The 1,153,433-nt window shown below is 45.9% G+C and overlaps 17 protein-coding genes, 2 long non-coding RNA genes, 1 pseudogene and 1 gene segment (V, D, J or C); 9 read left to right on the top strand and 12 right to left on the bottom strand.

The window, feature by feature from the left end:
• tcf19l (transcription factor 19 (SC1), like) overlaps positions 1–46,509 on the bottom strand; it is a 106,152-nt gene extending 59,643 nt beyond the window's left edge. The window contains exons 1-4 of one of the 3 annotated variants that reach the window (XR_007250677.2): positions 45,527–46,509; positions 42,294–43,074; positions 35,169–35,677; positions 29,434–29,709 (exon numbers count right to left, since the gene is read on the bottom strand). Coding sequence is in view for 1 of the 3 variants with exons in the window: in XM_048563816.2 (XP_048419773.1) it covers positions 35,422–35,677; positions 42,294–43,074; positions 45,527–45,821 (1,332 nt within the window). In the remaining 2 variants the exon portion in view is untranslated. Of the gene's footprint in view, positions 1–29,433; positions 35,678–42,293; positions 43,075–45,526 lie in introns of those variants that run through there. The other 2 variants (XR_007250678.1, XM_048563816.2) reach the window with 2 other exon arrangements.
• A 142-nt stretch (positions 46,510–46,651) lies between these two features.
• On the top strand, positions 46,652–79,890 carry cchcr1 (coiled-coil alpha-helical rod protein 1). Of its 4 annotated transcripts, none has more exons than XM_059639720.1 (20): positions 46,652–46,757; positions 46,863–47,024; positions 48,209–48,346; positions 50,208–50,459; positions 52,110–52,329; positions 56,322–56,832; positions 60,918–61,096; positions 61,550–61,685; positions 62,190–62,300; positions 64,168–64,311; positions 66,438–66,548; positions 67,491–67,597; positions 68,692–68,804; positions 69,238–69,316; positions 70,658–70,782; positions 71,802–71,990; positions 73,987–74,088; positions 75,301–75,452; positions 78,370–78,523; positions 79,198–79,890. In XM_059639720.1, exons 4-20 carry the CDS (start codon positions 50,387–50,389, stop codon positions 79,296–79,298), a joined length of 2,607 nt encoding a protein of 868 aa, XP_059495703.1. In that variant the 5' UTR covers positions 46,652–46,757; positions 46,863–47,024; positions 48,209–48,346; positions 50,208–50,386; the 3' UTR covers positions 79,299–79,890. The 4 variants fall into 4 exon arrangements, with proteins under 4 accessions (XP_059495703.1, XP_059495707.1, XP_059495705.1 ...); XM_059639722.1 differs by having other exon boundaries at positions 46,653–46,757; positions 60,921–61,096; XM_059639724.1 differs by lacking the exon at positions 71,802–71,990.
• Positions 79,891–82,297: 2,407 nt separating this feature from the next.
• Positions 82,298–132,483, bottom strand: mdc1 (mediator of DNA damage checkpoint 1). 7 transcript variants are annotated; one of them, XM_048563803.1, is made up of 15 exons: positions 132,237–132,483; positions 125,020–125,520; positions 122,586–122,664; positions 118,463–119,070; positions 117,429–117,527; positions 113,593–113,682; positions 110,563–110,652; positions 108,907–108,996; positions 106,941–107,030; positions 92,711–94,707; positions 87,321–87,500; positions 86,137–86,319; positions 84,912–85,037; positions 84,408–84,518; positions 82,298–83,027 (listed from the first exon to the last, which is right to left on the bottom strand). In XM_048563803.1, exons 1-15 carry the CDS (start codon positions 132,352–132,354, stop codon positions 82,794–82,796), a joined length of 4,596 nt encoding a protein of 1,531 aa, XP_048419760.1. In that variant the 5' UTR covers positions 132,355–132,483; the 3' UTR covers positions 82,298–82,793. The 7 variants fall into 7 exon arrangements, with proteins under 7 accessions (XP_048419760.1, XP_048419765.1, XP_048419764.1 ...); XM_048563808.1 differs by having other exon boundaries at positions 125,020–125,542; positions 132,237–132,348; XM_048563807.2 differs by having other exon boundaries at positions 125,020–126,402; positions 132,237–132,329.
• Positions 132,484–135,575: 3,092 nt separating this feature from the next.
• LOC125467665 (serine protease FAM111A-like) lies at positions 135,576–157,129 on the bottom strand. Of its 3 annotated transcripts, XM_048563811.2 has the most exons (6): positions 157,019–157,129; positions 156,346–156,410; positions 150,233–150,293; positions 147,104–147,165; positions 142,325–144,192; positions 135,576–135,956 (listed from the first exon to the last, which is right to left on the bottom strand). In XM_048563811.2, the coding sequence occupies exons 2-5, from the start codon at positions 156,382–156,384 to the stop codon at positions 142,345–142,347; spliced, it is 2,010 nt and encodes a 669-aa protein (XP_048419768.2). In that variant the 5' UTR covers positions 156,385–156,410; positions 157,019–157,129; the 3' UTR covers positions 135,576–135,956; positions 142,325–142,344. The 3 variants fall into 3 exon arrangements, with proteins under 3 accessions (XP_048419768.2, XP_059495708.1, XP_048419769.2); XM_059639725.1 differs by having other exon boundaries at positions 135,576–144,192; XM_048563812.2 differs by lacking the exon at positions 150,233–150,293 and having other exon boundaries at positions 135,576–144,192; positions 157,019–157,123.
• Positions 157,130–163,587: 6,458 nt separating this feature from the next.
• Positions 163,588–176,612, bottom strand: LOC125467668 (tubulin beta-4B chain). The gene is made up of 4 exons (XM_048563815.2): positions 176,458–176,612; positions 167,971–168,079; positions 167,304–167,414; positions 163,588–166,774 (listed from the first exon to the last, which is right to left on the bottom strand). The coding sequence occupies exons 1-4, from the start codon at positions 176,512–176,514 to the stop codon at positions 165,714–165,716; spliced, it is 1,338 nt and encodes a 445-aa protein (XP_048419772.1). The 5' UTR covers positions 176,515–176,612; the 3' UTR covers positions 163,588–165,713.
• Positions 176,613–180,745: 4,133 nt separating this feature from the next.
• On the top strand, positions 180,746–240,868 carry LOC125467672 (claudin-4-like). Of its 5 annotated transcripts, XM_048563822.2 has the most exons (5): positions 180,746–181,460; positions 197,987–198,081; positions 201,489–201,750; positions 218,172–218,587; positions 238,967–240,868. In XM_048563822.2, the coding sequence occupies exon 5, from the start codon at positions 240,018–240,020 to the stop codon at positions 240,651–240,653; it is 636 nt and encodes a 211-aa protein (XP_048419779.1). In that variant the 5' UTR covers positions 180,746–181,460; positions 197,987–198,081; positions 201,489–201,750; positions 218,172–218,587; positions 238,967–240,017; the 3' UTR covers positions 240,654–240,868. The 5 variants fall into 5 exon arrangements, with proteins under 5 accessions (XP_048419779.1, XP_059495719.1, XP_059495718.1 ...); XM_059639736.1 differs by lacking the exon at positions 201,489–201,750; XM_059639735.1 differs by lacking the exons at positions 197,987–198,081; positions 201,489–201,750.
• On the bottom strand, positions 226,117–254,541 carry LOC125467677 (uncharacterized). Its single transcript, XR_007250682.2, has 2 exons — positions 253,630–254,541; positions 226,117–226,584 (listed from the first exon to the last, which is right to left on the bottom strand). It is a non-coding gene; the product is annotated as an uncharacterized LOC125467677 (long non-coding RNA).
• Positions 254,542–270,128: 15,587 nt separating this feature from the next.
• Positions 270,129–294,279, top strand: LOC125467667 (guanylate-binding protein 1-like). Its single transcript, XM_059639731.1, has 10 exons — positions 270,129–270,576; positions 272,608–272,810; positions 276,092–276,219; positions 278,287–278,396; positions 282,130–282,326; positions 284,105–284,347; positions 284,785–285,062; positions 289,820–290,032; positions 290,351–290,453; positions 293,727–294,279. Exons 2-10 carry the CDS (start codon positions 272,618–272,620, stop codon positions 294,122–294,124), a joined length of 1,863 nt encoding a protein of 620 aa, XP_059495714.1. The 5' UTR covers positions 270,129–270,576; positions 272,608–272,617; the 3' UTR covers positions 294,125–294,279.
• An 8,242-nt stretch (positions 294,280–302,521) lies between these two features.
• On the top strand, positions 302,522–319,315 carry LOC125467673 (zinc-binding protein A33-like). The gene is made up of 8 exons (XM_059639733.1): positions 302,522–303,129; positions 306,992–307,073; positions 307,932–308,152; positions 308,669–308,767; positions 312,445–312,678; positions 314,756–314,784; positions 314,888–315,003; positions 316,899–319,315. Exons 3-8 carry the CDS (start codon positions 308,081–308,083, stop codon positions 317,453–317,455), a joined length of 1,107 nt encoding a protein of 368 aa, XP_059495716.1. The 5' UTR covers positions 302,522–303,129; positions 306,992–307,073; positions 307,932–308,080; the 3' UTR covers positions 317,456–319,315.
• Positions 319,316–333,820: 14,505 nt separating this feature from the next.
• Positions 333,821–840,210, top strand: LOC125450601 (uncharacterized). Its single transcript, XM_059639630.1, has 12 exons — positions 333,821–334,195; positions 334,439–334,534; positions 336,132–336,365; positions 340,074–340,096; positions 340,190–340,305; positions 341,787–342,319; positions 345,047–345,391; positions 820,994–821,089; positions 821,947–822,180; positions 831,968–831,990; positions 832,086–832,201; positions 838,017–840,210. Exons 1-12 carry the CDS (start codon positions 333,821–333,823, stop codon positions 838,634–838,636), a joined length of 2,811 nt encoding a protein of 936 aa, XP_059495613.1. The 3' UTR covers positions 838,637–840,210.
• LOC125446342 (butyrophilin subfamily 1 member A1-like) lies at positions 359,765–439,358 on the bottom strand. The gene is made up of 8 exons (XM_059639395.1): positions 439,167–439,358; positions 436,626–436,711; positions 420,508–420,855; positions 411,219–411,500; positions 398,532–398,651; positions 390,264–390,296; positions 381,058–381,078; positions 359,765–360,456 (listed from the first exon to the last, which is right to left on the bottom strand). The coding sequence occupies exons 2-8, from the start codon at positions 436,681–436,683 to the stop codon at positions 359,921–359,923; spliced, it is 1,398 nt and encodes a 465-aa protein (XP_059495378.1). The 5' UTR covers positions 436,684–436,711; positions 439,167–439,358; the 3' UTR covers positions 359,765–359,920.
• Positions 507,388–518,528, bottom strand: LOC125446344 (zinc-binding protein A33-like; annotated as a pseudogene).
• Positions 556,895–580,988, bottom strand: LOC125446345 (zinc-binding protein A33-like). Of its 5 annotated transcripts, none has more exons than XM_059639763.1 (6): positions 580,228–580,988; positions 570,567–570,662; positions 569,734–569,967; positions 564,864–564,886; positions 564,655–564,770; positions 556,895–559,591 (listed from the first exon to the last, which is right to left on the bottom strand). In XM_059639763.1, exons 1-6 carry the CDS (start codon positions 580,600–580,602, stop codon positions 559,014–559,016), a joined length of 1,422 nt encoding a protein of 473 aa, XP_059495746.1. In that variant the 5' UTR covers positions 580,603–580,988; the 3' UTR covers positions 556,895–559,013. The 5 variants fall into 5 exon arrangements, with proteins under 5 accessions (XP_059495746.1, XP_059495749.1, XP_059495747.1 ...); XM_059639766.1 differs by lacking the exon at positions 580,228–580,988 and adding an exon at positions 579,855–580,210; XM_059639764.1 differs by lacking the exon at positions 580,228–580,988 and adding an exon at positions 579,575–579,830.
• On the bottom strand, positions 596,213–598,977 carry LOC132206274 (uncharacterized). The gene is made up of 2 exons (XR_009442951.1): positions 597,803–598,977; positions 596,213–596,456 (listed from the first exon to the last, which is right to left on the bottom strand). It is a non-coding gene; the product is annotated as an uncharacterized LOC132206274 (long non-coding RNA).
• LOC125446346 (butyrophilin subfamily 1 member A1-like) lies at positions 655,080–734,558 on the bottom strand. 3 transcript variants are annotated; one of them, XM_059639768.1, is made up of 8 exons: positions 734,425–734,558; positions 731,873–731,958; positions 715,921–716,268; positions 706,634–706,915; positions 693,801–693,920; positions 685,560–685,592; positions 676,354–676,374; positions 655,080–655,750 (listed from the first exon to the last, which is right to left on the bottom strand). In XM_059639768.1, the coding sequence occupies exons 2-8, from the start codon at positions 731,928–731,930 to the stop codon at positions 655,221–655,223; spliced, it is 1,392 nt and encodes a 463-aa protein (XP_059495751.1). In that variant the 5' UTR covers positions 731,931–731,958; positions 734,425–734,558; the 3' UTR covers positions 655,080–655,220. The 3 variants fall into 3 exon arrangements, with proteins under 3 accessions (XP_059495751.1, XP_059495752.1, XP_059495754.1); XM_059639769.1 differs by having other exon boundaries at positions 715,957–716,268; XM_059639771.1 differs by lacking the exon at positions 734,425–734,558 and having other exon boundaries at positions 715,957–716,268; positions 731,878–731,964.
• On the top strand, positions 837,937–859,803 carry LOC125446519 (zinc-binding protein A33-like). The gene is made up of 7 exons (XM_048520154.2): positions 837,937–837,974; positions 848,242–848,875; positions 850,125–850,214; positions 850,333–850,566; positions 852,880–852,902; positions 852,989–853,098; positions 855,689–859,803. Exons 2-7 carry the CDS (start codon positions 848,342–848,344, stop codon positions 856,234–856,236), a joined length of 1,539 nt encoding a protein of 512 aa, XP_048376111.1. The 5' UTR covers positions 837,937–837,974; positions 848,242–848,341; the 3' UTR covers positions 856,237–859,803.
• Positions 859,804–866,160: 6,357 nt separating this feature from the next.
• LOC125446520 (nuclear factor 7, ovary-like) lies at positions 866,161–879,279 on the bottom strand. The gene is made up of 7 exons (XM_048520155.2): positions 878,760–879,279; positions 877,437–877,529; positions 877,100–877,333; positions 874,671–874,693; positions 874,462–874,568; positions 870,219–870,755; positions 866,161–870,123 (listed from the first exon to the last, which is right to left on the bottom strand). Exons 1-7 carry the CDS (start codon positions 879,210–879,212, stop codon positions 870,110–870,112), a joined length of 1,461 nt encoding a protein of 486 aa, XP_048376112.1. The 5' UTR covers positions 879,213–879,279; the 3' UTR covers positions 866,161–870,109.
• A 12,185-nt stretch (positions 879,280–891,464) lies between these two features.
• LOC125446522 (Ig gamma-1 chain C region-like) lies at positions 891,465–908,018 on the top strand. The segment is given in 6 exon segments: positions 891,465–891,700; positions 893,579–893,956; positions 896,575–896,892; positions 899,147–899,467; positions 900,877–901,195; positions 907,765–908,018. Coding segments are annotated over 6 exon segments (1,377 nt in total).
• A 24,437-nt stretch (positions 908,019–932,455) lies between these two features.
• On the top strand, positions 932,456–935,595 carry LOC125446525 (prostaglandin E synthase-like). Its single transcript, XM_048520160.1, has 3 exons — positions 932,456–932,663; positions 934,014–934,096; positions 934,912–935,595. The coding sequence occupies exons 1-3, from the start codon at positions 932,547–932,549 to the stop codon at positions 935,159–935,161; spliced, it is 450 nt and encodes a 149-aa protein (XP_048376117.1). The 5' UTR covers positions 932,456–932,546; the 3' UTR covers positions 935,162–935,595.
• Positions 935,596–947,482: 11,887 nt separating this feature from the next.
• LOC125446524 (regulator of G-protein signaling 3-like) lies at positions 947,483–1,033,255 on the bottom strand. 2 transcript variants are annotated; one of them, XM_048520159.2, is made up of 8 exons: positions 1,033,180–1,033,255; positions 1,027,310–1,027,475; positions 984,905–985,477; positions 965,299–965,378; positions 960,596–960,664; positions 960,090–960,151; positions 954,867–955,033; positions 947,483–953,733 (listed from the first exon to the last, which is right to left on the bottom strand). In XM_048520159.2, the coding sequence occupies exons 3-8, from the start codon at positions 985,475–985,477 to the stop codon at positions 953,548–953,550; spliced, it is 1,137 nt and encodes a 378-aa protein (XP_048376116.1). In that variant the 5' UTR covers positions 1,027,310–1,027,475; positions 1,033,180–1,033,255; the 3' UTR covers positions 947,483–953,547. The 2 variants fall into 2 exon arrangements, with proteins under 2 accessions (XP_048376116.1, XP_048376115.1); XM_048520158.2 differs by lacking the exon at positions 1,033,180–1,033,255 and having other exon boundaries at positions 1,027,310–1,027,823.
• An 80,621-nt stretch (positions 1,033,256–1,113,876) lies between these two features.
• LOC125446521 (zinc-binding protein A33-like) lies at positions 1,113,877–1,117,834 on the top strand. The gene is made up of 2 exons (XM_059639629.1): positions 1,113,877–1,113,886; positions 1,115,684–1,117,834. The coding sequence occupies exons 1-2, from the start codon at positions 1,113,877–1,113,879 to the stop codon at positions 1,116,259–1,116,261; spliced, it is 588 nt and encodes a 195-aa protein (XP_059495612.1). The 3' UTR covers positions 1,116,262–1,117,834.
• The last annotated feature ends 35,599 nt before the right edge of the window (positions 1,117,835–1,153,433 follow it).

Raw genomic sequence — 1,153,433 nt, 5'->3', positions numbered from 1 at the left:
CAACCAGCTTAAAACTATGACCCCTCGTGTTAGCCATTTCTGCCCTGGGAAATAGTCTCTGGCTATCAACTCTATCTATGCCTCTCATTATCTTGTATACCTCAATTAGGTCCCCTCTCCTCCTCCTTTTTTCCAATGAAAAAAGTCTGAGCTCAGTCAGCCTCTCTTCATAAGATAAGCCCTCCAGTCCAGGCAGCATCCTGGTAAACCTCCTCTGAACCCTCTCTAAAGCATCTACATCTTTCCTATAATAGGGTGACCAGAACTGGACGCAGTATTCCAAGTGCGGTCTAACCAAAGTTTTATAGAGCTGCAACAAGATCTCACGACTCTTAAACTCAACCCCCCTGCTAATGAAAGCCAAAACACCATATGCTTTCTTAACAACCCTGTCCACTTGGGTGGCCATTTTAAGGGATCTATGTATCTGCACACCAAGATCCCTCTGTTCCTCCACACTGCCAAGAATCCTAACCTTGATCCTGTACTCAGCTTTCAATTTCGACCTTCCAAAATGCATCACCTCGCATTTATCCAGGTTGAACTCCATCTGCCACCTCTCAGCCCATCTCTGCATCCTGTCAATGTCCCGCTGCAGCCTACAACAGCCCTCTATACCGTCAACGACACCTCCAACCTTTGTGTCGTCTGTAAACTTGCTGACCCATCCTTCAATCCCCTCATCCAAGTCATTAATAAAAATTACAAACAGAATAAAAATTAGAAACTGGCCGAGGGATAAATGTTAGCCAGTACACTATGAGAATCTCAGCACTGAAATGGTGATGTAAGATGGGCCATTGCTACCTGCGACAGGGCTTCAGTTTAGCATCTCAACTGATAGATAGCATCTCCAACAATATAGCATTCCCTCTGTGCAGCATGGCCAGCGTCAGGCTAAGTTTTTGCCCTCAGGCCCCTGGGTAAGTAGTTGACTGCACAAGCTTCCATGTTGAAAGAGGCTGGAGTGAACACTGAGCAAGAGGTCTGAAATAAGGCAATAATTCAGAGATGCTTGGAACTGAGTAATTTAGCAGAGAAGAGTGAATCACTGCAAAGTCTCAAGGAAAATCAGTGAAGTTTAGACAACAATTAAAACTGCTGTGAGATTATTATTCTATTTTTGTTTCCTTACGTATGAACGGAAGTGGTTAGCACTGCTGATTCACAGCACCAGGGGCCCAGGTTCGATTCCACCCTCGGACGACTGTCTGTGCGGAGCTTGCACATTCTCCCTGTGTCTGCATGGATTTCCTCTGGGTGCTCCGGTTTCTTCCTGCAGCCCAAAGATGTGCAAGTCAGAGTGGATTGGCCATGCACAGTGTTCAGGGGTGGCCGTGCGAAATTGTCCCGTAGTGCCCAGGGATGTGCAGGGTGGATTGGCCGTGCTAAATTGTCCCATAGTGCCCAGGGATGTGCGGGTTGGGGTGGGATTGGCCGTGCTAAATTGTCCCATAGTGCCCAGGGATGTGCAGGTAAGGGTGGATTGGCCGTGCTAAATTGTCCCATAGTGCCCAGGGATGTGTAGGTTAGGGTGGATTGGCCGTGCTAAATTGTCCCATAGTGCCCAGGGATGTGTAGGTTAGGGTGGGATTGGCCGTGCTCAATTGTCCCATAGTGCCCAGGGATGTGCAGGTAAGGGTGGATTGGCCGTGCTAAATTGTCCCATAGTGCCCAGGGATGTGTAGGTTAGGGTGGATTGGCCGTGCTAAATTGTCCCATAGTGCCCAGGGATGTGCGGGTTAGGGTGGATTGGCCGTGCTAAATTGTCCCATAGTGCCCAGGGATGTGCAGGTAAGGGTGGATTGGCCGTGCTAAATTGTCCCATAGTGCCCAGGGATGTGTAGGTTAGGGTGGATTGGCCGTGCTAAATTGTCCCATAGTGCCCAGGGATGTGTAGGTTAGGGTGGGATTGGCCGTGCTCAATTGTCCCATAGTGCCCAGGGATGTGCAGGTTAGGGTGGATTGGCCATGCTAAATTGTCCCATAGTGGCCAGGGATGTGTGGGTTAGGGTGGATTGGCCGTGCTAAATTGTCCCATAGTGCCCAGGGATGTGCAGGTTAGGGTGGATTGGCCATGCTAAATTGTCCCATAGTGCCCAGGGATGTGCAGGTTAGGGTGGATTGGCCATGCTAAATTGTCCCATAGTGGCCAGGGATGTGTGGGTTAGGGTGGATTGGCCGTGCTAAATTGTCCCATAGTGCCCAGGGATGTGCGGGTTAGGGTGGATTGGCCGTGCTAAATTGTCCCGTAGTGCCCAGGGATGTGCAGGTTAGGGTGGATTGGCCGTGCTAAATTGTCCCATAGTGCCCAGGGATGTGCGGGTTAGGGTGGATTGGCCGTGCTAAATTGTCCCGTAGTGCCCAGGGATGTGCGGGTTAGGGTGGATTGGCCGTGCTAAATTGTCCCATAGTGCCCAGGGATGTGCGGGTTAGGGTGGATTGGCCGTGCTAAATTGTCCCATAGTGCCCAGGGATGTGCGGGTTAGGGTGGATTGGCCGTGCTAAATTGTCCCATAGTGCCCAGGGATGTGCGGGTTAGGGTGGATTGGCCGTGCTAAATTGTCCCATAGTGCCCAGGGATGTGCGGGTTAGGGTGGATTGGCCGTGCTAAATTGTCCCATAGTGCCCAGGGATGTGCAGGTTAGGGTGGATTGGCCGTGCTAAATTGTCCCATAGTGGCCAGGGATGTGTAGGCTAGGTGGATTAGCCGTGAGGGATAGAGGGATAGAGTAGGGGGATAGGTCTGGCTGGGATGCTCCACAGAGGGTTGGCATGGGGTCGATGGGCTGAATGGCCTGCTTCTGAGCTGTGGTGACTCTTGAGCCAAAAATTTGATGAGAAAAAACTACCTTTAAGAGGACTTGAACAGATAATACAAGGGCATCAAATGAACATCACTGTATTCTCAACCTTGCTGTTGGTCGTGCCTGTCACCTAAATGCCTAAAAGTATTTTCTGGGTTGGGGCAATCTTGTTGTAATGTGTAAACAGGTGAAAGATTACAGCTGGATGAAACTACTCTGTTCAATTACACAAGCCCTGGCTTAATATAAAACATGGTATAAATCAATCACCCACTTCACACTGACAGATATTTTACTTACACCAGAAGGTTTCAAAACCAAACATAAATAAAATAACTGGGCCTTTGTTTTAATAAAACCTTGCCACTTCATTGTTTCGTGATACAGCTGGGCACAGCAAAGAAGCTAAACCTCGAGGACTTATCGGAGTTATTTGTCCTCATGGGTAGTTATGACTCTATGGGTAACACTTTCGCATCGTTGTAGGCTCAGTGCACTCCAATGTTTGGAAGAGCTTCGTTTTAGTTTGTAAGGTAGCCTGTCGTATTGGTTTAACGCTGCACCCTTTCTGATGCTATTTCCTCGGGCCATCCACACTAAGAGATATTTTAATCAAGAAGGGGATCGAGGGTTATGAGGAAAAAGCATAGATTTCCCTGCAGTGTGGAAGCAGGCCATTCAGCCCACTGCAGCCTGCAAAAGCTGGCCCACCCTGAATGACCCCATTTCCTACATTACCCACGGCTAGCCCACTGAGCTTGCACATCCCTGGGCACCACAGGGCAATTTGGCACGGCCAGTCCACCCTAAACCGCACATCCCCGAACACTACAGGCAATTTGGCACGGCCAGTCCACCCTAAACCGTGCACCCCCAGAAACCAGAGCACCCAGACAAATGTGCAAACTCCACACAGACATTTGCTGTGGGATCGAACCCAGGTCCCTGATGCTGTGAGGCAGCAGAGCTAACCATTGAGCCACTGTGCCACCTAGAACAGCCCAGATCACGTTGATTTCCAAGCAGACCCGATGGGCTGAATAGTCTGCTTATGGTCTCATGAAGAACCTTATTTTGAGGATAGATTGAAGAAGTTGAGGCTGTTCTCTTTGGAGGGAAGAAGGTTAAGGAGGGGCTTGACAGAGGCATCAAAAGGGCCCAGGATAACTGTTTGGATAAAACGAATGTTTAGGGTTGGGGGCGAAAGCTGAAAATAAATAATGGGTAATGATTTGGAAACAGACAAGAAGAGTAGAGTGGCTTCGTTCTCTGCTGTAAGACTCCTGTGATTTTGTGATCACTGGTGCTCTAAGTTTGTGATGGCCGCACTCCAAACATACCATGACAGCCCAATTTCCTCTTTCTTGAACCGAGTGGAAGACTCTGCCCAAAAATTCAACCGTGTGATGCTGGTGAATGCAGAGCTGAGGGAGATCTAAACCCCACATTCATGTCTGTCATTACCCCAGTTCCCCAGGCTAATCTATTCATTCATAAAGAGCATAGTGTAACAGGATAAGCTCATTCGGCCCGACAAATCTGTACCAGCCCTTTGTAAAGCAAACCAGTCAGTCCCATCCAGCTCCAAACACACCCCCCACCTCAAATCTACTCATTGTCTGAGAGGGTCAATTAGCACTGCTGTCCCACAGCACCAGGGACCCAGGTTTGATTCCACCCTTGTGCGTCTGTGTGGAGTTTACACATTTTTCCCTGTTCCTGTGTGGGTTTCCTCCCAGAGCACAAAGATGTACACAAACAAAAAGAAAATTGCTGGAAAAGCTCAGCACATCTGGCAGCATTTGTGAAGGAAAAAGAGTTAACATTTCGAGTCTGGTGACCCTTCCTCAGAACCAAAGATGTACATGCTAAATTGTCCCAAAGTGTCCAGGGGTGTGTAGGGCTAGGTGGGTTAGCCATGCAAAATGCAGGATTACAGGGATAGGGTAGTGGGGGCTAGGTCTGCTGGGATGCTTTTCAGAGGGTCAGTATGGACTCGATGGGCGGAATGGCCAGGCTTCCACACTGTAGGATATCTGTTTGCTGTCACGTTGCTGTTACCGGGCTCCAAAGGTATCTCTTACCTACCTTTCAAAAACTGGCTCCCTTACAATTGTAGCTGGAAGGCACTAGTCAAATGCAAGTTCATTGTCCTCCCCATCCCTCACTAATACACAGGGAGGCTGCTCCAGAAACCCAGGCCCTCTGGTGTGGCCTTACACATCAGGGCAGGATTCAGTGATCAAGCTGTGCTGGGGATGTGGGGGTTAGGGGTGGGTGGGCTGGGAGCCTGGCTAGTTGATGGGAACAGCAGGAGGTCAGCACTGTGTGACTCCAGGCACAGCTTCCTCTGTTCAAGCCCAGTGTGAAGGGGTCCTCGGAAATGGACCTGCAGGCAGCCAGAGAAGAGAGACTCTGGGTGGGGGGGGGTGGGGGGGGGGGTGGGGGGGGTTGTTGATCACAAACACAGGCTGGCTGGGACAGTAACCAGATACTGAGAGGTGGAGCAGGGGATGAAGGGGGGTGGGGGTGGGGTCTTCAGACTCAGTCACTGCCAAAGGGCTCCCTGGGACTCTGGCCCTTTGGTGGGGGAGAGTGGGTGCTTCCGGTCTTCCAGCTGCAGATCAGGGAGGGGGCTGTGGAGATCAGGGTGTGGTGCTGAGAGTTTCAGGGTGGGGGTCACTGTTGGGGAGTGACTGCGGGGGTGTGCATGAGGGGGCTGTGGAAATTCAGGGATGGGTCTGTGCAGGAGTACAGGGTGTGTAGGGGAGTGACGGTGAGGGCTGTAGGGGGGTGTGAGAGTGGGAGCTACGCGAGTGAGGTGGGGGCATCAGGCGGGGGGGGGCATGGGTGACAGCTCCCCAGTGTTTTCCACATCTCGACTTTGAACTTTGCAGCAAAGACAAAACACCCAAGTTTGGCTCAAATTCAGCCCTTGGGCACATTGAGATATTATCATCCACCAGCCAGAGGGACTGGGGAGGTGGAGGGTTGCGGAGATTAGGGGGCTGAGGGGAAAAGTTGGTGGGGGATAGGAGGAAGAGGAGGGGAGAAAACGGGGAGGGAGGGAGGGTAGGAAGGCACAGAGATATAGGGTTTGGGTTAGGCATAGGCACTGGGGTTAGGGGATAGGAAGAAGGAGTTCAGGGACAGGGCCTGGGGGCAGGGGTGGTGGACAGGAACAGGGGCTAGGCTGGGAAGGGGTGGGTGAGGGTGGAACGGGAGTGCGCTGGGGGGAGGAGGTGGGATGGGGTGGAACAAGGGATAGGCTGGGTGGTGGAGCGGGGGTGTTTGGAGAGGGAGAGGGGATGATAGAATGTGGGGCGTGGGCTAGGGGATGGGGTTCGGGGTGGTGATGGAGTGGAGCATGGGGCGGGTATGGGGGTTGGGTGGGGATGGAGTGGAGGGTGGGAAGTTAATGGGGGTGGGGGAGGATGGAACTGGGAGTGGGCTAGGGGATGGGGTTGGGGGAGGATGGATTGGAGGGTGGGGAGGGTATGGGGGTGGGGGAGGATGGAAGAGAGGGGTGGGCTGGGTGAGCAGGGTTAGGGAAGGGGTCAGATAGAAGGGAATCCTTGGGTCACTGGCTGTCTCTCTCACACACCGCCCCCAACCCCCGGATGGTGGGAAATGGTGCAGGATCTTGGAGAACAGGGGGAGACAGAGAGAGAGAGAGATGAGAGTGAAGCAGCCACTAATACAGTGACCTCAGGATTTACATAAGAAACACCCTCCAGTCAGAGGCTATGACCAAACCAGATTGGGGACAGGCTTTGCCAATAGGAGAGGGGCTGCCTGCAGTGAGGGAGGGTGTATATACCAACCCCCAACCTTCCCATGCCCTGCCCCTGGGGGAGGGGGAGCCTTTGGGACATTGAGTGGCCCTTGCACAGTGAGGATGAACACAGCTGTTTGTGCTGAGCCTCTAGGACACAGGGCAGTGCCTGAGCCCAGCTCCCAGGCCACTCTGCCGGCTCCCCCTGCTTTCCCCCTGCCAGGGGATTACAGCCTGAGGCAGTTCCGGGAGTCCAGCAGCAGGATGGCTACCCCCTGGTACTCTGAGAGCTGGGCACCCGGGCCAACCTCCGGCAGCAGCAGCGAGGAGGACCCCAGGAGGAGGGCACAGCGGCAGGGTCCTGAGGTCAAGCCCCCCTCCCCGGCGCTGCAGGCTGGCTGGAGGAACCCCCTTCCTGCTCCTTCCTGCTGCTTCCTGCCCCCGGCCAGCTACCCTCTGACTGGGCAGCCTGCCCTGTGCCCACAACAGGAGCACCAAGCCCGGGACCTCCCGGGAGAGCAGTCCCGGAGCCGGAGCCCGGGGCGGCCGCAGGAGGAGGAGCGGGGGGAGGCGGCGGCGGGAGCGGAGACCCCCCCGGACACTGAGGGCGAGGTGAGTGAGCATCGGCCCGGAGCAGCTTCAGGACCCACTGCCCCCCTGAAACCCCCGGCCCTTCACCTCCCACCCCCTCTTCACTCCTTAACCCCTGTCCCACCCCCTACTCTCACCATCCCGCCCTACTACCCCCACTATCTCTTCACCCCCCATCTCTTCAACTCCATCCCCTACACCCTACCATCTCCCATCCTCACCTCCTCCCACCCCATTCCCCGTCACCTCTCTCGCCCTCCTCAGCCCCTCAATTTCCCCAGCCGTCTCTCTTTGACCGCACCCCACCAGCCTTCTCCTTCACCCTGGCTACCCCGTGCCCTCTCTCCCTCTCTTCTCTCTGCCTGCTCTCTCTCTTCTCTTTTTCTCTCTCTCTCTCTCTCTTCGTGTGTCCTTCGCCCCTTCTCTCTTTGCCCCCGCCCTCTCTCTCTCTCTGTCTCTCCCTGCCCCAACATCTCACCCCCACCCAAGCCACTCTCTCTCTCTGCTCCACCCTGCCTGGCCTTTCTGTCTCACTCTCTCTGACCTCAGCCCTGTCTCTGTCCCAACACCCTCCATCCCTCTCTCTCTCTCTCTCTAACTTTCATCCCCACCACCCCCACACATCCCAGTCCCCCCCTTTCTCTTTTCCTCCCTCCCCAGCACACCCCTCTCTTTATAACTTCCACCCCCACTACTCACCCTCTCTCTCTCTCTTTCTCTCTCTCTGTCCCCTCTGCCCCGGTCAATTTAAGCTTTGAAATACTATTGGAAAAAGCTAACATTCCCAACTCTCCCCAAACCCTCCCTGTGGACCCCAGTACCATTAACCCCCACCAACACCATTTTTACTTGATGACCCTTGGATCCCATCCCATCCCCTCTCTCCCGGAATGTCGCTTCCTCCTGGCCAATGGTGCCCATTTGATCGACTGCCTTTGTGCCAGCTCTCACCATGGACACGTTCCTGGGCCCTTCTTAAACCCCAGCAGATAACCCATAACCCTCCCCCCGCCCCCCAACTTCATGTTACCTCCTAGCCACCCTCACTTGTCCAGGGCTTTTCCTTGGGGACTGTTTCAATGTACAGACTCTTCCACCAACTTCATTTCCTGGAAATAATTAGTCCGCCAGGAATTTTCTCCAGAAATAGGTGGTCAGGGATGAGCCTGGGACTGCCCCGTTTGGTAATCGCAGTTTTGGGAATTGTTAGCTGAGCCACACGGTTAGGAAGATATCGGTTTTTCTATTTACTCAGAATTGGTGCTCCCATGGAGACTGGGGATTTTGGAATTTTCCCTGGCTTAGAGCAGAGTTTGTGGGGAAAATTCCCCAAAGGATTCCTGTTTTGCAGATCGACATCTTCAGCCTTTGTGAAATGAAAATTCAAAAGTCAGGTCCCACTTACAGAGGAGAAGCCAGGGAGGGGAAAACTGGCTTTCCAATTATTTATTTCGTTTGCCCTGGTTTACTGTAAACAAAAAGAAAAACGGTTTTGTTTCAAACCAGCTGCCCCTTTGCATTGGATTTTTGTTTTGATGTTACATTTTCGGGAGAGGGTCTTTGAAATTGGGTGTGGGGTCATGCCTCAGGAAGTCTCAGGTTCCACATTATCTTGAGGCAAATCGCTGGGATTTTCAAGGAATGTCTCTTGTTTTTGCAAAAAAAAACTCATGCCTGTTTTCAAATGCCTACACCGCCTCCCTCATCGAGTCCCCACAACACTTCAAATCCACAAGCCTCTGCAATAGCCCTATCTGTAATTGATCCACCTCTAATCCATTCCCTCTCTCTCTTTCCTCCTCTACTCAATTCCTTAAAATCTCCCTCTTTGACCAATTCCTCTGATTGACTGTCTCTGTGTTGTTGGAATTTTATCTCCTGATGCTCCTATGAAGGATACTTCATGTTGTTGGAAGGTGCTATATAAATATAAGTTGTTGTTGATACTGTTGGGGGTGGAGAGGTGCTACATTTAGACTTCTGGTCTTCGGGCTCAGAGGGGGAGAAAGAGAAATAATGGAGAATCCTCCTCTAGGTTCACGCAGTCAGAGTCACACAACACCAGGTTTATTGATATCACAAGCTTTCGGGGTGTAGCCCCTTCATCAGGTGAAGTCTGACGAAGGAGCAGCGCTCCGAAAACTTGGGTTTCCAAATAACTCTGTTTGACTATAACCTGGTGTTGTGTGATTCCTGACCTCGCCCACCCCAGTCCGACACCAGCACGTTCACACAGAGTGACTCTCCTCCTGCCAGGGTGATGGTGGCTTTTTGTTTTCCTTCTCCATTCATTCATGGGATGAGGGCGTCGCTGGCCAGGCAGCATTTATTGCCCGTCTGTAATCGCCCAGAGGGCCGTTAAGAGTCAATCACATTTGGAGTCACATGTAGGCCATTAGTGAACTAGATGGGCTTTTCCAATAATTGACAGTGGATTCATGGACATTGTTAGACCCTTAATTCCAGATATTTATTGAATTCAAATGCCACCGTCTGCCAAGGCAGGATTCGAACCCTGGTCTCTAGAACGTTATCTGGGTCTCTTGATTAACGGTCCAGCGATAACACCACTAGGCCATCCCTCCCCCTTGGGTTTGAGCCGCATTGTCAGTGGACAATTTGGCCTCGCATACGGTCAATGAGGATGCACTCTGACCAAGTCTAAGAGAGTGGATTGCTGTCCCAGATGGTGTGGAGGGGAAGCCATTGGGTGGGTGACTGGGACAGAAAAGCAGTGATCACCGAAGCCAAAACTCCTTAGACAGCACCTTTCAAACCAACAACTGCTGGAAGGACACGGGGCAGCAGAAACATTGGAACACATCCCCCTGCAAGCTCCCCTCCGAGACACTCACCATCCTGAAATAGATCGCCATTCCTTTAAAGTGGCTGAGTTAAAATCCTGGAATTTCATCCCTAAGGGGGGAATTGTGGGGGCGTGTCTACATGGACTGTAGCGGTTTGATAAGGCAGCTCACCACCACCCCTCAAGGGGGCAACTAGGGATGGGGAAATAAATGCTGGGCCCATGTGTGAATAAAAGCATATACGTATGTAAGATCCAACATTAAGAAAGAAGCAGGGTTTACATTGTGAGAACTGAATTAAATGATCACCGTGGAGAGAGAGAGAGAGAGAGACAGTGTTGAAGAGTCTTAATGGAAAATTTCTGAAGAAGGATCTAGGCCCAAAACATCAGCTTTCCTGCTCCTCTGGTGCTGCTCGGCCTGCTGTGTTCATCCAGCTCTACACTTTGTTATCTCAATGGAAAAGAAATGCTTTTTGAGTTTTTTTTCCCTTAGGGAATAGATGGTGTCATGCCTGGAATGCAATCTTGCAGAGGCTGAACAATGTGATTGTAATGTTGAGCTCAACATATCAGTTGCCATTGAGAAACAAGGTGAATTTCAAACAGCTTTTATCTTTTCTGGAATTTTACCTGTGACTTAGCTGCTTGTCTTGAGAATTTGACTGAGTCAGGAATGGGGGAGGGGTGGGAGAGGGAGGAGAGGAATGCCAGCTTTATTGGTGGGGGGAGGGTTTGGTGCTAGTGAGAACAGAATTTATCCAAATTTCCTTTTCTGTCAACTTGGCTCCTGCCTCGCACTCGGATGCTCACGTGTTTGGTCTTTCTCTGGAGTTAGGAAGATGTACCCAAGCCTGACCCTCCAAGTGCAGGGCAGAGGGAGTGCTACACTGTCAGAGGTGCTACACTTTCAGATCCAAAGCTCAATGAAAGCCTTGGAGTCTGCATCTGGAAAACTGTGAGTTGTTTTGGTCTCTTTTTCTCCAGAAGGATGTTACTGTCATCGGGGGAGTGCAAAAAGGCTTCGCCAGGATTGTTCCCAGGATGGCAGGACTGTACTGTGAAGAGAGATTGAACGAGCTGGGTCTGGGTTCCCTTCGATTTCCAAAGAATGAGGGGTGACCTCATTGAAACTGACAAAATACACTCCAGGGAATGACAGGGGAGATGTTTCTTCTGATTGAGCATTAAACTAATGGGCTACATTAGCTGTTAATTTCTTAATCAATCTTTTGTTAATTTGTTCACGGTTTGCTGATTCCCAAATTGCTTTTGGGAAGTTGGTGCGATGCCTTCTTGACCCACTGTAGTCCCTTGGGTGTGGGGTCACCCAAAATTAGGGAGGGAATTCCAAGATTTTGACCCAGTGACACCGAAAGAATGGCGATATATTTCCAAGTGAGTGGCTCGGGGGGGAATTTGCAGGGGGTGGTGTTCCATGTATCGCTGCTCCTGGTCCTTCCAGATAATAGGGGGTTGTGGGTTTCGAAGGTGCTGTTCAAGGAGCCTTTAGTGATTTGCTGCAGTGCATCTTGTGGACTGTCGCAGGTTTGGAAGGTGTCGCAGAAACCCGGCTGGGCACCCTGGTACAAAGCCACCAGCAATTGGTTGTGGTTCTAGCTGCAATTTCCTTGGTGTGGCAGTGGCTCAGAATAAAGCTGGAGCTGCTTCGTCGGCAACATTGCCCGGCTCAGAGTACAGGGACGGTCTGTGTTTGGTGAGCTGACGTAATGATCTGCTTTCAGCACCTTCTGGCAGTGCTGCCGCCCACTATGGGACCTGCGCTGCGACTGTTAGCCTGGGACCCATGCTCAGCTCCAAGCTCCTGACTTGGGAGGTAAGACTGAACCCTCGTGAGGTGGTTCCATGGTGAACTTTAGTCCCTATCTCTGTTCCTTGTTGTCCTGGTTCAATGTAGTTACAATGGGAAGCTTCCTTGTGCAGACAGACAGAGGCAGGCATACGGTCACATGTGCCATTTGGATGAGTACCTCCAACTGTTGCTGCGCTCAGTCCAGGTGAAACTTTCCGTCGCACATCAATGGTTTGAATTTTAAAGGTGGCATTAATTTAGCTGAAGCTTTCTAAAGTGAGGCCTGTATTAATTACTAAAGGAAGCTACAGTAAACCAAACTTCAAGAACACTGGACAAACTCAGCAGGCCTGTGACAGGGCTAACATTTCAAGTCTGCTATGATTTCTTCAGAACTGAAGACGAGTCACACCGGACTGGAAACGTTAACACTACTTCACTCTCCACACATGCTGCTAGACCCACTGAGTTTCTCTTGCATTCTTGCAGTTTGTTTCAGATTTCCAGCATCTGCAGTATTTTGTTTTTATGTCAGTTATGGTGAGCCTATATTAAAAGCCCAGGTTTGGCTTCAGCTGGAGTATTGTGACCACGTTATGGAAGAAAGCATTGGAAAAGGGTCTAGAAAGGATTTACAGCGGTAGTTAGCTTTGTGGATCTTTTAGAAGAGCTGAACTTCTCTGTAAAGAAGAGCAGCCTTGGGGATATTTGATACTCAGAGTCAGGAAGGCTCTGGAGAGAGTGTATAGCAAGAACATTCGCCATCATTGGTGTGGTGGAGAAGCTGAGGAGACAGAATTAAGATGAAAGAAAACTAAAGTTACCACAGAGGACAATGATTTTTCAGAGTGGCTAGGTTCTGTTCCAAGAGAGAAGTCTTCCAGAAAAGAATTGGATTTAATTGGAGGAGATATTCGCAGGGCGATGGGAGAAGGCAGTCATGTTGTTTTGGCTGGAGTTGCTCATTCAGAGCCCAGCATGTACATAGTGGGCTGAATGGCCTTTTTTTGCGTTGTAACCATTCTTCAATTCCAAACCTTTTCATTTTTATAGTTATCTCCTTACCTGAGGAAGGGCACACTGAGAGTGTGCAAGAAAGTTTGGCCAGCTTGGGTGAGAGCCTGGGAGGAGGGTTGTGTTGGAGTGGCAGGTTGGTGGATGCGGGATGGGGGTCATGTGTGTGTGTGTGTGCGCGCGTGTGTGTGTGCGCGCGCACGTGTGTGGACAGAGCACCTCGTGTCTAGAGCTCAAGAGAATGATAGTTGGATGAACACAGCAGGCCAAGCAGCATGAGAGGAGCAGGAAAGCCGATGTTTCGGGCCTAGACCCTTCTTCAGGATCCATTGGACGCAGTGCCCAGGGAGTTCAGGAATTAAAACAAGACTCTGTCAACTCTCTTGTAATTGCTTCAGCCTTGAAACTGCTCGCTATCCATCTTCGATCCGCTTCCCCCTCCCTCCCTTTATATTTCAGAACCCTCTCCCCTTTCCCCATTTCTGATGAAGGGTACAGGCCCAAAATGTCAGCTTTTGTGCTCCTAAGATGCTGCTTGGCCTGCTGTGATCATCCAGCTCCACACTTTGTTATCTTGGATTCTCCAGCATCTGCAGTTCCTGTTATCTCTGATCACAATTTTAACCTCACTGCGAAGCCTCTTCCAGGGATGCCTAACCTGAAGAAGTTACTCTCCTCCCAGCGGTGAAATATATTTGTGGGTTTCGAACTATGGAGCAATTACAGAGCCAGAGGGCAGGGGTTGAGTGGGAATGAGGCAACAGTGGATGGATACATTTTGAACATTTTGGGAGTGAATCTTTCTGCGTTACCAATGTCGGAATTTGTCAGATTTGCCTGCAGCCTTGATTACTCTGAAATTAACTGTGGCTCTGTCTCTTTTTATATAAAACCTAACCAATATCAGGCAACTGATGACCTGGTGATCATCTCATTGATGTTTTGTGAAGCCTTTCTGCGCAGAATCAAGTTGCTGAGTTTTCCGACAGTTATAATATTTGTTGTATCCAGGCGTGATGTAGTGCTTTAGCAGCTAGGAAATATTCTGGGACATTATAAGGTCGTGAAAAGTGTGATTTTAAAAATTTCTGCTTTTGAATCATTACAACTTACTGTATGAAGGCTCATTGAGTGCCCAAAGGCCTTCCCTGACCCTATGAGCTTGCTTAGGAAGGATTGACGTTAGCTGATGGGGGGTGTGGGGAGGCGGGGGTGGTACCTATAGAGATTGTTACTCAGTCTGTACTGTTGGCCGTAGCCCACTCCTTTGGGAAAGGTGAGCTGACGTTAGATGAGAGAGTGATTTAACAGCAGAGCAATAACCACTAGGCAATGTTTCTTTTTATTTCACTGTAGGAGACCCCTACTTCAGAGGATTTGAAGCACTTCGCGAAAAAACTGAAGAAGAAACGCATTATTATGGGGTTCACACAGGCTGAGGTGGGCCTGGCTCTCGGCGCTCTGTATGGTGCGTCTGATGCAAGCTCAGTGTGTCGAGATTTAAAAGAGAAAGGATTTTGTTGAGCAATATTTAAATAGAAAGCAGTTGGGGTGACTGTTAAATTGGCTTCTTTTTGGTAAGAGCTGTCTACTTTGGTGTTCCTTGTGGGCTGATAATGCCTCTCGACAGAATCTAATTCCATTTTGGAGAATAAGGGAAGTGAGCTAAAGACTAATCTTGATATGGACTTCTGAATGAAGTGAATCCTGGGCAAAGTGATTAGATCACAGCCTGCTTTCTTTTGGTGCAATTTTCTTTTTATAAAAAGCCCTGCATGTTGCCCCCTTCTGGTCCTTTCTAGACTAGAAGAACACAAAAAGGCCCAGCCAGTCCATCGTTTCAGAGATAGTAGGAACTGCAGAAGCTGGAGAATCTGAACTAACAGGCTGTAGAGCTGATGAACACAGCAGGCCAAGCAGCATCAGAGGAGCAGGCCCGAAACATCAGCCTTCCTTCTCCTCTGATGCTGTTTGGCCTGCTGTGTTAATCTGCTGGACACCTTGTTATCTCAGCCAGTCCATTGGTAGTGTTTCTTCTTCCCTCAAGCCTCCTTCCATCTGTTCTCATCGAAATCTTTCATTGAGAACCGATAAAAGGTCCTGGGCATGGTGGCTCAGTGATTAGCTCTGCTGCCTCACAGTGCCAGTGACCTGGGTTTAATCCCACCCTCGGGCATGTTCTCTCCCCCGTGTCTGCGTGGGTTTCCTCCGGATGCTCCGGTTTCCTCCCGCAGTCCAAAGATCTGCAGGTTAGGGTTGATTGGCCATGGTACAGTGTCCAGGGATGCGGAGGCTGAGTGGATTAGCCACGGGAAATGAGAGGTTAAGGGGATGGGGTGGGATGCTCTTCGGAGGTTGGCCTGGATTCGATGGGCTGAATGGCCTGCTCCCACACTGTAGGGATTCTATGATTTAAGGAAAACAAAGAATATGGTTATGCTCCTGCGTATTGCAACTTTAAGCGTATCATGGGAATTGAGGTTAAACGAGAGTTGGGTCCCTTTGGAAGAACTCCGGATCAGAATTGATGATCTGGAATCTGAGCTTCAAACTCTGCAGCACATCCGGGAGGGGGAGAGTTACCCGGACACTTTGTCTACCAGGTGTGACTGCCTCCTGAAACAAAGTAATTCAAATTCAAAAAGTGTTCAGGGACAACAGGGTGTGACTGTAAGTGAGACAGGTAGGGGGATTCTGAGTTCAGGAGTGCAGGAGCCTCAGCCCTTGACCTTGACCAACAGGTGTGAGATTCTTGCTCCCTGTAGGGATGAGGGAAAGGACCGTGGACAGGATGAGCCAGCTGACCACGGCATCATGGTGCAGAAGGCCATTCAAGAGGGGGGAGCAAAAAGACAGGTAGTTGTTATAGGGGATTCTATAATTAGAGAGACAGATAGTATCCCATGCAAGCCGGTTCGGGAGTCCCACATGGTGTGTTGCCTGCCCGGTACTAGGGTGCGGGACATCTCCGAGGGGGTTGAAAGGATATTGGAGTGGGAGGGGGAGGATCCAGTTGTTGTGTTCCACGTTGGGACTAACAACATCGGCAAGGCTAGGGGAGAGGACCTGTTCAGGGATTATCAAGCACTGGGAAAGAAATTGAAGTGCAGGTCCTCAAGGGTCATAATCTCCGGATTACTGCCCAAGCCACGTGCCAATTGGCATAGGGAAAAGAAAGTTAAGGAAGTAAACACGTGGCTAAGGGATTGGTGTGGGAAAGAGGGATTCCATTTCATGGGGCATTGGCATCAGTTTTGGAACCGGGGGGATCTGTACCACTGGGACAGTCTCCACCTGAACTGATCTGGAACCAATGTTCCAGCGAAAAGGATAAATAGGGTGGTCAGTAGGACTTTAAACTTCTGAGTCGGGGGGAAGGGAAAGTGAAAGTGACAGGGAGTATGGAGTTAAATAGAAAGCATTTGTGCAGGTGGGTTTAAGCTCGAGCCAGACGAGGAATACAGCAAAAAGGAAGGATAACTTAGGACATATTATGATTTCCAATATCTCTAATAATGATAAGAAGGTTAGCATTAAGGCACTTTACCTAAATGCTCGTAGTATTCACAACAAAGTAAATTAATTGACAGCACAAATCATCTTCAATGATTATAATGTGGTAGGTATCGCAGAGACATGGTTGCAGGGCGTTCAGGACTGGCAGTTAAACATCCAAGGATTCACAACTTATCGAAAAGACAGGGAGATGGGCAGAGGGGGGTGGGGTTGCCATGTTAGTTAAGAATGAAATTAAATCTATGGCACTGAATGACATAGGGACAGACGATGTGGAGTCTGTGCGGGTGGAGTTGAGGAACACAAAGGCTGAAAAACCATAATGGGAATTATGTACAGACCTCCTAACAGTGATCAGGACCAGGGGCGCAAGATGCATCGAGAAATAGATAGGGCATGTCAAAAAGGCAAGGTCACGGTGATCATGGGGGACTTCAATATGCAGGTGGATTGGGTGAATAATGTTGCCGGTGGATCCAAAGAAAAGGAATTCATGGAATGTTTGCAGGATGGCTTTTTGGAACAGCTTGTGATGGAGCCCACAAGGGAGCAGGCTATTCTGGACTTAGTGCTATGTAATGAGCCAGAGTTTATAAAAGACCTTAAAGTAAGGGAACACTTAGGAGGCAGCGATCATAATATGGGAGAGTTCAGTCTGCAGTTTGAAAGAGAGAATGCAAAATCAGATGTAATGGTGTTACAGTTAAACAAAGGTAATTACACGGGCATGAGAGAGGAATTGACGAAAATCGACTGGAAGCAGAGCCTAGTGGAGAAGACAGTGGACCAACAATGGCAGGAGTTTCTGGGTGTAATTGAGGACACAGTACAGAGGTTCATCCCAAAGAAAAGAAAGATTATCCGGGGAGGGGGGGTAGTATTAGACAGCCATGGCTGACAACAGAAGTCAGAAAATGTATCAAAGAAAAAGAGACAGCCTATAAAGTGGCCAAGAGCACTGTGAAATCAGAAGATTGGGAAGGCTACAAAAACAAACAGAGGATAACAAAGAGAGCAATTAGGAAGGAGAGGATCATATATGAAGGTAGGCTAACTAGTAATATTAGAAATGATAGTAAAAGCTTCTTTCAATACAAAAGAAACAAACGAGAGGCAAAAGTAGATATTGGGCCGCTCCAAATTGATCCTGAAAGGCTAGTGATGGGAGATAAGGAAATAGCTGAAGAACTTAATAAGTACTTTGCGTCAGTCTTCACAGTGGAAGACATGAGTAGTTTGCCAACAATTAGGGAGAGCCAGGGGGCCGAGTTGAGTACGGTAGGCATTACAAAAGAGAAAGTGCTAGAAAAGCTAAAGGGTCTAAAAATTGAGAAATCTCCTGGCCCCGATGGGCTACATCCTAGAGTTCTGAGGGAGGTGGCTGAGGAAATAGCGGAGGCGTTGGTTGTGATCTTTCAAAAGTCACTGGAGTCTGCGACAGTCCCAGATGATTGGAAAATTGCTGTTGTAACTCCCTTGTTTTAGAAAGGATCAAGGCAAAAGATGGAAAATTATAAGCCAATTAGTCTAACCTTGGTTGTTGGTAAAATTCTGGAATCCATTGTCAAGGATGAGATTTCTAAATTCCTGGAAGTGCAGGGTCGGATTAGAACAAGTCAGCATGGATTTAGTAAGGGGAGGTCGTGCCTGACAAACCTGTTACAATTCTTTGAAGAGGTAACAAGTAGGTTAGACCAGGGAAACCCAGTGGATGTTATCTATCTAGACTTCCAAAAGGCCTTTGATAAGGTGACTCATGGGCAGCTGCTAAGTAAGGTGAGGGCCCATGGTGTTCGAAGTGAGCTACTGGCATGGATTGTGGATTTGCTGTCTGACAGAAGGCAGAGAGTTGGGATAAAAGGCTCTTTTTTGGAATGGCAACCGGTGACAAGTGGTGTCCCGCAGGGTTCAGTGTTGGGGCTGCCGCTGTTCACTTTATATATTAATGATCAGGATGAAGGGACTAGGGGCATTCTGGCGAAGTTTGCCGATGATGCGAAGTTAGGTGGACAGGCACAGTAGTACTGAGGAGGTGGGGAGGCTGCATAAAGATTTAGACAGTTTAGGAGAGTGGGCCAGGAAATGGCTGATTACATTCAATGTGAGCAAATGCGAGGTCTTTTACTTGAGAAAAAAGAATACAGGCATGGACTATTTTCTAAACGGTAAGAAAATTCATAAAGCCGAAGTACAAAGGGATCTGGGAGTGTTGGTCCAGGATTCTCTAAAGGTTAACCTGTAGGTAGAGTCTGTGATTAAGAAAGCAAATGTAATGTTGTCATTTATCTCAAGAGGGTTGGAATATAAAAGCAGCGATGTGCTTCTGAGGCTTTATAAGGCTCTAGTTAGTCCCCATTTAGAATACTGTGTCCAATTTTGGGCCCCACACTTCAGGAAGGACCTACTAGCCCTGGAGCGTGTCCAGCGGTGATTCACACGGATGATCCCTGGAATGGTAGGTTTAGCGTATGATGAACGGCTAAGGATCCTGGGATTGTATTCATTAGAGTTTAGAAGGTTGAGGGGAGATCTAATAGAAACTTACAAGATAATGCATGGCTTAGAAGGGGTGGACGCTGGGAGGTTGTTTCCGTTAGACGGGGAGACTAGGACCCATGGGCACAGCCTTAGAATTAGAGGGAGTCAATTTAGAACAGAAATGTGGAGACATTTCTTCAGCCAGGGATTGGTGGGCCTGTGGAATTCATTGCCACGGAGTGCAGTGGAGGCCGGGACATTAAATGCCTTCAAGGCAGAAATTGATAAATTCTTGATCTCACAAGGAATTAAGGGCTACGGGGAGAGTGCAGGGAAGTGGAGGTGAAATGCCCATCAGCCAAGATTTAAATGGTGGAGTGGACTCAATGGGCCGAATGGCCTTACTTCCACTGCTATGTCTTATGGTCTGATGGTTTGCATAGGCAGAAGCTGGAATTCCGTCTGGTTATATTTGCAGCATTGTGTGACCTGAGCTGAAATCACTTGTGAAATAAACCACTGAATGTAGTAGAAATGCGGCAGAAATTAGATATCATCAACAGACTTAAGCACAGGCCTCGGTGGTTTCTGTCCAGCTTGTCATAAGCCTGAAACGCTGCCCTGCCTGTCACTTTGTGTGCCAAGCTCCTGTTTCAGCCCTGAGCGGTCCAGACGCTCCCCCCCACCCCAGCCCCACCTCTCTCCCTGGCCCTGGTGATGCTGAGAGCGGAGCACCCTCCTGCCCCGGACCAGTGCTAAAATCCAGCTTCTGCGCTCCGTGTCGTTCTAAATAAAAACCGAAAGAACTGCGGATGCTGTAAATCAGAAACAAAAGCAGAAATTGCTGGAAAAGCCCAGCAGGTCCGGCAGCATCTGTGAAGGAGAAGAAACAGATTCAACGTTTCGCGGTCCACTGTCCCTTCATCAGAACGCCCTTCTGAGGACCAGAAACGTTAACTCTGCTGTTTCTCCTTCACAGATACTGCCAGACCTGCTGAGTTTTTCCAGCAACTTGGTCTCTATGGCGTTCTGTTTAGTTCAGGGGGTGCTCAGCGATGGCCATCGGTGGGTTTATTGAGGACTGTCAGGTCTCGGGAGTCCGCAATCCGTGTTCCATGCTCCTGATTGAAGGAAACAGGGCAGCGGGTCTGCATAGCAAGATCCCATAGAAAGTGTCACAGTGGCCCGGGTCTTATTAATGATCTCGTTTGTTGGTGAGGGGGGAGGGGTGTCAGCTTAAAGGACCCTCCCGAATCTGTCAGCGGAGGCTAGAACCTCAGGGCTCTGAGGAGAGCTGGAGACAAGCCTGAGGATAGGCCACTGGTCTCTCCTGGTTCTCAAGCCTGTTCTCCCTGCTTTTTCCTCCAGGCAAGATGTTCAGCCAGACCACCATCTGCAGATTCGAAGCACTGCAGCTGAGTTATAAGAACATGTGTAAGCTGAGGCCCCTGCTCCAGAGGTGGCTGGACGAGGCTAAAGACAATGAGAACTTACAGGAGGTGAGTGGGAAGGGAGTGGACCTGCAGCTTTCCTGATGCTTTTGTGACGCACCTCCCAGTCAAATAGCCGGTCAATGTACTTCCTTTTTCCGAAGGACCAGGAGAGCAGGAGAATTAGAACAGCACTATCTGTACTTGACCCTCCAGCTCTCTCTCACCGTCCTGACTTGGAACTCGTATCCTTGACGCCCCTCCAGGGACGGAAATCTGCCGTCTCTAGCTGACCTGGCCTGTGTGGGATTTCAGACCCCACAGTAAATGTAATTGCCTACTGAAATGGTAAGGGCAGTTTGGGCTGGGGCTATTTCCCTGGAGCGTCAGAGGCTGAGGGGTGACCTTATAGAGGTTTATAACATCATGAGGGGCATGGATAGGGTGAATAGTCAAGGTCTTTTCCCCAGGGTGGGGGAGTCCATACCCAGAGGGGCATAGGTTTAAGGTGGGAGGGGAAATATTTAAAAGGGACCTGAGGGGCAATTATTTCCACACAGAGGGTGGTGCGTGTATGGAATGAGCTGCCAGAGGAAGTGGTGGAGGCTGGTACAGTTACAGCATTTAAAAGGAACCTGGATGGGGACATGGATAGGAAGGGTTTAGGGGGATAGGGGCCGAATGCTGGGAAATGGGACCAGTTTTATTTTGGATATCTGGGTCAGCATGGACAGTTTGGCCGGAAGGCTCTGTTTCCGTGCTGTACGACTCTATAACTGTATAAGACCCATGGTGCGTGGAGCAAATAAAGAAAACATTTCACTGGGTCAGAATCCCTGGAATTCCCTCCCTGAAGGACATTGTGGGTCACCCCACAGCACATGGGCTGCAGGGGGTTCAAAGGGGCAGCTCACCCCCACCTTCTCAAGGGGGGGGGGGGTGTGGTAACTAGGGACGGGGCAATAAATGCTGACCTTTCCAGGAAAGGCAGCTCTCAGGACATTCCCCCTTGTGTTTCAGGCATTGTCCCGTTGCCAGTTCTGTTCTGTCCGGGTGACGGGCCTGATCACTTCCCGATGCCGGCCCCAGTCGGTGGGACTGGTGCAGGTGTCGAATTTCTTTGGTGATCGCGTTGTTGCTAGTAAGAACGTTAGAGAATGGTCGAACACTGTTCCATTCGGCCCCTCATTCCTGCTCTGCCTTTCCATATGTGGCTCATCATTGACCCCCCCGCCCAGAGCCCAGGCTGCCAATACTGGAGGGGCATTTATCGGATTGAGTGAGCTCCTGAAGCGGGTTCACTTCACCACGGGAACTTCACCCAGGACTGTCTACATATCCCATCCTCTTCCTGACCCTAGGCCTGATTGTTTCTGTTTTGAAAAGAACATTCGGTGTCTGTCCTCTCTGCCCCCCCCCCCCCGAGGACTGGGCAGTGCTGGCACACAGTCGCCTAGAACTGGAGGCTTGAACCAAAAAGTCGTTCCCATCCACTGTGTACGTCCTCCTGCAACTTAGGGGTTGTCGCTTGAGGGTGCGAGAAACTCTGTCCCCTCACCACCCCACGCGGCTTGCGCGTGTGCTGCATGTGAAGGTGGTATTGCCCGATTTGCGATGCCCACTGCAGTCGATCAGCTGACCAGCCCGTTTCTCCTCGGGTTCAGCTGTGAACCATGAAACCAGGCAAGGCAGCTTGTCTTTGGCTCTTCAGGGTGAACATTGCGACTAAATCTCTCCTTTTTTTAATTTAAAAGAAAAGATTATCTCCATTTGATATATATCTGCTCCTTTTGTTGAGCAGCTGTGCAGCATGGAACAAACGCTGGCGACAGCTCGGAAGAGGAAACGGCGTACAAGCATTGACAGTAATGTGAAGGGGCTGCTGGAGGCTGCCTTCCTAAAGTGTCCAAAACCATCTACTCAGGAGATTATCCAGATCGCCGACGACCTCAATCTGGAGAAAGATGTAAGGAGGGCCATGTGTTGGCGGGGGGAGAGAGTGGGGAGATGCACGGAGAGAGAGAGAGAAAAGGTACACTCAGAGAATCATGAGCAAAAAAAAGTGAATTCTGGCTTTGCAGCAACAAAGTGCATTTGTATAGCATCCTTTTTTTTAAATGCAATACCACATCCCAAGGCACTTCACAGGATGGTTCAGCAATTTATCTGACAGCAAACCCCAGAGGATAGTACCACACCAGAACAGGCCATTTGTAGTCTCAGACCTGTGGCACCAGGCGAATCTTTTACTGCTTTTTTTTCCCTATTCATCTGTGGGATGTGGGTATCACTGCCTGGGTTCTAATTGCCCTTGAGATGGTGGTGGTGATCTGCCTTCATGAACCGCTGCAGTCCACCCATAAGCTGGTCATTATTTTGCCGTAAGCTGGTCATTGTTTTAATTCTGCCCCTTCAAAAGATTTTCCAAATCTCTTTTCTTTCAACTTGCGAGTGAATCTGTTGCCCCATTTCCTCCGTCCCCATGATCCAGGTTGCAGATCAGCGGTTGATTAATTTACAAATTCTTTTTGCCAGTTACCTTTAAGATGGGTGCTTTCTGATCACCAGCCTTACTGCCCCTGAAGCCAGAGCTGGTCGGAGGGAACACTGGAGCCCCTTCATGATTTCTGAACCCTTCTAACTAACCTCTTAAACATAGCTGCCTTTTTGCAGCCTCTCCATATCATTCAAGATCCCTATCGCTGGTCAATTGCCTCTGTGGCCTCTCTGACACCCTGGCTATGTTTGAGGATTATCCAGCAAAGGGAGGAGAGGGGCTCAAGGAGGGGAATGGCAGAGTTCAGGGCACAGATACATCAGCTTCTGGTGATACAGTGAACCAGATGTGTGCTTTTTATAAAATGTTTTATTCTCTCCTGCCTCGAAAGGTATTTTCATCCATCCCAGAGTAGCTGCACATCCCCATGTCCCTTCCAGCAATTACTCCTCCCTCTGTCTACACCCGACCACCCTTTACAGTGCTCAGGCCATCAACCATCTGCAACCGAGTTTCAGAGACCGCTCCCTGAGCTCTCAGGTACACTTCTTATTCCATAGTCACTTGGGAAGTTTGGAGCCGGTGGAAATTTGACTTGGCAGGTAGTTATGACAGAAGGTCAAAATAAATCATGGGAGGGAAGTGTCTGTTCATTTCCTTGACGATGGAGCCAGGAATGATTTGTTTTTGTTTTGTAGGGATGGTTAGTCTTGGTGGCAGTGCCCTTGAGGTGCAGCGGGCAGTGTCCTTCCCTCTGATCTGGAAGGTTCAAGTCCCTCCCCAGGACTCGAATGATATGGTTTGTGGCATCGGCAAAAAAACTGTCAAAATCCTTCTGACAGCAGGTGGGTTGTGGGGGAGAGCAGTGACACTCCACAGCCCTTGACCCATAACCACATGCCAATCCATTGGCAATTTGTGACCACTGGCGCCCCCTGATGGCAACAGCCATTCGCTCTCCTGCACCTGCTATATCCCCTAGGACCCACACCTGAGCCTCAAGCTGGTGAATTCCAGCAAATTCAGGAGGAACCCACATGGGAATTCTCTTGTTCCCTTTACCTCATTGCTTGCTTTGTGCTAAAGCTCCTTCCACCCCCTCCTCCACCTCAGTGCCTCCTCTCCCTGCCAAAGACAGGGCTCCTGTCTCTCTGTGGACAGGGCTGTGTGCAGGTAACTGTACAGTCAGTTAAAGCCCATGTGTGTGTCTCTCTCCACAGGTCATCCGAGTCTGGTTCTGCAATCGGCGTCAGAAAGGAAAGCGGGCGCTGTTCCACGGAGGAGAGGATTCTGAGGGAGTGCCCAGCTATGGACTGCTACCCATGCAGCATGCCCCGCCGGGGCTGCCCAGTCTGTTCGTCCCACCCCAGGGGTACATTGGGGAAGCCATTGGCACTGTGTACACTCCTCACTTCCACAAGGAGAGCTTGTACCGACAACAGCCTGCACCAGTGCCTGGGACAATGCACTCAAGCTAGGAAGCGACAAGCCATTAGCGAGCACAGAGGGGGGGAGCCTTGGTGAGGCAGCTTTGGGTGTTAGCAGATGGTGCAGTGGTCGCTGTAGGCAGCTTCTTGTGTTTGACAAGGAAACACTGCTCTCCCAGCTGGAAAGAGAACATTCACTCGAGGGAACGGAGACCCAGCCTTGCTCTGCAGTGATGACCCACCTGTCCAGGACTCCCTTTGCATTTCCATCACATTGTCTGTGCACCGAGGTGTTGGCTGCTTGTGGCAGGGATATTCAGGCCTCTGGTGCTGGCATTCCCCGGTCACCCCACCCTGCACTCAATCCCTTAGCAACGTCATGACATTTCACTCTCACCAAATGGGCATGAGCTACTGTTTGGACCCACAAGATGCATCTTTTTGTTTCAAAACCGCGGCCTGTTACAGTCAGATGCACCCACTCCTGTTTGGTGGCACTGCCCCTAACCAACCCAGTTCTCTCTTTTCCCCACTGGCACAGCCCCTCCAAAACTCGGTTCCTGCTCTGAATCAGGGTGCCAAGACTGAATGGGTTTTCCTCCCCTTCATCCACGTCCTTGCAGAAACCCACTGCCTCCGACCAAATCGAGTGGCCTCATTCGTTCCTCATTGCGGATCGCCCCTGACTCTCTGTCAGTTCAGAGATGTTGCAATTAGGCTGCAGTGCCCTTACAGGATGGAGAGAGGAGAGGGGAGAGGCACTGGGGCTTGGGGGGGTGAAAATCGAGTTAGTATTTTCCACAGTCATACAACACAGAAACAGAACCTTCAGTCTGACTCATGCACCCTGACCAGACATCCCAATCTGACCTAGTCACGTGCCCAGCCAGATTCCGCTTAAATGTTGCCCTCTGGCAGCTCAGTCTATACACACATGACCCTCTGTGTGAAAAAGTTGCCCCTCAGGTCCTTTTAAAATCTATCCCTTCTCACCTTAAACCCATGCCTTTTAGTTCTGGACTCCCCTCCACTGGGGAAAAGACCTTATCCATGCCCCTCAGAGCCAGAGAGCACAGGAACAGACTTTGGTCCGAATGGTACATGCTGAACATAACCCCAATCTAAACTAGTCCCACCTGCCTGCTCCTGGCCCATATGCCTCCAAACCCTTCCTACTCGCGTATTTATCTAACTGTCTTTGAAATATTGTAACTGTAGCTGCATCTACCGCTTCCTCTGGAAGTTCATTCCACACACAAACCACTCTGTAAAAAGAAAGCCTCATTTTTTAAAAAAAAACTTTCCTCTTCAAAAATATGGCCCCTCGTTTTGAAGTCCCCCATCATAGGTGGAAAAAAAAACATCTACCATTCTCCCTATTCACACCCCTCATGCTTATATAAACCTCTATAAGGTTACCCCTCAGCCTCCGATGCTCCAGGAAGACATACCTGCTTGCTACCAACATCACTAAACTTACCGTTATCTGTCTCATTGCTGCGTGCAAGTTGCCTTCTGTATTTCCTACAGTGTTACACAGCACGGTTAGGACGTGGTAGGTGGAGAGGTTAGCTAGCTGTTAGCACTTGCAGGAAAAGATTAGTACAAAACTACACTTTGAAAACCGGAGCAAGGAACGTTTGGATGCTGGAGGGAAGGGCGTGCTGTTTGTATCATGGACAGGAGATGACCATGAGAAGCCATTGGAGAATGCAGATGGGAAAGATCACCTTGTGTTTGTGTAGAAATGCAATGTTCACCCGGGTTTGAATTACGTTGGAAGGATTTTGCTACCTGCCTATCTGATGTTATGAATGAAGGTAAACACAGCAGCAGAGCCTGCCCAATCATGAATTCCCAAAGTAATATATGGGTCACAGTGACCAGCACTGCGCGCATTCCCCAGCACTGCGTGCATTCCCCAGCACAGCGCGCATTCCCCAGCACAGCGCGCATTGCCCAGCACAGCGCGCATTCCCCAGCACTGCGTGCATTCCCCAGCACTGCGTGCATTCCCCAGCACAGCGCGCATTGCCCAGCACAGCGCGCATTGCCCAGCACAGCGCGCATTCCCCAGCACTGCGTGCATTCCCCAGCACAGCGCGCATTGCCCAGCACAGCGCGCATTCCCCAGCACAGCGCGCATTGCCCAGCACAGCGCGCATTCCCCAGCACAGCGCGCATTCCCCAGCACAGCGCGCATTCCCCAGCACTGCGTGCATTCCCCAGCACAGCGCGCATTCCCCAGCACAGCGCGCATTGCCCAGCACAGCGCGCATTCCCCAGCACAGCGCGCATTGCCCAGCACAGCGCGCATTGCCCAGCACAGCGCGCATTCCCCAGCACTGCGTGCATTCCCCAGCACAGCGCGCATTCCCCAGCACAGCGCGCATTCCCCAGCACAGCGCGCATTGCCCAGCACAGCGCGCATTGCCCAGCACAGCGCGCATTGCCCAGCACAGCGCGCATTCCCCAGCACAGCGCGCATTGCCCAGCACAGCGTGCATTGACCAGCACTGCGTGCATTGACCAGCACTGCGTGCATTCCCCAGCACAGCGTGCATTGCCCAGCACAGCGTGCATTGACCAGCACTGTGCATTCCCCAGCACTGCGCGCATTCCCCAGCACAGCGTGCATTGCCCAGCACAGCGCGCATTCCCCAGCACAGCGCGCATTCCCCAGCACAGCGCGCATTCCCCAGCACAGCGCGCATTCCCCAGCACTGCGTGCATTCCCCAGCACAGCGCGCATTCCCCAGCACAGCGCGCATTGCCCAGCACAGCGCGCATTCCCCAGCACAGCGCGCATTGCCCAGCACAGCGCGCATTGCCCAGCACAGCGCGCATTCCCCAGCACTGCGTGCATTCCCCAGCACAGCGCGCATTCCCCAGCACAGCGCGCATTCCCCAGCACAGCGCGCATTCCCCAGCACAGCGCGCATTCCCCAGCACTGCGTGCATTCCCCAGCACAGCGCGCATTCCCCAGCACAGCGCGCATTCCCCAGCACAGCGCGCATTGCCCAGCACAGCGCGCATTCCCCAGCACTGCGTGCATTCCCCAGCACAGCGCGCATTCCCCAGCACTGCGTGCATTCCCCAGCACAGCGCGCATTCCCCAGCACAGCGCGCATTGCCCAGCACAGCGCGCATTGCCCAGCACAGCGCGCATTCCCCAGCACTGCGTGCATTCCCCAGCACAGCGCGCATTGCCCAGAACAGCGCGCATTCCCCAGCACAGCGCGCATTCCCCAGCACTGCGTGCATTCCCCAGCACAGCGCGCATTCCCCAGCACAGCGCGCATTCCCCAGCACTGCGTGCATTCCCCAGCACTGCGCGCATTCCCCAGCACAGCGCGCATTCCCCAGCACTGCGTGCATTCCCCAGCACAGCGCGCATTCCCCAGCACTGCGTGCATTGCCCAGCACTGCGTGCATTCCCCAGCACAGCGTGGAACCTACAGTAGAAACTCGAGACAGGATCCCTTCGTCGTGCCCTTATGACAGAAGTGAGCCATTCAGCCCCTTCAAACACCTTCCATACATCCAGTCTGATCTGTATCCTTAAATCCTGTAATCCTAGAGGTAGTCCAAGATGAAGCTTTCGAGTAAAGGCGTGCTTAAAGTGCCCTGGATAATTCTATGGATGAAATAAAAGAAACTAGCCTACTTTCGCTTTAAGGGCACTTTGTTGCTGAAGGGCTGACCTCGCCACCTGGTGGTAAGGAGGAGTAGTGCTCGGGAAAAGAACTACCCCAAGTTTTTCCATGGTTTTCTTTCAGGAGTATTCCCTTCCGTTTCTCCAAGCTTTCTGTACTTCTTTCTAGAGAGAAGAAAAAACAGCTGCCTTACAGCCTGCTGGGTATTTTAAGTTGTTACTGCAAGATACGTGGGTTCCTCTGTTCAACGTGCATCTCTGCGAGCTGAGAAATCTTCAGGGAGCTGACATCAATGTGCAGTTCGGCACAAAATCTGAAGTCTTTCATTTTCAGAGTTTTGATAGTTTTGCTTTCCGGTACAGAAATAACATTACGGCTTTTTTTTGAGAAAATGTGATTTTAAATAAAATTTGACTATTTGTTACCCATACACACCCTACAACCTATTCTCATTAAGAGGTCAAAGTTCAATTCCTTCGGCCCTGGTTATTTCCTGAGAGGTGAGACGGGGCTCTCTAAATCCTGCTCCACCACAAACACCTCACTCTCACGCTGGAGAGATTAGCGTAGGATGGGCCTTTGAGTGCAGGTGTCAGAAATGTAGTCTTTTTAGATGAGAATTTAAAATCTGAGACTGATCAGAGGGTGGGCGCCTCTCTTAGTCCCATGGACTGGACGTAATAATGAGCAGGAGGAGACCCTGTGGAACTGCTGGAGTATGCAGAACCAGTTCACTTTTGGATTGGAAATATAACCTTGTGTTTGCAGAGAGATGCAACATTTACCAGGGCTTGGATTGCATTGGAGGAATTCTCTGCGACCTGCTTCTTCGTGGTGACAATTTAAGGTTAAGGAAGTACAGGAATGCAGCGGTACCTGTTGGGATTGGGAATTCCCTAGGGAATGTGTGGGGGTATTCATGCATGGGCAAGTACTGTGTAGCACCTACATTTGTGACATAGACATAGCTGTTTTAACCAGTCCTGTTGCAATTCGGATTTCTGGAGATAGATAGCCTGTGACTTCCGCCATTCTGCTCGCTCTCTTTTCTGGTAATAGTGGCAGTGGAATTATTCCCTTGGGATGGAAAGAGACCATTCAGCCCCTCAAAACTCCTTGTCATTCAATTTGATCCAATCCGATGTTTCCTTTCAATTCCTGTACCCCGGCAACAGTGCCAAACAAAGCTCAGGTGAGTCTTCCCTGAGAGTGGCTGAGAGCCAAGGTGGACATCAAAAAGCTTGATGGTGGTCAGAGGTCCATAGCACAGGGAGAAAAAGTTCTTCGAGCTGTACAGCACAGAAACAGCCCCTTTGGTCCAACTCGTCCAGCCCAACCAGATATCCTAAATTAATCTTGTACCACCCGCCAGCATTTCACCCCTACCCCTATTAACCATTCATATACCCATCAAAATGCCTTTTAAATGTTGTAACTGTACCAGCCTCCATTAAACGTTTCCCTCTTCCCCTTAAACCTATGCCCACTAGGTCTGAACTACCCCAACCCAGGAAAAAAAAACTTTGGCTGTTTATCCATCCACACTCTTCGTGGTTTTATAAACCTCTATGAAAGGTCCACTTTGGGATATGGACGCAATGTAAGAGAAGAGCTCTGTGGGCAGTATAATTTATTGAATAGTGGCAGTGATACAGCAAGAATCTCACCATGTTTCTGAGAACCAAGCAGTTACCGTGCTGACAGCGAATTTCGTTAACAGTCGAGTCCACATCCAGATCGTAGTTTGTAAATGGCACTGGACTTTACTTGAACAATCACACCATCAGGTAAATAGCACACGCTGTCCACAAACTGACGAATATACGCAGTTGTGTTTATTTGGTTACAGCCTCGTAACCATGTGCATTTCTGTCCATGCACAACGAGAAACATGGGCCCTTTTGAAAATCGGATAAAATAAATGATCAGAAGCCAGGCACCCGCACTCTAAATATTTTTCATTTCGCCTTTAATTGCTCGCAAATGATTGGATTTGAAGAAAAAGCAGGAGAAACGTTATTTGCGAAAAGCACAGGTCAGACTCATACCTGACACTTTAAATTTGAGCATTACTGAAAACAAAATGTCTGGCTGTTAACTGTCAATCAAGATTAACTGTTGTATTCTCCATGGTACCACGATCCACTTGGTGACCAATCAGCATGCTCATCCAGTAGAAATGCTGCTGAAATGAATTGCTGTTCCTACAAATTGTCCTGATCAGTACAAGACTAAAAGCTTCCAGAAAATGTTTTTCTTTTCTCCACCCCCCCCACACAAAACAAAAATCAATACTCGATTCTGTGCCAAAAAAACTACCCACTCAATGATCCATTCACCAAGTCTAGATTCAAACTTTTAATCCTCAAATATAGTCTCCAATCCCAGGCTGGTTCCTGTTGCTCCATTCTGTAGTGATCTAACCATCACCCCTCCCTCACTCAAAAACACTTTGCTGTGCAGTTACGGGGTGGGGTGGGCGGGGGGTATTTTAGTGCCTTTCAGGACACGCCTGTACTGTGTTGTGAAACATCATTTATCTCGATTCACAGCCACTTGGCACTGCTGACAGAGAGGCGGCTCTGCTTGGGATCACACATCACCCCTTTAAGGGAAGTCAATGGCCATTTGGTGGTATCGCTGGTCTTTTAATCCAGTGACCCCGGTAGTAACGTTCTGGGGACGTGGATTTGAACCCTGACTCTTTAGATGGTGGAATGTGAATTCAATGCAAATGTGGAATTCAGAGTTTCGAAGAGATGACCAGTTGTGAGAAAAACCCTTCTGGTTCATTGGCACTCTTTAGGGAAGGGCATCTGCCATTATTTAACTGCCCTGAATTAGAAAAAGCACCCAGGGAGAGATGCAGAGGGAGTGTTCAAGCTGAGCGTTTCGCTGGTCAGTAAAACTCCACAAGTCATGCAGCAGAAGCAGAGAGGAAACAGATGTTAACTAGCACCCGATTAAACACTGCGATGCTAACTGCTCCTCTCTACAGGTGCTGACAGGCCAGCTGAGCTTCTCCAGCCCTTTATAAATTTCACATTTTTTATTTTATTTCACAGCTCGGTGCGGCCGTTTTCACCTGCAAATGAACTTCACTCAATTAAACAGCTCACATTACCGTTCAGATGTGAACCAGTAGGCCACATTTCACTACAGTCATTTCCCACTCTCATTGCAACTTTTAAAAAAACATTTTTAAAAAACATTTGCATCGCCTCCATTAAGCGATATTATAATCTGCAACCTGTCAGTCAGTTCAATGCTTGGCAGGTCACTGTGCAAATCACACAATAAGCTTTACTAGCCAGTTTAAAATCGGCAAGAACTTTGTTACAAAGATCAAACACTTATTCGACTCCGTCCTGATTCTGGAAATGCCAACTTTTGAAAATAAATTGCTTATCCAATTCCAAAATCAACTCGCTGCACTCCAGCAGTGAGACACCGTGGACACGGGCACCACCTGGCGGCTGAGAGCGGTGAGACACAGACATTGCAACACGGCAGCCCTCCCCCCACAGACACTGCTACCTGAATTGTCCTTAAAATTGATCAACGTACAAAAGGACCAAACAAAACGGGGGGACAACAAAACATTGTTTTTTAAAGTAAATAATTCAGCAAGATCCACAAATAAGTGCTTGACATGTACAAAAATGAATACACAAATTATAAGGAAATATACCCAAATTTAACTAATTTAAGGAAAATAAATCTTAGGAAAGAGCTAAGTAAGCATGGCAGGAAACTATTTGGTCCCATGGTGCCTGTGCTAGCCCTTTGAAAGAGCAATTCAATTAGCCCTTCCACCCCCATTACCCTGTAATTGCCCACCACCCCCACTATACCCTGTAATTGCCCACTCTCCATTATACCCTGTAATTTCTCCCCTCCTTAAAAATCAAGTATTTAACCAACACCCTTCCTGAAAGCTGACCCACCCCTGTCAGCAATCACTTTAAATCTGTCTCCTCTGTTGGCCTGCCTTACAATGTCTCTGATAGCTCTAAAACACCACCCCACCCACCCCACCACCACCACGCGGGATGATCAGTGGCCTTGAACGCATTGAATAAATTTGAAGTTCTTTCCAACAATCTGAAGAAATTTTCAAAACCTTCTGTGGAGAAAACCTGGCACAATCTCTCTCTCACTTTTTTCACACAGCCCTGACTGGGTTCCGCAGGAAGCATCCTCTTTTCGGGAAGCTTATGGAACTCCCTCCTCGCAGCACCGAAAGCAACTGCAGTTCATTTCCCTCCCTCACCCCAGATAAAGTAACTCAGCACAGAGTGGGGATTGACTGCTGGGCAATAAACCACTTTGATTAGTGAGAAACAGGCAAGCGATGCGATCAAAAGCTTCCAAGTACAGAGTCTCTACTCCATCCACTGAGAACAAAATTCCAGCTGCTCTCCCCCCCACCCCCACCTGCTGAATTGCTGCAGCCCTTCAAGACTGCAGCAGCTCACACCAATCCCCCTCTTACTGAGAGAAAGGTGACAGCCAACAATGGTCATGTCACAATATAACCAGCGGTTTCGAAAAGTTTAGCACAACTCTACCTCTACATGTCCGTTTATAAAGCCAGGGACCCTCAAAGTCTTTTAAAAGTTTCCCATCCTGCGTGAAGTGATAATTTAATGTTCTCCATTTGAAAACGACTCATGTCACCAGGTGACTTCAGTTCAGGCATGTTCTTTGAACAAACATCTGGCTTTGTGAGGCTCATTGTTAACCATAATTATTCTCCACCATCACTTCAGCTTCCCTGAACTTAAAACAAAAACGTGCCAGCCTCCTCCCACCCACATTAAACCTTCAAACACAAGGAGTTTGAACAGTAAGTGGATTCTTGAAGCCAGATTCTCATGGGAGGGTGCAAGGGTCAGCTGGTTGGGCAGGATTTGTTGACAAAGAAGCCAGCTTTGGTGTTTTAGGTCTGCGACCCTTCATCAAGACTCCACACAAGGCCTGGCTTGCGGGGGTATTCTGGAAAAATTGTTCTTTTGTTTCAGATTTGCGGCCTCTGCGGTGTTTTGCTGCTCAAGCTGCTGGGAGGGAACACAGTTCAATTGAAACAAAGTCGGCTGAACTCAATTCAATTTCAGATCCATCAGGTGGTCAGTCTCATTTGCCCAAAGCCACATGTTATTTTAACATCTACAAGAAAACATTCATGGCCATGGTAGGGGAAGGATGCATCTTGTAAGATGACATTATTGGTGTTTGGGGCTCTGGTCAGCACAATTCTGTTAGAAGGCAAACAGAAACGTGATCAAATATGATTGGAATGATTGTACTGGGGTCCTGTCAAAGTCCTGGACAACACAACAGGGACTGAAGAACTATATACCACTGGAAACCATGTGTGCAAGGCAGCAAATACCACCAAGAAGGTTTAAAAAAAACCCCCACTTAATTGTGGCCTGGCACAGAAAAGCCCCAAAGCAGCTAATGCACCATCATTTATTGCTGAATGAGCATTTGTTTACTGTCTATATAATTGCTGTTTCCATTATTCTCCCCCGTATGAAATACGGATTCCCAGTGAACTGGAAGAGAAGAATCTGATGCACCACCTGCAGATCAAAGGGGCTGTTCCACAGTAGGAGTAGGGGCAGTTGGCCATTCGGCCCTCCAAGCCTGCTCCACCATTCACTATGATCATGGCTGATGATCCAACTCAGTTCCTTGTCCCCATTTTCTCCTAATGGTCTTTGACGCCCTTAGTCCTGGTCTAACTTCTTCTTGAAAAGGTTTGTTGTTTTGGCTGCAATGACTTTCTTTGGCTGGGAATTTCAGAGGCTCCCTGTTCCATGGTTGAAGAGTTTCTCCTCATCTCTGTCCTAAACGGCCTACTCCACATCCTAAGACTGTGACCCCTGGTTGTAGGCTCCCCAGCCAATGGGAAAATCCCTCCTGTCCAGCCCTGTTAGAAATTTACAGGCTTTTATGAGATTGCCCTGATGCCAAACCCCACCAATCTTCAAAATCCCAGTAAATACAAGCCTAACTCCTGCTCCAGGCACTCTCTACACATCAGCCCTGCCATCCCAGGAATCAGTCTGGAATGCAGCCAAAATCTCCTGTAAACAAAACCGTATTGGCTTACAAAAAATAAACAAAAAAAATTACTTTTTGAAAGTAATTCATTGGCAATGGAGCAAAAAAACAAAATTCTGAGAAGGATTAAAATGAAACACTGTGCAAGCACAACATATCTTCCTGATTTGAGAGCCAAGTCCGCGCTCACAGTCATTCACTGGACTGCGCTGAACTGACACTAAGCTCTGGACGCTGACCAACCAATCACACTGAATGGGAAACATCTCCGGCTCCCTGACATCCTTGACCCAGCCTCCCAGAAGCTCGCAGTCAAGGATCACATTCACAGCTGGTAGGGGAAATCATTCCAGAGCATTCCTGAAAGACTCTCCATGATATCATCTGCCAGGCCAGGGACTCAAGAACAATATACCACTGGAAACCATCTGTGCAAGGCAGCAAATATCACCAGGAATGCCAGAGAAACATCCTCCATTTCATGTGGCCTGGCACAAAGGAGCTAATGCACCATCATTTATTGTTGAATGAGCATTTGTTGGCTATGTGGGCTCATGCAAATGCCAGGCTCAGAGGTTGGGAATGTTAGCCGCAGATGTTGCACCAGGTGATAGAAGGGCTCAATGGGCCGATTAGCCTTCTTCTACACTGCAATAATTCTACGATTCCACTGAAACCCAGAGAATAAACCCAGGAGCCCTCAACGACACACAGAGCACAGTCCAACGCAAGACGGCTGGACAATGAGCAAGAACAGGATTCTTGTTGGATTTTCTCCCCTTGCTGGTAAATTACGCTGGATCAAATTTACTGAGTCGTTATTGTTACAGGTCAGGAAAATAGCTCAGTTGTCAGATTGTATGCATGGTATTTGAAATCTGAATCATTCAGTTCTCTGTGATGTGTTTACTGATGAAGACCATCAAGAACTGGCCCTTCTGCACTTGGGACCCTGATCACAACGATGGCAGTAAGATTTCCTTCAAAGCACATCGGCTAAATATTCAAATTGCTCGCGACAATCTTGCGAGTTTTGATACTGAAATAGCTTATTATCGCAAGGAGGCTTTGGAGGGCACACAGGTCCAGCACTCCTTGCCTCCCCCAACCCTGCCAAGGATGTGGAAAGGAGTCAGACTTTCAGACACTTTGCAAAGTCTGACCACCCACGCCACTGTCTACAGCTATTGATATGGGATTTGCACCATGGCCCGTTGCTGAGCTTCAGAATTAAATGCACCATCTCGAGCGAAAGTAAAAATAATATATGCAATACGTGAACTACCTTGTCGGCTGCCAATAAGACTCCTCAGGAGCGGAAGCCACTGAAAACCCTGGAACATGCGGCCCGCAACAGCGTCAAAAATTCAAGGAGGCTCCCAGATACTGAATGGCTAAGAACGAGAAAGGCCAGCGGGTACAGCAGACTGTCGACGTTTTCACTCACGGTCACAGAGCCTTGAAAGAAAAAGGAGAACCCTAACTGGAGAGACAGAGAGAGTCACCGAAGCGTTCTTTGACTCTGCCCACAGTGACTGTTATGTGCAGCCACAGTGGAACTCAGCCGAAGCCTCTTTCATGGCAGTGTAATTACAGCCAACACAGGCCACATGGTACCAGGCATCACAGTCATCACACTGCACCCACTGCACGGTGTCCTCCTGCGGTAAGTGGCACCGCTCAGCGGCACACTGCTCCGCTGTGTACAGCGTGTGCGTGAAAACCTTGCACATGACCTTCGAACCCAGCGGGATGCTGCCCAGGGGATGTTTCCGAGGCCGCCCTCTCTTCTTTCTGGAGGTTTGAAAAGAAACACATGTGACAGTTAGTCGCCGAGTCCCAATACGGAAGGAGCACATCTTTGTCAGGGCATGCTGCACATTCAGCCAATCTTTCACATGTGCTGAGGTGGTGTGGTCAGGGGAGGTGATAGCCTAGTGCTTCATTGCTGAACTGTTAATCCAGAGACACCACATAATGTTCTGGGAACCTGGGTTCAAATCCTGCCATGGCAGATGGTGGAATTCGAATTCAATAAAATATGTGGAATTAAGAATCTAATGGTGACCATAAATTTGTTGTCAATTGTTGGAAAAACTCATTGGATTTACTAATATCCTTGAGGGAAGGAAACTGCCATCCTTACCTGGTCTGCTCTAGATGTGACTCCAGCTACACAGCAATGTGGCTAACTCTTAACTGTCCTCTGGGCACTTGGGGATGGGCAATAAATGCTGCCTGGCCAGCCTCATGCTGTGAGTGAATAAAGAACTTCCGATCTGCTGCTAACCGGGCACGGTGACGTGTCCAACAGCCTGTGTGTACAGGCGAGGGGGAAAGGATTAGGGCTACTAGTGATCCCAGGGAGTGCTCGAAGGGCAGCGGTGTTAAACCAAACAAGTGCAAAACAGATACTGCGAGGACAGAACTATAGAAAATGGCACAATTGAAAACGTAGCGATTGTGTAAGGAATGCACACCATGTGTGCTCGATATGTTTATCCCTAGCAGGCAGGGAAGATGCGGTCACGTGAGGGAGCCTTGGTTCTTGAGAGAAGTCGAGTGACTGGTTAAGAGGAAGAAGGCCGCTTACGTAAGGTTTAGGAATCAAGGAATGGAAAATGCTCTAGAGGGATAGAAGTTAGCCAGGAAGGTGCTGAAGAAAGCGCTTAGGAGAGCTATAAGTGGGTATGAGAAAACCTTGGCAGATAGGATCAAGGAAAACTCCAAGGCTTTTTACACGTACATGAGGAATAAGAGAATCACCAAAGAAAGGGTAGGGCCAATCAAGGATTGTAAAGGGAACTGGTGCACAAAGCCTAAAGAGATAGGAGAGATCCTTAATGAATACTTTTCTTCCTATTCACAACAGAGAGGGACCGAGTTGTAGAGGAGGACAGTGTAAAACAGGCTGGTAGGCTAGAGGAGGTGGATTTAATAAGGAAGATGTACTAGGTATTTTGACAATCTGAAGACAGATACGTCCACCGGGCCTGATGGGATTTATCCAAGGATTCTATGGGAAGTGAGAGAAGAGATTGCAGGGCCTTTGGCAATGATCTTTTCGTCCTCACTGTCCAAGGGTATAGTGCCGGAAAATTGGACAGTGGCAATCATCATTACCTCGTTCAAAAAAAGGGAATAGGGATAATCCCAGAAATTATAGGCTAGTTAATCTTACTTCAATGGTGGGCAAATTATTGGAAAGGGCTCTGAGATAGGATTTATGATCACTTGGAAAGGCACAGTTTGATTCATGATAGTCAGCATGGATTTGTGAGGGGTAGATTATGCCTCACAAACCTTATTAAATTATTTGAAGAGGTGTCCAAACACATGGATGAAGGTAGAGCAGTGGATGTGGTATACATGGATTTAAGTAAGACATTTGATAAGGTTCCCCATTGTAGGCTCATGCAGGAGGTAAGGAGGCATGGGATAAGGGGAAATGTGACAGACTGGATTCAGAACTGGCTGACCTTTAGAAGACAAAGGGTGGTAGTGAACAGAAAATATTCACCATGGTGCTCAGTTACGAGTGCTGTACCACAAAGATCTGTTCTGGGTCCTCTTCTATTTGTGATTTTTGGACATGATTTGGATGAAGGAGTGGAAGGGTGAATTAATAAATTCGTGGATGATACGAAGGTGGGTCATGTTGTGGACAGTGCGGAGGGTTGTTCTAGGTTACAAGGGGACATTGATACGATGCAGAGCTGGGCTGAGAAGTGGCAGATGGAGTTTAACCCTGAAAAGTGTGAAGTGATTCATTTTGGAAGGACAAACTTGAAAGCAGAATACAGGGTTAACAGAAAGATTCTTGGCAGTGTGGAGGAGCAGACGGATCTTGGGGTTCATGGCCACAGTTCCCTGAAAGCTGCCACCCAGGTGGATAGAATTGTTAAGAAGGCGAATGACGTGTAAGCTTTCATTAATAGAGAAATCGAGTTCAAGAGCCGTGAAGTTGTGCTCCAGCTAAACAAAACCCTGGTTCGGCCACATCTGGAGTATTGTGTCCATTTCCGGTTGCCTCTTATAAGAAAGATGTGGAAGCGTTGGAAAAGGTGCAGAGGAGATTTACCAGGATGTTGCCTGGAATGGAGGGAAGGTCTTATGAGGAAAGGTTGAGAGAGCTAGTGCTTTTCTCTTCAGAATGACGAAGGATGAGAGGTGACTTGATAGAGGTGTACAAAATGATCAGAGGTACAGATAGGGTAGACAGCCAGAGACTTTTTCCTTGGGTGGAGGTAGCTATTATGAGGGGCATAGTTTTAAAAAGTGAAAGGAGGTTGATATAGGGGAGACGTCAGAGGTAGGTTCTTTACTCAGAGACTGGTCAGGGCGAGGAATGCATTGCTGGAGAGGGGAGTGGAGTCAGCCTCATTAGGGGCTTTTAAGCGGCTATTAGATAGGCATATGGATGCTAGTGTAAGGTAGGGGTGGAGGTTAGATAGACCTTAGGTTTAGGGTAAAAGTTCGGCACAACATTGTGGGCTGAAGGGTCTGTACTGTGCTGTGCTGTACTGTTCTGTGTTCTATGCAGTTAATTGAAACCAAACCCAGGCTCAAAGGGCTAAGCTACAGGAGGACAAGCCCACAAATCAACCTTACACTCCCTGGAGTTCAGAAGGTGAAGGGCAGGATTGAATCAAAGTTTTCCAGATAATGTGGAAGAGACAAACTATCAACGCAACTATTTTCACCAAAGTCTTGGTCAAAAGAATTTGAGCTGCAGCACTGCAGTGAGATAAGGAAACAATTAGACGTAGGAAGGGTGGTAGAAATTTCGAACTCTCTCACAAACAGCAACTGGTACGAGATCATTTTAAGTGAGGTGGTGACAGAGATTTTTTTCTTTGCAGCGTCAGACATGGTTGCACCCTCCCACCTGGCTCACGAGATTCCAGGTTCAAGTCCAACACCAGATGATAAGGTGCAAAACAATCAGGACTGGCACCTCAGTGCGGCGCTGGGGAAATCACATTAACGCTCCACCTGCCCTCTCAGGCGGAAGCAAAGATCCCCGCACTGTTTCGAAGATAAGTACAGAAGATAATCTTGGCATACGGCCAGTCATTATCTCTCAATTGGTAATTAAAAATCAGTCCACAGGTCACAATTACAATGCTCGCCTGGAAGCTTGCAGCGTAGAATTAGTTGCTGAGTTTTCACTGAGAAAGTCGCTCCATTTCAAAAGTACATCATTGGCCCTGAGACATTCTGCCGTGACAGAGGCACTGGAGAGAGGGAAGACAGCATTTACAGAGATGATTTTGTTTCTTCTATTCATTCAGGGATGCGCGCTCTGCAATTCTCCCCCCCTCCCCGACAATTTATTTCCCCATCCCTAACTGCCCCTGAGAACATGCTGGTGAACAATGTTTTTGAGCAGCTGTGGTCCGTTTAGTGTGGATGCGGTGCCCAATGTCTTTTGTTTTTTTGGAGGGGGGGTGGGGGCAGTGTCCAGGATGTTGACTGAATGGCACTGAAGGAGCAATGGTAAATTTTGCAAACAGGGCGGTGCGGGGCTCAGGCAGGAATTAGCAGGTTAGAGCTTTCGCGGACGTGACACGGTAAATGGACACTGAGATGTCACAATTGCCACAGTCTGCTTTCCCCGCAAACAAGTGATTAGGATCTGGCACACGGTGACTGAAAGATGTGGGAAAGGAAGCCTCAAGCTGGAATACTGGGTCCAGTTCTGGTCACCCAGTTATCGGAAGGATATTATTAAGCCGGAGAGGGCTCAGAAGAGATTCACTAGAATGTTGCCGAGTATGGAAGGTTTGAATTATAAAGAAAGGCTGAAGAGACTGGGACTTTCCTTTACTTGAGCTTAGGAGGTTGAGAGCAGACTTTAAAGAAGTTTATAAAATAATGAGGGGTACTGATAGAGTTAATAGCAGGTGTCTTTTCCCTAGGATGGGGCATTTCAAGACTAGGGAGCACATTTTTAAAGGTGCCAGGAGAGAGATTTATAAAGACACGAGGGACAGACTTTTCACACAGAGGGCTGTTTGCGCATGGAATTAGCTTCCCGAGGAAGAGGTGGATGTGGGTACAGTTACAAAGTTTAAAAGACATTTGGACAAGTACATGAATAGGAAAGGCTTGGAGGGATATGGGCCAGGAGCAGGCAGGTGGCACTAGTTTAGTTAGGGATTATATAAGTGTGGATTTCAGACATGTAAAAGGATAAGCACCGCAGGGGTGGGGGAGAATATTCCAGCAGAACAGGATCAGGGCAGTGAGCCGAATGAGCTGCATTTCTTTTGCAGAGAGCTGGCAAATGCTCTACGGGCCCAATGGCCGCCTTTAGTGTTGTGACCATTCAACAGTCCTGAGTCCATTTAAAACTCGGTTTTAATTTGACCCCAGTCATGCAGCACAGAAGGAAGCCCCTCGCAGGTCACAGATGGCTGTGGGTGACTCTTTGTTCAAGTAATTCAAAACTAAAAATCACACTTCCTTACTCTTTCCCCAGGGAACAGCTTCAGCTGCTTGTTGGCTGCTGCTTTAATAGCAGCAATGCTCTCTTACTACAGCTGTTGTTCCCTGTGGCAACACTCTCAGTAACAGCAAATCTCCGTTCTTTTGTTGGCTATGTTAAAGTACCTTCTCAGTAATTTTTTTCAAAGAGCTCTTTTGCTAAAGTCATTGCTCCAATATTCCAGCAACTGATTCGGACAAGGTACATAAATAGGAAAGATTGAGGGATATGGGCCAGACGTAGGCAAACGGGACGAATTTAATTTGGGAAATCCAGTCAGCATGGACGGGTTGGACCGAAGGGTCTGTTTCCGTGCTGTACAGCTCTGCGACTCTATCTTGACTACGGTGTCTCATCTCTGGTTTCTGTCGAAAGTTTTCAGGCTTTCCACAACAAAGTGGGCCAACCCACACAAACTCTAACCACAGCCAAATCAGTTTGCAGTGCAAACCCTTAACTGGTGCATTCTGTGTCCCTGTTTACAAAATCTAAACAACCGGTCACAGTAGTCTGAAACTGAGGTACCTGGACATTCCTGTACACGATTAATAAATTATTTATCTTGACCCACAAAAGCATACCTCAGCCCAATACAAGATATGGCGCTGATAAAGGACTTCCAATTTGTTTATAATTTTTCCATATTAGAACATAGAACAATACAGGTCCTTTGGCCCACGATGTTGTGCCGACCTATTATCCTACTAAGATCAATCTACCCTGCATACCCTACATTTTACTGTCCTCCATGTGCCTATCCAATAGTAGTTTAAAAGTCTCAAAAGTACCTGACTCCACAACCACTGCCGGCAGCGCATTCCACACACCCACCACTCTCTGTGTGAAGAACCAAACTCTGGCATCTCCCCTAAACCTTCCTCCAATCACCTTAAGATTATGCCTCTTCTACCAGCTATTTCCACCCCGGGAAAAAAGTCTCTGACTATCCAACCTCTCTGTGCCTCTCATCATCTTGTAAACCTCTATCAAGTCACCTCTCATCTTTCTTCGCTCCAATGACAAAAGCTCTGGATCCCTCTACCTTTCCTCATAAGACCTGCCCTCTAGTCCAAACAGCATCTGGTAAATCTCCTCTGCACCCTGTCTAAACCTTCCACATCCTTCCCATGAGGTGACAAGAACTCAACACAATATTTCAAGTGTGGTCTAACCAGTGTTTGAATGCCCCATCCGCACCTCCATCATCATCCGCCTGAAGGTCTTGCAAATGATCAGGAATAAGCCACTCAGCTTCCCCAACTCAACTCCCTTGGCAACCAAAAAAAATCACCTCTCAAACCAAAGGGACTGCAGATGCTGGACATCAAAAACAAAACCAGAAGTTGCTGGAAAAGCTCAGCAGGCCTGGCAGCCTGTGGGGAGGAATAAGAGTTAACATTTCGGGTCTAGTGGCTCTCCCTCAGAACTGTTCTGAAACGTTAACTCTCTCCATAGATACTGCCACAGCTGCTGAGCTTTTTCAAACAATACACCCACATCTCAAATACGTTACACAAACCAGGCTCAACTCCCCTCTGTGGAAGCGAAGCCAGGAGGCGAACCAGCTGATGAGAGGAAGTTTACGTCATCTTCATTTTAAAGGGCAAGATGTTGTACAGAGACAGTAGGAACTGCAGACGCTGGAGAAGCTGAGATAACGAGCTGTGGAGCTGGATGAACACAGCAGGACAAGCAGCATCAGAGGAGCAGGAAAGCTGACGTTTCGGGCCTGGACCCTTCATCAGAAAATCCTCCTCCGGCTCCTATGATGCTGCCTGGCCTGCTGTGTGCATACACCCTGTTATCTCAGATGCTGTACATGAAGGCTGAGAGGTCGAAAGGCCAGTAAAGGTCTAAGAGACCGTCCAGAACCTGGGTCCTCGCACCCTTGGTAACAAGTGACGGTGCCCAGGGACTTACCCAGTGGGGGTGATGTTCTCTATTGCATTTCGAGGGAGGTGGGCACCGGGCTCCAGTTTGTGCTTCTTGAGGGTGGGCTGTTGTTGGGGGGACAGCGCCCGGACGCCCAGGGTCAGCTGCCGGTACAGGTCTGGGTCCACATCCGACTCGGACTTGCAGTGCCGGCGGCTCGGGGCACTCTGCTGCACCTCGACAGTAAACCGCTGGATCTCCTCCTCCAGGTCCGGCAGGACGGTGTGGACGGTCTTCCGCCGGTGCTTGGTCGCCGGCCGCTCGCACGTCCCCTTCAGGGGCGGAGCGGTGCCGCCCTGGGGGCCGGGGCCGGGGGCGGTGGGGTGGCGCCGCGTCCCCGGCGACAGCAGGAGGCGGCGGAACCTGCCCAGGGCCCCCTTGGGCTCGCTGGCGGCGGCCTCCGAGTGCAGCACCACCAGCTGCGACCTCAGTTTGCTGATGCTGCCGATGGAGTTCAGGATCAGGGTGGCCCGGGAGGCGGGGGGCGCCCGGGTGAAGCTCCGGATCCGGGCCCGCTGCGGGGACAGGCAGACCGGCCGGAACCCGCCGGCTCGCTGCGCCCTGGGGGGGGAGGCGGCGGTGATGGCATCGAAGTCGGCCGGGCGCACACGGACCTTCTGGAAGAGGAAGTAAAACTCCGAGTCCTGCTGAGCGACCAGGGAGCCTTCCGGGATGTTCACCGCGTCCGGGTGGCCAAACGTGACAGTGTCTCCGTCGGAGAGCTCCGTCCTCTCGCCTTTGGCGATCCGAATGTCATTCACAAATGTGCCTGCAATAACACAGCCGTCAGCCTGAATCCTGCTTCCCTTCTGGTTCTCTTTTATTTTAAAACAAACCCCCTCCTTTTTAACAGCCATGCACGCACTGAAACACGGCCACCCAAGTCCCCGGGATTAGACTGGCCCCACACATGTCTCCCAAAAACCTTTCCAAGTATCAGAGATAATGGGAACTGCAGATGCTGGAGAATCCAAGATAATAAAATGTGAGGCTGGATGAACACAGCAGGACAAGCAGCATCTCAGGAGCACAAAAGCTGACGTTTCGGGCCTAGACCCTTCATCAGAGCCGAAACGTCAGCTTTTGTGCTCCTGAGATGCTGCTTGGCCTGCTGTGTTCATCCAGCCTCACATTTTATAACCTTTCCAAGTACCCCTGCATACCCGCACCTTCCTCTGGCACTTCCTTCCACCCCGCCAGCTGCTCGGGGTCTCTGTCGTGGGTGAACAGCTGTGTCTACTCGCTCCGCGTTAAAACAGAAAGTTGCCCCTCAGTGTCCTTTTGATTTGTTTATCAGACATAACATCCGGGAGTAAAAAGTTTTGTCTCTGTCTTTGCCCACCCTCCTTCGTATGAATAAAAACGAAAGGCAGGCCCGTCAGCTTGCGAGCATTCGACCAGGAAAAGGGGAGAACAGACAGGTCACAGTTGTATCAGAGATAGTAGGAACTGCAGACGCTGGAGAATCTGAGATAACAAGCTGTAGAGCTGGATGAACACAGCAGACCAAGCAGCATCAGAGGAGCAGGAAAGCTGACGTTTCAGGCCTGGACCCTTTATCACAGGTGAAGTAGCCTCCCTCAGGAGCCTCTCGCCTTCTGGGATTATTTTCTTGCCCGTCCTGCTTGGCCAGGACGCATCTGCCTTTCGATCAGAACTGCAGCGAGGTCACCCACAGCACCGTTTCTAGGGAAAACTGCAGGTCTGATCCCACATTCAAACAGCATCATGTCTCCTTCCGATGAGCCATCTGTCACAGGTAGGAGGGCACCAGGACAATTCGCTTCGTTTCCCATTTTCAAACCGACAACATCCAAAGTAGACGTCAGCCAGAACCCAGTGATCCCTTTGGCTGGGGAGCGATCTGCCAACTTCAGCCCCTCCACCGCGGACCCACAGCAACAGCAATGTGCACCGTCTACACGATGCACTGCAGTAACCCATCACGTTCAAACCCTACCACTGTAAAGGAGAAGGTCGCGGGATGTATTGGGACTGCAAACTCCCCTCCAAGCCAGACCCAGTCCAAATCTGTCACTATTAACTGCTACTGGCTGCAGTTTCTCCCCTGGCAGCTCTCCAAGATTGCTGCGGTTCAGGGCAGTAGCTAAACCACCACCTCCAGGGGTCCAAACCTAGCCAACCACACCATAACCTCTGAATAATTAAAGAAAAAAAAGGGAGCTACTTATATTCCACTCCCGCCAACAGAAACATGGCTACAGCTGTTCATCAATGACAGAGACCCTGAGCAGTTGGCAACCAAACGCACAACAGTATTTTACATTAAAACGGCTTCAGATTTCTGATGTTGCACACTAATTCCTCCTGCCACCCTCTAAACCACCCTTTGACCTCATACTGCCCCACAGCTCCAAGATAACAGCAAAATGTTACAGGTGCTGAAAAATTCAAACAAAAAACAGCGGAAGGAAACAGATAACAAGGTGTGGAGCTGGATGAACACAGCAGGCCAGGCAGCAGAGGAGCAGGAAAGCTGACATTTCGGGCCTAGATCCTTCTTCAGAAATGGGGTAGGGGAAGGGGTTCTGAAATAAATAGGGAGAGAGGGGGAGGCGGATAGAAGATGGATGGAGGAGAAGATAGGGGGAGAGCAGACAGACAAGTTAAAGGGGCGGAGATGGAGCCATTAAAGGTGAGTGTAGGTGGGGAGGTAGGGAGGGGATAGGTCAGTCCGGAGAGGACGGACAGGTCAAGGGGGCGGGATGAGGTTAGTAGGCAGGGGATGGGAAGGTGGGGCTTGAGGTGAGAGGAAGAACAGATTAGGGACGCAGGGATGAGCTGGGGGAAGGGGAGATTTTGAAGCTGGTGAAGTCCACATTGATACCATTGGGCTGCAGGGTTCCCAAGCGGAATATGAGTTGCTGTTCCTGCAACCTTCGGGTGGCATCAATGTTACACTGCAGGAGGACCACCATCAGAACTCAGCTAAGGCTATCCCACACCCCCACCTCTCCCATCCCCTATATCTCCATTGCCCTGTATCCCAACCCCTTAGCCCCCATTCCCCTGTATCCCACCCACTAAAACACCCATCCCACTGTATCCTACCCCCCTCACGCCATTTTCCCGTATCACCATTCCCCTTTATCCTCCCCAATCACCCTTATCCACATTCCCCATAACCTCCCCATTGTCCTCTAGTTCCATCGCCCCCCCCCCCCCCACCACCCACCACCACCCACCACCCAGGCCCTTACCATTGGTGCTCCTGTCGACGATGTGCACCCTCCAGTCGCCCCCGGCCGCCCCCCTCTCGGCCTGCAGCTCGGCGTGCACCCGGGAGATGAGATCCTCGGCCCGCCCCGAGCTCAGGCACAGGTCGGTGAGGTCGGCCCGGCGGCCGAGGCGGAAGGTGCAGCGCTGGCCGGCCGGCAGGAAAGTGTAGAGGTCGCGGGCGGGTGTCGGCGCCGTGGCCTGGCCGGGCCTCGGGCTGGGCTGCGGGGCGGTGCCGATGCGGAGCAGCTGCAGGCAGGGCTGCACCTCCGACAGCATCCTCGCTGGGTCGGTGTCGGGGGTATGCTAGGTCATCAAAACCTGCACTCCTGGGGGCTCGGCTCCGATTGTTAGGTCATCAAAACCTGCACTCCTGGGGGCTCGGCTCCGATTGTTAGGTCATCAAAACCTGCACTTCTGGGGGCTCGGCTCCGATTGTTAGGTCATCAAAACCTGCACTCCTGGGGGCTCGGATCCGATTGTTAGGTCATCAAAACCTGCACTCCTGGGGGCTCGGCTCCGATTGTTAGGTCATCAAAACCCGCACTCCTGGGGGCTCGGCTCCGATTGTTAGGTCATCAAAACCCGCACTCCTGGGGGCTCGGCTCCGATTGTTAGGTCATCAAAACCCGCACTCCTGGGGGCTAGGCTCCGATTGTTAGGTCACCAAATCCTGGAATCATGGCGGTTCGGCTCCGAATGTTTGGTCGCCAAGCTCCCGGGGGGTAGGATCCAGTTGCTAACTCATCAAATCCTGGGCTCTCGGGGGTAGGATCCAGTTGTTAGGTCATCGGAACTGAGGCCTGGCTTTCCACCTCGGACCGTTGCGGTGGACAGTTGGCGCCACTGTAGTTGTTGTTGTTGTCTCTCCGGTGTTCCTCAGTGCCACCGACCGGTTCGACGGCAGACCAGCTGTCTGTTGTCTATCCTCCCCGCCTCTCTCTCTCTTTCTAGGTCTATCCTTCTGTTTACAGGAAGCGCCTTTGAAAATTGGCGCGCTGGAACGGCGGCCCCAAGTATCGCGAGATGATCCCTGTCCTCCGCGGGGGTACCAGTTACTGTGCCTGCGTACTAGGAGGTGATGCCAATTGGCTGGCCGAGCTGCCATCTTTGATGCTGGCGCTCCGCCCTCCCTCCCTCCAGGGTGCCAGGCAGAGTTGTCAGATTGTGGTCTACGAGGAATAAAGGGCCGGTCAGGAAGATAATTACTGTCATGTATGTCATTGTGAGGGATATTCCCGTGATTTTACTGTTGGTAATCTTACTGTGGGTGATGTTCTAACTCGAAATGTAAACTGCTTTCTCTATCTTTTTGAACAGGCGCCACTTGAACTGCTCCCCTTTTTTTGAGGGTTTGCAGAAATTTGCTTTAGGAATCTCTTTTGTGACGTTGGGTTGAAGAGATGACCCAGAAGTTGCAGAAGGACACAAACTTGGGACAGCAGTCACTCTGGGTCTGCAAGAATATAAGTAGGGACAGACGTAAGCATTTCGGTCAACTCTGCCATTCAATGAGATCATTGCTGATCTAATAATCGCCATCCATTCCCTGTCTTGTTCCTATAACCCTTAATTCCTTCAATGTTTATCAATCTATCTCAGCCTGAAATGTAATTAGTAAGGCTTCCAGACCTCTGCGGTAAAAAATTCCACAGACTTACTCCCCTTGGAGAGAAGAAATTTCCACCTTATCGCTCTCCTGAGGGGTGACCCCTTACTCTGCATGTATGCCCTCTAACCCTGGACTCTAACAAGGGGAAACAATCTTTCCAAATCAAGCCCCCGAAGAATCTTATCTGTTTCAATAAGATCCCCTCTTATTCTTCTATGATCCAATGAATACAGACCCTAGCAAGTTTTGAGAAGATTTGTAGCTCAGGTTGAGGTTCTAGATGTGAGTTTGCTCGCTGAGCTGGAAGGTTCGTTTTCAGACGTTTCGTCACCATTCTAGGTAACATCATCAGTGAGCCTTAGGAAACAGATAAATAGAAAGCGGGACATAACACCAGCGCTTCACCGGACGCTCACTGATGATGTTACCTAGAATGGTGACGAAACGTCTGAAAACTAACCTTCCAGCTCAGTGAGCAAACTCACATCCAGAATACAGACCCTACCTACTCAACCTCTCCTCAAAGGACAGTTCCTCCATACCTGGGATCAGCCGAGTAAAACTTCATAGGGCTGACTCCAATATATTTTTCCTTAGGTAAGGGATAAGTGAACTGGTTTCAGTTAAGGAGGAAATGTGCTAATTGGAAAAGTTCAAACCAGTGCTCGTATCTAGATGCAACCCAAAACATTTACCGAACACAAATTTGATGGAAACATTCATTCAGGCACCTATGAAGTCAACATGCTCGAGGCATCCGCACTGTTTGGTGTCTGTTTGTGTGTGTGTGTGTGTGTGTGTGTGTGTGTGTGTCTGTGTATGTGTCTGAATCCAAAGACTGAGCAAACAAAGGATCAGACACTGAACTCTGCTGCTTACCAACCAATGTGCCCCAAACCCCCACCAGTCCTCCAGCCTATTCCAACAACCATTTTGAAACAGAGACAAATCCTCCCCCTCTCTGCTGAGTATCTTTGTAATATGAACTGTATTCCTGTATGACTCGGTTAATTCCCGTTGCTACTTGTTAACAGTGTTTTCGTCATCCATACAGTGTGGAGCTGGAGGAACACAGGAGGAGAGTCGGCACCAGAGAAGCAGGAAAGTCGACATTTCAGATCTGGACCCTTCATCAGGACTGGAGAGGGGGAAGGGAGCTCAGAAATAAATAGGAGGGGTGGGGCTTCTGAAGGTAGGTGGGACAATGTTTGGTGGGTGCAGGTTTGGGATGGTGGGGATTGGGCAGTTGGACAGGTGGGGCGGATAGATGGGAAAGAAGATGGACAGGTGGTGCCAGGTCAAGAAAGTGGGGATGAGTGGGAGGGTTAGACATGTGATGAGGCTGTGGGTGGAAGGCTGGATGTTTAGGCCATCAGGCTGTTGGCTCCCAAGGCGGAATATGAGGTGTTGCTCTTCCAGTTTGCGTGTGGCGTCATTGTGGCACTAGAGGAGGCCCAGGATGGACATGTCACCCAAGGGCGGGGGGGGGGGGGGTGGTTAAAGTGGTTCGACTGGAAGGTGCTGTTGATATTAGCGTGCAGAGTGCAGATGCTCCTCGAATCAGTCTCCAAGTGTACATTTGGTTTAATCTATGTGGAAGAGACCACATCAAGAACAATGGATACAGTAGACCAGGTGGAATGATATGCAGGTGAATCCCTGTCATACATGGAAAGTTTGTCTTGGGCCTTGGATGGAGGTGAAGGGTAGGTGCTGTGGCAGCACCGAGGTACAAAATTTCAGTTTGAATTCTGATGGAAGGTGATTAATCTGAACTGTGTTTCTTCACAGAAGCAAAGATAATAAAATGTGAGGCTGGATGAACACAGCAGGCCAAGCAGCATCTCAGGAGCACAAAAGCTGACGTTTCGGGCCTAGACCCTTCATCGGAGAGGGAACTGGAATAAATAGGGAGAGAGGGAGAGGCGGACCGAAGATGGAGAGTAAAGAAGATAGGTGGAGAGAGTGTAGGTGGGGAGGTAGGGAGGGGATAGGTCAGTCAGGGAAGATGGACAGGTCAAGGAGGTGGGATGAGGTTAGTAGGTAGATGGGGGTGCGGCTTGGGGTGGGAGGAAGGGATGGGTGAGAGGAAGAACCGGTTAGGGAGGCAGAGACAGGTTGGACTGGTTTTGGGATGCAGTGGGTGGAGGGGAAGAGCTGGGCTGGTTGTGTGGTGCAGTGGGGGGAGGGGACGAACTGGGCTGGATTAGGGATGCAGTAGGGGAAGGGGAGATTTTGAAACTGGTGAAGTCCACATTGATACCATTGGGCTGCAGGGTTCCCAGGCGGAATATGAGTTGCTGTTCCTGCAACCTTCGGGTGGCATCATTGTGGCACTGCAGGAGGCCCATGATGGACATGTCATCTAGAGAATGGGAGGGGGAGTGGAAATGGTTTGCGACTGGGAGGTGCAGTTGTTTGTTGCGAACTGAGCGGAGGTGTTCTGCAAAGCGGTCCCCAAGCCTCCGCTTGGTTTCCCCAATGTAGAGGAAGCCGCACCGGGTACAGTGGATGCAGTATACCACATTGGCAGATGTGCAGGTGAACCTCTGCTTAATGTGGAATGCTTCTTCACAGAAGCAACCTGATGCTGACTATATCCAGCTTGGTCCTTCCACTGCCCCAGAGATATGTTCATTACCATATTGTAACTGGTGGGAGAGTGCAAAAATATGCTGTTTGGGGATCCTACCAATTCTCTACTCCCTACTGCACAACGGAGAGTGTGTCTGAACAACAAACACAATGCATGTCATTGACTGTGAAAGAACTGTACAGAGGCCAGTATCCCGTCACCAAGTCGCCCTTTATTTACATGTGCACGGTTTACAGATTGTGATCAGCTAGTTTGGAGTCAGTCCATTACGTGAGGAGACTCTGTGTCTCCTGTTTATATCTGTCAGCCAGGGCTCCTTGAGTGGCCCTGCTTCACAGCCCCTATCAGGGATCTCATAGTCATTAGGATCCAACTAGTTCCAGTCACTACACTAGGAAAACCATACAGGGAACGCTTTTGATTTTGTTGTTGGCTGACTTTTTTTTTGTTCCCCGAGGCCGACGGCTGTGCCCTGGGGCACTTGGATGGGTGGAACGGATTTGTGGAGGTGGAGGGTAATCGGTTTCCGGCGGACGGGTGTTTCCGGGACACCACTGGGTGGCTGGAGGTGGCAGCAACCTGTTTCCGGCGGACGTGTGTTCCTGGGACACCGCGGTATTAACGGTCGGCCGCGCCATGTCTGAGAGGAGCCGGCGGCAGCTCGAGCAGGGAGCGGAGCCACCGATAACTTTCAGCGGCAGGCATCACGGTAAAAGGAAGCAAATATATATGCAAATTTTAAAAAAAGACACTGTTGAAAGATGCAAATGGGAACCCTAATCTCCGCATGGCACAGGAGTAAATCCCTGGGGGAGAGATCTATAGATCCCTGAGACCTGGGATAGTAGATCCATGAAATGTAGACATTGCTGCATATTCCAGGAATATTGAGGTGTCTGTGGATCCTAGGAAATGGGAAATTTCTATTGGCCCCTGAGATATAGAGAAAAACCTACAGATTACCAGGATGCAAGAACGATCTTTAGATCCCCGGGAAATGGGGATAAACCTGCAGATCTCTTGGAATTGGGGATAAACCTGCAGATCTTCGGGACGTTGGGATAAACCTATAGATTCCTGGGAAGTGCGGATAAATCTGTAGTTCTCTGGGTATGGGAACAACTGTACAGATCTTGGGGGAGTGGAGTTATCCATAACCCCAATATGTGAGAGACATCTCTGGATGCCTGGTGTATGGGAATAAATCTATAGATGCCTGGCAAATGGGGATACATTTATAGATCCCTGGGATATGGGATAAATCCATAGATTCCTAGATAAGAGTATAGTTCCCTGGAATACGGAGATGAATTAATAGGTCTGTTGATATTGGAGTGATCTGTAGACCCCCAAGAGTGAGGAGCAGCTATAGATTCTGGAGATTTGCAGATAAAATGTATCGTTCCCTGGGACACAAGTGGGTGAAAATCAGCTTCAGTATGATGCCTGGCTAAGAGGAAAACTTAGAGGGTTTAAATATAAACATTCAGAGTAGACATTTAGATATCTACAGTATTGACATGTTGGTAGATGTATAGATACCTGGGGTTACGAATGTATGGGACAACCCAGTTGATATCTGAGGTATAAGTATGTCGAACAGATATATAGATCTTTAGACACAGACTCGTGAGTTACTTTTGTTGATATACAAACAAGGGCCAAGAGTAGGCCAATCAGTCCTTCATACCTGCTCTGCTATTCAATAAGATTATGGCTGATTTAATTTTAATCTCAACTCAATATATCTGAGGTCTAAGTATGTTGAGTGGTCCTATAGATCTTTGAAATATGTGTATGATAGATATGTGTACACAGTTGAGAAATTCATGTATTGTACATACACATTTCTGGATGTGATGTACAAACACCCTGAACTCATACACAACAAAACATACCGTTGGAAATCAGACATGAATAATGCACTCTATTGCTTATAGATAACTAGATAAAAGAAAATTGGCAACTGAAAGTTCTTATGAATGTGTGGTTTGTAAGAACAAAGTTGTAGCACTGTCAGTTAGTAGGTTTTGAACCTTTCAATAGAAATTGTGGCAATAGTGATATTGGATTCCTAGGTTGACCATGATGTGCCAGATAGGACTGTGTGGACAAGTATGAAGAGAGGCTTGAAACATTAGGTCTGTCATTTTCATCTCTGAGATTTAGGTACCTTTCAAACAACAGGCCTCCAAACCTGAAAGAAGAAATATTAATATGTAGTTATTTGCATGTTCCAGCCAATAACTTCCTTTCCAGGAGGTTAATTAAGTCAGAACTGAGTGCAGGATTTAGAAATGTCAGCACTCCCACCTGTCTGTTGCTGGAACTATAAATGGAGCTTCTTCTTTATCTGCAGAAGCGGCAGACTTGATCCCTCCATCACACTTTGAGGCTCGGCGCCCTGGCTCACCAGCAGTGGACACAGACCCCTGGGCTGCTCTGTCAAAGGCTACCAAAGATATCTTGGAACTACGGCAAGAAAATGAACGCCTGCGGGAGCTTCAGAGGGCTTCAAACAGAGTCATGTTCAGAGGGCATGCAGGGGTTGAATCAGAAGAAGTCTGCGGCAGAGCTAGGTACTGTACATGCCTTTCTGAACAGGCTGATGGTTCTTTCCCATATAGCCAGATCTCTCAACATTTGTAAGAATGTCCTCTGTATATCTATCTGAGAGATCTTGTCCACATATCTGTATGAGCTCTACAGGATTCCCCTTTCTGTCTGTATCTCAAACATCTACAGGTCTGCCCCAAGTTTCTGTGCCTCGAGATCTGTACGTTTGCTTCGTATATCCATGCTTTAGAAATTTGTAGACATTTCCTATAAGACAGACAGTGCCCTTTCCCAGATATCTGTCACGTGTGTTCGGCCTTTTAGAGCAAGTGGACTGGGTAGATGGAAAGCAGCCTAAGAACATGTAAGAAGAATCCTTCCCCCAAGCACATGAGGCAAGATTGCCTGCTTCCTCCACTCCCCACATTTGTGTATATGAAAAAGAAAATCAAATCAAAATCTCCCTTGTCTGTGTGCTGCTTCTTTGTTGATCCTTGCTGTCCTTTTTCACAGCTCTCCTCTTCTTTTCGACACATTCTGCCCTGGCTCTCAAACTGAGAGTATGCCTCAACAGCATTCTACGTTGCCAATGAGAGCATGACATGTTTACTGTGCTTACATTGTAGCTGTATCAGCCAGCTATTTACTTTGACTATGATAATAAAATGTGAGGCTAGATGAACACAGCAGGCCAAGCAGCATCTCAGGAGCACAAAAGCTGACGTTTCGGGCCTAGACCCTTCATCAGAGAGGGGGATGGGGGGGAGGGAACTGGAATAAATAGGGAGAGAGGGGGAGGCGGACCGAAGATGGAGAGTAAAGAAGATAGGTGGAGAGGGTGTAGGTGGGGAGGTAGGGAGGGGATAGGTCAGTCCAGGGAAGACGGACAGGTCAAGGAGGTGGGATGAGGTTAGTAGGTAGCTGGGGGTGCGGCTTGGGGTGGGAGGAAGGGATGGGTGAGAGGAAGAACCGGTTAGGGAGGCAGAGACAGGTTGGACTGGTTTTGGGATGCAGTGGGTGGGGGGGAAGAGCTGGGCTGGTTGTGTGGTGCAGTGGGGGGAGGGGATGAACTGGGCTGGTTGAGGGATGCAGTGGGGGAAGGGGAGATTTTGAAACTGGTGAAGTCCACATTGATACCATATGGCTGCAGGGTTCCCAGGCGGAATATGAGTTGCTGTTCCTGCAACCTTCGGGTGGCATCATTGTGGCAGTGCAGGAGGCCCATGATGGACATGTCATCAAGAGAATGGGAGGGGGAGTGGAAATGGTTTGCGACTGGGAGGTGCAGTTGTTTGTTGCGAACTGAGCGGAGGTGTTCTGCAAAGCGGTCCCCAAGCCTCCGCTTGGTTTCCCCAATGTAGAGAAAGCCGCACCGGGTACAGTGGATGCAGTATACCACATTGGCAGATGTGCAGGTGAACCTCTGCTTAATGTGGAATGTCATCTTGGGGCCTGGGATGGGGGTGAGGGAGGAGGTGTGGGGACAAGTGTAGCATTTCCTGCGGTTGCAGGGGAAGGTGCCGGGTGTGGTGGGGTTGGAGGGCAGTGTGGAGCGAACAAGGGAGTCACGGAGAGAGTGGTCTCTCCGGAAAGCAGACAGGGGTGGGGATGGAAAAATGTCTTGGGTGGTGGGGTCGGATTGTAAATGGCGGAAGTGTCGGAGGATATCCCTCAACCAGCCCAGTTCATCCCCTCCCCCCACTGCACCACACAACCAGCCCAGCTCTTCCCCCCCACCCACTGCATCCCAAAACCAGTCCAACCTGTCTCTGCCTCCCTAACCGGTTCTTCCTCTCACCCATCCCTTCCTCCCACCCCAAGCCGCACCCCCAGCTACCTACTAACTCATCCCACCTCCTTGACCTGTCCGTCTTCCCTGGACTGACCTATCCCCTCCCTACCTCCCCACCTACACCCTCTCCACCTATCTTCTTTACTCTCCATCTTCGGTCCGCCTCCCCCTCTCTCCCTATTTATTCCAGTTCCCTCCCCCCATCCCCCTCTCTGATGAAGGGTCTAGGCCCGAAACGTCAGCTTTTGTGCTCCTGAGATGCTGCTTGGCCTGCTGTGTTCATCCAGCCTCACATTTTATTATCTTGGAATCTCCAGCATCTGCAGTTCCCATTATCTCATCTCTATTTACTTTGACTATCTACTCTCTCTGAGCTACAAATCACAATGATGTCCAAACTGCAATTAAAACTGTCTCAAAAGTCCAAGACAAATTGAAACCATAGGTCCTTTTTAAGCTCTATCCATCTCTATGATGATGTTGCCTTCTGTAGGCTGTCCTTAACCAATTAATTATCTGCTTTTACAGAATTAATTTTGGGTTTTATAACCTTTTAGGGTTTGCTGAATGCATTAAACTTATTTAACTCAATTTTCAAAGCAAAAACATCTCTCTGTTCTGACAGACTTTGAAACATCGCATCTCTGACTCTAGCTAAGTAAGCCCATCTCCTGTTTAATAGCTCTGTGTCTGCTATTCTGACTATATTAACTTGGGTCACCTTTTGAACTGCCTTTTCCTGAGGTTTTCTAGCAGTCTCTGAAGCCTGCATTTTATCTTTGACTGCCTTTACTTGATCAAATTACACTGACAAAAGAGATTCATTGCATAATGCACACAGAAGTAGGGGGCTGTTTGGCACTTGGTGGCTCTGCTAGTTTGAAAGAGCTATCAATTAGTTCCATTTTTAGACTAGACATTTCGAGGTGGTGCTGGCAAACTGCTTGTCTCATATTCTGGAGCTGGCCCACCATTACAAATGGATTCTGGCTTGGTAAGAATCAGAAAGCTCAAAGTTTTCAGTCTGTAAACACAAACTGAGTTGTGAAGGAATGAAGTTCTAACTGCCAGAAAAAAGATGAACGGTTCAGGGGTCTAGGCGGGAGTTGAATTGATTGAAGTCCTTAAAATTGTGAGGGGGTTCATTAAGGGAGACATTGGGAACATTCCTCCACTTTTGAGGAAATCACAACTAGGGCTCACTACAGTATAAGCTAATAAATTCAGTAAGGACTGCAGGAGAAACCTCTTGATTCAGAAAATGTTGAGAGTCATTGGGAGTCAGTTGCGGATATCCATGACCCCTGGAGGCTGACCATTTGGAAGCGCTTTAGTGGAAATGAGAAGCTCAGCTGGCTGAGAAGAGAGTATTCAGAGAAAAGAGAGGCCAGTGAACGTTGTGCCTTCTGAAGACCCTGACCTTCCATCAGCAGGTCAGAGAGTGTTGATCGAGGGCCACAACAGGTTATGCTTAACACACAATGGAGTTCCACAGCATATGTTCTTCTCTGATGAGACAGAACAGTGCTACTGAGGGGGCACACGCTGCCACAGGGAATGGTTGGAACCTCCAGCAGTGATGCACTTAAAGGAACACTAGCTGAGTACTTGGGGGAATGGAGCGATTTGATAACAGGTGTGAGTTGAATGAAGTGGGAGAATGCTCATGTGAAGTATAATTACTAGCATAGACCAGTTGGGCTGAACGGCCTGTTTCTGTGCTGTATGGACTGCAGCGCAATGTGTCCTTTAATTTCTTTTTGCTGTGCGCAGCCTGTTTGTGGATTTGTGCAATCACTTTAAAATTACAATGCAGAGGCGCATGGCCACATCTGAACGGGACCACTTACTGTGCACAGCCTCTCAGTCACAGGTGCAGCTTTGAGGGATTGTTGCTGCTGGGTGCTGTTCACGTTTGCGAATTGGCAGGAGTGCAAAATGTCAAAGCTACCTTTACTGACATTGTGGTGATAGCACCACTGAGCAGTTTCAATCCACAATATGTATCTTGTCCAAAAACAAAACAAAACAGGAAATTAATAGCAGGGCATGGGACATCAGTGAAGAGTTAGTTGCAACCTGAAATGTCTCTTTCTTCCCTCTACAGACACTGCCTGACCTGTTGAGCATACCCAGCCCTTTTCACCTTTAGTTCAAATTCTTAGTGTGTGCAGCCTGTTGACTTTGAGTTAGTGCGAGTTTTCTTGTTCCAAATCTGTGCAGGTCCTTGGATCAGGAGAGGACCTGCAAATGGCCGAGAGAAGCTGGTGAGCAGGCAGAGATAATTTCTGATCAGATCCGGGAAATTCACCGCTTGACCGGGGAGGCACGGCTGCTGAGGAACACGCTGGAGCAGCAGGCTACAGTGATCAGAGAGAAGGAGGGCTTGGTGGCACAGCTAACCGAGCAGGTTGGGGAGCTGCGGGCAGAGCTGCGGGAACAGAGGCGGGAGGCTGGTCAATTCCAACTGCAGTGCCAGGCTGAGGCGGACAGGGTACGGAGCCAGCACCAGCTGGAAATCCAGCGCCTGGAAACCCAGCTGGCGCTGGGACAGGCTGCTTCAAGTGAGGAGGCAGAGCAGCTGAGGAGCGAGCTGAAAGAACTGAGGGAGCGCTATCGCCACGAAGTGTCTGCTCTGCAAGAGGAGCTAGCCAAGCAAGCTGCAGCAAAGAGTGAGGACAACCAGCTACAGATGGCCAGGCTGCAGGACGCTCAGTATCAACGTGTGGCAGAGGTATTGTCCGGGTGGGTGGAATTCTGTGGTTTAATTCCCTGCAGAGTAGTGGGTGATTTCAAGGTGCCACTCTGTCACATTTTTTTCTCTCTGTATTGAAGTTGTTTGTTAATGAGAAAGGCTGAGGGTTTGCAGAATGGCAGTAACATGTTAGTCCTGATTCAGTGGCGAATGCCCTTAGTTCTCAAGTCAAGAGGTGTGTGTTTCAAGGCCCACTGTAGAGTCTTGAGCATGTAATCCAGGCTGACTTTGTCAATGTAATACTGAAGGAGTCCTTGGCACTTTTGGGTGATTAGCTGAAGCACCCGTTGCCGCCAAAAATGCTTTCCATTCCACATTGCTGAATTGACGAAGCTGCAGTTTATAATGTGTCAAGCACATCACTTATTTCAATTAATTCTCCTTAGTTTTAAAAGACTCTGCTGCTTTCACTCAAGTACAGGCATTCAAACTTCTTGGAGTGATGGAATCTAGATTAAGAGAGGCAGTTCCTAAGTAAATGAGGCTTCCTGTTTTTAACATTATGAAATTGGTGGCCACTTGGCTTTTACAGTTCCAACCCTTAAATTGGGAGAGATCACATTTACACCAACAGTCTCACATAAACGTTGGTGACTGTATCGAAGATGATGAGGAAGAGAGAGATAATAAAACTGCTATGGTAGTCTGAAGTTAATTAGATAGCAAGGTCAAGGGCATTCAGGCTCAAACCAGTCAAAGATGCGCTAGGGCTGATGCCTGGGAGATCTTTGATTACAAAGATCGATCCCTAGTTAGAGCACTCACTGCTGGTTTCCACCGCTTAGGGACTCTGAAACAAGGAAGGCATATTGTGAGGATTAGGTGCCAATTGTTTAGGACTCGGATGAGGAAAAATGACTTCACTCAAGGATGTAAACAAATTGGAGGTGGTTCAGAGGAGGTTTACTAGGTTGATGCCTAGAATGAGTATGTTGCCTTTTGAGGAAAGGCTGACCAGGATAGATTTGTTTTGACTCAAGCTTGTAAGAGTGAGAGGGTGCCATCATGGAAGTTTATAATATTCTGAATGATCTTGACAAGGTAGACGTGGAAAGGATGTTTCTCCTTTTACGGGCGATTCCAGAACCAAGAAATACCGTTTTTAAAATTCTGGGGCACCCTTTTACGGACAGGTGTTTTTGGAACATTCAGCCCAACCTGCCCATGCCGTCAAGAAGATCTGACTAAACAAATCCTGTTTTCCGGCTTTTAGCTCATATTCCTGGAGATTATTGCAATGGAAGTGAAAGTTCAAGTACAACTGAAGTGTTAGAAGATTTTCACCCTTTTTAAGCAATGGGTTTCAGGCTCCCGCTACCCTCTGAGTGAAAACATTCTCCTCAACTCCCTCTTGGTCTTCTACCACTTCTCTCTAATCTGTGGTCCCAGTACTAATGAGCAAGTGCCTTCTTTCCCACCCTATCTGTGCCCCACTTAATCTTATGCACCTCTATCAGGTCTTCTCTCATCTGAGTAACCCCAGCCTATCCAAGCTTTCCAAATATTTCAGACCCCTCCAGCCCAGGTTGCTTTGCATCACAGTGAATCTCCCGCCTTTCCTATAACCGTAGTCCAGGTGTTGCTGTGTTTCATACAGCTCTATCATAACCATTTGGCTCTTGTATTCTATGTCTCAGCTAATAATGCCAGCATTCTCCTTAATTAATTTTTCCTACTGTCCTAACTTCAGGGATCTGTGGAAGTGTACACCAAGGTCCTTTTGATCTTCATTACTTCCAGGGGGTTACCGTTTAGAATGCACTGTCATCTCGTTCACCCTCCCAGGGAGCAGTACTTAACACTTTTTCAGATTGAATTCAATTTGTCACTGCTCGGCACAGCTGACCAGTCCTTTGACATCCTTCGGTTGGTGTATGGCTGTCGTCCTCAGTATTTACCATCCTAACAATATTCGTATCATCCACGAATTTCTTGAAGATACCCTTGTACACAAGTCCAAGTCATTAACATAGAAAACAAACAGCAAGGGCCCCAGGACTGAGCCATGCTGAACCCTACTGGAAACAGACTTCTGGTCTTAGAACATGCCTTTACCTTCGCCCTCTGCTTTCTTCCTCTCAACCAATTTTGGATCCAAAATAGCACCTTTTCTTTGATCCCACTTACTTGACCAGTCTGCCAAGAGAGATATTACCACAGCCTTGCTTAGATATGTGTAAATCCTATCAAATGCATCACTCTCATTAATGCTCCTGGTCACTTCCTCAAAAAAATTGATAAATTTGTCAAACAAGGCCTTTCAGTAACAAATCCCTGATAAAACTATGCCTCCCCAAGTGCAGATATATATTGTCCCTCAGATTTTTTTCAAATAACAGCACAGGTATAGAGTGTGGAGCACTGTGAAATACGAGAAGAAATTAACAGAGAGACCTGCATTCCCGAGGGTTTAGCAGCCTTAAACATGGATAAGCTTGCAAACCCAGATGAAATGTATCCCAGGCTGTTGAGGAAGGTAAGGGAGGAGATATCAGGGCCTTGGCAGTAAAATCCTGTCTGGCTACAGGTGAGATACGAGCGGACTGATGGACTGCTAATGTCCTCGAACATAGAACATAGAACATTACAGCACAGTACAGGCCCTTCGGCTCTTGATGTTGTGCCGACCTGTCATACCGATCTCAAGCCCATCTAACCTACACTATTCCATGTACGACGATATGCTTATCCAGTGACGACTTAAATGTACCTAAAGTTGGCGAATCTACTACCGTTGCAGGCAAAGCGTTCCATTCCCTTACTACTCTCTGAGTCAAGAAACTACTTCCGACATCTGTCCTATATTTTTCACCCCTCAATTTAAAGCTTTGCCTCCTCGTGCTCGCTGTCACCATCCTAGGAAAAAGGCTCTCCCTATCCACCCTATCTAACCCTCTGATTATTTTATATGTTTCAATTAAGTCACCTCTCAACCTTCTTCTCTCTAATGAAAACAGCCTCAAGTCCCTCAGCCTTTCCTCGTAAGACATTCCCTCCATACCAGGCCACATCCTAGTAAATCTCCTCTGCACCCTTTCCAAAGCTTCCACATCCTTCTTATAATGCGGTGACCAGAACTGTACACGATACTCCAAGTGCGGCCGCACCAGAGTTTTGTACAGCTTCACCATAGCCTCTTGGTTCCGGAACTCGATCCCTCTATTAATAAAAGCTAAAACACTGTATGCCTTCTTAACAGCCCTGTCAACCTGGGTGGCAACTTTCAATGATCTGTGTACATGGACACCGAGATCTCTCTGCTCATCTACACTACTAAGAATCTTACCATTAGCCCTGTACTTTGCCTTCTGGTTACTCCTACCAAAGAGCATCACCTCACACTTGTCTGCATTAAACTCCATTTGCCACCTCTCAGCCCAGCTCTGCAGCTTATCTATGTCCTGTTATTAAACAAAGGAGAAAAGGATTAAACGGAAATTACAGATCAATCAGTCTAACCTCAGTAGATAGAATGTATCTGCACTTGGAGAGACACAGATTAATCAGGAATAGTGCAGGTAGATAGATTTTTGTTTTGCAGCAGAATAAGAGGTTATCAGAGATGGATGGAATGTGGAACTTAAAACACAAACAAGTCAACCGTAGACTTGTCAAATGGCACAGCAGACTTTAGGGGCTGAATAGTCTACTTTTGGTCCTATTTTGTACATTTGTTTTTATGCACTCGACAGGTTGAGAGTCTTTGTAATTCTCTTTCACAGAGGGTTGTAGATGTTCCACCATTGAATATGTGTAAAGCTGGAATGAACTAATTTTATGGTGTCTGAATGTGTCAAGGGATATGGGGAACATTCAGGAAAGTGACGTTGAAGCCCAGACTCAGCTATGATCACACTGAATGGTGGAGCAGGCTGACCTGCTCCTGTTCTTATTTCTTGCGTTGATGTGAAATGGATTCCTAGATCGAGTGGATCACTTGAAAACCAGGAATTGTTTAAGAAAACTTCAGAAGCTGCAGGGAGGAAGCCTTAGGGTATTTCTGATGGACAGGTTGATACAGGCCTTTCTCAACTGTAAATAAAACTGTTTGCATCTTGTCCCAGCAGATCTTGCAGTCGGCAGAATCCCGTGACAAGAATTACACTGCTCTGAAGGATAAGGTGTCAGATTTGGAGGAGAAGTTGAGGCAGAACCGAGAGAAGGGACAGAGCGAGGCGGTACACTTCAGACAGAGGCTTGAGGCAGTCACTCAGGAGCGGGACACCTTGCAGGACGATTTACGGTAAGCTGTGTGTCCGTGTAGCTGAGCTCTCTCTCTGAACCCTCTCAGTTCCGCACCAGACGTTCGGCAACCCAAGACTTGAGCAGGTAACCTAGGCTGGCAACATTAGATTATTCCTGAGGGTGCGCTGTGCTGTTGATGATGTCACTTTTCTGATCAGACCTGAGCCTGCTGCACTTGCTTTGGTGGATGTAAAGGATCCTAAGGCAGTATTTGAAGAAGGTCTGGGTACTTCTCGGTGTCCCAACCAACATCCCTCCCATGGCCAGCGCCAAGAAAACAAATTCACTGGTCGTTTGCCTCATTACCTAGAGGCCTTGCTGCACTGGCTTCGCCTTTGTAACAGCAATGTTCATCATTATAACTATGAATGATGTGTTACTGATGAGGCAATCAGGAGTTTGTTAAAGCCGTGAAAGGTGCCATTAAATAACAGTCCCTTTTTTCTGGAAGGAAAACAAAACATGAATTGGAATCCCAAAACTCGGTGATCAGTCAGCTTCGCACCTACATTGGACAGCTGGTGCCAGACGAGAAGCAGCTGGAGGAGTCCCGGCAGGAGAAGGAGCAGCTAAATAACAGGGTCCAGGTTAGTGAGACTGTTGCTGTGTTAGAAATTGGGCAAGGCTTCAGTCGCCTAAAACAAGCAGAGATATTTTTTGGTCAGAAATAAGCCTTCGGAGGTCGTGCAGAATTGGCCACTGGTAGTACAGACGCTATACAGACGGTATGTCAAATCCATCGGAACAGAATCATGAGCAGGTGGTTCAAAGCTGCCAATTTTCCATTCTTTTGGGAATGTGTGCATTATTGGCAAGGCTGGTGTTCATGGGCACCTCTAATGCCCCTTGATAGGCTGGTGGAGAGCAGCCTTGTTGAACTTATCATTGACTCTGTCACAGGATGTGGGTATCACTGGAAAGGTCAGTATGTGTTGCCATCCCTGATAGCCGTCAAGGGGGTGGTGCTGTGCTGCCACTTTGAACTGCTATACTCCCTGTGGAGTAGGGACACCCACAGTCCTGTTAGGGAGGGAATCCTCGAGTTTGCATGGTACAGGATTTTAACAACTTGTACCCCTTTGGTTTGACAGCATCTGGAGAAGGAGCGAGAGACACTGAAAGCCACAGCAGAACTCCTGAATATACGGCTGAGATCCCTGAATGACATTCTCACCATTCATGAGAGTGAACGCAGCAGAAAGGTACCAGGAAAGTACAGTTTGTTGACAGGAGGCTGGGGCTACAAACTCTACTGAGGTCTAATATGCAATCAGTTTCCTAACCGTGGGGATCAGAGGTCCAATTGGACAGTGATTTTAAAAATATATTTATCGGCAGCACTTAGCTGAGTTACAGAGACCACGCAAGTTCAGTCTTTGGTTTGTGTACGGTTACCCTTTCCTGTGCAATGTTGGAGTTATACAACTGGTCTCGGAGCTTGTGATGCAAAAAGCAGCTAATAGACATAGAAACTAGGTGCCAGTGTAGGCTGTTCAGCCCTTCAAACCTGAACCACTTTTCAATATGATCACGGTTGATCATGTAATCTCAGTATCCCACTTCTGCCCTCTCCCCATACACGTTGATCCCTTTAGCTGCATGGGCCACAACCAGCTCCCTATTGACTATATCTAATAAACTTGCCCCAATAACTTGCTGTGGGAGAAAATTCCACAGGTTTGCAACTCTGAGTGAAGAAATTCTTCCTCATCTCAGTCCTGAATGAATTACCCCTAACTCTTAGACTGCGATCCCTAGTACTGGACTTTCCCAACTTCAGGAACATTTTTCCCGCATCTAACCTATCTAGTGCTGTTAGAATTTTATATGTTTCTATGAGGTGCCCCCTCATTCTTCTAAATTCCAGTGATATAAGCTCAATAGATCCAGTCCTGCCATCCTGGCAATCAGTCTGGTGAACCTTTGCTGGACTCCTTCAACAGCAAGAATGTCCTTCCTCAGGCTAGGAGACCAAAACTACACATAATACTCAAGGTGTGGCCACACCAAGGCCCTACATAACTGATACGCAAATCCTATTGCTTTGAAAGCCAGCATGCCTTTAGCTTTCCTCACTGCCTGCTGCACCTGCACACCGGCCTTCAGCGACTGTTCCATCAAGACACCCAGGTCTCATCGCACCTCCCCTTTTCCTAAACTGCCACTTTTCAGGTAATAATCTGCCTTCCTAATATTCCCACTGCTGATTACCAGTGCACATGATGAGGGTAGGTAGTTGTCACATGAGGACAGTAGAGAGAGCACATTTCATCAGTCACTGCCCAGGTTTGCCTGTCACTGTTTATCGTTTGCTTGTATCACCCATCCCTGTTTGCCATAATAACGCTGAGGCTCAAAGGGTTACATTTTGAGGGTATGCTACATTGACCAGACTTGAATACAGAAGTCCGAGGGTTCATCTATTTTTTTTTTCTTCTTCTATATCAAAGGATGCAGTCATCACTGGCAAGACTGCCATGTGTTGCCCATCCCACATTAAGCTGAATGGCTTTCTCAGACATTTCAGAGAGCAGTTACATTGCTGTAGGTCTGGAGGCAAAACCAGGTGAGATCCGGTTCAATTCTACCCTTGGGCAACTGCGCAAACTCTACAAAGACATTCTCTCCATGTCAGTGTAGGTTTCCTCCAGATGCTCCGGTTTCCTCCCACAGTCCAAAGGTGTGCAGGCTAGGTGGATTGGCCGTGCTAAATTACCCGCTGTGTCCAGGAATGTGCAGGCTAAGTGGGTTAGCCGTGAGAAGTGCAGGGATACAGGGAAGGGACATGCTTTTTGGAGGGTCACTGTGGACTCGATGGGCCAAATGGCCTGCTTCCACGCTGTAGGGATTCTATGGTTAAAGGAGAAATGAATCCTTCTGAAACATTGTTGAATGGGGTTTAAGGAGGAGGTGAGAGTGTGTATGAATTCAGTCTGGGAACTCAGGCCCACAGCAATGTGCTACCGCTGACCTGCAGCTAGATACTGGGGTGAGGGAGTTCAGGAACTTTACCGCTTTGGGAAGAGCTTTTGGAAGACAGGGCAAACTTCTTCCGTTTTGTGTTGCCAGCCTAAGCAGGATGTCCCGGAAAGGGAGAGTGTGAAGAGGTCGCCGCTGGTCACTCGGTGGAGAGAGAAGGTGTTTGCTCTCATGGTGCAGCTGAAATCACAGGAAATCAGTCACGCCAACGATATCAACCAGCTCCACGTCAAGGTATGCACTGGATTAGGTGAACTCCCTACTATCCCAGACCTCCTGCTGCCTTCTGTATTTAAAACAAAAAGTTCTGGAGTCACACTTTGTGTTCGGATGTGCTAGGAACTTTGCAGTGGCTATGCTGCAGCCTGTATCCAGGCATGTGCTCACAAGGTGCACTCACATCTCTGAACTGAAGGTTCGACAGAGCTGAACGTGCATGTTGCATTGCCAGCAGTGGCTGCTTTCAGATGAGACATTAAAAATTGCCCTCCTAAGTGAATGTTTTTTAAGAAGATCAGGGGATCTCTCAGCGATGTCCTGACTAATGATAACAAAGTGTGGAGCTGGATGAACATGGGACGCCAAGCAGCGTCTTAGGAGCACAAAAGCTGATGTTTCGGGCCTAGACCCTTCACTAATGTTTATCCCGCAGCCAACAACATAGGAATAAATATTAAACTAACTAGCTATTCACTGATTTGTTGTCTTGGGAGCTTTTGGCAGTAGCTGATCTCGGGTAAAAGCAGAAATACAGTTAATGTTAGAGGTCTGAACTAAAAACGGAAAGCACTGGAGAAACCCAGCAGGTCTGACAACATCTGTGGAGAGAGAAACACAAGAGTTCACGCTTTAAATCTAACTGTCTCTGCCCAGATGCTGCCAGACCTGCCGGGCTTCTTCAGCACTTTCTGCTTCCAATACCAATCTTCACTCTGTGTGAAAAGAAGGCCATTGAAGTGTGCTTCAGTGAGCCTGTATTTAGAACTTCATACCTCTCCTGTTCATTAAAGCACAGACGTTGACTGGAGCAGGGCCAGAATCTGCTGTAATAGTCCTCTGCATGTTCTCCCTGAGATGAATTCCCTGAGCGCAACTGTACCATTGGGACTAGAGTATGACTCCAGGAGGCAGTTTGTCATTCAGGAGGATGTAGAAATCAGGAACTCTCTGTCAAGAAGCTGTTGAAGCTCAGGATCAGTTGTTTTTTTCTTTGTTATTCTTTCGTGGGATGTGGGCATGATGGCCAAGACTGGCATTTGTTGCCCATCCCCAGTTTCTCTTGAATGAATGAATTGCCTGGCCACCTCCGAGGTTAGCTAAGAGTTAACCACATTGTTGTGGACCTGCAGTCACATGTGGGCAAGACCACATTGGGATGGCAGAGTTCTCATCCCAGTGGATGTTGTTGACCCAAATGGTTTTTCATGGCGATTATTAATAAGTTGTCACAGTCCTTATTACTGAGACTAGCTTAATATTTCAGATTTTATTAATTGAGTTTAAATTGCACAGACTGCTGGTGTGGGATTTAACCACATGTCCCACTTCCCCAGAGCATTAATCTAGGCCTCTGGGTTATTAATCCAGTGACATTATCGGTACACCACTACGAGTGGAGAATTTCCAGACTTGAATGAATAAACTTTTTATTACTTCATTGTTTTTGGGATATCATGGGGAGATGGACCTGAGATACAGCTAAGACCAATTTAGTTGAATGATGGAATGCATTTGAATGGCCTCCTACTCTACCTAGACTCTCAAAATGTCTCAGTACTGCCCACAAAAGCTTATGAAATAAGAAAGATCGTTATTTGGGGTGGTTGGTTTTACGAATTGAGCTTGGAGGAATTTGTTTCAGCCATTGCTATCGCAATTTCTGAAAAATCAAAAACCTACATCAGGGTTAGTTCCAAACCACACTCTCGTCACCCACCCACCCACCATCATCCCCAAATCTGCTCCCCCACCCCCCCAAAGAATTCCATCTCATTGGTTCCCGAACTGTATGATTCAACCTGTTTCCCTGGTGGCTGCATGGGGCAAAATATTCCACCCAACTTCTTCCCTCTTCATTCCAAATTACTAAATTTAACATCTCATTTGCCAGCTTTTTCCACTGTGAACAGATTTCCGTAGCTATTGCCAATTATCCATAAACTCTCTGCTAATCTTGGAAATGCCAAGTAAGTCACCACAAAGCCACGTTTTTTTTTCCAGATATTCAGCGATTCATATCGAGTCAGAAAGGATTTGTAACGTGGCTGGGTTTCTGCTCTGTCATCCTTTTGTTGTTAATTAGGCAGGAGATGTCTTTTGTTAAGTAAATCTGCACAGCTCAAACTTATCTACCAATACAGATCGCAAACCTTGAAGAAGAGCTGGGGGTGAAGGAGCAGGAACAAGCGTTGCTGTTGCACAGCTTCGAAGACAGAACAGCAGAGATGAATATGCAGCGAGTACAAAACCAGGTGAGGAAACATCTGAGACTCTGTTTTGATGGGCATTGGGAGAGGAGTGCAGTATGCAAAGATCACCCGAGACTGAGATGTGTAAAAGGTTTGTTCAAAGGTTTCTTTCATCTGTGAAACTCTGCTTTGAAACTATCCCTTACAGTGACCTCAGGGAAAGACAGTATCAGTTCAAAGCTACAGAGATGTGCAGTGTAAAATCTAGGCTGGCATCATGTGGAAATGCCACCTTTTAGACAACAAATCAATGCTTGGTCTGCCCCTTCAGATGGACATTCAAGGCCTGATGTTGATGTTTTAAAGGACAGAGGGGTGCTCAGGTCTGTCCTCCAACATTTATCCTTCAGCTGAGACTATTTGAAGATGGATTATCTGATTGTTATCACATTCCTGTTGCTGAAAATTGACTATTGTGATTTATGCTCTAAAAATGGCACCATCTTAGCTGGTACTTATCTGATTGTAAAACATTGCCAGATGCCCTGAAGATGTGAACATCACTAAAAACGTACAGTTTGTCTTCTCCATTACAAAAATACATTGTTTGTGAGTAAAAACCAGAAGAACTCCAGATGATGTAAATCAAGAACAAAAACAAAGTTGCTGGAAAAGCTCAGCAGGTCTGGCAGCATCTGTGAAGGAGAAGACAGAGTTCACGTTCCGGTTCCAAATAGTTTTGCGGAGGGTCACCAGACCCAAAACGTTAACTCTGTTTTCTCTTTCACAGATGCTGCCAGACCAGCTGAGCTTTTCCAGCAATTTTGTTTTTGTCCTTGTCTCTCAGGATGGGCCAACTTTGTTTAGTTTCCAGTGTCTGTCGAAATACAGCGTGAACTAGCAACACAATTACTGCTTTCTTTCTCTGGCCTGCTCCCTCTTTTTTCATTCTCACTCTCTCTCCCGCCTTCTCTTTCACACTTATAATCTTATTTTGTTTTACAGGCTCTCCGAGAGGAATTAGCCAGCGCTCAGAGCGACGCAGTGCGGTTTCAGGGGAACGCAGAGCAAGCTGAGAATACCCTGTGTCACCTCAAAGAGGTTGTCAGCAGGTAGAAAGAGGAGGGCCCATTGGGGTTGAAATACCTCCTCAAAAATGGGTTGGCTGGATTACGTGTTACTGCTTGGATGCAGGATGCTCTATCTTGCTCACTGTATCTGTGGCTGACACTGTGCCTCAGTGGAACATTGGCACGATAAACATTTCAGCACGTACCTGTGCTATCGCAAAGATTACCTGTTTCCAATTCTGTAACATCACCTGGCTTCAAGTCTGTCTCAGCTCATCCGTGGCTGAATCCCTCTGCCAGTCCTTTCCTTCCCCTAGACCTGATGATTCCAATACAGTTAAGGCTGGCCACCTACAAATCTGCCCTCTGGAAACAAGAAGCCATCCAAACCTCTGCCGGTCGTGTCATTACTCATGCCAAGCCCTGATTCCTCTCATGCCTGTGCTCGCTGACCTACACTGACTCCTGGTTAAGCAACACAATTTTAAAATTCTCTTGGTCGTAGAAAGGGTCACCGAGCTCTCTTTTCTCTCCGTAGCTGCTGTGCTTCTCCAGCAATTACCATTCTTGTTTAAAATTCTCTTCCTTGTTTTCACCTTCCGATGGCTTCCCCCTCCTTAGCGCTCGTTCACTGCCGCTCCACAGCCCTCCACGACATTATCTAATCCTCACCCCTTGTGCTTCTCTGGTTTTAAACATTCTGCTATTTGTGGTTGTGGTTTTAGCTGCCTAGTTCGAGATCTCTGCTGTTCTCTCCTTAAACCTCTCAGCCTCTCTACTTTGTCTGTTTCAAGATGCTTATTACAACTGACTTACAATTATGTTCAGCACCTAATCTTGACTTTCGACCACCCCTGTGAAGATGCACTTTGCGATGTTTTATTATGTTAGCGGTGAGACATAACGAGAAGTTGTTGTTGGATTACTGAGCTGATTGATACTAATTCCCTGTGGTGTCTGCCCCTATCGAGGATGGCCATCAAAGTGCTTCTTACCCAGTGCACTCCCTGAGTTTAGGATTTATCATTGTCCCGATCGAGACCGATTAACTAGAGATGGAAATGGAATCGGGGATCTACAGGAACTATTGCATTGTCAGTCAATTTAAAACACACTTCCTTCTTATTACTCCTCAGTTTTTACCAGAGATTCTTGGAGCAGGAGACGGAACAAAGGAAGGCCTTGTGCCGTTTAGTGAGCCTTGGTCAGAGGGTCACCTTTGCTAACAAGCGGATCGATACCATCCACGGTAAGCGATTTTTATCAATTAGATATGAGATCCAGGTCAAAGTTTCTGCCTTTCAGCAAATAGTTGGGCCCCTTCTCAAACGGAGTGCAACTTTATCAGCGACCATACTGAGGAACATTCTAATTGAGATCACTGGATGGGAAAGAGGAGCAGAGCTAAAGGACTGCTGTTCCCCTTTCTACCCAATGAGGACTTCTGCTGCCCACGCTTCCTGCAAAAATTGACCCAGGACTTTCTGCTCAGAGTTACTGAACAAGCTCATGCTGAAAAGTACAGTCTCCTCTGTCAGACACCTAGATTTGTTAGGGTGGATACATCAGTCCGAAACAGAACAAATGGTAAAGTAAGATGAGCTGGGAGTACACCTCTTGATGGTGGGGAGCTGGCATTGCATGTGAGTGCAGGCTGATGGTTTGTGTCTCACGTTGCCCAGGGTTACTCGCTCGGAAGGACGCACTCTTCCGGCTGCAGCTGCAGGAGAAGAGCGGAGATGGAGGATCAGACACTGGCAGGTCAGTGTTTATGACAAAAGTGCACACTCTTCAGGCGAGCACTACTTTGTTTTATAGACAATAGACAATAGGTGCTGGAGTAGGCCATTCAGCCCTTCAAGCCAGCACCACCATTCATTATGATCATGGCTGATCATCCACAATCAGCATCCTGTTCCTGCCTTATCCCATAACCCTTGATTCCACTATCTTTAAGAGCTCTATCTATCTCTTTCTTGAAAGTATCCAGAGAATTGGCCTCCACTGCCTTCTGGGGCAGAGCATTCCATATATCCACCACTCTCTGGGTGAAGAAGTTTTTCCTCAACTCTGTTCTAAATGGCCTACCCCTTATTTTTAAACTGTGTCCTCTGGTTCTGGATTCACCCATCAGTGGAAACATGCTTCCTGCCTCCAGAGTGCCCAATCCCTTAATCTTACACGCCTCAATCAGATCCCCTCTCATCCTTCTAAACTCAAGTGTATACAAGCCCAGTTGCTCCAATCTTTCAACGTATGATAGTCCTGCCATTCTGGGAATTGACCTCGTGAACCTACGCTGCACTCCCTCAATAGAATGTCCTTCCTCAAATTGGGAGACCAAAACTGCACACAATACTCCAGGTGCGGTCTCACCAGGGTCCTGTACAGCTGCAGAGGGACCTCTTTGCTCCTATACTCAATTCCTCTTGTTATGAAGGCCAGCATGCCATTAGCTTTCTTCACTGCCTGCTGTACCTGCATGCTTGCTTTCATTGACTGACGTACAAGAACACCCAGATCTCGTTGTGCTTCCCCTTTACCTAACTTGACTCCATTTAGATAGTAATCTGCCTTCTTGTTCTTACCACCAAAGTGGATAACCTCACATTTATCCACATTAAACTGCATCTGCCATGCATCCGTCCACTCACCTAGCCTGTCCAAGTCACTCTGTATTTTCATAACATCCTCCTCACATATCACGCTGCCACCCAGCTTTGTGTCATCAGCAAATTTGCTAATATTACTTTTAATGCCTTCGACCATATCATTTAATATATATCGTAAACAGCTGCAGTCCCAGCACCGAACCTTGTGGTACCCCACTGCCATTCTGAAAGGGACCCGTTTATCACTACTCTTTTGCTTCCTGTCAGCCAGCCAATTTTCAATCCAACTCAGTATTTTGCCCCCAGTACCATGTGCCCTAATTTTGTTCACCAATCTCCTATGCGGGACTTTATCAAAGGCTTTCTGAAAGTCCCTTCTTTCCCCAAGCCATGATTCTTGTCCATCTGTTCCCTTTCACTGCCTGTGCGGGATGTGCTGCTGATGTTGTGAACCTTCTAGCCCCAAAGCCTGTGGTGTCTGTTCCCACAGGTGCTCCCATGGGGATCTGGAGAAGGAACTGGAGCTGCTGAACAGGGAACGGGACCAGTTAGCAGCTGAGCTGAAGAAGAACTCCCAGCTGATCGAGAAGAAGGTTACTGAGGCCAGGCTAAAATGTGGGTACATCTTGAAGGAGATGAACATTATGTCCCTAAAATTGCTGGAGATCTGAAACAAAAATCGAGCTAATGTTTCAGGTATAGAACGGTTCTGAAGAAGGGTCACTGGACTCGAAATATTAACTGTGCTTCCTGTCTGTAGATGTGGCCAGACCTGCTGAGTTTCTCCAGCAAGTTCAGTTTTTGTACGTAATGCCCCTGTCACTTTACAGCCACTGACTTTGAATCAATGGTGCCAATGTTTGCTATTGCTGCATGTGCCAATATAAATAAGGATACACTTGCATCCGACATGTGAGGAAGATTGGGGGGTGTGATACGATAACAAATTAAAGTGTTTGAGATAATTAACCGAGTCCAGAAGGTTGGTAAATTAAGCTACGTCCTCTGATCAGAGATCAGAACAACAAGGGATCATTAAAATCTGGGCCTTGACCTTCAGCGGTGATACCAGGAAGCGCTTGCTCACATGAAGAAGAGCAAAAATCTGAAACAAACACACGCACATACGCACACGCGCACACACACACAATCGATGGTGGTTGAAAGGAGATAAAGTAGAGATCCAGAATGATCTGAAACCACCCACAGGGACAATACCTCACAGGGGCAAAGTCCAGGGGGAATGACACTCGCCAGCAATTTCAGGTGAGATGAGAAAACAGCTGTTTCTTGAGGAAAAGCAATCTTGTCCATGCCATGCCAGGTATCTGCTCTCCGTCAGTTCTGTCATCCTCAATTTCAATAGTTCCGCCTTCAGCAATTCAAATAAACTCTCCACTTCTGTCCATAACTCCTTAAAGACACTTCTTAAAATCTACCTCTTTGACCAAGTTGGTCATTGCCTGCTCTTGTATATTCCTGGGGAATGCTCACTGTCAGATGTGCTCTGATAGCAGGCCCATGAAGGGCTTTGCAATGTTTCACTATGATACGAATACTAGTTTGTTCGTTGTTGAGAATCTGACTGTTCTCTGGGGCAGTTTACTGATATTGACATTTCCCATTTGCTGTAGTTGACACTGATTTAAAGGATCGCCTGGTAGTGATGGGCCAGTTGGAGGAATCTTTGACAGAGAAGACTCAGTGCCAGCAGAGACTGACCGAGACACTGAGTGAGAGTCAGAAGCAGCTTGCGGACAGTCAAGAAGCCGCAGAGAGCCTGCGGATTGAACTGGGCCGGCAGCAGCAGAAATATGAACAAGGCAAGTTTCTCCTGAATGACCAATCACCCTGCCCAATGCTGATATTCCCAATTGGGTTAAGAGCCACAGCTTCTGGAACTCCCATCCCCCACACTCTGTATAAGCAAAAGATCAAAGGGTCATAGCACTGATGCAGTGTTGAATGAACCTAGGATGGCTATTAAATCACTATACTGTTAGAAAGGATCAATATGCAAATTCCTGAATTTCTTTCAAGTCACTGACCTGAGATAACTAAAGGTTTTATGAGTTCCCTCAGTATACCAGAGGTTCATCTCAGTTCAGACGATGCATTGTAGGTGTGAGACCTTGTTTTGAATCTGACTGTTTATCAACTTGCAGTCAGACTGGTTTTATTTCCCTCATGATTTTATAAACTTCTGTAAGGTCACCGTTCAGCCTCCACGCTCCAGAGAAAGTAACCCCAGCCTATTCACCTTCTCAAACCCTCCCATCTCGGCAACATCATAGTAAATCTTTTCTCAAGTTTAACAACTTCTTTCCCATGAAAGGATGACCAGAATTGTAGAGTGATCCAAAAGTTGCCTCACCAATGTCTTGTACAGCCACAACATGATGTCCCAACTCAGTACACTGACCAGTGAGGGCAAGTGTACCAAATGTCTTCTTCACAGTCCTGTCTACCCTGAGACTCTATTTTCAAGGAACAATTAATCTGCACTCCAAGGTCTCTTTGTTCAGCAGTACCCCCCAAGACCTTACCGTTATGTGTCTAAATCCTGCCCTGGCTTGCCTTACCGAAATCCAACACCTCATATTTATCTAAATTAAACTCCATCTGCCAATCGTGAGTCTATCTGATCAAGGTCCTATTGTACCCCGAGGTAACCTTCTTCACTGTCTATTACACTTCCAGTTTTGGTGTCATTTGCAAATTTACGAATCGTACAGGTAATCCTATAATGTGATAGTTGTGTTCTCGTGCTACAGGAAATTGTGTTATAGGGAGATTACTATAGAAAATCCTTATGCCTGTACAGGTCACTCTGCTATAATGCGTGTTTCGTTAACTTGAATTGTCTGTAATGTGATTGTTGAATAGTGGATGCTGTTGTATAAAACAAACTTCCTGCTCTACAGGTAGTTCTCCTCTAACACAATAGTTGCGTTCTTGTGTGACCTTGTGTTATAGAAAATCACCACAGAAAATCACCTTACAGGGAAAGCGCTATAGAAAATTGCCATACCTGTACAGCAGAAAGTTTGCATTATCCAAACAGCATCCATTATTCCTCAGTTGTGTTACAGCCAATTCTCATTAACGCTGTATAACGGAACTACCTATCCCTCCTTTATCCACATCCAAATCACTTACATAAATAACAAAAAGCAGTGGACCCAGCACTGATCCTTGTGGCACATCGCTGATCACAGGCTTTCAGTCTGAAAAGCAAACCTCTATCACCACCCTCTGAGTCCTACCTTCAAGCCAATTTTAGATCCAATTGGCTAGTTCCCCCAGATCCCATGTGATCTAACCTTGGTATCCAGCCTACGATGCAGAACCTTGTTAAACACCTTGCTGAAGTCCTTGTAGACAATGTGTATTGCTCTGCTCACAATGATGTTGGTTGAGGGATAAGAGCATTGCGGAGAACTCCTGTGCTGTTCTCTGAACTGTGATACAGGCTGTGTTACCATCAGCCAAGCAGCTGGGTGGGAGCTCAGTTTAATACCCCATCCATAAGGCACTGTAAGTAAACCTACAGCTGGTGTAGTGGCTAGGTGATTTTGTTAGTGCTCTGAAACTCAACTGTCCAATCGTGCTACTTTCTGAACTCTTAGAGTGAAGAACATGCACTGACCTCCCCGTACCCCCAACCCCTACCCAGTAAGGATCTCTTCTCTGCCACCAGCCTGCCCCTTCACCCACTGAACTCCCCAGGGGTTTTTCTGTCTGAGGTGTCATTGATACTTGTTGCTTGTATGTTCAGAACTTTAATTCTGTCATCACGTGCTCGTGCTGGTTTTGCAGCTCTCGCAGAGAAAGTGGCGGAAGCAGAGCAGCGGCTGGCCGAGCAACTGTCTGAGATGGAGAAACGTCTCAATGAAGCCCGGAGGGAGCACACCAAGGCTGGTAGGTGGGGGCAGGAGGGAAAGCCCCGAGGGGCAAGTGTGTAGGGTAGGAGCGAGTGTTCCAGTGGTCAGTGAATGGGGTAGGAGCAAGTCCACCGAGGGGCCAGTGAATGGGGTAAGCGTATGTGAACCAAATGATCGGTGAATGGGGTAGGCATGAGCGCGCCAAGATGCAGGAGAGAGCACGTCGAGGAATCGGTGAGTGGGGTGGGAGTGAGCACATCAAGGGCCTGGTGAGTGGGAAATAAAACAGGATATTCTGTCGTGACTTAATGGCAATTTGCATCTGTTAAGTCTTTGTGGAATATTTACATGAAAATCACTAAAACTGCAAGTCTGTCATGTTGATAGTCACAGGCAGATATAAATATTCAATATATAATCAGCCTTGCAGTTACAGAATGTCTGAAACAAAAACAAAGTTGCTGGAAAAGCTCAGCAGGCCTGGCAGGACCTGTGAAGGGAAAAAACAGAATTAGTGTTTCGGATCCGGTGACCCTTCAAGGGTCCCTTTGTTTTTGTTCCTGATTTACAGCATCCACAGTTCTTTTGGCTGTTACAGAATGTCACTCTGAGCTCATTTTAAACTCGCTGTAGTAAAATTCTGGGGTAATCAGTGACAATCACAAAATCAACTTATCAGATTTAGCCTTTTTATTTTTAATGATGACATCTTCCTAATAACTAGCCTGTCTAAAACTGGGAAACTTCAGTGGTGGTCAGTACAAACAGTGAGAGTCCAATTATAGAGCTCACTGTCTGAACTCAACCTGGCATCAAAAGAACCTTTACTCCCTGGGCCGCCTTTGCTGTTAAGAGAAGGTACACTAGGATGATATGGACAAAGGCTAAACAGGTTGGGACACTCCTCATTGGAATTTAGAAAAGTGAGAGGTGATCTCATTTGCTGCCCTCTGTTCTCCTGTCTGTTGCACACTGATTCCTGTCTGCCCTCTTCCCTGTTCTTTCCTACTGCACCTACGTACAAACAGACATCAGCAATCCCATGCCTCCTATAGACTACGCATCAGCTTAGAGGCGGTAGCAGATGAACTGACCAAAGGGGTTCTTGCAGTGTACCACATTTGGGTAAAAAAGGGGTGATGCTGTGTGCTAATGGTTTAAAAACTGTGAAATTGTGCCACTGAAGCATTTTGTTCAGGCCCTTGCTGAGCGTGACACTTGCTTTGTCTGTTGTCCTGGTTTTATATAGTCGTCGCCCTCCGTCAAACTGACAGGCAGGCAGCCCGGGACAAAGAGCGAATGCAGGCTTGTGAAAAGTTACATGAGGGGCAGCATCAGAGGGAAATCCAGCAACTCAATACCAAGTTGCGTGAACTGGAGAGGGACAGGAACCTTCTGGTGGTGAGTGGTGCCCTACATTTGCAGTGTTGACTTTGTGGGTCTCAAGAAGGCCAGTGGGTCCTGAGACCACATGATCAAACAAATCAAGAGAAATGGCTTTCCGAGATAATGGGAACTGCAGATGCTGGAGAATCCAAGATAACAAAGTGTGAAGCTGGATGAACACAGCAGGCCAAGCAGCATCTCAGGAGCACAAAAAGCTGACATTTCGGGCCTAGACCCTTCATCAGAAAAGGGGGATGGGGAGAGGGTTCTGAAATAAATAGGGAGAGAGGGGGAGGCAGACCAAAGATGGATAGAGGAGAAGATAGATGGGGAGCTGGGGAGGGGATAGTTCAGTCCGCGGAGGACGGACAGGTCAAGGAGGCGGGATGAGGTGAGTAGATGGGAAATGGAGGTGCGGCTTGAGGTGGGAGGAGGGGAAAGGTGAGAGGAAGAACAGGTTAGGGAGGCGGGGACAGGCTGGGCTGGTTTTGGGATGCAGTGGGGGGAGGGGACGAGCTGGGCTGGTTTTGGGATGCAGTGGGGGGGAGGGGACAAACTGGGCTGGTATTGGGATGCGGTGGTGGAAGGGGAGATTTGAAGCTTGTGAAGTCCACATTGATATCATTGGGCTGCAGGGTTCCCAAGCAGAATATGAGTTGCTGTTCCTGCAACCTTCGGGTGGCATCATTGTGGCACTGCAGGAGGCCCAGGATGGACATGTCGTCTAAGGAATGGGAGGGGGGAGTTAAAATGGTTCGTGACTGGGAGGTGCAGTTGTTTATTGCAAACCGAGCGGAGGTGTTCTGCAAAGCAGTCCCCAAGCCTCCGCTTGGTTTCCCCAATGTAGTGGAAGCCACACCGTGTACAGTGGATACAGTATACCACATTGGCAGATGTGCAGGTGAATATCTGCTTGATATGGAAAGTCATCTTGAGGCCTGGGATGGGGGTGAGGGGGCAAGTGTAGCACTTTCTGCGGTTGCAGGGGAAGGTGCCGGGTGTGGTGGGGTTGGAGGGGCGTGAGGAGCGGACAAGGGAGTCACGGAGAGAGTGGTCTCTCTGGAAGGCAGACAAGGGTAGGGATGGAAAAATGTCTTGGGTGGTGGGGTCAGATTGTAGATGGTGGAAGTGTCGGACGATGATGCTTTGTATCCGGAGGTTGGTGGGGTGGTATGTGAGGATGGGGGGATTCTCTTAGGGCGGTTATTGCGGGGCGAGGTGTGAGGGATGTGTTGTGGAAAATGTGGGAGACACGGTCAAGAGCGTTCTCAACCACTGTAGGGGGGATGTTGCGGTCCTTGAAGAACAGGGACATCTGGGATGTGTGAGAGTGGAATGCCTCATCCTGGGAGCAGATGCGATGGAGGCAAAGGAAGTGGGAATAGGGGATGGAATTTTTGCAGGAGGGTGGGTGCGAGGAGGTGTATTCTAGGTCAGAGGATTGTGGAACTCACTATCAGACATAATATTAATGGGTTAGTGTGAAGAAGAAACTTGATGGTCTATGTGAAGAGGATGGGGATTGAGGGATGTGGTGATCGGTGAGATGATGTAGGGTCAGAGGAAGCTCATGGAGCACAAACATTGCTGTGGATCAAATGGCCTGTTTCTGAGAAATGGAAGATCTGGAAGTGGACAGCAATAGGGAGAGACTCATTATGGATGTGAGTTTGCTCACTGAGCTGGAAGGTTAGTTTTCAGACGTTTTGTCACCATTCTAGGTAACATCATCAGTGAGCCTCCGACGAAGCGTCTTCATCGGATGCTCACTGATGATGTTACCTAGAATGGTGACGAAACGTCTGAAAACTAACTTTCCAGCTCAGCAAGCAAACTCACATCCAGAACCACAACCTGAGCTACAAATCTTCTCAAAACTCGCTAGAGACTCATTACATTTTCAAGATTTATGTCAATTCCCCATGCATAGATGGCGCTGCAGGGAGCTATCGGCCTGGGCCACATTGTTGATCCTGGGAAATCAAGCTCAGTCCCCAAAACACCGTAAAAACACCTCTAGACAGAACCATTTCCTACCACTATCTGCAAGAGGAAAGACAGGTGGAGATCCTTGGCAAGATCACAGGCCCTAGTCCTGATGTTTATGTAATTACTGTCTCAATCACTGTTTCTTATCCCAGACCAGCAGTGAGAACCTTCTAAGTGGTGCTGAGCACTGTGTGTTGCAAAATAGCTCGGCCTTTGTTATTTAATCAATAGGATTATTATGATTAATGCTGAAAAAACACATCATCTTACACTCCTCAGGACGGAGTCACAAGAATGCCAGACCTTAATGAGAACAACCAGGTGTTGTGCCAGAGAAAACGATGCTGACTGGTTGGCAGGTCACCTCAGGCTGGTCAAGGCATTGCCATGAAGAGGTATTGCTCCCCACCCCGTGCTTTCATTTCAATGAAAAAAGCCACACTGCCTGGACATCTTTGTTTTACCTGTTAGAGGTAACATGAGCCGCAAACTTCAGGTTATCGGCCAGGTTCACAATGTGCCTCAAAGCTGCATGTACTCACTTACAGGGACCGGTCCTCTGCAGGCAACAGAGACATAGCCAGGTGTTGCACCTTTTTCGAATTGAACAGAATCACGGGGCACAACAGCGCTCCGGTGCATTTTTAGTTAGTTACCGAAAGCAGGTGAACAGTCAGGGAATTGGATGTGATCTAGTTTAACTCTGTCAGATTTCACACTGTGCAGTCAGTTGGGAGTAGCAATCAAATCCCACATCCCACCAATCCTGCAGGGTTGCTGCCTGACCGACTGAGGTTATTGTTACACTCCACTGACTGCTAGTCCAGACAGCAGTGAGGCACAGGAAATAAACTCAGCCTTCCTCACTTCTCTGCTCCAGAGGAAAGAGATTTACTTCTGGGGAAGGTGAACAGTGAGGTTATCTTTTGCTTTTGTTTGACAGGCCACACTCAGGCAGGAAGGGTTACTCAGCCAGCTCAGGAAAAGCCGAACCGTGGCTCTCCAGTCCATAGCCGCCCTGTCTGATGAAGAGGAGCGAGTCAGGCCCTTACCAGACTCACAGACCTCACAAACCAGCAGCCAGGCCCAGAAGAAAGGTAAGGTGCTTCTTAAATCTTTTATTGGGTGTGGGCATCATTGGCAAGGCCTCCATTTGTTGTCCTTGAAAGGAATGATTTTACTGGAATGCCAACTAAAATGGGGAAGAATTAAATCACTGTAAGCACTTTAAGTCTCTGATCCCTCAGCCAATATCACTAAAGCAGATTTACTGGTCTCTTTGCTGTGTGTACATCAGCTGCCCCACTTTGCAGAGTAGATGAGGGAGAACTGTTCCCAATTATGATAGGATTATGAGAATGAGAGGCACAGATTTAAAACAGCCTGCAAGAACTATTTGAGGATGACATTTTTTTTTCAATGCAGTGAGTGGTTAGCGTCTGGAATGTACTGTCAGAGCATGGGAAGGTAGGGTTAGTTGTGGCATTTGAAATGGAATTACTGTTACTTGAAAAGGAAGAAAGTGTAGGGTTGTGGGGAGCAGGCAGGATAATGACTGTAGGCAAAATGCCCTTTCAGAGAGCCAGTACAGGTACAGTGGGCCAAATGGCCTCCTCCAGAAACTTTCCATTCTGTTTTGGAACTTGCATACAGTTGCATTGCTGCCTTTTCTACTTTGTAACACTGACCATATTTTGAATAGCATGGCAGTGGTTATGCTGAGCACTTGGTGTGAGAAGGGCTATGTAAATGGAAGTTCTTTCTTATCCAGCTTCCCTTGCTGAGGTTCTCAACGAACTGGAGGTCTTGAGTGCTGCTGTGATTGGGGATCAAGAGGATGGAGACACAAACGAAGAAGAGGAGATTGAGTAAGAAAAGGAATGTGCAGTGTACTAGTCAGCCTTGTGGAAGGAACAACAATATCCAGTTCATCTCCGATAATTCAGTTTAATTACAAGAATGCATGAAAAACAGGAATCAGCAGTGCTCATCCCTCTTAGTATAGTCCAGATTAAGGCAAAATATTGTGTTTGATGGAAATCTGAAATAAAAACAAAAAAGAAAATACTGGGTCATCAGCCATAGGTCTGGCAGCATTTTGTGCAGAGAAAGAGGAGTTAACATTTTCAGGTCAAGTCAGAACCGCTCTGAAGAAAGATCAATGACATCAGCTTACTCCTCAGGTGTCTACCCACAGTCTCTGGATCATAACCAACTGAACTTTCAGCAAACTGGTCAAAGTGTAATTGGGAAGGTGTGTATTTGATGTTCGCCTGTTTAAGGAAGTGAAAATGAATACCCAACATTCAATACCAAAGAGCACTGTGAATTTTAAATGGTTTGACTGAATTTCATTTTCAGTGTTTCTTTGCAGACGAGTTCTCAAATTCTTCAGTTGTATCCTTGTAAAGTGTACATGGTTTATATTTTTTTACTGGAAAAATGTCTTCTATTAAGAAATAAAAATGACTAAAATCAGTTTGCTGTTTCACATCTCAGTTAAGGTGCAGAATTAGAAACAGTTTATCTCTGCACTGAGAAACTCCAGTGCGGGGTGCAATTTTTAAAAAAAAGTTTTTTTTCTTAGTGTTGCAAGTCTATGGATCGAATATTTTTAAAGGTAAGACTTGATAACCATTGAGGGGTAGCAATGGCAAGGTGGAATGGCCACTAAATTAGTAGTCTGGAACCCCAGAGAATGTTCTGGTAACCTGTGTTCGAATCCCAGCACAGCAGGTAATCTGGTATTAGACAGTCTAACGCTGACCACGTAAATACTGTCAGTTGTGGTAGAAATCCACCTGGTTCACTCACTGTCCTTTCCTGGCATGGCCGAGCTATTAGAAAGGAAAAGGTTAGTGACATTGCACAGACCACCAAGTATCAGCTAAAACACCATAAAGTTACTTTGGCAATTACAATCCTGTCAATCCTGATACTAATATCTGGGAGGAGAGCTGTCTCTCAGACTAGTCTGATTTAGTCATACTCTCAGAATTATACAAGTAGCATCATCACAGTCCTTGGATATGGCCTGTCCCTTTGGCCAGGGGAGTCATCCTGGGAATTCTCAACATTGACTCTAGACCCCATGAAGTTTTGTGACATTAAGTCAAGCATGAAGAAGGAAACCTCTTGCTTAAGTATTTTTGATCAACCTGTTCAGTGTGTTATTTACACACCTGAGGCAGGTGGGACTTGAACCCAGTCCTCCTGGCTCAGAGGTAAGGACACTAATACTGCACATCAAGAGATCATCCTGCCAGTTGAAATCAAATCAAAGATGGTAGAGTGGTCCTGGCACTGAAGCTAGAAACCCATTTAACCGTACACTTTGAATCTACCTGTTACTGCAGGAGGCTGGAGAACTGCTTGTCCCAATGGAGTGGATTATGACACTGGCCTCTGGCCAGGCCACTCCTCAATCCCTTGGGAATCCAATGTCATCTGTTTCTGTTTTTGGTGAAGATTTGTTGCTCAGGAAGACAACAGCACTTCACAGGAGATTCCATAGCACTGAGGATGTCAACTAGTAAGGAGATGAACATCTGCTATCAAACCTCCCAGCTCAGCAAACAAACCAACATCTACAACCCGTATGTGACCAGCCAAACCAGCACAGGTAGCATTCTCCATTGGATACCAAACAGCCGCTGACACTACAGGAAAGAGCAGAGAGCATCCATTCAGACGCTACATCCTTAAATCACTGCTGCACAGAATCTAGGAAAATTCAACACAGAACTATGCAGGACAGGAACAGGCCCTTCAAATCATGAAGTCATGTTGAATATGGCCCCAAATGAAACTAATCCCTTCTGCTAACCCTTGGTCCATATCCCTCCACTCCTTGCATACTGAACAAAGCATTACCATACAACCATCAGGATCATGTATGATTGTCATTTTGGGGGATATTTGTAATAATTTAAGCTCTGTGTAACCTATCTCTGTATCACCCACCCTGTGTGTGCATGTGCATGGTTAAGAAAGAGGGAGATTGCAGAGGGAGCACATACGAGAGAGAGAGAGACACAGCTCGAATGCATGCCAGTTAGAGTCACTGCATTTTGTAGCTCTGATCAGACGTGAGCAGCAAACCATATTTTTAAACCTCAAGAAAACCTGCATTTGTTATTTTTTACAGTCACAGCAGTTAGACAATTAAGCAGCTACTAAATTGACAAGGAAGTTCTTTTCAAAACACTGACTATGCAGAACCGAGATCTGGAAGGAGAGTGGAAGGTGTTCTATCACCTGTCACCTGGCCATAAGCGTCAAAAGTCAAGATTTATTTCCCCACAGTAACAGCACATACATAACCAGAAACTCCACCCAGTTAACCAGGCTACAACTGATTCTCTGTTCCATAGGGTGCTCACAGTTTCAAATAGAGAAGCCTGCTGCGGGAGCACCCTTGGCAAAAGTGGGGAAAGAAAAATTGAACCTATGCTACACCACAGAGACGGCACCATCAAAACTAATTCAATGGCTACAAACTGTTATAAAACATCCCATGCCAGGAAAATCCAGTCGTTCAAGTCTTCCTTTATGTATTGATAAAACCTGGGTGCACAGAGGCTCCCAAAACAAATGGGCTCTCCCTCAGAATTGTGTACACAGGAAGAGACACAAGAGGCAATTCATTGTCCTGGATGTTGTGGTTATTTTCATTCCCAGGTGTTTATTTTTAAAGGAGGTGGCTACACCGTGGTGTCCGTCAGTCAGTGAGCGGCTGGGCCAGGGGGAGCAATGGAGGACAGGCCCGAGGTGACCATTATTGATGGAGGTTTGAACCTGCAGTATGATCCATTGTGGAGTGCCAGAATATTGACTGCCTGTGGATTAGTTTGCAAAGATGACACTCACAATTACAAAATACACAAAGCCTTTAATGTATCAAGCTTTCGCTACACTTAAATACAGGACACACACAGACCAGCAAGCCAGCAGCAGCAGGTTTTGTTTAAAGAAATAATTTTGTGGCACGGTGAGATCTGTACGCAATCTCCACAGTGGCAGAGTGACAGCTCCCTCTTTCTCTCTCTGGGACTAAACATTTACAGGCTGTAAGCTTTTGGTGAATAGCAATGTCTGTCACTGTGGGTACTAGTAAATACCTTACCAGTCAACTGAAATTCATTTCTCACAAAACACTCAAAAGACTTCTGCAAAAGTAGGGACAGCTACAAAAATTCCTGAGGTGTTTATCATTTGCAATTCCAGTCAGTGGTTAAAAACAATTCACCGAACGACTACTGGGAATGAAATCATTACATTAGGTTTCTTCATTTTTTTTAATATATATAAAATTACATTATGGATTTACAACTGCAATAAAATTTCTACATCTGGTTTTAAAACAAGTCAACGCTTTTTTTTCCTGCTATCAGTGGACTGTGCTGCTGCCAAACTCCTCTTTTCGGCGTTCCCCTCTAACTGATCAGTGACATCCAGGTCCAGCCGGTAACTCACCAAGTCCACCACCTGCTGCAGAATCCCAGTCAGGATGAATTCGGCATTGACAATAGGGACCTTGGCGTTCCGAGCAGGTTTGCACTTAGGCAGGTCGTCTGGGCATGAAATCACCAGGGTTTTCGCCTTTGGCATTTATGGAAAAAAAACCCACACAAAGTTTCAAATCACAATCACCACAGTCGATAAGTAATGCCATCCGACAACTGCTCGCGCTGCAGGATGCCCACCAAATTGATAAAAAGGACCTGCATTTATATAGTGCCTCAGGATGTTTTACAGCCAACTGGTTAGGGACAGCTAAGCTGACCACAAACACCTGACAGCAGACCAATTAAATCTCTCAAGGTGGTGACGAATGAAAAAGATAGATTTTGACTGGGATTCAGGGAAAATGTTTCCTGTGTTTGTGCGAATGATTTCCACACAAAAGTTTGTGCCTTTTGTTAAATTTGTTCATGGCATGAGAGGGTATCGTTAGCTTACCCAGCATTTGTTGCCTGTCGCCAACTGCCCCTTGAGGGGTGGGGGTGGTTTGTCTTCTTGAACCACTGCAGTCCATGTGCTGTGGGTTGACCCACAATGTCCCTCAGGGAGGGAATTCTCAGATTTTGACCCAGCAACACTAAAGGAACGACGATATATTTCCAAGTCAGGATGGTGAGTGACTTGGAAGGGAACTTGCAGGGGGTGATACTGACACACATCAGACTGAATGGCAGGACATCAGACAGCTCGATTGTCCTGTCATGTTGATATTTTATTTAACATGTTAAGAGCCGCTATGATGCATAACTGGGCCTTAAAACTGCACTTCCGGCCTAGAAATTCAAGATACCAAATGGCCTATTTTCTAATCTGTGTGTTTGAATGCACTAATCATAGGGAGGGTCCCATTTCACACAGGAGCAGGGCAGCTCAGCTCAGTGACCAACATCACAGGGACAGCTCGCTTTGTGCAAACTGGCCGCTGTATTTCCGACATCGCAACAGTGAAGGCACTTTAAGGGAATGGCTTTGTTAGTTGGAAAGCACTTTGAGAACTGCTGTCGTGTAACACAGGCTACCCGGCCTTCTGTATCTGTGCCAGAACAATTTCAACTCAAATTCCAACACAGGATCGGGCACAGCTCGCGTCACCCATCCTTAACTGCCCTTGCACTAAGTGACCTGCTCAGCCAGTTCAGTTGCCGTGGGTGTGGAGTCACACATAAGCCAGACCTGGAAAGGGCAGCAGATTTTTTTTTCCCTAAAGGGCGACTGATGATTGTTATTATGGATTTATCCCAGAGTGGATTCGATCCCATGCCCTCAGAGTCTCTCTGAACTATTACATGCCCTTCACTCAGGTCTGACAGCCCTGAAAATTACTACAGGCTGAAAACTATTTGGATTCGTGCACACACACACACAACACTCCTGTCAGCACAGGTCCTTCCTTGCCCTGCAGAGTTCTGGCAGCCACGCAGACAATAAGCAGTTAGTGGGCAGCAGGGCAAGTCTTACCTTGTAGACGCGCGGCATCTTGGGCAGCACGGTCGCTCCGCTGCACTGCACAATGCTCTCCATCTGGCTTGGCTCAGGGAGGACACCCGATGTCACGTGGACCCGGTAATCCTGTCAGGATTCGGATAAATACAAACAGACCCATCATCCCTTGGTCCCGCAAGGGAGGTGAACTCTTGTCACACAACATTACATTATCTGGATATTTATACCTTAAACCGCACCATTCCCCACACCTCATCGTGAGAAACCGGTATCAGCTTGGGTCCAGTGATCAGTCCAACCCTCACTTTAATAAATGGGCATGGATCACCGTTGGAACACTTACTAAAATAGAGTGAAACAAGACAGCAGCAAGGGTCGATTCAACAGGTCACCCACTGTCCAGGTCTGGAGTGCCTGGTCACCCTGTGGGCCTGTCCTTTCTGTTCCTTCCCCCCCCTCGCTTGCTCCCCTGCCCCGACACATGTTATCCTGCAGTGGAGAGAGAGAGATGTCACTAACCTGGAGAAGTGGCTGCTCCTTCGCTTTCTGCAGGGACTCAGCTAGCTTGAAGTTAAATTTCTTCTCCTGGTCACTGTCATCAACCAAGAATCCACTGGTGGACAGAAAGCAGCTGCTTTTGCCAGACTTTTTCCGGATTTGGTGAAGCAGGTGGTGGCGAGGGAGGCGTTTTAGGGGAGGGGAGAAGACCAAACAGTCCAAGAAATAAGAAAAACGAGTGAGATGAAACAAAACATAAGGAGCTATGCATAAAGAGGGACAACACAGGAACAAAAACGAGGAAGTGTCACCAAGACCATCTGGGGGTTTGGGAGCGCCATGCCCCCAGGGGGATGGGAACGAGGGAGCACCATGCCGCAGCTGGTGAATTTTACTGATGCTGTTGTTGGTTTTGATGTTTCAGGGAGAACTTCTTCTCCGAAACAATTATGAAATCTTTGACACCCATCTGAACAACAGCACGTTTAACATTACAGTCCCACTACTTAGCAGCATCTGCTTAGTTTTTTTTCTGTCGACTCTGGAGTGAGTTTAAGTCATGAGATTCAGACTCTGAGGTGACAGTGCCGCTTACTGAACCACTGCACCATTAGCAGAGGGCCTGAGGAGAAACGAGCTCAAGTTGGAGACTGAGCCAGGGTGGTGGCAGGAGGAAGATCTATTTTCCAATCTGTGCCGATCCAGTGCGGACGTGGCAGCAGATTTAACAGGATCGAACTCTGTTTCTAAATAGTTAGAAAGCTGAGCACAAGATGGATCAGCGATTTCATCACTGGTTGGGTCCAGCAATGGCGCTGGCAAAGTAGGGATGGAAGGGCATCACAGCCAGATCGAAGAGGTGGGCCCAGCAGTGAGAGTGTGACTCTGACGTTGGTGGGCCTGACATAGGCAGCAGCAAGGTGGTGGCTGAGGAGAATTAGCCCCATGGTGAAAGATGGCACCCGAGGAGTGGCGACTCCATTGTTGGTTGGGTTTGGTGTAGAAGGCAGCGAGGCGGGGGGTATATGCGTGTGTGCACACATCTGTGCCTAAGTGCGTGCGTGTTTACAGTGAATGACAGCACAGGCGTTATTGTTGAACCTAATCAGGACTGACAAACTCTTTATGCAATATCTTTTCCTTTTCTTATTCTTAAAACTAGCAGAGTGTAAAAGCTTTTCACTGCATTTTACTGCTTTTTACACTGCCTAATAGACGCAACAATAAAACCATTTATTCTGCTCACCTTTACCAGCCAGTCCGGGGTCACCACAGGGATCCCTCTGGCAACAGCACACAGGAACTTGACAGTACGCCGAATCCGGTCTGTGACCAAGTGTGTGCTGTCGTGCACCGACTCCACGACCTCACCCCCGAGCTGTTTAATCACCTTCACCCCGTTCTCATCGACCAGCCCTGTGAACATGACCTGACAAAGGGAGAGATACTGTCAGCAGGAGGTGCTGAGAATCCCTTTTAAAATAGAAGTTACCAATGAATGTGGGAAGGCTGCTTCTGGATATAAGCAGCTGCTGTGAAACAAAGGTGGGGGAAGGAAGGGAGATTGGCTCTGACCGACACTATCTTGTGTTCAAAGCTACAGTATCATCATTGTTGTGGAATGCAGCAAAGGTTGCTGTGGGAAACTAATTTAAGAAACTGATACATTTGTGGCTAATGAAAGCAAGAAAACGTCAGCATGGCACAGGGCATCCTAACAGGATCCAATGGAGCCTCACACTGTACTCTAACATTTACACATTAAAGGATGTTAGTGTATCAAATACATCTAGGGATACAGGAACGAGATGAGGAGAAATGTCTTCAACCAGAAAGTAGCGAGCCTGTGGAATTTTCTGCCACAGAAAACGGTCAGAGCCAAAACATTGAATGCTTTCAAAGAGCTACGTTTAAAGGGATCAAAGAACATGGGGAGAAAACAGAAACAGGGAACTGGGTTGGATGCTCAGCCATGATCACATTGAACGATGAGCCTCCTCGTGTTCCTACTTGTCTATGTTTGATGTTGCTAAAGTGCCTCAACAGTAACCTAACATGAGGCCCTGCAGTGTCATGTTATATCTAATAGTAACGCGTGAAAATACACTGGACTAGACCCCTGCAGTCCGCCCTAAAAACCCTGCATGTAATGTTAACTCGCAACATCCTGCACACTGTACCTCATTATTGTACACTGGCTCCTTCAGTATCCATGCTAGTTAATAGCGATGTGGCCCTACAGTCCCTCCCCACAGGCAGGCCAGGCAGCATTAGCCTCCCACACCTCCTTGGCCAAACAGCTTGTGGGAGCCCTCAACATGATCTGATGTGAAGAGGTAGGTGGTGGTTTGCTTTGACAGCAGGTCAAACTGACCTCCACACACACCAACAGAAATAGCCCCATGGATGCACCACCATGCTGCAACTCACCTTAGGAGGAGTGGCAGTTTCGAGGAGAGAGCCCGAGGACAGGCGGCCTGCTGTACGACGGGTTTTAACCTGTGGGGGGGAGCTGCTTTCCTTCTCACTCTCTGACGGACTAGCCCCCTGTGCATGTCGCTTACGCCCAGATGACAATGCTGTCTCCTGCGAAGAAGGCTGTGCACGTTCCTACAGAGAGAGGGAGCAGAGCAAGTGCTTTAGTGAGTTCCTGGGAGACAGGACCTAATTTTGAAAGGGAAGAGTAATGATTCTAATGATGATCTCTTCCTCCACCATCACCACCCTCCCACCCTCACCCACACCCCCGCCCACCTCTCGTGCTTAGTTTACACTCTCTGCTTTCCATAGCAAGAAAGTGCCTTTAAAAGACAATTCACTACTTTCCTTTTCAACCTTTAGCGTTATTTTTCACAATGGTTCTGTGAAGGCATTACCGTAATGGAGCTGGAAGATGAGAATGGCGACAAACATAGCCCAACTGAGAAGGAGGGACTTGCAAGGTAATGGGAAGAATCCTGAGAATGGCATGGGGGGGCGGGTAAGAGGGGTGGGCACAGACAATGGGCCAAATGGCCTCCTGATGTGATGCAATCAGAGGATGGGCACCAGCCAGGGCTCAAATTGGTTCCACTGTCACCTCTGAATCTCAGAGTTGAAACACTCCAGGTTTTGTGGCCGACTTTTTGGGACGGTACGGAGGAAGTGTTGCACGGTCAGAGTTCAGGTCTTTCACACGGGATACTTGGAGCAAGGGTTTTTCACTGACAGCTCGGAGACCCCACTGAGCAACAGCCAACATAGTAAAACATCTCCAGGCTTTCCATAGGACTGGCTATTAAACAATGACATCGAACCACATAAGGAAATGAGGAGAGATAACCATGGTCAAGGAGGTAGATTTTCAGGAGTGTCTCCACGGAAAAACGCAAAGCAGAAAGGTGAAGGTGATACAGCAGAGATCAACTGACTGAAGGTACAGCCACCGATGACTGAGCGTTTAAAATTGGGGCTGCTATAGGTGGTCAGAATTAGAGGGCACAGGTAACAGGGTGGGCAGTGGGACTGCAGGAGGTTACAGACAGAGGGACAGGTAAAGGGTCTGGATAAACATGGATAAAATTTTTATTTTAAAACACAAGGTATGGTTGACCTGAAGCTAATGTAGGCTAGTGAGCACAAATATGTATACGCTGGCTCCCACATTCACCTCGTTGCAGTCACTATATGTAGAACACAGAACAGTACAGTATACACCCTGTTGTGCTGAACTTTTAGCCTAATCCTACTGTCTATCTAAACTCCACCCCTACCTTATACTATCATCCATATGCCTATCTAAAAGCTGCTTAAATGTCCCTAACGAGGCCGACTCCACTACCCTCTCCGGCAATGCATTCCACGCTCCGACCAGTCTCTGAGTAAAGAACCTACCTCTGACGTCTCCCCTATATCTACCTCCACTCACTTTAAAACTATGCCTCAGAGAATAGTAAGGGAATGGAACGCTTTGCCTGCAACGGTAGTAGATTCGCCAACTTTAGGTACATTTAAGTCGTCATTGGATAAGCATATGGACGTACATGGAATAGTGTAGGTTAGATGGGCTCGAGATCGGTATGACAGGTCGGCACAACATCGAGGGCCGAAGGGCCTGTACTGTGCTGTAATGTTCTATGTTCTATGCCCCCTCGTAACAGTTACTTCCACCCGAGGAAAATGTCTCTGGCTGTCCACTATCTCTACCTCTGATCTTTTGGTACACCTCTATCAAGTCACTCCTCATCCTTCATCGTTCTAAACAGAAAAGCCCTAGCTCTCAACCTTTCCTCAGAAGACCTTCCCTCCAATCCAGGCAACATCCTGGTAAATCTCCTCTGCACATTTTCCAATGTTACCACATCTTTCCTGTAATGAGGCGACCAGAACTGGACATAATACTCCAGATGTGGCCAAACCAGCAATATATAGTAAGATTTACAAGCGACCTAAGGGACACCTTTTTCATGCAGAAGGTGGTGCATGTATGGAACGAACTGCCAGAGGAAATGGTAGAGACTGGTACAGTTGCAACATTTAAAAGACATTTGGATGGGCACATGAATAGGAAGGGTTGAGAGGGGTATGGGTCAAATGCTGGCAAGTGGGACTAGATTAAGTGAGGATATCTGGTCAGCATGAATGAGTTAGAGAAAGGGGTCTGTTTCCATTTCCTGAATTGCAGTCTCTATGCACCCCTGGACACTGTGGGCAATTTAGCATAGTCAAGCCACCGAACCTGTGCATCTTTGGACTGTGGGAGGAGAGTGGCATACCCAGAGGAAACCCAGGCAGACATAGAGAAAGTGTACAAACTCCACACAGACACAGTTACCCAAAGGTGGAATTGAAACAGTGTCCCTGACCCTCAACATTGAGCTACCATGCCACCTATGGCTGGATCACGGCCAATCTGATTACTCCACATTCTTATCTACCCCAGAAAACCTGTTAGCTTCGCTGCTTATGAAGAATCTAACCACATACAACTTACAAAGAGGTTTCTGCTCCCAATGGCTTTTCAGTAAGAGACTCAGAACCCTCAGTGAGAAAAAAGTGTTTCTTCTCATCTCTGTGGTACACAGAGTAACTGATGTTTAAACAGTGACCCCTACTTCCAGAGATAATGGAAACTGCAGATGCTGGAGAATCCAAGATAACAAAGTGTGGAGCTGGATGAACACAGCAGGCTAAGCAGCAGCTCTGGAGCACCTAAGATGCTGCTTGGCTTGCTGTGTTGATCCAGCTCCGCACTGTCACCCCTACTTTCAGGTTCGCCACAAGAAGAAACATCTTTGCACCCATCCAGTCAGGGCTCTAAAAAAAATTAAGTGCTATTGGCACGTACTCAAATACTGAAGTAGCAGGGGTACAGTGAAAAGTTTACTAAGTTGCCATTCTCCAGCGCATTTTTGGTGCAAAAACCCCAACTTAAAAAAAACAACCAAGGTACAAAACCAGAATTTAAAAAATAAACGATAGCTAAAATAAAAAAAAACAGCCAAGCAGAAGGGGGGGGGGGGGGGGGGGGGTGGGGGGAAATGCCCAGATCTGCAGATCTTATCTCCATATGGTGGTCTTAGGGTTCAATCAAGTCCCTTCTTACTCCTCTAAACCTATCAGGCAATTCCAGGTATTAGCCTAGTATACCTTTTTTGTAACTGTTGCCAATACCTTTACATCCTTTCTGAATTAAGGAGCCCAGTAATATACAAAATACTCCAGATGTGGCCTCAGCAATGCTCTCTGTCGAGTCACAGAGTCACGAGGTCTTATAACACAGGAAAAGACCCTTTGGTCTACTGAGTTTATGCCAGCTGAAAAACAATCACCTAACTATTCTAATCCTACCTTCCAGCACTTGGTCCTCAGCCTTGTATACCTTAGCATCACAAGCGTACATCTAAATACTACTGAAAATGATCACAGGAGCTTCTGCCTCTACCACCCTGATAGACAGTGAGCTCCAAATTCCCACCACCCTCTGGGTGAAAGACATTTTCCTCACATCTTATTGAAACCTCTTCCCCTTATCGTAAAACTGATGCCCCCTCAATGATTCCCCCCAGTGGAAAAGATTTCTTCCTGTCTACTCCATCTATAATTGAAACAAATCTCCCTGCTGTTGCATTCAATTCCTCTCAGGATAGACATCGACATTTATGAGCCCTCTAGATCACTTGCTGTATTCACCGAGCTGTCTTTTGTGATTTATGAACTAGAAGACCCAGATGGCTCTGTATCTCAGTTCTGCAGGCTGCGACCTGCTCCGTTTTACCACTAGTTACCAAAATGTATCATCAACCTGCTTCACTGGTTGGCATGAGCTACCAGGCCAAAGGTTAAACCAATAACCCAGTCCTGGCAATGTCTCTCCATCCACTCAGCCAAAATGAGGAGCTTTTTTTTAAAACAAGTTAGACTAAACTTAAACAGAAATGTGGGGAGACCACACAGAAATGACTGTACACAGTTCCAGAGTTTGTATGAAAGTGGAAAACCTCATAAGACAATTTACAATGATGATGGCAGATTGAAACAATCTCTCTGGAAAAAGAGAAGGCTGAGCAATAACCACATTCAAATGTTTTCAACATTATGAAAAGATTCAACAGGGTAGATGAAAAGAAGAACTGTTCATTCCCAGCAAATGTCAAGATTCGGAGCCACCGGTAAAAGATGTTCAATGATAAATTCAAGAGAAATATTTTCACGCACAAACAGTGATGGGACTGTAAAACTAAAACAGGAGATGTAGTGGACGGTACAGAGGTTATCTCAGAGCACAACAGAACCTTGATCAGATGGGGCAATGAGCTGAGGAGTGGTAGATGGAGTTTAATTTAGGTCAATGTGAGACGCTACATTTTGGAAAAGCAAACCAGGGCAGGTCTTATACACTTAATGGTAGGGTCCTAAGAGTGTTGCCAAATAAAGAGACCTTGGGGTGCACATTCGTTTCTTGAAAATGGAACCACAGATAGACAGGGAGGTGAAGGTGGCATTTGGCATCCATGCCTTCATTGATTATGAGAGCTGGAGTGTCATGTTGCAGCAGTACAGGATATTAGTTAGGCCACTTTTGGAATACTGTGTTCAATTCTGGTATCCCTGCTACAGAAAGACGTTGTCAGACGTGAAAGGGTACAAACAGATTTACAAGGATGTTGCCAGGGTTTGAGCTACAGGGAGAGGCTGAATAGCTGGGACTTTTCCTGCTGAGCGTTGGAGGGTGAGGGGTGACCTTACAGAGGTTTATAAAATCATGAGGGCCGTGGACAGGATAAATAGCCAAGGTCTTTACCCCAGTGTAAAGGGAGTCCAAAATTAGAGGGCATAAGTTGAATGTGAGAGGGGAAAGATTTAAAAAAGGGACCTGAGGGGTAACATTTTCACACAGAGGATGGTGCATCTATGGAATGAGCTGTTGGAGGAAGTGGTAGAGGCCGGTTCAATTACAACATTTAAAGGGCATCTGGATGGGTACACGAATATGATGCGTTGAGAGGAATATAGGAAAATGCTGGAAAATGGAACATAATCACATTGGGATGTCTGGTTGGCACGGATGAGTTGGACCAAAGGGCCTGTTTCCTTGCTGCATGACTTTATAGCTCACTACCACAAGAAATGGTCGAAATAAACTGTACAAACATATTTAAGGAGAAACTTTAAGATGAAGTATTTGAAGAAGAAAGGATTAGAAGGGTAAGTTGGTGAAGTTAGATGATGAATAGTCAGGGGGCAGCAGGGGCAGGCAGACGAGCTTCACTTTGAGCACATACACCATTGAACCAAGCAGCCTGCCTGTACGCTGCATATACAACATTGGAATTACTGACCTGCTTCCTCCTGCCTCTCCCCTTCAGTCCCTTTTGTGATGACTGATTGGTTTCGGGAGTGTTCCCCACACTGTCATCCTGAATTGTCACCTCTCCCCCAGCTCTCCTCCTGCCTCTGCCCGCTGGCCGCTCCTGTGACGAACCATCAGTTTGGGAAGTATCCAACACACTCTCACTCTGAATCGGTGCTGCCACAGATCGTCTCCTGCCTCTGCCCCCTGGGTGCTGCTGTGATGCCCCATGGGTTTGGGAAGCCTCCTCCACACTCTCAGCCTGCTTTGATGGGGAGGTGCCAGCTTTCCTCCTGCCTCTGCTTGCAAGCTGTTGCTGTGACGTACCATCAGTCTGGGACATCTCCTCCACACTCTCAGCCTGCTTTGAAGATGAGGTGCGAGCTCTCCTCCTGCTTCTGCCTGCAGGCTGTAGCTGTTGCTGTGATGTACCATCAGTCTGGGGCATCTCCACATTGTCAGCCTGCTTTGTGGGTGAGGTGCCAGCTCTCCTCCTGCCTCTTCCTGTAGGCTGTTGCTGTGATGTACCATCAGTCTGGGATGTCTCCTCCACACTCCCAGCCTGTCCCAGTGCAGACCCAGCTCTCCTTCTGCCTCTGCCCGCTGGCCGCTCCTGTGATGAACCATCAGTTTGGGAAGCGTCCAACACACACTCACCCTGAATTGGTGCTGCCACAGTTCGCCTCCTGCATCTGCCCGCTGGGTGCTGCTGTGATGTACCATCGGTTTGAAGAAGCCCCTCTACACTCTCACTGCGTCCCAGCGTAGACCCCGATCTCTTCCGGCCTCTGCCTCCTGGGTGCTGCTGTGATGCACCACTGGTTTGGGCAGCCTCCTCCACACTCCCAGCCTGCTTTGCAGGGGAGGTGCCAGCTCGCCTCCTGCATCTTCCTGATGCCTGCTGCTGTGGTGAACCATCGGTCTTGCCAGACTCCTCCACACTCCTGGTCTGACCCAGTGCAGACCCAGTTCTCCTTCTGGGTCTCCCTGATGCCTGCTGCTGTGATGCCCCATCAGTTCGGGGAGTTTCTTCCGTGCTTCCAGCCTGTTGATCGATTGCTGCCAGAGACTTCTGCTTAGTTCTGCAGCCTCTAACAGGGGCCTGACAACTTGCCCCCTCTCCCTCCCCCTCCTCTGGATGGCCTCGATTGTCATCCGTGATGGATGCAGAGGTGGACTTGAGCCTGCCCCTACCTCTTCTTGGCCCTGCCTGTACCCTATCCACTGGCAAGGCAGCTTCCTCAGAGCCTGGCTCTGGGTCTTCCCTGTGCTGACATTGCTGGGAGTCCCCGGTCTTTGCAGATCGATGTTTCCGCTGTCTGTCCCTGGGAATGGTTGAGTCCTCTGCTTCCGCCTCAGTCTCTCTCTGGCTGCTCAGCAGAATTGGAGCTGGACTGGGGTTTGGGTTTAAGCTGCTTTTGCTGCACTCCCCAGTGTCTGGACTTGCTGTCTGCCCCCTGATCATTAACAGCGAATGTTCACTCTCTTGCATCAGTGCTGTGTCGCCCAAGACCTCTCGCTTCCCCATGTCCTCACTGGCTGCACTGCACTGCTGCTCTACCAAAGCCGCGGAGCTCCTCTCCTCATTCATTTGCTGCTTGTGACCTCCCTTTCCACCTTCAGGGCTCTGTGGCTGCTCTGGTACTGCCTGAGGGCCCAGGCCGCTCCCCTCTTCCAACAGGCTCTGTCTTTTTATCCCTGGAGGATTGTCAGGCAGGTCTCGCACAGTCGAAGCTGGACAATCCACAGTGGGTACAATAGGCACAGTGTCTTCTGTTTCTTCAGGTTCTCCGCCGTGGTCCACCTCTGCGGGCTGGTTCTGAAAGAAGAAGGGCTGGGTTTCCTCCTCAGCCCACTGATTATTCTCAGGTATTCCCTCACTGGGCTCTGAGCAAGGCGAAACTGTAACAGGACGTTCAATAGCAGCATCTGCCACAAGTGGCTGCGTAGTCTCTTCCTCTGTATCACTCACTGTCACAGCACCCCCTATGGAGGAACAAAGGAGGTATGAGAGTTTCGCTCTAAAACACATGTTAAAGCCAAGGACATCCTCACTTGCTTCCAGAGTCCTGCCCACTCTAAGGTCCTTACAGCAGTCAGCCAGGATCACTGAGTGACATTCTCTCCGCAGGATCGGAAGGTCAGGGGTGCAAATGCTGTGCTAGCATTTCCAAATGGTTTGCTCAACCATTTAAGATTCAACCATATTGCTGTGCGTCTGGAGTCACATAAAGGCCAGACCAGGTAAGGATGGCAGATTTCTCTCCCTAAAGAAAATTAATCAACCCCTGACCGATTTTTAAGACAAAGATAATTTCACACAGTCACCAATGCTCAGAATAGATTTTTATTCCAATGTATTTAATTGACTTAATCTAAATTCCTCAGCTGTCAGCATTGGATTTGAACTTACATCAGCCGATTCCCTCTGACAAGAAAAAACACTACCCCAACCAGGAGAAAGCAGCTCGCTCTACTGGAACTCCATCCACCACTGTTATAGAGTGGCAGCAGTGTGTACTATCCACAACAGGCGCTTCTGAAATTCAAGATAAAGTGTGGGGCTGAATGAACACAGCAGGCCAAGCAGCATCTTAGAGGAGCACAAAAGCTGATGTTTCGGACCTAGACCAAGCAAATACACAGGAAACCACTGTCTGCCAGTTACCCTCCAAGCCACTCACCTTCTTAACTTGAAAACATATTGCAGTTTCTTCATTGCCACAGGTTCAAAAACCTGGAATTCCCTCCCTAACAGACTGTGGATGGCCCCACACCTCAGGGACTGCAGTGGTTCCAGAAGGCAGCTACAGAATCACAATTGTTACAACACATTCACCCCGTTGTGCCCTGAGCAATTAACCTTAATGTCAATCTCCTGCTTTTACTCTGGAACTTTGCACATTTGTCCTATTTACATAACCGGCAAGGCTGGTGTGAACAACCAAAACAGAAAATCCTTCGCCCTCACGTACCATCGCGCCAACCTCCGGATCCAACGCATCATTCTCCGACACTTCTGCCATCTGCAATCCGACCCCACCACCAAAGACATTTTTCCCTCCCTGCTCGTTTGCTCTGCAGAGGGTCCGCTCTCTCCGTGACTCCCTTGTCTGCTCCACACTCCCACCAGCCCCATCACTTTTCCCTGCAACCGCAGGAAGAGCTACACCTTGAGGAGATTGCAGAGCTTTTGGCTTTGATCTTTATGTCGTCATTGTCTACAGGAATAGTGCCAGAAGACTGGAGGATAGCAAATGTTGTCCCCTGTTCAAGAAGAGGAGGAGAGACAACCCTGGAATTATAGACCAGTGAGCCTTACTTCAGTTGTGGGTAAAGTGTTTTAAAGGATTAAGAGATAGGATTTATAATCATCTAGAAAGGAATAGTTTGATTAGGGATAGTCAACACGGTTTTGTGAAGGGTAGGTCGTGCCTCACAAACCTTACTGAGTTCTTTGAGAAGGTGACAGAGGGACATAGACAAGCTGCAGAGCTGGGCTGAGAGGTGGCAAATGGAGTTTAATGCAGAAAAGTGTCAGGTGATTCACTTTGGAAGGAGTGACTGGAATCCAGAGTACTGGGCTAATGGTATGATTCTTGGTAGTGTGGATGAGCAGAGAGATCTCGGTATCCATGTGCGTAGATCCCGGAAAGTTGCCACCCGGGTTGATAGGGTTGTTAAGGCGGCCTACGGCATGTTAGGTTTTATTGGTAGAGGGATTGAGTTTCTGAGCCATTAGGCCATGTTGCAGCTGTACAAAACTGTGGTGCGGCCACACTTGGAGTACTGCATACAGTTCTGGTCGCTGCATTGTAGGAAGGATGTGGAAGCATCGGAAAGGGTGAAGATGAGATTTATCAGGATGTTGCCTGGTATGGAGGGAAGGTCTTATGAGGAAAGGCTGAGGGACTTGAGGCTGTTTTTGTTAGAGAGAAGGTGGTTGAGAGGTGACCTAATAGAGACATACAAGATGGTCAGAGAGTGGACAGTGAGAGCCTTTTTCCTCGAATGGTGATGGCTAGCACGAGGGGACATAGCTTTAAATTGAGGGGTGATAGATACAGGACAGATGTCAGAGGTAGGTTCTTTACTCAGAGTTGTAAGGGCGTGGCATGCCCTGCCTGCGACAGTAGTAGACTCGCCAAATTTAACGGCATTTAAATGGTCATTGGATAAACATATGGATGACAATGGAATAGTGTAGGTTAGATGGGCTTCAGATTGGTTTCACAGGTCAGTGCAACATTGAGGGCCGAAGGGCCTGTATTGCGCTGTAATGTTTTATGTTCCCACACCTCCACCCACCCCCGCCACCTCACCCAGGCCCCAAGAAATCCTTCCACATCAGACAGATGCTCATCTGCACATCAGCAAATGTGGTATATTGTATCCACTGTTCCCGTTGTGGCCTCCTCTACATCAGGGCAACCAAGCAGAGGCTTGGGGGCCACTTGGTGGAACACCTACGCTCAGTTTACAACAAACAACTGCACCTCCCAATCGCGAACCATTTCAACTCCCCCTCCCACTCCTTGGACAACATGTCCATCCTGGGCCTCCTGGAGTGCCACGATGATGCCACCCGAAGGTTGCAGGAACAGCATCTCATATTTCGCTTGGGGAAACCTGCAGCCCAATGGTATCAATGTGGACTTCACAAGCTTCAAAATCTCCCCTCCCCCAACCACATCCCTAAACCAACCCAGCTCGTCCCTGCCTCCCTAACCTTCCTCCCACCTATGCACTCCTCTCACAAGCCCCACCCCTATCTCCTACCTGCTAGCCTCATTCTGCCTCCTTGACCTGTCCGTCCTTCCTGGACCAACACATCTCCTCCCTAACTCCCCATCTATACTCACCTTTAATGGCTCCATTACCCCCTCTTTGGCTTGTCTGTCTCCTCTCCACCTATCTTCTCCTTTATCCATTTTCTAACCACCTCCCCCTCTCTAACTATTTATTTCAGAATCCCCTTTCTCCCCCCAGCCCCATTTCTGAAGAAGGGTCTAGACCTGAAATGTCAGCTTTTCTGCTCTTCTGATGCTGTGTTCATCCAGCTCAACACCTTGTTATCTCAGATTTTCCAGCATTGGCAGCTCCTATCTCTGTATGAATGCCTCGATTAAACTGGTTCCACCACATCTCCATGCAGCACATTCCAGTCTGACCTGCAGTGTCAAGAATTTTTTTTTTCTTCACCTCACACTTCTTTTGCAAACTACTTTAGAATTGTGCCCTCTGATTCTCACCTTTTCTTCCCAGTGCCTTCTTGAGGGAAATTAAGGAGGACAACGAATGCTTTCCAGTCAATGATACCAACATCCAGTAAACAGATGAAAAATGAATTACCACATTACGTCTGTGGATCCAGTTTGAACAATCCATAGGGAGGTGATGGCCTAGGGGTAGTATTGGTGGACTGTTAATCCAGAGACCCAGATAATGTTCTGGAGACTTGGGTTCAAATCCTGCCACGGCAGATGGTGGAATTTGAATTCAATAAATATCGGGAAACAAGAATCTAATGATGACAATGAATCCATTGTTGATTGCCAGGAAAAACCCATCTGGTTCACTCATGTCCCTTAGGGAAGGAAACTGCCATCCTTACGGACCAAATACTGAACTACAGGAGCAACCATCTCAATACCCACAAATGAAGCTGCATTAGAACATTATTCCAACGAGCCACCCCACACTGCAGCACAGAGGAACTACGCAGAGCAGAGGAAAATCACCTGTACAGCGTATTCAAAAAGAATGGGTACCCTATGAACACAGTCCGCCGACTCCTCCTCAGCAATAAACCCAAACAAACAGACAAAACGGGCTCAGAAACCAGAACCACTCTCCCCTACATCAAAGACATTTCCGAAATGACTGCCAGACTGCTCGGACCTCTTGGCATCAGGGTAGCCCACAAACTCACCAACACACTAAAACAGCAGCTAAATGAACTTAAAAGACCCTATACAGACAACAAGCAAAACGAACGTCATCTACAAAATACCTTACAAGAACTGTGACAAACACTACATTGGACAAACTGGCAGAAAGCTAGCCACCAGGATACACGAACATCAACTAGCCACAAAACGACATGACCCACTATCACTAGTATCCTTACATACAGATGAGGAAGGACACCACTTTGATTGGGACAACACATCCATCCTAGGACAAGCCAAACAGAGACACGCACGAGAATTCCTAGAAGCATGGCATTCCAACCGGAACTCCATCAACAAACACATTGGCTCCAAATCAATCTACCATCCCCTGAGAAAAAGAACAGGAAATGACATCACCAACGCAGGAAATGACATCACCAACCCAAGGAAACCTAAACAGATAAATAGAAAGCGGGACATAACACCAGGGCTTCGTCAGAGGCTCACTGATGATGTTACCTAGAATGGTGATGAAACGTCTGAAAACTAACCTTCCAGCTCAGCGAGCAAACTCACATCCAGATCCTTACCTGGTCTGGCCTACATGTGACTCCACAGCTATGTGGCTAACTTTTATCTGCCCTCTGGGCAATTAGGGATGGGCAATAAATGATACCAGGCCAGTGATGCCCTCATCCCGTGAATGCAATAAAAAAGTTTATGATCTTATCCATTTCCAACACATTCCCTGAGCACATATCCAGACTGGCATTCCCACTGCAGTACTGACAAGAGTGCTGCTATATCCGAAGCACTGTTTTTCAGAAGAGTTACTAAACCAAGACCCTCTCAGATGGACATAAAAAAATCCATGGCACAATTTCGAAGATTATCACTTAAAAACCAGATGATTTCATTGCTGTTTGTGGGAGCTTTCTGTGTATAAATTAGCTGCTGCATTTTCCTGCTATGGAGAAACAGGGCTGCACTTCAAAGGGATTTCAATGACTGTGAAGCACTTTGTGACACTCCATAAGGAAAATACTACACAGTCATCTAGGAAAGCATTAAGCAATAACTGGCAGAGAGAAACTGCACCAAACTTCCTCAGAAGATCCCCTAACCTCTATTTAACATTGGGATATGGAAATATCAAATTTCCTAAAAATCCCTGCGCAGAAATTGCAATGCAATCATTTATACCCTACATGATCAGGAACTGATGCTCACTACTACATGCTACAGATTTGATCACACTCAGTGATAGAAAACCATAGCGTGCTCTGTCACAAGAACATAACCGTTCCATTTAGGGTGGAAGATGGATCTAATTCTCTCGCTTACTCTCGGCATTTCCAGGCTGACTCCCATGATTAAAACCAGTGGTAAAATGGCTCTGGAAAATTAATATACAAGTCTTTGAAAACAATGCAGAACTGCATTGAACTTTATCACTATTGCCCAACCACGGAATCTCTCTTAGTGAAGATATTTCTCCTCACCTCAGTCTTAAAGGCTGGGATTATTTGGGACTCAGAATGAGAAACATGTAAAATTACAAAGGGCATTGATAAGATAGAACCAGGGAGGTTGTTTCTCCTAGAACTAGGGGACATAGCCTCAAAATAAGGGGAAGAGCAGATTTAGGACTGAGTTGAGGAGGACTTCTTCACCCAAAGGGGTGTGAATTAGTGGAGTTCCCTGCCCAGTGAAGCAGTTGAGGACACCTTGTTGAATGTTTTTAAGGCAAAGATGGATAGATTTTTTTTAAACAGTAAAGGAATTAAGGGTTATGGTGAGTGGACAGGTAAGTGGGGCTGAGTCCACCAGAAAATCAGCCATATCCTTATTGAATGGCACAGCAAGCTCAACGGGAGAGATGGTCTGCACCTGCTCCTATTTAGAGTCATAGAGGTATACAGCATGGAAACAGTTCAACTCGTCCGTGCCGACCAGATATCCTAAATGAATCTCGTCCCATTTGCCAGCATTTGGCCTATATCCATCTAAACACTTCCAATTCATATCCCCATCCAGATGCCTTTTAAAGGTTGTAATTGTACCAGCCTCCACCACTTGCTCTGGCAGCTTGTTTCAGACACATTCCACCCTCTGCATGAAAAAGGTTGCTCCTTAGGCTCCTTTTAAATATTTCCTCTCTCACATTAAACCTATGCTGTCTAATTTCAGACTCCCACCTTCACCCCCCCTCAGTTTACCCTGACTTTATAAACCTCAACAGATTTGCACCTCAGCCTCCAACGCTCCAGGGAAAATAGTCCCAGTTTATTCAGCCCCTCCCTATCACTCAAACCGTCTAACCCTGGCAACACCATGTAATTTTTTTCTGAACTGTTTGAAGTTTCACAACATCCTTTCTATGGCTGGGAGAGCAGAATTGCTCGTAATATTCCAATAGTCGCAACATGACATCCCTACTACTAAACTCAATGCACTAACCAAAAAAAAAAAAGGGAAGCATTAATGCACTCTTCACTATCCTATCACCTGTGACTCCACTTTCAAGGAACTACGAACCTGTATTCCAAGATCTCTCTGTTCAGGAGCTCACCCCAGGATCTTACCATTAAGTGTAAAAGTCCTGCCCTTTCCAAAATGCTGCACCTCACATTTGTCTAACTAAACTCTATCTGCCACTCTGCAATTGCTAAAGTATTAATCCAGAAATGCAGCTAATGTTATGGGGTATCTCGTTTGAATCCCATCATGGCAGATGGTGGAATCTGAATTCAATCAATTAAGAATCTTGAATTAAAAATCTACTGATCACCATGAAATCACTGTCGATTGTTGGAAAAACCCATCTGGTACACTGATGTCCTTCAGGGAGGGAAGTCTCACCTGGTCTGGGCTACATGTGATTCCAGACCCACAGCAATGTGGCTAACACTAAACTGTCAGCTGATTTGGCCTAGCAGGCCGTTCAGTTATACCAATTGCTACGAAGTTTCGAAGAAATGAAGCTGGAGTGATCACCTGGCATTGATCTAGGCACAGGAAAGGACAACAGCGGAACAACACTGTTGACCCTGCAAAGTCCTTCTCACTAACATCTGGGGGCCAGTGCCAAAACTGGGAGAGCTGTCTCAGAGACCAGTCAAATAACAGCCTGACACTGTCTGTAAGTAATGATTCTGTGAGTATGACTATGTCCCAGACACCCCACGATCACCATTCTTGGATATGTCCTGCCCCACTGGCAGGGTAGAGCCAGCAGAGATGGTGGCACAGCGAGATACAATCAGGATGGAGTTGTTCTGGGAGTCCTTAAATTGACTCCAGACTCCATGGAGTCTCATGGATTCAGGTTAAACATGAGCAAGGAAACCTCCTGCTGACTGCCACATACTCCCCTCCCTCAGCTTATGAATTGGTACTCCGCCATGTTAAACAACACTTGGAGGAAGCACCGAGGATGGCAAGGGCACAAAACATACTCTGGGTGGGGGATTTCAATGTCCACCACCAAGAGTGGTTCAGCAGCAGTACTACAGATCGAACTGGTCGCGTCCCAAAGTACAAGTCTGCTAGACTGTGTCTGCAACAGGTGGTGAGGCAGCCGCCAAGAAGGAAGAACATACTTGACCTCATCTTTACCAATCCTCCAGCTGCAGCTGCACCTGTCCAGGACAGTATTGATAAGACTGATCATCATACAGTCCTTGTGGAGACGCAGTCTCGCCTTCGTGTTGTGTGGCACTATCACCACACTAAATAGGACAGACTTCACACTGATCTAGCAAATCAAGACTTGCTAACCAGTCTACCATGAGAAACCTTGTTGAACACCTTACTGAAGTCTATATAGATCACGTCCACTGCTCTACCCTCATCGATCCTGAGATTTTTTGAAGAAGTACCAATCAAGTTAGTGAGACATGATTTCCCATGCACAAGGCCATGTTGACTATCCCTAATCAGTTTCTGCCTTTCCAAATACATGTAAATCCTGTCCCTCAGGATTTCCTCCAACAATATGCCCACCACCATTAGGCTCACTGGTCCAATAGCTCCCTGGTTTTTCCCTACCAATTTTCTTAAAAGGTGGCACAACATTAGCTGACCTCCAGTCTTCCAGCACCTCACCTGTGGCCATCAATGATACAAATATCTCAGCAAGGGGCCGAGCTATCTCTTCCTCAGCTTCTCACACAGTTCTAGGCTACAGCTTATCAGGTCCCAGGAATTTATCCACCTTTATGCATTTTAAGATGTCCAGCATCACCTCCTCTGCAATATGGGCATTTTTCAAGATGTCACTATTTATTGCCCCATGTTCTCTATCTTCCATATCTTTCTCCACAGCAAACACTGATGCAAAATACTCATTTAGTATCTTTCCCCATTCTCCTGCAGTTCCACACATAGGGTGGCCTTGCTAATCTTTAAGAGGCCCTATTCTCTCCCAAGTTACCCTTTTGTCTTTTATGTATTTGTAGAATCCCTATATTCTCTTTACCCTATTAGGCAAAGCTATCACGTCTCCTTTTTATTCTCTTGATTTCCCTCTTAAGTACACTCCTACTGCCTTTATACTCTTCTAGGGATTCACTGCCGTCTATACCCGACACATGCTTCCTGCTTATTAACCAAAACCCTCAATTTCTCCAAGTCATCCAGCATTCCCTACACCTTCCAGCCTTGCTCTTCACCCTGACAAGAACATACTGTCACTGGACTCTGCTTATTTCATTTTTGAAGGCTTCCCATTTTCCAGCCATCTCTTTACCTGCAAATATCTGTGCCCCCTCCAACCCCTGACCCCACGAAATCAACTTCTGAAAGTTCTTGCCTAATACCGTCAAAACTGGCTTTCCTCCAATTTAGAACTAATTTTTGGATCTGGTCTATCTTTTTCCATCAATATTTTAAAACTAGTAGAATTATGGTCACTGGCCCCAAAGTGCTGCCCCACTGACACCTCAGTCACCTGCCCTGTCTCATTTCCTACTTATATTTCCCCTGGTTCTACAGTCACCAGTCAAGGGAAATATTCTATTGACATCAACACAAAGAATTTTGTTCAGTTTCCTAAATTGCAAGAGACTAGAGTGCTAAAAAGAAAACCTCATTGCTGCCAAACACTTTGAGATGTTTCACGGCCCCTGCTTTTCTTAAATGCAAGTCTTGCTTTTTTTAAAAAAAATTTCCGGTGTGTATTTTGCCTTAATGGTCAACGTAGATATGGCAAGCTTAAGGGGCTGTTCTTGCGCTGTATTGTTCAGTGTTCTACATCATTTGTTTTTCACTGCTAATACTAATTAAACCAGAAAAAAGAGCAGTTCCCTTCCTTCCTGCCTCCAGGTGGTGCTGTTGAGTACAACGTCTCATCAAGCTTCACAACAGAAATGCATACAGTAACAAGACAAAAGAAGTGACCGGCCATATTGAGTCAAACAAATTTGAGATCAAACACAAGCAAATGTGCAAGATTCGCTAAAATTATTTAATCTTTGAATAAGACCACTTCAATGCAATAATAAAAAGGGATTGTAGATGACTAAAGGCAGGCCACAAAAGATGATATAATTTGAAGGTACATATTATTCAAACTCAGTCTTGCACTGCCGCCCAGGAATTTTCTGCCAAAAATTAGTCATCATTGATGTTGAGAACTTGGCCTTGGACAAGGAGGGGAGGAACTTCGGGGCTATGCTCCACAGCATAGGTCAATAGGAAACCAGGCAACACTCAAACTCATGAGAAGTCTCAATAAGACTCAACGGGAGGAAACATTTCCTCTGGTATAGGCTGTTCTGTCACAGGAGATCAATTCAAAGAGCTCAGCGAAAAGACCATGGCTGGAAGGTGATGAGTTAGTTCACGACCACTTTCTCAACAGAGGATCAATAAATGCTGGCCTAGCCAGACAAGTGTAGATCCCTCTGTAACCTATGAGGAGACATATTTTAAATAAAAACATGGACAGTTGCAATAATCTGGAATGCAACACCTGATAAAACAGACAAAGCTAATCTGGGAGATAACTGAATAGCTATTCAAAAAGGATAAATTTGTCAGGAAACTGGGGTAGGCAGTCAAGGGAACTAAAGTGGAACTAACTGGACCAGTACTTTTTGAGAAAGTAGCATTGGAAACAAAGGGCCAAATAGCCTCCTTATACACTATCATTTTACAATTGCTCCTTCCAAAAAACGTTTTCTTTTCAGCACTGATAGGTGGTGAGCTGGATTTAAAAAAGATGCTACCCTTTTTTTTATAAGTTGGAGATTTCTGAATAATTCAGCTTGCATAAATAGATTGTGACAGAAATTAACCAGGGTAGCAGTCATTGGGACAGGGTGGGCTTCAGCCTGGCAGCTTTGGAGGGATGCATGAGGAAAATTAAAGTTAGCAAGGGGCTCCTGTTCTCCATTTGCTAGCAGCAAGTGATGCTGAAAATATGGAAACAGGGAGAATAGGAACAGGGGTTGGGCATCAATATGATCATAGCTGATTACCCAATTGAGTAATAAAAACAGAAATTGCTGGAGAAACTCAGCAAGTCTGTCAACATCAGTGAGAAAGCAGAACCAAAGTTTCAGGTCCAGTGATTTTGCTCCTCTACGCAAATCTTCTCACTACAAATGGCAGCATACAATTTGCCTTGTTCACTCCCTGCTGCACCTGCAGTGTTGACTTTCAAAGACTGGCTACAAGGACACGCAGGTCTCATTGCACCACCCCCTTCCCAATCTATTACCTCCCAATTTTTGCTACCAAAGTGAATAATTTCACATTTATCCACATCATTACATTTAATTCCCTCAGTTAAGTCATTAATATATTATGAATAGCAGGGATCGAAACACTGATTCCTGAAGTATCCAATGGTCACTGGTTACACTTAGAAAGTGACCTGTTAATTTTGACCATTTCCTGTCTGCCAGCCAGTTTCATTGCTGCACAGACTGTCTATTATATTTGCCTGCTGGACAAATAGCTACGAGTGAAAACTAATTCACAAACTGAAAGGTGTCATGAACGAAGAACACAAGTTATTTTCTTTGCTCTGAAATGGAAGTTGATAGAATAGCATTATAAAATGGTTACAACTCAGGAAGTGACCATTCAGTCCTTTTGTCAGTGCTGGTGCTGTGCAAAAGCTATTCAACCAGTCCCACTTGCCCATCTTTCTCTTCAAATAATTATCCAGTTCCCTTTTACTTGGAAATGAATGCAAAGCACTGCAGATGCTGGAAATCTGAAATAAAATCCAAAAGCACTGGAGAAACTCAGCAGGTCTGGAAACATCTGTAGGAAGAGAAACAAAGTTAACTTTGAGTCCTGTATGACTTTTCTTCGGGATTGTGGTGATGGTTTGGGGGTTGGGTTTGAACAGGTAAATGGTATGTGGGCCATTATTGCAAGATATTTAACTAAAGGAGTACCAAAGTCTGGCTGAAATTGTAGAGAGCCTTGGTGAGACTGCAGCTAAAGGATGGGGTATGATTTTGGTCTCCTTACCCAAGGATGTCATGGAAATTGTGCAACAAATCCTTATCAGACAGATCCCTGCTCTAGTAGGATGGCTGACTGAGGACAGATTGAAGAGACGAGACCTGTATTCTCTGGAGATTAGAAGACAGAGGTGATCTTGAAGGATTCAAATTTTTTTTTACAGACTTCAATGGTACAGACCCAGGGTGTTTGCCTGACTGTAGTTCAGGTGGTGGGTGGGGGAGAATCTAGAAGAAGGATCACAGTCCCTGAATAAGGGGCAGGCCATTCAGGATGAGATATGGAGGACTGTGTTTACTCAGGCACTTGTGGCTCAAGGCTAAAGGCAAGACATCCTATTGTGTGAACAGAGTCAGGTAACAAGTCCATAGATTTAGGGACCTAAACTGACTGACTTCATTCCTTTAAGATTCCCTACCTCAGTGGGCTGTGGAAGTTCAGTCATTGAAGATGTTCTTGACATGCTGAGATATTAAGGGCATCAAGGAGTTCAGGGATAGTGCATGAAAATGACATTGAGGCACAGCTCATCTATGATCATACTGAAAGGCCGCACAGACTTGAGGGGCTGAATGACCTACTAGAAAGCTTCATCCATTAACACTGCCCTTGTCAGTAACACTGTCTCTGCTTAGCTTTGAATTACAGAATCTACACTCTAAAGGTTGTACCCACTGGGAACTAGATCTCCGCCCAGTCATTTCATCTCATCCCTGCACACATCAGAGCCCAGGGTAAAACCCAACAGCATCTCTGAACACTGTGCAGGATTTCAAGGTTGACACAAACAGTTTGAGCCAAAAGTAACATGCTTCATCCTGACTACATGCTTTGGGATCTCACCTTTCAAAATGTCTTTACTGAATGTCGGAGACTGAAAGGTGAATGGCTGTGTAGCCTCTTCCTCTGTATTGCCCACTGACATGCTGCTATCTGTGGAAGAACAGGGAGGGTGCATGATCAGATATGGTGCACGTAACAAAGTCGTTTTCAGAACTAATTTTCAAGTTTCTCCAAAGATCCCAGGGTAAAGGCAGGAGTTCAACTTTTCGATCAGTGTGAGATTACCAGTTCCATGTCCAACCCCGAATGAAGCTGACTGATTCAATCCACACAAAATAGACAGGGGAGTCATGCTGGAGTCAGACAGTTCCGAGTCCTAATTCCACCCATCACTCAAGAAATGCATCTAGGCCAACACTGTAGTGATGCCCTGCCAGAACTGCTATTTTCTGATGAAATGTTCACCCTTTCGGGGGAACAGAAAGATCCCATCACGGTATATCAAAGAACAACAGCAGTTCTGCCCTAATCTCCCCCGAGGCAATATTTAGCCCGCATGAGCGCCACAATAAACAGATCTGGTCATTACTTCATGGCTGAAATGTAACTCAAAAGCACTTCTTTGATTATTAGTGCATTTTGGGATGTTACACGAGATTCTGCAGCAATAAAAATCTCTTGTTTTCTTCTGCAATGGGAGTGCAGTTACAGCAGAGGAAGAAACCACTGTGAAAGGTAAAGATAGCAGTGAGCGGAGATGAATAAGATGTTGGGTTTGAGCAAGACACAAACTTGAGAGGCAATGAAAACATTTGCGTACACAATTGGGTTAGATGACGAATAAAGCTCCCCCGACAGATACCCAACAGCACCTTATAACTTGCAGTAGCACCCAGAAAGGCAGCACCACTGCGTACAGTCACTGGGTTAGTAACCAAGAAGCCAGTTAAAACACTGGGGTCAAAGATTGAAATCCCACCATGGTAGCTGGTGGAACTTCAATTCCAACTGAATCTAGTCTCAATGATAATGACCTTGGCAACTATCATTGATTGCAGTAAATGAGTTTGGATTCACTAGTGGCCTTTAGGATAGGAAATCTGCCACCCTTACCCGGTCTGGCCTAATGTGACTTCAGACAGCAAACATGGCTGACTCTTAACTGCTCTCAGCTCAAGGGCAATTAGGGATGAGCAACAAATATGGGCCACGTCAGCGACACCCAAACAAAGGAGCTTTATAACAAACCTTGATTAAATCATGTTGGAATACTGTGAACAGTTTATATCATTAAAAACTGAAGAGAATGCAAAAAATCTTTACTAGAACATCACGAATAATGAGTGATTAAAACTATCAGGAAAGACTGGATATGATCAAGTTCTTTTCTCCTAAAAAGAAAACAGGGATGGAGGGTGTAACCTGCCCGAAGGTTGTCAAGAGTTAGAACAGGTCTGGTTGGGCAGATAGAAAGATGACGCTTCCACTTAGGAGTCAGAACTCATTAGACTGGTAGTCATAAATATGATTCAACAGGAAATTAAAAAAAAAAGGCAGTGGGAAACTGGAACTTGTACTGCAGGAGGTCAGACAAATAGATGATTAAAGCCGAAGCAATTGTGTACATAAGGCAGAAAGAATGGAAGAATAGGAGAACATAACATGAAGAGGAGTGGGAGGCTCAAGAGCATAGGTATCTGCTTAGATCCTTCAAACTGAACGACCAGTTTCTGATCCAATATAGGGATATTTCCAATTATACTGCACTCAACCATTTCTAGAGGACCTACAGCCCTGAAGGTCACAATCAGAGGAAAACTAGATTTGCACCAAATTCATTTCATCACATTCCTGCAGGCACAGGATTCCACAGGAACATGGTACAGACTCTCCACGAGCAGTTCAATAGGCCCGTGGCTGATTGGGGTGAATCTCCCTATTGAAGGACACAGTGGTTTTAAATATGTTCTTCCACGAGATGTAGCCAGCATTGACAGCCAACCTCTGAACTCTGTTTGACTCTTACGTTTGAAAGCATCCTCACTGGGTGCTGGAGACAGAAAGGTAAAAAGCTGCGTGGCTTCTTCCTCAGCTTTGCTCACTGTTGCTGTGTTACCTGTGGAGGAACAGGACAGGTTTGTGATTCTTCTCTGAAATATACACTGTCTTCAGCCTTCACTTACTGCTCGACTGCTAAAAGCAAGAATGCCGAGCCACTTCCAGCCCCCTGCCCAATCGAAGGGAGTGGTTTATCTTTCTGTACAGGATACAGAATCAGCTGTGGATCAGTCAGACAACACTCTGATCTCCCAATCAGTCGGCCATGGGATCAGGTCCTACTCGTTAGTCTCGACTATGTGATGCTGGTTGACACTGGAGTGCAGCACAGTCAGACATGCTGTCTCTTTGAAAGTGACCCCAATCACGGAAGATCACATCACACTATTTCAAAGTGTTAGAGGAGAATCCTCCTCAGTATCGTGGTCAAATTTTATCCCCTTAACAACATCACTAAATGCAGATATCTGGTCATTAGCTCACGTGGGACCTTGTTGAGGCTAAACTATCTGCGAAATTTCCCACATTGCAACTGCTTACATTTCAAAAGTACTTTATTGAGAACCAAAGCATTTTCAAATGCTCTGAAAGATAATATCTAAACATAAAGTTCATTTTCCCTTCTGCAAAGGAAATCTGCTGACAGCAGACACGGAAAGCACCACAGAGAGAATCGGGGTGACAGATCGGATGTCAGGACAGAAACGATTCACACAGTTGATGAAATCTGTGTACGTTGTAGGTTAAGTAAAATGTGCTCAGTAAAACCAGTTGCTATCGAGTTTTGAGAAGATTTGTAGCTCAGGTTGAGGTTCTGGATGTGAGTTTGTTCGCTGAGCTGGAAGATTAGTTTTCAGACGTTTCGTCACCATTCTAGGTAACATCATCAGTGAGCCTCCGACGAAGCGCTGGTGTTATGTCCCAAACACTACATTGGACAAACTGGCAGAAAGCGAGCCACCAGGATACATGAACATCAACTAGCCACAAAATGACATGACCCACTATCACTCGTATCCTTACATACAGATAAGGAAGGACACCACTTTGATTGGGACAACACATCCATCCTAGGACAAGCCAAACAGAGACATGCACGAGAATTCCTAGAAGCATGGCATTCCAACCGGAACTCCATCAACAAACACATTGATTTGGAGCCAATCTACCATCCCCTGAGAAAAAGAACAGGAAATGACATCACCATCCCAAGGAAACTTAACCAGATAAATAGAAAGTGGGACATAACACCAGCGCTCCGGAGGCTCACTGATGATGTTACCTAGAATGGTGACGAAACGTCTGAAAACTAACCTTCCAGCTCAGCGAGCAAACTCACATCCAGAACCAGTTGCTATGCTGTAAATCTACTTTCATTCACACCACACTGGTCCCATCATTTGCTGAAGACTGCCAATCTGGTGTTAAATGGAAAAATTCACATTCTGTAAGCTCAGTGGGACACTACATTTTGCACCATTTTATTGCATCACTGCAATCTTCGGACCCCACGGAAACAGCCAATGGTCTCTCCAGGAGAACCAACAGACACTTCTATTAATTTTAGGTCTGACACTTGGAGCATCTTACAAACTCGAAGAGGGAGCCTTGGATCAAACCTTACTTTTGCATAGGTCTTTGCCAAATGTTGGAGATCGAAAGATGAATGGCTGTGTCACATCTTCCTCTGTGTTGCTTGCTGCTGTATTGCCAGCTGTGGAAAAAAATAGAACCGGTGTAAGATCGGTCTTTGTCTACTTAGCTGTGAAAGGTGTAGGTCTCACATTCAGTCAATACTGAACTGATTGAACATCCCAGTGGCTACCTAGAAAAGATGGCACACAGTGGTTCTGTCCTTGCTTTGGAACCAGAGAGCTGTAGGTTTGGGTCCCACCCGGGGAGCTTTGAGAGCACCACCTGGGCTGACACTCTAGTGCAGTACTGAGGGAATACCTCACTATTACAGGTACTGCTTTAAGATGAGATGTTGAACTGAAGGCATGTTTGTCTTTATAGGCAAATCAAATTCTCTGCTGTGACACAAATGCAGTTCTCCTAGGTGTCCTCCTTCATATTTAGCCCTCACCTAGCCTTTTAAATCAGAATGAACATCACTACCACTAAATGCTGCAAGTGGCAGAGAACAGATTGATGGTCTAATTCTTTACATTTCAACTTCAGAAGTTGGTAATGGGCTGTAAAGGATTTTGAGATGTTCAGAGATCACGAGGTAGCTGTGTAAATGCAAATTCATTCTCCCTTCTGCACAGGGGGCAAGGTAACAGCAAAAATTACGCCCACTGGGGATAGAAGGAAGGATCGGTGCCAACATATAGGGTCGTGAGTTTGAACAGGGCAAAGGACGCTGACACAGTTGATGAAAGCTGTGCACTGTCTGGATTAGACACCAAACTAAACACACTGCAGACAGCTCAAAAGAGGTTTACTCTCTCTCTCTGTGGTATTGCAAGGTTCTCTCTGTTTACACTGCACTCAGCTGTCTAAGACTGAGGGATGTCCATCTGGTGTGGAAATTCAGAGTCTACAGAGTAAACTTGGCGCCCAGTAGGAAACTAGATTTTGCCCCATTTCATTCCATCACTGCCAACTGGAAGGTCAGGGTCATTCCTTTGGACAAAGCAGAGGTGTTACACAAAGCAAAGCAGTCAGTCGGTCTTTTGATCTCGCCAATGTAAAGATGACAAAACTGTGAGCCTCGAATAGTTTATAACAAGGTGTAGAGCTGGATGAACACAGCAAGTCAAGCAGCATCAAAGGAGCAGAAAAGCTGACATTTCAGGTCGAGGCCCTTCTTCAGAAACAGGGGAGGGGGAAGGGAATTCTGAATTAAATAGGAAGAGAGTGGGAGGCGGATAGAAGATGGATAAAGGAGAAGATAGTTGGAGGGAAGACAGACAGGTCAAAGAGGTGGGGTTGGAGCCAGTAAAAGGTGAATGTAGGTGGGGAGTTAGGGAGGGGATACGTCGCTCCAGCTCAAGGGAGCAGGATGAGGTAGGAGATGGGGATACGGCTTGAGATGGGAGGAGTGGATAGTTGGGAGGACAGGTTAGGGAGGTGGGGACGAGCTCAGCTGATTTTGGGGTGTGCTCGGGGGAGGGGAGATTTTGAAGCTTGCGAAGTCCACATTGGGAACCCTGCAGCCCAAGGGTATCAAATGAAATATGAGATGCTGTTCCTGCAGCTTTCATGTGGCATCATTGTGGCAATGCAGGAGGTCGGGGGGGGGGGGGGGGGGGGGAGGGGTGGTGTGCACGTGCGGGGGATGGGTGTGCGCGCAGGGCGGTTGGGGGCGGTGGGAGGAAAAAGAATTGAAATGGTTCACGACTGGGAGGTGCAGCTGTCTGTTGCGAACCGAGCGCAGATGTTCCGCAAAGCAGTCCCCTACTATCTCTGTACCCTGTTATCTCAGATTCTCCAACATTGGCAGTTCCTATTTGCCTCAAATAGTTGACTAGATTGAAAGTAGTACAAATGAAATGTCATTTCACCTGGAAGGTGCGTCTAGTGAAAGAGGAGGTGAAAGAGCAAATGCCACATTTTCTGAGATTGCACAGGAAAGTGACATTTGGGGGTGAAAAAGTGTTGAGAGTGATGTAGGAGTGGACCAGTGTGTAATGGAGGAAACAGTGCCTGCAGAATACTTGCATGGAGTGGAACGGTGTGTTTGGTGGTATCCTGCTGCAGACAACTCCATATTAAGTGCCATAGCTTCAGAGCATGATTTCTGTCCTCCACTTACTTACAGCAACATCCCCTAAGCCTTCTTCAAGTCCAAGATGGCATTAGAGGGAGGCTCCTGAGCTGGAGCTCATCCCCTCTCTTTCTCACCATTTTTCCTTTTAGATTTTAGGGTTTCTTTTCTCTACTTACTTCTGGGAGAGAGCTCAGTCGTGGAGGTAGCAGTGGCAACAGCAGCAGCTGGGGGCTATAGCAGTTGGCCACGAGATGGCTGGTGTGCCTGGGCAGAACTCTAACAGTCAGCTTCTTTGAGACACGGAGTGTGGCAACAGCCAGGGGCCTGGAGTGGACTCGAGCTGGGGGGTGCAGTCGTCAGCCAGAATTGAGCCCGAAGTGGGAGAGTTAGAGTTCTTGTGAGGAGTGCGAGCCCAGCCTAGTCAGGCACTTATGGACTGTGGCGTTGAACTGTTAACTGTGTTTCTTTGTTCTTCTGCTTTTTAGGAAGAAGGACTGTAATATTTGGCTTTTTAAACTTTGTTTTTTCTCTTTTTTGGCTTTGTTCCGTACCTTTGTCCTTACAATAGAGCCATAAGTGTTGACTTGCAATCTTTTCACTATCTCCCTGTGAGTATGTGACAATAAACCTAATTAAAGAACACCATTTTCCAGTTCCTATCTGTTCTCGGAAACAGGTAAGTCAGCATTGAAACATTAACTATGTTTGTCTCTTCACATACGTTACCAAACTTCTTGTTATTAATGATACAGATCTTTTCTTAACCTAAGAAAGGCCTCCCACTGTCCTTCAGACTCCTGCACTCAGAAATCGGTGATATTTCTTCTGAAACTATTACCTGAAGTGATAAAATGGACAAAATGCAGCAAAGACTAATTTTCTCTGACGAAAGCCATCGAGAGCTTGTGAATAGAGTAAATGCTATTAAACCTTGCCTACCCTTGATAGGGTCCTTGTTGAAGGTGGGCGATTGACAGGCCAGCAACTGCGTGGGTTTCTCCTCAGTGTTAGCACCTACTGTAATGCCAGCTGTGGTGGAAAGGAGAGAGAATGAAAGTGAGCATTATCCAGCTAGAGAGTCTTCCCACATCTGCCCGACAGGAAATGGTGGCTCCTCAGAGAAGGTATAACGGCCAAACTCATCCAACATCAATCTACCCTTACAGTGGAGTGTCACAGTCAGGATCAGAAAAGAATTCAGATTGAGCTCGTAGGAGCTAGCTTAGATTCTAATTAGGACGTCTCATTGATATTGTGATTTAAATCTGTCTTCCTTCCCAGTGGGAAATATGAACAGGATATTAGATTATAGGAAACAGGCTGACAATCTCTACAACCACCCAATTGAAAACAGTTCATTTGTCACAGTTGAGGGATTGCAACCAAAGCTCTCTTGGTTTCAAAGGCTATTTATGCACTGGGTCTGTCAACTGAACCTTGGAAGGAGTGGAAATAAGAACAAAGATCCCTTGATGGCGTGCATTGACATTCAATGGTATTATCAGAGTAAATATCCCACTATCAATAGCCTGGGAGCTACCATTGACCAGAAACAAACATGCAGCATCCACAGGGACAGATTTGAGGTTGGAAGCTCTGTGGCATGTAATTCATCTACCATCTCCCCAAAGCCTGTCCACCATCTACAAGGCAAGTGAAGAGACTCCTGACTTGTGCCTGGATGAGTGCAGCTCCAACAACACTCAAGAAGTTTGATATCATGCAATACCACTTGACTGGTATCTGATTCACCACCTTAAACATCCACTCCCTCCACCAGTAATAGTTACAGTGCACACTGCTGCCACTATCTACAAATTGCACCACAACAAGCCACCAATGCTCTTTCAGCAGTACCTTCCAAACATGTGACTTCTATCACCTAGTCAAACGCATGCAACAGACATATGGGAATACCAACCCCCGCAATTCCCCTCCAAGCTACAAACTGACATGACTTTGAAAAAAAACCCATAGACAGTACGTGGCAATCACTGGCTATTGCCAAACACCAAACGCCCAGAGGGCAGTTAAGAGACAATCGCATCGCTAAGGGTTTGGAGTCACGTGTAAACTTGACCAGGTAAGGATGGCAGATTTCTTCCCCTAAGGTGTGATGTGGTGGATTTTTACCACAGTTGACTGTGGTTACAGGGCCACCAATAGGACAGCATTTAATTTCAGACCTTTTTTTAAAACATCGAATTCATACTTAGTCACAGTGGGATTCAAGCCCATGTCCCAGAACATTAGTATAGGCTTCTAGGTTACTCGTCCAGTGACACTGTCATCTCCCCACTTTGAAATTACTTGGAAATGTATCACTGGATTAAACTCCTGAAACTCTCTCCCTAATAGTTTTGTGGATGTTCCTATACCAAGGGACTGCAGCGGAACAAGGAGGCCACCTACTCCAGGACAACCAGGAATGAGCAATCAATGTTGGCTTTGCTAGCAACATCCAAGACCCATTAAGAATAAAAGAAGAGAATATCTAATGCAGTCAGTAAGTGGAATTAAAGGATAGAACACTGGGACGCAGAGAGAAATCACAAGGTTGACAGCACACTCAACTGCCAGAGCAGCAGTGCTCAGTTAAAAACTGGCCACATAATAACTTATTTACATTGCCACTATATGATCTATATCACTATACGCTATATGAAGTATCTGAAGAGGAGCAGGAAACTCTGTTTCTGTCCAATTTACAACTCTCAGATCACAACAACCGAAAGGAAAACAGAAGAATTGTTGGGTCTCTGTGATACCTAAATTCAATGCAAATTTCAGTTTGTCTGCCTACAAAACAAGAAGTTATTAGACAGCAAAAATACCTTATTGGCTGTGAAATGCTTAGGAGAATCCAGCAGTTGTGATGAGACGCTCTATAAACACATGACGGTCAGCATGGATTTATGAAGGAGAAATCATGCTTGACAAAGAGTTGACAAGGGGGAAGCCAGTCAATGTAGTATATGTGGGCTTGCACGTAAGTCCCACATAAGCTATTAATATGCAAGATTAAAGCCCATGGGATTGGGAAAGTGTATTCAGATGGATTGGCTGGTTGGGGCAGAGGATACAAAGAGTAAGAATTAATGGGTCCTTTTCAAACTGGCAGGCAATAACTAGTGGGGTGCCACAGGGATTGGTGCTAGGACCCTGGCTATTCACAATATACATTTATGATTTGGATGAAGAAATAAAACGTAACATGTCCAAGTTTGCAGACAATACCAAGTTGCGTGGATGGGTGAACTATGATGAGGATGATTTTCTGCATGATCTCGACAGATTGGATGAGTGGGCAAAGCAATGGCAGATGCAGTATAAATTGATAAATGAGAGGTTATCCACTTTGGAAGCAAAAACAATGTGGCAGATTACTACCTAAACAGCTGCAAATTAGGAGAGGGGAGTGTGCAGTGGGACCTGGGTGTCCTTGTGCACCAGTCACTGAAGGGAAGCATGCAGGTACAGCAGGTGGTAACAAAGCAAATAGTATGTTGACCTTCATTATGAGAGGTTTTGAGTACAGGAGCAGGGATGTATTGTTGCAGTTGTACAGGGCCTTGGTGAGACTACACCTACAATATTGTGCGTAATTTTGGTATCCTTTTCTGAGGAAGGACGCTCTTATTCTCAAGGAACTGCAGCAAAGGTTTACCAGGCTGATTCTGGGAATGGTAGGTCTGATGTATTGACTGGAGAGATTGACTAGATTGGGATTGTTTTCGCTAAAGTTCAGACAGATGGGGGTGGGATCTCATGGAGACTTATAAAATTCTAACAGGACTAGACAGGGTAGATGCAGGGAGGATGTTTCCAGGATGTTTCTGGCCACGTCCAGAACCAGGGGTCACAGTACGAGGATTTGGGGTGGACCATTTAGGACCAAGATGAGGAGACTTTTCTTTACCCAAAGAGTGGCGAGGCCGTGGAATTCATTACCGGAAGTAGTTGATGCCAAAACACTGAATGTATTCAAGAGGCAAGTAGATATAACACTTGGGGCGATCGGAATCAAAGGTAATGGGGAGAAAGCAGGATTAGGCTATTGAGTTGGACAATTAGCCATGATTGTAAAGAATGGTGCAGCAGACTCGAAGTGCTGAATGGCCGCCTCCTGCTCCTATCTTCTATGTTTCTTTCCATCTTTTCATTTTCCTCAATACCCTTCATTCCACAGCACACTTTAATTCTGCCAATTCTTGAAAAGGTCACAATCTCTTTTGCCACAGGCTGCTTGACCTGCTGAATGTTTTCAGTGACTTCAACTTCACTTCTTTCCAAGAATTCGGCCAGAATTAACTTGCCAACCAATCTCCAGCCTTTACTCTTGTAGCAAATAGTGATCACTTGAAATTTAGCATTCTCCCTTTAGTCCACAAGATTCAGCACTGTCTCTCTGTTCTCAGCAACATTTTCTACATGCCCAATTACTAGCATCTGCAGTATATTGAGGTACTTCTCAAGTTTAGTCACTATTGCTGACTTTAAAAATGTCACTGCTCATTAAAATGATATTGTTTGAGGGATAAATATTGGCCAGGGCACCAGTGAGAACGGCCCTCATCATCTTCAGGGAATCGTTTATCTCCATGTGAGAAAGCAAAGGTTGAACAACTCAGTCAAAAGGTGGCACTTCCAAAGATGTAGCATTCTGAGTACTGTCCCTCCATACAGTGGTATTTCATCTGTACAGTCCAAAATTCTCAGCTCAAGGGATCAGGAATATACAACGGAAACGTGAAAAAACTCAGGAAAGCACTCACAGTCTGGCACATGATTGTTTCCTCCTGTTGCTTCATCTTGGGTGTCCGAAACATTTAGTGTGAAGCACTGCGTTGGCTCCAGAGCGTATGACTCAGTATCTGTGTTCAGATAATAAGCATCTCTCTCAGTAAGTCAACCACAAAGATCTATTGGCAGACGAATGACTCAAAGAATTTACAAATGTAATCAGATCATTTGGCTTACTGACTCGGGCCAATCAAGACCCATCCAAGTCTCCTCCATCTCACCCCATCGGCATAAACTCAATACCTTCCTCCCTTGTGTGTTTAATTGGCTTTCCCTTAGTTACATCAATGTGATTTGCTTCAAGGATTTGAAATGGCATCAATTTCCACATTCTCATCACTCTCTTTGCTAAAGAGGTTTCTCCTGAATTCCTTATTGAATTTATTCACAAAACAGTTCACAACACACAGCAGATTAAAATGGCTTCAAACTGACTTATTAATGCTAAAGCTTGGAGGAACAAGATACTTAGTTAGGAGGGCCTGGCACATTTGAGAAAGGAAGTGGAACTTGAGTTTCCAATGATCATGTCTCTACAGTCGGTTACAGGAGGTTTGCAAGCAGTTACTCATAACAAGGCATGAACTATGACTCAGGTTAGCCAACAAATCCCTCCTCCCCTTGTGTGGACATGACAGCCCATAAGATTATTTTTGCCTTCCTTCCATCCTCGACATTTCTGCCCTGCACATACCACAGGCAGTTATTAACAAAAGGCTGGTGCCAGGTTGGTTTGTACTGCCAGTAGTCAGTCTCAAATTACATTTCCTGCTTTTCACTTCGACCATCAGCTGATGTTCCAACTTGCTGGATTGACTGGACAGTAATTTGGGCCTAAAATAGTGGCCAACTTTGAAAAAGAAGTGGTGTCAATCCAAACTGGACCGAAAACCTAAACAATTCGAACCCAAGGTTTTTCCAACACACCAGCTAAAGACTTGATTAGAAAAAGTTTTGTTTAAAAAGTAAAACCCACAGCAGTAATTAGAACCCTTAATAAACTCACCATCGTCGACATCGGTGTCACTGTTCTCCTCCAGTGGCTCCCTCTTGTTAACGCCGCCTGCTGCTTCTTTGGCTTCTGCTGTTGAGTCTGTGGAGATGTCTGCCTTCCTGCTTTCTTTCCTGGTGCCTGGATAGATCAAGTCCCAGTTACAGATGGCAGCCTTTGCCTCCTGGAGCCCAGTGAGATTGGAATCTGTTTTGGCACCCAACGGCAAGGCATCACTGTTTAACTGTGAGTCCTCCTTCTCCTCCTCGCTGCTGTCCCGGCTGAAATGGGGCAGGAGATCAGCAACTGGTGGGGCACCAGACTCCCAGGAAGATGTCCTTCCTGTGTCACCATCTAATGTTCCCCGGGGAACATCAGTTGCTTGGACAGTCTTGAAACTGTCAGAGGCTACAACACCAATCAGTGGTGGCTTATTGTCAGCTTGCTGCTCTTCTCTGCCCGTCATTTCAGAATTCACACGATTGCTGTCATCTGGGCGCATGGCACAGCCTTCTGTCCATTGTTTACCAGCTTCCGGATCTTCCTCCAGATCAGTCTCGCTGTCGTAATGCAGCTGCTTCGACTGAAGGTTGGAATGAGACGACTCATCCTCTTCATGGTCACTGGAAAAAGGCAGGGATTAGAAAATTTTGTCAACCTCCCCAGGACACAACCGAGCCCTAACAACTTGTGCTGGCTGTTTAAACAAACCGCCACCTGACTGCACCACTCCACTGATGAATCTTCTTCCTTGACCCTTTCGGGCAGTAAATTTGAAGAAAGACATTGTGCCATGCAAAAAACAAAATTCATCTCACCCCTCCCCCCGACCCCGTTACTCATCAGACCTATGTTCTCTGGCTATTGACTCTCTTGCCATTGGAAAGTGGTCCATCAAATTTAATCTGCTACAGTTCTCATCAATTTGAATACTGTTACTAATGCAATGAGAAAGAATGTCTCCTCTCTCCACATCTCTAGAAGCCTTCATTGCTAGTAAATCTCCCGAGCAACCTCTCCAAGGCCTTGGCATCCTCCTTAGAAGGGTGCTACACAATTTTCACACAGCGGAACTTAGTCTTTCCAGAACACAATCCCAACCAACAGAAGCACTGCAGCTGAAGGAAACGTCCCGGATTGTTGCATACTCTGGGTGGAATTACTGGCACAGTGTGCATTTCAGTCCCATTCTAGTGGCTGCAATAGCCTTCCAGATGCAGCATGAGTGGTTTTGAGCAGGGTGACAGGGAGGAAGCAGTAAGGCGCAGCATTTTTTTGGACAGAGCATGAGAGAAACTGGAAGCTTTGATTTTGGGGATGAGGCGGAGGAACGTATGTGATGATGGGCGTTCAAATCAGTCTGGATAAGGAGGAATGCCTTCAGCCAGTGGATAGTGAATCAATGGCATTGCTGCAGAAGGCTGCAGAGGCCAAGTCATTGAGTGTGCTTAAGACGGAGATTAATAGGTTCTTTATTAGTAAGGTGAACAAGGGTTATGGCAGAAGGCAGGAGAATGCTGTTGAGAAACATATCAGCCATGATCAAATGGCAGAGTGAGCCTGATGGGTCAACTGGCCTAATTCTGCTCCTATATTTTATGGTCTTAGTCTGTCAAAAGGGATCAGTTCTGGGTCTCCTCGTGTGTGTCATTTATATAAATGGTTTGGATGAGAATACAGAAGGCATGGTACGTAAGTTTACAGATGACACCAAAATTGGTGGCATAGTAGTGAAGAAAGTTTTCTAAGATTACAAAGGGATCTTGATCAAATGGGTCAATGGGCTGAAAAATGGCAGATGGCGTTCAATCTGTACAAATGCAAGGTATTGCATTTTGGTACAACAAACAAGGGGTAGGACTTGTACAACTCATGGTAGAGCCTTGGGTAGTGTTGTAGAACAGAGGGAATTAGGGGTGCAGGTATATAATTCTTTAAAGTTTGTGTCACATATAAGCAGGGTGGTTAAAAAGGCATTTGGCGTGCTTACCTTCATTGCTCAGTTCTTTGAGAAAGAGAAAGTTAGGAAATCATGTTGAGATTGTACAGGACATTGATGAGGCCTCTTCTGGAGTAGTGTGTCCAGTTCTGGTCATCCAGTTATAGGAAGGATATTATAAAGCTGGAGAGGATTCAGAAGAGATTTACTAGGATGTTGCCAGGAATGAAAGGTTTGAGTTATAAATAAAGGCTACGGCTTTCTTCTCTGGAGTGTAAGAGGTTGAGAGGTGACCTGATAGAAGTTTATAAAATAATAAGAGGTACAGAGTTGAGAGTAGTTGTCTTCTCCCTAAAATGGGGAATTTCAAGACTAGGGATACATTTTTAAGGCAAGAGGAGCAAGATTAAAAAAAAAGACAGGAGGCAATTTTTTTTTTTACACAAAGGATGATTCGAATGTGGGATGAACTTCCCGAGGAAGTGGTGGATATGGGTACAATTACCATGGTTAAAAGACATTTGAGTGGATTATGAATAGGAAAGGTTTGGAGGGATATGAGCCAGGAGCAGGCAGATGGGAGTAGTTTAGTTTGGGATTTCGTTCAGCATTGACCAGTCGGACTGAAGTGTATCTGTGGTGTATGACTCTAACATTTCTTCAGTACTTGGAGGTTAAAAATCCACCAATTTCAATATCTAAACCATTCGATCAGCATTTGCCAATTGATTCTTTAGAACTGTCTCAACATTTGAATTACCCCTTTCAGAGTTTACATTTTTTTCCTACTCCATTATCCATTTCTCACGGTCCCATAATATTTCATTTCAAATATTGGAATCCCTCCAGTACCGCAGTCGGGAACATCAGGGGAATCATTTCCATCAGTATATCGCTGATCTGTTGTATCATATCATTGCCACTACACTAACAACATAATGATTATTTAAAGGTGCAAGAGTAACAAATTATTTAGTGATAACAAGGTGTAGAGCTGGATGAACACAGCAGGCCAAACAGCATCATAGGATCAGGAAGGCTGACATTTTGGGCCTAGACCCATCATCAGATTCATCTGATGAAGGGTCTAGGCCCCGAAACATCAGCCTTCCTGCTTCAATGATGCCGCTTGGCCTGCTGTGTTCATCCAGCTCTACACCTTGTTATTTTGTATTCTCCAGCATCAGCAGTTCCTACTGTTTCTAACAAATCATTCACTTTTTTTTTTAAGAATCACACTTAACCCAAACATTATTAACAAAAACTACAGTTAAGATCAAATTCACGAAACATCTAATGCATAACTTCCTGGTTAAGTGCCTTGGAGTACACTTCCACTCAAGGCTATCCTGTTTGCACCAAGTTGCAGAAATAATTTCAGAGATAATGGGAACTGCAGATGCTGGAGATTCCAAGATAATAAAATGTGAGGCTGGATGAACACAGCAGGCCAAGCAGCATCTCAGGAGCACAAAAGCTGACGTTTCGGGCCTAGACCCTTCTCTGATGAAGGGTCTAGGCCCGAAACGTCAGCTTTTGTGCTCCTGAGATGCTGCTTGGCCTGCTGTGTTCATCCAGCCTCACATTTTATTATCTATGCAGAAATAATTACATAGAATTGTAGAAAATTTACAACAAAAAAGAGGGGCCTTCAGGTGTTTATGCTTGGCACTAGTTGAGTCGCACTCCTGCCATAACAACACATTCTTCTCTACCTTTCTTTTGTCTGGCTTTCAGCGAGTTGATCTCCCCCAGCAAGTCATCCCATTCTGAGGAAGGGTCTCTTGACCCAAAACGTTACCGTTGACTTCGCTCCACAGATGCTGCCCGATCGGCTGAGCTTTTCCAGCAATCTCTATTTTTGTTCTGGAAGTGATCCCATTGTTCTATTCAAAGGACATGGGGAACTCTCCCACTGCCCTGGTCAAATATTCCCTCCTAATCAACACAATAAAGTTCCCTGGTCATTTTGCCCATTGCAATGCGTGGAAGCTCACTGGTTACTTTAATCACAGCAGCGAGACTGTAAAGCAGTTTGGGATGGCCTGGGTCATGAAGGCAATATACAAACACAGGTCCCTCCTCTCTTGACTTATTCACTTTACTGCTGAATGCACAACCCCACTCGCGCCCCAACTCATGCAGCCCGCCAAGGCTCCTCGTTCCACACGGAACAACATGGTGATTTAGGAACCATACCTCTCGGGAACAACATGCGCTGATGGAGTTTGATATGCTGTGGTGTTCAGACGCTGACCACCCTGGGCAGTGAACGGTACTGAAAATACAAAACGCAAGAGATTCTCTCATTATCATGTCTCATCATAAATATCAAAGGGAGCAAAGATTTACGCTGTTTGGGATGTCACTAGGTTTTTCTCTTAGTTACTTCACATGATGTGGTGTGGCTAGCAAGACCTGCATTTGTTGCCCATCCATATTTGCTCTTTAAGTGGCTTGCTGGGCTTCTTCAGAGGGTAACAATGAGTCAATTGTTTTATTATGGGCTCAGTCACATGTAAGCCAAAAGTGGAATGGATGACAGACTTCCTTCCCTAAAAGTAGATTATCAGATGTGTTTTCATGGTCATTAAACTAGATTTAATTCCAGATTTTACTAAATGAATGCAGGGTTCACCATTGGCTGCGATGGAACTCATATCCATAGTGCCCGAACACCAGCCTGCACTCTGGTTATTAGTCCAGTCATGTCATCACCTCTAACATCTACATTTGCTTTCCTGGTTGCATTCAAGAAATAGCAAACAATGAAAAAGCAAACGTCCAGCATCTTTGTTTGACAACATCTGTGGGGAGAATTCAGAATTAATGATTCAGGTTCAGTGACTTTCCCTCAGAAGCTCTCTTCGAAAGTGGAGTTAACTATTTTTAAAAATTAAATAGCGGCAGAGGAATCTCTGAAATCTACCTACGTGGACAGATGCCACCTCAGTTTGTGACAATGATGGGGCTTTAAGAAGTGTGTTGTGTCCTGGTGTCTTTCAAAAAAATGAGATTGGGGAAAGGAGACAAAGTGGCCTATGACAAGATAAACAACTTTTAGGGCCTTGGGATTTTTTTTTAAAAAGAAGTTGGAAAATGGAAACAGCTCGAATGGATGTAGTCAAGCTCTCATAGATCCAGGATTTTTAGTTAGCTTTCAGCAGTTGTTGCTGCAGATTCAGCAGTGTTGGAAGGCAGTGAATCTCTTCTGGCTGGCGCACACACTGTCTCGCTCTCTGTCTCTCCCTCTGAATTGTCTTTTGATGTTCTTTCCACCTGCATTGGTGAACTGCATGTAAGGCAATCTGTTTTCCAAATTTGCTTTTTGCCAACAGGTGTGTTTATTGGAACAGTTAACTAAGTATAGTTACTGAATCTGTTATTCTGTTTAGTTTTCCCAATAGAGTTTTATTCCAATTTCTTCTTTTTTTGCATTTTAAGTAAAATGTTTGAATAAATTGTGTTTTGCACACCATCAAATTGCATCTGGAACACAGCACCTGGCATTTACCTTTAAATTAAATTAAACTTCAGTATCTAGGCTACCTTCTTAAAATATTTTGAGAGGAATGGATCTGGTTCATAACAAGTTGTAGATATGAAGGGCGGCATTTTTAACGTGTGCATTAGAAGCAGCAGCCTGGAGTGTACACAAGTCGCAGGAGTGGGAATTTGCTGCACCATCTTGTAGTTCAGAGGAAAGAGATAGAGTGCACTCACTGAGCCTCTCCTGATGTGATGTTATGGCCCTGTGACATTCAGGTATAGATCATATCAAAACCCAGCACAGTGAGCATGGGGAGGCAGTGGGTTGGGTAAGTCAGTCCTATACTCTCTGGAATCTAGAGAAATAAAGAGTTGGGGTTTGGAGAGGCCAGTTAAATTAAAGAAATCAAGAGAAGGGGGTTTGGAGAGGCCATTTCTCTTGGCTGGACAGTTTAGATTTAGAGGTCAGTGGCTCAGGATAAGGGTCAAACATTGCGGACTAAAATGCGGGGATATGAATCTTTGGAATTCTCTACACAGAAGGTTCATAAGATAATACAAGGGGTAGGCCATTCAGCCAAACAAACCTGGTATCACGACTGAGATAACTGTGGCACCAAATCCTCTTTCCTGGCAGTTCCCCTGTAATGTTTTCAACTCCACTGCCAATCAAAGCTCTTTCCATATAGCCTCAAGTTGTGAATGCTGCATCACGGAGTAGATTCAAGGCCAGTGCAGATGGATGTTTGGTCTCTCACAGAATTGAGAGATGTTGGAATAGGGCGAGAAAGCGTAGTTCAGCCAGAAGATCAGCCATGGGCACACTGAACAGACTGTATTTGGTCAGTTACCTCATGCATCAAATTATCTGTCATGTTTCCTACACTTTAGCAGCGATACTTTTCTGTTTGAGGAAAACTCCTTTCCCGATAGTCTCTAGGTAGTGAAAGGCACTACGTAAATGCAATCTACCTTTCTTTACTGTGAGAAAAGCAAACAAAAAAGTAGTCTTCGAAAAGCTTTAAGAAATTAAGTAAAAAGAGGTGCTGTCAAATGAGGAAAAAGTGCGAAAGTAAATAATAAGTCATATACACGTCACAAAAGCGATGCAGTAAACAAGGAGTTGAATGTCAAGTTCGCTTACCACTGCATTTCCATGGCGTGTCGTCATCCTCAGACTCCTTCACATAGGTGTCAGACTGAAGGGGAATCACTGATTTGGCGTGGTAGGGTTGGGTAGGCGACAGCACGAGCGAATCCTCCGCTGATTCCAAATTGCCACCAGCTGCCTCACTGCCAGCCGGTTGCCGGATCTCCAAGCCCGGCTTCGCGTGGGGAAACAGTGACTCCGAGTCAGTTTCGGAACCAGAGTCTCCGATTTGTGCTGCTGGTGGTAGCATCACGTACTGGCAGGCGACGTCGGCAAAAAGGAAGAGGTCGCCGTCATTGATGGCATAGCGGACATTGGGCTTGAGAACAGCATTCCTGCGCCGGGTCTTGTTCAAGCTGTTGCAGTCATAGATCAGGTGGGAGTTGCCATCAATCTCAATCACAGCATGCCTCTTGGACACAGAGGAGACAGGGATGTGGACGTGACAGCTCTCGTGTCTACCGATAACGTTTTCGCCTTGATACAACAGAAAACCTGCAATGGCCATGGAAACAAACTGAAACGTGATTGTTTAACATTAAGAGTCTGCAAAAATGAGCCAACATCCTTCCCTACCCACTTTCATTTCACCACCCTGGACATGCCATAAATAACAAAGCTCTCCAGTTAATCTCTCATACTGCAAATGTTATGGCTCAATGGGTAGCACTAATCAGCACCATAAGATCAGACCAGAAACTTTAGCACAAAATACAGCCCAATACTCTCCGTACAGAGGCAGTGCAGTGCCATCCTTAGGATGAGATGTTAAGCCTAGTCAGTTTCCTCAGGTAGGTACAAAAATAAATCACTTGACACGGCGCTTTAAGCAGGATCGTGTTGCCTGGAATTTGCAAATTATACAAGTTACAGTGCTTCAAAGTATTTGCCTAGTTATAAAATGCTTTGTAACATTCTGAGGTTGCAAAAGATGCTGAAAACCCAAACTACCCAGTGCCAGCGTAAGCAAATGTCACACTGAAGGAGAAGCTGTTTCTCATTAAAGTTGTCAACTCAAATTCTATCTGCATAGACGCTGTCAAACTAGCTGAGTATTTCCAGTACTTTCTTAAGAAGTTTAGAACATAGAACAATACACCACAGGGACAGGCCATTTGGCTCACAATGCTGTGCCAAACATAATACAACATTAAACTAATCTTTTCTGCCTGCCCTTGGTCCATAGACCTCCATTTCTTGCATATTCATGGGCTTATCTAAAAATCCATTAAACATCCCTTTGATATCTCCCTCCACCACAACCCCTAGTGGCGTACTGTAGACTCCAACCATTCTAAAAAACTTGCCCCAAAGCCTCCTTTGAACTTTCTTCCTCTCACCTTAAATGCACGCGCCCTAGTATTCGACATATCAGTTCTGGAAAAAAGATCTGGACGTGAGTTTGCTCGCTGAGCTGGAAGGTTAGTTTTCAGACGTTTCGTCACCATTCTAGGTAACATCATCAGTGAGCCTCCAACGAAGCGCTGGTGTTATGTCCCGCTTTCTATTTATCTGGTTAGGTTTCCTTGGGTTGGTGATGTCATTTCCTGTTCTTTTTCTCAGGGGATGGTAGATTGGCTCCAAATCAATGTGTTTGTTGATGGAGTTCCGGTTCCATCACCAACCCTAGGAAACCTAACCAGATAAACAGCTCCCCCGTACCCCCACCAGCCCAACCCCCCGCTCCCCTGTACCCCCCAGCTCCCCCGCCAGCCCACCGCTCCCCGCCAGCCCACCCCCCCCGCTTCCCCGTACCCCCCAGGTCCCCCGCCAGCCCACCCCCCCCCCCCGCTTCTCCGTACCCCCCAGGTCCCCCGCCAGCCCACCCCCCCCCCGGTTCCCCCACCGCCCCCGCCAGCCCACCCCCCCGCTTCCCCGCCAGCCCACCCCCCCAGCGCCCCCGTACACCCGCCAGCCCACCCCCATCCCCTGTACCCCCCAGCTGCCCCGCCAGCCAACCGCCCCCTCCCCCGTACCCCCACGCTCCCCCGCCAGCCCAACCCCCAGCACCCCCATACCCCCGCCAGCCCACCCCCCCAGCTCCCCCGTACACCCGCCAGCCCACCCACCCTCCCCTGTACCCGCCAGCTACCCCGCCAGCCCACCCCCCGCTCCCCCGTACCCCCGCCAGCCCAACCCCCAGCACCCCCCAACACCCCCGTACACCCGCCACCCCACCCCCCCCTCCCCCGTACCACCCCACCCCCCCGCTTGCCCGTACCCCCGCCAGCCCACCCCCCCAGCTCCCCCGTACACCCGCCAGCCCACACCCCCAGCTCCCCCGTACACCCGCCAGCCCACACCCCCAGCTCCCCCGTACACCCGCCAGCCCACACCCCCAGCTCCCCCGTACACCCGCCAGCCCACACCCCCTCCCCTGTACCCCCCAGCCCACACACCCCCCCCCCGCTCCCCCGCCAGCCCACACACCCCCCCCGCTCCCCCGCCAGCCCACACACCCCCCCGCTCCCCCGCCAGCCCGCACCCCCCCCCGCCAGCCCCCCCCTGCCAGCCCGCACCCCCCCCCGCCCGCACCCCCCCCGCCAGCCCCCCCCCTGCCAGCCCGCACCCCCCCCCGCTCCCCCGCCAGCCCGCACCCCCCCCGCTCCTCCCCCCGCCAGCGCGCACCCCCCCCGCTCCTCCCCCCGCCAGCCCGCACCCCCCCCGCTCCTCCCCCCGCCAGCCCGCACCCCCCCCGCTCCTCCCCCCGCCAGCCCGCACCCCCCCCGCTCCTCCCCCCGCCAGCCCGCAACCCCCCGCTCCTCCCCCCGCTCCTCCCCCCGCCAGCCCGCACCCCCCCCGCTCCTCCCCCCGCCAGCCCGCACCCCCCCCGCCAGCCCGCACCCCCCCCGCTCCCCCGCCAGCCCCCCCGCTCCCCCGCCAGCCCGCACCCCCCCCTGCTCCCCCGCCAGCCCCCCCCGCTCCCCCGCCAGCCCGCACCCCCCCCTGCTCCCCCGCCAGCCCGCACCCCCCCGCTCCTCCCCCCGCTAGCCCGCACCCCCCCCCGCTCCTCCCCCCGCCATCCCGCTCCTCCCCCCGCCATCCCGCACCCCCCCCCGCTCCTCCCCCCGCCATCCCGCACCCCCCCCGCGCTCCTCCCCCCGCCATCCCGCACCCCCCCCGCGCTCCTCCCCCCGCCATCCCGCACCCCCCCCGCGCTCCTCCCCCCGCCATCCCGCACCCCCCCCGCTCCTCCCCCCGCCATCCCGCACCCCCCCCGCTCCTCCCCCCGCCATCCCGCACCCCCCCCCGCCATCCCGCACCCCCCCCCCGCCATCCCGCACCCCCCCCCCGCCATCCCGCACCCCCCCCCCGCTCCTCCCCCCGCCATCCCGCACCCCCCCCCGCTCCTCCCCCCGCCATCCCGCACCCCCCCCCCCGCTCCTCCCCCCGCCATCCCGCACCCCCCCCCCGCTCCTCCCCCCGCCATCCCGCACCCCCCCCCCGCTCCTCCCCCCGCCATCCCGCACCCCCCCCCGCTCCTCCCCCCGCCATCCCGCACCCCCCCCCCCGCTCCTCCCCCCGCCATCCCGCACCCCCCCCGCTCCTCCCCCCGCCATCCCGCACCCCCCCCCGCTCCTCCCCCCGCCATCCCGCACCCCGCTCCTCCCCCCGCCATCCCGCACCCCCCCCCCGCCATCCCGCACCCCCCCCCGCCATCCCGCACCCCCCCCCGCTCCTCCCCCCGCCATCCCGCACCCCCCCCCGCCATCCCGCACCCCCCCCCCGCTCCTCCCCCCGCCATCCCGCACCCCCCCCCGCTCCTCCCCCCGCCATCCCGCACCCCCCCCCGCTCCTCCCCCCGCCATCCCGCACCCCCCCCGCCATCCCGCACCCCCCCCGCCATCCCGCACCCCCCCCCCCGCCATCCCGCACCCCCCCCCGCTCCTCCCCCCGCCATCCCGCACCCCCCCCCCCGCTCCTCCCCCCGCCATCCCGCACCCCCCCCCGCTCCTCCCCCCGCCATCCCGCACCCCCCCCCCGCTCCTCCCCCCGCCATCCCGCACCCCGCTCCTCCCCCCGCCATCCCGCACCCCCCCCCGCCATCCCGCACCCCCCCCCCCATCCCGCACCCCCCCCCCCGCCATCCCGCACCCCCCCCCCGCTCCTCCCCCCGCCATCCCGCACCCCCCGCCATCCCGCTCCTCCCCCCGCCATCCCGCACCCCCCCCCGCTCCTCCCCCCGCCATCCCGCACCTCCCCCCGCCATCCCGCACCCCCCCCGCCATCCCGCACCCCCCCCCGCTCCTCCCCCCGCCATCCCGCGCTCCTCCCCCCGCCATCCCGCACCCCCCCCCCGCTCCTCCCCCCGCCATCCCGCACCCCCCCCCCGCTCCTCCCCCCGCCATCCCGCACCCCCCCCCCGCTCCTCCCCCCCGCCATCCCGCACCCCCCCCCCGCTCCTCCCCCCGCCATCCCGCACCCCCCCCGCTCCTCCCCCCGCCCCCCCCCGCTCCTCCCCCCGCCCCCCCCTGCTCCTCCCCCCGCCATCCCGCACCCCCCCCGCCCCCCCGCTCCCCCGCTCCTCCCCCCGCCGCCCCCCGCTCCTCCCCCCGCCCCCCCCGCTCCTCCCCCCGCCATCCCGCACCCCCCCCCGCTCCTCCCCCCGCCATCCCGCACCCCCCCCCCGCTCCTCCCCCCGCCATCCCGCACCCCCCCCCCCGCTCCTCCCCCCGCCATCCCGCACCCCCCCCCGCCATCCCGCACCCCCCCCCCCGCCATCCCGCACCCCCCCCCCCGCCATCCCGCACCCCCCCCCCGCTCCTCCCCCCGCTCCTCCCCCCGCCATCCCGCACCCCCCCCCGCTCCTCCCCCGCCATCCCGCTCCTCCCCCCGCTCCTCCCCCCGCCATCCCGCACCCCCCCCCGCTCCTCCCCCCGCCATCCCGCACCCCCCCCCGCTCCTCCCCCCGCCATCCCGCACCCCCCCCCGCTCCTCCCCCCGCCATCCCGCACCCCCCCCCGCCATCCCGCACCCCCCCGCCATCCCGCACCCCCCCCCGCTCCTCCCCCCGCCATCCCGCACCCCCCCCCGCTCCTCCCCCCGCTCCTCCCCCCGCCATCCCGCACCCCCCCCCGCCATCCCGCACCCCCCCCGCCATCCCGCACCCCCCCCCGCTCCTCCCCCCGCCATCCCGCACCCCCCCCCGCTCCTCCCCCCGCCATCCCGCACCCCCCCCGCTCCTCCCCCCGCCATCCCGCACCCCCCCCGCCATCCCGCACCCCCCCCGCTCCTCCCCCCGCCATCCCGCACCCCCCCCCGCCATCCCGCACCCCCCCCCCTCCTCCCCCCGCCGCCCCCCCGCTCCTCCCCCCGCCCCTCCCCCCGCCCCCCCCCGCTCCTCCCCCCGCCATCCCGCACCCCCCCCCGCCATCCCGCACCCCCCCCGCCATCCCGCACCCCCCCCCGCTCCTCCCCCCGCCATCCCGCACCCCCCCCCGCTCCTCCCCCCGCCATCCCGCACCCCCCCCGCCATCCCGCACCCCCCCCCGCCATCCCGCACCCCCCCCGCCATCCCGCACCCCCCCCCGCTCCTCCCCCCGCCATCCCGCACCCCCCCCCGCCATCCCGCACCCCCCCCGCCATCCCGCACCCCCCCCCGCTCCTCCCCCCGCCATCCCGCACCCCCCCCCGCTCCTCCCCCCGCCATCCCGCACCCCCCCCCCGCTCCTCCCCCCGCCATCCCGCACCCCCCCCCGCCATCCCGCACCCCCCCCGCCATCCCGCACCCCCCCCCGCTCCTCCCCCCGCCATCCCGCACCCCCCCCCGCTCCTCCCCCCGCCATCCCGCACCCCCCCCCGCTCCTCCCCCCGCCATCCCGCACCCCCCCGCTCCTCCCCCCGCCATCCCGCACCCCCCCCCGCCATCCCGCACCCCCCCGCTCCTCCCCCCGCCATCCCGCACCCCCCCCCGCCATCCCGCACCCCCCCCCCTCCTCCCCCCGCCGCCCCCCCGCCCCTCCCCCCGCCCCCCCCCGCTCCTCCCCCCGCCATCCCGCACCCCCCCCGCCATCCCGCACCCCCCCCGCCATCCCGCACCCCCCCCCGCTCCTCCCCCCGCCATCCCGCACCCCCCCCCGCTCCTCCCCCCGCCATCCCGCACCCCCCCCGCTCCTCCCCCCGCCATCCCGCACCCCCCCCGCCATCCCGCACCCCCCCCCCGCTCCTCCCCCCGCCATCCCGCACCCCCCCCCGCCATCCCGCACCCCCCCCCGCCATCCCGCACCCCCCCCCCCTCCTCCCCCCGCCGCCCCCCCGCTCCTCCCCCCGCCGCCCCCCCGCTCCTCCCCCCGCCGCCCCCCCGCTCCTCCCCCCGCCGCCCCCCCGCCCCTCCCCCCGCCCTCCCCCCGCCGCCCCCCCGCCCCTCCCCCCGCCGCCCCCCCGCCCCTCCCCCCGCCCCCCCCCCGCCCCCCCCCCCGCCCCTCCCCCCGCCCCTCCCCCCGCCCCCCCCCCCCGCTCCCCCCCCCGCTCCTCCCCCCGCTCCCCCCCCGCTCCTCCCCCCGCCCCCCCCCCGCTCCTCCCCCCGCCCCCCCCTCCTCCCCCCGCCATCCCGCACCCCCCCCGCTCCTCCCCCCGCCATCCCGCACCCCCCCCCCGCTCCTCCCCCCGCCATCCCGCACCCCCCCCCCGCCATCCCGCACCCCCCCCCCGCCATCCCGCACCCCCCCCCGCTCCTCCCCCCGCCATCCCGCACCCCCCCCGCTCCTCCCCCGCTCCTCCCCCCGCCATCCCGCACCCCCCCCCGCCAGCCCGCACCCCCCCCCCGCTCCTCCCCCCGCCAGCCCGCACCCCCCCCCCCGCTCCTCCCCCCGCCAGCCCGCACCCCCCCCCCCGCTCCTCCCCCCGCCAGCCCGCACCCCCCCCCCCGCTCCTCCCCCCGCCAGCCCGCACCCCCCCCCCGCTCCTCCCCCCGCCAGCCCGCACCCCCCCCCCCGCTCCTCCCCCCGCCAGCCCGCACCCCCCCCCCCGCTCCTCCCCCCGCCAGCCCGCACCCCCCCCCCCGCTCCTCCCCCCGCCAGCCCGCAACCCCCCCCCCCGCTCCTCCCCCCGCCATCCCGCACCCCGCTCCTCCCCCCGCCATCCCGCACCCCCCCCGCTCCTCCCCCCGCCAGCCCGCAACCCCCCCGCTCCTCCCCCCGCCAGCCCGCACCCCCGCCTGCCAGCCCGCCCCCCCGTACCCCCGTACCCCCGCCTGCCCCCCTGCCCCTCACCAGCCTCCGCTCTCAAGATCCCTGCGAACATCATGAGGCGGCCCTTGGGCTCGCGATCACAGTCTCTCGGCTCCTCCTGCTCCTCCGCCTCCCAAACCAGCGGCTGTGTCTGGTCCATCGCGATGGTCCCTTTCCCGATCAGGACATTTAATTATAAACTGTCTGTTCACTCCGAGACCAGAGAGAGATGGGAAACACAGACACTTCTTCAAAACTTCTTCATCGCCTTCGCCCCTCCTCCATCACAACTCCCTCCGCGCATGAGCCAACTGCCGCAGCCAGCCCGCTTCCCTCATGACTACGCGTGCGTCAACTGCTCCGGCCGGCCCATTTCACCATCGCTGCGCATGTGCTAACTGCCCCGGCCGGCCCATCACCACGCATGGGCCAAATGCTCCTGCCGGCTCGTTTCACTATCTCTGCACACCGGCGCACGTGCCAACTTCCCAAACGTCCGATTGGTCAAGAGAACGGTCATTCACCACCGCACCTTCCCACCGATTGGTTTCTCTGTGAATCCCGCCCTATTTCCCTGCGCAATCTCACCAACCGCAATCTCGTAAAGAAAGACCCAGGGACAGTGACGAGCATTGATTGGCGAATTCCACCGTCAATCAAAAGCGGCCACTAATCGTAGTGTGTGCTCGCTCTTACATCACTGGAGGTCCGTCGAGGTCTGTCGTTTCATTGGCCCATTCAAACGGAGAAAACCCCGCCCCTTCCCCAAATTTCTACTCATCTCCTTAGACAGCCGAGATCGAGCTGCACTTTTTGACGTTTGTTTGTGTGTGCTTTTAAATCATCGCCACAGCAGTCGCTGCCCTTAATCTTTGCTCCGACCTCTTCGGGGGTTTTCCGTCCCTAGACAGCCGGCACATGCGCAGAGCCGTCGCCAGCAGGCAGTTCCACGACATAGCGCCCAGGACCGCGAAAGGAAGGTCCTGGGCAGCAATTTGACAGAGACTCCAAACGAGAGGGAGGGCTGTCACCTGCTAGTGCTGGAGATAATCCTGACGTGTTAACCCTTAAAAGATTGAGTGCGCCCTTTGTCGTGACTCCTGCATTTACCCTCTAAAATTGGTGCCAATGCACAACTGCACATAGACCATGAGCTACCTCCTCGGTAAGTTTATTTTTCCATTCCTGAGATCCCTGTATGGCAGTGGCTTCAGCACACCACCTCCAGGAAGGTCAACCGTGAGACGTAGGAACAGAAGTAGACCATTCATCTCGAGCAGTCCGCTCTGCCATTCAATCATTCTCAACTCCCTTTATTTCCTTCTAACCCTCTACTTCCTTATGTGTCAATCTCAGCCTTGAATAACGCTAATGATTCAACCTCCGTCGTAAAGAATTCAGGTGAAGTTCCTCCTGACCTCTCATGTAGGTGATGCCTTACTGAGATTATGTCCTCTGGTCTTAGGATCTCCCACAAGGAGAAACAACCACTCCACATCTACCCTGTCCAAGGATGTCCACCTTGAAATTGTATCACCCCACCCCACCATCCTCTGCATCCAACACATCATCCTCTGCCACCTGCAATCCGAGCCCACCACCAAAGTGATATTTCCCACCCCACCCCTATCTACCTTCCTTAGGGACTACTCACGCCTTGACTCCCTCATCCGATCCATACTCCTCACCAACCCCACCACACGCAGCACCTTTCCCTGCAAACACAAGAGGTGCTACATCTCCCCTTACACCTCCCCTCTCACCTCCATCCAAGGACCCATAAAATCTTTCCAAATTTGACAGGGATTCACCTGTACATCCCCTAACCTGGTCTACTGTTTCTGTTGCCCCCTGATGTGCTCTCCTCTACATTGGTGAGGCCAAGCACAGACTCAGTGCTCGATTTGTGGAGTACCTGCATTCTGTACGCCATAATCAACAGCACCTTCCGCCCGCCAACCATTTTAACTCCCCCTCCGGCTCCCTTGGTGACGTTCATTCTGGGCCTCCTCCAGTGTGACAATAATGCCACATGTATACAGGAAGAACAACTCATATTCCGCCTCAGGATCTTACATAGAACTCAGCAGTTTCAAAATCTCCCCACCCCTGGTCTCTTCCCTTGTCCAACCCTCCCTCTCATCCCCATCTCCTTGACCTGACACAACCTGTCCATCATCTTTCTCACCTATCCACCCCACCCTTCCCATGACCTATCTCCACAACTTCCCTACCTGCATCCACCTATGACCATCTTCTATCTTCTCCCAGCCTCACCACCCCATCCCTCCATTTATTTCAGAGTTCCCTTCCTCCACCCCAGTCCCAATGAACCTGAAACATCTTCGCTCCTGCTCTGATGGTGCCTGACCTGCTGTGTTCTGCCAGTTCTACACTGTATTGACTCCAAGTCCTCTAGCATTGGCAGTTCCTACTATCTCTACAGGATTGTTGACTTGCTTCAGGAAATGCATGTTTGTAATGCACTTATGCCTACAGGCTGACATTTTTAAACAAACCAGGCCAGCAATTCAAGTTTGTTCTAAGTAACCATTGAAAAACATGGTGATGCACTGCATTTGTTTTACAATACTGTTGGGATGATTTCTGGGTTTGATTTTGACCCAGAAATTTTTCACTATACCACCACATGCAGAATATAATTACATTGCATTGATTCCTTAAAAAGAAATCTGACTTGGCCATCTGCCAGTGCTGATTTTCAATCTGCCCTTAACTCACCCCCTGATTGTCTCAATTTGAAAAATCTGAGAGCAAATAACTTCCTCCAATCAGAGCTTCAAAAGTAATTAGTCACATGTATATGTCTTGCAGTGGTTTGTGGAAATCGAGGTACTGATGTGCTCTTGTAAAAAAGAACTTATTGAAACTTTAACATATTTGTCACAAAAGTACAAGAAAAATATTGTATGCTCTTACATGCTGCTGTATCTAGAATTAAATGCTGTGAACATTTATTGTTCAAACTCCCTCAAAAACAAAAAGGAAACACCGAAGAACCACGTGCATCCTCTTCCCGAGCTTCAGTACATCTTGATATCCTGGTGCAGTGCTGAAGGAATGCTGTTTGGTCTTTCAATGAAGATGCTCAACCAAGACCCCACCTAGTGTTTCAGGTGGATACAAGAGATCCCAGGACATTATGTGAAAAGTAGCTGAGTATTCCCAGTCAAGATTTACCCTTTAACAGTCATTTATGAAATTGCTGTTTGTGGGACCTCACTGAATGTGTAAATTTGCCACTGCGTCTCCTTATACCACAGCACTGGCTGGCTCCAAAGCCACAAGACAAGATGCAAGTTCTTTAACATTAAATGTACCACAGACTAATGTTTGCTTCTAAAATAAAGACAAGAATAATTTTAATCAGGATTTTTTTTATTGCGACTACATGACCCAATTATGAGAGTTACAGAATAGCCAGGAATCCTTGTATCAAATTCTAGCAATTAAAAAAATCCCAGTTTGACAAAAATATTGCAGCGCCATTCAAGCTACGAATGAGGGCTTTATGAAGGGTTCAGGTCCTTTCTTTTGTGTTACAGAAAATAAAATGGAAATCTTTCCATTTTATGCGTGTGATGTTCCAATATTTATGTGACTTTATTCTCCCCAAGAAGACATTTACCAACCATCTGGCCCAGAAATAAAGACTTTATTCTCCGAAGCCGAGGCTTGGTCCCAGCCACCTGTGAGGAGTTACCACAGCAGTGATGGGAGTGCTACAATTGGTCAATGCCCCTACGATAGGGAAGAAAACAAGTTTAAACCATCTCGATTTCATGCACTTGGACAACACACAGCTGCCCATCCTACCCCTCCCCAATGAATATCTACTTGAGCAGAAGCCAGGCGAGGGCAGGACAGAACTCTCTGTGACGCCCACAGCCAGAAAGCTTCTCTGCGATCGTAAAAGCATGCACCAAAACAAACACTTGGCAAAGTTACCCAACTGCTGTAGTTAATGCTCCAAAACCCAGTTACTTAGCATTTCACCAGCGGGTGCTCATTCGATATATTTTGGCATGTGAAAGCAAGCATTTGGCAATCGTGCTTGATACATACAGGAACAGTCAGAGGGAGAATAAAAACGAAACAGGTCAGTGGTAAAATACATTCATTAATGTGGTACAGAGCCACACAGGTTTCAGAGATTGATTGCTTTAATTGAGACTGGCAAGGGGGAGTAGGGGGTGGCACATGACCGGTGGTTCTTTCTGTGATTTTGCCATAATTATTTCCATCAATTGTTCTTAGCACACAAGTGTTGGAGGACACAACCATCAGGCCTGTGATGCCTCCCATGGTTGTATTGCTCACAGATGTTCCAATCCTGGCCATCGCACCAGTGGGAGCGAAAAGCATTTCATTTAAACTGAAACGGTCTCTTTGGCATCAATACATAAATGAGGTGGGATGAAACTGTGGAGAACATACAGACCACAAATATAACAGAATTCAAATTAGTACTAAAATGGCACAAGCTGTTTTTTTTCTACAGCCATTTAATAAATCAGGCAGTAATGTTTCCCCTGGTCTGCATAAATGGAAAGGTTACGTTGCACATCCGAGATGAAGATTACAGTGAAGCAGGACTGCAGCCTCATTGAAGAGTTTTGCAGGTCCTAATGAGTGTGCGTGAGAGGAAATCAAAATACTGTGGGCTGCTGAAGATAGTACTTGGCACTTTTCTGTAATTAAACTTTACTGTACAAACCTACTGGAAAACATTTTGTTGCATCAGACACTGTGCAAACCAGCTGTAGCAACCTAGTGCAAGAAGGAATGGGTGTACAAAAGGGGACATTAACAAGTCCCACAGCTATCTCCCGAGCTACATGATTTGCAACCAGGGAGCAAATTCAGACAAATTTGTCTGTTCATTGTGTGTAGTTGCTTCTACAGGGTAGGATGAGGTGGTGAATCCCAAGATTTCAAAACTATATTTCCAATATATCACTGGGACAGGACATCATGTTCGAGTTGTCTGCTGAGCTGTGCCAATAAAATGTACAAAAAGGCATTGCTGTCTGTCGGAGGTAATACAAAAATCTCATTGCAATTTGACAATCAATGGGACAAAAACATTCAAAATTACACACTGATGCTCAGCTTTGTCAGTTCAAGCCAGACAAATGCCACATGCTAAACAAAGTCTGGCTAAAAAAAAAATCTGCAAATGCAGCAAAACAAAATCGAAATTGCTCCAGGATTGGGCAATGTCTTCTTTTTGTGGGGTGGGGGTGCACGCAGGTTTGAGGATTAAAAAAGTGTCTCAGAATTGACAGTTCAACACCGACCAAAAATTGTCGCTTGAACCCACTCAATCTTTGACCCATGTTCAAAGCATCAGGCGAAAATCAGCTTAAGAACCTGAGCGAGGTCGGCACTCCCAATTTCTAGTGTCGGAAAATTTCTAAAGAACAAGATAGGGGCTTAGCTGTGATCCAGGGTGCCCTCAAATATAGTCACCATCTCGGTTCACACAGATGGCCACTTTGAGTTTGCAAACTGTAATGTCTCCCACCCACCCTCCTCCTCTAACCTAGTTAATAAGGTAAGGTTCATTCTAAACTTTCTCCATTGAAAATAAGTTTGTTATTAATTTTATAGCAACTCGAACTAAGCTTTCTACTTTAGTACTGAGTGGATGTTCAGATAAGTGGGGCATGGATGCTAGGGCAGTTGCTTGCTCCTCCTGCAGAATGTGGCAGGTGGGAGACATGGCACACGTCTCCGCTGGCTACATCTGCGGGAAGTGCACCCAACTCCAGCTCCTTGAAAACCGTGTTAGGGAAATGGAGCTGGAGCTGGATGAACTACGGATCATTCGGGAGGCAGAGGGGGTAATTGAGAGGAGTTACCGGGAGTTGGTCACTCCTAAGACTCAGGACCAGGATAGATGGGTTACAGTTAGGGGGAAGAAAGGGGACAGACAGACAGTGCAGAGATCCCCTGTGTGCATTCCCCTCAGCAATAAGTATACCGTTTTGGATACTGCTGGGGGGGGGGGGGATGACCTACCAGAGGAAAGCCATAGTAGTCAGTTCTCTGGCAAAGAAGGGAAGGGGGCAGAATAGAAAAGTACTCATGGTAGGGGACTCGATAGTTAGGGGAATTGACAGGAGATTTTGTGGTCAGGATCGGGATTCCCGGAAGGTATGTTGCCTCCCCGGTGCCAGGGTCCGGGACGTCTCCGATCGGGTGCATAAGGTTCTAAAAGGGGAGGGCGAACAGCCAGAAATCGTGTTACATATTGGCACTAATGATATAGCCAGAAATAGGTTTGAGGATATAAAAAGTGATTTCAGGGAGTTAGGATGGAAGCTGCAAAGCAAGACAAACAGAGTAGTGTTCTCTAGTTTACTACCGGTGCCACGAGATAGCGAGGCGAGGAACAGGGAGCGGGCGCAGCTTAACACGTGGCTGAGCAGCTGGTGTAGGAGGGAGGGCTTCAGATATGTAGACAATTGGGATGCCTTCTGGGGAAGGTGGGACCTGTACAAGAAGGACGGGTTCCATCTGAACTGGAAGGGGACCAATGTCCTGGGTGGAACGTTTGCTCGAGTAGTTCGAGAGGGTTTAAACTAGTACGGCAGGGGGGTGGGAACCTGAGCTGTATACCGGAGGTGAGAGTTGATGCAGGTGAGGCAGTAGCAAGAGGTAGACCAGCTAGTGGGAAGGATTTTCCTGGGAAGGAACCAAGGGATCAGTTAAAGTGTGTTTGCTTTAACGCAAGGAGTATCAGGAATAAAAGTGATTAACTTAGAGCATGGATCAGTACCTGGTGCTATGATGTTGTGGCCATAACAGAGACATGGGTTTCTCAGGGGCAGGAATGGTTGCTGGATGTTCCAGGGTTTACAGCATTTAAAAAAAAATAGGGAGGGGGGAGAAAGAGGAGGGGGTGTAGCACTATTAATCAGAGATAGTATCACAGCTACAGAAGCTTCCACTGTCGAGGAAGATCTGCCTACCGAGTCAGTATGGGTGGAAATTAGGAACAGCAAGGGAGTAGTCACCTCGTTAGGGGTTTACTACAGGCCCCCCAATAGCAGCAGGGAGATTGAAGAAAGCATAGGTCGGCAGATTTTGGAAAAGTGTGGACGTAGTAGGGTTGTTGGAATGAGTGACTAACTTTCCCAATATTGATTGGAACCTCCTTCGAGCAGAAGATTTGAATGGAGCTGTTTTTGTAAGGTGTGTTCAGGAGGGTTTCCTAACTCAGTACGTTGACAGGCCGATGAGGGGAGAGGTCATTCTAGACTTGGTGCTCGGAAACGAGCCAGGGCAGGTATCAGATCTTGTGGTGGGACAGCATTTTGGTGATAGTGACCATAACTGCCTCACATTCTACATAGCTATGGAGAAGGAGAGGATTAGGCAAAATGGGAGGATATTTAATTGGGGAAGAGGAAACTATGATGCGATTAGACATGAGTTAGGAAGCATGGACTGAGAGCAATCGTTCCATGGTAAAGGCACTATAGACATGTGGAGACTGTTTGAGGAACAGTTGTTGCAAGTGATAAATAAATATGTCCCTCTGTATCTATGTTCTATAGGGTGCATACATGAGGATCAATGGTCGGCACAACATTGTGGGCTGAAGGGCCTGTTCTGTGCTGTACTGTTCTATGTTCTATGAGACAGGCAAGAAGGGGTAAGATAAAGGTACCTTGGATGACGAGAGCGGAGGAGCTTCTCGTCAAAAGGAAGAAGGTAGCTTACATTAGGTGGAGGAAGCTAGGGTCAAGCTCAGCTCTAGAGGATTACAGGCAGGTGAGGAAGGAGCTCAAAAATGGTCTGAGGAGAGCCAGGAGGGGGCACGAGAAAGGCTTGGCAGAACGGATTAGGGAGAACACAAAGGCATTTTACACTTGTGAGGAATAAGAGAATGGTCAAAGAAAGAGTAGGGCCGATCAGGGATAGCATAGGGAACTTGTGTGTGGAGTCTGAGGTGGTAGGGGAAGCCCTAAATGAGTTTTTTGCTTCTGTCTTTACAAAAGAAACGAACTTTGTAGTGAATGAAACCTTTGAAGAACAGGTGTGCATACTGGAATGGATAGAGATAAAGGAAGCTGATGTGCTGAAAATTTTGTCAAATATTAAGATTGACAAGTCGCCAGGCCCGGACCAGATTTGTCCTCGGCTGCTTTGGGAAGCGAGAAATGCAAATGCTTCACCACTTGTGAAGATCTTTGCATCCTCACTCTCCGCTGGAGTCGTACCTGAGGACTGGAGAGAGGCAAATGTAACTCCTCTCTTCAAGAAAGGAAATAGGGAAATCCCCGGCAATTACAGACCAGTAAGTCTCACGTCTGTTGTCTGCAAGGCGTTAGAAAGGATTCCGAGGGATAGGATTTATGACCAACTGGAAGAGCATGGCTTGATTAAATGCAGTCGACACGGCTTTGTGAGGGGCAGGTCATGCCTCACAAACCTTGAGAGTTCTTTGAGGATGTGACTAGAAAAGTTGATGAGGGTCGAGCTGTGGATGTGGTGTATATGGACTTCAGTAAGTCATTTGATAAGGTTCCCCATGGTAGGCTCACTCAGGAGGTCAGGAGGAATGGGATACAGGGGAACTTAGCTGTCTGGATACAGAATTGGCTGGCCAAGAGAAGACAGCGAGTGGTAGTAGAAGGAAAATATTCTGCCTGGAAGTCAGTGGTGACTGGTGTTCCACAGGGCTGTGTCCTTGGGCCTCTACTGTTTGTAATTTTTATTAATGACTTGGATGAGGGGATCGAAGGATAGGTCAGCAAGTTTGCAGACGACATGAAGGTTGGAGGTGTCGTTGACAGTATAGAGGGCTGTTGTAGGCTGCAGCGGGACACTGACAGGATGCAGAGATGGGCTGAGAGGTGGCAGATGGAGTTCAACCTGGATAAATGCGAGGTGATGCATTTTGGAAGGTCGAATTTGAAAGCTGAGTACAGGATTAAGGATAGGATTCTTGGCAGTGTGGAGGAACAGAGGGATCTTGGTGTGCAGATACACAGATCCCTTAAAATGGCCACCCAAGTGGACAGGGTTGTTAAGAAAGCATATGGTGTTTTGGCTTTCATTAGCAGGGGGATTGAGTTTAAGAGTCGTGAGATCTTGTTGCAGCTCTATAAAACTTTGGTTAGACCGCACTTGGAATACTGCGTCCAGTTCTGGTCGCCCTATTATAGGAAAGATGTGGATGCTTTGGAGAGGGTTCAGAGGAGGTTTACCAGGATGCTGCCTGAACTGGAGGGCTTATCTTAAGAAGAGAGGTTGACTGAGCTCGGACTTTTTTCATTGGAGAAAAGGAGAAGGAGAGGGGACCTAATTGAGGTATACAAGATAATGAGAGGCATAGATAGAGTTGATAGCCAGAGACTATTTCCCAGGGCAGAAACAGCTAACACGAGGGGTCATAGTTTTAAGCTGGTTGGAGGAAAGTATAGAGGGGATGTCAGAGGCGGGTTCTTTACACAGAGTTGTGACAGCATGGAATGTGTTGCCAGCAGCAGTTGTGGAAGCAAGGTCATTGGGGACATTTAAGAGACTGCTGGACATGCATATGGTCACAGAAATTTGAGGGTGCATACATGAGGATCAATGGTCGGCACAACATCGTGGGCTGAAGGGCCTGTTCTGTGCTGTACTGTTCTATGTTCTACAATGTTGTTGGGAAACAAGGATACAGATTTGTAGACACTAACCAAAGAAAGCCTCGATTATTTCCCACTGAGCATTTCTCTAAATCCACTCTCACTGTCTGGGATGGCAAGTTTCCACATTTGAGGAGCAAAACCTTATTAAAAAGCAAAGCAAAAGTCGCCCCTCATACATTTGCTTTAACATGGAGCTCTGTAGTGTTTCCCTCCTTTAAACTTGGTTGATGCACATTGTCATGTCACCAAACAAAGTTACCCGTATTGTTCTCCACTGCTAGACAACAAACCCCTTTAAAAATCCAAGCCAGATAGTGGCTGCTGGACAAATTGCTAAATTCAAGCAAACTACATGGTCACTGGGTTGATTCTTCAGGTAATACCCACCAGAGAGAAAAAAAAGAAAATTCATTTGTACCTTTCCCATCCATTTGATGTAACTTTCTTAACCAGTACACCCACCTTGCTCCATAACCTGTTCCCTAGCCGTCTACATCTCGCATTAAAAAGTGCTGTAGTGTGGCGATTAGCTGCTCTGACTTTTCTGTGGCGGCAGTCTGGCTCTTGCTAATTATATCATGGAGAATAAGCGGGATGGGCCTTCCAAGTTCAATGTAGAATTTTTCTGGGTCTTTATTTTTTCTATAAATCTCCCCACCGCAGTGCAATGCAACCAGGGAGCCCTCAGAGTTAAATATCGGGGAGCCTGCAGCACCGTAGTGAAACTCTGTTTTGTAAGTGATTACATTCGAGTATTTCAGTCTATTGAAAGCTTGACTTGCAATCAAGACCAGCTCGTGCGTGTAATCCTCAGCTTCTTCTCTGGCAACCCCAGGTCTCAAGCTTTCCAGATCTGGCGTTGTGTAACCAGTTGCCTTTGGGTACCCAGTCACAACCACACAAGGGCAGATTTTCTTTTTGTCTCCTTCAGGGTGCCCAGTAATATACAGGGTGCCAGTCTGAGGTGGGCTGGCCCAGAGCTGTAGCAGGCCTGGGGTCCCGGGGCTGGTCTCGAGCTCCAGGACGGCGTAGTCAAGCGCCTGGTCGTAAATCTCCAGCCAGGCTGCCAGTTTCAGCGGCTGACCCTTCCTACCATCCTCCTCATAGCCAAAGAAGACCTCAGAGCAGTCGCGGACCAGAGTGGGCCAGGTGCCCGGTGCAGCGCCCTCTGTCATCATTTCCACCACATGGTAGCAGGTGAGGAGGTACCGCTCACCCAGGATGAAGCAGGTGCCACTGCCCAGAGCGGCCGAGCTCTTCCAGGTGACACAGCCCACGCTGGAGAGGCGGCCCGAGATGCAGCGGAAAGCCCTGGCAGGCACCGGCGCCAGGGCCTCCTGGTGGTGGCGGTTCAGGTACTGCCGCTCCGAGATGTTGTCCAGCTCAGCATTCCTGGACACCAACTGCTTGAACCTGGAGAGGGAGGCTCGGCGGGCTTCCAGGTGCCACCTCGGCAGCAGGCAGCGAGCCCCCTCATGCCCCCGGTTGTCCGGCTCCTTCCTGGCCAGCCGCACAGCCGATTCACCAGCTCTGGGCTTCGGGCTTCTGCCGCCGTCGTCAGGAGCAGCCTTCCTCCTGGGGCCGCTCAGCTCGACCTGGAAGCTGCGGCCGTGTAGCCCATCCACTGTGTTGTTGAACTGGATCTTCCTTGGTGGGTCCACCTTCTCCAGCAGCTTGTGGCTGTCGTCCTCTACCTTGGCGTCGAAGCGGCCATCACTGGCCAGCGCTTCCCGGATGGTCTCCCCCTGGAAGCCCAGGACGCAGAGCTTGGTCTGCCCGTGGGCAATCCGGTCAGACAGGACAATCCTCTGGGCACTGTTGCCCGCGCTCCTGCCACTCGGCTCCACGTAGAAGAGGACGTGCCTCTCGCCACGCGGGCACTCAGGGGGCATAGGGTGCTCAGACCCGCTGCCACTGCCCTCCCGGATCTGGGTCCGCAGGAAGAGCAGCCGGAAGTGGGAATGCTGTGGCAGGTAATGGCACCGGATGTCCAGGTGCACCAACCCTCTCAGTGGGCCCTCCCCGTAGGCCAGGATCGTGTTGTCACTTTTCACCTTCTCTTCAAAGTCACAGGACGTGTTCAGCGCAGAGAGTAACGTGTAGCTAGGATCCGCGGTAAATGCATACTGGATATTATCTGGGTCTCCGCACACGCTAAAAGTGAACTCTTTCTTCTGAAGGCTTTGAACCGCACACTTCCTGTTTCTATACTTGTTCTTTGGACCTCTCCCATTCTTTGGGCTAAACTCCTCAGCATAACTGCCTGCTTGCAGTTTGCTTTCGTCCCATGAGTTATAGTCATCCAACCTTTTGCTTCGGGCATCTTTCATCTGTAGAGACAGCAATTTTTTTTTAATCATATTGGATGTGTTTACGCTATTTTTCCTCTCTTCAACTCACCCAAGTTATGGTTCACCTGGCATTTTCCAATTTACTATTTCCCAAGTGACTGTTCTTAACCTACAAGCCTCAACCCTAGCACGTCACAAAACATCAAAAACCAATACCATTCTCTTCAACCAAGGTGCATATACTGTCCATTCAATAGTAACGTACATCAAATTTGTAGAGAGACCTCAGATATATTTGAGAAAAATAGGGTTGCAAAAGTAGGGGATTTAAATTTTCCAAACATTGACTGGGTCTGCCACAGTGTTGAAGGTTTGGATGGTGAGGAACATGTTAAATGCGTTCAAGAAAATTTTCTTTATCGGTATGTAAATGCTCCTGGAAGAGGAGTAAAGCTTGACCTTCTTTTGAAGTATGGCAGGGAAAATGATTGAAATGTTAAGAGGGGAGCACTTTGGGACCAGTGATCATAATTCTATTAATTTTAAAATAGTTATGGGAAATAAGCCTTCCATAAAAATTGAAGTTCTTAATTGGAGGAAGGCGAATTTTATTGGTATGGGACAAGAACTTTCAGAAGTTGATTGGAGTACACTTTTCTCAGGTAAAGGCATGACTGACAAGCCCTCAAAATTATGATAACAAGGGTTCAGAGGCATTATGTTCCTGTTAGAAGGGCAAGGCTGGTAAAGATTAGGGAACAACAGATGAATAAAGATATTGAGGTTCTAGTCAAAAATAAAAAAGAATCATATATTACATATATGACAATGGAATCAACTGAATCTCTTGTAGAGTATAAAAGCGTAAGGGCATTCTTAAGAGGGAAATCAGGATGGCGAAGAGAGGATATAAGATAGCCTTGGCAGATAAGGTAAAGGATAATCCAAAGAAATTCTACAATTACATTAAGAGCAAAAGAACAACTAGAGAGACAGTAGGTGATAGCAAGAACTGCCAATGCTGGAGTCTGAGATAACACAGTGTGGAGCTGGAGGAACACAGCTGAAGAAGGGTCCCAAACTGAAACATCAGCTTTCCTGCTCCTCTGATGCTGCCTGGCCTGCTGTCTTCCTCCAGCTTCACACTGTGTTACCAGAGAGAGAGTAGGGCCCTTAAAAATCAACAAGGTTATCTATGTGTTGAACCTCTGGAGATGGGAGAGATATTAAGTGAATTTCACATCAGTTCTTACAGTGGAGAAAAAACAAGGAAGGCTAGCAAACTCAGGGAAATTAACATTAATGTTTTGAAAATAGTTCACATTATTGGAGGTGAGGTGCTGGAGGTCTTAGAAAACAAAGGTAGTTAAACCTCTGGGACCTGATCTGGTGTATCCCAAGGTGTGGTGGGAAATTACGGAGGAAATGGCAGGGCCCCTAGCATAAACGTTTATATCATATATAACCACAGGTGAATTACTGAATGACTGGAAAGTGGTTAATGTTGTACCTTTATTTAAGAAAGGCTGTAAGGAGAAGCCTGGCAACTATAGATTTGTCAATCTGACATCAATGATGAGTAAGTTATTGCAGGAGATTCTGAAAGATAGGATTTATACACGTTTGGAGAGGCAAGGATCAATTAGGAATCGTCAGCATGGTTCTTTGAGAGGGAAACTGTCTCACAAACTCGATTGAGTTTTTAGAGGAAGTAGCTAAAACATCGATGAGGACAGAGCAGCAGATGTTGTTAATTTGTACTTTAGTAAAGCCTTTGGTAAGGTTCCGTATGGTGGACTAATTAGTAAAGGTAGATCACAGGGGATTCAGGGTGAGCTTGCCAATTGGATACAAAATTAGCTTAATGGTAGGAGACAGAGGTGGTAGGGGTTGTTTTTTGGACTGGAGGCCTGTCACCAGCAGTATTCCACAGGGATTGGTGCTGGGTCCTCTTATGTTCATCATTTATTATAAACGATTTGAGAATATAGGTGGCACAGTTAGTAAGTTTGCAGATGACACCAAGATTGGTGGTACAGTGGGCAGTAAAGGTTATCTAAGATTACAGAGAGATCTTGGTCAATTGGGTCAAGGGGCTGAGGAGTGGCAAATATCAAGGTGGTGCCTTTTGGTAAAACAAATAAAGGCAGGGCTTATACAATTAATTGCATGACTCTGGGTTATACAGCAGAAAGCTAGGTGTGTTCGGGCACATAATTCTTGGTCCACATGTGATGCAAATTTCAATGTGGTTAAGAAAGCATTTAGCATGCCTGCCTTAATTGTTGAGAATTTTGAGCATAGGAGCTGGGGACAAGATGTTGATGTCGTACATGTGTGTAGTTCTGATCGACCTGTTGTAAGAAGGATATTATTAAACTGGTAAGGCTTCAGAAAAGGTTTATCAGGGTATTGTCAGGATTGGAGGATTTGAGTTATAACGAGAGGCTGGAGAGGCTGGACAGGCTGGGACATTATTTCCACTGGAGCGTAGGAGGTTCAGGAGTGACCCTGTAGAGGTTTATAAAATCATGACAGGCACAGATAAAGTGAATTGCACAGACTGTTTCCCTACGATGGGGGAAAAGCCTGCAGCAACAGGCAGGTGTTTGTGAGCACCATACGGGGCAGCTGCTCGAAAGACTAGTGAGGCGTTGTGCCGTGACTTTCGTTCCCAAATCTCCCCCGAAACTCTACCTGCTGTGTTTCTGTTCTAGTCCAAATAGACACATCCCTTAAATTTCTACCCCCACAGTATCTCCACCCGCTACCTCCATCACAATTAGAGATCACCGGAGCATCAACGATAAGAACCTGCACCAATCCCCAAGTTTACACAATGCAGAGGGCCTCCAGTTTGGGCCCCCAGGGCCAATTTGGAACCAAAACAAAGCCACAGCCATAAACTGGGATTTATAATATTCCACACTCATTCTTTCTGGAGTTGTACCTGATATTCCTGGTCGTTGTTTTCAGCACCAAACAAAGCAATCCGAACCAGACAATCGGTCTCTGGAAGAAATGAGAATGTAATGTATTTGGAACAGTGAGGAAAAGCTGCACGCACTCGACACAGAATAGAAAAGACTGGACATGGACAGTTGGTCAAGAAATAACTGACTTCAGCATCATCCTACTCCAGAAGGCACTAACCCAGTAATTAGCATTCAACTGTCAAAAAGTACAGTCTGTACCCCCTCTGAAAACACCCGAGAGGACATCAGATCCAAGAGTCTTAAAGTGGGTATTGATGGAAGAGTCAGCAGTCCAATCTACTCTTGTTCCTGTTCTAGGTCACTGGTTATGGCTTAAGGCTGCAAACCCTGAACAGTTGCTCCCTCTCTAGTCTTGAAGCAATGAAGTCTGAAATCCTGACCACAAGTTCCAACAGGGAATGAAAGGGAGAGAAAAGTGTCACTGGCATTTCACTGCTGAAACAAAAATGTTACTAATGCTTAGAATGGTGACACCAGTCAGGTCAGGCACCCATTCAGCCAAGCTTGGCCACAGTTACCCTGCCAACCAAGCCTCACTCTTTTCTCATGCAGTGTAAACTGCTGCTCCCTTTTCCAATTTCTGCTCCTGTCTCTGTCCTGGTGAGTGCGAGCCAAAAGTCTTTTCTCTAAGCATCTCTCTTATGCAATCTGGAGATATGGTCTGTAATGCACATCACCAGCTGTTTTGCAGGTGGTAACAAGCTCATGGGTCAGAAGTTATGGGTTTCATTTCCACTTCACTTCATTAGCCCTCAATCTAGTTAACTTAACAGGTACTACCTTCTCATTGATACTAATTTCTTCCAGTTCCTCATTTTCACAAGTTCATCAGTCGCCCAGTATTTCAGATTTTCTGTACCTTCTTCTGACAAGACAGATATGAAACTGTTTCATTTCTCCATTTCCCTGTTGCCCACTCTAACTGTCCCATATTTGTATGTGCTGATCTTTTACTCGATCAATACTGTAAGAACTTTTATACCACACTTTTATGGAATCCTAGAACCCCTACAGTATGGAAACAGACCGTTCAGTCCAACAAGTCCACACCGACGCTCAGAGCACCCACCCAGACCTACCTACTAATCTACGCATCCCTCAACACAACGGGCAATTTAGCACGGCCAATCCACTTAGCCTGCACATCTTTGGACAGTGGGAGGAAACCAGAGCACTGACAGGAAACCCACACAGACACAGGGAGAATCCACACAGACAGTTGCTCGAGGGTGGAACTGAACCCGGGTCCCTAGCGCTGTGAGGCAGCAGAGCTAACCACTGTGCCGCCGTGCCACACCTCATGTTCCTCACTAGTTTACATTGAGAGTTATACAGTACGAAAACAGACCCTTCAGTCCAACTAGTCGATGCTGAACATAATCCCAAACTAAACTAGTCCCACCTGCCTGATCCCAGCCCAAATCACTCCAAACCTTTCCTATTCATGCACTTTTCTAGATGTCCTTTAAATTAACTGTACCTGCATCCACCTTCCTCTGGTAGTCCGTTCTGCACTTGAACCATCCTGTGTAAAAAAATTTACTAATGTCTTTTAAAAATCTCTCTTCTCTCACCCTAAAAATGTGCGCCCTTGTCTTGAAAACCCCCATCCTAGGGGAAAAGACAACGACCATTAACTCTATCTATAGCCTTCATTATATTATTGTAATATAATTGTAAACTTCTATAAGGTCGCCTCTCAACATCCTATGCTTCAATGAAAAAAGTCTCAAGCCACCCCGCCTTTGTTGAGAACTCAAACCTTTAATAACTCACAAACATCCTGGTAAATCTCTTCTGAACCCTCTCCAGTTTAATAATATCCTTGCTATATAACCTGGCAACTAGAACTCTCATTCTCTTATCTCCGTCCTATTCAGTTTCTTGGCTCTCCATTGTCGGGTTCTAAATTTCCCTCAGTCCTCCTCCTCACCACTTTTTCTTGCATCCTGAAAAGCCACTTTCTTTGACAAAATCTAATCTTTAATTTCTTTTGATAACTATAATTGACTGAGCTTTCCCTTGGGTGTCAGCCTTACCGGAATCAATATTGGTTGTAGACCATGTAATATAGTCTTCTTTAAAGAGTAGTCAATGCCTGTCTAATATCAAAGCTTTGTGCACTTTCCCAATCCACTTTGTGCTTCCAGTACCTCTAATTTCCTTCCTTCAGATTGAAGGCCTTAGTTTCACAATGAACTATGCTGCATTCAAACCTAATAAGAAATTCTATTTGTGGTCACTAAAGATTCTTTTACAGCAACTTATTAATTATCCTTCTCTCATCACACAACAAAACAGACTGATCCATAGCTCAATCTTCAATGTACTACACAAGAACCATATCTTATACTCACTCCCTTCTTTGCTACCACATCTTGTTTTCCTTTTTGCCAATCCCTCCCACATAGTGACCATTCTTCCTCCTGTAAAGCAGAGCCACTGGTAGGCTCTGACTGAGGGATTAATGCCATCACCAAATCGATTAGGGTGCAGGACTTACTGGCATTCTTGCACTAGCAGCTTGGTTCTCTCAGGTTGCCTAGCAGTCACCCATTTCCCTTTCTGCCTCCATGCTCCTAGCCTGCCACGTGACCACCTCTCTGAACCTGCGGCCCACACAGCTCTCGGCCACGCAAACAGTGATTCCAGTCACTGCTGGAACTCAAGTTTCCTTGGTCGGGGACACTCTTCCCACCTACTATAGCACACTCTTTCCACCAAGTGATCAAACTGCCCTGCCACCTCTTCAAGTTACTTTAAGCAAAGTCAAGATATCTTAGCCATTAATAAACCTTTCCATTAATAATAAATTCAATTAATTAGATGCAAGAAAACTGAAAGTACCTCTGCCACCTGTGCACCAAATTCACACACGGCTCTAATTCTGTACTCACTTGATCTATGTCTCCCACCAGTTTCTAAACCTCCCTCGAAACAAGACCAGCTGTCTGGAAATGCTGAGCTCACTCCTGTACCTCAGTTCTGATCCAGGACCCCATTCCTTTTCCTCCACCCTACCCCTCCCCACCTCATCACTCCCATTCCACTCTAACAGGCTTTTGTCTCTGTTCATCTCCTACCTTGCTTTATGCTCCTGTTGAGAGAATGTCCATCCTTCCTGGGGCCGGCTGCGTCCTGAGGCTGCGTAAAACAAGGATTCACTGTGTGTTACTCAAGCAGGGAATCACTCCGACCCAAAATCAAAATCCACTGCAAAACCTTGTCCAAAGCTGTGAGCGCCGAGATTAGAAATTTTGCCAAAACATTCCAGGCCTTGGGCTTTCAGTCATCAACCTTTGTCAGTCCAAGCCCCTTCTGTCATTGGCAGTCACTAGTGAGTATGAATGTTCACCTACCCATTGGTCATGGGTTCTGTGAGTCCTTCCGCAGCTGATCAGCCCAATCCTGCAGCAATTGGTCTTCTGTCTCGAGATCATCGGCGTTCCTTTCTCTGGCTGTTGTTCCGTATTTCCTCTTTTCCACTGGCTGTTCTCAAAGAATTGTGGCCCGTCATAAAGGGGCTTCTTCCAAGTCAGTTTCTCCGGATCAACGGTCTCCCACGCGTTGACATCTACATTGCATTTCTTCAGCAAAACCTTTAAGGCAGGTATGAAACACTTCCTTCAACCTCCTCTCGTTCGAATACCTTCCTCAGGGTGCACAAGGATGGTACGCTTTGATAGTCATAACTCAGACACCCTAAATTACATGGCTGGTCCAGCAGAGTCGGTTTGAGATGATCATGCCTTTGATGATGATCAGCTGCTTCAAGCACTCTGATACAGAGGATCCAGATCAAACATCTAGTACCTTATGATGGCATGTATATGTAGTCCAGGTTTCAGAGCCACACAAAAGAATCAGAAGGATGACTGTGTTACAACATGGATCTTGGTATCAGTACGGCTTCCATGGTCAAAAGCTCTCATATTTGGGCAGTGGTGCTCACAGATTAGATGCGGTATTGGATTGCCATATCGCTGTTGGTGCTAGCTGAGTGCAAGTTTCTCAGGTACAGGAGGATTTCAAAGGACCTACCCATTGATCTTAATGGAGGGATGGACCGGAATTTGACCTGCGACGGGATGAAGGCTTTGAGTCTGAGGCTAATTCTTTACTTTGCTGGCATGGCAATGACCGAGGCTTTAAGATTCCCTTAAGACAGCAGCAGAGATGACATCCACATACTCAAGTCCCACAGCGAGGTCAGTGTCAGTTTCTTCTTGGATTTCACCCGGTTGAGGTTGAAAGGTTTTTGGTCCATCCCGAAGATAATGTGCACACTGCCAGGAAGCTTGTTCTTGGCAAGAAGAAGAATACTAACGAAGAAGATGGAGAAAAGGATGGGGCCTTTTATTCATTGACCTACGTCAGTCTGTGAGCCCCTTCCAAGCAAATGTATTCAAACATCTGTAACTTGTTAAACAAGAAATTGAAAAAATGAACCAAGTTTTAGGAAGCGTATTTAAAAGGTGATGTTGATAGTCAAAAAGTAAGATTTGAGCCAAGATTTCTGTCCTTGCTATTCCCACTCCCTACAATACATGAGCCTTCTTATGGGGCACCATGGAGCTGCACGGTAGCTCAGTGATTAGCACTGATGCCTCAGCTCCAGGGTCCCGGGTTCAATTCCAGCCTCAGGTGACTGTCTGTATGGAGTTTGCACATTCTTCCTGAGTCTGCGTGGGTTTCCTCCCACTGGCCAAAGAGGTGCAGGTTATGTGGATTAGCCAAGGGAAATGCAGGTTATAGGGACTGGCTGGTGGGGCAAGTCTGGGTGTGATGCTCTTCAGAGAGTCAGTAGGAACTTGTTGTGCTGAATGGCCTGTTGCCACACTGGAGGGATTCTCCTACAAGTACTTATTCTTGGTAAACTATGGGATCTATGAGGCGTAGCCCTTCAGTGACTCAAAGGAGAAGCAACATCTGGCCCGAAAGAAGTGGCAGCCCATTTTACACAAAGCAACGTCCAGGGCACTGCATTCAAAAACAAACTGAAATGTTTGCTTAAATTATACACTGCAAATGTTATGCCCGAGTACAGCGATTAAACTCAGCAAATTGTCAACTGCAACAAAAAAAAATTTTAAAAAACAACCCCAGTTGTGAGAAATGCCCACAAGATCAGGCGTGAACCTTTGGCTGAAAGTTACTCTCGTTTCCAGGTTGGTTTGCACACAAGACCATTTTCAATTCTAAACACACGCACATGCTCCTACAAGCCCCAGACTGAGTTAGCGAAAGGCAGGCTTCAGGTTGTCAGTATCCACAGAGCACAGTTCACAGCCTCATTACACAATGCCAGCAGAAGGAAAGGGCTTCAGTAGCACATTACTACGCAGGTGTTCAACAGCTAGTCCTGTGGACAAGTCGGAGTTCAGCAAGAGAAGATGGGACCGTAGGAACATCGCGATACCCTCCTCAGACGAGTTAAATCAGCTGGGAAGAGAAATTGGAGAGTCGGTGCTAAGTTTCTTCAGACATTGCCACTGGCCAGCACATTGATTTGTTTTGGTTTACTCAGGGAACATGGACTGTAACTGGCTGATTAACATTTTCTGCCATCCACGTGAGGATGGTGAGCTGCTGTAGTCCGCTTGATGCAGGTAAGCCCACATCGCTATTAGTAAGTGAGTTCCTTCACCCTGAAAACGGCCATATCGTTTCCAACTAAGATGGTGAGTGGCTTAGAGGGGGACCTGAATGCGGTGGTGTTACGTATCTCCTGCTCTTAACCTTTTAATGTCAAGGTACTCGTGGAAGGAGCTGTTCAATTTCTGCAGTGCATTTTTTTTTTTAAATGATATACGTTGCTGATACTGAGCATTGGCAAACAGAGTGGATGCTTGTGGAGGCAGTGTGCCAATCAAGTAGGCTCCTGGATGTTGTCAGGCTTCCCAAGTATTGTTAGAGCTGTACCTATCCAGGCAAGTGGGGAATATTCTATCACACTCCTGTGCCTTGTAGATGCTGGACAGGCTTCTGGAAGTCAGGAGGTGATTTAGTCATGGCAGAATTCCTAGCCTCTGACCTGCCAGAGTATTTTTAACACTAGTCCAGTTCAAGGGAATAATCCGTATGTTAATGGTGAGGGATTCAGTGATGATAATGTCATTGAAATGTCAAAGGGTGATGGTTAGACTCTATCTTACTGTAGATTGGCATTGCCTGGCATTTGCACGACACTAATGTTTCTTGCCACCACTTTACCAATGACCAAGAGTAGGCTGACATGGTGGTAAATTGACTGGGTAGGATTTGTCCTGCTGTGTGCATGCAGGACATACCTCTGCAATGCCCGGTGGCAATTCAGAACTTTCCCACTTCAAAAAATGTTCACAAAGACAAATTCACCAAAGAAAAGCCAACTTGGTGGAAAATCTAACGCAGCAGCAGTGATACCAAGGAAGGTCCTACTCACCCAGAAGTTAACGTGTTTCGCTCAGAACATGGCAGCATGGTTACATTAAACCACTACCTTGAACTGCTCTGTAGGGAGCTGGTATCATTGAGGTTTACTGGCCTCCTTCTGCGCCATAAATGACCCAACAACGTGCTCTGCTCACATTGCTAGGTGTCCTTTTTTAACTGAGTGTTATGTTGTTACTCTTGTGAGAGTGCCAGAAAGGGTTTTGCTTCTCCAATAATAAAATGAGCCATAGTTTGATGTGAGCCAATCAAAATCCTATGCCGTGACAAATCAGCATAGTATCATGAGTGAACAACAATGTAAAGCTCAAAACATCAAGAACTGCCTCGTGAGATCATTCCTTCCTTAATGAGCACTCGGGCTGTGATTAAACTGGAGAATATCTGAAAGATGATGTTTTGGACAGGAAGGAGGCAGTGGTTAACATCACTGGGCTAGTAATGCAGAGGGCCCTGGGCACTTGGCTCCGATCCTACCACAGAACCACTGGCCTCTGAAATGACATTGGAAGTCACTCAGTTCAAGGGCAATCAGGATTCCACAGAAGACATTGACCTTGCTTGTGATGCCTACATCCAGTGAAAGAGTAAAGCTCAAGATGCAAACACTAAAAATTAAATGGTTTACCACTGCACAAAGGGGGCCCATTCAACCCAACATATCTACCAGTACCACTCTAGAAGAATCCAATACTTGGCCCATCAATCCCAATTACCTTCATTGCCCTTTTTTCCGAAGGCTTGGCTCCCCTGCTTGCAGGGAAGGTGCAGTGATCCGCTTTCGCTGTCCCAGGTTCACAAGAACAAGAGACCACTTTTGGCATTCAACTTAATTTGTGGATTATCTGCACTCTTAACACATTCTAACTTTCTTGAGATAACACAGTATGGAGCTGGAGGAGCACAGCAGCCAGGCAGCATCAGAGCAGTAGGAATGTTAACATTTCGGAGTGGGATCCTTCTTCAGAAACGTCAACTTTCCTGCTGCTTTGATGCTGCCTGTCCTGCTGTGTTCCTCCAGCTCCACACTGTTATCTCTGAATCCAGCATCAGAAGTTCTTACTATCTGAGTGAGTTATAACCTAACTTTCTTGCGTCTGGATTCCTTAATAATGTTGCCTCACAAAAATAATCCATTGTTTCCATTGACTTGCCAGCCTCAACAGCTTGCTTCTTGACCTCCACTACCCTCTGCACAGGTTTCACCCACTTCCACTGTCCCCGTCAAACAACCCAACCAAAACTTTATGCCCAGCCACCAAAATTCATGCAGAGAGAGAGATAGAGAGAGGAAGGTATTAAGACAATTAAGACTAAGGAGAATGTGGAATATTACTTCAACACCAATTGAGATAGAAATGCCAGGACAGAAATGAAAATTTGTGGGACCAAAGTACAAATGGAAAAAGCTGTCAAATCAACAACAAAAACAGGTGTGGGGACACCGTAGCTTTCAGGGTTAATTCCAATGGGCTCCTCCCCTGTGCATCCTTCCCAATCTTCATGGTTTTACCATAATTCCACTGTGTTCACTGATCAAGGTTGACAATTTTACAGCAGACTGCCAGCAGCACTTGATTCAAGGGTTGGAAGGTTTTCAGGGGATTGAGGGAAAGAATCCCCAGACAACTAACCCACATTTTATCTCACTTTTTCCAACAATTGGAAAATAGATTTTAGAAATAACGTCGAGCTGATGAAGTGTGAAAAGAATAATAATTTCAAGCAGTGGTGGGAGTTGGTCAGTGAGGTGGGAGGAGCGGATTGGTGGGAGAGAAGGCGGACAGGTCATGGAGGCGGGGATGAGGGGAGGAAATAGTCTTTGGATGAGGCTGGCGGGTGGGGAGATTTCGAGGGTGGCAAAGTCCACATTGAGGCTATTGAGTTGGAAGCTCCCGAGGTGGAATATGAGGTGTAGCTCCTCCAGTTTCTGGGTGGTGTGGTTGTGACACTGGAAGAGGCCCAGGATGGACATGTCGTTCAGGGAGTGGGAGGGGGAGTTGAAGTGATGCAATGAATTGGATATGAAAATAGAAGGTGAGGTTAGTAAGTTTCCCAATGATTGAAGGTGTAGTAGCCAGCCAAGAAGGTCACCTCAGAATGCAATGGGACATTGACAAGGGCCAATAAACTGAGGAGTGGCAGATGGAGTTGAGATTAGATAAATGTGAGGTGCTACATTTTGGAAAGGCAAATCAGGGCAGCACGTATACACTGAAGGTTGTGGGGAGTGTTGCTTAATAAAGAGACGCTGGAGTGCAGTTTCGTAGTTCCATCAAAGTACAGCCACCGGTAGAAAGGATATGAAGGAGACATTTGGTGCGCTCGCCTTTATCGGTCAGTGCAGTGAGGATAGGAGTTGGGAGATCACTTAGCAGCCATATAGGTAATTGCTTCGGCCGCTTTTGGAATACTGCAATCGGTTGTGGTCTCCCTGTGGGAGGACGGATGCCGGCGCAACATCGACGGCCGACGGGCCTGTTCTGTGATGGATGTATGTATGTATGTATGGATGGAGGTATGTATGTATGTATGGATGGAGGTATGTATGTATGTATGGATGGAGGTATGTATGTATGTATGGATGGAGGTATGTATGTATGTATGTATGTATGTAGCACAGAAGATCCACGAACGACAAACAGCAGTGGCATGGGACCCAGTGGGCAGCCATCTGAAGCTAGGAGCCACCACCAGGATGAGTTCCTAGCCTGGCAGGGGGAGGGTCAACAAACCAATTGAGAGAAGAGAATGAGAGAAGTACCGTAGGGGTCCTGCTGCCTTCATCGCTGGAGGAACTCATCCTACGATCCTGGCTGAATCACGGTACTGAAAGGCAAACGTGAGAGAGTGTCTTCTTATTAAACCACCAGGAACCCTCGCACAAAGACAGAATCAACACCTCACACAAGACACTACACAAAAATTGCAATTCTGCTTCAGAAAATATTATTGAAGCAAGGGATTGGAGGTGTTGGGTAGGGGAGGGGGAAGAGATGGAGACAGAAGGGGGCCACAAGGAGTAATGCGGGTGGAGGAGGAATAAGGCGGTTGGAATGGGGAGGTGCGGTGAAGGGGGCAGCAAAGGGGTGGGATATAGGGCAGGAATGGTGTGGGGGGTGAGGTGGGGTATGGCACAGGAACGGTGTGGGGGGGAGCAGGATATAGGGCAGGAACGGTGTGGGGGTTGGGATGTGGGGCGTGGGGCAGGAACAGTGGGGGGGCGTGGGATATAGGGCAGGAATGGTGTGGGGGGTGAGGTGGGGTATGGCACAGGAATGGTGTGGGGGGAGCAGGATATAGGGCAGGAACGGTGTGGGGGGTGGGATGTGGGATGTGGGGCGTGGGGCGTGGGGCAGGAACAGTGGGGGGGGCGTGGGATATGGGGCAGGAATGGTGGCGGCGGGTGGGGAGGACCTGCCCGAAGCACACTCTACCTTTCCCAGGTGTGTGGTCCCCAACCCAGACTCACTGCTTCTACCCTCGGTCACAGGGAGAAGCCTGAAGCCGCAGGCCCAGACAGGTGACGTCAGCCCCGACGGACCCCGCCGCCGATTGGTCGCTGTTGTCATGTGACCGATGGAATAGGCAGGGTCTGATATCTACACCACGTCACTCAACAGGCAGGTGAAAGATCAGCGCGACCTCATCCATAAAGAGACTCAATCCCAGCGGCGCCCGCTTCACCAAAGGCAGTGGCGTAGCGGTTAACGTCAGTGTGCTGGGAATCAGCGCTCAAGTAATGGTATATGGTTCAGATCCCACCGTCTCCCTCTCTGATGCAGGGTCTAGGCCCGAAACGTCAGCTTTTGTGCTCCTGAGATGCTGCTTGGCCTGCTGTGTTCATCCAGCCTCACATTTTATTATCTTAGCATTTAAGATGGTCTTGGATTCTCCAGCATCTGCAGTTCCCATTATCTCTGAGTCACTTCCAGTCTGCCCGTCGAGCAACGCTGCTCTAAAACGAGCACAGACCCCAAACATCAGCTTTCCTGCTCCTCTGATGCTGCTTGGCCTGCTGTGTTTATCCAGCTCTTCATTTTGTTGTCACAGAAGTATTCTCGTCCCCTTTCCAGTACCTGGCCCCTTGTACCTTTAGGTAGCACAAGCTCACATCTCCATAGTTTTTAAAAGAAGTACATACGGGAAGAGATAGTGGGAACTGCTGATGCTGGAGACTCTAAGATAACAAGGTGTAGAGCTGGATGAACACACCAGGCCAAGCAGCATCAGAGGAGCAGGAAGGCCATGTCTCTGAGGCTGCGGTCCAACTGTTGCAGATGGAGCTGGGTGATGGATGTTTAAGACTGGAATGGACACAGTGAGCAGAAAGCTTAATAACTAGAGGACACTAATTTTTGAAACACATCAAAGCAGCAGAGGTGACAAGGGGATAAAAAGAAAACGAAGTTGTTGTCATCAGAAATGTACTGTCTGATTTGATAACAACCTGTAAGGGGAGATGAGATAACAGATCGTACTGGACTAGTGACCTACAGGTGCAGTCTAATGTTCTGGCAATACTGGTTCAAAACCCACCACAACAGCTGGTAGAATTTAAATTCAATTCATAAATAACTCTGGTAGCCATGATAATTACATATAAAAATGTGGGCATTGGAAGTTATGGCAATGGTAGCTCACACAATAATTAGAGTTCAAAGAATCCCTAAACTGTAAACAGGCCACTTGAGTTCCCACAGAAGGACATCCCACCCAGACCCATCCCTGTATTTCCCCTGGCCAATTCACCTAGCCTGTATTGTCCTATTCTATGTTTCTGTTTTAACTATTGATTATCATTATCAATTACTTCATACACGAGGGGAGTGTTAAAAGAACCACACACCAACACTTCCAATGTTCAGATAAGCCAACATAAAGAAAACTTCCCAAAGCAATTGTTTCTGGTATCATCTGCACATTCCAGTCATTAAAATTCCCACCCATCCCTAATTGCCTGGAGAGGGTGTTGGTTGAGCCGCCACAATCCTTGAAGTGTAGGGAGATGCCATGCTGCTAGGGTGGGAGTTCCAAGAGTTTAACCGATTAAGACCCAATACAACCTCCCAGCCAAGAAATACCACCAATCTATGTAGCATGGTTATAAGGCAGGAGGAGCAGGAGCTAAACCATGATCAGCTAGCCCCTGCTAACAACAATGGGATAACGGCCAGATAATCTGCCTTTGTAATGTTGATAAAGGAATAAATATCGGACCAAAACCTGAAGAAATCCACTATATTTCTTTGAAATCATACCTTGGCAATAGGAGCCAGACAGTACATACTACAAGATGCATCGAATGGGAATGAAACCATTGTCATCACTACAGTTACATTTCACTTCCTCATATGGTTTCTATTAGTTGTACACTGAGTTTTAAAAGGGTCCTTTTGTCAAGTCTTGTAACACTACTCACAGGAGTTTCAAAGAATGAGAGGTGGTCTCATTGAAACGGGATACTTGAGGGGCTTGACAAGATAAATACTGACAGAATGATTCCTCTCATAGTAGAGTCAAGGAGCAGAGGGCAGAGCCACAGAATAAAAGAGCACCAATTCAAGACTGAGGTGAGGAGGAATTTCTTCTCTCAGGCTTGTGAAGTTCTATCGTGTTAATGTCCTTAAGAATCTTATATGCTTTACTAAACTCACCTCTCATTCTATACATCAGTGAGTACAGGCCCGACCAAGTTAACCTCTCTTCACAAGGTCCCTCCATACACAGGATCAACCTCCTCGGCACTGCTTCTAATGCCAGTAAGTTTTTTTCCTAGATAAAGGGCCTGAAACTGTTTATGGTATTCCAGCTGCAGTTTAACTCGTGATTTGTATAGCTTTGGCAAACTTCTCTATTGTTACACTCCATGCTCTTAAGATAAAGGTCAGCATTTCGTTTGCCCTCCCTATTACGTGCACAACTTGGATGCTAGCTTCTTTACTATTTATGCACAAGAACTCCCAAATGCCACAGTGCTGCAGCTTTCTGCAGTCTTTTTATTTATAGGGGAGATGTCTGATGTAAGCTCTTTACTCAGATTGGTCGGGGAGTGGAATGCATTGCCGGAGAGGGTAGTGGAGTTGGCCTCATTAGGGGCATTTAAGCGGCTATTAGATAGGCATCTGGATATAAGGTATGGATGTAGGTATAAGGTAGGGGTGGAGGTTAGATAGCACTTAGGTTTAGGGGTAATACTTAGGCACATTTTGGGCCAAAGGGCCTGAACTGTGCTGTACAGTTCTATGTTCTCCTTCTAAACACTATTCAGCTCCTCTGTTCTTCCCATCAAGTTGCAAAACCTCAGACTTTTGTATATTATTGTCCATCTGCCAAACTTTTGTCCTCACATCCAACCTGCCGACATCCCTGTTCAAGCTCCTTGTGTCATCCTACCTGCTTGCCTTCTAACCAATCATTACCAAGCTTGGCAATAGGACATTCACTACCCTCATCCAAATCGTTGTGAATAATTGTGGCCCCAACTCCAATTTGAAGATGTGCAATAATGTCAGAAAGGACCGGAGAAACTCAGCAGAGCTGGCAGTGTCATAGTCACACAGCACAAAAACAGACCCTTTGGTCCAACCTGTCCGTGCCGAACATATTTCCAAACTAACCTATTCCTACCTGCCTGCATCCCTCCAAACCTTTCCTATCCCTGTACCTACCCAAACCTATTTGAAAAGTTGTAACTGTACCTGTACCCACCACTTCCTCTGGAAGATCATTCCACACACTTAATCACCTCTGCGTAAAGATGCATTTGCCTCTTCAGTCTTTTTAAAATCTCTCTCCTCTCACCATAAAAATGTGCCCTCTAGTCTTGAAATGCCCCCTCCCAGAGAAAAGACACCTACCATTAACCCTATCTATACCCATGATTTTATAAACTGCTGTAAGATTGCCTCTCAGCCTCCCACATTCCAGTAAAAGAAGTCCCAGACTTTGTTTATAATTCAAACCTTCCATATCCAGCAACATCCTGGTAAATCTCTTCTGAACAATCTCCCCTTTAATAACATGTTCCTAAAACTGGGCAACCAGAACTGAATACAGTACTCCAATGTTTTGAGCTCAATATGACTCTTCTTTGGAACAGTCACAGTGTATCACCTTTTAAATAATATTCTGTAATTGTTTTTTCAGCATATTTATTTGCATGTGCCCTTATATCTTATCTTGTGACTGTCTGCTCTGAGTCTGGGGGCAACAGTGACAGGAGTGTACCATTGTACTGTGGCATGTTTATAAAGGCCAGTCCTCATTGGCAACATTAAATGAGGCAGAATGTGCAAGTTTGAAGGGGACAATAATTCAATCAGCAAACTCAGGAGCAATGCCTAACACATCGTGCATTAACTGAAAGCAGGAGTGCAAACAAAACATTTCAATGCCGAGAGGTTGCTAAGGCAACGCTGCAGAGACATTCCTTCCAGCCAGCTGGATGGAACAGATTGAAATGAAGAGGGAATGCTAAACAACAGTTTGTCCATCCTCCACCATAAAGTTAGCTCCACATAGAGGACCAGGATCAATGGTGTCTTCATGTGGAAGTGCAGCAGGAAGTAATAGCTGGCATGTTAGCCTGGGAGTAATGAGAAAAACCATCCGGGGAAAGGCAAGTGAATACTAAAAGGCCACGAAGGAACGTGGCACAGATTGGAAAGGTTTCAGTAACTTCCTTCAGAAGACCCAGCCAAGGCAGAGTCAGGTCAGGCAACATGGAGCTAGGGCAGCCTGGACGTTGTACATGAGATCAGTCTGAGGCACCCAGACCACGGACTGACCAGTTTAACTAAGCTGCATGCACTTTTCCTCTAGCTTCTGAAGATAGATAGGTTGTACCAGTATTTAAGCAGGCCATTCAGCCCCACTGGCCCTTACACTCCACACAAACACCCTCCCAATTCTCTGCATCTCCTTCAATCAACATACCTTTACCCGTTTCTTTCTCATTCATGTCTTTAACATTTCCTGAAACAAAACACAGAAAGAGACAAAGTGTGGAGCTGGATGAACACAGCAGGCCAAGCAGCATCTCAGGAGCGCAAAAGCTGACGTTTCCGGCCTAGACCCTTCATCAGAGAGGGGGATGGGGAGAGGGAAATGGAATAAATAGGGAGAGAGGGAGGTGGCCCACCTCAAGCCGCACCTCCATTTCCTACCTACCACCTCATCCCGCCTCGACCTGTCTGTCTTCCCTAGACTGACCTATCCCCTCCCACCCTCCTCACCTATACTCTCCTCTCCACCTATCTTGTTTTCTGTCCATCTTCGGTCCGCCTCCCCCTCTCTCCCTATTTATTCCAGTTCCCTCTCCCCTATCACAGAAAGAGACAATATGGCCTAATGACCCCACGCTAGCTCACTTCAAACCAATCCCATTAGTCCCATCTTTATCTTAGTGGCTCCTTGTGGCACAGAGTTCAGGGTCCAGTGGACATCTGTCATGCAAATGATCCTTGCCGCAGACCACCATGTTATAGAGCACTGTCTACTTAGTTGATCACCCTGTGGTAGGATTGAAGAGTGGCCTGTATTCAATGGAATGTAGAAGGATGAGGGGGGAATCTGCCTGAAACTTACAGAATACTGGGAAGCTTGGATAAAGTGGACATGGAGATGTTTCCATCAATAAGAGACAAGGACTTAAGGGCATGGCCTCAGAGTGAAGGGACAACCCTTTAGAACTGCGATGAGGAGTGATTTCTTCAGCCAGAGGGTGGTGAATCTGTAGGGCTCATTGCTGCAGAGGCCAAGACACTGAGCATGTTTCTGACAGAGATCAGAAGTTCTTGATCAGGAAGGCAATCGAGTGCTACAGGGCAAAGGCAGGGAAATGAGGCTGCGAAACATTGAGCCACAATTGAATGGTGGAGCAGACTGATGGGCCAAATTTTGCTCCAATATCTTGTAGACTGCAGCCATGATCCTCCTTTAGGGCAGGATCTGTGGGGCCTGTTGACCTGGATTGCTTGAGGAATATCATTTGCTGGTCCAATGGGAAAAGACTGTTGTCCTTAAGGAGGTATGGTTTAGTGTGTGTGTCAGCAAGGCTCCCTGTGCTATGCAATATTGGGTCAGAGCCTGTGAAAATATCAGGGGCCACTCGTTCCCAGATCCCAAACTGCTCTCCCACCAGGTCCACCTGACAAAACTTACTTTAAAACACTGCATTGAGATTTGTCATTTCTGTTTAAAATAAATTTGTGTGATAATTGTTTTGAACTCAAAAGGTCACAGACATCACCTATTTTGGCCATAATCTTTAAAGGTAGAAGTCTCATATGAGAATTGTTGCATAATAATAGTGATTACTGTGAGATATTAAAAAAGACAGGATACACAAATGTTGTTGATTAAACGATCAGTATATCAGGCATAGTAGGAACTGCAGATGCTGGAGAATCTGAGATAACAAGATGTAGAACTGGATAAACACAGCAGGCCAAGCAGCAGAGGAGCAGGAAGGCTGATGTTTTGGGCCTGGACCCTTCATCAGACCTGTACTCACCCTTCTTATCAGCCTGAACAGTGGTAAGGAGATTGAAAGTGTATAAAAATCCTGAATAGGGCTGGACAAACTAGACAGGGGCATGTTTCCCCATGAACCAGCAGGCAGGGACAGCACTGAGATGGGGGAAGACCACATATGTAACAATGCTGTGGTTTTAAGGCATTTTGTCCTGGGTTTATTTTAAGAGGTTTTAAGGCAGACATTGAGCAGTTTCAGAGCCATTCAAGTAAATACCTCTTGAGGCCTTTTTTTGTTAAAGAATTGGAACACTAGAAGCAGCTTGAACAGGTGAGGTCAAGCTCCCACAGAACTAGGGGGTTTAGTTTCACTTTCTGCAGTTTATAACTGGGGTCTCAGCAGGGTTGAAAGCTGCAGTAAAGTTCTCCCATCTGCTACACAGTTACAGGCTAGTTTCGCGGCATCTGGATTTGTGCATTAGGCTTCACCCTGCAGAAATGGAGGCAACCAAAAAAACAGACAGCAATATATCGCAAAGAAAACTGGTTTTATTTGTCAGTTAAGAAACAGGCCGGCTTTATACTTTTCAATATGAAAAAAACAAAAAAAAAAAGGAAGAGAAGGGTGCGATTTATAAAAACAGTAACAGGACATTGACAGCAGCAAAATGCAAACAAAAGGAAAAATTGAAAGACCAGGTGAGAACTCAGTAAGCAGCAACATGGAAAACAAAGAACATCTAGGTCACAATCCTTCAAAAAGGTTCATTAAAGGCTCAACAGGTAAAAGAACACTGTCTCACACCACCCCCTTGGCCATCAGGAACACCCTTCCTGTTAGCAACTAGTGACAAGTTGAGCACAGTGTAACTTTACAGCAAATTCTGCTTCCCCTCAAAAAAAAATTCCACAGCTGGCAGTGTGGAATTAACTCATCCTCCAGCCACACTGCTGGCTCAGCTATTCTGACAATTAGAGACCAAAACAAAAGGGTTTATTTGTGGGAAAAATCCCCAAACAGGGCACATAGACAGGTAGAGAAGGAAGATTGTATTCAGACAATACAAACTCAACCAGACAGTTTGAACAAGCAGTTGAAAAGTAGGACACATCTAAAAACAGACAAAGTTTACAGCATCACAGGTTCAACAATCTCACAGGAAAGTTGGTAAGAGAGAAATGTAGTTTTTACTTCCTGTACAGCTCAGACAATTCCTTCATGTGTAATGAACAAAGATGCAGGATTTTGAAGTGGTTTTTGAGACTCTTGTGCCAAATTATTGTGCATTCTTGTTTTGCAGTTCAGCATCACTGGGCATCAGTTGACACCAGCCATTGCCTGGCTGGCTGATAGATCTAGGGCCAACCACAGCATAGCCCAAACCCAGGCAACAAGCTCACTCTTGGAGCCCTGGCCCCACTAGATAAGCCCAAAGTGAGTGAAAGGCATGCAGTGAACATTGAAACCGGACCAACAGTACACACAAGGCAGATCCTCTGCCTTCTGCGCACTGGACAGCGAGGTGCGAGAGAGCAGGCCAGCGAACTTCAAACCCAACTGAAACAGAAGCCACCAGCGTCCTGTCAGAACAATTTGACCAATCAAGAAGTGGGGTGGCGGATCTCCAAACCTGGTTTTGGACTATGACGCTACACCTACAAATAAAGCATGTATTTGGGAAGCTTTCTCTCCTGATATTTAAAAGGGAGATCCCTATCAATGTTTCTCCACTAGCACAGATCCATTTCCAAGCAACCCCCATGTTTTCAAAAGGAAGAAAGTGTGTTGTGAAGGCCCTCTCTTTTGGGGGTCAAACAGGATCTTTGGGCCAACTGAACAAAAGGCATGGAATTGGATTCCATTAAAATAGTGGAATGTCAGTGACTGCTGGTGCACAGCACTACCAAAAGTCAGGAGCAACGTTTCAAATACACAAATTCTCTAATCCACCAGTTCAGGGGATGTTATTACACACCTACGGAGCAGGTAGGATTTGAATCCAGGCCTCCTGGCTCAGAGGTAGAGGCGCAACCGCCGTAGCACAAAAGCACCTGAACCAGATTTCAACCCAGCCACTGCTAATTCCCATCATCTGACCCTCTTCAAATCTTCACAACTCAGCTCCACCCACTCACCCAGACTGGTAGGCCCAACACTGAGACAATCGCCATGAAATTTCACATCTCAGCCTTTCAATTTCCCTCTATCCCAACATTCCTCAGGTCCTTCCTGTTTCAACCTCCCTCATCCTCACCCTCCCCTCCTTCAGTCAAGTGTGCCTACTAACTGCTCCCAACACAAAAAGTGAAATTAAAAGAAAACCACAAAAGTATCACTACCACACTCTCATGACGACCATGGCCCGTTTCGATTTAAAGCATGCAAAATAGGACTGGGGTGCAGGGCGTGTTTCACATCTGGGGCCATGGTGCTTTAGCTGGGGAACTGAGACAATACATCTGGTGCTGGAATTACAATGGAGGGGGAAATGGGGATGAAGGGGTTAAAAAATTTCCTTTGAACTCAAGTCCTGTGGAACCCGAGGGCCCACGGACCCCGCCTGTTTTAAACAATTATTTTTTCTCCTGCTGTTTTGTTGTTAAAAAGGATGTTTTATGTACACAGCAAAAAAGGCGGGAGCAACCGACTGGCCCTCAGGCCTCATCTTGCTCAATCTCCTCTTCAAACTCTCCCTCCTCCTCTGCGGTGGCATCCTGGTACTGCTGGTACTCAGAGACCAGGTCGTTCATGTTGCTCTCGGCCTCGGTGAACTCCATCTCGTCCATGCCCTCGCCCGTGTACCAGTGCAGGAAGGCTTTGCGCCGGAACATGGCGGTGAACTGCTCCGAGATGCGCTTGAAGAGCTCCTGGATGGCAGTGCTGTTGCCGATGAAGGTGACGGCCATCTTGAGGCCACGCGGCGGGATGTCACACACTGCCGTCTTGACATTGTTGGGGATCCATTCCACGAAGTAGCTGCTGTTCTTGTTCTGCACATTCAGCATCTGCTCATCCACCTCCTTCATGGACATGCGTCCTCTGAAGACCGCCGCCACCGTCAGGTAGCGGCCGTGGCGTGGGTCACAGGCTGCCATCATGTTCTTGGCATCGAAAACCTGCTGGGTCAGCTCGGGAACGGTCAGGGCCCGGTACTGCTGGCTCCCACGGCTGGTGAGGGGGGCGAAGCCGGGCATGAAGAAGTGGAGGCGCGGGAAGGGGACCATGTTGACGGCCAGCTTGCGCAAGTCGGCGTTGAGCTGGCCAGGGAAGCGCAGGCAGGTGGTCACCCCGCTCATGGTGGCCGAGACCAGATGGTTGAGGTCCCCATAGGTTGGGGTGGTCAGCTTGAGGGTGCGGAAGCAGATGTCGTACAGGGCCTCGTTGTCAATGCAGTAGGTCTCATCGGTGTTCTCCACCAGCTGATGCACCGAAAGCGTGGCGTTGTACGGCTCGACCACCGTGTCTGACACCTTCGGGGAGGGCACCACGCTGAAGGTGTTCATGATGCGGTCCGGGTACTCCTCGCGGATCTTGCTGATCAGCAGCGTGCCCATGCCTGAACCAGTGCCACCGCCAAGCGAGTGGGTCAGCTGGAATCCCTGCAGGCAGTCACAGCTCTCTGCCTCCTTCCTCACCACGTCCAGCACTGAGTCCACCAGCTCTGCCCCCTCTGTGTAGTGTCCCTTCGCCCAGTTGTTGCCTGCACCACTCTGGCCTGGAAAACACAAATGGCAAGCGTTGGAGAGGATGGGAGAGGAGGTGAACAAAGACCAGAACATACACGTGCCCTGCTAGTCTACAGATACTCTATTACTTTGATCAAAACTACAGTTTCAGGATAAATGCTGGTATCACATTGATGCTCCATTTACCAAAAATCCAGAAAACACTGCCCCAAACCTTCAATTAGCCCCCTAGTTGTTTTCAACATGAGGATTACCCAATGACCTACTCAAGTTGGCAAAGGAATAGATTTTTCCCAGGGCTAGACTGCTCCTCACTGGATGCCCAGCTCCCTCATTTTGACAGACACCCCATTTCTGCCACGCTCGGTTGGGGAATTGGAGTCTTGCTGTGCAGGTTCTGGAGTGGATCACAGAGGGTGATCCAGCCTCAGCAAGATGGAGGGTACAGGATCTCAGTTGTGGAGATTCCCAGAATAGAAAGATGAGGGAATTTCAACCCTCCTCCACTCCAAAATGCACAACTCAATCAGGTAGACCTCAAAAGCAGCCTGCACTTACCGAACACAAAGTTATCCGGTCGGAAGATCTGCCCAAATGGTCCAGAGCGAACAGAGTCCATGGTGCCAGGCTCTAGGTCCACCAGGATGGCACGGGGAACATATTTACCTCCTGGGAAGAGAGAGAGAGAGAGAAAAACAAGCTTGCTTGGAAAGATCCTTCAACTGCAACATGTCCCCTTCCCACTTGGTGGATGAACAGAGGGAATAACGGAGATGGATGCAGCACACCTTCCCATTACAATAACAGCAGAAAGACAGGCCACTGATCTCAGTTTAGCGATGGACATGTTAAACAGCTAATAGCTGAGCTGGGCCACCTCCACACCAACATCCAATTTCACACAGGGCATGACGAGAGAGTGAATCTATTCCCCAGTGTAGAGACACTCTGTTCCACCCTCCCATTTACAATCACACACCAACAGGGATGCCTCACTGCCAGACAGGGCAACAGCTTCTGGCTGATTGGGAGCATGCTCCCAGTTTCCTCCTCTGCCCACTGCATACAAAACATGCCACTAGCCACCCAAATCTGCCCCACATGGTTCCAACAAGCAACCTCCAGAGAGAGGAGGAGATCTGGAGGGTAGGGGGAGAATGGAAGGAGGTAGTACCAGTTCCCACACCTGCTTCTTTCCACCCTACACCAGACTACAGGGCAGTACCTGATGCCTCATTGTAGTAGACGTTAATGCGATCCAGCTGAAGGTCACTGTCTCCATGGTAGGTACCAGTCGGGTCGATGCCATGTTCATCACTGATGACTTCCCAGAACTGTGGAGGAGAGCAGAAACTGGAATTAGAGCAGTTTGGGGCAGGACACTGAGCACAGTCTACATACATCATTCTTTTCTATGCACAAAGATAGATGAGTGTATATTTATTCATTGAGGCTATGCCAGTCAACCTGCCCAGTTTCTACTTAAATAAAGCCTGGGTGTTAGCCGTCAATCAGTTAACAGGTGCATTCTCAACTGCAACATCTCTAGTAACTGGACTCCAACTGCCAATCAATCATGCTCTCAAGGTAGACTCTGCTGTTACACTGGGCTTCTCATACGTTCCAGCAATTACAAAATGAAAGGGCACTTTGTCAAGGCTTTTCTCCTCCCATCTACTGCCACTGCAGCAAAACAGCCAACAGTGCCCACTTGCAAAAGGTCTAACACAAAAGCACGCCACTTGGCCTGAATAATCTGTGCCTGTGTTTATAACATTCCTTGTGGTTGAATCTCTGGTAGAGTTTGTAGCTGGAAACCTGACATTCTCACCTACTCATTTCACCAGCCCCTTTGAAAGATCCAAGCTACTCAACGCAAACACTCTTATAGTGAGCACCACATTCTGCCCCTCTCTGGGTAATCCCATGTCAATTTCACATTAGATTCATTAGGGTGGACCCTAGTTTTTGACAGCCCCTCAAGTTTAGCTATTCTGATTGTCAAAATAAGAAATTCCACAGCACAAACTCAAAGTAATGCCACAGACAAGTTTTGGGATAAAACACTCCAGGACATGTGGGGGGGAAACTGCAGTTATTTCATACAGCATGACAGATTAAGATCAATAATATACACTTTCCTTGGCAGCTTTAAAATAAATTAAAAGATGTTCAACTGTAGCAGCAGGAAAAGTCCCTGAATTTGATAGAGAGCCTAGATTCTGAGCTCAGTAACAACCGAGACATTTTTTAAAATTCTCATAACATTCATGAGATGTGCCAGTTTCTAATTAAAAACACCAAGACTCCCCTCCAAACTGGAGCTTTTTAGCCCCAGAAAGCTAGATTTAAGGTAAGGATTCACAAATCTATTCCACATGGAATGTGTGAGGAACATGTGTCTGTGAGGTCAGGTTTAGAGTCGCTTCAAGACAGAGACTGCTGCTTATGAGCCTTGCCAAGAATTTTGCAACAAAAGCCAAAAAAACCAAGAGCCAAAAACACTCAAGCAGCTGTGGCAGGGCGAGTGGAAAGAGAAATTGGGAACATTTCAGATCCATGACCTAATGGGATACATTTCTGCAGTTTGTGTTTCAGGGCAGGGACTGTGGGCTCTGCACAGCAAAGTTGCTCAGAGATCTGAAAAATGCTAGCCAAGTGGGCGCAAGCTTCAATCAGAGTACCAGAATGAGAATCAGGAGCAGGAGAATGTAGAGATACTGGGAGAATAGGGAGATATGAGGAATTCTTTCACAAATGCCAGAGTGGACCCCTCATCTGTACTGCAGCACAGAATGAGTTTGCTCATGAACTGGATGAGCTTCTGTGCAGAGCCTTTCTTCCAACTCTCTCCCCTCCACCCCCCACCCCCCCAATCCCGTCCTTTCTGTCACACCCTCTGATCCTCCAGCTCCCCATACACCCTCAAATGTAGGTATCCCTGTCATTTCTGGGTTTAGCAGCTTCTCCTGAACTGATTAAAACAAAAAACCAAACTTACTGATGACAAATTCATGAACACATTGTCCCTTTTCTCCAACCCAAAAACTTTTAAAGACAGAAACCGTGGGCAGATTTCCCATTAAGTGAATGGCCTTATTTAGTGAATAACAGATCACCACAGGCCCCAGCAATAGACTATGAACAGGGTTAAAAATTGGCACCAATTCTCACAGGCTTGCCACATCACACAAATCTCAGAAACAAAGGGGGCAGCACAATGGACTAGGAGAAGGAGCACACACACTTATTGCCATATCCTGGGGTTTTTTTTCCTAAAAACAGGATTTTTGCAGTCAGTGAGGGAGCAGATAATTCCCTAGTCACAGCAGAGTAACGGGCATCATTCCAAACAAGCACCAGCTAGACCGTGCACTATGCCAGGTCTGAACACTGGCATTCAGTGGACCAGAAAGAGATTGAGCCTGGGAAATAGACAAAGAAATTGCACTGCATTGAAATAACCAGTCAGTGCCATACTGATACACAGAGTCCGATGCAGATTTATTAATAGACCATTACATTATTTGCGAACACCACAAAACAATGGCTGTACGGATCTGCAGTGTCAGGCACACAAAGCAACACCTTTCTCTTTACCCGCATTCAGCCAGTCTCAGTAATTTGTACAATCGCTCTGTGTCTCAGCCAACCAGAATTCCAATAACATTCCTTTCAAAATCAGGGCCCACCACCTCCCACAAACCAACCCCATTTAAAATAACTGGGTGGGGGAAGCATTAACTGGTAATGGAGCATTAACAGAGCACATTTTCCAACACGGGCGAAAAGGAAAGTGTGAACACAGTCCTTGGAAAGGAGAATCTGGGAGCAGATAGAAGATTCCAGATGTACAGCTTAGAAAGCCAGACAGATGTTAAAGATTGCACGGCCAAGGTGGGGGAAATCACAGTGAACGTGCAGATTTGAGGGGGGCTAAATTGGACTTATTTTGTGGGGAAACACAAGCAGCAATGTGAAGAATGAGGGGAAACTAAATCTGGAAGATAGAGCAAGAGCCAAAAGAAATATTATATATAAAGTTTATTTCCTTCCCTTGTTTGAAAACACATTGCTCCCAGAATCAGGGATTAGCTCATTTGCCACCACCCCCCTCCAAAGCAATCCTACTGTCTAGACAGACAGCCTTACGCAGTGTGTGAGCAGTGACCCTTGTGGCCTGCTGCAGCCATTCAACTAAAATAGCCACATTGGCAGCAGATCAAGGAAAACGGCTTGAAAATTCAGCAGCACATTGAGGCAGCATTAGCACTTGCAGTGGATTCAGGGGAAGACAGGAGGATGCATTTGCAGCAAGCTCCAGACAAGATGCCCCACCCTAGCCAGCCACTCACTCACTCCCCCATCAGACAGGAGGCTGAAGGACAAAAGAACAGAGACAAAAGAGGGAAAAATCCTCATCCATTCAGCTGGGTACTGCATTCCTGCACAAGGAAACAGCAGGGCGAAATCCTGATCAAAAATCATAGATGTATCACATTCTAAAGGAAAAAGGTTTTTTTTAAAATGGCTGTCTCTTATCCTCAGAGGGGACATATAATCTCAATTAAACTGCACAAGGTGAGGATTTCAAAGCTATGACATCAGCTCGGAAAACAGACAGACAACGTTACTGGTTGCCATTCTTTTTTGCCAATTGCAACATTGCTGAATTTGTAAAATCCGATTTTGTTCTTGTTTGCTTCCTTGTGCAGAATCCCTCAAGCAAGGCACCTCCTGACCTTGCAGCTGAACTTTAGCACAGGAGCCTTGCAGGCAGTGGGATGGGCACAGGCAGGACACTACAGAAATTTGGCAGGGGTCTGGAGATGGACACTGCCACAAGCCTGCTGCCAAGCCCCAGTCCTCCCATCGCACATTATTTTGCTATTTAGTTATTTAAGGGGTTTAACAAATAAATGTTAACTCCCAGTCTCAAACACCATGTCCAAATTGTAGAGTTTACCAAAGAACATCCATGTGCAATATCTCAGGACACGGCAGACCATATTTTATCTTCTACACAAGGCTTATGAGCCCAAGATCTCACTTGACCCCTCACTCCCTAAAGCTTGGCCCTCATTCACCCTGAAGGTGGATATTTCCCTCATTTCTCACATCCCTTTCCAGCTAAAGTTCTGGACTGGGGTATGAATAGATTGTGATATGACTAGCATAGACATGGGCCAAAGGGCCTCTGGCCATACTGCTGAAACAAAAACTGACTGGATAGCAATCAGCTACATGAACCACAGATGGCTTGCCACCCATGTCAGCTCATGTGCATTGTATCCTGCCATCCCAGGATTGAGATGTGCCAACTTGGCAGATAACAGGCACAAGGCAGAGGCCTGTCCCACTCTTAAAGCCAAGTCCTGTGTTGGGTGGGATTATCTATTCAATACTAGAAAACGTGATGACTGAGCAAAAAGCTCTCTGCTTCACTGAACAAAGATACAGTCAGGATAGTGGAGGAAGTGGCAGGCGGAAGTGCTCAGATCAGGGAGAGATCCTCTAAATCAATGCTCTGTTCTTTAAAAAGGATTGAAAGTGGTCCAAACATCACAATACAGCAATCTGGTAGCCCTACTGAAAAGCCACAAGAATGATCCCTTAAACATTTTTAATTAATACTGCAAAGATTTATCTTTAATTACAGCAAGATCATTTCTGCATCAGTAGGAATTCAGGATGGAGGAGTGTAAGGGTATGAGAGACATGCTGATCTCAATTTTCTCAAATTAGAGGGCAGCCTTTCAATGAGCAAACCAGCTACTGATCCTGTTTCCAGGCTTACCACCACCTCCGATTGGAAAGACATTTCTTAGAGGGAGGGATGGCACACTCCCAACCACCATCTGCTTGAACCACAGGGGTCACAACCAGTCCAAGACAATGAAAGGACAGCACTGAGGGGTTACAAGTGACTACTGGCCAACTCAACCATCACCATTCCCATATATCCCAAACCCAAGTAGCCAGCCTCACCGTGGCCCTGTTGCAATGGCTGTTTCAGATGTTTTACCCAAAGCTTGCCACTCTATTCTGGAAAACTGACTCAAGAAGCAACAATTTATGGTTCAGTACTCCCTCCGCACACAATGTCCCAAATAGTCAACATCCAAAGGACAGCCATACGGCCTTGCAGCCCATAGAATCTCAAATTTACAGCACAGAGGGCGCTGTTTGGCCCATCATGTCAGTGCTGGCTGTACAAGAACTCAGTGTTCTTGTTGCATTATACACAAGTTTAGCACTAAATTACAGATGCGAGACCAAACAACAACTAGAGTAACTTGTCAGGCTTCATTATTTCTAATATATACATTCCTGAAAAAAGATTGTAGTAGAGATTCCTCTTTCACCCATCAGGACCCAATCACAAGAATATCAAAATCTCAGGAAAAAATACAGTCAAAAGTAAAAACAAAACAAAGTGCAATTGAAAGAATTAATATAAATGCAAAGCTTTCACTCAACTTCATTAAATTGATGAACATGACAACTTGGAAAATTTGGTTTAATTTTCAAATGCCCTGAATGGTTTAGGGATGAGTTCAGGACTCTTAGGCTTCAGGGAATCCTGGTCGGAAAACCATTTCACTAGTTTTAAAATTGTTAAATTACTCGACGGTGAAAGGGACCAGTCACAGCAGAACCCTCAAACGAACCCACAACGGCTGGGATGGAATCAAAACCAAGAGAGAAACATGTGGGGAATTTTAATTTTTTTTGTACAAATTGAGCGAAGAGCTGGGGCTGGGGCGGGAAGTGCAATGATTATATTAGACAAATGAAAGATGCCACACATGAAACCAGACAACGAGCGAACCTGTTGGAACAATTCAGAAAAAAGGTTAAATGGGAATTAGAACAGTTCAGGGCAATGGGATACATGTTTAATGCAGAGAGTGTAACAGGCAGGAAACGTTTATTCCAAATGGAAATTTGTACATTTTAATTTGCTAACCTCTTCACAAAAGGTGCGACTACGGAAGTTATTTGCATGTGTTACTCCAGGATGTAGCCACCGATCTCGCCTATTGATGAACCCCGTGAATAGTGGTTAATCACCTGAATTGTGTGTGTGACTCAAACCGTTTTGTCCTATTGTTACATACTGTATCGCTTCAGTATGTAATTCTCACTTTTGTCGTTGATTTATAGGAAGCAACAAGGTGTTTTACGTGACCCATTATTTTCTGGCGACGCACAAGTCCCTTGCCTGCGGGGGGCACATCCTTTAACAATACTAGCACAAGTGGACTTCTCCGAGCCCTGTAACATTGGCATGTGCTCACAAGCCCGCAAGACACAGATGAGCTATATTTGAACAGTGCTCTCAGAAGAGGTCACAGGATTACAAGTGAGGCCGTAGCCTCAAACATCTTTTTTAATAAAAATTACTTCTGTTCAGTACTGAAACGGTGCTGGGGACGGGGGGTGGGGCCTGTGGGAGAGATGTTGCAGCTCACGATGGACAATAAGATCATTACAGCCAACGGATTCTGAAGGGGGGAGGGGGGGTCTGCCCACTCTGCCCTGCAAGTGCCAACTCCCTGCAGCGTCCTGGCTGCCCCAGCAGTCTGTTAAAAAGAGAAGAAATAGATGGCCAGATCAATCCAGAGAAAGGTGAAGACCGCGAGGTCCTCCACGTCTGTTTACTACAATAGAACAGATAGCACCATAATCCTTTCCCCAGCCACTATCACAACCCGAGTTTCCCCTCGCGGGAACAGATGGGAAAAAGAATCGAATGTGGACTTTTAAAAATAAGTGTCACTTGGAAAGGTTTGCCTGGACTGCCGTCGTTCATTACTCAACACGAAAATGGATTAGATACTCGACAAAAAAAATGAGGTTAAGGGGACTAAACGGATCTTCGTGTCAAAGAGGTAGTATTGAGGCGACGGGCCGAACAGTCTCCGAGGACCTAAAAGCACGTCCCTCCGGTGAAGCGGGGCGGAAAGATTTGAGATTGAAGGCAACAGTAACTTGCAGGGACGGTCAGGACGACCCAGAGCTGGCGACAAAATGAGGCCAGTGTTACAGCGTAGCAGGAGATGGAAATCCGGAGCTGAGTTTGTCCCAGAACAGAACAGGAACTCCGCTGCCTTCAAAATTAGCTGAAGAAAGGCAAGGAAGAAAAATACCGAAGCTGCTGGAACCTCAGCAGGTCTCCTTCAGAAAAGGGTCACCAGACCCGAAACATTAACTGATTCTGCTTTACAGATGCTTCCAGACCGTGCTTATTCCCGATTTACAGCATCTGCAGTTCTTTATGAAGGCAAAGTTTTGATTCATAATTATAGTTATTTTCCGTGGAGTGTAAATAAACGCAGAATCCCAGCCAACTGTATTAGCTGGGACAGGTCCCAGATTTGCAACTGGCCTGGAGAAATCCTGTGGTTCATTTTAACCTAGTTGGTTGCACGTTAACTTTCGGAATGCAGCATTGTATCTCCCTGATTCCCACAGTAATTGCTCACAATGTTCAGAGACACTATCCGCTTCAGGCTGGAAAGGGGCTGGGTGGGCGGGGAAATGAACTTCTCAAAAAAATTTGAATTCAAAAAAGAGAGGAGAGAGAGAGAGAGAGAGAGCCGTTTGGCGCCTCACCTCCCTCAGCCCATTGGCTAGCTCGGTTTTTGGCGCCTCTACAATTTCCCTCCAAGACACTCTGCCCAGTAGGAGCTCGGTTCACGGCAGTTAGACTAACATACTCAGATTTCCCCCCCCCCCCAAACAAACCAGGAATCCAGTCTACAGAGACCAACACTGTTGGATCCCAACAAGTGACCTCAGTTCCCCTCCCCCACGAGACCTTACTTATTCCCCCAAGTCTCTAGATCCCCTGAAAAAGACCAATTTCTCTCCACATCCCTGTCTCGCTGGTTAATTTCTCTCCGCCACCACACCCGCCCCCCCTCCAGTCTCTGAATTCCAGTGCCAGTGAAACATTGCACTTTTTTGGGGAAAAAAAAAGTAGAAACGAGCATTAGCCCCTTGTAACATTGAGATCTCTTTGTAACACAATCCCACAGATAGCAACCTGTTCAATCCGTTACTTGTGGTAAACGGCGTGTAACATTGTATAATCACATTACAGAGCCTTACCCACTCAGCAGGTTCAATGCAGCATTATGAGAAGGTCACGGACTAACCAGAACGTAATCTTAAAGGAAGCGTTTTTCCCTTGCAGCTCCCTCAATCTCAAACATCCTTTACGCAGTCCCCCCCTCCTTCTATTGGATTTATGCGCTAATTAAAACCTACGCTATATTAAAAAAACACGAGCAAAATCAGCCGTGTGGACCAAGAAGTGGAAATCGCGCTTAAATTCGCGTGTCAAGAGGACAAGACGGGCTAATTTCATTATCAAAAGATTCCCTACCTAATCCCTCTTTAAGGACATGTGGACACGTCAGTGAGAGCATTGACCAGAACTGACTTTCATCAAATTCCCGCAGCATTTACATCTCACCAACCCACATGGAGTTCAATCGAAAATGCATACATTTGCTCAAACGAAAGATAGTTATCGATCGCTGTGTATTCGCTGCTAAAATGGTCGAGATTACACTCTCTCTTCCCCCCGCCCCCCACATCCTAGACCAGAGCACGAGTCCGTTCATCGTAACGCTACTTCGGTTGGAAATTAACCATAAATTGCAAAAAAAAACTCTAGGTTTTCTTGGGCGTCTTTTTTTACCTTGGCACCGATCTGATTGCCGCACTGCCCGGCTTGTACATGCACGATCTCCCTCATTGTCAGGACTTTTTAAAGAATTTTTAAAAATCACACAAGAGTAAAGCACAGCAGACACTGCTCTACAGCGTAACCGCACTGTCAGTGTAACTACAGGCACCCCGCAACAAAGCTTATAAATGGGGTGGTGCCGCCTCTGCCAGCTCCCCCTTCCTATTGGACTGTGGGCACACGTGGCCCTGGAACCAGCCTGCCATTGGACGCGAAATGTTGCAGTAATTAACCAGGGGCGGCACGCAGGCCCACATGGAAAGACTCTGGGAGTTTGAGTCCCATTGCCATGCGAGACCCGAAACAGAAGGCCATGTCTTTGCAAATAGAGGTCTCCTGTTCATGAGGGCGTGGGGATTATCTCAGAGAACAATGGAGGCAGAGTTACTGAATGTGGCTGAGGCCCATTCCAGTAGATTCTTTTAATTTTTCTCTCTGTTGTTTTGTGCTGGGGGTCTCTCATCACTGGAAAGACATCACGTACATTGACTCAGCCAAATTGACCAGCAGTATCATTGAAATAGCTAAGAGTTGACCACATTGCTGTGGGTCTGGAGGCCAGACCAGGTAAAGACTTTGGATTTCCTTCCCTAAACCAGATTACGAAACCATATGGGATAATGGGAACTGCAGATGCTGGAGAATCGGCTATAACAAAGTGTAGAGCTGGATGAACACAGCAGGCCAAGCAGCATCTGCTCCTAAGTTACCGCTTGGCCTGCTGTGCTCATCCAGCTCTACACTTTGTTATCTGGGGTTTTACAGTTTCTGTTTGCTCAGATTCTGCTTCACCTTGGCGATACGCTCCCCCCAAGATTATGCACATGCCCTGAGCCCCTCCTGAATCATATTCCAAGCACCTTTAGGTTATCTATCCTGATGGTAAAGGGGATTAAGAATTACTCGGCCCAGTTCCCAAGGAACATGGCCTCGCTGTTGCGTCGATTTACCTTGGCTCCTGAGGCCAGGTTGAACTGGTCACAGATGCTCATGAGTCTGCGCACTGACAGAGGACCCGACATCATCCATTTGACCTACAGGCCTTCACTACCCAGAATAGTCACCCTTCTGAGGCTCACATCTTGGTGATGGTCTCAACAAAGTGCCCCATAAAACACAGAAACAAGGCAGGAGAGAGTGGTAATCCTGCCTGACTCCAGATCTGTTTGGGAATCTTTCTGATTCCCATCCATTGATTGAGAGGGCACCAACGATGTTGGTATAGAGCAGTTGGATTGAATTGCAGATTCCTTCCAGAAAGCTGATTGTGGAGACCATGTCCCAGATGTAGGTGTATGATATCCTGACAATGGCCTTCTCCTGATCCAGTCTAATGTGGCAGGAGTCCACATTCCGGTCCTGCAAGTAGGGAAGTGTATCCCTGAGGAGCACAAGGCTGTTAGAGATTAGGACGAGCCCAGGTTCGGTGAATCACTGATCTCAGAGCTGACCTTAGAGAGGATTTTGGAATCTACATTCAGCAGTGAGATTGGTCGCCAATTTCTAACTTCCTCCTCTCACCTTCCGCTTGTATGTGAGGGTGATGAAACCTTTCTTCATGGATTCGCACATGGGGTACCTGCCAGAAGATCCTGTCGTATACCTCCAGCAGGCCCTGGCCAATCAACTCCTACAGGGGACTTTGTTGCTTCTGGGAGTTTTATTCTTTTCTAAAGATCTGAGGGCCTTGGCCAGCTCATCCAGCCTCTCATGCAGCTGTTGTCGAAGACCTTCATGATAGCGGACAGGAATGACAGGGATGTCAGACTGAGGTGACGTTACTGAGCATGGAGCTGTCCCTGTGCGCCTTCTGGGAGAAGAAGCATGAGCACATCACATCCTGCTCCACAGTGCAGACCGCGGACCGGAAGATTATCTTGGAGGCCTCTGCAGCAAAGAGTGAGACTTTCTGGCTCTTCACCTCCTGGAGATGCTCCATGACATCACCTGCAGCAGGAGTAGGTTCGGCATGCTCTTCTGGAGTTTGGACAGTTTTTCCCAGCTCTCTCTCACACCTTCTGATCACCTTCAAGGATAGACAACTGCTTAACATTCCCCTTGACTGATTCCCACCAGTCTGCTGAAGACTCAATGAGGGCTTTCATGGTTCTCCAACCTGTGTATCCCTTCTGAGCTCCTCTATGTTTCCTGGGATCAACAGCTTCATGTTTAGCTTGCACGTCCCCTTGCCAGCCCACTGGTTGTCCTGTAAGTGAATGTTGGCCAATGGGAGGCAGTGGTCGGTAGATCTGACCAAGAATGTTTGGGACACAAACAGGAAATTTATCCCTGAGTGCATAGACCTGTATGGCTGCAACTGGTGCTGAACACATCGTACAGCTTGGTATCTTTAACCGTTCCCATCAGGAATCCAGACGTTGTGTGCAGTTTGCTGTCAGCCCCTTCAGATTGTCCATCTGCATCAATGATGCAGTTGACGTCTTTGGCCAGAATGGCCAGCCTGGACATCACCAGCAATAGGGGGAAGCTGCTGCAGGATGGCCAGCTGCTCACTCGTTACCGCTGGGGATGTACACATGAATTAGCCTCAGGGGAGCGTTTCTGTATGTAACATCTGCTACAAACTTTAACCCAAAGCCAAGGCCCCTTCTTCCTGTTCAGGTGAACGATCCCAAGACCCAATTTCAAAGAGAAAAGACGTTTCTCCCGGTGTCCAACACAATATTTTTCCCTTAAGTAACATCACACACACACAAAAATACAGAATAAGTGGTCTGAGTTCCCCACATTATTACTTTCGCTGCTGTTTATTGATTTCTGAAACACCTGATGTTACACTGATTGTGAAATGCACTGTATAAATGTCAGTATTTTTCTCAACTTGCCTGAAACTTTGACAGGAGTGACCACATCGTTATCCTCTAACACCTCCCTCCCTCGTCATCATGATCCAACTGCCCAGTACTGTATTGGCTGCGTTCAGTTCTCGTCTGTCGAATTGTAAATGAAGGAGCCTTCCCTGTTGGCTCCTGCAGTGATATCTATGGGGTCTTGCTTGAGGCCAATGTTCACAAACCCAAAATCCATCCCCACCCCTCCCCCAACCCTTCCTAATTCCTGAGTGAGAACACCTAACCTAAAGTCACTGCGTCTGCTTTCACAGCCAAGCCCCAGCTCTGCCCCGACTCCTCCCCTCTCAAAATCGTCAGACATCCAGTCATAGAGTCATACAGCATGCAAACAGACCCTTCGGTCCAACCAGTCCATGCTGATCATAATCCCGATGTAAACTAGTCCCACGTGCCTGCACTTGGCCCATGTCCCTCCAAATGGTTCCTATGTACTTATCTAAATTTCTTTTAAATGTTGGAGTTGGACCCATGTATACCATTTCTTCTGGCAGTTCAATCCATGCAGGTACCACTCCGTATGTAAAAGGATTGCCCCTCCTGTACAAATCTATGGCTCTAAGTGCCGTAGCATTAATCATTTAAATTTATCTTGACAATGCCAGGCAGCATTTAAGTGTCAGCCACACTGCAGTGGGGTTTGGAGTCACCTGTAGGCCAGGCTGGGTAAGGACAGCCTATTTCCCAGTGAAGTTATTAGAAAGCAGATGGGGTTTTATGACCGTGGTTAACAGTGGGCTAGGTTCTGATTACAGATTTTTAATCAAGTACAGACTGCCATCAGCTGCTGTGGTGACCCCAGAGCGTTTGTGTGGGATTCTGGATCAACACTTTAGCGACATTGCCCCTACAACACTATCCCCACCCCCAGTATCCTTTTCACTCAAAAGGGAAGGGAAATTCTGGAACTTGTTCTCCGCAACAATACAGACGGTGAGTCACTTGAGGTTTTCGGGCCTGGGTTTGTCAGGTTTTGGCTTGGGTAGGATTGTGGATGTAAGTGTAGGTCAGCCAGGATTGGTTTGAATGTGAGAACGGACTTCAGAGGCTGAATGTGAATCAATACAGGAGGCCAAACCCAATTGGTCATAAACATAGAACATGTTGGAATCCAAGCAACTGTAGATAGATTAAACTAAAGTTTATTCTTGAATATTTTGGAATGTCTTGTAAATGAAATAGGCACATCACATCCCAGCATGCTGCTTGGACTAGGAAGTAAGGTTTCAAAAAAAGCAGCTATTTAAAAATAAATGACCTACATTTTTATTCCTTTGGGGGAACTGAGAATCACCTCGAATTCTGCAGATTGAGCGGGCAGCGTGAACTGATTCTGCTGTTAAATTATTAATTCCCTTGTCTCACTCTGCAAGGCTGAAACTGCAGAGCATTTCACCATCAGAACTGGGCATCAGGGCTTGGCGCTGTGCTCTCAGCGTCGAAGCAAGAGGGACACCACACAGGCCGAGTGAGGGTGCAGAGAGGTCAGGCAAAGGTTAGGCAAAATGCAGGACGAATCAGAGCTGGAATTGCTGAAGGGATCCACCCACCTAAGCTAAAACTGCAGATATAAATGCACGGAGTCATAGCATGGTTGTAACACCAAAGGAGGCCATATTTGACCTCACGACAATTCTGGCCCTCGACAATAGCAACTAAGTTTCACTCCCTCGTCTTTTCCCCGTGGCCCCGCAATCTTTGTCTCAGATAATGATCCACTTCCTTTTGAGTGCTGCGATCTAATGTCCACTTCATACAACCGAAACAAGTCCAGGAGATTGCGTGGATCCTGTGAACATTTACAGTTCAGCCTCGTACAGTCTCTGCCCTGGCCTGGAGTCGGCCGAGCTCCTTCTTACAGGCAGTCAGCAGGTGCCACATCAATGCGTTTCAGGAACAAAAGAGTCTATCGCTCAACGTCTAAATGATTCTCACGAGAGACGTGGCTCCAGTCTGCTGCAATTACAAAGGCTGGAGTAATCCGGTTCCCTGATGGTCCTGTTGTGGTGCAATGGTAATGTCCCCACCTCCGAACCAGGAGGTCCAGACTGAAGTCCCATCTGTTCTGAAAGTGCGCAACAACAGGTTGGTTAAAAATATCCAATCAAAATATCCATACAAGTACCCAGTGCTGTCCTGGTTTGCAGTGTTTACCTATAATTACAGTGTGTAAGCCCTGGCACATGGAACTGGTGCAGGCAGCTTTAGTGGTGGAGGGTCATGGGTTCATACCCACTGTTAGGGACTTGAGTTTTGTAGTCTAGACTGATGCAGTCCTGATGTACTGTCAGAGATCTCAGATAAGATACTCAGGTGAATCAAAAGATTGCCGGCTATTCTGAAGAAGAGAGATGGTGTAGTTGATAAAACAAAGTGGCGCTGGAGGAACACAGCAGGCCCAGCAGCATCAGAGGAGCAGGAAAGCTGATGTTTCAGGTCAGCATCCTTCTTCAAAAATCCATAAATTCTGAAGAGGAATCCCAACCCGAAACGTCAGCTTTTCTGCTCCTCTGATGCTGCCTGGCCTGCTGTGTTCCTCCAGCGCCACACTGTGTTATCTCCGACTCCAGCATCGGCATGATTGTTATTCGATTCACATCACTAGTTTAAATGAGATTACCCATCATTGTGCTGATGGTGGGGCTTTGCTGAGAATGAGCTGACTACTGTATTTTTACCTTACAACAGTAACTATAAGTCTGTGCGATGTAAGGGGTCCATTTCCAGAGCTACTGTTTCCCCGAACTGATCGGCCAAATCCATCAGTTTAACGGTTGGTGTGGTAAAACAGTCAGCAATATTAATGTCTTAATAACATGATAGAGAAAAGCATTTTGTTTTAGAAAAATATATTTATTAGCAGCTATAGAAATATCTGTGCACAGTGAGACTGAACGAACTGTTGGAAGACTGTCAATAATTTCAATCACTTCAGACAAGAAAACCCGTTGAACGTTTTTCCATTTTTACGAAGTATCACTGGCATGTTCTGACACATTATTACAAGAACTCAGAATTATCTTCTGATTTGCCATCACATTAAAACAGAAACGGCAACAAATCAGAGACTTCTTACGCGTTCAGGACTTATATGAGTATTTATACAAAACTGCGAACACAGAACATGCGGGAGAAACTCAGCAGGTCTGGCAGTGTCTATGCAGAGAGAAACTGAGTGTGCCTTTCAAGTGCAGTGTGACTCTTCAGAAGATGACGAGTTCTGAAGAAGAGGCAGGATGGGAATCGAAGTCTCAACCATTTCTCTCTCTCTCTCCCTGTGTGGTGCAGTTGCTACTCATCACTTATGAGCCCAAACTTGGATATTGTATGGGTCCTGCTGCATTTGGACAAGGACTGCTACCAGAGATACAGAAGTAGAAGTAGACCACTCAGCCCATCATTGTCTGCTCTGCCATTCATTGAGATGGTGGCTGATCTGACAATTCCATTTACCTGCCCTTCCAATAATCATCTTACCCTGACTGATTCATACAATAGTAGAATTCCTGCAGCATGAAAACGAGCCATTCAGCTCATCAAGTCAACACTGACCCTCTGGAGAACATCCCCCCTATCTACACAATCCCAGTAACCCGGTATTCCCAATATCTAATCGGCTTAGCCTGCACATCCCTGGACAGTATGGCAAATTTAGCACGGCCAACCCACCCTAATCTGCACATCCCTGGGCACTATGGGACAATTTAGCATAGCCAATCCCACCCTAACCTGCACATCCCTGGGCACCATGGGACAATTTAGCACGGCCAACCCACCCTAATCTGCACATCCCTGGGCACTATGGGACAATTTAGCATGGCCAATCCCACCCTAACCTGCACATCCCTGGGCACCATGGGACAATTTAGCACGGCCAACCCACCCTAACCTGCACACCCCTGGGCACTATGGGACAATTTGACACGGCCAATCCACCCTAACCTGCACATCCCTGGGCACTATGGGACGATTTAGCACGGCCAATCCACCCTAACCTGCACATCCCTGGGCACTATGGGACAATTTAGCACGGCCAATCCACCCTAACGTGCACATCCCTGGGCACTACGGGACGATTTAGCACGGCCAATCCACCCTAACCTGCACATCCCTGGGCACTATGGGACGATTTAGCACGGCCAATCCACCCTAACCTGCACATCCCTGGGCACTATGGGACAATTTAGCACGGCCAATCCACCCTAACCTGCACATCCCTGGGCACTACGGGACAATTTAGCACGGCAAATCCCACCCTAACCTGCACATCCCTGGGCACTACGGGACAATTTAGCACGGCCAATCCCACCCTAACCTGCACATCCCTGGGCACTATGGGACAATTTAGCACGGCCAATCCACCCTAACCTGCACATCCCTGGGCACTACGGGACAATTTAGCACGGCCAATCCCACCCTAACCTGCACATCCCTGGGCACTACGGGACAATTTAGCACGGCCAATCCCACCCTAACCTGCACATCCCTGGGCACTATGGGAAAATTTAGCACGGCCAATCCACCCTAACCTGCACATCCCTGGGCACTATGGGACAATTTAGCACGGCCAATCCACCCTAACCTGCACATCCCTGGGCACTATGGGACAATTTAGCATGGCCAACCCACCCTAACCCACACACCCCTGGGCACTATGGGACAATTTAGCACGGCAAATCCACCCTAATCTGCACATCCCTGGGCACTATGGGACAATTTAGCACGGCAAATCCACCCTAATCTGCACATCCCTGGGCACTATGGGACAATTTAGCACGGCAAATCCACCCTAATCTGCACATCCCTGGGCACTATTGGGCAATTTAGTACGGCAAATCCACCCTAATCTGCACATCCCTGGGCACTACGGGACAATTTAGCACGGCCAATCCACCCTAACCCGCACATCCCTGGACAGTATGGCAAATTTAGCACGGCAAATCCACCCTAATCTGCACATCCCTGGGCACTATGGGACAATTTAGCACGGCCAATCCCACCCTAACCCGCACATCACTGGGCACTACGGGACAATTTAGCACGGCCAATCCCACCCTAACCCGCACATCACTGGGCACTATGGGACAATTTAGCACGGCCAATCCCACCCTAACCCGCACATCACTGGGCACTACGGGACAATTTAGCACGGCCAATCCCACCCTAACCCACACATCCCTGGGCACTACGGGACAATTTAGCACGGCCAACCCACCCTAACCTACACATCCCTGGGCACTATGGGTCAATTTAGCACGGCCAATCCACCCTAACCTGCACATCCCTGGGCACTATGGGACAATTTAGCACGGCCAATCCACCCTAATCTGCACATCCCTGGGCACTATGGGACAATTTAGCACGGCAAATCCACCCTAATCTGCACATCCCTGGGCACTATTGGGCAATTTAGCACGGCAAATCCACCCTAATCTGCACATCCCTGGGCACTACGGGACAATTTAGCACGGCCAATCCACCGTAACCCGCACATCACTGGGCACTACGGGACAATTTAGCACGGCGAATCCCACCCTAACCCGCACATCACTGGGCACTATGGGACAATTTAGCACGGCCAATCCCACCCTAACCCGCACATCACTGGGCACTACGGGACAATTTAGCACGGCCAATCCCACCCTAACCCGCACATCACTGGGCACTATGGGACAATTTAGCACGGCCAATCCCACCCTAACCCGCACATCACTGGGCACTACGGGACAATTTAGCACGGCCAATCCCACCCTAACCCACACATCCCTGGGCACTACGGGACAATTTAGCACGGCCAATCCACCCTAACCCGCACATCCCTGGACAGTATGGCAAATTTAGCACGGCAAATCTACCCTAATCTGCACATCCCTGGGCACTATGGGACAATTTAGCACGGCCAATCCACCCTAACCCGCACATCCCTGGGCACTATGGGACAATTTAGCACGGCCAACCCACCCTAACCTGCACATCCCTGGACACTATGGGACAATTTAGCATGGCCAATCCCACCCTAACCTGCACATCCCTGGGCACTATGGGACAATTTAGCATGGCCAATCCCACCCTAACCTGCACATCCCTGGACACTACGGGGCAATTTAGCACGGCCAATCCACCCTAACCCGCACACCCCTGGGCACTATCGGACAATTTAGCACGGCCAATCCCACCCTAACCCATACATCCCTGGGCACTATAGGGCAATTTAGCATGGCCAATCCACCCTAACCCGCACATCCCTGGGCACTATGGGACAATTTAGCACGGCCAATCCCACCCTAACCTACACATCCCTGGGCACTATGGGACAATTTAGCATGGCCAATCCACCCTAACCTGCACATCTCTGGTCACTATTGGGCAATTTAGCACGGCCAATCCACCCTAACCCGCACATCCCTGGGCACTATGGGACAATTTAGCACGGCCAATCCCACCCTAACTTGCACATCCCTGGGCACTACGGGACAATTTAGCACGGCCAATCCACCCAAACCTGCACATCTCTGGGCACTATGGGACAATTTAGCACGGCCAATCCACCCAAACCTGCACATCCCTGGGCACTATGGGACAATTTAGCACGGCCAATCCACCCTAACCTGCACATCCCTGGGCACTATGGGGCAATTTAGCACGGCCAATCCACCCTAACCTGCACACCCCTGGTCACTATGGGACAATTTAGCACGGCCAATCCACCCTAACCTGCATATCCCTGGGCACTATGGGGCAATTTAGCACGGCCAATCCACCCTAACCTGCACATCTCTGGTCACTATGGGGCAATTTAGCACGGCCAATCCACCCTAACCCGCACATCCCTGGGCACTATGGGACAATTTAGCATGGCCATTCCCACCCTAACCTGCACATCCCTGGCCACTATGGGACAATTTAGCACGGCCAATCCACCCTAACCCGCGCATCCCTGGGCACCATGGGACAATTTAGCATGGCCAATCCACCCTAACCTGCACATCCCTGGGCACTATTGGACAATTTAGCATGGCCAATCCCACCCTCACCTGCACATCCCTGGGCACCATGGGACAATTTAGCACAGCCAATCCACCTTAACCCGCACATCCCTGGGCACCATGGGACAATTTAGCACAGCCAATCCACCTTAACCTGCACATCCCTGGGCACCATGGGACAATTTAGCACGGCCAGTCCACCCTAACCTGCACATCCCTGGGTACCATGGGACAACTTAGCACAGCCAATCCCACTCTAACCTGCACATCCCTGGGCACTACGGGACAATTTAGCACGGCCAGTCCACCCTAACCCGCACATCCCTGGGCACTATGGGACAATTCAGTACAGCCAATCCACCTTAACCCGCACATCTCTGGGCACTATGGGACAATTTAGCACGGCCAGTCCACCCTAACCTGCACATCCCTGGGTACCATGGGACAATTTAGCACAGCCAATCTCACCCTAACCTGCACATCCCTGGGCACTATGGGACAACTTAGCTCGGCCAGTCCACCCTAACCTGCACATCTTTGGACTGTGGAGGAAACCTGCGCAGACGCAGGAAGAATGTGCAAACTCCACACAGACAGTCACCCGAGGCTTGAATCGAAGCTACGGTATCCAAGCGAGTGGACTCTGGGATGTATCAGGCTGCTGTAGTTCAGGGATTCTTTCTGAATTGAAACAGCTCATTGTCTGGTGAAATGTTCCCATTGACTGCATTCCAGTCGTTCTTTTGCCTGGATCTTAATCCTGAATGTGTCTCCAGGCTCTGGATCCTGTAGTTCTGCCAGTGGGAGCGAATTCTCCATATTCAAACCCTTTTGTCATTTTGAGCACCTCAAACTGAAGAAAAGGAGGACAGCACTAGCAGAAATAAAGGAGACAATGAAGCTCCCCTCCCCTCTTCGGTCTAACCCTTTCCCCTCGACACTGAGTGATTCTGGTGCAGGATTGAGGAGTGAGTGTTGGAGGTGGGTGCAGGCTGACGAGGAGAGCACATGGGGTTTGGGATTATTTTGAGGAATTTGCCGGGAAGGAAAACAGATGGATGAGGACCGAGGCAGAGCTGCAACCCACTGTGAATGCTTCACTTTTTATTGAGTGATCTCTCTGGTGTCTTGGACGCTGTACAGAAACTGTGTGTGTTTGACTGTGGGTGGCACAGTCTCTTAAAAGGGCAAGGTCTTCCTAAAATAAAACTCTTCAGCACATCTCAGGCCTCTCCACGGGGACGGAGGGCAGTGTGAGGGTCAGTTCAGTTAACGCTGATGTCGCTCCCACCTCGGGTCTGCGTTTCTACCCAGATATCTACGTTGGAGCTCCAGCCTCCTGAACGTTGCTGACTGCAATCCCACTGCACAGCTGCCTAGCTCAGGGAGACATAGCAGCAGAAGTAGGCCATTCGGCCCATTCACCCCACTACTCAGACATCTCAGCTGAATTGATTACCCTCAATTTCACTTACCTGCCCTTTCCCTGTAACCCTTGACCAGACCCCTGCAGTAAAGAATTTCACAATCTCATGTCTGATATATATGGAATAGCACAGTGCAGGAACAGGCCCTACGGCCCAACATGTCTGTGCCGACCATGATGCCGTTCTAAACTCAGATGGTTCGAACTCCCGGCCTCAGTGCGGGCTCGAAATCCCGGCCTCGGCGCGGGCTCAAAATCCCGGCCTCAGCGCGGGATCGAACTCCCGGCCTCAGCGCGGGATCGAATCCCCGGCCTCAGCGCGGGATCGAATCCCCGGCCTCAGCGCGGGATCGAACCCCCGGCCTCAGCGTGGGCTCGAACTCCCGGCCTCAGCGCGGGCTCGAACCCCCAGCCTCAGCGCAGGATCAAACTCCAGGCTTCAGCACGGGCTTGAATTCCAGGCCTCTGCACGGACTCGACCTCCTGCCTCAGCGTGGACTCGAACACCCGGCCTCAGAGCGGGCCCGAAATCCCGGCCCTCAGCGCAGGATCAAACTCCAGGCCTCAGTGCAGACTTGAACTCCCGGCCTCAGCGCGGGGTTGAACCCCCGGCCTCAGTGCAGGATCAAACTCCAGGCTTCAGCACGGGCTGAATTCCAGGCCTCAGCACAGACTTGAACTCCCGGCCTCAGCGAGGGCTCGAACTCCCGGCCTCAGCACGGGATCGAACACCCGGCCTCAGCGCGGGATCGAACCCCCAGCCACAGTGCGTGCTCGAACTCCCGGCCTCAGCGCGGGCTCGAACTCCCGGCCTCAGCGCAGGATCAAACTCCAGGCTTCAGCACGGGCTCCAATTCCAGGCCTCAGCGCGGGATCGAACCCCCAGCCACAGTGCGTGCTCGAACTCCCGGCCTCAGCGCAGGCTCGAACTCCCGGCCTCAGCGCAGGATCAAACTCCAGGCTTCAGCACGGGCTTGAATTCCAGGACTCAGCGCAGACTTGAACTCCCGGCCTCAGCGAGGGCTCGAACTCCCGGCCTCAGCGCGGGCTCGAACCCCCGGCCTCAGCGCGGGATCAAACTCCAGGCTTCAGCACGGGCTTGAATTCCAGGACTCAGCGCAGACTTGAACTCCCGGCCTCAGCGAGGGCTCGAACTCCCGGCCTCAGCGCGGGCTCGAACCCCCGGCCTCAGCGCAGGATCAAACTCCAGGCTTCAGCACGGGCTCGAATTCCAGGCCTCTGCACGGATCCGACCTCCTGCCTCAGCGTGGACTCGAACACCCGTCTTCAGAGCGGGCCCGAAATCCCAGCCCTCAGCGCAGGATCAAACTCCAGGCCTCAGCGCAGACTTGAACTCCCGGCCTCAGCGAGGGCTCGAACTCCCGGCCTCAGCGCGGGCTCGAACCCCCGGCCTCAGCGCAGGATCAAACTCCAGGCTTCAGCACGGGCTCGAATTCCAGGCCTCTGCACGGACCCGACCTCCTGCCTCAGCGTGGACTCGAACACCCGGCCTCAGAGCGGGCCCGAAATCCCAGCCCTCAGCGCAGGATCAAACTCCAGGCCTCAGCGCAGACTTGAACTCCCGGCCTCAGCGAGGGCTCGAACTCCCGGCCTCAGCGCGGGCTCAAACTCCCCGCCTCAGCGCGGGCTCGAACTCCCCGCCTCAGCGAGGGCTCGAACTCCCTGCCTCAGCGAGGGCTCGAACTCCTGGCCTCAGCGCGGGCCCGAACTCCCGGCCTCAGCGCGGGCCCGAACTCCCGGCCTCAGCGCGGGCTCGAACCCCCGGCCTCAGCGCGGGCTCGAACTTCCGGCCTCAGCGCGGGGTCGAACCCCCAGCCTCAGCATGGGCTCGAACTTCCGGCCTCAGCGCGGGGTTGAACCCCCGGCCTCAGTGCAGGATCAAACTCCAGGCTTCAGCACGGGCATGAATTCCAGGACTCAGCGCAGACTTGAACTCCCGGCCTCAGCGAGGGCTCGAACTCCCGGCCTCAGCGCGGGATCGAACTCCCGGCCTCAGCAAGGGCCCGAACCCCTGGCCACAGCGCGGGCTCGAACTCCCGGCCTCAGCACGGGGTCGAACCCCCGGCCTCAGCGCAGGATCAAACTCCAGGCTTCAGCACGGGCTCCTATTCCAGGCCTCTGCACGGGCTCGACCTCCTGGCCTCAGTGTGGACTCGAACACCAGGCCTTAGAGCGGGCCCGAAATCCCGGCCCTCAGGGCAGGATCAAACTCCAGGCCTCAGCGCAGACTTGAACTCCCGGCCTCAGCGAGGGCTCGAACTCCCGGCCTCAGCACGGGGTCGAACACCTGGCCTCAGCGCGGGCTCGAGCCCCCGGCCTCAGCGCGGGCTCAAACCTCTGGCCTCAGCATGGGCTCGAAATCCCGGCCTCAGCGCGGGATCGAACTCCTGGAACTCCTGGCCTTGAGGTGAATCCTGTTGTGGTCTGGGTTGAAAGGACTGCATATTTCTCTATTTTTCTAATTGTTGCTGAACTTTTTATTTCTTTACTTTTCTGGTTTTCTTTTCCTACGAATTTGTACTTAATAATCTGTATCTTTGTAGCTAAGCTGGTGCCATAGGTGTTAACTTGTACACTTTTCACTGTATTCATGTGAAAATAAAGTTAATTATAATTCTAATCCCCACTGTCGGCCCACACTTGGTCCAAACCCCTCTACTCCCGGCCTGTCTGTGTGTCCATCTGAATACCTCTTAAATATTGCTATTTTATCTGCTTCTACCACTTCCCCTGGCAGTGGGTTCCTACAGCCCTCGGTGTCAGAAAACACACCTCGCACATCTCGGTTAAACTGTCCACCTTAAACCTATATTGCACATTCTCCCCGTGTCTGCATGGGTTTCCTCCGGGTGCTCCGGTTTCCTCCCACAGTCCAAAGATGTGCAGGCTAGGTGGATTGGCCATGCTAAATTGACCGTAGTGTTCAGGGGTGTGTCGGTTATAGGGGAATGGGTCTGGGTGGGATGCTTCAAGGGGCGGTGTGGACTTGTTGGGCCGAAGGGCCTGTTTCCACACTGTAGGGAATCTAATCTAATCTAATTTAATCTCCTCATATTTGAGATAACAAGGTGTAGAGCTGGATGAACACAGCAGGCCAAGCAGCATCAGAGGAACAGGAAGGCTGATGTTTTGGGCCTAGACCCTTCTTCAGAAATAGTATTAGTAGTATTTGTGCAGTTCTGGTCACCACACTACAGGAGGACATAGAGGCCGAGGAGAGGGTGCAAAAGCGATTTACTAGGATGTGGCATGGATTGGGAGTGTATCCACTATAAGGAAAGGTTGGACAAACTTGGATTGTTTTTGGTGCAGCATGGGAGGCTGGGGAGCAACCTGAGAGAAGTAAGTGAGTCTATGAGGGGCACGGATTGGGTGGAGTTTTCTGTCCCAGGCCGAAATGTCAAATACCCGGGGAGGCATGGGTTAGAGGGGAAAGGTTTAGAGGAGATGTGCAAAGCAAACTTTTACACAAGGGAAAGTGGGAGGGGCCTGGAAGGTGACAGGAACAGATATAATAGCAACATCACGCTGGGTTTAATGGTTGTATTTCAAGAGGAAAAACATTGACGGGAACAGCGAACTGAATTGTTGTGTATTTGGGGCCAGTTTGTAGATTTACTTTTGGTCTTTGAAGTGGCTCCTGAGATCGCTGAGCCTGTCACAAGGTGTTCCTGGCAGTGGCCATCTCTCTGTGTGTGTTTTTGCCGCTTATTGAGTGTTTGATGCTGATGTTTTGGTGTGTGGGTTCACAAAAGGCCACAGTCCACTCGAATCCTTTAAAACCTCCCTCCCGTTCCTGATCTGATTTGCTGCCTGATCAAATTAGCCTGCCTGACTATACCCCAGCATGCTCGCTTCTTGTCCAAATGCTGATGTCATCGCTGGCTGCTTCCTGGATGAAACATGAGAGCAGTGCAGTTTTTAACACTCTTCGTTTGCAGTGGCTTCCACTTAAAAATATGTACAACTGCGGCCGCCATTCCTGAGCTAATAGTTAACGCTGCACCCCGTTCAACAACAACCTGTACTTATGTAGCACCTTTAATGTACAGTGCCAACACACACAGAGAGATCATAGAATCCCCACAGTGTAGGGACAGGCCATTCAGCCCACAAGTCCACACTGCCCCCTCTGAAGAGCACCCCACCCTTTCCCTGGACATTATGCACGATTTAGCATGGCCAACCTTTGGACTGTCGGAGGAAACCATGCAGATACCAGAATGTGCAAACTCTACACAGACAGTCACCCGAGGGTGGAATTGAACCTGGGACCCTGGCACTGTGAGGCAGCAGTGCTAACCACTGAGCTACCGTGCCGCCTCTGTAGTTGAGAGCATTTGACTTGCGCAACTGTTGAGAGAGGTCACCAAAACACCAGTCAGAACCGTGTCTCAAGGAAGGACAATACCGTAAGATATAGATGAGAGGGGATGAGGGTATCACTGGCCAGGCGGCATTTATTGCCCATCCCTAATTGCCCAGAGGGCAGTTAAGTGTCAACCACATAATTAGGCCTTTCAGCCCATGGAATCTGCTCCACCATTCAATCAAGTTTGACCTGCTTCTCAACCCCCACTCTCCCACTTTCTCCCTGTAACTTTTGATTCCCTTCCCAGTAAAGAAGCGATCTATCTCCATCTTAAATACAGCCTTCAGTGGCAAGGGGTTGCACAAGGTCACCATCCTCTGGTTGAAGAAATTCCTCCACGTCTCAGTTCAAAAGGGTCGTCCCTTCATTTGGAGGTTGAGCCCTCAGGTCCTGGTCTCTCTTTCTAGTGAAAACATCTTCTCCATGCCCACTCTATCCAGGCCTCTCAACATGCTGCAAGTCTCAGGCACTGGATACAGCAGAGGCTACTGGCCCTGACAATATACTGAAGACCTGTGCTCCCGAACTTGCTGCTCCCCTAACCAAGCTGTTGCAGTGCGGTTACAGTGTGGAAAATTACCCAAGTATGTCTGGACATGAAAAACGGGACAGATCCAACCCGGCCAGTTCCTGCCCCAACAGTCTCCTCGCAATCATCAGGAAAGCGATGGGAGATATCACTGTCGAGCAGCACCTGCTCAGCAATAACCTGCTCAGTGACGCCCAGTTTGGGCTCCGCCAGGGCCACCCAGCTCCTGACCTCATTACAGCCTTGGTTCACACATGGACAAAAGAGCTGAATTCCAGCGGTGAGGAGAGAGTGACAGCCCTCAACATCCAGGCTGCATTCAACAGAGTGTGGCATCACGGAGCCCGAGCAAAACTAGAATCAATGGGTATTGGGAGCAAACTCTCCGGTGGCTGGAGTCGTACCTGACACAGAGGAAGGTGGTCGTGGGAGGTCAGTCAACTCAGCTCCAGGACAGAGATAGTAGGAACTGCAGACACTGCAGAATCTGAGATAACAAGGTGTAGAGCTGGATGAACACAGCAGGCCAAGCAGCATCACAGGAGCAGGAAAGCTGATGTTTCAGGCCTAGACTCTTCATCAGAAATGGGGAGGGGTAGGGGTTTCTGAAATAAATAGGCAGATAGAAGATGGAAAGAGGAGAAGACAGTGAAGAGGAAACAGACAGGTCAAAGAGGTGGGGATGGAGCCAGTAAAGGTGAGCGTAGGTGGGGAGGTAGGTAGGATTTCACAAGCTTCAAAATCTCCCCTCCCCCTACTGCACCCCTAAACCAGCACAGCTCGTCCCCAACTCCCTAAACCGTTCTTCCTCTCATGTACCCCGCCCTCCTACCTCAAGCTACACCCTCATTTCCTACCGACTAACCTCATCCTGTCCCCTTGACCTGTCCGTCCTCCCTGGACTGACCTATCTCCTCCCTACCTTCCCATAGCCCAGCTGATAGCCCAGCTCAGTACCCATGAACCTCAAACAGGATCTTGGACTCATGTGCACTACAGGTGACTCCGTCACCCTGTACATTCTCTCGCACGCACACACACACACTTACACACACACACACTCTGACCCTCACGCCCAAACACACACACATTCTCTCCCCCCGCCAACACACACACACACACACACACACACACACACACACAGTCTGTCCCTCCCCCACACCCTCCAAAATACACACAATCTCTCTCCCACACATATACACACACACTCACGCACACACACACTCTGTCCCTCACTCCCAAACACACACACACACACGCACGCACACACACACTCTGTCCCTCACTCCCAAACACACACACACACACACACACACACACACACAGACACACTCCGTCCCTCCCCGGCACTCCCCAAAATACACACAATCTCTCTCTCACACACACAGTCTCTCTCTCCTGCTCCCCTGACACACACACAGTTTCTCACTCTCCCCTCCCCCAACAAAAGCTCGCCCCCCCCCCCCCCCCCCCCCCCCACAGACACACACACACACTTTTTCTGTCTCTGAAGGTGGGGGAGAGAGTGAGTGTTGAGAGGTTGTGAGTGAGGAATGGAAAATTTTTTGAGGGTGGGGCAGAGCGTGAGTGTTAACGGTGGGGGATGGAGAGAATGTTGTGGGTGAGGGAGTGAGTGTTGAGGGTGAGGGAGTGAGTGTTGAGGGTGAGGGAGGGGTTGTGGGTGAGGGAATGAGTTTTATGGGTGAGGGAGTGAGTGTTGAGGGTGAGGGAGGGGTTGTGGGTGAGGGAGCGAATGTTGAGAGTGAGGGAGTGAGTGTTGTGGGTGAGGGAGTGAGTGTTGAGGGTGAGGGAGTGAGTGTTGTGGGTGAGGGAGGGAGTGTTGTGGGTGAGGGAGTGAGTGTTGAGGGTGAGGGAGTGAGTGTTGACGGTGAGGGAGGGTTGTAGGTGAGGGATTGAGTGTTGAGGGTGAGGGAGTGAGTGTTGTGGGTGAGGGAGGGAGTGTTGTGGGTGAGGGAGGGAGTGTTGAGGGTGAGGGAGTGAGTATTGAGGGTGAGGGAGGGTTGTGGGTGAGGGATTGAGTGTTGTGGGTGAGGGAGTGAGTGTTGAGGGTGAGGGAGGGTTGTGGGTGAGGGAGTGAGTGTTGGTGAGGGAGGGAGTGTTGAGGGTGAGGGAGGGAGTGTTGAGGATGAGTGAGGGTGTGTTGCGGGTGAGGGAGGGTTGTGGGTGAGGGAGGGTTGAGGGTGAGGGAGTGTTGTGGGTGAGGGAGTGAGTGTGTGTAGAGGGCGGAGGGAGTGAGTGTTGAGGGCGGAGGAAGTGAGTGTTGAGGGCGGAGGGAGTGTGTGTAGAGGGCGGAGGGAGTGAGTGTTGAGGGCGGAGGGAGTGTGTGTAGAGGGCGGGGGGAGTGAGTGTTGAGGGCGGAGGGAGTGTGTGTAGAGAGCGGAGGGAGTGTGTGTAGAGGGCGGAGGGAGTGTGTGTAGAGGGCGGAGGGAGTGAGTGTTGAGGGCGGAGGGATTGTGTGTAGAGGGCGGAGGGAGTGTGTGTAGAGGGCGGAGGGAGTGAGTGTTGAGGGCGGAGGGAGTGTGTGTAGAGGGCGGAGGGAGTGTTGATGGCAGAGGGAGTGAGTGTTGAGGGCGGAGGGAGTGAGTGTAGAGGGCGGAGGGAGTGAGTGTTGATGGCAGAGGGAATGAGTGTTGAGGGCGGAGGGATTGTGTGTAGAGGGCGGAGGGAGTGAGTGTTGAGAGCGGAGTGAGTGTTGAGGGCGGAGGGAGTGAGTGTTGAGGGCGGAGTGAGTGTTGAGGGCGGAGGGAGTGAGTGTTGAGGGCGGAGTGAGTGAGTGTAGAGGGCGGAGGGAGTGTGTTGTGACTCCCTGAACATCCCTATCTCCCTCCCACACTGACAAGTTGAAGTGTATCTGTCGGGTCGATCCCACCCAACCAGTTCCTCCGCTGCTGATGCTCGGATTTCACAGCGTCACCCCTGTGGATGGTTTTCTTGATAACAGGCGCTAGGTGAATGTAAGTGTGTATTGTGATACAAAGGAAACTGTGTGAGGGAGGCTCCTTCAGACCTCCCTTTGGAAGGTCACTGTGTTGTGGTAATCGCTTTCTGCTGCAGATTCCCTTTCCTGGCATCAATCCCAGGATTGGGAGTGAGCCCTTTCACCTACTTCTGCCATCTTCCCCTGTTCCCACCCGGTGATGTTACCGCTGCCAGTCTCTCCGTACCATTGGTCCCCGAAGGATACCGGCTTCAGGGGCTGAAACAAAACTGCAGGTTCTCAGCAGCCGTCCTTCCTGAGAGAGACCTACGAGAGAAAAGGGGCAGCCAGGACCTCACGATACCTATTCGGCCAAATCATAAACCACAGTGAGTCCGGGAAGGAGACGGAGCTCTCGGCGACATAGTGTGAAGACTGCAGTCCCTCCCTCAATGTCATCAACACGATTCCCGCTGACTTCAGGAAGCAGAGCAGCGGACGTGCCCCCTGTCTGTGTCACTGATGCTGGAGGTGGTCGAGAGTAAATTATCACCGACAAAATTCCGTCTTGGCCGACCGCAGCAACGCTACAGCTGAGAAACACAACAACGCCTGCACTTCCTCGGGGCTCGAAGGGAATTCAGCAGATCCACAAGGACTCCTCCCCATTTCGTGGAATCACTAACAGGCAATTCGGCCCAACAGGTCCACACTGCCCCTCCGAAGATTATCCCAGCCTGTCTCATTCTCCTGCCCCTGCATTTCCCCATGTTTATCCCTGAACACTGCAAACAATTCAGTACAGCCTATCCACCCTCACCTGCACATCTTTGGACTGTGGGAGGAAACAGGAGCACCCGGAGGAAACCCAGGGAGAATGTGCAAACTCCACACAGACAGTTGCCTGAGGCTGGGATCAAACCCGGGTCCCTGGTGCTATGAAGCAGCAGTGAGCCGCCAGCCTGCTCATTTGTACAGATGCACCGTAGAAACCATTCTAACTGGATGCCTGACGGGCTTGGTATGGCAACTGCTCTTCCCAGGACCGAAACAAAGTACAGAGAGTCGAGATAACAAAGTGTGAAGCTGGATGAACACAGCAGGCCAAGCAGCAGCTCCTGAGATGCTGCTTGGCCTGCTGTGTTCATCCAGCTCCACACTTTGTTATCCTGGATTCTCCAGCATCTGCAGTTCCCATTATCACAGAGAGTCGAGAACGCAGCCCAGTCTATCACGCCAGCCAGTCTCCCATTCATTGACTCCATCTATACTTCCCACTAGCTCATGAAAGTAACCAACATAAACAAAAATCTCTCTCACCCTGGTTATACTCTCTCCCACCCACTTCCATCAGGCAGAAGATACAAAAGTTTGAAAATATGTACCAACTGATTCAAGAACAGCTTCTTCCCCACTGTTATTAGATTTAGGTACGGACCTCTCCCATATTAGAGTACTCTGCCCCCTTCTCTGTAGCTGTAACACTATATCCTGTGTTCTGTTCTATTACCCTAATATACTTAGATAAGGTATGATCTGTCTGTACGACATGCAAAACAATACTTTTCACTGTTTTACGGTACATGCAACAATCAAATCATTTCAGTTCGAGTGGCTGCAAAGAGAAGTTGTGGATTGAATGAGGGATGTTTAAAATTGGCAAGAGGCTGGCTTCACTGAACTGAGATGTGCTTTTGACAAAAGTCAAACAGCCACTGGAAGGTCATTCAGCAAGAGGACAGTGGCAAGCCTGCATAGACAAGCTATGCAAGGTTGTGCAAGGTTGTTTCAGCCGGTGTGCAGTCTGCTCAGTCGTGGCAGGCAAATGCAGAATGCATGCAGTTCTTGTCGCCGCATTATATGTGGAAGCATTGGAAAGGGTGCAGAGGAGATTTACCAGGATGTTGCCTGGTATGGAGAGAAGATCTTACAAGGAAATGCTGAGGGACTTGAGGCTGTTTTCGTTAGAGAGAAGGTGGTTGAAAGGTGACCTAATAGAGACATACAAGATGGTCAGAGGATTAGATAGGGTGGACAGTGAGAGCCTTTTTCCTCGAATGGTGATGGCTAGTATGAGGGGACATAGCTTTAAATTGAGGGGTGATAGATATAGGACAGATGTCAGAGGTAGGTTCTTTACTCAGAGTTTTAGGGGCATGGAATGCCCTGCCTGCAACAGTAGTAGACTCGCCAACTTTAAGGGCATTTAAATAGTCATTGGATAAACATATGGATGATAATGAAATAATGTAGGTTAGATGGGCTTCAGTTTGGTTTCACAACATCGAGGGCCGAAAGGCCTGTGCTGTGCTGTAATGTTCTACGTTCTCTATTCTAAGAAGGTTCCTGTCAGAAGTTTCGGAGAGTAGAGAAAGTGCAGGGATGCAATAAATACAGGATCGAGAAAACAAAGAGATGGCGTGCCAACAAATTGGTGAGTAATGTCAAATACAGCCTAATGGTAAAAACGGAAAGAACTGCGGATGCTGTAAATCAGGAACAAAAACAGAAGTTGCTGGAAAAGCTCAGCTTTTCCTGGTCAGGCAGCATCTGTGAAGGGAAAAAAAAAGTTTTTTCCCTTCACAGATGTTGCCAGACCTGCTGAGCTTTTGCAGCAATACTGTTTTTGTCCCTAAAACCTAATGATGTTCTCTCACTAAAAAGTAAGGAAATGGCTGGGGGAACAGAGCACAGTTTATTTACAGAGAATAAAGTGTACGCAGTGTAAGGTGGTGGAACTTGTCGAGCAATGTGGGGGCTGGGGGAAGGCTGGGTGATGGGAATTTCAATAGATTAGTAATCCTGAGGCCTAGGCTACAAATCCAAACCTCATCACAGCATTCATGTCCTAACACATCCGTAATGTAAAGCTAGTCTCAATAGTGACATGAAACCATCATTGATTGTTGTAAAAACAGAAGGAAATCTGCTGTCCTTACCTGGTCTGGGCCTACATGTGACTCCAGAGCCACTGTCACATGGTTAACTCTTCACTTTTCCTCTGAAATGGCAGAGCAAGCTTTTCAGTTCAAAGACCTTTAAGGATGGTGGGTGGATACTAGCCTGGGCCACTGATAGCCACACCCTGTGAGAAAGCTCTCTCAGAGGCACAGGGGAATGCAATTGGATTTTTTTTAAACATACAGTCTCTGCCTGAGAGGCCTCATACTTATGAGTGTTTGTCGGTGAATGATGTGTGTGTGTATGCCTGTGCCTTTGTGCCTGTATGTGTGTATACCCCTGTGTGTGTGTTTGAGTGAGTCTGTATTTTTGTATGTTTGTGCCTGTATTTGATGTGTGTGTGTGGGTGTACATCTGTGTGTTTGTGTCTGTGTTTGTTTGTATGTGTATGTGATGTGTGTGTGTCTGTGTGTGTGTGTGTCAGTCTGTCTGTTTGTATTTCGCCATGTTTGTGCCTGTATGTGATATGTGTCTGCGTGTTTGTGTTGTGAGGTGCTGTGCGCATGAATGTATGTTTGTAGTTGTTTAGAGCAGCAAACACTTACATTTACAACTTGCAAGCTGGGCTCTTTGCACCTTAGTGGACTAAATCTTGTTTGACGATAAATCCATAATTTTGTGTTTGCTGAAGAATTTGTTTGACTTATATTGTTAGAAAAACCATACAACAGGCCATATTGGGACTTGAGGTCAAACAATTAAACTGATGTTGTGGGCGGGGCCGGAGGGGATGTTCCTGTCAATGTTCCTGAGCCTGTCAAACAGTCTGAATTTGGCAGTCAGGATCTGGCAGAAATGTTCAGTCAGGTTTCCCTGTCACCTGCTCGATTCATTGAGCGAAGCTCCCGTTTGTCCAACATTTCTTTGCAGCTTCTTGTTGATTTAGGAACAGGCCTACACTTCCATTTGATCTGCCCCCAGCCCCTGGTCTGAACACCGAGACTGACAAGAGTTTGGGACTGTGATACCCAGTGACTCTGTAAGTTAGATTTCACCCTCCCTGTGACAATGCCGCCATCTACTGACGGTGAGCAGTATCACATGGGACTGGGACAGGGACAGGGACAGGGACAGGGCTAGTTCTGGTAATAACCCTGGGTTGGGAATTCCAGCTAAAACCCTGTGACAGGGGTCTAAACCCCACCATGGTATCTCCTCAGAGTTTGGATTCAATCCATCTTGAGTTAAAAACTAATTGTCAGTGATGTTGGCCACAAAACAATCACTGTAAGCACTCTTGTTGTTTATCAATGCCCTTCGGGGAAGGACATTTGCTGGCCTTGTGTGGAACTTCGAGATAGTTAAACAAGTCACTCTGTTTATCCAAGTATCAGGCAATGACCATCTCCAAATAGACAGGATCTAACCATCACTGAATCCCCCACGATCAACACTGACCAGAAACTCAACTGGACCCCCCCCCCCCCCCACACAAACAGAGCGGGTCAGAGGCTGGGAATCCTGCGGTGAGCAACTCACGCCCTGGCTCCCCAAACCCTGTCCCGCCATCTACAAGGCACAAGTCAGGAGTGTGAGGGAATACCCCCCACATGCCCCTGGATGGGGTACAGCTCCAACAACACTCAAGAAGCTCGACACCATCCAAGACAAAGCAGCCCCCGCTCGATTGGCACCACATCCACAAACATCCCACTCCCTCCCCCCACTGACGCTCAGTTGCAGCAGTGTGTACCATCTACAAGATGCTCTGCAGGGATTCACCAAAGACCCTCAGGCAGCACCTTCCAAACCCACGACCCACTTCCATCCAGAAGGACAAGGGGCAGCAGGTACATGGGAACACCAGCCCCCTGCAAGTTCCCCTCCGAGCCCCTCCCCATCCTGACTTGGAAATATATCCCCGTTCCTTCAGTGTTGCTGGGTCAGAATCCTGGAATTCCCTCCCTGAGGGACATTGTGGGTCACCCCACAGCACATGGACTGCAGCGGTTCAAGGAGGCAGCTCACCCCCACCTTCTTCTGCAGTCAGGTAGCAGTGTGTTTTCACAGACCTGAGATCAGACATGTAGACAGACTGTCAGATATAAACACTGACACAGACGGACACACATACAGTCACACACACAGACAGATATACACACTCACACAGACTAATACACAGTTAGACAGTCATAAATACACACTCATACAGACACACATGCAGACGGTCAGATATACACAGTCTCACAGAAAGAAACTCTTGGATTCTCACAGACATAGTCAGACTGACAAATATCAATACACTCACAGAAAGACACACAGACTGGTACATGCACAGCCAACACACAGTCACACACACACACAGATGGGCACACAGTCTCACAAACAGACGGCCACACAAACAGAGAGAATCACACACACACATACGGACACACAGACAGACACATACCCAGACAGACAGACACAGACATACTTAAACACACAGAGACCGACACCAGCCCCGCACATAAACCCACACACACAGACATACACACAGTCAGCACGCATACACAGATGCACACACACACACACACACACACACACACACACACACACACACACACACACACACACACACACACACACAGACACACACACACACACACACACACAGGTGCACAGACACATGGAGAGATACGTACACAGACACACACACACTGGCACACACTATCACAGAGACACACACTGACAAACAAACCCACTCACACAGACCAACTCCAAAACCTAACAACTCCTTCTACCAACAGAAACACCACAAGGTGGCAAGGAAGAGAAAGTACAAGGTGCAATTCCAGATTGATATCTACGTTCTCACTCCAGTCATATTGCTCTGTACCTGGCAGGTTCGGTTGATGGGGGTTATTTGTGGTCAGGATTTTCATCTCATTGTCTCTGCTCCAGATGAGATGTCACGGAGATTGGCCAGTATTCCAGGAGGATAGTACTCCAGCATCCGATTGCTCCCTCATGGTTCCCCTGAGGAAAAGAATTCTTTGGCAAATGCAACAGGACGAGATCATGGAGTGACGCCTCCCCTGGACGAGTATCACTGACACTGAAAGGAAGGACCGGAGGGGCAGCTGAGTGTGGAAGAAGAGGCGTTAGATTCAGTTTGAGGGAAATGAGTTGGAAAATCATGGACCCAGAACTGTACTCATTGCAGGTTTGAGTCCCAGAGAAGTAAAATTTGGAAAGCTGTGATACTAACAGGAAATCTCCTAGCTGCCTGTAGTTACAACAAGGACCTACATTGCAATATCTCCTTCAAAACCATAAGGTATAGGTGCAAGAGTAGGCCATTCAGCTCATTCAAGTCTGTTCCACCAAACAGTGAGATCATGGCTGATCTGACCATCCTCAACTCCACTTCCTGCCTTTTCCCCAAAACCTGTGAATTCCTTCCTCATTAAAAATCTCTCCATTGCATCCTTGAGTAGACGAATGGTCCAGTCCTGACAGCCCTCTGCGGTAAAGAATTCCACAGATTCACTCCCCTCGGGGGGAAGAAATTCCTCCTCACTAATCTCTGATGATGCCCCTCTGGTTCCGGACTCTCCCACAAGGGGAAACTACCTCTTCAATCCTCCCCTATCAAATCCTCTAAGAATCTTACACATTTCAATAAGGTCATCTCTTATTCTTCAAAAGTCTAACAAACACGAGTTCAATCAACTCAAACTCTCCTCGTAAGACATTCTGTTGACAAGATGCGCTACAGAAATTCACCAAACATCCATAGACAGCGCCTACCCAAGCTACAACCACTTTCAGCTGGAAGGGTTGTATATAAATGTAGGAGGTATAGTTAGTAAGTTTGCAGATGACACCAAGATAGGTGGGGGTAGGGCAGCAGAGAAGGTTACCTCAGAGTGTAACGGGACCGTGATCAGATGGGCCGATGGGCCAAGAAGTGGCAGATGGAGTTTAATTCAGATAAATGTGAGGTGCTGCAGTTTGCCGGGGGAGGACTTATGCAATTAAGGTAAGGGCCCTAGGGAGCATTGCTGCATGAAGAGACCTTGGGGGGCAGGTACATAGCACCGTGAAATTGGAGTTGTAGGTAGACAGGGCGGTGAAGCAGGTGTTTGGTATTTAGATTAGATTAGATTCCCTACAGTGTGGAAACAGGTCCTTTGGCCCATCAAGTCCACACTGACCCTTGCAGCATCCCACCCAGGCCCATTCCCCTATAACTCACACACCCCTGAACACTTATGGGCAACTTAGCATGGCCAATCCACCTAACCTGCATATCTTTGGACTGTGGGAGGAAAGCGGAGCACCCGGAGGAAACCCACACAGACACAGGGAGAATGTGCAAACTCCACACAGACAGTCACCCGAGGCTGGAATTGAACCCAGGTCCCTGGTGCTGTGAGGCTGCAGTGCTAACCAGTGAGCCACCGTGCCACCCCAATGTATGTTTACCTTTATTGGTCAGTGTATTGAGTGAAGGAGCTGGGAGGGTTATATCCTGGACAGAGAGGAATTGGTTAGACCACTTCTGGAATACTGTGTTCAGTTCCGGTCTCCCTGCAAGAAGACAGATGCTGTTAACGTCAAGCGGTGCAGGAAAGATTTACAAGGATGTTGCCAGGGTTGGAGGGTTTGAGCTACAGGGGAAAGGTTGAATAGGCTGGGGCTATTTTCCCTGGAGCGTCGGAGCCTGAGGGGGTGACCTTATAGAGGTTTATAAAATCATGAGGGGCATGGATAAGGTGAACAGCCAATGAATAGCCAAGGTTGTTTTTCCAAGGATTACAACATCTAAAACTAGAGTGCGAGGTTTAAGGTGGGAGGGGAAAGATTTAAAAGGGACCTGAGGGGTAACATTTTCACATAGAGGGTGGTGAGTGTATGGAATGAGTTGCCAGAGGAAGTGGTGGAGGCTGGTACAGTTACAGCATTTAAAAGGCATCTAGATAGGGACATGGATAGGAAGGGTTTGGAGGGATAGGGGCCAAATGCTGGCAAATGGGACGTGGTCAGAGTGGGACGTTAGCTTGGTGCAGACCATTGGACTGAAGGCTGTGTTTGTGTGCTGGATGACAAGGACAGCAGGTACGTGGGAACATCAGCCCCCTGCAAGCTCCCCTCCGAGCCCCTCACCATCCCGACTTGGAAATATATCCCCCTTCCTTCAGTGTCGCTGGGTCACAATCCTGGAATTCCCTCCCTAAGGGACATTGTGGGTCAACCCACAGCACATGGCCTGCAGCAGTTCAAGGAGGCAGCTCTCCCCCACCTTCTCAATGGGGGGCAACAAGGGATGGGGCAATAAATGCTGGGCCCAGGCAGCAATGCCAGGTCCCATGAGTGAATAAAAAAAATTCCCTCCAACCTAGTATCAGCTGAGTGAACCTGCCGTGGGCTGCCTCCAATGCCAGTCTGTCTCTCCTTAGACAAGTGTGCCGTAACTGGTCCCAGTATGCCAGCCTTGGTCTGAACAATGTCTTGTATAGCTTTTGTGAAACCTTCCTGTTTTTATACTCCATTTCCTGTCGAAATAAAGGCCAGCATTCCACTTGCCTTGCCCATTATCTGAGCTGAGCTCGATTGCCAGTATTTTGAGATTTAAGGATGATGACACCCAGGTCCCTCTGCCCTGTAGCTTTCTGCAGTCTCTCTCCATTTAAATCATATTCAGCTCCTTGGGTCTTCCTGCCAAATTGTAACCACGTGTTTCCCCACATTGCCAAACTTTTGTCCACTTATTTAACCCATCTATATCCCTCCACAGACCCTTTATGTCTCCCTCGCCAGTTGCCTTCCCAGCTCATTTTGTGTCATTCATAAACTGGGCTGTAGTAGATCCACTTTCTTCCTCCAAGTCATTGTTAGACATTGTAAATAATAATAGCCCGAGCACTGATCCCTGTGGCACTCTGTTCGTTATGGGCAGCCATCCTGAAAATGCAACTTTCAACACAATTTTGTATCTTTTATTAGTTAGCGTGTCTGCTCTAATACATGACCTTCAACAGTATGGGCCCTTTCCTTGTCAAGGCACCTCATGTGAGGTCATTATAAGAAGTCTTCTGAAAATCCAAGTATACTATCTTCATTGCTCTCCTTTATTTATCCAGCTTGTTCTCTCCAAAAAGAATTTTAGTAAATTTCTCAGAGATGAAGCCCCCTCATGCAGCCATGCTGACTCTCTTTGATCATATGATTTGTTATTTGATCTGATTGGTTATTGTCCCATGTTCCGGGGTACAGTGAAAAGTTTTGTTTTGCGTGCAGTACAGGCAGGCCAGACGGTACACGGTGCATTAGGGTAACACTACAGAGCGAGGAACACAATGTTACAGGGAAGGTGCACAGAGTGAGAACAACATTAATCAGAGAGGCCCATTCAGAATGTAATAACATCGGGGAAGGAGCTGTCCTTGAACCTGCTGGTACGTGGGTTTAAGCTTCTGTATCTACTGCCTGATGGAAGGGGTTGGAAGGGATTGTTACCTGGGGTGGGATGCTGGCTGCCTTCCTGATGCAGTGGGAAGTGTAGATGTAGTCAGAGGGTGGGAGGCTGGTTTGTGTGACAGACTGTGCTGTGCTCAAAATTCCCTGTAGTTTCTTACAGCCCTGGGCAGAGCAGTGCTGTACCAGGCTGTGATGCATCCAGATAGAATGCTTTCTGTAGTGCATCTGTTAAAATTAATAAGATGTATTTCTAAATACTCTGCTGTTGCATCCTTTATAATAGACTCAAATATAAACACAACAAAATCTCTGAAGGCACCTCACAGGAAGGGTTTTGAGCCACGTTAGGAGATGCCCAGTAACCCAGTGACGGAAAAACCAAAAGAACTGCGGAGGCTGTAAATCAGCATCAAAAACAAAGTTGCTGGAAAAGCTCAGTGGGTCTGGCAGCATCTGTGAAGGAGTAAACAGAGTTAACACTTCAGGTCTGGTGACCCTTCCTCAGAACCAGTGAAGGTGGTAGATTGTCAGGAGCGTCCTGAAAGAGGGGAGAGACAAAGAGAAAAAGACAGAACGTGAACGGGATGGGGAAAGAGGGGAGAGAGAATTCCTCAGCTTAACGGCTTAGGCTGCTGAAGGCACCCGCTCCAACGTTGAGGGGAATAAAATCAGGGTGCATGCGAAAAGCTGGAATTCGAGGAGGCCAGGGATCTTAGGGAGAGGAGAGAGTGAGACGGGAGGTTTATGGACACAAGAATTCCGAACTGGGATCACTGCCAGATTGCGAGGCAGTCTGGGTATTGGCAATCTAACGTAATTCATGCTGCCATATGGGCAGTGTTGCCTGGCGTGCCCTGGGCATGGGGTGAAACAGGGCTTGGCGACGCAAGGCTTACTGTCAGGGTTTCTTGCTGGCAGAGAGAGCACTAGCTGCTAAAGCGTTAACCAGAGAGATACCTACCACCAGTTCCCTGCTGGCTGCCAGGGAGTCAGAACATCCATCAAAACGGTCTCCGTGGAAACGGGCGGCACCAGCCCTCCATGGTCACAGGACTGTGACCTCATCTCTGGAAACATTCGCTCATCCGTCTCAGCTTATCTGCGGAAAGCTGAGGAGTGGCTCTCAGCATTGACCTGTGACCCAGCGTTGCCTTGGAATCGCGAAGGAGCTGCTGGTTTCAATCAACACTGGCGTAGCCATACCCGACCCGAAGCAAACACTTGGCCTAGGGGTGAGTGCGTTGCTCACGGGAGGTCCAAAGAGACGCTGCTGGAGGAACTCAGCCTAGACCACAGGGTTGGGACACAGGGAGCTATTTTAACCTTTTGAGTTTCCTCTGATATGAATTTATTCCATGGATACAATTGAAAAGGGGGTTGATGGGCCAAATGGCCTTTCTTCTGTGCTGATTTTTCTCCTGGGACACCCCGGCATCTCCATCTGTCCCTCTGCTAGCCCCTCACAAAACAGGGAAGGGCTGTTGCTGAACGCAGGGACTCTGCATGGAGACTTTCACAGAGGAGGGAGGCAGTGACAGAGGGGTTGATGTACCTGGTTGGGCTGGTCAGGCCACAAACATCCCCAACCCTAGAAGGACAAAACAAGCTGCAGGCCTGCTTTTCTAAAGGGGCTTTGCTTTGGACAGAGTTGTGAAGAGGACATTAAGAGTCTGCAAAAGGGATATTGATTGTCACATCTTGCTATTGCCCTCTAGGAGGGCATTTGGCCCATCGTTCCTGAACTGGTTCTACCACCTAGCGCCAATCTCCTGCCTTTTCCCTAATCCCTGCATACTGTGCCCATCCCATGCCCTTCTTGAATGCCTCAATTGAACCAGCCGTGACCGCATTTCCAGGCAGTGCATGCCACACCCTAATTACGAAAAAATGTTTTCTCATACCTCCCTTGCTTTGTTCACGTCACTTTAAATCTTCTTGTTTTTTTTTCACAAGGCAAACAGGAACAGCTTCTCACTCTCTATTCTGTGCAGCCCCGCTCGTAGTTTTGAGAAGCTCTGTCAGGTCGCTCTCCCAGCAGAGCTGCCCCAGATTCTTCAATGGGAATGAATAAGGTGCAGAATTGGCGTGTAATGTACAAAGGGGTGAAGTTGAAGAATAGAAAGCCTAGTCTACTCTTCAAATGGAGAGAAATGGCAGCATCTTGTGGTTCAGAAGTATCTGGGTGCACTAGTACAGAGAGCCATAGAGTCATACCGCATGGAAACAGACCCTTCGGCCCAACCAGTCTGTGCTGAACATAATCCCAAACTAAACTAATCCCACCTGCCCACTCCTGGCCCATATCCCTGCCAAACGTATCTAAATGCCTTTGAAATGTCACATCCTCAGGAGGTTCATTCCACACATGAGCCACTCTCTGTGTGAAAACAAAATTGCCCCTCGTGTCATTTTTAATGAACCTTACATCAATGTCCTGTTATTACCAACTGTCCACCTCCCCACTGGCCATTACTCACACAATCCATCTGGATGCTGAATTATTGAACTTGACCTCGGGTTAGTACACTGGGGCTGAAACCTTCTCTTTCTACTTTGGTTCCCAATCGGATTAAGATTGTAGGGAAAGTGTGGTTTGGGATTGGCGTGACGGTCTGCTGTCACACCTTGGATCCCATCTCGTTGGAATGAGAACTTGCTTCTCTCACCTTAAAAAATGCCCCCTTGCCTTGAAGTGTTCCACCCTAGGGAAAAGACACCTGTCACTCACCTTATCCACACCTCTCATGGTTTTATAAAAACCTCTCTAAGGTCACCCCTCAACCTCGTGCATGAATAGCAAAAAGGTTAGTGCCTAGGACAGATTGGGAATCCCAATGCGATGTTACTGTTTATGTAGGATTTTCCATTTCAGACGAGACGAGGAGAATGAGGGACTGTGATCAGACTGGAGCTCAGGGGCCTAACTCCTGCTCTTAACCCGTCTGTAAAAGCAAAATAAAAGTGTAGGCAGCCCAGGTAAGGATGGCAGTTTCCTTCCTTAAAGGACATTAGTGAACCAGATGGGTTTTTCCTGACAATCAGCAATGGATTCATGGTCATCATTTCATTATTCATTCCAGATATTTTTTATTGAATTCAAATTTCACTAACTGCCACGGCAGGATTCAAACCCAGGTCTGCAGAATGTTATCTGGGTCACTGGATTAACAGTCCAGTGAAAATACCACTAGGCCATCACATCCCCCTTGGAGGCATTGGCCATCTGTTGCAAATGCATGAAGGTTGAGTGGTCCCTTTCTGTTCTGTAAAACCATCCAAATCTCTGAGGCTTGTGTCCTTACTCTGACCCAGTGCTGCTTCTTCATCACCACCCTGTGCCCCCACTCCCCGAGTTACTCTTTCATGGGATCACCAGAAAGACCAGCATTTGAAGCTCATCCCTAACTGCCCTTTGACTTGTTCGGCCATTTCAGAGGGCAGGGAGGAGCCACCGTCGTTACCGTGGGCCTGCCCTCATGTAGAAGCCAGACGGGATATGGATGGCAGATTTTCTTCCCTGAAGCCCATTTGTACAGCAGATAGGTTCACTGCGAAGTCATGGTCAGTGAGATTAGCTTTCAGTTCCAGCTCTATAAATACAAGCGAATTGAAGCCGTTCTGAGATTCGAACCCACACGCCTAACCCAGTCGCATTATCTCCACACCGTCCCTTAAAAATGAACCCTTTTGAGCAGGATTTAGTTATCTGTCCTAACATCACCTGATGTTGCAGCCTGATATCAAACTCTGCTTTACAACAGCCCTGTGAAGTAGCTTGGGATGGTTTATTCCATTAGAAGGTGGCTATATAGACACAGGCTGTTGTTATTGTGGCTGTAAAACGCTTGAGTGAAGCTGAGGAGAAAAAACAGACTCGATAGTGACCAGGCCGAGTATTCAGTGGTAACCCTGCAGATAGTGGGAGCTGCTGAGACCAGCCTGGATAGAAGTGAAAGTTCCTAACACTTTGATGTTCCTCCAAAGTGACTTATCAGTCCGTACCAGGCCCAGTGGGAGATAAGGTGGAAGCATGTAAAATAAAAGCCCACGTGTTGCTACATCTCAAAGCCCCACAGCCTACGATTGACCCAACAGCTTGTGCTAGTTGGCAACAGAGTCTAATTCCTTGCATGGTTTTGCCTGAAGGTGCTGACTGTTTCCCGCTAGTTCGCTCCTGCGGGCACTCTCGCCACTCCTCAGGCTCTCTAAAGTTCATGCGGAGGGTGGGAACGTACCTGCCAAGGTCACTCCCTGCCCTGGTTCCCCTCAGCAGGTGGCAGCATCGATCAATATGTCAGAGTGCCAGCCACGTAGGACCGAGACCCGACTGGAAACACGTACCATTCAATCACAGTGCAAACGGAGGCCATTCAGCCTGCTATTCCCTTGCTGGCTTCCTGAAATGTTTAAGAGCGATTCAGCTAGCTCCACTGCCCTCCCCCCACCCCAATCCCCAAGTCCTGCGTATCCTTCCTGTTCACACCTGACTCCAACAGCCTCCACCACACTCTCAGGCAGTGTGTTCCCCTCCTCAACCACTCACTGCAGAACCAGCTTTTCTTGCTATCCTAAGATGGAACAGAAATGTGGAGGTTGTTTAGGGAGTACTAGCTATGAGTATTGGGTAGGTTTGTCCCACTGAGGCAAGGAAAGGATGGTCAGGTGGGGAAACCTTGGATGACAAGACATGTAGAGTACCTAGTCAACAGGAAGAGGGAAGCTTAAGGCTGAGGAAGCAAGGATGGGACAGAGCTCTACAAGCTGGCCAGGAAGGAACTGAAGAATAGACTTAGGAGAGTTAGAAGGGGTATGAGAAAACCTCGGTGGGTAGGATCATGGAAAACCCCAAGGCTTTCTTTACTTATGCGAGGAACAAGAGGATGGCCAGACTGAGGGTAAGGCCAATCAGGGATAGTGGAGGGAACTTGTGTGGAGAGTCAGAGCAGTTAGGGGAAGGCTTTAATCAATACTTTGCTTCAGTATTCACCAGTGAGAGGGACCTTGACGTTTGTGAAGGCAGCATGAAACAGGCAGATATGCTCAAACAGGTTGATGTTAGGAAGGAGGATGTGCTAGAAGTATTGAAAAACATGAGGATAGATAAATCCCCCGGGCCTAATGTTACTATGGGAAGTGAGGGAAGAGATTGCTGTCCCTTTTGGCGACAATCTTTGCGTCCTCACTGCCCATTGCAGTAGTACCAGAAGATTGGAGGGTGGCAAATGTTATTGCATGGTTCAAGAAAGGGAATAGGGATAATTCTGGGAATTACAGACCAGTCAGTCTTACTTCCTCCGCCTCCGCCGCATCTGCTCCCACGATGAGGCATTCCACTCCCACACATCCCAGATGTCCAAGTTCTTCAAGGACCGCAACATCACCCCCCACAGTGGTCGAGAACGCCCTTGACCGCGTCTCCCGCATTTCCCGCAACACATCCCTCACACCCCGCCCCTGCCACAACCGCCCCCAGAGGATCCCCCTCATTCTCACACACCACCCCACCAACCTCCGGATACAAAGCATCATCCTCCGACACTTCCGCCATCTACAATCCGAACCGACCGTCGAAGACATTTTTCCATCCCCACCCTAGTCTGCTTTCCAGAGAGACCATTCTGTCCGTGGTTCCCTTGTTCGCTCCACACTTCCCTCCAACCCCACCACACCCGGCACCTTCCCCTGCAACCGCAGGAAATGCTACACTTGCACCCACACCTCCTCCCTCACCCCCATCCCAGGCCCCAAGATGACTTTCCATGTTAAGCAGACGTTCACCTGCACATTTGCCAATGTGGTGTACTGTATCCATTGTACCCGGTATGGCTTCCTCTACATTGGGGAAACCAAGCAGAGGCTTGGGGACCGCTTTGCAGAACACCTCTGCTCGGTTCGCAATAAACAACTGCACCTCCCAGTCGCGAACTATTTCAACTCCCCCTCCCATTCTTTAGACGACATGTCCATCATGGGCCTCCTGCAGTGCCACAATGATGCCACCCGAAGTTTGCAGGAACAGCAACTCATATTCCGCTTGGGAACCCTGCAGCCCAATGGTATCAATGTGGACTACACCAGCTTCAAAATCTCCCCTTCCCCCACTGCATCCCAAAACCAGCCCAGTTCGTCCCCTCGCCCCACTGCACCACACAACCAGCCCAGCTCTTCCCCTCCCCCCACTGCATCCTAAAACCAGCCCAGCCTGTCTCTGCCTCCCTAACCTGTTCTTCCTCTCACCCATCCCTTCCTCCCACCCTAAGCCGCACCTCCATCTCCTACCTGCTAACCTCATCCCACCTCCTTGACCTGTCAGTCTTCCCTGGACTGACCTATCCCCTCCCTAACTCCCCACCTATACTCTCCTCTCCACCTATCTTGTTTACTCTCCATCTTCGGTCCACCTCCCCCTCTCTCCCTATTTATTTCAGAACCCTCTCCCCATCCCCCTCTCTGATGAAGGGTCTCAGCCCGAAACGTCAGCTTTTGTGCTCCTGAGATGCTGCTTGGCCTGCTGTGTTCATCCAGATTCACACTTTATAGTCTTTATTCTGTGGTGGGCAAATTACTGGAGAGGATTCTGAGACACAGTATTGATGATTATTTGGAAAAGCACTGTTTGATTAGAAATAGTCAGCATGGCTTTGTGAGGGGCAGGTCATACCCGACATTACCCTCCTCCCTCCGGACCAACCTCAGGGAATCTCTACTCTCCATCTTCGGTCTGCCTCCCCCTCTCTCCCTATTTATTCCAGTTCCCTCCCCCCATCCCCCTCTCTGATGAAGGGTCTAGGCCCGAAACGTCAGCTTTTGTGCTCCTGAGATGCTGCTTGGCCTGCTGTGTTCATCCAGCCTCACATTTTATTATCTTAAGCCTTATTGAAATCTTTGAGGATGTGACAAAACACATTGATGAAGGTCGAGCAGTGGATATGGTGTATATGGATTTTAGCAAGGCATTTGTAAGGTTCCCCTGGTAGGCTCATTCAGAAAGTAAGGAGGCATGGGATTCAGGGAAATGTGGCTGCCTGGATACAGAATTGGCTGTCCAATAGGAGTCAGAGGGTGGTAGTAGACAGAAAGTATTCAGCCTGGAGCTCGGTGACCAGTGGTGTTTCACAGGGATCTGTCCTGGAACCTCTGCTCTTTGTGATCTTTATAAATGACTTGGATGAAGATTTGGAAGGGTGGGTTAGTAAATTTGCTGAGGATATGAAGTTTGGTCGAGTTGTGGACAGTGTGGAGGACTGTTGTATGTTGCAACTGGATATTGACAGGATGCAGAGCTGGACAAAGAAGTGGCAGATGGAATTCAATCAGGAAAAGTGCGAAGTGATTGATTTTGGAAGGTCAAATTTACATGTAGATTGCAGGGTTAATGGCAGTGTGGAGGTACAGAGATCTTGGGGTCCACACCCGTAGATCCCTCAAAGTTGCGACCCAAGTTGATCGGGTTGTAAAGAGCATGGGGGCAGAGAAGTGACCTTATGGAGGGTTATAAACTTAAGAGGAGCACAGAAAGGGTGAATAGCCAAGTCTTTATCCCAGGGTAGGAGAGTCGAAAACTAGAGGGTATAGGTTTAAGATGAGAGGGGCAAAGATTTACAAGGGACCTAAGGAGTAATGTTTTCAAACAGAGGGTGGTGCGTATATGGAATGAGCTGCCGGAGGAGGTGTGTGGGGGCTGGTACAGTTACAGCATTTAAAAGGCATCTGGATGGGGACATGAATAGGAAGGGTTTCGAGGGATCGGGGCCAATGCAGGCAAATGGGGCTGGATTTATTTAGGATATCTGATCGGAATGGAAGGGTTGGACTGAAGTTTGTCTCTATGGCTGTATCAGTGACAATAAGATTGGAAGGAATTCAAGCTATCAAAAGGAGAGAGAGAATCTGGAAAGGGACTTGGAGGCATTCAGTCTGCAAGCTGCATTAATGTGAACTTGTCCACTTTGGTGGGAAGAATAGAATGTTTTATGGGGAGAAATTGGAAGGATGTATGTGTCAGAGGGATCTGGGTATCCTGGTTATGGAGTTAGTTTGCAGGTACAGCCAGTGAATGGAGCGTTATCACTTATTGTAAGGGGAATGGAATATAAAAGGAAGGCTGTTTGCCGTCGGCTGGACAAGGGGAGACCAGATGGGTGTGTACATGTCACTTTAAAAGAAACATAACTACTATCGAATCAGCTCAGGAAACGTTTACTTGACTTGTCGCTGGGATGAAGGGACTTACCTTTTGAAGGAAGGGTAAGAGGTTGAGTCTGTGCCAGGTGGAGTTAGGATGAAGGTTTGGTGATATTTAGTGAAACAAATCCAATGCTGAAGGGGCTGGAGAGAGTGGGTTCTGTCCCCTTGTGGTCAGACTGGAGCCTGCAGGCTCAGGTATGATAATATGGGGGCTCCATTTTAAAATGGATGCGAGGAGACCTTCTCCCTGTTGGAATTCCATTAGTTTGTGGAATTCTCTTCTCCAGAGAGCAGTGGAGGCCGGTGAAGATGAGGTTAGGTAGATTTTGAATAGACAAGTGATTTAATGGTAGTGACGGGATGAGGCCACAACTAGATCCGTCATGATCTTATTGAATGACAGAGTAAGCTTGAAGGGCTGAATGGCCTAATTCTGCTCTTTAGCCCTGTTTTATTATAATGTTCTGCCTTCCTCACAGATGGAAACGGTTCCCTGGTTGACTAATGAACCTTCCAAGGAAATGCTGGTTCCGAGCTGCAGTGGGAAACCACTTCCTCAAAGGGGAAACACCAAAGGCAGCTGCAAAGTACCCAGTGCCAGCCTGGCTCAGGCCTCTACCTGGCAACGGGGCAGCACCAGGCCTCTTTCAATCTCCAGCTTTTCAAAGAAAAGAAACATTAATCGAAGGGCTGGACAGAATGTTAGTCTGTCGAGCAGGAGAAACAATGGATGTGAATAGGAACTGGGCAACCGGCAAGCTTTGACCGCATCGACTTTGGCAAAATCCTGCCATCTAGTGGGTGGCGCAGTGGCACAGTGGATAGCACTGCAGCCTCATATCACCAGGGACCCAGGTTCGATACTACCCTCGGGCAACTGTCTGTGTGCAGTTTGCTCATTCTCACCGTGTCTGCGTGGGTTTCCTCCAGGTGCTCCAGTTTCCTCCCACAGTCCAAAGGTTAGGGTGGATTGGCCATGCTAAATTGTCCCATAGTGCCCAGGGATGTGCAGGTTAGGGTTGATTGGCCGTGCTAAATTGTCCCATAGTGCCCAGGGATGTGCAGGTTAGGGTTGATTGGCCGTGCTAAATTGTCCCATAGTGCCCAGGGATGTGCAGGTTAGGGTGGGATTGGCCGTGCTAAATTGTCCCATAGTGCCCAGGGATGTGCAGGTTAGGGTGGATTGGCCGTGCTAAATTGTCCCATAGTGCCCAGGGATGTGCGGGTTAGGGTGGATTGGCCGTGGGAAATGCGGGGTTACGGGAATAGGGGAGAGGGTGGCTCTGCGTTAGGCTGCCCTCCAGATGGGTGGTGTGAATTGATGAGCTGAATGGCCTGCTTCCACACAATTGTGCCATGCAGTTAGAGTTTGGGCTCTGAGGTCTGGAAACTGGGCTGGCTCATGACCTCTCAGAGATAACCCCAACTGTATCTGCTGAGGACATGGGACTAAAATGTATTGAATTTAAAACTATATTTTACCCCTCCTGTTGGATTTGAGAAATGTAATCCACAGAAGCAGGAGGCAGCCTGCAGCCTGCTCGTTCATTTGACACCATTGCGGCTGATCATCGGCTCAACTGCAGTTTTCTGTTCTCTCCCTGTGGTCTCACTCCTTGACCTATCCCTAGCCTTACCAAGACTCACGAACAGGTTTGTGGATGTGACCAGCAGCCTTTGCAGAACAGAACTCCTTACACCTCATACACTAAATGCCAAGTGGCCTGTGACCTGTTAATAAGTCTCCCTATAAATTCAAGTCTTACTTTATTCTGATGTTCCATTATTTTAATGTCAGGGAACAGCAGCTTTCATTTATATCTCTGGTGATATATCTGCCTATCCATCATGAACTTTATTTCTTCAATGGTCTGACCCAGAGCTTGGAGTTGTTTGTGTGAGGGAAACAAGGCGAACATTAAAACATGACCCTTGTTTCCAAGGCGACAAAGCCAAACCGAGAACGTGAGCCATTCATCTCTCCTTTCCAACTTGTGCTTAGGCATTGCCAGCCTGTTCCCAGCTGACAATCAATCGTTCACCCATATCTCCCACTTGATGGCTGGACACACTGTTCCCACACAAGCAAATTACTTTCAGTCAGCCATGAACACTGAAGACAGCTTGAACAATCAGCGGCATTTACACTGACAGATGAGGGATCGCCCTGGTGATGCGCCATTTGGAACAAGGATGGGCAGTGTCCCCATCCCCAGGGAAAAATATCTCCATACATTCCCATTCTGCTCGGATCTTCATGGACGCTGTTTTTTTAGAACATAGAACATTACAGCACAGTACAGGCCCTTTGGCCCTCAATGTTGCGCCGACCTGTCATACCAATCTCAAGCCCATCTAACCTACACTATTCCATGTACGTCCATATGCTTGTCCAATGACGACTTAAATGTACCTAAAGTTGGCGGATCTACTACCGTTGCAGGCAAAGCGTTCCATTCCCTTACTACGCTCTGAGTAAAGAAACTACCTCTGACATCTGTCCTATATCTTTCACCCCTCAATTTAAAGCTATGCCCCCTCATGCTCGCCGTCACCATCCTAGGAAAAAGGCTCTCCCTATCCACCCTATCTAACCCTCTGATTATTTTATATGTTTCAATTAAGTCACCTCTCCACCTTCTTCTCTCTAACGAAAACAGCCTCAAGTCCCTCAGCCTTTCCTCGTAAGACCTTCTCTCCATACTAGGCAACATCCTAGTAAATCTCCTCTGGACCCTTTCCAAAGCTTCCACATCCTTCTTATAATGCGGTGACCAGAACTGTACACAATACTCCAAGTGCGGCCGCACCAGAGTTTTGTACAGCTTCACCATAACCTCTTGGTTACGGAAAATTTGGGCAAATATTCCTCATCAATCAGAGTATGCTGAGGTTGGAAGTCTCTTCCTGAAATGTGCTACCGACTGCGAATGACCAGGCTTTATTGGGGTCCATTAGCAGAAATGGTGGAAAAGGGAGGAAAGTGGAGTTGATGGAGCAGATCAGCCATGGCGAAGCGGGGCTGATGGGCTGAATGGCCTACTCTAGCGCCTATTCCTTATGTTGACGCCATGATTCCCCTACAGTCAGCCTCAGGGAAAATTATCACCCTCTCCAGAGCGGTCAGAAGCTGATTGGAAAGTGTTCTGGCCGGAGATGATCACAATGTAGATAATGGTGAACGAGGTTATGTTGCCTTCAGAAAGTGCCCACAGTCCAACAAACACAATGTCATCACATGATTCAGAAGATCTTGTCTCCATTTATCGGGTCTCAACGCCTCACACTGATCAACTGTTGGGAAAATTTCCCAAAACGAGTCCAGAACTGGACTTTTGTTACCGTACCCAGAATTCCTTGCCCAGAGTGACAGTTTAACATTAGATTTCCATTGATGGCCAACACCAGAACATGACTGCAAGCTGTAGTCTTAGCGGCCTCTCTCTCTGCGGAGTCAAACAGAGGAGCACTTTAAAAAAAGAGCAGGAGTAGGCCACTCCCTGCTTTGAAACTGCTCTTATTTACTATGACCACGGCTGATCATCCAATTCAATACAAACTTCCTGTTTGTCCCCATGTCCATTGGTCCGTTTAACGCCAAGTGCTCTCACCAACTCGTTCTTGAAATCATACAATGTTTCGGTCTTGCCTGCTTTTTTGGGGAACTCCATGTGTTCCCCACACTCTGAGTGAAGAAATTGTTCCTCATCTTAGCCCGAAATGGTTTATCATTTATCCTTAGACTGTGACCACCTGGTTCGGGAACATCCTTCCTGTATCCATCTTGTTAGAATTATAGATCATACAGCACAGAAACTGATCCTTTGGTCCAACTCATCGGCACGCTGACCTAGTCCCATTTTACAGCATTCTGCCCATATCCCTCTAAACCCTTCCTATTCATGTACCCATCCTGATGCCTTTTTAAATGCTGTAATTGTACCAGCCTCCACCACTTCCTCTGGCAGCTCATTCCATTACACGCACAACCATGTGTAAATCTTTTCCCTCCTACTTTAAACCTATGCCCCTCTAGCTTTGGATTCCCCTACCCTAGGACTATCCATGCCTCTCATGATTGTATAAACCTCGATAAGGTCACCCCTCAGCCTCAGCTCCAGGGAAAATAGCCCCAGTCTATTCAGTCTCTCCCCACAGCTGAAACCCTCCAGCCCTGGCAACATCCTTCTGCACCCTCTCAAGTTAATATCATCCTTCCTGTAGCAGGGAGACTAGAATCGAATGCAGTATTCCAATAGTGGCCTCACCAATGTCCTGTACAGCGGTAACATGACTTCCAAGCTTTCTCCAGTATTTCTTAAATGAAGTGGGGTGTGGGATTGATTTGATTTATTGTCATGTGTCCCTAAGTACCGTGAAAAGATTCGTTTTGTGAGCAATGCAGGCAGATTATTGGCAAGCAAGGACATACAGATCATCAGGTGCTCAGACAGAGTGATAATGTTCCCTCTATCCTGTATGGGAGACCGATGTACTCTGATATTTGAAGTGCTTGTGATGTACCTGACATACACATTAACAGCCAATGTTGAAGCAGAGAGTTGGCATTAGTGAAGGACTGACATTAACATTTCCCCAGCACTCACAGACAAGCAGCAAAAGCTGCAATGGAGCTACAATGAGGCTAATGCTCTCCCTTTTTGTTTAGCTTTTTACTTTCAACAACAACACAGCTAGGAAATATTAAACTGAAATGAATTGAAACCTGGATAACAAAGAGTGAAGCTGGATGAACACAGCAGGCCAAGCAGCATCTCAGGAGCACAAAAGCTGACGTTTCCGGCCTAGACCCTTAATCAGAGAGGGTCTAGGCCCGAAACGTCAGCTTTTGTGCTCCTGAGATGCTGCTTGGCCTGCTGTGTTCATCCAGCTTCACACTTTGTTATCCTGGATTCTCCAGCATCTGCAGTCCCCATTATCTATGAATTGAAACCTGATTGTGTTTGTTTGCAGTGACCTTGCAGGGGATTGCTCACTGTCTGTGCAGTCACGGTGCTCATACCAACCATTCAGAAGACCAATCAGCCCATTGGAGCCTGCTTTGTCATTCAAGAGGATCATGGGTTGTGTCCTGGACATCCCACGTAGATGCGACATACTAGAATGCACAACAATGCTTCTTCTTCCTCAGGCGGTAAGGACCCTTACCACCATATAAAGCATACTGTACCTGGTACGGGAACTGCTCTGCCCAGGACCGTAAGAAACTACAGAAGGTGGTGTGCACAGCCCAGAGCATCACAGAAGTCAACCTTCTATCCGTGGACTCCATTTTACACAGCTCACTGCTGGGGAAGGGCAGCCAACATCATCAAAGAGCCATCACACCGTCGGAATGATCTCCTCCAGCCTTCTCTGTCAGGCAGAAGGTACAGAAGTTCAGGAACAGCTTCTTCCCTGCTGTTATTGGACTGCTGAATGGGCCTCTCTAACTTACATAACCTGTATGGCTCACTATGTCTAAGCACCTTATGATCTGCATGTCCTTGCTTGCTAATGATCTGCCTGCATTGCTCATAGAACGAACCATTTTACTGTGCTGAGGTACACATGAAACTAAATCAAATCAAACACATTTTCCTCAACCCACTGTTAACTCCTGATTTCCATGTCTAATAAAGCTCGCTCCTACCAATATGAAATGATCCTTTCTCCATCACCTTCTGAAGCACAAAGGTAGAAACTCACACAACCATTGGACAGGAAACAATTCTCCTCGTCCCTGGACCGAAAGGGTGAGCCTTCAGTTTAGAACACTGCACCCTGGCTCAAGGCTGACCCAAACAGGGGTGGCACGGTGGCACAGTGGTTAGCACTGCTACCTCACAGCGCCAGGGGCCTAGGTTCGATTCCACCTGTGAGCAACTGTGTGGAGTATGCACATTCCTCTGTGTCTGCGTGGGTATCCATCGGGTGATCCAGTTTCCTCCCACAGTCCAAACATGTACTGGCTAGGTGGGTTAGCTGTGGGGCATTGCCCCGTAGTGTCCAGTGCTGTGGAGGCTAGATGGGAAATGCAGAGTTATGGGGACGTGGTGGGATGCTATTTGGGATGTTGTTGCTGACCCAAGGGGCTAAATGACCTCTTTCTGCACTGTAGCTGTTCTATGATCTCCTCCATGTATACCTTGATAAAATAATCGGGATCCTGTACACTTCAACTAATTTGCCCTTCACTCTAAACCCCTGGGAGAACAGGCCCAGTTTGTCCAACCTTTTCTCCTAAAACAAGCCACCACCCCACCCAGTTTACCGACACAAAACAAAAAGAACAATTTATTTCTCTCCGGCCTTCATACTTTCGACTCACAATCCTGGCTTCTTTCTCTTTCAGCCCTTTCCCTTGTTCATATCTGTGAGCCTGGTTCTACTCTCAGCGTCACTGACTATTGAAACTCTGAGGTTTGACCCTATTACTAGGAAATGTTGCATTAATTGCTTAATCTTCATTAAAGATGCTGACTCACTTTGCTTTATGGGTGGATTCTCTGATAAGCAGCGAACGTTCAGTGATAATAGGAACTGCAGATGCTGGAGAATCTGAGATAACAAGGTGTGGAGCTTGATGAACACAGGAGGCCAAGCAGCATCTTAGGAGCACAAAAGCTGACATTTTGAGTCGAGACCCTTCATCAGAAAAGGGGGAGGGGGAGAGCGTTCTGAAATAAATAGGGAGAGAAGGGGAGGCGGACCGAAAATGGATGGAGGAGAAGATAGGTGGAGAGGAGACAGACAAGTTAAAGGTGGGGGGATGGAGCCAGTAAAGGAGAGTGTAAGTGGGGAGCGTGGAGGGGATAGGTCAGTCCGGGGAGGACAGACAGGTCAAGGGGATGGTATGAGGTTAGTAGGTGGGAAATAGGCGTGTGGCTTGAGGTGGGAGAAGGGGACAGGTGAGAGGAAGAGTAGGCTATGGAGGTGGGGATGAGCTGGGCTGGTTTTGGGGGTAGGGGACATTTTGAAGCTTGTGAAGTCCACATTGATACCATTGGGCTGCAGGGTTCCCAAGCGGAATATAAGTTGCTGTTCCTGCAACCTCTGGGTGGCATCGTTGTGGCACTACAGGAGGCCCAGGATGGACATGTCATTTAAGGAATGGGAGGGGGAGTTGAAATAGTTCGCCACTGGGAGGTGCCGTTTTTTTTATTGCAAACCGAGCATAGGTGTCCTGCAAAGCGGTCCCCAAGCATCCGCTTGGTTTCCTTCCTGCAAAAATTCCATCCCCTATTCCTAATTCCTTCGCCTCTGCCGCATCTTCTCCCAGGATGAGGCATTCGACTCTCATACATCCCAGAAGTCCACATTTTTCAAGGACCACAACAACCCCCCGCAGTGGTCGAGAACACCCTCAACTGTGTCTCCCGCATTTTCCGCAACTTATCCCTCACACCCCGTCCCCACAATAACCACCAAAAGAGAATCCCCCTCATCCTCATGTACCACCCCACCAGTTCCAACACATCATCCTCCAACACTTCCACCATCTACAATCCGACCCCACCACCCAAGACATTTTTCCATCCCCACCCTTGTCTGCTTTCCGGAGGGACCACTCTCTCCGGGACTCCCTTGTCGGCTCCACACTCCCCTCCAACCCCACCACACACGGCACCTTCCCCTGAAACCGCAGGAAATGCTACACTTGCCCCCACACCTCCTCCCTCACCCCTGTCCCAGGCCCCAAGATGACTTTCCATATCAAGCAGATGTTCACCTGCACATCTGCCAATGTGGTATACTGCATCCACTGTACCCGGTGTGGCTACCTCTACATTGGGGAAACCAAGCGGAGGCTTGGGGACCGCTTTGCAGAACACCTCCGCTCGGTTCGCAATAAACAACTGCACCTCCCAGTCGTGAACAATTTTAAGCCCCCCTCCCATTCCTTAGATGACATGTCCATCCTGGGCCTCCTCCAGTGCCACAACGATGCCATCCGAAGTTTGCAGGAACAGCAACTCATATTCCGCTTGGGAATCCTGCAGCCCAATGGTAATAATGTGGACTTCACCAGCTTCAAAATCTACCCTTCCCCCACTGCATCCCAAAACCAGCCCAGCTCATCCCCGCCTGCCTAACCTGTTCTTCCTCTCACCTATCCCCTCTCTCACCTCAGCCGCTCCTCCATTTCCCACCTACTAACCTCATCCCGCCTCCTTGACCTGTCCATCCTCCCCGGACTGACCTATCCCCTCCCTACCTCCCCACCTATACTCACCTCTACAGGCTCCATCCCTGCCTCTTTAACTTGTCTGTCTCCTCTCCACCTATGTTCTCCTCTATCCATATTCAATGTGCCTCCCCCTCTCTCCCTATTTATTTCAGAACCCTCCCCCCTCCCCCTTTTCTGATGAAGGGTCTAGGCGCGAAACATCAGCTTTTGCGCTCCTAAGATGCTGCTTGGCCTGCTGAGTCCATCCAGCTCCACACTTTGTTATCAACATTCAGTGACTTTCACTTTCCACCTGACTGTAGGAGGAATGTGGACTATAGGGGTTCTCTCATTGACAGATTTATCAACCAAGTGATCCACCTAACAATGTCCTCCACTCAGGTTCACCTCAGCGCATCGTGGAAGTGGTTTTCAGTAGTTGAGAGGGACTGTTGAATTAACTGAGAGAGGGCACTGGGTGGAAAGCGGTGGGAGGTGTCCTTGCCCGAGTTTGACCAATTGTCAAAAGGCTTCATAAGGTTAATGCTGATGACTCACTCTCCTCTGTACCATCACCCCAACTGGGTCTGTCCTGCCCATTTTATTCCTTAACTAGCAGTTTGGTACTACTTAAAATATTTTTTTAAGGCAAAGGAGGATAGATTGTTGATGACTGAGGGGATGCAAGACTATTGGTTAAGTATGCAGAATCAGAATTAGATTTCATTGTTGCACACCCTTGAGTACTTAATCTCATGCTCCCCAAAACCCTTAATTCCTTTACTGTTCAAAAATCTATCTTTGCCTTAAAGACATTCAATGAGGCACCCTCCACTGTTTCACTGGGCACTGAGTGACTTGCTCTTTCTCATATATGTGTAACCGAGGGGGCATGCTGGGCCATTTCAGAGGGCAGGTTAAAAAGTGACCACAAAGCTATGATCCTGGAGTCACATGTAGACCCCACATGTAGGTAAGGATGGCAGATTTCCTTCCCTACAGGACATGAGGGAGACCCACAGCTAAGAAATCCTAGGAGCTGTTGTTAAAACATTATAATCAACACAAAACTGAACTTCTTCTGAGGAAAAGCCATATTGGATCGAAAAATTAACTCTTGTTCCTCCCTGCACAGGTGCTGCCAGACCTGTTGAGCTTCTCCAGCTGGTTTGTGGGTTAGTAGGAACTGCAGATACTGGAGAATCTGAGATAACAAGGTGTAGAGCTGGATGAACACAGCAGGCCAAGCAGCATCAGAGCAGCAGGAAAGCTGATGTTTCGGGTCTGGACCCTTCTTCTGAAGGTCTGAAGAACCCTTTTTCTGAAGAAGAAGGGTCCAGACCCGAAATGTCAGCTTTCCTGCTGCTCTGATGCTGCTTGGCCTGCTGCGTTCATCCAGTTCTACGCCTTGTTATCTCCAGTTGGTTTGTGTTTGTTTCAGATTTCCAGTATTCTGCTTTAGTTTCTGCCTTGGAGCATTTCAGATCCACTTTTCCATGATGACCAGAAATGATTGGGCAATTGATGTCGGGGATGGTCAAGACGTGAGTGGGAATAGGGGAATGGAGTTACCTTGAGGATTGCTAGGCTGGAAGAGGAGATAGATATGGGGAGGGGAGGGGGATAGAAATGGGGCGATTTTTGGGACCATACAGTTTGCGACAGTATAGGTGTTGTGCTATGTAAAATTCCGAACATAAACTATTCCTAGAAGCAACAACAATGAGGGGCTTATCTTGCCTACTTGGCAAGTTTCTATGTATTTTCATGAACGGTTTAAAAATATACTTAATTGGACGCATGAAAGACATTTACTAATTGGTGTTTTTATCTTTGCTCCCTCTCTCTGGGTGGTTTGCGGCTTTTGTTTATCTCTGCTGGTGCCAGCCACTGATGTAACTGTCCAAAAACCAGGAGGAAATACCAATTCCCATTAATCTCCCTGGAGTAGATCATTGCAAACGTCAAAGGCTGACGTCTGGAATCTAATCACCTTTCCTTATTTCCAAAACCTGTCGACCTTGTGCAATAGCTCTGTTGCCTGGGTTTGTGAGTCAGAGGGACACTGACAGCACAGATTCAATTCCTGATCTGAGTGGGGGCATCTATTAATGATCCTGTCAGCTCAACCTGGCCTGAGGTGTGGTGACCTCCTGTTAAACCATCTAGGCCCAAAACGTCAGCTTTTGTGCCCCTGAGATGCTGCTTGGCCTGCTGTGTTCATCCAGCTCCACACGTTATTATCAGTTATGTATTCTGCTCTCCCATGAAGCCGCAGCACTATGGGTCAGTGTTTGGGAGGAGTGGTCTGGTGGGGCTCATGGTGTGGGAGGAGTTGGCTGTAGTGATTTTAAGGGAAACTCCCCAGTTACTCAGGAATTCAAGTTGAGGTCTTCTGTCAGACAGTTAGCCAGATGAGTCCTATGGAACAGTTTGACTTCAACTCAGAGTTGGACACCTCGGCAGAGTGGACATCCAAAAATCAACTTCCCGCCATTCCCATGAAATTCACCGTGTCCGGGCTGCAATGGGGTCCTGAAACATGCCCTGGGTCCACAGACCCTGAGGCTTAGAGTTCTGGCTTGTCATCTGAGCTGAGAATTCAGTGCAACACTGACAGAATGCTGCATGGACGAGGGAGCTGTCATCTCAAGAGGGGACAATATTAGATCACGTGGGTAGACATTAAGGATCCCACAGAAGAAGAGAATTGCTTTTGCCATTGACCTGAGCATGTTCTTCTGTCAGTCGACAACTGACGAACGAAACACACACTTCATCTCTGCTCAACTGCACATTTTGCCCTTAGATCAGTTATTGTTCTACAGATAGAATGGGACCACTTTCAAAATCTTGACTCCCATAATGTTGCAACCAATATGTGATTATTTTTTGACCAAATATGCTAAACCTGTTTGCTATTTAACTGTAAGCACTAGGCTGGAGCGTAAGTATATAAAATTAATCAGTTACTAATTATATTCTACAAAGTGATGATTACGTGAATGAAACATTCAGCTCAAAGCAGCAATTGTCTTCTCAAAGCCAAAAGCTAGACTGAAAACAGTTCCTCTTCCGCACCTACACAGGCCCCAAACCCCACCTCTTCCTCCGTTACATTGATGACTGTATCGGCGCCGCCTCTTGCTCCCTAGAGGAGCTCGAACAGTTCATCCACTTCACCAACACCTCCCACCCCAACCTCAAGTTCACCTGGGCCATCTCCAACACATCCCCCACCTTCCTGGACCTCTCAGTCTGCATCTCAGGTAACCAGCTAGTAACTGATGTCCATTTCAAGCCCACCGACTCCCACAGCTACCGAGAATACACTTCCTCCCACCCACCCTCCTGCAAAAATTCCATCCCCTATTCCCAATTCCTCCACCTCCGCTGCATCTGCTCCCAGGATGAGGCATTCCACTCCCGCACATCCCAGATATCCACGTGCTTCAAGGACCGCAACTTTCCCCCCACAGTGGTCGAGAATGCCCTTGACCGCGTCTCCTGCATTTCCCGCAACACATCCCTCACACCCCGCCCCTGCCACAACCGCCCCCAGAGGATCCCCCTCATTCTCACATACCACCCCACCAACCTCCGGATACAACGCATCATCCTCCGACACTTTCGCCATCTACAATCCGACCCCACCACCAAGCCATTTTTCCATCCCCACCCTTGTCTGCCTTCCAGAGAGACCACTCTCTCCGTGACTCTCCAGTCCGCTCCACACTCCCCTCCAACCCCACCACACCTGGCACCTTCCCCTGCAACTGCAGGAAGAGCTACACTTGCCCCCGCACCTCCTCCCTCACCCCCATCCCAGGCCCCAAGATGACTTTCCATATTAAGCAGATATTCTCCTGCACATCTGCCAATGTGGTATATTGTATCCATTGCACCCGGTGTGGCTTCCTCTACACTGGGGAAACCAAGCGGAGGCTTGGGGACTGCTTTGCAGAACACCTCCACTCGGTTCGTAACAAACAACTGCACCTCCCAGTCGCAACCCATTTTAACTCCCCCTCCCATTCCTCAGACGACATGTCCATCATGGGCCTCCTGCAGTGCCACAATGATGCCACCCGAAGGTTGCAGGAACAGCACCTCATATTCCGCTTGGGAACCCTGCAGCCCAATGGTATCAATGTGGACTTCACAAGCTTCAAAATCTCCCCTCTCCCCACTGCATCCCAAAATCAGCCCAGCTCATCCCCTCTCCCCACTGCATCCCAAAACCAGCCCAGCTCAACCCCTGCCCCCACTGCATCCCAAAACCAGCCCAGCTCACCCCGCCTCCCTAACCTGTTCTTCCTCTCACCCATCCCTTCCTCCCACAACAAGCCACACCTCCATTTCCTACCTACTAACCTCATCCCACCTCCTTGACCTGCCCGTCTTCCCTGGACTGACCTATCCCCTCCCAACCTCCCCACCTATACTCTCCTCTCTACCTATCTTCTTTTCTCTCCATCTTCGGTCTGCCTCCCCCTCTCTCCCTATTTATTCCGGAACCCTCACCTCATCCCCCTCTCTGATGAAGGGTCTAGGCCCGAAATGTCAGCTTTTGTGCTTGAGATGCTGCTGGGCCTGCTGTGTTCATCCAGCCTCACATTTCATTATCTTGAAAACAGAGTTTGGTTGTTTTGCCATGGGTTCCCGAAATGGAGAGGGTCTTAAAGTTTTCCTTTTTAGTCAAAGGATTCCAGAAAGAAAAGGTAGCAAAGGATCAAACCAGATCCAATCTTCACATACCCCTGCATTTACTTACAGATTTATGCATTACAAATGTAGATCTCTAAACTCCAATCATCACATTTTCAGGCTGGTCTATTGGTAGGGACTCAACGAAATCCCTGCTTAATGTACTCCACCTGAATACAGAGAATGTACAACTGGTGAAAGCTAAAGATCTAATATAGGTGGTCTTCTCTTACCATTTACAGATGGTAATAAAAAGGTCAGCTTTATTAACCATGCTTTGTTTTATGTTGAGATGGTAGCCGGGCTCTAATTGAATCAACACCATCCTTGTCATACGGGAGTCTGGTATTCTCACGCTTCGTGGCAGCTTCTGAAGCGACTTGTCCTTACCCTGCCAGGCCAGCGCTGCGCCACACCATACCTCCTTCAGAAAAACCAAAATGACTGTCGACGTGGAAATCAGGAACAAAAATGGAACTCAGTGGGAAAGCTCGGCAGGTCTGGCAGCATCTGTGAAGGAGAAAACAGAGTTAACGTTTTGGGTCCAGTGACCCTTCCTCAGAACTGATGGCGGGGAAAGCATCAGTTTAAGTGCAGAAATTAGGGAGTTGGGTGGGGTAGAGAGTAAACGACAGGATAGGGCCCAAAGAGGGGGAAAGACAGTTGGACAGACAAAGGAGCTGCTAACGATCAGGCTGGGAGGGTGAATAGCTGTTATTGGGGACTGTTAGTGACTAACAACAGAGGGTGTGTGGTGACAGGCTGTGGTAACAAGGCCTGGTGTGTGGGGTGGGGGCTGGGACATGGGAGAGTTTAGGCCCTAAAGTTATTGAACTCAATATTGAGTCCGGAGGGCTGTAGGGTCCCCAAGCGGAAAATGAGATGTTGTTCCTCCAGCTTGTGCTGGGCTTCACCGAAACACTGTAGCAAACCAGAGACAGAGATGTTGGCCAGGGAGCAGAATGGTGCATTGAAGTGGCAGGCAACAGGTAGTTCAGGGTCTTTTTTGCAAATAGAATGTAGATGCTCTGCAAAGCGGTCACCAAGTCTACGCTTCGTTTCCCCAATGTAAAGGAGACCACATTGTGAGCAGCGAATGCAGGAGACTAGATTCTGGGAAGTGCTGCTTCACATGGAAGGTATGTTTGGGCCCTTGGATGCTGGGGAGGGGCGAGGTAAATGGGCAGGTGTTGCCAGTTACAGGGGAAGGTGCTGTAGGGCTGTAGGGAGGTGTTGGGGGTGAAGGGAGTGTGGACCAAGGTGTCCCGGAGGGAATGGTCCCTGCGGAAGGCGGACAAGGGAGGGGAGGGGAATATGTGTCCATTGGTGGCATCTTGCTGGAGGTGGCGGAAATGGTGTCTGATGATCATCGGTGAGGCAGTGACGGAGAGAGGCGGGATGGTGAGGCAGCGATGGTGAGAGTGTGAATGGTGACAGTGAGGCAGTGACAGTGAGAGTGGGCACGGTGATGGTGAGGCAGTGACTGTGAGAGTGGGGCCGGTGAGAGTGGGGACGGTGAGGCAGTGACGGTGAGAGTGGGGCTGGTGAGGTGGTGACGGAGGTGAGAGCGGGTGGCATTGCCTACCTATGGTGATGGCTGTGGAGTTTCCCCCTTGGCAATCAGAGATGGCAGCAGTGGTGGGACACACAGGCTGGGCCCAGGTACCTGCATCATTGCGGATTTGGGCTTAGGGACTCTGAAATCTCAGCTTTTCTTTCATTCTTACTTTTTAGTTTTGTTAAATCTTTTAGTTCTGGCATGTGTAACAGTGAATGACAACTTTGTGCACTATTCACTGTGCTTATGTATTCCTGTAAATAAATCAATGCTATTTGGGTACTTGGTGTTTCCTGATTGGTCACAGATAATGGCCGTGGTTGGGTGTTACTGAGGGCACCATGCCCTGGGGAAGCTGGTGCTGAGATGTCAGGGAACAGTCGATGGCAGTATTGAGATAATTATCAGGTTCCCAGCAGATCGCTGCCCTTTGCCTGGGTCAGGAGCCATTCTAGATTGAGATTGTGGAAACGAGAATATAATCACCACTGACATGGAGCTTCTGAAGTTCTGGGATAAATCCTAGACAAGAGGGAGATTTTTAAAAAAAGTAATTTGTGGGGCGTGAGTGTCATTGGTTGGGCCCAGCATTTATTGCCCCGTCCCTAATTGCCCCCCTTGAGAAGGTGGTGGTGAGCTGCCTCCTTGAGACGCTGCAGTCCATGTGCTTTGGGGTGACTCACAATGTCCCTTAGGGAGGAAATTCCAGGATTCTGACCCAGCGACACTGAAGGAACGGGGATATATTTCCAAGTCAGGATGGGGAGGGGCTCAGAGGGGATCTTGCAGGGGGCTGGTATTCCCTTGTACCTGCTGTCCCTTGTCCTTCTGGATGGAAGTGGGTCGTGGGTTTGGAAGGTGCTGCCTGAGGGTCTTTGGTGAATCCCTGCAGAGCATCTTGTAGATAGTACACACTGCTGCGACTGAGCGTCGGTGGGGGGGAGGGAGTGGGATGTTTGTGGATGTGGTGCCAATTGAGCGGGGGCTGCTTTGTCCTGGATGGTGTCGAGCTTCTTGAGTGTTGTTGGGGCTACCCCCATCCAGGGGCAAGTCGGGGGAGGGGTATTCCCTCACACTCCTGCCTTGTTCCTTGTAGACGGTGGAACAGGGTTTGGGGAGCCAGGAGGCGAGTTACTCACCGCAGGATTCCCAGCCTCTGAACTTTAGCCACAATACTTGTACGTCTAGTCCAGTTGAGTTTCTGGTCAAAGGAAACCTTCAGGGGGCTGATAGCGGTGGTGGGGGCCGTGGTGTGATTGGTGTGAGGGGTTACTCGTCGATGGTAATGCCATTGAAGGGGCAGTGGTTAAGTTGCCTCTAATTGGAGATGGACATTGCCTGGCATTTGTGTGGCACGAATGTTACTTGCCAGTTGTTGGCACAAGCCTGGATAGTCCAATATGTTGTGACACCGTGCCAACAACAGCTGGCATGGAAATAGAGAAAATAAAGCATCAGATGGCAACAGGAGCCTGTACAAATCCAGATAAAAGAGGTACAGGAAGGAATTGAAGGCAGGGACAGCAAAACTGGGAGTTGAGAAACAGTAAAAACTTGGAAGCAAACCAAGGAAACATGACTATTTGATCAGGGAGAACAGTAGCTTTTCCCTGTTGCCCACCCAGCAATATTGCACCATCAAATGGTGGGGGGCAGAAATTCAAGCTGGGAGAGCACACTGGGCACCGTCATTAATCCCATCTGTTCCCCAACAATCATCTTACATCAAAATTGCACCCAAACACTCATCTCCATGATCCGCAGGGAGAGAGAGGGAATTGGTGCTGAGTTTAATTTCAGAGTCACTGAGGGGGAGAGCTTGAGGCGACAGCGAGTCTGGGAATCGAAGCCGAACCGTTGAGGTCTCTCTCTGCACGTGAACCATACGCCCGTAAGACAGCTGGGTGATGGCAAGAAGATAGACAGCAAGATCAGCAGCGCAGGAGGTCAGGCGTCATAGAATCGTGTAATGTTACAGTGCAGAGGAAGGCCATTCTGCCCAGTGTTCCTGGACCAGCTCTTTGTCCAATCAGTCTCCCATTCCCAATCTTTCTCCAAAGCCTGCCTGCAGATCTCTCTTGCAGTAGATCTGTTGTGAGCCTGTCCATTTCAGCAATCCTCCCTTGTAGCTGGTGTGACCCTCCACATTTTGAAAGATTAGGAAAGGGCAGAGATCCCAAGAGGAAACCTCTGAGAAATGCCACTCGTGTACGTCACTCTTTGCCTTCTCTCCTCTCTGCGAATCTCACTCCCTTTAATCCCAGCAGGATTTAGATTCATTAACAAGTTGGAAGAGAGGGCAGTAAAAAGGGATCTCACCGACTGGAGCAGAAAATCTAACTGTGCGAAACGGGCAGCTAGCTTCCCCAGGGGAGGGCAAAGTGAGAGAAAGCAAGGGAGAAAGCAACAAGTGGACATGGCAATGCAGGTCCTGTGGCCATGTAAACATTGACAGGCCATGGCAGTTCAGTCTCATATTTTCCACACAGTTAAGCTCAGCTAAGCCCTGGCTTCCTCTCTGAAAGGAGCGCTGAAGATAATAAATGACTCCTCTGCTGATTAAAACCTAGGTGATTGCATTAAACAAGGAGTATATTTAATACCGAAGGTGTGCCAGAGGAACACAAGTCTGGCAAAAGGTAATTCCTCCTTTGTTTCACAGAGTTTGAGGAGAATAGAGGAGCCTCTGTTGTTCAGTACTGGAAATATGTCACCGAATGTTTAACACTGGCAACAAAATGACCAAAAAGAGACCACAGAAAGGGCATCTAGCTGTACCCCCATGCTAGAGACTTTACAGCATGGAAAGAGGTTCTTCGGCCCATAGTTTCTATACTGGTTACCAAATATCCATCCATCCTAATCCCATTTTTAGCACTCAATGACTAACTGATTTTTTTTAGCATTTCAAATGCTCATCTAAATTGTTTTTGAGGTTTTCTGCCTCTTCCACCCTTTTAGGAAGTGAGTTCCAGATACTAGCCCTCACCACCCCCACCCTGGGTGTGAAGTCCTTTTTTCCTTAAATCCCTCCAAATCTCCTCCTTCTTCTCTTCCCTCAGTGGAGCAGAGTCAGTGAGCCGTCTCTGCTCCTGCATCTTCTGCTGCTAAAACAGTGCCTTCGCTTATTTAGGGTCCAGACCCGAAACGTCAGCCTTCCTGCTCCTCTGATGCTGCTTGGCCTGCCGTGTTCATTCAGCTCTACACCTGGTTGCTCTGGTTCTTGACCATTCTGTTCAGGGCTAGGGTAGTCTCTGTGCCCCTCAGAACATTGTATGCCTCACTCAGATTCCCCCACCCCTTCAGCCTTCTCTGCTCCGGGGAAAAGAACTCCAGTCTATCTCTATAGCTTAATCATTGTGTCCCAGGTAACATCCTGGTGAATCTCCTCTACACCCTGTCCTGTGCAATCACATCCCTCCCATAGAGGGATGACCAGAACTGCACACAGTACTCCAGCTGTGACCACACTAATGTTGTATACAGCTCCATCGGGCTCTTGTATTTGATGCATTGACCAATAAAGGTCTGTGTCCTGACTATCTCATCCTGCAGACTAAGGCTTTCCTCCTTGCTATTTCACACTCTGCCTATTAATCAAAGCTCCCACGTTCGAGTCTGCCCAGAGGCTCCCTGATCCCTCTTGGGCAATAATCCCGGACTTTCTTGAGTTATGGAATTCTTGCTGCTCTTGACAGGAGTCCCTTCTCTTTTGCCTCAGGAGTTTTTTTTAAAAATTCATTTATGGGATAAGGGCGAGACCAGCATTTATGGCCCAGAGGGAGTTAAGAGTCAACCACGTTGCTCTGGGTCTGGAGTCACATATAGGCCAGACCAGGTAAGGATGGCAGCTTCCTTCCCTAAAAGACTTTAATGAACCGGATGGGTTTTTCCTGACAATCAGCAATAGATACACGGTCATCATTAGATTATTCATTCCAGGTTTTAACTGCATTCAAATTCCTTCATCTGCTGTGCAGGATTCCAACCTGGGTCCTGAGAACATTACCTGGGTCCAGCGATAATGCCATGAGGCCATGGCCTCTCCCCAGTGAGGTCGACCGATTAATCCAACAAGAATCTGGAATGTGATGGAATACCCCCCACTTGCCCTGAATGGGGGCAGCCCCAACAACACTCATGAACTTCAACACCATCCAGGACTGAGCAGCCCTCACTTGACGAACACTCCATCCACAAACACCCGACTCCCTCGCCCCACTGACGCTCATTCACAGCAGTGTGTACCATCTACAAGATGCTCTGCAGGGATTCACCAAAGACCCTCAGGCAGCACCTTCCAAACCCACGACCCACTTCCATCCAGAAGGACAAGGGGCAGCAGATACATGGGAATACCAGCCCCCTGCAAGTTCCCCTCTGAGCCTCTCACCATCCTCATTCAAAAATATATTGCCGTTCCTTCAGTGTTGCTGGGTCACAGTCCTGGAATTCCATCCCTAAGGGACATTGTGGGTCAACCTACAGCACATGGATTGCAGCGGTTCAAGGAGGCAGCTCACTCCCACCTTCTCAAGGGGGGCAACTAGGGATGGGCAATATTGCTAGTCCAGGCAGTGATGCCCTCATCATATTACTGACTTTAAAAAAAAATCTGTCCTCCAGCCCTTCAGCAATGAGGTTGATTCTTCACTGACTGTGGAATAGCCTGACAGGTACTTAGCTCCGGGGCAGTTAGGGATGAGCAACACATGTTGTCCTTTCCACAACTTGCAAAGATCAAGTGCAGCAAGTGGTTAGGAAAGGAAATGGGAACGTTGGCGTTTATTGCAAAGGACTAGTCTTACTCCAGCTGTGTCAGGCCTTGGTGAGACCAGAACTGAAATTCACAGGAAGATGGGTGGTCAAGAAAGATTTTAGAACTCTTCCCTTCATTGCTTGGACCTTTGCATATAGGAGTTGGGCATCTCTTTGAGTTTGTATAGGATATTGATGAGGCCTCTTAGGCAGTATTTTGTTCAGTTCTGTTCTGTAATGGGAAGAATGTTATTAAACTGAAGAGGGTTCGGAAAAGATTTATCGGGTTGTTACTGGGAATAGAAGGTTTGAGTTAAAAGGAGAGGCTGGATAGGCTGGGACTTTATTTCCCTGGAGTGTCGAAGGTTGAGGGGTGACTTTATGGAGGTTTATAAAATCATGAGGGGCATGGACAGGGTGAATGACAGGGGTCTTTTCACCTGGGTGGGGGAGTCCAAAACAAGGGAACACATTTTTGAGGTGAGAGGAGAAAGATTTAAAAGGACAACAAGGGGCAACATTTTTACACACAGAATGGATTGTGTGGAATGAACTGGCAGAGAAAATGATGGATGCAGGGACAGTTACAATGTTTGGAAGATGTCTGGATAAATTCATGAATAAGAAAGGTTTGGAGGGATATGGGCCAAGCGAGCGCAGGCAGGGGGGACTAGTTTAGTTTGGGAATACGATCAGTATGAGCTAGTTGGACCAAAGGGTCTGTTTCCATGCTGTGTATCTTCGAGAAAGACCGTAATTGCATTGGAAGTAGTTCAGAGATAATGCACTCATTGGATACCGTGGATTTATCTTGTAAAGAAAGGTGCAAAGGGTGGGTCTGTATCTACAGGAGTTCTGAAGAAGGTGAAGTGTGCCATTGAGGAATATGTTCCTGTGGGGCCATGTTATACTGGAAAGATACTTAACCCCAGTGCAGATACTAGAAATGGGGGACACCATTTAAAACACAAGGGATCTCCCAATTAAGGCAGAGATGGAAAGATCTTTTCCTTTCAGAGAGTTATGAGCCTGTGGAATTATCTCATGTAGAAAGCAGTGGAGGCAGGGTCATCGAATATTTCTAAGGCTGAGGTCGAGTAGCTAAGAATGTGGAATACAGCAGCCATGTAGTTATTCAAGTGTCATTTAAACATTGTAACTGTAGCTATATCTAACACTTCCTCAGGAAGTTTATCCCACACGCAACCCACTCTCTGTGTAAAAGAATTGCTCCTCGTGGTTTTTTTTAAAATCTCTCAGCCAGCAGTCATACAATCATTGAGTCATACAGCATGAAACAGACCCTTCAGTCCGACCGGCCCATAATCCCAAACTAAACTAGCCCCACCTACCTGCTCCTGGCCCATATCCCTCCAAACCTTTCCCATTCATGTACTTATCCAGATGTCTTTTAAATGCTGCAATAGTATACACATCCACCACTTCATCATAGAATCCCTACAGTGTGGAAACACGCCATTCGGCCCAGCAAGTCCACACTGCCTCTCTGAAGAGCATCCCAAACACATCCATTCCCCTACGCCTGCATTTCCCCAAGTATAACCCAAATATCTCTGGACATGGCAGGCAATTTTCCACGGCCAATCCACCCAGCCTGCACACCTTTGGACTGTGGGAGGAAACCCACGCAGACACGGAGAGGATGTGCAAACTCCACACAGACAGTCACCTGAGAGTGGAATTGAACCCAGGTCCTGGCACTGTGAGGCAGCAGTGCTAACTGCTGAGCCACCGTGCCTCCCCTATTCGTGTACTTATCCAAATGTCTTTTAAATGTTGCAATTGTACACAAGTCCATCACTTCCTCTGGAAGTTCATTCCAAACATGAACCACCCTCTGTGTAAAACCTTTGCCCCTCATGTCATTCTTAAAATCTCTCTTCCCACTTTGAAAACCTTGAAATCTTAAAAGTCTTGAAATCCTACATTTTAGGGAGAAGACAGCTTCCATTAACCCTATCTGTACCCCTTATGATTTTATAAACGTCCATAAGGTCACCTTTCAACCTCCTACACTTCAGTGAAAAATGCCCCAGCCTCCACCTCAAACCTTCTATAGTCTTCGGACCCCTCTCCAGCTTAATAATACTCTTTGTATAACTGGGCGACCGGGAATGGTCAGAGCAGCCTCCAAACGGCCGAGTGGCATACATCTGCCTGAATTGGTGCGTTTCGATGCCCCAGCATCAGTCATGCACCAATAGGGAGAAAAACAGTGAGCAGTTGGGATCTGGAAGGGTGGCAGAAGCAGGTTGAAGGATAATTTTCAAATATTTTAATTGGAAATGGTTGGGTGGCTAAGGGGAAAGTTTATGGGAGGGTACTAACTGATATGTCTTTGGAAGGTGCAAATGGCCTCTCGCTGTGGCGTAAAACTGACTAATCGCTTTGAGGAGTGAAACCTTACAGTTATCTTTGTTTCAAAGGGTGGTAGACATCTGGAACACTTTGAGCCAACTACCTGTCATACTAGCAGCAATTAAGTTTTCCAGGCGAGATATTTAGTAGTTACATGCATCGAACGATAAGGATCAAAGGCAGGGAAATGGAATTGTGGTACATAGCAGCCTTGATTTCTCTGAATGGGCTACCTTTGGTCCATACACCCCCAAACTCTACTGGCAGAGAACACATTAACATTTAAAATTAGTCCTGGACCTGACACCAAGCATTGCCAGAAAAATACTGCAAGAGAGGTTGTTGCCAACTGCAAATGGTTACTGCAGCTATCACTTTGAGATAAGCAGCTACAGAATAAGTGCCTCCTCACACTTTAACGAGGAACTGTCAGCATTATTGGCAGTTGGGAGGTGGGAGAAGACTTGCTTAACCACTCATCAATCACTCCTGCTGTCTCAGAGTTAATTCCCTCCATTTCCTCCTTTCCAGCCCAACCAAGCTGTCAAGGCCAAGGACATGGCAGATAAGGGAAAATCTGTGCTTATAACGATTTAATGTATGTGAGTGAAGTATTGGAAATGCGCTGTCCCTTTGTAACATCACAATAACGAGCAATGTGGCCACTCTCGTTTAATCTTCAGAGAACCTAAAATCTATAGAACTTAAATCTAAATTGGACAGACCCTTAGACTTCCCAATGTTTCTTTTTCGCTTGTCCCCAAGGAATGGCCTCCAATTACTTCTCCCCTTCAAATCAGTGACCTGCTGGGCTATCTCAAAACGCAGCTAGGCTTTGAGGGGGATGGAGGGTTGCTTCAGTACAATTTGGGCAAGTTAAGCGAGTGAGTAGACGTGTGGTAGATTTTTTTTACTCCTTTATTCATTAACGGGATGAGGGCATCGCTGGCTGGGCAGCATTTATTGCCCATCCCTAATTGCCCATAGGGCAGCTGAGAGTCAACCACATTGCTGTGGGTCTGGATTCATATGTAGGCCAGACCAGATAAGGATGACAGCTTGCTTCCCTAAAGGGCGTTAATGAACCAGATGGGTTTCCCCTGACAATAGATTCACAGTCATCAGTATATCCTTAATTCCAGACATTTTTATTGATTCATGTTGCGCCATCTGCCATGGTGGGATTCGAAGCCCAGATCGTTATCAGGGTCTGTGGATTGACAGTCTAGCGACAATACCACTAGGCCGTTGCCTCCTCGATGAACTATGATGTGGATGAATATGAGTTTAGTAGCAAAAACTAGGCATTTTATTTGAATGTGATGGATTGGGAAGGGAGAAGGTGGGTACAAAGAGTTCTGGTTAAGCAGAAATTACTGGAAAAGTTCAGCAAGCCTGGCAGCATCTTTGGAGAGAAATCAGAGTTAACGTTTCGGGTCCAGTGATCCTTCCTCAGAACAGGGTTGGAGCGTTTGGGCGCTGGGACAGGTTGAATAGTCTGGGGCTATTTTCCTAGGAGCGTTGGAAGTTGGTGGGTTTATAAAATCATGTGGGGTGTGGATAGGGCAAATAAACAAGGTCTTTTCCTCAGGGTAGGGGAGTCCAAAAGGCGAGAGGGGGAATGATTTAAAAGGGACCTAAGGGCCAACTTTTTCACGCAAAGGGTGGCGCGTGTATGGAACAAGCTGCCAGAGGAAGTGGGTGGAGGCTGGTACAGTTACAGCATTTAAAAGGCATCTGGATGGGTACATGAATAGGAAGATTTATTTAGGATGTCTGATTGGCATGGACAGGTTGGACCAATGGGCCTGTTTCCATGCTGTACAGTTCTATGACTCTATCTCCTTGAGGATGTTCTGGCTATGGAAGGGATGCCATTTAGATTTCTCTGAGATGGCAGGACTGAAATATGTAGAGAGACAGGTCTGGGCAGAACAAGATTCAAATGAGTTTTGAAGAGTCTTGGTCATGGGATCATACAGCACAGAAGCAGATCCTGAGGCCCAACTCATCCATCCCGGCCAAATTAAACTAGTTCCATTTGCCTGATTTGGCTTATATCCCTATAAACCTTTTATATTCAATGAGGGGAAACTCTTGTCAAATTCTAACAGGATTAGGCATGTTATTTTTGAATCCCTGTTGTATAGAAGCAAGCCATTCGGCCCATTGTGTGTACACCCATCCTCCAAAGAGCAAGCCATCCAGACTCGCCAACACCACCCCCCCCCCCACCCATAGCTCTACATTTCCCATGTCTAATCCACCCAGCCTGTACATTCCTGGATGCTACGGCCAATTTAGCATGGCCAATCCATCCAATCTATACATCTTCGAACGTGGGAGGAAACCAGAGAACCTAGAGGAACCCCACACAGACACAGGGAGAACATGCAAATTTTGCACAGTCACCCGAGGCTGAAATGGAATGTGGCTCCCTGGTGCTGTGAGGCAGCTGTGCTAACCACTGAGACACCATGTTAAATAGGGGAGTTGAGAACTGGGGCTCACAATCTAAGGATGCAGGGTAGGCCATTGACGACTGAGATGAGGAGAAATTTCTTCACCAAGAGAGTTGGGAGCCTGTGTAATTCTCTGCTATAGAACATGGCCAAGGTCAAAGCACCTAGTGTTTTCAAGGAGGAGTTAGATGTAATTCCTAGGGCTAAAGGCATGCAGGGAAGACAGGGGGCTGAGTTGGATGATCAGCCGTGATCAGATTGAATGGTAGAGCAGGCTCAAAGGGGAGAATAGCCCAAAAACAAAAATTAACCTTCTCAGTCTTTCTCCATGACATAATTTTTTGATAGAATGATGATGTGATTATGAATGTCTGGTTTGTATCAACTACAATTCAATTGATTTCCTCAGCCTGCTGACTGTACATGGAAATAAGGCTTTGTCTATGGCACTGTTATTAATGGTAGCATAGCAGCCATACTCCATGGTGTATGTGACAGGGGCATTCCAGCTTAATGCCCATGGCAGTACTCACATCATGCTCTCACGCATTGTCTCTCATTCTCGAGAGATGCTCGTTTGTCATTGGTTGCTGATTAACCTTTGTAGAACAAAGCTTTTCATCTCTTCACACTCTTTTGGCTTTGGATCATGTGGCATGGCGCTCTGTGGTAGATTTCCACCTTGGCAATGATTTCCAGCAGCCCACTGAATAAGCAAAGACCTGCGATTCAAAGCTGGACTCAGGAATGTTGACCATGCGACGGCCATTGCCCCATTTCCTCAGAAATTGTGGTCAAAGCCCAGCAGGTTCACAAATTCCCTTCAGGGAAAGAAATCTGCTGTCCTCGCATGGTCCAGCCTACACATGACTCCAGACCCACAGCCATGGGGTTGAACCCCAACTTGCTTCTGAAATAAAGGAGCAAGAAAGTCAGTTCAGGAGCAACTTAAGGGGTGGACAATATGCTGGCCGTGCCAGCGACACCCACATTCTATAAAGGAATGGTTTAAAAATAGCAATCTGGGCATTGGAGATTCCGTCAGCAATGTAACCTTACAGATAAAATCATGAGGGGCATGGATAGGGTGAATAGACAAGGTCTTTTCCCTGAGGTGGGCGAGTCCAAAACTGGAGGGGCAGAGGTTTAAAGGCAAGAGGGGGAAAGATTTAAAAGGGGCCTAAGGGGTAACTTTTTCACACAGAGGGCGGTGTGTGTATGGAATGAGCTGCCGGAGGAAGTGGTGGGGGCTGGTACAGTTACAGCATTTAAAAGGCATCAGGATGGGGACATGGATAGGAAGGGTTTAGAGGGACATGGGCCAGATGCTGGCAAATGGGACTGGATTAATTTAGGAATCTGGGTCAGCAGGGAGGTGTTGGAGGGTCTGTTTCCACACTATACAGCTCAATGAACAGGGGCTGCAAGTCATGAGTCCCTTATTTTGACAGCCATTTGAGAAGCTCCAGCTGGTGAAGATGACAAGTTCTGGTCTTTAATTAAAAAAAAACAAAACAAGGTTATTCATTCCGTAAGGGGGTGGAATTTGTGATTTACTAATATGTCAACTGGGCCTGTTAAACAAAGGGCTGATGTAAAGCTATGAGGGAGAGTTTGATGTGGGTCACTGGTGTTTGCCGCTTTCATAAAGAGCAGAGAAGAGAGGGCTGGGGGAGGCTGGAAGAACCAGGGCTGCGAGCATACATTTCACAACCTCCTCCTTATCTCCCAACAGAGAAAAAAAAGAAAGGCAAGAAGTTATTCGGAAATGTCGAGTCACCTCCCTGTGCCCCCTACGCCTACAATGAGTGATTTGAAGCTTTGAAAAGGGGGCGTGAGGGAGGTGAAGAGGAGGGAAAAACTGAGATGTGCTGGGCACCAGAAAGGACTTTGGAGAAAAGAGGAAACACAAACCAAACTCTCCAGAAACCTCTCAACTGTCCACCACCAGCGGTCGGGTGCGGGATTCAGAGGGCGCTATTGAACGCACTGAATCGGGAGATAAAGTGAGAACCACATGCCCCAGAGGGACTCCCTGGTAGAAGAGCGAGAGATTCAAGGACAGACTGAAGATGGAATAAAGACCAAATGTCAGGGGCAGAAGAGGACTGAGCATTCTCACAGACCAGCCTCCCCAAACTGGTACTGCTCAGCCCCTCTCTGGCACTGGCGGATTCACATCGGGAGGGAAGCCTAACTTCACAGGGTGACCAGGAGGAGGTGCTCTGTGAAGGGACAAGTGAGTGTGAATGCCGTGCAAAAGGGTGAGGGAACCCTGACAGAGTCGGTCACCAGCGTGAACTCTGGCTGAGCAAAACAAAGACCGGCTCAAATCACTGAAACATTCCGGCTTTGTTTTGTTTATTAGAAGACACAAAGGCTGGGTAACTGCGAGGGGGGAGAAAGACTTTGAGCGGAGTGAATACACGCCCCAGCCTCACAGACTTCACTTTGTGGGAAAGAAATATTCAAGATTCTGAGGAAGGGCCACGGGAGATGAAGCGTTAACCTCTCTCCACGGATGCTGCTGAGCTTTTCCAGCAATTTCTGTTCGTTTTGTTTCTGATTTCCAGCGGTTCTTTCGAACATTGAAGATTTGTCCATCTGTGTGTGTGTGTGTGTGTGTGTATGTGTTTTATTCTAAAGCAAGGGATTGTGTTGTTGATAAGTGAAGCATTTAATTTGTTTTTTTTTGTTTCTCTCTCTTGAGGGGCTGTTGGTTTCTTTTGCAAACCACGGAGTGACCGACAGCTGGGGGAAAGGGTGGGTGGTGAGCGGAGTATAAGATGGGGCCCGTCACCCTAGAGATTGTGGCGCTGTTTCTCTCCGTAAACGGCTTGCTGTGTGTCATCCTGACCAGCTCGCTGCCCCTTTGGAAGGTGCCCGCTTTCCAAGGTGCAAACCTGGTGACAGCCCAGCAGACCTGGGAAGGGCTATGGATGGATTGTGTCTGGCAGGATACCGGGGAGATGGTCTGCAACACCTTCGATTCCATGCTAATCCTGGGTCAGGAGTTACAGGTAGCCAGGGCTCTGAGCACCACAGCCGGCGTGCTGGGGGCACTGGGCATCCTGACTAGCATTGCGGGCGCCAGCTGGACCCGCTTGGTCCAGGGAGAGCCCTGCAAAGCCCGGCTCCTGTGTGCCGCCGCCTGCTCGCTCCTGCTCACCGGCATCTTGCAGCTGATCCCGGTGGCTTGGACGGCCAATGGGATCGTCAGAGACTTCCACAGCCAGTCCGTCCCGGAGGGGGTCAAGAGGGAGCTGGGGCCGTCTCTGTACATTGGCATGGGAGCTACCGCCCTGTTCACTGCTGCCAGTGGGCTGCTCTGGTTCTCCTGTTACAGATTCAGGGCCCGGGCAGGCCCTCGGACAGACTACAGTCCCGGCCAGACAAGCTACAGCGAGAGCCACCACGTGTAAGGGGGCGGAGGGACCCTCTCTCCCCAGCGGGAGGGACCAAAAACACGAAGGGGCCTTCTTTGTAACACAGTCCTGTGGCTCACCTCTCAGTCACATATACCTGAGTTTTAAAGCCTTGGAAACTGGTATGGCTTTCCGAATATCCAACTCATGCAGCTTGGAGACTACAGACAGCTGAAATAACTTGTATAAAAATAAATGACACTTTATTTTAAGTGCAATGACTCTGACTGTGAATGTCCAGGTCCTGGTTGTGACTGTGATGATTCTGACTGAATGTACTGAGTGATAATGGGAACTGCAGATGCTGGAGAATCCGAGATAATAAAATAGATAATAAAATAGTATCAGAGATAATGGGAACTGCAGATGCTGGAGAATCCGAGATAATAAAATGTGAGGCTGGATGGACACAGCAGGCCAAGCAGCATCTCAGGAGCACAAAAGCTGACGTTTCGGGCCTAGACCCTTCATCAGAGAGGGGGATGGGGAGAGGGAACTGGAATAAATAGGGAGAGACGGGGAGGCGGACCGAAGATGGAGAGTAAAGAAGATAGGTGGAGAGAGTATTGGTGGGGAGGTAGGGAGGGGATAGGTCAGTCCAGGGAAGACGGACAGGTCAAGGAGGTGGGATGAGGTTAGTAGGTAGCTGGGGGTGCGGCTTGGGGTGGGAGGAGGGGATGGGTGAGAGGAAGAACCGGTTAGGGAGGCAGAGACAGGTTGGACTGGTTTTGGGATGCAGTGGGTGGGGGGGAAGAGCTGGGCTGTTTGTGTGGTGCAGTGGGGGGAGGGGACGAACTGGGCTGGTTTTGGGATGCGGTAGGGGAAGGGGAGCAAGTGTAGCACTTCCTGCGGTTGCAGGGGAAGGTGCCGGGTGTGGTGGGGTTGGAGGGCAGTGTGGAGCGAACAAGGGAGTCACGGAGAGAGTGGTCTCTCCGGAAAGCAGACAGGGGTGGGGATGGAAATGTACTGATTCTGGCTGTGACTGTGATGATTGTGACTGTGACTGTACTGTTCCTGGTTGTGACTGTGATGATTCTGACTGTGACTGTGCAGTTCCTGGTTGTGACTGTGATGATTCTGACTGTGACTGTACAGATCCTGGTTGTGACTGTGATTATTCTGACTGTGACTGTACAGATCCTGGTTGTGACTGTGATGATTCTGACTGTGACTGTACAGATCCTGTTTGTGACTGTGATTATTCTGACTGTGACTGTACAGATCCTGGTTGTGACTGTGATGATTCTGACTGTGACTGTACTGTTCCTGGTTGTGACTGTGATGATTCTGACTGTGGCTGTACAGATCCTGGTTGTGACTGTGATGATTGTGACTGTGACTGTACTGTTCCTGGTTGTGACTGTGATGATTCTGACTGTGACTGTGCAGTTCCTGGTTGTGACTGTGATGATTCTGACTGTGACTGTACAGATCCTGGTTGTGACTGTGATTATTCTGACTGTGACTGTACAGATCCTGTTTGTGACTGTGATGATTCTGACTGTGGCTGTACAGATCCTGGTTGTGACTGTGATGATTGTGACTGTGACTGTACAGATCCTGGTTGTGACTGTGATGATTGTGACTGTGACTGTACAGATCCTGGTTGTGACTGTGATGATTGAGACTCTGACTGTACTGATACTGGTTGTGACTGTGATTATTCTGACTGTGACTGTACAGATCCTGGTTGTGACTGTGATGATAGTGACTGTGACTGTACAGATCCTGGTTGTGACTGTGATGATTCTGACTGTGACTGTACTGTTCCTGGTTGTGACTGTGATGATTCTGACTGTGGCTGTACAGATCCTGGTTGTGACTGTGATGATTCTGACTGTGACTGTACAGATCCTGGTTGTGACTGTGATTATTCTGACTGTGACTGTGCAGTTCCTGGTTGTGACTGTGATGATTCTGACTGTGACTGTACAGATCCTGTTTGTGACTGTGATGATTCTGACTGTGGCTGTACAGATCCTGTTTGTGACTGTGATGATTCTGACTGTGACTGTACAGATCCTGTTTGTGACTGTGATGATTCTGACTGTGACTGTACAGATCCTGTTTGTGACTGTGATGATTCTGACTGTGGCTGTACAGATCCTGGTTGTGGCTGTGATGATTGTGATTGTGACTGTACTGATACTGGTTGTGACTGTGATGATTCTGACTGTGATTGAGGGAGGGGGTGGTTTCTGCCCTTACTCTTGGAGAAGAACAAAACAGCTCAGGGAGAAATGGGACCCTGACTGGGAGGAAAACAAACCAGGGAAACACAGATTCTCCAGCCATTCATTCTGTGGGTGCTGGGAGTGGTGGAGTTGGTGTCTCTCCATCTCGCGATCCAATCTGACTGTCAGATTTTCCTTCATGCACTGTGCCCAAACCAGATGATACTCAAAATTAAAGTGTGGACAGAAAGTTCTGGCATTTCAATCTTGCCACTGCCTAGGAAGCTGAACTGGTCTGTCTGTGTGAACGCATGGGTGTATATGTCTGTGTGTATGCATATGTGAATATCTATATTTGTGTGCATATGTGTGTCTCTGTGAGTATTTATGTGAATAAGTACATGCATAATTAATAAATCAGTACAGTATCAGACTCTGTGCATGCATCTGTGTGTGTGTATGTGTGCGTCTGTGTATGCCTATGTCTGACTGTTTGTGTATCTGTCTATGGGTATACCTGTTGTGTGTATGTGCCTATATTTGTAGGGAGTGGGTGTCACTGGTTGGCCAGCATTTATTGCCTGTGCCTAGCTGCCCTTGAGAAGCTGACAGTGAGCTGCCTTCTTGAACTGCTGCAGTCCAACTGTGTGTGTGTGCGTGTGTGCGCATGTGTATGTAGCCAGAGTGCTCTCTGCTGGAAGAACATGGGAGTAAGCTACAGGCAAACACAGTGAAGCTGAAGTTAGTGGGAGATGGTGGGTTTGTGGTATATACTTAGGCTGTTATCCCCAAAGGTACCAGGCTTTGTTCCTTGGGTTCATGAGTTCCAATCCTACACCATCCAGTAGAATTTAAATATAGTTGAGACATTTGCCAGGTAAGGTTAATCTCTATAACAGTAAAATCAGTCTGGTTTACTGATGCCATTTAGGGAAGGAAGGCCCATTCCTTTCAAAGTCTGGGCCGTATTCCCTGTGTCCCATAAAAAGTACACATGAAACAAATTTTTCCATGCAAGCGAATAGTTCTTACATTTGCCTGTTCTTTTCATCAGCCTCCCAATGCGTTGTTGAAAGTTGATTTAGTTAGAGGAAAAAAAATCTTTTCCTGCGCTTTGCCAATTCGCTTTCCATTTCATCCTGCTCTCACCATTGCTGTTGTCTGGAATCTTCCTCTGCCTACTCTGTTTTATCATGTAATTCAGGGTACTGACACAGCACTTGTGTGACTTGGAGATGTACTTGTGATGTTTGACCTTTTCCTCCTGGATGGTGGTCATTGTGGGTTTGGAAGGTGCTGTTGATGAGTTTCTGCAGTGCATCTTGTCGATGGTACACACTGCTATGATGGACCGTTGGTGGGGGGAGGGAGTGGGATGTTTATGAATGTGATGCCAATCAAGCAGGGGCTGCTCTGTCCTGGATGTATTTGAGTTTCTGTAGCGTTGTTGGGGCTGTATCCCATCCAGGGGCAAGTGGGGGGTATTCCCTCACACTCCTGCCTTGTGCCTTGTAGATGGTGGGACAGGTTTTGGGGAGTCAGGGGGTGAGTTACTCCCCTCAGGATTCCCAGTGTCTGCTCTTGTAGCCACTGTGCTTAATTAATGAGTTCAATTCAGTTTCTGGTCAACAAAAATGATGTTTCATGCTTTGTGTTCTGAAGCCCGGTGGGCACAGACTCAGTGAAAAGGACTACAGCTTGAGTACTTCAAAGACATTTTTTATTCTCATTCTAGGCTATTTAAACTCTGTATTCCCATGCCAGTGGGGTTTTTTCTTCACTATTTCAATCCTGTAACAAGCTTAAAGTGTCCGTACCCAGGTACCTTGTACCGAAGATAACACTGAGAGGCAACATTACAAACATTTCACTGCTCTCAAGTGCACGTGACAATAAAGGATATTCTATTCAACATAATGTCTGTAAGGACTCCTCTTCTAATCTCCGAACCATTTAAATTACTAAACTGGAGTGGTCATCCATTAATTATCCCCAGTAACCCATACTGCATTAATTCCAGTAGTAGTTTATTCCTAAAATCTCCAGGATACATTAAAAGCAGGAATAATCTGAGAGGATTATTCTCGATAACACTGAGATACACTAATGTCAGGAGTAATGCCTGAGTGAATTACTCTCAATTACATTAAGACACATTAATATCAGGAATAATTCCTGAATCATGTGTCCACTCAGTAATCTCATTCAAATTGAGTCACATTGCCACATAGAACGTCATCACTCTGTAAAGTTACTCTCTTAGATTGTTGGCAGTAACAGCAGAAGAAGAGTAATAGCTTTTTGGACTCAGTTTACCTGCAATATGGTAACCCGCACGAGGAGTAATAACAGTTTACCCTGCAATATGGTAACCCGCACGAGGAGTAATAACAGTTTACCCTGCAATATGGTAACCCGCACGAGGAGTAATAACAGTTTACCCTGCAATATGGTAACCCGCACGAGGAGTAATGACAGTTTACCCTGCAATATGATAACCCGCACGGGGAGTAATAACAGTTTACCCTGCAATATGGTAACCCGCATGAGGAGTAATAACAGTTTACCCTGCAATATGATAACCCGCATGGGGAGTAATAACAGTTTATCCTGCAATATGGTAACCCACACGAGGAGTAATAACAGTTTACCCTGCAATATGGTAACCCGCACGAGGAGTAATAACAGTTTACCCTGCAATATGGTAACCCGCACGAGGAGTAATAACAGTTTACCCTGCAATATGGTAACCCGCACGAGGAGTAATAACAGTTTACCCTGCAATATGGTAACCCGCATGAGGAGTAATGACAGTTTACCCTGCAATATGATAACCCGCATGGGGAGTAATAACAGTTTATCCTGCAATATGGTAACCCGCATGAGGAGTAATAACAGTTTACCCTGCAATATGATAACCCACATGGGGAGTAATAACAGTTTATCCTGCAATATGATAACCCGCATGAGGAGTAATAACAGTTTACCCTGCAATATGATAACCCACATGGGGAGTAATAACAGTTTACCTGCAATATGGTAACCCACATGGGGAGTAATAACAGTTTACCTGCAATATGGTAACCCACATGGGGAGTAATAACAGTTTACCTGCAATATGGTAACCCACATGGGGAGTAATAACAGTTTACCTGCAATATGATAACCCACATGGGGAGTAATAACAGTTTACCTGCAATATGGTAACCCACATGGGGAGTAATAACAGTTTACCTGCAATATGATAACCCGCATGAGGAGTAATAACAGTTTACCTGCAATATGGTAACCCACATGGGGAGTAATAACAGTTTATCCTGCAATATGGTAACCCGCACGAGGAGTAATAACAGTTTACCCTGCAATATGGTAACCCACATGGGGAGTAATAACAGTTTATCCTGCAATGTGATAACCCGCACGAGGAGTAATAACAGTTTACCCTGCAATATGGTAACCCACATGAGGAGTAATAACAGTTTACCTGCAATGTGATAACCCACATGAGGATTAGTAACCAGAGGAATTTTATATAATTTCATTCTCCAACATCAGCAGCAACCATTCCCAGAATTTCACTGGTTCCTTCTTCTTTCATTTCCCATCAATCATTCCAGTTTATTCAGTACCTAAAGACGTGGAAAATCATTCCCTACCTACACCCCCGCCTTGAGTCCCTTGCAGTCCAGTACCATTGACTTTGTCAGTTTTATGTTGTAATATTGCCTATTTGTAATACAATTATTCCTCTGGAAGGTAAAACACACATTGATAGAGACATTTGATTGAAATAATCCCCTTAACAGTGTTGGTGAGACAGTAACATTTTCAAAACTGTGCAGGTGCATGTTGCCTCTGTTCCAGAAGGAATTGACTTGAGCGCTGAAAGGACACATGTCTTAGCAATAGGGGTCAGAGCAGATTAGGTTAACATCTGTGACACTCCCTTTGACCCGTGTTATTTTTGTATTCAATAAACCATCCCAAACTTCTTCAAACCTTGCCACTCTGCTTCAAATGCCTTTTGTCCATTATTTTTATTTCAGTTATTTCCTTCCCTTTTTTTTCAAAAGCCTTGCTCTGCCGCATCCTGTATGTTTCTCGGACCCAATCCAACCCGGGATCTTTCTCCGCCCACCTTGCTTTACCCAGCCCCTCTGACAACACGCAGGACTTTGAATAGGAGCAGAGAGATTTAAAAAAGACAAGCAGCACAATTTGTTTCCACACAGAGAGACATTCGAATGTGGAATAAACTTCCTGAGGAAGTGTTGGGTGTGGCAACAGCGACAATGTTTAAATGATAAGTACATAAATAGGAAAAGTTTGGAGGGATATGGGCCAGAATTAGGCAGGTGGGACTGGTTTAGTTTGGGACCATGTTTGGCATGGACTGAAGGGTCTGTTTTCGTGACATATTCACAATAAGCAGGGCGAATCTGCATTCAGCGAAATCTCCAGGGAAACGCAGTGATGGAGTTTAAGGATGGAATTCCATTCAGAGATGATGGCTAAGGGCATGGACAACAAACCTGAGGCAGTGTGGACCACAGAATAATTGAGTTCAAACAGCTTGTACTGTCTGATTGACAGCGGGCTAATCTGCTATGTCCAATTTGCCAAAGCAATGTCTAAGGGAATTTGCAGAATCTCTGGGTTAATTAAGCAGAGGCTGGTCGCACTAAAAGGAAACAGTGAGGGCTGGATCTGTCCCTAGGATATGGATTCTTCAGACCCCCTCAGCTCTAGGCAAAGTTACGAAACCTGAGGTTATCCCACTCTGTAGTCGATGTCTGTGCTGTCTAGTACATTGCCAAGCTCAGGACAGCTTCAGGTCTAATCGCCATGGGCATTCGCTCAACCTATCAGCAAGTGCCTGGTGAGGGTCCAAGTCTGTGTATAAAACGGAAAGTGATGGTGAGAGCTCCTGTAATTTAAAACAACGATTCCTGACCCAATCTCATTGGCCCACTGATGAAAATGGCACGAGCAGTTCGAAATGGGCCTTCTGATTTTGCAGCTGGTCCACCATTTCCACCAGGCCTGAGGTAACATAGATCCAGGCTTTAGAAAGTTGCTTGGATACAGCTTCACTTTATCACATCTCTGCCTGGGTGCTGAGGCCCACCTACGGACCTCAGTGGTACAGCACTGGCATGAATTGGCATGGTGGGTATAAGGGTAAATTATGCTTACTGGGAGTGATGGGAGTCATGTGTTGGCATGAGTTGGTATGAAGGGCATAGGATGCCAATGGAGGCTAAGAGGGTCCATTGGGTAGGTCCAATACAGTCATAGAGTCATATAGCATGATAACAAGCCCTTCAGCCCAACCTGTCCATGCTGCCCGGGTTTTCCAAACTGAACCGGTCCCATTAGCCTGCATTTGGACCATATTTCTCTAAGCCTTTCCAATCCACCTACCTGTACTAATGTCTTTTACATTTTGTGATTGTACTCCCCTCTACCACTTCCTCTGGCAGCACGTCCCACACGTGCACCACACTCTGTGTGAAAGTTGCCCCTCAGGTACCTTTTAAATCATTCCCTTCTCACGTTAAGTCTCGTCAGCTCTCACCTTAAGCCTCTAGATTTCAACACACTTTCCTTGGGGTAAAGGCGTTGGTCATTCCCCTTATCTATGCCCCTCATGATTTTATAAACCTCTATTAGGTCACCCCGCAGCCTCCTACACCCCAGGGAAAAGTGTCTCAGCCTGTTCAGACTCTCTTTTAACTCAAACCATCCAGTCTCGGTAACATCCTAGTAAATCATTTTTGCACCCTTTCTGGTTTAATAGCATCCTTCCTTTTGCATGGCAATCAGAATTGCATGCTGTCCTCTACATGCGGCCTTATCAATGTCTTGTACAGCCATAACATGATGTCCCACTGCTGTCGTCAATATTCTGACCAATGAAGACATAAATGCCAAATGTCTTCTTCACCACCCTGTCTACCTGTGAGGCCACTCTGAAGGAACGGGCGGCATGTATAGAAAATAAAATGAAACATAAAAAGCTATAAGATAATTGATTAGGGCTACGTAGAACAAATTAAGTATATATGAATGGAAAACAGTATGAGTAGGTTAGTCAAATCAAGTAACATAAAGGTAAATAGGCTGAAGGCCATGATGACATAATGTAATAGATTAGGTACGAAGTAGAAGACCATTGTGGCAGAAAATAATCATAATGTAACAGGTTAAGTTTAAATTAAAAGACCCTTGTGGCAGGAGATAATCAGGACGGAATAGGTTAAGTCTAAAGTAGAAAAGCACTGTGACAGAAAGTAGAGAACCGCTGTAGCAGAAAGTGATTCGGAAGACGAACAGCTTAGAGAGATAACACGAGCTAACATAATTGGTCATGCTGATAGCCTCAGAAAAGCACGACAACTAAAAAGGTACAAAAAATAACAAGCCCCAAAGGTCGAGGATGATCGGGAAGCCATTTTCTGATTGTCACAGCGTTTGTTTGCAAAAAGTAGTTTAACTTCTTGAAGAATTTTTTACGTCTCCTGGTGATTCTCCGCGACAAATGAGGCACTGCGAGCAGGGTCGCGAAGAGACCTACCTGAAGAGGGGCGGCAGCGACAGGGCGCTTCCCGGTCCGCTGGGGACACTCCCGAGGCTGGCAGAATAACGGCGCCCCCAACTAACAGGTAAGCGTTTTGCTGCTAATTCGGACTGTATTCTCTTGGCTTGGGGGGTGTCCTCGGGGACGCGGAAGTGCGGGGAAACTGCCGAAGTGTCTCTCCAATCCAAAGAAGCAAAAGGAGTGAGGTGAACTGAAGCTCGAGGAGACACAGAGGATTTTCGGGAAAAACGGCGCAGTGGGGTGAGTGAGTGTAGGACATAGAGATTAGCTGAGATAAAATTCCACGCAGTGTAAGTAAGTCCCTGTGGATACTGCCTTGCAGGTAACGAGGGTCTGAACAGACAGGGCAGAAAGTTCTGTGGATAATTCCCTGGAGAAAGCAGGGGTCAGTACAGGCAGAACTGGTAAAGATTGTTTTACTAATAACACTATTGAACCAGCTTAGAATTAAAAGCAGGCAGATTGGTAACAGTTGACTAGAGTAAAGTAATAAGGAACAGCACAAGGACCGTTTGACAGTTAGGCTGACGTGAATCTAACCATGAACAAAGGGGCTGCAGTTGAAATACTGAGTAGAAAGTTCCCAGTAATGAGGAATGATGTTGTAAAAAATTCTGAGAAATGGGCAGAAAGAACAGAGAAATTATTGACTAAATGGCCAGCAGAAGGTACTTTTGATATAAGTATGTGCGATGAAATGGAAGGGTTAGTTAAAAACTGCAAACCAAGAGATAACTCTTAAAAAAAAGGAACCACAAGAGGGAGCAGGAGACAGAGATACTGAAACTTTTTAGGAAGGAGGGGGAAGAGTTGAGAAAAGCTTATTAGGCGCCAATTGTGATCCAGAGGGGTGGTAAAGAACAGATTAACCAGCCTTTGGAAACAAAGGGTCAGGAGGAGAAATCCTCCATATATCCGGACTTAAGGGAACTGGATAGATTCCCCCCTCCCTGCTCAGGCGATGGGAATATGAGACAATGTCCTGTAATGAGGGGAACGGTAGGGATAGAGGGAGAATTGGAATGGGGAAGAGGTGAAACAGAGAAGCATGCTTTAAAAGAAAAAAAAAGAGGCAGAGAAAAAGATGAGGCAAAAAGAAATGGAAGCTATGCGATGTGAACAACAGGAACTAAGGCATGAGATGAACGCGTTGCAAGAATTAAGAGAACGAAAAGAGTATGGGGAGCATCTGACTTGTAAAAGGAATGTGCAGCGCGGACAGAGTGGAAGCGACTTAACGAAGGGAGAGGAGGCGGCAGAGAAACAGGTGAGTGGAGGGATCTGAGCAGGAAAAGTGAGCAAAGGATTGGAGGAATTGGAGACAGAGTTAGAATCCGATGAGGAATCACAATGTAGCAGTGCCAGTAAGGGAAAGAAGCCCCCACAAGGGAAGATGCTGCCATTGCCTATAAAAGGGGGCAGACCGCCCACAATATATTCCTTGGCGGACCCAGAATCTGGAAGGGCTGAGGAATACATTACCTAGTCTACATGGGGGCGGGGGGGCGGGGGCGGAAATGGATTAGAGCCTTTGAAGATGAAACCACAGGACGATGTTGGCTGCGGGGGTGATTTGAAGGCATTGCTGGTAAAGGTGGTGGGGCTCTTGAAATTGAAAGAGATAATGGACCGAGCTGATCTGAAGAATGTGGCAGGCAATCCAATGATTGACGGGGCCGGGTTTGATCAAGTAAGGCAAAGGCCCTTAGAGACTGTCACCCACCTAAGATTGATCCCAAGGCTCTGAGAGGGGATCCATTGGGAGACACCAAAAACCCAGCAGCCTAGTTGGAAAGCCAGCTGCGAAAGTGGAGACTTGAAACGGAACAAGACATGGAGGGTAGCCAATTGCTGACCACAATGTTCCCGACTGCAATTATTGATGCAATGCCCACTCAAGCCAGAACGAGGCTGGAGGAGGTGGTGGGTCTGACGCCAATGACCCACCAGGAATTTAGAGACCATGTAGCTCATACAGTCGAGAAGTTCCGAAAGGACAAAAAGAAACTGCCTGAACAACAGGATTCTGTGCGGAGAAGGCTGGTGCAACTGCAGCTTGCGGAGCTCAAAAAGAAAGAAAAAGGGAAGGATGGCCAACACTGACATAAACAGAATGCCATCTCAAGGGGACCCACTCACACTGCCAGGCAAGGGCTGGAAAACCCCATGCCAATAGTGAACGTCTTTGGGGGAACTCTTCCACAGATGCCGTACCCAGGGAAAAATAAAATTAAGCAACAGCCCAAACAGAACTGGGGTTCAAGGACAAGGACAGAGAGGTAGGGGTTTAAAGAACAAGCCAGGCTCAGAGAGGGCCAGAAATCGTGTTGGGGGTGCTATCAACAGGCCACTTCAGGAGGAACCGCCCATATTGGGTTTGGCCCTCCCCGTTCCATAATGGACCTATGCGCAGAGAATACCTGACTGCCCTACCACAAGCATCTGCAGGCCCACTGGGATCTGTCAACCCATATGGGATGTGCTAGGGTTGCCCAGGAAACCGGGGTGGGAAGGGACAATATCCTATGATAACACGGGAGGCTGAACAGGAATCTATCATACAGGTTAGTTTAGAAGGACAGTTGATGCCAATAATGATAGACACTGGAACCACATATACCTGAGTCCAACCGCAATATGCCTCCCACATTCCCATGTCAGGAAAATTTGTTCAAACTATAGGGTTCACGGGAAAATCACAGTTAACACGATTTACAGCTCCGGTGAGTTTCAAAATGGAAGACAGAGAAATAGCTTTGCCAACACTCGTGTCCCAAGGAACGCCAGTTAATTTGCTAAATTAACCAACACGCCCCATTAGCAGATACCTGGTGGCTGTGTGGTTGGAAGGGGGGGGGGGGTGGCGATTGCGTCCGACACTTCCCGGTGACTGGAATGGTATCTGTGCTCGGGTAATGCTCCTTCATGAAATTGTTGTGTCACCATGAGCTCAGCTTGACGCTCTATCGCAACCGACTTTGCACCGTCCTAAACGACAGTATGTCCCTAATCCAGCGGTACGACATGATAGCATAGGTCAGCCGAGGGGCATCCCCAACGAGTTTAAAGCCCGAAACGAGATTGCCGCAGGGTGGGAAGCTCTTCTCTTGGTTATAGGGGTTAGCAAGAATACTGAATGAACTAATTTCATCTATTGCAATCAACAAAGATTTATTAACTACACTAATGATGTCCTCTCAGTCTTGGGAGAGCAGTTGGATGTAACTGCCACAATGACATGGCAAAACAGACAGGGTCTGGACTGGATGCTAGCTGAGAAAGGGGCACTATGTGTAATGTTTGGGGAACACTGTTGCACCTTTATACCTAACAATACCGGTCCAGAGGGGTCATTTACTAAGGTGATGGAGAAGCTGAAGAGACTAAGGCAGGAGCTTAAGGACAATGAAGGCTTTGGCCATCGGGTTTTTGATTGGTTGGATAGCGTTTTCGGGGGATGGGGACTTGGTTTGCCAGGGTTGGAATTATTATAGGTGTCGTGCTGCTTGTCATCACGCTTGTGTTTTGCTGTGCTCTAACTCTTATTAAGCCTCTTCTAGTGCGTTTCACTGCGCGGCAGCTCCTGGTTGTTTCGGCAACCTCCGAACAGTTCTCCTCTTCCGGTGGAGTTTCGCCGCTTTATTACTATGACCTGATGTCCGCGGGGGTGCAGACGGCCTGTCGGGACGAAGGCCCCTGAGCTGTTTTTATGAAGTGCGCGGGTTTAGATTGTGAGGGTCTTGGGTCTTTTTTCCCGCCCTGGCTATTAATGGGCAGGTTTTTGGCCCAGTGACTCCAGGGACAAGAGGAAGAAGCCTTTAAGAATTAGGCCCCAAGATTATTTCTGCCCACTTTCGGGCCTGCAACTCCCCAATGGCTAATATAGGTCTGGTCTTATTGTCTTCTTTCTCTAAGTGAGACCAGTAGGTCTCAAAGAGGGAAATATATGGAAAATAAAATGGAACATAAAAACGTACAAGATAATTTATTAGGGCTATGTACAACAAATTAAGTACATGTATAAAGTAGTTCAGAAGCTTTAGAGACATAACACAAGCTAACATAATTGGTCATGCTGATAACCTCAGAAAATCATGACAACTAAAAAGGTACAAAAAATAACAAGCCCCGAAGGTCGGGGGCGATCGGGAAGCCATTTTCTGATTGTCACAGCTTTTGTTTGCAAATAAAAGCTTACCTTCTTGAAGAATTCTCTACGTCTCCTGGTGATTCTCCACAACACGTAGTGGCTCAGTGGTTAGCACTGCAGCCTCACAGCGCCAGGGACCCGGGTTCGATTCCCAGCCTCGGGCAACTGTCTGTGTGGAGTTTGCACATTCTCCCCGTGTCTGCGTGGGTTTCCTCCGGTTTCCTCCCGCAGTCCAAAGGTGTGCAGGTTAGTTGGATCGGCCATGCTAAATTGCCCATAGGTTGGGTGGGTTATAAGGGGATGAGTCTGGGTGGGATGCTCTGCGGTTCAGCGTGGGCTTGTTGGGCAGAAGGGCCTGTTTCTACGCTGTAGGGATTCTATGAACTATGAACCTGCACTCCCAAATCTTTCAACTTGACAACACTCCTTAGGGCCCCACCTTTAACTGGGCAAGAAATAGGGTGGCGTGGAGTATGGCTCGTGAGTGAGGCTGTTGACTTGCTCGCCGAGCTAGCTGGTTATCGTACAGATGTTTCATCGCTCTGCGAGTAATGTCACCAGATATGTTACCCAGCGCGGAGACGACGTAAATCTCGACCCCCGGTGGGGTCTCTCGATTCCGTGCTCAGTCGATGAACACTCGCAGTCGGTCTGGCTGTTTAAGACTTTACTCTTTATTTCTTCAATCGGCCGGGTACAGATCATCCGGAAACACAGAAGTTGAGCACTTTCGTATTCCTCGGACGAGCTGCACACACAACTTAATACAAAGGCATTTTTATGCTTTTCTTAAAGCAGCGTACATGGTGTGATCGCATGGTGTATTCAAACAATTACCAGTCAATACATGATATTGCTTCATTGTCAGTTACATAATCCAATAATATTAACTGGTAAACAACTTAGGCGCAATGCTTAGGGGACTTTTTGTCTCCTCATACAGCGCCATAACATTGGCTCCTGAATGTCAGCTAGAAATGGTTAGTACCGCATTATCTTATCATTACTGCGTTATTTATGCAGCTCTAGCAAAACTCAGAGTTCCCAGGCTAAAAGAGCAGCTCTAGCAGAATTTACAGTTCCCAGGCTGGAAGCCATTTCGTTGCTAACTTGCACCAGCAGCCAGCTTGTGCCTGTTTCCAAGTTTCAGATTCTCAACTAAACATCTGTACGATAGTCAGCTAGCTGGGTGAGCAATTCAACAACCTCATCCACGGACCGAGCTACAAATCTTTGCAAGCCAGGGCCATGGGATTGGCGTAGGGTTAGATGACATGGGGTAGCGTGAGTGGAGAATGCTGAGGAGTGAGGGCTGGAGGGAAGCGATATGTTTTGATTGTGCTACATAATGAAAACAGTGACCAGTTACATACCACAGTTACCTGACGCTCACCGCTGTACACACACTGGCAGCAGCCTGAAGGATAGAAAAATGGCAGGAATTTGGGAAAGAGCAGTTCTTCCTTCACAAGGCAGAGTGTGTGCTATATCCTATCACCATTCCCAATCACAGACTGACTCTTGGCATAGTTTAGAAATGGCTAGCTCCTGATTTCTCACTGGCTTTTTACCAATTTGCGATGTTTCCCATGAAATGAAACATGGTGGCTAATGATGGTCAGGACTTGCAGTGACACAGAAGCTGCGAGGCTTACATTCAGTCACTGAGATCCTAGCAAGATGCTAGGATCTCAGTGACTGAGCGAGAAACTGTTGTCTCATCCAGGTCAGCCCCTGAACCCAGTGTCCAGTTTCCACTCCTTTCACCAGAATCTCCCTTTCACACTGTATCCACTCCGTATCCCTTCATAGAGCCTGGAATCATGGATCCCTGGATTTTATAATCCACTATAATGGATCCCTGGATCTGGTGTCTGGGAGCCAGTGATCCCTGGATTGGGTTTCAGGGTGTCAGTGATCCCTGGAGTCAGTTTCTGGGTCTAGGTGATCCATGGATCTGGTCTCTGGGTGCCAGTGATCCCTGGATTGGGTTTCAGGGTGTCAGTGATCCCTGGAGTCAGTTTCTGGGTCTAGGTGATCCATGGATCTGGTCTCTGGGTGCCAGTGATCCCTGGATTGGGTTTCAGGGTGTCAGTGATCCCTGGAGTCAGTTTCTGGGTCTAGGTGATCCATGGATCTGGTCTCTGGGTGCCAGTGATTCCTGGATTTGATCTTGAGTTGTCTATGATCTGGTCTCAAGTTATCATTGATCCCTGGGTCCGGCCTCAGGCTGTCAGTGACCTCTGGATCTGGTTTCTGGGTGTCAGCGATCCCTGGAGTTGGTCTCTGCCAAACCTTGAGCTGATGGGAATGGGAGAAACTTTCTCTGCTGGTCAGAGCCATACCCTAGCACAAAGCTTGCGGTTGGTGGATGTCAAATCTCCTCAGCTCCAGGAGGTCTCTGGAGGAACTCAGGCTGATGTAGAGTCACAGAGACCCTCAGCATGGAAACAGACCCTTTAGCCTGATGCATCCATGCCGACCAGCTATCCTTAATAAATCCAATCCCTATGCCAGCTTTTGCCCCATTCCCCTCTAAAAGGGGCAACTTTTTCACACAGGGAGTGGTGCGCGCATGGAACAAGCTGCCAGAGGAAGTGGTGGAGGCTGGTACAATTACAACATTGAAAAGGATGGGTACATGAAAAGGACGGGTTTAGAGGGAAATGAGCCAAATGTTGGCAAATGGGACCAGATTAGTTTGGAATAACTGGTCGGCAGGTTGGGCTGAAGGGTCTGTTTCCATGCGGTACAGCTTTTTGTCTCTGCGCTGGCTCTGGTGGTGAAATGTGGAAAACCTCTCACTGTTTTGGATTTGGAGCTTTGTTTCCCAGGTTCTGACTCTGAGTTGTTTATGTTTTGGGCAGAGTTTAATCTCCACGCTGTACGGGGTACAGGAAGCTATGTTTACACCACAGTGAAACCAAACTGTCGAAGCAATTGAGGCATATGAAACTATGAAATCCTCCACAAAGCCCGGAAAGTTCAGTCAAGTTCACACCTACACTACTTCCTGCTGCTAACTGCTTTAGTTTTGAGTGTACTGCCAAAGAAATGTCTAGCAGTTTCCTGACGAGATTTGCTGCTTTGCTGGCAGAATTATCTCGGGAGGAAAAACAGAAGTTGCTGGAAAGGCTCAGCAGGTCTGAAGAAAACAAAATCAGAGCTAACATTTCGAATTTGGCGAGCCCTCTGCTGACCGGATCCGAAACTTTAACTCCAATCTTTTCTTCATAGATGCTGCCAGACCTGCTCTGCTTTCCCAGCAACTTCCGTTTTTGTTCCTGATTTACTGCAGCTGAAGTTCTTTCGGATTTTATCTGCGGAAGAACTTGTTTCTTTAGGATTCTACACAAACGGCAAAGCCTCGAGCAGATGAGAAAAGGTGTCATGGGGGGAGGTGATGGCACAGTGGTATTTTTGCTGGACTGTTAACCCAGAGACCCAGATAATGTTCTGGTCGCATGAGTGCAAATCCTGCCACAGCAGATAGTGGAATTTGAATTCAATAAAATAACTGGAATAAAGAATCTAATGATGACCATGAATCCATTGTTGATTGTCAGAAAAACCCATCTGGTTCACTAATGTCCTACAGGGAAGGGAACTGCTGGTCTACATGTGACTCCAGACCCACAGCAATGTGGTTGACTCTTAACTACCCTCTGGGTAGTAAATGATGCCTCGCCAGTGAAGCCCTCATCCTGTGAATGTATAAAGAAAAATAATTGTGTAAGAGGGAGGTACATCACGTGCCCATTTTACAAAATTAAAACATCATTCCAGTTTTAGATTAATCTGGCACAATGTAAATGAGGGGCTAATGCCTGATTGTTTAGAATTTAGTTGCCATCAAATGGCAACATTGGAGAATAGGAATTCTGCAGCAAAATTTGAATTTCATAAAATCTGGAATACGATCCAGCTTAATGTGCTCTGACATTTAGACTCAAAATGTTTGCTTGCTCTGTCTCTATGATGCTGCCTGACCTTCAGTGATTTCTAGTGCTTTTTGTTTCCAGCACAGATTCCAATATCATCAGTAATTTGCTCTTCCAGCTAAATGGTGATATGAAGCCACTGTTGACTATTGTAAAGTCCCATCTGGTTCACTAATGCCTTTTAGACCTGGAAATCTGCTGTCCTCACCTGGTCTGCAACTCTTAACTGGGGATTAATGAGGAATGGTGATAAATGGTGCCCAGATCCTCTGCAGGAATTTTAAAAATAGATGTTGAAATGTGGGAGGATTTCACTCACAGAGTCAGTGGCTGTTGAACCCTTGACAATAAAATGTGAGGCTGGATGAACACAGCAGGCCAAGCAGCATCTCAGGAGCACAAAAGCTGATGTTTCAGGCCTAGACCCTTCATCAGAGAGGGGGATGGGGTGAGGGTTCTGGAATAAGTAGGGAGAGAGGGGGAGGCGGACCGATGATGGAGTGAAAAGAAGACAGGTGTAGAGAGTATAGGTGGGGAGGTAGGGAGGGGATAGGTCAGTCCAGAGAAGACGGACAGGTCAAGGAGGTGGGATGAGGTTAGTAGGTAGATGGGGATGTGGCTTGGGGTGGGAGGAAGGGATGGGTGAGAGGAAGAACAGGTTAGGGAGGCAGAGACAGGCTGGGCTGGTTTTAGGATGCAGTGGGTGGAGGGGAAGACCTGGGCTGGTTGTGTGGTGCAGTGGGGGGAGGGGACGAACTGGGCTGGTTTAGGGATGCGGTGGGGGAAGGGGAGATTTTGAAGCTTGTGAAGTCCACATTGATACCATTGGGCTGCAGGGTTCCCAGGCGGAATATGAGCTGCTGTTCCTGCAACCTTCGGGTGGCATCATTGTGGCACTGCAGGAGGCCCATGATGGACATGTCATCTAAAGAATGGGAGGGGGAGTGGAAATGGTTTGCGACTGGGAGGTGCAGTTGTTTATTGCGAACTGAGCGGAGGTGTTCTGCAAAGCGGTCCCCAAGCTCCGCTTGGTTTGCTGTCGAACCCTTTCCTGGTCACTCATTGGCTGTTGGGGAGGCTGTTGCATCTGCTAACATTGCAGTCACAAGCACAGTAAGGAACTGGTGTTGGTAATCCAGAGCTATATCAAATTAATAATGGGAGAGAGAGGGAGGGAAAGTTATGCTATTCAGCTTGCTATCCCGTAAAATTAACCTAATCATCGATATAGAAGGAGAAGGCTCTGAAGCATAGACTGTGTGCAGCTATACCGTTGTGTCTCATAGGACAATCTACAAGTTTGTAATCATAGAGTTGTACAGCATGGAAACAGATCAACCTGTCCCTGCCAATTAGATATCCTAAATTAATCTAGTCCCATTTGCCAGCATTTGTCCCATATCCCTCTAAACGCTTCCTATCCAGATGCCTTTTAAATGTTGTAACTGTACCACTTCATCTGGCAGCTCAATCCATACATTCATCACCCTCTGTTTGAAAAAACAGGCCCTTAAGTCCCTTTTAAATCTTTCTCCCTGCTCACCTTAAACGTGTACTCTTCTAGTTTTGGACTCCCCTTACCCTGGGGAAAAGATCTTGGCTATCCATGCCCTTCATGATGCTATAAACCTCTATAAGGTCACCCCTCAGCCTCTGACGCTCCAGGGAAAATAGCCCCAGCCTCTCCAGCCTCTCCCTGTAGCTCAAACCTTCCCTTCCTGGCAACATTCTTGATGTAATGGGGTAATTTCTAAACCACACATTTAATCCTGCAAGAAGGGTTATTTATGGACAATAACACTCAGAATGTGATCTTTCTTTGGGAAATGGACATAAAGCTCCTATTTCCATTGGCCCAAAATAGATGTATTCACAGCTTCAGTTTGGTACAATTGGAAGAATATCTGACAAGATTTTTTTCAGGCTTTTTTTAAACACTGTGAAGTGAAAGCTGGATGGAAGATGGAAATCCATCAGAACTGGATCCTGCTCGGAATTCTCACCTCTTCTCCAATTGACACTCCATTATCACTTACCCAGACACAAGGATTTTCAGAATAAAACAAAGAACTGTAAATGCTGAATATCTGAAACAAAAACAGAAATAGTTGGAGAAACTTATGGGCTGCATCTGTGGAGACAAAACAGAGTGTTGGGTCCATTGACCCTTCCTCAGAACTGGCCCGGTGACGGTACTCCAGCTATTAACTGTGTTTTCTCTCCATAGATGACACCAGGCCTCCTGAGTTTCTCCAGCAATTTTGGTTTTTGGTTCAGGCATGTCAAAGTCCCAAGTTGATTGGAAACAGGATCTGAGAAGGATGCAAAATCCATTTCCTATTATCATACTCTCAATCACACTGACCTACTGTTTCATTTCCCAACAGACTCAGCTGCTTGTGTCTTGGATCTCTGTGTGGTGGCTATCATGCGATTCTATTTCTGCTTTAAATTCAATCTTTTCTTTTAACAATGTTAACCTCCACATTTGAACCTCAGTGTTTAATCTGGAGATATTGAACCTAATGACTTTGAGAAGCCTTGTCTTCTTATTCCCCATAAAATGAGCTCTGATTTCCCAAACCTTGCTAAACAACCTTCCTTGCTGCCCATCCACAGGGATCAGAGAAAAGTTACAGCACACAAAGAGGGCATTCTGCTCACTAGGTCTGTGCTAACAGGAAAGGTAAAATTACATCCTTCATATTGAGCTGGGTGTGATGGCTTTAGCAACAGATGACTCATTTGTAGAGCCTAATTGCAGGTGAGCCAGTTTGGAGAACTGTTGTCATGCCCTACCTAGTTACTAAAGTTTTAATATGTGCCCTGGAATCAGGGGTAATTGTATGCGCTTGCAATGATGAATATCTTTTGTGTCCATGCCTGCATTCTGCACAGACTGCTCTCCTGTAGCTGCTGACCTTGGATCAGAGTGTTGTGATCCATTTCCCTTGGAAAATATCAGTGGGTAGTTGGAGCTTGCAATGGCCCCTTTCAGGCAGCTCAGTGGACAGGGCCGTGGTGGCTCAGTGGTTCGCATGGCTGCCTCATCGCACCAGGAAACTGGGTTTGATTCCACCCCGTGTGCAATGTATCTGACCGTCTGTGTGGAATTTGCATGTTGTCCCTGTGTCTGTGTGGGTTTTCTCCGGTTCCCTCCCACAAGCCCAAAGATGTGCAGGTTAGGTGGACTGGCCATGCTAAATTGCCGTGTGGTGTCCAGGCACATGTGGGTTAGGTGGATTAGCAATGCAGTGTGATACGTTAGTGGGGATGGGTTTGATTGGAATGCTGTTCGGAGAACCAGTGTGGACTCAGTGGGCTGTTGGCCTGCTTCCACACTGTGTAGTTTCTATGATATACAATCTGTGCCTGATAAAGGTAAACCTGAATGACTCATCATTGTGTATTACGGTGGAAACTTGTTTTGCTTTGTGTAAGTTCAATAGCCTGTAAGTCACGCCATACAGTAGTGACAGAGACAGCTAGTCTGCCTCCATACTGAATGGCCATGCCATTTGTATGAGTGCAGTGAGCATTAGACACTCAGTTGAATCTCTCCCCTTCTCCTGAGTCTCCTGCATTCCCCCAAATGACTGGAGGGAGGACCTGACTCAGCTGCACATCCTTTCATATTTTCACTTCACAACAACCGATTCCAAATTAGAAGCTTATCTTGCATGATGATCATTTGCAAGAAAAGGGAGTTCAAAATGCCTCAACCACCACTTGAGTGAAGATTTCCTAATTTTATGTCTTAAAGACGAGCTTCTAAAGATCAGCTTGCATCCTGCAGTCTCCCCAAATAGTGCAATACTTACTCCCTTTGCAGTCTCTCCATTCCCCTTAATATTGGGGGGACTTCAAATAAGAGCCTACAAACTAGGAGCAGGAATTGGCTATTTGGCCCCTTAAGCCTGCTCCACCCTTCAGTAAGATCATGATTGATCTTTTCGTGGACTCAGCTCCACTTACTGTCTTGCTCTCCATAACCCTTTATTCCTTTGTTCTTCAAAAATCTATCTATTTTTGCCTTAAAAACATTCAGTGATGAAGACTCAACCACTTCACTGGGCAGGGAATTCAGCAGATTCACAGCCCTTCGGGTGAAGAAGTTCATCATCAACACAGTCTGAAATCTGTTTCCTCAGGCAATGACCATCTCCAACTAGAAAGAACCTAAATATTGTCTCTTTGTTTTCAATGACATTACCATCACTGAACTCCCCTACTATTCACAGCTTGGGGGTTACCATTGACTGGATCAACCATTACAGTGACTGTCACTACAAGAGGAAGTCAGAGGCTGGGAATACTGTGGTGAGTAGCTCATCTCCTGACTCCCCAAAGCCTGTCCCACCATCTACAAGGCAAAAGTCAGGAGTGTAATTGAATATTTCCCACTTGCCTGGATGGGTGCAGCTCCAACAACACTCAAGAAGGGCAGAGCAGGCTTGAGGGGCCAGATGGCCTCTTCCTGCTCCTGGTTCTTAGGTTCTTATGTTGTAGCCAAGTCATGGATACTGCAAATGCGCCACATCAGACTAAAATGCACATTAAATCTGGCCAAAGTCTAAATTTACGAAATGATCCTGAATCAGGTTACAAAGGATAGAAGCCAAGAGACAAAATTCAGAGGCTGAAATGATCTTTATGACAAATAAATACAACCAAAGGAAATGTGAAAGGAAAACTGAAATTTCTAATGAAACTCAGCAGGTCTGGCAGCTTTAGGGTGGCTCAATGGTTAGGGCTGTTGTCTCACACCACCAGGAACCCGGGGTTTGATTCCACCCTGTGGCATCTCTCTGTGTGAAGGTTGCACATTCTCCCCGTGTCTACGTGGGTTCCCTCTGGGTGCTCCAGTTTCCTCCCACAGTCCAAAGATGTGCAGACGAGGTGGATTGGCCATGCTAAATTACCCTGGAGTGTCTAGAGAAGAGGAGGTTGGGTGGATTAGCTATGGGAAATACAGGGTTACAGGGATAGGGTAGGGGGATGGATCTGGTTGGGATGCTCTTCAGAGGGTGGACTCAATGGGCTGAATGGACTGCTTCCACACTGTAAGGATTCTATGATCTATGAGAAGAAAGCACAAGTAACATTTCAAGTCTGGTGACCCTTCATGAGAACTGTTTGCAGGAATTTTTTTTTCTATTCATTTTTGTGGGATGTAGGCTGTGCTGGCTGGGCCCAGCATTTCTTGCCCATCCCTAGTTGCCCTTGAGAAGGTGGGGGTGAGCTGCCTTCTTGAACCGCTGCTGTCCTCCTGCTGTGGGCTGACCCTCAATGTCCCTTTAGGGAGGGAATTCCAGGGTTTTGACCCAGTGACAGTGAAGGATGTGTGTAACCTGAACATCAGAGCGGTTACAAAGTGCGCTACTGCAACAAGACTGGCCTAGAACTGGATAATTTAGTCTCTCTGGCACAGGCGAGCTGGTTTTTTTGTAGCTGCCAGAATATTGATCTAAAAGACTCCAAGTTACTCCAGATGGGTCTCCAGACTTTGAACCTCAACCTATATCCGGAATGGTAAATCAAACTTTGTTTGGGCATTCCACCCAGGATAATTATCCTAGCCAGGAAATGACTGAACGAGGAGAATTGGGAAAGAGTTTCAGTAGCGAGACAGAGATTGAGGGAGGGAGGGAAAATTGGAAGATGATGCTGGAGGTGAAATCAAAAGCTAATGAATAAGGGAATGACACTGGCAAATCAATATAACTGACTCAGTACAATAATATTAATACAACTCTACACTGGGGAATAGTTTGGTGATGTCCCAGGCACTGTGCCCAAGATTCCAGTACAGTCCAAGAATTTGGAATGGACAGAAGATTGTAAAGACATGTTAGTTTGTGATCCAGAAGGGAAAATGCTGCTTCAGACCTAGGAAATAATGTAAGGACATAGAGTCATAGTGTCATATCACATGGAAACAGACCCTTCCATCCAACCAGTCCATGACTACTATAAACCCAAACTAAACTAGTCCCACCTGCCTGTTCCTGGCCCATATTCCTCCAAACCTTTCCTATTCATGCACTTATTCGAATGTCTTTTAAATGTTGTAGCTGTACCCACATCCAACACTTCCTCAGAGAGCTCATTCCATCCATGAACCACCCTCTGTGGAATTCTTAATTCCAGATATTTATTAAATTCAGATTCCACCATTTGTTGTGACAGGGTTTGAGCCCAGGACATCAGCTGAGCTTCTTGATTATCAGCCCAATAATAATACTACTGGGCCATTGCCGCCCCCCCCACCCCCGTGATTTACATATGCGATGTTGCCTTATTGACTCGAGGGGAAAATGAAAACAAAACCACACCAGTCCATGAGGGTTCAGGAGAGCACAACACAGGACTCCAGATTGGTTCCTGTGCCCACAATTACAATACTGTGTGTGAGAAAGCAGCTGAATCTCTCATTCTCCTTTGTGTGTGTGGAGACACTCTCCTTGGAACTGCTCTTGTTCAACATTTCCCCCGCCCCTTCTCGGTAAACTGCACCCTCTGTGAGTCACCAGTGGAAAGAAAAAGGGGACGGAAAAAATACCATGTACACAACTTAGGTAATACTTCTTAAATAATGTTGACATGTTGCTGATAGCTGTAAAAGTCGAGTCAAAAGTACACATGAATATGTAGCCTCCTCCGAGTTCCTGTTGTGGTGAAATGTGCAATGTGCAGAAACTGACAGAGTACGTGAGACAATGCTGTCTGTCATTTCAGAGGCGGTTGATGAACGTGGGGAGAGAAGCACCTCACATCCCCCACCTTCAGGCGAGCCGGCAGGGGTGGGGGATGGAAACAGGATGTGATTCCGACCGTGTACACCAGAACACAGCTCGGTTCCCACAAAGGCAGGGGAGTCGAGGAAGGAGTGAGCGTGAATTTCGTTCTGGGAGGTTCATTGAGGCCGGAGGTGGGGAACAGGGACTGACCAATCGCAGACTGTCGCTATCGCAGAAGCAGGCCAACCAGACTATGTGTATGGGGCAGGATGGAAAGTGGAGGCCTATAGCCACATGGAGCTGTTCGAGCTCAGGACCCTCGCTGTGGCCAGGCACCTTGACTGGAAGGAATGGAGCAGGAAGGCTGACGTTTCGGGTCTGAACCCTTTTTTTTTCTGAAGAAGGGGCCAGAGCAGAACGGTCAGCTTTCCTGCTCCTCTGATGCTGCCTGACCTGCTGTGTTCATCTAGTTCCACACCTTGTTATCTCAGATTCTCCAGCGTCGGCAGTTCTTAGTATTTCTCATGACTGAAAGGAAGGTGCACAGGGAGAGATTGACACTGCTCCTGTCTGTTTCTGAGGGAGCAATGAAGCAATAACAGTGGATATTGACTGGAGAAAGCATTTCAAATTGTAATAATTATACTGACAGAAATTAAGTAATAGAACTGAAAAATGGAGGAGCAGATATAGACCATTCAGCCCATCGAGTCCACTCTGCTATTCAATATGAACATGGCTGATCTGGTTATCCTCAACTCCACTTTCCGCTGCTTCTCCCATAATCCCTTGGTTCCCTTCCTGTTTGAAAATCTCTCTTGGCCTTGAGTCTGCTTAATGACTCAAGCTTGACAGCCCTCTGTGGTAAAGAATTCCACAGATTCACTCGCTATGGAGGGAAAATAAAATTCAACTTCATCTCTGTGCAACCCTTTATTCTGAGATGATGCTGTTCTGATCCGAGACTCTCCCACAGGAGAAACCTCTCCACATCACCTCTCTGAAATCCCCTAGGAATCTTGTATGTTCCTGTCAGTTGGCCCCTCATTCTTCTACATCCCAACGAGTACAGGCCCAATCTACTCAGCCGCTCTGCATAAAACCGTTCCCTCAGACCAGGGATCAGCCCGAGCGATTCTTCTCTGGTCTGTGTCCAATGTTGGTACACTTTTCCTGAGAAAAAGGGACCCTAAAGTGTTGGTCCACTCTCTCCGTGATTCCCTTGTCCGCTCCACACTCCCCTCCAACCCCACCACACCCGGCACCTTCCCCTGCAACCGCAGGAAGTGCTACACGCCCCCACACCTCCTCCCTCACCCCTATCCCAGGCCCCAAGATGAGTTTCCACATTAAGCAGAGGTTCACCTGCACATCTGCCAATGTGGTATACTGTATCTATTGTACCCGGTGTGGCTTCCTCTACATTGGGGAAACCAAGTGGAGGCTTGGGGGCTGCTTTGCAGAACACCTCCGCTCGGTTCGCAATAAACAACTGCACCTCCCAGTCGCGAACCATTTCAACACCCCCTCCCATTCCTCAGATGACATGTCCATCCTGGGCCTCCTGCAGTGCCACAATGATGCCACCCGAAGTTTGCAGGAACAGCAGCTCATATTCCGCTTGGGAACCCTGCAGCCCAATGGTATCAACGTGGACTTCACAAGCTTCAAAATCTCCCCCTCCCCCACTGCATCCCAAAACCAGCCCAGCTCATCCCCGCCCGCCTAACCTGTTCTTCCTCTCACCTATCCCCTCCTCCCACCTCAGCCGCTCCTCCATTTCCCACCTACTAACCTCATCCCGCCTCCTTGACCTGCCCATCCTCCCTGGACTGACCTATCCCCTCCCTACCTCCCCACCTATCCTCTCCTCTCCACCTATCTTCTCCTCTACCCATCTTCGGTCCGCCTCCCCCTCTCTCCCTATTTATTTCAGAACCGTCTCCCCATCCCCCTCTCTGATGAAGGGTCTCGGCCTGAAACGTCAGCTTTTGCGCTCCTGAGATGTTATTTGGCCTGCTGTGTTCATCCAGCTTCACACTTTGTTACCCTAAAGTGTTCGCAGCATTCCAGCTGCTATCTGAATAGTGCCTTATACAGATTTAGCAAAAGCCCCGATTTTTACTTTCAGTTCTCTTCGAAAGAAAGGCCAGTATTTCATTTGTTTTCCTAATGGATTCTGTGTAATCCAAGGTGGAGGTTTGGAGAAAATTGTGGCTGTTGGATCTGCTCCTGTTTTTGCGGATGTTTTTCTCAGTAGCTTTGGACCTGATTTCCTCAAATTAGTGTTTTGGAGCAGTAATTGCTGTTTTAGAAGCAGTTGCATTCTTATGGAATGTTGGAAAAAGATCTAAACAAGCTGCTCTAAAACAATGAGGAGAGCAGGGATTGTGAGGGCAGTGAAACTAAAAGGGAGCAGTGAACTTGCACATCTGACTGTCCAGGCAGTGAACTGTCACAGCTGGTGACCTGTCCTATTAGTTTCAAGTATCCCTGGACATTGGAGTTAGACCTAAGAAAAATAAACAAACAGCGAAAATTCACAACTGGCTTTGGAGAAACTCAGTGCAGGGAGCTCCTCAAGACAGGAGAACATTGGTTTATACAGTCTAATCGTACTCTGTTAATAATAGTGAGGAGGGTTTTTTTGTTTTATTGAGATTTGTCTCTAGATTAAGCTTCTCTTTAAAACATAAAACATATGTACCAACTTATCCAAGAGCAATGGTTTTTGAGTATAGTAAGACTGTGCTATTTTCTGGGTCTGTAGATTGTCGAAGATGGCCTTTAGGAGAGTGATGTGCTCTCCCTGCAGGATGTGGGAGATAAGGGAGAGTTTCCACAGTACCGATGCTTGTGTCTGCAGGAAGGGCGTTTGATGCAAATCCTATCAGATCGCATGGATTGGTTGGGGCTGCAGTTAGATGCAGTGAGGAATTTGCAGGGATCATGATGGATAGTAGTTTCAGGAAGATGGTAAAACCGTAGATAGAGTTGGGGAGATGGCTTGCCTCCAGGGAAGGTAGGAAAGAGAGGCACGTGACGCAGGATTCTCCTGTGGTTATCCCCATCTGAAACAAGTGTGGTGTTTGGGAAATGTAGAGGGTGATTGACTCTCTGGGAAATGTAGCACTGGCAGTCAGGTTTCTGAGACTGGCTTCAAGGGGTATGCAAGGTTTCAAGCAATTGATTGTGATCGGGGACTCTCTAGTCCGAGGCACAGACAGATGTTGCTGTGACTAACAGCGAGATATCAGAATGGTATGTTGGCTCCCTGGAGCAGCAATCAAGGATATCTCGGAGACAGTGCAGAATATTCTCAAAGGGGCGAGGGACAGGCAGGAGGTTATTGTACACATCGGAACTAACAACACAGGAAGAGAAAAGGACGAGATTATCAGGAAAGAATATAGGAAGTTAGGCAGGAATTTAAAAGTAGTCCATCGATTACTCCCATTGCCACAGGTTAGAGTAGGAATAGAGGGATAGAGTAGATGCATGAATGGCTGAGGGGCTGGTGTAATGGAGATGGGATGGAGTCTCTTCTAGAATAGAAATGAAGGCAGAATGAACCTGAATTGAAAGGGGACTAATTTGCTGGTGGGTAGATTTGCTAGAGGTGCTCAGGAGGATCTAGCGGGTGGGAACCAGGAAGGTAGTGAGAACAGGGATCAGTCTGAGACGCTGGTGTAGTTAGGAAAAGGAGCAAGTCAAACAGTCAGGGCATGAGGTAACAGGTTGTAGAACTGGATGAATACAGCAGGCCAAGAAGCATCAGAGGAGCAGGAATGCAGACGTTTTGGGCCTAGACCCTTCTTCAGAAATTCTGAACTCACTCACCACCACTCCTCCATCCCCACTCACTCAATTTCCCCCAATCCACTCATAGCCCCCAAAACTCTCTCCAACCCCCTCACTGCCCTCACACAGACCCCCTCACTCACTCACTCCAGCCCGCCTCCAGTCATATTTTCTGAATTTCTGAAGAAGAGTCTAGGCCTGAAATGTCAGCATTCCTGCTCTTCTGATGCTGCTGTGTTCATCCAACTCTACACCTTGTTATCCCAGATTCTCCAGCATCAGCAGTTCCTATTATTTCTGAAACAGTCAAAGTAGGCAGGAACAAAGCAGAGAACAAGGTACAACAAATGAATTGATTTGCATTTATTTCAATGCAACAGGTAAGGCAGATGAACTGAGGGCATAGTTGGGAACATGGGGCTGGGATATCACACCAATTACAGAGGCATGGCTCAGGGATGGAAAGGGCTGGTGGCTTAATGTTCCATGGCATCGATCTGGGAAGGATACAAAAGGGGGGCAAGACAGGAAGGGGAGTGGCATTATTGATTAGGGATAACATTACAGCTGTACTCAGGGAGGATCTTCTAGGGAGTGTAGCCAGTGAAATGATTTGGGAAGAAATGAGAAATAAGAAAGGGATGGTCACCTTATTGGTATTGTACAATCGACCCCCACAATAGTCAGTGGGAAATTGAGAAGCAAATTTGCAAGGAGTTAGGGGGTCTAGGCGTGGAGGGGGGCTGTGTGAGGGAAGTGAGGGGGGTGGAGAGAGTTATGGGGACAGTGAGGGGATTGGGGGTGGAGTGAGTAACAGGGGGCTGCATGAGATGGGGTGGAGTGAGTGAGGGGGGTTGCATGAGGGTAGTGTGGGGTGGTGGAGTGAGTGAGGGGGCTGGTGGAGTGAGTGAGGGGATGGCGGAGTGAGTGAGTGAGGGTGGTTGGTCGAGTGAGTGAGTGAGGGTGGTTGGTGGACTGAGTGAGTGAGGGGGTTGGGAGAGTGAGTGAGGGGATGGCGGAGTGAGTGAGTGAGGGTGGTTGGTCGAGTGAGTGAGTGAGGGGGTTGGTGGAGTGAGTGAGTGAGGGGGACAGTGGAGTGAGTGAGTGAGGGGGTCAGTGGAGTGAGTAAGTGAGGGAGTCGCGAGAGTGAGTGAGTGAGGGTGGTCGGTGGAGTGAGTGAGTGAGGGAGTTGGAGGAGTGAGTGAGTGAGTGAGGGGGTTGGTGGAGTGAGTGAGTCGGTGAGTGAGTGAGTGAGGGGGTCGGTGGAGTGCGTGAGTGAGGGGGTCAGTGGAGTGCGTGAGTGAGGGGACGGTAGAGTGTGTGAGTGACGGGGATGGTGGAGTGATTGAGTGAGGGGGTTGGTGGAGTGAGTGAGTGAGGGGGACAGTGGAGTGAGTGAGTGAGGGGGTCAGTGGAGTGAGTAAGTGAGGGAATCGCGAGAGTGTGAGTGAGGGTGGTCGGTGGAGTGAGTGAGTGAGGGAGTTGGAGGAGTGAGTGAGTGAGTGAGGGGGTTGGAGGAGTGAGTGAGTGAGTGAGGGTGTTGGTGGAGTGAGTGAGTGAGGGGGACGGTGGAGTGAGAGTGAGGGGGACGGTGGAGTGAGAGTGAGGGGGACGGTGGAGTGAGAGTGAGGGGGTTGGTGGAGTGAGTGAGTGAGGGAGTTGGAGGAGTGAGTGAGTGAGGGGGTCAGTGGAGTGAGTGAGTGAGGGGGTTGGTGGAGTGAGTGAGTGGGTTGGTGGAGTGAGTGAGTGAGTGAGGGGGACGGTGGAGTGAGTGAGTGAGGGGGTCGGTGGTGTGAGTGAGTGATTGAGGGGGTTGGTGGAGTGAGTGAGTGTGTGAGGGGGTTGGTGGAGTGAGTGAGTGATTGAGGGGGTCGGTGGAGTGAGTGAGTGAGTGAGGGGGATGGTGGAGTGAGTGAGGGGGTTGGTGGAGTGAGTGTGTGAGGGGGTTGGTGGAGTGAGTGAGTGAGTGAGAGGGTTGGTGGAGTGAGTGAGTGAGGGGGTCGGTGGAGTGAGTGTGTGAGGGGGTTGGTGGAGTGAGTGAGTGATTGAGGGGGTCGGTGGAGTGAGTGAGTGATTGAGGGGGACGTGGAGAGCTGTGAAGGATTCCACCCCCCCTGCCAACCAGCCCCTGGTGTAAAGCTGAGCCTGGGGCCGGTGTGAGAGAGCAGCCAGAACCGGACCATCCCGGGCAGGGGAGAGGATCCTGCTGGGAATTTCTCCGCCATTTCCGTCCTCTCCATCCCCCAAAGTGTCTAAAATAGCCGTCTCGGACAGGAATGTGATCCCTTCTCCCCCTGTCGGCGTCCACTGGGCGCCTCTCGCCATTTCAGTTTGACATAAAGCGAAGCGGCCGCTGTGTTACGGTTTCCTAGAAAGTATCAGCAGTTTCCCGTCACTGAAATCATCTTTCACTTTCATTCTCACTCTTTCTTTCCTCGGACGGTTGCAAACAGCAGGCAGTCCCTCGCTGGCCACCAGATTATAACCTCTTCATCACTGACTGTATTACGAAGGTATGTGTATGGGTTCACGAATAGGAGAATTTTTTTTCCTGTTTATTCGCGCGGCTCAGGGCTTGGGACAGGCTGGGACACGTTAAAAAAAGAACTAGTTTCAGTCACTGGGAAAGGTTCCGTCTCTGTAAATTGTTGCCACTTTGCAGAAAGGAGCGAATGGAGGAAAGGGGAATAGAGAAGGGGAGAGAGAGAGCTCTCTAGGGAGAGCGAACCGATTGGATACAAAATTGGGTCGAGGGTGAACGACAGAGGGTTCTTTTTTCCAGAACAGCAGCATGTCTCAGAATCAGTTCTGGGTCCACTGTTTTTTCGTCATTTATATAAATGATTTGGTTCTGAATCCAGGAGGCATAGTTAGTAAGTTTGCAGATGACACCAAGATTGATGGTATGGTGGACAGTGAAGAAGATTATCTGGGAATGCAGCGAGATCTTCAGTTGGGTCAGTGGGCTGTGCAAATACAGGTGGAGTTTAATTTTGGTAAATGCAAGGCGTTGCATTTTGGCGAGGCAAAACAGGATAGAACTTACACAGTCAGTGGTAGGGCCCCAGGGAGTCTTATCGAACAAGAGATCTAGGGCTACAGGTTCATAGTTCCTTGGAAGTGGAGTCACAGGTGGAGAAGGTGGTGATGTAGGCTTTCAGCTTGCTCGCTTTCATCAGTCAAAGCATTGAGAATAGGGGATGGGACGCCTTGTTGCAGCTGCACAAGACAACGGTGAAGCCGTATTTGGAGTACTGTGTGCAGTTCTGGTCTCCTTCCTGTAGGAAGGATATTATGGAAGAGTGTAGAAAAGATTTACTAGAATGCTCGCTGCCTGGAAGGTTTGAGTTATAAGAGAAGTTAGATAAGCTGGGACTGTTCCTCCCCGGGGCATAGGAGACGGGGAAGTGACCTTATAGATGTCTATAAAATCATGCAATGTATAGATAAGGTAGATAGCTAGTTGCTTTTCCACATGGTAGGGGAGTCTAAAATTCGAGCACACAGGTTTAAGGTGAGAGGGGAGAGATACAAAAGGGTCCAGAGGGGAACCTTTTTCATACTGGGGTGGTGAGCGTTTGGAACAGGCTGCCCGAGGTAGTAGTGGAAGAGAGTACAATTTCATCATGTAAGAATCATTTAGACAGGTAGGTGGATGGGATAGGTATGGAGGGAAATGGACCAAATGCAGGAAAATGGCTCTAGTTAAAATGTGAAGACCGGGCAAGTTGTGCTGAAGGACATGTTTCCGAGCACTAAACCTCTATGACAGAGTTGTGGGGGAAGAGGAGGGAGAAAGGAACAGAATGATGGGAACAGAAAGAGGGAGAAGGGATAGAGGGAAGAAAGACAGAAAGGGGGGGAGAAAAATAGGGAGGAGGAAGAAATGGAAAGCGAAAGTGAGGGTGAGATAGAAAGAGAAACGGAGGCAGAACAAAAAAACACTTTAGCCTGTACCCGCCTCCCATGTCAGCCTGTGCCCATCCCCTCCCCATGTCAGTCTGTGCCCAACCCCCACTGTGTCAGTCTGTGCCCAACCCCCACTGTGTCAGTCTGTGCCCACCCCCCACCGTGTCAGTCTGTTCACCCCTCCCCATGTCAGTCTGTGCCCAACCCCCACTATGTCAGTCTGTGCCCAACCCCCACTGTGTCAGTCTGTGCCCACCCCCCACCGTGTCAGTCTGTGCCCCCCTCCCCGGGTCAGCCTGTGTGTGTCCCCCACCCACCGGGTCAGTCTATGCTCTGGGTGTCAGTCTGTGCTCCCCTCCCCCCTGTCGGCCTGTGTGTCGCCCCACACCCACCAGGTCAGTCTATGCTCTGGGTGTCAGTCTGTGCCCCTGACTGACATTACCAGCTGTCATTGCCTGAATGTGTGACATTTCAAAACAGGGAGATAACCGTTTAGTGAGAGCAGAGCCCCTGTCCCGCTCCTGGTCCTCACTATCATACTGTCTTGGCTACGTGAACTGCATTTTAGAAATATTTTCACGGGTCTATATGTTCATGAAGAGCGGGAAATAAGTGCTGCATTTTTCTGCCTGCAGGTTGATCAAGATGACGTCTGGCAGCTATATGCAGAAACCCATGTGTCTGGTTGAAAATAACCAGCATGGGAAGCTGGTGCTCAATGAGGAAGCTTTCCAGCTGCTCTACGACATTGACGAGACAGTGGTCATCGTGTCTATCGTGGGATTCTATAGGACTGGCAAGTCCTACCTCATGAACCGACTCGCAGGAAAGAATCATGGTCAGCTTCATGATTTGTCATTTGATGAAAAATTGTTTGTCAGCCAAATAAACCACAATCTGAGCAAGATAATAAAATGTGAGGCTGGATGAACACAGCAGGCCCAGCAGCATCTCAGGAGCACAAAAGCTGACGTTTCGGGCCTAGACCCTTCATCAGAGAGGGGGATGGGGGGAGGGAACTGGAATAAATAGGGAGAGAGGGGGAGGCAGACCGAAGATGAAGAGTAAAGAAGATAGGTGGAGAGGGTGTAGGTGGGGAGGTAGGGAGGGGATAGGTCAGTCCAGGGAAGACGGACAGGTCAAGGAGGATCCCCCTCGTTCTCACACACCACCCTACCATCCCCCTCGTTCTCACACACCACCCTACCAACCTCCGGAAACAACGCATTATCCTCCGACACTTCCGCCATTTACAATCCGACCCCACCACCCAAGACATTTTTCCATCCCCTCCCCTGTCTGCTTTGCGGAGAGACCACTCTCTCCGTGACTCCCTTGTTCGCTCCACACTGCCCTCCAACCCCACCACACCCGGCACCTTCCCCTGCAACCGCAGGAAATGCTACACTTGTCCCCACACCTCCTCCCTCACCCCCATCCCAGGCCCCAAGATGACATTCCACATTAAGCAGAGGTTCACCTGCACATCTGCCAATGTGGTATACTGCATCCACTGTACCCGGTGCGGCTTTCTCTACATTGGGGAAACCAAGCGGAGGCTTGGGGACCGCTTTGCAGAACACCTCCGCTCAGTTCGCAACAAACAACTGCACCTCCCAGTCGCAAACCATTTCCACTCCCCCTCCCATTCTCTTGATGACATGTCCATCATGGGCCTCCTGCACTGCCACAATGATGCCACCCGAAGGTTGCAGGAACAGCAACTCATATTCCGCCTGGGAACCCTGCAGCCATATGGTATCAATGTGGACTTCACCAGTTTCAAAATCTCCCCTTCCCCTACTGCATCCCTAAACCAGCCCAGTTCATCCCCTCCCCCCACTGCACCACACAAACAGCCCAGCTCTTCCCCCCCACCCACTGCATCCCAAAACCAGTCCAACCTGTCTCTGCCTCCCTAACCGGTTCTTCCTCTCACCCATCCCTTCCTCCCACCCCAAGCCGCACCCCCCGCTACCTACTAACCTCATCCCACCTCCTTGACCTGTCCGTCTTCCCTGGACTGACCTATCCCCTCCCTACCTCCGCACCTACACCCTCTCCACCTATCTTCTTTACTCTCCATCTTCGGTCCGCCTCCCCGTCTCTCCCTATTTATTCCAGTTCCCTCTCCCCATCCCCCTCTCTGATGAAGGGTCTAGGCCCGAAACGTCAGCTTTTGTGCTCCTGAGATGCTGCTTGGCCTGCTGTGTTCATCCCGCCTCACATTTTATTATCTTGGAATCTCCAGCATCTGCAGTTCCCATTATCTCTGATACAATCTGAGCAATCAGTTTTGAGAGAGACAGAGATAGGCTGTATAATAATGTAAAGGAGTATCCAATGGCTGATGGTTGCTGGGTTACTGTGGGGTGTGCACTGTGACAGTGAGGGTGGGGAGTGGTTGCTGTGGGGTGTGCACTGTGACAGTGGGGGTGGGGAGTGGTTACTGTGGGGTGTGCACTGTGACAGTGGGGGTGGGGAGTGGTTACTGTGGGGTGTGCACTGTGACAGTGAGGGTGGGGAGTGGTTACTGTGGGGTGTGCACTGTGACAGTGAGGGTGGGGAGTAGTTACTGTGGGGTGTGCACTGTGACAGTGAGGGTGGGGAGTGGTTACTGTGGGGTGTGCACTGTGACAGTGAGGGTGGGGAGTGGTTACTGTGGGGTGTGCACTGTGACAGTGGGGGTGGGGAGTGGTTACTGTGGGGTGTGCACTGTGACAGTGAGGGTGGGGAGTGGTTACTGTGGGGTGTGCACTGTGACAGTGAGGGTGGGGAGTGGTTACTGTGGGGTGTGCACTGTGACAGTGAGGGTGGGGAGTAGTCATTGATTACTGGGTTACTGGACAGCCTGGACTGTGACACTGAGAACGAGGAGAGCTGTACATTTTAAAATTGTGCCTTCACTGTGTTCTTGTCAATAATGACCAAAGACCAGAAAGAAAACTTTTGATCCAATGATGAATACTGTCCAAATGTATTTGACTCCCCTCGGGAAGGTACACTTTAGGTGGATCCATACCTGGGGGATTTTGTATTCAGTATAATAATTCAAGGTGAACATGTTGGACCAAGTGTGATTGCAATGCAGGAATGACCTGTGTGTTCAAATGATCGGCTGAAGGGTCTTTTATCTGTGCTGCCAGATGACTCTCTCTGTTGCATTATGTAAGAAAGCCCACATAGATCAGAGGAGTCAGCATTTTCTCTCGGGGGGGAAAATCTCGAACGAAGGTATTTCAAAGTCAGAGGTTACCATTTAAAGTAGAAATTAGGCAAAATGTCCCTCATGAGGGCCACACATATGTTTCAACCTCTTCCTCAAAATGTGATGGAGGCAGAAGTAGATAGATTCTCATGAGCTAAAGAGGTGGGGGGAGGTGAAAGGGGATTGGGATTTTGTTCTTATTCATTCACAAGACAAGGGCAGCATTTATTACTGATCCCTAATTGCCCAGAGGGCAAATAAAAGTCAACCACATTGCTGGGTGGCCTGGAGTCACATTAAGGCCTGACTGGGTAAGGATGGCAGTGTCCTTTCCTGAAGACATTAGTGAATCAGGTGCGTTTTTCCTCATCAATGGTTTCATGGTCATCAGTAGATTCTGAATTTGAGATTTTCTTTTTTGCCCATTGACTTCAAATTCTAGCCCCTGCCATGGTGGGATTCAAACCTAAGCCCTCAGAGCATTTGCTGAGTTTCTGGATTAATAGTCTCGGGATAATGTCACAAAGCGATCACCTCCCTCCAAAGGCAAAGTTGGGTGGGAATATAGAGCAATGAGATCGAGCATGATCTTATTGAATAGTAGGGGGAGCTTGGTGGGCTGAGTGGCCTATGCCAGGTCCTCATTTATCAATTTATATGTTCAAATGTGCTGTGTTTTTAAGTATGCACTGCACAGACCTCTCTGTAGAAATGCAGGGTGAGTAGGAGGATGGAATGTGGTGTGAGATCGCATTCATTTTTAGGCGGAGATGAACAGTTATTGCCGATGGAAGGTTTCTCTTTGCAGGCCGTGGTACAGCCTCCAGTTAATGATGCTTCCAGGTCTCCACATTCATAACAGTTGAGAATCTCGCAATGAATCCTTGTGATTGTAATTGCGTTACTTCCAGGTTTCTCTCTCGGATCGACTGTCCAATCTCACACCAAGGGCATTTGGATGTGGTGCTTGCCTCACCCTGAGAAACGGAACCACTGCTTGGTGCTGCTGGATACAGAAGGCCTGGGAGATGTGGAGAAGGTAAGGAGGCTTCTTGTTTCCATTTATGAACCTGGAACGGCGAACAAGGTGATGTGATCAGATCCCCGTGTTTATAGCCGCGGTGATGTGGATGTACCGTGGGTTGATCTGGGGTGGACAATGTTTGAAGTCACACAATGTCACATTGTAACCACTCCCCACCCTCACTGTCACAGTGCACACCCCACAGTAACCACTCCCCACCCTCACTGTCACAGTGCACACCCCACAGTAACCACTCCCCACCCTCACTGTCACAGTGCACACCCCACAGTAACCACTCCCCACCCTCACTGTCACAGTGCACACCCCACAGTAACCACTCCCCACCCTCACTGTCACAGTGCACACTCCACACAAACCACATTGTGGTCCAGCAGGTTTATTTGAAATCACAGGCTTTTGAAGTGCGGCTCCTACATCAGGTACCTGCACTTGGAAGGGTCAGTGCTGAGGGAGTGGGCACTGTCAGAGGGTCAGTGCTGAGGGAGAGGCGGCACTGTCAGAGGGTCAGTGCTGAGGGAGAGGCCGCGCTGTCGGAGAGTCAGTTCTGAGGGAGGGGCGGCACTGTCAGAGGGTCAGTGCTGAGGGTATGGGCACTGTTGGAGGGTCAGTGCTGAGGGTGTGGGCACTGTTGGAGGGTCAGTGCTGAGGGTGTGGGCACTGTTGTAGGGTCAGCGCTGAGGGAGTGGGCACTGTCGGCGGGTCAAAACTGAGGGAGCACAGCACTGTCAGAGGATCATGCTGAGGGAGTGCCGCACTGTCAGAGGGTCAGTGCTGAGGGAGAGGCGGCACTGTCAGAGGGTCAGTGCTGAGGGAGAGGCCGCGCTGTCGGAGAGTCAGTTCTGAGGGAGGGGCGGCACTGTCAGAGGGTCAGTGCTGAGGGTATGGGCACTGTTGGAGGGTCAGTGCTGAGGGTGTGGGCACTGTTGGAGGGTCAGTGCTGAGGGTGTGGGCACTGTTGTAGGGTCAGCGCTGAGGGAGTGGGCACTGTCGGCGGGTCAAAACTGAGGGAGCACAGCACTGTCAGAGGATCATGCTGAGGGAGTGCCGCACTGTCAGAGGGTCAGTGCTGAGGGTATGGGCACTGTTGGAGGGTCAGTGCTGAGGGTGTGGGCACTGTTGGAGGGTCAGTGCTGAGGGAGTGGTCACTGTCGGTGGGTCAAAGCTGAGGGAGCACAGCACTGTCAGAGGATCATGCTGAGGGAGTGCCGCACTGTCAGAGGGTCAGTGCTGAGGGAGTGCCGCACTGTCGGAGTGTCAGTGCTGAGGGAGGGGCGGCACTGTCAGACGGTCAGTGCTGAGGGAGTGGACACTGTCGGACGGTCAGTGCTGAGGGAGTGGACACTGTCGGATGGTCAGTGCTGAGGGAGGGGCGGCACTGTCGGAGGGTCAGTGCTGAGGGAGTGGGCACTGTCGGACGGTCAGTGCTGAGGGAGTGGACACTGTCGGAGGGTCAGTGCTGAGGGAGGGGCGGCACTGTCGCAGGGTCAGTGCTGAGGGAGTGGACACTGTCGGAGGATCAGTGCTGAGGGAGTGGGCACTGTCGGAGGATCAGAGCTGAGGGAGTGGGCACTGTTGGACGGTCAGTGCTGAGGGAGGGGCGGCACTGTCAGAGGGTCAGTGCTGAGGGAGTGGGCACTGTCAGAGGGTCAGTGCTGAGGGAGTGGGCACTGTCAGAGGGTCAGTGCTGAGGGAGGGGTGGCACTGTCAGAGGGTCAGTGCTGAGGGAGTGGGCACTGTCAGAGGGTCATTGCTGAGGGAGGGTTTTGGACGGTCCGTTTGGATAAACGTTACACATAAGTAAGCATCAATAAAACCGATTGGCTGGTCATTTCTCACGTTGCGGTTTCTGGGATTTTGCTGTGTGCAAGTGGCCTGCCATTTTCCTTCGTTGCAATGGTAATGACATTTTCGGAATTGGCTGCAAACTGCTCGGGGTGCGGTGATGAAACTGAGGATGTGAAAGATGCTACAGTAACGTCGGTCTTTCCCTCCTGTTTTTGTTCATGGTGTTGACAGTGAGCGGGGTGGTGTGTGTTTCTCACTGTGTTTGTATTCTCACAGGGTGATCACGCTAACGACTGCTGGATCTTCTCTCTGGCTGTGCTCCTGAGCAGCACGTTTGTGTACAACAGCGTGGGGACCATTGACCAGTACGCGCTGGAAAAACTCAAGTATCTTTTTCCCCTGTTCTCACCTCTTCACTCAAAGAGTGGCAGGAACGAGGAGCTCCCTTACAAACCTGGAGCAGCGAAGGTGAAAAGTGCAGCTGCATTTTGAAGGAGAAACGAGATAAATATCCGAGGGAGAAAGGAAGAGTTTGAGGCTCCACAGTGTGTGAGCAAATCCCGAACTGTGGACTTTTCCTGGCCAAATCCCTGTGGATCAGTGGTTCAGAGACAGTCGAAATTGCAGACGCTGGAGAATCTGAGATAACAAGCTGTGGAGCTGGATGAACACAGCAGGCCAAGCAGCATCAGAGGAGCAGGAAAGCTGACGTCTCGGGTCTGGACCCTTCTGCAGACCCTTGTATTCACCCAGCTCCACACGTTGTTATCTCTGTGGATCAATGATGGGGATGGAGAGATCTGATAAACATGCCCCACCTTGTGGCTGCTGCTAGAATTGCAGCATTGGTAAAAGTTAATGGGGAATTCCTGGTCAGCATCTTCCCCTGGAAAAGAAATCTTGTTCATCCAATTATAGTGGTGTCTTTTGAGGAAGTAACATGTGTTGTCGACGCAGAGGAATTGCAAAAGGTTAATAAGCAGGTACAGCAAATAATTACCATCCTGTATAGAATGTGGTCATTTGTTGTGAGGAGGCTGGAACACCAAAGGAGGGAGGCCTGAGAGTATCTGTGGATGTTTCAAATCTGATATGACTCTAGAGCACTGTCTTGGCCACCTTTTTTTAAGGCAGGATCCAAATATATTGGAAGCAGTTCTAGAGCAGACTATTACCAGGAATGGTGGGTTGTACTGCGAGGAAAGGTTGGACAAGCTGAGCATGTATTGCCTGGAGTTTTGAACAGTAAAAGGCAGCTTGGTTGTAACATGTAAGATCCTGAGGGGTATGGGCAGGGTGAATGTGAACAGGATGTTGAAGAATCCAGAATGAAGGGTCACTGATTTAAAAAAGAAGGGGTCGCTCATTTAAGACAGAGATGAGGAGAAGCGCTTTCCTCTTGGAATATCATCAGTTTTTGGAACTCGCTTCCACAAAGGGAGGTGGAAGCAGGGTCTGCGAATGTTTTTTAATGCTGAGGTCAATGGATTCTTGCTAAGGGATTGGGGAGAAAGGTTAGTGGGTGAAGGCGGGAATCTAATCAGCCACAATCTTATTTAAATGGCAGAGCAGGCTCCAGGAGCCCCTTTACTCTTCAATTATATGTTTGCACAAAATGCCAACTGTGCAATTGACAAGAACAGCAAAGGTGTGGCCTGAGCCCGTGACCCCCTGAAGTCAGGTTTGTGGATGAGAATCACTCTTCTTTACGGAACGGCTACTGTACTAAAGAAGGCCATTCAGCCCATTGTGTAGTGACCGACCCTCAGAATGATCTCACCTTCTCCCTGTCATCCTGCACCTGCTTCCATTGCAAGTAACAGACCAATTCCTTACGAAAGCCTCATTTGAAGCTACACCTACCACACTCTCGGGGAGTGGCCTCTCGTTGTGTGAAAAACAGATGCTCTCTGTGTCACCTTCATTCTTCCTTTCTTTTATACAATTATTACTTGAAGAATACAATTTGTGGTTACCATCTTCTCACTCCTTTGAGCATCCAGAACCTATTCAGGTTTCTTTCCTCTGCTTAATGTTTGGTCTTTATTTACGCTCTTGTTGTAAACCGCTTTTTATTTTCCATTTGCTTGTATGTTTCAGATTGTTTTGAGTGAATCGTCTTCCTATTAACTCCACCCTTGTCTCTGGTCAGTTTTTCCTTCTACCTGAGTGAACTGTTTTGTCTGTATCTCTCAGTGGCTCTACTGGATTCACCTCCCCCTTCAGAAAGATCACCGGGATATTTCCATTCCATTCCCTGAAACTTCACCAAGTCCCTCCAGACTGGGTCCAAGCCACCTTCTGGAACTTACTCACCTCAGTTACCAGTTGTCTGATCATTGAGCTGGTTTTATCAATTAAATAGCAACTATTTGTAAAAGACCACTTCCAAAGATGTTTTCATGTAATCGCAGTGGACAGTGTCCCAGAATCTTATTCTTTCCCCATTGTTCATTCACGGCATTTATTACCTATCACCTCATGTTAGGGGCCAGCCACGTTGCTGTGGGTCTGGGGTCATGTCTAAGCCAGATTAGGTAAGGATGGCAGTTCCCTTCCCTAAAGTTCATCACTGAACCAAGATGGGTTTTTCCTGACAATCGACACACAGCCATCATTAGATTCTTTACTCCAGATTTTTATTGAAATCAAATTCCACCAGCTGCTGTGGCAGGATTTGAGCCCGAGTCCCCAGAATGTTACCTGGGTCTCTGGATTAACAGTCCAGTGATAACACCACCAGGCCATTGTCTTCCCTGGTTTCAAGTTCCACTTAACAAGAACGAAAGAAATAGGAACAGGACTGGGCCATTCGGCCCCTCGAGCCAGCTCTGCCATTTAATAAGATCATGCTTGATATTTTTGTGGACTCAGCTCCATTTACCCGCCCTCTCACCATAACCCTTAATTCCTTTACTGTTCAAAATCTATCTATCTTTGCCTTAAAAACACTCAATGAGGAAGCCTCACCTACTTCCCTGGGCAGGGAATTCCATAGATTTGCAACCCTTTTGGTGAAAAAGTTCCTCCTCAACTCAGTCCTAAATCTGCTCCTGCTTATTTTGAGGCAATGCTATTTTGAGGAAACAACCTCCCTGCTTCTATCTTGTCTATTCTCTTCATAGCTTTACATGTTTCCATTAGATCCCCAGTACGGTCCCAGCCTAATCAGTCTCTCCTCATAAGCGAACCCTCTCTCAAGTCTAGAATCAACCCACTGAATCTCCATTGCACCCCCTCCAGTGCCAGTGCATCCTTTCTCAAGTAAGGAGAGCAGAACTGTAGGCAGTACTCCAGGTGTGGCCTCACCAACGCCCTGTACAGCTGTAACATAACCTCCCTGCTTTTAAACTCCACCCTTCTAACAATGAAGGACAATATTCCATTTGCCTTCTTGTTTACCTGCTGCAAAGTTGGGTGTGTTCAGAAGGCAGTCAAATAGGCAAACCTGCCAATCCTCTCATCATGTATTCCAGTCAGCAGCAGACTATTAAATAGACAATAGGAGTAAGACTGGACCATCCCACCTTCCAGCCTGCTCCACCATTCAGTACGCGCGTGGCTGATCATCCACCTCGGTCCCTGTTCCTGCTTTCTCCCCGTACCCTTTGATCCCCTTTAGTCTAGAAACTATATCTAACTCCTTTTTGAAAATATTCATGGAGTTAGCCTCAGCTGCTTTCTGTGGCAGTGAATTCTGAGGAAAGGCATTTCTCCTCAGAGTCATCGAACCCCTACAGTGTGGAAGCAATGGTGAGTCCACACCACCCCTGCAAAGAGCATCTCATCCAGACCCATTCCCCCCCACCCTACTCTATCCCTATAACCCTGCATTTCCCACGGCCAATCCACCCTAACCCGCACATCCCTGGGCACTATGGGACAATTTAGCACGGCCAATCCACCCTAACTCGCACATCTTTGGACTGTGGGAAGAAATCTAAATCCCAGATATCCAACCCTGTATCCTCAGACTGTGGCTCCTGGTTCTGGACTTCCTGGTCAATGGGAACATCCTTCCTGTGTTTACCCCCATCCAGTGCTCCTTTGACAGTGTGCAGCACTGTCCGAGGTGCTGCCTTTAAAGCAGTAGATCTCCAGTTCCTTAACTGGATCCAGTTTTGTTTCCACCCTGACGGAGCTGATCAAGGTGAAGGCGAATGAAGAAGATGACGATGAAGATAAAGAGTTGGATTTACTGAAGGTCTCACCTGCCTTTGTGTGGGTAGTGCGGGATTTCACCCTGGAACTGAAGATCGATGGCCAGAGTATCACAGCCGATGAATATTTAAACCACGGCCTACAGCTCAAAAAAGGTGAGAGCCCAATGTATCCAATGTGTGTCACCCGAGTGAGATTGTGTTACACCTTCCAACAGATTGTTACCTCCACAGCTTTCTATCCTGGGCTGGTGCACTACTGGGATGATACAGCCCAGCCGGAAACTATTCGTCCCATCCTGGCAATTAAAGCACACCCCTTTCTCCTCAAACCTGAAATTATTCCACTTCCAATGATAATCCAGTTGCCTTTAGCAAGTTATTTTTGATCACCCTTTTTGCCACTATGTTTCTGATCATAAAAACTTGCTGTGTACAAAATAGTCTCCTCCGCTCCCCTCTAATTCCATTCCCAAATTACCATTATTCTTGGATCCCTGGTCCCTTCTGACAGTAGATACAGATTTTATGTGTATGCGCTCCATCAAAGCCCCATCATCATTTTGTAAAATCTCCCCCTGTCTTTCTCTGCCTAATCTCGGCTTCTCCAGTTTTTCCAGTATTCAAATGTTGAATGAGACGGCAAGTCTCAAAGTTTTACAAAGGTTTTATTGTAAATCTGTAGTGTAGAACTAACATCAGTTTCCTCCTTTCCCTTTCACACCCTCCCCCTGTCGAGAAGCCGGCACCCACTCTAGAACTCAGCTCTGACATTCAAAGTCCAATGAACTCAATCAAATCTGAGCTGATTCCTCCGAGCCTTAAACATGCTGAGGTCCCATATCTCACGTGCCATCCTAGTCAATCTCCTCCGCATCCCCTCAAACTACAGCTTAACAGGGATAACTGACCTTGGAGAGGAAGAGTGGTACCAGGGCTAAAATGGCAAAATGATACTGGCTGGTTGTATAAACTTTGTCTTGTATTCAACAGAGTGTCGAAAGTTCAGGGGTCTGGATAATCGAATTAAAATGAAGGCGGGCTTCAATTGTGTATGGGCAGGGAAATGATTTTCTCTGCTTCGGGAATCCACAGCAAGCTTTCGTAGCAAACTGAAATGGAGGAACACAGCAGGTCAGGCAGCATCATCAGACCAGGAAATTTGATGTTTTGGCTTGGGACCCCTCATCAGTAAACCTGAAACCTCGACTTTCCTGCTCCTCTGATGCTGCCTGACATGCTGTGTTCCTCCAGCTCCACACTGTATCGACTCTGATTCCAACATCTGCAGTTCTTGCTATCTCCTTGTCATTCTTAAAATTAGGGAGCTCATCAGGACTGAGCACTGAATGCACTTACACTGTCTTTCACACACACTCTCTCTCTCTCTCACACACACACGCACATGCACACGCACACTCTCTCACATACAAACAGACACAAACACAGGGGTGAAAATCTCAAACCCTCCTCCAAAAGGTGCTGATACTGCATGAATGAAAATTTTCTACTGTTGAGATTACTGGGTAAGGAGTGAAATAACTCCACAGAGGCTGGTATCCTAGAACATAGAACATTATAGTACAGTACAGTCCTGTCACCAAGTCACCCTTTATTTACACATGGAGAGTCCTTGACACTGATCCATCTCCCTCAGAGCCAGCTCTCAGAGTGAACAGATCTCTGACACGCCTGTTTATATTTGTCAGCCAGGGCTCCCTGATTGGACCAGATTAACCACCCCAATCAGGGAACTCATATTCTATGAAGTCCAGCTGTCTGACCTTATTACAATCACTTCAAGGTGTATCAGCAATACAGAAAAAAATGTGGGATGTGGGGAAGGGATTTCAGGTACTTTGTTTCATGCAATTCTGTATGGTCATACTGAAACCCAAAGTGGATGTGGCTTTGTTTCTTTTTACTGAATGCAGGAGTTTCAAAGAAAGTGATGAAATACAACCAGCCCCGGGAGTGTATCAGGAACTACTTCAGGTCCCGCAAATGTTTTGTTTTTGTTCAGCCGACTGCCAGCACCAATCTAAACCAGGTGGAGACTCTCCCGGAAAGTCAGCTGGACCCAAAGTTCCTTGAGGTTTGCCATGAGTTCTGCAAGTACATCCACCATGAATCTCAGCCGAAAACGATCAGAGGTGGCCATAAAATCAATGGTCGAAGTAAGTGCAGCACAGTAGAACGAGTGTGCCTGTCAGCTCAGTGAGGAATTGATGTTACATCCATCAGGTTGTTTCATCAATTCGACAAGAAAGTGCCGAGTCTACTGAGGTCCCACTCTGTTTTCACTTCTCTCTATATTTGCCACTCATCAGGGTGAGGGGACCCAATGGGGAGCAAAGGAGCACTTTCCAATTCAGTTGTCCATCTGAATCTTCCCATCAAACACTTCCGGATTAAGGATGGATGGCACTGGTCTCCCTCATTGATATGATACAGTCTAAATGCTAATCCCAGCGTGGCCTTCTGAGCCCAGCTTTAGCATCTGAATGGCACAACCAATTTCACATTCGTCAGTGTTCAGTGAGGGGCAGCCCCCTTCATCCTTCATAATTACAAACGCTAAGTAGTGAACTCTTTGTTCTCTCTTCTATTGCAGTGTTGGCCAGCTTAACCAAATCCTATGTGGAAACTATTGCCGGTGGGATGGTACCTTGCATTGAGGATGCTGTAACCAGTATGGCTAAGATTGAAAACACAGCCGCCCTCCAGAATGGCCTTGCTCACTACCAGCAGCAGGTGGATCTGATGGTGAAGATGCCAACAGAAACTGAGGTGTTGGCGGGTATACACTCTCGGTGTCGGGAAGAGGCCATCCAGCTGTTCTTGAAAAACTCCTTCAATGACCATGATCAGGAATATTACAAGCAGCTGCTGGTGAGGCTCAAACTGTGTTTTACAAAATACAATGAGGACATTAGGTGGGGGTTTGGATTTGGAATGGCTATTGTACAGAACTGCCGCAGATCCTAGGCAAATGACTTTGGCAGGGACACCGATGTTGTCCTTTCCATCTCTTGAGGAGTCATCCTGTCCAAACCATTTCCCAAACACAGTCAAGTCTTCATCCATCCTTGCACTTTACACTGTTCAGGCCAGAACTGTTGCCTTTCTGGACAATTCCTGCCTCCAGTTGATGAGACCCTCTTCACCATCCCCCACAAACATGCAGAACAGGATAGTCAACCCTCTCAGTTAGGGTACTAGTTAACTTACTGATAATCCAGAGAGCTGATTGAATAACTTTCAAACATACGTTCAAAACCCACGGCTGCAGTTGGAAAATTGAATTCAGGAAATAAATTAAGGTCTGGGAGCAGAATTAGGCCATTCAGCCCGTTGAGTCTGGTCTGCCATTCAATGAGATGATGTCTCATCTGATCATCACCAGCTTCTTGCCTTTTGCCCAAAATTCTGATTCCTTTCCTGATTTTAAAAACCTCTCCACCTCAGCCTTGAAAACATTGTTCGACCCAGCCTCGACAGCCCTCTGTGGTAAAGGGTTCCTCACATTCACTCCCCTCCGAGAGAAGAAATTCCTCCTCGTTGCTGTCTTTAAATGTACAATCCTTATTCTAAAATGTTGCCATCTGGTCCTAGACTCCCTCACAAAAGGGGAGACAACCCCTCCACATCTACCCTGTCAGGACCCTACTATGTTTCACCAAGGTCATTGCTCATTCTCTGAATTCCAATAAACCCTCCCTACTTAACTGTTCCTTATAAAACAGTTTATCCACATCAGGAATCAGCCTGACATATCCGAGATCATGCCCACATATTTGAGATAGTCGTTCCACACCAGGTTAGCCCCTCCAGTCCTGGCATTGTCCTTTCATACCAGGGAATTGCACCACTGTACTAAGAATAGGCACCCCGCCCAGCCCTGGGATGGGTATCTAGTGTCAGTGAAGGTGTCCATGAGATGGATTGTTGGAAAGGGATGATGGTGGGACAAGTAAAGAAATTAAGGATTGCTCTCAGACATTGACCAATCCCTCCTCACTGCTATTTCACCCTTGCCTCTGTATTTGCTTATGAAACTGAGAAATTTCTTTCAATGGTCTGACTATCTCCTGCCTTCCTTTCAGGCATCTTTGACCATTGTAATCGGGCTATTGATTGTTTGTATTTGATAGTCTACCGCACTGCTCCCTCACCAATCACTAATGTTCCCTTATTGTTCAGCTTAAATATTCATGATCGTAGCCTGTGCGAAAGATTAAACTCTAGTTAGAAGCAATGCAGTTAGCACAGATTGTGCCACAGTAATGTGATCTCTCTCTCTCTTTTGGTAAGTCTGTTTGTGTGCAGACTGGGTTAGCCATCAAATGCCATTGCTTGAAAATACAGTCTCCAGGAGTGTATAGCTGAGCTTGAATGGGTTTTCAGATCTGTGAGACAGGAAGTAACAGCAAGGGAGAGGGAACAAAAACAGCAGCTTACAACCTTGAATTACTGCATGAGTCAAAGCTGTCTCTGCATTTTCCACTCACTGCTGCTGTAGGGCGATATGAGGTAGAATTGGAACTTCTTCCCACTCTGTGGTAAAACTATGAAATTACAACAGACTTAGTTAATAAACCAGAGCAAATAAGCATTGACACCCTGCTATCAGTGCAGCAGGAAGAGTGTCACAAGATGTATTGCTTTGTAGGTCTCACCGAACAGCAGGAGAGTCATTCTGTAGATGACACATTTTTGATTCCCATGTTAATGTTAGTTATGAACAGTATATGTTCAATATTGGAACTGAAGGGGAGAAAGGATGCTACTGATCAGCATGTGAACACAGTAATGTGTTTAGCTGAATCCTATGAATTTGGACAGATGAAAAATTATTTTTGTTAGATTGGGCATAACAGATCCTGCCATGAGAGCACATCTGCTGAGAGAGGAGAAACCTACTCTCAAGAAAGCTATTGACATGTACAGAAGTTCCGAAATTGTCAGTCATCAACTCAAGTGCATTAATGAGAGAACTGATGAGGCTCTGCAATATTCTGACGGACAATCCAGGCCAAATGAGCAGAAGAGTCATCAGAAAGATCAAAGTCAGAAGGCAGGCTGTAAATATTGTGGATGACAGCACAGAAAAGAAGAGGTGTGTCCAGTGCAGGGGAAGCAGTGCTCTTTTTAGAAGAAGCTGAATCACAAGACAGGCAAGTGTTTAGCTGGAAGGAAGCAAAGCGAATCTCTAAGGATGGTTGCTGGGATCCCAGATTCCTTCTACACCATGGAACAGGTTCACACAATGAGGTCTCAAGGTAATGAGATATTTGTGGCTGTTAAACTAATGATGGCAGAAGGAGAGCATCAATTGAATGCGAAATCTCAAATAGAAAGCAGTGCTCTGTGCAACATCCTGAGCCCTACACACGATGTGAAGTGGTTTAATCATCTCAAGAAGACAAATTAAGCTCAATGCAATGGTCAGAATGAAGATCTGCCTCCAGGCATTAAATGAAATTCACCCATTTCAGTTGGACCAAGTCAAAAGTTTTGGCTGAACCCCAGACATGCCAGAAGGAATTTGCAGTCTTCACAGGCCAATAACCCACTGCTGGCTGAACAGATCCCAGAGGAACACGGCAACATTGTTACAATGCCTGAGATAACAAGGTGTAGAGCTGGATGAACGCAGCAGGCCAAGCAGCATCATAGGAACAGGAGGCTGATGTTTCGGGCCTAGGCCCTTCAGATTCAGCTGATGAAGTGCCTAGGCCCGAAACGTCACCTTTCCTGCTACTCTGATGCTGCTTGGCCTGGTGTGTTCATCCAGCTCTACACCTTGTTATCTCAGATTCTCCAGCATCTGCAGTTCCTACTATCTCTGTTACAATGTCTTCCTGGTGAATACTATCTCGGATTAGGTGAAAGAATGAAGCCAAGTCAGGATCAGCTGAGGAGAATTGCTGCTGCCCTGATAAAGAAGCCAGAGAAATCAGAGACCCCACTGACCCTGGGGATTCTGGGGGTAGAAAAGTAGAGCAGAAAGACAAGGCCGAGAAATAATATTTTGAGGATCTGACAGTAGATGATGAGCAAGTGAAAAGGCAGGCATCGGAGAACAGCAGAACGAAAAGCATGATCAGGAGAAAAGATGGAAAAAGATGTAATTGAAGATGCCTGAAGTCAAGTACAGACCATGTACAGACATTTCATCCAGACCCTGGCAAGGCCAGAGCTGTAGCAGCAATACAGCAGAGATCCAGCATCCAATGGATGTAATGCAATGTAGCAATTTGATGCATTTGTGTAACATTTAGCAAAGCTCCTGCCCAACCAGTACAACATGGAAACCAACCCTTCAGTCCAATTACCCATGCCGATCAGGTATGTTAAATTCATCTAGTCCCGTTTTCCAGCATTTGGCCCATATCCCTTTAAATCTTCCTATTCATTTACCCATCAAGATGCCTTTTACATATTGTAATTGTTCCAGACTCCCCCACTTCCTCTAGTAGCTCATTCCATACACGCACCACCATTTGCGTGGAAAAAGTTGCCCCTTATGTCCCTTTAACTCTTTCTCCTCTCATCCCATGCCCCTCTAGCTTTGGACTCCCCCACCCTGGGGAAAAAGCCTTGACTATTCACACTATCCATGCCCCTCATGATTTTTGAAACCTTTATAAGGTCACCCCTCTGCCTCTGATGTTCCAGGGAAAATAGCCCCAGCCTATTCAGTCTCTCCCTGTAGCTCCAATACTCCAAATCCGCCAACATCATTGTAAATCTTTTCTGCACCCTTTCAAGTTTCACAACATTATTCCAATAGCAAGGAGACCAGAATTGGACTCAGTATTCCAAAAGTAGCCTAATCAATGTCCTGTATAGCCACAGCATGACCCTCCCAACTCCCATACTCTATGCACTGAACAATAAAGGCACACTGAAGCTCAACTGCTAAGGATGTGCAGTGGTATTGTCGTACAGATCAGCAGCAACTTGCACTCGAATAAAAAAACAGGCAGCAACAACTCAATTTGCACGAAACTAATCAACCCAAAAAACCTAACTGTGAATCAAAGTGGCAGGCACCTCGCTCCAAACTAGCACCTAGTGCAGGAATGAAATTCCCCACGAAGGGAACATCACTGCAGGAATGAACAGATACCAGACAAACAGCAGCAACTCAAAAACATCTTTGAAAGACTTGAACATTTTAGAGGTCTTGGATAACATGCATTTGCAGAGACTGATGAAAGTGGGACTGACGAGATTATTGGATTTCTCAATGAATGATCATATCTTTTGCACTACATACATTGGGTAAGGACTTGTAAGCACATGAATAAATTGTTTGTTTTTGTTGTGGGAAAGGGGATGTTGGAAGCAAAGCAATTTGTGCATGGTGTCTGAGTTGGCTTGCCATAGTCATGTGACCTCTTTCTAGTCAGTGAGCCTTTGTGGGCAATGGCAGACTTTAAGACACACATAAAATACCTTGTTTGAAACAGCTATGTTGTTACCTCTTCACATGTGTGTAATTCTGCAATGAATCTCTCGGGTTTTAACTATCACACCAGTGGTTCAGGCTAACATCTATCGGATATCCAACACTATCAGCTACCTACTCCAATGTAGACCTTTAATCTGCTTACAATGTCTGGATTTTCTATGTTTGCCAGGCTAAAGTGGAGCAGCATTATTTTGAGGTTTGTGACACGAATGAAGCTGTTTCCAGGGAGGTGTGCACAAACCTGCTGAAGAGCCTGTCCTCTGAGATCGAACAGAAAATACGAGAGGGAGTTTACGCTTGTCCTGGAGGATACCAACAATACCAAGAAGATTGTGAGAAGTTAATTCAGAAATTCCATGCCACTCCTGGAAAGGGGAATAAGGTAAATAATCATTACTCATTTGGCCCTGTTTTCTGATCAGGGGAATCTATTACAATTTTAGACGAGCTGAACCCCTCCCATTACCGACAACACTGCATACAATAACTAGAAAAACAGAGTGCCTTTCTCAGCATTAAAACAATGTTAACATTAACATTAAATCCCCAACTCAGTGGAAAAACAGGTCAACATCTCAATGGTCAGTCAGTCACCTTCCCTTCTCCAACGGCTCGACTTCTCACTGATAAGTTATTGTGAAATTCTACCCTTATTAATCTTGCATCCTCCCAGAATTTAATTGTATTTTAAATCCCACAGGCTGAAGATGCCTTGAGCTTATTCATGAAAAACAAAACTTCAGAAGCTGATTCTGTACTACAGGCCGACAAGATTCTCACAGACCAGGCAAGAGAGTTGGCAGGTAAATAAGTTATAGTAACTTTCTTTTGGAAGGAATCAGAGGTGTATACAAAGCAATTTACTGTGACAAAAATGGAAATTGCTGGAAAAGCTCAGCAGGTCCGGCAGCATGTGTAGAAAGGATCAGATTAACGTTTTGGAACTGAAAACTAAAGAAGGGCCACTCAACCCTGAAATGTTAACTGATTCCCTCCACAGATGCTGCCAGACTTGCTGAGCTCTTCCAGCAATTTCCATTTTTGTGTCTGATTTACACCATCTGCCATTCATTCGGTTTTTATTTTGTAGTTTATTGTGTGTTTTGTTTAGTAAAGTTAACCTATTTATCATTAACAACCTGTTCAGCAATGTTGTGACATACCTCGGGTGGGAATTTGAACCTGGGCCTCCTGGTCCAGGAGTAGGGACACTAGCAATGTGCTACAGAAGAGAGAAATGGCAAGGCAAGGCAAGGGGTAGAGAAATATGTAGTCCCATGAATCAGAGATGATCAATCATTGAAGAGCACAACAGGGCCGTCACAGTCTGAGAAGGTACATAAGATAAGTCTAATAAGTAAGAGGAGAATTTATACCTGGGGATCACTGTTTGAATAGTAGGTATTGCCTACAAAAGACTGAGTTAAGGAGGAGCTTTTACAATCAGAGACCCAAAAGTCTTTTCTCAAAAGGCTTTGGAAACAGAGTCTTTGAATACTTTTTCGACAGCAATAGATAGGATCTTGATAACTATTGAGGGTTCACAGAATGGGGAGTAATCTGGTCAGCTATGATCTAACCGAGTGGGGAAGCAGGCTCGAGGAGCTGAAAGGCCTCTCCTGCACCTGTTTTTGTCTATGGATGCTCAGAAAAGAAGATCATTTGACATATTGCAGCCCAGGTTGGCTCTTTGAAGTATCTTGCTAATTTCATCAAATCCCCAATCACTCACCCACCTTTTCCCTCTCTTTCCCCTCCCACCCTGAGAACGAGCACCTGCCCTATGGAATTGGACTCCACCATCCTTTCAGCTAGTTTTTATACAAAATCTCTGACCTCTAGTTACTGATATACTTGCTGGAAGGAACAGCTTATTCCTAATATTCTATCAAAACCCCTCAGAATTATCAATACAGGACCAGATGGGATTATCTTGGTATCCTTACAGCTTGCTGCAGCACATAAACATGTTGGAACATGATACACACTCAATTGCTCCATGTCACCATGCCTTTTCAAATAAAGCACTGTGGCTTGCTGGTTAGCTCTGCTGCCTTGCAGCGTCAGGGACCTGGGTTCGATTCCAGCATTGGCCACTGTCTGTGTGGATTTCCTCCGGATGCTCTGTTTCCTTCTGCAGTCCAAAGATGTGCAAGTTAGGTAGATTGTTGAAATACCCATAGTGTTGTGATGTGTAGGTTGGCTGAATTAGCTCTGGGAAATGCAGGTTTAGAGGGATGTGCCTGGGTGGGATGCTCTTCAAAGGGTTGGTGTGGACTTGTTAGCCTGAATGGCCTGTTTCCACACTGTGGGATTCTGTGGACACCTCCCATTATTCCCTTAGGAGGAAGACACCACATTTTTACTTTATTTGGGATATCAAATTAAATATGGCAGTCAATTCTGACAATCTAGTATTTATTTATGAATGAGTGTGTGTGCCAATGATCATGTCTGCCTATGTGTGATGTGTATGTGGAAATATATGCTTCTACCTGTGTGTGTGCGCGTGTGTATTCGCACGCACACACGTACATATGTCTTTACACAGATGTGTGAGCTGCTGCACTTTGTGAGATTAAATATTACGGAAAGTATATAGTTAATGCAGCGATGTACAGCGGGATCTTGCAGTTCAAGTCCAAAGCTCCCTGAAAAGGGCCACACAAGTAGATAGGGTGATAAAGAAGGCATATGGCATGCTTGCCTTTATTGATCGGGGAATTGAGTACAAGAGTCAGGAAGTCATGTTTCAGCTTAATAAAACTTTGATTAGGCCGCACTTAAGAGTATTGCATTCAGTTTTGGCTGCTACATTACAGGAAGGATGTAGAGGCTTTGCAGAGGGTGCAGAAGGGGTTTACCAGGATGCTGCCTGGATTAGAGGGTATGAGCTATAAGGAGAGGCTAGGAAAACTCGGGTTATTTTCTCTGGAGCAGTGGAGGCTGGTGGGAGATTTGATCGAAGTCTATAAAATTACAAGATACATGGTTGATGGTCAGAATCTTTTTCCCAGAGTTGTAATGTCTAAAACTAGGGGGCATGCATTTAAGATTAAAGGGGGAAGTTCAAAGGAGATGTGAAGGTCAGGTTTTTTATACGGAGTGGTATGAGTGAGGAACCTGCTACCAGGGGTGGTGGTGGAGGCAGATATGATAGGGGCACTTAAGAGATTTTTAGATAGGCACATGAATATGCAAGGAATGGAGGGGCCTGGGCCCAGTGCGGGCAGAAGGGATTAGTTTCATTTGGCATCATGTTTGGTACAACATCGCTTGTTCCTGCTTTTTTCCCCCCTTTATTCTTTAATGGGATGAGGGCATTGCTAGCTAGACAGCATTCATTACCCATCCCTAATTGCCCAGAGGGCAGTTCATAATCAGCCACATTGCTGTGGGTCTGGAGTCACATGTAGACCAGACCAGGTAAGGATGGCAGTTTCCTTCCCTAAAGGGCATTAGTGACCCAGATGGGTTTTACCCAACAATCTTGGCTCTAGCACTGGATTCATGATCATTAGATTCTTAATTCCAGATTTTTTTTTATTGAATTCAAATTCTACCATCTTCTGTGGCGGGATTCGAATCCCAGTCCCCAGAACATTATCTGGGTCTCTGGATTAACAGTCCAGAAATAATACCACTGGCTGTTACCTCCCCCTTGTGCTGTACTGTGTTCTGTATGCATGTGTATAACGTATGTCTATCTGTATGCATGAATGTATGTATGTCTGTGTGTGTGTTAACGTGTTGTGTTTATATATCTGTGCATATGAATGTCTGTTTGTTTTCAGGGTATGCTTGTATGTCGGGAAGAGTGCATCTATGCCTGCATCTGCATGTCCGTATGTGTGTGTATGTCAGTATGTGTATGTTTATATATATCTATGTATATCTGAATGTGTGGGCATGTCTAAGCATCTTTGGGTCTACCTATGTGTTTGTGAGCATGTCGGGGTGTGTGTGTGTGTGTGTGTGTGTGTGTGTGCGCGCGCGCGCGCGCGCCAATGAGAGCACATGCTTGCAAAATCATTGTAAAAATCACCGCTGACAATTTCCTGTTCTACTTTTTGAAGCTGAGCAGCAGAGAGCAGCTGCAGTGGCACAGGAGGCTAAGGCTCTTGAAGAAACCATCAAGAACCTCGAGAAAATCAGGAATGACGAGAAGGCGTTTTATGATGAAAGTACCAAATGCCTGAAACAGAAGATGGAGGAAGAGAAAGAGAACTTGCAGAGAGAGCAGCAGGCAGCACTGGAAAGCAAAGTGAAAGAGAAAACGGAATTAATGAAGAAACAGTTTGAGGAAAAAGCTGTGATGTTAGAGGGGCAGATTGAGACCCTGAAGAAGCAACAAGAATCCACTCAATCCTACGTTAATTGGGAAAACATTGCTTCAGTAGCTAAAAGCATATTAGAAACTGCACTTAATGCTTATACATCACATAAAACCATGAAGTTGTTGACCAAGAAATAATCCTCCAATACATTACCCCACAGTGTTAGAACAGGTGCTGTTTGTCCACATGACTTATTAGGATGTTTTAGCTTTCATTGCATAACTGATTGCATGCCCTTTAATATAACCTGCACGATCTTAATTCTGCTGCCATAATAAAGAAGCAAATTGAACATGAGTTGTTATTTCTTGAGGGACAGAATTGAAAGGGAGGGATATTTTGCTAAAACCTAACATTGGTTAGAGGCACAGCAGAGGATGCAACTTAGTTTAACAAGGAGGATGATAGAAACGGGTAAATTCAGAGATTTGGAAGGAATTGAAAGGACAGCTCTTCTTCTTCAATGGAAGATGATGGCTGAGGAGGGGACTTAAGTTTGGTGTGCAGTTATACCTCATGGAAGCACCTTATGCTGATATCTATGCTCCTCCCATCATCATCTCTCATCTAAAGCTATCGTGGGAACTGTTGTGCTCCTGAGATGCTGCTTGGCCTGCTGTGTTCATCCAGCCTCACATTTTATTATCGTGGGAACTGTGTATTTGTTTTTGCCTGTATCACTGTCTTGCTTCTCCTTAAATGCATCTACATGATTTAAGGTCCATGTTCTTCCCACTCTCAGGATAAAGAGATTTCCCTATTCGTAACTATCGTTATATTGGAGGCCTTTAGCTCTGCTCTTCCCCACAGAAGGAAACATTCTCCATCCAAACCTCTCGTCGTTTTAAAGGTCTCTGTTAGGTCAGCCCAGTCTTCTTTTGTCAAGAGATAAGAGGCCCAGCTTGTTGTTCCCACCCTGATCATGTTAGTCAGAAATTCCTAGTATCCTCCTTGTAGATCTTCTCTGTAACCTCTGCAGTGCCATTACATCTTTTTTATAATATGCAGACTCCAGAACTGCACTCTGGACTATAAGTTTCAGCAACATTTTGCAGCTTGTCAATGCTAACCATCAAGAAATAAAAACCTAGTTTTTAGCCAGCCTTACTTTCTAGCTTTGCTGACCTGGGTAAGAATTATTACACTCCTAGATTCCTTTGTTCCTGAAATCCAGCAAGACTCCATGAAATATGTGCGCTCCCTATTATTCCAACCAAAATGCATTTATCTTGATTGAACACAATTTGCTAATTATTTGCACGTCTGCCAGTTTATTAATGTTTTCCTGTAAATTGTCACAGTTGTTCTCAGGATGGGCTATTCTACAAGCTGTGAATTTGTGTTTGTGATATGCTAAAGTCTGTATCCCGAAAGTGATTTGAAAACAACATGATGCATCCCAGCACTAGTCTTTGTGGAAATATGACATCCCAGCTCCTGTCACTCCACTCTTTGCTTTCTGCAGTGAAACCAGGAAGGAATCCATTCTGCCCCTTGTCCCGATCCATTCACTCCCACCTTATTCTAGAATGGATGAACCTTTGAGGACCTTTTGAAAATCTAGATAACTCACATCCAATGTTTGTCCACTCTCTGTTGCTTCAAGTTTGATCATGCTTGAATTTTCCTTTCAAAATCTACGCTGGCCATTCATAAATAATCAAACCAAATTGAATGGTCATTCTGTTCTTCACTTCGAGTTGTTTTCTCTCATTTTCTGAGGATTATATTATTCTTCCAAATGTTGAACTAACTGATCTGTGTCAGTTATGTCCCCTTCTTAAACAGAAGAATTTTATGAGTTGACTACAAGCTGTCTGGCTTTACACCATTTTCTAATGAGTTATTAAAATAGGATGCCTTTACCAACTCCTTCCTAGATTCTTTAAAATACATGGGTGCTATTCAGATGGATGATTATTGTCATTCGGGGCGTGAAGGCCAAAATCTAGGCCAGTACCATGCTCTGTCGATTACTTGAAGAGTGCATTTGAGTATTCATTTCAAAGTAGTTTTGCTGTGGGAATGGGGGAGCGGGAAACATCATGTCAACATGTCAGCCTTAATCCAATAACATCGCCAGGGCCTTAATCTCCAGTTTACTTATTAATGGCAGCCTTAACCCTGGTATCCCCCAAACATCTAGAATGAGCCTCAATGGAAGAAGTACAGTGAGTTGTCCGGCCTCAAAAATGGGGGATCCTTCCTGATGACTGAGGTTTCTCAGGGCAACCCTGGTGCTTCTGCTTTGCAATGTTTTGTGCAGAGAATACCTAGTGGAGCAAGTGCAGCAGGTATATGGTATGTAAGAGTCACCACAGACTAGTTTCAGGTGTGCTTGTCATATATTTTTGGTTTGATTATCATCTGAGTGAATAAATCTTTGCAAACAGTGAAAGTGAGACACTGCTATATACACTCATCATTTCAAAACTAGTTTTGGAGATAATTGTTGTTGGTGATTTTGCTTGTGTTTTCTTTCGTTAGAGTAAGAAACCCAAAGTTAAATTGATGAGGTGGTAATGATGGTGGAAGATAGCCTTAGATGATAGGAGGATTTAGCGGGCTGGTCACATGGGCTGATCAGTGGGACAGGGATATGTGTGACGTAATGCACTTGGGCAGGACAAACAAGGCAAGGGAGGACATAATGAATAGTAAGACCCTGGGAGGCACGAACGATCGCAGTGACCTGGGTGTGTATGTACATTGGTACTTTAAGGTATCAGAGCCTTTCAGAGCGCAGGGGTGAAGCTGGAATTTCTAAGACATTGCTTAGGTCACAACTGGATTGACAAGGACGTGCATGAGCTGGAGAGCTTCAGTATGGAGAGAGATTGGACAGACCGGGGTCTGTTTTTCTTGGAGCAGAGGAGACGAGGGAAGTTGGGGGCAATGATTGACTTGCATAAAATTATGAGGGGCACAGAGGGCATCGATAATGAGGTGGGAGTGTGTGCATAGACTTCAGGTAAGGGGCAGGAAATTTAAAGGGGATGTGAGGAAAAGGACTAGTTCAGTTTAGGATATGCTGGTTGGCATGGACATGTTGAACCGAAAGGTCTGTTTCTGTGCCATATTACTTGACAAAAGCTTTGTCACCCAGAGGGTGGTGGGCATCTGGAACTGCCAGCCTGTTAAAAAAGTGCTAGAGGCAGAAACCCACATAACATTTAAGAAGTATTTCGATGTGCATTTGTCATGCCAAGGATATTAGTGAAGTCCTGGAACATGAGATTAGAATAGTTAGGTTATTTTTGACTGGCACAAATTGATGGGCCGAATGGCCTCTCTCTCTCTGTGCTGTAGACCTGTATGACTTGAACAGTTGGATAGGAGATCCCTGCATTTTATTGACACGTTGTTTTTTGGATATTATCAAGTTCTGCTGTAATTGCTGTGTAAATATGTTCAGTGAGTTGGAGGAGTGGGGCTCAAAGCTCCGTTCAACTCCAATTGACCCAGCAGCCAGGAATATTTTTATAGGAGGGTCGACAATGTCACTGGATGAGTAATGCAGAGGCCCAGGTGAATGCTTCAGAGATGCTGGTTCAAATCTCGTTACTCCAGTAGCTGTTGGAATGAGAAGCAAGGCCGACTGATGGTAACCATAGACCACTATGAATGATTGTAAAAAGCCACCTGGTTAGGGAGGGAAACTTGCCACATTTACCCAGCCTGGGCATACACACGACTCCAGACCCACAGCCATCGGGTTGACTCTGAACTGCCCCCTGAAATGTTTCTCCCATGCTATTCAGTTCAAGGGCAATTAGGGATGGGCAGCAAACGTTGATCTTGCCAGTCACACACACAACCCATGAAGGAACACAGAAGAAAGGGGTCCCAATGGAAAAGTAACGAGTATCGCTCCCTCCCACTCTGCCCTGTGTTCCTGCAGCCTATCTATTCCACAAGGAAACTGGGGAAGTCCAGGTCAGCCACGGACATGATGTATTTGATGCTACTGACACAGTTCAAGAAACCAAGGTTTGATGCAGAACTCTGCCCTCAGCAACGACCTCTCGTCATTGTTAGCTCCTGATTCAAATCAGTGCAGATGTGTGACAAATCTCACAGTGAAAGCAGTCGCACTAGGGCTGATAAAAGTCACCGACACTCTTACCATCCCATCGGGCTGCTCTGCCATTAGACAGAGAGAGAGGAGGGAGGGGCTTACCCGAAGGGGCTCCATGTCTCCGGTGAGGGGAAAAGGTTGAGAAGAGTTCTCCATGGTAACCACAGCCAGTGCAGGAACTGACCCCACGCTGTTGGCATCACAAAACCAGCCATTCAGCTAACTGAGCTAACCAATCTCCGCAGGACTGAATATAATGTTGTTATAGAAATAGGTAAAAAAAAGTGTATTTAATGAGGCACAATGTATTTATGATCCCTCCAAACAGTGTTTGTTCTTTAAATTTCACAATAAGTTCAGACTATTTACGTGATTTGTCAGGAGCTTGCAAAGCTACAGTTGTATTTCTTCTTCCAAGTGACTCTGCTTGGCTGCTGCCTGCGGTGAGATGTGTACAGCTCTCCCAAATGCTGAAAAACTCCTCCTGCAGAGTTTCAATGGATCTAACTTTATTATCATGCAAAACTTCTCTTTTAGTTAGTTCTGGTTTTGTTGCATTTACTCTTTGAATCCAAGGTTGAGAGTTTCTGTCAAGATCACAAAATAACACACTGAAAATGATGAGTCTCAATCCCATTATCTCTTGAGTCTCGATTGTTTGCTTGTTTTATTTCTCGCAGGTTAATATTAATCTTCGTATTGCACCTTCCCCTTTCTGTTCATCTGTGCCACTTAGCCGATGCTGGAGCAATTTGAACCAAAACTGCGATCAGGTGCAGAATTCCACAGACTGGTGAAAAGTTGATTTTACACTCAGTCCAAGAGAGAGAAATGGCTCAGATGCATAAAATTCTGAGGGGCATAGGCTAGAGGTAACATTTCCCCCTGGTCAATGGATCAATGGCCTTGGGAGGGTTGGGTGGGAGGCATAGACTGAAAATAAAGGGCAGAGGGTTTAGAGGAGTTGTGAGGAAAAGCTGTTTCACCCAGAGGGTGGTGAGAATCTGCCAGTTCCTTGGCATCTGGGACACTTGCCTTTACCAATACAAGCACAGATGCTAAGAGCAGAGAGGCTGTGTTGGAGCTGCGCAGGGCTGCGATTAGGCCATACCTGGAGTGCTTGGTGTAGTTCTGGTGTTTTCACTGAATTCACCAGGATGTTGCCTGGGTTGGAGGCTGAGGGGTGACCTTATTGAGGCTAATAAAATAAAGAGGGGCATAGATAGGGGAATAGCCAAGGTCTTTTCCCCAGGGTCAGGGAGTGCAAAACTGGAGGGCATAGGTTTACAGTGAGAGAGGAAAAATTTAGAAGGGACCCGGGGGGGCAACTTTTTTCACGCAGAGGGTGGTGTGTTTATGGAATGAGCTGCCAGAGGAAGTGGTGGAGGCTGTTACAATTACAACATTTAAAAGGCATTTGGATGGGGACATGAATAGGAAGGGTTTAGAGGGATACGGGCCAAATTCTGGCAAATGGGACTAGATTAATTTAGAACATCAGGTCAGCATGAATGAGTTGGACTGAAGGGTCTGTTTCTGCATTGTACAACTGTGTTGACTTCAGGAGTAGGTTGAATTGCAAGGACATACACACAGAATTGTGTCCACTCCCACTCCTGTTAGTTACTGACTGCATTATTCAAGTTAAAATGATTCCAGTGCTCATTGAGAGTGAGGAGACACTGACAAGTAGGTAACAGACTGAGTCCTTTCTGCTTTACTTCCAGCTGCTTTGTGCTAGGTTGGTGTGCTGGGCACTCAGAGTATTGAGGCTGTATAGTCCAACTGCAGGCCTCTCCAATGCATGGGTAATACTTGCCATAAGTACACTCGGTCTCTGACAGCAGCTAAGTAGAGGTTTGATGAATGCCAACCTTGCCTTGCAGGCAGATCTTCTGTGGGCAAGATCTGTTTCTCCAGTAGGTTCTTTGAAGCTGGCCTTTGGATCAAATTGTGAACGGGACTCTCTGTCAGATTGCCTTTACAATCATTTCTTTTGTAAAAACAAATGCAACTTTCAAATCGCAAAACAGAAGAAAGTCAAAACTGCAAATTGGAAACAAAAAGAGGACTCACCAGAAATACGTGACAAGTCACTCACAATCTCTCTAGAATGTCGGAGGCTGAGGGGTGACTTTATAGAAAATCATGAGGGCCATGGATAGAGTGAATATTTAAAGTACTTTTCCCCAGGGTCAGGGAGTCCAAACATAGAGGGCAGAGGTTTAAGGTGAGAGGGGAAAGATTCAAAAAGGACCTAAGTTGATGACTTCTACATGCACAGAGGATGGTGTGTGTTTGGAATGAGCTGCCAGAGAAAGTGGTGGAGGCTGATACAATTACAACATTTAAAAAGGCTTCTGGATGACTACCTGAGTAGGAAGAATTTAGAGGAATATGGGCCAAATGCTGGCAAATGGGATCAAATTAATGTAGAATATCTGGTCAGCTTGGGCGAGTTGGACCGTAGCATCTGTTTGTGTTCTGTACATCTCTCTGACTCTGTGGCAGTTTTGCTGGTCTCATTAACAAATTCGTGGAAGTTTGGCCCAATATCAAACAATCCTCCCCATCTTCCCCATAATCCATGATCAATTTACTGAGTAAAATTCGGTCAAACATGTAAGGCAGAACTACCATATGATCTACTGAATTCTTCCTCAAGATCTTACATCTAAACTCTTGTATCATGTGCCATTTCTGAAGATTAATTGAATTATATATTGTGGAGAGGTAATGATGTGATACTAATTGCACTGGATTAATAATCCAAAGGCTGATACTAAAGTGGTGAAGGGGAGCACAGATTCATAACCCACTATGGCAGCTAGTGAAATATATATTCAATTAACAAAATGTGGAATGGACAGTCAGGAGTGAGCACACCAACTATTACTGATTGTTGTTAAAACCTCACCAATGTCTGTTATGGAAGGAAGTCTGCCTTCCCTATCAGGTCTGGGCTACATGTGACTCCAGACTCACCACAATGCAGGATGAAATTATCAACCATTCAGTTTGAGGGGAACTGGGGAATGGGGAATAAAAATGCTGACCCTGAAAGAATAAAGGGAATGACATGAGCTTGGGTGATATTATATAGAATGAGTTTCCTGCTGGCTGGAGGTCTGATTCAGTCATACAGTTACACAGCATGGATACAGACCCTTTGTTTCAAACAGTCCATACCGACCACAATCCCAAACTAAACTAAAAACTGAAAAAAAAACTGCAGATGCTGGAAATCAGAAACAAAAACAGAAATTCTTGGGGGGTAGGGGTTGACACGATGGCTCAGTGATCAGTACTGCTACCTCACAGCACCAGGGACCTAGGCTCAATTCCATCCTTAGATAACTGTCTGTGTGGAGTTTGCACTTTCTCTCCATGTCTGCATGGGTTTTCTCTAGATACTGCAGTTTCCTCCCACAGCCCAAAGATGTGGCAACTGGGTGGATTGGCCATGTTAAATTGCCCCGAAATGTTCAGGAATGTGTAGATTAGGTTGGTTTGCAGGGAGATGGGTCTGGGTGGGATGCTCTGAGGGTCAGTGTGGACTTGTTGGGCCAAAGAGCCTATTGCCACACCATACGGATTTTGTGGAATATCTGCCTGGCAGCATCTGTGAACAGAGTTGACATTTCTCTGGTCCCACCTGCCTGCACTTGGCCCATATTCCTCCAAACATTTCCTATTCACGTACATATCCAAATGACTATTAAACATAGTAACTGTATCCACATCCACCACTTCGTCTGGAAGTTTATTCCACAAACAAACCACTCTCTGTGTAAGAAAAAAGCTGCCCCTTATGTCTATTTAAAATATTTCTCTTCTCACCATAAAAATGTTCCCTCTAGTCTTGAAATCCACTGCCTTAGATAAAAGTACCTGCCATTCATAGAATCCCTACAGTGTGGAAACAGGCCCTTTGGCCCAACAAGTCCACAGCAAACCTCAGAGCATGCCAGCCCCACCCCACCACCCCCCCACCCCCCCGCCCCCGTAATCTACACATCCCTGAACACTGTGGGCAATTCAGCATGGCCAACCCACCTAACCTGCACATCTTTGGAACATGGGAGGAAAACCCAAGCAGACATGGGGAGAACGTGCAAACTCCACACAGACAGTCACCTGAGGGTGGGATCGAACCCAGGTCCCCGGCGCTGTGAGGCTGCAGTGCCGCCCCATCTTATCTATATCTCTGATAACAAATTGTGAAGCTGGATGAACACAGCTGGCCAAGCAGCATCTCAGGAGCACAAAAGCTGACGTTTTGGGCCTGGACCCTTCATCAGAGGAGCTCCAGAGATGCTGCTTGGCCTGCTGTGTTCATCCAGCTTCACACTTCCCGGATTCTCCAGCATCTGCAGTTCCCATTATCACTTATCTATACCTCTGTACGGCCACCCCCGCCCAGTGAACAAAGTCCCAGCCGATCCACATAATTCAAATAGCTTCCAGTCCTGGCAACACCCCGTCGCAGCCAGTTTCTGGGAGTGACAGCTCTCCGCCCATGTCCAGGGGCGGGTCTAACACGGATTTTGTGACGGCAAACCGGGAAATGAAACTGAAAGATCGGTCTGCAAGGTCCGTGAGTGGGAGACAGCGAGGACTGTAGATGCTGGGAGCCCGGAACGTGGACTTTCCTGCTCCTGGAGTCCTGTGTGTGCGTGTTTTTCCAGACTCGTGTCTATTGACTCCTGGCACCGTCAGTTTCGGTTTAGCCCGGCTTTAATTCTGCCGGAGGCTTTGTGTGAGAGATTGCACACAACGTGTAAAGCTCTCCCTCCCTGTTGCTGAGGGAAATAGGCAAGGAGCTGCGTTCGGAGGAGGGGGATGCCGAGAGACTGCGGCCTGGGCTGAGGGGAATGAAGCCTTTCACGGGGACCGAGCACCCGACCCGCTGACATGTGTAGAGGGAACGGGCAGCTCTCTCCAGGAACATCCGAGACACCAGCAGGAGCTGAAAATTTCCTGTAAAACCCAGCAGCAGCTGCTCTCCGAGGATTGCAAGACCCACAGGATCGTCCTGTGCAAGAGGCAGCCGAGAAGCTGAAGGTGAGGGGTGGCCCGGGTGGAGCTGATCTATCCGGTAAAGTTTCAGAAATTCCTCTCCACTGGAATTTCACCTCATCCGGTCAACAGGAAGCACTCGTCATTGCCCAGAGATCCAGACTTCAGAGGGAGGGAGGTCGCTTTCTTCTCTAACCGTGAGCCTAACCCTCCCTCTACTGACCCCTTCTCCCGCCTCCAACACACCCCCTCCTTCTGGACATCACACCCAGGCCTCCCATCTTCCTTCGACCTCTTCATCTCCAACTGCTGTCGTGACATTGATTGCCTCAACCTCTCCACCCCTCTCAGCCACTCCAGCCTCTCCCCCGCAGAACGAGCAGCCCTCCGCTCCAACCCCAAACTCACCATCAAACCCGCGGACAAGGGAGGTACAGCTGGAGTGTGGCTCATTGACCTCTACATCACAGAGGCCAGGCACCTCCTCCTACCGTCCCCTTGATCAGGACCCCAGCCCCGAGCACCAAACCATCATCTCCAACACCATCCACAACCTCATCACCTCAGGTGACCTCCCACCCACAGCCTCCAACCTCATTGTTCCTCAACCCCGCACGGCCCATTTCTATCTCCTTCCAAAAGTCCACAAACCCGTCTGCCCTGGTCGACCCATTGACTCCACCTGCTCCTGCCCCACCAAACTCATCTCCACCTATCTGGACTCCATTTTCTCCCCCTTAGTCCAGGAACTCCCTACCTACGTCCGTGACACCACCCACGCCCTCCGCCTCCTCCAGAACTTCCAATTCCCTGGTTCCCAACAACTCATCTTTACTATAGACATCCAGTCCCTATACACCTGCATTCCCCATACAGATGGCCTAAAGGCTCTCCGCTTCTTCCTGTCCCGCAGGCCCAACCAGTCCCCCTCAACTGACACCCTTACCTGCTTCGCTGAACTCATCCTCACCCTCAACAACTTCTCTTTCAATTCCTCCCACTTGCTACAGACAAAGAGGGTGGCCATGGGTACCCGCATGGGCCCAAGCTATGCCTGTCTCTTTGCAGGGTACATGGAACAGTCCCTCTTCCGCACCTACACTGGCCCTAAACCCCACCTCTTCCTCCGGTACATTGATGACTGTATCAGCGCCGCCTTGTGCTCCCACAAGGAGCTCGAACAGTTCATCCACTTCACCTAACCTTCAGTTCACCTGGGCCAACTCTGATACTCCTCTCTCCATGCTGGGCCTCTCTGTCTCCATCTCCGGGAACCGCCTAGAAACAAATATCCATTTCCGGACTTCCACAGCTACCTAGAATATCCCTCCTTCCACCCACCTTCCTGCAAAAATTCCATCTCCTATTCCCAATTCCTTTACCTCTGCTGCATCTGCTCCCAGTATGAGGCATTCCATTCCCAGTCATCTCAGATGCCCTCGTTTTGCAAGGACTGTAACTCCCTGCCCCCCTCAGTATTCGAGAACGCCCTCAGTCAGGTCTCCCGCATTTCCCGTGACTCATCTCTCACACCCTCTCCCCACAATAAAAACCAAAAGAGAATCCCTCTCATCGTCACGTACCACCCCACCAACCTTCAAATACAACGCATCATCCTCCGACACTTGGTCATCTGCAATCTGACCCCACCACCAAAGACATTTTTCCATCCCCACCCTTGTCTGCTTTCCGGAGAGACTACTCTCTCTGTGACTTCCTTGTCTGCTCCACACTCCCCTCCAACCCCACCACACCCGGCACTTACCCCTGCAACTGCAGGAAGTGCTACGCCTCCCCCTATACCTCCCCCCTCACCCCCATCCCTGTCCCCAAGAAGACTTTGCACATCAAACAGATGTTCATCTGCACATCTGCTAATGTGAGATACTGCATCTGCTGTTCCCATTGTGGCTCCCTCTACATCACGGGAACCAAGCAGAGGCTTGGGGACTGCTTTGCAGAACACCAACGCTCAGTTCACACTAAACAACTGCACCTCCCAGTCGTGAACAATTTTAACTCCCCCTCCCATTCCTTAGATGACATGTCCATCCTGGGCCTCCTGCCGTGCCACAATGATGCCACCTGAAGGTTGCAGGAACAGCACCTCATATTCCGCTTGGGAACCCTGCAGCCCAATGGTATCAATGTGGACTTCACAAGCTTCAAAATCTCCCCTTCCCCCACTGCATCCCAAAACCAACCCAGCCCGCCCCCCTCCCCCCACTGTGTCCCAAAACCAATCCAGCTTGTCCTGCCTACCTAAACTGTTCTTCCTCTCACCTATCCCCTCCTCCCACCTCAAGCCGCACCTCCATTTCCTACCTACTACCTCATCCCGCCTCCTTGACCTGTCCGTCCTCCCTGGACTGACCTATCCCCTCCCTACTCCTCCACCTATACTCTCCTCTCCACATACCTCCTCCTCTATCCATCTTCGGTCCGCCTCCCCCTCTCTCCCTATTTATTTCAGAACCCTCTCCCCATCCCCCTCTGTGATGAAGGGTCCAGACCCGAAATGTCAGCTTTCCTGCTCCTCTGATGCTGCTTGCCCTGCTGTGTTCATCCAGCTCTATACCTTGTTAACTCAGAGAGAGATGTTTACCGTTTTGTTACTGAGAAGTGGCAGCATTACCATTTTTACAGGGTTATTTGTTTCTGCTGTGTTAATTCCCCATCACTAATTGCCCGGGGTTGGTTGGGGGGTGCTGGGGGTTGGTGCAGAGAGAAGGCTGGATTGATTTGAGTTCTTGTATCTGCTAAACTGGGCAAATTCACATTCTCCTCACATCTGCCATTGAACTGAACCCAACAATCTTCCTGCATGGTCCAGCTCTCAATCCCAGATTTGCTGCTTGCATTTAAATCCTCCCAGCTCTCTGGATTCCTGGGGCATCGGGGGCATTTTCCAGTCTCCTGGGGATTCTGATTGACTCCAATGATTCCTGAAAGATCACCACCAATGTCTCTACAATTTCTCAGCTGTCTCCTTCAGAACCTGAGGGTATGGCCCATCTGCTCCAGGTGGTTTATCCACCTTCAGATCTTTTAGCTCCCCCAGCACCTTCCTTCGTGATGGCCGCTGCACTCACCTCTGCCCCCTGACTTTCTGAAAGTTCTGGTCTGCTGCTGGTGTCTTCCACCATGAAGACTGATGCAAAGTACCTATTCAGTTCCTCTGTCACTTCTTTATCCCTATTCCTACTTCTCCTCAGTTCCTCAAAGAGGAACTGTTAACAGTCCCATTTTTAACCTGGGAGCTGGGACTGTGGGGAATCAGCATAGTCTGAGAATAAAGGCCAGACCATTTAGGAGAGATGTTAGGAAGTACTTCTGCACACAAAAGGTGCTAGATGTTTAGAACTCTCTTCCACAACAGCAGAGGATGCTGGGTCAGTTGTTCATTTTAAGTCTGAGAGATTGCTAAATGAAGATATTAACAAATATAGACCAATGGTAGGAGTATGGAGTTCGGTCACAGATCAGCCTTGATTTCATTGAGAGCTGGAAAGGGTTTGAGGGACTGAATGACCTACTCCTGATACTCGAGAGGAGGTGGTGACATAGTGGTATTATCACTGGACTCTTAATCCAGAGACCCATGTAATGTTTTTGGGGTCTGGGTTCAAATCCCACCATAGAAGATGGCAGAATTTAATTCAGCTTAAAGAAAAGCCTAATGATGGCCATCAGTCTACTACTGGTTGTTGGAAAAACCTATCCTGTGCCCTAATGTCCTTTAGGGAAGGAAAATGCCATCCTTACCTTGTCTGGCCTTCATGTGACTCCAGACACATATTCTCTTAACTGCCCCCTGGGGAATTAGGGATGGGCAATAAATGTTGGCCTCGCCATTGACACCCTCATTCCGTGAATAAATAAATTTTTAAAAATGTTCCTTCGTCAGTTGAACAGGAGCAAGAGATCAGGATGGAAAAGATGACCCCAGAGGGAGCGTAAGGGTGGAGAAAATCGACAACCAGAGGAAGGTACAAAAAAAAACAGCAAAATTCTTGAATAAAAACAAAGTTGCTGGAAAAGCTCAGCAGGTCTGGCAGCATCTGTGGAGTAGAAAAAAGAGTTAAAGTTTCAGGTCTGTTGACCCTTCCTCAGAACTCAGGCTCAAAATTCTTGCTGGGATCATTGTGAACCCACGCCATCTTCAACACCATTGGGCTACTTCAATAGGCTTTGGTGGGATTGGCCGGGGCGGGGGAGGGGGTCTCCAGTGTTACTGGAGCTACACGTCTCCCACTTTAGGAGATGGCCACAATTCAACAAATCAACCTGGCTGAGGGCCAATCAAACAGAGAAAGAAACTTGCACTTGTTAAATCAGTAATTAAAATGAAAGGCGATCACCATAATCCTGTTTTCTCCCTGGAGAAAGAGATGAAAGGCTGTGAGTTTATCCTGTGGGTGACCACACATCAGGCATGGGTTAAGGTTGAGAAAACAGGATAGCTCAGCTGTTTGTGGCACTCTGCAGCAACCAATCCAATGAAGAACAGTCGAGATAACCAAGTGTGAAGCTGGATGAACACAGCAGGCCAAGCAGCATCTCAGGAGCACAACAGCCGACATTTCAGGCCTAGACCCTTCATCAGACTGTTGAAGACATTGTCTGATGAAGGGTCTAGGCCCAAAACATCAGCTTTTGTGCTCCTGAGATGCTGCTTGGCCTGCTGTGTTCATCCAGCTCCACACTTTGTTATCTTGGATTCTCCAGCATCTGCAGTTCCCATTATCTCTGATCACAAAGCAGAGCAGCAGCTGTCTTTCTCAAAAGCACGTTACAATGAGATTTTATGACAACTTACAGTGATAACATTAGATGTTTAATTCCAGATTTCCATTTAGTTCCAACTCCATCATCTGGTCTCGTGGGCTTTGTAACTGGGTCTGCAGAATATTAGCTGGCTCCCTGGATGGCCAATAGCACTGTGCCATCACCTCCCCAGATGAGCTGTTAAAACATTCCATGATATAACATTTGGATGGCACGGTGGCTCAGTGGTTCGCACTGCAGCCTCACAGCACCAGGGATCCGGGTTCGATTCCAGCCTCAGGTAACTGTCTGTGTGGAGTTTGCACATTCTCCCTGTGTCTGTGTGGGTTTCCTCCGGGTACTCCGGTTTCCTCCCACAGTCCAAAGATGTGTAGGCTGGGTGGTAGTGTTCAGGGGTGTGTGTGGGTTATAGGGGGATGGGTCTGGATGGGATGCTCCAAGGGGCAGTGTGGACTTGTTGGGCCAAAGGGCCTGCTTCCACACTGCAGGAAATCTAATCCTCTGTGCTCATGTGACAGAAACTCCAACAGTGCTACAGATAATGACCACAAACATTGCTTAAAGAAACACTTTGAGGTCTGGCTTAAACTTATGTGAACCAATGAACCCATGTAGAATGAGTTTTATCAGTTGTGTTACTGTGTTTAAAATAAGTACAGTAATATCCTCTGTTTAAAAACAGCAAAGTTTTGAACAGTAGCTGCATGTATTTAACTCAATGTTCACATTGCTAATAATTATTTGCAGGCTTACAGACTCGAAGTTGGCACAATTAATGGATATGCCCTATTCTCAGCAGGAACTGCTGCAAACGTTATTAAATCCACTCCAGAACAAGAAGACAGAATATAGTACCTCAAAGAGCACCTATGAGAAAAGGTTAGCTTGCATTAAGGTACGTTTAATATATTGTAAATACAAGACTTTTAACTTTTGTTGAAATAGCCAAACCTCCTTTTACAAAAGGTAAACTTGAGCATAACAACTTTACTCTAAGGTGTTTATGTAAAAGGGTTATAAACATAAACTGATCACCAAGAAATCCTGTTGGAAATCAAGAGCAACCTCTTTACTCAGAGGAAACTCACTATCGCAGGGAGTGTTTGAGACAAGTCGAATCGATGTATTCAAGAGGAAGCCGATCTGATCTGATTAGATTTGTTTTGATTTGATTGAATCCGTCAAGCGTAGCAAGGTACAGTGAACACTTGTTTTGCAAGCAGATCGTACTATACAAGTGCATCAGGGTCACAAAATAGAACGCAGGATACAATGTTACAGCTATTGGGCAAGTGCAGAGAAAGCGATACAATGTTACAGCCAGTGAGAAGGTGCGGAGAAAGTGATACAATGTTACAGCCGGTGAGAAGGTGCGGAGAAAGCGATACAATGTTACAGCCGGTGAGAAGGTGCGGAGAAAGCGATACAATGTTACAGCCAGTGAGAAGGTGCGGAGAAAGCGATACAATGTTACAGCCGGTGAGAAGGTGCGGAGAAAGCGATACAATGTTACAGCCAGTGAGAAGGTGCGGAGAAAGCGATACAATGTTACAGCCAGTGAGAAGGTGCGGAGAAAGCGATACAATGTTACAGCCGGTGAGAAGGTGCGGAGAAAGCGATACAATGTCACAGCCGGTGAGAAGGTGCGGAGAAAGCGATACAATGTCACAGCCGGTGAGAAGGTGTGGAGAAAGCGATACAATGTTACAGCCAGTGAGAAGGTGCGGAGAAAGCGATACAATGTCACAGCCAGTGAGAAGGTGCGGAGAAAGCGATACAATGTTACAGCCAGTGAGAAGGTGCGGAGAAAGCGATACAATGTCACAGCCAGTGAGAAGGTGCGGAGAAAGCAATACAATGTCACAGCCAGTGAGAAGGTGCTGAGAAAGCGATACAATGTTACAGCCGGTGAGAAGGTGCGGAGAAAGCGATACAATGTCACAGCCGGTGAGAAGGTGCGGAGAAAGCGATACAATGTCACAGCCAGTGAGAAGGTGCGGAGAAAGCGATACAATGTTACAGCCAGTGAGAAGGTGCGGAGAAAGCGATACAATGTCACAGCCAGTGAGAAGGTGCTGAGAAAGCGATACAATGTCATAGCCAGTGAGAAGGTGCGGAGAAAGTGATAAACATTAGCATTGGAATAGTAGACAAGGGAGAAAAGAATAAAAAATTATGTTGACAAACTGAGACAGAGTAGAGTGAGAACAGGGTCAGCTGAATTATAAAGCTGTGCTGCACATACGGTTTTTGTAAGAACATTTTTCTCTTCGGAGTGCAAAAGCAGTTGAGCTATGGTTCAATTTCACTTCCTCACTGGGGAAACTGATTCTTCATCCACGCTGGAGAAGATTCACAATAAACCCCAGAGGAAGCAGCTGCCTGCGACTGCTCACAACAACCAGCTTGGCGTACATGTGGTCCAAGTATAAGCCAGCTTCCCTTTTCACATCTTTTACAAGGTGGCATTTTTTGAGAGTACAGGGCAGAATCTGTGCACAGTATCACTCTCACCTCAGCATGGCACTGTTTTGGAAGAAAATTCTCTGCTGCGTTTACAAGTGCTTATGCCTCAGTTGATCCCAAGTACTCATTATCTGGTCATTGTCACATTGCTATGTCTTGGAGCTTGTTCTGCACAAATTATCTGCTAATTTTCCTACATTATAGTCATTTATCTCCACCACAAAATTACATTACTGGCATAAAAATGCTTTGTAATTTCCAGTAGTTGTAAAAATCAGAAAGGCACTGGTTAAATTACATCAACAACATTGTGAACAACGTTGGGCCTCTTTTCTGAGCAAAGACATACTGGAGCAAGTTCACTTGGCTGATTTCCAGGTATGGAGGAACCACCTTCTGAGGAGAGGTTGAACAGGTTTAGCCTGCACTTATTGGCGTTTACAAGGCTGTGAAAAACGAGGAAGGAAAGATCACCTTTTTTCTCGTAAGGATGTCATTCATGATTTTGATAAGGTCCAGGATGGAGATGTAACAGGAGAGACTCATAATGGTGCTGGGAGTTGACATATGAGGTGACAGCACAATCTAGGACTCTGCAGAGGGGTTGAGTTATTGGGTTACAAGGATAGTGGGATCAAAAGTGTGTTCAAGGAGCTGAGGTGGAGAAGGTAAGAGGATCAGCTTCTGAGGGGTGCTGATAACCAACAACCTGTTGTGTACTTCCCACGTAAATACAACAGCTAAGAAGGCCCAACGATGCCTCTTCTTCCTTAAGAAGCTTCGGAAATTTGGCCATAAGGACTCTCTCCAATTTCTACAGATGCATGATAGGAAGCATTCCATCCAAGTGAATAATGGCCTGGTACAGCAGGTACTCTGCCCACGGCTGTTAGAAACTACAGAACATTGTGTGCACAGCCCAGACCATCGCGGAAGCCAACTTCCCATTCATGGGTTTCATTTGCACACGTCATTGCCACGGAGAACCTGCCATCATCAGCAAAGACCCATCCTGCCCTGGCAATGCTCTCTTCCAACCTCTTCCATCAGGCAGAAGACACATTCACGAGCAGGTTAAAGAACAGCATCTTCTCTGCCATTATTAGACTGATGAATGGACTTCCCAATTTCAAATAATGGTGATCCTGCTAATGTCGATGCTGCTGGGTGCACCTCCTGTGCAGTGTAACCTGTATGCCTCACTCTGTCGAAGCACACCCTATGATCTGTATGTCCTTGTTTGTTATGAATGCCTGTACCACTCACAAACAAAGCTTTTCTCTGTACTACAATAAATCAAATCAAATCATATCAAATATTGAGGCAAGTGGTGAGGAAATTGGATTTTAAAGAGAAATAATGCACACCATTAACAAAACCAGCTAGCCGGGGAACAGAGGGATTTGCGGGCAGTCAGTGGGAGTATGAGTGAGGAAGTGGGAGGTGAGTCCTATAGAATAGTTATCAACCCCAAGTGGCTGGAGACTATTGGAGTCACACTGTACATTCCTCTGTAAGCCCCACAGTGGCCAGGCCAGAATTTATTGCCATCTTGGACTGTCAAGGGCAGTTGAGAGTCAACCACATAGCTGTGGGTCTAGAGTTACATGTAGGACAGACTAGGTAAGATTGACCAATTTCTTCCTCTTGAAAGGACATTAGTCAAGCAGGTGACGATCAGCAACAGTTTCATGGCCATCCTTAGACACGCAATTCCAAATTTTCATTGAAGTGAAATATCCAGGATTCAAATACAGTTACCAGAACATTACCTGGGTCATTGGACAATTAGTCCAGTGACAATACCTCCAGGACACCAACTCCCAACCACTCAAAGCCTCGACTCTGTTTCTCTCTCCACAGACAGAGTGAGGTTTCTCCAGCTTTCTCTGGGTTTGCTTCTGGTTTATTCTGTAGTTTTGCGTTTGGATCTGTTTGTTTGCTGGTGGTGTTGATATTAGTGGGTTCTTCTGTGCATTAAAATGTAAACCTTATTCTCAAATGTATGCATGTCAGGAATCGAGAATGGCTTGAAACATGTATCACTTCTGTCGCTGAACTTTAACTATTATTAATCTGGTTGTTTGAACTTTTCTCTTCCCACAGCAGCAAACAAACGAGGCAGAGCAGCATGTGAAGAAAGAGTTTGACAAACTGCACCAGTTTCTCTACAGGGAGGAAAAGATTGCCTTGCAGAAACTGAGGCAGGAAAGGAAGAGAAAGAGCCAGTTGGTGAAGAGAAAGATTGATAAGATAACTGAAGAAATAGCAGCGCTGTCCTTCACCATTCAGGAGATACAGCAATTGCTGGGGGAAGAGGACCATATCCAGATTCTCAGAGTCAGTGCCTCCTCGGACAATGGCTTTCTCTTTTCCTGCCTTTTCCCGACAGAACCTGACGTTGTCGTTTAAGGCTCTGTCAACGGCATTCCCGATCCTGATGCACACGGTCATGGATTCTGGTCCCAATCCAGGGTCCCAAGCAGCTCACCCAGGCTGACCCTGCAGGGCAGTGCAGAGGGAGCACTGCAGTGGCCTTTGGATCTGACAGAGCACCAAGTCACAGTTGGGTGCATGTAGAAAGACCCCGTTTGAGAAATTTACAGCAGAGGGAAAACTGGCCTTGTGGGACTGAGTAACCAGCAATGGTTACTCCATTCTTGTGCCATCCACATGTTTGAATAGGGTGGTCAAGAAGGCATATGGCATACTTTCCTTCATTGGGCGGGGTATAGAGTACAAGAGTTGGCAGGTCATGTTGCAGTTGTATAGGACTTTGGTTCGGCCACATTTGGAGTACTGTGTACAGTTCTGGTTGCCACATTACCAAAAGGATGTGGATGCTTTGGAGAGGGTGCAGAGGAGATTCACCAGGATGTTGCCTGGTATGGAGGGTGCTAGCTAGGAAGAGAGGTTGAATAGATTAGGATTATTTTCATTAGAAAGTCGGAGATTGAGTGGGGATCTGATTGAGGTCTACAAAATCATGAGGGGTATAGACAGGGTGGATAGCAAGAAGCTTTTTCCCAGAGTGGGGGACTCAATTACTAGAGGTCATGAGTTCAAAGTGAGAGGAGGAAAGTTTAAGGGAGATATGCGTGGAAAGTTCTTTACACAGAGGGTGGTGGGCACCTGGAACGCGTTGCCAGCGGAGGTGGTAGACGCAGACACGTTAGCATCTTTTAAGATATATTTGGACAGGTACTTGGATGGGCAGGGAGCAAATGGACTCAGACCGTTAGAAAATAGATGACAGATTAGACAGAGGACCTTGATCGGCGCAGGCTTGGAGGGCCGTAGGGCCTGTTCCTGTGCTGTAGGTTTCTTTGTTTCTTTGTTTCTTGTTTCTTTGAATAGCCAGTGGACTTTAGGCTCGGGCTTGACAAATGACCGTGAATCCTAAGTGCCAGTGAGGGATCAATGTCTTCGGAAGAAGGGGGCAGGGGGAAGAGAGAGACAAGACAGAAAATGAGAAAGCTTATATCTGCTGGAGTTTTGAAGCGATGACTTGATTGAAATGTTTACAATCCTCAGGGGTCTTGACAAGGTGGATGTGGAGAGGAAGTTTCCTCTTTTTGGAGGAAATCTAGAACTAAGGGTCATAGTTTGAAAATAAGGGGAGGCCTGTTCAAAGTAGGGAGGATCAAAAGCTTCTTCTCTCAGAGGCCTGTGAGTGTTTTGAACACTCTCCTTGAAAAAGGGGTGGGAGCAGAGTCCTTAAATATTTTTAAGGTAGAGACAGATAGAGTCATGATAAACAAGACAATGTTATCAGGATGAGGTGGAAATGTAAAGTAATCACGTCAACCATGATCTCGTTGAATGGAGCAGCAGACTTGATGGGCTGAGTGGCTTATACCTAATTCATATCAAGAATCCATTCTGTTCTTGTGAAAGTGTGATACACACTGGCCTTTGAAACAGATTATTTTACACAAGGGGTATCTGAATGTATAAAGGAATTACACTTGACTACATTGTGAACTGCACAGTAAGATACCATCATTATTCAGTCATATCAAATCATTAAATTCACACTGTCAGACTAAAGGGCTAGTTTTGCTGTTTAAAGTCTGAAAACCTGCTATTGGCCTGAATCACAGAATCCCTATACTGTGAAAGCAGGACATTCTGTCCACACCAACCTTTTGAAGAGCATCCCATCCAGACCCACCTCATTACTCCACATTCCCAATGGCTAACCCACTTAAACTGTACATCTTTGGATTGTGAGAGAGGACCAGAGAAAACCCAGTCAGGGGGAGAATGTGCAAACTCCAGTTGCCAGAGGGTGGAATCAAACCCTGATTCCTGGCGCTGTGAGGCAGCAGTTCTCACCACTGTGCCACCCTTAAATCGACACTATGTTTGCAACAGAAAGTTCTAAAGATTAATTACTATCTTTTGCTTCATTTAGAGATATCCAGAAGTGGAGAAAATCTACAGGTAAGTACACTTAAAGAGACCGTATTTTTATTCACTTATTTTAATTTGCGCATAATTTGCAACAAAAACACTGCTGTTATCTTGCACTGCTCTCTTTGTGTAGAATAAAGAGATCTACCCCTGTTCCTGTGAAGGCTGGTCCTATTGTCAATGTAGGGAAGGCCATTGGATCTCTGCAATACAGAATCTGGAAGAAGATGTTGACAGTGATTACCACAGGTTAGTGCTATCCAGGACAGACAGAGAAAGCTCCAATTGATCAGCTCGCCGACTCTCTTCTGGAAGTGGTAGAAGCTGTCGTGAGGTGAGACTGACTGCCCTTGACATAAAAGTGACAATTAGCCAAGTGTCGCATCAACAGACTGGAGTCAATGGGAATGAGGGGAAAACTCTCCTTGAGTTGGAGTAATATCTGTCACCAAGGAAGATGGGTTATGGTTGTTGAAGGTCAGTCATCTCAGCTCCAACACATCTCTGCATTAGTTCCTACAGAGAGTGCCCTAGGCTCAGCTGCTCCACCTGTACAAGGTGCTGGTGAGACCACATCTGGAATACTTTAAGCAGTTTTCTTCAAGCAATCCTTGTTTACGGAAAAATATCATTTCATTGGAGGTACATTCGGAGAAGGTTCATGAGGATGATCCCTGGTATGGAGGGATTGTCTTAACAACAAAGGCTAAACAGTTTTGGACTCTACTCCCTGGAGTTTAGAAGAATGAGAGGTGATCTCATTAAAACATCAGATTCTTGAGGGGCTCAATAGGTAGGGGTTAAGTGGATGTTTTCCCTCGTGGGAGAGCCTAGGGCAGAGGGCATAGGCTCAGAGTAAAGGGGCTCCAACTGAAGACTGAGATGGGGAAGAATTTCTTCTTGTAGAGGGTCGAGTGTCTTTGGAACTCCTTGCCACAGAGAGCTGTCGGGGGACAGAGACCTTGGGTATTTTTGAGGCTGAGATGAATAGATTCTTATCGGAAAATTGAGAGCCATGGGGAAAGGACAGGCAAATGGACGTGAGGAGTGTCAGATCAGCTGTGAACCTACTGAATAGCAGAGCTGGCTCGAGGGGCCGAATGGTCCACTCCTGTCCTGATTTCCTACAGTCTGACAGACCTCCCCTTCATCATAAGGTCAGAAGCGGGATGGTCAGGCCTGACTGTACAGCGGTTCAGCACCATTCATGACTCCTCAGATTCTGAAGAAGACCATAATCAGGCACACTGCGGTCAATACCCAGGCTTGCTTTAATAAGTAGCAATTAACTTTTGAACCACACAAGTACCAGGAAATGACCATTCCCAACAAGAGAAGATCCAACCCATCCCCCCTCCAGGACATTTAGTGGCATTACCACTGCTGAAGCTACAGCATTACCACCAAGGAAGTCACCATTGACCAGCTTGGGCAGGCCTCCACAAATACTGTGCTCACAAGAGCAAGTCAGGAGTTAAGGATTACATGCTGAGAAACTCACTGCCTGAGTCCCCCAAACCCTACGAGGTGATGGAATACTCCCCACTCGCTCCTGGATGGATGCAGCTCCAACACCACTCAAGGTGCTTGACACCATCCAGGACGAAGGAGCCCCTGCTTGGTTGATGCCCCATCACTACCGTAACCATTCATTCCACTGATACTCTGGAGCAGTGGAATGAACTGCCTCCGAGACACGCTGCAGCAACTCACCCAAACATCATCTATGGACTTCTACCAACCAGAAGGACAAGGACAGCACCACTGCCTGCAAGCTCCCCTCCAAGCCTCTCACTGTGGAAATATATCACTATTCCTTCAGTGTCGCTAGCTCTAAATCCAGGAACTCCCTTTCTGTTAGCACTGTGGCGTCCTTATCTCCCATGGGCTGGAGTGGTTCAAGAAGGCCGTTCACCACCATCGTCTCTGGGGCAACCCTGAGTTGGCAATAAATGCTGACTTGGCCTGTGACAGAAGCGAATAGATTATTGGGGAACCAGAAGCTATTTACTGAAGACCAATGAGCCCCAGTGTAACTGAGGGTAGAAGTAATATTACCTTGTGTCTGTCTATCATCTCATTGTCAATCTTACTCATCAGCCTCTCAGAGAGTTAACCGTTTTTGTTTAATTCTATTCCCTCAGCTCCAGTGACCTTGGACCCTTGTACAGCTCATCCTTACCTCCTCCTGTCTGAGGAGTTCACAAGTGTGAGGCACACCATGAAAAGACAGCAGCCACTCTCGGACGCCCCGGAGAGATTTGATCCTTGCCTGTGCGTCCTGGGACGTGAGGGATTCACATCTGGGAAACACCACTGGGAGGTGATGGTGGGACAAAAGACTGAATGGGATTTGGGTGTGGTCAGAGAGTCTATCAACAGGAAGGAAGCCATTGATCTGAATCCAGACACAGGAGGCTGGGTAATCGCGTTGAGAAATGGATCCCAGTACAGAGCTGCTACCAAGACATGGAAGCATTTAGATCTGAGGGAGAAGCCGAGGAAGATCCGAGTCTCTCTGGATTATGAGGGAGGGAAGGTGTCCTTTTATGACTCGGAGAGCAAGACCCATATCTACACTTTCACTGCGACTTTCACTGAGAAACTCTATCCCTTCTTCAGTCCTGGTTACAACGACAGGGGTAAAAATGCCGAACCACTAAAAATCTGTCCTCGGACAATAATAATCCAGGAGGAATAGAATTTTTGTTTGAATCAAAGGGAAATTCTGCAGATTGTGGAAATCAGGAATAAAAGCAGAAATGGCAGTGGACCAGGCAGCATCTGTGGAGAGAGGGGTGACATTAATCTTTCAGAAACTACAGTCATTTGACAACTTTACTCTTAAATGACAGTTTCCTTTTTCTCTTGCTGTGTACACTTCCTGCACTTCTATCTTTTGTTTCTGTGCCTGTCCTGTTTCTATCCCACAGGGACTGGGCTCATCATTGTTTCCACCATCTCCTGTCTCCCACGCTATCGCAGTGCCTGAAATAACTCCAGAGACGCCTGTATCCTGTTACCAAATCACCCTGTATTTACTGTGGAGAGTCTGTGACACTGATCCAGCTCCCAGAGTGTACAAAATCTGTGACATTCCTATTTACTGTCTGTCAGCCAGGGCTCCCTGATTGTACCAGATTAACAACCCCAGACAGGGATCTCATACTCTTTGAGGTCCACCTGGCTGACCTTGTTACAATCACTACATCATCCCCTTCTATGTGTCCCTCCCTTTGTACCTATCTAAAGCATGTTACCCTCTAACATCTTCTACCATTGATGAAGGGCTAAGCCTGTTTCTGTCTCTCTGCAGATGCTGAGTATTTCTGGCATTTGATGTTTTTATTTTACAATCATTTATTTTTAATGTCAATTAAGGCTGATGAAGGGATAGCTGTATGCACTTTTTCAGGATCTTTCTATCAGTATCTGAGTGATCCTTCTTATCTCCTGCAAATTCCAGAGTTTGGGAAACTAATGTATAAGCAATCATTTGTTTTTAATATTGTGATAAAGGAATATAAGGTAGAGAACATTGTGTAAAATAATTCTAATGGGTTTATATTAATATCTGGGCATCTATTAGTTTTCAAAGAATGACTCAGCACAGAAGAATCTCCCACACTTATTGCCTTTTCTGGTTCTTTAGCGGACCATCCTATTAGTTGACTCTCCTGGCCTTTTCCCTTTATAGTCCTGAAAATGTTTTCCCTTCAAATAATAACCCAGTTTTTATTTCAAAGTTCGGCTTATTGTTTTTAACCTTGACTGTGGCTGTGTGCCCCCAGCCAATGTCATCTTGCTGAATAGTTTTACCGATGAGAGGCTCCAAGACATTTTCAGAGTTTCTTCCTTATTTGTCTATGCAATATTGGACATGGAGAATTTGCAGCGTCTCTGAATGGGCTTGAAATTGATTTTCAGAAACCTGGCATTCGCCTGCTTTTTTTTTGGGGTGTGGTGGTGGGTTGGAGGTGGCTAAAAGAGGGAACAGCTACTCTGTACAACAGAAGCTGTTCAAAACCTGTGTCCTTGTTTGAATTTATGTCAGGGCAGAAACACAACTGGTACTGAATATCCCAACCTCAGTAATAATACAGAAATTGTAACAAGCAAAAGCCACAAAGAGTTGAGTGATGGGAGAAATTTTAAGCAAGCTCTCGAGGCAGGAACTTTACAGTTTTGGATAGAATTCTGGTTGAGTTCAATTTGGAAGGAGTATTTGATTTGGACTGTTTTACCCAATTTTTTATGATTCTTGACTGGCAATTGAGATCAAAGTTAATTCCTCACGGAATTTACACACTGAATAAGTGTACATTGAAAGAAAGATATCTTTACTCAATGTTTGTGAAGAAAAACATCTCCCAGCTCTATTGTGTGTTTAATGTACAGGAGTGGGCTTGCTCATTTCTCCAGAAAGATTGGACCATCCTTCAGTCAGTTCAGGAGGATGAAGTGAATGGGTTTGCAAGCAATGAAAGTAACTGTACTCCTGTCACCAGGAAGAGGTGCGTTACTGTGCCTTTTACTGTTCTTAAAACAAAATAAAGGAAAATGCAAGGAAGAAAATCCTTTAATCAGCTCTCAATGTCATAGTTCAGTCTAAGGATTTACTAAGATGTTTATATCTCCTGATTATTAAGCTTTTTTCTCCTCTAGTTCTTTCATGGGATGAGGGTGTCATTGAGAAGGACAGTATTTGTTGCTTGTCCCTGATTGACCTGGACTATCTCAGAGGCTGGATCAGGGTCGCTCATGTCACTATGAGCCTGGAGTGATGTGCAGACCATCCCAGGGAAGGGCTGCAGATTTCCTTCCCGAAATGGGCCATTAGTGAACCAGATGGGTTTTTACAGCAATCATTCCATGGCCAATATTGCTGAAGGCTATCATGATATCTCAGATGTATTCATTGTATTTAACTTCTAGTTGCCCAGATGGAATTTCGACCTGTGTCCCCACAGCACAGCTTTATCTGCATAATGCCTAACATTTTGTATAAGCGTCACACCCTCATACCCCTTATTTACATTGTGAAACTCTCCAGTACATTATCTCTGAATGATACTGACTGAAGTGATGTGACTCTCCCAAGTTTACTTGGCTCAGCTAGAAGTTTATCAGTTTACAATCTCAGAATGACATTGGATTTAGGTTAATCTCTTTTTTTAACATTTTGAAGATTGCCTGTCATTTGGAAAGTGCAGTACATTCCGTGGGATTCTGGTGCTTCCTCCAGCACTCTCTCCCTGTTGCTGATATACAGAACAGATCTTCCCAGTAGCTCTCCACTCCAGAAGCTGGGAGTTGGTTTGATAGAACGGGATAAAGCCACGAGAATGGCAATGCCGGTAGGTGGATTGAAGAATATCTTTGTCAATTGTCACATGGGTCCAACTTCACGGGGCCCAAAAGAAACAGGGGCCTGCAACTGAACTCTGGAAAATGAGAAAAGCAAGATCCATTTCTTGTTTAAAAGAGGACAGGGGCATTTGTGAAAACTACAGACCAGCTAATTCAGCATTGAAACCTTTGAAATTATTTTGAGATATTTGATGAACTTAGGCCTGGAAAAACTATAACTGGTGGATCGTCTGATTGGATGGACAAATAGAAGATCAGACTTATTAAACCATGTTAGAGTTAATGTTCACTGGCGTGGCTGGGAATGTGTTCAATGTCTTTTAGACATTGTTCTTGGGTATAGAAATAGGTTGAACAGTTGGCTTTCCAGCCCATGAGTTTGCAAATACTATTCAGTAAAATCACAGCTGATCTTCTACGTCAGCTTCATTTCCCCACATCCTCATATCTCTTTGAAAATAAAAGCAAAACTCTGACAATGCTGGAGATTTGAAAGAAAAACTAAGTGCTGGAGAAACTCAGCAGGTCTGGCACCATCTGTGAATAGAAAGAATATTTAACGTGATATGACTCTTCTAGAAACTGTGATGACAATAGGAAATCGGTCAAATTTGATCTGCTTTTTGTATACATGACATATCTAGGTGTGTTGGGTAGATGCTAGTCCATTGTAGCTGTTGGCATAACTTGGCTAGGAGTGCAGCAGTCCTGGAGCACAATTCTTCAGTCCTGTTTTCTGAATGTTGTCAGGACCCTTGGCATTTGTAGTATCCAGTGCCTTCAACTGTTTCTTGCTATCACGTGGACTGAATCAAATTGATTAGAGACCGGAATCTGTGATACTGGGAACCACTGGAGGAGGCTGAGATGGAGTATCTGCTTGGCACATCTGACTGAAGATGGATTCAAATGCTTCAGCCTTATCTTTTGCACTAAATAAAAACAAAAAACAAAAGAACTGCAGACTCTGGAAAAAAAGGAACTAAAGCAGAAGTTGCTGGAAAAGCTCAGCCGGTCTGGCAGCATCTTGTAGAGAAGAAAAAAAAATCAGAGTTAACGTTTCGGGTTGGATGACCCTTCCTCAGAACTGAAGGGTCATCGGACCCAATCCATTAACTCTGACTCTTTTTTTACTTCACAGATGCTACCAGACCCACTGAGCTTTTCCAGCAACTTCTGCTTTTGTTATCTTTTGTACCAATGTGCTGGGATTTCCCCATCATTGAGGATGGAGATACATTCGGAGTCTCCTCCTCTTGGCGGTTGTTTAATTGTCCACTGCAATCCTTACCTGCTCGAGCCAATGTGACTCCAGACCCACAGCAATGTGGTTGATTCTGATTTCTGAAATGGCCAAGCGGTCCATTCAATTGTACCAACCACTCTGCAGCGGTTCAAGAAGGCAGCTCAGCACCGCCTTTTCCAGGCCAGTTAGGGATAGGCAATACATGCTGTGACTGCCACATCATATGAATGGATACCAGTCATGAGGTAGTAGGAACTGCAGATGTTGGAGAATCTGCGATAACAAGGTGTAGAGCTGGATGAACACAGCAGGCCGAGCAGCACCAGAGGACGAGATAACAAGGTGTAGAACTGGATGAACACTTTCTGAAGAAGGATCTAGGCCTGAAACATCAGCCTTCCTGCTCCTCTGATGCTGCTTGGCCTGCTATGTTCATCCAGCTCTGCATTTTGTTATCTCTACATACCAGTCATACTTGCTTGTTTCATTGACACAGAGGAACTAACTCACAGTAACTGTTCTGGAGACTCCTGTAAAATTAAATATCAAACTCAGTGATGTGGGGAAGTCTGGGAGCGGAAATCGAGAGGAATTGAAACCGAATACCGTTCCCTCAGCACTGCACTGAGGTATCAGTCTCTGTGATTGAGCCAGTGAAGTGCAAGAGAAAATGCAGAGGTCCCACTGATCAGCGAATTCAGGCACACTCCAGGGGCATGGTGCTGAAATTAACTACATAAAGTAAGCACAATGCTAATTGTGGGCTAACAACAATTAGCTCTCTGTCAGGATATTGAATTGGGCAATGCATAAACAGGGATAATTACAGAAACTTTTATTCAGAAACGAGTCAGTTTGACAAACTGAGCAGGACGGAAGCTGCCAGCAGATGGCGGAAGCGCTCCTCATTTGCTTTGGGCTCAGGAGCAGTGGAAGCGCAGGAAAGAGGCGCCCTGCAAATGCTGAGCTCGAGAATTCCCTCGTGTCGAGTGAGAACACTGCATGAACATTTCAGTCACCAATCTCTGGAGATATTTCTCTCTCTTCTTATTAGGCAGGAGACGAAACAGCAAGAAAGTGAAAGACTGGGGAATCCACACAACAGCAACTGCAGAGAGGGCAGATAACAACTTGGATTTGCTGGGCACATTTTAACGCAGAGAAACAAACTGGGGCTGTTTTGCTCAAGTGTTTCTCACTTTATGAACCACAAAAAAGAATGCTGGGGTGGGGCAGGTGACAGTGTGCCTGATTGAAGAACATATTCCCAAGTTCTGAGATACTCAAGAGGCCAGAATGGGAGGGGTGCGGTGATTTCAGTGAGTTGTAAAGTTGGAGGGAGTTACTGAAATCAGGAGGTCATGGGGGAGGATTTAACAATGTAAATGAGAGATGCAAGACTGAGGTAATGCCAGATTGGGAGCTAATGCAGATCAGTGGCTAACCGGGGAAGTTGAAGAGGATTAAACAGCCAAAAGGAAAAGAGAAGAATAGCATAGGAACAGGCCCTTTGGCCCTCCAAGCCTGTGCTGATCATCATGCCCTGATGAAACTAAAAAATAAACCTTCTGCCCTTATTTGCTCTACATCCATCCATTCGCTCCCTATTAACGTAACTATCCTGATGCCTCTTAAATGTTGCCAATGTGCCCATTCCATCACCTCCTCCGGCAGTGTGTTCCATGCTCCTGCAATTCTCTGCATGAAAAACTTCTCTCGCACGTCTCCCTTTAACTTTGCCCTTTCACCTTGAACCTGTGGCCCCCTGTGCTTGAGACTTCAATCCTGGGAAAAGTCTCTGACTATCCACTCTATCTACCCCTCATAATCGTGTGACCTCTATCAGGTCTCCTCTCAGCCACTGTCTCTCCAGTGAAAACAATCTGAGTCTTTTTAATCTTTCCTCAAAACTGGGCAACATCCTGGTGAACCTTCTCTGCGCTCTCTCCAAAGCTTCCACATCCTTCTGGTAATGTGGCAACCAAAACTGCACACAATACTCCAAAAGTGGCCTAACAAGGGTTTTATATAGCTGCAACATGTTTTGCTAACTTTTGTACTCCATGCTCTGCCCATTGAGCACAAATGTGCCATGTGCCTTCTAATCAGCTTGGCTCCCTGCAATGCCACTTTTAGGGAGCTGTGGACCTGCACTCTGAGACCTGCCTGTTCCTAAGGGTTCTGCCTTTTACAGTATAATTCACACCTAAAGTTTATCCTTATAAATGCATCACCTCACATTTGTCTGGATTAAACTCCATCTGTCATTTTAGAGCCCAAGTGGCCAATCTATCTGTCTATATCCTGTTGTATCCTTTCATAATCATTGGTGCTATCAGCAACTCCACCAATCTTCATGTCATCTGCAAACATACTAATCAGATTACCCACATTTTCCTCCAGATCATTCATATATGCTGGAAACAATACAGGACCCTGTTACTGGTCTCCATTCTGAAAACACCCATCCATTGTTACTCCCTGTCTTCTATGACTGAACCAGTTTTGTATCCATTGAGCTAGCCCACCCTGAATCCCATGTGATTTTAATTTTTGTACCAATCTGTCACATGGTACTTTCTCAAATGCCTTGCTTCAGTCCATAGAAACTGCATCCACAGAACTTCCTTCATCAATTATCTCTGTCACTGCTTCAAAAAATTCAATCAAAGATGACCTTCCCCATACAACACCATGCTGCCTGTCACTAACTAGTCCATTTTTTTCAAAATCTTGTACCTCAGTATCTTCTCCAAAACCTTCCCACCACTGACATCAGGCTCACTAGCCTATAATTTCCTGCATTATCCCTGCTTCCTTTCTTAAACAAGGGACCATCACTGGCTATTTTTCAGTCCTCTGGAACCTCGCCTGTGGTCAACAGGATGTGAAGGCACCGAATGCCCCATCTATTTGTTCCCTTGCCTCTCGCATTAACCTGAGAAGTTGAAATAATGGTTAAGTTGAAATAAAAGGCGTTTAAGAAGGCTAAAGTCAGCCATAGCCCTGAAGAGTAGCTGAAAATTCAGAATCAAGCAAAGGAGGACGAATAAGATAATGATGACAGGGAAAATAAACTATGAGGATAAACTAGTGAGGAACATAATAACTTACAATACTCGGGAGCGTGGTTGAACAGAGAGATATAGGGGTTCAGATACACAGTTCCTCCAAAGTGGTGCCATAGTTGGACAGGGCGATGGAGAAGGCATTCGGTAGTCTTGCCTTTAATGATAAGAGCATTGAGTACAGGGGTTTTTGGGGTGTCATGTTGAGGCTATGAATTGAAAATGTTACAGAAAGGGTTTACAAGGATGTTACTGGGACTGGAGGATTTGAGTTATAAAGATAGGAAGATTAAACAGAGACTTTTTCCCCTTGATCATATAAGTTTGGTGGAGTTACAAAATCATGAGAAGCTTAGATAAGAATAGCAAAGATCTTTTACCTCGTATAGGGGAGTTCAAAACTAGAGGGCATAGGCTTAAGGTGATAGGGGAAAGATTTAAAAGAGACCTGCTGGACAACTTTCTCACACAGAGGGTGGTGCATGTATGGGTTGAGTTGCCAGAGGAAGTGGTAGATGCAGGTATAGTTACAGCATTGAAAAGACATTTGGACAGGTAGGTGAGTAGGAAGGGGTTAAAGGAATATAGGCTAAATGCAGATCAGATAGTTTAGTTCGGGTCGGCATGGACGAGTCAGGCTGAAGGGTCTGTTTCCATGCTGTGTGACTCTGTGACTCCATAAGAGTTTCTTTAAATATATAAAAGGAAGAGGGAGGTCAGCGTAAACATAGGCCCCTTGGGAAATGAATCTGGGAAGAGGGTTATGGGGCAAGGAAATTGCAGAGGAGTTAAACAGATAGGTGGTCTCAGATTTTACAGTGGAAAATACTTCCAACATTCTGCCAACCCTGAAGAATATTGGGGTGGAATTAGATACCATCACCATCATTAAAGAAGTCATATTAGACAAACTAATGGGGCTCTTGCCCTGGTGGCTTGCATCCTAGGATCCTAAAAGAGATAGCTACGGAGATTGATTATAATTTACCAAACATCATTGGATTCTGGAGAAGTACTAGAGGACTGGAAATCTGCTAATGTGACACCCCTGCTCAAAAAGGGAGGGAGGCAGAAAGCGGGTAACTGTGGGCCAATTAGCTTAATGTCTATTGTTGGAAATTTATTGGAATCAATTATTAGGGAAAAGAATAGCAGAGTATTTAGAAAATCATAATCTAACCAAGCAGCGTCAGCATGGTTTCATGAAAAGAGCATTGTTTGACTAATTTATGAGCATGTTTAGAGGAAGTCTCAACCAGAGTGCTTAGAGGGGAACCAGTAGATAGTTGTATTTGGATCTCTAGAAGGCTTTCAACAAGGCACCTCACAAAGGTTAAGTCATATGATAAGAACCCTTGCTGTTGGAGATAGTATATTGGAATGGATAGAGAATTAGCTGATGGGCAGGAAACAGCAAATGGGGTTAAGGGATTTTTTTTTCTGGCTGGTGGCCTGTGACCAATGGGATTCCGTAGGGATCAGTGCTGGGACTGCAACTGTGTACAATGTGTATCGATGACTCGGAGGGAAGCAATGAATGTACTGCAGCCAGATTTGCAGATGGCGCTAAAATAGGTCGAAAGTCAGGATGCAATGGGGAAAGAAGCAGTTTTCCAAGAGATAACAATAGGCTAAGTGGGCAAAAAAGTTGGAAAATGGAGTGTAAAATGTGAAGTTGTTCATTTTGGAAGGGAGAACGAAAGGACAGAATACGACTGAAATGGTGAAAAACTACAGAAAGCTGCAACACAACGGGACGTTAGTGCAAGAAACACAGAAGGCTAACACACAAGTATGGCAGGTAACCAGGAATTGGAATGTTGGCCCTTATTTCAAGGGGGCATAGCTCCAGAATAAACAAGAAAAGACTGAGATGGGGAGGAATTTCATCTGTGTAACTCTTTGGAACTCCTGCCACAGAGAACTGTGGGGATTGAGGCTTTGTCCATTTTTAAGGCTGAGACAGATTCTTGACCAGTAAAAGTTTTCAAGGATTAGGGAGAAAACTGAGGAAAGTGGATGAGGAATTTCAGATCAGCCATGATCCTATTGAATGGCAGATTAGGCTTGAGGAACTGAATGGCCTACTCCTGATCTTATGGTCCAGTGGTCTTATTGAATCAATGCAGGGGCCAGGTGTGAGCAGGACTTGGTGCCAGATCACACCCAGGAGTTGTTGGGGGTGACTCTAGATTGGAGAGTTGTAGACCAGCCATCACTGATGGTTTGAAAGAGTGCAGATTTGTGTTGGGCCCATGGCCGGGCACTGTCAGCAACGGCTCTGGGTCCAATGGTGGCTACCCATCCTCCCAGCTCATTGCTCACCTGCATCAGCTGGTGCTGGGAGACCACAGATAATACTTCGTTCCCACAAGTCTACTCAAACATCTTCTGAGACATTTTCAGCAACGAGTTCCATACAAGAGAAGTTGCAGGTACTTTTTAAATGCAGTTCGGGTGTAATTTTAAGATCCTTGACTCATCAAATCTCTCCAGCGTAGTTGGAAATAATTTAATTGCTCCTGTCATCTGCTTGACTGGTGGGTGGGATGGGCTGTGGACTTTCAGCTGTCTCCCTCAAGAGAACTCACTTCAATCAGACCCTGGGGCAGTGTTTACTTAGACCTCATGTGGGTTGGCCTGGATTGCTGATGTGTCAGTCTGAAGTGCAGGATACACTCAGTGTTGTGTCTGGAATGGAGAATTTGATCCTGCACTCAGAGGAGTTAATCGAGGTTTCTGAATCGCATAATTGGATTCAACAAACAGTTTTCAAGCTCACAAGACATAACACTCAAAAAAGATAGCACACAGTGAACAGACAGACTTTATCCTCTTGTGTTAGAAACACTCACAGCATTAATATGACGATATTTGAGGTGAATAGGCCTTCTTGGGTAGATTGTCAGTAATACAGGGACTGTCCACTTCAACTTTTGTGGTACTTGTGCAATCTCTGAGTTGTCTGAGGTATATTTAACCCACAGCATCCGTTTACTGGTGGTTACTTTTTCACAGTGTGTTTATTAATTATTATTTAGATTTATGCATCTCCATTTATATTATTTTACAGTTACTGGTATTCATCCTTAGAGTATTTGCTGCTTGTTTAAATGCAAGTCGTATAATGAAAGCTATTTCTATTGATTTAGTTCAAGAGAAAATTGAGTAAGGTTAGGAATTTCACTGTGAGCACTCATTGCTTAAAGCAGCAGTAACATTTTGAAATCAAAGTGGAATACTGCGGATGCTGGAAACCAGAAATACTAGTAACCGAGAAAGCTGGAAACACTCAGAAGGATCTGTGGACCCAGAAGCAGAATTCTTCCAATTTGGTCTGGAAATTATCAGGATTAGAAGAACATAGTGATAATAATCAGCATGAAACATAGATTTAGGCTTTTGTCTCCACAGATGCTACCAGAGATGCTGACAATTTCAAACAGCAACATTTACCCTGTCACAGAGGAAGTGGTGGAGGCTGGTACAATTACAACATTTAAAAGGCAACTGGACAGGTGTATTAATAGGAAGAGTTTAGAGGGATAAGGGTCAAATGGGATAAGATTAATTTCAGATAACTGGTCAGCATGGACAAGTTGGACCGAATTATGTGCTTTTCAGCAAACTGCACAGATGTGCCATTGCCACGTCCCCTGAGCAGGTGGGACTTGAACCCAGGTTTCCTGCCTCAGAGGTAGTGACACTACCGCTGTACTGCAAGAACTCTATGAAACGCTGCAGCGGTACGGAGCAAATGGACACTGGTTTCAGGTGTGTGTTAACATGGCAGTGTCATTGTCAATTTCCCAAATTCCCTCCCCTTCATTCACTCAGACAGGTTACCTATATAGAGCTCTAGAGAATTATAAAGCTTTATAAAATGTTGTACTGTATTCAAGTATTAGCATGAACTCCAGCCTTACAGCACATCCTTATCTCAGGCATTCTAGATTCCTGAATCTCCGACTGCCTGATCTTTCTCCTCATTGTTGATTTTTCTCAGCTCCTATGCTCGTCCAAGTTGTGACCTCTTTCTCCCCCAAATCCTTGAAGTGCACACAACTCGCCATGGCTTTTATCTTAATTCATTCATGGGATTTGGCTAGAACTGCATTTATTGCCCATTTCTAATTGCCCAGGGTTAAGAGTTGACCACTTTGCTGTGGGACTGGAATCGTGCCTGGTAAGGATGGCAGATTTCATTTCCTGAAGGGCATTAGTGAGCCAGATGGGTTTTTCCTGACAATTGACAATGGTTTAATGTTCATCGTTAGACTCTTGTTTCCACGGTGGCTCAGTGGTTAGCACTGCTGCCTCACGACGCCAGGGACCCAGGTTCGATTCCACCCTCAGGCGACTATCTGTGTGGAGGTTGCACATTCTCCCTGTGTCTGTGTGGGATTCCTCCGGGTGCTCCAGTTTCCTCCCACAGTCTAAAGATGTGTAGGCTAGGTGGATTGGCCATGCTAAATTGCTTGTAGTGTTCAGGGATGTGTAGATTCAGTGGGTTATTGGGGGTGGGGGTTGGGTTGCTCTAAAGGTCAGTGTGGACTTGTTAGGCTGAAAGGCCTGTTTCCAGGCAGTATTCTATGGTCTTCATTTTTATTCAATTCAAATGCCACTATCTGCCATGGAGAGATTTGAACCCAGGTCACCAGAACATTAGCTGGGCCTTTGAATTAATAGCCTTGTGATAATCCCACTAGGCCCGTGTAGGATTAGTCCAGAAAGATTTCTAATGCTCTGGTGGCCGGATTTTGAATCCTGCCACAGCAGATGACCTGGTCACAGAGCCTAACCCTCGTTGCTTTCAGCGTACAGACCTGACTCACACAAGCGTCGGTTAAGGAACAGTCACAGTAGTACATTCAGAGAGCAAACAGTGCTGACTTCAGAAAGTACTCTGGGTTTCAGTGAATGGGTGCTGTTGCTGGCAGAGTGGGTCGAAGGGGGATCTGGAAGTGTTCCTTCATTCTATTGAACCCCAGGTTCAGCTGTGAGATAATCAGACAGTCCGGAGATTGAACGTGGCAGCAATGGCTTCAGATCAGTTTCACTCGCTGATCTGTGTGAGGCTGGTGATCATAAGACACGGTGGTTTGTGTGTAGAATCAACTTCCAGAGGAAGTGGTAGATGTGGGTACAATTACAACGTTTAAAAGATATTCGGATAAGTATGTGAATAGGAAAGGTTTGGAGGGATATGGGCCAGGAGCAGGCAGGCGGGACTAGATTAGTTTGGGATTATATTTGGCATGGGCTGGTTGGACTGAAGGGTCTGTTTCTGTGCTGTATGACACTATGATTATGACTCGGTGTATGAGTTACCCACAGGAACTGGGCAAGCACATTTTGCATCCCATTTCGGAGTTTTATGTGGCCATATCGCATCTAAAAGTTGACCACTACACAACGCAATTTAGCACCCATAGCCTTTGTTACACAACCCTTTGATGTTTTGCGATACACTAAAAGTATTTTATTGTTTTAAATAAACTGTAATAGCTTTCTTCAATTACACTCCTGCTGTAATTAGAATCCGAACAGAACAAAAGTTAAATTAATTTTGTCCAGATTAGCTGCCCTGTTTTTGTCCTTTATTAGCATAACAGACAAAAATGTTTCTATTTATGGGGCCAGTATTAAAGCCAGACCAGACTGGGTGATGGTGTCACATTCAATAATATAATGCCCTTATTCAAAAAGAGAGGAGTCAGAAAAGAGGACACTATAGACCAGTTAGTTTAATGCCTGCCATTGTCAAAACATAATTCATCAGAGTCAGCATGGTTTTATGAAGGATAAATAATTGTTAACTAATTTGCTAGGGTTCTTCAAAGGTGTAAGCAGCAGGATGGATCATACAGAAGTAGTACATCTGGACTTCCAGGAGGTTTTTCAAAAGGTGCTGCATGAAATGGTTAATGTACAAAATAACAGATCTTCTCTGCTCCCTCTGTTATTTCTCATTTCCTTCTCTTTATTCCCCCTCTTTTCTCATTCCTCCCCACTTTTTTTGGTGTTGTCTCAGCCTGGTGTCTCAATGACTCGTCGTGAGTCCCAATCTGGTCTCTCAGTGCCTTGTGGCAGCTTACAGCCTGGTCTCTCAGCGCCTTGCAGTGGCTCTCAGCCTGGTCTCTCAGTGCCCTGCGGTGGCTCTCAGCCTGGTCTCTCAGCGCCCTGCGGCGGCTCTCAGCCTGGTCTCTCGGTGCCCTGCGGTGGCTCTCAGCCTGGTCTCTCGGCGCCTTGCGGCGGCTCTCAGCCTGGTCTCTCAGCGCCCTGCGGTGGCTCTCAGCCTGGTCTCTCGGTGCCCTGCGGCGGCTCTCAGCCTGGTCTCTCGGCACCTTGCAGCGGCTCTCAGCCTGGTCTCTCGGTGTCCTGCGGTGGCTCTCAGCCTGGTCTCTCGGTGCCCTGTGGCGGCTCTCAGCCTGGTCTCTCGGTGCCCTGCGGTGGCTCTCAGCCTGGTCTCTCGGCACCTTGCAGCGGCTCTCAGCCTGGTCTCTTGGTGCCCTGTGGCGGCTCTCAGCCTGGTCTCTTGGCGCCTTGCGGCGGCTCTCAGCCTGGTCTCTCGGCGCCTTGCAGTGGCTCTCAGCCTGGTCTCTCGGTGCCCTGCGGTGGCTCTCAGCCTGGTCTCTCGGCGCCTTGCGGCGGCTCTCAGCCTGGTCTCTCAGCGCCCTGCGGTGGCTCTCAGCCTGGTCTCTCGGTGCCCTGCGGTGGCTCTCAGCCTGGTCTCTCGGCGCCTTGCAGTGGCTCTCAGCCTGGTCTCTCGGTGCCCTGTGGCGGCTCTCAGCCTGGTCTCTCAGTGCCCTGCGGCGGCTCTCAGCCTGGTCTCTCGGCACCTTGCAGCGGCTCTCAGCCTGGTCTCTTGGCACCTTGCGGTGGCTCTCAGCCTGGTCTCTCGGTGCCCTGTGGCGGCTCTCAGCCTGGTCTCTTGGCGCCTTGTGGCGGCTCTCAGCCTGGTCTCTCGGTGCCTTGCAGTGGCTCTCAGCCTGGTCTCTCGGTGCCCTGCGGTGGCTCTCAGCCTGGTCTCTCGGCGCCTTGCGGCGGCTCTCAGCCTGGTCTCTCAGCGCCCTGCGGTGGCTCTCAGCCTGGTCTCTCGGTGCCCTGCGGTGGCTCTCAGCCTGGTCTCTCGGCGCCTTGCAGTGGCTCTCAGCCTGGTCTCTCGGTGCCCTGTGGCGGCTCTCAGCCTGGTCTCTCGGTGCCCTGTGGCGGCTCTCAGCCTGGTCTCTCAGCGCTCTGCGGCGGCTCTCAGCCTGGTCTCTTGGTGCCTTGCGGCGGCTCTCAGCCTGGTCTCTCTGTGGTGTGTCAGCTGGTCTCTTGGTGGCTTTTGGTGCTGCCTTGGCTCAGTGTGTGAGCGGGTCCTGCCCGAGCATGTTCCTGAGGGGAGATTGGAGAGGTGGCAGTTTCAACAGCAGACACAGTATCTGCACTGGCAGCATCAAGAACTAACAGCTAAGGTTTATTTTCCTTTATTCATCCATTCACAGGATGAGGGCAGTGCAGCGTTTATTGCCCTTCCCTAATTGCTCAGAGGGCAGTTGAGAAACAACCCCATTGCTAGGGTCTGGAATCACATGTAGGCCAGACAAGGTAAGGATGGCAGTTTCCTTCCCAAAAGGGCATTAGTGAACCTGATGGGTTTTTCTGACAATCGATAATGGATTATGGTCATCATTAGATTCTTAATTCCAGATATTTAATTGAATTCCAACTCCATGATCTGCCATGGCAGGATTCAATCCCGGGTCTCCAGAAAATTATCTGGGTCTCTGGATTAACAGCCCAGTGATAATACCACTAGGCCATCATCTCCCATCTCCTGGAGAGCGAGATAAGGGGAGGACTCATTAAAGACTGTTGAATTTTTAACTTATTCCTTTAGTTTCTTAGTTTAAACGACCAGAAGACTTTAATGCAAACTATTTACTTATTTATTCATTCTTCTACTGTTCTGTGAAGTAATGCTTATCTTTCTAACTCTAGTTTCTCTTCCTACTTTGTACCTAACTTGTTTTTGTAACTACATTGTGGCGACATTATACACCTTTCAGCGGACTCCCACACTTCTGCACCTGAATACACGCGGCAATAAAATCTAAAATTACAGAGGGTTGAAGTAATTTATTATCTTGGAAAGAAGATAACCAGTAGGAAGTAGAAAGTCAGTATAAATGAGCCATCTTCTGGTTGCCAACATGTAACTAGTGATATGTCACAGAGTTCAGAAATTAGGTCCCAACTATTTACAATCTATGTTGGTAACTTGGGTAGAATGGACAATAGCCAGGTTTGCAGATGGCACTAAAGTGGTTGGGTGTAGAAGTAAGGTGCAATGAAGAATTAAGCAATTTTCAAATGGAAATGGATCAATTAGCGGACCAGGCCAAAATTTGACAGATGGAGTTTAACATGGATAAGCGTGAGGTTATCCATTTTGGCCAGAGGAGTGGAAAGGCATTCTGTTTTCTAAATCTGGAGAAATTTCAGAGCGCTCTGGTACAGAGGGATCTGGGTGTCCTGGTGCATGAATCGCAGAAAACTGGGGTACAGGTACGGCAGGTTACAGAAAAGCAAATGTAATTTTGGCATTTCATGCTAAAGAAATGTAGTACGAAGGTAGGGAAATGTTGTTGCAACCACATAAGGCATTAGTGAGACCTCACCTGAAATACGTGCGCAGTTTTGATCCTATGACTTGAGGAGGAATGCGGTGTAGGCAGTTTAGTGAAGGTCCACGGGATTGATTCCAGAAATGAAGGGTTAGCCTCATGAAGAAAGGTTGAGCAGTTTCGGCTGATACTCTGTGGAGTTTAGGAGAATGGGAGGAGATCTGATTGAGCTGTATAAAATGCTAAAGGGGATTGACAAAGTTGTCGAGAGGATGTTTCCTCTTGTGGGTTAATCCGGAGTGACAGGCCATAGTTTTAGCATAAGGAGTAACAGATTTGAATCAGAGGTAACGAGGCATTGCGTCTTTCGGGGCGGTGCAACTGTCAAATTCACTGCCCCCAGAGTGTGGCGGATGTCGGGACATTGAGTAAGTTTAAGGAGAAGATACGATGGTTCTTAATCCGTAAAAGGTTGAAGGGTTATGCGGAGCAGGCAGGAGAGTGCAGGACAGTGGCTGAGGTGAAATTGTATTAAATGGCAGAGCAGACTTTAGGGGCTCAACTGTTTCCCCCTGGCTCCTGTGTTCTTATTCCGTGGGTAATACGACGGAACCAAACTTGTTCATCAGCAACCCACTGATATTACTCACTTTTCCCTGCCCCTTTCTGGCCTGTGGTTTATACTGCAGTTACTGGAATCAGGAAATACACTGGGTAAATATTTCGCTTAACGCTGAGTACAGCCACTGCAGAGTGATCAATCTTTCGAGATGGAAGCTGACCTTTCCTGTGCTGTTTGCCATGATCTGTATAAGGATCCTGTCTTACTCGACTGTGATCACAGCTTCTGCCGATCCTGTATAACCCAATGCTGGGAGAAAGCTGACACTGCCTGCTGTCCTGTCTGTAGAACGGAGACTTCCTCCAGGACCCTGAGACCGCACCGCACTCTCTCCAACATCGTGGAGACATTTGTGAAAAGCGGCGGAGGCGGTGAAATTCAGCAGGAATGCAGCCGACACAAGGAGAAGCTTAAATTATTTTGCAAATCTGACAATCGCCTGATCTGCCTCGTTTGTCAGACATCAAAAAGTCATCAGAACCACGAGGTGCTGCCTATGGAAGAAGCTGCCGAAGAGTCGAAGGTGAGCAGACACCGAGAAAAAAAACAGAAACAGATGCTGGAATCCTGAACATGGAAAATTCAGGAAATTGGGTTTGAGAGCTTCCCTGTACTTAAGCCATCTTTATATAAATACTCAGTCTTTGAGTGAAATACCATTTGTCTTGCTGCCCGACAGCTGTCCGAATCTGAATGTTATCGGCACAGTAACTTTGGGATACGTGTTTTTGAAACCAATGACAAATTAATTGGTGTTTTTGTTCAGGAGGAACTGCGAACCTTCCTGAAGCCAGTCCAGGACAAGAAGAATGAATGTGAAGCTGTAAAAAGTGATTACGAGCAAACACTTTCTCACATTCAGGTACATTCCGATGTTGCATTGTTCTATAACCTGTCCAGAATGACATATTACGCAGCACTCTGGCCTTGTGGCAGCCCTACAGAAATTATAGAGGCAGAGGGAACGAGGATTGTGCCCGAACTGAGAGCTTACACCTCTCAGGAAAGATGCCATATACCACAGATAAATGTAAGGCTACCCAGTTTGGTGGCAAAAACAGGAAGGCACATTATTATTTGAATGGCCATAGACTAGGAAAGGGGGGAGGGGTGCATTGAGACCCGGGTGTCCTTGTACAGCAGTCACTGAAAGTAAGCATGTCAGCAGTGAACAAGGCAAATAGTTGCTGGTCCTCATAGCAAGAGAATTTGGTTAGAGGATCAGGGATGTCTTGATGTATTTATACAGGGCCTTGGTAATTCCATCCCTGGAGTATTGTGTGCGGTGTTGGTCCCCCTATCTGAGGAAGGATGTTCTGGCTATGGAGGGAGTGCAACAACCTGGATTCCTCCATGGCTGGATTGACATATGAAGAGAGACTGGATCAGTTAGGATGATATTCACCAGAGTTTAGAAGAATGAGAGACAACTTCACAGAAACCTATAAAAACCTAAAAGGGTGAGACAGGCTAAACACAGGAAGGATGTTCCTGATGATGAGGGTACCCTTACAGTTGCAGTTTAAGGTTAGAGCTTCAGAATACAGGCCATTTAAGACTGAGGTGAGCGAGTTGCGAACGAGCCTGTGGAATTCCCTGCCTCAGGAAGGTAAGGAGGCCAAAACATTGAATGCTTTCAGTAAGGAGTTAGGTATAGCTCTTAGGGCTAATGGGATCAAAGGGTGTGGTGAGAAAGTGGGAATGGGTATTGAGTTGGATAATCAGCCAAGATCACATTGAATGGCAGAGTAGGCTCAATGCACTGAACGACCTACTCCTGCTCCTAATTTTACATGTTTCTATTCAATAGGCTTTTCTCTAGGAAAGCAAAGGCTGACGGGTGACTTGGTGAAGTGGTCTTACAAATGACAAAAGGGTATGATTGGGCAATCAAGGAGAAGATGTTTCCACTGAATCTATAAGTCGAGACCCTCAGTTTGCTTTACTCTTCAGTGAGTTTAATTGGCAATTTTCTCACTAATTAGCGCCCCGTCAGCTGGGTGAATCGTTGTCTGGTAATCTGTTACCAGTTCTGTAGAAGGATAAATTAATGTAATTTCACTGCATTAGAGAATAATCTGCATTGTATTTAAAACAAAACAGTAAATTATTTGTTTTTGGAATTAAATTGGAAATGTTTTCCTCTTCTATATTCACAAATGAAAAAAATCTGCATGAGCTGTACGAGCTTTCAGAAATCTTAATCAATTACTAGCTATTCTGTAAAACCATGTTAGTCTTCACTCCATTAGAGAATGATTATCCATGTATCTGAATAAATCTCAAATTTTCTGATTGAGAATGAACCAGATTGGAAATGCTATTCTGAATAACTCTGAATAATTCTGAAATGGGCTGCAGTTTGATTTGATTTCAAGAAATTCCCAGTTTGTTCAAAGTTTCTCAGATAGAACAACATTTTAATTTGTTTTGTTCAATCTGATAATTATGCCCCAAAGGACCAAGGTGTAAAGACAGAGAAACAGATTAAGGCTGAAATTGAAAAACTTTACCAGTTTCTCCGTGAGGAAGAGAGGATTGTGTTGAAAGATCTGAAACTGGAGAAAGAGAAAAAGAGTCAAGAGATGAAGGAGAGGATTGAGAAGATAACGAAAGAAATCTCGTCACTTTCAGCCACTGTTCAAGATATTGAACAACAACTAAGGGAACAGGACAGCATCACATTTTTAACAGTAACTATTTATTTTTCTTTACTTTGCCTCTTTTATTTGAGATTGTCTTTATGAATTGCAGATTCTGTCATCGAAACGTAGATTATAAACCCGACTGAGTAACAGCACACCGATGACCAATGACATTTGGTTTTCTCTGTCTCACACCCAAAAACACCATCAGAGATAGTGGGAACTGCAGATGCTGGAGAATCTGAGATAACAAGGTGTGGAGCTGGATGAACACAGCAGGCCAAGCAGCATCTTAGGAGCACAAAAGCTGACGTTTTGGGCCTAGACCCTTCATCAGAAAAAAGGGGATGGGGAGAGTGTTCTGAAATAAGTAGGGGGAGAGGGGGAGGGCGATCAATGATGAATAGAGGAGAAGTTAGGTGGAGAGGAGACAGACATATCAAAGAGGCGGGGATGTAGCCAGTGAAGGTGAGTGTAGGTGGAGAGGTAGGTAGGGGTTAGGTCAGTCCGGGGAGGATGGACTGGTCAAGGGGGTGGGATGAGGTTAGAAGGTAGGAAATGGAGGTGCAGCTTGAGGTTGGAGGAAGGTATAGGTGAGAGGACGAACAGGTTAGGGAAGCGGGGAGGAGCTGGGTTGGTTTTGGAATGCAGTGGGGGGAGGGGAGATTTTGAAGCTGGTGAAATCCACATTGATACCATTGGGCTGCAGGGTTCCCAAGCGGAATATGAGTTGCTGTTCCTGCAACCTTCAGGAGGGAAACACCATCAGCTGTCTTGAACATGGAAATGACACAATCTGTAGCATGTTTACTACAGGAAAACATTTCAATGAGCTGAAACAATGAGGAAAATTGGCTTCATAAAGAATGAGAAACACTCAGGATAGTCAGACCATTCTCCCCGAGTGTACGTTTCTTGCCCTGCTGCTGGTCAGACATTGGGAGCTGCAGTGCAGTGCCTAGCCAGGCTGTACCATGTTTAATATATCCCTGGCTGGCACTGTAATGATTCTGCCCAGGAGAGAGAACTCTCTACAGGGTCAGATACACAGACAGATAGAGCTTTCTTCCACCGGTTAATTCATTAAATGTTCAGGCAATGGGAGGCGTGTGACCCCTTATGACAAACATTTATATCAGAGTCAATTTGATTTTATGACATACCTGCTAAGTTCAGTAAATCTCTGAGAACTTATTTTAGCTTTTGCATTTCTGAACAAGGGTCCTGATCCAAAATGTAAACTTTTCTGTTCCTTTGTGGCCGCCTGAGCCGCTGTGTTCATCCAGTTCCACGCTGTGTTATCTCTGACTCCAGCATCTGCAGTTCTTGCTATCTCTGTAGCTAATTCTCTGCTGTGTATTGAAATGCTAATTAGTCGGTGGTGATAGTGTTGGCTGAGGGATAAATGTTGACCAGGGCACTGGGAGAACTCCAGTCCTCCTCTTGGATTAGTATCTTGTGATCTTTTCCCTTCACTCATACAAACAGAGAAACCTCAGTTTAACATCTCAGCTGAAACCCAGTCTCTCTGGCAATGGAGTTGCCACTCAACTGGTTGGTCACTGAGCTCAGAAGATTCACAATGAGTATCCTTGACATTATAATCCATTCTGTGTGGTTCAGGATTTCAGGTTACGTATTAATGAACCAAAATACAGCCACAATAATGAGACACCAAACCACAGCACTTGTTTTATCTCCATGTTCACCTTTGAATAGCTACCAGAGTGATACAATAAGTGAGAAATACTGTGATGAATTGCCTTTGAGATTATTGTGCAAGATTAAAGTGCATGGGTTTGGGGGATGTGTTTTGAGATGGATCGGAAATTGGTTGGCAGAGAGGAAACAATGAGCAGGAATTAATAAGTCATTTTCAAATTGGCAGGCAGTAACTAGTGGGTTGCCACAGGGATTGGTGCTGCAACCCTAGCTATTCACAATATATATTAATGATTTGGATGAGGGAACAAAATGTAACATCTCCAAGTTTGCAGATGATACCAGGTTGGGTGGGAGGGTGAACTGTGACGAGGATGCAGAGATACTTCAGCATGATCTCGACAGGTTGGGTGAGTGGGCAAATCAATGGCAGATGCAGTATAAATGGATAAATGAGAGGTTTTTGACTTTGGAAGTAAAAATGAGACGGCAGATTACTACCTGAGCAGCTATAAATTGGGAGAGGGGAGTGTGCAGTGGGACCTGGGTGTCCTTGTGCACCAGTCGTTGAAGGGAAGCATGCAGGTGCAGCAGGTGTTAAAGAAGTAAATGGTATGTTGGCCTTCATTGTGAGAGGCTTTCGTGTACAGGAGCAGGGATGTGTTGTTGCAGTTGTACAGGGCCTTGGTGAGGTCACACCTGGAATATTGTGTGCAGTCTTGGTCTCCTTTTCTGAGGAAGGATGTTCTTGCTCTCAATGGAGTGCAGCAGAGGTTTACAGGCTGATTCCAGGGATGGCGTGTCTGATGGATGCTGAGAGATTGACGAGGTTCGGATTCTTTTCTCTGGAGTTGAGTTGAATGAGTGGTGGTGGTGGTGTTGGGGGGCTGGTGGGGGTGCGGAGGTGCAGAATCTCACAGAGAGTTATAAAATTGTAACAGAGCTAGATAGGGTAGATGCAGGGAGGATGTTCTCGATGGTGGGTGTATTCAGGACCAGGGGTCAGAGTCTGAGGATTCGAATAGACCATTTAGGATGGAGATGAAGTGACATTTCTTCACCCAGAGACGGGTGAGCCTGTGGAATTCATTACAACAGGAAGTAGTTGATAACAAAACATTTAATTTATTCAAGATGTAGCTAGATATAGCACATGAGGTGATGGGGTCGAAGGTTATGGGGAGAAAGCAGGCTTAGGCTATTGAGTTAGATAATCAGTCATGATTGTGATAAATGGTGGAGCAGGCTCAAAGGGCCGAATGGCCTCCTCATGTTCCTATCTTCCATATTTCTATTGGTCATTCTGATTCACTGTTGAGTTTGGTCTTCAGGTTTGTGTGATGAACTGTCTTGTTTCTCCTAAATGATTTTGCAGGAGTCCAGCTGCATTTGAACACAACCTTTACACATTAACACTGCACAAAGACATTAGTCTATCCCAATTCAGAGTCTCTTCCATAGTGTTCCAATGGAGCCCTTCAGAAGCTTAAGGACAAATAATTCCATTTGTTGCTCAGGTGCTTTATAGCCTTCAGCAACTTCAGACCATGAGCTCTGTCCCTCAAGCAAGCAATTCCCTGAATGGCACTCTCCTGTCTTCGCCCCACAACCCTGCACATTTTTTTTTGTGAGATAATACTCCAACTCCTTTTTGAATGCATTGATTGGACCTGCACCCCAGACCACCCCACACTCTCAGACAGTACGTCCCAGACCCTAACCACTCGTGTGAACCTCCTCCACCCCCAACACTCTCACACAGTATGTTCCAGACCATTGCTGCATGTGAAAACCTTTCCACATGTCTCCACTGGTGTGTTTTACCAGCTGCCGTGTGGGAATCTTCATCCCTGAAACCCATTCTCATAAACCTTCTCGCATTTTCTGTTAATACCTTCATATCTTCCCTCATGTTTAGTGCTCTGAACTGGAGCCAGTAATGTGGAGTAAGTGACATTGAATTGAGGACAGGTTGATGCTGTTCAATCACTTCCCTTATTTAAAATGTACTTTTCTACTGACTCCAGTTTGCCCGTTGCCTTTGGTGTTAAAATGTTCTCTAGAGTAACTGTGAAAATTGTTCTTGGTCCACAGAAATTCACCGATACACAGGAAAGGTAAAGCTTACATTTCTGATTTGATTTTTATTCCTAAAATAGTCCTCCCCCACTGTGGAATGATCCAACACTAACCTTTATCTCCTTTTTCAGAGTGAAGGAAACTCTCCCAGAGCCACAGAAGGTTTACCCTTTAATAAACGTGGGCAGGTACATTGGTTCCCTGCAGTACAGAGTGTGGAAAAAGATGCTGACAGTGATTAATACAGGTGGGTGTGAGCTTCCTGACACCAGCTATTTAATCGCTCTCATGATTATGAGTAGAAGCTATGATCTGAATACTGGCCTCTGCTTTAACTTGTATCATGTGTACCACAAAGCATAGGTTCTTGAAGTTTATTAACAACAGTGTTTACAGTGCTGTAATTTCACAGATTTACATATAATCTGGCTTCAGTGGTTATTAGTGTTTGCATTTGGTGGTTACTCATGTTACTGCCCACTTCATAAACATAACGAACTGAACACACAATACCTATTTCTTCTCACTGTAAGACTGACCGAAGGTGAAGTGGACACCTTTAACAAAATCAGAAATTGCTGGAAATGTCAGCATGTCCAGCAGCATCTGTGAGAAAAATCAAAGTTAATGTTTTGGTTCGAGTTAATTGGAACACCTTTATACCAGAATGTCACTTGTTCTGATGCATTGTAACTATCCCAAAGGTACTTTGCCTGTGGGACCTGGAATCTACACAATCATTTAACAATGGCCACGTGGCTTTCTGATTCCCCATCCATTACTTAAAGTTTTCCCTGGGGAATGAATTTTTGATTTGGGCTCATTTCTGATATTCCCAGTCATTAAGCAGCTGCAAAAGTTACAATGTCTTATGGTCGTGACAGTAGGAATGCGCTGTTCGTCAAACCCAACTGCTCCACAAATTGTACCATTGGTGTAAATGATCAAATTACATCACCAACTTAGTCTCTTCTTTCTCTTTGGTACTGCTATCAAGAATAAGAGACTTTCACAAGGATTTTTCATGACATTCAAATTAATCTGATTATTATAACAAAAATTTTTCTTAAAACATATCACAAAGCCTGTTAATATCTAAATTATGAACCAGAATTAGAACTATATTCCCATCTGATCCCAAACAACCACACTCGCACATGCACAGGAGATGAATGGTTCTGTAAGGGAGACATTTTATACTTAATGAATAACACCTTTATTGACCAAGGGTCGGTAACACAAAGGGTAGAGATTGATGACTCCTCATAACCCACCGAGCTTCACGTTGACAAAATCGAAATGTCAACCTCTCTATACAGATGCTAGACCTTTCAAACAGCGCTTTGGTTTGAAGGGAAATCCAATTGGTTCCAAAGCCTTGGGCAAGTGATCCTTGTTCAGTTTCTCACAGTTTGCTGGGTATTTAAAAAAATCTGAATTATTAACTTTTTAAAGTTGGAAAACAGGAGAAGCAGAGGAGAAAGAGAAGAGGGGAGAGAGAGAAAGAGCAGCTAAGACAGATTCTTACTACTGCTTCTCCTCTGACTCTCTAGGTATTGGAAGTAAAAGTAAAAATCCCAGCCAGGGTTACGAAACAACCACCAATATAGAGGTGTATGTTGAAGTAATTAAGGGCAATTAGTGTGTGTGTGTGTGTGTGTGTGTGTGTGTGTTTTCATTCCCAACAAATGAATGACTAACAGTCTGTTTGTGACCATCTGTCCCCAGCTTCAGTGACCTTGGACCCGAATACTGCCAATCTTTACCTTCTCCTGTCTGGGGACCTGAGCACCGTGAAAAACACTGGGAAGTGGGAGCAGCTTCCGAACAATCCAGAGAGATTTGATCGCTGTCCCTATGTCCTGGGATTGGAGGGATTCACATCAGGGAGACATTCCTGGGAGGTGGAGGTTGGGAGCAAGCCTCAGTGGAATGTTGGTGTGGCCAAAGAATCCATCAACAGGAAAGGGCAGATCTACCTTAGTCCAAGTAAAGGATACTGGGCAGTGGTACTAAGAGATGGGAATGAATACTTGGCTTGTGATGAGCCATGGAAGCATCTAAAGCTGAGTGTAAATCCGAGGAAGATCCGAGTCTGTCTGGACTATGAGGGAGGGAAGGTGTCCTTTTATAACTCAGAGAACAATTCCCATATCTACACTTTCACTGGAACATTCACTGAGAAACTCTATCCCTTCTTCAGTCCAGGTTTTAATATCGAGTCTAAAAATCCAGAACCACTCAAAACCTGTTCCCAGTCAGTAACCATCCAGGAGGATGACGGATCAATCCATTTCTCCAACTCAAAATAGATTCTTTCACTTGGTACCACACTCTCAGAGTCAGCACCAACAGCTTCTCATGGGCACTGGGAGATTCACTGGGACACCAGCTAGCCAATAGGCTCATTTTCTATCCAGGTCTTCCCTCCATACTTTGACTTACAGGTAGTTCTGTGATTCTGACAATAGTGCCAGAGCTGGAAAAATCCCACACCCACAACACCAATTATCCCAGATAAGAACATAGAACAGTACACGCCCTTCAGGCCACGATTTTCTGCTGATCTATTATCCTATTAAGATCAAACTACCCTGCATACCTTACATTTTACTGTCCTGCATGTGCCTATCCAAAAGTCGCTTAAAAGCCTCTAAAGTATCTGACCCCACTCCCACTGCCGGCAGCACATTCCACATGCCCACTACTCTCTGTGTGAAGAACCTGCCTCTGGTATCCCCCTTATACCTTCCTCCAATCACCTTAAAGTTATGACCTCGCATAATGGCCATTTCCACCCCGGGAACAGTCTCTGGCTGTCCATTCTATCTGTGCCTCTCATCATCTTGTACACCTCTATCAAGTCACCTCTCATCCTTCTTTGTTCCAATGAAAAAGCCCTAGCTCCCTCAACCTTTCCTCATAAGACTTGTCGTCCAGTCCAGGCAGCATCCTGGTAAATCTCCTCTGCACCCTCTCGAAAGCTTACACATCTTTCCTACAATGAAATGACGAGAATGCCTGCAGGGTCTGGGACATACATAAGAAATAGGATCAGGAGTGGGCATTCTGGCTCCACCCCACCCCCCCACCCCCCCCCCCCCCCACACACACACACACACACACACACACACACACACACACACACACAGCCCCCACTCCCCGAGCCTGCTCTGCTATTCAATAAGGTCATGGCTGGACTTTTCATGGATTCAGCTCCCCTTACCCATCCCCACACCATAATCTTTAGTTCCTTTACTGTTCAAAATCTATCCATCTTTTCCTGGATAAACAGTAAATGAGGCAGCCCCAACTGCTTCACTGGGCAGGGAATTCCACAGATTCACAACCCTTTGGGTGACAAAGTTCCTCCTCAATTCAGTCCTAAATCTCCTCCCCTCATTTTGATGGTATGCCCCCAGTTCTAGTTACACCCGCCAGTGGAAACAACCTCCCTGCTTCTATTCTTTCCATTCCCTTCATAACATTATATGTTTCTGTTAGACCCCCCCCCCCCATTCTTCTAAATTCCAATGAGTATAATCCCTGTCTACTCAGTCTCTCCTCAACAACCCTCTCAATTCCAGAATCAAACAAGTGAACCTCTTCTTCACCCCCTTCAGTGCCAGTCCATCTATCTAGTTCTCTAAGTGTCTGATCTTCGATGCCACTGTCAGGGATTCAGTGAATATAGTTGGATTTCTGTATTGTAGTTTCTGTTTCTAACAGTAAGCTGTATAAATATCAATAAACAAGGCCCGAGCCATAGGGATGGCATGTATAATATTAGAGACTGCTGAGTTGATATTGTCATCAGGACTGTGTAAATATTTCATTTGTTTCAGATCCTGAATGTTTTTGACACATTTTTCTGCTCCCCATCTCTGGAAGTGTGTGTGAGGAGGTTTCCTTGAGCTTCAGTTATGTGTTTTTCATGGATTGATTCATTAATCTATTGTCATGTGTACTCGTGCATATATTTGTTACAAATACAGTGAACAATGTTGTATAATGTTGCAATTCTCCAGTATCATCTCAAAACTCAGAAACTAAACCAAGACATAGAATGTAGCAGCGTGCAGCAATAGCTTGTTGAGATACTTGTAACTTGCACATGTCTCTGTTTACGCCATGTTTCATGTGGTGAGCTTGGAGTTAAGAGATTGGGATTTATCATAAAGTTCTTCACAATTATTCCTGTCTGACAGCAGTGCTGAGTGACTGCACCAGTTTAATAGGTGACCAGTCCCTGGTTAACAGTAATGGGCAAGGTGGCTCAGTGGTTAGCACTGCTGCCTCACAGCACCAGGGGCCCAGGTTCGATTCCACCCTCGGGAGGACTGTCTGTGTGGAGTTTGCACATTCTCCCTGTGTCTGAGTGGTGTTCCGCCAGGTGCTCTGGTTTCCTCCGATCGTCTAAAGATGTGCAGGCTGGGTGGATTGGCCAGGTTAAATTCCCTGTAGTGTACAGGGAAGTGTAGATTAGGTGGGTTAGACATGGGGAAATTAGGGGAATGGGTCTGGGTGGGATGCTCCCTGGAGGGGCAGTTTGGACTTGTTGGGCCGAATAGCCTGTTTCCACACTGTAGGGATTCTATGAGTTGATGATGTTTGCTGGGCCATTGGAGAAACAGACAGGACATGCCCAGATATTCAGATGGAGCAGATTGTTGGGATCTGAAAACTGAAGATATCTCTCTGGCATTATTTTGTCCCATAGCCATAAGACTTCGTTGGTCTGGAGTCAGTTTTGAGGAGTCCAAGGGACTTAGCCAGCTGATGATACAGCATTCTCCTACATCTGTAATTTGTTTATGCTGATCAACTTTCTCTCCCCTTTTGTAACATGGACTGTGATATAAGTCGAACTTTGATCTCAAATCAGGAACAGAAACTGCAAGAATTTCACTTTATACCAGTAAATATTTTATTTAGAGCACAGATGATCAATCCCTCAGGATGGAAGATGATCTTTCTGTCCTGTTTGCTATAATCTGTATAAAGATACTGTCCTAATCGATCGTGATCATAGCTTCTGCCGATCCTGTATAATTCAGTACTGGGAGAAAGTGTTCACTGTCCCCTACCCTGTCTGCAGAAAGGAGACTTCCTTCAGGATCCTGAGACCATTCTGTATCCTGGCCGACATCATGGAGACATTTGTAAAAGGTGAGAAAGATGGAGCAATTCAGCAAGAATGCAGCCAACACAAGAAGCAGCTAAAATTATTTTGTCAAACTGACAATCAGTTCATCTGCGTTAGTTGTCTGATTTCAAAAGATCATCAAAACCACGAACTGCTGCCAGTGGAAGAAGCTGCTGAAGAGTTTAAGGTAAGATACCAGGAAAAATAAAATACAGAAACAGAGAACAGAATCCTGAACACAGGCAACATTCAGAGAGTCGGGTTTGAGTGCTTCCCAATATGTAAGGCATGTTTAATAATGTGTTTGTATTTAAAACTCAGTTATTGAATGACCTGCCTTGTGTATCACTGCTTCTTGAACCAGGGATGAAAAGGAAGAGATTGAAAACAAAACAGAAAATGATGTAAATATCCAGCAGGTCTGGCATTATCTGCAGAAAGAGAAACTGAGTGGATTGGCCCACATCAGATCAATGACCATGAGACATTGATTTAAGATATGGGACAGGAGATTGAGAGTATTTGTGAGGAAAACATTCTTCGCCCAGATGGTGGTGGGAATCTGAAACTCCCTCGCTATAAGGGTAGCAGATGCAGAAACCTACATTTCATTGAAAAAAAAATGTAAGGTTTGGATACAAGGGTATTCATTATCAAGTGCTGGAAAATAGCAGTAGAATATTTAGTACCAACTGAGAAAGGGTCACTGAACCCAAAATGTTAACTCTGATTTTTCTTCACGGATGCCACTAGATCTGCTGAACTTTTCCAGCAACTTCTATTTTTGTTTCGGATTTACAGCATCCACAGTTATTTCAGTTTTTATTTAGAATAGCTAGTGTTTTTTTGTACCTGCAGACTTGATGGGCTGAAGGGCCTTTTCCTATGTAGACCTTTATGATTCTACGACTGAATGACTGATCTGTGGTGCAAAGTCTCGCGACTAGCTAAAATAACAGGTACAAGGAAACAGAAGCAAATTAATTCCTCTGGGTATTTCCTGAAAGAACAGATGTATATTTACCAGGAATTTATTGGTTACGGGGGAATTACAGAGGAAGGGAAACCCGCTGTGAATCAGAGAACACTCACAGGAAAGGTCATCCAGAGAAGGAAGTTCAAGAGAAGCAAAAAGTGATTTTTCTTTTCAAAGAGGAATTTGCAGACAGAAAATAAACTAAAAGGGAATGCTTGGCCTTAAGCTTTAATCAAAAGGGATAGTAGAAATAGAATTTAAAAATAACAATTAAGAATATTGAGTTGGAGCCCTTGCAGCATGTTCTTTGTTTTATTTCTTTAGTTTTGTTATTTTTGGTTTGAAACTATGGGCTGTAAGATGAAGATGACCTTCAGATTGTGGGCAGCAGAGTGTGTGAAACACAAAGGAACAAAGGAAAAACAAAGGTTTCTGAAGAAGGGTCCTAACCCAAGTGTCAGCTTTCCTGCTCCTCTGATGCTGCCTGGCCTGCTGCGTTCCTCCATCTCCACACTGTCATAAAAGAACAAACATTTTTGTTTGTGAGTCTTGGCCTAAAAATTAATAGGACAATGATTCTTATTAAGAAGAGTTCCAACTCCAGGGTGGCAGGTATTCTTAACCAAGATGCTTGGCCATTAGCGAGGTCAGTACCTGGGGATAGGTTCCAGCAAGTCTTACCAGAGAACTTATGCTCAAGCAGATAGTAGATATTGGATGGTAACTGGGACCTTGTGGGGAGACAGTTGGTATTGACAAGGATAGACCAGAGTTTGAGCTGGTTTTTGAACTGTGCTTGCGTTCGGAGGAGTTTAGCTGTTAATGCTACAGCATGAAGATTTGAACGTTCTCTGCTTAACCTTCCATTATCAGTTATTGGGAGTTCAGAGAATAGAATCACAGCTATAAATATTACTGAATCTTCGTCCAAGTGAACTGGAAAAGATAGCAATGATCGATATCTTCAAAAAATCAACAATGAAACAATCATTTACGCCTGTGGAACAATGCATTATTAAGTAATCTGGCCAGATATGTTATTTTTAATTCATTCATCCCTTAAAAATGTTTATTTGTCTGACTGCCTTTTGCGCGAATAGAGCCGAAAACAAAACTTACAAGGTTTAAATTATAGATATCAATTAGATTACTTTGTTGTTTAGTTTCGCTCAGCTGCAGATACTGCCTTGTTAATAAATTGTTAAATATTTTGTCCAACCCGGTGTCTGCTATCAATTATTCCCAAAGGCTGGATTTGGTCATTCCCCACATCTTGTTTGGAACCAATGGGGTCAAGTTTGAAGGTCTTTGAAGTTTTTATTTTTCCTGAGTTGCCAACAGAGAGGTAAGAGGGCTGGTTTGATGCTTCTGCCTGTCTCTGTGTTGGAACAACTGGGTCAAATTTTCTGTTGCCTCCAGTGGGGCAGGCAATAGCAAGAAAGTTGGAATGGCAGAGTGACTGGAAAAATCAAATTCTTGACATCAAGAAAACAAATTTCTGATTTTATGGTTAGAATTTAAACTTTTGAGTTATGAATCTTTCTAATGAGTCGCAACTACTTTATTGTAGGAGCAGCAGGTGGTGAAGAATATAAATGGGGTGTTGGCTTTCACAGCGAGAGGTTTTGAGTACCGGAACAAAGATGCCTTGCTGCAATTCTACAGGGGCCTTAGTGAGACTACACTGGAGTGTTGTGTGCAGTTTTGGTCTGAGGAATGATGCTCTGGCTGTAGAGGGAGTGCAGCAAAAGTTTACTAGGCTGATTCCTGGGCTTGGCAAGACTAGCATATGGGGAGAGACTGGATCAGTTAGGACGGTATTCACTGAGGTTTCGAAGAATGAAGGGGAATCCCAGAGAAACCTGTAAAATTCTAACAGGGCTAGACAGGGCAAAAAGGATGCTTCTGGTGATCGATGAATCCAGTCAATCAGTCTCAGGATATTGGGTTGGGCTGAGATGAGGAGAAGTTTCTTCACCCAGAGAGTGGGAAGCCTGCAGAATTCTCTGCCATGGAAATCGGTTGAGTCTATTTTCAGGAAGGAGATGGATATATTTCTTGGCGTAAAGAGGATCGAGAGTATGGGGAGTAAGAGATGGGCGTTCACCCATGATCATATTGAATGAAGACCAAGCTCGAAGGACTGAATGCCCTGTCCCCGCTCCCAATTTCTATGTTTTGATACGTTTGCCTGTCAGTATTAGCTAGCTTGCTTCATTTCGAGATCATAAAATGTGAGGCTGGATGAACACAGCAGGCCAAGCAGCATCTCAGGAGCACAAAAGCTGATGTTTCGGGCCTCGACCCTTCATCAGAGAGGCCCGAAACGTCAGCTTTTGTGCTCCTGAGATGCTGCTTGGCCTGCTGTGTTCATCCAGCCTCACATTTTATTATCTTGGAATTCTCCAGCATCTGCAGTTCCCATTATCTCTGATACCCCTTTTGCTTCATTTCGATGCAGCTTGTCATTTGCCTCTCTCTCCGAGACCGCAGCAATTCCTGACACGAAAGTCACCACAGTTACTTTTTGGCAGCAGCTCACCTCCTCGGGTCTTCGGGCGCCGCTGACATTTCGCAGCATGCTTCGTGGACACTGTACTCTTTCACCATCGGTCCTTATCCATGAGGCATCACCAAGCCACCAGCCTCAGATAACCGTGCTGCTTTTGGAACACAGAACATTGAACTGTACAGCACAGTACTGACGTTCAGCCCACGATGTTGTGCCAAACTTTTACCCTAAACCTAAGGTCTATCTAACCTCCACCCCAACATTATACTGTCATCCATATGTCTATCTAATAGCCGCTTAAATGCCCCTAATGAGGCCAACTCCACTACCCTCTCCAGCAATGCATTCCATGCCCCGACCACTCTCTGAGTAACGAACCTACCTCTGACATCTCCCCTATATCTACCTCCACTCACTATAAAACTATGCCCCTCATAATAGCTACCTCCACCCTAGGAAAAAGTCTCTGGCTGTCCCCTCTATCTATACCTCTGATCATTTTGTACATCTCTCATCCTTCATCGTTCTAAAGAGAAAAGCCCTAGTTCTCTCAACCTTTCCTCAGAAGACCTTCCCTCCATTCCAGGCAACATCCTGGTAAATCTCCTCTGTACCTTCTCCAATGCTTCCATGTCTTTCCTGTAATGTGGCAACTAGAACTGGACACAATACTCCAGATGTGGCCATTTTGTATAGCTGGAGGATAACTTCACGGCTCTTGAACGCAATCTCTCTTTTAGTGAAAGCTAATACACCATATGCCTTCTTAACAACTCCATCCACCTGGGTGGTAGCTTTCATGGAATTGCAGACATGAACCCCAAGACTCCTCTGCTCCTCCACACTGCCAAGATTCTTTCTGTTAACCCTGTATTCTGCTTTCAAGTTAGTTCTTCCAAAATTAATCACCTCACACTCTTCAGGGTTAAACTCCATCTGCCACTTCTCAGACCAGCTCTGCACCCTATCAATGTCCCTTTGTAACCCAGAACAGCACTCCACACTGTCCACAACGCGACCCACCTTTGTATCATCTGCAAACGTATTAATGCACCCTTCCACTCCGACTTTTGGAGCAATCCCATCACCGCTCTCACCTTCCCTTTGGAGGTCAGGTTCAGTTTCGCCTTGCATGCTTGTGCCAAGTCGCTTTGCAGACAGTGACACACAAACCTCACACATCTACACAAGCTGCATTGTATCCGAGCACTCCCTCGTTTCGCATTTACTTGGAGGGTGCCAGCTTCTTTGAGTTGCTTTGCTTTTGAGTGTAGACAGAGAGGCAGGTGGTTTATTGCATTAGGAGCAAGGTGAAACACACTTTGTAAAGACACAGTATTGTTACAATGTGAATAAATGGGCCACTGTCTTTGACCAATAGGGAATTGTTCCATGTCCATTTGACCAAGAGGATTGGTGTGTAAAATGACATTGATGGCCAGCCCTCGAAAGAAGTTATTTTAAAAGGGACAGAGGAGAGGAAGGGGAAGACAGAGCTGGGAAATGAGGGAAATCTGTTCTTTGGGGGAAGACTAAGTATAGTGCTCCATCAGCCTGAGAGAGGAGCAAAGATGGCCAGCACTGAGGCCACTGAAGACTACCACAGGTCAGAACAAAAGGACATAGAACCACAGGAACGTGGAAATGCACTGTCTCAACTCCTGCCTCTCCCGATTACTCCAGGATCGCTAACAATTTGCCATCTGTCACCGACTGTCTGTTTCCATTCTTTGCGTTATTCGCTAATGTGCCTGATATAAATAAAACAATACATCGATGAAAAATATCAACTGGTAGCTTGGGAATATTCTTGCTCTTGGGGGAAGGGACTGAAGAGATTTTCTGAGGCGAGCCGGTCACTGATGAAGTTGGATTGGCGTCGACCAGTGAAATTATTAAGTTCAGCATCAAAAACAGAAAGTGCTGGAGGAACTCAGCAGGTTTGGCACTTCCTCGGAGAGAGAAAAACAGAGTTAGCTTTTTGAATCCAGTACAACTCTTCACCGGGCCATCTTCAGAGTTCTGAAAAAGACTCAAATCAGACTCCAAGCATTAACTCTGTTTCTCTCTGCCCAGATGCTGAGCAACCTGTTGAACTTCTCAAGCACTTTCTGTTTTTATTTCAGATTTCTAGCATCTGTGATACTTTGCTTTTAGCTAGCTTAGAGCAGTTGTTTAAACTCAGAACTAGGGAAACATGTCTAATACATTACAAAATTAATATCAACCAAATAAAATAACCAGAAGTGCATCTATATGTACACACTTGAAAAACATTCATTCAGACTTTCATTACACAACTAAATAAAATGTTTAACGATAAAGGACTAGGTTATTTGACAGGTCTGTGTCACATTGAGGTCCTTGGATAATGTGAAACTCTGCCTTATTTCAAAAGGAGTTTTGAATTTACTGACTAGAAGCCAGGAATTAAATTTCAATGAAAACTGAGACCACATTCACTTGAAATCACAGCCCGTAAGGTAGCTGAATGTATGCATCACTCTGCAAAGCTTCAACAGGAACAATGACCTTAAAGGAGTATGAATGGGAAATATCTCCTCTCCCATTAGCAAAGCATCCTGACAAACTGTTATAACAAAGTGTGAAGCTGGATGAACACAGCAGGCCAAGCAGCATCTCAGGAGGTGATGAGGGGTCTAGGCCGGAAACGTCAGCTTTTGTGCTCCTAAGATGCTGCTTGGCCTGCTGTGTTCATCCAGCTCCACACTTTGTTATCTCGGATTCTCCAGCATCTTCAGTTCCCATTATCTCTGACAAACTGTCAGATGTATCATGTGAACAATGGTGCTCTGGCTGTGAAAGGAATGTACCCAGACAAAACATTATCATCAAAGCTAAACAACGGGACTTCGCTGCCCATGACCACATTTGGGTCACTGGATAATAGGAGAGATACATGGGACAGGTTTTTATTCAGCTTTAACAGCTTTTTGCTCCTGCAGACCACGTTGTCTTCTATTCTCATACAATGCAAACGGCGCAGTGACGCAAATTTGCAGCCATCTTTGAGGATGAGAGACCAAATAATGGAAGTACGCACTCAGTTTGCATTAAACATGCAATACGAGGTTTCCATCTGTAAAAGCACAATTAAGTTTTGACGTAGAACTCCTTTCACAACAACAGTGATGTTAATCTGGATTTGCACATCTCTAACTTAATGTGAGTCAGGGAGACTCAGAAACATAACTGAGGGGAAGCAACTTCTGGGCACTTTCATCCAAAATGTTCTCACTCCTCAGAGGGAAGTGCAGTTTCAGGAAGGGGGGCTGTGATTATCTCAGATGAGTGTGAGAGGGACCTACAATAGGGCTGCAAAGAATGCTTTTTCAGACACAGATCCTGTCCAGCAGGACAGCCAAACCCTGATGAAGGGTGTGAACCCAAAACTTTCCTGCCGCTCTGATGCTGCCTGGTCTGTTGCGTTTCTCCAGCTCTACACTGTGTTATCTCTGACTCCAGCATCTGCAGTTCTTACTACCTCCAGATTTCCACACTTCCCTGGGTTATTTTCCAAGGTTCTATAGATTCAGGATCAGCTCCTGTGGATTGGAGGGCGGCAAATGTTGTCCCACCTTTCAAGAAAGGAGGAAGAGAGAAAACAGGGAATTATAGACCGGTTAGCCTTACGTCAGTGGTGGGAAAGATGCTGGAGTCAATTATAAAAGATGAAATTATGACTCATTTGGATAGCAGGAACAGAATCGGTCAGAGTCAGCATGGATTTACGAAGAGGAAATCATGTTTGACTAATCTTCTGGAATTTTTTGAGGATGTATCTATGAAGATGGATAAGGGAGAACCAGTGGATGTAGTGTACCTGGACTTTCAGAAAGCCTTTGATAAAGTCCCACATAGGAGATTGGTGAACAAAATTAGGGCACATGGTATTGGGGCCAAAATACTGAGTTGGATTGAAAATTGGCTGACTGAAAGGAAGCAAAGAGTAGTGATAAACGGGTCCCTTTCAGAATGGCAGGCAGTGACCAGTGGGGTACCACAAGGTTCGGTGCTGGGACTGCAGCTGTTTACGATATATATTAATGATATAGACGAAGGCATTAGAAGTAATATTAGCAAATTTGCTGATGACACAAAGCTGGGTGGCAGTCTGATATAAGAGGAGGATGTTATGAGAATACAGGGTGACTTGTGCAGGCTAGGTGAGTGGACAGATGCATGGCAGGTGCAGTTTAATGTGGATAAATGTGTGGTTATACACTTTGGTGGCAAGAACAGGAAGGCAGATTACTATCTCAATGGAGTCAAGTTAGGTAAAGGGGAAGCACAACGAGATCTGGGTGTTCTGGTACATCAGTCAATGAAAGCAAGCATGCAGGTACAGCAGGCAGTGAAGAAAGCTAATAGCATGCTGGCCTTCATAACAAGAGGAATTGAGTATAGGAGCAAAGAGGTCCTTCTGCAGCTGTACAGGGCCCTGGTGAGACCGCACCTGGAGTATTGTGTGCAGTTTTGGTCTCCAGATTTGAGGAAGGACATTCTTGCTATTGAGGGAGTGCAGCGTCGGTTCACGAGGTCAATTCCCGGAATGGCAGGACTATCATATGTTGAAAAATTGGAGGACTGGGCTTGTATGCGCTTGGGTTTAGAAGGATGAGAGGGGATCTGATTGAGGCGTGTAAGATTATTAAGGGATTGGACATTCTGGAGGCAGGAAGCATGTTTCTGTTGATGGGTGAGTCCAGAACCGGAGGACACAGTTTAAAAATAAGGGGTAGGCCATTTAGAACAGAGTTGAGGAAAAACTTCTTCACCCAGAAAGTGGTGGATATATGGAATGCTCTGCCCCAGAAGGCAGTGGAGGCCAACTCTCTGGATAGTTTCATGAAAGAGATAGACAGAGCTCTTAAAGGTAGTGGAATCAAGGGTTATGGGGATAAGGCAGGAACAGGATGCTGATTGCGGATGATCAGCCATGATCATAATGAATGGTGGTGCTGGCTCGAAGGGCCGAATGGCCTACTCCAGCACCTATTGTCTATTGTGTATTGTCACCCCGGTGTCCCATTGGGAATACTCATGGCTACCTTACATGAAATGAACCCACACTGAGGATTGTCACGGGAGCACCCGTGATAGAATTGTAAGGTAAAATCAGTTGAAAGAATTCTATAATTAGCTGAGATGAGTCATCCTAAAACTCAGACTCAGGGCACATTCAGAGCCCACTCCAACCCCGCCCACTGCCCAGGCTCCTATGTAAAAGAAGCCCAGCCTATTTCACAGTAAGTTTAACTAATGCTTGTTAATTGTAGATATCTGTGAACTTCATGTCTGTCACAATTATAAAGTCATTACAGTCCTACAGGAACTTAGGTCTGCTCTCTCATTAGAGAGAGACCACTGACAGTGTTTAACCCAGGAATTCCCACATCTCTGGCAACGGGAAGAGGCTGAGAAAGAGAATCTTTCATGTCACCCCCAGTCTGTGCAGGGATTGAACTCACACTGTTCCTCTGCATTAGCCATCCACGCTAACCGAGCCCCGCATCACAATCATACGCCGATAAGGTCAACACCATTTCCTGCAATGGCGGGGATTTGCGCATTTTTATTTTGAAAAGCCGTTTTCAGAGGAAAAAACATAGATCCTATTTGGTTAACAAGGTGCAGAGCTGGGTGAATGCAGCAGGCCAGGCAGCATCAGAGGAGCAGGAAAGCTGTCCTTTTGGGTCTAGATCCTTCTTCAGAAATGAGGCTTTCTGAAGAAGGGTCCAGACCTGAAACGTCAGCCTTCCTGCTCCTCTGATGCTGCTTGGCCTGCTGTGTTCATCCAGCTCTGCACCTTGTTATTTCAGATTCTCCAGCATCTGCAGTTCCTACTATCTCTGAACCTGTTTGGCTGTCATAAATGGCACTTATAAGCCAATATAGAGAAACTGTAGGCTGGCTTCATATTGTAAGGATAAAGGGCATACCATTTAGGACTGAGAGCTGAAGAAATGTCTTCACTCAGAGAGTGATGAGTCTGTGGAATTTGCTATCACGGGAGAATACTTTCATTCTGGCAGAAATACGGTTCATTTGTGGCAGTCCAGGGTTTCTGAGCTGGAAAAAAGTCTTAAAACTGTTTTATCATCTTAACGAGTCATGGTGTATATTAAAGGGTATCAGTTTGCAGGAGGGTGGGTGGGAGGAGGTGTATTCTAAGTAGCTGTGGGAGTCGGTGGGCTTGAAACGGACATCAGTTACAAGCTGGTTGTCTGAGATGGAGACTGAGAGGTCCAGGAAGGTGAGGGATGTGCTGGACATGGCCCAGGTGAACTGAAGGTTGGGGTGGAAGGTGTTGGTGAAGTGGATGAACTGTTCGAGCTCCTCTGGGGAGCAAGAGGCGGCGCCGATACAGTCATCAATGTAACGGAGGAAGAGGTGGGGTTTGGGGCCAGTGTAGGTGCGGAAGAGGGACTGTTCCAGCCCCTATTCCCAATTCCTCTGCCAAAATTCCATCCCCTATTCCCAATTCCTCCGCCGCATCTGCTCCCACGATGAGGCATTCCACTCCCGCACATCCCAGATGTCCAAGTTCTTCAGGGACCGCAACTTTCCCCCCACAGTGGTCGAGAATGCCCTTGACCGCGTCTCCCCCATCTCCCGCAACGCATCCCTCACAGCCCGCCCCCACCACAACCGCCCAAACAGGATCCCCCTCGTTCTCACACACCACCCCACCAACCTCCGGATACAACGCATCATCCTCCGACACTTCCGCCATCTACAATCCAACCCCACCACCCAAGATATTTTTCCATCCCCACCCCTGTCTGCTTTCCGGAGAGACCACTCTCTCCGTGACTCCCTTGTTCACTCCACACTGCCCTCCAACCCCACCACACCCGGCACCTTCCCCTGCAACCGCAGGAAATGCTACACTTGCCACCACACCTCCTCCCTCACCCCTATCCCAGGCCCCAAGATGACTTGCCATATTAAGCAGAGGTTCACCTGCACATCTGCCAATGTGGTATACTGCATCCACTGTACCCGCTGTGGCTTCCTCTACATTGGGGAAACCAAGCGGAGGCTTGGGGACTGCTTTGCAGAACACCTCCGCTCGGTTCGCAATAAACAACTGCACCTCCCAGTCGCAAACCATTTCCACTCTCCCTCCCGTTCTTTAGATGATATGTCCATCATGGGCCTCCTGCAGTGCCACAATGATGCCACCCGAAGGTTGCAGGAACAGCAACTCATATTCTGCTGGGGAACCCTGCAGCCCAACGGTATCAATGTGGACTTCACCAGCTTCAAAATCTCCCTTTCCCCCACCGCATCCTAAAACCAGCCCAGTTCGTCCCCTCCCCCCACTGCACCACACAACCAGCCCAGCTCTTCCCCTCCACCCACTGCATCCCAAAACCAGTCCAACCTGTCTCTGCCTCCCTAACGTGTTCTTCCTCTTGCCAATCCCTTCCTCCCACCCCAAGATGCACCTCCATCTTCTACGTACTAACCTCATCCCACCTCCTTGACCTGTCCGTCTTCCCTGGACTGACCTATCCCCTCCCTACCTCCCCACCTCCACTCTCCTCTCCACCTATCTTCTTTTCTCTCCATCTTTGGTCTGCCTCCTCCTCTCCCTACTTATTCCAGAACCCTCACCCCATCCCCCTCTCTGATGAAGGGTCTAGGCCTGAAACATCAGCTTTTGTGCTCCTGAGATGCTGCCTGGCCTGCTGTGTTCATCCAGCTCCACACCTTGTTACCTTGGATTCTCCAGCATCTGCAGTTCCCATTATCTCTGTTCACAGCTCCCGAGCTGCAGCCATGGCTGCAGGCGATGCATGTGCTCTGGGCCTCCTGTTCCCCATCCAACTCTCCTCCAGACGCTGCTGCCGGTCATCGGTTTTTAAGCATCCTCTGCTTTCCGTTCCATCCCCACAAGACGCCTCGGGCCCAGCTCCGCGCCCGGCGCCTCAGCTGAGCCTGCAAATCTGGGCCAGGGGAGTAACGAGGTTAGGTGGACTGAACCAAGCTAAATGGTCCCATAGTGTCCAGGGCCATTTGAGCCGGTTGGATTAGCTCTGGGAAATATAGGGGGAAGGTAGGGTGATCTTCAAATTCACATGGCAATTTCTGCAATGTAGGGATTCCATAAATGGTTAAGATGGGAGTGATAGTTCACTGGGATTGATTGTAATGGATATTGTTGAGAAAAGGGTGGATTTTTCTCTCTTTACTGTTATGTAAAGATCATTCAGAATTGCCAGATTACCTGTGAGTGCATGTGTGCATACACACAAGTAACACATATTTATATACATACTATATATATGTGTATATCTCTGAAAATTGCCTTGTTATTCTTTTTCCTTTTGTGTGATGAACTTGTGTCCTTTTGTTGAAAGAATATTAACCCGCCGATGTGAATATATTCAGTGACTGAACACAATGGTAACCAAATTGCAAAAAATCAGACTTATCGACTATCGAGGTAGTTTCCACCCCAACATCTAACTTGTCCGGTATGCCCATCAGCTGGGATTGTAACCGTCTATACCTGCCTGATTCTCACTTTACAAAAATCTATTCCCCTCAGGCCTGAACTTTCTGAAAGATCCCAGTTCTCCAGCTTTGGGGTGGGGCAAAGAGCCTTCAAAATAGTTCCCTTTGTGTGAAGAAGTGTTTCTTGCAGGCACCCTGGGGTGGCCCAGCTCTAACTTCCTTGGGCCAGACTCTCAGCCGGCAAAGATGGACCACCGGATTGGAAAGAGTGAGAGGTGATCTTATTGAAATATAAAATCGCCAACGAGGACTTGACAGGGCAAATATTGAAAGGATACTTCGCCACCCCCTGCAGGAGAGTTTAGTACAAGGGGGCACAGTTTAAACTCAACCCCTTTTAAGGCAAAGTTGAGATCTTTTTCTCTCACATGGTTATTAATCTGTGGGCTCTGGATGACTGAATTTATTTCGGGCTGCGTTAGTTAGATATGTGTTAGACAGGGGCAAAGGGTTATGGACGACGTTGGGGAGGGAAGGTGTCAGCAGGAAAGTGTAATCAAGATTATGACTTGTTCAGCCATCAACGTATCAAACAGCCAAATATCTCAAAGGGTTGAATGGCCTACTGCTGCTCCTGAATCCTGTGCTCCTACGTAAAGTCTATCGATGCCTTCATCAGCTTACGCACCTTAACTGGGTCGCTCTTCACTCCTAATCAAGCAAATGAGAGCTGAAAGAATGTTCTGCAGATAAACTACATGTCACCTAATTTTCTCGTTGTTTTATACTCAGGCATGTACAAATTAATGAGCTTTCTTTGTTCAGAAGAAATTGAGAACCTTGTTGAAGCCCATCCAGGACAAGAAACAGGAATGTAACTTTGTGCAGAGTGATTATGAGAAAGCATTTACTCACTTTCAAGTAGATTTGACATTGTCTTGCTTTTTTTAAAAAGAATAAACAACTAATGTCCTTTACCAAAATTATATCTCACTTCTGCAAATCGTGGTTATTGCTGAAACTTCCCTGTTTTCAGGGGAAAGGAGCAGTGGGAAAGACCACTGTCTGAGGCCTTTCACCTTAATGTAAATGAGGGTCCATTCAGTTGTCAGACCTTCCTGGTTCCTCAAATATTGTGGAGATGTAATCGTGTCCAAGTGAGAGATGACTTTGGATTGTTCGTTCGATAGAGTCAAACCCCAATGTCTGTCTGTTTCCACATATGCTTCTGTACAAAACCAAACTACTTTGGTTACTATGTATCCATAAAAAGCTATTTTACAAATAAAGTATATTGTGAAATTTAGAAAACGATTCACCAAATTCAGCTCAGCTCAACTGACCATATTACAAGGTCTGATCACGGCCACAATCCGGTGATGGCCTCGAGATCTCCCGATGATGAAGGCTCGCAGCACAGACTTTGTCCTGGGAGAACCTCCTTCTACATCATGGAATCACCCTGTGCCAGGCAATTTCCTTTCCCCACTGCCCCTTTGCAGCAGCTGCCCCCAGCTTCAGTGTGTCCCTCAGCACTTAGTCCTGGGACCTTGGAATGTGTCAGTCTGCAGTATTCAGGGTCAACTCCTTGTTCTGGAAGATCAACAAGTCTCAGACGGACCAATCGGCGTCTTTCACCGAGCAATTCTCCTGTGTTTAAATGGAAACCCCAGGGGATCATGCTGCATCTCATGGCCCTCACTCTGTTCCTCCTTTTTACTTCCGTCTCCCTTTCCAGTCGCTGTGTCTGACCCTGAGAGGTGAATGTAACACATTGCCTCTCGCTCCTGTTCCGTTATACTGACAGGAACCAGCTCCAGGCTCTGTGCAGCTGATCAGAGACACTGGAGAAAGGTTTCACCTTTTCACTGCACAATCCCCAGTCGCTCCCCGTCCAACTCCTTGGATTTGATTGGGATCTTTCAGCGGGAATAAAATCCACCACATCCCCTTCCTGAAATTAAAGAGGATTTCGGACTCATCTGTAACTTTCCGATATTTTCTTGGAGGTTTTCCACGTTTTCCAAGAAATGTGTTAGGAATAAATATCGACCCAGGAAACTTCTACCTTTCAGACAATTTACAAATTGATCGATGACCCTCGGAGCCTTTTCAGAACCTCGGTACAGGACCGCCAACGCCTGGCGGGAGATGGTACTGCGGCCCAATGTCATTCAGTAACAATTACATCCAGCAGATGGCGCGGACACATAATCAAATCCTGGTGTCGTTGGAAATGAGAAATAAAATCAGAAAATGCTGGAAATCCTGAGCAGGTCAGGCAGCTTGTGTGCACACAGAACCGGATTTAACGGGCAGTTAAACACTGGGGATGGTGGAAATCCTGGGAGAGAGTGGATTTTGTGTAATTCCCTTCCCAATGATACAGGGAGCTTAATAGACCATGCTGTGTAAATGCAGCTTTGCCTCCCCTCAGTGTTTGGATTTCTCCCTCGGGATTTCATGTTCTGGGCGCAGAGTGAGAAATGGAAACACAGAGAAATCCCAGCTCCAGACTGGGGAGCAGGTGAAGGGAGGGACGGTGGGACTGAAGCAGCGAGTAAATGAAGGAGAGACACAAGATATTTAATTTACTGTTTATTTTAACTCTCCAACATTTATCCTTGTATTAGTTTTATTTACAGACTGGCTGTGATTGTACAAAGTAAAAGCTGGAACCTCAATGACACGTTTCCGACCCCGACCTCTGACCCTAACCCCGGGGTCAGGTCACAGTGACGTCAGGGAGGCCCCGCCCCTTCGGTGCAGATTCTCAGAAACTGGTTTAAATGCCGATTCCTGAAGAAAGGATAAAGTTTCCCAGTGAATTTATTCCCAGTGAAGGTGTGGAGATGGGACTTGGTGTCCGCGTTGTAAAATGAAACTGTCCCAGACTCATAACTGAGATAAATTCCCACTTTCCCGGGGACCTGACCGACACGGAGAGGGGATTGAGTGTTGTTTATATAAAGCTGATCCCCAAACCGCTCAATGATCCAGAATCCATTCTCAGGGATCAGACTGACCCCTCTCTTCCTCTCCACAGACTCTGAGGCCACTCCCAGTCTCCAGCGCCGATTCCCCAGCACCTCCACCTCCCAGTAATGTCTCCCCGATGTGAATCCCTCTGATCCCAGGGCACAGGGACAGGCCCAGTGTGTAAACCTCTTCCCAGTGTCAGGGAGATCCCTCCGGGTCCCGGTCCATCTCAAACTCTTCAGATCCTCAGACACCTCGAGCTCGGGATTTGCTGTTTCCACATCCAGGGTCAGTGAGACTGGGAGAGAAAATACAGAGAATTAGGGACACTCCGTGTGTGTGTGGGTGGGTGAGGGTGTGTGTCTGTGTGGGTGTCAGTGTGTGTGAGGAATGTGTTTGGGGGGAGGGGGTGTGTGACGGTGGGGGGAATGTGTGTATGAGGAGGGGGAATATTTGTGTGGGGAGAGAGGGTGGGGCATTTGTGAGTGTGGGGATCATATCGGGTGGAGCAGTGGCTCAGTGTTTAGCACTGCAGCCTCACAGCACCAGGGACCTGGGTTCAATTCCAGCCTCAGGTAACTGTCTGTGCGCAGTTTGCACATTCTCCCCGTGTCTGGTCCGGTTTCCTCCCACAGTCCAAAGATGTGCAGGTTAGGCGGATTGGCCATGCTAAATTGCCCGTAGTGTTCGGGGTGTGTGGGTTATAAGGGGATGGGGATGGGTCTGGGTGGGATGCTCCACGGGGCGGTGTGGACTTGGTGGGCTTAAGGGCCTGTTTCCACACTGTAGGGGAATCAAATTGAATCTAATCATATCTTTACGGCAGTGTGTGCAGGTGGGGAAATGTGAGTGGATGCAGGTGTTGGTTGGGGGTGGGTGGCATTTCTGTGTGAATGGGATTTGAGTGTGTGGGGGTTTGGTTGGTTGGATATAGGGGGAGTAATGTGGATTAAGGTTGCGTCTGGGATGGGTATGGATGTGTGGGAAGGTGTGTGTCGGTGGGGAACGTGTGTGTGCTGGGGGGTGTTTGTGGAGGAGCAAGTATGTGGTGGAGATGGATGTCTTTGTGGGCTGTAAATGGGGGAATGAGTGTGTGGGGGGTGGGTAGGGTTTCTAGCTGGGATGGCATGTGTGTGCTGTGAGCTTGCACATGGGGGGGGCGAAGTATGAGGGGCGTGTGTGAGTGGGTGTGTTTTGGGGGAAATGTGTGTGTGGGAAGATAAGGGTGTAGTGAAAGGTCATGTGTGCTGAGGGTACAAGGGTGGATCTAATTGTGGGAATTGGAAGGAGGTGTGGGGTCGGGATGGAATTGTGTGTGCGTGTGTGTGTTTGTGAATGTCGAAGGTGTGTGGTGGGGGAATAGGGAGAAGGCGTGTGCTGGGGGGAAGGGATGTCCGTCGGAGGGACTGTTTGTGCAATGCGGGGGAATGTGGGTGAGTTGGATGAGTTTCTGTGTGGCACGTGTGTGAGGGGTGCTGTGTTTGCAGGAACGTGTGTGTCAGCGGGAGGAGGATGGGTGTCTGAGGTGATGGGTGTCTGGGAGGAATGTGTGTGGGGATGGAGGAGGTGTCAGCTGGTGTGTGTGGAATAGTTGTATGTTCAGACTGTTTAATTTAGGTTGAGTAGTATTGAGTTAAAATAACACATGACCAGGAGCACGACAGAGGAAAACTTTTCCTGTATGAAACAGCGCACATTGCTGTAACTGCAACCTGCCTTTCCCTTGTCTGAGAAGTCACGTAGGACAGACAGCAAAAAGCTGGAGCTGACAGCATCTGTACCCCCTTATCTTCACCGCGTTCCGCTTTAACTGATGAGGCAGAGATTTATAAATTCCTGATCTCACAAGGAACTAAGGGCTACGGGGAGAGTGCAGGGAAGTGGAGTTGAAATGCCCATCAGCCATGATTAAATAGCGGAGTGGACGCGATGGGCCGAATGCCCTTACTTCCACTCCTGTGTCTTATGGTCTTAATTAATGTGTATCATTTGCCGAAGTAATGACCGTGACTTGCGAAAACACAGTACAACTGCAGTTTGTTTGAACTTGTTTGTACAAATTCTGCTTTTTTTGTGCTTGTCAGAGTCTTCGGAGCTGACCGTTTGTCAGCATTGACTCCCCGTGATATCATGAATAAAATCCATCCTATCTCGTAGTCTGGGCCTTTGGTGTGTGACCTGATTGAGTGACTTTGACATTCTGGCGTAGCCGGCAGGATTCCTGTCTCCATATACGATGCTTATATGGGATCCGAACAAATCGATGAAAAGGAAGTGAGAGAGGGATTCAAGTTTCCCCAGCAGTGACCCACAATGTGCCGCCCTGATCCGATCTCGGGGTGACTGGAGAGACGGGACGGGCAATGCCACATGTGGAAACAGAAACTCGTGACGAAATCCTCAAGTTATAACACATGAACTGTTGAGACAAAAGAAAGAGTCAAGGAGACTTCGAGGACTGAGATAGAAAGAGATCTCAGGGTTGGGAAGGGCAAATCAGAACATAGAAACACAGAGAGTTAAGGTGTATAACTATAAAGTATTAACATGCATTTGAATCCAGAGTTTGATTCCTTCAGAAGTGGGATTGTTAAAGGCGATGGGCACCAGAATGGGAAAAGAAGCCAAGAATCCCGAGGAGGAAGAGATCCCCGTGAGGATGAAGAAGGAAGCCATGAAGAAGATCAAGGAAACCATGAAACAAAGAAAGATGCTCGGGGACGTGCTGGTCCCTCCAGGATCACCCGCCGATAAGGTTTGGCCAGAAACTGGAGACAGCAGGGACTCGGTTATGTTTTCCAGTAATGTGTATGAGTGCTCACAGACTTCATTGCTATATTTACGGATACTTGGGAATCCTCAGCAGTTGTGGCACTTGAGCAGCACGGACCCCGAGCCATCCAAACCCTTTTAAATTGCCTTGATCCTCACTGCGCCTAAACTGGCGAACCTGACCTGGCAGCAGCAGGGATGGGACAAGATTCTTACGTCTCTGACCAACATGGATCAGCAAGGCTTGTTTACAAAAAGATCAAGGGAACTGAAAGGCCAGTTTGTCCAGAGGCTCAGATCTGGAGCTGACAGAGGGAACCAATGAAAGCCCCATGATGGTGACTGTGGTCGGAGATGGCAGGGAAGAGACAGAGAGCAGGATGTCTGCTGGCGATGCGGGCAGAAAGGCCACTGGGTCAGGGACTGCTGCAGCGGGGCAGAAGGGACCCGCAGAATAGACCAGAAACAGAGTGTCCCTTTTACACTGAACAGCCCTTTCCCTCGGGGCAATTGGAGGGCCACAGAGGGGCAGAAATACAGGCTGCAGTGATCAGATTATCCTCTTCTCCCCAGGAGGACCCAATGGCAGAACCAGAAACTAAAGGGAGATGAGGAAACTTTCTCATTGATTCTGGCGCGACAATTCATATGTGCCCCCTCTCTGCAAATACCTTGTATTCCTAAAAAGATTTCTACTGTAGGAGTAGCTGGAATTCCTGTGGTTGAGGCCCTGTCCCATCCCGTGCCGATACAAATTGGAGATCACAGTGTGCGTGAGACTTTTGTTTGCGAAACATTCCCCAGTGAGTTTATTCGCGACGCCAAGCGCTTTGCCAGTTAGGGGCCACGATTCACTGCACTCAGCAGGAACTATTTCTCAAATTGCTCGAACTTTCAATTCCACAAGCCTACAGCAAGCTGCTCAAAGAAACGGAAGCTGTAAAATCTGAAACGGCCGTTTTGTACTGTTAGCAACTACGGAACAATCCCTTTGAGAAAATGCTGAGCTGCAGCTCTTGCAGACAGGAGTGATGAGTGTTGCATCTGTTCCCTCCCAATAGATTGCTCGCTAAGACCCATTAATTTCTGACTCCGAGGATTGCGCGAGAAAAGCTATACCCTTCTTATACATGTCTGATACCCTCTACTTTGGGGGAAAGATTTGTTTCAGCTCCTTGGGACTGGGAGCGGTGATTGATTTGACTCACACACAGGGCTCCTTGTTTGCAATGGGTCCCGAGACATTCTCTCATGTCACTTTGGCCGTAACGGGCCCTGCGACCCCTAAACTGATTGGGCCCATGTTAAAGGGTTTAGGTGGGGAAAATCCTCTGCGCATCGAAAAGGCACCTCTTGACGCTTTTGGGATTGGACTCAGTAACATCCTTTCGGCTCACTCGGGCTGTATCAGGATCCTGCCTGGGAAATGGGGAGTGACATTCTGTCCATTGGTAGACTTGTATTTTCCTCTCCTCCTGCAGACTGTCCCTTTCTCCCTGTGGGCACTGCACAAAAACCACGTTGGGCCCGGTCTCCTCAGCCCTGCCACTTCGAGTGGATGTTCGGGCCGGGGTTGTCCTGCCCTCTATTAAACAGCACCGTTTGTCAAAGGGAGGCAGAGGAGGGGGTTAGGCCGGTCATCGAGGGGTTACTCACTCAAGGCGTTTTGTGCCTGCCCATAGCCCCTACAACACTCCGTCTTGCCTATCCCAAAGCCTGACCAGGAGGGCGAGTGGCGCTTTGACCAGGACGTACGCACCATCAGCCAGATTGTAGAACCCCTCACCCCTGTAGTCCCTGACACCAATGTGGGTCTGTCCTCCCTACCCCCAGGCCTCCTGTTACACAGTCATTGAGCTCTGCTCAGCTTTCTGTTCTGTTTCTCTCCATGAGGACAGCCAAGATCACTTTACATTTTCCGACAGCTGCAGACAGTGTACATGGGCCCGGCTTCCCCAAGGATACACTGACAGCCCGATCGTATATGCCTCCGCGGTCCAAACGGACCTGCCTGGGCTATCATTGCTCGGCGACAGGGCGGTACTGCAATATTACCGATGATTTGGTGGTTGCCTCCCACGATTGCGATGCCTGTCAATGAGACACCGTGGCGATGCTGTGTTATCCGGCCGACAGAGGACACTGGGTCTCCGCTCCAAAACTACAATTGTGCCAGCCCTCGGTGCAATGCCTGGGCTTTGTTCTCGAGAATGGTACCCGCCGACTGGGACCAGAGAGGGTCGAGGTGGGACTGAAGGCACCCAGAGCCGTGACACAAAAAGAAACGCTGTCCTTTCTCAGTCCGGTGAACTATCGCAGACAACGGGTACCTGAATATCAGCGAATGGATACTGGGCTGCAGCAGACTACATTGCAGAGGCATCTGACAGAAATAGACTGGGCTGAAGAGCGGCAACAAGCCTAAAGAGAGCTCAAAATGGCACTGACTCAAGTTCCTGCCCTGGGGATTTCCAATTACAACAAGCCCTTTGCCCTCTATGTTGGTGAAAAGGAGTGTTTGGAGAGTGGCACTCTGGCCCAGGAGCACGGCAGACTCAAAGCGACCGGTAGCATCGTCCTCAGCTCAGCTGCCTCCCGCGGTTAGGGGAATGTCGGGTTGTCAACGAGCTGTTGCCGCCGCTGCTGTAATTTTGGAAAAAATCAAACCCTACTGTTCTGGGCCATAAGTGTGTGACTTTAGCCCCTCATGCAGTCCTACTGCTTCTGAATTCAGCAGCGACACAGTCTTTCACCGCTGCCCGCTGCACTGGGTACGGGGTCATGCTCTTGACCAAACCAAACATTTCCTTTCGGCCAGCACCCACCCCCCTTTCTCCCTGAGAATGGGGAGACAGATGAAAGTGAACACGACTGCCTGCAGGTCGTTGATTCTGTCACATCTCCCCGCCCTGACTTACACTCCACTCCCTGGACATTCCCGATTTGGTGCTTTTCGTCGATTGTTCCTCTTACCGGCCCGATGACACCGCCACACTCGGGATGCAGCCATCACCCCTTTTAAATTACTGGAAGCCTTTGCTCTGCCCCTGGCACCTCCGCACAAGCAGCCGAGCTGTTCGCGCTCACCAGCGCTTGTATTCTCGCTGAGGTTCGGACTGCTCATACCTACACTGATTCACGGTGTGCATTCGGAGTTTTGGGACCATGTGTCAGCACTGTGGATTTATCATCTCCTCTGGTAAGCCCATCCAGCATGCCCCCCTGACAGGTAACGTGCTCCGAGCCATCCTTCTCCCCAGGAGGCTAGTCATTATCAAGTGCGAGGCGCTCACACAAGCGCAAGACGCAGTCTCGCTCGGCGATGCTGCCGCAGGCGAAGCGGCTCAGACAGCTGCTCTATTCCGAGCAACGGTTTTTTCCTCTTTCCTCGTCAAAAATTGCCTCAGGCCATTGATTTGTTGGTTGCAATACAGGCCCAGGGAGGGCCCAGTGAGTTCGGAAAAGTAAACTGGGTTCAGCATGGTTTTGTACAGGATTCAGGTAATCTGCTGGACACCCCGATGGCAGGGCGGTCTGCCCAAAAGGGCTCCTCCATGCACTTGCCCTCCTGGCTCATGGCCAAGGGCATGTAGGAAAAGCAGGGGATGCTCCAACAAGTTACCTAGCAGGGGTTTCCGCTGGGAATGACGACAGCTATTCAGCAGGTAACTGAAATTTGTAGTATTTGCCAACAGTATAACAGAGGAACGACCCCCGCCCGCAAGCCTGAATTGACCACTTGCCAGTCCCGGCAGGACCCTTTGGAAATCTGCAGATAGATTTTGTGCACATGCTGGCCTCTGGAGGGTTTAAATACATATTGGTGACAGTGGGTATGTTTCAGAATGTTTCAGAGGCTTTCGCAACGAGAAAAGATGATGCCAGGTCAGCGGTGAAATATCTAATGAAAGACATCATCCCATGGCTCGGAATACCCGTGAGAATAAATAGCGTTAAGTGGGATGCACTTTACAGGAAAGGTGGTAGTGGCTCTGACTCAGGGAATGGGGTACAAATGGAAAGTGCACATACCCTATCAGCCCCAGTCCTAGGGAGTGGGAGAAAGGATCATGGGGCTTTTAAGAATAATCTGGCTAAATTGTGCCAGGAGGCTGGGGTAAAGGGGCATGAAGCTTTACCCATGACCCTACACACCCTAATTTAATGGAACGACAGGCCTGATCCCATGGGAAGTTTTAACGGAAAACCCATGATCAGCGGCACCAGGCCCCCCATTATCGGGGCGGATGTTGCACTAACAGGGCTCGATGAGAAGACCCTGCAGTATGCACAGGCCCTGAATGAGGCAGCTCCGCCCAGTCACGCAAAGGGAGGAAACGCACTGCCAAAGCCCAAACAAGGGAATCCTCATCCATTCAAACCCGGTGATTTTGTGCATATCCAATCACTCGAAAAAGGCTCTTTCTCTCCGAGGTGGGAAGGACCCGATCATGTATTACTGATAACCAGCACAGCTGTCAAAGTGAAGGCAAACCAGACTGGATTCACGGGATCCATTATAAACCAGGGTCCGGAACACGGTGACAGGACTGCCCGGGGGGAACGGACAGTGAGGTTCCTGGTGTTTGTAATACATGGACTATTTGTGTGGGGTGTTGTGTCGGATCACATGGAACAAACCCCTGCCCACAACTCATTTCTGTCTTTAGGCTATGAATATGCAATGCATTTAAATGTCTCCCCTTGCTGGGTGTGCAGCCACGTTCCGATTCACTCAAAAGGGGGCATCCCATTACGGCCAACCCCCTTCAATGCCTCCGAAGTGGTGGAGTGGGTATTAAAACAGAATAGCATACCAGCCGGGAATCGGGACGGTTTGCAGCCTGAAGCTGGGCACTATCCCGTTATCACCGACACAGACAGGCAGCAGTGGAAGTCTATGGGGTACCCCCTCACCACTTCCATGGGATGGTACCAGCCCGATTATCGCAACATCTTCTCCTTGTCACCGGTTTTTGTGCTAACTGCTGAAAACAACCACACGGCCCCATTTGTCTCACTGAAACAACAATATGAGGAAAGGGTATCCCCAGGGATAACAGCCATTGCTCCCAATATTATAATGTCTCTATTTTCCCCTCACTCTTTCTGATCTGAGGGGCTCGTAACTGCTCTCTCCTTGCACAGGGCTCCAACAGTGTTCTTACTACTCCCAAAGCCAACCATTTGGGCAATTTTCAACAAAACCGGTGCCCAAAATTTATCACCCATCACAATCCCTTTCATGGCACATATTCTGTCTGTGGCTCAAAAGCCTGCGCCTGGCTTCAGCACCACCACACCACCCCACCCTCCCCCACCTCGGGTTCCTGTGATCTTGCGTTTATGGTCCACCTTACGCGCCACCACCCGCCTTTACACCAGAACCCCCGGATGAAACGACGCAAAACGGCTGTAACCAAGACCGAGCATTTCTTCATTTACAGTACGGGGAAAGCAGCCCAGGAAATGATTAACGGCCTCAGCCCTCAAGAAATTGGCCAATGAAACTGCCTCTGCTCCGGAGAAAACATACCGGGCCATTTCCCTGCCATCTGCTGAACTTGTGGTGGTGCTAACAGTGGCCCCACAGAATAGGCTGGTTGGAGATCTTGTGCTGGCTGAAAAAGAGGGTATTTGCCCAGTTATCGGACTGGATTGCTGCACCTACATCCCAGATGAGCCTGAAAACATCACGTGCCTATCAGGTCATGTTCAGTGAGCTGTCAGAAAAATAAAAGTGACAGGGAATCAATTCCACAGCGACAACCTCCCGGGGTCTGAATGGTGTCCCTTTGGGACTTGGTGGAGCACCCTGGCCCACTGTGGGATCATACGCATCCTAGCGACCAGCCTAATATGCACCATCCTCCCCCAGGGGCGACAAAGCCCTGTTCCCATGTTTCCCCGTTACATATCCAACAGTCCTGACGGTGATGAGAAGGAATGTTTGGGCGTGAGACCTTTTTCCCTGGGGTACGACCCTCCGTTCACAGAGGAAGACTGATGAAGTTGACCTGGGTATCAAAATGGAGGGGAATTGTAATTGTATGTTGACACTGTTTAATTTAGTCTGAGTAGTAATGAGTTAAAATAACACAGGAGTAGGAGCCCAAAGTCAAGAAACTTTAGCATTATGAAACAGTGCATATTGCTGTAACTGCAACCTGCCCTTCCTCAGTCTGAGAAGTCATGTAGGATAGATAGCAAAAAGCTGGGGCCCACAGCATCTCTACACTCTTATCTTCACCGCATTCTGCTTTAATTAACGTATGCCTGGTTGCCTAAGTAATGACCATACCTTGCTAAAACACAGTACCATTGTAAGAGGTAACACAGTGTGGAGCTGGAGGAACACAGCAAGCCAGGCAGCATCAGAGGAGCAGGAAAGCTGATGTTTTGGGTCAGGACCCTATTTCTGAAGAAGGTCCCAACCTCAAACGTCTGCTTTCCTGCTCCTCTGAAGCTGCCTGGCCTGCTGTGTTCCTCCAGCTCCAAACCGTGTGATCTCTGACTCCAGCATCAGCAATTCTTACTATCTCACAGTAAAACTGCAGTTTGTTTCACTTGTTCGTACCACTGTATAAATTCTGCTTCATTTTTGTGTTGATCGGAGTCTTTGAACCTGACATTTTGTCAGCGTTGACTCCATGATATCATGAATAAACCCTCCTTGGCTCGAAATCTGGGCCTTTGGTATGTAATTTACTTCAGTTTCTTCAACAGTGTGTGTCAGGGTGATGTTTGTGTGGGGGCGACAGTGACGCGTGTGTGTGTGTGTGTGTGTGTGTGTGAGAGAGAGAGGGTGATGGGGACGTGCATGGGTGTGGGCGACACTGACGTCCATGAGTGTGTGTGAGGGTGACAGTGACATGTGTGTGAGGGCGATGGTGATGTGATGTGAGAGAGTGACGGTGGCATGTGTTCAAAGATGATGGGTGTGAGTTGATGGTGTTTGTGTGTGTGAGGGCGATGGTGGAGTGTTTGAGGCTGATGTGTGTGTGAGAGTCACAATGATGTGTGTGTGAATATAGGTGAGTGTGACAGTTTTGAGAGTGTGAGGGTGATGTGTGTGTGAGGGTGTGAAGATGCGTGCGTCTGGTGATGCATCAGTGACAGTGTCACCCTCACACACATCACAGTCACTCTCACACATGCATCACCCTCACGCACGCTTCACCCTCACACGCGTCACCATTACCCTCGCACACACATCCCCCTCACACACACATCCCCGTCATTCTCATCAACACGCCACTGTCTCTGTCACTCACGCAACTCTGTTACTCTCCACACACGCTTCACCATCACTCCTCACACACGTCACTCCTCACACAGGCGACACTCCTCACACACATAAACATCGCATACACATCACCCTCTCATGTTCGTCACCTTCTCACGCCTGGATAACCATCACACTCTCACACACACAAGTGACATATGTGTGTGCGAGTGACAGCAGCGTGAGAGAGTGACGGTGCTGTGTGACTCTGTGAGTGCAAGGGTTCTGTGTATGTGAAAGATGGTGACGTGTCTTTGAGAGAGAGTGACAGCGATGTGTATGAGGGTGACAGTGATGTGTGTGAGGGTGATGGTGGTCTGTATGTACATGTGTCAGAGTGTGACGGTGGTGTGAGAGAGTGCAGGTCATATGTGTGTGTGTGTGTGTGTGAGAACGCGATGGTCACGTGTGTGGTGCGAGAGACTGAGAACGACGGTGGTGTGTGTTTGTGTGAGACGGCCTTCCGAGTAATTACAGATGGATAATCAATAAGGGTAGTAAATGCTGGCCTGGCCACTGATACCCACATCCCATGAATACATTTTAAAACCCCACTATATATATTTAAAAAGCTCTTGCTGTAAGGTTTTATATTGTTCGCTCGTTTGCCCTCATAGTTTATTTACTCCATATTTATTATCTTTCTAGTCCTCCTTTTCTGGATTCTGAATTTATCACTGACTTCGGGGCTATCACTGACTTTTGCCTCCTTGCTTTCTCTTTCAAACTTAAACCTCTCCTTCACTTCCTTGGTTAGCCATGATTGATTTATCCCTTTGTTGAGAATCTTTACTCCTTCCTTATGGCATGGCTCCTGATAGGGGTCTGCACATAACTCCTACAAGTGTCTTCTTTCTCTGGCTGTTTTTTACCTCCACCTCAATGGACTCCACATCACCGGAGCCTGAATCAGCTCTCCAATATGTCCTGAGATAACAAGGTGTAGAGCTGAATGAACACAGCGGGCCAAGCAGCATCAGAGGAGCAGGAAAGCTGACATTGTGGGTCCAGACCCTACTTCAGAAATCCACTATGTCCTTCTCCTTTATGAATACTTTGCATCAGTGTTCATTCAGGACCTCAGCCATTTCCTCTGGCTCCACACAAATTCCTTCCTTTGCCCTTGAATGGAATTGCCCTTTCCCGAGTTACACTCTTGCTCGTTATGTATGTTCAAAATACATTTGGGTTTTCCTTAATCCTGTTTGCCAAGCACATTTCTTGGCCCCTTTAGCCCTCCGAATTCCTTGTTTGAGTTCTTTCCTGCTATTTTGGATTGTTTGCAGCTTCTTTCAAGTTTTCTTATTTATGCTCCCTATTTGTTTTCATCTAAGTTCTCAATTCCTCTTGACATCCAAGGTTTCTGAACCTTGCTATCCTTATGCTCTTTTTTTCAGGAAGATGTTGGGATGTCATGTTGTGGTTGAACAAAACACTGGCGAGGCCACTTTTGGAATACTGCCTACTCTTCAGGTCACCCTTCAATAGGAAGGATGTTTTTAAACTTGAGAGGGTGCAGAAAAGCTTTACAAAGATCTTGTCAGGATTGGAAGGTTTGAGTTACAGGGAAAGGCTGAAGAGGCTTGGGCTTTACTCCCTTGCGAGTCGGAGACTGAGGGGCGACATTATAGCAGTTTATAAATTCATCAGGGACATGGATAGGGAGAATACATAAGGTCTTTTCCTTCGGGTGGAGTAGTCCAAAAGTAGAAGGCACAGGTTTAAGATGACAGGCATAGGTGAAAAGGACCTGAGGGGTAACCATTTCATGCAGAGGATGGTGTGTGAGGGAACGAGTTGTCAGACGAAGTGGTGGAGGTGGCTACATTTAAAAGGCATCTGGACAGTTATACAAAAAGAAGAAGTTAAGAGAGATATGGACCAAATGCAGGCAAAAGGGACGAGATTAGATTAAGATGAGAGAATGGGAACTGCAGATTCTGGAGAATCCGAGATAACAAAGTGTGGGGCTAGGTGAACACAGCAGGTCAAGCTGCATCTTAGGAGCACAAAAGCTGCGTTTCAGGCCCAGACCCTTCATCAGAAAAGGGCGATGGGGAGAGGGTTCTGAACTAAATAGAGAGAGAAGGGGTGGCGGACTGAAGGTGGATAGAGAAGATAGGAGGAGAGGAGACAAACAAGTTAAAGGGGCAGGGATGGAGCTTGGAGAGGTCAGTATAGGCCGGGAGTTAGGGAGGGGACAGGTCAGTCTGGGGAGTACGGACAGGTCAAGAGGGCGGGATGAGGTTAGTAGGTACGAAATTGAGGCGCAGCTTGAGAGGGGAGGAGGAGAGTGGTGAGAGGAAGAACAGGTTAGGGAGGTGGGGATGAGCTGGGCTGGTTTTGGGATGCAGTGGGGGAATGGGAGATTTTGAAGCTTGTGAAATCCTCATTGCAGCCCAATGGGCTGCAGAGTTCCCAAGTGGAATATGAGTTGCTGTTCCTGAAACCTCCCCACCTACACACACCTCTCCAGGCTCCATCCCCATCCCTTTAACTTGCCTGTCTCCTCTCCACCTATCTGCTCTATCCACCTTCGATCCGCCTCCCCCTCTCTCCCGACTTATTTCAGAACCCTCTCCTCATCTCCCTTTTCTGATGAAGGGTCTAGGTCGGAAACGTCAGCTTTTGTGCTCCTAAGATGCTGCTTGACCTGCTGTTTTCATCCAGCCCCACACTTTGTTTTATTGGCTAGATTGAGATGCCTGGTTGGTGCAGATGAGGTGGACTGATGGCTCTGTTTCGATGTTGTATCGCTTTTCATGAAAAATGTGAATGAAATGTGGATGAAATTAATAATTAACATCTTTCTCACAGAAATTATGTGTCCTTGCCTATGAGTATTGTTTTCAAGAGAACTGAACCAAATGACTTGGCTACCACCTGGAATATTGGGACCAGGTAGGGGGAGATATGCAATCCAATCCCCAACATCTGGTCTTTCTGAAAGATCACCTGAGAGTCAAGAATGCATGGCATGGTTTTGGGATCCCAGTGTGATGATGCAGAGTGATTGTTCCATCTGAAATAACGAACATCAGAAATGTATGATGTGTCTATGTGGGTTTCCTCTGGGTGCTCCAGTTTCCTCCCACTCTCCAAACATTTGCAAGTTAGGTAGATTGGCTATGCTAAATTGTTCGTAGCATTATCCAGGGATGTGCACGTGAGGTGGGTTTGCCATGGGAAATACAGGGTTTCAGGGATAGGGTGGGTCTTCTAGGGAATCTCTTTGGAGGGGTGGTGTGGGCCCAATGGGCCAAATGGCCTGCTCTCACACCAGACAGATTCTTTTGATTTGGAGGGAATCCCACAAGATGGGTGTGTGGCAATGCAGTCACTTTGAAAAAGTTATTTTCACCTGGGTTCTTTTGAAGATAGGCGTGTAAAAGCAGAAGTACCAAACTGGCTCGGGGACCAGCCTAAAGCAATAGTGAAAGTGCCTTCAGGTTTTATTTGAAAACAGTTTAAGAATGGAAAGGGAGTGGCCAGTTCAAGTTTTCCAGTTTTTAAGCTGTGGCAGTCGCAAAACGTTTTTGAGTTCAGAACGGTTACAAGCTGCAGTGAATGATTCTGAACTGACTTTCCCTGAATCTCTCTGGATGTGGTTCCCTTCTGCTGTTAAGAATCTGTGTTTCAAAATGCCTTTTTGCCAAGGAATGTGTTTCTGGGACGTTACGATATTGGAACAGTTAGTTAGTATTCAGTATTCGGTTAAGTTTACCAATAGTCAACTTATTCTAAATTCTGCTTCCTTTTATACATTTTTCTAACAATAATGTTCAAGTAAATTGTGTTTTGCTTAAAGTTCGAGTGGTTTGACCCATTACATCGCATCTGGAACACCCACTTCACATCGACCTTGAAAATACAAAAAAGTGAGGGTCGAGGCTACCTTAAAATATTTTGAGGGTGTCGGGCCTGGTCCATAACAGGTGCAGGTGAAGACAGAGCTGGAGAATCTTCATCTAAAAACAATCTTTTACAATAATTAAAATGCCTGCAATCAGCTAATAATAAGCCAACAGGGTGGTAGTAGAGTTCAATGCAGAGTGAGAGGGAAGAGAGAGAATTCTGATAATTTAATGCCTGAGAAAAGGAAAGCAAAAAACAGACAGACCAAGGAGGGGAGACATTTGCTCCATTTGGAAGCGGACCTTCTGCTCCAGCCCCCTGAAACATTTATGATCGGAAGTTTAATACAGAGCATCACAGCACTGAGTGTAAATAGCTCTATACAGAAATGAGGCATAGTTCCCTTTTCTCTCTGAACTTCAGTTGGGGCCAGTACCTTGGAAAATCATCTGGTTTAAAGGCTCCAACTGAACAAAGAAACAGAAGAAAAAGTGAAAACTCTATGACAGTCTGCCTGGTATAACCTGGTGTCTAATGACTGTCTGACCACATGGTCGAGAATGTTGACCTGACGTTCAGTAGTCGCTCAAGGTTTGCTGTGAACAGTTCTAATAGCTTTATGGCGTTATCTCCAATAGAGTATCAAGAAATTTGGGATTCAATCTTGGACTTTACAAATCAGAACATCAGTTGAAAATTTGTTGTGACATGTCAATGACGACATGTCCTCCCCAAAAGTAGGGGAGGGGTCTTTTGAGAAGTGGAGCCCCTTTAAGCACAGCAATCAATGTTTGTTACATCCTGCGGAGTGTCAGACCTTTTCCAACTGTGTCACACTGGGAACTAGCCTACCACAAAAGGAAACAAATCTCTTTATGAAAACAAAGATCACAAGAATCATCAGGTTCTTGACTCATGCACCACCGGAGTCCATTATCAATGTAGCACAGTGAAAAGAAGAAGATGTTAGTCTGAGAAGCGATAAAAACTAACCTTCAAATGGAGGTGGGCAAGGAAACAATGGCCACCTGACCACAGGCTAGGAGGAGCTGGCCTGGCACTTGACATAGCATTGATGTCCAGCCCCCAAAACAAGTTACATTAACTGGGACAGAAGGGGAGGTGGGGGGAGGAAGATCCAGGCAGACATGCCACACTATCTCCCTGGGCAAGACCAGGTACTCTCCAACAGCAGCCCATGGAGGATCAAAGACTGTTGGTACTGAGGCCACCACAGAAGTGTGTAGACCCACTGGGACATGGCTGTGGATGGCCTTAACTCTTCAATTCTACAGAATAGCTTCGGGATCAGTGAAGTGTTCTCAACTGTCACAGGGCATAAATTTCCTTTCTTTGCCGAATTAACTGATGTACCACATGCAAACGTTACTTCTCAGAAAACCATCAGAACAGTGTTCATGATAAATCACTGACTGCCGACATTGGGTAACTGGTCACTGAGCACAAACTCCAAAAACCAACACTGAGCAGCGACCACCTGCACTCCCCTGTCGATGGAGGTTCACATTGGACACATACCAACTTCACTGCACCCTCATAGCAATCTCTCGCGTCCAGTTCACCTTTGCACTTTAATGCCGCACTTCGGAGCACTCCAGCATCGTTCATTATAATGTCATCCATCATTGTACCCATAGGTACCCATAAAAGGTAGCCATTTCTTGGACTGGACCATGCTGCGTCTCAGGACTCCTCACTTACTCTCTTGGTGTCACTCACTTTGAGCCTACTTTGATGGTCACAGCATCTCTGCCTTGCCTTTATGGGTTTGCATCCTCAGCCAGGGCTTAAAGGTTCACAGTGCTTCTGTATTGCCTTTCAGGGCAGCTTCTCATGTTTGTCAGCAGTAGTCAGTCTCGAGAGTGTACGTCCTGTTGTATGATATTGTGTTTTGAGAGTCTTACAGCTGCACCATGCAACACACACACACTGCATGTGCTTCAACCAAATGGCCATGTCTCAAAGTCTCAGGGGAGTACTTCTCAGTCAAGTCAATGTTCCTGCCACAGTGAGTCAAGGGCATCATCCAATATCAGTCCAGGAGCTTGGATACAGTCAGCTGCTTGGGTTGGTCAGTGCCAGGGGGTCTGTATCACCATATCTGGGGGAGTGAACTGCAGTTAGTCCTGCAGATACAGAATAACCAGTTTGGGCAGTCGCAGGAAATCGGTCAGGGGTTTACTCACACATCAGCCAGGCCTGTACATGAATGTTGATCAGGTGGGTCGCAGTCAGTTCTGGGCACCAGATCAAGAATGTAAAGGTCGGGGTGGGGGACTGATCAGGGGCCACTGCTGTGGTCGGGGAATTAGGAAATCAATTATGGGGATTCGAGGCAGTGTGCTGGGATACAGTGGGACAGAAATTGGAGGGAGTGAAGATTCAAGATACAAGTGGGGCTTGGGATAATAGTGCACTGGAGGCCATGCAGTGTCCAACTGTGTGAGACACAAATCCTGTTCAGAAGGAATCCCCACCATGACTGTGCAGATTGCAGATCATCATCTCTGTGAAGCACAAAGTAATCTACTGGCCACAATTCACAAAGATCTGCCAAGATTTTGTAGGCCACCCAGCGGAATTGATTTCCTCTCACCTTGAACTGTTCATATTCATCAACATGCACCTACCTGCAAAGTTGCCTTTCATGTTTATATACGGATGACGTTGGAGGGAAAGGGTAGGTATCAGTGTCACACAGCACTTACAATCTCCTACTCTCTTCGTGTGTCACAGCTCACGCTGAAATCCCCAGACTTTGTATGTCACAGGACCTGACATAACGTCAACTTCACTTCGTATTCACACAGGGCCATTCCCATGGTTCCAGCACCAGACTTCATCCCCTGAATTAAACTGTCTCTCTTGAGGACAGGGGGAATTTTGCCGGCATTGGCAATTCTGCTGCTGTTTCACAGTCCCACCCCAGGTCTCGAAATATTAGCATCTTTTCCCCATTGGGAATTCTGCCGGAGGTATCCCTGTTGTTGCATGTAGGGTGATCCTACAACTGAACAGGAACAGGGACAGTTTGGTTTCTGGATGTGAGTTTGCTCGCTGAGCTGGAAGGTTAGTTTTCAGATGTTTCATCACCATTCCAGGTAACATCAGTTAGCCTCCGACGAAGCGCTGGTGTTATGTCCCGCTTTCTGTTCATCTGGTTAGGCTTTCTTGGGTTGGTGATGTCATTTCCTGTTCTTTTTCTCAGGGGATGGGAGATTGGCTCCAAATCAATCTACCATCCCCTGAGAAAATGAACAGGAAATGACATCACCAACCCAAGGAAACCTAACCAGATAAATAGAAAGCCGGACATAACACCAGCGCTTCGTCGGAGGCTCACTGATGATGTTACCTAGAATGGTGATGAAACATCTGAAAACTAACCTTCCAGCTCAGCGAGCAAACTCACATCCAGAACCTCAACCTGAGCTACAAATCTTCTCAAAGCTCGCTAGTTTGGTTTCAATTGATGCTGGAGGCTGCTTTTTAAAAATCTACCTTCAATGTTCGGACTGCTATTTCCACACGACCATTGGACAAGGGATGGTATGGAGCTGTCCTTATGTACTGAATGCGAATGGGCTTCAGGAAATATCTGAATTCCCTGCTGGTAAATGGCGTCCTGTTGTCTGTGACCAATACTTTTGGGAGTCTGTGTATCGTGAACAATACTTGTAGCTTCTCAATCTTCAGCCCTGAGATTGCTGAATGAATTTTATGCATGTCCAACCACTCTGAATGGGTGTCAGCAATGACCAGAACACCGAACACGTCAAGGATTGGCATAGTCAACAGACAACTGAGTATAGGGTTTACCTGGGCATTCCCATGAATGTGGAGGTGCTGCTGGTGGGAATTTTCCTCCTTGTTGGCACTCTGGCTCCTGCCCCACCAACACAGCTATGTCAACATCGATCCTGGCCACCAAGTAAAGCTTCTTGCCAGTATCTTCATCTTGGAAACCCCTGGATGACGTGGTTGAGTTTGGCCAGTCCCTGGCAGTGACCTTTACCGGGAGAATCACCTTGCTCCCCCCAGTAAAATGCTGTCCTCTACGGTGATCCTGACGGCTCCAAAAATGTTTCAATCCAAGTTGTGTTGGCACTTCTGTTTCCTCTCTTACCACTAGCTTTCTTCGGATCTTCTTGAGTCCACAGTTGGATATTGTCCGCAGTGACTAGAAGGGTGTTGAGAAAGTTTAATAGCTCCCCTTCTCTGGGAGGGACCAGGGTGGAGTATCTGCCCGTGGGAGGCAGCTCAATGTGTCTGTATTAGCCACACAGCTTCCTGGGCAGTATTCTGACTTGTACAGGCTGAGAATAATGGCCCAACACTGTATTGGACTGGAAGCTATGGGCAGCACGGCTTTCTCTTCCTTCAGTACCCCAAGCAGGGATTCACGATCTGTTACAATAATCAATTCTCGTCTGTAAAAGTACTGGTGGAAATTCCTCACACCAAAGATAAGCGTCAGACTTTCCTTCTCTGTCTGGGCATACTTGTGTTCAGCATCAGCCAAAGTTGTAGGAAGCATACGCTGTTGGGCGTTCCTCTTCCTTAGGCCACCGGTGAGCCAACACCACCCCGATATCATACAGGGAGGCATCACATGTCAGCACTACTTCTCGCTTCGGATCGTAGTGGGCCAACAGCTTAGGCAATGATAGCTGCTCTTTCACTTCCCTACAGGGTGCTTCTTGGCTACGTGACCATTGACAAGGCTTACCCTTTTTCAACAACAGGTTGCCAAGATGGAGGCTGGGTTAAGAATGAATTTTCTGTAATAATTCATGAACCCAAGGAAAGACACATGTTCCGGCACAGAAATGGGAGTGGGGGCTCCTTTGAACACCGTCACTTTCTTTTCCAACGGGTGTAAACCAGCTTTACCGAATCTGTCACCCAGGTAGGTGATAGTCCCAAGCCCTTGCTGAAATACACCTGGGTATTTCACTCGGACGTCACTCAGGCAGCCATTTTCCAATTCAAAATATTTAGCCAGTCTAGACGAATTTTTCTCAACCAATTTCACCCCAACTGGCTTGGGCCTGAGTTTCTTACCACCATTGGTGGTAACTGCACTAACTGCTTGTCACAGGGGACTGGAAGTGAAGTCCGACCCTTAATCTGCAACAGTTCCCCAGTGTACGCTCTCAATCTGGCTGCGGTCTCGCGCAAGACTTGTCTCAGACACATTCTGCAACGACAGATACAGCTACGCAGGTATCGACTTCCGTGGGAACTGGGTGACTATTTAGCCAAACATTACTCTTAATCTATTTTGATTTCAGTGTAACAAAGCAATTTAACTTTTCCGACCCACAAATTGGGTGACTTTCCAGGGTGTGCACTCTCCTGGGGACTGGTCTATGGGTTCTCTTCCTGAACTCAGGCCTTGCAGGATCCCTTTGATGTCTTGGGTCCACATAGCAACAGCAATGACAATGGTTCGCTGCTCCAGATCCTGAAGAACTGTTTAGTCACTTGGCCAAGCCTTGGCTTTGTTGTGGGGTGCTGCTGTCAGCTGGACCTGGGTCCCTCAACTCAGGATATGCCCTGCCTAAGGCTTTGTGACTGCCTACTCTCAAGTGGTGTTCCCCAAGCCCAGTTGGACAGGTGATATTGTCCACATCCATCAGGATGCCCTGTAGATCCCATGATCCACTTGCAGCATTTTTTAATGACAAGGCCAGCTGTGGTGTCTATTTGAAGTCCAGTTTGGCTTCAGCTGGCAGGCGCTTCTGCATAGTTACCTCATTAATCCCACATACCATAGAGTCTCTTGACATCTCATTCAGGGTTAACCCAAAATCACATGCCTCTGCCAGTCATTGTGAGCTCCTCAAAAATCCCAAGATGTAATCCCCCTGTTCTCTTACAGAAGAGGAAAACCAATAGCATTTCAAGATTAGAGAAGGTTTGGGTTGTAATAATGCTAAACCAGCTCTGTCAACTTTTGGAAGGTTTAAGTGTCTGGTGCCTCTGGTAAAGTTAAACCCCTTAAAACTGAAAATGTCCGGGGCCACATGCAGTCAGAAGGATTATTTGTTGCCTTTCATTTGCTCCAATGTCATTCGCCTGGGAAAAAAAAATCACATTCTTTCCACACACTGGGCCCAGTCTTCGACAACAGGGTTAAACAACTCAGGCTTCCCAAACAGTGGCATGATGCCAGAATTGCTTACCCCAGCTCCAAGATGACGGTTGGAAGTGAATGTTCTTCAGCCATATCCTGTTTTCTCCCATTGCCACTGAAATAACTGCAGAGTCCAGTGTCCCCTCACCAAATCACCCTTTATTTACTCATGCATGGTACACGGGCTGTGGCCAGTCAGCTTGGAGTCCACCCTCAAAGGAAAAGGTGCTAATCTCCTTGTTATATTGGTCAGCCAAGGCTTTCCTGATTGGCCCAGGTTAACCATGCCAATCAAGGACCTCATAGTTAATGAGGTCGACCAGGTTTCAATCACGACACACAACATCCTTCAAAATATTGGGAAAGTCAGCAGATTGTGTTCAAGAAACACATTCCCCAAGGTAAGGCTCATGGACTCCATCAGAAAATAAATTTTACACCAACATGCCATTTCTCCCATTCAAAGTTTTTAAATCAAGCTCAGGAATAAACAATACTTTCATCCATTTGAGTGCTTTCCTGAAATTATAACACTGAGAAACTGCATCAGTCACAACAAGTTCATGTCCTTGTGCTCTCCTATTGGCACTAATTGTTTTCAGAAAAGACTTCAAACAAACTAACATGTGGAACCAGATCTTAAGACAGCAATTCAAAAACTTGAAATTCAATGTAATGAAAAGAATTTAAGTTGTTTCAATACACTGAAGCAACAGCCTCTGGATGGGTTTTTATTAGAGATTATTCTTCAACATTTTTTGAAGCTGTTTGCAAATTTTAGTTTGGATTAATTCTTTTTCATTTCTGTTATCAAAATAAAATCTTACCTTCAAAAATTTTCTTCCACTCTGAAAATAGAAAGAACAGATTAGACTGAAATGAATTTCTTCTGTGCCATAAAGTTCCATTTTTCTCTAAATCTTTCTCTATGATTTAATGTATAAATAACTTCATAGGATCATGGAATCATACAGTACAGCAGAGGACCTCTGGCCCATCCACAGTCGAATCTGTGATATATGTAACCTGAGAATGTTTCAGATAAACCCAAGACTTTTTACTTCCAGCCTGAAACAATGATGTAGAATTTCAATATATTATTATTGTTTGGAAATTTAGATTCTGAAGTAAGGAAAATTGGTTTTTGATTTGTGAGGGTGACTACTTTGAAAAAAAATTTTGAAAGGTGAGTTCAAAACATCATTTCCAAGACAGTATGTGACTTAAGCTAAATGATAACAAAAATTACCTGGGGAGAAAATTGCTCACTAACTGTGAGACAATGATTGAATCAGCCATGAATGAATGGCAGATCAGTAACGATGGGCCAAATGGCCTAATTAATGATCCTATGTCTTGTGGTCTTATGGTCTCATAAAACCCTAGGATAGTTAAGGTATTCATAAAGCTGAGTTTCTATATTAATAGAATGAGACGACAGGGGCCAAAGACCAGAAGCAAGTTGAATTCAATGAAAAGCAGCAGGACAGTTTAGTTTTGGGAAGACCTCAGGCCATCACAGTTGTTTCAGCAGTTCACGAAGACAGGAGCTGAAAGAAACACTGAGCTTTTCTTTGAAAAATGAGGAAAGGTCAGTGAGTTGACCTGTCTGTTGTATGTTTTGAAAGAGAACTAGAGAATCACATCGGCTCAATATGCACAAAGTCACTTCAAGAAAACACTTGCCTTCATATCAGTTGAGTAAGAAATTACAGAGTGAAGATGGCTCTGATGCTTGACTGGGATTGAGTATCTATAAATATGATTGCTGAGAAAAAGGTTGTTTTTTGTGTTTTGGTTGACTTCAACAAGATCTTTCCATTTTTCTTCTTTTGTGTAATGAACTTGTGTTCTAGCGAGTTTTGACTTGTGTTCTATTTTTAAAAGGGCACCAGTAGTCTCATGTGAATTTGTTCAGTGACTGCCCACCGCACTAACCAGACTACAAAAGTAAAATACATTATTCTCAACTTTCACTCTCAGATCTGTTTGATTACCTTCAGCTGCAAGCATAACAAATCATTCTTCCAAACTATTTATGAGACATGCAAAAAAGTCATTTTTATCAATGTTTGTTATTTCAGCATTTTGAATGTTTGCTAAAATGTGAACAGTCAATAGTGCATGGCAATCGCACTAATCTATGTATCATTTCTGAATATGAAGCTCAGGGAAAGTTTTGAATTGAAATTAAGATGCAAATAGTACGTTAATGTTCATATTGCTACAGAAATTGTTTTAATAATTCTCATATAATAGAAACTGCAATGATAACTCTGGAAAAATCACTGTTTATCTTTTAATTCTGATAATATTCATGGATTAACTCGCCATATTTTGACATCACGTTCCTTAACTATGGACTTCAGTGAGGCGTTAAACAAAATTCCGTGTGGTTGACTGGTTAACATGGTTAGAACACATGGAATACAGGCAGAACTAGTCATGTGAATATAAAATTAGTTCAAAGGTAGGAGACAGAGGGTGGTGGATGGTTGCCTTTAAAGGGCATGAGTGCTCATCATAAACCAGCTGTTGGCCGCCACGTTGTGGTACCCGCTGGTCACTTTGCTCCCTCTTCCTGGTGGCTTTGTCAGCGCCATCCAGAAAAGGTTTTCTCTGGAACAAGAGAAAACACTGGGTCGCTGCTGCAGTTCAGAGTCTCCTGCTTGAGGATGGGAGTCAGGTGCTGATGTACCTTTGCACCCACCTTCAGCTCTGCAGTGGTCCCAGCCTCAGTTCTGCTTCCACAAATCACCTGTCGTCGATCTGGACCTGATCACGGTCTGGGAGACAGTCAGATTGTGCTGGAGCTCTCCCCCTACAGGAATGGTGGTTCTTATCATGGAGCTGCTGCCCAGGAACAGGTTCTTGCTTGAGTGTGGTTTGTGCCAGCCAAGGGCAGATCTTGGGATGCAGGGCTGACCAGAGTCAGGGACAGACTAGATGGCAGAGGAGTGGGCTGGGCACAGTTGACTGTGAGGACATTGGTCAACCTCCGGTTTCCCACCCGAGCCATCCAGAACCTGATGGACAAGACAGTCGGACATGACACTCCAAGGTGGCTCAGGTGTGCGATGGGCCTCTGGACAAACTGACACCTGTCCGTCTGGAACTTGTTGTTTGCCCAACGTAGACGCTCCCCTGTGATGTGGTGCCCCACAATCTGAGCCGTCTCAGGATATCCTCCTGGGGCCTTTCGAACAGCACAGAGGCATTTTTTGTACAGGTTGATGCTGCACACATTCCACTGCCAAGCCTCTGGTGATGGAGGTCCCCAGTGGAAGGCCGTGTATGCAGCGCTCCCTCCTCTCTTACATCGGGGAGCTGGGGTCGAGATTGCCGTATGCAGTGATTCTGCCCACCCAGCAACTGAGAACATTTACTGGTTGCCAGACCATGTACACTTTTTGTGGCCTACAGGAGATGGTGCTTCACATTTATGGCGAGCGCATTCGTCTGCAGCCCCTTTTCACTTTTTAGAAAGGGCTGCTGTTCAAATTGTGGTTGCACTTCAGTCCCACACTCCTGATCAACAGGCACTCGGTGCAGGGAGGGGTGGGTAAGTTTTTGATCCTTCTTGTGGCTTTTCTCCTGGGCCTGGCCAAGATGGCCATTAACAGGTCCAAGCAATGGGCTGAAGAGGGCCTTGGGGTTTCTGACTGTCTGCATCTCTTTCAAGGTTATGTCAACACTCAGTTGTCCCTGGTGAGGGACCACACAGGGCTCACTGGCATGGACAGGGCCTTTTGAGACTACTGAGTGCCATGGGGACTGGAGTGCATTAACAGCCTGGATAATGATATTCTCATTGAGTTACTGTCATTTTGAGTTTGCAATTGTTTTCAGTTTGGTGCCCTGGAAAGATGGCTGTTTTATTTCCCCTTTGTTTTAATTTTAAACCCCTTGGAAGAGCCAAGGGGGGCTTTATTTTACCCCATACTGTCCCTGTCTCCGATGTGCTTGATGTGGGTTAGTGAGAGAGGAATTTTATTTTTTGTTGAAATGTGCAGTCGAACTTCCTCAGCATTTTAAATCATTGTTGACCCTGTCCCAAGAGTGTTCGATGAGGACAGAATCAAGGGGATTTATTTATTTAGTTGTTCATTAATGTGTTTATTTATTTGTTTGATTTTGCTTAAGTTTATTTTTATTTTGGCCCCTGTGGTCCCTGCCCAAGAGATGCTGGTGGGGACAGAGTCAAGGGACAGCCATTTTTTGTTTGTTTATTTATTTTTGCTTTTCCCAAAGTAATGGGATCTTTATTTTTGTTTCATAAAGTCAAAGAAGCTTTATTTTCTGTTTTGAAAGAGCAGAGTGGGCTCTGCTCTGTGTTTCACGCTGTCTGTCCAGGACGTGTCTGAGAGGGGCAGTGTCGGGTGGGCTTGGTTTTTTTCTGTTTCCACTTTTTGTTTCAAATAGAGCAGGGTTGCTTTTCAGACTGCAGGCCTGTGACCATCAGTGTGCCACAAGGTTTGGCGTAGGTTCCACTGCTTTTTATCATTTACATCAATGATTTGGATATGAACATTGGAGGTACGGTTAGTAAGTTTGCAGATGACATCAAATTTGGTGGTGCAGTGGACAGCAGAGAAGGTTACCTCAGAGTTCAATAGGACCTTGATCAGATGGGCCAATGGGACAATTAGTAACAGACAGAGTTTAATCTTGATAAATGTGAGGTGTTACATTTTGGTGGGGCAAATCAGGGCAACACTTATAAAGTTCATGATAAGGTTCTAGGGAGTGAACAAAGAGGCCTTGGACTGCAGGTTCACAGTTCCTTGAATGCGAAGTTGCTGGTATACAGGGTAGTGAAGGAAATGTTTGTCTTTATTGGTCAGTGCATTGTGTGTATGAGTTGGGAGGTCATGTAGCTGTAAAGAACCTTTGACAAACTGTATTCAATTCGTGTCTCCCTGCTATAGGAAAGATTTTGCTAAACTTGAAAGGGTTTGGAAAATATTTACAAGGATATTGCCAGGGTCGGAGGGTTTGAGCTGTAGTGAGAGGCTGAATAACCTGGGGCTATTTTCCCTGGAGTGTCAGATGCTGACTGGTGACCTAAGGGAAATCTGTAAAATCATGAGAGGCATGGCTAGGGTGAATAATCAAGGCCTTTGCCCAGGGTAGGGAATCCCGAACTAGGCAGAATAGTTTTAAAGTGAGAGGATAAGTATTTGAAAGGGACCTAAGAGGCAATCTTTTCACACAGATGTTGGTGCATGTAGAGAATGAGCTGCCAGAGGAAGTGGTGGAGGCAGGTACATTTACAACATTTAGAAGACATCTGGATGGGTATATGAATTGGAAGGGTTTTGAGGGATGGAGGACAAATGCTGGCAAATGGGACTAGATTAATTTAGGATATCTGGTTGGTATGAATGAGTTGGACAGAAGGGTCTCTTTCCATGCTGTACATCTCGACAGCTCTAATGACAATCACACTAACATTGGTTAATTTTAGTATCATGTGTAGGAATGAGTTGACTGAGCTGTCTAACTCTGCCATCTTTACAACTGATCACTCAGGGGTCCCTGAAATCTGGATTGTCCAGGAACACTCCATGGACACTGTTATAGATCAGCCACAGCAGGACGAGCTGGTGCGAGTTTCTTTCCAGAAATTTTGTTGGTCGTCCTTGTAGAGATTGTAGCGATGTCAGCCAGTTGGCCCTCATAGAATATGAGTTTCCTGATTGGGCTGTTAATCATGACCAATCAGGGAGACCTGACTAACATAAATGGGTAAATGTCAGGATGACTTGTCCCCTGAATGATTGACTCAGTGAGAGGCAGGGCTATTGCCAAAGGCTATGCATTTGTAAATAAAGGGTGCCTGGTAATAGGATAACTGCCTCTGAAGAGTTATTTCAGTTCTCCCTATATTTTATACAAATAGAAATTCTAAACAATTCGGCAAAGCACCACAGCATGATGTGGTGTTTATTTTACACCAAGAGGAATATTAGGAACAGAGGAATTAGAAGCAGGAGTTGCTGATTCAGCCCTTTGAGCCTGTTCTGCCATATAACCATGACCAATTCTGTTCACTTTCCTGCCTGTTCCCGAGAGCCATTTAACCCACTTTTTATCAGAAACATATCTATTTCTTATGTGTATCTATTGATTGATTCTGCCTCCTGTGTACTCCGGGGCAGTGGGTTCCAAACATTCACAGCCCTCTGACAGAAATAGTGCGTCCACATTTCAGTTCTGAATATACTTCCTCTCACTCTATATCTGTGATCTCTTGTTCTAAACTGTTCCAGAGGCGGGGTGGGGTAAGCATTCAACATCCACCTTATCTATTCTCTTGAGCTTTTTATATAACTCAATTAGATGCCCCTCATTCTTCCAAATTCCAGCAACTACATGCACCACCCTCTGTGTTAAAGAAAAGTTGTTTCTCAGAATCTTGTTAAATCTTTCCTCTCTCACCTTAAACCCATGCCCTCCATTTTGGACTCCCTACCCTGGGAAAAAGATCTCGGCTATTCACCTCACCTATGCCTTTCATGATTTATAAACATTTACAAGGTCCTACACTCAGCCTCCTACGCTCTAGGGAAAAGAGTCCCAGCCTATCCACCCTCTCATTATAACTCAAGCTCTCTGGTCTCGTTAACATCCTTATAAATCGTTTTTGCACCCTTTCTAGTTTAATAACCCCCTTCCTACAGCTGGGCGACCAGAATTGTCTGCTGTACTCTAAGTGTGGCCTCACCAATGTCTTGTACGCTGTAATATGCCATCTCAACTCCTGTACTCCATGCTTTGACCAAAGAAGACAAGGATGCCAAATACCCTCTTCACCACGAAATTAAAGGTAGCTTGCCGTGATTTATCCACAACACTGGTCAGTGAGCTGCTTTATCTTATATGCTGGCATGAGTGCTGCTGAAGTTGCACTCATCCAAGTAAACGGACAGAACACTGTCAAACTCCTGGCTTGTGCTGTGTAGACTGTCATGTGGAGATGCTGGTATCGGACGGGGGATGGACAAAGTCAGAAGTCACACAACACGAAGTTACAATCCAACAGGTTTATTTAAAATCACAAGCTTTTGGAGTGCTGCTCCTTCATCAGGTGAAGTTACTGTTGGACCTGTTGGACTATAACTTCATTCGTGCGATTTCTTACTGTACAGATTCTGAACAAGCATACGACAGCACTTTCAGCCCTGCAATCAATCTCCAAACTGCCTCCAATTCCACCACATCCTTCCTCAAAACTGGTCATAATACTCCAGGAGTGATCTCGTAAATGCCTTACAAAATTGTAAAACACTTCTTTATTGTTTCATCGAGTCCTTTTGCAATAAATGCCAAGATTCCATTTGCTTTTCTTATTACATGGTGCAACTGTGTATCGACTTTCAGCTATTCATAGATAAGGACACCCAGACTCCTGTGCGCAGATGCACTTTGAATCTGCTTCCCATTTAAATAATAATTTGATTTTTTTTCTGGCCAGAATGCATAACCTCTCACTTATCTCCGTTAAACTCCATCTGCTAGAGTCTGGCGCATTTTTATGGCCTGTCAATATGCATATGTAAACTGTTTAGTTCCTGTGAAGTCGCATTCTGACCCAAAGCAACAGATCAATCAATCCCCACTCCATATCATAAGAACACAACCTGGGCTGAAACTTCATTGAAGCACTGAGGGATGAAAGTACACAGGAGTGGTGTCTGCAAGAGATTGGGAGATAGAGATGACAGCTGCAAGAAATTGGGAGCAACATAGCGGCTGGAAGCGGTGGCGGGGGAGAGAGGGAGAGAGAGAATGAGAGAGAGTGAGAAAGAGAGCAAGAGGGAGAGAATGAGAAAGACAGCACAACAGAAAGAGAGCAAGAGCAAGAAAGAGCGAGAGAGAGAGAGCAAGTGCGAGAGAGTGAGAGAGAGACCGAGTAGAGAGTAAGAGAGAGAGATTAGAGAGACAGTTTAGGGAGCAAGAGAGGGAGATTATTTGGCACATGGAAGAAAAAAGGAGACTGCAACTTACGGCAGGGAAGTGGGGTTGGGTGGGTGGGGATATGAAGTTTGTGGGGTGTATGGGATAAACAGACATGCCGTGTGTCAAGGTGGAGTCAAGAAATTAAAGGTAGCTTGCAGTGATTTACCCACAACGGTGGTTATACTGATATTCAGTGGGCTGTTTTATCCTAGATGCTGACATGAGTGCTGCTGAAGTTGCCCTCATCCAAGCAAAAGAACACTGTCAAACTCCTGACTTGTGCTGTGCAGATTGTGATGTGGAGATGTTGGTGTCAGACAGGATATGGACAAAGTCAGAAGTCACACAACACCAAGTTACAGTCCAACAAGTTTGATTTATAACAAGTCAATTTAAATCTGACGTTGGGACCTAAGTTGCAGTAAAAAGGTTTATACATACTGGTGAAAACATTTCTGCCTTGTGAATATACGATGAAGTGCTTTACTTGGGACCTCACTCATGATGTGTTTTGAGTGAAGGCTGTTTGTGCATACATCTGCATGTCCTCTATTTTAAAGAAAATCTTTTTCGCTAACTTGGGGACAATGGTTTTGTGCCAATTTAAACACTATGGTCTCAAGGAAATCAATCTTTTTGTGTTGTTGATCCAAATTTATTGGAGAATTATTAAATATTCAGAATATTGCTAAGTGCTTCTCCAAATATCCCTTACATCACAAATACATGAAGTAATGTTACGATGTGACTGCCTTACCTAAAAAACTGGTTAGAGACAATTAATGAGAAGGGTGCAGGAAATTGGGATTGTTCGAGGTAACAGTTTATTTTTGTCATTTCAGACTCAATGGTCTAAAGGCCTTTTCTGTACTGTATGGTTTTACAATTCTAAGCTCCTGAAAATCAAAAAGCAGCCTTCAACAAAATCTAAAGAGGTGCCTGCAAAATTTAATAATTTCTGCACTGGAGGACGCACTGCATTTTTGGAAGTACCAGCTTTCAATTGAGATGTTACACTGAGGTTCTATCAAGCTGTTGAAATGAACATGGTAAACAGTGTGGCACAATCTGAAGTAAGCTGGACAGTTATCTTGGCTCTAATGAATACCTTTAAAAATAGATTAACTTGTCATTTATCTCATGACTCTTTGCCAGATATTACCAAATTGCCAGATTGTCTCTCACATTTGTGCTCCCATGAAATGTTTGGGAATGTACTGAAGACACATAAAAGGCTGCAAAAATAGAAATTGTTCCATTTTAACTCACTGAACATTAGAAAAATACTTTGAGGCAGATCTGGAGTACAGCTGTAGAGGGGGCTTTAATCAAAAGTCACGTAACAATTAAATTTACAATATTTCTCATCAACTTGAACAGAGATGTTATTACACACCTTGGGAGCAGGGAGTTTTCAGCCTGTGTCTCCCAACTCAGAGGTAGGGACACCACCACCATGCCACAATTAAGAAGCTTTTCAAATTAAATTTTGTGATGACCTTTCATAAGATTTTTTTAATTGTTACAGTGGGAGGCACAATTCTTTTAAATCTGGGATGTGGATACAAGACTCTATCCTCTGCCGGATATCAAGTTTCCAAATGAAATATGCTCAAATCCTGTCTAGGTTCCTGTGGGCATATAGCAAAAACAGCCCACAGGTTGGCACAAATTATATTTCCAATGTAAGTTAGGGAGAGAGGAGCAAATTAATTCTCTGGGAAGTACAGGAGTGAAAACTATGGGTATTCTTGAGCTTCACTGGAGTCACTCACAATTTACTGTTTGTTGTTTCAGAGGCCCCTGAGGCAGCACAAGATCTTGGAAAGTTTTGCCAAATATATTTAATTCAAATGTTGAACATTTTTCTTTTATCCTTATACAGTGAAATGTGTTCTGAAGATTTTAAGGAGATCAGTTTTTAAGCATTTGGTTTAAAGCATTGTCATTTCGCCATTGTGTATAATTAAGTGATTTTAACAGATAAATGTGAATGTAATTCATTAAATTTTAAATTAATCCAAAACAAGTTCCTTTGAAATTTATAAATATTTCAGTGTTAAATTCTTACCGTGTTCTACGATAAATTTTCGAAGTTCTAGTTCTGAAAAAAAAACAAGAGAAACATCAATTTAAAAATTAGAAGCCATGATTTCATTAATCAACAACAAAATATTGTAGATGCTGTAAATCTGAAATAAAAAAACACAAACTGTTGGAAATATCAGTAAGTCAGGTGGCGTCTATCGAGGGAGAAACAAGTTAATGCCTTTCATGAGACCTGGAAAAATGGAGAATTAACAGGTTACAGTCATAGACTCATCAAGATATACAGCACAAAAACAGACCCTTCAGTCCAACTCATCCATGCTTACCAGACAGCCTAAACTAATCTAGTTCAATGTGCCAGCATCTGGCCCATATCTGTCTAAACCCTTCCGATTCACGTACCCATCAAGATGCGTTTTAAATGTTATAATTGTCCCACTTACACCACTTCCTCTAGCAGCTCATTCTATACAACGCACCGCCATCTGTGTGAAAATGTTGCCTTTTAGGTCCCTTTTAAATATTTTCCCTCTCACCTTAAAACAAGGTCCTCTAATTTTGGACTCCCAACCCTGAGAAAAAGACTTAGCTATTCACTCTATCTGCACCCCTCATGATTTTATAAACCTCTTTGTAATGACCCCTCAGTCTCCAACGCTCCTGGAAAAACTCAGCCTCTCCCCTTAGCTCAAAGCCTCCAAACCCCAGCAACATCTTTGTAAATCTTTTCTGAATCCTTTCAAGTTTCACAACATCTTTCCTACAGCAGACACCGATATTGAATGCAATATTCCTAAAGTGGTCTAAGCAATGTCGTGTAGGGATGCAACATGACCTCCCAACTCCTCTGCTCAATGTACCAATAAAGGCAAGCATACTAAATGTCTTCTTCACTATCCTGTGTACCTGAACCTCCACTTTCAAGGAACTATGAACCTGCACTGCAAAGTTTCTTTGTTCAGCCACACTCCCCAAGCTATTACCATTAAGTGGAAAAGTCCCGTCCTGTTTTTGCCTGACCAAAATGCAACACCTCACATTTATCAAAATTAAAATCCATCTACCACTCAGCCCATTGGCCCATCTGATCAAGGTCCTGTTGCACTCTGCAATAATCTTCTTCACTGACAATGCACACCAGTTTTGGTGTCATCTGCAAACCTACGAACCATACCTCCGATATTAAATGCAAAGCATTTATGTAAGTGACAAAAAGCACTAAATCAAGCACCAATCATTATGATACACCACTGGTCACAGTCCTCCAGCCTGAAAAGCAACCCTTCACCACCACCTTCTGTCTTTGAGCTTTAGGCAAATTTTCTATCCAAATGACTAGGTCTCCCTGAATTCCATGTAATTTCACCTTGCTATAAAAGTTTACTGTGTGGAACCTTGTGGAATGCCTTGCTGAAGTCCATCTAGACAATGTCCACTGATGTGTCTTCATCAATCTTCTTTGTGACTTTTTCAAAAAATCCAATCAATTTAGTGAGACACAATTGCCCACATACAAAGTCATACTGGCTATCCCTGATCAGTCCTTGCCTTTCCAAATTCATGTAGATCCTATCCATCAGAATCCCAACCCACCACTGATAATAAAATGTGAGGCTGGATGAACACAGCAGGCCAAGCAGCATCTCAGGAGCACAAAAGCTGACGTTTCGGGCCTAGACCCTTCATCAGAGAGGGGGATGGGGGGAGGGAACTGGAATAAATAGGGAGAGAGGGGGAGGCGGACCGAAGATGGAGAGTAAAGAAGATAGGTGGAGAGGGTGTAGGTGGGGAGGTAGGGAGTGGATAGGTCAGTCCAGGGAAGACGGACAGGTCAAGGAGGTGGGATGAGGTTGGTAGGTAGCTGGGGGTGCGGCTTGGGGTGGGAGGAAGGGATGGGTGAGAGGAAGAACCGGTTAGGGAGGCAGAGACAGGTTGGACTGGTTTTGGGATGCAGTGGGTGGGGGGGAAGAGCTGGGCTGGTTGTGTGGTGCAGTGGGGGGAGGGGATGAACTGGGCTGGTTTAGGGATGCAGTGGGGGAAGGGGAGATTTTGAAACTGGTGAAGTCCACATTGATACCATATGGCTGCAGGGTTCCCAGGCGGAATATGAGTTGCTGTTCCTGCAACCTTCGGGTGGCATCATTGTGGCAGTGCAGGAGGCCCATGATGGACATGTCATCAAGAGAATGGGAGGGGGAGTGGAAATGGTTCGCGACTGGGAGGTGCAGTTGTTTGTTGCGAACTGAGCGGAGGTGTTCTGCAAAGCGGTCCCCAAGCCTCCGCTTGGTTTCCCCAATGTAGAGAAAGCCGCACCGGGTACAGTGGATGCAGTATACCACATTGGCAGATGTGCAGGTGAACCTCTGCTTAATGTGGAATGTCATCCTGGGGCCTGGGATGGGGGTGAGGGAGGAGGTGTGGGGACAAGTGTAGCATTTCCTGCGGTTGCAGGGGAAGGTGCCGGGTGTGGTGGGGTTGGAGGGCAGTGTGGAGCGAACAAGGGAGTCACGGAGAGAGTGGTCTCTCCGGAAAGCAGACAGGGGTGGGGATGGAAAAATGTCTTGGGTGGTGGGGTCGGATTGTAAATGGCGGAAGTGTCGGAGGATAATGCGTTGTATCCGGAGGTTGGTGGGGTGGTGTGTGAGAACGAGGGGGATCCTCTTGGGGCGGTTGTGGCGGGGGCGGGGTGTGAGGGATGTGTCGCGGGAAATGCGGGAGACGCGGTCAAGGGCGTTCTCAATCACCGTGGGGGGGAAGTTGCGGTCCTTAAAGAACTTGGACATCTGGGATGTGCGGGAGTGGAATGTCTTATCGTGGGAGCAGATGCGGCGGAGGCGGAGGAATTGGGAATAGGGGATGGAATTTTTGCAGGAGGGTGGGTGGGAGGAGGTGTATTCTAGGTAGCTGTGGGAGTCGGTGGGCTTGAAATGGACATCAGTTACAAGCTGGTTGCCCGAGATGGAGACTGAGAGGTCCAGGAAGGTGAGGGATGTGCTGGAGATGGCCCAGGTGAACTGAAGGTTGGGGTGGAAGGTGTTGGTGAAGTGGATGAACTGTTCGAGCTCCTCTGGGGAGCAAGAGGCGGCGCCGATACAGTCATCAATGTACCGGAGGAAGAGGTGGGGTTTGGGGCCTGTGTAGGTGCGGAAGATGGACTGTTCCACGTAACCTACAAAGAGGCAGGCATAGCTGGGGCCCATGCGGGTGCCCATGGCCACCCCCTTAGTCTGTAGGAAGTGGGAGGAGTCAAAAGAGAAGTTGTTGAGTGTGAGGACGAGTTCCGCTAGGCGGATGAGAGTGTCGGTGGAGGGGGCCTGGTCGGGCCTGCGGGACAGGAAGAAGCGGAGGGCCTTGAGGCCATCTCCATGCGGAATGCAGGTGTACAGGGACTGGACGTCCATGGTGAATATGAGGTGTTGGGGGCCAGGGAATTGGAAGTCCTGGAGGAGGTGGAGGGCGTGGGTGGTGTCACGGACATAGGTGGGGAGTTCCTGGACCAAAGGGGAGAAAATGGAGTCCAGATAGGTGGAGATGAGTTCGGTGGGGCAGGAGCAGGCTGAGACGATGGGTCGACCAGGGCAGGCAGGTTTGTGGATTTTGGGAAGGAGATAGAAACGGGCCGTGCGGGGTTGGGGAACAATGAGGTTGGAGGCTGTGGGTGGGAGGTCCCCTGAGGTGATGAGGTCATGAATGGTGTTGGAGATGATGGTTTGGTGCTCGGGTGTGGGGTCATGATCGAGGAGGCGGTAGGAGGTGGTGTCGGAGAGTTGGCGTCTGGCCTCGGCGATGTAGAGGTCAGTACGCCATACTACCACTGCGCCACCCTTGTCTGCGGGTTTGATGGTGAGGTTGGGGTTGGAGCGGAGGGAGCGGAGGGCTGCCTGTTCTGCGGGGGAGAGGTTGGAGTGGGTGAGAGGGGTGGAGAGGTTGAGGCGGTTGATGTCTCGACGGCAGTTGGAGATGAAGAGGTCGAGGGAGGGTAGGAGGCCTGGGGGTGGTGTCCAGGAGGAGGACTTGTGTTGGAAGCGGGTGAAGGGGTCAGTGGAAGGAGGGTTGGGTTCCCGGTTGAAGAAGTAGGCATGCAGGCAAAGACGGCGGAAAAACTGCTCTGTGTCCGACCGTGACTGGTATTCGTTGATGTGTGGTTGTAGGGGGACAAAGGTGAGCCCCTTGCTCAGGACTGACCGTTCGTCCTCAGTCAGTGGGAGGTCTGGGGGGATGGTGAAGATTCGGCAGGGCTCAGTGTGGCTGTCTCCTCTGGGGTTGCAGGCTGTGGAGGTTGTGGGCGGAGCGATGATGTCGTCGGCCGTGGGCGGGGTTCCGTCGGCCGTGGGCGGGGTTCCGTCGGCCGTGGGCGGGGTTCCGTCGGCCATGGGCGGGGTTCCGTCGGCGTCGACCGTGGGCGGGGTTCCGTCGGCGTCGACCGTGGGCGGGGTTCCGTCGGCGGTGGGAGGATCGGGGTGGGCGGCAGCGGCTGAGGTGAGGGTGGTGTGTGGGCTGTAGTACCTGGACGTGGAGGTGGTGACTGCAGCAGCGGTTCCGGAAGTTCTGTGGCCGGCGGAGGCCGATGTGACGTCATCGGTGGGGTCTCCGGCCGTGTCCTCATGGTCAATGGCGGCGGGTGCATGGTGGGGGAGGGGCAGGGACAGAGTCGGGATTTGGGAGGCCCAGGAATCCTCTTGTGGGTGGCAGGGGCCCGTGAGTTGGTTGTACTTGCGATTTTTGGTGTCCAGTAAAGCTGAGTGGAACTGGGTGTTCAGTCTGTGGATCCTGCGGAGGATAAAAAACAGCAGAGGTCCTTTGCAGGTCTGGGAGAGGGAGGCTCTGAGCTGGGGCAGGCTGGATTGCAGTGCCTGGAGGTGCCGGCGCATGGCTGCAAGTGTCTGTTTCAGGACTCGCAGGGAGAACCGCTTCTGAAGGGCCTGAATATTCTGGGTGTAGAGGTGGTCACGGTTGGGGCCAAATTGGGAAGGCTGAAATGTAGACTGTAGTCCCTTGGGGATGATCTGGTTCCGTAGGCAGGTGCTGAGAAAGGTGATGTGGCTGTGGTACCTGGTTTGCTTCAGGACATGGTCGAGCAGTTTCAAGGCCGAAGAGATTACAAGAGAGTTGCAATGGGAGAGAGATTCCCTACTGATGTCAGGCTTATCAGACTATAGAGCCCTGGCTTCTTCTTATGACCTTTCTTAAATAATGGCAACACATTAGCCAATGGCCAATCCTCTGGCAGCTCACCCATGGCTATCTATGTTACAAATATCACAGCAGTAAGCCCAGCCATCACTTGCCCAGCAGCCGACAAAGTCTGGCATATACCTGATCAAGTCCCAAGGATTTATCCACCTTTGTCTCATTTTACGATTTCCACCTCCACCACCTCTGAAACATGGACACTTTTCATAAAATCATTGTTTATTTCAAGTATTCTAGCTTCCATATCCTGCTCCACAGTAAAATCTTCACCAGAGTAAAAACTGTAATGAAGCGATAATGGGGACTGCAGATGCTGTAGAATCCAAGATAACAAAGTTTGGAGCTGGATGAACACAGCAGGCCAAGCAGCATCTCAGGAGCACAAAAGCTGACGTTTCGGGCCTAGACCCTTCATCAGAGAGGGGGATGGGGAGAGGGAACTGGATTAAATAGGGAGAGAGGGGGAGGCGGACCAAAGATGGGGAGAAAAGAAGATAGGTCGAGAGGAGAGTATAGGTGAGGAGGTAGCGAGGGGATAGGTCAGTCCAGGGAAGACGGACAGGTCGAGCAGTTTCAGGGCTGAAGAGATTACAAGAGAGTTGCAGTGGGAGAGAGATTCCCTGGTGTTGGTCCGGAGGGAGGAGGGTAACTTATTCAGGTTAGGCATCCCTGGAAGACGCTTCGCAGCGAGGTTAAAATTGTATCAGTGATAATGGGAACTGCAGATGCTGTAGAATCCAAGATAATAAAGTGTGGAGCTGGATGAACACAGCAGGCCAAGCAGCATCTCAGGAGCACCTCTGATGAAGGGTCCAGGCCCAAAACGTCAGCTTTTGTGCTCCTGAGATGCTGCTTGGCCTGCTGTGTTCATCCAGCTCCACACTTTATTATCTTGGATTCTACAGCATCTGCAGTTCCCATTATCACTGATACAATTTTAACCTCGCTGCGAAGCCTCTTCCAGGGATGCCTAACCTGAATAAGTTACCCTCCTCCCTCCGGACCAACACCAGGGAATCTCTCTCCCACTGCAACTCTCTTGTAATCTCTTCAGCCCTGAAACTGCTCGACCTGTCCGTCTTCCCTGGACTGACCTATCCCCTCGCTACCTCCTCACCTGTACTCTCCTCTCGACCTATCTTCTTTTCTCTCCATCTTCGGTCCGCCTCCCCCTCTCTCCCCATTTATTCCAGTTCCCTCTTCCCATCCCCCTCTCTGATGAGGGGTCGAGGCCCGAAACATCAGCTTTTGTGCTCCTGAGGTGCTGCTTGGCCTGCTGTGTTCATCCAGCTCCACACTTTGTTATACTGAAATGAAGTACTCATTTAGTATCTGCTCCATCTCCAGCCGTTCGACACATTGCAGATCTTGAAAGGGCCCTTTTCAGTCCCTAGTTTCTCTTTTGTCCTTATTGTTTTGTAGAATCACTTTGGACTCTCCTTAACCCTTTATGCCAAAGCTACATCATGGTTCCTTTTTGGCCTCCGAATTTCCCTCTTGTGTATGCTTCTACTGTCCTTCTACTCTTCTAGGGATTCACTTGATCCTAGCTGTCTATACCTGGCATATCCTTCCATTTTCTTGACCAGAGCCTCAATTTCTCCAGTTATCCAGCATTCCCTACACCTACAAGCCTTGTACTTTGCATTAATAGGAATATCTTGTCTCTGGACTCTCATGATCTCATTTTTGAAGGTCTCCCACTTTCCAGCCATCCCTTACCTGCAAATAGCCTCCCCCCATCAACTTTTGAAACTTCTTGCGTATAACCATCAAATTTGGCCTTCCTTCAATTTAGAACTTTCACTTTTAGATTAGGTTTATCCTTTTTCATAAATATTTAAAAACTAATGGAATTATGACTGACCCCAAGGTGCTCCCTAACTGGCACCTCAGTGATTTGGCCTGCCTTTTTTCCCCAAGAGACGGTCACATTATGCTGCTTCTCTTGGAGGTGCATCCACATACTGAATTAGAAAATTTTCTTGTACACACTTAAATTCCTCTCCAAACCCTTGATGCTGTGTCAGTCCCAGTCTATGTTGGAAAAGTTCAAAACCCCTATGATTACAAGCCTATTATTCTGATAGATAACTGAGATTTCCTGACAAGTTAGCTTCTGAATTTCCCACTGATTCTGGTGGGGTTCAGGGCTTATCTCAAATCCTGAAAATTCAGGAGAGTTTTTGATTCGGCAGACAGTTGTGAGTTGAACTATTCGTTTAATGTCACCTTGAGTTTCACTGCCCCACCCACTCCAGCCCCCACCCCCTGCCCCAGCCCAACCCTCTGCCTCACTCCCACCTTGTGCCCCACACCCCCAATCCCTGCACCCCCGCCCCCCACTCCCACACCCCCCAGAAACCGGCAGCTAAAACAAGTAATATTTAAATAAACCCAGGAAATAACTTAACAGGCTCCCACTGGCAGGTTTACAGTGGCTGGAGGGTGCAGTGGGTGGATATTGGGAAGGGGGTGTTTGCTGCCTTCATATCATGCAGTTGGCCTTTCTATTATCCGCAGCTTTACAAGGTGTGAGTAGGACATAGGTCAGCTGCCACCCTCACCCTAACTGAAGTCAACAGTAGGAGGGCAGGGCTATTGGAAAGCCCAGCAGATCTTGAAGGAATGGCCGGGTGGGGGGCTAGAACGGTTGAAGTAGGGGGTTCCTTATTACAATACTTGCCTCGGTGTGGTATCTCCCCATGACCAGCTCCATAGGTTATCTGTTAAGAGTCTTCCTACCCATAAGACCACCCCTCCCAATCCCATCAGAATAGCCTCCTGCACTCATCTTCTTCCTGACTCTGGGATTTAATTGATGGGACAGCTTGCAGCCTGAGCAGTGGCCACAATGCCCAGCTTCCATATTCTTCAGGAATAATTCTGTCATCCTGAAATTCCATCGGATTATTCTTACCTTGAGCCTGAATTCACTAGGAAATCAGCAGAAATACACTTTGAATCACCGTTTTGAAGTCAAGTGTCCAGGGGTGCCTTCAGATTTCCCAAGTTCAAGCAGGAGACAGGAAGAATCCTCAGGAATTCCAGGCCTGTATCTATATTGTGGTTCCTCACTGTTACACTGAGAACATACCTTTGATATGTGGATGTTGTTTCATATTCCAATAAATCGAACCAGAAATGGCTACAATCAGAAGACAAATTGTCACAAGCAATGGTGCTGGCCACTCAGGAGCTGAAGGGAAGATGTCACCTGCAAAGTAAACAGCAGTGAATTATACGTTGATATTGGACTGACATACTCGCATTTCCCAGTATGACCCCATTTTCTGGCCAGAATGTGTGAATCCAGAATCAAAATTTATGCATACAGTTACAAGACAGAGGATGGTTGCAGTTGGCTTCAGAGCAACATCATGTGCAATTTTAATCATGAAGGGCATTTGAAGCAGCTAAATTGTTGCAACAACAACTAGAATTTGGTATATTATAAAATCTACATTGGCAACTCTTTCATCATGGAATATGTATAAATCTGTAATTCTTAGCTACATAAAATTTCGAACTTCCATTTCAGCAAGTACAGGATATTTGACATACATGGCTTTAAATTACACTCAGAGCCAAAGAAGAAGATAATTGGGGAGAATGATTGAAACAGAGACCAAATAATGGGAGTGGTGACACTGGGGCGGAGTAATGGAATATTTGGAATAATGTTAACATAGAGGAGAAAGATGGGGAGGGATTTCTGCAAAATGTTCTCAGAACCTTTCTTGGCCAGTAGGTAGTTTGTCCAAACAGGAAGAAGGAATTACTGGATCCAGCCTGGGAAATGACATGGGCAAAGTGGACCACGGGTCCATGGGAAACACTTGGGTAACATGAGTCTCAGATTTGTAATGGAGGAGAGCAAGGAACAGTCTGAAGCAGACCTACTACGAGGATTAATTGGAATGAGATGAGAGGGGATTTTGTCAAAGTGAAATGATGTCAATGACTAATCAGAATACCTGTTCTGGAAAAGTGGGGCACCTTTCAGAAAATACTTCAGGTCTAGGCTGTGGACATTCCAACAAGGACATAGGGTTGGGAAACCACAGTCAGGACTCCCAGAAATGTGAGGAGGGAAGAGAAGATGATGAAACAAAATTAAAGAGGTGATATAAATGATATCAGGAGAATTCTTCCAGTCTGATTGAGAATGAATGTGGTATGGGGGAAAGCAATGACATGGTCACCACGTCACTGTACTACAAATCCAGGGATCCAGGATAATGTTCTTCACCATGACAGATGGTGACATTTTAATTCACTAATATGTGGTGCTAAAAGCTAACCTAAAGGTGCCCATTGAAGCAGTTGCTTGTTCTAAAAACCCATCTGACTCACTAATATTCTTTTGTGGAGAAAATCTGCCATCCTAACCCAGGGGTATGAACTATACGTGACTTCAGAACCACAGCAACAGCTCTCTTTGGCTTTTCAGAGGGCAATTAAGAATCAGTTCATCAGTTCAAGGGCAACTGAGGATGTGTGACAAATGCTTATGATTGTAATGCTCACATTCCACACCAGAAGAAAACAAGATGAGAGAACGTGATGAAGCAATTGGAAAAGGGGGATTATAATCGGACATCAGATAACATGAAGCAGACACATACAGGTTTTGTCACTTGCTTAATAACTCTGAACTTAATGTTCTAGGGCACGAGTCTGAAATGCAGCATGGGAGATGCTGAAATTAAAATTAAACAAAAAATTAACTTCACGGTGACATTACAAAGTTGTAAAAGCCCACCTGGAAATCTCACGACTTTTAGGAAAGGAAATCTACTATCCCTATCTGGTCTGCTCTACATGTGACTCCAGACACACAGCAATGTGGTTGACAAATACTTGCTCTCTTGGCAGATAGGGGTGGGCAATAAGTGGTGACCTGGCCAGCAATGCTCTCATCCCATGAATACGTTTTATTTCAATGAGAAGGACGTTGTAGTGCTTGGGCTGACCGAGATGAAAGGATATGGGGGAGAAACAGGAACAGATGATTCAGTTGAATGATCAGCCATGGTCATTATGAACAGTGGAGCAGGCTCAAAGGGCTGAATGGTGTACACCTGTTCCTATTTTCTATGTTTCTATGAAAGGAAACCTAGAAACCTTTTCCTGATGAATAAATAGCAAGCAGATAGTAAAACTGGTATGGGACCATTTCAGACCAAAATTCAGCCTGGAGACAGAGGACAAGGTTCGAATCCTTAATGAGTACTTTGTATTTGTGTGCACTAAGGAAAGGATGCTGACAAAGTATCAACAGAATGGAGAGGTTAAAAGTCACAGACAGAGTGCAAACTGATCGGGAGGAAGTCCTGGAAAGGATGCTCAGAGTTGATAAGCCACCTGGTCCTGATGGTTCGCACCCCAATTTGCTAAGGTAACACAATTAGCACAGTTGAGGCTCCTGGAATAGAAAGATCACTGTGAACTTGTCAGGATAAAAAATGTAGCTTCAGGACAGAAAGGAGTGAGCTGTGGGAAATAGATAATTTGCAGACCAAAGGGTGGGAGACAGTCATTTTCCCCAAAGCTCAGAGCTGCGTCCTTTGTGTTTTGTGAATTGGATATTGGAATGCAGAGCAAAATTCCAAAATTTCTGAATGACAGAGATGAAGACAACAAAAGCTGGAGATCACAGCAGGTCGGACAGCATCCATGGAGGGGGAGCAAGCTAACGTTTCTAGTCTAGATGACTCTTCATCAGAGCTCAGTTGAAGTGTGGATGGGACAACATTTGTGCTATAGTTTGAGGTTGGGGTGCTGGGTGGGTGTAATGGGTGTAGGGCACTGATGGAGAAAAGATATTGACAGTTCAGATTAATTAATCAGAATATGGAATGGCAGAGCAACTGGATGTCTCCTGCCAGACTTGAAAGGACAGTCCCCTGGCGATGGCAGGAGGGGAGCGAGAACAGGATAACAGAATGTAACAAACTAAAAGAAAAGGGAAAAAAATGGGAGTTTGTTCACAATTTGAAGGTGTTGAACTCAATATTAAGTTTAGAAGACTGTACAGTGCTTAGACTGAAGATGAGATGTTATTCCTCCAGATTGCACTGTGATTTACTGGAATGCTGCAACATGCCGAGGCTAGACACATGGGAATATAAACAGGATGCTGTGTTAAAATGGCTGGCTATGGGAAGATCAGGATCATGCTTGCACGCGGAGTGGAGGTGTTCATCAAAGTGGTCATCCAGTTTGCGTGTGCACTTTCTCCAAGTTGCACTGCCGAAATTCACCAAAGATTCTTAGCACCTTCCAAACCAACAACCACTTCCATTGAGAAGGACAAGGGCAGCAAATACATGGGAACACCAGCTCCTGCAAATTCCCCTCCAAGCCACTCATCATCCTGTCTTGGAAATGTATTGCTGTTCTTGTGCTGTTGGCAATAAATGCTGGCCAACCAATGAAGCCCATGCCCTTGAGTGAATTTAAAAAAAATGTTAATCATGTATCAACTAGGGGGACAGTGATTTCAGGCTTTGGTCAAGATATTCCAAGGGATATGAGGAATAACTTATTTTATGCAGTAGGTCATCGTAAGCTATTGTATTGAGGTCAACCAATTGTGCGTATCTGGGTAAAGGCTGCAACAGTGGTTTCCCGATTAGCTATTTGTCATGTGTGTGTCTATGAATAAAAGCTATTAATCTAAGTTCCAATTCTATCTTTCACATTGTTGCTTGTAAAGAGTCATGTTGAGGCCAGTCCCAGTAAGACTCTAAGAAATATCAGTAAACTAGGCGTGTTTTTATGACAATCAGTTCAGATCATTGTCACAATTACTGATACCAGCCATTTATTGTGGATTTATTTCACCTGATACCCTGAAAGCTGGGGAAGGTAAGTGGTGAGATTGGAGCTCAGGTTGGAGTTGGTACACTGGCGGAATAAGAAGCAGCACTGCAGGGTAGATTGAACAGCAAACAAACATATGGTTCACTCCTGGTGAGGGGAAGAGAAGGGAATGTGTGCAGTTTGGGTTGTATCTGGGAAGGCGGCAGCATGCTTTCTGAGTTTATCTGAGAGCACCTCAGGTCGTAGTTGTGGGCCAGAGTTCTCAAACTTGGTTGGTGGCCATGAGAGGAAAAAGGCTGGAAAAAGAATAGTTGGTGCAGGGATTGTAAACAAGAATTAGGAGCAGCAGGTGGCCATTTGGCCCCTCGAGCTTGCTCCACCATTCCCTATGATCCCAGCTGATCTATTCGTGTTCAAAATTCCACATTCCCATCTGTCACCAATAATCTTTGAGTCCCCTTTCTGACAAGAATCTATTGATCTCTGTCTTCAATACATTTAATGACCCTCTTTCCAATGCATTCTGATGTAGAGTGGTCCAAGTTTGCATGATCATCTATAAAAAAACAGAGAACCCTAATTTTGAAACAGTTATGAGATTCATGCCTGGTTCATAGCTATGGCCTATGTTGACATTGTTTTAGGCACTCTTCTGATCTTAAGCTCATTGATGATACAACTGGCCTCTTTGACGCCCCTCCCACAGAAACATACTGGAGGAGAGGCAGAGGTACCTGCTGCTAACAGGTTTTTGCACAATTCACTCCAATGGCACCGCTTTTAAACCCCAGCTCCACATCACTTCAGATGCTGCAAGCGATGAGCTACTCTTCACATTGTGATTCTGCAGCACTTTCCTCATGGAATTGGCCCAGAAAGGTAAATTATTCTTCAGTTAGCTGACAGGGTCGTGGAATTGCTGGTGGGTGAGGTGGTGGAGAAGGCAATGTTGTATCTGGCAACATGATTAGACTCTGCCAGCTGAGACTATGTCAGCAACCCAGTTCCGTGCAGTGTCTTGAATGAAATGCAAAGGTAGCAGTGAAGAATGAAAGATAAGAACATTCTGTGCTCCACAAGGATAAATGTCACTGTCTTCTCTCTGCTATCTCACAGAGACATCACTCTAACTCTGTCACTTCATGCAACTCCCACAAAGGCTTGTCGACTAAAATTCTCACTCTTCCGTCCATCACGTCTACTCAATAGCTGTGACCCACCTCAACCTCCTAAACAATTGTTTCTTTATTATTAATTCAAGGGATGCATGTATTCTCTGGTTGGGCCTGCAATTATTGTCCTTCCCTGATTGCCTTGAGGGCAGCTAAGAGTCAACAACTGTTGGTCTTGAGTCACACATGGGCCAAACCTGTAAGAATAGCAGTTTGCTTCCCTCCCGGACATTACAGAACCACATGGGGTTTTCCTGAAAAATGGTATTGATTTCATGCTCATCATTGTATTCTTAATTCTTAATTTTTAATTGAATCCAAATTCCACCATCTGTCATTGCAGGATTCATACCAGAGTTCCTAGATCCATCTGATAATACCATTAAGATCTCCTGATTCCCCAAATGGTCATTCAGCCCATCGAGTCCGCTCCATCATTCAATATGGCTGATATGTTTATCAAAATATTGTCCTGCCTGCTCCCCATGAACTTTGATCTCCTGACTAATCAAGAACTTATCTGCCTCTGTCTTAAATAAACTCAATGACTTAGCCTCCACCACCTTCTGTGGCAATGAGTTCCACAGATTAAACACCTCTGGCTGAAGAAATTCCTCCTTATCTCAGTTCTAAAGGGGTGCTCCTCCACACTGAGATTGTCCCCTCAGGTCCTAGCCTCTCCTATTCATGTAAGTATTTTATCTAAATTCTCTATCTAGGTCTGGGTATTCTGTAAGTTTTAGTGCATTGCCTCTCATCCTTCTAAACTCCATCACAGCTTTGGGATGGCAACTGATCTGCCCAAGACCGTAAGGGATGATGGGGAACTGTGAACATAGCCCAGTCTATCATGCATGCCAACCTTTTCTCCTTTGACTCCTTGGAAGGCAGCCAACATAATCAAAGACACATTTCACCCTGGTTACAATCACTTCAAACTCTTCTGTCAGGCAGAAGACACAAAAGCTTAAACCGACAAGTATTGTATTCCTTATTCTGTTCTAATACCCTAATGCATTTTGTGTGGTATGATCTGCTTGTAATGTATGCAAAATAAAACTTTTCACTGTACTTATGTACATGTGGCAATAACAAAATCAAGGAGTACAGACACAGTCTTCATGCGTTCCTATTATGACAAGCCATTTATTCCCTGGATCACCACTGTGAAACTCCTCTGGACTCCATCCAAATCCAGCACAATATTCTTTAAATATACAGTCTGAAACTGCAATAATTCAAATAGAGTCGGATCAGAGCTTTATACACGCTGAGGAATACATCCTGCTCTTGTATGTGGGTCTTCTTGAACTGAAAGCTAACATTGTAAAACAAAAACAAGGAACTGCAGATGCTGGAAATCAGAAACATAAACAGAAATTGCTGGAAAAACTGAGCAGGTCTGAAAGCATCTGTGGAAAGAGAGTAGAGTGAAAAGTTTTTGTCCAGTGGCCCTACTTCAGAACTGATATTGCATTTGCCTTCTGAACTGCCAACAGAACCCGCAAATTAACCTTAAGTGAGTCACGATTAGGACCTCCATGTCCCTTTGCACTTCAGATTTCCAAAGCTTTTCCAAATTAAATAACAGTTTATGCCTCCATATTTATGACCAAAGCGCTTGACCTCACATTTTTCCACGTTACTGTCGTGATTGTAATGAGGTCAACCCGGGTGGATCTCATAGAATGTGAGTTCCCTGATTGGGACTGTTAACCTGGTTCAAATCAGGGAACCTTGGCTGACTGATATAAATAGGATCGTCAGAGATTCTAACACTCTGTGTGCTGACTCTAATAAGCCTGTGTCAGAATCAAGAATTTCCAAGTGTAAATAAGGGGTGACTTGGTGATGGGATACTGGCCTTCGTGGAGTTATTTCAGTGGCTATGAGACTAAAGAACGTTCCGAAAGACTCTTGCTTACAATAGTCGTCTTTGAGTTGGTGTCAGCATTTCTTACATCATGCCTTCATTTGGGAAGCTTGACTCATCTGATGTTGTTGTTAAAGGCTGGGCCCAGCATGTAGGAAAAATGTTATTTTTTTCTGGGCATGTGACATTTTGGCAGAAGAAAAGCTACAAGTAATTTACCTGACAACTTGGGACCTGCAGCTTTTCCTGATATTAGGTGCTTAAATTTCCCTAAGGCACCAGATAGTAAAACATTTTAAGTCTTAATGGATTTAGTTAAGAATATTATGACCCCAAGCCTTCTTTAATTCTGAGATGCTGATGATTTTACTCAGCAATTCAAAAAGCAGGGAAATCTGTGTGTGGATTTTTGACTAGGTTAAGATGACTGGCATGGGATTTTTTTGTTTATCCTTTAATGAAATACTTAGAGACCATTTAATATGTGTGATTAATAATGAAAGCAGGCAAAAGGTGAAGCCCAACCAGATTTCAAACAGGCACCACAACTGACTTTGTCATTGGAATAAGTGGCAGGTACAGCATATGAGTTGCAGGGCATTCCGTTGGAAATGAACACCCTCACCAGACCAACTGAGCTTGGGGAATGCCACGTAAGTGCAGGCCATTGTCTTCACTCGATATTTCCTGATCAGATGGACAATAGTAGGTCAGCCATAGCAAAACCTCAAAACAAAGCCAAGCCCAAACCAAACGGTTAAAACTTTCTTCAGGATTCAGACCAGCAAGCCATTGTAGTTGCTGCTGGTTTGCAAACTCAAGACAGCAAAAATGTCCTACTGGACGCAAATTGAACAGGCCAGTATCCAGGAGAGAGCATACACTGGAAAATCAACCTACATCTCAGTTGAAACAGTTAAATTGCTTGGCGATATTTAAATCAGAGCCAATCAAAATAAACATCTGGTTGAATGGTCACCCAGTTCTCATGGAGGTTGATACTGGTACAGCCATTTCAGTGATCACAGAACCAGTCTTTAACAAAACTCACTCTGGATGTCAACCCTTAAGTTTGCACAGAGCTTGGCTAGGCTGAGAACCTGTACTGGAAAATCTTTACAGATGAAGAATACGACTTCGGTCTGGCCTCATATGATTAGCAGCTGCTTCAGTTACCAGTAATTGTAATAAAGACTTGGACCTAAGTTTGAAGGGGTGACATTGGTGAGAAAGATTCACCTGGACTGACACAATATTTTTCAGTTAGAAAATGGCTGCCTGAGTGCAGCCCTAATTAATTGCCCAGAAGTTTTTCAAGAAGGTCTATTAGAAGATCCAAAGCCACCTTGCATGTTGACAAGGAAGTAATTCAACAATTCTGCAAGGCCTGTCCAATGCCATTTGTCTTATAAGCAAAAGCAGAGACAGAAATCAGAAGGCTGACAAGTGAAGGAACCATCAAACCAGTCCAATTTGTGGAATGGGCAGCTCTGGACAAACCAATTGTGAAGCCCATTGAGTCGGTTTGCCTTTGTGGGGATTTTAAATGATAGCAAATCACTTTTTTCAGCTGTATATCTGGGGTTAATGTGTGATACTGGCAGGGGGTGGGGCTGACTTTCAAGAAGCTGGACATGTGCCACGTTTACTTGCAATTCTGTTTAGACAAGGATTCCTTGAAGTACGCTGCAATTAATTTCCATAATGGCTCGTACAAACATGCAAGACTGCCATATGGAATATCATCACCCTGTTCAACTTTCAGCAGATGATGGAAAACATTTTGCAAGGTCTACCTCAGGTCCCCATTTATTTTGATGATGTGCTAATAGCAGGGAAAACTAATAAGGAACACTGAGAAAACTTGAACATAAGTGCTTTGAGACTTTTCCAAGGCAGGCATATGTCTTAGAAGGGAAAATGTGTGTTCCAGGCACCCCAAGTGGCCTTCTTGGACTACAGAGTCGACAAGACCGGGTTATACCCACTGGACGATAGAGTGAGGGTTTTGTGGCTAGTTGATGTTCATGTATCCTGGTGGCCAGCTTTCTGCCAGTTTGTCCAATGTAGTGTTTGTCACAGTTCTTGCAAGGTATTTTTTAGATGGTGTTCGTTTTGTTTGTTGTCTGTATAGGGTCTTTTAAGTTCATTAGCTGCTGTTTTAGTGTGTTGGTGGGTTTGTGGGCTACCCTGATGCCAAGAGGTCTGAGTAGTCTGGCAGTCATTTTGGAAATGTCTTTGATGTAGGGGAGAGTGGTTCTGGTTTCTGAGCCCGTTTTGTCTGTTTGTTTGGGTTTATTGCTGAGAAATCGTCGGACTGTGTTCATTGGGTACCCATTCTTTTTGAATACGTTGTACAGGTGATTTTTTTTCCTGCTCTGCGTAGTTCCTCTGTGCTGCAGTGTGTGGTGGCTCGTTGGAATAATGTTCTAATGCAGCTTCGTTTGTGGGTGTTGGGATGGTTGCTCCTGTAGTTCAGTATTTGGTCCGTATGTGTTGTTTTCCTGTAGACGCTGGTTTGAAGTTCCCCATTGGCTGTTCGCTCTACTGTGACATCTAGGAATGGCAGTTTGCTGTTGTTTTTCTCCTCGTTTGTGAATGTTATGCCAGTAAAGGGTATTAGTGATGGTCTTGAAGGTTTTCTCTCATTTGTTTTGTTTAGTGATGACAAAGGTGTCATCCACTCAGCGGACCCAAAGTTTGGGTTGGATGATTGGCAGAACTGTTCGTTCGAGTCTCTGCGTTACTGATGATGTTGCCTAGAATGGTGATGAAACGTCTGAAAACTAACCTTCCAGCTCAGCGAGCAAACTCACATCCAGAAACTCAACCTGAGCTACAAATCTTCTCAAAACCCGCTGGCAATAATATCCCTCAGTTCCTTCATCCAGATCATTAATGCATAGTGTGAATAGTTTTGGTCCCAACAATGATCCCTGTGGAATTCTATGAGTGAAGTTGCGGACTATCAGGTCAGTCATGATCTCACTGAATGGCAGAGCAGACTTGAGTGCTGAATGACTTTTCCTGCTCTTCCATCTTATGATCTAAAAGAACTGCTCTGGTCCATTTGGTGTAGTTGGATCCACATGTTGTTGGAAGGTTTTCAAAATTGTTACCCAGTGATATCTTTCTCTTATTGAGTGGAATTGAAGGAATCTTGCAAGTGAGAACGTTTCTATACATCTACTGCCCCTGTCCTTTTAGATGGTGACAGTTGTGGATTTGGAAAATGCTGTCTAATAAGCCCTGATGAGTTTCTGCAGTGCATCTTTAGCACACTGCTGCACCTGATGTAGATTGTGAACATTTATGGTTCTGGTACAAATCAAGTGGGCTGCTTTATCTTTCATGGTAACAAGATTCTTGAACATTCTTCAAGTTGCACTTACTCTTCAATGGTGATCAGAAAGTGAGAAAGAGAGATGGGGAAAACTGCCCAAACGTCAGAAAACCATGCAGAACCTACTCCTGCTGCACCTTACTTGAAGTCACGGGGTAACTCCAGAAGTTGAAAAGCCAGCAAGCCTTGCTCTCTGCCTTGGAGGCCTCCAAGATAATCTTCCAGTCCAGGATCCACTCCATGGAGCAGGATGAGTAGAAGGGGCACAAGGAGACTGTTGTGCTCAGCAGCCTGAAGGAAGAAGATGGCTCGGTAACATCATCTCAGTCTGACTTTTTATGCCAGACTGTATGACACAAAGCCCACAAACAGCACGACCTCCCAGTCATTCCTTTTCCTCTATCACAGAGGTCTTAGACTACAGTATGTGGGAAAAACTAGACCAGCCATTATCTCTGGATGAGCTGACTGAACAACCTCGAGACCTTAAAAGACTAAAGCGGCCAGAAGCAATGGTTTATCGGCTGAATTATATTCTGCTCTATGGGAACACAATTCCTGATTCATTGGTAATAAAAAACCTACTCATCAGGTGAGGCACTCTCTCTGTTGTTGTATGCAGCACAGAACTGGCCCAGTCCCCGAACCTGCACCGTTGCAGTCGCCCAAGCCATCTTCCACTTCACCTGGGGGCCAACAATGAATTGTGTCTGAAGGGACAGACGTACAAAGCTCTGAATAAGCCGGGGTAGAAGCAGTAGAAAATCTTCCGCTAGTATATTAGTCCATAAGGAAGTGGTCAGCACATAGCATCCTAGAGACCCTACAGGGAAAGGAGAGGGTGGATCCTGTTGGGCTTTTCCCTGAGGATGTTGAGATTTTTTCAAGCAGTTCTAAGATACAGGACTCTGTGCTCTGTTCCCAGGAAGTATACTGAGACAAACGTTGACTACACCTAGAGGACCATCAGCTCGGTGAGAGATGTTCTTTGGTCTGCCTGAAACTTGTCAGTCTTCCAGAGCAAGGAGTTGATCCTGACCAGTGTTGCAGAATGACACATTCCAAAGTCCAGGACTACGTGCTGAGGGACGCACTAAAGTTTTGGGCAGCTGCCGCTAAGGCGCAGTGGGGAAAGACCACTATCTAAAGTCTTTCGGCCAAATTACAATGGGTGTTCATTCAATTATCAGACCTTCCCATTCCTTATATATGTAAATATAATCTTATATAAGTAAGAAATGCCTTGGGTTTGTTTGTTCTACATCTGTTAACACAGTTAACAGAATCAAACTGCTCTCGGGACTATATAACTATATAAAGAATTTCTATGACTAAAATAAATGTTTGAAATTAAAAAAAGCATGTCATCTTTTTGGGACTCATGCACTGGAATGCCAAGATCCCTCTGCACCTGGAAATTCTGCAGTCACTCTCCATTTAAGTGCTATTCTGCTTTTTTATTCTTCCTGCTAAAGCGGATATTGTTACATTTTCACACATTATATTCCATTTCCCAGATTTTAGCTCACTCAGTTAACCTCTCTGTAATCTATCTGAAAATTATGCCTGAATGTTCATTCTGGGATATAGTGGCAGTCTTAGGACTGGGACAGAATGTTTACCCTTCAGGCAGTATTCCAGGATCATACATCAACAATATAGTGATTATTGTTGGTATCAGTGGCTGTATCACACTATTCTTTTCTGTCAACACTTTGGGGACTGTTTGAATGTGGTCACTTTTAACCTCTGGAAATTTTAAGCAACAATCAAAACAGTGAAGATCTAGATGTAGGATCGCAACAGAGAAAGGTTTGAGGTTGAGAGAGTGAAGAGCATCAAGTTCCTCGGAGTGACGATAACCGACAACCTGTCCTGTGCTTCTTACATAAACACAACAGCGAAGAAGGCACAACAATGCCTCTACTTCCTCAGGCAGCTCAGGAAATTTGGCAGGTCCTAAGGTCCCTCCCCAGTTTCCACAGATGCAACATTGAAAGCAAACTTTGTGGGCGCATAACGGCTATGGCAACTGTTCTGCCCAGGACCGTAAGAAACTACAGAACATAGTGTGCACAGCCCAGACCAACATGCAAGTCAACCTTCCATCCATGGTCTCCATTTACCACAGCTTGCTGTCGCGGAAGGGTTGCCAACATCATCAAAGACTCACTGCACCCTGGTAAGAACCTCCTCCAACCTCTTCCATCAGGCAGAAGACACAGAAGCCTGAACACATGCACAAACAGATTCAGGAACAGCTTCTTTCCAGCTGTTATCAGACTGTTGAATGGACTGTAGCCTCAAATAATATAACCTGCAAAGTACCCAATATGCCTCTAAGTCTTTCTGATCAACACATCCTTTGCTTGCTGTGATCTGCCTGTAGACCCATAGGCAGAACTTTTCACTGTATTTTGGTATTCGTGCAATCAAAATCAATCAATAAATCAATCCCCTAACTTAGCATTACATGACATCTTCAAGACAGTGAATTTTATGTTTTGATTTATGAAAAAAGTGTAAATCACCTTTGCCTTTATTGACCAAATGTTTTAATTTACAAACCTGATATCTTGATAGTTAATTCTTGTTCTGTTTTCAGATGTACGTGTCGCAGACGACATGTGAACCTGTTTGATGATTGTCTTGTTATTACAATGTTGCTTTGGATGTCAACAAGGCCTGTAGAATCCCGATGCGATCTTATTTCAGCTGGTATAAAACTATCTTCATCCTCTCTAACCCAGTATATCTCTGGTTCAGGGAACCATCCTGTAGATTTACACACAAGCTGGATTTCATTTATGTTACTTGCCTTCATCTGAATCCAGGGCTCACGCCCAAAACCTGCAATCAACAAAGAATAGATTCAGAAATGACACTTGTTAGGAGCAATGACAATCTTTACTGACATTATACAAATAACATTGTAAAAAGCTCTGAGAACACTTTCTGTGACCTGTGAGAAATATTCATTTAATATCATTGATATTGTTGCAAATATCTACTTAATGGCTTGTGGTTTAGTTCTGAAATTTTAGTTTTAGGTATTCAATTTTAACAGTAGAAAACTGGATAAATACAAGAAAATTGAACCCTACTACACTTAAAAGTTTGAGGTGATTGATTTAGAGGGTTAATGGTTAGAAAGACAAGAGTTATAAAAACAGCTATAAAAAAAATGGGCCTGTAAAATTGCTGTCCACCATGATTAAAATAATTATGTTGCAGAGAAAGATTTCATTTTGGGAGTTAAAAGTTAGATTAATTGAAAACATTTAACAATCCTTAATAAGGTCAGGTTGAGAACAATCCAGAGCAGACTATGTCATCATGGAGTTAAAGAGAATTTAAGAAGATTCCCTGGTTTCAATTAAATGGGCTTTTGGTGGGAGATATTTAGTTGTAATTTGGGCCTTGTATGGTTTGAAGCTCACAGAGAGGCTCCTGCTGCTATTGGAGAACTCCAGACAGTCAGCAAAGAGTGGAGGTCATAGAAGAAATTTGCTGATTTCATGTAGGAGATGTTTAGGATTCCTGATGCCCAGGCAAGTGTCCCCAGTCAGATAAAAATACATTCAAAATAGACTGGAACAAAGACTAAATCAGTAAAGCAAAAATAAAACACATATTTTACTGACCAATTATACATATGCACAGGTTATACATTTCAGGGTCTCGTGCGATAGTTCTAGTAATGGCAATGATCTTTAAGGCTTCTGCATGTCATATGCTCCCTGTTAGAAACTCATTCCAAGCCCCAAGGAGGGGGTTAGTTATATATTAGTATCAGGTACAAGACAACTAAAAGACTGTCTTGGCAATTGATTGGGTATGTTCTGATCAGGTGGTATTGATAAGAGGGCCGTCAGTTCTAAATATTTACCAACATTAGCAATTTTGCCTTTTTCATTTCAGGAATGTGGGAATTGCTGGCTGAGCTGGTATTTTTTTGCCATCCCTTACTGCCCTTGTGAAGGTGGTGGCAAACTGCCTTCTTGAACCACTGGAGTCAATTTGCTACTTGAGTGTTGTTGGAGCTACACTCATTCAGGCAAGTGGGGAATATTCCTTCACACTCTTGTCTCATGACTTGTGAGTGGTGCACAGGCTTTTGGGAGTTAAGAGATGACCTACCTGCAGCTGGATTCCTCAACTCTGATGAGCTGTTGTGATCACAGTACTTAAATGACTAAGATAGTAGGAACTGCGGATGCTGGAGAATCTGAGATAACAAGGTGTAGAGCTGGATGAACACAGCAGGCCAAACAGCATCAGAGGAGCAGGAAAGCTGACGTTTAGGGTCTGGATCCAAAATGTCAGCTTTCCTGCTCCTCTGATGCTGCTTGGCCTGCTGAGTTCATCCAGCTCTACATCTTGTTAAATGACTAAGCTACTCAGTTTCTGGTCAATGATGACCCAAAGGGTATTCAAAATAAAAGCAAAATAAAATTCTCTGCAGACACTCATTTGAAAAAGGAAAAAACACTGTGGCCATTGGTGGTTATTTTTGAAGGCTAAAGGACAAAGCATTGAATGTTGCAAAGTCTGTTGGTCTGGTGTTCTTTACAAGTGGATAAGACAGCACAGCTGTCTCTGCAGTCTTGACAAGCACAGCTTGCTCAGGAAATACAATATTGAGAAGTTCTTTCCAATAATCTTTCATATGAAGAACCAATCAAGTTTCACATTGAATTCGCCGCAAAAAGTGCTTCAGAAACAGAAGACTTGAGCTGAGCAGCTTTATTTTTGTCGCAGGCTTTCCTGAACCGATAAAGCCAAGCCTGTGGATACTTTTCAGATGGAACAAACATAAAAACAAGTTCTGAAACAATTAGGCTTCTTTCTCATGGAAGTGAGCTCAAGCAACAAAGGCCAGCAATTATCTGGAGCTCTGTTCTTTCTCAGAAATACTTTGCTTTCAATAAAGTATTGAAACATGTCTTTTCATTTTTTTAAATACTAAAGATCCAGGTATCTCTACATCTTTTGATCTCAAGTACACAAAAATAACTAAATAATGAACACCTTCATTACATTCTCCCACCCCCAAAGAAATGAAATGTTATTTTCAAATGTGTTTCATCACAAACCTTGATGAGGATAAACCAGAAGAATACAATTCAGACATTTATCAGCCCATTCTCTTTTTATATGTGTGTTGAAGGTTCATAATGCTTTATTTTTGGACAGCTTAGATTCTAAATCTGAGGGAACATCGATTCTAATTTTCAATCCTGTGAAGATCTGATGTTTCTTTAATAAAGGAAAAACGTCATTTATGACCAGTCAGCCAATGGCAGTATTTTCAAGAAATTGCAACTTTGAGTAAATGTTCTGTGGAGACCCATTTTGCAAGCTTGGGTGTATCGCTTGATTCTCTTGCTTTTACAAGCAGAAATATTTAATGTTACAATGGTCAGGTTTAAATGAAACAGTTGAAAATTATGTTTGTGTGGAGAAATTTCTCAGTCCACCTAAACCAAAGTAACACCAGCAAATACAGCGGACTAAATATGGCACTGAAATAATGGTGATTTGGAGCATGTCAAAAATCTAGAAATTTGTGATAAGAAGCAGATACAGCATGGTTTTGCAATTTGACACTGGGTGATTTATTAGATGCTCTGACTTCAGGCTCAGAAAAACTGAAATGTAACATCAAATTCCCCACAAATCTCAAGACGTAGCTGCATTGATTCTGCAAAAATGAATTAAATTTTCTGTAGAAAGCTGGGCTGTTGTTAGTCACATAATTTGTTTTCATTGATCTTCATACTGAAGGCAGGGAACAATTCAATGATAATTATTTTACACACGCCATTCCCAATGAAACATTCAACAAGGGTGTTAAGTTGATTTATTGTAGATTCTTCGAGAGAGTAGGTATTTCCTAGTCAACCTGCTCAGATTTGACATTACACAACTCTAGATCAGATGGGGCTTAAACCTACATGTCAGGCTCCGAAATAGGAAAACTGCCGCTGTTCCACAACTAATTGAGCTCAGATTTTTTAAGATCAACTTTTAATCAACCACACCTCTGGAAAAGGTACAATTTGAATCCAGGCCTCCGAGCGCAAAGTAAAGTGGACACTAAGTTTATTTCAGTGGCAACACCACCTTCTCAAAGCAAGCGCATCCATTAATTCTTTGCTTGCGAACATCGACATGCTGATTACACATGCTCTGAATTGCCACAAATCATCATTTTATAATCATTTAGGTCTTTATTAACCTGAGGTTGTTACAAGCAATCATTACAGTAAGATCTTGGGAAAAAAACTGTCCTCTAAGCCTGAGAAGAAAACTTCAGAAGCAGAAAGCTATGTGAGTGTTACAGAAAATAGACATCTTACAACACTGTTGAAAATATGAATACAAGGAACACCTTGTGTGCTGTATTAACAGCTTGTTTATGGGCTTCAGGAAGAGACTTTAATCAAACAAATTAGACTCAGGTGAATGCAGAAATTTGCTGAAAATAAACCAATTACAACTGTATAAAACAAAGAACTGCAGATGCTGAAGGTGTGAAAAAGAGATTGTGAGAGAAATTCAGCAGGTCTCTCCGCATCTGTGGCAAGAAAGCAGACTTAACATTTTGAGTCCATGAACTTCACTAGCTTCTTCATCTTACAGCTGTGCCACAACAAGGAACTGTCAACAGGAGAAATGGGTGACAATTCACAGATGTTTGAGTATCTGCAAGCTGGAGTAAAAGGGTTGACTTGTTCTTTCTGGTAGTTGTCATGTGATCCTTCCAGTAGTTCTTGTATCAGATCATGAGAAATAGAAGCAGAGATACGCTATTCGGCCCATCAACTTTACTCTGCTGTTCAATAAGATTATCACTGATTCAGTATTCTTATGTGCGTAACCCTTGATTCCATTATTTATTAGAAAACTGTCTACCTCAGACTTGAATGCACTTAGTGACCTAGCCACAACAGCCCTTGAGGTAAAGAATTTCACAGATGCCCTGCACAGAGATAAAATTCTTCCCTTACTCTGTCGTAACGTGGTGATCCCTTGCTCTGAGATTATGATGGGTGATCCTTGAGTCTCCCACAATGGAAAATAACAATATGCAATCACACTGTCAAGTCCCCAAAGAAATTTATGTGTTTCAGTCTGTTGACTCTCACTCTTCTAAACTCCAATAGTACAAGCCAACCTACTCAACTTCTCTTCATAACAAAATCTCCCCGTACTCAGAATCGGTGAACTTTCTCTGGACTGTCTCCAAGTTCAAGATATTTCAAATGAGGGAAACAAAGTTGTTCACAGTATTCCAGGAGTGGTCTCACTTGGACTATGCATACTTTTCGTAAAGTCTCCCCACACTTATGCTCCTTTCCATCTCAAATAGAGGTCGGCATGCTGCAATTATACAGCACGTTGGTGAGGCCACGCCTGGAATATTATGTGCAGTTTTAGTCTGCTTGCCTGGGGAAGGATGTTCCTGCTGTGCAGAGTGTGCAGGGAACATTTACTAAATTAATTCCTTGGATAGTAGGCGTGGCATATGAGATGAGAGTGAGTCAGTTGGGACTATATTCACTGTAGTTGAGAAGAATGAGGGGCAATCTAAGGGAAACATTTAAATTTCTCGTAGATCTGAACAGGTCAGACACAGGAAGAATGTTCCTGATGGTGGGGAATCCAAAATCAAGTCTTCTAGCTTAAGGATAACTGATAAGCCTTTTAGGACTGAATTGAAGAAGAATTTCGTTGCACAGACAGTGGTGAATTCACTGCCATGGAGAGTGGTTGAGGCAAAAACATTAAGTGCTTTCTAGGACAACGCAGTGTGAGCAGGAGGAACAGAGCAGGTCAGGCAGCATCAGAGGAGCGGGAAAGTTGACGTTTCGGGTCTGGACCCTTCTTCAACAGGGAGTGGGGGCAGGATGGGATTAGGGTATTGTACTAGATGATCATAAGCCGTAATCATAATCAATGTTTGGAACAAGTTGAATGGCCTACTCTTGCTGCTATATTCAATGTTTCTATGTTTAACATTTCATTTGCCTTCCCTGCTACTGGGCGACTTTTGGATGGTAATACTATCTGATGAACCTCTATCCAGTCTGCACTAACAGGTCTCTGAGAAAGTCTTTATTTTATCATTATATTCCCATTTTTAAATACAGTAGCATTCAGGAACTCCCTCAGTTTCAACTTCAATTTGAGCTGATTGGGCTACTTTACTGAACCGTGGATCAACTTGCAAGCCTTGATTCGAGGAGACTTATTGACCACTGTACTGTTGGTGCAACTTTCTGGCTTTCTGTGTGAGCTCAGAGTAATGGAAGGAGGATTTTTAAAACTTCTTTCTGGAGAAGTACTTCTCTAAAGGCCTTCTACATTGTCTCCACCTTTAATGCTCAAAATAACCTTGCTTTACCTTCTCAAATTCTATGTAAGTCTACTCAGCCTAGTTCTAGATATTTCAAAATTTCTGTGACTCATATACATTGTAGAATCCTCCTCAGAGAGCAAAGCAAGAGCTCATGACCTCTGCCTGTCAACCTACATTGCACGTGTAGCATCCAGATTTGTTTCGACAAGCTCAGCTGCCTACCTACTTTTCAAAAGAAATGGAAAAAGTCTCAGCCTTTTTTTCTTGGAGTGTTTACACAAATGTAAACAGCTCGTCACTCGGTCTCAGAATAGATTCTATTATGATCATGGGGGTGTTCAACATGTAAGATGTCTGGGGAAATTGGGGTGGTAGCGGATTCCAGGAAAGGGAATTTGTGGAATATCTACAAAACAGTTTTTTGGAATAGCTTATGGTGCAGCCCATCAAGGAACAGGTAATTCTGGATTTGGTGCTGTCTAATGAGGCAGATTTGATTCGGGAGCTAAAGGTTAAGGATTCCCCAGTGGACAGAGGCCACAATAGGATAGAATTCACCCCAAAGTTTGAAAGGGAGAAGCTGAAATCAGATGTCACTGTATGATGAAGGTTCACAAATTTCTGAGCACAACAAATTCTCCTCGTCTCAGATGGAACAGGCATATCCCTCATTTTTAAATTGTGACCTTTCTCTAGACACCAGAACAACAGAAACACCTTACACCATCTATCCTATTGATCTGTGTAGGGTTTTTCCCAGTTTCAACGTGTTGCGGACAAATCCAGACCAGATCAGTTCCCTTCAAAATGTTTTAAGGCAGCCTAGACCGTAACTTCTGCTTATTTTAAAGGTAAATGTGAAGTGGGTGTCCGAGATGTGATGCAACTGGTCAAATCACTCAATGTTAAGCAAAACAATTTATTTAAAAACAGTGGTTAAAATAAAAACAAAAGAAAGAAGCATTTAAAATAACAATGATTGGAAAACTTAACTGAATAATAGATACAGTACCTATGACTAGCTAACTGTTCCAATACAGCAACATCCCATCAACACATCCCTTGGCAAAAATGTTAATTCAAACACATATTCCTAGGTGCAGTTTAACAATCCAGGAGGGAACAACATCAAGAGAGATTTCAGAGAAAGCACCGTTAGGAATCATTTACTGAAGCTTGCAGCAATTCTGGGACCAAAACAGCTTCTCTCTGCGACAGCTAAACAAAACAAAAAGCCTGATCTGGGAGTTCTGGCTACTCGCCTTCTATTGTTACAACTGTTTTAAAAATAACCGAAAGGCATCTTTAACTTATTGATTAAGGCCGGCTCCCGTAGCCAATTCCACACCCTTGCCTTTACAATCTATTTTAAAGTAAAACCCAGACAAAATAATCTTTTTTTAAAGTGACAGCATCATCACAAATGAAATCACCTCCTCTTCTTTGCAACTCTAGAGAATACAGGCCCAATTTTCTCAATCTCTCTTTGAAAGCCAGATCCATCATCCCTGGGAACAAGTCTGGGGAACCTTCACTGCACTCCCCCAATGCCAGTAATACGTTTGCTGAGATAAGCAGGACAAAACTGTGCACAATGCTCCAGGGTGGTCAAACCAAACTCCTACACAATTGAAGCAAGATTTCATTAATCCTGTACTCAAGTCCTCTTGCAATAAAGGTTAGCCATCCATTCACCTTTTTAATAGCTTTCTGCACCCACATGTTCAGCTTTCAGTGACTTATCCACAAGGACACCCTAGAGTTTTTGCACATCTGCACTTTCCAAGCTCTTACTCTTCAGAACGCACTCTGCACTAATGTTCTCCCCAAGCTGCAAATGTCTTCACATGGCAATCGGCATTTCAATGTGGATTGCAGCAATGATTTCCAGTTCTGCAGGTTCTATCACATTTTGACCTCAAAGCACCCCTCAAAATAAAAATTAGAAAAAGAATAAAATGCTGCTCTGCACATCTCTGGTTCTCCCAGCAAATTGGATAACCTCACATTTTCCACATTACCAGGTTCTATCCCATTCATTAAACCTGCCCAAACCCTCTTGAAGCTTTTTTATATCTTCCTCCCAAAACACATTCCAATTCAGCTTTTCACCATCTTCAAATGTGGAAATAACACGTTTGGTGAATAGCTGGGGCCCAAGTCCTGATCCTTACAGTACCCCGTGACTCAAAGCCTGCCAAAGACTGACCCAGATTCCGAATCTTTCGCTAACAAATAGAAAACAATCATTAATCCATGTCAGTACATTAGCTCCTCTCCAATGTGCTTTACTTATTCTCCACAGCATTCTGTGGGGGACATTATCAAAATCCTTCTAAAAATCTAACTTTTAAAAAATTAATTTACAAGATGTGGGCATCATTGGCGAGGGGAGCATTTATTGCTTTCACAAATTGCTGAGAGGGCCATTAAAATCAGCCATATTGCTGTGGGTGTGGAGTCACATGCAGGCCAGACCAAGCAAGGATGGCAGACCTCCTTCCTTGAAGGACTTTAATGAACCCGATAAGTTTTTAAATATAATCAAAAGTGGCCACACGGTCACCACTAACACATAAATCAAATTTCACCATGATGGGCATTGAAACCAGTGTCCCCATGACATTCATCCATGATTTTAGATTTCTCATCCAGTAACATTACCACTGCACCACCTCCCTGTGGTAACGAACTAATGTCTATCAATTCTCCTTTGTCAATTTTGTTAGTCACACATTGAAATAAACTTCAACATATTCTTCAAACACAGTTTCCCAATTCCAAATCCAGGAACTTATAACCAATCATGCCATTATTTATTCATGACAATAATATAAAACAAAGAACTGCAGGTACTGGAAATCTGAAACAAAAAACACAGAAGCTGCTGGAGAAACACAGATCTGGCAGCATCTGTGGAGAGAGACAGAGTTAATGTTTTGAGCTCAGTAACCTTTCTTCAGAACTGTGAGTGGTCACTAGATGCAAAACATTAGCTCTGCTTTTTGTCCACAGATGCTGCCAGGCCTGCTGAGTTTCTCCAGCATTACCTACTTGGCACAACCTTCATAATAGATGCTAGCATTTTCCGGATTACTGATGTGAGGCTAATAAGTCTGCAGTTCCTAGTTTCTCTCTTTCTCCCTGGATAAATGGTGGGCTGATATTTGCTTCCTTCCAATCAACAGGAATCATTCTACTTGCAGCATGGGCATGTAAAATTACCAAACATATTAAATATTACAGCAAGTCTTAAGTAACTCTATCTATCTATAAACAATTTGTAATTGAAATCAGGGAGAAAGACAAAATACTTTTGAAGAAGACTCACTGGACCTGAAACATTAACTCTGATTTCTCTCCACAGACACTGCCAGACTTGCTGACGTTTTCCAGCAATTTCTGTTTCTGAGTTCCAGCATCCACACTTCTTTGTTTTTCTTTCATTTTATTTCCCTAAATGTATTGAAACAAAATTAGAGATTGACTAACCGATAATTTCCAGGCTAACCAAAAATGTTTCTCTACCATTTTTGTCACCGACTGAGCACATATATCCTCCTCCATCAGATACTGTTGTTTGCTTTATCCTCAGGGAAATATTTCCTTTGGTCAGTTCATCCTTAAACAATTCCGTCCTTCCTCGGTAATCCTTGTGTTGAGCAAAAATGTCATCTTCTCCATTTCTGTACACGTGTACTGGTGAATCGAGACCTACTTTAAACCACTGCACCACCATGCTGCTGAGAAACATTTCTGGCATGAGCTGACATTCCAACACAGCATCTTCACCGGCAGTGGCTCCAATAGGATAACTAGGTCCTTTTACAAAGAATTTACCTAGTGAACAAAGACATTTCAAATCACATTGATTAATCATGGAATCTGCAAGAGAAAAACACACGTCAATCACTCAACTGAGACACTCAGTATCAGCACCGAAAGGCTGCACTAGAATTTTCAGACAAGAGGTTTCCCTGAAAGAATGTGCAGCTAGCAATCAAAGAGACAATTATTTTAAAGATGATACAGGTTGTCACCCTACGATCAACGTCTATTCCAGACTAAAGGAATAATGTCCTTTATGGAAGGAAATCTGCCTTCATACTTCGTCTGACCCATATATAACTTCAGACCCATGCTCTTCTCTATTGTGGGACCTTATGGAAAGCCTCTGGAAGTCTAAGTAAACCACATCTACTGGTTTACCCTTATCAATCCCGTTAATTACATCCTCAAAATACTCCCATTTGTTTGATGTGCCCTTTGTAAATCCAAACAGAGTCTGTTTGATTCAGTCACTGATGTCTGAGTGATATTCTATTAAATCTTTTACAATGGACTCTAGCATTATCTCCACGACCAATGTTCTCTCTCCATCTCCTTCTTCAAAAATGGGATTGTATTCGTTCCCCTCCAAACTATACAAACTGTACATTGGGCATAAGTTGGGCCATGAGCTTGAAAGACTGTGGTTAAATGCAATTCTACTGGTGGGCCACAGTGCCTTAAGGATGTCCCGTTTTGATTTGCTAGATCTGTTTTGAAGTCCATCTAAATAAGATGGTGGTTGTGTCACACAAGAGTATCTGTAATGTGAAAACTGATTTCATCTCCGTAAGAACTGCACAGTGGTCACTCCTACTCATCTTGTCAGATGCAACTGTGACAGCTCGATTGGGGAGAATGTGGTCAAGCAGATTTTGCCCCTTTTGTTCATTACCAGGTGCTGTATATTCAGGCCAGCAACTAAATCTTTTTGAACGAGGGGGCACCTGTGGTACAGTGATAGACCTTCCTCTTTGGAGGCCCAGGTTCAAGTCCTATCTTGTCCAGATATGTGCAATAACATTTCCAAACAGGGTGATTTGGAAAATATCTCATCCGTTATATCTTGGTCATCTCAAGTCAGAGTGAGCTAATGAGATGTCATGGGAAGCTGATCTCACATATCCCTTTCCATGAAGAGGAACCAGCAGGTGTTGTATAAAAACATAAGAACACAAGAACTAGGAGCTGGAGTAGGCTCTCCGGCCCCGTGAGCCTGCCCTCAATTTAATAAGATCGAGGCTGTGATTTCTGAGGCTCAGCTCCACTTACCTGCCCGCACACCACAACCCTCAATTCCTTTCCTGTTCAAAAAATTATCTAGCCTTGCCTTAAACACATTCAGTGAGGTAGCTTCAACCGCTTCACTGGGCAGGGAATTCCACTGATTCACAACCCTTTGGGTGAAGTCATTCCTCCTGGCCTCAGTCCTATATCTGCTTCCCCTCATTTTGAGGCTATTCCCCCCTCGTCCTAGTTTCACCTGCCAGTGGAAACAATTCCCTGCCTCCACCTTATCTATTCTCTTCATAATCTGATAAGATCTCCCCTCATTCTTCTGAATTCCAATGAGTATAATCCCAGCCTACTCAGTCTCTCCTCTTAATCCAAACCTTTCAACTCTGGCATCAACCGAGTGAATCTCCTCTGCACCCCCTCTAGTGCAAGTCTATCTCATCTCAGGTAAGGAGACTAAAACTGCACACAGTACTCCAGGTGTGGCCTCACCAGGACCCGAAACAGCTGCAGCATTGTCTCCCTGTTTTTAAACTCCATCCCTCTGGCAATGGCAGACAAAATTCCATTTGCCTTCTTAATTGCCTGCTGCATCTGCAATGCTACTTTTAGTGATTCATGCACAAGGGCACCCAAGTCCCTCTGCACAGCAGCGTGCTGCAATTTTTTACCATTTAAAACATAGTCCATTTTGCTATTATTCCTACCAAAATGGATGACCTCACATTTATCAACATTGTACTCCATCTGCCTGACATTTGCTCACTCACTTAGACTTTCTCTATCCCTCTGCAGACTTTCAGTGTCTTCTGCACATATGTTTTGGTCTTTAAGTTGTGTCCAGCAACATACTACACATGAGGCTACTTAATAAGATGGTGTTGGTATTCGCACTGATAGAGGATTGTCTAGTTAATAGAAATAATTGTTGGGATAACAGGGGCATTTTCAGGATGGAACTTTGTAACTAATGGAGTGCCATAGGGATTACAGCAGGTCACAAGCATTTACTGTATCTCAGTGATTTGGAGGAGGGAAATGCATGCAGTATCATCCAGTTTGTGGATGACACGTTCGAGGTGGGAAAGCATGTGGCGAGGGTGACACAAAGAGGGACATCGACAGGTGACACAAGTGGGCGATAACTTTGCAGATCAAAAAGAATGTGATATAATGTTCATTCAGTAATAGGGAAGGCAAATGGAATCTAGACCTTTAATGCAAAGGGATAAAAATAGGTCATTCTTGACAAAGCTAAGACACAAATTACATCACACCTATAACACGGTGAACAGTTTTGATCCCCACACTGGAGGAAAGATACAGTGGCATTAGCCGCTGTCGAGGAAAGATTAACCCTGGGTATAGAAGGACTTCCAGATGGAAAGAATATGCCCATTGGAGCTTAGGAGAATGAGAAGAGATCTTATTGAGACGTATGATTTTCTAAGGGAGCTTGACACGGGAGATTGGACTATCTTGTAAAAGAATCAAGGGCCAGATCATTACGTCAGAGTGAGAAGTCAGTCATATCAGACAGAGATGAACAGCGACGACTTCTCTCAAAAGAAGGCTACAGAGACAGGGACATTAAGTATATTCAAGGCTGGTAGACATATTTAATCAGTAACAGAATCAACGGTTAAGGGGAAAAATCTGGAAAGCAAAGTTAAGAATTATCAGATCAGTTAAAATCCCATTGCATGTTGGACTAAACTAATTGGGCCAAATGGCCTATTTCAGCTGTTACATCTTCTGGTCTTATCTGTTTGTGGCCTGAACTCAATTTTCTTGCTCAGACACCCACCATCCCCTCCCACACTCCCATAACACTTAATGCACATGTGGATCACACATCTGTATACCTCAGCACTGAATGTATTCCAAACTTCAATGATGCATTGAGGGAATAAATTCTTTACCTCTGTCTTCAATGGGTGACCCTTTATTTTTAAACTATGGTGCAGTTTTCAATTCCTCACGGAAGGGAATCATCTTCTCAGCATCAACCCTGCCAAGCCACATCAGAGACTTGTGTGTTTTAAAAGGCCACTTCTGATGCTAAACTTGAATGAGTGCTGGCATAACTTGCGGAATCTTTCTGAGTAAGACAAACCCCTTCCTCCCATAAATCAGTCACTGAACTTTTTGTATGAACTGCTTTTATTGCATCCACATCCATCTTTCATTGAGGAGGTGAAAATGGCACAGAACTCCAGGTGCAGTCTGACACATGCCCTGTGCAGTTCACAGAACCATAAGATGGTTATGATGCAGAAGGCATGCATTTGGCACGTCAGCTTTCTGAGAATTTTAATTTAGTGCCAATCTCTTCCTTTCCTTATAACCCTGAACAGTTTATGTTTAAATAACCAACCAATGGCTTCTTGCATGCCTCAACTGAATCCATCTCCACCACATGTCCAGGCAGTGTATTCCATAGCGTAACTACTCACTGTGAGAAAGAGGCTTGACTCACTTTGCACTTGTTTCTTTTGCAAAATATTTTAAGGCTGTTCTCTCTGTTTTTTGATCCATTTATGACTGGGAGTACTTTCTCACTATGCACTCAGTTCAGCCGCCTCAGGATTTTGAAAATGTAGAGATTGGAACAAGGGTCACGTAGCTATCATTGAGTGTGCAATCCCTGATTGGGACTGTTAACAGAGCCTAATCAGGGAGGCCTGGCTGACAGATATAAACAGGGGATTCCAAAGATCTCCTCAGTTTAGGGACGAGCTTTGAGCTGTCCGGGCCAGAACCCAGTGTAGTGTGAGGTGTTGGTGTGAGTGACTGCATGCGACTGTCAGTGCCTTGGTGTGGACCCACACCTGTGAACCGATGTCGCTGCTACAGCTGCCTAGGCCCTGCCCTGGCACTCCACTGGAAGCCTGGTGCTGTTGCTGTCTGGGTGCCTCCAGAACTGTGAAGACATTAAAGAGGGATATCGACAGGTGACACAAGTGGGCGATAACTTTGCAGATCAAAAAGAATGTGATATAATGTTCATTCAGTAATTGTCTGCACTGTTGAGTGGTGGTGGGAGTGGGGGGGCCTTTGGAACATTTTCCAACACCGATCCCCCCCTTTCCATTTCATTTTTGTCTCCACCCTCCCTTTCTCCTCTTCCTTTACCACAACGTGGTGAGCGAAAAGTGGCAGGGCCGAGCCGTGCCTTGACAGGAAACTGCTGCATCAGCTTTCAGGCTCCTGACCAGGGTCTGGGAGTTAAAGTCCATCTACACCCAGCCATGAGCATCGAGGCCTGCATGAAGGCCATAGCTAGTGTGGTCGGCCCGCAAGCCATTGTTGTTGTGGCCAAGGTGTACGGAAAGGCAGTATTTTGCCTTTGGACTGAGCAGGCAGTTCACCTGGCCTTCAGGGAGAGGGTCACTGTTGCAGGAAATATCTCAACTCTCTGGAGGTCATAGCCAAGAGGGTCACAATCTCCATTATTCTGCCCTTTGTTGCCAGTGAGTTTCTTCCCGCATTTCCAGCTGCTGGGGTGGGGGAGTCTGGTCAGGGGTGGGGCACATCGTGCTCGGGCGGTAGGACCCAACCCTTAAGAGTGAGTCTTCCTTCCAGCACCAGGTTTCTATTTGCTTGGCCCTGGAGGAGCTAGATGGGGGCACCTTTATCTGTGCTTCATGAAAGGAGCAGGCCTTCCTGATGGCAGACAGCGTGCGGTGTTACCCGTGTAAGGAGGTAGGGCACACGAGGAGGAATTGCCCCACCATCAAGGTCACCAAAGTTACACTGGCAGCCGCTCCTCCCCCCGCCCTCCCCTCCCAAAGTAACACTGGGAACACTGAGCAGGGCCCGAGCCGGAGGTCACTGTTAGCACGGTGTGTGGTGGAGAAGGGGAGTTGGCATCAGACTCTGGTGCAGAGGAAGACAAAACATCATGAGGCTGTTGCATGGATCTGTCTCCTTGTGCCCCTGGAGCAGACCTGCTACCCTCACCTCACTGAGGAGGCCCTGTGTGACTGGGCTGAAAGTGATGCAGATGGCCTTCCCCCGAGTGTTTGTCCAGTGGCTGGAGGGACAGCGTTTGAACCCCCAACCCTACTAGATGCTCAGGGTGGGCGAGGGGTAAGGATAGCACCCCCCAACAACTGTGAACAGGAAGCAGTGCCACGCCCTGCAGGAGGGGGACAGGCGAGGGAGTGGGAAGCTTTCCTGTCACTCAGGGAGGGCACAGCTCTTCCCACAACGTCAAGCCCATAGTACCTCCTGCCCTCCAGTGCCACGGCCAAGCGGGTCTTAAACCTCGGGGGTTGCAGTGGGCCCTCCTGCTGCCTCAAATCCACTGACATCACTGCCCCCAACCCCAACCCCACCCACAGGGACAAGCTGGAACCCCATGTAGGCCATGGTATAGACACTGGAAACCATGTGCTGACCCTCCGACAGCGCTGAACCTCGCTCTCTTTCCCCCATCGCTGTTTTCCTCACTTCCCCCCACCACGCCCACTCTGTTTTACCGGGAACCTTGGGCCTGGGGGAGGACCTTATCCCTGAGCCACCAGGTGACCCGAGATCGGGAGAAGAGCAGGGCCCTGACTGTCTGCCACCCAACGACTCAGACCTGGAACATCCCCTGGGTGGAGTACAGAAGGGGAAGTCCCTGCTGGTGACCCTGGGGGTGATGTCTTCAGACCAGCCCCACTCTTTCAGCGGGGATGGGGTGTGGTCTGAGGACTCGGACTCAGTGTTAGGTGCTGGAATGATGCGGAGTCCGACTCCAGTGAGGCTTTCGATTCCCTGGTGCCCCCCACCGAGTTTAGCTCATTCCCCAGTGGAGGAACTCTGGGATTTTCTCAGGACTATTCTCAGACATTGCAATCGAGTCCAGCTGGCTCTGGGCCACTGGAACGATTTTGAACCAGTCTTCCGGTCCACCCGGTCAGCTGGCAGCACACCCGAGCTGGTCCAAAACGACCGGTGGCTGTGCAAGACGTTCCTCGACGGACTTGTGAGGAAGGCAAGGGACCTGTGTGCTCTTCCATCTTCCCCTACTAAGTGCTTTACATTTTGGTGATGGATATAGTCAGCCTCATCAACAGCAGCAGAGAGTCTCAACACAGATTCTAGAACTTCATAGGCCTTCGGATTGGGAAGTATGCAGTGTGTTTCCCGCAGGAAATACATACCCCTGGAGTCAAAGCTCCTGCTGTGGCAAGGATGGGTCGACGGAAAAGGAGATGGAGAAGAAAGTGCTTGGCCTGGAGTCATGGCTCTGTCAGCCCGATGTGGACCTGACCAGGTGGGGAGTGTACCAAGAGAAAAACGCCGTGCTCCGACACCTGCAACTTGTTGGGCATGTATGTGAGGTCATGGATCCTGCTCCTCCAGGGCCTGGACCACGACTCCCTCTTCTTCTACTTGCTAATAAAAAGGTGTGGCACCTGTAGCAGGGCCTTGTGCTATTGGCCAACAACGGGTCTCCTATCTCAGATCTGGAGGGCAACATTAAAGCCTGTTTCTTCTATCTATTCTCTCTGGATCCATCAGTGAGAATGATCACAGAAATCTGTGGGAGGACCTGCTGCAGATCAACCTGGGTAACACCAGAATGCTTGACGCTCCTGTTACCTTTGAGGAACTGACCAATGCCTTCACCAGGTTCTTGGGTAGCAACTTGCTGGGCTGAATGGGCGGACCAAGGGGCTCTTCAGGCCATTCTGAGCCATTCTGATGGATAACACTCCCGAGGGAGTGTTTTGTAGCCGGATGGCTGGCCCTTTCTTGGCACAGGGTGATCATCATCCTGCAGACAAAGAAAGGAGACCTTCAGTCTCTAAAGAACTGGCATCCGGTCTCCCTCCTCAGCACAGATTATAAAATCTATGACAGGTGTTGGCTTCTCTGGCAGCCGTGTTGAACCACATGATCCACCCTGGACAGTCACACCTAGTCCTGGGCCAGAGGATCCATGACAGTGACCATCTGGTCCTGGACCTGATCCATTTTTGTCCAATGACTGGTGTATCAGGGGCCTTCCTGTCTCTCGATCAGGATAGGGTATTCTACAGGGGTGATCACGAATTTCTGCTCGGGCCTCTGTGAGCATTTGAGTTCAGAAAGCAGTTCCTTGGCCAGATCTGACTTCTGTGTTCCAATGTAGAGTGTCTGGTTAAAGTTAGAGGTTCCCTCAGGGACCAATTTCACTTTGGGAGAGGAGTATGTCAGGTGTGCTCCTTGTCTGGCCAGCTGTAGTCCCTGTGCGTGGAGCTTTTCCTGTGCCTTTTGCAGAGGAGGTTGTCAGGGCGGGATCTGCGCAGACCAGGTATGGGGTTGTTCTTTCGGTTTATGCTGATGATGTTCTCATGTTCAGCAACCCGGCTGACCTGGGGAAGATGCACACGTGCCACGTGGTGTACACGGCGGTGTCTTCCACCAGGGTCGATTGACCCAAATGTTCCACACTCCACGTCGGTCTGTGGTGGGTGGACTCTCTGCTGGAGGAGTTACAGGGGCTCAGCTGGAGTACCACACGTCTCCTCTATCTGGGATCTACCTGAGCTCAGCTGAAGAATCCTGGCCAGTGAATTGGCAGCAGCTGGAGGCCAAAGTCTTGGGTCACCTACTGCTCAAGAGTGCTATCTTACAGGAGCTGAGTGCTGGTTAGACACTAACTGGTGGCCTCCTTGTTGGAGTACCAGCTGGTCACTTTGACCCCTCCTCCTGGTTTTTGCCGCAAACATCCAGAGAATGCTCGATCACCTCTGGAAGAAAAAGATGCACTGGGTCACTGCACTGGTTCTGAGTCTCCCTATTGAGGAGGGTGGTCAGTTGCTGGTGTGTGCCTCTGCACCCAGGTGGTGACTTTCCACTGTCAGATTTTGCAGCGACACCATTATGTTGAGCCTTCTCCGAAATAGTGTGATCTGATGCCATTTTTCCCGCCTGTGCATGACCTCATTAAAAAAACACAGCTCCTGGTCATTGACCGCGAGGTTTGCAGCTTGCCCTCAGGTTACTGCCTGCCTTTTCCCAGGACCTGATTGCTGCCCGGGATGTGTTTGACTCGTGCCGGGCCTACCTGCTGTCAGGAATAACGGCAATTGTCAGAGAATCGTTGCTCAGGAATCTGCACCTCCACAATCGTGGGTTTGAGTGGCTGGCAGAGGGTGGGCTGTGGATGACCTGTGTCGAGGACATGCTGGGTGGTGGGGTCCTGGGCTGGATGTTGCCATAGGAATTGGCACACTGGGCAATGCTAAATGTCTGGCTCAAAGCCACTGCCAATTGACACCTAAAAATGGCAGTGCTTGGACCAACGTCGTACAGCAGATGGAGGATGCTCATATGTGCCTTCTGTGCATTACCCCTGTCAGACAGAATTTCACATTGGCCCCAGGATCCTGCACCTCCCTCGGGAACCTGTGCCCCAAAGCCTGAGCCACCTCCACAATATCAGTTGTTCAGGGAAGCAAAATGGTGGGCTATGTGGAGACTGCTGCTGCACACCATCCAGCTCTTCACCTTCATCCACTGGCCGGGCTGGCCGTGGCATTCTATTCACCTCCGGCTGGTGGTGATCCCCAGTGGAGGGCTCTGTCCGTGGGATTCCTCCCTCTTTCCGTTGAGGAACTGGGTTGGAGGGTGTTGCATGCAGCAGTCCCGTATAACTGCAGGTTGCGGTGGTTCATGAACTCCCAGCCCAACTGTCTGTTGTGGTGCTGCAGAGTCCGTGGACATGTACATGTTGCTGTGGACATTTACACTCTCTTTTTCAGTTATTTGAAAAACTTTTTCTTCTGTTTTTGCTCTCACTTCAGCCCAACGTTCCTGATCTTTGGGCACTCGGTGCAGAGGGGTGCTGGCAGATTAGAGGACGTTCTGTGGGTCTGGTCCTGGGCCTGGCCTGGATGGCTGTAAACAGGTCCAGGCAGTGGGCTGCAGAGGGAGTCCTCTCTGCCGACTGTCTGCCCTTCTTCGTTGGTAATGTTTGGGCCAAGATCTCAATGGAGAGGGAGTACATGGTGTTCAGCAACGCTCTTGATGCCTTTTTGGAGAGATGGGCACTGCAGGGGATGGAATGCTTTATTTCCCCCTCCAACCCGTCCTTACCCTTCCCCTTTACTTCCTTCTACAGCACCAGGCAGTGCCTTTATCGGGCTTTGCTTGTTACTGGTTCACTGGCCACATGGGTGCTGTTACCGGGTGGTGGAAATATTGAATCAAGTTCTTACACAATGGTGTTATTTTACTGAATCACTACACACACACACACACACACACACACACACACACACACACACACACACACACACACACACACACACACAAAAACAGGAGATCTCCTCAGACTCGGGACTGGCTCTGAGTTGGCTGATCACAGCCCATGGATGGCACACACACAAATAAAGGGCGATAGGATACCAGCTTCTGTGCAGTTATTTAGGAAAAACCTCTCTCAAATCCTCTCATAGCCTTTTCCTCTCCAAGAAAATAGTCTCACCATCTCCAATCTGTCCTTATAACTGAAATGCCTTATCCCTGGATTCATTCTCATAAACCCCTTCGGCACTCTCTTCAATGCATTCACATCCTTCCTCTCGTGTGGAGCCCAGGCTGTACACAAGTTTCTAGTAGAATAAATATTTAAGCAAGTTCATCATAACCTGTTTGTTCTTTTTGCTCTCTGCCCTCTTAAGAAATTCTCAAAACCATGTTTTATCAACAGATTTCTCTACCTAGAGAGAGTGGGGACGGCAGATGCTGGAAGCCGGAGTCAATCAATGTGGAGTTAGCATCCGACCTGCTGTGCTTTTCCAGCTCCACGTTTGTGAAGCTCTCGCTACCTGTCCTGCCACCTTTCATAAATTCTCGGGTCTCTTTGCTTTTGCACACACTTTATTAAAAAAATCCTTTATTTTGTACGATTTCTCCATATTCTTTGGATCAAAGTGCATCATTTTGCACTTCACCACACTGAATGATGTCCGCAACCTATCCACCGACTCCGTGAACACGTCAATGTGCTTCTGATGTTGAACGCTGTCCTCCTCACAGTGACAATTCTCCGTTGTTGTGTCATCTGCACACTTTGAAATTATTCCCTGCTCATCAGGATCTGGATCAATATATATATGAAGTCAAAGATTCTCTTACTAACCCATGGGGAACTCCACCACAAATCTTCTACTAGCCTGAAAATATTCATTAACCATTACTTTGCCTTTCCTATCACTCAGCCATTTTTATGTTCACATTGCTGCTATTCTTTTTATTGCATGGCTTATTTTTCTTTACTTATTTTGTGCGCTGTGGGTGTTGCTGGCTGGGCCAGAATTTGTTGCCTGTCCCTAGTTGCCCTTGACGTGGTGATGGTGAGCTGCCTTCTTGAACCCCTGCAGTCCATGTGCTGTGGGTTAACCCACAATGACTTTAGGGTGGGAATTCCAGTATTTTGACTCAGTGACAGTGAAGGGACGTGGTATATTCCAAGTCAGGATGGTGAGTGGCTTGGAGGGGAATTGGAGGTGCCGGTGTTCCTATATATCCAATGCCCTTGTCCTTCTGGATGGAAGTGGCAGTGGGTTTGTAGAGTGTTGTCGGAGGAACTTTAGTGAATTTTTACAGTGCATCTTGTAGATAGCACACACTGCTGCTACTTGGCAACAGTGGAGGAATGAGTGGGTGTTTGCGTATTTAAGGACAATAAAGTGGGCTGCTTTATCCTGACAAGCTTCTTGAGTGTTGTTGGAGCTACACTCATCCAAGCAAGTGGGGAGTATTCTATCACACTCCTGTCTTGTGCCTTGGAGGCAGTGAACAGGCTTTGGGGAGTCAGGAGGTGAGTTACTCACCGCAGTATTCCCAGCTTCTGACATGCTCTTGCAGTCATTAATTGAGTGGTGAGTTCAGTTGAGTTTCTGGTCAATGAATATCCCCAGGATGTTGATATTGAAGAATTCAGTGATGGTAACCCCACTGAATGTCATGGGGAGGTGGTTCAATTGTCTCTTATTGGTCTTGGTCATAAACTGGCATTTTTGTGGCGCAAATGTTACTTTCCTCACAAGTCTGTTGTGTGGCACTTTGTCAAATACCTTTTGGAAGTCCATGTGCACAACATTAATGGCCTTACCCTCATCACCACTCGCTGTTACATTTTAGTTGCACATGATTTTCCCTTAAATTCACTCTGATGCTTCCAACTCAAGCCACACGGCAAATAACTGTTTCCTGAAATTTCCACACAACCAAAGTCCTGTCAGGAATTGTTGCAGAGATAGTAGGTCTTGCCAATGCTGGAGAATCTGAGATAAAACTGTGTGAAGCTGGCTATACACAGCAGGACAAGCAGCATCAGAGGAGCAGGAAAGCTTGACATTTTGGGTCGGGACCCAAATCCACCCACATTGAAATATTTTTGTCATTGTCACAACAATTTCAACACTCTTTTCCTTCAAAATCCTTGGATGTTTTCCATCTGGTCCCAGTCACTTACCAACTTGAAGTATTAGCGGCTTCTCCAATACCACCTCTGCAAGAATTTTAAACCATTTTTGTGACTGATTTTCCACTTCTGTCTGGTCTGAGCAGCATTCTGCCCATATGTAAGTAAGTTGCTAATTTCTCATTCCACACTTCAGCCACAGATTTTTGCCTCTCAATGAGAATTTGCTTTTTGGTCTCTAATTGGCCCTGTCCCACTTTTTAGTAATCCTTTTCATGTTGTTATAGAATTTCAGATTTCCTTTCATATTCGCTACAAGTCTTTCTCATAAACCTCTTTGCTTCACATATTTGTTTTTCCACCTCCCTTTTGAAATTTCTGCATTCAGCTTGTTCTCAAATACATTTATCACCTGACATCTGTTGAAGGTGTACCTTTTCTACATTAGCTTAATTTTATTAACTTTGTCATTCAAGGGACTCTTTGTTTGTCCCATCTTTCTCTTTTCAGGGAATATACCTTGACAGTGCCCAAACCAACTATCTTCCCTTGGAAGGGAGTACGTTATAATATGTATCCCCCAACCTTGGCTTCCAGTCTATCGGGCCCAGCTTTGTTCTTGCTCTATTGAAACCAGAAGCCATTCTAAAGAAATGTTATTGGATCCAAAATACCAACTCTACTTTCTCTCCACTGATTCTCCCAAACCTGCTGAGGTCCTCCAGCAATTTCTGTTTTTGTCTCAGATTTCCAGCATATGCAGCTCTTTGTTTTATTTTGCCACAGTGACTCTGCCGGATTGTATAAGGATCATCTAAATGTACTCCTCGTACCTCCTTAATTACAGATTGTACTGTTTTCCAAAGGACAGGTGTTAGATAATCTGCTGATAGTATATTGGTTTCTGTCTCCCTCTGTTCTCAAACAAACAATGTTGTTATGCTTTTAGTTTTTCAATTTGCTGTGGCTTTTCCAAAACCTTGGAATTTTGGAAAATTATGAAGTAGGTTTTCATTATATCTGCAATCATTTCCCTCGGGCATAGGCCATCGAGTCCTGGCAACCTGATGTCCTTCAGTTCTATTTTTATTTTCCCAATTTTTTTCTCTCTGGAGATCATGATTGTTTGAAGTTTCGCCATTCCATTGCTTTTTGGCTTTTCTAGCATTCGTAGGCAGATCTTTTTGTTTTCTATTTAAAGACAGATGTAAAATATTGTGTTCAATGTCGCCATAATTTCTTTATTTGCCAATATTAATTCCCCAGTCCCATTGCCCAATGGATCAATATACATTTTAGCTACTTTGCCTCTACTTTCACATAATTGCAGAAATTTTGTCTGTTCTTCTCGCTTCAAATTTTTTCTCAATTTAATTTCTCCTTGGTGTTCAGTGACCTCTTACTGGCTTCTGAAATGCTTCTAATCTTCTTGCCTGCAATTCACCTTTGCAGAAGGTCAGCTTTCTCTTTCAATTTAAAGCCACATATATAATTAGTCAGCAATGGTGTGTCCTTCTCAAAGGCTTTTCATACTTAATGTATTTCCTTGCTGGCATTTGTGAAATATGGTCAGGCACTAGCCTTGGTCAACTTGTAATCACACCTTCATACTGGTTATCATATCATACTCATTCATTTCTATTTGAGGCGCATGAACATTCAGATAAGGAGCTTTTAAAAGTGTTTTTAAATCAACTTTCCTGACTCTAATTTAGTTTTAGATGCATAATTCCTTATCATCAACCATATTGCCAATCTGCAGTAATGCCTTGCCTTTTTTTCTCAACCTTCAAAATACTCCTTCATGTGAATCAACACTTCCCATTCACTGTTAGTTTAAAGCCCACTCTTTAGCCAGAGTCCTATCCTACAACTATCACAAGACCAGGCCTGGTTCAAGTGAAGACTATCCCAATGATATCTCTTTCTTCAGTCCTGGTGCCAGAGCCGGATCAGTCAAAATTAATTTCTCATGCATCATTGTACATCATGCATTAAATTTTCTGAAGGTATATACCCTCGACCAATTTGCTTATGGTTCAGAAATCCAGTAATTCAGTAATCCAGAAATTCTTACATTTGTGGTTCTGCTCTTTAAAACATTCACTGGCTGCTCATGTTCCCTCAACAGAACTTCTTTCCTTGTCATTGATGTTCTGAGGAAGCATCACTGGACACAAAACATGAACTCTGATTTCTCTTCAAATTCTGCCAGACCTGTTGAGCTTTTCCAGAAAATTCTGTCTTTTTTTGTTATTGATGTTCAATGGATTACAAGTGGATCCTTTTTGCTCCACTGAACATTCATCCACAATTTTAGACCATAATGTCTGCCCCAATCTTGTTTTGTCTGTGTGTTTGTTTTTTGGATGGCTCATTTTTCTTCACGTATTTCATCGCTAATCATTTTATTTCACATTTAGATGGCTACTGTCAAGGAATTTACATCTCAGCTTGACACATCTTTTGTGGCTTCATTTCACCCATCACCACTTCCCTTCTTTCAAACAGTGAAATCTTTTCTCACTTTAATCCCTGCCTTCCATGGGATTATATTCATTCCCTTTTGTTTTCTTGACACTATCCTAGAACAGTCGTTTAAAAGATATTTACTTTTCAAATTTAGAAAGCAAAGAGCGATGGATGCTGGGAAACTAAAACACAAACAGAAAGTGCGAGACAAACTCAGCAGGTCTGGCAGTGTCTGTGGGGAGTGAAGTAGAGTTACCATCTCAAGTCCAATGATCCTTTGTCACAACGGAAAGTAGCTGGGGGAGGGTGGCATATGCCAATGTAAGGGTTGCGTCAAGGGATTGTGGTAGGATCAAGTATAAGTGCCCAGAGAGAGAGAGAGAGAGACAATAAGCGAGAGACACAGAAACAGAGAGAGTGAGATAGAGAGAGATAAAGAGAGATGGACAAAGAGCTTGCTGATGGTAAGCCAAGAGAGGGATAATTGCTGGAGAGGGTTCCAATGAGAAGAGTAAACAGTGAATATTGTTGGGCTGTGTCGGGACTACATCAGCCAACAGGACTTGCATATTCTGAACTTGTTAAACTCACTGTTGAGGCCCAAGGGCTGTAGGGTACCTCGACAAAAGAAGCGGTGTTGTTCCTTGAGATGAGCTTCGCTTCAGCACTGCAGCAGCCCTGAGACAGAAATGTTAGCATGGGAACGCCCCATCTCCTGAAGCTGAAACAAAGGACCTTTGGCACAGGGAATTCCCAAGTCACTAATGGATAGACACTGTACTCTTTACAAGGTCTACCAAGAAATCTCAGGATCAGTGGGAGCTATTTGTCACTAGATCTTACCCAGTTTCCTGTGGGTTACACTAAAGTTATAGGAGGCATCTGATGGGACAATGAGATCTGGAAACAACATTTTAAATTAAAAAAAAGGAAAGTTATTAATAGCTTTCACAGGGTAGTGACCAACATTGTAAATGGAATTTCTAAAAGCAACAATAAAAATAATTCCACAATATAATTTAATAACAGTGGAATTGGGACTTATTCAATCACTGTGTTTCAGTAGCCACGATATTCATCCCTATGTTGATTAAACCTTGTTAATGATATAGACACACCAAGCTGATACCAGATGTGAAGGGACTGTCCCAGGAGGAGACACTGAGTAGTTTGGGTTTGTACTCATTGGCATTTCGAAGAGTGCGGTGCGACCTTAGTAAACCATACAAAATTCATAGGGGACTTGACAGGGTAGATGTGGAAAGGCTGCTACAATTTGAGAGAGAGTCCAGGACCAGGTGGCTTAAAATCTGACCAAGGGCTTGCCTATTTAAGACAGATGAAGTGGAATTTCTTCTCTCAGGAGGTTGAGCTTGTGGAATCATTTCCTGCACAAGGCTGTTGAGCCTTGGTCATTCAGTATATATATTCAAGGCTGAGATAGAGTTTTAAACAGAAAGAAATTACGGGTTCTGGGGAAAAGGAGAGATAGTGGAGTTACACGTGATCAGACCAGCCAAGATCTCACCGAACTTCAATGGGTTGAATGGCTTACTTCTGCTCCTTTATATTATGACTTTAAAAATAATCTTCAGATGCATGGTAAACCATACCATTTGAGAGATGCCAGTAAAATAACAAAACAAGTTAAAATTCTCCATACCGTACACGGAGGCCAGAACCACAAGGAGCAACAACACGATGTTCTGAATCGCCTTCATCTTAAGGTCTTATCAGAAGAACGATCATCTGGAGGGAGTGAGAGAGAAAGAATAGTTGAGATATTTTTCAAAAGTTCTCACCATTAATCTTTTATGCATGGTGTTACAAACGAGCCTGGAGAAGAGCACTGTTGTGCTCGTCCCACTGATACACACTCAAGATAACAATTAGCAAAGAAAGCAATTCCCAATCATGAAATTTACAGGAAGCTTTGTTTTAAGAAAACGACACCAATGCCCAAGGTGAACTTTCAATGCCCTCTTTTGAAGAAACCAGTTGAAGCATGTCCACAGTTCTTAAAATAAATGTCTTTTTCCATAATCCTTCAGAATTTACAGGCTCCACATAACATGAAACAAAAAGTTTCTTTGAAACAATATTGTTCACCGATTATTGTTGATCAGGCTGTATACAACTAATAGCAAGTTGTTGGTGAAATTTCCATCTCTGTGGGTCTAACAGCCCTGTACATTATTAATACCTGTGCGCTGCATTGTTTTTACTTTCATGTGTTGTTTTGTGTCTCCCTCTGGAGTCTTTCATCAAATTGTTGCTCATGTAAAAACAATCTAGCATTAAAGGAGAGTCAGGACTTTATTTTTTTTTCCCTGGGATGTGAACTTCATGGCATTCATTGTTCTGCAGCCGGCGGTAAAGAAAGCAAATGATATGTTGGTCTTCATATCAAGAGGATTCAAGTACAAGAGGAGAGATACTTTGCTGCAATTATTCAGGACCTTGAAACCACACCGAGAATATTGTGTGCAGTTTTAGTCTCCTTATCAGAGGAAGGGTTTTCTTGCAAGACAGGGAATGCGGCAAAGGTTTACCAGACAGGTTCCTGTCGTGGCTTGAACTGATTATGAGGAGGGGTTGAATCAGTTTGGATTTTATTTGCTGGATTTCACAACAATGACACAGGATTTAATTGAAACCTGTAAAATTCTAACAACACCAGATAGTTTACTGATAACAGAGTCCAGAGCCAAGGGCCACAATTTCAGGGTTACGGGGTAAATCATTTACGGCTGAGATGAGGAGACATTTCCTCACTCCGACAGTGATGAGCCTGTGGAATTCAAGACCAAAGAAAACAGTTCAGACCAAAACATTAATTGGATTTCAGGAAGGAGTTGGACATAACATTTGGGGTTAAAGGGATGGAAGGACAAGGGGTGAAGCACGAACAAGCTATTTCATTGGATGATTAACCATGGTCATAACCAATGGCAGGCAGGCTGAATGGCCTATTCCTGACCCTAACTCTGAGTCTCTCTTCCTCATTGCCCTTGTGAAGGTCAGGGTGGCCTGCTTTCTCATACACCGGGATAATCAGAGGACACTAATTTAAAACGAATGGCAAGTTCACTGAAGGTGACAAGAGGAAAAGCCTCAGTGAAAGGCAACATATTACACAACTCATTGCGCTTTTCTTAGCGACCTCAGACTATCTGCTCCGAGGTTAAAGGTGTTCTGTTAAAGGGGGCTCTGTGTTATCTAAAATGTTCAATCTCTAACTGAGGCCATAATGGAATTGACCCAATGACAGGATACGGATGAAAGGGAAGGTGTTACTGAGAGGTTTCCCGTGCAGATAGGGGATAAAGGGCTACACCTCGGGATCTCCCCCTTCGGTTCATCAGATCCCAAACAAAGTCACCTCACTCGGAGTTTTTATTTTATGTCCCACACAGGGTTTTCATTCACTTTCAATCTCCTCTTTTTCCTTCCAGACCTGCAAAGGCTCTGATTTGTTTCCAAAAAAAATTCCCGAATATCCTTTTCCGCTCAAGAATTTTTCCTTCTTCCGTTTGACGATACAACAGTCAGAATCCCGATCTTCCTGCTTTCTACTTTGCCTGATCAGCTCCGCATTTCCGTGTTTAATTATTTGCTCCTATTTTGTGCCCGAATCCCACCGTCTGTGAGATTTAAAGTTAATCTCGGAGGCGCCGCTGTGTGCTGTCCCCGGGAGTTGGGGTGGGGGCGGCTCTCACTACATTTCACACTTTTACAGCATTCACTGGCTCAGCAAAGGAGCGGCCCGCACTCAGTGCCGAGTCAACTTTCGTTTACAACCGGGGGACTAATGATTTATTTCAAGTGCTGATCGTTCTCTGGGCCTGAATGATTTTATTTGAAATATAAACACAGCAAAGTTCCACAGTCTGGCTTTTCCAAGACAACTTTTATTTCCGTGTCTCTTGCTGGGTGCAATGTCTAACGCGGAAGGCTTCAACGTGTTGAAGAAAAATCCTCCCGCTCCGGTTCCTTTACACTGACAGGACCCAGTTCCACACTCTGATAAGTGTTTCCAGTCACTTTTTAAAGTTTAAAACATTTCATTGAACAGTTCCCACCTGGACCCGGTTTGACTCCTTGTGTTTAATTGGGATCTTCCAGCGTGAAAAACAACGTCCCAATTCCACTGGAAATAAAACCCACCCGCGAAAGTAAAGAATCTTTCGAGCTCGTTACTTACTTGCAGCAATTTGATCGAAGATTTTGCCCCCTTTTCCAGTCGGTCTTTGAAGCCGAAGATCCTTAGCAGCAACAAGTCCGTGATAACTTCCAATTTCGTTTCCAATGAATTCTGATCTCTGGATGTGATGTCACTGACTGGCTGGGACTTTACTGCCTGCCTCTCATTTCCTAGAAGGGGGTGGGAATGAGCTTGTCTTCTTCAGCTACTGCACGGTTTCGGGTGTGGGACATCTACAGCGCTGTTAGAAAGGGAGTCTGGGATTTTGACCCAGGGACCATACGGGAATTGTTATAGATTTCCAAGTCGGAATGGTGAGTGTCTTCGAGGGGAGCTTGCTGATGCTGGTGCTCCCTGCTACCCTGCCCTTCAAATGATAATTTAGTGTTGTTTAAAATGAGAGGATGAACAATCATCCCTCTTTCCTGAAAAGGTATTTGTCTGGGGTCAATGTTTTCGTTCTAAATGCTGAAAAAAAATTTTGTCGCATGTCAATAACCTGAGGAAAACTGAACAAACATTTTCCGATTTTCAGTGTACATCTAACAAAACCCATGAAGCCCAAAAAGTTCAATAAATTAAATTATCTTTCACATTACTGACCCCGCAGATTAGGGTCTGAATGACTCACATCAGTTATTTAACGTCTGAAGCAGACACCACGTGTCCCATCGCCATTGACCACACCATGAAATAGGCAGACTGCCTGAGTGAGCCGAGCAACAGGCCTGTCCATCCTCGACCCAACAACAGTCCATGAGAACAAAGTGTGAAGCTGGATGAACACAGCAGGCCAAGCAGAATCTCAGGAGCACAAAAGCTGGCGTTTCGTGCCTAGACCCTCCATCAGAGAGGGGGATGGGGAGAGGGTTCTGGAATAAATAGGGAGAGAGGGGGAGGCAGACCGAAGATGGATAGAGGAGTAGATAGATGGAGAGGAGAGTATAGGTTGGAAGGGGTAGACCAGTCCAGGGAAGACGGACAGGTCAAGGGGGGGCGGGATGAGGTCAGTAGGTAGGAAATGGAGGGGTGGCTTGAGGTGGGAGAAAGGGATGGGTGAGAGGAAGAACAGGTTAGGGAGGTGGGGATGAGCTGGGCTGGTTTTGGGATGCAGTGGGGGAAGGGGAGATTTTGAAGCTGGCAAAGTCCACATTGATACCATTGGGTTGCAAGATTCCCAAGCGGAATATGAGTTGCTGTTCCTGCAACCTTCATGTGGCGTCATTGTGGCATTGCAGGAGGCCCATGATGGACATGTCGTCTGAGGAATGGGAGGGGGAGTTAAAATGGTTCACGACTGGGAGGTGCAGTTGTTTATTGGAAACCGAGCGGAGGTGTTCTGCAAAGCGGTCCCCAAGCCTCCGCTTGGTTTCCCCAATGTAGAGGAAGCCACACCGGGTGCAGTGGATACAGTATCCCACATTGGCAGATGTGCAGGTGAACATCTGCTTAATATGGAAAGTCATCTTGGGGCCTGGGATGGGGGTGAGGGAGAAGGTGTGGGGGCAAGTGTAGCACTTCCTGCGGTTGCAGGGGAAGGTGCCAGGTGTGGTGGGGTTGGAGGTGAGTGTGGAGCGGACAAGGGAGTCCCAGAGAGAGTGGCCTCTCTGGAAAGCAGACAGGGGTGCGGATGGAAAAATGTCTTGGGTTGTGGGGTCGGATTGTAGATGGCGGAAGTGTCGGAGGATGATGCGTTGTATCCAGAAGTTGGTGGGGTGGTGTGTAAGAACGAGGGGGACCCTCTTGGGGCGGTTGTGGCGGCAGCGGGTAGTCCATGTTGAGGTTCTCTGTATTCAGCCCGCCCCACGGCAGCCAAGGATAAAGAGGATCCCGCATAGAGGGCCTGTTACTGGGGATTCTGGCCTCAGGAAGCCAGCAAAGTAACACGCTCAATTCTGTGTGTATGGAAGATGGGCCTGAAGTTGTTCAGAGAGTGGAGGAACGCATTGTACACAACATTCCACTGTTCAAAGAAGGTTGGAGAAAATTGGAGGCTGGAAGTTATGAGGGGCCTGATGAAAAATTTCATCTGAAAATAGCTTCAGTTTGCGTGGCATTGTTTCACAATCTTGATCATCTTTGACACAGCTATTACTATTTCGATGACATTGTGCATTACTCAGCAAGATCAGCAGAACATACATTCTGCCAGAACCTTTGGCAATATCCAAAACTCAGTTGACTTTAATTTTCAAGTCCGGCACAAATCATTAGTCATCTACAGAACTCACCTTCGTATCACAGTCAGCGTCTCAGTGTCTCCTGGGCTGACCTTTAGTTTGTTCTCATGCGAAAACATGCAGTTGAATTACTGAGTGTATCCAAAGACCATCAATTGGCATTTGATCAAAGCTGAGGTAAAGCAAAGGAGCTGTTTGCAGATGTCTCTCCTTTCCACCAGCAAGTAGAGGAGGATGGACATGCAGTCCAAGTGAAGAATGTACGCAGGTTGAGGGACCTCAAATGTTCAGGTTCTTTTGTACATCATCTTCCTAATAACATACATTGCTACTCTCTTCCTTCTATCTTAGTTCCGCAGCATTAGGGAGACTTATTTCTGGTCTGCTGATATGTCTGTTAACCTAATAAGCTCAATGTTGGACCTGCAGACCCTGCCACATGTGAGACAGATGGTCCTCGAAGGGCCAGTGGGTGGGTTATTTGAATGCATGTCAGGTCCCTCAGACATCACCTTTTACATGACGACCCTCAAAATGGTCAGTGCCTTCCGTAATGATACTTCTCCATTTTGTTTGAGCACAAGTCGATGGGTATGACTGAACCTTCAGGAATGCTTTCAGCACATCCTAAAGCATTGTGTTTTAAAACTCTGCTGCCCTTTTTTAAATAAATCCATAGAGACCAGTCTCCCATCACCAGGTCACGCTTTGTTTCTACAAGGAGAGTCCTTTACACTGATCCAGCTTCCTCAGAGGCAGCTCTCAGTGTGAGCAGGATGTCTGACTCTTCTTGCATTGAATCATTTATTGTCACATTTATTTTAATCACAACAAGTCCTGTTCATCTGTTGCCCAGTGCTGGCCTACATTAGTTTCCAATCAAGTCACCGCTCATATTTCACATTTCTATCCACATTTTGATATTCCTCCATGATCTCACTGCTCCCGACCTCTGTAATCACCTGCTGCTCCATAACCTTCTAAGTAGCTGTACTCTTGTAGTTCTGGTCTCTTGAACTTGGTCATTTGTAATTGTTTCATAGTTGGTTGCTGTGCTTTCAGGCATATCAGTTCTGAACTCTGGAAAATTGTCCTTAAATCTCTCTGCCTGTCTACTTCAATTTGTCACCTTAAAGCCTATCACCTGACCAATTCTCTTGTTATCTGACTTAATGACCCCTGATGCAGCCTCATGTGTAATTTTACTTTACATGAATCCCATGGACTGTCTCGAGTTAATTTGTTAAAAACCAAAAGAACAGCAGTTACTGTAAATCAGAGACAAAAGCAGAAATTGTTGGAAAATCTCAGCAGTCTGGCAGCATCTGTGAAGACAAATCAGCATTGACATTTTGGGTCCAGTGATTCTTCCTCAGAGCTGAACGTAGCTGGGAAAATGTTGGTTTATATGCAGAAGATAGGGTGCGTGAGGGAGTAAGGAGTAAATGATAGGTGGGGTTAGAGCCCAACGAGAGAGAAAAACAGTTAGACAGACAAAGGAGTGGATAACCATCTGGCTGGGCTGGTAAATAACTATTAGTAGAGCCTGTTAGTGGCAAACAAGAGGTTGTGTGTCATGGCAAACAATGTGATAACAAGGCCTGGTGTGTGGGGTAAGGGGCTAGGACTTGGGAGAGTTTAAGCCTGAAAATTATTGGACTTGATATTGCGGCTGAAGGGCTGCCAGGTCCTCAGGTGGAAAATGAGGTGTTGTTCTTCCAGCTTACTCTGAGCTTCACTGGAACTCTGCAGCAAGTCTGAGGCAGAGATGTTGGTCACGAAACAGGATGGTATGTTAATGTGGCAGGCAACTGGGAGCTCAGGGCCTTTTTTTTTTGCAGGAAGAACGTAGATGTTCTGCAAAGCAATCACCAAAGCTATGCTTTGTTTCTGTAGTGTCGAGGAGACCACAAACTTAAAGTATCTGCACCGAAGATGGCACTGAAAGGTGACATTACACACTTTTCATTGCAGTCATTGAGTGCACATGACAAGAAAGGCTGTTCTATTGTGAACAGCGAATGCAGTAGACACGGGTGAGAGAAGTGCAGGGAAAGTGCTGCTTTACCTGGAAGGTATGTTTGGGCCCTTGGATACTGGGGAGGGAGGAGGGGCAGGTGTTGTACCTTCAGTGGTTGCAGGGCAAGGTACTGTGAAGCTTTTGCAGGAGCATTGGGAGTGAAAGAAGAGCGGACCCTGTGGAAGATAGATAAGGGAAGGATCCCTGTGGAAGACAGACAAGGGAAGGAGGGGAATATGTGTCTGCTGTTGGCAACTCGCTAGACATGGCAGAAATGGCAGCTGACCTTATGGTAGGGAAGAGACGGGGTGAAGGCGGAAGCGCGGGCAGTGGATCGGACTCGGCTGAGGGCCCTGTTGACGACAATGCTGGGGAATCTGCACAAGGTCTTCATTTCAGTGCAGCTGTTATGGATGTGCAATGGCAGTTTTGGCCAATGGATGAGTATCAGCTTGACCTTGTTGAACATTAGTTTTTGTTTATTTTTGGTCAGAGGGGCCAATGGAGTAGGTATTCTTGCTGGGCTGTTAACCCACAAACCTCAGCAATGTTTTAGGCAATGAGAATTCCATAAGCTCACCACTGTCTGGGTGAAGATAGTTCTCCACATTTCTGTCTGAAAGCCAGTCCTCTGGCTCTGGGCTCCCTGAGCGAATTGAAAACATCCTGTTTTTATCCTGTCTAGCACCATTAGAATTTTATAGATTTCTATGAGATCCGCCTTAATCTTGTAAACTTCAGTGGATACAGTCCGAACGAAACCGGTCTCACTTCATACAGTAGTCCGGCCATTCCAGGAGTCAGTCTGGTAAACATTTGTTACATTTTCTCCGTAACCAGAACACCTTCCTCAGACCAAAACAGGGCACAATGCTCTAGAAGTGGTGTCACTAAAGCCCCATATAGTTGCAGCTAGACATTCTGCTCCTGCACTTGAATCTTCTCAGTTTGAAGGCCAGCATGCCATTTGCCGTCTTAACCCCATTCTGCACCTGTATGCCTACATCTGAAGAAGGATCACTGGACCCGAAATGTAAACTCTGATTTCTCTCCCCAGGTGCTGCCAGACTTGCTGAGTTTCTCCCACGTTTTTGCCGACACTGTGTGTCCAAGGATACCCACTCCTGTCTTTCCGACCTCTCACTGTTCAGGTAATAATCTGATTTCCTGTTTTTGCTACCAAAGTGAATAACCACACATTTATCCACATGATACTTCATCTGCCACACGTTTGCCCACTCACTCAACCTGTCCAATTCAAACTGTGGTATTTCTGCATCCTTCTTAACAGTGCACCCTCCCACCCAGTCTTGTGTCATCTGCAAAACTGGAGATATTTCATTTAGTTCCATCAACTGAATCATTAACATATATTTTCAAAAGCTGGGGCCCAAGCACTGATCCCTGAAGTCCCCTTCTCGTCAATGCCTGCCACTCGGGAAATGACCCTTTATTCCTATGCTTTGTTTCCTGTCTGCCAGGCATGTTAGTATATAACGGAAAATCTGATGCATTGTAATTTTACAAGCTGATTTCTATGTGGAACTGTATTGAAAGATGATTGAAAGTCGAAGTAAACCACATCCAATGGCTACCACCTTTATCGACTTTCAAGTAAAATTAAAGCATTGTTTACCTGGAAGTCAGTACAGTTCAATTGTCAGAGGGATAATGGGTGGCGGCACCAAAATACTGTGGATGTTGGGAATCTGAAATAAAGGCAGAAAGTAGTGGAGCAACTCAGGGGTTTGGAAGCATCTGTGGAAACAGAAACAGAGTTAGCATTTGAAGTCTGATATGACCTTTCTTCAGAATTAAGTTCTAGTTTTGGAGAGCTGAACTAAATTAATACTGTGAATCAATCTTCACAGCATAAGACATTATTAGCATCCTGAAATTATGAAATATTCAAGGGGAAAAAGGACAAAAAAATACAACAACTGACTGGAGAAAATGTGTGAGTGAAACTCATGAAGCCAAAGGCCTTGACCTGATAAGATGCGTTGTAATATACTAAGGGAAGTGGTGAAAAGGGTAATGCATACATTGGTAGTCACCTTCAAGGAATCGTCAGATTTTGTAAAAGTCCCAGAGGATTGGGAAACTGCCAATATAACACATTTATTTTAAAAAGGGAAGAAGATTTAAAAAATAGTAAGCAGAGAAAAACATCTGTTATCTGGAAATGTTCAAGTCTACTACAAAGGATGGAATAATGGAGCATTTAGAAGTATAAAATATGATCAAGCAGTGGCAGCATAGCATCATAACACATAAAAACTGACATTTTACTGGCTGATGTCACTTCTGAGGAAGGGCTCTGAACCAGAAATGTTCACTCTGATTTCTCTGCACAGATCCTGCCAGACCTGCTGAGCTTTTCCAGCAATTTCTGTTTTTGTAACACCAGATACCTCCTCTTGACTGACATGTCAAAATTTGTACCATCTCATTTTGAGGCTAAGGGAGTAAGTTATCTCAGCAGAAAACCTTTAGTTTGTGGAGTGTTTGTTTGAAATCTGCATTGTTTATTCAAAACTGAGGAAGTCTACGATCTCAGGTGTATGAGGATTCAAGAAAGAAAGCTTCACAGCTCACAGGACATGAACAGGGGAAAAACCAGTTTAGGCAAACTACAGAGTGTTTTGAGAAAAAATATTTTTCGAGACTTTGAGTAGTGAAGTGATGGTGTTGGGTAATAGATGGGATTTTGTTTAGCTACGTGTTTTGAGATATTTCAAACTGTGTTACATTTAGATAGCTTGGTTTTCTCGTATTTTTAAAATTCCATTTGTGCAATAAACTTGCCATTTATTACTAAAGCCATGTCTGCAGCCTGAGTTATGTTTCAGTGAATGACAATCACATTAAACTAAAAACCAAATATGCTGCTCCTAAGATGCTGCTTGGCCTGCTGTGTTCATCCAGCTCCACACCTTGTTATCTCATGATCTATCAACCTGATTTTATTCTGAAAGTGACTTGTCTAGGAATATTGTTAGTGGGGAGGTGATGGCCTAGTGATATTATTGCTGGACTGTTAATCCAGGGATCCAGATAACATTCTGGGGACCTAGGTTTGAATCCTGCAATGGCAGACGTTGGAATTTGAATTCAATAAATATATGGAATTAAGAGTCTAATTGTGACTATGAATCCATTATCAATTCTTGGGAACAATCCATTTGGTGCACTAATGCCCTTTAGAGAAGGAAATTACCATCCTTACCTGGTCTGGCCGACATGTGACTCTAGACCCACAGCAATGTGTTTGCCTCTTAACTGCCCTTTGGACAATTAGGGATGGGCAATAAATGCTACCTAGCCAGTGATGCCCTCATCCCATGAATGAGTAAAGAATAAAGGTTTCATAACAAGTAGGGAATCATTCTGGGATCCGAGCTCATGGAATTTAAAAGAGTGACACATCCATCTTGAAGAGATGAGTAGAGGAATGTGCTGGACATAAAACAGGTGTGTTGTGGTGAAGTTTATTGCATGGATTTTGAAAATAACTTTGAATGAACCTATGAGTGATCATGCGAACTGCAGATACTGGAGAATCCAAGATAATAAAATGTGAGGCTGGATGAACACAGCAGGCCCAGCAGCATCTCAGGAGTATAAAAGCTGATGTTTCGGGCCTAGACCCTTCATCAGAGAGGGGGATGGGGTGAGGGTTCTGGAATAAATAGGGAGAGAGGGGGAGGCGGACCGAAGATGGAGCAGTTTCAAGACACTGTGAAGCCTCTTCCAGAGATGCCTAACCTGAAGAAGTTACCCTCCTCCCTCCGGACCAACCTCAGGGAATCTCTGTCCCATTGCAACTCTCTTGTAATCTCTTCAGCCTTGAAACTGCTCCATCTTCGGTCCGCCTCCCCCTCTCTCCCTATTTATTCCAGAACCCTCACCCCATCCCCCTCTCTGATGAAGGGTCTAGGCCCAAAATGTCAGCTTTTGTGCTCCTGAGATGCTGCTGGGCCTGCTGTGTTCATCCAGCCTCACATTTTATTATTTTGAATGAACCTAAGCATTTTCTGCAGTATTTGAGATCTTTGGTTAAGGATAAAGTGAAGGAGTTAGCAGATAAATTGAATGTAGAAAGAGAAGAAGAATTTGTCAGGAAGAAATGTTTAAAGTGATTATCCAGCATTTAGAATGAGAAGGGAAATCTGAAATTGAGACATCACTGGAAGAATTCGCTAAAGTACAGTTAGAAATGGGAAAAATACCTCAATGCAGAGAATGAAAGAGAAATGAATCGGTTTGAAATAAATAAAAAGCGGGAGCAAGTGAAGAGAAAGCAAACAAGGAAGAATGAATAATATGGAAAAAGAAAAGCAGAAAACAATGGAACGTGATGAGACAGAAACAGAGGATAATAGAAAAGGAGATGCAGGTCAAAAAGCTTAAACTTCAGTGAGATTGGGAAATTAGACAACATGAGTTGGCCATGGAAGAATGAATTAAAGAGAAAAAGATCACAAGTTCGAGACTGATACTGATTCTAATACTGAAATTTTTTAAACTGTAAATTATGCTCAGTGCCTCAATTTTCTGACTGTGGGGTCAAATAACATTTTGCCTCATGTGAGCAGGAAGCTGGACAAATGAAGTGTCCAAATAGTGCACAGATTTTCATGTTATGAAGTGTTTTGACAAATACAGCTTTGAATGTGCACTCAATTTTGTCAGGTCAATTTGTAATTTGTGGAATTGTTAACAATAATACTCAATGCTTGTGAACTTGTTCTTGAAGCTTATCAATTAGCATTTTATGACTACAAGAAAGAAATATAGACAGACCATTTTTAGAAGGGAAAAATGCCTTGTACTTTTAATGACTGAAGCTAGAGAAAGACTTTGAGGATGTAAGGAACGTTATGGTATGGAAGAATACAAAACTGGAATTCCTGCAACACTAATGCTAAATGGGCAATAGGGAGACAGCTGTTGTGGCAGATACATATGATATCTCACAGAGACAGTGATAGATGAAGATATGGTATTATGGGATCCCAAGAGGAAATTGCAGGAATTCAATATCTGCAGATGGAAGTGATTTTTGTTTTCAGTTGCCAAAATAATAAGGGAGAAAAGCAAAACCAGAAAATGATACAAAGAAAATAAAATGTATTCATGGGAATAAGATCAGATGCAGAAAACCAAGTTGCTGGAGATCAGATAGGATACTGATTGCAGCAACAGGAATGATCCAAGAAATCAACAAATAGTCATTCAAAAACAGGATAGGTATTAAAGCTGAAGCAGTCGTACAAAGAACCATGCTTCATTGGAATGAACTGAGAAGGGAAATACAGTCCGTGAACAATCATGAAAATTATTCTTGACCAAGGATAATCAGACGGCTGGAGATTCTGAATATTTCAGCTCAAAAGGGAGGGTGTTTCAAGATGGCAGTGTAGAAAGTATTTGGGCTCCAAAGCCCATCTGTTTCAAGCTGGTTGCATTCTTTTCTCTGTCTCTTTCATCATTTTTCTTTCCCTTTTCTTTCATCATCTTTGAGGCCGGAGCAGTGTCCGTGAGGCTGTGGTGTCATTGGCGTGGATGAGGACTCCTGGCGCTAGTGGCGCTATGCCCGTAGCCTGGACTCTGCTACAGTGGGGGCAGCAACTCCTCAATGTTGTCATTGCTGCTCCAGAGCTTGGACTCGTGAGGCCCAGAACACCTTTCAGAGACCTTGTAGAAGCCCTGGAGCTTGAGATGCCGTTTGAACAGAAGATGAACTCTATTTAAGTAATTTCTTTCTCTTCCCTTTGTAACCCAAAATGTTGCAATGATCTGGTGCCAAAACACTTTTCCCTTTCTCTTCCTAGATTGGTGTGACAATAAAAATTTTGATTTATTCATTCATTTCCTTCTGCTTCAAATTAAGGAGGCAAATCAGTAAAGATATTGGCAAACATGAAAGTAGCGCAATTATTAATGCTGGATATTGTTGCTATTTGTCGTCCACAGTGGTTATTGAGGGATAAAATAGTAATTGGAAATATACATGGAGGTTACACAGTAGTTTCATCACACTTAGTTGGATTAAAGAGTGACTCACTAAAAGGAGAATGTTACTTTCAAATTAAACAAAGTCCTTTAGAAGGAATTAATTTCATTTTGTGAAAATATTCACTTCATCAAAGGTGGAGGGAAACCTGTGGAGCAAAAATAAATGGAAATGTTTCAGGAGGAAAATTGTGGATGGCTTCCTGCCTGTGATGTGACTAAATCTCAGGCCAATAGAATGAGACAGAAAGAAGAAAGAATCTATGAAACAGGGAAATTATTCAGCAATTTAGAAACAATTTTCAAAATTTTAGGTGAAACTGAATGCATTGAGAATGACACAGGTATGTTTTGCCCATCCTTTCTAATGGATCTGCAACAAGCAGATCCCGAATTGAAAGCGTTGTATTAAACAGTCTACACAGAAATTGAATCAGAGCCAAAATGGAGTGAAAAAAATATTAATGAGGAAATGGAGACCACATCAAATGCCAGCCGATGAGGAATGGGCAGTTGTCCATCAAGTGAGAGTTCCAGCTGAAATTGTTGCAGGTTTTTTGAGTGGCTATGAACATTCCTATGGCACGTTGCTTTTGGTATTGGGAAAACACAAGTTAAAGTTTTATATGTTTTTATCAGTTGGGATAACTTAAAGATACAGTTAGGTTTTCTCAGACATGCCGCACATATCAGGCAGGGGGGGAAACACAAGCAATTACATCTCACCTTTAATTCCAAGGCCAGCTTTCAAAAAACTATGAGCATCTTCTGTTTATTCTGCATAATTTCAAAGGGATTTGGAAACATAGCATCAAACTTTGGCAGGTTAGAGATTATTTTCAAGAATATTCTCATCATTGGGATCAAGGAATTATCTTGATTCTATTTGCCAGGAGGTATCCTCCAAATGAGTTCACAGGATTTGGTCCTTTTGAAATGATATACGGATGTTAAATTAGAGAACCACTCAACAGTTAAAGAAAAAGAATGGGGAAAAAAGGCTCAGAGACCATGCCTCCAGCCTATGTTTTGGTTTCCAGACAGAAACTAACAAAAGTATGTGATTCAGTGAAAAAGCTTCTGAAGACTGTTTCCCAATGAAAACTGGAGTGGATAGAAATGCTAATGATCAAACTTTTGTTGCTGGAGACCAGGCGTTAGTTACTTGTCTTTGCAGAGCTGTTAAAGACAAGGTTCTCTGAACCCTACAAATCAAAAAGAAACTCAATGAATTTTAAATTATACCGTTAGCAAACCAGAAAGGAGAAAAATTGGCAAGATTTACAAGTTAATGTCTGAAAGAGACATTATGGCGGAAATGAGAGGAGGAAAATATATTTATGATAGTGAAAGAAATATGGAGTGCTCGACAATATCAGAGCAACTGGGGAATAAATGAAAAATAGAAAATGCAGGATTTCTTTATTCATTCAAGGGACATCAATATTGCTGGCTCAGCAACTTTAATTGCCCATCTCAACAACCACTGTTCCTTCATAGTCACTGGGTTAAAATCCTGGAATTCCCTCCCTTATGGCATTGTGGTCAACCCACGGCAGGTGGACTGCAGCAGTTTAAGAAGGCAGCTCACCATCACCTTCTCAAGGGCAATTAGGGATGGGCAACGAATGTTGACTCAATCAGCGATGCCCACGTCCCACAAATAAGGAAGAAGAAGATGCCAGTGACATTGGTGTGGCTGCTGTTTGATTACCAGGTGATCAGTTTGGAATTGGAAAGCCCTTCAGTGATTTTTTAGAGAAACTGGTCACATGTTGACAAAAAATATGCAAAGTTAAAGAAAGAGATATTGAACCACTTGTTGGCTCTACATCATTTTTAAAATACATATCAACAACAATGGTGATGAAATTATAACTTAGATGGATTAGAATCCGTTGATTTTTGGTTTTTTTTTAATTTCAGAGTCAGGACAGGAACTTACTGTCGTTTTGGTGGAGTTTAACCCTCTGGCTGGCTCAATTTTTAAAAAGTACATAGGCCTAGACAAAAAAAAAGCTACAGCAGATGCTTTCTCAAGAATACACACTTTATCAGGAGCACATATCAGGGAACTAGCATGGCAATGCTGGAGAAACACAGCATGTCTCGCAGAATGTGTGGCAAGAGAAACAATTAATATTACAAGATGTTATGCCTTCTTATCAGAGAATGTGAATACTGTAATGCTAATGATGTGTGCGAAACATGATTGTCATGAAATTCATTGTATGTTTGATGTTACTTCTGTTAATGTCACATGGAAATAGTGTTAAAATAGTTTTGATGGGCAATGGAAATGGGTCTTAATGATACATTTTAATTCTTTGTTCAGGAGAGGTGTGATAAAATATGTATTATTTTTATATGTTGATATTGTGAGAATTTTCATTGTTTGGATGATAACCCAGTGGCCGATGGATAGTGACTTATTTTGTGAAAAAGGTTTTTTCGAAAATAAGGGGAGGTTTGGAATGGGGAGAAAAAAATGGGAAGATCTTCCATGTAACAGTGAGAAGGATAGAGTAAGCTCCTTGGTGAGAAGTGGGTGCAGTAACAGAGATAGAGTGAGTGATGTAACAGAGAGAAAATGGTGGCACTTGCCCTGGCTAAGTGGAGAAGGTCACAGACAGGCATTCTTTTAGGTAGCTGAAACTTTAATGACCTGAGTGGGCAGTGTTGGGGGCACCATTGGACCAGACTGGTAGGGTTTAATGTTGTGGCTGCCTCTGCCAGTCCCGGTGGAAGATGATGACCTTCTTCTTCACCATCCTGTCCATCATGTTTCCATTTCCCCATTTGAAAATCAGAACTCCCCCTTATCTACCATGTTCAGGGCAAATGTCACAAACTGTACAGAGAAGCTCCAAACTGACAGCACTTGATCAAGTGAACAATGGCCTTTTGAAGATCCCAGGATGCTCTTGCAGTGGCAAACACTTCTGTTAATGGCATAGTCAGGCTAACATCAGATGAGAGGCCTGCTATAGGGACACAGTAAGTGTTGGACAATGGTGTGAGGAAGCTTGCTGGGCTTCAGGGAGAAATCTTGTGTGAAACTCAACAAAAGAGGTGCATTGTCAAATTGACAGAAGATTCAGTTCAGGTTTCCTGTGCATTATTGCATGCAAACAAGGAATGAAAGTAAGCTTCTTAAGGGGCTTGACAGGGTAAATGTTGAAAGGATGTTTCCCCTCATGGGAGAGGCTGGGTCCAGAGGACATAGTCTCAGAATAATGGAGGACGTTCTTCTCTGAGGGTTGTGAGTCTTTGGAACTCCTTGTCACGGAGAGCTGTGGGACCAGAGTCCTTGTCTATATTTAAGTCTGTGGTAGATGCTTGATCAGTGGGAGTATCAAGGATTACAGGGAAATGGCAGGAAGGCGGACAGGAGGAATGTCACATGAACCTATTGAATGACATTGCAGGCTTCAGGAGCTGAATAGCCCACTCCTGTTCCTACTTCCTCTGGTCTTACACTTTGAGCCTGCTCCTCCATTCAGTGAGATGATGGCTGATCTGACTTGAGCTCCAATTCTCTTTTCCTGCATATTCCCAATAATCTTTCAACCTGTTGGTAATAAACAATTACTCTATCTCTCTCTTAAAAAATATTTAGATATTCTGCATTCCCTGCATTTTGAGGAAGGGAATTCCAAAGACTTAAAGCCTTCTGAGAGAACAAAAAGCTCAGCTTTGCCTTAAATTATAATATCGTGGTGGTTTTGAGAGTTGTGAAGACTTCTGTGATTAGCAAAGTGTATTGTGCTCAGTAAAATGAAAAGGAAAGGGAAAATATGTGACAGTTAAACAGAAGTGGGGAGTGAGAGAGAGGGAGACACAGACAGACAGACAGAACAACAGCTGAAATGCTGCAACTGAAAAACATTGGAAAGTGTCACTGAAGCATTTTTGATTTTTTTCAAAAAGCCAAACAGCTGAGGTGATGAAAAGAAAATTTCAGACTGCAATAGTAAAGCAGTCTGCAGGGCAGAGATCATGCTTTGCTTTGAGAAACTTTCTGTCAATTATGATGTTGTCAAAAAGGCAAATCTCAATACATCTGAGGCAAAGAGGCCAAAACTTTGGAATATCAAGAAGCAGCTTGGGTAGACTCAGAAAGAGTTTGAGAGGGAGAAGCAAAGTAATTTTGACCGCTGGATGCAGATTTTAAAAGTTGGCGTGGATATAAGAACCTTCTGGAAGTAATTCCATAAAATTTCAAAATTCACTCCCTATATTAAGAAGAATTCACATAGAAAGCCAGAAAATTGCAACATCAAGATCAGCTGCTGAGGTGGTTGTGAATTACGATATCATCCACAAACCTCAACCTTGTTTCCATCATCCTCACAAAACTTTAGAAGGACAGAAAGTGAGAGTGAAAGAAAGGCAATTAACCAGGGATAAGAGGAGTCCTGGGAATGTCGCAGGATCTATACCTCAGATTTGACACTGAGGTAGGCACTGAGGCTGGAAATACCGAAGTGTTTCATTGTTAAAAGATGTGACAAATTTGTTCAGATTCTTGAAGTGGTGAGATACACGGAGTTGATGCATAGACAGAAGCCCTGACTGAGATTTGACTGTAGTTGTGAGACATATTTAAGTTCAGGAAAAGTGAATAGGAGACCTGAGAATTACAGGGTATTCAAATGCAAAGGAAAACTAACTCTTTCTTCCTCCAATCAGACATGAAGATCTATACTCAGAAATACGGAAGCTTCTCAAATAGCTTTGCTGAGGAAAGGCTTGGCTTTCTATTAGACTGTGACATGAATGTCAACATTTTAGTGAAACATATTCAGAGGAAGTATATACTCATACCTTGTGTTGGGTGCACTTGGAATGTGTGTCAATGCCTCAGATGGTCACTGCAGGGGTTTTCCATAGTTTAACCGTAGACTGGAGTTGAGCTACTTCTGGAGAATGGTTTGGCAGGAACATAGGTTATTGTTTCTTAAGTAGCAATGGGAAAGGTCAAATGAGATCAAGGAGACAGAAAAGTTACAGGAAAGGATTCCAGTAATTGTTCCTTCATGTGGTGACCTGAGCAATAGCTAAACAAAGTCCAGCATCAGAAATTAAATTGGGACGATTGACAGATGTTGACATCCAGATCTATGGTGATTTGGACAATCTGAAGGGACTGATCAATAGGTTTTCTCTGATCTGGGCTCAGCGAGGTGATGCAGAGTAGTGTTATGTTTCTAAATCACCTCAAATTGAAGTTAAAGCCAAGTGAGTTCCAGAATGCTGCAATATTAAAACTAGGAACGTGACAAGGAAATGGAGATCTTCTCAGAGATTGGAGGATGAAGAGTGGACAGATTTTCACCAGGTAATGGTACAGAGTGGCAATTGTTCTGCAGGTGGCATGAGATAGGATTGGGAAAGTAACCAGATTTGACAAATGCCACAGGCAAATGGCAGTTAAATAATGCAGTGAGCTTGGTAAGGTATGAAGAGAAACCTCTTTCAGTTCCATCGCGAGAATCTCCCAAAAAGACTCAACATAGCTCAGCATAACCTAAACAAGTGTAAGATTCAGCAATGTCTCCTGTTTCTAGACTCAAAAGCTGGGGGCAACATCAAATTTACATCCCTCCTTGCCTTGGAGAGTTTTGTAAGTTTCAATGAGATTACCTCTCAATTTTTGAAACTCGATTTAATACAACACAGTGTCCTTTATATCTCTTCAAAAGATAATCCTGTTATCCCAGGAATTCATCAGGTGAACACCTTCTGCTTTCCCTCTCTGACAAGTGCATTCTTTCTTATACATGGAGATCAAAGCTATGCACACAGTTCCAGGTGTAGTCTCACCAAGAATCTATCAAACTGCAGCAAGATGTCTTTAATCCTGGACTCAAACCCCTTTGTGAAGAAGGACAACATAATATTTTCATTCCCAATTTGTTGCTGACCTGTAGGTTAAATTGTAGTGACTCCCAGATGAGGACACCAAAATCCCATTGGACACCAACTCTCACAATTTAAGAAATGCTCTTAATGTATTTTTCTACCAAAACGAATGACTGCGCACTCCTTCATGTTATGTTCAATCTGCCATTTTTTGTGTATTCACTGAGCCTGTCCAAGCTCATTTGCATCCTCCTCACATCTTACATTTCAATTGACTGAGTGAAAAATTTGGAAATATTACATTTGGTCGTCACATCTAAACCGTTTATACCAATTCATCAAATGCAATCTTTAACTTCTTGTGTCTACCATTGTTTGTTTGCATGAATGTCTATTATTAGCAAACCTCAGCTCACAAATGGAGTACTGTGTGCAGTCCTGGTTGCCTTTGCCTCCCTCCAGGAAGGACATGATAGCGCTGGAGGAATTTCATCAGGCTATTCCCTCGGCTGGAGAAATTGAACTCTCAAGAGAGAGTAGATAGGCTTGAATGATTTTCTTTAGTGCAGAGAAGGCTGAGGGAGTCATGATTGAAGTATATAAGATTATGAAGAGTATGGACAGGGTGAATAGAAACCAGCTGTTCCCCTTTGTTGAGGGTCCTTCACAAGAGGGCATAGTTCAAGAATAAGGAGCAGGAGATTCAGAGGGGATTGAGAGGAAACTAAGCTTTTCACTCAGCGGGTGGTGGGAATGTGGAATGCACTGCCTGAGAAGGCCATGGAGGCTGGTAACCTTTCAATCTTGACAAGATATTTAGATGAGCACTTCAAATATCAAAACGTCCAAAGATATGGGAAAATGCAGGAAATTGGGATTAACACACTCCTTGGGATTAGCGACCCGCCCCCTAGAAATGCTGAAGTTTCCTGTTTCAGACTTCCATATTGACATTCCTAAGCTGATAGACCAGTGGCTTGTACCATCTCATTGTTACAACTGCACAATAGGGACTAACAAATGACCCTCAGCATGAGGTGAAATTCAGCTAAAATGATGGATAAGGGGAAAAGTGACTACCCTTACATCTGTCATTAGGGGTCATGGAAATTATTCATTTATTCTTCAAACAAAACATGTTTAGGAAAATTGTAAAACATGTTAACACAGAGTTTGTATTATGAAAACACCTTTATTGTTTATAAAATATATAAATGATCTGAAGGAATATGGAACGTGGTCTGATTAAGAAGTTCAGTGACTTGATTTATTTCCAGGTGTGAATACAATAAATGGCAGAACTCTTAGCAGCATCAATGTGCAGAGGGATCTGGTGTACAGGTCCACAGATCCCTGAAATTAGCACCATGGGTGGAGAAGGTGGTCAGGAAGGCCTACAGCACGCTTGCCTTCATCGGCCGGGGCATCAAATATAAAAGTTGGCGAGGTATGTTACAGCCGTATAATACTTTAGTTTGTGGTTTATTGTGTGCAGTTCTGCTCGCTGAACTGCCAAAGGGATATGGATGCTTTGGAGTGCGTGCAGAGAAAGTTTACAAGGATTTTGCTTGGTCAGGAGGCTTTTAGTTATTTGGAGAGATTGGATAAACTTGGATAGTTTTCACTGGAAAGACAGAGGCTGAGGGGTGATCTGATAAAGGTTCACAAAATTATGAGAGGCAGGGATAGGGTGGATAGTCAGAAGTTTCTTCCCAAGGCCCAATGTGAGAGAGGGAAAGTTCAAAGAATAAGTGTGCAAAATTTTTCACACAGAGGATGGTGGGTACCTCGAACATACTGCCAACAGTGGCAATGAAAGCAGGCACGTTAGCAATGTTGAAGGTATTTCTTGGTAGCCACATGCATGGGAGGTGAACAGAGGGATAGAAACCACATCTGAGCAATAAGTAGCAGGTCTCACTAAGGAGTAGGGATTGGCACAGACTTGGTAGGTTGAAGGGCCTGTTCCTGCTATATTATTCCTTGTCCTTTGAAATTGTATATAGTTACCCGTGCTACCCGTGCCAATATCCAATATCACTAATAATAATAAGAAAGTTAGCATTAAGGCACTTTACCTAAGTGCTCATAGTATTCGGAACAAAGTAGATGAATTAACGCGCACAAATCATCTTGAATGATTATGATGTGGTAGGTACCACAGAGACATGGTTGCAGGGAGTTCAGGACTGGCAGTTAAACATCCAAGGATTTATAATTTATTGAAAAAATGGGGAGGTGGGCAGACGGGGTAGGGTTGCCTTGCTAATTAAGAATGAAATTAAATCTATGGCACTGAATGACATCGGGTCAGAGGATGTGGAGTCTGTGTGGGTGGAGTTGAGGAACCACAAAGGGAAATAAACCATAATGGGAGTTATGTACAGACCTCCTAACAGTGATCAGGACCAGCTGCACGATGCACCAGGAAATAGACAGTGCATGTCAGAAAGGCAAAGTCACGGTGATCATGATGGGGGACTTTAATATGCAGGTGGACTGGTTGACTAATGTTGCCAGTGGATCCAAAGAAAGGGAATTCATGGAATGCTTACAGGATGGCTTTTTGGAACAACTTGTGATGGAGCCCACAAGGGAGCAGGCTATTCTGGACTTAGTGCTATGTAATGAGCCAGACTTTATAAAAGACCTTAAAGTAAGGGAACACTTAGGAGGCAGCGATCATAATATGGGAGAGTTCATATTTGAAAGAGAGAAGGCAAAATCGGATGTAATGGTGTTACAGTTAAATAAAGGTAATTACAGGGGCATGAGAGAGGAATTGATGAAAATCGACTGGAAGCAGAGCCTAGTGGGGAAGACAGTAGAGCAACAATGGCAGGAGTTTCTGGGTGTAATTGAGGACACAGTACAGAGGTTCATCTCAAAGAAGGGAAGGATTATCTGGGATGGGATTAGACAGCCATGGCTGACAAAGTAAGTCAGGAAATGTATCAAAGGACAAAAGACAGCCTATAAAGTGGCCAAGAGCACTGGGAAATCGGAAGATTGGGAAGGCTACAATAACAGACAGAGGATAACAAAGAGAGCAATAAGGAAGGAGAGGATCGAGTATGAAGGTAGGCTAGCTAGTAATGTTAGGAATGATAGTAAAAGCTTCTTTTAACACGTAAGAAACAAACAAGAGGCAAAAGTAGGCATTGGGCTGTTCCAAATGGATGCTGGAAGGCTAGTGATGGGAGATAAGGAAATAGCTGAAGAATTTAATAAGTACTTTGCGTCACTTTCCACAGTGGAAGACATGCGCAGTATCCCAACAATTAATGAAAGTCAGGGGGCAGAGTTGAGTATGGTAGGAATTACAAAAGAGAAAGTGCTAGAAAAGCTAAAAATTGATAAATCTCCTGGCCCCGATGGGCTACATCCTAGAGTTCTGAGGGAGGTGGCTGAGGAAATAGCAGAGGCATTGTGTGTGATCTTTCAAAAGTCACTGGAATCAGGGAAAATCCCAGATGATTGGAAAATTGCTGTTGCAACCTCTTGTTTAAGAAAGGATCAAAACAAAAGGTGGAAAATTATAGGCCGATTAGCCTAACCTTGGTTGTTGGTAAAATTCTAGAATCCATCGTTAAGGATGAGATTTCGAAATTCTTTGAAGTGCATGGATGGATTGGAACAAGTCAGCATGGATTTAGTAAGGGGAACTTGTGCCTGACAAAACTGTTAGAATTCTTTGAAGAGGTAACAAGTAGGTTAGACCAGGGAAACCCAGTGGGTGTTATCTATCTAGACTTCCAAAAGGCCTTCGATAAGGTGCCTCATGGGATGCTGCTGAGTAAGGTGACGGCCCACGGTGTTTGAGGTGAGCTACTGGTTTGGATTGAGGATTGGCTGTCTGACAGAAGGCAGAGAGTTGGGATAAAAGGCTCATTTTCAGAATGGCAACCGGTGACAGGTGATGTCCTTCAGGGTTCGGTGTTGGGGCTGCAGCTGCTCACTTGATATATTAATCATCTAGATGAAGGGACTGGGGGCATTCTGGTGAAGTTTGCCGATGATATGAAGTTAGGTGGACAGGCAGGTAGTACTGAGGAGGTGGGAAGGCTGCAGAAAGATTTATACAGTTTAGGAGAGTGGTCCAGGAAGTGTCTGATGAAATTCAACATGAGCTAATGTGATGTCTTGCTCTTTGGAAGAAAAGAATACAAGCATGGACTATTTTCAGAACGGTGAAAAAATTCATAAAACCAAAGTACAAAGGGATCTGGGAGTGCTAGTCCAGGATTCTCTAAAGTTAATTTGCAGGTTGAGTTTGTGATGAAGAAAGCGAATGTAATGATGTCACTTATCTCAAGAGGGTTGGAATATAAAAGCAGCGGTGTGCTTCTGCAACTTTATAAAGCTCTAGTTAGGCCCCATTTAGAATACTGTGTTCAATTTTGGGCCCGACACCTCAGGAAGGACATACTGCCACTGGAGCGTGTCCAGCAGAGGTTCACACAGATGATCCCTGGAATGATAGGCCTGACATACGATGAATGGCTGAGGATCCTGGGATTGTATTCATTAGAGTTTGGAAGGTTGAGGGGAGATCTAACAGAAAGTTTTAAGATAATGCATGGCTTAGAAAGGGTGGATGATGGGAAGTTGTTTCCATTAGGTGGGGAGACTAGGGCCCATGGTCACAGCCTGAGAATTAAAGGGGGTCAATTTAGAACGGAAATGAGGAGACATTTCTTCAGTCAGAAAGTGGTGGGCCTGTGGAATTCATTGCCACGGATCACAGAGGAGGCCAGGACGTTAAATGTCTTCAAGGCAGACATTGCTAAATTCTTGATCTTGCAAGGGGCTCAGGGCGACGGTGAGAGTGTGGGTAAGTGGAGTTGAAATGTCCATCAGCCATGATTAAGTGGTTGAGTGAACCCAATGGGCCGAATGGCCTTAATTACACTCCTTGAAGGAAAATTAAGCATTAAATGTTAATTTCTGGAAATCTGGCATTAAGGCACATGTTGACAAGCCACTAAATCCATGCAGCTGATTCTTGAATTTCGACAGACACAGATTGCTCAGGAATCACAGCATTGAGAAGACTTCCAGGCATTCTACAGATTCCATACTGGTCACATGGCAAAGGTGTTTCTGAAAGGCAGTGAGATGACCTCTGCCTCCTTTCCTCAGCAGGTTTTTCTCCAATGGAAAACCAAACTATCTTCAACTTCAAGAAGATACTGTTCAAATTGGACAACTATAAATCCTACCCATGTGTCCTCCTGCAAATGAGGCCAGCAATTAGTTGAAACCCTATAGCTTCCAAGAAATGCCTTAATACAAATAACTTGCAATGTCCAAAGTGACTTTTCAGCAACTCTTTTTGAAAACAAAAGCAAGAAAGCACCCGAGAATCTGAAATAAATTGTCTTTTTCCCCAAAATCCTTCAAAGCTCAAACTGCCAAAATTTTTAATATGAAGTCTTCAAAACAACATTTTAAGTTAAATAAAGGGCGTTGGAATGTCCAGGGTTGTTAATGCGAGCTTATTCTGTCTTTCTAACAAATTAGGTCAAAGGGGCATTGATTCTTTAATTAAAAACATTCTATTAACATTTCCATCATGAGCAAAGTAATGACAAAAAGGGATATCAAAGTATAGGTAGATTCAAATCCAACAAATTATCACATGGACAGGCTGAGATTTTAACACAGCTTCTCATTCTAGCTGATTGTCACAGATCCAGCCACGCCTAGTTGCATTTATAACCGGAGTCACTGTCTGAACATTGGACATTGGACCCATCTTTACTGGTAACTATTGCATAATTTTAGTCACCTCTGTTAGATAATTAATCTCACCTTTTTAATTCTACTCATTCTATTTTGTTTCTTTTAAAAAAGATCCTTTGCTCAGAAAGCACTGTTCTAAATGTTTGTAGACAGGGAACAACTTCGCAAAAACTCTCTGATAAGCTGCAAAAGTTAATTGTCAGTTTTAAAAATTGTTTCCAACAACATGTGCCCAATAAAAGATCTTTAACCGGAGATAATAAATTTAATTACAGTGCTAGTTTCAGATTAAACTGAACAGTGTTCACATTGATAATATCTGACCACTGGAGAGTTTCAGTTTGATGTAATCAGTAAGTTCTGTACTTGACCACAATCAGTTACTGAATGAGAAATGAGGTTGAGCACTGCGTATTCAGTAGGTTGGATCAAAGTTTAATTCTATTTCATTACAATTGTACAGGGACGATGTGCTGTTAACCCATCCTCACTCCTCGACCAGTCACACTATTCGTGTAAATGTGTTGGTTCAATTATCGAAATGGTCAATTGCTTTTCTTTAGTATTGTAAAAGAAACTGCAGTAAGCTTCTGACTCAAAATAATCAAGCCATTATAAACTAAACACATTTCTGGAAGCAAGTTTCAAACTTGGTTAAGACATAAGCTGTGATCCAATAAAAACCGAAAGATGCTGTCAATCAGGAACAAAAACAAAGTTGCTGGAAAAAGCTCAGCAGGTCTGGCAGCATCTGTGACACAAAAAAATAGAATTAATGTTTCAGGTCCAGTCACCCTTCCTCAGAACTGTGATCGAAAACCTTTTAATCTCAGATATAACACAATTAAGGCAGACAGGAGTGAGAGAGAAAGAGGTCAAGAGCGTGCATGTGGTGGCAAAAAAAGAGAAGCATCTGCAGAGATCACAGCTTTACAAAGAACAAAATGGAAAAGAGAGAAATAAATCCTGTGAGCCAAGGGTCTGGGAGCAAAAAACAGAACGGTCATGAACCTCATGTCCATTTTTTGCTCTTGACAATGTTATTTTTTTTTCCCGCTGCATTGTCACTGTCCACATGTTCAGATGTGCCCTGTCAGACTGAAATACTGTTCTTTGGAAATTCTGTCAGGTTCCTAGGAACTTTTGCTAAAGACATGACTTCAGGAGAGACTTGTGGCTTCCTCATTCTGAATGCCAGTATGTAGAACAGAACTCCAGACCAGAGAGATTTACCAGGCAACCACTATCAGAAGGCCCCCTGTCTTCACAAAGTGAAGTTTTCTCAGTAATTAAAAAATTAACAGGAAAGTAGTTTATTATCTGGATGGTGATACATTGGGAAAGGGGGAGATACAAGACCTGGCTGTTCTTGTACACCAGTTGCTGAAAGTATGCATGCAATGGCAGATGGCGAATGGTACATTGGCCTCCATCAGGAGAGATTTTTGCTGCAAAATAACAAAGTGTGGAGCTGGATGAACACAGCAGGCCAAGCAGCATCTCAGGAGCACAAAAGCTGACGTTTCAGGCCTAGGCCCTTCATCAAAGACCCTTTCTGATGAAGGGTCTAGGCCTGAAACGTCAGCTTTTGTGCTCCTGAGATGCTGCTTGGCCTGCTGTGTTCATCCAGCTTCACACTTTGTTATCTTGGATTCTCCAGCATCTGCAGTTCCCACTATCACTGAGATTTTTGCTGCAGTTTTTCAGGGCCTTAATGAGACCACGCTTGATGTACTGTAAGCAATTTTCACCTCATCATCTGAGCAACGATGTTCTCGGCTCAGAGTAATTGGATTGAAGGTTTACCAGGCTAATTCCTCGGATGACTTTCAGATTGTGATGCAATACTATTTGGAAATAAAATTAATCTTTTATCGACGTCATGTTGAAAAAGTTTACTTCACTGTCATAAAGTTGTATTTTGTTTAAGGCTGTTCAGACACAAAACAGACAGTTTTAAACATTTAATTCACAGATAGAAGGACAAGGTAAAGACTCCACAGACTGAGCAGAGCATTGGGCTGTTCTCTCACTAGAAAGAGATGACTGGTGGTGGTTGAACCTGAGGTTCAACAAGCGTCAGGCGAGGGGAGGGATTGAGAAGGAGAGTCTTTCACGGTAACTGTGCTGGTTGGTTAACTCAACTGGCTGGATGGCTGGCTTGTGAAACAAAGCCATTACCAACAGCACGAGTCAATTCTCACTGGAGGTTACTAGGAAGGATTCGCTTGCTCATCCTCTCCCCTCACCTGAGGTCTGGTGGGCTCAATTTAAACCATCACTGTTGTCTCTCTCGAATGAGAGAGCAGCCCTATGGCCCTCTTGCAATTAGAATGTGTGACAAGGAGCAAACTGAGCAATGGGGAGAGCCCTTTAGTCTTTATTCATTCATGGGGTGTGGACATCACTGACTGGGCAGCATTTATTGTCCATCCCTAATTTCCCAGAGTACAGTTAAGAGTCAAACACATTGCTGTGGATCTGGAGTCACATGGAGGCCAGACCAGTTATGGATGGTAGTTTCCTTCCCTAAATGACATTCATGAAACAGATTGATTTTTCCGACAATTGGCAATTGATTCACAGTCATCATTAGATCCTTCATTCCAGATGTTGATTGAATTCAAATTCCATCATTTGCTTTGATGACATTTGTACCCAGGTCTCCAGAATGTTATCTGGATCTCTGGATTAACAGTATGATGATAATACCATGAGGAGATCACCTTCCCCATCGAAACTGAGCATTAACTGTGATTTCTGTATAAAAGTCATAACTATTTGTAACTGGGTGGAGAACTTTGATCTACTCTCCACAGGAATGTGAATAAACAACAATATCTTGGACTGAGACTGCTAAATGGCAGCTCTTTCATTTAATACTGTCCTCTTGGACTTTCCAAGCTGCTGAAAAGACATTATATTTCCAGTGAGCTCTCCAGTGTAATATTCTACTGTATCCACACTGGCATTCTACTCTGGTGCCCAATGACAAGCTCCTGAAGGGAAAAGCCCATCCTGCTGGACTGTGTACCTCAGAGCCTCATGAGTATCAGTGGGATGACCTTATCCCACTTCAGATTCTGGCTGGGGAGAACTTTCAAAAGAGGAGCTTTGAGGGTATGGTTCCTGTTTTCCACAACATCCTGGAGACTAGGGGGATGCGAGCAACCTGCCATTTCCCCAAACCCTTTTTCATTTCCAACTGGCTTGCATTCCCCACCCTGTGAAGGGCCTCCCCTGCTCTGATTCCACCACTTGCAGCCCCCCACCATCAGAAAACCTACTCTGTCACTCAGGTAGGACTTCCCAAAGAGGTTTATTGGAACAATAAGAAACTGGAAGCTCAGGGTCATTCCTACAGACAGGGCAGAGGTGTTCCAGAAAACACTCACTCAGTGTGTGTTGGTCTCACCAATTTAAAGGAGACCATATTGAGAGTAGTGAGTACAATAAAGTAGATTGAAAAAAATACATGTAAAATGCTTCTTCACTTGGAAGGCGTATTTGGGGCCTTGGAGAGTGAGGAGGGAAAAGGGCAATTTCATCCCTTCTGTGTTTCCATGGGAAGATTCCATGTTGGATGATGGGGTGTAAGGAAGTGTTCAGAATTTTGGGAAGGTGGACCAGCCTGAAACAGTGTTCAACACAAGCTGGAAGAACAACTCCTCATTTCCCACCGAGGCACTTTATAGCCTCGAGGAATCAATACTGAGGTCTGCAATTTCAAACCCAGACCTCTAACCTCTGTTTTAATGATAAACCTTACCTCCCCTCAGCTGTATCTTGTTTGTGTTTTGTTGGCTTTGTTCTCACAGAACAGACACATTTTCTCCCATTCACACCAAACATTTACACCTATTTATCAACTCAATCACTCCATTACCACCATTCTCACTGCCTTTGTCTTTTGCTGTCAGCATAGTCACAATATATTCCACTCTCTCCTCCTTGCCCTTGGTCATCAAAACAAAAGAAATACCATTTCTAACTACCTTCACTTCTGAAGGAGAGTCATTTCAGATTCAAACCATTAACTTTGCATTTCTCTCCATTGTAACTCCCCATTTTGTGTTCTTCCACCAGCTACCTGAATGTGATAGTTGACATTCATAGCTGCAGCTATGGATAGTGATGGTCCAGGCTCCAATACACATCTGTGCAAGTGGCTCACCTGCTCTTATACCATCAGTTATTGGAAAATGTTGTAAAGATTTCTAGATAACAGAGTGTGGAGCTGGATGAACACAACAGGCCAAGCAGCATCTCAGGAGCACAAAAGTTGACGTTTCAGGGCTAGACCCTTCATCAGATTTCTAAGTTGATTCTCTTGGCCCAGTTGTGAGCACAAGTTCCTTACACATTAAATAAGCATGGAGGACTTGAGCCTGGGTCAAGGACACTTCCAAATGTCCACAAGATCTCCAATTCCCTGAACTAGTTCCAGCGAGTCACACTCAACTTCAACAGTTCCATCCCAGTTGAAGAATAATTGATGCAGTATTCCCACCATCTGGCGATGAATGATATTGTCGGGAACTGGGGCCCTTGAGGTTTCGGAACAGCGATGTCAGACGAGGTACAGGGTAGCCACCGAGTGATGGGAACCGGTAATGCGGCCCATACATTTCACTGACGGCCGCCGCCAGTCGGTGAGCGCTGGCCGTGATCGAAGACACTGCAGATGCTGGACATCCAAAATAAAATGAGAAAATGCTGCAGATTCCTCAGCAGGCCAGGCAGCATCTGTGAAAAGAAAAACAGAGATCAAGTTTCAGGTGTGAAAACTGGTGAAATGTGAAAAGTTTAGTAGATTTTAAGTAAATGCAGAGGGGACGAAAGAACATGGAACATAGAACAGTACAGCATAGGACACGCCCTTCGCACCATGATGTTGTGCCGACCAATTATCCCACTAAAATAAATCTACCCTGCATACCCCACATTTTACTATCCTCCACGTGCCTATCCAAGAGTCGCTTAAAAGTATCTAAAGTACCTGACTCCTCGACCACCACCGGCAGCGCATTCCACGCACCAACCACTCTCTGTGTAAAGAAACTAACTCTGACATCTCCCCGACACCTTCCTCCAATCATCTTAAAATTAAGCCCTTGGTAACAGTCATTTCCACCCTATGAAAAAGTCTCTGTCTACTTTATCTATGCCTCTCATCATTTTGTACACCTCAATCAAGTCACCTCGCATCCTTCTTCACTCCAATGACAAAAGCCTCAGTCCCTCAACCTTTCCTCATAAGACCTGCCCTATATTCCAGGCAGCATCCTGATAAATGTTCTCTGTACACTCTCTAAAGCTTCCACATCCTTCCCATAATGAAGTGACCAGAACTGAACACAGTATTCCAAGTGTGGTCTAACCAGAGTTTTATAGAGCTGCAGCATAACCTCACAGCTCTTAAACTCAATTCCCCTACCAATGAAAGCCAACATACCATACACCTTCTTCACAACCCTGTCAACTTGGGTAGCAACTTTGAGGGATCGATGGACTTGGACCCCAAAATCTCTCTGTTTCTCCACACTGCCAAGAATCCTGCCATTGACCCTGTATTCTGCATTCAAATTTGACCTTCCGAAATGAATCAATTCACATTTTTCTGGGTTGAATTCCATCTGCCCCCTTTTTGCCCAGCTCTGCATCCTGTCAATGTCCCGTTGCAACCTATGATAGCCCTCCACACTATCCACAACTCCACCAACCTTCATGTCATCAGCAAACTTATGAACCCACCTTTCCACTTCCTCATCCAAGTCATTTATAAAGATCACAAAGAGCAGAGGTCTCAGAACAGATCCCTGTGGAACATCACTCATCACCGAGCTCCAGGCTGAACACTTTCCATCTACTACCACTCTCTGTCTTCTATTGGATGGCCAATTTTGCATCAAGGGAGCTAAATTTCCCTGAATCTCATATCTCCTTACCTTTTGAATGAGCCTACCATGCGGAACCTTATACAATGCCTTGCTGAAATTCAGATACACCACATCACCTGCTCTACCTTCATTGATGTGTTTTGTCACATCCTCAAAGAATTCACTGAGACATGTGAGGCATGACCTGCCTCTCACAAAGCCATGCTGACTATTTCTAATCAACTGTGCTTTTCAAGATAATCATAAATACTATCTCTCAGAATCCTCTCCAATAATTTTCCCACCACAGAAGTAAGTCTGACCGGTCTGTAATTTCCAGGATTACTCCTATTCTCTTTCTTGAACATTGAATGACATTTGCATCCCTCCAATCTTCTGGTACTACTCCAGTGGACAATGAAGATGCAAAGATCATTGCCAAAGGGGCAGCAATCTCTTCCCTCGCTACCTGTATCAACTTTGGGTAAAATCCATCTGGGCCAGGGGACTTATCTATCCTCTTGGTTTTTTTCAAAATTTCTACTACAATCTCCTTCCAAACATCAACCTGTTCGAGCATATCTGCCTGTTTCTTGCTGCCCTCACACACATCAATGTCTCTCTCACAGGTGAATACCGAAGCAAAGTATTGATTAAGGACCTCCTCTACCTCCTCTGACTCTGCATACAAATTCCACCCACTATCCCTGATTGGCCCTACCCTCACGCTGGCCATTGTCTTGATCCTCGCATAAGTATAGAAAGCCTTGGGGTTTTCCTTGATCCTACCCACCAAAGTTGAAGAGGTGTTCTTCTTCTTCTTGACGTAGTTCCGTGTTGCTGCAGTGTGTTGTTACCGTTTTAAATCACGCTCGCACAAGGCTTCGTTTGTGTGTGATGGGATGGTTCCTGTTGAAGTTCAGTACATGGTCTGTGTGTGTGGCTTTTGTTTGCAGTTCCCCATTTGTCTTGTGCTCTACCATGATGTCCAGGAATGGGAGCTGTTTGTTCTTCTCCTCCTCTCTGGTGAATTTTATGCCGGTGACTGTGTTGTTTACAAGCTTGTGTGCATTTGGTTCATTAAATGATGACAAAGGTGTCATCTACGTAGCGTATCTACAGTTTAGATTTGCAGCAACACGGAACTACGCCAAGGAGAAGAAGAACACCTCTTCCAGGTTTTCAAGGATAATGGATATCCAAGGAATTGGGTCTGAAGATGCCTACACATGCAACATCAGAAAAGTACTGCACCCCCCCTAGACACTCATCATACTACCCTATATCAGAAATGCGTCAGAACTCACCACAAGACTCCTATGACCGCTGGGCATCAGAGTGGCACACAAGCCCACCTCAACCCGATGACAACTGGTCACCCGAACGAAGGACCATTGATAGGACCAATGTCATCTACAAGATCCCCTGCAGAGACGGTGAGAAACATTACATTGGACAAACAGGAAGGAAGTTAACAACAAGAGTACATGAACACCAACTGGCTACAAAAAGTCACGACCAGTACTCACTCATCCAATCCACATGGACAAGGAGAACCACCATTTCGACTGGGACAGCACCAAGATCCTGGGACAGGCTAGGCAGAGACAGGCATGAGGATTCCCAGAAGCATGGCACTCCACGAAGCAGGCTGTTAATAAACACATTGAACTCGACCCCATATGCATTCCACTCCGAAGGAAACCCGGAAATGAGGCAATCATCTCAACGGACTGCAGAGTTTAAAAACCATGTGAGAAAACACATGACACTTCAAGGAGGCTGCGCTGACGATGTTATTAAGCACGGTAATGAAAAGTCTGCAAAACAAGAAACCAGCTCGGCGAGACAACTAACCTCAACGCCCACAACCCGAGCTACAAATCTACTCCAAAACCTTAAAGAGATACATCTGTAAAGGTGGTGCAGGTAAACCTGGGGATATATGTGCAGAATTTGTTGATGGTGACAGTGCAGGTTGAGAAAGGAGTGACAAAATGCTTCTAGGAGCCTGAGTTTAATAAACAGGGACAGATGGTATAAAACAGGAAGGTGACGGTGAATCTTTACAAAACACTGGCTGCCCTATAACTCATGTGAGAATTATGGACCCCGCATTGTCGGAAGGTTGTGGAGGTTTCAGAATAGAGACAGAAAATATTTTTAGGACTGGTTCCAGAGATGATGGCCTTCGGTTCCATGGAGAGATTGGAGAAGCTGAGACTGTTCTCCTGACAAGGGATAATGTAGAGCAGAAATTAGATCGAGGTGTTCAATCCCAGGAGAGGCCAGGACAGAGTGGAGAGAAAGAAACTGTTTCCATCGACAGAAGCAGCAAGAACCACTGAACATTGATAAAACCTGAATGGCAAAAGAACCATTGACGAGGAGAGAAATGTTTCAAATGCTGAATGCACGGACTGAGCATTGCAATGTCAAACACCATTAATGCACTTCCTGAGAGTGAGCTGGATACCGATTCAATTGGAGCTTTCTAAAGTGAACTGGATCAGCAGCTGAAGTGGAAACAAATCCCCTGGAAGCATGGTGAGGGGCAACACATAATGGGGACTGGATATGGTGGGACCAGTTGAGGGCCTCTTACAGAGAGCAGACCCAGAGACGACCCGCCTTTATAACATAGAACATAGAACATAGAACAGTACAGCACAGAACAGGCCCTTCAGCCCACAATGTTGTGCCGACCATTGATCCTCATGTATGCACCCTCAGATTTCTGTGATCATATGCATGACCAGCAGTCTCTTAAATGACCCCAATGACCTTGCTTCCACAACTGCTGCTGGCAACGCATTCCATGCTCTCACAACTCTCTGTGTAAAGAACCCGCCTCTGACATCCCCTCTATACTTTCCACCAACCAGCTTAAAACTATGACCCCTCGTGCTAGCCATTTCTGCCCTAGGAAATAGTCTCTGGCTATCAACTCTATCTATGCCTCTCATTATCTTGTATACCTCAGTTAGGTCCCCTCTTCTCCTCCTTTTCTCCAATGAAAAGAGACCGAGCTCAGTCAACCTCTCTCCATAAGATAAGCCCTCCAGTCCAGGCAGCATCCTGGTAAACCTCCTCTGAACCCTCTCCAAAGCATCCACATCTTTCCTATAATAGGGCGACCAGAACTGGACACAGTATTCCAGGTGCGGTCTAACCAAAGTTTTATAGAGCTGCAACAAGATCTCACGACTCTTAAACTCAATCCCCCTGTTAATGAAAGCCAAAACACCATATGCTTTCTTAACAACCCTGTCCACTTGGGTGGCCATTTTAAGGGATCTATGTATCTGCACACCAAGATCCCTCTGTTCCTCCACGCTGCCAAGAATCCTATCCTTAATCCTGTACTCATCTTTCAAATTCGACCTTCCAAAATGCATCACCTCGCATTTATCCAGGTTGAACTCCATCTGCCACCTCTCAGCCCATCTCTGCATCCTGTCAATGTCCCGCCGCAGCCTACAACAACCCTCTATACTGTCAACGACACCTCCGACCTTTGTGTCATCTGCAAACTTGCTGACCCATCCTTCAATCCCCTCATCCAAGTCATTAATAAAAATTACAAACAGTAGCGGCCCAAGGACAGAGCCCTGTGGAACCCCACTCACCACTGACTTCCAGGCAGAATATTTTCCTTCTACTACCACTCGCTGTCTTCTGTTGGCCAGCCAATTCTGTATCCAAGCAGCTAAGTTCCCCTGTGTCCCATTCCTCCTGACCTTCTGAATGAGCCTACCATGGGGAACCTTATCAAATGCCTTACTGAAGTCCATATACACCACATCCACAGCTCGACCCTCATCAACTTTTCTAGTCACATCCTCAAAAACCCGATAAGGTTTGTAAGGCATGATCTACCCCTCACAAAGCCGTGTTGACTGTATTTGATCAAGCCATGCTCTTCCAGATGGTCATAAATCCTATCCCTCAGAATCCTTTCTAACACCTTGCAGACAACAAACGTGAGACTTACTGGTCTATAATTGCCGGGAATTTCCCTATTTCCTTTCTTGAAGAGAGGAATTACATTTGCCTCTCTCCAGTCCTCAGGTACGACTCCAGTGGAGAGCGAGGATGCAAAGATCTTCGCAAGTGGCGAAGCAATTGCATTTCTCGCTTCCCAAAGCAGCCGAGGACAAATCTGATCCGGGCGTGGCAACTTGTCAATCTTAATGTTTGACAAAATTTTCAGCACATCAGCTTCCTCTATCTCTATCCAATCCAGCATGCACACCTGCTCTTCTAAGGTTTCATTCACTACAAAGTTTGTTTCTTTCGTAAAGACAGAAGCAAAAAACTCATTTAGGGCTTCCCCTACCTCCTCAGGCTCCACACACAAGTTCCCTATGCTATCCCTGATCGGCCCTACTCTTTCTTTGATCATTCTCTTATTCCTCACGTAAGTGTAAAATGCCTTTGTGTTCTCCCTAATCCGTTCTGTCAAGCCTTTCTCGTGCCCCCTCCTGGCTCTCCTCAGACCATTTTTGAGCTCCTTCCTTGCCTGTGTGTAATCCTCTCTAGCTGAACTTGACCCTAGCTTCCTCCACCTTATGTAAGCTGCCTTCTTCCTTTTCACAAGAAGCTCCACCGCTCTCGTCATCCAGGGTTCCTTTATCTTACCCCTTCTTGCCTGTCTCAGAGGAACATATTTACTCATCACTCGCAACAACTGTTCCTTAAACAGTCTCCACATGTCTATAGTTCCCTTACCATGGAACAATTGCTCCCAGTCCATGCTTTCTAACTCATGTCTAATCGCGTTATAGTTTCCTCTTCCCCAATTAAATATCCTCCCATTTTGCCTCATCCTCTCCTTCTCCATAGCTATGTAGAACGTGAGGCAGTTATGGTCACTATCACCAAAATGCTCTCCCACCACAAGATCTGATACCTGCCCCGGCTCGTTTCCGAGCACCAAGTCTAGAATGGCCTCTCCCCTCGTCGGCCTGTCAACATACTGCGTTAGGAAACCCTCCTGAACACACCTTACAAAAACAGCTCCATTCAAATCTTCTGCTTGAAGGAGGTTCCAATCAATATTAGGAAAGTTAAAGTCACCCATTACAACAACCCTACTGCGTCCACACTTTTCCAAAATCTGTCGACCTATGCTTTCTTCAATCTCCCTGCTGCTATTGGGGGGCCTGTCGTAAACCCCTAATGAGGTGACTGCTCCCTTGCTGTTCCTAATTTCCACCCACACTGACTCGGTAGGCAGATCTTCCTCGACAATGGAAGCTTCTGTAGCTGTGATACCCTCTCTGTTCTGTTCTGCGCTGAACCTTTCTGTGGTCACTCCGTAGATCAACCACGAACTTAATGAGCGCTCCCCATGGTTTTGGATGAAGGTTGCATGAGGGATCGAATGTTTTCTAGGAAAGAGACATGAGATTAAACTTGTATCTCTCTCTCTCTCTCTCTCTCTCTCACACACACACACAGTATTCAAAAGACAGATGAATTTGTGCCAGCTCTATGTAACAAGCCAATTGCAACATTACTATCCTGTTTAATGGGTTCTAGCCTTAACTGGAAGTGAGATCTTGCTTGACAAATCCAGGCATTAAACTCCTGGATAGTCTGGTTCTTCATTTGCAGCTTGCTCAGACTGTAGCTGATAACACACACAGGTTACCCCCGGGAATGAACCAGGAAGAAAATGATGATGTAAACGGAAAGCTTCCATTTTCTTTATTCGTTTATGGGCTGTGGGTGTCGCTGGCTGGCAAGCATTTCTTGCTCATCCTTTATTGACCTTGAGAAGGAGTGGTGAGCTGCCTTCTTGAAAAGCTGCAGTCCACCTGCTGTAGGTTGATGCACAATGACACGAGGGAGGGAATTCCAGGATTTTAACCCAGTGACAATGAAGAGACAGCAATATATGAGCAAATCAGGATGGTAAGTGGCTTGGAGGGGAACTTGCAGGGGGTGGTGTTCCCATGTGTCTGCTGCCCTTGTCCTTCTAGATGGAAGTGGTCTGGGTTTGGGAAGAGCTGTCCGAGGATCTTTGGTGAATTTATTGTGCGTGTTACGAATAAAACATGACAGAAATTATTCAAACAGAGCATGCAACAAATTGACTGTTGTTTTGTGTATTTTAAACCAACACCGGACGCAGGCTGTTTTCATTCGAACGCTGAAGTGTCCTTACTTTCCAGCGATGGGGAGACAGTCCTAAATGGGATTTCAGGAGACTTCTTTGGTGGGAGAGTTTCAAGCAGTTGATATAATATTCTGTGACTGTAGTGCCGCCTCTAGCAGGGACTGAGGACATGAACAAAGGATAGTTGAGAACATTACAACAATGGCATAGGGATCAGCAGCATAGAGTCTTAAAGTCACAGAACATGGAAACAAGCCGTTTGGCCCACTGTGCTGAGCAAACGACACTAATCCTAATTACCTGCACTTGGCCCAGAGCCTGTTATGCTCCAGCACTTTCAGTGCCCATCCAGAGTTTTCTTAAATGTTGCGAGAGGTCATGCCTCCTCCACCCTCTCAGACAGTGTGTTCCTCTAAATCACTTATTTCATACCTTAAACTTGCGCCCTACGGTCTTAGACACATCTCCCACGGGGAGAGAAATCTTATGATCTCCCCCGCCTATGCATCTCATAATTTTCTATTCCTTGGTCAGACTCCCCTGCCCCACCTCAGCCTTCTCTGTTCGAAAGAAAACAAACCCAGTCTATCCAGTCTCTCCTCAAATTTTCATTCCAGGCAACATTCTGGTGAATCTGCCTTGCACCTTCTTCAGTGCAGTCATCTCTTTCTGATAGTGTGGTGACGAGAACCGAACACTGTATTCCATCCATGGCCTCACCAATGCTTTTTAAAGTTGTTACAAGACTTTATTGCTCCAATGTTCTGTGCTCCAGCCAATGAAGGCATGAATCCCATGTGCCTTCTTCACCACCCCGTCTACCTGTGCTGACACCTCCAGGTATCTATGGACTTGTACACCAATGTCCTTTTGTTTCTCAGTATTCCCTAGGGACCTACCATTCATTGTGTACATCACCTCACACTTCTGAAGATTAAATTCCATTCTGCCATTGCTTTGCCTATTCTACCAACTGATCAATATCAGACTGCAGCCTGAGGCCATCCTCCTCACTATCAACAACATCACCAATGTTTTTGTCATCTGCAAACTCACTGTTATACCTTCCCCATTCACATCCAAAAGGTCACCTCATTCTGAAATGGAAGAGGTCATTATCACAATCAGTAGCCCAGTCTACACGCCTTCCCCCACACCCCTGACTCCCGTTTTAGAAGAAGCTAAAATTTTCCATATCAGGAACAGTGTTGGAGTTAGGAATACAATTCCCCTTAATCCTGAAACATTTCAAATTGACCTACATTCTCTGTCATGTAAAGGGCCGGCCTTGATCTGACCCCACTACCTGTGGGAACCCCCATCAGGAAAACTCTTCGCTCATGAGGGTCTGAGGTGCCCACGTTGGAACCTTCACTTGGAATACAGCTCCCTTTGTACTCTTCTTCCTCCCACCTGGTTTGGAGCACAGGACTTTGATTCACCTCACAACTGTGTCCATTTCAACAGTTCAGTATCAGAAAGTTAGGAAACTCGATTCTCTCCCCTTTTCTAGGTCTGTTGGGGCTCTCAGCCTCACTGCAGATGGTCAAGGTTCTGGTGTTGTTTATTGAGACAGAGAGAGAGAGAGAGAGAGAGAGAGAGAGAGAGAGAGAAAGAAGATTGTCAGGGTCTCTCTTCATCTCTTTGTGTTGATTGGGTTGGTTGCAATGCCTTGCTCACGGTTTGGTTTCCAAGTCCCTGGTGTGTGGCCCTAATAGCTCAGTGGGTCAATGCGTCGATTGCTGTAATACTGAGCCATGCAGAGCAAGGAGGGTCCCAGCCTGGATGTGTGCTCACAGAGATGGGCTGAGAGGTGGCAGATGGAGTTCAACCTGGATAAATGCGAGGTGATGCATTTTGGAAGGTCGAATTTGAAAGCTGAGTACAGGATTAAGGATAGGATTCTTGGCAGCGTGGAGGAACAGAGGGATCTTGGTGTGCAGATACATAGATCCCTTAAAATGGCCACCCAAGTGGACAGGGTTGTTAAGAAAGCATATGGTGTTTTGGCTTTCATTAACAGGGGGATTGAGTTTAAGAGTCGTGAGATCTTGTTGCAGCTCTATAAAACTTTGGTTAGACCGCACTTGGAATACTGCGTCCAGTTCTGGGCGCCCTATTATAGGAAAGATGTGGATGCTTTGGAGAGGGTTCAGAGGAGGTTTACCAGGATGCTGCCTGGACTGGAGGGCTTATCTTATGAAGAGAGGTTGACTGAGCTCGGTCTCTTTTCATTGGAGAAAAGGAGGAGGAGAGGTGACCTAATTGAGGTATACAAGATAATGAGAGGCATGGATAGAGTTGATAGCCAGAGATTATTTCCCAGGGCAGAAATGGCTAGCACGAGGGGTCATAGTTTTAAGCTGGTTGGTGGAAAGTATAGAGGGGATGTCAGAGGCAGGTTCTTTACGCAGAGAGTTGTGAGAGCATGGAATGCGTTGCCAGCAGCAGTTGTGGAAGCAAGGTCATTGGGGTCATTTAAGAGACTGCTGGACATGCATATGGTCACAGAAATTTGAGGGTGCATACATGAGGATCAATGGTCGGCACAACATTGTGGGCTGAAGGGCCTGTTCTGTGCTGTACTGTTCTATGTTCTATGTTCTAGATGTAACAGTGCTTGGGAGACAGCAGTCAGCACAGAGTGGCCAAGGTGAGGGAATTTTCTGACAGATTATTCCACTTTGCTGACAGCACAGAAAATGCCCTTTCAGCCCAACACATCTGCATTGATGTTTCTGTTCCACATGAGCCTCCTCCAAACTCTGCTCATCAAATCTTATCAACATCTCCCTCACGGAATTCTCCAGTTTCCCTGGGAATATGCTGATGCAGCTCCCCTCAAGGACTCAATGTGGTAGTGAGTCCCACAAACCCATCACTCTTTGGGAAAAATGCAGTGCGCGTTGAAGTGAAAGAGATATGGAGAACACATATCCCCTTATCCCCTCCTCACTCCAGGAGATGGAGATACAATCTGAGGGAGAATTGCTGTCATGTTTCCAGTTTGATTGAAAACTTTGGGATTGAATGCCCCTGAGTAAGATTCTCTGGAATATCTGCTGTAGTTTGTGGGGACTGACATTGTTAAAGAAAGAAAACAATGTAAGAGAGCAAGATAGTAATATGAGAAATGATAATTGGGGACAGAGCCTCCAAATTTAAAGGTTGCACCAGTAGATAAGGCTGGGATTGCAAAAATGGCAAAAAGTAGAGTTCAAGGTTCCGTATCTCAATATGCAATGCATTGCAGCAAGAGATGAATTAATAGCTCCAATCAAAATATGCATGTTCTAAGAACCATTGCAGTGACACAGTTGCAAGATGACGAAAGCTTGGGTCTGAAGATACTGGGTATGTGACATTTCAGAAGTGCAGTAACTTAGCACAAGGCAATGTTGGGGCTCTGTTAATTAAGGATGACGTTATTATATCAGGGACAGATTACTTTTGTTCCATAATCAAGATGTAGGATATGAGATATGTAAAGAGTAAACCATCAGAAGTCCCTTTTGGCAGTAGTTTATTGGCTGCCTAACATTAATCACACTGCAGGACAAGCTACAGAGGAAGAAATAATGGAGGTGCGTGAGAAAGGTACAGTAACAGTCATGAGTGATTTTAATCACCCCATAGACTGGATGAATTTGAATAGGAGAGGTAGCCTGGAGTCACTGAATGTTTTTGTAATAGACTGTTAGACAATCCAGAGAGCTGTGTACTCTAAATCTGCTAATATACAATGAATCAAGATTAATTTGGTAGGTAGCAGTGATCATAAAATGATTGATTTGCACGTTAAGTTTGAGGGAGCTAAGGGTAGGTTTAAGACTAATGTTCTGAAATTAAATAAGTTCAATTATAATGACATGAAGGAAAGGCTGGATGAAGTGAATTGTGAATTGAGGTTTTGAGACAAATCAGCAGACTAGACTAGTTAATAAAAACAAAGAACTGTGGATGCTGGAAATGTGAAACACAAGTATGTATTGGTAGAGGTGCTCAGCAGCATCTGTGAAGAGCAGTGTTTTGACTCCAGTGACCCTTTTTTGCAACTGAAAACAGCTGAGGAAATGTGGTATTTATGCTGTGGAGGGGTATGAGTTTGGGTTGTGGGGAAAAGAGAGAAGCAGGGAAACAGTGTCAAGAGTGTGTGTGTGTGTGTGTGTGTGTGTGTGTGTGTGTGTGTGTGTGTGTGTGAGATAGACAAACAAAGAGATTGTTGAGAAATAAGATTGAGCGAGAGGTACTTGTTCGGAGGGTGCGAATGAGAAATGTAAATGGCGGTGCTGGGAGCAGTACATTCAGGCCAGCAGCACTATCACAGGACTGAGGAATGTAAGGGGGAGAGTAATGGACACTGAAGAGGGCGTATGTTCACATTCTGAAATTGTTAAATTCAGTGCTGTGTCCTGAAGGCTGTAAGGTGCCTTGGCAGAAGATGAAGGGTTTCTCCGACAGTTTATATTGTGCTTCACTGCATCACTGCATTGGAACACAGTCGTGCGTTGAAGTGACAGGCAACTTGAAGCTCAAGGTAATTTTTACGGACAGAACACATGTTCTACAAAGCAGTCACCCAGTCAAGCATGATTTTCACTCATCTGTCTTAGCTATAATACACCCAGCCTCACCTTACTTTATTGAGATTCAATATGTGAACTTCCTACACCCAGACTCCTTTGCTAAACTGTGCTGTGTCACTACTGAACAAACACATTGGTGCCTTGCCCCAGCCAAACTAGTTTAAACTTCTCCCAACAGCAGTAGCAAACTGTCCTGCGAGAATGTCATCCTTTCTCCTCATAAGTCAGTTCCTTCAAACCGAGGATCAGCTGAGTGGTCTATCTCCGGAATGCCATGCCAGCCCTGAAGAAGGAAAATACCCAAAACATTAACTGCTCCTTTCCTCTCAATGCTGCCTGGTTTGCTGTGTTCTTCCAGCCTCCTGTTTGTCTACCTTGGATTCAAGCATCTGCAGTTTTATTGTCTCCACCTTTCCTGAGATGATGAGCTCAGAAATGTTCACAGTATTTTAGCTGTGATTTGACTGGTGCCTTGCATTTCTTTAAAAAAAGCCTTCCCTATTTTTATACTCTCTTCCCTTTGAAATAAAGGTCAACATTCCACTTGCTCTCCCTGTTCCCAGCTGGACTTGGGTGCTTGATTTTTTTTTTTATTTATGTGCAAAGGCTCCCAAATCTCACCATGCTGCAGTTTTCTGTGGTTTTTCTCCATTTAAGATAAAATCAGCTCCTCTACTCTTCTGCCAAAGAGGGGAAACCTCACAATTTACCATTTTATATTTCATCTTCCAAGTTTTTGCTGAATTGCTTATCCTGTCAACATTCCTCTGCAGAGAAGAGAGCTATTGCACGTTCATTTTTCTCATCCAAGTCATGAATATATATTGTAAATAATAATGACAACAGCATGATCCCTGTGACACTTCTCAAAGAATTCTAATAATTTTTTCAGGTATTTTTAATAGACGCTAACATTTTCCCAACAACAGATGTTAATTTTACTGACCTATTGGACCTGTTATGTTATCTCCTTCCCTTTTGAAATAGAGTTGTTAGATTCACAGTTTTCCAATTCTCTGTGTATGTTCCAGAATCTTACAAAAAGCACATAGCTTCTAAAATACAGCCTCTCAAGTAAGTGAGTTGAGACTCTCAACCCAAATTGGCTTTTACCGAATTAATGGTGGAACTTGGTCGTGATGCCATCAACACCGGCCTGTGTCTGCACAGGGTTGGATTCTTCTGCAGCGTTGTTCTGCAGAGTTCTGGTGATGGGGATGCTCTGTGTTTGATTCTTCCACAGGTTTTCATCCTTCAAGTCTGTGTGTGATAGAATGATGATTCTTTTGAGTCCTTTTCTGCACAATATTGGTTATTCTCCCAGAGTCGTCGAAACTGCAGCCTGCTTCCACATCAGAATTATTTCTTTATTCCTTGTTACATTTGTCCTGAACAGTCTGTTCGAAGACACAGCTTTCCTAGGATTAACTCCTTAAAATCTTGTGCAGGGCAATTCTTGTCCTTTGTGCAAATTAAACAGTGAGCTTATCAAGTAGGTGTCAAAGATAGTAGGAACTGCAGATGCTGGAGAATCTGAGACAACAAGGTGCAGAGCTGGATGAACACAGCAGGCCAAGCAGCATCACAGGAGCAGGAAAGCTGACATTTCAGGCCTAGACCCTTCTTTAGACTGAAACATCAGCGTTCCTGCTCCTGTGATGCTGCTTGGCCTGCTGTGTTCATCCAGCTCTGCACCTTGTTGTCTCAAGCAGGTGTCAAGACAGTTTTGCTTATGTAGTCTCATCTCTCTTTCCGAGACATTACTAATTGCTTTCAGTCTTTACACAACAGTCTATTTTTGTCTCTTAACAGAGTCCTTGCTGCTCCTTTCCATGTGTAACAGTTTTAACTTCTGTTATTTCATTCAATTCATGAACAGTTATTAAAGTTCTGAACTCACATGTCACAGATTGAGATCACACATTAATCCAGTCAAAGTTCTGGCACAGATATTGAACTAACCACATGGACAAGCACAAAGTTGTGCGTCCATTACATTTGATGAACGTTTTGTAAAATCATCTCAACTCCTTCCAATTTCACCTTTCTCTCAATTTACTGACCCCGAGCTTTACCTATCAAGAAGAATTCTGATTGAACAGTAGTAACAATTTTTTTACTAATGCAAAGTGCTTTGCCATTCCTAGAATTTTGTCGTTCTTAAAATCACCACCTAACTAACCAGACTATTAGCCCCAAACCCTCTTATCACCCACACCAACACTTTAACCTGGAAGACAAGGTGAAAGGTTAGTAGTGAAGGTTAAATATTAGGTTGAACATAGAACGAGAGAAAGGAGATAAGCCGCTGGGCTGGACTCAGAGTATTTGAATCCAAGGCTAGTAGTTCTGAATTCCGAATGTGCTAAACTTGTTTGAGCAGTTCTATGACAGCTTGTTGAGGAAACCTTCGATAGAGTTACTGAGTTGGGTTCGTCTATTTCTGGGTTGTGTCCTTTTGATATCCTACCAAAAGCAGCTTTTTGCTGAAAGTGGTCTTTCAGTTTGACCTTCACTGCTCCAGTCATGGTTATCTACTCTTTGCTTCAAGTGCCCATGGTTCCTACCAAGTGGGGTAGGGTGTGTCCTCTCCAGGAGCAATCCTTTCTCAGACCTTACTGCTCAAACTGCAGCCATCAACTGCTCCCACAGAGTTGCAGGGTTTGGCTTCAAACTTCACCTCCCCATTTTCCAAACATTTTTTTCTTTATTCAATCAGGAGATGAGGGTGTTGCTGACCAGGCAGCATTTATTACCCATCCCTAATTGCCCAGCAGGTAGTTCAGTGTCAACCATATTGCTGTGGGTTTGGAGTCACATGTAGACCAGACCAGATGGGTAAGGATGGCAGTTTCCTTTCCTAAAGGACATTAGTGAAGCAGGTGGGCTTTTCCATCTATCAACAATGGATGCATGCTCATCATTAGACTATTAATTCCAGGTATTATCGAATTCAAATTCCACCATTTGCCATTGCGGGATTCGAACCCGGGTCCCCAGAACATTATCTGCGTCTCTGGATGAACAGTCCAGCGATAATACCACGAGGTCATTGCCTTCCCTCAAACTGTAACATGTTTACCAGTCGTTTAGTTGTGATGTCATAGGGTTAAACCCCCTCTCAGCTTTGGATGGCTTTCTGCAGCATGGGGCTGACCAATCAGCGGCCAATCCCAATCGGTGCCGGTTTTCTGCTGTTGACTGCCCGGGAATGGGGATTGCTGAATGAATTATGGACCTTTTACAGAGTCCCAGTCTTTTCTCATAATTTTTCTTACATAAATTACTGTTCGGAGTTATTTATGGAAGGAAAAGTTAGAAAGAATGGATAAGGTTCTGACAATGTTTGTTGAAAGCTTTTGGCAGATTCAGGAAAAATGTTCCCAAAGGCAGAGGAGTCCAGAACTAGGCAACGCAGTCTGTGGATATGTGGTAAAACATCTAAGATTGAGAGGAGGAGAAAAACTTTCACCCAGAGAGTGGTGAGCCTGTCGAATTCACTACCACAGAAAACAGTCAGGGCCAAAACATTGCATGATTTCAAGAAGGAATTGCCTGTTTGGGAGAATTAGTTGGGAGAGAACTTGTTCATTTATGTTTTCCGTCTCTACCTGCTGCAGATGTAGTGAAATAACTATGCCTATTGTAACTCAGCTGGCGTGATCAGTAGTGGTACTAAGAAGCGACCCTTGGTGATGGATGTTGGAGTCCCCCACACAGAGAGTGCCCTTGACATTCCTAGTGCTTCCTAAAAGTGGCCATAGAAACATGTGGCACAGAAACAGGCCCTTCGCTCCAACCCGTCCATGCCAACCAGATATCGCAAATAAATCTAGTCCCATTTGCCAGCATTTGGCCCATGTCCCTCTAAACACTTCCTGTTTGTATTCCCATCCAGATGCCTTTTAAATGTTCTAATTGTCCCAGCCTCTACCAATTCCTCTGGCAGCTCATTCCGTACATGCACCACCCTCTGCATGTAAAGGTTTCCTTGAAGCTCCATTTTAAATCTTTCCCCTCTCACATTTCATCTATGTCCTCTAGTTTTAGCTCCTCCATCCCAGGGAAAAAACCTTTTTGGCCTATCCATGCCCTTCATAATTTTATAAACTTCTGTAAGGTCACTCCTCAGCCTCTGGCACTCCAGGAAAAAATAGCCCCAGTCTGTTCAGCCATTCCGTTTAGCTCAAACCCTCCAACCCTGGCAACATGCTTGCAAATCTTCCCTGAATACTTTTTGAATTTTACACCACCCTTCCTCTTGCAGGGGAAAAACTTTGCTGGATCAGATGTAATAACTTTGCCCATAATCACAGAAAATATACCTCTGCATATTTTCTCAGCCAAAAGCTATGTAAAATGTAAAACAGTGTGAAACTGGCTGGTAGGATGTAGGAAGTGGATGTTAGTGAGGAAGATGTACTGGGCATTTTGAGGAACTTGAAGATGGATATGTCCCCGGGGCCTGATGGGATTTATCCAAGGATTCTATAGGAAGCAAGGGAAGAGATCGCATGGCCTTTTGCAATGATCTTTTCATCCTCACTGTCCATGGGTATAATGCCAGAGGATTGGAGCGTGGCAAACAGTCATTCCCTTGTTCAAATAACGGAATGGGATAACCCCAAAATTATTGGGTAGTTAGTCTTATTTCAGTGGTGGGCAAATTATTGGTAAGGGCTCTGAGAGACATGATTTATGATCACTTGGATAGGCGCAGTTTGATACATGATAGTTAACATGGATTTGTGAGGGGAAGTTCATGTTTCACAAACCTTACTGAATTCTATGAAGAGGTGCCCAAACATGTGGATGAATGTACAGCAGTAGATGTGGTATACACGGATCTAATTAAGGCACTTTATAAGGTTCCTCATGGTAGGCTCATGCAGGAGGTAAGAAGGCATGGGATGGAGGAAATGTGGCAGATTGGATTCAGAATTGGCTGACCTTTAGAAGACAGTGGGTGGTAATGGACAGAAAATAGTCAATATGGTGCTCAGTTATGAGTGGCGTATCACAAGGATCTGTTCTGGATCCTCTTCTATTTGTGATTTTTGTAAATGATTTGGATGTCGGAGTGGAAAGGCGGATTAGAAAATTGCAGATGATATGAAGGTGGGTCAAGTTGTGGACTGTGTGGAGGGCTGTTCTAGGTTACAAAGGGACATTGATACGATGCAGAGCTGGGCTGAGAAGTGGCAGATGGAGTTTAACCCTGAAAAGTGTGAGGTAATTAATTTTGCAAGGACAAATTTGAAAGTAGAATAGAGGGCTAGCAGAAAGATTCTTGGTAGTGTTAAGGAGCAGAGGGATCTTGGGGTTCATGTCCACAGTTCCCTGAAAGCTGTCACTCAAGTGGATAGAGTTGTTAAGAAGGCGTATGATGTGTTAGCTTTCAGTAATAGGGGGACTGAGTTCGAGAGCAGTGAAGATATGCTCCAGCTATACAAAACACTGGTTCGGCTGCATCTGAAGTACTGTGTCCAGTTATGGGCACCTCATTACAGGAAAGATGTGGAAGCGTTGGAAACGGTGCAGAGGAGCATCACCAGGATGTTGCCTGGAATGGAAGGAAGATCTTACGAGGAAAGTTTGAGAGAGTTAGGGCTTTTCTCTTTAGAACAATGAAAGATGAGAGGTGACTTGATAGAGGTGTACAAAATGATCAGAGGTATAGACAGAGTGGGCAGCCAGAGACTTTTTCCTCGGGTGGACATAACTATTATGAGGATGCACAGTTTTAAAGTGAGTGGAGGTAGATATCGGGGAGACATCAGAGGTAGGTTCTTAATGCAGAGAGTGGTAGGGGCACGGAATGCATTGCCGAACAGGGTCGTGGAGTCGGCCTTCTTCGGGGCATTTAAGCAGCTATTAAATAGGCATATGGATGATAGTACAAGCTAAGGGTGGAGTTTAGATCGACCCGAGGTTGAGGGTAAAATTTCAGCCGAAGGGCCTGTACGGTGCTGTACAGTTCCACGTTCTATGTCCTATGTTCTAATTAATGAGGATGAGGATTTTAGTCAATACTAAACATGAATTAATTTCCAGTAACAGACACAATATTCTCGAGCCATGCACTCCACACCATCTCATCAGCTTATTGAAAAATTGTCATCCAGCAGCCAGATAAACAAACGGTTGACCCACCCTGTTTGGAGTCAGCATGCCTCATTGATTGAGCAGACAGGGAAACAAAATCTTCATTCATGTGAATAATCACCAATAAAAACTGGCTGGAAATGATAAACTCCCAATAACACTTGTAATCACAGATGACTGCGAAATGGGACTGGAAAAATCCCAATAACACCAAAAATCACCAATAAATACCCACAGGGACTGGACATATTCTATTAACACTAACAATCACTGATAAATACTGACAGGGACTGGAATATCCCACGAAGGATGGGCAGTAAATTCTGGCCGAGCCAGTGATACACATATCTGGTGAATGTATGAGAAGAAATTTTATTACAAATAAATAATTGGAATTTTGGCAATACAAATAAATAGGTAACAGATTAATAGTTATGAACTGTTGACAGAAAATTTGTCAGTTATAACACAAACACCCTGATTATAATCTCTCTCTCACACACACACACACACACACACACACACACACACACACACACACACACGCTTACAGAGATGAAAAACATGGGTGTAATGGGCAGAGACAAAGACTGGGAAGTCAGTTCAGTAGCTCCTGTTCACTGAGGTGATCCTTCTGCCTAATCATGAACTTGCTTCTCCTTGAACTTCTTTCTCCAGGAAATTTCCCTTGCTGCAGGAGGCACGGGGCGACTGTTCTCACTTTTAACGTCTCTGACTAATGAGTTAGAAGCCACAGGTTCCGGAAACGGATCAGGAGAAATAAGCTGGCTTTCTCCAGACGAGAGCGTTTTTCAAATGTAAAGGATAGTTTCTTCCTTTTCAAAGGTACAGTGGTTTCTCCCCAAAAAATCACAATGTCCTGAATGACCTTGGAGCCAGTTAGAGTCACAGAATCACGAAGATGTAAAGCGTGGAAACAGACTTTTTGGTTCAACTCATCCATGCTGACCAGATATCCTCAATAAATCTAGCCCCGTTGCTAGCATTTACCCATATTCTCTAAACCCTTCATAGTCATGCACCCAACCAGAAGCCTTTTAAGTGTTGGAATTGTCTCTGTCTCCACCACTTCCTCTGGCGGCTCATTTCTTACATGCACCACACTGCCATCGCTGATGGTTGTAAAATGTTCAGCACCATTCACCTCATCTCAAATACCGATTAGTCCATGTGCAACTGTAATGAGATCTGGACAATGTCCAGTATTGAACCAACAACGGACTTTCACATGACAGAAATGCCAGTCTATGACCATCGCCAGTAAGAGACAATCTACCGACCACCACTTGACATTCAATGATGTTACCATCATGGAACCCCTAACTATTAACATCCCGGGGGCTATCGTTGAACAGAAACTCAACTGGACTCACCACATAAACACAGTGGCTACAAGAGCAGGTGAGAGGCTGGGATTACTGCAGACAGTAACTCACTTGCTGCCTCCCCAAAGCCTGTCCGCCATTGACAAGGCACAAGTCGGGAATACCTGCCACTTGTCTCGATGAGTGCAGCCCCAACAACAGGAAAGAAGCTTGACACCATCCAAAAGCAGCCACTTGATTGGCACGAGGTCCACGAGCACCCATTCCCCCCACCACTGATGCTCGCTCGCAGCAGTGTGTACTATCTACAAGATACACTGCAGAAATTCACCAAAGATTCACCAGACTTCAAACATTAACTCGGATTTTTTTTTTGTTTTACTTCCGTTCTCAACAAATGTCACTGGACCCGAAACGTTATTTGTTCTTCACAGATTCTCCCAGACCTACTAAGATTTTCCATCAACTTCCGTTTTTTTTTCCTGATTTACAGCATCCGCAGTTCTTTCGGCTTTTCGTTTGGCCTCCAAGTGACTCCAGACGCACAGCAATGCAGTTGACTCGAAACAGCCGTTTTCCGTGAATGAATGAAAAAGGAAGCGATCTCACGAGTTTCTTCACCATTTCACTGATCGTCAGTCTCTTGGCAAATGTGTGTCGACGATTGTTGATGTTTCCGTAGTCCTTCACCGCCACCTGGTGGTTGCTCTCGGGACTCCACATGTTACTTGTGCTGCTGGATGCAATTGCTGCCTTTTTCATTGACCCGCAGTTTGTTGTTGAAAACGTGCTCAGGAATATCTCATCCTGAAGACTCAGAAAGAACTAGAAATGTTAGTTCCGTTTCTGTCTTCACAGATGCTACCTAACCTGCTGAAGATTTGCATCCTTTTTGTGATTTTATTTCCAATCTATTCATTATAAAAGTCCTTGAATTATATTTAGTCGCAGATGCCATTTGCTGCCTGACAGTGGAAGCCCTATACCACCCATAACATTGCCATTCAGAAATTTCCATGGTACCGCCCACCGCCAGAAGGTGGTAATACTGCACCGAATATTCTTCAAATGAGATGAAACTGTTGAAGTGGAAATCGGTTTTGCTGGGAGTGTCCCAGGGAAGTGGAGGCCTTGTAGGCCACTGGATTGTCTCTGACCCTGGATCAAGCCGCACTTATGGATTCGATTCATATGTCATCCAAAAAGGTTGAGGATCAACTTACAAATCCTTCTTACATTTCCCAGTAGCTGGTGGAATAAGAGCAGGGGAGATTCCAGGACATGGAACTGGAGCTTCCCTCATTGCCACCCATAGCTGTAGTCTGGAACAGAATTGTAAAAGTCACAGCCACAGAGTTCTGAAGAAGGGACACTGGACCCGAAATGTTAACTCTGATTTCTCTCCACGGATGCTGCCAGACCTGCTGAGTTTTTCCAGTGATTTCTGTTCGTGTTTCAGATTTTCAGCATCACAGTTCTTTTGATTTTTAATCGCAGTCGTTTGGCTGAAATGAAAATGCACAGTGTAAAAGACCATTGCTATGCACTTTATTTATGTCCCCCACGATGTTATAAAACTTTATAAGGTCACCCCTCAACCTTCGAAAGTTCCATTGAAAATGGGTACTGCAGTGGTGAAGTTTCGGGACCTGGCATTTTCAGCTGACCAACTAAATGTGATGTATTTTTAGAAGACAGATTTAGTGCATGACTTTTCTTATTCTTTCTTATTCATGTAGGGGTATTTGTGTTACTGGCTTCAGAAGCATTTATGACTAAATCTTAATTGGCCTGATCTTCTTTCTTGAACCATTTCGCCCATCAGCCACAAAACAGAAGTTGCTGGAAAAGATCAGCAGGCCTGGCAGCATCTGCAAAGAAAATGTTTTGGCTCCGTTGACTCTTCTTCAGAATTGGCTGCAGTTAAGGAACAGTTTTCCAGCATGTTGAGCCAGTGGTGGAGACGGAACAGAGATGTTTGCAATTCAGAATGGTAACTGGGTTAGAGGAGAACTTGCAGGTGGTGATGGTTCCAATGTATCTGATGCTCTTGCCCTTCTATGTGGTTGAGGTTGCATGTTTGGAACATGCTGTTGAAGGCTACTTGATGAAGTCTTGAAATGTGTATTGTAAATCGTACATACTTCTGCAGCAGTATGTTGCTGGTGGCAGGAGTTAACCTTCGAGGTTGTTGGAAGGTGTGCCAAGTAGGCTGCTTGTTTTTTTTTCCTGAATTGTGTTGATCATCTTGAGTTTTATTGCTGTTGTTCTCATCCAGGCAAGTGGACAGTCTGTCTGACATTCCTGGGCTGCCGCTGGAGAGTCAAGAGGTTGGTTCCTTGCATTAAATTTCCAGCCTCTGACTTGCGCTTGTCGCGATAGTAAGCATATGACTGATCACTTGTTTCTGGTCAATGGTAGCCTCCAGGATATTGAAAGTGGTGATTGCACAGACGGTAATGAATGGACCTGCCATTGAATATCAAGAGGCGATGATTGCATTCTCACATGTTGGATATTTTCATTGCTTGGCACTTGTGTAGCATGAATGCTACTTGCTACTTGTCAGCACAAACCTGGATATTTTCAGAGATTGTTGCACTCATCCAGGGTCTGTTAGGTATCTGGGGAGATGCAAATGGTGCTGAATATCATGCTATCATCAGTGAACTTTCTCCACACAACAGAAGTTTTGACGTCATGATGCAGGGAAGTTGATTCATTAAGCAGCTGAAGATAGCTGTGGCAATGCTCTCCTTCCATAACTGCCCCTCCCCTCTTGTAGTACTGTGGTAGCATCCTTACTCCTCAATGAGGAACCCCAGGCTCAAGTACCCCTGCTCCAGACGTATGTAAATATCACTTCTGAACAGTGGGTTAATCTATTTTCCTGTTGTTTAAAAAAGAACCCTGACTAACTGCATCTGAAAACGATGGAAGGTTCTGGAGCTGAGACAATTGGTTTCGATAGTCATAGCCATCGCCAAATGAATGAAGCCAGAGGTGTTTTCCCAAATTCCCAATGCTGCTGCAAATGCACAAGGCATGAGTGACAGTGCACCAGGAGTACAGGCTTTTCTAGGTCTCTTTTACGCTACACCAAGTCAAATGCTGTGCTGATGTCAAGGAAAATCAGAACCATTATCCAGTTTTCTTTATATAAGTGCTTAATTATTTTGGCTTTGATGTTGTTACACATAACAATCCAAATTACAAAATATAAATGGGGACAAAGGATCTGTGCTGTATTTAACCAAGTTTAATGGCTTCGAACATTTTTCTCCAAACCAGAAATGGTAAAATAATGTTGAATTTTTCAGTCATCTTTTTTATTGACTGCAGCTTAAAATGTCAGTGTTAACCCTACAAACATTAAAAAGCTGTCAGAAATTCACCACTAAAATAAAACTTTCCTGACTAATTTCACCAATTTGCACTGAATTTTAGGAATCTGTGCCCCTCCTTCTCTTCCAAGATGCTTCCTCTTGAAATAAACAAAACACAAATCTGGCCAACAGAGAACGATTCTTTAAATGCAGAAATCAACCAATACACTCTCATTGTCACAAGCTGCCAATTCAGATAGCTGCATAATAATACAAGAGCTCGGTGCAGGAGGATGCAATTCAGGCCGTTGAGCCTGTGCCACCATTCAATACAGCCATGGGTGACTTCATTTCAGCCTCAATTCCACATTCCTACTGGCTCGCCATAATCCTTCAACCTAATGTTAATTAAAATCTGTCATGGAGATGAACAGCTCAGTAATAGACCCTTCATTTCAGCACATGCTTTCTGACCCGATATCCTTAATTTATCAAGTCCAATCTGTTGGTATTTGGCCCATATCCTTCCAAACCTTTACTATTCAAACACCCAATCAGACGCCTTTTAAATATTGGAATAGTACCAGGCTCCACCACTTGATCTGGCAGTTCATTCTATTCGCAATCCACTCTCTGAGTGAAAGAGTTATCTCTTTTAAATCTTTCCCATCTCACTTTAAACCTATGCCCTACTGTTTTGGACATTTCCATCTTTGGAAATCCCCTTAACTATTCACCATATCCATGCCCCTCATGAATCTTTATTAGGTCACCCTTCAGCCTCCAACACTCCAGGGATAATAGCCCCAGACGACTCAGACTCTGCCGATATCTCAAAATCTCCAACGCTGCCAACATGCTTGTAAATATTTTCTGAACCCTTTCAGGTTTTATATCATCTTTCCTATAGCAGGGAGGCTAGAAATGAACGCAGTATTCTAAAGTAGCCCAGCCAATGTCCTGTACAGCTACAACATGACCTTCCAACTCCTCTACTCAGTACACTGACCAATACAGGCAAGCATACCAAATGCTTTCCTCACTATCCTGTCTATCTGCGACGCCACGTTCAAGGGACCTATGAACCTGGATTCCAATGTCTCCTTGTCTGATAACACCCTCCTGGACCTCACCATATAGGTGCTGCTCTGAAATGCCCTTCCAAAATGCAGTACCTCACATTTGCCTACATTAAACGTCATCTGGCAATCCTTGGATCATTGGCCTATCTGATCAATGTCCCTCATGTACTCTGAGGTTACCATCTTTAGCTGTACCGCCATTTTTTGCACCATCTACAAATTTTCCAACAATATCTTCTTTGTTTGCGAATATTGATTGGGGAAATGAAGGAGGATGGTTATCTGCATCATGTTGCGAATGTTCACAGTCACCCTTTCACTGGACTAAACAGAATCACAATTCCTTTGCCTTCTTAAACATCTCAATGTCGTTTTGTTACAACTGTTTTCCCAAATTTGGGCTTTTCCTGAACAGAATTTAGAATTTCTTGGTTTTCACCAAGGTTTTCCTCCATTGTTTTTAGAATGTCTTCCTCTTGTCTCCTGACATCGCAGATGAAATGCTGCTCGTTCTTCATGAGAAACTGATGAGTTTTTGTGAAGCCGTGTGTAGTGTGAGCGTGAAGGCCCATAAAGAATCTCACTATGATCTCCAACTGTATCCACAGCCACAGCGAAGTTGTTGATTCTTAACTGACTGCTGTGGTTGTGTGCAAATCACTCGGAAAAGATACAGTCCAAATGGAATATTGCAAATAGCCCTGAAATGGTTTCAACTTAAACTTCTCAAGGGCAATTAGGAACAGCAATAACAGAAGGCCTTGCTGGCAATAACTGCACGCTATAAGTAATTTTAAAAGTGGGTTAGTATGTGTCCGAGGAACTCCCTGCTCTTTCCTCGTGTACCAGCAGGAATAAAATACATGCTCTGGAAAACCTGTGAGAATGTGATCTTGGCAGTACCTCACAGGAATGATTCCCTCAATCATCCTACCTTTAGGTCCATCACTGAACTAACATCTGACTCCAGGTCTTTTCTTGCGATAATTGCTGCTGTTTACGATGTTGTGCGTCAGCATTACTTCACAAACCTCCATTGATATGATGTCACAATAAGCCTGTTGCCATTCTTATTGTGCGGCTTTCCATGGTTCGATGTATACCCATCATACCTCGGGGTGGAGGATACTGTCTGTCTCCTGCATTATAAACTACGGTGCGCTTGCGCGGAGCTTTTCGCGTCCAGCGAGACACCACCCTGTTCCTGTATTGGTCACATTTGCAGCAGGGAAGCGGCGGCGGCAGCTGAAGGCTTCGGAAACGTTCCCTCTCTGTGGAGGCCACAGAGCCTGGAGAATGGGCAGGTCCCGGTCAGCAGCCACAGTTTTTGACCCTCCGTTCCGGGAAGCGGCCCGGGGGAGCAGCCACCAACCTGGGACACGGAAAGGAGGATGGTTCCCATCCTGGGCCGGGGTGTATAATAAACAAGATATTTCACTCTGGCGGGATACCAGTGAAACCTCTGATATCTGGTGAGGAAGGAAACCCAGGGAAGTGGGCAACGAAGATTATTCACAGATGACAGCGGCCCCTGGAATCTAAATACAAATAACGGCCTAACCTTACGCACGCCCTGTGCGATGTAACCTGTCTGTCTCTGTCCCAGCTTTTTTCACACTCTATGACCTGTATGTCCATCTTTACAATGATGCGCCTGTACTGCTCTTAATGAGAGCTTTTTATATTCCTTCCGATGTGTGTGCCGGAGTGAGACACAGTTAAAAAAGAAGTCTGCAAATAACTTAATAACATACAAGAAACAGGAAAAACACCCATGTGACCAAAATGGCCAGCATCTAGCAGAGCTCCTAGGGGCAAAGCCGACGTGAAGGAAAACGTGAGGGGGTGGGCTAGTGATCGAATCAAAATCTGGATTATCGGGGAAATAAAGCACTCTACACCCCGGGGTGGCCACCTTTTTCACAAGGCATTGGTGCGCAGAGCGTGCTCCTTTTCCAGGGACATCTCGACATGGACGTCAACACGGAGCAGGGGCAGGCAGTCGGACATAATGGCTCCTTCCATGGCCCGCTGCTGGGACCTAATAGTGGCCAGCTTGACCAGGGCCAGGAGCAGACCCATGAGAAGATCCTCTGACCTGCTTGACACCACACCCCACACCGAATGCCAAAGATCGGGAGCGTGGGTTGAAGTGCAGACAGAAGCACGAAAGGAGATCTTTAAGATAACTGAAAAGGGAGTGCAAGCCCCCACACCTAAAATATACGTGGTCGACAGGCTCCACAGCGCCACAGGACAAATATTTGAGCCTGGAGTCCATGAACCACAATCTGTGGTTGCAAGGGACAGCTGCGGACCACGCGGTCCACCCCAGATCCCAGAGAGGAGTGAGGACCACCACACAGACAGCTGTCTACTGGGGACATCCACCGCCCAGTGGCAAATGTGTGCACCAAGGCACATCTGGGCAGTGGATAAAGGAGCAGAAGTGTATCATGTGCAGCAGCAGTTTGTACAGGAGCTGGTGTTTTACGTCTTTAAAAGGCATAAAATTAAAATTCTGGAGACAGCTCAGGGTGTGGGGCACAGGCTCCTATGAGGCTAATGTGAAATTCTGTCCCAGCAGGGGTACACACAGACAGGATTCGACCGCACACCTGAGCATTCTCCAATTGGTGCACAATGTCAGATCTGAGCACTGATGTTTTCAGGCATTGAATGGTACTGGCAGCAAACCGGACATCCACAGTGGCAACAAAACTTTTCACTGTACTTAGGTACATTTGACAATCAATCAATCACTTAATCAATCAATCATGATATGGTTCTTAGTCTGGAGCTGGAGAAGGAGAAGTTTAGAAAATCATGAGGGTCATGGATAAGGTGAATAACAAATGCCCTTTCCTGTGGTCGCGGCCGGGGGGGGGGGGGGGGGGGGGGGAGGTGAGCCAAAATTAGAGGGCACGGGTTTAAAGTGAGAGGGTACAGATTTAAATATGTCTGGAGGGGAGCCACACAAAGGATGGTGAGTGTAGGGAATAAGCTGCTGGGGGATATGGTGGAGGCTCGTGCAATGACATCATTAATAGGCAAATAGATGTATAGAAAGGATTGAGAGGGATATGGAGAAAACACTGGTAAATGGGGCTAAATGAGAATGGGATGTCTGGTTGGCACGGATGAGTTGGATCCAAGGGTCTTGTACCTTGCTGTATGACTCTACAAGTTCCTGATTCAAACCACTCCAAGTTTCAATATACCTGTGTTGCCGAGCACATTCAGCTCTGTCACTCCTTCATGCCGTTCACTGCAATACTCAAGGAATTCTTGTCTATATGCCATCCACTCTGAGAGGCAGAGACAACCCACAGAGTAGAATGCAGAATAATGATTGTTAGAGCAGCGACAGGGAATCATTGATGCTGAACAATGAGAGGGAATGTTGGTTGGGAGTGGTGGATAGAGGATAGGAGGAGATGGGGATTTTGTCCTGCAGTGATTGGCAGCCTGCTGCTCCCCTTCACATCCATCAGTCTCAAAGCAGCCCAAGGGATGGATGGCCAATTTGTGTGTGGTTTTGTGACAAAAACAAGCTGAAACATATAATCTCGTGTCTCCTCACCTGTACCCTACAATCCCACAGCCTCCCCTCAATCCTCACTTTGTGAGTCACTGCAAAGAACTTAAGGCCATCATCCCTGGTCCCATTCTGGGTCATCTCCCCTGGCACCAATCCTTCAGTCTTGACATCTTTCTGAAAGTGCTGGCCCAAAATTGGCTGCAGTTTGGGTGGAAGACAATTGGAAATCCTGTCTGTGCCACTTCCAACATTTCCAACCTGCTTATTGCAGGTTCCCACTAGATCCACGGACGGTCCAGGGAATCACCCTGGGGATTCAGAGGTAGGAAATGGCTTCAGAAACCCAGCTAATGTTCTGAGACCCAGATTTGAATGCCACCATGGCAGATGGTGGAATTTGAATTAAAAAATTAGAAAAGAAAACAATCTGGAATTAATCATCTATGATCACCATGAAATAAATGCCAATTGTTGGAAAAGCCCATTTCATTCAATGATGCCCTTCAGGAGGAGAAATCTGCCACCCCTCACCTGGTCTCATCTATATGAGACTTCAGACTTCACATCAATGTGGCTGACTCTCAATTGTCGTCTGAAATGGCTGAGTAAATCGGTTGTACAAGTCACTGTGAAGCCTCAAAGAAATGAAACCAGCCGGATCACCTGGCATCGATGTAGTTTCTGGAAATGACAATGACAGAAACCGGCCTGTCAACACTGGAAAATCTTGCCCACAAACATTTGGGGCATAGCGAAAAATTGAGAGAACTGTCTCACAAACTAGTAATGCCTGACATAGTCATACTCTCAGAATCATACCTTCCAAACAGTGTCGCAGACCCCACCATCACCATCCCTGGATATGTCCTGTCCCACTGGCAGGACCGACCCAGTGGAGGTGGCCGCGCAGTGGTACACAGTCAGGAGGTTGTTGCCCTGGGAGTATTCAACATTGACGCCAGTCCACATGAAGTCTCAGGGCTTCAGGTTAATCATGAGCAAGGAATCCTCCCGCTGATTACAATATACTGTACTACCTCAGCTGATGACCCAGTACTCCATACTAAGGATGTGGAAGCTTTGGAAAGGGTGGAGAGGAGATTTACTAGGACGTTGCCTGATATGGAGGGAAGGTCTTACAAGGAAAGGCTGAGGGACTTGAGGCTGTTTTCGTTAGAGAGAAGAAGGTTGAGAGTTGTCTTAATTGATATAGGACAGATGTCAGAGGTGGTTTCTTTACTCAGAGAGTAGTAAGGGAATGGAACACTTTGCCTGCAACGGTAGTAGGTTCGCCAACTTTGGGTACATTTAAGTCATCATTAGATAAGCATATGGACATACATGGAATAGTGTAGGTTAGATGGACTTTAGATCGGTATGACAGGTCGGCACAACATTGAGGGCCGAAGGGCCTGTACTGTGCTGTAATGTTCTGTGTTCCTCAATGTTGCACGCCTAGAGGAAGCACTAAGGATGGCAAGGACACAAAATGGACTCTAGGTGGTGGATTTCAATGTCCACCACCAACAGTGGCTCAGCAGTAGTACCACTGATCGAAATGGCCGGGTCCAAAAGGACATAGCTGCTAAAATGGGTCAGCGGCAGGTGGTGAAGGAACCAACAAAAGGGAGAAACATACTTGAGCTCATTCTTCCCCATCTGCCAGCTGCAGTTGCATCTGCCCATGATAGTATTGGTAAAAGTGACCATCGCACATTCCTTGTGGAGACACAGTCCTGTCTTCACGTTGAGAATAAGTTCCATCATGTTGTGTAACAATATCACTGTGTAAAATGGGACAGACTTCGCACAGATCTAGCATCTATGAGATACAATAGCAGCAGAATTGTACTCCCGCTCAACCTGTACCCTCATGGCCCGGCATATTCACCACTCAACCATTACCATCACGCCGAGGATCAAACTTGTTTCAACGGAGAGTGCACAAGGGCATGCCAGGAGCAGCACCAGGCATACCTGAAGATGAGGTGTCAATCTGCTGAAGCCACCAAACAGGACGACTTGCCACCAAATAGAGAAAGCAGCAAGTGATAGATAGAGCGAAGTGATCCCACAACCAACGGATCAGACATAAGATCTGCAGTCCTGCCGCATCCAGCCGTGAATGGTGATGGATAATTAAACAACTTACTGGAGAAAGACACTCCACAAATATCCCCATCATCCATGATGGAAAAGACCAGCACAAGAGTGCAAAGGGTAAGGCTGAAACATTTGTAGCGATCTTCAGCCAGATGTACCAAGTGGATGATTCATCTCGGCCTCCTCCAGTGGTCCCCGGCATTACAGATACCAGCCTTCAGTCAATTCGATTCACTCCCCGTGATAGCAAGATACAGTTGGAGATGCTAAATACTGCAAATTCTCCAGTCCTGACAACATTCCAGCAACAGGGCTGAAGCCTTGGGCTCTCGAATTTGCTGCTCCCCTCACCAAACATGAATTCATTTACTGTAAAAGCACAATATTCTCAGGCCATCCTCCCCACAGCATCTTTTCAGATTATTGAAAAATTGTCTTTCAGCAGCCAGATAAACAACCAGTTGACACTCTCTCTGCAGGAGTCAGCACTCTGCAGTCATTGAGCAAACAGGAAGGAAAGCTTCAGGAATGTCAGTAATCACCGATAACCTCGGACTGGTAATGGCAAACTCCCAATAACACTGATAATTAGAGGTAACTGCTAAGTGGGACTGGCAAAATCCTGACAACACCGATAATCACCAGTGAATACCCATATCAGCTGGGAAAATCCCACTAACACTGGTAATCACTGATAAAGATACTCATGGACTGGGGATATCCAAGTGATAAGACTAGAATTATTCAGAATATCTGATCGGCATGGACAAATTTGACCAAAGGGTCTTTTTTCATTGCTGACCCTCTGTGACTCTGTGACTCCAGATTGGGTTCTGGGAATCAGAGTTTGTCCTCGTGGGATCACTCTGCCTGTCCATCCTGGTCAGAATTGAGCAGGGAGCAGGAGCACATTGTGTTTTATTCTTACTTTTACTCAGTCCCTGGTCTCCTATTTCAATCCTGACTCAATACAAGGAATCCTGTGTCCCTCAGAGCCATGAGCTTGTCAGTGATTGTGGAGTGAGTCCTCAACCTTTAGACATACACCAGCTTCCAGGACCGAGTGGTGTGACATGGCAAAGAGTCACTGTCTCAACCCTGGAGGTGTCAAGCTCTGCTATTCCACATCCCCAATTAGTGCGATTGATGAGGGAGAGGAGGAGAAGGACAGATTGCAAACAGGCAGAGAGGAAGAGAAGTTTTAAAAAAGCATGGGAACTGCTGCAGGAAAGGAAAGAGATCCATGAGGGACAGGAAAGAAAGTAAATATTTAAAAATCTCCGCAGATGGAATTGGATTATGAACAAATCTGCAGAGGAATAAAACCAGCAGCATTTCAATGTGATGTCCCACTGCCACGCCTCTCCCCTAACACTCTCTCTGAATTGAGAAAAGACATTTGCCCAGAAGAATGAAATATTTCTTCAGGACAATTGATAATAATCCTTGGTAACACCTTCAGGAATTTGGTTATGATCCAAAGCTTGTTCCCCATGTCTACAATGGGTGCCAGTTGACTCCATATACTCCACCATTTCCCACCCCTCAGCAGGCTTCATTCCTAAGCCTCCTGTCCCCACCTTGTTCTTGGTCATGAGTGGAGCTCACAGGTGGAGCTCCATTGGGGGAATGCTGTATTGTGGAAGAGCAAAGGGCCCATTGGAAAGGAAGGATGATACATTGAAATTGGGGATGGGGAAGGGGATGGAGTGTCTCTAGCTGAATGCTGAAAAATATTGCAGGTTTCCTGGGGGTCCCCATGTGGCTCAGGTCTAGGGAGGTGAAAGTTTCAGCTGATGAAGTGAAGGTGATGGTTTTTAGAGGGGATTTAGTGTCTGAACAATACTTTAATTCCCTTCAGGGTCACTTTTAACTGGGATCCTCAACAACCATTCAACCCAATAAGATTGTCTGTCAGATATAAATTTAATCACTCGTCAAATGCATTAATTATAAATCAGGAAATAAAAAATCTGATATTTAACAGGTTTAATGATATCAATCATTACTCTCCACATTGTGCAGCGGAAAAGGCCAATTAAATTTCTGATAGTCAGGGTACTGTCTGCTAATGACATGATGTTACATTCTTCATTCATCCTGCAAATATGAAACAATGGGTTATAAATTAATCAAATGCTATCTCTGAGTTATTTTTAATAAACTGTGCACAGAGTTTCAGGAATGAGCATGTCTGCCTTGTCTTCCAAGAGGTTTCCTCCTGAAATAAATCAAACACAAATCTGAGTTGAGAGAGACAGCAGCAGTGACACCGAGCCTGTCAGACTGGGAGGCTGTGGGGTGGATGGTGTTTCACCAGCAGCTTACACCAGAGTAGGTAATGGGAGGGTGGGAGAGATTGGAGATAAGGTCAAACAAGTGACAGTGAGATCAGAGGCCTGAGGGATCAGAGGCTGGGATTTGGGTTGATAGGGAACGGGAGACTGGAAGGATCAGAAGCAATCAGGTTAGAGACTCACTGTTGGGAAATTGTAGGTTCTGAGGAGTAGAGACAAGAGTTTGGGTTGGAATCAGTTTGTGTTTGGTGGCCGACAGAAGAATCAGAATGAGCAGGGTGTAGGAGGTTGGTGATAGGAGGAAACAGAAGGCATTGAGGCTGTTGATTGAATTCAGAGGCTGGAGGATGAAGACACTGGGTGGGGAGTGTATTGTGTGGATGTCCAGATGCTGGGTCCAGGGGTTGGGTGTGTACTGTCACCAGAGTGCTCAAAGAGGAGACCTATGTCCTGGAGAAGGAAATTCTGAGCTTTGAGAGGACGAAACTGGAGAGCTCATTTGGCAGGTCATAGATGAGATTAGAAGTATCAGGGTTTGATGGTTGATCATCGGGGTTCAGAGAAGCTGAGAAACTGGTTTGGATCAGTGATTGGCATGAAAGGTATGCATTTTATTCACTGCCTTTCATCAGAATTGAACATCTCAAAGCATTCTGCAGTCATTGAGGTGCTACTTGAAATGTCGTAATTGTTTCAATGCAGGAAATACAGAGCTAATTGTGCACAGCCAGCTCCCACAAACAGCAGTCTCATCAGATAATCTGTTTGCTTTTTGGGTATTTCTGAAGAATAAGTAAAGACCTGAACATCAGGAAAATCCCTTGCTCTTTTTAAAAGAGTGAGAGATGATCTCTTACGTTCACCATAGATGGCAGATGGAGGACCCATCTGTTCTCAAAATATCTCCACTGCAATCTCTGAGCCTGGAAAATTATTCAGCAAGATGTCAAATAGAAGCAGGTCTAACAATTATTTTATTTATGACAGACTAACCAAAGTAAAATCCAGTCAGTTACAATATAATTATGACGAGACAGCACCCTTCCACTCCTAACCATGAGAACTGTTGAGTCATTGGTGTCAGGAAGCTCACACCCTCCTGTATTAATCACTGTCAGCATCTTTTTCCACACTCTGTACTGCAGGGAACCAATGTACTTGCCCACATTTATGAAAGGGTATACCTTCAGTAGCTCTGGAAGAGTTCAGTTCACTCTGAAACAGGAGATACAGGTCAGTGTTGGGCCATTCCGGGGAATACATTAGAAATAAAATAATTAGATCAAGGATGCAAGCACCACCTTTTCTGTATATCTAGAAATGCCTGCAAGACAAGAACAATTCATTTAATGCTTAGAGAATAATTCACCACAGTGTCTCTTGTGTAGTTACTTGCATCTAGCTTGCCCTTAGATGCACTAATGCTACGCACCTCACCCTCAATGGTCACAGATACCACATTCTAAACACTATCCGGATAAGGATGATTATCCTGCATTTTCTACTGGAAATATTATTGACTATCTTATGTTACAACTTCTTGATGCGGACTCACCTTCTATCCTGTGTCATGAGCATAAGCAAGAACTCCAAAGTGCCCTGGACTTATTTAACTTGGAATTCCAAAATCTACTTGACTCCTGCACAACAGAAAGCAATCTCAAAAGGAATATGTCCCAAATTTCAGATACAACGTTTTCCCCTTTGAAGAGCGTACAAGGACAGGGGTTAAACATCAGTTTCAAATCTGCATGAGTATGCTAGTGGGACTGAATATTGCCATGTGAACCAGCCTGGGTTCGAACATTAGCATGCTTTGCAGGTCAGTATCCCTGAGCCAACACTTGTGTTGCAAGCAAAGACTGTCTCTCAGCCTGCATGCTAGCTGTCAGAGAGATAAGAACTAGACTGAAGGAGTGCTTTGGTGCATTCATGGTCCTTATTGTTCTTGGCAAGAGTCAGGAATATGATGGAATACTCTCCATTTGTCTGACTGTGCCCAAATCCCCAACACCCAATAAATTTGATTCCGTGCAGGACAAATCTGCCTCCTTAATTGGCACTACATGCACAAATTTTCAGCCAGTCCTCTACACTGCTCAGCAACAACAGTGTGAGCCATCTACAAGGTGCACTACAGAAATTTGCCAAAGATCCCTAGACAGTGTCTTCCAAATCTACAGCCACCACAATCTGGAAGGACAAAGGCAACCGATACCTGGGAGCAAGTTACACCCCAATCACCATCCTGGCTTGGAAATATATTGTCACTCCTTCAGTGTTGCTGCATCAAAATCCTGGAATTTCCTCCCTAATCGCAGTGTGGGTCAAACTACAGCACATGGACTACAGCAGTTCAAGAAGACAGCTCAGCACCAATTATGCAAGAGCAACAATGGATGGGCAATAAATGTGCAAACCCAGCCAGTAACAGCCACGTCACACAACCAAACAAAAAATAATTTGGTTGTTGTTTTGGTTTTGAAAGGAGACTTGGTGAATTCCTGCTGTCCTTTTCGTACATGGTACACAGTGCCGCTACTGGACACCGGAAGCGGAACGAGAGACTATTGGGTAAAAACCAAACTGCGGATGCTGGAGATCAGAAACAAGTACTGAAATTACTGGAAAAGCTCAGCTCAATTTGTGGAGAAAAATCAGAGTTAATATAATTTTAGGTCCAGTGACCTTTCCTCAAAACTGCAACTGCTGCCAGACTTGATCAGCTTTTCCAGCAATTTCAGGACTTGTTTCTGACTATTGAATGTGAGGCGTTGGGTGGCAATCAAGCAAGCTGCTTTGCTGTGAATAGTGTCTAGTTTCTCTTCAACCATGCTGGACACTCACTTATACTACAAAAGGAAGGATTTTTTACCCAGAGATCATTCTGGCGCTGAAACTCATTTCAACATGGAATAGTTGAGCCAAATTGCATGGTTACCTTTAATGGAAGATAGATCTGATGGGAATTTCTTTATCCATTCACAGGATGATGGCATTGTTGGCCAGGCAGCATTTACTTCCCATCCCTGAATGCCCAGAGGGCAGTTCAGAGTCAACCACATTGCAGTGGGTCTGGAGTCACATGGAGGCCAGACCAGGTAAGGATGGCAGTTTCCTTCCCTAAAGAGCATTAGTGAACCAGGTGGGTTTTTTTCCAACAATCAGCAACGGATTCATAGACATCATTAGATTGTTAATTCCAGATATTTTTTGAAATCAAATTCCACCATCTACCATGGCCGGAATCGAACCCCAGTCCCCAGAACATTATCTGGTCTCTGAATTGATAGCCCAGCAATAATACCACTAGGCCATCACCGGCCCTGAGTGGGACAGGATATGTTGATGGGGTGAGAGGATGAAGTGTAGGAGGGCTAATCGAGTCATAGATATATACTGCAATGGAACAAACCTTTCAGTCCAACTCATCCATGCCAACCAGATATGTTAAATAAATCTAGTCCCATTTGCCAGCATTTGGCCCATATCTCTCTGAACCCTTCCTGTTTATCTACACATCGAGATGCTTTTTAAATGTTGTAATTGCACCAGCCTCCACCAATTCCTCTGGAACATTATTCCATACCCACACTACCCTCTGCATGAAAACATTGACCCTTAGATCCTTTTAAATCTTTCTCCTCACATATTACACCAACATCGTCTAGTTTTGGCTTCTTTCCCCAACTGTATGGAGTATCAAAACAGACTTGGGACTGTCTCCTAAGTTCTGGGCTATGAGCACTGTGCAAATCAACATAGACTTCTGGGTTTGGATGAAGCATTCTGCCCAATCTTGATGACCATCTGAAAAAAAGGGATGATGGAATCAAAAACAAGTCAATAAACAGCTACCTTTAAAAAATTGATGTTGTCTTGTGCCCTCAACTCTTGTTTAATTTCCTGGACAGTATCTGAAAGTGATGAGATTTCTCCATCATCTTCTCAATCCTCTCCATCATCTTCTGGCTCTGCTCCTCTTTCTGATTTTCAGATTTTCCAAAGCAATCCTGTCTTCCTCTTGCAGAAAATGGTGAAGATTTTCACATTCTGCTTTAGAGACTTTTTCTGCATTTATTCTTGATGCTGTGGAAAGCAATGGAATTTTGAACTTTTCTCTTCATGACCAACTCGAGTAAAATATTCCTTCATGCTTTAAGATTGATAAAATGTGAGGCTGGATGAACACAGCAGGCCCAGCAGCATCTCAGGAGCACAAAAGCCGACATTTCGGGCCTAGACCCTTCATCAGAGAGGGGGATGGGGTGAGAGCTCTGGAATAAATAGGGAGAGAGGGGGAGGCGGACCGACGATGGAGAGAAAAGAAGATAGGTGGAGTGGAGAGTATAGGTGGGGAGGTAGGGAGGGGATAGGTCAGTCCAGGGAAGATGGACAGGTCAAGGAGGTGGGATGAAGTTAGTAGGTAGGAGATAGAGGTGTAGCTTGGGGTGGGAGGAAGGGATGGGTGAGAGGAAGAACAGGTTAGGGAGGCAGAGACAGGCTGGACTGGTTTTGGGATGCAGTGGGTGGAGGGGAAGAGCTGGGCTGGTTGTGTGGTGCATTTGGGGGAGGGGATGAACTGGGCTGGTTTTGGGATGCGGTGGGGGAAGGAGAGATTTTGAAGCAGGTGAGGTCCACATTGATACCATTGGGCTGCAGGGTTCCCAAGCGGAATATGAGTTACTGTTCCTGCAAACTTCGGGTGGCATCAATGTGGTATACTGTATCCATTGTACCCGGTGTGGCTTCCTCTACATTGGGGAAACCAAGCGGAGGCTTGGGGACCTCTTTGCAGAACAACTCCGCTCGGTTCGCGATAAACAACTGCACCTCCCAGTCGCGAACCATTTCCACTCCCTCTCCCATTCTTTACATGACATGTCCATCATGGGCCTCCTGCAGTGCCACAATGATGCCACCCGAAGGTTGCAGGAACAGCAACTCATATTCCGCTTGGGAACCCTGCAGCCCAATGGTATCAATGTGGACTTCACCAGCTTCAAAATCTCCCCTTCCCCCACCGCATCCCAAAACCAGCCCAGTTCATACCCTCCCCCCACTGCACCACACAACCAGCCCAGCTCTTCCCCTCCACCCACTGCATCCCAAAACCAGTCCAGCCTGTCTCTGCCTCCCTAACCTGTTCTTCCTCTCACCCATCCCTTCCTCCCACCCGAAGCCGCACCTACATCTCCTACCTACTAACCTCATCCCACCTCCTTGACCTGTCCATCTGCCCTGGACTGACCTATCCCCTCCCTACCTCCCCACCTATACCCTCCTCTCCACCTATCTTCTTTTCTCTCCATCTTCAGTCCGCCTCCCCCTCTCTCCCTATTTATTCCAGAACCCTCACCCCATCCCCCTCTCTGATGAAGGGTCTAGGCCCGAAATGTCGGCTTTTGTGCTCCTGTGATGCTGCTGGGCCTGCTGTGTTCATCCAGCCTCACATTTTATTTTCTTGGATTCTCCAGCATCTGCAGTTCCCATTATCACTGCTTTAAGATTGAGTTCATTCAGATCACATGAAGATTCAATCAGAAAATTGAGCTCTGAGAATCAAAGTACTGTATTTTTTAAACTCAGGTTACACAGACAACAGGGAAGTGTCAGCAATAATTATATGATTTGCTAAAAAGATATTGAATTTTGGTAATGGGCATTCGACAGTTTTTCTTTATGTATCCCTTTATTCCCTGTATGCTCATGTTTATGTCTAAATGCCTCTTAAGTGTTGTAATCATATTTGTTTCTCCCACCTCTCCTGGCAGCACGTTCCAGACACCTACCAACCTGTCTGTAAAAAATTGCCTTGCCCACCCGGTTTAAGCTTTCCCCTCTTACCTTAAACCTATGCCCCCGGTATTTGATATTTTTACCCTCAGTGAAAGATTCTGAATATCCAACTGATCCAAGCCTCTTGTAATTTTAGATACTTCTGTCAGGTTACCTCTAAGCCTCCGATGCTGTAGCAAACACAATCCAACTTTATCAAAACTTTCCTTCTAGCTAATACACTTCAATCCACGTAACATCCTGGTAAACCTTTCTAGCACCTTTTAACAGTTCTGATATTTGGAAAATTCTAACTGAATACTTGTAAGTGAAATATGATTTTATGGAAGGAAATTTGTTTTTGATGAAAAAAGTTGAGTTCTTTGAAATAACAGGAACAATTGATCATGGTTGCACAGTTAGCTGTGTGTATTTGAACTTTCAAAAGGAATTTGATCAATTTTCACAAACTAGATTTTAAAAAAAACTATTACTTAAAAGAGAGAAGTTGAGAAATGTTTTGTTTTGTACTTCAACAACTTTTTTGATAGAAACCAAAAAAAAAATGAAGTCATAACTTTCACAATCTTGTCAAAGCCTTATAAAGACCCAAGAAACAACTTTACTGGAAAGATATCAAGGATAAACCAGGAACATATGTAACCTGTCTGAGGAGTGTTGTGGGGATAAGATTGATTAGGTCTGTGTTTGAGGAAGAAGCAAAAAATTCTCAGAGTGCCCTGGTTGAGGGCTGGAGGTGCAGAGGGAATTGGATGTCAATTGGGACAAGGGGATAGTTAAGGTCAGGAAACTGGAAACTATTAAAGGAACAGAGGGCATCAGAATGGCCTTGGATACAACTGGGAATTGTGAATAATGGAGATGATAGAGGAATAAACTACATCAGGGCATTGAGGACAGACTGAAATGAAGGATCTAACAGGACGGCTCTGTCGGTACATTTTTGGGAATGGTGTAGAAGCAGCTGTTTGAGAGGGTAGAGTAGATTTTGGGTTTAGAGGCTTCAGAGGGAAGACCTCCAAATAAGATGAAGTGAATTGAGACTTTTTATCCTAACAGGGTTCGTCATGTGTTTTTATGCTTTTCATCATTTATGTAAAGGAATTGAATGTGAACATAGGACGAATGGTTAGTAAGCCTGAAGCTGACACCAAAATTGGTGGTGCAATGGACAGCAAAGAAGGCTACCTCAGAGTACAACAGTGCCTTCATCAGATGGGCCAATGGGCTGAGGAGTGGCAGATGGAGTTTAACCTAGATAAATGTAAGCTGCTCCACTTTGAAAAGACAAATCAGCGCAGGACTCATATACTTAATGGTAAGGTCCTGGGGAGTGTTGCAGAACAAAGAGACCTTGGAGTGTGGGATCATAATTCCTTGAAAGTGGAGTCCCAGGTAGACAGGGCAATGAACAAGGCTTTTGGTATGCTTGCATTTATTGGTCAGAGCATTGAGTATAGGAGTCGGAAGGTCATATTATAGCTGTTTGGACATTGGCTAGACCTGTTTTGAAATATTGCATTCAGTTATGGTCTCTGTGCTATAACAAGGATGTTGTGAAACTTGAAAGTGTTCTGAAAAGTTTGACGAGGATGTTGCCAAGGTTGGAAGGTTTGAGCTATAGGGAGAGGGTGAATAGGCTGGGGTCATTTTCCCTGGTGCATCAAAAGATGAGGGGTGACCTGAAAGAAGGTTATAATATCATGTAGGGCATGGATGAGATAAATAGCCATTGCCTTATCATCAGGGTGAAGGTGCTGAAAACTCGAGCACATAGGTTAAAGGTGAGAGAGGAAATGTTTAAAAGAGTCCTAAAGGGTGACTTTTTCACACAGAAGGTGGTGCGAGTATGAAATGAGCTGCCGGACAAAGTGATGGAGGCTGGTGCAATACCAACATTTAAAAGGCACCTGGGTGGGTATATATGAATAGAAAAGGTTCTGAGGGATATGGGACAGTTGTTGGCAAGTAGGACTAGCTGAGTTAAGGATACCTGGTTCGCATGGATGAGTTGGAGCAAAGGCTGTGTTTCCATGCATGCAGTTTGATGACTCTTTGAATGTATGACTCTTATTGAATTAAACAGCACCAACAAACAGCAAGATGTAATGGTGTTCTGACAAATACTCCACTGTTCAGATATCGAGCTGCCTGCTCTCTCCACATTTACCGACTGAGCTGCTGTGTGTTGTCAGGATTTCCTGATGTTGTTAGTGATCTGTTCTTGTTGCTTTGCCTGCTGATGTCTCCTGTCTAACAAGAATTCAGAGAAATCTCTCCAGAGCTTGGTGACTGGAATATTTCTCTACAGTCCTGACCGGACGGGAATGAACTCAACGTGGACAGTATGTGAGATAACAAGGTGTGGAGCTGGACGAACACAGCAGGCCAAGCAGCATCAGAGGAGCAGGAAAGTCGACTCTTCAGGCCCAGACCCTTCATCAGAAAATTCTTCAGTAGTCAGTATGTGTTGGACATCTTCTCTCTGCCGGGTTACAAAACAGCTCTGCCATCTGTGAGTAACATGAAGAAATGGCACTTGAAGGGTTTGTTGAATGTGATCCTCATTCTGAATAAACTGATTGATCATGGTATCAGACAGCACAGGAGGAGGCCATTCAATTCATTGCACATGTTCCAGTTCATGAAAGAGCATCCAATCAGGGACAGGGAGGATGGACAATAAACACTGTCCTTGTCTGTGATGTCCCCATGTCGAGAATGAATTTGGACAGGGAACAAGTTTGACAAAATCAATATTGCAAATTATACACACAAGGGGAGGAGTCAGTGTATCATCTTCGTACAGAGTGTGAGAGGGTGCACCCACCCCCCACCATTATCTGAGTGGTGGTGAGATCAAGCTGGGTGTCATCAGCAGAAGTGTGGTAGCTGGTATGTTTAATGATGTGACCAGAGGTAGTTTGCGGCTGTGAAACAGGAAGGGCCGAGAACAGATTTTTATGGGGGTTCTCGAAGTTATAGTATGGCAGTGAATGTCTGGCTCTGCCACGATGGGTAAGAATGGAACCAGATGAATGGAGCTCACGGCAGCTCTTAGTGAAATGATTGACCAAGTTCCTGAATATCATCTGAGGTTAAGGTACTTAAAAGAGAGACAATTGCATAGTGCCAGTATAATCAATTTAAACTTTATTTGTAATACACATGGAACATACCAGCAAAGCAGCAACATGTCACAGCAGTAAGAAGACACTGTACAACACTCCCTCCCTGGCACAGTCTTACTGAACAGGGTATAGTGATCAAAATGATTGTCCCTGCCCTGGGAACTACACCAGCAAAGGCTTCATCTGTGGAGGACTCACTGAAATCTCCTCCAAAGTGTTTGATTCCAGAGAGTCACTTGGTGATGGGTAGAACTGGAACCAATATTTGCACACTTCTGCAACCACTTAGTTGCAAAATTATGCACATGATTTCTGACTCAACAGCCCAAGTTTTACAGACAGTAGGAACTGCAGCTGCTGGAGAATCTGAGATAACAAGGTGTCGAGCTGGGTGAACACAGCAGGCCAAGCAGCATCAGAGGAGCAGGAAGGCTGACTTTTTGGGGCCGAGACTTTGTTTCTAATTCTCTCTTTTGTGAAGAAGTCAAAAACGAGGAATTCTTGATGTAAAAGGGACAGTCCTGATCCACTCAGACAAAAAGAAAAATAATACTATCAAAGAAATTTATATTGAAATAAAATGTCATTTCTGTTGATTAATGACACATTCCCATTAGGAGGACACCTGATCTGCCTGAACGCCTCCATTCCATGTGGTCAAAGATCAGGAGTGTGGAGTTGAAGTGGAGTTGAAAGGGAGCTGCTCTTCAGACAATGGGAGAAGAGAGCAAACTCAGAAAACCCCCTCTGTACAGATATGAGATGATATGAAGGGTGTTTCTGAGAGAGTCTCAGGATGGGAACCAAGTTCCTGTGGGTGGTTTCAGGGCCTGCCACCGATGAGGAATTCCAGCTAAACAGGGGTCAGCTCGGACGGGAGAGCTTCACACACCTGAGCCCCATCAACACCGTGACCACAGCCAGGGCCAGGCACCGCATGAAGGTTCTTGATGGCTTTGCCCGTGAGCTGGAGCTTCTCCAAGGACACATGTCGGACTTGTTCTCCCAGTGACATCCAGCCCACTTCCTTGACCATCCCTGACTCTGGTTAACATGGCAGCCTGGGCCTTCTCCTCAGCCAGTGACAGGAGCCCTTACTGTTGTGACCACAGTCTCGATTCCCTTCTGTCCTTGCTCAGACCCCGGTGCTCTTTCGAGCAGAGCAGACGGAACCAATGAGCAGCAACAACACCAAGCATCAGTCAGGGTCCCGCTGGTTCAGGGTCCCACTCCGCCGCAGGCACCAGCTCACACGGTGACTCAGGGGAAAGCCCCATCCCCAGAACCATCCTCTCCATGGAACCATCAGAGAATGGGACCTACCTGTCTCCCACTCAGTGATTCAGTGTGTAGGATCTTCCCATTCCCCACTCAGTGAACCCAGTGTGTGATCTTACCCCCCCCACACACTCAGTGAACCCAGTGTGTGGGATCTTCCCTTCCCTCACCCAGTATGTGGGATCTTCCTCTCCCTGCACAAAGAGAGTCTTTGTTTGGATGTGGGGATAAATGGCTCATCTTCCAGGATTGTTACTCTCTGAGGACAGATTTTCAGGGGTTCTGTTTTCATCCCCATCAGTGAGGCCTGGACTAAAGTAAGGATAGAGTTTCCCCATGAATGTCCCAGTGAAAGTGTAGATACGGGTCTTGTTCTCTGAGTTATAAAAGGACACTTCTCCTCCCTCACAATCCAGACAGACTCCTTGGTTTCACGTTTAGATTTAGCCAGTTGTTAGACCAATACTTTTCCCCTCTCTCAGCACCAATGTCCAGTATCCATTACCCAGAGAGATGCCACTGATTTGCCTCTTTCTATTAATGAATTCCTTGGCCACACCCACATTCCACTCAGTCTTGTTCCCCACCTCCACCACCTGGGAATGTTTCCCTGATGTGAATCCCTCTGATCCCAGGACCTCGACATAGTAATCAAATCTCTCTGGATTGTCGGGAAGCTGCAGCTGTTTCCCAATGTATCTCACGGAGCTCAGGTCCTCAGACAGGATAAGGTCAGGATGGGTTGTATTAGGGTCCAATGTGACTGGAACTGGGAACAGAGTGACATGGATAAAATACCAGTCACACTCACTGTAACTCTCACGGCCGCTTAGTGACTGGGAAAGTCAGCAACGATCCAGGATTAGAAATTCATCTGCAGGGAAGAGTTTAAACAGCGCTCAGGGAAATGGGAAAAGACAGATGGAGGAAGGCATCACCACAGTGAGGTAGACCCTGGAATTAGTCTGAGGAACCCCCAGTACAGAGAGCATGTGGCGAGACAGAGCGAAAGAGGAGGTGTGTGGCAGAAGGAGAGCGAGAGACAGACAGACAGACAGACAGTGTGTGAAACAGAGGGAGTGACTTGCAGACTGGCCCAGCTCTGGCCCAGAGCTGTCCACTCCAACAGGACTTTTATCTCAAATCTGCAGCCACAGACATAAGTTTAAAGGGAAGTCTTCTGCAGGAAACAAACAGTCACTTGTGACCAATGGCTTCTCTGTGTGGAGTCCAAGCAGACGTGGAGAAAGGAATTTCCATCTGTGAGGGACATCTGTGAGTAAACTGTTGGACAGTGAAAGATTTTACTGTTTTCACTGGCACCCAGTGCCCTTTATTACTGTCCGTCGCAATCCAATCTGACTGTTATAAGAGATAACAAAGTGTGGAGCTGGATGAACACAGCAGGCCAAGCAGCATCAGAGGAGAGCAAAAGCTGACGTTTCGGGCGTAAACCTTCTCATTATCTCCAATCTGACTGTTGTTAGGGAGAACAATAAAAGAAGGAACAGGATCTTATGCCAGAATAACCAGATGGACTTTGTCCCTCAGTGAGAAAAACATTCAGGTAAACAATGGATGATCCTAAACTCACAGCTAATCTCAACTATCCTGGAGAGCCCCATACTTGACTTGTACAGGGCCATTGTGAAACTGAGTGAGTATTCAGGACAACAGATGAGATGCAATTCTTATGTCAGTGGATGTTGTATTGTGGAAGATGGATAAAGATAAAGAGAATGCTGGATCAATGATCCACAAAGGGAGGTGGAAGAATTCTGGCAAGATGGCGGCAGGGCAAGTTGCTCCATCTGGAACTTCACCTTGCTCACCAGTTCCCATTCCATTTCTTTTCTTTCTCTTTCTTTCTTCTTTTTCCTCTCTGCTCCCCCGACAACGCGCTCCCCTTTTAACTATCTACCGAAGGAGTCTGGTGACAAAGAGGAACAGTGTGGCGGGAACTGAACGCATGGACCATGGCCTGCAATAACAGGCGGTGAGAGTGGGCCAGTGAGGAAGCATCAGTGGCAAGAGCGGGCCAGTGAGGTAGCATTGCTGGTGAGAGAGGGCCGGTGAGGCAGCATCGGCGGTGAGAGGGGCCAGTGAGGCAGCAACAGTGACATCACATTTGGGGCAGCCCCTGCACCATTGTGGAAATGGGACTTGGGACTCTGAGATCTGGACTTTTCTTGCTGCTTTTTTGGCTATTAAATCTTGTAAATCTGGTTTCTGTAACCGAGTGGGCACCACTAAATGGCAACTTTGTGCATTTTTTGCTATGCTAATGTATCCCTATACATAGCATATATGACAAATAAATAAATATAACTCAGTCTAAGACACTATGCCCCTTGCCTCTGCAGGGAGTGTCCAGTGGTGGAGTTGGTCACTTGACTCTGCGATCAGCCAATTCTATTTTCACAGAAGGTTGACTGAAATGAAGTCTCATCAGTTACAAAGACAATTAAATATTTATTATTAAGAGACAGCTCCGTCTACTCATAAATGTGAGAACTGTTGAATAGCTGGTGCCAGGAAGGTCACACCCACCTGTATTAATCACTGTCAGCATCTTTTTCCACACTTTGTACTGCAGGGAACCCATGTACTTGCCAACATTTATTGAAAGGTAAACCTTCTGTGGCGCTGGGAGAGTTTGCTTCACTCTGAAACACGAGATAAAGGTCGGTTTTGCATCATTCCATGGTGTGGGAGGGATTTGTTAGGAATAGAAATCAAGTCAAGTAAATTTTACCTTTTTTAGCGTTTCCAGAAATTTCTGTGGAACAAGAACAGTTTTTATTGTTTGTGTTTAGAGAATACTTTAATCATAAAAAGCCCCTCAGTGGATTCCCCAAAACATTAACATTTTAAATTTCGGAAGTTATTGGACTGTCTCTTTCTGTCCTCACTGGATTGGGTTTCTCCACAATATTACAAATAACTTAACCTTACTACGCAGAACAACTCACAGAGATAAAATCCAATTGGAAATTCCTATGGATGTCATATTACTGGAAATAGTTTATTGTTCACAGAGTTACTTTCATGCTTCCTCGAGAAAAATATTTCTGAGATTCTACACAAGGGGCATCCAGTAGAAATCACTGACTCTCCTGGAAAGGGTAAAGCTGCAATGCTGGTTTTATGTTCAGCATCGGGACTCAAACAGTCCCCGAAACATTGTCTGCAGTTACACTCCAGATAGCGTGTTTGCCCACTCTGTGTAGCCTGGAAGCCTGAAGCATACAGAATGAATTATAATGACAGGGCACTCACAGTGAGTCACTCTGAGCTCAGTGACCAATCAGCTGAGTGGCAACTCGATTGTCAGAGGGACCAGATTTCCACAGATGTCAAACTGAGGTTCCACACACTCTCTCCATTGGATAGTATCACCACGTGCCAAGGTTCTACCTGTCCCTGGTGTTGCCAAGGATGGGACTGGCCTGTTGCCTCAGAACACTCCAAGTAATTGATCTGTTCCAGATCACAAGTCTTTGGTTGAGAAATTTGTGAACCACGTTTGACTACACATCCGTCAGGAAGTGGTCGGCAGGTAGCGTCATCCAGACCCTGAAGGAAAAGAAGAGGTTGGGCCCTTTCATGTGACTCCCTGAATAGACTGTCAAAGTCATTTGGCAGAATACCTCATCACCAGAACTTTCCAGGACATCACTTGGCTGGTGGCGAGAAGGGCAAATCATGTATGCCCAGACTTTCTGATTCACTGCACACTGCCCCCTGATGCAACTACAGAGAGGAATGAGACTGTAACACATCTCCTTCCAGAATGTGCCTTTGCCAAGGAAGTTTGGAGGAAGATGCAGTGGTTTTTGTTAAGTTTCATCACAAGCAGCTCCGTGACAGAGGACTCTGTGCTCTACGGTCTGTTCCCTGAGACACATGCCAAGACAATCATCAACTGTGCCTGGAAGACTTTCAATTCAGTGAAAGACACACCTTGGTCTGCCCAAAATGTATTGGTCTTCCACACAAGGAGTTGACCTTGACTGAATGTTGCAGATTGGCACATTTCAAAGTCCAGGAAATAGATTCCCAATCTAATTAATTCATAATCCTAAAGCTCGGGGCAGCCTGCCACCAAGGCGCAGTTCCGAGGTCTTCCTGCTGAAGGTAAATGAGAGTCCATTCCGTTATCGGAACATCGTGGCGTCTCAAATATATTTAAATATGTGGTTGTATGATGAAGAAATGTCTTTAGATGTTTTGTTGGAGAGAGTCAAACTCCAACGTTTGTCATTTCTCCATATTTATTTGTTCAGAAGCAAATTGCTTGAATGGCTATGTGTAGAAAGATATTTTTATGAATCAAGAATAGTTTTAAAATTAAAATGAGAGGTGAGGTAAATATATCCCAAGGCCCTGTTCCAAGAGGATCACTGGAGTCCTCTGTGTGTCCTGGTCAACAGTCATCTCTCATAGATTGCCAGAGTCTTATCAGATCATGGAGCTGCTTTTTCATTAGAGAGGCATGACTGGCTGTGATTTAACCTGAGGTCCACCTTACCTCAGTGAGGGGAGGAGTTGAGAAGGAGAGACTTTTATGGTAACCTCAGTCTGCAATGACAATTGAACCCATGCTATTGGCATCACATTGCTTTGCAAGCCAAGCAAGCAGCTAACTGGGCTTCACCAGCTCTCTTCAGCCATGCAATATACAATGGAAAATTAATATTATTAAGTTCTCAGGGGCTCACCGAACTTAGTGGGAATTACAGAAAACCAAATTGAATCTGATATAAATGATATAAATATAAATTGTGGGGGCACATCCTTCCTTTGCTCTGAACATTTATCTTTTAATTGCTCGGAGAAAGCTCTCTCTGTCTGTGTATCTGGCCCTGCAGAGAGTTCTCTTTCCTGGACAGAATCATTACCGTTCCAGCCAGGAGCATTATCATGGTACAGCCTGGCTGGACACTGCACTGTAGTTCCCAGTGTCTGACCAGCAACTGGACTGGAAATGTACACTGAGGGGAGAATGGTTTGACCATCCTGAGGGTTTCTCACTCTTTATGAAGTCAATTTTCCTCATCGTTTCATCTCATTAAAATCTTCTCTTCTAATATTCTCCTCCAGGAAACACAATCCAGATTATATCATTTCCTGAAAGACAGCTCTTGGGTGTGAGACAGAGAAAACGAAATGTCACAGGCCATTGGTGTGTTACTCAGTCAGGTTTATCTTCTACATTTCGATGACAGAATCTGCAATTCATCCAGACAATCTCAAATAAAAGAGGCAAAGGAGAAAATAAATAGTTACTGTTAAAAATGTGATGGTGTCCTGTTCCCTCAGTTTTTGCTCAATATCCTGAACAGTGACTGAAAGTGATGAGATTTCTTCCGTTATCTTCTCAATCCTCTCCTTCATCTCTTTTTCTCTTTCTCCAGTTTCAGATCTTCCAACATAATCCTCTCTTCCTCGCGGAGAAACAGGTGATTTTTTGAAATTTAGCTTTAATCTGTTCCTGTGCATTTGCACCTTGGTACTTTGGGAAAGAATAATAAGATTGAACAAAACAAATGAGGGGTTTGAAAATATTGTTCAGTCTGAGCAGTCATGGAGTCATTAAAATGAACATCACCGCAACAGGTCCTTCAGTTCCTGTTGTCTATGCTGACCAGATATCCTTAACCAATCTAGTCCTATTTGCCAGCATTTTTCCCAAATCCCCATAAAGCCTTCCTATGCATACACCCAAACAGATGCCTTTTAAAAGTTACAATCATACCAGCCTCCAGCACTTCCTTTGGTAGTTCATTCCATGCACACACCACCCTCTACATGAAAAAGTTGCCCCTTAGGTCCCTTTTAAATCTTTCCCCTATGTCCTCCAGTTGTAGACTCCCCTACCCTGGAGAAAAGGCCTTGGCTATTCACCCTATCTCAGCCCCTCATGATTTTATGAACTTCAATGAAGTCACATTTCAAAGCCAGATGTTACATGGAAAGTAGTCCCAGCATGTTCAGCTTCTCGCTATAGCTCAAACCCGCCAACATCCTTGTCAATCTTTTCTGAACCCTTTCAGGTTTCGCATGTTTCCTGTAGCAGGGAGGCCAGAATTGAATGTTGTATTCCAAAAGTGATCTATCCAACTTCCTGTACAGCTGCAACATGACTTCCCAACTCCTATACTCAATGCAATGCTTATATGTCAGTAAACTATTGATAAGAACATTCCCAATCTATTTAATTCATAATTTTGTTAATGTGTAGATGTGTGATGTTTAGAAACCTATTCTTTGTATTCACATTTTCAAATCCTGTTATAATTTAACAAAAATCAATCAGGCTCACCTCAGTCTTCTCTTTTCCAGGGAAATGGCTCACAACCTGTTCCATCATTCCCAAAAGTGAAAAATTATGAGATCCAGTTTAATTCATGCAATATCTATTTATAATATGGAGTCTAGAACTCTGCACAGTACAATTCTGAATGGCTACAGTTCTGTATAAAATGTGGAACAAAATAAGATTAAAGTGCCTGAAGGTGGGATAATGTTTTCTCAGAATCACTTTTGCAGCTTCTCATTCCTTCTTCTTGTCCTGAACTGGCTTCAGGGAGATTTGCGGTTCCTCCAGAACAAAATCATCAATTAATTAACACATTTTCAGAAATACATTCCCCCAAAATTAAACATCATTAACTTGAAATTCATAATCAGAAAGTATTTTTCCAGGATAATTATTACTCCTCATTTAGCAGCTTCTGAGGTAAATGTTCAGCGTGCTGTCAGGTATAAAGCTGACATTTTATCTCGGCCCTCATCCATCTGGATGGTAATGACTCTGTGTTTAAGAGGTGCTGCCTACAGAAATGAGTGACACAAACTGAGTGTCAGTGAGCAGGTTATTGCAACTTGATTGAAGCATTAGTAGTAGGATAGATGAGACAGGGAAGACTAGTTCGCGTTCAGTGACAGTTCAACTGGTAAGTGGGCACAGACTCAGGACCACTGAGAGAATGATTAGAATACATTAAGGATTAGATCCATGACCACTTCCATCCAGACGGACTGCGGCAGAAGATATATGGGAACATGACGACGTTCAAGTTTCCTTCCAAAAGTGAAAAGCATTTAGTCAAGTAGTGGCATTTATTTGGAATTTGCTGCCGAGTTTGATTGTGGAGACACTAGAGATGCTGTAACCTGCAAGATTATGGATCAGGTGCTGGAAGGTGGGATCAGAATGGGTGACCAGTGTTGAAATTTTTGTTTTATGGACTGAAAATATGGACTGAATAGTCTCTTTCAACCACAAATTTCTGTGGTTTTGTTGAATCAAAGTTGCAAAAGTAGGATGCGATAGCCTTCTCGATTTATGGCTGGGCTGTTATTACATAGATACAGATAATGTTCTCGGGACCTGTGTTCAAATCCCACCGTGACAGATGTTTTAATGTCTAATGAAAGCCATTGTTTTTTGTTTGGAAAACCCATCTCCGGCTCATGAATATCCTTTCGGGAAGGAAATTGCTATTCTTACCTGGTCAGGTCTATATGTGACTCCAGACACACAGTAATGTGGTTGACTCTTAAATACCCTCTGGGCAATGAGGGGTAGACAATTATGGAAAGGAAATAAATATTACCCCAGTGATGCCTTCATCCCAAGAATGAATAAAGGAAAAAAATTCTTTCTTCTTGGTGTTCAGTGAAACTAACAGTCAGAGAAGTGGTAAATGAAATTCACTTTGGAGAAGTGTGAGGTGATGCATTTGGATAGAATACACAATGATTTGTCAGATACTGAAAGGTGTAGAGAAACAGAAGGACCTTGGAGAACATGTCCACAGATTCGTGAAGGTAGCTGGACAGGCACGTGATGTTGTTAGAGGGACATACAGATATTTTATTTAATGGTCAGTGTATAAAATGTAAGAGCAGGAAGATTATGTTTGAACTGTAGAAAACATCAATTAGACCACAGCTCAAACAATGTGTCCAGTTCTGCTCACCACATTACAGGAAGGATAAGATCACATCAGAGAGGTATGTTACCATGGAGAATTTTACGCATCAGGAAAGATTAAATAAACCAGGATTGTTTCCTTTGGGATGGGGGAGATTGAGATCAGATTGAGATGTACGAAGTTATGCAGGGCCATAAGAGAGTGGATAGGGAGGACATATCTCCCTCAGCAGACAGTTCATTTATGGAGTTAGTGGAATTGAAGAAAAAATTAGAGACAAATTGAGAAATCTTGACACACAGAGAATGATGAGGGGTAAATATTCTCTGCCTGAAATTGATGGAGAGACAGAAACAGTCATCACATCTAAAACATATTACAAAGGTCCAGAACAAGAGCTGGAAGATGGGATCAGGACTGATGGCTCTCTATCAGCCAGCTCAGATACAGTTGGCTGAGCAGACACATCAGAGCAGGAATAGGTCATTCAGCCCCTTGTCCCTGGTTCATGGGAACGTGGCTCATATGCCTAACACCAGGCTCCGAAGGTAACAGCTCTATTTGAAACTTGGTCACAGCAGGACTTCAGCCTGGACGTAGCCACTGTCACATCAGACTTATCCAACAGGTTAAGGAGCAGTAAAGAATGGCAGCGGATCCAGGGCTAATAGCTTACCCAAGTGAGACATCCAGGTTGGTTAAAGGCACAGATATGGTCCGAGACAGACAGGCGAGTATTTTCACAAAAGCATTCTGAACTGAAAAGACCCAGATAATAGTGGGAAGGGGGAATAGCATACGCAGGGAAGATAGCTTAAAGGGTGTGGTTGGAGAAGTTGAAAGGAGCAGAGAGGAGATTGACAGTGATGGGGGCAAGGTGAGTAAGGAATGGTGTGAGTTACATGATCAGAGTAAGGAGCTGAATAGGATGATGATGGTGTTGTTGAGGGAGAAGGACTGGGGGAGTTGGACAAAGGGCAGTGTCTGGGTAGGGCTGGAATGGAGTGTTGGAAGGTTCTGGGCTCAGGGGTGGGGATTTTCAAGGAAGTCAATGCAAAATCTGAAATAGGGCACAGTGACAAGAGAGAAGAGCATGGCAGAGGGTGGGGAGCAGAGGAAAGAATCATCGTCATGTGTATTCAGGGTGGCTTATAGCTTATGAGGGAGGATTTACGGTGAAGGATTACAATGAGAATTGAAAATTCACCTTCTTTTCAATACATTCAAAATTCTGTCCCTCACAGATTGCATGGGGCAAGAGGGAGGGGCCTGAGCTCCAGAAGTTCAGTTCATGTACAGTTACGACAATCAAAATTGAAAGTAAGCTGGACATTGTGTCAGATACAAGCTATGAACTGAAGGCTCAAATGAAGTGCTCATTCAACCGTAAACACTGCTGTAAGATAGGCTGCCAGAATCCCAAACTCCCAACCAGGTTGATCATTACAATGAACTCCATCTGAGGGGGCAACTCATGTGCAATGGCTTTGAGTAGTTGAAGGGATGGAGGGAGGAGAAGGCTTGGCAGTGCTTTCATGTGAAGCCATACAGGAGTCTTCACTGCCCCCAGGGCTGTGAATCAGAATGGATCCTTCGGATATATTGCGCTTTCCAAGATTACAAGGCAGTTTCACTAGGACAACAAGAGACAGAGTGACAGGCCACATCCTTGGAATGCATTATAATGGTCAAAGTTACAAAGTTTTTTTTCACATGGGTTGTGAGAAAGAAGAGAATCAGTCATGGGGTGTGCAGGATGGGTCGCTCCATGTTGAAGAGGGGCCAGGGCAGGTTTTCACTCACCATGTGAGCAGCCTGCAAATGTCACAAAAGTTAGCGTGCTGAGAAGAATGAAATGTCAGCCATGGAGACCAGCTTCTACCTGCTTCCCTCAATCCATCTGTCTGATCTGGAACCAGGAAACAGTTCACACCTGGGTACATAGCATATGGCCTATCTCCATATTTCGATTCTTTATGATAGCCGAACTGTTGTTTCTTAGTAAATTTAATAAACTTAACTTGATAAGTTCTCAACCATGTACTTTGGATAATCTGGACCTCCTGAATGTTAAACCTTACACACCCTTGTTTTAAAATCTCTCCCTGGCTTTGCTTCCCCTTTTCTCTGGAACTTCTTTCAGCCTTACAATTGTATTCGACACCTGCTGTCGTTGAATTCTGGCTTCTTGAACATCCCTGATTTTAATCACTCCGCCACTAAGGGTGGCACCTTTAGCCATCGTGGCCGTGAGCTTCTGGAATGTTCTCTGGAAGATAAACCTGTCCCTCTTTGATCAAACTTCAGGTCATTGTCCTCATATCTCCTGTACTGACTCAGTGCCTAATTTTAATTAATAGCATTCCCGCAAAAGGTCTTGGGATGTTTTATTACATTAAAAGCGCTGGATAAATATTATTTTTCTGTTGATCTGAAGTGAAGCTGAGGCAAAGGGGAATCCTTCACCCTTGGTTCCTGATTTCTGGGAAAGAAAAGTTTCATCTGAAGCTTGAGAAATTGACGAATAATTATTGAGAGATGCTCAAGCCTGAATCACTGAATATTCCTGGTTCTGTACTTTACTTTTCCTGGTATCTTACCTTAAACTCTTCAGCAGCTTCTTCCGCTGGCAGCAACTCGTGGTTTTGATGATTTTTCGAAATCTGGCAATCAAGACAAGTGAGCTGATTATCAGTTTTACAGAAAAACTTCAGCTCCTCCTTGTGATGGCTGCATTCCTGCTGAATTTCACCAACTTTACTGCTTTTTACAAATGTCTCCACGATGTTGGAGAGAGTGCGGTGGGGTCTCAGGGTCCTGGAGGAAGTCTCCGTTCTACAGACAGGACAGCAGGCAGTGTCAGCTTTCTCCCAGCACTGGGTTATACAGGATCGGCAGAAGCTGTGATCACAGTCGAGTAAGACAGGATCCTTATACAGATCATGGCAAACAGCACAGGAAAGGTCAGCTTGCATCTTGAAGGATTGATTGTTGTGTTCTATGCTCTCAGTAAAATGGTGATCAGTGTTCAGTAAAACACTTCCAGTTTCATTTCCTGATTCCAGCAGCAATACATTAAACCACATTCCAGAAAAGGGCAGGGAAAAGTAGTGAGATAAATACATCACACAAAAACAAGACTCGTTCATTCATTTTTGATCAGGGAATGTGCCTGTAAAACATAGACATGTTTTCGTGTTATTCTTGAGGAGGACAAAGATGGGTTGGCAAATCTGAATAGGATTAATTTAAACTGTGTTCTCACAGGCTTCTGATCACAGCAGGAGTGAGTGTAATTGAAGGAAATTAGCACAGTGTTAATAAGATAATAGATTCCTTTCACTATAGAGTGAAACATTAAAGGTTTGTGCAACAAAGATATAGGGTATTCACCTGTGCAGGGCTGTGCTCAATTTGTAAACATCACAGCATAAATCTGATCAGGGCCTGAATGATGTGGAATATGACAGGAAATCTAGAGGAATCGTGTGAGAAATCCAGCAAGGCCTTTCTCCATTGTCAAGAGCAACAAGTCATGTTTTCCAAATGAGTTCCAGACTTAGACTTGACATTCTGGCTTGTGAGTGGTGAGATTCCTTTTAGTGTGAATTATTACCTGTTATCGATTTCATTAAATGTGAATCCAGTCTCATTAATATTCTTCCACTAAACAGGACACTGAAAATTCCTGACATGAAAGTCTGAATAGATACCTGGTAACTCCAGCTCACCACTCACTCCTCCGGGCCTCCATCTTGGGCACCAAGATCCCAGGACACAGTCCCAGCCCATAGCTGCACACAACAGGACATTGACATTCCCTGCCTGTTTATGTGTTTGTCTAAATGTCTCTGAAATATTGGTGTGGTATCTTGCTTCTACCACCTCGCCCAGCAGTGCATTCCAGGCAACTGCCACCCTCGCATGAAAACTTGTTTCACACAGTTTCTTTAAACTTTACCCCTCTCACCTTAAACCGATGCCTCCCTGTATTTGCTACTTCAACCCCTTAAAAAAGACTCCAACTGTCCACCCTATCCATGCCTCTTGTAACTTGATATACGTCTATCAGATTGCATCTCAGCCTCCGATTCTCCAGCCTTATCAATCCAAGTTTGTCCAGCTACTCCTTCCAGCTGATATACTCCAATCCAAGCAACATCTTGGTAAACTTCTTTTGCACGCTTTCCAAAGCCTTCACATCCTATCTATAGCACAGTGACTAATACTGCACAAAATAATCTAAACGTGGCCTAACTGAAGTTTTATACAACAGCAGTGTGAATAACCAATGCTTCAACTCAATGCTCCAACCAATGAAGGCAAGCATTCATCCGCCTTCTTTACCACCTTATCCACTTGTGTTATTTCAGGGAATTGGACTTTCACCCCAAGATTGCTCTATATATCACTGCTCCTGATGGTCCATGCCTGGTGCGCAAGGACAGCCGGGTCTCATTGTACTCCTGTTGTCCCAATCTGTTGCCATTCAGATAATAATCTGCCTTCCCGTTTTTGTGACCAAAGTGGATAATTTCACATTTGTTCACATTATGCATTTTCCGACATTGTCAACTTGTCGAAATCAAACTGAAGAATTCTTCTCACAGTTCACGCTCTCATGCAGCTTTGTGTCATTTGCAAACGTGAAGATATTACAGTTAGTTCCCTCATATGAATCCTTGATATGTACTGTAAGTATCTGGGATCCGAGTGCTGATCCCTGTGTTACCCAACTAGTCACTGCCTGCCACTTAGAAAAAGACTAACCATTATTTCCTGCCTGCCAACCAGTTCACTATCCTTGTCAGTACACTACCACCAATCCCAATGCACTTTAATTTTACATGTCAATCTCTTCTGTGAAATTTCATCAAGAACATTCTGAAAGTTTAAATAAACTAACCCCACTGGCTCCACATCATCAATTCTATGCAACATGCCCTTGAAAAACCCCAGCAGAATTTCAAGCATGATTTCTTTCGTAAATTCGTGCAGATTCTGTTCACAACTGTCACTGTTTTCCATTTGCTCTTCCAAAATTCTGTGGATACTGGAAACCTGATGTACAATATTGAAACCATTCAGCAAATCAGACAGCATTTATAGACAGAGAAATAGAGTTCATGCTTCACCTTCTCTCTGCTGCATGACTTGCTAAAGCTTTCAAAAATTTTCAATGAAAATACTCAGCTACTGTGTGGGAGGAGGTCAACAGGGCAGGTTGTACATGGCTGTGTTAGTTGTCTTATTTCTGGTGACTCTCCATATTAACAGGGAGATGACACTGGAGGATCTTGATTTGGAAAGTGGCAGGAAAATAAACAGTCGAACTGCAGACCAGTCAATACAATTTGTCCTTCTGATGAAGGGTCTAGGCCCGAAACGTCAGCTTTTGTGCTCCTGAGATGCTGCTGGGCCTGCTGTGTTCATCCAGCCTCACATTTTATTGTCTTGGATTCTCCAGCATCTGCAGTTCCCATTATCACAATACAATTTGGGTGCAATCTTTACAGTCAATTATCCAGGGAAAGTGTTTCAGCAGTTAGAAAAGCTAATAGAACACTTGAAAGTCAGAATTGATCTGTAAAGGCAAGTTGTGTTTGACAAATTAAGTTAAGTTCTTTGATGAACAAACAGGCAAGGTAGATCAGGGTCATGCATTTAGTGTTGTACATGTGGACTTTCAAAAGTTTTTTCCACTAAGTGGATTTGAACAAACTTAATCTATTGCTTAAGAGAGGAAGAAGTTGAGAAACTTTTTGTCTTGCACTCATCAGAACAAATGCAAGAATTTCAAAGTTTGAACATCACGACTAGGTGGGGTGTTTGATGGTGGATGGAACAAATAGCAGTTGATTGAAGTTTCAGAGCCAGTGTAATGTCGGATACATAAAGCCATATTTCCCAGTAAGCGGTTGAATCCATTTAAGCAGCATGACCCTTTGGTGTTTGTAATAGGTAGAGTACACACCATACCCATTCAGGCTGTGTTTGCAGGCCCAAAATAAAATGTGCACAGCTATATTTAATTCTGTAATTGAATAACACATGTTGAACAATCCCAACTGGCTCTGAAATTCACACATCGCATTGCTCAATTCTAAAGGACACAGAACATAATTTTGAATGGACACAGTATTCTGTTTGTGGAAAGTACCACTCAGGTTGCAGCTTTAAACAGCTTCAGTATACTTCTGTTCATATTTCAAAATTAAGCAATGCTTTGTTTGGAAGTTGTCCAAAGCACAGAAAACATTGTGCTGTGGTGACTATTGTTTTCCAGATGGACGGGAAGTTTCTCATGCTGATCCCCAGAGCTCGAGGCTGGATCGAACACTGATTTAAAGATTTAACACTCAGCTAGATTTCAGGATAAAAGCATCATTTCAATGTTTGCTGATGACAGAAATGTAGGAGCTAGTGAGGAGGATAATGAGAGAATTCAGGAGGACACAGACAATCTGGTGAAATGCACTGACTGAGGAACATGGAAATTAACATTCAGATGGGTTCAATAATCAGTTTTTGGACGAAGAATGAGAGATGGCATCAAAACTAAATGATGTAATTTCCAAAGGGGTGCAGGAATAATGGAGACTGAGACAGAACACAAACCTGTGGCAAAATGTGTAGAGAATGTTCTATAGCTTTTTAAATAGAAGCCGAGAGTGTAAGAACAAGGCAGTGATGTTAAATATGGAGTGTTGAAGTCAAGGCCTTGTTAGGAGTGTAGGGGTAGCTTTACTAGACTGATATCAAGGATAAACCCAGGAATATGGGGAATAGCAGTAGATGTGCTCCATTCACTAACTCCAAGGGCAATGACCACACCAACTTCATGTCCACTGATGATGGCATCAGACCGGAACCAGTCTTTCTGCACCCTACACACATCTGTGATTTACTTATGATACAACCATCTTGAGGAATCAGTTTTGCAGCTGCAGAAAGATCTGCTCCCCTACTTATCAAATTAGTTATCACTGTGGCTCCTCCAATCTGTACAGACATGCCAACTGCAGTGCCAGGCTCTTGGCTCCGACTGCATTCCCAGGTAACTCATCAGAATCATTAGTATTCAGAATCTTCTATCGACCTGAGAGGAAGATGCTTTCAGGGGACTCTTGAACTAACTTTTGGACTGCCTAATGACTACCCATTTCCTCTCTCGGTGCATATTGTTAAGCTGCAGAGTCACCATATCAACTAGTGTCCTAGCTACATCACCCTCACCCTTACAGATGCAAAACAGTGCTGCCAGCTCAAACATCAAAACCTGGAGCTCAAGCTGCTTCAACCGATGACTCTTCCTGAACAACTTGTTACCGAGGATACAGCAAACATCCTGGACCACCCACAAAACACACAACACATGGTATGTACAATTATGAGTTTGGAGAATCCCTGTTATTTATTTATTACTTCATTCTCATTGCTACAGTTAGGAAGCATCACCACTGCTGAGAAAAATCAATGACATTGCAAAAAGAAAAAGGAAATGTAAAGTTTTGATGCATCGCTCTGCCAGAGAAATATTACCCTGTCCTGGACAAGGAAGAGAAGATTCATCTATGCTGTTACCATTATCACAAATGGTCGTAACAAAATCTAAGTGGACAACAAGGAACATCTGTAAAGAAAATAACTCTCCATTCATGTTAGAATTAGCTGGATGTTAACTATCTTCATGAACTGAAATGGGAAAATTTTTAATGACCATTGCACAGGAAAGGAATCAGCGACAGCAGTTCTTTCAGATATCAATATTAGGGAGTACTGGAGGGTTCCTGGAGATACTTTTTCAGAATGTCTTGGCGTTGAAATTGAAGAGTTGTTATTTCAGTACATTTTCTTCATTTCCATCAGAATCTCAGATAAATTTTGGATCCCAAGCTTACATTCCCTTCGTTCTTCCATTAAGCATGACAATACAGACAGTTGGGGTGTGGATTTGCTGCTTTGTAACATAGCACAGGTTTCTTTCTACACCTGGCTCACAAATCATCCTTCATTGTCAAGAACAATCAACTCATCTTCTGTGCCGCAAAAAGAAACTGTTTCACAAGAGCTTTCACAATCATGAGCCTTCTGTCATGAGTGAATGACCCCTTCAGTCCTCAGGAGTTAATTTGGACAGTCAATTGGTTCTTGCAAGTTGATATGGGCCCTGATCCTTGAGAGTTGGGATAATCTCCTGGTGATGGCAGTGGCTGGAGTATCAACAACAATGTGGCAGCTTTGTATAGAGACAGAATGCTGTGTCTGGCCAGCAGTGGCTGGGGCTGCTGCAGCATGCTTCCTCCTTGGTGTTGCAGCCTCAGGGACAGTTATGGTGGCTTCAGAGTGACATGGTGTCCCATAGCAACATAAGAAATCAAGATGGCATGTATGGAACAAAAAATGAAATCTGTCTTAACTTTGTGTGAATGAACAAAAACTGAAGTTGCTGGAAAATCTCAGCAGGTCTGGCAGCATATGTGAAGAGAAATCAGAGATAATGTCTCAGGTCGGGTGACCCTCAGATCCAGGGACTTGGATTCAGTTCCATTTTCAAGCAACTGTCTGTTTGCAGTTTATATATTCTCCCGGTATCAGTGTGTCTTTTTTTGCCAGGTGCTCCAGTTTCCTCCCACATTCAAAAATGTGTACGGTAGGTTGATTGGCTATGCTAGATTACCCATAGTGTTCAGAGATCCATTCGCTAGATGTGTTAGCTATGGGAAACATAGGGTTACAGGGACATTATAGCAAAATGGGACAGTGTGACTTGTTGGGCAGAATGGTCTGTTTCTCCACTGTATGGATTCTATAGGATTCGAAGAATTCAACTCACCTTTTCCTTTCACTGTTATTGCCCTTTGGCTCTGATATTTTTGCCCGAAATTCTTATTCAATTCCAGACCAAAAACACTTTTGTTTCTACCTGAAGGAGTTTCCAAAAAGGAAAGTAGCAGGATCATCACCAACAGCTGTATTCCCTGATTCTGAGGAAGGATCACTGGAACAGAAATGTTAACTCGGATTTCTCTGAAAGGATGCTACCAGACCTATGAGCTTTTCTGGCAACTTCTGTATTTGTTTCTGATTTACAGCATCTTCAGCTCTTTCAGTCTTTATTTGTGAAGTATTTCTTTTTATGATTTATGCAATTAAAATGGCGCTGGATTATGGCAACGTATACATATTTTACTGCATTTTCCTAAATACAAGCAACAACACATTACTATGCAAGACTATGTCCTGGTGGGGATGCAAGTGCAGGAGGATTGGACTTCCATTGGGACAAGGGGACAGTTAAGGTCAAGAAACTGGAAAATGTTAAACTAACAAAGGGCATCGGAAGGGTTTAAAATGTGTGTCAGAATAGTGAATAAGGAAAGATGATCGAGAAATAACTCAGATGAGTGGAGTGAGGGCGACTGAAATGATGAGTGTAACAGGACAGTTTTGTCTGTGAATCTTGGGAAGGGAGGAGAAGCAGCTATTTAAGGGTATGGGGTAGACTCTCGGGTTTGGGACTGCAGAGGGAAGATCTTCAAATGAGATGAGGTGAGTGAGAGTCTTTTTCCTGGCAGGATTCCATGTGTGTTTTTATAGTTCTGGGACTGCATTTATTGGTGACAATCCTGCTAATTTCCCTATTGGAAATTCCTCCAGGCAAAAGCAACCATGGCTTCTGGTCTGGAATTGAATAACAAACTGAGGGAAAAATATAAGAGTTGTAAGGAAAGAGCAGGGAATGAAAGATGCTGAGTAGTTCTTGCAGGTGGAGCTGAAGCAACTCAATGGCTCCATTCTGTAATATAGACATTCCACTGTTCTATATTTGTTGTTTTCTTCAGTTATTCCTTACTACCATATCATATTATTCCCACTTCCTCTTCATTTGGTTCAAAATAACTACCTCCTGGCTCCCAAAAAATCCTCCATTGTCTACAAGGTACTAGTCTGAAGTATGATGGAATACTGTCCTCTTGTCAGAAACATTGTGGTTATGACACACTCTTAACTCCATCCAGGGCAAAGCAAGCCCCATGATTCCCAGGACACTCCTTTCACTGTTTGAAACATTCACTCTCTCCACCACTGATGCTCACTGGTAGCAGTACTTACCATCAACAGAATGCACCAAAGGAATTCATCAAGGTCCCTTAGGCAGCATCTTCCAAACCCACAAGCCCATCCTGAAGGACAAGAGCAGCAGACGGATGGGTAGGAACTCCACGACCTTCAGGTTCCTCTCCAAAGCACACATTAACCTGACTTCATTTGTGAGCTCTGAATTCTTTCTTTATGAGGGAATAAATCTCAGTCTCCAACTGTCTGGATAAGTGTCATCTCCAGGCAAATTCTCCCTCAGTGCTACACGGAGGATGAGGGTGTGGTATTTTGTTGCCATCCTGTCTTTATCTCTCATGCCATGCCCACGGCTTTGTATCGCTTTGAAGAATTTCGGTCTTCATGGCTCCCCGCCCCGATCACCAATAATCATAAGGCCATGATGACCTGTTGCCACATGAGGAGCAAGCTCCACTCCCTGGGTCACCCAAAAGCAATCAGCTTCTTTTTGATCCCAAGTGAGCCATAGCTTGGAGCTGAATTTCCAGAGACATAGTGCAGACAGACAAATGGATCTCCCTGTGTGAGCTGAGCTGGACAAACTTGGGGCTCCCAAAGTCATCCCAGACCCTGTGTACCCTACCCCAGGGATTCAGAATAGGACATGTGGGCCTGGTTTTCAAGAAATGTGCTTTCAGCTCAAAAAGAGGATGAGACTCATCCCTTCTTCCAGGAATCGGACAGCCCAGAACCAAGCCAAGCCAGGCCAGGCTTCAGTCCTCTGGATGTCATTCAATGCTTCACCAGGTATCCCAGTTCTGGGCTCGGATTTGGCAGATCTCAGTTGGAAGTTACAAAGTGGACATGGCTCATAGATACTTTGGAGGAGCCCACTTGGCTCATCTCCGTCCCACAATGCTTTGGAACTGTTTACAGGCCAAGAACCAGACTCTATGCAAATCTCATTTCCAGCAGCTATCACAGACACATTTTGATCCTCCCTTCATATTTCCTTCATGTGCTGGGCTCAGCCTGTCCAATTCCCCCATTCCCCCAGAACAGCTTGCAAATGCATGGTCAGAATCAGATTTTTCTCCAATTGCTCATGTTCCCCAGCGTTCATTCCCTCATTCACAACACTACTTCATGGTGCCCATGGGAAGAGAGGATTAGGTTTGGAATGACAAGTAGCCTGTTCTCTGGTCCCGGTGAATGGGGAGAATAGCCTCTGGCTCCTCTTTATCTTTTGAGCAAAGGGAGGAGGCAGTTTCCACGTGACCTTCAATGTTCCAATGGGACATTACCCCCTTTTTCCAGTGACAAACCTGGGGGTGCATGTTTCCTCCTTTCCAGGACGGTACCATGCAATGCCCAGTGGGTACACCTCTCCAATCCAACCACTCTCCCTTTCATAGCCGCCATTCCATCTCATCCTGAATGATGCCTAGACCTGCCCCAGTCCTCAACAACCACACACATCCCTTCTCCCTCATGTCATGCCCTCCAACACTAAGGCAACACACTTTGACCTTCATTTGAGATCCTGACTGAGGAGGTGAAGTGCAAGGAATCCAGGAATCCCTATCTGCTCCCATTCACTTTCATATCTCCTCAGAAACCAGACACGATTATTATCCCTCACTATTTTATGTATGGGTCACAAATGAAGCAGGCCCTTTCCTTCTGGGTTTTCCCTCTGTTTTTGTGCTTTTGAAGACACACTTTATTTGACAATTTCCAGTGAGCTCCCCAGTGTAATTTTCCATTGTATCCACACTGGCATTCTCCTCTGGTGCCCAGTGACCAGCTCTAGAAGGGAACAGCTTGTCATTTTGGACTCTGTCACTTGGATCCCATGTGTATCAGTGAGAGGACCTCATCCCACTTTGCCTCCTGACTGGGGAGATCTTTCCACAGAGGAGTTATGAGATTGCAATAGAATAATAGAATAATGACAAAGAGGAAGTGTTGGAGAGACTTAACATGTTTGATAGGGTCAATGGGCAGAGACAGAGAGATAGAACCCGGAGTTCTCATGCAGACTTAAATATTAAATGTCAAATCTTTGTCTCTATTCACTGATCCAACCAGACCAACAGTTTCTCCAACACTTTCTGTTCGTATTTCCAATCACCAGCATCTGTAGTAGTTAGCTTTTATATTATTACCAAATAATATCAAAAGCAAGCTTCGAAAAGAGGAGAAAATGAGAATCATAGGAGTATTGATAAAAAAGAATGCTCTTTCCAAAAAACAATACATATGGAGAGAGAGTGCAGTTTAAAATTGCTGCATTAGATGTTCAATTTGGAAGGCTGTAAACCAAAAATGCGATGCTAACTCTTCAGCTTACACTGGGTTTCAGTACTCAGCAAAACCCAGAAGGAATAACGATGTATATCTCATTTGCTGGTGGGCGTATTAGCAGGGATCTTGCAGGTGATGATCTTCCCATGCATCTGCTTCTCTTGTCCTTCTGGATGGACGTGGTCATGGGTTTTAAAGGTCTCAGGATTTTTTGTGAATTTCTGCAAAGTATCTCGGAAATGGTACATACTGCTGCTACTGAGTGTTGGTGTCGGAGAGAATGAATATTTGTGGATATGATGTCAAGGTAGAGAATCCAGCTTTACCCTGAATGGCATTGAGCTTCTTGAGTATTGTGGAAGCTGCACTCAACCAAAGTGTTCCATCACAATCCTGCCCTGTGTATTGTAAACAGTAGTCAGGTTTTTTAAAGTCTGGAAATGCGTTTCTCACAGCAGGGTTCCATGATATTGATGTGTTCTTGTGACAACAATCTTATTTGAATGGCCCAGTTCAATTTCTGTGTCAAATATGAAATAAGAACCACTTCTGGCACATTCCCATTCCAATATCCAGGTTGTTTATACAGATGAAAAATACAGTATTCTCAGTACTGAACATTGAGGAACATCAATGTCTCCCTCTCTCCAGTTTAAAAAATAACCAGTTATCAATACCTTTAAGAGGAGGCAGTGGTGTAGTGGTAATGTCAATGAAATAGCAGCCCATGAGCCCAGGTCATTGCCCTGGCTAATGTCTAGCAAGCTTTTCAGTTGTGAAAAACTGCTGATAAGTCCCAAAAATATTTCAATCAAATAGACTACTGGCATTGATCTGGGCATTGGGAATGACAATGAGACACAGCTCTTTCCATTTACCACAGTCTTACTTCCTAATATCTTGGGACTTATTCCAAAATTGGGAGGACTGTCCTCTGGAGTAGTCAAGCAACAGAAGATGTAAAAGGCATTCTGGGAGTGGGACTTCAATGTCCATCACCAAAGAGATGCCTTGGTAACACCATTACCAAATGAGCTGTCCAAGTCATAAAGGATCTAACTGTATAATTGGGTCTGTGACAGATGTTGAATAAACCAGCAAGAACAAAAAACATAGTTAACCTGACCGTGATGATCTACTTGTCATAAATGCATCTGCCCATAACACAATTGGAAGAAGTGACCAGCACACAGCTCTTCTGGAGCCAAAATCACATCTTCACATTAACAATTCCCTCTTTGGTGTTGTGTAGCATTACCACCGTGTTGAATGGGTTAGATCTCCAAAAGATCAGACAACTCAGAGCTGGGAATCCTTGATGTTCTGTGTTCAGCAGGAGCAGCAGACTTAAATTCAACCACACTCTATGACTTCTTGGCTAAACATATGCCTCTCACCACCATCATATTTCCAGCAAATTTTGGTTTTATTTCTTGTGGATGACACTAAAATAGGTGGTATTGTGGACAGTAAGGAAAGTTATCAGAAATTGCAGCAGGATCTTGACCCACTGGGGAAGTGGGCCGAGCAATGGAAAATGGGGTTTAATATAAATATGCGCGAGATGTTGAATTTTGGAAAGTTAACTCAGGGTAGGAGCTTCCTGGTGAATGATAGGGCCTTAAGGAGTACAGTGGAACAGAGGACCTTGGAGTTCAGGTGTACAGTTCTCTGAAAGTGGAATCACAGTTAGACAGGATATTGAAGAAGGCTTTTGACACACTGGCCTTCATCAGTCAAGGTATTGAGTATAGAAGTTTGGAAGCTATGTTGTAGTTGTAAGGATTTTGGTGAGGCCACACTTGGAGTATTGTATTCAGTTTTGGACACCTTGCAATAGGAATGATGTTATTAAACTAGAAAGAGGGTAGAAGAAATTTACAAGGATGGTGCCAGGACTCAAGGGACTGAGTTACAGGGAGCAGTTGGACAAGCTAGGACTTTTTTCTTTAGCACATAGGAGACTGAGGGGGGAATCTCATAGAAGCATATAAGAACATGAGACCCATGGATAGGGTGAGTGCACTCAGTCTTTTTCTCTGGGTTGGGGATTCAAGGACTAGAGGGCATCAACCTAAGGTAAGAGAGGAAAGAACACATGGGAACCTGAGGGGCAGTGTTTTTCCACTGAGGTTGGTATACATATGGCATGAGCTGCCAGTGGAAGTGAGTGATGTGGGTGCATTAACAATATTTAAATTGCATTTGAATGAATATATGAATAGGAAAAGTTTAGAAGGATAAAGGCCAAGTGCAGGGAAATAGAGTTAGTGTGGACGTATATTTTGGTCAGCATGTAACAGTTTGGGCTAAAGGGCCTGTCTCCATACCATAAGACTCTATGACTCTATATCTCTATGGTTGTGTGTGGTGAAATCACTGGAATTATTTCTGAGGATGTGAATGTAATTGTTCCAAAAATATTCATTACAGTTTAAGATGATGCCTGAGGAGGAAGGAAATTCAAATGAAATCTGTGCTTTATGCAAGTTTGACTTTATACATTTGAAATTAGATATTTGTTACAGCTTTAACAGTAGTTTCTAATATTTCAGTGTTAAATTGCACACTTTATTCTCAAAAAAAGTGTACAAAGCAGCCATGTAAATTACAAAGTTTGATTTCTTTCAGTGACTTCTTTGTTGACTTCAAAGCAGATACAAAGTACAGTTGTCTTGGTGGATAACTTCCCCTGTCCTGAAAGTTTTCCACAAGTAACCTAGTCCTTGCTGCTTTCTGCATTCTTCAATGTGAAGATGTGCTAGACTTGTTTTTTTCAGTTTCAACTCTACGTAATGCCAGCTGTTCAATGATGTGACAGTTTATGCAGAACAAGTCTTTCAAAATTAGGAATTTAAAATGAGAGATGGTGATAATGCAGTATTATTTCTGGGTCAGGTGATGAACAAAACGTGAACTATTTCAGGGATAGAATAGAAAGTTCAATTTTCAAATTATCTGCAATAATACTTTATCCGTAGCAAATTGTCTTTATGTACTTCGACAGGTACTAAAGCAATTCCGTACAGTCTGCAAATGCAAACACTGCACTTTGACATTCTCTGCAGTTGCAGAAACCAAAGGCATTTTCTACTCATTCAGGACACTATTTCCATATAATTTGAGGCAGTGAAAGGTTCTGACAACTGAAAAGACCATTGTTGTATTTTGGCAGAAAGAACTTGATCTTTCCCCATTGCGCCTTGGCGGCAGCTGTCCCAAACTTTAATGCATCCCTCAGCACAAAGTTCTGGACCTTAGAATGTGCTAATCTGCAAACCTCGGTTGAGGCCAAATCCTTGCTCTGGAAGACCAACAAATTTTGGGTAGACCAAAAAGCACCTTTCCCTGAGCTGATGATTCTGTAGGCATTGTTGATGTTTGTCTCAATGTGTGCCCCAGGGAACAGAGTCCTGCATCACGGAGCAGCTTGGGATGAACTTCAACAAAACCCACTGCACCTTTCTCCAGACGTCTTTTGAAAAAATACATTCCAGAAGGAGATGTGTGACAGGCTCAACCCCTGCTCTGCTTTGAAGGCAACATACGGTGGTGCAGAGTCTGAAAGAAAAGGAAGGATCTCACAGGTAATGCCCTTCTCACCATCAGCCAAGCGGTATCTTGGTGCTTGTTGGAAAGGTCTGGTGATGAAGCATTCTGCCAAATGACTTTGAAAAACTACTCAGGGAACAACCTGACAGGATGTAACCTTTCCTTTTCCCTGCAGGGACTCAAAGTTGCTATGTACTGATTCCTGATGGAATTGTGGTCAAAGGTATTTGTCTTTGCAAATTTCACCATGAAGGACAGGTGATACAGAATGGACCAATTCTTAAAATGTGCCATGGCAATAAGACCAAACCCATCCTTTATAATGCCAGGGACAGATAGAATCTCAGTATGTCGAAACACTTGGTGTTTGCATACCAAGGATCTACACACAGCTTGAAACAGCTACACGCAAAGTTGGCCATCAGAATGAAGATGGCATTTCTTCTCCCCACCCCCTCACCTTGCCCAGAGCTTTGCACATGGTGTCCGTAAAGACATGGTCTATCTTAAACTTCCAGATGAAGTGGAAGATAGCTTGGGTGACAGCAACAGCACAATTTCAGGAAATAGGCCACACATGTACCACATACACATGTGGAGGTGATGGCCTTGTGGTATTATTGCTGGACGTTAACACAGAGATCCGGATAATGTTCCGGGGACTTGGGTTCAAATCCTGCCATGGCAGATTTTGGAATTTGGATTCAAAATATATCTGGAATTACAAGTCAAATGATGACCATGAATCCATTGTCAATTGTTGGTAAAACCTGCTTGGTTCTCTGAGGTCCTTTAAGGAGGGAACCTGACATCCTTACCTGGCTGGCCTACATGTGACCCCAGACCCACAACAATGTGGTTGACTCTTAACTTGTCCTCTGGGCAATTAGGTATGAGCAATAAATGGCCTAGCCAGTGATGCCCACATCCCACAAATGAATAAAGAAGGGAAAAAAAAAACATCACTGAGTGTCCCTCACACCTAATGACCAAGTTTTTAACCTGCAATGGAGAGAGAGTGGTGCTCCAGAAGACCAGTTTCTGCCTCACCATGGCACCTGCTCCTCCAACAAAGTTTTGTGCAACATCTTCCCAGCAACTTCATGTAATCTGTCCTGACAGTGAAGGTGATAAAGGATCAGTCATCCCAGCTCCCAAAGAAATTGGCCTTTCCCTTGCCCTGATGTAATTTGGCCTCCAAGGTCTGTTTGAGCTGGTTACAGATGCTCATGAGTCTGAACACTGACAGCGGATCTGAGCAGAAAACAGTGATGTCAGGTCATCGCTGCCTCGAATAGTCACTCCTCTCAGGCTCACATCCTTTCTGATGGACTCAGCAAAAAGGCTATACAACACAGAAACAAGTACAGAGAGAAGGGGAAGTCCTGCCCAACTCCGGATCTGATCAGGAAACTTTCTGATTCCCATCTATTGATTGAAACTGCACTAATGATGTTGTGTAGAGCAGTCAGATCCAATTGCAGATTCCTTCCCTAGAACCTATTTTAGAGTGCAACATCCCAAATGTAGGTGTGTCACAGCCTGTCAAAGGCCCTCTCCTGGTTCAGGCTGATGGGGAAGACATCCACCCCCTGACCTGCATGTTAGTGATTATATCCCTGAGGGGTGCGAGGCTCTCAGAGATTGTCCTAACTGGTAGAGCACAGGTTTGGTTGGGATGAATCACTGATCCCAGAGCACATCTGACTTAGTTGGTGCTGACTTTAGACAGGATTTTGTAATCTGAATTCAGCAGTGAAATTGGCCACCAATTTCTTAATTCCTCCCTTTCCGCTTCCATTTGCAGGTGAGGGTGATGATACTTTCCCTCATGGATTCACACATGGCACCTGCCAGAAGCATACTGTTGTACGCCTCCAGCAAGTCCTGGCCAATCAAATCCCACAGAGCTGAATACAACTCAGCCAGTAAACCATCACTTCCAGTAGTTTCATTCTTTTCTAAGGACTCAATGGCCTTGGTCAGCTCATCCAAAGATAATAACTGGCCCAGCCTCTCCTGCGTTTTGTCATCTCAGACCTCCATCATAGAGAACAAGAATGACTGGAGGATGCACTGTCTGTGGGCTATGCATCATACAGTTTGGTATCAAAGGATTTGCTGATCCTCAGTATGTCAGACTGAGATGGCGGAAAGAACAAAAACAATGACTTTGTGATGAGATTTTGTAAAAACCTGGTTTGGGGACAGTCAAAGGTTTTGTACCCAGTTCTCTTCACTAGATTTACGGAAGGATGTGATAGTTTTTGAAAGAGACCAGAGAAGATTGAGAATGTTCCCGGGATGAGGGACTTTAGTGATATGGAGAGATTGGAGGAGCAGAGGAGTGGATTGAGAAAAATTTTATTGAAGCGTAAAGTGAACAAAAGAAGAAGTGACATGACCAATGATTTTAGAGGAAGGTTTAAAAGTCTTTCTGACCTTGCTCACCCGGCAGAGAAAGCATTGCCTTAATCTGGGCCATCTGAATGGGTTATCAATGTCCCCCTGATGATGCATGACCACCTCCATGTGATCAGATCCTGCTCCCAGCAGGGGGCAGTCTCAAGGGGCAGGCTAGCAATGGGATTGACTCCTGGATCTTGGGAGGGCAGGAAGAGACATTGTAGAGAGGACAAGCTCTAGATCTACTGCTGTTTTCAAGGAGTCTGGTGTACAGCTCCCGCCCCGGTGACAGGCCCTGACATTTCTGTATGTGTGTCCCTAATTTATCCTGTAATGACATCTGCAGTCTGACTCCTTCTCCCGTTGAATTTCCATTTTCCTACCTCCTGGTTTGGAGCTCATCACACCGGGTTAGATTTTAATTCAAGGAAATATACCAGACACATTAAAGAAGAAAGACAGATCTTACATTACTGCATGATGGGTACACGCAATATAAAAATACCTTGCAGCTTTAAGTCGAGGTTATCCTCAACAAACATGACTCCACTTGTGAATCTGCTCCATTCACCTTATCCCATCCCTTCAGGAATATATTCAGCTGCTTTTTCATTCTCCTGTATCTGAGCCCACAGCATTTTAACATTGGAAACATCTTGACACTTTAACATAAATATAAACAGCTCAGTGTCAGAGTATTTCAGAGAAACTCAATTATCTTCTCATTTTCAGATCGATTGGGGCTCTCAGTCTCATCGCATATGATTGAAATTTCAGTGTTGTTTATTTCTTGAGCGGAGAGGGAAAGTGATGATTAGGGTCTCTCTCTCTCTCCCTCTGTGCTGATGGGGTCAGTTCCCATTGCTTGATCACAGTCTGGTTTTGAGTCCCTCATGTGTGGCCCTGATAGCTCAGTGGGTCAATGCACCAGCTGCTGTGATACTGAGCCATTCAGAGCAGGGAGCCTAGATTGGGGGGATCCAGCCTAGATTGGGGGATCTGCTCTTAGACACATCAGTGGTGGGGAGGTGGCAGTGGGCACAGAATAGCTAAGGTGAGGGATTTTTCTGACAGATTATTCCATGTTACTAACAGAATAGAAACTGGCCATTCACTCCAACATATCCACATTGATGTTTCTGTTCCACACAAGCCTCCTCCACCTCTGCCCATCAAATCCCATCAACATCTCCCTCATGGGACTCTCCAGTTTCGCTGGAAATATACCAATTCTGCTTCCCTCAGTGACTGCAAGTGGCAGAGAGTCCCACATTCCCACCACTCTCCGGGGAAAGACATTTTTCACAAATCTCAAATTGGATTAATTGGTAAATGTCTTAAATTTTGACCCTGAAGTCAGGTATATCCCAGAATTGTGATATCGTCTCCACACCAACTCAACAATATAATGATTTTAAAGACCTCTACATAACTGAACTCAGTTCTGCTGTACATGAGTCGCAGCGTCTCCTGCCTCCAGAAGAAGAGGTGAGGAAATGGAGGTTAAGGGGGTTCTAAAAGAAAGCCCTATTGTAAATATCGGAGATAGTAATAATTGCAGATGCTGGAGTTAGAGATAACACAGTATGAAGCTGGGGGAAACATAGCAGACCAGGCAGCATCAGAGGAGCAGGAAAGTTGACATTTCAAGAAGGGTTCCAACGTGAAACGTCAACTTTCCTGCTCCTCTGATGCTGCCTGGCCTGCTGTGTTCCTTCAGCTCCACCCATTGTAAATGTGTTGGTCTGTGTTGGTGCTCTGCTTCCTGTGCGAGAGTGGATGCTGCTGTCCACACATGATGATCTCCTAGGCTGAGCTGCGCTGTCTGAGGAGTTGCAGTGAAATGTCCTTCACACTCCTTCATACATTTAGAATGACAGTCGTTTCCAACTGATTTTCCCATGAGGAAACGGCCACCACAGTGTGGAATATTTAGTTTATCCCAGCCTTCTGAGCTCAAACATGATTTAGGATCATAGAATCCCTACCATGCAGAAAGAGGCCATTTGGTCCATTGAGACTGCACCAATCTCTCTGAAGAGCATCTCATGCAGACCCTGTCCCATGTGAGAAGCTTGCATATCCATGGACACCATGGGCAACTTGGTATGGCCCATCCGTCTAACCTGAATATTCTTAGACTGTGGGAAGAAACCAGAGAATCCAAAGGAAACCCATGCAAACACAGGGAAAATGTGCAAACTTCACACGGTCCACTGAGGGTGGAATGGAACACAGGTCCCTGGTGTTGTGGGGCAGCAGTGCTAACCACCGCACTGTTCGATTGATGGAACTCATTGGGGAATTGCCCACCAGGAAAAGAAAGTGAAAATCCTGACAATTTCTGTAAGCGCAGTCAGTATCTATGATGTGGAAAGACAAGTGAATGATGTTTTCAATGTTGATCTTTTCATCAGAACACACAATGGGGTTTTCTCCACCTGATACACCAAAGACATTTCCCATTTCAGATTGCTCTTTTTGGGAGGGTCAGTTTTGAAATTCTCATCCACACCAACTTTCTGTTCAGCTGGAAAGATCGAGGTGAGCAAGTGTTACTTGGTCTCTCTGTCGATTGCATCCATCTCTTATCATTTTGCTGATGATTGACAGTGAGTGATCACCAGGAATGAGCTGAATTGCAATGATCCTGTTTGATTTTGAATGATGTCTGCACTGTCCTGTTGTGTAACTCTATTTATTCACTGGACATTCAGTTCCTAGGGCAGTCTCATCCCTCCTCCGTGATCCTTTACTGTTTCCTTTCGACTTCCACTTGGTTCCACTTCATTTTTGACGGTTCCTCTCCCCCAAGATGAAACCAATTGAACTTTTCCAGATTGCATTCAGCTACCCCATTAAAGGAAGACCATTCTGTCAGCAGACACACTCGAGGTGATCTGAGGAATAACCACTCTCCGGCCATATTCCTCTCAAGCTGCAGGAATAGTTCCAGGGGACTGCTTCTGAGACCCATCCAGCAACTGTCGGGAAGAATTGATCACAATTTGGCCACAGAGATCCAGTCACTCCCAGCACAGACACTGGGAGACAGTTCAGCACCCTGGATGTTCAATATGGCCCATGAGGAGAACAATTAGAAGGAGAATATGTTTCAGAAACAAGCCTGTGTATTGCTAATATCCTGGCCATGCTGAGCAGTCCTCCCCACCCAGGGAAAGAGGAACAGACAAACCTGAGGGGCTGATCGGTGGGGACTGTGCTTTGCAGTTCACACTCCATTTGTGTCTGTTCAACATTTGCTGCAAAATCTGGAGCTTGGGAACATTGAGTGTGACGAGACCAATGGGTGGTTGGGAGAAGGCTTCTGGGAGCAGGATGTAGCCTTGAGGAATTGACAAGTGGCTTAGGAATATCCATAGGATGGAACCTTCTCTGTTTCTCAGTCTGCCTACAGATCAGAAAAAACTTGTGTCATGTCTGGGCAGTTTGCTGCAGAAATGGTGAGCTGTTTCTGAAGCGATGCACAAGGTGTGTTGATGATATTCTACAAATTCATGGACAGATGGCAAGTCATCTTTTCGGAAGGGGGTGGGCTGGCATATGGAATTCTCTTCCAGCCCCAAAACCTGGATTTTATTTCACTCCAGGAGAATTGGAAATATGTATTTTCTGGTCTGAGGTGATAAGAATTCAAAGAGGATGAGAGATAATGGGAACTGCAGACGCTGGAGTATTCAAGATAACAAAGTGTGAAGCTGGATGAACACAGCAGGCCAAGCAGCATCTCAGGAGCACAAAAGCTGACGTTTCAGGCCTAGACCCTTCATCAGAGAGGGGGATGGGGAGAGGGCTCTGAAATAAATAGGAAGAGAGTGGGAGGCGGACCGAAGATGGATAGAGGAGAAGATAGGTGGAGAGGAGAGTATAGATGGGGAGGTGGGGAGGGGATAGGTCAGTCCAGGGAGGACGGACAGGTCAAGGAGGTGGGATGAGGTTGGTAGGTGGGAAATAGAGGTGTGGCTTGAGGTGGGAGGAGGGGATAGGTGAGAGGAAGAACAGATTAGGAGGCGGGGACGAGCTGGGCTGGTTTAATGATGCAGTGGGGGGAGGGGGCGAGCTGACTGGTTTTGTGATGCAGTGTGGGGAGGTGAAGAACTGGGCTGGTTTTGCGATGCAGTGGGGGAAGTGGAGATTTTGAAGCTTGTGAAGTCCACATTGATACCATTGGGCTGCAGGGTTCCCAAGTGGAATATGAGTTGCTGTTCCTGCAACCTTTGGGTGGCATCATTGATGCACTGCAGGAGGCCCATGATGGACATGTCGTCTGAGGAATGAGAGAGGGAGTTAAAATGGTTCGCGACTGGGTGGTGCAGTTGTTTATTGCGAACCAAGCGGAGGTGTTCTGCAAAGTGGTCCCCGAGCCTCTGCTTGGTTTCCCCAATGTAGAGGAAGCCACAATGGGTACAGTGGATGCAGTATACCACATTGGCAGATGTGCAGGTGAACCTCTGCTTAATGTGGAAAGTCATCTTGGGGCCTGGGATGGGGGTGAGGGAGGTGGTGTGGGGGCAAGTGTAGCACTTTCTGCGGTTGCAGGGGAAGGTGCTGGGTGTGGTGGGGTTGGAGGGGAGTGTAGAGTGGACAAGGGAGTCATGGAGAGAGTGGTCTCTCTGGAAGGCGACAAGGGTGGGGATGGAAGAATATTTTGGGTGGTGGGGTCGGATGTAGATGGCGGAAGTGTCGGAAGATGATGCGTTTTATCCGGAGGTTGGTGGGATGGTATGTGAGGTCGAGGGGGATTCTTTTAGGGCGGTTGTTGCAGGGGCGCGGTGTGAGGGATGTGTTGCGGGAAATGCGGGATATACGGTCAAGGGCCACTGCGGGGGGTAAGTTGCGGTCCTTGAAGAATGCGGGCATCTGAGATGTGCGGGAGTGGAATGCCTCTTCCTGGGAGCAGATGCGGCGGAGGCGAAGGAATGTGAATAGGGGATGGAATTTTTGCAGGCCTGTGTGTGGGAGGATGTGTATTCTAGGTAGCTGTGGGAGCCAGTAGGCTTGAGGTGGACATCAGTTTCTAGCTGGTTGCCTGAGATGGAGACAGAGAGGTCCAGGAAGGTGAGGGATGTGTTGGAGATCGCCCAGGTAAACTTGAGGTTGGGGTGGAAGGTGTTCGTTTTGAGTCACTGTGGCACAGCCAGCTCACATCACGGGCTCTTGGTTTGCTATAAAGTTTCCCATGGGTCTGTCCAGAGGAGGAAAATCAATAGTATCCACAGCAATAACCTCCTGGGAACTGAACCCATGATTAGGAAAAGCTGCTGTGCTGAATGAAGGGATTGACATCAGCCAGTCCTGGGCACTGTGCTTGGTGGTACATTGAAGAGATCTTGGGTGATCACTGATCTACAGGTCCCTGCTGTTGCTACTGGACCCTGTTTTACTTTGTGAATACAATTGGACAGCGAGGGGAGAATGTGGTGCCCAATGAAGTGAAGGACACTTGCTCTCATAGAGAAGTCATGCCTCCTCAGCCTCTCACCCCTGACCCCTCTGAGGGGGAGGAAGATACAATCTGAGGGAGAGCTGCTATCATGTGTCCAGTTTGATTGAAATCCTTGGGGGTGGATGTCCACAGGGGCTTTCTCTGAACTGTCTGTTGTATTTATTGGAACCTGCAGTGAGCCTGGAGAAATCGTGGAAATGGCACCAACAGGATTTCCACTGGTCTCCCACCCAAGTTGCAGCTAATTCTGACCCCACTCTTTCAGCAGGGTGTCAAGGTTGGAGGGATGGTGCAAGGGGAGATTTCCCAGAATGGGGTCAGGATGAGGGTCTTCAGTTCTGTGCAGTGATTCCCAAAGTGAAGATTTAGAGGATCCTGATTAGATTTCCACAGTGTGGAAACAGGCCCTTTGGCCCAACAAGTCCACACTGCCCCTTGAAGCATCCCACCCAGACCCATCCCCCTATAACCCATACACACCCCTGAACACTACGGGCAATTTAGCACGGCCAATCCACCTAGCCTGCACATCTTTGGACTGTGGGAGGAAACCGGAGCACCTGTAGGTAACCCACACAGACACAGGGAGAACGTGCAAACTCCACACAGACCGAGGCTGGAATCGAACCCAGGTCCCTGGCACTGTGAAGCTGCAGTGCTAACCACTGAGCCACGGTGCCGCCCCAATGGATTGTAAAGGAGTGGTGAGGAGGTGCTGGACAGTATGTTTCAGCTTGTGTTTTCTATAAAGTCAAACACAGCATGGGCATCCATGCTGGAAATGCTTTGGAACTAAAGCTTATGAAGGAGAGCTGCAGGCTGCTGTCACAGCCAGGACAACATCCCCAACCCCTCCCATCCACTCCCAAACGACCTTCCCTCTCATTGCCAGCTTCAGGGATTCTCTGTCGCTGCTCTCATGCTGTTTATTCTTCATCCTGTTCTGGGAGTTGACCCCGCCTCTCAGAGTGGGCAGGGCTAGGAACAGTCAATAACAGTAATTCCTTGAGGATTGCAGGGAGCGCCCTGAGGGAGTGATTGAGCTGAATGTGTTCAGCAGCGTTGCAACATTGAGACTGGGGTTAAAATTGTTTCATAGATAGTAGGAACTGCAGATGCTGGAGAATCTGAGATAACAAGGTGTAGAGCTGGATGAACACAGCAGGCCAAGCAACATCAGAGGAGCAGGAAAGCTGACATTTTGGGCCTAGACCCTTCTTCAGAAATGGGGGCTGGGAAGGGGGTTCTGAAATAAATAGGGAGAGAGGGGGAGGTGGACAGAAGATGGATAGAAGAGAACATAGGTGGAGAGGAGACAGGCAGGTCAAGGAGGCAGGGATGGAGCCAGTTGAGGTGAGTGTAGCTGGGGAGTTAGGGAGGATATAGGTCAGTCCAGGGAGGACGGACATGTCAAGGGGACGGTATGAGGTTATTAGGTAGGAGATGGGGGTGGGGCTTGAGGTGGGAGGAGGGGGTAGGTGGGAGGAAGGGCAGGTAAGGGAGGTGGGAAACGAGCTGGGCTGGTTTTGGGATGCGGTATGGAGAGGGGAGATTTTGAAGCTTGTGAAGGCCACATTGATGCCATCGGGCCGCAGGGTTCCCAAGCGGAATATGAGTTGCTGTTCCTGCAACCTTCGGGTGGCATCATTTTGGCACTGCAGGAGGCCCATGATGGATATGTTGTCTGAGGAATGGGAGGGGGAGTTGAAATGGTTCACGACTGGGAGGTGCAGTTGTTTAGTGTGAACCGAGCGGAGGTGTTCTGCAAAGCAGTCCCCAGGCCTCCACCTGGGAAATATTGCTTTTGCCCCAGGTGAGTATTTTTTCTGTATCTGTAGAGAGTGTTAATGTGTTATTAATGCAGTTTTCACTGCCCTGCACCACATTGAATAACCGCCTTCACATCTGGCCAGGTATCAAATATTATTTATTTCTGTAGAACAGGTGGAAATATATGCACATTTAGATCATAACCAATATTTTCAAATGAATATTGGTGAAGAAATGAATGAAATTAATTTGTTGCAATTAACTCACTACTTTTCCGAATCAAAGACTATTACAGATTCTGGAAATCTGAAATAAAGTCAAAAACAGAATGAACAGGATATATTTCAATCAAAAACCGTAAGACACGGAAACAATTTTAGGCCATTCAGGCCTTCAGGTTTGCTCTAATTCAATGAGACAACAGCTGATCTGTTCATCCTTAACTCCACTTTCCTGCCTTTATTCGATAACTTTTGATTCTCTTCATGATTAAAAATCTGTCAATCTGAGACTTGAAAATGACTCAGCTGTCTCTTGTCAAGAATTCCATTGATTTACCATTCTCTGAGAGAAGAAATTGCTGCTAATCTCTGTCTGAAATGTGAAACCCCCTAATTCTGAGATTATGCCCTCCTGTCCGAGACTTTCCCACAAGGGGAAAGAACCTTGCTGCAACTACCCTGTCAAATCCTCCAAGAATCTTGCATGTTACCATAATGCCACTTGTATTTCTTCTATATTCCAGTAAGTATACGACCAAAATTCTCAATCTCTCCTCATAACATAGTCTCTCCATACCTGGAATAATCCTAGTGAACCTTCTTTGAACAGTCTCCAATGCCAGTGCATCTTTCTTTGGATAAGGTACTCAAAACTGTCCTTAGAATTTTGGCTGCGGTCTGATTTGTGCCTTACATAATTTTAGCAAAGCTGCCTACCTTGAAAATCCATTCCCTTTGCCTTCCTTATTACCAACTGACCTCGGATGCTAGCTTTTTGTGGTTCAAGAGTGAGGACTCAAAGTTCCTTTGTTCACAGCTTTCTGCATCCTTTGCCATTGAAATAATATTCAGCCTTTTTTTGTTTGTTCTGCCAAAATACAAAACCTCACATTCCTATACATTATATTTGATCTGTCCACTCAATTGACATGTCTTTGTCTTTCTGCAGTTGGATTATGTCATCCTTACCACTTGCCAACTCACTTTGTTTCTTCTGCAAACTTGGCATCTAAATTTTTAATATATTGTGATCACAAATAATCAAGTTCAGCACAATGTTAGTTCAAAGCTGTCATCCTGAAAATGTTCAATTAATCCGAATTCTCAGTCTTTCATTAGTTAAAAATCATCTACCCATTTTTAATATACTACTTCCAACATTATGGGCTCTAGTCTTATTCAATAGCCTCATCTGTAACATCTTATCAAATGCTTTCTGAAAATCCAAATACGTTGCACCCACAGATTCTCCTTTATCTATCCTGCTTCTTAGCTCTTCAAAAAATTCTAGTAAATTTGTGTGGCATGACTTCCCCTTCATGAAACCATTCTGAGTCTGCTTGATCATATTAAAAGCTCTGCTCTAACATCCTTTAAAAAGACGTAACCTATTCATAATAACAGTCGTCAAGTTAACTGGCTGCAAGTTGCCCCTTTTTTTGTCTCTTTTACTTTCCAAATAAAGCTGTTAGTTACTTTTTTTTCTGAAGAAGGGTCTAGGCCTGAAACAGCAGCTTTCCCGCTCCTCTGATGCTGCTTGGCCTGCTGTGTTCATCCAGCTCTACACCTTGTTATCTCTGTTTGTTACTTTGGCGGTTTTCTAATACTCTAGTATTTTCCTAGGGTCTAAGGATTCCTGGAAGATTACTACCCCCATTTTTTAGGGAGGTGATGGCCTAGTGGTGTTATCACTGCACTTATTCCAGAAACCCACGTCATGCTCTGGGGTCCCAAGTTTGAATCCTGCTTTGGCAGATACTGGAATTTGAAATGAAGAAAAGTTTGGAAGTAATAGTCAAATGATGAATCTGATTTCAGTATCAATTGCTGAAAAAACTCACCTGATTCACAATCCACTTTAGGGAAAGAAACTCCTGGCCTACATATGATTCCAGACCCATAGCAATGAGGTTAACTAACTACGCTCAGGGCAATTAATGCCTAGCCATTCATTTTTTAAAAAGCTATCTGTGTCACTACTTCCCTAAAATCCCAAGATGCATCTGATTAGGTCCAGGGGACTTATCGTTCTTCAACTACCACCCCCCGCCCCACCCCGAAACCCTGCCATTAGCTTCGATAACACTTTTTTTTTATCCAATTATGGTTTTTGTATTTATTTCCTTTCCACATTTTCTCCCTTGAATATTTAGCAATTTTGGAATGATGTTCGTGTCTTCTACTGTGAAACTTCCTGCAAACTATTTATTCAAGTCATCTGCTATTTCCTGCTTCTTCACCATTATTCCCCAAGTCTCATTCCATCAGGGATCAAAAACAGAAAATACTGGAGAAACTCAGTACCAAAACAAAGTTGCTGGAAAAGCTCAGCAGGTCTGGCAGCATCTGTGAAGGAAAAACAGTGACCCTTCCTCAGGTTTAGTAGAAACTCAGTAAGTCTGGCAGTGTCTAATGAGAGGAAACACAGAGTTAATGCTCCAGCAGCCCTATCCCAGAATTGAAAGCATCTGGCAAATGTGGTCAATAAAAAAAGACCCTAAGCTTGCAGTTGCCTGCCATTTCAACAAACCATTATGTGCCCCATGCCAGCATTTCTGTATCAGGCCTGCTGAAGTGTTCCAAGTGAAGCTCATCACATGCTGGAGGAACAAAACTTCAACTTCCACCTCAGCACTTTACAGCCCTAATTGACACTGAGTTTAACAAGTTCAGAGTGTGAACACCTTCCTCCATATTTGTTCCCCACCCCCACACCCCTAGGTCTTGTTCCCTATGGACTTACAACCCATTTTCATCTGTTCCCATTTCCTCATTCAGCATTTCCCTCACTCACAGATTATCATCAACAACCCTTTGTCTGCTATTCACACATGACAGGCGAAACACACACCTCCAACACACACATATCCAATCCCAAGTACAAATGCTCCCACACATGCACCTTCCCCGACACACCTGCATTATGCTGACATGCGCATTCCCCTCCACGCACACAGCAACCTGACAGACACATCACCCAATATGCAGATCCTGCCACATGCACATTCCCCCACTCACACACATTTCCTCACATATACATCCCTCCATAAATATACCTTGCCATGAATATAAATCCCTGCACACACACGCCTTCCACTCACACAGGTCCCTCCACTCACACATATCCCTCCATGCACACACATCCCTCCACACCTAACCATCCCCCCACTCACCCATACCAACACACACACCCCCACTCACACACATCTCAGCACATGTATATATTCCTTCACATACACAAAAATGCCAATGAAAACACATTCCCCCAACCAGAAACAGATATCCCTCCACATTCATCCACCACTGACATACATTGACCCACCCTCACATATATATTCCCCAACACAATTATTTTGTCGCAAGCTGATGCCCCTAACACAGATACATCCACCGCACACAATGCACATGCTCAACCACACACACACAGACACACACACACACACACACACACACACAGACGCACACAGACACACACACACAGACACACACAGAAACACGCACACAGACACACATGCACACACACACACACAGACACACACACACACACACACACACACACACACACGTTTCCTTCCACACAGGAACAAATATACATCACATTCAAACACACAGTTCACCCACAAATACATTCTCCCTCTTCCGCATCACCCCCTCACATATACACAGATACACCCACACAAACACATACACACATTCCCCCAACACATAGGCATAGGGGAGGTAATGGCTTAGTGTTATTATTGTTGGGCTGTTAACTCAGAGAGGTGGGTAATGTTCTGGGGATCCAGGTTCAAATTCCACCATGGCAGGTGGTGGAATATGAATTCAAAAAATATCTGGACCTAAGAGTCCAATGATGACCATGAATCCATTATTGATTGTCAGGAAAAACCCATCTTGTTCACTAATTACCTTTAGGGAATGAAATCTACCATTTTTACCCGATCTGGCCTACATGTGACTCCAGCAATGTGTTTGACTCTTATCTGCCTTCTGGGCAATTAGGGATGTGCAATAAATGCTGCCTGGCCAGCGATCCCCTCATCTTGTGAATGGATAATAAACAAAAATCCCAATTCTGAGGGGCTGTCTTTAATTCCCTGCTTATTCCTTTCTCCTAGATGCTGCAGTCCTGGATGTGGAAACAATGAATCCCTGTCTCAAGGCGTCTGAGGATTTGAAGACTTTGAGCTATATGGGGATCTCGAGGAGTCTCCCTGACACTGGGAAAAGGTCTGTCCCTGTTCACTAGGATCAGAGGGATTCACATCAGGGAGACATTACTGGGTGGTAGAGGTGATGGAGAATTGGGAATGATGTCTGGGAGTAGTCGCAGAGTCTGTGGAGAGGAAGAATGGGGTAACTCGTGTCCCAGAGAATGGTTTATGGACCATTGAGTGATTTAAGGATCAGTTTCATATAAATTGCTCTCCTCCTTCCCCTCTCCCTGCCAATCAAATCCCCAGGGAGTTTATCTCAGTTATGAATCTGGGACAGTTTCATTTTACAACGCGGACACCAAGTCCCACCTCCACACCTTCAATGGGAATAAATTCACTGAGAAACTTTATCCTTTCTTCTGGACTTGGGATTTAAAGAATTTCAGAGAATCCACTGTGGTTCAGATCTGGATCAGAAAAAGGAACAGGACTTTGGGGTCTCCTTGACCTCACATTGACCTGGTCCTGGGATGAAGCTCCAGGTCAGAGGACAGGAGTTGGGGGTTGGGGCTCAGAAACCTCCACAGACAACAGGTTGTCACTAATTGTGTCACTGCATTTCCAGGTTGTATTTTATAAAATCCCAATCAGAATGTAAATAAAATCAGAGACAAATATACATGTCAGAAAATAAAAAGGACATTAAATCCCTTGTGTCTCTCCTTCCTTCATTAACTCACTGCATCAGTCAACAACCTCCCACAGCCAGTCCCATCTTCCATCTCTTCACTTGTTTCCCAGTCTGAGGCTGGGATTTCTCTGTGTTTCCATTTCTCACCCTGCACCCGGAACATGAAGTCCTGAGGGGGAAATCCAAACACTGAAGGGTGACAAAGTTGCATTTATTTAGTATAATCCATTGAGCTTCTTGCTTCTTTGGTGAGGACAATTAATCAAAAATCCATGTTCTCCCAGAATTTCCAGCATCCTCAGTATGTAACTGCACGTTGAATCCAACTGCCTGTGCCCACAGATGCTGATTGACCTGCTAAAGATTTGCAGCATTTTCTGATTTTATTTCTGGTTACCAGTTTCTTCAGGATTTGATTGTATGACAGTGCCTTCTGTTGGATGTAATCGTCATTGAATGATGTTGGGCCACAGTACCGTCTCCTGCCAGGCAGAGGCAACTCTGTACCATGTTAAATAAAAGGCTGCGAAGATCATCAATCAATTTGTAAATTCACTGAAAAGTAAACGGAGAGTTTTCAGGGGTAAGGTGTTGATGAGAGAGTTTTTACTCTTTATACAACTGCTGAAGAAAAGTGAAAAATTTCCGATCAACTTTTCAGAAAATAAGAGGTGAGTTCCAAATCCTCCCTAATTTCAGGCAACATTCATTCCCAGTGAGATCAGGTGGAATTTATTCCCACTGAAAGATCCCAATCACATACAAGGACCTGAACAGGGAGTCACTGGGAATTGTGCAGTCAAAACTTGAAAACTTTTTCTGTCTCTGATCAACTGAACGGACCGCAGAACTGGCTCCTGTCAGTAAAAGGCAAGAGCAGGGAGAGGGAATTTGAAAGAGTCAAACACAGTGACTGGAAAGAGACATAGAAGTAAAATCGAGGAACACAGTGAGGGCCGTGAAATGCTATATGACACACTGAGGTTTCTGTTTAAAAACAAATAATTCAATCCTGTCCAATACAAGCTACATGGGGTTCTTTAAGTCAACAGTTCCTCAATATATTGTGGCAGAAACTTAGAAGATAGGAGCACAAGGAAGCCATTCAGCCCTTCAAGCCTGCTCTGCCATCCATCATGATCATGGCTGATCATCCAACTCAATAGAAAAATCCTGCTTTCTCCCCATAACCTTTGATCTCATTCACCCCAACTGCTATATCTAGCTGCCTCTTGAATGCATTCAATGTTCTGGCATCATCTACTTCCTGTGGTGATGAATTCCATGGGCTTAGCACTTTTTCGGTGAAGAAATGTCTCCTTATTTCTGACCTAACCTTTCCCCACTTATTGAAATATGTTTCATTTTTGGTCACGTTTGGTAAATATTCCATTTTTGTGTTTTGATGGCACCTCACAGTTGTTAAACCTCACCAGGAAGCACACTAGAAATCACCCACTTTATTTCTGTGGTCCACAAAATAGTAAGACGTAGGTGTAGAAGTAGGCTGTTCAGTCCATGGAGTCTGCACCACCAAACAATGAGATCATGGCTGATCTGATAACCATCAATTCATTTTGCAGCTTTTTCCATCTAATTCTTTGTTCATTCATTGATTTAAAAACTTCTCGTCTTCAGACTTGAATATACTTAATGATCCCACCTTGACTGCCCTCTACTGTAAACAATTCTGCAGGATCCACAAGATCATGTGAAAAAGAAACAGGAGTAGGCCATTCTGCCTTTTTATCCTGCTCCGCCAATCACTACGATCATGGCCGATCTGATATTCCTCATATCTACTTTCCCACCTTTTCCCATAACCCTTGATTTCCTAACTAATCAAGAATCTGTCTGTCTCAGCCTCAACTATACGCAAGGACTCGGGACCACAGCTGTCTGTGGCACGGAATTCCAAAGACTCACAACCCTCTGAGAGAAGAAATTACTTCTCATCTCAGTCTTAACTGGCACCACTTTATTCTGAAATCGTACCTTCTTGTCGGAGACTCTTGTCTAAGGGAAATATCCTCTCAGCACTTACCCTGTCAAACCCTTTAAGAATCGTACATGTTTCAATGAGGTAATCTCTCATTTTTCAAAACTCTCATTAGTAGAGTTTAGGTTTTGCTTCTTAGGTAATCCCTGGGGATCACTGGGGATTGTTCTCAAGAACCTCTCCGAACTGCCTCCACTGAAGTGACATTTTTGCACAAATAGGAGAACCAAAACTGCTTATAGAACTCCTGATGTGGTGTCACCAGCACCTTGTACAGTTGCAGTAAGGCTTCCTCACACTTATACTAGGATGCCTTTGAAAAAAGGTCCATTAGCCTTCATGATTACCTGCTACACCTGTAGACTAGCATTTTATGTTTCATGCACATGTCCACCAAGTCCCTTCCGTGTTGCAGCTTTCTGTAATGTCTCTTCATTTAAAAAAAACTCTGTTCTTTTGCTCTCCTTTCCAAACTGAACAGCGTCGCATTTTCCCATACTTCTTTTGCCAGCTTTTTACAGACTTACTTAATCTATCCATAGCTCTTTGTAAACTGTCTGTGTCCCTCTCACAACCTCCTTCCACCAGATTGTGTGTTGTCTGCAGATTTGGCAATCGTGCATTCATTTCCTTTCTCCGCTAAATCAATATATATTTTAAACAGTTGCAGTCAAGGGTCTAGGCCTGAAACGTCAGCTTTTGTGCTCCTGAGATGCTGCTTGACCTGCTGTGTTCATCCAGCTTCACACTTTATTATCTTGCAGTCCCTATACTGATCCATATTGAAATTTGCTGGGGGCATCAACCTGAAAAAGAACCCCTTAACCTTCTTTGCTGTTTCTTGCTATTGGCCAGTTCTCTATCCATGCCAATATACTACCTCCAATGCCATGGGCTCTTATCTTATGACTGAATGTTTTCTGAGGTTCTTTGTCGAACATCTTCTGGAATCCCAAATACAAGCCATCTACTGGTTTCCCTCTATGGTGGCGCAAGCACAGCGCAGCACAGCACAGCCTGCCTGCTCCAAGCTGGCTACATCCTTCTCTCTCTCTTTTCTCATCTTTTTCTTTCTTGTTTTTGCTTTTCTTCATCTCCTCACATTGTGGTGACGCTGCAGTGGCTCTCAGTGGGTCATTGGCAGCGGTGGTGTTGGCGATGCCCAGAGTGAGGACTCCTGGCTGTAGGAGGCCCTCAGCGTAGACTCGGGCTCTTGGCAGATATTTGGCTGCAGCGGTGGCAGTGCCTGGAGTAGGGATTCCTGCCTGTGGTACATTTGAGGTATGAGCTCTTGGTGGGATCATTGTGGCTGGAGATGCCCGGGACACCTTTCAGAAGCCCTAGAGCTCTGTTTGTAGAACGCTTGTACAGAAGATGCATTCTATCTGTAATTTCTTTTTATTATTTTTGTAACTCAAAATGGTGCTGCATTATGGCAACAGGCCACTTTTCACTTTATTTTTCTAGACATATGTGACAATTCGTAGCTCACTATTCTACTCTGGTTGACACTTCCTCAAGAAACTCAAATGAATTAGTAGACACAATTTCTTTTCTATGAGGTCATGCTGGTCAGGCTAATTGGCTTATAATTAAGCCAAGCAGCATCAGAGGAGCAGGAAAGCTGACGTTTCGGGTCTAGACCCTTCTTCAGAAGAAGAGTCCAGATCCAAAACATCAGCTTTCCTGCTCCTCTGATGCTGCTTAGCCTGCTGTGCTCATCCAGCTCTACACCTTGTGATCTCAGATAGTCCAGCATTGTCAGTTCCTGCTATCTCTGGCTTATAATTGCCTGTTTTCATTACCCAAACTTTTAGAACAGGGATGTCACGTTAGCAGTTTTCTAATCCTCTAATACTTCTCCAGAATCCATCAATTTTAGAAAATTTGCAACCACCCACTATCTCTGTAGCGACCTTCAAGGATGCAAGCCATCAGGGCCAGGAGACTTATCCAAATTTAGCCCCTTTAGTTTGTATAATACTATTTCCTTTGTGATGGCAATCGCACTTAATTCCTCCCCCATATTCTTGAGTATTGACAGTATGTTCAAAGTATCTTCCACCTTAAAGACTGATGTAAAATATCTGTTTATCTCCTCTGCCATTTCCTTCTTCCTGAAGGTACGTCCCCAAATTTCTTTTCTAAGGGCCCTACGTACACTTTGACCTCTTTCTTCCTTTTTATATATTTAAAGAAGCTCTTATTGTCAGTTTTTATATTTCTCACTAAGTTGGCCTCATAGTTTATTTTCTTTGTCTTTATTGTCTTTTTGATCTTCGTTTGCTGGATTCTGAATTTATCCCAATCTTTAGGGATATCACTGATTTTCGCCTCCTATATGCTTTTTCTTTCAATTTAATGCTCCCCTTAACTTCCTTGGTTAGTCATAGTTGGTTTATTCCTCTCTTAAAATCTTTCCTCCTTACTGGGATGTACTTTTGCTGAGAGTCCTGAATTACCTCCTTAGATAACAAGGTGTAGAGCGGGATGCGCACAGCAGGTCAAGGGTCCAGACCCAAATCTTTCCTGCTCCTCCGATGCTGCTTGGCCTGCTGTGTTCATCCAGCTCTACACCTTGTTATCTCAGATTCTTCAGCATCTGCAGTTCCTACTATCTTAGTTAGGCATCTTGTAGTTTGAGGTTTACTGTTCCACAGTCAGGGCATGTTCTTGCTTCATGTATGACAAACTTTATACTATCGAGCCCATAGCTTCCTGCTTCCCACCTCTTCTTCCCTGAACAGTGGTGTTACATTCATGATAACAAAGTGTAGAGCCTTCTTCAGAAGGGTCCAGACGCAAAACGTCAACTTCCCTGCTCCTCTGATGCTGCCTGGCCTGCTGTGTTCCTCCAGCTCTACACTGTGTTATTTCTGACTCCAGCATCTGCAGCTCTTGCTATCTCTGGCAGTGTTACATTAGTGATGTTGCAAACTATCAGAACCTTCCCAAACCCTGAGAAAGTTTGGGAAGATTCACAACCACTACTTTCACTATCTCTGCAGCCACTGCATTGAAGACTCTCGGAAGAAAGCCATCAGTCCAGGGGACTTGTCAAACTTCAGTTCTCATGGTTTTCCTGGTAACTTTTCCCCAGTGATTGGGATTGTTGTCAGTTTAATTTACAGCTGAAAAATGTCAGAGACAGTTTCAAGAAGGCAAAGCAAAAGGAGCAGAAAGAGGGGGAGTCGGGGGCTGGTTGTCTCAGAGCAGTTGCAGAGGAGCTACATTGGATGTTTGAGGGTGGTACAAGATATACAAATAGGATGTATCATGACAGCAGATCTCCAGGCAGTAATAGCCAGGGCAGCTGCAGCAACATTGGGGAAAAGAGTGGGACTAAAAGTTAATAAATTTCCTGGGCATGATGACCTTTATTTCAGACAGTTGGAAGTGGTAGCTGCACAGATAGTGTATGCATTGGAGGTAATTTTCCAAAATTAGAGTAATTTAGAGATGGTTCTTGCACATTGCAAGTTAGTGAAAGCAACCCCATTCTAATAACGGAGGAAATAGAAAACGGGGAACCCCAATATCAATTGGAAGGAAATTGCTAAAATCCATTAAAAAGAATGTGATAATATGAGACTTAGCAAATAACAGGAAAGTAAGATTCAGTATGGGCTAATGAAAAGGAAATCATGTTTGATAAGCCAGTTTAGAGTTTTTCAGCATGTTGATAGGAGAATGTGGAACGGAGGCCTGGTGCCTTTGGAGTATTTTAGATTTTCAGAAGGCTTTCATTAAGGTTCCAGAAAAAGGATCAGGGAGAGTACACTGAAATGGATTGAGAATTGGTTAATGGACAGAAACCAAAGAGGAAGAGGAGGAATAACTTGGCCATTCTCAGGTTGGTGTGGTGTGTTTACTGAGCTACCGCAAGGATCAGTGATCAGGCCCCAGCCATTCCCAAACTCTTATCAAGGATTTGGACATTGAGAGCCGATGTAACATTTTAAAATTTGTAAATGACACAAAACTAAAAAGGAATGTGTGAGATTGCAAAATGCTATTTGGGGATTTAGACGGGGTGAGTAAATGGGTAACTATGTGGGAGATAGAATATAATGTAGAAAAATGTGAAATTCTCTACTTTGACAGGATAAACAGAAATGCTGAGTATTTGTTGAATGGAGAGAGACGGGGAAATATTGACATCCAGAGTGACCTGGATATCCTTGTTGATGAGTCACTGAAAGCTAGCACTGGTGCAGTAAATAATATGCAAAGAAAATGAGATGTTGGTCTGTGTTACAAGGTGATTTGAGTCCAGTGAGAATTAATTCTTGCTGTTATTGTACTCAGCTTGGGGGAGACTGCAGCTGGAGTATTATGCTCAGTTTTCATTTCCTTGGGAGAACACTTTGGCTACAGTGACCACAACAGCCTCACATTTACCATAGCTATGGAAAGGGAAAGGAGCAGTTACCAGGGAAAGATATTTAACTGGGGTAAAGGAAATTATGACGCTATCAGACAGGAGTTGGGAAGTACAGATTGGGAGCAATTGTTCCACAGAAAGGGCACAACAGACATGTGGAGGCTGTTCAAGGAGCAGTTGTCGCGAGTGATGTATAAATTTGTTCCTCTGAGACAGGTAAGAAGGGGTAAGAGTAAGGAGCCTTGGATGACAGGAACTGAGGTGCTTCTTGTCAAAAAGGAAAAGGCAGCGTACGTAAGGTGGAGGAAGCTAGGGTCTAACACAGCTTTAGAGTATTACAGGCTTGCTTGGAAGGAGCTCAAAAATGGACTGAGGAGGGCCAGGAGGGGGCACGAAAAAGGCTTGGCAGGAAGGATTAGGGAGAACCCAAAGGCATTTTACTCATACGTGAGGAATAAGAGAATGATCAGGGAGAAAGTAGGGCCGATCAGAGGTAGGGTAGGGAACTTGTGTGTGCAGTCTGAGCAGATAGGGGAAGCCCTCAATGAGTTTTTTTGCTTCGGTTTTCACTAAGGAAAGGGACCTTGTTGTGAATGAGAACTTTGAGGAGCAGGAAAACAGGCTTGAACAGATCAAGATTGAGGAAGTTGATGTGCTAGAAATTTTGGCAAACATTAAGATTGATAAGTCCCCAGGGCCAGACCAGATTTATCCCAGGTTACTCCGGGAAGCGAGAAAGGAGGTTGCTAGGCCGCTGGCGAAGATCTTTGCTTCCTCACTCTCCACAGGAGTCGTATCGGAAGTTTGGAGAGAGGCAAATGTTGTTCCTCTTTTCAAGAAAGGGAATAGGGAAATTCCTGGAAATTACAGACCAGTCAGTCTGTGGTCAGCAAGGTTTTGGAAAGAATTCTGAGGGATAGGATTTATGACTATTTGGAAAAGCATAGCGTGATTAAAGGGAGTCAGCATGGCTTTGTGAGGGGCATGTCATGCCTTACAAATCTTACTGAGTTCTTTGAGGAAGTCACGAGACAGGTTGACGAGGGTCGAGCAGTGGATGTGGTGTGCATGGACTTCAGCAAGGCATTTGATAAGGTTCCCAACGGCAGGCTCATTCATAAAGTCAGGAGGTATGGGATACAGGGCGATTTGACTGTCTGGATTCAGAATTGGTTGGCTGACAGGAGACAGAGAGTGGTTGTAGATGGTAAGTATTCTGCCTGGAGGCAGTGGTGTCAGCAGGGCTCTGTTCTTGGGCCTCTGCTCTTTGTAGTTTTTATAAATGACTTGGATGAGGAGGTTGAGGGGTGGGTTAGTATGTTTGCTGGTGACTCAAAGGTTGGAGGTGCCGTTGATAGTATCGAGGGCTATTGCAGGCTTCAGCGAGACATTGACAGAATGCAGAGCTGGGCTGAGAAATGGCAGATGGAGTTCAACCTGGATAAATGCAAAGTGATGCATTTTGGAAGGTCGAACTTAAATGCTGAATATAGGATTAAAGGCAGGATTCTCGGCAGTGTGGAGGAACAGCGGGATCTCGGTGTTCAAGTGCATAGCTCCCTCAGAGTTGCCAACCAGGTGGATAAGGTTGTTAAGAAAGCATATGGTGTTTTGGCTTTCATTAACAGGGGGATCAAGTTTAAGAGCTGCGAGGTTATTCTGCAGCTGGACAAAACCCTGGTGAGACCACACTTGGAATATTGTGTCCAGTTCTGGTCGCCCTTTTATAGGAAAGATGTGGAGGCTTTGGAGAGGGTGCAAAGGAGGTTTACCAGGATGCTGCCTGGACTGGAGAGCTTGTCTTACGAGGAGAGATTGACTGAGCTCAGACTTTTCTCTCTGGAGAGAAGGAGGAAGAGAGGTGACCTGATCGAGGTGTACAAGGTAATGACAGGCATAGATAGAGTTGATAGCCAGAGACTTTTCCCCAGGGCAGGATTGACTGCCATGAGGGGTCATAGTTTTAAGATGTTAGGAGGAAGGTATAGAGAAGACGTCAGAGGGAGGTTCTTCACCCAGAGAGTTGTGAGCGCATGGAATACTTTGCCAGTGGTAGTCGTGGAAGCGGAGTCACTAGTGACATTTAAGTGACTGCTGGACATGCACATGGACAACAGTGAATTGAGGGGAATGTAGGTTAGGTTATTTTAATTTTGGATTAGGATTATTCCACGGCACAACATCGTGGGCCGAAGGGCCTGTACTGTGCTGTACTTTTCTATGTTCTATGTTCTATACTGTTACACCCATTAGGGTAATGCACTGGAAATCTCCACCTACTCCTCATTCACTCCTCTTCCCCCTCCCATATTGCACAGAGCGATTACAAACACTTTGCTGCTCCATGAGGAGGGAAGAGTGACAGTAAAGTCACCCATGGCTTCGAGCATGGATCCACAGCACAAAACTGATCCAAGTTTTATAAAACTTTAGTGAGACCACACTTGGAATATTGCACGCAGTTTTGGTCATCACACTACCGGAAGGATGTGAATGTTTTGGAGAGGGTAGAGAAGAGGTTCACCAAGATGTTACCTGGTGTGGGGCATTTTAGCTATGAAGAATCATTGGGTAGACTGGATTTGTTTAGATGAGAACACACGAAGTTGAGAGGTGACCTAATCAAAGCTTATGAAATTGTAAATAGCATGAATAGAGTGCTAAGTATAAGGCTTTTTCCCAGGGTGGAGGGGTCATTTATCAGGGGGACACAGGTTCAAGGGACAAGAGGGAAAGTTTTAGAAGAAATGTGCAAGGAATGTTTTTCATGCAGCAGGTGTTGAATGTCTGGAATGCACCATCAGAGGTGGTGATGGAAGCAGATTCAACACCAATTTTCAAGAAGCACCTGGATGAAAAAATGAATAGGAAGGGAATAGAGGGATATGCATCCTGTAAGTGAAGACAGTTTTAATATGGAAGGGCAAAATGTGGCAGTGTAGGCTCAAAGGCCAAAGGGGTCTGTTCCTGTGCTTTTTTGTTCTTTGTTCTTATCTGATGGGAAAGGGGCATGCTCACTCAATGCTCTAGTCTTTCATTAATGAGTGGTACCTCACTCCCATTCCAGTTATACATTTAGACAGGCTTACAGCACAGAAGGAGGTCATTTGGCCCATTCTTCCCCTTGGAGCTTTTTGGAAAGAACTATCCAAATACCTCTCTCACCCTGTACTTTCCCTTGCAACTTCTTATGTATTGATCCCATTTCCCAGAGAATATTCCAGTTAGATCTGCTGGCTCTCACATTGATTGACACAAACCCAATCAAACACAAGGAGGGAGAGTTGAGCAGGGAACAGAGACAAAAGAAGGTCATGTCAAACAGAGGAATGGAACTTCTTGGAGGTGGACATTCCTGGAGAAGTGATGGCGAATTAAACAGCACCAAAAAACATCAAGGTCTGATGGTGTTCTGACAAAGGCTGCAGTATTCAGATATCGAGCTGCCTGCTCTCTCCACAGTTACTGTCTGAGCTACTGTGTATTTCCAAGATCTTCTGATGTTGTTTGTGATCTGTTCTTGCTGCATCATCTGCTGATGTCTCCTGTCCAATAAGAATCCTGATAAATCCATCCAGAGCTTGGTGATTGGAATATTTCTCTACACTCTTGACTGGATGGGAGTGAATTCAACATGTGGTCAGCATCTGCTGGCTATGTTCTCTCTGCAGGTTTACAAAGCAGCTCTGCTGTCTGCAGCTAAAATTGAGAATTGGTTCGTGATGGATTTGTCGAATGTGATTCTCATTTTGAATAAACTGTGCTTGATTATGGTCTCAGACAGCACAGGAAGAGGTTATTCAGTCCATCACATCTGTTCCAATTCCCTGGAAGAGCCATCCAATCAGGGACAACAAGGGATGGACAATAAACACTGTCTTTGTCAGTGACACCTCCTATCACAAGAATGAGTTTGGAAAAGTGTCAAGTTGGACAGAATCAATACTGTAAATTTCACTCTCAAGGGGAGGAGTCTGTGCGTCATCTTTATACAGAAGGTGAGAAGGTGCATCCCCTCTGTAACTGTCTGAGTTGTGGGGAGATCAAGCTGGGAGTCATCAGCAGAAATGTGGAACTTAACATGTTTTTTTTAATGAAGTGACTGAGGCAGCATGTGGTTGTGAAATGGGAAGAGGTCAAGGACAAATCTTTGCGGGATTGGCAAGAGAATCCACTTCTCGTGAACGTCTGCCTGGATCGGTAAGATTGGAATCAGATTAGAGGAGCTCATAGCAGCTGTTAGTGAAATGATCTGGTGTCAAGGTGCTTAAACCAGACACGACTATCCAGTGTCAATCAAATCAATTTAAACTTTATTTGTGAAACATTTGAAGCCTACCATTTGAAGCAAAGCAGCAACACGTCACTGCAGTAAGAGGATGTTGTACAACAACCCCTCCCTGAGACAGTCTTACCTAACAGGGTACAGTGATCACAATGACTGTCTCTGTCTTGGGAACGAAACCAACCAAGGCTTCATCTGTGAAGGACTCACTGTAATCTCCTCCAAAGTGTGAGATTCCAGAGAGTCACTTGATGAACCGGGTAGAACTGGAACATTTAATTCCATACTTTTTTAACCATTTATTTGCAAAATTACACATACAATTGCTGACTCAACAACCCAAGTTTCAGTTTGGGTCCATTTGTAACTTTGTGAAAAATTCAAAAATAATGAAATCTTTTTATGGACCAGACCAGACCAGACCCCTTCTTCATATATTAAGAAGGTAGCCGAGACCCTCATATTTTCTGAATTTAATGGTTAATGTATGGTGCAGTGTTCGGAATTCAATTCAATTGATCAAACGTCTCAACATTAAGCAAAGCTTTTTTTCAAACACTTTAGTTAAAATACAATGAAAGAAAGAAGGAATTCAAATAACCCAACTCTATTGAAAAACTAAAAAAGAATAATAGATACAGTAACCATTATAAATTGGCTGATCTAATACAGTAAAACCTATTAACACACCCTTGGCAAAGGGCAAATGCAGCAGGTAGATTTGTCTCATATGCAATCCAGCCCGTCAGGAACAAAACCTCCAGCCTTTTGACTGTAATCAAGAGACGAGTAAAAATAACTTCCACTTCTTTGAGATGTCAATAGCAACTGCTGCTGAAATAACAAAAAATCCTGGTTTTTGTGAGAGCTGGCACACCCACCCAGGCTGATTCTATTGTACCAAATTTAAAAAAACCAAGACCTCACAAGCTGTTTACTTTATTATAGACAGCTCAGCACCTCTCAATCAATCTCTCCCTTCACAGAAACCAGGATAAAATACATTTCTTAAAGCCACAGCATTGTTATCATCTTGATTTAAAAGTGGCATTACTGACCCACTGCAACAGATAAAAAGCACGACTTTACAGGAAATTTAAATAGAATTAAAATGGCATTTCTGGGATAAATGACACAGTCCAGTGCCCCCTGTACCCACCGGTCACTGAAGGCCTGAAATGTACCCATGGACACCATATGCTTGATCTCCAGGGTCACTCAGGGACAGACTAGCTGAGGAACAGGGTCAGACAGTCAGAGAAAATATAACCGTTGACTGCCCATTGGCTAGAGCAGCTGAGGACCACTTTGGCCAGGCCCAGGAGCAAACCCATGAAGAGGTCTCCCAATCTGCCTTGTCCCCTCTGTACAGGGTGATCAAAGACAGAAGGATAGGGCTGAATTGGATCTAGAAATGGAGTTGCAGTCCCTTCAGATAATGGAAGAGGAAGAGCAAACTCAGGAAAGCCTCTCTGTGCAGAGTGAAATGGCATGAAGGAGCATTTCTGAGAGAGGCTCAGGTCGGGGACCAAGCTCCTGTGGGAGGTTTCAGGGTCTGGCACCGATGAGGAATTCCAGCTGAACAGGGCTCAGCTCCGACGTGAGAGCTTCAGTCGCCTAAGCCCCATGAACGACGTGACGACAGCCAGGGCCAGGCACCACATGAAGGTTCTCAATGGCTTTGCCCATGAGCTGCTGCTTCTCCAAGGGCACATGTCGGACTTGTTCTCCCAGTGACATCCAGCCCACTTCCTCAACCATCCTTGATTCTAGTTACCATGGCAGTCCGGGCCCTCTCCCCAGCCAGTGACAGGAACCCATATTGGTGGAACCAAAGACTCGATTCCCTCCCGTCCTTGGTAAGGCCCCTGTGCTCTTTCGAGCAGAGCAGGCGGAGCGGACACGCAGTGACAACTCCGAGCATCAGTCAGGGTCCCGTTGGTTCAGGCCTCCACTCCGCCCCAGGCACCAGCTCACACAGTGACTCAGGGGAAAGCCCCATCCCCAGAACCAGTCCTCACCCTCCTCTCCCCGGAACCAAAATCAGAGAATGGGGTCTGCCCACTCATCCACCCAGTGACTCAGTGTGTTGGATCTAACCCTCCCTCACCGAGTGATGCAATGTGTGGGATGCAATGAGTGGGTTCTTCCCCTCTCTCCTTCCAAGAAGAGTCTTTATTTGGATGAAGGGATGAATCCCTTGTCCTCCTGGGTTATTAGTCTCCGTGGACAGATTTTCAGAGGGTCTGTGTTTTTATTCCCTTCAGTAAGAAATGGACTGAAGTAAGGATAGATTTTCTCAGTGAATGTCTCAGTGAAAGTGTAGATATGGGTCTTGTTCTCTGAGTTATAAAAGGACACCTTCCCTCCCTCATAGTCCAGACAGACTCGGATCTTCCTCGGTTTCACATTCAGCTCTAAACGTTTCCATGAATCCTCACCAGCCCAGTATTTATTCCCGTCTCTCAGAATCACTGTCCAGTATCCGTTACCCGGATACAGTTCAACATCTCCCTTCCTGTTGATGGATTCCTTGGCCACACCCATATCCCAGTCAGTCTTGTTCCCCATCTCCACCTCCCAGGAATGTCTCCCTGACGTGAATCCCTCTGATCCCAGGAGAGAAACACAGCGATCAAATCTCTCCGGATTGTCGGGAAGCTGCAGCCGATTCTTCACGTATCTCACAGAGTTCAGGTCCTCAGAGAGGAGAAGGGCAGGATGGGCTGTATTAGGGTCCAAGGTGACTGGAGCTAGGAATAGAAGGACATGGATAGAATGTTAGTCACACTCACTTTGTGACTGAGAACATCAGCAACATCCCTGGAGAAGCGTTTAAACAGCATTTGGGGGCACAAGAAAAATCATGGGCATATACCTTGCAATGAGGGTGAAGAAACCTCCTGACAGAGAGAGGGTGGCAGAGGGAGAGAGAAGGAGATGGTGTGCAACAGAGGTAGAGAGAGAGAAAATTAGAGAGAGAGAGAGAAAGAGAAAGACAGAGAAAATGAAAGACCATCACAGAGTGTAACAGGAAGAAAGAGCGGCACTGTGAGAGAATATGTGACTGAATGAGAGAGAGTAACAGAATGTGTGACAGAGAGGGAGAGATAGATTCTGACAGAGTTTGACATAGACAGAATGCATGGCAGAGACAGAGGAAGTGACAGAGTATGTGACAAAGAGAGAAAGACAGTCACAGAGAAAGACAGAGAGACAGAGAGAGTGTGACAGAGAGAATCTGTGACAAAGAAAGACAGAGAGAGAAACTTACAGAGAGAAACAGATGCAGTGAGAGTGACAAACAGAGAGTGACATTGTGAGAGTGTGACAGAGACGTAGAGTGACAGAGAGAGGGTCAGAGAGGGAGGGAAAGTGTGACTGAGAAAGAGGGAGAGCAAATGACAAAGAAAGACAGTAACAGAGAGAGGGAGAGATAGATTGTGATGGACAGAGAAGGACAGAAAAATGCAGCAACAGAGTGAGAAAGTGTGACAGAGAGAGACAGAGAGTGGGAATGTTAGAGTGTGACAGAGAGAAAGGGTATGATAAAGAGTGTGTGTTTGTCAGACAGAGAGTGAGAAACAGAAAGAGGGGCTGACAGAGAGAGATTCAGGGTGTGACAGAGACAGTGAGGAAGTGACAGAAAGAGAGACGGTGAGTGAGTGCATGACAGAGAGACAGAGAGTGTGTGTGACACAGAGAGAGGGAGAAAGACAGTGACTGTGATAGAGACCGAGAGAGATAGAAACAGAGAGTCAATGTGTGTGGCAGAGAAAAATGGTGTGTGGGATGGAGAGAGAGAGAGAGAGAGAGACAGAGAGAGAGGAGAGAGAGAGAGAGAGAGAAAGTTGGTGTGTGAGACAGTGAAAGAGAGGGAGACAGTGTGTGTGACAGGGAGAGGGGGAGAGAGACAGCGAGAGAGAGGGAGATAGATGGAATGTGTGACAGAGAACGTGACTTGCAGACTGGCCTAGCTCTGGGAGTTGTCCATCCCAACAAGGATTTTTTTTAATCTGGAAACTGCAGCTGCTGTTGTCAATTTCAGGGAAGTCCTTCTGCAGGAAGCAGATGGTCACTTGTGACTAGTACCCTCTGTATCCAGAACCTGTGCAGACATGGGCAAGGGAGTTTTCATCTGTGAGGGACATCTGTGAGTAAACTGTAGGACAGTGAAAGATTTTACTGTTTTCACTGGCACCCAGTCTTTGATATCACTGACCACCACAATCTGATCTAACTGCTGTCAGACAGAATAATCAAAGAAGGAACAGGATCTTATGTCAGAATAACCAGAAGGACTTCATTGCAAAGTGGGACAACCATTCAGGTCAACAATGGATGATCCTAAACTCACAGCTTATCTCAACCATCCTGGAGAATGCCATACTTAACTCGCACAGGGTGCTTGGGACACAGAGGGAGGATTCAGGGTAGGAGCTGCCTGAGAGGTAACATATTTATGTTGGTGACTGGAGGTTCGTGGAAGATTGAAAAAGATAAAAAAAATGCTGGATCAATGATCTACAAAGGGAGGCTTTAGCAGCATTGGCCCTTCCCAACCCAGGACCAAGGCCTGACCAGCGTGGGAGTAAGGCCTGACCCCATGGTGACCTGACATTGATGTGCCCCAAATGAACCAGCCGCAAGGACCCTTGGAACATTCAAGGCCCTATCTGGTGCCTAGAACACTATCAGGAGTGCACACCTACCTTCTGGGAGCGGCAGACTTACCTCACCAAAACCCAGCATCAACGAGGAGCAAGCTCCTACCCGGGAAACATTGGAGAAATGCTGGACTTCAGGTGAGATTAAAACTACAGGATTTCAAGATCTCCCTCCACAGCATAAATCTTGCAAATGTCAATTCATTGACAACAAGGTGAATAACCTTCAAGCTAGACTCACCTTCAAAAGGGAAATCAGAGACTTCTGTGTGCTCTGTTTTACAGAGACATGATTCACATTTACACCTGTCTGTGGCTTACAGCCCGAAGATTTCTCAGCTCACTGAATGGGCCACTCAGTGTCCTCGGGCAAGGAAAGGGTTAGTGGAATCTGCTTCCTGATCAACACCTCTTGGTGATCAGATAAGGCTCCCTGAACCTAGAAGACCTGAGAGTAAAGTACCATTCCTACTATCTGCCATGCAGGTTCATCTCTGCCATCCTGATAGCAGTCTACATCCCAGCCCATGTGGAATTGAAGAATGCACTTGATGAAGCATACAATGTTACAAACAGTCTTGAGACAAAGTATCTTGAAGCCCTGTACATTGTAGTCGGTGACTTCAACAAGGCCAACCTCAAATACCAAAATATCATCCACATTTCTCCTGTCCCAGAGGTCCAAACATCCTTGACTTCTGCTACATACCCAAAGACACCTACCCGTCATTCCCCATTCGCATTTTGTAAAATCAGATCATGTGTTCCTCCTCTGGATTTACAAGCAGAAATTGAAGCATGTGGTCTCAGTACAGAAAGTAATGCAGTATTAGACTGAAGCAACGGAAGAACTTCTACGGGAGTGCTTAGAGTCAGTATATTGGGCCATGTTCAAGAACTCAACGGCCAATCTTAACAAAGCTTCATTATCGAGAATGTCGAAGACTGCATGCTGAAGAAGTTAATCCGAATGTCTCCCAATCAGAAGCCATAGAAGAACTGGGAGATTGCATCCCTACTGAAGACCAGGTTTGAAGCATATGTCAGGCAACCTTGACCTTGACAGGAAATCCAGGTACAGCCTTCATAAGGCCATCAGACACCCCAAGAGCCAATACCAAACTAATTCCAGCCCAACCACAGAGATGCCTGTTTTTTTTTTATGGCAAGCCTCACATAATATAACGGCTACAAAGTTGAACTGGAACACAGGGAACAAATTCCTACCCAATGAGCTCGATGCATTCTGCATTTGCTTTGAACAGAAGGTCAGTGAAATGGTCTCACCTGCCCTGACAGCCTCAGATGCTCCTGTTGCAGACAACAGGTCAGCCGTATTAAAAGTGAACCCAAGGAGAGCGACCAGCACAGCTGGAGTTGCCAGCTGGCCGCTCAGATCCTGTGTAGACCGGCTGGTGGGAGCATTCACTGACATCTTTAACCTGTCCTTACCATAATCTGAAGTCCACACCTGCTTCAAGAAGACCACCAACATCCCGGTGCCAAAGAAAAATCATGGAGCGTGCCTCAATGACTACCGCCCAGTGGCTCTGACCTCCCTAATTATGAAGTGCTTCAAGAGGTTAGTCATGGCTCACATCAACTCCAGCCTACCAAATTGCCTTGAACCTTTGCAATTCTCCTCCCAGTGCAACAGGCCCACAGCGGAAGCCATCTCCCCAGCTCTACACTCATTCCTGGAACATCTAGATAACAAGGATACTTAACATCCAGGGTCATGCTTATTGATGACAATTCTGCCGACAACACCATAATTCAAAACAACTCATCTCTAAACTCCGAGACTGACGTCTCCACTCCCACTTCTATAACTGGATCCTCGACTTTCGGATCCATAGACTGAGTGTTTAGCAGCATGGAGTAAAGACAACAATCTCCAAACTCCATCAACATCAACAAATTGAAGGAGTTAGTCATTGGCTTCAGGAAGCGGAGTGGAGGGAATGCCCCTGTCTGCATCAATGGTGCTAAGGTGGAGACAGTCGACAGCATCAAGTTCCTGAGAGTGATGATCACCAACAATATGCCCTGGTCCACCCATGTTGATGTAATAGTCAAGAAAGCACAATAAAGGCTATTTCCTCACAAGGCCGCGGAAATTTGGCATGTCCACAAGGAGTCTGGCCAATTTTTATAGATGGACCATGGAAAGCATTCTGTCTGGATGGATCATAGAGTGGTTTCACAATTGCTTTTCCTGAGACAGCACAAAACTACAGAGAGCTCTGAACACAGCCCAGCCCATCAAGCAAACCAGCCTTACATCGATTGACTCCATCTATACTTCCTGCTGCCTTGGAAACTCAACCAAAATCACCAAAGACTCTCCCATCCCGATTATATTCTCTTCCAAACTCTTCCATCAGGTAGATGACAGAAAAGTTTGTATCCACGTACAAAGAGATTCAAGAACTGCCTCCTTCCTGCTGTGATTAGACTTGTGAATGGACCTCTCACATTTTACATTCAATGTTGACCTGCTGTCCATGCACCTCCTCTGCAGCTGTAAGATTGTATTATCTGCTCTGTTCTATTATCCTAACGCACTTTGTATGGGATAGTCTGCCTGTACTGTACTCAAAACAAAACTTTTCATGTTCCCGAGATACATGTGATAATAATAAATCAAATCTAAAGTAGGAGTAAAAACCGAAAGAACTGTGGATCCTGTATTTTCTTCACAGATGCTGCCAGACCTGCTGAGCTGTTCCAACTACTTCAGTTTTTGTTCAAAACTAGGAGTGTCCAGCAGTAGAGCAAGTCACTGCAGCAAAGACATCAGTCAATTCTGTATTTTCACAAAACATTGACTGAAATGAAAACACATCAGTTACAAAGACAATTAAATATTCGAAAGAGACAGCACCCTTCTACTCACAAAGTTGGGCAAATTATGCGGATTAGCCATGCTAAATTATCCACACTGTTCAGGGATGTGTAGGTGAGGTGCATTCACCATGGGAAATGCAACGTTACAGGGAGTGGGTAGATATATGGCTCTGGGTGGGATACTGTTTGGAGGATTAGTACGGACTAGTTTGGCCAAAGGGCTTGTTTCCACACTGTAGGGGTTCTATGGATGATTGTGCAAACTGTTGAATACCTGTTGTCAGGAAGCTCACACTCACCTGTATTAATCACGGTCAGCAACTTTTCCCACAGTTTGTACTGCAGGGAACTAATGTATTTGCCCACATTTATTAAAGGGTAAACATTCTGTGGCTCTGGCAGTGTTTGCTTCACTCTGAAACAGGAGATAAAGGCCAGTGTTAGATTATTCTTGAGTCGGGGAGGAATATGTTCGAAATAAAAATTAAAACAAGCATGTAAATTTTACCTTTCCTGTATATCCAGAAATTTCTGTGGAACAAGAACAAATTTTATTATTTGTTTTTAAAGAAAACTTTATCAAAAAAAGTGAAGCTTCAAACTGGATTCCCCAAAAAATGAACAATTTAAATTCAGGGAGGTTTGGACGATCTCTTCTTGTCCTCACTGGACTGAGTTACTCCACAATATTACAGATTACTTGATTTTACTGCATAGAACAACTGACAGAGGTACGATCCAATTGAAAAATCTTCATGGATGTCAAATTGCTAGAATTAGTTTATTGTTTACAGAGAGTTACTGTAAAGCTTCCATGTTAGAATGAGTATCTGTCCTGAAGACAAATATTTCTGGAAATCTACACCAGGGTTGTCCAACAGAAATCACTGATCTCCTGGAACGAGGAGAAGCTGCCATGTTAGTTTTATGGTCAACATTGGAACTTATCAAACTGTTTCTCAATCTTTGTCTGCAGTTATATTCCAGATAGAGTGTCAGCCCACTCTATCCTGGTGTCAGGGAGCTCACACCCACCTGCATGAATCACTGTCAGCACCCTGAACCACACAGAATGAATTATAATGTCAGGGACACTCACTGTTGAGTCACTCTGAGCTCAATGGCCACCCAGTTGCATGGTAACTCCATTGTCTGAGAATGGCTGGGTTTCAGCTGAGATGTTAAAGCAAGGTCCACCTGGAGGACCATCACCTCATTGAAAGACACTCTTTGGCCTGCCCGAAACATGTTGGTCTTCCAGAACAAGGAGTTGACCCCGACCGAGTGTTGCAGACTGGCCCATTCCAAGGTCTAGGACAATGTGCTGAGGGACACACTAAAGGTTGGGGCAGCTGCTGCCAAGGTGCAGTGAGGAAAGACCACAGTTTGAGGTCTTTCTGCTGAAGTTAAATGGGTGTTTGTTCAGTCATCAGACCCGCGCAGTCCTTCAAATGTATGGAAATATAATCTTGTTCAAGTAAGGGATGCCTTTGATTTGTTTGGATAGAGTCAAGTTCCAATGTCTGTATTTTTTTTGATATGCTACTGTGAGGATGTACACATTTAAAGATTTTTTTATGATCAAAGTATGCTTTTTAAATAAAGAAAAGATTCCACCTGAACAGATGGAGTCAATGGAAGAGGAAGAAATGAATGAGGCAGGTGAGTGGTTACAAATAAGAAACAACCAGAAAAGGAAACCATGTTTGGCCCCAACAAGTCCACACTGAAATGGAAAGAGGCAGCTATGCGATGGACACACCAGCAGCTCCTCTGACAACAAAGATGTGTGGACGGACGTCCACCAACAGAAAAAGAGGAAGTGCACCACAGCGGAGAAGGAAAGGGGCACCCCAAGCCTGAAAACACCAGATATCCCGGGAGACTCAGTGAAGCCCAACTTTCAGCCATCAGGAACCACAGGGTGCCCACTGCACCACAGCTCCAGGCAACCAGCAGCAGCATCGCTATGAATCAAGAGCAGAGCACAACTGTCCTCTGCTGGATTCAGAACCAGAGCTTCCTGGCTTTGATACCGCCGCGAAAACACCAGATCAGGGCAATTTCCTCCAGGGAGCAACAAGATGGCGACCTCAGTGTGGAAAGAGTCCAACAGTTTTCCCACACCATGGGGATGCAGGGAGTCTCCCAGTGACAGGATCATGGCTGATTGGACAATGGGTCTATTGATAATTCTATAAACTCCACAACGGGTCTCAAAATTGCTGGTAATTATTCGCACAGCGTTAAATCTACTGTGTGACGTGTTTCCACATTGGCTTGTCTGGGCAAAGTCAAAGCAGACCTCCTGTTTCTGCAGGAATGTGGGATACTGCACCTCAGCAGCTACAGAAAACGGTTGAGCTTATAGATCCACATGCTTTTGATTCGGTCAGGGTAAATGACAGTCATTCCTCTGGCCTGGCTGCGAGGGTGCGACTTCACCATCTTTGAGGATAAAGAGGTGGTGGGCAAGCACCTCCTCATAGCAGTTGGCAAAATCCAGGCCAGTCATTCTGGCCTGAGACTTCAACTGCATCATCGATGTGAATGGGTGATCTGGAGCAGTTGGCATCAAACTGGACAGCACTTCCAGATTGCTGATGGTAGCATCAAAGTCACCAAGCTGCATGATGTCTTCAGCACCCCTGCAGGTGGAGTGCAACATAGGTATACCTGGTCACAGCCAAATAGGTCTATCTGCTCAAGGATAGATTTTCTGTTTGCATCCCGCGTGTTCTTGGTCAGGTCCACTGACATCAAGCCAGTGTTCTTCACTGACTACTGGCTCCTGCTCATCTACAGGATGAACAATGCACCAGCAGGGGAACATGGAAGCTGAATGTGACACTGTTGATCCCAGAAAACAGTGAGGAGGCAAAAGTGATGACGCAGGTTGGAGACCCATGAAACCTCCCTCCATTGGGCTGGTGAGAAACAGTCAGGGGGAAACATCAAGAGGTTCTTCATCCTCAGAAGTGTTCAGGAGACCAGATAGAGACGGGGGAAACTGCCCAAACTCCAGAAAAGAATTGAGAACCTATTCTGCTGCAGACCATGGGGTTCGATGTCAAGGAGAAACGCAAGGAGGCGAACAGCCAGCAAGCCTCGCTGTTTGCCTCAGAGCATTCCAGGATAATCTTCTGGTCCAGGGTCCACACCATGAAGTAGGATGAACTGTGCTCTTATTTCCTGTTCCAGAAGGTGCACAAGGACAGCTCGGTGTACAGCAGCCTGGAAGAAGAGGTTGGCCAGCAAAGTCGTCTCAGTCTGACATCCTGGTGATCAGAAAATTCTTTTATACCAGCCAGTATGAGACAAAACCCACAGGCAGTGTGGCCTCCTAGTCAATCCTGTTTTCTATCACGGAGATCTCAGGTGACAGCATTGTGGGAGAGACTGGACCAGCCATTACTTCTGGATAAGCTCACGCCTTAGAAAAGGATAAAACTCCCAGTTTACCGGCTGAGTTGTATTCAGCTCTGTGGGACTTGATCGCTAGGATCAGCGGGAGGCAAATGATAGTATGCTTCTGGCAGGTAGTTTGTGCGAATCCACGAGGGACGGTATCATCCTCACTTACAAGCTGAAGGGGGAAGAGGTAGGAAATCAGAAACTAGTGACCAATTTCACTGTGGAATGCAGATTACAAAATCCTGTCTAAGGTCATTGTCAACAGGGTCAGGTCTGCTCTGGGATCAGTGATTCACCCTGACCCGACCTGTTCTGTAACAGGCAGGGCGATCTCCGACAGCCTTGCGCTCCTCACGTATATGATTGCCTATGTGCAGGATAGTGGGGTGGATGCCTACCTCATCAGCCTGGGCCAGGAGAAGGCCTTTGACAGAATATTGGACACATATAGACAGGATGTGCTCTCCAAAATGGGCTTTGGAGAGGGAATTTGCACCTGAATCTGAGTGCTCTACACCAACATTGTTAGCGCAGTCTCAAACAATGGGTGAGAACCAGAAAGCTTCTCAATCAGGTCCAGAGTCAAGCAGGGCTGCCCACTCTGCTCCTGCCTTGTTTGTGTGCTGTATTGATTCTTTGGTTGAGTCCATCAGGAAGGATGCAAGCCTGAGAGGGCAACTATTCCAGGCAACAGGCCTGCAAGTCAATGCCTCCCTGAACACAGTTGATGTTGCCATTATCTGCTCGGATCCACGATCAGTGCGCAGGCTAATGAGCATCTGCGACCAGTTCAAACTGGCCTGAGGATGCAAGATAGATCTGGGCAAGCATGACGCCATGTTCCTTGGGAACTGAGCCGACCAATTCTTTAGCCCCTTCACCATCTGTACAGATTACCTGAGCGTGCGAGAAATATGGATCCGAGGGGCTGGGGATGCACAAAATATTGCAAGAAGTGTAATACCAAAGTAACGCACAAACTAGTTTTTGGGAGCACCACTACCTCTCTATTGTGGGTTAAACGTCTGGTCATCAGAGTGAGGCACTCTCTCTGTTGTTGTACCTGGTGCAGGTCTGGCCCATCCCTAAAACTGCACCATTGCAGTTACCCGAATCCTCTTCCACTTCATCTGGAAGTCTAAGACAGAGCAGGTCTGTAGAAACACCATATTCTAAACTCTGGACAAGTCGGGGAAGAACTTACCCAACACTGCCCTCATCCTGATGGCTACCTTTGTGTACGGATGCATCAAGCTGTGCGTAGATCCTCGGTCCATAGGTCCCACCTGTTGTGAAGGATGGGACTGGCCTCGTTGCCACTGAACACTCCAAGTAGTTGGACCATTCCATGTCACCCTGTCCTTTGTAGAGGAAATGTGAAACCAAAAATGGCTTTGACCACCAGTCCATCAGGAAGTGGTCAGAAAGTAGCATCCTTGAGACCCTGTAGGAAAAGGAGAGGGTGGATCCTGCCAGATTTATCCCTGAGCAGATGGTCAAAGTTGTTTGTCAGAGTGCCTTATTGCCAGAACTTTCCAAAACACCCCAAGATATCACTTGGCCAGTGGTCAGAAGGGGACTACCCTTCAAGATCCTTCACATACATCTGGGCACTGTGGGCCACCTCATGCTGCACTTGGGCAGGGCTGGAAACGTACACACAGAGGAGAATGGCCTGACCACCCTGAAGGTTTCTCACTCTTTACGAAGCCAATTTTCCTCATTGTTTCTGTTCACTAAAATGTTCTCTTGTAATAATTCCTGCAGTAGACACACGACAGACTGTGTAACTTCTATGTTAAAGACACCTGTTTGTGCTTGAGTATGAGACAGAGAAAACACCATGTCAGAGGTCATTGGTGTGCTGTTGGTCAGTAGGGTTGATATATTTTGATTACAGAATCTGCAATTCATCAAGACAATCTTAAGGAAAAGAGGCAAAATAAAGAAAAATAAATAGTTACTGTTAAAAATGTGATGCTGTCCTGTTCCCTTAGTTGTTGTTCAATATCTTGAACAGTGGCTGAAAGTGACGAGATTTCCTTCGTTATCTTCTCAATCCTCTCCTTCATCTCTTGACTCTTTTTCTCTTTCTCCAGTTTCAGATCTTCCAACACAATCCTCTCTTCCTCACGGAGAAACTGGTGAAGATTTTCAAATTCAGCCTTAATCTGTTTCTCTGTCTTTACACCTTGGTCCTTTGGGAAAGAATAATCAGATTGAATAAAAACAAATGAGAAGTTTTAAAATGTTGTTCAGTCTGAGCAGTCCTGTTCATATCAACAAATCATTGATAAGAACATTCCCAATCTCATTGATTCACAGTCCTGATAATGTGTAGAGAATATTATGACATTTTTGTGATGTGAATCATCCCATCATGCAGTGAGATCTGGTTAATAAATTGGATATTATCAATGGTAGAATATCATTTGATAATTCACTCAGAAAAGGGAACTCTCATGAAGTTTCTGAATTCCCCATTGGATTTATTGATGACAATCTAGGATTTAAAACCCAAAGTTTTGAGCTCCTTGTCAAGGAGAAACATCTTCTCTGTACCCACATTTTCAAGTTCTGATATAATTTTAAAGAATTCAATGAGATTAGCCTCTGTCTTCACTTTTCCAGGGAAATGACTTACAACATGTTTAATCATCCCCAAAAATGATAGTTCTGAGATCCAGTTTAATTCATGCAATATCTATGTTTAAATGGAGACTGGAATTCTGTACAGCACAATTCTGAACGGTTACAATTCTGTACAAATTATAGAACAAAGTAAGATCAAAAGTACCTGAATGTGGGACAATGTTGCTTCATAGCCACTTTTTCCAGCTTCACATGCCTGCTTCTTGTCCTGAACTGACTTCAGGAAGGTTTGCAGTTCCCCCTGAACAAAACCATCAATTAATTAGTACATTTTCAGAAAAAATAAAATGTCATTTGGTTAAATTTAATTATTTGGAAGCATATTTACAGGAAACTTCTCCTTCAGATTTAGCAGTTTCTGAAGTAAATGTTCAGAATGTTGTCTGGTGTAAAATTGGTGTTTTATCTCTGCCCTTGTCAATGTGGATGGAAATTGCCCTATGATTCAATGGGGATGTCAAAAGAGTCTGGGTGAATTTCTGCATTGGACCTTCTGGATGAGTGTCGCTGGTGGAGGGAGTGGTTGCTCAAGGACCTGGTGCAAATTAAATGGGCTGCTTTGTCTTGGATGATGTCAATCTCCCCGGGTGTTGTTGAGGCTGAATTCAACCAGGCCAAAGGGAAGTGTGCCATCATGATCCTGACTTGTGCCTTATAGATGCTGAACTGGCTTTAGGGAATCAAGAGGTGAATTACTGCCTATATGACCACTAGTCTCTGACCTACTCTTGGAGCCAGTGTATTTATGGTCTGGTCAATGGCAACACCCAAAATTTGAAGTGGCGTATTCAGCGATGGTAACGATGCAGTGGTTCAATCCTCCCTTGTTGGAGATGATCATTATCTGGCATTTGTGTGACACCAGGGGTGGAATGGTAGTTCAGTGGCTAGCACTGCTGCCTGACAGCAGGTTGTATTCCAACATTAGGTCCGTGTGGGTTTCCTTCGGGTGTTCCAGTCCTCTGCCACAGTCCAATGATGCGCAGGTTTGTTGGATTGGCCATGCTAAATTGCTTAGTGTCAAGGGATGTGCAGATGAGAGGTGCATTAGCCATGGTAAATGCAGGGTAACAGGGATAGGGTAGCAAAGTGGAGTTGGGTGGGCTACTCTTCGGAGGGTTGGTGCGGACTCAATGGACCAAATAGCCTGATTTCACGCTGCAAGGATTCTGTGACTTTAAATATTACTGATCACTTACAGCCTAAAACTAGACATTGTCCAAGTCTTGCTGCATTTGAACATAGAACTTCCCCGGAGTTCTGAATGGGCTGAACTTGTAAAATCATCAGTGAACATCCCCAGGTCTGATGGTTATGAATGATGCAGCTGAAGGGAGTTGGGCCAAGGACACTTCACTGAGGAACTCTGACAGAGATGTCCTGGAGCTGAATGACTGACCTCAAACCGCAACCATTTCCTTCTGAGTGGCAGGTATGACTTCCACCAGTAAAAAGCGTCCACCCTCATTCCCATTGACTCTGACTCTACTCAGGCTCCTTCGCATAACACTCAGTCAAATGTTGCCTTGGCTTTTCACCTCACATCTGGAATCCAGCTCTTCTGATCACATTTGAATCAAAGTTGCACTAAAGTCAGGAGTTGAGTTGCCCTAAGGGAACTCAAAATGGGCCAGGGACCAGGTTATTGCCAATTGATGGCACTGTTGGAAATACCTACCATCACTTTAATGATGGTCAAGAGTAGACTGATAGATTGGTAATTGGTTGCATTGAATTTGTAATATCAATAGATCTGAGTAGTTTTTCACATTGCATGGACTCAATGGTGAAGTCTTATTTCCCTTCAGGGAGAGTTCAATTCGTAAGGGGCACAGAGAAGGAATCACGGGGAGAAGGACTAGGGGGAACATGAGAAAATCATTCACTCACTTGGTAGTATTTGAATTGAATTTGCTGCCTAGTTCGATCGTGGAGGCACCAGATGTGCTCTAACCTGCAAGACTGTGGATCAGGTGCTGGAAACTGGGATCAGAATGGGTGGCTCATATTTAAATGTATATTTTAGACTGGTTCAGAAATTATGGCCTAAGTGTCCTCTTTCTGCAATGATTGTCTGTGGTTCTGTGGATTTGAGGCTGTGAAAGTTCAAACATTGCTTCATGGTTTTAAATGTCGCAAAGAAAGTCAGAGAATCACAAATGAAATTCGCTCTGGAGAAGTATGAGGTGATGCATTTTGAGACATTACACAATGATTATTCAGATACTGAAAAGTGTAGAGAAACACAAGGACCTTGGGGAACATGTCCACAGATCCCTGAAGTTGCAGGACAGGTCTGTGAGGTCGTTGGAGAGGCATATGGGTTAAAAAACAGAAGCTGCTGGAAAAGCTCGGCAGGTCTGGCAGCATCCATGAAGGAAAAAACAATCAGGGTTAACATTTTTCTTCACAGATGCTGCCTGATCTGCTGAACTTTTCCAGCAACTTCTGTTTTTGTTCTTGATTACAGCATCTGTGGTTCTTTCAGTTTTTATTAAACAAGTGGGATACTTCATTTTCATGGTCAGTGTGTTAAATATAAGAGCAATGTCTGAACTGTAGAAATCATTAATCAGACCACAGCTAGAATACTGTTCTGTTCAATCTGGAATTGTCCAGTTCTGCTCACCATATTACAGGAAAGGTGGGTTCATACCAGAAAAGTATGTAACCATGGAGAACTTTACACATCAAGAAAGATTAAATAAGCTAGAGCTGTTTCCTTTGGGATGGGGGAGATTGAGGAGATCTAATTGAGATGCATTAACTTACGCGAGGCCCTGAGAGAGTGGATAGGAAGGACATAACTCCCTGAGCAGAGAGGTCATTAAGAGATTTTGTAGAATTGGAAAAAGAAGAGAAGATGAGAGAAATCATTTCACACACAGGATGATGAGGGTTTGGAATTCATTCCCTTAAAGTGTGGGAGAAATATTAGTCATCACGTTTCAAACAAATGCCAAGGCTCCAGAATAAGAGCTGCAAAGCGGGATCAGGAAAGATGCCTCGATCAGCCAGCACAGATACGATAGACTGAGCAGACACAATGGAGCAGGAGTAGGCCATTTAGCCCTGAGCCTGCTGTGCCATTCCAGACTCTGGTTGATCATCTATGTCAGTGATATTTTCTTGCACGGTCCCTATATCTCCATGATGTCATCACTGTCCAGAAATCTATAGATTCTCTGCCTTGGACATACTCAGTGACTGAGCTTCCACAATTCCCCAGGATAGGGAATTCCAAAGATTCACTAATGTCTCTGTACTGTAAATCTCTGAGTTTCTGTGGTTGCTTGTGGTGTTCTCTATCCCTGAATCACAGGGTTTCTTTTGAACATACTTCCCATGAGTCACTCACACAAAGGCTCATGAAGTAACAGTTTTGCATGGAACTTGGTCACAGCAGGAGACTCCCAGGCGGACAGGAGGACTCCAGCTCGGGAGTAGCTGCTGTTACATCAGACTTCTCCAACAGGTTAAGGAGCAGCATAGGGAGAAGCAGATCCAGGGATAGTAAGCTGCTCAAGTGAGACAGCCAGGCTGGCTAAGGTCACAGACATGTCTGAGACAGACAGAAAGGGATTAACACAAAAAGAGTCTGAACTGAAAAGGCCCAGATAATAGTGAGAAGGAGGAAAGGCATGGGCAGGCAAGAAAACTTAAAGGATGTGGTTGGAGAAGATCAGAAAATGCAGAGTGGAGAGTGACAGTGATGGGGTAAGGGCAAAAAGGAAGAGTGGGAGTTGCATGTTCAGAGTAAGGAACTGAATGGGTTGACATGGGTGTCGGTCAGGGAGTCGGGGAGTTGAACAGGGGGCAATGTCAGGATTAAGCTGGGATGGCGAACTGGAAGGGTATGGGCTAGGGGGTATGGCTGCTCAAGGAGGTCAATGGAAATTCTGAAATAGGGCACAGTGACCGTAGAGAGAGGAGCACAGCAGAGTGTGGGGAACAGAGGAAAGGATCAGACTAAGTGTTATGGGGGAGATTATAGATTAGAAGGAGAAGATTCGTGGTGATGGATTACAACGGGAGTTGAAGATTCACCATCTTCTCAGTGCGTTCAAAATAATGTCCCTCACAGGAGAATACACAGGGGAAGGGGGAGGGGCCAGACCTCTGGAAGCTCAGTTAATGTAAACTACAACATCCAAAACTGAAGGTAAACTGAACATTGGTCAGCAATCAGATATGAACTGAAGTGCTCAACTCACATGCAGCAGTTTTGGGTGGACATAGGAAAGGAGGGAGGGACGGCTTGGCAGTGCTTGCATATGAAGTCCTGAAGGAGGCTTCACTGCCCCAAGACTCTGAATCAGAAGGACATAGGGACAGATTCCTCATGTATGTTGCTCTTCCCAAGGTTACAGGGTTGTGTCACTGGGACAATGAGAGCCAGAGCGAGTGACATGCCACAAGCATGGAATGCGCTATAATGATCAAGGTTATCAACTCGTGTCACATGGCAGAGTGAGGAAGAGGAGAAACAGTCATGGGGTGTGCAAGATGGGCTGCTCCATGTTGAGAAGAGGGCAGGGCAGGCTTTCACTGACCATGTGGACAGCCTAAGAATGTACCAAATGTTAGGGTGTTCAGGTCAACTGTCCTGAGGAGGCTGCACTTTCAGATCTGAGACCAGCTTCCTCTGCTTCCCCCATCTGTCTGTTTTATTTGGGAACCAGGAAACTGTTGTCACCCGGTACATGACACGTAGCTGATCTGCACATTTAGACTCTGTATGATATCCAAACTGTTGTTTCTTAGTAAATTTAATAAACTTAACTTCATACATTCTCAACTTTGGATAATCTGAGCCTCCTGAACGGTAAGCCTTACACATCCTTGTTTTAAAACCTCTGACTGGTCTTGCTTCCCTTTTTCTCTGGAATCTCCTTCAGCCTCACAATCGTATTAGACACCTGCTATCATCGAATTCTGGCCTCGTGACAGCCTGATTTTAATCACTCCCCCACTGGTGGCTGCACATTTTGCAGCGGGGAAGCAGTCCCAGAGGAGCACCGGCCAGCATGCGGGGAGCAGTCCCAAAGCACCGGCCAGCATGGTAAAGCACTCCTGGAGCAGCAGCCACTTTGGGAAAGCAATCCTGGGCGGATGCCGGCGCAGGGAGTGAGTCCTGGGCAGAGTCCAGTGAGGGGAAGCAGTCCCGGGGAAAACTTATCTTGGAGCAGCTGAGAGTCATGATGGAGCAGACTGGAGGCTTGGAGCAGAGTGCAGCACTTGCAGTCAGACCACCTGTGGAAGTCCTTGCGCTCAGCTATGTAATGTTTATTTGTAATTTCTTTTTTGTCTGACTGTAATGTCAATCATTTAGCAATGTCTTATTTCTAACTTATTTTTTAAACAAAGTCAAGAAAATTGGGAATTGGAAACCCCGGAAATTAGTCTTACATCAGTGGTGGGCAAATTATTGGAAAGGCCTCTAAGAGACAGGATTTATGATCACTTGGAAAGGCACAGTTTGATTCGTGATAGTCAGCAAGGATTTGTGAGGGGTAGATTATGCCTCACAAACCTTATTAAATTATTTGAAGAGGTGACCAAGCACATGGAGGAAGGTAGAGCAGTGGATGTGGTATACATGGATTGAAGTAAGGCATTTGATAAGGTTCCCCATGGTAGGTTCATGCAGAAGGTAAGGAGGCATGGGATAGGGGGAAATGTGGCAGATTGGATTCAGAATTAGCTGACCCTCAGAATACAAAGGGTGGTAGTGGACAGGAAATATTCAACATGGCGGTCAGTTACGAGTAGTGCACCACGAGGATCTGTCCTGGGTCCTCTTCTATTTCTGATTTTGTAAATGATTTAGATGAAGGACTGGAAGGGTGGATTAGCAAGTTCACGGACAATACAAAGGTGGGTCGCATTGTGGATCGTGCAGAGGGCTGTTCTAGGTTACAAAGGGGCATTGATAGAATGCAGAGCTGGGCTGAGAAGTGGCAGATGGAGTTTAACCCTGAGAAGTGTGAGGTGATTCATTCTGGAAGGACAAACTTGAAAGCAGATTACAGGGTTAATGGAATGATTCTTGACAATGTGGAGGAGCAGAGGGATCTTGGGGTTCATGTTCACAGTTCCCTGAAAGCTGCCACCCAGGTGGATAGTGATAATGGGAACTGCAGACGCTGGAGAATCCAAGATAACAAAGTGTGGAGCTGGGTGAACACAGCAGGCCAAGCAGCATCTCAGGAGCACAAAAGCTGACGTTTCGGGCCTAGACCCTTCATCAGAGAGGGGGATGAGGTGAGGGTTCTGGAATAAATAGAGAGAGAGGGGGAGACGGACCGAAGATGGAGAGAAAAGAAGATAGGTAGAGAGGAGAGTATAGGTGGGGAGGTAGGGAAGGGATACGTCAGTCCAGGGAAGACGGACAGATCAAGGAGGCGGGATGAGGTGGTAGGTAGGAAATGGAGGTGCGGCTTGAGGTGGGAGGAAGGGATGGGTGAGAGGAAGAACAGGTTAGGGAAGCAGAGACAGGCTGGGCTGGTTTTGGGATGCAGTTGGGGGAGGGGACGAGCTGGGCTGGTTTTGAGATGCAGTGGGGGGAGGGGAAGAACTGGGCTGGCTTTGGGATGCAGTGGGGGAAGGGGAGATTTTGAAGCTTGTGAAGTCCACGTTGATACCATTGGGCTGCAGGGTTCCCAAGCGGAATATGAGTTGCTGTTCCTGCAACCTTCGGGTGGCATCATTGTGGCACTTCAGGAGGCCCATAATGGACATGTTGTCTGAGCAATGGAAGGGGGAGTTGAAATGGTTCGCGACTGGGAGGTGCAGTTGTTTATTGCGAACCGAGCGGAGGTGTTCTGCAAAGAGGTCCCCCAAGCCTCCGCTTGGTTTCCCCAATGTAGAGGGAGTCACGCCGGGTGCAATGGATACAATATACCACATTGGCAGATGTGCAGGTGAACATCTGTTTGATATGGAAGGTCATCCTGGGGCCTGGGATGGGGGTGAGGGACGAGGTGTGGGGGCAAGCGTAGCACTTCCTGCGGTTGCAGGGGAAGGTACACTTGCCCCCACACCTCCTCCCTCACCCCCATCCCAGGCCCCAGGATGACCTTCCATATCAAGCAGATGTTCACCTGCACATCTGCCAATGTGGTATATTGTATCCATTGCACCCGGCGTGGCTTCCTCTACATTGGGGAAACCAAGAGGAGGCTTGGGGGACCTCTTTGCAGAACACCTCCACTCGGTTCGCAATAAACAATTGCACCTCCCAGTCGCAAACCATTTCAACTTCTCCTCCCATTCTTTAGATGACATGTCCATCCTGGGCCTCGTGCAGTGCCACAATGATGCCACCCAACAGTTGCAGGAACAGCAACTCATATTCCGCTTGGGAACCCTGCAGCCCAATGGTATCAACGTGCACTTCACAAGCTTCAAAATCTCCTCTTCCCCCACTGCATCCCAAAGCCAGCCCAGTTCTTCCCCTCCCCCCACTGCATCACACAACCAGCCCAGCTCGTCCCCTCCCCCAACTGCATCCCAAAACTAGCCCAGCCTGTCTCTGCTTCCCTAACCTGTTCTTCCTCTCACCCATCCCTTCCTCCCACCTCAAGCCATACCTCCATTTCCTACCTACCACCTCATCCCGCCTCCTTGATCTGTCCGTCTTCCCTGGACTGACCTATCCCCTCCCTACCTCCCCACCTATACTCTCCTCTCTACCTATCTTCTTTTCTCTCCATCTTCGGTCCACCTCCCCCTCTCTCCCTATTTATTCCAGAACCCTCTCCCCATCTCCCTCTCTGATGAAAAGTCTCGGCCCGAATCGTCAGCTTTTGTGCTCCTGAGATGCTGCTTGGCCTGCTGTGTTCATCCAGCTCCACACTTTGTTACCCAGGTCGATAGAGTTGTGAAGAAAGTGTATGGTGTATCAGCTTTCGTTAATAGAGGGATCAAATTCAAGAGCAGCGAAGTCATGCTCCAGCTATACAAAAGCCTGGCTCAGCCACATCCGGAATATTATGTCCAGTTCTGGTCACCTCATTCCAAGAAAGATGTGGAGGTGTTGGGAAAGGTGCAGAAGAGATCTACCAGGAAATTGCTTAGAATGGAGGGTAGGTCTTACGAGGAAAGGTTGAGAGATGTAGGGCTTTTCTCTATAGAACTATGAAGGATGAGAGGCGACTTGGTAGAGGTGTACAAAATGATCAGAACTATAGATAGAGGGGACAGCCAGAGAAGTTTTCCTGGGGTGGAGGTAGCTATTATGAGGGGGCATAGTTTTAAAGTGAGTGGACGTGGATATAGGGGAGATGTCAGAGGTAGGTTCTTTACTCAGAGAGTGGTGGGGGGCATGGAATGACTTGCCAGAGAGGGTAGTGGATTCAGCCTCATGAGGAGCATTTAAGCGGCTATTAGATAGGCATATGGATGATCGTATTGGGTTGGGGTGGAGGTTATCTAGACCTTAGGATTAGGGGAAAAGTTTGGCACAGCATTGTGGGCTGAAGGGCCTGTAGTGTTCTCTGTTCTAAGAACATAGAACATAGAAAAGTACAGCACAGCACAGGCCCTTCGGCCCATGATGTTGTGCCGTGGAATATTCCTAATCCAAAAATAAAATAACCTAACCTACATTCCCCTCAATTCACTGCTGTCCATGTGCATGTCCAGCATTCGCTTAAATGTCACGAATGACTCAGCTTCCACGACTACCACTGGTAAACTATTCCATGCGCTCACAACTCTCTGAGTGAAGAAACTTCCTCTGATGTCTCCTCTATACCTTCCTCCTAATACCTTAAAACTATGACCCCTCGTGGCAGTCAATCCTGCCCTGGGGAAAAGTCTCTGGCTATCAACTCTATCCATGCCTCTCGTTACCTTGTACACCTCGACCAGGTCACCTCTCTTCCTCCTTCTCTCCAGAGAGAAAAGTCCGAGCTCAGTCAATCTCTCCTCGTAAGACAAGCCCTCCAGTCCAGGCAGCATCCTGGTAAACCTCCTTTGCACCCTCTCCAAAGCCTCCACATCTTTCCTATAATAGGGCAAACAGAACTGGACACAATATTCCAAGTGTGGTCTCACCAGGGTTTTGTAGAGCTGCAGCATAACCTAGCGGCTCTTAAACTCGATCCCCATGTTAATGAAAGCCAAAACACCATATGCTTTCTTAACAACCTTATCCACCTGGTTGGCAACTTTGAGGGAGCTGTGCACTTGAACACCAAGATCCCGCCGTTCCTCCACACTGCCGAGAATCCTGCCTTTAATCCGATATTCAGCATTTAAGTTCGACCTTCCAAAATGCATCACCTCGCATTTATCCAGGGTGAACTGCACAGGACCAGCCTGCTGGCATATAATTCTTCCCATGATTATGTTGGTCAGAATTTGATGGAGGCAATTGTTCTTTTTCATTTCCCTTTTAAGTCGAAAATTTGTACCTCAGTACTTGTACCTCAGAGGGCGCCATTAAAGACAACATTGAAAATTTCTCACTGTACTTCCGTACATAGAGAATGTTCTGAACGTCTCTATCTCTCCTTCTCCCAGGAAGATACACCATTCCCTCTTTTGAAGTTATGGCCATTGTCCTCATGTAACCTGATACGGTTCGGTTTCTAAGTTTCCTTCATGACATTCCCGTGAATTCCCTTCGTGTGTTAAAACAGTGAATAATTATACGTTTTCATTGTTGTTCCAAAGTGAACAAAATATCATTTCACTGCTGAGTAACTGAAGGATAATCGGTGAAAGATGCTCTCTGAATGTTTCCTGTTCAAGATTCCACTGTCTGTTTCTATATTTTGTTCAATTCGGTTTCTCCTCACCTTAAACTCTTCAGCAGCTTCTTCAGTTGGCAGCAACTGGTGGTTCTGATGATATTTTGAAATCTGACAAACTAGACAGATGAGCTGATTATCGGTTTTACAGAAAATCTTCAGCTTCTCCTTGTGTCGGCTGCATTCCTGCTGAATTTCACCGCCTCCGCCGCTTTTCACAAATGTCTCCACGATGTTGGAGAGAGTGCGGTGCGGTCTCAGGGTCCTGGAGGAAGTCTCCGTTCTACAGACAGGACAGCAGGCAGTGTCAGCTTTCTCCCAGCATTGGGTTATACAGGATCGGCAGAAGCTGTGATCACAGTCGAGTAAGACAGGATCCTTATACAGATCATGGCAAACAGCACAGGAAAGGTCAGCTTCCATCTTGAATGATCACCGTTTTCGATGCTCTCACTAAAATGGTGATCAGTGTTCAGTGAAATACTTTCAGTTTCATTTTCCTGATTCCAGCAGCAACATTATAAACCGCATCCCAGAAATGGGCAGGACAAATAAGTGAGAGAAATCGATTACAGATACACAAGATTGGTTCATCCATTTTGATCAAGGCACTTGCTTCCCTCATTGGTCTGACTTTGTTTCTGGTCCTGGAAAAATGTGTTTACGTTATTCAGTAAAGGACAAAGAACAGCAAATTTGGACAGGATTAATTTAAGGTTACAAGGTGTAGAGCTGGATGAACACAGCAAGCAAAGCATGATCAGAGGAGCAGGAAAGCTGACGTTTCAGACCTAGGCCCTTGAGCCATTGCAGTCCTCTCGGTGTTGGTGCACACACAATATCAGTAGGGAGAGAGGGAAGAGTAATACAAAGCCACTCAGCTGGTGAGTGTCTTCAAGGGGAATGTGCTGGTGTCGATGTTCCCATGTATCTGCTGGCATTGTCCTTCTAGATGGAAGATGATGTCTAAGGAGACCTGGTGAATGTCTGTAGCGTTTATTGTAGATATGAACGGTGCTGTTTCTGAGTGCCAGTGATGGGGACAGTGATTGTTTGCAGATGTAATGCAAATTAAGTAGATTATTTTGCCCTGGATAGTGTCAAGGTTCTTGAGTTTTGTTGGAGCTGCTCTCATGCAGGCAAATAAGGAGCATTCACTCCTGACTTGTGTCTTTTAAATGGTGGACAGGCTTTGCAGAGTCAAGAGGTGAGTTACTCACTGCAGGATTCCTAGCCTCTGATCTGCTCTTATAGTCACAATATATACATACGTAACTGGTGTAGTTCAGTTTCTGGTCCAAACATGAAATAAGGACCACTTCTGCCCTGAAATAACTCCACAGAGGCCAATGTCCTGTCACTAAGTCACTGTTTATTTACACGTGTATAGTACTTGACACTGATCCAGCTCTCTCCAAGCTGCTGTCAGGGTGAATAGAACTCTGACGCTCCGATTTATGCATGTCAGCCAGAGCTCCCTGATTGGACCAGATTAACAACCCCAATCAGGGAATTCATATTCTATGAGGTCCACCTGGCTGACTTCATTGCAATCAGTACTTACCCTTCTGAATCCAAAGACATTGCATGGTTCTTTACGTTGTAGCTCCTCCTGGGGCATTTTAGCAACACGTCAGGTTTCTCCAACTCTGCCTCTGATACGGGCAGCGTGTAACATACAGTAGCTCACTTTTTGCGCTCAGAGTGACTCGGAAGAAGTACATTCTCCTCTTCAGGGAGCGAAAGTGTTGAGGCAGCAACATCTGCTGTGTCCATTTCAGCTTTCTGAGGTACCTCCAATGCTTGATGGAGAGGGAGAACCCACAGGTTCCGAAACAGTCAGAAAGACTATTGAGCCAGACATGTTTAGTTCCCACACGGTTTGCTAGTTTTCAACTTTCATACTGTTCACATGCTTGTTCAGAGCTATCACATCTACCTGAACTTTATACGCTACTCGATCTGACCTTTCGTCAACTATGCCTCTCGCCTATGCGGGATAATTTCCATGGTTCCCACACAAAACTTTGTCTCCTGAATTATAAACTGCCTCTCTCACTTAAAGTAGTCATGTCTTCAGCGTTGGTATTCCTGATGCCATTTCACCCTCCCTGCTCCCTGCACCCCTCCTCGCCACCCGGCCTAAGTCCAGGAAGATCAGAGCAAATCTGTTCGCGCTATCCCCGTAGTTGCATGGTGGATGGTCCTATAATCAGCTCAGAACAGGGACAGTGTGTTATCTAATGAAGCTGTGGGATGTTTCTTTAAGACTGCCCATTGCACTTTCTGTCAGCCCTTAAGATGATGGATGGCATGGAGCTGCCCTCATATAACGAAAATCATTAGACCTCAGGAAATACTGAAATCCCCTGCTAGTAAACGGTGGCTCATTATCTATGACCAATACTTCCGGAATCTGTGCATTGCAAATTATGCGCACAATTTTTCTATCGTCATCCCCATGTTTGGTGAATGAACTCTGTGCACGACCAGCATTTGAATGGGCACCCACAAGGACGAAGAATATTATGCCCATGAAAAGACCTGTATAGTCAATGTGCAACTGAGTACTGGGTTAATCCAGTCATTCCCACAGACAGCTGCTACTCATAATTTTTGTCCTTGTTGGCAATCTGGGCGCTTCCCTTTCACATAGCTGTGTCAGCATCCAAAAGGCCACCAGATATATAACTCTTTGCCAATTTTGTAAGTTTGGAAACCCCTGAATTGCCCGGGTGGAGTTCAGCCAGTGTTTTGTGGTGATCTTTGCTCAGTTCAATTACTCTTGCTCCCGATAATATTATGCCATCCTCTATAGTGAACTGGTCTCTCTGGGCCCAAAAACAGTTTCAGTTGTGGTTGTGAGTGATAATGGGAACTGCAGATGCTGGAGAATTCAAGATAACAAAGTGTGAAGTTGGATGAACACAGCAGGCCAAGCAGCACCTCAGGAGCACAAAAGCTGACGTTTTGGGCCGAGACCCTTCATCAGAGAGGGGGATGGGGAGAGGGTTCTGGAATAAATTCGGAGAGAGGGGGAGGCGACTGAAGATGGAGAGAAAAGAAGATAGTTGGAGCGGAGAGTATAGGTGGGGAGGTAGGGAGGGGACAGGTCAGTGTGGTAGTGGGTAGGAAATGGAGGTGCAGCTTGCGATGGGAGGTAGGGATGGGTGAGAGGAAGAACAGGTTAGGGAAGCGGAGACAGGCTGGGCTGGTTGTGTGGTGCAGTGGGGGGAGGGGAAGAACTGGGCTGGCTTTGGGATGCAGTGGGGGAAGGGGAGATTTTGAAGCTTCTGAAGTCCACATTGATACCATTGGGCTGCAGGGTTCCCAAGCGGAATGTGAGTTGCTGTTCCTGCAACCTTCGGGTGGCATCACTGTGGCACTGCAGAAGGCCCATGATGGACATGTCGTCTGAGGAATGGGAGGGGGAGTTAAAATGGTTTGCAGCTGGGAGGTGCAGTTGTTTATTGCGAACCGAGCGGAGGTGTTTTGCAAAGCGGTCCCCAAGCCTCCGCTTGGTTTCCCCAATGTAGAGGAAGCCACACCGGGTACAATGGATACAGTATACCACATTGGCAGATGTGCAGGTGAACATCTGCTTGCCCCCACACCTCCTCCCTCACTCCCATCCCAGGTCCCAAGATGACTTCCCATATTAAGCAGATGTTCACCTGCACATCTGCCAATGTGGTATACTGTATCCATTGTACCCGGTGTGGCTTCCTCTACACTGGGGAAACCAAGCGGAGGCTTGGGGACTGCTTTGCAGAACACCTCCGCTCGATTCACAATAAACAACTGCACCTCCCAGCTGCGAACCATTTTAACTCCCCCTCCCATTCCTCAGACAACATGTCCATCATGGGCCTCCTGCAGTGCCACTGTGATGCCACCCGAAGGTTGCAGGAACAGCAACTCACATTCCGCTTGGGAACCCTGCAGCCCAATGGTATCAATGTGGACTTCACAAGCTTCAAAATCTATCCTCCCCCCACCGCATCCCAACAGCAGCCCAGTTCTTCCCCTTCCCCCACTGCATCCCAAAACCAGCCCAGCTCGTTCCCTCCCCCCACTGCATCCCAAAACCAGCCCAGCCTGTCTCTGCCTCCCTAACCTGTTCTTCCTCTCACTCATCCCTTCCTCCCACCCCAAGCCGCACCTCCATTTCCTACCTACTAACCTCATCCCGCCTCCTTGACCTGTCTGCCTTCCCTGGACTGACCTATCCCCTCCCTACCTCCCCACCTATACTCTCCTCTCCACCTATCTTCTCCTTTATTCATCTTCGGTCCGCCTCCCCCTCTCTCCCTATTTATTCCAGTTCCCTCCCCCCATCCCCCTCTCTGATGAAGGCTCTAGGCCCGAAACGTCAGCTTTCCTGCTCCTGAGATGCTGCTTGGCCTGCTGTGTTCATCCAGCTCCACACCTTGTTATCTCATTTGTGGTTGTGATGGCCTGTTGGCTTTCCCCATCACCAACAGCTGTTTCAGTTTTGCCATGACCAGAGATTTCTGAATCCAAAATCTGATATTGTCAGCTCCGATCGGAAGTGTGTCCATAAAATTTAAAATTATTCCAGAGTCTGCCAGTGGAGTACCACCAGTGGTATTTGCTCGGAGGAGGCGACTCAGTGTATCTGCATTTGATACTTGGCTTTCTGGACAATGACTCAACAAATAGTCACTTAATATTAGACAGCACTGCTGAATTTGGCCTGAACCCATGAGTGGCACTGTCTTGTCCTCTTTAAGCAGGCCAAGCTGGAGTTTGTGGTCTATTATTATTACTAACTTACATCCATACAGGTCTTGGTGAAACTTCCTGACTCCAAATATGACTGCTAAACCTCCTTTCTCTTTCTGGACATATTTTTGAAGAGTCCTAGCTGCATATGCAAGTGGGCATTCTTCTTCATTGTGCCACACATTTGTGAATACTACCCAGAAGTTGTACAGGGAGGCATCATATGTCAATACCAGTTCTTGCTTGTCATCAGAGTGTGCCAAAACCTTGGAGGACAGTTGGTGGTAATATGAAATGAAAGTGTGAAAAGTGTGCAGGGGAAGTATTTCAACCTGTAAGACTGTAAGACACAGCGAAATGAATGTCTTCAAAGTGAAACACTGTCACACACAGGGGATTAGACACACTGTGAGCTCTTAGTTTCTGGTAACTTACACGTTGACTCACATTGTGCTGTGGACCACCCAGTGCTAAGCATTGCTGACCACTTCAAGCAATGACCAACTCCTTTAACTATTGAGGTCAGTGATAAAATAACAATGTCTGACCCCTGGGAGTAATAGTGCCTTTCCACTGTGATTTATCCATTGCCTAGACATGGGGCAGAAACTTCTCAAGTCAGATATTGCTCCAATTTACATCATATATCGAATAGTATAGTAGACTTTATTGTGCAACAGTTCCACTCACAATCAGAAAGACAGTCTCACGCAAACTGATTCAGTAAAATGGTCCAAGCCTTAAAGAACAGTACAATTTCACTGTGCCTGCACTGTGAGCTCAAAAGCATTTTTCTCACTTTCAGTGAGGCCTGTGGAGATAGGAGCAGAAGAAGGCATTTGGCTCATTGAGTCTGCTCCAGCATGGAGCTGATCTGTTAATCCTCAACTTCACATTTTTTGTCTTATCCTCCTGCACCTTGATTCCATAACTGATGTCAAATTTATCTATTCTGTCCTGATATTGCTTACAAGACCATAAGAAATAGAAGCAAATGCAAGCCATTCATCTCTTTCCCCTCCCTTATCGTTATGTGTCAGCACAGCCCTGGGTTTCGCAGCCAGGGTGGTGGGAGCATGTCCAACAGTGAATTGCTTTGGCCTAGGAGCTTTGCTTTGACAACACTGAGCGTGAGTTTGCACATGGGTGACCCAGTCATACTGTGTGTTATTACCCCAGAGTGAAGGTGGAAGGTATGACCACATCTGAAGAGTCCGAAGAAGAGACATCTGAGGAAATTGAGCATGGTCCCCCTTCCACCAACTGTCTTTGGTACTGCTCTGTCTCCTGTGTGGAAGAAGCACCTAGAATGAGGTAAAGGTTGCACCATTCGCCCTTTGCTTTTCCTTCAATGCTGTAGACCAATAATTAGACCAAGCGAATGCAGGCCAATTCACATTTTCAGCAGTCTCTGAGACTGCGTCACCTGGCACCCCATGGTAGTCACTGTCCTGTCCATGAAGGCAGCCAAACAATTACATGGTTGGTGTAATAGTGTCTTCTTTGCATTTCTGCAGTCCTAGAGTCTCCTGGCAATGAGGACTCATGATCTCCCACATACCTACATTGTGCTCCACAATCTCATTGTGTATTTGTATGAAGTCCCTGACTGCAAACACTACAAGGCCCTCTCTTGCTCAGTGCTGAGTAAGTGCCTGATTTTGGCAGTCTACCAAGTGCCAGTGACTGCGACCTTTTCCTTCTCCATCAGCAGCAGAGGCATCAGGGAATCTCAGAAAAGGACTAACATTGCATTAACTACTTCTAGGGCCACTTCCTTAAGTAGCTGGGGTGTAGAGTATTAGGGCCTGGGGATTTATCAACCTTTGATCTCATCAATTTTCTGAACATTTCTAACCTACTGAAGTTATCACTGGGTTCCTTCAGTTTCTCCCTCTCATTAAATCCTTTGTTCAGCAACTTACCTTGTCGATTATTTGTGTTTTTCAGAACCAAAGTGTATATTTAGTTCATCAGCTATTTGTTGCCTATTATAAATTCCCTTGTTTCTGATTATAAGAGCCTAAATTTTGGCTTCACCAATCTTTTTCTCTTCACATAACTCATTCACTCCTCAAGCCTGCTTTTCTTTTCTGGCCGTGTCGTATGCTATTTCTTGGATCTAATACTCTCTGATTTCCCTTGTTAGCCATGACTTGGCCACCTTTGCCATTTTATTTCACCAGACAGGAATGAACAATTGTTGCAGTTCACCCATGTTGTCTTTGAATATTTACCACTGCCCTTCCAGCATCACTCAGTTAATTAACACCAATTGGTCATTGCGAGCTCCCAATAACTGTCTTGTCTGTTTAGATTCAGGATCCAAATCACAGAATCAACTGTGTATCTTCACCTTGATGAAGAATTTGATCATATTATTCATGCCTAACTAGGTTGCCAAGATTACATAATACCCAGCGTAAGCTGTGCTGGTGTATGCAGAAGCCAGCCTTCCATCCATAGACTCCACTGACACATCTTAAAACATAGAAACATAGAACATTACAGCACAGTACAGGCCCTTCGACCCTCAATGTTGTGCCGACTTGTTGCCGCAGAAAGGCTGCCAACATCATCAAAGACCCATTTTACCCTATTATTGGTCTCCTACAACTTCTTCCATCAGTTCGAGATACAGAAGCTTAAACACATGCACCAGCAGGTTCAAGAACAGCTTCTTCACTGCCAATATTAGACTGATGAATGGGCTCCCTAACTTCAAATAATACTGAACCTGTTAAATTTGATCTTGCCTAGCACATGTCCGGACCTTTATAACTCAGTCCGAGTTTTTATTTTATCCTATGACCTGTGTGTTTTTTTTTCTCACGATATGCCTGGACTGCTGCTGAACAAAGCTTTTCACTGTCCTTAGGCACACATGTCCATAAATTAATTAATCTATCAGTCAAGATGGACTTGTTCTCTGGTTGATTCTTAATATATTACACATCCCATGTAGACTCCAGGAATTCCTATTCTGCAGTATTGTTATTAATTTAGTTTGCCTAATCTATGTGCAGATTAAAGTCACCAATAAATGTCAGTGTTCCTTTATTGCACGTGTCTCTAATTTCCTATTTACCGCCATTCCCAACATCACCATTACAGTTTTGAGTTTCACATATGAGTTCCAATAAGGTTTGTTTTCCTTTTGATGTTTCTCATGCACTGTTGACGGCAGGGTGGTCATCGGCTGGTAGGTTTCGGTACTGCGGTGAAATAACATGCAATGACAGAAAATGAAGAACGGCAATGCCAGAGATTTGACACAAAACCAGAAATTGCTGGAGAATCTCAATAGGCTTGGCACGATCAATTGAGAGAAACACAGAGAGCAGGATGGTCGCTCCGTCTGTTTATACTTGTTGTTTACTTCCTTCTCTTGTTTTCTTACTTTAATCTACTTCAGGAACAGGCCCTTCAGCCCACCATGTCTGTGCTGACATGATGCCATTCTCAACTAATCACATCTTCCTGCAAATGGTCTGCCTCCCTCTATTCCCTGCCGGCCCATTCCTTCCGTGAAGAGAGCGAGCCCAGAGCCGGGGAGGGCAAGCCATTGTGGGGAATGCAAGCCCAGCAGGGCGAAGCACTGAAGACGGATTGTAACGTTGAACTTTTAACTTTATTTCTTTATTTTTCTACGTTGTACCTATGATTTCGTACCTGGTACCTTTGTACCTCAGCGTCAGGAATGGTGACATTGTACACTCTTCACTGCATTCCTGTATCCCTATATTTCAGTTTCTTTTATTTCAAAAAATATATTTTGTTCATAAAAAAGTCTTCAGAGGCATAAATTATCACTAAAACAGTTTGATTCTGACAGTAGCACAAGAAGAAACAAACAAACATTGGAGCTTGACCCTATCCAACAAACAAACCTAAAGATGTCTCCTACCTTTACAAGACTATATTGACAGATATTCAAAGAATCAGGAGGGTTTGATAACTGAATGGACCCCAATTTACCTCCAGCAGGAAGACCTCAGACAGCGCTCTTTCCCCACTGCCCCTTGGCAGCAGCTGCCCCTAGCTTGAGTGCATCGCTCGACACGTAAGTCTGGACCTTAGAATGTGCCCCTGGCTGAGCACTCAAATCCTGTGCAGACCAACTGGCGGAGGAATTCACCAACATCTTCAACCTCTCCCTCTGATAAACCAAAGCCCCCATCTGCTTCAAGAAGACCACTATCATCCCCGTACCTAAGAAAGCACACATGATGTGCCTTAATGACTACTGCCCAGTGGCACTGACTTCAATAATCATGAAGGGCATCGGCAGGCTGGTCATGGCCCCCATCAATTCCAGTCTCCCAGCCTGCCTCAATCCCCTACAGATTGCCGACCAAACTAACTCTAATTCAGTGGCAGGAGTGGTGAGAGCGCGAGCCAGGGGGCAGCTGGGTAAGTGAACTAAGACATTTGGGCATTGGCCAAACCCAAAACACTACACGTGTAACGTCTCCCACCCATTCCCCTCCTCTAACCAAAACAAAGACTGTGTGGAGGGTTGGTAAGGTAAGCTTCCTTCTTTTTGTGTCTTTGGCAACCCAGAGTAGAGGGGATGGAAGGTGGGGCAGTTGCATGCTCCTCTTGCAGGATGTGGGAGGTAAGGCTCACTACTCGTGTCCCTTCTGAATTCTCCCAACTCCAGATCCTCACAGAACATGTTTGGGAACTGGAGCAGGACCTATTCAGGAGGCAGAGCGTGTGATAGATAGGAGTTATAGGGAGGTTGTCACTCCCAAGTTCCAGGATAAAGGTAGCTGGGTGACCAGAAAGGGTGCAGCAATCCCTTGTGGCTGTTCCCCTCAATAATTAGCATACCGCTGTGGATACTATTATGGGGTCGGGGGGGCGGGGGGTTGGGGTGCACTGCGGGTGGTGAACCTACCAGGGGAAAGCCATAGCAGCCAGGCCTCTGGCACTGAGCCTAGCTCTGTAGCTCAGAAGGGAATGGGGGAGAATAGGAGAGCAATAGTGACAGGAGATTCGATGGTTAGGGGAACAGACAGGAGATTCTGTGGTCCCAAGCAAGACTCCCGGATGGTATGTTGCCTCCTGGGTACCAGGGTCAGGGATGTCTCTGACTGAGTCCACAGGATTCTTAAGGGTGAGGGTGAGCATCCAGAAGTTGTGGTATACATCAGTACCAATGACACAGCTAGAAGAAGGGATGCGGACCTGAAAAATGAATATAGGGGTTTAGCTTGGAAGCTGAAAGGCAGTACGAACAGACCAGGATCCTGGCAGACTAGTAATCTCAGGATTACTACCAGTGCCACGGGCTGGTGAGGCTAGGAATAGAGAGCAAGTGCAGCTGAACACGTGGCTGCACAGCTGGTGTAGGAGGGAGAGCTTCAGATATGTGGATCACTGGGATACCTTCTGGGGAAGGTGGGACCTGTACAAAAAGGATGGGTTGCACCTGAACTGGAGGGGCACCAATATCCTGGGCGGGAGGCTTGCCTGAACCATTCTGGAAGGTTTATACGAGTTTGGCAGGGCCATGGGAACTGGAGCGATGAAGCAGAGGATGGAGTAGCTGGTGTACAGGCAGATACAGAATGCAGAGAGTCTGTGAGGAAGGATAGGCATTTGATAGGGCAAAGTGGCAGTCAGTGCAATGTGTTGAGGTGTGTCTACTTCAATGCAAGAAGTGTCAGGAATAAGGGTGACCAACTTAAAGCATTGATCAGTGCTTGGAGCAACGATGTTGTGGCAGTTAAGGAGACTTGGATGACAAAGGTGCTGGAGTGGCTTTTGGATGTTTCAGGGCTTAAATGCTTCAAGACAAATAGGGAGTGAGGTCAAAGAGGTGGGGGAGTGGCATTGCCAAACAGGGATTGTATCACAGCTGCAGAAAGGGAGGTCATCGAAGAGGCTTTGTCTACTGAGTCAGTATGGGTCGAAGTCAGAAACAGGAACTGAGCTGTCACTTTATTAGGAGCTTTCTATAGACCCCCCAGTAGCAACAGAGATGCAGAGGAACAAACTGGGAGACAGATTTTGGAAAGGTGCAGAAGTAATAGGGTTGTTGTAATGGGTGACTTCAACTTCCCTAATATAGACTGGAATCTCCTAAGTGCAAAGAGTTTGGATGGAGCAGATTTTGTCAGCTGTGTTCAGGAAGGATTTCTGACTCAATATTTAGATAGGTCGGCTAGAGGAGAGGCCAAATTGGATTTGGTGCTCGGCGATGAACCAGGTCAGGTGTCAGGTCTCGTGGTGGGAGAGCATTTCAGTGATAGTGATCTCTACTCCCTGACCTTTACTATTGTCATGAAGAGGGATAGGAGCAGCCGGTATGGGAAAGCATTTAACTGGGGAGGGGGAATTATCAAGCTATTAGGCAAGAACTGTGGAACATAAATTTGGGAACAGATGTTCTCAGGGAAATGCACGACAGAAATGTGGAGGTTGTTTGAGGAGCATTTTCTATGACTTCTGGATAGGTTTGTCCCACTGAGGCAAGGAAGGGATGGTAAGGTGAAGGAACCTTGAATGTCAAGAAATGCGAAATATCTAGTCAGGAGGAAGAAGGAAGCTTACTTAAGGTCCTATGGAGGGCGAGGAGTGAGTATGAAAATGCCTTGATGGGTTGGATTATGGCATTCTATACTTCTGTGAGGATCAGGACAATGGCCAGACTGGGGGTAGGGCCAATCAGGGATAGTGGAGGAAAGTTGTGCTTCAAGTTGGAGGAGGCAGGGGAGGTCCTTAATGAATACTTAGCTGCAGCTTTCACCGGTGAGAGGGGCCTTGACATTTGTGAGGATCATGTGAAACAGGAAGATATGCACCTACATGTTGATGTTAGGAAGGAGGACATGCTAGAAATTTTGAAAAACGTGAGGATAGGTAACTCCCCTGGGCCAGATGGGATGTACCCAAGGTTATATGGGAAGTGAGAGAAGAGTTTGCTGCACCTTTGGTGATCTTTATGTCCTCACTGTCCACTGGAGTAGTACCAGATGACTGGAGGGTGGCAAATGTTATTCCAATGCTCAAGAAAGAGAATTGGGATAATGTTGGGAATTAGAGTCCAGTCAGTCTTACTTCTGTGGTGGGCAAATTATTGGAGAGGATTCTGAGTGATAGTATTGATGATTATTTGGAAAAGCACAGCTTGTTTAGAAATAGCCAGCATGGCTCTATGAGGGGCAGGTCATGTCTCGCAAGCCTTATTGAATTCTTTGAAGATGTGACAAAACACATTGATGAAGGTCGAGCAGTGGATGTAGTGTAAATGGATTTTAGCAAGGCATTTGATAAGATTCCCCATGGTAAGCTCATTCAGAAAGTAAGGAGGCATGGGATTCAGGGAAATGTGGCTGTCTGGATACAGAATTGGCTGGTAGGGTGGTAGGAGATGGAATGTGTTCAGCCTGGAACTCAGTGACCAGTGGTGTTCCACAGGGATCTGGCCTGGGAATTCTGCCGTTTGTGATCTTTATAAATGACTTGGATGAGGAAGTGGAAGGGTGGGTTAGTAAGTTTGCTGATGACCCGAAGTTTGGTGGAGTTGTGGGTAGTGTGGAGGGATGTTGTTGGTTGCAACAGGACTTTGACAGGATGCAGAGCTGGACAAAGAAGTGGCAGATGGAATTCAACCCAGAAAAGTGTGAAATGACTCATTTTGGAAGGTCAAATTTGAATGCAGAATACAGGGTTAATGCCAGGATTCTTGGCAGTGTGGAACAACAGAGGGATCTTGGGGTCCACCTCCATGGATCCCTCAAAGTTGTGACCTAAGTTGATAACAGTTATAAAGATGGCATATGGTGTGTTGGCTTTCATTGTCAGGGGAATTCAGTTTCAGAGCAGTTAGGTTATGCTGCAGCTCTATAAAAGCCTGGTTAGGCCACACTTGCAATGTTGTGTTCAGTTCTGGTCCCCTCATTACAGGAAATATGTGGAAGCTTTCACGAGGGTGCAGATGAGATTTACCAGGATGTTGACTGGACTGAGGGGCAGGTCTTATGACGAAATGATGAGGGAGCTAGGGCTTTTCTCATTGGACTGAAGAACGATGAGAGATGTACAAGCAGATGAGAGGCACGGATAGAGTGGATAGCCAGAGACATTTACCCAGGGCAGAAATGACAATTACAGGGGGCATAATTTTAAGGTGATTGGAGGAAGGTATAGGGGAGATGTCAGAGGTAGGTTCTTCAGAGAGAGTGGTGGGTGTGTGAAATGCACTGCTGGTAGTGGTGTCAGATACATGAGGGACACTGAAGCAACTCTTGGATAGGCACGTGGAGGATAGTAAAATGTAAGGTATGCAGGGTAGTTTGAGCTTGGAATAGGATAATAGGTTGGCACAACATTGTGTGCCGAAGAGTTTGTGCTGTGACATACTGTTCTATGTTCTATGTAATAGGTCCACAGAGGATGCGGTATCTGCAGTCCTGCACTCATCCCTGGAGCATCTGGACAACAAAGACACTGACATCAGACTCCTCCTTGTTGACAAAAACAAAGTTGCTGGAAAAACTCAGCTGGTCTGGCAGCATTTGTGGAGGGAAAAACAGAGTTCATGTTTCAGGTCCGGTGATCCTTCCTCAGAACAAACAGGAAAACACACTGCATTTTGCCACGATGTGAAACGACATCATGGACAGTAAATGTATTTTATTAATTTCAAAGAAGCTTCGTTGATCACTCTTTGAGCCAAAAGGGTGATTTGTAGCTCTGCAGATGGAACATGCTCCTGGGAGGGGAAGGGGAGTCAGTTTCTCCAGCCATGCTTCTGTTTTTGTATTTCCAGCATCTGAAGAACATTAATCCCCACACTACCAACCCCACGTATTTGCACCAGGTCGTGCTGTTATTCGCTGACACCAACAGGAAAACACACTGCAGTCGTTATTCAAAGTCAGTAAATCAGTCAACAGAATTGAGAAGTCTGTAGTTCCAGTAAAGGAATAAAAGCAAAATACTGTCGACATTGGAATCTGAAATTAAAACAGAAAATGCGGGAAAATGAACATCAGGCAGCATGTGTGAAGACAGAAATAGAGTTACATTTCGAGTCTGATATAAGACTTCAGTTTGAGTCAGTCTCTCATACTCTAACAAACTATTTGTGTGGTGAAGGTTTACTAAATCGATTCCAGGGATGGCAGGACTGAATTATCAGGAGCGAGTGATTCAGTTACGGTTTTGTTTACTCTCGTTTTGACGTTTGAGAGGGAAATCACGTAGAAACCTAGGAGATTCTAACAGAACGAGACAGGTTGGAAGCAGGAAGGATATTCCCGATGGTGGCTTTATCCAGAATCAGCGATCATAATTGAAGGATTAGGGATAAACCTTTTGAGGACTGAGATGAGGAGAAATTTGTTTACTCGGAGGCTGACAGACCTGTGGTCAAGAAAGGGGATGCAAAGGCTCTGGGAATCTGTGTTTAATAAAGAGAGGCAGAGGGGGCACAACAGGGAGGTGATGATAAATTGTTATAAAACACTGGCTCTACCATGGCCCGAGTCTCAATTCGGAACCCCACAGTGTAACAAGGTTGTGGAAGCTTCAGAAAAATGACCGAAAAGATTTACAGGAATGGTTCCAGAGGTGACGGACTTCAATTCCATGGAGAGATTGGAGAATCTGGGACTGTTCTCCCGACAAGGGAAAATGTAGAGAGGAAATTAGGTCGAGGTGTTCAATCCCAGGAGGGACCAGGACAGAGCAGAGAGAAAGAAACTGTTTCCATTGGCAGAAGCAGCAAGAACCACAGAACATTGATATAACGTGAATGGAAAAGGAACTAATGATGAAACAAATAAGAAAAAAAAGTTTCAAACTGTGGAATGCATGAATTGAAAAACATTGAATGTCTCACATCTTTAATACACTTGCTGAGAGTGAGCTGGAGACAGATTCAATTGGGGCTTTCCAAAGTGAATGGGATCAGCAGCTGAAGTGGAATCAAACCCCCCGGAAAGTCGGGGCAGTAGCGGGAGGGAGTGTAGGACCAGGTGAGGGCCTCTTGCAGAGAGCAGACCCAGAGACAACCCACCCTTTGTTCCATTCTCTGCTGAACCTTTCTCTGGTCACCCCATAGATCAACCAGAAACCTGGTGAGCTCACTCCACTGTACTGGATGAAGGGTGCTTCTGGAGTTGAGTGTTTTGGAAGGAGGGAGACATTAGATCACCACACACACACACACACACACACACACACACACACACAGTTTGTAAAAGGCATATGAATTCATGTCAGCTCCATAACAAGACAGTCGCTAGGCCCACATCCTGTTTAATAGGGTTCCAGCCTGACCCAGTAATTGAGATGTTGCTTTACACTCCCAGACATTGAACTCCTGGATGGTGCAGCTCTCTGCTGATTCATTAATTGATGATTAATGATTCCCAGCCCCCAACCCCCAGTTCTAGTTTTAGATTCAGGCAGACTGACAGCACAGAAAGATGCCATTTGGACCATTGTCCCTGAGTCAGCTGTTTCCAAGTACGAAGATAACAAAGTGTGGAGCTGGATGAACACAGCAGGCCAAGCAGCATCTGAGGAGCAGGAAGGATGACGTTTCGGGCCTAGACCCTGAGACAGAAAGAAAAAAAAATCAAGAAATCTGTTTCCAAGAACTGTCCAATTATCTCACTGTCCCTGCACTTCCCCTTGGAACTCCTCAAGTACTTATCCCATTGCTGAATGAAAGTTAGTGTTGGATCTGCTGGATCTCAGATGTATTAATCCAAACCCAATTAAACACAAGGAGGGAAAGAGGGAGCAGGAAAGAGACAAAGGGAGGTCACGTCAAACAGAGGAACAGAACTTCCTGGAGGTGGACATTCTTGGAGAAGTGACAACAAACAGCAAGGTCTGATGGTGTTCTGCGAAAGAGATGCATTGGACAGGATCAATATTGTGAATTAAACTCTCAAGTGGAGTACCCTGTTTATCATCTTTTTACAGAATGTGAGAGGGTGCACTCCCTCTGTCACTATCTTTGTGGTGGTGAGATCGAGCTGGGTGTCATCAGCAGAAATGTGAAGCTTGACATGTTTTCTAATGAAGTGACTGAGAGGCAGCACGTGGCTGTGAAATGGGAAGGGGCCAAGCACAGATCTTTGGGGGATTCTCAAGCTAACAGTGTGGGAGTGGGATGAGAATCCACTGCAGGGGAATGTCTGGCTCTGCCTGGATGGATAAGATTTGAACCAGTTTAGAGGAGCTCACAGCAGCTGTTAGTGAAATGATTGATGTGTTTCTGAACATATTCTGAGGTCAAGGCACAACTACACAGTGTCAATCAAATCAATGCAAAATTTATTTGTTACATCTGAACCATACAGGCAAAGAAGAAACATATCACGGAAGTAAGAAGACATTGTACAACACTGCCTCCCCGAGACAGTCTGACCGAACAGGGCACAGTGAACACAATGACTGTCTCTGGGGGGAAACTGCACCAACCAAGGCTTCATCTGTGGAAGACTCACTGTAATCTCCTCCAAAGTGTTCGATTCCAGAGAGTCACTTGGTGAAGGATAGAACTGTAACCAATATTTCCACATATTTATAATCACTTATTTGCTAAATTACCTCCGGACCCAACAGCCCCCATTTCAGTTTGTGCCTGTTTCTCATGTTTGCAAACAATCCAAAAGCAATTAAATGTGAATTTAAAAGGAGCCGTACTGGCCCACCTCAACAAAAAACAAAATAGGACTTGAAAGGAAATTTGCATCTAATTATAACAACACTTATGGGATTAATCACACAGTCCAGTGCTCCCTGTGCCCCACAGTTACCGAAGGCCTGAAGTGTACCTGTGGACAACATGTGCCCCAGCTTCAGGGACCCTCAGGCACTGACCTACCCGAGGAACACAATCAGACAGTTAGGGCAAACATGACCCTCAATGACCACAGCCTGAACCTGTTGAAGGCCACTTTGACCAGGATAAGAAGCAGGCCCATGAGGACATCTTCCATTCTATCTGATCCCCTCTGAACCGGGTTGTCTACAATCAGGAGTGTGGGACTGAAGTGGATGTGGAAATGGAGTTGCAGCCCCTTCAGATATGGAAGAGAAGGAGCAAACTCAGGAAAGCCTCTCTGTGCAGAGTGAAATGGCATGAAGGGCATTTCTGTCAGAAGCTCAGGTTGGAGACCAAGCTCCTGTGGGAGGTTTCAGGGCCTAGCACCGATGAGGAATTCCAGCTGAACAGGGGTCAGCTCGGACGGGAGAGCTTCACACGCCTGAGCCCCATCCACACCGCAACCACAGCCAGGGCTGGGCACCACATGAAGGTTCTCAATGGCTTTGCCCATGAGCTGGATCTTCTCCAAGGACACATGTCGGACTTGTTCTCCCAGTGACATCCAGCCCACTTCCTCAACCATCCCTGACTCTAGTTACCATGGCAGCCCGGGCCCTCTCCCCAGCCAGAGACAGGAACCCACACTGGTGGGGGCACAGACTCAATTCCCTCCTGTCCTAGCTCAGGCCTCCGTGCTCTTTCGAGCAGAGCAGATGGAGCGGATGAGCCATGGCAACTCCAAGCATCAGTTAGGGTCCCGCTGGTTCAGGGTCCCACTCCGCCGCAGGCACCAGCTCACACGTTGACTCAGGGAAAACTTCATCCCAGAACCAGTCCTCTCCCCAAAACCAAAATCAGAGAATGGGGGCCTCCCTCTCCCGTACCCAGTGATCCAGTGTGTGGGATTTCCCCCCTCCCCCACCCAGTGACCCAGTGTGTGGGATCTTCCTCCTCCCCCACCCAGTGACCCAGTGTGTGGGATCTTCCTCCTCCCCCACCCAGTGACCCAGTGTGTGGGATCTTCCTCCTCCCCCACCCAGTGACCCGGTGTGTGGGATCTTCCCCCTCCCCACTTACTGGAAGAGTCTTTATTTGGATGAAGGGATGAATCCCCCATCCTCCGAGATTGTTATCCTCCAGGGACAGATTTTCAGGGGCTCTGTGTTTTTACCTTCATCAGCGAGACTTGGACAGAAGTAAGGACAGATTTTCTCAGTGAATGTCCCAGTGAAAGTGTAGATATGGGTCCTGTTCTCTGAGTTATAAAAGGACACCTTCCCTCCCTCAAAATCCAGACAGACTCGGATCTTCCTCGGGTTCACACTCAGCCCTAAGAATTCCCACGTTTCCTCACGAGCCCAGTATTTATTCCCGTCTCTCAGGCCACTGTCCAATATCCATGACGGGGACTCGCGTGTGTTGCTTCCTTCCTGTTGATGGATTCCTTCGCCGCTCCCACATTCCATTCAATCTTGTTCCCCACCTCCACCTCTCAGGAATGTCTCCCTGATGTAAATCCCTCCGATCTCAGGGCAGAGATACAGCAAGCAAATCTCTCCGGATTGTCGGGAAGCTGCTGCCGATTCCCGGTGTATCTCACGGCGCTCAGGTCCTCAGGCAGGAGAAGGGCAGGATGGGCTGTCTGAGGGTCCAAGGTGACTGGAGCTGGGAACAGAGGGATACGGATACAATGTCAGTCACACTCACTGTAACTCCCACAGCCGCCCAGTGACCGGGAAAATCAGCAACCATCCACAGTTAGACATTCATCCCCAGGGGAAGTGTGTAAACAGCGCTCAGCAAAACGGGAAAAGACACATCGAGGAAGGTGTTACCCCGGGGACACTGCAATAGGGCTGAGGAAACCCCGTTACAGAGAGGGGGAATGCGGCAGAGAGACAGAGCGTGATTGAGAGAGAGAGAGAGACAGTGTGTGACAGAGGGAGAGAGACAGTGTGTATGTGAGACAGACAGAGAGAGAGAGAGACTGTGTGTGTGTGACAGAGAGAGAGAGAGACAGAGAGACTGTGTGTGTGACAGAGAGAGAGACTGTGTGTGTATGTGATAGAGAAAGATAGAGAGAGAGACTCTGTGTGTGTGTTTGTGTGTGTGTATGTGTGTGTGTGTGAGAGAGAGAGAGTGAGAGAGAGAGGGTGAGTGTGACAGAGAGTGAGACGGGGGAGAGAGAAAGTTGGGATGTGTGGCAGAGACAGAGAGAGACTATGTGACAGAGAGTGGGAGAGAGAGGTATGTCTGACATAGTGAGAGATGGTGTGTGTGATAGAGAGGGGAAGAGAGAGATAGGGACAGCGCATGTGACAAAGAGAGAACGTGAGAAAGACGGTGAGTGTGTGAGAGAGTGAGTGACAGAGACATTGAATGAAAGAATGAGTGGCAGAGAGTGACAGAACGAAGAGAGAGGATGTGACAGAGATATAGACTGACCGAGTGAGAATGTGTGAGAGAAACAGTGACAGAGTGGAAGAGAGAAAGTGAGACTGAGAGAGACAAGAGTGACAGAGAGAAGAGAAAAGGATTGACAGTGTGGGAGTGTGTGATAGAGGGATAGAGACTGTGACAGAGAAAGTGACTCAGAAAAGATAGGTTGAGTGACAGAAAGGAGTGACACAGACAGTGTGTGTGAGAGTGAAGTCTGAGTGATACAGAGAGAGTTTGACAGGGAGTGACAGATGGAGAATCACAGAGAGAATGACAGAGAGACACTGTGAGAGTGACAGAGAGAATCTGTGACAGAGAGGAAATGATAAAGGGTGATAGAGAGTGACCTCCCCCATGACAATCCTCGACACTGGCGTTCTGCAAGGATGGGTTCCCGGTCCCTTACTGTACTCCCTGTGCACTCGTGACTGTCTTGCCAAATTTTGTCCGAACTCCATTTACAATTTCACTGACGACACCTCCATTGTAGGCCGGATCTCAAACAATAACAAGTCAGAATACTGGAGAGAGAATTAGTGTTTGTTGGTGTTGATTGATTTATTGCCACATGTACTAAAATACAGTGGAAAGATTTGTTTTTGAGCAGTACAGGCAGATAACGGCAAGCAAAGGATGTACAAATCAAAAAGTCTTAAAGGCATATTGTTAAGACAACAATCTCTCCCTCAACATCAGCAAAATGAAAGAGCTTCGGGGGACAAGGTGGAGGGCACCGCCCTATCTGCATCAGTGGTGCTGAGGTGGAAATGCACAAGAGCGTCAAGTTCCTAGGAGCGGGAAATTGTGTCTCATCAACTTGATTAAGTATTTTGAAGTGGCAAGAAAGAAGAAAGATGTGGGCATTGCTGACTATCCCTAATCATTCTTTGTCTTTCCTAATGTGTGTGTAGATCATGCCTCTCAGAATCCCCTCCAACAACTTACTCATCACTGACAATAGGCTCACAAGTCTGTAGTTCCCTGGCCTTTCCTTGTAGCCTTTCTTCAATAATAGCACAACATTAGTCCCTTCCAGTCTTCCGGTATCTCACCTTTGGTGCAGAAGATGCAATATCTCTGCTCGGAGGTGGCAATTTCTTTCCTAGCTTCCCACAATGCTCTGGGATATACTGTAACAAATCTCGGGGATTTATCTACTTTTATGAATGTTGGAACAGGGTCAAGGAGCTAAATGACCAACTCCTGTTCCTGCATTGGAGAGGATGTGAATGGGACTTCCAAAGAGAAAAGTTGCACACCTAACAATCTGTTACTCTCCAACCACTGGGCTTTTATTATTTGTCACTGGTTGTGAGCATCTCTGGCTGGGTCAGTATTTATGACAAATTTTCTGGAGAAGCTGCTTCCTTCAACTGCTGTGATCCTTGATGCGTAGGGACACTCACGATGCTGTAAGGAACGGAGTTCTGGGATTTTGATCCAAAGATGGGATACGAAAGGAACAGTGATACATTTCCAATTCAGAATGCTGAGTGGCTTGGAAGGGAACTTGCAAGTGGTGATGGACATTAGTGAGGCCACCTTTGGAGTACTGTGTTCAGTTCTGGTCTCCCTGCTTTAGGAAAGATGTAGTGAAAGTTGAAAGCATTTTAAAAATATTTTCAAGGGATGCTGCCAGGATTGGAGGGTTTGAGCAAAAAGGAGAGGCTGAATAGGCTGGGGCTATATTTCCTGGTCCATCAGCAGTTGAGGGGTGATCTTATAGAAGTTTACAAAATAATGAGGGGCATGGATATCCAGGGCAGAGGAGTTCAAAACTAGAGGGCAGAGGTTTAAGGTGAAAGGGTAAAAATTTAAAAGGGACCTAAGGGGCAACTTTTTCACACAGAGGGTGAGTGTGTGTGTGGAATGAGCTATAGAGGAAGTTGTGGAGGCTGATACAATTGCAACATTTAAAAAGCAACTGGATGGGTGTATCACTATGAAGGGTTTACAGAGCTACAGATCAAATTCTGGCAAATGGCACGAGAATAATTTTGGACCCAAGTGTCTGTTTCTGAGCTGTACCTTTCTGTGATTCTATGTTCCCATCTATCTGCTGCTCTTGTCCTCCTAAAGGTTGCAGGTTAAGAAGGTGCTGTTGGAAGAGCTGTTGTGAGTTACTACAGTGCATTTTATAGGTGGCATGCACTGGTGCTACTGCATGTCAGTTGTGTGTGACATTACTATGGCTTTCAGAGGGGTTTTTTGTCCTGGGAGAGAGTTTTTGAGCCAGAAGTGATGAGCTGATAAAACAAACAGCTTGTGACATCTCGGGTTATCTTTTTAAAATTAGAACAATAGAAGCAGCATGAACGGGTAGATTTGGGATCCTACAGAACCAGGGTTTTAGTTTAGCTTGCAATCGTGGAGGTTTTGAAGTTGGCTATGGAAGTTCTTATATATTTCTCTCAGCCACAGCAAAAACTGGGGTTCCCCCTCTGTGCCAGGCCTTTCTCTTAGTGTTCTTTCCTCCTGGACTGGAGAAACATCACATGTGAGACAATCTATTTTACTGCAATTGCCTTTGCCAAAAATGTGTTTATGGGATGTCACTATATTGGAACAGTTGCTGTTCAGTAGCTACTGTTCTGTTAAGTTTTCCAATAGAATTAAAGATATCCCAATTCTTCTCTATTTTGTTTTTAGTTTAGCTGGGTGTAAGAATAAAGTGTAAAAAATGATTTTAAAAAAGCTGTGGATGCTGTAAATCAGAAACACATACAGAAATTGTTGGAAAAGCTCATCAAGAACCTCTGAGGAAGTGTCATGACACAAAACGTTAACTCTGATTTCTCTCCACAGATGCTGCCAGATCTGCTGAGCTTTTCCAGCAATTTCTGTTTTTGTCGCTAATTCTAGGTTGCATAAGGATTATAGCATTCAAAGACAGTAAATTGTGAGTACTGGTGACTTTTTTTTGGAAATTGCATTTGGCTGGTTTAAACAGTGTGTGCCTTTTCAGTAGTTACAAGTTTCCTGGGGGTGGAGGAGGTCACTCGGAGTGTTTTACAGAAAACGAGCAAGGCAAAGCATTCAGAATTGGCAAGCGAGCTGAAGTTGGAGTTCCCTGTGCTTGTGAGGAAAATGGAGATTGTTTACAACTTCCTGGAATGCAACCAGAATTCTTGCTAAAATTCACTTGCAAATAAAGCAACTTGAATTAGGGCGATGGCAAGGGAAATATAAAAGAAAGGATGGCCCTAACAGAAGAAAGGGAAAGAGAGACAGAGAACAGAGGGAGAAAGTGAGAGTGTTTGAACTTAACAAGTTGGCAATGAAAGAGGAAAGTTGACTTAAAATGGTGAAGTTAGAAGGTATGAGTAGTGATGAGGGCAGTGATGAACAGCAAACACATCATAGCCAAAAGCCTGTTAGGGATCTGTTTAAATATGTCCAAGTGTTACCAAAGTTTGATAAGAAGAATGTAGAAAGCCTTTTTCATTTCATTTTTTGAAAGTGGCTTAATAAATGTAATGGCCTGTGACCATGTTGGTATTGTTGATTCTAGCATAATTGGTCTGTAGAGCTGGTGAGGTATTTGTTTCACAATCAGAGGAGGTATCGGTGGAAAAGTCATCTTACGTGTGTATGAACTCATGCCAAAAGCCTACAGACAATGTTTTAGAAATTTAAGGAGGGAACCTGGTTAAACCTATGGAGTTTCAAATGATCAAACAAAGAGACTTTGGATAGGTGGATAAGGACATTGAAAACAGAGCAGAAATATAACGCTCTGAGAGAGACTGTTGTTTTGGAGGTGTTCAAAAATTCACTTCCTGAAATAGTGAGAACTCATGTGAAATGATCAGAAACTGTGATCATGTAGTTCGGGAATAAAAAAACAAGAACAAGTGGAGGACAAAGTGAACGTTTTCAGTTCAGGGATATTGGTTGAACTACAACAGAAAGATGAAAAAATAAAGCCGTTGTATCAAAAAACATACACAGAAGACGAATGTATCCCGGAATGTTACGGTCTTAAAAATGAAGTCTTGATGAGAAAATGGGGGTCATTTCATATTCAGGCAGATGAAAAATGGGCAGAAGTTCATCAAGTTGTATTACCAGTGGGTTATAGAAAGTAGATGTTGCAGGCAGCACATGAGACACCAGTAGGAGGTCATTGAGGTGGAAGGAAAACTCAAGCTAAAATACACAAAAAAAATTTTCCTGGAATGCATAAGAATACAGTTGAAGTTTGCCAAACTTCAGGAAAACCTCAAACAGTGATAAAACCAGCACTATTAATACCCATTCCTGTATTTAAGGGAAGGTTTCCAAGGATCTTAATAGATTGTGTAAGACCACCACCTCAAACAAAAAGTTACATTCAATATTTGTTGTCAGTAATGGATGTGTCTCCTAGATTTACAGAGGCCATTCCATTACTCAATATTACTACAATCGTAAAAGTTACTCATTTTTTTACACTCGAAATGGACTACACACAGATATACAATTAGATCAAGGTTCAAATTTTACATCAAAACTATTCAAGGAAGTTATGGATATCTTAGGTATAAAACAATTTAAATCAATTGTGTACCATCCAGAATTGCAAGGGACATTAGAATGGAGGTATCAATGTTGAGCGCTTATAGTCATGACTATCTGGAGGGTTGGGACAAAGGAATTCCATTTGTACTTTTTGCAATTTGGGATATACCTAATAAATCAATTAAATTCAGTCCATTTGAATTAATTTTTGGATATGAAGTGAGAGGGCCACTGAAATTAATTCAGGAAAAATTGGTGAGTCAGAGTTCAGAGACCACAAATTTTAGGGAAAGTTTAGATAGAAATGGGTGTGTTGGCGAGGCAGCCTTTGAAAGTAACACACAGCATGTGACGAAATGGGATGCAGACAAGACATCAGAAATTTGCAACTTTGTTGATGGAGATAGTGTTATTTCCAGTGACAGGTAAACCTTTAAAAGCAATGTTTGTTGGGCCATAATATTCCTCAAATTAAATTTGATAATGTGGAAGTTCTTACAAACTAGGATAAATTATTAGGTTACCATCCAGAAGAAAATCGAAATGACCTGAAAGAATTATACCAATCACATGGAGGGATAAGTGGGAATAAACATTTGACAGCCTGAAAGCTGTGTTAACCACTGCCCAAAGATGTGCAGGCTAGGTGGATTGGCCATGCTAAATCGTCTATAGTGGCCATGGATGTGTAGATTGGGTTGGTTTAAAGGGGGACAGGTCTGTTTGGAAAGCTCTGTGGGTCAATGTGGATTTGTTGTGGCAAAGGACCTGTTTCCACACTGCAGGGATTCTGTGATCTGAACACAGCATCTGACACTTGCCTTTATGTAACATAAAAGCTAGGATCGAGGCTATCTCCTTGATGTATCTGAAGCAGTCAGGTCTGGTCCATAACAGGTGAAACGAGTCAATGTTGAAGGCAGTGGCTGTGTAGTCATAGAATCCCTACAGTGCAGAAAGAGGCCATTCAGTCCATCATATCAGCCTTGACCCTTTGATGGGCATCTCACCCAAACCCAGCCCCCCACCCTATCTGCATAACACCACATTTCACCACAGCTAATCTACCTAACCTGCACATCTTTGGACTGCAGGAGGAATGGATCACCCAGAAGAAACCTGTGCAGACACAGGGAGAATGAGCAAGCTCCATACGGACAGACGCCCGATGCTGGAATCAAACCTGGGTCCCCAGCACTGTGAGGCAGCAGTGCTAACCACTGGGCCATCGCGTTAGTGACAACCAGGCTAAACAAGTTGCTTTATCCTACATGGCGTCAAACTTCTTGAGCATTGTTGGAGTTGTACTCATTCAGCTAAATGGAGAATATTCAATCACAGTCCTGAGTTTTGCCATGTACAACAATGATAGGCACTGGGGAGACTGCAAACAAGTTTCCCATTGCAGAATTCCTAGCTTCTGATCTCCTTTTATCGGCCCACAATACTTACGTGGCTCGTCCAGACTGATTTCTGGTCACTGGTATTTCTCAAGGTATTCTTTGTGAGGGATTCAGCAATGACATTGCCACTGAACATCAACGGGCAACAGTTAGATTCACTCTTGTTGGATCTGGTCATTTCCCATCACTTGTGTGATATGCATGTTTATTGTCAGTTTTTAGCCGAAGCCTGGATATTGCCTAGGTCTTGCTGCATATGAACATGGACTCCTTCAGTATCTACTTTGCTGAACAATGCACAATCATCAGCAAACAGCCCCAATTTTGACCATATGATGAAGGGAAGAAGGCCTTTGAGGAAGCAGCTCAGGATGGTTTGGGTCTAGGACACTAAAATCCGAAAAAGTATTTTTATTGGTCAATCATGGATGAACTTGCACCAAGTTGAGTGTGGTAACTTTATTTCACCTGAATAGTGACACAGTAATACAGCTGACCCTCTGAGGATTTCGCTGCTCTAATTGACATCATGCTCCCTAAAGGTACTCAGTGCCACTAAGTCAGCAGTGAGCTCACCTCCTACGATGGCATTAAATGGAATGTTGTCAGTGTTACTGTTGAGATGCATGGTCAGGATACAGAATTCATCTGGATGTCAGGTTCCCACTTCTGATTTGAAAATGTGGCTTATTTGCTTTGGTTTGCATTGAACTTTCTAACTTAATGAGTTCTAACAATTGCTCATGGATTGTGAGAGGAGAACTGTAAGACCAAACAGTGTGAAAAGTGGTCACGTTGCACCATTTGATTTGTTTTCAACAGCAGGATGACAGAGTGAAAAACTGTACAGAAGAAAACTGAGAAAAAGAATCACAATATGCTTCAATATTTTGGAAAATGTCACAGATGGTGTTACAGAAATAAAATTTCCACATGGCAGGCTCCCGGACTCGACCATAAAATAAATCTTGCACCAAATTTTTACTGCCCTCTTTCAAAGTTTCCAAATCAAGCACATAAATAAATAATACCTTCATCTACTTCAGTATTTTCCTCTAAATTACAACGGTGGACTGAGAAACTGCATCAGTCACAAGCTCATGTTTAGCCTCTCTCCCACTGGAATGAATACGTTTTGGAATAGCATTAAAGAAAACAAAAATGAGGATCGGGATCTCAAAACAGCTTTTCAAAACATTATTTATTTGAAAGAGGGAAGTAATACTGTGTTGCAAGATTTATTTTCTGGTGGAATCTAGGAGCCTGCCCATCTGGGAATTTCTTTTCTGTATCACCATCTGAGATATTTTCCAACATTTTGAAGCGTATTGTGATTCTTCACTCTGTTGAAGTTCAATGTAATTAAAAGGTATTTATCCTGTTTGGATGCGATGAAGCAGTGGCCTACGTGATGGTTTTACAGAAGGTTACTTTTCAGTTGTAGGTTTATTCTTTGAGTTAGCAACTCAACTTAATCTGTTCATCAGCTTTTTACTTATAAACTATTTTTATTCTGTGCTATAAAATTAAGATCTTACCTTCACATTCACAAACTCTCCTCCACTGTAAAAACAGTAGGAACAGATGAGACTGGAATGACTTTCTTCTGCATCATATATTTTTGCTCTATGATTTAATGTAAAAGTAACTTCATACAATGTGTTTCACAGCTATTCTAAATATAGTATCTACCTCCTGATGAATGTCCTGAGGCACTCTTCACTGTAAACTAGAAGCTAAATTTACCATTGGGCCCAGATTTCAAGGACCAGGGGTCAAGAAGAGTTATCCTGATGGAAGTGGCTGACACAGATTCAGTCTGTATAGATTTCTATTCATTAAGATTAATCATTGGTAAATTGTGAATAGTTTGTGCTCAGAATTATATATCAGTTCATTCAATGGACAAAGCTCTTAAGTCTGAACACTGAGGATGGGAACATGAATCAAACTAATGAGAATGACCGGACAGCAAGTCAATGAAAATGATAACTCTGAAACCTTGGATGGGAGAGTGGTTTGCTTGTCGGTGTGAGGAAATTTCAGAGTGTTGGGAGCAGTCAGTGCCTGATTGTGTTTAGGATTACGAGGATGTGCCTGTACTGTTTGTCATCCTTGTTGGTAATGACGCACCAACAGGGACGATTGTCCACCTTAGAAATTCTCTGTCACAGGTTAAAGGTTCAGTAGGCCAAGAGCCCAATTCTAGAGCTGCATCTCCGACCACATGTTTGTATTGTGGAGAGCAGAGTCTTGTCAGAATTTGGTGACCACTCAAAGGATTTTCAATATCAGCCAGAATAATTCTGCAGCCATGGCTGATTCTCTGACTGGCAAGTGACGGATGGAAATTGACAAGAAATGGTTCCACAACTGCAGCACATAAAACAATGTGAAACAAACCACAAGTGTGTTCAAATTTCTAATCCTAATGTAGTTTCTGCACAAGGATAACTGCCCATGTCAAGAATTTAGCTGACAGAATCAATGTAGTATTCACCATCCAGAGAGTCTGGAAGCAAATGTGTCCTGCAATTAACATCCTCAGGAAATCTGCCCAAACAGCACTGCAGGGAAAATTCACCAATCCCACTCTCCCAATAGGAGAACTGTTTGATGGACAGATGAGTGAAAAGAGCAACATAATATAGTAGCCTTATTCTGAAGTGTGTGAAGCTGAAAATTTACCCCTAAATGCCAAAAGGCAGATGTGTAAAAACAAGAAGCACGAATGATGGAAATCACATGGGGTGGGAGAGGCTGTCTGAAGATTCACCAAAGTTGTGACAGGTTGGGATGGGTCAAAAGTGGGAACATGATGGGTGAGACAATGTTGTGTCGTTTTCCTGAACATCTTCCATAGAAATCAGATAGAGCCAGGTTCCCGTGATATTGACAGACCCTAGCAATCTTTAACACAACCAGACAATGACTTCTAACACTGAAAGCTGCAGGATGGCAGAGACCTCTTCTTCCTCCTTCCCTGCTCCCAAACTCCCAGGTACCAGGCCTGCTTCTCTGTGCTCACAAATCCCTAGTCCCCAAGAAAAGAATGCAGCAAGACTTCCTTCCCTCTTCTCCAAAATTCTCAGACCCAATTCCCTGATTCTCTGTCCCAAGATCTCTCACCTCAGTCCTCTCCTGGAATCTCTTTAAATTACAGTATTCTCAGACTGCATCCCAGTTTTGCCAATTCAAATTCCTTTGTGCCCTCTGGATGTAGTTATGCTCTCCAAGTTAATAGTCAATGATCCTGGAATTATTCGGCTGAACACCTTGTTCTCAAAGCAGTTCTGAATAACAATAAGCAATGCTTCTGGAGATTTGTTAATTAATAGATAATACAGTTTATGCAAAAGAATATCATACCCGGTTCCACAAGGGGCTTCCTTTCATTTACAAAATAAATCAGAATTTTATACAACATTTTATTCAACCAATTATCAATCATTCAAACATTGTTGCATTCCTCAAATTTAAAATGGCTGGAACACAAAGTTCTCTTGTCAGACAACTTCACATGAATTCGAATCATTGTCAATTCTAAAAGTTGTGTAACCACACTGATTATACTAAGCCATTGGTCGTAAGGTGCCTGAGTGATCCCAGGAAAATAATAACATTCTAGAAGGAAATTCTCCCTCTGTTATCAATGTTGTGTCCCCCTATTTCTTCCCTCCTTTTCCTCTCCCATCTTGAAGCTGCTGAGTTTTGCAGGTTGTATTTTTATGAGAAGTCAGCATTTGTATCAAGTGGCCATTTCTCATGTGTGAGTCCAGATGGTTAATGGAGGTGGATAAATCCATCAAGGAATTTATCATATGTAGACAATCCTGTGCTGACCTAACATCCATTGTCAACTGAGAATCTTTGGATAAATATTTAGTTAATCTCGGATTTTGTATTGAATCTGCCTCCATCTGGTGTGAAAAATATGACAAAGCATTCCAAAAATCTCAACAGCTTTTACATCCTCAAGATGTTCCAAATGTTTTGCTGTCAATTTGCATACTGCAGGATTCCACAAATAGAAATTAATCATGAAGATATGATATTTTAATGATATTGTTTGAAGAGTAAATCTTGGCCAGAGCATCGGGGGAGAAACCCTCAGTTCCCTTTCAAAATTGTCACAGATTACTTGGAGTAGTCAACTGGAAATCAATTCCCAGATTCATCACAAAGCTAGAGTATACAAAATTCTCCAATTTGCCTGATTTTCAAACCAAGGTTGATCGAGAGCACAGACCCGTTTTCTGTACATACTAAGAATTTATTACGATATTAGGCTCTAGCAGTGTCAAAAAAAAGTTTTAGTCTGTGTGTTGAAATACACCTAAAGGCTATAATTATAGGACAGATGTTGCACGACTGATTCCACAGCCTACTGTTATTACAAAGGGATACCTATCAGGTCACTGTGTGACAGACAGTTCCAAATACTTAGGAAGTCTCTTGATGCAGAGCACGAAAAGAGACATTTATTTTTAAAATGGATTATGTTGCTGAATGAGGCTAAGTGTTGTGCATTTTCAAATTAATGAGTTTTTTTTTCAAATTATAGTGAAGTTATCAATAGACACTTAAAAATTTGGCTCATTTTATTTCACCATCAGTCTTGAAGCCTGCCCATGATATTGGGTGGGTTCAAATGGCAGATGTAAGGGAAAAGGGTTGTGAATTGGGCCATGAATTGGAACAAAGTGACATTAGTGATTATAAAGGGCCATAGGTGGGTTAGAAGGGCCATGGGTTTGCTTCGAGGATATGAGGCACTATGTGGGTGTTATGGAGAGGCACAGCTTTGAATGGTGGGTAGAAGCATTTACATGGGTTGGGAAGAGATAGTTAGCTGAACATGGTTGGAATGCAAGTTATCATTGATGTGATCCGATGGGCAGAGCTTGACTTTGTGGGTCTGAAGATTGACGGCGTGTTTGTGGGGGAATAAGGGCCAATGTAATCTGAGTGCAATGTAGTAAGTGGGTTGTTTGGATGGGTCAAGGGGCAAGTGTGTGACTGTGTGTTGTGGGTGAGAGGGAGAAGAGGTGAGGGGAATGGTGAGGAACTGAAAGTTTCCTGTTTGTTGTTTTCTTGTATTCTTCAGTAGTTTGGGCGAACTGCTGGAGTTTGAGGCTGAGCTTTTATATAGCCTGTCTCTGCACATATTAACTCTTTTGGCTGCCTCTGCACTCTATTTAGAGTCAGTGGGTCGCACCTATTATCTCAGGGTTTGAAAATGAGACCTTCTGGGCACTGAATCAGGTTGCGGAGTCAGGAATTGTTCCTTCTCTGTGTTACTGACTCGGAAGTGAACAATCAGGCCTTGGCCATGAGAGCCACCTCAGGACGAATTGTCACCAAGTTGATATGTTGGTTGGAGTTGAGTAGGATGACTGGCATGAGAAACTGAATTGCTGCACTTTTCCAAAGAGATGAAAACTAGGAGTCACTGTTTAAAGTAGCCTCCCATTTAAGGCAGTGATGAAAAGATATATTTTTCTTCCAAATGGTCATGAGTCTTTCAATTCTCTTTACCAGAGAATAGCAGAGGCAAAATTGTGGAAATTTAAAGTCAGAGTTATGGCAATTCTTCAGAAGCAATAGAGTTAAGGTATCGGGTGTGGGAAAGTGAAATTGAAATCACAATCAGATCAGCCATGATCTTAATGAATGGCAGAACAGGCCTCATGGATCGAATGGCTTTGACATGCTTCTAATTAATTTATATTCAGAAGTTTGTACTCAATATTTCAAAGGGAAGATATATTTTTGGGAACAAGTCTGGAAGGAGATTTCCTCAGCACAATTTGTCATGGACCTAATCTTAGATTTATTCAGACAAACCTGGACTTCTGATTTCCAGCTTGAAACAGTGATGTAGGTTTGTAGTATATTATTATTATTTGTGAACTTATATTTTAAAAGAAGGGAAAGTAATTTATGATTTTATTCCTGTGAAGGTGATTTTTTAAAAAAAAGTCAGAAAGTAATTTTGAAAGATAGTTTAAAACATCATTTCCAAGACAGGAAGTAGCTTAAGCTAAATGACAAGATAAATTCCCAGGGATGTTAACTGCTCATGAAGGGCTTGACAAAACTATTTGAGAGATAATGTGTTTACAAAGCTGAGTTTTTATGTTCAGTATAAAGAGAGATGAGGGGTCAAATGTCGGAAGAAAATTCAATTCAAAGAAGTTCCAAAACAGCAGAAGGACGGTTTAGATTTGCAAAGTCTCCAAGTGATTGGAAGTGAAATGTTATCTTAAGCTGCTTAGCAGTTTGAGTCAACAGAGTTGGAAGAAACACTGAACTTTTCTTTGAGTTTAGTGAGGAAACATTAGCGAGCTAGCCTATATGTTTTGTAGAAAGACAAAGAGAACCGTATATGCTCACTGTGTCTCAAGTCACAGCAAGGGAGCTTGTGTTCTTTTGTTCAAAGTGACTGGCAACCTTGTGAATTTGTTCACTGACTGACTTACTGCAGAAATCAAACCATGTGGTTTATGAAGTTTCACTCGAGGATCTGTCTGATGACCAGCAAGTGTTATCAACAAATCATTCTCCCGAAATACTTATGAAACTTGCAAATAATCAAGTTATTAAAGCACTTTAAATATTTATTAAAACAACGCATGATCATTGGATCAATCTATGCATCACTCTGGAATCTGAAGCTCAGAAAATGGTCTGTTGATACACATATTGTTTCGGAAATTGGTTTAATATTACTTAGATATAAAAGGTAGAAATTAAAGGAAAAACTCAGAAAATGACAATGAATTTATCTTTTATCTCGACTACTATTTATGGATTAACTAACTATACTTTTATATTATGTTCCTTAACCACAATCACACTGGTAATCATTAATTTTAGCCATTGTGTGTAGGAGTGGGTACAGAGAGTTGTCCATCTCTGCTGTCCTTAAACTGGTTACTGAGGATCCTGAAATCTCCAATGCTACTTAATCTACACTGTTACTTATCAGGAACAGCAGGATACGTTGGTGCAAGTTTCTTTCGAGAATTTTTGTTGTCAGCTCTTCCCATGGTTTCTGCAAACAAATTCTGAACAATTCAGACAGGGCACCATGGCATAACAGAGAAAATTTCCTACATACTGGACATATTAATTTTACACCAACAGTAATATTGTCTGTCTAAGACCATAAGATCATAAGATATATGAGCAGGATTAGGCTATTTGCATATCAGGTTTGCTCGCCATTCAATCATGACTAATTTATTTCTCAAACCCATTCTCCTGCTTTGTGCCTGTAATCTTTTAAAATTCCCCTTACTAATCAAGAACCTAAATATCTCTGTCTTAAATAAATTCAATTATTTGTCTGGTACAGGCCTCTGTGGCAATGAGTTCCAAAGATTAACAATCCTCTGGAAGAAATTTCTGCTCATCTCAGCTCCAAAGGGTCATCCCTTCACTCTGAGGTTTTGCCCATGGGTCTGAGTCCCTCCTACTAACAGGAACATTTCCTTCACATCCACTCTATCCAGGTCTCTCAATTTTCTGCAAGCTTCAATCAGATCCCCCTTAATTTTCTAAGTTCTATCAAGTACAGTCCCAGCATCCTCACCCGCACCTCATGTGACATGTCTTTCATTAGACAATAGACAATTCTTGGGATCATTCTTGTAAATCTCCTCTGTACCCCTCCAAGGCCAGCAAATCCTTCCTTAGATACATGGCCAAAGAATTCCAAATATGACCAGAGCCTTATACCGTCTCAGCAGTACATTTCTACTCTCGTATTCCAGCCCTTTTGAAATGAATGCTAACATTACACTTGCCTTCCTAACTGCCATCTGAACCTGCCTGTTAACCTTAAGAGAATCCTGAACAATGACTCCCGAGTCCCTTTGCATTCCAGAGTTCTAAATACTTTCCCCACTTAGAAAATAGTCTATGCTCTACTCATCCTATGAAAGTGTGTAACATCATACTTTGCCACATTGTATGCCATCTGCCACTTCTTTGCCCACTTGCCAAAAAAACCCAAGTTCTTCCTCAGCCTGCTTCCCAAACACTACCTTCATGTTGGCATTAAGACAATTGTGAACGAGGACTCCCAAAGTCCCTCAACGCTTCTGATTTGCAGTTTCTGCATTTAGAAAATAGTTTACACTTGCATCAAAGACGGAAAGAGTGTTTTTTTCCCCCTTTATTCATTCAGAGGATGAGGCCAGCATTTATTGCCCATTCCTAATTAGCCAGAGGGCAGTTATGAGTCAACAACATTGCTGTGGGTCTGGAGTCACATGCGAGGATTGCAGTTTCCTTCCCTAAAGGATATTATTGAGCCAAATGGGTTTTTCCTACAATCAGCAATGGATTCATGTTTATCATTAGATTCTTAATTCCAGATATTATTGAATTCAAATTCCATCATCTGTCATGGCAGGATTCAAACCTAGGTCCCCAGAACATTACCTGTGTCTCTGGATTAACACTCCAGTGATATCCCCACTCAGCCATCACCCCGCCATGTAAATATAGATTTCTTACAGAAACATAGTTTTCTCACAGATCTGCAGGAAGGGACAAATAAATACATAAGAATTAAAAGTAAGAATTAAAAGTGCACTCGCTTGCAGCTACAGATACAAGCAGTTAATTTGAAAACAGCTCCCAAGGGAACAGGCCTTGGTATATTCCAGGCAGGAAGCAAACCAGTCTGCAGATGTCAGTGACAAGGGGTCCAGGCTAGGCATGATGAGGCTTATTTACGATAAAGGATCAATGGACAATAGCACCCAGTGTCTTAGTTTAGGAGTCATATACCACTGTTAGTAAACTGTATGGTGTTGTTAGATTTACTGCTCATGCTAGATGTGAATAATAATTAATACAGTTTTGGGGCTGCATCAGCCCGTTAGTGCAATGGGACAAAAGAAGTACTTTCGTACCACTGTGTTCGGAGAGAGTTCAAACTCCAGAGTGAGTCTTGGACCCCTCCCCCTGCATCAACACCAGAGTTTTGCTTCAGTAAAGCTGCTTTGCTTTGCTGTCCTCCAGTCTCTGACTGCCTTTACAAAGGTCACTCTTGCAGCATTCTTTGTACCAAAGAGCATAACGTCACACTTTGTGCTCCATCTGCCACTTCTTTGCTCACTCTCCGAACCTGTCAAAGCTCTTCAGGAGCCTCCCTGGTCCCTCAGTACTACCTGTCCTTCACCTATCCTTGTATCATCTGACACTCCATAACAATATCCTTAGTTCCTTCATCCAGGTCATGAAAATGTGAATAGTGTGGTCCCAAAGCTGATCCTTGCAGAATCCCACTAGCCACCAACTGCCATCCTGAAAGGTATACACCCTTTATGCTGAATCTCTGCCTTCTCGTAGTCATGATGATGGAGGTGGCAGCGTTGGACTGTGGTGGGTGAAGTCAGAAGTCACATGACAGCAGGTTATAGTCCATTTGAAATCACAAACTTTTGGAGCGCTGCTCCTTCATCAGGTGCAGTGTGGCTTATGTCCTTCTTCTCGTCAGGCAATCCACTATCCATGCCGGCATCCTACCCCAAACAGATCTTATTTGGCAGCCTACTGTGCGGCACCTCGTCAAAGATTTTCTGGAAATCAAAATACATCATATACACTGGCCTTCCTTTGTTTATGTTGTTGTGTCATGTAATTAACTGATCCTACCAGATAAATGTGAATGTAATTCATTAAAGCTGCAATCACATCAAAACAAACATGATTGATAATTTGTGAATATTTCGATGTTGAACTCACTGTGTTCTATGATAAATTTCCAAAGTTCTAGTTCTGAAAAAATACAAGACAAACATTGTTTTGAACTTTAGAAGCTACGACATCATGAATCAACAGAAAAATATTGTAGATGCTGTGAATCGGAAATAAAACGCACACTGCTAGAAATATCACCAAGTCAGGTGGCAACTGTGGAGGAAGAGAAAGGTTAATGCCCTTTCATCCGAATTAGAAACAAATAGGCGGTTGACAGGTTTTTAGAAAATGCAGAGGAAGGAAAAGTGGAGGAGGTGGAGGGGAGGATAGAGTAAAATACAAGTGAGGATAACAAATGAGAATTAGCTGAGTATGGATGCTTTTAAAATTCCTTTAGCTCTAAGTGAAATTGTTTCATGGGTCATTGATGTTGTTGACAAGGCCAGTATTTGCTGTTGATCCCAAATTTTCTTGAATGAGTGGAGAGGACAGGTCTCAATCAGTCACATTGGTATGGATCTGTAGGCCAGACCAGGTTAGGAGCACAGATTTCATGCCCTGCAGGGAATGAGTGAACAAAATAGGGTTGAACAAAAGTCATCACTGAGACTAGTTTTTAGTCAATTCTCGCTGGAATTGACTAAATGTAAATTCTACAAGTTGCCATGGGGACATTTGAACGCATTGCCTAAGATTATAAACCAGGGCCTCTCATCTACTCATCCAGTGGCACTGTCTCTATGATTGAAACACCAGACAAGTCATTTCCAGGATAATTCGATTGATATTGTGGAATATTAGGTAATGGTGGGTGTTATACATGAATCATCCAGATTATTATCAATAGGTAAAGACTGTGGACAAATTCTAGATCCAAAGAGTCAGATCTATGCAGATATCATCCACCTTGAAATTAATGAGGAAATAAGTACCAAAATGGTGAGCTATTTGTTGGTATTTTTGGGAGGTTCAGAGATAGAAAGGATTAATTAAGCAGCAGCAGAAGTAATAAAAGTGAGATTTATGAATGGTTCATTCTAATTCCTCTATTCTTTACATTATTCAGAAATAAATGCAAAGTGTACTTTATGCAATCACACTGCTGATGCCACATAAGTGAAGGGTGGAAACTGCACCATCAGGAAGGAGAGATCACATCCAGACTGAGACATGGCCTGACTGAGTCTATCGTTTGGGAACTGGAGGCAGCACAGCAAGTTGGTGCTGAGATGAAGAGGAGCTTGTTGCTTTCTTGTTTTGGCTCATTTTTTGTTCAGGTTTTCTTAACAGGATAAATTGAAGCCAAGGAACAGGGGCACAGCAGAAAACAGTGACATGACAGGAAAACCGCAAGTTTACTGATTGATTTGACAATCTATTATCGGTTATTTTCTGATTGAAAGTAAATAGGAGAAATATTTACAGGCTACAAAATAAAAGATCATTATGAAATTTTTGAACATCACATTAAGAACAAGTGGTTAAAACAGAGATACTGGGCCAGGCGGTATGTTGTAAATGCATGTTGCCGAAGTCGGTGGACTCCATTGTGGTTTGTAGTGACCACATCTACAGCTGGAGTCTGAGCTTCGATCGCTGCAACACATTGGGAAGGGGAGAGTTACCTGGCTGCTGTGTTTCAGACGCAGTCACACCACTGAGATTAACTACCTTGAATTCTATCAGTGGTCAGGGGGAAGGGGTTGAGACCATGGCTGAGGCAGGTAGAGGAATCCAGGAGGCAGTGCTGAAGGAGCCTGAGACCTTGAGCTGGTCTAATAGATTTGAGATTCTTGCTTCCTACATGAATAAGAGTGAGGATTGCAGGAAACTGACCACAGAACCATGGTGCAGGGACCCATTCAAAAGAGGGTAGAAAACAGAAATGGAATTGTAATCAGAGACAATAAAACAGACACAATTTTCCGTGGCCAGGATCAGAAGTCCTGAAGGTTGTGTCCAAGTTACAGCTATGATAGGGGCCTGGGTAATGTTATCGAACAGGGAGACCAATGAGTTCAGGTACATAGTTTCTTGAAAATTGCATCACAGGTAAAAGGTGGTGAAGAAGGCATTCAGTATGCTTTCCTTCATTGCTCAGACTTTTCAGTATAGAAGTTGGGACATCATGTTGAGATTTTGCAGGACATTGGTGAGGCCATGTTTGGAGTACTATGTACAGTTCTGGTCGCCCTGGGAGAGGAAGGATATTATTAAGTTGGAGGGGGTTCAGAAAGATTCACCAGAATGTTGCTGGGACTGGAGGGTTGGAGTTATGAGGAGAGGCTGGATAGGCTGGGACTTTTTCAGTGGAGCATCAGAGTTGAGGGATGATTCATAGAGATCTATAAAATCATAAGGGGCATTGTAGTGATTGGAACCTGGATCAGGTGGATCTGACTATGAGATCCTTGATTGGGGTTGTTAACCTGGGCCAATCAAGGAGCCCCAGCTGAGGGATAGAAATCAGAGAGTCAGAGAGACTCCTGGCTCAAGGGACTGGCTCTGAGCAGGCTGGTTACAGCCCACATACAAAGTACATGTAAATAAAGGGTGACTTGGTGATGGGATACTGGCCTTTGTGCAGTTATTTCAGTAGTGACGAGAGAAAGTAACACATGCCTGAAGAAAGTTCACTTGCAACGGTCGTCTTTGAGTTGGGGTAAGCATTTCTGGCATTATGCCTTTATTTGGGGAGGTTGATTCATTCGATCCTGCATTAGACTGGGCCTGGTAAATGAAAAGAATGCATTATTTTTGCTGGCATTATGCTTTTATTTGGGGACCTTGGCTTGTTCAATCCTGACATCAAAGACTCAGCTTCGCACATGTTAAAAATGCATTATTTTTTCTAGGAAAATGATGTTGGGGCAGATGAGAGTAATAAGTAACATTCTGACTGCTTGCGGACCTGTAGCATTTTCCGTTATTAGGAGCATAAGTTTCCCTGAGGTACCAGATACTAAAACCTTTCAAGACTTGATTGATTTAATTAAGGAATATTATTATCCCAAACCTCCTCTAATTCTGAGGCACTATTGGTTTTATTTGGCTGTTTAAGAATGAAAGAAATACGTATTAGAATTTTTGACAAGGTGAAGACATCAGGCCAAATGCTGGCAAATGGGACTAGATGAATTTAGGATATCTGACCAGCATTGCTGAGTTGGACCAAAGGATCTATTCCCATGCTGTACAGCTCTATGACTCTATGACTAGCAGAAGCATGTGATTTTAGGTTAACTTTGAATAAGACGCTGAGAGACCATTTGGTCTGTGGGATGAATGAAGTAACCTTGCAAAAGCTCCTTTTACTGAAGCCCACCGGGACCTCAAACAGGCACGACAACTGGCTTTGTCATTAGAAAATGCGAGAAATGGAGCATGGGAGCTCCAGGTATCCCAATGGATGCTGACACCTTCACCCATCTCACTGAGCTGAGGGAACACCGCTTGAGTGTAGGCAATCATGGAGACTCACGCAGGACACGTCCTGAGCAGAGGAAACCTATGTCAGCCCACAGCACAATTCCAAGGCTAAGCCGATCCGCAGCCAAATGGCTAAAATATTCTTCAAGATCCAGTGCAGCAAGCCATTGTAGTTGCTGCCCATATGCAGGTTCGAGACAGCAACGGAGTTCTACAAGGCCTGACTTGAGTAAGAAAACTCATATGCCAGTATCGAGGAGCGTGCACACCCTGGAAGATCATCTACCTGTGGTTTGGAAAGGTTAAATTATTTGGCAATGTCCATATCAGAACCAGTTAAAATAAATGATCATTTGGTTAAATGGTCACCCAGTTCTCGTGTAGGTCAGTACCAGTGCGGCTGTATCAGAGATTGCTGAACCAGTCTTTAACAAGATTCACTCTGGATTCCAACTCTTACGTTTATGCAAGACCTCAGCCAGAGTGAGGATGTACACTGGGGAACCGTTACAGATTAAGGGTACAAATTTGATCCCTGTCACCTATGAGAAGCAATTGCTGCAGTTACCACTGATTTTTGTAAAGGGCTCTGGCTCAGGATCAAGCCTGACGGGGCGGAACTGGCTGAGAACTATTCACCTTGATTGGCTCAACATTTCTCAATTAGAAAATGGTTTCCTGAGTGAACTTGTAACGAAATGGCTGTAAGATTTTCAGGAGGGTTTAAGGATGATAAAATTGGCCAAGGCCACCTTGCATATTGACCAGGAAGCAACTTTGTGATTCTGCAAGGCCCACCCCACTGCCATTTGCTGTACGGGCAAAAGCAGAGGCGAAACCAGAAAGCTGTAAAGTGAAGGAATGATCAAACCAATCCAGTTTGTGGAATGGGCAGCATTGGTCGGATTCGTTGTGAAGCCTGATGGCTCAGGTGGACTTGTGTGGGTTTTAAGCAAATAGTAAACCACTTCTCAGTTGGAGAAATACTCAATCCCTCACAGAGGACGTATTCATGAAAAACTGGTCGGGTGAGCTGTCCCTCACAAAGCTGGACATGAGCCATGCACAACTGCAATTACCAGGATGAGGGGTCCCAGAAACATATCACAATTAGCACCCATAAAAGGTTTATACCAAGAGACAAGTCTGTTTGGGGTATCATCTGCCTACACCCTTTTCCAGCAGGCCATGGAGAGCATTTTACAAGGTCCAGCCTGGGTTGCCATTTATCCAGATGGCATGTTAATAATCAGCAAGACCAATAAAAGTACTTGGAGAACTTGGACACAATATTTAAAATGTTTCTCCCAGGTGGACATTCCCCGTAGAAGGGAAAAATGTGTGTTCCAGGCACCCAAGTGACCTACTTGGGCTGCTGAGTTGACTCGGCCGGGCCGCATTCAGCCATTCATTGGAAGATAGAGGTAGGGTGATCAAAGCTGCCCCTCTCCCTCATCTGTACCAGAGCTTAAGTGTTTCCTTGGGTTGGTGAATTTTTTTTTGTAGAAAATTCATACATAACCTGGCCTCCATCTTAACACCCTTACACCAGCTATTGAACAAGGGTCAGCCTTAGAAATGGTCAGGATAGTATTGGCTCACCAATGGCCCAACGGAATTCATGCCCAACAGCAGATGCTTCCCAGACTTGGTGCACCTAGATAGAGGAGGTCAGTATGATGGTCATCATCAGTTTGAGAAAGTTCCACGAATATTGTTATGGATGTAAATTTGTCATAGCAACAGACCACAAATACCTGTGAGGGCTGCTCGAAGAAGATAAGGCTGTGCCACTCACGGATTCCGGTCAAATTTAGTGGAGGGCCCTTCTCTCAGTGCTTACAATTACAAGGTGGGATACTGTCCAGGAGGACGAGTGGTTAACACAGATGTCTTGAGCCGCCTCCCACCGGCAGATACCCCACCAATGGTGCCACACCTGGAAAAGCTCGTTGTGGTTTAAAACTTTCTGGTCACAATATCCAACTGTGGGCACAAAAAAATCTAATCCTGGCAAAACTAAAAGAGCTGGTTGTAATGTTGGGGATAACAGAAGAGCCATCACAACAAGGACTGACACCTTTCTGGACCCACTGAGACCAGATCAGCGCAGAGGATTACATATTACTCTGGGGAGCTAGGTCAACATTCCCTGCATAAAGGTCACTGCCAGATATTGGCTGAACTCTGCCCGGGTCATCTAGAGGTTTTCAAAATGAAGATGCTGGCAAGAACTTATGTCTGGTGGCCAGGAATAATTGCTGACAGAGCTGCACTGGTGGGGCAATGCCCAAAGCATCAACAAGGACAAAAGCTGCCACCAACAGAAACCTCACATTTGTGGGAATGGCTGGGTCAACCCTGTACTTAGCTGCATGTGGACTGTGCAGGTCCTTTCATGGGCTGTTTGTTCTTAGTCATTGTGGATGCCCATTCAAAGTGTTTGGATGTGTATAGAGCTCATTGGATAAACTCAGGGATGACAACTGACAAGCTGCGAGCATCACTTGTGATGCACTGACTCCCAGAAACACTGGTCATGGGCAATGGGATGTCATTTACCAGCAGGGAATTTGAGTATTACCTCAGGTCAAATGGCATTTGGCATGTTTGGACAGCTCCATACCATTCATTGTCAAACAGTACAGCAGAAAGAGCAATCCAAATGTTGAAGGCAGGCCTGAAGAAATTGTCTACCATTTCACTTGATTCCAAACTATCCATGTTCAAATGTAGGTCCACCCGACCATGCGACTACAGGGTTAGTTCCAGCAGAGTTGCTGATGGGCAGAAAACACCACACTAAGTTAAACCTGATATTCCCAGACCTTATTTGGGGGGTGGGGGTGGAGAAGACTGAGATGGCTGCAGGAATGCCAGTGCCAGCCACATACTGACTCTGATCAGGACTGTTTACTTCAGGGGATGAAATTTAGTGATGGAACCATGGAAAATGGCCCAGATAGAGGAATGAGGTCTGGTCGACACAAGATCGGGTCCAGTGACAGACAAAAGGGCATGTGAGGGGTCCTGAACAAACACGTGGATTACCCAAAAGCAGCTACCTCACAAAAAGGACAGGAGCAAAACATACCTGGCTCCTTCAAATATCCCGAAAGGCTGTCAGAAACCGTGGGTTCTTCCCCCTGCCTGACCTCGGTTATTGGTACGATTTAACAGTCCATTATTAAGGATGAGATTGCAGAATACTTAGAGGTGCATTATAAACCAGGGCACCATCAGCACAGCTTCGCCAAAGAAAGTCATGCCTGACACATTTTCAAGAATTCTCTGAGGACGAAGTGAGAAAGTTGAACAAAGGAGTATCAGTGGATGAGATGGATTTGGATTTCTAGTAGGCTTTTGACAAGATGCCACACAGAAGGCTACCAAATGAGATAAAAACCCATTGTGTTAGGGTTAAGATACTAGCATGGATAGAGGATTGGCTCACTGGAAAAAGGCAGAGTGTGAAGGGGCCTCTTTCAGGATGGCAGAGTCCTGATGGAACTACAACAATTCACTTTATATATTAACGATTTGGATTAGGGAACTGAGGGCATTGTTGCTAGGTTTGTGGATGACACAAAGATAGATGGAAAAATCGGTGGTATTGACGAAGTGGGGACTCAGAAGCAGGACTTGGATAGTTTAGGAGAGTGGGCAAAGAAGTGGCAGCTGAAATACAATGTGGGAATGTTGTGATGTTAGGCATATTGGCAGGAACGTAGAGATGTAAACTATTTTCTAAATGGGGAAAGGCTTTGGAAATCTTAAGAACAAAGGGATTTCGGAATCCAAGTTCATGATTGTATTAAGATCAACATGTAGGTTTAGTTGGCACTTCGGAAGGTGAATACAATAGTAGCATTCACTTCATGAGGGCTAGAATCCAAATGCAGAAACATACTGCTGAGGCTATAGAAGGCTCTAGTTGGACACATTTGGAATACTGTGATTGGTTTTTGGTGCTATGTCTAGGGAAAGATGTGTTGGCATTGGAACGGATCCAGAGGAGGTTTACAAAATGATCCCAGGATGAAGGGCTTGTCATATGAGGAGCAGTTAAGGACTCTGGGTCTGTGATTGATGGAGTTTCGAAGGATGGTATGGTTTGATAGAAACTCAAAGAACACCTAGCAGTCTGGATAGAGTTGAAATGGGAAGATGTTTCCACCAGTAGAACAGACTAGGACCTGACAGCACAGCGTCAGGGTGAACATGACACCACCAGTAGGTTTATAGGTGGGTGGAGCATAGTCATTAGGGTGGCATGGTGGCTTAGTGGTTAGAACTGCTGCCTCACGGTGCCAGGGACGCAGGTTCGATTCCACCCTTGGGTGACCATCTGTGTGGAGTTTGTACATTCTCCCCGTGCCTGTGCAGGTTTCCCCCGGGTGCTCCAGATTCCTCCCATAGTCGAAAGATGTGAAGGCTAGGAGGACTGGCCATGCTAAGTTGCCTGTAGGGTTCAGGGATGTGTAGATTAGGTAGGTTATAGGGGGATGGGACTGGGTCGGATGCTTTGTGGGTTGGTGTGGACTTGTTGGGCTAAAAAGGCCTGTTTCCACACTGTAGGCAATCTATGATCTATCTATCAACCAGCTGGCCCTTCTGCTTCCCTCCCCTGACCAATCCTCAATTTTACAAGCTTTGGGCAAAGCCTGGTACCTTCATCTCAACTGAGGCAAGCAGAAGGAAAGCAAGGCTGGCAAGGTAAAGCCTAGTGCATTAGCTTGTTTGGTCCTTGAATGAAGGTAGGGGGCTGAGGGGAGGAAAACCACACTATAATCACTTGTCGCCCCCTTTACCTAACTGGGCTTTCAGTATCCAATTTCTAGCCCCAGGTGGTCTCCCCCTCGACTCCCACCACCACCACTGCCACGGCCTCTTGTTCAAGAGCCCTCCATACTGAGGGCTTCACCTCCCCGGCTCTGCCACAACTAGCAGTGCAATCAGCTGCATTGTGTATTTGGGAATTCATTTATGGGATAGCTTGGAGGACATGCAATGGCCACCATGGCCAGTTTTCACATTCTTCTGATATATATATATATATATATATATATAACACTGCTGATGCTTGAAATCAGAAACAAAATGAAAAATTACTGGGAAACTTTAACAAATCTGGCAGCATCTGGGGAGAGAATGCAGAAGGGTCACTGGATGCGAAATGTTAACTCTGCTCTCTCTCCACAGATGCTGCCAATCCCACTCAGTTTTTCCCAGTAATTTCTCAATTTGTTTCATCTGGTAATAATCCCATCATTTTGAGTTTCCTCAAGGTTCTTCTCATTTCAAGCCTACACTCAAATTTGAAGATCAGCAGAGATTACCCTTTGGAACTGAATGAAAACCCCGGGGAATTCTCGGCCTTTATCTATATTGTTGTCTCTCACTGTTTCACTGAGAATGTACCTTTCATGTGTGGATAGTGTTTCACAGTCCAATAAATCATGGCAGAAATGGCCACAGTTAGAACCAAAATAGCAACCAGCAGTGATACCAGCCAGGCAGGAACGACAGGAAGGAAGTCACCTGTAAAGTGAACAGCAAAGAATTATGTGATATTGCTACCTACAACACACAACAGCATTTCCCAAATAGTTTCCCTCTGAGGCCCATTGTAATACCACACTACATAACTCCAGAATGAAAAGTTTCTGTGAATCAAAGATATCAATTGTAGGATGATTGAAGATGAAGCTTCAGACAGACACCTCATACAATTATCCGGGATCTTGTCCCCTGCCACAACGATGCCACCCGAAGGCTGGAGGAACAGAACCTCATCTTCCGCTTTGGAACCCTGCAGCCCAATGGTCTCAAAGTTGACCATCTTCAAAAGTTACAAGCTTCAAGATCTCCCTACCCCATCCTCATCCCAAGATCAGCCCATGTCATCCCCACCTTCTTGACCTGTCTGTCTTTTCTCCCACCTACCCGCTCCTCCCACCTCAATGACCAAACCCCCTGCCACTCACTACCTACTCGCCTCATCCCCACCTCCTTGACCTGTCTGTGTTCCGTCTGACTTACCCGCCCCTCCCTCCTCACTGACCAACCACCATCACAACTCCCTACCTACATTCACCTTTAGTGGCTTCATCCCCACCGCCTTGACCTGCCCATCTTCTCTCCACCAATCTGCTCCTCGATCCAACTTCTATCATCACCTCCCCCTCTCTCGATTCATTTCAGAGCCCCCTTCCCCTCCCCCATTTCTTAAGAAGGGTCCAGACCCGAAACAACAGCTTTCCTGCGCCTCTGATGCTGCCTGGCCTGCTGTGTTCATCCAGCTCTACACCTTATTTCACACAATTATTATTTTGCAGAGCACTTGAAGCCGTTAAATACTTGCAACAATGACAATTAGAATTTGTTATACCGTAAAATCTACAATGTTAATTGGACTTAACCTTAATTAAATCTCTATGATGCTCATTAATTCTTCGCCCATGAAATGTTAATGTTCAATTTTTACATGTACAGTTCAATGACTACAAATTTGATCAGAGAGGAAGGTAGTCACTGAAATAGGTTTCAGTGATACGCAAAGTATTGGAATGTTATACAGCCATTAAACCCCTTATTTCCCACTATAAGCGTATGACAACTCCTAAACTTTTATTAAGCTTTAATATATTGGGTTGAATTTTACATTCTGTTTGTGAAGTCAGAGTTGCCTTGTGTTTTTGGAGAGTTGATTGCAATGCCTAGTGAGTTATCTCCCATTATGTTAGACCTTATTAATTACCCACATTGTCTCAACAGTCTCTCTTGTGGCTGATTTCCACCTCATTTTACAACTTGCCATTCACTGGGGATCTCACAATTCACTGGCACCCTTTACAACATCTTTAAATGCCTGTTATGCAACTGGACAAGTGCCGACTGTCTGGAGCTGCCCTCCACAATTCCTGACATTTACTCTAGACATGGCAGACACAGGGATTTGAGTGGCCAGCATTGTGTGCTGAGTCCTGCTGGAGTGGGTGATGCACAGGCAGGATTTTCCCCAGCAGTGGAGACTACAATACCAGGTCATGTGAGTCTGGGTTAAAAATAGTCTCAACATCTAGAGGAATGTCAACAATGTAGAAACATGGCCAATTTCCTTGTTCACGCCACTTCAACTTCTCTCTGATACCTCACATTCAGTCTATTTCTCCTGTTGTACCCATTTCCCATTGAGGAAGTCTCATTATCGCCTGCAACATCTTCCCCACTTACCCCCGACACCACTCACTCGGTATGATCTCTGCCTTGGACTGGTACCAGAGGCTGCTCAGGACTGACTGTGCTGGAATCACCTGAGCGAAGGCTACCCCCTTGATGTGACAAAAGGTTGCTGACAGCTATCACAAACTTCCTGCAATGATACAAGAGAAAGCAAGTTTATCGCATTTTACTACCCAGGATACAGGCGCATGTTGACTTGACATTGACAAAAGTTGGGGATTTGATGACACATTTCAGGATGTGGTGAAAACTTTACTGATGATTGACAGTAGACTGATGGGGCAGTAATTGGCCAGAGTGGATTTGTCCTGCTGTTGGTATCCTGGTTACTTTTCTGCATTGTCAGGTGGATATCAGCATTGTAGGGAGTTGTACTGGAACAACTTAGCTTAGGTGAGGCTTCAGTACTATTGCCCTATTGTCAGGGCCCATAGCCTTGCAGTATCCAGTGCCACTAATCGTTTCTCGATAGCACATGGAGTAAATCAAATTTGCTGAAGGCTGTTCCTGCAATGCTGGGGACCACTGGAGGTGCCTGAGACGGCCCATCTGACTGAAGGTTGTTGCAAATCCTTCAACCTTACATTTTGCATTGATGTGGCGAGCACGTCCAGCATTGAGAATGTGATACTTTGAGACTACAGACCGAGCCCAGCTACAATGCCCTTTTCCAACTACAGTGCTGCTGCTGAGAATTGAAGCTCTCCACCCTGAATATGTTCTGTGTCCTTGCCACTCTTAGTGCTTCAATACTTCCTCCAAATTGTGTTCAACATGGAAGAACACTGAATCAACAGCAGAGGCAAGGGGGTTTGGGTGGGATTGGGGATCGCAACCCGGTAATCAGCAAAAGGTTTGCTTGCCCACTGGTACCTTGAGACATTGTGGCATTCATAGTCAATGCTGAGGACCCCTAGAGTACCCCTCTCCTGGCCACTGTGCTGCGAAATCTGCTGGGCTTGTCCTCACAGTGCAGCAGAACATACCCAGGGATGGTGTCCATGGTGCCTGGGACATTGCCTACGGGGTATGATTCCATCCTGATCACTATGTCAAGTTGTTGCTTGGCTAGCCTGTGAAACAGTTCCCCAGTAGTCCCCAGATATAAGTGAGGAGGACTCTGCATGGCTGACATCAATGCTGGGACCTTTGTTGTTTGCAATAAATATGTGTAAATGATATTATTCCAGTTCCCTCCCCCCATCCCCCTCTCTGATGAAGGGTCTAGGCCCGAAACGTCAGCTTTTGTGCTCCTGAGATGCTGCTTGGCCTGCTGTGTTCATCCAGCCTCACATTTTATTATCTTGGAGAAAAATACAAGTGGATTTATTATTAACTTTGCAGATTACGCCAAAATTAGCACTGTGTTGCAGATAGTGAGGAGGATTGCCAAAGGATAAAGCAAGATACAGATAAATTACAGATCTTTGCAGAGAAATGGTATTTAGAATTTAATCCAGGCAAATACAAGGTGATGCATTTTAGAAGATTGAACTCAGGTATGAATTATATAAGAAATGACAGAATCCTTAGGAGCGATGATATGCAGAGGGATCTGGGTAACAGGTCCACAAATCCCTGAAACATAGGTGGATAAGGTGGTCAAGAAGGCATACAGCAGGCTCACCTTCATTGGCCGAGGAATCAAATATAAAAGTTGGCAAGATATGCTACAGTTGTACAAAGATTTAGTTCGGCAACATTTGGAACATTGTATGCAGTTCTGATTGCCACATGAATGGGAGAACGTGGTTGCTTTGGAATTGGTGCAGAGTAGGTTCACCTGGATGTTGCCTGGTCTGGAGGATTTTGCTTAGGAAGAAAAGTTGGATAAATTTGAATTATTTTCACAAGAATGAGAGAGGCTGAGGGATGACCTGATGGAGAAAATCATGAGAGGCATTGATAGGCTGCACAGTCAGAGGCTTTTTCACAAGATGGAAAGGTCAACTACAAGAGGGCACAGGTTCAAGGTGAGAGGACGAAAAGTTCAGGGGTGAAGTGTGGTGAAAGTATTTCACACAGAGGGTGGTGGGTGCCTGGAAAGCACTGCCAGTGGAGGTGCTGGAAGGAGTCACATTAGCAGTGTATCAGGCATATCTTGGGTTGACACACCAACAGAAGGAGAACTGAGGGATAGAAACCATGTATGGGCAATAAATAGTGGATTAGGATTAGGAGTCAGCATAGGTTTGATGGGCCAAATGACCTGTTCCTGTGCTGTATTGTTCTTTGTAAATAGCTGGGACCTAGGCCAGGATCTGGGTGTGGCCAGAAGCTGACACCTGGTGCAGACTGCTGCCAGTTCAGCTGGGTGCCAGGGCAGCGGGGCGACAGGCAAACATCTTAAAGCTGCAAATGGCTTTTGGGGGAGGGAGCGAAAAACTAAATATCTGAGGGATCTGAGAGTCATCATCCATGAATCTCAAAAAAGCTAGTATCCAAGTTTCAGCGGGTAATAGGAAGGAAAATGGAACATTGCCTTTTACTTCATGTCATGGTAGACAGTGAAATTTGAATTCAATAACCAACTGGAATTAAGAGTCTAATGATGACCAAGAAACCCTGGCTGATTGTCAGAAAAACCCAACTAGTTCACAAATGGTCTTCAGGGAGGCCAATCTGCTGCCCTTACCTGGTCTGGCCTACATCTGGCCTAGAGTGAACTCTGAGATGACTCTTAACTAGCCTCTGAGCAACTAGGTAGAGGCAATAAATGCTGGCTCTGGCAGCATGGTACATCCCAGGACCGAATAAAAAGTAATCTAATGTCTCAATGTGTCAGGGGGATAATGGCTCAAAGGAGGCACTCTTCACTCTGGGAGCACAGCAAGTCAAGGACAGCCTCTGTTTTAAACCCACAAACGTGGACATGGTTGGTCAGCTGTTTGGGGCAGCCAGATGCTGGGTCGTCTCCTCATAGCTCGTGAGAGCTGAATGTCGGGCACTCAACTACCCGTCTTGGCTCTTTCTGACCTTTGTGGGCTGTTTTCGCTCGTAAAGAGAGAAAGAGGAGAATTAAGTGAGATGTGGGTGATACAGCTGTTAGTGCAGATGGAAGCAAAGTGGTGGTTGAGAACAAGCAAAGGAAGATATTGTACACAATTGTGAGAGTGGAGGAGCATAAGCCTTCAAGTGAAGTGAGTGTAGAAGCAAAGACAGAGGGAACGTGAGATAGCTGAGAGAAGATGGTGGTAATTGCACTGGCACAACAGAGACGGCCGATGACCTTATTTCTCCACCGGCAGGCATGAGTCCCTGAAGATCAAGACCCATTGGCAACTTTGGACCAGACTGGAAGAATCTGGTGTCAAGGCCTCCTCTGCCAGTTCACGGTGAAGAAGACATCCCTCATCCATCAGCACCTGTCTGTGAACTGGACTGCCAAGTCTCCTCACTCTCCATGTCATAAAACATGTCGGCTACCTCCACACTGACAGAGTTTGTTTGGATACACAACACACTATGGTTTGGATCCCAGGGATGTCAGACTATTCCAGGCATTGACAAGCACTTCTGGCCTTGGTGGGCAGGAGAATAGGGCTTGGACACGTTGGGCAGGTTAGGTTGTTAACGAGGTAGGCCTCCTGGAGGGAACCTTGCATGAAGCACGACTAAAATGACACAACCAAAATATCAAAATTCAGCACAACTTTTCTCGCCAGGCTTGCTGCTCTGTAATTTCATTTGATTGGAAGGGAGGATAAAAGCACTCTCGAAGGGAGAAGTGAAGTGCATCATGAGTAAGTAAACAAAACGTAAGGAGGCTGGGGCAAAGGATGCCAGAACGTACAAATGGGAACAATAAGCAATTGGCTCAAGTATGGGACAACGTGTCATACACTAAATAGTTACACCTGAAAGTTTAGTCTGGGATATGGGCCATTGTTAGGACTGGGTCACACTATTGGACAGAATTCTCACCTCAACACCCCTCAGGTAGAATTGCAGAATTGTATCAGTAACACAGTGATTATTATTGATACATATGAAGAAATTAAAAGTCACTACTATCCACTTATATCAACAATTTTGGCATCATTTAAATATTAAAGCAAATTGAAAGCAGCAATTAAAATAGTGGAGGAGTCTGATTGTCTCAGTCGGGTGTCTAGAAAGTGATGTGACATAAATTTTAATATTGTTAGTGACATGAAAAAAAAATCAACCTGACTGTCCAAAGTTTGTCAGCAGCAGAAAATGTTACATTTTTCATTTAACCTTATCTGGAAGCAGGATACCAGTAGAAACAGATTTCAGGCAAACATTACAGAACTGTATTGTCTTCCCCTGCCATATCACAACTGTCATAACACAACGTGGCATCTTATCATTCAGAATATCGTAGAATCCCTACAGTGTGGAAACAGGCCCTTCGGCCCAACGGACCATACTGACACTCAAAGCATCCCACCCAGACCCATCCCCCTATAACCCATCTAATCTACACATCCCTATGGGCAATTTCGCATGGCCAATCCACCAACCTGCACATCTTTGGGCTTTGGGAATAAACCGGTGCGCCCGTCTTCAGAACATTATGTTTATACTTTGATTTATGATAGAGTTTAAATCACCTTTGCCTTTCTGATCAAATGTTTTAATTCACAAACCTGATATCCCAATAGTTACTTCTTGTTCTGTTTTCAGGAGTTTGTTTTGTACACGACATGTTAATCTGTTTGATGACTGTCTTGGGATTACAACGTTGCTGTGGGCACCCACAAGGCCTGTAGAGCCCCAGTGGGATGTTGTTTCAGCTGGTATTAAATTGTGTCCATCCTCACTGACCCACTCTATCTTTGGTTCAGGGAACCATCCAGTGGATTTACACACAAGCTGGATTCCACTTATATCATATCCTTTCATCTGAATCCAATGTTCGCAGCCAAAACCTGCAGTCAACAGAGAACAGATTCAGGAATTACAGCTGTCGGGAACAACAACAACTTTTATTGATGTAGCGCCATTAACACAGCAAAACACCGAAAGAATACTTCCTGTGGCCATGAGAAATATCCACTCATCATGATTGATATTGTGGTGAATATCTAGGTCACGGTTCCTTTGTTGAGTGTTTTGTTTTTAAGTTTTTGAAATTAAAATTTAACTGGAGAAAACGGAATCATTTCAAATAAAGAACAGTGAAATCTATTACACCTAAAAGATTGAGGTTATGCTTATTTAAGTGGTTCACAGCTAATACACTGGAGTTACAAAAACAGCAGGTGGGCTTGCTAAGTTTATGCTTACACTGATTGAAGTAATGACAGCATTGAGAAATACTTTGTTATTGCAGTTAAATTAGATTTAAAGTATTCCGTTAAGCCAAAACGTCAGGGTGAAGACAATTCAGAGTAACAATGGCATCATGAAGATGTGTTGAGCTGAAGGGGATTCTCTGATTTCATTTATCTGGACTTTTGAGGAGCTGGTTCAGTTGTAGCTTGAAACTGATGTAGTTTGAAATTCACAGAAAGAGTCCGAGCAGCAGAAGTGCTTCTCTAAGCAGACTCAAGGCAGTTAATAAGGAGGTGAGGAACTGGTAAAGAGTCACTGGTTTCATATGGAAAGAGGTCCGGGCTCCTGATAATTGTCACCCACTCAGACATTATCACTTTGGCCTGGAGATGGAGAAAGTTGGTAAAACAAAAAAATCCATACGTGACTGACCAATAGCACAAATGAACGTAGTAAGGTGATACTATTGGAGCCTAGAATAATAAGTTGAGCAATGAAATTGGGTTTTCAAACTTTTCTGCTGTGCTGTCCTTATTATGATACAATTGCAAATCCTGGGGACGGTGTTATTTCTATATTAGGATCAGACATTTGCCCATCCAGTGGACCTCTTTGGGTATTGATCAGGTATGTGCCTCCTGGAGATTGAGGAGCATGTTCCAGGGGGCAGCAGCGGCAGCAACCGATGCGTATCTAACTAATGAGATTCCCAGGCTGACCGAGAATCCAGGCCATGGCTAGGCCTGGGTGCTTCCATCGGTGGCTGAGCTTTCCAAACGCCACTGACATTTATGGATATAAGACTTTAAGATCTGGGCATATTTCTTTACTTTTGGCTCTGTTTCTTTATTTCAGCTTTTTTTAAAAATTCTGGTTTTGTACTTAACATGGAGTCAGAGAATGGCAACTTTTTCACTTTTCACTGTACTCCTGTGCTTGAATACATATGACAATAAATCTAATTCTAAACATTTGACATTGACAGAGAGTCATCAATAACCTTATTTTTCACCAGCACTTGCACGATGGACTGAAGAAATCCCAATCTTTGCTCGGGAAGCTGAATAACAAAAGAACATTGACATGATTGGCAGACAGTAGGTTTTGTTAACTCATGCCATGACCAAGGTGGAAGGACTGCATTGTCACTCTAGTTCCACTGCATTATGGGTCATAACATAAAACAAAAATATGTTATAAACAAATCCCAATATGGTCAATCCTGTGCTCATTCTATATGAGACCTAAAATGAAAAAAAATCCAACGTCCAGGTTTCTTTCACAAACACAAAACTATTGACATAAAACAAAACCCATTCAGTGAAGATACAGAATTGGCTAACAAATACAATTCACAACTTAAAAATATAATTGTTTAGATCCAAAAAAGTTCCCTGCACAGATGTGCTTAAAATAGGAACACTTTCTGAGATGGCAGTTATTCATGAAGGCACAAGGATAAGGCACAGAAAGTTCGAAAGTCTGTCAATCTGATGTTCTTGTCCATGTTGTCAAGTCACTTGTCATGCGTGGTTATCCCTGAGTCTTAGTAGGCACAGCGTGCTCAGGAATTGCAATAATGAGAAGCTCTGTGACTCACCCTTCAAGAAGAACGTCAGGTATCACACTGAAGTGATCTTAAAATGTGTGAAATATCTTCCAGAAACAGGGCTAAGAAACTTCTCCTGCAGCAAGCTTTCCTGAACTGAAAAATCCAAACAAAAATTCCAAAACTGCAAATACTGTTCAAACAGAACAGCCATAAAATCCAGTCAGAAAACAATTAAGTGTTTTCCAGAAGCGAGGAGAAGAAACCAAGAACAGCAATTATCTGGAATCATGTGCCTACCAAGAATTGCATTGCTGAAAAGAGTGTCTTTTCATTGACAAAATTAGAGTACACAGTCACAAAAGTCCACAACATTATTTATTTGTCATTGTTTGAGAAATCAGGTTCTAAAGAGGAGAAAAACTAAATTTTAGTTTTCAGTTCTATGAAGATCTAACCATTTAAAAAAAAATAGTGACTTTTGAGCATTGAGTTCAAAACAGCATTTCTAAGAAATTGTGTCATTTGAGCCAAATAACTTAAGAACTCCGAGGAGATAATTGCTAAGGCTGTTCCCTTACTTAAGGTTTATAATCCAGAGACAAAGAGACAGAGGAGCTCAGAAAGCAGGTTCATTCAACTTGAACTGTTTGAATCAAAGAGAAGAGATCCCTAAAGCAAAGATGCTGTTGATATCAGTCAAAACAGTCTGGGATGGTTGAGTTGCAGATTGTCTGATATTTTTCAGGAAATCACTTCAGGTTATTCTTGTATAGAGGTAAACGGTTGTTTCTCTTTTCCTTGTGTATAATCAACTTTGATCTTTTGTTTAAATACCATTTGCCTGCGCAAGTCTTGTTGCAATTGCTTATCTACAAGGGCATCTAGATTCCATTGTACATCCATGCTTCCCAACGTATCACCTTTCAAAAAATAATTTTCCTTTCCATTTTCACACCATAGAATGCAGCTCCACGCTTAGTTGTGCTACGTTGAAATCTGCTTTCCCACTCAGTCAACTTAAAGTCTCCTTGCATTGCCCTCATAGCCCTCAATACCACATGACAAACTTGGAAACGTTGCATTTGGTTCCTTTATCAAGGTCATTAATATATATTTTAAGTAGCCAGCGCCCAAGCATTGGTCCTTGTGGTACCCCTCAATTTACCCACTGTCTGCCACTTTGTAAAAAGCCCTCCTGTTCTTATCCTGTTTCCTGTCTGTCAACCAATTCTCAAATCATGCCAATCTATCATCCCTACCTCACCAGCTTTAACTTTGTCCATTAACCTCTTACGAGGGGCCTTCCCAAAAGCCTTGTGAAATTCCAAATAAAATACATTCACTGGTATGACTTTGTCCTTTTGATTAATTACATCCTCAGAAAAACTCCTGTAGTTAGTTAAACATGGTGTGCATTTCATAAAGCCATGTGTCTTTGTCCAATCAGTTAATGCTTTCCAAATGTCATGTTATCATGTCCTTGAGCATTTCCCAACTACTGTTGCAAGGCTAATTGCTCTATAATTTTCTTGTTTCTCCCTCCCTTTGTTTTTAAATTGTGGGGGTAAATTTACCACCCTGCAATATCTAGGAATGGCGCCAGAGTCTATCGAGTTTTGGAAGATGACCACTAATGCATGTAATATTTCCAGTGCTAGTTCCTTTTGTACTTTGGAATGCAGATTATTGGGCACTGGTGACTTGTTAGCCTTAAACCCCATTCATTTCCCCAACACCCTTTTCCAACTAAAATGATTTCCTTCGGTTTCATCGTCTCACCAGACACTCGTGCTTTCTAACATTTTTGGGAGGTTTATTTGTGAAGACAGAAGCAAAGTATGTGTTCAATATTTTTTTGATCCCAATACAATTTCCCCAGGTTCTGACTGTAAGGAACTTAGAATTATTTTTACTATTCTTTTGCTTCACAAAAATAATAGAAGTTTATACACTCAATTTCTATGTTTCTTGCAATTTTACTCATAATCCTGATGAAGGGTGTAATCTGAAACATGGCCTTTCCTGTTCCTCTGATGTTGCCTGATCTGCTGTGCTTACTCCAGCTCTGCACTGTAGTGACCTTTACTCATAAACTACTTCCCACTCATGATCAAAATTTTTGTCCTATTCTGGTAACTTTAAAATGTTCTCAATCCTCATGATTGCTGCTTTTTCTGCTAATTTTGTATATCCCTTCTTCAGATCCATAACTGTCCTTATTTTCTTTGGTCAGATGTGGTCGAACCACATCCCTGCTTTCATTTTTGCATCAAATTTGAAAGAACAATTGTTGTAAATCATTCTTTAAACATGAACCATTACTGATCTATCATCCATTCCTTCAGTAAGGTTCTCCAAACCATCTTTGCCGATCCACCTCTCATACTTTTATAGTTCCTTTCATTCCTGTTCTTCTCAAAACTCGCCAGTTCCTTTTATTAAGATTTCAGAACTCTCATTTTGGATTCAACCACTTCATTCTCCATCTGAATAAAGAATTCAATCATTTTACAGTTTTTATTCTCCAAAGAGCCCTGAACAACAAGACTGTTCATTAATCCTTTCTCACCGTGTGGCACCTAGACGAGAATACTTGATAAAATTGGTTTCTCAACATGTTGCTGCATGAAAAAATCCATAATGTATATGCTCCAGGGAATCCTGCTCCACAATACCATTACTAGTTTGCCCCATCTATGTGTAAATTGAAGCCAGCCATGATTATAATTGTAACCTTATTGCATGCATCTTTGATTTCTTGTTTAATGTTTTCCTTTACACTTCCACTCTTGTTTGGGGACCGACAGTCAAACCCCCTCAGTATTCCTTATCTCCACTGACATAGATTCCACACCACAATTTTATGAGCCAATGTCCTCCTCACTATTGCAGTTATTATACTCCTTTATAATTATTGTTATCCTACCTTCTTTCCCTTTTTGTGCGTCCTTTCTAAGTAATGAATACGCCTGATGTTCAGTTTCCATCATTGACTATCCTGCAGTTATAACGCAACAATATCATAACCATTTATCTCTATGTGCACAGTTAATTTCATCTATTTTCTTGCAAATATTACATTTTACTTTTCTTTATCCAGACTATTCACAGCCTCCTGAGAAATGGTAGGCGTGAAATGGGAACCACGATCTGACTGGGTTTCTACCAGTCATCCAGATAGAGTGAAGAACTAGACTAACTTTTCTCCGAATGAGTTGTTATTGGGATAACATCCCACTGACTCCTATATTTCTATAAATTAATGTCCTTTATCTGCTTACACATAGGTATGCAAATACTGCTTTAAAACTTCCTGCTCAACTAGTAAAACTTTGTAACTCCTTATCTTCCTACACATACGTATGCAGACACTGCCTGAAGCTTCCTGCGTGAATAGAATTAGCGTTAAACTGTGCAAATTTTTATCTTCCTGCACGGGAGTATGTGGAAACTGTCGCAAATAAAGTTAAGTGAGGAGCATTTGTAAAGGTGTGAGACTTCTGAAGTATGTAACTTGTTTCTGACAAAGGGGCCAGGGCACTGACTTTTGTTCAAGCCAGACACTTGGCAGCTTGAAATGACATTCTGTCACTTTGGCAACTTGAAATCGCCTCCTGTCGTAAGCAGTCACTTTGCGAACGATCGATACTGTATCCTGCTCTCTTTATATTTTCAATGTCGTAATTGTTTTGTATCATGTCATTGTCCGATGTAGTGATTGTCTCATGTAACGTGCCACTGTGAGATGTAACATTGCTTCATGTACTATGCACTTGGTAAAGTATAAAATGTGGGGACTGTCCGCTGCTCAGGGAGAATTGCTCACGAGACTCTGCACTCTGTGCCGGGTCGAGTACAATGATTATCCACGGCTTGTACTTGCTTTGTAATAAAGGATTTGTGTTTTTCTAAACAGATCAGTGTCTTGTTATTGCAGCAAGTCCGTGAGGGTCTCCGAAAACAAACCTAACACTGGTACCTTATCAGTATTTTCTGTGAGTCATATAGCCATGTCCATATACTGCCGTCAGATAAGAGTCCCTGACAACTTACTTACGCTTCCTTAATGCACCTTGAAAACTGGCGAGGGAACTAAACATACTGGTTTAATCCCATGTTGTAGTTTTCCCGTCCTCTGGCACGTAGGTACATTTTACAAAAATGCATCACACCTTTGCAAAGACCTGCTATGTAAAAATATTGACTTGTGTATATTTCGGTCTTCCAGATTCCTACAGAGGAATTTCATGGGCAATCCTTACATTGTGATGTAAAATGTGTAATTTCTGCATATTTTAATACAATTTCATTTCGAATTGGCACCTTGAACAAATGACATGTGGGATTTCAGTTTGTGTGGGAAAGTTTTCAACCAATTATCAACAGTGCCAGCCACTGCCAAAAAAAATCCAAGTGACAAACCTGCCCCAAAGAAGCCAATAGTTAATTGCTGTCTTATACATATTTTACTCAGACACGTCGTGAAGAACCAAATCAATTAACCCAGCTTTCACTATTTTCCCAAACTCATTCAGGATAAATCTTCCATCTCCTGGAAAGTCTTCACGACTGCCAAAGCCAATATGATATAATATGTATAAGAAACCTGGTCTTTCCTTTTACTACCCAATCATATTATCATCATTTCAAATTACATGTATATATGAGGTATCCTGAATTATCCTCCAATTTTAGATGTCATGTCATGGCTGAGATCGGAGATGAGTCATATTCAGATCAGGTACACAGGAGGCAGAACATTAGTTCGTGACGCAGGCAATGGCTTGGAAAGGTAAAAGTAACAAGCATTAAAAAGCATCCAGCAAAGGCAACTTACTGGGTTTAACAGCTTATTCTTCAGTGTAAGGAGTATGACAAACAAGGCAGATGAACAAGGGCACAGAAAGACACAAGGCAGCATGATCATAAATAGAATCCCTACAGTGTGGAAACAGGCCCTTCGGCCCAACAAAGTCTACACTGAACTGCAAAGCATCCCACCCGGACCCACCCTGCTATGGCACACCTGATCTATACATCCCTGAACACTACGGGCAATCTAGCATGGCTGATTTGGACAGGATCATTAAAGGGGAAATCAGTGGCAGACCGTTGGGTGACACTAAGAAGTAAGAGCTTTAAAGCACAAAACAGACATGTCGCCTCCAAAAATTAGAATGGCACTGCCATGGTTGTTGAGAAAAATACACGGCAAGATTAAAAAGAGAAAGAAAGCTTATACTATTCACAAAAAAAACTCAACACTGTGGATAGACTCGAGGAGCATAGAAAGTGAAGGAAACAAGTAAATAAAAAAAAGGAAATCAAAGAGAGGGCATGAACAAATATTAAGAAGCAAGATAAAAGTTTCAGTGGTATATGTGCGGCAAAATGATAGTGGAGGAGAAAGTGGGACCCAGAAGAGATGAAGAAAACAACATTTGTGAAGAAGCAAAGGATATGGGAAGAATTTTAAATGAATTTCTACATCTGTATTTGCAAATTTGGATATAGTAATCCAAAAGGAGCAGTGTGAAACATTGAACAACATAAGCAGAATGAGAGAGGAAGCATTGGAGAAGTTGGAGTCCTTGAAAGTGGATAAGTCACCAGGGCTGCGAGATGGTCCCCAAGGTTGGTGAAGGAGGTCAGGTAGGAAATAGCAGACACTATGAGGATTATTTTCCATCTTCACTCAACACAGATGATGTGCCAGAGGACTGGAAGGCTGCATACATGGTTCTGTCATTTAAAAGGGAAACACCAATTACAGGTAAGTTAGTCTTACATTGGTGGTGGGTAATTCAGATAAACTGTCACTGGACTAGTCAGGGATAATCAGCATGGCTTTGTTAAGGGAAGGTGATACCTTACAAATTTGATTGAATTCTTTGAGGAAGTGACAAGGAGGATCGATGAGGGTAGTGCAGTGGATATTGTCTGCATGGGTGTTAGTGAGGAATTTGACAAGTTCCCACATGGCAGATTGGTCGATAAAGTCCCCCATCAGGTACGAACTGACATACTAAATTGGATCCAAAGTTAGTTTAACAGCAGGGAATAAAGGGTAATAGCAAGTTTTGAGAAGATTTGTAGCTCAGATTGAGGTTCTAGATGTGAGTTTGCTGCTGAGCTGGAAGGTTAGTTTTCAGACGTTTCGTCACCGTTTTTTTATTTGAAAAAATATACTTTATTCACAGAATGTACAGAAAAATAAAACATTTATACACCTACCCAGTCAAGCAAGCTGCTCCGGGTTACCCAGGGGGGAATTACACCAACTAAAGGCAAAAATACAAACAAAGAAGAAAAAAACAAAGCAAAGAAAATACCCGGCAGTCGTCACCCCGCACAGTCCCAGTTGGCCCCCTGACCAGTTGGAGAAGGAGCCACCTGGGCTCAGTTACCAGATAGGGCCCTTGTTTCTATTCTGGATGAGGGGTTTCATATGGTGGTCTTTCCCCACAGCGCCTTGGCGGCAGATGCCCCAAGCTTTAGTGCGTCCCTCAGCACGTAGTCCTGGACCTTGGAGTGCGCCAGTCTGCAACACTCGGTTGGGGTCAGTTCTTTCAGCTGGCAGACCAGCAAGTTGCGGGCAGACCAAAGAGCGTCTTTCACCGCATTGATGGTCCTCCAGGCGCAGTTGATGTTGGTCTCGGTGTGCATCCCAGGAAACAGCCCGGACAGCACGGAGTGTCGTGTCACGGAGCTGCTCGGGACGAACCTCGACAAATACCACTGCATCCCTCTCCAGACCTCCTGCGCGTAGGCACACTCCAGAAGGAGGTGATCAACAGTCTCGTCCCCACCGCAGCCACCTCGAGGGCAGCGTGCGGTGGCGCAGAGATTCCGGGCATGCATAAAGGATCTCATTGGCAGAGCCCCTCTCACCGCCAGCCAAGCAATGCCCTTGTGCTTGTTTGAAAGTTCTGGCGATGAGGCATTCTGCCAAATGACGTTGGCAGTCTGCGTGGGGAACCACACGACGGGATCCACCCTCTCCTTTTCCCGAAGGGTCTCGAGGATACTATGTGCTGACCACTGCCTGACGGCCTTGTGGTCAAAGGTGTTTCCCTTCAAAAATTTCTCCACGAAGGACAGGTGGTACGGGATGGTCCAACTACTCAGAGCGTTCCACGGCAACGAGGCCAGGCCCATCCTTCGCAACACCGGGGACAGGTAGAACCTCAGTAAGTAGTGACATTTGGTGTTTGCGTACTGAGGATCTATGCACAGCTTGATGCAGCCACACACGAAGGTAGCCGTCAGGGTGAGGGTGGCGTTCGGTTCGCCCTTTCCCCCATTTTCCAGGTCTTTGTACATAGTGTCCCTGCGGTCACGGTCCATCCTCGACCCCCAAATGAAGTGGAAGATGGCCCGGGTGACGCAGCGGCGCAGGTCCAGGGAATAGGCCAGGCCTGTGACACATACAACAGTACCGAGAGCCCCTCGCACCTGACAACCAGGTTCTTACCCGCGATGGAGAGGGACTGGAGCGTCCACCTGCCCAGCTTCTGCTTCAGTTTGGTGATACGCTCCTCCCAAGTCTTAGTGCACGCCCCAGCTCCACCGAACCAAACACCCAGCACCTTCAGGTAGTCAGTACTGACGGTGAAGGGGATGAAGGAGCGGTCGTCCGAGTTCCCGAAGAACATCGTCTCGCTCTTACCCCTGTTGACTTTGGCACTCGAAGCCTGTTCAAACTGGCCGCAGATGTCCAACAGCCTACTCACCGACCAACGATCGGTGCAGAAGACGGCGACATCATCCATGTACAGGGAGGTATTGACCTGAAGGCCTCCGCTGCCTGGGATAGTCACGCCCTTCAGGCTCACGTCCTTCCTGATGGATGCGGCGAAGGGCTCCACACAGCACCCGAACAAGGCAGGAGAGAGCGGGCAGCCCTGCCTGACTCCAGGTCTGACAGGAAAACTGTCCGATTCCCACCCGTTGATCGAGACTGCGCTAACGATGTTTGTGTAGAGCAGCCGGATCCAATTGCGGATGCCCTCCCCGAACCCAAATTTGGAGAGGACGTCCCTCATGTAAGCATGAGAGACCCTGTCGAAGGCCTTCTCGTGGTCCAGGCTGATCAGGCAGGTGTCCATCCTCCTGTCCTGTACGTAGGCGATCGTATCCCTGATGAGCGCGAGGCTCTCAGCGATCTTCCTGCCGGGCACAGCACAGGTTTGGTCAGGGTGAATCACCGACTCCAGGACTGACCTGACCCAGTTTGCTATGGCCTTGGCCAGGATTTTGTAGTCCACATTCAATAGTGAAACGGGATGCCAATTCTTAATTTCTTCCCTCTCCCCATTCCTCTTGAAAATGAGGGCGATGATGCCCTTCCTCATGGACTTGCACATTTCCCCTGCCCGAAGCGCACTATCGTACACCTCCAGCAGGTCCTGGCCGACCAGGTCCCACAGAGCGGAATACAGCTCGACCGGTAAGCCGTGGCTCCCGGGAGTCTTATTCCTCTCCAAGGACTTGAGGGCTCTGGTCAACTTGTCCAGAGATATCGGCCGGTCCAGCCACTCCCTCGTGCCGTCATTCAAGACCTCCGTGATAGACGACAGGAATGGCTCGGAGGCTGTGCTGTCCTTGGGTTCGAGTCGTACAGTGTGGCATAGAAGGATCTGCTGATCCTCAAAATGTTCGGCCGAGACGACTTCACCGAGCCTTCACCCTCCTTCAGCCGGCTAAGCACAGGCCTCTCTTTGTGCACCTTCTAAAAGAAGAAATGCGAGCACGTCTCGTCCTGCTCTACGGAGCGGACCCTGGACTGGAAGTTTATCTTGGAGGCCTCCGTGGCGAAGAGTGAGGCTTGCTGGCTCCTCATCTCACCGAGGTCCTCGGTGACATCAACCCCCATCGAGTGCAGAAGGAGCAGGTTCTGCATCCATTTCTGGAGTCGCGACAGCTTTGCCGGCCTCTCTCTCGCCTTCCGAACACCCTTGAGGACAAAGAACCTCTTGATGTTCTCCTTCACCGTCTCCCACCAGTCGCCCGGAGACTCAAAGAGGGGTTTCACGGTTCTCCAACCGGCATACTCCCTCTTAAGTTCCTCGACATTCTCTGGGGTCAACAGAGGCATGTTGAGCTTCCATGTCCCCTTGCCGGCCGGCTGGTCGTCCTGTAAGTGAGAGTCGGCCAGCAGGAGGCAGTGGTCAGAGAAGAACACCAGCTCGACGCCGGTGGACCTGACCGCGAACGCCCGTGACACAAACAGGAATCTATCCTTGAGCGGATAGACCCGTCTGGCCGCGACCAGGTGTACCTCCGCTGCGCTCCGTCTGCAGGGGTGCTGAAGATGTCGAGCAGCTTGGCGTCCTTCACCGTGCCCATCAGGAATCTGGACGTGACGTCCCGTTGACTCCCCCCACCCGCTGTCCCCATGCCGGATCTTCCATCTGCATCAATGATGCAGTTGAAGTCTCTGCCTGGGATGACCGGCCTGGACGTAGCCAGCAGGAATGGAAGCCGCTGCAGGACGGCCAACCGCTCACTCCGTACCACTGGGGCGTACACGTTGATCAGCCTCAGGAGAGCGTTCCTGTAGGTGACATCAGCCACTAGGAGGCACCCCCCACCACCTCCTGAACTCAAGAGATGATGAAGTTGCACCCCCACAGCAGAATAGCCAGGCCCGAGGAGCGACAGTCGTTACCCACCGCTCTCGGCCAGATCGAAGGCCCACAGGTCCAGGCGCTGGACCATTTCCCGTACCTCCCGAGGTGCGGTATCCCGTACTCCTGCAGAAACAGGAGGTCCGCCTTGATGGTGGTCAGGTAGGCCAACGTGGACACACATCTCGCGGTTGACTTGACGCTGCGCACATTAATGCTCGCAACTCATACCCCCATTGTGGGCAGTGACCGCAGTACCCTCCCCAAGTCCAAGGTCCAGCCCCTCCATCTGTCCCTTCATGCCCATTGCCCGGGCTAACTGCTGGACGTTCTTCGGGCTCAGGAAACCGTCCGTGCTACCTTCCGGGTGGCATCCCCCCGTCGGGGGTACAGAGGCAGGAGAGTCAGGCTGGGGAAACGCTGTTTCCTCCTTCCCGCCTGAAAGTTCCAGGGCCCCACCAGGGCCCCAGCGGCGCGTGGCTGGGTGTCAGAGGGAGCCTCAGGATGCCTCCTGTCACCTGGAAGCGGGGTGCTGCTTTCCTTCTCCCTTGAGATCTTTAGCTTCTGCTTTGGACAGGCTTCCTCCAAATCCCCCTCGTCAGAGGAGCTCTTATAGCCCCCCTGTAGCTGCCTCTTCCCACCGGATGGTTGCGGTGCCTGGACCCACGGCATGCCTTCCTCCTCACTTTCCGGACCGTCGTCCACTCCCCTGGGTCACCTCTCGTCTCCTTCATCGACTCCGGGTTGTTGGCGGCGGGGGGAGCGGAGCCTGCAGGGGCGCTTTGCTGGCCTCGGGTCCATACCGGGGGCTGGGCCCTCCTGCACGACCTGGCCCTCCTGCACATTAGGGGTTCCTTGCAGGGCCCTGGTGCCTTCCTGTCCTCCGGCGGGGGGGCTTGCCCCGCATTGCCCCTGCTGGCGACCTGGGCGTAGGTGGTCCCCCGTTGTGGGCATGCCCTGTAGAGGTGGCCCGCTTCCCCGCAAAGGTTGCAGCTTTTTTCTTGTGGGCAATCCTTTGCAAGGTGTCCCTCCTCCCTGCAGTTCCTGCAGATGGTGGCTTTGCAGTCGGCCGCCACGTGACCTGACCTACCACAGGCATGGCAGCCTTTGGGTTGCCCTGTGTAGGTCAGGTAGCCCTTGCTCCCGCCGGTCGCGAAGCTGGATGGTGGGTGTACGACATTCCCGTCCGCGCCCATCCTCAGCGTCACCTTGACCTGTCTCTTACTGGTCCAGATGCCAAAGGGGCCCATGATGTTGGTTAGGTCCCCTTCCACCTTCACATACCTTCCGAGGAAGGTCAGGACATCAACTGCTGGCACATGCGGGTTGTACATATGTACAGTCACCATACGGCTCCTCTGCGCTGGCATCACAAACAGCGGGACAGCGGTCAATACAGAGAGGGGGCCCTCACCTCCTTTCTCCTTGAAAGCCTCCAGGAAGCGCTCGCAAAGCTTGGCACTCCTGAAGGTCACATCGTAAAAACCTCCTCCGGGGAAATCCTGCAGGCAGTAAATGTCCGCAGCAGCGAACCCACAACAGTCCAACAGGACCCTCTTCACGAAGAAGGTGCGGTCCACAGGTGCACCTTCATCCACCTTCTTTACGGAAACACGGATGGTGTTCCGGACCCGCTGACCTGGGGCACGAGCACTTGCCGCAGCCATCGTTGCAGGTTGGCTGCTCCCCTGAACCAGCGTTAGGCCGAAGCCAGCATTAAGATCCACCGGTTGCAAGGGTGCACAGCCAACCCGACGTCTTCTCTGAGAAAAAAAACTGGAAATGACATCACCAATGCAGGAAATGACATCACCAACCCAAGGAAACCTAAACAGAAAAATAGAAAGCAAGACATAACACCAGCGCTTCATCGGAGGCTCACTGTTCATGTTACCTAGAAGGTGAAGAAAGTCTGAAAACTAACCTTCCAGCTCAGTGAACCAGCTTACATCTGAAACAAAATAAAGACCCGTGATAATGGGAACTGCAGATGCTGGAGAATCCAAGATAATAAAGTGTGAAGCTGGATGAACACAGCAGGCCCAGCAGTATCTCAGGAGCACAAAAGCTGACGTTTCGGGCCTAGACCCTTCATCAGAGAGGGACATGAGGTGAGGGTTCTGGAATAAATAGGGAGAGAGGGGGAGACGGACCGAAGATGGAGAGAAAAGAAGATAGGTGGAGAGGAGAGTGTAGGTGGGGAGGTAGGGAGGGGATAGGTCAGTCCAGGGAAGACAGACAGGTCAAGGAGGTGGGATGAGGTTGGTAGGTAGGAAATGGAGGTGCGGCTTGGGGTGGGAGGAGGGGATGGGTGAGAGGAAGAACAGGTTAGGGAGGCAGAGACAGGCTGGACTGGTTTTGGGATGCAGTGGGGGGAGGGGAAGAGCTGGGCTGGTTTTGGGATGCAGTGGGGGGAGGGGAGATTTTGAAGCTGGTGAAGTCCACGTTGATACCATTGGGCTGCAGGGTTCTAGAGCGGAATATGAGTTCCTGTTCCTGCAACCTTCGGGTGGCATCATTGTGGCACTGCAGGGGGCCCATGATGGACATGTCATCTAAAGAATGGGAGAGGGAGTTGAAATGGTTCGCGACTGGGAGGTGCAGTTGTTTATTGCGAACCGAGCGGAGGTGTTCTGCAAAGCGGTCCCCAAGCCTCCGCTTGGTTACCCCAATGTAGAGGAAGCCACACTGGGTACAATGGATACAGTATACCACTTTGGCAGATGTGCAGGTGAACCTCTGCTTAATATGGAATGTCATCTTGGGGCCTGGGATAGGGGTGAGGGAGGAGGTGTGGGGGCAAGTGTAGTATTTCCTGCGGTTGCAGGGGAAGGTGCCGGGTGTGGTGGGGTTGGAGGGCAGTGTGGAGCAAACAAGGGAGTCACGGAGAGAGTGGTCTCTCCGGAAAGCAGACAAGGGTGCGGATGGAAAAACATCTTGGGTGGTGGGGTCGGATTGTAGATGGCAGAAGTGTCGGAGGATGATGCGTTGTATCCGGAGGTTGGTGGGGTGGTGTGTGAGAACGAGGGGGATCCTGTTTGGGCGGTTGTGGCAGGGGCGGGGTGTGAGGGATGTGTTGCGGGAAATACGGGAGACGCGGTCAAGGGCGTTCTCGACCACTGTGGGGGGAAAGTTGCAGTCCGTGAAGAACTTGGACATCTGGGATGTGCAGGAGTGGAATGCCTCATCGTGGGAGGAGACGGAGGTGGAGGAATTGGGAATAGGGGATGGAATTTTTGCAGGAGGGTGGGTGGGAGGAGGTGTAATCTAGGTAACTGTGGGAGTCGGTGGGCTTGAAATGGACATCAGTTACAAGCTGGTTGCCTGAGATGGAGACTGAGAGGTCCAGGAAGGTGAGGGATGTGCTGGAGATGGTCCAGGTGAACTGAAGGTTGAGGTGGAAGGTGTTGGTGAAGTGGATGAACTGTTCGAGGTCCTCTGGGGAGCAAGAGGCGGCGCCGATACAGTCATCAATGTAACGGAGGAAGAGGTGGTGTTTGGGGCCTGTGTAGGTGCGGAAGAGGGACTGTTCCACGTAACCTACAAAGAGGCAGGCATAGCTGGGGCCCATGCGGGTGCCCATGGCCACCCCCTTAGTCTGTAGGAAGTGGGAGGAATTTAAAGAGAAGTTGTTGAGGGTGAGGACGAGTTCAGCTAGGCAGATGAGGGTGTCGGTGGAGGGGGACTGGTTGGGCCTGCGGTACAGAAAGAAGCGGAGGGCCTTGATGCCATCTGCATGCGGAATACAGGTGTATAGGGACTGGATGTTCATGGTGAAAATGAGGTGTTGGGGGCCTGGGAATTGGAAGTCTTGGAGGAGGTGGAGGGCGTGGGTGGTGTCACGGACGTAGGTGGGGAGTTCCTGGACCAAAGGGGAGAAAATGGAGTCCAGATAGGTGGAGATGAGTTCGGTGGGGCAGGAGCAGGCTGAGACAATGGGTCGACCAGGGCAGGCGGTTTTGTGGATTTTGGGAAGGAGATAGAAACGGGCCGTGCGGGGTTGGGGAACAATGAGGTTGGAGGCTCTGGGTGGGAGGTCCCCTGAGGTGATGAGGTCATGAATGGTGTTGGAGATGATGGTTTGGTGCTCAGGGGTGGGGTCATGATCGAGGGGGCGGGAGGAGGTGGTGTCGGAGAGTTGGCGTTTGGCCTCGGCGATGTAGAGGTCAGTGCGCCATACTACCACTGCGCCACCCTTGTCTGCGGGTTTGATGGTGAGGTTGGGGTTGGACCAGAGGGAGCGGAGGGCTGCCAGTTCTGCAGGGGAGAGGTTGGAGTGGGTAAATGCACCTCCCAGTCCCGAACCATTTCCACTCCCCCTCCCATTCTTTAGATGACATGTCCATCATGGGCCTCCTGCAGTGCCACAATGATGTCACCCGAAGGCTGCAGGAACAGCAACTCATATTCCGCCTGGGAACCCTGCAGCCCAATGGTATCAATGTGGACTTCACCAGCTTCAAAATCTCCCCTTCCCCTACTGCATCCCAAAACCAGCCCAGTTCGTCCCCTCCCCCCACTGCACCACACAACCAGCCCAGCTCTTCCCCTCCCCCCACCGCATCCCAAAACCAGCCCAGTTCGTCCCCTCCCCCAACTGCACCACACAACCAGCCCAGTTCGTCCCCTCCCCCCACTGCATCCCAAAACCAGCCCAGCCTGTCTCTGCCTCCTTAACCTGTTCTTCCTCTCACCCATCCCTTCCTCCCACCCCAAGCCGCACCTCCATTTCCTACCACTAACCTCATCCCAACTCTTTGACCTGTCCGTCTTCCCTGGACTGACCTATCCCCTCCCTACCTCCCCACCTGTACTCTCCTCTCCACCTATCTTCTTTTCTCTCCATCTTCGGTCCACCTCCCCCTCTCTCCCTATTTATTCCAGAACCGTCTCCCCATCCCCCTCTCTGATGAAGGGTCTAGGCCCAAAACATCAGCTTTTGTGCTCCTGAGATGCTGCTTGGCCTGCTGTGTTCATCCAGCTCCACACTTTATTATCAAAATAAAGACCCACTCTCCTGTGGACTGAGAGGAGGAGAGTGCTGTCTTGGAGGTGAAAGGAAGACGTCGGATTGGCTGTGCACCCTTGCGACCAGTGGATCTTAATGCTGGCTTCGGCCGAACGCTGGTTCAGGGGAGCAGCCAACCTGCAACGATGGCTGCGGCAAGTACTCGTGCCCCAGGTTAGGGGGTCCGGAACACCATCCGCGTTTCCGTAAAGAAGGTGGATGAAGGTGCACCTGTGGACCGCACCTTCTTCGTGAAGAGGGTCCTGTTGGACTGTTGTGGGTTCGCTGCTGCGGACATTTACTGCCTGCAGGATTTCCCCGGAGGAGGTTTTTACGACGTGACCTTCAGGAGTGCCAAGCTTTGCGAGCGCTTCCTGGAGGCTTTCAAGGAGAAAGGAGGTGAGGGCCCCCTCTCTGTATTGCCCGCTGTCCCGCTGTTTGTGATGCCAGCGCAGAGGAGCCGTATGGTGACTGTACATATGTACAACCCACATGTGCCAGCAGTTGATGTCCTGACCTTCCTTGGAAGGTACGTGAAGGTGGAAGGTGACCTAACTGACATCATGGACCCCTTTGGCATCTGGACGAGTAAGAGGCAGGTCAAGGTGACGCTGAGGACGGGCGCGGATGGGAACATCGTACACCCACCATCCAGCTTCGCGATCGGCGGGAGCAAGGGCTACCTGACCTATGCAGGGCAACCCAAAGGCTGCCATGCCTGTGGTAGGTCAGGTCACATGGCGGCCGACTGCAATCCACCATCTGCAGGAACTGCAGGGAGGAGGGACACCTTGCAAAGGATTGACCACAAGAGAAAAGCTGCAACCTTTGCGGGGAAGTGGGCCACCTCTATAGGGCATGCCCGTGCCGGGGGACCACCGACGCCCAGGTCGCCAGCAGGGGCAATGCAGGGCCAGCGCCCCCTGGAGGAGAGGAAGGCACCAGGGCCCAGCAAGGATCCCCCTAATGTGCTGGAGGGCCAGGTCGTGCAGGAGGGCCCAGCCCCCGGTATGGACCCGAGGCCAGCAAAGCGCCCCTGCAGGCTCTGCTCCCCCCCGACAACCCGGAGTCGATGGAGGAGGCGACAAGTGACCCAGGGGAGTGGACAACGGTCCGGAAGGCGAGGAGGAAGGCGCGCCGGAGGGACCCAGCACCGCAACCATCAGGCTGGAAGAGGCAGCTACAGGGGGGCTATAAGAGCTCCTCTGACGAGGGGGATTCGGAGGAGGCCCACCCAATGCAGAAGCTGAAGATTTCCAGGGAGAAGGAAAGCAGCACCCCGCTTCCAGGTGACAGGAGGCGCCCTGAGGCTCTCTCCGGAACCTGCAGGCGGGAAGCAGCAAACAGCGTGTCCCCAGCCTGACACAGAGCCGGACCCTCCTGCCTCGGTACCCCCGATGGGGGGATGCCACCCGGAAGGAAGCAAGGACGGTTTCCTGAGCCCGGAGAACGTCCAGCAGTTCGCCCGGGCAATGGGCATGAAGGGACAGATGGAGGGGCTGGACCTTGGACTTGGGGAGGGTTCTGCGGTCACTGCCCACAGTGGGGGTACGAATTGCGAGCATTAACGTGCGCAGCGTCAAGTCCATCGCAAGATGTGTGTCCACGCTGGCCTACCTGACCACCATCAAGGCGGACCTCCTGTTTCTGCAGGAGTGCGGGATACCGCACCTCGGGAGGTACGGGAAATGGTCCGGCGCCTGGACCTGTGGGCCTTCGATCTGGTCGGGGGGTAACGACTGTCGCTCCTCGGGCCTGGCTATTCTGCTGCGGGGGCGCAACTTCACCATCTCTCAAGTTCAGGAGGTGGTGGGGGGGGCGCCTCCTAGTGGCTGACATCACCTACAGGAACGCTCCCCTGAGGCTGATCATCGTGTACGCCCCAGTGGTACGGAGTGAGCGGTTGGCCGTCCTGCAGCGGCTTCCACCCCTGCTGGCTACGTCCAGGCCGGTCATCCTAGGCGGAGACTTCAACTGCATCATTGATGCAGATGGAAGATCCGGCGTGGGGACAGCGGGTGGGGGGAGTCAACGGGACGTCACGTCCAGATTCCTGATGGGCACGGTGAAGGACGCCAAGCTGCTCGATGTCTTCAGCACCCCTGCAGACGGAGAAGAGCGGAGATACACCTGGTCGTGGCCAGACGGGTCTATCCGCTCAAGGATAGACTTCCTGTTTGTGTCACGGGCGTTCGCGGTCAGGTCCACCGGCGCTGAGCCGGTGTTCTTCTCTGACCACTGCCTCCTGCTGGCCGACTGTCATTGACAGGACGACCAGCAGGCCGGCAAGGGGACGTGGAAGCTCAACAGCCTCTGTTGACCCGAAAGAACGTCGAGGAGCTTAAGAGGGAGTACGCTGGTTGGAGAACCGTGAAACCCCTCTTTGAGTCTCCGGGCGACTGGTGGGAGATGGTGAAGCAGAACATCAAGAGGTTCTTTGTCCTCAAGGGTGTTCAGAAGGCGAGAGAGAGGCTGGGAAAGCTGTCGCTACTCCAGAAAAGGATGCAGAACCTGCTCCTTCTGCACTCGATGCGGGTCGATGTCACGGAGGTCCTCCGTGAGGTGAGGGGCCAGCAAGCCTCACTCTTCGCCACGGAGGCCTCCAGGATAAACTTCCGGTCCAGGGTCCGCTCCGTGGAGCAGGACGAGACGTGCTCACGTTTCTTCTTTCAGAAGGTGCACAAAGAGAGGTCTGTCCTTAGCCGGCTGAAGGAGGATGACAGCTCGGTGACATCGTCTCGGCCCGAAATTTTGAGGATCAGCAGATCCTTCTATGCCGCACTGTACGACGCAAACCCATGGACAGCACAGCCTCCGAGTTGTTCCTGTCATCTATCATGGACGTCTTAGACGATGGCACGAGGGAGTGGCTGGACCAGCCGATATCCCTGGACGAGCTGACCAGAGCCCTCAAGTCCCTGGAGAGGAATAAGACTCCCGGGAGCGACGGCTAATCGGTCGAGCTGTATTCTGCTCTGTGGGACCTGGTCGGCCAGGATCTGCTGGAGGTGTACGATAGTGCGCTTCGGGCAGGGGAAATGTGCAAGTCCATGAGGAAGGGCATCATCGCCCTCATTTACAAGAGGAAGGGGGAGAGGGAAGAAATTAAGAATTAGCGTCCCGTTTCACTATTGAACGTGGACTACAAAATCCTGTCCAAGGTCATAGCCAACTGGGTCAGGTCTGTCCTGGAGTCAGTGATTCACCCTGAGCAAACCTGTGCTGTGCCGGGCAGGAAGATCGCTGAGAGCCTCGCGCTCATCAGGGATACGATCGCCTACGTACAGGAGGATGGACACCTGCCTCGTCAGCCTGGACCAGGAGAAGGCCTTCGACAGGGTCTCTCATGCTTACATGAGGGATGTCCTCTCCAAATTGGGGTTCGGGGAGGGCATCCGCAATTGGATCCGGCTGCTCTACACAAACATCGTGAGCGCAGTCTCGATCAACGGGTGGGAATCGGACACTTTTCCCGTCAGATCTGGAGTCAGGCAGGGCTGCCCGCTCTCTCCTGCCTTGTTCGTGTGCTGTTTGGAGCCCTTCGCCGCATCCATCAGGAAGGACGTGAGCCTGAAGGGCGTGACTATCCCAGGCCGCGGAGGCCTACAGGTCAAGACCTCCCTGTACATGGACGATGTCGCTGTCTTCTGCACCGATCGTCGGTCAGTGAGTAGGCTGTTGGACATCTGCAGCCAGTTTGAACTGGCCTCGGGTGCCAAAGTCAACACGAGTAAGAGCGAGGTCATGTTCTTTGGAAACTGGGATGACCGCTCCTTCATTCCCTTCACCGTCAGGACAGACTACCTGAAGGTGCTGGGTGTTTGGTTCGGTGGAGCTGGGGGGTGCACTCAGACTTGGGAGGAGCGTATCACCAAACTGAAGCAGAAGCTGGGCAGGTGGACGCTCCGGTCCCTCTCCATCGCGGGTAAGAACCTGGTTGTCACGTGCGAGGGGCTTTCGGGACTGTTGTATGTGGCGCAGGCCTGGCCTATTCCCTGGACCTGCGCCGCTGCGTCACCCGGGCCATCTTCCACTTCATTTGGGGGTCGAGGATGGACCGGGTCCGCAGAGACACCATGTACAAAGACCTGGAAAATGGGGGAAAGGCCGTACCGAACGCCACCCTCACCCTGACGGCTACCTTTGTGTGCGGCTGCATCAAGCTGTGCGTAGATCCCTAGTACGCAAACACCAAGTGTCACTCCTTACTGAGGTTCTACCTGTCCCCGGTGTTGCGAAGGATGGGCCTGGCCTCGTTGCCGCGGAACGCTCCGAGTAGTTCGACCGTCCCGTACCACCTGTCCTTCGTGGAGAAATTTTTGAAGGGAAACACCTTTGACCACAAGGCCGTCAGGCAGTGGTCAGCACATAGTATCCTCGAGACCCTTCGGGAAAAGGAGAGGGTGGATCCCGTCATGTGGTTCCCCACGCAGACTGCCAACGTCATTTGGCAGAATGCCTCATCGCCAGAACTTTCAAACAAACACAAGGACATTGCTTGGCTGGCGGTGAGAGGGGCTCTGCCAGTGAGATCCTTTATGCATGCCCAGAATCTCTGCGCCACCGCACGCTGCCCTCGAGGTGGCTGCGGCGGGGACGAGACTGTCGATCACCTCCTTCTGGAGTGTGCCTACGCGCAGGAGGTCTGGAGGGGGATGCAGTGGTATTTGTTGAGGTTCGTCCCGAGCAGCTCCGTGACGCGGGACTCCGTGCTCTACGGGCTGTTTCCCGGGATGCACACCGAGACCAACATCAACTGCGCCTGGAGGACCATCAATGCGGTGAAAGACGCTCTTTGGTCTGCCCGCAACTTGCTGGTCTGCCAGCTGAAAGCACTGACCCCGACCGAGTGTTGCAGACTGGCGCGCTCCAAGGTCCAGGACTACGTGCTGAGGGACGCGCTAAAGCTTGGGGCAGCCGCCGCCAAGGCGCCGTGGGGAAAGACCACCATATGAAACCCCTCGCCCAGAATAGAATCAAGGGCCCTATCTGGTAACTGGGCCCAGGTGGCTCCTTCCCCAACTGGTCAGGCGGCCGACGGGGACGGTGCCGGGTGACAACTGCCGGGTATTTTCTTTGCTTTGTTTTTTTCTTCTTTGTTTGTATTTTTTCCTTTAGTTGGTGTAATTACTCCCTGGGTAACCCGGAGTGGCTTGCATGTCTGGGTAGGTGTATAAATGTTTTATTTTTCTGTACATTCTGTGAATAAAGTATATCTTTTCAAATAAAAAAAAGTGACGAAACATCTGGAAACTAACCTTCCAGCTCAGTGAGCAAACTCACATCCAGTAGAGCCAGTGTTTTATGACAATTTATCATCACCTCCCTGTTGTGCCCCCTCTGCCTCTATTTATTAAACACAGATTCCCAGCAGCCTTTGTAACCCCTTTCCTTCATCTATTCTGCTGCCATCAACAAATTCTGCACATTCATCCCCAGGTCCATCTGCACCCCATTTACACTTGTATCTTTTATAACATATCGTCTCTCCTTATCTTTCCAAGTATTCATTTGAGGGATGAGGGCATCGCCAGCTGGGCTAGCATTTGCTCCCCATCCCCGGGGTGGTTCAGAGCCAGCCACATTGCTGTGGGTCTGAAGTCACATGCAGGACACACATGGAAAGGATGGCAGTTTCCCTTCAGGGAAGGACATTCACATTACATCAATATTCAGTGGTTCTTGCTGCTTCTGCTGATGTCCTTCCTGAAAGGACATTAGTGAGCCAGAAACAGCAAGAACTGCAGATACTGGGGAGTCAGGGACAATATAGTGTGAAGCTGGTGGAACAGAGCAGACCAGACAGCTTCGGGGAAACAGGAAAGTTGATGTTTTGGGTCCTTGAGTTCCCAATATCACTATGTGGGGGAATATTCCCGTTTACTTTCTCCAGCCAAGGCTCAACTGGTAACTGTTTTCTGTTTATGGAGAGGAACTAAAGTCCCTCTGAGGGTGAGACTGTTGAATTAATCATCAACAACAAGGAACTGGTGGAGACAGAGAATGTGTCTGTTTTCACTGGTGAAGATGCAAAATTAAATCAACAATATTTGAAAATCTTGAAAGAATTTTGGGGGAGAGAGGAACTGATCACAATACTACTCACTGGAGAAGTTACCAGGAAACCCATGAGAACGGAAAACTGGACCTGATGGCCTGCCTCCCACTGTCTGAATGGCAGTGGCTGCTGAGATAGTGTTAATGATCATGAATCTTTTCAAATTTTTTTCAGGGTCATTCATGTAACACCTCTTGTCAAGGAAGAAGCGAGACAGAAAGCAGGAAACTCTCAGCCAGTGAGCCTAAAGTTTGCCAAATTCTGTGTAAAAGCATGTCCTGCCTGTAGAACAGAAAACCTCAAACCACAAGCTGCTCACTGATTCACTTTAACCTGAGAACCGTGATGCCATTTAATCAGAACAGAAGGAGACCATTCCAGCCTCCAGCTTGATTTGTGTGCAATTACATCATTTAATCTGATTCGTTATGTCACGGCCAATCTCAGGAACACATTCATTATTTTACTTTTGATTGGTCTCTGTGTAAATGTCTGTCAATGTTAATATTTTCTGTAGACATTCACCGCCACCTGGTGGCTACGAATGGGACTTCACGTTTACCCCTGCACCCAACCGCATTACCGCTTTCCGTCACTTGGTGGTGCTCCTGCTTTCTTTTTCTCTTCCCTGCAACCCTTGTTGGAGTCAAAGTGCTGGAGAGTGACTCACCCTGAGGATTCATTTCAGATTTGAAATGTTCACTCTGTTTCTGTCTCCGCAGGTGTTGCCTGACCTGCTGAGGATTTGCAGCTTTTCCGACTTTGATTTCGGATGTCCAGCATCCGCACTATTTTAATTTTTCGGCATATGAGCGATGTCCGTCGCAGATATTTTGTCGCAGTACCATTTATCGCCAGCTGGAGGCGGTGCTGTACCACGTATAACATGGCCGTTCAGAAATCCCATCGGCGTCTGCTACAAACCGCAGTACTATTCCCCGCCGGAAGGTGGCAACATTGCACCAATTATTCTTCTACTGGGATCAAACTGTTGAAGTGCAAATGGGACTCGCTGTGACGAACCCGAGGAACTGGATAATCTTGTGGACCATTGGTAGCGCTCCTGCCCCTGGCTTAAGTCGCTCTTGTGGAATTAATGGCAAAGGAAGTTGTTCTCATGACTCGGCCGCACAGATTGAGGATCATTTTGCAAATCCTTCTTACATTTACCAGGAATGGTGAGATTCCTGGACATGGAATTGGAGCTCCCACAATGACCACCAGTAGCTGCAGGAACTGTAAAAGGAACAATCACACTCAGTTGCTGGGCTAAAACACAAAGTTCTGTAGAAATTCAGCAGGTCTGGCAGTACCTGGGGAGAGAGAAACAGAGTTAACGTTTCCAGTGCAGACGGGCAGTCCGGCATTTCCCCAGAGGGACTCGGTGTGTGACAGGAGCACGGGAAGTGGGAAGTCCTGTCTCATGGTTATTTTCCTCCTTTTTTCCTGATCCAATTCTCTTTCAGTTGTGGTCCTGCCGGGATTGTCTGATCGAAAGAAGCTTTAGCGCTGAATCCCCTGATCAGCTGCAGTTTTATTTCATTCCTCGCTGTAAAAGGGAGTAAAAATCTTGCTCTGTGCAAACAAGATTTCCAAATTCTCCTCCTCTTCGAAGAGATTATAGAATAGAATCCCAACAGTGTGCAAACAGGCCCTTCGGCCCAACAAGTCCACACCGAGCATCCCACCCAGACCCAACCCCCTATAACCCACCCAGTCTACACCCCGCTGAACACTCCGGGCAATTTAACACGGCCAATCCGCCGAACCTGCACATCTTCGGACTGCGGGAGGAAACCTCCGCAAGACACGGGGAGAAAGTGCGAGGTCCGCACAGACAGTGGCCCGAGGCTGGAATTGAACCCGGCACTGTGCCACCGTGCGGCCCCAAATTTGTGCAATTCCTGTCACCAACCAGGGGAAGAGCTAAAAGCCTGGTGCTACACAAATGCAGCTTTGCCTCCCCTCAGTGTTTGGATTTCTCCCTCGGGATTTCATGTTCTGGGCGCAGAGTGAGAAATGGAAACACAGAGAAATCCCAGCTCCAGACTGGGGAGCAGGTGAAGGGAGGGAGGGTGGGACTGAAGCAGCGAGTAAATGAAGGAGAGACACAAGATATTTAATTTACTGTTTATTTTAACTCTCCAACATTTATCCTTGTATTAGTTTTATTTACAGACTGGCTGTGATTGTACAAAGTAAAAGCTGGAACCTCAATGACATGTTTCCGACCCCGACCTCTGACCCTAACCCCGGGGTCAGGTCACGGTGACGTCAGGGAGGCCCCGCCCCTTCGGTGCAGATTCTCAGAAACTGGTTTAAATCCCAACTCCCGAAGAAAGGATAAAGTTTCCCAGTGAATTTATTCCCAGTGAAGGTGTGGAGATGGGACTTGGTGTCCGCGTTGTAAAATGAAACTGTCCCAGACTCATAACTGAGATAAATTCCCACTTTCCCGGGGACCTGACCGACACGGAGAGGGGATTGAGTGTTGTTTATATAAAACTGATCCCATTCCCGCCCAATGATCCAGAATCCATTCTCAGGGATCAGACTGACCCAGCCCTTCCTCTCCACAGACTCTGAGGCCACTCCCAGTCTCCAGTCCCGATTCCCCAGCACCTCCACCTCCCAGTAATGTCTCCCCGATGTGAATCCCTCTGATCCCAGGGCACACTCCCAGTCTGTAAACCTCTTCCCGGTGTCAGGGAGATCCCTCCGGGTCCCGGTCCGTCTCAAACTCTTCAGATCCTCAGACACCTCGAGCTCGGGATTTGCTGTTTCCACATCCAGGGTCAGTGAGACTGGGAGAGAAAATACAGAGAATTAGGGACACTCCGTGTGTGTGTGGGTGGGTGAGGGTGTGTGTCTGTGTGGGTGTCAGTGTGTGTGAGGAATGTGTTTGGGGGGGAGGGGGTGTGTGACGGTGGGGGGAATGTGTGTATGAGGAGGGGGAATATTTGTGTGGGGAGAGAGGGTGGGGCATTTGTGAGTGTGGGGATCATATCGGGTGGAGCAGTGGCTCAGTGTTTAGCACTGCAGCCTCACAGCACCAGGGACCTGGGTTCAATTCCAGCCTCAGGTAACTGTCTGTGCGCAGTTTGCACATTCTCCCCGTGTCTGGTCCGGTTTCCTCCCACAGTCCAAAGATGTGCAGGTTAGGCGGATTGGCCATGCTAAATTGCCCGTAGTGTTCGGGGTGTGTGGGTTATAAGGGGATGGGGATGGGTCTGGGTGGGATGCTCCACGGGGCGGTGTGGACTTGGTGGGCTTAAGGGCCTGTTTCCACACTGTAGGGGAATCAAATTGAATCTAATCATATCTTTACGGCAGTGTGTGCAGGTGGGGAAATGTGAGTGGATGCAGGTGTTGGTTGGGGGTGGGTGGCATTTCTGTGTGAATGGGATTTGAGTGTGTGGGGGTTTGGTTGGTTGGATATAGGGGGAGTAATGTGGATTAAGGTTGCGTCTGGGATGGGTATGGATGTGTGGGAAGGTGTGTGTCGGTGGGGAACGTGTGTGTGCTGGGGGGTGTTTGTGGAGGAGCAAGTATGTGGTGGAGATGGATGTCTTTGTGGGCTGTAAATGGGGGAATGAGTGTGTGGGGGGTGGGTAGGGTTTCTAGCTGGGATGGCATGTGTGTGCTGTGAGCTTGCACATGGGGGGGGCGAAGTATGAGGGGCGTGTGTGAGTGGGTGTGTTTTGGGGGAAATGTGTGTGTGGGAAGATAAGGGTGTAGTGAAAGGTCATGTGTGCTGAGGGTACAAGGGTGGATCTAATTGTGGGAATTGGAAGGAGGTGTGGGGTCGGGATGGAATTGTGTGTGCGTGTGTGTGTTTGTGAATGTCGAAGGTGTGTGGTGGGGGAATAGGGAGAAGGCGTGTGCTGGGGGGAAGGGATGTCCGTCGGAGGGACTGTTTGTGCAATGCGGGGGAATGTGGGTGAGTTGGATGAGTTTCTGTGTGGCACGTGTGTGAGGGGTGCTGTGTTTGCAGGAACGTGTGTGTCAGCGGGAGGAGGATGGGTGTCTGAGGTGATGGGTGTCTGGGAGGAATGTGTGTGGGGATGGAGGAGGTGTCAGCTGGTGTGTGTGGAATAGTTGTATGTTCAGACTGTTTAATTTAGGTTGAGTAGTATTGAGTTAAAATAACACATGACCAGGAGCACGACAGAGGAAAACTTTTCCTGTATGAAACAGCGCACATTGCTGTAACTGCAACCTGCCTTTCCCTTGTCTGAGAAGTCACGTAGGACAGACAGCAAAAAGCTGGAGCTGACAGCATCTGTACCCCCTTATCTTCACCGCGTTCCGCTTTAACTGATGAGGCAGAGATTTATAAATTCCTGATCTCACAAGGAACTAAGGGCTACGGGGAGAGTGCAGGGAAGTGGAGTTGAAATGCCCATCAGCCATGATTAAATAGCGGAGTGGACGCGATGGGCCGAATGCCCTTACTTCCACTCCTGTGTCTTATGGTCTTAATTAATGTGTATCATTTGCCGAAGTAATGACCGTGACTTGCGAAAACACAGTACAACTGCAGTTTGTTTGAACTTGTTTGTACAAATTCTGCTTTTTTTGTGCTTGTCAGAGTCTTCGGAGCTGACCGTTTGTCAGCATTGACTCCCCGTGATATCATGAATAAAATCCATCCTATCTCGTAGTCTGGGCCTTTGGTGTGTGACCTGATTGAGTGACTTTGACATTCTGGCGTAGCCGGCAGGATTCCTGTCTCCATATACGATGCTTATATGGGATCCGAACAAATCGATGAAAAGGAAGTGAGAGAGGGATTCAAGTTTCCCCAGCAGTGACCCACAATGTGCCGCCCTGATCCGATCTCGGGGTGACTGGAGAGACGGGACGGGCAATGCCACATGTGGAAACAGAAACTCGTGACGAAATCCTCAAGTTATAACACATGAACTGTTGAGACAAAAGAAAGAGTCAAGGAGACTTCGAGGACTGAGATAGAAAGAGATCTCAGGGTTGGGAAGGGCAAATCAGAACATAGAAACACAGAGAGTTAAGGTGTATAACTATAAAGTATTAACATGCATTTGAATCCAGAGTTTGATTCCTTCAGAAGTGGGATTGTTAAAGGCGATGGGCACCAGAATGGGAAAAGAAGCCAAGAATCCCGAGGAGGAAGAGATCCCCGTGAGGATGAAGAAGGAAGCCATGAAGAAGATCAAGGAAACCATGAAACAAAGAAAGATGCTCGGGGACGTGCTGGTCCCTCCAGGATCACCCGCCGATAAGGTTTGGCCAGAAACTGGAGACAGCAGGGACTCGGTTATGTTTTCCAGTAATGTGTATGAGTGCTCACAGACTTCATTGCTATATTTACGGATACTTGGGAATCCTCAGCAGTTGTGGCACTTGAGCAGCACGGACCCCGAGCCATCCAAACCCTTTTAAATTGCCTTGATCCTCACTGCGCCTAAACTGGCGAACCTGACCTGGCAGCAGCAGGGATGGGACAAGATTCTTACGTCTCTGACCAACATGGATCAGCAAGGCTTGTTTACAAAAAGATCAAGGGAACTGAAAGGCCAGTTTGTCCAGAGGCTCAGATCTGGAGCTGACAGAGGGAACCAATGAAAGCCCCATGATGGTGACTGTGGTCGGAGATGGCAGGGAAGAGACAGAGAGCAGGATGTCTGCTGGCGATGCGGGCAGAAAGGCCACTGGGTCAGGGACTGCTGCAGCGGGGCAGAAGGGACCCGCAGAATAGACCAGAAACAGAGTGTCCCTTTTACACTGAACAGCCCTTTCCCTCGGGGCAATTGGAGGGCCACAGAGGGGCAGAAATACAGGCTGCAGTGATCAGATTATCCTCTTCTCCCCAGGAGGACCCAATGGCAGAACCAGAAACTAAAGGGAGATGAGGAAACTTTCTCATTGATTCTGGCGCGACAATTCATATGTGCCCCCTCTCTGCAAATACCTTGTATTCCTAAAAAGATTTCTACTGTAGGAGTAGCTGGAATTCCTGTGGTTGAGGCCCTGTCCCATCCCGTGCCGATACAAATTGGAGATCACAGTGTGCGTGAGACTTTTGTTTGCGAAACATTCCCCAGTGAGTTTATTCGCGACGCCAAGCGCTTTGCCAGTTAGGGGCCACGATTCACTGCACTCAGCAGGAACTATTTCTCAAATTGCTCGAACTTTCAATTCCACAAGCCTACAGCAAGCTGCTCAAAGAAACGGAAGCTGTAAAATCTGAAACGGCCGTTTTGTACTGTTAGCAACTACGGAACAATCCCTTTGAGAAAATGCTGAGCTGCAGCTCTTGCAGACAGGAGTGATGAGTGTTGCATCTGTTCCCTCCCAATAGATTGCTCGCTAAGACCCATTAATTTCTGACTCCGAGGATTGCGCGAGAAAAGCTATACCCTTCTTATACATGTCTGATACCCTCTACTTTGGGGGAAAGATTTGTTTCAGCTCCTTGGGACTGGGAGCGGTGATTGATTTGACTCACACACAGGGCTCCTTGTTTGCAATGGGTCCCGAGACATTCTCTCATGTCACTTTGGCCGTAACGGGCCCTGCGACCCCTAAACTGATTGGGCCCATGTTAAAGGGTTTAGGTGGGGAAAATCCTCTGCGCATCGAAAAGGCACCTCTTGACGCTTTTGGGATTGGACTCAGTAACATCCTTTCGGCTCACTCGGGCTGTATCAGGATCCTGCCTGGGAAATGGGGAGTGACATTCTGTCCATTGGTAGACTTGTATTTTCCTCTCCTCCTGCAGACTGTCCCTTTCTCCCTGTGGGCACTGCACAAAAACCACGTTGGGCCCGGTCTCCTCAGCCCTGCCACTTCGAGTGGATGTTCGGGCCGGGGTTGTCCTGCCCTCTATTAAACAGCACCGTTTGTCAAAGGGAGGCAGAGGAGGGGGTTAGGCCGGTCATCGAGGGGTTACTCACTCAAGGCGTTTTGTGCCTGCCCATAGCCCCTACAACACTCCGTCCTGCCTATCCCAAAGCCTGACCAGGAGGGCGAGTGGCGCTTTGACCAGGACGTACGCACCATCAGCCAGATTGTAGAACCCCTCACCCCTGTAGTCCCTGACACCAATGTGGGTCTGTCCTCCCTACCCCCAGGCCTCCTGTTACACAGTCATTGAGCTCTGCTCAGCTTTCTGTTCTGTTTCTCTCCATGAGGACAGCCAAGATCACTTTACATTTTCCGACAGCTGCAGACAGTGTACATGGGCCCGGCTTCCCCAAGGATACACTGACAGCCCGATCGTATATGCCTCCGCGGTCCAAACGGACCTGCCTGGGCTATCATTGCTCGGCGACAGGGCGGTACTGCAATATTACCGATGATTTGGTGGTTGCCTCCCACGATTGCGATGCCTGTCAATGAGACACCGTGGCGATGCTGTGTTATCCGGCCGACAGAGGACACTGGGTCTCCGCTCCAAAACTACAATTGTGCCAGCCCTCGGTGCAATGCCTGGGCTTTGTTCTCGAGAATGGTACCCGCCGACTGGGACCAGAGAGGGTCGAGGTGGGACTGAAGGCACCCAGAGCCGTGACACAAAAAGAAACGCTGTCCTTTCTCAGTCCGGTGAACTATCGCAGACAACGGGTACCTGAATATCAGCGAATGGATACTGGGCTGCAGCAGACTACATTGCAGAGGCATCTGACAGAAATAGACTGGGCTGAAGAGCGGCAACAAGCCTAAAGAGAGCTCAAAATGGCACTGACTCAAGTTCCTGCCCTGGGGATTTCCAATTACAACAAGCCCTTTGCCCTCTATGTTGGTGAAAAGGAGTGTTTGGAGAGTGGCACTCTGGCCCAGGAGCACGGCAGACTCAAAGCGACCGGTAGCATCGTCCTCAGCTCAGCTGCCTCCCGCGGTTAGGGGAATGTCGGGTTGTCAACGAGCTGTTGCCGCCGCTGCTGTAATTTTGGAAAAAATCAAACCCTACTGTTCTGGGCCATAAGTGTGTGACTTTAGCCCCTCATGCAGTCCTACTGCTTCTGAATTCAGCAGCGACACAGTCTTTCACCGCTGCCCGCTGCACTGGGTACGGGGTCATGCTCTTGACCAAACCAAACATTTCCTTTCGGCCAGCACCCACCCCCCTTTCTCCCTGAGAATGGGGAGACAGATGAAAGTGAACACGACTGCCTGCAGGTCGTTGATTCTGTCACATCTCCCCGCCCTGACTTACACTCCACTCCCTGGACATTCCCGATTTGGTGCTTTTCGTCGATTGTTCCTCTTACCGGCCCGATGACACCGCCACACTCGGGATGCAGCCATCACCCCTTTTAAATTACTGGAAGCCTTTGCTCTGCCCCTGGCACCTCCGCACAAGCAGCCGAGCTGTTCGCGCTCACCAGCGCTTGTATTCTCGCTGAGGTTTGGACTGCTCATACCTACACTGATTCACGGTGTGCATTCGGAGTTTTGGGACCATGTGTCAGCACTGTGGATTTATCATCTCCTCTGGTAAGCCCATCCAGCATGCCCCCCTGACAGGTAACGTGCTCCGAGCCATCCTTCTCCCCAGGAGGCTAGTCATTATCAAGTGCGAGGCGCTCACACAAGCGCAAGACGCAGTCTCGCTCGGCGATGCTGCCGCAGGCGAAGCGGCTCAGACAGCTGCTCTATTCCGAGCAACGGTTTTTTCCTCTTTCCTCGTCAAAAATTGCCTCAGGCCATTGATTTGTTGGTTGCAATACAGGCCCAGGGAGGGCCCAGTGAGTTCGGAAAAGTAAACTGGGTTCAGCATGGTTTTGTACAGGATTCAGGTAATCTGCTGGACACCCCGATGGCAGGGCGGTCTGCCCAAAAGGGCTCCTCCATGCACTTGCCCTCCTGGCTCATGGCCAAGGGCATGTAGGAAAAGCAGGGGATGCTCCAACAAGTTACCTAGCAGGGGTTTCCGCTGGGAATGACGACAGCTATTCAGCAGGTAACTGAAATTTGTAGTATTTGCCAACAGTATAACAGAGGAACGACCCCCGCCCGCAAGCCCGAATTGACCACTTGCCAGTCCCGGCAGGACCCTTTGGAAATCTGCAGATAGATTTTGTGCACATGCTGGCCTCTGGAGGGTTTAAATACATATTGGTGACAGTGGGTATGTTTCAGAATGTTTCAGAGGCTTTCGCAACGAGAAAAGATGATGCCAGGTCAGCGGTGAAATATCTAATGAAAGACATCATCCCATGGCTCGGAATACCCGTGAGAATAAATAGCGTTAAGTGGGATGCACTTTACAGGAAAGGTGGTAGTGGCTCTGACTCAGGGAATGGGGTACAAATGGAAAGTGCACATACCCTATCAGCCCCAGTCCTAGGGAGTGGGAGAAAGGATCATGGGGCTTTTAAGAATAATCTGGCTAAATTGTGCCAGGAGGCTGGGGTAAAGGGGCATGAAGCTTTACCCATGACCCTACACACCCTAATTTAATGGAACGACAGGCCTGATCCCATGGGAAGTTTTAACGGAAAACCCATGATCAGCGGCACCAGGCCCCCCATTATCGGGGCGGATGTTGCACTAACAGGGCTCGATGAGAAGACCCTGCAGTATGCACAGGCCCTGAATGAGGCAGCTCCGCCCAGTCACGCAAAGGGAGGAAACGCACTGCCAAAGCCCAAACAAGGGAATCCTCATCCATTCAAACCCGGTGATTTTGTGCATATCCAATCACTCGAAAAAGGCTCTTTCTCTCCGAGGTGGGAAGGACCCGATCATGTATTACTGATAACCAGCACAGCTGTCAAAGTGAAGGCAAACCAGACTGGATTCACGGGATCCATTATAAACCAGGGTCCGGAACACGGTGACAGGACTGCCCGGGGGGAACGGACAGTGAGGTTCCTGGTGTTTGTAATACATGGACTATTTGTGTGGGGTGTTGTGTCGGATCACATGGAACAAACCCCTGCCCACAACTCATTTCTGTCTTTAGGCTATGAATATGCAATGCATTTAAATGTCTCCCCTTGCTGGGTGTGCAGCCACGTTCCGATTCACTCAAAAGGGGGCATCCCATTACGGCCAACCCCCTTCAATGCCTCCGAAGTGGTGGAGTGGGTATTAAAACAGAATAGCATACCAGCCGGGAATCGGGACGGTTTGCAGCCTGAAGCTGGGCACTATCCCGTTATCACCGACACAGACAGGCAGCAGTGGAAGTCTATGGGGTACCCCCTCACCACTTCCATGGGATGGTACCAGCCCGATTATCGCAACATCTTCTCCTTGTCACCGGTTTTTGTGCTAACTGCTGAAAACAACCACACGGCCCCATTTGTCTCACTGAAACAACAATATGAGGAAAGGGTATCCCCAGGGATAACAGCCATTGCTCCCAATATTATAATGTCTCTATTTTCCCCTCACTCTTTCTGATCTGAGGGGCTCGTAACTGCTCTCTCCTTGCACAGGGCTCCAACAGTGTTCTTACTACTCCCAAAGCCAACCATTTGGGCAATTTTCAACAAAACCGGTGCCCAAAATTTATCACCCATCACAATCCCTTTCATGGCACATATTCTGTCTGTGGCTCAAAAGCCTGCGCCTGGCTTCAGCACCACCACACCACCCCACCCTCCCCCACCTCGGGTTCCTGTGATCTTGCGTTTATGGTCCACCTTACGCGCCACCACCCGCCTTTACACCAGAACCCCCGGATGAAACGACGCAAAACGGCTGTAACCAAGACCGAGCATTTCTTCATTTACAGTACGGGGAAAGCAGCCCAGGAAATGATTAACGGCCTCAGCCCTCAAGAAATTGGCCAATGAAACTGCCTCTGCTCCGGAGAAAACATACCGGGCCATTTCCCTGCCATCTGCTGAACTTGTGGTGGTGCTAACAGTGGCCCCACAGAATAGGCTGGTTGGAGATCTTGTGCTGGCTGAAAAAGAGGGTATTTGCCCAGTTATCGGACTGGATTGCTGCACCTACATCCCAGATGAGCCTGAAAACATCACGTGCCTATCAGGTCATGTTCAGTGAGCTGTCAGAAAAATAAAAGTGACAGGGAATCAATTCCACAGCGACAACCTCCCGGGGTCTGAATGGTGTCCCTTTGGGACTTGGTGGAGCACCCTGGCCCACTGTGGGATCATACGCATCCTAGCGACCAGCCTAATATGCACCATCCTCCCCCAGGGGCGACAAAGCCCTGTTCCCATGTTTCCCCGTTACATATCCAACAGTCCTGACGGTGATGAGAAGGAATGTTTGGGCGTGAGACCTTTTTCCCTGGGGTACGACCCTCCGTTCACAGAGGAAGACTGATGAAGTTGACCTGGGTATCAAAATGGAGGGGAATTGTAATTGTATGTTGACACTGTTTAATTTAGTCTGAGTAGTAATGAGTTAAAATAACACAGGAGTAGGAGCCCAAAGTCAAGAAACTTTAGCATTATGAAACAGTGCATATTGCTGTAACTGCAACCTGCCCTTCCTCAGTCTGAGAAGTCATGTAGGATAGATAGCAAAAAGCTGGGGCCCACAGCATCTCTACACTCTTATCTTCACCGCATTCTGCTTTAATTAACGTATGCCTGGTTGCCTAAGTAATGACCATACCTTGCTAAAACACAGTACCATTGTAAGAGGTAACACAGTGTGGAGCTGGAGGAACACAGCAAGCCAGGCAGCATCAGAGGAGCAGGAAAGCTGATGTTTTGGGTCAGGACCCTATTTCTGAAGAAGGTCCCAACCTCAAACGTCTGCTTTCCTGCTCCTCTGAAGCTGCCTGGCCTGCTGTGTTCCTCCAGCTCCAAACCGTGTGATCTCTGACTCCAGCATCAGCAATTCTTACTATCTCACAGTAAAACTGCAGTTTGTTTCACTTGTTCGTACCACTGTATAAATTCTGCTACATTTTTGTGTTGATCGGAGTCTTTGAACCTGACATTTTGTCAGCGTTGACTCCATGATATCATGAATAAACCCTCCTTGGCTCGAAATCTGGGCCTTTGGTATGTAATTTACTTCAGTTTCTTCAACAGTGTGTGTCAGGGTGATGTTTGTGTGGGGGCGACAGTGACGCGTGTGTGTGTGTGTGTGTGTGTGTGTGAGAGAGAGAGGGTGATGGGGACGTGCATGGGTGTGGGCGACACTGACGTCCATGAGTGTGTGTGAGGGTGACAGTGACATGTGTGTGAGGGCGATGGTGATGTGATGTGAGAGAGTGACGGTGGCATGTGTTCAAAGATGATGGGTGTGAGTTGATGGTGTTTGTGTGTGTGAGGGCGATGGTGGAGTGTTTGAGGCTGATGTGTGTGTGAGAGTCACAATGATGTGTGTGTGAATATAGGTGAGTGTGACAGTTTTGAGAGTGTGAGGGTGATGTGTGTGTGAGGGTGTGAAGATGCGTGCGTCTGGTGATGCATCAGTGACAGTGTCACCCTCACACACATCACAGTCACTCTCACACATGCATCACCCTCACGCACGCTTCACCCTCACACGCGTCACCATTACCCTCGCACACACATCCCCCTCACACACACATCCCCGTCATTCTCATCAACACGCCACTGTCTCTGTCACTCACGCAACTCTGTTACTCTCCACACACGCTTCACCATCACTCCTCACACACGTCACTCCTCACACAGGCGACACTCCTCACACACATAAACATCGCATACACATCACCCTCTCATGTTCGTCACCTTCTCACGCCTGGATAACCATCACACTCTCACACACACAAGTGACATATGTGTGTGCGAGTGACAGCAGCGTGAGAGAGTGACGGTGCTGTGTGACTGTGTGAGTGCAAGGGTTCTGTGTATGTGAAAGATGGTGACGTGTCTTTGAGAGAGAGTGACAGCGATGTGTATGAGGGTGACAGTGATGTGTGTGAGGGTGATGGTGGTCTGTATGTACATGTGTCAGAGTGTGACGGTGGTGTGAGAGAGTGCAGGTCATATGTGTGTGTGTGTGTGTGTGAGAACGCGATGGTCACGTGTGTGGTGCGAGAGACTGAGAACGACGGTGGTGTGTGTTTGTGTGAGACGGCCTTCCGAGTAATTACAGATGGATAATCAATAAGGGTAGTAAATGCTGGCCTGGCCACTGATACCCACATCCCATGAATACATTTTAAAACCCCACTATATATATTTAAAAAGCTCTTGCTGTAAGGTTTTATATTGTTCGCTCGTTTGCCCTCATAGTTTATTTACTCCATATTTATTATCTTTCTAGTCCTCCTTTTCTGGATTCTGAATTTATCACTGACTTCGGGGCTATCACTGACTTTTGCCTCCTTGCTTTCTCTTTCAAACTTAAACCTCTCCTTCACTTCCTTGGTTAGCCATGATTGATTTATCCCTTTGTTGAGAATCTTTACTCCTTCCTTATGGCATGGCTCCTGATAGGGGTCTGCACATAACTCCTACAAGTGTCTTCTTTCTCTGGCTGTTTTTTACCTCCACCTCAATGGACTCCACATCACCGGAGCCTGAATCAGCTCTCCAATATGTCCTGAGATAACAAGGTGTAGAGCTGAATGAACACAGCGGGCCAAGCAGCATCAGAGGAGCAGGAAAGCTGACATTGTGGGTCCAGACCCTACTTCAGAAATCCACTATGTCCTTCTCCTTTATGAATACTTTGCATCAGTGTTCATTCAGGACCTCAGCCATTTCCTCTGGCTCCACACAAATTCCTTCCTTTGCCCTTGAATGGAATTGCCCTTTCCCGAGTTACACTCTTGCTCGTTATGTATGTTCAAAATACATTTGGGTTTTCCTTAATCCTGTTTGCCAAGCACATTTCTTGGCCCCTTTAGCCCTCCGAATTCCTTGTTTGAGTTCTTTCCTGCTATTTTGGATTGTTTGCAGCTTCTTTCAAGTTTTCTTATTTATGCTCCCTATTTGTTTTCATCTAAGTTCTCAATTCCTCTTGACATCCAAGGTTTCTGAACCTTGCTATCCTTATGCTCTTTTTTTCAGGAAGATGTTGGGATGTCATGTTGTGGTTGAACAAAACACTGGCGAGGCCACTTTTGGAATACTGCCTACTCTTCAGGTCGCCCTTCAATAGGAAGGATGTTTTTAAACTTGAGAGGGTGCAGAAAAGCTTTACAAAGATCTTGTCAGGATTGGAAGGTTTGAGTTACAGGGAAAGGCTGAAGAGGCTTGGGCTTTACTCCCTTGCGAGTCGGAGACTGAGGGGCGACATTATAGCAGTTTATAAATTCATCAGGGACATGGATAGGGAGAATACATAAGGTCTTTTCCTTCGGGTGGAGTAGTCCAAAAGTAGAAGGCACAGGTTTAAGATGACAGGCATAGGTGAAAAGGACCTGAGGGGTAACCATTTCATGCAGAGGATGGTGTGTGAGGGAACGAGTTGTCAGACGAAGTGGTGGAGGTGGCTACATTTAAAAGGCATCTGGACAGTTATACAAAAAGAAGAAGTTAAGAGAGATATGGACCAAATGCAGGCAAAAGGGACGAGATTAGATTAAGATGAGAGAATGGGAACTGCAGATTCTGGAGAATCCGAGATAACAAAGTGTGGGGCTAGGTGAACACAGCAGGTCAAGCTGCATCTTAGGAGCACAAAAGCTGCGTTTCAGGCCCAGACCCTTCATCAGAAAAGGGCGATGGGGAGAGGGTTCTGAACTAAATAGAGAGAGAAGGGGTGGCGGACTGAAGGTGGATAGAGAAGATAGGAGGAGAGGAGACAAACAAGTTAAAGGGGCAGGGATGGAGCTTGGAGAGGTCAGTATAGGCCGGGAGTTAGGGAGGGGACAGGTCAGTCTGGGGAGTACGGACAGGTCAAGAGGGCGGGATGAGGTTAGTAGGTACGAAATTGAGGCGCAGCTTGAGAGGGGAGGAGGAGAGTGGTGAGAGGAAGAACAGGTTAGGGAGGTGGGGATGAGCTGGGCTGGTTTTGGGATGCAGTGGGGGAATGGGAGATTTTGAAGCTTGTGAAATCCTCATTGCAGCCCAATGGGCTGCAGAGTTCCCAAGTGGAATATGAGTTGCTGTTCCTGAAACCTCCCCACCTACACACACCTCTCCAGGCTCCATCCCCATCCCTTTAACTTGCCTGTCTCCTCTCCACCTATCTGCTCTATCCACCTTCGATCCGCCTCCCCCTCTCTCCCGACTTATTTCAGAACCCTCTCCTCATCTCCCTTTTCTGATGAAGGGTCTAGGTCGGAAACGTCAGCTTTTGTGCTCCTAAGATGCTGCTTGACCTGCTGTTTTCATCCAGCCCCACACTTTGTTTTATTGGCTAGATTGAGATGCCTGGTTGGTGCAGATGAGGTGGACTGATGGCTCTGTTTCGATGTTGTATCGCTTTTCATGAAAAATGTGAATGAAATGTGGATGAAATTAATAATTAACATCTTTCTCACAGAAATTATGTGTCCTTGCCTATGAGTATTGTTTTCAAGAGAACTGAACCAAATGACTTGGCTACCACCTGGAATATTGGGACCAGGTAGGGGGAGATATGCAATCCAATCCCCAACATCTGGTCTTTCTGAAAGATCACCTGAGAGTCAAGAATGCATGGCATGGTTTTGGGATCCCAGTGTGATGATGCAGAGTGATTGTTCCATCTGAAATAACGAACATCAGAAATGTATGATGTGTCTATGTGGGTTTCCTCTGGGTGCTCCAGTTTCCTCCCACTCTCCAAACATTTGCAAGTTAGGTAGATTGGCTATGCTAAATTGTTCGTAGCATTATCCAGGGATGTGCACGTGAGGTGGGTTTGCCATGGGAAATACAGGGTTTCAGGGATAGGGTGGGTCTTCTAGGGAATCTCTTTGGAGGGGTGGTGTGGGCCCAATGGGCCAAATGGCCTGCTCTCACACCAGACAGATTCTTTTGATTTGGAGGGAATCCCACAAGATGGGTGTGTGGCAATGCAGTCACTTTGAAAAAGTTATTTTCACCTGGGTTCTTTTGAAGATAGGCGTGTAAAAGCAGAAGTACCAAACTGGCTCGGGGACCAGCCTAAAGCAATAGTGAAAGTGCCTTCAGGTTTTATTTGAAAACAGTTTAAGAATGGAAAGGGAGTGGCCAGTTCAAGTTTTCCAGTTTTTAAGCTGTGGCAGTCGCAAAACGTTTTTGAGTTCAGAACGGTTACAAGCTGCAGTGAATGATTCTGAACTGACTTTCCCTGAATCTCTCTGGATGTGGTTCCCTTCTGCTGTTAAGAATCTGTGTTTCAAAATGCCTTTTTGCCAAGGAATGTGTTTCTGGGACGTTACGATATTGGAACAGTTAGTTAGTATTCAGTATTCGGTTAAGTTTACCAATAGTCAACTTATTCTAAATTCTGCTTCCTTTTATACATTTTTCTAACAATAATGTTCAAGTAAATTGTGTTTTGCTTAAAGTTCGAGTGGTTTGACCCATTACATCGCATCTGGAACACCCACTTCACATCGACCTTGAAAATACAAAAAAGTGAGGGTCGAGGCTACCTTAAAATATTTTGAGGGTGTCGGGCCTGGTCCATAACAGGTGCAGGTGAAGACAGAGCTGGAGAATCTTCATCTAAAAACAATCTTTTACAATAATTAAAATGCCTGCAATCAGCTAATAATAAGCCAACAGGGTGATAGTAGAGTTCAATGCAGAGTGAGAGGGAAGAGAGAGAATTCTGATAATTTAATGCCTGAGAAAAGGAAAGCAAAAAACAGACAGACCAAGGAGGGGAGACATTTGCTCCATTTGGAAGCGGACCTTCTGCTCCAGCCCCCTGAAACATTTATGATCGGAAGTTTAATACAGAGCATCACAGCACTGAGTGTAAATAGCTCTATACAGAAATGAGGCATAGTTCCCTTTTCTCTCTGAACTTCAGTTGGGGCCAGTACCTTGGAAAATCATCTGGTTTAAAGGCTCCAACTGAACAAAGAAACAGAAGAAAAAGTGAAAACTCTATGACAGTCTGCCTGGTATAACCTGGTGTCTAATGACTGTCTGACCACATGGTCGAGAATGTTGACCTGACGTTCAGTAGTCGCTCAAGGTTTGCTGTGAACAGTTCTAATAGCTTTATGGCGTTATCTCCAATAGAGTATCAAGAAATTTGGGATTCAATCTTGGACTTTACAAATCAGAACATCAGTTGAAAATTTGTTGTGACATGTCAATGACGACATGTCCTCCCCAAAAGTAGGGGAGGGGTCTTTTGAGAAGTGGAGCCCCTTTAAGCACAGCAATCAATGTTTGTTACATCCTGCGGAGTGTCAGACCTTTTCCAACTGTGTCACACTGGGAACTAGCCTACCACAAAAGGAAACAAATCTCTTTATGAAAACAGAAAGATCACAAGAATCATCAGGTTCTTGACTCATGCACCACCGGAGTCCATTATCAATGTAGCACAGTGAAAAGAAGAAGATGTTAGTCTGAGAAGCGATAAAAACTAACCTTCAAATGGAGGTGGGCAAGGAAACAATGGCCACCTGACCACAGGCTAGGAGGAGCTGGCCTGGCACTTGACATAGCATTGATGTCCAGCCCCCAAAACAAGTTACATTAACTGGGACAGAAGGGGAGGTGGGGGGAGGAAGATCCAGGCAGACATGCCACACTATCTCCCTGGGCAAGACCAGGTACTCTCCAACAGCAGCCCATGGAGGATCAAAGACTGTTGGTACTGAGGCCACCACAGAAGTGTGTAGACCCACTGGGACATGGCTGTGGATGGCCTTAACTCTTCAATTCTACAGAATAGCTTCGGGATCAGTGAAGTGTTCTCAACTGTCACAGGGCATAAATTTCCTTTCTTTGCCGAATTAACTGATGTACCACATGCAAACGTTACTTCTCAGAAAACCATCAGAACAGTGTTCATGATAAATCACTGACTGCCGACATTGGGTAACTGGTCACTGAGCACAAACTCCAAAAACCAACACTGAGCAGCGACCACCTGCACTCCCCTGTCGATGGAGGTTCACATTGGACACATACCAACTTCACTGCACCCTCATAGCAATCTCTCGCGTCCAGTTCACCTTTGCACTTTAATGCCGCACTTCGGAGCACTCCAGCATCGTTCATTATAATGTCATCCATCATTGTACCCATAGGTACCCATAAAAGGTAGCCATTTCTTGGACTGGACCATGCTGCGTCTCAGGACTCCTCACTTACTCTCTTGGTGTCACTCACTTTGAGCCTACTTTGATGGTCACAGCATCTCTGCCTTGCCTTTATGGGTTTGCATCCTCAGCCAGGGCTTAAAGGTTCACAGTGCTTCTGTATTGCCTTTCAGGGCAGCTTCTCATGTTTGTCAGCAGTAGTCAGTCTCGAGAGTGTACGTCCTGTTGTATGATATTGTGTTTTGAGAGTCTTACAGCTGCACCATGCAACACACACACACTGCATGTGCTTCAACCAAATGGCCATGTCTCAAAGTCTCAGGGGAGTACTTCTCAGTCAAGTCAATGTTCCTGCCACAGTGAGTCAAGGGCATCATCCAATATCAGTCCAGGAGCTTGGATACAGTCAGCTGCTTGGGTTGGTCAGTGCCAGGGGGTCTGTATCACCATATCTGGGGGAGTGAACTGCAGTTAGTCCTGCAGATACAGAATAACCAGTTTGGGCAGTCGCAGGAAATCGGTCAGGGGTTTACTCACACATCAGCCAGGCCTGTACATGAATGTTGATCAGGTGGGTCGCAGTCAGTTCTGGGCACCAGATCAAGAATGTAAAGGTCGGGGTGGGGGACTGATCAGGGGCCACTGCTGTGGTCGGGGAATTAGGAAATCAATTATGGGGATTCGAGGCAGTGTGCTGGGATACAGTGGGACAGAAATTGGAGGGAGTGAAGATTCAAGATACAAGTGGGGCTTGGGATAATAGTGCACTGGAGGCCATGCAGTGTCCAACTGTGTGAGACACAAATCCTGTTCAGAAGGAATCCCCACCATGACTGTGCAGATTGCAGATCATCATCTCTGTGAAGCACAAGTAATCTACTGGCCACAATTCACAAAGATCTGCCAAGATTTTGTAGGCCACCCAGCGGAATTGATTTCCTCTCACCTTGAACTGTTCATATTCATCAACATGCACCTACCTGCAAAGTTGCCTTTCATGTTTATATACGGATGACGTTGGAGGGAAAGGGTAGGTATCAGTGTCACACAGCACTTACAATCTCCTACTCTCTTCGTGTGTCACAGCTCACGCTGAAATCCCCAGACTTTGTATGTCACAGGACCTGACATAACGTCAACTTCACTTCGTATTCACACAGGGCCATTCCCATGGTTCCAGCACCAGACTTCATCCCCTGAATTAAACTGTCTCTCTTGAGGACAGGGGGAATTTTGCCGGCATTGGCAATTCTGCTGCTGTTTCACAGTCCCACCCCAGGTCTCGAAATATTAGCATCTTTTCCCCATTGGGAATTCTGCCGGAGGTATCCCTGTTGTTGCATGTAGGGTGATCCTACAACTGAACAGGAACAGGGACAGTTTGGTTTCTGGATGTGAGTTTGCTCGCTGAGCTGGAAGGTTAGTTTTCAGATGTTTCATCACCATTCCAGGTAACATCAGTTAGCCTCCGACGAAGCGCTGGTGTTATGTCCCGCTTTCTGTTCATCTGGTTAGGCTTTCTTGGGTTGGTGATGTCATTTCCTGTTCTTTTTCTCAGGGGATGGGAGATTGGCTCCAAATCAATCTACCATCCCCTGAGAAAATGAACAGGAAATGACATCACCAACCCAAGGAAACCTAACCAGATAAATAGAAAGCCGGACATAACACCAGCGCTTCGTCGGAGGCTCACTGATGATGTTACCTAGAATGGTGATGAAACATCTGAAAACTAACCTTCCAGCTCAGCGAGCAAACTCACATCCAGAACCTCAACCTGAGCTACAAATCTTCTCAAAGCTCGCTAGTTTGGTTTCAATTGATGCTGGAGGCTGCTTTTTAAAAATCTACCTTCAATGTTCGGACTGCTATTTCCACACGACCATTGGACAAGGGATGGTATGGAGCTGTCCTTATGTACTGAATGCGAATGGGCTTCAGGAAATATCTGAATTCCCTGCTGGTAAATGGCGTCCTGTTGTCTGTGACCAATACTTTTGGGAGTCTGTGTATCGTGAACAATACTTGTAGCTTCTCAATCTTCAGCCCTGAGATTGCTGAATGAATTTTATGCATGTCCAACCACTCTGAATGGGTGTCAGCAATGACCAGAACACCGAACACGTCAAGGATTGGCATAGTCAACAGACAACTGAGTACAGGGTTTACCTGGGCATTCCCATGAATGTGGAGGTGCTGCTGGTGGGAATTTTCCTCCTTGTTGGCACTCTGGCTCCTGCCCCACCAACACAGCTATGTCAACATCGATCCTGGCCACCAAGTAAAGCTTCTTGCCAGTATCTTCATCTTGGAAACCCCTGGATGACGTGGTTGAGTTTGGCCAGTCCCTGGCAGTGACCTTTACCGGGAGAATCACCTTGCTCCCCCCAGTAAAATGCTGTCCTCTACGGTGATCCTGACGGCTCCAAAAATGTTTCAATCCAAGTTGTGTTGGCACTTCTGTTTCCTCTCTTACCACTAGCTTTCTTCGGATCTTCTTGAGTCCACAGTTGGATATTGTCCGCAGTGACTAGAAGGGTGTTGAGAAAGTTTAATAGCTCCCCTTCTCTGGGAGGGACCAGGGTGGAGTATCTGCCCATGGGAGGCAGCTCAATGTGTCTGTATTAGCCACACAGCTTCCTGGGCAGTATTCTGACTTGTACAGGCTGAGAATAATGGCCCAACACTGTATTGGACTGGAAGCTATGGGCAGCACGGCTTTCTCTTCCTTCAGTACCCCAAGCAGGGATTCACGATCTGTTACAATAATCAATTCTCGTCTGTAAAAGTACTGGTGGAAATTCCTCACACCAAAGATAAGCGTCAGACTTTCCTTCTCTGTCTGGGCATACTTGTGTTCAGCATCAGCCAAAGTTGTAGGAAGCATACGCTGTTGGGCGTTCCTCTTCCTTAGGCCACCGGTGAGCCAACACCACCCCGATATCATACAGGGAGGCATCACATGTCAGCACTACTTCTCGCTTCGGATCGTAGTGGGCCAACAGCTTAGGCAATGATAGCTGCTCTTTCACTTCCCTACAGGGTGCTTCTTGGCTACGTGACCATTGACAAGGCTTACCCTTTTTCAACAACAGGTTGCCAAGATGGAGGCTGGGTTAAGAATGAATTTTCTGTAATAATTCATGAACCCAAGGAAAGACACATGTTCCGGCACAGAAATGGGAGTGGGGGCTCCTTTGAACACCGTCACTTTCTTTTCCAACGGGTGTAAACCAGCTTTACCGAATCTGTCACCCAGGTAGGTGATAGTCCCAAGCCCTTGCTGAAATACACCTGGGTATTTCACTCGGACGTCACTCAGGCAGCCATTTTCCAATTCAAAATATTTAGCCAGTCTAGACGAATTTTTCTCAACCAATTTCACCCCAACTGGCTTGGGCCTGAGTTTCTTACCACCATTGGTGGTAACTGCACTAACTGCTTGTCACAGGGGACTGGAAGTGAAGTCCGACCCTTAATCTGCAACAGTTCCCCAGTGTACGCTCTCAATCTGGCTGCGGTCTCGCGCAAGACTTGTCTCAGACACATTCTGCAACGACAGATACAGCTACGCAGGTATCGACTTCCGTGGGAACTGGGTGACTATTTAGCCAAACATTACTCTTAATCTATTTTGATTTCAGTGTAACAAAGCAATTTAACTTTTCCGACCCACAAATTGGGTGACTTTCCAGGGTGTGCACTCTCCTGGGGACTGGTCTATGGGTTCTCTTCCTGAACTCAGGCCTTGCAGGATCCCTTTGATGTCTTGGGTCCACATAGCAACAGCAATGACAATGGTTCGCTGCTCCAGATCCTGAAGAACTGTTTAGTCACTTGGCCAAGCCTTGGCTTTGTTGTGGGGTGCTGCTGTCAGCTGGACCTGGGTCCCTCAACTCAGGATATGCCCTGCCTAAGGCTTTGTGACTGCCTACTCTCAAGTGGTGTTCCCCAAGCCCAGTTGGACAGGTGATATTGTCCACATCCATCAGGATGCCCTGTAGATCCCATGATCCACTTGCAGCATTTTTTAATGACAAGGCCAGCTGTGGTGTCTATTTGAAGTCCAGTTTGGCTTCAGCTGGCAGGCGCTTCTGCATAGTTACCTCATTAATCCCACATACCATAGAGTCTCTTGACATCTCATTCAGGGTTAACCCAAAATCACATGCCTCTGCCAGTCATTGTGAGCTCCTCAAAAATCCCAAGATGTAATCCCCCTGTTCTCTTACAGAAGAGGAAAACCAATAGCATTTCAAGATTAGAGAAGGTTTGGGTTGTAATAATGCTAAACCAGCTCTGTCAACTTTTGGAAGGTTTAAGTGTCTGGTGCCTCTGGTAAAGTTAAACCCCTTAAAACTGAAAATGTCCGGGGCCACATGCAGTCAGAAGGATTATTTGTTGCCTTTCATTTGCTCCAATGTCATTCGCCTGGGAAAAAAAAATCACATTCTTTCCACACACTGGGCCCAGTCTTCGACAACAGGGTTAAACAACTCAGGCTTCCCAAACAGTGGCATGATGCCAGAATTGCTTACCCCAGCTCCAAGATGACGGTTGGAAGTGAATGTTCTTCAGCCATATCCTGTTTTCTCCCATTGCCACTGAAATAACTGCAGAGTCCAGTGTCCCCTCACCAAATCACCCTTTATTTACTCATGCATGGTACACGGGCTGTGGCCAGTCAGCTTGGAGTCCACCCTCAAAGGAAAAGGTGCTAATCTCCTTGTTATATTGGTCAGCCAAGGCTTTCCTGATTGGCCCAGGTTAACCATGCCAATCAAGGACCTCATAGTTAATGAGGTCGACCAGGTTTCAATCACGACACACAACATCCTTCAAAATATTGGGAAAGTCAGCAGATTGTGTTCAAGAAACACATTCCCCAAGGTAAGGCTCATGGACTCCATCAGAAAATAAATTTTACACCAACATGCCATTTCTCCCATTCAAAGTTTTTAAATCAAGCTCAGGAATAAACAATACTTTCATCCATTTGAGTGCTTTCCTGAAATTATAACACTGAGAAACTGCATCAGTCACAACAAGTTCATGTCCTTGTGCTCTCCTATTGGCACTAATTGTTTTCAGAAAAGACTTCAAACAAACTAACATGTGGAACCAGATCTTAAGACAGCAATTCAAAAACTTGAAATTCAATGTAATGAAAAGAATTTAAGTTGTTTCAATACACTGAAGCAACAGCCTCTGGATGGGTTTTTATTAGAGATTATTCTTCAACATTTTTTGAAGCTGTTTGCAAATTTTAGTTTGGATTAATTCTTTTTCATTTCTGTTATCAAAATAAAATCTTACCTTCAAAAATTTTCTTCCACTCTGAAAATAGAAAGAACAGATTAGACTGAAATGAATTTCTTCTGTGCCATAAAGTTCCATTTTTCTCTAAATCTTTCTCTATGATTTAATGTATAAATAACTTCATAGGATCATGGAATCATACAGTACAGCAGAGGACCTCTGGCCCATCCACAGTCGAATCTGTGATATATGTAACCTGAGAATGTTTCAGATAAACCCAAGACTTTTTACTTCCAGCCTGAAACAATGATGTAGAATTTCAATATATTATTATTGTTTGGAAATTTAGATTCTGAAGTAAGGAAAATTGGTTTTTGATTTGTGAGGGTGACTACTTTGAAAAAAAATTTTGAAAGGTGAGTTCAAAACATCATTTCCAAGACAGTATGTGACTTAAGCTAAATGATAACAAAAATTACCTGGGGAGAAAATTGCTCACTAACTGTGAGACAATGATTGAATCAGCCATGAATGAATGGCAGATCAGTAACGATGGGCCAAATGGCCTAATTAATGATCCTATGTCTTGTGGTCTTATGGTCTCATAAAACCCTAGGATAGTTAAGGTATTCATAAAGCTGAGTTTCTATATTAATAGAATGAGACGACAGGGGCCAAAGACCAGAAGCAAGTTGAATTCAATGAAAAGCAGCAGGACAGTTTAGTTTTGGGAAGACCTCAGGCCATCACAGTTGTTTCAGCAGTTCACGAAGACAGGAGCTGAAAGAAACACTGAGCTTTTCTTTGAAAAATGAGGAAAGGTCAGTGAGTTGACCTGTCTGTTGTATGTTTTGAAAGAGAACTAGAGAATCACATCGGCTCAATATGCACAAAGTCACTTCAAGAAAACACTTGCCTTCATATCAGTTGAGTAAGAAATTACAGAGTGAAGATGGCTCTGATGCTTGACTGGGATTGAGTATCTATAAATATGATTGCTGAGAAAAAGGTTGTTTTTTGTGTTTTGGTTGACTTCAACAAGATCTTTCCATTTTTCTTCTTTTGTGTAATGAACTTGTGTTCTAGCGAGTTTTGACTTGTGTTCTATTTTTAAAAGGGCACCAGTAGTCTCATGTGAATTTGTTCAGTGACTGCCCACCGCACTAACCAGACTACAAAAGTAAAATACATTATTCTCAACTTTCACTCTCAGATCTGTTTGATTACCTTCAGCTGCAAGCATAACAAATCATTCTTCCAAACTATTTATGAGACATGCAAAAAAGTCATTTTTATCAATGTTTGTTATTTCAGCATTTTGAATGTTTGCTAAAATGTGAACAGTCAATAGTGCATGGCAATCGCACTAATCTATGTATCATTTCTGAATATGAAGCTCAGGGAAAGTTTTGAATTGAAATTAAGATGCAAATAGTACGTTAATGTTCATATTGCTACAGAAATTGTTTTAATAATTCTCATATAATAGAAACTGCAATGATAACTCTGGAAAAATCACTGTTTATCTTTTAATTCTGATAATATTCATGGATTAACTCGCCATATTTTGACATCACGTTCCTTAACTATGGACTTCAGTGAGGCGTTAAACAAAATTCCGTGTGGTTGACTGGTTAACATGGTTAGAACACATGGAATACAGGCAGAACTAGTTATGTGAATATAAAATTAGTTCAAAGGTAGGAGACAGAGGGTGGTGGATGGTTGCCTTTAAAGGGCATGAGTGCTCATCATAAACCAGCTGTTGGCCGCCACGTTGTGGTACCCGCTGGTCACTTTGCTCCCTCTTCCTGGTGGCTTTGTCAGCGCCATCCAGAAAAGGTTTTCTCTGGAACAAGAGAAAACACTGGGTCGCTGCTGCAGTTCAGAGTCTCCTGCTTGAGGATGGGAGTCAGGTGCTGATGTACCTTTGCACCCACCTTCAGCTCTGCAGTGGTCCCAGCCTCAGTTCTGCTTCCACAAATCACCTGTCGTCGATCTGGACCTGATCACGGTCTGGGAGACAGTCAGATTGTGCTGGAGCTCTCCCCCTACAGGAATGGTGGTTCTTATCATGGAGCTGCTGCCCAGGAACAGGTTCTTGCTTGAGTGTGGTTTGTGCCAGCCAAGGGCAGATCTTGGGATGCAGGGCTGACCAGAGTCAGGGACAGACTAGATGGCAGAGGAGTGGGCTGGGCACAGTTGACTGTGAGGACATTGGTCAACCTCCGGTTTCCCACCCGAGCCATCCAGAACCTGATGGACAAGACAGTCGGACATGACACTCCAAGGTGGCTCAGGTGTGCGATGGGCCTCTGGACAAACTGACACCTGTCCGTCTGGAACTTGTTGTTTGCCCAACGTAGACGCTCCCCTGTGATGTGGTGCCCCACAATCTGAGCCGTCTCAGGATATCCTCCTGGGGCCTTTCAAACAGCACAGAGGCATTTTTTGGACAGGTTGATGCTGCACACATTCCACTGCCAAGCCTCTGGTGATGGAGGTCCCCAGTGGAAGGCCGTGTATGCAGCGCTCCCTCCTCTCTTACATCGGGGAGCTGGGGTCGAGATTGCCGTATGCAGTGATTCTGCCCACCCAGCAACTGAGAACATTTACTGGTTGCCAGACCATGTACACTTTTTGTGGCCTACAGGAGATGGTGCTTCACATTTATGGCGAGCGCATTCGTCTGCAGCCCCTTTTCACTTTTTAGAAAGGGCTGCTGTTCAAATTGTGGTTGCACTTCAGTCCCACACTCCTGATCAACAGGCACTCGGTGCAGGGAGGGGTGGGTAAGTTTTTGATCCTTCTTGTGGCTTTTCTCCTGGGCCTGGCCAAGATGGCCATTAACAGGTCCAAGCAATGGGCTGAAGAGGGCCTTGGGGTTTCTGACTGTCTGCATCTCTTTCAAGGTTATGTCAACACTCAGTTGTCCCTGGTGAGGGACCACACAGGGCTCACTGGCATGGACAGGGCCTTTTGAGACTACTGAGTGCCATGGGGACTGGAGTGCATTAACAGCCTGGATAATGATATTCTCATTGAGTTACTGTCATTTTGAGTTTGCAATTGTTTTCAGTTTGGTGCCCTGGAAAGATGGCTGTTTTATTTCCCCTTTGTTTTAATTTTAAACCCCTTGGAAGAGCCAAGGGGGGCTTTATTTTACCCCATACTGTCCCTGTCTCCGATGTGCTTGATGTGGGTTAGTGAGAGAGGAATTTTATTTTTTGTTGAAATGTGCAGTCGAACTTCCTCAGCATTTTAAATCATTGTTGACCCTGTCCCAAGAGTGTTCGATGAGGACAGAATCAAGGGGATTTATTTATTTAGTTGTTCATTAATGTGTTTATTTATTTGTTTGATTTTGCTTAAGTTTATTTTTATTTTGGCCCCTGTGGTCCCTGCCCAAGAGATGCTGGTGGGGACAGAGTCAAGGGACAGCCATTTTTTGTTTGTTTATTTATTTTTGCTTTTCCCAAAGTAATGGGATCTTTATTTTTGTTTCATAAAGTCAAAGAAGCTTTATTTTCTGTTTTGAAAGAGCAGAGTGGGCTCTGCTCTGTGTTTCACGCTGTCTGTCCAGGACGTGTCTGAGAGGGGCAGTGTCGGGTGGGCTTGGTTTTTTTCTGTTTCCACTTTTTGTTTCAAATAGAGCAGGGTTGCTTTTCAGACTGCAGGCCTGTGACCATCAGTGTGCCACAAGGTTTGGCGTAGGTTCCACTGCTTTTTATCATTTACATCAATGATTTGGATATGAACATTGGAGGTACGGTTAGTAAGTTTGCAGATGACATCAAATTTGGTGGTGCAGTGGACAGCAGAGAAGGTTACCTCAGAGTTCAATAGGACCTTGATCAGATGGGCCAATGGGACAATTAGTAACAGACGGAGTTTAATCTTGATAAATGTGAGGTGTTACATTTTGGTGGGGCAAATCAGGGCAACACTTATCAAGTTCATGATAAGGTTCTAGGGAGTGAACAAAGAGGCCTTGGACTGCAGGTTCACAGTTCCTTGAATGCGAAGTTGCTGGTATACAGGGTAGTGAAGGAAATGTTTGTCTTTATTGGTCAGTGCATTGTGTGTATGAGTTGGGAGGTCATGTAGCTGTAAAGAACCTTTGACAAACTGTATTCAATTCGTGTCTCCCTGCTATAGGAAAGATTTTGCTAAACTTGAAAGGGTTTGGAAAATATTTACAAGGATATTGCCAGGGTCGGAGGGTTTGAGCTGTAGTGAGAGGCTGAATAACCTGGGGCTATTTTCCCTGGAGTGTCAGATGCTGACTGGTGACCTAAGGGAAATCTGTAAAATCATGAGAGGCATGGCTAGGGTGAATAATCAAGGCCTTTGCCCAGGGTAGGGAATCCCGAACTAGGCAGAATAGTTTTAAAGTGAGAGGATAAGTATTTGAAAGGGACCTAAGAGGCAATCTTTTCACACAGATGTTGGTGCATGTAGAGAATGAGCTGCCAGAGGAAGTGGTGGAGGCAGGTACATTTACAACATTTAGAAGACATCTGGATGGGTATATGAATTGGAAGGGTTTTGAGGGATGGAGGACAAATGCTGGCAAATGGGACTAGATTAATTTAGGATATCTGGTTGGTATGAATGAGTTGGACAGAAGGGTCTCTTTCCATGCTGTACATCTCGACAGCTCTAATGACAATCACACTAACATTGGTTAATTTTAGTATCATGTGTAGGAATGAGTTGACTGAGCTGTCTAACTCTGCCATCTTTACAACTGATCACTCAGGGGTCCCTGAAATCTGGATTGTCCAGGAACACTCCATGGACACTGTTATAGATCAGCCACAGCAGGACGAGCTGGTGCGAGTTTCTTTCCAGAAATTTTGTTGGTCGTCCTTGTAGAGATTGTAGCGATGTCAGCCAGTTGGCCCTCATAGAATATGAGTTTCCTGATTGGGCTGTTAATCATGACCAATCAGGGAGACCTGACTAACATAAATGGGTAAATGTCAGGATGACTTGTCCCCTGAATGATTGACTCAGTGAGAGGCAGGGCTATTGCCAAAGGCTATGCATTTGTAAATAAAGGGTGCCTGGTAATAGGATAACTGCCTCTGAAGAGTTATTTCAGTTCTCCCTATATTTTATACAAATAGAAATTCTAAACAATTCGGCAAAGCACCACAGCATGATGTGGTGTTTATTTTACACCAAGAGGAATATTAGGAACAGAGGAATTAGAAGCAGGAGTTGCTGATTCAGCCCTTTGAGCCTGTTCTGCCATATAACCATGACCAATTCTGTTCACTTTCCTGCCTGTTCCCGAGAGCCATTTAACCCACTTTTTATCAGAAACATATCTATTTCTTATGTGTATCTATTGATTGATTCTGCCTCCTGTGTACTCCGGGGCAGTGGGTTCCAAACATTCACAGCCCTCTGACAGAAATAGTGCGTCCACATTTCAGTTCTGAATATACTTCCTCTCACTCTATATCTGTGATCTCTTGTTCTAAACTGTTCCAGAGGCGGGGTGGGGTAAGCATTCAACATCCACCTTATCTATTCTCTTGAGCTTTTTATATAACTCAATTAGATGCCCCTCATTCTTCCAAATTCCAGCAACTACATGCACCACCCTCTGTGTTAAAGAAAAGTTGTTTCTCAGAATCTTGTTAAATCTTTCCTCTCTCACCTTAAACCCATGCCCTCCATTTTGGACTCCCTACCCTGGGAAAAAGATCTCGGCTATTCACCTCACCTATGCCTTTCATGATTTATAAACATTTACAAGGTCCTACACTCAGCCTCCTACGCTCTAGGGAAAAGAGTCCCAGCCTATCCACCCTCTCATTATAACTCAAGCTCTCTGGTCTCGTTAACATCCTTATAAATCGTTTTTGCACCCTTTCTAGTTTAATAACCCCCTTCCTACAGCTGGGCGACCAGAATTGTCTGCTGTACTCTAAGTGTGGCCTCACCAATGTCTTGTACGCTGTAATATGCCATCTCAACTCCTGTACTCCATGCTTTGACCAAAGAAGACAAGGATGCCAAATACCCTCTTCACCACGAAATTAAAGGTAGCTTGCCGTGATTTATCCACAACACTGGTCAGTGAGCTGCTTTATCTTATATGCTGGCATGAGTGCTGCTGAAGTTGCACTCATCCAAGTAAACGGACAGAACACTGTCAAACTCCTGGCTTGTGCTGTGTAGACTGTCATGTGGAGATGCTGGTATCGGACGGGGGATGGACAAAGTCAGAAGTCACACAACACGAAGTTACAATCCAACAGGTTTATTTAAAATCACAAGCTTTTGGAGTGCTGCTCCTTCATCAGGTGAAGTTACTGTTGGACCTGTTGGACTATAACTTCATTCGTGCGATTTCTTACTGTACAGATTCTGAACAAGCATACGACAGCACTTTCAGCCCTGCAATCAATCTCCAAACTGCCTCCAATTCCACCACATCCTTCCTCAAAACTGGTCATAATACTCCAGGAGTGATCTCGTAAATGCCTTACAAAATTGTAAAACACTTCTTTATTGTTTCATCGAGTCCTTTTGCAATAAATGCCAAGATTCCATTTGCTTTTCTTATTACATGGTGCAACTGTGTATCGACTTTCAGCTATTCATAGATAAGGACACCCAGACTCCTGTGCGCAGATGCACTTTGAATCTGCTTCCCATTTAAATAATAATTTGATTTTTTTTCTGGCCAGAATGCATAACCTCTCACTTATCTCCGTTAAACTCCATCTGCTAGAGTCTGGCGCATTTTTATGGCCTGTCAATATGCATATGTAAACTGTTTAGTTCCTGTGAAGTCGCATTCTGACCCAAAGCAACAGATCAATCAATCCCCACTCCATATCATAAGAACACAACCTGGGCTGAAACTTCATTGAAGCACTGAGGGATGAAAGTACACAGGAGTGGTGTCTGCAAGAGATTGGGAGATAGAGATGACAGCTGCAAGAAATTGGGAGCAACATAGCGGCTGGAAGCGGTGGCGGGGGAGAGAGGGAGAGAGAGAATGAGAGAGAGTGAGAAAGAGAGCAAGAGGGAGAGAATGAGAAAGACAGCACAACAGAAAGAGAGCAAGAGCAAGAAAGAGCGAGAGAGAGAGAGCAAGTGCGAGAGAGTGAGAGAGAGACCGAGTAGAGAGTAAGAGAGAGAGATTAGAGAGACAGTTTAGGGAGCAAGAGAGGGAGATTATTTGGCACATGGAAGAAAAAAGGAGACTGCAACTTACGGCAGGGAAGTGGGGTTGGGTGGGTGGGGATATGAAGTTTGTGGGGTGTATGGGATAAACAGACATGCCGTGTGTCAAGGTGGAGTCAAGAAATTAAAGGTAGCTTGCAGTGATTTACCCACAACGGTGGTTATACTGATATTCAGTGGGCTGTTTTATCCTAGATGCTGACATGAGTGCTGCTGAAGTTGCCCTCATCCAAGCAAAAGAACACTGTCAAACTCCTGACTTGTGCTGTGCAGATTGTGATGTGGAGATGTTGGTGTCAGACAGGATATGGACAAAGTCAGAAGTCACACAACACCAAGTTACAGTCCAACAAGTTTGATTTATAACAAGTCAATTTAAATCTGACGTTGGGACCTAAGTTGCAGTAAAAAGGTTTATACATACTGGTGAAAACATTTCTGCCTTGTGAATATACGATGAAGTGCTTTACTTGGGACCTCACTCATGATGTGTTTTGAGTGAAGGCTGTTTGTGCATACATCTGCATGTCCTCTATTTTAAAGAAAATCTTTTTCGCTAACTTGGGGACAATGGTTTTGTGCCAATTTAAACACTATGGTCTCAAGGAAATCAATCTTTTTGTGTTGTTGATCCAAATTTATTGGAGAATTATTAAATATTCAGAATATTGCTAAGTGCTTCTCCAAATATCCCTTACATCACAAATACATGAAGTAATGTTACGATGTGACTGCCTTACCTAAAAAACTGGTTAGAGACAATTAATGAGAAGGGTGCAGGAAATTGGGATTGTTCGAGGTAACAGTTTATTTTTGTCATTTCAGACTCAATGGTCTAAAGGCCTTTTCTGTACTGTATGGTTTTACAATTCTAAGCTCCTGAAAATCAAAAAGCAGCCTTCAACAAAATCTAAAGAGGTGCCTGCAAAATTTAATAATTTCTGCACTGGAGGACGCACTGCATTTTTGGAAGTACCAGCTTTCAATTGAGATGTTACACTGAGGTTCTATCAAGCTGTTGAAATGAACATGGTAAACAGTGTGGCACAATCTGAAGTAAGCTGGACAGTTATCTTGGCTCTAATGAATACCTTTAAAAATAGATTAACTTGTCATTTATCTCATGACTCTTTGCCAGATATTACCAAATTGCCAGATTGTCTCTCACATTTGTGCTCCCATGAAATGTTTGGGAATGTACTGAAGACACATAAAAGGCTGCAAAAATAGAAATTGTTCCATTTTAACTCACTGAACATTAGAAAAATACTTTGAGGCAGATCTGGAGTACAGCTGTAGAGGGGGCTTTAATCAAAAGTCACGTAACAATTAAATTTACAATATTTCTCATCAACTTGAACAGAGATGTTATTACACACCTTGGGAGCAGGGAGTTTTCAGCCTGTGTCTCCCAACTCAGAGGTAGGGACACCACCACCATGCCACAATTAAGAAGCTTTTCAAATTAAATTTTGTGATGACCTTTCATAAGATTTTTTTAATTGTTACAGTGGGAGGCACAATTCTTTTAAATCTGGGATGTGGATACAAGACTCTATCCTCTGCCGGATATCAAGTTTCCAAATGAAATATGCTCAAATCCTGTCTAGGTTCCTGTGGGCATATAGCAAAAACAGCCCACAGGTTGGCACAAATTATATTTCCAATGTAAGTTAGGGAGAGAGGAGCAAATTAATTCTCTGGGAAGTACAGGAGTGAAAACTATGGGTATTCTTGAGCTTCACTGGAGTCACTCACAATTTACTGTTTGTTGTTTCAGAGGCCCCTGAGGCAGCACAAGATCTTGGAAAGTTTTGCCAAATATATTTAATTCAAATGTTGAACATTTTTCTTTTATCCTTATACAGTGAAATGTGTTCTGAAGATTTTAAGGAGATCAGTTTTTAAGCATTTGGTTTAAAGCATTGTCATTTCGCCATTGTGTATAATTAAGTGATTTTAACAGATAAATGTGAATGTAATTCATTAAATTTTAAATTAATCCAAAACAAGTTCCTTTGAAATTTATAAATATTTCAGTGTTAAATTCTTACCGTGTTCTACGATAAATTTTCGAAGTTCTAGTTCTGAAAAAAAAACAAGAGAAACATCAATTTAAAAATTAGAAGCCATGATTTCATTAATCAACAACAAAATATTGTAGATGCTGTAAATCTGAAATAAAAAAACACAAACTGTTGGAAATATCAGTAAGTCAGGTGGCGTCTATCGAGGGAGAAACAAGTTAATGCCTTTCATGAGACCTGGAAAAATGGAGAATTAACAGGTTACAGTCATAGACTCATCAAGATATACAGCACAAAAACAGACCCTTCAGTCCAACTCATCCATGCTTACCAGACAGCCTAAACTAATCTAGTTCAATGTGCCAGCATCTGGCCCATATCTGTCTAAACCCTTCCGATTCACGTACCCATCAAGATGCGTTTTAAATGTTATAATTGTCCCACTTACACCACTTCCTCTAGCAGCTCATTCTATACAACGCACCGCCATCTGTGTGAAAATGTTGCCTTTTAGGTCCCTTTTAAATATTTTCCCTCTCACCTTAAAACAAGGTCCTCTAATTTTGGACTCCCAACCCTGAGAAAAAGACTTAGCTATTCACTCTATCTGCACCCCTCATGATTTTATAAACCTCTTTGTAATGACCCCTCAGTCTCCAACGCTCCTGGAAAAACTCAGCCTCTCCCCTTAGCTCAAAGCCTCCAAACCCCAGCAACATCTTTGTAAATCTTTTCTGAATCCTTTCAAGTTTCACAACATCTTTCCTACAGCAGACACCGATATTGAATGCAATATTCCTAAAGTGGTCTAAGCAATGTCGTGTAGGGATGCAACATGACCTCCCAACTCCTCTGCTCAATGTACCAATAAAGGCAAGCATACTAAATGTCTTCTTCACTATCCTGTGTACCTGAACCTCCACTTTCAAGGAACTATGAACCTGCACTGCAAAGTTTCTTTGTTCAGCCACACTCCCCAAGCTATTACCATTAAGTGGAAAAGTCCCGTCCTGTTTTTGCCTGACCAAAATGCAACACCTCACATTTATCAAAATTAAAATCCATCTACCACTCAGCCCATTGGCCCATCTGATCAAGGTCCTGTTGCACTCTGCAATAATCTTCTTCACTGACAATGCACACCAGTTTTGGTGTCATCTGCAAACCTACGAACCATACCTCCGATATTAAATGCAAAGCATTTATGTAAGTGACAAAAAGCACTAAATCAAGCACCAATCATTATGATACACCACTGGTCACAGTCCTCCAGCCTGAAAAGCAACCCTTCACCACCACCTTCTGTCTTTGAGCTTTAGGCAAATTTTCTATCCAAATGACTAGGTCTCCCTGAATTCCATGTAATTTCACCTTGCTATAAAAGTTTACTGTGTGGAACCTTGTGGAATGCCTTGCTGAAGTCCATCTAGACAATGTCCACTGATGTGTCTTCATCAATCTTCTTTGTGACTTTTTCAAAAAATCCAATCAATTTAGTGAGACACAATTGCCCACATACAAAGTCATACTGGCTATCCCTGATCAGTCCTTGCCTTTCCAAATTCATGTAGATCCTATCCATCAGAATCCCAACCCACCACTGATAATAAAATGTGAGGCTGGATGAACACAGCAGGCCAAGCAGCATCTCAGGAGCACAAAAGCTGACGTTTCGGGCCTAGACCCTTCATCAGAGAGGGGGATGGGGGGAGGGAACTGGAATAAATAGGGAAAGAGGGGGAGGCGGACCGAAGATGGAGAGTAAAGAAGATAGGTGGAGAGGGTGTAGGTGGGGAGGTAGGGAGGGGATAGGTCAGTCCAGGGAAGACGGACAGGTCAAGGAGGTGGGATGAGGTTGGTAGGTAGCTGGGGGTGCGGCTTGGGGTGGGAGGAAGGGATGGGTGAGAGGAAGAACCGGTTAGGGAGGCAGAGACAGGTTGGACTGGTTTTGGGATGCAGTGGGTGGGGGGGAAGAGCTGGGCTGGTTGTGTGGTGCAGTGGGGGGAGGGGATGAACTGGGCTGGTTTAGGGATGCAGTGGGGGAAGGGGAGATTTTGAAACTGGTGAAGTCCACATTGATACCATATGGCTGCAGGGTTCCCAGGCGGAATATGAGTTGCTGTTCCTGCAACCTTCGGGTGGCATCATTGTGGCAGTGCAGGAGGCCCATGATGGACATGTCATCAAGAGAATGGGAGGGGGAGTGGAAATGGTTCGCGACTGGGAGGTGCAGTTGTTTGTTGCGAACTGAGCGGAGGTGTTCTGCAAAGCGGTCCCCAAGCCTCCGCTTGGTTTCCCCAATGTAGAGAAAGCCGCACCGGGTACAGTGGATGCAGTATACCACATTGGCAGATGTGCAGGTGAACCTCTGCTTAATGTGGAATGTCATCTTGGGGCCTGGGATGGGGGTGAGGGAGGAGGTGTGGGGACAAGTGTAGCATTTCCTGCGGTTGCAGGGGAAGGTGCCGGGTGTGGTGGGGTTGGAGGGCAGTGTGGAGCGAACAAGGGAGTCACGGAGAGAGTGGTCTCTCCGGAAAGCAGACAGGGGTGGGGATGGAAAAATGTCTTGGGTGGTGGGGTCGGATTGTAAATGGCGGAAGTGTCGGAGGATAATGCGTTGTATCCGGAGGTTGGTGGGGTGGTGTGTGAGAACGAGGGGGATCCTCTTGGGGCGGTTGTGGCGGGGGCGGGGTGTGAGGGATGTGTCGCGGGAAATGCGGGAGACGCGGTCAAGGGCGTTCTCAATCACCGTGGGGGGGAAGTTGCGGTCCTTAAAGAACTTGGACATCTGGGATGTGCGGGAGTGGAATGTCTTATCGTGGGAGCAGATGCGGCGGAGGCGGAGGAATTGGGAATAGGGGATGGAATTTTTGCAGGAGGGTGGGTGGGAGGAGGTGTATTCTAGGTAGCTGTGGGAGTCGGTGGGCTTGAAATGGACATCAGTTACAAGCTGGTTGCCCGAGATGGAGACTGAGAGGTCCAGGAAGGTGAGGGATGTGCTGGAGATGGCCCAGGTGAACTGAAGGTTGGGGTGGAAGGTGTTGGTGAAGTGGATGAACTGTTCGAGCTCCTCTGGGGAGCAAGAGGCGGCGCCGATACAGTCATCAATGTACCGGAGGAAGAGGTGGGGTTTGGGGCCTGTGTAGGTGCGGAAGATGGACTGTTCCACGTAACCTACAAAGAGGCAGGCATAGCTGGGGCCCATGCGGGTGCCCATGGCCACCCCCTTAGTCTGTAGGAAGTGGGAGGAGTCAAAAGAGAAGTTGTTGAGTGTGAGGACGAGTTCCGCTAGGCGGATGAGAGTGTCGGTGGAGGGGGCCTGGTCGGGCCTGCGGGACAGGAAGAAGCGGAGGGCCTTGAGGCCATCTCCATGCGGAATGCAGGTGTACAGGGACTGGACGTCCATGGTGAATATGAGGTGTTGGGGGCCAGGGAATTGGAAGTCCTGGAGGAGGTGGAGGGCGTGGGTGGTGTCACGGACATAGGTGGGGAGTTCCTGGACCAAAGGGGAGAAAATGGAGTCCAGATAGGTGGAGATGAGTTCGGTGGGGCAGGAGCAGGCTGAGACGATGGGTCGACCAGGGCAGGCAGGTTTGTGGACTTTGGGAAGGAGATAGAAACGGGCCGTGCGGGGTTGGGGAACAATGAGGTTGGAGGCTGTGGGTGGGAGGTCCCCTGAGGTGATGAGGTCATGAATGGTGTTGGAGATGATGGTTTGGTGCTCGGGTGTGGGGTCATGATCGAGGAGGCGGTAGGAGGTGGTGTCGGAGAGTTGGCGTCTGGCCTCGGCGATGTAGAGGTCAGTACGCCATACTACCACTGCGCCACCCTTGTCTGCGGGTTTGATGGTGAGGTTGGGGTTGGAGCGGAGGGAGCGGAAGGCTGCCCGTTCTGCGGGGGAGAGGTTGGAGTGGGTGAGAGGGGTGGAGAGGTTGAGGCGGTTGATGTCTCGACGGCAGTTGGAGATGAAGAGGTCGAGGGAGGGTAGGAGGCCTGGGGGTGGTGTCCAGGAGGAGGACTTGTGTTGGAAGCGGGTGAAGGGGTCAGTGGAAGGAGGGTTGGGTTCCCGGTTGAAGAAGTAGGCATGCAGGCGAAGACGGCGGAAAAACTGCTCTGTGTCCGACCGTGACTGGTATTCGTTGATGTGTGGTTGTAGGGGGACAAAGGTGAGCCCCTTGCTCAGGACTGACCGTTCGTCCTCAGTCAGTGGGAGGTCTGGGGGGATGGTGAAGATTCGGCAGGGCTCAGTGTGGCTGTCTCCTCTGGGGTTGCAGGCTGTGGAGGTTGTGGGCGGAGCGATGATGTCGTCGGCCGTGGGCGGGGTTCCGTCGGCCGTGGGCGGGGTTCCGTCGGCCGTGGGCGGGGTTCCGTCGGCCATGGGCGGGGTTCCGTCGGCGTCGACCGTGGGCGGGGTTCCGTCGGCGGTGGGAGGATCGGGGTGGGCGGCAGCGGCTGAGGTGAGGGTGGTGTGTGGGCTGTAGTACCTGGACGTGGAGGTGGTGACTGCAGCAGCGGTTCCGGAAGTTCTGTGGCCGGCGGAGGCCGATGTGACGTCATCGGTGGGGTCTCCGGCCGTGTCCTCATGGTCAATGGCGGCGGGTGCATGGTGGGGGAGGGGCAGGGACAGAGTCGGGATTTGGGAGGCGCAGGAATCCTCTGGTGGGTGGCAGGGGCCAGTGAGTTGGTTGTACTTACGATTTTTGGTGTCCAGTAAAGCTGAGTGGAACTGGGTGTTCAGTCTGTGGATCCTGCGGAGGATAAAAAACAGCAGAGGTCCTTTGCAGGTCTGGGAGAGGGAGGCTCTGAGCTGGGGCAGGCTGGATTGCAGTGCCTGGAGGTGCCGGCGCATGGCTGCAAGTGTCTGTTTCAGGACTCGCAGGGAGAACCGCTTCTGAAGGGTCTGAATATTCTGGGTGTAGAGGTGGTCACGGTTGGGGCCAAATTGGGAAGGCTGAAATGTAGACTGTAGTCCCTTGGGGATGATCTGGTTCCGTAGGCAGGTGCTGAGAAAGGTGATGTGGCTGTGGTACCTGGTTTGCTTCAGGACATGGTCGAGCAGTTTCAAGGCCGAAGAGATTACAAGAGAGTTGCAATGGGAGAGAGATTCCCTACTGATGTCAGGCTTATCAGACTATAGAGCCCTGGCTTCTTCTTATGACCTTTCTTAAATAATGGCAACACATTAGCCAATGGCCAATCCTCTGGCAGCTCACCCATGGCTATCTATGTTACAAATATCACAGCAGTAAGCCCAGCCATCACTTGCCCAGCAGCCGACAAAGTCTGGCATATACCTGATCAAGTCCCAAGGATTTATCCACCTTTGTCTCATTTTACGATTTCCACCTCCACCACCTCTGAAACATGGACACTTTTCATAAAATCATTGTTTATTTCAAGTATTCTAGCTTCCATATCCTGCTCCACAGTAAAATCTTCACCAGAGTAAAAACTGTAATGAAGCGATAATGGGGACTGCAGATGCTGTAGAATCCAAGATAACAAAGTTTGGAGCTGGATGAACACAGCAGGCCAAGCAGCATCTCAGGAGCACAAAAGCTGACGTTTCGGGCCTAGACCCTTCATCAGAGAGGGGGATGGGGAGAGGGAACTGGATTAAATAGGGAGAGAGGGGGAGGCGGACCAAAGATGGGGAGAAAAGAAGATAGGTCGAGAGGAGAGTATAGGTGAGGAGGTAGCGAGGGGATAGGTCAGTCCAGGGAAGACGGACAGGTCGAGCAGTTTCAGGGCTGAAGAGATTACAAGAGAGTTGCAGTGGGAGAGAGATTCCCTGGTGTTGGTCCGGAGGGAGGAGGGTAACTTATTCAGGTTAGGCATCCCTGGAAGACGCTTCGCAGCGAGGTTAAAATTGTATCAGTGATAATGGGAACTGCAGATGCTGTAGAATCCAAGATAATAAAGTGTGGAGCTGGATGAACACAGCAGGCCAAGCAGCATCTCAGGAGCACCTCTGATGAAGGGTCCAGGCCCAAAACGTCAGCTTTTGTGCTCCTGAGATGCTGCTTGGCCTGCTGTGTTCATCCAGCTCCACACTTTATTATCTTGGATTCTACAGCATCTGCAGTTCCCATTATCACTGATACAATTTTAACCTCGCTGCGAAGCCTCTTCCAGGGATGCCTAACCTGAATAAGTTACCCTCCTCCCTCCGGACCAACACCAGGGAATCTCTCTCCCACTGCAACTCTCTTGTAATCTCTTCAGCCCTGAAACTGCTCGACCTGTCCGTCTTCCCTGGACTGACCTATCCCCTCGCTACCTCCTCACCTGTACTCTCCTCTCGACCTATCTTCTTTTCTCTCCATCTTCGGTCCGCCTCCCCCTCTCTCCCCATTTATTCCAGTTCCCTCTTCCCATCCCCCTCTCTGATGAGGGGTCGAGGCCCGAAACATCAGCTTTTGTGCTCCTGAGGTGCTGCTTGGCCTGCTGTGTTCATCCAGCTCCACACTTTGTTATACTGAAATGAAGTACTCATTTAGTATCTGCTCCATCTCCAGCCGTTCGACACATTGCAGATCTTGAAAGGGCCCTTTTCAGTCCCTAGTTTCTCTTTTGTCCTTATTGTTTTGTAGAATCACTTTGGACTCTCCTTAACCCTTTATGCCAAAGCTACATCATGGTTCCTTTTTGGCCTCCGAATTTCCCTCTTGTGTATGCTTCTACTGTCCTTCTACTCTTCTAGGGATTCACTTGATCCTAGCTGTCTATACCTGGCATATCCTTCCATTTTCTTGACCAGAGCCTCAATTTCTCCAGTTATCCAGCATTCCCTACACCTACAAGCCTTGTACTTTGCATTAATAGGAATATCTTGTCTCTGGACTCTCATGATCTCATTTTTGAAGGTCTCCCACTTTCCAGCCATCCCTTACCTGCAAATAGCCTCCCCCCATCAACTTTTGAAACTTCTTGCGTATAACCATCAAATTTGGCCTTCCTTCAATTTAGAACTTTCACTTTTAGATTAGGTTTATCCTTTTTCATAAATATTTAAAAACTAATGGAATTATGACTGACCCCAAGGTGCTCCCTAACTGGCACCTCAGTGATTTGGCCTGCCTTTTTTCCCCAAGAGACGGTCACATTATGCTGCTTCTCTTGGAGGTGCATCCACATACTGAATTAGAAAATTTTCTTGTACACACTTAAATTCCTCTCCAAACCCTTGATGCTGTGTCAGTCCCAGTCTATGTTGGAAAAGTTCAAAACCCCTATGATTACAAGCCTATTATTCTGATAGATAACTGAGATTTCCTGACAAGTTAGCTTCTGAATTTCCCACTGATTCTGGTGGGGTTCAGGGCTTATCTCAAATCCTGAAAATTCAGGAGAGTTTTTGATTCGGCAGACAGTTGTGAGTTGAACTATTCGTTTAATGTCACCTTGAGTTTCACTGCCCCACCCACTCCAGCCCCCACCCCCTGCCCCAGCCCAACCCTCTGCCTCACTCCCACCTTGTGCCCCACACCCCCAATCCCTGCACCCCTGCCCCCCACTCCCACACCCCCCAGAAACCGGCAGCTAAAACAAGTAATATTTAAATAAACCCAGGAAATAACTTAACAGGCTCCCACTGGCAGGTTTACAGTGGCTGGAGGGTGCAGTGGGTGGATATTGGGAAGGGGGTGTTTGCTGCCTTCATATCATGCAGTTGGCCTTTCTATTATCCGCAGCTTTACAAGGTGTGAGTAGGACATAGGTCAGCTGCCACCCTCACCCTAACTGAAGTCAACAGTAGGAGGGCAGGGCTATTGGAAAGCCCAGCAGATCTTGAAGGAATGGCCGGGTGGGGGGCTAGAACGGTTGAAGTAGGGGGTTCCTTATTACAATACTTGCCTCGGTGTGGTATCTCCCCATGACCAGCTCCATAGGTTATCTGTTAAGAGTCTTCCTACCCATAAGACCACCCCTCCCAATCCCATCAGAATAGCCTCCTGCACTCATCTTCTTCCTGACTCTGGGATTTAATTGATGGGACAGCTTGCAGCCTGAGCAGTGGCCACAATGCCCAGCTTCCATATTCTTCAGGAATAATTCTGTCATCCTGAAATTCCATCGGATTATTCTTACCTTGAGCCTGAATTCACTAGGAAATCAGCAGAAATACACTTTGAATCACCGTTTTGAAGTCAAGTGTCCAGGGGTGCCTTCAGATTTCCCAAGTTCAAGCAGGAGACAGGAAGAATCCTCAGGAATTCCAGGCCTGTATCTATATTGTGGTTCCTCACTGTTACACTGAGAACTTACCTTTGATATGTGGATGTTGTTTCATATTCCAATAAATCGAACCAGAAATGGCTACAATCAGAAGACAAATTGTCACAAGCAATGGTGCTGGCCACTCAGGAGCTGAAGGGAAGATGTCACCTGCAAAGTAAACAGCAGTGAATTATACGTTGATATTGGACTGACATACTCGCATTTCCCAGTATGACCCCATTTTCTGGCCAGAATGTGTGAATCCAGAATCAAAATTTATGCATACAGTTACAAGACAGAGGATGGTTGCAGTTGGCTTCAGAGCAACATCATGTGCAATTTTAATCATGAAGGGCATTTGAAGCAGCTAAATTGTTGCAACAACAACTAGAATTTGGTATATTATAAAATCTACATTGGCAACTCTTTCATCATGGAATATGTATAAATCTGTAATTCTTAGCTACATAAAATTTCGAACTTCCATTTCAGCAAGTACAGGATATTTGACATACATGGCTTTAAATTACACTCAGAGCCAAAGAAGAAGATAATTGGGGAGAATGATTGAAACAGAGACCAAATAATGGGAGTGGTGACACTGGGGCGGAGTAATGGAATATTTGGAATAATGTTAACATAGAGGAGAAAGATGGGGAGGGATTTCTGCAAAATGTTCTCAGAACCTTTCTTGGCCAGTAGGTAGTTTGTCCAAACAGGAAGAAGGAATTACTGGATCCAGCCTGGGAAATGACATGGGCAAAGTGGACCACGGGTCCATGGGAAACACTTGGGTAACATGAGTCTCAGATTTGTAATGGAGGAGAGCAAGGAACAGTCTGAAGCAGACCTACTACGAGGATTAATTGGAATGAGATGAGAGGGGATTTTGTCAAAGTGAAATGATGTCAATGACTAATCAGAATACCTGTTCTGGAAAAGTGGGGCACCTTTCAGAAAATACTTCAGGTCTAGGCTGTGGACATTCCAACAAGGACATAGGGTTGGGAAACCACAGTCAGGACTCCCAGAAATGTGAGGAGGGAAGAGAAGATGATGAAACAAAATTAAAGAGGTGATATAAATGATATCAGGAGAATTCTTCCAGTCTGATTGAGAATGAATGTGGTATGGGGGAAAGCAATGACATGGTCACCACGTCACTGTACTACAAATCCAGGGATCCAGGATAATGTTCTTCACCATGACAGATGGTGACATTTTAATTCACTAATATGTGGTGCTAAAAGCTAACCTAAAGGTGCCCATTGAAGCAGTTGCTTGTTCTAAAAACCCATCTGACTCACTAATATTCTTTTGTGGAGAAAATCTGCCATCCTAACCCAGGGGTATGAACTATACGTGACTTCAGAACCACAGCAACAGCTCTCTTTGGCTTTTCAGAGGGCAATTAAGAATCAGTTCATCAGTTCAAGGGCAACTGAGGATGTGTGACAAATGCTTATGATTGTAATGCTCACATTCCACACCAGAAGAAAACAAGATGAGAGAACGTGATGAAGCAATTGGAAAAGGGGGATTATAATCGGACATCAGATAACATGAAGCAGACACATACAGGTTTTGTCACTTGCTTAATAACTCTGAACTTAATGTTCTAGGGCACGAGTCTGAAATGCAGCATGGGAGATGCTGAAATTAAAATTAAACAAAAAATTAACTTCACGGTGACATTACAAAGTTGTAAAAGCCCACCTGGAAATCTCACGACTTTTAGGAAAGGAAATCTACTATCCCTATCTGGTCTGCTCTACATGTGACTCCAGACACACAGCAATGTGGTTGACAAATACTTGCTCTCTTGGCAGATAGGGGTGGGCAATAAGTGGTGACCTGGCCAGCAATGCTCTCATCCCATGAATACGTTTTATTTCAATGAGAAGGACGTTGTAGTGCTTGGGCTGACCGAGATGAAAGGATATGGGGGAGAAACAGGAACAGATGATTCAGTTGAATGATCAGCCATGGTCATTATGAACAGTGGAGCAGGCTCAAAGGGCTGAATGGTGTACACCTGTTCCTATTTTCTATGTTTCTATGAAAGGAAACCTAGAAACCTTTTCCTGATGAATAAATAGCAAGCAGATAGTAAAACTGGTATGGGACCATTTCAGACCAAAATTCAGCCTGGAGACAGAGGACAAGGTTCGAATCCTTAATGAGTACTTTGTATTTGTGTGCACTAAGGAAAGGATGCTGACAAAGTATCAACAGAATGGAGAGGTTAAAAGTCACAGACAGAGTGCAAACTGATCGGGAGGAAGTCCTGGAAAGGATGCTCAGAGTTGATAAGCCACCTGGTCCTGATGGTTCGCACCCCAATTTGCTAAGGTAACACAATTAGCACAGTTGAGGCTCCTGGAATAGAAAGATCACTGTGAACTTGTCAGGATAAAAAATGTAGCTTCAGGACAGAAAGGAGTGAGCTGTGGGAAATAGATAATTTGCAGACCAAAGGGTGGGAGACAGTCATTTTCCCCAAAGCTCAGAGCTGCGTCCTTTGTGTTTTGTGAATTGGATATTGGAATGCAGAGCAAAATTCCAAAATTTCTGAATGACAGAGATGAAGACAACAAAAGCTGGAGATCACAGCAGGTCGGACAGCATCCATGGAGGGGGAGCAAGCTAACGTTTCTAGTCTAGATGACTCTTCATCAGAGCTCAGTTGAAGTGTGGATGGGACAACATTTGTGCTATAGTTTGAGGTTGGGGTGCTGGGTGGGTGTAATGGGTGTAGGGCACTGATGGAGAAAAGATATTGACAGTTCAGATTAATTAATCAGAATATGGAATGGCAGAGCAACTGGATGTCTCCTGCCAGACTTGAAAGGACAGTCCCCTGGCGATGGCAGGAGGGGAGCGAGAACAGGATAACAGAATGTAACAAACTAAAAGAAAAGGGAAAAAAATGGGAGTTTGTTCACAATTTGAAGGTGTTGAACTCAATATTAAGTTTAGAAGACTGTACAGTGCTTAGACTGAAGATGAGATGTTATTCCTCCAGATTGCACTGTGATTTACTGGAATGCTGCAACATGCCGAGGCTAGACACATGGGAATATAAACAGGATGCTGTGTTAAAATGGCTGGCTATGGGAAGATCAGGATCATGCTTGCACGCGGAGTGGAGGTGTTCATCAAAGTGGTCATCCAGTTTGCGTGTGCACTTTCTCCAAGTTGCACTGCCGAAATTCACCAAAGATTCTTAGCACCTTCCAAACCAACAACCACTTCCATTGAGAAGGACAAGGGCAGCAAATACATGGGAACACCAGCTCCTGCAAATTCCCCTCCAAGCCACTCATCATCCTGTCTTGGAAATGTATTGCTGTTCTTGTGCTGTTGGCAATAAATGCTGGCCAACCAATGAAGCCCATGCCCTTGAGTGAATTTAAAAAAAATGTTAATCATGTATCAACTAGGGGGACAGTGATTTCAGGCTTTGGTCAAGATATTCCAAGGGATATGAGGAATAACTTATTTTATGCAGTAGGTCATCGTAAGCTATTGTATTGAGGTCAACCAATTGTGCGTATCTGGGTAAAGGCTGCAACAGTGGTTTCCCGATTAGCTATTTGTCATGTGTGTGTCTATGAATAAAAGCTATTAATCTAAGTTCCAATTCTATCTTTCACATTGTTGCTTGTAAAGAGTCATGTTGAGGCCAGTCCCAGTAAGACTCTAAGAAATATCAGTAAACTAGGCGTGTTTTTATGACAATCAGTTCAGATCATTGTCACAATTACTGATACCAGCCATTTATTGTGGATTTATTTCACCTGATACCCTGAAAGCTGGGGAAGGTAAGTGGTGAGATTGGAGCTCAGGTTGGAGTTGGTACACTGGCGGAATAAGAAGCAGCACTGCAGGGTAGATTGAACAGCAAACAAACATATGGTTCACTCCTGGTGAGGGGAAGAGAAGGGAATGTGTGCAGTTTGGGTTGTATCTGGGAAGGCGGCAGCATGCTTTCTGAGTTTATCTGAGAGCACTTCAGGTCGTAGTTGTGGGCCAGAGTTCTCAAACTTGGTTGGTGGCCATGAGAGGAAAAAGGCTGGAAAAAGAATAGTTGGTGCAGGGATTGTAAACAAGAATTAGGAGCAGCAGGTGGCCATTTGGCCCCTCGAGCTTGCTCCACCATTCCCTATGATCCCAGCTGATCTATTCGTGTTCAAAATTCCACATTCCCATCTGTCACCAATAATCTTTGAGTCCCCTTTCTGACAAGAATCTATTGATCTCTGTCTTCAATACATTTAATGACCCTCTTTCCAATGCATTCTGATGTAGAGTGGTCCAAGTTTGCATGATCATCTATAAAAAAACAGAGAACCCTAATTTTGAAACAGTTATGAGATTCATGCCTGGTTCATAGCTATGGCCTATGTTGACATTGTTTTAGGCACTCTTCTGATCTTAAGCTCATTGATGATACAACTGGCCTCTTTGACGCCCCTCCCACAGAAACATACTGGAGGAGAGGCAGAGGTACCTGCTGCTAACAGGTTTTTGCACAATTCACTCCAATGGCACCGCTTTTAAACCCCAGCTCCACATCACTTCAGATGCTGCAAGCGATGAGCTACTCTTCACATTGTGATTCTGCAGCACTTTCCTCATGGAATTGGCCCAGAAAGGTAAATTATTCTTCAGTTAGCTGACAGGGTCGTGGAATTGCTGGTGGGTGAGGTGGTGGAGAAGGCAATGTTGTATCTGGCAACATGATTAGACTCTGCCAGCTGAGACTATGTCAGCAACCCAGTTCCGTGCAGTGTCTTGAATGAAATGCAATGGTAGCAGTGAAGAATGAAAGATAAGAACATTCTGTGCTCCACAAGGATAAATGTCACTGTCTTCTCTCTGCTATCTCACAGAGACATCACTCTAACTCTGTCACTTCATGCAACTCCCACAAAGGCTTGTCGACTAAAATTCTCACTCTTCCGTCCATCACGTCTACTCAATAGCTGTGACCCACCTCAACCTCCTAAACAATTGTTTCTTTATTATTAATTCAAGGGATGCATGTATTCTCTGGTTGGGCCTGCAATTATTGTCCTTCCCTGATTGCCTTGAGGGCAGCTAAGAGTCAACAACTGTTGGTCTTGAGTCACACATGGGCCAAACCTGTAAGAATAGCAGTTTGCTTCCCTCCCGGACATTACAGAACCACATGGGGTTTTCCTGAAAAATGGTATTGATTTCATGCTCATCATTGTATTCTTAATTCTTAATTTTTAATTGAATCCAAATTCCACCATCTGTCATTGCAGGATTCATACCAGAGTTCCTAGATCCATCTGATAATACCATTAAGATCTCCTGATTCCCCAAATGGTCATTCAGCCCATCGAGTCCGCTCCATCATTCAATATGGCTGATATGTTTATCAAAATATTGTCCTGCCTGCTCCCCATGAACTTTGATCTCCTGACTAATCAAGAACTTATCTGCCTCTGTCTTAAATAAACTCAATGACTTAGCCTCCACCACCTTCTGTGGCAATGAGTTCCACAGATTAAACACCTCTGGCTGAAGAAATTCCTCCTTATCTCAGTTCTAAAGGGGTGCTCCTCCACACTGAGATTGTCCCCTCAGGTCCTAGCCTCTCCTATTCATGTAAGTATTTTATCTAAATTCTCTATCTAGGTCTGGGTATTCTGTAAGTTTTAGTGCATTGCCTCTCATCCTTCTAAACTCCATCACAGCTTTGGGATGGCAACTGATCTGCCCAAGACCGTAAGGGATGATGGGGAACTGTGAACATAGCCCAGTCTATCATGCATGCCAACCTTTTCTCCTTTGACTCCTTGGAAGGCAGCCAACATAATCAAAGACACATTTCACCCTGGTTACAATCACTTCAAACTCTTCTGTCAGGCAGAAGACACAAAAGCTTAAACCGACAAGTATTGTATTCCTTATTCTGTTCTAATACCCTAATGCATTTTGTGTGGTATGATCTGCTTGTAATGTATGCAAAATAAAACTTTTCACTGTACTTATGTACATGTGGCAATAACAAAATCAAAGAGTACAGACACAGTCTTCATGCGTTCCTATTATGACAAGCCATTTATTCCCTGGATCACCACTGTGAAACTCCTCTGGACTCCATCCAAATCCAGCACAATATTCTTTAAATATACAGTCTGAAACTGCAATAATTCAAATAGAGTCGGATCAGAGCTTTATACACGCTGAGGAATACATCCTGCTCTTGTATGTGGGTCTTCTTGAACTGAAAGCTAACATTGTAAAACAAAAACAAGGAACTGCAGATGCTGGAAATCAGAAACATAAACAGAAATTGCTGGAAAAACTGAGCAGGTCTGAAAGCATCTGTGGAAAGAGAGTAGAGTGAAAAGTTTTTGTCCAGTGGCCCTACTTCAGAACTGATATTGCATTTGCCTTCTGAACTGCCAACAGAACCCGCAAATTAACCTTAAGTGAGTCACGATTAGAACCTCCATGTCCCTTTGCACTTCAGATTTCCAAAGCTTTTCCAAATTAAATAACAGTTTATGCCTCCATATTTATGACCAAAGCGCTTGACCTCACATTTTTCCACGTTACTGTCGTGATTGTAATGAGGTCAACCCGGGTGGATCTCATAGAATGTGAGTTCCCTGATTGGGATTGTTAACCTGGTTCAAATCAGGGAACCTTGGCTGACTGATATAAATAGGAGCATCAGAGATTCTAACACTCTGTGTGCTGACTCTAATAAGCCTGTGTCAGAATCAAGAATTTCCAAGTGTAAATAAGGGGTGACTTGGTGATGGGATACTGGCCTTTGTGGAGTTATTTCAGTGGCTATGAGACTAAAGAACGTTCCTAAAGACTCTTGCTTACAATAGTCGTCTTTGAGTTGGTGTCAGCATTTCTTACATCATGCCTTCATTTGGGAAGCTTGACTCATCTGACGTTGTTGTTGAAGGCTGGGCCCAGCATGTAGGAAAAATGTTATTTTTTTCTGGGCATGTGACATTTTGGCAGAAGAAAAGCTACAAGTAATTTACCTGACAGCTTGGGACCTGCAGCTTTTCCTGATATTAGGTGCTTAAATTTCCCTAAGGCACCAGATAGTAAAACATTTTAAGTCTTAATGGATTTAGTTAAGAATATTATGACCCCAAGCCTTCTTTAATTCTGAGATGCTGATGATTTTACTCAGCAATTCAAAAAGCAGGGAAATCTGTGTGTGGATTTTTGACTAGGTTAAGATGACTGGCATGGGATTTTTTTGTTTATCCTTTAATGAAATACTTAGAGACCATTTAATATGTGTGATTAATAATGAAAGCAGGCAAAAGGTGAAGCCCAACCAGATTTCAAACAGGCACTACAACTGACTTTGTCATTGGAATAAGTGGCAAGTACAGCATATGAGTTGCAGGGCATTCCGTTGGAAATGAACACCCTCACCAGGCCAACTGAGCTTGGGGAATGCCACGTAAGTGCAGGTCATTGTCTTCACTCGATATTTCCTGATCAGATGGACAATAGTAGGTCAGCCATAGCAAAACCTCAAAACAAAGCCAAGCCCAAACCAAACGGTTAAAACTTTCTTCAGGATTCAGACCAGCAAGCCATTGTAGTTGCTGCTGGTTTGCAAACTCAAGACAGCAAAAATGTCCTACTGGACGCAAATTGAACAGGCCAGTATCCAGGAGAGAGCATACACTGGAAAATCAACCTACATCTCAGTTGAAACAGTTAAATTGCTTGGCAATATTTAAATCAGAGCCAATCAAAATAAACATCTGGTTGAATGGTCACCCAGTTCTCATGGAGGTTGATACTGGTACAGCCATTTCAGTGATCACAGAACCAGTCTTTAACAAAACTCACTCTGGATGTCAACCCTTAAGTTTGCACAGAGCTTGGCTAGGCTGAGAACCTGTACTGGAAAATCTTTACAGATGAAGAATACGACTTCGGTCTGGCCTCATATGATTAGCAGCTGCTTCAGTTACCAGTAATTGTAATAAAGACTTGGACCTAAGTTTGAAGGGGTGACATTGGTGAGAAAGATTCACCTGGACTGACACAATATTTTTCAGTTAGAAAATGGCTGCCTGAGTGCAGCCCTAATTAATTGCTCTGAAGTTTTTCAAGAAGGTCTATTAAAAGATCCAAAGCCACCTTGCAAGTTGACAAGGAAGTAATTCAACAATTCTGCAAGACCTGTCCAATGCCATTTGTCTTATAAGCAAAAGCAGAGACAGAAATCAGAAGGCTGACAAGTGAAGGAACCATCAAACCAGTCCAATTTGTGGAATGGGCAGCTCTAGACAAACCAATTGTGAAGCCCATTGAGTCGGTTTGCCTTTGTGGGGATTTTAAATGATAGCAAATCACTTTTTTCAGCTGTATATCTGGGGTTAATGTGTGATACTGGCAGGGGGTGGGGCTGACTTTCAAGAAGCTGGACATGAGCCACATTTACTTGCAATTCTGTTTAGACAAGGATTCGTTGAAGTACGCTGCAATTAATTTCCATAACGGCTCGTACAAACATGCAAGACTGCCATATGGGATATCATCACCCTGTTCAACTTTCAGCAGATGATGGAAAACATTTTGCAAGGTCTACCTCAGGTCCCCATTTATTTTGATGATGTGCTAATAGCAGGGAAAACTAATAAGGAACACTGAGAGAACTTGAACATAAGTGCTTTGAGACTTTTCCAAGGCAGGCATATGTCTTAGAAGGGAAAATGTGTGTTCCAGGCACTCCAAGTGACCTTCTTGGACGACAGAGTCGACAAGACCGGGTTATACCCACTGGACGATAGAGTGAGGGTTTTGTGGCTAGTTGATGTTCATGTATCCTGGTGGCCAGCTTTCTGCCAGTTTGTTCAATGTAGTGTTTGTCACAGTTCTTGCAAGGTATTTTTTAGATGGTGTTCGTTTTGTTTGTTGTCTGTATAGGGTCTTTTAAGTTCATTAGCTGCTGTTTTAGTGTGTTGGTGGGTTTGTGGGCTACCCTGATGCCAAGAGGTCTGAGTAGTCTGGCAGTCATTTCGGAAATGTCTTTGATGTAGGGGAGAGTGGTTATGGTTTCTGAGCCCGTTTTGTCTGTCTGTTTGGGTTTGTTGCTGAGAAATCGTCGGACTGTGTTTATTGGGTACCCATTCTTTTTGAATACGCTGTATAGGTGATTTTTTTCCTGCTCTGCGTAGTTCCTCTGTGCTGCAGTGCGTGGTGGCTGGTTGGAATAATGTTCTAATGCAGCTTCGTTTGTGGGTGTTGGGATGGTTGCTCCTGTAGTTCAGTATTTGGTCCGTATGTGTTGTTTTCCTGTAGACGCTGGTTTGAAGTTCCCCATTGGCTGTTCGCTCTACTGTGACATCTAGGAATGGCAGTTTGCTGTTGTTTTTCTCCTCGTTTGTGAATGTTATGCCAGTAAGGGTATTATTGATGGTCTTGAAGGTTTTCTCTCATTTGTTTTGTTTAGTGATGACAAAGGTGTCATCCACTCAGCGGACCCAAAGTTTGGGTTGGATGATTGGCAGAGCTGTTTGTTCGAGTCTCTGCATTACTGATGATGTTGCCTAGAATGGTGATGAAACGTCTGAAAACTAACCTTCCAGCTCAGCGAGCAAACTCACATCCAGAAACTCAACCTGAGCTACAAATCTTCTCAAAACCCGCTGGCAATAATATCCCTCAGTTCCTTCATCCAGATCATTAATGCATAGTGTGAATAGTTTTGGTCCCAACAATGATCCCTGTGGAATTCTATGAGTGAAGTTGCGGACTATCAGGTCAGTCGTGATCTCACTGAATGGCAGAGCAGACTTGAGTGCTGAATGACTTTTCCTGCTCTTCCATCTTATGATCTAAAAGAACTGCTCTGGTCCATTTGGTGTAGTTGGATCCACATGTTGTTGGAAGGTTTTCAAAATTGTTACCCAGTGATATCTTTCTCTTATTGAGTGGAATTGAAGGAATCTTGCAAGTGAGAACGTTTCTGTACATCTACTGCCCCTGTCCTTTTAGATGGTGACAGTTGTGGATTTGGAAAATGCTGTCTAATAAGCCCTGATGAGTTTCTGCAGTGCATCTTTAGCACACTGCTGCACCTGATGTAGATTGTGAACATTTATGGTTCTGGTACAAATCAAGTGGGCTGCTTTATCTTTCATGGTAACAAGATTCTTGAACATTCTTCAAGTTGCACTTACTCTTCAATGGTGATCAGAAAGTGAGAAAGAGAGATGGGGAAAACTGCCCAAACGTCAGAAAACCATGCAGAATCTACTCCTGCTGCACCTTACTTGAAGTCACGGGGTAACTCCAGAAGTTGAAAAGCCAGCAAGCCTTGCTCTCTGCCTTGGAGGCCTCCAAGATAATCTTCCAGTCCAGGATCCACTCCATGGAGCAGGATGAGTAGAAGGGGCACAAGGAGACTGTTGTGCTCAGCAGCCTGAAGGAAGAAGATGGCTCGGTAACATCATCTCAGTCTGACTTTTTATGCCAGACTGTATGACACAAAGCCCACAAACAGCACGACCTCCCAGTCATTCCTTTTCCTCTATCACAGAGGTCTTAGACTACAGTATGTGGGAAAAACTAGACCAGCCATTATCTCTGGATGAGCTGACTGAACAACCTCGAGACCTTAAAAGGCTAAAGCGGCCAGAAGCAATGGTTTATCGGCTGAATTATATTCTGCTCTATGGGAACACCATTCCTGATTCATTGGTAATAAAAAAACCTACTCATCAGGTGAGGCACTCTCTCTGTTGTTGTATGCAGCACAGAACTGGCCCAGTCCCCGAACCTGCACCGTTGCAGTCGCCCAAGCCATCTTCCACTTCACCTGGGGGCCAACAATGAATTGTGTCTGCAGGGACAGACGTACAAAGCTCTGAATAAGCCGGGGTAGAAGCAGTAGAAAATCTTCCGCTAGTATATTAGTCCATAAGGAAGTGGTCAGCACATAGCATCCTAGAGACCCTACAGGGAAAGGAGAGGGTAGATCCTGTTGGGCTTTTCCCTGAGGATGTTGAGATTTTTTCAAGCAGTTCTAAGATACAGGACTCTGTGCTCTGTTCCCAGGAAGTATACTGAGACAAACGTTGACTACACCTAGAGGACCATCAGCTCGGTGAGAGATGTTCTTTGGTCTGCCCGAAACTTGTCAGTCTTCCACAGCAAGGAGTTGATCCTGACCAGTGTTGCAGAATGGCACATTCCAAAGTCCAGGACTACGTGCTGAGGGACGCACTAAAGTTTTGGGCAGCTGCCGCTAAGGCTCAGTGGGGAAAGACCACTATCTAAAGTCTTTCGGCCAAATTACAATGGGTGTTCATTCAATTATCAGACCTTCCCATTCCTTATATATGTAAATATAATCTTATATAAGTAAGAAATGCCTTGGGTTTGTTTGTTCTACATCTGTTAACACAGTTTACAGAATCAAACTGCTCTCGGGACTATATAACTATATAAAGAATTTCTATGACTAAAATAAATGTTTGAAATTAAAAAAAGCATGTCATCTTTTTGGGACTCATGCACTGGAACGCCAAGATCCCTCTGCACCTGGAAATTCTGCAGTCACTCTCCACTTAAGTGCTATTCTGCTTTTTTATTCTTCCTGCTAAAGCGGACATTGTTACATTTTCACACATTATATTCCATTTCCCAGATTTTAGCTCACTCAGTTAACCTCTCTGTAATCTATCTGAAAATTATGCCTGAATGTTCATTCTGGGATATAGCGGCAGTCTTAGGACTGGGACAGAATGTTTACCCTTCAGGCAGTATTCCAGGATCATACATCAACAATATAGTGATTATTGTTGGTATCAGTGGCTGTATCACACTATTCTCTTCTGTCAACACTTTGGGGACTGTTTGAATGTGGTCACTTTTAACCTCTGCAAATTTTAAGCAACAATCAAAACAGTGAAGGAGTTTGTTGGCTTTGGTTTGGTGTCAATAGGAACAGTAAACCGGAGAAAACTTTAATATTCTGAGTGACATTAAAATAATTATCAAGCAGAGTGGCCAGAGTTTATCAGCATCAGCATTACATCTTAAATTTCTCATTTAAACTTATCTAGATGTAGGGTCTCAACAGAGAAAGGTTTGAGGTTGAGAAAGTGAAGAGCATCAAGTTCCTCAGAGTGACGATAACCGACAACCTGTCCTGGGCTTCTTACATAAACACAACAGTGAAGAAGGCACAACAATGCCTCTACTTCCTCAGGCAGCTCAGGAAATTTGGCAGGTCCTAAGGTCCCTCCCCAGTTTCCACAGATGCAACATTGAAAGCAAACTTTGTGGGCGCATAACGGCTATGGCAACTGTTCTGCCCAGGACCGTAAGAAACTACAGAACATAGTGTGCACAGCCCAGACCAACATGCAAGTCAACCTTCCATCCATGGTCTCCATTTACCACAGCTTGCTGTCGCGGAAGGGTTGCCAACATCATCAAAGACTCACTGCACCCTGGTAAGAACCTCCTCCAACCTCTTCCATCAGGCAGAAGACACAGAAGCCTGAACACATGCACAAACAGATTCAGGAACAGCTTCTTTCCAGCTGTTATCAGACTGTTGAATGGACTGTAGCCTCAAATAATATAACCTGCAAAGTACCCGATATGCCTCTAAGTCTTTCTGATCAACACATCCCTTGCTTGCTGTGATCTGCCTGTAGACCCATAGGCAGAACTTTTCACTGTATTTTGGTATTCGTGACAATCAAAATCAATCAATAAATCAATCCCCTAACTTAGCATTACATGACATCTTCAAGACAGTGAATTTTATGTTTTGATTTATGAAAAGAGTGGAAATCACCTTTGCCTTTATTGACCAAATGTTTTAATTTACAAACCTGATATCCTGATAGTTAATTCTTGTTCTGTTTTCAGATGTACGTGTCGCAGACGACATGTGAACCTGTTTGATGATTGTCTTGTTATTACAATGTTGCTTTGGATGTCAACAAGGCCTGTAGAATCCCGATGCGATCTTATTTCAGCTGGTATAAAACTATCTTCATCCTCTCTAACCCAGTATATCTCTGGTTCAGGGAACCATCCTGTAGATTTACACACAAGCTGGATTTCATTTATGTTACTTGCCTTCATCTGAATCCAGGGCTCACGCCCAAAACCTGCAATCAACAAAGAATAGATTCAGAAATGACACTAGGTAGGAGCAATGACAATCTTTACTGACATTATACAAATAACATTGTAAAAAGTTCTGAGAACACTTTCTGTGACCTGTGAGAAATATTCATTTAATATCATTGATATTGTTGCAAATATCTACTTAATGGCTTGTGGATTAGTTCTGAAATTTTAGTTTTAGGTATTCAATTTTAACAGTAGAAAACTTGTTAAATACAAGAAAATTGAACCCTACTACACTTAAAAGTTTGAGGTGATTGATTTAGAGGGTTAATGGTTAGAAAGACAAGAGTTATAAAAACAGCTAAAAAAAAAGGGCCTGTAAAATTGCTGTCCACCATGATTAAAATAATTATGTTGCAGAGAAAGATTTCATTTTGGGAGTTAAAAGTTAGATTAATTGAAAACATTTAACAATCCTTAATAAGGTCAGGTTGAGAACAATCCAGAGCAGTCTATGTCATCATGGAGTTAAAGAGAATTTAAGAAGATTCCCTGGTTTCAATTAAATGGGCTTTTGGTGGGAGATATTTAGTTGTAATTTGGGCCTTGTATGGTTTGAAGCTCACAGAGAGGCTCCTGCTGCTATTGGAGAACTCCAGACAGTCAGCAAAGAGTGGAGGTCATAGAAGAAATTTGCTGATTTCATGTAGGAGATGTTTAGGATTCCTGATGCCCAGGCAAGTGTCCCCAGTCAGATAAAAATACATTCAAAATAGACAGGAACAAAGACTAAATCAGTAAAGCAAAAATAAAACACATATTTTACTGACCAATTATACATGTGCACAGGTTATACATTTCAGGGTCTCGTGCGATAGTTCTAGTAATGGCAATGATCTTTAAGGCTTCTGCATGTCATATGCTCCCTGTTAGAAACTCATTCCAAGCCCCAAGGAGGGGGTTAGTTATATATTAGTATCAGGTACAAGACAACTAAAAGACTGTCTTGGCAATTGATTGGGTATGTTCTGATCAGGTGGTATTGATAAGAGGGCCGTCAGTTCTAAATATTTACCAACATTAGCAATTTTGCCTTTTTCATTTCAGGAATGTGGGAATTGCTGGCTGAGCTGGTATTTTTTGCAATCCCTTACTGCCCTTGTGAAGGTGGTGGCAAACTGCCTTCTTGAACCACTGGAGTCAATTTGCTACTTGAGTGTTGTTGGAGCTACACTCATTCAGGCAAGTGGGGAATACTCCTTCACACTCTTGTCTCATGACTTGTGAGTGGTGCACAGGCTTTTGGGAGTTAAGAGATGACCTACCTGCCGCTGGATTCCTCAACTCTGATGAGCTGTTGTGATCACAGTACTTAAATGACTAAGATAGTAGGAACTGCGGATGCTGGAGAATCTGAGATAACAAGGTGTAGAGCTGGATGAACACAGCAGGCCAAACAGCATCAGAGGAGCAGGGAAGCTGATGTTTAGGGTCTGGATCCAAAATGTCAGCTTTCCTGCTCCTCTGATGCTGCTTGGCCTGCTGAGTTCATCCAGCTCTACATCTTGTTAAATGACTAAGCTGCTCAGTTTCTGGTCAATGATAACCTAAAGGGTATTCAAAATAAAAGCAAAATAAAATTCTCTGCAGACACTCATTTGAAAAAGGAAAAAACACTGTGGCCATTGGTGGTTATTTTTGAAGGCTAAAGGACAAAGTATTGAATGTTGCAAAGTCTGTTGGTCTGGTGTTCTTTACAAGTGGATAAGACAGCACAGCTGTCTCTGCAGTCTTGACAAGCACAGCTTGCTCAGGAAATACAATATTGAGAAGTTCTTTCCATCAATCTTTCATATGAAGAACCAATCAAGTTTCACACTGAATTCGCCACAAAAAGTGCTTCAGAAACAGAAGACTTGAGCTGAGCAGCTTTGTTTTTGTCGCAGGCTTTCCTGAACTGATAAAGCCAAGCCTGTGGATACTTTTCAGATGGAACAAACATAAAAACAAGTTCTGAAACAATTAGGCTTCTTTCACATGGAAGTGAGCTCAAGCAACAAAGGCCAGCAATTATCTGGAGCTCTGTTCTTTCTCAGAAATACTTTGCTTTCAATAAAGTATTGAAACATGTCTTTTCATTTTTTTAAATACTAAAGATCCAGGTATCTCTACATCTTTTGATCTCAAGTACACAAAAATAACTAAATAATGAACACCTTCATTACATTCTCCCACCCCCAAAGAAATGAAATGTTATTTTCAAATGTGTTTCATCACAAACCTTGATGAGGACAAACCAGAAGAATACAATTCAGACATTTATCAGCCCATTCTCTTTTTATATGTGTGATGAAGGTTCATAATGCTTTATTTTTGGACAGCTTAGATTCTAAATCTGAGGGAACATCGATTCTAATTTTCAATCCTGTGAAGATCTGATGTTTCTTTAATAAAGGAAAAACGTCATTTATGACCAGTCAGCCAATGACAGCATTTTCAAGAAATTGCAACTTTGAGTAAATGTTCTGTGGAGACCCATTTTGCATGCTTGGGTGCATCGCTTGATCCTCTTGCTTTTACAAGCAGAAATATTTAATGTTACAATGGTCAGGTTTAAATGCAACAGTTGAAAATTATGTTTGTGTGGAGAAATTTCTCAGTCCACCTAAGCCAAAGTAACACCAGCAAATACAGCGGACTAAATATGGCGCTGAAGTAATGGTGATTTGGAGCATGTCAAAAATCTAGAAATTTGTGGTAAGAAGCAGATACAGCATGGTTTTGCAATTTGACACTGGGTGATTTATTAGATGCTGTGACTTCAGGCTCAGAAAAACTGAAATGTAACATCAAATTCTCCACAAATCTCAAGAAGTAACTGCATTGATTCTGCAAAAATGAATTAAATTGTCTGTAGAAAGCTGGGCTGTTGTTCGTCACATAATTTGTTTTCATTGATCTTCATACTGAAGGCAGGGAACAATTCAATGATAATTATTTCACACATGCCATTCCCAATGAAACATTCAACAAGGGTGTTAAGTTGATTTAATGTAGATTCTTGGAGAGAGTAGGTATTTCTTGGAGAGAGTAGGTATTTCCTAGTCAACCTGCTCAGATTTGACATTACACAACTCTAGATCAGATGGGGCTTAAACCTACATGTCAGGCTCCGAAATAGGAAAACTGTCGCTGTTGCACAACTAATTGAGCTCAGATTTTTTAAGATCAACTTTTAATCAACCACACCTCTGGAAAAGGTACAATTTGAATCCAGGCCTCCGAGCGCAAAGTAAAGTGGACACTAAATTTATTTCAGTGGCAACACCACCTTCTCAAAGCAAGCGCATCCATTAATTCTTTGCTTGCGAACATCAACATGCTGATTACACATGCTCTGAATTGCCACAAATCATCATTTTATAATCATTTAGGTCTTTATTAACTTGAGGTTGTTACCAGCAATCATTACAGTGAGATCTTGGGGAAAAAAAACTGTCCTCTAAGCCTGAGAAGAAAACTTCAGAAGCAGAAAGCTATGTGAGTGTTACAGAAAATAGACATCTTACAACACTGTTGAAAATATGAATACAAGGAACACCTTGTGTGCTGTATTAGCAGCTTGTTTATGGGCTTCAGGAAGAGACTTTAACCAAACAAATTAGACTCAGGTGAATGCAGAAATTTGCTGAAAAGAAACCAATTACAACTGTATAAAACAAAGAACTGCAGATGCTGAAGGTGTGAAAAAGAGATTGAGAGAAATTCAGCAGGTCTGTCAGCATCTGTGGTAAGAAAGCAGACTTAACATTTTGAGTCCACGAACTTCACTAGCTTCTTCATCTTACAGCTGTGCCACAACAAGGAACTATCAACAGGAGAAATGGGTGACAATTCACAGATGTTTGAGTATCTGCAAGCTGGAGTAAAAGGGTTGACTTGTTCTTTCTGGTAGTTGTCATGTGATCCTTCCAGTAGTTCTTGTATCAGATCATGAGAAATAGAAGCAGAGATACGCTATTCGGCCCATCAACTTTACTCTGCTGTTCAGTAAGATTATCATTGATTCAGTATTCTTATGTGCGTAACCCTTGATTCCATTATTTATTAGAAAACTGTCTACCTCAGACTTGAATGCACTTAATGACCTAGCCACAACAGCCCTTGAGGTAAAGAATTTCACAGATGCCCTGCACAGAGATAAAATTCTTCCCTTACTCTGTCGTAACATGGTGATCCCTTGCTCTGAGATTATGATGGGTGATCCTTGACTTTCCCACAACGGAAAATAACAATATGCAATCACACTATCAAGTCCCCAAAGAAATTTGTGTGTTTCAGTCTGTTGACTCTCACTCTTCTAAACTCCAACAGTACAAGCCAACCTACTCAACTTCTCTTCATAACAAAATCTCCCCGTACCCAGAATCGGTGAACTTTCTCTGGACTGTCTCCAAGTTCAAGATATTTCAAATAAGGGAAACAAAGTTGTTCACAGTATTCCAGGAGTGGTCTCACTCGGACTATGCATACTTTTTGCAAAGTCTCCCCACACTTATGCTCCTTTCCCTCTCAAATAGAGGTCGGCATGCTGCAATTAAACAGCACGTTGGTGAGGCCACGCCTGGAATATTTTGTGCAGTTTTAGTCTGCTTGCCTGAGGAAGGATATTCCTGCTGTGCAGAGATGCAGGGAACATTTACTAAATTAATTCCTTGGATAATAGGCGTGGCATATGAGGTGACAGTGAGACAGTTGGGACTATATTCAGTGGAGTTGAGAAGAATGAGGGGCAATCTAAAGGAAACATTTAAATTTCTCGTAGATCTGAACAGGTCAGATACAGGAAGAATGCTCCTGATGGTGGGGAATCCAAAATCCAGTCTTCGAGCTTAAGGATAACTGGTAAGCCTTTTAGGACTGAATTGAAGAAGAATTCTGTTGTACAGGCAGTGGTGAATTCATTGCTACGGAGAATGGTTGAGGCAAAAACATTAAGTGCTTTCTAGGACAACGCAGTGTGAGCAGGAGGAACAGAGCAGGTCAGGCAGCATCAGAGGAGCGGGAAAGTTGACGTTTCAGGTCTGGACCCTTCTTCAACAGGGAGTGGGGGCAGGATGGGATTACTGTATTGTACTAGATGATCATAACCCGTGATCATAATCAATGTTTGGAACAGGTTGAATGGCCTACTCTTGCTGCTACATTCAATGTTTCTATGGTTAACATTTCATTTGCCTTCCCTGTTACTGGGCAACTTTTGGGTGGTAATACTATCTGATGAACCTCTATCCAGTCTGCACTAACAGGTCTCTGAGAAAGTCTTCATTTTATCATTATATTCCCATTTTTAAATACAGTAGCATTCAGGAACTCCCTCAGTTTCAACTTCAATTTGAGCTGATTGGGCTACTTTACTGAACCGTGGATCAACTTGCAAGCCTTGATTCGAGGAGACTTATTGACCACTGTATTGTTGGTGCAACTTTCTGGCTTTCTGTGTGAGCTCAGAGTAATTGAAGGAGGATTTTTAAAAATTCTTTCTGGAGAAGTACTTCTCTAAAGGCCTTATACATTGTCTCCACCTTTAATGCTCAAAATAACCTTGCTTTACCTTCTCAAATTCTATGTAAGTCTACTCAGCCTAGTTCTAGATATTTCAAAATTTCTGTGACTCATATACATTGTAGAATCCTCCTCAGAGAGCAAAGCAAGAGCTCATGACCTCTGCCTGTCAACCTACATTGCACGTGTAGCATCCAGATTTGTTTCGACAAGCTCAGCTGCCTACCTACTTTTCAAAAGAAATGGAAAAAGTCTCAGCCTTTTGTCCTTGGAATGTTTACACAAATGTAAACAGCTCGTCACTCTGTCTCAGAATAGATTCTATTATGATCATGGGGGTGTTCAACATGTAAGATGTCTGGGGTGGTAGCGGATTCCAGGAAAGGGAATTTGTGGAATATCTACAAAGCAGTTTTTTTGGAATAGCTTATGGTGCAGCCCATCAAGGAACAGGTAATTCTGGATTTGATGCTGTCGAATGAGGCAGATTTGATTCGGGAGCTAAAGCTTAAGGATTCCCCAGTGGACAGAGGCCACAATAGGATAGAATTCACCCCAAAGTTTAAGAGGGAGAAGCTGAAATCAGATGTCACTGTATGATGAAGGTTCACAAATTTCTGAGCACCACAAATTCTTCTCGTCTCAGATGGAACAGGCATATCCCTCATTTTTAAATTGTGACCTTTCTCTAGACTCCAGAACAACAGAAACACCTTACACCATCTATCCTATTGATCTGTGTAGGGTTTTCCTCAGTTTCAACGTGTTGCAGACAAATCCAGACCAGATCAGTTCCCTTCAAAATGTTTTAAGGCAGCCTAGACCGTAACTTCTGCTTATTTTAAAGGTAAATGTGAAGTGGGTGTCCTAGATGTGATGCAACTGGTCAAATCACTCAATGTTAAGCAAAACAATTTATTTAAACACAGTGGTTAAAATAAAAACAAAAGAAAGAGGCATTTAAAATAACAATGATTGGAAAACTTAACTGAATAATAGATACAGTGCCTGTGACTAGCTAACTGTTCCAATATAGCAACATCCCATCAACACATCCCTTGGCAAAAATGTTAATTCAAACATATATTCTTCGGTGCAGTTTAACAATCCAGGAGGGAACAACATCAGGAGAGATTTCAGAGAAAGCACCGTTAGGAATCATTTACTGAAGCTTGCAGCAATTCTGGGACCAAAACAGCTTCTCTCTGCGACAGCTAAACAAAACAAAAAGCCTGATCTGGGAGTTCTGGCTACTCGCCTTCTATTGCTACAACTGCTTTAAAAATAACCGAAAGGCATCTTTAACTTATTGATTAAGGCCGGCTCCCGTAGCCAATTCCACACCCTTGCCTTTACAATCTATCTTAAAATAAAACCCAGACAAAATAATCTTTTTTTTAAAAAGTGACAGCATCATCACAAATGAAATCACCTCCTCTTCTTTGCAACTCTAGAGAATACAGGCCCAATTTGCTCAATCTCTCTTTGAAAGCCAGATCCATCATCCCTGGGAACAAGTCTGGGGAACCTTCACTGCACTCCCCCAATGCCAGTAATACGTTTGCTGAGATAAGCAGGACAAAACTGTGCACAATGCTCCAGGGTGGTCAAACCAAACTCCTGCACAATTGAAGCAAGATTTCATTAATCGTGTACTCAAGTCCTCTTGCAATAAAGGTTAGCCATCCATTCACCTGTTTAATAGCTTTCTGCACCCACATGTTCAGCTTTCAGTGACTTATCCACAGGGGCACCCTAGAGTCTTTGCACATCTGCACTTTCCAAGCTCTTACCCTTCAGAACGCACTCTACACTAATGTTCTCCCCAAGCTGCAAATGTCTTCACATGGTAATCGGCATTTCAATGTGGATTGCAGCAATGATTTCCAGTTCTGCAGGTTCTACCACATTTTGACCTCAAAACACCCCTCAAAATAAAAATTAGAAAAAGAAGAAAATGCTGCTCTGCACATCTCCGGTTCTCCCAGCAAAGTGGATAACCTCACATTTTCCACATTACCAGGTTCTAACCCATTCATTAAACCTGCTCAAATCCTCTTGAAATTTTTTTATATCTGCCTCCCAAAACACATTCCAATTCAGCTTTTCACCATCTTCAAATGTGGAAATAACACGTTTGGTGAATAGCTGGGGCCCAAGTCCTGATCCTTACAGTACCCCGTGACTCAAAGCCTGCCAAAGAATGACCCAGATTCCGACTCTTTGTTTTCTATTTGTTAGCCAATCATTAATCCATGCCAGTACATTAGCTCCTCTCCAATGTGCTTTACTTATTCTCCACAGCATTCTGTGGGGGACATTATCAAAATCCTTCTAAAAATCTAACTTTTAAAAAATTAATTTACAAGATGTGGGCATCATTGGCGAGGGGAGCATTTATTGCCTTTCACAAATTGCTGAGAGGGCCAGTAAAATCAGCCATATTGCTGTGGGTGTGGAGTCACATGCAGGCCAGACCAAGCAAGGATGGCGGACCTCCTTCCTTGAAGGACTTTAATGAACCAGATAGGTTTTTAAATATAATCAAAAGTGGCCACATGGTCACCACTAACATTTAAATCAAATTTCACCATGATGGGCATTGAAACCAGTGTCCCTATGACATTCATCCATGATTTTAGATTTCTCATCCAGTAACATTACCACTGCACCACCTCCCTGTAGGAACTATATAACGTCTCGCAATTTTGTTAGTTACATCTTGAAATAAACTCCAACATATTCTTCAAACACAGTTTCCCAATTCCAAATCCAGGAGCTTATAGCCAATCATGCCATTATTTATTCATCACAATAATATAAAACAAAGAACTGTAGATACTGGAAATCTGAAACCAAAAAAAAAGAAGCTGCTGGAGAAACACAGATCTGGTGGCATCTGTGGAGAGAGACAGAGTTAATGTTTTGAGCCCAATAACTTCCCTTCAGAACTGTGAATGGTCACTAGATGCAAAACATTAGCTCTGCTTTTTGTCCACAGATGCTGCCAGGCCTGCTGAGTTTCTCCAGCATTACCTACTTGGCACAACCCTCATAATGGATGCTAGCATTTTCCGGATTACTGATGTGAGGCTAATAAGTCTGCAGTTCCTAGTTTCTCTCTTTCTCCTTGGATAAATGGTGGGCTGATATTTGCTTCCTTCCAATCAACAGGAATCATTCTACTTAGAGCATGGGCATGTAAAATTACCAAACATATTAAATATTACAGCAAGTCTTAAGTAACTCTATCTATCTATAAACAATTTGTAATTGAAATCAGGGAGAAAGACAAAATGCTTTTGAAGAAGACTCACTGGACCTGAAACATTAACTCTGATTTCTCTCCACAGACACTGCCATACTTGCTGACGTTTTCCAGCAATTTCTGTTTCTGAGTTCCAGCATCCACACTTCTTTGTTTTTCTTTCATTTTATTTCCCTAAATGTATTGAAACAAAATTAGAGATTGACTAACCGACAATTTCCAGGCTAACCAAAAATGTTTCTCTACCATTTTTGTCCTCAACTGAGCACGTATATTTCCCTCCATCAGATACTGTTGTTTGCTTTATCCTCAGAGAAATATTTCCTTTGGTCAGTTCATCCTTAAACAATTCCGTCCTTCCTCGGTAATCCTTGTGTTGAGCAAAAATGTCATCTTCTCCATTTCTGTACACGTGTACTGGTGAATTGAGACCTACTTTAAACCACTGCAACACCATGCTGCTGAGAAATATTTCTGGCATGAGCTGACATTCCAACACAGCATCTTCACCGACAATGGCTTCAATAGGATAATTCGGTCCTATTACAAAGAATTTACCTAGTGAACAAAGACATTTCAAATCACATTGATTAATCATGGAATCTGCAAGAGAAAAACACACATGAATCACTCAACTGAGACACTCAGTATCAGCACCGAAAGGCTGCACTAGAATTTTCAGACAAGAGGTTTCCCCTGAAAGAATGTGCAGCTAGCAATCAAAGAGACAATTATTTTAAAGATGATACAGGTTCTCACCCTATGATCAACATCTATTCCAGATTAAAGGAATAATGTCCTTTATGGAAGTAAATCTGCCTTCATACTTCATCTGACCCATATATAACTTCAACCCATGCTCTTCTCTATTGTGGGACCTTATGGAAAGCCTCTGGAAGTCTAAGCAAACCACATCTACTGGTTTACCCTTATCAATCCCATTAACTACATCCTCAAAATACTCCCATTTGTTTGATATGCCCTTTGTAAATCCAAACAGAGTCTGTTTGATTCAGTCACTGATGTCTGAGTGATATTCTATTAAATCTTTCACAATGGACTCTAGCATTATCTCCATGACCAATGTTCTCTCTCCATCTCCTTCTTCAAAAATGGGATTGTATTCGTTCCCCTCCAAACTATACAAACTGTACATTGGGCATAAGTTGGGCCATGAGCTTGAAAGACTGTGGTTAAATGCAATTCTACTGGTGGGCCACAGTGCCTTAAGGATGTCCCGTTTTGATTTGCTAGATCTGTTTTGAAGTCCATCTAAATAAGATGGTGGTTGTGTCACACAAGAGTATCTGTAATGTGAAAACTGATTTCATCTCCGTAAGAAATGTGCAGCAGCTACTCCTATTCATCTTGTCAGATGCAACTGTGACAGCTCGATTGGGGAGAATGTGGTCAAGCAGATTTTGCCCCTTTTGTTCATTACCAGGTGCTGTATATTCAGGCCAGCAACCAAATCTTTTTGACCGAGGGGGCACTTGTGGTACAGTGATAGATCTTCCTCTTTGGAGGCCCAGGTTCAAGTCCTATCTTGTCCAGACATGTGCAATAACATTTCCAAACAGGGTGATTTGGAAAATATCTCATCCGTTATATCTTGGTCATCTCAAGTCAGAGTGAACTAATGAGATGCCATGGGAAGCTGATCTCACATATCCCTTTCTATGAAGAGGAACCAGCAGGTGTAGTATAAAAACATAAGAACACAAGAACTAGGAGCTGGGATAATGGGAACTGCAGATGCTGGAGATTCCAAGATAATAAAATGTGAGGCTGGATGAACACAGCAGGCCAAGCAGCATCTCAGGAGCACAAAAGCTGACGTTTCGGGCCTAGACCCTTCATCAGAGAGGGGGATGGGGGGAGGGAACTGGAATAAATAGGGAGAGAGGGGGAGGCGGACCGAAGATGGAGAGCAAAGAAGATAGGTGGAGAGGGTGTAGGTGGGGAGGTAGGGAGGGGATAGGTCAGTCCAGGGAAGACGGACAGGTCAAGGAGGTGGGATGAGGTTAGTAGGTAGCTGGGGGTGCGAGGAAGGGATGGGTGAGAGGAAGAACCGGTTAGGGAGGCAGAGACAGGTTGGACTGGTTTTGGGATGCAGTGGGTGGGGGGGAAGAGCTGGGCTGGTTGTGTGGTGCAGTGGGGGGAGGGGATGAACTGGGCTGGTTTAGGGATGCAGTGGGGGAAGGGGAGATTTTGAAACTGGTGAAGTCCACATTGATATGTTTCAAAATCTCCCCTTCCCCCACTGCATCCCTAAACCAGCCCAGTTCATCCCCTCCCCCCACTGCACCACACAACCAGCCCAGCTCTTCCCCCCCACCCACTGCATCCCAAAACCAGTCCAACCTGTCTCTGCCTCCCTAACCGGTTCTTCCTCTCACCCATCCCTTCCTCCCACCCCCAGCCGCACCCCCAGCTACCTACTAACCTCATCCCACCTCCTTGACCTGTCCGTCTTCCCTGGACTGACCTATCCCCTCCCTACCTCCCCACCTATCTTCTTTGCTCTCCATCTTCGGTCCGCCTCCCCCTCTCTCCCTATTTATTCCAGTTCCCTCCCCCCATCCCCCTCTCTGATGAAGGGTCTAGGCCCGAAACGTCAGCTTTTGTGCTCCTGAGATGCTGCTTGGCCTGCTGTGTTCATCCAGCCTCACATTTTATTAACTAGGAGCTGGAGTAGGCTATCCGGCCCAGTGAGCCTGCCCTCCATTTAATAAGATCAAGGTTGTGATTTTTGAGGCTCAGCTCCACTTACCTGCCCGCACACCACAACCCTCAATTCCTTTCCTGTTCAAAAAATTATCAAGCCTTGCCTTAAACACGTTCAGTGAGGTAGCTTCAACTGCTTCACTGGGCAGGGAATTCCACTGATTCACAACCCTTTGGGTGAAGTCATTCCTCCTGGCCTCAGTCCTACATCTGCTTCCCCTTATTTTGAGGCTATGCCCCGCTTGTCCTAGTTTCACCTGCCAGGGGAAACAACATCCCTGCCTCCACCTTATCTATTCTCTTCATAATCTGATAAGATCTCCCCTCATTCTTCTGAATTCCAATGAGTATAATCCCAGCCTACTCAGTCTCTCCTCTTAATCCAATCCTTTCAACTCTGGCATCAACCGAATGAATCTCCTCTGCACCGCCTCCAGTGCAAGTATATCTCATCTCAGGTAAGGAGACTAAAACTGCACACAATACTCCAGGTGTGGCCTCACCAGGACTCTATACAGCTACAGCATAGTCTCCCTGTTTTTAAACTCCATCACTCTGGCAATCGCAGACAAAATTCCATTTGCCTTTTTAAATACCTGCTACACCTGCAATCCTACTTTTAGCGATTCATGCACAAGGACACCCAAGTCCCTCTGCACAGCAGCGTGCTGCAATTTTTTACCATTTAAAACATAGTCCATTTTGCTATTATTCCTACCAAAATGGATGACCTCACATTTATCAACATTGTACTCCATCTGCCAGACATTTGCTCACTCACTCAGACTTTCTCTATCCCTCTGCAGACTTTCAGTGTCTTCTGCACATATGTTTTGTTCTTTAAATTGTGTCCAGCAAGGTACTACACATGAGGCTACTTAATAAGATTATTATGTGTTGGTATTCGCACTGATAGAGGATTGGCTAACTAATAGAAATAATTGTTGGGATAACAGGGGCATTTTCAGGATGGAACTTTTAACTAATCGAGTGCCATAGGGATTACAGCAGGTCACAAGCATTTACTGCATCTCAGTGATTTGGATGAGGGAAATGCATGCAGTACCATCCAGTTTGTGGATGACACGTTCGAGGTGGTAAAGCATGTGGCGAGGGTGACACAAAGAGGGATATCGACAGGTGACACAAGTGGGCGATAACTTTGCAGATCAAAAAGAATGTGATATAATGTTCATTCAGTAATAGGGAAGGCAAATGGAATCTAGGCCTTTAATGCAAAGGGATAAAAATAGGTCATTCTTGACAAAGCTAAGACACAAATTACATCTCACCTATAACACAGTGAACAGTTTTGATCCCCATATCAGGGGAAAGATACACTGGCATTAGCAGCTATTGAGGAAAGATTAACCCTGGGTATAGAAGGACTTCCAGATGGAAAGAATATGCCCATTGGAGCTTAGGAGAATGAGAAGAGATCTTATTGAGACATAGGATTTTCTAAGGGAGCTTGACACGGGTGATTGGACTATCTTGTAAAAGAATCAAGGGCCAGATCATTACGTCAAGAGTGAGAAGTCAGTCATATCAGACAGAGATGAACTGCGACAACTTCTCTCAAAAGAAGGCTATAGAGACAGGGACATTAAGTATATTCAAGGCGAGTAAGAGAATCAAGGGTTAAGAGGAAAAAGAAGGAAAGTAGAGTTAAGAATTATCAGATCAGTTAAGATCTCATTGCATGTTGGACTAAACTAATTGGGCCAAATGGCCTATTTCAGCTGTTGGTCTTCTGGTCTTATCTGTTTGTGGCCTGAACTCAATTTTCTTGCTAAAACACGCACCATCCCCTCCCACACTCCCATAACACTTGATGCACATGTGGATCACACATCTGTATAACTCAGCACTGAATGTATTCCAAATTTCATTGATCCATTGAGGGAATAAATTCTTCACCTCTGTCTTCAATGGATGACCCTTTATTTTTAAACTATGGTGCAGTTTTCAATTCGTCAAGGAAGGGAATAATTTTCTCAGCATCGACCCTGTCAAGCCGCCTCAGAGACTTGTATGTTTTAAAAGGCCACTTCTGATGCTCAACTTGAATGTGCACTGGCACAACATGCTGAATCTTTCCGAATAAGACAAACCCCTTCCTCCCATAAATCAGTCACTGAACTTTCTATGAACTGTTTTTATTGCATCCACATCCATCTTTCATTGAGGAGGTGAAAATGGCACAGAACTCCTGGTGCAGTCTGATACATGCCCTGTGCAGTTCACAGAACCATAAGATGGTTATGATGCAGAAGGCATGCATTTGGCACGTCAGCTTTCTGGGAATTTTAATTTAGTGCCAATCTCTTCCTTTCCTTATAACACTGAACAGTTTATGTTTAAATAACCAACCAATGGCTCCTTGCATGCCTCAACTGAATCCATCTCCACCACATTTCCAGGCAGTGTATTCCATACCGTAACTACTCACTGTGAGAAAGAGGCTTGACTCACTTTGCACTTGTTTCTTTTGCAAAATATTTTAAGGCTGTTCTCTCTGGTTTTTGATCCATTTATGACTGGGAGTAGTTTCTCATGATGCACTCAGTTCAGCCGCCTCAGGATTTTGAAAATGTAGAGATTGGAACAAGGGTCACGTAGCTATCATTGAGTATGAAATCCCTGATTGGGACTGCAAACGGTGCCTAATCAGGGAGCCCTGGCTGACAGATATAAACAGGGGATTCCAAAGATCTCCTCAGTTTAGGGACGAGCTTTGAGCTGTCTGGTCCAGAACCCAGTGTAGTGTGAGGTGTTGGTGAGAGTGACTGTGTGCGACTGTCAGTGCCTTGGTGTGGACCCATACCTGTGAACCGGTGCTGCTGCTACAGCTGCCGAGGCCCTGCCCTGGCACTCCACTGGAAGCCTGGTGCTGTTGCTGGGCCCCTCCTGAACCGTGAAGACATTAAAGACTCTTGTCTGCACTGGTGACTGGTGGTGGGAGTGAGGGGGCCTTTGGAACATTTTCCAACACCGAACCCCCCTTTCCATTCCATTTTTGTCTCCACCCTCCCTTTCTCCTCTTCCTTTACCACAACGTGGTGAGCTAAAAGTGGCAGGGCCGAGCCGTGCCTTGACAGGTAACTGCTGCATCAGCTTTCAGGCTCCTGATCAGGGCCGGGGAGTTAAAGTCCATCCACAGCCAGCCATGAGCAGAGGCCTGCATGAAGGCCATAGCTAGTGTGGTCAGTCCGCAAGCCATTGTTGGTGTGGCCAAGATGTACGGAAAGGCAGTATTTTGCCTTTGGACTGAGCAGGCAGTTCACCTGGCCTTCGGGGAGAGGGTCACTGTTGCAGGAAATATCTCAACTCTCTGGAGGTCATAGCCAAGAGGGTCACGATCTCCATTATTCTGCCCTTTGTTGCCAGTGAGTTTCTCCTCCCCCATTTTCAGCTACTGGGGTCGGGGAGTCTGGTCAGGGGTGGGGCACATCGTGCTCGGGCTGTAGGACCCAACCCTTAAGAGTGAGTATTCCTTCCAGCACCAGGTTTCTATTTGCTTGGCCCTGGAGGAGCTAGATGGGGGCACCTTTATCTGTGCTTCATGAAAGGAGCAGGCCTTCCTGATGGCATACAGCGTGCGGTGTTACCCATGTAAGGAGGTGGGGCACACGAGGAGGAATTGCCCCACCATCAAGGTCGCCAAAGTTACACTGACAGCCGTTCCTCCCCCCCGCCCTCCCCTCCCGAAGTAACACTGGGAACACTGAGCAGGGCCCAAGCCGGAGGTCACTGTTAGCACGGTGTGTGGTGGGGAAGGGGAGTTGGCATCAGACTTTGGTGCAGAGGAAGACAAAACACCATGAGTCTGTTGCGTGGATCTGTTTCCTTGTGCCCCTGGAGCAGACCTGCTACCCCCACCCAACCGAGGAGGCCCTGTGTGACTGGGCTGAAAGTGATGCAGATGGCCTTCCCCCGAGTGTTTGTCCAGTGGCTGGAGGGACAGCCTTTGAACCCCCAACCATACTAGATGCTCAGGGTGGGCGAGGGTTAAGGATAGCACCCCCCGACAACTGTGAACAGGAAGCAGTGCCACGCGCTGCATGAGGGGGGCAGGCGAGGGGGTGGGAAGCTTTCCTGTCACTCAGGGAGGGCACAGCTCTTCCCACAACGTCAAGCCCCTAGTACTTCGTGCCCTCCAGTGCCACGGCCAAGCGAGTCTTAAACCTCGGGGGTTGCAGTGGGCCCTCCTGCTGCCTCGAAGCCACTGACATCACTGTCCCCCACTGACATCACTGACCCCAACCCAACCCCACCCACAGGGACAAGCTAGGACCCCATGTAGGCCATGGTATAGACACTGGAAACCATGTGCTGACCCTCCGACAGCGCTGAACCTCGCTCTCTTTCCCCCATAGCTGTTTTCCTCACTCCCCCCCCACCACGCCCAGTCTGTTTTACCAGGAACCTTGGTCCTGGGGGAGGACCTTATCCCCGAGCCACCAGGTGACCCGAGATCGGGAGAAGAGCAGGGCCCTGGACTGTCTGCCACTCAACGACTCAGACCCGGAACATCCCCCGGGTGGAGCTCCCCGTTGGTGACCCTGGGGGTGATGTCCTCAGACCAGCCCCACTCTTTTGGCGGGGATGGGGTGTGGTCTGAGGACTCGGGCTCAGTGTTAGGTGCTGGAATGATGCGGAGTCCGTCTCCAGTGAGGCTTTGGATTCCCTGGTGCCCCCCACTGAGTTTTGCTCATTCCCCAGTGGAGGAACTCCGGGATTTTCTCAGGACTAATCTCAGATATTGCAATTGAGTCCAGCTGGCTCTGGGCCACTGGAACAATTTTGAACTGGTCTTCTGGTCCACCCGGCAAGCTGGCAGCACATCCGAGCTGGTCCAAAACAACTGATGGCTGTGCAAGATGTTCCTCGACGGACTTGTGAGGAAGGCAAGGGACCTGTGTGCTCTTCCAACTTCCCCCTACTGAGTGCTTTACATTTTGGTGATGGATATAGTCAGCCTCATCAACAGCAGCAGAGAGTCTCAACACAGATTCCAGAACTTCATAGGCCTTCGGATTGGGAAGTATGCAGTGTGTTTCCTGCAAGAAATACATACCCCTGGAGTCAAAGCTCCTGCTGTGGCAAGGACGGGTCGACGGAAAAGGAGATGGAGAAAAAGGTGCTCGGCCTGGAGTCACACCTCTGTCAGCCCGATGTGGACCTAACCGGGTGGGGAGCGTAAGAAAAAGGCCGTGCTCCGACACCTGCAGCTTGTTGGGCATGTATGAGAGGTCACGGATCCTGCTCCTCCAGGGCCTGGACCACGACTCCCTCTTCTTCTACTTGCTAATAAAAAGGTGTGGCACCTGTAGCAGGGCCTTGTGCTGTTGGCCAACAACGGGTCTCTTGTCTCAGATCTGGAGGGCGACATTAAAGCCTATTTCTTCGATCTATTCTCTCTGGATCCATCAGTGAGAATGATCACAGAAATCTGTGGGAGGACCTGCTGCAGATCAACCCGGGTAACACCAGAATGCTTGACGCTCCTGTTACCTCTGAGGAACTGACCAATGCCTTCACCAGGTTCTTGGGTAGCAACTTGCTGGGCTGAATGGGCTGACCAAGGAGTTCTTCAGGCCATTCTGATGGATAACACTCCTGAGGGAGTGTTTTGTAGCCGGATGGCTGGCCCTTTCTTGGCACAGGGTGATCATCATCCTGCAGACAAAGAAAGGAGACCTTCAGTCTCTAAAGAACTGGCATCCGGTCTCCCTCCTCAGCACAGATTATAAAATCTGTGACAGGTGTTGGCTTCTCTGGCAGCTGTGTTGAACCACATGATCCACCCTGAACAGTCACACCTAGTCCTGGGCCGGAGGATCCATGACAATGACCATCTGGTCCAGGACCTGACCCATTTTTGTCCAATGACTGGTGTATCAGGGGCCTTCCTGTCTCTCGATCAGGACAGGGTATTCGACAGGGGGTGATCACGAATTTCTGCTCGGGCCTCTGTGAGCATTTGAGTTCAGAAAGCAGTTCCTTGGCCAGATATGACTTCTGTGTTCCAATGTAGAGTGTCTGGTTAAAGTTAGAGGTTCCCTCAGGGACCCATTTCGCTTTGGGAGAGGAGTACGTCAGGTGTGCTCCTTGTCTGGCCAGCTGTAGTCCCTGTGGTTTGAGCTTTTCCTGTGCCTTTTGCAGAAGAGATTGTCAGGGCGGGATCTGCGCAGACCAGGTATGGGGTTGTTCTTTCGGTCTATGCTGATGATGTTCTCATGTTCAGCAACCCGTCTGACCTGGGGAAGATGCACACGTGCCAGGTGGTGTACACGGCGGTGTCTTCCACCAGGATCGATCGGCCCAAATGTTCCACACTCTTGGTCGGTCTGTGGTGGGTGGACTCTGCTGGAGGAGTTACAGGGGCTCAGCTGGAGTACCACACATCTCCTCTATCTGGGGTCTGCCTGAGCTCAGCTGAAGAATCCTGGCCAGTGAATTGGCAGCAGCCGGAGGCCAAAGGCTTGGGTTACCTACTGCTCAGAGTGCTATCTTGCAGGAGCTGAGTGCTGGTTAGACACGAACTGGTGGCCTCCTTGTTGGAGTACCAGCTGGTCACTTTGACCCCTCCTCCTGGTTTTTGCTGCAAACATTCAGAGAATGCTCGATCACCTCTGGAAGAAAAAGATGCACTGGGTCGCTGCACTGGTTCTGAGTCTCCCTATTGAAGAGGGTGGTCAGTTGCTGCTGTGTGCCTCTGCACCCAGGTGGTGACTTTCCACTGTCAGACTTTGCAGCGACACTTTTGCCCCGAGCCTCTTCCGAGATAGTGTGCCCTGGTGCCATTTTTCCCGCCTGTGCGTGACCTCATTAAAAAAACACAGCTCCTGTTCATTGACCGTGAGGTTTGCAGCTTGCCCTCAGGATGCTGCCTGCCTTTTCCCAGGACCTGATTGCTGCCTGGGATGTGTTTGACTCGTGCCGGACCTACCTGCCATCAGGAATAACGACAATTGTCAGAAAACCGTTACCCAGGAATCTGCACCTCCACAATCGTGGGTTTGAGTGGCTGGCAGAGGGAGGGCTGTGGACGATCTGTGTCGAGGACATGCTGGGTGGTGGGGTCCTGGGCTGGATGTAGCCATAGGAATTGGCACTCTGGGCAATGGTAAATGTCTGGCTCATAGCCACTGCCATTTGACACCTAAAAACGGCAGTGCTGTGTCCCAATGTCGTACAGCAGATGGAGGATGCTCATATGTGCCTTGTGTGCATTACCCCTGCTCAGGCAGAATTTCACATTGGCCACAGGATCCTGCACCTCCCTCGGGAACCTGTGCCCCACAGCCTGGGCCACCTCCACAATATCAGTTGTTTAGGGAAGCAAAATGGCAGGTTATGTGGAGACGGCTGCTGCACACCTTCCAGCTCTTCCCCTTCATCCACTGGCCGGGCTGGCTGTGGCATTCTATTCACCTCCGGCTGGTGGTGATCCCCAGTGGAGGACTCTGTCCGTGGGATTCCTCCCTCTTTCCGTTGAGGAACTGGGTTGGAGGGTGTTGCATGCAGCAGTCCCGTATAACTGCAGGTTGCGGTGGTTCATGAACTCCCAGCCCAACTGTCTGTTGTGGTGCTGCAGAGTCCGTGGACATGTACATGTAGCTGTGGGCATTTACACTCTCTTTCTCAGTTATTTGAAAAACTTTTTATTCTGTTTTTGCTCTCATTTCAGCCCAACGTTCCTGATCTTTGGGCACTCGGTGCAGACAGATTAGAGGACGTTGGGTCTGGTCCTGGGCCTGGCCTGGATGGCTGTAAACAGGTCCAGGCAGTGGGCTGTCGAGGGAGTCTTCTCTGCCGACTGTCTGCCCTTCTTCGTTGGTTATGTTTGAGCCAAGATCTCATTGGAGAAGGAGTACATGGTGTTCAGCAACACTCTTGATGCCTTTTTGGAGAGATGGGCACCGCAGGGGATGGAATGCCTTATTTCCCCCTCCAACCCGTCCTGACCCTTCCCCTTTACTTTCTTCTACTGAAGCAGGCAGTGCCTTTATTGGGCTTTGCTTGTTAATGGTTCACTGGCCACATGGGTGCTTTCTCCTGGTGGTGGAAATATTGAATCAAGTTCTTACACAATGGTGTTATTTTACTGAATCACTACACACACACAAATAAAGGGCGATAGGATACCAGCTTCTGTGCAGTTATTTAAGAAAAACCTCTCTCAAATCCTCTCATAGCCTTTTCCTCTCCAAGAAAATAGTCTCACCATCTCCAATCTGTCCTTATAACTGAAATGCCTTATCCCTTGATTCATTCTCATAAACCCCTTCTGTACTCCCTTCAATGCATTCACATCCTTCCTCTTGTGTGGAGCCCAGGCTGTACACAAATTTCCAGTAGAATAAATATTTAAACAAGTTCATCATAACCTGTTTGCTCTTTTTGCTCTCTGGCCTCTTAAGGAATTCTCAAAACCATGTTTTATCAACAGCTTTCTCTACCTAGAGAGAGTCGGGACTGCAGATGCTGGAAGCCAGAGTCAATCAATGTGGAGTTAGCATCCGACCTGCTATGCTTTTCCAGCTCCACGTTTGTGAAGCTCTCACTACCTGTCCTGCCACCGTTCATAAATTCTCGGGTCTCTTTGCTAAAAAAAATCCTTCATTTTGTACGATTTCTCCATATTCTTTGTATCAAAGTGCATCATTTTGCACTTCACCGCACTGAATGATGTCCACAACCTACCCACCGACTCCGTGAACATGTCAATGTGCTTCTGATGTTGTACGCTGTCCTCCTCACAGTGACAATTCTCCGTTGTTGTGTCATCTGCACATTTCTGGTCAATGAATATCCCCAGGATGTTGACATTGAAGGATTCAGTGATGGTAACCCCACTGAATGTCATGGGGAGGTGGTTCGATTGTCTCTTATTGGTCTTGGTCATAACCTGGCATTTTTGTGGCGCAAGTGTTACTTTCCTCACAAGTCTGTTGTTTGGCACTTTGTCAAATACCTTTTGGAAGTCCATGTGCACAACATTAATGGCCTTACCCTCATCACCACTCGCTGTTACATTTCAGTTGCACATGATTTTCCCTTAAATTCACTCTGATGCTTCCAACTCAAGCCACACGGCAAATAACTGTTTCCTGAAATTTCCACACAACCAAAGTCCTGACAGGAATTGTTACAGAGATAGTAGGCCTTGCCAATGCTGGAGAATCTGAGATAAAACGGTGTGAAGCTGGATGAACACAGCAGGCCAAGCAGCATCAGAGGAGCAGGAAAGCTTGACATTTCGGGTCGGGACCCAAATCCACCCACATTGAAATATTTTTGTCATCATTGTCACTACAATTTCAACACTCTTTTCCTTCAAAATCCTTGGATGTTTTCCATCTGGTCCCAGTCACTTGCCAACTTGAAGTATTAGCAGCTTCTCTAATACCACCTCTGCAAGAATTTTAAACCATTTTTGTGATTGATTTTCCACTTCTGTCTGGTCTGAGCAGCATTCTGCCCATATGTAACTAAGTTGCTAATTTCTCATTCCACACTTCAGCCACAGATTTTGCCTCTCAATGAGAATTTGCTTTTTGGTCTCTAATTGGCCCTGTTCCACTTTTTAGTAATCCTTTTAATGTTATTATCGAATTTCAGATTTCCTGTCATATTTGCTACAAGTCTTTCTCATAAACCTCTTTGCTTCACGTATTTGTTTTTACACCTCCCTTTTGAAATTTCTGTATTCAGTTCATTCTCAAATAGATTTATCACCTGACATCTGTTGAAGGTGTACCTTTTCTACATTAGATTAATTTTATTAACTTTGTCATTCAAGGGACTCTTTGTTTGTCCTATCTTTCTCTTTTCAGGGAATATACCTTGACTGTGCCCAAACCAACTATCTTCCCTTGGAAGGGAGTACACTATAATATGTATCCCCCAACCTTGGCTTCCAGTCTATCGGGCCCAGCTTTGACCTTGCTCTTATTGAGACCAGAAGCCATTCTAAAGAAATGTTATTGGATCCGAAATGTCAACTCTACTTTCTCTCCACTGGTTCTCCCAAACCTGCTGAGGTCCTCCAGCAACTTCTGCTTTTGTCTCAAGATTTCCAGCATATGCAGTTCTTTGTTTCATTTTGCCACAGTGACTCTGCCGGATTGTATAAGGATCATCTAAATGTACTCCTCGTACCTCCTTAATTACAGATTGTACCGTTTTCCGAAGGACAGGTGTGAGATAATCTGCTGATAGTTTATTGGCTTCTGTCTCCCTCTTTAGTTTTACAATTTGCTGGGGCTTTTGCAAAACCTTGGGAATGTTGGAAAATTATGAACTATGTTTTCATTATATCTGCAATCATTTCCCTCGGGTGTAGGCCAACGAATCCTGGCAACCTGATGTCCTTCAGTTCCATTTTTATTTTCCCAATTATTTTTCTCTGGAGATCATGATTGTTTGAAGTTTCGCCATTCCTTTGCCTTTTGGCTTTTTTAGCATTCGTAGGCAGATCTTTTTGTTTTCTTTTTAAAGGCAGATGAAAAATATTTTGTTCAATGTCGCCATAATTTCTTTGTTTGCCAATATTAATTCCCCAGTCCCATTGCCCAATGGATCAATATCCATTTTAGCTACTTTTCCTCTACTTTCACATACTTGCAGAAATTTTGTCTGTTCTTATAGCTTCAAATTTTTTCTCAATTTAATTTCTCCCTGGTGTTAAGTGACCTCTTACTGGCTTCTGAAATACTTCAAATCTTCTTCCCTGCAATTCACCTTTGCAGAAGGTCAGCTTTCTCTTTCAATTTGAAGCCACATATATAATTAGTCAGCAATGGTGTGTCCTTCTCAAAGGATTTTCATACTTAATGTATTTCCTTGCTGCCATTTGTGAAATATGGTCAGGCACTAGCCTTGGTCAACTTGTAATCACATCCTCGTACTGGTTATCATAACATACTCATTCATTTCTATTTGAGGCACATGAACATTCAGATAAGGAGCTTTTAAAAGTGTTTTTAAATCAACTTTCCTGACTCCAATTTAGTTTTAGCTGCATAATTCCTTATCATCAACCATATTGCCAATCTGCGGTAATGCCTTGCCTTTTTTTTTCAACCTTCAAAATACTCCTTCATGTGAATCAACACGTCCCATTCACTATTAGTTTAAAGCCCACTCTTTAGCCAGAGTCCTATCCTACAACTATCACAAGGCCAGGCCTGGTTCAAGTGAAGACTATCCCAATGATATCTCTTTCTTCAGTCCTGGTGCCAGAGCCGGATCAGTCAAAATTAATTTCTCATGCATCATTGTACATCATGCATTAAATTTTCTGAAGGTATATACCCTCGACCAATTTGCCTATGGTTCAGAAATCCAGTAATTCAGTAATCCAGAAATTCTCACATTTGTGGTTTTGCTCTTTGAAACATTCACTGGCTGCTCATGTTCCATCAACAGAACTTCTTTCCTTGTCATTGATGTTCTGAGGAAGCATCACTGGACACAAAACATGAACTCTGATTTCTCTTCAAATTCTGCCAGACCTGTTGAGCTTTTCCAGAAAATTCTGTCTTTTTGTTATTGATGTTCAATGGATTACAAGTGGATCCTTTTTGCTCCACTGAACATTCATCCACAAGTTTAGACCATATTGTCTGCCCCAATCTTGTTTTGTGTGTGTTTGTTTTTTGGATGGCTCATTTTTCTTCATGTATTTCATCACTAATCATTTTATTTCACATTTAGATGGCTACTGTCAAGGAATTTACATCTCAGCTTGACACATCTTTTGTGGCTTCATTTCACCCATCACCACTTCCCTTCCTTTAAACAATGAAATCTTTTCTCACTTTAATCCTTGCCTTCCATGGGATCATATTCATTCCCTTTTGTTTTCTTGACACTATCCTAGAACAGTCGTTTAAAAGATATTTACTTTTCAAATTTCGAAAGCAAAGAGCGATGGATGCTGGAAAACTAAAACACAAACAGAAAGTGCTAGACAAACTCAGCAGGTCTGGCAGTGTCTGTGGGGAGTGAAGTAGAGTTACCATCTCAAGTCCAATGATCCTTTGTCAAAACTGAAAGTAGCTGGGGAAGGGTGGCATATGCCAATGTAAGGGTTGCGTCAAGGGATCGTGGTAGGATCGAGTATAAGTGCCCAGAGAGAGTGAGTGACAATGAGCGAGAGACACAGAAACAGAGAGAGTGAGATAGAGAGAGATAAAGAGAGATGGACAAAGAGCTTGCTGATGGAAAGCCAAGAGAGGGATAATTGCTGGAGAGGGTTCCAATGAGAAGATTAAACAGTGAATATTGTTGGGATGCATAGGGACTACATCAGCCAACAGGACTTGCATATTCTGAACTTGTTAAACTCACTGTTGAGGCCCGAGGGCTGTCAGGTACCTCGACAAAAGAAGCGGTGTTGTTCCTTGAGATGAGCTTCTCTTCAGCGATGCAGCAGCCCCGAGACAGAAATGTTAGCATGGGAACACACCATCTCCTGAAGCTGAAACAAGGGATCTTTGGCACAGGGAATTCCCAAGTCACTAATGGATAGACACTGTACTCTTTACAAGGTCTACCAAGAAATCTCAGGATCAGTGGGAGCTGTTTGTCACTAGATCTTACCCAGTCTCCTGTGGGTTACACTAAAGTTATAGGAGGCATCTGATGGGACAATGAAATCTGGAAACAACATTTTAAATAAATAGAAAGCAAAGTTATTAATAGCTTTCACAGGGCAGTGACCAACATTGTAAATGGAATTTCTAAAAGCAACAATAAAAATAATTCCACAATATAATTTAATAACAGTGGAATTGGGACTTATTCAATCACTGTGTTTCAGCAGCCATGATATTCATCCCTATGTTGATTAAATCTTGTTAACGATATAGACACACCAAGCTGATGCCATATGTGAAGGGTCTGTCCCAGGAGGAGACACTGAGTAGTTTGGCTTTGTACTCATTGGCATTTCGAAGAGTGCGATGCAACCTTAGTAAACCATACAAAATTCATAGGGGACTTGGCAGGGTAGATGTGGAAAGGCTGCTACAATTTGAGAGAGAGTCCAGGACCAGGTGGCTTAAAATCTGACCAAGGGCTTGCCTATTTAAGACAGATGAAGTGGAATTTCTTTTCTCAGGAGGTTGAGCTTGTGGAATCATTTCCTGCACAAGGCTGTTGAGCCTTGGTCATTCAGTTTCTATATTCAAGGCTGAGACAGAGTTTTAAACAGAAAGAAATAACAGGTTCTGGGGAAAAGGCGAGATAGTGGAGTTACACGTGATCAGACCAGCCAAGATCTCACTGAACTTCAATGGGTTGAATGGCTTACTTCTGCTCCTTTATATTATGGCTTTAAAAATAATCTTCAGATGCATGGTAAACAATACCATTTGAGAGATGTCAGTAAAATAACAAAACAAGTTAAAATTCTCCATACCGTACCCGGAGGCCAGAACCACAAGGAGCAACAACACGATGTTCTGAATCGCCTTCATCTTAAGGTCTTATCAGAAGAACCATCATCTGGAGGAAGTGAGAGAGAAAGAATACTTGAGGTATTTGTCAGAAGTTACTCACCATTAATCTTTTATGTATGGCTTTACAAACGAGCCTGGAGAAGAGCACTGTTGTGCTCGTCCCACTGATACACACTCAAGATAACAATTAGCAAAGAAAGCAATTCCCAATCATGCAATTTACAGGAGGCTTTGTTTTAAGAAAATGACACCAATGTCCAAGGTGAACTTTCAATGCCCTCTTTTGAAGAAACCACTCCAAGCATGTCCACAGTTCTTAAAATAAATGGCTTTTTTCATAATCCTTCAGAATTTACAGGCTCCACATAATATGAAACAAAAAGTTTCTTTGAAACAATATTGTTCACCGATTATTGTTGATCAGGCTTGATACCACTAATAGCAAGTTGTTGGTGAAATTTCCATCTCTGTGGGTCTAATAGCCCTGAACATTATGAATACCTGTGCGCTGCATTGTTTTTACTTTCATGAATTGTTTTGTGTCTCCCTATGGAGTCTTTCATCAAATTGTTGCTCATGTAGAAACAATCTAGCATTAAAGGTGAGTCAGGACTTTATTTTTTTTTCCCTGGGATGTGAACTTCATGGCATTTATTGTTCTGCAGCAGGCGGTAAAGAAAGCAAATGATATGTTGGTCTTCATATCAAGAGGATTCAAGTACAAGAGGAGAGATACTTTGCTGCAATTATACAGGACCTTGATGAAACCACACCGAGAATATTGTGTGCAGTTTTAGTCTCCTTATCAGAGGAAGGATTTTCTTGCAATAGAGGGAACGCAGCAAAAGTTTACCAGACTGATTCCTGTCATGGCTTGAACTGATTATGAGGAGGGGTTGAATCGGTTTGGATTTTATTTGCTGGATTTCACAACAATGACACAGGATTTAATTGAAACCTGTAAAATTCTAACAACACCAGATAGTTTACTGATAACAGAGTCCAGAGCCAAGGGCCACAATTTCAGGGTTACGGGGTAAATCATTTACAGCTGAGATGAGGAGACATTTCCTCACTCCGACAGTGATGAGCCTGTGGAATTCACGACCAAAGCAAACAGTTCAGACCAAAACATTATCGGATTTCAGGAAGGAGTTGGCTGGAACATTTGGGGTTAAAGGGATAGAAGGACAAGGGGTGAAGCACAAACAAGCTATTTCATTGGATGATTAACCATGGTCATAACCAATGGCAGGCAGGCTGAATGGCCTATTCCTGATCCTAACTTTCTAAGTCTCTCTTCCTCATTGCCCTTGTGAAGGTCAGGGTGGCCTGCTTTCTCATACACCGGGATAATCAGAGGACACTAATTTAAAACGAATGGCAAGTTCACTGAAGGTGACAAGAGGAAAAGCCTCAGTGAAAGGCAACATATTACACAACTCATTGCACTTTTCTTAGCGACCTCAGACTATCTGCTCCGAGGTTAAAGGTGTTCTGTTAAAGGGGGCTCTGTGTTATCTAAAATGTTCAATCTCTAACTGAGGCCATAACGGAATTGACCCAATGACAGGATACGGATGAAAGGGAAGGTATTACTGAGAGGTTTCCCGTGCGGACAGGGGATAAAGGGCCACACCTCGGGATCTCCCCCTTCGGTTCATCAGATCCCAAACAAAGTCACCTCACTCGGAGTTTTTATTTTATGTCCCACACAGGGTTTTCATTCACTTTCAATCTCTTCTTCTTCCTTCCAGACCTGCAAAGGCTCTGATTTGTTTTCCAAAAAAAATCCCCGAATATACGTTTCCGCTCAAGAATTTTTCCTTTTTTTCGTTTTAAGGATATAACAGTCAGAATACAGGTTTTCCTGCTTTGTCTGTTGCCTGATTAGCTCCGCATTTCCGTGTTTAATTATTTGCTCCTATTTTGTGCCCGAATCCCACCGTCTGTGAGATTTAAAGTTAATCTCGGAGGCGCCGCTGTGTGCTGTCCCCGGGAGTTGGGGTGGGGGCGGCTCTCATTACATTTCACGCTTTTACAGTATTCACTGGCTCAGCAACGGAGCGGCCCGCACTCAGTGCCGAGTCAACTTTCGTTTACAACCGGGGGACTAATGATTTATTTCAAGTGCTGATCGTTCTCTGGGCCTGAATGATTTTATTTGAAATATAAACACAGCAAAGTTCCACAGTCTGACTTTTACAAGACAACTTTTATTTCCGTGTCTCTTGCTGGGTGCAATGTCTAACGCGGAAGGCTTCAATGTGTTTCAGAAAAGTCCTCCCGCTCCTGTTCCTTTACGCTGACAGGACCCAGTTCCACACTTTGATAAGTGATTATAGACACTTTTTAAAAAGGTTTGAAACATTTCATTGATCAGTTCCCACCTGGGCCCGGTTTGGCTCCTTGTGTTTAATTGGGATCTTCCATCGTGAAGAACAACGTCCCAATTCCACTGGAAATAAAACCCACCCGAGAAAGTAAAGAATCTTTCGAGCTCGTTACTTACTTGCAGCAATTTGATCGAAGACTTTTCGCTCTTTTCCAGCGAATCTTTAAAGACGAAAAACCTACGCAGTTGCAAACCCGAAAACACTTCCACTTTCGCTTTCACTGCATACTCCCCGCTGGGCGTGATGTCAATCATTGGCTGGGACTTTATTGCATATCTCTAACCTCCCTGAAGGGGCGGTAGTGAGCTTGGCTTTTTCCCCCAATCCACTGCATTGTTTGGGGTGGAGGACACTTGCAGCTCTGTTGGAAAGAAGTGCTGGGATTTTCATCCAGGGGCCTGAAGGGAATTGTGATATATTTCCAAGTCGGAATGGTGTGACTTCGGGGGAACTTGTTGCTGTATCTGCTACCCTTGCCCTTCAAATGTTAATTTAAATTTGTTGTTTAAAGTTATGAGATGAACAATCAGTCATTCCTGAAAAGGTACTTGGCTGGTGTTAACGTTTTCTTTCTAAGCTAATCCTTTAAGAGAAATGTTGTCATGTCAATAATCCAAGGAAAACTGACTGAAGGTCTCCCCCTTTTTCAGTGCACATCTGAGAAAACCCATGAAACACAAAAAAGTCAATAAATTAAATCATAATACTCTGTACTATACGGACCCTGTAGTTTCGGTCCTGAGTGACTCATTATCAGTTACTTAATGTCTCATGCGGACACCATGTGTCCCGCCTCCATTGACCACACCATTAAAATCAGTCAGGTAGCCTAGCTCACCTATGAGCTAATACTAACCTGATGCTGGAGACACCACATGTCATGACCAGATCTCGCTTGGGATCACAGCATTTTGTAATAACTCAACAGATGAAGGAAAGACCGAAACTCCAGTACAAATGTGGGAGACGGGCACCTTTCATCACCCTCACTTCATCTTCCAACGGCTGTAATCCAAGTCGGTTACTTGGGGTGGCTAGAGCACTTTTCCTTCCTCGGGCTTACATCCGTCTGGGAGAAACATTTAAGGAATATGTCGAAGTTCTATCAGTGCTGCTTATTGGTCTTCCCTGTTATTAATACATCATCGAGATAAATGGTAACATGAGGTGGGCCAAATACAACATTCTCTATAGTCTGTTGAAAAATCAAAAATGCTGACAATACCCCAAATGGAAATCTGGTACATTTGGAACAATCCCTGATGGGTATTATTTACAGCATACTTCTGGGAATCTTCATCTCATAGCAATTGCAAGTAAACATGGCTGATGTCCAGCTTCGTGAAGGACAGCACCCTGTTGGCTATGCTTGTAAATCCTCTATGCGAGGGACTGGGTGTTTATTTAGCTGAAAATATGCTGCTATAGGTTAGCTGCAAAATGGTTTACTGTTTTTTTAAAATCCCCATAAAGGCTAACCAACTCATCCAGCTTCACAATGGGTATGACTGGTGTTGCCCATTCCGCAAACTGGTTTGGTTTGATGATTCCTTCACTCTGATTTCTGCCTCTACATTTGCCTGTAAGGCAAATAAGAATGTAAGAGCTAGGAGCAGGAAGAGTCCATCTGGCCCCTCGAGCCTCCCCTTCCAATCAATTAGATCATGGCTGATGTCTTTGAGACTCAGCTCCACTTACCCGCCCGCTCACCATAACCCTCAATTCCTTTACTGTTCAAACATTTATTGAACCTTGCCTTACAAACATTCAGCGAGGTCGCTTCAACTGCTTCACTGGGCAGGGAATTCCACAGATTCACCACCCTTTGGGTGAAGAAGTTCCTCCTGACCTCAGTCCTACATCTGCTTCCATTTATTTTGAGGTGATGTCCCCCTAGTCCTAGTTTCACCTGACAGTGGAAACAACCTCCCTGTCTCCACCTTATCTATTCCCTTCATAATCTTATAAGTTTCTGTAAGATCTCCCCTCATTCTTCTGAATTCTTATGAGTATAATCCCAGCCTACTCAGTCTCTCCTCATAATCCAACCCTCTCAACTCTGGAGTCAACCGAGTGAATCTCCTTTGCACCCCCTCCAGTGCTAGTATGTCCCTTCACAAGTAAGGAGACCAAAACTGCACACAGTACTCCAGGTGTGGCCTCACCACTGTTCGTCAATTGACACACCATAAAGTTTTTGCTCCCATTCTGTCTTAGCTAACTCTTCCCTCATTCCGTTATAGTCTCCTTTGTCTAAGCACAGGACATAGGGACTGGGTTTAACCTTCTCACTCTCCATCTGTATTTTAAATTTGACCAGACTGTGATCGCTCCTTTCAAGAGGATCCCTAACTATGCGATCATCATTAATTATTCCTGTCTCGTTAGACAAGACGAGATCTAGAATAGTTTGCTCCCTCATATTGTTCAAGGAAATTATCACAGATGCATTCTATGAACCCTCCTCAAGGCTGCCATGACTGCCTGGTTTGACCAATCGATATGTAGATTAAAATCCCCTATGATAATTGCTGTACCAATTTTACATGCATCAGCTACTTCTATGTTTATCGCCTGCCTCACCTCGATGTCATTATTTGGTGGCCTATAGACCACACCTATCAGTGGCTTCTTCTCTCTGCTATTCCTAATTTCCACCCAAATGGATTCAACCTTTTGTTCAGTAGAACCAATACCATCTCTCACTACTGCCCTGATATCATCCCTAAAAATCAGAGCGACACCACCTCCCTGACCTTCCTGTCAGTCCTTCCGAACAGTTTGATACCCCTGGATATTTCGCTCCCATTCATGACCATCCTGCAACCACGTCTCTATCATCGCCACTAAATCATACCCATTTACCATGATTTGCACCGTCAACCCATCCACCGTGTTCTATATGCTCTGGGCATTCAAATAAAGTGCCCTTATGCCAGTTTTTGCGCCTTCTTTTTGAGTCCTGTCACCTCCATTACTAACAGCTGTTGAGTTCTCCTTCCCTTTAACTTTTTTCCTAATTTTCAATGGAGCTGAAGCTTCCTCGTCACCTGCTAACCTGCTGCTTTGCCTTCCATTAATTGTTATACTGTCTGTACGCTCACTCCTCCCTTCCCCCCTACTTCGTAATTTAAAGTCCTATTGACCACCCTATTTACCCTTTTCGCCAGAATACTGGACCTGGCCCTGTTCAGGTGTAGTCCATCCCAGGGTTGTAGATCCCTCCTGTCCCAGAACTGATGCCAGTGCCCCATGAAAAGGAAACTCCAAGCAGTTGGACTGTTCTGTATCACATGTCCTTCAAAGGGAAATTTGCAAAGAAAAGTCCCTTGGCCAACAGTCCATCAGGAAGTAGTCAGCACGTAGAGTCGCTGTGACCGTGTGAGAAAAGGAGAGGGTGGATCCTGTTGGGTTACTCACTGAGCAGACGGTCAAAGTCATATAGCAGCATGTCTCATCATCAGAACTTTCCAACAAGCACCAAGACATCACTTGGCAGGTGGTGAGAAGGGCACTGCCTGTGAGATTCTTTGTGTATGCCCGGTCGATCGGTGCCACCTCATGCCACCCTTGAAGCAGTGCTGAGGAATGGACTAAAGCTTGGGGCAGCTGCTGCCAAGTTGCTTTAGGGAAAGACCACTGTCAGAGGTCTTCCTGCTGAAGGTAAATGGGGTCCATTCATTTATCGGACTGTACCAGTGTCTCAAATAGATGTAAATATTAGTATTGAATGTATAATAGAGGCCTTTGGATAGAGCCAAAGTCCAATGTTTTGTTTGTTTATTTGCTATGCAACTGCACAGAACTGAACTGCATTTCTGACAATGTATATGTGCAGAGAGATTTTTTATGAATAAAGTATATTTTGAGGTAAAAGAAAGTCTGTGCCAACAATAATGCCATTCTAAATTAATCCGATCTGCCTTCACACGGCACATGGCCCTCTATTCCCTGCCTGTGCATGTCTCTGTCGAAATGCCTCTTAAATATTCCTATAGAATCAGCTTCTATCTCTTCCTTTGGCAGTGTGCTCCAGGCACCTACCACTGTCTGTGGAAAAGCAAACTTAACTCACACATCTCTTTCAAACTTTTCGCCTCTCATATTAAACCGATGCCTCTTGATATTGACATTTCCACCCTGGGAAATGTCTCTGACTATCCACACTATCCACACCTCGAATCATTTTATATACTTCCATCACATTGCCCCTTGGCTTCTAATGCTCTGGTGAAAACAATCCAAGTTTGTCCACCCTCTCCTTATCGCTAATGCACTCCAATCCAGGCACCATCCTAGTAAATCTCTTTTTCACCCTCCCCAAAGCATCCACATCCTTCCGATAGTGTGACAACCTGAACATGACGAAACTAACCAAAGGCCAAACTCAAGTCTTATACAGCTGGAACATAACCTGTCAACTTTTACACTCAGTGCCCAGACTAATTCAGACAACCATGCTGTATACATTCTTGACCACCTTATCTGCTTGTGTTACCACTTTCTGGGAGCTATAGACTTGCACCCCAAAGCCCCTCAGTATATCAATGATCCTAATGGTCCTGCCATTTCCTGTATTCTTCTCTCTTGCATTTGACCTCCAAAAATGCATCACCTCAGCCTTGCCTGGATTAAATTCCATCTGCCGTTTCTCTGACCAGCTTTCCAACTGTTCTGTATCCTGCTGCGTGCTTTGGCATTTTCCTCACTGTCCACAACTCGAGGCATTTTTGTTTAATCTGCAAATTTACTGATCAGACCACCGAAATTTTCATCGAAATCATTTATACATAATGCACACGACAGAGGTCCCAGCACTGATCCTTGCAGAACACCATTGGCCACCGACCTCCAGTCAGAAAAATATCCCTCCACAACTGTCCCCCAAACAAGCAAATTTTGTATCCAACTTAGCAACTCATGGTGGATTCCACTACCTCATCTCTGGGCCACTACATTGAACATAGAACATACAACATACAACGTGGTACAATACAGCGCGGAACAGGCCATTCAGCCCTCGATGTTGCGCCGACCTGTGAACTAATCTAAGCCCCTCCCCCTACACCATCCCACCATCATTCATCTGCTTATCCAAGGGCTGTTTAAATGCCCCTAATGTGGCTGAGTTAACTACATTGGCAGGCAGGTCGTTCGACGCCCATGCCACTCTCTGAGTAAAGAACCTGCCTCTGACATCTGTCTTAAATCTATCACCCCTCAATTTGTAGCTATGCCCCCTTGTACAAGCTGAAGTCAACATCTTCGGATAAAGACTCTCACTGTCCACCCTATCTAATCCTCTGATCATCTAGTATGTCTCTACTAAATCCCCTCTTAGCCTCCTTCTCTCCAATGAGAACAGACCCAAGTCCACCAAGGATACCAAGATCCCTCTCACATCCACACTACCAAGAATCTTTCCATTGACCCAGTATTCTGCCTTCCTATTATTCTTACCAAAGTGAATCACCTCACGTTTATCCGCATTGAACTCCATTTGCCACCTTTCAGCTCAATTCTGCAATTTATCTAAGTTTCCCTGCAACCTGCAACATGCTTCCACACTGTCCACCACTCCACCGACACTGTGTCATCTGCGAACTTACTAACCCATCCACCTCTGCCTGCATCCAAGTCAATTATAAAAATGGCAAACAGCAGTGGTCTCAAAACAGATCCTTGTGCACACCACTAGTGACCTGGCTCCAGGCTGAATATTTTCCATCAACCACCACTCGTTGCCTTCTTACAGAAAGCCAGTTTCTAATCCAAACTGCAGAATCTCCCTCAATCCCATGCCTCCGTATTTTCTCCAATAGCCTACCATGTGGAACCTTATCAAAGGCTTTACTGAAGTTCATGTACACCACGTCAACTGCCCTACCCTCATCCACATTCTTGTCACCTTCTCAAAAAGCTCAATGAGGTTTGTGAGACATGACCTGCCCTTGACGAATCCATGCTGACTGTCTCCAATCAAATTATTGCTTGCTAGATTATTATAAATCCTATCTCTTGTAATCCTTTCCAAAACGTTTACTACAATAGGTCTGTAGTTACCTGGGTCATCCCTACTGCTCTTCTTGAGCAAGAGCACAACATTTGCCATCCTCCAGTCCTCTAGTACTAAACCTGTAGACAATGAGGACTCAAAGATCAAGGCCAAAGGCTCTGCCACCTCCTCCCTAGCTTCCCAGACAAGCCTCAGAAAAATCCCATCTGGCCCAGGGGATTTATCTACCTTCACATCTTCTAGAATTGACAACACCTCCTCCTTACCATGTGGAACCTTGTCAAATGCTTTTGTAAAGTTCATGTGACAATATCCACTGCCCAACCCTTATCAATCAGCTTCATCACTTCCTCAAAAAATTCAGTCAAATTTGTGACACAACACCTCCCCTGCACAAAGCCATGCTGACTATCCCTAAATTCAAGAATCTACTCCACGATTTCTCCAATGTTTAGGTTCTCCAGTCTTTAATTTCCTTGATTATCCTTAAACAAAGGAACAATATGGGGTATTTTCCAGTCTTCTGGGCCTTCATCTGTGGCTAACAAGGACACAGACTCCATATCAAGGCCCCAGCAGCCTCCTTCCTTGCCTCTCTCAGTACCCAGGGATTGATCCCATCATTGTTTAATTCAGGGGCAACATAGGGATGTTCTGAAAGAATGGAATGCTAGGGTTGCAAAAATAACAATGTTATTTCGGTACTTTAAGTACAGTTCCTTTCATTCCATCAAAAAATTTAGAATCCCAATCCTGCAGAATATCTAGTCCAACATTGGGCCAAGCATTGTGATTTTTTATGGCTGAGTGTTAATTGTTTTGAGCTTCACGGATGGTTTCTCTCCACAGGTTCCAGCGAGATTTCTCACTGCATCAAACCATATCCGAGTTACTCCTGACATTGGGGAAGGCCTCACTGGACTCCTTGCCTGATTTAACTTCTTTCTTTCTATAGCCAGGATCATTCAGCTTCCCTCCCACCCAATATACAGTCCCTCTTCCGCACCTACACAGGCCCCAAACCGCACCTCTTCCTCCGGTACATTGATGACTGTATCGGCGCCGCCTCTTGCTCCCCAGAGGAGCTCGAACAGTTCATCCACTTCACCAACACCTTCCACCCCAACCTTCAGTTCACCTGGGCCATCTCCAGCACATCCCTCACCTTCCTGGACCTCTCAGTCTCCATCTCGGGCAACCAGCTTGTAACTGATGTCCATTTCAAGCCCACCGACTCCCACAGCTACCGAGAATACACCTCCTCCCACCCACCCTCCTGCAAAAATTCCATCCTCTATTCCCAATTCATCCGCCTCCGCTGCATCTGCACCCACGATAAGACATTCCACTCCCGCACATCCCAGATGTCCAAGTTCTTCAAGGACCGCAACTTTCCCCCCACAGTGATCGAGAACGCACTTGACCGCGTCTCCCGTATTTCCCGCAACACGTCCCTCACACCCCGCCCCCACCACAACAGCCCAAAGAGGATCCCCCTCGTTCTCACACACCACCCCACCAACCTCCGGATACAACGCATCATCCTCCGACACTTCCGCCAGCTACAATCCAACCCCACCACCCAAGACATTTTTCTATCCCCACCCCTGTCTGCTTTCCGGAGAGACCACTCTCTCCGTGACTCCCTTGTTCGCTCCACACTGCCCTCCAACCCCACCACACCCGGCACCTTCCCCTGCAACCGCAGGAAATGCTACACTTGCCCCCACACCTCCTCCCTCACCCCTATCCCAGGCCCCAAGATGACATTCCACATTAAGCAGAGGTTCACCTGCACATCTGCCAATGTGGTATACTGCATCCACTGTACCCGGTGCGGCTTCCTCTACATTGGGGAAACCAAGCGGAGGCTTGGGGACCGCTTTGCAGAACACCTCCGCTCAGTTCGCAACAAACTACTGCACCTCCCAGTCGCAAATCATTTCCACTCCCCCTCCCATTCTTTAGATGACATGTCCATCATGGGCCTCCTGCAGTGCCACAATGATGCCACCCAAAGGTTGCAGGAACAGCAACTCATATTCCGCCTGGGAACCCTGCAACCATATGGTATCAATGTGGACTTCACCAGTTTCAAAATCTCCCCTTCCCCAACTGCATCCCTAAACCAGCCCAGTTCGTCCCCTCCCCCCACTGCACCACACAACCAGCCCAGCTCTTCCCCTCCACCCGCTGCATCTCAAAACCAGTCCAACCTGTCTCTGCCTCCCTAACCTGTTCTTCCTCTCACCCATCCCTTCCTCCCACCCTAAGCCGCACCCCCATCTACCGACTAACCTCATCCCACCTCCTTGACCTGTCCGTCTTCCCTGGACTGACCTATCCCCTCCCTCCCTCCCCACCTATACTCTCTTCACCTATCTTCTTTTCTCTCCATCTTCGGTCCGCCTCCCCCTCTCTCCCTATTTATTCCAGAACCCTCACCCCATCCCCCTCTCTGATGAAGGGTCTAGGCCCGAAACGTCAGCTTTCGTGCTCCTGAGATGCTGCTTGGCCTGCTGTGTTCATCCAGCCTCACATTTTATTATCTTGGATTCTCCAGCATCTGCAGTTCCCATTATCTCGCATCTCTATCTATAATTCTGTCTGTTGTTATCATTCTTTTCATCAAGTCTGATGTTGGAGATAGATCAAGGTGTGGCATTTCAGTTCTAGCATCACATTTCATTCATCACCGAAACACGAACTGTGGTCCACCAGCGCCGTAGATCGCCTCAATTCACTGGCACAAAAAAACTTGTTTAAAAAGATCTTCCACAATCGCAAACGATCTGCTCCTACTTGGTAAACAAAAAGCAGACATTTACCCTGAGGAATGCAGTGTGGAAAACAGCAGCAAGGATTTAATTACTGCTGGAAAGTGCAAAACCTATTCGGCTGAGTGAGGAGTCAGCACATCAGCTGGCTCAGACTGGCTCTCTTCAAAAATGGGACAAAATATTTGGGGATTAAAGGCAAATTAACTTTGAAATTCTTCCAAGTTGCTCTTCCTGTTGTGTCCCCTCTGCCTCTATTTATTAAATACAGATTCCCAGAAGCCTTTGTAACCCCTTTCCTTCATCTATTCTGCTGCCATCAACAAATTCTGCACATTCATCCCCAGGTCCATCTGCACCCCATTTACAATTGTATCTTTTATTACATATCGTCTCTCCTTATCTCTCCATCTTTTTAAAAAAAGTATTCATTTCAGGGATGAGGGCATCGCCAGCTGGGCTAGCATTTGCTCCCCATCCCCGGGGGGCAGTTCAGAGCCAGCCACATTGCTGTGGGTCTGAAATCACATGTAGGACACACATGGAAAGGATGGCAGTTTCCCTTCAGGGAAGGACATTCACATTACTTCAATATTCAGTGGTTCTTGCTGCTTCTGCTGATGTCCTTCCCGAAAGGACATTAGTGAGCCAGAAACAGCAAGAACTGCAGATACTGGGGAGTCAGGGACAATATAGTGTGAAGCTGGTGGAACAGAGCAGGCCAGACAGCTTTGGGGGAACAGGAAAGTTGATGTTTTGGGTCCTTGAGTTCCAAATATCGCTATTTGGGGGAATATTCCCGTTTACTTTCTCCAGCCCAAAGCTCAACCAGTAACTGTTCTCTGTTCAGGGAGACGAACTAACGTCCCTCCGAGGGTGAGTCTGTTGAATTAATCATCAACAACAAGGAACTGGTGGAGACAGAGAATGTGTCTGTTTTCACTGGTGAAGATGCGAAATGAAATCAAGAATATTTCAAAATCTTGGAACAATTTTGGGGGAGAGAGGAACTGATCACAATACCATTCACTGGAGAAGTTACCAGGAAACCCATGAGAACTGAAGACTGGACCTGATGGCCTGCCTCCCACTGTCTGAATGGCAGTGGCTGCTGAGATAGTGTTAATGATCATGAATCTTTTCAAATTTTTTCAGGGTCAGCAAACGTTCCGGTAGATTGAAGCATCACTCATGTAACACCTCTTGTCAAGGAAGAAGCGAGACAGAAAGCAGGAAACTATCAGCCAGTGAGCCTAAAGTTTGCCAAATTCTGTGTAAAAGCATGTCCTGCCTGTAGAACAGAAAACCTCAAACCACAGGCTGCTCACTGATTCACTTTAACCTGAGAACCGTGATGCCATTTAGTCAGAACAGAAGGAGGCCATTCCAGCCTCCAGCTTGATGTCTGCACAATTACATCATTTAATTTCATTCGTTATGTCACGGCCAATCTCAGGAACATATTCATTATTTTACTTTTGATTGGTCTCTGTGTAAATGTCTGTCAATGTTAATATTTTCTGTAGACATTCACCGCCACCTGGTGGCGACGATTGGGAATTCACATTTACCCCCGCACCAAACCCGCATTACCGCTTTCTGTCACTTGGTGGTGCTCCTGCTCTCTTTTTCTCTTCCCTGCAACCCTTGTTGGAGTCAAAGTGCTGGAGACTGAGTCACCCTGAGGATTCATTTCAGATTTAAAATGTTCACTCTGTTTCTGTCTCCGCAGGTGTTGCCTGACCTGCTGAGTATTTGCAGCTTTTTCCGACTTGATTTCGGATGTCCAGCATCCGCACTATTTTAATTTTTCGGCATGTGAGCGATGTCCGTCGTCGATATTCTGTCGCAGTACCATTTATCGCCAGCTGGTGGCGGCCCTGTACCACGTATAACATGGCCGTTCAGCAATCACCGCGGCGTATGCTACAAACCGCAGTATTATTCCCCGCCGGAAGGTGGCAACATTGCACCAATTATTCTTCAACTGGGATCAAACTGTTGTGCAAATGGGACTCGCTGGGAGTAACCCGAGGAACTGGATAATCTTGTGGACCATTGGTAGCGCTCCTGCCCCTGGCTTAAGTCGCTCTTGTGGAATTAATGGCAAAGGAAGTTGTTCTCATGACTCGGCCGCACAGATTGAGGACTATTTTGCAAATCCTTCTTACATTTACCAGGAATGGTGAGATTCCTGGACATGGAATTGGAGCTCCCACAATGACCACCAGTAGCTGCAGGAACTGTAAAAGGAACAATCACACTCAGTTGCTGGGCTAAAACACAAAGTTCTGTAGAAATTCAGCAGGTCTGGCAGTACCTGGGGAGAGAGAAACAGAGTTAACGTTTCCACTGCAGACGGGCAGTCCGGCATTTCCCCAGAGGGATTCGGTGTGTGACAGGAGCACGGGAAGTGGGAAGTCCTGTCTCATGGTTATTTTCCTCCTTTTTTCCTGATCCAATTCTCTTTCAGTTGTGGTCCCGCCGGGATTGTCTGATCAAAACAGGCTTTGGCGCTGAATCCCCTGATCAGCTGCAGTTTTATTTCATTCCTCGCTGTAAAAGGGAGTAAAAATCTTGCTCTGTGCAAACAAGATTTCCAAATTCTCCTCCTCTTCGAAGAGATTAATTTGTGCAATTTCTGTCACCAACCAGGGGAAGAGCTAAAAGCCTGATGCTACACAAATGCAGCTTTGCCTCCCCTCAGTGTTTGGATTTCTCCCTCGGGATTTCATGTTCTGGGCGCAGAGTGAGAAATGGAAACACAGAGAAATCCCAGCTCCAGACTGGGGAGCAGGTGAAGGGAGGGAGGGTGGGACTGAAGCAGCGAGTAAATGAAGGAGAGACACAAGATATTTAATTTACTGTTTATTTTAACTCTCCAACATTTATCCTTGTATTAGTTTTATTTACAGACTGGTTGTGATTGTACAAAGTAAAAGCTGGAACCTCAATGAGGGAGAGAGGGTGGGGCATTTGTGAGTGTGGGGATCATATCGGCCGGCACGGTGGCTCAGTGGTTAGCACTGCAGCCTCACAGCGCCAGGGACCCGGGTTCAATTCCAGCCTCGGGTAACAGTCTGGGTGGAGTTTGCACATTCTCCCCGAGTTTCCGGGTGCTCCGGTTACCTCCCACAGTCCGAAGATTTGCAGGCTAGGTGGATTGGCCATGCTAAATTGTCCGTAGTGTTCAGGGGTGTGTGGGTTATAGGGGGATGGGATGCTCCAAGGGGCGGTGTGGACTTGTTGGGCCGAAGTGCCTGTTTCCACACTGTAGGGAATCGAATCTAATCATTCTCCCTGGGGATGAAGGTGTGTTAGGGGGCATGAGACGGCCAGGAGAAGGTGGATGTGAGGAGGGGGATATTTGTGTGGAGAGAGAGAGGGTGGGGTATTTGTGAGTGTTGGGATCATATCTTTAGGGCGGTGTGTGCAGGTGGGGAAATGTGTGTGGATGCAGGTGTTTGTTGGGGGTGGGTGGCATTTATGTGTGAATGGGATGTGAGTGCCGAGGAAATGTGTTTGTGGGTGTGTGTGTGGGGGTTTGGATATTGGGGGGAGTGATATGGATTAAGGTTATGTCTGGGGATGGTATGGATGTGTGGGAAGGTGTGTGTGTGTGTGTCAGTGGGGAGTGTTTGTGTGGCGGGGGGTGTTTGTGGAGGGGCAAGTATGTGGGGGAAATGGATGTCTTTGGGGGCTGTAAATGGGGGAATGTGTGTGTGGGGGCATGGATAGTGTTTCGAGCTGGGATGGCATGTGTGTGCTGTGAGCTTGCACATGGGCGGGGGCGAAGTATGAGGGGCATGTGTGTGAGTGGGTGTGTTTTGGGGGAAATGTGTGTGCGGGAAGATAAGGGTGTAATGAAAGGTCATGTGTGCTGTGGGGACAAGGGGTGGATCTAATTGTGGGAATTGGAAGGAGGTGTGGAGTTGGGATGGAATTGTGTGTGTGTGTGTGTGTTTGTGAGTGTCGAAGGTGTGTGGTGGGGGAATAGGGAGAAGGCGTGTGCTGGGGGAAGGGATGTCCGTTGGAGGGACTGTTTGCGCAATGCGGGGGAATGTGGGTGAGTTGGATGAGTTTCTGTGTGGCATGTGTGTATGAGGGGTGCTGTGTTTGCAGGAATGTGTGTGTCAGCGGGAGGAGGATGGGTGTCTGAGGTGATGGGTGTCTGGGAGGAATGTGTGTGGGGATGGAGGAGGTGTCAGCTTGTGTGTGTGTGTGTGTGTGTGAGGGTGACGTGTGTGTGAGGGTGACAGTGATGTGAGGGTGACTGATGTGTGTGTGGAATAATTGTATGTTCAGACTGTTTAATTTAGGTTGAGTAGTATTGAGTTAAAATAACACATGACCAGGAGCACGACAGAGGAAAACTTTTCCTTTATGAAACAGCGCACATTCCTGTAACTGCAACCTGCCTTTCCCTTGTCTGAGAAGTCACGTAGGACAGACAGCAAAAAGCTGGAGCTCACAGCATCTGTACCCTCTTATCTTCACTGCGTTCCGCTTTAATTAATGTGTGTCTGTTTGCCTAAGTAATGACCGTGTTTGCTAAAACCCAGTACAACTGTAGTTTGTTTTAACTTGTTTGCACAAATTCTGCTTTTTTTGTGCTTGTCAGCGTCTTCGGAGCTGACCGTTTGTCAGCGTTGACTTCCTGTGATATCATGAATAAAATCCATCCTATCTCGAAGTCTGGGCCTTTGGTGTGTAACCTGATTGAGTGACTTTGACATTCTGGCATAGCCGGCAGGATCCCTGGATCTATATACGATGCTTGTATGGGATCCGAACAAATTGATGAAAAGGAAGTGAGAGAGGGATTCGAGTTTCCCTGGCAGTGACCCACAATGTGCCGCCCCGATCCGATCTGGGGGTGACTGGAGAGACGGGACGGGCAATGCCACATGTGGAAACAGAAACTTGTGACGAAATCCTCAAGTTATAACACATGACCTATTGAGGCAAAAGAAAGAGTCAAGGAGACTTCGAGGACTGAGATAGAAAGAGATCTCGGGGTTGGGAAGGGCAAATTAGAACATAGAAATACAGAGAGTTAAGGTGTATAACTATAAAGTATTAACATGCATTTGAATCCAGAGTTTGATTCCTTCAGAAGTGGGATTGTTAAAGGCGATGGGCATCAGAATGGGAAAAGAAGCCAAGAATCCCGAGGAGGAAGAGATCCCCATGAGGATGAAGAAGGAAGCCATAAAGAAGATCAAGAAAACCATGGTAGACTTGTGTTTTCCTCTCCTCCTGCAGACTGTCCCTTTCTCCCTGTGGGCACTGCACAAAAACCACGTTGGGCCCGGTCTCCTCGGCCCTGCCCCTTCGGGTGGATGTTCGGGCCGGGGTTGTCCTGCCCTCTATTAAACAGCACCGTTTGTCAAAGGGAGGCAGAGGAGGGGGTAAGGCCGGTCATCGAGGGGTTACTCACTCAAGGCGTTTTGTGCCCTGCCCATAGCCCCTACAACACTCCGTCCTGCCTATCCCAAAGCCTGACCAGGAGGGCGAGCTGTCAGTAAAATAAAAGCGACAGGGAATCAATTCCACAACGACAACCTCCCGGGGTCTGAATGGTGTCCCTTTGGGACTTGGTGGAGCACCCTGGCCCACTGTGGGATCATGCTTGTTATAACTGTCGTACGCATCCTAGCGACCAGCCTAATATGCACCATCCTCCGCCACGGGCGACAAAGCCCTGTTCCCATGTTTCCCCGTTACATATCCAACAGTCCCGATTGTGATGAGAAGGATTGTTTGGGCATGAGACCTTTTTCCCTGGGGTGCAACCCTCTGTTCACAGAGGAAGCCCGGTGAAGTTGACCTGGGTATCAAAATAGGGGGGTGGAAATTGTGGAACAATTGTATGTTGAGACTGTTTAATTGAGGCTGAGTAGTAATGAGTTAAAATAACACAGGACTAGGAGCCCGAAGTCGAGAAACTTTACCTTTATGAAACAGTGCACATTGCTGTAACTGCAACCTGCCCTTCCTCAGTCTGACAAGTCATGTAGGACAGACAGCAAAATGTTGGAGCCCGCAGCATCTCTACCCCTTTATCTTCACCGCATTCTGCTTTAATTAATGTCTGCCTGGTTGCCTAAGTAATGACCGTACCTTGCTAAAACACAGTACCATGGCAAGAGGTAACACAGTGTGGAGCTGGAGGAACACAGCAAGCCAGGCAGCATCAGAGGAGCAGGAAAGCTGATGTTTTGGGTCAGGACCCCATTTCTGAAGAAGGTCCCAACCTCAAACGTCTGCTTTCCTGCTCCTCTGAAGCTGCCTGTGTTCCTCCAGCTCCACACTGTTTCATCTCAATCTCCAGCATCAGCAGTTCTTACTATCTCACAGTACAACTGCAGTTTGTTTCACTTGTTTTTACCACTGTATAAATTCTGCTTCTTTCTTGTGTTTATTGGAGTCTTCGGACCTGACGTTTTGTCAGCGTTGACTGTCCATGATATCACGAATAAACCCTCGTTGGCTCAAAATCTGGGGTGGGGGGGGGGGAGGAGGAGGGAGAAGAGGGGGGAGGAGGACGGAGAAGAGGGGGGAGGAGGACGGAGAAGAGGGGGGAGGAGGAGGGAGAAGACAGGGGGAGGAGGAGGGAGAAGAGGGGGGAGGAGGAGGGAGAAGACAGGGGGGGAGGAGGAGGGAGAAGAGGGGGGAGGAGGAGGGAGAAGAGGGGGGAGGAGGGGGGAGGAGGAGGGAGAAGACAGGGGGGGAGGAGGAGGGAGAAGACAGGGGGGGAGGAGGAGGGAGAAGACGGGGGAGGAGGAGGAGGGAGAAGACGGGGGAGGAGGAGGGAGAAGAGGGGGGAGGAGGGAGAAGGGGGGAGGAGAGGGAGGAGGAGGGAGAAGAGGTGGGGAGGAGGAAGGAGGGGGGAGGAGTGGGGGAGAGGAGGGAGGAGGGAGGGAGGGGGGGAGGGAGAGGGTGATGCGTGCATGTGTGTGTGTTTGTGAGTGGTGATACATCAGTGACATTCCGGGGAATGAACTGCAGTCAGTCCTGCAGATACAGAATAACCAGCTTGACCAGTCGCAGGAAATCAGTCAGGGACCTTTATGTGGTTCACTCACACATCAGGCAGAAATGTACATTCATGTTGGTCAGGGGTAGGTCACACGCAGTTCTGGGAACCAGCTCAAGAATGTAAAAGGTGGGGGTGGGGGCTTATCAGGGGCCACTGCTGTGGTCAGGAAATTAGGAAATCAATTATGGGGATTTGAGGCAGTGTGCTGGGATACACTGGGGACGGAAATTGGAGAGAGAGTGAAAATTCAAGATACAAGCGGGGGTTGGGATAATAGTGCACTGGAGGCCATGCAGTGTCCAACTGTGAGAGACACAAATCCTGGTCAGAAGGAATCCCCACCATGACTGTGTAGATTGCAGATCATCATCTCTGTGAAGCACAAGTAATCTACTGGCCACAATTCACAAAGATCATGCAAGATTTTGTGGGCTGCCCAATGGAATGGATTTCCTCTCACCTTGAACTGTTCATATTCATCAACATACACCTACCTGCAAAGTTGCCTTTCATGTTTATATACGGATGATGTTGGAGGGAAAGGATAGGTATCAGTGTCACACAGCACTTACAATCTCCTGCTCTCTTCGTGTGTCACAGCTCACGCTGAAATCAAATTGCTCCAAGGACACTGCAGTCAGAATTCTGTGTGTCTCACTGTATAAAGGGCTCATCTGGACTGTCATTTGTGTGTGATGTGAATGCTGGCTGTTTATATTCTGAAGAACTTGCTGTTTCTGATATTCCACACAGCTTCATTAGAACAACGACTAATGGATCTAGGCAGCGCAGGTTTGGTGGTTGCTTTTGCTGCTTTGCAACAAAAAAGGTACTGGAGAATGGAGGACCAACAGATTGACCAGCCAACCCAGGACCATGAGCAACCTCCAGTGGCTACTGCTCAGCCTCCATCTGAAGTGATCACAGCTGAAGGTCCCCTCAGGATGTACAAGAAGCAGAGAATCTATCACTCTCAATGCCATTTCCTCCAGACGAGTGAAGCACAGTTTCCTAAAGACTGAGGATTTCCCAGGACGCTCTCCAAGAACAATGCCAGCTGCTACAGTGGGGCCTGTAACATGAAGGCATGGGTCACTATCCTATCTTGGTGGCAATCAAGGAGATGGCTGCATTGGGCTTTTCAGCAACTGGCTCCTTCCAAAGGTGCCTTGGGGAACTGTATGGTATCTGGCAATTGTTCCATACAGTCACATTAAGAATGTTACCAACAAAATTTGTGCTGGATCGCATAGTTTCATCTTGTTTCCCCATGATAAGCTCACTGCTAATGCGTAGGCTGTAGCTTTGCCAACATAGCTGAAATCTCCCAAGTGCAAGATGCGACAGTCTGAACATTTATCTCAGAGCAACATCTTCAGATTTTTCATCAATGATCTGCCTTCACCAAAAGGTCAGAAATGGGGATGTTAACTGAAGATTGTGCAATATTCAGTACCATTCTCAATTTCTCAGATACTGAAGAGCCTATGTCCAAATGAAGTACGACCTGGACTATATCCAGGCTTGGGGTTACATGGGGCAAATACATTTACGCCAAACAAATACCAGGCAATGATGACCTCTATTTAGCAACAAGCTAATCTTCAACTCTTGATAGGGATATATATAGCTTTTATCTAAGAGAATGCTGGACATGTCCCTTCTGGTGAAAGGGATCAAAAGGCAATGGAGAGACAGCATGAGAAGAATACTGAAATTGCATGGTCAGCCATGAACATATTGAACTGTTGTGCGGGTTCAAAGAGTCAAATGGTTTATTCCTGCGCCAATTTTCTATATTTCTATGACTGTCAATAGCATTACCATCACTGGATCCCCATTATTAACATCCTGGGTTTTATTCCTGAAGAGCACCTGAACTGGATTAGAGAGAGAAATACTGTGGCAACAAGAGCAGGTCAGGGCCTCGGAATTCTGTGGTAAATTATTAAATCTCCCGACTCTGCAAAGCTTATCCACCATCTACAAGACACAACTCATGATTGCGTTTGCATACTCACCACTTGCCTGGACAAAGGGAAGCTCCAACAACACTTAAAAAGCTTGACATCAAGGACAAAGCAGCCTGCTTCATTGACACCACATCCAGAGGCATTAACCCGCTTGACCATTGATGGTCAGTAGCTGCAGTGGGTGCTATCTCAGTGATGCAGTCCAGAAGTTCACCAAGGCACTTTAGTCAGTATCTTTAAAAATCACAACCACTTCCATTTAGAACGATAAGGGCAACTCCAATACTTACAGGTTTTCCTGTAAGTCACCCACCATCCTGACTTGGAAACATATCACCCGGTTGCTTTCGTGTTGCTGGGAAAAGTCCTGGAATTCTCTTCCTCAGTATTGTGGGTCAACCTACAGCAATGGGCTGCAATGGTTCAAGAAGGAAATTCACCACCATCTTCTCAAGGGGAACTAGAAATGGCCAACTAAAAATTCTGGACCAGCTAGGAATGAGTTTTACTTTGAAGGTGTAAGATCTGCTCAGTCCCATAAAACTGCAACACCTTGTAACTCACCTGGGTAATTTCTGAAACTTTTTCAAAGTATGTATTGATTTAACAACAACAGAATATAATTTGTCCATTGCAAATGTTTCCTGGAAATCTCAACATTTAAGCTGTTTCAGAGACAGGAGGAACTGCGGATGCTGATGAATCAGAGATAGCAAGTTGCAGAGCTGGATGAACACAGCAGACCAAGCAGCAGAGGAGCAGGAAGGCTGATGTTTCGGGCCTAATGGTCTAGGCCCAAAATGTCAGCCTTCCTGCTCCTCTGATGCTGCAGGGCCTGCTGTGTTCATCCAGCTCCACTAATTCTAACATTTAGGCTGTTTTGACACCTCAAAACAATAACCACCATCATTTTCTGGTCTGCTCAGTAAGATTCAAACCAGTGTTTTGTGATCAGAACTTAAGTGCTGACATTTCTTGTACCAACTGTGCCAAATTGAGTGCAGTACCTTTATTTGACCTGCATAGCCACTTTCCTCCACATTAACATAGCTGACCCTGAGGAGCTGCACGCTGTGACAAGGCTGCCAGCTGCCTTTGTCATTGACACTCAGCAGAGAGCTCCTACTTCCTGAAGTTACTTGGTCCCACTATATTCAGCAATGAGCTCACCTGCTGTCCAACAAGGGCATTCAAAAAATTGTTGCAGTTAAAGTGAACGGTCAGGAGACTGAATTCATTGAGCTGTCAGATTCCCACTCCGGATCTGAAAATGTGGCCTAAGTGCTTTCAATTGTATTGAAATTTCTTAACTAACTCATTCAAGTATGAAGGTATTGCTCAAGAATTGTATGAGTAGGGCCATGAGAGCAAATGAGAGTGAAAAGTGGTAACATTGTACCATTTGACTTATTTTCTAACAGGAGGAAAACAGAATGAAAAACCATTGGTAAGAACCAAGATAGGTGAAGAACCACAGGTGAAATAACTGCAGAGAAGCTGGTTCCTGTCACCCAATCATCCTTTATTTACTGGAGCACAGTACACGGACTGTGGCCTGCCAGCTCAAAGTCAACCCTCAACTGAGGACATTGTAATCATCTGGTTATACTGGTCACCCAAGGCTTTCCTGTTTGGGATTGTTAACCTGCACCAAAGACCTCGTGGTTAATGACATCATCCTGGTCTCAATCACTGCATCTCTCTCCTGCAAAGTCCAGGGAAGGAGGCTTGGTCTTTCACTTGTAGCTTCTCTGGTCATACTTTCTCCCCAGGTCCAGTTCCTCCAATTCAAACTCAGACACAGGCAGCGTGTACTGGACAGTGGCCCATCTCTTGCATCCAGAATGTCTCAGAAGAATCTCCTTCTCTTCTTCCAGTGGCAACAGTATCAAGGCTGCATCCATTCTTGCTGTTTCCTCAACATGAGACAGAGGGGAAGCACCTGTGGTTTCTGCCAGGTCTCCTGGTTGTTTTGAGTGGCCAAGTATGTTTTGCTCCTGCTCCACATATGAGGTAGTGGCTTTCAGGTGATTAACATGTTTGTTCAGGGCTGAACCACCTCCCTGGACTTGGTATGTCACAGGACCTGACGTCATGTCAACTTCAAATGGGGCCACAGGGCCATTCCCATGGTGCCAGCATGAGACTTCATCCCCTGAATTAAATTGTTTCTCTTGATTAGAGGAGGCATTTGGCCAGCATTGGCAATTCTGCTGCTGTTTCACCGTCCTCCCCCAGATCTCGAAATATCAGCGTCTTCTCCCTATTGGGAATTCTGCCGGACCCATCCCTGTTGTTGCATGTGGGGTGATCCTACAACTGAAGAGGAACTGGGACAGTTTGGCTTCAATTGATGCCAGAGGCTGCTTTTCCCAAACCTTTTTCAATGTTCGGACTGCTCTTTCCACAAGACCATTGGACGATGGATGTATGGAGATGTCCTTATATGCTGAATGCTCATGGACTTTGGGAAATATTTGAATTCCTCACTGGTAAATGACATCCCATTGTGTGATCAATACTTCTGAGAGTCTGTGTATCGTGAGCAATATTCATAACTTCTCAATCGTCAGCTGAGATTGCTGAATGAATTTTATGCATGTCTAACCACTTTGAATGGGCATCAGCAATGAACTGGAACATTGAACCCATGAAGGACTGGCATAGTCAATATACAACTGAGTCCAGTGTTCATCCGGGCATTCCCATGAATGTGGGGGTGCTGCTGGTGGCAATTTTCCTCCTTGTTGGCACTCTGGCTCCTGCCCCACCAACACAGCGAGGTCAACATCCAACCCTGACCACCAAGTAAAGCTTCTTGCCTGTATCTTCATCTTGGAAACCCCTCAATGACGTGGTTGAGTTCGGCCAGTATCCGGCAGTGACCATTACTGGGACAACCACCTTGCTTCCCACAGCAAAATGCTGTCCTCTACGGTGATCCTGACGGCTCCAAAAACGTTTCAATCCAAGTTGTGTTGGCACTTCTGTTTCCTCTCTTACCACTAGCTGTTTTAAGATCTTTGAGTCCACAGGTGGATATTGTCTGCAGTGACTTGAAGGATGTCTTGAAAGGTTAATATCTCCCCCTCTATGGGAGGGACCAGGGTGGAGAATCTGCCAGTGGGAGGCAGCTCAATGTGTCCATATCAGCCACACAGCTTCCTGGGCAGTATTCTGACTTGTACAGGCTGAGAATAATGGCCCAACACTGTATTGGACTGGAAGCTATGGGCAGCACTGCCTTGTCTTCCTTCAGTACCCCAAGCAGGGGTTCATGATCTGTTACTGTGATCAATTCTTGTCTGTAAAAGTACTGGTGGAATTTCCTCACAAACATAAGCGTCAGACTTTCCTTCTCTGTCTGGGAATACTGGTGTTCAGCATCAGCCAAAGTTGTAGGAAGCATATGCTGTTGGGCGTTCCTCTTCCTTGGGCCACCGGTGAGCGAACACCACCCCAATATCAAACAAGGAGGCATCACATGTCAGCACTACCTCGATTCACATCGTAGTGGGCCAACAGCTCAAGCAACGATAGCTGCTCTTTCACTTCCCTGCAGGCTGCTTCTTAGCTACGTGACCATTTCCAAGGCTTACCCTTTTTCAACAACAGGTTGCCAAGATGGAGGCTGGGTTAAGAATGAATTTTCTGCAATAATTCATGAACCCAAGGAAAGACACATGTTCCAACAGAAATGGGAGCGGGAGGCTCCTTTGAACACCGTCACTTTCTTTTCCAACAGGTGTAAACCGGCTTTACTGAATCTGTCACCCAAATAGGTCACTCGGGGCACCTGGAACACATTTTTCCCTCTAAGGGGTATACCTGCCTGGGAGAAACATTTCAGCACTACTTCCAAGTTATCCATGTGTTCTTTACTGGTCATCCCTGTTATTTGTACGTCATGCAGATGAATGGCATCCTGCGGTCAACCTTGTAAACTATTCTCCAGAGTCCGCTGGAAAAGGGCATCAGCTGATGATACCCCAAATGGCAGTCTTGTATATTTATATAAACCCTTATGGGTATTAATTATGGCAGCCTTTTGTGACCCCTCATCCAGTTGCAATTGCAGGAAGGTGTGGCTCATGTCCACTTTTTTTAAAGGACAGCCCCCCCACCCTCCCCACCCCGACTGCCCCCATGCCAATTTTGTGTACAAGTTCTCTATTGGAGGGATCAGGTATTTCACCAGCTGAGAGAAGCTGTTTACTGTTTGCTTAAATTCCCCACTGAGGTGAACCAAACAGTCAGGCATTGCAATCAATACAGCCAGTGATGCCCCTTGTGCGAACTGGCTTTGGTTGTTCAATAGTCCCAAGCCCTTACTGAAATACACCTGGGTATTTCACTCGGACGTCACTCAGGCAGCCATTTTCCAATTGAAAGTATTTAGCCAGTCTAGATGAATCTTTCTCAACCAATTTCACCCCAATTGGCTTGGGCCTGAGTTTCTTACCACCATCAGTGTGAACTGCACCAACTGCTTCTCACAGGGGACTGGAACTGAAGTCCTACCCTTAATCTGCAACAGTTCCCCAGTGTATGCTCTCAATCTGGCTGAGGCCTAGCGCAAGACTTGTCTTGTTAAAGACACCTTCTGCAACGACAGATACAGCTACGCAGGTATCAACTTTCGTGGGAACTGGGTGACCATTTAGCCAAACATTACTTTTAATCTGTTTCGATTTCGGTGTAACTGAGCAATTTAACTTTTCCAACCCATGTATCGGGTGACTTTCCAGGGTGTGCACTCTCCTGGGGACTGGTCTATGGGTTTTCTTCCTTAACTCCAGCCTTGCAGGATCCCTTTGATGTCTTGGGTCCACATAGCAGCAGCAATGACAATGGTTTGCTGCTCCAGATCCTGAAGAATTGTTTAGTCACTTGGCCAAGCCTTGGCTTTGTTGTGGGGTGCTGCTGTCGGCTGGACCTGTGTCCCTCTGCTCAGGATATGCCCTGCCTAAGGCTTTGTGATTGCCTACTCTCAAGTGGTGTTCCCCAAGCTCAGTTGGACAGGTGATGTTGTCCACATCCATCAGGATGCCCTGTAGATCCCATGTTCCACTTGCAGCATTTTTTAATGACAAGGTCAGCTGTGGTGTCTATTCAAAGTCCAGTTTGGCTTCAGCTAGCAGGCGCTTCTGCATAGTGACCTCATTAATCCCACATACCATACAGTCTCTCGACATCTCATTCAGGGTTAACCCAAAATCACATGCCTCTGCCAGTCATCATGAGCTCCTCAAAAATCCCAAGATGTAAACCCCCCCATTCTCTTCCAGAAGAGGAAAACCAATAGCATCTCAGGATTAGAGAAGGTTTGGGCTATAATAATGCTAAACCAGCTCTGTCAACTTTTGGAAGGTTTAAGTGTCTGGTGCCTCTGGTAAAGTTAAACCCCTTATAACTGAAAATGTGCGGGTCCACATGCAGTCAGAAGGATTATTTATTGCCTTTCATCTGCCCCAATGTTATTAGCCTGGAAAAAAAAACACATTCTTTCCACACACTGGGGCCAGTTTTTGACAACAGGGCCAAACAATTCAGGCTTCCCAAATAGTGGCATGATGCCAGAAATGCTTACCCCAGCTCCAAGATAGCAGTTGGAAGTGAATGTTCTTCAGCCATAGCCTGTTTCCTCCCATTGCCACTGAAATAACTGCACAAAGCCCAATATCCCCTCACCAAGTCACCCTTTATTTACTCATGCATGGTACACTGGTTAATGAGGTCCACCAGGTTCCAATCACGACACATAACATGCTTCAAAATAAAAGTCAACAGATTGTGTTCAAGAAACACATTTCCCAAGGTACAGGTTCATGGACTCCATCAAAAAATATATTTTAGACCAACATGCCATTTTTCCCATTCAAGATTTCTAAATCAAGCTCAGGAATAAACAATACTTTCATCCATTTGAGTGCTTTCCTGAAATTATAACACTGAGAAACTGCATCAGTCACAACAACTTCATGTCCTTGTGCTCTCCTATTGGCACTAATTGTTTTCAGAAAAGACTGAAAAGAAACTAACATGTGGAACCAGATCTCAAAACAGCAATTCAAAAACTTGAAATTCAATGTAATGAAAAGGAATTTAAGTTGTTTCAATGCACTGAAGAAACAGCCTCTGGATGGGTTTTTATTGGAGACTATTCTTCAACATTTTTTGAAGCTGTTTGCAAATTTTAGTTTGGATTAATTCTGTTTCATTTCAGTTATCAAAATAAAATCTTATCTTCAAAAATTCTCTTCCACTCTGAAAATAGAAAGAATAGATTAGACTGAAATGAATTTCTTCTGTGTCATAAAGTTTTTGTTTCTCTAAATCTTTCTCTATGATTTAATGTATAAATAACTTCATAGGATCATGGAATCATACAGTACAGCAGAGGCCCTTTGGCCCATCCACAATAGAATATGTGATATACCTAACCTTAGAATGTTTCAGATAAACCCAAGACTTCTTACTTCCAGCCTGAAACAATGATGTAGGTTTGCAATATATTATTATTTTTTGGAAATTTAGATTCTAAAGTAAGGGAAATTGGTTTTTGATTTGTGAGGGTGACTTCTTTTAAAAAAAAGGTCAGAAAGTAATTTTGAAAGGTGAGTTCAATACGTCATTTCCAAGACAGTATGTGACTTAAGCTAAACAATAAGAAAAATTACCTTTGGAGAAAATTGCTCACTAACTATGATATAATGATTGAATCTGCCATGACTGAATAGCGGAGCAGACACGATGGGCCGAATGGCCTAGTTTCTGCTCCTATGTCTTACGGTCTTAGGTCTCATGAAATGCTAGGGTAGTTAAGGTGTTTATAAAGCTGAGTTTCTATATTAATAGAAAGAGACAACAGAGGCCAAAGACCAGAAGCAACTTGAATTTAATGAAAAGCAGCAGAGCAGTTTAGCTTTGGGAAGACCTCAGGCCATCACAGTTATTTTAGCAGTTCACATTGAGAAGAGCTGAAAGAAACAGAGCTTTTCTTTGAAAAATTCAGAAAAGTCAGTGAGTTGACCTGTCTATTGTATGTTTTCAAAGAGAAATAGAGAGTCACATCGGTAGAACACGCAGAAAGTCACTTCAAGAAAACACTTGCCTTCATATCAGTTGATTAAGAAATTACAGAGTGAAGATGGCTCTGATGCTTCACTGGGATTGAGTATCTGTAAATACGATTGCTGAGAAAAAGACTGTTTTTTGTTTTTGTTGACTCCAACAAGATCTTGCCATTTTTCTTCGTTTGAGTAATGAGCTTGTGTTATGTTTTTAGAAGGGCCCTGGTAGCCTCATATGAATTTGTTCAGTGACTGCCCACCACACTAACCAGACTACAAAAATAAAACATATGATTTCTCAACTTTCACTCTCAGATCTGTCTGATTATCTTCAGCTGCAAACACAATAAATCATTCTCCCAAACTATTTATGAGACATGCAAAAAAGTCATTTTTATCAATGTTAGTTTTTTAAGCATTTTGAATATTTACAATAAAGTGAACAGTCAATAGTGCATGGCAACCACATTAATCTGTGTATCTTTTCTGAATATGAAGCTCAGGAAAAGTTTTGAATTGAAATTAAGATGCAAATAGTATGTTCATGTTCACATTGCTACAGAAATTGTTTTACTAATTCTCAAAAAGTAGAAACTGCAATGATAACTCTGGAAAAGTCGCTTCATTTATCTTTTAATTCTGATAATATTCATGGATTAACTAACCATATTTTTATACTATGTTCCTTAATTATGGACTTCAGTAAGGCGTTAAACAAAATTCCATGTGGTCGACTGGTTAACATGGTTAGAACACATGGAATACAGGCAGAACTAGTCATGTGAATATAAAATTAGGTCGAAGGGAGGAGACAGAGGGTGGTGGATGGTTACCTTTAAAGGGCATGAGTGCTTGTCATAAACCAGCTGGTCACTTTGCTCCCTCCTCCTGGTGGCTTTGTCAGTGCCATCAAGAATCATTGAGATTCTCTGGGACAAGAGAAAACACTGGGTCGCTGCTACAGTTCAGAGTCTCCTGCTTGAGGATGGTAGTCAGATGCTGGTGTACCTTTGCACCCAGGTAGTGACATTCCACCTTCAGCTCTGCAGTGGTCCCAGCCTCGGGTCTGCTTCCACAAATGACCTGTCTTCGATCTGGACCTGATCACGGCCTGGGAGACAGTCAGATTGTGCTGCAGCTCTCCCCCTACAGGAATGGCGGTTCTCATCAGGGAGCTGCTGCCCAGGAACACGTTCTTGCTCGAGTGTGGTTTGTGCCAGCCAAGGTTAGACCTTGGGATGCAGGGCTGAGCAGAGTCAGGGACATACCAGATGGCAGAGGAGCGGGCGACCCGAGCCACCCAGAGCCTGATGGACAAGGCACTCAGACCTGACACTTTGAGCTGGCTCAGGTGTGCGATGGGCTTCTGGACAAACTGACCCCTGTCCGTCTGGAACATGTTGTTGGCCCAGCATAGACCGTCCCCTGTGATGTGGTGCCCCACAATCTGGGCCGTCTCAGGATATCCTCCTGGGGCCTTTCAAACAGCACAGAGGCATTTTTTGGACAGGTTGATGCTGCACACATTCCACTGCCAAGTCTCCGGCAATGGAGATCCCCAGTGGAGGGCTGTGTATGCAGCGCTCCCTCCTCTCTTACATCAGGGAGCTGGGGTCGAGATTGCCGTATGCAGTGATTCCGCCCACCCAGCAACTGAGAACATTTACTGGTTGCCAGACCATGCACACTTTATGTGGCCTACAGGAGATGGTGCTTCACATTTGTGGCGAGTGCATTCGTCTGCAGCCCCTTTTTTACTTTTTAGAAAGGGCTGCTGTTCAAATTGTGGTTGCACTTCAGTCCCACACTCCTGATCTACTGGCACCCGGTGCAGGGAGGGCTGGGTAAGTTTTTGATCCCTCTTGTGGCTTTTCTCCTGGACCTGGCCAAGATGGCCATTAACAGGTCCAAGCAGTGGGCCGAAGAGGGCCTTGTGGTTTCTGACTGTCTGCACCTCTTTCAAGGTTATGTCAACACTCAGTTGTCCCTGGTGAGGGACCACACAGGGCTCACTGGCATGGACAGGGCCTTTTGAGACTACTGAGTGCCATGGGGACTGGAGTGCATTAACAGCCTGGATAATGATATTCTCATTGAGTTACTGTCATTTTGAGTTTGCATTTGTTTTCAGTTTGGTGCCCTGGAAAGATGGCTGTTTTATTTCCCCTTTGTTTTAATTTTAAACCCCTTGGAAGAGCCAAGGGGGGCTTTATTTTACCCCACACTGTCCCTGTCCCCGATGTGCTTGATGTGGGTTAGTGAGAGAGGAATTTTATTTGTTGTTGAAATGTGCAGTCGAACTTCCTCAGCATTTTAAATCATTGTTGACCCTGTCCCAAGAGTGTTCGATGAGGACAGATTCGAGGGGATTTACTTATTTAGTTGTTCATTAATGTGTTTATTTATTTATTTGATTTTGCTTAAGTTTATTTTTATTTTGGCCCCTGTGGTCCCTGCCCAAGAGATGCTGGTGGGGACAGAGTCAAGGGACAGCCATTTTTTGTTTGTTTATTTATTTTTGTTTCATAAAGTCAAAAAAGCTTTATTTTCTGTTTTGAAAGAGCAGAGTGGGCTCTGCTCTGTGTTTCACGCTGTCTGTCCAGGACGTGTCTGAGAGGGGCAGTGTCGGGTGGGCTTGGTTTTTTTCTGTTTACACTTTTTGTTTCAAATAGAGCAGGGTTGCTTTTCAGACTGCAGGCCTGTGATCATCAGTGTGCCACAAGGTTTGGCGTAGGTTCCACTGCTTTTTGTCATTTACATCAATGATTTGGATATGAACATTGGAGGTACGGTTAGTAAGTTTGCAGATGACACCAAATTTGTTGGTGCAGTGGACAGCAGAGAAGGTTACCTCAGAGTTCAATAGGACTTTGATCAGATGGGCCAATGGGACAATTAGTAACAGATGGAGTTTAGTCTTGATAAATGTGAGGTGTTACATTTTGGTGGGGAAAATCAGGGCAACACTTATAAAGTTCATGATAAGGTTCTAGGGAGTGAACAAAGAGGCCTTGGACTGCAGGTTCATAGTTCCTTGAAAGCGAAGTTGCCGGTATACAGGGTAGTGAAGAAAATGTTTGTCTTTATTGGTCAGTGCATTGTGTGTAGGAGTTGGGAGGTCATGTAGCTGTGAAGAACATTGGTTAGGTCTCTTTTGGAATACTGCATTCAGTTTGAGTCTCCCTGCTATAGGAAAGATTTTGCTGAACTTGAAAGGGTTCAGAAAATATTTACAAGGATATTGCCAGGGCTGGAGGGTTTCAGCTATAGGGAGAGGTTGAATAACCTGGGGCTATTTTCCCTGGAGCATCGGAGGCTGACTGGTGACCTTAGGGAAATCTGTAAAATCATGAGAGGCATGGCTTGGGTGAATAATCAAGGTCTTAACCCAGGGTAGGGAATCCAGAACTGGGCAGAATAGTTTTAAGGTGAGAGCATAAGTATTTGAAAGGGACCTAAAGGCAATCTTTTCACACAGATGTTGGTGCATGTAAGGAATGAGCTGCCAGAGGACGTGGTGGAGGCAGGTACATTTGCAACATTTAGAGGGCATCTGGATGGGTATATGAATAAGAAGGGTTTCAAGGGATATGGGACAAATGCTGGCAAATGGAACTAGTTTTTAGGATAAATTTATCCTAATTTAGGATATCTGGTTGGTATGAATGAGTTGGATAGAAGGGTCTGTTTCCGTGCTGTACATCTCTACAGCTCGAATTACAATCACACTGATAATGGGTAATTTTTGTATCATATGGAGGAATGAGTTGACTGAGTTGTCCAACTCTGCCATCTTTGCAATTGATCACTCAGGGGTCCCTGAAATCTGGATTGTCCAGGGACACTTCAATGACACTGTTATAGGTCTTTTTCGCTAACTTGGGGTTTGTGGTTTTGTGCCAAATTAAACACTGTGGTCTCAAGGAAATCACTGCTTTCTTTTATTGTGTTGTTAATTCAAATTTATTGGAGAATTAATAAATATTCAGAATATTGATCAGTGTTTCTCCAAATATCCCACACATCAACACAAATACATAAAGTAATGTTACAATGTGACTGACTCACCTAAAAATTAGTTGGAGAAAATGAAATGAGAGGTGGATTTAAACTAGCTCAGAAGGAGGATGGGAAACTGAGGTGTAGTTCTAGTACACAGGAGGATGAGAGTAGGGAGGACATGGACAGGATCTCACTGTCACAGGAGTGTGGTGGCAGACAGCAAGCTGGACTAAAGTGTGTCTACTTCAATGCCAGGAGTATCCGGAATAAGGTGGGTGAGCTTGCAGCATGGATAGGTACCTGGGACTTTGATGTTGTGGCCATTTCGGAGACATGGATAGAGCAGGGTCAGGAATGGATTTTGCAGGTTCCAGGGTTTCGATCTTTCATTAAGATCAGGGAAGGTGGTAAAAGAGGGGGAGGTGTGGCTTTGTTAGTCAAGGACAGTATAATGGTGGCTGAAAGAACTTTTGATGAGGACTTGTCTACTGAGGTGGTATGGGCTGAGGTCAGAAACAGGAGAGGAGAGGTCACGCTGCTGGGAGTTTTTTATAGGCCTCCGCAAAGTTCCAGGGATGTGGAGGAGAGGATTGGCAAAACTATTCTGGGCAGGAGTGAAAGGAACAGGGTGGTCATTATGGGAGACTATGACTTCCCTAACATTGACTGGAAATGCTATAACTCTAGTATGTTGGACGGATCAGTTTTGTCCAATGTGTGCAGGAGGGTTTCCTGACACAGTATGTCGAAGGGCTGACAAGAGGGGAGGCCACACTGGATCTGGTACTTGGCAATGAACCAGGCCAGGTGTTTTATTTAGTGGTAGGTGAGCACTTTGGAGAGAGTGACCATCATTCGGTTACGTTTAGTTTAGCGCTGGACAGGGATAGGAACATGCCACAGGGCAAGAGTTGGAAGTGGGGGAAGGGCAATTATAATGCGATTAGGCAAGACTTAGGAGGGATCGAATGGGTTAGCAAAATGCAGGGGATGCGGACAATTGAAATGTGGGCCTGGTTTAAGGAACAGATATTGAGTGTCCTTGATAGGTATGTCCCTGTCAGGCAGGGAGGAAGCGATAAGGTAAGGGAACTGTGGTTTGCTAAAGAAATTATATCTCTTATCAAGTGGAAGAGGGAGGCTTATGTGACGATGAGACAAGATGGTTCAGAGGAGGCGATGGAGAGTTACAGATTAGCTAGGAAGGATTTAAAGAGAGAGTTAAGAAGAGCAAGGAGGGAACATGAGCAGACATTAGCAGGTAGAATAAAGGAGAACCCTAAAGCTTTCTATAGGTGTGTGAGGAATAAGAGGATGACTAGGGTAGGAATAGGGCCAGTCAAAGACAGAAGTGGGAAGTTGTGTGTGGGCCCTGTGGAGAACGGAGAGGTGCTAAATGATTAGTTCTCATCTGTTTTCACTGAGGAACAGGAGAATATTGTAGAGGAGATGACTGAGTTATGGGCTACTAGAATTGAAAGGATTAAGGTTAGTAAGGAGGAGGTGTTATCAATTCTAGAAGGTGTGAAGGTAGATAAATCCACTGGGCGGGATGGAATTTTTCCGTGGATTGTCTGGGAAGCTGGGGAGGAGGTGGCAGAGCCTTTGGCCTTGATCCTTGAGTCCTCATTGTCTACAGGTTTAGTACCAGAGGACGAGAGGATTGCAAATGTTGTGCCCTTGTTCAAGAAGGGCAGTAGGGATGACCCAGATAATTATAGACCTGTGAGCCTTACGTCTACTGTAGGAGAAGTTTTGGAAAGGATTATAAGATAGGATTTATAATCATCTCGCAAGCAACAATTTGATTGGAGACAGTCAGCATGGATTCGTCAAGGGCAGGTTGTGTCTCACAAACCTCATTGAGTTTTTTGAGAAGGGGACCGAGCATGTGGATGAGGGTGGGGCAGTTGATGTGTTGGACATGGACTTCAGTAAAGCCTTTGATAAGGTTCCACATGGTAGGCTATTGGAGAAAATACAGAGGCGTGGGATTGAGGGAGATTCTGCAGTTTGGATTAGAAACTGGCTTTCTGTAAGAAGGCAACGAGTGGTGTTGATGGAAAATATTCAGCCTGGACTCAGGTCTGGTGTGCCTCAAGGATCTGTTTTGGGACCACTGCTGTTTGTCATTTAAACAGTCCTTGGATAAACAAACGGATGATGATGGGATAGTGTAGGGGGAGGGGCTTAGATTACTTCACAGGTCGGCGCAACATCGAGGGCTGAAGGGCCTGTTCTGCGCTGTATTGTTCTATGTTCTATGGTCCGGAAATTGGGATTGTTCAAGGTAACACTTTATTTTTGTCACTTCAGACTCAATGGCCCGAGGGTCTCTTCTGTACTCTATGATTTTAAGATTCTGAGCTCCTGAAAATCAAAAAGTAGCCTTCAAAAACATCTAAAGAGGAGCCTGCAAAAAGAAACAATTTTTGCACTGGAGGAAGCACTGCATTTTTGTAAGTACTAGCTTTCAATTGAGATGTTATACTGAGGTTCCATCAAGCTATTTAAAAGGACATGGCGAATAGTGTGGCACTATATGAAGTAAGCTGGACAGTTACCTTGGTGTCTGACCAATAATCATTTACCTGCTAATGAATAACTTTAAAAATAAATGAACTTGTCATTTATCTCATGACTCTTTTCCAGACGTTACCATGGGCCGATTGTCTCTCACATTTGTACACAAATGAAATGTTTGGGAATGTACTGGAGACACGTAAAAGGCTGCAAAAATAGAAATTGTTTCATTTTAACTCACTGAACATTAGAAAAATACTTTGAGGCAGATCTGGAGTACAGCTGTAGTGGGGAGCTTTAATCAAAAGTCACACAACAATTAAATTCAAAATATTTCTCATCAACTTGATCAGAGATGTTACTACAAACCTTGGGAGCAGGGAGATTTGAACCTGTGTCTCCCAAATCAGAGGTAGGGACATCACCACCATGTGACAACCAAGAACCTCTTCGAATTAAATTTTATGATGACCTTTCATAATATCAGTGCAATTGTTGCAGTGGGAGGCACAATTCTTTTAAATCTGAGATCTGGATGCAACTCTCTATCCTCTGCTCGATATCAAGTTTCCAAATGAAATATGTTCAAATACTACCTAGGTTCCTATCGGCAGACAGCAAAAAGAGCCCACAGGTTCGCACAAACTATATTCCCAATGTTAGTTAGGGAGAGAGGAGCAAATTAATTCTCTGGGAGGTACAGGAGAGAGATTAGTGAACTGTGGGTATTCTTGATCTTCACTGGAGTCACTCACAATTTACTGTTTGTTGTTTCAGAGGCTCCTAAGGCAGCACAAGATCTTGGAAAATTTTGCCAAATATATTTAATTCAAATGTTTAACATCTTTATTTTATCCTTATACAGTGAAATGTGTTCTAAAGATTTTAAGGAGATCAGTTTTAAGCCTTTGGTTTAAAGCACTGTCATGTCATCATTGTGTATAGTTAAGTGATCCGAACAGATAAATGAGAATGTAATTCATTATATTTGAAATTAATCCAAAAAACGGAACTTTGAAATTTGTATATGTTTCAGTGCTAAATTCTTACCATGTTCTATGATAAATTTCCGAAGTTCTAATTCTGAAAAAATACAAGAGAAACATCAATTTGAAGATTAGAAGCCATGACTTCATTAGTCAACAGCAAAATATTGTAGATGCTTTAATCTGAAATTAAAAACACAAACTGCTGGAAATATCAGCAAGTCATGTGGCATCTGCTGAGGGAGAAACAAATTAATGCCTTTCATCAGAACTGGAAAAATGGAGAATTACCAGGTTAGAGTCACAGACTCATTATGACATACAGCACAGAAACAGACCTTCAGCCCAACTCATCCATGCCTACCAGATCGCCTGAACTAATCGACTTCAATTTACCAGAATCTGGTCCATACGCCTCTAAATTCTTCTTATTCAAGTACCTATCAAGATGCCTTTTAAATGGTGTTATTGTAACAGCCTCCACCACTTCCTCTAGCACCTCTTTTCATACGTGCACCACCTTCTGTGTGAAAAAATTGCCCTTTAGGTCCCTTTTAAATATTTTCTCTCTCACCTTAAACCTATGTCCTCTAATTTTGGACTCTCCAGCCCTGAGAAAAAGGCCTTACCTATTCACTCTATCCATACACTTCATGATTTTATGAACCTCTTTGAGGTCACTCCTCAGCCTCCAATGCTCCTGAACAATTCAGCCTCTCCCTCTCACTCAAATCCTCCAACTCCGGCATTATCCTTGTAAATCTTTTCTGAATGCTTTCAAGTTTCACAGCATCTTTTCTATGCAGGGAAACCAGACTTGAATGCAGTATTCCTAAAGTGGTTTAAGCAATGTCTCGCAGAGCTGAACATGACCTCCCAACTCCTCTGCTCAATGCACTGAACAATAAAGGCAAATGCACTAAATGTTTTCTTCATGATGCTGCCGACCTGCAAATCCACTTTCAAGGAACTATGAACCTGCACCGCAAAGTTTCTTTGTTCAGCCACACTCCCCAAGCTATTACCATTAAGTGGATAAATCCTGTCCTGTTTTTGCCTGACCAAAACACAACACCTCACATTTATCAAAATTAAAATCCATCTACCACTCAGCCCATTGCCCCATCTGATCAAGGTCCTGTTGCACTCTGCAATAATCTTCTTCACTGACAATGCACACCCGTTTTGGTGTCATCTGCAAACTTACGAACCATACCTCCGATATTAAATGCCAAGCATTTATATAAATGACAAAAAGCACTGGATCAAGCACCAATCATTGTGATACACGACTGGTTACAGGCATCCAGTCTGAAAAGCAACCCTCCACCACCACCCTCTGTCTCCTACCTTTGAGCTAATTTACTATCCAAATGGCTAGGTCTCCCTGGATTCATGTAATCTAACCTTGCTAAAGTGTCTACTATGTGGAACCTTGTCGAATGCCTTGCTGAAGTCCATGTAGACAATGTCCACTGTTATTTCTTCATCAATCTTCTTTGTCACTTCTTCAAAAAACTCAATCAAGTCAGTGAGACACAATTTCCCACACATAATATCATTTATCCCTGATCAGCCCTAGCCATTCCAAGCACGTGTAAATCCGGTCTGTCAGAATCCCATCCAACAGCCTACTCACCACTGACATGAGTTTATTGGTCTATAGTTCCCTGGCTTCTTCTTAGGAACTTTCTGAAATAATGGCACCACACTAGCCAACATCCAATCCTCTGGCACCTCACCCATCGTTATCGATGACACAAATATCTCAGAAGGGGCCGAACCATCACTTTCCCAGCTTCTGACAGAGCCTGGGATATACCTAATCAGGTCCCAGGGATTTATTCACCTTTATGCCATTTTAAGATTTCCAGCACTACTTCCTCTGAAATATGAACGCTTTTCATGAAATCACTGTTTATTTCTCTACGTTCTCTAGCTTCCATATCCTTCTCCTCAGTAAAAACTGACACAATGTACTCATTTAGTAACACCTCCATTTCCATTGCAGATGTTTAAAGGGCTCTTTTCTCTCCCGAGTTACTCTTTTGTCCTTAATGTTTCGTAGAATCACTATGGATTCTCCTTAACCTTTTTTGGCAAAGCTACATCATGTCCCCTTTTTGCCCTCCAGATTTCCCTCTTGAGTATACTCCTGCTGTCCTCCAGTCACCCAGCGTTCCTACACCTACCAGCGTTGTCCTTCACATTAACAGGAATATACTGTCTCTGGATTCTCATGAATCATTTTTGAAGGCTTCGTACTTTCCAACCGCCCCTTATCAGCAAATAGCCTGCCCCCGCCAACTTTTGAAAGTTCTCTAATGGCGTCAAATTTGGCCTTCCTTCAATTTAGAACTTTAACTTTTAGATCAGGTCTATACTATATCATAATTATTTAAAAACTAGTAGAATTATTAGACTGATCCCAAAGTGCTCCTTAACTGACACCTCAGTCGCTTGCCCTGCCTTTTTTCCCAAGTGAAGGTCACGTTATGCTACTTCTCTGGTAGATACATCCACATAGTGAATTAGAAAATTTTCTTGTACACACTTAAATTCCTCTCCAAGCCCTTGACACTATATCAGTTCCAGTCTCAGTTTGGAAAATTACAATCCCTTACCATTGTGACCCTATTATTCTTACAGATGACTGAGATTTCTTTACAAATTCACTTCTGAATTTCCCGCTGACTATGGCAGGGTGGAGGCTTATCACAAATACTGAAAATTCAGGAGAGTTTTCGATTCCACAGACAGTTGGGAGTTGAACTATTCCTTTATGGTCACTTTGAGGTTCATCCACAAATCCCCAACTACTTCATTTGGGATGAGGGTAGCAGCAGCCCAAACAAGTAATATTGAAATAAACTCAGGAAAGAACTTACCAGGCCCCCAATGGCAGGTTTACAGGTGGCTGGTGAAGGGTGCAGCGGGTGGGTGTTGGGAAGGCAGGGTTAGCTGTTTTCATATTACACAGTTGGCCTTTCTATTGTCTTCAACTTTACAAGGTGAGGGTAGGACCTCGGGCAGCTGCTACCCTCCTCCCAACTGGTGAAGTAACCAGGAGGAGGACAGGGCTATTGCAAAGCCCAGAAGATCTTGGCTAAATGCCTGGGTAGGGGGATGGAAGGAGTTGAAGTAGGGGTTTGCTTATGTTCTCCCTCCCCACGACCACCTCCACAGGTTCTCTGTCAAAAGCCTTCATACCCACAAGGCCAACCTTCCCAATCCCACCACAGTAGCCTCCTGCACTCATCTCTATCCTGGCTCTGGGATTTAATTGATGGGGCAACTTGCAGCCTGAGCAGTGGCCACAATGTCCAGTTTCTATATTCTTCTGGTATAATTCTACCATTCTGAAATTCCATGGGATTCTTCTCAACTCATGCCAAAATTCACTGGAAAGTCAGCAGAAATATCCTTTGTATCACAGCTTTGAAGTGAATTCTCCAGGGGTGCATCCAGATTTCACAAGTTCACAGCAGGAGACAAGGAAAACCCACTGGAATTCCAGGCCTGTATCTTTCTTGAAGTTTCTCACTGTTATGATGAGGGCATACCTTTCATGTGTGGATGTTGTTTCAGATTCCAATAAACCAAAGCAGAAATACCGACAATCAGAACGCAAATGGTCACAAGCAATGGTGCCAGCCAAGCAGGAATGGCAGGGAAGATATCACCTGTGAAGTAAACAGCAGTGAATTATACAATGATACTGTACTGGCACACTGGCATTTCCCAGTGCTTTTCCCAGTGTGACCCTATTTTATTGCTAGAATGTGTGACTCTTGAATGAAAATTTATGCATGCCGTTGCAATACAGGGGATGGTTAGAGGTGGCTTCAGAGAGACATCGTGTGCACTTTTAATCATACAGGGCACTTGACGCAGCTCAATCCTTGAAACAATGACTAGAATTTGATATATTGTAAAATCTACATTACCAATTCATTCATAATTAAATAATTACAACTGTGTAATTCTGAGCTACATAAAATCTTGAACTTCCATTTCAGCAAGAACAGGATATTTGATATACATGACTTTAAATTACACTCAGAAGATAATTGGGGAGTATGAATGAAACAGAGATCAAATAATAGGGGTGGTGATACTGGGGGGATTTCATTTTCTAAACATCAGTCGGAATAACATCAACATAAAGGAGAAAGATGGGGAGGAATTTCTGCAAAATGTTCTCATAACCTTTCTTGACCAGTATGCATTGTGTCCAACCAGGAAGAAGGAATTACTGGATCCAGCCTGGGAAATGACATGAGCCAAGTGGACAATGTGTCCATGGGAAACACTTATAACATGTGTCTTAGATTTGTGATGGAGGAGAGCAAGGAACAGGCTGAAGCAGACCTATTACGAGGGTTAATTAGAATGGGATGAGAGGGGAATTTTGTCAAAGTGAAATGATATCAGTGACTAATAGGAATACCTGTTTTGGAAAAGTGGGGCAACTTTTAGAAGAATTTTCAAGTCCAGGCTGTGAACATTCCAACAAGAACATAAGGTCAGGAAACCTCAGTCAGGGCATTCAGGAACGGAAGGGAGGAAGAGAAGATGATGAAACAAAATTACAGAGGATGTATAAATGATGTCAGGTGAATTCTTCACATGTGAACCAGACTGAATGTGGTACGGGGAAAGGCAATGACATGGTCCTAATGTCACTGTACTACAAATGCTGGGATCCAGGATAATGTTCTTCCATGGCAGATGGTGACATTTTAATATGTGATGCTAAAAGCTAACCTAAAGGTGACCACTGAAGCAGTTGCTTGTTGTAAAAACCCATCGAACTCACAAATACTCTTTTGTGGAGGAAATCTGCCATCCTCACCCAGAGGTCTGACCTACATGTGACTCCAGGCCCAGAGCAACATCTCACTTGGACTTTTCAGAGGGCAATTAAGAATCAGTTCATCAGTTCAAGGGCAACTAAGAATGGGTGACAAATGCTTATGATTGCAAAGCTCACATTCCACACCAGAAGAAAACAAGATGTGAGAACATGGTGAAGCAACTGGCAAAGGGAGATTAAAATTGGACATCAGAAAGCAGATACATGACGGTATTGTCACTAGCTTAATAATCCTGAGCCTCAAGTTCTGGGGCATGAGTCTGAAATGTGCCATAGGAGATGGTGAAATTTAGATTAAACAAAAAAATTAACTTCATGGTGACCATCATTACAAAGTTTTAAAAACCCATCCAGAAGGCTAACAGCTTTTAGAAAAGGAGATCTCCCATCCTTATCTGGCCTGGTCAAAAATGTGACTCCAGACACACAGCAGTGTGGTTGACTCATACTTGCTCTCTTGGCAGATAGGGGTGGGCAATAAACGGTGACCTGGCCGGCAATGCTCTCATCCCATGAATACGTTTTATTTCAAGGAGGAAGTGGTTGTCACGCTTGGGGCTAAAGAGATCAAAGGACATGGAGGAAAAGCAGGAACAGATGATTCAGTTGAGTTATCAACCATGGTCATAATGAATTGTGCAGCAGGCTTAAAGCTCCAAAGTCGACTCCTGCTCCTATTTTATATGTTTCTATGAAAGGAAATCTAAAAATCTTCTATTGACAAATAAATATCAAGCAAGTTGTAAAACTGGGCTGGAACTAATTCAGAACAAGAGTGTTTTATATACCTGGAGACACAGGACAAGGTTCAAATATTTAATCAGTATTTTGTATTTGTGTGCACTAAGGAAAGGATGCTGACAATGCATCGATAGAATGGAGAGGGTAAAAGTCACAGACGGAGTGGAAACTGTTCGGGAGAAAGTCCTGGAAAGGATGCTTGGAGTTGATAAGCCACCTGGTCCTGACGGTTCGCACCCCAATTTGCTGAGGTAACACAATTAGCACAGTTGAGGCCCCTGGAATAGAAAGATCATTCTAAACTCATCAGGATTAAAAAGAAAAGGAGCCTCATGACAGAGAGGAGTGAGATGTGGGAAATGGACAGTTTACAGACTTAGCAGGTGAATAACAGTCATTTTCCCAAAACTCAATGCTGTGACCTTTGTGTTTTTGTGAATTGAATATCAGAATGCAGAGTAAAATTTCAAAATTTCTGAATGATGCCAAACTTGGAAGGACAAAAAACAACAAATGCTGGAGATCACAGTGGGTTAGACAGCATCCATGGAGGGAGCGCAAGTCAACGTTTCGAGTCGAGACGACTCTTCATCAGAGCTCAATCGAACTGCGGAGGGTGCAGCATTTGGTGACCATCATTACAAAGTTTTAAAAACCCATCCAGAAGGCTAACAGCTTTTAGAAAAGGAGATCTCCCATCCTTATCTGGCCTGGTCAAAAATGTGACTCCAGACACACAGCAGTGTGGTTGACTCATACTTGCTCTCTTGGCAGATAGGGGTGGGCAATAAACGGTGACCTGGCCGGCAATGCTCTCATCCCATGAATACGTTTTATTTCAAGGAGGAAGTGGTTGTCACGCTTGGGGCTAAAGAGATCAAAGGACATGGAGGAAAAGCAGGAACAGATGATTCAGTTGAGTTATCAACCATGGTCATAATGAATTGTGCAGCAGGCTTAAAGCTCCAAAGTCGACTCCTGCTCCTATTTTATATGTTTCTATGAAAGGAAATCTAAAAATCTTCTATTGACAAATAAATATCAAGCAAGTTGTAAAACTGGGCTGGAACTAATTCAGAACAAGAGTGTTTTATATACCTGGAGACACAGGACAAGGTTCAAATATTTAATCAGTATTTTGTATTTGTGTGCACTAAGGAAAGGATGCTGACAATGCATCGATAGAATGGAGAGGGTAAAAGTCACAGACGGAGTGGAAACTGTTCGGGAGAAAGTCCTGGAAAGGATGCTTGGAGTTGATAAGCCACCTGGTCCTGACGGTTCGCACCCCAATTTGCTGAGGTAACACAATTAGCACAGTTGAGGCCCCTGGAATAGAAAGATCATTCTAAACTCATCAGGATTAAAAAGAAAAGGAGCCTCATGACAGAGAGGAGTGAGATGTGGGAAATGGACAGTTTACAGACTTAGCAGGTGAATAACAGTCATTTTCCCAAAACTCAATGCTGTGACCTTTGTGTTTTTGTGAATTGAATATCAGAATGCAGAGTAAAATTTCAAAATTTCTGAATGATGCCAAACTTGGAAGGACAAAAAACAACAAATGCTGGAGATCACAGTGGGTTAGACAGCATCCATGGAGGGAGCGCAAGTCAACGTTTCGAGTCGAGACGACTCTTCATCAGAGCTCAATCGAACTGCGGAGGGTGCAGCATTTGTGTTGTAGTTTGAGGTTGGGGTGTTGTGTGGGTGTAATGGGTGTAGGGCACTGATGGAGAAAAGATATTGACAGTTCCGATTAAGCAATCAGAATATGGAATGGCAGAACAATGGTATGTCTCCTGCCAGACTTGAAAGGACAGACAGTCCCACTGGGGTGGGAGGAGGGAACATGAAAACAGAATGCAACAAGCTAAAAGAAAGGAGAAAAATTTGAGTTGGTTCACAATTCGAAGGTGTTGAACACAACATGAAGTCCAGAAGGCTGGATAATGCCGAGACTGATGATGAGATGTTATTCCTCCAGTTTGCACTGATTTATTGGAACACTACAACATGCCGAGGACAGATACACGGGCATGCCAGCTGGATGCCATGTTAATATGACCGACGACAGGAAGGTCAGGATTATGCTTACGAATGGACCAAAGATGTCCCTCAAAGTGGTCATCCAGTCTGCATGTGCATTTTCTCCAAGATGCACTGCAGAAATTCACCAAAGACCCTTAGCACCTTCCAAACCAACAACCACTTCCATCTAGAAGGACAAGGGCAGCAGATACATGGGAACACCAGCTCCTGCAAATTCCCCTCCAAGCTACTCACCGTCCTGACTTGAAAATGTGTTGCTGTTCTTTTGCCGTTGGCGATAAATGTTGGCCAATGTGAAGCCCACATCCAGGAGTGAATTTTTAAAAAAGTTAATTATGCACAGAATTGGGGGACAACGATTTAAGGTTTTGGTCAAGATATATGCCGAGGAAGATGAGGAAGAATTTATTTTATGCAGCAGGTCATGGTAAGCCACTGTATTGAGGTCTACAAATTTCATATTATTTGGGTCTTTAATAATACTCGGATAGCGGGTGTTAACTGTGTATATCTGGGCAAAGGCTGAAATGGTGGTTTCTCAATTAGCCATTTGTCATGTGTGTGATTATAAATAAAAGGTAAGCTCCAGTTCTAACATTCACATTGCTGCTTGTAAAGAGTTATCTAGAGGCCAGACCCAGGAAGGCCAGTAGAATTCCTTCTGGAAGAAATATGAGTAAACGAGGTGTGTTTTTATAACAATCAGCTCAGATCACTTTCAAAATTATTGATACCAGCCTTTTATTGTGGATTTATTTCACTGACACCATGAAAGCTGGGGAAGGTAAGTGGTGAGATTGGAGCTCAGGTTGGAGTTGGTACACTGGCGGAATAAGAAGCAGCACTGCAAGGTAGATTGAACAGCAAACAAACATATGGTTCATTCCTGGTGAGGGGAAGAGAAGGGAATGTGTGCAGTTTGGGTTGTATCTGGGAAGGCGGCAGCATGCTTTCTGAGTTTATCTGAGAGCACCTCAGGTCGTAGTTGTGGGCCAGAGTTCTCAAACTTGGCTGTCTTCCATGAGAGGAGAAAGACTGGAAAAAGAATGGTTGGTGCAGGGATTGTAAACATGAATTAGGAGCAGCAGGTGGTCATTTGGCCCCTCGAGCTTGCTCCACCATTCCCTATGATCCCAGCTGATCTATTCATGTTCCCAATTTCACATTCCCATCTGCCATCAATAATCTTTGAATCGCCTTTCTGACCTCTGCCTTAAATACATTCAATGACCCCCTTCCCAATGCATTCTGATGTAGAGGCACCCAGATTTGCACAATCATGAGAATTAGGGAGAACCCTAATTTTAAAACAGCTGTGAGGCTGCTATAGCCTGTCCTGACTTTTTTTAGGCACTCTTCTGCTTTTAATCTCATTGATTATACTACCGGCCTCTTTCATACCCATCCCACAGAATCATACAGGAGGAGAGGCAGACATATTCGCTGCTAACAGGGCATTGCACAATTCACTCCAATGGCACCGCTTTTAAACCCCAGCTCCACATCATTTCAGATGCTGCAAATGAGGAGCTACTGTTCACACTGTGATTCTGTACCACTTTCCTCATGGAATTGGCCCAGAAAGGTAAATCAGTTCTTCAGTTAGCTGGCAGCAAAATGAATTTGCTGGTTGGTGACGTAATGGAGAAGATAATGCTGTATCTGGCCACGACATTAGATTCTTGCAGCCCAGTTCAGTGCAATGTTTTGAATGAAATGGAATGGGCAACAGTGAAGAATGAAGGATAATGACACTCTGTGCTCCACTGGGATAAATGTCGCTCTCTTCACTCTTGCTATCTCACAGAGACATCACTCTAACTCCGTCACTGCATGTGACTCCCACAGAGGCTCGTGGACGACAGCTATCACTATTTCTTCCATCACGTGTACTCAGTAGCTGTGACCTATTCATTCAAGGGATGCAGGAGTCACTGGCTGCCAGCATTTATTGCCCTTCCCTAATTGCCTAGAGGGCAGTCAAGAGGCAACCACATTGGTCTGGGTCTTGAGTCACTCAGAGACCAGACCAGTAAGAATACCAATTTGCTTCCTTCCAGGACATTACTGAACCACATGGGTTTTTTTTTCCTGACAATTGATATCAATTTCATGCTCATCATTCTAGTCTTAATTCTTGATTTTTAATTTCATCCAAATTCCACCATCTGCCATTGCAGGATTAATACCGGAGTTCCTACATCCATCTGATAATACCACTAAGCTGTCTCGATTCTCCACATGGTCACTCAGCCCATCGAGTCTGCTGCATGGCTAATACGTTTATCAAATTATTCTCCTGCCTGTTTGAGATGACCTTTGATCTCCTGACTAATCACGAACCTATCTATCTCTGTCTTAAATAAACTCAATGACTTAGCCTCCACCACCTTCTGTGAAAATGAGCTCCACAGATTAAACACCTCTGGCTGAAGAAATTCCTCCTTATGTCAGTTCTAAAAGATTGTGCCCCCAGGTCCCAGCCTCTCTTACTCATGGCAATTTTTTTTATATACTCAATCAAGCCTGAGTATTCTGTAAGTTTTAATACATCACCATTCATCCTCCTAAACATTATCATGGCTTGACATGGCAACTGCTCTGCCCAAGACCATAAGGAACTATGGAGAACTATGAACATAACCCAGTCTATCATGCATGCCAACCTTTCATCCATTGACTCCAACTATACTTCTTGATGCCTCAGAAAGGCAGCCCACATAATCAAAGCCCCATCTCACTCCGGTTATAAACTCTTCCAACCTCTTCTGTCAGGAAGAAGACACAAAATTTAAACCGACATACAACAGATCCAAGTACAGCTTCTTCCCTGCTGTTATTAGACTTCCGAATGGACCTCGAAAATTTTAAATTCAATGTTGATCTCACTCGTTGGGCACCTTCTCTGTAGCCGTAACATTGTATTCCTCATTCTGTTCGATTACCCTGAAGCACTTTGAATGGTATGATCTGCTTGTAATGCATGCAAAACAAAACTTTTCACTGTACTTATGTACATGTGGCAATAACAAAATCAAACAGTACAGACACAGTCCACAACTCTTTCAATTATAACAAGACATTTATTCCCTGGATCATCATTAAGAAACTCCTCTGGACCCCACACAAGTCCAGCACAACATTCTTTAAATATAGAGCCTGAAACTGCAATAATTCAAATAGAGTCTGATCAGAGCTTTAGACATGCTGAGGAATACATCCTGCTCTTGTATGTGGGTCTTCTTGAACTGAAAGCTAATGTTGCAAAATCAAAACAAAGAACTGCAGATGCTGGAAATCAGAAACATAAACCAAAACTGCTGGAGAAACTCAGTAGGTCTGACAGCATTTGTGGAAAGAAAGTAGAGTTAAAAGTTTGGGTCCAGGGATCCTACTTCAGAACTGATATTACATTTGCCTTCTGAACTGCCAACTAAACCTGCAAGTTAATCTTAAGAGGGTCATGATTAGGACATCTACGTCCCTTTGTGCTTCAGATTTCCAAAGCTTTTCCAAATTTAAAAAAAAAGTGTATGCCTCTGTACTTATGACCAAAGTGCTTGGCCTCACATTTTTCTACATTGCTGTAGTGAATGTAAAGAGGCCAGCTAGGTGGACTTCATCGAACATAACTTCCCTGATTGGGATTGTTTACCTGCTCCAGTCAGGGAGCCCTGGCTGACAGATATAAATAGGAGTGTCAGAGATTCGAATGCATTGGGTGCTGACTCTGATAAGCCTGGGCTAGAATCAAGGATTTCCATGTGTAAATGAAGGGTGACTTGGCGACAGTGTACCAGCCTCCGCCGAGTTACATTTTAAGAGTTAACGGATTTAGTTAAGAATATTATGACCCCAAGCCTCCTTTAATTCTGAGAAGTTATTATTTTCACTCAGCAATTCAGGAAGCATGGGAATCTGTGCTGCCATTTTTGACTATATTAAGCTGGCATGCATGTGATTTTTTTTGTTTATCCTTCAATGAGATACTTAGAGACCATGAGTATGTGTGATTAATGATGAAACCAGGCGAAAGATGAAGCTCGACTAGACTTGAAACGGGCATGACAACTAGCTTTGTCATTGGAATAAGTGGCAAGTGCAGCATATGAGTTGCAGGGCATTCTGTTGGAAATGAACACCCTCACCAGTCCAACTGAGTTTGGGGAACACCACTTGAGTGCAGGCAATTGTCCTCACTCAGGATATTTCCTGGTCAGACAGACAACATTAGGTCAGTCACAGCAAAATCCCAAAACAACGATAAGCCCAATCCGAATGGTTAAAGCTTTCTTCAGGATCTGGGCCAGCAAGCCATTGCAGTTGCTGCCAGTTTGCAGACTCGAGACAGCAAAAGAGTCCTACTGGACCCAAATTGAGCAAGACAAATTCATAGGCCAGATTCCAGGAGAGAGCATACATTGGAAAGTCAAGTCAATTGGAACAGTTAAGTTGCTTAGCAACACGTCAATCAGAACCAATCAAAATAAACGTCTGGTTGAATGGTCACCCTGTTCTAATGGAGGTCCATACTGGTACAGCCATTTCAGTGATCACAACCAGTCTTCAACAAAACTCACTCTGGATGTCAATCCTCAAGTTTGCGCAGACCTTGGTTAGACTGAGAACCAATACAGAAGAATCTTTACAGATGAAGGATACAACTTCGTTTCCGGTTGTGTACGAAACCAGCTGGTTCCCTTACCAGTGATTGTCACAGAAGGCTCAGGCCTAAGCTTGATGGGGTGACTTTGCTGAGATAGAGTCACCTGGACTGACTCAATATTTTTCAATTAGAAAATGGGTGTCTGAATGTAGCCCTAATTAATTACTCAGATATTTTTCAGGAAGGTCTAATGTCTATTAGAGGATCCAAAGCCACCTTGCATGTTGACAAGGAAGTAATTCTACATTTCTGCCTGGCCTGTCCAACGCCATTTGTTTTATAAGCAAAAGCAGAGACAGAAATCAGAAGGCTGACAAGTGAAGCAATCATCAAACCAGTCCAATTAGTGGAATGGGCAGCACTGGTTGGAGCAATTGTGAAGCCCAGTGGGTCAGTTCGCCTTCGTGGGGATTTTAAACAACAGTGAACCACTTTTCTTCAGCTGGAAAAGTAGGGTTTAAATGCAATGCTGGCAGGGGGTAGGGCTAACTTTCAAGAAGCTGGACATGAGCCATGTTTACATGCAATTCTGTTCAGACAAGGATTCCTTGAAGTATGCTACAATTAATATCCATAAGGGTTTGTACTAATATACAAGGCTGCCATTTGGGATATCATCACCCTGTTCACCTTTTCAGCAGATGGTGGAAAACATTTTGCAAGGTCTACTTCAGGTCCCCATTTATTTTGATGGTGTGTTAATAACAGGGAAGACGAATAAAGAACACTTAGAGAACTTGAACATTATCCTTAAAGATAGTTACAAGGCAGGCATACACCTTAGAAGGGAAAATGTGTGTTTCAGGCACTTCAAGTGACATTCTCGGGCTACAGAGTCAACAAGACTGGGTTTTTCCCCACTGGAAGATAAAGTGAGGGCAATCCAAGGTGCCCTGGCTCACACTCCATGCAGGAGCTTAGGTCATTTCTAGGGCTGGTAAATTATTGCAGAAAGTTCATACATAACCCGGTGTCCATCCTGGCACCTTTGCTTCAATTCTTAAAAAAGGGTAAACCTTGAAAACAATTTCTCGTTAAGCCATAGCTTTCAGTGAAGTGAAGAAACAGCTATCATCCTCTAAGATGCTGGCACACAAGGATCACAAGCAGGATCTTGTCGTGACATGTGATGCATCACAGAGCAGCATTGGGATGCTATTAGCTCATAGATTCCCCAACAGAGAGAAATGCCCGATAACTTATGCGTCCTGGACTTTGGCTAATGCAGAACATGAATATCTGGACAGAGAAGGAAGATTTGGTGATCATATTTGGTGTCAGAAAGTTGCTGTGAAACCTTCATGGATGAAAATTTGCAGTTATAACAGATCACAAACCCCTGCTATCTCTGCTTAAGAGGATAAAGTTGTGTCACCCATCACTTCTGAATTCAGCAGCGGGCTCTAATACTAAGTGCCTATAATTACATATTAGAACACCATCTGGGAGGTCAAGTAGCAAATGTGGATGCCTTGAGCCGCCTACCATTGGCAGGTATACTATTGTCAGTATCACCAATGGAAGGGTCTGCAATAGTTTTTAACTTTGTGGACACACATTTAGTCACAGCTGACAGTATCAGACTGTTGACACAGAAAGATCTGGTCCTGTCAAAACTCAAACAATTGCTGGATGTGGGGGAATCCAAAGGGCATCACAAACAGAATCAAATCCTTTTTTGGACCTGGAGAGACCAGCTCACAGTAGTGAATGGCCTTTGTTTTAGGGACCAAGTGTCATTGTATTGAGCCAAGATCACTTCCGGATACTAGCTGAATTCCACAGGGCCATCCAGGGGTCTCCAAAATGAAGATTCTGGTGAAAGGTTACGTATGGTGGCCTAGATTGGATGCAGCCATTGCTATATTAGTGGAGCGTGCCCAGAGTGTCATCAAGGACAAAAGTTACAGCTAGCAGCTGCCCCACATCTGTCGGAATGGCTGGATAAACCTTGGACTCAGTTACACGTCGACTGTGCAGGGCCTTTTCATGGGCTCAATATTCTAAGTCATTGTAAACACCCACTCAAAGTAGTTCAACATGCATACAGTTCATTCGTCAAACACTGAGATGACAACAGAAAAATAGCATGCATCTTTTTCAATACAGGGACTCAGTGAAGTGTTAGTCACAGATAATGGGCCATCATTTACCAGCAGGGAGTTTGGGCATTCCTAAGGTCGAATGGGATTAGACATATAATGACAACTCCATACCATCCATCATACAATGGCCATGTTGAAAGAGCAGTCCAAACCTTGAAGACAACCTCTGTGTGTGTGTTTGTGTGTTTGTGTGTGCGCGTGCATGCACGTGTGCTTGTGTACAACAAGGATGAAATGGCATCAGGAACATCTAATGCTGGATTCAACACTCCATCAAGCAAAAGAGACAATTTGATACAGGTTCAATGCAAGAATCACAGAATTGGCCCTGCATGGGTAGGAGGCATTGCTGATGAGAGGGCAGCACTTGTAAGATATAAAATTCGGGTCAGTGTGACTTTCCTGAACAAACACATTGACCACCTGAAAGTTGCAAGCTCACAAGTGGTGCAAGAGCAAAATGAACCTCAGGACACTCAGAAAGGCTGTCAGGTCCCATGGTTTCAGCCTGTCTATGAAGAGTTGACGAATCATCTGAATCCAAGATGAACATGACAGATGTAGCTGCCTCAATAACTTTGCCATCAGAAGAAGAGACTGATTTTCTACTGAGGCATTCTGGTGCAAGAGTCAAGCTCTTGTGTGACATGCCTCCAGTATCAGACGCCAAGTCGGAGGAACCTGATCCATTGCTAAAATGCCCCAGGTGACTCTCTGAGGAAAAGGACCAGCTACTGTCCTCATACTCAGAGTGGGAGGGATTTCGTGATTGGAACCAGGTAAGCCAAGCAGATATCGAGGAATGAGTTCCCTGACTGGGGCTGTTCATTTGGTCCAATTAGGGAGCCCTGGCTGACATAAAAAGAGGAGTGTCAGAGATTCTGTCACTTTGGGTGCTGACTCTGACAAGGCTCTGCCAGAGTCAAGGATTTCCACAGGTAAATAAGGGGTGACTTGGTGGCAGGATACCTGCCTCTGTGGAGTTATTTCAATTGCATTCCATCCTCTACATCTCTGCCCACTCTACTTGCCTGTCAACCTTCTTCCATAGCTTCCCCACTTCCTCAACACTATCTACTGATCACTGTGTTACCTTCGAGTTGAGCAATAATACCCCTCAGTTCCTTCATGCAGATCATTAATGCGTAACGTGAATAGTTGCGGTCCCAACACTGATCCCTGTGGAACCCAATGAGTGAAGGTGTGGACTGTCAGGTCAGCCATGATGTCACTGAATGGCAGAGCAGACGCGAGTGCTGAACGTCTTCAAACACGGTCATCATGATAGTCTAAAATGAAGGGCCACGGATACTGGAAATCTGAAACAAAAAACAGAAACTGGTGGAGAAACTGAGCAGGTCTGGCAGCATCTGTGGAGACAGAAACAGGGTTAATGTTTTGAGTCCACTGACCAATCTTCAGAACTCTGAACAGTCACTGGATTGAAAATGTTCAACCTGCTTTTTTGTCCACAGATTCTATCAGACAAGTTGAGTTTCTCCAGCAGTATCTAATTGATGTATCATTCATAACAGATACAAGTACTGTCCCCACTACTAATGTCAGGCTAAGATCTCTGTCGTTCCTAGTTTTCTCTTGTTAAATTGTGGGCTAATACTTGCTACCTTCCAATTGAGGAATAGTTCTACTTGGAGCATAGGCATATACAATAGAACACCAACTGTGAAATAAATCTATTTATTAACCATTTGGAATTAAAATCAGCAAGAGAGACAAAGAATATACTTCTGAAGAAGAATTCTTGGGCCTGAAATGTTAACTCTGCTTTCTCTCCATCGATGCTGCCAGACTCGCTGAGTTTTCCCAGATATTTCTGTTTCCAAGTTCCAGCATCCACAGTTCTTTTGTGTAACTTCCCCAAAGATTTCAACATGAAATTAGTGATTAACTAACCGACAACTTCCAGGCTAACTGAAAATATTTCTGCTTCTGTTTCATCATCAACTGAACATATATATTTTCCTCAATCAGATAGTATTATCTGCTTTATCCTCAGTGAAACATTTCCTTTGGACAATTCATCTTTAAACAGTTCCGTCCTACCTCTGTAATCCTTGTGTTGAGCAACACTGTCATCTTCTCCATTTGTGTACACATGTACTGGTGAATCAAGACCTGATTTAAACCATCACAGCATCATGCTACTGAGAAATGTGCCAGGCACGAGTTGGCATTCCAATACAGTATCTTCACCTGCAGCGGCTCGAACTGCGTCATCAGGTCCAATTACGAGGAATTTACCTAGTCAAAAACAAACACATCAAATCACATTCATTATTGATGCAACCTACAAAAGGAAAAGTAGACATCGTGTAGCAAATCAATCAACTGAGATGTCTAGTATCAGCTCCCAAAGGCTCTGCTAGAATTTTCAGACAAGACATTCCCCTTGAAGGATGCAGGGTGAGTAATCAAAGAGACAATCATTTTAAAGACGATACAGATTCTCACCCTATGATCAACAACTCTTCCAGACTAAAGGGATAATGTCCTTTATGGAAGAAATCTGCCTTTCTTACTTGGTCTGGCCCATATATGATTTCAGTTGCATGCTAATCTCTTATGTGGAACCTTATGGAAAGCTTTCTGAAAGACCAAGAAAACTACATCTACTGGTTCGCCCTTATTAACGTCATTAGTTACTTCTTCAAAATATTCGAGTAATTTGTCAAACATGATGTCCCTTTTGTAAATCTACACAGAGTCTGTACGATCCAGTCACTGTTTTCCAAGTGCTCTGCTGTTAAATCTTTTATAATGGGCCCCAGCATTTTCTCCATGATGAATGTTTTATCTCCTCCTCCTTCTTCAAATAATGAACTTGTATTAGTTACCCTCTAAGCCATAGAAACTGTAGAGTGGAGATGTGCTGTGTCATGAGTTTACAGATTGTGGTTGAATAGAATTCTGTTGCTGATGGTACATACATAATGTATTATGGATGTCCAGTTTTGAGTTGCTAGATTTGTTTGCAAGCCTATCCCAATTGGATGGTGGTCACTTCATCTCAACAAGAACTGTGCAGTGGTCACGCCTACTCATCCTGTAAGTATCTGCAACAGCTAGACTGTGGAGAAAGAGGTCAAACAGACTCTTTCCCTTTTACTCATTACCAGGTGCTGAATATCCAAGCTGGCAGCTGTATCCTTTTGGCCCACGGCACCTTTGGAACAGTGATAGTCCCTCCTATTTAGAGGCCCGGGTTCAAGTCCTATCTTGACCAGAAGTGTGCATTAACGTCCCCAGATCATAACCTCAGAGTGAGAAGTCAGTCATTTCAGACAGAAATGAGGAGTACTTCTTCCCTCAGAGGGTAGTGAAGCTGTTGAATTATTTACCACAGAAGCCTGTACAGACTGGGTCATTAAGGCTATTCAAGGTTGAGGTGGACAGATATTAATCAGGAAGAAAATCAAGAGTTAAGAGGAAAAAGAATGAAAGCGGATTGAGAATTATCAGATCAGCCATGATCTCACTGCATGTTGGACCAAGTTAATTGTACCAAATGGCCTATTTCTGCTAAGGCACCCACCATCCCCTCCCCACACTCCCATAACACATGATGCTCTTGTGGATCATACATCTGTAGAACTCAGCTGTGAATGTTTTCCAAATTTTCATGATCCATTGAGGGAACAAATGCTTCATCTCTGTATTCAATGGGTGACCATCTACTTTTAAGCTGTTGTCCAGTTTTCAATTCCCCAAGGAAAGGAATCATCTTCTCAGCATCTACACCATCAAGCCTCCTCAGAGACGTGTACGTTTTAAAATATCACTTCAATGAGTGCTGGCACAGCAAGCTGAATCTTTACTAATAAGACAAACCCCTTCCTCCATGAATCAGTCTTGTGAACCTTCTGTAAACTGCGTTTCATGAATCCACATCCCTCTTTCATTGATGAGGTGAATACAGCACAGAACTCCAGTGAGAACAAGGTGTAGAGCTGGATGAACACAGCAGGCCAAGCAGCATCAGAGGAGCAGGAAAGCTGATGTTTCGGACCTACAATCTTCTTCAAAAATGGGGGAGGGGAAGGGCGTTCTGAAGTAAATAGGGAAAGAGGGAGAGTCGGATAAAAGACGGATAGAGGAGAAGATAGGTGGAGAGGAGACAGACAGGTCAAAGAGGCAGGGATGGAGCCAGTAAAGGTGAGTGTAGGTGGGGAGTTAGGGAGGATATAGGTCAGTCCAGGGAGGACGGACAGGTCAAGGGGGCGGGATGAGGTTAGTAGGTGGGAGATGGGGTTGGGGCTTGAGGTGGGAAAAGGGGATAGGTAGGAAGAAGCACAGGTTAGGGAGATGGGGATGAGCAGGGTTGGTTTTGGGATGCGGTCGGGGAAGGGGAGTTATTAAAGCTTCCCTGCAGTCCAATGGTATCAATGTGGATTTCACAAGCTTCAAAATCCCCCCTGCCCCCACTGCACCCCAAAACCAGCCCAACTTGTCCCCACCTCCCTAACCTGTCCTTCTTCCACCTATCCCCTCCTCCCACCTCAATCTGCACCCCCATTTCCTACCTACTAACCTCATCCCGCTCCCTGGACTGACCTACCCCTCCCTACCTCCCCACCGACACTCACCTCTACGAGCTCCGTCTCCGCTTCTTTAACCTGTCTCCTCTTCACCTATCTTCTCCTCTATCCATCTTCTATCCGCCTCCCCCCTCCCCCTAATTATTTCAGAACCCATCCCCCTCCCCCATTTCTGAAAAAGGGTCTCGGCCCAAAACATCAACCTTCCTGCTCCTCTGATGCTGCTTGGCCTGCTGTGTTCATTCAGCTCTACACCTTGTTATCTCAGATTCTCCAGCATCTGCAGTTCCTACTATCACAGAACTCCAGCTGCAGTCTGACAAATGCACTGTACAGTTGACAGAACCACAAGATGGTTGTGACGCTGAAGGCATGTATTTGACACATTGTATATGGACCAGCCTTCTGAGAATTTAAATTTAGTACCAATCTCTTTTCTTCTCCTGTAACCCTGAACAGTTTACATTTAAATAATCCACCAATGCCTTCTTGCTTGCCTCAACTCAATCTACCTCCACCACATTTCCAGTCAGTGTATTCCCTACTTTAACCATGCACTGGAAGAAAGCGATTTGACTCACTACACGTTTGTTTCTTTGCAAAACATTGTAAAGCTGTTCTCAGAGATAATGGGAACTGCAGATGCTGGAGAATCCAAGATAATAAAATGTGAGGCTGGATGAACACAGCAGGCCCAGCAGCATCTCAGGAGCACAAAAGCTGACGTTTTGGGCCTAGACCCTTCATCAGAGAGGGGGATGGGGTGAGAGTTCTGGAATAAATAGGGAGAGAGGGGGAGGCAGACCGAAGATGGAGAGAAAAGAAGATAGGTGGAGAAAGTATAGGTGGGGAGGGAGGGAGGGGATAAGTCAGTCCAGGGAAGACGTACAGGTCAAGGAGGTGGGATGAGGTTAGTAGGTAGGAGATGGGGGTGCGGCTTGGGGTGGGAGGAAGGGATGGGTGAGAGGAAGAACAGGTTAGGGAGGCAGAGACAGGTTGGACTGGTTTTGGGATGCGGTGGGTGGAGGGGAAGAGCTGGGCTGGTTGTGTGGTGCAGTGGGGGGAGGGGACGAACTGGGCTGGTTTAGGGTTGCGGTGGGGGAAGGGGAGATTTTGAAGCTGGTGAAGTCCACATTGATACCATTAGGCTGCAGGGTTCCCAGGCGGAATATGAGTTGCTGTTCCTGCAACCTTCGGGTGGCATCATTGTGGCACTGCAGGAGGCCCATGATGGACATGTCATCTAAAGAATGGGAGGGGGAGTGGAAATGGTTTGCGACTGGGAGGTGCAGTTGTTTGTTGCGAACCGAGCGGAGGTGTTCTGCAAAGCGGTCCCCAAGCCTCCTCTTGGTTTCCCCAATGTAGAGGAAGCCACACCGAGTACAGTGGATGCAGTATACCATATTGGCAGATGTGCAGGTGAACCTCTGCTTAATGTGGAATGTCATCTTGGGGCCTGGGATAGGGGTGAGGGAGGAGGTGTGGGGGCAAGTGTAGCATTTCCTGCGGTTGCAGGGGAAGGTGCTGGGTGTGGTGGGTTTGGAGGGCAGTGTGGAGCGAACAAGGGAGTCACGGAGAGAGTGGTCACACAACCAGCCCAGCTCTTCCCCTCCACCCACCGCATCCCAAAACCAGTCCAACCTGTCTCTGCCTCCCTAACCTGTTCTTCCTCTCACCCATCCCTTCCTCCCACCCCAAGCCGCACCTCCATCTCCTACCTACTAACCTCATCCCACCTCCTTGACCTGTCCGTCTTCCCTGGACTGACCTATCCCCTCCCTCCCTCCCCACCTATACTCTCTCCACCTATCTTCTTTTCTCTCCATCTTCAGTCCGCCTCCCCCTCTCTCCCTATTTATTCCAGAACCCTCACCCCATCCCCCTCTCTGATGAAGGGTCTAGGCCCAAAACGTCAGATTTTGTGCTCCTGAGATGCTGCTGTAAAGCTGTTCTCTGTGGTTTTTGATCCATTTGATTGGGAGTAGTTTCTCACTCTTCATTCATTTCAGCCACCTCAGGATTTTGAAAATGTAGTGATTGGAACAAGGGTCATGGAGATGTCATTGAGCATGAGATCCCTCATTGGGGTTGTTAACCTGGGCTAATCAGGGAGCCCTGGCTGACAGATATAAACAGGGGATTCAGAAGATCTCCTCAGTCGAGGGACTAGCTTTGAGCTGGCTGTCCAGAACCCAATGTACTGTGAGGAGTTGGTGTGAATGACTGTGTGCGACGGTTCGGCATGGGCCTCGGCCAGGGTAGTGTGAATTGATGCTGTTGCTACAGCTGCCTGGGCCCTGCCCTGCGACCCCACTGGTAGCCTGGTGCTGTTGCTGCCTGGGCCCCTCCTGAACTAAAAAGACATTAAAGGCTCTTGTCTGCACTGTTGAGTGGTGGTGCGAGTGGGGGGGCCTTTGGCACATTTGTCAACACTGATCCCTCTTTTTGTCTCCACCCTCCCTTTCTCCCCTTCCTTTACCACGACATGATGAGCTTAAAGTGGCAGGGCCCAGCCGCACCTTGCAGGATAGGTGCTGCATCAGCCTTCAGGCTCCTGACCAAGTCCATCCATACCCAGCCATGAGCATCGAGACCTGCATGAAGGCCATAGTTGGGATGGTCGGCTTGCTAGGCATCGTTGCTGCAGCCAAGATGTATTGGAAGGCAATATTTTTCCTCTGGACTGAGCAGGCAGTGCACCTGGCCTTCTAGAAGTTGCTCACTGTGGGCAAGAATTATCTCCCCATCAACCCTCTGGAGGTCACGGCTCAGAGGGTCATGACCTCCAATATTCCGCCCTTCGCTGCCAGTGAGCTTCTCCTCCCCCATTTCCAGCTGCTTGTGGGTGTGAGGAGTGCTGGAGTCCAGTCAGGGGTTGGGCCCATCGTGCTCGGGCTGTAGGACCCAACCCTTAGCATGTATGTTTCTTCCACCACCAGGTTTCTATTGCTTGGCCCTGGAGGAGCTGGATGAGGGCACCTTTATCTGTGCTTCATGAAAGGGGCAGGCCTACAGTGCCTTCCTGATGGCAGACAGCGTGCGGTGTTACCCCTGTAAGGAGGTGGAGTACATGAGGAGGAATTGCTCCACTATCAAGGCCGCCAAAGTCACACCGGTGGCCACTCCTCCCCACTCCCCTCCCCCTCCTCCCAAAGTAACGCCTGTAACGTTGTGAGCAGGGCCCGAGCCAGAGGTCACCATTAGCACTGCGTCAGGTGGGGAAAGGGAGCTGGCATCAGACCAGAAGCTGCAGAGGCAGACAAAACACCAAGAGGCCGTCCCCAAGGATCCGTCTCCTTGTGCCTCTGGAGCGGTCGTGCTACACTCAGAGGAGGCCCTGTGGAGCGAGGCTGAAAGTGACATGAATGGCCTTTCCTCCTACTGTTTGTCCAGTGGCTGGAGGGACAGCCTGTGATACCCCACAACCCACCCCCCAAACCCACAAGATGTTCAGGGTTGGCAGGGGAAAGGAGAACCCCCCACCCCGACTGTGACAGAGGTGCCATGCCCTATAAGAGGGGGTGGGGAGGGATCTTTCCTGTCACTCAGGGAAAGCACAGTTCTTCCCACAAGGGCAAGTCCATGGTGCCCTTTGACCCTCCCACGCTGCAGCCAAGTGGGTCTGGAGTCTCGGGGGGTTGCAGTGGGCTCTCCTGCTGCCTCAAATCCACTGAACCCGCCCCTGTCACCCCACCCACAGGGACGCGCTGGAGCTCCATGTAGGCTATAATGCAGACACTGGAAACATGTGCTGGCCCTCTGACAGCGCAGAACCTAGCTCTCTATCCCCTATCGCTGTTTTCCTCACCAACTCCCCCCAGCATCCCAGTCTGTTTTACCGGGAACTTTGGTCCTGGGGGAGGACCTTATCCCCGAGCCACCAGGTGGCCTGAGGTCAGGAGAAGAGCAGGGCCCTGACTGTCTGCCACCCAACGACTCAGACCCGCAACTTCTTTGGGTGGAATACAGAGGGGAAGTCCCTGATGGTGACCCTGGGGGTGATGTCCTCAGACCAGCCCCACACTTTCGGCAGGGGTGGGGTGTGGTCTGAGGACTCGGGCTCAGTGTTAGGTGCTGGAATGATGCAGAGTCCGTCTCCAGTGAGGCGTTGGATTCCCGGGTGACCCCCACCGAGTTTAGCCCATTCCCCAGTGGAGGAACTCTGTGATTTTCTCAGGACTAATCTCAGACATTGCAAATCGAGTCCTGCTGGCTCTGGGCCACTGGAACAATTTTGAACCGGTCTTCTGGTCCACCCGGGCAGCTGGCAGCACACCCAAGCTGGTCAAAAACGACTGGTGGCTTTGCAAGATGTTCCTCGATGGACTTGTGAGGAAGGCAAGGGACCTGTGTGCTCTTCCATTTTTCTCCTACTGAGTGCTTTACATTTTGGTGATGGATATAGTCAGCCTCATCAATAGCAGCAGAGAGTCTTAACACAGATTCCAAAACTTTGTCAGCCTTCAGATAGGGAAGTATGTGGTATGTTTCCTGCAAGAAATACATCCCATCCCTGGAGTCAAAGCTCCTGCTGTGGCAAGGACGGGTCTACTTGAAAGGAGATGGAGAAGGAGGTGCTTGGCCTGGAGTCACACCTCTGTCAGCCCAATGTGGATCTGACCGGGTGGGGAGTGTACCAAGAGAAAAAGGCCGTGCTCCGACACCTGCAGCTTGTTGGGCATGTATGTGAGGCCATGGATCCTGCTCTTCCAGGGCCTGGACCATGACTCCCTCTTCTTCCGCTTGCTGTAAAAAGGTGTGGCACCAGTAGCAGGACCTTGTGCTCTTGGCCAACAGCAGGTCTCTTGTCTCAGATCTGGAAGGCGACATTAATGCCTACTACATGGTTCTAGTCTCTGGATCCATCAGTGAGGATGATCACAGATCTGTGGGAGGACCTGCTGCAGACCAGCCTGGGTGACACCAGGATGTGTGACGCTCCTGTCACCTTTGAGGAACTGACCAATGCCCTCACCGGGTTCGCGAGTGGCAACTCGCTGGGGCTGAATGGGCTGACCAAAGAGTTCTTCAGGGCATTCTGTGTCATTCTGATGGATGACACTCCTGCGGGGGTGTTTTGTAGCCAGATGGCTGGCCCTTTCTTGGCACAGGGTGATCGTCATCCTGTTGCCAAAGAAAGGAGACCTTCAGTCTCTTCAGAACTGGTGTCCAGTCTCCCTCCTCAGCACGGATTATAAATTCTTGGCCAGGTTTTGGCTTCTCTGGCATCTGTGCTAGACCACATGATCCACCCTGAACAGTCACACCTAGTCCTGGGCCAGAGGATCCATGACAATGACCATCTGGTCCAGGACCTGATCCATTTTTGTCAAATGACTGGTGTGTCAGGGGCCTTCCTGTCTCTCAAGGCGTTCGACACGGGTGATCATGAATTTCTGCTCGGGCGTCTCCAAGAATTTGAGTTCAGAAAGCAGTTCCTTGCCCAGATCTGAATTCTGTGCTCCACTGTAGAGTGTCTGGTTAAAGTTAATGAGTCCCTGAGGGAACCTCTTCGCTTTGGGAGAGGAGTATGTCAGGTGTGCCCCTTGTCTGGCCAGCTGAATTCCCTGTGCGTGGAGCTTTTCCTGTGCCTTTTGCAAAGGAAGTTGTCAGAGCTGGTTCTGCCCAGACCGGGTACGGGGTTGTTCTTTCGGTTTATGCTGATGATGTTCTCCTCATGTGCACCAACCCGGCTGACCTGGGGAAGATGCACATGTGCCAGGTCAGGTACTCGGCAGCGTCTTCCACCAGGATCGATTGGCCCAAATGTTCCACACTCCACGTCGGTCTGTGGTGGGTGGACTCTCTGCCGGAGGAGTTACAGGGGCTCAGCTGAGTGCCACACATCTCCTCTATCTGGGATCTACCCGAGCTCAGCTGAAGAATCTTGGCCAGTGAATTGGCAGCAGCTGGAGGCCAAAGTCTTGGGTTACCTACTGCTCAGAGTGCTATCTTACAGGAGCTGAGTGCAGGTTAGACACTAACTGGTGGCCCCCTTGTTGGAGAACCGGCTGCTCACTTTGACCCCTCCTCCTGGTTTTTGCTGCAAACATCCAGAGAATGCTCGATCACCTCTGGAAGAAAAAGATGCACTGGTTCGCTGCACTGGTTCTGAGGCTCCCTGTTGAGGAGGGTGGTCAGTTGCTGGTGTGTGCCTCTGCACCCAGGTGAAGACTTTCCACTGTCAGACTTTGCAGCGACACCTTTGCCCCGAGCCTCCTCCGAGATAGTGTGCCCCGGTGCCATTTTTCCGCCAGGTGCATGACCTCATTAAAAAACACACAACTCCTGTTCATTGACGGTGAGGTTTGCAGCTTGCCCTCCGGATGCTGCTTGCCTTTTCCCAGGACCTGATTGCTGCCTGGGATGTGTTTGACTCATGCCAGACCTACCTGCCGTCAGGAATTATGTCAATTGTCAGAGAATCGTTGCTCAGGAATCTGCACCTCCACAATCACGGGTTCGAGTGGCTGGCAGAGGGAGGGCTGTGGATGATCTGAGTCGAGGACATGCTGGGTGGTGGGGTCCTGGGCTGGATGTAGCCATAGGAATTGGCACACTGGGCAATGCTAAATGTCTGGCTCAAAGCCACTGCCATTTGACACCTAAAAACAGCAGTGCTGGGTCCCAACGTCGTACAGCAGATGGAGGATGCTCATATGTGCCTTCTGTGCATTACCCCTGCTCAGACAGAATTTCACATTGGCCCCAGGATCCTGCACCTCCCTCGGGAACCTGTGCCCCACAACCTGAGCCACCTCTACAATATCAGTTGTTTAGGGAAGCAAAATGGCAGGTTATGCGGAGACTGCTGCTGCACACCATCCAGCTCTTCACCTTCATCCACTGGCCGGGCTGGCCGTGGCATTCTATTTACCTCCGGCTGGTGGTGATCCCCAGTGGAGGGCTCTGTCCGTGGGATTCCTCCCTCTTTCCGTTGAGGAACTGGGTTGGAGGGTGTTGCATGCAGCAGTCCCGTATAACTGCAGGTTGCGGTGGTTCATGAACTCCCAGCCCAACTGTCTGTTGTGGTGCTGCAGAGTCCGTGGACATGTACATGTTGCTGTGGACATTTACACTCTCTTTTTTAATCATTTGAAAAACTTTTTCTTCTGTTTTTGCTCTCACTTCAGCCCAACGTTCCTGATCTTTGGGCACTCGGTGCAGAGGGGTGCTGGCAGATTAGAGGACGTTCTGTGGGTCTGGTCCTGGGCCTGGCCTGGATGGCTGTAAACAGGTCCAGGCAGTGGGCTGCAGAGGGAGTCCTCTCTGCCGACTGTCTGCCCTTCTTCGTTGGTTATGTTTGAGCCAAGATCTCAATGGAGAGGGAGTACATGGTGTTCAGCAATGCTCTTGATGCCTTTTTGGAGAGATGGGCACTGCAGGGGATGGAATGCTTTATTTCCCCCTCCAACCCGTCCTTACCCTTCCCCTTTACTTTCTTCTACAGTACCAGGCAGTGCCTTTATCGGGCTTTGCTTGTTAATGGTTCACTGGCCACATGGGTGCTTTCTCCTGGTGGTGGAAATATTGAATCAAGTTCTTACACAATGGTGTTATTTCACTGAATCACTACACACACACACACATGCACAGAGTGATAAAAGAAAGAAAGCAAGAACAGGAGATTCAGGAGATCTCCTCAGACTCGGGACTGGCTCTGAGTTGGCTGATCAGAGCCCATGGATGGCACACACACAAATAAAGGGTAACAGGATACCAGCTTCTGTGCAGTTATTTCAGAAAACCTCTGTCAAATCCTCACATAGCCTTTTCCTCTCCAAGAAAATAGTCTCACCATCTCCAAACTGTCCTTGTAACTGAAATGCCTTATCCCTGGATTCATTCTCATAAACCCCTTCTGCACTCTCTTCAATGCATTTACATCTTTCCTCTCATGTGGAGCCCAGGGTGTACACAAGTTTCCAGTAGAATAATTATTTAAACAAGTTCTTCATAACCTGTTTGTTCTTTTTGCTCTTTGCCCTGTTAAGAAATTCTGGAATACCATGTTTTATCAGTAGCTTTCTCTACCTAGAGACAGTGGGGACGGCAATTGCTGGAAGCCAGAGTCAATAAATGTGGAGTTAGCATCCAACCTGCTGTGCTTTACCAGCTCCACATTTACAAAGCACTCTCCATTTGTCTTGCCACCTTTCATAAACACCCAGGTCTCTTTGCTTTTGCACACACTGTATAAAAAAATCCCTCATTTTGTACGATTTCTCCATATTCTTTGTATCAAAGTGCGTCATTTTGCACTTCTCCGCACTGAATTTTTTCTGTAACTTACCCACCGACTCCGTGAATGTGTCAATGTGCTTCTGATGTTGTACGCTGTCCTCCTTACAGTGACAATTCTCCATTGTTGTGTCATCTGCACACTTTGAAATTATTCCCTGCTCATCAGGATCTGGATCAATATATATATGAAGTCAAAGATTCTCGTACTAACCCATGGGGAACTCCACCACGTATCTTCTACCAGCTTGAAAATACTCATTAACCATTACTTTGCATTTCCTATCACTCAGTCATTTTTATGCTCACATTGCTGCTATTCTTCTTATTGCATGGCTTATTTTTCTTTACTTATTTTGTGCGCTGTGGGTGTTGCTGGCCGGGCCAGAATTTGTTGCCTGTCCCTAGTTGCCCTTGACGTGGTGGTGGTGAGCTGCCTTCTTGAACCCCTGCAGTCCATGTGCTGTGGGTTAACCCACAATGACTTTAGGGTGGGAATTCCAGTCTATTGACACAGCGACAGTGAAGGGACGTGGTATATTCCAAGTCAGGATGGTGAGTGGCTTGGAGGGGAATTGGAGGTGCCGGTGTTCCCATATATCCAATGCCCTTGTCCTTCTGGATGGAAGTGGCTGTGGGTTTGCAGAGTGCTGTGAGGAACTTTGGTGAATTTCTGCACTGCATCTTGAAGATAGTACACACTGCTGCTACTTAGCAATAGTGGAGGAAGGAGTGGATGTTTGTGTATTTAGGGACAATAAAATGGGCTACTTTGTCCTGGAAGGTGACAAGCTTCTTGAGTGTTATTAGAGCTACACTCATCCAGGCAAGTGGGGAGTATTCTATCACACCCCTGACTTGTGCCTTGGAGGCGGTGAACAGGCTTTGGGGAGTCACGAGGTGAGTTACTCACTGCAGTGTTCCTAGCCTCTGACCTGCTCTTGCAGCCACTGTGTTTGAGTGGTGAGTTCAGTTGAGTTTCTGGTCAATGATAACCCCAGGATATTAATATTGAAGGAATCAGTGATGGTAACCCCATTGAATGTCACAGGGAGGTGGTTAGATTGTCTCTTACTGGTCTTAGTCATAAACTGGTATTTTTGTGGCACAAATGCCTCACAAGTCCGTTGTGTGGCATTCAATCAAATACCTTTTGGGAGTCCATGTGTACAACATTAATGGCCTTACCCTCATCACCACTCGCTGTTACATTTTGGTTACACATTATTTTCCCTTAAATTCACTCCGATGCTTCCAACTCAATCCACATGACCATCAAATGTATCGCAAATAACTGTTTCCTGAAATTTCCACACAACCAAAGTCCTGTCAGTAATTCTTGGGCTGACCTTTACAAGATTTTATTTTGAACAACGGTGTTACATTTGTAATTCTCTGGCCCTCCAGCACGACACCCAAATCCAGGGAAAAGTGAAATATTCCTGTCATTGTCACTATAATTTTGACACTCTTTTTTCCTTTAAAATCCTCGGATGTTTTTCACCTGGTCCCAGTCACTTATCAACTTGACATATTAGCAGCTTATCCAATAACCCCTCCGCAAGATTTTAAACCATTTTTGTGGCTGATTTTCCACCTCTGTCTGGTCTGAGCACATTCTGCCCATATGTAAATAAGTTGCTAATTTCTCATTCCACACTTCAGCCACAGATTTTTGCCTCTCAATGAGGATTTACTTTTTGGTCTCTAATTGGCCCTGTTGCACTTTTTAATATCCTTTTAATGTTATTATAGAATTTCAGATTTCCTTTCATATTTGCTCCAAGTCTTTCTCATAAACCTCTTGGCTTCATTTATTTGTTTTTCTACCTCCCTTTTGAAATTTCTGCATTCAGCTTGTTCTCAAATACATTTATCACCTGACATCTGTCAAAAGTGTGCCTTTTCTTCTTTCGAATAATTTTATTACCTTTGTCATTTAAGGGACTCTTTGTTTGTCCTATTTTACTCTTTTCAGGGAATATACCTTGACTGTGCCCAAACCAACTGTCTTCCCTTGGAAGGGAGTACGTTGTAATATGTATCCCCCAACCTTGGCTTCCAGTCTATCAGGCCCAGCTTTGATCTTGCTCTTATTGAAACAAGAAGCCATTCTAAAGATAACAAAGTGTGGAGCTGGATGAACACAGCAAGCCAAGCAGCATCTCAGGAGCACAAAAGCTGACGTTTCGGGCCTAGACACTTCATCAGAGATGCTGCTTGGCCTGCTGTGTTCATCCAGCTCCACACTTTGTTATCTTGGATTCTCCAGCATCTGCAGTTCCCATTATCACTGCCATTGTAAAGAAATGTTATTGGATCCGAAATGTCATCTCTACTTTCTCTCCACTGATTCTCCCAAGCCTGCTAAGGTTCTTCTAGCAATTTCTGTTTTTGTCTCAGATTTCCAGCATATGCAGTTCTTTGTTTTATTTTGCCACAGTGGCTCTGCCAGATTGTATCAGGATCATCTAAATGTACTCCTCGTACCTCCTTAATTGTAGATTGTACTGTTTTCCAAAGGACAGGTGTTAGATAATCTGCTGATAGTTTATTGGTTTCTGTCTCCCTCTGTTCTCAAACAAACAATGTTGTTGTGCTTTTTCAATTTGCTGGGGCTTTTCCTAAACCTTGGGAATTTTGGAAAATTATGAACTATGCTTTCATTGTATCTGCAATCATTTCCCTAGGGTGTAGGCCATTGAATTCTGGCAACTTGATGTCCTTCAGTTCCATTTTTATCTTCCGAATTTTTTTTTCTCTCGAGATCATGATTGTTTGAAGTTTCGACATTCCTTTGCCTTTTGGCTTTTTTAACATTCTTAGGCAGATTTTTTTGTTTTCTTTTTAAAGACAGATGTAAAATATTTTGTTCAATGTCTCTATAATTTCTTTGTTTGCCAATATTAATTCCCCAGTCTCATGGCCTAATGAACCAATATCCATTTTAGCTACTTTGCCTCTACTTTCACATACTTGCAGAAATTTTGTCTGTTCTTCTCGCTTCAAATTTTTTCTCAGTTTATTTTCTCCTTGGTTTTAAGTGACCTCTGACTGGTTTCTGAAATGCTTCTAATGTTCTTGTCTGCAATTCACCTTTGCAGAAGGTCAGCTTTCTCTTTCAATTTAAAGCCACATATATAATTAGTCAGCAATGGTGTGTCCTTCTCAAAGGCTTTTCATTTTTAATGTATTTCCTTGCTGCCATTTGTGAAATATGCACATATTCCTGTCACTGCTTCTCCACGATCTTATCTTTTATCCTACATAGTTTAAGGCACTAATATTAGATCCACAATTATCACCTGCAAACTTCTCACAAAGTTCTAAGATTATGATCACTTCTGCCTGCAGGATATTTTACCATAAGGCCATTCATAAATCTTGTTTAATTACATATAACCAGGTCTAAGCTAGTCTGTTCTTTGATTGTTTCTAGAGCTTATGACCTAACAAAACCAGAATAACTGTGGATGTTGTAAATCTGGAACATTAACAAAGTTGTTGGAAAAGCTCAGCAGGTCTGGCAGCATCTATGAAGAAAACATTGGACACACAGCACCCGAACCGTTAACACTGATGTTTTATTCACAGATGCTGCCATACCTGCCAAGCTTTTCCAGCAACTTTGTTTTTGTTCCTGATCTAACAAAAACTGTCCTGAATGCACTCTCAGTTCAACTACCAGCTACATTAGTCAACTTTTTTCTTCCATTTTATCCAGTGATTAAAATTGCCCAAGATTATTTCAGTATTGTTTTTTACAAAACCCTCCATTTCTCAATGTAAAATCTGGACAGCCGTGTAACTTCTGTAAGGGAGCTACAAACTACTCCACACAGTGATTTATTTTTTTCTTCCAGCCAAATTGATTCTACATTTTGACCTTTGGAACTGAACAGAACATTTATGAAGGGATAACACGGTGGGAAGCTGGCCAAGCAGCATCAGAGGAGCAGGAAAGCTTGGTGTTTCGGGTCGGGACCCTTCTTCAGAAATGGGGGAGGTGAAGGGGATTCTGAAATAAATAGGAAATAGGGTGAGGCAGAATGAAGATGGATAAAGGAGACGATAGGGTGTGAGAAGGCAGACAGGTCAAAGAGGCGGGGTTAGAGCCAGTGAAGATGAATTTAGGTGGGGAGTTTGGGGGATAGGTCAGTCCAGGGAGGACGGACAGGTCGGTGGGGGCAGGATGAGGATAGTGGGTAGGGGATGGGGGTGGGCCTTGAGATGGTAGGAATGGTTCGGGAGTCGGGGACTGGCTGGGCTGGTTTTGGCATGAGGTCGAGGGAGGGGGGATTTTGAAGCTTCTGAAATTCACTTGCTACAACAAAGGAGGTGGCCATGGGTACCCGCATGGGCCCAAGCTATGCCTGCTTCTTTGTAGGGCTTGTGGAACAATCCCTCTTCCAAAGCTACACTGGCCCTATTCCCCATCTCTTCCTCTGTTACATTGTTGACTGTTTCGGCACCGCCTCGTGTTCCCACGAGGAGCTCGAACAGTTCATCCACTTCTCTAACACCTTCCACCCCAACCTTAAGCTTACCTGGGCCATCTCTGATACCTCTCTCTCCTTCCTGGACCTCTCTGTCTCCATCTCTGGCATCCACCTGGAAACTGATATCCATTTTAAACCTCCTGACTCCCACATCTACTTGGAATATTCCTCCTCTCACCCACCTTCCTGTAAAAATGTCATCCCCTATTCCCAATTCGTCCGCCTCTGCTGCATCTGCTCCCAAGATGAGGCATTCCACTCCCGAACATCCCAGGTGTCCTCTTTTTTTCAAAAACCGCAATTTCCCCTCCAAGGTGATCAAAAATGCCCTCGACTGTGTTTCCCACATATCCCGCAACTCATCCCTCACACGCTCATTCGCAGTAATAACCAAAACAGAATCCCCCTTGTCCTCACGTACCACCCGACCAACCTCCAAATCTAACGCATCATCTCCGACATTTCCGCCATTTGCAATCCGGCCCCACTACCAAAGACATTTTTCCCTCCCACCCTTACGTGCTTTCTGGAGGGACCACACTCTCCATGACTCCTTTGTCTGTTCCACAGTCCCCTCGAGGCCCACCACCCCTGGCACTTTTCCCTGCAACCGAAGCAAGTGCTACACCTGCCCCTATACCTCCCCCCTCACCCCAATCCCAGGCCCGAGATGACTTTTCACATCAAACAGATGTTCACCTGCACATCTGTCAATGTTATAGACTGTATCCGCTGATCCTGTTGTGGCCTCCTCTACATCGGGGAAATCAAACGGATGCTTGGGGGCCGCTTTGCGGAAAACCTACGCTCACTTCGCAACAAACAACTACACCTCCCAGTCGCGAACCACATCAATTCCACCCCCAACTCCTCGGACAACATGTCCATCCTGGGCCTCCTGCATTGCCACAATGATGCCACCCGAAAGATGCAGGAACAGCATCTCATATTTCTCTTGGGAACTCTGCAGCCCAAGGGCATCAATGTGGATTTCACAAGTTTCAAAATCTCCCCTCCTTCGACCACATGCCAACAACCAGCCCAGCTAGTCCCCACCTCAAGCCCCACCCCCATTCCCTACCCACTATCCTCATCCCGCCCACACACCCAACCTGTCCTTCCTCCCTTGACTGACCTATCTCCCCCCCCAAACTCCTCACTTACATTCACCTTCACTGGCTCTAACCCAGTCTCTTTGACCTGTCTGTCTCCTCTCATCCTATCTTCTCCTTTATCCATCTTCTACCCACCTCCCCCGATCTTCATATTTATTTCAGAATCCCCTTCACCTCCCCCATTTCTGAAGAAAGGTCACGACCCGAAATGTCAAGCTTTCCTGCTCTTCTGATGCTGCTTGGCCCGCTGTGTTCATCCAGCTTCACACCATGTTATCTCAGATTCTCCATCATCGGCAGTTCCGACTATCTCAGAACATTTGTTAACTCAGCTTTCTACCTCCTTTCTTCCTGCCCTTTGAAAATATCAAATATTCTTGGTCAGGCACTAGCCTTGGTCAAGATAATAAAGTGTGAAGCTGGTTGAACACAGCAGGCCAAGCAGCATCTCAGGAGCACAAAAGCTGGCATTTCGGGCCTAGACCCTTCATCAGAGAGCTCTCTGATGAAGGGTCTAGGCCCGAAACGTCAGCTTTTGTTTTCCTGAGATGCTGCTTGGCCTGCTGTGTTCATCCAGCTTCACACTTTATGATCTTGGATTCTCCAGCATCTGCAATTCCCATTATCACTAGCCTTCGTCAACTTGTAATCACATCTTTGTACTGGCTATCATATCATACTCATTGATTTCTATTTGAAACATGTGAACATTCAGATAAGGAGCTTTTAAATGTGTTTTTAAATCAACTTTCCCTACTCCAATTTAGTTTTTGATGCATTTTTATGCATTTTCACTTCCACATCATTAACCATGTTGCCAATCTGCAGTAATGCCTTGTCTTTTTTCTTCAACCTTCAAAATACTCCTTCATGTGAGTCAACACACCCCATTCACTATTAGTTTAAACCCCACTCTTTAGCCAGAGTTCGATCCGACAACTATCACTAGACCAGGCCTGGTTCAAGTGAAGACTATCCCAATGATACCTCTTTCTTTAATCCTGGTGCCAGAGCTGTATCAGTCAAAATTAATTTCTCACGAATCATTGTACATCATGCATTAAATTTTCCAAAGGTATATACCCCATACCAATTTGCTCAAGGTTCAGGTAGTAATCCAGAAATTCTTACATTTGTGGTTCTGCATCTAAACTATTCACTGGCTGCTCATGTTCCCTCAACAGAACCTCTTTCCTTGTCATTGATGCTCTGAGGCAGGATCACTGGACCCAAAACATGAACTCTGATTTCATTAAATGCTGCCAGACCTGTTGAGTTTTTCCAGAAAATTCTGTTTTTTTTTGCCACTGATGTTCAATGGATTACAACAACTGGATCCTTTTTGCTCCACTGAACATTCATCCACAAGTTTAGACCATAATGTCTGCCCCAATCTTGTTTTGTGTGTGTTTGTTTTTTGGATGGTTCATTTTTCTTCACGTATTTCATCACCGCTCCTTTTACTTCACATTTAGATGGCTACTGTCAAAGAATTTACATCTCAGCTTGACGCATATTTTGTGGCTTCATTTCACCCATTACCACTTACTTTCCTTTAAACAGTAAATTTTTTTCTCACTTTAATCCCTGCCTTCCATCGTATCACAGTCATTCCCTTTTGTTTTCTTGATACCATCCTTGGTCAGTTGTTTAAAAGATATTTACACTACAAATTTAGAAAGCAAAGAACTATGGATGCTGGGAAACTAAAACACAAAGAGAAAGTTCTAGACAAACTCAGCAGGTCTGGCAGCATCTGCGGGGAGTGAAGTAGAGTTACCATCTCAAGTCCAACGATCCTTTGTCAGAACCGAAACTATCTGGGGAAGGGTGGCATATGCCAATGTAAGTATTCTGTCAAGGGATTGTGGTAAGATCGAGTATAAGTACCCAGAGAGAGTCAGAGAGACAATGAGTGAGAGACCGAGAAACACATAGAGTGAGATAGAGAGCGCGAAAGAAGAGATAGACAAAGAGTTTTGTGGTGGTAAGCCAAGAGAGGGATAATTGCTAGAGAGGATTCTAATGAGAAGAGTAAACAGTGAATGTTGGTGGGATGCTGAGGGACTACATCAGTCAACAGCACTTGCATATTCTGAAATTGTTAAACTCACTTTTGAGGCCCAAGGGCTGTGAGGTACCTAGACAGAAGATGAGGTGTTGTTCCTTGAGATGAGCTTTGTTTCAGCACTGCAGCAACCCTGAGACAGAAATGTTAGCATGGGAACACACCATCTCCTGAAGCTGAAACAAGAGACCTTTGGAATTTCCCAAGTCACCAATGGACAGACACTCTACTCTTTGCAAGGTCTACCAAGAAATCTCAGGATCTGTGGGAGCTGTTTGTCACTAGATCTTACCCAGTCTCCTGTGGGTTACACTCAAGTTATAGGAGGCATCTGACGGGACAATGAGATCTGGAAACAACATTTTAAATATATATGAAGGTAAGTTATTTATAGCTTTCACAGGGTAATGACCAAGGTTGGAAATGGAATTTCTAAAAGCAACAATAAAAATAATTCCACAATATAATTTAATAACAGTGGAATTGGGACTTATTCAATCACTGTGTTTCAGTAGCCGTGATATTCTTCCCTGCATTGACTAAATCTTGTTAATGATATAGACACGCCAAGCTGATACCAGATGTGAAGGGACTGTCCTAGAAGGACAGACTGAGTAGTTTGGCTTTGTACTCACTGGAATTAGAAGAGTGAGATGCGACTTTACTGAACCATACAAAATTCATCGGGGACTTGACAGGGGAGAGGTGGAAAGGCTGCTACAATTTGCGGGAAAGTTCACGACCAGGTGGCATAAAATCTTAAGAAGAGCTCACATATTTAAATCAGAGATGAAGTGGAATTTCTTCTCTCAGGAGATTGAACCTGTGGAATCCTTTCCTGCACAAGGCTGTTGAGCCTTGGTCATTAAATATATATATTCAAGGCTAAGACAGAATTTTAAACAGGAAAGAAAGTACGGGTTCTGGGGAAAAGGCGAGATAGTGGACTTACAAATTAACCCATCAGCTATGATATCACTGAACTTCAATGGGTTGAATAGTTTACTTCTGCTCCTGTATCTTATGGTCTTATGCCCTTAAAAATTGATCTTCAGATGCATTGTAAACAATATCATTTGAGAGATGCCAGTAAAATAGCCAAACAAGTTAAAACGTTCCTTCCCATACACAGAGACCAGAACCATAAGGATCAACAATACAATGTCCTGAATCGCCTTCACCTTAAGGTCTTATCAGAAGAACCTTCATCTGGAGGGAGAGAGAGAGAGAGAGAGAAAAAAAAATTTAGTTATTTGTCAGAAGTTACTCACCATTAATCTTTCATGCATGGTGTTACAAATGAGCCTGGAGAAGAGCACTGTTGCGCTAGTCCCACTGATACACACTCACAAGGTAATCTAGCAAAGAAAGCAATTCCCAATCATGAAACTTGCAGCAAACTTTGTTTAAAAACAAACACCAATGTCCAAGATGAACTTGCAATAACCTCTTTTGAAGAAACGGCTCCAGGTATGTCCACAATTCTTGAAATAAATGCCTTTTTCCATAATCCTTCAGAATTTACAAGCTCCATGTCATATTAAACAAAAAGTTTCTTTGAAACAATATTGTTCACATATTATTGTTGCTCAGGCTTTATTCCACTAATAGCAAGTTGTTGGTGAAATTTCCATCTCTGTGGGTCTAACAGCCCTGAACATTATTAATATCTGTGCGCTGCATTGTTTTTACTTTCATGAATTGTTTTGTGTTTCCCTCTGGAGTCTTTCATCAAATTGTTGCTCATGTAAAAACAATCTAGCATGAAAGGTGAGTCAGGACTTTATTTTTTTTTCCCTGGGATGTGAACTTCATGGCATTTATTGTTCTGCAGCAGGCGGTAAAGAAAGCAAATGATATGTTGGTCTTCATATCAAGAGGATTCAAGTACAAGAGGAGAGATACTTTGCTGCAATTATACAGGACCTTGAAACCACACCGAGAATATTGTGTGCAGTTTTAGTCTCCCCATCTGAGGAAGGATTTTCTTGCAAGACAGGGAATGCGGCAAAGGTTTACCAGACTGATTCCTGTCATGGCTTGAACTAATTATGAGGAGGGGTTGAATCAGTTACGATTTTATTTGCTGGATTTCACAACAATGACACAGGATTTAATTGAAACCTGTAAAATTCTAACAAGACTAGATAGTTTCCTGATAACAACAGAGTCCAGAACCAAGGCCACAATCTAAGAGTTACGGGGTAAGTCATTTACAGCTGAGATGAGGAGACATTTCCTCACTCCAACAGTGATGAGCCTGTGGAATTCATGGCCAAAGAAAACAGTTGAGACCAAAACATTAATTGGATTTCAGGAAGGAGTTGGACATAACATTTGGGGTTAAAGGGATGGAAGGACAAGGGGTGAAGCACGAACAAGCTATTTCATTGGATGATTAACCATGGTCATAACCAATGGCAGGCAGGCTGAATGGACTATTCCTGATCCTAACTTTCTAAGTCTCTCTTCCTCATTGCCCTTGTGAAGGTCAGGGTGGCCTGCTTTCTCATACACCGGGATAATCAGAGGACACTAATTTAAAACGAATGGCAAGTTCACTGAAGGTGACTTGAGGAAAAGCCTCAGTGAAAGGCAACATATTACACAACTCATTGCACTTTTCTTAGCGACCTCAGACTATCTGCTCCGAGGTTAAAGGTGTTCTGTTAAAGGGGGCTCTGTGTTATCTAAAATGTTCATGTTCAATCTGTAACAGAGGCCATAATGGAATTGACCCAATGACAGGAAACGGATGAAAGGGAAGGTGTTACTGAGAGGTTTCCCGTGCGGATAGGGGATAAAGGGCTACACCTCGGGATCTCCCCCTTCCATTCATCAGATCCCAAACAAAGCCACCTCACTCGGAGTTTTTATTTTATGTCCCACACATGGTTTTCATTCACTTTCAATCTCTTCTTTCTCCTTCCAGACCTGCAAAGGCTCTGACTTGTTTCCAAAAAATCCCCGAATATACATTTCCGCTCAATATTTTTTCCTTCTTTCATTTTCAGGATATAACAGTCAGAATACAGGTTTCAACCATTTCCACTCCCCCTCCTATTCTTTAGATGACATGTCCATCATGGGCCTCCTGCAGTGCCACAATGATGCCACCCAAAGGTTGCAGGAACAGCAACTCATATTCCGCTTGGGAACCCTGCAGCCCAATGGTATCAATGTGGACTTCACCAGCTTCAAAATCTCCCCTTCCCCCACCGCATCCCAAAACCAGCCCAGCTTGTCCCCTCCCCCCACTGCACCACACAACCAGCCCAGCTCTTCCCCTCCCCCCACTGCATCCCAAAACCAGCCCAGCCTGTCTCTGCTTCCCTAACCTGTTCTTCCTCTCACCCATCCCTTCCTCCCACCCCAAGCCGCACCTCCATCTCCTACCTACTAACCTCATCCCACATCCTTGACCTGTCCGTCTTCCCTGGACTGACCTATCTCCTCCCTACCTCCCCACCTATACTCTCCTCTCCACCTATCTTCTTTTCTCTCCATCTTCGGTCCGCCTCCCCCTCTCTCCCTATTTATTCCAGAACCCTCACCCCATCCCCCTCTCTGATGAAGGGTCTAGGCCCAAAACGTCAGCTTTTGTGCTCCTGAGATGCTGCTGGGCCTGCTGTGTTCATCCAGCCTCACATTTTATTATCTTGGATTCTCCAGCATCTGCAGTTCCCATTATCACTGATTCCTGCTTTCTCTGTTGCCTGATCAGCTCCGCATTTCCGTATTTAATTATTTGCTCCTATTTTGTGCCCGAATCCCACCGTCTGTGAGATTTAAAGTTAATCTCGGAGGCGCCGCTGTGTGCTGTCCCAGGGAGTTGGGGTGGGGGCGGCTGTCATTACATTTCACGGTTTTACAGTGTTCACTGGCTCAGCAAAGGAGCGGCCCGCACTCAGTGCCGAGTCAACTTTCGTTTACAACTGGGGGACTAATGATTTATTTCAAGTGCTGATCGTTCTCTCAGGCTGAATGATTTTATTTGAAATATAAACACAGCAAAGTTCCACAGTCTGACTTTTACTTCCGTGTCTCTTGCTAGTTGCAATGTCTAATACGAATGGCTTTAATATGTTTTTTAAAAAAAAGTCCTCCCGCAGTTCCTTTACACTGACAGGACTCAGTTCCACACTCTGATAAGTTATTACAGATATTTTTTAAAAGTTTAAAATATTTCATTGAACAACTCCCAACTGGGCCCGGTTTGGCTCCTTGTGTTTAACAGGGATCTTTCATCGTGAAGAACAACATGCCAATTCCACTGGAAATAAAACTTACCCCCGAAAATGAAGAATCTATCGAGCTCATCCAGCAATTTGATCGAACATTTCCCCCCCTTTCTCCAGCAGATCTTTGGGGACGAGAACGTTCACAGCGTCAAGGCCCCGAAAGCTTCCAGAGATAAAAGGGACTGCAGATGCTCGAGAGTCTGGGGAGGACGGACAAGGTCAAGGAGGTGGGATGAGGTTAGTAGGTAGGAAATGGAGGTGCGGCTTGAGGTAGGAGGAGGGGATAGGTGAGAGGAAGAACAGGTTAGGTAGGCAGGATGAGCTGGGCTGGTTTTGGGATGCAGTGGGGGACGGGAGACTTTGAAGCTTGTGAAATCCATATTGATACAATTGGGCTCAGAGATGATGGGAACTGCAGATGCTGGAGAATCCAAGATAACAAACTGTGGAGCTGGATGAACACAGCTGGCCAAGCAGCATCTTAGGAGCACAAACGCTGACGTTTTGGGCCTAGACCCTCCATCAGAGAGGATCTTGGCCTGCTGTGTTCATCCAGCTCTGCACTTTGTTATCTTGATACCATTGGGCTGAAGGGTTTCCAGCAGAATGAGAGTTGCTATTCCTGCAACCTTGTGTGGCATTGTTGTGGCACTGCAGGAGGCCCAGGATGGACATGTCGTCTGAGGAATGGGGAGGGGGAGTTAAAATGGTTTGCGACTGGGAGGTGTGGCTGTTTATTGTGAACCGAGCGTAAGTGTTCTGCAAAGCGGTCCCCAAGCCTCTGCCTAGTTTCCCTGATGTCGAGGAGGCCACAACGGGTACAGCGGATGCATTATACCACATTAGCAGATGTGCAGGTGAACATCTGCTTGACGTTGAAAGTCTTCTTGGGGCCTGGGATGGGGGTGAGGGAGGAGGTGTGGGGGCAGGTATAGCACTTCCTGCGGTTGCATGGGAAAGTGTCTCATTTCCTACCTACTAACCTCATCCCGCCCCCTTAACCTGTCCGTCCTCCACAGACTGACCTATCCCCTCCCTACCTCCCCACCTGTACTCACCTGTACTGGCTCCATCCCTGCCTCTTTATCTTGTCTGTCTCCTCTCCACCTATCTTCTCCTCTCTCCATCTTCGATCCACCTCCCCCCTCTCCCTATTTGTATCAGAACCCTCTCCCCCTCCCCCATTTCTGATGAAGGGTCTAGGCCTGAAATGTCAGCTTTTCTGCTTCTAAGATGCTGCTTGGCCTGCTGTGTTCATCCAGCTCTACACTTTGTTATCCCGAAAGCTTCCACTTTCGTTTTCACATCGTAGGCTGCGACTTTATTGCTTGTCTCTAATTTCTGGGAAGATGCTGCACTGTTTGGGCCAGAGATAGTAGGAGCTGCCAATGCCGGAGAGCCTGAGATAAAATGGTGTGAAGCTGGATGAACATAGTAGGCCGAGCTGCATCAGAGGTAATAGGAACTGCAGATGCTGGGGAACAAAGAGTTTAATGAGAGGGAGGTACTGAAGGATGTCAGTATGAGGAGGGAAATGGTGTTTGCGAAATTGATGGGGTTAAAGGCTGATAAATCCCTGGGCCAAATAATCTATGTCCCAGAATTCCTGAGGAAGTGGCCTTAGAAATAAGATTCGTATACATCATTAGAGTTAGATTTTATTGTCTCATGTACTCAAGTTCGGGGATACGGAAATACAGTGAAAAGTGTACAATGTCACCGTTCTTGGTGCTACCTCAGGTACAAAGGTACCTAGATACAAAATCTTAGATACAAAGTAGAAAAATAAGGAAATATAGTTAAAAGTTGGCATTAAAACCCTTCTTTGTATAAAGTTGAAAAATAAATTTATAAGATCAACATTGCTCTCCTTTTCAAGTGTTTAGCCTTGCTGGGCCGTTACGCCCCACAAGGATTTGATCTCCTCTTTGCTGGGCTTGATCTCCCCACACTTGACACTGCCACAGATGCCAGAGACCTCAGACTGTCTACTTTTGCTGCCACTGTACTGGGCTGGATCTCCCCCACACTGGTTCACTCTCCTTTGCATTGGGCTTGCTCTCTCACTCTCCCATATGCTCTCTCACTGTCCCCTGCACTGGCTCGATCTCCCCATGGAAGGTAAGTAGATTACAGCAAAAAAGAGAAGCCTGTAAAGGAAGAAAAACAGTAAAAGCAGACAAGCAAATGAGCTCCAGGCAGGAGCCCGCACGTTACGCTGCTACTCTGTCATGATCTTTTGTTATTATTTTGGGTTAGCGGTGGTCATCATTCAGCTCACCATCAGCTTTTGTACCACAATTAGTAACGAGTAATAAAAAGCCACCAATAACCACATCCAATAGGCTTAACCCAGGATTTACATTTCTCTGACAAAGCTCTCAAAGGAATTTTCTTGAATGAAATACATCGCAATGTCAAGTCAGAAAATCACTTCAGTGCAGTGGAAGTCAACTCATCATTGTGTCAGACCTTTAACAATTTGTCAGAATGATTAAAGACAGCGACACAATAGATTCAAAGCAAGTCCAACAGAGCTGGAGCAAGAATTAAAGAGAAGGACTGTCATAAGCTGGAAAACTGCAGATATTGAATGGCAAAAAGGTGAAGGTGGAGACCAAAACAGTGCAGTACTGGCATCAATAAAGCATCTGGAACCTTATTGGAAAAGCAGAGTCTGAAAAACACTGGAAAAAATACTGGTTTCCATAGCAATACCTTTCATTTGGAGGAACTGATGAGAGTTAAAGGAGAATTTGTTCAATGTAAGAATGAGCTCAGTCATTCTGAGGAGGATGGTGCTGGATGGGGGTTGGTTAGGTCTTTGTTCAAGGAGGTAGCAGAGAATTGTCAGCATGTCATGGTGCAAGATGGACGTGCAGAATGATTGGACATCCATTGGGACACAAGGGGATAGTGAGGGTCAGGAAACTGGGGTTTAAGTAATAGAGAGTGTTGGAGGAGCTATAAGGAGAGCAAGCCGATACAGGCATAAATCAGTTTGGGAAACAGACTGGAATCATGGGTGTAAAAGTACAGCTCTATCTGTGGGTAGTGGGAAAGGGGTAGAAGCAGCTATTTGAAGCTGTGAGCTCGAGTCTGGAGTTAGAAGCAGTGGAGGGAAGATCTGCAGATGTGCTGAGATGAATGAGAGTCTTTTCCTGACAGGATTCGCTGTGAGTTTTTATTGATCTGGGATTGCAGATGTTGGTGATATTGATATAAGGAGTATAGTGGGGGCTGAGTTTGCAGCCTTGCAGGCCTCCTGTGTTAAGGATTATAGTGGAGAAGGCGTTGTCGCCTATTCTGGTTGATTACTACTTATCCATTAAAAACTTCTACAGACAGAAACATCTACCAAATTTGCAGATGATGTAAAAATAGGTGGAAAGGCAGGAAGTCAGTGGGATACAAACATTGTACAGGGAGATATTGATAGGTTAAGTCAGCAAAAAGTTGACAAAAGGAATGTAATGTGGTAAAACATTCATTTTAGAAGGGAGGAAAAATTAACTGAATATTATTTACATGAAGAAAATGTGCAGAAAGCTGCCATACAAAGGGATTTGGTTGTACTTAGAATCAAAGAGTTTTAGAGTCATACAGCATGGAAACAGTCCAACTCATCATGCCGAACAGTATCCTAAAATGAATGGCATGATGAGGCCCATATCTCTGTAAACTTTTGTTATTCATGTACGCATCCAAAAGTCTTTTAAATATTTTAATTGGACCTGCCTTTACCACTTCCTCTGGTAGCTCATTCCATATACACACCAGTATCTGCATGATAAAAGTTTGCCCTCAGCCTTTTTAAATCTTTCCCCTCTCACCTTAAACCTGTGCTATCTAGTTTAGGACTCCCCTAACCTGAGAGAAAGACCTTGACCATTCACCTTATCTGAGCCCCTCATGAATGTGTAAATATCTGTAAGGTCACTCCTCAGCCCCATTGCTCCAGGGAAAAAAAGTCTTCACCTATCCAACATCTCCCTGTTAATCAAACACTCCAGTCCCAACAACATGCTTGTAAATGTAAATAAACAACATGTAAATTCTTTCTGCACCCTCTTGTGTTTTATAAAATCCTTCCTATAGCAGGATGACCAGAATTGTACGCAGTATTCTAAAAGTGGCCTCACCAATGTCTTGTACACCAGCAACATGGCGTCCCAATACTCTTATAATCAGTGCTTTGACCAATGTAGGTAAGTATGCCAAACATGTTCTTCACCACCCTGTTGATCTGTGATTCCACTTTCAAAGAACTATGCACCTGCACCCCTAGGTCTCTCTATTCAACAACACTCCCCAGGGCCTGATCCATTAACAGTGGAAGTCCTACCCTGGTTTGTTGTACAAAAATTGATTGATTTATTGTTGTCACATGTACCGACATTGTGAAAAGTGATATTTTGCATGCTTTACAGTCGGATTGTACCATACAAACTACATCACGATAACTGAACAGAGTGCAGAATTCATGTTACAGCTGTAGAAGAGGAGCAGTGAGAGAGATCAGAATTGACATTGAGACGTCCATTCATGAGTCTTAATACAACGGGGAAGACGCTGTTCCTCGACTTATTAGTACATGTATTCAAACATCTATATCTTCTGCATGCTGGAAGAGGGCAGAAGAGATTATAACTGGTGAGGGAAGGTTGTTTGATTATGTTGACTGTGGGAAATATATGGATGGAAGGATGGTTTGTATGATGGACTGGGCTGTGTTCATGATTCTGTAGTTTCATACTTGGGAAGAGTACTTGCCAAATTGCTCTAATGCATCCAGGTAAGATGCTTTCTATGGTGCATCTCTAAAAATTGAAAAGAATCATTGTGAACATGCCAAATTTTCTTAGGCTCCTGAGGGAGTAGAGACATTGTTATGCTTTCTTGATTGTCACATCGCATAGGTAGACCAGGAAAGATTGTTGATGATCATCACACCCAGGAACTTGACGTTCCCAACCATGTCCACTTTAGCACATTGATGCAGACAGGGGCATTCCCTCCACTCTGCCTCTTGAAGTCAAAGATCAACTCTTTTGTTTTGCAGACATTGATGGAGAAATTGTTGTCTTTACACCACACCACTTAGCACTCAATTTCTCTCCAGTTTCTATCTCGTCATAGTTGCGGATCTGATCTACAATGGTGATGTCATCAGCAAACATGTGAATGGAGTTGGGGCAACATTTTGTATTAGGAGTGTGTTTAGGGGGCAGAGTATGCAGCCTTGCCGGGCACTGGTGTGGTGGACTATGACGGAAGTGGTGTTGTCACCTATTACTGATTCAGTCAGGACATTGAGGATCCAGTTACAGGGGTAAAGCTGAGACATAGGTCTTGGAGTTTAGAGATGATTTGTTTGGAATTATGGCATTGAAGGCAGTACTGTAGTCATTAACTAAGAGCCAGACGCAGATATCCTTGTTATCCCAAAGTTCCAGGGATGAATGCAGGGTCAGACAGATGCCGTCTGCTGTGGCCTGTTGCACCATTAGGCAAATTGCAAAAAGGATCGAGGCAATTTTGTGGTGTGGAGTTGATGTGAGCCAGGCCTAACTTTTGGAAGCACTTCATAATTATAGAGATCAGAGCCATCGTACAATAGTCATTGAGGTACGTTGTATGATTTTTCTTTGGCACTGGGATAATGGTGGTGTTCTTGAAGCAGGTGGGGACTTCAGATAGCAGTAAGCAGAAGTTAAAGAATGCAACACCTCATGTTTATCTAAATTAAACTTCATCTGTCACTCCTCAGCCCATTGGCCCATCTAACCGAGATCTCGTTTTACTGTTGGATAACCTTCCTCACTGTCAACTATGTCATCTGCAAACTTAATAACCATTTCCACCTTCTTAGCAGCTGTTACCTGCACCCTGTTCTCTTTCCCTGATGCACTTGTATAGTATGATCTGCATGTAAAGCATGTAAGACAGCATTTTTCATGTACACTTCACAATAGTAAATCAGATCAAATCAAATTCTACCAGCTCAACCAAACCATTTTTATAAATGACAAAGAGCAATTGACCCAAGAACAATCCTCTGCTGGTCACAAGCCTCCTGTCTGAAATAACAACCCTCAACCCCCAGCTCTGTCTCCTACTGTCAAACCAATTTTGTATCCATTTTGCTAGGTCCCCCTGGATTCCATGTGATCTAACCTTATTAATCATTCTACCGTGCGGAGTTTTGCCGAAAACCTTGCTAAAGTCAATGCAGAAGGCATCTACAACTCTGCCCTCATCAAACTTCTTTATCACCTCTACAAAAAACTCAAGCAAGTTAGTGAGACATGATTTTCCATGCACAAAACCATGCTGACTATCCCTAATCAGTCCTTGCCTTTCCAAATGCATGTAAAATCTTGTCTCTCAGGATCACCTTCAAAAACTTAGCCACCACTAACATCAGGCTCACTGGTCTATAGTTTCCCTGGCTTTTCCCTGCAGCCTTTCCTGAAAAATGGCACAAGAATAGCTACCCTTCACAAACACAGAAGGCTAGCATACAGGTACAGCTGATAAGTAGGAGGGTAAATGAATTGTTAGCCCTTATTTAAAGGTGGTTTTAGAATAAGAGTAGTGAAATCTTACTGCAGAGACAGGTTGAATAGGCTGAGGCTTTTATCCCTGAAGCATCGGAGACTGAGGAGTGACCTCATAAAGTCATGTGGGGAATGAATGGGGTAAACAGCTCAGGCCTACTTCCTAAGATGAATGAATCCAAAACTACAGGACATATGTTTAGGGTGAGTGGGAAAAGATTTTAAAAATACCTAATGGGCATCTTTTCCATGCAGCGGATGGCAACTCATATGGTATGAGCTTCCAGAGAATGTGGTGGCGGTTAGTACAAATACAATATTTAAAGAACTTCTGGATGGAAATATGAAGAGGAAGGGGCGAGAAGGAAATGGGCCAAATGATGGCAAATGGGTCCAGATCAGATTGAGATATCTGGTCGATGCAAATGACTTGTACTGAAGGGGTCTGTTCCAGGGCTGTATAAGTCTATGACTCTAACTACACAAGGTGCTGGTGAGAGCACATCTGAAGTAGTGTGAGTAGTTTTCATCCTCATATTTAAGGAAAGTTATAACTTCATTGGAAATCCCTAGTATGAAAGGATTGTCTTATAAGCAGACATTAAACAGATTGGGATTCTGCTTACCAGAGTTTAGAAGAATGAGATGTTATCTTATTGAAATGTATTGGATTCTTAAGGTGTTTGACAGGGTAAATGCTGAGAGAGTGCTCCCATATTGGTCCTTTCCTGGGAGATCCAGGACCGGAGGGCAAAGTCTTGGAATAAAGGGCACCAATTTAAGACTGAAATAAGGAGGATTTTCACGTTTCAGAAGGTTGTGAGTCTTCAGAACTTCGTGCTACAGAGAGCTGTGGGGGCAGAGTCCTTGTGTTTATTTAAGGCTGAGGTAGATAGATTTTTATTCAGTTAGGGAATAAAGGGCTAGAGGGAAAAAGCAGGAACATGGACATGAGGAATGTCGGATCAGGCATGATATAATTGAACAGTGGATTGGGCTCGAGGGGCTGAACATCTGAATACCGTTCCTATTTCTTATGGCCTTATGATCTCTTTATGGTCTAATCAGAGCTTCAGGAAGGGAATTGGATCAGAAATGGACAAAAATGCATTTCAGAGCTACAGAAAGACCAGCCGAGAGGGGCTGAATTGTTTTTGTAGAGGGCTAACAGAGATGAGCTGAATGACCTCTTTACTGTAAACATTGTATGACTCAATGATTTTTTTTATTGATCCCATGCCTTACGCCATCATCACTTTTGCTATTTAATCTGCTGTCTTTCAACCTATCACACACCTTCCCTTTCATTCTCTTACATTCCCTAGTGATATACTGTGGCTTTAAGAAGTGTAATTTGTCCTGGGGTGTTCTTGAAGAGAAGTTTCAAGACAGAAGTAATGAGCTGTGTATTTGAATTGAAGAAAGTAAACAGGCTCTGAGGCCTTGGGTTTTCTTTTAGAGTTGGAACAATAGATGTAACCTGAGCAGGTGGGGTCAAGCTCCCTCAGAGCCAAGATTTTTAGTTTTAGTTTTTCAGCAGCTTTTGCTGGGTTCTTGAATCTTGGTCACAGTACATCCCTCCTCACTTCTCTTTCTATCTCTCAGAATTTGATGATTTTCCTCCTAGTCTGGAGAATTGGCTGTGAGACAATCTATTTTACACATTTTTCCTTTCCAGGTGTGTGTTTATGGAATGTTATTGTTATTGTTCAATAATCTGTTATTTTGTTAAGTTCACCAGTAGAGTTACTTTATTCCAATTTCTTCTTTCTTTTTGTTGTATTTTAACTATAGTGTTTGAATAAAGTACGTTTTGTTTCAAAGCTGGTAGTTTGATCAATTGAATTGGATCTGGAATGCTAAGCCTGGCATTTACCTTTAATATATGAAAAAGTTAGGGTACAGGCTATCTTCTGAATATATTTTGAGCCAATTTGGTCTAGTCCACAACACCCTATTTCATTGCCAGTGAATTACTTTAAACCTGTTACATTTCAATCTATTTCTAGTTAAGCCCTAAAATGCTCCGGGGAAGAGTGATTAGTAACCTGGAGGCTGAGGTTAATGATACTGGTTCAAATCCCTCCATGACAGCTGATGGAATTTAAATTCAACTCATAAATTATACAATGCCTACAGTGTGGAAACAGGCCATTCAGCCCAACAAGTCCACACCGACCCACAGAAGACCATCCCACCCAGACCTGTGCCCCTACACTTTCCCTGTAACCGTGCATTTCCAATGGCTAATCTGCCTACACATCCCTGACACTATGGGCAATTTAACATGGTCAATCCACCTAGCCTGTACATCGATAGACTGTGGGAGGAAACCGGAGCACCTGGTGAGAATGTGCAAATGCCACATAGTCACCTGAGGGTGGAATCGAACCGGTGTCCCTGGTGTTGTGAGGCTTCAGTGCTAAGCACTGAACACTGTGGAATAATCTGGAATATAAAATTTGTCAGCAGGAATGGTGACCATGACAGCTATCATCAATTGTTACAATAACACATTAGTCTTTTCAGGGGCGATATCTGCCATCCTTTCCTGGTCTGACCTACTGTGACTCCAGACCCATAGTAATGTTGGTGTATCTTCACTGCTGTCTGAATTGGCTGGGCAAGGTGTTCAGTTCGAGGATGATTATGCTTCAGCAACAAATTGCAGGCTTTGACGCTTTCCAGTCAAAGAATAAGAGAGAAAAGAAAGCATTAACAGCCTCTCTCCATATTTTTGCCCTGCCCCTGTTTTCAGATTGCAGCATTTGTCATGTGTTGCTCTTGCATTTGTCTTTCTCAATGATTGACATCTTCCAGCCCCACTACAATCTCCATGTCTTCATTAATGGTTCCATACCTGGTAATTGTCTGACCTTAAATCATGTTATCTGCAACTTCAGCATCATGTTTGACCCCAAGATGAGCTTTTATCTGCGTGCCCTCAGTGGTACTAAGAGCAGTTTTTCCCCTCCTCTGCAGGATTGTCAGTGGAGCAAACCATCCAGTAATGCAGACGTTTTGATTTCTTACTGAGGGGATTAGTGAGCCTGTGAGAAAATATTCAAATTTGGACTGGCCTCCTCTATTAATGTTGTTACTGATGAGTCATAGAAGCCCACAGCACCAAAAGAAGGCCCTACAACCCATTGAGTCTGTGCTTGTCAAAGCAACCATTTTTCAGCTCTAGGTATGTTGCCTTTTATTCCTTGGTTCAAAAGTGTACATGTAAACACTTCCTAAGTGTCATGAGGGTTTCTGTCTCAACCATCCTTCCAGGCAGTGAGTTCCAGATTCTCAACACCGTCTGGGTGAAAAAGCTTTTCCTCACATCTTCTCTGAACTTTTTGCACCTTACCTTAAACCTATGCCCCCCGTTATTGATACCTCCATCTAGGGGAAAAGTTTCTTCCTATCTACACACCTCATACTTCTATACATCTCAATCATGTCCCTCTCAATCTCATCTCCAAGGAAAGACACCTCAGTCTGTTCAATCTCTCTTTGTAACTAAAACTCTTTAGCCCAGGTAACTTCCAGGAAAATCTCCTCTGCATCCTCTCCAGTGCAATTGCCACTTCCATATAGTGTGGATTCCAGAGCTGCATGCAATTCTACAACTGTGGCCTAGCCAACATTTTGTAGTTCTAGCATAACCTTCCTGCTCTTAAGCTCTAAACTTAAGCTGATAAAGACAGGTATCCCATATGTCTTCTTCAACACTTTGCCCACCTGTCTCATCACCTTAAGGGATTGGTGGAAATGCACACTGAGGTCTGTCTGATTCTCAGTGTTTCCCAGAGTGCTTTTATTCATTATGCATTCCCTAGCTTTGTTTGTCCTGCCCAAGTGCATCACGTCACACATATTCAGATTAATTCCATTTGCCTCTGATCAGCTCATCTGTCCAGCCCGACTATAACCTCCTGTTATCTAAAGCTATCCTTCTCATTATTTAGCACCGCATCAAGTTTTATATCACCTGTAAAATTACCGATAAACCCTCCTCCATTCAAATCTGAATTATTTATAAAGCAGAAACAGAAAGGGCCCGAACACTGACCCTTGTGGAACACACTGGAAACAGACTTATAGTCATAAAACACCCCTTGACCACCAGTTTCTGCTTCCTGCCAATCAGGATATTCTGAATTCAATTAGTCAACTTTCCCTGGACTTCATGGGATCTTACCATCGCTGTCAGTCTCCCAAAAAGAATCTTATTAAAAGACTTGCTAAAGTCCAATGAGGCTACCTTGAATGCATTACCATCATCTACTCACCTGGTTACCTCTTTGCAAATTCAACCAAATTGGTCAGACATGACCACCCTTTAACAAAACCGTGCTGAATGTTCTTGATTGCTCCCAGGCTGTCCAAGTTCAGATTAATTTTGTCCCTCATACTTGCTTCAAATAGCTCATCACTGAGGTTGGATTGATTGGCCTGTAGTTTCCTGACTTATCCCTCACTCCTTCTTGCGCAATGGTACTACATTAGCCGTCCTCCAATCCTCTGGAACGTCTCTTGTAGCCAAAAAGGAACTGAAAATTACTGCCAACACCCCTGCTAGTCCCTCCCTTGCCTCACTTAACAGCCTGGGACATATTTCAACTAGCCCTGCAGATGTATCTATTTTTAAGTCTATCAGGCCATTCAGAACCTCCTCTCTGCCTATGCTAATTTCTACAAGAATGTTGCAGTTCTTCTCCCTGAATTGTTTATACCCACATTATTCATCTCATTAAAACTGACACAAAATATTCATTTAGAATTCCACCTGCGTCCTCCAGCTCCATGCACAAAATGCTGTTGTGATCCTTAATGGAGCTCACTCTTTCCCTAGTTATCCTTGCATACTTAATGTCCTTGTAAAACAACTTTGGATTTTCCTTTGTTTTGCCTCCCATTATCCCTTTATTTCCTCTTTTTGCTGTCCATTTTTAAATTCCCTTTTCCCCTTCTATAATCCTCTCGGAATTCTGCTGTTGTTTTCAGTTAATCCCTTCTTCAAAAACAAAACGTACCTTTTTAAAAAAATCACAAACCAACCAAACCACCAGTTCCCTGGTTCTCTGGTTTCTGTTCCCCAATGAACAATTCCCCCAAGCTACAGTTATTAAACCATCCCTCCTCTCTTGAATTTACTGAGATGCTGATTTGTCTCAATTTGATGGTTTGTTTTGTTTTGAATTTTCTTGCTCTTGTTCTTACAGTGTCGTCTGGCCCCTTCTAACATAATATTTTTGCACTTTTCTTGTGGACTTCTTTTGCACAATCATAGTAAAACATGTTCAAGTCAGACTGAGTTGGATGCCAGAGTCCCTCAGGGAAACTGATTAACCATTCTGGTTTTTCAACAATCCATTTATATCAATCGCTACTCCCTCCCTTTTTTGGGATGTGTCTTATAATGTTGCTGTTGAAATCAGGGACAGAAACTTAAAAGTTACACTGGAGACCATTTCACTTGGAGCTCCATGGAATCTAAGCAATCTTTCAAGATGTCCATCATATGGGAGAAGCTAAAAAGCGAACAACAGAAGGAGCTGTGCAGCCTCCACAAGGAGAAGGTGAAGTTATTTTGTAAGACCGACTATCAGCCCATCTGCATTGTTTGTCAAAGTTCAAAAAGCCACCAAAGCCATGAGCTGTTGCCTCTGGAAGAAGCTACTGAAGAATTTAAGGTGAGAATTTCAGGTCCAAATAGTGGAACAGAATGTGATTGGAAACACTCAAAAGTCATTGATTTAGTTTGAGTGTCTCTTAGTGCTAAAGCAATTGTGTTAATGCATTTAAATTTCTTTTATATTCTGTCATTACTTGGGTTGTCATTCGTATCATTACTACAGGGAGCAGGAACAGGGATGTTGAAGAGTTAGATTGATGTCAGTCGATTAGCCCTCTAACTGCAAAACAAAACACCTTAATTCAGTATATTTCAGATGTGATGAGGTAATTGCCAACAAATAACTTTTAAACTTTCAGCAAAGTCTCTTAACCAGCTCAAAGTTTCAAGCAATCAGATAAAATAAACAGCGACCAGGAAACTGAAACAGGCTCAATCCTCTGGATATTTTCTGCTCAGAGTCAAGAGTTAACAGGAAAACACTTTGTAAGTTTAATGAAGGAAAAGTGATGCCATTTGAAGTCCGTAAGAATACACCATGACCCAAATGAACAAAAAAAGCAAAAAAAAACTCTTCCCATTTTAGAGAGGTGCAATGTTCAAAACTCAAATCATTTAATAAAGTTGTCACCTCTGTCAATGAATATAATCAGATGAAGCAAAGAATAGTCCAGGGATGTAAAGGGTTATTTAAAAATAAAAGAGAAAGAAGCCAGACTAATTCCTGGGGTGGAGAGACTGGATTGGTTAGGACTATGCTGATTGGGGTTTAGATGGATGAGTGACAAGGGTTCTCAAAGAAACTATAATTTTCTGACAAGGTTAAACACAAGAGTGATATTCCTGATCACTGGGCAGCCCAGAACAAGGGGTCACAGTTTAAGGATATGGAGTGAACTATTTATGACTGAGATGAGGAGAAATTTCTTTAGCCATAGAGTGGCAAGCCAGAGAAAGCAGTTGAGGTCAAAATGTTGAATATTGTCAAAAGGGAGGTAGATATACTTTGTAGAGCTAAAAGTGTCGGGAGAAAGTGGGAAAAGGTGCTGAGGTGGATAAATGGCCTACTGCTGCTCCTATGTTCTGTGTTTCTATGAAACATTTAAAAAGAGGTAACAGATAGAAGTAAAATTAAATGATTGAAGTAAAATATCAACAGCATAAAGGGACTACAGAAGAAATAGAAAGAGAAATAGTTGAGAACATTTACAGAAGGCATCAGCTTATTGTGTAATTGTGAAATAGTGATCAGGGACAACAGAGAGGTGGAGAGACATGAAGCTGTACTTGTTAGTCCAAAGCTTGAACAGAATTCCTGACTTTGGAGATATGGGAAATTGCAATGGATGAGAAGATGACTTTTTGAGGGTAAGTGAATCAACTAGATTCAGTTGGTGATAAGGCCAGATCGCCTCTGGCCCTGAGAAGGAATCTTCAACACCTCTTATCTGAAGATGAGTACAATCTGGAACACATTTTCACTGAGGGACAGAAACTGAAGAAAGCCAATGATGTGGGAAGGCTGGATGGAATGAGGTTGTTGAAAGAAACTCAAGGAATTAAATTAATAATTCCAAAATCAATACTTCTGAGTAATTCGTTAATGAAACAATCTAATTAGCATGTAGCTATTGTAAGTTTGGAAATATTCAGGGTGTAAAAATAAGTCATATTTTGAAGATAGACTTTATTGGCTCATCTTCCCCAATTCCTGGGTCTATATTTGGATTAGTAAGAAAAAAAATGTTATTTCGCTCAACTAAAGAAAAGAGCTGCAGATGCTAGAGATTTGAAACAAGCACAAACAGAAATTGTTGAAAAATTACAGGAGCATCTTGAGAGCGAAAGAGTTAACATTTTGAGTCCAGTATAATATTGCTGGAATATTAACTCTGTTTCTCTATCCAGACCTATTCTGCCAGACCTGTTGAGACCCTCTTAGCACTTTTAAACTTATTTCAGATTTCCAGCATCCTCAGTATTTTGCTTTCATTTAAGTTCTATCATTCATCAGACTTGTTCCGGAATGGAAGGACTGTCCTTTGAAGGGCGATTGGGAAAAGTGGGCCTAGGTTCTCTCGAGTTTTGAAGAATGAGAGATGACCTCATTGAAATTTACAAAACACTGAAAGAGATAGACAGGGTAAGGTGTTTCCCTTGGTTGAGCATCCTAGAACCAGGAATATCCTTAAAAACAAGGGGGATAACACCTCAGTTCAAGATGAGAAGAACTTTTCTTTTTATTCAGAGGGTAGGGAACCTTTGGAATCTCTCCTACAGAGGGCTGTGGAAGCTCAGTCTTTGAACCTGTTTAAAATTGATATATTTTTGATTACTTTTGGTAGACTGGGTTACAGGGATGGTGTGGATAAAAGGCATTGAAATGTTTGATCAGCCATGACTGTCTTAAAGGATAGGCTGTATGGCCTATTCTGTTCTTATTTTCCTAAAAGGCTTGACAGCTCTCTCTCGTACTTCAAATCAAATTTAATGAAAATATGAAGTTGTTTTGATTTAGTTTATGTAATCGGACCTTTGTAATGGAAAGGAAACGAAGTGAGCTCCACATAGGGAAAGGACTAGGCCATTCAGCCCCTCATAGTGTTATGTATTTAATGAGATCATGGCTAAAGAAAATAAACAAACTCAGTTTTGAAATTTTCATCGGCTGTGTCCTATTCCTTTAATGGGGTGAAAGCTTTCTTCCTCAACAGTCTTGCTCTAACTTTAAAATTATGCCCCCTTACTTACAACATCCACTACCAGAAAATATCATTTCTCTCTGTCCACCCTATCATATCCATGTTCAACTTAAAGCACCTCAGATGGTTTCATCTTAATCTTCCACTGAAATGAAAACTGAAAATTATTGTTAGCAAATTATGTTTAATCTGTGAGTGTTTGTGGTACAAAAGTGTAAAATTAAGCAGTGTATTTTGATCAGGAGGAACTGCGAAGTTTACTGAAGCCAGTCCAGGACAAGAAGAAAGAATGTGATGCTGTAAAAAATGACTATAAAAGAACATTAAACCACATTCAGGTATTTTGTTTTATGGTTTTCATCACTTTTTGTTTTTCTTTGAACTGCTGTATGTTTATCTCTAAACCAAAATCTCACTTTCTCCAGACACTAACTTATCACAGATGCATTCCAGGTATGAATGAGGGCCAAGTGAACAAAATATTCAGCAGCTAAATCTGCAAATTGAACCTCTTTTTGACAGAATGATCATTTTGTCTTTGTCAACTAGGCATTGGCCTGGTGATATTATGCGAGACGGGTAATCCAGAAACCCAGCTAATTTTCTGGGGTAACAAAAACAAAGTTGCTGGAAAAGCTCAGCAAATCTGGCAGCATCTGTGCAGGATAAAACAGAGTTAACATTTCAGGTACAGCGACCCTTCCTCCAGGAAACGAAATGTTAACTCTGTTTTTTCCGACACAGAGGCTGCAGATCTGCTGAGCTTTTCCAGCAACTTTGTTTTTGTTCCTGATTTACGGCATCTGCAGTTTTTTCAGGTTTTTATCCATGTTCTGGGGTCCTGGGTTCAGGTCCTACCATGGCAGACAGTAAAATTTGAATTCAATAAAAATCTGGAAGTAAGAGTCTAACATGACCATGGATCGATTTTCAATTAGAGAAGGAAACTGCCATCATTACCTGGTCTGGTCTACATGTGACTCCAGACCACAACAATGTGTGCCCTCTGGGATAATTTATATTTACTGGCCTAACTAGTGATGGCCTCATCCTGAGAATGAATTTTTTAAAAAATAAACTAGATTTCACATACTTACGGAATATTTTTCTCTCTCAAATTCTGAGAAATAGAATTGCACAGCCTTTTGAAAAAAAATGCTCATTTTTCCTCTCAACTTTATCTTTGTTCTCAAAGGACCAAGGTGTAAAGACAGAGCAACAGATTAAAGCCGAATTTGAAAAACTTTACCTGTTTCTCCGTGAGGAAGAGAGGATTGCGTTGAAAGATCTGAAGCTGGAGAAAGAGGAAAAGATTCAGGAGATGAAGGAGAGGATTGAGAAGATAACAGCGGAAATCTCATCACTTTCAGCCACTGTTCAAAATATTGAACAAGAGCTGAGGGAACAGGACAGTATCAAGTTCTTAATGGTAAGCTGTTTATTTGTCTTTGTAATTTCTTTGACACCATCCTTGAAACTGTGCAGGCTGTGCTGTCAAAACCAAGGAGACTGCATCCTATTTTACAGCACAAAATAGCATTCAGCCAGGTCAATGTTAACTCAGAACTGGAAGTCACATCATTAGCATTGCTTTTTTCTTACCACAGATACTACATGACTTACCAAGTATTTCCAGCTGCTTTTATCTTGGATTATCAGTTTTCTGACGTGCATTGCTTATATCATTGAGTGCACGGTTTAGATGCTGGAATCAAAGGGATGATTTCAACATTCACAATTTGGTCCGTAAAGCTAATATAGAAGAAAATTGCATTGAACTACATGGGCGATGTTAATGATCTTTGGTAGGAGGAATAGGAGACCAATTATTCCTCAGAAAGTAAAACCAGAACTTTCATGTTGGAGGTGGGAAGTCAAAGACAACAAATGAATGTTCAGAAAATCAGGGATTATGGGATAGTGTGGGATGATGGAATTGAGGAAGAACATCTTTTATCTAATTCAATGGTGGAGCCAGTTTCATGGGCCAAATGGCCGACTCCAGTTCCTATTTCTCAAACTATTTTATCTGGAGGAGTATGTCTGTAGTAATGCAATCTGGCATAACCAAGGCTCCAAAGAAGTTTAATAGGGCTTCCCTACTTCACAACTTTACCTGCCCAAGTATGCCTTTTTATTGCCTTATTAAACTGGGTTCCTCAACCTCATTTAGATTCATAAAATTCACAAGCAGTGAAGTGTGGAAATTTCCCCCATCAATTATAAATGGTCAATCACTTATTTTGAGATTACGATGCTTAGCTTTATTCTCCTCAGCCAATGGAAACATTCTCCCAGCATTAATTATGTCAAACCCCTAAAGAATTGTACATTTTAGTGAGATCACATTAAATTGTCTAAACTAAGAGGATAAGAGATCTTTCACAGACCAGTTCACTCATTCCAGGAATCTAGTCAACATTTATTGCAATCGTAACCTTCCTTGGGTGAGATATCGTTATTAATACAGATTAGGCAGTGAATAAAGAGATGGTATTTTAGAGGTAGTGTTACTGGACTAATTCTCCAGAAATGCCAATTCAAATCCCACCATTGCAGGAATTGAATACAACTGACTTAGGAATGTCAGACTGATGAACAAGATCACATAATACGATTAATTTTAAGGATCCAACGTGCAAAATGTCATTCATATTTAGAAGTGGGTATTTTATATGGTACTATATTATGTTCTGACTTGTGCATAAATCAGTTGACAAAAGTACCCATGAAACCTGTTCGTGACCGACTCCCAATGTAAACTTGCAGGTTGAGTCTGTAGTTAGGAAGGCAAATGCAACTTTGGTATTTATTTTGAGAGGACTTGAATATAAAAGCAGGGATGTACTACTGAGACTTTGTAGGGCTCTGGCCAGGCCGCATTTGGAATACTGTGTACAGTTTTGGGCCACATATCTCAGGAAGGATGTACTGGCTATGGAGCAGGTTCAGAGGACATTCTTAAGAATGGTCCCAGGAATGGAAAACTTAACATATGAGGAACGCTTGAGGACTCTGGGTCTATACTTGATAGAAGTTAGAAGGATGAGAAGTATCTAATTGAATCTTACAGAATACTGAATGACCTGGACAAGTGGATGTAGGGAAGATGTTTCCATTGGTAGGAGAAACTTGGACCTGAGGGCACAGCCTTAGAGTAAAGGGAAGACCTTTTAGAAAGGAGATAAGGAGAAACTTGCTCAGCCAGAAAGTGATGAATCTATGGAATTCACTGCTGCAGAAGGCTTGGAGGCCAGGTTATTGAGCATCTTTAAAACTGAGATAGGTGGATTCTTGATTATCAAGGGGATCAAGTGTTATGGGGAGAAAGTGGAAGAATGGTGTTGAGAAACTTATCATCCATGATTGAATGATGGAGCCGACTCAGTGGTCTGAATGACCTAATTTCTGCTCCTATGTCTTATGGTCTTATAACCCAGGGAATTCCAGTAATAGATCTGAGATAAAATGTCAGTCTCATTAGTAATCCTGAAGCTCCAGATAGTTGGAAAGACAATCTGGTACAGAAAGTAGCCATCCTTACTCTGTTGGCCTACGACAGACTCCAGTTCCACAGAAATCTGGTTGACTCATAACTGTCTTCTGAAATGCCAAATAATCCATTCCATTCAGTGGCAATTTGGATGGGTAAAAAATACTGGTCTTGTCAGTGTTTCCCACATTCCAAGAAAAATATTTCAAGTAGTATGCCTGAGGATTGGAAGCATTTTTGAAATCAGAAAGTGGTGACTGAGAAGTTGATAGAAGGAATGAAAAAGTTAGAATATGGTTGGTAAATGCAGATATATAAGAACATCAAGTTTTCATCCAAGCTACATGTCATCCTAACTTACATCTATATTGCTGTTATTTCAGTGTCACTTGATCTAAATCCTGGAATACCCTTTCTAATCCCCACTGCAGATGACCCTGCACTTCAAGGACTGCAGCGGTTCAAGAAGGCAGCTCATGATCACCTTCTCTGGGGTAATTCTGGCTGGTCACTAAATGGTTAATGGATAGAATACAGAGAGAAAATACCAACGAGGAATGTTCAGGTTATTAGGCTATAATTAGTGAAGTGCTGCAAAATCAGAGCTGGGAAAAAAATATTGATAATCTTTGTTAATGACTTGGTGAATAAAATATGAGGAATCCAACAAAGTTGGAGGAAATGATGAAGACACAAAGTGGCTGCAATATTATCGAGACAGATTAGTCAATGGGCAAGAGCCTGGTAAATGGGATATAATCTGAGGATATGCACTTTGATGATATGAATAGGAAGGGATAATATATCTATAAGTGTTGAACTTTTTAAATGTTGATGTTCAGGGAGAATTAGTTTTACCTGCACAAACAATGCAGAGAGTTAGAAAGACCACACATCAAGAAGTTAGAAAGGCAAATAGTGGGTTGGCCTTTATTGTAACAGGATTAAAGTAGGAAGAAAAGAAATGTGAATCTGATGGTCTAGGCTTTTGGTGAGGTGACACATGGAACATTGTGCATATATTGAAGGTCCTAGAAGGAAATACTCCATTGGAGGCAGCACAGCAAGCATTCACTGGATCCATTTGTGGAGTGTGAGGACTACCTATGACTTGAGTTCTTAAGGTAAGGGAGCAATCATTTGGAGCTGAGATGAGGAAAAACGTCTTCAAAACATTGTGAATCTTTGACATTCCTTAGCCTAGCAGGTTGTGAATAGGCCATCACTGATATGTCCTGAGTCTAGAATAGATAAATTGTTGCTGTCTCAGTGGCCAGGATAGTGGAGTTAGGAAGAAGATGAATCATGAGTATATACAGCAGGTTCAAGGAGGCACATAGTCTACTCCAGCAGTAATTTTATATGTTCTTGTGTTATTTTCATTAACTTTCAGGAAGATCGTGGTATTTTTACCTGTCAATGCCTTTGTGATAAAAACATTTCCTTTCTTAAATGCATACCATATCCATATCTTTCCCATATTATGGCCAATCTGATGCATTCTTGCCCATCCTTTTGCATCCTCTGTATCTTCCTCCCAGTTTACTGCACAATCAAATTTTGTTTTGCCACCAAATTTAGATACATTAAACTTGATTTGTTCATTTCAGTCACTGATCATAAATGGCCAAGGCCTGATCACTGATTCTTTCTTGTTATAGCCTCTCAGCTCCCCCCCTCAAAAAAACCCACTGTTTCCTAAGCTGTTTCCCATTCACTACCCAATCCCCAATCCATACAAATGAAGCATGCTAATTTCGTGAGCCCTAAATTTTATCGAATAACCCCTAATTTGTGTGGAATCTTATTAAGAACATTTTTAAAAATCTAGATACATTATATCCACTTAATTCCTTTGTCTACCAGTCACAATGTCAAAATGGCCTCTATTTGTCAAACGTCTTTTCCCTTTCATAAACTGTGTTATTTCTGCACAACCATTTTATGATTTTCTAAGTTGCCTCTTCCCACAATCCCTTATATTAGATTATCATCTTTTCCAGAAGAATGATGTCAGGCTATTGGACCATAGCTCCCAGTTTTCTCTCTCCTTTCTCCAATAATGCTTTGACATTTGCAACCATCCAATCCCTGGTGACCATTCTCAAGTAGGGATCTCAAGAAAATCAAGATTAATATATGCATTATTCCTGTAACCCTGGAATATAGATCATCACATCCACAATATTTATCAGTTTTCGGTCTCATTAATTTATCCAGTATTATTTCTTTACTAATACTACAGGCCTTCACAACAATGGCCACATCTCAAGAGTAAATTTAAAATAATTTTGTTAAAGGTTGCTCCCTAGACCCTTGTTTCATTACTGTTTTGGGAATGTTTACTGTGTCCTCTACAACAAAAACAGATGCAAAGCATTTGATCCATGTTTCACTTCTTGTAATTTCTGCTACCTCCTGCTGTAAAGGCTGTTGTTAATCTTTTTTTCAAGGTGGGAATAACTAGGGCAGTGGATAGGACTTTTACTGCTGGGGGATGGGGTATATGGCTTATTCCTTCAGGAAAAGACTAAAGTTAAGAGCAGAGCAGGAGAAAAAGAAACACAACTGAACATCCAGGACAAAGGTAGGCAGTCAGGTGAGTGAGATTTAGTTGACATCAAGTAATGAGTTAAATGAGTAAAATATATCAGTTAAATTGATTTAAAGCATACATTTTAATAGGCTATGTACCATAAGCAAGGTTGCACAGAGATGGCAGTTCGGGCAAAGTGCTGCAATTACAGCACGGGAAGGATGTAATCTCGTGTAACAATATTTTCAGCAAGCGAATGTATCTCAGGGAACATCAGGATCACAATTCTCGAAGGTAAAGACATTGTGGGACATCAGGTAGCAGGAGACGTACCTGCACACTCTTACCCAGGGAGCAGTCAGGTTGGGCATTGGTGCTGGCTCATGGTCAGGGACATGAGGATGTGATTGTGAGTCAGGGAATGTTCCGCCCAGGTTTTGGACAATCTCTTGGCCTTTGCTATTATTCAGCAAGATTGTTATATGTCTGGAGGAGAACAAGATCTGTGGAGTGAATGAGTAAACTGATGATACGAAGCTGGTCGCGTGTGGTGTTGGAGGGAGAACAATCTCGATTTTTTTATATTCACTCACAGAATGAGGGTGTCACTGGCTGGGACAATATTTACTACCCATCCATAATTGCCCAGAGGGCAGTTAATAGTCAACCACATTGCTGTGGGTTTGGAGTCACATGTAGGTCAGGCCAGGTAAGGATGGCAGTTTCCTTTCCTAAAGGACCTTAGTGAACCAGATGATTTTTTTGTTCTGACAATTGACAATGGTTTATAGTCATCACTAGACCATTAATTCCAGATTATTTTTTTGAATTCAAATTCCACCATGGCAGGATTTGAACCCAGTTGCCCAGAAGAATAACTGAGTTTCTAAATTAATTGTCTCGCGACAATACCATTAGGCCATTGCCTCCTGTTAGTCACGTTAGATACATAGATACTATTCTTTGCAGCCGACGCTGAGAAAATCCCAGGTATCCTTTTCCCTGTTCAGTACTAGGGGTAAGGACATGTCTCTTGTGCAGTGGATGAACTCTGACAGAGGAGAAAGAAGCAGTTGACATGATCCATGTCAAACTCAGAAGGGACCAGAGGTGAAATTCTGCTGGCAGATTTTCAGGAACTAGGAACGGAAATAAAATGCAAACCCTCTTAGATAAGCATCTCTGGAATGTTCCCTTAATAATGCATAGATTATCAGAGGGATGTATAAATGAGAACATTGAATGCTTGTTGACTGAGCAATGTGTGAGATGGAAGTATTAAGGGATGGTCCTTTAACATCGTTACTCATGATAGAATGCCTTTAGCTTTGTATTTTATACATTTTATACATTTTCCCTCATGTTGCCTTAGTTACCCATAACCTCTGTGATGTTCTGTGTTCTGTCATGAGCAAAGTGGCTCATGTTTAGCTAGACTACTGCTCAACAGCCTTGACTTTTCTCTTTGTGTTGTTGGACTGAACTTTTCTCTGTGTCCTCTCTTGCTCCCACTATTTCATTGATAAAGAACATCTACAGGCAATACAGAGGGCATTCAGAAATGAATGATCAGAATGATACCACAAAGGAGACTGGAAGATGATCGGGAAGGATTTAACAGACTGGGTCAGCTGGGACACAGTCTGATAGAGATCTTTCAGGATTTGATAGTATAGATAAAGAAAATATGTCGCTGCTTGTGAAAAAGACCAGATTTTGAGTTGATAAATACAAGATAATGACAAACAAATCTAGTGATAGTTCAAGAAGAAACTCAGTTCCGCGCTGTGAGATCAGAATGTGAAATTCTTTACCACATTGCATCTGTAATCTTTACCTCAGTAACTTTTGGGTAGAAGCTAGATTAATAGATGAGGCAGACACAGGACAGGACAATGTACTGTTGATGTTAGGTCAGGAAGGGTGAGAGGAGGTTCATGTGGAGTAGTTCCTTCAGTGTCACTGAGTCAAATCCTAACAATCCCTCCTTAACAATGTTGCAGGTCCAACTACAGGATATGGACTGCAGCAGTTCAAAAAGGCAGCTCACCAGCTCCTTCTCAAGGGGCAATTGGGAATGGGCAATAAATGCTGGGGCCATCAGCAATGCCCACATTTCACGAGTGAGTAAAGATAAAATAAGAAACAGAGACACCTGAATGGATGAGCTGGCCTGAATGGCCTGTTTGTTTGCTGTAATTATTCTGTAGCTATGAGTAATCCAATTGGAATGTCGCTCTGTGACTTTTGTCACACAGTAGGATTGATGAATTTGTATTATGTTCACAGTGCAATGAGGATTGGGCTAGACCTGTTCTTGTAGTTTACACAGCATTACACAAGACATACAGTGTACAAACAGGCAATCTGTCCCACTGGCTTCCTCTGGCATTTATGCTCCAATCAAACCTGCTTTCATTTTTCCTGGGATAACGGGAACTGCAGATGCTGGAGAATCCGAGATAACAAAGTGTGGGGCTAGATGAACACAGCAGGCCAAGCAGCATCTTAGAAGCACAAAAGCTGACGTTTTGGGCCTAGACCCTTCATCAGAAAAGCTTGGCCCGAAACGTCAGCTTTTGTGCTCCTAAGATGCTGCTTGACCTGCCGTGTTCATCCAGCTCCACACTTTGTTATCTCTCTCCATTTTTCCTGGGCTGTCTCTGCCAGCACTATACCCTTTACCCTTGTGTGCACTTTGTTTACTTTGAAACTTGATTCATTTCAAGTACTCCAGTCCAAAGTTGTGCAGGCTAGGTGGGTTGGCTATGCTAAATTGTCCATAGTGCCCAGGGATGTTTAGGTTAGATAGGTTAGACATGGGATCGGAGAATGGGGCTGGGTGGGATGCTCTTTGGAGGGGCAGTGTGGACTTGTCGGGCTTAATGGCCTGTTTCCATACCATAGAGATTCTCTGATAGCCACTCATTGCATGAGGGTGTTTCTGATTCTCACTATTCTCTGGGCAACAAATCATTTGTGGAATTCCCAACTAGATTTCTTGGTAACTCCCTCATCATGATGACCTTCTTCCTCCCATCATAATGAAATGCAGCCTCTGAGTTTACAAATTTAAAAAGTTGTATTATTTTAACTAATTCTTTGATTTTTTTGGTCAGGTCACAGTTGTCTTTTGCCCTACGAACCTTATCATATTTATGCTTCAATACAACCTTGCACTTTTAGGACCATCTTGCCTTTGAAATGGCAGGTTTGTGTCTCGACCAATTCTGTCTCTGAGCTGCAGGGACACCATTTGGCCAGGTCCAAGGTGTGACAGGTATTTGGGTCTCTCCCTGAAGCTGAGCTGATTTCTCACCACATCTTACCAAACTCTCCTCATTAATTACTTATTCTGCCTCTGTGGTATCTCTCATGTCTGATTTACCAAGCACAATTCCCAAAACTACTGGCAGATATCTGAAATGCAACAACATCATTTGTACCCATGTTATCTTTAAAAGGCTGTTTTGCACCCAGACAAGCACTATCCATCTGCACCTGCCTTGTAAACATGCTGAAATATACGTGGGCATGGAAGGGTAAAGGAAATCACTGCCCTAGAGTGGTTGGTACACAAGTGGGATACCTCCTCCTCCAGAACCAGCAGCGGGGGCCGCCAGACCAGACCATGCCCAGTCTACATCGAGGTTGCCACATGGGTCAGTATGGTCTCAGTTGTCTGGAGGAATGCCAGCGTGGCAAGAAAATGGTCAATGACATTCTTCACTCTGCCAGTGTAAGCAAAATGCCTCACATTCACTATCTTTGCTACTGCACCTACCTCCCATCAAGAATCATGCTCTACCTTTCTCACTATTGCCTGCAACATCTTCCCTACTCACCCTTATCCAACCCAGACCCTGATGCCACTAAGTCTGTAAGCCAACAGTGCTGCCTACTCACTTGCTTGGGACACCACCTACCTGGAGCAATAGTAATACCTGTCATCTCCTGTCCTACTTGCCTCTCTCTTATTCGAAGAATTAAAACAGCTCACAATGGGGGACAAAGAATTAAAACGGGTGGTAGGCTGCCCGTCATTCAGCTCCTCACTCGTAATGAGGACAGGATTCTTATGGTAACCGTCCCTGGACAGGGTGTGGCCTGATATTGCAGACTTGACCTTCTGTGACAGGATCACCTGACTAAAGGCTATTGTCCCATGACCTGGCTGAGGCCTGCTGGCAACTGTGACAAGCTTCTGGGATTCATGCCCATGCTAAGCAGCATGGGAAGACAGCAGTAATATGAACGTGATATCTCTGGCTGAGGGGTGTTGCACCAAGGGGCAAGGTGAGGGAATACAAGGGAGGGATGTTGTGAGTGTCCAGCGTAGGCGAAGAATGAGTAAGAACTGTGGCAGTGAGCAAAAAGCCTGGAAATATAGCCTGGTCCAGTTGGGTGTGTGTCACTGAATACGCAGTGCCCTTGCTCCAGCATTATGATGAGAGTTACCAGTGTAGCCTGAGGTGTATCATTGAATGCTGAACCGTCATACAAGTGGATCGGAGATATGCCGGGCGGGTTCTTAGGGACTGCCATATGTCAGATGCCAATGTCCATGGATGTATGGTATGTGTAGCCCGTGCCTATGAAGAGTGCCAAGCAAGGTTGGTGCCACATGTCCAACATGGAGTTCATCCAGAACTAATGGTGAGGCAAATCCACCAAGTGCTTGCTCAGGTTTCATTGTCTTTCGCTTCTGACATTGAGCTTGCTTGGTCACATAAGAGTCTGAATATGAATGAGTTGTGCCATAAAGAAATGTGTTTAGAAACCATTAATCCCTGTCAATCAGCATCTTGCAAAGCAAAACAATGGTGCACATTGCTGCTAATATCAGAATGGGCCTGACCGGACTTATCGCTTTTATCATCCACAAATCCAGATGATACCGACAGCTTTCAGGTCCCTGTGCAATTCCACCTTCTGTCTTTAAGTTGAAAGCTCTGGAGTCAATTCCACAACAGCATTTTTTGGACATCGAAGGAAGATTCGAGATGCAACTCATTAAGTTAATGATCCATCTGCAAATACTTCCTACTGGTCCCTCGAGGGAATAAAATGTGTATGTGGAAACCAAGCAAATTAATTAAAATGTACTGTTTTTATGGAACCCATTCTGTTACATCTGTATAATAAAACGTCTTCTAATCACAAAAAAATTCTCTTCTTGTTCCACAGAAAATTCTGGAATCAAAGGAAAGGTATAATTTTACACTTTTGATTTGAGTTTTTTTTCTCTCATTATTCCCGTCTCACCCTGGAATGATCCAACGCTGATCTTTATCTCCTGTTTCAGAGTGAAGCAAGCTCTCCCAGAACCACAGAAGGCTTATCCTTTAATAAATGTTGGCAAGTACATTGGCTCCCTGCAGTACAGAGTGTGGAAAAAGATGCTGACAGTGATTAATACAGGTGGGTGTGAGCTTCCTGACACCAGCTATTCAACAATTCTCACGATAATGAGGAGAAGGGAGCTGTCTCTTTACAGTAAATATTTAATTGTCTTTGTAACTGGTGAGATTTCATTTCAGCCATCGATGAATAGGCCTTGTGAGTTGATCAAACATTCACAGCCACCATCAATTTTCCATGAAAATACATTAGGCATTTCCTTTTGCCACAGCTATTTTTCCAAATAATGAGCCAGGCCTGGAATTTCCAAAGCAGTTATTTTTGGAATGAGGGATCTTATGAACTTCTACCTATCCCATGGATATGTCCCTGACCCCTTCCTAAATTCAGAAATCTTATGGATTTCCATATTAGGAGTCATAGCCGATTCTATTTCCCAACCAATTAGGGAATCAGCTTTAGGTGACAGCGGGTGGGTCAAAAATATAAGGGCCAGGATGGAGGTACGTTTGAAAACTGCAACAAGGTGCTACTTTTACAGGAGGCTGGTTTTCTGAAAGTTCATGATCAAACAGTGACTGGTAAAATTTGGAAATCAAACCTTTTATATGTCCAATGCCCCACATGTTCAGTAATACTTGAGACCAGGGACATAGGAAGTAGAAATGGAAAGCTATTTTCTAAAGCAATGAGTTAATTTCTTGAAAATAGACTCATTAAATGTTAAGGATGGTAATATTTGCTGTGACCAAATTGACCCATGATTTACCTTCCACTGTGGGCACTGAACTAAATTAACTGAGTGATAAACAATGATACCTCAACTGTGCTCATGTACATTAAAATCTTAGTTTAACATTGTCAAGGATATCAACGCAGATGTGATTGAGTGTCATTCTAATGTTAGACCATATGTTTCACAGAAACATTTAAATTTTACCAAATCCATGCTTCATCAAAGAAAAGCACATTCAGTGAAATCAAATTTTTCTTGACCACATCTCCAATCCTCATACGTGGTAAACTCTATTTCCCTTTTCTTATCTAACATGATATCTGCATTAATGTTGTCTCTTGTTATCTGAAGGGGCAGTTGCTTTCCACACTTCCTGAATCTTAAATCCAAATTTGTTTATTTAATTACAGCTTGACCATTGGATTATTCAGACAGTGACTGGAAGGGATTACAAAACTTTTTTTTAAAATTTACTTGTGGGACATGAACGTTCCAAGTTGCCATTGAGAAAGTGGTGGTGAGCTGCCTTCTTGAAGCACTGCAGTCCATGTTCTGTAGGTTGACCCACAATACTGAATATGACACTTGCAGTCACATGGGGTCCAGGGTGTACTCACTAGATGGATAGAGAACTGTCTGGCCAACAGGAGACGGAGAGTTGTAGTGGAAGGGAGTTTCTCAAAATGGAGAACTGTGACCAGTGGTGTTCCACAGGGATCTGTGTTGGGACCACTCTTGTTTGTGATATACATAAATGATCTGGAGGAAGTTATAGATGGTCTGATTAGCAAGTTTGCAGATGACACTAAGATTGGTGGAGTAGCAGATAGTGAAGGGGACTGTCGGAGAATGCAGCAGAATATAGATAGACCGGAGAGTTGGGTGGAGGAATGGCAAACAGAGCTCAATCCAGGCAAATGTGAGGTGATGCATTTTGTAAGATCCAATTCAAGAGCGAACTATACGGTAAATGGAAAAGCCCTGGGGAAAATTGATGGACAGAGAGAGCTGCGTATTCACATCCATTGTACCCTGAAGGTGGTAACACAAATCGATAGAATGGTGAAGGAGGCATATGACATACTTTCATTCATCGGACAGGGTATTGAGTACAAGAGTTGGCAGGTCGTGTTACAGTTGTATAGGACTTTGTTTCGACCACATTTGGAATACTGTGTACAGTTCTGGTCACCACATTACCAACAGGATGTGGATGCATTGGAGAGGGTGCTGATGAGGTTCACCAAGATGTTGCCTGGTATGGAGGGTGCTAGCTATGAAGAGAGGTTGAGAAGATTAGGATTATTTACATTAGAAAGATGGGGGTTGAGGGGGGACCTGATTGAGGTTGACAAAATCATGAGAGGTATAGACAGGGTGACTAGCAAGAAGATTTTTCCCAGAGTGAGGAACTCAGTTACTAGGGGTCACGATTTCAAGGTGAGAGGGGAAAAGTTTAAGGGAGATATGCGTGAAAAGTTCTTTATGCAGAGGGTGGTGGGTACCTGGAACGCGTTGCCAGCGGAGGTGGTGGAGGTGAGCACAATAGCGGCATTTAAGATGTATCTAGGCAGATGCATGAATGGACGGGGAGCAGAGGAATACAGATCCTTGGAAAATAGGCAACAAGTTTAGATAGAGGATCTGGATTGGAGCAGGCTTGGAGGGCTGAAGGGTCTGTTCTTGTACTGTAATTTTATTTGTTCTTTGTTTGTTCTTTGCACCTAAAAGATCCTTAAGTCAATCAAAACTCAATGTTTCTGTCCATAATTTATCTTCATCTGAATGCTTAAAAATTTACCTAGTTGTCTAAATATGAACAATCACTTTAAGCTACTACTAGATTCAGGAAAGAACCATAACAGATGAGACAAATAATTTCAAATTTTGGCTGAAAAATTCAAGAACACTTCTTAAAAGGCTTTGGTGACAGTGAAGGAAAAACGATATATTTCCAGCCAAGATAGTGAGTGGTTTGGAGGGGAACTTAGAGATAGTGGTGTTCCTATATATCTGCCACCCTTATTCTCCCCTGGATGAGTTTGGACGGTACTGCCTAAGCAGAGTTGGTGAATTTCTGCAGTGCATCTTATTAGATAGTATACACTGCTCTCATTGAGCATTGGTGTCAAAGGGAGTGAATGTTGAAAATAGTGCCAGTCAACTGAAATGCATTGTCCTGATTGGCATCAAGCTTCTTGAGTGTTGTTGGAGCTGCACTCATTCAGATACGTGTGAAATATTCCATCACACTGTTGACTTGTGCCTTGTGCATGGTGGACAAGTTTTGAGAAAAAAGGAAATAAATTACTCATCACAGAATCCCTAACCTGTCCTTGTGATCGCTGTATTTATATAGCTGGCCCAATTTCGTTTTTCATCAATTGATATTTATAGCAGGGGATTCAGTGATGATAATGTCATTGAGCATCCAGGGACTTTAACTTCTGTGGGATTCCTAGCCTCTGATCTGCCCTAGTGACCACTGTATTTAAATGGCTGATCCAGTTGATGTTCTGGCTGGAGGTAAAGGGACAGTGGTCAGATTGTGTGTTCCTAGAGACGGTTGTTGCCTGACATTTGTTTGGCACATATGCTATTTGCCACTTTTCAGCCCAAGCCTGGATATTATACAGAACTTAGAGATAATGGGAACTGCAGATGCTGGAGATTCCAAGATAATAAAATGTGAGGCTGGATGAACACAGCAGGCCAAGCAGCATCTCAGGAGCACAAAAGCTGACGTTTCGGGCCTAGACCCTTCATCAGAGAGGGGGATGGGGGGAGGGAACTGGAATAAATAGGGAGAGAGGGGGAGGCGGACCGAAGATGGAGAGTCAATGGGAGAGAGATTCCCTGAGGTTGGTCCGGAGGGAGGAGGGTAACTTCTTCAGGTTAGGCATCCCTGGAAGAGGCTTCGCAGTGAGGTTAAAATAGTATCAGAGATAATGGGAACTGCAGATGCTGGAGATTCCAAGATAATAAAATGTGAGGCTGGATGAACACAGCAGGCCAAGCAGCATCTCAGGAGCACAAAAGCTGACGTTTCGGGCCTAGACCCTTCATCAGAGAGGGGGATGGGGGGAGGGAACTGGAATAAATAGGGAGAGAGGGGGAGGCGGACCGAAGATGGAGAGTCAATGGGAGAGAGATTCCCTGAGGTTGGTCCGTATTGCTTGGCCTGCTGTGTTCATCCAGCCTCACATTTTATTATCTTGGAATCTCCAGCATCTGCAGTTCCCATTATCTCTGATACTATTTTAACCTCACTGCGAAGCCTCTTCCAGGGATGCCTAACCTGAAGAAGTTACCCTCCTCCCTCCGGACCAACCTCAGGGAATCTCTCTCCCATTGACTCTCCATCTTCGGTCCGCCTCCCCCTCTCTCCCTATTTATTCCAGTTCCCTCCCCCCATCCCCCTCTCTGATGAAGGGTCTAGGCCCGAAACGTCAGCTTTTGTGCTCCTGAGATGCTGCTTGGCCTGCTGTGTTCATCCAGCCTCACATTTTATTATCTTGGAATCTCCAGCATCTGCAGTTCCCATTATCTCTGATACTATTTTAACCTCACTGCGAAGCCTCTTCCAGGGATGCCTAACCTGAAGAAGTTACCCTCCTCCCTCCGGACCAACCTCAGGGAATCTCTCTCCCATTGACTCTCCATCTTCGGTCCGCCTCCCCCTCTCTCCCTATTTATTCCAGTTCCCTCCCCCCATCCCCCTCTCTGATGAAGGGTCTAGGCCCGAAACGTCAGCTTTTGTGCTCGTGAGATGCTGCTTGGCCTGCTGTGTTCATCCAGCCTCACATTTTATTATATTATACAGAACTTGTTGCGTTTGAACATGGACTTCTTTAGTATCTGAGGAGTTAGGAATGGACATTGTGCAATCATCAGTGAACATTCCCACTTCTGACCTTTTGATGGAGAGAAGCCCATTGGTTCAAAATATCAAGATTTAGTCATGTCCAAAACCAGAGTGACATGGTGTTGAAGTCTGCACAAATATCTGTTCGGCAATGATGAATTTCTGTAAAGATAATAATTGTGTTTGGTCAACTGTGTAAGGATAGTGCTTCGATAATAGTCAGAGCCCTTTTCTCGGCTCATGTTGTTCTCGATCAAATACAATGCGATACACAAATCGCCAGAAATGACTAGGAGCATTCAGGAAGCCAGGCTTGCTGAATACTTCCCCCACTTTCGTTCTGATTTCGAACCGTGCGAGCTGCAGATTTATGCTGCTGAATTGTTTTGCCAAGAATATTTTGGAGTAAGGAGCCCAAGTGGTAAGATCCAATCCTCAAAGCTGTGTAAGTATGGAAATATCACGCTGATACATTTCATAGTTGTACGTAACGTACTCTAATGCCAATGAACGACACTGTCTTTTGAAGTTATTGAGCAAAGTAGATTAGGGCAAGAGCGTTATCAAGCAACACACACGCACGCGCGCATACATGCACACGCGAACTCACCCTCACAAGCAGACACACGTACAAACACACACACACACACACACACACTGACTTGTTCTGACTGTACATTCTTCCTCTGTTTAGTCCCCAGCCTCACCAGGATCAGGAAAGGCTTCTTATTCTGTTCTTGTGACTTGCTTCCACTCTGGTTCCATGGGATCTGAGATGGCGGATAAATTCACTCCACAGTCTACTCCATGTCTCGCTTTTAATTGCATACACAGTGTGTAATTCTCTCTCTTTGTCACACAGTGTCTCACAGGTATGCATGTATTCTCTCTAAAACACCACTTTTTTCACACGCTTTCCATCATTCTGTGTCTCAATTTTACATACACTGTCTCATGCATGCACACTCATCTCTCACTCTTTGTCTCATTCACTTTATACTCTGTCTCTCCCAGGATCCCGGGGAGTTCTGGTACAGAATAACACAAATTAATCAGGGGACTCATCTCTCTAACCCCCTGCAATGGGACTTTCCCATCCTCACTGCAGAGGGTGCCCATCAGTTAAAACTTTCCCCCGGCTGGGGCTTCCCGTTTCCCACTGTTCTTTCTCAATTTCTTCCCCAGGAAATTGTGGCTCATTATTGATTTTCCAAACCGCTGTGAAAGTTACAGTGAGTATGATTAACATTTTATCAACGTCTCTCTGTTTCCAGCTCCAATCACCTTGGACCCTAATACAGCCCATCCTGACCTTCTCCTGTCTGAGGACCTAAGCACCGTGAGTTGTAATGGGAAACAGCAGCAGCTTCCCAGAAATCCAGAGCGATTTGTTCGTTGTGTCCATGTCCTGGCGTCGGAGGGATTCACATCAGGCAAACATTCCTGGGAGGTGGAGGTGGGGAACCAGACCGAGTGGACAGTCGGTGTAGTCAATGGGTCCATCAACAGGAACGAGATGTTCAGCTTAATTCCAGGAAATGGATGCTGGTCGGTTAAGCTGAAAGATGGGAATAGGAACAGGGCTGGTGACACATCATCAAAATGCTCAAAGCCTGGTGTTAATGTGAAAAAGATTCGAGTCTGTCTGGATTATGAGAGAGGAAAGGTCTCCTTTTATAACTCAGAGAACAAGAACCACATTTATACTTTCACTGGCACATTCACTGAGAAAGTCTATCCCTTCTTCAGTTCTTCACTCGCTGATGGGGGTAAAAACGCAGACCCCTTGAAGATTTGCCCCCGGACAGTCGCAATCCAGGAAGATGAGGGTTTTGTCCCTATTTTGAAACAAAACAGTTGCAAAGAAGTCCTAGAAATAGCAAAACACCACTGATGAATACCCAGAAAGTCTAGGAAATTTTTTTGTAACTTCCATAGAGGAATTGGATAAGTGCTTGAAGGTGAACTATTCCCAGGGCAATAAGAGAAAGGAAGTAGGGCCAATTGGATAGATCTTTCAAAGCGATTTGATGGGCCAAATGGCCTCCTACACAACATGATTCCATGAATGTCAATGAATAATATCAATTCTGTTTTATCCATCACGTGATAATTTAACCTCATTTTATCTTAGAACAAACAATCAGTTCTTGGATTCAGTGTTGATGGGGTACAATTGCCATTAATTGATGCAGGGATGCACAGGAATAGGAGTCGGCCATTCGGCCCCTTGAGCCTGCTCTACTATTCAATATGGTCATGGCTGATATGTGGCCTAACTCCATGTGCTTGCCTTGGGCTCATAAACCTTGATACCCATTGTCTATCTCAGATTTAAACTGAACAATTGGTCATATTGATTCGTCTTTGACCTCAACCATTCTTTGTGTGTAAAAGTGCTTTTTAACATCTCTCCTGAATGGTCTGGTCCTAATTCTGAGACTATGTCCCCTAATTCCAGAATCATCGACCAGTGGAAATAATCTATCTTATCTACCCTGTCTCTCCCTGTTAATATCCTGAACAGCTCGATTAGATTACTCCTAAATGTCTAAATTCTAGAAAATAAAGGCATGATCTGCATAATCTCTTCTAATAACTTAACCCCTGAAAACCGGGCGTCATCCATGTAAACTTGTGTTGAACTCTTTTCAGAGTTAAAACATCCTTCCTACTGTATGGTGCTCCAGATCTGCTCACAGTACTCCAAGTGCGGTCTAACCAGGGTTTTGCCTAACTGCAGCTTAATGTCAGCACCCCTATACTCGAGCCCTTTAGAGATGAAGGCCAGCATTCTATTAGCTTTCTTGATTATTTTCGGCATCTGTTCATTACATTTTAAAAAGCTATGTTGGACATCTATTGTATTTAAATTTGAGCCTTATAAAATACACCCTGATCTATTCTTTCTTTTCAGTCTGGCATGGATTACCTCACACTTGCTTCTATTAGGATCCATCTACCACAGCTTTGCCCAATCATTGAATCTATCAATATCCTGTCATCAACACTGACTACAATACCACCTAATTTGTCAGCATATTTGGATATTTGACTTTTTTATTCCATTATCTAAGTTGTTAATGAATAATGTAAATAATTGAGCCCCCTCCACAGATCCCTGTGGGACATCACATCTTGCCAGTTTGTGTTCTTACCCAATATTCCAACTCTCTGTTTCCTGCCACACAACCAATTTCCTCTCCATGTCAGTAACGTACCCTCAATTCCATGGGCTTCCATCTTAGCTAACAGCCTGTCATGTGGGACTTTATAAAAGGCCTTCAGGGAGTCCATATCAATGACATCCATTGACTGACCTTCGTCTGCCACCTTTGCCAGCTGCATGAGAATGAAGAAAGAGTGTCTGTCAGTGACAGACAAACCAGAGTCTGAAAAGATTTGCAATTAAGCTCGGGGTGGTAAGGGGAAAATGTGACACATTGCTACTTTACTGTCATACTCCAATTTTGTCACAAATTAAGCTTTGTGTATTGTGCACACAAAATAAACAATAGATTCCTCTGAGCCATCAGGACTGAATCAATTATTTATTAGTGGTCACCAAACATAAATATTAATTCCTAGACACAGCTGGAATGCCAAGTGTTTCCAACAATTTTTGTTTTTATAACTTTTTTGTGCACATGGATTTTCAAATCTCTTTCTTCCTCTGCGGTTCCTAGTTTCACATGCTTTTGGTTTTATCCTTTCTCATGAATGATCTCATACTTGCCTACTTTATGTTCCACAGCCTAATTTAATCCTCAGAATTTATCTTTCCAAATTGCTTTAGAAGCTTCTTGCATCCTTCGTCATGACTTACTGTGGCTGCCAATTTAATGCCATCTCCAAACCCAGCTATATTGTTCTCTATTTGTTCATTCAAGTCATTAGTAAGTATTGTGAAAAGTTGAGGTCCTAGAATGGACCAGATATATTCTATCAAGGAAAAAGAGCAATCTTCAAGCATTTTGGACAATCTATGACTGATTAAAAAATTACAGATGGGGTTAAATTGATGGACATTGCAGTAATTCTGGAGACATGGCAGGGAGTGGAACTTGGGATGAACATGTATTTTTGAGGTGGTCTGCACCCATTGTGACTTTGTCTTTCCTGAATCATTAATTTGTCAGTTGTCTCTATACTACTTCCTGACTTGTTGAGAGCTTCCAGTTTTTTTCTGCCTTTACCTCAGGTTTCCAGTATCTGCACTGTTTGTGTTCTTCCTTTCTCTGGTGAAATGTTCCCTGCTGTTCTGACAGTTCCCCAACTTGTACCTAAGACCAAATGTGAAACTGTGCAATAAATTGGCATCAGCAGGTTTTATCAAGTTTGTTCCAAATGTCACCGCTGTTGTGGTTCCTTTGCCAAGACTGTTGAAACAAAGCAAGAATTTTGAATGCCAAAATGCCATTGCCAACATAAACATTATTATAGCTGTTGCACCAGTTTTAGCAACACCATAACATGAGAAGCCATTTAAACTGGCTGTTTTGTCAATGATGTCAGTGTTGGTGCAGTGTTTTACAATAGGATGACATGAGTCTTAAACAGCCAATTAGTTATTTATCATGCAGATTAAATACATGGTGATGGAAATATTTTTCAATGAAGAAAGAGGCACTGAGCCTGACATTGGCTGTTCGAATGCTACATGTTCTTTAAATCTGTACTGACTGGTATTCATGTGGAACTTTACCATCTGCTAACCTTCCTGCATACATTTCCACAATACAAATCTGAGACTGCTTTATTTGACTTCTATGCTACAGCCAGACAACTTAAACAATACTTGTGTAACAAGAAAACACAACTTGGTAGTGATTGCTCTGACAAGGGAAAATGTGGAAGCCAACAATGTCATGATCAACTGAGAGGTAGTAGGAACTGCCAATGCTGGATTCTGAGATAACAAGGTGTGGAGCTGGAAGAACACAGCAGGCCAGGCAGCATCAGAGGAGCAGGAAAGCTGACGTTTTGGGTCTGGAGAATGGTCCAGAGGAGCAGGAAAGCTGACGTTTTGGGTCCGGAGAAGGGTCCAGACCTGAAACATCAGCTTTCCTGCTACTCTGATGCTGCCTGGCCTGCTGTGTTCCTCCAGCTCTACACCTTGTAATGTCATGATCAAAATAGGCTTATGTAGAACATGGTTGTTATAAAAAAGATTTGCATGTTTAATGTAAATATATGATAACTATCAAAGTAGATAAGAGAAATTTTAAGAGAAAATGAAGATGCCTCCTCAGGACATCTCTTTTTGTGGGATGGGGGTTATTATAATAATTTGCAATTTGATGCAATAGTTTGGATTATGAAGTAGAGGTAAATAAATCTCAGTTTTTCATTCTTTGAAGAAGACCTTTTATAAATAAAGGGTCTGAAAATCATTTTTAACAGTGAAGGAAAAGGGTACTATTCCAAGGAAGTGGCTGACTTTCAGTTAAATGATGAGCAAACTTCCACTTAATACAGCATTTATAAAGTCCAATTTTTATAGTACACAGAAGGCCATGTGCTCAGGGACTACTGGTGGGATGAGTTCAGAAGAAGAGAAGTCAAATCAGCAGAAGTGCAGATTTTAATTTGCATAACTCTCCAGAATTTGAGAATTTAGTTTATACAAGCACTAGGTTGAGAATTGATAGGTCAAGTTTCAAAGGTGTCCAGGCCATCAGAGCTGGAAAGAAATCTTCAGGCCTTTTCAAGGCCCATAGCTAAGGGCTAGAAAAGTCTGTTGAATAAGAAATCTTAAAGTGAAGGTTAAAGTAAAGCTTGCTGGGATTGGGTAACTGTAAAGGATAGTGCTGGGAAAATGTCTGAATCTTTCTTCTGTGTGTGCTTCAGCTGAATATGTTTGTGCTCTTTAATTAAAAGAATTTTGGTGGTCTTTTGTGAATAAGTTCGATGACTGACAACAGTAACAACTGCAAAAATAAGACTGATGGTCTATCAAGCTGGTTTACACTGTAGGATCATACTTGTTCAGTAATACCATCAGCAGCGATCATAATTATGACCTAGTTTCCTCAAAATCTTATGTCGCTTCACAGAAGATTTAATTTGGACATTTAACCCATCTTCCTCAATCAATTTGGGAAGCCTACACTGCTATCTCCATCATTGGTCCATTCTATTTTCTGCTACCATCAGTCATGGTGTATAGGTGAACTTAACGTATAAGACATTCATTTTCAGAGACATGATATGTGAGACTCACAGTAATTGTCAGTCTCAGAGTTTCACCCTACCAATACCAGATTTCCTTAGCAGGCTCTTTGAACTGCCCTATTGATACGAACACGTACACTCTCTGCATCGGGGATTCATGACATGGAAAATGACGACCATCCGCACCCATTCCATTGGTTCACTTTCACAGTGACTGTTTTTGGGCTTTTAAGGTGCACTGGTAGACGATCCTGTTCCTCCAAGAAATCCTTTTAAGTATTAATCATTCTCTATGTGGACGTTGGCTTCCTGGTTTCCGTCTCGCACTTGCATTTTCAAGCCTCACCCAGATTCCCTTCTGCTTTTAAATTCGTTCATTCTTGTCAGATGTGTCTGCACACAACAACATTTATCGATCTTCCCTTGTTTTTTCGAGATTTGATCACTCTTCAGCAATGCTGTCCTGATCCAAGGGGCTGACTCCGTAAGAAATTAGTGAGCCTCATCGGTAAACTCTCAATGAGCTATTCTCAATGCTACCAGCAGATGGCAGAATGGTTCCACTGAGTTATTCTCGCCAGCAGCACCCCAGATCAACACGATAACGAAGCAGAAAACCAAAAGAACTGCGGAGGCTGTAAATCAGGAAAAAAAAAGTTGCTGGAAAAGCTCAGCAGGTCTGGCAGCATCTGTGAAGGAGAAAACAGAGTTAACGTTTTGGGTCCGGCGACCCTTCCTCAGAACTCACAACAACGAACACGTTTCAGTTTTGTGAAGAGCGTTACGCAATCGATGTGGACTTTCAAAAGGTGTTCGCTGAAGTGCCACACAGCAGGCTCATGGACAAAGTTAGAGCTCGTGGGATCAACAGGCAAGAGCGATAAGGATAGAAAAAGAAATTGACAGCGGCCGAAAAGGAATAGTAGTGAATGTTTGTATCTTGACTGTACAGGACATAATTACAGTGACGCAAACACTGTGAACTGCAAACGGGAATAGGGATAAACTTCAAGAGTATAGGCGTAGGTTAAACAATAGGCACACGAAAGACAGATGAAATTCAATGCAAAATGAATGTGAGATGGTGGAAGAACAAGGAGGGGCATTGTAATCTAAGGAGTACCGCCCGAAAGGAGGTGCAGGAACGGAAGGAGCAGACGTTGAGAGAGTGAATGGCAGTGTGTGGGATGTAAGGAACATCATGTACAATAGCAAGTAAATTGTAATGAAGCTCACTAAAACACTGGCTCAGCCTCAAGTGGGGTACTGTGTCCAGTCCTGGGCACCACACTTGAGGGCGAATGTGTAGGCATTGGAGAGAATTCAGAAGAGATTCAGAAGAATGAACGTGTTACACAGGGAGATTGGAGAGACGGTGACATTCTCCATGAAGGAGGGAAGGTTGTGAGATTTGATGAGGCATTAAAAACTGAAAGGGATAGCAAGCATTGCCGATGCTGGAGTCTTGAGATAACACAGTGTGGAGCTGGAGGAACAGGCCCGGCAGCATAAGAGGAGCAGGAAAGCTGATGTTTCGGGTCGGGACCCTTCTTCACCCGGAACGTCATCTTTCCTGTGATAATGGGAACTGCAGATGCTGGAGAATCCAAGATAACAAAGTGTGGAGCTGGATGAACACAGCAGGCCAAGCAGCATCTCAGGAGCACAAAAGCTGACGTTTCGGGCCCAGACCCTTCATCAGCTCTCTACTGCCTGCTGTGTTCATCCAGCTCCAGGTTGTGTTAAAAACCGAGAGGGGTCTGAACAGAGTAAATAAGGGGAGACTGTTCCCATTATTCGAGGGATCAAGAACCAAAGAACATTGATTTGAGAAGATTGGCAAAGGAATCGAGGGCAATGCAAGGAAACAAAAGAATTTAGTGGATAACCTGGTTAGGATCTGAAAATTTTGAGTTAAGAGTGTGTGGTAGAAGATTGACTGAAGCCTTTCAAAAGAGAATTGAATCATTATCAGAAGAGAAAAATTTGCAGGGTAACGAGGAACGCCTCCAATCGGCAGTGGGGCAAGGTGAGTTCTTCCTGCAGAATGCCCACTCCAATACAATGGGTCAAATGGCCTCCTTCGGTGCTGTAACCATTCTATCAATCCAAACTAATATAAACGTCACCAATGGACTTTGCCAGATTTACACATCTCCCATATTATCATTTAGGTCCAGCCACTTTGTATTTGATATTACAATTTGTAGCCCTCAGATCAGTTCCTTCCAGACATCAGACAGACCCTCAGAGGTGGGCTATCAGACAACGTCTGTCCAAGTCTCCATCAAAACCTTATCCTATTTTATGGGCTGCTCCTTGTATGGGTGAGTGCCAGCATTAACACAAATCCATTTGTGGACTTATCACTGAAATCATACAGCAAGGAGGAGGCCATTTGACTTATCATGCCCCTGGATGGCACTCTGATATGCAGTATTCCCACCTTCCTTGCTCTTTTCCATAGCCCTGTTAGACTTCCCTCATTGTGTCGACCACAAATTGCCTTTTGAAAGTTCCGACTGAATCTATACATCTATTGGACAGTGCATTCCATTTCAGAGTGATACAGTGTCTCTTTACAAATTCCTCTCAATCCCTACCTCATCCATATTCCAATCATCTTAGTGCCCTCAGTATCCTTATAAATGATAATAGAATATACAGGTATTAATCTGAGATGCTAAGACAATTAAATCAGCCAAAGGAGAAATGGTCTCTCCTTTAATGAAACAAAGAATTGCGGATATGGAGATCTGAAACAAAAACAGAAATTGCTGAAGAAACTCAGCATGTCTAGCAATATCTGCAGAGAGAGAATAGAGTTATTGTTTCAGGCCCAGTGACACTTCTTCAGAACTGACAGTAACCAAGAAAAGGTGCTATTTATGCTGATCACAGGGGGTAGGGGGGATGGAGTGAGAGGAAAAGGAGAGGGAGCCTGAACAGAGAGAAAATTATAGTTAGAGTGACAAACGAAATGGATAATAGTCAGTTCAGGATAAAGTAAAGCTGATAATGGGGACATATGAGTGGGTGAAAATGGCTGTGCTGAAAGCAGTCCATGGGATGACAGGACCTGGGATGTGATAGGTATAGGACATGAAAGATGATGTTCAGATTCTAAAGTTGATGAACTCAATTTGAGTTCTGAAGGTGGCAGGGTCCCAAATTGAAAATGGGAGGCTGCTCCTCCAGCTTGTGCTGATCCTCACTGGAGCACTGCAACAGGCCCGAGACAGAGGTATTGGCCAGGGAACACGGAGGGGATGGGGATGAGGGTAGTGTTGAAGTGGCAGGTAACTGGAAGCTTGGTGTCATTTCTACGGATAGAATGTAAGCATTCTGTGAAGCAGTTGCCCAGTCTGCATTTCATCTTCCCAATGTACAGGAGACCACATTGTGATTTGATTTGATTTGTTATTGTCACGTGCTGAGATACAGTGAAAAGTGTTGTTTTGCGTGCTAACCAGGCAATTGTACCTTACATAAGTACCTCAGGGTAACAGAACAGAATGCAGAATGTAGTGTTACATTTACAGAAAAAGTGCAGAGAAATTCCAGGTGAATTGCTGCTTGGAACCTCGGAGAGTGAGGAGGGAGAAGGTTAACAGCCAAGTGTTACATCTTCTGCAATTGCATGGGAAGGTGCCATAGAGGTATGGGGAGAGAGGGAGGAGTGAACCAGGGAGTGCCAGAGAGAACGGATCCTGCAGAAGACTGACAAGGGCGGTAAGGGAAAAATGTGGCCGGTGGTGACATCCCACTGGAGGCGGCAGGAATGGCATCTTATAATCCTTTGAATGTGCGGGTGAGGGAGAAAATGAGGACTGGAGGACTCTACTGTTGTGGGAGGGAAGACAAAGGGTGTGGGCAGAAGTGTGGGAGATGGGTCGGACAATGGTCTTGTCAATCATTGTGATGGATAATCCTCGGTTGAGGAAAAAGCGAGATAGTTCTGAGGCCCCTCTGTGTGCAGAAATTACTATATCAACAAAATCAGTGCACACATAACCCAGAGCTCCAGAGGTCCTTTCCGTTCCACCCCCCTCCACCTCCTTGCAGCTACTCTCTGCCATTAACACCCACATTTTAACCATAACATTTCTCTACTATTATCAACTTTCCTTTGCTCCTTTGTTCTCTGGAGCATCCACACCATCAGTTCCACTTGTTCCTCCACCCTCCGTATCAACAGCATAAAACCTATGGATTTTGCTGGCCCTTCAATTCTGAAGAACAGTCCTACATGCCTTGAAACACTCACTCTTCTTCTCTCTGGCCAGATGCTGGCTGATCTGTGTGCCTTGCTTCAGACCTTCCTGGCTTTTTCTAAAATGATTTCTGAGGAAGGTGGATTCCAATCCCACCAGGGCAGCTAGTGAAATTGAAACTAAATTCATAAACTCTAGAATTACAAATCTTAACTCAGTAAGAAAACTATCATTGAATGTTGTTTAAAAAGAAACTATTGGGTCTACAAACATTACCGAGGGAAGGTAATCTGTTAGCCTGACCCAACCTGGACCCCCCAGACCAACAACAATGGCACTGGCTGTTGCATGCCCACTGAAAACGAGCCGCTCCGCTCAACAGCAAATAGGGATAAGCTATATTTAAATGAAGGCCTCATCCCAGGAATGAGTAAAATATTGCATGCAATTCTGGTCTCCCTGCTGTAGAAAAGATGTTGTTAAACTCAAAAGGATTCGGAAAAGATTTGCAAAGGTGTTCACAAGTACAGAGGGTTTCAGCTAGAGGGAGAGGCTGAACAGTCTGGGGATGTTTTCCCTGGAGTACCAAAGGCTGAGGGGTGACCTTATAGACGTTTATAAAATCATAAGGGGCATGGATAGTGTGAGCAGTCAATGTCTTTTCCTAGGGTAGGGGAGCCCAAAACTAGAGAGCTAGGTTTAAGGCGAGAGAGGAAAGATTTAAAAGGGGCAACTTTTTCACGCAGAGGTGGTGTGTGTATGGAATGAGCTGCCAGAGGAAGTGGTGGGGGCTGGTACAGTTACAGCATTTAAAAGGCTTCTGGATGAATGAATATATACGAATAGGAAGGGTTTAGTGGGATATGGGCCAAATGCTGCCAAATGTTTTGAGATTAATTGAGGATATCTGGTCGGCATGAACAAGTCGTTTCCGTGCTGTACAACTCTATAACAACGACAAAACAAAACTCAATTGTGAAAATATCGGATTAGAATAATAATCCAGAACTTGCTTTTTTTAAAAAAACAAAAGCAAAATAAAATCAGCACCACATAGGCAGCCAATAGAATCGCACATCCCAAGCACTAACAGTTTGTTGCTGTGCTTCAGGGTCATTCTCGGATTCATCCGCACGGCCGGCGTCAGGAACAAACATGATTTCAGGCGCAGAGGGAAACTAACGGCGGAATTTGCGTCGGAGCCGCGGCCGATGGCTTCCAGGCAGCAGGAGGAGGGTCTGGCCGAGTACCTGAACTGCCCGATCTGCCTGGATCTGTTCGCCGAACCGGTAATCTTGGATTGCGGCCACAACTTCTGCCAGGGATGCATCCAGCGCTACTGGGAGGACAGCGAGGCCAGCTCCTGCCCCGAGTGCAGGGAGGTTTTCCAGGAGAGGAGGCTGCGCCCGAACCGGGCGCTGGGGAACTTGGCGGAGCGGGCTCGCAGCCTCTTCCAGCAGCAGGAGGGTAGAACCGGAGCCCATCTAGCAAGCCGGCAGCGGAGCGAACAGGAAGCTGAAGCCAGCCCCAGGCCACGTCCCCAGGAGCCCGGGGCTGCAGATCCGTGCCCCGGGACAGAGCAGAGGCAGCTCCCCTTCTACTGCGGGCAACACCGAGAGGAGCTGAAACTGTTCTGTGAGACAGATAAGGAGCTGATCTGTGTGATGTGCCTGGACAGCAGAGAGGGTCAGAATCACCGCTCCCACAACTTCATGCTCATCAGTGAAGCAGTGGAGATGTACAAGGTAGAAAATAATAAAAGAAAAAAAATCAAAACGTTTTCCTGTAGAATCAAAAATGCTGGAACATCTGAAAGAAAAGCAGTAAGTGTTGGGACCATGAACCAAAATAAAAACACAGCTCAACTCTAGTAACATCTGTGAGGCAAGGAATCCAAAGTGACTCTTCCAGAAAATATGGGAACATTGAAGTAGGAGCAGGTCATTCGGCTCTGTGAGCCTATTCTGCTATTCGTTCTGACCATGGCTGATTATCCAGCTCAATAGCCTGTCCCTGCTTTCCCCCCACAGCCTTGGATTTCTTTAGGCCCAAGTGCTATATCCTACTCTATCTTGAAATCATACAGTATCTTGGCCTTGACTGCTTCCGGTGGTTTCAAATTGCGCAGGCTCACCACTCTCTGGGTGAAGACATTTCTCCTCACTTCAGTCCTAAATGGTTCACCCCATATCCTTGTACTGTGGCTCATGGTTCTGACTCCCTGGTCATTGGGAACATCCTTCCTATATCTACCCTGCCTAGTATTGCGGGAACACATGTCCATTCTATTTAACAGGACGTGGCTGTAAAACCATAAGACTATGTAGGAGGAGAAGGTGGGCCATTTGGCCCATTGAGTCTGCTCTGGTGTAATTTTGGCGTGCGCCCCATTTTCCCAACGGGTGAGGGAGCAAAGTTAACTTCACACCAATCAACTGTCGACGAGCATTCGTGGACATATCCACCATATGATTCTCAATTCAAGAGAACAATTCCAAAGTTAAGGAGTGTCAGTTACAGAGACAGGGGGAGAAAGAGAGAAAATGTTCAAACTTGCAAAAAAATTAAAAATGAGGGGACTGAATTTTAACATAATTAGTCAAGGAAGCCAAAACAACAGGAAATGGGAATAAATTTCTTACAGAACGAATGGATCAGGAATGCACTACCTGGGAGAATGGTTGACGCAGGTTCAGTTGAGGCATTCAGAAGGGAATTAGACTGTCATCTGAAAAGGAAGAATGTGGCAGGGAGTAGGTACTGAGCACATTGCTCATTCAGAGAGCTAGTACCAACAAGAAGGGCTGACTGTCCTACTTTAACAATTTGACTGTGACAATTTGGTGCATCTGTAACAATGACCCTCTCCTGGTGGCTTATGTGAGGGTGGGGTTCGATGGGTGTGACGGCAGATCCAGCCACCTCCTAAAGTGGCATTTCCCCCACATTTCAATTTGTGAACAAACTCATTCACCCTCCGCATCTGAATTTCAGGAAAAGCTAAAATCCCTGTCCGACATTCTCTGGGCCAAGTCCACGCTCCTGGAAGCTAAACTAGCGCAGAAGCACGTTTTAGAGGTTGGGGTAAGTTTTCAATCTGCCCTCCTCTCATGCATTTCCCCTCCTGTACCCCCCTGTTTCTTGTCTGCCGCCCTCTCCTCCTTTTATCTGGGCTCTGATGATAAAGTTGTCATTCCTATAGGATCAGACGAGCCAGCTGCAGGAATTCATTACGTCCGAGTTTGCGAAGATGCACCAGATCCTCATGCGAACGGAGAAGCGGTTGGTTTTGGAGCTGAAGGAGAACGTGGAGATTATCTCGGACAAGCTGGAGAGAAACCTGCTGGACATCCAGCAGAACCTGAATAACATCCAGGAAAAGCTGTCGAGATCGCAGACCCAGCTGGACAAGGAAGACACCATCGCCTTCCTAAAGGTAATTGTCGCCGTCACCCAGAGCAGTAAATCCATGCCTCCACCCTGCCCCCACCCCCCCAAACCCTCTTCAAACAGCAAGAGAGCAACACGGGAAAGAAAACCTTTCTCCTTCTCCCCACTTCCACCATTCCTTCTCTCCACTGAAATTCTCACACACCTGGGAGCAAGGGAACCCACAAGCTCTGTTACAGACCCATCCTACACGGGTTCTTATCCAAAAGACTGCAACAGCAATTTAGCTTTGTGTCATGCCCAGCATCAGCTTTACCATAAATCATTGACTCACAACCAATGGAGAAAGTTGGGGCAGGTGATTAATGCTTGAACGGATGGGTTTTGTCTGGAATGTAGCACTGACCACAAGATATGTCAGCCATTGAAGTATTATTCTGAAGAGTAGTCACTATCATTGTGTAGTGAATGCAGCAACTGATTTTACAAAGCAAGATCCCATGAAGATAAGGCATTGACCATATTATCCTTTTGGCATCATTGTGGTCGATGGAAAACTCTTAAACCTCCCACTGAGAGATAACTGCTGGTCTCCTCCATCATGTCAGGATGTTTTTGGCCTAAGTACATGGGCAGATGGGCCTGAATTTAACATCATATCCAAAAGACAGCATGTACTCTTACAGAAACTCAGTCATATGGCTGTAAGAAGCCCTTGCAGGACAGAATTCCAGAAATGCTTGGCAAGGGCAAGGCTACAGATGGTGGGAGGCAGGAATATGAGGAGGTCATTAAGCCCCTTGAACCTTCTGGTCACCACATTATAAGAAGGATGTGGAAGCTTTGGAAAGGGTGCAGAGGGGATTTACTAGGATGTTGCCTGGTATGGAGGGAAGGTCTTATGGGGAAATGCTGAGGGACTTGAGGGCGTTTTCGTTTGAGAGAAGAAGGTTGAGAGGTGACTTAATTGAGACATATAAAATAATAAGAAGGTTAGATAGGGTGGACAGGGAGAGCCATTTTCCTAGGATGGTGACGGCGAGCACGAGGGGGCATAGCTTTAAACTGAGGGGTGAAAGATATAGGACAGATGTCAGAGGTCGTTTCTTTACTCAGAGAGTAGTAAGGGTATGGAACGCTTTGCCTGCAACGGTAGTAGATTCACTAACTTTAAGTACATTTAAGTCATCATTCGATAAGCATATGGACGTACATGGAATAGTATAAGTTAGATGGGCTTCAGTTTGGTATGACAGGTCGGCACAACATCGAGGGCCGAAGGGCCTGTACTGTTCTGTTATGTTCTATGTTCTCTGTTATTCAGTTAGATTGTGGCTGATCTTCCATTTCAAAGCTATTTTCCTGCAGTAGTCCTTTATCCCTTCAGGTCTTGAATACCTAATGATCCCTGTCTTGATGAAACATACTGGCAGAACGTCCACGGGCCTCAGGGTAATGAATTCTAAAGATTCAGAAGAAATCCCTCCTTATCTTAGCCCTAAATCTTTATCCTGAGTCTGTGGTCCCCCAGTTCTCAATCCCTTTGTGAGGGGAGCCTGTTTTTCCAGATCCACCCTGTTTCGCCCATGAGAGTTCTGTTAGCTTCAATGAAATCAGCTTTCATTCTTTGAACATATAGAGAAGGCAGTCACAAGGCCCTCAATCTTTTCTTGCCTGATCTGTGAAGAGTTAGTGAAACCCAGATTTCTGGCTGGAGATGTTGCGAGATCCTTGATGTGTTTACCTGAGCATTTAGTTTTTACACAGTCTCTCTCTGTGTGAAGCAGGACCCAGTAACAATATTTAAAAGGCAGGACTCGATGCATCTATTTAAGCTTTAGAGATACTGCACACACTCAGTGGGATTAATGTAAATCAGCTGCACAGATTTGATAGGCCAAATGGCCTATTCTGTGCTGTATAACTCAATGACAAATCCTGACGGTATCTATAGTGTGACACAAGATGCAAACCCTTACATGTGGAGCTCAATCATTCAACAATGAGTTCAGGAAGCATTTCTTCACTCAAATGAGAATGGAAATCTCTCCACACACATGAGAAAAAAAACAATTGAATCACATCCAAGACTGATTCTTGTTTGAGGAAAAGCTGTGGAACCAAGTCAGGGTTGGGAGGGGCAGGATGGCTGGAGGTAAGATCAGAGAACAACCATCATAGTTCAATGCAGAACAGGTTGGAGAGAGACGGCTGAGTGGCCATCTTCCATTTCTGCCTCCTCATAGTTCTGGTGATGTGATTCAGTGCTTGGTTTTGGTGTATGAATCTTTCCCCCTTCTGCTTCACCTGGCACCATCATCCACTGGAACTCAGGTCCCTCCTGTTTGTTGTATTTTAGGATCAAGCTGAACAACAGATGAGGTATGTGCTCCTGTGAACTTACTGCAACCTGACACATCCGCTCGCCGTCACTTCCATCGTGTAATGTTGCTGTTCTCTGTCATCAGCGAGGATTCAGGCCAGCTTCTCCTGGCTGCTGACCGCTTGCCAATGGGAATATTCCGAGGACCTTTGCAGTATACTGCCTGGAAGGAAATGGCAGAGAGCATCAGCCCAGGTGAGAGGTCCTTCCCCCTTGAACCATTCCAACTTTCATTCATTTGGGAGGTTGTCTGACAAACTGAGGAACCTTGTCCTACATGTTGACAACATTTTTTCTGCTTAAATGTATGTCACGAGCTGTCAGAATAAATGAGCGTCCACCAAAATTTACCATGTTCCTGTCCTCAAGGCTAAGTTATGACCCCGCTCAATGAGCAGGAACTGCAAGGCTCTTGACCAATATACAGTGTTGGAGAACAAATGTAAAACATTGTTACACACTGACTGAACCAGCTGTACATGTACTGTAACTAAGTGTGGCTACCAGGCGAACGTTGACATGTCAACAATTTTTTATGTTTCCTATTTGGAAGACAGAATGGGGAGAAAGCATTACTGTGTCATTTTGAAACAGAGCCCTTTTGAAAATGTAATTCCGGATATGGACTGTCTTGTGTGCTCCTTCTTAAGGTCTTACCTTGGCCAGCTCATCCCAAAAGTTGGGATTTTACACATGTCTGGGAATAGCCTAGGGCAGGGGGTCTGTTTGAGATTCAGCAAACGCTTATCTGATTGAACCCATGCTATTTGTGGTCCCTTTATTTGTTTAAGCATCATTTAGCCTTGTGCTTGTAAGGAAGAACCCTTCACTTAAAAACATTTCTGCGAAGGGTGACACTGAAATAAAACCAAACAGTGGATACTGGAAATCTGAGTTCTGATGAAGAACCATTGGACTTGAAGTATTAACTCTGTTTCTCTTTGTCTGTTTGCTTTTCTGTATATGTTCCCTGGCTGATGGTGTAGATTTCCTGATTCGCAGTGTGGGGTCGCCCTCTGCTGATGTAGGTTCACCCTCTGCTGATGTAGGTTCACTCTCCGATAGTGCAGGTTCACTCTCTGCTCATGTAGCGATGATGTTTATGTGGTGAGCCCAGTTGAGTTTCTGCTCATTGATAATGCTGTCGATAGTCGAGGATTCAGAGATGGTAACACCACTGAATGCCAAGGGGCAGTGGTCAGATTGTCACTTATTAGGCGTGGTTATTGCCTGGCATTTGCATGGCTCAAAATTTACTTGCCGCTTGTCAACCTAAGCCTTGATGTTGTCCAGATCCTGTTGGATTTGAACATTGTCATCATTAGTAATCCCTCACAGATGTCGATGATTCTCTTCCGCTCTTAGTGTGAGTTTGTAGATGTCTTAAAGTCCAATATGACTTCTGCAGACCTAGGGCAGAAGGTGGTCATGGGAAGCAGTGGGTGGGGCATTGGTGTGGAAGCTCGCTCCTTAAGGTGTTTTTGCCTGCCTAATTCATGTCCAGTGTCCTCTGTAATTCATAATTTGAGTACGTACTCCTTCAACATCTCTGATAATAAATTTTCAACCTCACGCGTCTCCATTGGGTTACACTTCAACTCTACCCTATCGCTAATATATTCTAATCCATTTTATAACTTGTCTTGACTCTCACATGTGGAGTTTTGAATGGGTGTGTGATGGCTTTGACGGGAATAAAACCACCATTATATGCTACAAAAACAAAATCGCCTGGGAGAATATTTGCAGCAGAAAAATAATAAATTTACATATTTTGGTAAGTAAAAGTGGAAAGGGAATTGCCCAATTTTGACAGGTCATACCAGCTCTTACAGTCAAATTTTTGTTGTATAATTTGGCAGGCCTTTCACAAACAAGTCTTACAGAGGTCTGCAATATCATGAGAACATGGATAGAGTGATTAGCCAAGGGTTCCCATTTTCCCAGGGTAGGGAAGATCAAAACTAGAAGCAAAAGGTTTAATATCAGAGGGGAAAGGTATAAAAAGTACCTAAGGAGAAGCTTTTTCATGCAGAGGTTAGTGTGTGTATGGAATGAGCTACTAGAGGAAGCACAGAGGCTGGTACAATTACAATATTTAAATGATATCTGGATAGGTACATGGATAGAAAAAGTTTAGATGGATTCGGGCCAAATGCCGGCAAATGGGATTAGATTGATTTTGGAAAGCAGGTCAGCATGGAAGAATTGGACCAAAGGGCCTGTTTCCATGCTGTACAGCTGAATGGCTCAAAGTTCTATCTGAGACACACCAGCTAGTTATAGCCAACAGCTGGTGCGAGTAATGGTCCTGTTGCCTTCCTCCAGATCTTCCCTTTCTGTTCTCATCCCATTACTATCTCCTTTTGTCTTTCACTATCATCACTTTCCTCTTTTAATCTCTCCTGCCTTCCACCCTTGCCAACACTTTTCCTGTTGTATTTACCCAACCCCACTTCTCTGCCTCTGCATTTTTTAAAATCTGTGTTCAATTAGTTTCACCTCGAACGGTTTCCTGTTCTGAAAAATGATCAGTGATCAGACCGAAAACATTAACTCTGTTTCTTCCTCTCCACAGGCCGCTGAGCACTAATGACAATTGTGTTGTTAAATTTCAAATTTCAAGCTTGTGCAGTGTGTAATTTCTTAGTAAAGTATAACGTATAACGTAATGCCTGTCGAATAAAATCTTTTAGATTTTGGATAAATCGAAGCTGAAGTATTGCAATCTGCTTGGTTTCTCATGTTATCTTTCACTCTCTTTCTCTCTTGCTCTCTCTACCAGTTCCGGCATCAGTGACACTGAACCCTGAGACAGCTCACTCATGGCTCCTCATATCAGAAGACCTGACCACTGTCAGATACGCAAACAAACAGCAAGAGCTCCCTGACACCCCGGAGAGGTTCAACCCTTCACTCTGCGTGCTGGGCTCCCAAGGATTCATGTCAGGGAGACACTACTGGGAGGTGGTGGTGGGAGAGAGCTCCGAGTGGGACGTGGGAGTGGTGAAGGAATCCATCAACAGGAAAGGGGACATCACAGCCGTTCCACAAGCTGGCTATTGGATCGTCTGGCTGAGGAACGGCCATGATTACAAGGCAGGCTCAGTGCCTCGCACCCCCCTCAAGCTCCACACCAGACCCCGCAAAATTGGGGTCTATCTGGACTATGAGGGTGGCCAGGTTTCCTTCTACAATGCAGATGACATGTCCCACCTCCACACTTTCACTGACCTCTTCACCGAGAAACTTTATCCCTTCTTCAGTCCCTGCTTGAGTGGGCATGGGGAGAGCTCAGAGCCACTGAAAATCTGCCAGTCCAGATTTCATTAGGGCTGAAACACTCAATTCCAGTCATTTCCAATTGATTACTGACCTCCCCTGTCCACTTAGTGTTCATCTTATTCAATCCTCCTTTCATTGTAGCCCAGACATGATCCCTTTTTGGGTGAAGTTGGGCATAGAGAGAGAAGAAGGTGGTCTTTCCATTTGTAGTACCACATGCCCAGTGTTCAGTTTTGCTAGGTTTGTGGGGCTGGCACCCATATCAGGCAGTGGGTGCTCAGTTATTGGTGCCGTGTTATTGCCCATTTCCTTCAGCTGTGCTGCTCATGATGTTCTTGTCTATTTTTCATCATTCACTCTCTTCATGTGCTTCCATGATGCTTTTCTAAAGCTACTTTCCTCACTCCCTTTTCCAGGGGCATATGGTGTAACATGGATTGCAGTCAAAGTCATCCCAGTCTGAGCCACTTTACAGATCCATACACTGAACTTAGACCCTTTAGCATGTGTTATTGGCATTAATTCACCAGAGCTCCTTTGTGAGCACATTTCAGCCTCTCGAGTGGCAAAGGCAGCAGACACATGCAACACCACCAGCATGTTCCCCTCTAAGCCACATACTATCCAGGCACAGGTATATATTACTGTTTCTGCACTCATTGGGTCAAAATCCTGGCCATCCCTTCCCATCAGCACTGTGGGTGTATATATAAACCCAAGTGGACCACAGTGGTTCAAAAAGGTTGCTCACCACCACCTTCCTTCTCGAGTGTCGTTAGGGGTAGGTGGTAAATGCCCACATCCTGCGAATGAATATAAATATCATTGCTTTGCAATATCTGACCCTTAATCTGAGACGATACCCTGTGGTCCTAGACATTCCCACAATGGGAAACTACTTTTCTGCATCGAGCTTGTCAAGTCCTCTAAGAATTTTTCGTGTTTCAAAATTTCACTTCTTATTCTTGGAAACTCCAATGTGTATAAGACCCAACCTTCTCAATCTTGCCACACAAGGCAATCCATATATGTCTGGTATAAGCCTTGTGAACTTTCTCTGGACTGCCTCCAATACAATGATATCTTTACTTAAATAAGACACCCAAAGTTGTCATAGTATTCCAGCTGTGGTCTGACTAGTGCCTTATATAGTGTTAGCAAGACCTCCTTAGCTTTAGCAATAAAGTTAAGCATTCCACCAGGCCTTCCCTAATATCTCCAGAACCTGGATGTTATCTTTTTGTGATTCAGGGAACAGGACTCTCAAATTCTTGTGTGCTGTAGCCTTCCTCAGTCTTTCTCCACTTAAATAAAATTCAGCTCCTCTGCTCTTCCTGCCAAAATGCATAACCTCATATTTTCTCACATTATATTCCGTATGCCAAGTTTTGCCCACTTACTTAACCTGTCTACATCCCTCTGTAGACTCCTTGTCATTCTCACCCACTTGCCTTTGAAACCACCTCCCCCCACCCCAGCCATGTTTGTGTCATCTGCAAATTTGGCAATGGTGCATTCACTTTCATCACTCAAGTCAATATATATCAATAATCATGGCACTAGCATTAATCCCTGTGGAATAGCAGGTTGCCATCCTGAAAATGCCCCTTTATCCTAACTTCTCTCTTTAGTGAGTAAGCCAATCCTCTATCGATGCTAATATAGCACCCCAGTACTGTGGGCTCTTATTTTATGAAGTAGCCTAAAGTGTAACAGCTTTACAAATGTTTGCTGAAAATCCAAACATATTCCATCTGCTACTTCCCCTTTATCTTGATTGTTTGCTACCTCCTCAATGAATTCTAATCGAATTGTAAGGTATGTTTCCCCTTTGCAAGACTGCACTGACTCAGCTTGATCATATCACGTATTTCTAAAAGGCCTGTTATTGACTCCTTTCTAACAGAATTGAACGATCGACATTTAGCTAACTGGTATTTTTTTTCCTTTCCCTTTTAAAATAAAGGTGTTACATTGGCAGTTTTCCAATCCTCTGGAACTTTATCAAAATCTAAGAATTCCTAGAAGATTGCTATCAATGTATCAATTATCTTTGTGGCTATTTCCCATCCCAACCTCCGATGCATGCAGTCAGGTGCAGGGCACTTGTCAGGCCTTGCTTCCTTTAGTTTCCCTTGGGTTTTTTTTGTCTAGTGCTAGTAATTGCATTTATTCCCTCACCTCTTTTTGCTCCCTGAATATTTAGTCATTAGCTAATGGTGTCTTTTACTGTAAAGGTGTTAAGTGTTTATTCAACTCCTCTGCCATGCCCTGCTTCCCTGTTATTATTTCTCCAGTTCCAATTGTTTGGATACTCCATCCTCACATAAAATTATTGGCTTTTGCAGCAGATCCTCTCTCCTCCCATTTGAAGAATAGTTCACACTCTCAAAGAGGTCAAGTGTGATATTTTAAGGGCACTCTTGCAAGACTTCAGAAACCGCTTCCTCTAAGTGACTCCTGTTCTCTCTGCCTAAAGAGCTGGGGGCCCAGGTTTGTCTTGCTTGGTCACCTGCCACCAGACGAATTGTGACTCCTGGGACTTGGACTTTGTTGGATCTAATACCAATGCTGATGAATGGGCAGCAAACAGATGCCTTTCTGCTCATGTGCACACATAAGCTGTGGATACAGAGAGAGAATAGCTGTGCTGTCCAGCTTGCATCATTCACTCACGTTATAACTGAGTGTGGTCCCCAGCACTTCCTATCCATCAACAGCCAGCCAACTTCTGGGAGAAAAGCAGTATTGCAGACAATAGACTGAGATACCATCAATGCAGCACTGATCATTAGCCACTTCCACCCAACTGCAACTGTGCAACCATACGCAGGGTGAGATATGTCAGGCTAGAAGTGGAAATGGAGGAATGAGTGGAAGAGTCAGTGGAAGTGTTGTTGCTGTGAGAAGTGGAGGCACAGCATCTGGAGGAAGCTTCCACATTCTTTAAGAGACCCAAGGAAGCAATAGCTTGTGATGGATGCTCAGTACATCAACCAAGCGAGCCCATTGGATAGAAAGGTGCAGTTGAATGACTGGCTTTCTGAAGGCAAAGAGAGATGGGTAGACAATGCTGACCTTAACAATGACAAAAGAACAAGCCTTGAGGCCACAACAGTTTATTTTGAAAAGCATCAAGGCATGTGGGTATAAGCAGGAAAGTGAAGTTGAAATGAAATGGTCAATTTGTGATGGAAAGCAGGCACATGGGGCTGAATGGCCATCTCCTGCTCTGATAGTTTCTGTTCAAAATTGTCTTCAGTATAAGCTACATTTGCAACAATTTATTGTATCACATGAATAGGGATAACAATTGAATTGTGTATCTCAAGGCCATCATAAGTGCAGAATCAGTGTTGAACATTGTGATTATTTTCTGCAGATCTGACAATCTCCTAGTGCCATAAAAAAATCATTACAATTCACACGATGCCACTAAAATCATAAAAAATTAGCGTTTTTAAAAAATAGGCTCAAACATGTTAACCTCAGTTAATTTGCATGCTTTCTATTTCAAAGTGTATTGCAGTAATTACAGAGGTATCTCAAAGGCTGATGCAATTCCAATTGAAATTAAATCTCAAACATTGCTCAGGTCACACATCACCAGCACAAAGGGACCTCACAGAGTTCAAATCCTCTCTGTGTGACTTCATTTTTTCCAGATGCTCTTACAAAATCAGTTTATACCAAATCAAACATCTTTCCAAAAAATGTTGTCATCAAATTTCACACATCTGCAAGGTTCTGAGCCACCACTTTATTTGAATTGCTCACGGCCTTTACTTCTATGTGACAACTTTAACCTGGTAGTCCTCAGGATTGCTCCAAGCACATTTTTCTTTGTTTAGACATATATACAATGCCTACCTGGGGCAACTAGGACTTGAAACCGGGCCTCCTGCCTGAGAGACACTGCCACTGCACCACAAGACCTTAGAATTAAAAATACAAACAGAAATTGCTGGAGGAGCTCAGCAAGTCTGGCAGCATCTGTGGACAGAAAGTATAGTCAATGTGTAGGGTCCAATGACCCACTGAAATATTAACTCTGCTTTCTGCGTACAGACGCTGCCAGATCTGCTGAGTTTTGCTAGAAATTCCTGCATTTTGGCATCTGCAGTTTCTTTAACCTTTGAATTGAAGTTTGGCGTGGAAGCTAGAAACCATGCGCATTATAGGGAATTGAACCCACATCTTTTGTGCTATTAGCATCATACTGTAACTATCTGAGCTAACCAACTGCTCCAGTCATGTTTTATTATGATGTCTGTTGCCAAATTTGGCAAACTGAGACCCATCTGTCTTCTCAGGCGTTTCCCCTTGAAGGGGACAGGTGGACTGTTCCCTGTTGCCTTTTTTGCCTCTTGATTGTCCTCATCAACCTAGTAAGAGATAGTACAACACTCCTCTGGAGCAGGAAGGATGTGAGGCAGAAACATTACCCCTGCACCACAAGAGCCCTTTTGTGAGGGTCAAAGCCTTTATGGTGACATTGGTCAGTACAGGATTTGAACCCACTCTGTTCCCATCACTATGCAGCACAATCCAGCTGTCCAACTGGCTTAGTTAACCAACCCCATCCCAGTAACATCAGAACAGCTACTGCTGTTTTTCATCTGTTTATTCAGGAGATCTGTCTGTATTCATATTGGTGATGAAAGGGACAAGATGAAATTCGGCATGCATGCCAACAAAAAGGTGATGCCTCATTGATGATTTTGCAGATGGTAGTGCTCATACCTCTCAGACAAGAGGCCTGTGTTGAAGCCCCACTTGCTCCAGAGGTGAGTCATGCAATGTCATTGGACATGTTGATTGGAAAATATTGACACAATGCCCCACTGTCAGTTCTAATGACATAAAAGGGAATAGAATATTAGAGGCTGATTTAAATTTTTGGAAAATGAGATGTGAATTTCCCAGTGAATTTGTGAGATTTTACTGCAGCTAAGTTAATATAGGCATGTAACGTAGTAAACCTCATTATTCAATTTACCCAATCAAGCATACTTTATGGGCCATTTAATATGTCCCCCTGTAGGGTATGCCCCACACTCCTCCACCTTTCCCCCTCTCACAGTATTCCAGTCTCCTTCAGAAGTCCCCTCACTTAATCCACGGAATATTCTCCAACTGATACAACACACAAGGCCCACTCTGGCGACTCTTTGATTCTAATTCTCTAAAATCCCTGTCTAACCGTTCAGAAAGCCAGCTCTTCCCAGCATTCTACTGTAATAGCAGTGGCTTCTCTTCACCCAAGAACTCTCTCAACCGTTCTCCTCAGAACTCTGAATCTGACAGCTGGTGTTCAGAAAAAGTAATCTCTTCCATTTCTTTCTGTCAAAGTTTATAAACTCGTTCTCAACTTCCCATAGGTTTTGGCCTGTGTGTCTTTCTGTGTGACAATGAGTTTAGGGTGATCACCAAGACATCATTGAAGACATTGTTTTACCTTCAATTAAAGGGAACATCTTAAAACGTAGCCACTTGTAAAATCTTACATTCATCCCACTCCTTCCTCCTCTGAACATTGGAATAAAGATGTTGTAATTTTTTTTTTTACAAAATTATGAAAATGCAACGAATTACATCACAAACACTTTACAACAACTTATTACACATACAAGTAATATTATTTCCCTTTTTGTCACATTTCATCGTGGCACAGTAGCTCAGTATTTATCATTGCTGCCTCAGCACCAGTGACCCTGGGCTCAATTCCATCCTTGTGCGATTGTCCATGTGAAGTCTTCATATTCTCCCTGAGCCTGCGTGGGTTTCTGTTGAGTGCTCTGGTTTTCTCCCACAGTCCAAAGGTGCGTAGGTTAGGTGGATTGGCTATGCTAAATTGCCTGCAGTGTCTCAGGATGTGCAGGTGAGGTGGATTAGCCATAGGAAATGCAAGGCTATTGGATAGAGGGGTGGGATGCTCTTCAGAGGGCTGGTGTGGACTTGATGGATCAAATGGCCTGCTTCCACACTTTTTAAAAAGAAAAGTCTGTCAGCGAACCATGAACAGGCTTGACTTGTGACTACAAGTAACAGACCAGTTTATGTTAGTCCCAACTGCCTTGCATTCCGAAGCTTGATGGCCCCACTTTCAATCTTTTTTTTTCCATTTTGTACATCTCGGGGTTTCCTCATGGAAAAGATTAGAATAGTACAGCACAGGATTGGGCCCTTTAGCCCACGATTGTGCTGTCACTTTTCGTTCTTCATGTTTCCTCTTAAAATCAGTGAGATTCAGCACACCCCGGCCTGCTGGAATAGTATGTGTGATGGGCTGAAAGGTCTGAAAGTTTGTTTTGTCTGCTTAATTTTGTCAAGAATAACATTGCTGAGTGTTAGCAAGCCAGCTGGTGTTTCGATGCTGACACTGTTAGCTGTGATTCAAGGAAAAATCCCCTGTTGTGTTGTTTCTCACACCCTAGATTCAGCCATTCACTTACTTCATTAAGACAAGGTACTGACTCATTACCAGGGTTTCCACTTTTTAAAAGCGATTTTGAATTGCTCAACCTACCTTGTACAATTTAGTGAGCTTTTCTGATTTCACTGGAGATGGCCTCTATCCTATCATAAGAAATTTACACCATTGCTGGGCTAATTATGAGTTATGACCAAGTCATTATGTATGATGGAATAAACCATGAAGTGGGAGCAAGGAAACTGAAATTCTCCCTAGTTGCTGGTTACGTGATGTTGCCTGTGGTGGAGGCCTGAGTCAGAGTTCAATCTCTGGACTTCCCCACTAAACTGCATGAACCTAACATCCTGAAGTGATGGTCAATGTCAAAGGGGTGAAAACAGCAAACACAGAGCCATCTCTCCACTGTCTCTGTGCCCCCTCTGTCTTTAAAATCCAGGCTGGGTTTTTTCAAGCATCTAGCCTGTAATTGCCACCATCAGCCAGTGATCATGCCATGCTCAGCTTTTCTTCATCCATTCTCATCCCTGAACTGTATGCTTTGCCAAAAACAAGACTTCTTAAGTTTGCAATGTGCAGTGACTTCATTTCATCTTGTTATGAATGTCGCAAACATATCAACATGATATAGAACCAGAGGATGACACAGCGCAGGAGGCCACAAGGCAGGGAAGTGGAGCCTAAGGTCAGGGTTTGATGACAAGCCTACTGTTTCCATTCACTGGATGTATTTCTCCACATGCCCTATTTTGTTGGGGTGGACCAACAAACAGGAGGTTTGGATCATTTTATTTTTAGGGAATTAATGCGCTTTATTGCAACTTCAATGTCAAAACAATGCTTCCACTTTTGAGCATGACTTGTTCAGGTCAGCAGGGACACAAGGCTGCTGCAGGTGTCTGTGTGAGTACAGGAACAAGCATTGGGAACTGTCTACTCAGACACCAATAGGGTTAGTGATTCTCAGTTCCCATGTGCCTGATGGTTACAGTTTTAACAACATTCAGAAAAGCTCAAAGTCATCAAGGACCAAGCTTGATTGGCACCCCATCCACCACCTTCAACATTCACTTCCTCAACTGTGATGCTCAGTAGCAGCAGTGTATGCCATCTCCAAGATAGACTACAGAAATTCACCAAAGATCCTCAGGCAGCACCTTCCAAACTCTCAACAACTTCTATCTAAAAGGGCAAGGGCAGCAGGTACATGAGAACACCACCGCCTTCAAGTTCCCCTCCAAGCCACTTACCATCTTGACTTGGAAATATATCACGATTTGTTCACTGTTGCTGGGTCAAAATCCTGGAATTCCCACCCTAATGATATTGTGGGTCTACTTACAGCACATGGACCGCAGAGGTTCAAGAAGGCAGCTCACCCCCACCTTTTCAAGGGGCAACTAGGCATGGGCATTAAATGTTGGTATAGCCAACAATGCCCACATCCCACAAGGAAATTAAAAGGCAGCTCATTGTGACCTTCTTGGGGCAACTAGGGATAGGCAATAAATGCAACACTGACACCCAGCCCCCACATTCACTCAAATGAATACAAATTAACATGCTGCCAAACCTGCTGAGTTTCTCCAGTATTTTCCAATGTTTTTACAAAATGGTCTTCTATTCTGTGGTATGGTGAAGGTTAAGGAGTGACTATGCTGAGGATTTCAATGGTGTAGATATAGAGAAATATGTTCTGCTAGTGATGGAGATATTTGTCAAATCTGATATGGGACGTGGTATCAATGGCATCTGTTGCCCATCTCGAATTACCCTTGAACTGAGTGGTTTGCTCGGCTGTTTCATAACCACATTGATGTGGGTCTGAAGTCACTTTGGGGCCAGACCAGTTCAGGATGGTAGCGTTCCCTCCCTTACGGACACCAGGTAGGTTTTTACAAATGAAGCCAGTTGGCAGAGAGTAGCCTTCAGTTTATTTTTATTTATTCAGTTTATTTTAATTTTGGGACATAACTAAAATTCAAGACATAATTCATTAAAATGAAATGCTATCAGCTGCCATGGTAGGATTTCAACTTGCGTCTGCAGAATGTTTGCCTGGGAATCTGGATTACCAGCCCAAGAGGGATTATTCCTTACTATCACTATCTACCCCTGAGTTTTGTATTAAAGCCAAGCCAGCACCACCACTGGCAAGTTCCCTTAAAGCCACTCACCATCCTGACTCAGAAACGTATCACCATTCCTTTAATGCCGCTGGGTCAAAATCCTGGAATTCTCTTCCTAATGACATTGTGGGTCAAATCACAGCAGGTGGACTGCAGCAGTTGAAGGAGGCAGCTCACCACCACCTTCTCAAGGGCAAGTATGGACAGTTGATAAATACTGGCCCAGTCAGCAGTGCCCACATATCATGAGCAAAGAAATAAAATGTCCTTTGGAAGTTGTACTCCAAATACTGTTATACATTGAGGCTCATTTATATTCAAATAAAATCATAATTGTTATCAATATTCAGTCAGCTTCATAATTTTGAACATACGATCCGAGGGAATGACAAATTTATTACAAACTAAAAATGTTGCGGCAGATTAAGAAAAGAACATTAATTTATATTTGTATAGTGCCATTAATCCAGTAAAATATATTTTGTAGGACTGTAAACACACAAAGGTTTACACAGAGCCAAGGACTTGACTGAAATCTTCTTCAATTTGACTGATTTTAAAGAAAATCTTAAGACAGTAGGGCAAAGCAGGCAGGTGAGATTCCAGAGACTAAATCTCCGGTGGTTGAAGACACTACAATGATGTGAAATGATTGGGAAGCATAAAGTAGGCCACAACTGAAGGAGCATAAAGACATTGAGATATTGGGTTCATGAAAGTATTACAAAGGGATTAGACATTGCACAACATAAACTTTTCTTGAAATCTCCTGTTCTACAGAAATGTACTGCTTGGATGGTTTCAAGATGGTGGAATGGAGTTGCAAAACCACGTATAGATTTGGTCATAAGCTTGCAAGCTTTAAGACTGAGATATTACCTGCAGAGTGGATAGTGGAGCAGCTAATGCTGGGACTGATGAGTGAATATGAGTTGGTGCAAATTAGGGTACAGGCAGCAGAGTTTTGGATCATCTCAAACTTTGGAGGGTGCAAGATGAGAGGCTAAGCTTGAGGGTATACGTATGGCATGTTCTGGAGGTTAGGCAAGCATTGAGGAGGGTCTCAGCAGGAACAGGGTGAGGTAGATCAGAGTATATCCATAGAGAGTAGGTTATTGTGTTAATGGAGAAAATCAATGTTGACATCACTGTATACAAACTATATTAAGTATCGCACTTTCTCTCTGCCCATTATCATGGAAGTAAATTTATTAATTTTGTTCATTGAAATTCTACAACTTCAGAACTCCCCCAGTGTCATAAATGTAGATCCATGTGAACCACTGTATTTTGCTTCTGCAAGTATGGCTTTCAAACATTTCAAGGGCCACATGAGCTCAGCATTATAATTAATGTCTTCTGGAGAAGATAATACAAGAAAACATGCAATGCTTCATATTTTTCAGGGAGTTCAGCAAAATGTTTATTTGTAGCTTTTATTAAGGAAAAGATAAACAGAGAAGGAAATGATTGAAAGTAAAATACAAAACAGACATGGTCCTCTGAGCAAACATTGGCATCTGGTCGGGGTTTAAGGAAATCTTGACATTGGTGTTACAGTTTCTGTTTGGGTCAATTTTGACGGAATAGGAAATGAGGAAAATAGGAACCAAGGCTTTTTTTAAATCATCAGATGGACTGTTTCTCACTATCACTCCAATTGGGAGAATTTGACAGTGCAGAAACAAGCCTTCCAGCTCATTATTCCTGTGCCAACACTTTAAAACCTCTCTTCTGTTCCAATCAATATTTCACTCTGAAAATCACTCATTCCACAAACTCTTGAAGGAATGACTGCTTTGAATATCCTTAGATGCTATTGACATTCCGATGTATCATCATTGGCAGAATCAGAGATGCTCAAATTGGACAAAAAGGCCAGAATATGAGAAGTTTGGAGTGGACTGGATGCTTTTCATTCAAATCAATGATTCTGGACAGAACAGATCCATACTCTCTAAGTTATAGCTCCTGCAAATCTAGGCATTTTGTATCCTTCTTCCTGGATGCTTCTCTTCATGGAATTTTGACATCTCCTCATCTCTGAAGCCTTAGTAGGTGAATTCCAGAGATTGACGATACAAGTGAAGTTGATGCTCCTGCCAATGTGATGTTGAGTGAGCACTGTCACTTGTTTGAGATCTCCTTTGTACTGGTACTCTAATGGTTCCTTATGCTACTGAATTTGGTAATGTTATGGGAGTCTGTAATGCAGTTTCCATGTGTTTTTCTACTGTACGTTGTCAAGTTAGAATCTAAGCTGGACAGCAGTACAGTTCTGACATTGACAACAACATTGGTTTCAGGCCTCATGTCAAACACAAAGCTTTGGAAGGTCACATATAGGAATATGTGGAATATATTGCAGAATATGTTGGAATATTAGCTGGAGTTATCACCAGCTACCCTGGACAATATTTAGTCTGCAGTCAAACCCTCTTAAAAAAATTCACTATTTTGTCATTGAATGTTGGCCTTTGTTGTGTTCAAATTGACTGCCATATTTCCTATATTACAGCAGGGACTGCACAGAAGTATGTCATTAGCTGTAAATGTCAGGATATTTAACATTTTAGTACAAATAAAGTGCTACCCAAATTATTTAACATATACCATGTTCTGTGGAAGGGTTTCTGGCTGGTTGATTTTATTTTTGGCTGTGGAAGATTCTACCTTTCTAGTGAGTCACATTCAGTCTATTGTGTTCAGCGCAGTAATATAGCCCCACGTACAGTCACACTCTGTCCATTGTGTTCAGAGCGGTAATACAGCCCTACCTAGTCACACTCTGTCTATTGTTTCAGCACAGTAATAGGGCTGTGTCCATTCTGTTCAGTACAGTAATATAGCCCAGTGTAGAGTCACACTCAGTCCATTGTGTTCAGCACAGAAATATCATCCTGTGTCCAGTGAGACTCTGTCCATTGTTTTCACCACAGTAACATAGCAAAGTACAGTCAGACTCTGTCTATCGTTTTCAGGATGTGGAGGTGTCTGTGTAGGACTGGGGTGGGCCAAGTCATAAATCACACAACACCAGGTTATAGTCCAACAGGTTTATTTGAAAACACAAACTTTCGGAGCCTCTGTCCTTCTTCAGGTGTCAGTGAGAGATTTAGTATCACCCACAGAATTTATAAGTAAAAGATCAAAGGTTCACACACCATTGATGAGGATGCACTAAACAAACCTAAGATGCTCTTAACTCTTTAATCAATTAGAAGGCTTTAAATGATTATAATTAATATGTAAATCTGTGAATTCCTTTCAAATCACAGTCCTGAGAGGACTAAAGGTTTAATCAACGTAAAGAAGAGGTGACATTTTAGGTCAGACAATATATATTCGGTGTGAGACCTTGTTTAGAATCTGTCTGCGTTTTAGTTTGGAGTCAGACTGGTTTTATTTCTAAAGCAGGAGTTTATAAAACACTTTATTGATTGACTGTCTATAAATTGTGTGTTTTATGAACAAAATAAAATGTATCTGTAAATACAAATTCACCACATAGATGTGTGTGTGTGTGTGTGTGTCCATGTCTAAGAGAGAGATTGGGGGTTAGGCAGTATGTATGTGTGTGAGTGTCTGTGTGTTGGGGGAGTGTAGAGAGAGACAGAGAGAGTGTGTGTATGAGAGAGGATCTGTTTGAGAGTGTATCATGTGGTGGGGTCACCTATAGCATGACATGAGCCCAAGATCCTGGTTGAGGCCATCCTTGTGGATACGGGACTTGGCTAACAGCCTCTGCTCAGTGACTCTTGTGTTACTGTGTATCTTGAAGTCTGCCTTAGAGGATGTTTATCCAAAGGTCTGAGACCAAATGCCCTTGATTGCTGACATATGCCCTCACTGGGAGGGAACTCTTGTCTGGCGATTATTGCACATTGTCCATTCATCTGTTTTGTGGCATCTGCACAATTTTGCCAATGTACCATGCCTCGGGCCATTCTGGCCAGCAATCTACGAGACAGACAACGTTGGCCAAGTCACATGAGTAACTGCCATGCATGTGGGTGGGTGGTGTTCCCATATGTGATAGCAGTGTCTATGTTGAAGATCTGACATGTCTTGCAGAGGTTACCAAAGCAGGGTTGTATAGTACTATGATCGATGTTGTCCTGAAGCCAGGTAGTTTGCTGGGTAGTGAACAATGGTCTGTTTAAGGTTTGGCAGTTGTTTGAAGGTGTGAAGTGGAGGTTTGGGGAGGATCTTGCTGAGGTGCTCATTGTCATTGATAATTTGTTAAAGGCTGTGAAGAACATGGCATAGTCTCTCCTCTCCCACGCAGCACTGGATGACGAAGGGTACCCTATCGGATGTATACCGTGTCTGTCTTCTGAGGGCGTCATTATGATTTCTTGCTGTGGCACGTTGGAACTGGCGATCGATGAGTTAAGATCATATCCTGTTCCTATCAGGGCATCTTTCAATACCTTCAGGTGTTGGTCTCGTTCCTCCTCATCCGAACAGATTCTCTGTGTGTGTAGGGCTTCTTTATAGGTGATGGCTGTTTTAATATGTTTCAGGTAGAAGCTAGAGAAGTACAGCATCATGAGGTTATCTGTAGGCTTGCGGTAGTGATGTGCTGAGGTGACTATCTTTGATGGAGATGCATGTGTCCAAGAATGAGACTGATTCTAAAGAGTAGTCCATGGTAAGTCTGATATTGCTATGAAGTTGTTTCAGTGATTCCTCACCATGAGTCCAAAGGAAAAAAAATGCCAATGTCAATGTATCTGGTGTATAGCGTTGGTCAGAGGTTCTGTACAGCAAAGTCTTGCTCAAACCTGTGCATGAAAATGTTGACATTTTGGCGAGCAAATCTGGTCCCAATGGCTGTTCCCTGTGTCTGGACGAAGAACTCGTTGTCAAAGGTAATCTTTCACTTGTAAATTCTGTGTCTGATACTACCTCTCTCTCTGAAACCTGAAGAAGGACTAAGGCTCCGAAAGCTTGTGCTTCAAATAAACCTGTTGGTCTATAACCTGGTGTTGTGTTATTTCTGACATTATTTTCAGCACAATAATCCAGCCCTGTGTGTAGTCAGACTCTGTCCATTGTGTTCAGCACAGCAATATTGCCCTGTGTCCAGTTGGTTCCTCAAGCTTTTAACTTCCAACTTCAAAGTTTGATTTTAACAAGTCCCCAGTGACAGGCAAAAAAGGGAAAGGACACCGAGCCAGAAATCAGCAAGGAAGGTAAACATGTTCTTCAAAGTGTTCTGGGATTCACATCTGGCTCAGCAAAGGGCATGGTAGCGGCTCTGATACCGGATTAGTAACTAAGAGGTTCCGGACCAATAACCCAGAGAGATCTGTTCAAATCTCACCACAGGCAGTTGGGAGAAACTTAAATTCAGTTAATGAAATAAATCTGAAATTAAGAAAGACAAAAAAGCCAGTATTAGAAACAGTGACCGTCTATTTACAGAAAGAAAAGAATTGCAAGGAAAGTTCACAGACAATGACCTTTCATGGAGCAGATTTTGAGTGGTTCTGTGTTCTCCCCATGACCACTCAAGCAAGGACTGAAGAAAGGGTAAAGTTTCTCTGTGAAGATATCGCTGAAGGTGTGGAGGTGCAACATGTTGTCAGCATTGTAAAATGACACTTGCCCCTCCTCGTAGTCCAGGTAGACCCCGATCTTCCGGGGCTTGATGCCCACGGTCAGGAGGGTACGTGGCAATGTGCCAGCTTTATACTCACTCCTTCTCAGCCACACGATCCAGTAACCAGCCTCTGGCATGGCCGTGATATCTCCTTTCCTGTTGATGGATTCCGTCACCACTCCGAGATCCCACTCAGCACTGTTTCCCACCTCAACCTCCCAGTAGTGTTTGCCAGATGTGAATCCCTCTGACGCCAGAACACACACACAGGGGTAAAACCTCTCGGGTGTCTCAGGGAGAGACTGCCCCTTGTCTCCATATCTTACGCTGGTCAGGTCATCAGACAGGATGAGCCAGGAATGTGCTGTGTTAGGATCCAAAGTCAAACAGGTTGGAACTGCAAGACAGAGAGGCATAAAGGGAAGAACATCTTAATTATTTATTCACAGAACAGCTATCACCTATCAATAGTCCTTAGTGACTGATAGCTTAAGAAACTTTCACACAGAGAGGGATAGGGGCCTGGGATGCACTGGAAATGTAGTAGAGATGTCAAAACATTATCAAAAATTTCTCAAAAATTCTTGAATGAGCTCTTGAAACATCACAAAATTCAAAGCTATAGGCCAAGAGTCAGAAAGTGGGTGCATATCTAGAGCAGTTTTCTGTTGATGTAGAGCCAAGAGGCCAAAAGGGCCTCTTTTGTACCATACGATAATTCTTTGAAAAAAAAAACTTTGGTCTAAATATCTCTCCAATCGTCAAGACTGGAAATTATCCCTAAAGGGAATGTATAGTGGCTTCACAGATTGGAAATTCTTTAAGGAGAGCAGAGATGTCTTTCAGTAGCTAGGATATCATGCTGCAGTCATACAGAGCCTTGGTGAGACCACACTTGGAATATAAAAACCAAAAGAACTGCGGATGCTGTAAATCAGGAGTTCTGAGGAAGGGTCACCGGACCCAAAACGTTAACTCTATTTTCTCTTCCACAGATGCTGCCTGACCTGCTGAGCTTTTCCAGCAACTTTGTTTTTGTTCACACTTGGAATATGACGTGCATTTTTGTCACCTTATTTGGGGAAGGATGTTCTGGCAATGCAGGAAATGAAGCAAAGGTTTATCAGGTTCCTGGGAGTGACATAGGAAGAGAGGTTAACTCATTTAGGATTATATTTATTGGAGTTCAGAAAAATGAAGGGAGATCTCATGGAAACATATAAAATGTTAACTGGGCCAGACAATGGTAGATCAGTGAATGATGGCAGATAAATTTAGTACCAGGGGTCACAATCTAAGGATTCAGACTTTATGACTGAGATGAGAAACGTCTTCACGAGAGTGGTGAGCTTATTGAATTCACTACCACAGAAAGCAGTCAAGGTCAAAACATTGTATGATTTCAAGAAGCAGTTGGGAATAGCATGCAATGATTAGAATAAGGTCAGCCAGGTGAACCTCTTAAAATATGATTTCCCTAATTAGGGCTGTTAACTTGGTCCAATCGGGAGCACTGGCTGACAGATATAAACAGGGGTGTCAGTCATCCTGGTCACTCTGACAGCTGATTCTAAGGGATCTGAATCAGTGTCAAAAATGCTCCATGTGCAAATAAAGGAGGATTTTGTGATGGGATACCGGCTGCTGTGGAGTCGTTTCAAGCACATGAGGATCAAACGATATGGGGCGGGGGGGGGAAGCAGGAACAGGCTGTTAAGTTGCATGATCAGCCACGAACATAGTAAGTGGCAGAGCAGGCTCAAAGGGCCAAATTGCCTCAACCTGATCCCATTTTCTATGTTTCCTAATTCTCAGAGATGTATCAAGGAATGTTATGGGAGACTGTTTCTATTAAAGATTTGGGAAGGTTTTCATTGGGTCAATGGGGAAACATTTCCACTGATTGGGAGTCGCTAATAAGAGTAAACTCTGATGTGAAGATTAAGAGGGACTGGGATAAGTTTTACAGCCAGGCTATAGGGACAGGGACCTGCCAGCCCATTTTATCCATTATGCCACTGTCTTTCATGGAAAGTACAAATGGGGAGGAAGGGGTAAAAAACTGGCTGCTGCCATATTCCAAGCCTATTTTATTCTGGATATTGTTAATAAAACTGTTTAGGATGCTACCAGTGAAACTATAAGAGCTCCAGAATTACACACACTCCATCATCTATTATGGTCACCACCTGATATTTCGCCTTGCTAAATTCAGCAGATTTAAATATCAGGCATGTGTCCGAAAATGACAACTGACATGATTTTACTCTTCCTTAAAGTCCAATTTCATCTGCCTTGGAAAATAACATTGAACATGACATAAAACAGACTCCCAATTCTCCACAAGTCCTCAACCTAACAGGGCATTAACTGATTTCTCCTCCAAGTGTTTTGGAGGAGTTTCTGCTTGTAAATTTTTCTCCACCCAGTACAACACAGAGGCCCAGCTCACACTCTGAGAACCCAGGCAATGTTAATATTACCTTGAGAACATAGCGAGAAAACATTGAGCAAATGTTATCAACTTGATTAATGCAAGGACAAACTGTTAGTGCATCTATGTAACTGGAAGGAGCAGCAAATCAATGTTTATCGTGAGACGGAATGAGCTAAAAAAGTGCTTCATGGACACTCATCTTGGTTACTGCTACATCTTAAGCACATTGCGTTCAGCGAGACTACAATGTTTATTTTTAATCATTTTTATCGGTTATTCAGTTTGGAGGACAGGCTGTTATTGAAGAACTGTAATTCTCAAACTCGGTGTATCTGCTACAATGAAGACAAAAAAAAACACGTTCTTTCTATTCAACAAATGAACTATTGTATAACCTTGAGGGTGAGCACAATGATATGAGAAAGAAACAGACCGTCAGTAGCATTCCATTGTCATCAAAACAAGATGGAGATTTATAACTTGCGGTCCAGTGGCATGTTACAGAATCAACTGATTCTTAGTTATTGAGACATAGGGTCATGCAGCAAGGAAACAGGCCCTTCAGTCCTACCAGTCCATGCCGACCATAATCCCAAACTAAACTAGTCCCACCTGCCTGCACTTGACCCATATTCCTCCAAACTTTTCATATTCATGTACTTATCCAAATGCCTTTTAAACATTGTAGCTGTACCTGCATCCACCACTTCCTCTGGAAGTACATTCCACATACAAACTATTCTTTCTATAAAACAACTGCCCCCAGGCCTTTCTAAAATCTTTCTCCTCTCACCTTAAAAATGTGCCCCCAAATTTTGAAATACTCTACCCTATGGAAAAGACACCTACTATTCACCTTACCTATACCCCTCATTATTTTATAAACTTCTATAAGGTCACCTCTCAACCTCCTAAGCTTCAGTGAAAATAGTCCCAAACTATCCAGCCTCTCCTTCTAACTCAAAGCCTCCATTCCCAGCAACATCCTGGTAAATGTCTTCTGAACCCTGTCCAGCTTAATAATATCCTTCCTATAACAGGGACACCAGAACTGGACCATAAGACCATAAGGCATAGGAGTGGAAGTAAGGCCATTTGGCCAATCAAGTGCACTCCGCCATTTTAATCATGGCTGATGGGCATTTCAACTCCACTTCCCTGCACTCTCCCCGTAGGCCTTGATTCCTTGTGAGATCAAGAATTTGTCGATCTCTGCCTTGAAGGCAACCAACGTCCCGACCTCCACTGCACTCCGTGGCAATGAATTCCACAAGCCCACCACAGTATTCTAGAAGAGGCCTCACCAAAGCCCAATACAACCTCAATGCAACATCCCAACTCCAGTATTCAAAGGACTGAGAAATGAAGGCAAGCATGCTAAATGCCTTCTCAACCACCCTATTTATGTGTGATGCAAACTTTTAAAAGTTGTGTACTTGAACCACTAGGTCTCTCTGTTCTACAACACTAGTTGCTGTGTCCAGCAGTTTCAACAAAGAGTGGAATTAGGATGACAGTCTAAAATAAATCTGATGAACATATATGAGGAAGTTGTCCAACACTGAAGAAGCAACAATGTCTGATCTTTGCATAACAACATGTGCATCATAATAACAGTTAATATTTTAAGTCTCTTTCCTTCTCAAGTTCAAGAAGATCCTCTTACCCGGGCAGATAACATTAATCATTTCTCTCCAAACTGTGTACTGTAATGGTCCTTTGAACAGTCCCAGATGCTGATTTTCACTGGTTAATATACGGTGACTGTCTTCACTAACAATAGAAATGTAATAATTGGCATTACAGAGTGACCTTAAACACTATTCGTCTTATTTTTGCTTGATAAAGAAAGGTTATGTGAGGAATTTCCCATACCTCTTTTGTCCCCAAGCTTCTTCCTAAATATAAAACAGAAGAGGTATCTCAGCTGGGCATTGTACAGTACTCATGAGAGTGTCAGGACAGAACCAAATAGAGACAGTAGGAAGTAGAATCCCACAACACAACATCAAAGCAGCTGAGATGCAATTACATCATTAAAAGAGATCTAAACGTGAACGATACAAATACTTCCCACGTATAATTTATATCAGATTCAGAAATTCTCTCTACCAACATGCTACAGATCCAATTGGATCTTTCAAGATGAGATGACAGAATTTTGTTGGAGAGAGTACCAGGCAGCATGGAGCTATGTTGAGTAGCCAGAGTTAAGATACCAATTAACACATTCTATTTGAGTGGCACAGCAGGTATCAGGATGAGTAGCTTTCTCCTGTTCCTATGGCACAAGGATAACCTCACTGAGGAAGTGACGTGGATCTCAGAACTTCCTTTGGCACAAGAATGCGTGACTTTTTCATTCATTAATCTGCTCCAACCATTTTTCTGGCCTCTTTATTTTATCCTGATTAACATCTTTCCAGGGTCAGTTAGTGCTAGCACATCCTGACAGTATGTGCGCATGGGTTCATTACTGGGTCTCTGAAATGGCACACAAATGCTTAGTTTTAGATCCAGCAATTCCACTCTCCCCTCTCCCTTCCACCTCTCCCCGCTCCCCCACCCCCAACCCCCACCCCAACCCAACCCCACGCCTCAACTCTATCTCAACACTGTCATTTTGTCATCAGATCAGTGCTGTGCATAGACAGAAGTTTGCAGTGGTCACGCAACTTTTTTTTATTGATTCATGGGATACGGGTCATGCTGGCTAGGTCAGCATTTATTGCCTGTCCCTATTTGCCCCGGGGACAGTTACCAGTCAACGACATTGCTGAGGGTCTGGAGTCACATGTAGACCGGGCAAGGTAAGGATGGCAGTTTCCTTCCCTAAATGACGTTACTGAACCAGATGGATTTTTCCAACAATTGACATTGGATTCATGGTCATCATTAGATTCTAAACTCTAGACATTTTTTAGTGTATTCAAATTCAACCATCTACTGTGGTGGGATCCAAAAGCAGGTCCCCAAAACATCACCTGGGTCTCTGGATTAACAGTCCCATGATAATACCATGAGGCCATCGCCTCCTGACCATGGGAGCAATCTTATACTTGCCCATCAATCAGACAACAGTGTGCAAGACTTGTTTCTCATTCTACTCAGAGAATTCTAAAGTTGTACAGGGTATGAAGCCAGTCTCCCACCCATTCTCCTGTATTACATTCAGCCTTTCAAGGCTACTGCACTGTTCAGTAAAATCACAGCTAATCTAACTGCAATCTTCACTCCATATTCCTGTCCATCCTCTATCAGCCTTTTCTCAGCTGGGAAATTAGCTCCAACCCACTATTCATAATCTCAGCGAGGCTCAGGTGGGAGGTAGCACAGGATTATATAAAGACCCTGAGGGTTCTTGGGGCACAGTGGAAGTGTCCATACCCCTTGTCAGGGAGACCAGCATTCAAGTCCCACTTGCTCCAGAGGAGTGACCCAAAATCCCTAAACAGATTGTTGAAATAATGAGTTTGGCACTGCAAGTTACAACTATAACAAACTGGGCACTGCAGAGAGATGTTTAGAGAGAATTGTATTGACTAGCAATTGAACCAGCGGACACAGTTTAAAAATAAGGGGTAGGCCACTTAGAACAGAGTTGAGGAAAAACTTTTTCACCCAGAGAGTGGTGGATATATGGAATGCTCTGCCCCAGAAGGCAGTGGAGGCCAACTCTCTGGATACTTTCAAGAAAGAGATAGATAGAGCTCTTAAAGATAGTGGAATCAAGGGTTATGGAGATAAGGCAGGAAGAGGATACTGATTGTGGATGATCAGCCATGATCATAATGAATGGTGGTGCTGGCTCGAAGGGCCGAATGGCCTACTCCAGCACCTATTGTCTATTGTCTATTGATGACTGATGTTTGAGAGCCAGATAGACTCAAAACCCATTGGGGAAATTATAAAACAGTTTGAGGAATTCTACTTTAACAGGTTCCTGTTTCACACCTTTTTTTGGCAACTTGTTGTGTTTTTATCATGAATTGTATTCACCACTGAATTGTGAAGGGGCAGAAAGAGGCCTTTCAGCCGGCTGTCTAAGCAAACATCCCCCTGCCTTCTCCTGTAAGCCTGCGCAATCTTCCTTTTCAGTCTAATTCCATTCTGAATGCCTCACCTGAAGCTGCTGTCTCCACCACTCTCAGGCAGTGCATTTAACAAACAAAGAACTTGTTTCTGTCTGCTACACAAGCAAAATCACAAATATTCATTCCATTGAGTATTTTTGAAGCTGTTATAATTTTTAAACCTTACAGATAAAAACAAATGTTTCCCCACTCCATATGATACCCTGGTACCTCCAAGAAGTTGATTGATGCTTGCTGGTCCATTTTTGTGTGTAATCGTGATAGTTTCCGCCGAACAGAATCTAAATGCCCTTTTATCTCTTGAAGGTTCTTTTCCATTGCTCCTGAAAGGTTGTCTTCATGGTCCTTCAGCTCTCGAATCAAACTGTCTTCTTTTCTGTTGAGGAACTGGTGCATTTTAGCAAATTCGGATGAGATAAGGTTCTGCAGACTGACTGATTTCTCCTGCGGGAACAGAGCAACACAACAAGGCAGTTGGAGTGCAGCTGCGGGACACTAGGTTATAGAGTGGGAGGTCAGACAGAGGGTGCAGCAACAAGTAACTTACTCCGATTTCTGAAATACTCTGCTTCTCTTTCAACTTTGCTTCAAGGACCATGATCTTCTGTCTCAGCTTGTCCAGGGATGTCTTCAGTCTTTCCTAGGGTGATAGAGACATAATGTCACAAAGTACAGAAACGACCTATCGAACATGTACCAACCTAGGCAAAATATTCCCATCTTCCAGGCCTGTAGTCTTCAATGTCATGTCATTAAAAAAGTACATCCAAATAGTTTTTAAAGATGGTTAGGTTTCTCACTGCCATGGCAGTGCATTCCAGACCAAATACCCCCCCACCCCAACCCCAACCCTCTGGCTGAAAGCATTTTCCTTCAAATCACCTATAAATCTCCCACCTTTCACCTTATAAAGCTATTTAACGTCCTGCTAAGAGGAGCAGATGCCTTCTATCCACCCTGTCCGTTGTCTCATAATCCTACACACTTCAAACAGATCCCGGCTCACCCTTCTCTCAAAAGAAGGTGAAAACAGTCTCGTTTGAAGAAATGTTTATTTGTGTGGGATGGGGTCAGAGGGGAGAAGCAAGCTGATATCATGGGCAGGGTGGTGGGGACGAAAGATTATTTTGGTGGGGAGTGGGTGTGGAGGAGTAGGGAGGAGCATGGAATTAAGGTTAAAATCAGATTAGCCATGATCTTACTGAACAGTGGATTAGGCTCAAAGCATCGAACTCTTGACCCAAGCTCAATGTAATGGCAATTCTCAGTGGTCAGAGTGATTTACACTTTCACAGGCACTATACAGACTGGCTCTGGGTAAAGATCAGGGGATAGGGGGAGACAGTGCTGGATTCTTCCCATCCTGTCCACCCTGGTCCACCAGGAATCTCACTTCCTTGCACCTCCCCAAGGCTGACACAGTGGTAGAACGATTTACAAAGTGACCATCACCAAGGGACGTTATGATGCACCTTTGGAGCAGGTGGGATGTAAACTCGGCCTCCTGGCCTAAAATTGTGGACACTACCACGGTGCCACACGATATAGTAAAACATAAACAACCCGCTGGGAACGGTGTGGTGATAACAGCTTCCTTGGGCATCAAGTCCAGGAGCCGGACTCGAACCAGGAGCTCCTGGCACAGGGGCAGGGGACACTACCCTCTGCACTTCAATTCAAGGTAATGGCGGAGTTGGTGGTGGGGGGTGGGGGCGATCCGAATACACCAATTAGAGTAAGGTAAATGTGGGCGAGATTGAATGGCCCTCTCCCTCAGAAAGACATCAATTCGGCGAGAAATCCGACTGCGCCCGGAGTTAAAATCGCGCTCACTGTGTTTAGAAGCCGCTTTTATTTAACTTTCCTTTACCTTGTATTTGACGACAGCTTCATGGATGAGCATGAAGTCGTGGTACTTGTGACTGTGACCCCCTCTGCCATCCAGGCACATCACACAGATCAGCTGTCGGTCAGTCTCACAGAACAGTTTGAGTTCCTCTCGGTGCTCGCTGCAATACAGCCCGAGCCCACCCTCTCCTGCCGGACTCTCCGCCCACGGAGCGAGCTCCAGGGACGGCTTCAGGTTCCTCAGCTTGTCGGCCAGGTTGGCCAGGGCCCTGTTCAGTTTGACGCTGCTGCCCCGGGACAGGGTTAGACACTCAGGGCAGCAACCGCCCCCTTCTCCTTTCTGCCACTCGCTCTGGATGCAGCCCCGGCAGAAGTTGTGTCCGCACTCCAGGATGACCGGCTGCTGGAACAGCTCCTGGCACAGGCCACACCGCAGGTACTTGCTCAGGCCCTCCGCCTGCTCTTTTGATGCCATCTCCCGGCCTCAGGGGTTCCCTGCCCGCAAACAGCTCTCTCTGAGTGAGCACCCCCAGCTCCGCTCCTCTTCGCCACCTCTTCTCCCGCCCTCTCCCTCTATTCCCCTCTCCCCCACCTCTCCCCGTCAGGCTTTACCCCCTCTTCCTTTTTAGGCTTTATCCCCACTATCTCTCCTCCTCTCTATTCCCTTCCTTCCCCTCTCCCCTATACCCCACCTCTCCTCTTCCCTACCACCACTGCCCCCTCCCAGCCTTTACCCCCTCTCCCCTTCTCGACACCACTCTCCCTCTTTCCCACCTCTCCTCTTCTCGGGTTTGCTTTCTCTCCCTCTTTCCCACCTCTCCGCCTCTCGGCTGTATCTCCTCTCTTCTTTTTGCAGAATTTGCTGTGTAAGATCAACACAAACTGTCTGAAACAACACAAATCAACTGGGGAGAAAGTTGCCAATTCTGGCTGAACATATTTCTTCCGGTCTCTCATTGTCCCTCCCTCCAAACTCCTCCCACTGGAATTACAGTTCCAATAACTCTCAAGAAGCGTGACACCATGCAGGACAAAGCAGCCTGCTTGTTTGGCATATATCCACAAGTATCCACTCCCTGCATCACCAATGCTCAGCCACAGTGTGGACCATCTACAAAATACATTGCAGAAATTCACGAAGGGTCTTTAAACAGCACTTTCCAAACCCATGCCCAATAGTAAGGCAGTGGTATATCATCGCACAGCGATTCCAAACTCCAGTGTTTGGGTTAGGGTTAAATGTTTAATGCAAATAGTGAAAAATAGAATTTAACAATGGCTGTTGATTGTTGCAAAAACCCATCTGGTTCACAAATAAGAGATAACACAGTGTGGAGTTGGAGGAATAAGGCAGGCCAGGCAGCATCAGAGGAGCAGGAAAGCTCCCTTTTCAGATCGGGAGATAATAGCAACTACAGGCACTGGAGAATCTGAGATAACAAGGTGGGGAGCTGGATGAACACCGCAAGCCAAGCAGCATCAGAAGAGAAGGAAAGCTAATGTTTCGGGCTTAGACCCTTCTTCAAAAGAAGGGTCTAGGCCCAAAACATCAGCTTTCCTTCTCCTCTGACGCTGCTTGGCCTGCTGTTCTTCATCCAACTCTCTGCCTTGTTAGTCCTTTTTTCAGGGCGAGAACCTTCTTCAGAAATTGGGGAGGCCAAAGGATGTCCTGAAATAAATAGAGAGAGAGGACAGGTTGGGCTGGGAAGGTAGGTGGGATGGTGATAGGTGAGTGTAGGTAGGCAGTGGTGGGGATTTGTCAGGTGGGAGGAGCGGATAGGTGGAAGAGAAAATGGACAGGTTGTGTCAGGTCAAGGAGGTTGGGATGAGTGGGAGGGTGGTCATGGGATGAAGTCAGGGGTGGAACACCTTACAATTGCATGATAAGCAACAACACCTTCCAGTCACGCAACTCCCCCTCCGACTCCCTGGATGACATGTCCATCCTGGGCCTCCTCCAGTTTTACAACAACGCCACCGGGAAACTGGAGGAGCAGCACCTCATATTCCACCTTGGGAGCCTACAGCCCAATGGTCTCAATGTGGACTTTACTAGTTCCAAAATCCACCCCCCACCCCAGCACTGACCACAACCATTGTCTCATCTCATGACCAACCTCCCTCTCATCCCCGCCTCCTTGACCTAACACAACCTCTCCATCTTCTCTTCCACCTATCTGCTCCTACCACCTCACGGACCAATCCCCACCATTATCCGACTGCACTCACCAATCACTATCCCACCCACCTTCCCCAGACCCACCCCTCCTCTCTATTTATTTCAGAGCTCCCATCTCCCTCCTCCATTTCTGAAGAAGGCTCCCAAATGACATCACCAACACAGTAAATGACATCACTAACCCAAGGAAACCTAAACAGATAAATAGAAAGCGGGACATAACACCAGCGCTTCATCGGAGGCTCACTGATGATGTTGCCGAGAATGGTGATGAAACGTCTGAAAACTAATCTTCCAGCTCAACGAGCAAACTCACATCCAGAACCTCAACCTGAGCTACAAATCTTCTCAAAACTCGCAAGGCTACCAACCCAAAACATCAGCTTTCCTGTTCTTCTGATGCTGCTTAGCATGCTGTATTCCTCCAGCTCCACAATGTGTTTTCTCTGACTCCAGCATCAGCAGTTCGTGCTATTTCTGGTTCTCTAATATGCTTTAGGGAAGGAAATATGCCATTCTTACCTAGTCCACATATGACTCCAGACCCACACCGATCACGTTGGCTCTTAATTGTGCTCTGAGCAATTCAAGCTGGGGAATAAACGCTAGCCTAGCCAGTCAGTATATTTAAGACAGCAAAAGGTTTGTGTAGGGAATCAAAGGTTATAGGGAGAAGGCAGGAGAATGGGGTTGAGAAACTTATCAGCCATGATTGAATGGCAGAGTAGACCCGATATGTCGAATGGTCTAATTTCTGCTCCTCTGCCTTATGGTCTTATGGACACCCACATTCCACAAAAATGAACAAAAATGACTTGTGAGCTCCAGAGTTTGGGGGCCTTGTAACACAATGCTGACTGTTCCTGAACCAGAGCTCCAGGTTGAAAACCATTGCCTGGACCAGATCTTTGAAGAAGGTGTGTTTGTAATGTGGCCAGCATATTAATTTTCAGAGAAAGATACAATGACCACAAATAAATGGAAAGGTGTTCCTCATGTGAAATCTGTTTTCTATCTCACCCATTAAAACTTTTACCCTGCCACCTTAAATATTGGACTAAATAAAGGAATCAATGACTGATTCCTCAATGGTCTGGTTGGACAATATATCCTGCAGGGGTATATTGAAAGTGAGTTTATAGGATTCTTTTACATCAAAACTATTTAAATCAATGCTTTGTGTAAATTACACCTCAATTTATCCATCAGCAGTATTGGGATTTTCTCAGCCTGAAACATTAGCTTTCATGCTCCTCTGATACTGCTTGGCCTGCTGTGTCATCCAGCTCGAAACCTTGTTATCTCATGACATTAGGAATGTGGGTGTCTATAAGACCATAAGACAGAGGAGCAGAAACTTGACAATTCGACATATCGGGTCTACTCTGCCATTCAATCATGGCTGATAAGTTTCTCAACCCCATTCTCCTGCCTTCTCCCTATAACCTTTGTAGCTTTTAATTGTTATTTTGTTTATTGGATACTGCTGTGGAGTTTGAATACCTTCTGTAAGAATCCAGGGTGTAGATTCTGACTTACCACAGAGGTTTTGAACAATTGGTAGTAAATGGAAAGCTGGTTTAATGTCTGATCCTGGTTTACACTTCATTGACTTGAATAGAATGGAACAACGATTTGGAAGAGATATAAGATGCCCCTGTCCCCTGCAGAACACCACAATGAAACTGCAAAATCTACTATCTCTCCTGTCACAACTCCCCAACATCTACACCACACCTATCACCAGCCTGAGCAAGATCTGATGGGTGAATTCGGCAGGTTGTGGGTCCAAGTGCCACTCCAAAATTTGAACACTAGAATCCTGGCTGAAATGTTGGTGCAGTACCAAAGGAGTGCTGCATATTGCACACATGGTTTTACATAGTTGCTGGTGGGACATGCATTGCAATTTTTCATCTTGTGCTCATCAGGCCTAAAAAGGAGATATTGCTCATTAGTTGGATTGTGAATCTGATTAAGTCATTCACAGATCATTTGTATACAACCTTTGTCTTTTTTTAACTTAACCATTTTGGCTATTGCATGATGAATTTTTTTTAAAAATTCCAACACAGAGCTTCTCTAACTTGTCCATCTTCTTTTCTCAAGTTCTGACGAAAGGTCGAAACATTATGCTGCTTCAGATCGGCCATGTGCTACCAGCAACTTCTGTTTTTATTTCTGATTTCCAACTTTCACACTTTGTTGCTTTTGTCTTGCTGCCAGCATTGGAATTAGACTCCCACATCATTAAAAGGCAGCATCACAGACATAGAGTCTACATTATGCAGGAATGTGAGAATCATCGATATTCTGTGACAGAGAACTGAATAAATGTAGCAAGATTGCATCAGTAGTTTTACAATTGTGCTGTTTTTCTAAGATATTATTAGTAACTGATGGATCTGCAAAATTATTTACGAATAGTCAATGACGCATCTCACCAACAGAAACAGGGTCATGCACACATTGAGGTAAGTGACTGGTTGGAAATGTAAAGGTTCCTGATATACAGAATTGGTCACCAGGTTGAAAATGTGGAAGAAAGTTAGGAACAGCAGACAGCTATCAATGGAATGGCCAGGTAGGAGAATAAGCAGCAAGTGGAATATTGGATAATGCATCGTAAGTCAGGGTAGTAAGGCAGAGAAATACACAATAAATGAGAAATACATAATAAATGGCAGCACGGGAGAAAAGTGTCAAAGAACAGAGGGACCTTGGAATGCATATTCACTGATCACTGGAGATGACAGGACAGGTACATAAAATAGTTTAGAAGGAATATGTGTCACTTTCCTGCTTTTATTTTCATCAGATATTTTCTTTATCTGAGAAACAGAACTTAAAAGCCAGGAAGTCATGCTACAACTGCAGGTAGAACATAGCTGAACCACTGTATGGTGTTCTGGTCCCTGCATTGCAGGACTAGAGGCAGTTCAGAAGTCACTGACAGAGGATATTTTCACAATGAAGTACTCTAGCAATGAGGAATAGATCAGGGTTCTATTCTTTGGAAGAGACAGGAGAGAAGGGAAACTTACATTTGAGGTTTATAAATTGCGAGGGGCCTAGATAGAGTGGACAGTTATTGTTTTTCTATGAATACCATGGGGGAATACATACACAGTAACTAGTAGTGGTTAGTGGGATTGAGAAATATTTTACTTTATCCTGAATTTGCTACTGAGGAGGTGGAAGAGGCAGAAACCTTCATTGCATTTAAAAAGAGCCATTCTTGTATGTTATTACAACAGGTGAGAGGAAATGGCTCCCTGCTTTTCCTCATTGGAATGCAGCAGGGGTTTGAATTTAAAAACACGGTATTGGCCAATTCGTAGAAATATTGGAAAGTAGAATGTTGGAGCAATAGTACGCCATTTGGCCATGAAGCCTACTCTACTTTTCAATATGATCATGGCTGATCATTCAACTCAAGCCCCTGTTCCCTCACTCTCCCCATGCCCTTTAATCCCTTCAGTCCCTACCTCTACCTCTGAACTCAATGTGCACTTATCTGTTTACATCCATTTTCTAAAGAATTGTCTAGAACTTGGCTTTGTTGAGGGCAGGCCATGCCTGACAAATCTGTTAGAATTGTCTGAGAAGGTAACGAGCAAATTAGACAAAGGAGAATCAGTGGACGTAATCTGTCTGGATTTCCAGAAGGCCTTTGTCAAGCTGCCACACAGGGGGCTGCTGAATGAGGTAAGAGTCCATGGTGTTTGTTAAGGGAAAGGCACTGGCACAGATTGAGGATGGCTGACTGGCAGAAGGGAGAGAGTAGGGATTAAGAGCCCTTTTTCACACTGGCAGCAGGTAACTATTTGAGTTCTGCAGAGGTCAATGTTGCAACCACAAATATCACATATATCACAAATATCACAAATATCATTTTCCAATCTGGATGAAGGAACTGAGGACATTGTTTGCAGATGACACAAAGATACTTGGAGGTAGAGGTAGTGCTGGGGAAGCAGGGAGGCTGCAGAAGGACTTAGGACATGCTTGGCAAGTGGACAGCGAAGTGGCAGACGCAATACATTGTGGCAAAATGTGAGCTTATGCACTTTGGTATGAACAATAGATGCAAAGACTACATTCAAAATAGGGAAATGCTTCAGAAATCTAAAGCACAAGGGGACTTGGGATTCCTAGGTTATGATTCCTTAATGTTTACTTGCAGGGTCAGTTGATAGTTAGGAAGTCAAACACAATGGTGGCATTCATTTTGAGAGGGCTCACAAACAAAAGTAGAGATGTACTACTGAGACTATGTAAGGCTATGGTCATACATCATTTGGAATATTGTGAGCAGTTTTGGACGCCATATTTAGGGAAATATGTGCAGGCATTGGAGGGGTTGTACAAAGTTTACAAGAATGATCCCGATGATGAAGAGCTTATCATTTGAGAAGCAGTTGAGGACTCTGGGTCTGTACTCAATTCAGTTTAGAAGGATGGGGGCATCTGACTGAAACTTACAGAATACTAAAAGGTCTGGATAGAGTGAACATGGAGAAGATTTTTTTCACTAATAGAAGATACTAGGATCTGGAACCACAGCCTCAGGGTGAAGAGATGACCCTTTAGAACTGGAATGAGGAAGAATTCCTTCTTCCAGAGGGTGATGAATCTGTGGAATTCATTATCACAGAAATCTGTGGAGACCAAGTCATTGAGTGTCTCTAAGACAAAGGTAGATAGGTTCTTAATTATCGAGTCATACAGCATGAAACAGACCCGAGTCAAATTAGTTCAAGCTCACAATGTCCCCAAACTAAGTTACTCCCACCTGACTGTGTTTGGACCATATCCCTCCAAACCTTTCTTATTTATGCACTTATCCAAATGCCTTTTACATGCTGTAACTGTACCTGCATTCACCGTTTCCTCTGGCAGTTCATTCCACACTCTAACCACTCTCTGCAAAATAAGGCGCTCCCCAAGTCCTTTTCAAATCTTTCTCCTTAAAAATATGCCCCCTAGTTTTGAACTCTCCCACCTTAGGGAAAAGACCCATACTGTTCATCTTATCTGTGCCCTTATAATTTCATAAACTTCTGAAAGGTCACCCCTCAACCTCCTAAGCTTCAGTGAAAAAGTCTGAGCCTATTAGCCTATTTTCATAAATCAAACCCTCCATTCCTGGAAACATCCTTGTGAATCTGTTTTGAACCTTTTCCAGATTAATAATATCCTTCCTATAACAGGGCGACCAGAACTGTACACTGTATTCCAGAAGAAGTCTTATCAACATGCTGTACAACTTCAATATGACGTCCCATCTCCTGTACTCAAATGTCTGAGCAAAGAAGGCAAGTGTGCTAAATGCCTTCTCACCCACCCTGTCTATCTGTGACAGGAATTTCAAAGAATTATGTCTCTGAACCTCTAGGCCTCTCTGTTCTACAACACTATCCAGGGGTCTACCATTAATTGTATAACTTCTGCCCTTGTTTGTTGTACCAAAATGCAATACCTTGCATTTGTCCAAATTAAGCTCCATCTGAGCCACAGCGCATTGACCCAATTGATCAAGATCTCTTTGTACTTGTAGATAACCTTCTTCACTGTCTACTACACCACCAATTTTGGTGTCATCTGCAAACCTACTAACTTTGCCTCCTCGATTTTCATCAAAATTATTCCTATAAATGACACACAAAAGTCCGTATGGAACAGTGCTTTTCAGAGGCCTCCATTCCAAACAACAGCTCTCCATCACAACCCTCTGTCTCTTGTCATTAAAGCAATTTTGTATCCAATTGGCAAGCTCACCCAGAATCCCATGTGATCTAACTTTACTGATTAGTCTACCATATGGAACCTTATCAAATGCTTTACTAACCTCCAAATAAACAAAATTGACCATTCTGCCCTCATCAGTAAGAGGATGAAGGGTAGAGGAAGAAGGCAGGAGAATGGGGTTGAGAAACATACCAGCCATGATCAAATGGTGGAGCAGTGATGATGGGCTGAATGGCTTAATTCTGCACCTATATCTAATGGTCCGCGGTCTAACTATTAGTTTTTTTTTAGTTAAAAAGTAATGTATTAGATGAAAACATACTCAGTTAAACATAAAAAATGTAAAAGTATATTTTGGCAGTACAGTGGCTGAGGGTTTTGCACTAATGTCTCATAGCACCAGGGACGCAGGTTTGTTCCCACCCTTGGGTGACTGTAGAGTTTGCATATTCTCCCTGTGTCTGCGTGGGTTTCCTCCAGGTGCTCAGGTTTCCTCCCACAGTCCGAATATGTGCAGAATAGGTGGCTCAGCCATGCTAAATTTCCAGGAATGTGTAGATCAAGTTGATTAGTCTCGGGAAATAAAGGGTTACAGAGATAGGATGGAGGGGGTGGGGGTCGGTTATGGGTGGGATGCTATTCAGATTGTTGGTGTGGACTTGATGGACTCAATGGCCTGCTTCCACACTGCAGAGCTTCTATGATCTATGATTCTGTGATTTATATCCCAATTTCAATGAGCTGTGTGCACATACACTTGAATCGTACATGAGAAATGCAGATTGCAAAATTTTACAGGAGGGTAACGAGATAATTTAAACTTCGATAAGAAAGAGATGGAAAACTAAGAGACGACTGTCCGTATGTAAATTGCAATGGAAATGAAATCTTCCTTTAAAGGATCCCTGTTTGCTTGGAGCAATGTGGACACAGTTAAAGGCAGCAAATAGGATGCTGTCTTAGTTAGAGTTAGAGAGTGCAGGAATCTCTCTCACAGCCGATACTGAGATCTGTGACAAAACTTAACCTTGGACAACACACACAGATCAGTCTTGATCACACTATGACAGCTTGGTACCACCATTTCTCCCAAACTGGTATCAGAGTTTGACAAACCATTGTAAGTTACAAAAAGTGACTTTTATTCTCTCACATCTGCAAAGCGATCTTAACAAAATCAGATTCCAAAGTTAACACAAATATCCATTAGATTTTATTGGACAGGTCTTCCTTTGGGAAGGTTGAGAGGAAATTTGCTCGAGATCTTCAAAATTACAAGAGGTCTGGATGGAATATTTCGGTAAGAACAGTTCCCACTGGTGGAAAGGATTGAAAACCAGAGGACACCAACTTTCGTGATTGGCAAAAGGAACTAGAGTGAAACGAGGACAAGCTTTAGCACACACACTGAGTGATTGGCTGGCCTTGCTTGGGAGAGTGGTGGAAGCTGATTCAACCAAGGCTTTCATCATTAATGGAACTGAGGTTGAGGGAGTGGAGAACGTCAAGTTACTCACAGTGACTATAAACAACAACCAGTCCTGGACTGCCTGTGTAGATGTGACAGTCAAGAAGGCACAACAGCACCTCTCCTTCATCAGGTGGCTCAGGAAATTTGGCATGTCCATGAGGAACATCACCAAATTTGACCGATGCACCACTGAAAGCATACTGTTCAGATGTATAACGGCCTGGTATGGCAACTGATCTGCCCAGGACCGTAAGAAACTGCAGTGCAGACCATCACGGAAGCCAAGCTTCCATCCATTACCTCCATTTACACAGCTCGCTGCTACGGAAAGGTGGCCATCATTATAAAAGTCTCATCACAGCCTGGTAATGACCTATAACTTCTTACATCAGGCAGAAGATACAGAAGCCTGAACATATGCACCAGCAGGCTCAGGAACAGCTTCTTCCCAGCTGCTATTAGACTGATGAATGGACTGTTTAGCCTCATATAATGATTGATCTTGCCGACATTGATATTGCCTAATGCACGCCTTGTGCTATATAATTTGAATGCTTCTGTCTAAATCATTTTGATCTGTCCAACCTTGCTTACTATGATCTGCCTTGACCGTTCATAAACAAAACTTTTCACTGTACTGCAGTACATGTGACAATAATTCAATCGACCAATCATCATTGAACAGGAAATATTTGCAGGACTATGACCAAATCACAAAAGTGTGCCACTCGGTGAATTCCTCTTACAGTGAGCCAGTATCAACGTTATGGGCTGAGTGTCCTTCTGTGTTGTAACCATTCTCTAGACAGCTGCATTAACAAATAAGCATGTATTGTATTAAGGAGACACACATTAGACTCCTGAGTTTTGAAGAAGACTACAGACTGTAGTAAATATGTCAGCATCAGCAAATACCTTCAGCTCCATTTCACAATGACTTGGGTGAACTCCAGTACATGCCCCTCTAATATATGAGCTTACATAGGGAAACTGTTAATAGTAGAGAGAGCCCGTAAACCTCTGCTACACATTTCACTGTGTTCATTCTGCAGCCCGGACGCTATCTGACTAAGTTCAGAAGTCGATAAACTTTTGTAATCTTTCGTTGGACCTTAAACATTCAACTATTCATTTGCTCTGACTTGTTTATGTCAGTAAATTGAATATTTTATTAAAAGTTCCAAAGTATAATTTTGTTTTTGGAACCGTACTTTAGTTTGTGAACAATACTGGCCTCAAACGTGTGATTGAAATGATAAATTTGTTAACAGTTTGATTGAAAACTGAATATTTGGAATGATATTCGTGCAACTAATGACCCGATCCCATTAACTATTAACTGGGGTGATCACTCACAGAGCCAGTGATATTGATTCCAATGTATGCCAAGCTGAAAAGAGACAAATAATCTTGCTGTATCAGCTGAAGGGTTACAGAATGTGGCCATTTGGCCCATCAAGCACAATCTGTCAGCCTCTGGGATCACGGTTGAACTGTTTCTCTGTCCTGTTACCTGCATTTGCTGCATACTTATTGCTGCCCATTGCAAAACAAAATCTATTGTTGTTACTCTCAAACATTTCAATTAACCTCCAGTGATCAGCTCCTTCTGGAGCAAGAGAATTTCCGATTTCCACCACTCTCTGTGGCGCTTCCTAACCTACCTTTACATATTACAATAAGTGTCCGAAAATGCTTCATAAGAATGTTACTAAACACAATTTAACATTCACAGATTAGACAAAGAGATCTTCTAACAAGAGACCAAGGTCAGGTTTTTTTCCCTCATTTGTGGGATGCTGACATCATTGGTGAACATTTATTGCCCATTCCCAGTTGCTCACTGAGAAGGCAGCAGTGAGCTGTTTCCTTGCACTACTGGAGGCCTTGGATTGTAGGGACTGCAAGGGCTCAGAAGGGGTTTCAGGACTTTGACCCAGAGACAGTGAAGGAACAGCAATATATTTCCAAGTCAGGACGGAGAGTGGTTTGGAGAGAACTTGCAGTGGCTGGTGTTCCCCTGGGTCGACTACCCTTCCCCTTCTAGATGGTAGAGGATGTATGTTTGTAAGGAGCTTTGATTAATTACTGCATTGCATCTTGTTGACAGTACACACTGCTGCTACTAAGCATCGGTGCTGGAGGGAGTGGGTGTTTGTGGATGTGGTGCCAATCAAGCGGGCTGTTCTGTCCTGAATGGTGTCAAGCTTCTTGAGTGTTGTTGGGACTGCACTCATCCAGGCAAGTAGAGAGTATTCCATCACACTCCTCACTTGTACCTTGTAGATGGTGGACAGGCTTTGGGAAGTCAGGAGATGAGTTACCACAACAGAATTCCCATCCTCTGACCTGCTGTTGTAATCACAATGTTTATGTGGCATGTCCAGTTCCATTCCTGGGCAATGGTAAGCCTCAGGATGTTGATAATGAGGGATTGAGCGATGGTAATGCCACTGAAAGTTTAGGCATTCCAAAGAAGTGGGAGTAATGGTGATAGAGAGATAATGTCACTTTGCCAAAGGCGCATGCTGTGGGAACAGGAGTTCAATTCCTGCCTTGGCAGTGTGGAGGAGACAATGTAAATTAATAAATTTGGGACATGAAGCTAGATACTGGAGATGAAGCTTGTCATCAATGATTGTAAAAACTCATCTGATAATGCCCTTTTGGAAAAGAAATCTGCTGTTCATACCCAGTGTTGGCTAGATGTGACTCTGAGCAGGCAACAATGTGTGGCTAGAAAGCTACAGCTCATGGGGCCAGTGAGTTATGGCCCTCTAAGTCATATAACGCTGAAGCGGCCCTTCAGCCCATTCAGCCTTTACCCCTAATCTGGAATGTTATGACATTTCAAGTGCTCATGTATGTAACCCTTTAATGGTTCTGAGTCTTCCCACCTCTACTACCCTCTCAGACACTGCGTTCTGGATTCCTGCCACCATCCCTGTGAAAAAAAATTTCTCAAATCCCCTCTAAATTTCCTGCTTTAAAATCATGCCCCTCTTCTTATCCCGGTAATGAACAGTTCGGTCCAGAGGGTCTAAGCTTGTTTCAGTCTCAGTGAAATTTTACCCATTTACATTTGTTCAGCATCAAAACAATGTTCCAAAAATACGTGCAGTAATTTTCCACATTGCCCATATGTTTATCTTTCAGAACGAGCAGGAAATGTAACAAGAGCAACAACGCACTTGTTCCAAACCCAGTACAATGAATATAATTCAATGAATTGCTCAGTTTTAGAGGAAAGTTTTCCTGTTCAGTACAAGGTACCATTGGAGTTATTTATGCCAGACTTCACGAGTGAACGATTAACCTGTACAACAGTCTGTTGCAATAGGTGAATCAGACTGGGAAGGGGTCCATGGCAGATCAATATTCAGCAACCAACTCTATCTTACTTTCAGTTGAGCCACTGAACCACTCGGAGGCAACCAAATGCCTCTCAGTCATCTCAAACAGGCCTAAGATCCAAAGCTAATCACAGATTGCCATTTGTGAAGAATTTGCTGCAGAGCTCAAAGAATGTGGCCAGTTCTGTTCTTGCTCGCTGCCCTTGCAGGTAGGTTGCCTGGTGGGTGTCGTTGGCCTCTTTGACTTTTGTCCTCCCTTTCCCCTTCTCTTTGGCACTCTTGGAGCCACGTGAGTCTTAATGGGACAACGGGTCAATGTTGGTCCTCACCAAAGGTGGGTGTGGGCCTAGAAAGCGATGGGAGACAGAGGGGAGCGTGATCCTGTCTGTCTTCACCTGGTCTTGTCTCCACACCCTCACCCCTCCTCACGAAAGTTGGGCTCACCGAGCGGGGAGCAGAAACGGACTTTGGGGAGGAGGGGAGTGGGGAGTGGAGAGCTTCCAATTTCTGCGTATGGTTCCGGTTTAGACTCTAGATTCTAAATCCTTGCTCAAGCACAGAGTAAACACTGATTTATTGTACTTTGCAGCTTTTGAAAGAGAATTGGACAATTAACCAAAGAGAAAATAAAATTGCAGTATTTTGGGGTAAGGCGGAGGGTAATTGTGGAGAAATGGGCCAAACTGAATTCCTGTTGCGGAAGGCCCACATGGAAAAGTTGTGCCAAATAGCACATTCAGCGCTGTACGCATTCTGCAGTCCAATTCCACATCTTCAATTTGTTCTTCAAAACCAGATGCAGCAGACCCTGGGTCTCATACTCTGTAGAAAACTCTCCTGAACACACATCAGGAACCCATAGCCCTTTCTGCTGGCACTATCCCAGCTTTGATTCAGATAGTTCAAGTCCCTCATTCCCGCTGCTTATTCTGTCATTCTGATTCTCATTTTCTTTCAGATTTGTCCCTCTATACGTTTCGTATTTTCCCCTGAAAGCAGGATAAGGGCAGAACCTAGGGAGCTGAGGAAGATATCAACAATCCAGATTTCAAACACAGTAATCCGTAGGGCATCCCCAAGGTGCCAGTGGGTGCAGAAATAGGAGATTGGAACAACTCAGAGCACAGGTGGAGGGTTGGTGCAGGAGGGAGGTTTTGGATTCATTGGTTGTTAGGGTGTGCTCAGGCCTGACAGTTTGCTTCTGAGAAAAACAGCATTGAGATCCTTGTGAGGCAGCTTGCATATCAAGTAGATGTTAAGCAAACATGGCAGCGTTGGGCGAACAAGGAGGTCATACTGGAGATGAAAGATACACAGAGATTTGGCAAAGACAGGTAATATTAAAGGAGGAAATGATAATAAACAGGATTGAGATCACAGTAAACGGGAGTGGAATAAACCAAATTCAGTTTATTGTGCATGAATAGTGTGTGATAAATATGATTCCCAGATTACTGGGACAGTTAGTCCCTTTGAAACCTGATGGTGGGACAACAGTGAGGACCTGAATCCGGGAAGGGCAGGACTGGGTGTTGAATACTCCTGGATACAAGCTGTTCTAAGAAAAATGGGAAGGAATGAAAGCAGAAAGGGAGGCAAATCTGAACATGACAGTGTGGACAGAAGCATCAAGGAGAGAATATGTTTGGTTAGAGTTAGGGGATGACAGAAGAATCATTACATTGCGTGGTGTATTCTACAGGGAACTGGCAATGGGAAAGGTACGGACGGACAAATCTGCAAGGAAATGACAGAATTTTAAAGCAGCTGAAACGGAACTATCCAAATATAGACAGGGATAGTACCAGCATGAAGAGCAGACAGAGCCATGTGTTCCTGAAATATGTTCAGGAGAATTTTTTTACAGAGTAGGGTTTCAGTTCAGTGTGGATAGAAGCCCATTGCTATCAAGTATTTGGAGAAGTCTGATGTTTGTGAAATGCACTTTATTTCAATGCAACACCTTCTTAATTCTATAACTCGCCGTGTCAAAACAAACAATTTGGCATTTCTTTGGCGTCTTTGCCAATGACTTTAAGTCTGGTTGACGGTGAGCTGACTCATGAATGTGGTCTTTTTCCTTGCAGGCCCTTTGATAGCTGATGACACTCTCTATATCTCGCCCATATCTCTGAGTCGCTGGGAAAATGAAACGGTGACGTTGAATTGTTTCACCTCCAGGACCATGGATAATTATTACCTCATCTGGGGATCCGCCAAGCCGGGAGATCTCATGATCTCGTGGATTCTTTACTGGATGCCGGGATCGAGTGCTGCTCTTTACCCATCCGTGGTAAGCGATCGTTTTATTGGCTCAAAGGACTGGACCAGCAAGAAGTTCTCACTGACAATAAAAGGTCTCCGACAAGAAGATTCAGCCAGATATTACTGTGGCAGCTCTAACACTTACTTCCCATTCAGCACAGACTGGAGTGGATGTGGAGTCACACTCACTGTTAAAGCAGGTAGGTCATTTTTGACCCTGTCTCTTCTTATGCCTTGCTGTCTGACAGAACTTCATCACGTGATTCACTGGGACAATGTCAAGGTGGGAGTGGAAAGTGACACTGCCTGATCAAGGGCGCCAGCCTTCAAACGTTTATGAGTTGAGCCTTGCTATCCTGTTGCTGCAGACTTGTCCTTAAGCCCCTTCTACCTGTAAATGGGATTGTCTTGGTCTCCTGGCCAACATTCAAAGTCAATCAAGCCATACCGCACAGAAACAGATCCTTCAGTCCAACCAGTTCATGCTGACCATAATTCCAAACAAAACTAGTCCCACCTGCCTGCTCCTGGCTCATATCCCTCCAAACCTTTCCTATTCATGTCCTTATCCAAAGGTGTTTAAAATGTTGTAATTGTACCCACATCCACCACTTCCTCAGGAAGTTTATTCCACATGCAAACCACCTTCAGTGTAAAAAAATTTGCTTTTCATGTCTTTTTTTAAATCTCTCTCCTCTCACTTTAAAAATTTGTCCCCTTGTCTTGAAATCCCGCATCCTAGGGAAAGGATTCTATGTAAAAGACCACTAATTCTATGTATACCTCTCATTGTTTTGTATAACTTTGATAAGGTTGCCTCTCAACCTCCTATGCTCCAGTAAAAAAAGTTGCAGCCTGTTCAGCCTTTCTTTCTACCTCAAATGTCCCATACCCCGAAACGTTCTGGTAAATGTCTTCTGAACCCTCTCCAGTTTAATAATAACTTTCCTATAACTGGGCAACCAGAACTGGACAGTTTTCCAGAGCAGGCCTCACCAATGTCCTGTACTACCTTATCATGACTTCCCAACTGCTTTACTCAAAGGACTGAGAAATGAAGGCAAGCGTTCTAAACGTCTTTTTATACCAAACTGCATTCAGAGGTTGATCGTTGCTTACTCCATAGGCCTCTGACAGAGCACATTTTCACTTCCCATTCGGCTACAAAACATACCCTAGGCCAGTGAGCATTGGCTCTGTATTTAATTGCAACATCCTGTACAAACACAACCCCTCCTCCTGCTGCCCTGAATATCTGTACCCAGCGACCTTTCAGAGTGTGGCACAGGAGTGTTTCAGTGTGGCTTGTGTGAACATCTCTCAGCAGGTGCACTTTAAACTCTCAGCCTCCCCACGTCAGCCACAGAGCTGTTCGCAAATGAGTCCCAGTGCTTCCCACCTTATTGCAATTGTATATTAGCTAATTACCCAACAAATATACAAGCACTTTGATCCTGCTCCACCGGGCACTAAGACTGTGGCTGATCAGATTTTGACCTTAGCTGTACTTTCCCACCTATTCCTGATAATCATTTAATCTGTCAGCATCAATCAAGTATCTCTCTATCTCTGCTTTATCAACATTTAAAGGTTCTGCATCCACTGCCTTTTGTGGAAGGAAACGCCACTGACTCACAACCGTCTGAGAGAAAAACTCTTTGCTCTCTCTGTTTTAAACAGGTAGCCCCTTATTTTTAAACTTTGACCCTGAGTTCTAGATCCTCTCACAAGAGGATACATCCCTTCCGCATCCCCATGGTTAAGTCCCCTCAGGATTTTGTATGTTTTGACTAAGTCACACCTGACTCTTCTAAACTCCTGAGGATACAGGATGAACCTGTCGATCCTTTTCCCATGAGGCAATCTGCTCAATCTGACAGGGGATTCTGACCAATGAGAAGGCTCAGGAGTGGCAAAAAGCCAACTCCTGTTCCGATCTAAACAGGTCTGATATTCCCTTCTCACCTGGCCTTTTTCACCAACCCACCATCAAATAATTTTCAAGATGGGTCACTGGGCAATCATCAGGACCAGAATCACAGGCTATCCTCTGCCTTCTGATTGTCTACGTCCTTTGAGTCACTGCATCAATTAGAAACACAGGACATGGGAGTGGAATCAGGCCATTCGTCCCAATGGGGTCTTATAGACGCATCAGTACAATCATGGCCGATCTGGTTGTTGAAAGAACTTCAGATTCCTGGCCTCATTTCCCCAATAATCATTGCCTCCCTAATCTGTCACTCTTACTGTCACCCAGTCTTGAAACTGTTCAAGTGCTCAGACTCCACTCTTCTCTAGGGAAGAGTGTTCCACAGAATTAGCATCAGCTGACAGAGGAAATTCTCCTCAGCTCCGTCTGAAATGGGAAATCCCTTTATTCCTAAACTGTCTCCCAGGTTCTGGTCTCCCCCAGCCCTATTCCTCAGGGTAGATGCCTCTTTCAGTCACCCCCGAGTCTTCAATAAGTTGCCTCTTGTTCTTCTAAATCCCAATGTTACGGACGCAGTCTGCCCCAACCTTTCCTCATTGTCTAACCTCCCTCATCCCAGGAATGAATGGAGAGTGCCAAATCTGAATCTGTATCTCACACTGTTGCATCCTTCAGGCTGAGCTCAGGTGACTGCACTCCCGTCCCAGGAGGTCCATTGTGCCATGCCAATCTGCACATTGGTTCCTGAGGCCCACCAGCATAATATCTTGCCACCTTTGAACATGACAGAGGAGCTTCAGCCTGGCGCAGTGAATCTTTGCAATATCAGTGTCAGGCCGTAATTAACTTGTTGGCCACTTAGTAACAGATTCTTTTCCATTTCAGCTCCTTCAGCATCTCCTCCGTTGGTTTATTTCCAAAACCCACACCCTGAGGATGTCTTTCTCCAGAAGAACATCTCACTGCTCTGCGCAGCAGAAAGCTTCTACCCGGACGACCTCTCATTTACCTGGCGTGTTGATGGTGAGCAGGTCTACAGAGGGGTCTCGCATTCTGCCTCACTTTTGGGAGACAATGGCACCTACACAGCGATCAGTAAGCTGGTGATCGATACATCCCAGTGGATCAAAGGATCTATTATCAGCTGCCAAGTATCACATGGGGCACTGCCTTCACCCATCATCAAACACATAAGTAACACTGGTAAGTAACACACTGGCAAAGCTATTTCTCACCAGACTCACCTGCTCACTCCAATTTCATTGAATTCAAACAGTCCATTCCAAATGGCACCAGTGCCCATACTTCACTCCTACGCATCCTCTCCCCAAAATGATTTCCAACAACACAGAGCTTCTTGCCAGTTTTCCTCATCTCATACCTGGATGTTAGGACAATGCAAATGATGACACAGCTTATTAACAGCCACTCGATTGGCTATCCGCCTTCCCATCCACTCCCTCCACCACAAACGCTCAGTAGCAGCAGTGTGTACCATCTACAAGATGCATTCAAGCAACTCACCAGGGGTCCTTAGACAGCACCTTACAAATCCACGATTACTTCCATCATGAGGGAGCAGATCCATGAGAACACCACACCCTGCAAGTTCCCCTCTGAGTCATTTACATAGAACTACAAAATGTTGGAGCAGGAGCAGGCTGTTTCAGCCCTTTAAGCCCACTGTCCCATTCAACATGATCGTGCCTGATCATCCAACTCAATACCCTGTTCCTGCTATCTTCCTATTCCCTTTGATCCCTTTAGCCATGAACTTTCTTGAGAACATTCAGTTTTCTTTTGCCTCAACCACTTCCTGTGATAGAGAGTCCACAGGCTCCCCACTTATCTCAACCCGAAATGGCTTACCCATATGTACCCGATATGAGCAGCACGGTGGCTCAGTGGTTAGCACAGCTGTCTCACAGCACCAGGGACCTAAGTTCAATTCCACACTCGGGCAACTGTCTGTGCTGAGTTTGCACATCCTCCCCGTGTCTGTGTGGGTTTCCTCCAGGTGCTCCAGTTTCCTCCCACAGTCCAAAGATGTGCAGGTTAGGGGGATTGGCTAGTCTAAATTGCCCATAGTGTTCAGTGATGTGTAGATTAGGTGAATTATATAGGGATGGGTCTGGGTGGGATGATGTGTGGATTTATTGGGCTGAAGGGGCTGTTTCCACATTGTAGGGATTCCACAAAGGAAAAAAAGGAAATACTTTTAAATTGTGACCCCTGGCTCTGGACTCCCGGACATCAGGGACATTCTTCTGTGTTTATCCTGTCTAGTCTGGTGGAATTTCATCACTTTCAATGAGATAGCTCCCCACCCTACTAAACTCCAGTGAATAAATGGTCTCTCTTAATATAGCAGTACTGGAATCAGACTTGAAAATATGTCGCCATTGCTTCAGTGTTACTGGGTTAAAATCTTGAAACTCCCTTCCAAACAGCATTGTGAGTGTTTCTATATCCCAAGGACTGCAACAATTCAAGAGGGCAGCTCATCAGTCTCTCCACCTTCTTCAGGTCAATGGCCACATAGAAACATAGAAGGTAGGAACAGGAGGTTGCCATTTGGCTCTTTGAGCCTGCTTTGCCATTCTTCACAATCGTGGCTGATTGTGCAACTCAATAGCCTAATCCTGCTTTCTCCCCATAACCTTTGATCCCATTCACCCCAAGTGCTATATCTAGTCACCTCTTCAATACATTCAATGTTTTGGCATCAACTACTTCCTGTGGTAATAAATTCCATTGGCTCATCACCCTTTGGGTGAAGAAATGTCTCCTCATCTCTGTCCTAAATAGTCTACCCCGAATCCTCAGACTGTGACACCTGGTTCGGAACACACCCACCATTGGGAACATCCTCGCTGCATCTATCCTGTTAGAATTTTATAAATCTCTGTGAGATTCCCCCTCATGCATCTTAATGAATGCATTCAAAAATACTTTCCTTGCAAAGAGGGCAATCTAGTTGCTTTGTGAAGAAGGTGAATGAGTCTCAAGTACTGGAGTCATTCCAGGAACAACTTGGCACCATCATGGGAAAATAGTCAGATGGATACAGTATTCTTAAAAGACACGCAAATAGTTACAACTAGCTCCAGGAGTTAGCTAGAGGGGTGAATAATTTAAACTGTCAACCTTACTTTTGAGATTTTCTAATCAACATGTCCAGAAAAGTTATGACACATCCCTGGACCAGGTAGGACTTGAACTTGGGTCTCCTATTTCACAGGTAGGGACACTACTGCTGCGCCACACAGATAGTATGCTATCACAGGATCAAGTGATATGAGATGGCCCATTGCTGTATGTCATCATTTCAGTGGTAATGGTAGCCTCATGGCCACTGGATCTCAGTGTGAATCTCCTAGTATGGCCTTTCTTGCCAGGATACCTTGTTGATTTGCCACTTTACTCTGAGACAGACTCAGTTGTGATTGTTACACAGAGCGGTACCCCATGGAGCCAAAGCTGTATCTCCTGTCACCGACTTTAGAAGAGCTCGTGACAATGGAAAAAGCAACCCTGGTCTGCCTAGCAACTGGCTTCTACCCAGCAGAGATCTCTTTCCATTGGTTCATCAATGGCAATCCAGTGGTCGACAACATCAAGACCTACCCACCAATTCTCAATATCAATGGCACCTACTCTTCCCAGAGTGAACTGACCACGTCCGATCAAATGTGGAACCGGGGTACAAAATATACGTGTGAGAGTCAACACATGTCAGTCCCAGACAGCATCATTCAAACCATCAATAAAACCCGGGGTAAGACAGTACTATTTCAGGGTTTCTCTTTTTACCCCCTTGCTGTTCCATTGCAAAGTAACCAGGTGTTCTTCCACAAATAGGCCATTTGATTGATACATCTCTGACTTGATCACGGAATACATCGGCAGGGATATCAGGTGAGGTGGGGAATGGATGGATAACAAGTGATCAGTGCATGGAATTACTCGGAGAGGAGAACAGATGTAGATAACAGAGAAATAGACAACAGGTGGTAAATATACAGATATCAGGATAGTGGAGAACAGGCAGTATATGTACAGGTATCGGGATAATGGAGGACAGCCAGTAAATCTACAGGTGTCAGGATAATAGAGAACAGGCAGGAAATATACAAGTATTGGGGTGTTGGTCAGGAACAGGTAATAGGTTTATAAGTATCAGCATAGAACAACAGGCAGTAAATGTATGGGTTTGTTGACGGGAGAACAGGTTGTAAATGTACAGTTATCAGAGAAATTGTGAGCTGAGCAAGACTAAGTTACCAAATACATAAACCATCGATTGTTGTAAATGGTGCTAATTCACTGCTGGTACAACTGCTTTTATTCTAACAATCAGATTGAATTGCATCTCAGACAGTTGATAAAAAATACCTAGATTTGTGCATTGACCACCGGTTATATACCCCTCACATATTCCGGCATTAACTGCCTGTTATACACTCCCTTGCATATTCAACACTGACCACGTGTACCACATCCCATCTCATTTTCAGGCAGTGACTTCCTGTTGCACATCTGCTCTCATGTTCAGGCACTGACTGCCTGTTACACATCCTATCTCACAATCAGGCACTGATGGCCCATTACACACCTTGTCTCATTTTCAAGCATTGACTGCCTGTTGCACATCTGCTCTCATGTTCAGGCATTGACTGCCTGAAACATGTTCTGTAAGATATTTGTACACTGACCTCCTGTAACTGTGACTGGAATTCAGTAACAGGTCAGGTCTATGTCAGGCAGCCGATGTAATCCTGCTTTGTCAACTCAGTGAGGTAAGCATGCCTCTGGCTGGGGTAATGGGAACTGCAGATGCTGGAGATTCCGAGATAACAAAGCGTGGAGCTGGATGAACACAGCAGGCAAAGCAGCATCTCAGGAGCACAAAAGCTGACGTTTCAGACCCAGACCCTTCAGCAGAAAAGAAAAAAGCTTTTTCTCTGATGAAGGATCTAGGCCCGAAACGTCAGCTTTTGTGCTCCTAAGATGCTGCTTGGCCTGCTGTGTTCATCCAACTCCGCACTTCGATGTTTCCGGCTGATTTTGTTTTTGTGAACACAAGGTTTAGTGAGTCAATAAAAATGCTCAGGTAGAGTTAACAGTGGCGTTGACCTTAAGGGAAAATGTCTGTTGATTGAAATGTTTTATCTCTGCCTGTAACAGAATTTATTTTCCTCCAACCGACGATAACCCCCATCAAGGTTCAGTCACGTGACTCCCGTCGGCCACAAGCTGTGACGTTGGCATGTTTTGTTTCGGGGTTCTATCCCGCCGGGATCTATGTGAACTGGAGAACAGAGAGGGATTTGCAAGTTCCGGGCAGCGTGACCAACTTCCCAGTGGTGAGGGACGTGAGTGGGACCTACAGTACAGTCAGTCAGATGACCATTGCCTTTGTGGATGTGGACCCCGGTCAGACGTATTTATGTGAGGTCAGGCACGAGTCTCTCACCAACCCTTTAATGGAACGGTTTCAGATAAGGTAAATGCCTCAAAATGATGGGACGTGTAAACAGTGATGAGCTGGCCTTAGATCAGTATTTTACACCTCAATGGGAAGCCAGGTTAGCTGTGTCCTGTGTGAGTGCTAATGAAGAGGGCTGCAGCATCACCAATCCCTTCACACACTCCTCAACATGAATCTTCACTAAAACCTTCACACACTCCTCAACCTCACCCGAACTACTTCCCTCACAAACAGTCCTTCCCTCACACACATTCCTCAATCTCACCCTCACGAACCCGGCCAAACTCACTCATCAACCTCACCCTCACTAACCCCGCCAAACTCACTCATCAACCTCATCCTTACTAACCCGGCCAAACTCATTCCTCAATCTCACCCTCACTAACCCGGCCAAACTCACTCATCAACCTCACCCTCACTAACCCGGCCAAACTCACTCATCAACCTCACCCTCACTAACCCCGTCAAACTCACTCATCAACCTCACCCTCACTAACCCGGCCAAACTCACTCATCAACCTCATCCTCACTAACCCCGTCAAACTCACTCATCAACCTCACCCTCACTAACCCGGCCAAACTCACTCATCAACCTCACCCTCACTGAACCCGCCAAACTCATTCCTCAACCTCACCCTCACTAACCCGGCCAAACTCACTCATCAACCTCACCCTCACTAACCCCGCCAAACTCATTCATCAACCTCACCCTCACTAACCCCGCCAAACTCACTCATCAACCTCACCCTCACTAACCCGGCCAAACTCATTCCTCAACCTCACCCTCACTAACCCGGCCAAACTCACTCATCAACCTCACCCTCACTAACCCGGCCAAACTCACTCATCAACCTCACCCTCACTAACCCGGCCAAACTCATTCCTCAACCTCACCCTCACTAACCCGGCCAAACTCATTCCTCAACCTCACCCTCAGTAACCCGGCCAAACTCACTCATCAACATCACCCTCAGTAACCCGGCCAAACTCACTCATCAACATCACCCTCACTAACCTGGCCAAACTCATTCCTCAACCTCACCCTCACGAACCCGGCCAAACTCACTCATCAACCTCACCCTCACTAACCCGGCCAAACTCATTCCTCAACCTCACCCTCACTAACCCGGCCAAACTCACTCATCAACCTCACCCTCACTAACCCGGCCAAACTCATTCCTCAACCTCACCCTCACTAACCCGGCCAAACTCACTCATCAACCTCACCCTCACTAACCCGGCCAAACTCATTCCTCAACCTCACCCTCACTAACCCGGCCAAACTCATTCCTCAACCTCACCCTCACTAACCCGGCCAAACTCATTCCTCAACCTCACCCTCACTAAACCCGCCAAACTCATTCCTCAACCTCACCCTCACGAACCTGGCCAAACTCATTCCTCAACTTCACACTCACTAACCCGGCCAAACTCACTCATCAACATCACCCTCAGTAACCCGGCCAAACTCACTCATCAACATCACCCTCAGTAACCCGGCCAAACTCACTCATCAACATCACCCTCACTAACCCGGCCAAACTCACTCATCAACATCACCCTCAGTAACCCGGCCAAACTCACTCATCAACATCACCCTCAGTAACCCGGCCAAACTCACTCATCAACATCACCCTCACTAACCCCGCCAAACTCACTCCTCAACCTCACTCTCACTAACCTGGCCAAACTCATTCCTCAACCTCACCCTCACTAAACCCGCCAAACTCATTCCTCAACCTCACCCTCACGAACCTGGCCAAACTCATTCCTCAACTTCACACTCACTAAGCCTGCCAAACTCACTCATCAACATCACCCTCAGTAACCCGGCCAAACTCACTCATCAACATCACCCTCAGTAACCCGGCCAAACTCACTCATCAACATCACCCTCACTAACCCCGCCAAACTCACTCATCAACATCACCCTCAGTAACCCGGCCAAACTCATTCCTCAACCTCACCCTCACTAACCCGGCCAAACTCATTCCTCAACCTCACCCTCACTAAACCCGCCAAACTCATTCCTCAACCTCACCCTCACGAACCTGGCCAAACTCATTCCTCAACTTCACACTCACTAACCCCGCCAAACTCACTCCTCAACCTCACTCTCACTAACCTGGCCAAACTCATTCCTCAACCTCACCCTCAATAACCCGGCCAAACTCATTCCTCAACCTCACCCTCACTAACCCGGCCAAACTCACTCATCACCCTCACCCTCACGAACCCGGCCAAACTCACTCCTCAACCTCACCCTCACGAACCCCGCCAAACTCACTCAATAAACTCACCCTCATGAACCACACCCAAACTCACTCATCAACCTCACCCTCACGAACCACACCCAAACTCATTCCTCAACCTCACCCTCACTAACCCGGCCAATCTCATTCCTCAACCTCACCCTCACTAACCCGGCCAAACTCACTCATCAACCTCACCCTCACTAACCCGGCCAAACTCATTCCTCAACCTCACCCTCACTAACCCCGCCAAACTCACTCATCAAACTCGCCCTCATGAACCACACCCAAACTCACTCATCAACCTCACCCTCATGAACCACACCCAAACTCATTCCTCAACCCCACCCTCACTAACCCGGCCAAACTCACTCCTCAACCTCACCCTCACTAACCCGGCCAAACTCACTCATCAACCTCACCCTCACTAACCCCGCCAAACTCATTCCTCAACCTCACCCTCACGAACCTGGCCAAACTCACTCATCAACCTCACCCTCACTAATCCGGCCAAACTTATTCCTCAACCTCACCCTCACTAACCCGACCAAACTCATTCCTCAACCTCACCCTCACTGAACCCGCCAAACTCATTCCTCAACCTCACACTCACGAACCCGGACAAACTCATTCCTCAACCTCACCCTCACTAAACCCACCAAACTCATTCCTCAACCTCACCCTCACTAACCCGGCCAAACTCACTCATCAACCTCACCCTCACTAACCTGGCCAAACTCATTCCTCAACCTCATCCTCACTAACCCCGCCAAACTCACTCATCAACCTCACCCTCACTAATCCGGCCAAACTTATTCCTCAACCTCACCCTCACTAACCCGACCAAACTCATTCCTCAACCTCACCCTCACTGAACCCGCCAAACTCATTCCTCAACCTCACACTCACGAACCCGGACAAACTCACTCATCAACCTCACCCTCACGAACACCGCCAAACTCATTCCACAACCTCATCCTCACTAAACCCGCCAAACTCACTCATCAAACTCACCCTCACGAACCCGGCCAACCTCATTCCTCAACCTCACCCTCACTAACACTGTCAACCTCATTCCTCAACCTCACCCTCACTAACCCGGCCAAACTCATTCCTCAACCTCATCCTCACTAACCCGGCCAAACTCACTCATCAACCACACCCTCACTAACCCCGCCAAATTCACTCATCAACCTCACACTCACTAACCCAGCCAAACTCATTCCTCAACCTCACCCTCACTAGCCCCGCCAAACTCACTCATCAACCACACCCTCACTAACCCGGCCAAACTCATTCCTCACCCTCACGAACCCGGCCAAACTCAATCATCAACCTCACCCTCACTATCCCGGCCGAACTCATTCCTCAACCTCACCTTCACTAACCTGGCCAAACTCACTCATCAACTTCACCCTCACTAGCCCCGCCAAACTCACTCATCAACCACACCTTCACTAACCCCGCCGAACTCATTCCTCAACCACACCCTCACTAACCCGGCCAAACTCATTCCTCAACCTCACGAACCCGGCCAAACTCATTCATCAAACTCGCCCTCACTATCCCGGCCGAACTCATTCCTCAACCTCACCCTCACTAGCCCGGACAAACTCATTCCTCAACCACACCCTCAGTAACCCGGCCAAACTCATTCCTCAACCTCACCCTCACTAACCCGGCCAAACTCATTCCTCAACCTCACCCTCACGAACCCAGCCAAACTTATTCCTCAACCACACCCTCACTAACCCGGCCAATCTCATTCCTCAACCTCACCCTCACGAACCCGGCCAAACTCACTCATCAACCTCACCCTCACTAACCCGGCCAAAGTCATTCCTCAACCTCACCCTCACGAACCCGGCTAAACTCACTCATCAAACTCACCCTCAATATCCCGGCCGAACTCATTCCTCAACCTCACCCTCACTAACCCGGCTAAACTCATTCCTCAACCTCACCCTCACTAACCCGGCCAAACTCATTCCTCAACCTCACCTTCACTAACCTGGCCAAACTCACTCATCAACTTCACCCTCACTAGCCCCGCCAAACTCACTCATCAACCACACCTTGACTAACCCCGCCGAACTCATTCCTCAACCACACCCTCACTAACCCAGCCAAACTCATTCCTCAACCTCACGAACCCGGCCAAACTCATTCATCAAACTCGCCCTCACTATCCTGGCTGAACTCATTCCTCAACCTCACCCTCACTAACCCGGCCAAACTCATTCCTCAACCTCACCCTCACGAACCCGGCCAAACTCATTCCTCAACCTCACCCTCACTAACCCGGCCAAACTCATTCCTCAACCTCACCCTCACTAACCCGGCCAAACTCATTCCTCAACCTCACCCTCACTAACCCGGCCAAACTCATTCCTCAACCACACCCTCACTAACCCGGCCAAACTCATTCCTCAACCTCACCCTCACCAACCCGGCCAAACTCATTCCTCAACCTCACCGTCACTAACCCTGCCAAACCCATTCCTCAACCTCACCCTCACTAACCCGGCCAAACTCACTCATCAACCTCACCCTCAGTAACCCGGCCAAACTCACTCATCAACCGCACCCTCACGAACCCGGCCAAACTCACTCATCAAACTCACCCTCATGAACCACACCCAAACTCACTCATCAACCTCACCCTCACGATCCACACCCAAACTCATTCCTCAACCTTACCCTCACTAACCCGGCCAAACTCATTCCTCAACCACACCCTCACTAACCCGGCCAACCTCACTCATCAACCTGACCCTCACTAACCCGGCCAAAGTCATTCCTCAACCTCACCCTCACTAACCTGGCCAGACTCATTCCTCAACCTCGCCCTCACTAACGCGGCCAACTCATTCCTCAACCTCACCAACCCTGCCAAGCTCATTCCTCAAATTCACCCTCACTAACCCGGCCAAACTCATTCCTCAACCTCACCCTCACCAATCCCTTCACACAATTCTCAACTTCACCCTCACTAACCCGACCAAACTCACTCCTCAACCTCACCCTCACTACCCATCCCCCACCTCACTCCTCAACCACACTTTCACTAACCCCCCCAAACTCACTCCTCAATCTCACCCTCACTAGCCCCGCCAAACTCACTCCTCAACCTCACCCTCACTAACCCCGCCAAACTCATTCCTCAAGCTCACCCTCACTAACCCGGCCAAACTCATTCCTCAACCTCACCCTAACCCGGCGAAACTCATTCCTCAACCTTACACTCACTAACCACCCCCAACCTCATTCCTCAACCTCACCCTCACTACCACCCTCACATACTCCTCAATCTCACCCTCACTACTCCCCTCACATAGTCCTCAACCTAACACTCCCTACTTCCCCCAAACTCACTTCTTAACCTCATCCTCCCTACTGCCCTCATATACTCCATAACCTCACTTTCATGAAACCCCTCACACTCCTTAACCTCACCCTCACTACCACCCTCACATATGCTCTTCAACCTCATAATCCCTACCACTCTCATTCATACCATAACCTCACACTCACTAAACCCCTCGCACTCCTTAACGTCATCCTCACTACCCTCTTACACACTGCTCAACCTCACCCTTACTAGCCCCCTTCCACGCACTCCTTAACCTCACTGCTGCTCTCACACACTCCATAACCTCACAGTTACTAACCCCCTCACATTCCTTCACTTCATCACTACCCCCTCACATACTCCTCAACCTCATCATCACTAAACACCCTTCAACTCACTCTTCAACCCCAATGTCACTATTCCCACATACACTCCTCAATCTTGCCTTCACTAACCTCTCACCCTCGTCACCCTCACTCATTCCCCCTCACACTCATTCCACCCCCTCATCCTCACTCTCCCTCACCTTCGCATCCCCCTCACACTCATAGCCATACACTCCCCATACACACTCACTTCCATAACCCTGACTCCCCTTCTCATACTCACTCCCCCTCTCACCATTACTCTCTCCCTTATTCTCACTACTCCTCTCACCCTCACTCCATCCAGAATTGGAAATATATCGTTGTTCCTTCACTGTCGCTGGGTCCAAAACCAGGGCCAATATGTGGACATATTTGCCCTGGAAAGATGTCATCTCACCACTGCCTGCCTAACATTCTTCCTGTGCCCTCTGAATCTAAATCCTGTGATAGAAGATCAGAGGGTAACAGTCTCAGCCCAATAGTAACTAAGCCCCCTAAGTGGTCAATCAGTGACTATTTAATGGCCTCAGCTTGGCTCCCTTCTTCAGTAGAAATTATGCTCCGTTAACGGCCGATTACGAACCTGCTCTTGAACCAATGTTTCTCTTTCAGTTGACATTCCTACCAAGGACTGATCCAATCATCTGAAATCTTCATATGTCTTCACCAGTGAAACACTGGAGTGACATTCCCAGTCGGAAACAGACGGAGCTATTCCATTCTTCTCCACTCATGGTGATTTGAAACTATTAATAATAAAAGAATATTTTCCCCTTAACTGAATGTTAAACAAACTGATCTCTGAGGGTTGTGAATTCATCTTAGAGATGTTGCAAGCATTAAATAAAAAAAATTCCTTGGCTTAATTATTTGTTCAAAGTAATATAGTGGCTTTAAGGGGTGAGTAAGCTCAAGGGCCAGGGACCAGGGTGCGACCTTTCTGCTAGCAGTTAGGTGGGGATGGGGTTGCAGTGAGCGTGTGGAAGAATATGATGATCTGGCCCTCTACAAGGACTGAAATATCCAGCTGGCGAACAAACCTATCTTCGAGTTTTACAAAAGCTGGACTCACCGCATTTATTTGTCGTGAATAAGAGAGGTAATTCTGCTGTGGGAAGACATCACAAAAAAAACATATTAGGGGTAGGGAACAGCTCCGTACAAATGCGAGACTTTCTTTCAGCGATAATCAGTGATTTTTGAGGAAGATTTGAGTTAGTGTAATTCCTATCCTTCGCTCCCAGGTGGCGCTGTCGCACATTGTAAGCCATGTCACTTCAAATGACGATAAAACAGACCAACAACCTCTTGTATTCATCTAGCGCCTTGGACATCGTAAACAAAATGCACCAAGGCATTTTACGAAAGCGTTATCAAATAGACTATTAGACTGAGTAACAAAAGCTTGGTCAATCGGGGGTTTCAAAGGAGCGTGTGGACTTCTCAAGCTTCAAAATCTCCCCTTCCCCCACTGCATCCCAAAACCAGCCCAGCTCTTCCCCTCCACCCACTGCATCCCAAAACCAGCCCAGCTCGCCCCGCCTCCCTAAACTGTTCTTCCTCTCACCCATCCCCTCCTCCCACCACAAGCCGCACCCCCATCTACCTACTAACCTCATCCCACCTCCTTGACCTGTCCGTCTTCCCTGGACTGACCTATCCCCTCCCTACCTCCCCACCTACACCCTCTCCACCTATCTTCTTTTCTCCCCATCTTCGGTCCGCCTCCCCCTCCCTCCCTATTTATTCCAGTTCCCTCTCCCCATCCCCCTCTCTGATGAAGGGTCTAGGCCCGAAACGTCAGCTTTTGTGCTCCTGAGATGCTGCTGGGCCTGCTGTGTTCATCCAGCTCCACACTTTGTAGTCTAATCCCATCATCCAACTCCTGATCTATAGTTCTGTAGATCGCAGCACTCAGGTGAGTATCTGAGTATGCTTTTTTTTTAAAAAATGCACTGAGGTTTTTTTCAGCCTTTCAGACAGTGAGTTCCTGACTCCCACCAATCCTTGGTTGAGAGAAATTCTTAACTTTAGACCAGAAGAAACAAGAACAGGCCATTCTGCCACTCCAGTCTGCTTCGCCAGTCAAATGAAACATGGCTAATCTGATATTCATCACGCCCACTTTCCTGAGCTTTCTCTGAAACCCCCGATTCCTGGACTGGTCAAGAATCTACTGCTCTCAGCCTTAAATATGCACAAGGACTCCCTCCCCACAGCTCCTGGTGGCAAGGAGCTCCAAAGACACAACCTTCTGAGAGAAGAAATTCCTCTTCATCTCTAGTCTTAAATTGGCCCCTTTTTATTCACTCCCATGCAAGGCAATATCCTCTCAGCATTTGCACTGTCAAGCCCATTAAGAATCTTGTATATTTTGATCAGATCACTTCTCATTCTACTAAACTGCATGGAGAAGAGACCCAACTTGTTTAGCCTTTGCTCATCAGACAATCCATCCACATCAGGGAGGGACCTCTGTCTAATCCTCCGCCCCCCCCTTCATTTTAAATCTCTGTCCCCTGACCTTTTTGCCAAGACCTCCAAGTAGGTATGTCCACTCTACCCATCTTTGTTAAAACTTATCGAGCTCTCAGTACATTTCCCCTCAGCCTCTCTAATCTCACTGAGCTGATCTTTCCCCTGGATTAAAGCTTTCTCCATCCATACCCTCATGAATCTCTTCTGTTCCCATCTCACTCAAGTGACATCACCTCCTTCCTGCAATGGAAATGGAACAGGCTGCAGTAGCTGGAGGGACCTCACTGTTCCAGGTATAACCTTCAGGCTCATGTTCTCCAAGGCCTCCACCATGAAAGGAAAGGATTCCTTTTGATTTCTTGATCACCTCATCCACCCCTCTCTTCTGGACGCTCACCCTGTGCCCCCCTCACTTGTACCTCCTCAACTTGTGTTTCCACACCTTGTGCCATTGCGGGCAGCACCTCAATGAGAATTATTGGGGCCAAAGGTCAATCCTCAAGATGTTGTGGGTAGTTTAGATTCTTTATGTCAGAACTTATATCAGTAAGGCAGAGAGAGTGTAACAAAAGTTTTTTTTAAATTCAATCCCATTGTTGCGGGTTTGAAGTCATGTCTGGGCCAGACCAAGTAGGGATGGCAGATTCCTTCCCTGAAGAAATCAGATGGTTTTTTTTCTGATAATTAATTCATTGTCATCATTAGGCTCCAGTTTTATTTTTTAAAAATTGAATTCAAATTCCACTACCAGGAATGAAGTCCAGCTTCCTGGAACATGAACAGCGCAGTTACAATACCACTATGTCATCACCTTTCCTTAAGATTCATCAGGCTTATATGTGGGAGATGAGGTGTGTTGTTGCCCTGGTTGCAGACGAGAGCCAGGAGCACAACTGAAAACTAAGGGGGATGATGCCACTAAGGTCAGAGATAATTACTTAGAGGGGAGTGACCCTTTAGAAATCTCCGGTGGGCACTGGCAGATCAGTTTATGTTTGAGTATGTTTAAGGTAGAGAATTGATGGATTTACTGATTGCCAGTGGTGGACAGGGTTATGGGAACAGGATGGGTAATAGACATTGAATCAGTCACAATTGTATTGACTGTCAGGACAGGCTTGATGGGCTGAATGGACTACTCCTGTACCTCTGCTCCTAACAAGTCAAGAAGAGAAACGTGCATCAGGAACAGCCCCAGACACTCGCAATGTTTAAACATCCTCCATGAAGCCGGATCAGTCCTGAAAAGGTTGAACATTTCCAGTTGTAATAGGGAGAGAGAAGGTGGGGAGTGGGGCAAAGACTAGCAGGCAGAATTGATATGTGGGAGGTTGTAAATCTGCCAAGAATACATTTTTCCACTCAATTTCTTGCCACAAAATGGCATGAGTAATATATCTGGATTTTTTTGGCCTTGGTCATGACTGGGTAAGTTTCAGAAATTCCCTGTTATCACTCAACTGTGAGAAACTCCCCGTTGCAAAAGAATCACATGCTAAGGATGTTCATGAATTGGATGTTCCTGGGAGTACAGCGAATGCAAAAGCTCTGTACAAGAAAGGTAGCATAACTTCAGGATGTTGCAAAGTGCTTTTCACAGATGATGGAGTACTTCTGAACTGCCTTGCACTTTGGCAATAGGATAAACCATGCAGACAAAGCAAGATCCCATAAGCAGTTCATGTGTTTTATGTACTGTAGCTTGTGTGCTGATTATTTGCCACTCAACAGGGAGGACATCCTTTCTCTTCATCAAAACAGTCCCGTGGAATCTTCAATGTTCACACCCAGATCACATGAAGTCTTGAATACAACGCATTCTTCCAGTATCCTGGCAAACAGCCAGCAGATGGAGAGCGTGTGTGTGTGTGTGTGTGTGTGTGTGTGTCTGTGTGTGTGTGTGTGTGTGTGTGTGTTTGAGACAATGTGAGACAGTGTGTGTGTGTAAGAGAGAGAGAGAGCAGCTGTGTGTATCTCAAGTGTGTTTGTAAGTCAGTGTGTATGTGTGAGTGTGTGTACATGTGTGTGTACATATGTGTGTGTGACTGTGTGTGTGGGTGCATCTGCGTGTCTGTGAGTCAGAGTGTGTGTGTGACAGATCGTGAGAGTGTGAGAGATAGTGTGTGTATGAGTGTGTGTGTGCGTGTTAGAGTGTATCTGTATCCACGTACAAAACGTTACAGGATAGGTGTAAAGGCCATGGTAGATTTTCCCATGAGTGTCTAGGGATGTGCTAGCTACGTAGCTTAGCGATCGGAAATGCAGGGATACAGGGGTCTGAGTCTGGGAGACCTCTTTGCAGAGTTGGCGCAGACTCGATGGGCCGAATGGTTTCTGCCTGTGCTGTAGGGATTCTATAATTCTTATATAGTGACCCAATACCCCACTAACTCAGAGTCATCTCTAGCCAACCAAAATGTGAAGGCTCCTTCAGAAGGCACTGAACATATTGAGACCTCATTGGAAATGTGCAGGGATTACATAAAGCTCCAAACAATTCACTTCCCTGAGCCCTCAAGCACTACATTCACCAAATGTGACAGGGTCTTCGGTTTACAATGGCTCAACTGTTCTGAATTTGATTACATGAGGCCGGTGCATTACAGATCCATCTTCAGTCCGCCTCCCCCTCTCTCCCTATTTATTTCAGAATCCTCTCTCCATTCCCCTTTTCTGATGAAGGGTCTAGGCCCGAAACATCAACTTTTATGGTCCTAAGATGCTGCTTGGCCTGCCGTGTTCATCCAGCTCCACACTTTGTTACCTTGGATTCTCCAGCATCTGCAGTTCTCATTATCTCTCATTACTGTGCTTGATTGTTTAAAACTCAGTATGGACCCAGCGTAAAGTGAACAGGCAACATTAAAGGAATGTATAAAACTCAGAAAATAAACATCGCTGTATCATGTCTGTTCTGCATTACTTGGGGCAAATCAGTTGTATGAAAGGAGCAACAGTGACCATCTTGGAGTACTGCTATTGCAGGCTACTGCAGGTTAATGGCAGCATTTAAAGATGTTTTTCTAAAAGATCTTACTGTTTGTGAGTCAGTCTGGTCCTGATTTCTGTGATTAATTGATGTGAGCCCTGGGGCTGTCTGCTGGGACCAGATGGAAACGTTTCCGTTCTCAGTGACACTGATGGGTGGAGCTGCATCACACGCACACCTCACATTGGAAACGTTTCCAGCTCTCTGCTGATTTCCAACTTACCCTGGAGCCTGTTCTCACTGAATGCTGTTTTCTCACTGCCTGAGAAACTGATGTTGCTGCTGGATAGGTGGTGAGAAGGACTGCCATCCCCACTCACCTCCCCCCACGCTCCCCATCTCCGCAACGCCATTGCCTCCTGTCAATGGGGCTTAGATCAGAATTGAAACCACAGTTCTGTCTTCAGTGGCCAATGCTTTAAACTTTCTGGCAGACAGCAGGGTTAGACACCACCATCTGAGGCAGCTTGTTTTCTCATGTTACCAGACAGAACAAAGAGTCAAGCCATTGGAATATTGGCCATCTTTGTTTGCCAAGGTTTGCACAGAATGACAGTATACACAGCAGTGTGTTCAGTAACAGACCTAGTTGTCTGCAAAGCCCTTTTCAGCCTCTGGTCGCCATGAATAACGATGGTAAATGTAAGCCACCCTGTGCTTTCTTGCTTAAGTAACATCTGCATCCAAAGCTCATGTAATCTTGGTCTTAAGAGTCCTTAGTGGCACAACAGGTCAAGCCATTCAGCCCATTGAGATCATTCTAGCTCTCTTGGAAAGTAATCAAGTCCAGAGATCCCTGCACGTTTATCCTCCAGTGCCCTCTCACGTTGTGCCAAGAGGTGTTCTGCTCTGTTAAAAGCAGACATTCCTGCTGTGTGGGGTACTTCCAATAAACTTCGGGCTCAAGATATCCCTCAGACTTCAGTGTGAAATGTTGAAAATGCTCTTCCCAGCAAATTGTAATGCCTGTGTCTGACCTATCCTCAGTATACTCAGTGGTTGGTGATTGCTGGGGAGCTTTTGTTTCCAATTTAATGTTGGACACTGCACAGTTAAGACTAAATGATCACACTAAGCGCTTGGGGATAACTTGGTGAACTTGTAATTGAGAGGCTGCTGAAGACGGGCGCCATTCACTGGTAAAGTGTGGGTCAACATCCGGGATTCCATATGTTAAAAACATGGTCTTCAGGGAGATTTGCAGCATGGTTCCCTCAATCCATTGGGAGTCATAACTGACCAACAAGAGACCAATCATTCTCTTGAACACAAACCAATCAATGCCAAGGTGTCCTAGGATATCACTGGAAAGGAGGAGGATGCAGACTGATCTTTCTGCTCCTATCTCTGCAATCAGCAATGTATTACTGTTCCTGGAGATACCTGGTCACTGTGCCATGTTCGTGTGCTATGGGTCAGAACTTAAACACACCTCAGATGTCTCCAGTGGATCTTCTGGAGAATATGCAGTGGGATCACCAGGTGTCCACTGTTGACTGGGAGGTATTGACATTACTGCTAAGACGGTGTTCAGAATATTGCTGCAGGACAGGAGATACTGAGGGCAGAATCCAGACAGGATATCTGTGGACATTCCACACAAAATTCCCGCAACCTCCATGCTTGGCCTGTTACAGAGTTGGGAGTTAAAACTGCAAAGGGGTTGACCACACATTTTGTTCTGTTTGCGGTCTATTGACAGCTATCAAATCAAATTCCCAGTGCTTATCACCTTCCCTGCCGTTAGCATGAAGGAGGCTTCAAGCATTTTGTGGTGGGCCATGGCTAATATGGGAGGATGGGGAGTACATGATGGACTTCACTGCCCCCTAAAGACAGGGAGAGGGATTGGGGAGTAAGGTTTCTAATTCCGGCCAAACAACAAGGAAGAGAACAAAGCTACCCGTGCTATAAATCAAAGATAACAAAGTGTGAAGCTGGATGAACACAGCAGGCCAAGCAGCATCTCAGGAGCACAAAAGCTGACGTTTCGGGCCTGGACCCTTCATCAGAGAGGGTTATAAATCAATTGGTGGTTGGAACATGGGAGTTGGAGGTCACCATTCAGCCCATCAATCATGTTCGAGGTTAATTCATTCTGCTTGTGCTGGCTGTAAGATCCTAATTCTTCTGGAATCCATAATGAGCAAAAATCTCAGATTTCAGCAGGTTCAGCAAGTTAGCATCCTTTGCTTTTGAGGGAGGACATAGTGGTTAATCTTTCCCAAATCACCAGGTTCTGAAGTCCCTTTGCCTGAAATTCAGGGGCAGATTATGAAATAGTGGTAATCCCTCTCAGGCTGGTAACCCAGAGGCCCAGGCAAATGTTTTGGGGACACAAGCTCAAATCCTACCATGGCTGCTGATAACATTTCAATTTAATGAATAATGTCTTAAATTTTGGTCATGTCCCAAAAGTAGAATTGTGACTTGAAGGTTACTCTCTGTCATGTGACCAGGCCAACTGGCTTCATTTGTAAAAACCCACCTGACGTCCCTTAGGGAAGGGAAATTGCTATCCTTACTTGGTCTGGCCAGACCCACAGCAATGTGATTATGAAATGGCCAAGCAAGCCATTCAGTTCAAGGGCATTTAGAGATGGGCAGCAGATGCCAGCCTTGCCCATCACACATGTAAATAAAACCATAATAAATAAAATAAAATCAACCACATCGCAGATTAGCTCAATTTTTAAAAATCTCCTCCAATAAATTCCTCAAAGAAAAATATCTTCTCCAGAGTTGACCACATGTAGGACTCCCTGAAATGAAAACACAACTCCTTACTTTTGAAAAAGACTGTCCAGTTCTTTTTTAATTTCATTGTAAGAATAAAATTCCTTTAAAATACATCGTCTTTTTAAACTTCTGAATTCAGAATAAAAAAACCCTTAGCCATTCATTACAGACTTTAAATTTTTGGATAAGGATAAGACATTTAAAAGACATTTGGATAAGTACATGAATGGGTAAGTTTGCATGGATATGGGCTAGGAGCAGGCAGGTGGGACTAGTTCAGTTTGGGATTATGTTCAGAATGGACAAGTTGGACTAAAGGGCCTGTTTCCGTGCTGTATGATTCTGTGACTCTAATAACACTCACATCCCATAACAGAATTTACAAAAATTCCATCCCCAGCAGAACTTGTTTCTCCATATCTTCACTATCAAAACCTCACTGTAATCACTCCCTAACCTTCGCTAAGCCACAAAATAGAAGACCATTTTGTAATAACATTTGAAAAAGCTGGAGAAACTCAGCAAGTTTGGCAGTATGTTAATTTTTATTCATTAAAGTGAATGTGGGGCTGGATGTCAGTGTTGCATTTATTGCCCATTCCTAGTTGCCCTGAGAAGGCCACGGTGAGCTGCTTTTTGAACCACTGTGGTCCATGTACTATAGTTAGATCCACAGTACTATTAGGGAATGAGATCCAGGATTTTCACCCAGTGACAGTGAAGGAACAATGAAGTAATATGTTTCCAAGTCAGGACGGTGAGTAGCTTGGAGAGGAACTTGCAGGTGTGGTGTTCCCATGTATCTGCTGCCCTTGTCCTTCTGGTTATTAGAAATCACAGGTTTGAAAGGAGCTATCTAAGGTGAACATCTGCAGTGCTTCTACTAAATAGGACACACTGCTGCTACTGAGTGTTGGTGAAGGAGTGTCTGCTTGTGGAAGTGGAGCCCAATGAAGTCGGCTGCTTTGTCCTGGATGGTGTCAAGCTTCTTGAGTGTTGTTGGGGCTGCACCTATTCAGGCAAAAAGTGGGGAATATTCCATCACACTCCTGACTTGTGCCTTGTAGATATAGGGACAGGCTTTGAGGAGTCAGGAGGTGAGTTACTTGCCGTAGTATTCCCAGCCTCTGACCTGCTCTTGTAACAATTGTGTTAATGTGGTGAGTCCAGTTGAATTTCTCATCAATGGTAGCCCCCAGGATGTTGATATTGGGGGATTCAGTGATGGTAACACCATTGCATATCAAGGAAAACAGAGTTAATGGCTCAGGCCATTTGGACCATCAGAACAGCTAATGCCTAACCAGATCTTTCCAGAGTTGCTTTATATTCTGGCTGATTAAAAAAAAACCCTGCTGTTTTATTTGACAGAACCTGATACACAGTTGTAAATCACAAAGAAGAGAATCAATCAGAAAACTAAATTACCAATCAGTGAATAATCTTCACAAGACGGCTTAAGTGGTGAGCTGAGTATGCACTGGTCTCCCTCAGGTCTATTAACTGAGCAAGGAAGTACATATTTATTAGGTATTTAATTCTCTTTCTTGGTTTGGAGGAGAAAAGTACTGTGGATTATTTGAAATGCTAGTCGATTTGCTGTTCATAAATGAAAACACATTTTGTATTTGCATTGCATAGAAACCAAGGCATTGGAATAATAATTTTTATTTATCAAATGATTGAGCCATTATCTCAGGATTCAGGACCGTGTTATCAAAGAACATTTGCACATGAACAATTCTTCAGGTGTCATAGTGTATCACCCTGAATGCTTACAACATTCTTGACAATATCATTGAGGGCTTCAGGGATCAGATGATGTGTACAGTTAATGACATCATCTGATATGGGTACAATGAAGTACAACACTGTAATTAGTAAGATTTCTGCATTTCCCTGATGAGCCAGCTATGCAATACCATGCAACTCACATTCACAGCTCTCCCTGAGTGTGTGTTGCCACAGCCCTCACTTCCTCCTTTCCTTTCGGTACACCGCACTCACCACAACTTAGCCCAAAATGTCATCATTTCCTAATGACCGAGCTCAACTCTGCCCATAAATTGCTGCAATTTTCTTAATCCCATAAATGAGGGTTTTGTTTTATGATGAGAAATTGAGCAATTTAGGGTTATACTCTTTAGAGTTTAGAAGAATGAGAGGATATCTGATTGAGGGATATAAGAAGCTAAAGGGGATTGACAAAGTAGACGCAGAGGGGATATTTCTTCTTGTGGGTTTATCTAGAACAAGATTTAGAATAAGGGGTAGTGGATTTAAAATAAAGATGGGGAGAAACTATTCCTCTTAAAAGGTCATGAATCTGTGAAATTCACTCACCCAGAATGCGATGGATGCTGAATATTAACTTGAAGGAGAAGATAGACATTTTTAATTAGTAACAGGATGAGAATTTGCGGAGAGTGGGCAGCAAGGTAGAGTTGAGGCCGAGATGAGATCAGTCATGATCGTATTAAATGTAGAGCAGGTCCAAGGCAATGGGATAAATGCTGCTATTTGCTCGATTCTCACCCATTACTGGCTGGGGTGCACCACAACGCTGCACCTCAGTTCTGTTGTTAGCATAGAGACAGATGTTAGACAGCTGTTCTGCCTGCCAATTGGATTCAGGCTGATCTGTGACTGGAAAACTTCATGGAGCAGCCTTCCCCCCGACCTTTATGCTGTTACACTGAGCTGACCAAAAAAAACATAAAACTCATATCTAAAGTTGACACTTGATCAAGTACCATTGTTGGAAGAGAACTCCCATCTCCCATCATTGCCTCGATATTGAAGTGCTTCCTGATTTTCCTCCGGAAAGGTCAGAATCTGTCTTCCGGGGTGAGTTTCCTGGTACTAGGTTTTGCACTCAGCAAAAATGCCTTCTCACATTTTGTTCCGCCAGCCTCCCTTGATACCTGGAAAAGTTTCATTCAAGTCACCTCTTCACCTTCTACAATCAATTCCACCTTTTAACCCTCAGAAACCATGTATCACACAGGCAAACCCACACTGCACACAATGAGGCCAATGAGTCTTTCCAAACATGGAGGTCAGGACTGTTCACCATCCTCCCAAGGTGGGTGGAACAGGGCTTTGAGATGGTTTTCTTTTTGCCACAATTCCTGGGGTATGGGTGGTAGTAAGCCTGACATTTGATTCCCTTCCTGTATCTGCCATTGGTAAGCAGCCCACTTGAACCACTACTTTCTGAATGGTATAAGCAGATCCACAATCCGTTCAAGAGAAAAGTGCAGGATTTTGAAGGAACAGTGACATATTCCATTTCAGCATGGTGAGTGGCTTGCAGGGGCTGGTATTCCCATATATCTGCTGCCCTTGTCCTTCTTGGTGGTAGAAATTGTGAGTTTGGAACATGCTGTCAAAAGAATGTTGGCTGAAGCACTGCTTCTGTCAGTTGTTCTCTGGATTTAAAGGCCAGCATTCCATTGGTGCTTCAGATTACTTTTTCTACAGTTTCGTGATATTTTAATGAAGTGTGTACACAGCAAACTCATCCATTTCCCCAAGTTGGATTGGGCATTCTTTAATTTTCATCATTTAATTTCCAGAATTTGCCATTCCTCTCGCTAAGCTGTTCTCATACAACTGCAACACTGGTATCTAGCCAACAATGTGAATCATTGCTCAGATATATCCTTTACAGAAAATGCAGGATGAATCCAACCTAGCGAATTACTGTCGCATCTGTCTGCTTTCAATCATCAGTAAAGTGATGGAAGGTGTCATCAACAGTGCTGTCAAACAGCACCTGCTCAGCAATAACCTGCTCAGTGATGTTGAGTTTGGGTTTCGCCAGGGCCACTCAGCTCCTGACCTCATTACAGCCTTGGTTCAAACATGGACAAAAGAGCTAAACTCCAGAGGTGAGGTGAGAGTGACAGCCCTTGATATCAAGGCTGCATTTGACAGAGTGTGGCATCAAGGAGCTCAAGCAAAACGGGAATCAATGGGTATCGGGGGCAAACTCTTCACTGGCTGGAGTCATACCTGACACATAGGAAGAGGTCGTGGTTGTTGGAGGTCAGTCATCTCAGCTCCAGGACATCTCTACAGGAGTTCCCCAGGGTGGTATCTTAGATCCAACCATCTTCAGCTGCTCCATCAATGACATTCTTTCCATCAAAGCATCAGAAGTGGGAATGCTCGCAATGATTGAACAACATTTGGCATCATTCACAAGTCCTCAGATACTGAAGCAGTCCGTGTTCAAAGAAGATCTGAACAATATCCAGGCTTGGGCTGACAATTGATAAGTAGCAATTACGCCACACAAATGCTAGGCAATGACCATCACCAATAAGAGAGAATCTAACTTCCTTTTAAAGTTTCAATGGTATTCATACATTGAATTCCCCTCCAGCAACAACTTAGTGGGCAGGGGGGTGGGGGTGGCAGGGGGTGATCATTGACCAGAGTCCGAACTGCACCAACCATGACTATAATAATAAGATTTAAAACTAACTCCAGCATCAAAATCCAATGAACAACAAAGTTATCAACTAGCCACCCAGTTATTGATGATGTCCCGCACCATTATCTACTCCAGGCTTATCTCAAAACTCCGAGACCTCGGCCTCAGCTTCACCCTCTGCAACTGGTTCCTCAGCTTCCCAACCTACAGACTGTAATCAGTGAGGATAGACAACTGCACCTCCTCCACGATCACATTCAACACTGGAGCCCCTCCAAGGATGCGGCCTCAGTCCCCTGCTGTACTCCCTTTCCACTCACAACTGTGTTGCCAAATCCCAAATGAGCACCATCTACAGGTTTGCTGATGACATCACCGCAATGGGATGGATGTCTAACAACAAATCAGAATAGAGAAGGGAGATAAAGGGCTTGGTGTTGTAGTGCAATGAGAACAACCTCCCTCTCAGTGTCAGCAAAACTAAAGGACTGATCATTGACTTCATAAAGAGAGGAGGAGCTCATGCACTCATCTACATCAACGGAGTAGAAGTTGAGACATTGGAGTGTCAAGTTCCTCAGAATGATGATAAACAACAATCTGCCCTGGACTTCTCACATAGATGCAATGGTCAAGAAGGCCTAAAAATGCCTCTTCTTCCTCAGGCGTCTCAGGAAATTTCGCATCTCCATAAGGTCCCTCACCAACTTCTACAGAAGCAGCATTGAAAGCATACTCTAGGGCTGTATCCCGGCCGAGTTTGGCAACTGTTCTGTCATGGACTGTAAGAACCTACAGAAGATTGAATGCAAACCCTGACCATCACAGAAGCAAATTTCCCATCCATTCTCTCCATTTATACCTCTTGTTGCTGTGGAAAGGCTGCCAACATCAGCAAAGACCCCTCCCACCTGCTAATGCTCTCCACTAATCCCATCCGTCAGGCAGAAGAATACGGAAGCTTGAGCACATGCACCATCAGGTTCAAGAACAGCTTCTTCCTTACCATGATTAGACTGATGAATGAACTCTCTAATAATGTCAAAATAATGTTGACCTTGCTTCATGCACTTCCTGTGAAGTGTATCCTGTATACCTCACTCTGTCTAAGCACCCTATGATCTGTATGCCCTTCTCCTCTATGATCTGCCTGTACTGCTCACAAACAAAGCTTTTCACTGTACTAAGGTACATGTGACTACAATAAATCATATCAAATCAAATCATTGACCAATGAATGGCTGGTTCGGGGCTAGCATCAGGTGATGGTTTGCAGTGAGGATAATGGAAGAAATTAATCAGCCAATACTTTCACAAACAAACTATGAAGGTGGGATGGAAAGGGGGTGGTGCCTTTTACGCATCAGTGGGCATCACCATCTCCTTTAGGACACTCATCACCTCTTGATATCAAACTCCAAATTCTTTTACAGACCCCACTACTTTCACTGCTCTTGAGGTCTCCCCAATGTTCCCCCATCCAAATCTCTGGAAATAATCCAAGTCTGGGATCATACTGGCTTCATCGTTGCAGGGAGGGATCGGCATTGAGGTGTGTTGCTGAGGGACAGCGCAACTCCTTTTTAAAGGATGTTGGTTCACAACCAATATCTGGGTGGGGTGGGGGGGTGGTGAGGCGGGGGGAGAAGTGCAGAATGAACAGCAGTCTACGCCCCACCCTCCCCCGGCTTTAATAGCCAGCCTCAGGTAGACAGCAGCCGTTCAAGAAGGCAGCTCACTACCTTCCCATTGCCAATGAAAGATGGCTCGTAGATTCTGGCCTCACGAGCGATGCCCAGGAATGAATTAAATCAAAACAGATAAATGTGTCCATCTCCTTGGGAGTTTGAGTAAAGCTCTGATGGTCAAAGATCCTGAGGCAACAAATGAGATAATTTGGCAAGCTGCAAAGCCTTTGCCCTTCCAAAGTCACACAAATCACCAACATTTATTCCTCATCTCAATCCACTAAAGATAGTGCACAGTACGTTTGTGCTGTTTGACTGGGACCATGGTCTAGTTAACGTTGTAACTGTCCATTCTGTTTATATCCTTCAGTTCCTCTTGGAATAGCCTCTTTGCCATGAAGAAAACATTCAGTTCCCTCTCCAACATGGACAGCTTTCAATCAGACAATCAGAATCCCTACAGTGTGGAAAGATGCCATTTAGCCCATCAAGACTTTGCTGTCCCTCTGCAGAGCATCCCACCTGGATCCAGCCCAGGACCCTCTCATTACTGAAATGGATACCTTCAGGAGCTGACCACATTATGTCTGTTTTTCATTTCCCCCTAACTTCTCCATCCACATCCTCACAATTCCGACTCCCTCCGCACATATCTTTTCTTGTTTGTTCTGAGTAGAAAGGACAAATGCTCTCCTTTTCAGATTTGACAATTTTTTCCTTTCCTCACCATTAACAACTCCTTTGTCCTTTTTCATCCCACCCCCAATACCATCTACACTCTTGCTCCTCCTTTGCCTTCGTCAATATTGTGAAACAAAATCTACTTTCCAGCTTCGAAGAAGTAATTCCAGGCTCAAAATGTTTGCTTTGTTTCCCTCTTGTCAAATGTTGTCAGGTTTTTCCGGCTTTCTTTCATAGAATCCTTTCAGTGTAGAAGTAGGCCATTCAGCCCACACTGATCTTCTGAGAAGCCTCCCACCCAGACCCACCCCATCCTGCATTTCCCATGTCCAATCCGATAGGCAATTTACAATGGCCAATCCATCTAACCTGCACATCTTTGGGCTGTAGAGGAAACCCACACAGACCACAGGGACAATGTGCAAACTCCACACAGACATTCACCTGAGAGCAAAATCAAACCCAGGTCCCCGGCACTGTAAGGCAGCAGTGCTAACCACTGAGCCACTGGGCCACTCACTGCTTTCTCCTACGGTTGTTATCTGGTTGAATAGGAATTGAAAATCATCATCCTTACCCAGTCTGGTTTATATGTGACTCCAAACCCGCATCATTGAGATGTCGTCTTAACTTCAAATAGATTCCACCCTCTTCACAACAAATATCGAGAAAGCTGGAGGATGAACGCAGGAGGCCAAGCAGCATCTTAGGAGCACAAAAGCTGACGTTTCGGGCCTAGACCCTTCATCAGAAAACTCTTCCACCCAGACCAGGATCCAATTCCAGAGCTACTGACTGCGTCCCACTCTTGCCGGACGGTACCAGCCTATGGTATATTCCCGAGGTTAGCCATCATCACTGTGGCAGGCCTTCTCTGCCCCCATGTTATTGCCCAACTTCGGTCCTGCATCAGCGTGTCCCCTGTGGAAATCCTCATTGCTGCAGTATTTTAACTTCTAGTTGTGACTGTCCCGTTTCCCGTACACTGAAGATTGTCCAAAAACTCCGTGCTCACTGACCTACACGGAGCCTTGGTTGGACAGGGCCTAGTTCGCTCAATTTGTGGCTCTCTTCCGTCTCTGTGACCTTATTCCCTGCGATCTCTCCTGACCTTCTGTGCATTTATTTCTCTGTCATTACTGAGACCCAGCTCGTTAGCCCTGAAAACCCCGAGAGTCTCTCGCTGAACCTCTCCTCTTTGATTCATTTCCCTCCTCGCAAAAGTCTGCTTAAAACCTCCTTCATACACCATCTGCCCTGATATCACCCTCGCGCAGCTGTCATTTCGCTTATCAAGCTCCTGTGGAGAGCCTCGGGGATATTTTATTGCGGTGAAGGTGCTATATTGCTGTAAGTTGCTGTTGTTAGCCTCCAGCAAACAGCTTCCAGATATCAGTGCTGCCACAGCCCGTGTCCCTACTTGGTATTAACTGTGAGATGAAACTGTTGTTTGACACGCTCCACCCAGTTACTATCAGAGCACAAAGTGATTGATTCAGCCGGCTGGAGGAAGGAGAGAAACCGATTCAACAACGTGGCTGCGATCACGTACACATCTGTGCCCTCTGCACCCCGAGCTTTGTTTCAGTTCAGTTTCCGGCCCTTGAGGCTTTGTAGTGTTGATAATGTCATTGTGCCAGATATCCAGAGTCTGCAGGTTAATGTTGGGATCACACATAATGGGAACTGCACATGCTGGAGAATCCGAGATAACAAAGTGTGGAGCTGGATGAACACAGCAGGCCTAGCAGCATCTCAGGAGCACAAAAGCTGACGTTTCGGGCCTAGACCTTTCATTAGAGAGGGGGGTGGGGTGAGGGTTCTGGAATAAATAGGGAGAGAGGGGGAGGTGGACCAAAGATGGATAGAGGAGGAGATAGGTGGAGAGGAGAGTATAGGTGGGGAGGTAGGGAGGGGATAGCTCATTTCGGGAAGACGGACAGGTCAAGGGGGTGGGATGAGGTTAGTAGGTAGGAAATGGAGGTGCGGCTTGAGGTGGGAGGAGGGGATAGGTGAGAGGAAAAACAGGTTAGGGAGGTGGGGATGAGCTGGGCTGGTTTAGAGATGCAGTGGGGGGAGGGGACAAGCTGGGCTGGTTTTGGGATGCAGTGGGGGAAGGGGAGATTTTGAAGCTTGTGAAGTCCACGTCGATACCATTGGGCTGCAGGGTTCCCAAGCGGAATATGAGTTGCTGTTCCTGCAACCTTCAGGTGGCATCATTGTGGCACTGCAAGAGGCCCAGGATGGACATGTCGTCTAAGGAATGGGAGGGGGAGTTAAAATGGTTCGCGACTGGGAGGTGCAGTTGCTAATTGCGAACCAAGCGGGCCCCAAGCCTCTGCTTGTTTTCCCCAATGTAGAGGAAAGCACAATGGGTATAGTAGATACAGTATACCACATTGGCAGATGTGCAGGTGAACAGGATTAATTCATGGCCTCATTGGGAAGGAGCAGCAGTAATATTATTCAGTTTGATTGAGAAATAAAGAGGGACTAAGAACAGGATTCCTTTCTTTAAAAAATGGCCAAGGCAGGACAATTTACAATGGAAATAGGGAAACAGCAGAGAAGCTATTAAGTATAGAGAAGTGTGGCATCAGGAGCCCAAGCAAAGCTGGCATCAATGGGTATCGGGGTTGGAGTCCACTGGTTGGAGTCATGCCTGACACATAGGAAGATATTGGAGCTCAGTTATCTCAGCTCCAGGACATCTCTACAGGAGTTCCTCAGGATTGAGTCCTAGGCCCAACCATCTTCAGCTGCTTTATCAATGACCTTGCCGCCATCAGATAGTCAGAAGTGGGGATGTTTGCTGATGATTTCACAATGTTCAGCATCATTTGCCAACCCTCAGATGCTGAAGCAGTCCATGTTTGATTTCAGTAAAACCGGGATAATATTCCGACTTGGGTGGCAAAACGGCAAGTAACATTTATGCTCAGCAATGGCCATCTCCAACAAGACAAAACATAGCCACTGAATGTTGAATTGATGGTATTATGATCTGAATCCCGCGCAATCAAGTTCCTGGGAGGGTGTCATTGCCCAGAACCTGAACTGCAACAGCCATAGTAAATACAATGTCTACAATAGCAGGTCAGAGACCAGACATCCTGCATTGAGCACCGTCAGCCACCTACAAGGCACAAGTCAGGAGTGTGATTGAATACTCCCCATTTGCCTGGGCGGCAAGTGGCTCCAACCACACTCGAAGCTTCAGCATCATCAAGAACAAAGCAGTCCCCACTTGAGTGGCACCACATACATAAACATCCACTCTCTCCACCACCAACACTCAGTAGCAGCGTTATAATCTACTAGATGCACTGCAGAAATTCACCAAAAATACTTAAACAGCACATTCCAAATCCACGACCATTTCCACCTAGGGGCAAGGACAGCAGATATATGGGAACATCACCCCGTTCAAATTCCCTTCCAAATTACTCCCCATCCTGACTGTTCCTTCACTGTTGTAGGTCAAAACCCTGGAATTCTCTCCCTAAGGGCATTGTAGGTCTATGCACAGCACATACAGCAGCAATTCAAGTAGGCAACTCACAACCACTTTCTCAAGGGGCAACTGGGGGCGGGTAATAAATGCTGGGCCCAGACAGCAATGCCCACATCCCGTGAATAAACATTAAAAAAAGGAACATGCCACATCGGCTAGTGGTTGAACTTAACACTACAAGTAAAATCTATTCTTGTTCAGCCAGCTTCAAAACGTTCAGTTTATGACAAACAGCCAAAACAGTTAAGCTTGCAATGAGCACAGGTTTGCACATGATGCACCCCACCTTCCTGGACACTGAGTGAAAAAGTATATTTGATCAGCCAAGGCTTGGAGAGACAGACAGCAGCTTAATGTGCCAAAGCTGAGGGCGTGGAAGGACAAACAAAACAACTTGTCATTCACTCCTCACTTGCAGTCATTTGACAACAGGCCTAAACATTTACGAACACAACCCAGGCAAAGGAAAATGAAGAGCTGCTTTTTGTTTGGGAGTTGCTGTATAATGGCATTAGTTGCTGAAGGAACTTTCTGCTTTATGTTTCATTGAGCAAGATCTCTCAGCTTCCATTTTGAGTCTGTACTAAGTCAACATCATCCGGTTACAAACTACCATGAGGGTTCCCTCAATCACCCTGGTGACCCCTCCTGGCATCTGCCATGGCTATAGATGGAAGCATTCTCCTCCCCACTGAGGCACTAACTCGTGAGTCCAAGATGCCTGTTTCAGCATATTAAAGCAGGTTGACAATTCCCAAAAACACACTGAGGGTACACTGCATTGCCAGAGGTGCTATTTTCAAATCAGATGCTTTTCCAGGACCATGACTGGATGTAATTGACTCATCGAGATGTGCAGCACAGAACAATGTTCTTCAGCCCATTGCATCTGCACTGGTCAAAAACCACCAGTTAACTTCCCGAGTCCCATTTCCTGTCACTTGGCCTGTAGCCCTGTATACTTTGGCCTTGCAATTGCACACTGAATACTTCTTAACTGTTATGAGAGTTTCTGCCTCTACCACCCTTAAGGTCATTGCGTTCCATTGCGTAACAAGAGTTACTCATAAATCTGATAGGAATGCTGCAGTATCATCCTTATCAGACCACAGTGTGATATCAACTTCACTCCTGTCTTGGTTCAGGTGAAATGTTGAAGGGGAATCTGGGTAAGTATGGGGGATAGTGAAGTGAAGATGATATCAATAGACTGGGATAGAGAGAGAGAGAGAGAGAGAGACAAAGAGAGAGACACACAGAGAAACAAGTTGGGCTGAATAGCTCTTTCTGCCCAGCACATTCTGGGAAGGCTGTGTAAATCAGATATAAAATGGAAAACTTTTGACAATCCTGGCTCTGTGCAGCTGAAATAATGCCCTCAACACTCCATCCGACTCTCTGCCACTGATATCGGACAGCTCCAGGGTAATTCTGACACTTTCCTCCCGCTCCATCCAGAAGGGTATGGGCAGCAGATACATGGGAACACCACCCACTGCAGGGTACCCTCCGAACCACTCACAATCCTGACTTGGAAATGTATCACCACTCTCTCAGGGTCGCTGCATTAAAATTCTGGAATTCCATGCCTAATGACATAGGTCTACCCACAGCACATGGATTGCAGTGGTCAAGAAGGCAGCTCACAGCCACGTTCTCAAAGGCAACTAGTGACTGGCAATAGAAGCTCCACACTTATCAGCATCAAATTCAGTCCTGAGGTGGTGACAGCTGCTAAATCAATGCCAGTTGTTGTTTTTTTTTTCTGGGTTTAACTCCAGAATACACAGGCATGAAAAAGAGACAACTGAGTCTCTTGCACTGCTCACCACAAGCAGCAGCTAATGTTGGTGGGTAGGACAGAGAAGGAGGTGGAAGCTGGGGCTTGGAGAGGTGGGAAATATGCTGTGCGTGGTGGGAGATACGTGTTCGGTCTAACGTGGCTGTTTATAAAGTGACTCATCCAATAAACACGGAAGCCAAAGCATCACCATCATGGGGCCCTGCCTGAGGCAGATGAGGGCAAACTCTGAAAGATAACAACGCTGATTGTTCTGGAATTGAGCGATACATTGGCAGCACTGCTGGATCGCGTGCTTTATCCCATTCCGATCCTGCCCAGTCTTGTTCAGGATCTCTGTTTATCCAAACCACGTGCTCAGAGTGGAAGCTTCTGTCCCAGGCAGGCCTTCCTTTATTCATTCACAGGATGTGGTCATGGTCATTATACCAATGTGTAGTGTCCCTCCTGAACTGCCCCTTAGGAGGGACAGTGTCCTTCTCAAATACATCAATATCCCAAAGGCCAAGTCACAGGCAAAGTCATTGCACAGACTGTGTACAGCAAGACTGGACCAGACTGGGTGTAGACCAGCCCAGACTGGGTACAGATCAGTTACTGGCTGGGCCAGACTGGGTACAGACCAGGTACAGACTGAGTTGGATTGGGTAAAAATCAGATGCAGACTGGGCAGGACTAGGTACAGATCAGGCACAGACTGAACTAGACCATGTAAAGATCAGGTATAGATTGGGCTGGACTAGGCCCAGATCAACTACAGAATAGGAGGAGTCTATTCAGCCCTCATAACTCTTGCTATTCAAAGAGATAATATCCTAACTCCATTTACAAACCTCGGCTCCATAATCCCTTACCCAACTACAATCTATCAATCTCAGTTATCAAGTTATTATGAAGCCATCAGCTTTCTCGGAGATTTGATCAGAATCCAACATTGATTGGCAATGCAGTAACTGAGGGAGTATTCAAAGAGAAGTAGGCTCAGGCACAGAAAGAATGCATCCCCAAAGAGGAGGTAAGGGAAGGTATCCAAAGGCAGAGCTTTTAGGGTGACACAGAATCAGAGAAGGATTGCAGCATACTGTGGCCCAGTGACTCTGTGCTAGCTGAGCAAAGAAGAAATTCAGTCAGTGGCAGTTTCCCACTGTGTCCTCACTGTCCCCATACATTCTCCATTTCCTAACATCATCTAAACCCTGTTGGAGTGCCTCGAATAAACCTGCCCCCGTCATAATCTTGGGCAGTGCATTTTAGCTCTCACTGCAAGAGAAAATGATTCGTCCTATCACTGTTGCTTCTTTTATTAACTGTCTGTAATTGCCATCCTTCTGTATCATCCTTGTGCCAATAGGAACAGCTTCTCCTGACTTGCTCTGTCCAGAACTTTCATGGTTTTGAAAATATCACTTGAATCTCCTCATAAGCATCTCCAGGGAAGACAGTTTCACAATTTCCCTACAGAACCAAATTTCTTCACGCCGGGAGCCATCTCATGAATCTTTTCTGCACTCCCTCTGATGCCTCTGCATTGTTGCAAAAGTACAGTGCCCAGAACTGGACACGGTCCTCCAGCTGAGGCAGAAACTGTGCTTTATACAAGTGCCACATGATAGAGTGATTAAAGGGAGACAGGCAATGAGGGTTTGAATAAGTATAGGGTTTATAATGACCAAAGTGAACAGAATGTAGAAAATATGAAGGGTATCAAGAAAGGAAATGGTGGGATACAGTCAGAAAGTCATACAGCATGAAAACAAGCCCTTCAGTCCAACTAGCTCATGCTTACCATAAACTCAAACTAAACCATTTCCACCTGCTGCATTTGACCCACATTCCTCGAAATATTTCTTATTCATGTACTTATCTAAATTACTTTTAAACATTTGTAACTGTACCCACATTCCCCACTTCCTCTGGAAGTTAATTCCGTACATAAACCACTCTCTCTGGAAAGAAAAAAATGCCGCTCATGTTTTACATAAATCTCTCGCCTCTCACCTTAAAAATATGCCCCCTAATCTTTAAATCTCCTATCTCAGGTAAAAGACACCTGCCATCCACCTCAACTATACCCCTCATTATTTTATAAATCTCTGTACGGTCATTTCTTAACTTTCTATAGTCAAACGAAAAAGCCCTAACCTGTCCAGCATTTCCTTACAATCCAAACCCTCCATTCCCAGCAACATCCTGGTTATTCTCTTCTGAACCATCTCCATCTTGATAATAACCTTCCTGTAACAGGGTGACCTGAACAGGACACAGTATTCCAGAAGAGGCCTCACCACGTCCTGTACAACCTCAGCACAATGTTCCAACTCCTGTACTCCAAAGGACACAGCAATGAAGGCAAGTGTGCTCAAAATCTACATGTGATGCAAACGTCAAAGAATTATGTACCTGACCCCTTAGGTCTCCTTGTTCCTCAACACTGACCAAGACTCTACTTTTACTTGGAAAAGTCTTGCCTTTCTTTGTTTTAGGTAGAGTATGAGAATGGACTTTTGGTTGACATGAAGACAGAGGAGATGGTTAGATTAGATTCCCTACAGTGTGGAAACAGGCCCTTTGGCCAACAAGACCACACTGCCCCTTGAATAATCCCACCCAGACCCATCCTTCTATAACCCACACACCCCTAAACACTACGGGCAATTTAGCATGGCCAATCCACCTAACCTGCACATCTTTGGACTGTGGGAGGAAAGCGGAGCACCTGGAGGAAACCCACGCAGACACGGGGAGAATGTGCAAACTCCACACAGACAGTCGCCCGAGGCAGGAATCGAACCCGGGTCCCTGGCGTTGTGAGGCAGCAGTGCTAACCACTGAGCCAACATGCTGCCCGTTGATGTATAACCATAAGGCCCAGGATAATATTCCAGCAGAATGAGTTCAAATGGCACGGAGGTGTCCTTGTTGGTTGCTTAGTGCAGTTTGCTGGACAGCTGGCTTGCGATGGACAGAGATGCCAAAAATGCAGGTTCAGTTCCAGGTGTCACCCTCCTTTTCAATGTCACCCCTCCCTGAGGTGCAATGACCCTCAGGTCAAACCACCACCAGCCCTCTCTGTCTAATATGACTACCAGTAGATGTTGCAATTAAAGCAATGAAAACTGGAAGTATAGAGTGAGTCTCAGTAATTATGATCATGAAACTATCATTGAATATGTTTTAAAAATTGGTTCACTAATGTCCTTTAGGGAAGGAAATTGGCTGTCTTTACCTGGTCTGGCCTACACGTGACTGCAGACCCACAATAATGTGATTGACTCTTCACTACCTGAGGAATCCACCAGGTATAAAAGTGTTACCTACTGGAAAATGAGTCGGAGTGCTTCTCTTTCTGAAGTCAACAAGACCATTCAGATCAGTGTATCACATTTAGCAGTTTAATTGGTTTTATCTATTCTTCTGGGAGGTTCAAGGTGCGATTAAGGATGAGCAACGCATTTTGACCTTGCTTATGATGTCGCAGCCCAGTAAATAATTTTATTTTAAAAACCCACAATAATATTTTATAAAGATACACATTTAAGGGCGAAAATAGAGACACATTTTTGAAGGCAGTGCTCATGTGAGGTATTAAATACTATCCAAAGAGAATTGGTCATCCTCAAATTCAAGAACAAATTAGCTCTGGGTGTAATGTACCCTGTGATTTTGAAAGATGTTAATATTTTTAGGGACTTGTGGAGCTTCAGTCAGAGCTGAGGAAGCAACCCATAGGTTCATTAAAGTAACTTACATGGAGACACTTTGAAAGACAAGAATTTGATGCAAATTTCGTTGCTGTTGAAGATATTCAGGTTCATAAAGAAAAGTAAGTTCATATTCATGAAAGAATATTGGCAAGTTGTGTTTGAGTAACTTGCTCAAGTACTCGAAAGACGAGTGAGTTTTAACGAGGACAGAGTTGCTCACATTTTGTAGCTAGGCTTTCAAAAGTCATTTGGCAAAGTAACGCTGAGGACGCTCCTCAGCACCTTAAATTGCTGCTTGTTTGAATAGAACTTGAACATGACTGCTGTTTCCTGTTCTGCATCAATCAGGACAGGTTTGCTAGAAGGCCAGATCTTGTAGGCTTTCAAGGTACAATATTAGCTACAGGTGCAAAAATTTTAATTCAGCTTTGGAATTGTGGGACAAAAAACGGAATTGTGCTGAACGGATGTTGGCAGACTCAGAGCAGACGCTGCCCAGAGTATTCTCTAGAGGGCTACTTTCTGGTCAAAACTTGTGATGTATTATTTTTAAGTTTCTCAGGTCCCACAAAATTCATAAATGTGGTGGACCTGAACTGACTTTGACAGGACTTTGACATCACTGAAATGAACTGATGAAATTTAATGCAGGAAAGGGTGTATTTTAGTGAGAGAGAGAGGCAATGGGATCTAAACCACATAATTAGGATTACAAAATATCTGTGCAAACTGGAGGAAAGTACGAGGGAATTATTCCAACCTGGATTATTCACTGACATGGGAGTGAAAGCAGATTAAATGGTAATTATAAAATAAAAAATGGGGAAAGAAAAGGAATAATTGGGGAAAGAGGAGTGGGTAGGATGAGAGGAACAGATAGATAAAAGCTCTAGTATGGGCAAGATGGGCTGAATGATCTTCTCCTGTGTTGGGTCATTCTATGCTTTCTTAACCTATGAGTGACGTACAGCATTGTATTAGGATAAAAGTTCAGCTCTGCTGAGTCAAAAAAAGGTTGCATCAGACTACTTTACACACAATTTGCTAAATAGCAGCTTTCCCTTAAACTAATATTCCTATGTTGTTTGCTGACCCACAAAAGGATGTTCAGAAATCATGAAAAATCCTTCTCATGAATTAACATTCAAATTCTCACATGGTCTGATGCAATCGATGTAACGCAGTGGAGTAACTCCAGTACAAGTCCTGGCAGGCTGGATCAAGGTGTCTGATTCACAAACCACTTCCTTCCCCCCTTCAATGTCCAGTCACATCCTCCGTGGCTGACAGAAAGCATATAAGAGGCTGAGCTGTATCCCGGTGCCTTAACAAACTGTGTACGAGCAGAAATCAGCCAAGATGATTCTGAATTTGACAAATGAGGTCTTCTGTTCCTTTGTCTTCTATGCCGTCCTCTTGCTTATTAAGATGTTCGCTCTCGCGGTGCTGACAGGCCAAGTCAGACTACGTAAAAAGGTAGGAATTGTTTCGATTGATTTGCTCAGCCTCCTTTGGCTTAGGGTCATGGAATTGTACAGCACAGAAACATTTAGTCTAGCTTGCCCATGCTGACCAGATAACCTAAATTAATTTAGTCCTATTTGCCAGCATATGGCCCATATCCCTCTAAATTCTTTCTATTCATATACCCTTCCAGGTGCCTTTTAAGTGTTGTAATTGTACTATCCTCCAACCATGGCAGCTCATTCTATATAAACACCACACTCTGCATGAAAAGGTTTCCCCTTAAGTCCCTTTTAACTTTTTCTCCTCTCACTATAAACTTATGCCTTCTAGTTTTGGACTCACGTAACCTGGGATGATTTCATGAAACCATGATTTCATAAACCTCTATAAGGTCACCTCTCAGCCTTCAATGCTCCAAGGAAAATAGTTGCAGCCTATTTAGCCTCTCCCTATAGCTCAAAACCGCCCAATCCCAGCAACATCTTTGTAAATCTTTTCTGAACCCTTTCAAGTTTCACAACATTTTTCCTATAGCAGGGAGATCAGAATTGAATACAGTTCAATCCAGGCTTAATACAAGTGAAGGTGTGTGATTGTTTGTGTTTGATTAACCTCTTAATGCTCACTACAGTCAATTTTCCTCACTCCCAACATTGTGGTTTGCTCAATGGTGTAGGATGATCATCTCTGAGGCAGTTGAAGGTGCAAAGTTGACTGAGAGTTCGTATGCGGTGCTGGAATAGATTTAGAGCCATTACAAAGGAGGGTGGTATAACTGGAGGAGATATGCTCTGAACCATTTCCGCAGTGGTCTATTGGTCTCCGAGTGGAATAACATTCCACAAGTTTGTATTTCTCCTGGGCCTGACCCTTTGTCTTGGAAGAAGAGAAAGAAAGTTCTCTACCTGGTGCTGCGGGGTCATTCTGTCACTCAGAGGCAACCACATCCTTTGAATGAATTAAAAAAACACACTGGTATGCTTTACATGATAAAGCAGAGGGGCAGGGGTAAAAGTACTAGACAGTAGGGAATCAGATTTAAATTATCCCCTAACTGTGATATAGACCATACTCTTGGCTAAGCTGGAGATGTTTTATTTTTCACTTATAGTTGGGTCCGGTTTCGGCCATGTGCCTTCTCTCTCAGATTCACGGGGTCCTGTTATGTTGGAGCTGAGCATTGATACCTGTATTAGCCTAACAGGTCTCTCGGCCTGTGCTTTAGGAGTCAGGGTAGACACAGGGAGAGGGATGGCAGGACAGTGACAGTGAAAATAAGGGGAAAGTCTCGGCCTCCCCATACTGTTAGCTGTGATGAAATTAACACTGTGTTTTACCAAACTGTCCATTCTCTCCTAGGCTTTCGCCAATCCAGAAGATGCTCTGAGGCATGGAGACCTGAAGCTGTGCCGAACAGACCCAGATGTGGAGCGTTGTCGGAGGTAAGCATCTCACACCAGGGAGGGGGCTGCAGAGCACCACAGAACCCAGTCTGTCCCTCCAGCTCCCTTCAATTTGGCCAGAGGGATTGCTTAGTCTCCCCAGGCTGGAGGGAGCTGTCACTGTGTACTGGGCAGCACAGATAGTCCCTTACCTTCTCCTTTTGACAAAGTGGCCACTGCTTGGGTGTTGTGCTGCCAGTGGTCTGAATGACCAGGAGCTGGTTAAAGTCAAAACACTTCCTTCCTGGCCATTCGGGATCTATCGCTTACCTCCCTCAGTGTTCCTGCAGACAATACAACTTCCAGCTTTCACACGGTCTTCTCACTTTCATTAAGCCCTCCCTCTCTCTTTTGTTCTCTCTCTCCTTCTCTCTGCCCCTCTCTCTCTCTTGCTCTCTCTCACTTGGTCTCTCTCTCTCTTTCTTTCTGTCTCTCTCCATGACAACCTTCTTTCTTTGCATTTCCTTTTACCAAGGCCTTAACCCATCACCCAGACATCACCCATGTTAATAACACATCGAAACATGGAAAAGAGGAACAGGAGGAGGCTATTGATCACTAATCTCAATAGCCTGCTCTTGCTCTCCCACCATATCCTTTGATCCCTATAGCCCCAAGTTCTGTTTCCTATCCGTTGAAATCCTGCAATGTTTTGACCTCACCTCCTTCTTGTGGGAGTGAATGCTATAGGCTCACCCTTTCCTGGGCGCAAGCAACCACCAAACGCAGCTCCACCAGTCTCCATCCATGTATTCACCATAGCCAGGTGTGTCTCACCTCCAACTAAGCTGTTGTTTCTGTTTTAACCATTGCAGGGCTCACCGTAACGATATGGAGTGCATCTATCCCTTCTTCTTCCTGGGCGTGCTGTACTGTTTCCTGGACCCCAGTCCGTCCATTGCAAGGATCCACTTCAGGATTTTCTTCCTGGCCAGATTGCTTCACACCGTGGCCTATCTGTTCGCCCTGAAGGCCCCAACCAGATCCCTGGCCTACACTGTGGGGCAGATCCCATGTTTCTCCATGGCCCTCAAGATTCTCATCAGTGTTGCCTCCTACTGGTGAAGGAAGGGTGGACTGCTCATTGTTTGAAGGAATGAATCTGATCCAATTCCACTGGGTCATTGCAGGATTCCCTTTAACTGCCTACATCTCTGGGACTGGAGGCTTGAGGAAGTAACAGACCGGTCAGAGCTCAGTCTGTGATCCTGGACAAAGGACCAGACAAATCACCTTTCTGATGATTTAACCAAAGCTTATAATTGGGTGCAGTGTTAGACCCACATCAACTCTACTCACCTTACTGATGTCAGCTTAAAACAACCCCTTACCCCACCAGTGGCACCTGGGCAGATTTAGATTGCATGTATTGTGGAATATCTGATCCAGTTTTATCCACCCCTCATTGAAGTCAACAAAAATTAAATGATAATAAGTTAATGGTACAGTTATTTACAATATCAGTCTGTCATTTTAATGCACCAGGTTGCTATGTCATATTTTATCCCTATTTTGAGTTTTATTTATGTATTTATGTTAATTTTTAATTTAATATAAGTTAAACGTGTAAGTTAGAATCCTGGATTGCCTTAATGATTATTAATAAATTATATGATCTGAAACTATTCTCCCTCCTCTGTCTCTCTCTGTCTCTCCCCCTCTCTTCTGGTGGTGAGGGTATCAAGGATGTGATAATTAAGGATGGAAGATTTTTAAATGTTCATTCATGGAATGTGGGAGTCACTGACAAGGCCAGCATTAGATACAAAGAAATCATAAGAACTGCCGACGCTGCAGTCAGAGATAACACAGTGTGGAGTTGGAGGAACACAGCAGGTCAGGTAGCATCAGAGGAGCAGGAAAGCTGAAAGTTTCGGGTCAGGACTCTTCAACAGAAAATTAGATACACATCCCCAAATGCCTTTGGGAGATGCTAAGAAGTAAAAGCATTGCTGTGGTCCTAGACTCACATGTAGTCCAGTCCAGGGCACAAAAGTAGAGTTGAGGGTGAGATGAGATCAGCCATAATAGTGTTAGAAGGCAGATTGAGTTTGAAGATTGAATGGCCTACTCCTGCTCCTAGTTCTTATGTTCTCCAAATGGCTTCGAAAACAATTACATCTTTTTTCAAATATCTATTAGTTCAGATCAAGGGAAGTTATAAAGTACTTCTGCTATTAACTCTGAAACTATTTTTATTCGAAGGACAGTAAAATCTGGCCTAGCCGAGGCCCATATCAGAAATAAACCAGTTAGGAGCAGGGAAAGACTCCCTTAGGTATCATTCTGGTCACCACATTAAACAAAAAAGACTGGCGATGGGTAGAGAAAATTTCAAGGATTGTTACTGCTGTATGAGCATACAGTTCGCAGTGTGGGTTGGTTAGTTCAGTGAGCTGGATAGCTGGTTTGTGATGTAGTTTTCAATTCCTGCACCAACAGAGGTTACCATGAAGGACTGTCCTTCTCAACCTCCCCATCACCTGTAGTCTGGTGACTGTCAGATTAAACCATAATCAGTCATCACCCTCTTTTTTCTTAGAACCCAGAGAGTTGCAACATACAGACACTGGGGTGACATATGACATTGTAGTGAAAAGGATCTTATCTTCAGCAGTCACACTGTCATAAGTCAGTGTTACAGTGCATTTAGTGTTGTTGTGCCATCAGTTAGAATAAAGCCCAGAATCCCTGTCAATCTGACATCTTTCAAAAGTGGAAGTACTTGATGTTACTTAAGAACTACGCTATGACCCATACTGAGGATGGGCATGGGGATTAGCATAATCACCAGCATAGGCTGGTTATAGGCTGTTTACGCAGAATGGCCTGATTGGGCTGAAAGGCCCGGTTAGGCTGAATAGCCTGGTTAGTCCAAATGGCTTGGTTGGGCCGAATGGCCTGCTTCTGTGGTACGTATGCTCCTAGAATTCTCACATCACAACAGCGACCATGCTCCAGGAAAGTACTTCACTTGCAGGAAACACACTGCCAGGTCATGAAAGGTGCTGTGAGAATGGAAACCCCTCAAGTTTATTTCTTTGTTTGTGGACAGATTGAAAATATTCATTCAGATCTGACAGTATCAAAAGCAGATTTTGATTCTTTCTGGTTATAGGGACCAAACTCTTCAACACTGGACAGGAAACACCTCCAAGTAATTCTTGTGCAAACACTTTCTCAAATAAACACCTACATCATCGGGGCACTATTCCCAAGTCAATTGGGAAACAAGGAGCAGAGATAATGGAAACTGCAGATGCTGGAGAATCCAAGATGATAAAATGTGAGGCTGGATGAACACAGCAGGCCAAGCAGCATCTCAGGAGCACAAAAGCTGACGTTTCGGGCCTAGACCCTTCATCAGAGAGGGGGATGGGGTGAGGGTTCTGGAATAAATAGGGAGAGAGGGGGAGGCGGACCGAAGATGGAGAGAAAAGAAGATAGGTGGAGAGAGTATAGGTGGGGAGGTAGGGAGGGGATAGGTCAGTCCAGGGAAGACGGACAGGTCAAGGAGGTGGGATGAGGTTAGTAGGTAGATGGGGGTGCGGCTTGGGATGGGAGGAAGGGATGGGTGAGAGGAAGAACCGGTTACGGAGGCAGAGACAGGTTGGACTGGTTTTGGGATGCAGTGGGTGGAGGGGAAGAGCTGGGCTGGTTGTGTGGTGCAGTGGGGGGAGGGGATGAACTGGGCTGGTTTGGGGATGCGGTGGGGGAAGGGGAGATTTTGAAACTGGTGAAGTCCACATTGATACCATTAGGCTGCAGGGTTCCCAGGTGGAATATGAGTTGCTGTTCCTGCAACCTTCGGGTGGCATCATTGTGGCACTGCAGGAGGGCCATAATGGACATGTCATCTAAAGAATGGGAGGGGGAGTTAAAATGGTTTGCGACTGGGAGGTGCAGTTGTTTGTTGCGAACTGAGCGGAGGTGTTCTGCAAAGCGGTCTCCAAGCCTCCGCTTGGTTTCCCCAATGTAGAGGAAGCCACACCGGGTACAGTGGATGCAGTATACCACATTGGCGTTTGGATGTGGAGGGACTTTCTACATCACTTCATGGAGAAATCCACATTGCTTTCAGTATCTGGTTTCTGCAGAGTAAAACCACAGAACGGGCAGCCCTCCGCTCCCTCCGCTCCAACCCCAACCTCACCATCAAACCCGCAGACAAGGGTGGCGCAGTGGTAGTATGGCGCACGGACCTCTACATCGCCGAGGCCAGACGCCAACTCTCCGACACCACCTCCTACCGCCTCCTCGATCATGACCCCACACCCGAGCACCAAACCATCATCTCCAACACCATTCACGACCTCATCACCTCAGGGGACCTCCCACCCACAGCCTCCAACCTCATTGTTCCCCAACCCCGCACGGCCCGTTTCTATCTCCTTCCCAAAATCCACAAACCTGCCTGCCCTGGTCGACCCATCGTCTCAGCCTGCTCCTGCCCCACCGAACTCATCTCCACCTATCTGGACTCCATTTTCTCCCCTTTGGTCCAGGAACTCCCCACCTACGTCCGTGACACCACCCACGCCCTCCACCTCCTCCAGGACTTCCAATTCCCTGGCCCCCAACACCTCATATTCACCATGGACGTCCAGTCCCTGTACACCTGCATTCCGCATGGAGATGGCCTCAAGGCCCTCCGCTTCTTCCTGTCCCGCAGGCCCGACCAGGCCCCCTCCACCGACACTCTCATCCGCCTAGCTGAACTCGTCCTCACACTCAACAACTTCTCTTTTGACTCCTCCCACTTCCTACAGACTAAGGGGGTGGCCATGGGCACCCGCATGGGCCCCAGCTATGCCTGCCTCTTTGTAGGTTACGTGGAACAGTCCCTCTTCCGCACCTACACAGGCCCCAAACCCCACCTCTTCCTCCGGTACATTGATGACTGTATCGGCGCCGCCTCTTGCTCCCCAGAGGAGCTCAAACAGTTCATCCACTTCACCAACACCTTCCACCCCAACCTTCAGTTCACCTGGGCCATCTCCAGCACATCCCTCACCTTCCTGGACCTCTCAGTCTCCATCTCAGGCAACCAGCTTGTAACTGATGTCCATTTCAAGCCCACCGACTCCCACAGCTACCTAGAATACACCTCCTCCCACCCACCCTCCTGCAAAAATTCCATCCCCTATTCCCAATTCCTCCGCCTCCGCCGCATCTGCTCCCACGATAAGACATTCCACTCCCGCACATCCCAGATGTCCAAGTTCTTTAAGGACCGCAACTTTCCCCCCACGGTGATCGAGAACGCCCTTGACCGCGTCTCCCACATTTCCCGCGACACATCCCTCACACCCCGCCCCCGCCACAACCGCTCCAAGAGGATCCCCCTCGTTCTCACACACCACCCTACCAACCTCCGGATACAACGCATTATCCTCCGACACTTCCGCCATTTACAATCCGACCCCACCACCCAAGACATTTTTCCATCCCCTCCCCTGTCTGCTTTCCGGAGAGACCACTCTCTCCGTGACTCCCTTGTTCGCTCCACACTGCCCTCCAACCCCACCACACCCGGCACCTTCCCCTGCAACCGCAGGAAATGCTACACTTGTCCCCACACCTCCTCCCTCACCCCCATCCCAGGCCCCAAGATGACATTCCACATCAAGCAGAGGTTCACCTGCACATCTGCCAATGTGGTATACTGCATCCACTGTACCCGGTGCGGCTTCCTCTACATTGGGGAAACCAAGCGGAGGCTTGGGGACCGCTTTGCAGAACACCTCCGCTCAGTTCGCAAAAAACAACTGCACCTCCCAGTCGCAAACCATTTCCACTCCCCCTCCCATTCTCTTGATGACATGTCCATCATGGGCCTCCTGCACTGCCACAATGATGCCACCCGAAGGTTGCAGGAACAGCAACTCATTTTCCGCCTGGGAACCCTGCAGCCATATGGTATCAATGTGGACTTCACCAGTTTCAAAATCTCCCCTTCCCCCACCGCATCCCCAAACCAGCCCAGTTCATCCCCTCCCCCCACTGCACCACACAACCAGCCCAGATCTTCCCCCCCACCCACTGCATCCCAAAACCAGTCCAACCTGTCTCTGCCTCCCTAACCGGTTCTTCCTCTCACCCATCCCTTCCTCCCACCCCAAGCCGCACCCCCAGCTACCTGCTGGCCTCATCCCACCTCCTTGACCTGTCCGTCTTCCCTGGGCTGACCTGTCCCCTCCCTACCTCCCCACCTACACTCTCTCCACCTATCTTCTTTACTCTCCATCTTCGGTCCGCCTCCCCCTCTCTCCCTATTTATTCCAGTTCCCTCCCCCCATCCCCCTCTCTGATGAAGGGTCTAGGCCCGAAACGTCAGCTTTTGTGCTCCTGAGATGCTGCTTGGCCTGCTGTGTTCATCCAGCCTCACATTTTATTATCACTGACTTTCATCTTCTGTCTCAAAATTTCAATCCACTGCTGAAGACTTCTTCTTTTGGACATGATAGCAACTCACTGCCTGAGTCCTGTCTGTTCATGTGGCCTTTCCAATCACCTATTCATAGAATCACAGAAATGTTAAGTACAGAATTAGGCCATTCAGCCCATCATAGCTGAATATAAATTATCGTTGCTACCTCATGCCAATCTCCTGCTTTCTCCACCTTCCCTGCACAATATCAAATGCTTCTCTTGAATGCCTCAATCAAACCTGCCTCCACCTAATTATCAGGCAGTGAATTCCTGACCCTAACTATTCACTGTGTTAAAAGGCTTTTCCTCTGTTCACACCTGCTTCATTTTCTGATGATATCAAATCTATGCCGTCTTGTTCTTGTGCATTTTAGGAGCAGGTACAGCTTCATTTCTATTCAACCCAGCCCCCGCTCACAGTTTTATAAACCTCAATCCAATCTCCTCTCGTCTTTCTTCTTTCCAAGGAGAACAGTCCCAATTTCTTCAGTCCTTCCACATCGCTAAAGTTTCTCATTCCTGCTCTAGCAATCTTTCTCTCCAATGTATCTACATTAGGTCCAGTAACTGACCCCGTTGAAATTTCTCCTGATTTTGAACACCCCAATCAAATGTCTTTGTAACTTCTTCTGCTCAGAGGAAAACCGCGGATGCTACGTGACTTGACTCGTTTCATCTCTTGCAGCATTTCCTCAATTAAATCTAGCACAGCTAATCTCATGAAAAATCAGAAATCAGGAATGTATGCAGGAGAAACATCCTGAATGTTCCTGACCATTCTGAAATATTCAGCGTGTTGGTGAGGGGATGAGTATTGGTTCTAGACAGAGACCTTCCCTTTTCTCTCCAAGTAGCGGCTGTGAGATCTTTTGAACCCAGTTGAGAGGACAAAGAGACCTCAGGTTTCGCGTAGAAGACAGGTCCTCTGACTGTACAGATTTCCTCCGCAATGCATGGCATGGCAGCCTGGAACTGACAAAGCAAACTACTGAAATCACAAGCTCTGGCACGCCTTGGTGTAGAAGGATATCAGAAAGCCAGACACAATGGGCTGAATGGTCTCCTTTCACAGTGAAACAGATCTGTGTTTCTGCAGACAGTGTCTGCATGAATGAATCAATTAGGAGCGGAAAAATTATCATTAACATCGATGGCAACAATTTGAGGGGGAGACAGCGAGAAGTTTTCTCACTCAGAGCTGTCCATATCAAAATCATCTCTTTGAAAACAGAGATAGAATTTGCTTTTGTAAATAATTTAAACATGGGCCTCTTTCTTGTGCAGCCCTGAGGAAGGGGAAGATCAGTGGAAGCCAATGTTACAACCATCAGCTGAACTCATTGATGCCTGCTCAAAGTGACACACGTTCATAAAAAGGAACCCATCTCTGCAAATGAAAAGGGACTCATTAAACCTCACAGGTTTCTGTGAATTACACGGGAACTAGAGGAGTTCATATTTGTTCATCACTCTTGCCTCAGCCAATCATAATCAAGCTGTGGACCAATCCATTTTCATGCATGATAAATTGTTGTGAAATTTGGCACTCTTGCATTCTAACCTGATGAGGGTGAAATAAAGTACCTCAATAATGTGTCTCTCCTTTCAGAAGGTCAGTTTTATGAGGAGTCAGGCAAGTTCCTGAGGCACTCAGCACTCAGCAAGGAGCAGCATGGGGCTAAGCACGAAGGGCCATCCAGAGAGCTGGCATTAGCACAATGGGCTGAATGGCAAGCTTCTGCCACACTGTTTGTTCGGAGAGGGGCCAGCTTTACCTCATTAGAATGAAACTCATGTTTTCCTGCGGGTTTTAAGGCAAGGCACATACATTTACTGTGTTGTATTGGCTGGTACTTCCACTCTGGAATGTACACCTGTCCCAGGGCTCCCTCCCCAAGTCCCCACCCCAGGGTGAACAGTCCAAGGTTGTCATAGCAACAGCAGGAAGGGTTGGAGAATGCGGAGAGGAGGGAAGGAGGGGGATAATACACAGACAATACACTGAAGCTAACGATTTTCTTTGTACAATGCCTCTCCGTTTCTGGTCTGTTTGGTTTGGTTTTCAGTTTGACTTATTCAGCTTGAGGTTGTTATGGTAACCATAGCAATATTTCTGCCTTGCTGCTGTCACCTGAAGGCAGACAGAGGCCGTGGAGGGTGTAAACAGTGAGAACGAAGGAGAGGGTGGGGTTCGGGGCCGAACTGTGCTTGGGGGAGAGCAGGAAGACGAATTCTGTATCACCACTCCTATCTTGCTGAGGGCACGCCAGGGAGGGGAAGGGAGCAGGGTTACAGCTGCGCTATCCAACAAGAAAAGGGAAATATGGTTATATCCAAGCCGGCAGGGCTGATTAGCTCACAGAGATGTTCACAAGAACAGCAGTGGGTTCAATTCTTGCTCTAGCCAAGGTGGAGTTGACATTGGCCTTCCATGTCCTGCCTCTGAGTGGGGGTACTGCCAAGGGAAAATGCTCAGGGTGAAGGATCAGCAGGCACTGCAAGTTATTGGTTTAGACAGAGCATGAATGAGGGAACAGAGTAATCAGGATATGCTGAGTAGGTAACAATTTAACTTATTTTCTAGGGATTGTTATAGAGTGTTAGAGATGTACAGTATGAAAACATATCCTTCAGTCCAACGGTTCTGTACCTTCCAGATATCTTAAGTTAATCTGGTCTCATTTGCCAGCATTTGGCCCATAACCCTCTAAACCCTACCTATTCATGTACCCATCCAGATGTCTTTTAAATGTTGTAATTGTGCCATCCTCCACAACTTCCTCTGGCAGCTTGTTCCATACACGTGTCATTCACTGCGTGAAAAAGTTTCTCCTTAGGTCTCTTTTAAATCTTTCCCTTCTCGCCTTAAACCTATATCTTCTAGTTTTGGACCCACCTACCCTAGGGAAAAGACTTTGACTATTCACCTTATCCATGCCCCTCATTATTTTATAAACTTCAAGAAGGGAACCCCTCAGCTTCCGATGCTCCAGGGAAAATAGCCTCAGCCTATTCAGCCTCTATAGTTCAAATCTTCCAACCCTCGTAACATCCTTGTAAATCTTTTCTGAACCCTTTCACATTTTACAACATTTTTCCTATAGCAGGGAGATCGGAATTGAAGTCAGTATTCCAAAAGTTATTACCATGTTTGGAAATTGACCAGATTCTCATGATAACTTTAAACCTTCACATTCTCGCAATGACGACTGTGATGCCCTTCCAGTTCAATATCCTTTCACTAACTGTACATGTGCATTCCACTTGTCTAGATGAATGCAGCTCCAACCAATACCAACAAGCTCAACACCATCCAGAGTCAAGCTGCCTGTTTCATGGGTGGCACGTGCCACCAGCTTCAAATTCACTCCTTCCTACACTGCTGGCACAAGTAACAGCAACATATATACAATGCACTGCAGCAATACCTTTTAAACCACTTCAGGGCAAGGGCAGCAGGTACATGGGCCTGCCACCATCACTGAGCATGCCTTTTCTCATTCATTCTGGACAGAACTCATTCTGGAGAGGGAAGTTCAGAAACAACTACATTGCTGTGGGTCTGGAGTCACATGTCAGCCAGACAGGGAAGGACAGATTTCCTCCCCTAAAGGGCATAAGTGAACCAGATGGGATTTCATGACAAAAGACAGCAGTCGGATATTGTTCTGTATTGAATTCCCACTTTGCCATCTGCTTTGGTAGGGTTTGAACTCACAACCCTCAAACATCTTGGGGGGCACAGTTGCTCAGTGGTCAGCACTGTTGCCTCACAGCGCTAGGCTCCTAGGTTTGATTCCACCTTTAAGCAACTCTCTGTGTGGAGTTTGCATATTCTCCCCATGTCTGCATGGGTTTCCTCCGGGTGCCCTGGTTAGCTCCCACAGCCCAAAGATGTGCAGGTTAGATGGATTGACCATGCTAAATTTCCCATAGTGTTCAGGAATTTGTAGATTAGATGGATGGGTCTGGGTGGGATGCTCTGAGGGTCAGTATGGACTTGTTGGGCCAAAGGGCCTATTTCCACATTATAGGGAATTCTATGATTTCGTTGGTTCTCTGGATTATGAGTGCAGTGACAATACTACGCCACCACCTCCCCTGATATAATGAGCAACATCAAATAAAGGCAGCCAGTAGAAGGAATGTATTTGGATTTCCCAAAAGAATTAGATTAGATGCCATATTGTTAAAAAAAAAGACATAGTGTTCGGGATAATGTATCAACACAGATACAGAAATGGCAACTTAACAGGAAACAGAGTCAGGATTAAAAAGGTTACAGAGATAGTAGAAACTGCTGATGCTGGCGAATCTGAGAAAATACGGTGTAGAGATGGATGAACACAGCAGGCCAAGCAGCATCAGAGGAGCAGGAAAGCTGACATTTCAGGTCGAGGCCCTTCCCTTTTCTGGTTAATAAATTGGAACAGGTGGGGTGCCACATGGAAGTTAGCCAGAGTACTTAGGATCTACAAAGGGATGTGAAAAGTGTAGTGATTGGACCTCATACAATATGAGCTCCCTGACTGGGGTTCTTCATCTGGTACAATCAAGGAGCCCTGACTGACAGTTACAAACAGGAGTGTCAGAGATTCTGGCACTTTGAGAGCTGGCTTTGAAGAGGCAGTGTTAAACAAGTAGTTATGTGTAAATAAGGGTGACTTGCTAATGGGATATTGGCCTCAGTGGAGTTATTTCAGAAATGTTCAGTGGAAGGGTGGAAGATTGGCAGCCATAATGTACAATGGGAAATGTGTCAGCCATCATTGGACTGAAAAAGAGAAAAGAACAATGGAGAGAGAGGGAGACTGTGGTACAGTGGGATCTGAGAGTCAGAAGAAATGAATCACAAAATGCCCATGTTAATATACATCAGTGATCAGGCAGGCAAGTGAAAGGTCAAATCCTTTCTGCAGGAGAATGCAGCATCGAAACTGGAACAAGGGTTCTCATGGTGCAGATGTAGTACCCCTATGTTTGAGCCCAGGGGATCTGGGGTGTTTTAGGTCCCAGCTGATCTAGCAATGTGTCATAACAGTCCTGAACAGGTCAATTCAGGAAAATACTGAGGAAATTGGGACATCTGACTGTAACTGTACAAGGTATTAGTGAACATAAACCTGGAACATGAACACTTGTTGAGAAAAACTAGGATCAGGACAGTTTAAAAACAAAAGATTTCCCATATAATACAGGGGTGCGGGGGACTGTCCTTTGTGCTGAAGCAGTGGAGACATGCCATTGAATATGTTTAAGGCTGAGAGACAGAGCCTGAATTGTAGGGGTGACAGGGATTAAAATGAAGAGGCAACAAAGTTAAGGTCAAAGTTGAATCAGTTAATAATGAGATTGAGTGGCAGAGTTATAACTCTCCTTTTTTAATGCTTTTTATTTGCTTATATGTTCCCATCCATCCTGTCTTGGAAATCTATCTCTGCTCCATCACTCTCTGGCACAGTCTTTCCCTGATGACATTGTAAACATGCCTACAACACATAGACTGCAGCAGTTCAACACCACCTTCTCAAGGGGCAACTGGGGTGGGTAATAAATGCTGGGCACAGTCAGTGACACCCAGGTTTCATAAATGAATAAAAAATGAACAAGATGAAATACTCCTTGCCACAAACTGGATTTATAACCATGTGAAGGAGTGACAGTATTACCGAGGTGACAGTCCTCATGGGATCGGTTGAAGCCCATGGAGAAGGAGCTGATTCATTGACACTATTTCCATGGGAATGTTGGATGAGTCTCTGGAAGTGGGTAAGATGTTTATGAGAGGAGAGCAAACTATTACTCAAAGTAGAGGATTCAATTTTAGCTGTAGTTCCCCACCATCTGTGTGTCCCTGTTCTTTCCCCAGGTGTGGCACCCATAGGTGTCAATTGATTGAGAATTTCTCACCTGGCAAGAGGCGGCCCCATAGGCTCAGACCTGTCAATGCCCTTCCTCTGTGTATGTGTGAACATCCCATTGTTGCCTGGCACTTCCACAAGCACACACCCTCATGCACAGACACACACGTACAGACACCACATAGATACACGACCACTGCCACACACAGAGGCACACACAGGCCGTCCAGAAGACTCTGGGTCCTCGGTTTGGCTGTCAGGGTGGGAGCTGCTCTCACTGAACTGTCACAGTCAGTGAGATGATGCGAAACTGTTGGGACATGCTGTTCCAGCCCATTCCCTGCTTTACTTTCCTGATGTGTAGCCACATTGCAACATGATGCAGCAATGATACCCTCTGGGCTGCAACATGGAAACAGGCCAAATGCCAATTTGTTTCCCACTTGATATTCAATTGAACCAACTTTGAGAGAATTAAAGATCACGGCGTGGGAGGGTGGTTATAACTGGCCAGCATAGTGCAAAAAACCCAAGGCAAATTTTAACCCAAATATTTCTGTGTCCCAACCAGGTTGCTCGTAAAGTGGGAAGGCAGGGGCTGGCTGATCTCCGTTGTGTTCTGGCAATGTCGCAAACTCACCCAAACACCGTGCTCAGGAACAAAGTCTCAGCTCCTAGCCCCCTGGGTCAACACCACCTCAGGAAAACTTACCAATGCAGTCTCATTGTAGCTGAATCGGGGGGGAGTGCTTACCAATGTAGTTCCATTGAAGCTGAGACAGGGAGAGAGCTTACCAACGCAGGCCCATTGTAGCTGAGGCTGGGAGAGAGCTTACCAACGCAGGCCCATTGTAGCTGAGGCTGGGAGAGAGCTTACCAATGCAGTCCCATTGTAGCTGAGGCTGGGAGAGAGCTTACCAACGCAGGCCCATTGTAGCTGAGGCTGGGAGAGAGCTTACCAATGCAGTCCCATTGTAGCTGAGGCTGGGAGAGAGCTTACCAATGCAGTCCCATTGTAGCTGAGGCTGGGAGAGAGCTTACCAATGTAGTTCCATTGAAGCTGAGACAGGGAGAGAGCTTACCAACGCAGGCCCATTGTAGCTGAGGCTGGGAGAGAGCTTACCAATGCAGTCCCATTGTAGCTGAGGCTGGGAGAGCGCTTACCAACGCAGTCCCATTGTAGCTGAGGCTGGGAGAGCGCTTACCAACGCAGTCCCATTGTAGCTGAGACAGGGGGAGAGCTTACCAACACAGTCTCATTGTAGCTAAGACTGGGGTAGACCTAACTGAGCTTGGGTCGGGGGGCGGGAGCTTGCCAACTGAGAGCAATAGGAACTGGGGCTTATCCATGATGCCCACAATCCTGAGGGTGAATAACAACCCTTCCTGGGTTTGCCAATTCGCCAGCCGGGAATACACTGATGCTGTAGCTCGGTTGTTACTTAGAATGAACATGTTTTTATTTTATGTTTCTCATGGACAAAGACATCAGTGCAGACACTTTACGAAAATCTCACCTTGGGTCATCTTAATTCTCCTTGCCAGTGGGGATTGTGCCTCCAACAAGCCTCACCTCAAAGGCAATTTTAGTACATTTTGCCATTCAGAATTAAATCTGCGTCGAAGTGTGTTCCATGGCAGCTTGTCTGAAGCCTCTGAGAAGCAGTTAAAAATGGTTCCAACATGGACTTTCTGTCCAAAGCCTGTTGAGACCTGGCTATTATGGGGGAGTGGAATTTCATATCCAGGTCGAACTGTCACTGAGCTCAGCTGCGGGGTCAGTGAGTTGATGTGAGGGGTTGAGGGGGCTGCAAAATCGGTATTGTGGGGCTATGCCAGTCAGGGGAACAGGAGATCCAAGGTGGGAAGTTCCTGTACTAACCATTGTTGCAGTGATGTTTATTGCAATCACCTCAGGGTCCGAATGACACTGGCCCTGAGACAATGGGGTAGCTCCTGTTCCTGCCCTTGTATCCCCCAAATAAACCAGCAGCAGGTAGGAACATTGCGGCTAAAAGAGTGATGTGAGAAAGAGGGCTTCCTTTTCATGGGGATCTGGTATCAGTTCTGGGACAGGAGGGATCTATACCACTGGGATGGACTCCACCTGAACAGGGATGGGTAGAGTATTCTGGCGAAAAGGATAAATAGAGCGGTTAATAGGACTTTAAATGAGTAAGTAGGGGAAAGGGAAAAGTGAGCATAGAGGGAGAATAACAATTAATGGAAGGCAAAGCAGCAGGTTAGCAGGTGACGAGGAAGCTTCGACTCCATTGAAAATTAGGAAAAATGTTAAAGTGAAGGAGCAGTCAAGAACCATTAGTAATGAAAGTAATAGGACCCAAAAAGAAGGTGCAAAAAGTGGCATAAGGACACTTTATCTGAATGCTCAGAGTATTCGAAACAAGGTGGATGAGTTGACGGTGCAAATAATGGCAAATGGGTCTGACTTAGTGGCCATTACATAATCATGGTTACAGGATGGCCATGACTGGGAGTTAAATATCCAGGGTATTCAGAAGGACAGACAGGAAGGTAAGGGAGGTGGTGTTGCTCTGATTTTTAAGGATGATATCAGGGTGGCAGTGAGAGATGGTACAGGTTCTACTGAACAAAACATTGAATCCATTTGGGTGGAAATTAGGAATAGCAGGGAGAAGAAGTCACTGATAGATGTGGTCTATAGGCCACCAAATAATGACACCGAGGTGGGACAGGCGATAAACATAGAAATAGCTAATGCATGTAAAAATTGGTACAGCAATTATCATCGAGGATTTTAATCTACATATCAATTGGTCAAACCAGGTCAGTCATGGCAGCCTTGGGGAGGGTTCATAGAATGCAACTGCGATAATTTCCTTGAACAACATGTAATGGAACCTACGAGGGAGCAAGCTATCATAGATCTAGTCCTGTGTAATGAGACAGGAATAATTAATGATCTCACAGTTAGGGATCTTATCGGAAGGAGCGATCACAGTATGATCGAATTTAAAATACAGATGGAGCATGAGAAGGTTAAATCCAATACCTATGCTGTGCTTAAACAAAGGAGACTATGAAGGAATGGGAGAGGAGTTAGCTAAGGTAGAATGGCAGCAAAAACTTTATGGTGGGTCAGTTGAGGACTTTCAAAACGATTTTTCACATTGCTCAGCAGAAGTATATTCCAGTGACAAGGAAGAACAGTAGAAAAACAGACAACCAGCCATGGATGTCTAAGTAAATAAAGGAAAGTATCAGATTGAAAAAAAACACTTACAAAAAAAGCAAAGAGTAGTGTGAAACTAGTAGACTGGGAAATCTTTAAAGATCAACAGAAAGCCACAAAGAAAAAAGTTACAAAGAAAAATAAGAAAGATTATGAGAGTAAACCAGCTCAGAATATAAAATCCAGCAGCAAAAGTTTCTATAAATATGTAAATCTTAAAATAGTAGCGAAGGTAAACATTGGTCCTTTAGAGGATGAGAAGGCCAATTTAACAACTGGGAATGAGGAAATAGCTGAGACATTAAACTGTTATTGTGTGTCCGTCTTCACAGTGGAAGACACAAATAACATGCTGAAAACTAATGGCAAGAAGGTTATAGCAGGTGAGGACCTAGAAACTATCATTATCTCTAAGGAGGCAATGCTGGGCAAGTTAATGGGGCTAAAGGTAGACAAGTCTCCTGGCCCTGATGAAATGCACCCCAGGAATAAAAGAGGTGATGGGAGAAATAGCAACTGCATCAGTAATTATTTACCAAAATTGACTAGACTCTAGGGTAGTTCCTGCAGATTGGAAAACAGCTAATGTGACGCTACTTTTTTAAAAAGGAGGTAGACAAAAAGCAGGTGGCAATAGGCCAGTTAGCTTAACTTCGGTAGTGAGGAAAATGTGTAAATCTATCATTAAGGAAGAAATAGCAAGACATCTGGACATAAATTGTTCCATTGGGAACACCCGGCATGGGTTCATGAAGGGGAGGTCATGGTTAACCAATTTGGTGGAATTCTTTGAGGACATTACTTGCATGGCGGACAATGGAGAACCTGTTGAAGTGGTTTATGTGGATTTCCAGATGACATTGGACAAGGTGCCACACTAAAGGCTGCTGCATAAGATAAAGGTGCACAGTATTACAGGTAATGTATTGGCATGGATATAGAGGATTGGTTGATTAGTAGAAAGCAAAGAGTTGGGGTAAATGGGTATTTTTCTGGTTGGCGGTCAGTGGCTAGTCGTGTGCCTCAGGGGTCATTGTTGGGACTGTAATTGTTTACAATTTATATAGATGATTTGGAATTGGGTACGAAGAGTGGTCTGTCAAAATTTGCTGATGACACTAAGGTGGGTGGTAGAGCAAAGTATGCAGAAGACACTGAAAGTCTGCAGAGGGGTATAAATAATCTAAGTGAGTGGGCAAAGTTCTGGCAAATGGAGTACAATGTTGATAAGTGTGAGGTCATCCATTCTGGTGGGAAAAACAACAAAATGGACTATGTTTTAAATGGTCAAAATTTGCAGCATGCTGCTGTGCAGAGGGACTTGGGTGTCTTTGTGCATGAATCGCTAAAATTAGGATTGCAGGTGCAGCAGGCAATTAAAAAGGCAAATGGAATTTTGTCTGCCATTGCTGGAGGAATGGAGTTTAAAAACAGGGAGGCTATGCTGCAGCTGTATAGGGTCCTGGTGAGGCCACACCTGGAGTACTGTGTGCAGTTTTGGTCTCCTTACTTGAGCAGAGACGTACTAGCACTGGAGGGGCTGCAGAGGAGATTCATTCAGTTGATTTCAGAGTTGAGAGGGTTGGATTATGAGGAGAGTCGAGTAGACTGGGATTATACTCATTGGAATTCAGAAGAATGAGGGGAGATCTTATAGAAACATATAAGATATAAAGGGAATAGATAAGACAGGGAGGTTGTTTCTGCTAGCTGGTGAAAGTAGGACTAGAGGGCATCCCCTCAAAATAAAGGGAAGCTGATATAGGGTTGAGGTCAGGAGGTACTTCTTCACCCAAAGAATTGTAAATCTGTGGAATTCCTTGCCAGTGAAGCGGTTGAGATACCTCGCTGAATGTGTTTAAGACAAGGCTAGATAAGTTTTTGAACAGTAAAGGAATTAAGGTTGAGTGGGTAGGTGAGTGGAGCTGAGTCTCAAAAAGACCAGCCATGACCTTATTAAATGGTGAGGCAGGCTCGAGGGGCCAGATGGCCTACTCCTGCTCCTAGCTCTTATGTTCTTCTGTTCTAACATGAACCATGCACCCTCCAGCTGCCATCCACACCTTTGGTGGTGGTGGAGGGGTTGGGCGGGGGGAGATCAGATCTTCTATTTCAGGCTGGAATGGGACAGGGGAAATAAATGTTGGCCCAGCCAGCAATGCCAATGTACCATAAATAAAAAACAAAGAGCCATGAATATGGCCATCAATTGGTCTGGTATTATGAACAGGTTGAAGGGTGGATATTAAATTAAATCTGTAAATGGGAGTAAGATTGTTTCTGGGGCTGAGATTATAAATAGGGCTGAAATTGGGAATCAGATTGGGAATGTCAATGGGATGGGAAATTTTATTGGGATTACCAGTATATTGGAATTGGCAATATGAATAAAACTGAGAACATGAAAGAGTTGGGAATGTGACTCAGATTGAGAATGTGAATGGATTGAGAATGTGAATGAGATTCAGAATTTCAGTGACTGTGGGATTGGGAATGTGGCTGAGATTCTAAATCCCAGTGACTGCAAGATTGGGAATTCCAGTGGAGCTTTTCCCTTCAACTGAAGCCTCCTCCTGTGTCTATTATCTCCCAGAGATGAAGCCAGGATGGTGAAACCGAATCTAGAATTGGGTTTTGAATCAGTCTTTCCAAAAAAGGAAAAATATGGGAAGGAGCCATTCCACCTGGGAATATATTCCTGCAGCTCCACTGGCAATAGATACCTTCTTGACTGATACCAGGGAAACCTGTCGACTTAGTCCAAGATATAACCACCTGGCCGAAAGTCAACCAACCATTCCTTCATCACGGAGCCAGAGAGCAGGATCCGTGCAAACTGGGAGGCTGTTGAGTGTTGCTGTTCCTGCCTGTGTTCCACGCCCTCAATAGCACTGAAGGTGAAGCCTTCTTCACACTGAGCAGTGGGTAGCTCTCTAGCTGCTGGGTTGTACCAATAGCTGGAAGCAATGTCAGGACGGCTCTGTGCCCCACCCCGGAAGAAACTGGGAAGATGCCAGCTGTCTTTCCCAGGTGCCCATGACATTGCTTCATCTCAGCCGAGGTGGTGACAACAAGCCCCCACACCCAGCCCCAGCACCAAGCCCCACTCCCCAATCCTGCCACCCCAATCCTGTTCTGCAGGGATAATTATTCTGGTTCCACAGTTGAAGGACCTGTTACAGGATGGACACAGCAAATGGGCGGTAGGTTTTCCTGCATTCCACTGGCCTTCTCGCCCGCCCTTGCAGCCGGCACACGTGCAGAAATGTTAGATAGGGCAAAGGTGTGGAGGGCTGAAGGGCCTGTGTGTGTGTGCAAATTGGAGGTGGGTACATGCAGGCCGTTTGGAATACAATAAATAAAATGCGACAACAACACAGGGAAAGTTAAAGCCATACTCCGTGAGTCTGCAGCCTCTGTCCACATCAGGCTGGGAGGTAACATTGACACCACTGAGTCTGTAAATGTGCCGACCCTTTCTCAGTATGATCTCTGCCCAGAGGGTGGCACAGGAAACAATAAATAAATGGACATTTATCACAGCCGAGGAGTATACTCCTGTCTGGATCGCCTTCACTGTTGGCCATCTTGAATACAGTCTGAAAATAAATAGGCATGCATGGCACCACAGGGTCACCGCGGTAATGGTGGGAGGGTGTGACTTGACTGCAGTTCTGTCTTAAACCAGCCAATCACTGAGCGTCATTCCATCCAGCCAGGAAGGTGGCCATTCACTGTCCTCCTCACATCTCTGGCAACGTGTCAAAGACAATGTGATGTGGCTCTGTCTCGTATGGGTGCGGTGGAGCCGCTGTGGTTGTTGGGGGCTAGGGGCAGCATGCAAGCCCTGGGGTGAGGTGGGGGTGGCGAGGAGGAAAGTGGGTGTGGATGACGGAGAGTCAGGATCTCCCCCGTTTCCACTGGCACCACACCCTGAATCCTCCCTACATCACCCCGTTCAGCTTCTTGGGGTTCGACAAGTCCAGGTAGAATTGCGAGCGCAGGAAGCGAGGGTAGGAGTCCTTCTCCATCAGGCCAAAGATCCGCTTCTGGGCCAGGTCAAAGGTCGAGTGAGTTGGGCTTAGCACGTTAGTGGAGGTCACTTCCCTAGTGTGAGAGTCTAGGTTAACCTGGAGGAGGGGGTGTAGAGTGAGAGGGACAGAGGGAGGGAGATGGGGGGACAAAGGGAGACAGAGGGAGATAGAGAGATAGAGAAAAACAGAGGGCAAGGGGCAGGGAAGGAGGGAGAGAAGTGGGTGGGGGGGGGGGAGGGACGTAGGGAGAGAAAGAGAGATGGCAAGAGGTGGGTGGTAGAAAAAGAGACAGGGTGGGAGAGCGTGAGAGAAAGACAGAGGGAGGGAGAAAGAAAGAGAGAAAGAGAGACAAGGGAGGGCGAATGAGAGATATAGAAAGAAATGGAGGGAGGGAGAGGCAGAGGGATGGAGAGGCAGAGTGGAGTGAGGAAGAGAGAAGAAGAGAGGGAGAGGGAACGAGGTAGGGAAAGACAGTGGGAGAAAGAGAGGGAGGAAATGATGGGAGAATTGGGGGTGAGAGAGAGAAAAGGGAGAAGGGGTGAATGAACACAAATGGAAAAGGATGTTAGATTTTCAGGTTGCTAAATTTCTGTTTCCCAGATATCCAGCCCCACACACCACCGCTCTCCCCACACCCTCCCCACTGCCCTTGCACCTGCACTCGCAGCCCTGGAGATAAGGCAGTGTTGACGATGACGGTGCATTTACCAGTGGTTACTCCATTCGCCCCACCCCCCTGACCTGGTTGCAGGCCTGTCTTTAAGGTGTTGCTGGATGTGATTCACATGGGCCATGTCCGTAAGCTACCCTTACAATTGTAACATCACTGCAGGTATTTCAGCCCTTTGGGATCAGTCCCTTTCTCAACCTCCAGCTGCCTGTACATCTCAGGCCCTCTCTGCTGTTTGCTACCTCACTGTCTTCCACAACAATCCACAGAACCTACCTCTGTCACTGAACCTTCGGACACCTTCTGGAGCCAGTAAAGGTGAGTGCAGGTGGGGAGGTGGGGAGGAGATAGGTCAGTCCAGAGAGGGTCAGACAGGTCAAGGGGGTGGGATGAGGATAGGAGGTGGGGATGGGGCTTGAGGTGGGAGAAGGACAGGTTAGGGAGGTGGAGACGAGCTGGGCTGGTTTTGCGATGCGGTAGGGGGGAGGGGAGATTTTGAAGCTTGTGAAGTCGAATCCAGATCATTTTGGTCTCTGTGTGTGTCCCAATGGGTTCTTACCTCCCTGGGGGCATGGGTATCAATAAACTCCTCAAAGATTTTCTTGGCCTTGGATGTGAGTTTGGCGTTGGATTTGGTGTTCTTATAATCCTCACATGCCAGCCAGAACTCAATGTTCTCATCACTGAACTCTGTACGCAGGAAGCCTTTGAAAGCCATCAAGCCATCTGAGGGGACAAACAGAGCAAGGTCAAGTGGAACTGTCATCCGTATCCTGTACCCTTTCACCCCCTGCTCCAAGTGGTCACTCACTGTATTATTCTCTCAAAATTCATGTAGATTCACGAAGACACTAGCTCATTGGTAATGTGGCTGTCCTCATCATCCGTAGGATCCAGGGCAACGATTCAAATCCCATTCCTGATGGGATTGGAATTCAATTCATAAATCTGGCCAACCTCGGCAATGGTGACTGTGGTAAAGATCATTGGACCGTTTGCTCCATCCTGTTTGCTCATCCTGAGGGAAATCTACCATCCTTACCCCAGTCTGGCCTACAGATAACTCCAGGCCCTCAGCATGTGGGTGATTCTCAGTGATGACCTGAGCAAATCACTCAGTTCAAGGGCAATTAGGGTTTGGGTTTGGGCCTTCCTAGTGATACCCACTTGAAAGAATATGTAAAAAAGAACCCAGCAGGAATAATAACTGAAGGGTAATAAAAGCGCCCCCCCCCCCTCCCTAATCCCAACCAATTCTACATGATAGACTCAGCACTCTGTACCTGAGGATTTCCCAGTGTTTTCACACAGAATGTAGGCCATAGGTGGGGCTAGGCTCAAATTCCACTTGACACTTCAGCAAAGCTGACCCACATATTGCTCTATTCCTTTCACCTGCATAACTCTATCCTGCTTCCCAAATAACTGTATCAATACACATCATTTCTACTACTCCCTGTGGGTGTGACGGCCACACCCTCACCATTTTTCAGGCATCTGGGTACTTCCTGAATTCCTGATGGGAAAAATGAGTGACCGAATCACTTTCATCTTGTGTCTATAAGAGTGGGAATGCCTTTGTTACATTTACCATACTGAACTTGTTCACGTTCATAAAGACCTCTCTCAGGTCATAATTGAATTTTCTCAGTTAGAGGGCGCCATTCATTCTTCACTGCCCTCTGTTGTTACTAGAAAGAGATAGGAACAAATTGCTATACCACACCCACTGTTGATCTAGAGTTCATTTACTAAGTTACAATCTGCATCCATCAGAAATACACACAATGATACTACAACATTCAAAATTTAAGGTCTTGTAACTGCTAAATTTATGAAAAACCAGAGGAAATAACCGAAGCCTAGAAACTAGGATCATGAGTAGGCCATTCAGACCACTGAGCTAGCTCTGCTACATTCAATACAGTTGACCCTGTGTCTCGGTCCAACACTCCCACTCTCTACCCATGCCCCATGACACTTGTAACTTCCAAAAATCTATTTCTTACTGAAATGTATTCAGTGACTTGGCCTCCCCAGCCTTTTAATGGCAGAGAATTCCATAGGAATGCCACCCTCTGTTTGAAGATATTTCTCCTCATCTCAGTCTAAAATGGTCTACCCAGTATCCTTGTATTGGACCATGGCCAGGGAAAACATCCTCACTGCACCCAGTCTGTCCAGCCCCATCAGAAATTTATAGGTTACCGTGAGATCCCCTCTCATTCTTCTAAACTCCCGTGAATACAGGCCCAGTCAGTTAAATCTGCCTTCATAGGAATAAGCCAGCCTTCCCAGGAATCAATCTGATGAAACTTCACTGAACTCTCTTGATTGCAAGTCTATCTTTTTTGAGCGAGGAATCCCAAAACCTACTCCCTATCCTCCAGGTGTGGTCGCACCAGGGCCCTGCACAGCTGTAGTAAGACTTCCTTGCTCCTGTATTTCAAACCTCTCACTATGAAAGTTAAACACCATCACATCACTGAGGGCTGGGGGTGCACTGTCACTCAGTGATAATTAGTTGGCTCAGTTCATACTGATTTCTGTCTGGGCTCCTAATTCCCTCTCAGTGACATGTAAATAGATGGCCTGGTTGTGATCAGCTTGCTGTTCAGGCAGTGGTGCACATATGATTGGACTGTGCCCATTGTGTTGTGAAACTCAATCTCCTCCTGTGAGCACAGACCCCTCCCTGCAACTTTAAGCATTCCCTGCCCACTCTCGCAAGCCTGAGAAATGCACTTGATCCTGACTAACCCAGCGTGGGTGAAATGTTGCCTCCCTGTTTCAGGACCATGTGAGCCGGCAGAAGTGGGAGTGAAAACCAGATCAACAAACCAGGGAAATGTTCAGCACAGCATTGGAGAAGGGGCAGCAGCAGCTTGAACATTTCCGGCTCAATGGATTGGGCAGATTCTGACAAAAGTGTTGTCACTCTGACAGGTTAACGCTTACCTTCGGCTCCTCACTGACATGATACACCACCTTCATGTTATAATCCGCCACTATTGTACAATCCCTACATTGTGAAAGCAGGCCATATGACCCAGCGAGTCCACACTAACCCTTCGAACAGCATCCCACCCAGGAACAAAAACAGAAGTTGCTGGAAAAACTCAGCAGATCTGGCAGCATCTGTGAAGAAAAAGTCAGAATTTAAATCTGGGGAATACTTGCAACATTAACTCTGATTATTTTCTTCACAGATGCTGCCAGACCTGTTGAGCTTCTTCAGCAAATTCTGTTTTTGTTCTTGATTTGCAGCAACTGCAGTTCTTTCTGTTTTTATTTAGAATCCCACCCTACCTACCCCCACTATATCCCTGTACTCCTGCATTTCCCACAGCTAACCCATCTAACCTATGCTTCCTTAGACATTATGGACAATTAGCACTGCCAGTCCACCTAGCCTGCACATCTTTGGACTGTGAGAGGAAACTGGAGCACACAGAGGAAATCCACGTAGGCACAGGGAGAATGTGCAAACTCCACACTGAGAGGTGCCTGAGGGTGGAATTGAATGTGGGTCCCAGGCGCTATGAGGCAGCAGTGTTAACCACTGATCCATCATGCCACTATCATTGAAAACAAGAATGAGGAGATTCTGATGGTTCTGAACCTCCCATTAGTTAAACCACAGCTGGAGTACTCTGTGCAGTTCTGGTCACCACATTATGGGAAGGATGATATTACACTGGAGGTCGGTGCAGAGGAGATTCAGAGGGTGACTAGATAGGTTTTCCTTAGATGGGATTAAGCTGAGGGGCAATCTGATTGAGGTGTACACAGCTCTGACGGGCATAGACTGGGTAGATGGGGGAAAGCCATTCCTATTAGGACTGGGGTCAATAATTGGGGAGCACAGCTTTATAATAAACGGTGGGATTTTGAGGAATGTTCTTTTACCTGTAGGGTGGTGGATACCTAGAATACACTCTCTAAAAGGGTGTTACAAGCAGGAACCTTGACCACCTTGAGAAATATTTAGATGGTTACTTGAGTGCTGGAAAATCAGATTAGAATTGATGAATGTCTGATGACCAGCACAGACACGATGAGCCAAAGCGCCTCCTTCTGAAGGGTCTCTAAATATCTATAATGTAAGTCCACCAATGAACCTTACATAAATGAGTCCGTTACTCTTGGCTGCTCCTGCTTCTTCCGCTTTTGGAAATAAATCTGATAGCATTGCCGTCAGTGCCCATAGGGGGCGACACCCGCCGTGTTTCAGTCAAGCTGTGCAGCATCACCATCTGCCGGCACTACCCGTTACTACAGGTTGAGCTCGTCTGTCGCTCCACATCTTATGCAACAGGCAGAGGTGGAACACATCGCCTTCTCAGCAAAGGGTACTTTCCAGGGAAATCAGATTCCAACAAGTACTGCTGCCAAGGAAAACTGCAAGTAGGAGTACTTCAAAATAAAGTAGATATTGATCGGCCAAAAATTAATCTGCCTATTACTGATATCATATTCATCAATCCATTCATTTTCATCATTGATCCTTCCCTACGTCCAGTTCCGAATCTATATGTCTCCGTCTGTCTATCGACCTATCCATCAGCTCTCCAACCATCTATCCCTCCACTCACCGTCGCAGCTCCTCCACTTGTATCTCTCTATTGACATCTCTCCAACCCTATCATCAATTAATATTAGGTTAGATTCGATTCCCTACATTGTGGAAACAGGCCCTTCGGCCCAACAAGTCCACACTGCCCCTTGAAGCATCCCACCCAGACCCATCCCCCTATAATCCACACACCCCGAAAACTATGGGCAATTTAGCATAGCGATCCACCTAACCTGCACATGTTTGGACTGTGGGAGGAAACCAGAGCACCCAGAGGAAACCCATGCAGACACGGGGAGAATGCGCAAACTCCACACAGACAGTCGCCTGAGGTGGGACTCGAACCCGGGTCCCTGGCGCTGTGAGGCTGCAGTGCTAACCACTGAGCCACTGTGCTGCCAAATACAGCAGGGCAAGCAGCATTTTAAGAGCACGGGGTCTAGGCTCGAAACGTCAGCTTTTGTGCTCCTGAGATGTTGCTTGGCCTGTTGTGTTCATTCAGCTCCACACTTCGTTATCTCGGATTCTCCAGCATCTGCAGCTCCCATTATCTCTGATATCAATCAATATCGATCTTCTAATCCATCTATCTCTGAATATCAATTGATATTTATCCACCAATCTCACCTTCCTCTCATCATTCCAAGTCTGTGTGTATCTATCTCGCCATTACAGAATCCCTAAACAGTGGACACAGGCTACTCAGCCCAACGAGTCCACACTGATCCACCAAAGAGCATCCCACCCAGACCCAACCCCCTTCCCTATCCCTGCAACCCTACATTTCCTGTGAGTATCACACCTAGCCTACACATCCCTGGACACTCTGGACAATTTAGCATGGCCAATCCACCTAACCTGCACATCTTTAGACCGTGGGAGGAAACTGGAGCACCTGGAGAAAACCCATGCGGACATGGGGAGAATGTGCAAGCTTCATGCAGTCACCTGAGGGTGGAATTAAACCCCAGTCGATTTCATCCTTGGGTGACTGTGTGTGGAGTTTGCACATTCTCTTTGAGATGGAATTGCTAACGAATGAACCACCATGCTACCCTCAAGTGACTTATCCATTGTTCTTTTCTCCGCTAATGTTGAACACATATCAATGATATCTCTTAAACTCTCAGAGCTGTGTGTACATCTTCACACATACTCCTCATCTCATTCACACGTATACTCAGTCTCACACAGTAAGGTACTCACATCGATGAGCTAATAACTTATCCAGTGATTCTCCCCACTGTGTGGCCTCCTCTGCTGTAGGCCTAGTCCAAAACACAACAGAGACCATCAGAAACCAAAGAGAGAAAGGAAGACAGCTGTTATTCAGGACTTCACTCTATCCCAGAGGTGGGGGGAAAAGGACAGTGTCTGACCCACTGTCCCACCCACTCCAATGATGGGGGGGGGTGGGGACAGAAGGACACAGTCTGGTTGTCTGATTGTCCCACCCAATCTCTGGGAGTGGAGAACAACAGTGAAATTAAGGAATGAAAAAAAAAATCAACTGTAGAGTAGGAGAGAGGTAAAGAGTGGCTGGAGCAGGGAATTAAAGGAATGGAGAAGGAAGCAGAGATGGATGGAGGGGAGCTAAGTGAAGGGAAGAAGGGCAGAGGTGAGACACTGAGGGGAAATGAGTGGTGGACTGGAAACAGGAATGTAGTAAGTGTGAAGACCTTTGAGCCTATGACTGAGTGGAGACATCTTACCTCAGGGAGTTCAGATCATTCTTAGCACAGGCATCATTCCACTTCCGGAGGAAGCCCAGGCGACTGCCCCTGTTGGAGGTGAGAAACACAAGGTGAAGCCATTGGAATGTCACATTGGAGAGACTGAGGGGTGAGTGGATCAGCCTGAGCTCAGGATCACTGAATTGTAATGAGTCAAGCTGACTGTATAATTAATGCAGTCCATGTCTGTCAGCCCTGGGCCACTCCCCAGGTTCCCCTGAGGAGCTGGCTGAGCTGTGCTACTGTCCATCATACTTTACCTCTGGGAATAGCTACTGAGCATGTGCGTGACCAGCTATTCCAGAGAGAGATAATGGGAACTGCAGATGCTGGAGAATTCCAAGATAATAAAATGTGAGGCTGGATGAACACAGCAGGCCAAGCAGCATCTCAGGAGCACAAAAGCTGACGTTTCGGGCCTAGACCCTTCATCAGAGAGCTCTGATGAAGGGTCTAGGCCCGAAACGTCAGCTTTTGTGCTCCTGAGATGCTGCTTGGCCTGCTGTGTTCATCCAGCCTCACATTTTATTATATTCCAGAGAGAGGTTGGTTCATAGAAACATAAGAGCATAGCAGATAGGAACAAGAGGAGGCCATTCGGTCCTTCGATCCTGTTCTGCCATTCATCATTATCATGGCTGATCATCCAACTCAATGGCCTAATCCATAACCTTTGATGCCATTCGCCTCAAGTGCTATATCTAGCCACCTCTTGAATACATTCAATATCTTGGCATCAACTACCTCCTGTGGTAATAAATTCCACTGGCACACTACTCCTTGCATGAAGAAATGTCAATTCATCTCTGTCCTAAGTGGTCTACCCAGAATCCTCAGGCTGTGGCCCCTGGTTCTGGACACACGCACCATTGGGAACATCCTCCCTGCATCTACTCTGTCTAGACCTGCTAGAATTATTAAGTGTCTATGACAACCCCCTCATTTGTCTGAACTCTGGCAAAAACATTCCTAACCTAGACATACGTCAGACCCATCCCTGGACTCAGCCTGGTAAACCTATGCTGCACTCCCTCGAAAACAAGAATGTCCTTGCTCAGAACAGGAAACCAAAATTGCTTACAATATTCTAGTTGTGGCCTCACCATGGCCCTTATAACTGCATCAACACATCCTTGCTCCTGTACCCAAAACCTCTCGCAATGAATGCCAACATATCATTTGCCTTCTTTGCCACCTGCTGCATTTGCATGCTTCCCTTAGCGACTGGTGCATAAGGACATCCAGATCCCACTGCACATTCTCCTCTCCCAATTTATAGCCATTCACGTAGTAATCTGCCTTCTTGTTTTTGCTTCCAAAGTGAATACCCTCATAGTTAACAAAATTGTACTGCATCTGTCATTGATTTGTCCACTCACCCAACCAGATTATGCTGAAGGATCGCTGTATCCTCATCACATTTCTTCCTCCCACCCAACTTGGTATCATCTGCAAACTTTGCTCCCTCACCCAAATCATTAATATATATAATGAATAGCTGGGGTCTCAGCACCAATTCCTGTGGCATCTCTCTAGTTATGGCCTGTCAATTTGAAAAGGACCCATTAATTCCTACTCTTTGTTTCCTCTCTGCCAACCAGTTTTCTATCCATCTCAGTACCCTTCCACCAATCCCATGAGCTTTAACCTTGCACAATAAACTCCTGTGTGGGCCTTTGTCAAACACTTCTGAAAGTTCAAATGTACCACATCAATTGGCTCCCCCTTGTCAACTCTACTGGTTACATCTTCATAGAATTCCAACAGATTTGTCAAACTTAATTTTCCCTTCATACATCCGTGCTGACTCTGTCTGATCCTGTTTTCTAAATGCTCTGCTAGAAAGTTTTTGAAAATGGACTCGAGAATTTTTCCCACTACTGATGTTAGTCATCAGGAATATAGGAACAGGAGGTGGCCATTCAGCCCCTCAAGCTTGGTCCACTGTACTAGATCATGGTGGATCTTCTACCTCACTATGCCCTCACTATCCGCATTTCCCTCGATACAGTCAGGGATAAGCAGTCGATCAATCTCTGTCCTGAACCTGTTCAATACCTGAGCTTTCCCGGGGCAGAGAATTCCAAACTTTCTCCACCCTCTGAGTGAAGAGGTTCCTCCTCATCTCAGTGTCAAATAGTTTGTCTTTTCAATCCCACAGCCAGGGGGAATCATCCTTTCAGCATCTACTCTGTCTGGCCCTTGGATGAAAGCTTTAACTTTCAACGAGGTAATTTTTCCTAACTCCAGGGAACTCCAGCCAAGTCTCTGCAATCTCTCCTAACAGACAGTCCTACTATCCCTGGAATCAGGGTGGTGATCCTCAGGTGCACTCTCTCAAGGGCAGAGACTTAATTCGGTAATGGGACCCAAATTGCTCACTGTAATCCAGATGGAGTCTCACACAATGGAACCAGCTCTTTATACCTGTACTCAAATCCACTTGTGTTGAAGGCCAATATACCAATTGTCATTTGTGTTCCCTCTAATTCTACCCTCCCCCTCACACAAATGTTGTAAACTATTCCCAGCATGAATAGCCTTTTACATGCCAGGCTCAGATCTCTGAAATTCCCCTCCTCCGTCTTCCTGCAAAACACTCCTGGAAGTCTGCGCCACTGAGTGAGGTTTTGGTACCTCTGTTAATATCTCCTCTTCATCGAATCACAGGATGGTTAAGGTGGAGGATAGAGTTCAGCCCATCGTTTTCTCACCCAATATCAATCTTTCGCCTTTTCCCCATCTCTCTGCTCACCGTTTCTCTCCAAATACCGATCCAATGTTCCTCATGAATACCTTAATGGAACCTGCCTCCACCCTATTTCCAGGCAATGCATTCCACACCCTAATTACTCATTGAGTGAAAATGATTTTCCTCACATCATCCTTACTTCTTTTGCACACCAAATTAAATTTATAGCCTCTCATTATTGCTCTTCTTATGCATGGGAACAACTTCTCCTGATCTACTCAAGGCAGCTCTGCTCATGGTTTTTGAAAATCTCGCTCAAATCTCCTCTCAGCTTTCTTCTCTCAGTAAAATGCCTACCATGTGGAAGCAGTTCTCTTTGCCCATTGAGTCCACTCCAACACTCTCAAGAGCATCCCACCCAGATCCACACCATCCTATCCCAGCTAACCCACCTCATCTGCACATCCCTGGACACTATGGGCAATTTAACATGGCAAATCCACATAACTTGCACATCTTTGGATTGGGGAGGAAACCAGATCACCTGGAGAAATTGCACACAAACACAGGGAGAATGTGAAAACTTCATACTGTCGGCTGACAGTGGAATTGAACTCGGGCCCCTGGAGCTGTGGGCCAGCAGTGCTAGCCACTGTGCCTCTGTGCTGCACTAGTGAGACCAATCCCAACTTCTTCAATCTATCTTCATCACTGAAGCTTGTCATTCCTGGAACTATTTTTTGTAAACTACTTCAGCACTCTGCCCAATGTGTTCACATCTTTTCTATAATGTGTCATCCACAACTGTACACAATACTCCAGCTGAGGTCTAACAAATGTCCTGTACAAGTTCACCAAACACCTCCTTGCTCTTGTACCCAATGACTCTGTTAATGAAGCTGAGGACACTGTACGCTTTACTCACTGCTCTCTCCACCTTTCCTGCTGCCTTCAAGGATCTGTGTACCCAGCTCCCTCTGTTCCTGCACCTGCTGTAGACTTGCACCCCCTACTTATAGTCACTTCCAACATTCTTCCTACCGAAGTACATCACCACACACTTCCCTATATTGAATTTCACTTGCCACTGATCTGTCCTTTCCACCAAATTGTTCATGTCGTTTTGTGATTTTGTCTCCAATAATTTTTGTGAAGTTGCTGCTCACTGTATTGGGCTGATCCATGACATTGCAGGCTCAGCACAATGTGAATGTGAACACAGGCTGTTTCTATATTGATTGTCCTGGGGGAATCATCTGACACACTACACTCTCTGAGTAGAGTGACCTCTATGTTTCCTGACTCTGGGACACATGATTCTGTGTAAATCCAGGTCAATCCTTGTTTCAGTCGAGACTGATTCCGCAGTCTGACATTTACACAGATGTCCCCTCAGCGTTGCCATGGCTACAGGTAGGGACATACTACGAGCGCAGCCCTATACAGAAACTAATTCCTGTAGCCCCTGACTGTGGTTAAATGTCAAAATACATATTGGGCCTTGCTTGTAGCTCACTGATGTTCAATTTGGTTTTATAAGTAGAGCCGAAGCGATGGATGATGTCCAGAGGAACCTCTTGGCACAGTTCTGATGCACCTTTTCCTAGTAAAACCCTTTATTTTTATTCTTAGGCGGACCACTGACCAGGACCTCTGAGCACTTCCAAACTCTCCTTGACAAGTTGTGAATTCATGGAGCTGGATTTCATGATCTAGTTGGACACCCGAAACACCCTGACTCATTCTGGGTTCCACAACTCAAAAAGGATTTATTTTTAAATTTTTTCTCTGGTGGGAAATAGTTTTGGAGTTCAACCCTGTCCTCCTCACTGTTCACAATCCTGCAAAGTTTATTGTCATCTGCAAAATTTTAAATTGTCACCTGTACACCAAGATCCAGATCATAAACATAACCCAGGGCAAACAGGAGTTCTGAATTTAATCACAGTGCAGCATGGCACTGACTGCCACATGGACTGAAGGTACTTACAGATGCTTCTTCCGCCTCGATCTGCCACCATTCTCTGCACAATCTAAACCAAGGTCAGATTCGGCGCTGGAAGCCAGGTGCTGAAAGACAGGGCAATTCAGTGGTCACGGCACAGCGATCAGAGACCACAGAAAAGTGACAAAGGAAAAATCACATGGATGCAGTGCCATTACTGCAAGAAAACATCAAAGACATTTCACAGGAGTCTGAGCAAAATATGACCCAATGCCACCTGGGGAGATATTTAATCAGACGGTCAATGCCTTCACTGAAGAGTTTCACATTACCCCTCTGACAGTATTAGCACCCCCTCAGTACTGACCCTCTGACAGTATAGCACCCCCTCAGTACTGACCCTCCGACAGTATAGCACCCCCTCAGTACTGACCCTCTGACAGTATAGCACCCCCTCAGTACTGACCCTCTGACACTGCAGCACTCCCTCTGTACTGACCCTCTGACAGTGCAGCACTCCCTCAGTACTGACCCTCTGACAGTGCAGCACTCCCTCAGTACTGACCCTCTGACAGTGCAGCACTCCATCAGTACTGACCCTCTGACAGTGCAGCACTCAAGCAGTACTGAGCATCTGGCAGTGCAGCACTCCCTCGATACTGACTCACTTATAGATTAGCTCTCTCTCTCTCTCTCTCTCTCTCAGTATTGTCCTTCTGACAGTGCAGCACTCTCTCAGTACTGACCCTCTTACACTGCAGCACTCCCTCAGTACTGACCTTCTGACACTGCAGCACTCCGTCAGTGCTGACCCTCTGACAGTGCAGCACTCACTCTATACTGACCCTCTGGCGGTGCAGCACTCCCTCAGTACTGACCTTCTGACAGTGTGACACTCCCTCAGTCCTGACCCTCCAACACTACGGCACTTCCTCAGTACTAATCCTCCGACATTCCCTCAGTACTGATCTTCTGACAATGTGGCAATCCATCAGTGCCGATCCTCTGACAGTGCAGCACTCTCCCAGGACTGGATATAGTTTGTCGACATATACATGCGCTTTTGTGTGTGCATTTGTGCGAATCTGTCTGCAGAAACACAAGAATTTTGAGGACCAAGGTATGCTCAGGTTCCTGGGACTGCTGTTCACCAGCAGTCTCGGGTGGGCTCCCTGCATTGTGATCAGTGAAATCCCCCAGACTCCGTTGCTCACCCTGACCCCAGAAACTCAAGAAGACAGAGAGAGCCTCTTGAATTTCTGCGACAGTAGGCACAGATCTGATGGGACGAATGGCCTCCTTATGCGGCTCTGCTGTGCACTGTGCCCAGTGAATGAGGGGAGGAGACGTAGAGGCAAGGGAGCAGTGCTGGGCTGGTTAATGAGACTAAAACTGTGAAAGGTGAGGCAAGGAGACAGTGCCCTGATGCCAGTGAAGATAGAGAGAATGGGAGAGGGTAAGACAGGTGAATATTCAGTCACTGGGGAAGTGCACTGCCTGGGAAAAGCTCCAGTCCCACTGGCAGTTCCCTGAAAACTGCACAGCTCCCAGGCTCAGGGCTCGCCTGTTAATCAGCAGATTAATTTTTCATTGCATCGATCGAGAACTCAGGCCTCTCTTGGTGTTTCGGTGTGCGCTGAATTCTCTCATTGCAGTTGTCAGCGAGACCTCATTCACTTGATCAGATTTATCGCACTGCAGCAACAGGACGTTACAAAGTCACTGGGAAGACTGCGCCATCCACCTGCTCCCCTCAGGACAAGTCCAATCACTTCACAGACACTGAAAGTAGGACCACAGTATCAGGAAACACGGCAGTCACGCAGCTCACAGCAAGATCCCACAATAATAAATGACAGGTGATTTCACTGTAACAAATGGAAATCTTAAGGGCCTTGGCAGGGATGCTGAGATGTTTCCCCTCAAGGGACAGCCTAGGACCGGGGCATAGTCTCAGAATAAAGGGGCACCAATTCAAGACTGAGATGAGGAGGAATTCTCTCAGGGGTTTGTGAATCTTTGAAACTCCTTCCTATTGGACCCTGTGGGGACAGAGTCCTTGTGTATATTTAAGGCTGAGACAGTAGATTCTTGTCGGGGTATCAAAGGTTACTGGGGAAGGGCAGGAAAGTGGGAGTTGAGAGGTCATGTCACAGCTGTAGAGGATAACAAAGTGTGAAGCTGGATGAACACAGCAGGCCAAGCAGCATCTCAGGAGCACAAAAGCTGACGTTTCGGGCCTAGACCCTTCATCAGAGAGCTGTAGAGGACATTAGTTAAGCCACTTTTGGAATACTGCATTCAGCTCTGTTCTCCCCTGCTATAGAAAGGATGTTGTTAAACTTTAAAGGGTTCATAAAAGATTTACAAGAATGTTGTCAGGGTTGAAGGGCTTGAGCTATAAGGAGAGGGTGAACAGCCTGCAATTATTTTCCATGGTGTATTGCAGGCTGAGGGGTGACCATTACAGAAATTTATAAAATTGTGAGGGGCATGGCTAGGGTGAATAGCCAAGGCCTTTTCCCCAAGGTAGGGGAGTCCAAAACTAGGGGACATAGGTTTAAGGTGAGAGGAGAAAGATTTAAAAGGGACTTAAGGGGCAACCTTTTTACGCAGAGGGTGGTGCATGCATGGAATGAGCTTCTAGAAAAAGTGGTGGAGGCTGGTACAACATTTAAAAGGCATCTGGATAGGTGCATGAATAGGAAGAGTTTAGAGAGATATGGGCCAAATACTGGCAAATGGGAATAGATTAATTTCGAATACCTGGTTGGCATGGAAGTGTTGGACCGAAGGGTCTGTTTCTGTGCTGTACAATTCGATGACACTATGACTCTAAGTTGATGTGAGGAATGTCATATCAGCCATGATCCTATTGATTGATGGAGCAGGCTTGAGGGGCTAAATAGCCTATGCCTGTTCCTGTTTCTTATGGGCTTATGATCAATACAAGAGACAGTATTGGAGTCTGCTATTAAGGATGTGATTACAGGATGCTTTAAAAATCCCAAAGAGATTACACAAAGTTAACATGGATTTTTTGACAAAGAAATGTTGATTAAGGAACTGACTGGAGTTCTTTGAAGATTTAACATGTGAAATAGATGAGGGAGAACCAATGGAAGTGGTGTACTAGAACTTTCAGAAAGCTTTTTACAAAGTCCCAAAAATAGATGTTATTGTGCAATGTGACAGCAAATAGTTTTGTACAAAAGGTGTTTTACAAGGGTGTCCTTGTAAACTGATCAGTGAGTACAGGAAGAAGCAAGTCTTGTTGCAGCTGTTGCCCTTGGTGAGACCACACCTGGTGCATCGTGTGCAGTATTAGTCTCCTTCCCCAAGAAAAGGCATACATGCCACAGAGAGAACACAGTGAGACATATACTGAGAGTCTCAATCACATGCATACACACACTAATTCAGATACACACGTACTCCCAAATTCACACATGCAAGGACATTTTCCCTCAGATGGTAAAACCAATGATTCACCCCGACATGTCATATGTCATGCTTGCCTTTGTCGATAGAGTATTTGGTGAGTCATGTTGCAGCTGAATAAAACTTTAAGTTATGCCACATTTGGCGCAGTTCTGGTCGCCACACTATAAGAAGGATGTGGGGGCTTTAGACAGTGTTACCTGGATTGGAGCATATTACCTAGAATTTATAAGGAGAGGGTGGACAAACTTAGATTGTTTTTGCTCGAGCATCAGAGGCTGAGGGGCGACCTGACAGAAGTATATAGAATTATGAGAGGCATAGACAGTGTAGATAGTCAGAATCTTTTTCCCCAGGGTGGAAATGTCAGATAATGAGGGGCTTAGTTTTAGGGTGAGAGGAAGGAAGTAGATGTGTGAGGCAAGATTTTTTTTACACAGACAGTGGTACATGGCTGGAATGTATTGCCAGGGGAAATGGTCAAAACAGAGATGATAACAATGTTTATGAGGTATTTAGACAGATAAACGAACAGGCAAGGAATAGAGGGATACAAACCATGCGGAGGCAGATGGGATTAGTGTATAATGGCACCTGATGGTGGAGACAAGGTAGACTGAAGGGCCTGTTCCTGTGCAGTCCTGTTCTATATTCTAACCCCAACAGCTGCCCTTCACAAAAGAAAGTCAACAGCATACCTATATATCGCAGTGAAGCTGAGTTAAGGAACCAAATGTTTTCTGTGAGATGGCACAGTAAATGTGGGAGCGGCTGGGAGTTAGAAAGGGGCATTGATTGATGGAGTGAGTGGCTAAAGCTAGGTCTAGTGTGCTTGCTAGCTTTATACTCGAGTTGATTTATTGAATTTAAATCCTATGAGTTATCAGGATGGATTACTTGTCCAATAACAATTCCCACTGCACTCCCATCACCCCCTAACCATGGAAACAATGCTCAGATTACCGGCACCATCTGGAAATGAGGTGGAATCCAGAAGTTTTAATTAACATAAAAGCAGCTTGGAAATCTGAAACACTTCCCCCCCCCACCTCCAAGAAAGGGATGGGCCTGGGATTAGGGGGAAGAATCTGAATTCTATCCATTGGAAGGTGAAATAGCAGAACTCTATGGGGGCACAGGGTCATTTGGGGTAAATCGGGGCTTTAAAGACTGAGACAGAGAGAGTTTGTTGTGGAGAAAGTTCCAATCTCAATGGAGCAGCCAGGATCCCATGAACTGTGGAACAGCTGTACCATTGATTCAATGCATTTGATTATCAGGCAATGAGCTCCTGCATTCTCACAGGCAACCTGCTCAGCCCACTCAGTGTGTGCCTGTCAATCTGCTTCAGCAGTCCCTGTAATTACAGCCCAGCTTGGGGAAATGATAGGGAAAGCAGATGAGTGTTTACCTCAGCACAGAAAGGAAATTACAGGTTGGCCTGGGGAATGAACTCTCTCCAAGATTATCTTTCCCTGCCCCCAGACTGACTGTGATGCTTGGTAGCAGCTCAACCGACTGTTATTCAAGAGTCTGCATGATTAGAGCCACCTTCTTCCCAGAGGATAGCCCAGCCTGCCTTTTGAAGCAGGTATTCCTGGGCTGCAGTCCCTGTGCCAGTCCTGGCTTTCTTCATGTCCTAAGGCACTCCTGGGCCTCTCCGCTCTATCAACCTCTATTCACCCTTGACTCATCTCTCACAGAATCCCATTCCCCGAACTGCTTTGTGTTTATTGCTGAACTCCCATTGTCTCACGGTCCCTCAATAGTTTAATGCAATTCAAATCGCTCTGTGTCCTCTCTCCCCTCTCTGTAATCTGCTGTCACCCAGCTACCTTTCACGGTCTCAGTGCTCCTCTTGTTCTGACCTCTTATGTATTCCTAGCTTGAATTGCCCCAGCGTTAGAGTCATAGAGGTTGACAGCATGGAGTCAGGTCATTCTGCCCAGCTTGCTTATGCCACCCAGTTTTCACAATTAATCTAATCCTATTTGCCTGTGTTTAGCCCATATCACTCTGTACATCCCATCCATGTACCTGTCCAAATGTTTCTTCATTAGTGATCCTGTATTCAGTTGCCTGGACCCCAAGTTCTGGAAATAACCACCAACAGCCTGCACCTATTCCCCCCGCCTCAGCTTCATTTTCTACCTCAAAGACCACCCCTTAAAACCTACATCTTTCCCTGAGCCTTTGAGAACCTGACCTAATTTCACCCACATGGCACAGTGTCACACTTTAAACAATTCTGCAAGAAATGCTTTGGGTCATCCCATTATTTTAAAGGTATTATATAAATGCAGGTTGATGTTGTTGCACAGAAGACAGAAACTTTCTTCATCTTTGGATTCCACCCTCTGCTCCCCGGCCCTCCTCCTGCTCATGATCATGGATTTTTAACTGTCCAGTTCAGTTGTTGGGAATGAGGGTAGCAGTGATCCGGAATACCCTGCCTGAAGGGTGAAGGCAACAAATTCATTAATAATTTCCAATCTGGGAATGGGATAATTAATACAAGGTGAAGTATATAGCAAGCACTTGGGCAAAAGACAGTGCTAATCAGAGTGCTCTATCAAACAGCCCAGCACAGGATTGATGGGTAGACAAAACTCCTTTGATGCTGTATCACTGGCATGTCACTGATTTTAATCATTTGACCTTTGTGACAGTGCTAGCAGATTCCTGAGGCCTGAAGCTCTAGAATTCCTTCCTGAAACCTCTCCATCTCCCTTAAAATGTTCTTTAAAACCCACTTTTGTGACCAACATCTTCCCATGAGGCTTGGTGCCTGATTTGGTTGAATAATTGCTCTTGCAAAACACCTTGGGCTTATTTTACCACATAAATGCACATTGTTGCTGCTGTCGGGTTATCCCATTCCATGATTCGCTCAGATCTGATTGAATGGTAGAACTGTTTTGAGAAGCTGAATTGCCATTCTCCTGATCCTGATCCTTCTCTTGATTCTTATAAAAGCCAGGCAGAGGCAGTCTGACACTGAACTGAGCCTTTTGGTTTGTTGTTGTACTGTTCAGTCCATTAACCTTTCTTCCTGATATCTCTCACAGGGCCCTCACTCACTGGACAGCTGTGAGCTCTTCTAGGAGCCAGATACCTGGAGGCATTACAAAAGCTTTGCCTGCGCTTAGTCTATAATCAGTAAGTTAAAATTGCCATATTACCAGAAGACTGCTCTGTCATTAGAGAGCCGACTGGTGGTGGTTTAACCTGAGGGTCTCCAGGCAAGGGGTGAAGTTGAGGAGATAGGTACTTCAGCTGATACAGGAAATGAATCTGCGCTGTTGGTGTCACTCTGCATCACAGGCCAGATGTCGAGCTAACTGAGCTACCTGACCATCACTCCCCCTGCTACCCACCAACACTGCCCCTGCTGGTTGTTTGAGCTGAACCCTAACTCCCTTTGCAATTTCACAACGAATCCTATGCCTCTTTCCTATTGGAGTTTCGGGCTAGGGTCATGTTGGTAACTTATCACCATCAGTCATGGGAGCTCAAAGTGGAGCAGGATCTTAAACAGATGGAGGACCATTACAAGACATTGACTAGTTTGGGCCTCAGTCATGACAGAGGGAGTGGGGGTGGGGGAGAGCTGGTAGATTTGCAGATTCCCTATGGGACAGCTTTCTAACAGAGCAAATTGCCTTCCCCTCATTCAAAATCTGTGACCTCTATCGCCTAGAAGGGGCATGGGCTCCCAACACAGGCAGTACAGCACATAGCCCTGTCCTAGCTGCATACCACTGTGGCTCACTGAAAAACATCAATTCATCCCAGATTGAAATCTGTATTGAATCACAATTTTAATGAGATAATATGTGAATGCTACCTCTTCAGGATAGATCTGATCTGTAAGACTTCCTGCAGGGAGATTTCCATAAACCAGGCAGCTCAACTTGTAGTTAATGAAACTCTTAATCACAGGATCATCAATCTGAGTCCCATTGTGGCTCATTACTTTTCATATTATTGTCAAAATACTTTTTAAATTGATTTTTTTTGTCAAGCGTTGTGATCAATTTTATGCATTGGAATCTCATTGATTGAATTTTCACAGTCTTTTTTATTTACTGAAATGTCCAAAACATGCTTGACAGCAGGAACAGTTGCTGTCTGATAGCCATACGAAATGCAGGATTATGCAATTGGTTGCAGACTGTACAGAGCTTAAAAATGGGAAGTTTGAAATTTATTGTTAGTCTGTGTCAAGCCAAACTGCTTGTTTTGACAGCTGGCACAAACACTGCAACTGAGCACGTGCAAGAAGTGCTTCCCTGAATGTGGTGGCCCAAATAGACAGGACTAATTTTATTCCAGTTCATTACTAAAATCTGGTAAACAAAACCAGTCTCAATAATGGCAATCTAAACCTTTCCGTTTCAAGAATACCATTTACAGAAGGAAATCTGGCTCACATGTCCAGACACAGCAACGTGGCTGATTCCTCAATACCCATTGAAATGGTGCAGCAAGCCACTCAGTCTGAAGGCAATCCTTCTATAGTTTTCCATTCACAACCCATGGCATCTCAAATGGGTAGGGCAAAGGGACAGGTACGGAACAGAACCTTGCCAGGATGAGCCACACTGGCCATCCCACAAACCAGCAGCTTCTGGCTCAGGTCCTGCCAACTGCAGCACAACTCAGACATATTTCAAGGTCATATTTATTAGTCATAAAGTCATACGGCATGGAAACAGACCCTTTGGTCCATCTAGTCCACGCCTAGCATGTTTCCAAACTAAACTAGTCCCAGCTGTCTATGCTTGACCCATATCCCTCCAAACATCTCCAGTTCATGAACTTATCCAAATGTCCACCACTTTCTCTGGCAGATCATTTCACACACGACCCACTCTCTGTGTAAAAATGTTCTTTTTATCTCCTGCACCTTAAAAATAAATCCCCCTGCCTTGAAATCCCCAACCCCCAAGAAAAGGCCCTTGTCTTCACTTTATCTATGCCCTTCATCATTTTATAAACCCGAATAAGGTCATCCCTCAACCTCCTACGCTCCAGTGACAAAAGCTATAGTCTATTTTTATAAATGAAGCCCTCAATTCCTGGCAACTTCCTGGTAAGTCATTTCTGAACCCTCTCCAGTTAAATATTATCCTTCTTATAACAGGGTCATGTTTATTTGTGCCACAACACTAAGGGGAGCATTTCCTCGCTCAGTTGCCGTCTCAGTGTCCATGTCAGCTGTCAAAAATAAAGAAGCTGGCTTCACACAGACTAACAATAAATTTCAGTTGAGGGGGGAAGGACAATAAGTGCTGCCCTTTACCAGGTCCTGTTAAAAACGAATAAGAGGAAGGATATGAAGAAAAAGGTGTGGGGTAAGACATTTGAGCAGGTAATTATTGCTCTGGGTCACTGCATGAAGAACAAAGACTAATATGGGATAAAAGATGGGAGGCGATAGCCATTGCCAACAACAGAGCCCAGTCCCTAATCTCTGCCGCTGGCTATATTTTCTCAGTTTGCTGCCAAGCTCTTCATTGTTCACTGATCCTCATGCATGATGCATTCCATCCTCTCAGTCGATTGAATCTGAAGGGAACTGACCTGTACTGATAAATACCAGTACAATCCCTGGCATCATACTGCAGGACCAAGACATGCATCAGCTAAGAATCAAATTAAAATGCTGTACCAACCAGCTCAATAAAATCCTCCATCAATAAAAGTGTCAGTCTTTGTGCTGCGTGAAAGATTTAATGCTGCCTGACTGATGTTAGTCTCTGAAGGAAATGCGATTGTCGGATTCCTCGCCACAGTCATTTCTCCAGCTTTGTTTAATAACAAATGCAGAGTGGTGCAGCACTTCACTCAGCACAGTCTAGCATAGCTCAGCTTGTTCTTGGTGATTGTTCTGTTCCGAGTAGAGTTGGTGAAAAGGCAAGCTTTAATAAGAGGTGTTCAACGTTTTGACAGAGTAAATAAGGAGAGATTGTTTCCACAGGTGGGACGCTGCATCCACAGAGGAGATAGCATTTTAAGATGAATAACTGAAGAAGCAAACAAGCGTCAGAATACAGGAGCATAAAGCCATAAGCAGAAGCCAGCTGTTCAGCCCATCCAGTCTGCTCTGGCATTCAATGTAAACATGGCTGATGCGACCACCCTTAATTGCAATTTCCTGCCTTTTACTTACGATTGTTCATTCTCTTGATGATTGAAAATTTGTTTCTCTCAGAATTGAATATAACTAGTGAGCCATTCTCTGCAGACCACTGTGGTACAGATCGGCCACAATGTCATCAAATGGTGGAACATGCGTGATGAGCTGAATGGTAAAGAATTCCACAGGTTAACCAATATCTAAGAAATTCCTCCTCAGCTCTGTGTTAACCGGGTGACCCCCTTTTTGGAGATTATGCCCTCTTGTTGTAGACTTTCCCACAGGGTGGAACAACATTTTTCCATCCAAACAAAATGGCCCTTAGTACCTGGTACATTTAAGTAAGGTCACCTCTCATTCTTCTAAACTGCAATGAGTAGTACAGGCCCTGTCTACTCAACCTCTCCTCATAAGACAGTCCCTCCATACCTGGTATGCACCTAGTGAACCTTCTTTGGACTGCCTCCAACACCAGGATATCTTAGCTTAGATAAAGGAAAGAAAACTGTTCACAGTATTCCAGATGTGTATATGAGATATATATATATCTAAGATCATTTATTGTAAGTTTGGGATCTTGGTTTGGAGTTAAACATCTTTGAGCTTTCAGGCTGTCTGAAGTTAATAATTAACTTGTAAATATTTCTGTTGCCATAGTGATCTTTTTTATAACACTTCTTGAGCCGAACCATCGCGTGAATGGCTTTTTGTTTAGTGTAGAAAGTTTTGTGATCCAGTAATATAAATAATGAGGCATCAAGTTCTTTTTTGGGACTTCTGGAATTTGGTCTTTTTCAACTTAAGAGAAAAACCCATTATTTATAGAGGGAGACTTTTGGCTTCAGTTTTACTTTGCGTTTTTAGGCAGTCCTGTGAAATTCTCAGATGAAGACAGCTGTACAGAGTAGTAGTCCTGATAACGGAAGGATATAGCAAATGAAGTTACCTTATAGTGAACATTGCTGTTAGTCCCAGTCCAGAGGTGCTAGGTTAAAACCCTGAAGGGATTAGTTAAAGCTGACTACATTGAACTTCAGATGGATGATAACTCCAGGAAGAAGCTTTCTGAACTTCCATTCGAAAAGCTGAAGTCACAAGGAACTTAAACCTACCAAAGTGTTACATACAGGGACTCTGGCGTGAGTAAGAGGTGTTTGGGTTCTGTACTAGAACAGGATGAATTTTGGACACTACACGAAAGCTGTTTAGATTTATTATATGGAGAAATGTTTTGGGATTAATGGCATTATACTTTTACTTTGTGTTTTAAAATCATTGTTAAGTACAGGCCACCCCTGGTTTGCAAACAGGTTCCATTCTTGAGTCTATTTGCAAGTTGATTTGTACACAATGCAGGACAGTATAAAACAGCCGTTATAAGTATGAGGAAATGTTTGTATGTTGAATCTTTACATTTATTATTACAATAGTCTTGAATGGGATTGTTTTGATAACTATGAACATTTGGAAGCCAAATGTTTGTAAGTCAGGGACTCCCTGTATATGGAACAAAAACAAAGCTGCTGGAAAAGCTCAGCAGGTCTGACAGCATCTGAGAAGTTAAAAACAGAGTTAACGTTTCAGGTCCAGTGACCCTTCCCCAGCAGAAGTTTTGTGACACAAGCAGAGTGGCAAATGAGGGTGAAATTGATTGAACGCAATGAGCTGTGGTGTGATTGGTCTCGGGAACCAGATTCAATAGGAACCTTCCAAAAAGTGAACTCAATACAGATTGGGATAGTCAGGGAACAAAAAAAAACCAGAGGGCTGCAGTGAAAGAAAGAAACAAATTGAATTGCTCTTACCAGGTGATTAAAAACCTAAAGAACTACAAATCTAGAAATCAGAAACAAAAATGAGAAAGTGCTGTAAAAACTGAGCACAGTCGGCAGCATCTGTGAAGAGAAACAGAGTTTCGCACTCAGTGACCCTTCCTCAGAATTCTAGCAGGGATTAGATGGGCTGGTAGTCCTTTTCCTGCCCAGTATGTTGTTATTTGGTAAGGAGGAACAGTTAACTTGCTTTCAATTTAAAAGGTTTCTCAAGCAGTAGTAAGTACAGAGGCACCCATAAACGTCAGTGGTGATTTTTCAATCGATTCTTTAATTTATATTTATAGTCCCCTTCAGCCTCTCTGCGACCATGATCTTTGACTGGAGTTTTGAAAGTTGGTTTAGGTGCTGGATGGCCATTCCTGATGTAAGAGTGGTGGTCACAGGGGACAGCGACTGTCAATAAAGCCATCACTCTCCTCATCACCAACCCCATGAGTGCACAGCTCCCACTCTGAGCTGCAGCAATCCCTGTGTCTGGATCAGAAAGTTCTTACCTGAAGAGGCACATGACCTTCACAAGGGTCCTCATTCATTCTTGTAATGTGGGCATCCCTGGCAAGGCCAAAGTTTGTTACCTATTCCTAACTGACAGCTCCAGGAGCCACTGCAGTCCCTGGGGTGTAGGGAAATCCACCATGTGATTAGGGAAGGAATTCCAGGATTCCGACCCAGTGACAGTGAAGGAACAGTGATATATTCCAAGTCAGGATGGTGAGTGACTTGGAGGGAAACTTGCAGGGGATGGTGTTCCCACGTATCTGCTGCCCTTGTCCTTCAAGACGGAAGTGGTTGTGGGTCTAGAAGGAGCTGTCTAAGAATCTTTGGTGAAATTTTGTAGATAGTACACACTGCTGATACTGAGCATTGGTGGTGGAGGAAGGCGCCAATCAAGCAGGCTGCTTTGCTGTAGAATCCCTGCAGTACAGCCTATCGAGTCTGCACCAACCCTCTAAAGAGCACCCCACTCAGACTGAGACCCAGCCCCACCTATCCCCATAACCTCACATTTTCCTATGGCTAACCCACCCTAGCCTGCACATCTTTGGGCTGTGGGACAAAACCGGAGCAGCCGGAGGAAACCCACGCAGACATGGGGAGAATGGGCAAATTCCACACAGACAGTCATCCAAAGGTGGAATTGTATCTGCCTCCCTAGCACTGTGAGGCAGCAGAGCTAGCACCATGTCACTGTGCCACCTACCATGCTGTCCTGGATGGTTTTGGTCTTCAGTTAGAGGGACTCCCTACCACTGAGTACCATACAAGCCAAGTTCCTGACTTTAAGAAAGAAATGGATTCATGGAAGCTAAAGCTTGAGGGGTATGCATAATATGGCATTGAGATAGAGAAGCACCCTTGACCATTTTGAATGGCAGAGTGAGCTTGCTGAGCTGAATGGTCTGCTCCTACTTTCTCCATTTCTATTAAGAGATTCTAGAGTGTGGCTTAAGCTGTGTGGGGCTGGATGAACACAGCAGGCCAAGCAGCATCTTAGGAGCACAAAAGCTGATGTTTCAGGCCTAGATCCTTCATCAGAAAAGGAGGACGGCGAGGAGGATCCTGAAATAAATAGGGAGAGAGGGGGAGGCGGACAGAAGATGGATAGAGGAGAAGATAGGTGCAGAGGAGAGTATGGGTGGGGAGGTAGGGAGGGGATAGGCCAGTCCGGGGAGGACGGACAGGTCAAGGGGGCAGGATGAGGTTAGTAGGTACGAAATGGAGGTGCGGCTTGAGGTGGGAGAAGGGGATGGGAGAGAGGAAGAGCAGGTTAGGCAGGCGGGGACGAGCTGGGCTGGTCTTGGGATGCAGTGGGGGGAGGGGAGACTTTGAAGCTGGTGAAATCCACATGGACACATATACCGCTTGGGAACCCCGCAGCCCAATGGTATCAATGTGGATCACTGCAGAGACAAGAAGTGAGTTATTCGCACACAGATGTCAGAGCCGCAGTGTGTACACAATTACTCCAGTTCACTTTTGGTCAATGGTAACCCCTGGGGATTGAGCGAGTGCTGCACTGCTGCAGGGGCTGTCTTTCAGATCAGCTCCCAGACTGCGACTCCATCTGCCCCGGAACTAGAGGCGAACGATAGCCCAGCTGCCACGGGGTGGGCGAGCTGGAAAGATCACCTCTCTGCCGCCTGGACTAGTCTGCCGGCTGTGCGGAAATGGTCTGCAGCACTTCCCACCTTACAACGGTGAAAATGAGGTTGGGAAATGTTGTGTTAACCGCACACGTTCGTTTGGGGAGGGAGCTGGTTGTGAGGAGAGTTAGCGCTCAGACCTGTTCACTCTGGTGGGTGGAGGCAGACTTCCCCTTGCTCTGTCAGACTCGGATGTTAACTGAGACAACGGGGGGAACTCGAACATCTGAGTGAATTTAATAACACAGTCAAATTAATTTAATAGCTACGTGTGAATGCATGCCCTGAACACATGGCTGTTTCTGCGAGCCTGTTAAATGAACTCGCATTCAAAGGAGACTCGCATTGCCACGTGCAGGCAGTGCGAGATCAAAGGGAAACAGCAATTCGGCCTCCGACCATGTTTCCCACAGGCACATGACAGATTAAAAGCATCGAAACATTGTCATCCTGCTGCCCATTAGACGTGCTACTTGGTTCCGGAGTTTCATACACTACAACAGAGGCTCAACGTTAAGGAGTAATTTACTGTCTGCGGAGCACTACGAAATCCGGTATTTGTGGCAGGTTCCGCACTCGGAGACTGTTTCGTGGAGATCTACGCTCTGTTCGCGACAACCGACCCCCCCGCCAACTATTTGAACTCCCCCCCCCCACTCCCTGGGGTGATGCGTCCATCCGGGGCCTCCACCAGTGTCACACTGACACCACCCACAACCTCATGGACCACCTCAGGATCCGACAGCCCAATGGCCTAAACATAGAATTCATCAGTTTTAACATCTCCCCACCCCCGGCCTCATCACATGTCCAACCCTCCCTCTCATTCCCGCCTCCTTGGCCTGACGCAAACTCTCCGTCTTCTCTCCCACCCATCCCACTGACTTATTCTGGCTCCCTATCTGCGCTCACCTATCACCACTCCACGTAACTTCCCCAGCCACACCCCTCCTCTGTTTATTTATTTGAGCTCCCTCCCCCCTACATCATTTCTGAAGAAGGGTCTTGATCCAGAATGTCAACTTTCCTCGTCCTCTGATGCTGCCTGACCTGCTGTGCTCCTCCAACTCCATACTGTGTTATCTTGGGCTCCAGCATCTGCAGTTCTTGCTATCTCCACACAAATGCATGTTTTCCTTTCTCTCCAATAGATTTACTTGTGGCCACTGCACTGTAGGAAGGAGTTCATTGCCCTGGACGGGGTGCAAAGGACATTCACCAGGATATTGCCTACGACGGAGCATTTCAGTGCTAGAGAAAGGCCGGATAAGCTCAGGCTGCTTTCCTTAACAGCAGAGAACATTGGGGGGAACCTGACTGAGGTGGATAACACAATTGGTGCATGGACAGAGTGGATAAGAGGCAGGTGCTCCCCTGAGTTGACAGGTCAATAACAAAGGGGGGGCATCATTTTAAGGTGAAAAGTGGAACCCGCGGGCATAGACAGTGCATGCAGTGCAGACCCCGTGGGGATAGACAGTGGGCCCAGTGTGGACCCCGTGGGGATAGGCAGTGGGCCCAGTGCAAACCCCGCAGGGATAGACAGTGCATGCAGCGCAGACCCCATGGGATAGACGGTGGGCCCAGTGTGGACCCCGTGGGGATAGGCAGTGGGCCCAGTGCAAACCCCGCAGGGATAGACAGTGCATGCAGCGCAGACCCCATGGGATAGACAGTGGGCCCATTGCGGACCCCTTGGGGATAGGCAGTGGGCCCAGCACAGAGGCTACAGTGATGGAGAGTGGGCCCAGTGCGGATCCCATGGCGGAGAGTGGGCCTGGTGTGGACCTGGGCGGTGGGGGCGCTGTTTGAAAATGGGCCCCTACTTACTTTCCTGGCATTAGCATGAGACCTGGCATTGAAGTTGATGTTTACTACATCAGTGGAGGTGATGGCAGTGCGGGAGGCCTAGCAGCAAAAGATGGAACCTCAGGATCAGTGACTACATTCTTGGTTTTGCCTGGCACTGGCAGCAGTATAGTGGTGGTGGGGCATCTCAGCGACATCGAGGTGGGCCCAGTGGCAATAGATGTGACCCTGATGTTGGCGAGTCCAGTGTAGGTGGCAGTGAGGAGTAGAATCGGCCCAGCAGTGAAGGGTAGCGCCTGAAGAGTGGGCAGCTTTTTCGTTCATTGGGTCCAGTGTAGATGGCGACAAGGTTGTTGGGGGAGGGATGGCCGCTCAGGCATCATTGATGATAAGCTGATTCAGGACTGATGGACTCTCTTTAAGCAATAATAATTCCTCTTAATCTTAAAACTAATTAAAGTGGCACCAGATCCTGGTGACAGTGGAAAAGCTTTTCATTATATTTTACTGTTTTTCTTGCTGAAAAATACATGTGGTAATAAAACTATTCATTCATCAAAGAGAACTGTGAAGCAGGTACAGCTTCAATGTTCATCGCATCAAAACAGTGATCCCATTTCCATGTCAGCTCAAATGCTAGGCTCAACGTCACATGAATCTCTCAGCCCTTGTATATTCCAGGGGAATGTCCCCAAGGCTCAGGGACAGTGATAGGGACCGGCAGGTTCAGTGAATTAGAAATTTGATCCCTCCATTGGAGAAATGCAACGTGCGTCCCTCATGTAGTGTGAATTGCTGCTCACTTTGAGATTTTCCAATCTTGTATTTGTCCAGACAAGTGCAAGACGTAAGATAACAAAGTGTGGAGCTGGATGAACACAGCAGGCCAAGCAGCATCTCAGGAGCACAAAAGCTGACGTTTCGGGCCTAGACCCTTCATCAGAAAAGGCTTTTCTGATGAAAGGTCTGGACGCGAAAAGTCAGGTTTTGTGCTCCTAAGATGCTGCTTGGCCTGCTGTGTTCATCCAGCTCCACACGTTGTTGTCTCGGATTCTCCAGCATCTGCAGTTCCCATGATCTCTGATCCCAGGTGCAAGATGTATGGCTTTGACAACTCTCCTTTTACACTGATATGTTCTTACCTATCAAGTGACTCCTTCTCTCTGTATCTCCTCCACAGCTTTCACACCTGTCCTAAGGTGCAGTGTACAGACACGCAAGCAGCAGTGATGCCAGATGGTAGTTTGTGATAAACCTTTTTTAAACCAAGTTCACTGATGTCACTAAATCAGGTTACCTGTCCGTTTTTCACAGCTGCTGCCATGCAAAAAGCAGCCCCAATGCTTCTTCTGTTGTACCGTAACCACATTTTATTAAAATGCATTATTGGTTGTGAAATTCTTGGGGCTGAGACTGTGACAGTGTCACCAATGATTTTACTAAACAACTTTGTGCTCGTGTTAACAAATACAATGCAATGAGTCAGAAAGGAGTTCTCTGTGTCCTTCAGGGAAGTCTGAATGCCTTTTCACAGAGCATTGGTCCCTCGTGGGCATCCAGAGTTTGGCAACATTCATCACATCTGACTTCCCTCTTTTTATTCGCTTCCTTTTCAAAGTAGTTATCCAGCTCAGAAGGAGATTGATTGCACACATGATTACTGTCGCACAGGGCAGACAAAACCATGTTGGTTCCTGGTTAGAGATGGTGTCGGTTCTGCTGGTCAGACACAGCTTGGCAGGCATGTGTTATAACAGGCAGTGACTGAGCCCGGCCTCTGCCCAAACTCCAATTTCAACCCTACTGTGTCTGTGCCCTGATGGCTCATTGCCCAATCTGAGTTAAATATATCACATGGAAGTTTTCTGCACGCAAAAAGATCAATCAGGTCTATCACAAAGAGCCAAAATTCCATATGTCCCCTAAGTGCAATTCAACATTACTGTATCTCCCTTTCTCTCTGTAAGTATTCTTCACCTCAACAACTCTGCATGTTAGACCTTGCCATGCACAGTCTCACTATTCTCTTGAGCAAAGATGTTTTTTTGTGAATTCCTGGTTGAATTTATCAGTGGTCATTTTATATTGTGAACTCACACCAGTACAGACACCATTTTTTTAAAAATTCATTCACAGGATGAGGGAATTGCTGGCCAGGCAGCAGTTATTGCCCCATCCCTAATTGCCCAGAGGGCAGTTCAGAGTCAACCACATTGCTGTGGGTCTGGAATCACATGTAGGCCAGACCAGGTAAGGATGGCAGTTTCCTTCCCTAAAGGACATTAGTGAACCAGATGGGTTTTTACAACAATCAGCAATGGTTTTCTGACAATCGACAATGGATTCATGGTTGTCATTAGACTCTTAATTATAGGTATTTTATTGAATTCAAATTCCACCATTTGCCATGGCGGGATTTGAAACCAGCTAGCCAGAATTTTATCCCAGTCTCTGGATTAACAGTCTAGCCATACCACTAGGCCATTGCCTCCCCAAATTGACTATCTGTGTTCCAGGGTCTTTTGCAGGGAGAACTACCAAGCAAACATTTGACACATAAGGAGATATCGGAACAAACCACCCAAAGCTTCGCCAAAGAGTTTGAAGGAGCATCTTAAATGAGGAAGGCGAGGCCAAGAGGTTGCAAGGCAGACAGAGCTTCGGACCAGACTGTTGAAGGCATGGCCACCATGAGGGCAAGGTTCTATTCTGGGATGCTTGAGAGACTGGAATGAGAAGAGAGTAGGAGACAAGAGGGATGTGGATCTATTGGAGAAGATCATAGCAACAAGGCTGGGAGAGGCTTGTCAGTGAATTGGAAAGAGAAATTATTTTCAAATGATCGATGAGCCAAGGATGGGAGGCAATGTAGGTCGGTGGGCACTGGGGATGATGGAAGAGTTGGAAACAGACAAGAAGAAAACAATTCTTATGCCTGCCGAACCAACTCACTTTATTGTGTGGTACAATTTAACTAGGCCCGTTCCTTCATGGAGAGAAAGGAACTCCTTCATGTTTTAAGATCTTAAGACAGAGGAGCAGAAGTAGTCCATTCAGCCCATCACGTCTGTTTCACCATTCAAAGAAATCGTGGCTGATTAGATAATCCTCAACTCCACTTTCCTGTCTTTTCCCATAATTCTTGATTCCGTTACTGATTAAAAATTTGTCTATTTGCCTTTAATATTCTTAATGAGTGCTGTGGTAAAGAATTCCACACATTTCACAGAGCATTGGTCCCTTGTGGGCATCCAGAGTTTGGCAACATTCATCACATCTGACTTCCCTCTTTTTATTCGCTTCCTTTTCAAAGTAGTTATCCAGCTCAGAAGGAGATTGATTGCACACATGATTACTGTCGCACTCCTCAAGTTTCTCCTCGTCTCTGTCATTAACGGAATACCTCTTACTCTGAGGTTATGCCCTCTGGTCTGAGACCCTCCTACAAGGAGAAACAAACTTTCCTCATTTTCGCTGTCAAGTCTTTGAAGAATTTTGTGTCTTTCACCCAGATCTCACCTCATTCTTTCATATTCCAGTAAGTACTGGTACAGTCTCATAAGACAGGCCCTCCATATCCAGAATCAGCTGAGCAAACTTTCTCTGAAATGCCCCCCCTGCTCAGTATGTTTTTTTCTTCAGATAAGGGGCCCAAAATTGTTCCCAGTATTTCAGCTGTGCTTTAGCTAGTGCCTTGTGTAGTTTTAGCAAGACTTTTACTTTTATACTCTATTCCCTTTGAGGACTGCCAAATCCCCCTGGGCTGCAGCCTTCTTAAATAACATGGAGCTTCTCAATTCTTCCTGCCAAAGCGCATAACGTCATATTTTCCCACATTATATTGCATCTGCCAAGTTTTGCCCACTCGCTCAATCTATCTACATTGTGTTGCTGATTTTGTGTGTCATTCTCATCACTTGCTTTCCCACCTATTTTTGTATCATTTGCAAACTTGCCACCGGTACATTTACTTTCCTCATCTAAGGCATTGATATATATTGTGGTAACTGTGGCCCCCAGTGATCTCTGTTGCATTCCACTAGTTACAGATTGCCAACCTGAAAAGTGCCCCATTGTCCCAACCTGCTATTAGTTAGCCAATGCTCTATTCAACGCCATTGGCTCTTGTCTGATTAACAGGCTAATATGGTGCCTTTTCAAATGCCTCCTGGAAATCCAAATCCAAAAATACATCTACTTCACCTCCTTATCCACTAGCACCACCTCCCCCCCACCCCCCAACCTCCTGATTACAGGGCTTGTGGAGCTTTGCCTCCTACCTTGCGGGACCCAGTAAAGATGGAACGTAGGTGTTCCTTGGCAGCTGCCATTCTTGCCAGTGCCCGCTCTTTCCTCAGTGTCTTTGGGGAAGGCAGGCTCCAGCCACTCTCCGTTTTCTGTTTACCCTTCAGCTGGCTGTTGGAGATGAAGTCCCGCCTCTCCCCATCGCGTGCTAGATTGCCGTCGCTGTAGGTGCGCCACATGCCCAGGTCCTCCACTCCCAGCCGGTAGGCCGTGTCCTGGCCCCCAGGCCCCAGGCTGTCGCAGCTCTTGTCTGATTCATCATAGCTGTCACTGGCCAGCTGGTGCAAAGTGTCGACACTCAGGCTGTACTCCTTCTCAATCCGTACCTCGGGAATGTTCACCTTCTGGCCCTCCTCATGGACCACTACCTTGGCCTCCTCAGTGGCAGGTGCTTCCATCTTGGAGTGCTCTTTGGGCCCCTCCTGGCAGTCAGCTGTTAAGTGTTTACACCGGTGCAGGATTTGCCGTGTCCAGGGTAGGAACTCACAGTCCAGCAGGCACCCTTCTGAACCCACCTTACGGAGATTCCCAAAGTGCGTCTTCAACATCTGCCAAGAGAAAGAAGGAGTGAATGATTCTCTGCATTTATGTAGCACCATTCAAAGAATCACAGTCGTGTTACAGCACCGAAGGAGGCCATTCAGCCCACTGGGCCTGAACTGTCTCATGATCACCGACTGCCAATCTCCAGCCTTTTTGCCCTATCCCCACACACCATTCCGAACCAAATAACCAATGCCCCTGCTTAAGGCCTCAATCAAATTGGCCTCCAGTACATTTCCAGGCAGTGCATCCCATACCCTAACTACTCACTGAGTGAAAGGTTTTTTCGCACATCACTCATATGCTTCTTTTGCACACCACGTTAAAATCTATGCGCTCTCATAAAGTTACACAGCACAAAACAGACCTTTTTGTCAGATCATCCTCTCCAACCACATTTTTCAAACTATATTTGTCCTACATGCCTGTGTTTGACCTGTATCCCTCTAAACTTTTTCTATTCATGTACCTGTCCAAATGTCTTTTAAATGTCGTAACCATCCACATCCACCACTTCCTCTGGCAGTTCATCCCAAATATGAACCACTGTCTGTGTGAAAAAATTGTCCCTTGTTTCAGTTTCTTTAACAAGCAGAAGAAACTTCTCCCTCTCTACTCTATCCAGCCACTCATGACTTCAAATACTTTGATCAAATTTCCTCTCAGCTTTCATCTCTCCAGAAGGACTATTTCCAACTTCTTCAAACTACCCTCAAAGCTGAAATTCTTTATCCCTAGGACATTCTAGTAAATCGCTTCTGCCCTCTCTCCAGTGCAATCTCATTCCTTTCATGTGGTGCCCATTACAGTATATACTTATTGTGAAGAGTTTTCCTCAACTATTAACCTTCTCTGGTTCTCCCGAGGCACTTCATAACCAATGAAGTAATTTTGAAAGCTAGTCACTGTCCTCTCGTAGAAGATGGCCAGATATTCAGCACACAGCAAGCGTACTCAAACAGCAAATTCAGGGCCAACTGTGTTTTTAGCAAATGTTGATTGCAAGATCAAAATTTACCAAAGATACAAAAGAGAACTTCAACTATGTCTGTCTTCAGCAATCTTTATACTTCTTTTGAATCCATTTTTTTCCCCAATGTAGCTTCAGTTTAATATCTAGTCTAAAGATGCGCACCTCTGACAGTTCAGCACTATGTCACAACCGCTCATGCAATGTACACAGAGGGAAAAAGCTTTTAACTCCCAGATCAACCCAAGGATCTGTCCTTCCAATCGACTACTGGTTGTTCACAACAACCTTGACTTTCCTGTTGTTGAAAGTCATCTGTCTTCAAATCTGACCAGTCCCCTTTTAGTATGTTGTCAATTCATTATCCAATTGAACACTTGCTTTCTTACAGCCCCACATGGTCCTCTCTGGTCACTGGGAGGTTGGCTTAAATCAGGCAGAACAATTTTCTCTCATTGTGCACTCCTCCAGCCCCAACACCTGCAGTCAATTTAACGCAGATGGAAATGCTAAGCCAAAATTCCAGATGTGATATTCAGGGTCGATGCGCTACCGTCAGACAGTATTTAAATTTACCCTGTTTATTATCACTGTTTAAATTGACCCTGTTTACTGTCAGAGACTGTTTAAATTGACCCTGTTTCCTGTCAGACAATGTTTAATTTGAGATCAGTGATAATGGGAACCGCAGATGCTGGAGAATCCAAGATAACAAAGTGTGGAGTTGGATGAACACAGCAGGCCAAGCAGCATCTTAGGAGCACAAAAGCTGATGTTTCGGGCCTAGACCCTTCATCAGAGAGGGGGATGGGGAGAGGATTCTGAAATAAATAGGGAGAGAGGGGGAGGCGGATCGAAGGTGGATAGAGGAGAAGATAGGTGGAGAGGAGAGTATAGGTGGGGAGGTAGGAAGGGGATAGGTCAGTCCGGGGAGGACGGACAGGTCAAGGAGGTGGGATGAGGTTAGTAGGTAGGAAATGGAGGTGCGGCTCGAGGTGGGAGGAGGGGATAGGTGAGAGGAAGAACAGGTTAGGGAGGCAGAGACAGGCTGGGCTGGTTTTGGGATGCAGTGGGGGGAGGGGGGATTTTGAAGCTGGTGAAATCCACATTGATACATATTCCACTTGGGAACCCCACAGCCCAATGGTATCAATGTGGATTTCACCAGCTTCAAAATCTCCCTTCCCCCACTGCATCCCAAAACCAGCCCAGCACGTCCCCTCCCCCCACTGCATCCCAAAACCAGCCCAGCCTGTCTCTGCCTCCCTAACCTGTTCTTCCTCTCACCCATCCCTTCCTCCCACCCCAAGCCGCACCTCCATTTCCTACCTACTAACCTCATCCCGCCCCCTTGACCTGTCCGTCCTCCCCGAACTGACCTATCCCCTCCCTACCTCCCCACCTATACTCTCCTCTCCACCTATCTTCTCCTCTATCCATCTTCAGTCTGTCTCTCCCTCTCCCTATTTATTTCAGAACCCTCTCCCCATCCCCCTCTCTGATGAAGGGGCTAGGCCCAAAACGTCAGCTTTTGTGCTCCTGAGATGCTGCTTGGCCTGCTGTGTTTTCATTCTGCTCCACACTTTGTTATCTATAATGTTTAATTTGACACTTTTGTTTACTGTCGGACACTGTTTCAATTGACCGTTTCCTGTTAGACACTTTAAATTGACACTTTTTCTGTCAGACACTGTTTAAATTGACCGTTTATTGTCAGACACTGTTTAAATTGACCCTTTTTCCTGTCGACACTGTTTAAATTGACCTTGTTTACTGTCGGATGCAGATTAAATTGACTCTGTGTACTGTCAGACACTGTCTAAATTTCCAGTCGGACAGTATTCACATTGACCTTGTTTATTATCAGATGCTGTTTAAATTGATCCTGTTTCCTATCAGACACATTTTAAGTTGAGAACAAAAACAGAAGTTGCTGGAAAAGCTCAACAGATCTGGCATTATCTATGAAGAAAAAAAATCAGAGTTAACATTTCCAGTCCAGTGATCCTTCCTCAGAACAGTTGATACATATTCCGCTTGGGAACCCTGCAGCCCAATGGTATCAATGTGGATTTCACCAGCTTCAAAATCTCATCTCAGAACAGTTCTGAGGAAGAGTCACTGGACCCAAAACATTTAACCTAATTCTTTTTCTTCACAGATGCTGCCAAAACTGCTGAGCTTTTCCAGCAACATCTGTTTTTGTTCCTGATTTAGAATATCTTCAGTTCTTCAGCTTTTACTTTTAAATTGACTCTGTTTACTCTCAAACGCTGTTTAAATTGACTCTGTTTACTCTCAAACACTGTTTAAATTGACCCCATTTACTCTCAGACACTTTTTACATTGAGTTTCTCCCAGCTGATTTCACTAGGTATATCCTCAGTGCTGGGCCCTTGGAATGAGGGCTGAGGGAGTCAGAGCCCTGTTGGACAGGGTGAGGGTGGAGGGTCCACGTGGGAGGAGGAATTGGGTTGATAGAGGGGTCCCCAATTAATATTGGAGAAAGACTGCACCCTCCTCTGGCACCTTTGCCCTTCCAACATTTGATTGAATTCCACCCTACCCAAGAAAACAGAGGGTCAAATTGCTAGTCACAGGCCTCTCCTGTCCACCTAATGGTCTGAAAAGACACACAACCCTCCCAATACTTTCAACAACCAAAGTGATTGTATGCCAGTCCCATAATTAAATGGAGAGTTATATAAAGATGTAAAGAATTCCTGTAGTGCCCTTCAGCACCTCAAGATGTCTCAATACACTTTGAAGTGTAATGTAGGTTGGGAAAGTTGGCAGAGATAATGGGAACTGCAGATGCTGGAGAATCCGAGACAACAAAGTGTGGAGCTGGATGAACACAGCAGGCCAAGCAGCACGGCAAGATCCCACTCGCAGCACTGAGACAACCACGAGGTCACCTGTTTCCACAGTTGAACCCTGCCTCTGACAGGATCGATTACTAATCCAAGTGGGTAGATGTGGCCTTTATTTAATGTTACTTCTGCAAGATGGCACTTATGACAGTGTCACCCTCAGCATTGCTGCAAGGCAGGTAACCCAGGATCCATGCTGAACTCTCCAGGGGACCTTTCTGGAAACCATGAGCATCACATAAAAAGGGCAGAGCAACCAAACATTGTCTAATGCCCACCACCAGGTGGACAAGAGCACCAGTGAGTACCTGCCACCAGGTCTAGCGCCAGGTCTTCCGCTTTTGTCATAATCTCTCCTCAAGCGTCACCATCATATAACAGGAAGCTGCCCATTATTGACAGAACAGAATTGGATTAATCAACTGTTTGCACATCAGGCTTTTGAGCAAATTGAATGTTTACAATTGAATTCATTTTGAGAGCAATTCCTGCAGTGAGTGAGTCAGTCAGTCCCCAGTTTGCCATTCAGGATCCAGTTCAGCCTTTTAGTACCAAAGCTCTCCGGAGCTCTGTGAGTCAAGGGTTTGAGCAGCAGCTAGTTATGATTTGACTGCTGTGTATTGTCTTCAATGGGACCAACTCAAAGTTTCCCTCCAACTCACAACCACCATCACACCACCACCACAAACATGGCAGGCACTGAGAGTCTGAAACAAAAGCACGTGGTGTCGGGAGGACCCAACAGATGAGGCAATATCTACACACAAAGAACCAGAGTTAATGTCTCAGTTTCAAAAGAACTGGGAAATGTTTGAAATGGAACACATTTTATGCAATAATAGAGGCAGGGGAAAGAGGGAGGAGCATGGGCATCAGGAAGAAAGCAAACTTTAATGTGAACATGTAACTAAAACAGTCTACATTATCATTGGGAAGACCATAGATCTATCAAAAGACAGTTTTTTTTCTAGAAATCTGATGGTAGAGGTGAAGACTTTCCCTGGACATATTTACTATATTTGAACAAAGATTCCTTCAATCCCTTGATACATGAAAAATAAAAGTACAAAAGGCCAACTGATTCAAGAATAAGGCAGTGGAATTGAGTCTAAGAGCTGCGAGGTTATGCTACAGCTCTATAAAACCCTGGTTAGACCACACTTGGAATACTGTGTTCAGTTCTGATCACCTCATGGTAGGAAGGATGTGGAAGCTTTAGAGAGGATGCAGAGGAGATTTACCAGGATGCTGCCCAGGCTGGAGGGCAGGTCTTATGAGGGAAAGTTGAGGGAGCTAGGCCTTTTCTCATTGGAGCAAAGAAGGTTGAGAGATGACTTGATAGAGGTGTACAAAATGGTGAGAGGTGTAGATTGAGTGGATAGCCGGAGACAGTTTCCCAGGGCGGAAATGACTATTCTGAGGGGGCATAATTTTAAGGTGATTGGAGGAAGATATAGGGGAGATGTCAGAGGTAGGTTCTTTACACAGAGAGTGGTGGGTGTGTAGAATGTCCTGCCGGCAGTGGTAGCGGTTTCAGATACATTAGGGGCATTGAAGCAACCCTTGGCCAGGCACATGGATAACAGCAAAATGTGGGGTACACAGGGTCATTTGATCTTAGAGTAGGATAATAGGTAGGCACAACATTGTGGGCCAAAGGACCTGTACTGTACTGTTCCATGTTCTATGATAATCACAGAGGTGGAATCTGTCATTGAAACTAAGTGATCCGCTTTCATCAATTACAAGACAAAGCTGAGCCAATAAAAACTCATAATTCAGTAAGAAATGTTCAAAGAAAACACCGCTAGGTGCTACAGCAATGGCGACTAGTTACAGGTCTGCCAGAATGCCCAGATATCCTTCAACACAGGAGCATGTACAATCAGACTGAAAAGGCACCAGATCTATCAGGAAACAATGTGGCTTCATTGAAACCAATATCAGGGAAAATCAAAATCAAATGCAAAAGAAACAGTTGGAGTGATGGGTAGAACATTTCTTTGATTTATATTCTAAAAAGAACATCATCACCGAGGAAGTTCTAAACAGAAAACTCTGCTGGTGGTAGGATTGGTTATCAAACCCACACAGAAGTCAATTAACCAGAGATATTGAGGGATATAAAACTTTACATTGTAATGCTATCATGCCTGAATACATCAAGCATAAGAAACCTGTTGTCCTAGTGCATTTGCATAGCTGTCTCTGTCTTTGCAAGAGAGAGGGAGCAGTATCCCAGTTTACAGTGTAAAATGTGATGCTGAGATTGTGATCCTGTACAGGAATGAGAGTGACCATATGGGTACAGGAACTATTCAATCTCCCCACTGGGCTTCAATGGAAAAGTATTGACCTGTACTGTCCTTCTCAGATGGAAGATGAGGATCCAGATGAAGATTCCAGGCTGGTTTTGGGACTGGAAGGTCTGCCATTGACATAGCTTGCTCAGTCAGCCAGCTGCCAAGAAAGTTGGTGTGAACAAAACAAACCATTACCCATTGACTCCATCGATCTCACTGAGGCAATCGACCGTGTGGGTAGGGGCAGCCTGTTTAAATTGCTGGAGACAAACGATTCGATGTGCTCTCTTCGGTCTGTGATAGCCAAAGCAATAGGATCAGCTATGACAGGGCGACATCAGAACCCTCTGAGATCTGCAGTGTGGTCAAACAGGGCATTCTGGCACTGACACTGCTTGGGCATATTCTCTTTGTCACTGTCATACACTGTTCAGGTCTTCTCCGATCAGAGTTCCAGAACAGGTAGCCTGGGATCTAAGGTAAAGGTGAGCCTTCGATATCCTCCAGGATGGTGCTGACAATAAATAACTATCCCGAGGAACAGCAGCAAAGGCATAAACTGCCTCACATTTGGTTTCACAGTCAGCAACAGGAAGACAAATAACATGGCCGAAAAAGAGGCCACTCTGCTCTCTATATGATTCTGGATATTGTAGGCAGCTCTGTCTGTCTGTCTCACCTCAGAGCCTCCAGCAGAGCCAGGGCAGTGCTTCTAACAACATGCGGTTGGCACGGGAATCACAAATATAAGGATTTGGATTGACCAATAAAGGCTTCATAAAGCAATAACACAGTAATGGATAAACACAAAATAAATGACTTGTTCAAAGTTTGCACTGAACAAATAGTTTCAAAGGAATGTGATGTGTGCCAAGATAGGAAGCTCTTTAATTTGAGCCACTGACTGTCCAGTTAACAAGTGAAGCTGACTCCAGGTGAGGACGGGGGAAGCAGCTTGGGGCATGACTCTTTGGAGGAGTGGGGGTGGAAGTCGGGATGTTGGTTGAGTTGGGGGAATGTGTCTCAAGTGAGGGAAAATTTCTGTTTAAATATCTTCCATAATCACGTCCTAATTATCTAGCTCCAGTTGGAATGCAGGCTCCTCTCTCTTTTGCAACTTACAAAAGTTGTATGCATCCCAAAAGGAGGGTCTCTTCGTGTTCCCTCCTCCCCAACTCCAACCCCCACCAACTGCACGATGCTTAGGCCAGAACTGAAAATGATGTTGGCTGGACAAGTTCAGTTTACAGACTGGCCCAGGAAAGGGTTGGGTCCATCACTCCGGTCCCAGAGGAGATGCTTGACTTGGACTGTGGCAACAGCTCCCAAGCAAAGCAAGGCTGGAGAGCTGAGTGGGAGAAGGGGGCAAGGGTCAACCAAGGTTCCCAATCTGGTTTGTTACCCACAGGGAGAGGTATTGGGCCAAAAGTAACCATGACTGGATAACACAATCATAACTCGGTGTTATTGAGCCCGTTTTCTCACGGTTTAACACATCCCATGATACTTCATTGGATCACATCTCAGTCAGTGTTTTGACATCCTTCCACAAAACATGCAAACGTAGAACATTTGTCCAAAAGCTTGATCAAACTGTGGAACGTTTTAAAGAGTAATCTGAGGGGGAGGGATAAAGAGACGGAGAGAGGTTCTGTGAGAGGGTTTCAGAGATTATAATCTGAGCAACTGACGACATGACCCCACCACCCCACAAAATATTAGGGCAACGGAAATTGAGGATTCAAAAGGAGCCAGACCTGGAGGAGGGCAGAGAGGTCGGAGCTACCGGGTGCTACAGAGATGTGGCTACCATACTGCATGGTTGTCATAATGCAGGTTTACAAAGAGCAGCTAACACTCGCGAGTGTAAATTGGAAGGTTAGGGACATAGTGCAGTTTGAGGCCATTCAGCCCAACAAGTCCACACAATTCTTCAATTAGAACAAGGCAGCCTGTATCTCAATTCGTATTCCTTGCTTTAGCTTACTGATCCTGATGATCCTTGCCCAGTAAAAATGTCACCAGTCTAGGTTTTGATTTTCCATGTGATCTCCAGCTCAGTGGATTGGAGAATCTCTGCAATGTGGTAAGAGGCCATTTACCTCATTGAGTCTGTGCCAACCGTCCGAAGATCATCCCACTCTTGTAGCAGTCTATCTGCTAGACAGGATTTGCGGGAAGTGGCGAGGGAGCCAACAACAGGGATAAATGTACTTGACCTCATCCTCACCAATCTGCCAGCAGTATTGGTAAGAGTGACCCCTGCATTGTCCCTGTGGAGACAAAGCCCGATCTTCACATTGAAAATACTATCCAGTGTGTTGTGAGACACTATCACCAGTGCTAACAGGGACAAACTTCAAACAGATCTCCCAATTGTGGGCATCCATGAGGCTCTACGGGCCATCAAGAGCAGCAGAATTGTACTCCAGCACAATCTGTAATCTCATGGCCCGGCATATTCCCCCACTCAACAATTACCATCAAGCCAAAGATCACCCTGGTTCAATGGGGAGTGCAGGAGGGCATCCCAGGAGTAGCACCAGGCGTACCTAAACATGAGGCATGAACCTGGTAAAGCCATCAAATAGCATAAGCAGCATGTGACAGATAAAGCTAAATGATCCTACAACCAATGGATCAGATCTGCAGTCCTACTACATCCAGTCATGATGGTAGTGGACAATTAAGCAACTCAATGGAGGAGAAGGCTCCACAAATATCCCCATCCTCAATTACGGAAGAGCCCAATATTACCATGGAAAAGATAAGACTGAAGATTTTGCAGGAATCTTCAGCCAGGTGTGCCAGGTGGATGATCCATCTTGGCCTCCTCTAGTATTCCTCTGCATTACAGATACCAGTCTTCAACTAATTCGATTCACTCCAGATGATATTACGAAACAGTTGGAGGCATTGGATACTTCAGTAACAATGAGTCCTGACAACATTCTGGCAATAATACTGAAGATTTGTGCTCCAGCTCTTGCTGCTCCTCTAGCTAAGCTGTTCCAGTACAATTACAACACTGGCATCTACCAACAACGTTGAAAATTGCCCAGTCATGTCCTGTACACAAAAAAGCAAGACAAATCCAACCCATCCAATTATCGCTCCATCAGTCTCCTCTCAATCATCAGCAAAGTGACGGAAGCTGTTATCAACAGTACTATCAAGCAGCACGTGCTCAGAAATAACCTGCTCAGTGACGTCCACTTGGGTTCTGCAGAGCCAGTCAGCTCCGGACCTCTTACAGCCTTGGTTCAAACACGGACAAAATAACTGAATTCCAGAGATGAGGTGAGATTAACAGCCCTTGGCATAAAGGCTGCCTTTGTTTGGGTGTGTGGTATCAAAGAGCCCAAACAAACCTTGAATTAATGGGTATCAGGGACAAACTGTCCAGTGGCTAGAGTCATACCTGGCATATAGGAAGGTGATCATGGTTGTGGGAGATCAGTCACCTCAGCTTAGGACATCCCTGCAGGAGTTCCTCAGGGTAGTGTCCTAGGCCCAACCATCTTCAGTTGCTTTATCAATGACCTTCCCTCCATCATAAGGTCACAAGCGGGGATGTTCGCCGATGATTGCACAATGTTCAGCACTACTTGCGACTCCTCAGATACTGAAGCATTGGGCTGAGAAGTGGCAAGTTACATTCATGCCACACAAATATCAGGCAATGACATCTCCTGTAAATGACAATCTAACCACCACCTCTTGACCTTCACTGAAAACCCTGCTTTCAACTCCCTTCAAGTTACTATTTATCAGAAACTTAATTGGATTTGCCACTTAAAGACAGTGGTTACAAGAGCAGGTCAGAGGCTAGGAATCCTGCAGTGAGTAACTCACCTCCTGACTCCTCATGGGCATTGTAGGTCTGCCTACAGCACATGGGCTGTAACAGTTGAAAAAGGCAGCTCTGTAGGAGCACCTAGGGATGGGCGATAAATGCTGGGCCCAGACAACAAGTGAATGAAAAAAAGTGCCTAAGCCATTAAAGGTGATGGGTCAGGGAGAGAGAGCTGTTAATAACCATAAAGTACTTTAAGTTTCCGAAGTAGAGAGCATAGAGTACAAGTAGAGACATTATGATCAAATTATATAAGGCACTGGTTCAACCTTCAGCTGCTGGACAAATACTATACTCTGATAACTAGACTACATCATTGGTGATGTCACATGAAACCGGATCCCGAGGGTGGAAGATTCTAGAAATGCTCTGCCCTTAAACCAATTATACATAGTTATTAAAGAATTGCAGGAACAAAGGAGATGTTTTATCAAAGCTGTTCATTGTGCATGCACCAGGGCAAGTCACAAGAAATATGAAAAATGTCATCCTAATGAGTAGAAGACGGAGAAGCTTTGACAAAAAATGTCTTTTGTCAGCAATACTAAAATTCTGTCTTACCAACTAATGATAATTAATAAAACTTAAACTTGAATAACATGGCTGCAAAGTCTCTTCTGATGTTACAACACATCAGACACAGTTGGTGTCTGGCTATCAGATGTAGAACAGTGGCTTTTGAACATTTAGAACATCTTGTGGTCGCAGATGGTGCCATACACAAGCACATGCCTTTCTTTATGGGGTGTGGGGCTGAAGAAGCATTTTGCGAATGCTGGAAATCTGTAAAATAGTCAGAAAATGGTGAGAATACACAGGGAATACTTCAACAGCATCTGCAGGGGGAGAAACCAAGTTACTGATCCATATCTGCAATCTTTTATCAGAACTGGGAGAAGATTGAGATGTAATCGATTTTGAGCCTGGGACAAGGGAAGAAGAAAAGTCTGTGAAAGGACAGCAGATAGGAGAGTTTCATTCTCAGAGGGGCTAGTCTAAATGAGCCAAAGGGAATGGTGATAAGGACAGGAAAAGAGAACTAAAGGAACAAAAGATGTCGCCAGAGTGGGTGTATAGCTGACTGAACAAACAAGAGAACAGAAATCAGCAAGTGAAAGAGCCAGAAAGGGAGTAGAAATTATGATCTGATGTGGGGTATCTCAATGTTGATCTGGGAGAGCTGAAAAGCGCCTCATTAAAAGTCTGTTCTTCAACCTGACATTGAGCCCCAATGGAAGAGTGCAAGGCCCAGGACAGAGATGTCAGTGTGAGGACAAGGTGGAGAATTAACATGAGGTGCCACAGAAGCTGGGGATCAGGTGTGAAGACTGAGCAGAGGTGTTCCGCAAAGTGGTCATCTCAGTGTAGAGCAGACCACATTGCGAGCAGTGAATTGAAATTTGTGTGTGTAAATCACTGCTTCCCCTGGAAGGAATGTCTGTGCTCCTAGACATTGAGGAGGGAAGGTATTACACTTTCTGAGCTGGTGTGGAAAGGCACCCACGGGAACACGAGGGGATTTTAGGGAAGATTTGAATTACAGAGTGATCCAGAGCATAACAGATTAATGTTAACTGCTGCTCAGAAAGCTGAGCTTTATTGGTGGCAGCTTGAGGAGTAAGGGAGAAAACTCTTCCAGTTTCAGCTGAAGAATGAGAATGAGAAATTGTAAACAATGTAGAGTTGGCTGCTCCCTGCTAATGAGCATCTGCTGCCACACTGTTTCGGAGAGAAGATAACTTTAATGAGGTCGATAAAGAACACCACACAGCCTCCAAGCTACATATAACAGGGAAAGCTCCATCAATCACACACGGACTCTTAATGAGCTTCGCCTCTCTGTTTACCTTCTGCTGGCAAAGCCTGCGCCCATTAACAGGCACCATCTATGGTTCCTCTACAGCAATTCAATCTAGTGCACCAAGCACCCACACACCCACTCACTCATCCAAGCCCACATCAGATCCATCTCAAACACTACCCTCCTGCTTATTGTGATCAGTTTGCCTCTGGTTTTGCACTGTCTCCAATTTGGAAACATCATTCTCATCTTCAAACCTCATATTGCCTCCTTATCACAGCCCTCTGGCCTGGGATATCTCAGTACTTTGAATTCCCGGCCATTCGTCCATCCCTGATTATATCCAATTGGCAATCGTGACTTAAGTTTGAGGTGATAAACTCTGAAATTCCATGGAACGGCTACAGTGCGGAATTAGGCCTTTCAGCACAATGGATCTACACCAGCCCTCCCAAAAGCATCCCACCCAGACTCATTGCCCTTTCCCCATACCTGTAACCTTGCATTTCCCATGGCTAATGGATCTAACCTACACATTCCTGGACACATTGGGCAATTTGGTATGGCCAATCACACAACCTGCACATCTTTGGACTGTGGGAGCAAATCAGAGCTCCAAACGGAAACCCACACAGACATGGGGAGAATTCCACAAAGCAGAGTTGTGTTTAGGTTAATCAAGAGGCCGAGGCTAAAACAATCTGGAGAGGGACAGGCAGATCCCAATACCTGAAGTGTTGAAACATTAACAGAAAATACAGAGAAACTCAAGAGGTCTGGTCGCATCTGTGGAGAAAGAAAGAGTTAATATTTTTGGCTCCAGTGTTCTGAAGAAGAGTTGCCAACTGGAAACCCCACATTCTGCTTCTGGGTGTATACAGGCCACAGATACCTCCTGAAGTTTCCAAGGTAACTGACTAGTGAATGGTGGGATTGTGTCTTATGTGTCTACACGAGGCAAGCCCCAAAACCCTCCTCGATCTCCATTCCCTCCCAGCACCCTCCAATTGTCAGGTATCTGCACATCTCCAAAGCACATCCCTCCTGAACGGAATTAGTCTGCCAAGGACAGCTACACCCTCAGTTTCTGGGATTCCTCTTTAAAGCTCTTTACCTCTTTCCCCCACACCACACCCCTCCCCCTCCAACCCTTTAAGATCCTCATTCAGATCTGTCACAGCCAATCATCCAAACATCTCAATGTGGGTCTGGTCCGGAATGTTGCTTAGCAATTCCATCAAGTGAAATCTTTCATTTAAAAGGACTATTTAATTGCAAGTAATAATTGCTGTACACTTTTCTTCCAAAGTACGAAGTGGATAATTGCCATCTGCCTGTGGATACGAAGTCCTGACCACCTACGTGTTAAAATTACTCCACAGCCCCCTCCCTCTGTCATGGTTGGACCTGGCTCGGATATGTGTTGGCTGTTCCTTCATTGTCAATGACTCAAATTTCTGGAATGCCCAATGTTTTGGCAACATCTCCAATCATACACAGTGTAATAGTTCAAGAGATCGCCTCATCACCAGCTGAAAGGGCAAAGGCAGGGGATGGGTGACAGGTGACCTAGATTGCCAGCAACACCACCTCTCCTCAAATGGAAACAAGATCCAACACCACACCCTACTCCCCCCCACCCAACCTGGACTTCCTCAGGCAAACAATTCCCCAGATCCACGGGCAGCTGTGAATCGAAGCTCGGAGTGAAATGTCAGGAGGAGAGAAATACAAATGGCTCAGTAGGAATCAAACTTACTCACTGCATATCCAAGGGAAGAAACGGTGAGAGAGGCGGTCATCCTGGGAATATCCTAGCATTTGTTGGGAGCCGGTTACAAACTGAATGCAGTGACAGAGGCAGCTGTGGCCAAATTTTGTGAGATATGGGAGATGGCAGCGAGCTGTCAGTCTGGACCAGCTCTCCCCACGTTACTTAGTCTGCACCTTTCTGCAGTTTTCTCTTGTTGTAGTGAGACTGCAATGAGCAGAGCTGCTGATATCACTTACTGCACACACCATCAACTGAGACACCCTTCAGTTCTGCAGCTGTGAGCATGTTTTATTGATCTACCCGGCACTGTATGGAGCACACAATGTGCTCTCCTGCTCCCGAGCCTTCATCTCTTAATTACATCCTTTCAAAGAAAAGGAGACAGCAGTGGCTGGCAGTGAGCTCAAGGTCTGCACGGCAGAAGCCATCGGCATGAATAGGAAGGGGGTGGGGGTTAGTGGAGAACTATCCTTTGAATGCTCTCTTTTAGGATTCCCATCACATTTTCTCTGCTTTGTAATGAGCTCAGTGGTTTGTAGATGTTCCCAATGAAGGGGGAGTCTAGAACCAGGATCGCAGTCTAAGAATATGGAGTAAACCATTTAGGACTGAGAGAAGGAGAAATGTCTTCACTCAGAGAGTGGTGAGACTTTGGAATTCTTGTCCACAGAAAGCGATCCAAGCCAAAACATTTAATGTTTTTGAGGAAATGTCAGATATAATTCTTCAGGCTAAGGAGATCTAAACGTTTTGCCAGAAAACAAAGTGCCACAGGGATCAGTGCTATCAATTACTGGTCAACTATTTATGATTACCACTACAAGGACAGGGAGGGGGCTCAGTTGTGAGGAAAATCAAAAGGGTCTGCAGAGAGATAAAAACAGGCTAAGTGAGGGGAAACATAGCTGGATTATAATGTGGGGGAAATGCGGGATTGACCACTTTGGCCAGAAGAGGAGCAAGGAGTATTGGCGAGAGACTGCAGAATGCTGCAGTACCAAGGAATCTATGTGTCACTGTCTGTGAATTACAAAAGTTTAGTGAGTGACATAATGTCGGCCTTAATTGTAAGTGGGAAGCAGACTAATATGGGAACCCTTACCACTACCTTACAGGAGACTGAGGTGACACAATTTTAGTGTGCCATATTCACCTTCCTTAAGGGAGGAATATATGTGCATTGGAAGCAGTGAAGGTTCACTGGGGCTGATTTCTGAAAAGTGGGGGTTAACTTCAGATGAGCTTGTGTGCTGGCTAATCCAACACTCATTAGAGTTGAGAAAGAGAGAAACATACAGGTTTCTGAGGTGGTTAATGGGAGAAATGCTCAAAAGACATTTTCCCTTGTGTGGGGGCAGAGTTTAACAACTACGGCCTCTCATTTCAGACACAGATAAGGAGAAATTTCTGTAAATGACAAAACAAAATACTGCAAGTGCTGGAAATCTGAAATAAAAACAGAAAGTGCTGGAGAAGCTCAGCAGGTCTGGCAGCATCTGTGGAGACAGAAACAGAGCTAACATTACCAGTCCAGTGTCACGAGAGGGATGGCGTTTAAAAACAGGGAGATTACGCTGCAGTTGTATATGGTGTTGAGAGGCCACACCTGGAATACTGTGTACAGTTTTGGTCTAATTCCTTGAGAAGGGATATACTGGCACTGGAGAGGACATTCATTCAGTTGATTCCAGAATTGAGAGGATTAGTTTATGAGAAGAGATTGAGTGGACGGTGACAATATTCATTGGAATTTAAGAAAATGAGGAGGGGATATTATAAAAACTTATAAAATTATGAAGGGAATAGGTAAGGTAGAAGGAGAGAGGTTGTTTCCACTGACAGGTGGAACTAGAACGAGGGGACATAACCTCAAAACAAGGGGGAGCAGATTTAGGACTGAGTTGATGAGCAACTTCTTCACCCAAAGTGTTGTGAATCTGTGAAATTCCCTGCCTAGTGAAGCAGGTGAGGCTACGTCATTGAATATTTTTAAGGCAAAGATTGATTTTTCAATAGCAAAGGAATTAAGGGTTATGGTGAGCGGGTGGATAATTGGAGCTGAGTCCACGATTGAAAGGCGGAGCAGTGTCGAGGAGCCAGACGGCCTGCACCTGCTCCTATTTCTTATGTAGAACTGGACAATTCTCTGAACAGACGCTGCCAGAACTGCTGAATTTCTCCAGCACTTGTGTTTGTATTTTTTTAATCTGTTAATTTAATTCATTAAAGTGGAACTTTCGCCACCGGCCACGCTGGGATCTGAGCCTATGTCCGTAGAGTTTCAGCATGTTCCTATTTGGCCTCGCCAAATCGAGTGATGTTATCCCCACAATCCCATATCCCAAACACGTGGTTGTATCCAACCTGAAAATGACGATGATGTTGTGGTTGAAGCAGAATGCAGCAAGGCTCTGTCTCTCTCTCTGAGAAACTAAGGAATAGTCAGTAAACGGTAAATGGTAGTCACCTCCCAACATACCGCGCCGAGCTGTTGAGAAAATGAATCGAATGCTGCCACCTCTGCTTTTCTTGCAGTCAACTTTCACATGTAACAGAACGTTAGACTTTCTCTGCGGGAAGGATTTGGAAATAGTTCACCACCAGTGTGAGGTAGGAAGCAATTGCTCTGTTAATAGGAGACCTGTAATATTTCACAGTCTGTGTAATGAGCACTGATGTGTTTACTCTCCTGGAATTACACAGAAGCCAATGAGAAGTTAACAGTTTCTCAGTATCACCTCTCTCTCCCCTTAACAGGAAGGCAGACAGTGACTGGAAGTTAGGAGGGGAAATAAATGCAGGTTTTGATAGCAACGCCTACATGCCTGGGAGTAAATTGGGAGTTGCGTCTTTTTCTGACGGGCTGTGGGGGTGAAGCACTAACATCTCAGTGGGAGGCAGGGCAGTGCAGTCTGAGAGCCCAAGATCTGGGGTGGGGGAGAGGGGAGAGGCTGCAGTATTCCGCCAGGACAGCACCTGGGGTCCTCACAGCTTAGCTTCCCTGCTGGAGCTGGGGGTGGAGGGAGGGGTAATTACAGCCAAACCTGCCGGCTCCCCACCCCCGGAAAAGTGATCACATCCGCCTCCTGTTTCCCCGGCAAATCAGCCTGCACAAACCACCCCCTCAATAAGACCTTCCCCCTGGAAATCAGCATTTACCCACCTCCCCACAGCCCCCCTTCATTACCTCCCATCCCTGCTCCTGTTGGAGTTTACGTTCCTGACCAGAATATCTGACGGATAACGAAGTGTGAAGCTGGATGAACACAGCAGGCCAAGCAGCATCTCAGGAGCACAAAAGCTGACGTTTCGGGCCTAGATCCTTCAAACAGAATATCTGATGAGATGGTTTATTTTCAGGAACTTTGATTCAAAAGCCTCGCGTGCACAGTCCTGCTGTCAGGGTTCACAGTTCCCGTTTCGTGGGAACCGAGGGTCTAAGCCCGAAACGTCAGCTTTTGTGCTCCTGAGATGCTGCTTTGCCTGCTGTGTTCATCCAGCTCCACACTTTGTTATCTCGGATTCTCCAGCATCTGCAGTTCCCATTATCCTTCCTTCACTCTGACTGGCATGACCCGACGGCAGTCTGGTAACACCAGCACAGCACAATCCCACACACGGCCCTCGGAACGTTCCTTCCGGCATTCCTCAGGAAAGTTCCACTCTTCCAGTCACATTTCCAATCTGTGCGTGAGATTTGGCATTTCTTGCCTAACTGCATTAGGAGGTGGTTGTATGGTGGTCATGTTGCCGGAGGAGGATTCCACAGGCCTAGGCTAATCTTCTGAGAAACAGCCGTGGAATTTAAGATGGGTATGAACTTCGCTAACGGTGCTCACTATGACAACTGGTATCAATTGTTACAGGACCAGTGGCAGACCATTCAGCCCACCTGCCATTCAATACCACCATTATCGATTGAACTCTTCCATGCCTCTTCCCCATCCTGTTACAATAACCCTGCCCACTACTGGCAATTAGAAATCTATTAAACTCTAAATAAACTGAAAGACTGAGGTATTCCACAGCCCTCTGTGGGAGCAAGCTCCAAAGGTTCACAACCTTCTGATTAAAACAAACCTCTCCTCAAGTTGGCATCCCTCTTATTTCTTAATTGGGGCCCTGGTTCAGGAATCCCCAATCAGGGATAACATTAGTATGTTTCCCTATCTCTTCAAATATTTTATAAGTTTCAGTGAGGTCACCGCTCATTCTTCATAGCTCTAGAGAATACAGAAATACTGGTTTATGTTACCCAATCTCTGTTCATAATACAATCCTGCCATCCTCAGACCTAATCTGGTGATGATAGGTTGTCTCCCCCCAACACCACCTCCGCAAAACCAGCAGCACCACTATCATATTGTATAAAGCAGTTAGGTCATGGAAGAGTTAACCAACACCATATGATAAGCTCCATCCACAAGGAGTCCTGGAAGGAGCGAGCTGGTTTCTGAGTTATTCTCCTTTCTGTTAACAGCATGTAGCGAAAATACTTACTTTTATGCTGACCCTGAAAATCAGCTTTCTTAGACACCATGTAACTAGCTACTAAGTAAGATGGAATCAACCCTTTGAACAATTAAGGAGATCGAGCTTTTATCTACGACAGTGCATGAGGCTGCTTTCCCTACATGGTATCGGTGGTGAGACTAACACCAGGGAATAGGGTTCAAAGTAGTGTTTCTCCCCAAGGCATCCCAGGCAGTTCCAGGGGTTCCAACATTACAATACCCCCAGCCGCTCCCTCTCCCTCGTCTATTCATAACAGAAGAAGGGGGAAGACACCACTTTAGAATTACACTGCCACTGATTGATAATAGAGAAATTGAGCTAAAGACTATAAGCTTAGGCTGAATAATAGAAAGACCCTCAGGATGGTGAATCTGGGTAAGTGAGACTCACTCTGCACCATTAATCCAATGGTTTACCCACTGTTTAACTCACCAGCTGTCGAATCACATCCCCCTTCCCCAGACTATAATTATGAGCACCAGGGGGTTTTAACTGAATTGTGGTTCAGTTTACTCCTCTGATTTCCAGAAATATAGTTTATTTTCATATCCTTAATTTTCATTTCTCCAGATTCTGGGCTGTGAAAGTGGGGAATGCTATAAATTTGATGAAATACAAATCAACGTGATGTTTTTCACCCTGTTCACTTCAGTTGAAATGCGGATGGAAAATTCCATAACTCTAAACATTCAGTCGCTCCACCACCCTGGCTGTCCCCCTTCAAATATCCCCATCCCTTACCTTGTCCCCCATCCCTACTCCTTCAGTATCTCCATCCCCCCATCCCCACTCCCTCAGTGACTACATCACTTCATCCCCACTCCTTCAGTGACTATATCCCTTCATCCCCACTCCTTCAGTTTCTCCATACCCCCATCCTCACTCCTTCTGTAACTCCATCACCTCCATCCACACTCCTTCAGTATCTCCATTCCTCCATCCACACTCCTTCAGTAACTCCACACGCTCCATCCACACTCCTTCAGTAATTCCATACGGTCCATCCTCAGTCCTTCAGTAACTCCATTCCCCCTCAGCCCCACTCCTTCAGTATCTCCATCCCCCAACTCCACTGAATCAGAATCTCCATTCCCCAGCCCCCACTCCTTCAGTAACTCCAGCCCCCATTCTTACCCCTTCAATATCTTCACCACCCACTCCTCCTTCAGTAACTCTATCTCCCCCACCTCTACTCAATCAGTAGGTCCATCCCCAACTCCCCTCCTCCTTCAGTAACTCTATCAGTCCCATCCCCACTCCTTCAGTATCTCCATACTCCACTCCACCAAGCTCTCCATATTCCACTACACCCCCGCTTCAGTCACTCTAACTCCCCCAACCCCACTTTTTCTGTATCTCCATCCCTTGCTCTCCAGTCTTGCTGCTGTTGTATTTGATTCCCTCTGATTTAAGGAAATGAGCAGCCAGCCATTTGCTCCTTCTCTAACTGGTGCCTTTACTGCTCTTTGTGACTTGAGTGGCTTCAGTTGAAATGGAACAAATTCTTGGAGTGCCGGCAATCTCATCACACAAAATATTATTCCCTCACAAATCCTCATGCCATATAAACACAATTCTCAGTGGGACATCACGTGGCACGGCTGTTATTAAATATTTTGTGCATGACCCTTAATTTACAGGCATGCGTCAGCCACAGTTTACAAGGTAATATATACATGGACCTCTCAATGGGATCTGATTCCAGGCTACCTGGCAGGTCTCCAGTTCAGCTCCTGACTCCCCACTCATTGTGTGACATTTCAGATTCTTACAAAACCCATCATCAAACTGGAAGAAATTGTTTCCGAAATCCCCATGTTCCTTTCACAAAACTTATGTGGCAATACAGAAGCAGAAAGAAAAGCAGAAGGATTAGACCATTCAGCCCTTTGAGCCCAATCTGCTGTTCAACATAGTTATTGCTTTAGCTTAAAGCATAATCTCACTGTCCCCATATCCCTCGGGTAAGATTCAGTAGATCCTGCAGGTCCAGTTCAGGCTGCTGTTCCCATTTTCCCTTTAGAAAGGTCATCATTGGACTAGTTTATTTAGGCTATTTCTATTCATGCTGGCTCTTTAATGAGATTTACAGTTGGTCCTAGCTTCCCTGTTTAACCCCATTACCTCTAATTTTATTTTCAAAACATATATTGTATTCCCTTTTTGAAAGTTGTGACTGAATCTAGTCATTGGCTTTCCAGCATACGAGTTGCTGTGGAAGAACATCTCATTCATGTCCCCCTAGCTGTCATTTCAACAATTGTCTTTAATCTACAATCTGTGTCCTATTTCACCAGCCCATCGGTTCCATTGGAATAACGAGATGTGAGGCTGGATGAACACAACAGGCCAAGCAGCATCTTAGGAGCAGAAAAGCTGATGTTTCGGGTCTAGACCCTTCATTAGAAATGGGGGAGGGGAAGAGGGCTCTGAAATAAATAGGAAGGGAGGGAGGCGGATCAAAGATGAATAGAGGAGAAGATGGGTGGAGTGGAGATGGTTCCTCTCCACCTATCTTTTCTTCTTTCCATCTTCAATCTACCTCCGCCCCTCCCTATTTATCTCAGAACCCTTTTCTCCTCCCCCATTTCTGATGAGGGGTCTAGACCCGAAACGTCAGCTTTTCTGCTCCTAAGATGCTGCTTGGCCTGCTGTGTTCATCCAGCTCTACACCTTGTTATCTCGGATTCTCCACCATCTGCAGTTCCTATTATCTCTGGTTTTATTGGAATGACCACAGGTCAGAGACCTTATGGTCTGGAGACATTTTCCAACATGTGTTTTTTTTAAACAAAGAGGGCTAATACACCAACAATGCCTACTGGTATAAATAAAGTGACTGTCTCTACAGAGGGAGCTGTGCATTATCACACCTAGTGGTGCAAAGTGAACATCAAACTATAACCTTTCAAGTGCAGTGATGGGGAGGTGGAAGCAAATTTGAAACAGACTGGATTATGATCTCTTTACTCCACAAAGACAATAATAGGCTAACAAGTCCCTCTTCTGAACAGAAAATCAGCCCCCTCTGGATTTTGTCCCAACCTGCAGACATATTTTGTGTTTTTCCCTTTGGAGAATGCACAAATACAGGGGTTAATAGCCAGTTGCTCCTCAGTTGGAGATTGTAAGTGGCTCTCATTGGTGCCCATGAACGTAAAGAAACATGTATACCAGCCTGGCTTCAAGCATAAACACGCTGAGGAGAGGTAGGTCCTCATCAGTATTGTAGGTAAAGGGATAGTTTCAGTCTGAGTGCTAGAGTCCAGCCAGCTAACTACCAGACAAACACAAACAGAACAGCAAAGCACTCTGTCTCTCCCCTGAAGTTTGGAGTTCAATCATAGTCAAAAGGAACCAGAACAGCAGAATCTCATCCAAACAAAAACCAGAAGAACTGCAGATGCTGTAAATCAGGAACAAAAACAGAAGTTGCTGGAAAAGCTCAGCAGGTCTGGCAGCATCTGTGAAGAAAGTATCAGAGTTAAAGTTTCAGGTCTGGTGACCCTTCCTCAGAATCTCGTCTAACTTACAAAATTAAGAAACCTGAAATTGACCATTCAGCTACCAATGTCAACTCATCCAGTAAACTCCACTGCAAAGGCAATCATCTTCAACTATCTGCATTACAAACAATTCAGAGACCGATCCTTACATATTTTTTTAGATTGTCACTGTTTTGGACTCTTATTTCTAATCCGTATTTATGAGAGTATGTGTTGTATTAGCAATTTTTCACACACTCTGAGATTAATGAACACTTGTTAATTCAAGAAAGTTTGGTTAAATTTGCTCTTTTTCAATTCAGTTGGTTCTGGGAGAAGGGAAGGGAGCCATTTTTATCTCAACCTCACTGTGACCAACCAAGGGGGCAGATGAATCAAGAAGGGGAGACAGTTCTTCCCTCTTGCTCAGGAGCTTAATGTTTTGTGGGGATAACCCATGTGGAACCGTAACAAGTTAGCGAACCTCTCCTGGGATCCGAGCAGAACACTATCTCCAGGAATCAAATGCTTGGCTGAATATTGTAACAACATCTGCTTCTATGCTATCAGAACATAAAACAAAAGGTTTGCATTCACAGGCAGCAATTTCCAACACATTTTAACATCCAGAAATATAGTCTTTGTCGTGATTCAGGAAACGCAGCAACTAATTTGTTCACAGCAAGTAACCACTTCAAAAATGTGATTAGCTGTTTCAACAATGTTAGTTGAGGGATAGGAAATTGGTGCAGAACTCCTTTTAGTGTTTTTATTTGTTTGGGGGATATGAGCTGTGATGGCTTGGCCAGCATTTTCTGCAGCATCCCTCATTACCTTGGCAAAGTGGTGGTGAAAAACTGCAGTCCAAGTCCTGTGGGTCGACCCATAATTCTGTAAGGGAAGGAACTTCAGGATTTTGACTCAGTTACCCTGAAGCTAAAGCAAGATATGTCCACGTCAGGTTGGTGAGTGATTTGGAGGAAAACTTGCATGGAGCAGTGTTCCCATGTCCCTTTTGCCATTGATCTGCCTGATGGAAGTGATTGTGGGTTCGGAAGGTGCTGTCTAAAAATCTTTGGGGAATTTCTGCAGGACAGCTTGTACACAGCACACACTGCTGCTACTGAGCATTGGTAGAAGAGACATTGAATGTTGAAAATGATGGAGGGAGTCCTCAAGTGCATTGCTTTGCCTTGGATGGTGTTCAGCTCTTGAGTGTTGTCGGAGCTGCACCCACCCAGGCAAGTGGGGGGTAATCCATCACATTCCTGTCTTGTGCCTTGTAGATGGCAGACAGGCTCTAGGGAGTCAGGAGGTGAGTAACTGCAGAATTCCTAGGCTGTTCTTGAAAATGTGCATGGAATCAGAGAGAGAGCAGACAATTTCACATCAAGTCCAAAAACAGAGCCACTGCCAAAGCAACACACCCTGGAACTGCTCAGAATAGGTTGCTGCATTTTATGCCCACCCTCTGGATTGTGAACTTCTGACTCACTAGTGAGAATGTTATTTCCTGAGCTCTAACTACTGTCCTGAAGTTAGTCAGCCTGAGTTTGTGGTTTCCAAGACTATTTAACCTTCAAGGACTGAATACAGACCATGTTCCTGGAAGCTTGAGTACAGAATCAAGGAATTGGGCTGGAGGAAGCCCATTTCTAGTTCAATAACCAGTGAGGGTGGTGAGCTCAGTCAGTTATAAGCATCATTATTCTTTTTGCTTTTTTGGCAAGCATGTCACTGGCTAGGCCAGAATTTATCCCTTGTTGCCCCTTGAGAAGGTGGTACCAAGATCCTTCTTGAATTGCTGTGATCCGTGTGCTATAGGTAGAACCACAATGCCCTTAGGGAGGATATTCCAGGATTTTGACCCAGTGACAGTGAAGGAATGGTGATTTATTTCCAAAGCAGGATGATGAATGGTTTGGAGGGCAACTTGTAGGTAGTAGGTGGCATGGTGCCTCAGTGGTTAGCATGACTGCCTCACAGTGCCAGGGACATGGGTTCGATTTCAGCCTTGGGTGACTGTCCATGTGGAGTTTCCACATTCTCCCTGTGTCTGCATGGATTTCCTCTGGGTGGTCTGGTTTCCTTCCACGGTCCAAAAATGTGCAGGCTAGGTGGATTGACCAAGCTACATTTTTCTATAGTGTCCAGTGATGTGTAGGCTATGTGGATTAGCCATGGGATATGCAGGGTTCCAGGGATGGGCTAGGGGTGGGATGCTGTTCGGAGGGTCAATGTGGACTCAATGGGCTGAATGACATGCTTCCGCACTATAGATCTATGGTAATCCTACATAGATGCTGCCCTTGTCCTTTAGGATGGAAGTGGTCATGGATTTGGAAGATTGCTATGGCTTTGTACAAGGAATCCCATGAAAAGGGACTGAGGACTTTTCAGATGAGGTAAAGCTGGAACAGGGGTGGGCAAGATATTTCCACTTGTAGAGGTGTACTAAACCTGTCTCCACCTTTGCAAGTTAAGAGTGAGTGAACTCAACTGGCAACTGAATAGGAATCTTTATTTTCCCAGACGGTGCTTTCACCACTGGGGGTGGGGGTTAGGGTGCTGGGAAGAGGGTGTGATGGTGGTGAAAAGTTGTCACAAGCACAAGGCAAAGCTCAGAGAGCGAAAGGGAAAGAATGACCTGATGATGTGCTGAGATGAAATAGGATGGGAGGAGGAACATTAACAAAAATGGGCTGGGCTGAATCGCCCAGCTTTGCTGCTGGAATGGTCTGTGTTCCTCTTTGTAAATCTATGGGCTGGCAATGAGAGATTGCATCTCACCGTTGAATGAGTTCCAGCAAAGACCAGCCCTAACGTGCCCTGGATTTTAACTATGAGCCATTCATCACAGCATCAAGATAAATTTGAAAATTAATTTTGCCAGTTTACGTTTGGAAAGCTGAGCATGATTAAAATAAATATCCCAATGGAGCTGCATCATTTATTAATTCAGCAGGGAGAGTCAGCTTAGCAATGCAAGAACTTCCAACTCTGGCCAAAAATACTCAATGAGTGCAAACAACATGAAATCCCAGGTTCCAGAGGAATTCCACAGTAGGTTTACTATTAGCCTGACACTGTGCCAGACCGGCAAAGAAGCAGGGACTGATGGCCTCTGGTGTGGATGCAACCAAAAGCACTTGCATTTCTGTGGCAACTTCCGTCAAGACTGTGAGCCACTCTGGTGCAGCCACTGCTGTAATGCATTTAACTTAGCTCAGTGCACAGCAGGATCCCACACCTGTTGATGTGCTGCATCTATTTTGTTTTGAGTTTGAGGAATTTTAGCTCAGAATGCTGAGGAGCATAGCTGTTGTGTGCTTCTACCAAACAGGGGCCATTGGGGGTCACCTGCATCCTCATGAGACTGGAGGTGGGTGTGCACAGTCTGAAAGGCAGAGTTGTCAGCTGAGATCTGGTGCCAGAGCATCTGGAGTAGGCCTCGAACATACAGCCTTGTGACAAAGGCCATGAGTCAAACAAAGCACTTACTTACGACTGTTACCCTGATTCAATGCTCCCTTTTGGCCTGAGGAAGTGCCACCCATCATCAAACCTCACTGACCATGAGATCTTTGCACTCTTACTGCCCAATCACTGGGACTGCAGAAAGACTGACAGCTCAATAATAACTCTCCTTCACTGCACTACAATCACATCTCCATGGCTGCCCAATCCCAGAGTTGGACTGGAGCCTCAAATCTATGGCTCAGAGGAAAGGTGGCAACCCACAGCATCATGTCTGACATATGTAGATATGTACACACAAAGAGATCTTAGATATACATATTCATATTTACAAATATACATAAAGATACAGGTTTATACACAAATACACATACTCTTCCTTGATTCTGCTGATCTGTAGATGGGAAACGTAGCCCCAGAACATTCCCATTTTTCTGCCTCTCACCAATTCATTGCAATGATGAAGAGTTTGCTGCAGCATTAATAAATCAGTAAACAGACCAGCTTCAGACCAGAAACAAGAGCTGATCGGCATGATAATCAATCGCAGAAAAGATTTGAGTGGCTGAATGGCCTGAAGAGGTTTGGACTTTTCACTTTTCATGCTGTTCTTCAGTGTCCTCCATTCTGATTTCTCTCATCCACACCACCTTTCCCACCCCGCTCAAAACTCAGTGTCAATTGGCAGACCTGCCCTAGTTTCTACTATTTGCACCTATTTCACATCACAACTTCTCCTTCCTTACGATTTATACTCCTTTTGCCTTTTTTTCTGGGCACCCTACCATCTGTTTCACCCAATCCTCCTTCATGTTTGTCAGCAAAATTACAACCACCATTTTTCCAGCCTCCTTTCAGCTCTGAAGAAAGGTCCTTAGAGTCAAAACATCAACTTTGTATCTCTCTCCCCAGATGCTGCCAGACCTGCTGTGTTTCTCCAACACTTTCTGTTTTTGTTATAAAATTCACCTTGTCCACTTTCTTTTCCATCCATGGACTCACTCATTCTTAGCTCTGTAACCTCCTCCCAACTGCCTGACAACCTGATGAGATCACTGTGTTGGTCGAAATCTGGCACTTGTTTCACCATTGGAGGCCTCGCCTTAGCTTTAAGTTCTGAAATTCCCTCATTAAACCCCTCCATCTCTTGACATCACTCCTCCTTTAATACATTCCTTAGGACCTTTTAATCTGTCCTTATGTGGCTGAGTGTCAAATTTTGTTTGACTAAACACATTTGGAGTTTTCACTACGTTGAAGATGCTATACGAAGATAAGTTCTTGTTGATGTAACAATGCAGTCCACATCACTGTGCCTGAACCCTGGGGATAATGAAAGTGAGTGATTCATGTGATGTTGAGTTTAGTTCATGAGCTAATGTGTGAATGGTGTCATTGTTGTAATGCAATGTACTTTCTGTCAACATGTTTTAATCTCCCGATTATGGCTCTGCTCACAGTTATGGAAGTGATGAAATGTGTTTTCATCATCGCTAACAGAGAAATCCCACTGCCTGATATAATATCCTAATCATGACAGTCACTTGGTGATGCAGACCTTGAACATGGCAGGAAACATTTCCAACACTGTTTACTTCCAACAATTGGCTATGATCAATTGCAGTTTGACATTTTTTGTTTAACATATTAGTTCGCGGGATGTGGGTATAACTGGTATTTATTTCATAAGACAAGAACAAATATGAACTGGAGTAGGCCATTCAGCCCCTCAAAACTGCTCCACCATTCAATCATGAATTTGGACCCACTGACAGCGAAGGAACAGCGCTATATTTCCAAGTCCAGACAGTGAGTAGCATGGAGGCAAACTTGCAGGGAATGGTGTTCCTATGTATCTTTTGCCCTGTCCTTCTGGAATGGAAGTGGGTCCTGGAACTCTCTTATCAAAGGTGCTGAGGTTCCAAGTCACAGCACACGGACTGCAGCAGTTCAAGAAGTTAATTCGCATCCCCACCTTCTCAAAGGAGTAACCAGAGACTGGCAATAAATGCTGGTCCAGTCAACGATGCCCACATCCCAAGTACAAATGAGAAAATAGGTTCCTCTTAAGGAAGTGAGAACAGGAGGCACAGAAAGCTTCCACAGAAAATTGTGTGGTCACTGATGCCTGATTTCCACACCGTTTGATAAACTCTGGTATCTACATGCTGTGGTCATGACGCCAGCCTCGGAATTTCCTGCTTATTCCCAAGGAGAGCACCCCTGCCTTGAGGAGTTGGCACCTGGTGGATGAGAGTTCAAAGGTCAGAAAGGCTCTGTCACGTCTGGGCCAGTTCCACAACATGGTGGGAATTTTGAAAGAGCAAGGCAAAGTGAGCTGAGGCCTGTAAGAGAGTCAGCCTGGTAATGTTCCCCTTTCTGTTCACTCTCAGCTTGGGGAGATGAAGAGGCTGAGGAGAGGATGAGTGGGAGGATGGAGAGATGTTGAACAAAGGCTGAGATTCCCTCTGGGATGGTGATGGGAGCTGGATGTTTCTAATGAAGGCATCTCCTGATACCAGTTGCCTGGCAACCACCAAAGACCTTGTGAGAATGCTGTGCAGTCCCCACCACTGGGACCTCTTTTCCAATTCAAACAGCAGCAACTAGTTGTCAAATTCCTCCCTGCAAATCATTACCTTCCTTTTCCCCGTTCCGATTTTTCCAGCTGGGTGGGGACGTTGTCAGTGGAACCAGCTGGAATGGCAGCGGGAATGTTTGCGAACTGAATCTGTGGGTGGGAACATTTGCTGTCACTGTTGCCCAGTTAAAAGCTGGAGAGTGTCGCCTTCCCCCAGGGCATGATGCCCTGACTCCCATTAAACAGGGCTCCTTGAAAGTTTGCTATTTCATCTCCCCTTTCATCCCTGTGCTTAAATTAATCGTTCTCCATTGTGAGCTCTAGTCTTCCTTGATCCCTGCTCCCCTGAGGGCCTCTGCCATTTCCTGTCCTCCCACTCATGGATACTCAGCCTCTCAGCGGCTTGATGCATATTTGACAATATTTCTTCATCTTTTTCTCTCTCTTGTTCTCTCTCTGACACACACACACACACACACACACACACACACACACACACACACACACACACACACACACACACACACACACACAACAAAATCACTGGACTAAATGATCACAGTCACCCTTTAAGGTCAGGACCAACAGCTGGCATTTTTAACAGAGAACAGAGTGTTGATACAACATAAGACCAGAAGAAATAGGAACAGGAGCAGGCCATTCAGCCTCTTGAGCCTGCTCCAACATTCAACAGAATCATGACAGATCCAACATTCCTCACACCCACTTTACTGCCCTTTCCCTATAAGCCTTGATTCCCCTACTGAGCCTCAGTCTTAAATATATCTTAGTCTTAAAAATACACAATTCTACCTCCACAGTGCTCTGTGGCAAGGAATTCTGTCAAGAGCATCTAGTCATTATTTCATTGCAATGCTGACCAGGATATTGCACAAACGCGTGTAAGTATTCTTCCTAACTGTTCATTTCAGAGCCTCTACCTCCACACACAGTGCTGATCAATATTGCCATGTTTCATGGCATTTACTCCACAGTAATATTGCGTACCAATCCTGGCCAGCATTGACAGGTGCTGAAGGTCGGTTGCTGTCAGTAGTCTGGAAAAAATTAGGCGGCATTCTTGCAGAAACAAGGAGAGAGAAATGCCAGTTCTGGCAGGATTTAACCCTCAGTCAAATTCATCCAGTTCAGGTGATCTGGCCCTTCTTATAGTGCAGCTAGTGGGATTTGCTTTGTATAGTCTGGTTGCTCTGGTCCCTCTGTGGAACTGAGTCTACAAGTCAAAAGTACCTCCTTGACTGTAATGTGCTTTGGGATGTTGTCTGGATGGGAAAGGCACTATATAAATTCAAATCAACATTGAATTTTTCAGGCTCAAACCCACCTGATTAATCGCTTAAAGCGAAAATGTTGATATTAAAATTAAGGGTTTAACCACCCAAGTTGCCAGACCTTTCTGCTGAAACTAGTGGAGGGGAAATTGCCCTGAGTTAGATAGAAAGCGGCTGAATCATCATCATCACAACCTTCGACACAATGAAAACACCAGAGATAAAGACTTCAAAATACTCACTGTATAACTCCTGTACAGAAGTTGATCCAGTTCCCTCAAACTGTCAGACTCACTGACCCTTCTAATACACCTGGGAATTAACTGAGGTTAATACAGCTCCCTCACACTGTCAGACTCAGTAATCAGTCTGATGCTGATCTTATCATAAGACTTTGATCAACATCACTCCTGCCCAGGAATTTTTGAGTGTCTCAGTCAAAGAAATTGAAATCCTTCCATTATTTTTGTGCATTATTTTTATTTAACAGAGCCATGACATCCCGTCATAATCAACTTATTTTGTGTATTTGTGTTTGAGATAAGGCTGTTGTCATTTGCGCCAATTTTTATTGCCTGTCCCTAGTTGTGTTGAGAAGATGAGCTGCCTTCTTGAACTGCTGCCATCCATCTGCTGTGGGTTGACCCGTAATGCTCTAAGGGAGGCAATTCCAAGATTTTGACCCAGCGACAGTGAAGGAATGGCAATATATTTCTAAGTCAGATGGTATGTGGCTTGGAGGGAACTTACATTTGGTGGCTTTCCTATGTACCTGCTGCACATGTCCTTCTAGATGGAATTAAAATTAGATTTTGTTGTCTCACCTACTCGAGTACAGGGATACAGGACTACAGTGAAAAGTGTACAAAGTCACCATTTTGGGCACCGTCTTAGGTGCAGAGAAAACTAGGTACAAAATCTTAGTAATAAATTAGAAAAAAAAAGAAATAAAGGTAAAAGTTCAGCATTACAGTCACTTTAAAGCAGAGAGTCCATGCTTGGCCTCACCCTGAGGCAGGGAATCCATGATGGGCTTTGCCTCAAAGCTGGGAATCTGGGATACACATCAAGGCCAGGATTCCATGCTGGGCCTCACTTGGAGGCCGGGAGTCCATGCTGGGCTTCACCTCAAGGCCGAGAGTCTGTGCCGGGCCTCCCTTCTAGACTGGGAGTCCATGCTGGGCTCCACCTCGAGGCTAGGAGTCCACACTGGGCTTCAGCTCGAGGCCAGGAGTCTGCGCTGGGCCTCCCTTCTAGGCTGGGAGTCTGCACTGGGCTTCACCTCGAGGCCAGGAGTCCACGCTGGGCTTCACCTTGAGGCCAGGAGTCTATGCTGAGCCTCACCTCGAGGCCGGGGTTCCATGCTGGGCCTCTCCTCGAGGACGGGAGTCTGTGCTGGGCTTCACCTCAAGGCTGTGAGTCTGTGCTGGGCCTTATCTTGAGACTGGGACCCTGTGCTGAGCCTCATCTTGAGGCTGGGAGTCTGCTGAGTCGACGCTGGCTCAGCTGTCTGCCACTGATGCCATCCGAGGAATGGGACAGAGGAAGCGAAAAAGAGGAAAAAGAAGAAAAGGAACGGACAAGCTCCGTCTGAGGAGCCTACTTCACCGTCATCTTGTAATTTATACTTAAAACATTAAATTAAGAATATGAACCTGAGTTTAGAAGGTATTGCCTAAAGATCTTTCGATGAATTTCTGCAGTGCGTCTTATACATACTGCTGCATCTGAGCGTCGGTGATGGACTGAGTGGATGTTTTGTGGATGTAGTGTCAATCAAGGAGGCTGTTTTTTATAGTTTATCCCTTAACAGGATATATGAGTCATTGGCTTTAGAACCGAGATGATGTCAAACTTCTTGAGTATTGGTGGAGCTGCATCAACCCAGGCAAGTAGGGAGTATTCCACACTCCTGGCTTGTGTGCTAACAATGGTGGATAGATTTTCCAAAGTTCAGAGTTTTAAATGAAGCCACTGTTGTGATGTTGGACCAAGGCAATAAATCCAACTACTAATGTCAGAGCATTTAGACGGTCAGTGAATGCGAGTTGCAATTACTTACTAAATTTGAACAGCATCCCAGGGTATATGTTCCATTCGAGCCTCCCAGCTCCATGATCCCAAGAATGTTATTTAATCAGATCAAAGCCCATGGTTAGACCATTGGGTAACCAAGGACAGAAAGTTTGAATAAGGGGCACATTTTCTGGATGGCAACTGGTAACTGGCAGAGTGACACAGGAATCAGTGCTGGGCCCACAATTATCACATCAACGACTTGGATGAGGAAGGTGGACTTCCTGAAGCCAAATTTGTGAGTGATATAGAAATAAGTGGGAAGGTAAGTGGGTGAAGCTGACACAGGGAGTCTGCACAGGGATATAAACTAGATAAGTGAATTGGCAAAAACTTGGCAGATGGAATGTAATGTGGGAAAATGTGAGGTTATGCACTTTGGCAAGGAGAATACAGGAGCTGAATATTATTTAAATGGAAGGAGACTGCAGAAAACAGCAGCACTGAGGGATTTGGGAGTCTTCATGCATGAATCACTAAAAGCTAACATCCAAATTCAGTTCGCAATAGGGAAGGGAATTGGAAAGTTGGCCTTTGTTTCAAAGGGAATGGAGACTAAAAATAGCAAAGTTAAGGACAAGGGCTGCTTTCTCATTGGAGTGAAGTGGCTGGTGATGGTTTAACCTGAGGGTCACCATGCCTGAGGAGAAAGGCTGAGAAGGCCAGACCCTCATGATAATCTCAGCTGGTGCAGGAATTGATCCTGCCCTGTTGGCATCACACTGCATCGCAAACCAACAGTTCAGATGAACTGAGCTAAAAGAAGTGAGGTCCTAAAGCTATACAAGGCACCAGATGTACAACAACTGGAATATTATGAATAAGTTTGCTCTCCTCATCTAAGGAGAGAGTGGCATTGCAGGCAGTCCAGAGGATGTCCACCAGGTATGGAGGGATGTCTTATTAGGAGAGGTTGAGTATCTTGGGCCCAGTCAACAGAGTTTAGAGGAGTAAGGGGAGACCTCATTAGTACACACAGGATACCTAGGGGGCTTGACAAGGTAAATGTTGAAACATTGTTTCTCCTTGTGGGAGGGTCTAGGACCTGATGACGTAATCTTAGAATAAGGAGTTGCACATTTAAGAGATGAGGAGGAACTTTTTTCTCTCGGATGGTAGTGATTCTGTGGAATTCTTTACCACAGAGGGGTGTTGAGGCTGGGTCATTAAGTACATTCAAGACTGAGATATGGACATTTTAAATCAGAAAAGGAATCAAGGGCTTAGGAGAAAAGGCAGGGAAGTGGAGTTGATGATTATCAAAATCAGCCACAGTCTCATTGAATAGCAGGGCAGACTCGATGAGCTGAATGGCTTCCTTCTACTCCTATGTCTCGTGGTTTCCCTTCCTTGACCCTTCATGAGATTCACTGGGAAACAGTTTGTATTGACGGGGCCTAATTTTGATCTTGACTTTACTAAACAGTGGCTGTCAGGGATGTTACATCAAACTGGAAATGCAGTACAGATGTGGGATTTGATGTCCTATTGTGAGGATCTCCCTGTCTCTCTCTCTGGCTGTGTACTGGGACTTCCTCTACTGGATTTGTTCTCAAGAGTCTCTTTTTTTAAAATTCATGCTGGGCCAGCCCTTACTGCCCAGAGGGCATTTAAAAGTCAACCACATTGCTGTGGGCTTGGAGTCACATGTGGGCCAGACCGGGTAAGGCTGGCAGTTTCCTTCCCTAAAGGGCATTGGTGAACTGGATAACAAGGCGTAGAGCTGGATGAACACAACAGGCTAGCCAGCATCAGAGGAGCAGGAAAGCTGACATTTCAGGTCTCGACCCTTCTTCAGAAATGGTGGAGAAGAAGGGGCCTCTGAAATAAGTAGAGAGAAGGGGAGGCAATGATAGGAGGTGGATAGAGGAGCAGATAGGTGTAGAGAAAATGGACAGGAGATGAAGCCAGTAAGGGTGAGTGTAGGTAGGTAGTTAGTAAGAAGGGAGGGGCTGGTAGATGGGAGGGAAGATGGAAAGGTCAAGGAGGTGGGGATGAGGCTCGTTGTAGGAAGTGGGGGTTGGGATTGGTCAGTGGGGTGGGAGGAGCAGCTAGGTGGGAGAAAAGATGGACAAAGAGGCAGGGACGACATAGGCTGTCTTGGGATGCGGTTGGGGGTGGGGAGACTTTTAAACTTGTGAAGACCACATTGAGACTATTGGGCTGCAAGGCTCCCAAGTGGAATAAGCAGCGCTGTTCCTCCAGCCTTTGGGTGATGTCATTGTGGCACTGGAGAAGGCCCAGGATAGAAAAGTTTTCCGAGGAGTGGGAGGGGGAATTGAAATGGTTCATGATTGGGAGGTGTTGTCGTTTGTCACAAACCAAGCGTAGATGCTCCACAAAGCAGTCTCCAAGTCTCCTAGGCTCTTTTCCACTCCCCCCCACCCCCGCAACTAACAATTAACAACAGATCCACGGTCATCATTAGACTGTTAATTCCAGATATTTATTGGCCATGGTGAGATTCGAACCCAGTCCCCAGAACATTACCTGGGTCGCTGCATTAGCAGTCCTGTGATAAGACCATTGCCTCCCCTTTTTGTCATCCTGCTGGAATGAGGGAGCTTGAATCCACGTCTACGCTAAGTCCAAGGGACTTACCCTCTGAATCATCATTGACACTGTGGTAAATCTTATTCACACGCATTGTACCAACAACAAATATCTTTTTTCCTCAAAATCAGAAAGATCTGAAATCAAACAAAAGATCCACTACATTCCCATTTGCAGCTGCACTGGATTGGATTGGACTGGGGGCTGATAGATTGAGAGACTCATTATTGCTGGCAACTGTCTCAGAAGTGGAACTGAAAAATAATATTTTACTGCAAGGTTTTCCTGACATGTTCTTTTGTCATGCAGCACTCCTGCTGTTGCTCAGAATATTTAACCCCTTCCCACTCAAACCCCTGCAACCTTGCTATGCTCTCTAGGTGAGCCATTTTTGACACAAATGACATCTATAGAGTAATCTCTCAATTCCTGGCTTCATACAATAAGGACTGATGCACAGAAGGTCACAAGCTGAACTGCCCAGTTTGTGAGCTGTGCCACCAAGAAGATGCAGGACAGAAAGTTATCAAGGCTCCTTAGACAGCACCTTCCAAATCCATGCCCACTTCCATCTAGAAGGACAAGGACAGCAGGTATGTGGGAAAACCACCTCCTGCAAGTTCCCCATAAAGCAATTTACCATCCTGACTTGAAAATATATCACCATTCCTTCAGGGTCGCTCAATCAAAATCTTGAAACTATCTCCTCAACAGTATGAATTGCAATGGTTCAAGAAGGCAGCTTACTGCCACCTTCTAGGGACGGGCAAAAAAATGCTGCTCCAGCCAATGGTGCCCAATTCCCACAAAAAAAGACACTGTAGATCTCTACCCTCCAGACTTCACCATTTGTCTGACCTCTTGGCTTTTCCTGTCTCCCATTGACACACCATGTGCGACCATGTCTTCAGTGACCCAAGGTTAATGGCAATGAATTATTTCCCAGGAATTCTCCTCTTCAGTTCCTGCTTCTTCTTCAGCTATCTCCTTAAAGCCCTTCATGTTCCACGTTTTGTGTCTTGCTCACTCAGCAGTGCAATTTCCATTCTTACAGAGAAACACGGAACATAGGAGCAGGAGTAGGCCATTCGACCCTTCAAGCCCCCTCCACCATTCAATATAATCATGGCTGATCATTGAGCTCAATATCCTCGTCCCACCCTCCTCCCCATTTCTCTTGGTCTCCTTCACCCACAATAGCTGTAACTAACTCCTTCTTGAAGTACATAATGTTTTGGTCTGAACCATTTTCTGTGATAGTGAGTTCTGCAGTCACCGATTACAGGGGGAAAAGTTTCTGCTCATCTCGCTCCTAAAACGTTTACCCCATATCCTTAAACAATGACCCCTAGTTCTGGCCTGGTCCATACTGGGAGCATCCTTTTGTGCATCTAGCCCTGTTTGAAACTCTCTCATGTGTCTCAGGGGGGCTGTAGCAATGCAGGCTGTGGTATCAGGTGAATGATCTTTGGTTGATCCTCATGTAACTGGCGCCATACTTTCCCAATCTGACATTTCTCTGATATGCAGTTATTGGCAGAGTTCTCAGGTAACTGTAACATTCCCCTGTTCTGCTAAATCTGACTTTTCCACTGTATTCAACTATTGCCACCACACAGTCACAAGTCATCGATATCCCTCTTGAACTGACCAATACAACTTTATCCTCCATGGGAAGGAAATGTCACAATGCCACATTCCTGCCCTGTTCCTAGCATTGCCCTACTCCTTTAAGTCACCAATATAACCTGTTATTAACTCCTCACCTGGGCACACCTTCACTCACTAACTCCGATTGTGATGTAAATGGCAGCTAATGCTATATTTAAACTGATTCATTTCATTGCTGTGGTTCTGGAGTCACATGTAGGCCAGACCAGGTAAGGATGGCAGTTTCCTACCCTTAAGGGCATCAGAGAATCAGATAGGTTTTATGACAACTGACAGTGGGACCTCGTCACCTTTGGGTGAGTTTTTAATTCCAGATTTTATTGAATTCAAATTTTACTACCTATCATATTTGAATTTGAGCCCATGTCCCCACCACATTATCCTGAGGTTTGGGATTATGCGCTCCAGCAACTTTAGCACCTTCCGAATTATCAGCAGCAAGGCAGCCTTTTCAGTTCGTCATAATGGCCTCCCATTTCCAATTGCGAGCTGGCTCATGCTATCCTTCTCTTTCTCCTTCTTGGTCTACACCCTCTCAACCTTGCTTCAATCAACTTGTTCAGCAAGCTCTCTTGCTTTCTCATAAGGCCAGACCAACTTTGTTCCATGATGATATCCATTAACAATCACTCAATTCCTCCACCATTGTGTTCTCACGCGCTGCATCTCACAAACATCACCAAAAAAAAATCAGCACGATCCACTATGTTCAACCACTTCACCTGCATTCTGTCTTAATTCCATATGTAACTTTAAATAAATGTACCCTGGGCTCTAAATTCCTCAATTTCAAATGGTTGGTCATGTGGCCTTTCTAAAAGTCATTGAAAAAAATGTATATACGGATATTCGGAAAATTGAGGTGAAGGTCAGCGCTGACTGGTGTTCCTCTGAGTCTAGAGAAGAATGCAGGGCGGTCTACAGAGGATGGCTTCAAATCATTGGTTTATTTGTGTTTTATGTATAGTGACCTGAGCTTGGTTTTAGGGAATAGATACAGAGAAGGTTTCCCAGGAAGATACCTGGAGTAAGGGACTTCCATTTTTGGATAGATGGAACATTCTGAGATCATCATTATTATAGTGATGAAGATTAAGGGAGGCTAGTTACAAAGGTTTGTTTTTTCTATCCGTTTGTGAGATGTGGCGTTGCTGGCTGGCCAGCATTTTTTGCCCATCCCTAGTTGCCCTTGAGAAAGTGGTGCTGAGCTTTCTTCTTAAACTGCTGCAGTCCTCTTGGTGTGCTTTGACCACAATGCTATTAGGGAGGGAATTCCAGGATTTTGACCAGTAACAGTGAAGGAACAGTGGTATATTTCCAAGTCAGGGTGGTGAGTGACTTGCAGGGGAACTTGGAGGTGGTGGTGTTCCCATATGTCTGATATACTTGTCCTTCTAGATGGAAATGGTCGTGTGTTTGGAAGGTACGGTCTGAGGATATTTGGTGAATTTCTGCAGTGCATCTTGTAAATAGTACACACTGCTGCTACTGAGCATCTGTGGTGGAGGGAGTGATTGCATGTGGATGTAAGGTATGATTCTGTGAGTATGACTACATCAGGCTGTTGCTTAACTAGTCTGTGAGACAGCTCTCCAAACTTTGGCACTAATCCCCAAATGTTATTGGGGAGGACCTTGCATGGTTGACAGGGCTGTTTTTTCAGTTGTCTTTTTGCTGCCAGGTGATGCATCCAGTTTGATTTCTTTGAAACTTTGTAGTGATTGGCAGAGGGCAGTTGAGAGTCAAACACATTGCTGTGGGCCTGGAGTGACATGTAGGCCAGACCAGGTGAGGGTGGCAAATTTCCTTCCGTGAAGGACATTAGTGAACCAGATGACAATCGGCAATGATTTCGTGGTGATCAGTAGATTCTTAATTCCAAACTTTTTTAAAATTCAAATTCCACCATGTGCCGTGGTGGGATTCAGCCCAGATCCCCAGACCGTCAGCTGGGTTTCTGGATTAATAGGCTAGTGATAATAGCACTAGGGCATCGCCTACCCAATATTCAAACAACAAACGTTGTAAGTTTACTATCATTGGCAACGGGACAAGAGAGGGATTTGGGAAATGTTTTCACACAAAAATAAGTCATGATCTGAAAGGCTAGAGCTATCAGATTCTAGAGGAACCTGCAAAAAGCATCTGGAGAGGTCCTCAAAGGAGATTCATTTTTTGGATTGTAGGGAAATGGACAGGTATCAGGCTAAGCTAACAGCTATTTGAAAGAGACAGTAGGAACTGCCAATGCTGGAGAATCTGGGATAACACGGTGTAGAGCGGGATGGACACAGCAGGCCAAGCAGCATCAGAGGAGCAGGGAGGCTGACGTTTCAGGTCTAGACCCTTCTTCAGAAATCTGGAGAAGGGCCTAGGCCTGAAACTTCAGCCTTCCTGCTCCTCTGATGCTGCTTGGCCTGCTGTGTTCATTAAGCTCTACGCCTTGTTATCTCAGCTATTTGAAAGAGCTAGCACAGGTTTAATGGACTGTATGGCCTCCTTCAAGACTGTATGATTTTACAACTGTATCCATTTTGTCACTGCCAGACCTGATGAGTTTCGCCAGCATGTTCCATTTCTCACTGAATAGACACACCTTGTGGTTTTGGTTGTTACTTTTGGAGACATCTTGCCAATAAACCAGTATTACACCAGCTGCTTTCTAACTGTTGAGTTGTTTTTGATGTTTTGGGAATGTTGCTTGCTTTCCTGCCCCATTAAATCATTCACCATTCAAAGTACAATTTTACATGAGACCTTTAATCAAGGCTCTATCTGGTTAGTGTCAAAGATTCTTTTGATATGTTGGAGAATGTGAGCAGGTAGTCCTCACTAACATTCATTTCCATAAATCAGTACCAACAAAACCAGAGAAGCTAATCATTATCATGCCACCATTTGCGGGATCTTGCTGTGTACCTAAATTTCTGCAGTTACATTGATTCATTCACAGGATTTAGGCATCACTGGCTGGGCCTGCCCTTATTGCCCATCTGCAAATGCCCAGAGCGCAGTTAAGAGTCCACCACATTGCTGTGGGTCTGGAGTCAGACCGGGCCAGTCTGTAGGCCAGACCAGGTAAGAAAGGCAATTTCCTTCCCTAAAGGACATTAGTGAACTGGATGGGTTTTTACAACAATCAGCAATGGTTACCATTATGTTCACTTTGCATTCCAGATCTTTTCTTAATTTATTGACTTAAAATTTCATGATCTGCAATCCTGGGATTCCAAATTTTGCCCTCTGAATGTTAGCCTGCAGTTGTGTTATTCTGCAGTGGCATGACCATAATGCTTGCTATTTTTGCCCTAAATCATCTGGTATATTGTGGAGAGGTTTGTTCTTCTCCATCGAAGAAAAAGAGACATAATCACCCCAGGAGCGGTCCTGATAATGATTGCACAATCCTTTGTAGGGAAGAAGGATTGATTGTATGAAGAAAGGTTGAACTGGTTGGACTGCTGGAGTTTAGAAGAATGAGGGCTGAACTTACACCTCTAATCCAAGATCCTGGACAGTCAATACCACCCCCCAACTCCCGCCTCACTGTCTCTGTCACATCCTCCAGCCCTGGAACCCTCTGAGATCTGTGTTCATGCCATTCTCACCATTTCAGTGGCCCCATCAACAGCTGCCTAAACTCTAGAATTCCTCCCTAAGTGTTTTCATCCCTCTGTCCGACTTAAAGTCTCTCGGTCGCATGCTCTGTTTGTGGCCTGAAGAACAGACAAGGAGAAATGTCTTTCTCCAGGATCTTTGGCAGTCTTATCCCAGAGAGCTGTGGCAGGTCAGTCATCAGGTGGATTCAAAATTGAGGTTGATTGATTATTGAACATCAAAAAACTATGGGTTATGGAGTTAGGGTAGGAGGGGCAACCTGATGTAGGTGTCTATTTTATTGAATGCCAGGACAGGAGTGAGAGGCCATTCAGCCCAGTCTGGCTCCTATTTCTCATATTCTGCTAATACAATGGGCCGAATCATTTTTTTCTTTCTTCTCATGCATGCAATAGATCAGCTCATTCATCATTCACTCCCTTAGTCGTGAACTGCTGGCTATAGACACAACTGTGAAAGATGTCTGTGTGCTTCTGCTAGAATACTGCTCATCTACACCTCTGTTAATTGTTCAGTTGTATTCAGGCATACTGGCACACTCCGGTGACAGCATCTGATACACACACATACTCAAACAGAAACACACAGACATGTGAACACAAAGGCACACAACTCAGAGACATACACAGAAATGCAAGACACACATGTGTGCACACACATGCAGACATAGTCAGAGAAACAAAAGAGATGTGCTGATAGAGATACAGTCACAGACAGATGACAGCATGGCAATATAGACATACATACACGCACACAGACACATAATCAAATGTTCATATCCAGAAGAATATGCATCAAAACAGGCAAGAACATGCAAGTGCAAACATCTAACAATACAGGAAGTGATCTGCACTGACATGAACACATGACACTCATGTCCACAAGGATACAGGCGCACAAATAGATACACTCCAAACATATACACTCATTAAACATATAGCCACACATATACACACGCTGACACTCCTGTGCACATATGCAAAGACAAAGGTACTCATAAACATCTGTACATCCTTGACACACATCTAAATGTCACTGCACATATGGAAAAGAAAAAGACAAACACAATACACAGTCATGCAGAAAACCTCCTACAGGCAGGTCCATTTTGACAAAGTCAAGCATTATCATCTTGACTTAAATTCAATTTACCAATCTCAATACAATTGTTCAGGTAGACAGTGCCCAGTGCAGTCTCGGTACAATCGCTCAGACTGACAGTGCCCAGTGCAGTCTCGGTACAATCTCTCAATCTGACAATGCCCAGTGAAGTCTCAGTACAATCACTCAGACTGGCTGCACCCAGTACAGTCCCGGTACAATCTCTCAGACTGACAGTGCCCAGTGCAGTCTCAGTACAATCGCTCAGGCTGACAGTTCCCAGTGTAGTCTCAGTACAGTCGCTCAAACTGTCAACCCCCAGTGCAGGCTCAGAGTAATCTCCCTCACATTTGGAGCCTGGTGTTTGAATTCTAAGCTTGTGGCTGCCTTTGTTTGCTGTGCTTACTGACACCCGGCCAGTATTCTGCTGGGTGAACATTTCACATATGTATAAACATTGGCACAACTGGAAACCTGGGTCAATGTGTTCTGGAGCAGTCACTAATGTTGCCCCTCCCAAATCAGCAGGAGGAGGAAAAATGCTGTCTATCTCAGTAATTCAACATCAAGTAACAGGATACTGAAACAGATTCACGTGGAGCTAATCCCCTCCAACAGACTTAACAGGATCATTTTTTGGGATCTGTTACTGCAATGTGATCCTTTCCTTTGAGGACAGATCTCCTTCAGTCTCTCCAGGGCATTCTCTCAATATTTCAATCAGCTTCTCTCGGTGCCTTCGTCTTTTTGTTCTGTTCCCTCCTCTCCACCTTGCTCCCTCTTGACTTCCCTTTGCTCACTGTTGCACTCTTTCCCTGAAACCTCTGCTTCCTTCCATCTCTCATTCCATGCTGAATGTCTCTCCAGCTCATCTGTCCTCATTACTCTCCCACTCCTCTGGGATTTGATTTCCCTGCCAGTCACTCCCCGAGGCTGCTTCTGCCTTGCCTTCTTTCACTCTCTATTTTCTCTGATTCAATGTGTTATGTTTCTCTCTCTCTGTTTCCAAAGGTCTTTCTCCCATATTCTATTCATTTTTGAATTAGCTCTCTCTTTGTCTATCTCACTGTCTCTCATCTCCTTGTTTCTTTTTTTCCCTATTTCTCACCCTCTCTCAGTCTTTTTGGTGAATATTGTTGATTCTCTCTTCTTGCTGTCATCTCAATCTTCTGTCCTGTCTCTAGCTCTGTCACACCTCCTATCACTCTCTGCCCAACTGTCTGTCTGTCTCTCTCTCTCTCTATTTTACTCTCTCACTCTATCTGTCCGCCTCATCCATTCTCGCATTTTCTCTGTCCAACTCATTCTCTCCCTTTGTCTCTCTACCTTACCCTCTCTCTCTCTCTCTGTCTCTCTGCTTCACTTTCTCCCTCTCTCTCTGCCTCATTCTTCCTCTCGGTCTGTCTCTCTATCTCATTCGCTCTCTCTGCCCAACTCTTTCCCTTTCTCTGCCTCACTGTCTCTCTCTCTCTCTCTCCGTTTTCCTCAGTCTCACACTCTCTACCTCACTCCCTCCCTCCACCTTTGCCTCACTCACTCCTTCCCTCCCTTTTTTTTGCTTTATTCTCTTTATCACTTTATTTTTCTCTGCCTCACTTTCGATCCCTCTCCTTCTCTCTCCCTCGCTTCTCTACCTTCTTGTCAGTTACCAGGCAGAGGGAAATAGCCTCAGCAGAGAGTGATGCCTGCCTCCCTATTCACCACAAACTCCTTTCTATGTTGGAATTCTTGTCAAATCTGAAGTCATTTATTCTTTAATATGGACGGGCTGAAGCAGTTGAAACCCAACTCAACTGAACTAACAGCTTTGTGAAACTTCAACGCGGTACGATTTAACGAGAAAGCGCACACAAACAAAGCTAGGGAGATAGAAAGTGGTTGTATCCATTACCTTATATGAATGAACTGGCTGCTGCTCACATCCACCGAATCTTACTGCTGGAGGCTCCGGAGACAGAGAGAGACTGTGAGGGACCTTGGTGCTTGCTCATAGTGAGAGGGAGCGAGCGGGCTTGCTGCTGTTGCTTCTCTCCTTCCTGGAGTCTGGAGGTCGTTGTCTGGTAAAAAGGATATCTTCACGGTCACACCCACACGGATTTTGACATCAGCTCTGTGTTTGGATTCAGTCCGGGGCTGCAGTCACTCAAGAGAATCACACAGTGCTGCTTTCAGAAGGCAGGCGTGTTAAACTCAGCCTCCACTAAATTATTAATGGAGCGTTTTCAGTAGCGGAGCTAAAACTCCACCGCAGATATAGACCCAGACACACTGTCACACAGACATACATAGATGCACACACAGAAGGATACATACACAAACACAGAGATACACGCAAAGGCACAGATACGACATACACACAGACACAAACACATAGACATGCACACACACAGACATTGATACAGATACACAGAGACACACACAAACACACAGACATACTCATAGACACATGCACACAGACAGAAAAACATAGAGACGCGCACAAAACACACAAAAAAACCAAACATGCACGCAGAAATATTTGCAAAAACACAAACATAAACACGAAACACACACAGAAAAATACAAACATGCACACAAACACACACACATACAAACATGCACACACACAGAAATATACAAACATACACAGAAACACAAACATACACACAGACACACAAATATACACACAGCCACACACATGCGGAAAAATACAAACATACACAAAAACACAAACATACACGCAGCTACACACAGAAACACACTCATGGACAGATGGCGGCCAGACTCATACCCACAGATATTTCCATCTAAAAAGACAAAGGAGCAGATATATGGGAACACCATCCTTTGCAAATTCTGTTCTGAGCCACTGACCCTTCTGACTTGGGAATATAACACCATTCCTTTGGTGTCATTGGGTCAAACTCTTGGAATTCCCTCCCTAAGGATACTGTGGATCCAACTTCAGCAAATGACCTGCAGCAGTTCAAGAAGGCAGTTCACCATCACCTTCTCAAGGGTCAACTCGATATGGGTAATAAATGCTCAATATTCCCAGCAAATAGCACCCACATCCAGTGAGACAATTTGTAAAATGTTGGTTGTGCAGGAAGTGTTGAATGTGGTGTCAATCAGGTGGGTTGTTTTGTCCTGGGTGGTGTCAAGCTACTTGAGTGTTGTTGGAGCAGCCCCCATCCAGGCAAGTGGGGAATATTCCATCACACTCCTTACCTGTTCCTTGTATTTGATGCACACTTACAGTCTGCAGTGTGTACCATCTCTAAAATGCCCTGTCTCACTAGTTCTTCTGACAGCATATTCCAAATCTGCTAATGATATGACCTAGGAGGAAAAAAGGACCTCCACCAAATACACCACCATTGTTCCTCTCCAAGTCACACAGCATTCTGATTCGGAAATATATTGCTGCTCCTTCAGTGTCACTGAGTCAAAATATCCCTTCCCCACAGCACTGTGGGTGTATGGGTGTATCCACTGTGGTGGTTCTAGCACTGACCTTTGAATGCCCACAGAGGAATAAAAATATAAAAAGAGACAGAAAGGAGAAGTCAGAAAACATAATTAAGTTTGAACTTCTTCAAATCACTACCAAGAATTTGCTTTTGGCTGCAATATACATTCCTAAAATATGTGAGAAAAGAGGAGAAAGTGTAGGAGAAACTCAATGGGTCCAGGAGCAGCCGTGGGAGACAGTGAGAAAGGGAGAGGGAGAGAGAGAGAGATAATGTTTCAGGTTGAGATGACCCTTGATTAGAACTGAGACAAGATAGAAATGGGACAGTTTGGGGCAGCTGAAAGTGGGGGAGGAGAAACAAAAGGGTCAGTTTATGATGAAATGGCACAGATTGCCACTTGTGAGATGCAATTGGTGGGCGGTGTGCATTGGCTAGTCAGCTCCAGAGATTATTGTTTCACAGCCCAACTCTCCCTCCCCTGAACCCACCACAGACTGACTCATGAACAGTGCTACGTGCGTGAAGATTTGGCCCAGTTATTTACTCACCCAGCACCCAATCATGTGACAGGCAGTGACTGTACATTGGCATGGCACATGGCATGTTGGTCTTCATGGTTAGAGGATTTGAGTATAGGAGCAGGGGTGCCTTGCTTCAATAGTACAGGTTCTTGGTACGACCACACCTGGAGCATTGCGTGCAGTTTTAGTCTCTTCATCCAAGGAAGTATGTTCTAACAATGGAAGGAGTGCAACAAAGATTTACCAGACTGATTCCTGGGATGGCAGGAGTGACATATGTATACAGAGTGGATCGGTTAGGATGACATTCACTGGAGTTTAGAAGAATGAGGGGTGATCTCATAGAAACCTATAAAATTCAAAGCATTATAAGACAAAAGGAAGTTCCTGATGATGTTCCTGAGACCAGAGATCACAGTCTAAGGATAGAGGGTAGGACAGTTAGCACTGTGATGAGGAGAAATTTCTCCGCCCAGAAAGTGGGGAGCCATGGAATTCTCTGTCACATGAAAATGCTGAGGCCAAAGTGTTGAAGACGTTCATGAAAAATCTAGGTGCAGTTCTTACAACTAAAAGGAATCTGCGGGTATGGGCAGAGAGTAGGAACATAGTACTGAGTTGGATGATCAGTCAATGTCATATTTTCTAGCAGAGCAGGCTCAAAGGGCTGAATGGCCAACTCCTGCTCCTATTTTCCATGTTTCATTGTCTCTATGTCGCACACTCCTGCCTGGCTGGGCATTGGATGGGTTTTAGGGTGTCATGCTGGGAAGGGAATTAAAGACCTTCCCACAGGATGAGACACATGCGCAGGTCTCGCTCAATCTCAAAGGCTGTGGCTCTGCTGCTTTCTCCTGATGAAGGTGGTGTCAACCTCTCAAAACAGTGGTGCAGCAGGGCTGTGTGTTCACTGCGACACCTCTGCAGGAACAGGAAGGCACTGTGAGTGAGAGGGGCTTGCGACATGCCTCTGGTTCAGGCACATACTGAAACTTGGGCATTCCCACCGGCCCTGCAGCTTTCTTATTGGCTGTCTACAATGCTCCCACTCCGTGCTGGCATTACAGTCAACAGACCCCAACCCGTGGCCCTGGCAGTGCATGGGGCATTGTCTGTTTGATCCCGTCCCCATTAGAGTCAACGTCTGCTTTCCCTGGACATCTGCCTGAAGGGAGATGGAGATGTACTGTTAAAGGGGCCCGAGGAGGCTGCAGCCTGCTGGATATGTTCCAGCTGAATTCCAATTCCAAGCTGAATTCCATGTGTCTTCTGAGGATAGTCTGGATCAACAAGGTTTTCTGATAAGCACTCTTCAAACTTCCTGTTATTATTTGATTTAGAGTCAAAAAGCTATACAGCATGGAAACAGACCCTTCGGTCCAACTCATCCATGCTGACCAGATATCTTTTAAAAATCCAGTTCCATTTGCTGCATTTGACACATATCCCTCTAAATCCATCCTATTCATATACCTGTCAAGATGCCTTTTAAATGTTGTAATTGTACCAGCCTGCATCATTGCCTCCGGCAGCTCATTCCACACAATTCTCTATATGGCCACATTGGACCTGCACTTCAGTGCAAGGGCCAAGTTTGGCTTCAGTTGTCTTGGAGGTAGCAGAGAAGGGAGGTGAGGGAAAGGGGCAGGGCAGTGTGCAGACGGTAAATTGGAGGTCTGATCTTGGGCAGAGATAGTGATGTCCTGGATGGGCACAAGGGCATCCACAAGCAGAGAACCCTCTGGGTGGATACGACATGACAATTGTACACTCCAGCCCAGTGATCGGAGCTGCTGGGGAAACTGGGGAAATGTGTGAGTGTCTTCTGTGTGTCCTACTCTCTGGCTGTCAATATGTTCACACATCGACAGTAAAGCTGCTCTTTTCAACCAAGTCTGCCACTGAACAGAGTGAAGTCACAAAGCTCGGCCGTTACACAACGCCTTTCACAATCTCTCGGCAGATCCTCACGGTCACTTCAGGCATAATCGCTGCTGAATGTAGCAAACTCAGAAATCAGTTTGTGCGTAGCAAGCTCCCATAAGCAGCAAACATATTCGGTGATGTGGGCTTAGAGAGAGGTATTGGCCAAGAACACCAAGGAGGCCTCCCCTTGGCATCTTCAATCTGGTGCCAGGGCACCTGGCAGGGCAGAGGAGATCATAGTTTAATGTCTGATGGATGCCTAGGTTTTTATGCTGCAGTGTTGGGAACAGTGTGGAGAGAGAGGGGATGGGAGAAAGTGAGAGAGAGATGAAGGGGGAGAGAGTAACAGTGAGAAGGGGAGACAGAGAGAGAGCGAGAGAGAGACAGAGAGACAGAGAGAGAGGCAAAGAAAGAGAGAGAAGGGGAAAAACAAGGGGGGAAGGGAGAGGGAGAAGGGGGACAGAGAGATATAGGAGGGGAGCTAGGGACGGGAGAGAGAGATAGTGGGAGAGACAGACAGCGAGTGGGAGGGAGAGAAAGAGAGGAAAAGAGAGAGTGAGTGAGAAAGGGAGACAGGAGGGAGGAAAAGAGAGAGGAAGGGTTGGGGAAGAGAGGGAGTGCGGGGAAAAGGTAGGAGGGAAGGAGGGAGAGAGAGAAAGGGAGGCCGGGGAGAAAGTGAGAGGGAGGAGGACGAGAAAGAGGGAGGGAGGGAGGGAGAGTGAGAGGGAGGAGGGAGGAAGAATCCTGCAAACCCATCAATTGTCTCATGACAGCTCATACACATTCATGTGGCCTAGTTAAATCTCCACTGCGACATTCAATGCAAGTTCTTTGCTTTACTTCCTGCTTTCAGATCTATTTTTGGAAACGACTCCTTAGTTCAATACCAACCACTTTGCCTCAGTCACTTGATTCAAGACTTATTCCAGTAACACAAAACCTAGGTCTACCCACCATCTAAAAGGCATAATTCAGGAGTCAGGTGGAATACTCCCCACTTGCTTGGATGAGTGCAGCCCCAACAACACTCAAGAAGCTTGACACCATCAAGGACAAAGCAGCCCCTGCTTGATTAGCGCCATTTCCACATGCACCCACTCCCTCCCCCACCGACACCCTCTTGCAGCAGTGTGTACCATCTACAAGTTGCACTGCAGAAATTCACCAAAGATCCTTAGACAGCACCTTTCAAATTCACAATCACTTCCATTTAGAATGATTGGGGCAGTAGATATACAGGAACACCAGCTCCTGCAAGTTTCCCTCCAAGCCTATCACCACCTTGACTTGGAAGTATATTGCAATAAAAGCCAAAAGAACTGTGGATGTTGTAAATCAGAAACAAAAACAAAAATTGCCAGAAAAGCTCAACAAGTTTTGCAGTCTCTGTGAAGAGAAATCAGAGGTCCGTCTTCATGCCACATTGTATCCACAGCAGTCCCAGTGTCAAAAGGTCCCCTACTCATAAAAACAGAGTGGATATGGCACAGAAAAAGGCCATATGGCCCACTGTATCCAGGAGGATTCTCTGCAAGAGCCGCTCTGTCAGTCCATCCCACCTGCCTTCATCTCGAACATTTTACAGAGTGAGCCAATTCTAATTCTAATTAAAAGCCGTAATCAAACTTGTAGTTTCAAGTGGTGCATCCCAGCACTCAGTGACTCATTGCACAAAAGCCCATTTCTACTCTTGTTGCCACTTCTGGCTCTTTTGCTGGTCTCTTCAAATCCATTCCCTCTGGTTGTATTCTACACCTGAGCTCCCTTTATTTGAAAGCATCAATGCTGTTGGGAAAATGAACCAGTGTACTTTGTGACACCTTTCAAAGAAGAAAAGGAAATCTGAAAATTTAGCTTACCTGTGCCAGGGTACATGAACATTTCCATGACAATGCCAGAAGGAGCACCGTGCAGTTTCCTGTCTCCTTTTCTCAGGATTAATCAGGGCATGCCCTTCTCCAAATTAATGTCACTGGATTAGCTTGAATTACGCCACAGTGAAATGATGAAATATAAATTCAATTACTAAATTTGGAATGTAGAGTGTGTGTGTGTGTGTGTGTGTGTGTGTGTGTGTGTGTGTGTGTGTGTGTCTGTGTGTGTCTGTGTGTGAATATGTATGCTTGTATGTGTGTGTACATGTGGATGTGTATGTGTGCATGCGCATATGTGTGTGCAAAAGCTCAACCATAATTATTCATATCTTGTCCCCACCCTCAGTTCATTCAGTGGCAGGTTTGTTAGGATAACAGTTCACAAGGATATTGGAGTCACTTCTCTGCACCTTCCTGAAATAATGGCCGTGGGATCTGTTCAGAATAGTCTGTTCCCAGGTTCTCAGTCCCAATCAGCTGCCCCCGCTGTGTTAATTATACATGATAGGAAAATAATAATTTAGTCTTTTAATTCTTCCCATCCCATGGAGATGTTCTTCAGCACGCTCTGCTTCCTGGGGCAGTGAGGATTAAAGTGTGATTCATGCAGTTAGGATGTGTCCACACAAGACTATGGAAACAACAGTAATCTGACAGAGAGAAACCGTTTCTCCCGACAGAGATGAAGGGAACATTCCACAACAGAGAGATATGGGCACTCAGTCTTGGGTACATTCAAATGAATTTGGACCAGGAGGAGGCCACTCAGCCCCACAAACCTGCTCTGCCATTCAATAAGATCATGGCCGATCTGATGACCCACCCTTCTTGTGAAGCCCCAGTAGTCTTTCAACACTAAGCCCAATTCCCTCCCAAACTTTACTGATCAAGACTCCATCTGCCTCTCACAGACTCTGCTTCCACAACCTTTTCAGGAAATCAGTTACAAAGACTCATCACTCTCTGTAAGAAGAGAATTCCTCCTTATCTCTGTCTTAAATGGGCAACACCCCATAATGTAGACAGTGATCCCTAGTTCTAAACTCCTCCTGCAAAAGGAAACATCCTCTCCACATGCTCCTGTTTCAACACTGCCCGGGTGCATTGAGACAGAGACTTTAGATCAATGGATGTTACGGACTCAAAGAGAATGTAGAAATTTGGGGATAAGGTATTTTAGCCATGATCGTTCGAAGAGTCATCGAGTCATAGACTCCTACAGCTCAGAAACAGACCCTTCAGACCAGTTCATCCATGTCGACCAAGTTTACTAATTAAAATAGTATCATAGAGGGGAGGTGATGGCCTAGTGGTATTGTTGCTGGATTGCTAATCCAGAGTCCCATAAAATTTTCTGGGGGCCTGTCACGGCAGACAGTGGAATTTGAATTTTTTAAAAATCTGACCATGAATCCTTTATCCATTATCACTTGTTGGGAAAAATCCATCTGGTTTACTAGTGTCCTTCAGGGAAGAAAACTGCCATCCTTACCTGGTCTGGCCTACATGTGACTCCAGACCCACAGCAATGTGGTGGAATCTTAACTGCCTTCTGGGAAATTAGGGATGGACAATAAATGCTGCCTGGCCAGTGATGTCCTTATGTTTTTAAATGAATAAAGAAAACAAAAAATTGCTTGCATTTGGCCCATGTCCCTTTAAACCTTTTCTATTTATGTACCTGTCCAAATTGTACCTGTATCTAACACTTCTTCTGGCAATTTATTCTACATACAAGCCACCCTTTGTGTGAGAAAGTCACCTCTCAGGTCTCTTTTAAACCTTTCTCCTGTCACTTTAAAAATATGCCCTCTAGCTTTGAACTTCCCCAACCTGGATAAAAGCCCTTTGCTATTCACTTAATCTATCGAGTAAGTCCAAGGGGTTAGATAATCTACTCCTGTGTCCCGATCCTGTTTCTCCTGCTCTTATGGTCTTAAAATAAGGACTGAAGAACACACAGGAGAAGATGCTGATGAAAAATCTGAGAGAATTGAAGGGCATGGCAGTGAGACAGAGACTGCAGTCAGGGAAGTAGGGTTTGAAGCCTTGGAGGTGAGCTAAAAACAAGGGCTGAAATGAAGACTGAGATGGCAGCAGATTGTCTGAGGCAGACTCCAGCTCCATCTCTATTTTTAACCGCAATGAGCACTGTTTTCTCATTGCTGATCTCAAACTATGATCGATGATGTTGAGTAAGCAGCAAGCTGCACTTTAATCTCAGACCCACAAAGGCACGCTGGCGAAGCACTGCAGGATTCATTCTCACAGTTTAATGAATATGGAGCACACAGTCTCTCTGCTCAGGATCCAGCACCTGCACCTGGTATAAATAACTGAAAGTAATGAGGCAGAAATTACCATAAATCATCTGCATCTTCCTTAAGCTCCATCCATCTCTCAGCTGAGATTTTACCACATTACACTGATCAAAGTACTCAGTCGCTGAATCATTACACCATTCAGCAAACCTTGAGCATTTGAATTTCAAAATCACCACAACTCTGTTTAACTCACTGAAGTACACTGTCAGTCAAGGGAGTGAGGAAAAACAAACTCTTGCTTCATCTTGCACCAAGTGTGGCTCAGCAGCAGTACTACAGATCGAGTTGGTTGCGTCCTAAAGGACATAGCTGCGAGACTGGGTCTGAAGCAGGTCAGTGAGTGAACCAACAAGAGAGAAAAGTATACTTGACCTCATCCTTACCAATCTGCAGTTACATCTGTCTATGATAGTATTGGTAAGAGCGACCATCGTGCAGTCCCTGCTGAGACAAAGCCCCGCCTTCAAATTGAGAATAACTTCCATTGTATTGTGTGGCACTATTACTGTGCTAAATGGGACAGACTTTGCACAGATCTAGCAATTCAAGACTGGGCATCCATGAAATTCTGTGGGCCATTTTTTTTTAGATTCCCTACAGTGTGCAAACAGGCCCTTCGGCCCAACAAGTCCACACCACCCCTTGAAGCATCCCACCCACACCCACCCCCCTATAACTCACACACCCCTGCACACTACGGGCAATTTAGCATGGCCAATCCACCGAGCCTGCACATCTTTGGACTGTGGGAGGAAACCGGAGCACCCGGAGGAAACCCACGCAGACACGGGGAGAACGTGCAAACTCCACACAGACAGTCACCCGAGGGGGGAATCGAACCTGGGTCCCTGGTGCTGTGAGGCAGCAGTGCTAACCACTGAGCCGCCGTGCCGCTCAACAGCAGAAGAATTGTACTACAGCACAATCTGTAGCTTCATGGCCCTGTATATCCCCCATGCAACTATTACCAGCAAGCCAAAGGATCAACCCTGATTCAATGGAGAAGGCAGGAGGGCATACCAGGAACAGCACCAGGCATACCTGAAGGTGAGGTGTCAACCTGGTGAAGCCACCAAACAGGACTACTTGCACGCCAAACAGCATAAGCAGCAAATGATAGTCAGAGCTACGCAATCTCACAACCAACAGATCAGATCAAAGCTCTGCAATCCTGCCACATCCAGTTGTGAATGATGGTGGACAATTAAACAGCTGGCTGGAGGATGAAGCTCCAGAAATATCACCATCCTTAATGATGGAAATGCCCAGCACATCAGTGCAAAAGATAATGCTGAAGCATTCTCAGGAATCTTCAGCCAGAGGTGCCAAGTGGATGATCCATCAGCCTGTTCCAGTGGTCCCCAGTATTACAGATACCAATATTCAGCCAATTTAACTCATTCCATTTGATGTCAAGGAATGGCTGGAAACAATGGATACTGCAAAGGCTAAGGGCCCTGACAATATTCAGTAATAGCACTGAAGACTTGTGCTACAGAGTGTGCTGCTCCCCTAGCCAAACTGTTCCGGTGCAGTTACAACACTGGTATCTACCCAGCAATGTGGAAAATTGCCCAGGTATGTCTGTACACAAAAAGCAGGACAAACCCAACCTGGCCAGTTACCACCCCATCAGTCTCCTCTTGATCATGAGTAAAGTGATGGAAGGTGTCATCAACAGCAATAACCTGATCAGTGATGCTGAGTTTGGGTTCCACCAGGGCCACTTCTCCCCGGACCTCATCATAGCCTTGGTTCAAACATGGGCAAAAGAGCAGAATTCCAGCGGTGAGGTGAGAATGATAGCCCTGGACATCAATGCTGCATTTGACAGAGTGTGGCATCAAGGAGCCTGAGTATAACTGGAAGCAATGGGTATCAGGGGACAAACTCTCCAGAGGTTGGAGTCTTGTGTGACACATAGGAAGATGATCGTGGTTTTTGGAGGTCAGTCATCTCAGCTTCACGACATCTCTGCAGGAGTTCCTCAGGGCAGACTCTTCGGTCCAACCATCTTCAACTGCTTCATCGATGACCTTCGCTCTATCATAAGGTCCAAAGTGGGGATATTTGCCAATGATTGCACAATGTCGAGCACCATTTGTGACTCCGCAGATACTGAAGTAGTCCATGTACAAATGCAACAAGTTCTGGACAATATCCAGGCTTGGGCTGACCAGTGGCAAGTGGCATTCATGCCACACAAATGCCAGGCTATGACCATCACCAATAAGAGATAATCTAACCACCATCCCTTGATATTCAGTGGCATTACAAACAATGAATCCCCCACTATCAACATTCTGGTGTTATTGTTGACCAGAAACTCAACTGGATTCACCACATAAACTCAGTGGCTGTAAGAGCAGTTCAGAGGCTAGGAATACTGCCGCAATTAACTCACCTTCTGACTCCTCAAAGCCTGTCCACCATCTACAAGGCACAAGTCAGGAGTGTGATGGAATACTCCTAACTTACCTGGATGAGTGCAGCCCCAAAAACACTCAAAAAGTTTGATACCGTCCAGGACAAAGCAGCCTGCTTGATTGGCACTGCATCCACAAGTATCCACTCCCTCCACCACTGACGCTCAGTAGCAGCGTATATATACTATATACAATATGCAATGCAGAAATTCACCAAAGATCCTCTGACAGCACCTTTCAAACCCACAACCATTTCCATTTGGAAGGACAAGGGTAGCAGACATATGGAAACACCACCGCCTTCTCAAGGGCAACTAGGAATGGACAAGAAAATTGTATCAGAGATAATGGGAACTACAGATGCTGGAGAATCCGAGATAACAAAGTGTGGAGCTGGATGAACACAGCAGGTCAAGCAGCATCTTAGGAGCACAAAAGCTGATGTTTCGGGCCTGGGCCCTTCATCAGAAAAGCTTTTCTGATAAAGGGTCTAGGCCCGAAACATCAGCTTTTGTGCTCCTAAGATGCTGCTTGGCCTGTTGTGTTCATCCAGCTCCACACTTTGTTATCACAGACAAGTAAAGCTGGCCAGCCAGCGATGCCCAGAAATGAATGGAGATTAAAAAGCCTTGGGCCATCCCAATGAAGCTGTCTTTGGGATGCAGTCAGAGTTATGATGTAGGAAAAGGCCAGACTCAATTTACAAGTAGTAAGCTCCAAAGATTAACAATGTGCTAAGTGATCTCCTTTTTATTTTGTTCAGTTACCAGCTCTGCTTGTAAGGCATGGACCCTCATGCTCAATATTAAATGTGATTCTGCCTTTGGGTGGCACTTTCTAAACAATTCCAATTGTGCTAATGATCACATGAACTAATAGTTCAAGATTCTCATTCAGTATGTAATAAGGCTCATATATGTGTTCTAGTAGCTACCCACGTGTCCTGTTCATCACAAACAGAAATAAGTGGGATCATGTTCTGCAAAACAATGTGGGATAAAGGGTCTTTTCCTGTGGTGACAGTTCTATGTTATAGTATATGCACTCATTGAATCTTTTACAAATGAACAGGAAATTATGGGATAACAAAGTGTGGAGCTGGATGAACACAGCAGGCCAAGCAGCATCTTAGGAGCACAAAAGCTGACGTTTCAGGCCTAGGTCCTTCTGTGCCCCAGAGTAATGACTTGACCATTCAGAGTTGGATGCCTAGTTTGAATATTGACAAAACCGCTGGAGTTAACTGTTTTCTGGTACCTCCTTCAAGGCAACACCTCTACCCCTCAGAGTCCACTTGCCAACCAATCATCACACTCTTCTCATGAAGAATAAATTGTTGTTCCCTTTGAGATTTTGTGTTCTTGTGATTCTGTCCTAATGAATGAATGCAACATAAAGAAGTTTGAATAACAAGTCCCTTTTGCAAGCAGCCTCCCCAGGTTCTGTATTACCAAGTGGCCACATGTTCTTTAGCGATGTTGTTTGAGTGATAAATATTGGCCTGGGGTTTCTCAACAATTCAACTGCTTTCATCTGAATATTGGGCGTGGGAACATTTGGGCTCCACTTGAGAGGTTGGCTTGGGGCTTTAACATTGCATTCTGAAGAAGGCATTTTTAATATTACAGCAATTGCGGCACACCCACAGAATCGTATTGGAAAAGCCAGCTTAGATGTCAACCATTTCCCTGGATTTGCACCTAGCCCCAACTTTGTGAAGCAATCAGGGGGTGTGTTGTGCACAAATTGGCTGCAGTTTTTCACATGTTACAGCAGTGACTACACTTCAAAGATACTTCAAAGACTGAGTGTTCAAAAAGTGCTAACATAATAAATCTTTCTTTGGACGTACAGTGCACTGGGAACACTAACGTACCTCCCTTATGGATTTTATATCTCTGATCTACGCAACAATGACACTACTATCACTGTGTGTAACAGGGTTTAATCACAAAGCTTTAAAAGGTCTGCTCCATGTTCCAGCTCTACAACTTCGATCACTTCCCATGATCCACACCCAGGCTGAATAAATCAAACACAGTGAGCAACAATACTGAACAGATTTCAACACAAAACAGTTTAACTTGGAAAAGTCCAAACTTTACAAGATGGCAGAGGTAGCAGGGTAGAGGGTATTCAGGCTCCCAGCCTCTCCTCTCCCTCCCGCATAACTGATTCTTCTATTTTTAATTTTAAACTTTGGAATCAAATTCATCTCTTTTTCTTTCTGCAGCTGTGGTGGTGGAGAGAGGATATTAGGAGCTCGTGAGTAGATATCTGTTTCTCATGGCCAAGGCAGTTGCAGACTGCTCCAGTGTCAATGAGTTGAGGTCGTTCCATTTCTCTGGTGTTTCTGCAGCATCTGTAATGGCAGCAGATGGAAAGATCCCTCTGTCTTCAGGAGTTAATTTGGACATTCGATCAGTTCTTGGGAATTCACTCGATGGTCAATTTGTTCTCAGAAGTTGAGATGGGCCCTGATTCCCCAGAGTGGGGACAGTCTCCTGGCTGTGGCTGTGGTTGGAGTATCACCAGCAATGAGGTGTCTTTGGCAGAGGTGGCATTCTGAGTCTGGTCAGTTGCGTTGGGCACTGCTTCAATGTGCTTCCTCCTTGGTGTTGCGTCCTCAGGGACACCTTTGGCAGCTGCAGAGCAAGAGGGTGTTCCAGAGGCTCATAGGAAATCAAGAAGCTGTGGATGGAACAAAAAAAAATTTGTCTAAACTTTGTGTGAATTATTTCTTTTTATAGTTTATCTAATTAAAGTGGCATTGAATTATGTTAACTTATACTCACTTTGCTGTATTTTCCTCGGCACATATAACAATAAATTACTATTACTGTTCGATGTAATCTTATCTCAAACCACAGTATACCTCCAGCTCCTGGAAATGCTGAGGGAGTGGAGGCCTTTAAGATTCTGAAAGGGTTTGGTAGGTTTGACATGGAAAAGGAGTTTCCACTTTTTAAATTTATTCTTTCATGGAATGTGGGCATCACTGGCTGGGGAAGTGATGGCCTAGTATGTTATCACTGGACTGTTAATCCAGAGAACAGACAACATTCTGGGGACCCAGATTCAAATCCTGCAGATGGTGGAATTTGAATTCAATAATTATCTGGAATTAAGAATCCAATGATGGCCGTGAATCCATTGATTGTCAGGAATATCCCACCCTCCCCATCCCCTGCCCACCCTGTTTCACTAATGTCCTTTAGGGAAGGAAGCTACCATCCTTACCTGGTCTGGCCTATATGTGACTCTGGACCCACAGCAATGTGGTTCACTCTTAACTGCCATCTGGGCAATAAATGCTGCCTAGCCAATGATGGCCTCATCAATTAAAAAAAGCTAGTATTCATTTCCAATCCCAAGCTGTCCTTGAGAAGGTGGTGGTGAGCTGCCTTCACAAAACGCTGCAGTCCACCTGCTGTAGGTTGACCCACAATGCCGTCAGGGTGGGAATACCAGGAATTTTATCTAGTGACAATGAAGGAATGGTGATATAATTCCAAGTCAGGATGGTGAGTGGCTTGGAGGGGAACTTGAAGGTGGTGGTGTTCCCATATATCTGCTGCCCCTGAGGTGGAGGTCACAGGTTCGGAAGGTGCTGTTTAAGGTGAGCCAAAATAAGAAGAGGAACAGCTGGAGATAGTAACGAATAAATCCACTGGGATCTTCATGTCAAATCTCTTTAACTAAAGATTGGTGAGAATGTCAAGTTCATCAGCAGAAGATTTAATTGAGGCGAATGGTATAAATGCATTGATGCAGGGAGCTGGACCTTTAAGATGCATTTCAAGATATACTTGAAATGTCAAAGCCTACAAGGCTTTGGGCCAAGTGGTGGGAAATGGGATTTGAATAGTTAGGAACTTGTTTTTGACTGGTTCAGACTCGACAGGCTGAAGGGCCTTTTTCTCTGCTGTGGATCTCTATGATTCCATAAACGCATAGCAGAGATAAGGAGAGAAGACTACATTAATAAGATTTCAACACAAAGAAGTAGGAGGAAGTTTCTATGGAATGTAGGCATAGCATGAGCTAGTTGGGCTGAACAGCCTGTCTCTGGACAATGGGTTTGGTGTAACTCTATGCATCAGCTTCACACTTGGTTGTTTATGTATGTTTACGAGAGTCTGTTGAGGGGTAAACTGCTTTTCTACACATGGAGTAAGTACTGAATGGAGAGACAGACTGTCTGTCAGTCCTCAGGGACAAAAGTTGGCCAGAATTATGGCCTTGTGCAACAGAGTGCGATCAGACAGATTAACACCCTGTGCCATAGCTGCTGACTTCTTCATGCTTTCAGTCAGGGAGATGTGGGAGAGGCAGACCAGAATCTTTGTGACTGAGGTTCTGATTGAGTGAAATCATCAGTACAGCAGGATGTTTGATCAGGACCTGAGGAACCTCTTACCCCATCTCTCTCTTCAGCACGGGGATCCAGGAGGGGGAGAATACAGGATTCGTATTGCAATAGTCCCGATCGGACACAGCACGCATGAAACTGACTGTTGACATACTGCCCCTACAACAAGGTTCTTCAGTCTCACTGATAATGGGAGGGCCCCTCGCTGTTTGATCTCCATCCCTGGTGATGCAAGGGATTCTTGTGTTCTGCTGCTGAGCTGGACTGTAAATACACACAAAGCTCCAGATTGAGATTGTCTGAAGGTCATCTCACGAACCCCTTCTTGATGCTAATAGGCGATTTGAACTGGAAGTTTCAGAGGTAAAGTCAAATCATAATTCTTTAGCCTTCTTCTCATGTGGGACTTTACACCTTGGTGGCTCTGTGTTTCCAAGTGCCTCAGTTAAAACACTTCTTCATGAATGTGACTACCTCATGTCCACTTCCTCCCATCTGCAATGTTAGAGCTCACTACATCTGCACATTTCACATATTCACTTTACACTGGGGTAATAGGTTAGTAATTCACTCTCATTCCATACTGTAACCTGCAACAGTATGTACGAAGATCAGCTCCTATACACCAACAATATGCAGGTTAATAAAAAAACACTGATTCACTCCTGCCTGGCGTTTTACTCTGTGTGTGTCTTGTACATGCATCTAAGTATGTTACATTTTTATTTCTCTCTATGTATGATGTCACATATATGCATGTGTGTCCTTGCATGTGTGTGTTTATGCTTCTGTATGTGCATGTGCATGTCTCTGTGCATGATTGAATTTATTTTTACTGTCACATGTCCGTAGGTACAGTGAAAAGTTTTGTTTTGCATCCGGTATAGGCAAAGTATGGCATACAAAGTCACAAAAATCATAGGGTGATTGAACAGTGCAAGGAATACAAAGTTATGGCTGCAAAGAAAATGCACAAAAAGCGAGATCAACATTTGATTTGAAATTTGAGAGGTCCATGCTCAAGTTTAACAACAGCAGGGAAGAACTTGTTCTTTAATCTGTTGGTACACGTGTTTATATTTCTGAATCTTCTGCCTGACAGATGTTGGAACAGATTATAACTGGTGTGAGAGGGGTCTTTGGTGACATTGGCTGCCTTTCTGTGGCAACGTGAAGTGTAGATGGAGTCAATGGATGGAGTGTTGGCTTGTGTAATGGTCTGGGCTGTGCTCACAATTTTCTTACGGAGATGGGCAAGAGCAGTCGCCATACCAAACTGTGATGCACCTTGATAGAGTGATTTCTATGGTGCATCTGTGAGGGGTAGTGAGTGTCCTTATGGACATGCTGAATTTCAATAGCCTTTCATGTGTATGTCTATTTCTGTGTATATGCTTCTGTATGTGAGCATGCACGTGTATGGGTGCATGTGCCTGTCTGTGTACATGAACATGCACATATGTGCATGTGTCTCAGCACCAGCTTCCGTCCACGCATGGTACTCAGCAGGTAGAGAAAATGATTCATTCTGTTAAGTGCTGTGCAGTTTATGAATCCTCATCATATTTGACGTGTTGAGTCCTCCGTATCTCTGATGTAAGGCAGCAGGTCATTGATCAGACTTTGTGATTTGTGCACTGGGAGTAACACAGCAAGAGACTGAGACAATGTTGTCAACCACAAGAATGAAGATTGAACACATTGTCAATGTCGTCCCAATCCTGGCTGGTGTCAGTGCTTTGAGTGCACATTGCTGTGTAACCCACAGAGCACAACAGGCAATTATCTCTCTCTGCGCCTCTGGCATATGTCACAAAGAGACTTGGGTAAAGAAAATGAAGTTGATGCAGTTGAAGATTTTACACGAAAAGCAATATAATTGGAGAGTGAGTAGCAAAGAAAAATCAGCAAAGAGTTCAAATGGTGGATCCACATAGAAGGAAACCAAAATGCTTACCAACCATATTAATAGCTCGGGCTGACAACAGCAAGTAGCTTGACACCATGCAAGTGTCAGCCAGTGATGATCTCCAGAAAGAGAAAATCTAACCATTGCCACTTGACATTCAATGCATTACCATTGCTGAATCCCCCACTAGCAATATTCTGGGGGTCGCCATGGACCAGATGCTAACTGAACTAACCATATAAATATAGTGGCCAAAAGAACAAGTCAGGAGCTAGGAATATTGCAATGAATAACTCATCTCCTGACTCTCAAAAGCATGTCCACCATCTACAAGGCACATGTCAGGAGTGTCCCCAGGAAGTGTCACTGGACTTGAAACATTAACTCTGCCTCTTTCTCTACAGATGCTGTCAAACCTGTTGAATTTCTCCCGCAATTTCTCTCTTCATGAAGATCTCCAGTATCCCTCAAAATATTTTGTTTTTATTCAAGTCAGGAGTGTGTTGGAATACTCTCTATGTTCCTGGGAGGGTGCTGCACCAACAACACTCAGGAAGTTTGACACTATTACAAAAACAGCTCCTGCTTAATTGGCACTGCATTCACAAACATTCACTCTCTCCACCATCAACTTTTAGTAGCAGCAGGGTCTACTATCTACAAGATGCACTGCAGAAATTCACCAAAGATCATAAAACAGCACCTTTCTAACTGGTGAGAGATAATGGGAACTGCAGATGCTGGAGAATCCGAGATAACAAAGTGTGGAGCTGGACGAACACATTTGGCCTGCTGTGTTCATCCAGCTCCACGCTCTACCTTTCTAACTGGTGATCTCTATGATCTAGAAGGGCAAAGGCAGCAGATATATAAGAACAACCGCCTGCAAGTTCTTCTCTATGCCACTCATAGAGTCATAGATATTCAGCACAGAAACAGTCCCTTCAATCCATTTCATCCAAGCCAACCAGATATCCTAAACTAATCTAGTCCCACATGCCAACATTTTGCCCATATCCCTCTAAACCCTTCCTATATACCCATATACCTATCCTGATGCCTTTTAAATGTCGTAATTGTACCAGCCTCTACACCTTCCTCTGACAGTTTATTCCATACACCAACATACTGTGTGTGAAAAAGTTGTCCCACAGGTCTCTTTTAAATCTTTCCCCTATTACCTTAAACCTCCAACCTTTTGTTTTGGACTCCCCTACCCTGGGGAAAAGACCTTGATTATCGAACCCTATCCATGCCCCTCAAATTTTTATAAGGCCATTCCCCAGCTTCTGACCCTCCAAAGAAAATTGCCACAGTCTATTCAGCCTTTTCATACAGCTCAACTGCTCCAAACCTGGTAATATCATTGTAAATCTTCTCGCAACCCTTTCAAGTTGAACAACATCTTTTCTATAGCAGGGAGACCAGAATTCACTCACCATCCTGATTGGGAGAATATTGCCATTCCTTCAGTGCTGCTTGATCAAAATCCTGGCACAACTTGCCAAACAATATTATGGGTCTATCTATAGCACATAGGAACACAGGAATGGCCATTCAGCCCCTCGAGCCTGTTCCACCATTTAATGAGGTCATGACCTAATTCCATATTCCTGTAAATAAAAACCGAAAGAACTGCAGATGCTGTCAATCAGAAACAAAAAGAGAATTTGCTGGAAAAGGTCAGCAGGTCTGGCAACATCTGTGAAGAGAAATCATGTTTCAGTTCCAGTGAGGAAGGGTCACCAATTTGGGGGCTGTACAATGGCTCAGTGGTTAGCACTGCTGCCTCACAGCGCCAGGGACCTGGGTTTAATTCCATCCTCAGGCGACTGTCTGTGTGGAGTTTGCACATTCTCCCCGTGTCTGCGTGGGTTTCCACTGGGTGATCCGGTTTCCTCCCACAGTCCAAAGATGTGCAGGCTTGGTTGATTGGCCATGCTAAATTGCCCCTGGTGTTCAGGGATTTGTACATTAGGCGTGTTATAGCAGGATGGGTTTGGGTGGGTGTTCTGAGTGTCAGTGCAGACTTGTTGCGCTGAAGGGCCTGTTTCCTCACTGTAGGGATTCTATGATTCCTCCACACAACTGCCTTTGGCCTGTATTCCATAGTACCTTTGCTCACATTTAAAATTAACAACTGAACCACCATCCGCTGCCATTTCATAGAATCACAGAATCCTTAGAACATGAAAGCAGGCCATTCGGCCAATCAAGTCTACATTGGCCATCCAAAGACCATCCTTTTCAACACCGCGCCTCCCCGCCCCCACCTCACCCTATTTCTGTATGATTGCATTTCCCATGGCTAATCCACCTAGCCTGCACATCCCTGGACACTATGCGTGGAAGGGTTTTGTCCATAGCCCTCAATTGATTTATTATTATCGATGCTCTCACATTTACTGCCCAGCGTTCTGCTTTCCCCCAACAACTGAAAAGGTTTTATCTTGCTCCATGCAGTCAAATCCTTCAGCAATGTTCAAAGCCATCTGTTAGGTCACTCCCTAGCCTTCCATTTCTGAGAGAAAACTGCATTAGTGTCGGATAATAAAGTGTGAAGCTGGATGAACACAGCAGGCCAAGCACAAAAGCTGACGTTTCGGGCCTAGACCCTTCATCAGAGAGGGGGATGGGGAGAGGGTTCTGGAATAAATAGGGAGAGAGGGGGAGGCGGACCGAAGATGGAGAGAAAAGAAGATAGGTGGAGAGGAGAGTATAGGTGGGGAGGTAGGGAGGGGATAGGTCAGTCCAGGGAAGACAGACAGTTCAAGGAGTTGGGATGAGGTTAGTAGGTAGGAAGTGGAGGTGTGGCTTGAGGTGGGAGGAGGGGATGGGTGAGAGGAAGAAGAGGTTAGGGAGGCAGAGACAGGCTGAGCTGGTTTTGGGATGCAGTGGGGGGAGGGGAAGAGCTGGGCTGGTTGTGTGATGCAGTGGGGGGAGGGGACGAACTGGACTGGTTTTGGGATGCGGTGGGGGAAGGGGAGATTTTGAAGCTTGTGAAGTCACATTGATACCATTGGGCTGCAGGGTTCCCAAGCGGAATATGAGTTGCTGTTCCTGCAACCTTCAGAAGGCATCATTGTGGCACTGCAGGAGGCCTATGATGGACATGTTATCGAAAGAATGGGAGGGGGAGTTAAAATGGTTTGCGACTGGGAGGTGCAGTTCTTTAATGTGAACCGAGCGGAGGTGTTCTGCAAAGCGGTCCCCAAGCCTCCGCATGGTTTCCCCAATGTAGAGGAAGCCACACCGGGTACAATGGATACAGTATACCACATTGGCAGATGTGCAGATGAACCTCTGTTTAATATGGAAAGTCATCTTGGGGCCTGGGGTGGGGGTGAGGGAGGAGGGATGGGGGCAAGTGTAGCACTTCCTGCAGTTGCAGGGGAATGTGCCGGGTATGGTGGGGTTGGTGGGGAGTGTAGCACCTTTGGCAACCTCTGAATCTCCCAAAGACTTGGTAGCTTGTGAAGTTTGGAAATGCAAAGCCTGGTAGCCAAACTTTGCACAGCAAGGCCCCAGGCGCAACAATATGGCAGTGAACAGTTTCTTTGTGGCACGATTTGGGACCGGGCTGCTGAAACATTTTCAGGCCTTCCAGTGAGAACTTCTCACACTTTGTTTCAAAGCAACGGAGTAGCAGACGTCTCGGCCTCTACCGGAGCTCAGCCTCTCTGCTACAGCAGTACTCACTCTCTGGGAGCGTTACCCTAGCTATGGGGGCCAAATTTCTATCGGTGGGGCTTGAGGCTGTGATTGGTGCACAGTGAGCTGTGCTTGACGTCGTCCTCAATCCACTTCCCGGGGAACTGAGTGACGGCATTTGAGTGGGATGTGGTCAGTCGGTAACTGTGATCTCACCTCCTCACCATTTACCACCCTCCCCCCTTTCTCGCCGTCGGCCATTCCCGAATTTGCTGTGCTCGCTTGCGGAGTCCTTGCTGAGTCTGCGCTCATTAAACTGTTTAAATTGAGTGTTTACTCTTCATTCATTCCATCGACATCACAACTTCATGAGTGACTGTTCATGCTGAAAATAGAGTTTTGATTCATTTCTCTGAATATCACAAACCAATTAGACCAGATCGGCTGGATCCTTGTGTCTTTCAAATGTAATCGCCCGCACTCCCCCAGGGCTGCCCATTAACAGGCTCGTTTAGCATTTGTTCCTTCAAGGTTGATTACCACGCACGGCGTCTCCTCCTGCCACACTCAGGGTAGTGACATCAGGCACGCAGAAAGAGGCAGAAATATCAGGCAGTGAGTGGTACAGTCTAGTCTACACCTGCTAATGCCGACTGCTCCAGGTGACACTTTATTCCGACTGCCTATGCCTAAGTGATACAGACTACTCTTAGTGGCACAGACCAGTCTGTGCCTGGTGACACAGTCAATTCTGACTGACAGACCAGTCTACACTTGGTGATGCAGTCTATTCCGGTTGACTCAGATCTGTGATATTGACATTCATACTGATATTTCCATGCTCAGTCTGCTACCAAAACAAACCAAAGGGACAGTGCCTCATTTTCCACTGAGGTTCTTTCCAGCCTTCAGGTTTCACCACAGAGTTCAACACTTTCAGAGCATGAACTCTGTCATTGATTTTGTTTACTCCCTTCCCTCCTCTGTGTCTCTTGTTTGCACGTAGTTTGTCCTCAGTACAACACCTTCCTGTTTCTAACTCCCACCATTAACATCTGTGCTTCATCTATATCGCTCCTTGCTAGCATCAGCCTTCCCGTTGCCTTTTGCACTGGGGTGCCTTTGCATCTGTTCTACTTACCCCTTCACCCCACTGTGTCAACAGCATAAATATTATCATTTTTCAGCATCCTGCAGTTGCCAAGAACAGTCACACTGGACTCGAAACATGAATTCTGTACTCCCTACAGATGCTGCCTGACGTGTTGGTTTTTTTCCAGCAATTTCTGATTTAATTCATCAACTCAGAATAATTTTCCCTGACACTGGGGTGGGGGTTAGTGGGGCTGTCATGGATCGGGTGAGGGCCTGTGGGTGTTGGAAAGGGCTGTTATTGGAGGAAACAATTGTGTTGATGAGGGATTACTAAAGTTTTTCACTCTGTAAAGTGAGCCCTGACATTTCAACTCTCCGGGAATAGCACTGAGAGATTAATGAGGAGTTTCTGTCAACTCGATTACCTTGCAGTTTTCCAGCACAGCTTCCACATCCCCCAATCTTCCAGATCTCTAACCGTAATGAGAAGCAACTACATTAATTCGGCCAAGACTCTGTGAAAGAAACAAAGTTGACCTTTCAAAGTAATCCAGCAATTTCCTTTGGTTTTACATGAATGTCTCTGTAGCTGAGCAGCAATTCTTCCCAAGGTCAAATGACAGCTGTGTCTGCAAATCACTGTTGGGTGCTAGACCAATACAGGCACCAAACCCTCCTCCAGCCTGTGTCTGCTGTCCAGTCCAACCAAACGGTTAGGAGCCTGACAGCCCGTGTCGGGGGAGGGGATATGTGCCAATAGTCCAATGCTTCTGTTTACTTTCTCGCTTGTGCGTTAGTAAGCTGTGAGGTTGACGACTTCTGACAGGAAGACTAGACAAGCAGAGCATTATGGAGTCAGAGAGGTGTCCAGCACAGAAAAAAAGGCCCTTTTCCCCATCAAGTCTGGCCCATACTTGTTTAAATGGAGAGAGGCTGCAGAAAGTTGCAGAGCAGAGGGACCTGGGAGTTCCTGGGAATGAATCAGAAAAAGCTGGAGAACAGGTACAAAAAGTGTCAAGGCAGCAAATGGTGGTCTTTTTTGCAAGGGGATGGGAGTACAAAACTAGGGTTGCGTTGTTCCAACTATGCTGGTTACCCAGATTACTGTGATCTCCTACTCCCGTTCCCTAAGGACGGCGAAGGAAGACTCACTGCAAACATAAGCTATGCAGCTTCTCTGGAATGTTCCACACATGTCAATTGCCATGCCAACGCAAACACATTGACTTCCATTCATGGACCTCGGAGATCAATGAAGCAGAAAAGCAAATGATGTAGAGTGTAGCACACTGGGTTACTTCCGGAAGTGAGGGGGTTTCCATATGAGAAGTTGGGGCTACACTTAATGGAGTTGACCCGACAATCAGAGGGCAACTTCCGGAAATGCGAGGAAAGCTGAAGGGTGGACACTGAGTGGACATTTCTCCTCCTGGAGGAGACTGGAGTGAGCACTCCCATCTGAAACAGAAGGGGTCCCTATTTAAGACGGAGATGCGGAGGAGTCTCTTCATTAGATGGCCATTTGGACTCACATTGCTGGATTTTTCTCTCGCAGGGGTTTCCCTTCCCGGCATCTCACACACAGTCCGAAACAGGAAGATCCCAATCAAGGCCCGTGCTCAGTAAGAGAGCACGCGGACCCAGTGAGAAAAAGTTTGTGCTTATTCAAGGATAAGAATATTGCCCAAACGTCAGCCTGCTTTAAAGAAACCAGAAACTATCTTCAAGGAATCTCCTCGATCTTGAGAGAAATCACAACAAAACCATCTTTCAGGTGATCAGAAGAAATATTTTCAAAGCGTCCCATTAATGTTCACACAGATGTCAAGAGACTGCAAACATGATTCATTGTCTCCATTAATGCCTACAATTTACAGCTCACTAAAATGGAAAGTATCATTTCAATATTTTAACGCTAAGTGGAGGGCTGTAAACTTAATCAGGAAGTGCCTCATACAGTTTTGGCAGACAGGGACATCCTACCGAAGCTATTGGATTGAGTTCAAATTGAATCCTGTCTCCAATCATCCCACTTCTTGTTGTAACGCTCTGAGGAATCAGGCTGCCTCTTTAAAAACCAGCACAAGGCCGCAAGCCTCAGACTCAATCTGTTTCCCAGCTTTATCCATGGTGGGTGCTGTATCGGCATACAGATCTTAGCAAGGCACGGTTCCTTTAAGACAGCTAGATATGGATTTCCCTGTAACTCTCTGCACAATCCAGTGATTGGTTTGCTTGTTAACAGCCAGCTGACCAGCCGATTAGTCAGCCTGTCAATGACATATTTAATTTTATTAAAACAATCGACGTGAGCATATGACCCGACCCAGATGGTATGTAAATTGGAGATGGTGGATTGGTCAGCTGTTAAGAAACTTCCAGATATCTTTGGGAGATGTCATGTGGGCTAACACACAGAAAGCTGCAGATAACCACAGCATGCTGGCCGGAAGTGGTCACATCAGTGGGTTCATGCTGACCAGGTGTCATTGAACCAGGCAGATAAAAGGAGCAGTTCGGCAGATTTTACAGCTTGTGGACCAGGAATGATTCCAGCAGGATAACACTGACTTCTGCTTTCCTCCCTGCCTCTCTACCACTGAGCTTAATGTTTTTCCTCACTACCAGATTCCCTCTTGGAATCAGAAACCATTTACCCTCCAAAGAGCAGCCCACCCCAATCCGACCAAAACGTCTGAAATCAGCTATTTGCCATGCTCTCACTAAACTGCTGACTATCCCTGGCCTGCACTCTCCTCTGTAGTCTTCTCACCCTATAGAGGGCCCAGCCTTTTGATCAAGCTGACTTCCAGGTAAGGGAATAAATGCATTAATGGCATGCACTGTAGCATTGCACTGCCTGTCTGAGATGTGAACCTGAGGTCCCTTAACTGCTGCCGCAAACAGATATGAGGGGTCCCAGGGCCTGACTTGGAAGAAGAGAAGGGGGGAAGAGGCTTAACATGAATCCCTCAGCCAGTAAATATGAAATAAGTAGCAACAAATATGTTTAAAATAAATAAACAAAACATAATAATAAATAAACAAACAAAGAAGCATTCATAAATATGGGGCAACACGGTGGCTCAGTGGTTTGCACTATTACCTCACAGCAGCAGGGATCTGGGTTCAATTCCAGCCTCAGGCAACTGTCTGTGTGGAGTTTGCATGTTCTCCCCATGTCCGTGTGGGTTCCCTCTCGTTGCAATGTTTTCATCCCACAGGCTAAAAGTGTGCAGGTTTGGTTGTTTGGCCATGCTAAATTGCCCATAGGGTCCAGGCTAGGTGGATTATTCACCTAGTGTTACAGGGATAGACTTCAGCATTAGGTCCAGGTGGGATGCTCTTTGGAGGATTGGTGGAAACTTGATGGGCCAAATGGCCTCTTTCCACAGTGTAGGGACTCTATAAAATTATTCTGACTGAAATAAATTATCAACCATTTTGGAGAAACCCATTCCAGTTCAGAGAAGGACATCAGCTGTCATTACCTCGTATGACCTGACCAATCACCCCCCCCCTCCCCCACAGCTACATGAATGCTGTCTGAAATGACCCTCACAAGTCATTCAGTTCAGGGGGCATTAACAAAATGCTGACATTACACATGATACCTACAGCCCAGGAAATAATTTAGTTTTAAAAATGGATGTAATTGGCTGCTATATGCTTTGCAATGACTAATATTGATCAAAGGCGCTATATAAATGCAAGATTTTCTTCCTTTGGCTGAACTGGTGGAGTGAGGTTAAGGTTATTTACTGCAGTCTCTGAGATCGGGGTCGAAACAAGCCTCCAGTAGCCTGCTCAAGCGGGCATTAAACCTCTCACGGCACAACTTAAATGAAACGAGGAGAGCTTTTCTTGTGATTGTACTGTCAACATTCCTTCTCCCGGACAGCAGCGAGAAATGGATCAAGTTCACGTCTCTGGTAACAGTTTTGTAGGGGTAGAGCAGTAGGGAGACACTATGGCTGTTGTGTTTCTAACACTCTGGAAAAAATATTGCTTTTTCACAAGTGCTTTGAGACATTAAATGTGCGAATTCATTTGAAGAGAACCTTCTCACTGGTCCCGCAGGAAGTGGCAAGGGGCAGAAGCAAAATGAGTTAATGAATGAGGAGTATTACTTGTAAACACCGCGGCACTCGACTCAATACTGCTATCCAACTCGGCATGAGGCCAGCTCCCGGCAGCGGGAGAAACATGAATCTGCATTTCCATCGCGCCTTTCACAATCCCAGGATATCCCAAGCAACTCCAGAAAGCTAATGAGGCATGTATTTTGAAGCCTTGTCATAGCTGTCAGCAAAAAAGCCCCTGGCCAATTTAAGCATAGCAAATCGCACTACAATACTGAGAGTCAGAAAGGAAACGAGCTCACAAACAAGGAGGAAATGACAGACAGAAACATATACAGGCACACAGAGACATAAATATCAATACGCACATGCACACACGCACACACACACACAGATACACAATACTCAGACACACAGGCTTGTAGCACAGACACACACACACAGGTGTGTAGAACAGACACACACACACACACACACACCACAACATAAACACAGCAGGAACAATCAAAACATAGATTCAAGATATAGCCACACATACCAACCAGACGCAGGGAAGTAAAAATTGTGATCAGTGATAATGGGAACTGCAGATGCTGGAGAATCCAAGATAACAAAGTGTGAAGCTGGATGAACACAGTAGGCCAAGCAGCATCTCAGGAGCACAAAAGCCGACGTTTCGGGCCTAGACCCTTCATCAGATGAAGGGTCTAGGCTCGAAACGTCAGCTTTTGTGCTCCTGAGATGCTGCTTGGCCTGCTGTGTTCATCCAGCCTCACACTTTATTATCAGGGAAGTAAAAGACAGGACAAAGGGAAATATGTGGATAAAGGTCAAATGCGGAACATCAGACAGAGGTGGAGCTTTATCTGGTAAATCATTACATGAAAGAGAAAAGCTGACCAATGTTCCAGTGTTTGTGTATCATGATGGAACTTTCAATGGGAATCAGAAGTTCCTACAGTGAGGGGGGAGGGGAGATTGTTGGGGGAGCTGGGGAGCCGAAGGCTGGTTTTCTGAGGGGAGCGATTGGGGGGTATTGTAGAGGGTGTTTGGAAGAGGGGGAGGGGATGATGTGAGAGAGGGAATGTGGGAGAGACAATGTGGAGTTAGGGGGATGTTTATATGGGGGTGTGCACTGTGGTGGGGAAATTTGTGATGGAGGGGATGGTGTTGTGGAGGGAGGAATGTGGGAAGAGGTTGATGTGGCCGATGGGTTGGAGTTGGTGTTGTGAGGGGGAAGAGTGCAGGAGAAGGCAAGGGGGTTGATCTGAATGTGGGGTGAGGGAATGGTGTGTGTGGGATGGGGAGGGAGTGGGTGTTGGGGAGGAGTGTGTGGGGAGGTTTGCGCGGAAGGGGGTGATCTGTATGTATGGGGGAGATGGTGTATGTGGGATGGGGTGAGGCTGGATGTAGGGGGTGGGGTGTGTGAGGAGGTTTGCAGGGAAGGGGGCGATCTGTATGTGTGGGCAGGGAATAGTGTTGTGTGTGGGGTGGGGAAGGGCTGGGGTTTGTGGGGAGTTTGCAGGAAACAGGGGATCTGTACACAGCAGGATCTGTATAAAAAAACAAAAGAACTGCGGATGCCGTAAATCAGGAACAAAAACATAGTTGCTGGAAAAGCTCGGCAAGTCTGGCAGCATCTGTGGAGGAGAAAACAGAGTTAACGTTTCAGGTCTGTATTTGGTGGGGAATTGTGTGTTGGGTGGGGACAGGGCGTGGAGTGTGTGGGGCGGTTTGCGGGGAGGGGGGGCATCTATTCTGGGGCGGGGGGAGGTGGTGGAATTTTGCTCGGTCATTCCCTCAACTCGATAGAAAGACTTCGGATGGAGAAAGTGTCCCAGGCTGAGCTCAGTCAGTTCAAGCCGCCCACACATCGGGAGCTGAAGGAAGGATTCCTGACAGTGGGAAGTCAGCCTGGAATGAGGTGCGTAGCTTCCCGCTCCGACACCGTCACACCCTTGGACTAACACTTGCTATTTTTACAAAACTTTCATCTTCACCGTGCCTTAGGTTTAATAATAAACTCATTGACGTAACCTCGTCTGGAGCAACAAGGACTTCATTCATCCACCGTGAGTAAAATTTAAAACCATCAGCCTGAGGTTCCTCCTCTTAAAGCGATAGCCCGACAAGAAGACGTCTGGACTGAGCTGTGTCCTCTGTCTCTGTTTCAATATCTCTTTTCGTGGAGTAATCGGGGGCCCTCTATCAGAGAACTCCATTCCCTGACAGCACCATTCGCTGGAGAAAAATTGCAGAGTCATTCACTGGGTGAGACTGTGGGTCAGAGAGTGTCTCCCTCTGGCACTGGGTGAAACAATGGGTCAGACACTGTCTCCCTCTGGGACTGGGTGAGACAGTCAGTCAGACAGTGTCTCCCTCTGGGACGGTGTGAGACAGTGGGTCAGACACTGTCTCCCTCTGGGACTCAGTGAGACAGTGGGTCAGACACCGTCTCCCTCTGGGACTGCGTGGGACAGTGGGTCAGACAGTGTCTGCCTCTGGGACTAAATGAAACAATGGGTCAGACACTGTATCCCTCTGGGACTGGGTGAGACAGTGGGTAGAACAGTGTCTCCCTCTGGGACGGTGTGAGACAGTGGGTCAGACACTGTCTCCCTCTGGGACTGGTTGAAACAATGGGTCAGACACTGTCTCCCTCTGGGACTGGGTGAGACAGTCGGTCAGACAGTGTCTCCCTCTGGGATGGTGTGAGACAGTGGGTCAGACACTGTCTCCCTCTAGGACTCAGTGAGACAGTGGGTCAGACACCGTCTCCCTCTGGGACTGCGTGGGACAGTGGGTCAGACAGTGTCTCCCTCTGGCACTGGGTGGGACAATGGGTCAGACAGTATCTCCCACTGGGACTGGGTGGGACAGTGGGTCAGACAGTGTCTCCCTCTGGGATGGTGTGAGACAGTGGGTCAGACACTGTCTCCCTCTGGGACTCGGTGAGACAGTGGGTCAGATACCGTCTCCCTCAGGGACTGGGTGGGACAGTGGGTCAGACAGTGTCTGCCTCTGGGACTAAATGAAACAATGGGTCAGACACTGTATCCCTCTGGGACTGGGTGAGACAGTGGGTAGAACAGTGTCTCCCTCTGGGACTGGGTGAAACAATGGGACAGACACTGTCTCCCTCTGGGACTGGGTGAGACAGTCGGTCAGACAGTGTCTCCCTCTGGGACGGTGTGAGACAGTGGGTCAGACACTGTCTCCCTCTGGGACTCAGTGAGACAGTGGGTCAGACACTGTCTCCCTCTGGGACTGTGTGGGACAGTGGGTCAGACAGTGTCTCCCTCTGGCACTGGGTGGGACAGTGGGTCAGACAGTATCTCCCACTGGGACTGGGTGGGACAGTGGGTCAGACAGTGTCTCCCTCTGGGATGGTGTGAGACAGTGGGTCAGACACTGTCTCCCTCTGGGACTCGGTGAGACAGTGGGTTAGACACCGTCTCCCTCAGTGACTGGGTGGGACAGTGGGTCAGACAGTGTCTGCCTCTGGGACTAAATGAAACAATGGGTCAGACACTGTATCCCTCTGGGACTCAGTGAGACAGTGGGTCAGACACTGTCTCCCTCTGGGACTCAGTGAGACAGTGGGTCAGACACCGTCTCCCTCTGGGACTGCGTGGGACAGTGGGTCAGACAGCGTCTCCCTCTGGCACTGGGTGGGACAGTGGGTCAGACAGTATCTCCCACTGGGACTGGGTGGGACAGTGGGTCAGACAGTGTCTCCCTCTGGGATGGTGTGAGACAGTGGGTCAGACACTGTCTCCCTCTGGGACTCGGTGAGACAGTGGGTCAGACACCGTCTCCCTCAGGGACTGGGTGGGAAAGTGGGTCAGACAGTGTCTGCCTCTGGGACTAAATGAAACAATGGGTCAGGCACTGTATCTCTCTGGGACTGGGTGAGACAGTGGGTAGAACAGTGTCTCCCTCTGGGACTGGGTGAAACAATGGGACAGACACTGTCTCCCTCTGGGACTGGGTGAGACAGTCGGTCAGACAGTGTCTCCCTCTGGGACGGTGTGAGACAGTGGGTCAGACACTGTCTCCCTCTGGGACTCAGTGAGACAGTGGGTCAGACACCGTCTCCCTCTGGGACTACGTGGGACAGTGGGTCAGACAGTGTCTCCCTCTGGCACTGGGTGGGACAGTAGGTCAGACAGTATCTCCCTCTGGGACTGGGTAGGACAGTGGGTCAGACAATGTCTCCCTCTGGGATGGTGTGAGACAGTGGGTCAGACACTGTCTCCCTCTGGGACTCGGTGGGACAGTGGTCAGAGAGTGTCTCCCCCTGGGACAGGGTGAAACAGTAGGTCAGACATTGTCGGCCTCTGGGACTGAATGAAACAATGGGTCAGACACTGTATCCCTCTGGGACTGGGTGAGACAGTGGGTAGAACAGTGTCTCCCTCTGGGACTGGGTGGGACAGTGGGTCTGACACTGTCTCCCTCTGGGACTGGGTGGGACAGTGGGTCAGACAGTGGGTCAGACAGTGTCTCCCCCTGGGACTGGGTGGGGCAGTGGGTCAGACAGTGTCTCCCTCTGGAACAGGGCGGGACAGTGGGTCAGACACTGTCTCTCTCTGGGACTGGTTGGGGCAGTGGGTCAGACACTGTCTCCCTCTGGGACTGGGTGGGACAGTGGGTCAGACAGTGGGTCAGACAGTGTCTCCCCCTGGGACTGGGTGGGGCAGTGGGTCAGACAATGTCTCCCTCTGGGACAGGGCGGGACAGTGGGTCAGACACTGTCTCTCTCTGGGACTGGTTGGGGCAGTGGGTCAGACAGTGTCTCCCTCTGGGACTGGGTGAGATAGTGGGTCAGACACCGTCTCCTTTTGGGACTGGGTGGGACAGTGGGTCAGACACTGTGTCCCTCTGGGACTGGGCCGGACAGTGGGTCAGACACTGTCTCCCTCTGGGACTGGGTGGGACAGTGGGTCAGGCAGTGTTTCCCTCTGGGACTGGGTGAGACATTGGGTCAGACAGTGTCTCCCTCTGGGACTGGGCGTGACAGTGGGTCATAGAGTGTTTCCCTCTGGCACTGAGTGGGACAGTGGGTCAGAAAGTGTCTCCCTCTGGGACTCGGTGAGACGGTGGGTCAGACACCGTCTCCCTCTGGGACTGGTTGGGGCAGTGGGTCAGACAGTGTCTCCCTCTGGGACCTGGTGAGACAGGGTCAGACACCGTCTCCCTCTGGGACTGGGTCAGACACTGTCTCCCTCTGGGACTGGGTGAGACAGTGGGTCAGACAGTGTCTCCCCATGGGACTGGGTGGGACAGTGGGTCAGACATTGTCTGCCTCTGGGACTGGGTGGGACAGTGGGTCAGACATTGTCTCCCTCTGGGACTGGGTGGGACAGTGGATCAGCCACTGTCTCCCTCTGGGATGGTGTGAGACACTGCATGTCTGAAGGCCAAATGTCCATAAGACCATAAGACCATAAGACATAGGAGTTGAAGTAAGGCCGTTCGGCCCATCAAGTCCACTCCGCCATTTAGATCATGGCTGATGGGCATTTCAACACCACTTCCCTGCACTCTCCCTGTAGCCCTTGATTCCTTTTGAGATCATGAATTTGTCGATCTCTGCCTTGAAGGCATCAAACGTCCCGGCCTCCACTGCACTCTGTGGCAATGAATTCTACAAGCCCACCACTCTCTGGCTGAAGAAATATCGTCTTATTTCAGTTTTAAATTTACCTCCTCTAATTTTAAGGCTGTGCCCACGGGTCCTAGTCTCCCCTCCTAATGGAAACAACTTCTTAGCGTCCACCCCTTCTAAACCATACATTATCTTGTAAGTTTCTATGAGATCTCCCCTCAACCTTCTAAACTCTAATGAGTACAATCCCAGGCTCCTTAGCCGTTCATCATACGTTAAACCTACCGTTCCAGGGATCATCCATGTGAATCTCCGCTGGACACGCTCCAGCGCTAGTATGTCCTTCCTGAGGTGGGTCAGACATTATCTCCCTTCGGGTCTGGGTGAGACAGTGGGTCAGAGATTGTCTCCCTCTGGGTCTGAATGAGACAGTGGGTCAGACACTGTCTCCCTCTGGGACAGTGTGAGACGGTGGGTCAGACAGTGTCTCCCACTGGGTCTGGGTGGGGCAGTTGGTCAGAGAGTGTCTCCCTCTGGGACTGGGTGAGACAGTGGGTCATACATTGTCTCTCTCTGGGACTGGGTGGAGCAGTGGGTCAGAAAACTGTCACCCTATGAGACTGGGTGAGGTAATGGGTCAGACGCTATGCTGACAGTTGGATATTACCACCCGATTAAGATCCAGGATAGTGTTTCGTATGTGAAAAAAAAACGAAAGAACTGCGGATGCTGTGAATCAGGAACAAAAACAAAATTGCTGGAAAAGCTCAGCAGGTCTGGCAACATCTGTGGAGAGACAAAAATACAGAGTTCGTGTTTCGGGTCCAGTGACCATTTCTTAGATAGCATTTCCTATCTTCGGGAGGTGGAAACAAGTGGCAGGGCGGAGTCAACATCAGGAAACCGTTTTTATTTTCCTTGGCACAGAAACAGATCGAAATCCCGGTCTCTGTATTGCATTGAAGTAGATTCCATCGTTGTTGTCAGCAGTTGGCGGCATGGTGATCCATTTCTTCCGGTCGGGAATATTCTGTTTATCAATCCTGTTTTACAAACGCTCGACATAATTCTGTATCCAATCAGAGCAAGGCGATAGTCCCTGCACCAGTCTGTGACTGGCTGTGAAATGGAATAGGCTGGACGACACCTAACCCATTCTTTCTCAAATTCCACCCAATATTTCCAGTTGAAATTATGACTGTGTTTTGTTGGAAACAGAGGAGGACGAGTCAACCCCCTCCAGACTATCCTGTGAATCAAACCACTAGCAGAATCTCCTGTCTGTAAAAATGACCCTAAGCTTCCAGTTGCCTCCCATTTCAACAAGTTCAATAACTTTTTAGAAAAAAATTCCAAAGAAAAAGCTGCAGATGCTGAAAATAGAAACAAAGACATAAATTGCTGGAGAAATTCAAAAGGATCTGTGGAGACAGAGTCGAGTGAATATTTAGAATTCAGTGACCTTTCAGAACAGATTTTTCCAGTGATTTCTGTTTCAATAACAACAGCCTGATTCTATCTTTCCATGTTATTTTCACCTGTAATAACATGGGTTGCTTCGCCGGAACCCTGCAGCCCAATGGCATCAATGTGGATTTCAGAAGCTTCAAAATCTCCCCTCCCCCCACTGCATCCCAAAACCAGCTCAGCTCGTCCCCGCCTCCCTAACCTGTTCTTCCTCTCACCTATCCCCTCCTCCCACATCAAGCCGCACCCTCATTTCCTACCTACTAACCTCATCCCGCCCCCTTGAACTGTTCATCCTCCCCAGACTGACCTATCCCCTCCCTACCTCCCCACCTACACTCACCTCTACTGGCTCCACCCCCACCTCTTTAACTTGTCTGTCTCCTCTACACCTATCTCCTCCTCTATCCGTCTTCGATCCGCCTCCCCCTCTCTCCCTATTTATTTCCTCTTGCCTCTTTTCTGATGAAGGGCCTAGGCCCAAAAGGTCAGCTTTTGTGCCCCTGAGATGCTGCTTGGCCTGCTGTGTTCATCCAGCTCCACGCTTTGTTGTCTCGGATTCTCCAGCATCTGCAGTTCCCATTATCTCTGACTCTCACATACTTTTCAGCCCATTATATGGGTTGCTTTCAGTACAGCTCACCCATTCTGTCCTACTCTTTGTTCTATTATCTCTGTGGAGCCTTTAATTGTTGTGTCCCAGTGGCTCAGTGGTTGGCACTGCAGCCTCACAGCACCAAGGACTAGGGTTCAATTCCAGCCTTGGGTAACTGTGCGGAGTTTGCACATTCTTCCTGTGTCTGCATGGGTTTCCTCCAGGTGCTCTGGTTTCCTCCCACAGTCCAAAGATGTGCAGGCTAGGTGGATTGGCCATGCTAAATTGTCTGTAGTGTTCAGGGGTGCATGGAGTATAGGGGGAGCATGGACTTGTTGGGCCAAAGGGCCTTTTTCTACACTGTAGGGAATCTAATCTAATCACAAAGTATGGAGCTGGATGAACACAGCAGGCCAAGCAGCATAATCACTTATTCAGTTTTTCTTCTGTCCTGGCCTGTTATCTGTAATCTGTGCAGGAGAAAACAGAGTTAATGTTTCAGGTCCAGTGACCCTTCCTCAGAAGTCAGTTGACCTGAAACATTAACTCTGTTTTCTCCTCCAGAGATGCTGCCAGACCTGCTGAGCTTTTCCAGCAACTTTGTTTTTGTTCCTGATTTACAGCATCTGCAGTTCTTTTGGTTTTTATTTGTTATCTATAATATCCTTGCTGTTTCATCTCTCCTGCCCATACCACCCCCCCCCACCCCGTCTCTCTGTCTCTACGATCCATCTCCACGTCTCCGCTTTCAAGGCCCCCTTTGCTCACCATCACTTTCCCAACGATCCCCCCAACCTCAACTTCAGCATAAAGATCACTTTTTCCCAACTGCTAACAGTACTGATGAAGGGTCACTGGACCTGAAACTTTAACTCTGCTTTCTTCCAACGGATGCTGCCAGGCCTGCTGAGTTTGTCCAGCAATTTCTGTTTCGTCTCAAATCTTACCAGATTTAACATGTAATTTTCATCCTGTTTCATGAGGGTTTCTCTCTGTGAGGCGCATGTGCGTCTCATGAACTACCTACCCCAGGACATCCGGCTGACTCCGCCCATTCCTCTGTTACAAACCCCATTTTCATACTCTCCAAGGCTGGAATTTCTCACTGATACCAGCACATATCAGCAAAGGCTGGCATCCCTGGTGCCCATGCCATTTTTAAGCAGCTAACATTTCAGAAGAAGTCTCACCAAACCTGAAATGTTGACTCTGCTTTCTCTGTTCAGATATGTTGAGTTTTTCCAGCATCTGCAGTTCTTTCAGTTTTTTTACCCGTACTTCTAGAGAGAGAGAGAGAGAGAGTGTGTGTGTGTGTGTGTGTGTGTGTGTGTGTGTGTGTGTGTGTGTATTTCTGTCAGTAAGTGTGTATATGTGTCTGAGAGAGTGTGTGTGTATATGTCAGAGAGAGAGAGAGAGTGTGTGTCTGAGTGTGTGTGTATTTCTGTCAGTATGTGTGTGTATGTGTCTGAGAGAGTGTGAGTCTGACTGTGTGTGTGTGTGTGCACGCGCGCGTGTGTGTGTGGGGGGTGGGGGGAGAAGTGGTGATGTGCAATGATGTTGATCTTTCAAAAGGCCTCAGCTCTCGAAATGGATGACCACTCTCTGACATAAGGAAGCACCAATCCCACCCACTCCAGGTGCACGTAGTTGCCACCATTTTCATTCCTGATAATGCCCAGGATGAGGCAGATGTCCATTTGGGTGAAGCTCCCCACCTCCTTCACCACCATCTCCCAACTTTCAATCACTACCACTCTCTTCACAATAGCCCTCACCATCAACTGCACACCCCGCTTTGTCCACACATTACCTATCCACGGGAGACAGTCCACTTTAACACTGTCCTGGGCACCTGGATGTGCCAGACCAGGTCGTGCACCGTACCTCCGCCACCCGTCAAAGCCAGGTCCTGCTCACTGTACACAACCTTCCTTCCACATCACCCCCTCCCCTCCCATGCACTATCATCTCTGCCCCCCACCCCACCACCCCACTTCACTATTTGACCCTACTTACCACAATTGTGGTTCCTAATCTCCCTCCCCAACAACAATAACCCTCTGAAAACCAGCCCCCATTCCTTAACTCTCAGCGTCATCCCCCAAACCCCACAGAATAACCCATCCAGTTGAGCAACTGAAGCAGACCACAGCTTGGACTGAGCTCTATACAGATGCCATACCCCACCCCTCCCGTGCCATGGACATGCACTGCTGAGCTGGGCTGCTCTGTCATTAGTGATAGATGACTGGTGGTGGTTTAACCTGAGGGTCACCATGCCTCAGGTGAGACAAGATGTTCAGAAGGCAAGTCCTTCATGGTAACTCCAACCAGTGCATGAATTGGTGTCACTCTGGATTGCAAACCACCCGTCCAGCCAACTGAGCGAGCCAATCCCCTCAGCCTTTGTTTTGCAGAATGATCAAGCAGTTAAAAGGGGCTGAGCAGCTGCTTTTTGGTGTTGCCAAGTCCACAGGCCGTCTGTCCCAAACGCAAGATTGCAAGGAAAGGTGGCGATGTGGCCCACAGTGCAATGTTTAAGGACAGAAGGGACTGGCAGTGGATTGGGGACATACCATGGTGGTGTTCAGAAGCTGGCACATGTTGGATGCCAGTGTTCAGGACAGTGCTCAGGTGCTGCTGGTGCTAACAGAGTGTGTCCTGAGCTGATGGTGCTGGGTGTCCAAGATGGGGCAAGTGGTCAGTGTGAGCTGCCAGCTACCTGCTTAGGTTCTCATGTTGGGAATTCTTGACATCTGGAGGAATGGGACACTGCGTATTAATGAGACATGGAGCCGTGTTAATGAGCAGTGCTCCCTGCTGATATGCTTCTCATCACAGCCCAATGAGAATCTTCTTTCCACTCCCAGGACTCCGTTGGACAATGGTCTTGATGTAAAGGAAGGACTTGCTGGGATTTCTAGATAACACTCCCATGTTTCCCATCAGATCACACATTGTTCAGGACCTGGGAAAATTCCACCCATCTTTGTCCCACCGGGGCAGGGTCTGTGGATACAGCAATGGACTCTTCAGTCACCTCTGAGTCCAGTAAATCTGGAGAGGGAAGAAAGTCACCCTCAATCCTGAGGAACATGCCTGAGAAAACAATCAAGGTTAGTTTTGAAATCGCCAAACTCACCAACTGTGTTTTCCTGATCAGGACAGGGCTGCGTAGAGGGAGACAGGGAAGCAGAGCTCCTGATTTCCATTCCCTTGCGTATGAGGAAGTGGGACCCAACATTTACTGAAGGCAACCAAGCTCCATTTTTAAGCTGATTTCTTTCTTCTGAACTTCCACTAAGTGGAAATAGTTTCCCTCCAGCTATTCTTTCTGATTCTTTAATCATTAATAAGCACCTCAATTAGAATGCTGCTTAATGTTGTTTCTTCAGGGAACTAAAAGCTTATTCAATGTTGACAGTTTTCTGAATTTAACTCACTTAGCCCTGGTGATAATCCTAAGGAAACCATTCCTGGGATGGCAGGATGGTATGATGGGAGATTGGTTTGGTCTGTATTCACTGGAGTTTAGAAGAATGAGGGGGGCGAGTTCTCATGGAAACATATAAAATCCTACCAGGAAAAGACAGGGTAAACATAAGAAGGGTGTTCCTGATGAGTGGCAAGTCCAGAATCAAGGGTCATAGTTCAAGGATACAGGGTTGAACATTTAAGACTGAGATGAGAAATGTCCTCACTCAGAGTGGTGAGCCTGCAGACTTCTCTGCCAAGAAAATGGTTGGGATCACAACATTATGTGCCTTCAAGGAGGAGGTAAATGCAGCCCTTAAGGCTGAAGGGAGCAGAGTATATGAGGTTCATTTACTGCCCATCCTGAAGCAATTAGAGGATGGTTAAGAGTCAATCACATTGATGTGGATCTGGAGTCACGTGTAGGCTGGACGGAGTAACAAAGGCAGATTTGTTATCCTGAAGGACTTACATGAAAGCAGCTGGGTTTTCACACCAATTGACAAAGAAAATTGACAAAAAATTTGCTTCCTCGTGCTAACCCACACTGGCTGAATGGTACTCCACGAGCTGTATAACCAATCGTGTGTCTATCTCTCTGTAATGAGTGGACAACTGTTGTCCCTTGGGGAAGGTGGTAAGTTACCTATACAGAGATTGTCCTTCCCCTTCTAGACCCACTCGGAGGTGCTGGTGATGTGGAAATCTCACTGGACCATCTAACCCAGAACCTGTTTAGGAACATAATCCCACAAAGGTAGCTACTGACATTTGAATTCCATAAATTTCTGGAATAAGGATCTAGTCTGAGGCCACTGTTGACTATTGTGAAGAAGAATGTCTATTTGGTACAGTAATGTTCTCCAGGGGAAAAAAGCACTGCCAATCTAGTGTAAATATAACTGCTCTGGGCAATAAGGATAGGTAACAGATGCCAACCCAGCTAGTGATACCTGGGGTGACATGGTGGCTCAGTGATTAGCACTACTGCCTCACAACACCAGGGGCATGGCATTAATTCCACCCTTGGCAGCTGTCTGTGTAGAATTTGTGCATTCTCCCTTTTTCTGTGTGAGTTTCCTCTGGGTGCTCTGTTTTTCTCCCACAGTCCAAAAGTGCGCAGGTTATGTAATTGGCCATGCTAAATTGTTCACAGTGTCCAGGGATATTTAGGTTAGGTGGCTTAGGCATGGGGAAATGTAGGGGGCGGGAATGGGTTTGGGTGGGATGTTGTTTGGAGGGGAGGTGTGGACTTGTTGGACGAATAGCCTGTTTCCAACTGTAAGGATTCTACGGTCCCCTGAATAGGTAATATGATGACACTGCCGAAGTTTTATTTTTCCTGAAATCAACATGAATCAACCGGTTTTGCCTCCATGTCTGTTTGAAAATCTATACTCCCCATTTTACATCTCTGGGAAAGGCTGGGCCAGGGTAAGTAAAATCCAGAAGAGAAGGAACCCATTCTGCCCATTAAGTCCATGACAGATCTCTCAGTCCTTACATCTCATATAGACACAAGTTAGTTTTTCTGTCTCTGTGGCCTCCACAGGACTGGGTCGAAGGGTGATCTAATCAAGATGCTCAAAATCATGAAGGCCCATTGAAAGATGACAATTAGGGATTGATAGCAGGTGCTGGCTTTGCCAGTGCTACAAAGATGAAAGAATATTGCATTCTGTTCAATCACCAACCTCCCCCCCAAAAAAAACCCAATGGAACAACTTCACCTCCATTTAGTACTACCTTCAGGATCCCATCCCTTCCTATTTGCAAAGGAAAGGTACAATGGACTATCCACAGCCTAGCCACTTTAAGAGCCACTGCTAATTCACATTCCCCATCTCCCTGCCCTGGTGATGAGAGTTTGATAAAGAACATGATCAAATGCTTATCCCAAAGCCATCTATTAAATCTGTGCCTGTAATAAAGACAGCAATTTTAATTTCCATTGCATCTCATCTATAGTCAGCAGCCCCATTACACCAAGGGGATGTGGATTTGAAAGGAGATTTTTTCTTTCAAAATATGCTTTATTCAGAAAATATATTTTGATATATTACATGTATATATAATACGTATATATATAGTCATAAATGCAGTTCAGTTCTGTACAGTTACATATCAAGGAAACAAACAAAATTTGGAGTTTGACTGTATCCAAAGAAACCAAAGGCACTTCTTACTTATGCAAGACTATATTTACATATATTTGAGACACTGAGAGGGTCCAATGATTTAAGGATGTTTAGGCAGCAAAGGGGCCAGTTCATTGGTAATGAAAGTAGTGAGGTTATTGGTTACACCCTGTCTGTTCACCTTCCAGACTAGGGTGACTAACTCTCCTGATAGCCCTGATATCTTTTGCAATGTTTTATAAAAGTCTTAAATGGCACTGGAAAACATTGTGTCTTCTTTTTCAGTTGGCTCCGAGTACTGTTGAAGACAAGTTGTGAAAAATAACTGGTTCACCAACCTTGGCTAACAAAGAGTGTACTTAGTTTCAGTTGGCTGAGGGACAGCAGGACTCCCAATTTTCAGGTCTGTCAAGCAGTGAATAGAGGGACAGTCAAGGGCAGAAGGATCAATTTAACCCTGAACTTTGACCTCCCTATAAACGTTTAAACTTCAGGAAACCATAGAATCCCTACAGTGTGGAAACAGGCCATTCAGCCCAATACTGACCCTCCAAGGAACATCCCACCCAGAACCATCCCCTAAACCTACATTTCCCATGGCTAACCCACCTAGCTTGCACATCCTTGAGCACTATGGGCAATTTAGCCAATCCACCTAACCTGCACATCTTTGGACTATGGGAGGAAACCAGAGCACTCAGAAGAAACCCGCACAGTCACAGTAAGAATTGAATTCAGGTCCCTGGTGCTGCGAGGCGGCAGGGCTAACTGCTGAGCCACCGTGCCAACCACATGATCGACAAATAAACAGTAGCTCAGTCATACAGGACTGAAACTTTACCGGAATGAGAAACTTTACAGTTATCAGGACTCATGCAAGAATGCCAAATTTGACTCCATCACAACAATTTACACTGCAGGAGAATGAGTTGCTGATTGGTTGGCAAGTCAACTGCTACATGTACACAAATCTGGGAAGGTGTTTGGAAAATTTGATAAGGAATTTAAAAGACTGACAGAAACTTTGTATTTAATAATTGAGGTGTAAGATATAAAAATGAAGAAGTCTTCTGATCAATTTTAAAAAATGGACTGAAATAACACAGACATAGACTGAAGCTAGGAAGAGGCCATTTGGCCCTTTGAACATGCTCCATGACTGAATATGATCATGGCTGATTATCCAACTCATTTTCTCCATTTACCTTTTGATACCTTAACTCCAAAGAACAATATCTACATCTTTCTTTGAAGTCTTTAATATTTTGTTCTCAACAGTTTCCTGTGACAGAGAATTCCATAAGCTCAACATGCTTTAAGTGAAGAAATTTCTCCTCATCTCAGTCCTAACTGTCCTTCCCTCTTTCCTTAGGCTGTGATTCATTTTTTCTCAATTCTGTGGTTACCTGGAATATCCTTCCTGTGTTTCCTGCTCTGGTCCTATTAGAAGCTACAACGAGATTCCCTTTTCATTCTTTTAAACTCTTGTGAATACAATCCTAACTGATCCAGTCTCTCTTCATACATCAATATTTGCCATCCCAGGAATCAGTCTGATAAACCTTCTTTGCACTGCCTCAATAGCCAGAACATCCTTCCTCAGATAAGGAGACCAAAACCACACACAATACTGTGGGTGTGGTCTTACCAAGACCCTATATAATTACTTCAATGCTAAGGTATACAAATCCTCTCACGATGAAGGCCAACTTACCAGTAACCTTCTTCACAGCCTACTGCACTTACTCTCGGCAACTTGTGTTTGAGAACACATAGGCCTTGTTGCACCTTTCCCCTTTCCCTTATTGTTTTCAATCTTGGGCACCTCATGAGGAAGGAGATGAAAACCTTGAAGAGCGCCAGGCTCACGAAATACAACAGTTCAAGGAGGCAGCTCGCAGCCACCTTCTGAAGGGGTAATTGGCAATGGGTAAGAAATGCTGGACCAATCAGCAATAACCACATCCCAGGAACACCTTTTTAAAGACTTACCAGGAGAGTGGAAACTTTGGTATCCTTCAACTGAAGAAGGTTAAGACGAGATTTAATTTTGTTGTATAAAATCATGAAGGATTTTGGTTGCGCAATTAAGAATTTGTCAAGGGTCAGTAGCTAGCAGAGACAGATTTAATGTTGTCCAGGCAACACAGTCTCAATCTCAGCAATTTGTTGTTAAAATAAAACGTAGCTTCTCGTCTCTGGTTTTATTCCCTTATATCAGGGCAAGTGGGCGATTGAGATTAAGGGAGAAGGACTTGCATTTTGATGGCACCTTTCACTGCCACAGGATAATGCATAACTTCATAAAGCCAATGAACTACCTTTGTGAGGCAGTCACGTTTGCAATAGAGGAAATATAGCAGATGATGAGCACACAGCCAGATCCCACGAAATAAAACATGATGCCGGCCAGATGTTAAAGGATGGTAATGGTGACTAATGTCACCCACTACAGCAGAGACAACTCTTGCTCTCTCCTTCCAAACAGTGCCATGGGGGTCTTTCACGCACACCCCAGCAACATGCCCTCATGAATGGGAGCCTTGATCTCACATCACAACTTCAAATTTTTTGAGTTAGGCGAGAGGGCTTACTTTTTCAATTTTTTTGATATTATTTGAGGTGTGGGTGTCACCGGTGAGGCAGCATTTATAGCCCATTCTTAATTGCCCAGATAGCGGTTAAGAGTAAACCACATTGCTGTGGGTCTGGAGTCACATGTAGGAAGGACAGCAGATTTCCTTTCCTGAAAGACATTGGTGAACCAGATGAAGTTTGACAACAACCAACAGTGGGGTCTACTGGGGCTTGCTTTTTATTCCAAATTGTTATTGAATTCAGATTTCACTCTCTACCACTGTGAGGTTTGATACTATATTCCAGAGTATTAACCTGGGTTGTAGATTATTAGTGCACTGATGTTACCACTTGACCAGTGTCTTTTTAATAGGATGGGACTGTCGCTGGCAAGGTCAGTGTTTTGTTGCCCTTCCCGAAATGTCCTTGAACTGAGTGACTTGCTTGGGTCCACTTCAGAGTCAACCACATTGCTGTGGGTTGGGAGTCACACGTAGACCCAGACCAGGTAAGGATGGCCGAGTTGCCTCCTCAAAAGGCATTTGTGAACGAGATGCGTTTATATGCTAGTTAATGGTTGCTTTACAGACACCAACCCTGGGGATAACTTTCAACATCAGGTATTTGTTTTTTAAGCAATGGAATTGAAATTCATAGGATTTAAACCTGAAACCCCAGAACAGTAGCCTGGGTCTCTGGATTGCTATCCCAGTGACATTACCACTGCACCACTGTCTCCTCAAAGTGTGGGGAGGCTGAGACCTATGACTGAAAACCATTCCTTCAAGAGATCACTAAACAGCCAGTTTTCACTTGTCACCCTTATGAGGCATGCTTCGGATGCAGAATTCCGACTCCACAGGCTAACTATAGCTAACTTGCTACCTCTTCCCAAGTTGTCATGGAAATGAGGCAGCCCAAGAGTAACAGGCCCGAGTTTCCTTGGAGACAAACCAAGTTCAGAGGTCATAAGAAATGGTGGAAGTGATCTGATTTGGGGGGTTAGGAATTTCGGGCTCTGGTGAGGCTTCAAGGGTTTGAATTTATAGAAATGGAGGCCATTTTGTCCTTTGTGCTTTTGCTAGCTTATGGAAAATGTCATCAAAATGGCCTCATTCTTTTCTCCATAGCCCTGGACTAGATCAATTACTCACACAAGTCCTTTTAGGAAGATACAAGAGAACCTACACCTTTTCAGGCACAACATTTCAGCTCAAAACAGCTTGCTATACAGCAGAGGAATAAAAAAAACTCTTTACTTTCTCACTCATTTTTCCTTACTAATTATTGTAAATCTGTGTCGTCTAGCTAGAGATTCTCCTGTCAGTGAAAACAATTTCTTTGTATACTTACAGGATCAACAGCCCTGCAGGATTTTGGGAGGATGAGAAATGATGACACAGGGAGACAAGGTTCTGGATGACATGATAAAGATTGAAGGAGACAGAGCGAGGACAGCACAGTCAGAGGCGGAAGAAAGAGAGCGGCAATCGAAGGGCTGCTGATATCCTTTATCTGGTTCCCGTGGAAACAGAGGAGGTTGGACAGGCTTCCTATCTGGTTTGCAAACAAACAGAATGTTTGATGGCTTATTGCCATAAGGAAAGGCTGGTAACTTAGCCACGGGTTGGTGGGAGGTGGTAGGGGCTGACCGTTTGTTCTTTGAGAGCAATGATGAGGAGAATGCTAACCCACCTCCTCTCATCATGAGCCCTTAAGGTGGAGACCATGCTTCTGAGGGGAACAACAAACAATATGAGCATGAATGCACCATTCAGTCCCTCAAGTCTGCTGCACCATTCAAGTCCGTCTTTCTGCACTGAGCTCAGTTGGAGCTGATGACCGAGTGGTATTATTAATGGTCTGTTCATCCAGAGACCCCGGTATTGCTTTGGGAACCTGGACTCGAATTCCACCATGGCAGATGGTAGAATTTGAGTCCAATAAAAATCTGGAGTTAAGAGTCCAATGATGATTTTTCAGGAAAAATCCATCAGCTTCACTTATGTACTTTACCGAAGGAAACTGCCATCCTCACCTGGTCGAGCCTACATGTGACTCCAGACCCACAACAATTAGGGATGGACAATAAATGCTGGCCTGACCAGTGACCCCATTATCCTGTCAATGAATTTTTCAAAAAAATACTGTAATTATTTCAACAACGAGAAGACTTTTGATTCATGTCTTCAATGTGTTTGATACCTAAAGCTCATAGAGTTCATAAAGCCTGACTATTTGCAGTAGCAACACGCTTCAGACTAGGAACATAGGAACATGTGTAGGCCATTCAGCCCCTTGATCCTGTTCCACCATTCCATGAGATCATGGCTGATCTATGGCCTAACTCCATATATCTGCCTTTTGCCCATATCCCTTAGTATGTCTTCTTACCAAAACATCAATCCTTCTCAGATTTAAAATTGATAACTGAACCAGCATCCACTGCCAATTGTGGAAGAGAGTTCCAACCTCTACCACCCTAACATCTCTCCCGAGTGGTCTAGTCCTAATTCTCAGACAATACTGCAATTTCTAGAATCCCCATCGGTGGAAATATAGTTTTCTTTGCCAACCCTGTCTTTTCCTGTGAATATCCTGAAGAAGTTGATCAGATCAATCATTAATCTTCTAAATTTTAGAGAAACATGCCTGCTTTGTATTATCTTTACATGTAAATTAACTCTCAAATCCCAGATATCATTCTTGCAAACCTACCCTGTACTCCATTCAAGGTACCCTGTCCCTAAGGTGCCCAAATTAAAGGTAATTGCACAAGGGCATCATAATGTAGAAATAAGGGTAGACCATTCAGCCCCTTGAAGCTATTTCTCCATTTATTCGATCATGGTTGGCCTATGTTCAAACTCTATTGTCTCATTTTGTTCTCAAGCCTTGAGAACACTCTAATTAAACTAATCACGTCTAAGGCAAAAGGCTAATTGAGTTCGCATCTATTGAATTTTGAATACCCTTCTGGTGGCGTTTGATGAAGTGCCAACTCAAAAGTAATTGTGGCAATTGTCAAAGCTTATGGTGTGGAGGCTGGCACATTGGCATGGGTAGGAGATTCACCAGCCAATTGGAAACAGAGAGCGGGTATAAATGGGTTATCTTTTGGTTGGCAAAATGTTGTGTGCTGTAGGGATCAATGCTGGGGACACAACTCTTTACAATTTATATCAATGACTTGGATGAACAAACAGAAGGTATGATTGCCCAATTGGGCAATGATAGAAAGACTGGTGGGAAAGCGAGTTGTGAAGAGGATATAAAGAGATTATAAAGGGATAAATAAATAGGTTCAATGACTGAACATAGATCAGGCAAATGGAGCACCACATGGGAAAATTTGAGATTGCCTATATTGGCAAAAAGGAACGTATAATCTGAACGGTGAGAGGTTGCAGAGCTCTGAGATACAACGAGATCTGGATGTCTGGGTATGTGAATCATACAAGGTCAAAAAGCAGGTAATCAGGAAAGCGTAAAGAATGACATGGCTCATTGTGAGGGGGAAATGATTTTGAGAGTAGAGATGTTATACTTCAGTTATACAAGGCACCGGTGTGATTCCATCTGGAGTACAGTGTATTATACTGGTCTCCTAGTTTTAAGAAGAGTGTCAATGTGTTGGAAGCAATTCAGAGGAGGTTTACAAGATGAATACCTGGAATGGGAAAGGTTGAACAGGCTGTACAAGTTGTGCCTGCTGGAGTTTAGAAGAGTCAGAGGTCACCTGACTGAAACAAAGAAGATCTTGTTGGGACTTGACCAGTTGGGTGTTGAAAGGATGTAGTAATGGGAACTGCAGATGGTGGAGAATCCAAGATAATAAAATGTGAGGCTGGATGAACACAGCAGGCCCAGCAGCATCTCAGGAGCACAAAAGCTGACGTTTCGGGCCTAGACCCTTCATCAGAGAGGGGGATGGGGTGAGGGTTCTGGAATAAATAGGGAGAGAGGGGGAGGCGGACCGAAGATGGAGAGAAAAGAAGATAGGTGGAGAGGAGAGTAGAGGTGGGGAGGTAGGGAGGGGATAGGTCAATCCAGGGAAGATGGACAGGTCAAGGAGGCGGGATGAGGTTAGTAGGCAGGAAATGGAGGTGCGGCTTGGGTTGGGAGGAAGGGATGGGTGAGAGGAAGAACCGGTTAGGGAAGCAGAGACAGGTTGGACTGGTTTTGGGATGCAGTGGGTTGGGGGGAAGAGTTGGGCTGGTTGTGTGGTGCAGTGGGGGGAGGGGATGAACTGGGTTGGTTTTGGGATGCGGTGGGGGAAGGGGAGAATTTGAAGCTGGTGAAGTCCACATTGATACTATTGGGCTGCACGGTTCCCAAGCGGAATATGAGTTGCTGTTCCTGCAACCTTTGGGTGGCATCCTTGAGGCACTGCAGGAGGGCCATGATGGACATGTCATCTAAAGAATGGGAGGGGGAGTGGAAATGGTTTGCGACTGGGAGGTGCAGTTGTTTATTGCGAACCGAGCGGAGGTGTTCTGCAAAGCGGTGCCCAAGCCTCCGCTTGGTTTCCCCAATGTAGAGGAGGCCTCTGGGCCTGCTGTGTTCATCCAGCCTCACATTTTATTATGTTGAAAGGATGTTTCCTTTTGTGAATGAACGCAGAACTAAATGTCACTGTTTAAAAGTCAGGAGTCACTCATTTAAAACAAAAATGAGGGCAAACATTTTACTTTCTCTCAGAGAATTGTGATTCTTTGGAACTCTTTTCCTCAAAAGGTTGGGGGGGCAGAACCTTTGAGTATATTAAAGCAGAGGTTGATCGATTTTTGTTAACAACCGTTTCAGGGTGAGGAGGCAATGTGGATTTGTAGGCACAGTCAAATCTGCAATGATCTTATTGAGTAATGAAAGAGGCTAGAGGGATAGAGTGGCCACCTGTTGGCCTAGTTCCTGTAGAAGGATGAGGCATGACACATTTGGCCAATTGTCTTGACAGTTTACAGTTGATAGTAACAGTCAGTTGTGCCAATCTGTGTGGAAGCTATTACCAGCACAGTTTTATATCAGGACAGCTGTTGTTGAAGAAACAATGTACACATTGTGTGAGCAGATAAGTGAAGGAAAAAAAAAACCCACTTCATCTCTCCTCCAGCGCCCATCCACACAGGACAGAGATTGCAAACTTTGTCTGTCTGAATAGCTGATACAAGTGCTCCCTGATACCCTCACAGATGGATCGATCACCTCATTGTCAACATCATGATGTGATAAGGATAAAGAAACATGCGTCACCAAGAGGAGTTTGTGCAGATTCTGTATCTAGGAGAAAGAAGTCCCACAAACAGAACTTATGACAGCTCTGAGCAGGGCTGTCCCTGCTGAGCATTGAGACATGTCTCTCACTCATTCATACAAATACTTCAGATACTGGAAATCTGAAACATAAACTGAAAACGCTCAGCAAATCTGTAGCATCAGTGGAGAGCGATCAACAGAGAAATGTGCCCTGAGACAGACGGATATCAGAAAAGTGTCCTAGCCAAGCCCTTTCAACCACATCTACCAATTTACCATGGCTAACCCACAAAGCCTACACACCCCTGGACAATTTAGCATGGCTAATCCATTTGGGACCTGTTCATCTTTGGACTGGGGGAGGAAACCAGAGCACCCAGGAAGAATGTGCACATTCCAAACAGTCACCCAAGGCTGGAATCGAACCCAGCAAAGCAGTAGTGCTAATTACTGAGCCATCATGCTGTCAAGTGCCTGTTCTGGTTTCGTTGTCAAGTTTTGCTGGCATCGAGTTTGCGAGGCGAATTTTGTAAGGTAGGAGCCCGAACATTAATAAGGCAGTTGCCTAGCAGGTGTCTCGCCAAGTCCCTTGTAAAACGTTTAAAGCATAAAGAGTTCTCATCTGATTCTGCCACAAATATGGCCGTAGCCCACATCACTCAGACCTGAGAAGTTTCCAACTGTTTCTCTCTCCACACTGTCTCTCTCTCTCTCCATCCCCACATCTTTCTCCCTGTGCCTTGCTCTCTGTACCTCCTTCCACTTCTCTCTCCCTACTTCACCCCTTTCTTCTGTCTGTCTCTCTCTCTCTCTCTCCCTTCTCCTTCTTCCCTCTCCCATCTGCCATTCCCTCCCTGACTCTGTCCCTTCTCTGTAATCTAACTCTTGCTCCATCTGTCTATCCCTAATTGCTGCCCTTCTCCTGGTCAGCATTTCACAGCTCCTTCCTTCCCCCTGCATCCTGCCTGGGTCTTTATTGCCTCTCTCTTTCCAGAATGTGATCCATTAAGGAGCAAATTTACATCACTTTTCAAATCTCACCTTCAGGCATTGGCTGAATTAATGTAAATAAATTAAACTGGAGACATTTTAAATATCTTTAAATCATTTGCAGCTGTTCATTTTCAAGATGCTATTTCATGTTCATACAGAAGTTTAACCCAAGCTCAGGTCTGCATTCCTGCACAGTTTGAGGGTACTCTGTTAAATCTCTTCCTCAGCCATAAAACAAATCAAACATTGACCAATCTCCACTGTCTCTCCAGTAACTAGTGACAAGCAACAAGTCAATTTGATTCCACACAAGAACTTCTGCAGCTATTTAACTAACCTGCTCCCAGCTTCTTAACTAACCTTTGACTAACATTCATAATCCTTCTGTTGCTCACCAGATAACTGAGCAATGTCCCAGGTGATTTCAGTGCCCATGCAAGATTCAGCACATGGACCATGAACACCAGTACATGCCTGTCTGAATCAAAGAGCAGAGATAATAGGAACTGCAGATGCTGGAGAATCTGAGATAACAAGGTGTAGAGCTGGATGAACATAGCAGTCCAAACAGCATCAGAGGAGCAGAAAAGCTGATGTTTCAGGCCTAGACCCTTCTTCAGAAAAAAAGATATCCTCACTGAATCAAAGAGCATCTTCCTTTCTTTGTTCATAACCATCAGCATGCAGGCCATGCTCAATCAGCCTGTCACTGAAAAGCTCAGAAGAAAATGTCTCCTGCTGGCTGTGATTCTGTGACTATATGTCACTTGCTAATCAATCCTGAGTGTGCCAATGACGACACAAATGATTTAAAATAGTCAGCCAAGCAGGGAGCATGACCCATTTACCTTTACCAGCATGGTGTGTATTCACTCAGTGAAATCAAATCCCTGCAAACAAAAGGGCTGTATTTACATCGGAAAAGAAGGAAACTGGGAGACTTGTAGACCCTTTGCAACATTACTGTTGCCATGACATTCTTAACATAGGAACAAAAGCCCTTAATCGCAAGCCATTCAGTCCTTCACGCCCCCTTCATCATTCAAGGGGGTCACAGCTAATCAGATTGTGGCCTCAACTCTCCTTTCTATCGCCCGGAAAGCCTAAAGACCCTAAACCCCTGCCCAAACCTCTGACATGCACTGTGTTCATTTCTCACCATTCAGTATTTGGGCTTCCTGTAATTCACATTTCACATCGCTTTCTAAGTCTTTGAAAGGTTTTAATTTGAACCTGGCAGGTCTCCCTTCCATTCATGACCATTGATATTTGTCACTATCCATCCTGAGCATTTTAAAAAATGTATTCATTCATGGGAAGTGGATCTCACTGGCTGGGCCCAGCATTTATTGTCCATTCCTAGTTGTCCCTAGAGGTGGGTGAGCTGCCTTCTTAAAAATGCTGCAGACCCACAAAAATGTTATGGAGGTCATTTGACTCAAAAACACTGAAGGAACATATTTCCATGTCAGGATGGTGAGTAACTTGGAGGGGAACATGCAGAGGGTGGTGTTCCCATGTATCTATTGTCCTTGACCTTCTAGATGGCAGAGGTAAGATGTTTGGAAGGTGCTGATGACGAAATATTGAAACATGCCCTCATCACTCCAAATCATTGATTAATGTCGGGATCAATGCCAAATTGGCAACAATGTGGCATTTTGAATCACTTCCTGGTGAGTTATTGAGTGGAAGACACAATTGATGACAAGATCATGGACAATATTTTTTTGGACATGTTCCTTGGCGTCACCAAGCTTGCAGACTAAGAATCTGAGAGACCAGCAAAAATCAATGTCTTAGTTAATACTGAGTGACTTTTTAATTGTTGCTCAGATAGCTGTTTAAATGGCCATCCATTTGGTTTCACATTCAGTCTCAAAGTGCTGGGACAGAGGGGAGCTAATGAGCAGATCTGTTCATTATGATTACATTGATGCTTTCAATGTTTATACAAAAGAAAAATTCACAGGGTAAGGAGCCCAGAACATTCTTTGAACTGCTGTCAAATTGGCCAATGCAGTCAGGCTGCAAATCACTGTTGCCTTTCTTTAACAAAGTTAATAAGGCCCTGGGCCTCCCTCCGTCTAGAAACAGATCTAGAAGCCCTTTGCAAAAATTCAAAGGTCACCCCTACAATTCTTTCAGTAAAGCGCTAGAGTCGAGGGTTCAAATTTAACAGTTAGCCTCAATACTGGTAACCACAAACCAGTTGGAGTATCATTAAGACCCCCTGAGTAGGTGGGGGTGTCTGCCTGGTTCAGCCAAAAGCTGATTGTAGATCTGCAGTTCAGAGAAAATGAAACAAAAAAGCCAATGAAAAGTAGCTTTGCTCAGTGATGCTGCTTTCCCATAATTGGGGGTGGCACGTGGGGGGTGAGGGGTTGGGTATGGTAGGCAAATTAAGGCAGGACTGCTGTTGAAAAGATCACTCAAACTTGGGCCACTTTAATCAACTAAAATGTATAAACTGGTTTTATAAGTTTAATCCCTGATGGTTATTGCTGCAAAGAAGGACATCTGGTAAAGTTAGGCAAAAGCACCTGCATGAACCATGTCTGGGAGGGACAGCAAGACTGATCAAATCCATATGACCACCTGGATTTTACTTTTCATTTACTTTTACAAACTCTGAATCAAGCCAGTGGTAAAACTCTGTCATCTGTGAAAACAACAGTCCTCTTAAAAATGGCAAAATACGCACTGTCCTAGGGAGAACTCTGATTCTGTAGATTGCTAACTGTTGTCATGATTCCCAGCCAAGACCGCAAAGTTGAAGTTCTAGTCTGGCTAAGAGCCATTAGCTTCTTTTTGTTAAAGTAGACAAATTTTGAGATCCTGTGTATGCAGTAAAAGAAAATAAAGCTCCAAGATTCTACTGTATTGAATAAACAAAATAAACTTTATAAGACAAAGTTAGAACTTTGAAACTATCCACCATATGTGTGTGTGCGCATGTTGTGCGTGAGTTGGTCGTGTGTGTGGGTGGTGTGTGTGTGTGTGTGTGTGTGTGTGTGTGTTTGCACGCACACACTTGTGTGCATGCATGCATGCATATGCACAGGTGCATGTTACTTATGCTCTAATATCCAAAATTAACATGAGGTAAATGTGCAGCTCCTCTGCAGTCAAAGTTTCTCTGACTGCACCTTGTCAACATCTGACCTATCTCACTTAGAAGAGCCAGGGCAGCAGATATAAGGAAATACCACCCTTTTCCAATTTCCTTCCTGAGCCATACATCAAGGACTGCAGTGGTTCAAGAGGTAGGTCACCTGTACCATCTCTGACGATATCCAGGATATGCCCAGCAATATCACATGAATGACTAAAAGCTAGCTACAACACAGAATACATCAAATAGCTAGTTACACTGTTGGTCATCAAATCTCATTAAATGTTGTCTTCTATATAAGGGATTCAATTTAGTTTACCCTTAAGAACCTTGCTACAGAACTGTTTCATTTCCATCACAGACTGCCTCAGCCACTGCCCACATACAGCAAACTCAGGATCTTCCTCTGAGATTGCATTTAACTGGGTTCTTGAGATGACATTATATTTGCACATGGACACAACTTCTCGTTGTTCTGCAAATTACTGGCTTCCCGAAGCTGACACTATCCCCAGGGTTTCTCTGAACTCAAATATTTTTCAGTTGCGCTGAGCAAATAAAGCCAGAAGAAATATGAACATGAGTGGGCCATTCAGCTCCTTGAGCCTGTTCTGCCATACAATAGGATCATGGCTGACCTGAAGCTCGTCACATCTACATTACTGCCCTTTCCGGTAATCCTTGTCTCTACTTTTTGATGAAGAATCTATATATCCAAGCCTTGGATCTCCACAAGGACTCTGGCCTCACAGCTCTCTGTGGCAAAGTGTCCCAAAGACTCCCAACCCTCTGAGGGATGAAATATAGCTTGTGGACTCCTTTGTTCCCAGTCTCAGCTGGGCTGGGCCAGCAATGGTTCCCAGGGCCTTCTCCTGCCCTCACTGTCTGAAGTTTATGAACCACAACTCCCTAGCTGCCTAAAGCCATTACTTTGTTACCGCACCCTTGCAGCTTTAAGCTGCAACATCAAATGGCATCTCCCAGTAAACACACATCCAAATAAATTGAAACAAGGGAACTTTTCCAAGCTCTATCCATCTTCATAGCAATGTAGCCTGTTCTGAAACATCATTACTCCAATTGTTTTGAGATTGGCATCCCTCATTCACAATTTTGCCTTTGCTCGAATAAAGTAAATGAGTATGTCAACTTTTCAGAGTTCACGGAATAATTTCAGGTTAATTTTTTAGCTCCAGTTCTCAAAACTGGCAGTCGCTTCTACCGTAATGCTATTAAACAAGGGTATACTAGTAAAGTAACATAACCCCCATCTTTAAACACACTTGACTTCAACATGCTTCAATTGGATTTATCTCAATTCCAGAATTAATTCATAAAACTAAATATTATTGACAACATGAACCATGCTCAAGATGTTTGGAAAGCCATGCAACTCGCTCTCATCTGAGCCTGACAGATCCCTGGACTCATTTTGGTTTTGGGGGCCCTCCCTCCAGTCTCCTGGGTCATTCTATGCTGACCCTCCTCCTTCTCCAAACCAGGACAGGAGGACTTACTGTCGCAAGTGTGGACATGGTCTATACAGACTTCAGTAAGGCATTCAACAAGGTTTCTCATGGTAGTCAGATTAGCAAGGTGAGATCACCTGGAATACAGGGATAATTCGCCATTTGGATACAGATTGACTCAAAAGTAGGAGACAGAGGGTGCTGATGGAGGGTTGCTTTTTAGACTGGAGACCTGTGACCAGTGGTATGCCACAAGGATTAGTGCTGGGTCCACTGCTTTTCATCATTTATATAAATGATTTGGATGTGAACCCAGGAAGTATGGTCATAAATTTGCAGATGACCAAAAATTGGAGGTGTAGTGGACAGCAAAGAAGTTTACCTCAGAGTTCAATGTGATCTTGATTAGATGGACCAATGGGCTGAGGAGTGGCGGGTAGAGTTTAATTCAGATAAATGTGAGGTGCTGCATTTTGGAAAGGCAAATCAGAGCAGGGTTTAGAGAGGTAAATCAGAGAGGTGACCTTACAGAGGTTTATAAAATCATAGGGTAAAGAGACAAGATCTTTTCCCTGGGCTGGGGGAATCCTAAACTAGAGGGCAAGGTTTAAGATAAGAGAGGAAATATTTAAAAAGGGGTTGAGGTGTAACACACAGATGATGGTGTGAGTATGGAATGAGCTGCCAAAAGAAGTGGTGGAGGCAGGTACAATTACCACCTTTAAAAGAATCTGGATGGGTATATAAATAAGAAGGGTTTAGAGGGATATGGGCCAAATGTTGGCAAATGGGACTTGATTAATTTAGGATATCTGGTCAGCATGGACGAGCTGGACAAAAGGGTCTATTTCTGTGCTGGACAACTCTATGACTTTAAGTTGAACAGGAACTTCAGAGTAGGCATTGACCATTCAGCCCTTTGAGCCTAATCCACCATTCAATGAGATTTTTGCTGATTTGTGGCCTAATCCCTGAGTACCTTTGCTCGTGAAAGACAGAAATATATCTTATTTTTAAAATTAACAACCAATCCTGCATCCATCTATTTTGAAACATCTGGTCGTAATTCTCAGACTATGTTCCCCAGTTCTAGAATCTTCAACCAGAGGAAACAGTTTGACTTTGTCCACCCTGTCTTTTTCTGTTATAATCCTGAAGACTTCATTTTGATCACTCCTTAAAAATTCAAAATTCTGGAGAAAACAAGCCTAATTTGTATGACATGGTGTGGAGGTGGAGGATCACAGCAGATCAGGCAGCATCAGAGGAGCAGGAAAGTTGACATTTTGAGTCGGAACCCTCCTTCAGAAATGGGGGGAAGGGAGCTGGGAAATAAACAGACAGGAGTGGTGGAACTGGGGAAAGTAGGTGGGATGATGATAGGTGAGTGCAGGTCGGCAGTGGTGGGGATTGGACAGTGAGGTGGGAAGGGTGGGTAGGTGGAAGAGAAGATGGACAGGTTGTGTCAGGTCAAGGAGATGGGAATGACAGGGAGGGTTGGATGTGAGATGAGGCCAGGGGTGGGGAGATTTTGAAACTGGTGAAATTCATGTTTAGGCCATTGGGTTTAGGCTGCTGAGATGGAATATGAGTTGCTGCTCCTCTGGTGCCATTGTGACATTGGAGGAGTCTCCCCATTTATTTGAGTTTGTATCTAGATTTATTGTTAAATCTACATTTGCTGCTCCCTTACAGACAGATTCTTCCAGACCACAATGAGTATCCCATTATCCCTTTCAATCTAGCTTGTTTTCAGATTTTCTCCAGACATACATCTTCCAGGCAATGGGAACACATTCAAAGGTCAGGTTGAGAGCCAGTTGGGAGTTGAGAGGTTTTGTTCTCAGCTCTGACTTTCCCTGCTGCCCTAAAATCATTCCCAATGCCAGGCACAGCCAATAGGCTCTGATCGATTAAGAGTAGGTAAATTCACTTTCATGCCCTCAACAGGAATTTAGTGAGGGGCAAGCAAGTTGATCAAACCATTGGCACCAGACTTGGCCCATCAATCTGATCAAAGCCATTCCCCTTCCCCACACCAAGCTACGGGAATAATGTGAGATTGCCTTGTTTTGAATGTAAGTGGGGAACATTGGCCAAGATTTATTTCTGTGACTGAATGTGAGACTGGAAAATTTAGAATGATCATAATAATTCATAAGATGGGGAAAAGGCTGCTGATTAATTGGTAGGTTAAATTAGGTTGGTAAAGGCATTGCCATGCGAAAATCATAGGATACTTGTATATTCCCTACCTCCTGGCTCAGTCACTACAGGCACAAGGCTTGAATATATGTGTATCTGTTTTGCTGAGAATGGGTACCAACCTCTGAATGTGTGTCCCTTCCAGCAAGTGCAGATAAGCCATTAAGGGTTTGGCTGATTATCTCAAATTGGTTACCAGTGCAAGTGCTTGGTACCAAACTATTATGTTAGAGATAACACAGTGTGGAGATGGAGGAACACAGCAGGGCAGGCAGCATCAGAGGGATAGGAAAGTTGACATTTCTGAAGAAGGGTCCCGATCTGAAACATCAGCTTTCCGGCTCCTCTGATGTTCCCTTGCCTGCTGTCTTCCTCCAGCTCCACACTGTGTTATCTCTGACTCCAGCATTGGCAGTTCTTGCTATCCCAGCTATTAGGTTACTTGGGGTTTTCATCACATCCTTCGTAAGTAGAATTAAAGAGAATCCGAAGGCATCTTGTATATGTATTAGGGGCAACTGGTAGCTAGGGAAAGAGTAGGCCCACTCAAAGACATTTGAGGGAATTTATACATGGACCCACTGGAAGTGTGAGAAGTCATTAATGAGAACTTCATGTCGATATTTACCAAGAAGGACTTGGATGAAAGTAAGATTAGGAAGGGGTATGTTGATACTCTAGGGCATGTTAATACTAAAGATGAGGAGGTCTTCAGTGCCTGGAAAATCAATAAGGTAGATAAGTCCCCCAGTGCCTGATGGAATCCATCACAGAATACTGAGGAACGCAAGGGAGGAGATTGCTGGTCTATTGCCAGAGGACTTTGCATCCTCTTTGTTGAAAAGTAGGGTTCGAGAAGACTGGAGAACAGCTAGCGTTGTTCCTGCTTTTGAGAAAGGCAACAGGGATAATCCAGGAGATAAAGGCTGGTGAGCTTTACATCTGTGGTAGGGAAATTATTGGAGAATATTCTGACAAACAGGGTTTACTCATAATTGGAAAAGAGTGGAATTACTAGGGATAGTCAACATGGCTTTGTCCAAGGGAGGTCTTATCTCTGATAAAGATAATTGATGAGGGTAGGTCAGTTGTCTGCATGGACTTTACTAAAGCTTTTGACAAGGTCACTCATGGTAGGCTGGTCCAGAAGATTAAGTCACATGGGGTCCATACTGAACTGGTAAGTTGGTAATAGAAGTCAGAGCGTAGTTTTGGAGGGGTGCTCTTCTGACTTGAGTTCTGTGAGCGGTAGTATTCTACAAGAATCAGTGCTGGCCCCTCTGTTGGTTTGAATATATATGTAAATGATTTAGATAAAAATGTAATGTTCTGAGTAAGTTTCCAGACAACATGAAAATTCATGAAGTTGCAGACAGTGAGGAAGATTGTCAAGGGATATAGCAGGATTTAGGTTAATTAGGATGTTGGGTGGAGAAATGACAGATGGAGTTTAAACCAGACAGGTGTGAGATCATGCATTTTGGGAGGTCAAATGGATGAAGAAGGTTACAGTAAATGGCAAGACACTTGGGAGCACTGATATGCAGAGGGACCTTGGGTGCAAGTTCATAGGTCCCTGAAAGCGGTAACACAACTGGATAAGGTTCGGGTGGCACAGAGGTCATCACTGCTGCCTCACAGTGCCAGGGAGCCAAGTTTGATTCCAGCCTTGAATGACTGTCTGTGTGGAATTCGCATGTTCCCCCATGTCTACATGGGTTTCCTCCAGATGCTCTGGTGTCCTCCCACCATCCAAAGATATACAGGTAGCTATACTCAATTTCCCATAGTGCCTAGGGATGGGCAGGGTAGGGTAGATTAGCCAAGGGAAATGTAGGGACACAAGAATAGGATTGAGAGGTGTGTAGGGGAGGGATGCTCTTCAGAGGCTTAATGTGTACTCGATGGGCTGGATGGCCTCGTTCCACACTGTAAGGATTCTATGCAAGTGCTAAATATGGTGTATGGCATGCTTGCCTTAATCGTTTGGGGTATTGAGTATAAAGGTTAGCAAGTCCTGTTGCAGCTGTATAAAACTTTAGCTAGGCAACATTTGGGCTATTGCATACAGTTTAGTTTGCCATACGACCAGAAAGATATACTTGCTTTAGAGGGAGTGCGAAAGAGTTTTACAAGGATGATGCTACTTGGCCTTCTGTGATCATCCAGCTCGACACCTTGTTACCTTACAAGGATGTTACCTGGATTGGAGTATATTAGCTAAAGAAGAGGTTGGACAAACTTGGATTGCCTTTCAAGTTTTAAATTAGAAACATATAATTTAAAGGAGGCAAATCTTTTACACAGATGGTGGTCGGTGCCTGGAATGCACTGCCAGGGGAGGTGGTAGAAGCAGCTACCAAAGCAATGTTTAAGAGGTATTTAGACAGAAGCACAAACTGTCAGGAAATAGAAGGATACCGAAAACAAACAAAAAACTGCTGGGGATCACATGGGATCAGGCAGCATTTTATGGAGAGACAGTACGCTAACATTTCAAGTCGAGATGATGCTTTTCAGAGCAGATATGAATTGTGAAGGAGGTAGCATTTATGCAGCAGTTGGAGGAGGGATGGGAAGGTGGAGTGCTCGTGAAGAAAGGATGTTGATAGTTCGGATTGAGTGATTGGAATGTGAGAATGGCAGTACAATGCTGTGTCTGACTGCCAGACTGGGGAAAGAACAGACAGTCCCACTCGGATGGGGCAAGGGGATAGACAACATGGTGACAGAGAATGTAACATGGAACGCTAAAAGAAAGGGAAGGAATGGGAGTGAGTTCACAATTTGAAGATGTTGAACTCAATATTAAGTCTGGAAAGTTATAAAGTGCAGTTGGGATTAGTTTAGAATAACATCATGGTCAGCATAGACATGGTGGGCTGAAGGGTCTGTGTCCTGTGCTCTCTATATTCTATGGCCTTTCCTGTCCTGAACCTAGCAGCATGTGCTTTGTCCTGGGTGGTACGAGCTGTAGACACAGTGTGCACTCTGCTTCCAGTGAGTGAAACGAGGAAGGTGATGCCAATTCGACCAGCCAATGTCCGGGGGATGTATGCCTGACATAGCTGGCATTGTGTGGGCACCACGTTACATCATGGTGTTGCTGAGCTGTGTGTTGAGCAGAGCACCTTTAAGGGTTCAATTGGCTGCCGGCAGCACACTGCAATGCCACGGGTTTTGCAGTTGGAAGTGAAGAGCTGCTGAGGGCTGCATGCCATTTCTCACACTGAACATTTTAGTACCACCAGTCACCTGCTTGGAATTAATGAACCAGAACGTCATTGTGGCTGCAGGCTGAGTGCTGAGACGCAACATTAAATATCACTTCTTCTAGCTCCGCACAGCAGCACTCAACAAGCAGAGGGATGTAACCTTGAAAGGCTCCGATAGGATTCAATAGGAGTCCAGAGAATTTGCAGTGGCGTACCAGCGCTGCTGCATTTATCTAACACCTTTAATGTAAGAAAACATGCTAAGTCAGTCCATAGAAGCAATTATGCAAGAAGGCTTAGACGCTGGAAATCTGAAATACAACAGGATTTCCTGGTGAGATGCAGCAGGCCTGGCATCATCTGTGGACAGAGAAACAGAGTTAACATTTTGAGTCCAATATGACTATTGTTCAGAATGAAGGGTGTTAGAATATGATGGCTTTTATGCATTCCCAAATGCTGAGAAGGATCAAGTGGAACAAATGGGGAAGGTGTCAAGAGCAAAAGAAAGCAGGAATGTCATTCGTGACAAAGGAATGATTGCGATGCAAAATAGGTGTCAAAGATAGGTATGAAAAGAAGAAAAGATTTGCAGTGTCATTTAAAGATTTATTAGGAAAGGAAACAGTGAGCTTGGTCAGAGATGAGTACCTTAAAGGAGAAGAGAGGTGGAGAGGCGTAAGGAGACTCCAATACTTGAGACCCAGGCAGCTGAAGGCACAGCTCCAATGGTGGAGAGGTTAAAACAAGCATGTTGAAGAACCCAGAAAGAAGGGAATGCAGAGATCCTGGAAGGTTGTGCAGCTGGACGGGATGACAAAGATGGACTGCAGTAATTCATGAAGACGGATTACCATCACCTTCTCCAGGGCAGTTAGGGATAGCCAAAAAATACTGGGCTTAGTCAGCAATGTCCATATCTCATGAATAAGTAAAAAGGAAAAGAATGCTTAGTAATGTTTAGAAGATGAAGTGACCATTCATCCCATCAATCTTTAACTCCACTCTGTTTACCCACTTCTGCTCTATATCTCTTGTTTGCCAAACGCCCATCAAGATCTGTCCAATTCAGCGTCGACAGCTCTGAATCTGCTCCAAGGACAGTGGAGAGTAGAGATTTTGAGCTTTCCATTCTCCATTGTTTCAAAAAGTGCATTACTGAAGGCATTAGCTCTAAGATTTAAAAACATGAGGTTCTCCACTTTGCGAGGAAGGACAGATGTGCAGAGAATTTCTTCAATGTTGAAGGGTTGGAAAGTGTAGAAGTACAAAGGGACCTGGGTGTCCTTGTCAATAAGTTACTGAAGGCTAACATGGTACAGGTACAGCAAGTTGGTAAGAAGGTTCATGGGATGTTAGCCTTTACCACAAGAGGGTTCGACTAAAGGAATAGCGAAGTCTTTCTTCAGTTGTTAAGGAGCTTGGTTAGATCTTACCCAGAATACTGTGTGCAGTTTTGCTTTCTTTATCTCAGAAAAGATAGTATTGTCGCTGAGGGAATGTAATGAATGTAACGAATGCAATGAGACTTGACCCTGGGAATAGTGGGACTGTCCGGTGGAGGGAGGGTGGGCAAACTGGGCTTGGATTCCCCAGCGATTCAAAGAATGAGCAGCGACCTCATCGAAACATACAACATAATGAAAGGGATGGACAGGATGGATGCAGATGAGGTTCCCTGGTTGGGGCAGTATGAAACACGGGTATAATTTATCAATAAAGGAGATGCCACTAAGGTCTGCGATGAGAGCGAATTTGTTTTTTTTTCCCTCGGTGCTTAGAGCTTTTGGAATTCTCTACCAGAGAGGCGCAATCTCTGACAATGTGTAAAGTAGAGATTGATAGATTTCTGATTGCCAGTGGCTTACAGGGTTATGTGAATGGAATGAGTAAAAGACACGAAAGTGTTCAGTCAGCCACAATTGTGCTGAATTGCAGGACAGGCTCGCTGGGCTGAATGGTCTCCTTTTAATTCACTAGTGGGACATGGGCATCACGGGCTGGATCAGCATTTATTGCTTCTTGAGAAAGTGGGGGTGAGCGGCCTTCTTGAAATGCGCTGTACGTAGAGCCACAATGCCCTTACGAAGGGAATTGCAGGATTTTGCCTCAGTGACAATGAAGGAATGGTGATATATCTCCAAGTTGGGACAGCGAGTGGCTTAGAGGGGAATTGGCAGGTGTTCCCATGTATCTGCTGCCCTTGCCCTTCTAGATGGAAGTGGTCATGAATTTGGAAGATGCTGTCTAAGGATCTTTGGTATATTTGTGAAGCTCACCTTGCTGCTACTGAACAGGAGCTGCTGCTTGTTCCCATTTGCCTATGTTCTTTCCTTAACTCCCTGTCAGGTGACTTTGACTGGACTCTCAAAAACTATTCCATCTTTTCTGAGGTGTCGAGTATTCTGAATAAGGCCTGCTCAAGCATGGCTCTACATGGCTGCATCATAAAGCCCTCAGCTGTGGCTCAGCTGAGAATGCTTTTGGTTGGAGGACAAGTCGCCCAAAGGTAGGTAATTCTCAGCATACAATCCATAGACTGTTGAGGTTGCACTGACAGATTTGGGATCTGGCTCAAGGCTAAGAAGATCTTCATCACCACCTCCCACCAAAAGGTGGAGCTATTGTTCCAAGAACCTGCAATCACCAAAATTCTTTCGGGAATCAAAAGACCCAGGGTGGCTGCTGAGAATGGATAAGACTGGAATTAGAGTCACTGAAGCACTTACTGGGGGCTTAAACTTGTCAAAGACATCAGGATGGAAGTGATGTAGTGTTATGCAGGGAGAAAGAGGGCATTCCAGATTGAGGGTCAACTGATGTGGAGAGTGGTCAATGGCAGAGTGACTAACATGTGGCATATATAAGAGGCCAGACTTCAGGGGTAACAGATAACATGGAGTGCTAGAGAGGAGGACACAGAGGCTGAGAAAGAAACATTACTCAGCCATAAATCAAATAGTTGTCCAAAAAAGTCTGTCAAACAGGAGTGATGGGGATTTAAGGAGTGAACTACACTGAAGAGTGAGAGTCTCAGAGACACTGTCACCTGTGGGCAGAGTTACTAAAAGACAAGGAGTTACTGAATGTATTTACAAGGTTTAAAATGACACAGAAGGCCAAGACAGGGAGTGAGCAATACAGCACCAAATGATGAGTCGCAACATTTTTAACTTTAATGCTAAATAAGTTCCTGAAAACTGCTGAGTGCTTTTCAAACCCGCTTGCAGGAATGTCAAGATGCTGCTTTTTCACTCTGTCCTGGGATCAACCACATTCCATCACCATGAAAAATCTCTCCCTTTCCAACCACTCTCCCTCACATTCTTCAACATTCTCTCGCACACTCTCCCTTCACTCTCACACTCCTTCCACTCTCATTCACTCTTTCCCTCCACTCTCACCTTCACCGTCTCCCTCCAGCCTCACCCTCCACTCTCATATACTCCCTTTTCCTCCACTCTCACACTCTCCCACTCTACCCTCCACCATCCACCGCTCTCCCTTTTCCCTCCAATCTCACGGTTGCCTTCCTCCTCCCTCCTCCCTCACACTCCACTCCACCCTGTTCCACTTTCCCACTCCCTCTCCATTCCATTCTCACATGGTCAGCTGCTCCTCCTCTATCCTCCTCAACTCTTTCTCTTCTTTCTCACTCTCTTTCCCATTCCCCCATTCATGGCCTTCTCCTCCACTGTCTCCCTATCCAACTTCCTTCAATCTCATATACCTCTTCCTGAATCTGCCTCCGACACACTGACCTCCCTTCGACCTTCATTCCTTCTAGCTCCTTCTCTATCCTCGCCCTCCTCCTCAACCCATCCTCTCCTCCATCCTCCACTCTCCATTTGTCTTCAATCCCCTCACCATGCTGCTATGATGTGGGAGCTGGCTGATCCCATTGTGAATGGCAGCGACCACATCTGCAGCAAGTGCTGGTTGCTGGAAGAACTCCGGATCAGAGTAAATGATCTGGAATCTGAGCTTCAAATTCTGCGGCACATCCAGGAGGGGGACAGTTACCTGGACACTTTGTTTCAGGCAGCAGTCACACTTGATTAAGTAATTCAAATTTACTAAGTGTTCAGGGACAACAAGGTGTGACTGTAAGTGAGGCAGGTAGGGGGATTCTGAGTTCAGGAGAGCAGGAGCCTTGACCAACAGGTATGAGATTCTTGCTCCCTGTACGGTTGAGGGAAAGGACCGTGGACAGGATGAGCCAGCTGACCATGGCACAGTGGTGCAGAAGGTCATTCAAGAGGAGGGAGCAAAAAGACAGGTAGTTGTTATAGGGGATTCTATAATTAGAGGGACAGATAGTATCCCATGCAAGCCGGTTCGGGAGTCCCACATGGTGTGTTGCCTGCCCGGTCCCAGGGTGCGGGACATCTCCGAGGGGGTTGAAAGGATATTGGAGTGGGAGGGGGAGGATCCAGTTGTTGTGTTCCACGTTGGGACTAACAACATAGGCAAGGCTAGGGGAGAGGACCTGTTCAGGGATTATCAAGCACTGGGAAAGAAATTGAAGTACAGGTCCTCAAGGGTCATAATCTCCGGATTACTGCCTGAGCCGCGTGCCAATTGGCATAGGGAAAACAAAGTTAGGGAAGTAGACACGTGGCTAAGGGATTGGTGTGGGAAAGAGGGATTCCATTTCATGGGGCATTGGCATCAGTTTTGGAACCGGGAGGATCTGTACTGTTGGGACGGTCTCCACCTGAACCGATCTGGAACCAGTGTTCTAGCAAAAAGGGTAAATAGGGTGGTCAGTAGGACTTTAAACTGCTGAGTCGGGTGGGGGGGGGGGAGGGAAAGCGAAAGAGACAGGGAGTATGGAGTTAAATGGAAAGATAAGCAATAGGAAAGCATGTGTATATGTGGGTTTAAGCTCGAGGCAGACAAGGAATACAGCAAAAAGGAAGGATAGATTAAGACATCTTAGGATTTCCAATATCTCTAATAATGATAAGAAAGTTAGCATTAAGGCACTAAATACTTGTAGTATTCGTAACAAAGTAGATGAATTAACAACACAAATTATCTTGAATGATTATGATGTGGTGGGCATCACAGAGACATGGTTGCAGGGAGCTCAGGACTGGCAGTTAAACATCCAAGGATTTACAAATCACCGAAAAGACAGGGAGGTGGGCAGACGGGGTGGGGTTGCCTTGCTAGCTAAGAATGAAATTAAATCTACGGCACTGAATGACATAGGGTCAGAGGATGTGGAGGTGGAGTTGAGGAACCATAAAGAGAAATAAACCATAATGGGAGTTATGTACAGACCTTCTAACAGTGATCAGGACCAGGGGGGCAAGATGCACCAAGAAATAAATAGGGCTGGTCAGAAAGGCAAGGTCACAGTGATCATGGGGGACTTCAATATGCAGGTGGGCTGGGTGAATAATGTTGCCGGTGGACCCAAAGAAAGGGAATTCATGGAATGCTTACAGGATGGCTTTTTGGAACAACTTGTGATGGAGCCCACAAGGGAGCAGGCTATTCTGGACTTAGTGCTATGTAATGAGCCAGACTTTATAAAAGACCTTAAAGTAAGGGAACACTTAGGAGGCAGCGATCATAATATGGTAGAGTTCAATCTGCAGTTTGAAAGAGAGAAGGCCAAATCGGATGTAATGGTGTTACAGTTAAATAAAGGTAATTACAGGGGAATGAGAGAGGAATTGATGAAAATCGACTGGAAGCAGAGCCTAGCGGGGAAGACAGTAGAGCAACAATGGCAGGAGTTTCTGGGTGTAATTGAGGACACAGTACAGAGGTTCATCCCAAAGAAAAGAAAGATTATCCGGGGTGGGATTAGACAGCCATGGCTAACAAAGGAAGTCAGGAAATGTATCAAAGGACAAAAGACAGCCTATAAAGTGGCCAAGAGCACTGGGAAATCGGAAGATTGGGAAGGCTACAATAACAGACAGAGGATAACAAAGAGAGCAATAAGGAAGGAGAGGATCGAGTATGAAGGTAGGCTAGCTAGTAATGTTAGGAATGATAGTAAAAGCTTCTTTCAACACGTAAGAAACAAACAAGAGGCAAAAGTAGGCATTGGGCTGTTCCAAATGGATGCTGGAAGGCTAGTGATGGGAGATAAGGAAATAGCTGAAGAATTTAATAAGTACTTTGCGTCAGTCTTCACAGTGGAAGACATGAGTTGCATGCCAACAATTAAGGAGAGTCAGGGAGCAAAGTTCAGTGTGGTAGGCATTTAAAAGAGAAAGTGCTAGAAAAGCTAAAAGGTCTAAAAATTGATAAATCTCCTGGCCCCGATGGGCTACATCCTAGAGTTCTGATGGATGTGGCTGAGGAAATAGCGGAGGCTTTGGTTGTGATCTTTCAAAAGTCACTGGAGTCAGGGAAAGTCCCAGATGATTGGAAAATTGCTGTTGTAATTCCCTTGTTTAAGAAAGGATCAAGGCAAAAGATGGAAAATTATAGGCCGATTAGCCTAACCTTGGTTGTCGGTAAAATTCTGGAATCCATTGTTAAGGATGAGATTTGTAAATTCCTGGAAGGGCAGGGTCAGATTAGAACAAGTCAGCATGGATTTAGTAAGGGGAGGTCGTGCCTGACAAACCTGTTAGAATTCTTTGAAGAGGCAACAAGTAGATTAGACCAGGGAAACTCAATAGATGTTCCCTATCAAGGCTTCCAAAAGGCCTTCGATAAGGTGTCTCATGGGAGGCTGCTGAGTAAGGTGAGCGCCCATGGTGTTCGAGGTGAGCTACTAGCTTGGATTGAGGATTGGCTGTCTGACAGAAGGCAGAGAGTTGGGATAAAAGGCTTTTTTTCCCCCTCGGAATGGCAACTGATGATGAGTGGTGTCCCGCAGGGTTCAGTGTTGGGGCTGCAGCTGTTCACCTTATTTTTTAAAATGATCTGGATGAAGGGACTGGGGACATTCTGGAGAAGTTTGTCGATGATACGAAGATAGGTGGACGGGCAGGCAGTACTGAGGAGGTGGGGAGGCTGCAGAAAGATTTAGACAGTTTAGGACAGTGGTCCAGAAAGTGGCTGATGAAATTCAATGTGAGTAAATGTGAGGATTTACACTTTGGAAAAAAGAATACAGGCATGGACTATTTTCTAAACGGTGAGAAAATTTGTAAAGCAGAAGTACAAAGGGATCTGCGAGTGTTGGTCCAGGATTCTCTGAAGGTTAACTTGCAGGTTTGAGTCTGTGATTAAGAAAGCGAATGTGATGTTGTCGTTTATCTCAAGAGGGTTGGAATATAAAAGCAGCGACGTGCTTCTAAGGCTTTATAAGGCTCTAGTTCGGCCCCATTTAGAATACTGTGTCCAATTTTGGGCCCCACACCTCAGGAAGGACCTACTGGCCCTGGAGCGTGTCCAGCGGAGATTCACATGGATTATCCCTGGAATGGTAGGTTTATGATGAACGGCTGAGGATCCTGGGATTGTATTCATTAGAGTTTAGAAGGTTGAGGGGAGATCTAATAGAAACTTAGAAAAGAACGTATGACTTAGAAAGGGTGGACACTGGGACGTTGTTTCCGTTAGGCAGGGAGACTAGGACCCGTGGGCACAGCCTTAGAATTAGAGGGGGAAAATTTAAAACGGAAATGAGGAGACATTTCTTCAGCCAGAGAGTGGTGGGCCTGTGGAATTCATTGCCATGGAGCGCGGTGGAGGCTGGGACGTTAGATGTCTTCAAGGCAGAAATTGATAAATTCCTGATCTCACAAGGAATCAAGATTACGGGGAGAGTGCAGAGAAGTGGAGTTGAAATGCCCATCAGCCATGATTAAATGGCGGAGTGGACTCGATGGGACGAATGGCCTTACTTCAACTCCTATGTCTTATGGTCTTCCTCAAATACTCAACACCCCCAAGCTTCTTTCACCTCTCATCTCTTTACCATTTGCCCTGCCTTCCAATGCCCTCTGCTCCCCTTCCCTTTGCTTCCTCTGCCCTTCTGCTGTCCCCCCATCCTTCCTGTTCTCTCTCCCATCCCTTGCTCTTTCCCCTCTTCTCCCCCTCCGCCATTCCATTCGTCTTCTGCTCTGGGTACCCTCACAACCTGTTCCACTTGCTCCTCCTCCCCCATCTGTCATCAGCACAAAATACACCATTTTCCAGAGATAACAGGAACTGCAGATGCTGGAGAATCCGCGATAACAAGGTTTAAGCCCGAAATGTCAGCTTTTCTGCTCCCTAGGTGGAGCTTGGCCTGCTGTGTTCATCCAGCTCGACACCTTGTTCCACCATTTTCCAGCCCCTTTTCGTTCTGAAGAGCAATCTTTCTGGAATCTGAACCCTGCTTCTCTCTGCACAGATGCTGCCGATCCTGCTGTCTTCAATCTGATGCAACCTCCAGTATTTGCAGGGCCACCACTAATTGGTCACGTAACTTCCACTTATAACAAACTGTGGAGCTGGATGAACACAGCAGGCCAAGCGCCATCTCAGGAGCACAAAAGCTGACGTTTCGGGCTCAGACCCTTCATCAGAGAGGGGGATGGGGAGAGGGTTCTGGAATAAATAGGGAGGGGGGGGGGGAAGAGGACAGAAGATGGAGAGAAAAGAAGATAGGTGGAAAGGAGAGTATAGGTGGGGAGGTAGGGAGGGGATAGGTCAGTCCAGGGAAGACGGACAGGTCAATGAGGAAGAGATTACAACAGAGTTGCAATGGGAGAGAAATTCCCTGAGGTTGGTCCGGAGGGAGGAGGGTAACTTCTTCAGGTTAGGCATCCCTGGAAGTGCCTTCGCAGTGAGGTTAAAATTGTATCAGTGATCATGGAAACTGCAGATGCTGGAGAATCCAAGATGGGGTCTAGGCCCGAAACGTCAGCTTTTGTGCTCCTGAGATGCTGCTTGGCCTGTGTTCATCCAGCTTCACACTTTGTTATCCTGGATTCTCCAGAATCTGCAGTTCCCATTATCACATGACTTCCACGTTAACAGTTTAATCCCAGTTGAAGGATAATCGGTGCAATATCACCATCTTCTGGCAGGGAGCAGTACTACACTACAGGCGGCGCTGTAATTTCTAAGCGATGATGTTATATATGGTTGAGTTTTACACAAAGAGTTCATTCTGAGCACCAAGAACATTGAAATTGTATGGAGGCACCTCACAGTGAAACATCGTTATAGGAAGAAGAATTGATCTCTAGTGCAATTCCCACTTTGGAATGTTTTGCCTTAGGCTGTAGACTGAATGTGAAATTTATATTGCAAATAATAATGTTATTAAATCGTGTTGAGGCACGTGCATGAAAACAAGCTGGATTTTCTTTTGCAACTTCTGCAATTAACTTGAAAAATACATTTTAAAAATGCATGACAAAAAACATTTAAAATTGTTTGAAGTATGTTTTTGGAGGAATATTTTTTTAAAAAAACTTTGTTAATACCTCATTAAGGCACACTGAATGGACAGTAAGCTTAAGGAGCAGGTAGTTTGTTAGTAATTAAATTGCCACCAAAAAGAGAAGCTCTTAGAATATGAGGAGCTGCAACACTGAAAGGACTTTATGTTTTTGTCCAATAGAATCATTGAAAATAGGGATGTTTTAAGTTTCGGATTGTAATTCTCAGTGTTAATAAAGAAAACAGAGTTCACCCAAGTGAATGAATGACAGGCCAGGTGAGTCTCAATTTAACAATAGAAAGGCATTTTGTAACATGAATTAAAAATTGTGATTAAATGTCTAAAATGATACAAAGTAGTCCAGTATTGATGTCTGAAAACAAGTTTGTTCTTAGCAAATACAAAAATACATTTTACATCTTAAATTGCTTAAGAGAAGGAAAACTCTGATTCTAAACCTCCGCTGCCTTGCGGCCATACCCAATCATGGGAAAGGCTTCGCGAGTAAACCCTGAGGATAAATCCAGAGCCAGAGTCCCTAAGACAGTCTGATGTTATATCTAACTGCGTTCTGGCAACTCCTGCGCCGACACTAGTGCCAGGTTGTATCGGCCCCTGCCATTCCCTTGGACAACATTGGTGGTGTGGAGAGAGGAGGCATGCTGCATGGGCAACTGCTGATCTCTCAAAAAAATAAACTCTGCCCAGGCCTGCGCCCTGGAGAGGACACACCAGCGTCGCCTCACCGTGGTGGCAAAACATGGAAAGCATGTGCCTACTGGTTATAAGCTGCACTCAATTGGTGTAGACCAGAGGCGCCAGGAGGTGCTTTCGATGGAGGGAGAGAGGCCGTCACGCCTCACTGGACAGCTACTGCCCACCTCAAGCTGGGCAGCGCCCAGCCCTTGAGGTGCTGTCCTGCCACAGTCCACCCACTCCACTGGGTTCGTGGGGCTTAGGGATACAAGTATCCTGAATAAAGGACTGTAAACACTGCACCAGGCAAAGCAACAAGCGAACAAGGAAAGAAGCCATCATTGAGACTTGGATGTTGCAATGTACGGACCATGGCAACTGGTCTATCGGACAACCTTCGAGAGACCAGCGACAGCCACAAGACAGCAGTGATTAACAATGAACTGCTACGACTCCAATGGACATTGCAGCGCTCCGAGACAAGGCTCCCAGAATCAGGGACCTTACATGAGAGAGACTTTACCTGCTTCTGGCAGGGGAAAGGCATAGACGAGGCCAGAGAGCATGGTGTCGGCTTTGCCGTGAAGAACTCGCTGTTGAAGTTGGTGGAACCCTGCAGAGATGGATCGGAGTGGATCGTCTCACACCGACTGCACACCACTGAAGGACCTGCCAACCTTATCAGTGCTTATGCCCCAACCCTCTATTCCACACAAGATGTAAAGGATGAATTTTACAACCAGCTTTCAAGGAAAATACAGGCGATCCCGAATCAGGAACAGTTGCTGCTACTTGGCGACTTCAACACCAGAGTGGGTGCTGATCACGAATCCTGGCCAGGCTGTCTGGGATGGTAATGGGATCGGCAACATGAATGAAAATGGGCAACGACTGCTCGAGCTTTGCATGCTCCATGAACTGTGTTACCAACACCTACTTCCAGGCCAAAGCTCAGCACAAAGTCTCATGGTGACATCCCCGCTCCAAACACTGGCACCAGCTGGACCTGATCCTCACAAGACAGCCACCTGAAAAACATGCTCATGACTCGGTCCTTTCAGAGAGTGCCGACTGTGACACAGATCACTCCCTGGTTTGCTACAAACTCAAGCTCCAACCAAAGAAGATGTACTATGCCAAGCCTGCACGCAAGCAGCGTACCAATGCTACCACGACCCAACATTCAGACAAAGTGGCAGTATTCATCAGGTTACTGGAGGACGCCCTCCTTGCAGACCCACCAGAAGGCACTGCTCAGCAGAAACGGGACTCTAAGGGACACTATCCACAGCACTGCATTGAAGACCTTCAGGAAGAAGCAAAGCAAGACACAGGACTGGTTTGAAGCAAACACAAATGAGCTCAACATGACCATTGAGGTGAAGCGTGCTGCACTGTTGAAACACAAACACCAACCTACCCAGGCAACACTGCATGTGCTGAGGACAGCAAGAAACAACACACAGCAGACAGCTGAGATAATACAATGTGAGGCTGGATGAACACAGCAGGCCAAGCAGCATCTCAGGAGCACAAAAGCTGACGTTTCGGGCCTAGACCCTTCACGTCAAATGACTACTGGCTACAACTATGCGAAAGCATCCAGTTATCATTTGACACAGGCAACATACGTGGAATGTATGAAGGGATCAAGAAAGTCCTCAGTCCAACCCAGAGCAAGACAGCTCCACTAAAATCCAGGACAGGCGAGATCAAAGACAAAAGCAAGCAAATGGAGAGATGGACGGAGCATTACTCCAACTTCTACTCCAGGGAAAATGACATCTCAGACAACGCATGGAATGCCTACTGGTCATGGAGGAGATGGTCGCATTGCAGACCACTGACGAGCTGAGCAGAACCATCGACAGCTTATCCACTGGGAAGGCACCAGGGTTGGATGGCATCCCACCAGAGGCCATCAAGTGTGCAAAGGGAGTTCTGCTTAGCCACCTGCTGGAACGACTGTGCCAGTGCTGGGAGGAGAGAACGGTGCCGAAAGACATGAGAGACTGCAACATTGTCACCCTCTATAAGAACAAAGGGGACAGAAGCGACTGTAACAACTACAGAGGAATCTCGCTGCTGAGCATTGTTGGGAAGGTCTTTGCTCACGTAGTCCTGAACAGACTACTGTGAATTGCTGAAAGGGTATACCCCGAATCTCAGTGCCGTTTCAGGTCAGAACGCTCTACAATTGACATGATCTTCTCCCTCCGACAGCTACAAGAGAAATGCCAAGAGCAAAGACAGCCACTCTGCGTCGCTTTCATCGACCTCACGAAGGCATTCGACCCTGTGAGCAGAGACGGCTCATTCAAAATCCTCGCCAGGATTAGCTGTCCTCCGAGATTCCTTAGGATAGACCAATCGTTTCACGCGGATATGAACGGAGTTGTTCAATTTGACAGCTCGAGGCTTTCAACATCCGCCGCGGTGTGAAGCAGGGCTGTGTGCTTGCCCCCACCCTGTTCAGCATCTTCTTCGCAGTCATGCTGAAACACGCATTTGGAGCATCAACTGATGGTGTCTACCTCTGCACCAGATCGGACAGAAGGCTGTTCAGTCTGTCCCGGCTGAGGGAAAAATCCAAGGTTCGTGAAGTACTCATTAGAGACATGTTGTTTGCAGACACCGCAGCATTGGCAGCACACTCTGAAGAGCAACTGCAGCGCCTCATGGACAGCCTCTCCAGAGCCTGCCAGGAATTCAGCCTGATCATTAGCTTGAAGAAGACCAACGTGCTGGGTCAAGGCCTTGAGCACCCCCCTGTCGTCACCATCAACAACTACGAGCTGGAGGTAGTCCACGAATTCACATACCTCGGCTCCATCATCACAGACAGCCTCTCCCTGGACTCCGAGATCAACAGGCAGATCAGACGAGCAGCCACCACATTCGCCAGGCTGACTGAGAGAGTCTGGGAGAACAAAAAGCTGACTACAAACACCAAAGTTGCAGTCTACAGGGCATGCATTCTCAGCACACTGCTTTACGGCAGCAAGACCTGGAGCCTCTACTCCAGACAAGAGCGGCGTCTCAATGCTTTCCACCTTCGCAGCCTGAGACGCTTTCTGGAATCATGTGGACCAAGTGAGTCACCAACACCGAAGTCCTCACCCGTGCCCAGGTACCCAGCTTCTTCGCCCTACTCCAACAACGTCACCTCCGCTGGTTGGGTCACGTACATCGTATGCCGGACGGGAGAATCGTGAAAGATGTGCTGTACGGGGAATTGGCCATCGGCAAGAGAGCACGAGGACGACCTCATCTTCGTTTCAAGGATGTCTGTAAAACGGACATAAAGTCAATGGACCTGGATGTCGACATGGGAAGATGTCCAAAAGATCGTTCATGCTGGAGACAGGAACTACACAGAGGGCTGGGGTGAGGAGAGGAGAAACTGAGGCTTGCCGCTGAGGAAAAGCACGCTCAATGGAAAGAAAGCAACACGGCAACACTGGAGGAGAGTGTCTTCAAATGCAGTCACTGTAACCGAGACTGTCACTCCTGTGGGGGCTGGTACAGCCACAACAGACGCTGCGCTATCATCAGTGGCTGAAACAAATCTCTTCAGGCGCAGATCCATGGTCTCTTGAGACTGACGGATGCCACAAACATATGGTACAGCACTGCCACTGGCCAGCAGAAACCAGTAATGCGGCCGAGTAATGTTCAGGCACAGGAACAGCAAACACAAAACTAGTGTATCACAGATGCTGGGCATTGAAATTAAATTGCAAAGGGTTGCAATTGCTGAGCAGGTCAGGCAGCATTTGGAAACAAAGGAACAGAGACAACGTTCAGATCTGTAACTTTTTGCCAAACTGTGAAAAGGTGAAAATTGTAGCAGATTTTTAAGTATGTTATGGAGGTGCTGGTGTTGGAGCGGGGTGGAGAAGGTCAGAAATCACATGACACCAGGTTATAGTCCCCCTCCCATTCCTTAGACGACATGTCCATCCTGGGCCTCCTGTAGTGCCATAAGGTTGTCACCCGAAGGTTGCAGGAACAGCAACTCATATTCTGCTTGGGAACCCTGCAGCCCAATGGTATCAATGTGTATTTCACAAGCTTCAAAATCTCCTCTCCCCCCACTGCATCACAAAACCAGCCCAACTTGTCCCCGCCTCCCTAACCAGTTCTTCCTTTCACCCATCCCTTCCTCCCACCTCAAGCCGCACCCCCATCTCCTACATACTAACCTCATCCCGCCTCCTTGACCTGTCCATCTTCCCTGGACTGACCTATCCCCTCCCTACCTATACTCTCCTCTCCACCTATCTTCTTTTCTCTCCATCTTCAGTCCGCCTCTCCCTATTTATTCCAGTTCCCTCTTGCCATCCCCCTCTCTGATGAAGGGTCTAGGCCCGAAACGTCAGCTTTTGTGCTCCCGAGATGCTGCTTGGCCTGCTGTGTTCATCCAGCTTCACACTTTGTTAGCTTGGTTTCTCCAGCATCTGCAGTTCCCATTATCCCTTAAATTAAGCCATCTGATTGAGTTATCAATGTCTCCCTGCAGATGCAGGACCACCTCTATGTGATTAGTTCCTGCTGCCAGCAGCAGATAGTCTCCAGGGACAGGTCAGCAATGGGAGTGATTGCTGGGTCCTGGGAGTGCAGGAAGGGGCCATTCACACATCCCAAAGGTGACAGGCTCTAATTCTGTCATTGTGGGCAATGAGTCTTGTGGTTAGCCCTTGCCTCAGTGACAGGCCCTGACATTTTTCTGTGTGTCCCTGTCTTGTCCAGCAATGATGTCTTCAGTTTGACTCCTTCTCCCTTCAGACCTCCATCTTCATAGCTTCTGGTTTGGAGCTCAGCATATTGGTCCAACTCACATCTGATCACATCTTAACACTCAGAAATACCAGACTAACTAGAAAAACAAAGACAGATCTTCCATTACAGTGTGGTGGATGTGCAAGATGTTAGAATACATCACACTCTTATCCCCAGTGAATCTGCCCCATTCACCTTATCCGGTCCCTTCAGGGCCATCTTCAGCTGGTTTCCCACCATTTCTGAGTACACGACGTTTTAACATTTGATATTTTAATGCAGGTAAAAACAGCTCAGTGTCGGAGTAAGTCTGGAAAACCCAATTCTCTCCCTATTTCCAGATCTCTTGGGGCTCCCAGTCTCACTGCAGATGACCAAAGGTTATTTATATCGACACAGACACAGGTTAGAGTCTCTCTCTCTCTCTCTCTGTGCTGACTGGGTCAGTTCCTATGTCTCGATCACCGTTTGGTTTCCGAGCCCCTCCTGTGAGCCCTGATAGCTCAGTGGGTCAATGCACCGACTGCTGTGATACTGAGCCATTCAGAGCAGGGAGGGTACCAGCCTGGTTTGAGGGATCTGCTCTCAGACACAACAGTGGTAGGGAGACGACAGCAGACAAAGAGTGGCAGAGGTGAGGGATTCTCTGGACTGTGTGCTGTATTTAGTGGGAACCTGCAGCAAGCCCAGAGAAATGGTGTAAAAAAAATGGCACTGACAGAATTTCCCCTGGTCTCCTGCCGAAGCTGAAGCCAATTCTGGGCTCACACTTTTGAAAGAATGTCAAGGCCGAAGGGCTGGTGCAAGGGGAGATTTCCTTGAATGAGACCAGGGATGAGGGTCTTCCGTTCTGTGCAATGACTCCCATAGTGAGGATTGAGAGGATCCTGAGATAACAAGGTGTAGAGGTGGATGAACACAGCAGGCCAAGCAGCATCAGAGGAGAAGGAAGGCTGACGTTTTGGGCCTAGACCCTTTGAAGTGTCCTCATCGAGAGGATCCTGGTGGATTGTCAGGGAGGGGAGGAGGTGCTGGACAATATGTTTAAGCTTGTGTTTCCCACAAAGTCAAATACAACTTGGGCATCCGTGCCTGGGGCAGCTTTGGGACTGAAGGATATGAAGGAGAGCAGCAGGTTGCCAGTCACTCCCGGGACAACATCCCCACTCTCAACCAACTCTTCTCCACGCACACTCCCAACCGACCATCCCTCTCATCGCCCAGCTTCAGGGATTCTGTCACCGCTCTAAAGCTGTTAATTCCTCATACTGCTCTGGGAGTTGCCTCCACCTCTCAGAGGGGTTGGGGCTGGGAGCAGCCAATAACAAGAATTCTGTGAGGATTGCGGTGAACACCCAGAGGGATTTCTCTCCGACAGATGGAAACAAACCCTTTTGGTCCAAGCCGTCCATGGCTGACCATGTTTCCTAAACTGTGCCATTCCCCATTTGCCTGCTTTTGGCCCATATCGCTGTCCAAATGTACCTGCCTCTGCTACTTCCTCTGTCAGCTCATTGCATGTAACTCCTACTGTCTATGAGAATACATTGCACCTCAGATCCTTTTTGAATCTTTCTCTTCTCACGTTAAACCAATGCCCTCCAGTTTTGGACTGACCTGCCATGGGAAAAGGCCTTGTCTGTTCACCTTATTTGCATCCCTCATGATTTTATAAACCTCCATCATGTCATCCCTGAGCCTGCTATGCTGCAGTGGAAAAAAACATCTGTCAGCCAGCCCCTCCTTATACCTCAAGCCTTCCAATCTCAGCAAAATCTTGTGAATTATTTTTGCACCATTTCCAGTTAAATGCCATCCTTCTTGCAGCAGGGTGAACCAGAATTGGCCACAGGACTCCAAATGAGGCCGCGCCCATGCCTTGTACAGCTGTCACACAGAGTCCCATCAGGTGTACTCAATGCTCTGACCAATCAATGCAGGATTACCAAATGCTGCCTTCACCACCCTTTGATACCACTTTCAAAGAACAATATACCTCCACCTCTGGGCATCTCTGTTCAACTACACTCGCCAGTGCCCTCCCCTTAACCGTGTGCATTCTTCCCTGGGTTGTCTTACCAAAATGCCACACCTCACATTTACATGAATTAATCTCCATCTGCCAATCCTTGCTCACTGTCCCAGTTGACAGAAGAGGCCATTGTACTCAGATATCCTTCATGGAACCAGTGATCCAAACCACCATATAAATAATTTTTGGTGTCATTTCTTTTATCAATTAGTTGCGTCTGTGTCTTGTTCTCAATATTCCCGATCAACTCTGTCCGAAATCATGATTTTTAAAACCCCAGCAAATCTCCTTATCTCTTGCTCTACAAGAGAAATAATCCCACCTTCTCCAATTAATCCATGTAGCTGAAGTTCTCTGCTCCCTGGTCATCGGATGTTTCCCCAGCACTGAGAATAAACTGACTGACATGCAGTTATTGTGTGCATCCTCAAAACCCTCTTTTTGAACCAACATTTGCAATTCTCCAGTTGTCTGGCACTGCCATGTCAAAGGATTGGAGGATTATGGCCAGTGCCACCGCAATCTGCACCATTACGTCTGCAGCATCCTTGCATACATCAGTTTGGAACTGACGGCTACAAAATCAGACCACAGTCAGCCTTTCCAAAGTCTCCCATGATGAGTTTTTAAAATCATTAGCGCCCTACTTCAATTTTTTTTTCCCAGAAGAAGCTAACGAGCATTTGTAGCCCATCCCTGACTGCCCTTGAACTAAATGGCTTGCTTAGCCATTTCAGACAGCAATGAAGAGCCAACCACAGTGCTTGGGTATAGAATCATGTATAAGGCAAAGGATGGCAGATTTAGTCTCTAAAGGATATGAGAGAAACTGAACAGCTCACTGTGACTAGGACAAGATTCATGTTCCTGATTTATGAATTGCGTTGAATTGTTATTCTCATGAGATTTGAACTCAGATCCCCTACAGGACACTGGTGAGGTCCTTTTTAAAATATTGTACTCAACTCATCTCCCTAAGAGAGGAAAGATGCTGTGAAACTTGAAAGGGTTCAGAGAAGATCTACAAGGACGTTGCTGGGACCGGAGGCTCCAAGCCACAGGGTGAGGCTGAACAGTCCGGGGCTTCCCTCGCTAGAGATCAAGGGGCTACCATACAGAGGCCTACAGAACCATGAGGGGCTCGGACAGGGCAAACAGCCAAGAGCCCCCTCCCAGGGGAAAGGAGTCAAAAACTAAAAGGTCATATGTCACAGGTGAGAGGGAAAACATTCAAAAAGAGACCCACAGGGCAACCGTCCCCATGCTGAGGGTGGTTTGTGTATGGATTGAGCTGCCAGAGGAAGTGGTGGAGGCGGGTACAATTACAACATTTCAAGGGCATCTGGATGGGCACCTGAACAGAAGAGGGTTGAAAGGGTCATGGTCCAGGATTTCTGCTTGGCATGGGCAAGTTGTTTCCATGCTGTGTCAGTCAGTAACTCCACCAGCAGCCTGATCCAGTGAGATCGCCACCATCTCCACAATTTTACAGCAAGTATAATGGCGATGTCTACATGTCTGTAAGAGAACTACAAATCACAGTAGGAAAATGGACAGAGAGCCTGTGTTGAAATGCGGGTCTGACAAAATGACTATATTCATACGTTCTTACCATCCTCCTTCATTCCCCCCTTGTCAATATTTCCCCCTGCTCCTTTCTCCCTCATGGGTTTCTCCACATTCTTGCTCAGTACATTTTTGTCAAATCACATTGACAATGGGGTCCACATTCTCATCATTTTCATAAAGAATTTGATCCTGAACTTCCCATTGGATTTATTTGTAACTTGATGACTTTTCCACATCCAAATGGTCAGCCTCCCGACAGGTGGAAGCATCTTCACTGAATCTATCAAATTCATTCCATTATCGCTTTAAACATCAAAATCAGATCTTCTCTTTTCTCAAGTAGTTTAATGTCACCAGTTAACTTCTGCACATGTCAGTTGGTAAAATGACTTTCTCCAGGACTTCAATACTCTCAGTGCAACATCCTGTTTGTATTCCATGTTTGCATCAGAACGGGGGAGATGTAGTGGTAATGCCACTGAACTAGACATCCAGAAACCAAGGCTAATGTTCTCTGGACATGGTTTCAAATTCCACACTAATAAAATCTGGCATTTTAAAGAAAGTCTTGTCTAACGGTGACCATGGAAACATTGTAGATTGCTGGAAAAGACCACTTGGATCACTAATGTCCATCTGGCAAGTAAATCTGCCCTCCTTACCTGATCTGGTCTACATGTGACTCCAGACCCAGCAATTTAGTTGACTCTTGGGAACAGGCAATCAATGCTGGCTGACCCAGTGACACCCATGGCCCATTAATTAGTTGTCTTAAAAATGACAATTGGGGTAGCGCAGTGGCTCAGTGATTGGGACAGATGCCTCTCAGTGCCAGGAGCTGGGTTCGATTCCAGCCTTGTGACTGTATGGAGTTTACACATTCTCTGTGTCTGCATAGGTTTCCTCCCACAGTCCAAATATATGCTGGTTAGGTGGAGTGGCCACGGTAAATTGCCCTGTAAATTGCCCCAAGGATGGTTTGGCTCACTGGATTAGCAATGGAAAATGTAGAGTTACAGGGACAGGGTAGTGTGATGGGACTGGGTCAGATGCTGTTTGCAGGGTCAGTGTGGACTCAATGGGCCAAATGGCCTGCTTCCACACTGTAGGGAATTGTTAGGCTGAAGGGCCTGTTTCCACACTGTAGGGATTCTATGATTATAACAATACAAGGTGTTCCTCCACTCCCAGGAAACCTCAATCCCCTCTTCCATAAAGACAGAACTGAACATATTAATTTGCTGTTTTCCTGAGGCCAGAATCCCCAGTAACAGGATCTCCACACAGGGTCCTCTTTATCATTGCCTGCCTTGTGGTGGGCTGAATACAGAGAACCTCAACATGGACTATTGCTGGGTCAAGGATCACAGGCCTGCCACTCAGCTTAGTCAGGCTGCCTGCCTGTTTTTAAATGGTGTGGTCAATGGAGACAGGACACATGGTGTCTGTTTGAGATATAAAGTAACCAATAATGAGTCACTCATGACCTAATCTGCAGGGTCAGTACTGCAAAGGATATTATTATTTAACTTATTGACTTTTTCACATTTCATGAGTTTTCTTACATGTACACTCTGAAAAATTTAAAGGGGGGGGGGAAGACCTTCAGTCAGTTTTCCTTGGGATCTTGGCATGACAAGATTTCATTTCAAGGATTAATTTAGAAAGAAAACATTGGCACCAGCCAAGTACCTTTAGGAAAGAGTAATGACTGCTCATGTTATAATTTTAACCAACAAATCTAAATTAACATTTGAAGGACAAGGGTAACAAGTACATCCACAAGTTCCCCTCGAAGTCACTCACCATTCCAATTTAGAAATATAATCCCAGACCCCTGGGTCAAAATCCCAACACTCCCTTTCTAACAGCACCACGTATCCTACACCCCAAACACTGCAGCGGTTTCTTTAAAAAAAAGCTCACTACCACACCCTTCAAGGAAAAGAGAGATTGGCTGGCACTTTATTGCCAGTCACTGACACCACATCCGGTGATCAGAATTCATCGAAAACGAAATTGGAACTTGTTGTTGCTAAGGCTCTTCAAAGACCTGCTGGAAAAGGAGGAAAAATCTTCGATCAAATTCCTGGAAGTAAGTTTCAGAGCTCAAAAGATTCTTTATTTCAGGGGTAACAAAGTATGGAGCTGGATGAACACAGCAGGCCAAGCAGCATCTTAGGAGCACAAAAGCTGACGTTTCGGGCCTAGACCCTTCGTTTTATGGGGTAGGTTTTATTTCAAGTGGAATCAGGACGTCGTTCTTTACGATGAAAGATCCCAATTAAACAGACGGAGCCAAACAGGGCCCAGATGGGAACTGTTCTATGAAATGTTTTACCTTTAAAAGTGGCTCATCATTTATCAGAGTGTGGAATTGGGCTCTGTCAGTGTAAAGGGAGCGGGAGGATTTTTTTTAAAAAAAACGTATTGAAGCCACCCGGTTTAGACCCTGCAAACAGCAGGAGACACGGAAGTAAAAGTCAGACTAAGAAACTTTTTGCTGTGTTTATATTTCAAATAAAATCATTCGGCCCTAGAGAACGATCAGCACTTGAAATAAATCATTAGTCCCCCGGTTGTAAACGAAAGTTGACTCGGCACTGAGTGCGGGCCGCTCCTTTGCTGAGCCAGTGAATACTGTAAAAGTGTGAAATGTAGTGAGAGCCGCCCCCACCCCAACTCCCTGGGACAGCACACAGCGGCGCCTCCGAGATTAACTTTAAATCTCACAGACGGTGGGATTCGGGCACAAACTAGGAGCAAATAATTAAATACGGAAGTGCGGAGTTGATCAAGCAAACTAGAAAGCAGAAAGATCGGGATTCTGACTGTTACATCCTGAAAACGGGGGAAAAAAATAATTCCTGAGCATAACACGAATATTCGGAGATTATTTGTAAACAAATGGGAGGCTTTGCAAGTCTGAAAGGAAACAAACGTGACTGAAAGGGAGTGAAAACCCAATGTGGGGCACACAATCAAAAAACTCCGTGTAAAGTGCCTTTGTTTGGAACCTCATGAATTGAAGGGAATGATTTTAACGTGTCGCCCTGTTTTCCCTTCACTGTCCACGGAAAACCTGTCAGTAAAACCTTACCTTTTATCCGGATCCTGTCATTGTTGGGGTTTTTTTTATGGCTCTGTTTAGAGAGAGCTAAAACCGTCAGAAATAGGAATAGGAGTAGGCCATTCGGCCCTTTGAGCTGTTTAGTCATCTCGTGGGACCATGGCTAATCCTATATTCCTCATATCCACTTTTCCGCATTTTCCACATAACACTTAATTGCCCCCCCGATCAAGAATTTATCTATCTCTAAATATACAGATGGACTTCATCCCCAACAGCCCTCTGTGGCAAGGAGCTCGAAAGATTCTCAACCCTCTGAGAGAAGAAATCGCTTGTCATCCCAATCTCTAATTGGCACCCCTTTATTCTGAGGCTATGCCCTGTGATTGGAGAATGTCCCACTAAGGGAAACATCCTCTCGGCATTTGGTGTGTCAAGCCCCTTTAAAATACTCTTTTAGCATAATCAGATCATCTTTCATTCTTCCAAATTCCAATGAGCAGAATAATGACCTTTTTTCCATTGCTCAAAAGGCAATTCTCTCCATATCAGAAGTCATCCTTGAGAACTTTGTCTGAACTACCAAGAATAAAATATCTTTCCTTCAAAGGGACCAAAACTGCTCCCAGTACTACAGATGTCTCACCAGCACCTTGTGTAATTGCAGCAGAACTTTTCTCCTCTTTTACTCCAACCTCCTTGAAATTAGGCCCAACATTCTATGAGACTTCCTAATTATGTTCCAGCTGTCTATGTTTCATTCACAAGTCCCCTCCCAATTTCCTTTGTGTCCTAGTTCAGGATTTTCTTAAGGTTAACATGCAGGTTCACTTGGTAATTAGGGAGGCAAATGCAATGTTAGCATTCATTTTGAGAAGACGAAAATACAAAAACAGGAATGTACTGCTGAGGCTGTGTAAGGCTCGAGTGAAACCGCATGTGGAATATCATGAGCATGTTTAAGCCCCACATCTAAGGAAGGAAATGAAAGGTTTGGAGGAGCCCAAACGTGGTTTGCAAGAATAATCTCAGGACTGAGTGGTGTGTCATAATGAGGAGCATTTGAAGGTTTTAGGTCTGTCTTCAGTAAGCGTTTCAAAGGATATGGGGGGATCTCATTGAAACCTATAGAGTACTCAGAGGCCTGGATAGAGTGGATGTGGAGAAAATGCTTCCACTAGTACGGGAGATGAGGATCTGAAGACATTGCCTCAGAATGAAGGAGTGACATTTTAGAACTGAGATGAGGAGGAATTTCTCCAGCCACAGAATGGTTAATCTATAGAACCCATTGCCACAGAAGACTGTACAGGCCGAGCCATTGAGTGTATTTAAGAAAGAGAGAGTTTCTTGATTAGTAAGGGGATCAAAGGTTACAGGGAGCAGGCAGGAGAATGGGACTGAAAAACATATCATTTATGATCGAATGGCAGAGCAGACCTAATGGGTCAAATAGCCTAATTACATTCCTATTTCTTACAGTCTTATGAAAACAAAAATACAAGACTATTGCAGAACAGGTGGGGGGAGTGCTGGCAGATAAAATACTCCTTCAGAGGCCCAACATTGATGTAAGAGCCAAATGGCCTCCTCTGTTCTGTAATTATTCAAGTTCGACATACTGTCTCAGAAGATCCTATAATATTGTCACTAAGAACAGATAGTTATCATAGCAATACAAAATGTTCACTGCACAGAAAATTGTTATTTGACCTGTCATGACAGAATGCTTTAGCTCGTCCCGCCCTGCCTTTTCCTCAGAGCTGTGCAAACATCCTGTTAAGGTGCCTATCTAAAGCCCTTTGGAATCTGCCTCCCTATGTCCTCAGGCAGTACATTTCAGTTTCAAATTACATGCTGTTTAAAACAATTTTTTTCTCATGTCACCTTCAGCTAATTTACTATTTACTTTCAATTGTTGTTCTCTGGTTCTGCTGGTGCTTGAAAAGGCAGCTGACCCCCTCCTCCTTGAGGGCACTGGGGGTAAGCAATAAATGCTGGCTTACAATGGAGCTCAAATCCAAGGAAATTAAAATCAGTCAAGTCGTCTTTTAATGTATGATTAACAATATAATTGAACTCTTCGGATACAGACAGTGACACACACAAGTTTAAAATAAAGCCTGCAGATATTTAGAGATAATGGGAACTGCAGATGCTGGAGAATCCAAGATAATAAAATGTGAGGCTGGATGAACACAGCAGGCCAAGCAGCATCTCAGGAGCACAAAAGCTGACGTTTTGGGCCTAGACCCTTCATCAGAGAGGGGGATGGGGTGAGGATTCTGAAATAAATAGGGACAGAGGGGGAGGCGGACCGAAGATGGAGAGAAAAGAAGATAGGTGGAGAGAGTATAGGTGGGGAGGTAGGGAGGGGATAGGTCAGTCCAGGGAAGACGGACAGGTCAAGGAGGTGGGATGAGGTTAGTAGGTAGGAGATGGGGGTGCGGCTTGGGGCGGGAGGAAGGGATGGGTGAGAGGAAGAACAGGTTAGGGAGGCAGAGACAGGTTGGACCGGTTTTGGGATGCAGTGGGTGGAGGGGAAGAGCTGGGCTGGTTGTGTGGTGCAGTGGGGGGAGGGGACGAACTGGGCTGGTTTAGGGATGCGGTGGGGGAAGGGGAGATTTTGAAGCTGGTGAAGTCCACATTGATACCATATGGCTGCAGGGTTCCCAAGCGGAATATGAGTTGCTGTTCCTGCAACCTTCGGGTGGCATCATTGTGGCAGTGCGACGGTGAATACTGCAATGACTCAGGCACCTCTTAACATGGGTAATTATCCTGGAAACCCCTCTGGTGAAGAAACTACAATGGGATTCAAAATTTGAACAGACTAGTGGTTTGTTTCACATTATTTTAAGTGCCACAGTTGTAGAACCATTTCTTGTCAATTCCCATCTGTTGCTTTCCAGTGAGAGAATCAGTCATGGCTGCAGAACTATTCTGGTTGATATTGAAAATCCTTTGACTGGTAACCCCAATTCTGACAAGACTCTGCTATCCACAATACAAACATGTCACATGTCATTGGAGATGCACCTCTAGGATTGGGCTCTTGGCCTACAGAACCCTTGAGCTGTGACATGGAATGTCCAAGGTGGACAATCATCCTCGTTGATGAGTCATTACCAACAAGGATGACAAACACATCTTTGTAATCCTTAACATGATCAGGCCCTGACTGATCCCAACACTCTGAAAATTCCGCACTCCAACAGGTGAACCACTTTTCCACCCAAGTTTTCAGAGTTATCATTTTCATTGTCTCACTTTCCGGTTATTCTAATCAGTTTGGTTCATGTTCCCATCCTCAGTGTTCAGACTGAAGTGCTTTGTCCATTGGATGAACTGGTATCCAGTTCTGAGGACAAACTATTCACAATTTACTAATGAATAATCTTAATGAATAGAGTTCTATAGAGATTGCATCTGGGACAGCCACTTCCATTTGGATAACTCTTCTTGGTTATAGAAATCTGGGCCATGTGGTAAATTAAGCTTCCAGTTTACAATGAGGAATGTCTCAGGACATTCATCAGGAGGTAGATAATATATTTAGAATACTTGTGAAACATGTTGTGTATAGTTATTTTCACATTAAAACTTAGAGAAAAATATATGACACAGAAGAAAGTCATTCCAGTCTAATCTGTTCCTTCTATTTTTAGAGTGGAAGAGAATTTGCGAATGTGAAGGTAAGATCTTAAATTTATAACACAGAATAAAAATAATGTATAAATAAAAAGCTGATGAACAGCTTAAATAAAGCTGCTAACTCAAAGAATAAATCTATGACTGAAAAATAATCTTCTATAAAACCATCGCATAGGCCACTGCTTCATTGCATCCAAACAGGATAAATTACTTTTAATTGCATTGAATTTCAACAGAGTGAAGAATCACAAAACACTTCAAAATGTTGGAAAATGCTGCAGATGGTGTTATACAAAAAAAATTCTTCAATGGGCAGGTTCCTAGATTCCACCAGAAAATAAATCTTGCACCAAAGTGCTACTTTTCTTTTTGAAATAAATAATGTTTTGAATGGCTGTTTTGAGATCCAGATCCACAGTTTTTTTTTCATTCTATTCCAAAAATTATTCATTCCAGTGGGAGTGAGGGCAAACATGAACTTGTGACTGATGCAGTTTCTCAGTCCAATGTTGTAATTTAGAGGAAAATACTGAAGTAGAGGGAAATATTATTTATTTTTGCGCTTGATTTAGAAACTTTGCAAGGGGGAAGTAACAATTTGGTGCAAGATTTATTTTATGGTGAAGCCTAGGAGCCTGACATCTGAGAATTTTTTTTTTCTGTAACACCATCTGCTGCATTTCTCGATGTTTTGAAGTGTATTGTGTTCCTTCACTTTTTTCTCTTTTCCTCCATACAATTTTTCACTCTGTAGTTCTGCTGTTGAAAATAAATCAACTGGTGCAATGTGACCAATTTTCACACCTACTGCTTTCACAGTCCTACTCTTTTTCAATCCATGGACAATTGCTAGAACTATTTAAGTTAGAAAGTTCAATCTAAGCCAAAGCAAATAAGCAATATTTTCAAATCAGAAAATCAGAAGTTAGGAATTCTGCAATGGGAAACTTGTCTGCAGTCTCCCCAGTGCCCAATCTTGTTGTACAAGGCACAACTCAGGACTGTAATGGAATATTTCCCATTTATCTGAATGAGTGCAACTCCAACAATGCTCAAGGAGTTTGACACCATGCAGGACAAAACAACTCATTTCGCCTGGTTGTGACTAACTTGATGGCTCAGTGGTGAGCACTGCTGCCTGACAGTGCTGGGGACCCAGGTTTGATTCCAGCACCGAGTGTCTGTCTGTGTGGAGTTTGCTCATTACCCCGTGCCTGCATAGGTTTCCTCTGAGTGGTCCGGTTTCCTCCTGCAGTCCAAAGATGTGCAGGTTAGGCAGATAAGGTGGGGGCGCTGGGTTTAAGTGAGATGCCCATCAGAGGGTCAAGGCAGACTTGATGGATTGAGTTGCTTTTTCTGCATTGTAGGGATTTTATGACTACACAACTACTGCCTTCAATGTTTACTCATTCCACATGTTATGGACCAGACAAAACCCTCTTCAAATATATCAAGGAGATAGCCTAGTGCCTAGCTTTTATATTACATAAAGGCAAGTGTGTGATGATGTGTTCAGATCTTAGAATCCCTACAGTGTGGAAACAGGACCTTTGGCTTATCAAGCCCACACCAACCCACAGATCATCCCACACAGACACATCCCTCTGTAAACCAACCTAATCTACACATCCCTGAACAATATGGGCAATTTAGCATGGCCAAAGCACCTAGCCGACACATCTTTAGCCTGTGGGAGAAAACCAGAGCACCCAGAGGAAACCCACACAGACACAGGGAGAATGTGCAAACAGACAATCGCTCAAAGGTGGAATCAAACCCAGGCCCCTGGTGCTGTGAGGCAGCAGTGCTAACCACTGAGCCACCATGCTGCTCTTAAACACATTAGTGAAATAGGAGATAATTGCACATTTAATTAACTGAATCAGCTTCCCATTACTGTCTCACTTTTTTTTCTTAAATTTAACCTGTGTTTCTAATCAACCTGTCCAGATATGTTATTATACATGGCTGGAGCAGCTGGAACTTAATGCTGAGTCTTGCTTGTGTAAGGGCTAGGATACTACTGTTATGCCACAAGAGATTCCTTTTAAAAGGTCACATCACTTAATTTAAGCAAAACACACCCAACTAAAATACAAAGTGAAGGAAGAAAAATTAATAGAATTTTAACTCAGTTGGAAAATTTGACAGAATAATGATAAGATTAGATTTAGATCCAGACTGATTATCTCATGTATATAAAGATACAGTGAAAAGTGTTTTTCACATTCCCTCTCTTATTTCTCTGTCACACTGTCTCCCTCTCCGTAACACTCATACTGTCTTAGTCACACTCTCGTCACACACTGTCTCTCATTCTCCCTCTTGGCACATTTTGAATCTCACCCTCTCTCTTCTCTTGTCCGCACACTCCCTGTCTCACACTTCCTCCTCTCCTTCACACTCTCTTGCTGTCTGTTAAAGTCTCTTTTTTCTCTCCATCACACTGTCCATCATACATTTCCTCTCTGTCACTCTCTCTGTTATGCTCCCTCTGTCACTGTCTCTCAAACTATATCTGTGTCTGACAGGTTCTCACTCTTCTCTCTCATACTCTCTCCTCTACCATTCCCTCTCTCTTCTCTCTGTCATTCTGTCTCTATTATTATCATCGCATGCATTGAGGTATAGTGAAACATTTTATTTTTTGCACAATACAGGCGGATCATACCATACAAAGTGCATTCGGGTAATAGAACAGAGCGAGGAAAACAATGTTTCAGCTGCAGAGAAGGTGGCCAAAGAATGGGATCAACATTAAGTTTAAAATTTGAGAGGTCTATTCTGAAATCTAATAACAGTGGGGGAAAAGCTGATCTTGAATCTGTTATTACATGTGTTTAGGCTTTTGTATCTTATGTCCGATAGAAATGGTTGGAAGAGACTATAAACAGGTGGGAGGGATCTTTGCTGGCTGCCTTTCTGAGGCAGCAAGAAGTCGAGATGGAGTCAATGGATGGAAGGTTAGCTTGCGTGATGGACTGAATTGTGTTTACAGCAGTCTGTAGTTTCTTATGGTCCTGGGCAGAGAAGTTGCCATTCTAAGCCATGATGCATCCAGATAGAATGCTTTCTATGGTGCATCTATAAAAATTCATAAGCATCTTTATGGACACGCCGAATTTTCTTAGCCTCCTGAGGAAGTAGAGGTATTGTTGTGCTGTCTTGACTTTCGCATCAGTGTTGGTGATCCAGGACGGATTGCTGGTGACCGTCACTCCGAGGAACTTGACACTTTTGACCAGTCCCACCTCAGCACCACTGATGTAGACAGAGGTATGCCCTCCACCTTGCCTCGTGAAGCTCTTTCATTTTGCTGATGTTGAGGGAGAGATTGTTGTCTTAACACCACGCCTTTAAGACTTTTTGATTTGTACATCCTTTGCTTGCTGTTATCTGCCTGTACTGCTCATAAACAAATCTTTCCACTGTATTTTGGTACACATAACAATAAAATCAATCTCCCATGAAGCACGAAATCTCTCTCCAGTATTTTGTCTCATTATTATTCGAGATTCGGCCTACAATGGTGGTGTCATCAGTGAACTTGTAGATGGAGTTAGGTTGAAATTTGTTGAGACAGTCACGAGTGCACAGGGAGTACAGCAAGGGACTGGGAACCCATCCTTGCAGAACGCCAGTGTCGAGGATTGTCATGGGGGAGGTCACTCTCTATCACCCTTTATCATTTCCTCTCTGTCACAGATTCTCTCTGTCACTCTCACAGTGTCTCTCTGTCATTCTCTCTGTGACACTCCAACTGTCACTGTCTCTCGAAGTCTCTGTGTCATTCACGCCTCACTCTCTCACACTCTGCCTCTGTCACTGTTTCTTTCTGTCACTCACCCTCTCTCTTCTAAATCACTTTCTCTGTCACTGTACCTATCTGTCACAGTCTCTGTCTCTCTCTGTCACACACTCCCACACTGTCAATCCTTCTCTATTCACTTTGTCACATTTTCTCTGTCCCTCTCTGTCTCACTTTCTCTCTGACTCTCACTGCCACTCTTTCTCGCACACATTTTTCTCATTCTGTCAGTCTATATCTCTGTCACATTCTCTGTCTTCATTCTGTTGTACTCTCTGTAATTCAGTCTTTCATTCACTGTCTCTGACACTGTTTTACTGTCATCATCTTTCTCCCTCTCTGTCTCTCTCTTTGCCACATGCCCTGTCACTATCTGTCGCTTCCCCTCTCTATCACACACACATCGTCTCACTCTCTGTCAAACACACTGTCTCTGTCTCTCTGTCAGACCCAACATCTGTCTTTCTCTCTATCTGCCTCTATCATCTCTCTCTCTCTCTCTCTCTCTCTCTCTCTCTCTCTCTCTCTCTCTCTCTCTCTCTCTCTCTCTCTCTCTCTCTCTCTCTCTCTCCACCATATGTCCTGTCTTTCTCTCTCCCTCTGTTTCTCGCTGTCACACTCACCCTTTCCCTTGCGCACAGCTTCCCTCTCCCTCTGTCTCACACATACAGACACAGAGACACACACACACAGTCTCTTTCTCTCTCTCGCGCTCTCTCTCACTCTGTCGCACACATCTCTCTCTCTCTCCCAGTCACACACTCACTGTCACATGTATCGCCTGTCTCCCATTCCCTCTCTCTCTGTCTCTATTGCTCATCTCCCTCTCACTTCCTTGCTTTCTGCCACCCCTCATTCTGTCTGTCACCCCTTCATTCTGTCTGTCGCTTGCTCACTCTCTGTCACCCCTCACTCTCTGTCTGTCACTCTCACTATCCCATGTTCTCATTATCCCTCTGTCTCTGTTACTCTTTCTCAATCTCTCTACCACTCACTCTGTCTTTTTCACTCTGTCACATTCTCTTGGTTTCTCAGTCATACACACGCTTTCTGTCATACACTCTGATTCTCCCACCTGTCACTCCCCCTCTTTATGTCACACTCTCTCTGCCACAATCTATCTCTCCCTCTCTCTCTGTAACTCTCCTTCTGTGTCACACTCTCCCTCCCTCTCTGACACACTCTGTCACAATGTCATTCTCTCACTCTCTGTTTCTCTCTCACTCTTTCTCTGTCTCTCTTTGTCAAACACTCTCTCTGTCACACTCCCGCTACTGCTCTGTCCCTCTCTTTCTCTCTCTCTGCCGTGCTCCCTCTCTCTCTATCCCACCCTGTCTCAGTAACAGGGTTTTTTCAGCCCCATTGTTGAGTCTTCCCCCATGGGGTAACACCTACCCCTGTCTGTTTTTTTCCTGTTTCCTTGAGCGCTGTTTAAACTCTTCCCTGGGGATGGATTTCTAATCCTGGGTCATTGCTGATTTTCCCAGTCACTAACCGGCTGTGAGTTATAGTGAGCGTGACTAACGTTTTGCCCGTGTCCTTCTGTTCCCAGCTCCAGTCACCTTGGACCGTAATACAATCCATCCTGACCTTCTCCTATCTGAGGACCTGCGCACAGTGTGGAACACCGGGAAACGACAACAGCTTCCTGACAATCCGGAGAGATTTGATCCCCGCATCGCTGTCCTGGGATCAGAGGGTTTCACATCAGGAAAACATTCCTGGGAGGTGGAGGTGGGGAACAAGACTGAGTGGACAGTCGGTGTGGTCAAGGAATCTATCAACAGGAAGGAGGCGATCTATGCGAGTCCCCATAATGGATATTGGAGAGTGTCACTGAGAGATGGGAATAAATACTGGGCTCGTGAGACACCATGGAAATTCTTAGAGCTGAGTGTGAAACCGAGGAAGATCCGAGTCTGTCTGGATTATGAGGGAGGGAAGGTGTCCTTTTATAACGCAGAGAACAAGTCCCATATCTACACTTTCACTGGGACATTCACAGAGAAAATCTATCCTTACTTCAGTCCATGTACCACTGATGAAGGTAAAAACACAGAGCCCCTGAAAATCTGTCCCCAGAGGGTAACAATCCAGGAGGATGAGGGATTCATCCCTTCATCCAAATAAAGACACTTCCTGTAAGTGGGGAGGGGGAAGTTCCCACACACTGGGTCACTGGGTGGGGGAGGGGGAAGTTCCCACACACTGGGCCACTGGGTGGGGGAGGGGGAAGATCCCACACACTGGGCCACTGGGTGGGGGAGGGGGAAGATCCCACACACTGGGTCACTGGGTGGGGGAGGGGTAGATCCCACACACTGGGTCACTCTGTTGGGGAGGGTGAGGACCCCAGTCTCTGAGTCTGGTTCTTGGGAGAAAGGCACAGTTCTGGGGTTGGGGCTTTCCCCTGAGTCACCGTGTGCACTGGTGCCTCGGGCGGAGTGGGGCCCTGAACCAGCGGGACCCTGGCCGATGCTCGAAGTTGTCCCTGCTCACCAGCTCTGTCTGCTCTGCTCAAAAGAGCACAGGAACCTGAGCTAGGACAGGAGGGAATCTGGTCTGTGCCCCCACCAGTATGGGCTCCTGTCACTGGCTGAGGAGAGAGCCTGGTCTGCCATGGTAACTAGAGTCAGGGATGGTTGAGGAAGTGGGCTGGATGTCACTGGGAGAACAAGTCCGACATGTCCCTGGAGAAGCTGCAGCACATGGGCAAAGCCATTGAGAACTTTCATACGGTGCCCAGCCCTGGCTGTGGTCGCAGTGTTGATGGGGCTCAGGCGTGTGAAGGTCTCCCGTCCGAGCTGACCCCTGTTCAGCTGGAATTCCTCAACGGTGCCAGGCCCTGAAACCTCCCACAGGAGCTTGGTCTCCAACCTAAGCCTCTCTCAGAAGTGCCCTTTGTGATATTTCACTCTATACAGAAGGGCTTTCCTGGGTTTGCTCCTCCTCTTGCATCATCTGACGGGGCTACAACTCCATTTCTACACCAACTTCAGTCCCACACTCCTGATCATAGTTGACCCGGTTCAGAGGGAACCAGTCCAATCAGGAGACCTCCTCATGTGCCTGCTCCTGGGCCTGGCTACAGTGGCCTTCAACAGGTCCAGGGTGTGGTCATTGAGGGTGACGTTTACCCTAACTGTCTGACTCTGTTCCTCAGCTAGGTCAGTGCCTGAGGGCCCCTGACATCCATGGTGTCCATGGGTACACTTCAAGCCTTCATTAACTGCTGGGCACAGGGAGCACTGGACTGTGTAATTAATCCCACAACTGCCATTTTAATTGGATGTAAATTTCAATTTTGTATTTTGTTGCAGTCCTGCCCCTTTTAAATTCACATTTAATTGCTTTTGGATTGTTTGCAAATGTTATAAACAGGCACAAACTGAAATTGGGGCTGTTGGGTCCGGAAGTAATTTAGCAAATAAGTGATTATAAATGTGTGGAAATATTGGTTCCAGTTCTATCCTTCACCAAGTGACTGTCTGGAATCTAACACTTTGGAGGAGATTACAGTGAGTCTTCCACATATGAAGCCTTGGTTGATGCAGTTCCCCCCAGAGACAGTCATTGTGTTCACTGTACCCTGTTCGGTCAGACTGTCTCAGGGGAGGGAGTGTTGTACAATGTCTTCTTACTTCTGTGACATGTTGCTGCTTTTCTTGCATGTTTCAGTTGTTGTAAATAATTTTTAAGTTGATTTGATTGACGCTGTGTGGTTGTGTCTGGTTTAATAGCCTTGACCTCGCATAACATTTAGGAAAACAGTCAATCATTTCACCAACAGCTGCCATGAGCTCCTCTCAACTGGTTCCATTTTTACCCATCCAGGCAGAGCTATTCAGTTACATGCAATGGATTCTCATCTCACTCCCACACTGTTACCTCGAGAATCCCCGAAAAATCTGACTTTAGCCCTTTTCCATTTCATAGCCACATGCTGACTCTCGGTCATTTCGTTAGAAAACATTTCAAGTTCCACATTTCTGTTGATAACACCCAGCTTGATCTTACCACCGCAAAGATAGTGACAGAGGGGAGTACACCCTCTCACATTCTGTATAAAGATGATACACAGAGTGCTCCACTTGAGAAATTTACAATATTGATCCTATCCAATGTGTCCTTTTTTCCAAATTCATTCTTGTGATAGGGGCACTACTGACAAGGACAGTCTTTATTGTCCATCCCTCCTTGTCCCTGATTGGTTGGCTCTTTCAGGGGACTGGTATAGTTGTGGTGGGCTGAATGGCTTCCTCTTGTGCAGTCTAATACCATGGTCAATCCCAGTGTGATTCTCATTCTGAATAAAATCAGTAAACTAATCAGGAACCACTTCTCAATGTTATCCACAGACAGCAGGGCTGCCTTGTAAACCTGCAGAGAGAACATTTCCAACAGATACTGACCACAAATTGAGTTCACTCCTGTCAGTCAGGACTATGGAAAAATAATCAAGTCACTGAGCTCTGAAGAAATTTCTCTGGAATCTTATTAGACAGGAGACATCAGCAGGCAAAGTGACAAGAACAGATCACAACCAACAGCAGGGAATCCTGGAAGCACACAACAGCTCAGACAGTCTCAGTGGAGAAAGTAGGCAACTCGAGTACCGAATAATGGAGCCATTGGCAGAACACCATCAGACTTTATTGTTTGTTGCTGTTTAATTCACTGTCACTTTTCCAGGAATGTTCACCTCCAGGAAGTTCTGCTCCTCTGTTTGCCGTGACCACCCTTTGTCTCTGTTCCCTGCTCCCTTTCTCCTTCCTTGTGTTTGTTTGGGATTATGTTGATCAATCTGAGATCCAGCAGATTCAGCAGGAACTCTCACTGGGAAACTGCACAATGGGTCAAATGGCCTCCTTCTCTGCTGTAAGCCCCTCTGATTCTGTAACTGGAACATGTGTGGCTTGGGGTTTGATGCTGGGTATCATTAATTAATGTCACAGTAGAGAGCTGCATTGTCCAGACATTCAATGTCTGGGTTTGTCAAGCAACATATCATTTACTGGGTAAGGCTGGAAGCCTATTAAGCAGGATGTGCATCTAGCGACTGTCTTGTTATAGAGCTAACATGAATTTTTGTGTGTGTGTGTGTGTGTGTGTGTGTGTGTGTGTGTGTGTGTGTGTTTGTTTCTGTATGTGGCGATCTAATGTCTCCCTCCTTAAAAAAAACATTCAAGCCCATTAGCAACCTTCATCCAACACCGTGGGGAGAGCTCACCAGATTCCTGGTTGATCTACAGGGTGACCATTGAAAGGTTCATCACAGAACAGAACCAGGGGTGGGTTGTGTCTGGGTCTGCTGTCTGCAAGAAGCCCTCACCTGGTCCTGCAGCCCCTCCCACTTCTGCCTCCACTTCCCGGGGGGTTTGTTTCCACTTCAGCTGCTGATCCCGTTCACTTTGGAAAGCCCCAATTGAATCTGTCTCCAGCTCATTCTCAGCAAGTGTATAAAAGATGTGAGACATTCAAATTTTTAAATTCATGCATTCCACAGTTTGAAAGGTTTTTATTTATCTCATCATTCGTTCCTTTTCCATTCATGTTATATCAATGTTCTGTGGTTCTTGCTGCTTCTGCCGATGGAAACAGTTTGTTTCTCTCCACTCTGTCCTAGCCCCTCCTAGGATTGAACACCTCAATCTAATTTCCTCTCCCCCTTCTCCCCTCTCAGGATAACAGCCCCAGCTTCTCCAATCTCCCCATGGAACTGAAGGCCATCTCCTCTGGAACCATTTCTGTAAATCTTTTCTGTCACTTTTCTGAAGCCTCCACAACCTTCCTACAATGTTGGGTCCAGAATTGACACTCAGGCTGTGGTAGAGCCAGTGTTTTATAAAGCTTCATCATCACCTCCCTGCTGTGTCCAATCTGTCCCTACTCATTAAACTCAGGCTCCCAGCAGACTTTGCACCCCCTCTCTTAACCAGTTCCGCCACCATCAATAAATTCTGTATATGCATCCCCAGCTCCACCTACACTCCCTTTACAATTGTGTATTTTATTTCACATCACCGCTCCTGGCTTTTCCATCGACATTCAGCTTCAATCGCTATGCGTCCATCACCTCCACCAGGGCCGGCTGTCCGCTGGAAGTCTCTCACTGTTTATCTCACGGTACACACTGCTTCCAGGTTTGCCCCACTTGCAAATGTTGTCATTGTACAACAATATATAACACACCGGTCGCAAAAAAAAGTACAATGTTCCTAATATCACCACCTGGGGAGCATCACTGTTTGTTTCCTCCAGTCCAAAGCCCAATCAATAACCGCTCTCTGTTCAGTGACAGGAACTAAAGTCCCTCAGAGGCAGTTAACATTGGGACTCCACAATTTCATTTTGCTCTGCATTCCCGATGTCCGTCAGCTTTGTTTCTTTTTCCATTTTCACGTGTAGAAATGTAGAAACGTTGAAAGGGAAAAGGAGGAATAAGCTATTCAGCCCTTTGAGACTGCTCTGCCATTCAATGTGACCATGGCTGATCATCAAGCTCACTGCCCTAATCCAGCCTTCCCCTATATCACTTGATCCCTTTAGCTACACAAACCATACGTAGCTCCTTCACGAAAACACAATGTTTTGGACTTTCTGTGGTCGTGAAATCCACAGGCTCATCATTCTTTGAGTAAACAAATTTCTCCTCATCTCAGTCCTAAAAAGGTTTACCCTAATCCTTAAATTATGAACCCTGATTCTGGACAATGCCACCATCAGGAATACCCTTCCTGCTTCTAACCTGTCTCGCCCAGTTAAAATTTCCTAGGCTTCTACATGATTCCCCTCTCATTCATCTAAACAAGAGTAAATAAGACTATAACTGAATCACTCTCTCATAATTCAGTCCTGCCATCCCTGGAATCAATAGTAAACCTTCAACACACAAATAGTTTGTTGGAGAGCGAGTGCTAGAGACTGGCTCACCCTGAAGTCTTATATCAGACTCGAAATGTAACTGTTTCTCTCTTCACACATGCTGCCTGATCTGTTGATTTTCCAACATTTACTGTTTTAATTTCAGATTTCCAATGTCCACAGTATTTTACTTTTATTTCCTTAGTTGAACAACAGGCTTCTCAATTCTGTTGACTGATTTACTGACTTCCAATCACTATTGCAGTGTGTTTTACTGTTTGTGTTACTAAGTAATACCATGACATTGTGCAAATACATGGGGTTGATAATGTAGAGATTAATGTTCTTCAGATGCTGGAAATACAAAACAGAAGCGCAACAGGAGAAACTGGCACCCCTTCCCCTCCCAGGACCATGTTAACACACACATGGGAGATGCATAACCTGCCCTTTAACTTCTTCCCTTTCCATCAGCACAGCTACAAGCCACTGATTTATTGTCACGTGTACCAAAATACAGTGAACAGCTTTGTTTACGAGCAGTACAGGCAGACCACAATAATCAAAGGATGTACAGATCAAAGTCTTAGACAGAGACATTACACGGGGTGTGCGCTAAGTGAGACCAACATTAGCAAGAGTCCATTCATCAGTCTGATAATGGCCAGGAAGAAGCTGTTCCTGAATCTGCTCATGCATGCAGTTAGGTTTCTGTATCTTCTGCCTGATGGAAGAGGTTGTAGGAGGTGCCAGGGTGTCATGGTTCTTTGATGACATTGGCCACCTTTTTGCATCAGCAAGCTGTGTAAATGGAGTCCATGGACAGCAGGTTGGCTTTCTTAATGGTCTGGGCTGTACACATCACCTTCTGTAGTTTCTTACCATTCTGGGCAGAGCAGTTCCCATACCAGGCCAGGACACACCCGGACAGTTTGCTTTCAATGGTGCATCTGGAGAAGTTGGTGACAGACCTTATGGACATGCCAAATTTCCCGAGCTGCCTGAGGAAGAAGATACATTGTTGTGCCTTGTTGGCTGTCACATTTATGTGGGAAGTCCGGGACAGGTTGTCAGTTATCATCACTCTGAGGAACTTGATGCTGTTCACTCTCTCAACCTCAGGCCCATCGCTGGAGATGGGGGTGTGTTCTCCTGCTTCTCTCTGAAGTCAACGATCAGTTCTTTAGTTTTGCTGATGTTAAGAGACAGATTGTTTTTATTACAGCACGTCACCAAGCCCTTTATCTGTCTTCTGTATTTTGACTTATCGTTGTAAGATATCCGTCCTACTACAGTGGTGTCATCAGTGAACTTGTAGATGGCTTTTTTTTGGAACTTGGCAACAGAGTCATAAACATACAGGGAGTACAGTAGGGGGCTCAGGATGCATCCTTGGGAGTCTCCAGTGTTGAGTGTGGAGGAGGTGCAGTCGCCTATCCTCACTGATTGTGGGCTGTCCGTCAGAAAACTGAGGGTCCAGCTGCAAAGGGCAGAGCCAAGACCAAGGTCACACAGTATTAAGATCAGTCTGGAGGGGATAATGGTGTTGAAGGCAGAGCTGACGTTAACAAGCAGGAGTCTGACGTAGGTGTCTTTGTTGTCCAGATGTTCCAGGGATGAGTGCAGGGCTAGGGATATGGCATCCTCTGTGGACCTGTTGCATAGAACGTAGAAAGTAGAGCAATACATCACAGTACAGGGCCTTCGGCCGATGATGTTGTGACAAACGATTATTCTACTCTAAGATCAAACCACCCTGCACACCATACATTATTCTATCATCCCTGTGCCTATCCAAGAGTCACTTGAATGTCCCTAATGTATCTAAATCCAGTACCACTGCCAGCAGCGCATTCCATGCGCCGACTAACATCTCCCCCATTCCTTCCTCCAATCACCTTAAAATTACACCCCCTTGTAATAGCCATTTCCACTCTGGGGAAAAGTCTCTGGCTATCTACTCTATCTAGTCCTCTCATCATCTAGTACACCTCTATCAATTCACCTCCCACCCTTCTTCACTCCAATGAAAAAGCCCAAACTCAAACTTTCCTTGTAAGACCTGCTCTCCATTCCAGGCAGTATCCTGATAAATCTCCTCTGCACCCTCTCTAAATCTTCCACATCGTTCATATAATGAGGTGACCAGAACAGAACACAATATTCCAAGTGTAGCCTAACCAGGGTATTACCAGGGTATTATAGAGCTGCAGCATGACCTCACGGCTCTGAACTTGATTCCCCTGCCAATGAAAGCCAACACACTATACCTCTTCTTAACAATCCTATCAACTTGGATAGCAACTTTGAGGGATCTGTGGACGTGGACCCCAAGGTCCCTCAGTTCCTCTAAATTGCCAAGAATTCTACCATTAACATTGTATTCTGGATGTAAATTCAACCATCCAAAATGAATCATTTCATACTTTTCTCAGTTGAATTCCATCTGCCACTTCTTTGCCCACCTCTGCATCCTGTCAATGTCCTGTTGCAACCTACAACAGCCCTTCACACTGTCCACAATTCCACCAACCTTTATGTAATTGGCAAGCTTACTAAACCACCCGTCCACTTCCTCATCCAAGTCATTTATAAAGATCACAAAGAGCAGAGGTCCAAGAACAGATCCCTGCCTAACACCACTGGTTGCCAAGCTCCAGGCTGAATACTTTCCATCTATACTACCACCTTCTGTCTTCTTTTAGACAACCAATTCTGTACCAGACATCCACATTTCCTTGAATCCCATGCCTCCTTACCTTCTGAATGAGCCTCCCATGGGGAACCTTATCAACTGCCCTGCGAAAATCCATATACACCACATCCACTGCTCAACCTTCATCAATGGATTTTGTCACATCCTCAAAAAATTCAATAAGGCTTGTGAGGCATGACCAGCCCCTCACAAAGCCATGCTGACTATTTCTAATCAAACTGTGCCTTTCCAAATAATCATATGTACTATCTCTCAGAATCCTCTCCAATAATTTGCCCACCACAGAAGTAAGACTGACTGGTCTGTACTTCCCAGGATTATCCCTTTTCCCTTCCTTGAACAATGGAATAACATTTGGCACCCTTCAATCATCTGGTACTACTCCAGTGGACAGTGGGGACTCAAAAATCATCACCAAAGGAGCAGCAATCTCCTCATTCACTTCCTGTAATTATCTAGGGTATATCCCATCTGGCCCAGGGGGCTTATCTTTCCTCATGATTTTCAAAATTTCTAGCATGTGATCCTTCCTAAAGTCAACCTATTTGAGCATATCAGCCTGTTTCACATCGTCCTCACAAATCTCTCTCACTAGTGAATATGAAGCAAAGTATTCATTAAGGACTGCCCCAACTCCACGCACAAGTTCCCTCCACTATCCCTGATTGTCCCTACCCTCACTCTGGTCATCCTCTTCTCAAGAAGTACAGAACACCTGGTGGTTTTCCTTAGTCCTACCCGCCAAAGCCGTTACATATCTGTTCCTCGATCTCCTCAGGACATTCTTTGTTTCCTTCCTGGCTGCCTTGTAGTCCTCTAGAGTCCTGTCCGATCCTTGTTTCCTCAACCTTAAGCTTCCTTCTTCCTCTTGACTACATGTTCTGCATGTCTTGCCATCCAAGATTCCTTCACCTAACCACCCCTTCCTCGCCTCAATGGGACAAACCTAACTAATACTTGTAGCAAGTGCTCCCTAAACAACCTCCACATTTCTGTCGTGCATTTACCTGAGATCATCTGATTCCAATTTATGCTCCACAGTCTTGCCTAATAGCATGATAATTCCCCCTTGCCCATACCATCTGCTCCTATCCCTCTCCATGACTATAGTAAAGTTTGGGGAGTTGTGATCACTATCACCGAAATGCTCTCCTACTGAGAGATCTGACACCTGGCCTGGTTCGATGCCTAGCAGTAAATCAATTATGGCCTCCTGTCTAGTTGGCCTCTCCACATATTGAGTCATAAATCCATCCTGGACACTCCTGACAAAATCTGCTCCATCCAAACTATTTGCACTTAAGACGTTCCAGTCAATATAACGGAAGTTGAAATCACCCCTGACAACAACCATATTACTTCTACACCTTTCCAAAATCTGTCTCCCAATCTGTTCCTCAGTGTCTTTGTTGCTATTGGGGAGGTCTATAGAAAACTCCCAATAAAGGGGGTGGCACAGTGGCTCTGTGGTTAGCACTGCAGCCTCACAGCGCCAGAGGCCCAGGTTCAATTCCAGCCTCAGGCTGTGTGGAGTTTGTACATTCTACCCGTGTCTGCATGGGTTTCCTCCAGTTGCTCCAGTTTCCTCCCACAGTCCAAATATGTGCAGGCTAGGTGGATCAGCCATGCTAAAATGCCCATAGTGTTCAGAGGTGTGTGGGTTATGGGGGATGGGTCTGGGTGGGATGCTCAAAAGGATGGTGTGGACTTGTTGGGCCAAAGGTCCTGTTTCCACACTGTAGGGAATCTAATCTAAAGTGACCGCTCCTTTCCTGTTTCTGACTTCCACCCATACTGACTCAGTAGACAAACCGTCTTCAACAACCTCCCTTTCTGCAGCTGTAATACCATACCTGTTTAACAATGCCTTGCCTTCACTTCTTTTACCTCCCTCCCTATTTCTTTTGAAACATCCAACAACCATTCCTGCCCCTGTGTTATCCAAGTCTCCATAATGGCCATAACATTGTAGCTCCAAGTACTGATCCATGCTCTAGTTCGTCACCCTTATTCCTGACAATTTTTGCATTAAAATAGATACACTTCAACCCGTCACACTGATTGCAACTTTCCTCCATCAACTGTCTATCCTTACTCACAGACTCCCTGCATATTGTACCTGCATGTACACCAGCTACTCCATCCTGTGATCAGTAGCTCCAGTTCCCATGCTCCTGTGAAACTAGTTTAAACCCTCCCAAAGGGCTCTAGCAAAACTCCTGCCCTGCATATTGGTGCCCCTCCAGTTCAGGTGCAACCCATCCTTTCTGTACAGGTCCCACCTTCCCCAGAAGGTATCCCAGTGATCCACATATCTGAAGCTCTCCCTCCTATACCAGCTGTGCAGCCACATGTTCAGCTGCACTTGCTCTCTATTCCTAGCCTCACCAGCCTGTGGGACCTGTAGTAATCCCAAGATTAATATTCTGCCTGTCCTGCCTTTTAGTATCCAACTGAGCTCTTGTATTCGCTTTCCAGGTCTTCATTCCTTTTCCTAACTATGTCATTGGCACCAATGTGTACCACAACTTCTGGCTGCTCACCTCCCCCTTACGAATCCTATACACTCAATCTGAGACATCCCTGACCTTGGCACCCAGGAAGCAACATACCATCCAGGAGCCTCACTCAGGGCCACAGAATCTCCTGTCTGTTCCCCTAATCATTGAATCCCCTTTCACTATCACTCTCCCATTCTACCCCTTTCCCTGCTGAACCACAGAACCAGGCTCAGTGACAGAGGCCTGGCTGCTATGTCTTTCCTCTGGTAGGTCAGTTCCCCAGCAGTATCCAAACTGATGTATTTGTAATTGAGGGGAACAGCCACAAGGGATCCCTGCACTCTCTGCCTATTCCCTTTCCCTCTCCTAATGGTAACCCAGCTACCTTTATCCTGTAACTTGGGTGTGACAACCTTCCTATACTCCTATCTGTCAGTCGCTGTGCCTTCCAAATGATCTGGAGTTCATCTAGCTCCAGCTCCAGCTTCAGTTCCCTAACAAGGTCTGCGATGAGCTGGAGTTGGGTGGACTTCTTGCAGGTGAAGTCAAAAGGGATTCAGGTATTGACCCTTACCTCCCACATCCTACAGAAGAGCATACAACTGCCCTAGCTTCCCTGTGGTGCCCTCTCTACTCTAGATTGCCAGAGAGATAAAAAGAAAGAAAAGGAAGCTTACCTTACCAACCCTCCACAGTCTTTTTTTCATGGTTAGAGGAGGAGGATGGGTGGGAGACACTACACGTGTAGAGTTTCAGGTTTAGCTAATGCCCAGATATGGTAGGTCACTTACTCCTGGCTTGTGCTGTCATGACTCCTGCCACTGAATTAGAATTAGTTTGATTGGCGAACTGTATGGGATTGAGGCAGGTTGAGAGACTGGAGTTGATGTGGGCCATGACCAGCCTCTCAAAGCACTTCATGATTATTGAAGTCATTAAGACACATTGCATGAGCTTTCTCAGATATGCGGATGATGGTGGTCTTCTTGAAACAAGTGGGATCTTTGGTTTGTGTGAGGGAGAGGTTGAAGATATCAGTGAATAGCTCCGCCAGTTGGTCTGCATAGGATCTGAGCGTTCAGCCGAGAACACTGTCCAGGCCTGTGGCCGTCCTTGGGTTGACTTCCAGGAAATCCAAGCTGATGTCTGCAGCTGTGAGGGAGGGAACAGGTCTGCCTGGGGCTCTTGGGCAGGCATTGCCACCCCAGTGATATTCTGCTCAAGCCGAACATAGAGAGCATTGAGCGCTTCAGGGAGGGATGTGTATTTGTCCGCTACCTTTCCCTGCTTCATTTTGTATCCTGTAATGTTGTTTAGGCCTTTCTATTGGTGATGAGAGCCAGTTTGATAGGTTTGGGCCTTTAACTTAGTCCATTGTTGCCCTTTCGCATCCCTGATGGCTTTGCGGAGATCATATCTGGATTCCTGTATTGGTCTGGGTCATCTGACTCAAATGCTGCACGTCTGGTCTTCAGCAGGGAGTGGACTTCCTGGTTCATCCAAGGTTTAGGGTTGGGGAATACCCTGGTTGACTTCTTTGACGTACACTCCTCCAAGCATTTGCTAGTCCATGATTGTGGTGGGGCACTCGTCTGGGCTTTGCACTGAATACTTGAACATGGTCCAGTCCACTGAGTCCAAGCAATCACAGATATGGTCTTCAACTGCCTCGGACCAGCACTTTGTGAAGAATTCTCCCATTTCAGTTTATGCCTGTAAGCTGTGGGAGGAGGAACACAGCACCATGATCTGACTTTCCAAAGTGTGCTTGGGAGATTTAGCAGTAGGTCTTTGATGGTTGTGTAACAGTGGTCCAGAATGTTTGGTCCTCTAGTGGGGTAGGAGATGTGTTGGTAGTAGTTTGGCTTAAAGTTGGCTTAGCTGACGTCACTGGCCACAATGAATAAGGCCTCATGGAATTTTGACTCTGGATGTTTGTGGCAGTGTAAACCTCGTCTAAGCCATTCTTCACATCCACATGGGGTGGTACATAGGCTGCTGTCAGGGTGGCGGAGGTGAACTCTCACAGTAGGTCATAGTTATGGTATTTTACTGTAGGGTATGCTAGGTCGATGGAGCAATCCGAGCATCAGATGGTATTGATCAGAAAGTATATCCCACAACCCTTCACCTTGTGATCCACGCATTGTATGGATAACCTGTCAGGGTTTATATTACTCATTTTAAATATCATTTTAATCCCCTCTCCCAAATGCATTCTGGCATTTTGTGTTTGGGCCCTCACCTGGACCAATGAAACTGGATGTCAGCTGATAAGACAGCACCTTATCTTTGGTTTAGGCACTTTACAGCCTTCCAGATTCAGTTTCCAGTTCAGCAATTTTAAATCATACTGTTCTTGTACATTCTCAGACAAGGATATTGGACAATCTTTCTGCTATTCCCATTGGCATTTCCTTTCAATGCATCTTTTCCTGTCTTGTCCCATTGCCATTATTATATAAAGGCAAAATACTGCCGATGCTGGTGATATGTTAAAAAAAGCAGAAATTCTTGGAGAAACTCAGCGTGTCTGGCATTATCTGTGAAGGGAGAGGAACAGAGTTAACTTTTAGAGTCCAGTCCTCCTCCTTCTGAACCCGTTCTGAAGGTAATTGAGTAGAATTGAAACATTAACTTTTAGAATTAGAATAAGATTTTATTGTGACATGTACTCAATTATTGTTTTATGTCAAGGTTTATCCGAATGAGCTCGATGATTCAGGACTCTGTGCTCTTTGAGCTGTTCCCGGATGCACACTTAGTCAAAACATCAAACACTCCTGGAGGACAATCAACTCAGTGAAAGACATTCTTTGGTCTGCCTGAAACTCATTGGTCTTTCAGATGAAGGAGTTGACCTCGACTGAGTGTTGCAGACTGGCACATTCCAAGGTCCAGAACTATGTGCTGACGGATGCACTAAAGCTTAGGGCAGCTGCTGTCAATGTGCAGTGGGCAAAGACCACTGTCTGACATCTTCCTGCTGAAGGTAATTGGGGGTCCATTCAGTTAGAAGACCCTCCTGGTTTCTCAAATATATGTAAATATAGTAAGAGACATCCTTGGTTTGTTTGTTGGATGGAATCAAGCTCCAATATTTGTTTAAAAAAACCAAAAGAACTGCGGATGCTGTAAATCAGGAACAAAAACAAAGTTGCTGGAAAAGCTCAGCAGGTCTGGCAGCATGTGAGAAGGAGAAAACAGAGTTAATGTTTCAGGTCCGGTGACCCTTCCTCAGAACAGTCCAATGCTTGTTTTTTTGTCTATTCTTATGCAACTGCACAGAACCAAACTGCTTTAGTGACTATGTCTGTCTCTGAAGCATTTTTTATGGATAAAGTATATTTTTGAAATTAAAAAAATAAATACAGGGATACAGGAGTGCACTGAAAAATGTACAATTTCACCATTCCCAGTGCTATCTGAGGTACAAAGGTACCTAGGTACCAATTCACAGGTCCAATATAGAAAAATAAGGAAATAAAGTTAAAAGTTCAACATTACAATCCTTCTCAAGTGCTTGCATTCCCCACACGGGCTCATTCGCCCTCGCCCTGGGCTAGCTCTCCCCGCCTCTGAGCTGACTCTCCACAGAAGTAATGAACAGATGGGAACAGAGGGAGGCAGATCATTTGCAGGACGTGTGATTAGTTGTGAATGGCGCAGATATGGTGGGCTAAAGGTCCTGTTCCTGTGCTGTCCTCTTCTATGGAAGTAAATTAAAGTAAGAAATCAAAAGCTGAGAAGGAAGGGAAAAAAAGTAAGAGCAGACGAGTTCCGGGCAGCAGCTCGCAAGCTGCGCTGCTACTCCGCCACCATCCTGACCTCGGTTCCTCTCTTCACTGAGTTTCTCCAGCGATTAGTTTTTTTGTTTCAGATCTCCGCTATCACAATTGTTTGTTTTCTGTCATGGCATGATTTTTGGCCGCAGTACCGATTCCCACCAGCTAGTGGCGGTCCTGCACCACGTATAACTTCTCCATTCTGAAATCTCGGCGTCCTCGGTGGCCCGCAGTACCGCTCACCGCCAGACGGTGGTAATATTGCACCGATTACTCTTCAATTGGGATGTGCTTGTTGCAGTGGAATTGGGACTTGCAGGAATTTACTGCTCACAATGTGACCTCCTTTATGCAGACGAAACGCAGACTGGGTGACTGTTTGTGGAACGACAACGTTCAGACCGCCAAAATGTCCCTGAGCTTCTAGTTGCCTGTTACTTAAGCACCAGGAGCAGGAGTAGGCCATCTGGCCCTTTGAACCTGCTTTACCAATCAATAAGACCATGGCTGATCTTTTCATGGCCTCAGCTCCAGTTAACCCCTTCTCACCATAATCTTTAATCCCCTTATCGTTCAAAAAAATTATTTATTTTAGCTTTAAAAACATTCAGTGAGGAAGCCTTAACTACTTCACTGGACAGGGAATTCCACAGATTCACAACCCTTCAGGTGAAGAAGTTTCTCAACTGAGTCCAAATTCTGCTCCCTCTTATTTTGAGGCTATGCCCTCTTGCTCTAGTTTCACCTGCCAGTGGAAACAACCTCCCTGCTTCCATCTTATCTGTTCCTTTCATAATTTTATTTGTTTCTAAAGAACCCCCCTCATTCATCTAAATTTCAATCAGAATGGTCCCAGTCGATTCAATTTCTCATAGCCAACGCTCTCAACTCAGGATTCAGCCTCACGATTCTCCTCTGTATCCCGTCTGGCTTCCACACTTCCTCGTGTTCCCTAAACAATATCACTGTCTTGGGCCTGCTGCAATACGCCAGAGAGGCTCAGTGTAAGATGAAGGACAGCATCTCATTTTCCACTTGGGGCCGTTACAGCCTCAGGCCTCAATATGAAATACAATACAACCCCATCTTCCATGTCCTTTACCCACCCCCATGGCCCTGGCATACCCTGGGTTGTTTTCAGCACAGCCAACGCATTTTCACCCACTCACTGACAGCATTATCAGCTTTCCTTCTTCCCTGGCTTGCCATCAAATATCCTTTTTTTCTGACTAACTTACTTTCTTTCTCTCCATCTCTGGGGTCTATCTGCACCTGTCCACTCAATTCCCCCAAACTCTTATAATTACCCCCAGCTGCTATCAGTTCTGAAGAAACGTGAGTGGACTCAAAAGGTTATCTCTGTTTCTCTCTCCAGATGCTGCCAGGCCTGCTGAGTTTTTTATTTTCAGCAGTTTCTAGTTTTGATTCAGATCTCCAGCATCTGCAGCTCTTTCTTGTATTGTTGGAACTATCCTGGGGAAATGGTGCCCTTGTAGACAATAGGTAACGTCCCTGTCTCTACTTCATGTTATATTTGCATAATTGATAGCTTCTTGATATGAAATTAGTCACTTTCTGTTCTCCACTTGAGTTTCATTTTGTCAGCAATTTGTATTTGTCTGTTCAGGTTATTCACATGCCTTTCCCCATCTTCCCTCCTACAGCCTCCTAGAGGCCCCTCAAAGCCGCACCCCTGATTTTTGCTGCATATTCACCATCCCCCCTGACAGCGAACTCTCTGAGGCTGAAAGGTCTGTCCTCAGTACAGAGCTCACTTTCATGCCCCTCCACCCCCATCTCAACAAGTTCCGTGCCTGCCACAACATGGAATTCTTCTTCCATTGCCTCCACCTGTGTGCCTCTTCATCAATAAAGATTCCCAACCTCCCTCTGGGTACTCCTTCTCCTGTCTCCAACTTTCCTCCTCCTCTTGGACACCCGCTGCTGGCATCACCAAGCCCCGTCACCCACTCCAACCTCTCTCCTCTGAATGTGCAGCACTCCACTCTCTCCGCACCAATCTCTGTTTCACTATCAAACCCACTGACAAAGGTGTGCCGGTGGTAGTCAGAAGGATGGATCACTATGTGGCAGGTCTAAATGGTGACACTCCAACACCACATCCACCTCCTCCTTGAACACGAACCCACCATGGTCATCAAGCCACTTTCTGCCACACCGTCCGTGATCTCATTACTTCTGGTGACCTCCCTTCCAATGCCTCCAGCCTTACAGTCCCTCAACTCCACACTGAGTGGTACTACCTGCTCCCCAATTTTCAAAAACCCAATTATCCTGGCTGAAACATCATCTCCACATGGCCCTGTCCCACTGAATTCATCTCTTCCTACCTCTGATACACTCTCTTCCCCTTGACCTAGGCACTTTCCACATACATCTGGGACATGAACCACACCCTCCACCTCTTTGGAATTTCCAGTCCCCCGGCACCCAGAACTTTATCTTTACTATGACATGCAAGCCCTATAATGTTCATACCCTACGTAGCCTGCAGGTCCTCACGTGTTTCCTTTCCGAAAGACCGACTTGGTCCTTCCCCCCTCCCAGCACATTACCCACCTCCATCTTGCCAAAAGTGTCTTCACCCTCAATAGCACTTCCTCAATTCTTCCCACTTTCTCCAAATCCAGGGGGTTGCCATCGGCACTTGCATGGGCCCCAGCTATGACTGCCTCTTTGCCAGTTATGTTAAACAGTTCCTCTTCAGTATGTACAATGGTGCTGTTCCCCAACTCTTCGCCGTTACTTCAATGAATGCATTGGTGCTGTATCTTACACCCAGGCTGAACTGGAACAGTTCATCAATTTCGCAAACAATGTCCACCCTGCAATCAAATTCACTTGGTCTATTTCAGAAATCTCCCTCCCCTTTCTTGACCTTTCCATTTGCATTTCTGGTGACAGTTCATGGACCGACATTTACTATAAATCCACAGACCCCCATTTACACCTTAAATATACCTCCTCCCACCTTGTATCCTGCACACCACCTTCTTGCTTCTCATCCCTCCATCTCTGTTGCATCTGGTCTGTGGAGAAATTCCAATCCCAAGCATCCCGGATATCCGCCTTTTTGAAACAATGCACGTTACCCCCTGTTACACCTAGACAGTCCTTCTGCATGCCTCCTCCATTTTCCGCTCACAGCTCTAAACCACCACCCCCCTTCAAACATAATTAATGTAGGATCCACCTTGTCCCCATTTTCCACTCCACCAGCCTCTGCTTCCAACAATTCATCTTCAAACACTTCCGCAAACTCCAATTAGATTCCACCACCCAGAACATCTTCTACTGCCCAACCCTCTCTACCGTGCCCAAGGAGTACTCCCTTCACCACGCATTATTTCACACCCGACCAATCACTCCAACTCGAAACCTCCACCGCCGCCACCCCCCACCCCCCCACCCCCGCCCCGGGGTACCTTCCCTTGTAAGCATCAAAGATGCAACACCTGCCGACAGACCACCTCCCTTATCTCCATCCAGGGCCCTAAGCAGTCCTTCCAGGTGAGGCAGAGTTTTGCCTGCATCTCCTCCTACCTAGTCTGTTGCATCCGATGCTCCTGATATGGTGTTCTCTACATTGGTAAGACCAAACATAGACTAGGTGACCATTTTGCTGAGCATCTTTGCCTGACCCGTAACAGCCAGCCTAACCTCCTGATCACATCCCATTTCAATTCCCAACATCTCACTCTGCTTCCAGTATCTCAGCAATTCAAAATGCAAATTTGAGGAACAACACCTTATCTTCCACCTGGGAAACTTTCAGCCTGGAGGACTCAACATTGAGTTCTCTAATTCCAAATAAATTTCCCACCCACACCCTGCTCCCTTTCCAGGCCCACCTCCTCTTCACCGTTCCATATACTGACCCTCCCATCCAGCTACCAACCAGATTAATCCCTGCCATCAACCAACAATGTCATACCTTCTACCGGTGGCCACCTATCACCACTACTCCACTATACTCTACCCAGCACTTGATCTGCAGCTCCCCCTATCTCCAAATCCATTCCCGAAGAAGGGTAAGACCTGAAACATTGACTTCTCATTTCCCCCAGATGCTGTCTCGCTTGCCGTATTGAGCTTACAATGCTCAACTCCTCCCTTACTGAAACTGTAATGATTCTGTCCAGGAGAGAGAGTACTCCACAGGTTCAAAGGCTCACACATACAGACATATAGAGCTTTCTACTAGCACTTAAATCGTTACATGTTCAGAAGGTGTGTGTCCCAACATTTCGACTATTTATGTCAGAGTCAATTTGATTTTATGTAATTCTGACCAAGTTCAGTCATCCCTGAGATGTTAACTTTGTTTCCCTCTTGTGTGTTGAAATGCTGTCTAATCTGTGTTAACAATGTTGGCTGAGTTGACCAGGACACTGAGGGATAACTCCTATGCATCTCTTGGAATACTGTCTTGACATCTTTTCACATCACCTCATTTTTAATTTCAAACATATACTTTATTAATGAAAAGCCTTTATATAGATTCATCATCATTAAAGCAATGCGATTCTTAGCAGAGTGTGAAGAAACTAACATTGGAGTTTGACTCTCCTGACAATTCCAATAGACAGAGGAAACTCACTATTTCAAAAATATACTTTATTCATTAAAATAGTAGTTGGTCTGTCTGAAATTTGGTTTTCTGGAGCTAGGAGGTGACCCTGACTGAGTGTTGCAGACTGGCACATTCCAAGTTCCAGGCCTACATGCTACAGGATGTACTAAATTTTGGGGAAGCTGTGGGCAGGCTGCAGTGGAGAAAGGTCACTATTTGAGCTCTTTCTGCTGAAGTTAAATGGGGTAAGATCAGTTACGTACATTAAGATAGATACTTAAAGATGCAGACAAAGATTCAAAGACAGTCTAATGAATTCTGATGCTGGACATAAAACTAAAATTGTAGACTAACCTTTTTCCAGAATGAGGAGTGAACCAGTGTGAGAATTAGAGACTATGACAGCTCCATCCCTTTACAAATTTGAGAGATGTGATCCATTGTTCTATGTCTATGTTCTATGGGTTTGGAGGGATTCACTTCAGGGAGACATTACTGTGAGGTGGAGGTGGGAGACAGAAAAGATTGGGGTCAGATTGTGACTTGAGAGTCTTTGTCATGGAAGTGAAGTACCATCCCGAGCCTTGAGGCTTGATTCTGGTGTCTGTGGAGAGTTTGCTCCAGTGAATATTTTGTTGATTCCTTTCCCTTATAGAACCCACCTCTGGAGCATAAATTCCAGGAAGATCCAGTGTTCCTGGGCTGTGAGGGTGGATTGGTGTCATTTTACAATGTGAATAACATGTCTCATCTCCACAATTCAACCCAGACTTTTACTGAGAGAATCTTTACTGTTTTCAGTCCAGAACATGATATAAAAACATCTCTGAGAATCTGTGGGATGAAATATCACTGATAGATTCATCCCATAATTTCATACCAGACCAGATCTTCTGGGATTTACCCTGAACGATATATATGGCCATCTGACTGCAAACTCTTGACTACACCCTGTGACACGACTGTCGCCACTGACCTCGAACTAAACTGTGGGCCTGAACCAATGCAACACCCAACTCTCAAAAAACCTGCCTTATCTCTAACTCCTTGTGTGCACCCTGACCCCTCTAAATACAAACCTCTGATGTCTCAACTACACCCCCGATACCCAAATTATACCCTCAGATCCTTACCAACCCCTGAACCCTGACAACAAGATGAAGTGTTAGTGAACTCTTCGCTCAGTCCTCCTCCATCTTCCCTGAAAGTACTGTCTCCTGTCTCCATGCAACCGGTAATGGGCTTTATTTCCAGGGGCTGGAAGTCCACCCTGTGTCAGGATCACTTGGTGGAACCTTCTCCCTGATGAACACGGGACAGGTACACCAGATGTCAAGGTGGTCACCTCTTCACTGTACATCATTGCAGCTCGAGCTCACCTCTTAGATTACCTCATGCTGAGGGTCATTTGTTACTCCCTAACAGATACTTGTATCGATAAGAGGGGACAAGACACTGTCCTACCAGCTCAGGAATGTCGATATGGAAGTCTGAATCAGGGAACCTTCATATTTCTAGGGAGACTGTATTTTTTAGAGAGAGAAATTTCTTTTTCATTTATTCATTCACAGGATGAGGGGTGTCACTGGCTAGCAACTATTTATTACTCAGAGGGCAGTTCTGAATCAACCACATTGCTATGCATCTGGAGTCACATGCAGGCCAGACCAGGTGAGGAGGTCAGATTCTTTCTCTAAATGGCATTAGTGAACAGGATGGGTTTTTCTGAAAATGATTCACAATTTTAATTCCAGACTTATATTAAATTCAAATTACACTATCTGCCGTGGCAGGATTCGAACCCAGGTTCCCAGAATGTTATCTAGATCTCCGGATTAACAGTCCAGTGATAATAGTGGTATTATTACTGGAAAGGAAACATTTTCTCTGCCAAGATGGCCTCAAGTTGTGTCTAGGGATTCCAGAAGGATTGTATATTCATTTTGGGAAAGTATTATTTATGCAAGGGCACATTTCTTACGCAGGGACTAACTTTATGTAAATATCTGTTATATGCAGATAACCGCCTTTACTGGTATAATTCCTACCTGTCAATGTCTCAGTGAGAATATCAAGGAGATATGTATTTCCTCTGACTTTAGGTTATCAGAAAAGAACTTATTACATACACTTTGCACAGAGCAATGTCATTGAATAATATCAGAAATGCTACTTCTACCACTTCTTTTATCATTTTAGTTATTTGAATAAATGTGTAATTACTACTGTCTTATTGCTAATTAGAAACTTACGCATTTGGACAATTGTTCAATATTATCAGAACATTATGTTAACTTACCACTGTTTTCAAGGAATATATTTTCAGCTTTGAATAAGTCACTCCAGTTTAACTGCAACAATGTTGTATTTTTAAAGCTGTTTGTGATTTTAAGCATTTACTGAGCAGTAAGAATATGTTACAAGTATGAAGGTTAGTGACAGGCAGATTGTCCTCCTGGGTGGAGGTATGTTGCGTGACTTAATGTTGTACATAAAAGCCATGACTATTTGTAATTCAGTGGAGACCATTTGAGCTGCTCTCCAAATGCACTTGGACTCAGATTGCTAAGTGTTGATCCTGTTATTTAACACTGTCTACTTGGCTTTCAAATGTCATCATGAGTAGGCTTAAAGGACACAGGACAGAGAGAGGGAATTGGGATGAGTCGCTGTGTGAGTATTGTTTTATTCACACAGAATCAGACTCTGTCCCATCCCAGGAAATAGCAGGTTCCCTGAATCAAAGCACCAAAGTTTGGGCAAGATTATGAGGACTGACAAGTAGGGCGGCACGGTGGCTCAGTGGTTAGCACTGCAGCCTCACAGCACCAGGAAACCTGGGTTCGATTCCAGCCTCGGGCAACTGTCTGTGTGGAGTTTGCACATTCTCCCCGTGACTGTGTGGGTTTCCTCCGGCTGCTCCGGTTTCCTCCCACAGTCCAAAGACGTGCAGGCTAGGTGGGTTGGCCATGGTAAATTGCCTGTAGTGTTCGGGGCTGTGTGGGTTATAGAGGGATGAGTCTGGGTGGGATGCTTCAAGGAGTGGTGTGAACTTGTTGGGCTGAAGGGTCTGTTTCCACACTGTAGGGAATCTAATCTATATGTTAGAGTGAAGCAGTGGGATTGATCTGATCACTGTGATAATATAGTTGAGATCTGTTGTGAGTAACAGGTTTACTCTTGGGAGAGACCAAGGTAAGAACTGCACCACTGAAAACAAATAACCTGAACAGAAGTGTGCAGGTCACTGAGAAAAGAGAACTCAAGTGGAGACCAGAGGGTGACTAATTCCTCATCAAGGAGCATCAGCTCCACAAGTGCAACATGACCCAGGGGCAGGGACATTACAAATTGCCCACAAGATCCCCACTTCCCCGGAATAGTTTCAGCAATATAATAAAACAAAGAACTGCCAATGCCAGAGATCGAAATCAAAAATAGAAACTGTTGGGAAAGAGAGTCAGCAGGCTCTGGCGGCATCTGGAAAGAGATAACATTTTAAAACCAGTAACCCTTCTTCAAAACTGTTAGCAGCTAGGAAAATGTGAGAAGTTTCACTGATACCAAGGAATGGGTAAAGTGAATGGAAAGGTGCAATACAGTGTGGAGCTGGAGGATCACAATAGGTCACAATAGGTCACAATAGGCAGCATCAGAGGGGCAGAAGAGTCAACATTTCAGGAATAAACCCTTCATCAGGACTGGGGAGGGTGGAAAGGAGCTCGGAAATAAATACAGGGAGGAGGGGTGAGGCTGGGGGAAAGTGGGTGGGATGGCGAATGGTGGATGCAGGTAGGAGAAGTGAGGATTTGTCAGTGGGAAAGGTGGGGCGGACAGGTGGGAAAATGTTGGACAGGTAGTGACAGGACAAGTGGCAGGAATGAGAGGGAGGGTTGGAAAGGCGATAAGGCTGGGGGGTGGGGAAATTTTCAAAATAGTGAATTCTATGTTTAGGCCTTCAGACATTTGGCTCCCGTGGCAGAATACAAGGTGTTGTTCCTTCGGTTTGTGTGTGGTACTGGAGGAGGCCAGGGTAGGCATGACACCACGGGAGTGAAAAAGGAGTTAAAATGATTAGCAACCCAAAGGTGTTTTTGATTATAATGTATAGAGTGCAGGTTCTCTGCAAATCAGTTAAAGTTTGGTCTCACTGATATAGAGGAGGCCATAGCAGGAGCAATGGATATTGTAGACAGGCTAGAGGATCTACAGGTGAACCCCTGTCTGATATGGAAAGATTGTCTTGGGCCTTGGTGGAGCTGAGAGACGAGGTGTTGGGACATGTGTAGCAACTCCTGCGGTTGCAGAGAAAGATGCTGAGTGTGGTGGGGTTGTTGGGGAATGTGAAACAGATGAGGGAGCTGCATAGTGGGCGGTCCCTGCAAACGGCAGATCGGGGTGGGGAGGGAAATATCTCTTTGGTGGTGGGGTTGGATTGTAGGTGGCAGAAGTGGCAGAAGCTGATGCACTAGATGCAGAGGTTGGTCGGGTGGTATATGAGAACCAGGGGGATTCTGTCATTATTTTTGTCGGGGGGAGAGGGTTTGAGGGCAGAAGTGCATAAAATACTAAAGATACGGTTGAGGGATTTTCAGTGGGCAAGTTACAGTCCTTGAAGTAGGAGCACACCTAGGATGTCCGGGAGTGGAACGCTCCATCTTGGGAGCAGATGCAGTGGAGGTGGACGAATTGGGAGTAAGGGATCACAGTCTTGCAGGAGGATAGGTGAGAGGAGGTGTGGTCAAGGAAGCCATGGGAGCCGATGGGTTTGAAATAGATGTTGGTGCTGAGACAGTTACTGGATATGGAGACGGAGAGGTCCAGGAAGGGGAGGGAGGTATTGGAGTTGGTCCAGGTGAGTTTGAGATTGGGGTGAAAGGTGCTGGTAAATTTAATGAACTATTCAAGCTCCTTGTGGGAGCATGAGGCAGCGCTGATACAGTCATTGATGTAGCGGAGGAAGAGCCAAAGAGGGACTGTTCCACACATCCTATGAAGAGGCAGGCATAGTTCTGGTCCATATGAATGTCCATGGCCAATCATTTAGTTTGTAGTAAGCAGGAGGAGGTCAAGACAAAGTTGTTGAGGATCATTAAGCTGATGATGGTTTTGGTGGGGGTGGGGAGCTGCTGGGTGGGCCTGTGGGAGAGGAAGAACTGAAGGGCCTTCGGGCCACCTGCGTAGGACATACAGTTGTACAGGCCCTGGGATGTCCATGGTGAAGATGAGGTTTTGGGGGTTGGGGTTTTGAAAGTCTTGGAGGAGGTGGAGGGTGTGGGTAGTGTCCTGAACGTAAGTGGGGAGTTCTTGGACCGGGGGAAGAAGGCAGAGTCAAGTTAAGTGGAGATGAGTTCAGTGGGGCAGGAGCAGACAGAGACAATGGGTTGACCCAGGCAGTCAAGTTGTGTACTGTGCAATCTCAGAGACAGAAAAAGAAAACAGTAAGAAAATTAAATAGACAAAACGCAATGGTTAATATAAGTCAGCAAGAAGAAAAACTGATGCCATCATCACCGTCATATTCATTGGCAGTCTTTCGCAAACAAGGACGAATATTTTCCACTCTCAGGGTGAGTCTGTAGGTGGCTGTACAGAGGAATGTGGCCACCATGGCTCAGAAAAGCTGATAGTAAGGACAATGAGTGGGTGAAAATGGGTTGGCTGTGCCTAAAACAGCTGATGTCTTGCCATGTAACTGGGGTAAAGGACAGGGAAGGAGGAGTTCAGGCTCCAGAAATTATTAATTTCATATCGAGGCCTAAGGCTGCAATGTCCCCAAGCACAAAATGAGATGCCGTTCCTCCAGTTTACACCGAGGCTCGCTGGAGCATTGCAATGAGCCGGAGACAATGAACCTGGCCAGGGAACACGAGGATGTATAGTAACAAAGTGTGAAGCTGGATGAACACAGCAGGCCAGGCAGCATCTCAGGAGCACAAAAGCTGACGTTTCGGGTGTAGATGGAACTGGCAGGCAATTGGAAGCTTGGGGACATTTTGGCGGGTTGAACGTTGGTGTTCCACAAACGATCACCCCAGTCTGGGTCTCATCTCTCCATACATCTCACAACATAAATTCCTGCGAATCCCAATTCCACATAAACAGTATCAGAGATAATGGGAACTGCAGATGCTGGAGATTCCAAGATAACAAAATGTGAGGCTGGATGAACACAGCAGGCCAAGCAGCATCTCAGGAGCACAAAAGCTGACGTTTCGGGCCTAGACCCTTCATCAGAGAGGAATGAAGGGTCTAGGCCCGAAACGTCAGCTTTTGTGCTCCTGAGATGCTGCTTGGCCTGCTGTGTTCATCCAGCCTCACATTTTGTTATCCACATAAACAGTTCAATCTTTGTAGAGGAATAGTCAATACAATATTACCACCTTCTGGCCATGAGCGGTACTGCGGGCAACAGAAATAGCTGGGATTGTTGAATGGGGATATCATGCGTGGTACAGGACCGCCACCGGCCGGTGGAAATCGGTACTGCGGCTAAATATCATTGGTTGACAGAAGACAAAGTAATGCGAAATAAAAATCAAAAGCAGCAAAAACAAAGTTGCTGGAAAAGCTCAGCAGGTCTGGCAACATCTGTGAAGGGAAAAACAGAATTAACGCTTCAGTCCGGTAACCCTCAGAACATTGTGCGGGGCTGGGGTACTATCAGCTTGGAAGCAGAGTGGGGAGATCACAGGATGAAATGAGAAGTTACCGGAGTAGATACAGTGGCCTGATGTGTCATGGTGGGGTCATGGCCCAGGAAAAGGTAGGAGGAGTTATCTGGGAGTTGGCGCTCAGCCTCTTACAAGGTAGGGGGTCAATATGCCAGACTACAACAGCACCACCCTTCTCGGCAAGCTTAATAACAAAGTCAGGGTTAGATCTGAGTGATCGGACTGCAGTCAGTTTTGAAGGGAGATAGATTTGAAGAAAGGGGCAAAGAAATTCAGGTGACTAATATCACGTTCTCAATGAACAGCTCGAGTGCGGGTAAAAGGCCAGAGGGAGGGATCCAGGTGGAGGGAAAGCATTGGAACTTGGCGAAAGGGTCTGTGGGCCGGGGCCTGCGGAACTGCGATCTGGAGATCTGAAACAAAAACAGAAATTGCTGGAGAAACTGGGTGGGATTTGGCACGACCAGTAAAGAGAGAAACAGAAACCAGGATGGCAGAGGAACAGCTGGCACAGAGTAGCCGACGTGAGGGATTTCTCTGACAAATTATTCCATGTTACTGACAGCCTGGAAACTGGCCAGTCAACCCAACACATGCATGTTGATGTTTCTACTCTATACGAGCCTCCTCCAATCTCTGTTCACCAAACGCCATCAAAATCACCCTGAAGGGATCATGCAGCTTCCCCGGAAATATTTCAATGCCGTTCCTTAAAACGACTCTATGCGGCGGTAAAGCTCATTCTCACCACTCTCTGGGAAATTCGGTGCACATTGAAGTGAGGGAGGCTGGGTCACATGGAGAACTCATGTCACATCATCCCCCCAACCACCATTCCCTGCACCTTCCCTGGCAGAAGGAAATACAGTCTGAGGGAGAATTGCTGTCGTGTATCCAGTTTGATTGAAAACCTCAGGGGCATTCTCTGGACTATCTTTGGATTTAGTGGGAACCTGCAGCGAGCCCGGAGAAATGGTGGGAATGGCACTGACAGGATTTCCCCAATTCTCCCGCACGAAGCTGCAGCCAATTCTGGGCCCACACTTTCAGAAGGATGTCAACACCGAAAGGGTGGTGCACGAGGAGATTTCTCAGAATGTGACCAGGGATGAGGGTCTTCAGTTCTGTGTGGTGACTCCCTTAGTGATGATTGAAAGGATCCTGGTGGATTGTCAGGGGGAGGTGAGGACGTGCTGGACAGTATGTTTGAGTTTGTGTTTCCCACAAAGTCAAACACAACTTGGGTATCTGTGCCTGGGGCAGCTTTGGGGCTGAAGGACATGAAGGAGAGCAGCAGGTTGCCAGTCACTTCCAGGAAAACCTCCCCAACCCCTCCTATCCTCTGTCCACAAGTCCCAAACAAAATTCCCTCTCATTGCTCGGCTTCAACGTTTCTCTATCGCTGGCCTAATGTTGTTTATTCCTCATTCTACTGGAGGTGTTGTTTTCCGACTCTCAGAGTGGATGGGATATAGACAAGAATTCTTTCGGTATTGCCGTGAATGCCCTGAGGGAGTGATTGAGCTGAATGTGTTCAGCAGCACATGAATATAGAAACTGGGAGTGTTTTGAAGCAGGAAGTCATTGAGTCATACAGCATGGAAAAATACCCCAACTCAGATAACAAATTGTGAAGCTGGATGAACACAGGAGGCCAAGCAGCATCTCAGGAGCACAAAAGCTGATATTTAGGGCCCGAACCCTTCATCAGAAAAGAAGGAGGGGGAGAGGGTTCTGAAATAAATAGGGAGAGAGGGGGAGGCGGATCGAAGATGGATAGAGGAGAAAGTAGGTGCAGAGGAGACAAACAAGTTAAAGAGGCGGGGATGGAGCCCGTAGGGGTGAGTGTAGGTGGGGAGGTAGGGAGGAGATGGGTCAGTCCGGGGAGGGTGGAGGGGTCAAGGGGACGGGATGGGGTTAGTAGGCAGGAAATGGGTATTTTTCTGGTTTGCTTCAGGACGTGGTCGAGCAGTTTCAAGGCCGAAGAGATTACAAGAGAGTTGCAGTGGGAGAGAGATCCCCTGACGTTTGTCCGGAGGGAGGAGAGTAACTTCTTCAGGTTAGGCATCCCTAGAAGAGGCTTCGCACTGAGATTAAAATTGTATCAGGGATGATGGGAACTGCAGATGCTGGAAAATCCGAGATAACAAAGTGTGGAGCTGGATGAACACAGCAGACCAAGCAGCATCTTAGGAGCACAAAAGCTGACGTTATTTATAAACGGAAATAAATAGGGAGAGAGGGGGAGGCGGATCGAAGGTGGGTAGAGGAAAAATAGGTGGAGAGGAGACAGCAAAGAGGCGGGGATGGAGCCAGTAAAGGTGAGTGTAGGTAGGGAGTTAGGGAGGAGATAGGTCAGTCAGGAGAGGACGGACAGGTCAAGGGGCAGGATGAGGTTAGTAGGAAGGAGATAACTTTGGACTCCCCCTCCCCCAGTAGGAAAAGTTCAGTGGTTATTCACTCTATTCATGACACTCACAATTTTCTAAGCTTCTCGTTCTCCAGCTCCGGACTGAGAATCAAATCACGATTGATTGATTGTCACATGTACCTAAGTACAGTGAAAAGTTTTGTTGCCGCCGTGGACGCCAGGTTTGCTGCCGCCGTCATTCAACGCCTGAAAACTGCAGTGCTCAGACCTGACATTGTGCACCAATTGGAGGACGATCAGGTGTGCGGTAGAATCCCGTCTGTGCACACCTCTGCTTAGACAGAATTTCACTTTGGCCCTGGGAAGCCTAAGCCCCACATCCTTAGCTGTCTCCGGAATTTTAATTTCATGTCGTTCAAAGATGTAAAACGCCAGCTCCTGTACAAACTGCTGCTGCACATCATCCATCTCTTCTCCTTTATCCACCACCCAGAAACATCTTGGCGTGGCCTGTCCCACTTCCACCCCACTGCCCGGGCGTGCCGGGAAAAGGAGCATGCGGTGTCCATGTCTTTCGGGAGAGGTAGGCACCGCGGTCTGTGGAGTGCTTTATTTCCCCAGCCCAGGGTGAGAGAAAAGCTGGGACAGAGGCATACAGGTTACAGGGCGTGCGCGAAGCAACGTCGACATTTGTATTTAGGTTCAAGGGGCCGCGGTCATCTGGGAATAATCCTTGTTGCCCACTTCCCTGGGTTTCCTTCCTCACCAGATATCAGAGGCTTCACTGGTATCCCCCCAGAGTGAAATATCTTGTTTATTACACACCCCGCCCGGGATGGGAACCATCCTCCTTTCTGTGTCCCAGGATAGTGGCTGCTCCCTCCTGACCGCTTCCCGGAAGGGAGGATGAAACACCCCGGGTGCAGACCGGGGCCCTGCCCATACTGCGGGCTCTGTGGCCTCCACAGAGAGAGAGTTTCCGAAGCCTTCAGCTCCAGGCGCCGCTTCCCTGCTGTAAATGCGACCAATAGTTTTGCGGGGTGATGTCTTACTGGACATGGAAAGATCCGCGCAAGCGTACTGTATCTAAGCGCACAGGAGATAGAGAGCCTTCCATATCCCTGTGTATGATGGGTATAAATAATACCATGGAAAGCCGCACACTGAACGTGATAATAGATTTATTGTGACATCATAGTGATCGGTGTTTGGGAATTAATGGAGAAACACAGTCTCGCACATAACAGCAACTGTAGTTGGAAGACTCCTGCAGTCAGATACGAGTTCAGAGATGTACCTGAAGGGAGGATGATTTAGGTAATATTTCTTGTGAGGAACTGCCAAGATCACATTCTCACAGATGTTCCAGGGCATGTAAGTGACTCCTTCTGGCACATGAGGAAACAGCAGGGAAACATGCCTCAGCACCCTTTTAATTCATTTCAGCGTGCAGTTATTGCCAGAAAGCCCTTCTGTTATTGTTGTCCTTATTGCCCTTGAGAAGATTAAGTTGAAATCATTATAGGGGTATTTGCTATATTCCATTTGTATTGTAGCTTTTCCAAGTGACTTATACAAAACCACAGCAGGCAATTAAGAATCAACAACTTCGCCCTGGCTGTGGGGACAACTGGAGATCATACTGAGATTACAATGGTAGATTTCCTTTCTGACAGGCGGAATGTGGAAGCCTCATGCCCACACCACATTCGGATTCACTAAAACGCATCAGTTTCTCACTGAGAATGAGCAGCATTTGATCTGAGATGTCAGGAGACAAGAGGAAGACATTCTAAAAATCGAGGAAAACTTTAATGAATTCCAAGTGTATTTAAATTCTGTTCCAGAACAAAAAAAACTAAGTTGGGGAAACAGTTGAAACAAAAACATGGAGTGCTATTTCAGGAGGTGAGGAATTGTATTTCCGTTTAGTTCAGTGAAAGTGTGACTGTGAGCAGTCTCAGTATGACACAGTCAACCATCCTCCTCGTTTCCCCAAACATCGTCTCCCTCTGGTCCTTTCCCCATCATGTCTATTCTTTTCTCTACTTTTCAGTATATTTTCCTCAAACACTGTGTGAGAGTGGACTCACATTCTTACCACTTTCTCGATAAACACTTTCCTCCTGAATTCTCCATTTTATTTGTTTGCCACGTGATTATGTTCACAGACCCAAATGTTCAGACTTCTTAGAAGGGGAAACTCTTCACTAAATAGAACATAGAGCGTAGAACAATACAGCGCAGAACAGGCCCTTCGGCCCTCGCCGACCTGTCCACTAATCTAAGCCTCTCCCCCGACACTATCCCATCATTATCCATATGCTTAGGACTCCATTCAGTGGTTAGCACTGCAGCCTCACAGCGCCAGAGACCCGGGTTCGATTCCAGCCTTGGGTAACTGTGTGGAGTTTGCACATTCTCCCCGTGTCTGCGTGGGTTTCCTCCGGCTGCTCCGGTTTCCTCCCACAGTCCAAAGATATGCAGGTTATGTGGATTGGCCATGCTAAATTGCCCGTAGTGTTCAGGGGTGTGTGTGTGGGTTATAGAGGGATGTGTCTGGGTGGGATGCTGATAGGGGCAGTGTGGACTTATTGGGCCGAAGGGCCTATTTCCACACTGTAGGAAATCTAATCTAATTTGAAAGATCTGCATCAGATCTTCTATTTTCTCGCGTGAAGGGTCTTAACATTTCCCAATACCTTTTGAAATTGTTGCAACTTAAATACGTTTGCTTTAAAAGGGTGGACAGTGAGAGTCTATTTTCGAGGATGATGACTTCAGCTTGTACAAAGGGGCATAGCTACAAATTGAGGGGTGATAGATTTAAGACAGATGTCAGAGGCAGGTTCCTTACTCAGAGAGTGGTAAGGGTGTGGAATGCCCCGCCTGCCAATGTAGTTAACTCAGCCACATTAGGGGCATTTAAACAGTCTTTGGATAAGCATATGGATGATGATGGGATAGTGTAGGGGGGAGGGGCTTAGATTAGTCCACAGGTCGGTGCAACATCGGGGGCCGAAGGGCTTGTTCCACGCTGTATTGTTCCAAGTTTTATATAGCATCTTTGTTCTGTTCCAGATCTGCAGAATTGCAGAAGCTAGTATGAAGTTACAGCAGTTCATTTGGAAGGCAAATTGAATTTTGGCATTTATTCGCTCATAGGCTTAATGGTAAGGTCCAAGGGCTTTATCGAACAAGGAAACACTGGGATGTAGATTTCTAGTTCCTTGAAAGTGGAGTCGCAGGGAGACAGCGTACTGAAGGAAGCATTTGGTATGCTTGCCTTTATTGGTCAGTGCATTGGGATAGGAGGTTGGAGGTCACTTTCTGTCTGTACAGGACATTGGTTCGGCTACGTTTGGAATATTGCTTTCAGTTTTGATCTCCCTGCTATAGGAAAGATGTGGTGAAACTTGATAGGGCTCGGAAAATATTTACAAGAATGTTGGCAGGGTTCGGGGAGTTGATCTACAGGTTGAGTAAGCTGGGGCTATTGTCCCTGGAGTGTCAAAGGCTGAAGGCTGACCTGATGGAGCTTTATTTAAATCATGAGGGGCATGGACAGGGTGAATATTTATTTTTTTTCCCTAAAGGGAGAAGAGTCCAAAACTATAGGGAATAGTTTTAAGGTGAGATGGGCAAGATTTAAAAGGGAGTTAAGGGCAAATCTTTCACTCAGAGCGTGAATCGTGCATAGAATGAAATCGTGGAGTCTGGTATAATTCCAATATTTAAAAGGCATCTGGATATGTACACAAATTGGAAAAATTTAGAAGGATATGGGCAAAATGCCGGCAAATTGGACGAGATTAATTGAGGGCATTGGGTCAGAAAGTATTGAGTATAGGAGTTGAAAGGTCATGTTGTGGCTGTAAAGGACATTCGTTGAGCTACTTTCAGAATATTACGTTCATTTCTGGCCTCCCTGCTATAGAAAGGATGTTATGAAACTTAAAAGGGTTCAAAAAATGTTTATAAGAATGTTGCCGGTGTTGGAGGTTTTAAGCTACAGGCAAAGGCTGAGTAGGCTGGGGCGATGGTTCCTGGAGTGTCCAATGCTGAAGGGTGACCTTACCGAGGTTTATAAAATCATGAGGGGAATGGATATGGTGAAAAGTTAAGGTAATTTCCGAAGGTAGAAAAGTTCAAAACTAGTGAACATAGGTTTATACTGAGATGAGAAAGATTTAAAAGGGCAACTCTTTCATTCAGAGCGTGGATCGTGAACAGAATGAACTGTCAGATCAAGTGGTGGAGTTTGATACTATTCCAACAGTTAAAAGACATCTGAATGGGTATCTGAATAGTAAAAGTTTGGAAGGATAAGGGCCAAATGCTAACAAATTGGAGTAGATAAATTGAGGACATTGGATCAGAATATATGAGTTGAACTGAAGGGTGTATTTCTGCACTGTACATTCCTATGACAGATTTTTACAAGCAGTATGTTGAAAGATCGTGGAGAGCAAGTAGGAAAGTGGAATTGAGACTGAAATGAAGTCATCCATAGCTGTGTTGAATGACAGCGTAGGCTCAAGGGGCTAAATAGTGTCCTCCTGCACTTAGCTCTTGTATTATTATGTAGTAGTCTGAAGTGGTAGCTTGTGACAATGCGAGAGTATTGGATCATTTCAAGATTTGGCACATATCCCTCTCAACCCTTTCTGTTCATACACTCAGATGCCTTTTAAAGCTGTCATTGCCTGAGCCTTCACCAAGACCTCTAGCAATTTTTTTTTCAACACTCACCATCTTTTGTGTGTTACTGCTCTAAATTTATGTAAATCTGTAAACTCTCACTTTGAACTTCTGCCCTCTAATTTTGGACTACACCCACCGTAGGAAAAAGGCATTAATTATTTACCCTATCTATAACTCTTATGATTTCTAAACTTCTCGTTTTCCAGCTCCAGACTGAGAATCAAATCACGATTGATTGATTAATTGATGGATTGATTGTCACATGTACCTAAATACAGTGATAAGTTTTGTTGCTACCGTGGCCGTCTGGCTTGCTGCCACCGTCATTCAATTCTTGGAAACAGCAGTGCTCGGACTAGACATTGTGCGCCAATCAGAGCCTGCTCAGGTGTCCAGTAGGATTCTGGCTGTGTTTACCCCTGCTCGGACAGAATTTCACCTTGACCTCATGAAGCCTGTGCCACACATCATGAGCTGTCTCCAGAATTTTAATTACATGTCTTTTAAAGATGTGAAACACCAGGTCCTGTACAAACTGCTGCTGCACACCATCCACCTCTTCTCCTTTATCCACCACCCGGACATGACTTGGCATGCTCACTTGGCACAGGGATGTGGAGGTTCCCTGTAGAGGGCTTTCTATGTGGAGGTCCTCCCTGTTTCTCTGTGGGATCTGGTGTGGAACATGTTGCAAACAGCAGTCCCTTGTAACTACAGATTGCAATGGTTCACAGAGTCCCGGCTTAAGTGTTTGTTCTGTGGTGCTGTGAGCCATGCATATATTAGGTGTGGGCGCTTGCTCTCACTTTTCAGTTATCTTAAAGATCTCCTTTCGTGTTTCTGGCTGCATTTCAGTCCCACGCTTCCGATCTTTGGCACCCGGTGAGGGGTGTGGTGTCTAGCAGGTCAGAGGATCTTCTCATGGATCTACTCCTGGGACTGGCCAAGCTGGCCACTATTAGGTCCAGGCAGCGGGCCGTGGAAGGGGTCATTACTGCCGACTGCCTGCCCTTATTCCGTGGCTACGTCCACGTCCAGGTGTCCCCGGAGAAGGAGCACACTGTGCGCCCCAGCGGTCTCAATGACTTTGGGGAGAGGTGGCCACCACCTCTTTTAGACAGCTTTATTTCCCTGGCAATCTCTATTTAGAATAGATCCCTACGGTCCCCCTCACGTTTTCCTTCCCGTAGGCTTTGCCCATAGGAGCTCTGCTGAATGCTGGCTGTTTTGATCACATGGGTGTTTTTCCTGGTTGTTGTATGTTATTATGTTATATGCATACTTGCAAATTTTTTTGCTGTGTCTCGCACCTGCACACACACGGGTAGGAAAATTACGAGCAATACAGGCACATCATAGTAACCATGGACATACAGGTCACAGAGTGAGAAAAATGCTGGGACAGAGGCAGACAGGTTACATCGCACAGGGCGTGCGCGAGGCAAGATGGTTACTTGTATTTAGACTCAACGAGCCTCGGTCATCTGTGAATAATCTTCCTTGCCTACCCGGGATGTGAACCATCCTCTTTTCTCTGTCCCAGGATGGTGGCTGCTCCACACTGGCCGCTTCCCGGAAGGAAGCGTGAAAAACCCCGGCTGCAGACCCGGTATGTTCCACTCTGCAGACTCTGTGGCCTCCACAGAGAAAGACAGAGTATTTCCGAAGCCTTCAGTTCCAGCATCTCGCTAACTTGCTGCAACTGCGTACAGGTTGATGTTTCACCGGATGCGAAAAGCCCTGCGCACGCGCATAGTACCTTATTGCACAGGAGATAGAGTGTATTATACATCCCGATGTCTGATGGGTATAACTCCAACCATGGACAGCCGCATACTAAGCATGGAAATAGGTTTATTCTGACATAATATCGATCGGTGTCTCGGAATTAATGCTGAAGCACGGTCTCGCACAGAGCAACAATCATAGTAGGAAGACTCCTGCAGTCAGATGTTAGCTCAAAGTTTCACTTGAAGGTGGAATGATTTGGGGAATCATTCCTGTGTGGTACTGCCAAAACTACATTCTCACAGATGTTCCAGGGCATGTATTTTACTCCTGCTGGTATATTAGGAAAGAGCAGGGAATTCCTGGGTCACATGCCACAACGCCTTTTTAATTCATTTCAGGGTGCTGCCAGCAAAGCCTTCTCTTATTGCTGTAACTAATTACCCTTGAGAAGATTAAATTGAAATCATTCAGGGCTATTTGCGATATTCCATTTGGTTTGTAGCTTTTTCGAGTGATTTGTACACAACCACGGCAGGCAGTTAAGAATCAACCACCTCGCTGTGGCTGTGCAGACAGCTGGAGATCATGTTGAGAGTAGAACGGTAGATTTCCTTTCTGACTGGCAGAATATGGAGGTCTTCATGCCTGCACCACATCCGGGTTCACTGAACTACATCAGTTTCTCAGTAAGAATGAGCAGCATTTGATCTGCGATGTCAGGAGACAAGAGGAAGACATTCTAAAAACAATGTAGGAAAATCTTGGTGAAAACCAAGAAATTCTAAATTCTGTTCAGGAAAAATACTCAAAGTTTGGAACATAAGTGAAACAAAACGACAGAGTGATGTTTATGAAGGCAAGGAATTGTACTTCTGTTTAGTTGAGTGAAAGTGTGGCTGTGAACAGTCGCAAAATAATGCAGACAACCATCCTCCTTCATTTCCCTAAACAATATTCGCAAACAAAGAACGTATTGTAAGAAAATTTGCAGATGATGCAAAAAGTGATGGTATAGCAAAAGAAGGTCACCTTAGCGTACAGTAGGGACATTGGTCAGACAGGCTGATCAGACAAGGATTGCCAGATGAAGTTTAATCTAAGTAAATGTGAGGTACTCAATTTTGGTAGGGCATTTCAAGGCAGTACTTATACGCCTAATAGTAAGGCCCAGGGGCATGTTATCGGACAAGGAGACATTGGAATGCAGGTTCATAGTTCCTTCGAAGTGGAGTCAGATAGACGGGTTAGTGAAGAAAGCATTTGGTATGCTTGTCATTACTGGTCAGTGTATTGAGTATAGGAGTCGGAAGGTCATGTTGTGGCTGTAAAGGACATTGGTTGGGCTACTTTTGGAATACTGCGTTCATTTCCGGCCTCTCTGCTATAGGAAAAATGTTATGAAGCTTGAAAGGGTTCAGAAAATATTTACTCAAAATGTTGCCTGTGTTGGAGGTTTTGAGCTATAAGCAGAAGCGGAGCAGGCTGGGGCTATTGTCCCTGGAACGTTGGATGCTGAAGAGTGACCTTACAGACGTTTTTAAAATCATGAGGGAAATGGATATGATGAATCGTCAAGGTAATTTTCAAAGATAGAAAAGTTCAAAACTAGTGGGCATAGGTTTAAACTGAGATGAGAAAGATTTAAAAGAGACAACTCTTTCATTCAGACCGTGGATTGCGAATAGAATGAACTGTCAGATCAAGTGGTGGAGCCTGGTACTATTCCAACAGTTAAATGGGTATCTGAATAGTAAAGGTTTGGAATGATATGGGCCAAATGCTAACAAATTGGAGTAGATAAATTGAGGACATTGGGTCAGAATACATGAGTTGAATTAAAAGGTGTATTTCCGTGCTGTGTATCTCTATGACAGATTTTTTCGTTCCCCTCTGCAGGCTCTGTGGCCTCCACAGAGAGAGACAGAGTATTTCTGAAGCCTTCAGTTCCAGCCTTCGCTTACCTGCTGCAAATGCATACAGGATGATGTCTCACCTGATGCAACAGAGATTTATAAGGTTGTAATTAGCAGTGTGGACAAGATAAAGCAGTGAATGTAGGTGATTTGGATATTCACTAAGTTATCAACAGGTTGTGTAAATAAGTGATTAATCAAGCAAAATTAGTTTTCAGAAGATTAGCAACAATATATTATCATAATTTGAGGATTGATTAAAGGAGATAGAAAGAGTCATTTTCGGTGTTGCAGGTAACAATTAGGGTCCCACATGGATCAGTGATTATATGAAAGTGATTTGCAATCAGCAATATAGCGATAATTTTGGTGGAGAGACCAAGGAACACGCTAATGTTATAAACTTATGCAGAAGAGTAAATTATGAGGAAGGAATAAATTCAATGCAAAGTGATAAAGGCAGGTTAGGTCACTGGGAAAGAATGTAACAGCTGGAATCTAGTGAGGAGAAATTCAAAGGTATACACTTCGGTAAGAGAAATAGAAAATAGATTTTTTTTAAAATTGTGAGGTCTTGTCAAATGTTGATATTCTGTGGATCCTGGATGTCGCTGTATATTAATTACAGAGGGTTAGCATATGGTTATAATAACAACCTATCTTTACATAGTGCCTTTTTCATGCCCAAAACACTTTGCGAGGCCATAGTAAAACAAGGAGTTACTCTGAGCCAGGTGAGAGAATACCAAGTCATAATCAACTTGGACAAACAGTTTGGTATTAAGGAGTGGAGCTGGATGAACACAGCAGGCCAAGCAGCATCTCAGGGGCACAAAAGCTGACGTTTCGGGCCTAGATCCTTCATTAGAGAGGCGGATGGGGTGAGGGTTCTGAAATAAATAGGGAGAGAGGGGGGAGGCGGACCGAAGATGGAGAGAAAAGAAGATAGGTGGAGAGGAGAGTATAGGTGCGGATAGGTCAGTCCAGGGAGGACGAACAGGCCAAGGAGGTGGAATGAGGTTAGTAGGTAGGAGATGGAGGTGCGGCTTGAGGTGGGAGGAAGGGATAGGTAAGAGGAAGAACAGGTTAGGGAGGCGAGGACGAGCTGGGCTGGTTTAGGGATGCAGTGGGGGGAGGGGACGAACTGGGCTGGTTTTGGGATGCAGTGGGGGAGGGGGAGATCACATTGATACCATTGGGCTGCAGGGTTCCCAAGCGGAATGTGAGTTGCTGTTCCTGCAACCTTCGGGTGGCATCATTGTGGCACTGCCGGAGGCCCATGATGGACATGTCATCTAGCATCCCAAACTCTGGTCACACCACTTCCAGTACCACAAGCCACACCACCACTACCACCATCCACACCGCAGATACCAACACTTCCATCACCGAGACCTACATCAAGGACCCCCCTGCCAATGCCGATGCCGCTGCCAAAACCATAATCAA

This window comes from Stegostoma tigrinum, chromosome 34 (assembly GCF_030684315.1).
Source record: "Stegostoma tigrinum isolate sSteTig4 chromosome 34, sSteTig4.hap1, whole genome shotgun sequence".
Classification (NCBI taxonomy): domain Eukaryota; kingdom Metazoa; phylum Chordata; class Chondrichthyes; order Orectolobiformes; family Stegostomatidae; genus Stegostoma; species Stegostoma tigrinum.
This window is presented reverse-complemented; position numbering and strand designations above follow the sequence as displayed.

Coding starts and splice junctions, on each gene's coding strand:
- cchcr1 (XM_059639720.1), top strand. CDS start 50,387: ATGTCTGAGAGGAGCCGGCGGCAGCTCGAGCAGGGAGCGGAGCCACCG. Junction 66,549..67,490: donor TGCAGCGAGTACAAAACCAG/GTGAGGAAACAT, acceptor TTTGTTTTACAG/GCTCTCCGAGAGGAATTAGC. Junction 75,453..78,369: donor GGGACAGGAACCTTCTGGTG/GTGAGTGGTGCC, acceptor TTTGTTTGACAG/GCCACACTCAGGCAGGAAGG.
- mdc1 (XM_048563803.1), bottom strand. CDS start 132,354: ATGGACCAGACACAGCCGCTGGTTTGGGAGGCGGAGGAGCAGGAGGAG. Junction 117,528..118,462: donor TGACACCGATGTCGACGATG/GTGAGTTTATTA, acceptor ATCTGAACACAG/ATACTGAGTCATACGCTCTG. Junction 85,038..86,136: donor CCCCGGACTGGCTGGTAAAG/GTGAGCAGAATA, acceptor ATCCGGAAAAAG/TCTGGCAAAAGCAGCTGCTT.
- LOC125467665 (XM_059639725.1), bottom strand. CDS start 156,384: ATGAGTTCCTCCAGCGATGAAGGCAGCAGGACCCCTACG. Junction 150,294..156,345: donor AAGGCAGCAGGACCCCTACG/GTACTTCTCTCA, acceptor TGTTTTACGCAG/CCTCAGGACGCAGCCGGCCC. Junction 144,193..147,103: donor ACAACGACCAGGAATATCAG/GTACAACTCCAG, acceptor CTGTCTCTACAG/ATGAAAGATGCCCGAAGCAA.
- LOC125467668 (XM_048563815.2), bottom strand. CDS start 176,514: ATGAGGGAGATCGTGCATGTACAAGCCGGGCAGTGCGGCAATCAGATC. Junction 168,080..176,457: donor GCAATCAGATCGGTGCCAAG/GTAAAAAAAGAC, acceptor TCTCCTCCACAG/TTCTGGGAAGTCATCAGTGA. Junction 166,775..167,303: donor ACCGGATAACTTTGTGTTCG/GTAAGTGCAGGC, acceptor TGTGTTTTCCAG/GCCAGAGTGGTGCAGGCAAC.
- LOC125467672 (XM_059639737.1), top strand. CDS start 240,018: ATGGGGCCCGTCACCCTAGAGATTGTGGCGCTGTTTCTCTCCGTAAAC.
- LOC125467667 (XM_059639731.1), top strand. CDS start 272,618: ATGACGTCTGGCAGCTATATGCAGAAACCCATGTGTCTGGTTGAAAAT. Junction 276,220..278,286: donor GCCTGGGAGATGTGGAGAAG/GTAAGGAGGCTT, acceptor GTATTCTCACAG/GGTGATCACGCTAACGACTG. Junction 290,033..290,350: donor CTCCTGGAAAGGGGAATAAG/GTAAATAATCAT, acceptor TAAATCCCACAG/GCTGAAGATGCCTTGAGCTT.
- LOC125467673 (XM_059639733.1), top strand. CDS start 308,081: ATGGCACGGTGGCTCAGTGGTTCGCACTGCAGCCTCACAGCACCAGGG. Junction 308,153..308,668: donor GGGTTCGATTCCAGCCTCAG/GTAACTGTCTGT, acceptor CCCTATTCTCAG/CAGGAACTGCTGCAAACGTT. Junction 308,768..312,444: donor AAAGGTTAGCTTGCATTAAG/GTACGTTTAATA, acceptor CTCTTCCCACAG/CAGCAAACAAACGAGGCAGA.
- LOC125450601 (XM_059639630.1), top strand. CDS start 333,821: ATGGAAGCTGACCTTTCCTGTGCTGTTTGCCATGATCTGTATAAGGAT. Junction 822,181..831,967: donor ACAGTATCAAGTTCTTAATG/GTAAGCTGTTTA, acceptor CTTGTTCCACAG/AAAATTCTGGAATCAAAGGA. Junction 832,202..838,016: donor GCTGACAGTGATTAATACAG/GTGGGTGTGAGC, acceptor CTCTGTTTCCAG/CTCCAATCACCTTGGACCCT.
- LOC125446342 (XM_059639395.1), bottom strand. CDS start 436,683: ATGAAGGCGATTCAGAACATCGTGTTGTTGCTCCTTGTGGTTCTGGCC. Junction 420,856..436,625: donor GGTTCTGGCCTCCGTGTACG/GTATGGAGAATT, acceptor TTTGTTCACTAG/GTAAATTCTTTGTAAAAGGA. Junction 398,652..411,218: donor ATTAACTATCAAGATATCAG/GTTTGTAAATTA, acceptor TTTACTTTGCAG/GTGACATCTTCCCTTCAGCT.
- LOC125446345 (XM_059639763.1), bottom strand. CDS start 580,602: ATGGAAGCTGACCTTTCCTGTGCTGTTTGCCATGATCTGTATAAGGAT. Junction 570,663..580,227: donor AAGCTGCTGAAGAGTTTAAG/GTGAGGAGAAAC, acceptor GGTTTTGTTCAG/GGGGAACTGCAAACCTTCCT. Junction 564,771..564,863: donor TTTCTGGATATACAGGAAAG/GTAAAATTTACA, acceptor CTCCTGTTTCAG/AGTGAAGCAAACACTGCCAG.
- LOC125446346 (XM_059639768.1), bottom strand. CDS start 731,930: ATGAAGGCGATTCAGAACATCGTGTTGTTGCTCCTTGTGGTTCTGGCC. Junction 706,916..715,920: donor GGTTAGCCTGGAAATTGTCG/GTTAGTCAATCT, acceptor TGTTGATTGCAG/GTTTTGGGCGTGAGCCCTGG. Junction 676,375..685,559: donor AAAATTTATCGTAGAACACG/GTAAGAATTTAA, acceptor TTCTATTTTCAG/AGTGGAAGAAAATTTTTGAA.
- LOC125446519 (XM_048520154.2), top strand. CDS start 848,342: ATGGCTTCCAGGCAGCAGGAGGAGGGTCTGGCCGAGTACCTGAACTGC. Junction 850,215..850,332: donor AGCACGTTTTAGAGGTTGGG/GTAAGTTTTCAA, acceptor TCATTCCTATAG/GATCAGACGAGCCAGCTGCA. Junction 853,099..855,688: donor GGCAGAGAGCATCAGCCCAG/GTGAGAGGTCCT, acceptor TCTCTCTACCAG/TTCCGGCATCAGTGACACTG.
- LOC125446520 (XM_048520155.2), bottom strand. CDS start 879,212: ATGGCATCAAAAGAGCAGGCGGAGGGCCTGAGCAAGTACCTGCGGTGT. Junction 877,530..878,759: donor AAGCTGTCGTCAAATACAAG/GTAAAGGAAAGT, acceptor CTATCACCCTAG/GAAAGACTGAAGACATCCCT. Junction 874,694..877,099: donor CATCAATCAACTTCTTGGAG/GTACCAGGGTAT, acceptor TTTTATATTTAG/GAAGAAGCTTGGGGACAAAA.
- LOC125446525 (XM_048520160.1), top strand. CDS start 932,547: ATGATTCTGAATTTGACAAATGAGGTCTTCTGTTCCTTTGTCTTCTAT. Junction 932,664..934,013: donor AAGTCAGACTACGTAAAAAG/GTAGGAATTGTT, acceptor ATTCTCTCCTAG/GCTTTCGCCAATCCAGAAGA. Junction 934,097..934,911: donor GATGTGGAGCGTTGTCGGAG/GTAAGCATCTCA, acceptor TAACCATTGCAG/GGCTCACCGTAACGATATGG.
- LOC125446524 (XM_048520159.2), bottom strand. CDS start 985,477: ATGTTGAAGACGCACTTTGGGAATCTCCGTAAGGTGGGTTCAGAAGGG. Junction 960,152..960,595: donor AATGATCTGAACTCCCTGAG/GTAAGATGTCTC, acceptor GTTTTGGACTAG/GCCTACAGCAGAGGAGGCCA. Junction 955,034..960,089: donor TAAGTTATTAGCTCATCGAT/GTGAGTACCTTA, acceptor TTGTCCCCTCAG/ATGGCTTGATGGCTTTCAAA.